Source organism: Opisthocomus hoazin, chromosome 8 (assembly GCF_030867145.1).
Source record: "Opisthocomus hoazin isolate bOpiHoa1 chromosome 8, bOpiHoa1.hap1, whole genome shotgun sequence".
NCBI lineage: Eukaryota > Metazoa > Chordata > Aves > Opisthocomiformes > Opisthocomidae > Opisthocomus > Opisthocomus hoazin.
In genome coordinates, this window is record NC_134421.1 from 60,912,048 (window position 1) to 62,065,480 (window position 1,153,433).

Consider the following 1,153,433-nt stretch of genomic DNA (forward strand, 5'->3'; position numbering starts at 1 on the left):
CGAAAGTGAGAGCATGAAAATATAGTTGTGGCTTATCTGAAGTGTAAGTTTATTGAATGAACTTCACATACTGTTGATTTGGTAACCAGTCATAGCTATGCTGGACCAGCACAGAAGTAAGACGAACCGAGTGGCAAAGCCTGCGAGGTTGAGACAGTGCTATGAGGTGCCTAAAATTTCTCATTCTAGAGGTATTAAAATGCATAGGCTTTTCTCACCTCCTGGTACAAGTAATAAATTTCTGAGGGAGCTGAAGATGACCTTCGTACTCATAGGCATATTCTAGTGACATCAGCCTACATACGTGCCGGTAGGTTTGTACCGGGACTCCAGTCTGGGATTGGACGTCAGCTGACTACTGCGCGAACACGCGCTGCGAAACGCTCCTTCTGTGCTTTGGCACGGACGCCTTTTTTCCCCAGAAACACAGGCTGAGGATACACTCTCACAGGCAGCGAAACTTGAAGCATCTGAGGAAAGACCCTTCAAGCAGAAGTGGCTGGATATGGAAAATGTATTCTTCGCAGCCGTTGAGGTGAACGCCGAACCGAATCCAGCCCGGCTTATGCAATGTGCGAAAAATGAAAACAAAGGAGGAGATGGCCAGAGCGCTGGGAGCGAGCGGATTCTGAGGCTGATCAGCTGGGAAACCAAAAAAATCTGATCTCAAAAACCCCGTTTGTCTGCCAACACCTCACGCACAGAACCTCGCAGAGCAGTCTGATTCGCCAGCGGCCGCCAGCAGCCGTTTAACGGGGTCGCTCCCCTGTTTCTTCCTCCGCGGCAAGGAGACCGGCGGGCACGGCTGACCGCAGCAGGCCACCGGCAGCCAAGCGCTGCGGGAACAAGGGCTCACCTCCCGCTCTGTTTCTGCGGCCGCTGCCCGCTGACACCAGGCCCCGGGAGGAGGGCGGCCCGCGCCGAGGAGCGGCTGCGGCAGCTGTGGATGCCAGAGGCACGGCCGGGGGGAGTCCTGTCCGTGACACGAAGCTCCGCCGCACAGGCCGCGCTGCTATTCGCCCTGAGGCAGCAGCAGTGCTACCCGGCCCGGGACCTCCTCACCTCCGCGCCCCGCTCTGGTCCCGGCACAGCAGCTCCGCCCGCCCCCACAGCGACACCTCCACCCCCACTCTCCGACTGCGCACTCGGCCGAGCCCGCCGTCCCCAATCCACTCAGAACCCGCCCCCTCCCCGCCCTGCGATTGGTAGATGCCGCTGTCTCTCTGGCACCTCCTCCGCCCATTGGGCGAGACGGGGGCACCCCCCCTCCCGGTTCTGTCGGTTGAGGCGAACCGAGAGTAAATAGAAGCAGGAGCGCAAAATGGCGGAGCTGCCAAGCGCTGTTCGTGGCGCTGCGTCGACCGAGCAGGAGCCGTTCGGCGCCAGGCCGGCCCCAGACGCGAAGGTTTCCCGTGGGTCCCAGCCGGCCGCCAAGAAAATGAAGGGAGCCGATGAGAGGAGCCTGAAGGGCACCAAGCGCGTCAACGGTGAAGGGGGCGGCGGCGGCGGCGGGAGCGGCAAGCAGTCGCTGCCGCTGCCAGCGGTGGTGCCGAGCTACAGCAACCCCGCGGCGTGGGGCTTCCCCGCACTCCCGTCCGGCCCCTCCGGCGGCGCGGGCGGCTTCGCTTTCCCTTCTCCGCTGCCCCGGAAGCTGCTGTCGCCCGCCGTTCTGCTGCCGTCGTCCGCCTCCCCCTCCTCGTCCTGCCACCAGCACCGCCACCACCGGCACCGCCTGGCCCTGGCCGTCGAGGCGGGAGGCTGCGGCAGCGGCGGGGCGGCCGGCAGCGCCAAGCCGAAGAGGCCGAAGGAGAAGCGGGACAAGGAGAGGCGGAAGCACGGGGCCCTGCCCGCGGTGGCGGCGGTGGGAGATGGCGGCGGGGGCCTGAGTGCGGCGGGCCGGGAGGAGAACGGGGAGGTGAAGCTGCTGTTGCCGAAAGGTGAGGGGCGGCGCGGGGGCGGCGGGAGGCTGAGGGGAGGAGGGAGGGAGGCGAAGGCTGGCGGAGATCTGGAGGAGGGCGGCAGGCCCGGGCTGGGCAGGGCGGGTGCGGTGCTGGCCGCGAAGGTGCCCGGAGCTGCCGCAGCGAGCCGTGAGGGAGCAGGAAATGGCCGTGGCGCTGGGGCCCAGCCGTTAGCATGGCTGCCGGCCCCCGCCCCGCCGCTCCCGGGGGCCGCACCTGGCCGCCCGGCCCGCCGTGCCCGGCCCTGGCCGGAGGCCGCGGGCGTTGTGCGAGCTGGTGGAGGAGGGAGGCAGCGCGGCTTAGTCTGCCGTCGATCCTGTCAAAAAAGGGGGTGTGGAGTCAGCGATGGCGTCAGCTCGAAGCTGCCAGAGGCCTCGGGTTTTCTTACCTATTAGGGAAGTAAGGGTGCCTGGTGGTTTGCTGGAGATCTGCGAAGAAATCTGAATTTTGGGGGAGAAACGGAGGAGACCCCATGTTACAAAAAAAACCCCTGTTTTTAAAATTAGATCCTGAATGGTCTCGTTTATTAGGCCATTCATTTTTACAAGCTGTCACCGAGTATGAGAGAGCGTGCAGTTAAGGTTTAGATACTTAAACTTTTGGAAACTCGTTTAGTTGCTGCTTCAGGTTTGCTTTGTTTCCTGAAGACCAGCGGGCTGAAATCTTGCGAGAAATGCTCGAGGCCTTCAGGAGCAGGGGAGGAGTGCTGGGTTAGTTTATTAACGGGGCAGGACAAAAATGGCCATACCAGGTAAGACAAGATACTAGGCTAGATTCTTGCTTAGATTCTTGCTGACTGTGAGCAGCAGTAGATGCTTAGGAAGTATAATACAATACATGAATGTATGAAGACAGTACAAGAATATATGCTTTTATTTCCAGTGTATGTTTTCCCAGTCTCCAGTGACCTTAAACCAGATGTTGATGCTTTTGCATTTATATTGAAATATGAAGAACTTGAAACATTCACTTAGTTATCTAGTTAAAGCAAGTTTTCTTTCTTTCAAAGGAAAGATAAATTACAGCTGTTAAGTAGGCTTATGTGACTTTGGTTGTGGCCTATGCCTGTACTTACAGGATCAGCCAAGCTTGTAGAGAGCAATTATTAATATCAATATGCTTTTTTGTTTATTGATTCTGTTGTCTGGCTGCCTTACTGCATTTTCCACTAATTTCCACTAGTATCTTAGTCTCTGATTCACTTACCTTTGCATTTTTTTCTTAATTACTTGTTCTTCTTGGTCAGCATGTTACACGTATTATTTTGTTCTTGACATCTTGATTGCTGGTGTACAAGTGGGCTTTTAAGTATGTCATTTCAGTGCTTTCAAGTATTTACTTTTAGTATTTTTTCTTGTTCCTTTCCAAAAGACGGCTTAGGAAAAGTCTTCAGAAATGATACTCGGTACACGTTTGACGTTGGTGAAGCCTGCTTGTCTTCAAGGATAGCTGCTAAGAAACTCACCCAATGTCTTTCTAGCAGAGCTATGGAAATAATAACCTTTTTCATTCAGATTGTCATAGTGTCCTACCAGTGTTACACAATCATATTAATAAATCTCTGAGTACAATATTATGATAACAGGATGAATTTGTTTTTTTGCACATGGGTAAAAGAAATGATGACACTGATGATGTCAACTGCATAATCGTTAATTGAACCCTCCTGGAAGCAGAGATTCATCTTTAAAGAGATTCTGCACCTTGTATCTGGAAAGGGTATTTTCTCAGAACTTCTGTACGGACAGGCACAAGTACTTGACTTCTTAGTTGCTGTTTACTCAGAACAGATTTTTTTTACCTTTTATTTAGTTCTTGAAAACCTAAATGCAGGCAACAAATAACATTTTCCAAGGCAAGTGATGCCTGTATGGCATCTGGGTCTCCAGATTTTGGTTTAGAGGGAGTGGTTTCTATAGCTAAAATTTGTCGCATATTTTCCTGTGTAAATCTAAAACATTATCTTCATGAAAACCGTGTATTTTTGCAGAAAAGGCACAAAGAAAGTGAGGGATGCACTGTCTTCTGCTGAGAGCAGCTAGCCTTTTTAAAGTGGTTCTGTATTTGACTGTAGATTAAAAAACAGGTTTGTGCTGTTAATCCTGTGAATAATTTACTTTTCAGAGAGGAAAGGAGAAATGCAGTTATGATGCAGGGAGAAAAGAGTGATTGGGGGGGAAGGATGCAGAATCCTTACAGGGGAAAACTAAGAATTATATGTTAGGGTGGGAGGGTGGAATAGCCAGAACTTGTGCATTGCCATTGCTGGCAGTATGGCTTAGTCTAGAATGAGATACCATAGGGATTCTGACTGCAGCAGTGAATGAGTGAATGTGGAATGAGTGGATTGAGATACCGACATGAAAGAGGGAGGAAATGGCGTGCAAAAGCTGTGTAAGAAGGAGGTGATTCAAGTCTTGTTTGGGGGCAAAAGATGTGCTTAGGTGCTGTAGGAAGGGCAAGGAAGGTTAGGGAGAGGGTGGGATGGAAGGAAAGTGACTAATTCAGGCAGCCTACAGATATGAAATCAGGGGAGATTCAGAGGATTTGGTATAATAAAAACTGAGGGGCTTGCATGCACAGAATATATAGGTGGAAAGCAGTAATAAAATGTGCCCCTTTAAGTGTAATAAGGTAATAAAAGCTGTCATATATGCAGCTGGTAATACTTTCTAAAAAGCAACCTAGTGCAGGCAAGTGCCGTCTCCTTTTCCTGGAGTTTGTAGTTGGACAACCTGCTTGCTTTTGGTGCTGTGGAAAATGAGCAGCAACATAGAATTAGCAGTGGTGATTATTTTTTCTCTCATGGCATTCAGAACTGAGACGTGTATCAGTGTTGCACCTGCCAGAAAGAAAATTGTGCAGATAGTAGACTAGAGGTGCGGAAGTCTCTAAAAGAGGCAAAATTATCAAAAGATAAGCAGGTGGCACGAGTTAGATTTCCTTGGTTGTTTTGAGGCTCTGAAGATGGAAAAACTCCATCCTCCTCTTTGCAGCCAAAGTGGCGGTGCATTGCACGTGGAATTCCCAACTGAATTTTGTAGTGATACAGGTGCCAGTGCCTACGAGTGGAGCAGAGTTGCATTTCTAATCCGTGAGCTGTGTGCATCCTGTGCTGCATACAGCCATTGTGATGCTCAGATAAAAATCTGCGCCCTGGTTGGAGAGAGGGAGGGCCTGTACAGACCTTAGTACTGGAGAAAATGAGGAATGAAGCTGGGGTATCAGGGCAAAGAATGGCAAAATGTGTCTCATGGAATTGCTGGGACTGTGGTATAGACTAGAGGGAATAGGGGTGTGCAGTGATGCAGAGTGAATGAACGTGAGATCTGGGCTTGGAAAACTGGAATAATAGGACTCTGAGTAGTACCAATAGCGTTTTCCCAATTCTAGTTAAATTTCTGTGATGATGATAAGGGTTGTTGACACTGAGGAGGAAATTGTGAGATACTTTTACCTGCCGTTTAGAAAAGCTGATTGTAGAAGCGGATGTTTGTCCTTTGCGTGCAATAGTGATTGCTAGGTAAGAGAGTCTAGTTTTGAGGCATCTTTCTTTCTAAGTGATAGGGAGATGTTAAGGTTTATAATAGCCAAGATGGATGGTGTGTTTAAAGCTCTTTAAAAATTTTTGTGTTTTCTTCCATGAACATGTCTTCATTTATAGATTTCACTGGTCTTCTTATTCATTGGAAGGATCTTTAACTTGCAGAGTCATAACCAGGCCTTACAGCTTGTGTTTGACTTAAGTGAATGGAGTTGAGTGAAGCCTTCTGAGACCATGATCTGGCATGCAGAGAACCTGGAAGACCGTTTTGACATGTGCGTGATTTAACTTGCAGATATGAGGTTTAGGCGGTTTGAAATAAGGTTAAATTTCACTTGTCAAGTATGTTCTGACAGTGGAATTACAAGTTGTGTAAGTATTTTTGTTTTAAAACATGGTGTGAATCTGATAGAAATGATTGTGGTTCCAGTTTACGACTATGCTGATTTGGTTAGTCACTGGACTGATACTCTGCTCCAGCAGTTCATAGTTTTAACAACAGTGCAAAGCTCAGCTCAGCCACTCCCCGCTTCATCAGATGACTTCTGCCTAGAGTTTTTTGTTTTGGTCCATAGACTTGTGGTAAGGTGTGATCCAGATGCATGAACCAGCTTTTCTGTTTTTATTGCCGTGTCTGTGTACAGTTTCCCTTTCCTTCCATGTTTTTTCTTCAGTGATCCATTTGCTCATAAGATTACCTTGGTGTGCAATTACAAAATGAGGCTGGTATTTTTAACTTGCTGATGGGGATTCCCCATATGAGCAAGCAAGCTGAACGTGGTATTGTAGGTCTTGTTTTTACTTCTGGTATTTCCACTTCCCCCCCCCCCCCCCCCCCCCCCCCCCCCCCCCCCTCTCCTGCTGTCTTTGAAGGATAGATTAGATTTGATTTCAGGTGGGCATTTACCAGTGATTCTTCTGATAACTTTGTTGCTTTGGGTTGCATGACGCTTCTGGGTTTTAAGCTTTCAAGACATTGCACTTTCATGCTTGTTAAGTTTGGTTTGCATCTGGTGGGATGCTCATTTCATGGCCTGACTTAACCAAAGTAGGCTGGAGAAAGTTTTGGATCTTCTTCTGTTCTACTTCTTTAGAGCTGGGACCATGCATCTTTCTAGTCAAGTGGTTTTTTTTTTTTTTTTTTTTCCCCTTCTGCTGAACATTTCCTTCTTCTGTTGACTTCTGTTTCCTTTGGTTTTTTTTTGTGTACTGTGTGGCTTGACTCGCTTCCCTCTGCCCCCTGCCAAACTCCATAAATTCAACAGTTGTTTTCATGCTTGTGAGGCCTCATAATCACTCTCTTCTGAATTCTTTAATGTATTTAATATATTTAGATACCCCAGTGTAATCAGCAACATCTAAAAAGCATCTGGGGTTTTAAGTGTGATACACAAGAGGAAGAGTGACTTCTCAGATTTCTCTGGATGTTTGTGATTTATGTGCAGTTTAATTTTGAGAGCTGATAGTGACATTAACGTAAGCATCCACTGTTGAGATGAATTTGGAGCAGTGTATCTTTTCTCCTTTTTCATCTCTATGAAATAACCATGAAGCTTTGCTAGCCAGAACAAAATCTTTCATTTTCCAAGCTGGAGAGCCAGCAAAGGCCCTCCTGTACCCCAGAATCTAGCTCCGTGTGCAATTTGCACAGCAGAAGCTTATTCTGGTTGTAGAATGATAACTGATTTTTCTTAGTTGAAACAAGATCAGTAGGCTGAAATGTCAGATCTGAAACCTCTTGCAGTGGCCTTGTTTGCAGCTGTCACGTTCTCCACTACTGATTTCTGATGCAACTCCCCAGTGCTTGAGCTTAAACTTGGCTCATTCAGATCTGCATGTAGAAGTGCATCTCCTTTAGAAGTGCAAAGATTAGAGGAATTGTAAAGATCCGATTTAATTCTCTTGGAAGTGTTTTGATTATGAAATGAGTCTGTCTTCCTTCCCATTCACTGGAGGGCTTGGGGAAATGTTCTTGCCTGGTAAGGGGATTTCTTTAACTGTATCTTGGATTTTAAACTTTACTTACTAAAAGGGATGTCAGCCTAATATTCCTGGTTATTGGAATGAGAAAGCTATCATGATATTATTTCTCCCAGGAGATATTAGATGTTCTGCTAAAGCTGGTACCAAGCTTCCCAGCTTTCTTCTTCTTGGAAATTCTGGCTGGTGACTCAACAGGCTCCCCAGGGAAGCTGCCACAGCACCAAATCTGTCAGAGTTCAAGGAGCGTCTCGATGCGCTCAGCCATATAGTTTAGTTTTAGGCAGTCCTGCGAGGGGCAGGGAGTTGGACTCGATGGTCCTTATGGGTCCCTTCCAACTTGCGATATTCTATGATTCTATGATTCTGTATTTTCTGGGGGGGGGTTCACAGAAGTACTGTTTGGGTTTTCTCATGTTTGTTAAGTCTGGAAGCCTGCTCTCCAGTATACCTTGCATGATTTAACAAAAATGCAGGTGTGAAAACCGTTAACACAGTGGTGCTAAACGTACTTTAGGTATCTGCATAACCAGATAAACATGGCTTCTTGAGGTTTTATTTTTATAGGTATTTGTATAAAGGGAGGAGAGTGTCAGTGGGTTCTTGCACTCCCCTCCTCCCCCTTCCCTTCAGTTACAGTATTGTTGGTGTTAACCGTATTGATGGTGTCCGTTAGCAGTAGTTTGTAAATATTTTCCCTGATGTGCAGTGACAGCCCTTAAATCAAAGGGAAGAGGGAGAGGCAGAATACTTTGAACATAATCTATGACTGACTACTGATGTGGGTTGCCATCTGGAAAGCTGCAGCTTTTGGCATCTGACAAGGCTGTAAAGCTTGCCTCTTTCTGTGCTGAGACGGACTTGCTCGAGCTCCTGTGTTGGCTTCAAGGTGCAAATTTCACAATGTGACAGCAACCACATTGCACGTAATCCACTACAGAGCATTTCCCACTTGGCTCATTCTCTGTGCACTCAATTTACCTTCATCTCTGTGGAAAGCTTGCAGTAGAGGCGAAGACCTGGTTAAATTTCTGAAGTCTCAATGGTGTGGTCTGTGAATTTGTGCTCCTTTATTTACTACTTGGAAAAAAACTGCAGTCGTTATGAGAAGGTATCTGCCTAGTTAGGAAACAGAAAACTTTTACTGTAGCCTTTAGTTGTTACTGGCTGTTTACCTTATAAATACAGTATGTATTCCATTTCTTTTATTCATGTACTTAACCCAACATCCAGAAAAAGCAGGAGCTTTTGGGTTTGAGGGGGAAGTATGCGTAGCACTCTGAATTAAATCAGTTAATCGTGTGGATTCACTGTGAAGTGAAAGCATTCTTCAGATGCCAGTTAGGAAGATGAGGTGGAACACTTCTTCAGAATGGAATTCTTCGTGTCTGTATATATAGCACTTCTTTTAATACTCTGCTGTTGCTGCATTTCATTCATGGGTGTACTGTTTCTGTGATGTGAAAACCAAAGTATATGGACTTTGTGGTGACACTCATATTGTGAACTTGAATGGGAGACCCGGAAATCTCTTATTTCTTTGGGTATTGTATTTCCTCCGAACAGGGATAATTATTCCTGTAACACTCTGTATTTAAAAAAAGTTTACTCATGACATTGGCTTATTTAGTAGAGTAATAAATAACTCTATGATAATAGAGGCTTTTTTCTTCAGGCAGTAGAGCTTTAAAGTTAAGGAGTGAGTCTAACTCTTACTGGACCTTACATAGCTGATTCCTACCATGCTTGGAATTTTTTTTTTTTTAACTCTGCTGTGGGAGTATTTAGTGTGTGACCAGTTATATCCTGAGCAGTGTATTTCTCCGTCAAAAGCAAGTAGAGCAAAAATGCATTTTGATAGGGGAGAAACTTTGTGAAAAGATACAGGGTTCGTTCATCTTTATCCTGGAATACAGATTACTTCAAACTTTTGGCTTTTAATTTTAGTGTATTTAGAGGTATGTAAAGGAATAGAAAGTGTGTGTGTGCACGTGCAGGAAGAACATGTAGTACAATGAGCAATGATGTAAGAAAACTCTAAGAGTTACTATGCTACAGTGATGCTTATATGTATGTATGAAAAGTTTTTTTATAACAATTACTGTGTTTTAATTGTAATTGTCCCTAACGTAGCAATTAAAAAAAACAGTGGAAAATACAGATTTGTGTGGAGACACCTGAATATATAATTTGTGGTTTGGAGCTTGTCCCTAAAATTTGTCAAATGAACAGTAAGATAGTGTTTTGAGGACCACTGACTTCTTTGGGTGTTGAATGTCTCAAGGAAGCTATTGCAGCAGTAGTAAGCACTGGGCTAAGGAGAAATAGCTGTTGGCTATCTCAGTACAACATAGTGAGTAGAGACAGAGGTATCAGTCATGCTGCAGTGTTCTGGCCAAGTTGAGAGCATTGCTTAGGGTTTTGCATGATTTTAAGGTTAAGGGTTTTGGTATAGATGATGTGCTGATAAAACAGAGAGCATTAATTTAAATTTTGCCCCCTCCCTGGAAGTGTTCAAGGCCAGACTGGATGGAGCTGTGAGCAGCCTGGTCTAGTGGAAGATGTCCCTGCTCATGGCAGGGGGTTGGAACCAGATGATCTTTAAGGTCCCTTCCAACCCAAACCATTCTGTGATTCTATGAAATCTGTGTTAGAGGAACTGGTATTTTTCCAGAGAGACTTGTTTCACTGCGTTTTTTTGTTGGTGTCTTATATGGCTATTAGGTTTTCTTTTCTGTCAGTTCAGAAGTGATTCATGGCAGCATGATTGACTTTTTCTCCCATTGGAAAAATTGGGATACCGACTTACAAGATTTGGTATTTTCTCCCTTTCCAAAGTAAAGCAGTCATGACAGGAATTTTTTGTGTCTGTTTTGATCCAATAATAAAAAAATCACCCACAAAAACCCACCAACAAACAGATGAAATATTATACGAATCCATTCATTTTTCCGTCATTGTGAAAATTGAAGCTATTCTAGTGGCAAATGTAATGGTGCAACATACGGAGGTAATAGCTGTCGGTACTTGATGTTCTCTTGTCCTGATTGCTGCCTATTTGGGTTACATTATTTCCCTGGGGAGTCATTTCATCCTGTTCGCTATTGCAGCCCGAGTTTGTGTGTGTTTTGGGTTTTTGGTTTTTTTTTTAATTTCTTAGGAGTAGTATTGATTAAAGCTAATTGCAGAATATACTGTGGACATCGAAAGATTAGTATAAACATCTCTACCTTTTACTGCTCTGAGATGCTGTTGCTCTACAAATAGTAGCTGTTACTGGTAAACCTCAAAAAAGCTGTAGACAAGTGCTCCAAGTTTTCTTAGCTTGTTCAGCAGAACAAGTTTTGTCTTGTTTTCCCTTGCCAACCTTACTGTTTGTTTATTCTATGACATGTGGATTGTAAATTGCTTAATGTTGGAGGCATTTGTTTTAAAACAGCATTTTTGTGAGGTATTTTCATTTTTCTTGGTTGAGAAACTGAGATTTGGAATAAAATTACATATAGCTGGAGGGAATTGATACCTTACATTAGAGGAGACTCAGGGATCGGTGTGGGACCGGTGCTGTTTACCATCTTTGTTGGCGACATGGACAGTGGGATTGAGTGCACCGTCAGCTAGTTGGCCAATGACACCTAGCTGTGTGGTGCAGTCGGCACGCTAGAGGGAAGGGATGCCATCCAGAGGGACCGGGAAAAGCTGCAGAGGTGGGACTGTGCGAACCTCATGAAGTTCAGCAAGGCCAAGAGCAAGGTCTTGCACACGGGTCGGGGCAATCCCAAGCACAAATACAGGCTGGGTGGAGAATGGATTGAGGGGCAGCCCTGAGGAGAAGGCCTTGGAGGTGCTGTTTGACAAGAAGCTCAACATGACCCGGCAGTGTGTGCCTGCAGCCCAACGGCCATACGGCCAACCATATCCTGGGCTGCATCAAGAGAAGCATGGCCAGCAGGTCCAGGAAGGGGATTCTGTCCCTCATAGAACAATCATGGTTGGAAAAGACCTCTAAGATCATCAAGTCTAACCATCAACCCAACACCACCATGCCTACTAAACCATGTCCTGAAGTGCAATATCTGCACGTTTTTTTTAACACCTCCAGGGATGGTGACTCCACCGCTTCCCTGAGCAGCCTATTCCAATGCGTGACCCCTCTCTCAATAAAGAAATTTTTCCTAATACCCAGTCTAAACATCCCCTGATGCAACTTGAGGCAGTTTCTTTTCATCCTATTGCTAGTTGCTTGAGAGAAGAGACCAACACTCATCTCACTACAACCTCCTTTCAGGTAGTTGTAGAGAGCAAGAAGGTCTCCCCTCAGCCTCCTCTTCTCCAGACTAAACAACCCCAGTTCCCTCAGCCGCTCCTCACAAGACTTGTTCTCTAGACCCTTCACCAGCCTTGTTGCCCTCTGCTCCACTCTGGTGAGACCTCACCTGGAGTCCTGCGTCCAGCTCTGGAGCCCCCAACATAAGAAGGACATGGACCTGTTGGAGCAGGGCCAGAAGAGGCCACAAAAGTGAACTGAGGGCTGGAACACCTCTTCTACGAGGACAGACTGAGAGAGTTGGGGCTGTTGAGCCTGGAGAAGAGAAGGCTGTGGGGAGACCTTATTGCTGCCTTTCAGGACTTTCTTGTGGCCCACAAGAAAGCTGGAGAGGGACTTTTAACAAGTGCATGTAATGATAGGACAAGGGGTAATGACTTTAAACTTGAAAGAGGGTAGACTTAGATGTAGACACACTGAAGAAATTCTTTACAATGAGGGTGGTGAGGCACTGGCACAGGTTGTCCAGAGAAGCTGTGGCTGCCCCCTCCCTGGCAGTGTTTAAGGCCAGGCTGGATGGGGCTTTGAGCAACCTGGTCTAGTGGAAGATGTCCCTGCTCATGGCAGGGGGGTTGGAACTGGATGTGCTACAAGGTCCCTTCCGACCCAAACCATTCTATGATTCTATGGTCTGTGCCATTTTGGAAAGTCCCAGAGAGCTCTAGCCTGTGTTGAACTCTATCGGCTGCATTGAGCAGCATTATATAGTAGCAGCAGTTAGTATCGAGGCTGTATTTGGAGAATTGCACTTGGTCTTCCTTGTTAGATATCAGTGCTATAGGCAGATTTTAATCATGTTTATTGACTGTAATGACTATTGGATGCTGCTAAATTTACTGACTTTGCAGAGCCAGCATAGCTAAATTGCAGTAGATTTTGTGGTAAACTCAGATCTTAAAATCTGGTTGATTTTTAGCTTTGCATCCCGTTGAAAGCTATGAAATGAAATATCCGTCACTGAGGAGAATAATTTGCAGAATTTTGTTTGAGAATTGTGTTTGAGTTCTGCCAGCCAGACTAGAAAATACTGATTTTTACTCATAAACCGAAGACATTTGAATTGAGAATTAAGAAAGAGTGTTAATCCATGGACTGACTCTCATTTCGATGTAGATTTTTAAATTATTTTTTGTCTTTATTTCAGTATTTATTTATGCTTTTTTAAGGACAACTCTACCATCAATTGTTCATCTATTCTGTGGACTTAGAGTGGGGAAACCTGAGAATTTGTACATTTAAACTGGGATTCTTAACTGTTCTTTACTAGCCTCGGGCTGTACACTGGTTTTGTTACGGTATTGTGATTTCTGAAAGGGAAATAATTAAGTCTGTTTCAAAGCTTCCTCAGCTGCATTCACATTGTATTTGCGATCCCTTCAGGTATGATTTGCTTGTGGCTGTTGCTGGAGGGGAGGTCCCAGGGCACTTCCATTGTTTCTTCTGTCTAAAATATTTCACCATTGACTCTGCTGATTGCTTTCTAGATGTGAAATAAACTGACTCTAAAAGGTTTCAGCTTGTTCTCTGTCTTATGGGTTTCTTGTGACAAAACTGGAAGGTTCATTGGCCTGTGATGCTATTCATGAGCCTGCAATAAAGGATTCATTCAGTCTTTCATCCTCTTTCAATACAGCTCAGCGTTTGTATATGCTCTTCAGTCTCTCTTTGATTCGTAAGTGATAGCAGAAGTCAAGTGTGCCTCTTAAGAGTATGCAAATGTTAAGATAAAATCTGGGGCTTCCCCTGATAATTATAATTCTGGCCGAGTTGAATGTTCAGTGCAGGTTACAAATCAAGGCTGTGTTACTACCTACTTGCTGAGTGAGAGTGTCTGCTTTCGAAGTGTTGCTTAAACTCCTGCTGTATAATTGATTTTGTACTCCATACTATTTAAGTTGCTGGGGATTTACGAAATGGGAGTTTCTTTTGTGGGATAAGCAGGCTGGAGGGGAAGGTTCCTGTCTGCTTAACCTATTCCTAGAAAGTACAGGTTTGTGTTGTTTAGGGAAGCTTGTTTGGATTCCATGGCTTACTGTGCAGATGAATCTGCTTTCTCATCCCTTCTCCTTGAACTGTTAGAAGGCTGTTGTTGGACGTAATTGTTTCAGTTGCTTAGAATTAAGACTTACAGACAGTTCTAAGTACAGCTACCTTATGCTGTAATAATTTTGTGCCAGCATAGTTTGTATTCTCTTCCCCACTGCTTATCTTGACCTGTGGATGGACAGCAGACACATCTCAATTGCCATCTCTTTTGGTTTATATTTTCTTTCTTAGGCTCTTCCCAGAATATCACGTAATCACAGAATGGTAGGGGTTGGAAGGGACCTCTGTGGGTCATCTAGTCCAACCCTCCCGTCAAAGCAGGGTCACCTACAGCAGGCTGCACAGGACTTTGTCCAGGCGGGTCTTGAATATCTCTAGAGGGGAAGACTCCACCACCTCCCTGGGCAACCTGTTCCAGTGCTCCGTCACCCTCAGAGGGAAGAAGTTCTTCCTCATGTTCAGATGGAACTTCCTGTGCTTCAGTTTCTGGCTGTCCTGTCCTGTCGCTGGGCACCACTGAAAAGAGTCTGGCCCCATCCTCCTGACACCCACCCTTGAGATATTTATAAGCATTTGTAAGGTCCCCTCGCAGCCTTCTCTTCTTCAGGCTGAACAAGCCCATCTCCCTCAGCCTTTCCTCATAGGAGAGATGCTCCAGTCCGCTCATCATCCTCATAGCTCTCCTCTGCACTCTCCAGAGGCTCCTCATCTTTCTTGAAGTGGGAAGCCCAGAACTGGACACAGTACTCCAGATGGGGCCTCACTAGGGCGAAGTAGAAGGAAAGGAGAACCTCCCTCGACTTGCTGGCCACACTCTTCTTGATGCACCCCAGGATCCCATTGGCCTTCTTGGCAGCCAGGGCACACTGCTGGCTCATGGTCAGCTTGTCCACCAGGACACCCAGGTCCCTCTCTACAGAGCTGTTCTGCAGTAGGTCCGCCCTAAGCCTGTACTGGTGCAGGCTTCCCAAGTGGCCCGTCCCTCTTTCCACATTCCATGGACCTTTCTCTTCCACCTGAGCTCCGCTAGAAGCTCCTTGTTCATCCATGCTGGTCTCCTGCCTCCTTTTCTAGGTTTCTTTCTCAGGGGGGATGCACCGCTTCTGAGCATGGTTCTTCATCCTAACAACTGCTAGGGTTTAAGTTGTGCAGCCTTAGTAGGAAAGTCCTTTAAGGAAAGTTATGAATGCTGTGGAGTCAAACGAACACTGTTCACAATATGTGGATTACTGTCAACCCTTTGCACATTTTGTTTAACTATTAACCTGCTTCATAAATAGTTTGGTTATGGGACACTCTGTATTGCCTTCTAGAACTGAAGGCTTACTTTGGTTTGGTTCGGAAGAATATTTCTGATTTATTACTTTTCTTCAAGCATTCACATAAAATAGAAGATGTAGGTATCCTCACTAATCATTGGATTTATCTTAGCTTCCATGTGAGGTTTATAATGCAAGTACCATGAATAAAGCATCAGGATTGTCACTCAGTTGTATCCCTGAGAAAGCATTCTGAAGCGTAAGGTTACGTAGAAGCTTGAAATCAGATTTCCTCTCTGCTGAGCTTAAAAAGCCCAGTAAACCCTTGGAACAGGTACTTGGCTTCAGGCCAAGAAACTAGGCATGAAATGCTGGCTGCAGTGCGTCTAAGCCTAGTGAAACCTGACTTCTCTAGATGCTTGACCTCAAAAGTAAAACAAAGTTTGTCTTGAAAAGATTGCTCCTTGAAATTACGAATTCCTCTGGGTCTAGTATTTTTCATGTAGAAAGCACGCCTAAAGGCTCTGCTTTTGTATGACAATTTAAAAACCTGGAGTGACTTGACCAGACGGTGTATGGATAATGAGACTGCTCAGGTAAGCTGTTGCTGTCTGTAGGTAAGCAAGGGAAGCACCAGTGCATTATATTTGCTGTGCAAACAAAGCAGATTTCATGTGTTTCTACTAATTATGTGTTACTGCTATTAATGCATTAAGATAGCTTGCGAACTTAATGTAGAACATTTTGCAGCTACCAAATTAAGTCTTCATTGGAAGCTGCTTGCAAAAGCCTTTAAGTTTAGACTATGTGAAGATCGTTTTGCAAGGCTTCTAGTGTATAGGCGCACCCAGAAAAAGACAAACCATACTCTTTTTCCTCATTTCTTATCTAGTGTGTGTAATTTGAATTTCAAGAAAGAGCCGACTACAGATGCAAGATAAGAGCAGAGGGTAGTGGGAGTAAGCAAAAATGAACTTTTTGCAGTTAACATGTGGAGTTGTTACATACAGTTCGAACATAACAGAAACAAAACTTGTCTGAGTTAAATAAGCTTATGTTGGATTATGCAACAGATAAATATTAGCTCCTCATATTATGAGTACTGGGATTTCCTTATAACTCCTCCTTTTATCTTCTTAATAGAGCCTACATAAGTAATATGAAGCGTGCATGAGACAATTAGTTTTCTGTTCCTACTTAATTGTAAAATGTTTGTATTTCAGCTCAAATCAAAGAAAAAATTAAAGAAAGGGAAAAGAAGCAAAAAGAGAAGAAGAAGCACAAAATAATGAATGAAATCAAGAAAGAAAATGGAGAGGTGAAATTATTGCAGAAAGGTAGGTTCAAACTATGTAGTGGTGTTTCATTCTAGTGCTTCAAAATCTTTGTAATTGCACAGGATACTGAGTTTTAATACTATGCTTTTTGTTTAACTCAAATGCCTTTTTCCCTGATTAGTTGATATGAAGGTTGCAAATTAAAACTTAGCTATAAATGTTATTTTTTTTGTCAGCTGTGTTAGGGACTGGAGATAACTTTCACCTCAATGTTACTTATACGGTAGTAGTAGACTGGTACTTCAAGGAATAATATTGGTGATACTTCTTTGCAGCTACTGAAGAAGGTTAGAATTTTATACATTGTGCAGAGGAAAAATGAATCAATGTCACGTTATATCTAACATTAAATGCAAAAAACTGAATTCAGGAGTTATAATTCAGGAACTTTGTCAAGTACTAAAATATTATGTGCAACAGGCAGTCTTAGTTTTGGCTAATTTCTTCAACTTCATAGAATCATAGAATGGTTTGGATTGGAAGGGACCTTAAAGATCATCTGGTTCCAACCCCCTGCCACGAGCAGGGACGTCTTCCACTAGACCAGGCTGCTCACAGCTCCATCCAGTCTGGCCTTGAACACTGCCAGGGAGGGGGCATCCACAGCTTCCCTGGGCAACCCGTGCCAGTGTTTCACCACCCTCCTGGTGAAGAATTTCTTCCTAATATGTAATCTAAATCTGCCCTCTTTGAGTTTACAGCTGTTCCCCCTTGTCCTATCACTACACACCCTTGTGAAAAGCCCCTCTCCATCCTTCCTGTCGGCCCCCTTCAGGTACTGGAAGGCTGCTCTAAGGTCACCCCAGAGCCTTCTCTTCTCCAGGGTGAACAGCCCCAACTCCCTCAGCCTGTCCTCGCAGGAGAGGTACTCCAGCCCTCTGATCATCTGTGTGGCCCTCCTCTGGACCTGCTCAAACACATCCATGTCACTGATGGCGTACGGTCAACCTGACATCCACCAGGACCCCCAAGGCCTTCTCTGTTGGGCTGCTGGCGCTCGGGGTTATTCCTCTTGGGTGCAGGGCTTCGCACATCCCTCTGTTAGCTCCAGCAGTCCCCTGAGCTGGCCCATGTCTACGGCCGCTCAGGGGTGCTCTCGCTGGCAGTGCAGCCCCATGGTGCAGCAACCACTCCTTCCCATTTTGTATTGCCTGCAAGCTTGCTGAGGGTGTGCTCTCTCATTATTATGGGATGGCCTTCACCCCAGCTGTTAGTGAAGATGCTGAAGAGTACTGGTACAAGGTATCCATGTCTGGGTTACTCCAGTAGCGACTGTCGTTCAGCTGGACTTTATGCTGCTGATCACAACACTTCGAGCACAGCAGTTAAGCCAGTTCATGATCTGCCTCACCCTTTACTTATCTAGGTCATGCTGCATCAGTTTTTCTGTGAGGATGTTGCTTATTTAAGTAGATCAGATATTTTTTATCTGTTATTTTCAGACTGCTTTTGAAGTTAGGAACAAATTCCTGATATATTTTTCTGTTGTCTGCTGCAGGATTTAATTTATGAACAAAAAAACTGAAACCCTCAAAACAAAACACTATCTTCAGAATGTTTGTATGAGGTCAGAGGCATGGAACCCTCTAATTACTACATCTCATATTATACTCTGCGCGCAGCTCCAAGTAGGCTGTCATGGTTGCTAATGCAGTTAAAACCTGCGTTGATCAGATCTCAAGGTGTTGGCTTAAACCACGAGGAGTGTGTAAGCTGATGACTTACTGTGAAAAGAACAGATGTGGCTCATCTTTGCTGAGCGTGGAAGGAAGTTGGTGGTTGACAGACTGAGCAACACTTAACTGCCTCAACAGTGAGGTTCTTCAGGTTTTGTTTGTGTACCAGCCTTTTTTACCCTGTGTCCTATTTCTTTTGCCATTCAGCAGATGAGGTGGAAGCTGCAAAGACAGCAAGTCTTGTTACACAGATCTAATGAATGATACCTAATGGGGACATTTGTCCTTAAATAGTGCTTTGGTTTCACGTTAATATAAAAAAGCGTATGCACAAAGGGTTGTGTTAGAACACCTCTGCTGTTCTGAGCTAGTTGAATAGCAGGATGGGTTATTCTCACTGAGAACAGTGTTACAAGTGCTTTAGGTTCCTTATCCCTATTTCATAGATCTGATACGTTATCAGTCAACTATTGTGTCTTAAGTTTTCTTTAAGATGTTGGTGGGAAGTGGTTGGTAGAGGCTGTGTTTGGTTTGCCAGTATCCTGCAAAATTGACTCCTATTTCAGGGAAAGAAGGGAGTGTGTGGGGAGAGCAGTTATTTAGAGCAGACAGATCGTCTCGACTGGGTTTGTATCTTGTTCAGAACAGCAGCTCTGGATGCCTTCCGCGGGCCTCCAAAATCTGACTGCTGTGAAGTTTGTGTAACATTTCCTGATTCCATCTGCTGATCTAGTATCCTGGAAACTGAGGGCAAGAGGGCAAAGGGAAAAGTGCTTTAAGATGCAACTTCTTGTATATATCAATGGTCACCGCCTCTGTGACCTTCTCAAACATTATTAACTTTTCATCTAAGGATATCGTCTTCCTGTGGAACAAAAGTTAAGCTCCAAGCCCTTTTATTCTGAGCTCAGAATTCACTCTGTGGGCTTAGGAGCAAAGGGTTGGAGCTACGCTACTTTCCTTTTCTTTGGGTTTTCAGTTTTGTGGTAGGTTTTATTTTGTGTGTGTGTGTGAAGAGACTCCAGGGCTGGTCTCTGAAGACAGCTTATTACCTTTTTCTAGACGTTACAGCTCTGTCTTGTTGTAAAATGTTACTCTGACCATGTGCTGAATGCTTTTCTTATATTGAGAATGTTGTTGGCGTTTTGGTTTTTTTCTCGTTTTTTCTTCTGTTGGTGACTTACTTTCATTGAGGGGATGGAGGTTATAGCCTGTGTGACTTGAGACAGTTTAGATGTCCAAGATAAAAGGAAGCTAGTTATAGAAGAAGAGGTTAGTGCGGAGGGACTGATGCCTTTTGAGGAAGAGTTGGTGCATAAGCCTGATTTTGGTGCTTTGAGCTGAATGTGGAAGAGTTTACTTAAATTGGGAAGCTTAGGGATGTAAGCTGTTCATCTGCATAAACTTAGTTTGCTGTTCTGTTGAAAGCAGTGATGAAACTTGCCCACGTTGGAGAAGAGCAACACTTAAAAAGGATATTTTTGCATTTCCTGGGGCTGCGAAAGGAAACGTGTTTGGCTCTCTGAGAGCCTGATGACTTCTGTTATGCATCTAGAGGGAAAAAGTTTTTTGTTATCCTTTTGCACTTGCAGATGTATTCTCTGTGGAATAAGGCTATATAATTGCTCCTTTTTCTCAGAATCTGTAATGTGGTAGGAAGAGCTCAGTTCTTGGAAAAAAGTTTCTTGGCACATGTATATTGTTACAAATTCAGGAAATATAAGGGATTTAAACTTGCTTTTAAAAAAATCTGCATAATGAAAAAGTTACCTTTTAGAAATTGAAAGTTTCATACTAAAAAAATTCACACCAGTGTGACATGGCTGAGGGCTACTGGAGGTCCTGCAAAAGGAAAAAAGCTCCATAGACTTATTTGTAAACAGTCCCATTTGTGTTTTCCCCTTAAAAAAGAAAAAGTCTGTCCTGTTTTTCCTCATTATTTATATCAGAGCACAACAATTTCTAAAAATGCAGTAGGAGAAATTCGTAGTGTGTGTTTCTGCAAGGTTAAATGCCTTGGTTTATGGAATGCCAAAATGCTGGGAAGAAGGGAGAATGAACATCTTTATCATGCTGGTGTGAACATTTGTAAGTACAAATTGTTTTCTAAAGCTTTTTTTTATTCCTCTGGGAGAAATTACAATTAACTACATTCTTATGAACACTTTAGATTTTTTTATAGATGGGTTTTGTACAGAAATAATTATAAAATTGTTACATTTAAGTCGAGACCTACCTTCGAGTCATACTGTATGCTTTTTCCCATCCACTATATTTTGTCTTTGTGTGTCTTTAGGGAAAATGCTGAAGGATTTTTGTGCAGTGTGTTTTAGTTGATGGGACATTCAGGGCATTGGAAGGTCTGAGGTAAGCATGGAGGGCACACAACCCACCACACTGATTTGCCCCTAATACTGATTTTGCTTCACAGTCCTTATGCACCAGGTTACCAACTTTTTCTAATAAAATATATGACTATGGGGTGAAACACAGGTGTAAAATATCGGTAGGATATGTGCGATGAGATCACTGAGAGCAGAGCTCTTCGAAGTTCCAGTGGGCCTCAAACGTTTTTCAGAAAGAATGCATAAAATCACTTGCTTACCTTTTGTGTAGCTGGTGGATCACTTCTCCAAGTTTTCTGGAGATGTCTTTGCAGCTCCTTGCTCTTGGTTCCTTCCCATGCCTTTACATGACTGATCCATTTCTACCCCTAAAGTTTGTTGCCTCCATTACTCCTTCGGTTCAGCTAGTGCGTTCTGTTGGCCGCTGATGCCGTGAAAAGCCGGAATTGAAGACTCAATAGTCGGCAGACTATTAAGCAGGTATTCTTTATTGCGGCGCCGGGCACACGGGGGATCTCTCCTCCAAACGTGTGCACCGAAGAGACACAGTTACTAGGTATTTATGCTATGTTAACATACATATTAATTACATTTCCAAGAAATGTTTATCATAGTAATGGCTTTTCCAAGAATTCATTAATATATGGTAATGTCCGTCACACATGTTTGTTTGGCGTCTCTCGGCAGGGGTCTTCAGATTATCCTGCAGCCTCCTTATCTCTGTAGTTTGCATACCTGTTCTCCCAAGGCCCAGGCGCCTAAAGGGATTATTCAGGAGTCCCTTGTCTTGCAACCGTCGGAATTATTCACAAAGAACCAAGACTTGTTTCTGACAACCTGAAGTGATAACATCCCCTACATGTTACATTTGTTACGTTTACAGTTATCACTGCTCAAATCCTTGAGAACCTAAAAGAGACCAGCAGTGCTGGGTTTGAGCAGTCGCTGCTGTTGTCCAGGCAGGGTGAGACACTGTCAGCGCGTGCTGCTTTGGGATGGAGCAGGTGGCAGCTGGAGGGAGAGCTGTGCTGTAGTAGCTTTGAAATATGTCTTGCTGGAGGGGGGTCTGGAGCTTGAAATGAAGTCTTCTGGTACATCAGTGAACAACAAAAGTCAAGGCTTTTTCTACCACTGCCTGCGAAATCTATGCAGGGTAAAAGTTTTCCATATGATTTTTTGTTTTGTTTTGGTTGGAAGAAATCTGAAATACTGATCTGAAGGCTGTGGGTACAAACTGTGATAGGCTGTGTGTAGCATAGGCACATGTATTGTTTGGAACTTCTTTTTATAGAGAATAATGTGGAAATAATTCTAGCTTTTTTGAATTACTTTATTTCAAAGAGAAGGAATTAAAAGATAAGGATTCAGAGAGAGTTACAGTGCTGTCATATTTATAGGACCTCTGCCTTTGAAAGCAGTGTTTCTGCTTCCAGCTTGTTGCTAATAAATGTCTTTGGGTAAGTTGCTAGGCTGGGTGCACACAAAATACTTACACCGTGTGATTGTATGTGTGAAGTGGGTTCCAGTTATAATTTTGATGCCACAGATTAACTAAAATACTGCGATGGTCAGAAAAGAGATCTGCTTCTTTGTGGATTACCCTGCTGTCTTTAAAGTTCTTGCATATCAGGGTGAAAAATGCTGGTTGAGGAGTGTGATTGCTGCCTTTGCTGCTTGAAGTGGAAGGCCTCATTGAATTAAGATGATTAAATCAGCACTTTTTCACTCCACAGTGTATCTTAAGATCCAGACATGTGGAACTGCACAAAAAATTTGTATCTTGCGTGATTTCTTGTACAGATTCTTGTTCTCGTATGCAGACCCATAATTTTGAACATAGATCTTCTGTTTGTTACACCTTCCCTCTCCACCAAATTTCTATCCTTGCTTTTGGTCTAGGTGGGATTTCTGTTACGGTTTTTATTTTGGATGTTGACTTATTTGAGGAGTAGAGATTTAGAAGTATGGAAGGAATAATAGGTTGCTGCTTTTAAAAATACTCTCACAGAGTATGTAAAATAGTCTGTAGTTTTCTGTATATATATTTAATGTGTAAATCGGGTGACCACACACCAGGGACTGTTTGCAGACTTTGTATTTTCAGATTGTTGGTTGTAGAAGAGTTAACTGAAAATATTTTGGAGCTTAATCTTTTTTTATTCATCACTTTATAAATCTCTGCTTATCTTACCACATCCCATTGAAGCTTTCATGATGAGTGCAGTTGTTGGAAAGAAGGGTATAGGAGGAAGCATGTTAGGATCTTGCTGTATGACACTGATGGGTAAGAGACAGTTACCTTAATGAGCTAAACATGGTAGAAGTCAACACATATCCTTGTAGCAACTTCTGTCACATCCTATATGCCTGTAAGTGTCACTTTCTGAAAAATCTTGAATAGCTGTCCTCAAGATGGTTGTGACTATTCAACTTGCAAGAGGGTTAAGACAACATAAAATAGGATTACTTGATGTACCTGTCATGTAGATGTATGCAGTGGCAGAAGCATTTGTGGTCCATAAGGCCTGACTTGCCTAGAAGATGTTTAAATGTTGTTTAGAGGTAGTTTTGCTATGGATGAGTATGTGCGTGCATGAACAGAACCAGCACAGATAGCCATTCTTCTAATTTCTTTAAAAATACAGTGCAAGTTTTGTAACTCCATCCTCATGCAGATATGGCTAGCCAAATAAGAGCAGAAGCAAAATTAAAATTTTGTTGTTCTTTTGTCTTCTGTGCTCCAGTAAAATGTGAGCTTGGTCTGCTTTTTAACATCATATCAAGGGGAACCCTGTAAATGTCTATAGGTGCTGAGGGTTCCTGTCTGCCCCCCCCGCGCCCCCCCCCCCCCCCCCGTTATTCCTCATGCTTGGAGTCCCAAAGCAGTTCTCTGGCTCACCTGAAGTAAAAGACTTTAACACATGTGAAAATTTCTGACTTCTGTCTCGTGTTTCTGAATCATGCCGTGAAAAAGTTTTTTGTTTTGTTAGTGACTGTGCTTGTCTAAATGCATCTTTAGAATGCTTGGAGACAGAAGGTGCCATGCACTTCAGAATGGCTGCTCTCTTGGCTGAAATTAGAGTCCAGCAGTTGTGCGTGCGTATGTACGCACCTTCATTGCGACTGCTGGTGAAGACTCTCTGAAGCACCTGTATTGCAGGGTTTGGATTGTGCGTGCGTGCCTCAATAGTAACTATGTGAGAGGTGGAGTAAGTTAGCTTGCATCAAGCACTGCACTGCTGCTGCCAAATCTTGCTTAAAGCAAAGCTGGGTTGGATCTCTCAGTATTACACTATTTGGATCTTTCTTTAGTCTTTTGGATTGTTTGCTTATGTTTTCACCAAATTCTGTGTGTCTACTGTGAGGCAACTTGGTTGCTGCCCCAGGGAGACATTGAAGGCAGACTTTCTGTTTTGGTGTCCATAGCTGAGTGCCAAAGCAGCATTACTGGTTTTGGAAGAGGCAGCGTATTTTGCTTTAAAGTATTTTGATATATGCAACGGAGGAGTCGCTGAATGGCTGTATTTCTGCTCCTCTCTACAGCTAATGCAAAGGAGGAATAAGATGAAAGTACTTTATTGGGCGTTGCTGATAGCGATTGCAGTATTTCAGCAAACTAATTCCTTCTGCTATTGAAGTCTTTGCATCTTCTGAGCAGCTTTAAACACCTCCTTCAGAGTGAATCTTTGAAATTCGGCAGAGCAGGAGCCTCAGGCTAGAAGTGTGCTGCCTCGCCTCCTCTTTCACTGAAATTCTATTCAAGCTTTGCTGAGAAATACTGCTTCTAGAAATGTTTTTAATTTCGTGTTTGTATTCCTCAGGAGAACTTTGGCTGTATGCTACAATTGAACACAAATATTCTAAAGTTTGGTGTATGTTGATGTCAAAACAGTACTGGGAACAGTACAGTGAGCATGTGGGTGGTGCTGTAATAAAGGACAGAGGGAAGAAATTGTAGTCTGATCCATATTACAGTTAAATGTACTAGAATGTAACCTTTAAAAGAAGAAAGCTGAGTAATTGTATAACTTCAATGTTAAATTTAAAACTTCAAGCTTTTGGGTTAGGAAACTTTCTATTTAGGTTTGCTAGGAACTTGGTCTTGCCTCGTATATGTGTTAAATCAGTGTTGAGGGGGATTTTTTTAAGCTTAAAAATTCAGCCTTGTTCAGTGCTCGGGGTGGACAGATGAAGGTGTGGTGGGCAGTGTAGCTCAGCAGATCAGGTGGTTTGCTGAGGAGGGGTGGGTGCTGCTACTCCTCGCTGCCTGCTATCAGTAGTCACCATGACCTAGTTTGTGTCTGACAATTCAGCCAGTTACAAAATTACAGTTACCAAATGCAACCAACTCTGTTCACCAATCTGGCAGCAAAGTGAATAGTTTTCTGCTGAGCCATTAAATTAAGTCAGTTTACTGCGCAATCAGATGAGCATCAGTCAGGACCAGGAATGGTGTAGGACCGTGTGCCAGGAGCGAGGAGAGCAGGGAGTTGGACTCTATCTGTCTGTGGCAATGAGACTGCTCAGCTGTATCATATAGCCACTTTTGAAGGCCAAACAAATAATTATGAATGTAACATTTTTCCAGTCTTTCAGTATTCAGTTTAATATTGTAATATAAATACAGTTTTCTCTATGAAATACAGTGGCCAAAGTAAATATAATTTTTTCCTAAGTATGTCATTTGCTGCTGCTGTGCAAATGAAGTAGAGTTCTTGACAGAGTTTGTCTTGTGTGTGCAGCAGCATAAACTGGTGGAAATTTGAAAAAGGCTCAAAACAGCTAATCAGTTTTTGATATTATGTTACCTTTCAATTTCTGCTTGAAGTTCTTTTAGAGGACTAAGGTGTATTCTTGTTGGTGTGTATTTTTTAGAAGTCTCTAATTCTAGTAGTGTTTTGAAAAAAACGAATTTGGACTCTCCTGTCTATTCTGACTTCTGTGTTTTAAGGCTTTTTTCCTTTCCAGTGGCCTCAGTAGCTCAGACCCTTGAAGAAGGATTCATGTGTTGTCTTCCAAGGGTAGACACTCCCCATGTTGGTTTTTCTGTTTTACTTCCCAGTTGCAAGTAGCAGTTCAGGGGTTTCTGCTACTTCCCACCGTAGATCATCTGGTGTTTTTTTGTAATGCAGCCTTTTTTTTATTCCTTCAGTGATTGTTCTTCTCTTGGTTTCTAGGTGTTGCGGAACTAAAAAATGGCCTCAGTTCCTTTTATCCTTTTTGGTATATGCAGATCCAAAAAGTTCTGTGGAAGAGAGTTGTGTTCAGACATGAGAGGCTACTAGCAAATACTTGAATTTCATTCCAAATTGTGCGCACCGTTTTTGCAACTTCTCATGATTTGGGAAAGCGTGTACTGGTGAACATTAATACTTGATATATGTGTAAATGGTATAACCATGGTGAAGTATGAGAGTGCAGTTTGGCTCTTGCCATAGCAAATAGCTTCTTGCTTTAAACTTAGAAGCTGTTGTGTTTATTGCCAGTTATACTACTGCTGGTTGGACCGCAGTGAATGTGAATTTCCATCCTTTTCCTGCTGTGCGTGAAGTCCCAGATCTGAGTGACTTGTCCCTACAAAAATCTTAGTTCTGTTTGAGAACAAGTGAAGTGGGTTGGCAGGTAACCCCTGCCTCACCTTACTGCAGCATTCAGTGCTATAATTCTGTATTTTCTGTATTCAAACTAGTATAATGTCTGGAAATGTTTGACTTCTTCATGATATCTGTGAGTATAGCAACAAATTTTCATGACTGGAGTGAAAAAATTTTAAAATGTTTAAAGCATTTTAAAGGAGTTTGAAATGCCTGTAGACTTTTGGATGCTCTCTAGTTGTGTATTCCTGCAGTCGGGAGGAGGGGAAAAAAAGTCTGTTCTGTAGTTTGTATTTTGAGGTTTGGATTAAGATTTCTAAGGCTATAATATGGAACTTCCCACTGTCATAAACAATTTCTTCTTTTTTATTTTGCCCTGAATGGAACTGGTGCCGTAATGACACCTTTACAATACCTCAGAATGTGAGCAGTAGGTGATTTTTGTCAGGTGATGACATTTCACTCAAGTATTGTGGCACCCTCAATGAACTATTTTCAGAACTCCTCTGAGGTTGAGGTAGTTGGTTGTACATGTGTTGCTTCTCTTTCTGGTCTTTCCATGCCCACTAGATTTAAAGACTCTTGTGGCTGAAGGAAGATGTTAACAATGAAGTGGTGAATATTGCCTCGACGAGGTGAAGCAGTCCTGTTCCAGAGGCCCACGCTGGTTTTACATTACATTTAGTCTAATGAAAGGACAGATTTTCATGAGGATACTGTGTGTTTTGGCAGTTGAATTTAGCTAAAAGGGAAACTGTGCTCATAGACTACACTGTGTTAAATCTGATTTAGAGTGAAGGGAGTCTTTGTAGCTCTTAACTGTGTGGGTTAGGTTAAGAAATCCTAGAGCCCACTTCCTTGTTTGAGCTAAGAAAAGAGTGACCTCAGGGCACTTCTTTCCCCCTGACAAGATGAGAAAATAGAAGCTAGAGAGATAACTAGCTCACCTGCCTCTGCTTCAGAAATCCCAGAGGTGTGTAGCTGCTATCACAAACCTCAGGAGGCTCAGAGGCAAGTGTCTTAATTGCTTGTTCTCCTTTCCGGTATCTGCACCTTCCATATCCAAACCTCTTAATTATCAGCAAGAATGTGTGATTTCATGCACCAACAGTTGTGATCTCTCTCTTTCTCCCCCTCTTTTTTTTCTTTTTTTTTTTTTTTTTCCGGCACTCTTGTGAGTTACTTGGGTTGAGGATTGCAAGCTGGTGACAGTCTACTACAGCATAGAAGTAGAGACTGGCTAATTTAACTCTTGCGAATTTGAGATTTTGTAGAAATTGTGTATTTCATTGCAGGACTAAACTTCTGTGTCTGAACGTGCCGATCTTGAATCGCTTGTTGTGAATATAATTTCGTGCTGTAACATGCCCAGTAACTTGCTTTATCAAATCATGAAATGATTTCAACTGCTAGACTTTAGGGCAGTGTAGTTGCAGAAGTTTTTTTTTCTACTGTGTTTATTACTTGAAGAAAAATGCTTTAAAACAAGGGAGAATGTTTACCTTGGGAATCACTTGAACATATTCTCCCCAAATGAGTACTTCTGGCTTTAGGCCATTACAGTTTGTTTTCACTTCAGCTTGCATATTACATAAACTTAAAGCTAGTTTCTGTTTTGTGATGTTTTGGTGGTTGGGGGTTTTTTGTTTGTTTGTTTTTTTAAGACTTATGGGTCAGTTTTCAGATGTTTCCACGTGTATTTCAACAAAGTTAATTTAGTTCTGGAAGAATGACAATGTAAAGCTGTCTGACAAGGTAGATTCTGGCAGTGGCATCTTGTGAACAGCTTGCTGATGATGGTTGATATTCATTGACTGTTTGTAAACCCCTTGTTTGGCAATGTTTGTTGACAGCTGTCATAGAATATCCCTGAACTTTCTGGTGTAGTAATTGTTGATGATCAGTTAAGGGACATGATTGAGAATTGTGACTCATCATGAAAGCAGCCTTCACAGAACCACAGAATGGTAGGGGTTGGAAGGGACCTCTGTGGGTCATCTAGTCCAACCCCCCTGCCAAAGCAGGGTCGCCTACAGCAGGCTGCACAGGACCTTGTCCAGGGGCATCTTGAATATCTCCAGAGAAGAAGAATCCACAACCTCCCTGAGCAACCTGTTCCAGTGCTCTGTCACCCTCAGAGTGAAGAAGTTCTTCCTCATGTTCAGATGGAACTTCCTGTGCTTCAGTTTGTGCCCGTTGTCCCTTGTCCTGTCGCTGGGCACCACTGAAAAGAGTCTGGCCCCCTCCTCCTGGCACCCACCCTTGAGATATTTATAAGCATTTGTAAGGACCCCTCTCAGCCGTCTCTTCTTCGGACTGAACAAGCCCAGCTCTCTCAGCCTCTCCTCGTAGGGGAAATGTTCCAGTCCGCTAATCATCCTCTTAGCCCTCCTCTGGACTCTCTCCAGTAGCTTCTCATCTCTCTTGAAGTGAGGAGCCCAGAACTGGACACAGTACTCCAGATGGGGCCTCACTAGGGCGAAGTAGAGGGGAAGGAGAACCTCCCTCGACCTGCTGGCCACACTCTTCTCAATGCACCCCAGGATCCCACTGGCCTTCTTGGCAACCAGGGCACACTGCTGGCTCATGTTCAACCTGTTGTCCACCGGCATTCCCTGGTCCTTCTCCACAGAGCTGCTCTCCAGCAGGTCCGCCCCAAGCCTGTACTGATGCATGGGGTTGTTCCTCCCCAGGTGCAGGACCCTGCACTTGGCCTTGTTGAACCTCATCAGGTTCCTCTCTGCCCAACTCTGCAGCCTATCCAGGTCATGCTGAATGGCAGCACAGCCTTCTGGTGTATCCACCACTCCTCCCAGTTTGGTGTGGTCAGCAAACTTACTGATGGTACACTGTAACTCTTCATCCAGGTCATTGATGAAGAAGTTAAACAAGACTGGGCCCAGTACTGACCCCTGGGGGACACCGCTAGTTACCAGCCTCCAACTGGATTCAGCGCCACTGATGAGAACTCTGAGCTCTGCCATCCAGCCAGTTCTCAATACACCTCACTGACCACTCATCCAGCCCATACTTCCTGAGCTTCCATAGGAGGTTGTTATGGGAGACTGTGTTGAAAGCCTTGCTGAAGTCCAGGTAGACAACATCCATGGCTCTCCCTTCGTCTACCCAGCCAGTCATGTTGTCGTAGAAGGCTATCAGATTGGTCAGACATGATTTCCTCTTGGTGAATCCATGTTGACTACTCCTGATAACCTTCTTTTCCTCCACTTGCTTGATGATGGCCTCCAGGATAAGCTGCTCCATCACCTTTCCCGGGATGGAGGTAAGGCTGACCGGCCTGTAGTTCCCTGGGTCCTCCTTCTTGCCCTTTTTGAAGATTGGAGTGACATTGTCTTTTCTCCAGTCTTCGGGCACCTCTCCTGTCCTCCAGGACCTGTCAAAGATGATGGAGAGCCTTGGGAAACTGTGCTGGGTTGGTGGTTTGTGTTTGGTTTGGTTTTTTTTTGTGATCCCTCCACCCAGCTTATTTGTCAGTCATAAAGTGAACCTGGTATTTGTCTCTTACTACTCATTTTCAGTAAGATGCACATTGTGACCTGCAGTTTTGGTCTCTGGTCTTTGTGCCATGGTCAGGGCTTTGGTAACTTTGAATCTTGATCTTTAAATACATATTTTGCGTATGAAAATACTTAAGAGATTTTTTTTTCCTCTCAGCAGGTGGGAAGGAGAAACCAAAAACCAATGCTGAAGAGCTACAAATTAAAAAAGTGAAGAAGAAAAAGAAAAAGAAACATAAAGAGAATGAGAAGAGGAAGCGCCCGAAAATGTACAGCAAATCCATTCAGACCATCTGCTCAGGATTGGTTTCCGATATTGAGGATCAGGAAGCCACAGGCATCATAGATCATCATCTTAAGGATTTCAATGGGAAAAATATGGATCCCAAGAAGGACTGTGAGTCCAAGATACCAGAGAACAGTGAGTTTCCATTTGTCTCGTTAAAGGAGCCACGGGTTCAAAATAAACTCAAAAGGTTGGACACATTGGAGTTCAAACAGCTGATTCATATTGAGCACCAGCCTAACGGAGGTGCATCAGTTATCCATGCCTACAGTAATGAACTCTCCCACTTATCTCCTGTGGAGATGGAGAGATTTGCAGAAGAGTTTGTGGGTCTGGTTTTTAGTGAAAATGAAAACTGTGCAGCTTACTATGTAATGGGTATTGTTCATGGGGCAGCTACTTATTTACCTGACTTTTTAGACTACTTTTCGTTTAATTTTCCCAATTCACCAGTGAAAATGGAGATTTTGGGAAAGAAAGATATAGAGACAACGACTATGTCAAATTTTCATGCTCAGGTAAGAGGTTATACATTTTACTTTCTAAAGTCATGTAATGGTTTCAAACAACTGTGGGTGTTTTTTTTTATTTTTTTTAGAATACAGTTACTATTAGCTGTGCTGTGTGGATGACACGGAAGACTAGAAACAAGGGAATTCTTTACGTTAGTTCTGCAGTATTAAAGATAAGGAGCCTGTTAACTGAAACGTGAAGTTGGATTTTGTGGGGGAGGGGAAGTGTTTGCATGCATGTGTGTGTAGGTTTCTTTGGATGTGTTTCTGTAGCTGAAGATTAACACTGAGTTTGGGAGTTTAAAGTGATATAGCTGTCTGGGTGTCTGAACTGTAGTTTATCTGTATGACCCTCTTCAGCAAACTGAAATGCTTTAATACATTACAATAATATTGTACATAAAACCTGTGTAGGGCACCTGTGTTAAACAGCTTCATTTGTAGTTTAAGGCTTTTGAATCCATTCTTAAAGGAGAACATAATGGTGGTTAATGTAGCTACTAATTTGATCCTTACCTCTTTGCATTTCCCCCCAGTTAGCTGTATTCTCTTGAAAGGTGTTAAGTTACGTGGCAAAACGGCAGGCAGCTTTTGAATCTCTTTCTTTTTTAGTTTTTCAGAGACAAATGACTATATACTCTTAACAACAGCTACCTCTGCTATTTATTAACTTGCTGTAGAAGAGACATTACAATTGGATATAAATTACTTATATTTCAGGCCTGTTTAGTTCAGGGAGAAATAAAAATTCTAACTTTTTTAAATTGCTACCTTGGTTATGAGCGAATTACGTAAAGCCCATACAGATATTCTGAAACTGTTTATGAGGAAACTCGGTGCTGTTTTTCATTACATGAACTTTAGCTCACAATAGCTTGTTTAACTACCTGTTTGTTAATTTAGATGTTGTATGGAACATGTTTAAACTATTTTAGTCTTCACTTTTTAGACAGTTATGGTGAGTTCAAGTGTAAATTATACTGTCATCTTTTTGATGAAATACATGCTTTTGTTTTCTGTGGCTATGTAAACATTTGCATGGACACCTTTGCATTTGTTGACAAATTTCAGGTGTCTGTTATCCACAAGGATGTGCAGAACTGAAATGTTGCTCTAAGAGACCATTTGCGGTGCTGGTTAAGAAAACATCCACTGCCATGGAATACGAATATTCTATGAAATGTGTTCACTGATTTTTTTCAGTGTGCAAACTGAATCATAATGTTAATAGTAAAAACCACAGAATATGTTATGGGCAGCTACCTAGAGCTGCTCAGTCTTAGGTCGTTTTATATAAAAAAGCTGGATCTATCCTTGTACGTCCTTTAAGTCCAGCCTGTTGTTTTGGGCAGCATTAATGCAAGCATAGCTGTGTACTAGTATTTGCCCTAAAAAAAAAGAAGTTAAGAAAAGCCCAGGTTTTATTTGTGTGAAATACAAGGGAATTATTTCACTGAAAGGATGAATTAATGTGCTATTACAATGGTATCATCAATATCTGTAGTTAAACCAGTCCTGTGGTCATTGGTTTTGAGATCATAATTTCCCATTTTTCTGTAAGGGAAGGAGGAACAGGGAGAGAATGTAGTAGATGAAAGAAGCCAAACTGTATTATTGTAGCATTCAAATGGTCAACTTCATAGTCTGTCTTCTAATATGTGTTTTACTTGGCTGGAGGTTTAGTTCTGGTATCTTCTTTTGCTTTGTTTTCTCTCAGTTTTTCAGTTAGATTTCATGGTGTTTTATCACTTGTCAGAGTATAGTTGCTTGACAGAAAATGCTTGGCTCACTGTATTTTTGCTAATGTGAAGGGTGTAGTGTCTATAAATAAAGTGTACTGGCGCGCAGCACTTATTCATACGGTCTTCTGTGCCGCATCTCTGGTTCCTGGAGTATAGAAGTCAGTATCTTGGCCACCTAGCTATTGATTCTACTTTCCCTTATTTTATTATTTTTTATCTTATTCTGGCTGCTTACTTTGTCTTACTCAGGTGATCTGCTGCATTTGAAAGATGTTTGCTTAGTACTCTCCTTTCTGGCTGCGGCCAGTATCAAAGATGTCTAGGAAGGAGTATGAGAGTCATAGTGGTACTGTGTCATAGTGCTCATCCTCCAGACAGGACCTTTTTCGAATTCGAGAGCTGTGAATTTTGTAGTTTTAACTTTCGGGTGTATTTTTGTGTGTGCGCAAAAATTTCTGATCCATTAGTATCAGTTACGCCTCTCTTTCAGTTTTGTGCCTCTACCTACCTTTATAAAAGGTACTAAAAGATTGTGTAACTTGTCGTGTTTTGTGCAGATTGATAATATTCTCCTGTATGCTTGAGTGCTTCGTGAATCTTAAAGGGATTATAATGTGCTGTTGGACTATATTTGAATAAAATTGTAAATGTAGTTTTGTGTTCTTTTGTAATGTTCTGTGTTGTCCTGAGCTGCCTGAGCAATGTGTCCAGCAGTTGTATAGCCTCGGTGGAGAGGTGAGTCGTTTTCTGGTGTCTGAGTAGTAACTTAGTTTTATCAAGTCTGCTTGGAGTATCTCAGCCTCCTTTAGCCTTAGGAAACTTGGGTATTGCTTTCCTAGTTTTAACCAAAACACTGAAATGAGACTCACTTTAGTACATGAGGTTCTTTGGTTGTTTTTGAGAACTCAGTTTGTAACACATCTAACCAGTCTGACAAATGCAAGTATTTTAAAAGGTCTAAAAAGGTATTAAAAAAAAAAAAAAAAGGAGGGATGAGCTAAGCCTGAAATGGAAAGTGCTATAGAGTATTTATTAGAGTCTTTATTTGTCAAGTTGATTCTTTCAGTACTACTCAATAAGCTTCCACTTTTGTGGCAGATAGGTTTTTTTTGTTTTAAATAATGCATATTTTAAAGTCACCGAGTTCTGTGGTAAGAGGCAGATTGCACAGTAAATTCTTTTGGAGAGATCAAAACTGTTGGAGCCCTCCGAAGTCCACTTGCAAAGTCTAGATCTCTCGGGTAATTTACGTAGTTTTCACAATTGTAGAGTTGAAAATTAACTCCTCTCAGCTTCCCACTATACCTGTGTCAAACAGAAGTAGTGCAGTTTCACTTGTTATGAGATTAGAAGTGGGCAAAAACTTGTAGGAGTAGTTAGAGCAGGCACAGGAGAGAGGAATTTCTGTTGGAACTGGTTCTGTCTCATCAGATTTAGTCTTTAAATTTGAGGGGCAGGGGAAGAGAAATTGGGGAGTTTTTGATCACCTAACTTGGGCCTATGTTCAAGTACTTCTTAATTTTTTTATTTTTTAGTTTAGTGGAACAGTTCTATTTCTGTTGTCTCTGTAAGGCTTAGTCAAACTGTTTCTATAATTGGGCAAAATAGAATTAGTCTGGGTATCCTTGTCGCCAGTAGGACACTCTTCCGGGCGGTGGAAGGCTGTCTGCTCTGGGTACCCCCCTGGGTTCCATCACTTGCGTAGACAGCAGCAGCTGCGCCAGTTACCTGATAGCTGTGAATCTCGCTTGTCGGGCTCTGACGAAGATTTCAAAGAATGTGCTGACATAAGCATACATTGTGTTCAAAGGAAAGATGCTTGGTGCATGCCACAAGATCAGTCCTTTCATACTGATAGTTATGTGAACACAGACAAAGGAAAACTGCCTACTATTTGCTGTTACTAGGCCATGTATCAGTTTTGAGAACATAATGCAAATATCAAGGTGTGTGCTGGTCCTCGGAAAGAACCTATCCTGTCATAGAAAGAAAGGTTAGTTTGGCTTGATCTTTTTTTTACATGCCCACATTTATTTAGCTTTTACCATCTTATTTTCGAGGTGGTTAAGACAGGAGTATCTAGCTAACTTTTTTCCTGCACATTGAAACTAGACTAAAAGGTTTGTAACTCTTCTATGTCTTGCTTCTCTTGACACCTATTTCTTTATGATGATGTATTCCAGCTTTGAAGAATCTGTTGTGTGTTTTAAGATCTTATTGATTTATTAAAGCTTTGTTTCTTTTTAGTTTAGTGCCTTAGTACTGTAGGGTATGAGGATACTCATCATTAAGCCTATTCAGTTTAGGAAAAGTCACTTGTATTTTACACTGGTCAGTGTGCGGTTAGATGAATTGGCAGAGCCAATCTAGCACTTGTTGCTGCTGAAAGAGAATATCCTACTCGCTTCTTTCCTCCCAGTGGCATATTCTTGTGCCAAACTGATGCTTCCTGAACTGGCGAGCCAGTTTTCTGTTAACCCAGCAGAAGATAACCTACTCCTGAGTGACTGGTTTTATTGCTGAGTTAACAAATTATATTAGTTTACTGTGCCAGAGGTAGCTCAAGGATGAGTGTGGGACTACACTGTCAGCCCCATTCCGTAACAGCAGGCAGTGTGCATCTTCAGAGAAATATTTTATGTTAAGTTTTTTCCCAGTCTGATGTAACTGACTTCATATTGCCTGTGTTAACTGTGATGGACACGGAATATTCAGACAGTATAAAGAATAACATAAGTATTTGAGAGGAAGAAATGTAACAGTAATGATAGTTCATATTTGTGTTGTGACTTTTCACATGGGTGGTTGTCCTCACTTCTTAAAGTTCTGACATGGAGCTTTTCATTCCAGTTCTTTCTTAGCACCTTTTTAATACTCTTTGCTGTCTTCCTTGTTTAGCTCTTAAGAGTTTATCTTTTGCAGAAAGGCGTTTGCTGTTTACTCCTTTTCTCATTTGTGAAATCCTGCTTGCTTGAAACTATTCTTCTAGTATTTGAGGGGAATTGCTGAAAATACTTTTCTTTAAAGAAAATTTGAAATAATTCGTGTTTCATTTTCTTATTAAAGATTTGTACAGTGTCTGTTTCCATATGTTGTGTTATTTTCCTGTGTTCTGGAAAGAATTCTTTATATTGAAACTGTCTCTTCAGTTGTGTTTCAGTAGCTTTCGTTAGAAGTTTGCTTTCAGTGGAATTTGCTCCTTGCTTTTAAGCTCTGTGATTGTTTGGTTAGTTACTAAAAAGTTTCAGTATTTTTTTAGCAACTGCTTGCTGTTATGCAAGTTCCTCAGCAATTATTTTTTTTTTCTGGATGATGAAAAATTGAATTTTAGCTCTGTTAAGGCATTTATATTGCCCTAGTCTTTTTTTTTTATCAAATAATCCATAAGACTATGTGCAAGAGACTTCTTTTGATAGATGATTGCAGCCTATTGTCTTCCAAGCAAAAAAAAAAATTTCACTTCTTGAATAACATTGGACAAAGAAGGAGTTCATATGGAATGATGTTAGAAATCTGCAACACATAATGATTTGTTTCCCAGTTAGAAAATAGTTACCTTTCCAGACTTCTTCGTAAGGGTTTCAGCCAGTAAATATGAAATGATAGTTGCATGTTGCTCTATATTAAGAAAAAACAAATGTAAACAAAACCCTAGAGGTTTGTACTGGCAGCTTGAACAGGATCTGAGACTGAACCTTGTCATAGATCTCCCCGAGTTACAGAAGTAGAACAGCTATTTTGCTTTCACAAAATCGTTTTCCATTAAAGTATCGAATTGATGCTATTCTTAATTTTTTTTTTTAGTTTTTTGTTGACCACTTTACTGTTTTTTGTCACTGGAATAGAGAATAATAGGCCACATTGCTTTTAAAAATGTCTGTCCATCCATCCTATTATTTGAGGATTTCAGCCGCAAGGTGAAACATGTGAAGTGATGCACAACCTGCAGTAAAAATACTTGGGATTGCAGTTCCAGAAACTTCCAGTTGGGAAGTGGTATATTTGTTAAAATTAAAGCTTTAAAGATAATGGATCACTTTTGAATTATGATAGAACTTTCAAGGTGTCTCATTCCGATACCAAAACCCTGACTTTAAGGAAAAAAAAAAAAAAGAAAAAAAAATTAGTATGAAGTACATGTGGTTTAAAAGTAGAAAGTAGCCAAGTAAATTTGCAAGTATTTTTAAACTCAGAGTATTTGATGAATATTTGTTCAGTGAAATTTTGATGCTTCAGTGTTAGTTCCCATTTGGAACTGAAAATTTAAGTAAGCTTTTAAGAATTTGAGAAGAGTTGGCAAGGAACAGAAAGCCTTTTGGGCACGTTTTCAAAATGTACCAAATAAGAAAGAATGTTACATTGCTTTTTCATGACTACAGTGTTTGAGATAACAGATTGAGAGGAGTAACAGTGAATGTGAAGCTGGATGTTTTCAGTTCTAAGATACAAATGTCTTGGTGCATTGCTTGTGTGCTTGTGTAGTGAAATGGAAACCCACTATTCCCTCTGATCTCCCAGCATATTTTTATGGTGATTTAATGTTTTTGTTGTTTTTGTTGGTCTCTGGTGGGTCTTTCTTTGGGTTTGGATTTTCTTCTTCTATAAGGACTGCTTTTGCAGACTTCCTGGTTCTAAAGCTGAAAAGCTGAAAGAAATTTAAACCCTTAAAGTTCTTGCAGGAAAATGTTAGAACTTCAACTGAAAAAAAATCCCTACCACATTAAAAATAGGTATTCAGTTGTGACGTGCCCCAGTTTACATTTTTTAAATTTATCTCTTGAAGTGCTTGGTTGCTCTGGACTGTTCCTTCTAGTTTGTGTCTTTTTCAATCAGAAAACAGAAACATTTAAAATACAGTGTCTAAAATGTTTCCTGTCTGTAGAATGATAATGCTCAAATACGTTGCTGTCAGTATTACATATGTATTCACATTTAGTCTTCATATTATTTTAGACACCAAGATATTTATGCCAAAGTATTTGCGTTTTAGAACTTCTTTCTTAAAACTGAGCAAGTTAAGTTATGCTAAAAAAGCAGTTAATGCTATACTAGTCACAGAAGCAGATAATTCTGAAGTTTTTTACCAATTCTGAATTCAGTGGTGCTTTTACTGTCATAATTTTCCATTACCTTGATATAAGAGAATGACTTGGTCTCCTTTTGTGTGTTTTAGGTGACATACTTCAAACTTAAGCTACATGAGAAGAAAGAAGTTAGGCTATGTCATATTTATTCACTTATATGTTTCTATCTATTTTACTTGTCCATTGTATTATACTGCAATTAATTGGTGTTTTTTGGTGTCTGTGTATGGATTCTGATCATGTTGACCACATGGTAGAATAACGGCATGTCGTTGATTCCTTCTTTTGTTCTGGATTTAGATTGTTCCAGCTATTTATTTGAGCAAATTTGTAACATTCTAAAAACATAGTCGCACTGTAACCTGTAAAGTTACGTTCAGGAAGATTACCTTATAAAAAGTGTATATTATTTGATTTGTGGTCAGTGCATAAAATTAATGTATGGAATTTGATGAAGGAGTACTGGCTTTAGTATAATGGCATTGTTTTTGTGAGTTTAGAAATATACAGAGGAATCTTCTTCTATGAACAAACCAGCCAAAGGATACTGACAGTAAATGGAAAGGGAAATGTTGCTGTTACCTAGTATGCTATGGATTGATTTTACTTTTGTCATTGGTCAAACATCAATGGAAGGTTTTTGGTGGTTTCATACGATTACTTAGTAGCAGTCTAATTTTAGAGTGAGTGAAAATTAATTTTGTTTGCTAGCTAGTTCCTTCCTCTAAGAATGACCTCACATTTTTACATATGTTTTTCTAATTCTTTAGCCTGGTCTAAGATAGTGCTATTTAAATAGCAACCCCTGACCTGAGTTTGGAGTTTAGGATGCTATAACCCGGTCTGTCGAAGAGAGGATGTAGGAGTCACTCTTCGCTGCCAACAGCTGCCTCCTTTTCCAGACTACCTCTTGTTCGTTCTGGCCAGGCATTAGTCTTTATGGCCTACATCTTTATTTAATTCTAATTTCTATAACTTTATAAAATAAATTCTTAAGGTAATTTGTGGATTAAAATCAGATCAGTTCCCTAAGATGGCTTCCTGTCCACCTTCGGAAGACCTAATGCTAGCAGGAAAGAAGGGGAAAAAGAGACAGCAGATCTTTCCCTTTCATCACCAGCATGGATTTATTTTCCATTTATCCTGGGTCTGGATGGGTTACAGTTAATTTTCTTCATGCAGCCTATTATGGGGCTGCGTTTTGGATTTGTGACTAAAACTGTTGATAACATAGTGGTATTTTGGCTGTTGCTGAGCAGTACTTACACAGTGTCAAGGCTTTCTCTTTTCCCCATTCTGGACCCCCTAATGAATAGGCTGGGGTGGGCAAGAAGTTGGGAGGGGACATGGCTGGGACAGATGACCCAAACTGACTGCAGGGATGTTCTATGCCAGATAACAGCATGCTCAGCAATAAAAAACTGCGGGAGCTGGTGATGTGGTGGTCTGGATGGTAGCTATTGCTTGGAGATTGGCTGGGCATCGATCTGCTTGTGGGAGGTGGCAAGGGGTGAAAAACACCATTTGGTGTTTTTTTCCTCTCTTGTTTACTTAGGAAACTGTCTTTATTTGGACCCATGTGTTTCCTTGCTTTTCCTGTTCTCTCCTGTGTCTCTCACCAGTGAGGGGGGTGAGTGAGCAAGGGGCTGTGAGGTGCTTAGCCTGGGGTTAACCCACCACTAAGTTCTTAACACGCTCAAACATTTCATTCTGTGTATTTCCAACGATACAGCTCTCAATATGGTCCCAGAAGAAACCGCTCATCATTTGTAACTCATGACGTAGCTGAGCATTATTTTGATATTTCACCTGTCCCAAGCTGGATCTTGAAAAGGAATCTGTTCTGCCTGGTGAATGAGGGGTACTTAATTGATCAGGAGAGCTGGGAGTGAATGAAGATGGGCAAATAATGCTTAAAAAAGTTGAGTTCATCTTTCAGTTTTAACTGTCAGTGACATGGTCTTTTTGGGAATATATAAGAAATTTCTGAATTGATCCACCTTAAGCAAAGATTATGTTAAACACTTTGCTGACGTTATGCTTCACTGCCAAACCTAGTGGTACATAAGCCAGAGAAGTGAGTTGATCAGCTGGAAATTTCACAGTTTCTCCTAACTTCAGTTAGTATTTTTTTGGGAAGTTGTAGAGTTTTCAGTTGGAGTAGTCGGTGAAGTGGATAGAGAACTGGCTGAATGGCAGAACTCAGAGCGTTGTCATCAGCAGCGCTGAGTCTAGTTGGAGGCTGGTAACAAGTGGTGTCCCCCAGGGGTCAGTACTGGGCCCAGCCTTGTTTAACTTCTTCATCAACGACCTGGATGAAGAGTTAGAATGTACCCTCAGCAAGTTTGCTGATGACACCAAACTGGGAGGTGTGGTAGACACACCGGCAGGCTGTGCTGCCATTCAGCGTGACCTGGATAGGCTGGAAAGGTGGGCAGAGAGGAATCTGATGAGGTTCAACAAAGGCAAATGCAGGGTCCTGCACCTGGGGAGGAACAACCTCATGCACCAGTACAGGCTTGGGGTGGACCTGCTGGAGTGCAGCTCTGCGGAGAGGGACCTGGGTGTCCTGGTGGACGACAGGTTAACCATGAGCCAGCAGTGTGCCCTGGCTGCGAAGAAAGCCAATGGAATCCTGGGGTGCATCAAGAAGAGTGTGGCCAGCAGGACAAGGGAGGTTCTCCTTCCCCTCTACACTGCCCTGGTGAGGCCCCATCTGGAGTACTGTGTCCAGTTCTGGGCTCCCCAGTTCAAGAAAGATGAAGAGCTACTGGAGAGAGTCCAGCGGAGGGCTACGAGGATGATGAGGGGACTGGAACATCTCCCCTATGAGGAGAGGTTGAGGGAACTGGGCTTGTTCAGCCTGAAGAAGAGAAGGCTGAGAGGGGACCTAATAAATGCTTATAAATGAAGGGTGGGTGTCAGGAGGATGGGGCCAAGCTCTTTTCAGTGGTGCCCAGTGACAGGACAAGGGGCAGTGGGCACAACCTGAGGCACAGGAAGTTCCATCTGAACATGAGGAAGAACTTCTTCCCTCTGAGGGTGACGGAGCACTGGAACAGGCTGCCCAGGGAGGTTGCGGAGTCTCCTTCTCTGGAGATATTCAAGACCCGCCTGGACAAGGTCCTGTGCAGCCTGCTGTAGGTGACCCTGCTTCAGCAGGAGGGTTGGACTAGATGACCCACAGAGGTCCCTTCCAACCCCTACTATTCTGTGATTCTGTGATTCCACAGCTAGTTTATCCTATGCTGTGTGAATGGTAGCAGTAGCAGAAGAAAGCAAGGAAAAAGGCAGAAAAACAGTTCCCTTTAATCAGGGATGTGGATCAAAACAGCAGCTTAATATCCTGGCTTGGAATGATGGAATACTAAGCTACTTATGGCAGTGGAAGAACCATCATTTTGCATGTTAGGTTTATCACTAAACTGCGAGTAACAGGTTTATGACTTTCTGTAGCTTCAGAAAGTGGTTTTAGGCTCCTTTGGCTTACTGGATAGACCAGTTCCAGTAATAAGTGACTGTCCCCACCTTGTCCTACTGCAGTGGTTGAGCGCTCCTCATGCTTTGTGCCAGTGCAGATACCGCTGAGCACTCATCAGGTGCAGATTCAACAAAAATGTGTGTTTTCTGATGCCTTATGACAAAATCACCAGGTATCAGTGCAAAAAAGGTGCAGAAATGTGTGACTAAGGATTTGGGGAATAGGGGAATACTAGTGTCTAGCAGTACTTCTCTTTTCAGTATGGCTGTGCTGGCTTGCCATTACATTAGCCATTACAGTTTGTAAAATCCTACTTTTAGTCAGTCCTCCATTTCCTGGGAGTGTATGATGACTGAGATGATCTGAAGAAGAGTGTTTGGTTTTGCACTTCTGGAATGCATCTGGTTACGTCTGTCTAGCTTCTCAGAAGGGCATGATATTGTTCTATCTTGTATGATTTAGTCCTGTCTTCAGGAACTGCTCCTAATTCTCCTCTGCGCTGTTGTAATTACTAGGAATTTAATGGTCTGTTTGGGTGCAGACCATAGCTAAGCAGTGCTTCATTAACTGTTTTCCTTGCACCTTTTTTCCTTGTCTTGCTTTGGATGCAGAATACCTAGAGATGCAGTGCAGGAGTCTTACTTGATTCGTGCAGTAATCCATTTGCTCTTCCCTCTGTTCTGATCTGGTCATATTTCGTCTAATAATACCACTGTGTCTTTCAGCCTGTTAAATAAGAAATCAGAACCTTAAGGGGAAATGATCCTCATCAATCTCATGCCTAAGTGTTTTGTGGATGTAACATGACAGAACAGATTGGTGGGGGGAAAAAAACCCCTTATAACAGTATATGCTTCTGTTCAAGTTCAAAATAAAAGGTGTTTCATGAGGAGTGAATATTACCGCCCTTAAAGTTTTAAGGGCGCACAAGATGTGTTAGCACAGCACAGGAAAAACGAAGGAAAAACTGTCGTTCTCTCTCTTCCTGTACTAACTCTTTATGAGCTGTGTCTTCACTGTGATAATTAGCTCCAGTTAATGTGCTCATGCTGAGGCCTTGCCGGAGAGGATGATGAGCAGAGGAAATGTTTAGAATTTAATTAGTTGTAACTCAGAGTTCTGCCTGACTGTTACAGGAAAAAGGTAAAAATTCGGCTAGACTTGAGTAATGCAGGTAAGAATCCTTATTTACTAGTTACTGAGCAGAAAATACGTTAATAGCTTTTCACAGTTACTACGTTGGAATGTTATTTTCTTGAAAGACAACAAATAGTTACTCAATCTTACCTTCCAACTTCAAAATAAATAAAATACAAGTTGTCATGTATATAATAAGAACTTGTGTCCTTGGTGATGAGTTCATAGTAATTGACTTCATAATAATCTCGAGTATACTGAAGACTGTAGGATTAATAGCAATCTGAAAACATAAGCCTAGAGATTGAAGGTGTTTATTGAATGAAGACTGTGAGCGCCAGTGGACTTGGTATAATGTTTGCTGTCATATTCTACTTGTAGGTAAAAAGAACATACTCTCATGGTACGTATAGAGCTGGCCCAATGAGACAGATCAGCCTGGTTGGAGCAGTTGATGAGGAAGTGGGGGATTACTTCCCTGAATTCCTTGATATGTTGGAAGAATCGCCCTTCTTAAAAGTAAGGACAGAAGGGAATGGGTTGGGAGAAGGGGGACAATATACTGCCTAGTACTGTTATAATAAAGTGAGAGTATGTGATACTTGCTTAGATAATTGAGTGATCTAATAAATGTTTTCATTGTGACAGATAAAGGCTGCTTTTAAAAAGTTTTTGAAGTAACTCACTTCAAAATTGTGGCTTGTATTTCCTATTAGTGTACACTGCCATGGGGAACACTTTCTAGTTTAAAATTAGAGAGTCGTAAAGACAGTGATGATGGTCCCATTATGTGGGTACGCCCAGGAGAACAGATGATCCCTGTGGCTGATATGCCAAAGTCACCTTTCAAAAGGAAGAGGTATGTTGAATTATTTTGCTTCATGAATGTCTGGTTAATATTCTTTCTCTATAGATTCATTTTATCACAGACCTTTTATTGGCTGATACTATATCTTAGTATAAATTTCTGTAAATCTTCATCTCAAAATACACTTCTAAGTTGCTTTATTTTATAAGGATGTGGATTTTTTTTTTTTTAAAATTGTTCACTATCTAGCCAAGTAAGGTACTGGTCCTTATTGGAGCTTTAGTACGAATTTAAAGTGAAAACTGCAGGGAAATGTGAACAGGCATATAACTACTGCTGTATACCAGGAGACAGATTCATTTCCCGGTTCTTAAATGTGAGTGGATCATTAAAGACCTCAAGGGACAAGGGCTCCTCTCTCATCTGAAAGGTAATACCTCCAACATTAAATGACATCTTTAAGCTTTGCTGTGGTACTGTGTGTCAGTACCAGCTTAAGAGTAGGGATGTCCTCTGCAGACCTTCAGAATTACGTATCATGAGAAATTATGTCTTTGGAGTTGTCTTGTTCAAAATTCAAACATAAAAAAGGGAGTATACAAGAAGTGGAAGCAGGGTCAGGTGCCTCAGAAGGAGTATAGAGACACTGCCCAACCATGAAGGGGAAGCTGGAGCCAAAGACCATCTGGAGTTGAATTTAGCAAGGGATGTGAAGGGCAACAAGAAGGACTTCTACAGGCATATGGACAGCAAAAGAAAGACTAGGGAAAATGTGAGGTGTCTAAATGGGGCAAAGGGCCTGGAGACAAAGGACACAGAAAAGGCCAAGATCACAGAATCATAGAATGGTTTGGGTTGGAATGGACCTTAAAGGTCATCTAGTTCCAATCGCCCTGCCATGGGCAGGGACATCTTCCCCCTAGACCAGGTTGCTTAGAGCCCCATCCAACCTGGCCTTGAACACTTCCAGGGAGGGGGCATCCACAGCTTCTCTGGGCAACCTGTTCCAGTGCCTCACCACCCTCATAGTAAAGAATTTCCTTCTTATGTCTAATCTAAATCTGCCCTTTCCTACTTTACAGCCATTAGCCCTACAGAATCATAGAAAGGTTTGGGTTGGAAGGGACTTCATAGATTGTCTAGTTCCAACTAGATGCCATGGGCAGGCAAGCAAATGCGACTCCAGTGATTTAGAAGGACAAATAGCAGGACCTGGGGAGCTGCAGGCCAGTCAGCCTCACCTTCATCCTGGGAAGGATGCCATTTCGAATGTGAGGGACAAGATGATGATCAGGAGTATTGATTTACATAGGGGAAATCATGCCTTATCCACCTGATGCATTCTAAAACAAAATGACTGGCTCAGAGAAGGAGAGCAGTGCCAGGGGTGTTGTTTATCTTGGCTTTAGCAAGGCTTTCCACATTGGACACGTCTCCCATATCATAGCAATAGACAAGTCAATGAAGGACGAACTAGACTGATGGACAGTGAGGTAGATCATGTTAACTCATCAGGCTTAACTGCTGTGCTCAAAGGGTTGTGATCAGCAGCATAAAGTCCAGCTGAACGACAGTCGCTACTGGAGTAACCCAGACATGGATACCTTGCACCAATACTCCTCAGCATCTTCAGTAATGGCTGAGGTGAGGGCCATCCCATAATGATGAGAGAGCACACCCTCAGCAAGCTTGCAGGCAATACAAAACGGGAAGGAGTGGTTGATGCACCATGGGGCTGCACTGCCAGCGAGAGCACCCCTGAGCGGCCGTAGACATGGGCCAGCTCAGGGGACTGCTGGAGCTAACGGAGGGATGTGCGAAGCCCTGCACCCAAGAGGAATAACCCCGAGCGCCAGCAGCCCTACAGAGAAGGCCTTGGGGGTCCTGGTGGATGTCAGGTTGACCGTACGCCATCAGGGTGCCTTTGTGGCAAAGCAGGCCAGTGGCTTCCTGGACAGGGTTAGGAAAAGCCATGCCAGTAGGCTGAGGGGGGTGATCCTTCGATCCTTCCCCTCTGCTCTTCACTGGTGAGACACATCACGAGTATCGTGTCCAGTTTTGGGCTCGCCAGTCCAACACAGACGTGGGCATATTGGAGCAGGTCTGGTGACGCGAGAGGCAGGCGTGGGAGAGTTGGGATTTACCCTTGAGACAGGAAGGCTCAGTGGAATCACGTATAAGCATCTGGTGGGAGGTTGTAGGAAGGACTTTTTCCAGCAGTGCACAGTGACGTGAACAGAGGTAATGGGCACAAAATGTGAATTACAAGGAATTCCATTTAAAAGAAGGAAAAAAAAATACTGTATGGATGGTTGAGCACTCAGACAGGTTGCCCAGAGAGCTTGTGGAGTCTCCATCTTTGGAGTTGCTCAGAATTTGACTGGACTGTATGCTCTAGTTGAGCGGGGGAAGTTGGACTGCACAGTCTCCAGATGTCCCTTCCAACCTTGGCTATCCTATGATTAGAAGGAGCCCTTGGGAAGGTGTGGCACACAGTGTTGGCTCCGGGTGGCCAACAAAATGGGCTTGTGGCTCTGTTCTTGCTCTGCAGTGTTTCCTTCACTTTCATTTAACCCTGAAGAAATAATCTGATTCTGCTTCTCATTCCCAGTTCTACAGCATGGAACTAAATATACATACACATTTCGCAGCAGGTTGGTAGAAGCACGAATGATGAAGAATGACTTCAGGGACAACTGAAATGCGTATCTAATAGTCAGGAAGCAGCAAAGGCTGGCAGGTCCTTGCCAGGGGCTGATCACGGCAGGGCCTGGTCTCAAAGAGCCTGGGGGAGGCAGGTTTGGGGACCGGATTCAGCCCAGACTCCAGTGCGTTAGACAAGTGTGTGATGATGGGGCAGGTCTGCGGTCAAGCCAGGGAGTCAGTCTGCCAGTGAGGATCAGGTCCCCTGCTTGCCAGGAAGGTCTGTCATGACAAAGCCATCTTGAGGTCAAGATGGAAAGCAGGTCTGTGGCCCAGTACGCCTCTGGCTGAGGTGAAGACCAGTGCTCCTGCAGCATGGCTCAGGCCAGGACTGAAGGGCCTGGCCTGAGCTGAAATAGAGCTCCTGGGCTCTAGTCTCTGGTCTGGGTTTGTGCGTGGAGACTGCAGGCGAGGCTGCTCAATCATTAGGGCCTTTTAGTGCGCTCAGGGCCCTGAAACTGTTTTTGTTTGTTTTTTTTAATTGCATATTTTTTCTGATTTTTTTGCATAGCTGATTACATTTTTAATTTGTCACAAGTGTTACTGTCTTTCTCATTTGACTGTATGTCCTCACTGAAGGGAGAAAAACAGTGCTGTTGGCTATGGTGGAAATAGGTAATTACGAGAAATTTCTATATCATTACTACTGTTTTTCTTATACAGAACTACCAATGAAATAAAAAACTTGCAGTACCTACCTCGAACTAGTGAACCCCGTGAAATGCTGTTTGAAGACCGGACACGAGCCCATGCAGATCACATAGGACAAGGTTTTGAACGACAGACTACAGCTGCTGTGGGGGTACTGAAGGCTGTGCACTGCGGAGAGTGGTATGTGTGGACTGACTTATTCACCTAGGTGTTTGAAAAACATTTGTCTGAATTTCTGTTTATAAGTGGTAGGAGGAGCACAGAATAGGTTTATCTAGCATTAGAGATTTCATGAAGACTTGGTAGATACTGGACTGTTTTTTCCTTTCTGTCGCTATGCCCTAGCTGTGTTTGTCTGCCCTCTGCTAGCTGGGGTGCAGTTTTGCTGTGTGTTGAAACTAAAAGGTGCCTTGCAATGACAGTTCAATAACTATAACTCAGTTACAGCAATCCAATTAATGTTAGATGTAAAAACACTTCATGCTTTGTTTTGCTTTAAATAGCGCATACGGACTGACGTGAGTTTTCTGGCTCAGAGGTGCACTTGAAGATGTTTTGGCAATTCTTGTGTTGTCTGGAGATGAGCAGAATTTTTTATGCTTCTGCTTCAAAATCCATGGCTGTTATAGCCCTGATTTGTTTATGGTAGGTCACCTAGGAAGAATCCTGTTGGAGGCTGTGTGATTTTTTTGTTTGGTGTCTGTCTTTGGAATTCCCATACAAGATTCACAAAATGAATGTATCTCCTTTGAGGCTCTTTACGTTTTAGCCAGATAAAAAGTCCATAATCGTATGGGCTTCCTGGCCCAGATCCAAGAAGGTTTTTTTCAGGATCTTGGTTTGGGAGAATGACCTTAGTTTTGGAGGTTACCTTTGCATATATAAACACTAAAACCACCTTTTGCTCTTTATATCTGTCTAGATTTAGAAGAGTGAATTCCCTTTGGATGAAATGATGCAAATTTGTGTTACCGTGTACAAGTTTATTGAGATAGAAAATTGAGTAATTGCCATTGCGGAAGAACTGGATTGTTCAGATGTTAATGTGTTTTTATTTTGGGCTCTGAGGTTTTGCAGTTTACTTCCTCTTCAGGTTGATGGTACCTGGAGCCTGAAACTTCCTGTTTGTTCTGTGCGGAGCTGGAGTGAATTACGACTGAGCAGTGGTAGCAGGGCGAGAGCTGAGATACGGTGTAGATCTGATTATTTTAAATTACACTTTGCACATATGAGAGGGAGAGACTCAAAGCTATCGAAGGAAGTAAAAAAAAAAAAAAAAAAAAAAAACCCCAGAAGAAACCAAACAAAACCCCACTCCCTAAACGTGCGTGCCTGTGGAAATCAATAAGAATTTAAACTGATAGTAATTTAAATGTCTGTGGGAACTTCCCATTCTCATCCTTACCTTCATAACAAGATCCTCCTTCTTTGGAAATCATTACATGTTCATTTACGTTCTAAAAATAAGTTTTCTTACTGTTCAGATCTAAACCATCATCTTCTCTCATATGTTGGAACTTGCGGAACTTGCGGAAAAGGGTATCTTGAAACTCCTTTTAAACTTAACAATGAATGGAATTAGTCAAAAATAGCATAGAGTAAAAAGTGATCTGAAAATAGGAAGAACTGCCCAACAAACTTGAAAGTACTTCAGTGTGGCTGGGGAAGTATCAGCATTTCACTTCAATGTAAGGATTGAAAATGTATCTTTTAATGCAGAATAAAAAAAATTTGGGACTGACATATGTAGAGGAGGAAAAGATGTAACCCACTCCACACAATAAAAATCATGTATTTCAGGTTTGATTTGACCTCAATGATAATTTCTCCTTTCCGTTCCCAGTTTTTTGTATAATTTTGAAAAGCCACTTCACTGTACTTGCATGAAGAGAACTAATCAGGGCTTATGATAATGAAGCATCATTAATTAATGTAACACATTAAAATAATTTCAGATATTAGCTCAACTGTAATTTGTAAGCTGTTGGTAGATTTATTTTGAAGGAAACAACATGCATGGAAGTTTTGAAAAACCTGGGTGGGTATGGGTATTTTTTTTTTTTTTTTTCAATCTGTTTGAGTAGTTGATCCAAACTGAAAGTTGGATATATTCCAGAGGTGATTAGGGCATTATGGCAGTAAAAGTGCATGTTTTAATGATGAGATACCATATATAAAAATTCATGTTTTCTTTCAGGAGAAAATAAAGCAATTCAGCAAATCTAGTAACTGCGTTGTTAGGTTGTGTTCAGTTAGTATAAAAGTGAATTGGGTGTGCAAAAAAAGCTTTGTAATCAAGAAGTTGCTGTAGATTTAAAGAAAAGTGGGATTTCTTTAGTAACTGATAGGCCTGGATGTTATTGTTAGGTAGGATAACTTGTGTCTTTCAGAACAGACAGCAACAGAATTGTTAGAAAGGCAAAAAGCAGTTTTTGGGGATAGAGGACAGAACTGAAAAAAGAACACAGGATTAGGAAGAACAAAAAATAATTTTTGCTTTCCTGAATGTGGCAGGCTCTTGATTTGAGATGTTTTGTAGAAATCAGTGGATTGTGATTTATTTACTTATTTCTGTAAATATTTACGAATTGTGGAAGAGGTCTGGCTATTGCTAGCACACATTTTAGAGACTGCACTGTAGCCTGATAAATGCTGGTGGTGTGATCATGCTGATTACTTAACACCACTTTTGTAGGTGATACCAAGTGTGTTTTACAACTTATGAAATGCCAGTGAAATTTTAAATTAAGGAAACTTTGAAGATTTTCACGTGGGAAATTTGGGTAGGTTTTTATAGGGACAGCAAAAGACACTTCATGGCATTGTTGCTGGCAAAATGAAATCCCTTTGTCCTGTGCTTCAGCAAGCAGCTTTCAAGTCTGTGTTCCAGAGCGTGAAGTTGTTAGTGCTTCTCTGTACGATCATAGGAACTTTTTATATATTGCCAGACTTCATGCATTAGGTCAGAAATATTCATGGTGAAACCTCTAATCTATTGAATCTGTTTTGAAAAGTTCCAGCAAAAAGAGAGTCCAGTGGTTTTGAATGACATTAAGGAAAAAAATTATTGCCAAAAATAGTTCTAGCAGTGTTCTAGTAGGGTCTTCAATGGATTTTTCTGAAGTCATCTTATAGTTCTGTTTGGATTTAATGTCTTTTTGGACATCGAACAGAAGTATCCTGCTGCTGTTTTGCTGGGGGAGGATGATGGGTGACGATGATACTCCCTAAACTTTAGGTTTTACAAAATATAATCTCAAAGTTGTGCTAAATACCAAATCTGAAAATGCAGAACTAAAAATAATCCGGCAATAATTTTTCCCTGTGTTTGCAAAAGGAATCTCATGTTTTGTGACGGAATTTCAGCACAGAGTTGGTAACGCATACTGTTGCAGGTATATATAGGGACTGAGAAAAGGAATTATTTAAAATCATGAACTGTACTTTGTCCTCTGTGTTTTACGTATCATAGAGTGGATACTACTGTGAAAACATTACTTTGGATTGAAGCTCTTTTAGTATATAAATACTCTTTGTATTTATTTTAATTCTTAACTTCATTTACAAATGTTAACTCCACAGGCAGATACATATTTTTTTAAAAAATAAAAACCATATCTGCATTATAAAAAGTAGGTTAAAGTAGCTACTTTTTTTTTTTTATGCCGCTGATTAGAGATGTTTCTGTACGCTTTTTGCATTCAGTGCTTAAATCCTCTTCAGGAGTATGTAGACCAAAATACAGAGAGACATTTTAATATCAGTAAAATTAAAAGTAAAATATGTTGTCTGAAAATTCTCCCTCACGTACTTTCAGTAGTTGATCTGGGATATATCGCCTTCCCCCGAAAAGTAGCCTCAGATGGATTATTTTTTGGTTTATTGAGGTCATGACCTAAATAAAATAAACACGTCTTGTTGGTTTAAGAAGCCCGGTTAAAAAAAAAAAAAAAAAAAAAAAATATATATATATGGTTATCATGCTGCTTTGGAAGAAGAATGCTTGACCATCCATTAAGTAAATTTCTGCGCCGTCCAGGCGGTTCTGTTGGTAAAACCACCCTAGTGTGAGCTTCATCCCAAGTAAATAGCGTCTTCAGATCTCCGCATTTTTAAAAAACCTTTTAAAAGCTAAACAACCCTCAAAAAGAAACACACAGAGCTGAGTTTTATATGTTTCCATTGGAGAACTGAGTTTGGCTTCTAGGTCAGAAAGTGATACGGATCGCAGCATTTTTGTTTTGTGCTAGCTAATTCTTGATAATCTCTAGAGGAGTTATGTAAACGGGGTGCATTTTTTAGGGGGGAGATGTTGTGGGACAGGAGGTGAATTCTGCTAACAGTGTGAATGCAGAGACAAACCCTAATGCAGATTTTGCTTTTTGGTAGCTCTCTAGTGAGCACAAATAGGAATGTATTTTTAAGGGATGATTTGTGGAGGACGCCAGTATTTGCTGCTCACTAGCATTGTGGCAGCTTAATGCAAATTCTGTTTTACTCCTAACTCTGAACAAGGTGTTTGAGGCTAAGATACGAAGCAATGTCTGCCGTAATACTAGTCAGACTGCGGCGTACTTTGAGGTACCTGACGGGCATATCATGTTCGACTGTTGACAGAGTAAGCCCAGCATATCTGGGGCATCTGTCTTTCAGCATTAAGACAGATGGAGGTCAGTGAAAAATAAAAATTGATAGTAGTGAGTTTTGTTGACCTTTCATTGGTGCTTTTACTGCTGCTTGTAAAGAAATTGTAGTTAATTCATTTAACCAGTTTAATGAGGTAGTGTTTGAGAGCCATTTTAGTCAACGTTTTTTCTTCAGAACATAGGTTACGCTAGAATTGTTGCTTTGTTTTATCGTTTTCTTTATCCTTGCTTGCAGATTTTTTTTTATCATTCTCCATAGCATGTTAGTTCCAGCCTCTGACTTTCAAATTCTTATCTTCTGTAGGTCTGAGCAGCCTCGTATAACCAAAGATGTAATTTGTTTTCATGCTGAAGACTTCTTAGAGGTAGTTCAGCGATTGCAACTAGATTTGCATGAGCCTCCACTCTCACAGGTAAGCATGCTATGAACTCTTGATCACGTGTCTTCTGCGAGTACTAAGCCAGAGTTTTCACCCCCCCCTTTTTTTTTCACCCCTTTTTTCCTCCAGTGTGTCCAGTGGGTTGATGATGCAAAACTTAATCAGCTGCGAAGGGAAGGCATTCGATATGCCAGAATTCAGTTGTTCGATAATGACATTTACTTTATCCCAAGGAATGTTGTGCACCAGTTCAAAACAGTTTCAGCTGTGTGCAGTTTGGCTTGGCACATCCGGCTCAAGCTGTATCATTCAGAGGAAGAAACGAGTCCTGTTGAAGCAGGGACCTCTGCAGACCCCAAGTCTTCGGTTGTTGGACTGCAGACTGACAGCAGAATTTGTATGGTGAGCAAAAATACCTCCGAAGACACCAAATTCTCAGATGCTCTGCAGACGAAGTATCTGCAGCAGGAATTTATGCCGATGAAACATGAACCTGTTGCATCTCACCGAATAAAAGAAGAACCCATGAATGTTGATCTTGCTGAAAAGCCAGTGGCGCCTAATGACGTCGAGGGCCAGAATATTCAGACTAGATTGGATCATGTTGAATTGACAGCATTTAAGTTGGAAATGGATTCTAAATTTGAACCTGGCCACAAGGACTTACAAGGCAAGTTGTGCCCTGGAGGTCACGTATATCCAGATGATACAAGACAACATAGTTCATCATATCCAAAACTGCATGGACAAAGAGACGATGATTTTTTGTGCTAAATTTGTATATATGGTTTTAAATTCCTTTTTAAACTTAATGATGTAATAATGTAAAGATTCATAAATTCTGTGAGGCAAGTTTGTGGCTTGCCTTCGCATCTGTTACAGAAAATAGTTATGTAGCTTTGTAACATTCCTCAGTGCCTGTCCATAACTGTGAAGTATCAAAGCACTTAGGGCCAGATGCACTGTAAACACTGCAGGTTTAACATAAAGAAGTCTTTAAATAATTTTGAGTTGTAGGTTTTAGAGTAGAGCTGACATTTAACATATATATTTTTTGTAAGATGAGCCAGAATTCTTTTTGACAATTCCAGGCTTTTCCATAGAGCTTATTTATACCAATTTTTTCATTTTAAATGTGTCAGCACTGTAGTGTAAATATCTTTTTTAAAAATCTTTTTAGTGTGATTTATACTGAAATGTGAGCCGCTTAATAAAGGTTCATAATAACAGATTGGTTTTATTTTTGGGTCTGCAAAAAATAATTCAGTTAAACTGCCTCTCTAAGTGGTTGTGTTCCTACCTGCACTAATGCATAGGATGCCCTTACGCCGTTGTGGGGTGAGGAGCTGTAGCAAACCAAGGTAGAGCTGAGGCATTCTGTGTCAGTTGAGAGGAGTCAGAGTGCAGGGTCAGTCCTCCCTGCGCAGGATTCCTTTCTTGCTAAAGGCACTCTCCAGACTCCTGCTGCCAGGTGTGGGTGTGGAGCAGAGACGCAGACCTTGCCCTGTTGCGGAGCACAGCTGGAACCCCCGTGGGCTCCAGGAGCGCTGCCAGTAACTCTGCGCAGCTCTTTGGGGGAGCTGGTGGAGGGAGCAAACGCCCTGCTGCGCTGGCCTTTTCTCCCTGCGCAAGCCAGCTGACAGTTCCATTTCACATTAGAAACAACAACGACCCCCCCAACTTAAATCAGTTACCTGACTAAAATTAAAACAAAGAGTATTTAAATAGTTACTTACCCGGCTATAAAAGCCTCAACTTTAGCAGTGACCTGTAATTCACAGAGACGCATTTGGGTTTGATTTGCTCCCTATGCTGATGGCACCAGGCAATGCCAGTTGCCAGCATGTCTAGTGGGAAGATTCCTCACGGGTCCCAGTTGGGAAGCAAGAGTTGTTTCATTAAGTAAGTAACGGTGGCATCCAAGGTAACTGTTCTCCTCTCTCCCCACCTATGGAACCCTCGAATTCTGTTAAGCCATGTTCTGAGGGAAGAGGATTTCAAGGCTAGCTAGCATCTGATGTGGTAATGGAACAAACTCTGTTTAACTTATTGAATTCTTTGTGTAACATATTACTGTATAGTTCAAACGCGTCTGAATGATACTTCTTTTTCAGGTAGCTACAAATAGCAGTAAACTGCCCTACAGCCTGTCCTTCAACTAAGTATTTAAAATTTAAGATCCTAGGCCTGTTGTATTTCCAAAGCCCTCTGTATCTCTGATTTTTTTTTTTCTATTTTTCCCTGTAATTTTCTCAAAGTTGTACATCCTTATATACCCAGTTTATAACCTTTGATGCACTTGGTGATCACTTTGGCTTCATTTGTAGCAACAGAACAGTGTGATTTCCAGGTGATGTCTACTTCCACTACCTGAGGCCCTTTTGTTGCAAACGTTTTTTGCTTGTAGGTTGTTAAAATTCAAAATGCTACTGCGTAGTTAGGCCTGGTACTAAAATCAGCCATTTAACGGATGAGTGCCCTGATCTGTTTAAATCTAAAATAGGTCTGTCAAGGAGTTATTAATTAAATCAATATTTGAATTGCTAAACCTTACTCCTGCATAGCCATAATTACGTATTAGAGAAGCAATAGAAACAGGAATCTCTTGGAAGTGGGAAATATGCCCTTAAGTTTTAGTGCTATTTTCTTTAATGCTGGCTAAGAGATTACTACCAGTTTTGCAGCCTCAGGGATCTTGCTTTTCCCCTCACGCCATGAGCAAATGATTCATACGTGACATGGTAAGTTACTACGCTAGCAGATTCTGATTTGAAAAATTAATTGGTTCATGTAAGGATTTGAGCCTTCCTGACAGTGGAAGTGTGGTCTCAGCTCTCTCTGTGTTTCCTGGATTATCCAGAAGCTTCCACTCGTAATCTCTTTGGCTTTATGAACATCTGTACGCAGTTCTGTAGCCTTCCATTCCTGTTCTCTCTGCCAGCCGTTGGAGAACAGTAAAAGAGAAGAGCTGCAGGCGGCAGTTTGCACCACGCACACAGCTTTCCAAGTGGGTTAGCAGAACGCTCTAGCTTTATCAAAACCAGCCTTGCCAGATACTTTTTTTAAAAAAAACAAACAAAAACAAAATAACCAAACCCCATCTATTTGGTTTACTTTAAAAAAACCAAACCTTATTTGTATGTTGATAATTCATTCTGGGTCAAGTAGGTTTTTTATAAAAAACTCTGTCAGATTTTAGTAAAGTGTATACACCCCCCTTGACAGCAGCCAACTTTCTGCATCATAGGCCCTGCCCAGACAGAAAAAAATAAATCTTTGAAAATGATTTAGCAGACAACTTCACACTTAAAAGTAGAACTTTTGTTTCCTTGTGAAGACCTGCTCAGTGGTCTTGGCTGATACGGCCTCAAACTTCTGTTCCGGTACATCTTGGTTCTGAAATTTTGCTTCTAAACTGCCTGTGTCTTCAACCCATTTTTTTTCTTATCACTTTCGGAGTTTTAAGAGATGAAAAAGTGGCAGTTTTTGCAATTTTTATGCATTCTTTATGTTTGAGACAGCCACTGGTAATCCCAGCAGTGTTCATATTCTGTCTGCACAGAATTCCATCTCGAAATGAAAATCTAGTCTTATCAGAGCTGCCTTTGTATTAAGGTGTAAACAGTCTGGCTTGACTGGCTATATTAGTGTATACTTCTTACTTTGCTTTTTTAAAACAAACAAAAAGATGTTTTTGTTCTCTACCTGTGGTGTTTGCATTTTGATGCAGTTGCTCTTTAAGAGGGGAGTACTTTTTCTGAGAATTTTGGCTCCCAAATTGTTCGTTAGTCCGATGAAGTTCTTGCTTTGGTTTCAAGTGGTCCTGTGCTATAACCGTTATTCCTGCCGCAGACAGCTCCATACTCAGACTTCTGCTTCAACAATAAATCTTCCATGCCTTCTGATGTACTGAAACTAGTCTTTGCTTATTGCTTTGTCCCCTTCCCTGGATTTCAGTTATCTGTAAATCTTTCTGTTGTTTTGGCTGAAATCTCCAGTGGTTTAGTTGTCTCTCTTGGCCCTTGTTCTTCTGCAGATTGGAAAAACCAGCTTCAGGGCTGTTGCCTGTACTGCAGTGGTGTTGACATCTGTGCGTTCGCAGTGGTGTTCCAGTTCATGACACGCTGTGCAGAAATAAAGACATCTTCTCCTAGATATTGGCACCATATTTGTGGGTAGTGAGGAATTGCGTTGTTACTGTCACTACCAATAGCTTTCAAGATGCTTTTTTTTTTTTTTTAATTACTGGTTCTTTTGCATTTCGCTGCAAATGACTTCATGTGTTACATACAAGTGTTACTCAGTGTGGTGTCATCCCCCAGCCCTCCCAGCGCCTGCACATTGACTCCGAAACAGCATTTTCATTACAGGTGCTGCTGGCATGCAGATTTTCCTTTCCTTGTTACTGTAGAGAATATTTCAGTACTTCTTTAACTGAAATATTAATTCTATCTAGTATGAGAAATAAAGTATTATTTCAGAGGGTGGTGATTTAAATATTCATCTGTGAAAGAATTCCTTGGTTCTAAATAAAATTGATTTTTGAGCAGATAATACACATGCACAGTAAATAAGTCGGCATTGCAAATGATGTAGGAAGTAGAAACGTAAAATAGTAGAATGCTGTGAAACAGATCCGAACGTTACATATTTGGAAAATTGAATAAGTCTTCCAAGAAACACGGGACTGGTATTCATGGATCAAAATGACTGTTTTCTAATATCTGCATGTAATAAGGATGCTGAATTGATCGAAATAAACCAATCCATGTGCTCTCCATGCTCACTGGCATGATAAACTGTTGTGAGATAGTAAGGCTACCACCTGACCCTCCGGGGATGAAAACTGTACTAATTCTGATCAAGAGAGAAAAGAACTTTGCAGGCTTCTGGAGTGTAATTTTACTCGGTTTTTTTTTTTCTAGTGGTGGGATATGTAGAGAGCCTTGTCTTTAGGCAGAGCGGCGCCTGTTACCTCACTGTCAATGTGTACACACTGGGAACGGAAAGGATAAGTTTTCTCTGATCTCTCTTCGCTGTGAATGACGCTGTTGAGAATATTTCCTTTGATTGTGAGTCCCTGTGTCCAGCTGAGACTTTATTACTTTCTCAAACGGATGAAATGCACTTTAAAAACTGTATAATAGGTGATACTGATATTTTGTGCAGATCCCACTGAAGTTGCAGCATGCATGGGAAAATTTGGGAAACTTTGATTCCCATCAGTCGCTCATTTCTTTTGTTCTTAGAAGTGCGAATTATTTCATGTTCTGTCCAGAAGCAGTGATTAACTTCACAGTACCTAGGTTGCTATTTCTATTAGAGTCATCAGGGAATACGGACTTTGCAAATTTCATGTACTATATTCTAACTACTGTTTGTGCTGTGATGCTGATATTTCCTCTGCTTTGGAGCCGTGCTGTACTTGAGTGCCAGCTAAACACTGATCCTCTCATGTTCTGGTCATGCTGATAGATGAGCCTACTGATGAGGGCATTAGTCCTAAATAGTCCTTTAATATCTGGTGTACAGTTATGATAATCTGATGCAAACATTGATTGATTGATTAAAACAGCAGTTTAAAATTCTGTTTTCATCAAGTTTGATTTTTCAGTAACTATTCTGATGATGTGTTTTCTTTTATCAGTTAATTTCAAGTCTGCTTGAATGAAGGTGCAAGGTTTGGTGGAGTTTAGGCCTGTGTTTTAAGGACTATGCTTTTTATGGCAGTTTTTAATCTGGTTGTATTGAGACAAAATAGGGCAGTTAGCTGAGAAAGCTATTCCCGAAGTGTCTCAAGAAGAAGAAAACACTGAGAATTAGACCTGTGTGGAAAACTAACGTAACAGCAGTCAAGACTGCTAAAGCTATATCCTGAGCGTGCCGTAACACTCAGGTACTTGGCTGTCTAATTGATGCAGTAGAGAGCGTTTGTTAATGTCAGAAATGAAATTTTTAGACTAAACTGCATCTTTTGGCAGTAATTTCTTTATAAACTTCAAAAGGAACACTGAGATAAAAACCAACACAGGTAAACTAAGCTTGGGTTCTCATTTCTTCTCCATTTCTTGCTCTTATGCTGTCGTTCTGCGCTTATGAAGACTTTGGTTACACTTGCCTGCTTGTGATGTTGGTTGTGATAGACAAGGCAGATCAAAGGAGAGCGTGTTACTGAGTTGCAGACTTTTCTACTCTTTATCCAACTTCAGTACAAGGAGGAAATGTTGAATTTACATTGAATAGTACTGTAGCGGTCCAGCTGCAGCGATTCCTGAAACTGCCCTAGTCCACAACGCCTGGTGCTTCTCAGCAGCCAGCCGGTACCCAGCCCTGCTCGGGTATGGGAGACCAACTCCATCCAGGCCTTGAAACAGTAAAGGTACAGTGAAAACGTTCTTTTTCCAACTCGGTGTAGTTATTTTTACCTCACTCTTAAAAAGGGAAAAAAAAAGCGTGCGATGTGTTACATGGATAGTGCTATGGTTTCTGTGCTAATCAATTCAAAGAACTTATTTCTGAGGGTGCGGTTATTCAGGAGCCCTGTTACTGAAGAGCAGTGCTATTTGTTGCCAAAATACAGCGGTGTTAAAACAGGTAACACCTAATGTTGTTAGAACTCTTTGAGTTTCTGCGAGTTTCGTAAATGTCACTTTCATCAGTACCTTGTATCACTCAGCTTTTAAACCGGGCAAATGTGAACATGTCCATGAGGTTGCTTTTGGATTTTGTTTCTGTACTACTATGCATGTCAGAAAATAATATTGCTGCCATCTCTTAAATTGTTATGTAACTTCGTCCTGTACTAGCTTATTTATCAGTCTTGTCACCTGTGCCTAGCAGTGCACTTTGGGTGCATGTACACCTTCTTGGGAGCATTCAGGTGGAAGTTTGTTGAAGGTGAGGATGCATATGTGACATAATTCTATTTTTTAAGTGTAAAAAGAACAGCAAACTGGCTACTAGTCTAAAACAGTGACAAATCAAGAAATGCAGTGTGAACAAGTAATTAGAAATTTTAGTTTCATGACCTTTCACACATGTGCATTAAGTATTTTCCTTAATCAGACAACAGTAGATGTACTTGCCTACAAGGCAGGCTGAATTGTTCAAGCTTGTGTAAATGATTTGAAGTAAGTGATGTAGAATATATATCTACATATACAATATCATCAATATATATGTATTATGTATATAGTTGTATGTATCATCAATATACGATAAATACTTCCAGTTTCATTTCACAACAGGAAGCTTTTAAGTTCCATTGTAAAACAAAGCTGCTGAAGGTGAAGTTCTCTCCTCCACACCCCGCCCCAGCTGCTGCCGGTAATGGAGACAAAGTGTTCCACAGTGGGCTGGGCACTTGGGTCCTCCTTTCCTTCTGCCCATTTCTTGCACATCAGCATGAGCCAGCTCAGCATCAACTTCCCCTTTTCCCTGCCAACTTCGTCAAATTTGCTTTTCACTCATTTTGTTCTACTTAATGAAGATCAGTCTGTAAATGTAAGAAGCAGTGCGAGGAGAAGTCATTGCGTATCAAAGCTGTGACAGTGCCTTTGAGAACAGGGCAATGCTGGGTAGAGGTGATGCCTGTACAGCTTCTGGAACGGTCGCGGTGGGCTACAGTGTACTTTACTTTGTATCATAAATCCTTTCAAATGAAGTTCTGATATCACAAAAAAGCGAGACTGCATGTGCCAACATGTCGGCGCATTTCAGGCCAGTGAAATCGGAGACACGAAGTCAAAAGGGATATTCCTCTCATCAGAGTACCTCTGAGGACTAGGAACTTGCAAACGAAGTTGAGCGCTTCCACAGGGCTGTCCCCTAAAACTGTCTTGTGCTGAAGGCAATCAATGTGTGTGTGACTTCTGTAGGACACCAGGGAGAAACTGGTCTGCTTCAGCTTTCAAAACCACTCTCACTTGTTTCAAGGTTTGTAAGCAAAAAGAAACCCCCACCAAGCCCACAACCAAAACACTGAAATTGTTGATCTTTTTCTATTGAATTAGAGGCAGCAATTAAAATGAGAATTGGAACAACTGCATTCAATTCTAGTTAAGTAGAGATGCCAAACTTTCAGATAATTGTTACATCTGTGGAATAGAAGGGGTTTATTAATGGGGCAGAGTCACCATTTGTGGCCCATCTTGCTAATAATATACCCAGTCCTAATGAGGCTAGTTTTTATTCTCCTATCATTTGTTAAGATCTAATGATCTGTTAACATCATCAGCTTGACTGAGAAAGCTGCTGTGGTCCCCTGAGCAGTATGGGCTTTTTTTGCTTTTTGTTCTGTGATAAGTATCAATGCAGAAAGACTACAGGAACTCTGTTTTACGCTTGGTGCCGTAACGTGAGTCTGGGTGCATATGTACTTGTGTTCTCTGAAGTGCTTAAATTCTTGTTACATATTTGCAGCAGTGTTTAAGTGGTTGATAAAAGCTTGCCTTAATTGGCGGTAGGTCTCTAGACACTCTTTCTTCTTCTCCATAAATTTTTAAAAGCATCCCAGTAAACCATTCCACCTGATGTTCTGAATTGAGACCCATTGTCTTAGAGTGGAAAAAGTTTTTTCTTGGATAAAGCCCTTTTCAGCAGTCTCTGACAATATGGTGTCCATGCCTGTGTGACTGAACAGCAAGCGGAAAATCTAAACACTTTAGGAAGATTTTTTTTTTAAAAGGACAAGTACAGCTGAACGTAAATAATTAAAATTTTATTTGTGAGACACTTTGGTCTAGTCCCTTCCTGTTACCTTAGACTGTTTCCTGGGCTCTGTTCATTCACTGGACATTCTTTTATACGTAGGAACTCTAAATGGACCAGTATCTTCAGCATGCATACTAACAAGGTCTTGGACAACTCTTACATTTGAATTTGGTGTTGCCATTGCTCCTGGCAGAGCACTTCCGGCCCACAAAACATTCTTATGGTTCCAGCTGTTCCCTGAAGTCCCCTTCATTGCAGCTGTTACTTGAAATCAAGTCCATATTCTCCCACCTCTGTTTGCCAGTACTCCATGAAGCCAAGGCTTCACCCCAGAGATCTAATATACTTGTGGGTTAAACAGCATCTTCCTTACAAGTATGGCTTCCTGCAGGCACAAAGGCATTACAGAACTTGCCCTGTAGCTCCAGGCTTTTACAGCACTGGTGACTTCTCACTTGGAAAGGTAATCGCCATAGTCTGCCTCTTCTCTGGCTCCTGGACTGCTGGCACAGGTCAGCTACTTTTTTCCCCACATAAACATACTGGTTATTGTCTGTCTTGGCAGCTTAAAGTGATTATTTTTAGTCTTTCAGACTGGAAGTGGATTCTCCACAAAGTCACTTTATTCCTTTTTCACTCTTATTTGGCAGCTATCAATTGTTACGGATTCTTAAAGCAAATCTAGCACATGACAGAAATTACTGTTAACTGGTTATTTCTTCAGTGACAGCAAGAGTAGCAGAAAGCTTAAGTCCTCCTTCCAAGGATTCCCCGATGCGCTGCATGCCCTGGGGTGGAGCGTTGGTGGTTTCTTTGAGGAGATCTACCTGCATGTGAAGAGCCTCTATCTTATTCTGTGTAACAAACCACAATAATATATATCAGAACACTTATGTTGAACAAATACTTTTATTTACAAGAGCATATGTGACAGTTTTAAAATAAAAAAATGGAACAAGTCTACTTTCAGTCTTTGGCCTGGTTTAGATAAAGTCTCCAGTTTGACTAGTTTCTTGTTTGGCATTCTAACTTGGAGATCAAGTTTGTGGCAAACCTACAATAATCCAGTAATTTGTTACCAATCTCAGCACTGAAAGCCACATCGTGTAGCTTAGTCTCTTCGTACATAGAAGATGTTATATCCAAGTTCAACCATACCCCCAATAAGCAAGGCCCACAAAGGGATAAATACGTAGGCTAGCTTCATCGTTGTAAATCGCTGCAGTTTAGCACAGAGGGCAAGGCAGAAGGCCAACTTCAGAAGCATTGCAATGAGATACCAGGCTTTTTTCTTGATGTTTTGGGAGCCATTGCGAGGGTCGAAGCCAGACTTGCAACGTCCAGCCATTTTTACAATTAACATAACTAGAAGAATAGTATCAAATATCCAGACTGGAATAAAAATGAGGAACCAGTTCCATGGTGCTTTCTCATCCAACTTCAGCACCAGCATGATCAGGAAGAGTAACGTAAAAAGCCATGTCAGTAGTACTCTCTGTGCCAGGGACATTCTCATTTAAACAGCTTTGAGAGGAAGTCTTTCGCTGTCAGCAACAACCTAACAAAAAGAGGAGGGGGGGAGTCATCAAAAGATGTCACTGTACAACCATTAGGCATATTCCTTAACGGAGACTGAGTTCTTGTTCTTGCTCTCTGCGCCCCCCCCCCCCCCCCCCAACATATTGTTTTCCAGCATTTCTTTTATAATTACTGTCCTCAGCGAAGCACCGTGTTTTGGTCCTGTCCACCATTCAGTTTAAGTGCCTTAAGTCAGCTGTGTAAACCGCCTTAATCTAAATTTGTTCTGTGAAACAAATTATGCTTTAATCATAAACTAGCTGTCAGACTAATTTAGAGATTTTTGTATGCTAAGAATATGATTAGATCCATTTTGCTCCAGTGCCAAGGCACTCAACACTTCAAAATAAACCTAGCAATTCTCGCTAACAAAATAATCCTAGTAAAATCAAAACAAACTAACAAGCACAAGTACCAAACCACCTGAAAGCTCCTGTAGTCTGCAGAGCTGCCACTGGAATGACCCAGGCTGAAACCGAGCCAGTAAGCGCTACTACTGCTTTATATCAAGCAGCAATCTTAAAACTACGAAAAGCTATGGATAATGTTTGCTTTCTGCCAGGTATCAAAAGCACACAGACACTGGCAGACTGGAACACTATTTAGGTTTACTGTCTTGGTAGTATATTTAAATTTCTACCTAGTCATGATGAAAGAGAAACAAAGACAAGTGCACCTGCCACTATAGACATAAAAGGTAGTGTTTATATTCCTAACTGAAACGCTTTTACCAGTGCATCTGCCAGACACATTTCACTACAAGTATAAAAAGCAGGGGTGAGAAGAACTATGATCTTCTTTAAGATTTCACGCTATAAAGATGGATAATTAATACATACCAGTGAAATGGTGCTGAAATAGGTTTCTTAAATTTTTGAAGTAACCGAGATTTTTAGAAATTTGACAATTCCCTTTAGAACACTGATACTTTCACTTGAAATAAGAAACTGCGCTTTACAGAAATACTTAAATTACTGGAAGTGAGATGATGTGTTCTGAAGCATCTAATCCTCACCTGCAGATGCTGTGAGGGAAGGACAAGAGCTGCTTCCCTGCCTCCTCAGGCCCCCTGGCCACAAGCTGCTTCTGCTTCCTCTGACTTACCACCGATGCTCCCAAGATCACCCAGTGAAGCCTATTAAACTCACTGAACAAGCAGAAATCTATTAGCACCTTTTTCCTTTTAACTGGGTAAGGGCTTTTTTTTTTTTTTCCCAGGTTAGCAAGTTGAACTAACTTTGTGCTCAGATAAGCATCAGAACCAGGAGGGAAGAAAAAGCTGCTGGCTTAACTGGTTGGGAGATAACCTGCTACGTCAGAGCTAAGGGGCAACAATTTTGTATGCCACTACAATTATCCTACAAGTTGAGTCTGTGTCTTCTGATACACAGTTCAACAGACCTACTTTTTTGTTCAGTCTGGGTTTGAAGTTTCAGCGGATTTGATTCAGTGGATTGTAGTGATACTCACTCTTAAGGAAAAGATCCAGTTTAGCCCAAAATAATCTGGAGTTAACTGTCAGTGCATCCCCTCTTGTTAGGGCTGACACTTGTGTGACCCTAAGCAGGGGTTACTTAAGCTCCTTAAGCTGAACTAGCAAAATAAAAAAAAGTATAAAATAGGATTTTTGTAGTTTGCTTTTTGCCATCTCTGTTCTACTCAGATCACCAAAGGGTCTGGCAAAAGCCAGTTTCTGGCAGGGTGGAACCGAGACCCTCTCCTTAGGGAAGGGGTGAAGCTCAGCAGTGACACGCAACATAAGAGTTAATTGCTAAGCATACACAAAATTGGAGGAGGTTTAGATAGTGTTGCTCTTTTCTTGTTATAGAAAGATCCCTATGCCAGAGGATTACCACGGCCTGCCTGAAGTATTTCCAGTATTTTGAAAACATTACCAATATTCTCAAGCACAGGTCTGCAGCTAAAGTGAAGAGAGTAGTGACCTGAAACGAAGTTTCAACATTCCTTTCATACAAATGTTTTTGAAAGCTAGTTCTAGGAATCAATGCTAGAGATCCTACAAGAAGGAGAATCTCTTATTAGCAAACTGCAGAAAGTGGAAACCAAAGAAACAGACTGGAAACTTGGGCCTGAAAGGAAAAAAGGAATTCAACAGTGTCCAAAGTATCAGGTTAACAGATGATCAAAGAACGTGCTATCAGCTATCTCAGGAGGAAAGAGAAAGCTACTGAAGATCTGTTAGATAGGGCTACTCACTTTGAAGGTTGTTCACTTGATGAAAAGTTTTTCAGTTTCCCTGAGTGTTCAGAACCACTCGGTAACAATTTTAAAAAGCACAGGCAGAAAACTCCGCACGGGACCTTATGCTGCCTTTTTTTTGACCCAATTAAGAGATACAACTGCAAGACTGGGCAGGACTGCAAGGCTCCGTTCAATTTTAAAGGCTTTTTCTGGTCAAAACTCAAGAAAATCCAAGTGTACTTTTGAAATGTTATAGTCCTACAGTTCCAAGAAAAGGAAGCTGCCAAATTTTAAAGACTGACAGCTGCAGATACAGCTGACATAACAATGAAGAGTTGGATCACACCAAGCACTTGACCATCTCTCATTAGGAAAGAAAGGAGATTATTGGCAGATTCTCAGCTAGAGGCCAGCTATCACAACACGATGGTTAACACTGGAAAAAGAATGCACATACGGTAGGAGGCTGAACTAGCTCTTCTGTGAAAACACTGAAGGAACGTCAAAGGCAGAGTGTAAAAACAAAGCAAGCTCTCGACTCCTTGTAGCACTCACGTAATTAGAAGGATGTGAAAATGTGCAGTAATGAGAAACACTATGTAAGTAACATTACTGACCTTGGTGGGATGATCTACATAATTAGAATATTATGATAGCTAATTATATCCTGTTTAAAAGGAAAAAAATAGGGAGGAGGGAAACTTACACATGAGATTCAGCTCAGTATTAACGTTACCACAGAGCTATAAATTAAAATTTAAACCTTGAACATTGCCTAACAAGCTTCAGAAAGTTGTATTAGACTGAAACCAAGTTAAATAGAACTCTACCGTGATTAAGCGACATTTTAAAGCCGATTCAGTAGGTATGAGTCATTTAACACTCTAGAAAGAAATACTCCAGCAGCCCGGTTTTAAAACCCCATTTAAAGCAGTCTGATGTGAATGCAGGTTGGGTATTCACGAGTCCCCTTGCAGCTGGTGTGCTCTTAGTTCTGGTAGTCTGTGCAGATTTAAAACCATAAATAAAGCCAACCTACAACTTCCCCTCAGCCGCAGTGCCCGTTTCACTGTTCTGCAGCGAAACAGAGCGTCCCGAGCGCTGAACTCGGCTGGAAAAAAACAAGCCAAGCCAGCACCCAGCGGGAGAGCCCGAGGAAAGCGGCAGAGCACTCGAGAGCGCCGGGCCCCGCCAAGCCCGCGCCTCGCAGCCCCCGCACTCCCCCGGCACAGGCCCCAGCCCGCCTCGGCGGGGCCGGCCGCTCTCCCTCGGCCCTCAAGCAGCCGCCGGAGGAGCAGGGCAGCGCCAAGCACGGCCTCCCCCAAGGCCCCGCCGCCCTTCCCCCGCCGCTCTCCCCGGCGGAGGCCCCGTCCGCCCGAGACGAAGCTGAAAGCCCCCCCCTTCCTGCCCTACCCTGCCCTGCCCTGCCCTCTCCCCCCACCACCTACCGCAGGGGCCCGGCCGCCCTCGCACGGACCCGCCGCCTCGGCGCATCCCCCTCCCACCCAGCTACGCGGAACCAGCGCGCAGCTGAGGACCCGGCCGAGCTCTCCCCACTCGCTCCGCCGCAGAAACCCGACCGCCTTCCTCACTCCCCGCCCCGGGCCTGGCTATTGGGCGGCGGGGACGCACGTCCTGCCTCTCCCCGCTGTCACTGGGTAGCGGCGACGTCGCTCAAGTTGATCCCCCGCCTCCTCCCCCCCTCCCTCCGCAGCAGCTCGGTTGCGGCGACGCCCATCAAGGTCGGCCGGCGGCCGTTCAGCCTTGAGCCCGCCCTCCGCCGCCAATCCGTGCCAGGAGGCCGTCTGTCACACCGGCCCCGCCCCTATCCTGGGGAGATGTCCATCAAGCAGAGCCCCACCTCCCTCCCTCTCTCGTTGGACAGCGCCGCCGCCAGTCACGTCTAGACCCCACCCTCGCAGGAGGAGGGGGCGCTGTTGGCTACCGACCAGCTCCCGGCCCCGCCCCCGGCTCGGCGGCGCGCGCCCAGCCGGGTGGCGCGCTGTTGCTGCCGCTGCTGCCGCCCCTTGGGCGCGCGCCGCCTCCTCCTCCCGCCCTCCCTCACCCCCCCTCCCGCAGCTGTTGCCTCGCGCGCGCCCGCCGACTGCCTCCCCGCCGTCTCGCGCTCCCCTCGCTGCCGTTGTCTGCGGCGCGCGCTGGCCCGCTCCGCCGCCTCCCCCGCGGCACCGGGCGACCGGTAAGGGCGGGGCGCGGCTCGGCGGGGCGGGGGGGGGGGCGCGGAGGCATCGCCGCCCGGCGGGAGGGGAGAAGCGGGGCGCCGCGTTCCCCGCGCGGCTGGGGAAGGGGCCGAGTGGCGCGGCGGCGGGGGGGCGGAGGCGATCGGGGCGGCGGCGGCTGAGGAGGCGGCGGTGCCCGCTGGCCGCGGGGTGGGAGCGCATCCCCGGCGGGGCGGCCCGCGGCGGAGCAGTCTGAGGCGGCGGCCCCTCGGCCCCGGCCGGGCGGCGGGGAGCGGCTCCGCTGCCGCCCCGCCAGGGGGAAGCCCGGCCGGGGGAAGGGCGGGAGGCCCGCGGCCTCCGCCGCGCCGAGGTCCTCTCCGGTGGGAGCTGGGGCGGGTGCGGAGGGGGCAGCTGCTGAGGGGGCCCTTCCTTCCGGCCGGTGGAGCGGGGCCGCGCCGCCCGGGCGAGCCTACCCGTCGGTAGCCGGGCTCGGTGGCCCCGGGCGGCGCAGCCTGTTGCGGGCGGCGGGGGCCCGGTTGCGCGGTCGGGGCCGGAGCCGTTCCCCCGGGTGCCGGTGCCGCCCGCCGCCCGGCCGCTGCCCCCGCACGCGTCTCCCCCGGTCGCTTCGGCGCGTCCCGAGCTGCGGTGGTGCCTGGGTCGGGCGGCGGGGCTCTTCTCCTCCGCTCCTCTGGAGGTCCTGAATTCCGGCGCCCTCGTCTGCTGCTGTGCTCTGGTGCTCCGCGCGCGTTCCTTCTGCCCCTTACCCCTTTTCTCCCCTTTCCGCCCCAACCCATGACAGTCCACAGCTGATGCGTTGTCCTTGGCTTTCAGTTTGGGAAACCAAACGTTAGGCTCCTTCCTGTGAGTTGAAGTTATTTTTGTTGTACTCATCTTCTCAGAAGCAAAGGAGAGCGCAGTGGAGGGAAAAATGATTATGCAGTAGTAGAACTCTGCAGGTGTCAGCTTCTTTTACTTCTGTTTCTTGTACGGAATCCCTGGGTGCGTGTGACCCAGGTGTATCTGCTTCAGTGGTGGTTTTAGTCCGTATTCTCAAGCTCTGCGCTTAGTATTTTGTCTTTTACTGTTTTTGCATGTTTTTGGTCGCTTGAAAAGTGATGCTGCTGAATCTTGCCTTTTGTTCCAGATTTGCCAGTGTCGTAACCTTCTGCCATGTAATTAACTGGAAAAAGTAATTAATTGGAAAACCTGACTTGCTGAAAGTGCTGTAATTAATGTTCTGAAGTTCTTCATGATGAAACATTCCTGCACAAAATACAGCTGGCTTTATGATATTGACACACGAGTTCTCTAGTAGGAAGGAGACTCAGTACAGTGTGTCATCAGTAATTTGCCCGCGTAGATCTTCCTGTTGATGCTGTTGAGCAGATGGTGGTATCTGTTTTGTCAGGGAGCAGTGCATCACTTGGAATAACCTGTTAATCCTAGTAAGTGAATCCGAGTATCTTTAGCCGCGCTTAGCGCGGTCAGTGAGTGGCAGAAGGGTGTATTTCTGTTACACGCATTAGCGCTTGGCATGAGACATTTTTGTTTTCCTGGGGTTAGAGGCTAAAAGCGTTCTGTGAATAAATGTCTGGGTTATAAATAGCTTTATGTCTTTGGCTGTTTCTGTAGCTCTGAAGGTTTTGGTGATCATCTTTGATTTGCCTCTTTATTTGTGGGAAGGATAATACTTTTCTCAGAAGTCTTGCTTTTTGTCCAGTAAGGTGTTTATGGTATGTGCACACATCATACTTCTGTCAGTTTTCAGTTACCCCCCGCCCCGAGCTCTACTTTACCATATTTGCAAGCAGTTTTCACTTCTGAAGGTGAGGGTTGAGAGCAGTACTTGGAACCGACGTGTTTAAAATCCCGATCCCTGTTTGAAGTGGAATGTTTGTGCAGCTGAATTTTCTGTTGCTATGTTTTCTGCCAGTGTGTGTGTTTTTATTCTGGGTATAAATGTTGTAAAGGATAAAACAAGTGCCTGAGTCATCTGAAAAAGAATTTGGAAGCCTAGTTAGTTTAATTCAATGCTTGTAGTAGATTTTTTTCCTCTTGCATTGTGTGGAATGCGACATACAAATAAATTGTCAGTAATTGCTGGGAACTCCACGGAGCATTTCGAGTATTCCAGTAGTACTGGAGTTCTCCCAAGGCTTGCTTGTCTCAAGAAGCTGGTCCCAGCTGTATCCATGGCTGCCTCATATCGGTGTGAATTCTGGGAGAACTCAAGGTCCTGTAGGCTTTGAGACAGAAAACAGAGCATTGATGTTGCGTTAGGAGGGAGCGATAGGTGCATTAAAAAGTCTTCCAGTCAGCTCTGTTTGGGGCGGTTAACCAGGCAGCGAAGGGAGGAGCGGCGCTTGGAGTTGAACAGTGCTGTTCCTGTCGCAGCTGGCAGGGGTCACTGGAAAGCAGCGGACATTATTGCTTTCCCAGCTCTCCAGAGTGACCTATGCTGTCTTCTCAGACTTTTCCTAATTATCGAATCTTCTGCTTATTTGTAGTAGAGATTTTGTTAAAGAAATAAAAATGTAATTGCTTTTCCTCTTCTCAGGACCCCTGTGAGTGAGAATGATGGCAGTCACAGCATTGGGTTTTTTGTCCATGAGGAAGTTCTTTTCGTAATAAACAGCATGCGCTGCGGATTCATCACTGAACAGTTTATGTGAATTTTTAGCTAGGCTTACTGGGGACACAAAGCTTGTCCAATTACTTTCTTTGTCCGTCTTCTCACGTTTGAGTAACTGCTTTAGTCAGATGCTGAAACCAAATTTAATGGCTACTGAAAGACATTAACTACCTACACAGTGACAAATTTTGATAAAACCTTTGAATGGGTAGTGACCCAAATTAATATTTGCACCCGAAGAAAGGCAGTTATAATTGAGTGCCTCCTTTCTTCAGAAAGAGAGCAACTGCTGGCCAGTCTGCGTGCTGAGCTCTGAGCCATCGCGGTGTGGACTGCTGCTGGACCAGCCAAATAGTTGGGGCAGTTGGTAATGCTGGTGGGAGGCAGGAAAAAAAGTGTTGGGTGGGGTGGAGGACAACAAGGAGACACGGGACACTGCTAAAAGCAGACAGACTTAATTGCTTCTGCCCACGGAACAAGGGAGGCCTGTTTTTTCTGTAACTTTTTTTTGTTTCATGAAGGAAACAAATCAGAAATTTGTTAGGATACCTCTGTCAGAGGTAATCCTCCTTCTGACTGTTCAGGGACAGCTGACCAAAGCTTTAAATACCATATTCTCTCCCTGGAGTTTACTGTGCTGTTACTCATACAGGCCCTTCTTGCTGGTTAAAGAGGAAACGGTTAACTACTTGAAGAAATTATATTCAAATTTGTAAGTAAAATACAAAGAGCTTAATAAATTGCCTATAGGGGACAAAAAGAGTTAATAGTAATTAGGGCTATAATGTGTGACTGTGTAGTGTTTGGGTATGCTCTACATGTAATTATAGAATAATTTAGGTTCAAAGGGGTTGTTGGAAGTTATCTATCTGGTCCAACCCCATCTCATAGCAGGGCCAGCTTCAAAGTTAGGGAAAACGTATACATATATAGAGATACCCATTCTGTTGTCAAGAAATTTGGAAATACAGCTTGTGTTTGTGGTTGGTTTTTTTTGTAGTTGAGGGGAGGATATGAGAGAGCTCATAGAGCTATTCTCTTGTTTCTTAATTTACATGTGTAAAGAGGATTTTTTCCAAATTCACCTCTGCTGGGTGTACTCTTGAGGTGAGACATGTAGTGTTCAGTATTTAATTCTTTGTTCGTTTGAGATGGCCTTGGTGGACATACTCCAGAGAGGCTAGATGCAATTCCTTCCTGGAATGAGTCCAAGCATTGGACTGAACTCCAGTTTGCAAATAGATTTGTGTTTCTTGTTCTTAAAAAATGAAATAAAATTGCAAAGGGGGAGAAGAAATTAAAGCAACGTAGCATCAGATGTGAAGTCATGCAAGCTTTGCATTTTGGAAGTTGGCCAGCGCCAGATGCTTTTGGGGGTTAGGTGGTTGGCAGATGCCAGCCTGGCAGCTAAACACTCCTCCTGTTCAGCTCTCTTCAGGGACGGTTTGTTCTACGCTTGTCATGTTGCTCATACGCGTTGCTCGGTGTTTGCTGCTGGCCGTTGTGGGGTCGGGTTAGGTAAAGAGTTTGTATGGCCAAATACAGCCCGGTGATCTCTTTGGATGTTTTCTTGCATCCTGGGTCATGAAGCTTGAGATTCCCTCAGCTGCCTGCTTTTTTTTTTTTTTTTCTTGTGTGTTTAAATAGCTGCTTTCTTTTTGAATCCAAGTAGAATCTTGGCTTCAGCGACTTTCTGTGGTACTGAGTCTAACGGTCTAATTATGTATTGTAATATAATATTTCTCTGTTATAAATTTGGCTTTGCTGTCCTCTGAGCTCTGTTAATGAATGAAATTCCCTGTATTACGGGAAGCTGTTGTTTTCTTGACTATTCTGTGTATTTCTTAAAGTCTCGTTTAATTTATAATTCCTTATTTTTCTGTTCATGCTTGCCCGTCTCAACAGGAGAGTCTTTCAAGTGGTTGATAATGCTAGCCTTTCTCAGAACACCTCCCCCTCCCCCAGTAATTTAATATTCTTCTTCAGATAAAATACATGCATTTCGGGTCAGATTGTACAACTGATAAACAGAGCTGTACTGCAGTGTTTGTCATTCCTCTTTTATTCAGGTGTCTGTGCTCCTCTGGCTATAGGATATTGAATGGGAGAGCTCACTGAGCTGCCAAATTACCTTTCCAGATTTGAGATACCTGATTTTAAAGCTTTGTGTGGTGTACGTAGTTCCCTTCCCCCCACCTTATAGGTATCAGTTGCATTATTGATACTAAATTCTGTTTATGTTATTTATTCGTTGTTGATACATCTTCTTAAGCTTTTCTAATGTAATGTTAATTGCCATCTGGAAATGTTACTACTTCAGGTTTTCTTCTCTGGCGTATAAAAAATAAATACAGTGAGCACTACCGGACCTATTTACAGAGGCTTGAGGTTTGGCGTAATAGGGCAGGGCTGCGTGCGTGCCCATTTAAGGACTTACCTTAGGCGGTACTTCTTAAAAACTGTAGGCTACCAGTCTGAATGGGGGGAGGAGGCGAGGGGAAACAGTCTTAATTAGTCTGGATTAACTCTGTTAGTGGTACTTCAGGTGGAGATCCGGGGTGTTCAAGTTGGCATTGGTCAGAGCTGCGTCACTACTGGCAGTGGCATTAGTGCTCGTGGTGTTCCGCGGTCAGTGGAGCCAATTCAGGCAAAAGCTGCTCATTTACTTAGTAACAGCAGTCAGGTCTCAAGGCGGTCTCCTGCGTGGTGGGCTCCAGTGCTGGTGAAAAGAGATGGAAGCTGGTGGCTGAGGAGGAGGGTGGGCTCTGGTAATACTGCTTTAGAGTGGTTAAAACAGTTGTGAAGCCTTGCTAGGCCACCCTGACCTTCTCCATCTGCTTTGTGTGGGCCTTGCGTGTCTTTAGCGAGTGATTTCTTCTGCTGAAAGTCTGCTCTTAAGAGCTCTGGTAACGAGCAGGAATGTGAGGCATCCCTGTTTATTTGTAAGCTAACATTAGCTTGTGAAAGTTACGGTTCTTTTCTTGTGAAAAGTTTCTTTTCTTGTGAAAAGTTTCTTGTAAGTTTCTTTTCTTGTGAAAATCTAACGGTTAGCGTACATGGAAAGCTGGAAGTCGTGATTTCTGGGTGCGCTCATCCTGCGTGGCTTTACCGTCGCACCTCCCGGAAGAGCCAGTCATCAGGGCACGTGCGTGCTGAAAGAGGTCCTCACGGTCTGCCTGTCGCTGCGGGGCGTCCGGGCGTGTGGAAGCCGGAGGAACGTGAAGGGGAGCAGGCTGGGGACGTGGGGTCTGAGCTTGGTTCTGGGATTAGGGCACTTCTGTGCAAAGGAGCACGGGGGTTCCCAGGTGGGCGCCGGGGAGTTTGTGTGCACTTTGCCTTGGGCTGGCAGGGCAGCCGTGTGCTGTCCAAGGAGCTTCTGGGCACCTGAGCAGGCCATAAATAGCCCATTTTATTCAGAGTGGGTGCTGTTAAGAGTCTTTGTTACCCATTTAGCCTATTGCCATGAAGAGTGTTGACCTCAAAATTTTGTTCAGTTTTCTGGCTGGTTTTTGATCCGTGGCAATGTTTGCTTTTCCCAAACAGCAGTCTATTCAGAATTCTTTGACATCCTTCCAACGGCTCTTTGAAAGTCCTCATATATTTTATCACTTGCTCTTGTTTATCAGTTAGTTTGACATGTTCAGAAATACTGATAGATGAAGACATGATCTTCCCCCGCAGAAACTGCTGATTAGACCCTATCAGATAGTCTTTCGGGTATAATGGTGTTCTATTTTTAATGATTGTTTTGGGGAGCATGCCAGATACACATGTAAGGCACGTTACCCTGCAGTGCCTTGCTTGGATCACTCCAGAGACTGTGTAAAAAATACAGGCTCAGCATTTGCTACTATGTTCCTGCAGAGCAGTGGCTGTTACAAGAGACTGCAGCTTTTTCTGACAGCTCAGCCACTTCGTGCCTCAGCTGCTTTGAAAACTTGCTGGATAACTATTTGTAGAGCATGATGCAAACCTGGTCATTTAGAGTGGTTTTCAGCTTCCTGACTGTACTCATCGAGAAGCCACAACTCTGCCGTGCATTGCCTGGTGACAGATAAACACGCCTTCCTAAACACCAAGTCAGTATTTTCAGTGAGCAAGATTTATGTTTGCAGGAAATTACTGTTGTGTTTAGAATCAGGAGGAGGAGAGAAGGAGCATAGCATTCTGTTTCAGGGTGGCCACTGTGTTTTGGGTTGGAGTTTTTTTTGACTGTGTGTTGAGAAGAATGTGTGTATAAATGAAAAACATAGTATTTATAGAAATTGTATTCCTTAATAAAGTTGTTGCAGTTCTAAGAGTGGAAGTATACACGCAGTATTTCAGGGATTTCTTGTAGTAAGATTGTAGATGTGTTTAGTGGGATATGTATGTATGTATGTGTGTAGTATTCAGTACAAAACCCAGGTATTAAAAAGAGCAGAACTTGAGACTGACCATACGCTGGGGGTTTTTTTGTGTTTGGGTTTTTTTTTGTGTGTGTGTGTTTGTTGTTTGTTTGTTTTTTTTAAAGACGCGGCATGATGAGAAATGTCTTGACTTGTAGATCTGCCATAGTGGCAGAAATTACTGCGTTTGGATTAGCGGGAATGTTGTAACTAGCATCTCTTGTAGAAGATGAGGCAAAATTGACTTGATTATAGTCCCCTTTAAGGGCTTGAATTTTTTCCCTTTCATTAAACAGTAGAATATGTTTAAATATTAGGAGCTTTTTGCTAATTAATAAACATTGCAGCAGGCTCCAGAGTAAATGATTAGATGTGTAAAATCCTGGATTTCAGTACAGAGTCCTTCTCCCCTATTTTTACAAGTAAGGTAACTATGAAATGGTGTCATGTCACTTCAGATGGAGCCATGAAATGAAGCCAGTTATGTAAGAAAATTAGGAAATTTGTACAGACCTTAAGGCTGAGGGCATAGATTCCAGAAACAGCTACAGCAGTTGCAACAACTGCACGCAATGTTCTTTTCCCAGAACCTGAAATAAATCTCAGAAAAGCTGATACTCAATGTTTTGCCACTATTTCAGACAGTTGTGTAATTCACTGGCAGAACAAGTATTCCTTGGGAGATAGTTATTTTCTGTGGTACTTCCTTGCTAGTTTGTCCTTCAGATACCGGCATTTTTACTGTGGAAGTGAAGATGGCTAAGCCGAGCCTACTTCCCATCGGAATTTGAAACCTGATTCTCGCGTGCTGTATGCTGCAGCTGCAGCATGCTGTGAGAGCTTCCTGCTTGCGATGGTGAGTGATAAAGGGCATGAGCTTATAAGGAAGAATAAATGTGCAGGGGCAGAAATGAGATCAGATACCGTGGTTTGTGGGCAAAATACAGAGGCCTGTGAAAATACCTGTTTTTCAGTAACTGACATCTTACTGCTGGAGACACAGACAGGTGTGGACGTGCTGCCAGACATCTGTACGTGTCACCATATACCATGTTTGGTGCGTCTGTGTTCATAAAGAGCAGGGCTTGATACACAGCAGCCAGCAGAGGGTCTCATTTGTATTTTATTGTTGCTGTTGTTGGCCTGATAAACTCCTCAAAGAAACAACAAAACTCCCCAAGCAGGTGTCTAGGGGTGTTCAAAGTTTTGTTCACCAGTTGTTTGGGGGTGATTGTTTTTTTGAGTATTGTGAGATTTTTTTGAGGTAGAGTGAAGAATAAAGTTTGAAAATTCATTCTCTTTGATGAGCATCTTAGGAATGTTGGTATCCAAATTTATCCGAGTTGTTGCTGTTCATTGGGGAAATCAAGTGTGCTAATTCATTTTTATTTACAAACTATCATGCTGTTCCTTTGGGGAAGCAAGTATGTTAATTCCTTCTTATTTACAAACTATTGTGACCTCGAATTGCAAGGCAGCAACTTGGGGGGGCCTTGACTGGCACGGCAGCAGGATTACTTTGCATGCTGGCTGCTGGATATACTCCTTAGGCTAGCAGCGTCTGATTTTTTTAATTTAATTTAATTTGATTTTTTTCCTTCCCTTTGGCTGTTTGAGATTTTCTTGAGGCTAGCTGAAAGGAACATGATAAAACTTTCACTGAAAGGTGTGAACCTTGGAGTGACAAGTTTCTCATTTGCTTGTATACAATTTGCAATTCTGAAACGCTGTTTTTGAGAACAGTGATGCATAGATAAAGTACTTAAACTGAACACTGAGTGCATTATATAGTATTTGATGTTCCTTTCAAAAAATAGAAATATAGGTTTAATGATTTATTTATAATGCACATGAAAAGAATGTGTCTTTTGAAACACTGCTTCAAGGGTTTAGTCCTGTTCTTGGTGGCAGTGGCAGAACTCCCGTGGATCTGAGCGTAGAAAGGATGACTCCTGGTAGGTTTTCATGGTGTACCTATATTGGTTTGTTTCATCATGGCAGACGCAGCTTTTGAGTTGACAGCGGATGCCTAGTAAGACTATGATGTCTGTTGGGCTCATTTCAACTTAACTTAAAATGTCAAATAATGTCAGCAATTTGATGATAATGTTAACTTCTGTTCTGGCGTTGAACCTGTAAAGTGCGGGGTTTTTTCCCCATTAAAGTTATTTACTGGCTGTGTATCAGGAGGTATAAGGTTTTACTTTTAAGTGAGTTTGTGCGATACAAGTGTTGCCACAAAATTAGCAGTTTAGGTCATGGGCTTTATTATTCTGATTCGTTGTCTCTTCTTACTCTTCATACCATGAAATCTTAGTGAAATTGTGCCTGTGATTGTGAAACTGCAATATGGAGGATCTAACATAATGGTAAAACAGTTCTATTGTGGAAAGCAGTTGAAACCAAGTTCTAGTATTCTCATGGCTTTATGCAGTAACTTATTTAAAATTGGCTTTAGTTTGCTTCTAAGAGAAGTTCTTCTTCTGAGGGTAATAAAAATTGATAGTGTTCTAAAAAAAATTTGCGAGAAATGCCACAGCTCTGCAGTTTGACTCCTAATGGTGTCTAGTGAACATGACAACTTCATCATTCCACGGTCATAATGACTTGAGAAGTACACTCAAGTCTTGACTCAACAGCTGGACGGTATCGTGACCATTCAGGTTAGGACTGTTATAAAGGAAACAGGTTCCTTGAGATACTTAGTGATTCACACTGTTTACAGGGAAGAATAGCAACTACTTGCCTATGCTTTCTTGCTTGTGTTTTATTTTTATTTACATCCTTTTGCTGGTTGTCACTGCTTAGACTTGTATATTCTTCCAAAAACTGTCATTTTTTGCCTTTATCACTATGAGGAGCACAGTTTTATTCTGAACTTCTGTCAGAGTTCAGAATAGATTTCGTTTTCTGTAGACTGTCATTTAGAAATGTATGCATTTATGTCTGACTTGGGTCACCAGAACCCTGTGTATATGAGTGAAATTTTTAAATATACTAACTTTGAATTTATTTAGATCTGTAGTGTAGCATCTAATCCTGTCTTACACAATAAGGACTGCACTGCATGAATGAGCATTTAGCTACCCGGAGACAATCTAAATACAGATTTCTTTGGCTTTTGAAAAAAACCCTGCTCATTTGATTGCAAGGTGTAGTGTGTACTTACTTAAATTGGGATATGATTATGCTCTGAAATGTAAAAGAAATAGCTAAGAAACCCCACTGCTGAACAGGGATCACCAAAACTGGATACTCATCTATTTGAAGCACTGGAACAGGTTGCCCAGAGAAGCTGTGGCTGCCCCCTCCCTGGAAGTGTTCAAGGCCAGGTTGGATGGAGCTCTGAGCAACCTGTTCCAGTGGAAGATGCCCCTGCTGATGGCAGGGGGGTTGGAACCAGATGATCTTTAAGGTCCCTTCCAACCCTTACCATTCTATGATTCTATTCTGAGTTCTAAGTAAGTAATGAAGTTTTGATCAAAAAATGTTGCTTGTTATTCGTAGTACTGCGAGTTTGGTGGAAATGTAGTGAACGGCTCTGTTGAATGTCACTGAGATGTTGTGATCAAGCTTTTACATTTGGATGTTCTGTCTAATCTCTGAAGTTGGGAGTGTTTTTTGTGTTGCTCTTAAGTCTCCAGTTGGTTAATTTTTCTGTAATTGATCTGCACAGGATTGTACAACTGAGTGCAAAAGCTGGTCCCTGTCCCAGGTGCAGGTATTTGACACAGAACATGAAACAAATGGCTAGATCTGGAGAGAATGGGAGGGGAAGGCAGCAGAATAGAATCATAGAATCGTTAAGGTTGAAAAAGACCTCCAAGATCATTAAGTCCAACCGTCAACCCAGCACCATGTCTGCTAAACCATGTTCCGAAGTGCCACGTCTGCACATCTTTTAAACACTTCCAGGGTTGGTGACTCCACCACTTCCCTGGGCAGCCTGTTCCAATGCTTTACAACTCTTCCTGTAAAGAGATTTTTCCTAATATCCAATCTAAACCTCCCCTGATGCAACTTGAGGCCATTTCCTCTTGCCCTATTGCTAGTTACTGGGGAGAACTGACCAACCCCTGCCTCACTACAACCTCAAACCACAGACGAATCTCAGGGCCTGCAAGCAGAAACACTGTCCAGAAATAATGAAGTGAACATTTTCACTTTTCATTTCAGTGCTGTCTCAGAAATTGTTGTGTATCACTCAAAGAAAGCATGTGATATTTCCTTCTAGAGGTATTTTTACTTAGCATGCCAAACTCTGTTGCCAAACTCTGTTAAAGTCTTTTGAGACATCCGTCTCATGATTTTGTCATATTTACTTTTGTACGCATCATCTGTGCATTTGTGTATGCAAATGTGTATGCAAATATGCTTTAAACACCACCAAAATAGATTCTATGGAGGATTTAATGTAGAGAGTTTCTTAAAAGTACAAACCCCATGAGTAATCTAAATAACAGGTTTGTTGATAGAGATCAAATAAATTAGTAATAAAACTACTTTGTTATACTTGGTTTATAGTTTTGTGATGTGGTTGTTTCTCGAGGCAAAAGTTTTTTGAGTGGATTGGAGAAGGACAGCAAGAAAAGGTTGCTGCCTTTAAAATGGCTTTTCCAATTTTAGCCTTATTTCACACAGTTGGAAGTCTTGAAGTTAGCGTTGACTTCCTGAAAAATCATTGACCTTGGAGAAAAAGAGATGAAGTTCACATAGGTCTTGAGGGAAAGGTTTCTGTGCAGGTTGAACTGTCAGTTTTTTACCGCTGACAATGTGTTTCTTCAGCCCTTTGCTCATCCTGTAATTATGGTGGTAGGAAGCAGGGTATGTTGTATGTGAGAGGGGATGTTGGTTTAAGAGAAATGAGGAGGAGTTAAAGATCCTCCAATATAAGTTCACAAAGGAGGGGAAGGCGAGGGGTGCAAGTGTGAGCAAAATCTGTGTGGCGTCCTTCCTACGTTGGCACCTCTGTGAGCAGTGGAACTGCTTTCGCTGTAGCTGCGATGTAGGTCACGTTATGTGTGCAGGCAATGTATGGCTAAGGGTTTTATGTCGCTTTGAGTCTGTAGTCCAGTGTAGGAAAAGATTTTAAATTTTATTTTACTTAAACAGGTTTTCAAACAAGAAGACAAATCCTATTTTAAGCTTTGTATGGGTGAGAAAGAAGGGTAACCAGTCTATGTAATGTGAACCATGAAAATGTATGGCAGTATGTTTCTTAGAAATTGTCAGGAGCTGGTATAAATATCAATCTATTTGCTGAAGGTTTGTACTACAATGTATATGATAAATATCCAAACTTACTAAATACAGTGTCTTTAAAGTAATGCACTGTGCAAAATATGAGTGCATCCATGCACGAGTCAGGGAAGACTAAATAAATAGGTGTCAGTGCAGAACTGAGTCTTTTGGAGGGTCATCTTTACTTTCTGAGAAATGTCTGGAAATTTGACATTGGGAAATGTCTTGGGAAACAGTGTTGGTAGGGCTTTCGTAAAGGGAGTATTTGTGACTTTTGTGCAAACAGCTGTTATGATCAGGTTAAGCAATCTCTGCTTTTTTTTTTTTAATGGATTTTTTTGGTGATGAACAATGTAGAATAAAGTGTCATGAGTTATTCTAATGCTTAGACATTTCATAAAGACACTTCTATTTTAATCGATTGCACAGTTTCAGTTTCCACCCCATCTGTTGGACATTGTATTTTTCTTTGCCTTTCTTATCTGTGCAAATACTGTAAACAAATGTCTTTGCTTTGAAGACAAAGATCACCTTCACTCTTTCACTATAAAAACTGCCTATAGATTAATAATTCTTGTTTCCTTTTAATAAAGAAATACAAGGTGCAATATTTTTGTTGGTAGTGACAATACTATGAAAAGCGTTATATTTTTATCAGAAATATACCCCTTAATCACATTCTTTTTTTTTCTGAGAGGTCAATCTTGAAAGAATGCTTGATGCGTACTTTGGCGTTTCGGGGCTACACTACCACTCCTCCTCCTTGTCGCCACTGGTGAGGCCATGCCTGGGGTGCTGGGTCCAGTTCTGGGCTCCTCAGTGCAAGAGAGACACAGACATACTGGAGAGACTCCAACGAAGGGCCAACGAGGTGGTGAAGGGACTGGAGCATCTCTCCCGTGAGGAAAGGCTGAGAGCTGGGACTGTTCAGCCTGGAGAGGAGAAAGCTCAGGGGGTTCTCACCAAGGTGTACAAATACCTGCAGGGAGGGTGCAGGGAGGACGGAACCGGGCTCTTTCCAGTGGTGCCCAGGGACAGGACCAGAGGCAATGGGCACAAACTGAAGCACAGGAGGTGCCCTCTGAACATCAGGGAACACTTTCTTACTGTCAGGGTGACCGAGTGCTGGCATGGGTTGCCCAGAGCGGTGGTGGAGTCTGCATCCTTGGAGATACTCAGAGGCCATCTGGACATGGTCCGGGGCAGCTTGGTCTAGGTGGCCCTACCTGAGCAGGGGGATCAGACAAGATGACCTCCACAGGTCCCTGCCAACTTCTGCTGTCTGTGACTCTGTCAAACTGTGTTTGCAAAGTGCTTTTGAGAGATCTTGTGTTGATTTTTACGAATTCGGCTTGATCCTGGAATTGTTCGGATAGTACGTTTGGAAAACTTGTTTAATATTTTGGCGTTACTTGTACTAACTTTTTCTGTGCCTTTTGCATAATTTGTTAGGAATTTATAGCTTTACAGAATAAAATAGGGATTTCCTTGCGTGTTAAATACTTGGTGCAGTTATTTAAAAATAACATTCTTAAATATTTGTAAACATAGGAAGGATGCTGAATATTAGGTGGAGCTGAAAACTTAAGCTTTTACCAGCTAATGTTAAAAGGTGACATGTAGTGTAGTGTGCCCCATTGACTTGTTTTTTAACTGGGCTTGGAGTGTGGCATATTTGTTTACATATGTATATTTTTAAAGGGAATCAGTGAGGTGAAAGATTATTAAACTTGAAATATTCAGATTTTTTTTGGCGAATATTTGAACACATTTTTTTAGTTCCTCCGTCCTTCTTTTCTTCTACTGGCCGCTTCCTGTCTTAATTAACAGTTTGAAATGTTGGTACTATACTGATTTAACCCTTATTAATCTGTTAATGTCTAAAGTATTGTGTTTGGTTATAATGTATTCACATCTGAAAGAACTTGCATATTATAATAAAATACCTGGAAAGGATTCTGTAATTCTCACCTAAACTTTCCATTGATTTTACAGAAAGTCTAGTATGAGACAATATAGGCAAATTAGTAGAAAGGTAGTAATTCTAAATCTGAAGGCTTTTAATGTTTATTTTCTTTGTTCTTTTTTTTTCTGAAGTAATTCTGGCTGACTGATTACATGAAAGAAAACTTTTAAAATTAATTTTCAAGGTAGGAATATTTTATGTAGGCTGAAAGTGTGGGGATTTTTTGTTCACACTGAAATTAATGACAGTGACATCAAACATGAACGAATACTACTTCTATTTGCTACCCTTGAAACAAACATACCACTCGTCCTTGTTTTCATCCTTTTGACTTAGTTTTAGTCCACTGTTTTCATGAGTGTATTAAGTTTTATAATTAGAGGAGCTCTAGCACTGATTTTTTTTTCTTTTCCCTCCAAAAATATCTAATACTTTGTGTGGAATTTTCTTGCATTTTATAACACAGTTACTCCTGGACTTAAGAATACTGTGCTGTGGTAATAACAATAGGTTGCTTAATTTATTCTATTTTATTTTTTTTTTAAAAGGCCTGCGTGTAATATAACACTTGTGAGGTTCTCATGAGACAATAACAGAACATCTCTGTGCCGCCTTTGTAACGATGGACAAAACTGAGGCTTCTGATGTCCTGCAGCAGCAGATTTGTAGTTTTTTGTTTATTTAGAGGAGAAAATCCAAATTCTTACTAAGACAGTAATGAGGCAAGGTGTAAAGTAAATATAGCTGTTCAGTGCTTTGCAGGTAGTGGGAATGTTTCTACATTCCCTATGTTGGCCTTCGTAGGGAAGGTGGAAGTAAAGTTCTGTCTTTTTCTGTTAACAGCCTAAAATGACTGTGTGAATTCAGTGGAATAAATGGCGTCCAAAGTAACTGATGCTATAGTTTGGTACCAGAAGAAGGTAAGCTTTCTATTTGTTTTTATGGTGGCTTTAAAAAAAATAGTTGGCCTGTTGTGTTTTATGTGTAAAGTATAATAAATATAAAATACTACTGCATATTATTGGTTAGCATTGTGTGAGAGTGAGTAGCTTGAAACTTCCAAAAGTAAATAAATATTTAGTGACTGTATCTAGTGGAATGGAATGTATCTAATGAGATGAAAATCCTCACTCCCTTGGCTACTTGTGCTATGGAAGAAAAGGAAAGAAAACTTTAGCTCTCAGTAGAATGTTAATTAATGTACAGGTGAATGTTGTTTCTATAGCACATAAATTAGTCCTTGTATTTAAGTAGAAAGTAAGAAATGTATTTTCTAACAGTAACAAGGAACTGTGTAATCCATACCCAAAATAGATAGGCTAAGGCTTTTTAGAACTTACTTCGAAAAAAAAAAAATGGGGGGGGAGGGGGGAGAGGAAAAAGATCTCGTTTGGAGATACATAGTTACCAGTATCTTTTGATTCATATTTGCACATAGAAATGTTGGTGTCTCTTTCTAATTTTTGATTTTGACAATTTCAAATCATCATATCCTCTTGACATTAGTATGCCAGTTGGCTTATTCAGTTAAATTGCTTTTAAAAAGCTGAAAAATTTGCTTCTTGGGATGTTCCTCTTTGCTAAGATATAACTGAGGTGTGATGGTTATTTTTTTTTTTTCTTGGCTCTTCATGATTTAGCAAGTTTCTATGAGTTATTGTTTTCCTTGGACCTATGGTTGTATTTTTGAGAGGATGCACCTCGTCCTTAGGAGATCGATGGCAAAGATATTCAAAACAGAAATTCTGGTTAATGTCTAGCTAAGCAGCAGTTAATTTCTCGAAATAAGACCACACTGGTATGCTTTGCTGAGATCTTTACAACTGTGCATTAAAGGTATAGTTGGAAAAGCAGAAAAATTACTTTTGTTGACTTAATTTATAATGAACATCAAATTATGTATGAAAAACATGAAAATAATTTGTAACAATAAGGATTTTTTGTTTGTTTTTGTACTGTGTACTCTCTCACTTCTCTTATTCAAGCTTTACAAAAAGTAATTTTGTAAAAGTATCAATGGAATTTCACTCTGGTTTTGAACCATTTCTTGATTGCAGGTCCAATCCCATTTTTTAAAGATTTGGAGGATGACTTGTAGAATATGTAGTGTAACAAAATTCAGTGCAGGGTCTCATGGAAAAGAAAAGTGGTGCTGATTTTACCCAGTTCCACTCATTCTATCATAAATTTCATTCACACACCCTGTCATAGTGATAGTATATAAGCACCAAGTTGTGGGTATGTGGTCTGGCCAGGACCTCTTTTGTGCAGTGCGAGAGATGCTGGCCATCAGATGCTTATCACATCTCTGAGGTATTTTCATTGGTGATGATGAACTAGTCTTGGACAGATCTTTTATGATATTCAGCTTTGTATTTAAATGGTCCTTTGATGCAAGAAAGAGTCTGAAGTCTCTGTAAATCTTAAGTGAAGTTCATGCTTGTTATCTGTTTTTGGTTTTGTTTTGTTTTGGTTTTTTTTTTAAAGAAAAATACATGTCTATTTTCCTGTCAGTCGTACAGAAAAAGGAATGCCATATGTGATCTGCTCCAACTTTCCATCCTCCTGGTGTTAGGAAGGCAGGATCTTCTGCTGATGAGTCACTGTGCTGTGATCTTACACAGGGCAGGCCTTCTGGTCTTGATATAAACAACCCATTCCTTAATTTTACTTTTCCCAGGCCACTGCTGCTAACAGGATTGCTCATTATCAGTACAGGTCATTCTTTTAGCCCTTGTTCTGTCATTTTTTCCAGTGATTTCACACACGTTTCCATTTATTTCATTCATAGCAACAACAATATTTTTACTACAAGTCTCTGTAGGCTTTTACAGAGGTCTGCTCAGCCAGAAATTGCATGCTGCCTTTATGGCAAAGAGCTGTGAAGAGGTGACTCCTGTTACTTCATGAAAGACCGGGCTATCTTCAGGAGGGATAAGATCTTGCATAAACCAAATGTCAATGTTTTCCGTGGTGTGAACAAAATTTAATTGCAGTCCACATGTGGACTAGGGTCTGCTGAATGAGCAGGCTTTGCTTCTTTTGGTATGAGGAAGTGGAGTCTTATTTTGGGACAAATGGCTGCACTGCAGAAATGTTGCATCTCGTGCATATGTTCATGCTAATTAGATCGCTATTTCGTAGGTCCCGTTTACTGACGGTTCTCCTGGATCAGGCTGATATCCCAAGGGGTTTTTTAACTTTGTAGTGTGGCGTGTGATCCTTTCCTGGGAACATCTAGACTCTTTCACTCATGTCCCTGATTTTATTTATTTATTTATTTAAGTCTCTTACATGGCACAGTATTTCTTCCCCATGGATTTGTTGTTTGCACCAAAGACTTCAAATTGGGAAACAGGAAGAGCTATGCTAGTGGTTAATGGGTACCAGACTTTTTTTTGTCCTTTCTGAGACATTTCTGTTACATGATTGCTTATGATGGCTAAATACTGAACTCTGTGAACTGGTGGTTGCTTTCAGTTTTAAATTTTCATTTCAGAGTTGTTGAAGTTGTCCCACTTACTTTCTGGATCTGCTGGTTCCTCACAACAGTAACTGAAATTGGAAGTGGGGAGGGACCAAAACTTAGTATGTTCTGGCAGTAAAACATTGTTTCTGGGGCAATAGAGAACCAGAGTTGCAGCCAGTATTGATCAAATTGATATGACTTGCCTATATGATAAAATGAGGAATATAAAGTGTTATTTTGGGGAGGTATTTTCAGATTAATGAATTGGTATATGAATGCCCTAAAAAAAGAACATGAAGAACTTCTCGTATTTATAGTCATACATAAAGAAGAAAAATACATTTGAGTAGGTGGAGGCTGCGTAGGAAATACTGAACAGGTAACTTGCTCCTTGTGATTCTTGATTTTCAATGTTAATGAGTTTTTTGATGTATTTTATGTCACTCTCTACTGAATTTCAAAGGTCTGTTGATTTCTCAAAAGTAAAGTAATTTTATATTTCTTTAAAGGAAAGAATTAAGCAATTGAGCTCTTCCAACCCTACTTTAGGCAAGTTTTCTAAACACCAAGTTTGCAATATGACTCATACTATTGTCTGAAATTGCGCTCTTCATATGAGGATGATTTAGTAATGCGCTTAATCGTTTTAAAGGTCAGACCTTTTGTTATGTAACCTTGTTTATTGTTGTTGCAATAGATTTATCGTGGTTTTAGTGCGTGGGAGCTCTTGATTACTGCCTCGTAAAAATGCAATAATTCTTAGTTATTTCAAGATGGATTGTAGAATTTCAGATAGTGTATTATACCAGCTTGTTACATGAGATACAAGATTGCATGGAAATAGCTTTACTGCTTCCAGTGATAGCTTGTGTTTCCCAGCTGGTACGAATACTTTTGCAAGGCATGAATTTGAACTGAAAAACCCTGCTAGATACAGGTTGTCTCTGCAGAAAGCAAAAAACAAACAAACAAAAAAAACCTCTGCTGTGTTCCTGGATGCACTAGGGAGTGCAATGCTGAGATATTTGTGTGTGAGACAGGGTTTGTGTGGGTTGTTGTCGACACTTTCTGCTGCGCTGGTTCTTGCAGTAAGAGGGTGTGGCAGGGGCGTCTGCATTGCTTTCTGGAATGGCTCATTACTTTGGTCCCAGACAGCTAATGAGCTAATATTCACATGCATGTATTTTGTTAGTTAATTTAGGATTATGTGTATTTACCAGAATACTGAACTTGCTTCAGATAGGTAACTGAGAAACTTTATGGCGAAAACCATCATAATGTTAACTCTGAAGAAATCTGACACCTCCTTCCCAATTTTAAACAATTTCAGTATCTGATGGCATACCTTTCTAATGCTGGTACTTTATACATACTTGAAGTGTTGCCTCAGTAACAGTAACTGATGTTAAAAATTGGTAATAATCTAAAATGTGGCTTGTGTTGCTTGTAAATTAAGAGGTTTACGTTAACTTCTTATACTTTCAAGTTTGACAGATAATAGCAGATCTGCAATTTTTGGTCTGGCTTCCAGTTTGGAGACTGTACGTAAATTTACCTTAACAACTTTCTGATCTTCAGTCCTCACAGAAGCCTTGCTGCTAAAATAGGGAGCTTTATACAAGTTTGTTGTTAATATTGCAGGAGATAATTAGATTGTTCCTTCTCTTGGGGATGGTTGTAGGGAAAGGCAGAATGGAACTTAATGAATTGAACCCCAGTCCTGCACCTGATTGCATATCAGTTAACTTTGCCAATGCAGCTTTCCGCTGTTTCGGGCGTCCCTTGGGTATGGCTGTTAAAGGGCACAATAAAACAAATGAGATATTTTCTCTCTCATGGCTTTAAAGGGCAAGATTAGAGTGCTAATTGCATTGCTTTAAGATCTGTAATATTCGGTGTTTTACAGATCGTTAGTCCGAGATTATACTTGCCAAGATAATGAAAGAGGACGTAAACAAAAGTTATGTCATTCTCTGAAACCACCTGATTTCCTTCTTTGCGCTGAATTCAGGTGATGCATGGCACCAAAGCCAGATTTTGCCAAATGGTCGAGCTGTATGGCTATATTACCTAAAACTTTGGATGCTGAAATTGCATCAGTTCCAAAGAGTCCGCCTTCAAGTGCCATAACTTGACAAGTATTGGAGCTGGCTATTTGTGAAAGCACTGAGAGAAAAAAAGAATATTCGTAAGAATTTCCTTCCACGTAGTGCTGGCGTTCGGCACTCAAGTTGTCATCTGACCAAACAGTGGGGATTGCCTTCAGCACCTTGTGTAGAAGATCACTCAAAACTTGGCACTGTGGCTGAGTGAAGCAGGCTTGTGCTTTGCCAGGCTGTTGGCCCCTATGTCTGCCTTGCCTTCCCACAGACTTTCATGCAGCCATCTGCTGAATTTGGTCAGGGGACTAATACGGTTAAAACTAAGACTGTGAATCTGTAAGGAGCTGAGCCTATCTGATGGGTGGGGGGGAGAGTGAAGAGCTGAAATCCCTCTGTCTTAAGAGGGATTCTCTGATTCTTGAATTGTTTCATTATGCCTTGTGAAACTATAACCTGCCATTTTCTTTTCTCTTCCTGAGTGATCTGATTGATCTTTTCAGCCACGCAGATGAATGCACTGGCACAAGGACAGTGTGCCATGGGAAGTGGAAATGGTCAGGGGCGTAAGGCCAGGGCTGTTCTAAAATCCTAGTTGCAATGCTGGTAGAATTGCTGGATTTTCCGTGCCCTTCAGGGAATTATGCTGAATAATGAGGCTGTCAGAGTGGTTTTGTTTTCCCAGTTTTGTCTTGAGGCTGCTTTGTTTCATGTAAGCACATAAGCATAAAAAATGAAAAGTGTTGCAAAGGTCTTAAATCCTTGACACTTGAAGAGTGACTGGGCTGTGTTAGCAGTAGCGTAGCCGTTGGGTCAAGGGAAGGAATTATTCCCTCTGTTCAGCGCAGGTGAGACAGCACCTAGGGTTCTGTATCCAGCTTTGGGCGGTCTGGTACACGAAAGGCACTGGCATTCCTTGGCACATCCAGTGGAGGGCCATCAAGATTGTTATGGGGCTGAAACATTTGATATGCAGTGAGTCTAGAGATCTTGGTTTGTTCAGTCTGGAGATGAGAGGGCAAAGGGGAGAGCTTATCACAGCTACTGCTTTGGAGGCCGTGCAGAGGGTGGAGCCAGGCTCTTCTCGGAGGTGCATCGGCGTTGCGTGAGAGGTGATAACCCCAAGTTGAAATGTGGGAAATTCTGGTTAGATATAAGGATAAAAATTTTTAATGGGAGGTTTGCCAAGCATTGAGACAGGTCCACAGAGGCTGTGACATGTCAGATTTTTCAGAGATGTTTGGACCTCTACTGGAGAAGTCCTTGAGCAACCTGCTGCAACTGGACCTGCTTTGCACAGGAGGTTGGGTTAGGTGAGCCCCAGAGGTTCCAACCTCTGTGATTCTGTGATGACTTTAGTTTGAAATTTGGAGATGAGTAAACGTTGTCGTAAGGGATTGTGCTTACTTGGGATTAGTGACAGAGATGGTATCTCATTCAGTTTGTGCTTCTTTTTAGGTTTTGCTCTATAGTCCACTTAAACCAAAGAAATGGTACTCAAAGTTATCCCTTGTGTCCAGTGTCGCTAGGAAATGGCCTAGATTAGGTGTTGGCTATTCCTGTGCTCTCACTTACTTTAACCTGCAAACTGTTTCTAACTATTCTTAGGTATATAATTTTCCCTGATGTTTAATTGTGATGAAAAAAGGTATTTCATGGTTTTGGTAGATATGCTAAAATCTGTACGCAGGGCAATAAGTAAGGCTGATTGATGTTACCAAGGATTAATATGTAAAGAATGATACAGAAAAAATATTAATACATAGTTGATAAATGTTTAATTACGTAGTGTTGTACTCTGAAAGGGACGGTATCTTTGAAGTAAGCTTTGGTAAAATTGTTGTTCAGTGAAATGGCTATAAGTCCAGTGCTGTTGCAGTTATTGCCAGAATTTACGCAGGTCATTGGCTGGCTATTGAAACAGTTAAGAATAAATAAAGTTTTGAATTGCTTGATTTTACTCTGAATAGCTGGTTTCAGCTCTCCCTCTGGGACCAAGCAGCGAGAAGGGAGGAGAATCCCAGAATCTTTTAGTAGTCAGAGGTAACAGTTCAGCTGTCATAAATCCAAAGCTCTGCACTTTAGGGCATACAGCTTTAATCCCTTCACTGTCATTCTCCATTTGACTAGAAGTTACCAAACTCTTCTCTGTTAGCAGACAGTATACAACTATTATGCAGTGATTTCTGTCTGTGGTTAATTAGTTAAGTTTGTCTTAGCTCGGCGTGTCCGGTTCACTTATCCACCACAAACAAAATTGAAAAAACCCCACCGCCCTTGAAAATGAAAATAACATCCTAGCGGTAGAAATCTACTCCAACAGAGATAAATGCTGAGCTACTAGATTATTGCTTTTGCTGCAGTGAGGATCAGTTTTAGTAAGAAATCAAATGGGGTTTAAAATAACTTTCTTAAAATCCTGTTCTGAGTTTTGAGAAAATGAGAAATGATTTGTCTAATATCTGAAACTCTATACTTAAACATAAGCTAAATATATGAAGCATTTTAAAAGATACTTTAAATTAATATTACATGTATAGAACTTATTTATACATTGATACCTTAATATTAAAAGTGATATATGAATCATAGTTTTTTGAAGAGTATTGGACTGTAAAAGTTAATAAAACATATTAGCTAATATTTTAACACTAAATGTTTTAATAAGGGGTTAAATTCTTTAATTTCCTTGGTCGATAGTCCAAAGAACCAACTTTCGTTTATATTTACCAAGCTCTGTATCTTGTATCTTTTGGATTTGTAATACTACTGTGATGTTGCTTGTAAAAGTGTGTAGAGGTTTCAAGGAGCAAAGCTTAGCATGCAGGTTTCATTACTGATAAACATTAAAGTTTTAAGATCCAGCAGGAACTACTATGTATTCTTAGGATTATAATCTATGCTAGTCTGCTTGGTCATAAATTATAAATGTCTCCTGAAATATTGATCGATTCCATTAGAATCGGAAGGCCTTGTGAGTATTGGGCTACAGGTTGATACCATCACTACATTATCTTAAAGCGAATATCAGTGTCATTCAGAAAGCTCAAATTCAATCTTGATGCACACACGGCTTGTTGTGAGAAAGACACTGCGAAGAAATATCGTGCAATACAGAAACCCTTTGCATTGGGCTTTATTTGAAGTAAAAATTAGTTGTGTTTTCAGTAGCTTGACTTTCTGCTTACGCTAATTACTGTTAATGTTACAAAGCCAAACTGTACAGGTGCCAAACAATTTTTAGCTATATAAAGGAATGTGACCAAATGCTTTCTGAGGTATTTGACTGGGAAGGAGTAAGTGCAATTATTCTTGGTAATTTCAAGAGAAGCACATATCTCTTAAAACCAGAAAATGTTATGAGGAGTCTGCTCTTAAAAAGGATCTCAAATTTATTTGATCTTTCAGTAAGAGCTAGCTTTATCAGGTGAGTTTAGTTTTGTCAAACGTGTAATTGTATAGCTTAGTATCACATGCCAAGTCACATACAAGTTAATTTTTTTTTTCGATAATTAATTACTTGTGAGGAAACTTTTTTCCCCCTAGAAAGCCCATTGTAATGTTTATTACACTTAGTTAATTTAGGATGCTAAACTCCCACTTTTCCATTGTGAAAGAAGTCTGGCAGAGTTTTCAGTCTTTGTCTGTAATCCTTTATATGTTGAAAATTTTAATAGCTGCTTGAAGAGTAGTTGTTAATTCTGCAAATACATAAAGGAACAGAATTCCTTTAATCTTCTTTAGTTGGTGTTTATTGAGGCACAGTGTCATGAGAACTCAGCATTTTAGAGGTAACTGGTTTGGAGAGACTGGATGGAATCTTGGCATTGAGGAAGCCTGGGATGCATGATTTAAACTAAAAGTGTATAAAATAAGAGCTGCCAGTTTATCTAGTTCTGCTACAGGTAGGTTATACCACAATTTTTTTATATCTGTAACATATAACTGACAAGGTTCCTACAACAGGGTTGTGTTGCTGTTGATGCTTGCTGATGAAGATTGTGTTTAAAAATAACATAGGCTTATTATCTAACTTCAATTAACAGTAATTTAAAAAAAGAACAAGGGAGGTTTTTTTGTTAATTTATTTTCTGCCAAATCTTAATTAAATGCTATAGAATACAAATTCCAGATCCTTTTAGATATTTTATAAATTTTATAAATTTTATAAATTCTGTGATAAATCAGATTAAAATAGGGATATTGTGTTGTATAGTTTGCTAAATAAAAAAAAGTCTATTGCCAGTTGTAGACTGGACTGATGGATTGAAAATACCAGTGACATGCTATTATACAGTCTTGTACTAAGTCTTGAGCAGATTTTATACGTATTACTTACTGTTGTATACTTAAAAATTTGACAATTTTTGGACCTGTGTATTTTGTACTTTGAATTTTCTTTGAAGGATACTGCAGAACTTGCAGCTGGAATGGATGAGACTCCAGGTAGAGTTGGTGGGTTCTGGAGAATCTAGGTGCTTGAGCTGATCGGGGCCTTCGTGTTGGCCTGGCAGTTCCAAGCACAGGAAGCCTGAGTAACTGCGGAGGAGCCCCGGGGACAGTTGCATATTGAGGGGAAGCTTGCTTTGATCAAGTTTTGTGTATACTTAAATTCTCCAGGTTGTAAGCATGAATTATCTTAACTCTAGAAGGCTATTCCTTCATTTTGTTTGCCTTTAGAGCTTAATTTCTTTGGCATTGCTAGATGTCTTTTCAGTGTCCTGCGTGTAAGTATGGTTTTAAAGAATTGCATGAATAACCAAGAGCTAGACCCTACATGCAAACATTTGACAACTTAATTTTTAGATTTAACATGAAAAGTAATTTAGATGCAAATACTTGTAAATCAGAACTCTTTGAAGATGGAACTGACAGGTGCTCTCAATAATTTAGAACTGGGAAGGGCTGCTAGTATTAACTTACATTCTTGAATTCATTCAGGAATTACATTCTTGAATTTAATTCATACAGGTGTCTACATCTCGGGTAATCATTGCATGTTATAATTTAGCTTGTTCTCAGTGAAAAACACTTTTCAGTGAATTCTGCAACATACGTTTCACAAGCTGTAAATGTCTTTTCCTGGCACGAGGTAGAGAACAAAAAAAAATAATGCCTATGTTTTTTGCCTTGTTTCACTAGTTCTACCTGTTGTTGTTTGGTGTGGGAACTGAAGTGTGCCAGTGTGCTGCTTCATAACGATGCCTTTGTTTTCATGAGTTTCCTTCTGAGACACTTGCAGGACAAATGTAGAGGGATGCTTATGCAGATGGAGGGAAGGGAAATTGAGTATCAGGTCTAAATTTGATGTACTGAATATGTATGCCCGCTCCCTACACGCTTTTAAAAATTTCTTAAAACACAAAGAGATGAAGTTGGGTAGCTTATAAAAAAACCAAAAAAATTCTGAGAGATTGTAATGACGCTGTATGTAGTGCAACACTATGCCTTTACTTAATAGCCCTGTTCTCAGATTTTAATAAAGTTGATCAGAGGTGATTGGCCAGATCGACTAGTTTAATGTAAGAGTTGTAAAAGACCATCTCCCTCACAGATGTTTTGGCGCTCTCATTTTACCTCCTGCTGGAAGAGCTGCTTTATGGGGCGATGTTGAAAGAAAGATGTGAGTGGCAAAATCCCTACTTCTTGTCTTTTCGTGGAGACAGAAGCTGCTACCTAGCCTTGAGGGAGGAGAAATGTTTGCAGGAAAATATAACTAAGTCCAGATTTAAGTCAGTCAACTTCCTTGCCTCCGATGTCTTCTGGGAGCTGTGTTTCCCGGAATGCCTTTAACAAGCAGTCTATTATTTGTCTAAAAGAAGAACGCCCTTTTAAAGACTCTTTCAACCCTACACCAGTTTCAGCTATGAGTGGAATTAGGAATACAAAGTTTGCTTTACAGCTTTATTGGCACAAAGGCTTCCTTCTGCATTCATTTCTTGCGTAATCGAGAGGGAGACAGACTTGCATACTCTCTTCTGTCTTTCTACAAAGATATCTTTTTTGGAAGTGAAGAGGGGAGGACACAATATTATGCAGCACAGAAACCTCATTCGGGCCTCTCCTCAGTAAATTTCGTGAAAAACAGGAAGGCCTGAAATTTAATTTAAAACGTATGTAGAGAAAAAGCCAGAACAATTAGATTTAAATGTCTGGGTGGAGTGGTTATTCAAGATACTGACTTTTTAATTGCTGGCTGTTATCCAGGTGTAGTTAGCATTTAAACTTCCTTTGGTTTAATTACTTTAATTGTAGCAAGTACTTAATTCTGCCCGGTACAGTGCCTGACTCCCTAGTTATTTTCCACAGTCTACATTTTTTTTTCCAAATGAGAGGGGTAAAGTATTCGTTGTTATTACCAGAAAAACAATAGATTTTTTTTTCCAGAGTTTTAAGGTAGCAAACTATAGAAATTGTTTGGGTGCTTAGCTCTTGTGAATGGGAAGTGTTATTTCATTTTGAGAATGGGTAATTCAGTAATTCAATTCGCTGTTCTCCTTTTCAATTTTAGATATGCTTTGGACTTTACTGCTATAAATTAGAAATTTTTTTTTTCTTTTTTTTTTCTTGATGGGTCAGGTTTAGAGGCACAGAAGATGCCTCTAGATTTTTTGTTTATGGGTCTGTTTGCCTGTTGGCTTCCCTGGACAGCTTTTTGCATTTATGTTGGATCCTTGGTTAAAAGATTTTTTTCTTTTTTTAAGAATGTCTTCTAATTTAATACTGAAGATTGAAATATCAAAAGGCAAATCAGAGCAGTGCTTTCTGGTTTAAGGTGTACGTACTCGTGGTCCATGCTCAGGCCTTTTATGTCCGTTGCAGTTTGCAAGCTGGAACAACAAGTCATCCGCTTGCAGTAAGACTGGATTTAAGCAGGTTTGCTCGAGTGGCGGGGATTCCTCTCGCCTCTCGTCAGGTGTCTGGACTGAGCTGCTTGTATCCGCTTTCCGCACTGTCAGTGAAGGGACTTTGAATCTTGGGAAGCGCGTCTGTCTCTCCCTCGTGACCTAAAAGTGATCTTGCACTGAACTGCTCAGAGCTTGGGATGTGTATCAAACCCCAGGTATCCAGGCGTGTGTGCACATGTGTGTGTATGTCTAGGTAGAACTGCTGGGGTGGAAAGGTTTTAAAATTGACATAGTAAAAGAGCTCTTTACTGAATATTACGTAGACATACTGTTTGTGCAGAGTTCAAAGCAATCTGATCATCTTTGATAACTTCTTACAAAACTTGGATGTATTGTCTCATATATATTGACTTGTTCTTGTCACTGTCTGATGTGAATTTCTTGAAGTTTTAGGTTGCCCTTCAAAATATCTGACAGTCATAGAGTGGCTTTCTTGTATAAACAAGTGCACAGTAATTTCTTAGATTATCTATAGCTGCCTGTACTGATGGTTATTTAAAATGACAGAACTCATCAGAACTGGTCTTAGTGCTAGGATTTCAATAAGTGCTTGCAGGATCAACGCTTAATCTTTCTATGGCTCTGCTCTTATAAATACACAAAGTTTTCTACAGTGCTGTGGTGAGGCTAGAGCCTGGGAGAAAACAATTCCTTTTTATTCCATTTTTATAACTAAAAACTCTCTCACATTTAAGACAAACCTAAGATCTTTAGAGGAGTTTCGTGGATAAACAGACTAGCAGCTTAATGAGAGTGAACAGATTTGGGAATAGGTCTGCTAGGAACATTATTTCATCAGTGCCTCAGCGGGAAAAGTGCCGTTACCTCATGTGCTTGGAGTTTTCCTGGCCTGTAATCTAGCCAATTACCAGCCTGACCGTGTATTTTGTGGCTGTGCAATCCTGAGAGATAAAGCTAAAGGCAGTGTTGCTGTGAAAGTGGGTGGAGCGGAACGGGAAATATAGAGGGAGATGGTTTAAAAACCAGTAAATTAATTGAAGGTATGGGCTGAGCTGGACGTGCGTGGTGTTTCCTCTGGAGCTAACGGAGAGGCCGTGTCAGCATGGCTGCTGCAGCTCCAAGCTTGGAGTCCCGGCCCGAGCTCCTGGTCCTGCGGCTCTGCCTGTCTTCCCCTCTGCCACAGCTCGTTTGCAGGCCAGCTAGGTCCAGCCCAGCCAAGGTGGGATGGAGGAGATAAAGATTTCTTTGTAAATAAGTATGCCTGCTGTCTTCATGCTTGTCTCGTTGGAGAGTGATTTTGTTTGATCTATGTCTTTTAAAATCTAATGTAGATTTTTTTTTTTTTATGTGTTCTTTCTAGATCGGGGCATATGATCAGCAAATATGGGAAAAATCAGTAGAGCAAAGAGAAATAAAGGTAATAAAATCATAGCATTTCGACGGGGTTTTTTTTTGCCAGTTATCAGCCACGCTGTCTGTGGCTGTGTACGCTGATGTAATTTACAATGTATGCGGTGGTATTTAATACTGGTAAAGTAAAACCAGGCTTCTGGAGTGTAACCAAGTGTGACCGGCCTATTATGCTCTATTTATTTTACGTAATTAATAACTGCAGCATTTGAAGTGCTGCGTATTTCTCCATGTCAGTACATTATTTTTCTTTTCAGTTATCTTAAGCCAGGGCTTAGCTGTTTCAGTACCTGCCTTTCACTTTTCTTTGTGATGAATTCTCATGTCGGTTATCTGAGCTCTCTTTACTTGCAGTCAGTTACCTTACACCCGCAGTTTGCTTTTCCTCCTTTATGACGCTGTCATTGTTTTGTACAGTTTATTAGACTGGTAAGTACTTCAGGCTTTGTTTCCCTGAACAAGCGGTTTAACAGTGTTCTTTGCATTTTGGTGTAACTAACAGTGCCATCAGTGCCTGCCACATTGCTAAGTTGTTTTGGGGAAAAAGAAATCAATCCTGTATGTAATGGTTTTATGGGTTGCATATCATCTCATACTCCAGGATGTTATTTTAATTAACATTTTCTTGCAATTAACCTTTTTTTTTTTCCTTCGAATACCGCACACAAGACGTGTGCTATTACTGCATGAGTTTCGAGGCATCGCTGATTTTTAACATTAGCAAAATGCACATTGCTTCAGTTTCCCTCTGGTTTGGGGTGGGTTTTTTCCCTCCCCCCCAGTACACGAATAGCTGAACGTCTGCCGGGGGGGGGCTGGCTTGCGCGACGTGCGAGCCGCTACTGACCTGACCCGCAGAGCTCCGCGACTTCTGCACGAAAATCTACAAAAAAAAAAAAAAAAAAAGAAAAAAGAAAATCGGGAGCGGGCGGTGTTTCTAGAGGCGGTGCCGGGAACCCCCGCGCGCGGCCAGCCCCACCCCCGGCGGGGCCGGGGCGGGGCCGGGGGACCGGGCCGGGGTCGCGGTGCAGGGAGCGGCGGGGGCTGCGCCGCTCGTCTGAAGCGTGCGGCGGGAGCTGCGGGGCGTGCGGCGGGCAGCCGGTACCGCCGAGCCCGGGGCAGCGCGGGGCGTGCGTGCGGGGCCCGTGCCGCGAAAAGCCGCCGCCGCCGCGATGGAGTGGTTGCAGCCGGTGCGTGTGCGTGACCGGACGCTGTTCAGGTGGTTCCCCGCAAGCAGCGCCTGGTGCCTGCTGGGAGCGTCGCTCGCCCGGCCCGGGGCCCGGGGCTGCCGGCGTGCCGGTGCTGCCGGCGGGGCCGTGCCGGCGGGCCGTGGCGCGGGAAGGGCAGCGCCGAAACGGACTGCGAGGTCCCAGTGCTGCGCCAGCGCTGGCATCTCAGGGCTGCTACAGCACAGTCTGTACGGGGACCTTACTAAAAACCGAAAAAACTATTATTTTTAGCAGAAAATCTGTTTCTGATAGTGTAAATTAGTAGTTTAGTTAGAATTGTAAGGGAATCTATGAAGAGTCATTTAAAAATTTGTGCAAAAGAATTTTTACAATAACAGCAACTATTTTTAAGCATTTTTATTTAAACTTTGTTTTTACTGTTAGTTAGCTGAAATGTGCTCGGTCCGGAATACAAACTAGAACAACTAAACAGATGGGCCTGAACAGAATGAAACAGTATGAATTTTAAAATTTTTTTTTTAATTTAACCCTAGTTTGAAACACTGCTGTTTTCCACGTTACAGATATTTGTCATGGATTAAGAGAGTGGAGAAATTACATATTAATAAATGGAATTCTTTCACTGTGCGTGGCAAAATGCAGAACCAATTAAGTGTAGCCATTGACACCGAAAGCAATGCATTTTTTAAAGAATGTGGTACCACTTCTTTTCATAAGAAAGATCCATCAAGTTATACTGTTGACTTATTTTTTTGAGAATTCTTTCTTCAAAATGAAAGCTTAATTTTAGCCACAGTGGTGAATTTTTCCTAGGATTGTGCATGTGTTTACATGGGGTTGTTTCCTCTAAGAGGCACATACATCTTTATTTAGACTTTCAAGACAGATCTTGTGGCCCGTAAGCAGTAATACATTTGAAAGTTATTATATCATCCAGCATTTATTTTTAAGCTTTAGATCTTTTTATGAAACAGTGGCTCACTTATGCAAGATTTCACAAGAATCTGTAGCTGGTTCTAGAATTCTAATAATTTCTAGTTCTAATTATGAGCTTGTTTTCTCGTTCCACATAAAATTACTGCAGTTTTAAGACTGCTATTCTGTAAAAATCTTGCACATTATGCTCTTTGCAGTGCTTAAGCATACAATAGAAAAATAAATCCACTTGAATTTAGGTGTGAGAAATGTTTTGAGCTGCACTCTATTTGAAAATTCGCTTGATATTGTTCTTATGAAGATGAACATGACCGGATTTCACTGATCTTTCTCTCATTGATAGTCATTTCATTTTTATGCTTTCATCTGAATTTAATGGTTACATTGAATTCATAAATGTTTTTACAAGTGGATGAAATATGACAAAGGTGGAAATCAAATCTACAGTTCACCAGTGAATTTAACTGTATTTTGAATGAGCGCAGTTAAACCACTTCCATCATAATTCCATTTGTATGTGGAATATATTTTGAAATGTATCTTTGTGTGAATTGTACTTTGTGGAATCATAATCCGTGAATGTGACTAAGAGCCTTATCTAAAGGGATCAAAATAAACTCACAGCTATCTCTGATACTGGAGAGTATAGCATCACATTTTAGCATTAAAAACAATCTTGAAAGTTTTGCAAGATATTTAGGCTCTTCAGTGAAGGAAGATGCTGTTTTGAAAAGATGAAATAAGCTTTTTTTTTTTTTTTTCTTCCCCGCTGCTTTCTTGTTACATGCGGGTTTTTTTCCTCTTTTTTAATAGGCTAATCTGTATTTCCTATTTAAAAAATTCAGTACATTTCTAGAACTTAGATTTCTGACAGTGGAGCTTACTGATGAGTGGCTCTTGCATTACAGCGTGATTTGCTGTCTAGGTTTGGAGTTAAGGAGTTGCAGTGTAAGCATTTTATGAAGTTTAATTAGACATCTAAGGAGAAAAGCGATTCATAGAGTCACAGAATGACAGAGTGCTTTGGCTTGGAAGGGACCTTTAGAGGTTATCTAGCCCAACCCTCCTGCAGTGAGCAGGGACATCTAACACTAGACCAGGTTGCTCAGAGCCCTGTCCAACCTGACCTTGAATGTTTCCAGTTTCTGGGGATGAGGCATCGACCACCTCTCTGGGCAACCTGTGCCAGTGTTTCACCACCCTTATTGTAAAAAAATTTCTTCCTTATATCTAGCCTAAATCTACCCTCCCTTAGTTTAAAGCCATTACTCCTTGTCCTGTCACAACAGGCCTTGCTAAAAAGATTGTCCCCCTCTTTCCTAGAGGCCCCCTTTAAGTACTGGAAGGCCATGGTAAGGTGTCCCCTCTGCCTTCTCTTCTCCAGGCTGAACAGCCCCAACTGTCTCAGCCTGTCCTCCTAGGAGAGGTGTTCCAGCCCTCAGTTCACTTTTGTGGCCTCTTCTGGACCTGCTCCAACAGGTCCATGTCCTTCGTGTTCTGAGGGCTCCAGAGCTGGCCGTAGGACTCCTGGTGGGGTCTCACCAGAGCAGAGCAGAGGGGCAGAATCCCCTCCCTCGCCCTGCTGGCCACGCTGCTGGGGATGCAGCCCAGGGTACAGTTGGCCTTCTTGGCTGCGAGTGCACATTGGTGCGCTCATGTCCAGCTTTTCATCCACCAGTACTGCCAAGTCCTTCTCCGCAGGGCTGCTCTCGATCACTTCATCCCCCAGCCTGTACTGGTAGTGGGGATTGCCCTGACCCAGATGCAGGACCTTGCCCTTGGCCTTGTTGAACCTCATGAGGTTCAAACAGGCCACCTCTCCAGCTTGTCCAGGTCCCTCTGGATGGCATCCTGTCTTTCTGGTGTGTCAAATGCACCGCTCAACTTGTTGTCAGCAGACTTGCTGAGGGTGCACTCGATCTCGCTGTCTATGTCATTGATGAAAATGTTAAACAGCACTGTTCCCAGTACGGACCCCTGAGGGACATCACTTGTTGCCAGCGTCCATTTGGACATCGAGCTGTTCACCACTACCTTCTGGCTGTGACCTTCTAACCAGTTCCTTAACTGCTGAACAGTCCAGTCTCCGATTTAGAGAGAAGGATGTTGTAGGGGACCATGTTGAGTGCTTTACAGAAGTCCAGACAGATGAAATCTGTTGCTTTCCCTTGTCCATGAACGTAGTCACGCCATCATAGAAAGCCACTAGATTCAGGAAAGCAATTTGTTGCAAAAGTTCTGAAAACCTAATATAAATGCATTACTAATTCTTGCAAGTGTGTGCATATGTTGTTTGCATAACCCCAAGCTGTGGGAGATGAGTGCTAAGCATTTAACGATGTTTGAAAGATTATCTAATGGGTCAGTAATTGATTGGGTTTTGTTTAGATTGTAAAGTATGTAAAAGGCACTTACTGTACCTTGCTCTTTGGAATGTTTATTTTATAGTACTTTAAATCTATGAAGTTGACATTTTTGTCTGAATTTTCAATAGCAGTAGAGGTTAAGTACAATTACTGACCACATCAATATTTTTTCTTTTGTAATGTCTGTCATCCACATGAATGTGTTTTGATTGTATTTGCCTATTGCAGGGTTTGAGAAACAAACCAAAGAAAACAGGACATGTGAAACCAGACCTCATAGATGTTGATCTTGTAAGAGGTAGGTCCTGAGCTAGAAAAAGCTGAATTTCTCAATATAAAAATAACTGCCATCCTGTGTCTTGTAACAAGAGTGTGTTAGTAAGTATTTAAAAAAAGAGAAAAAAAAAACAACCCTATGTAACTCTACTCTAAAGAAGATGGATAGGAAATGTTAAAAGATAACCTCTAGATTAAACTGAAGGCTTAAAAACTTGATTGTGTAGCCTATATTTTGAAAAAAAGAAACACGTGGATTGTCATGGATTGAAGTTTTAGAGTTATTAGTTCAGAAATCTCCTAATTCCATGCATTCAGACTTCTTCCAAATCTGATGACAGCTAGAGGAAAGGTTATGTTGAACTTTCTGGAGAGCAATAATTTTATAGGCCTTGAATATTTCTTACCTGTTTTAAATAACAAAACAGCAGAAGAAGGTCAGATGATATGAGCAGCAGCTATTTATATGTGGCCAGTCCTTCTTATCCCCTTACCCCTCAATTTCCCCACACTGTTCCTCCCCAAATCACCTAAACCACCCTTGGTTTTCTTGCCTAAACATCCATAGTAAGCCCTGTGTGCAATCTGAGCTCCTTTTGTCCTGCATCCCACAATGAGTCCCTCACCCCTGGGCAGCAGGGTCTGCTGAAGGGTGGTCTGAAGAGCTGCTCCCGGTGGCTCGTGGTGACAGCTTCATGCCTGGACATGGAGCGGGGCTGGTGGCTCTGCTGGCACGGCCCTGGGAGCGGCCTGGTCAAGGTGTTCCTGCCTTTGTCTGGATCCCCGCCTGCCCGTGAGCGTCTGCCCGGCTCTGGGCTCATGGAGGTGGGCCTCCAGTGGTCTGGTGGCCCCAGTGCTGGGTCTGGAAGAACCCCGGCAGGGTAGTATTTGGGGTCCCCCTCCTGCCATTGTCTCTTTGAGCTCCTCTGCAGGTGTGCCGATGAGCTTTTATCACATCACCTAAAAATATAATTTTGTAAAAATGGGAATGTGAGAGAAAGAAATAACATCAAATAACACAGGGACTTTAAAGAAAAAGAACTGAAAAACTAAATGCTTGTAGGAATTAAAGAACAGCAGTAGACCCCTTCAGTATAATGATATACGTGAATAGCATTTAAATGACTGCTCTGCATGGATATCTCAGCTGGCATTAAAGTAGTTCCCGGACTGGCCGTGTTTTACATGTGCCAGCACAGAGCTCACTAATGCCAGGTATGCTTGTAAACAAGGTGGAGATGGCATAGCAGCACGCAGTAGTTGCCCTTTCCAAAGGCTAACCTTGGCGTAACTTAAGTCACACTCCCAGTAAGTAAATGTTACTCAGTTCACTAGCTGCCAGAGAAGTGGGAATTTGCAGGAAGAAAAAGAAATGGAGGGATACGAGAGAGAAAGGACGTTTGAATGAGTGAAGTGAAAAATGATGTAGAAGGAGTGACAAAGATGAATTCTTCTGTGAGCGGCTTCCCTGCTCCTGGGGCTAGTCCTCAGCTGGACAGGTAATCCTCTGTACTTCTCAGCCTTACTCCATTTTGCTGAATGACATGGCTGGAGCAGTTTACAGGTGTTGATGTTTTATATCCCTTTGCTGTGTCGGGGACGGGCTCTGCTGTGCCTGCACGGGCATGTGGAGTTTGCATATGACTTCCTGTTGCTTCATATCAAGTTTCTGATACCTCAGTGAAACAGAATAATTTTCAATAATTTATTTTAAAATAATTTTGGCATAGTAAGAAATGATGGATTTTTTTTGTTATTCACGCATTTGAAAGTCTAGGTATTTGTAGAAGTTCTTGGTAATGGCAGTCAAGAGGGCACCAATAATTTACTCAAATTGTGGATTGAGGAGATAATGAAATGGTGGAAGTACGAGATATATTAAAATAATTCTGTTTAATAATTGTTCCTTCAAATAACTATCTTAACTACTCTGCTATTGAACAACTAAAATTATTAGCCGTAACAGTGAAATACATCAAAGTTTCTTTTCTTTTTTTAAAGGATCGGCTTTTGCTAAAGCAAAACCTGAAAGTCCTTGGACATCTCTGACCCGCAAAGGAATCGTGAGAGTTGTTTTCTTCCCGTTCTTCTACAGGTGGTGGCTACAAGTGACATCCAGGGTCATCTTTTTCTGGCTTCTTGTTCTTTACCTTCTTCAAGGTAGAGTTGGATTACAGGGTCAGCTTCAACTGAATGCCTAATTTTAACCATATGGAAGCTGTTGTATGTTACTTGATTCACTTTATGCAGTTAAGTTTCATTCCAGTATTTTCTGAACTATTGGAATGACACAGCCCCAAGCATATGTCTTTTGCTTAACATTTCTTTTACATGTATACAAGGGGCATACGGAAAATGTAAGGATTTCCTCACAGGCTTTCTTCAACATTTAGCACACATGTTAGTTTGTCGTCTCTATATAATTTAGGTTTCCAGGACTATCTAATTTAGTTCCGGACTGAGCAATATCAAAGAAACCTTTGGCTTAGGCTGTGTATTTTGACTTGGGCTTTTAGTCTTTCTGGTACTTGTGCAGATCAAGAAGCAAGCAAGGCCAAACCTGCCAAGGTGTGTGCAGCTGGTGCAGCCTGGTGGGGTGGTTGGTTTGACCAGTTCCCATTGTCCTTCCATGGGTTATATTGTCACATCAGAGGCAATGAACTTCTAGGTTATACTTCAGTCAGACCTCAGCCGTGCTCCTCAATGACTGGCAAATGGGGTGCCTGTTGTCCTATGTGCTTCTGCTGTTTTTTCCATTGCAGTGAGGAGACTATGCATCTTAATCTTCTATTTCTTAGATTATAGAAGGACTTTTGGGCATCTGTTAACAAACAGAAGGCAATTCACAGCATTCGGGATGTTCAGTCTCGAGTTCTAGTAATCTTACTTTGTGCTTTTCTTAATTATATGTACTATATAAGAGGAAAATTAGAGAGGGAAGAACGTAATGTAGTGAGTCAGTATCTAACAGTGTGAAAGTCACCAAAACAATAAGTGTATCAGAAGTGTGTACAGCAGAAGTGGAACAGAAGGTTAATGAAACTTGGGAGCAATTGAAGTACCCTGAGAAGTTAAATGACTGATAAGTTTTCCACTGAAATCCAATTAAAACACAGTATTACTTTTTCAGTTTTGCCATCTGTCCTTGCAGTTGAGACTCACTGTATCATTTGGAAATTGTATTTAAAACAAGAAATGAAGTTTAAAAAAAAAGACGAAAGTGCCTGTTGTTGGCAGGTATAAAATGAATTTCACAGTGCCAGTGCCCCAAAACTTGAAATACTGACAAATACTCGTGTGGTCTCCTATCAAAACTTCGCCTTATCCCTGTTTCCAAGATGGGTGCTTAAGAAGTATTGTTATGTACATTAGCATTTGTGTATACTGTGGTAAGCGATCCCATAGTGTTAATAATTTTGATCTCATTTATGGTAATATAGGTAGTAAAATACATAAGTTATAGTTCTTTTGTTACCATGTTCATAGGTGGCTTAGTTTGAGAAACACCATTACAGTAATTTTTTATGTTCCCATTCTTAAATTTATTTAAAAAATATACCCACACTTAATTTGTGAAGCCTTCGTGAGACTCTAAAGCAGCAAAATAGTAAGATGATGCAGATTCTGAGTGCAAGCAAATTTTTTAGGACATTAATTACAGAACTATCTTGTAATTAACTTTTTTTTTCCACTCAGATTTCTAGGGCTCTATGATTTACTAAACTTATGGTTGGAATGCATCATTTCCCTAATCAATATAGTTTGCAAGGTGGCAAAATATTTCTGATATTTCTGAAGTTGTGAATTAACAAATACTGGAAAAGAATTAATAGTGTTCCATATTACACTATAATCCAACTATTTGAAACACATAATTTAAATTGTGTTGAATTAACTGCAGAGTTTTTTGATGGTTTTTGAAATAAATTGAAAGACTTATAATGTACATGTAAATGAAATTAAATTGATAAATTTCTCTTTTGGAAACTATTTAAAACAACCTCCAGCCTCTCCTGCTAGCACTTCTATGTAAGTTTGGCTTATATTTTACTGAAAGGTGTGCTCAGTTACTCATTTTGTACAAAATTGGTAAGGCAGCACCCCAAAATGTCAAGAATCTATTATGAAAACTTAACAACAAAACACTTGAATTTCGAATGGCCATATTCCTGTCCTGAATATGAATTTTGTATTGTAGCTCGGACTTTCTGTCATCATGACAGATTCTCACTGACACTGTTGTAAAATGGTCTGAATTTATTCTGTTGATATATGTTTAGTTAAATGATTTTATTTAATTGTGAAGTATTTTCTATAGTTTTCTGAACTGCATTACTTGGAATTATTGCTTTGAAATTGATTTGCTTTAGCAGGATACTTGCTAGCATTTGTGTAAGTCTACAGAAGAGAATTCTTTCCTTGACTATAGATTGAAGCTCAAGATTTTATTTCCATTGGTTTCCTTTAGTGTAAAGTATGATTAGCAAAATGTGTGAAAAGAGAACTGCAGAGAAACGTTTTTTATCCAAGGTCATGGAACAGGCTGATGAATTAAGGTAGAAGTAAAACCTTTTTCTTCTGACTCCTTATCAGTTTAGTTTACAGCATTACCTCATTTTTACATTAAAAATGTTTCTATATTCTAATAGGAAAATGAAGTGTGAAATTACAGTGTGTATTTGTATTGTGTATTTCTTAAGTTTGAAACAAGAAACTTTAATAGTGATATAATGATTGTTTATTGTGGTGAGATGTATGTGTGTATGCATTTTGAAACTTGGTAATACAAATATTTCAAAGCTTTAAATGCTATAAAAATAAATGCTTGTTCGTCTTTGACATGTACAGTTGCTTTCTTTGATACAGCTTTTTGCTCTATGTGATTATAATTTCATTTTTGTCTGTTTCACAAAATAAACCATTGTAATTTAGGAAAGTACAAGTCCAAATGCTATAAATAAGTAAAGAAATAAATAAAAGTGGTGTGAAAAATTCTGTTCCAAGTCCTAGCTGTTGGTAGGAGCAATTCAAAGATAATCTGAACTACATCGTGTTGGCACACTGTACCAAAAGAAGTTCTTGGATTTCCTTCCCATCCTACTGAAAAGATCAGGACATTAGTAGCATTTTCTTAAATCTGTGTGAAACTTCATGGCGGGAATCTGCAATCTACAGATTTGTATCTTCTGGAAGAAGATTATTCCTTCTAGATCACTGTATTTAGCTAAATGTTTTTTAAGTAGCAGAAAAAATCTTGAAGTGAAGTTCTACTTGGAGCTGTGGAGCTTTGTGTTCCCCGAAGTGTATGTTTATCCAAATGTATGATAGGGGTCAAAATGGACTACTTATTTACACTTTATACCTTACGAAGCTAATTGTACATGTGAGAAACTCAGATAAGCTGTTTAGAAGGAGGTTGTATTATCTGTACCTTTTAGTGTTTGTACCTTTATTGTTTATTTTTTAATAAGTTGGATTTCTGATTGATGAATACAGTCTTTCTGAGAAACCTCATACGGCAAAGACTTAGTCCACATGTAGTAAGAAAAGATACCGCAGGTGTTCTGAGTAAGACTTCTGTGCTTTAATTTAGGAAAAGGGCTGATGAGAAATTAGAAATAGATGACCATAATAAAAAATAATTCTATTTTTCTGTACGTGCACTGTGGTTCTAATACTGGTTACCTTGCTGAAGGTTGTTTCATGAAAAACACGTCTGATCTCTTTTTAGTGGAAAACATTGTATCCAGGTATCTGCTGTGTTAGACACGTGTATATTAGGTGTTTGAATGTGGCACACAAATTTGAATGTGGCTGTATTTTTTTCAGTTAATTTTAGTAGAGAACTGGTGAAAGCTGTTGTACTATGTATTTCTTGTGCTAGGAGTAGGTCTAAGTTACAGGACTTTCACTTCTTCGTGGTACGAAAACAAAGCTAAGTTCTCATGGGATGTGCGGCTGTTAGGCACAGAGAATTATCCCCCTGTGTCGAATTGGTTCTTGGAGTTTCTGGGTTTTTTTGCTTGATAACTTCTCTCAGCTGAATTTTGGAAGACAGCATTTCAAGCCAAAGAGGCAGAGCAACAAGAACATACAATAAGCAGAGGAAAGCAAGGGATTACGTCTTCTGTCTGCCCCATGCCTATTGAATCTGTTTAGATTGACCTGAAGCCTGTAAATACATTTCTGAGTAGGAGAAGTGGTTTGGGTCTGGGTACAGGAGTAAGAAGAGCTGCGTGGGTGTTGGCTTTATATGAAAATCTGGTTATAGGGTTACAAAATGAACAGTTAACTACGGAACTGAAAGCTGTCCCTTTTCCAACCACAAGTGCTAGTTGGAGATGTGGTCACTTGAGCTGGACTACCCCATAGTTTGCATGATTTGTCTTTGATCTTTCCTCGTTACTAGAAAACATACACAAAAGTAAATGCAAAATGTACATAGGGTTGCACTTACGCCTCTCTGTCTATCCATGTGGACAATTTTTTCCTTTGACTTGAATATGGACTTTAAAATGCATTCTTCTATAAAGAGTTTCTAGGCTCAAGTCTGTTGGTCCTTACAGTGTCGAAATAGATGTATGTTTCCACAGAATCACAGGCTAGTTGAGGTGGACAGGGACCTCTGGAGATCGTCTACTCCGAACCACTGCTCAAAGCAGGGGCAGCTGGAACAGGTTACTCAGGGCCGTGTGCGGTCAGGGTTTGAGTATCTCCAAGGATGGGAGAGACTTCAGCCTGTCTGGACAACCTGCTCCTGGTTTGGCGAGTCCTACATTCACCTGACTTGTTGGATTGTGCTGTGTTGTTATAGGTGATACAGAATTAAATTTATATGGGCTGCTTTAAGGGTGACACTTGCTTTTTTTGTCCCCTGTTGAAGTTTCACCTCAATTTAAAGTTGTTTCATGATGGATCTAGCTTTCCAAATGCTTTCCCCCCCCCCTATTCTGCCACCTTTTTTTGAGCAATAGCTATAATATCACATTTGTAAAGAAGAGGTGGATATTAAGACAATAGGCAACTGTCTACATCTTTATTACCGCCTATTTCAGTGCAATTATAATTCCTTTCTCTCAGAATTACGTGGATTGGTTTAAAATGCAGGTAAAGGACTACATCTGACTTTCTCCTTAACAAAAGCCATAGAATGAGTTGGCCATTTCAGACATTTCAGTTATTGAACTCAATTTCATTTCCCTTCTTTTCCAGTTGCTGCTGTAGTGTTATTCTATACAGCCCAAAGCCCACATAATATACCTCTGACTGAAGTAATTGGGCCAATATGGCTAATGTTGCTACTTGGAACTGTGCATTGTCAGATTGTTTCAACACGAACTCCTAAGCCACCTCCCAGCACAGGGGGTAAAAGAAGAAGGTATAGTCTTTGTTAAAGTACTTATCGTTTTGGATTGTTAAACTATTCTAAAGAACACGTGGGAAAAAATGTAGGGGTTTACAGTCTCTGCTTTGCAAGAGATGAGAAATTGGTGCTCTGTTTTTTGTCTGAAATATTAAAATGGGTGCTTAGTTGGTGCTCTTTAACTTTTATGCGTTGGCTAATTATATGGATTGTTTTATTTGAATTTTAATACATTGAATCTGACATTTTGCCTCAAAACAGTTTGTGTCTGAATACTGAACAGTATTCATATTGCTGCAAATTCAGTCTTAGCAATACTGACTAATGATCTCTGTGGGAAACAGACAGTAAAGGAGGTGCTATTGGAAGTGTAGAACTTCAGTCTTCCAGCACTTCACTGGGTGTGGTTTGCTACAGTGAATTGTCCCATTAAAATGAGAAAACCTGCAGTAGTGAATTTGGCAGGTCTAAGCCTCTGATGATGAGATGAAATATATTTTGCATTTAGGTGTTATGATGATAAGTGTTATGCTTAGTTTTATTAAATGGAGTTTATTAAGTTGATGTAATAGAGCTTTAGCAGAAGATTTTGAAATCTTGCTTGGTTTTGCATGCTTAAACTGCTGAACACATTATAGAACTAGTAGATTGCACTTATAAAGCTACCTTCCAATTTTAATCTCTTCTGATGAAGGAAATTAAGGAAAGCAGCACATTTGGAAGTACATAGGGAAGGAGATGGCTCTAGTACCACAGATAACACGCAGGAGGGAACAGTGCAGAGCTACGGTACAAGCACCTCTTGCAGTATTGGCGCTGTCTTCAGAGATATCTGGCATGCTGCTTTCCTTTTATCAGGGTTTGTATTTATTCAAGGCTACGTATGTGTTAAAGATGCACTATCCCTTTTCTGAATAAGCAAACACTGATGTAATGATTAAACTTTTGTTGATCTAGCTTTTATTCTTAAGAGCAAACTCATCTCAGTATTTGAACATCTACTAATATGTTGTTTCTTGACTTTTGCAAATGCTGATGCAATAATTTTGAAAAGATATTGAATTAATTTTTAGTTAAATTATATTTTGATATAGGAATACTGTGTGGGCTATCAGGAATGACCCAACTCAGTTTCTCAATTTTAATCCAATGAGAAAATTCGACTCTCTAATTTTACTTTGTTTCATTAGCTGCTTATTACTCTGAGAGAATGCTTATTGAACTCTATGACTGTCATCAAATTGCACACTTTTTCTGAAGGAAAAGCCTTCAGGGTTCAAATATTAGTTTATAAATAAACGTCGAAGATAGGTTTTTCTAGTGATTGGAAGAAACATCTAACCCTCTTACGTTCCAGAGCTGTTTTGCAAATGATCGATCTGCTAATGCAGTGCTCTGGGCAATTAAAAAGTTTTTTAAGAAAACATTCTGTAGCAGTCTGTGTTCAAGATATGCTATACATGCAGCACTGTGAGTGCTGTATGTCAGAATTTATTAACAAGAGAAAGTATGCTCGTGAAATAGTATGACGTTGAGAAAAGGGATACTGCAAGTTATTACATTGATGTTTCGTTGTGCATGCTGCATCTTAAATATGGCAACGCTAACACGTCTGTTGTACTTGTGATCTGTGCTGTTAACCACTGGGAAAGCTTATCTTCTGTTATGTTACATTTTGGGAGTATCTAGTTGAAACTCTGGAGTAGTCTTAAAAAATGTTTTAAAGTATTGCAAGAGGAGAGAGTTCATTTGACTTTTTCCTGTGTAGATTAAGCTAGCTCTGACAAACTATGAGCCGTAGTAATAGACACCACTGCTGTTCTTTGGATGTATGCATTGCCTTCTGGTATGTTTGGAGTATAATCTTGTAAACTTCTGAATGTTTTCCATGCATTGAAGATACTGATCTGCAATAAGAGGAGGAGTGGTGTAATATTCATTTTAGCCATACCTTCCCTCGTATTGGGCTCTGAGTGTTTTCAGTTGAGAAGGGCTGCGTGGGACTTGGGCTAAGGACTTGTTTAAACTATTTAATGAGAGGTAGTGTGTATATATATATAGATGTTAAGCCTCAATGATGGCTACTTAGTGCATACAGTATCTTCAAAGGATAAAGAGCACACAGTGATTGAGAATGCTATAAGTAGCCCTTAGTCATTTGTTACCTCTTCAATTGCAGAGGCACGGTTGTTTGTATGTCTGGAGCCATACAAACCGTATCAGGAACTGGTCCAACTGAAAAAGAACTTTTTTTCCCAGGAGATCATGCAGATCAGTTTCTTCTTCTTTTTTCTTTTTCTTTTTTATTTTCATGGTAATGCAAACAGTTTTGTCAGCACAGTGGGATGGCAGAGTGGGGCTGGGAACGAGTAAGCAGGAGCGCAGTGTGGAGTACATTGACTACTTGGTGATGTTGCTGAAGAAGATCTTATGAAACCTCAGTGCAAGGAAGCTGTACAGTGACATGTCCTGTTTCTTAAGACATATTTTTGAAGCTCATTAGAGAAGAATAGTAGAATGTCTCATTAGTATCTACTTACAGCAGTTTGTCAAGTATATTAAGCTTTGAGATACCATTTTCTGGAGTTTTAAATATAGGTGTTAAACACATGGTTTCAAAATGAACCTCAGAAATTATGTTCTTTGCTTTAGGGCAGGACCCTGTGTACCTAGACCATTTGCTTACACTCAGGTCATTGGTAATCTGGAATGGTGTATTCAATAAAGATTCTTTTGAATGGCAGAACTCAGTCTGACTAATAAAATGTAATTCTAAATTTTAATCCAGCGCGGGGTCAATTTAGAGGATAGTAATGATTAGTTTCACGGGAAAGGAGGGCAATATCCTAGTAGGTATTTTATTCAGAATGTAGTACTGATTTGGGAGTTTGCTCTCTGTGTGTGTCCTTACTCCAGTTACGGAAATCTTGCAATCCTAGAATCATAGAATCGTTAAGGTTGGAAAAGACCTCTAAGATCATCAGGTCCAACCGTCAGCCCATCAATTGTAACTTCTTCAAAAGTTTTGCAAAGTGAAGAGGGAGGAGAGTTTTTTTGACCAATCCCAGTGAAAACATGTGGGAATAGAATACTTGACAGGGAAAATCTACAGCCTTCCAGAAACTTGATTTAAATCTTCTGTAATATTTTCTCTAGCTAATGCACGAATAAGACTGAAAGTCATTCTTGACTTAGCTTTTGCATATGTTCAAGCTTTTTAAGACTGTGATTTTATTCATGTTGTTATCCTGTCTTGCTCTTAAATACTTTTAATTCTAGCATGAAATTTTAAAGGTTGAATAATGATGTCTATATATAGTAATTCTAGAAAACTGTAAATTTCTGTCAGCTAGGGAAGTTCATGTTTGTTGTCTTTTACCGCATTATAATACATGAAAGCTTAACTTTAAGGTCAAATTTACGCTTTTGTGGTTTGAGGTTTACATTTAAATTTAGGGATTCTTACAAAAAATAACTTTGGTTGCTACATTAGAAAGAAATGAAAGACTTCAGTCAAGTTACCCGTTTTTCAAAGTGAGCCTTAGTTGATACCAGACTTGTATTTGTCTTACAGTTTTAGCACTTAAACATTGCTTGAGTAGTGAAGTCCTGTCTGAACAAATTATACATACATACATACGTTCTTTTTTTCTCTTATTCCTACTCAACTGTTTGAGGCTGGCTCTTCCTGGTAGATTTCAAGTTTCATGTGAAATATATAAAAATTTCTCAAATAAAACTTGGAAGAGTTGTTCTGTTACTCCAGTCATACAGCTTAGTAACCTGTGGAGTAAGTCTCTGTGACTGGATGTCTGTGTGTATGTATGTATCTGATGAGGACTGCATTCTCTTTTGCACAGTTAAAAAGTAATTTTTTTAAAAGGTGCCAAAAGTATATTTAATGAATTAAAAATTGGCCTCTCTGGGTTTCGGCTCATTGTGGATAGTTTGATATTAGTGCTACTTCCTTAGTGCTCACAATTGAGTTTACTGAAACTTACTATTTTACAAAGAGTTGCCACTGAAAGGCTGATACTTGCTTTATTCCAGAAGTGGAACAGCAAATTTTTCCATTAAATAATAAGCAAAGCTTTCTCTTTCCTTAGTTGTATTATCTTCATTAACTTAGTTAAACAATGACATTATGGAGTGGCACAGAAATAAAGTTCTAACACGTTTTTGTCCAAAGCCTCAATAATGTTTTAGATTGTCTTCTCGATGGACCTACAAATTTAAAACGCTGTATGTGAGCTGGCACATTGGTAGTTTGCGAACAGGAGGCTTACTAACTGCTTCTCCACCACCAACACGTGCTAAAGCATATTGCTGTCTCTTAACCTTTGTAAGCTAATAATAAAAATTAATCCGTGCGAATACATAATAACTTCAGAAGGTGTTTCTGCAGTTTTGTACTTGCTTAGAAATGAAGTTGACTAAGAATTTTGGGAATGTGTCAGGGAATAGTAGGTGAGTTATACAGCTTCCTACAAGAGAAGCAAAGCACCAGTTACTTTGGTGTAAAAAAAATATAAATGCTGTTAGCTTTTTTTTCCCAGTAAGGGATGAGGAAAGGTGGAATGAGATTAAAGATGGCCAAGGAGGATGAAACATGTTAGTAACACTGTCTCTTCATTGCTTTGTCTGCATTCCAACAGATGAATTGTTGCTTTTTGGATTTTTAAATTTTATTTAGCTGTCGCTAGTAATTTTTTGTGTTTAGGTTTCCCCTGTATATGTGGAATACCTTATCTTGGGAGGAATGCAAGGCGACTATCCCAATTCTCCCAATTCGTTCGACATACATATTAAAGAGGAATTTAATCGTTATCTGTGTAACCCAAGTGCTTACAGAATGCCTCATTCCTTAAAGGCAATGCATATTCCCTCATAGGAGCACAAGATCAATCGAACAGATTCTTGGTAGTTTTATGACCTGTATCTGGTGTTCTAATAAAAATAAAAAAATCTGGAAACTTGATTTATAACACCCCCCCCCCCCCCCCCCCCCCAAGTGTTAGTGGAAATCTAACAAAGAAAATCAATAAAGACAAGCATTTCTTCTTTTTTTTCATGTCATTTACTTTGAGAATACAGAAGCTTAAGCGAAGACTTACAGTAGTCTCTATTGATAATGTAGCAAGCTGCTGTTCCTTTTCATTCCTTCATCAACTGCGCTTTCTAATTTGGAAGTGTGATCATCCAGGCATGTGCTTTGAGAAAGCCTTTTTCTGGCATTAGATAGTCTTGCTGCTGCATCTAGTGACTAGATAAGGGCCTTGATGTCTAGAGAGTGTTATGGAAGACTATTCATCAATATTGATAGTCTTAAGAATAATAATACTGAAGCATAATTCATAAACTTATTTTGTGATTTGGAAACAGGCTTAATTAGTGTGTTTGTAATATATATCAGAATACGTTGCTGGAGTGTAACTGGATAATATGGAAAAGGGTAAATCAACACGTGTTCAGTAGAGTTGTCAATAAGCAAGAACAACAACAAATACCTGCATACAGATATGCTAAGCAGCATGTTTGTTTGCAGCTTCGGGAAATGGCATACTTGCTGTGAGTTAGTAACACTTAAAGAAACTTTTAGCGTACCTCTCTTTGTTAAGCTAGAATAGAGAAGTTTCTCATTTACATTTGAGGCTTGTGGTTCTTCTATTGCCAAAGGTGCTGTGAAGTTGTAGTTTTAAAACATAGGTTTCCTTTTCGTTCAGTAGCTAATGATACTGTTTTCTTTCAGACACTGACAGTTTCTTTTGTAACAATTTTAGGAAAGGATAGTGGGTATTGTTTAGAAGATGAAATAGTTACAAGTATTGCATCAAATGTTAGTGTTATTAGTTTGTGGTCATCTTAGTAGCAAAACTAAAACATGGGTTGAGAGGGATTAGCAGGATTTAGACTGTGAAGAAAAAAAGAGAATCATTAATTTAATACATAGATTTTTTCTCAAATGTAGATCTAAGAAAGCAAAAAACTCGATAGATAAATCCACTGAGACTGATAATGGCTACGTGTCCCTTGATGGGAAAAAGACAGGTAAAAGCGGTGAAGAATGTGTGCAGGTCCATGAACATCGATGCCAAGTGATTAAGCCAGAAGAGTCGGGGTGGAGCACTGCAACAGTGAGAGATGCCTTCAGCAATCACAGTCATCACAAAGTAAGTGTCCTTCGTTGCTTTCAAAGCAGGATTATTAATTTGTCAAATGATACAAGAGGTGTACTTTTATGATGCTTTTGATGTGTTCTTATCTACTTTGTCCTTAAAAATGTTTTTAAAATGAAATTAGGCTTAGGGTCCTGAGGCCAAAAGTTATGTGAAGTCTTGGTTATTTCATCCTCAGATTCCTAGCCTTTCCTTCTTCTTGTAGGAGGATCCTTACTGACATCTAAACGTTCTTTGCCGTTCTGGATTTCAGTGCACAAATTTGTGTGCTGTCTTTTATCTGTGTTTTTTTCCAGACCAGCTAAACACACTGTACTCTGCCTCTCTGATACTCTGGGCACAGGTCTGCCTCTATGCTAAAATGGAACAAATTTTGGATTACTGACAATTTGTAATTTTGAGGTCATTCTGAGCATTTGCCTGTGAATCATCTTCCTTTTTTTTTTTTTTTTAAATTGATTTCACTAGAAGATGAGGAAAGCACAATTTTCCTCTCAATGACATAGGCAGGACTCTCTGTAGTGATGAATAGAGATGAGATGGAAGCGTCGGAAGTGATCATGAAAGAAAGCAGAACTTTTAATTTGGCTGGGTCTGATTATCTCGTGGATGTCCTATTTTCATCTTACTTTTCCAAAACATTTTTCCTGGCTCTCTTATCATTGGCATTTGAACGTATATTGACTGCCATGACAGCTCTTATACTTGACTCATATCACCAGTATTTACAGTCAATGATCAATCATAGCAAGGGTTTTTCCATTATAATGTCAAAGGGAAAGGTTGTTATACTGGAAGTCTACAAGTACACATTTTTATAAAGGAAAGACATTCTTTGTGGATTTCATGGCCAAATTATTTAACAACCGCTTAAAGATCCGTATCATTAAGTCAGAATGAAGGTGATGGAGGTTCATCTCAAGGCAGAAACCTCACTCTGTTGCTCTGCAGGAGGTATTCTCTCAGCAGTGATAGCAGCTGAGGATCAGCTGTCATTATCAATTCCCAGCATTTTGCATTCTTGATGAAATTCAACAATTCAGACGTTTTTAAGAAAAAGTTATTTTAAAGTTTTTGACAGAATGAAGGAGGTGTTGCCTATATTTAATAATGTTATATTCTCGCACTAGGATACTCAGAGGACTGTGACAAATTTATCAGATGAAGTTTCTAGCGAGGAAGGGCCTGAAACTGGATATTCTGTACGTCACAATGTAGAACGCGCTTCTAGTGATTGTACACTTCGAAACAGGAAATCTCACCATTATAAGAAACACTATCCTCTGGAGGTATGTTCTTTTCCATTGCTGCTTCTCTGCAAATTGTTAAAACCTCTTGGTTTCTTATTGAGTAGATACATTTTCCTCAAACTTTTTTTCTGCTAGATTAGATGTTAGGAGGCTGTTCGTTGGAAGTCATGCTAGTGGGATTTCTTTTTTTTTTTTTAGTGACAGCGTTTTGAAATTAAGAGCTTTTTGTTCAGTTTGAGCTTCATCCTATATTTCAATTGGTTGTATGGAGCCTAAAATACATTCTGTAGATCTTTAATCAGATTATGGCCAACTCTGTTGCTGTCTTTTGACACCAGCTATATCCTCTGGAAACTTGACTGGTTACAGAAACAGTAGTAACTGGCAATATGCAAGTTTTCGTCATGCGAGTGCTGCTGTTTCTCTCCATTTAGTTAGAATTTTGGATTCACTAGCCTGCTTGTGAAGAAGTCAGACTGACTTTACCTCTGAGTTTTCATTCCCTCATGTTTATTGAAACAATCATTTAAAATATTGTCATGAAATCTCAAAAAAAATTGTTAATGCATAAAAATGCTAACATTTTAAGTGACTTGATGACATCATAGCTTAGAAGAGGAGAATTCGTAGATTCCATATTAGCAGAGTCCTTAGTCGTAAGGGACTCAGAAGTTGAAAGAGAAAGGGATATGTTACCCTGTTTTTATTTATTTATTTGTAATTTTAAAGAAATTACACTCTTTTTTGCCAATACTATGCAACTTAACAGATATATAGAACATTTTTTTGAAGGCCGTTTTCTCACTAGGACTATGAGAAATGAGTGTAACGAGTAATTTCAGCTCTGATAAATGTCCACTTACAGATGGGTTTAGCAGACAAAGCCTCATGGGTAAGCTTTCTACTTGTTATAAGAAACGTCTCATCAGAAGGGTTCAGATATTGCTTTCTCTGGTAACACTTGCAAAGCCTTGAAGTTGATACCTTGCATAAAAACATTATTAGACAATCTTCTGTTATTTCATTTATTTCTCACGTACTTCAGTTAAAAAGATCCAGAAGGCTAATTGTTTTGAGTGTTTGATGCCTTATGCATGTTTGGTTTAGGGTAACTGAACAGGTCGATATTTGGAACTCTTTGTTTCATATTACGGAAGATGTCTCTTAACTGTATACTCGTGCAGCTGGTCGTGCTTGGCGAGAGGAAGCAGAAAGACATGCTTACAGTTGGGTTTTCTTTTTTTCAGCTTCAGTATATTTTCTCTTGCACAGAGTGCTGCAGAGCTAGGGAAGACTGTGTCGGTATCTTCAGAAACCGGAGACTAAATTTACTCCATGTGTAGCTTAGGCAGTAATATTTTACGCTTGTTCCCCATTTACTTATCTGACTGATGCCATGAAAGAGGAAGCCTTTCTTTGGTGTTACCAGCTCGCCTCCCCCACATGATTACAAAGGAAATGAAACAATAGTTTTCAAATCTATGAAAGCTTTCTTTGTATTTAAAAAAAATACATTAGTGAAGTCAGTGGATATACTCTCAGCTTCTGTCCTACATTTGCTTTTATCTTCATGTTTACTTGTCAACTTAATTGTTGTTTGATCAAGCTTTTTTAATGTTCTTTATTAACTTCAGGACTCAGCTTCAGGACTACCCAGTAATGACTGTCTTCTAGAAATAATATTTTTTTTTTCCCTAGTAGAAATAAAAAGAGTTTGTGTATGGCAACTAGTAGGATGGTACTGCTTTTAAGACTACCTGCTTGTCTTGCAGAAAATAGATTCTGCTTACTGAAGAAATTAGTTTAAAAGTCTGTATTATTGTCCTGAAGACAAAATTAGGTTGATTAAAATGTATGCATGGGGAGATTTGAATGTCCCAAGCTTAATATTTTTCTTTCTTTATCTAAGATATAGGTAAAATTTGAACATAATAAGGGATGCTTGTTTCTCAAATACAGTTTGTTTAAAATAATTAAAATTTTACATGTGACTGTGTAGATTACACATATACCTAGCATTAGCTATGTATACTCTTGCTTATTTTTCCTCTTTACACCTGATGCATAACTGTCTTAAAACAAGCTCTTTGAGAGGGTATTGTAGTAGTAATAACGGGGGAATGTGATTTGTGGGGGACTTTGATCCAGTTTCTCTTTTATTACAGACTCTTACATTTAGAAATGTACTTCTGGAACATACCAAGCTTTCTTTTAAAACTGGGTAAATTGTGTCCACGCTGCTTCCTTCAAAGGCTGTTTGAATACCTCAGGTCTTGACTGACTAGAAGTATCTGTCCCTTCTGCTTCCAGGGCCTTGCCCTTTATAAAGAAAGATTTCCGTGCTGTATGGAGAAGTTAATAAGTAGCTAAAGTACTTCAGATCAAACAACTAGAGACACAGAATCAAAATGTCAAATTAATTTATGATACTTTGTGAATTATGCTTTTCTTGCTCTCAGTCGCATTTCTGTATTACAGTTTCAGTCCGTTGTATGTGGCTTTAAGCCTCACTTCTGTCTTTCACATTTTCACTAAAATAATTAAGCTGTAAAGTGTTTTAAAAGACGCTTAGTTTATAGCTTGTAAAATCAGAAGTTTGAGAGATAGTTGGAGTCTGTGGCTTGATAACTGCTGTTAAATTCTAAATTAATGAGTTATAAAAATCTGTAAAATAGTTATTTCCTTTTAATAGTTAATATGATTTGATTCTTCATTATGTGACGCCCTCCTGCACAAAGCAGGGACCATGGCCTGTTACTTGTTTGTACAGTGTCTAAAAATGCAGAACCTCGTAGACACTCCTTCAATAAACATGTAATTCTAATGAGAAAGATAATGGATTGAGGTGTAAAAAACAGATAAATGCGGATTAACTAATTTGAACCTTATAACTATTCTGTCAGGAAACAATGTAGAATAAAAAAGCTGCATTAATTCCAACGCATATTTTAATTTCAGGATGTACCTAAATCGGGTACGAGCTGCAGCTCTCGGTGTTCAAGCTCCAGACAAGATTCTGAGAGCACGAGGCCAGAATCGGAAACTGAAGATGTGCTGTGGGAGGACCTCTTGCACTGTGCAGAGTGCCACTCCTCCTGTAGCAGTGAGACAGATGTAGAAAGCCCTCAAGTGAATCCGTGTGTGAAGAAAGAATACAGAGATGACCCGTTTCATCAGGTTGGTATCCACTAGTTTTGATTTTTTTGCACTACACACAAGTTCAGTATTGTCAACATTATCATATTTCAGGAGGCCTGGGACAATGAACTTTCTATAAAATGAAAGTAGCAAAGCCAAAGTGATTTGACAGAATTAAAATTAGGAAAATTTTATTTCTGCTACTCAGTCATTAATTTGTCGAAGAGGATATGACAATATACTGTAATAGACTAAAGAATATTTGAGTGTTTGAATCCTAGTTCTGCTTCAGGACAAGGTTTCCTCTGTGAAAGATGGTTCTGGTTTGTTGGGTTTGGTGTTTTTTTTTTCTCTAGTGGAATTACTTTTTTTGTGAGCACATATCGGACATCTTTCTGTTTATATATAAATGTGTATTTTAAAAAGCAAACAGATAACATACATAGTATCTAGTGTTATATATGTGTATATATATGATGTTACATGTGTATTATATATATCTAAATTCTATCTAGATACAGTATCTTTATTTTTACCTTAAAGCTAGTAATTTTATTTCCTTTCCTTCATGCTATTCTGTAGCAACATATAGGCAATAATTTCTGAAAATGTTAGCGTTGGTTGGGCAACACTTCAGTTGCAGCCTGACTTAGGTTAATGTTGGACAGAATCCATTGTTAATGCATGATCATTAACAATCAAGTATTAGTCTTCCTTTGATAAAATCCATTCAGATGTCACAGTGCCAGCTGCCAGTTATATTTGTAGCACAAGTTTAAACTGCATGTTAATTGCATTGCTAATTTGAACCATTCAAGTAAAGAGATGAGGATGTGAAATGTTCTTCTGGGTAAACACGTCATGTGTTGGTAGGGGATCATCAGTACTAAGGAATGCCATGCAAGAGATGCTGTTAGTACTAGCTAAGGAAAAAAATTTCAAAAGACAAGCTTTTTGTTCATAACCAGGACTGAAAATGAGTTATTTGTTGATTTTAAGCACCCCGCCAGCCTCCCCTCCAACCCTCCCTGCCCCCCAAAGAGACAGCAATTTGATTTTTAGTTCTTCTTGCTTACATTCCATATAAACACTAAAACATAAGCCTTACAATAGGGAGTTGAATTGCAGTATATGCATTGACATTGTTTTTCTGTTTGATTGTAGATTGTGAATTTTTGAGTTTCAGCTCCTGGTGTTGATGCTCCCTCTAGAGGGAGACCTTGGAAATCTGTGATTAAGAAAGTCCTGCAACTAATATTTGCCTTTTAATAATATAAATAATTTTTTTTTATCTAATGAGGAAAAAAATGGAGATAATCGAGTACTTAGCACAAAACAAAGATTTCAGATACAGATTAATCAAGTAGTAAAATAAAAAGCTTTACTTTTAATCAATGATAAATTGCATTTTAAAAAGAGTATCGCCCCCCTCCCTGCCCCTCCCAGCACCACCACTTCCAGTAGTATGACGAACATAGTGCTAGGTGCCCAGGCAGAATTGAGAGCAATTTTAATCACCTGAGTGGGAGAGGAATAAGACAGGGCTGAGGGAAATCAAGAAATGTCCGCAGCAGAGCTTGTTGCCTTGACATTGTTCCTTCAGTTCTCACTTGGCGCTCTGTTTAGGGTAGGGGTGCCTCAGCCACAAGTGCATTCAGTCCATTAGGCTGGGATTGCTTGGATCTTGGAGCAGCGTGTATTGATTAGACTCCTACCACTCTCTGAGTCTTACCAGATACACTTAGCATCGGGGGACCTTCATCGACAGCAAGGATTGCGATGTACACAAATATCATTAAAAGCAAATAAAAAAAAAAGTTGGCCGTAGGCTAAACCTGAGAAGAATGCCTTTCAGAATGTTAGGGGGGAAAAATAGTAAGAAGAAAAATAAAATATTCCATTAAACATGTGGCAAAGTTAAAGATGGCTTACAAGTAGACCTTTTGTTTTCATACCTCTCTCTTTGAAAAGTCTGAGCAAAAAAGAAGCCAATTAATCCTCAACCACAATACTTCAACACTGTTAGAAAATGAAGTATGGGGGAGGAGAGATCTCTAACTGTGCTCACAGCTATTTCTTGGAAAAGTAGTGGGTGATTTTGAGGAATGTGGTTAACATATAGTAGAAGTAAATGCTATATACTGTGTCAGTCTAAAGCACTGTTTTGTCAACATTTTGCTGACAAAGGCGTATTGACATGACAACAGATTTTTATCTCTGATGGAATATATTCCTTGTCTTCCCAAGAGTCATTTGCCTTGGATCCACAGTTTGAATCCAGGACTAGAAAAAATAAGTGCAATTGTATGGGAGGGTAATGACTGCAAGAAAGCAGATATGTCTGTGCTCGAAATCAGTGGTATGATAATGAACAGAGTGAGTATTCTTTTACTTTATGGAAATACTGTGTTTAGGAGTTTAAACACTAACAATAAGAATTATGGGGTTTTGTTTGTTTTTTAAGGTATCGATAATTGACATTATTGTTCCATGAGTCACTGTGATTTACTTGTTACTAACAGATAAAAGAGCTACCGAATCTTAAGTAACACTTAATGTGTTTGCATTGTTAGGTGCTTACTGTTATAGCCAACCTCTGTTTTATTGTTCCAAAGTAGTATATGCTGTGAATATTCTTATTTATCTCCTTGATTCTGATGAACAACTAATATGCTGTGTTAGGAATATACAGATCTGAGTGTTTGGTTGCTAAAGTTAAGATTGGAAAAGAAAGCTTTCCTTGTTAGGAAACAAACATCTAAGAAGATGAGTGGGATGTCTCACTAGTCCTCTCTTCTTTTTCCTAGTACACCTCTTCAGGAAACAGTTGGAAAAGCATTTAACTGATATTGAAGTCTATTTCAATGGAAACAACGTAGGCAGTTTGTAGAGCTGAACATAAAATCCTACCTTAGTTTAAGAGAACTATCACTAATTCTGACAAGTTTGTACTTACCATCTCCAACTTGTTAAACAGCAATGTATTCACAAACTTGGATCAGATGTCTGTACCTGACTCGGAGATGATACAATCCACAGCAGAAGTAAACTTAACAAATCCATAGCCAGCACGATAGAACTCCAGTCCTGTCTGCACTATAAACACTTGGATTCCTTTAAAAAGCGTAACCTAAAAGCGAAACACAAATAGGAGTAATATACAGGATGTAAGCAACACAGTCTGATCGGCGCACTTTGCTAATTCAGCGTTGAATGAGATTTTTCATAGAATATGCACTGGAGTCTTTTAACTGCAATGTTATGTGGTTGGGTTTTTAAATGCCTTGTCATATTTGGTTCCTGTGCATTAAGTGCTCTTTGAGGACTTTGTTTTTCTTAATAGTAAATTGTGAAGATGCTTGGTTGAAGGTTTCATATAACTTAGCAGATTATAAAATGTTCTTTGTGATAGTAAGACAGTAACGTTAATAATTTATGTATTGATCTAATTCCAAATCAATTCCAAAATTGAAAATAGGCCTTGTTTTCTTTTGTTTTTAGGTGAACAGCTATATACCAGGAATTGGTTATCAGATTTTTGGAAACGTCATATCTTTAATCTTGGGTTTAATGCCATTTGTCTTTCGACTTTCCCAAGCTAAAGATTTGGAACAACTAGCTACACATTCTGCCACTGAACTTTGTGTGACTGCTTTTGGATCAAATGGAGACATTCTGGTTCTCTCAATGGTTATTATAAGTTTTGTGGTCCGTGTGTCTCTGGTGTGGATTTTCTTTTTTCTGCTATGTGTAGCAGAGAGGACATATAAACAGGTATGAACAGCAAACCAAGAGGCTTCATCCAAAGCAAAACAAGGTTTAATGTTTGTGGTTTTTTGACTGTGTGGATATTTTAAGCTTGTTTTCTTCAGCGCACCGTGATTCATAGATCAATGATGACAAATACTTCAGTGGGCTTACAGTTTAGGAGATGACTCAGTTGCGCTGGACTGAAGTCTCTGTACAGTGTCTGTAGCTAAGCCTTTTTCTCCTGGAGAGCGTTTCTGAGGAAAAACTTTTCAATCTTTTATTTCAGATTTCTGGCTCAATGCCTTAACCCAGCTCTTAGGCATGACAAGCTTGATTTGTCTCAGTTTTCCCTGAGGAGAAGAAGTTTCAGCAAAAGAACTCTATACATTTCCAGGTTGTTCTACCAGTGTGTTTCATTCAGAACCTTCAGTTTAATTCAATACAGTTCAGTCCAGACCCTAGGTGAGAGCCCTGCCTGCTTTACTGGCAGACCAGTCCCATGGCTGGACACTCTGAGAGCTGCTATCTACAGTAATACACTTGTTAATTTATTGCTTGTTACTGCAATGAAACCTGTAAGAGAGTATCACTGTCCCTTACTAGCTGCAGAGTATAGATACTTACTGGTCCGCAAAAGTAAAATTTTTAGACTTTTTCTCCAATTATAGCTGAAATATGTGCTTCTGTACAGCAGAAGAGAATTAACCTGCTTCTAATAATCACAGAATCGTAGAATAGTTTGGGTTGGAAGGGACCTTTAGAGGTTATCTAGCCCAGCCCCCCTGCAGTGAGCAGGGACATCTAACACTAGACCAGGTTGCTCAGAGCCCTGTCCAACCTGGTCTTGAATGTTTCCAGTTTCCAGGGATGAGGCATCAACCACCTCTCTGGGCAACCTGTGCCAGTGTTTCACCACCCTTATTGTAAAAAATTTCTTCCTTATATCTAGTCTGAATCTCCCCTCTTTTAGTTTAAAGCCATTACTCCTTGTCCTGTCACAACAGGCCTTGCTAAAAAGATTGTCCCCCTCTTTCCTAGAGGCCCCCTTTAAGTACTGGAAGGCCATGGTAAGGTGTCCCCTCTGCCTTCTCTTCTCCAGGCTGAACAGCCCCAACTGTCTCAGCCTGTCCTCCTAGCAGAGGTGTTCCAGCCCTAATAATAATTTCTGCTGGAGGGAGCTTCTGTGATACAGGCACTCTGTAATGCAAATGAAGGTTTGATTCTCTCCCAGATTTTAAGAGCATAGCAGATCTGTTGTCTGGAATATGAAGAAAGGAGCTCAAAGTGTAGCTAAATCTTGTTTTTTATTAGAATAAGAAGACTTTTTAAACTTTTTAGTGTATCTCCTCTTTTTGGTAACATGCTACATGTATTTCTGCGCTGTATTAACATATTTTAATTTACAATGATTCTAAATTAAAATTGTACATTACTTTGACATATTAAGTGAAGGCTTTTCTCCATTTTCTTTTTAGTACCCTTGATAATCAATTAACAATTAAAGATTGTTTTTTTTTTTTTTCACTGCAGAGGCTACTTTTTGCCAAACTTTTTGGTCATCTGACATCTGCCAGAAGGGCAAGAAAATCAGAGGTTCCTCACTTCCGCTTGAAGAAAGTACAGAATATAAAAATGTGGCTTTCTCTCAGGTCCTATCTCAAGGTAAAATAATGTATATTTTTGCTACCACTTATGAAATAGAAGGTTAGTATTCTAGTCTGAATTTTTCTTGCTGTGCGCTTACCCCTATTGGTGCACATGTGCCTTGTACGCTTCATTTTAGTGACTCTGGGCCAGCAGAATCTGCAGGCCGCCAGATTATGAGAAAGTGTCTAGTTTTTACCTCAAAGTATGAGTATGTTCAGAGTTGGAGTCTTGTCCTACTAATGCTAGCAGTAAAGTCTCTTGGGTGAATATGTCGGGTAAAAATGACCACATGTAGTATAGCACATACAATACCTTATTATATGAGTCCCATCAGTTGGTGTCATTAACACAGAAGGAATTTACGAAGCAATATAGTTTATGTGCATATTTGTGCCGTGAGTGTATACGTGGCAGATGAGGCTAGAAATTATGCCCAAGTAAGGTAAGTAACCTTACTGTATGAGCCCCACCAGTCAGTGTCATTAAGATAGAAGGAATTTATGAAGCAGTATAGTTTATGTGCATATTTGTGCTGTGAGTGTATACATGGCAGATGAAGCTAGAAATTACGCCCAAGTATTAATATGTAAGACATTCTGATCTTTCTGTTGTATGGTCAGCTCAGATATGAGTAATCTCCTTATAGCTTTCTAATGATCTTCTCAAGCTGGAGCATTTTGATGATCCTTTGTGAAAGGATCCATTTTATCTAACTCAGGGTTGGTTTTTGTTTTTTTGTTATTTTGTTCCTTTCCTCCCAGTTTTTTTTTCCATTTTTCTCTCTGCATAAGGTAATTCAACTCAGATGAAGCTAGTTTTTTTCCTATTTGGTTTCTGTAGAGCCAGTGTTTTGGTGAACAGCAACTGACAGTCTCGTTAGTGGTGGTAGTCGCCTTATTTGAATCGATGCTTCTTTCCAACAGCAAATGAGAAAGGTTAGATGAAATCTGCTATTGGTAGTTTTTAGATGTGGATAAAGGATTATGAAAATATAAAGAAGTTATGGTGTGGAGACTGGCAGAGTGGAAAGCAGGAAAATTGCTTATAAGCAGGAAACAGGCAAAACACTGGCTCAGTATAGGAGTAGTCCATGCATACCTGCAGCAGTAATTTGCACTTATTTTTTTTTTTCGGTAGTTAAGCTTCCTGTCTTTTTCTCCAAGTTCCAAGGTTGTATCTTGCATATGTACACCTCCCATTCTTCTCACGTTTATACAATTAGTAGCATGTCTGGAGAACAAAGTTGGAAAATAAATGTCTGTTATAACCTGTACATGTTTCAACACAGCACAAGATATTTAATTCTTTAATTAAAAAAAGAAAAAACAGAGGAAAATGCTCAGTGGGTAGAAACATTTCATTGTGCTAGTAAGCAAGAAAAAATGGTTGGAAACAGTGAGGTTGCACCTTTCAAGACAAGTGTGTTTGTTCCCCAGTTTTCCTCCTTCTTCTGGGGGAGAGAATGATATTATTGCACCTACCACAATGGGACAGTGATTTACAGCTTCGATTTTTGTGTGTCAAAAAGAGGCAAGTAATGGAAAATACCAAACACGTGAAATCATAACTTGATATCCTGTTACAATCTGGTGTCCAAAAATCTTTTCTTATCACTGGTTTGATACTTGGGGTTAAAGCCCCATGCTGTGTCAAATTTGTTGTGTCAGGGAATGCTGCCTGAATGAAAGTTACTTCACATCATGAGGGAGCTGACTGAATGGGTGGCGAATATTGTATTTTCTCATAGTTATCTTTAAATGCTTGCAGCTGAATTAATCTCACATGCCTTTAGGGGTATTCAAATGTAGTGATACTATTAAGATCTCAGATGGTGTTTGGAACTTAAATTGCGAAATTGTGAGCCACGATGAAACATAGGTTCAAGGGTGTGAATCAAACTGGATGTTCTAAATATTAACACTGATGAGGCCGGTTTTCACTGACATACGCATATCCTTTATTTGCAGCGTCGAGGTCCTCAACGCTCAGTTGATGTAATAGTTTCATCTGCCTTCCTGCTGACTATCTCAGTTGTGTTTATCTGTTGTGCACAGGTGAGGAAATCTTACTTGTATAGAAACCACCATGACTTAAATATTTTTTAAAATAATTTTGAGTGCCTTTTGCTTTGTGATTCCTATTAAATTAAAAGACCACAGTGAAAAATCAGTAACAGCTGTTACAGCTTTTCAGAAGATTAAGCTCAGTTTTGTATTGTTCATTTAATCTACTTTAGAATATTATTCTGTAAGAGCCAAAGAATCTTATTGATAGCATAATTCCTAACATTATATTATTATTATTTTTTAAATCTGTATGCTCTTTCATTTTCCGTCATGGATTTTGGAACACAGTCTTTCCCCCTTGGCCCCCCCAGCACTTTGCATCAAAACACACTTTTGCAGAGTTGTGATTGACCTTGGCTGATGATTTCTGTGAGAAACAAGATTGTTGGCTATATTAGCCTGCCCTCTAGTGGAATAACTTTTAGTAAGCAAAGCGATGTTTAAACACGATTTTTGCTGCTTAAGATTTTTCCTTGAGCTTCTGTTTCAGAATACAGGGAAGCTTCTGAATGGCTTCTGGTTGTATTTTTTTTTTCCACTTTCTTCCCTAATTAGTGCTAACGTGTTTTCCTGGTAGTTAACTATAAATATTTTAATAATAATTCAGCAGTAACTCTGCTTGGATTCAATTTTCTACATAATTCAGTGCATTTGAGGGTACATTTTGTTTTTTATGCTATATAGTGTCTTTGCAAGTTTGAACACAAGTTTAAAATTGTCTTAGAGTGTATATTTTTTCTGTTGCTTTAGGGATACAAAAAAAGTTATGTCTCAATTCTCATTGAATCTTTCAGAGCATATTTTTTCTCAAACCTCCTATCTTTGACACAGTGTTGATTTTAAATTATGATTCAAAAATCTTTCATGTCTAAAACCAATCCATATAATTATTACTGGAAAATTTTTCTTGGAATTGGGGAGATATGTAATAATTTTCTTGTGCTGTAATGCATTATTTACTTTGAATTCAATTTTGATTTTTTTTTCTTTTGTTTTCAGCTGCTTCATATGCATGAGATCTTCCTTGATTGTCACTACAATTGGGAACTCGTAATTTGGTGCATTTCACTAACTCTTTTCCTCTTAAGATTTGTTACTCTTGGATCTGAAACCAGTAAAAAGTACAGCAATATCTCAATATTACTTACTGAGCAGGTGAGAATTTGTATAGACCTATATTTTTATATCCAAACAGGTCATTCATCTGGTAGGTCTCAGGCACGTATTTTAGATGTTAAAATAGTCTGGATTGGGGAGTTAATTATGGTGTAGAGAAACAACATTTTGCAACCTGAAGTTCAGTTTCTGTGAGAAGGCTATGACTTTGTTTAAAAGTTGTTTGGAACACTGAGATGACCATATCCCAATTTCTTTAAGTGAGCATGCTTAGAGATATCAGCATATGTCATTTGACATATCTAAGGATCTAACAGAACACAAACATGAAAAGTAGCTTTTAAATAGGACAAAGAAACCCGAACTCTCAAAGTGTTGAATGGGAGAGTAAAAGATTTGAAAACAAACTTGCCCTCTACAAAGTCGGTCACTGTTTCCAGTCCAGTAATTTTGACCACTAGATTGCGTGGATTACATCCTTTCCTCTAGACTCATTGGAAACTTTTTCTTTTAGTCGTCTGTCAGGATTGGCTTTGGGTCTACATATTTCTCTTTGCGGGAATACACATGGTATAAATGACCGCTTACATATTTTGCTCAATGATAATTCATTCAGTCTTTACTAAAGACAATGAAGCTAGGCAGTGAGAAGGCAGACTGAGTGTGTACCTTGTCCCGAATACTGTGTTTTATACTGGTGTGAAACCTCTCAGAGTTCCTGAGCCCAGCGAGCTTTGCGTTGTTCTGTTGATCCTCGTAGTATGAATAGCCTAATGTCCCAGTGAAGTCTGTGTCCTCTGTTTCTGGAATGAAAATGGAGGGAAATGTTTGGAATAAGGAATGGAAGAAAAAATGCAGAGAGCAAGGCAAGAGAGAGACAGAGAATATCAAGCCTTTATTTTGCTTTCATAAGTTTCTATACTACGCTCTTCACAAGAATCAGTGTTTGAACATTTTAAACCAGTGTGGACATTGAAAGAAGCACCCTTTCTATGTTCCCAGGAAGTAAAAAAAAAAAAGAAAAAAATCAGAAAGTGCAATGTCATCAGACACTTAGCTTGTGTTGAATCCAGCTTATCCTGTTATTTCCCTCAAAAGTGCCCAAGAGCTTTATGAGATGAAAACCAAAATAGAATTCACAATAGTTTCTCAGAAAACAAAAAGGACACGTCATCCTGGGTAGAACTCATTTTGAGCTAGTTTCACATACTAGCTGGGTACCACAGCATTTTTACAGTGTCCTTGAGACAGACTCATGGAAGTCTGATATTTTGGCCTTGCATATGAGAGGCCAAGCCCAAACAACCGAATGACACTCACTTGATCTGTAAACCCACATCTGAATTAGTGTCCTTGAAAATTGCATACTAGGGTTACTGAGAAGAGAAGGAAACTTTAAAACAAACAAATGAGAAACAACAGCAAAAAACCCAAAAGGACAAACAAGCCTCAACCCCCAGATTCAATTTAACGCTTCATGGATAAGATGAAATTGCAAATTCTACTTTCTGTCAGCAAAGTTCCAGCCACTTCTGTGTGCTTTATATTCAACCTATGAATTTCATGATTATGAGTCATGATGGGAAACTAAAAGATCCATCATTTTACATCAAGGGATTTTTTTGACTGTATGCTGTTTGCCTGTAATTTTTTCAAGTCCTTCTGAAAGTGTTTTTAATTGGCCTTGTAAATTAAGGGCCTCAGTGGTTCCTTGTTGAGTAAAATACAACATGTGATCTGATCGAAGTTGTTGTCTTGCCAGTTTCAAGTCTCAGAATAGATGTGGTAGATGGCTGTGCATATGCACATTCAAACTCTGCCTCCCGATTCAAAGTTTGTTACTGAATGTTGGGGTCTTTTTTCCTAAATTAATAAAATCACAGTAACTTTAAAAAGAGATTTGAACCTTCCTAGGGTTTATTACCTACCATTTTTTCTGAGTTGCTAACTAGACCCTTTATTCTTGGTTTATTCCTGTTTATAAACACTTGAATTGTTGAAATCAGTAATCTTATATTTGTGGACTGGAATCTCTTTGCCTCTAAAAGCATGATTTACTTCTAAATGAAATTGATAGTTTGGGAACTTCATATGCTTTGGAATATATTAGGCAGAGTTTTTGATTTTTAACTTGTACAAGAAACTTACAGTGACCTTTTTAGGGAGATCTGATAATACTCAGTTACTTTGTTTAGATGTCTGTAGTTGCTATTTCAATAACCACCTTACAACAAGGTGGTTAAATATATTGTAGTATCATATAGCACCACATAGCATCACTTCCTTTCTGCAACTTCACTTCTGTAGCTTAGTAATAGTCTCTGTCATCTGAAGGACTCTTCAGCATATTGTCAAATTGTTTGGTTTTTTTTGTTGTTGTTGAAGGTTGTCATCCTAAAATTAAAAGTTCACAGCTAATCAAGGTATTTTTCCTGTGATTTGCTTTTGCTGTGCAATAAAAAAGAAAAATTAGCCTTTGCCTGGTCTAGGATGTCAAAGATAGGTCATTTGAGAATGAAAGCTGATGTTTCAGAATTGCTGGAAGGCCAAAAGAGAGTTAATTTGTACTCTTAACTAAACTTGCTCAGAAACAATTAACTAAAAAGTCTGGATCACAGAAGTATTGAAAGGACCAATATACTGTTCTGTAGCAATAAAGAGTTTAATAATTTTTCAAATATTTCAAGGCACTGGAAGGATTGATTTTCTGCATTCAGGGTGCTCATGAAGTATTCAATTATACTAAAATCTTTTAAAGGAAATTACACTGTAGCAGAATTATGTTTTAGCATTTCAGTCTATTCAATAACTTTCAGGGATGTTAAGCCTTGTAATGTCTGCACAGTAGTACAAAACCTTCTGGGACAAACCTCAGGCAGTTATTGAAGGGGGAAAAAGAAATTATGCAAACCTGACATATGTGGTGGTTTTTCTTACCTAATTTGTAGATTACACTAAACTTGTTGCTGTAATAGTGTCAAAGGTATTTTGGTATATCATAAAACGTATTCTGCTATGGTACTGAACCAATGTTTGTTCTTAAATATTAGAAAGGAAGAAAAAAAATGGCTTGCTTGCAGAAATGTCATTGCTGTTCTATCATGTGGCTGCTGACTAACCACTTCATTTTATTATTAAATATTTCCTAATGGATTGCTTTAAATTCTGAAGAAGTGGTGATACTTGTATTTTATTCAAAACAGATAAACTTGTACTTGAAAATGGAGAAAAAGCCTAATAAGAAGGAGGAACTGACACTAGTGAACAATGTTTTAAAACTTGCTACTAAGTTATTGAAGGTAAGAATTTAAAAAGTATTACCTTATTTTGTATATATAAGAAGCAGGATAGATTGCTTAGAGTCACTTATGTTACTTCTGCAGGCAGTACGGTGTGCTTTGGTTTGAGTCTGCTCTGTAACTCTTTCACAGCAATGCTGTTTTTTCATACACTATGGTCTGTTATGATGCTATCATTGTGGATTACAAATTATTATTACATACAATAAGTTTTATTCTTTACCAGTACATGAGCAGCGTGAGAGAACGTACTTCGGGATTGGCAGGATAATGATTGATGGGATATAAATAATGCAATTTTGTTGTCTGTTTTGAGTGTTGATAACTGTTTCTAGTAATAAGCTGCTGGAGGATTTGTATTTTTCCACAAATATAATTAGTCTTTAAAACTGTCAGTGATTAGCATTTCAAGTAAAACTAGATCATAGTTGGTGTCTTATTCCTGACTGTCATAGAAGAATCCTTTTGGAAGACAGAGAGAAATTATTACATAGGTCCATTTATAAGTGAATTAAAGATATGGATTTCATTTAATCTATTTAATGTAAATTTAAGTCAGCTATGCCCTTGAACTACTTGTCAATTTTTTTGTGTGTGGAATTTTGCTGATTAGTAGAAAAGTTTTTTGCTTATGCAATATTATCCTGTTTGCCAGCTAACTGTATTTGGTGGGTGGAGGATACTTCTTCATGGTGAGAGAACATGAATTTTTTACTACTTCCTATTTCTAGAATTCTGCAGAAGAGAAGTCATCTTTCACTCATGTGGAGCTAGAGAATGGACATGCTTAGGGTTTTTTAAACTTGTTGGTGTTGTTAGCATTTAACAAAGCGGTGGTAGAGGTTCTCAGGCAGACAAGTTTAACCCTAAATTGCCTTTGCTGAGTTCTTCTGTTCTGTAAAGCTCACAGATCTGTCATAATTTGGGAAGCAAGCTGTTTTGTCCTTTCAGTTGCCTGGGAGCTTAGTTCTTGCTCCAGAAATGTCTCCTCCTCCTTCAAACTAAACATTTCCCTAGTCCAAAACTTACTTAAGGGTTACCTGAATGCCAAATAAGAGTGATAAATTTAACACTTGAAAATGCTTTTTTTTATTTTAGGTTTGGCCTTTATGAACTAATAAATCCATTGGATCTAGTATTTCTTATATGTTTTTACACTAAAATTAACAGTATTTATAATTGACTAAAGTGGACTTTCAGAGAAGAAGCCAGTCTTGACACTACAAAAAACAACTTCATGACTTGCCTCCCCACCTCTCTTGGCATGGTGTTTCAGTGCTTAATCACTTCTGCTGTTGTGTAAACTATTTTTAAATTAAATTTGTCTAGTTTTAGCTTTCAATATTCGGATCTTTTTATACATTCTACTGTTATGATAAAGTTCTTAGAGATGCTGCTGATTTGTTATTCTTGGGTTCAGAAGTAAGGTGACAATCTGGTAGTGATTCCATGTGCAGAGATCCCCATCAGTAGAGGGAATGGCTGGATTGTCATCCAGTAAACCTGAACCATGTCTTTCAGTGCCCTTACACCTTTCCTTTGCAGTCAGGAAAATTCAAGCCTATCAAAAGAAACAATTGGGGTTTTTTTACATATAGTGGTGCTTTAAGACCTCACTGCCTCATTCTACCACACGTTGAATTCTGGTCACTTACCCATTGATTCCTGTGTGCGAAGGAGCCATTCTTAAAATGAAGCTTAAATGCTATTTAATCTAGCCAGCTAGTAGCTGAGGTGATGGAGTATTTCTTCAAGTCAGCTGAGTAATTCTCCCCCCCAGCACACCTTTAACGGTGTGTATAGTCCCCTCATCTCAAAAAAAGTACGCAGCGCTTTCCATGAGAGGACTGACGGAGTCAGCAAGGACTCAAAGCTGACAAAGCAACAGCTGCAGTGGAGAGTTATGGTCCAGCGATATGGAGAGCCTGGCCAAGTCACTTGGTGGTGGTGTCTCTTGGTATAAGGATAAGGGACCACAAAGCTTTTATGACCTGGTTTTGGAACAAATGAAAGGAAGTATTCTCTGTGCATCAGGTAGCAGACTTGTGCAGCAGTTGGTGAAAGGACTCTGTGGATGCAGAAGGGTTACCTGGATTCAAGAAGAGACCTGACAAGTAGGCTGGAAAAAGTACCACAAATTCAGGGTGTCTCATGAGTTGAAGTGTTTGTGCTCTGTGAGAATGTAGATAGGGTGAAAAGCAGCTGCTTGTTGGTGGCATGATGCTGACCAACCCTTGGTCTGATTGACTTCAGTGTTTTTCATGCTTTTCTCATTTTTTTCAAAAAAAAAAAAACTTTCATGTTTTACTCCTTCCAGAAATGTCTCAGCTGACATGGCCTTTCCAAGAGGGGGCTTTGCTTTTGTGGCACAAATCCCAGACCAGGCCATCACTTAGTTACTGTGAGAACATGCCCAAAAGTGAGAAGGGATTTCCAAGCAACCTAGTATGAGCTTTAAATGAATTCTTGGTAGTCAGTGATCAACACAATTATATATTTCATGCCCAGTAGCTAAACAGAGTTGGTTGTTGGTTTTTTTTTTTAATTTGGTTTTGGATGGTTTTGATCCTTAAGCTTTTACTGAGGACTATATTATATTGAATATTCTTACGATTTTGTTCCTCCCAAAGCTGGTAAGATGAATCCAAAAAGTAAAAACTTTTTCCTTAAAGAATTTCTTTGTGATTCTTCTCAGAATCATGTCTTTTATATCTTTTGTATTTGCAGCAGAGTTTTATACCACATTACATCTAAATGAAAAGGTTGTTCATTCTCATTTCACCTCTTTTGAAAGAAGAGTCAGAGCTCTGAAATTATTCTTTATTAAAAAAGGATTTATAATACCTTGTTCAAGGCCCAGGATGTAATGCAGGAGAGGGAGGAAGATTAATTTAAAGTTGGAAAATATAAATGACCAAAGCAGTGATAGTTGTTATATCTTATGTAATCCACTCATATTTTAAAACTCTTTTTTCTTCCTTTATTTGACATATTTCTAGGTCAGAAAAGTTTGGGTGACTTTATTCACACACCAAGAATTGAAAATTGATGAAATAGTGTCTTCGTTCCAGTTTTGTTGCAGACTAATTTTGGTTAATTTTTTGATCCTTCCAATAAATAATTAAAAAAAAAGCAGAATATTGTTAGTTAAATGGTTGTTAGTATTTTTTTCCTGTATCTTCCTTTTCTGGCTATGTTCATAAGTAATTGTTCTCAAAATTAATGGAAATGGAAGGAAATTGCATTAGGAAAGACTTTTTTGTTAATTTTTCATAGTGGGGAGGTAGTCTGTGTCACTGTGGAAAATCTTTCTCTTCTTTTCTTTTTTCTTTTCTTTTTTCTTTTCTTTTTTCTTTTCTTTTTTCTTTTCTTTTTTCTCTTCTCTTCTCTTCTCTTCTCTTCTCTTCTCTTCTCTTCTCTTCTCTTCTCTTCTCTTCTCTTCTCTTCTCTTCTCTTCTCTTCTCTTCTCTTCTCTTCTCTTCTCTTCTCTTCTCTTCTCTTCTCTTCTCTTCTCTTCTCTTCTCTTCTCTTCTCTTCTCTTCTCTTCTCTTCTCTTCTCTTCTCTTCTCTTCTCTTCTCTTCTCTTCTCTTCTCTTCTCTTCTCTTCTCTTCTCTTCTCTTCTCTTCTCTTCTCTTCTCTTCTCTTCTCTTCTCTTCTCTTCTCTTCTTTTTCATGGTTCCCCTGTCTGTCAGCTCTTTTAACACTGAAGGTGATTTCTGGAAAATTACAAGGAATTCTAAAACTATGGCACCTTGGTGCCCGGAAACCCAACTCTCTGTTTTCCTGGTTTTGTGAGCAAATTGCTGGATGCTCTAGATGGGTAGCTTCCAATTTTTTGAAGGGTTATTTAGACACCATCAGTCAACAGCCAATGTGATGGGTATTTTTGTGCATGTTGTTTTTTATACACAGAAGACTAGGAGAATGTTTTACTCCACTGTGACTTGAAGACTTCCTAAAATATCTAGTATCACTCAATACATACGTGGACAAAAACCCCTTGGTGTAATTTTTGCTTTTTAATGATGCCGCTGTTCTGCATTTCTAGGAACTGGACAGTCCGTTTAGGTTATACGGGCTTACAATGAATCCACTGCTTTATAATATCACCCAAGTTGTCATCCTGTCAGCTGTTTCTGGTGTCATCAGTGACTTGCTTGGATTTAATTTAAAGGTAACTACTTGATAAGCATCTTTTTTTTCACCATGGGGTTCAGAATGTTATGCTAGATGGGGCATACTTTGTAGCCAAATGAATTCTTAACTGTATTAACTAGAAGGTATATTCTTTGAAAATGGTTATGAAATTTAAGCTGTATCAGAAGAATAGTGATTTGTCAAAGCAGCCTTTTTAATATTTTTGTGTTTTTATGGCTCCCTCGGTTCATTTAGGACACATGATTACTAAGAATTCAAAGATGTAAATACAGAGACATTTGTACGCATAAGTACAAGACCTTATTTAACTTTTCTTCATATCCCAGATCCAATTTCTCTCTTGAATTCCTCACTGTTGACTTTGTAGCTCTTTAGGGGATGCAGAAGGGTGCAAGCTATCCTTGTCTTGCACTACAGAAAAGCATTACAATAGATACAGTATTCCCATGAGCAGTCTTGCACAGTGTCATTTTATCATGGCTGAAGGACTGTCTTGTTAGGTCCTACTCTCTGATCCCCTCTGAACTGCAAACTCTGGAAACTGCTTCAAGATCCAGGTTATGAGGCACCTTACTTTCCAGAAGCTTGTAGCACAAAGCCCTTAACTGGCCATTGAGTTTGCTTACATCTATCCATTTTTTCCCTATTAGAAGTAAAGGAATGTAAAGTTTATTTTGTGTATCGTAGAATATGCAGCAAATGAAATAAGAAAATGAAAAATGTGGTGGTATTGCAGTTTTAGTAAACAGAAAACTGAGATGGGAGATAACGTTTATTTACTGCTCTAACTTTCCAGCTCTGGAAGATCAAATCTTGACAATATATAAAGAAGATAACACAGTGTTACAGAAAAGCTCATTGACAAAACTGCCTCAAAGCAGCCACTGAATCTGTATTTCAGATGCTACAGCCTCTTCAAGGATGTTGTTTGGAAAATTGAAGTGTTTACATCTGACTGTCTTGTGCAATCTTTGTATTTATTTCATCTTCTCACTGTTTTATGTCCATTTTAGTTGACATTTATATTTTATTTTCAAACTTATTTGTTTAGTTTTGGAAAGGGTCAGAATTGGGAAGGGTCAAAAACTGTGTCTGAGAACCTGAACTCCTGGATATTGATTACACTAAATTACTACATCTGTTGTTAAAGCTGAAGCCAATGCTGAACATTTTTAGTTACAGGAAAGCTATATGGAAGTCATTTGATTTTTGATAGAGTGGTAAAATTGCTTAGAATATTTAATTTGCACCAGTCATTTATGAGAATAACATAACATCAATAGATGTTTGGTTGCAATAGAAAAGTGAGACATATACAAAAAATTAAGCACTGACAATACAGTATGACAGGTAGCAGAAATATTCTATATTACTATTAGAAGCAAGTGGGAATTTGTAAGATTTTGAGTAATTCCAGGATCTAAACTCATGTAGGCTGCAGTTTAAATGTCCTGGGATATTAATAACGTATTATATAACAACTCAACAAGTGCTCTTTGATAACACTTTTATTAGAGCAATAATTGTAAATGGTTACCATGCTGTATGATATTTTGATAAAATTAAATATTGTATTTATTTGAAATACTGGGCTGTTCTGCGCAGCTCTGACTGTGCATGCTCAATATGTGCACTTTTTATTGTTACTTTTAATGAGAAACTTTATACATATATATACATATAAATGTCTATTAATTGGAATATATTATGGTGAACTATGGAGCAGTATATATTATATGTTGAAGTTGAATATTTAAACAAGTGAAAGGTTTACTGGTGCAAGGCATGCTATGAATGACCGAGCAGAAGATAGGTAGGTGCTCTCCTCTTGTGCACTATAGTATATGCCATTCATACCACATTGAAGTTTAAGAGCAGTTAAACACAGAAAACGAGTTCGTCTGGTGGGCAGCAGAGCTCATGAAGCCTGGTATCCAGCAGATGTGCGTCTTCAGACACCCTCGTTTCCTCCCGTTCCTCCCCAGCAAGGTGCCCTTCCGTCCTGGCGGGGGTCTCCCAGCCTTGGATTTCCCACCTCTGCCTCTGTCCCTGCCTCCTGCCTGGACCAGTCCCACCGGCTCGTCGTGCTTCAGTGGGACAAAAATAGGCGTTCACCCATGGAGAACTAAGTTACTTGGAAAAAACTTTTAATCCACAAATTATTTTGGGAGGATTAATATCATCAAGTTCAACTATTCTTACGTTTTATGGTTCTCAAGTAGCGGCTTCATATTGGAAAATGACCAATAGTTAGGTGACAAGAGTCTGGACATTGCACTATGTTTGCTAATCTTCAGAATCTTGAAAGATTGGAAGTAATGTATCTTAAACTTATGTGGTATAAAAATATTTTTATATATAAAGCAACACAAGCATTTTGTATTTTATTTGCCTCTGTACTAACGTTTAATAATGACCAAAGTGCATTCTGGTTTTTGAAAGAATGTATTACTGGAGCTTTAAGAACATACTGTATTTAGTTTCTCATGTGAAGACTTCAGCTGCATCTGATCTGTTTCTTTCTCTGTTGTTTGATGTTGGGATTGTTTTTAAAAATTAAGTACATTTTATACACAATTTTTTCCAATTTATGGTACAGACCTAGACAGAACTTAATTTTGCACAAAATATATTTTAAGAAAAAAAGTACAGCAGGAGTTCTATGGGTGATAAAAGTTAAAGCTATTGCTTTTTGCAGCTTGTCGCTATTACAAAATAATTCTTTCCTCTGGCATGGGATTATTTTCAGAAATGTAAAATGTTCAATATACGGCTTTCATTACCTTAAAAGAAAAAGGGGGGAGGGAGGGAAAACATTGTGGTTTTGGTTGAAGGTGGAATTAGTTTAACCGTGTATACCTCAGCAACTAGCACTGTGGTGGATTGTTGCACTAACAAATGGCGGCTTGAGGAGAGTAAAAGATTTGTGAAATGAAATTAAAAATAATAAAAACCTTTATTTGCTACATTATGTTAAAAGTGGGAGAGGTTTATTCTCCATCCCTCAATATGGAAAATCCAGTATGAGAATAGAGGCAAGTAGAAATATGGCAGATCTTGCGTGTTAACTGTTATTTTTTGCCACGTTTTGTAACTGAAAGTGTTATCAGGCTTGGAATAAAGCTTTCAATGGTTGATGGTAAAAAAGAAAAAAAGCCAATGTGGTGAGCTATATCTTTTAGTAATACCCAGCATATTTCTGAGTCTGCCTATTTTGATTTAAATCCATATATTCTATTCAAATTAAAGCATATTTGGGAGAGAAATCCTGCACATGGAATGCAAATGATGGTTGTCAAATTTGCACTTCATTGCAAGAACACAGACTCTCAGACGCTTTTAGTTACACAAAGCAGTTTAATTTTATGAAGACTGCTGGACGTGCACCTTCCATAAAGCAGTTTCTATTTGAAAAATATTGAAACAGAATTCAGTCCTATTTCACCAGGATTTAAGGGATTAATTTCAATCACCATTTTGACTGTTTCATTATGTCACAAGATATACTTCCATGTAAAAATCAAAATACAAGCAAACTAAAGTACTTACTGAAATCAAAGTGAAATATTTCAATAACATGTTATGGAATATTTGGACAGAATTAATGCGTGATAATTTACCTATTTTATCTATTTGTTTACTGATTAGTGAAATATTTTCTAACAGAAGACGTCTGTTAACAGCTCTCAAACACCTGTTTATATTAGCTTAATTTTGCCTTTTCCAAAACTTTGTCTGTGGGCTTTTAACATGTTCTGCTAGCGGTGTCCCCGTGACCACTGATTGCTGGGCAGTAGGTTATGCTCCACACTTGTGTTTGCTCACTTTCTAAACTTAGTCCAGATGTAGGCTGTTTACAGTAATTTCAGATTTCTTTTGATGGTCATGAAAGACACTACATACATTGAGAAATGAACATCTTCTGAGAACCATTATTTTTAACACCCAGCTCTAGTGACAGCTTAGTGTGCCAGAATTGTCAGCGATTGCCAGAAAATGTTATGGAACAGTAAAAGTTTCTTTAGTCCAGACCACAAGTATATCTAATTACCTTCCGAAATAGTTAACAAAGCTGAAGATGATAGGATCTGACCCATGTATTGTTGCTTGCTGCCTCGCTTCAGATTGTGCCCTGTTTTTATCAATCCTAACCTTAAAGCCATCCCATCCCATGGAAAATCCTGCGTGGAATCTAAGCAGCTGTCGATGTTCAGGCCCGAATTCAGCATACGCTGAGTACGTCCTCTGTCTGACACTGGTGGGTGTGGTTGGGAAATCCTGCTGCCTCCTGAAGAGAGAGCTGTGTTTCTACAGCTCCCAGCATGGAGCTAAATTTACATGTATCCTCCTGAGTGCCACATTTGGAATCTGAAGGAATGCAAAACCTTTCAGGAAACCACAGAAGTGATTTTTAAGAGCTTTTATCTGTGTGCTGCTTGCTCAATATGTAATTGTAAACCTGCTGGCTCTGGTAGGCTCCAGTGAGCCATCCAGCGTGTACGTTACATGTACTGCAAAAAGAAAATAATAATTTTACAACCCTTTTTTTTGCAATGTTACAATGTTACCTCAGCCTGGTATATGCCAGAATAGAGCAGCGTGAGTTAAAGTACAGACGAGATGCAGGAAGATACTTTAGTAGTTTGATTAGTCCTTCATGTTACCTTCTGTGGGTGGGACTTTTAAACCCCTTTGGTAGATACCAATTTTAGTAGCTTCCAAGAGCTTCTCTGGATTGCGAGCAGATTTCATTCCAGGTAATGCTTAAGAATATTGCTGGGTCAAATGTCAAAGATCCATCTTTGGTATCCAGCAGTATACAGGAGAGAGACTGACTTCTCTGTTTTCTACAGCTGGTGATTGTGGGCTGCTGCTGCTCTCCTTGCAGGATACTTCAAACCCGAAGGCATCCAGCTTGTCTGTTGGAGGGAAAAGGCTGTTGGTAATGCTGGTGTGCCCGCTGCTCCTGCCTTAGGTGGACTTTTCTTACCAGTTTCTCAGTAGTGAATTTGTGGCAACGTAAGAGAGAACTTTGGCGGAGAAGGGATGCATGATTCTTTTTTTCTCAGTCCATAGAGCAATCTCGTTTTTATTGCATGACTGCACAAAATGCATCTGCATTGGTACAGGAGATGGGGAAGCAAACCTTTTAATCATAAGTAGCAACTGACAAAGGGTATGGGGAAAGCAGTCTTCTTCCAGTGTCGTTACATGCAAGGTGACAGAGGAAATAATCTAGAGAAGGTGCCCATATTGTCTTCACTTGTACTGTGGCTTTCCTGTCAGATGCTGCCTTCTTACCTTGTCAGTCTTAGGAAAACTAATCAGTCCTTGCTGGGCTGTTAGGATCCTGCGTTGCTGACACTTTTTTTTCCTGAAAATCACCATCTTCTTGCCAGCTGTGATGGATGGAGCCTGGAGATGTCCTTTGAAATTCCTGTATGAGGTGTGTTCAGCCAGGGGCTGATCTTGGCAATGCTGCTGGGCCGTGGGGAGTATCTGGCCTGGGAGTCAAAAAGAATGCTGCAAAACACCTGGAAGATATCTGTGCTGCCAATATTCATGAGGTGGCTGATAGAGGTGTTTGCGGTAATACCTGTCAGCTCTGCTCATCTTATCTGCTCGTTTTGCCTGTTGCCTCAACAGTTGAGCAGGTAGATTCCACTGGTGACAGCACCCAAACATTTCTCTTGGGAAGGGGGAAATGTCCCAAGGCTGCCGTGGACGGTTTATGACAGGACAACTCACCAAAGGAAGGGAGTGTTATTCCTTTGATATTTGGACCTACTGCACCCTGACCCACTTCTGGTGACAATTCTACTGGCAGAGTTGGGTATCTGCATTGTTAAATATCAGCTGTGAGCCCAGCATTGCCTGGGGCTTGGCGGGGAGAGATTTCCTCCTTACTGCCTCAAGCAGTCAGTCACTGCCAACCTTGAACTGGGCACACAGTGTATGTTCTCTAGACATACAGGCAGCCTTGAGAAGGGCCTTCTTATGAAGCCTTCTCTATCAGGGACTCCAAAATCTTCCCCATAGTGTGCTTCTCGTTCCCTTGATGAGGACTGAGACAGAACTTGCAGTGGATGGCAATGGACAGTTCAGTGATAATTACAGAAAACTACAGAAATCACCAAGGAGGCTACAGCTGTGAGTCTGATCCCTTGTCACTTGGTGTTGCTGTGGATGCAAGATGGTCATCTTGCAGTCTGAAGGCTGTTGTCACAGAATCATGGAATGGTGGGGGTGACAGGGACCTCTGCAGATCATCTGGTCCAACCCCCATGCCGAAGCAGGGTCACCTAGAGCAGGCTGCACAGGACCTTGTCCAGGCGGGTTTTGAATATCTCCAGAGAAAGAGACTTTCTGCGACCCACGGCTGTAGATACCGTTGCTTACCAAAGTCATCTTGGGGAGGCTCATTCATGTGGAGAGATCGGTTCTAAATGTAGAAGATCCCCATGTCCTGTGACAAGTCTCAAAGCTGGTCAGCTACTGCCACCAGGTGTTTGTCCCCTTTAGTCATTTTGATCATCACAAGTGCTGTACCCCATGGACTTTAATAGGTGTGGGTTACTGCAGTGGTCTTGAGAATGCTGTAGACTATTGCTTAATATTGGATGTTTGGTACCGGGGACGTTCCATGTGAAGGAAAATGTGTCAGCCATCTTCTGGCTGTATCAGTAGTTGGATCTGTTTCTCCAGACCGCAGCCAGCCCCGTGCAGCAAGCTCTGCTTGGGGCCGGTGATGGAGCAGACTGCTCCCGCCGCGGCAGCTGGATGCTCTGCCCGCTGCTCTGTGCTGCAGTGGGTACTGTACCAGGTTTAAGGCAGATGGGGCTTTCTGACAGCAAGGTGTCAGAAGGTCTTGCTGAAGTGCTGTCATACCAAAGACGCAACGGAGTTTTGTCTAAGCAGGTATGTAAGACCATGGATTTGAATTGTTGTGTAGTAATTTAAAAGCTCAGGCTGGAATCTGAGTCCTGTCTTGGTTTCACCAGGGAAAGATTGCAGTGTGGTGATAGAAATAAATGGGAAAGGACAAAGAAAACTGTTTGGTTGATGCTGGCTGCATTAAGCGCCACGTTGCCAGTATGGTCTCGTCATTTGAGAACTTCCCACTGCTAGCTTTGGTACACGTCCTTATGAAATGTCTAAATTATGCAAGTGTAAAATGTCTGTGTAGAGTTAGTTTAGATTAAATGTTGGAGAGTGAAGATGTAACCTCAGTGTGTTAAAAATAACTCTCCTGAAGTGTTGTTATGAAATAATATAAATTAATTTTAAGAATGTGGATTTTTTACCTTCCCTATTCTTTTCCACTCTTTAATCATTTTACACTTGAGCTGACACTTGCCATCTTTAAACAAAATTTCAGAAATCTGAAATTGCTGTACACTGGGTTTCGTGATAAAAAGTCGTTTCTCTGGGCTGTAAGTAATGCCGCGTCTCCTGCTATCAGTAACGGGATTCTCTGGAGATAGAAATCAAAGAGAGATTTTCTTTGCCTTTCTAGCTCTGGAGAGATGAAGGTACAACCTTCAGTATGGACGCAAGCACCTGTGATAAAATAAACAGCACTGGTTGCTGGTCAGATTCAATTTTTTCCAGGACAAGTTTGTGTCAGTTTATTATCTGGACTAAGAAATAAGGTCGTGCTGCAGAAAGTTGTGTCTTTTTTACTTTATTTTTTTTCCTGTGTTTGATTGATAAATTTAAGCAAAAGACACCATATGCAGTTTAGGGACAAGCTTCCAAAATGATTTCATTTCTTACTCATTTCATTGATTACTTCAGTCTTTATGTTTAAAAATGACGATGCTTTATGTTTAGGCACACTTGCATTCTTAAGCACCCAGCCACCCGTATTTTCGCTTTTAGCCCTTACTTACAAACAGCTCCTGCCCCTTGAACATGGTCTCATTGGTACTAAAATTTATGAGGGATTAGGTGGCTGCCTCCTGACGATATCATGACCCAAGCCTGAGTCTTTAGGCAGGTGGTTGTAAAATAAATGAAGACTTTGCTTTTGCTGTGTCTCATGCATATGAATGGATAGCAAGTGAATTACTTGGTAATTGAAAAATGCAGTTAAACAAATGGAACCTAAGTGGTAGATGGCCACCAAAACAGTGACTTTTTGGGAAACAGTTGTTCTACTTTCACGTATCAAGGATCACTCTAATATTTCGTTAAGCCATCTCTATAGTAGTGCTAATTGGGATCAAAGACAACCAGCCTAGGGATAAGGGTTGGCCCTGAAGAAAGGTCGCTCCCCAACAGCTCTGCGCACCCTGCTCACCATACCTATGGCTGTGGTCTTACACTTTGTGTAGGGTTCATTGGCCTGAGCTTCAAAAGTCTGAAAGTTGGAGGCTGGGTTGACCCAGGGCTTCCTTTGCAGTCGGTAGAAACACACATTGACCTTCAGAGGCAGATTCACTGGGTTGATCTTTGACACTAATTTCAGTGATCCTCTGGGGTTTTTCTCTCTTGAGGGTAAAACAAAAATTGAGTGGATAATTTCGAGTCAGATGTGAAACTTTTAGCCACCTAAATTAAGGCAGATTAATCCTGCTTTGTTTTGTTCCACAGTGAAGCCTTCAGTGTTTGCAGCTGTGTAATTAGTTCAGTTGCTGCTGGAAAGAAAAGTAATTTTTTTTTTTTTTTTTTTTTTTAATTTTATTGGTTTGCTCTTACAAAAAAAGATTTCCAAATGCGAATTCCATAACCCAGTGCCAGCACTTGGGAAGTCCCCCCGGGAGCTGCGGCTCTCCAGCTGGTGAGGTGCCCACCCCCGTGCAGCTCACCGTGCAGCAGCCCGGACATGGCGCCGAGCTGGCGCAGCAACAGCCCCCAAAACTGTCACAGCCAGCACCGGAGTAACAGGCAGGGGTACCTGAAGAGAACTGCTTCTTTATTAGTAAAATCAATAACTCAAAGGCTGGATAAGATCAGCTTTAAACTTGACCCACGCGTGGGGAAATGCTGCTCCTGTTGTTTGCGGTGAGTTGTAGGGGTAACGCTGCTTTCATTCTTCACTCGTTTCGCTGAAAATCCCTCACGGCATTGCTGCTGCCAGATGTATAGATGTGATGCCATCGAGCTCTAAATCCCATCCAGAAACACAGAGCCCTCCTTGCTTGGCCAAGATCCTCTGGGCAGAGCAGACGCTGCGGCGCGCGTCCTCCCGGCAGCTGGCATCGAGGGAGCCGGGTGCTCCAGAGGAGCAGAGGGGACGGGCACAAGGCTCACCGTCGGTCTCCTGTGTTACCTGCAGGCTGTAGTTTTGCAGCTGAGTCAAAGGTACTCCTAGCAGGCCTTCACTGGCTGGCCAAACGATGTTTGCAGGGCAGATAAAAACTGTACAAAAACCCTCCGGCTAGCAGAGGGGGAACCGCTGGCATTTTACCGCTCTCCTCCAGCAAGGCGTCCTGGTCTTTTGCAAACCCGTGCTATGAAGTTAGACTGCTTCTAAGTGTGTTTGGTAAGGTAGTTATTCATCTGGCCTGTGCGGATGGCACGAGTAACTCCACGCCAGCATCCGGAGGCTGACACCAGAGCCCGCTTTCTGCACCAGGCTGCGGCCCCCGGCCCTTGTGCTGGTGCTGTGCGGGCAAACACAGCGGGGAGAGCAGAGTGCAGTGTGTAACGTGCGTTTCTCACCTCTCCTTTGTCCATCGCCTTTTACAGTGATAGCTCTGGATAGCCGATAACCAGCACCGACCATGATGAGGCGCGCCTGTCCCTGGTCTGATGAATGTGAATGTTACTGCGGGACAAGGTCTCCGGTCGGTCCTCCGGCCTCTGTGCTGCCGAGGGGTCGGACTGCTCGCAGCTCTTGCCGGTTCGTGCTGTGGCTTGTTTGCACCGCTCCTGAAGCTGGCTTGAGCAACTCCTTCCTCCGCTGAGCGCAGCTGCATGTTTTTGCTGCCATGAGATTTGCTACTCCAGCCCCGCTGCGGTTTTCCTTTAACGTGATTTATTTCAGCAGCATTTACACCATGAGCGTTGGTACCGACACAGCCGCATGAGCTGTGCGCTGAGGTAAGGGGGTAGAAGCTGGAAGCTGGCTTTTGGGCTGCAGAAAGCGTATTGTGTAGCTGCGCACAATAGTGATCACTGGCATCAAGCCTGGACTAAATAGGAGCCATTGGAACTATTGAAATGGGATTAATTCCCATTGTGTATAGAGTGGAATTCATACAGTGAATGCAAATAATGTAGAGAGCCAAAAATTTTGGCCTTGAGGTCACATAACACTGCAGTTAGAGACCGCTGTTACTTCCTATTCTTCTTTCCCACGCACATGGGCACATTGTGCATTTCAATTGCACCACAAATCCTGGTTCTCTAGATAAAAATAAACAATTAGAAATTCAAAATATGCAAAAAAATAGTTGTGAAATAATTGGAGAAACTTGGAGGCAGCAACAGATGTTTCACTTGTTGCTGGAACCCTCTGAAGGAGAATTGATTTTCCAAGCATATCGTGTACACACTAGTCAGAAGCGTTTTTCTCTATGCAGCAGCATAATGGTATTCTTCAAAATGTTCTTTGTGTTAGCTTAATAATGCACAGCCTAAGGATGCGCTACTGGGACTAGCGTAGCAGGTTTTGCCACTACCTTTATATTTTGTTTCTTTCAAATTCTCTTAACTGGGCCAGTAACCTTTTTTGAAATAAAAGGCAAAATAGATTATTAATCCTTAAAAATAACACTTAAAAAAACCCTAAGACCCGACTGTAAAAAAAATTCAAAAAAATCTAGTTTCACTGAAGATACGGTTGATGCCTTGTTGAAGTTACTACTGCTAATGCAGATTTAACACCTGTAGCTCGCAGGTGGGGAATATACTGAGAACCACAATGCTCGTTTCTCCAAATCTGATCTTTTAAGCAGCTCCTTCTAACAACAGCTGTGACTTCTACTCATCAAGATACCGCCCTGGCTCTACAAAACTAATAGCTGTCATTGCACTGCAAGAAAATGATGTAGATTAGATAGCTTGGATAGTATTGTGGTACTGAACATTAAAAAATTTCTGCTGACCTTAGATGTGGACAGACTGGAGAAGATTCAAAGGAGGTCCTTGAAGATGATCAAACTGTTGGCCAAACATGTCGTATGAGGAAAGACTGAAGGAGTTAGGTCTCCCTGGAGAAGAGAAGGCCCAGGAGAACCTCATCACAGTATTCCGGTAGTTAAGGGGCAGATACAGAGAGGATGGAGGCTCTCTCTTCACAAGGAGCCACATGGAGAAGACAAGGGGCAATGGGTACAAATTGCCTATTTCAGCCACAGAAGATTTTCTTGCATACACAGATCTATGTTCAAAAATACAAAGACTTTCATTGTATAAGAATACGAAGTAAACCTTGAGATAAAAGCCAACAAAGATCAAGAAGCAAGACTACAGGATGGTTAATTCCCTGTGATGCTCCTTATCAAATGCAATTATTATTTGAGAAAACTTTTCAGAGCCTTTGGGATACAGTAGTGAGCGTAAGCCCAGGCAATGCGCTCTTCTGACTGGGGCTGCTGCTGGCTGCCTGCAAGGCTTTCAAGGCTGTGCAGCCTCTACAGAGGTATCATCTGGAAGCACCGTTTCTTCTTATTCTTTAGGATTGTCCTGTGCTGTACTAATGCACCTTGTTTAATACCAGCAGCAGGATAATCTGGTTATCGTGCTTGTGATCTACTATATTCAGTTGACGTGACAGAGGGAAAAATCTTAGAATTACAATCAGGTTGGAGTTTTTATAGAAAATTTTCACTTGAATGTACTTTGAAGTCCTGCCTTTTTGGCTTAAGATGTCAGTTAGATTTAAGCAGCAGTAAATTACTGAATGTTTGGCTACAGGCAAACACTGTTGATGTCCCAAAACTTTAGTGGCTATGATTTTGCGAATGGTTTTTCCAGTACCAATGTATTAAACTCAAAAGACCAGTGATACCTCGTGTGCAAGTGTCCACAGCCTGATTTAAACCAGGATACCCTGAGGTTTGACAACCGTGCAGGTGAATGGTGTATCAAACAAACATAACGGTGGTAAGTAAATGAGGTTGTACAGGCTGTTTAGATGTTCCACTCAATAACATGAGGATTTTTTCAATATATTTAGAAATTTTGATGTTCCACACCCTGCTTTGATTTAGCCATCATCAGCTGACATTTTCTTTTAAGATTTGAAGGAGACATTGGTTTCATGATGGAGTGATGTCTTGTTCATGTGTGAATGAACTTGGGAGAAAAGAGAGAGGAATCGTGACGTGGTTGGAAGGAGAAGACAAATGGGTCGCTGGGACATGGGGAAGGAGAGCCACATGTGCTGCTTGTGTGGGGGGAGGAGAAAGACGTAGGACAAGACCAAGATTTACCAGCTGGGATCCATATTTTCTCTACAGAGAGATGGCATTGCCTCATTAGCTCAAGGTCGAGTACATGGAAAGTTGATTTGGTTAGAATAGTGATAGAAATGGGGAGTGAGGTTGCACAAAAGCAGTTTTGCCCATACTGCGCATAACCTCTGCATGATGTAGGGAGGCAGAGAGATAGGAGAGGAAAGATGTCAAGCCGAGCAGAGCACAGGGGGTTTCCGCTGAGTCCTGGTGCCCAGGATTTCTTCCCATGTTTCACAGGGGGTAGGAGGAGAGGGAGACCTCTGCCTCCGGGTCTTTTCTCCGTGCAAGATTTAGGTGGCTACAGTGCACTCCTGGACCTGGTTGGTAGGAAATCATAGAATAGTAGAATATCTCCAGTTGGAAGGGACCCATAAGGTTCACTGAGTCAAACTCGCTGCTCCTTGCAGGACTACCTAAAACTGAATCACATCCAGAGGCTTCTTGAACCCTGGCAGGCTTAGTGCCATGACCACTTGCTGGTGAGCCTGTTCCACTGACCGACCACTCTCTCAGTGAAGAAGGATATTTTCCTAATATCCAATATGAACTTCCCCTGATGCAGCTTCATTCCATTTTCTCGTGTCCTGTCACAGGTCCCCAGAGAGAGGAGATCAACACCTCCCCCTCCACTGCCTCCCTTGAGGAAGTTGTAGACTGTGATGAAGTCACCCCTCAGAGATAAGGTCACCCTTCAGACTTCTCTTCTCCAGGCTGAACAAATCAAGTGACCTCAGCCGCTCCTCAGAAGTCTTCCTTCCAGGCCTTTCACCATCTTGGTTGCCCTCCTCTGGATACACTCTAATAGTTTGACATCTTTCTTATATTGAGGTGCCCAGAGCTGCATGCAGTGCTCAAGGTGGGGCTGCACCAGTGCAGTGCAGAATGGGACAATCCCCTCCCTCAACTGGCTCGCTGTGCTGTGCCCGATGCACCCCAGGGCACGGCTGGCCCTTTGGGCTGTCAGGGCATGCTGCTGACTCCTACTCAACTTGCCATCAGCCCATACCCTCAGATCTCTTTTTGTGGTCCCAGCCAGGGCTCTGGGAGTCAGGGAGACCTCACACGGCTTCGAGCATGGAGAAGATACCATGTAGAGGGCTGGTATTTCTTTTAAAAACAACCCTGGAACGCTCCACCCTCTTGTTAGCATATCAGAGAGACACAGGCGGCTTTTCTTGCTTTTTTGTGTTCGCAGCATCAGCAGTAGTACATCTCCGGGTACTCGTGCCATGTACTAAAACATATGGCAAATTGCTTGCCCATATGGGTTCGAAGAGCGATGTGTGTTCGGCAGATTAAACCCCAGAACAATCAGAAGACGAGCTTTGCATTCCAAGCTGGAGAGCGTGGCAATCATCTCACATTGTCTAGACTTTCCTCTCACTGTCATTTTTACATATTTTGCCGCAATTACATTCATTTTTCTCTGACTTCCTTTCTGCCAAGATCCATCTGCAACTTAGAATCAGTTAAGATAGCTTTTCATATTCATGCTGTTAGTCACTGTGAGCATATTTGGAGTGAACACTTCTAATGCTCCCATCCATTTTTGTTAGAGTAAATCAATCCCATTCTGGGATGGTGGTGGAAACTGTTTTTTTTTTTTTTTTTTATTTATCTATGCAGATATCATAAACGAAATGAAAAAAATCATAAAGCCAATGTTTTAAAATAATGATTAATCTCATTTTTCTTTGAAGATCTACTGTCAGACAGATATGATAGAGAAAACTCATTACTTTGGCTGTAAAACCATATTAATTAAAGGTCTGTGTCACAACAAAAAATGAAGCCAAACTTATTACAGAGTAATTTTCATTAGAAACTAGTGAAAGTGCAGTTCTTGACTAGCTGGAATTAGGGGTTAATATTCCCCTTTTCAGTTTGTCAATGTTGATGAGATTTTAAATGTCTTTTGACAAATTTGAATAATATTGCACATATTAGCAAGCTGTCTGTCAGCAGGCGAAGGAGAGTGCTTGGATAAGGATGAAACCTCCTAACACGAGGAAGGGCTGGAAGGTCGACTTTAATCAAAACCTCTGGTTTCCTTGTGCTTCCTCAGCTAAAGGGAATATTCTCTTACCTGAAAGTACTGATTGAGTTGTACTTTCCTTTCGCCTTGGGCTGAAGCTAAAAACCTTGCTCTCAATCACTCCTTTCCAGTAGGGAACAAGGAAAATTTGCCTGTAGGTTTTTACTGCCTTAGGGTTTGGGCACCGATTTAGCAAGCAGACAAAATTTTTGGCATAGGCAGGAGCTTGGTGATTATTTGTGTTCAAGGGAGCAGTGAGCCATTGTACAGGTGCTATGGAGCTCGCACCTCACCTGCACGCACCCCTTGCCCTAAAGTCTTCATGTGTGTAGCCCTCTCCTTGAACTGGAAATCTGGGAATCGGTCTGGTTCGGCTCATGCGATTGGAGTCTCCTTCTCTGGAGATATTCAAGACCCGCCTGGACAAGGTCCTGTGCAGCCTGCTGTAGGTGACCCTGCTTCGGCAGGGGGGTTGGACTAGATGACCCACAGAGGTCCCTTCCAACCCCTACTATTCTGTGATATTCTGTGATATTCTGTGCGGACGTTGCTGTCTGAGCAGGTAGTTCACTTTCTTCTTCCAGCTGTCATGAAATTCCAGTCTGGCGTGAGACTTGGGAAGCTGCCGTGGTTTGGGGGTGCTTTGGGTCACTGGAGCCAGGCGCCAGCCTGAGGACTCGATGCAGTCCCCGTTTCTGCAAGGCTCTGCAATGCTCTGCCCCGCATCCCCGGTGCTGCCCTGCAGTGTCACGCTCCGCCACTCGTGCGCCCGCTCTGCCCCGTCTGCACAAATGTGGTAGGTGTCCGTGTAGAGCTTTTTCCTCCTTCATTTTGAAGTTATTGCTTTCTGCCATTTTACCAAAGCGGGTGCGTGTGCCTGCCGTAGATCGGTGCTGATCACCCGGCCTGACTCTCTGGCAGAGCTGCAGAACGACTGCCCATTTGCCACCACACAAGGAGCTGGGACCCCAAAAACGTTGGCTGGTGGCTGATTAAGTGATGAATGGTAGACCAGATTTTATCCGCAGATCACTGCCATGATTCGCACAGCGGGGCTGTTCTTCGTTTCTTCACCCTGCACTACCCCAGCTGCCCAGTGCCCCCAGCCCCGGGCCCAGCTCAGCCCAGTGCCCCCCAGCCCAGCCGGGGTGCTGAGCTGCTCTGCTCCGTCCTGCCTGCAGATGGGGACTGAAAACCGCGTTTTGCAGGCACAGCTACGCCGAGAGCTGCAGCTCGCTTCCAGAAGGCAATTACTCATCCCCTGCAAGCCAGGCGCTGCCTCCTCCTGAGACCTGCATTTCTTGGAGAGGGGAGCGCAGTGTTTAAAGAGCAGCAGTCCTTCCCCTTGAGCGAGCTGCCCAGGTCCTCTGCTGAAAAACAGAAGGGACCTGAAACGCCAGCAATAGACAGAATTTATCAGTGCAGATCGCTGTGAGAAATTGGCTCAAACAGGTGTAACTGCATACAAATATACACACACACACACATTTAGTATCCTCTGTTTTATATATCAGACAGAAAATGCCAGATAAACAAAGCCACAGCCAAAGCGTCTTTCGTGTTACCTGTGCTGGGATGGAGAAAGGCAGCTTGGCAAGCCTGCTTTTGGTTCTCTGTGAGTGCAGATGATGCAGCTTGCATTCGTTACACTGATGATCAGAGCCGGCCGCTGTGCACCACGCTGCTCCGCTGTAGTTGTGCGCATTCCCAGGCCAGCTCAGCTTTGGAGACAGCGTGGCAATGCACGACCAAGCCGCCGCGGTGGCTCTGCCTGGAGGTCTCTGGGTTTCACCGTTGCAGAGCGGAGCTGCAGGACCCAGCGCCCCTGCAGTGAGTGTTCCACTGTGGATGGAGCAATCCTAGATACCTGCATTCCAGAATAGGCTGAAATCTTCTGTGAAATGTAAGAGTTACTCGTCATTTTGGAGAGAGCAAAAGCAGGGGACTCAACACCAGGTCTCTGGCTTTTGTGTTCCTTGTAAAAGGCTTGAAGTGCTCATGTAGCCCGGTACTCAGCTGGGGGTGCTTCCCCCTGCGCTGTAATAAACAGGGCATAGCAGTCGATTTCTGTTCCAGGTGTTAGATGAAATTCTGTCCACCCTGAAATCAGAGGTTTATGTTTGATTTCAGTGGAGCCAAGCTTTCATTTTTATTTCATAGGGAGTTTGCTCTGATTTATATGATTAAGAGTTTTATAAAACTTATTATTCATGTAAGGATAAATTTTTTTGCCCCTTTGGAAGCTTCCTAAGCATGGAGGGTGAGGCATACCCACAAATTATGTTTCTAAGATGAGGGTGTTCCTGTGACTGTAAGCAGTAATATTGATAAACAGGGAGAGAACCATGACCGCCTTAAGCTGCCTTGCATCCCACTAGGAAGAGCCTAGAAAGCAAATACATGAATGAGAACATGCTCAGAAAAACATGAACACCTCTAATTCAGCAGCCCAGTACAACTTCCATGTGGGGAGGGAGGTGTGCGAAGCAGATTGATGCCACTCCGAATTTTCTTCTCTGTCTTGAACTGGCCTCTACATCTTCCTCCTCCCAGGTTTTCATATTGAAGGCTTATAAGCATTGCTTGTTCATACCTGCAGATCTTTGATATATAGTTGGTTTTTTTTTTTTTTAATTCAGATGCATACAAGTCTTTTTTGTGTTCACATTAAAGAAGACCACAGAATGAGAGAGTGAGTGACTTTGGACCTGTCTCAGCTTCCATGAAGAACTGCTGCAAGATGGTGTCTTTAGGATGCTGGTGCTGCAGCTGCCCTCAGGTTCCTCAGCCAGACAGAAACCCCACGTTTATCGTTGGTTCTCTAAGGGCTGTGAGTCTTGCGTTACCGTGCACCGCCTGTGCTTGCGTTGCAGGATGCAGATCGCGAAACTCTGGTGCTGTCAACCGATCTGCTCGCAGGGACTGGCGTTACAGAGGAGCCCTGCTGGGACACAGCTTGTCCCATGCAGCTGTGCTGGTGAACATAGATCTGGTGACTCGCCCCAAAGTCCCAGCTGTCTCTCCAACTTGTAGTCTCACTCCGCCAGCAGTTACAGCCTTTGATCGTCAAAGTTTCTATTATGCTACTTGATTAAAGTTATTCAGAACTCAAGGTGAGAGCAGACATTTACATTTGAAGTGATTTATTAACCTGACGTAATTTAAGGTCATGCTAGTTTCAGAATATTGTTAGTCCTTAATTTCTGTTTCTCTTTGTGCTGTCTGATAATAGACAACTAACGTTCATTTAATTCAAAGGGCTTTTGCTTCCTTGGAGGAAATATTAGAAGGAAATAAAAATTCTGTAGTTGGTAAAAGGAATTAGGAAAAAAAGGTCCTTTTGAATTCCCGTTCTCCAAATCACTGTGATAGAAACACAGCTGGTGAAGGTATCGCCTAGGTAATAAATAAAAAATGACTTGCGGTGCAGTGTGTCCCAACTCACACAGTACCCTTTATGTCACCTACTCAGTATCAATGGAGTGTCAAACCGAGCTGTGAAAGGTGCAAATGTATTGTAGCTACAGTCATTGCTTGGTAGTGCTGCAGTCTCTTTTTTCTTATGATATGAAAAATCCTGGATGGGTTAATTCTGGAAAAGACAAACATAGTTCATCTATGGTGCTCAGCACATCGTGACTGTCATATCCTGCTCTTACCAGTGCCACTGTATGGTGCAGGGGGGATAACAGTTTTCATCACTTTGTCTGTTAACCATCCCTTAACCGTCCTTCAGAAAACTGAGGAGTTTTAAAGAGTGTCTTGGGATTCAGGCATGGTACAGAAGGTGCTCGCTAGGCACTCTCACTTCATTGTTTTCATATGGCTCACCTTTTATTTCCTTGAGAACAGAATAATAATTTGATATACATGAATACAAATACATGGTTAGCCTAAGAAAAATAATGTCAAATGCAAAATTCAGGTTTCATGATAGAAAGCCAAAATGATCCCAGTACTGAATGTACCTACAGGGACTTTATGTCAAAACTCTGAGCAGGGCTGCTTGTGTGACGGTTGGGGTGCGTTTCTGTGTGTGCGTGTGCGTGTGCGTGTCTGCATGTATAGATCTGCTTTGCCGTGCCCTGTTTGGGCAGGAAAGTTCTGCTTCATTTTCTGTTCCTCATCAGTCATACCACACATGCAATGAGGTAGAAAAATTTCTGCTTCTGTGTCCCAAAAGGAAGAAGGAAGTACCCAGGTATTGATTTCATCCACATTCTCTAAGGACCCGCTCCTATTTCTTTGAGAAACCTGGGCTTAGATTTTTAAGATCTCTAGCATGCTTTTAAAACAGAAAAAAAATCGTAGGGGAAAAAAGCAGACCAAACACATCAAATCATTCAGGAGGTCTGCAAAACAGAAAGCTAAGCAAGTCTGAGGCAGTTCGAGTTGGGGTGGTGGACTTTGTGTCAGGGACAGACATGATAGATTCTAAGCAGAAGCATCTGAAAGGACAGACCCATGATGACCTGTGCAGGAATTGCACTCTGAGGAAAATCGTGTGCCTTGTCTTCTCAAAACAGATATTTCTCTCTAACAGCTGTACACCAAACCCTGAACTGCTGTCTCTATAGACCTGAACGCCCATTGCGTTGAAAAGCAGCGTCGTCTCGTTGGGAAGAGGACACAGGTTCTGCGATGTAACTGTGAACTTCAGAAAGAGAGACTTTCAGCTACCAACATGACACTTTTGCAAGCACATTAGTAATTACCTGCTAGTTAGATGCACTGTGAAATATTCATTCTTACAGACCTGTGACATCCACAGTTATTCACGTTTATGTTATTTTCTGAGCATTGTGCGTGTGTTCTGGGGCAGCAGCAGGCCGTGGCCGCGCAAGCAGCCCAGGGAGGGCAATAACAGATGTCGGGAGCTTTGGTTTCAGCAGGACTCCCTGAGTAGGGATGTCCCAGTTCGCAGAAGAGCCTGGTTACTTTCCTGCCCTGCCACTGCCGGTGGCAGTCCTCTGAGTTGCCCAGGATCACCAGAGCTGGAGCTCAGCTACCTCCTAACTGCCTGTGGAGCTCAGTCCCTGCGTCACTGACTCTGGGTGCCTGGGCGGAGATGTTGCACACAGATACTAGAACCCATAGCTCTGACTGAACCCTCAGGGTTTCCCTGCTTATCTCCTTCGTGCAGCCTGATCCTATAGATATGCTCAGGACATGTCTGAAATTGAAGGCATTTGGGAACATTTTAGCAGGGATTTATCTATCCTGACTTCAGAAATTGAGACGTCAGACATGACTCGGAGCTGGTGACTCTGCACACTCTCTCAGTGGAAAGAATTAGATGCTTCCGCAGGACAATTAATTTCATCCTAAAGGTGTCGGACAAATCTCTTTGTAAAAGTGCTTCTTGGTCTCATTTCTAAAAAGCCTAGAATGAGTAGCAGTAATGTAGATGTCTAAACTTGGATGAGATGAATCCTGCTCTGCAGTCGTATCCTGTTAGTCTCTGGAGCAGGGACTGAACTTCAGACACTAACATTCATCTTCCTAACCACTGGGCTGCTGAGTATCCTCAGTCTCACTTGCTCTATGTTGTATAAATGTTTACAGGATGTGAGGACTTGCCTTGAATCCATAATGACTAGTTGTTGCACCTGAACACTGCAGCATCTCCATGTCATGCAGGAAAACTGGAGCAGAAAGCACACACGCACACAGTGCTCTTAAAATCCTGATTCCCTGAATCCACTGACACGGCAGAATATAACCTTTGAGACATAACTGTTGAGCTGCAGTGGCAGCATGTGACAAATGGCAAATCCAATGTCAGAGATCTTCCTCTGCCGGAGATGATGGATGAATGTTGCAAATAATGCAGCAATGTTGATCAAGTGCAGAGTCCTTAACAAAGGGAGGTGGTGCTGGAGCTATTGCTTTCTCTCTTCCTTTGATCCTGGTCTTGAAGGGTCCACCACTGTCTTTTGCGCCCTCTTGCTACTTTGTTTGCACTGTTGCTTTAGGTAGGATATTTCACGTTACATTTTTTGCTGTGCCCTAAAAACAGGTTCCTCCCTGCTTCTGACGTCACGTTCCTTTTGGGCCCACTAGTTGGTAGTTTGTGCTTTGTGTTTGTGACCTTGGGACACCGTTGTCATCCTGTTCCTCTAATGCATCCTTTGGAGAGTTCTGCTGCTGCCATCCTACATTTGTGCTTTCAGAGCTCCTTGCTATACAGTGCAGACTTATCCGTTGATTACCAGTTCCGAGTACTGATTAAGGGCGTGTGTCCTTTGAGTTCTTGACTGTGGCCCACCACAAAATAGTGAACTGTCATGCTGGAAGAAATAGGAAAACTCAAAAAAGTCTGTTTCAAAGTGGAAAACTAATGAAAAAGTCATTACATAATCAGCACATGGAGAAGAAATTACAGAACTTCTTGACTGAAAAGTCTTATTCTTGTCAAGATGACCTCGTTTGGTGTCAGGCTGACCAGATGCCAGATGGATACCAGCCTGGGGGAGAATATTTCTTCTCTGCCAAAGACTCAAATTCTGAGTGTTTGTTTATAACTTGTTTTTTCATACTATTCTTATAAGTTTATGTAGTCGTAGTTTACTGCTTATGGATTATATCCATTGGGTTACTTTGTAGGTCAGTCTGTGTAACTGTGATGCTCTGATTTGAGTTCTTATGACTTGGTAGTTTCTTCTGTGTCAGTTTTATTCTGCGTTTTCATGCCTTGATTTCATTAAGCATCATAAAATATCTGGTAGTTCCCTAAGGTTACATACTTACAAGGTAATTCTCAATAATTTTTTAAAAAGGTGCAACATTAGCTAATTATAAGAATTCTATGACTATGCATATTATTGATGACTTAAAGGACAAAACTGTTTTCCCTGAAAGTATTATGGTTTTTATAATACTGGTGAATCACTTTTCTACTGAAAAACCTTAGTAGAAAATATGATGTTTGCATTGTCTACTAATGCTTACTGCTAAAGCTCAGAAGATCAACACTGGGCTATGGAGTCTGTTTTCTCTTGCCTATAAATACTTCTGTATACAGAGCAGAAGAGCTCTGGCAGGGCCATACCAGCATGGCTGGCAAGCCCTGCATGCCAGCGGCACAGGCCCGAGCAGTCCGGCAGCAAGCCCACCGCGGGCTGGAGTGGTCACAAAGATCACATGTCTGCGTTGCCCTTTGCCAGCGATGAGGCTGTGAGGAAGAGTCAGCAGCAGCTGCAGAGCTGCCTGCTTCTCTCCGCTTTGGATGTGTGTGCGGGCGCCTGCGCTGTCTTTGAGGGCACAGAGCAACATCATCAGCAGCCCGCTTCTTCAGACTTTCCCCCCTGACCCCACAGAGCAGCTCCCACCATTCCTGTGTCCTGTGAAAACTGGACAGCTTTTCAACACACAAAGGCTCACTCTAGCTGCAAGAGATGCCATTAAAATGAGTGGGTCAAGTCATACTTCGTATTTCACAAACTGCAACTGCATTTTTGTTTCTTTATCTATTACGTCAATACAATCTTCTATAAAAAAAAATGTAATAGTGCCTGACTGTCCCTCAGGCTATGCTGGCCAAGGTTCCCGTGCTTGGTAGCTCGATGTGAGAGTAATTGCTACTGTTGTGTAGTGACAGCTCATACCACCTCGCTTTGACTCGTGGGGCCCGTTTGTTCCATCTGAGCATGCAATGTTTACATGGCCAGGCGTGGATCACGGGTCCCCAACCACTTTTCTGTGTTGGCCAGGTCACCAGGAGGCAATTCAGACCTGGATGGTGAAAATCAGCATCTGATTCTCCAGAGTGGTTTGCCCCAGGCAAGCCTGCTCTTGGGCTGGTGGTGGCGGAGCTGTATGCTGCTGTGCACTTCATTTACTGGGTCCTGCTGGTGAGAGGAAAATGCCTGAAATGAACAGGGAAATCAGGGGGGATTTGCCACTAGGTTGGCCCATCATTTACACCCTTTGGACTTCTGCAGCTGCGTAAGCAATGGGGATCGACGAGTCCTGCAGAACAGAGCATGGACACCTGGGAAAGTCCAGCAGAGCGCAGAGCTCTGGTAGCATCCAGCCCCAATGCACTGGCTGCCTTTTCACCTCTAGTCCCACTGCTGGGGTGCTTGCTGGCATTTTGCTGCAGCTGTTGAAGCTCAGGGATGATAGTACTTATACATGGGGCTGAAATATGAATATTTTCCATGTAATTTGCAAAACACTTTAAGAAGCAGTCTTAAAAACACTAGCTATCAAACCTTCTGAATTTATTTCAAAGCCATTTGGTCTGGGAAGGAGCTGCTAATCAAAGAACATAAAGGACATATAAAATGGTGAAGTATCACAGAATCACAGAATAGTAGGGGTTGGAAGGGACCTCTGTGGGTCATCTAGTCCAACCCCCCCGCTGAAGCAGGGTCACCTACAGCAGGCTGCACAGGACCTTGTCCAGGCGGGTCTTGAATATCTCCAGAGAAGGAGACTCCACAACCTCCCTGGGCAGCCTGTTCCAGTGCTCCGTCACCCTCAGAGAGAAGAAGTTCCTCCTCATGTTCAGACGGAACTTCCTGTGCCTCAGTTTGTGCCCATTACCCCTTGTCCTGTCACTGGGCACCACTGAAAAGAGCTTGGCCCCATCCTCCTGACACCCACCCTTCAGATATTTGTAGGCATTTATTAGGTCCCCTCGCAGCCTTCTCTTCTTCAGGCTGAACAAGCCCAGTTCCCTCAACCTCTCCTCGTAGTGGAGATGCTCCAGTCCCCTCACCATCCTTGTAGCCCTCCGCTGGACTCTCTCCAGTAGCTCTTCATCTTTCTTGAACTGGGGAGCCCAGAACTGGACACAGTACTCCAGATGAGGCCTCACCAGGGTAGTGCAGAGGGGAAGGAGAACCTCCCTTGTCCTGCTGGCCACACTCTTCTTGATGCACCCCAGGATCCCATTGGCCTTCTTGGCAGCCAGGGCACACTGCTGGCTCATAGTTAACCTGTCGTCCACCAGGACACCCAGGTCCCTCTCCGCAGAGCTGCTCTCCAGCAGGTCCACCCCAAGCCTGTACTGGTGCATGAGGTTGTTCCTCCCCAGGTGCAGGACCCTGCACTTGCCCTTGTTGAACCTCTTGGTAGAGACCTACTTGGTAACCTCAGGGGACTGAAAGTATGGTGGGGATCAATTCAGGCTGCATTTGAATTTGTATGCCAGCATGAAAAATGTTCAATATAAAGCGAACAGGATGAGAGACAAGAGCAGGGAATTGGGCAGAGGCTGCTCGAGGAGTCTGCCCACAGGGAGTGAAGCTGCTGATCCTCCAGAGATGCTTTACGAGCAGAGCCTGGGGCCGGGCTCCTTCCATTTCGTTAAATGTGAAGCCCAACTTGTGTTGGGATGTGAAGTCAGGGCAGAAGCCTTGCTGAAGCTGCCTTCTCTCAGGCAGAGCACCGCGCTATAAATCAATATGGCAAATGAATAAGGAGCCAGGTTAAGGGGGCTGCACAACCCAAAACAAGGTCATGGGATAAACTCTTGGAGTTAGAGAAAGAGATTTTGCTCCTTGACACAAGGCTAGTTTGGGGGCTTGCGCTGCTGAGTGCGAGTTGTTGGGAGGTGCCACCATGCAGGACTCAGTGCTACGCCCCTGGGGATGCAGAGCTTTGCCACGGCCGGTGTCGTGACCCCTGCTCAGCTGGATGCGACGCAGGGCAGCTCTCCGTGCTCCTGGGTGCAGGGGGGATGCTGTGGTGCTGGTGTCCAAGACAGATGCGGAGGTGCTTCCAAAAAGCCTTGTGACTTGCTACAGCCACCATGGCACGGTGGCACTCGGAGCATCTCTCTACCAGCAACCACCCCGAAAAGCCATGCAATACCAGGGATACAGCGGACAGGAGTCGTTCAGGAGGAGGCACACGCCCGCATTCATCTTCCCTGGGGTGATATAAAGGAGTAATCAATCGGTATTGTTTGTGATGTTGGAGGTTTGAGAGGTGCTCTGAAATATTCTGTGCTAACACATTACACTGTTCCGTATTGCCTGCTGGGCTTATTTTTAAAAAACTTCTGGAGTGAGTGAAGTGCTAATTAGAATAGGTGTTTCGTACATGGTAAGCTTTGTGGACTAGGCAGGGGTAGGTCTGATTTTCTTCCTGAATTAAATAGCTACCTAAATGTAGCTCTGTACTTGCTGGTTTAGAGACAGGGTGAACAATTTTCTGGTTTATGGACTGCAATTCTTTAAATACTTTAGTTAAAGCTCTTGGCATGATTTTTAATCACTTTGGGAAAGTACAAGCACTAAAATTCATTAATTTCATACATATGTATGAATAGAAACTTCAGAGCCATGGGCAGCCCTGCCGCCTGGTGATGGCAGGGGAGGGTGTTTTGGACCCGTTTGGTTGCCTGTTGTTTTTCACTGCTTTTGAACAAAGGGCAATCCAGGAAGCAAAATCTACATTTTTTTTGTAGAGTGTTAGAAAAGCAGTGTAAAATTTCAGGTGGCCTCAGCGACAGCAATGGCCCCAATTTACCAGGAGGGGAGGGATAGGAGGAGACCAGTGCCCTGGCCTCAATCTTGCAGGGTCTCCTGCTGTAGCTGGGGGTTCTGCGGTTGCTCAGCTCCTTTCTTCCAGCTTGCAGCTTCAGCAAGGCTCCCACAGTAGGGCTGGAGCTGACTTTCATGTTTTAGTTTCTGCTCCCACTTCTTCCACATCTACAGCATCTTCGGGTGGGCAAGAAGGCTGTCCCTTGGTGGTATGCAGCAGTCCTGGGGCACAGAGGTGAAAAAAGCAACACAGGGGTCAGATTCATGACCCTTCTCTGGCATCAACCCTCTCCTTGTGTTTAACCAGGCCTCTTGCTTTAATAAATTACATTTTTTAGAAATGTGATCACTGAATATCCTTCCTTGCTGTCCCCCAAACTTGCAACTTTATTGCATCATTTGCCATGTTTTTAATTTTTAAACTTGAAGAAGTTGAAAATAGAGCAGGTCAGCAAGTGGCCACCTCACAGAAAAACCTGTCACTCCTCCTCTTTCTCCCCACACCCTTTCTTGCTTATTTTTTCAGTTTAAGTATCTCCTACCTTTAAAACACTTACAGCAGTTCATCTGTGGAAGAATGATAGCTTTCTGGATCAGCCTGCATCCTTACGTGGGTTTTTTTCTGAGACAGCCAGCCACCCATCTCAGACACAGATATATGGGAAGGTCCTGAGTGGGAGTGGAAGGTGGGGCTCCAGGCCCCTGTGTGTGTGAGTTGGTATTTGTGTACTAGTGTCCCCCCGGCTTTTAAAATGACATTTGTTTGTAGCTTGTAAGCAAAATTCTCCATATTGATTAAGTGGACTGGCAGAGTAACTTATTGCCACAGAGGCACTAAAGGCAGGAAAGGACAGAATATAATTTTTAGATTGGCTATAATTCAGAGATATTGTTAATGTTACTGCATTTTGACAATATATTTTAAAAAAAATTGCTCTAAGCTTAGGTACCAGCTATGGAGATAAATGTGTGATGATCACGTCATAATACTGAGAAAAATATCTGGGGACCAGGAAGGCTGGACTGAGTGTGCCTGCGCTGGCTGCGGGAGGGTGACGGGCTGTCTTCGGGCGGTGGGGAGAGGCTGTTACTACTCCAAGGGAGAGGCCAGTCCTGGGTGCTGAGCAGGGGACCTGCAGGTTGGCCAGTGAGGGGCTTGGGGCATAGGTGACGTCTGAGCCCTGGCCCCTCCAGCACAGCTGTTTCTGTCCAGATGGTGCATTGGATTTTCTTTTGGGAGTAATGGCTAATTAAAAAGGCTCACTGTTTCGATGACAGCTGTGAAGGTAAAGGTGATGTGCAGCTCTGATGTGATAGATGGAGAAATAGCCTTGGGAGTCCTTGAGTCTGATAGATGCGGGGGTGGGAGCCCTGCAGGACACAGCCATGGAAATGCTCTCCAAGCCCTCTACAAGTCATGGGAGTAGGCAGCCTGCCTTGCCTGTGTGGCCTTTTAAGCAACAATTAGAGAAAATATCCTAGGGGTCAAGGGGACAAAAGAGGGAAAGGACTCTTTTGGAGACTTACAGAAGTGAACTGTGAAGTAAATCCCTGATGAGATCAGTCATTCCTGGGCAAGTCCAAAGCCTTCTCTAACTTTGAGCTCCGTGGCAGTGTACCAAAAAACTTTTCCCTTCCACACCAAAGCTTCCCCCCAAAGCCAGGAGAAACGTGGAGGGTGACATCCACATTAGCTGAGGTGTGGTCTTTTACTTATGCCTCTGCAGATCTGGCTCCAGGTTTCTGCTGCAGCAGTGGTGTACAGAAAGAGCGTAGTGGCTAAGACAGAAATGTTCCTGCAGCTTTGCCTGTCCTTGCCTTTGTAAAACAAATTTGGAGACTTCCAGTAGAGGTCATAGCATGCTGCAGCATGAAACCTGGCCTGAATGCTTGGATCATCATCAGCTCAGGCATTTAGCTAGAATAGCATTGAAGAAAAAACATTATTTGTACTTGCAAAGGGAATTACTGGCTGCATGTAGTATGTCTAATCAGTAACTGCTGCTGGTTTCTGGAGGCCAAAGAATATAATTTGGGTTGGCCTTCAATACAAGGTGTTGGGCATGTCTATATGTTTATACAACACGCAGGAGTATGTTAATGACTTGTCCGATGTGAGTAACTGGTCATGACACCTCTTGGCAGAGGTGTCTAATGTGGAGGTGCTGAGAGGCTGGGGAAAGGTAGAGGCTGAGAGTGGCAGATGGTGTCAGCTGGCAGGAGAGGGCTGGAAAGAAAGAGGAAAGAAGAGGAAGACAAAGTGCTGAGGGACAGAAGGGAAAATGGAGAATGGAAGAATCAGTCCACTGAAAGATGGCAGGATTTATCTCAGAGGTAGGATTAAGAACAAAAGCAGTGGGGAGCTGTGAAAGAAGAGGAGAGATTCAGGACAGATCTGGTGGTGCTGGGGGTGTCTGGGATGTAGAGGAGGCTAAGCATGAGGTGTTCATATTCAGCAGAGATGGCGCAGATCAGCCTGAAGCTGATATTTGATGGAGATGAGAAATTCTCGGCAGTGGAGGTTGGCTGCTCGTTCTGGCGGCAGACGAAAGATATCAGCTAAGAAACAGGGCCGTGCTTGAACTTCTGCATCAATTCCTAGCAGACAGCTATCCATACTGGTGCTAAATTGTTGGCAGACTTATCACCAAGGCCACAATTGTTGGCAGACTTATCACCGAGGCCACGGAGTAGGTAGATACATGGGCTACAAATGTCACTCCTGTTTAGGGACGGGTAGCGTAGTGAATCCAGTGCAGCCTGTGCTCTGTTGTACCTAAATGAAGAGTGCTGTCAGTCCAGCAGCTTTCTGGAAGAAGAGATGGAATATTTGGCAAGATCTTGTGTGAGTAGTTAAATTTTCTGGCTTTTTTATTAAACTTGTTTGAAGATCTGCTCTTCCAGGCCCTGCAGTTTGTGTGCACTTCCTAAAGCTACTGAGCAGAGAATACCTGGAGAGTGAGCTAGCCCCAGAGCCAACATTTGCCACTGATTAAGAAAAGGGCTGCACCAACCTCTGCCTCTGAGGTTTTCCCAAAACTCCTTCCCAAGTGTGCGTTGCTGACCACGTACAGGTAAGCTCACTTACACCCAAGCACTGGAGACTGGAGCAGCGAATCTCATCAAAATAAATCTCCAGTTTCCTGTGTTACTGCATAGGTATGAAAAAACAGATGAAAAGGGGTCATAAGAATGGCAATACAATGCAAATGCTGTACTACTGTGCTAGTATTGTTTAAAAAAGAAAGGCCGTGTTAGTAACAGAAGAATTCAGATTGGGCAGAGCAGTGTACGAGTGAGGCTACACGGCTTCAGCACGCTTCCCCATGGTACCTCTGGGTCTGCATCAGGCCCATACTCAGATTTCCAGTCATGAAAATGGTGGCTATTTAAAGAGCAGCAAATATTTTTTGAGTATTAAAGATGCCTCAAATTTGTTGTGTGTTAATTGTAATGAAAAATGATGTTTTATTTCAGCTGGTTGAAGTTTTTTACGTGGAACATTAATCTTCTGAAAAATGAGGCTCTGCAGAAGCTGACACAGGGTGTCTGAAGGCAAATTATTAGTTTTTAAAGAAAATTATATTTTAAAGGAAAAAGGAAATATTTATTTTAGAAATCGTTGTATTTGTGTGAAAAATATCAGTGGTTTTCCAGCTAGCACATCTTACGGTGCTGTAAACTGGCGATTTATTTGGCCTAACTGAAGGTAAGGAGCATTTTTCTGTTCTGTTCAACATGGGATGGATCAGGCCTCAGAAGAGGCTGTCTGGTTGCCATTACTTTTACACCCTCATGTTTTCTGAGACATTGTTTCTGTAAAGTAAACTGGAAATCAGTTCTCTCAGCTTGTAAACAAACCTTTCTAGGGCTAGTTAGAGCTGCCAGATTCCTTTTGTATATGTGGCGTACGCTCAGAAGTTGTCTCTCAGTGCTGGGAGTCTGGCCACCCCGGTCCTGCGTCTCCTGGGACTGGAAGCAGAATAGGAGTTCAGGCTTCTCCACCAAGGGAGACGTTTCGCTGTGTCTGTGCAGCCTCATACATCTCACCTTGCCTATTCGGAATTTGTCTGGTCACCTACATGTATATTCATAAATTGTACCCCTCCTTAGAATAAGAAATCAAAATGGAGTGTTCCCTTTTTTGTAATGCAGTAGTTAATTAATTCTACTCACGTGAACGTTAATGAGTGTTTCTCACCATAATACTGAAGCCTGTTACTCAAAATTAACACAGACTATGTACAATTGAAAAAAAAAAAGATTTTTGGATATATATTTTATTTGACAGTGGTTTAGAATATCATACAGTAAACAAGATTTCTGTAAAAGTTAATTTATCCATAGTGGTGCGTTTCATAAAAATAGTTGCTCACTTACAGCCTTTCTGTGACTATTAATACATGGAATTATATTTATAGAGATAGAGCTGTACAGGGTAAATTCACAGCTAACACTACACAGAAATATTATTTGGAATGGGGTTTAGATGATGTGCTGTCTTCACAGGTTATCGATTACAGCCGCATAAAGCAATTACTGCACAAGGAGTAGCTGTGAACTGTGCAAATTAGAGTTTATGCAAGCATAATCTCAACTGTTTTTCAGATTTCATTGTTTGCTTTCTTTATACATAAAAATAAGATACTGGGACGTGCATCTACACTACAGAAGCATTGTCCAAAATCAGATTCAATAAATTAATGGCAAATTATATTGGATTCTAGTTCAGGGGATAAAGATTTTTTTTTCTCATTAAATAAGAGTTTTATAAACAGCTACATGGACTTGTGCTTTTTTAGAAATTATAAATGAATTTTTCTTTCTGAAAAAAAATGTTTGAAAGCTGCAAAATCCTTGACTTGAGGCTTTTCAAATAATAGGACAGGAAGAAACATGCCTATAAATTTCTCAGTCCAGTGCAATGTTTGAGACATACAGCAATGTGCTAATTTCTTGGAACAAATCCAATCTCAATATAATTTTTCAGCAGAGCATGTGAGGAATGAAGATTTGTAGAGAACAATAATTTTTAAATATGAATTTTTGACAGTACTTAGCTTCATAATTTTTTTTTTTTAATTACCAATGTATTATTGCCCAGGATTTTGTTTTAATTTTGACAGACAAATAAGCATATGCACACTTACATAGACACACATGCATCTTTTTGAAACAAGATAGTGACTGATTGACTGAGCTCGGAACTATTTCCTGTGAAGGCAGACTGGAATGTTTACCTGGCACTTAAGGCTTGAAATTCAAAACAGACAAGCAAGAAAGATAAAACAAAAAAGACCAAAAAAAAAAAAAAAAATGGAGGTAGGGAAGAAATGATAAAATGGAAACCATTTTAAAAATGGAAATATATCAAATTTACTGAATGAGGACACCGACAACTGTATTTCAGAAACCAGTCTAATTATTGTTAACGTGTGCCTGAAAGGCACCTGCTCTGCCAGACTGAGGGGATGAAAGGTGATAGTGTCTGACTAAATGCAGATGGGCGTGAAACATAGCACTGTTGATAAGTGAAGCTCTCGTTTTCTGCAGGAGGAAAGGCCTTTCTTTAAGGAAACTGCAGCTTTGTCTCTGTAGCACTCTTCCTTTCATTGCAAGGGCCTTGCAGATGTCTGGGTTTTGAGCCTGACCAATGGGTTTGTGTGCTACCTCACAGGATTTGGGGAACCTGTAGTAAATCACTTTTGAGAATAATTTGCAAATACAACTCCACCCTAGCTCCTTTCCAATGTACAGAAACATGGTTTGTTCACAAAAATGGCAGTAGAAATGGTATCACAGAAACTAATCCACTGGATTCCCCACTCCTCCTGTAGCGCCCAGTGAACGATGCTACAGGGCATCACGTGGACTATCCCAAAGCGTTAACGGTGGAGACATGTCATGGGTGTACAGTTCCAAACGATGCTTCAAAGAAACCCTTTAACCCCTGTCTAGATATGTCAAGAACAATTTATTTACAACATTTTAGCTCCATGAAAAGATCCTCTCTCGGTTTCAGCTTGCTCCGTGCAGTTTTATTTAAGGCGATGTTCCAGTTTGTGATTGCTCTAACTTGTTCCAGTTTCTTGATATAAAGTTTGAATGAAATCCAAGTCCTTCATGCAGTGGGAGAAAAATGCTAAAGCTACACTGCACTATCCTTCTCTGATGTACTGTCCTTCATATTGTTTTGGTTTCTTCCATAGCTGCCAAAGTCCCTAAAATGGAACTGGGACTTTAGGGTCGATTTTAAATCTCCGTGTTGACTATATGCTGTTGAACTTATTAGATACTGTGCACATTGTCATGGAATTACACACTAATGTTTTCATTCCTCAATGCTTTGTGTATATGTGTGATAGTTAAAATAAATTAAAACAAACCAAAGTGAGACAAAAACTAAGAAGAATGTTCTGCGTCAGTTTGAGACAGTTAGAGGGCAACGGTCCCTTGCTTATCTGCTCATGGCAGAAGTACCAGACTTCAGGACGCTAGGTAACTTATCTGAGCCTGGGATTTTCCACGGCCCTGGGGAGACCGTTGCCTTTCGAACTGCGGTGTTGGTGCTGCGAGTGCTAATGGAGTGGAGATGTCCCTTCCTGGGGAACTCGCCGGGTTTCCCGTCAGGGTCCCTCTGGCTGTGGTCCATATCAATTCCAGGCGAGCCGCAGAGGTTGCTACTGTACGTCTTGGTAGCACCTGTATCAAGCTTGACATGGTCGGATGCTGCAGCTGACTTCTTCTCACTGGTATTTGTGGATTTGTGATCTTCTTTTTTGCCAAGAGATCCTCCTCTCTTGCTTTCTGGCTTCCTCAGCCTCCCAAACTGTTCATCACTGTTTCCAGCACACGCGTGCTCTCTCGTGCCAGCCTCGATCATGATGCTGTGTCCCACCACTTTGCTTTCTGAGGTGGGCCTGCCACCATCAGTGGTCTTATTTTTGCCTTCTGAATATCCTTTCCAAGAAGCCTCTTCATGTTTTGACCTGTCTACCTTTTTAGGACTTGCTGACCTTTCTCTTTGTTCTCCTAACCTTTTCTTTTTGTGACCATTCACCGAAAGCTCCTTTGGTTTTCTTACATCGTGTTCCCTCTTGACATCCCATGCTGGCTCTGGGCTTATCTGGTGAGAAGGGTCAGAGGGTGGGGCTATGTGTGATGAAGATAATGGTGAGATTATGTCGTCGAGGGAAAGAGCTACTTCCGGCAGACCTGGGGAGGTGGCAGAGGGAGCGCTCCAGGAGTTTGGTTCGTCTGTTGTAACAACAAAGAGAAGGGAGTTACGGGTGTATTCAGCAGCACTGTGTGTGTATTGCATATGTATATGTATTCTGAGCAACATCAACACTCAAACTGTGTACCAGACTTAAACTCTTCTGTCTTAGGTATATGAGACTTAACCTCTCTGTCTGATGTGAGGTGAAACTCTCGGGAGTCAATGGCGAGGAAAACAAAAATTATCTTCTCCCCCCCCCCCCCCCCCCCGAAAAGTTCAGGAGCAGCAAGAATCACTGGGCTGGTAACTGCAAAGACTGGAAACCCCGGTCTTTTTTCATACAGATTCTGCTTTCCTCTGTCTACTTTAAATTATTCTTAAAATAATAAAGGCACGTGCTCATGAAATCAAATTGCCTCTTTTCTAGCTGTGTAATGGATTTCTTTGCTGGGCAATATCAGCGCTGTCTCTGAGGAAAAATGAGAAGGACTTTCTGCCATCTATTAAACATGTCCCTACAAGCACATAATAATTGACAAGAATTTGTAGCTCCGATAAGGTCATCATTGAATTCTGTCTCATATTTTTTCTAAACAGATATAATATTGCAGTGTTTATGGCCCCACAATTCTTACAGGGTACTTACAAAGCTCTGCCTTTATATCACAGCGTCAGCTGCTGAGTCTCTTGGATGTGCATTTTGAATTTCTCCTGGTTACTTCGCCTCAACACAATATGGTTGGATTGTGCAGATCTTGTTTAATTTAACTAAATAGACATCTCCTTTTCTGAATCATGATGATTTTCCCAATCCATTGGTACAAAACAATATTCTGAGATGCCTTTCTCTTGCATACATGATCCTCATTTCTTTTGATTAATGTTCTGGCAGACAATGAATCCATCATGACTAATGACAGCATGACTCCTATTCTTACCTGTCTACACAGAGGTTAGAGAAATCACTGAACTTGGCTAATGTCGTTCCCTATTTAGCACCATTGCCTGGCTCTGAACGGTATGAGCAATAATCTGTCAGAGATGAAGGACTATCTCAGGAATCCATGGAAACGAGGTGGAACTCATGGCAGGAGCCGCATATTTCATGGGGGACAAAATGTAACCTTCTCGCTGAAAAACAAGCATGAACTTCTGCAGGTCAGAACTAGTAGCTCTCGGTGCTATCAACTGTCCTTTAAAAGACACATTTATTTTTCTCAGTGCTATGGCTGCTTTCAAATTATCATGAAGGTGCACACAATCTCGAAAAATGGAATGGATTTTACTGCCCAGCCTGGGATCTGCAGCTTGCTTGACTGAGATGGCAGTTTTAAGTTAATAGCTCGATTGAGTGATTGCTGTTTTACAGATAAAAATAGGAGAGACAATAGTGAGGTGGGTGACGTAAAGTGAGGGAGTAGAGCAGTTAGCTGAGGAGCTATTTATTTTCCCAGATGGTGTTTGTCATATGCTTTTGCATAATGAGCATATGTGTGGAGAGGATTAGCATTTGAGAGCAGAGAAAGTACAAGTTCTGTGTAAGACAAATAAACTTTGAGCTGGGAATCTAAATGGGCTGAGGGTCTCAACTGAATATTTTTTTTTAAAATCACACTTTCTTACCCTCCAGTTAAGGCTGAGTAATGGACCATCTGCTCCCTGCTTGGCACTTGAGCAAGAAAAAATAAAAGGAAGGCTGATGCACGTAGAGTGATCAGCTCTTAGGATCTTGCCTACAACAAGCATCTGCTTTGATGGGCTGCTTCTTCACTTCTGCTCTTCAGTGCCGCCCCCCCGGTGGAGGTGCAGATCCCACCTCGGCTCTTTTTAGATCTGGAATCCAGGGGATACCATTCTGGTTAACACTCGAATCAGGAACCATGCATGGGGTCCAAGTCGCTTTGCCTGTTCTCTAAAACTGCCCCAGGACTCCGCTGAGCAGCATGAAGCTGCCGGTGTGCACCAGCGAGGTATCTGAGCTAGCACTGACCAAGCCACCTTGGGCCTTAGAAAATGAAGTCTGTGGTTTTTATGGCATTGTCACACCTGCCCAGGGTAAAGGTGGTGCTGAGCGTTGATCTGACCGACATATTTGACTTAACTACAGTCTGCTTTCCCAGCGGTCCACGAGATGATGTTTTTCACTGGGTGGCAGTGAGGAGCAGTGGGCTGTTACCAGATCTCGTGAAGGCTCTGAGAGCATCTGAAGTTACAGAAATAGCTTGTTACTTTGGGAAGTATCAGCTGCACACTGGTGAAAACATCAAATGGCCTGGAGCAGCAAAATGCTTTTGGGTAACAAGATCGCATCTGTGCAAAATGTGCCTCTGTGCTCAGATCAGCTGTTTCTCATCCAGGAAGACAAGCCAGGTGGTCACCATTCAAAACCAGGGTGGCAAAGACCTCGGAGGGCTCCTCTGAGGAACAAAGGGCAATATTGTACCAGTTATTTGTGGGACACTCAAGGGAGGAAACCTGGGGTGAGTGCCCTCTGTTTTATTCCCTAGAGATGACAAAAGAACTGACTTATTAATGGAGTGTCCCCCTAGAAAATTTTCTTTATTTTTCTGTTTTCTTTTTTGGACGGGAGGGAAAAACCACTAAATGTTACAGTGAGAAATCACAGTGGGTTAGAACCTACTTCCACAAAAGTGAATCAATGTATTTGTTGCATGTAGTGATACATAAATATACGTATCTATAAACTAGGACATGCAATATTATATGCATTACTGGATTTCTGCCTCTCCTCCAGAAAATCCTAAGAAAAAGTCGACTTTGTCAACTAAGCAAGAAGATTTGTAGCCGTAGCTTAAAGGGAAGTTTGGCTGTGGGAGGACGCCAGGTGGGCCTCTGGTTGCAGTTGGTTTAAAACACTGTGCCTGGCACCTATATAGGCTGTGTTTCCAGTGGCTGGGGAAAAAGCTGCCATGAAACAGAACTATTGTTCCTGTTCTGTGGCAATATAATACTTGCAAGTAAGAACTTGACAAAATGACTTTCTATAACGTTCAAGTACCATCAATCTGAGAGAGCCAAAACCCAATCTAACCTGTTTTTTCTTTCAAATGAAATGAAATGATGTAGAAAGTCATCCTCGGCCTTGGTAGATGTTAATGTCAACAAGCCATTGTTGCAATATCTCAGTAGCTAGTGAGGAGAATACTGATGGAAGGGTATTGTAACCGACTTTCCTCTAATGTTTGATCATTCTGTGAAAATATCAAAATTACTAGAATAGAGCAAAGTGCAGTAATATAAGTAATTTGTTGCTCAAAAGAAAAATCTTCTAAAGAGCTGTGTTCAAGCCATAAAGGTTCGTTTGGGCTTGTTCAACCAGCACTGAAATAGTTGCTTTTCCACAACAAATATAAACAGTAAAAAAATGCAAAATTTTATTCTGTGGAGCAACTAAACAAACGATTTCTGTTTATGCTTACTCTGAGGTTATAGCTGCATTTTGGAGAGAGTGATTAATATTTCTGAATAAATATTTTTTCTGTAGTTTTTAAGCTTTATATAAAACCTATGTTTTTAGCATGAAAACCTACTTTCACTGTCTGTTATTCCAAAATATCTCAAAACATTTTTCAAACACACTAAACCAGAGACAGAGCAATGATTTTACATTTTTCTCCTTTCACCTCTGGGAGGAACTGAAGACAGTATTTGTTTAATAGAGCATGAACTACTAATGCCCAAACAACTTACAAGCAGAAGTGAAGGATATTGCATTCAGTTGAAACTGCTGCAGAGATTTAGGGACGACGTAGTTTTAAATTTGTTTCTGACTTTGTCACTATTGATAACATCCTTACTGTGGGACAAATTGTTTTTCAAAGGTATACATCTCGCTGAAGGCTAATAAATGCCTTCCTCTCGTCTTTGAAGGGAGAAAATCTCCCTTGACCTACTAATTTAGACAAGATAAATGAGCTGGGAGCAGCACTATAATCTGTCACTGTGATGGCATTTGATTTGGTGTAATTTGGTAGGTGTTTCCTGGGTGGCTTTTAGTTTCCACAAGCTACTGTCATGCAGGTTGGCGGCACTTCTCCATGGGATGTGTAAGAATGACTCACCTATGACCTGCTTCGCATAACTCCCAGGCAAGGAGGAAATAGCTAAGTGAGTAAAAGACACAACAGACACAAGACTTGAGGGTGTAGGAGGACAACTAGGAGATGACACAGCCATTTTGGAGGAAAAGTGACAAGGGCAAAATATCAATAACAGAAGTTTTCTGTCTAGAGGCTTTTTTGTTTGAGGTGGAACTGCCATATACATGAATTTTTTTCTCTGCTATGTCAGCTTACACATGTTCAATGGGGTGGAAATGAGGCTACTACTCTCATACATCTGTTTGCTCCTCTGTTAATTAAAGCCTAGTCATCTACCTGGATCCAGTGCTTGCTGATGGCTTACATCTGTATCACTAGCAAAAGAAATCTGGCTTTACTGCTAGTGGAGAAGCGAGGTCTACTTGTCTTGCTTTCTGAGCGTTGCCTAGGTACCAAGTCAGAGGAAAGAGCTCAGCCTACTGATAAGTTTATTTAATTTCCTGCAGTACTTACTTTTTCTTTCCAGGTTGCCCTTCTAAGATTCTGTCAAGTCTAGTTTTGCTGTGCTTATCTGCTCTGCCAAGATCTCAGGGCAAGTGAGGTTAGACCTCGAATTTGTGACTAGGTTCTCCTTTTGCATCAAAATATTTTAAATAATTGCTTGGTGGTTTATCAAGAATGTGGGATTTTAATCAGATAAAATTAAGGATAAAGTACTAATATTACTTTATTTAATATTTAATAGTAATGTTGAGTAAAAATGACATTACATTTTATTACTTAAGTGCTATAAAATCTCAATGCCTTTTTAATTTCCAAATTATGCAAATAATGAACAATATATTAAAGCCTTGAATGCTATCAGTAGTCTGAGTGAAATATTTCCTGAAATGTCTAGGCAGCTGTTTTTGTATCTTCCCACAATTATTGTCCTAGGGAATCAAAGAGTTTTTGATGAAATAAAAAAAAATGGTGCTTTATTATTTTCCACACTTTTTCTCTGAAATTATATATTGCCAGAAGGTGGCAAGCCATTCTTACAGATGCTGCTAATGATGAAAATGGGACAAATTGTCCCCTGGTGAGTATCCACTAACATTGGCAGTGTTACACCAGGAATGCATTTGGCTTTCTCTCATTATAGCTTGACATGTCTGTGATGTTCCTGATTGCATTGGTCTCCTGCAGCTTGTCTTTAACACTCTCTGAAGAGGAATATTTCAGAATATTTAAAGAATCTTTGATCTTTCATCCTGAGGCTTCCAGAACCCAGACATACAGCACTCTTTGTCTCCTGAAATAAATGATTCTCTGAGGTTTTGATTGTTAGAAGAGCTCTTGGTACCTTCTGTCCAGCTGTCAGCCTCATGCAAACATGACATGATATGCTGTCTGTCCCCCAGAGTCTCCCAGAAAGTGAAGGGTGATGGGCTCTGCCCCCACCTTACAGGCTCCTCATATTTCTGGCTATAAACTTGAACTTCTTGTTAATTATTCAATAGTGTTATGCAAATATTTTCTCACAAATTGCACTTTGCTTGGCTTAAAATTACACTTTGCTGGGCTCCCCTTCCACTGCTCTTATCCACATTCAAAACCCTCAACAGCAACAGGTCTGGAAAGAAACATCAATGGAATTAGGCACCTTCTGCTGTGTTATGGTCCTTCGTTTGGTCGGTCACCATGGGCAGATCCAGGTGGGATAGCCTTTTCATCATTAGCATTGCCCTAACACTTTTTTTTTTAATCTATGATTGCAGTGTACTACGGGTGCAAAAAGCTAATTCTATGTACAAAAAATGACATATAAGCCATATACATTTACAAAAATAAATCCAGGTTATACTCAGTTATTTTGGCATATGAACTACTTTTCCTTTTCTACACATGCAGTTAACTGATCTGTTTGGTATTGTGCAATGTTTGTTTCTGATGCCGTGAAAACAGAATCTAATTTGTCGCTATCTTTATGCAGCTGCATTCATTATACTGCTCGTCTGTTTGTACTCAGTAATGTCACGGTAGCTCTGAATGTTTATAGTAGCTTGTATATATAGCTTTGCTTAAGAATGGAATTCTTCTGCTCACTAGTAATTTGGGTTTTTTTGGCTTTGCACATTTGTTTTTGCACAGGTTGAGGACGGTTGGTCAGGGTAACCACAGTGAGTTAACGAAGTCATGAAACAGTACAGGAAGAAAACATGTGTCTGAGTCCCTGCACCTTTTACTTCTGAATTTTGTGCTTCGTGTTTTCAGAAAAGTAGAATGATTCGTTAAGACCAGTGTTTGGAGTATGAGACAATGTCAGGCCTAGTCCCTCTGTCACCAAGGTCATTGTGCCTTTTTATTTTCATCACTGGTCTAATATTGGAAGAGGGGGAGCACTACTACTATCAGTGGCATGGCTTCTGCAGATGACCACAAGAACAGAAGAGATGTGACTGTAAACTTGGGGTAAGTGAGGAATGCTTTTATCTCCTCTGTAAACTTCAAACGTTTAATTTTACATCCTGAAGAACCAGAAAATTCAGTCACTGACATATTCCAACACCGGGAAGGACAGGTCTACTTCCTGCTTCATTCAGTTCCCAGTGCCATTGAGACTCTGATGTCCTCCCTGCTTCTTTTCATGTTAGTAATCATTAATGATGAGCAACAAATTAGTTCCTCTGGGTTCATTATATCCGTCTTCCATTGTATGCCTTACCTAGATACTAAATGGAAGATGCCCCAAATATTTTTACAGCAGAGATGGTGTTCATAGAGCCTTTGCAAGGGCCATCTAATGAGACTTTGGATGATCTCAGCTCAAGTAATATTCACTTTCGTCACCATTCCTGTACTCTACATGGAGGTTTGTTAGAAAAAGTGCTTTCATGTTCAGAGATCTAATTTGAAAATTATTGAAACACACTTCAGAAAGAGCAGATTGTTAGTTATGCTTGGAAGACCAAATCTGCAGAAGCTCAGGAGATTATACTGCTTGTTTTTGCAGCTAAGGGAACTAAGGAACAGAGAGAAAGGGAAAATTTATACATGGTGCAGAGAGGGCAAAACTGCATAAGGCGAGGAAAAAAAATTAAAATACTTTTAGAAAAATGCTGAGTGTTTTCTTGAAACAAGAAAGTCACACACATTGATTTGTGTTGGCTTTAATCTGTACAAAGCCCTATGGATGAAACCACTTTTCAATTTTTTATGTAACATATTTTTAAAGATGGTTAACAAAGAAACATGGGAAGTGATTGATCTGACTTGGAGAGTTCCTGTTCTTATTCTGCACTGTTTCTGATCTGCGCTGTACTCAGTGCATCTTCAGTAAATCCCTTTCCCTGAGTTAGTTGTCTAATTATGGCACTACTTCACCAGTATTTTACTGTGCTAATCACTTGAGATATAATAATTTAATTGCCTTACAGAGTCAGAGAGAGAAAGGTGTCTCGGAAGACCTCTGGAAATAGATGTCTGCTCTTCTGTTGAACATGTACACAACCAACGCTGGGGAGCTCCTTCTGGGAAGCCCTTTCAGAGGCTGTGGATTGAAGCTGAGTGGATGGACATGGAGCTCTGCACCTATCGCCCCAGGTCAGGCCCTTTTTAATAAACATGGGTCACTGCAGGTAAGTGGCCTGAGAGCTTTCAGGCTAAAACACGAGATAATTAATGAATTCAGAAACACTTCGGGTTTCTGCCTTGGAAACCAGACGTGCTGGATTGTCTTCAGGACTTGGAGGATCTTGGGGTGCTGCATCTAACTTTAGTTCTCTCCTGGTTGCTCTGCAGTTGTTCACCTCTTAAATATAAATTACATCCATGAGCAGTTCACTAATTTTGTAACAAAGTCTAAGCACTGCATCATTTGGCTCTCTCCCACATCAGTCACACCTTACAACAGGACCAAGATGATCTTAACACTACTCTTAACAGATAATCTAAACTTGCTCTAACAGCAAGAATTAAAAAATGTAATTTTTCTGTGCCTAAAAATGCTACCTAAAGTACAGAATGGGAGAGGAAAAAATAATCAACAGCCACACTTACAAACAGGTCATATTTCAGACCAGAAACAGGTAAATTAATTCAGTAAATCAATTTACTACTTTACTGTAGTAGTCTTCTGGTGTTGAATATTAAGGCCAGATGATTAAGAATACAGTTTATTGCTCATTCCAAGACCCATTTTAGCCTGTTCAATAGATATGGATTTAATAAACAGTCCTATCCATTAAATATCTAAACCAATGATCATGATCACTAATCTGAGTGAATCTGATAAATTTGATTTTTCCTTGAAACAGGTTAATGTGTCTAAATAAACGTTACAGGATTACTCACTAATACTGCGAAGAGCTGAAATGAAAAGTTGCAGCTTGTACAGTGCTTTTATCCTCCACAGCAAGCTCCTCACCACTGTGTCAGTGTTAAGTCTATGGACAGGTGAAGTGCTAGTCTTGAGTGATGTTGCTCTAACCACGCATTACCATTCACTAGGACCTTCAGGCACTTTGGTACCCTTTTAGAAGTGCTGAGCATCTCGCATATCTATCAGATCAGAGCTACTCAGGCAAAAGAACCTCATCCCTTCAGTAAAGAAGGTTTTATTTTTTCTGTGTGGTCAGGCAGTAGAGTAGAAGCTGCAGAAACCTCAGCAGTTCTGTTTCAGACCCATGCTGGAGCTGGACAATCTACATTGCAAGTTACTGTATAATTAAAAAAGATGATGACTTTAAAATTAGTTTTTATTAATAGAATTAAGCCACATTAAGTCATAAAAGGTGTTCATAAATATGTTAATAGAATGTGTGATATTAATGAAAAACATTCTGCAGAGACTGAATAATTCAAGAGTTGGATATTATACACTTTAATTAAAGTTAAATATTAAAATTACTAATTATCACAGCTAAAATGGGCGTTAACAGTAGGCATCACATCCTGTCTGGTCAATAAATAGCTGTCATTATTAAAGGTATGTAGATAATATATAAAATTTATTTAGTAAGTGAGTAATTCAGAGCATTGTGACTGTATATGAAATTCCCCTAGAAAGTTGTTTCTGGCAGATGCCGAGTGCTGGTGGTTCTCACTTGAGATCTCAGCAGGATCTTAAGCAAAACACATAACTTGGTTTGAATGCATCCTTATTTACAAAGCTCATGAATAAGTATTGCTGTCCCGCTTAGGGTAGAAGCTGCAGAATTAATTTAGACTCTCTTTAGCAAACTCTTTTCAGACTGGAGGCCACTGGGCCCTGAAGGTGCAGAGCTGACCCTGGGACCATGCTTGTTGTCGGGGCTGTTGTGGTATCTGGTATCTTTTGGATGCTGAGACAATTTTCTCTGAAAGCTGTATAATGAGATGGAAGTGCACAAATAAATGAATGTCACGTTATAATATTCAGCTTCTAATGAGTAAACACAAACTACGTGTTGTTAGAAAACCCAGATGTTTAAAATTCTGGTTTGCATATGTGTTGCTGTAGCTCAACGAAATATAACACGCTCTATGGTCATGTTTGTTAAGCGTCGTTTGGAGAGTGACGGTTACCTCATATAGTCAAAGTGAAAAAAAAGGAATTTCACATTCTGAGGTTTTTTCCCCGGCTAAAAGTAACAAGCTATCAGAAATCTGTCAGAGGCCACGAGCTCTGCTAACTTCTCCCTGCAGTTGGGCCACAACGCATCAGCAGGGGGTTGCACCACGGGTGGCAGAGAGACAAGGGTAGAGGTAGGACCAGCTGCAAGTCCCTTTATGGAAATGCTTGCCTTCTCCTCTCTAAGGGCTGGAATAGTATTTTTTTATGTCACTCTCTATGTCACTATTTAGACTCATCAAAATGTCAGATGCCATTGACTAGAGTCCTAAGAGGCCCTGTTAATTTAATTTGGGTATCATAGGACCAGGTCGCAGGCAAGGCTTTTCCAATACAGCTTGATTGCCTCTTGTACTTTTATACAACTTCTTGTACTTTCATGGCTGTGCTTTTCTCCCTAAAAGATCTGATGGCTGTTTCTGGCTTCTTTTAAGCAAGCTAAAAAGTCAGACTTTTTACACCTGGATAACCACAGATCAATTAAAAAAATCACATAAGTGAGTTCAAAGCCATTGTATCCGAAGTTCAGCTGATATTCTTAGAGATGGAGTCTTTGTCGGGAGGTACAAAGACAAAATGTGCTTGCTCCTGTCAAGCCAGGGGACACACAAGTGGTTCTGGGTCCTTCTAAAGAGTATGAAGTTTGACCTCTCCAAATCACTGTTAAACATGTAGATGAGTGACTCTGCTCTTCTTTGGGGAAATGTGTGCCACTGCAGAAAAATGACACCGCTGAAGAGATGTAGAAGTGGTTTTAGATCCCCTGAAGTCTGGCCATTGCAGCGCTTATTGCACAACCTTCGTGATAATCATTATCAGGCCAGGGCACAGGAATAATGGTTTGTGCCCTCACACTGTCCCCTTCGGTACAGAGCTCTGTATAGTGAGGATACCATCACAGACACGCAGGGAAGATTAAGAACAAGTTGGAAGGATGCAGCCTTGCTATTAACTGGGAGCCTGTTGCAAATTTGCGAATGAGAGGGACTGTGAAATGAGCAGCAGGAGAGGGATTTTATGGGACTTGATGCTGCAACAGCAGAAGACTGGACTTAATCTTTTGCAAACTGCAAAGACTCTGTAAGCATTACTGAATTCCCATTTTTCCTATTTCTCTGGATTACATGAAGAAAGGAAAAACTGATGCTGTGGAGACAGAGGGACGGCTGTGTTCTTCCAGGCCCTGTATTTTGGGTCCTTATCTTCTAATATCATCAGTTGGAGGAAAATACAGGCAGTCACAAAAAAAAGTTAGAAAAATATTTGTGGGTGGGACTTTTCCCTTCTTTGGTTGGTAAATCTGCTTGCCAGTTTATGTGAACAAAACCAGGGATCAAACCAGGGATAATGTTCGTTCATCTGTTTTATGCGCTGTAGTTTAGCTGTAATTGTCTACACTTTACACTGTATTAGTAAATCTACTCCAGAATATTATATTATCATAATTAAGCCTTTAGTAAGAAGAGAACTTGCTCAACAGCCTTATTATTAAATCTTTGCTCAGATGTGGGGGGGACACTGCCAATTTTGGTGTGGATTATAATGCATGTGGATTAGTGAGGTTCTGCTTTAATAATAATACTGAGTAGTCAGCTAGGAATTTTAATCTTTAAAGTGCTTTTCAAGCATTAAATAATTAATCCCCATAACACTCCCCTGAGACAGGTGAGTAAATATTACTATCCCTGTTATGCAGATGGGGGAAGTGTGGGTTAGAGAATATAGTTGGACTGGCCAAAGCCACTGGGAGTGTCACCGCCAAAGCAGTATTTAGGACTATGGAAAGGACTCAGTTCTTCTGCATTTAAAAAGTAGGGAAAAGGTGTCGCTTCCCTGGAAGCTCAGAAACATTGCCATATAACTGAAAATGTCTTCCCATGTGTCCCTCTTTCTTTCAAAGCTGTGTTTTCTATTTCTATATCAAGGGATACCTATGTAAAAGGTCTACATATATTTTAAAATAGAAATTTGCTGTAAACCAGTAATAACTATACACACTCACACAGACCTATACATACACTGTTACTTAACAGAAGGATGTTCTAATCCCCTGCCATTTGCTGCATATTTATTAAATATTAAAGACATGTTTGTAAAGCAAATTTTAATATTTAATTTTGTCCTTGAATAGTTTTCACATATAGCAACAAAACAGCTAGAACCTTTGGGAGTCCATATTCAAATTGCCTGATGGTTTTAGACCAATTTTATTAACCAGTATATTGATTCATTTAGTTAGTCCTTTTTTTTTTTTTTTTCCACACACCACAGGTTCCTGAAATTAAGTTGGTATTGCTAGAAGTAAGAAGGTGTTATTGGAAATGCAGGAAGAATACGAATGAATGTTTGCAGTTCCACCAAGGCGGTCACAGAAGGAAAGGGCACTTTTCCAAAATGACTATTGATTTTTGCACTCACATCAGATGATTGATATATGGGGTAGTTCAAGTTTCAAATAACACCCAACCTCAGTCTAGAGATTTATAAAATGAGCATTAAAAATCGGATGAATTGGATTATTTGATCACTACTCTGAACAGGTAGGAGTATCTGGCTTAAATGTACAGGCCAAGATGCTTTAGCCATATAGTAGACAAACATAAAGGCTTCAGACATAGTAACAGACTTAAAGAACTAGAAAAATGCAGTTTGCAACTGACTGGAGATTTCTGAATAATTTATCTGTATTCAAACACTAAAAACACTTTATAAACTCCCAGTTTTTCATCTATTTTTGCAAATATAAATGCAGTGATCACTAGTAAGGGCTACCAAACCCACGGTGCAGGAAAGCACAGGCACTAATCACTTGATCTGGATGTACTTTCTAAACCACCTTCTAGCACCAGCATCTCTCCTCTGCTATATCTAACTTCACGTAAGCCTGCTGATCATCTTCTGTAAGTGATTATTTGCACAAAATGGAACAATTCCTGTGGGAGACATGTGGACTCAGAACAGATTACACTATGATGTTATGGTAGGGGCCTCTCCTAAGGCGTGCTAGAATGATTGATATATCTGTTCTGGATCAGGAAATTTGACTTACATGCTCGGTCAGTGCTCTAACAAATGGTAGCACAGCCACAGTTTTGTTGGGAAAATCCCGTTGCAAAACCAGCTCTCTAGGAAAATCCTCCCCCTCAGAACGCTTTCATTAAAAACACCTGAAAGTGAACCACTTTATAACACACATATTTTCATTCAACCCGATACTGTTTTTTTTTACCAGTGAAGTATTTTGGGTTTGGTGCTGACCCAAATTAAATTGCTTCTGATTTTCTGGATATATTTTACTGGGGAAAAGAGCCTGTCCTAACACTTCCTGCCAAAGAAGTAATCAGAACCATTCGCAGCTGAGTGACTGTGCAATACTAACTTTAGCTGTATTTATTGAGGGTTCACGTTTCTACTTATTTCAGGAAAAAAGACTGATTTCCTGTCTCCATTATGCTATAGAAGGAAAAACAACGATAATGCACAGAAAGTTGTGGCTATAAATATGTAACAGTTGTGATGAAATTGCAGTTCATTGGACTTCCTTTGCTTGACAAATGGGGCTTGCAAAATGGCCCCAGCGTCAGCCTGGATATTTAACCTCATGATCTCTCTGAAGTACTTTAAGTGAAGAACAGAGCAGAATTAAGGTGAGAATTACTGCAAGGAATGGTGCAATTCAGTTTTCTCCACAATGAAGGACCTTCTTTGTTGCTAGGAGGTCCCCAGTGGTGACATACATGCTTCAACTACATGGGTACAATTTTCAAATGGCCTCTAGATGTGTCCAGCTCTGCACTAGCAAAGTATAGGGACATATCTGAGTTCAGAAAATCCTTATTTTTAGACACAGATTGGAAATCAGCTGTAACTGGAAACACATGGAGGCAATCCAATAGACTACCCAGATTTGCATGCACAGGACTGATACCTCAAGCACAGCTAAGTGCTTGGGTGCTGGGGACAGGAATTCTGTGGGTGACGCGCTGGAGGAGCTACTTGAGGCTAGGAGAATACCTTTGGGTATAACTCCCTTTCTATTGCCAATCCGTCTACTTCAATAGTGTGACACTAGCCTTACAATTTCAGTAAATATACTACATTGCACAAAGTTAACAGCAGACAGAGTGAATGCATCTGAACACTTCTGTGGTTTCTGTAATGACAGCAATCAATAAAAAAATAGGAGAAAGAAGTTTTTCTTTTCCTTTGCTTTCCAGGTGTCATTTCTGGGCCATGATTCTGTATTACAAATTTGATGTATCTGAACAATCTGTGCAGTTGGATCTGATTTATGAAGAAAATAGCTTGAAATCAAGTGCAAAGTGCTATGCGTAAATTCAGCATAGCTGCTGGGTTTAAAAAATGAGAATTGCCTTACAGCATGTTCCAAAAAGTCTTCAATTTTACATTAGTTATTTCTTGAAGACGCTGCATACAAATATTGTTTGAGATCAGAATCTAACTTCCACCTTCACATTACGAATATTTTTGCAAGCCAAATACCATAACGAAGGGGAAAATTATGGCTTTCGTTCCCAAAAGTTGAAGATTTTCTACCTGAAAAGTCATAATCAGAGAATAAATTTTTGTCATGAGAAAAAGTAGATATATAGCAGACCTATGGTTCTGTTTCTTGCATTAGCAGCAGTGTAACATGAAGAACCAGTTATCTAGGATATTAAAAGACATTTGCAAATTGCATAGCTGCTTTTATATCTAAGCTAATCAGTTATGAAAGATAAGTTGAATATTGTAGAAACTATTAAGCAAGCTAGTGCATAAGAAAAAGTTGGAAAAGACCCTATTAACAGTTATGAGAAATAAAAGCGTATTAGAGAAAGATAGTAGACATGCAGAGTTTACAAACCGTGTCTTTAGGGTGGCCCAGTAAGTAGAAATATGGGGACCCATGCTTGTCACTTTTCATGCACATGGAGAGACTGGAAGGTACCATTCCTAAAGGAAGGGGAGGAACAGCCTAGGACCAATCATTAGAATTAACAGAACCAGTGACATACAGATTTTTTGCTGTTGTTAGAGCAGAGAATTCTTAGTAAGTTTAGAACAACTGAGTAAAAAGCTTATATGTAACAGGAAAGAAGTATTTCTGTAAAGCCAAGACAAATAAGCATGCTGTAAGTCGAAATATTAGTGGATGACTGAAACAACTGTGCATCTATATTCAAGTCATAGATTCACCTGGGCTAGGGACGTAGTACATCTTGAGGTGCTTTTTGAAGGAGTCATAACAAATCAAAAGCAAAGGGTTTCATGCATTTCAGAACTGTGCCAATTCATTTCTATGAAAAATCCTTGTATTGGTATCAACTCTGACATTTTTTGTTGATGGGGTAGTGCTGACACATGAGTGGAGAGTTTCTTCATGGCCCTTCAAAAATGACTTACTGCTAAATAACTTGTAGCTTTTATCTGTTAACCAGCAATGATTTTGTGTATACTGAAACTTTACTTTTTACATACATAACTCTTCCTACCTTAAATAGCCCAAAATTAATCTGAACTCTAGTTCTGTAAAGTCATAAACCCATGGGGTGAGTTTTGTACATAATTTAGCATAATGTGAAGCAACAGAGATTCCACCAATGCAAGGACATGTCTTTTAATAAAGTCAAACAAGGAGCATGAGAGAAGGAAAGAACCACTGTTGTGTAAATCCAGAAGCTGCCAACCATCCCTGAGACACAGATTACTTGCAATCCAAACCTCCTCGATTCTGGTTCTTGTGGCTCTACGTGTGTTAGTGCCACACTGTGACCCACTATGATCAGGGCCAGATCCAGATTTCCAACACAGGGCAATGGAAAAGTTTTCCAAAATCTCAGCGTAACAAGCTGGAGTCTCTAAACCTTACAACGTTCTGCAGGAGCTCTTAAGCAGCTTAAAACTAAGTGAAAAAATACCAAACTTGATAGAAAGTATGATTTTGAAGTCCTGCTGTGAAGGTGGGAAGGGAAATGAATCAGCTTTCTTCCAGATGTTCCTCACAGGTGAAGTTCAGTGTTTCTGCTCCCTCTGCAGTGCCAGACAGAAAGCATCTGGGGAAGGAGGTTGTGCCTTGCTGGAGGAATGGCGAGTTAGTTGTGCCTCAGCCTCCTCCACCTTTACACCCTGTTTGCAATTATTAGGTTGTAAGGCTCACTGCTTTCAGATACTTCTAGGAACTTATATTTTAATGTAGCTTTGAGTAATAAAATCTCCAGCTACGAAATGCTAGGAGCCAGAAGAAGCAAGCTGCCAGGACTGCTGGGACTAAGAATGAAACATCCCAGCCTTTCCTAAAGACCTTCTTCCACAGATATTTAGAGAAATCTGTGGTTGTTCTCAGAGGAAACTGTAGCTTCCTGGGGCTGATTTAGCATTAACTTGCCGCTTGCAGAGTTCATTGCTGGATAGAGAGGCTGTGACTTGTTAGTTTTACTTAATCTTTAAAGCTACTATTTTGGGATTTTTGTGAACAGTTTTCCTACATTTTGCCTTTAGCGATGCTGCTTCATCCCAGTGTTTGGCTGTGCAATGTACATGTCCTTATGACGATGTTTATACAGCTGTGGCTAAGGCCTGAAATACACCAGCATCTATAATCAGGCTCCCACAGTGTGAGCAAACAGATTTTTAGAGGTGCTGCACACCCAAGTAGTTCCTGCTGAAGTTGATAACCTCTTAGGTAGACACATACACAGGGAATTAGGCAGCCATCGCAAGAAAAATCTTAGTTCATCATTTTATTGAAATTGTATTTAATGCTGGGCTGAGACGTGCTCAATGCTACAGTGATGACTGTGAGTTTTGTGTCCTGTGACACGCATGCAACCTCACACTCACTCCAGCTGGACTCCCAGGGCATTGAGTATGTTTTGGGATCGCGATTCCTAGCAGTACTTCTAGTCTTTCTTGCACAGAAATATGATTTCTTGCTATGACTTGGTTCTTTGGAGAAGATGGCTGGCAGACTATTTCCTACGAAACATGATGCTTGATGTTCTTTTGCTTTGTGTGAGCTGTAATAATTCACCTCCAGTGGAAGCACAGATCCTCTGGTTAACTTTATCCTCAGCAAGCAAGTTCTGAGATGCTGGGTGATAGAACATCTGTTTTCTAAGCTTCTTTTGTTGTGCTCTGCTGTGAAATCAGCTACCATTTTGGAGCACTAATCATATCTGTGCTCCTTCCCATATATTCTGATGCTACAGTGCAGGCTACATGGGGATTTCTCCTGCTGAAGTGCTTTGGGATCTTCGGCATTTGTTTTCGAGCAAAATCAGCAGCTGGAGTTGAGGTAAATGATGCATTTGCAACGCACTTTATTTCTTCCCCTAGGTTTAAATAGTGCTTCGGCTCAGCCAGTTTTTTCTGAGATGTACTTGTAGGGACAAATTTCCAGGCGGAATAAACTGACATAACACATTCAGAAGATTTACATCCTCCCAGGAGCTTGTTCTTAGTTTCTTCACTGAGTGCTTTCTTCTTTTTGACACACAGTCTTATCTTTCACAAATCACTTTCTTACCATTGATGAGTTTTCCTTAACACTGCTTTTACTGATGTCAGTCACATCATCATTCAAACACTGATATTTCTTGCACTTAAGATGTACTTGTACTAAAAGAAACATGGCTCTGGAATTTAAAAAGCATTGATTATATTGCACAAGGATAATAAAAAAGTTGAAGACTGAGAGACAATAACGTGGCGCTTTCTGGCTGGTTGGTTTAGGTAGTTCTAGGTAAGCTTCCTTTTTTTTAATGCTGTAAGTCTGAATGCCACTGCTGTTGGAAAGGTCTTTAAACACAGAATTACTACAGCTGACTTGGAAGTCCCTGACCATTTCACTTGTCAGAGATGGAGAGAGAATGTCCAAGAATGGACCCTGCTACACTTGCTTGGTTTTTACAGTTCTCCGAGGCTTCTGCTGCAAACCACTGTTGCAATCCAGATACTAGCTCAGTCCTCCAGCCTTGCATTTTTATGCTCAGCTAAGTCTTCTTTCCCGCTGATGGCCTCCAGAGCTGGACCCTGACGAGAGTAAGAAATATTTCTGACATGTACTAGCTAAAAAATTAAAAGGCTGATTATTTCAGTAAAAACCCACTCCAATTAGTCTTGTTGCATCTCAGCCGGTCAGTTCTGGTGGGAGGAAGAGGGAACTACTAAATATTGACTAGTTTGTCTACTGTCCTCAGGGCCATTTTGTCCTTCAGCTTACTGTCACTATCTTCAATCTTCTCTGTGTTCAGTTTTCCATCACTTAGAGAAGGCAGTCTTTTCTGGGGGTCTGTGTCATTAATACTCCAACAGACATGCTTTGCAGCATGATGACTTACCCTGGAGATTCTGGTCTTCTCGAGACATGCCCTCCGGTTTTAATAATTTCTGTTTGTTAACTTCTGTTTTTAACAGGCTGCTGTTGATTTTTATGTGCACCTTCTATTTGTTCTTAGAGTATTTCTCACTGCTTTGGGAAATGACCTAGGAGGGCTTTCATATCTCTGTTAATTTCAACTGGCATCTTATTTTGCTTCCATTCTGCCTGAAGACTGGATACTGCACTAACATTTATCTGCCTGTGTAATGCACATATGAAGAACGGCAGACACGTGGATGTTATCATTTGTTGTGGTACTTTCTGTAGGTTGTGTGTACATTACAAAGTAATTCCTGAACAATTTCACTTTTTCAGCACAGTAGGACAACAGAGGTTTCAGGCACAGCTACTTAGTTGTCTCGTACGGAGCTGTAAGTTGGGGATGCAGCTAGGTAAATGATCTGATTAAACAGCCCTTCTTTGTAGCAACTTCTATATCATAGTAAGCTGCATTTTTACACAACTAATGCTAAGCGTTCCAAATGCTTTTCCAAATGGTGAGCATGGCTTTAAACAGTCCTGTGAAGCTGTGTTATTTCTTTCTCTTAACACTATAAACTGTGCCTGTATTTGTAGTGGTTTATCTGTATTTCCTACTCATGTTCTTCTGGGGGAACAGAAGGCTTGCGCACATTTACACCTTTTGGGGGATTTGTTTTCCCAGAACAATGCTATCTACAATGAACTTTTTTTACATCTATTTACATTTTCTCATGCTTCTGGAATAAGGTACAGATTTATAAGATTATAAGATTATATAAACATTGAAATTTATTTTGGATCTCCCAAAAGTCTAGGTTTAAGGGCCATTCAGAACTGGGATCTTAAGAAAGTCAGAACTGGGTCTGAAACTGTTATCGACTCTTTGCTCATAGCAGCCTCCTGTGGCCCCCCCTTAGATTACATTGTTTTCTGAGGAACCAGAAAACTGCCAGTATATCGTTCTGCTATTTGAGGATTACTAGCACTATATCAGTGCTGGACACTTTTTTGTTCTTTCCTTAAAGCTGATGCATCTCTCCTTGCAAAACAGTTTTGGAGGTGATCTGAATCTCTGTTGGAGGTCTCCTGGAAAGGATTATACACTGGTTAAAAGTGATATTAAATGTCTTCGTACCAATTTATCATAATCCCTGAAAGCCATTTTGGCTTTGTTCCTACTCACCGAAGTGTCACTCACTAACTTTATCACAGGATGGGTGGGTTATGGCCCATCCTTGCTGTTCTTATTCAGAAACTCTTGAAAGCTGGAAAAAATGCAGCAAGCACTATCTTAAGTATTGCCCCAGCCACAGAGCTGACTCTAGTTTAGAGAAGAAAATGGTGCAGTTACGATGTATACTGACAGCCAGCAAAACGCTGACTTTCAGTGGAACTGGCTTTAATGTCTTGAACAGAGATAATGAATTTATGTTGGTAACAAAGACTGACCTGAACCTACACTTAAGCCTCAGTATTACCCTGATTTTTCATATGCTGCTGCGGTTTCTGATTCTAATGGGAAATGATAGTGGCACTTCAAAAGTAACATTAAAAAAGTTTAATAGAATTTTGAACTTACCAGCATATGGAAGTGAAGAAATTTTCATTTAAAAACCCTCTTTTCCTGTCAGATTTCAGGCCCAGCTATGCACATCACAGAACTTATGTAAATATATGACATTGTCACACCATACTTTAGTGTAAGCCCTGACTTCAATTTAAAAAAAAAGAGGTTTTTTTGTCTCTGAATTACCTTTGGATCATTTATTTTTACTTCTTGTCATTTCAGTAGTGAAATAAGGTTTCTATACTGTCTAAATGGCTCACACTTTTTGAAATACTCAAAAAAGTCCCAGAAGTCTCCCTGAAACAAAACATGAGAAGAATGGATCCTACTTTTTCACCACAATGAGCAAAGTCTCCTTTTTATTCAGACTTGGATTCTACTTGATCATCCGTGTATATTGCAAGAGATAATATAATGGGTGAAGTTGTCAAAGAAAGAAGTACATTCTTGTTAATGCTTTGAGCTTAAACCTGAACAACTGAATTGCATGGCAACAAGATCATCTGCTGTGATACAAAATGTGCAGAGAAGTACCAATAGAGGAAGAAAAGGACAATTTACTGGCAAATCAGCAACTCCCAGCACACTCAGAGATGTCCCCTAAAGAGTTCAAAGTGCTTCCTCCAATGCACATCTTATAAGACATTACCCGTATTGGGAGGGCAGCAGACAACAGTGATACACACACATATGTGGTCTTGAGCCAAGGAAGCACTTAAACATATGAATAAATCCACCTGTACTCAGGCAAGCACTTAAGCCCATACTTAATGTGCCCCATGACATTACAGTATATAAATATTTGCAATTACTACTTCACTCAAAAGCAATAGAATTTATATAGGTTCATGCACGCAGAAAAATGTAAAGATGAAAACCCACCATATTCTGGGACCTGGCCTGTTCCACGTTTCAACAACAGTCGCACTCTCCTGCCACCAGACTTGATTAGCTCTATTGCTCTGGCATGTGTCATGTCCCTTGTGCTTTCTCCATTGATTTCAATTATTTGATCTCCTACCTGTCGGGTAAGAAGAATATTGAGTCAGACAGAATTGCAGTAAAATGAGAGTTTCAGAAAGAGACATATTCAATGGATCACAGGTTACTTGAATGACAGACAGACACATCAAGGTAAATTTGTTCCTGTCTGTCTGAGGGATATTACTGGCAGATTAAATAAGCTCCAAAGTGGATTCTGAATGTGGTACATCAAATGCTGCTCGTCTTCTGCTCAAACCAGTGTAATGCATTTGTAACTTGCCTCATGTCTTCTGCATGTAAGAGGTTTTTTTTAGTTGTTTGATGTGCTGGAATCACTGGAAATGTTATCTGTGCTAGCCTTTAATTTCCATTGTTCTATGGGCCTGAGAAGACCATTGCTGCATTTAACTTGCTGTTTTCATAGAGAAAAGAGAGGTTCCAAGTACAAATACAGAGATCCATCATTTGAATATCCAAATCTTGGTAGCAAAGTTTCACACCAAACTAAGAGCTGTTATGAAACAAACAGTTAAACAAAGAAAGGTTAGTGCTGTGGCTCAAATCACGCAGGTTTGCTGGAGTTCTTACAAGAGCATGCTTTGAACTGTTTATTCACAGGAGGTTTCTGCTGGGAGTAAGCCCAGACCCTGGCTGAGCCATCTAGTTAGAGCATCCGACTCCAGGGCTCTGATTAGAGATTTCTGTCATTCATGTCCTGGCTGGATTTCCAGTCAGAGTTAACTGCATTATTACTTTTCAACCTCGATTTCTACAGTTCTAAAATGGGGCACTGATGTCTGCGTCTCCCATCTACCCCAACCTCCCTCCCAGCTTTGCGTCCTGCTGGGATGCTTTGGTTCTGCTCTGCTTTCCGTGACAAAAAGCCACCTTTCAGTGCTGGAAACCTTCTCCATGAATAGGGGAGCGACTTCTTTCTGCTGTGCCTGGTCGTCACGGCAGACAGCATGTGTAGTAAGCAGCAGCTGTACTGCTTGTTCTGTGCCTCAGAACCACAGCCACCCACTTTTTCGTGAGAGAGCTGACCAAGCAACACAGTGAGGCGAGATGTGAGCCTCGTATTAGTAGTACCACAGCCTCTGGAGTTCATGTTCTGCAGCTGCACGGCAGAAGCCTCCCATCCCCCTGGCAGGGGTGCCCCAGGTGATGCCCAGAAGGTGAGTGGATCTCCTGGTGCTGGTAGACCTGCCGGTCTGGGTGATGGGCAGCCAAGAGGGGTGATGAAGTTCTCAGTTGAGAGGGATCAGCAAACTCATTTATCAGTGCCAGAGGAGAACATCTGCTCGGCAGGATCATATCTGCCTCTGTCTGCATCTATGGCTTCCTCGCCATGCGAATCCACTATAAAATAACAATGCTGCATATGTCCTAGAGAGGGTTTTAAGGAGGCTGTACAGATTTCAAGATGATGGGTGCTTCCTTTTGCTCTTACAAGCCTGTCTTGACAAAACCAACTCTTTGCTGGCCTTGGACATTGAAATATTCTCCATTTTGTATGTTTTCTTTGCTACTATTGTGTTTCTGTCAACTAAAAGTGTAATCCTTCAGAGGCTTTCCTTCCTTCCTGACTTTGAAATATAGTATTTACCAAAAAAATGTATGTAATATGAAATGTCAACAAGACTCCTAGCATAAAAGAAAACTGGAATGGATGTCAAGAAGTTACCTAGTCCCTACTTTTGTTCAGAGACAGAAAGAATGCCACCAAAAGAACTATGGCAATGTTTCTCAACAGGAATTCATACCTTGTCAACAGAAGTTCAGCCGATTTTAATAACTCTCCCAGGATCCTGTACGCAATCTGTACCAGTACTTTGTTTAACTAAAACATCAATAATTCAAATAAAACCTCTCAGCCTTGCTATCACATTTTGCAAATGCAGGCTGAGCTGTGGGGGAAAAAATTGGAACTGTTTTGTGTACAAAGGCCTTATTTTTACAGTGCAAATTTCTTCCTTAGCAGATTTTCTCTGGTAGGAAGAATACATCTGGTTGTCCATGCAGTATGCATTTTTAGACACTTGTGATGACATCCAGGCCACAGCGACACACAGTGCAGGTGCTCTCTGGATCATGGAGAGATCTCCCCTGGGTTTGGCTGCGCAGGGCTGTTTGCCTCACTCTGACTTTTGGAGCTGTTGGTAGGATGTAGTTGCTGCACACAATTCGAGCAAAAATGGAAAATCTCTTCTACCACTTCTGCAGAACAGGCAGAAGATGGATTTATAGCATCCCCACAAGGATACTAGTCAGGCCAAATACAGACAAGATTCAACCAGTTTGGGAAAACTTGTTTCTAAATGTCAGGAAACAATTAAACCCTGGTAGAAATCCTATAAAATTAAACTCAGATTTTCCAAAGCCTTATAGACAGCTCTATTTTGTGTCATGTTGCCTGGATAGACCATGTTTTGCAGAAGGCATTTAAAATGATCTTGTTAGCATGTTTTGAGAGAAGAAGTGCCAGATTAGATCAAATGAAGGAGGTGTTTTTAACACTCCTTGATAAATAGCCGTTAAAATGAGTACTGATGAAAGCTGTGCAGAGCATGCAGAGTCCTTCAGATAAAATCCTCTGCACTCCAAAGCAGAAAGCCAGAAAGAGATTTTAATACAGTTTAATATGTAAAAAGGTTAAGTTAATGTCACGTTTTTCCCTTGCTGTTTGCCTTCCTTCCATTCTCATTGGTCAACATGCAGGAACTATCTTGTATTAATGTAACCTTTTCTGTATTTCAGTAGATTAAAATATTTTTTTCTCTGTAGGCAGCATGTAGCTGATTTGATAGTTCCTGCTTTTAGTATAAAATCTTATGTGCAAATAACTTGGGAAAGATTAAAAAAGCCCAGCATCTTAGTTATGGGACCAAAGGAGGGAAGAGAAATAAGTTTGTGAAAATTAGATACTCTAAACTTTACTTCAGCAGGTGTGAGACCAGAGTTAAAATGAATAGTTGCAGGACCAGCAGGTTAATTGTGTTCCATGCATTTGTGTTTTGTGGCTGACTGATGCATAACTGAATTATACTGCCTTTGCAGCACAAGCCCAGCTCTGATTAGATAAGAAAAACAACACAGAAGAAAAAGGTTGCCAACACCTTTACCCTGAGAAATTAGATTTTACACTCATTTCTGGGGAATTAATAGAAAAGAGAAAACCTTGACTGGGGAGTGGTTCTCCGTGTGTCGAATAAGGTATAAATTCCTATTCTTTTTTTTTCTGCAGCTAAACATTTATCACCTCCTCTTCCTTACCCTTGCCGATGTAGATTCTCTGATGTCTGATATAGGAGAAAACCATGCTGTATGGTTTCTCTGTGTCCAGGCATTCAAAAATGCTTGCTCTCTCCTCTTTTCTATTGTGGAATAGATTTTTAGATATTGTGGGGTTATTTCTGCCTTTTTTTAATCCAGTGATTGCTTAAGAGGAGCTTAGATATACCCAGATATTGAAGATGCAAAAGAGGAGGCCAGAGGAAATGGAAAACATAGAAACAGGTCCGAAAAGAACCCAGTGCCTGTTATGTGGGATCTTCATTACTACCTTATCAGGATCAAAAGCTGATTCCTACCGTTTTACACTACACAGGACATTTCTTTATACTTCTCTTCTGAATCCTTCCAAGTCTGTCTCCAGTCTGTGAACTGGAGATATTACTAAGTTGGGGGGTTGGCAGAACAGATCGAAATGATAACATTCTTCCCATGTGAGAGATACACATATTAATAACATTCTCAGAACGAGACCTTTGCCTTTTTGTAATGCATCAGATTTGTGACTCATGGTTAGCCTGAATTCTGAGATTATCCCCAGCAGTATTGTCTAGACAGCTATCCCCCATTTTCCATTGTGCATCTGATTTCTCTGCCCTAAACCAAGCATAGTGCACCTCAGTGAATTTTATCAGCTTGACTACTTTAGTAAGAAATTTTCATTTTCAATTCGAAGTCAGTTCCTCAAAGTCCTTTTAAACCCTCTGTGAACAGTGAAATCTTGGCATTAACAGATTTTATTACATTATTTATCAATAGGTTTCAAATTATTAATGAAATTGTTGAATCGAGCTGGTTTCATCCTAGGTGCCCCAGAATCACTCTTATAATTTCACACTTGTAATTACTATTCAGGAGCAAACCATGCAGAGCAGCCTTTGAAAGGAATTACTTTCAGTAGCCACATTACAGTGATTCCACCTAGATTCTGTTTCCCCATCCTTCTTCTGTGAATTTCGTACAAGGTGGTGTTAAAAGGTGAAAAGAAGATGCCTCGTACATTCTCCTTCCCCTTTTTCCACAGAGAAATAAAAATGAAAATCAGAAGAAGAAATTAAAATTAGAGTGATATGACAAGATTTGTTTTTTGCAACTTCTGTTTTGGTGGATTTTTTCAACTTTTTGATGACTTGTCACAGATTATTTCTGAGAATGAAAGTTCTTGGAACTTTTCTCTAGTATTTGACTTTAAAAGTAGGGAATATGTTTTCCTTTCTCTAGTCTGCTGCTAACTTTCTTGCCTTCCATGAATTCTTGAACATAATTACTAGTAGTAAAGAAATTACTTTCTCTTAGTCACTGAGTGTACACAAACATCAGCAGGTTCAGCTGACTTGAATCTCAGTATGCTTTAAGCAGTTTTCTCCTTATTCTAATTTATACTAATTTCTCTTTGTTGAAGTTGATGCAGTAAGTTTGTGGTCCTTCTGAACACCTCAAAGAAGACTGAATATTTCAGCCTTCTCCACATTCTCAGCAAGCAATGGACATCTTTCCTGTTCCTCATATTTCTTTTAATACATTTCTGTTACCTTTTCTTGTTACCTTTTACACTTTCCTTGCAGACTGCTTGGATATAATTCTGACACATTTAGTCTTCCCTCTGCATCTAGCGGCCTAACAGGAATTGCAGCATCAAGCTTTGAGTGTCTAAATCTTTTATTGGACTTGACCTTGTGGCATTAGCTGCTTTCATGGAAAGTGAGACATCTGAATATCGGACCATTATTTTTAAGAGGTATTTCAGCAAGCTGCCTTCTGTAGAAATATAAAGCACTTCAGATGAAACGCCAGACTATTTTAAAAGATAAACTTCAATGTAGCAACATTATCGGTTTGCATGGCGTTTAGTTCCTCTGCCATTTTACACCTTATGGATTTCATTTTTGTCAAGAAATTAACAGAAAAAACAATTCCCCAAATCTGGAGAGTTAACTATCTCTAAAATAATACCTTCAGCTCCCATGACATTCAGGTACAGTTTTTGCATGAAAGCCTGAGAGGAGGCATGCATCCTAATCACCAGGTTTTAAATCCACAAATAGTAGGGAAAATATTTGAGAGCACAGCCCTTGAAATGCAATATTTTAATCTCACAAAGCCATGGACTGCCTGCGGCTCTGTGGAATAAATTCCGATTTGAAGGTGTCGTTAGAGGGGATCCGTGCACGGAGCTGCAATGAATGCATCCCTTCGCAAGCCTGGCAGCGGTTTGGTGGCCAGTCATGCGAAACGAACCGATGGACCCCTTCCCGCTCCCAACAGGCAGGCCCTGCACTGCGGGACACCTCCCGAACTGGCATCAGCTCTGATTTGTAGCCTTCCTGGCAGTCTTCAGCAAAGACTACAAAGCCGGAGTGATTGGCCTCCGCACCCTACAGACATTCCCACCAGCTTCAGGTTGAAGCGCGTTGGCAAGCCAGCCTGGGAAGCTTGCGTGGCTGCTGCCTGAGCTGTATTTATTCTGAAGAAACATGCTCTTTGCAGCTATGAATCCAGCAATTTTACACACATTGATTTCACATTGTGTTTCTTTCTTCCTGCAGAATGTGGCTCTGGCTGAGTTTCCATGCTCCCTGGGATAAATGCCTACCCACACCCACTGGTTGTCCTCCTGACCCGATGGCTTTTGCTAAAGTGAATGCCCCTCTATTACATGCTTACAATGTGCAAGCATAAAGTAAACACTGTATGCTTGCCCTCCTTAATACTTTTACATATGAATATTAATGCTTTAAATGTAATCATGAAAGTAGTTTGTGTGTATGGGAATTGTCTCTTAAAAAAATCTGTTTCAGTTCAAGTTAATTCGGACACTCCATCCGTGCGTAAGAACAACTGAGCTATAAAATTGGGCAGCATGTTTTCTGGCAATAATGAGAAGATAATGTTCCTAAGGAATGTTTAAGTGACATCACTACTGATAGGATAATTAGAAAGAAAATTATAAAGCTTCTCCGAATCATTAGAAGGAAGTGCCTCTAGTACATGCGAGTTTAGCTGCAGAGTCTTTGTTCTGGGCATATTTTATAGTAATTATTACCTGTCTTGTTAAAAAAAGCCAGCCATACATACAAACAGAATTTCAGAAGCAGGCTAAATCAGAAGGAAACACCTGTAGTTTAATGTAGTAAAGAGGTTTCTCATTGCCTAAATGTGCTTTTAAATTACTGATGTCAGCCTTGTGTGCTTTTGCCTCCATCAGTGTGTAAGGAACAGTCTCTAGAGCAGGTGTATAGTTCCCGGTTGCACAAAATGAAATTAATTGTGAGCACATTTTCATTCTATGTTAAATGAGGAAATCTAATGATAAAAGCAGCCTCAAATGATTTGTGCAGAGGGCATTGCTATCTGTCATTTTATTAATGCATTTTATAATTAAACCTCAGGAAAGAGACTAATTACACTTAATTCCTTTTATATGGGCATTCTATTTTTATAACTGAAACATTTTTTGCATATTATTTGTTGCTGTTGTTATTGTTAATGAGTCCAAAAGGCTGAGAGATTGTTTGTGCTTGGAGACCTAATAGCAACTCCAGAATATCTATTTTGGTGAATTTCCAAGTACTGTCAAGCCCTAATATTATTGCCTGGAGTTAGGCACAGGCTGGATATCTGCTCTGCAAATTTCCTCACAGTGGAGACTCTGTACTGCCTGGAAATTCGAGGTGTAATGTGTAGCACGAGCAAAGCTATGGGGTATTTCTAGTCTTGGAGTCCCCCAGTACATTTTAGGTGTGTGAGCTTGCGGGTCTCAGTAAGAGACTTGGCATTTCTCTTTGGAGGAATTACCTTAGCGTGTCCCACGCCACTTTTGGAGCAATCTCCCATGAAGGTTTAGAGTCACAAATTTTTTTTTCTGCGGCCATCCAGCTGTTTAAGCAGCTGCGGCTTCTTACCACTGGAATTGTCCGGCTCCTTGGTCCTGCAGAGAGCCACTGATGCCTCCTGCCCAAAAGGGAGGGCACGCTGCAGGGAAGAGAGGGGCCACAGGACACGGGCTGAGCTGGTGCAGAGCACGACATGGCTTTCACACCACTCAGCAGGTGGTCTAGCTATTTTTTCTTTTCACTTTTTTACCTTTTCTTGAGAGAGGAAGAAACATTAGAAATACTATTACAGAAAAAGAGCTTGGAAAATGGAAAATGTGCACGACTGAATGTCTGCGGGGAATGGGGAGTGCAGGAGAGAGAAATGGAGTTTGCAGTGGTGGGCAGCTAACAAGGCAGCAAAATGGACTCCTGGTACTACAGTAGACTTGATGCCTTCTGCAGCATTGCTACAAAATAATGCATGTGTTTGTGGATTAAAGGTGCCTAAGATAAAAAAAAAAAATTCATTAACCTACTGGAGTTAATTGATATACCATTACTTTTTATTTAAATAGAGATAGGATGACTCAGTGTAGCATAATGTAATGTTAATAACATGTACTTCCCTACTACAATCATGGATTGGAACCAATAGAGACTGTTAAAAAGGAGGAAGAAAATTTTCTGGCATCTTCTTGATAGTCTCAGGCAGTTTCCATTAAGCAAAAGCAAAGGAAATTCAAGATTTAACAAGCTGATTTTATAGATCCTACAAAGAAGACTGGGCATGGAAACTGATTCATCCAAAGCTGCATCCAAACAGCGAAACAGAGAACATAAACTCTGACAAGTTAAACATAAAGCCACAAAAAGATTTTGAGGAGGAAAAATACTAAAATGTAAGAGCTAAGAATACGCTTTCAAACATACCAGAGGTGCGGAGCCTGCTGGAGAGCCAAGATCTCAAAAGATAGCTTGGGTGCAAGGTAGAAAAGACTGCAGAAAAAAAGTTAGATGAATTCTTTGTGTCAGTGTTTGCTAAAGAGGAGGGCAGCAAAACTCCTGCAGAGGGTCTGCTCACCGTAGGGGTGCGTCTGAGGAGCTGACTCCAACAGCAGGGTCAGCAGCAAAGACTGTCGAACAAACTGAGGAAATGGATTGTAGGAAACCACCAGAAGTAGATGGCATTCATCCTCGACGCTGAAGGAATTTGGATATGAAGCTGCTGAACTAGTAGCTGCAGGATGTAATCTGCTGCTTAAATCAGTAAACTGCTGAATAGCAGAGGAATGGGAAGTGGCAAGTGTGACACCAGTCTTTAAGAACGGTCCTGGAAAGAAACCAAGTGAGTCTCATGTTCAATTGAGCAGACGGAAGGAAGCAATAAGGATGGTGAGGGTTAGTTGGCACATGGATAATGATGATATAGTGGGGAAGGGTCAGTGTGGCTGTTGTGGAGGGAAGCAATTCCTCACAGATCTATTGCAGGTCACTGGAGCTCTCAATGACTATATGGATAAATGTGATCTGGTTAGTATACTGACATTTTCAGAAAACTTTTAACAGTAAAGACTTCAGTAAAGGGTCTTCTAGGTAAGAGATTAAATTCGAGGAAAAAAGTGCTTTAAATAAGCGGTCAATGTTCACGATCAAAAGACCTTACAATAGTAATTATTCTGTTCAGCTTATTTGTAAATGGCGTGGTGAAGAGGTTGAAGACTGGGGTGATAAGATTTGCGGGCAACACAATACCATGTAGGATTGTCAAATTTAAACTAAAAGTTAAAATCTGTAAAAAGATAGCACAATACTGTGTGTTAAAGCAGTAGATGAAATTCAGAGGTGCGAAGTCCTAAGCCCTAAGGACAGTACATGTAGAAAATTGCATACACAATCACTCTAAATTAACCATTACCCACAGTCCTTGTGGTTTGCTCGCTGCAAATGTCAGCCCAGTCAAAAAAACAAACCGAACATTAACCATTAGGAGAAGAATACTGAACAAAGGAGAAAGCATCATGTCCTTTAGGAGTACCAGTATCTCAAAAACTGCAGATTGTTCTGGTGTTTCCACCTCCAAACGAACGTGGTAGATTGAGAAGTGGTTCAGAGGAGGGCAGAGAGGCTAGTCAGGGCTAAAGAGCATCTCCTTTATGAGGCAAGATGAGATAGACTGGTAAGCCTCATTGGGAAAAAGGCAGATATGATATAGGTCAACAGAATAAGGAACAATATGGAAAATGAGGAAGCAATCATAAGATTATTATGTTGTAGCCACAAACAAAAAAAAGGAGCTTTTTGCAAACAATGCAAGCATTTAGCTTTGGAATCCATTGGCATAATATGTCATGAATGTCAAAAGCATGAGCAAATTCAAATAAATGGTTAAAAATTAGTCCTAGATACTAAATATGAAAATTCTAGAGTAAAAAAAAAAAATCTTTTAACTGCTGAGTGCCAGGGGCTTGGATGTTGTTATACCCCAATGAAGAATAATTTTGTATTTGCCCTGTATTCCTTTCCTAAGCATCCTCTACTTGTCTTTGCTTGAGTGAGGACACTGGGCTGAGAGTGCCAAAGGAATGAGTCTAATATCTGTATCCTTTTAGCTTCATAGGTGATCTCTCCCAATTTCTACTTGCGGTTTGGGACAACGCAGAAGAGGTGCTGCCTCTGTCATTCCTGTTGCTGGACAAAGTTCTTCAGTTGTCAGAGTGGCATCTTTTGGTGTGTTCGTTTTATTCTAACACTCTTGATTCGTAATTCTGTCAAGTTAGGGCTAATTAATTTTTTAGACCTGAAAACCTTTATAAATCTTCCATAAGATACAGCTTTAAATACGGTACCTGCCTGCCAACTAGTTTTTTAGTCTTAAAATTTCACACTAAACCATTTTTAGCAAGATTGTTAACTCCTTCTTCACAGCTGGCTTGAAGGATTTTGCTATTAGGCAAAGAGATACAAGGATGCTTTGAATGTGTCAGATTGAGTACATTTTTGCAAGAATGATGTTAATTACATGTGTGAGAGAAATATTCTTTCTCCTTACCTTTCTGCAAACAAATTCTAAAAAATGCACACAGCTTTTTGAAGAAATGCTGAATAATAGATTACCTACTGTTAATTCACTCTTGATTTATTAAGCTTTTATACTGTCAAAATATGTTCAGGATCCCTAAGGACCTCAGTTTGCATTTATTTCTTTCTTGTGCAGACACAAGAATGCTGATCAGCTTGATGTTTGCATGTCAGTAGACTCTTCCTTGAGTTCTGCCAATTACACTAACCCGGCATTGAGCTCCTCTTGCCACAGGCTGGCACACAGCTCATGTGCTCGAGTATCCCAGTTGAATTCCCAGCGTTCAGATCAATCACACCTAGTCTCACTACAAGTGAGGTTGGACAGTGATGTATGTAGTAGGGAATCGGCGTGTGAATAAGATTACCCCAAAGGGACATGCAATTCGGTGGGAAAGCATAGCTAACACCTTCCTGTGCTGTTCAGAAGGATCACAAATCACAGAATAAATGGATGGGACTAAGAATATCTTTGTCTTTGAGCTCCATTGTAATGACAGTGTTGACATTCACTGAACGCTTACTATGAAGGTAAGATTTATATTACCACATAAAGTAAGCCAGGTATGCCGCAGGTTTGAAGAGTAAGTGCTACTTATGTAGAAGAGATTGGCTACTTAACTGACATGAATCACTCCGTAGGCATTTATCTTTCAGATGTGTGCACAAGACCTTAGTCAAACAATGGCTGGTGGAGCACTGTATGCTCCTGGAGTATACTCTGTCCCTTACGTGTGGGCATAACGTCAAAATTATTTATCTAAATATTAGTGACTTTTCAGTGGGGTTTCTGACAGCCTTCTCAAGCCTGCACTTATGTCAAGCTCTCAGCAGCTGACTCCCTACTGCTCCCAGCACACCATCTGGAGAAGACCTTTTTGGCTTTTAAGACCTACCAATGCTCCTTCCACCTTTCTGTTTGCTGTGACTAGAGTAAGCTTGAAAGAGGATTTCCAACAGCAATATCCACTTTTGTCCAATATTCTGAACATAGGACTTCCCTGCCTTTTAAGACCTGGATATTCGCACAAGACACTCAGCAGTAGATCCCAAAGTCTTCAGCTTTCTTTCTGATCCAAAATAGGAGTCCAAAGTTTGCTATGGCAAAAATTGAGGATTATACATGTCAATCCTTGGTTTGGTTTTGGATACAGCGATTGCCCTAAAAGTTGTAAGAAGGTCATGACTGATCAAGCCATTCTTGCCTTCTTCCCATTTCCTTGCTGCAGTTTTCTTGATTGGATAAAGAAAAATCTGTATCTGCTATCTACTATCTCTACTGAGTGACAACTTCTTGCCTCGTATTTTTAATACTTTTTGCTCTAATCAACGTCAAGCTGAGCTGAGGTACTTCTTGCTTACTGTACTTACTGACTGCAACCTCAGGTGTATTTCACTGCAAACTGTAGGAAATAACCATTTATTGTGGGGCTAGTGAATGATGAAGCATCCCAAACAGGCTCTCTGTTCTTCATGAACAAGAAATCTAGGAGAGGCTCCTACACTAGTGAGGAGACTGTGCAAATTACGGAGTCTGCACAGCAACATGCTCTTAAAGAGCCCCACTTACTGTAGAGTAAGAAATTGTTCATTCTTCCTTTTGAGCTTTCATTGGATGGTCTCTAACCGGAAACAATCAGTCCTGTTGACAACCAGTGGTTTTTCATATTTACCATTTTCCTTTGGCAATAGGACTACAAAAAGGTGAGATAAACCTGCAAAGACTCTGTTCTGGAGGTATTGCAGAAATATAGCAGTGAAGAGTGGAATCACAAAGATTAGGAGAAAGTACCTGTGTGTGAAACTACAGGAACTGCATGTGATTTCTGCCACAAAATCTGGCCGTGGAATAGAAATCTCACAAAACAATATATATGACAGCCCAGCCATTTCTGCTTGGATTTTGTCTTCTCTGAGATGCAAGGCAACAGCTACTAAAAACACATTTTGAAAAGAGTGATGATACTTTACACATGACAATATGGACTTATAAGAAGTGTCTGTGGAAGCTGTACTATTTTCAAACCTCAGACAGAATGATTTCTTAATTGGTAGAAACAGATGACTTTGGTCTTTTAAAAACCTAGAAATCAAGGTCTGCTGAAAACTAATACAGTGATAAAGTAACTAGATGAACAACAAGCTAAATGTGCGCAACAACAAGCAGTCAGGAAAGCTGAAACAGAAAAAGCGCATGATGAACACAAAAGAGAAAGACTACTGCTTTGCGTGGTATAACAACCTTTCCAAACACTGTAGGACATAACTAACTAAAGTTGCTCTAAACTTTGTGTACTTTTCGTCTCTGTTTATCTATCCACTGAAACCAGAATAGCTCAAGCAATTTCTGGATGCCTGAAGAGACGTTTGGGAGTTTCCTGCTCCAGGGAGATAGGTTTATATTTGCTTGTTAGACTCCACTGTTACACAGCATTTACAGAGCCCAGGTAGATAGCTACCTACATGCTGCCTATTCCTTAGAGAAGCCTGAAGAGTTAGTCTTGATCCTAATTAATTTTGGTTAACAGCTAGCAATAACCAACTATTACACAACACCCTACTGTTTGAAAGCCTGGCCTCCAGGCTTTTGAAAGGGGACTTGAAATTATGTCTCCTAAGACTCAAGAGAGGGCCTTAATGTCAGGTTATGAGTTTCATGGGCACTCTGTCCCTCCTCTTGCAAACACAAACGTGCAAGTAACGTTGCCAGAAGGAAATAAATGGAAGAAGTTGCCTGGCCTTGTATTTAGGACACTTACAAAAAGGCAGGTGCCAGTTTTGAATGCCGTCAAATGCTCATACATGCGTTTTGACAGCAGTTTCAAATGTAATGCTTATGCCTTCCATGATTTGAAACTTTAGTTCTGTTTCCTTCCGAATAAGAGGCAGATTCCCTCTTGTCTGCCTGCCTTTTTTGACCTTCCTTGGCTCCTGAATACTGAATTCTCCCTTTTTGCTAGGAATGGTTCTCGGTGTAGGTGGATGAAGTTTCCTAAATAACCATGACAAAGGTTTGTGTCAGCTCTGTTATCATGACAAAGGACGAAATAGTACACAAATTGTGCTGCTTTGGAGAATGGTGTGAACCTGTTCACAGCATAGGTTGGTTACTGTTGTGAGTCTCACTGTGCTGCTCACTTGGCAAGCTAGAGCAGACCAAGCAAGGCCACACAGATTCCTATGCAATGACAACACAGAGGCTCATCATTGACACTGTAGGATCTTCCTGTCCCTTGTGCCTAGGCTTGGGGCTGACCTGCTGCAGAGCAGCTCTGCGGAGAGGGGCCTGGGTGTCCTGGTGGATGACAGGTTAACCATGAGCCAGCAGTGTGCCCTGGCTGCCAAGACGGCCAATGGCATCCTGGGGTGCATTAAGAAGAAGGTGTCCAGCAGGTCGAGGGAGGTTCTCCTCCCCCTCTACTCTGCCCTAGGGAGGCCCCATCTGGAGTACTGTGTCCAGTTCTGGGCTCTCCACTTCAAGAAAGATGGAGAGAGTCTAGCGGAGGGCTACAAGGATGGTGAGGGGACTGGAGCATCTGTCCTATGAGGAAAGGCTGAGATAGCTGGGCTTGTTTAGCCTGAAGAAGAGAAGGCTGAGAGGGGACCTTACAAATGCTTATAAATATCTGAAGGGTGGGTGTCAGGAGCAGGGAGCCAGACTCTTTTCAGTGGTGCCCAGTGACAGGACAAGGGGCAATGGGCACAAAATGAAGCACAGGAAGGTCCATCTGAACATAAGGAAGAACTACTTCACTCTGAGGGTGATGGAGCACTGGAACAGGCTGCCCAGAGAGGTTGTGGAGTCTCCTTCTCTGGAGATATTCAAGACCGCCTGGACAGGGTCCTGTGCAGCCTGCTGTAGGTAACCCTGCTTCGGCAGGGGGGTTGGGCTAGATGACCCACAGAGGTTCCTTCCAACCTCTACCGTTCTGTGATTCTGTGATTCTGTGATTCTGTGCCTATTTTTATCTCCAACTGTGTACAACAGAAACAGAGCGGCATAGACTGCAGGAAAAGCAACAAACAGGAAAAAAGATTGAAGGACTGCAAAGCATGAAAGATAGATACAAAATTCTGCAGTGCCTGTATTTCAGATGTCTGTTTTGCATATACACAAGAAAAATTTACAAAAGAATGAGAAAAATAGTGTAGTATTAGGAGATATGAGAAAGCTAGAGATAGGGCTAACTGGTGTACTCGGACAGAGAAAAATGAGTTGACAAGACAAAGAAACTAGAAATGTCAGAGATGAGAAGTGTGACTTTCATGGAAGATGTGAAAAAAAGGTTCTAACTCGCAAAGTGACAAAATGACACAGATGCACATTGCGTATAAAAAAGCACATTTCATCCTCATTCTTCATGAATTTCACATTCACTAAACCCATTTGTGCAAGATACTCTCTATCTTTGCAGCCCTCAGTCACAAGCTCTTTGTTTGATGCCAGTTTCAATAAACACGCTGGCTGCAGGAGATATCATTCAAGGCAATAAGAAATCTGCTGATCATATCTCACACATCTAGCAAACACTACGACCATCCTTAACAATTCTCCTGAGATCAGTCAGTAGTTCCCCATCTCTAAGACAGGAAGGGACAAAGATCTGCAGACAGAGCTCTGCCGATCATTGTCCTCAACGTGAGACAAGAATAAAACATGAGTTTTTGTGAGCCTTATCTAAGTAGACCTGTAAAATTGTTGCCAGTAGTGTTTGAGTCTTCAAAGGCTGCGGGGACTGTGCTCCACATTGCCTGTGTTACGTCCCTTATCTCTGGTGACTGATTCCACTCAATACTACTATCACTGATAGTGTGCGCAACATATTCTTGTCCTACTCCGAGACTAGGCCTTGCAGCTTTATTTTTCAATATTACCATCACCAACTAGTTTGAATTTTTTTCCCTGATGTTAGGATTACTTGAGAAACAGTGTCCTGATGTGCTCAGACCTCTGCCAGTTTGGGACAAGATGTCACAGGCACTAATAATTCTCCAGATTTTTCTTGTGGTTCTTTTACTGCATCCTTGTCTTATGGAGCATGGACATGGCCCTGTTCAGTACTCTTTTTGCCATGGTGTGGACAGAGTATTACATTTCTTCTACACCCTCTTTCTGAAGAAGAAAGGAGAGTGGGGATAAGTTTTTAGAACTTGGATCTCTCAGTCTATCTGCCATTTAAAGTTTTGGATAGTCATGTTTTCTTTTGTAGTTTTTCCTTAGATATAATGAAACTTTTCTTCATTACTCCTAATTTGTAAGATAACTTGCCCTTTGTGAAAATTCACTTAGTTTACTGGAAGTATTTTGAGTCACATGTTTCAAGTTCTGTAAACCTTTACTGTGGTAGGCTTTTCAGAATTCACCATTGTATCTTGCTTTCTGCTCAGCTGTCAGAATTAAGAGGGAACTGTGTTTACTGCCAGTGTAGTGATGAGATTCCCCCATAGAGAATACTTCTTCCAGGCATCTCCCTACTTCTTATCCATGAATTGCAGTAAAATGCTGCCCAAGTTAGTTGTGGTATATGACCTGATACATGGTTTCATAAGAAATGACACAATTATGCCTGTGGCTCTCCAATACTGGTTAAGAATAGTTTACCAACCATGCAGGCAGCGGACAAATGTGAAGAAACACTGCTTCATGTAGACTTCTGGGTCCTTTGTTGGACATTTCCTTCTCATGTCTAGAGACAGATGAATTCAAGTTAAACCAGGATGTATGCTTGGGCAGAGTCTATGAGCCCAAATAAAAGTCTCACTGCATGTAAAAGTGCCACGACTAGGAACAGTGGAATAAGCCTGTGAAAGTTTTAAAACTCTTTTTAAGGGAATCATTTGTCAAACTTTATGACATAATGCAGTGTCTATATAGGCTGGCAGAGAGGGATCCTTGAGTAGAAAAGCAATACACTGGTGAGACTGATGAACTCTGTACGACATCTACTCACTAGTCTTCCACCTTTCTGGTTCCCAGAACAATTCCACAGAAAATCAAAGTAGAAAGCTCCATCAGTCATGAAAGGCAATTAAAGACTATTTTAGATCTTGCAATCCCAAAATGGAGTGCTCCTCGGTGCGTTTGCTTCCAATAAAAACACAAAGTGCCTAGCATGCCATTCCCAGTGGGGAGGAAGACCAGGACTTCTGACTGGAAATGAAGATGTGATAGCAAACGTCATTAAGCCTTTTTTTCCCTTCCATCAATCTTTTCAAATCCAGACAGTTCTGGCAGGGCCAGTGGAAGACCATCACTTCCAGTGCTCTATGAGTCTGTTCTCTCCTCTGCTCCCAAACTTCACTGGAGTTCATAAAAGCCTGAAGATCAAACTGAAAGTGTCATAAGAATGCCCCAATTTTGGTGTCACTTTCTTCATGTTGTTTCATCATTGCCATTTTGTTCAATTTCTCTTTGCTTCTATTACTGGTATACTGTATTCCTTTCATACTTTCCTCAGTAATGGGTCTACTCTATTTTCTTTTACAAGAGATAGTTCCATACTAGTTCTTTATTTACACCTGATTTGCTACAATCTTAGCTTTTACTTCTTTAAATTCATACTTGACATCTGTAATGTGTAACACTTTTACATGAATTTAGACCTCATAATCTTTTGAATCTGTACTGATAGACTTTCAGATTTTTTAACACGTATCCAAGTGGAAACAGCCGTTGGGCTTATCCCATCACTACAGTTTTGCAGTGCCCAATAACGGAATAGAACATGCAGACTTTGACTTGCCTATCTGGAGCTGTCTTCAGTTAGAGATTGCATTGTTTCAATAGTACAAATTTATAAACCCACTAATATAGACATAGCTCTATTACTTTGAAGTACTTTATATTCTTTTATTTATTTTTGTAAAGTAGGGAGATTTATATCAATATGAATGTGCCTTTATCAGGGCTTTTACTGGCTATAACTAGACTGACCACAAAATGTTTTGTGGAATATGTTTACTTACTACATCTAAATGTTTTACGGGTAACATTTCATTCTACAAACGATTTATTCAATAGCTTAGCTGGTTTAATTTTTCTTTTCTTGACTTGTTGAATGGGAATAATAGTGGAGTTACGCACATTATTTCTCTCTATAAACATGATCTGCACCTTGTGTCCTCTGCTTCATGTTTTTCTGTAAGACTTCAGTTAAATCAAAGAAGACTGTCTAAGGAGGAGCAAACAGCAAGCAAAACAATAATGGAGACAAGTAGATCATAAGAAGAACTATTAGCTGGAAAATGCTCCTGATAAGATCCTACCACATGAGCTCGGTTTACTGTTCGCAGTGCAGAATGCCTAGGATCAGAGAATCTGATCTTTAAAGATGCTGGTATCTGAAGCAAGAAGCACTGAGCAGATTTTTGCATATTTTGCTGTAGAGATACATCTATGAAACAGAGGGATCCAGAACTGCAGGAAGCAGGCTGGTGGTCCCAGCCAAGAAATGGTAATGAACCTGCATTATTAACAGCGGATGTAAACTTAGGAAAGGAGACATGGGTACAGAACTCTGCTTCCTCTGCTCATCTTCAGATATACTCTTCCTTTCAGCAATTAGTTTTTGGTTTGTTTTTCTATTTTTGGTTTGAAGAAGCCATTTCTTGAGCTTCTGCTGTTCATCAGTTACAGGTCAGGTAAGTCTTGCAAGTTCCAAACCCATTTGTGACTGTCAGGTTAAAATGGCTGTTAAACAGGAGAATACAACACAAGACTCAGTGACCAGGCTGGAGGGTAACACTGATTCCGAAGAATGACACACTTAAAGAGGAGGAAAAACCCAGTTGCAACTGTCTGGCTAGAATAACACTTGGCTGTGTATTGTGGCCATATCAACAAAAAAGCTTTAAAATAAGTTATTTTAGAAAATATATTAACATTTTTCATTATAAGACACAGGACTTTTCCTAACAAAACAGACAACAGCTCTGTGTTTGTGTTACACACTTCTTGTATTTAGGCTATTCACACAATGGATAGTCTAACTCTATTCTGTGGTACTAATTTTTTCAAATGATGCACAGATTTTAATATGTTAATTTTATGTCTAATGCAAGTTATTATTTGAAATGAGCCATCTCCAAAGGAAATGTTCTTCTGTTGTTCCGTAGTCTTAGCCATGTGTTTCCAAATATGTGATTTCAGAGCTTATTAAAAGCATAACTTATCCCCTATCTTTAATCACATTATGGCTGCTAATGCACATCTTGCTTATGGCTTTTCATTAAGAACAACTGGCTATGATAGTGCCACGGTAAAGGAAAGAATGAAAACGCTCATCAGAGAAGGTATTCGTAAGTTAAACTTCTAGCTGCAGAATGATTTCTTCCATATTTCACACCAAAAATATTGCGGGAGTATGTCTCTGTTACCAGATGCCTGCCTGCTAGCCCCCCTGGCTCCCCCGTCACAGGGACTGCTTGTGCCATTGCTCCCTTATGCGAGGTCCCAGTGCCAGGGGTTTGCACCCCGTGGTATGACTGAGGACTAACTGGATTCTACAGTTCTACAAAGTGGGCAAGTTAAGCGTGATTTGAAGCATACTAAAGCTCCTGAGTTATGTACCAGAAGTCTCTGATTGTATATCTAGACTGACGACAATGCTCTTTCAGTATGAAGTCAAACATGATGAGATTGTTCAGATCATGAAACAGAATCTGTGTAACAACCATAACATTTACAAAATCTGCTATTAGTACTGTGCAGAACACAAGTTCCATTGCCCATCTTTCTAATTAAATATTGGTTTAACAAGGCTGCACTAATTGGATACATAAACAATTTTTTTATGTTGACTCTTGGTAGTCTCTTTCACGAATGTTCTCTCCTTCCCCTTTTTCTGTACTCGCTATTCTGCAAGGTATCAGCAACCCTTGATGAGTTTATACCTCCACTTTCGCAAAACTGGACAGATTAAACCCACCTATCTTATTTTTTCTTTTTTCCTATACAGAACATTTTTTTTTTTAATCATGGAATTTCTTAAATGAATGCTTTTAGATTTAGTATTTGGATGCAGTGTTATTATGATTTCTGCCAATATAGGACTTAAATGCATTAAGACCTATGCAGACAAATAGTGAAAACTGATCCCTACAAACAAGATTGAATAATATGAATAAAACAAACTTAGCAAATACTATGAAGGCAACATGATTAAATTAGTAAAATAACACAGACCAGGTCTTAAGTTTCATAGTTATCCAGTAAGTGTCATATAGCTATCACTTTGCTTTTGTGATTAGAGACATAACTGTTAATTATGCTGATATTATCATCAAAGAAACATCAAACTTCTTGTCAGAGATTTTTTTGCTTAGATAGAAGTGAAAAAATAAGAAGAATAATGTGTGACACAGTAAAGGCTATTATCAACAAGAAGTAATACATTGATCTGCAAAGGAACGACACAGACCTACTATATGTTTCAACCAATTTCTTGAACTCGTACAGAACAATTTTATATTGTAAGAAGTATTTGCCATTTGTTCTTTAAAACCTGATCAGAGATGAAAAAAATGCTTTCTCTTTGACTGTGTCATGAAACTTATCTGTAAACATTGAATAAAATTGTTACAATGCATTTTACTTACCCTCATCCTTCCATTTCTTATTGCTGGTCCATCTTCTGCTAACCTCAACACATACAAATCCATTTTGTACTCCCTTCCTCCTCGAATACTAAACCCAAAACCTTTGGCTCCTTTCTCCAAATCAACGGTGAAATAATCAAAGTCCTTTATAGACAAATACAAAATGAATGACAATTACCCATATGAATGTCATGGTATACATTCAAGAAAACTTTATATCTCTTCGAAAGTGCATCTATCCAATTGATATAAGCAAAGGGATCATCAAAGTATACTTCTGCGCTGACAGATTTTGGCCATTTCTGAAAAGAGACTTTAGCAAAATGTAAAGGCCTAAGTCTCAACCACCCTGAAAGGGCATCTTCCAGCAGTTGCCTAGTACCAAAGGCTCTCTAGATGGTTTCCATATTCACACCCAAAACTTGCATGGCACCCGAGCATAAGTGTCTATGTTTCTGCAGAAGTGCCGCCTGGCAAGTAAGGTAGCAGGCAGTTCTTGTATAAGCATCACCACAACCGAAAATTAGTAGGAGAGATACCTCCTAAATGCCCAGCAGAACTTAATCAGCAGACTGGTCTGCATGGAGTCACAAAGTACAGCAACTCTCATCACTTTGGTTAAAACATGTGCCTTGAGGAGGGAAGTAGGAGATCCGAGTTTCACCCTTTCTGTATCCTGCACAGACTGAGATTCATCTTTCCAGTTTTCCCTTGGTGGACCCTAACTACCAGCCCCGTACAGGGCTCTGAGTGGGAACTTGCTCTGTTGCTTCTGGTCTGTTGGCAGCCAGGAGTGCAAGAGCCATAGAAGCAGGAGAAAAGCAAGAGCAAGCTTGGATGTTGTAGACCAGTGGTCAGAGAATTAAACTGGGGGTGGTGAGAAACAGGCAGACTAAGCATCTCTCTAGCTGCTAAGAAGCATCTTACAGGGTGTGTGCATGAGGATAGGGATTTGCTATTCAGATGCTGAAATGCAAAAAATTTTCAGAGGGTTCTCTGGATTGCATGTAAGAATTTGGATATTTTCATTGACACTTTTTATGTGTCTGGCTTTGAAATTATGGACATAGAAACCGTCTGTATACTGTTCCAGCACATAGTGCCCAGAAGTTTACATTCTCTTTTTAAATATTTTTCTGAACTCTGGTTTTTTCTGCCCTTCTGTAAGGAGAAAGAAGGATTGTTTTGAAAGTCTGAACTTTGGGCTAAATCCTCAGCTCTTCACAGCTATCAGTAAATATTTGTCATCAGCAGAGTCTTGTCCAAGGTAACATAACCGCTCATCTAAGGTTTATTTCTTGGAATTTGTAAGATCGTGCCTGATGTCAAAGAAACTAGTTGTACAAGCTAATTTCTCCTCATACAGATTATTGCCAATAGAAATGTAATTTTATCAGTCAGGATTCACATTTATTTATTTATTCAGATTAGATAAAATCTTCATTTTCAACAATACTGTAGAAATGCAGTCTGCCCTGGGTACATCCACTGTTTGATGACTGTGTTAAGTTCCTAGGAATAAAAAAAATTCCTCTGCTGATGCAAAGGCAGCTTATTTTAGAACTTTTATTTTGACTCCCCAGTACCTTAAAAATAGCATTTATTTAACATTACAGTCACACAATTATAAATGTAGTGTTATTTGGCAGATCACATAGTTCATTAATATTAATGGTTTTGAAGTAATTTCCTCTACAGAGGAACAGTAACTCAGAGTAGAAATAATAAAGGTGTCTTTTTTCTTCTATAATGTCATCTTTTTGACCAACATACATGATCTGTCCCTACAGACCCTAATGCTTTCTGTTTAGGAGTGCTCGAAGTATTTCAGTATGTACCTGGGGCTGCCTGTACTCTGACAGGGGGTACTGCCTGGTGTCGGGCGAATGCTGCCTGTAATCTATCAGGGGCGGCTGCCTGTAGTCGAGAGGTGGTGGCTGCTGGTAATCCATCACCGGAGGATGCCTGTAGTCCAGCGGAGGCTGTCGGTAGTCTGTTGAGGACTGCCTGTAGTCTGTGAATGGAGGTTGCCGGATATCAGGTTTCACATCTTGTCTGGCTTTTACTTCTGACCTATAACTGAGAAAGGTGAAATGACTTTGTTTCAGAAAGTGGCAAAACATTAAAAGTATGCATTATGTGCAATATTGAGGAGTGTAAGTGAACTGCCTGACTGCAAAACTGTGTAAAATAAATTTTCACAGAGCAGCAAAACTTTTGAGGGTAAATAATTGAGGCATCCAAAAACAGTGAATGCTTTTGAAACATGGACATAAGCAATTTTCCCTTGGGTGAGACTGTGCAATCTTCCAGCTCATGTCAGTGAGACCAACATTAGGCTCAGAGGGACAGGAGCTGGAAAAACACGCAGGTTCCCACGTATTTTGCCTACCTGGAAGATGAAAATGCACCTGAAAACTCCCACAATACTCACTACAAAATAATCCACTGAGTTTATAAAGTATTTTTTTTCCCAGAATTAGGATTTCTACAAATGCAACACCAGTGCAGACATTTATAACCCCTCTGTTTCATTGGCATAAATGGTTATTATTGTAAGCTTCTTAAGGTTAAAAAAGGATACATTCTTTCTACTAGCTGTTATCTCTTTAATGAAAGGTATTTTTTGATATAAAGCTGTTAATATGGTGTTTATTACTACCATTATTACACACTCCCTATAACACCATCTGACTACAAACCCATAGCAGGTGTTATCAGTAGTTATGCACAGAAGTAACACAGGGAGAAAGGAAAACAAATTTAGTTAATGAGGAATTAATAATGAATAAAATATTGCTTTAATTGGTAACTGGTTACAGGAAGATGAGTCCTAACATTTCAAAGAAAATGTGCCTTTCTGTAGAACAGCAACTGATCAATTAGTTTACTCAGATGGGAATGAGTGTCTCCCTTACCACATGGAAATCAGTGCATAATGGTATTTCATACTTCAGGGTGAAGTATGGAATATTTCTTACTGCAAACTTCCATACCTCAGCCGTGTAACATGCTGAATGGGCACAAAGTCTGTCCTGAATGTTTTTATCAAGGTAATTCTGTAACAGTGATTTAAGTTACATTTAACAAAAATTTTCACGTAGTGAATGTTTTCACTCTCTCCCCTAGGTGCCAAAGGAAATCTTTTTCTCCAATACAGAAAATACACATTTCAAACTCTGCTTTAATAATGGGCTGGAAGTTTTTAGTCGACCAACCATGTACATTCATGTACATGTAAACATGCAGATATATGGAGACATATAAACTGTGAAATGGATTTTGAAATCTTTTTATTGATTTAAAAAAATTACATTGTGAATAAATGAGAGCATTGTTTTTGATCATGCAAATTTATCTATGAAAAGCTAATCTAAATAATCTAAACATTTCAAAATGTTTCAGATATGTTTCAAAACTTCATTACTTTATTAGTACAGTTACAGCAAATTATGGCAAATCTTCCTACGTACTAGCTTTAATTAGCTAAATGTCTAACCAGACACAAAAATATCAGAACTATTTCCCTTTGACTTTTCTGGGAAGTTGAAAATAGCTTACTGCTGCATGTTCTTTTAAAACCTGTACATGGCATCTATAATAAGACCAGCATGTATACATGCAATGCTTTTACTTTCTTTACTCAGTATCATGATCCTGTAGAAGGAAGATGGAGAACAAACAGGCTCACTGTGATGATGAGCCTTATTGCAATGGAAGTAAAAACATTAGTTAGCATTCCTAAGAGTTTTAAATACGTTATAGTATTTTGATTTTGATACAAAACCAATGTATGTGGTGATATGACCATAATCTGACTTCTAAAATCTAGTGAAAAATAATACTACAAGAACTAGCAATAATGGAGCTCTTTCTGGAAGAAGAATTATTGTTAGGCAGGTTCCAAATATACAACCACCGCTGTATCCCAGAAGATATGCTTTTGTTTACAATTGGAGGCACTTTAATTTTTGGTGAATATGTAAATGGTGACATGACCAATTATAGCTTATGCTTTTCTGTAAAACTATTACAGATTTTCTTTTTGGAACTTTAATTAATATAGTTTACTGGTCCCCTCTGAAAATTCCCAATTCAACAGACATTTAATGCTGACTTACAGCTGTGCAGAGAGGCTTTTGTGAAAGCTTTGCATTGGATTTCATCAGAAACATATGTCTTCCAGGAGGTGATCATTTTTGGAAAAAGTGCTCAATGAAATAGAAGGCAAAGAAATTTGCCAAGTGTGACTAATTGAGAGAAAATCATTTCAGGCAAGTCAAAGTGCTGCATCTGCTAAGCAAGGAGAATTAGAGGGCAGAGTGCCTAAATCACAACTGAACTCAAGCACATCCAGAAGCAAAAAGTTACAAATCTGTAGCCAGCATCTACTATTTAGGGAAGAGGGTCTTGATGAGGTATGTTGGTTACTGAATATTAGCATAAAGACAGCCAGTGTAATCAGCCTCATTTAACAGGCCAAAAATTAATCTGAAGACTAAATAGTGTTGATTGGAGATCACAGAAAGTTGTATCATCCTGCAGTCTGAGCATGCTTTTTATATATACAGCTTTTAATACATCTGGTCACAAAATTTGTATCCCCCTACCATTTAATTTCCATCACAGACAAATTTGTCAATGCATATGCATAAATTGCACACAAGAAATTGGCTGGAAAATGATACACCACAGATAAAACCTGTCATAAAAAAATAACTTCCTGACTCCAGAACTCTAACAGACAAAAAATCCCAACCCCAAACCCAAGTAAGACAGTGAAAAGAAAGGCCACGTCGTGGTCAGATACTGATATACCTGTATTTAGTAAGTTGTAGTGATATAAGATAGTAGTATGTCAGCAATGAAATTATTAGCAAGGAATACTTCAGTGTCAAGTTCCTTGCCAAACATATGAACCTGACGGACATCTGAGGAAGTTTAGCTAGACCCTTGTTCAGAATAATGTGTTTTGTACCTGAACAAGACTTACAGCTCATCCTGGCATGCACAATTCCTGCGCTGTGAGGGCAATCACGGCACCGTGGGGTGTTGCTTGACCCCACAGGTGATGGCTCACAGCTGTCAGAAACAACGTGAAAATCCAGCACGTGGGTGTCCCATGATCCTCCCAGGAGGCAGAGCCTGGGGGAGCAGCTCTTACCTGTTCTCATGTCCCTGGAGCTGGAGGGGCTGCGGCGGCGGTGGCTGGGCAACGGGGCTGTGCTGGGCGACGGGGCTCTGCTGTGCCAGGGGACTCTGCTGGGCCATGGGGCTGTGTTGCTGGGCCATGGGGCTCTGCTTCTCGGAGCCAGGCGCTGAGGTTGGGCTGTTCAGCTCTGTGGAATGGCAAGCTGGAGATTAAAGACCTGCCACAGTGCGGTATTTAATAAAGGGCAAAGGTAGACAGTAATAATTTTTGGTCACACGCTACCTCTGAAAATTTATGCTTTGTCGCTTTTACTCTCTTGGCTTATAATTAGATTTTTAAGACATCTGAACCTAATGGGCTCCTTTTGATAGTCTGTGGGATCTGAAATCTTGGTCACTTCTATAACTCCGGTTGACACCTCCATTATTTAAAACCCAACTGAACAAGGCAAATGACTTCTGTGTTTCATGTTTTCCTTTAAAGCCTAGAAAGACTGATATTTGAAACCTTTTCATTTTGAGAAAATGAACAATTTTATTGCTTTCACCACTCATGGGATGACTGACTGTCGTCACAAAAGCTAAAACACTGGTATGCTTGTGTTAGCTCCTGCTGTCTTTGAGCTCAACAGGAGTTTCCTATCTTTTTTGAATCTTTGGGGACTGTGAACAGTAAAACCAATCTCAATAAATTATGAGTAAGCAGCTAAATTTATGTTTTATGTCACTCTTTCGTGCCAAATGACCAGTGTTTCACATAGAAAGAAATGCAGAAAATTAGAATCCTTCTTTCCAAACAACACAAAACTCACAAAGACGGAGCAGCTGGGGTAGGAAATGTGGCCTCATGGCCTTGTTACAAATAAAGGATGCCGATCTTCCTTCAGGCTTCCCACTGCACTTAGGGGAAGACACATTTGGCACTGAGCTCATATCGAATATGTTTCTCCCAATGCTATGGCGCACTTATGTTGCTCCTCATTTGCCTATTGAGAAACAAAAATGAGAGAAACTCCACCCACAAGAGGACAGAGCACTGCAGAAGTAATTGCTCATGCATGGTCAATAGCAAAGGTACACATATTTTTTTTTTATTCCGGCTTGCAACAGAATGAGTAAGGCCAGTGTGGAGTCGTGCAAAGCATCCAGAATGGACATGTGTATGGCTGAGCATCCCTAACGTCAATAGCTACGCATGATCCAGCTCTTGACTAGTTTCATATTTGAATCTAGTCTGAATTTTGAATGATTTTTTATTTTTTTAACATGTGAGTTTGTCCCCTGTGACTGCACATTTCTACTGGCTCTCCACTTATTTAATGTATGCTCATAAATATTTTAAAAATTGTGGCTACTTTATTAAAAATCTTTCCAGTTTAGGCTTAATTGTCAAAAAAGCTTGTGTATTTGCACTTAAAACACTCCACATGCAGGCATAAGCAATACTTGTGTGTGTAATTACCATCCTTAAGGCTTTAATTGCCCATTTTGCATCTGTGAGTCTCTTCATATTGCAAAGTTTCAGAGACGGATAGTGGGAATGTTGTCCCTTATTTCTACATTACTCTCATAACTATGGATGAACTAGTCAAATCATAAACTGCTTCTAAAACTGTTTTGCATTTATATGGTATTTTTCACCTGAAAGTACGTTATAGAAGTGTTAGATTTTTTCCTAATTTTATAAGCTGGGAAACTAATATCAGAAGGCAAATGAGGTGTCCAGTGTCACACAGTCACACAGGGAAACCATGTCTTGGGCGCAAATCATTTCTCACCGCTAGCACCTGAGAACACTTTGTAGCACTGCATCTCAGATGCACCTCTGCTTTCTGCATTGAGCTTGGCCTGGGGGCAAATGAGGAACGAGTTGAAAGCTTGTGGGTTAGAATTAAGGGACAGGCTCATAAGGGTGACATTACGGTGGGTGTGTACTACAGGCCACCTGACCAGAAGGAGGAGGTTGATGAGGTCTTCTACAGGCAGCTGCAAGCAGCCTCACAGTCCCAGGCCCCGGTTCTCATGGGGGACTTCAACCACCCTGACATCAGCTGGGAAGACCATACAGCTAGGCAGGCGCAATCCAGGAGGTTCCTACAGAGCATCGATGATAACTTTCTGATGCAAGTGGTGGAGGAACCAACAAGGAAAGGCGCGCTGCTGGACCTCGTGTTAACAAACAAGGAGGGACTGGTGGAGGATGTGAAAGCTGGAGGTAGACTCGACTGCGGTGACCATGAAATGGTCAAGTTCAGGATCCTGCGTGGAGGAAGCAGGGCGATAAGCAGGATCAAAACCCTGGACCTCAGGAGGGCTGACTTTGCCCTCTTCAAGGAGCTACTGGGAGGAATCCCGTGGGCCAGGGCTCTCGAAGGAAGGGGGGTCCATGAGTGCTGGTCGCTCTTTAAACAACACTTCTTCCATGCACAGGAGCAATGCATCCCCCTGAGAAAGAAATCTAACAAAGGAGGCAGGAGACCAGCATGGTTAAACAAGGAGCTTCTAGTGGAGATCAGGCAGAAGAGAAAGGTCCATGGAATGTGGAAAGAGGGGCAGGCCACTTGGGAAGAGTACAGAAACGTAGTGAGAGCATGCAGGGATGCGACGAGGAAGGCCAAGGCTCACCTGGAATTGAAGCTGGCAAGGGATGTCAAAAACAACAAGAAGGGCTTCTTCAACTACATCAGCAGCAAAAGGAAGGCTAGGGACAACGTGGGGCCGCTGCTGAATGAGGCAGGTGTCCTGGTGACAGAGGATGCGGAGAAGGCAGAGCTACTGAATGCCTTCTTTGCTTCAGTCTTCAGTGCTAAGACTGGCCCTCAGGAATCCCAGGCCCTGGAGGTAAGAGAAGAAGCCTACAAAGAGGACGACTTTCCCTTGGTCGAGGAGGACTGTGTGAGGGATCGCTTAAGTGATCTGGATGTCCACAAATCCATGGGCCCCGATGGAATGCACCCACGAGTGCTGAGGGAGCTGGCGGATGTCATTGCTGAGCCACTCTCCATCATCTTTGAGAGGTCCTGGAGGACAGGAGAGGTGCCCGAGGACTGGAGAAAGGCCAATGTCACTCCAATCTTCAAAAAGGGCAAGAAGGAGGACCCAGGGAACTACAGGCCGGTCAGCCTCACCTCCATCCCGGGAAAGGTGATGGAGCAGCTTATCCTGGAGGCCATCATCAAGCAAGTGGAAGAAAAGAAGGTTATCAGGAGTAGTCAGCATGGATTCACCAAGGGGAAATCATGCCTGTCCAATCTGATAGCTTTCTACAATGACATGACTGGCTGGGTAGACGAAGGGAGAGCCATGGATGTTGTCTACCTAGACTTCAGCAAGGCTTTCGACACAGTCTCCCATGATATCCTCCTAGGGAAGCTGAGGAAGTGTGGGCTGGATGAGTGGTCGGTGAAGTGGATAGAGAACTGGCTGAATGGCAGAACTCAGAGGGTTGTCATCAGCGGCGCTGAGTCTAGTTGGAGGCTGGTGACAAGTGGTGTCCCCCAGGGGTCAGTACTGGGCCCAGTCTTGTTTAACTTCTTCATCAACGACCTGGATGAAGAGTTAGAATGTACCCTCAGCAAGTTTGCTGATGACACCAAACTGGGAGGTGTGGTAGATACACCAGAAGGCTGTGCTGCCATTCAGCGTGACCTGGATAGGCTGGAAAGCTGGGCAGAGAGGAACCTGATGAGGTTCAACAAAGCCAAATGCAGGGTCCTGCACCTGGGGAGGAACAACCTCATGCACCAGTACAGGCTTGGGGTGGACCTGCTGGAGAGCAGCTCTGCGGAGAGGGACCTGGGTGTCCTGGTGGACGACAGGTTAACCATGAGCCAGCAGTGTGCCCTGGCTGCCAAGAAAGCCAATGGGATCCTGGGGTGCATCAAGAAGAGTGTGGCCAGCAGGACGAGGGAGGTTCTCCTTCCCCTCTACACTGCCCTAGTGAGGCCCCATCTGGAGTACTGTGTCCAGTTCTGGGCTCCCCAGTTCAAGAAAGATGAAGAGCTACTGGAGAGAGTCCAGCGGAGGGCTACGAGGATGATGAGGGGACTGGAACATCTCCCCTACGAGGAGAGGTTGAGGGAACTGGGCTTGTTCAGCCTGAAGAAGAGAAGGCTGCGAGGGGACCTTATAAATGCTTACAAATATCTAAAGGGTGGGTGTCAGGAGGATGGGGCCAAGCTCTTTTCAGTGGTGCCCAGTGACAGGACAAGGGGCAATGGGCACAAACTGAGGCACAGGAAGTTCTATCTGAACATGAGGAAGAACTTCTTCCCTCTGAGGGTGACGGAGCACTGGAACAGGCTGCCCAGGGAGGTTGTGGAGTCTCCTTCTCTGGAGATATTCAAGACCCGCCTGGACAAGTTCCTGTGCAGCTTGCTGTAGGTGACCCTGCTTTGGCAGGAGGGTTGGACTAGATGACCCACAGAGGTCCCTTCCAACCCCTACTATTCTGTGATTCTGTGATTCTGTGATTCTTTGTAATTTAAGCTGTCTATCTCTAACACTGAACGATTAGCAATTTGCTAATATGAATTCATCTGGATACCAGGGAGACCTAAATAAGCTGCACGGATGGCATGCAGCATCACACTTACTTGTAGATGCTTGCAAAACTGACCTCCAGTGATTATACAGCAGCTATATGGCAGGACCTTGTGCATGTTTGTGTTTTTCCCTTCACTGAATTCATTTAGCAAAGCAGGTAAGCTCCCCCAGCTGCAGTCCATAGCCAGTGTCAGAGTATCTCCTTGTCCCGTTGCTGGATGCCGCAGCAGAAGGTGAAGGTCGTCTAACCGGAGTGTGGATCGTTCAGTAATTATATTGCTTGCTGTGTGACATTCCTAGCTCTAATGGTATTTGGTGCTGAGATATAAAGCCTCAGTCTCACTAATCCTGTACAATTCATACACCAGTACAGCACATCACCAAATTAAAAAAAGCCCTGAAATCAACCCCAAAACCCATGAAACCAACATCAAAAGATCTTCACTGATTAGCTGTGGAGTAATCACCAGAAAAATGAGTCTGTCCCTTTATCCTCATCTTACAAATGAGATAATTTAGGGTTCAGTTCTTCCTTGCCTTGTGCATTTATAGTGATATACGTGGAGGAAACTGGCAGCTGAACATGCCTGGTGACAGCCATCGCAGTCTCTTGTACATCCCTTTGCCAAACTTTGGTTTGGTTTACAGCAGGATATAAGGGAACGAACTCAAAACCTGGCTCTCTTGTAGGCTGCTTTTCCATGTAGAAGACAATTCTTCCGAAGACATAAATACTGACTCTCTGGTACTCAGCTTTCTTTCAGGTTTCTCCAGGTTTGTTTTAAATACCCTTTTCATAACCAGAAACCTTTTCAAGAATTCAGATATTATTTGAGTTGGTTCGAAGGCTGTAATTTTGGTGTGCTGTACATTACAGCTGAGAAAGCAAAACAAAAGACGTTCTTTCAAGCGGTGACATAATTCAAGCTAATTGGAGGCTACTTAAAATTTTCATCCTGTTTTTAAGGGCCATTGACTTACCCTCCTGAGGAATGATGCGAAGAGTTACACTGAGACCTGCATCTTTAATTAGCTTCACAATATCTGCATGAGGCATGTTAATAATAGACTGGCCATTCACAGCTAAGATCCGGTCTCCAACTTTAAGTTTTGCACAGCGATCTGCAGGACTTCCATCAATTATCCGCCCTATTTTATGGGGTACAGCTAGGAAAGGAACAATAGTCCCAGTTAACGTATGCTAAAACAAGTGGTGATGTTCACAAGCAAAAGAAAATGAGTTCATTTGTTATAAAGTTCTATATGAATTAAAAACCAGCTTGTGTATAAACATATAAGAATATAAATTCTTATACAATGTCATTTGCATTAGCACAGTACAGATTTCACCAAAAATGCCGCATCAAGATGTGCGTATATACATGGCGCATACACGTGAAGTCCGAAATGAGTTTATGGTTCAGCTACTTTGCAAACCTGGCATGTAACAAGATAATAAACAGACCAGGAGAACAATAACGCATTAAAGTAGTGAAGGGGATAAATTTGCACAATAAGTAGTAGTCATAAATTGCCTCCTACGTCCTAGTTTACAGAATTTCTTTATTTGTAAGTTGCAATAGAGGCACTAAAAACATGATTTCTTTCATACACAAATAGATGTTATTACTGAAAACACCCAGAGTTCACTAAATTGTTCTCTTCCTCCTTTTGCATACGTTAATTGATAAATAAGAAATCATACTGAAGGTTTATTGAGATGTACAGCTTTCTAATTAGATACATGTCAGCATGGATTTACAGTTAATTATGAGTGCATAGACACATTTACTGCACCCTCGCCTCACCCACCCCCCTTCTCAAAACATTACAGATCAACTTTGCTTCTCCTTTTACTCTTCTCTGTGGTCCTCCACCTTTCTGTATACTCCATCCATTCTCTTGTGCTGTCTTTTCCCTCATCTTCCACTGAATTTTCTAAATATTACTCTTGATCTTTCTCCCAGTGTTTCTTCCATATTGTCCTCTGGTCTGTAACTAAATGCATATACTATAGCTGACTTCTCTCTATCTAGGCTTCTCAAAGAGCATGCTATTTTTCTTCCTCTTTGCTAGTCATAAACATGCTTATCACAATTAAATTCGACTATATACTATCTTAATGGTGTCTAAGTATCCCTCATCAATCCCACACTTCAGTCTTGGCAAACTTAGCACGAAGCTGCTAGCCTTCACTATACGCCTGCAACTGGTGTTTAAAAACAGTCGTGTTTGTTTCTTTTTAAAATAATATATCCTTAAAATTCTAATATCTGCAGAGAACTTGGAAAAGGTGAAAGAAAAGATTCATCAAGTATTTTCTGAGAAGTATCTAGGATATCAATGCTCATATAAAAAAAAGCTCTATCAGAAGATGTGTGCAGAATACTCCATCTCTGCAGAACAAATTTCTCAGCCCTCTGATAAACATTCCTTGAAGTTGATGGTGACAAACACAGATTGCACATCTCATGAAAAGTCACCATGCACATACCTCAAAGTGACTTTTGTTTCTAGTATGGACACAAGTGTTGTTTACAGTGTTAAAATCAATTTTCTGACAACTAGAAATATAAGTGAGTACTCTGAAGTGCAAGCCATAATCAAACTGCATGCTTCTTTACCACTATAGTTCAGGCAAGAATATAAATTCAGTTCTGGCTTTGGTAATAAGGACACGACTAGTGTACTTCAGAAATGTCTTGCTGCTTAGGAAATAAGCACCTAATTTATGTCACTATGTCTTAACTTTTCTATGTTTTAAAATATACTAAATATGATTAGCCACACTTTGTACAAAACTTTGTTTATTTTGCCGTTCATGCAGATGTATAGCTGCCATGCATGCATATCAGTAAGTAAACAAGTAAAATGGTAACTTGACACTGAAACAGTTTACATTCACACAGGGCCCTTCGCATCAAACCAATCCTTAAAGCATCACCAAGAATCATTTAAGCTAAGACTAAAACCCGCCTGCTTCTGGTATATGTAACAAAAGGTCTGTCTGAAATTACCGTGTCTCTACCACATCAGTGGAGATCTGAAAATGAGACTGCCTTATGTGAAAGAGCAAGGAATTTAGTGGGAAGAAAGAAGGAGAAGTATTATGGCTGAGATGCCGTAGTTAAAATTCTCATGCTTGCCATGTCTAACACTAAAGATGTTTTTTCTAGCCTAAACAATTAAGTAGAAACATCATTTCCGTGGTGAGGGGAGTGGGTGGGAAATCCTATTAATTTGCCAAAACAATTTTTGTTGGACTTCTTGCACCTGACAAGTGATTAGAGCAGACATCTGCATATTTGAGATGTCTACTAAAATCCAGGCTGGAGGTGGGACAGCCACAAGCATCCTATTCTGCTCCAAATCCTGAGAACAGGGAAGGGAGGGAGAAAGAGGAGGAACTTTGTACTCCTTTTTTTTCTGTCTCTTAAGCCTAATGACTTTGACCTTCCCTATAAAAGTATCTACTCTAAATGTTTTGTTATCACTGCACTCCATTCTGCTGTGCTATGAAAGGAGCAACAGTAGCTGACCTTCAGAACAAAGCTCATGCCTGTGAAGGTACCTTTTCTACTATGCTTTGGATTTAGAGGATTTAATGCTCCTCTTCTGAGGTTGTATTGGTTCAATGTGTTGCCATATGATCTTGCTGCAGAGTGGGGTGTGGAAAGCTTCTGCAGAAGGAACCCAAATCTCTATCAGATTCTGTAAAGGACACCAGTGGTATGCTATATAAGGATTTTGTGGGCAAGCCCAGTGAATTACTAACGAAACTCACCACCATTCAGCAGAAGTTGGCTTCTGCGCTTTTCTAGTTAATGCGAGGAGAAGTTTATCTCCTGTCTCCTTCTCTCCCAGTAATATCCCAAGGAACTTCTGATCTCCTCTTGTGCTCCCCAGTGGAGGTCTGCCTGATTCTCCTCCTAAGCCACAATATCCTGGCCACCATGGTCCCTGCTGATGCCTTGGGAGGGGAGGATTTATTTGCAAGCATACAGGCTGGGCGGAGAAGGGATTGAGAGCAGCCCTGAGTTAGAACGACTTGGGGCTGCTGGTTGATGAGAAGCTCAACATGACCCAGAAATGTGCACTCACAGGCCAGAAGGCCAACTGTATCCTGGGCTGCATCCCCAGCAGCATGGCCAGCAGGTCAAGAGAGGGGATTCTGCCACTCTACTCCACTCTGGTGAGACCCCGCCTGGAGGCCTGAGTCCAACTCTGGAGCCCTCAGCACAGGAAAGACAAGGACCTGTTGGATCGGGTCCAGAGCAGGGCCACAAAAATGATCAGAGGGCTGGAGCACCTCTCCTGTGAGGAAAGGCTGAGAGAGTTGGTGTTGTTCAGCCTGCAGAAGGGAAGTCTCTAGGGAGCCTTCCAGTACCTGAAGGGGCCCACAAGAAAGCTGGAGAGGGACTTTTCACAAGGGCATGAAGTGATAGGACAAGGGGTAAAGGCTTTAGATGGAAAAAGGGTAGATTTAGATTAGATATAAGGAAGAAATTCTTTACTATGAGGGTGCCTAGGCACTGGAACAGGTTGCCCAGAGAAGCTGTGGCCGCCCCCTTCTTGGAAGTGTTCAAGGCCAGGGTGGACGGGGCTTTGAGCAACCTGGTCTAGTGGTCCCCACCCATGGCAGGGGGTTTGGAAATGGATGATCTGTAAGGTCCCTTCCAACCCAAACCATTCTACGATTCTACGTTAGAATATATTAGAAAACTTTTAAGAGCCTTTGGTGGTGAAATCCTTACTGTGAAGGGATAAGAAGGAGCTACTCTCATAGGGGATTAATTAGGTAAAAGCTAAGGAACAAGGGTAGAAAGCAACTGTGAATTTCCATAATGGAGAATTTTTATCATTCAGAATGGTCACATCCAAAACAGGCGTGCAAGAGCTGTTAAACTGTCAGTACCGAGTAGGTGGAGTGAAGTGGCAGACAAGATGTCATGAAAAGAAATGCAAGATGATGCACATGGGGAAAAATTAACCCTGCCTAAGCTTAAGCAGAGAGGAGCCCTATATTAATTATTACCACTCAGGAGCTTGAAAGAAGTGTGCTTACTTCTCTCAAAACACAAAGTCAGTAAAACAGTAAATAGAATTTAAAGAGTTAGAAAAAGAATAGCAAATGAGATTACTGCTAGTTACTACTGTGCACCTAAAGTCTGAGTATTGCTAGTAGTTTCAGTATCCTCATCTCAAAGACCACAGCGCTGAACTAGCAAAGACTCAGCGAAAGACAGCATCGCCGTGAGAAGCAGAAAACAGCCTCTGCTCAAAGCAGTAGCCCATGAACTTGCTGTCTGCAGCCTGGAGAAGAGAAGGTAGGGCAACCTTCTGGAGGGCCAGAAGAATGAAAGGATTCAAAAAGGAATTAGACAGTTTCACAGGGGTGGATCCACTGCTAATTAAATCATAAAGTCATGGCTGTGAAAGCCAAGGACATGTCTGGGGAAGGCCCCTGTGTTCTGTAGGTGCTGTCCTCTCTGCCACTGGTCACGGCCAGGGAGAGCGCGCAGCTTCGCGGCTCTTCCATCTCTCCCAGCATCATAGGTCTCTTCACGGGAAGTAACCTCCCGTGTTAGGTACTTAACTGGGGCTTTGTTAACACATCGTGTTTTTTCTTGCATCTTCAGTGCTTTATTTTTGTCTAAGCAAAGCATTCAATAATGTGACCTTTTAAAGGAAGTCACAGATCACTTGACTGCTGGTAAATGATTCCACTCGCTCTTAAAAATTTTTACTAATCTATTCACACCTCTTTTAAGAATTCGCCACAAGCTATTCTCCAAACATATGTACATTTTGAACAGTGGCAGCATGTGCCTGGATTAGACTCTGCAGAGAATTTGATCCACTTATTCCAAAACACTGAGTTACCTGAGCAGCATATAATATTAGCAGCCTATATAGAAACACTTGGATTTGTGGCTTCTTTTTCAACCATGCCATTACTCACGCAAAGAGTGAGCACAGAAAACAAGCTATTCCTTTGCAGGACAATTTATTTCTTAGTTCGCTCAGGCTACACAATGGATGTGACTCCAAGGGAAAAATATTATAGCAAACAGGGATTTATACAAATTTTTCTAACTGTTGAAAATACAGGAAATGAGTGAGATGCAGCTTATGTGTCTATAAAACATAGTTCTCCAAAATAAATACGCAAGATTTTTTTCTTTAACACTATCAAGTCATCCATAATATCATACTCACGAGGGGTATACATGGATACCTACCTTAAATAAATCCTTCCAAAGCAGAAGTCAAAATCCTAGATCCAAAAAATTCTACATCAATGCCGCAGAAGCATTTCCTAACAACGGATCTTATGATATGATCTAACTGTTCTGCAGTGGTTTTTTTTGAAAAAATCATGACTTCAGGAAGACTTGAATCCTGAGTGCACCAAAGCTTCTAAGATATTTAAAGCCATCAACCTCTCCTTCTAAATCTCCCTCAGATATTTACAATGTTTGTGTCAAGAACACAAACTGACCCAGTGATGGCACCTAGCAACTGGTGCTTTCCCAGAAGGCAGTTAACTGTGCAATGATCACCTCTAAGCTCATGATCAAAAGAGAACTTAAATTAAAAAAATAAGAGACAAAATAATCTAAAAGAAATATTGGCATTTAGAAAGTGGATAAGGTCTGCTTTCAGAAACTTACTGATAGCTACAAATTCACAGTTTTCTATATAATAATATTTTTACTTGATAAAATCAGTCACTTTACTTTCCATGAGCTAAATTAACATCCTACGCCTTCACGTCATAGAAAAGAAAGAGTAAATTCTGTGGCTCTACACCTGAGGGTCCATGTGCTTGGGTCAGTTGTACGCGTAGCCAGAGCTGTTGCTGAATACAAATACTGCTTCGAACACTGTACATTTCTATCAGCCTCGTACTTTTTGGAAATAAAAACGATTTCCTCTCACCTGGGAGACCCATAGGCTAGAAACAGCCGATTCTAAGAAAATGTTACCAACAAATAAAGCTTTTCTGGTTTACATTGAGAATGTTTTTTCACATCTATTCAGTTCTTTTAGTCATAAATGTGGAGACTACATTTTGTAGAATGTAACTTTCCTGTTTTTTCCCTATATAGTAGCTAAATGTCAAAAATAACCAGTTAAGGTGAAAAAAATGAACCTTTACATTATCTATTAAACACTCTGGCAGATAAATTCTTGTAATCTTTTCTAATGTTAACGGATATAGACAGTAAACCAAGCAAATGAACCTTCCTGAGCCAGCTGTCCTTTTCAATGTTATACAGCTGATCACATGAATATTTATTATATCCTCAATTCTCAAAAGGTGCAAGAGTTTTCATTCAACCAGCAGGCTCCAGCATATCAGATTTTAATTGAGAGAATACATTAAATGTGAACATCTGTAATTTCATTGCTACTGAATAATCTAAAATTTGGGAAGCTTGAGTATAGCAGACTTTCTATCAGGGCTAACAGATAATCAAGAAAAAATATTTTCCTGAAATTTATGGGCTATTTTATGTGACACTCCTTTGGAAAATAGAAATCTGTGGCATGTTATATAGTTGCAGGTGATAATAATCCCTTTTGCTTAGAGGGTTAATGAACCTATGAATTGAAACATCTTGTTTTGTGCTGATATGGAGCATATTTACTTGCATAGCATGATTTTGTCACAGGCACAAGAAGGAGTGGGAAGGAGTGCACGTACCTTAGTAATCTGAAGGTCTAAGAAAAACTGGGCAGCAAAAAATTAATGGAACTTAGGCACCTTAATTCAGGCTTCTTCTGAAAGCAAAACGGCCCCTGTGGAATCACTAGAAAAACCTCAATTCCCTTCCCAGGTTTGTGCTAAGAAAACTTGCAGAGTTTGTTCTTTGAAAACACAAAAGCAGAGCCACTAGGTCCAAATGACCTATTTGGGAACATACTGGAGGACAAAATCACCTTGAGAGGGGAGTGATGTTGTTAAGGTCCTCCATGTTTTATTCTCCAAAAAGAAAAGCAAATAGCAAACTGAGTAGTTCATGCCTGCAAACTGCAGCAATGTATTTTCAGTGACATTAAAAATCCCTTTCATGTCTTAAGGTTATTTCATTATTATTAATTGCACATATTTGTTCAAAAAACTAACTCATGTAATAATTTATTCTAGCTCCAAATTATACTATCAGTTAAACAAGCTTAGAATGTGGGGATTTTTTAGCTGAAGAGGCAGAAAAACAGCTCAAACCTGAATATCAAAGACAAGTAGAAATGAGAAACCAGATCCCTTGCCCACAGGTCCCATATATGTTCCACGGGAGACTCACGGTGCGGGTGGGTTTTCACTGCTATATTCCAAAGACCTACAAGCTGGGGTAGATGGACATTTTAATTCCCAAAGCTCTTTTTTCTTTAGCTTTTGCAGACTGATCACAGAAATTGTCACCCCCGCAACCTTCTTACCCAGGAAGAAGCACAGGTGAAATTGCAACCCAAATAACTGTCTCAGATCACACAGTTATCATTGATCAATAACTGGTTTTTATCTCCAAACTGCAAGGAGTTCAAAAAAACTCTGGGGTGAATGGGACTTGTTGCAGAATGCTGTTTTCTGCAGTCAGCAGAGGCTTATCTTGGATTTATGGCTTTTAGTTAAGACTGTATGTTTTGAGAAATGAGAGAAAATTCTTTCATTAGATTATGTTTTATCATGTTTTGAAAATCCAACAGTCATTGGCGTATGCAGTGTAGGGGCTAATTAAGTCTATAATTCCTCTTTTGCTAAACAGGAGGAAGATCATAACAAGTACACACATCCTTCTGCCTTTAATTTTTAAAAAATTTTATTGATTATGCATGTATTTTCAGTTTGTTTACACTTTATAATTGTGCTAATTGACAGTACCTGCTACTATAAAATTCATGGAAACATTGCCAATTTTCCAGTTTCACTGGAAGTTGCCAGTTAATGAGATCTGTTCACAGCACATGGTTTCTTTCTACAGAAATTTGAGTGCTAAGAGATTTAAAGGGGTTCACAGGTTCTTCTCCTAGAGAGACCTGCATCCCAAACACACAGAGTAAAAGCAGTGGGAAGATATGAAGTAGCCAAGGACAATCGTACTCCATAAAGCTCTAGGACAAATTAATCCTGAAATCTCCTTTTGGCCATTTCCAGTTGGCTGTAAGTACTTTTCCAGAGGATGCAGAAAGTGAACTGAACTCGATACCCTGAAAAGCTCCACAAGAAAGGAGTTTTACCACAGAGGACAGACACTATTGAGTATTATCCTAAACGTAATACAGGCGGCAGATCAATTAACTCACTTTCGGTATTCAACTGTCGTGTGGCACTCAGAACTGCCATGTGAGGCAATGCCACCCCAGGCATAGCTGTACCTCCGTAGCCTCACACGTTGCTGCAGGATGCAGTGGACTCAGGGGGGACAGCCCCAGGAGGAGCCCTTCCTCGCAGAACCACATGTGCTGCAACCATTTGTACTGGGGGCAGCAGGAAGGTATTCCACAGGACAGGACTTCAGAAACAGGCTGTAGTTTGCTCAGTTTGGCCACTTAACTCTGCCACTGAACCAGGCCATCTAAAAGATGTTCGTAATTGGGGGGGCAAAGGTCGTTGCCTGGGAAGGTCCTCACAGAGCCATGAGGTTAAAGCAGTTCAGATCTACCTCAAAGCAAAAGTGAAAAACAAGAGTTTGTAGCTTCCAAGCATTCAGCTGGGAATGCGACACTGAGTCCTTTAAAAAAATACCACTGGAGATGACAAAATTTCGATAACCTATGTGTAGCCTGCACAGCAAAAGAAAGCACAGAGTAAGGTCAAATTGAGATAGCCTGTATGAAGAAGTCAAGGCACCTTTTAATGTTGGGATGGGATCTGAGGGAAAGCATGATGATATGTTTTAGGGGCACTGGAAGTTAATCCTTTCATTAGGAACAGGTCAGGAGCCTCACCAGATGAATTCTGGTTTTTTACTGTCTTAGCACTCTAAGCTCCTCTGGGCTCTGCACTAGCCAAAATGACTTGCTCCTGGATGTACCACTCAAACACATTTCTTTATTTATACACTTTATCTTCTTTTACTGATATAATTTTGAAGCATGGCTGACCTTGTCTATGCCCCTGCTTTGCCCAGTGTAATCTCTTCATTCAATCCTTGTCACTCGTTTTCCACTCTTGATCTGCCCCACATCAGAACCGTACTTTGGTGCAAGATAATCCCCTGTGCTGGGTTAGAGAACACCCCAAGCAATGCTTTGGCAAAGGGGAGAAAAAATTTCTATCATTACAGAGCACAGGAAAAGACATTTTGTCATAAGAATTGGATGTTTAAGCAAGTCAAAATTGCATCCAGATCTAAAGGCTGGCTCCTAACTACTTAATAGTAACTTATTTAAATGACAGCTACTACAGTGCTGCCTATGATAAAATATGAAAAAATAGTCTATTCCCTAATTATGGCTGCAGTCTGTCCACACTCTATGCCTGTACCAAGAGTAAAAAAACCGCACGTAGCATTTTGAAAATTTCTGCAAAGCAAAGGCAGGTCTGTAAATGACCAGTGATATGAACCCCTTGCAAAAGATGTGGAGAGAAAAGATGACAAAGGCCTTAAGCCTTGAACAAGAACAACATCCTCAATTCTGGGAGCTCCTGCACCTTTTGTGGCTCTTTTCCAGGCCGGAGGGAGGGTGAGGCACTCCTAACAGGGTATGTGGGAGCAGCACAGCCCGCCCGAGCAGGTGGGAAAGGGGTATGAGACACAGCTGGAGCACTGCTCATCCAGCTTCATGGGGTGGTCCCACAGCTTCACAGCCAGTGCTGGTTTTAACTCCCCTGGCAAACACCCAGAGCGTGACCTTTTGTGTAATCCCTTGAGCTTTGGGCCAACCTCAAAGCAGCAAACCCATCAATCTGCAGCCCTGAGGTTAGTTGAAGCTCTGAATGACTACCTCAATTTTAAGAGTGCTTGAAGCACAAGCACCTGGTGATGCAAGGTTCACACCTCTGTAATGAGCAAGAGCTGTTGTAATTTGTTGGACTGTAAAACATAGTTTATAAGTGTGATTTCAAGAACAACGAAAATACTTTCAGTGCACATTTAATTGCCTTCTAGAGTAAAAGCAATGATGGTACTTGAACTCTCAAGTCCTGAAGTCTTTTGCTTTTACAAGAAAGTGGAGAGGGGAACAGAGTTATCAAAATAAACATTCTTAAATCAAAGGAACTCATCTTCACTTCGCCTTGAGGATGTTCCAGTAAGACAACTCCTCAGACTAGTCTACTCCTAGTAGTGTATGGCACTGCAAATACTCCCTTTTCTGACCTATTTTGTCCATTTTCATTTTTTCAGAGTTGACTTGCAACGACAACATTAGCTTTTAACTGCATATGTTTAGGGTATGTCTGCACAGCATCATGCTGTGCCACGTGGGGATGCATGAGCTGGCAACACCTGGCTCTGAAACCAGAAACACTGAATATACAGTACAACATTTCACCAAATATGCAGGGTCCTGCACCTGGGGAGGAACAACCCCATGAACCAGTACAGGCTCGGGGCGGATCTGCTGGAGAGCAGCTCTGCGGAGAGGGACCTGGGAGTGCTGGGGGATGACAGGTTAACCGTGAGCCAGCAGTGTGCCTGCCCTGGCTGCCAAGAAGGCCAATGGCATCCTGGGGTGCATTAAGAAGAGTGTGGCCAGCAGGTCGAGGGAGGTTCTCCTCCCCCTCTACTCTGCCCTAGGGAGGCCCCATCTGGAGCACTCTGTCCAGTTCTGGGCTCCCCAGTTCAAGAAAGATGAAGAGCTACTGGAGAGAGTCCAGCGGAGGGCTATGAGGATGATGAGGGGACTGGAGCATCTCTCCTGCGAGGAAAGGCTGAGGGAGCTGGGTTTGTTTAGCCTGAAGAAGAGAAGGCTGAGGGGGAACCTTATAAATACTTATAGATATCTTCAGGTGGTTGTCAGGAGGATGGGGCCAGACTCTTTTCAGTGGTGCCCAGCAACAGGACAAGGGGCAATGGGCACAAAATGAAGCAGAGGAAGTTCTGTCTGAACATGAGGAAGAACTTCTTCCCTCTGAGGGTGACGGAGCACTGGAACAGGTTGCCCAGAGAGTTTGTGGATTCTCCCTCTCTGGAGATATTCAAAACCCTGCCTGGACAAGTTCCTGTGCAGCTTGCTGTAGGTGACCCTGCTTTGGCAGGCGGGTTGGACTAGATGACCCACAGAGGTCCCTTCCAACCCCTAACATTCTGCGATTCTGAAATATACATACTACTGCTATGAGAAGTGAGTGACCACCAGGGTGCTTGACATGGTGCCATGCAAATCCATATTTCAATCCTGATGTAAGCTGTATTTTGGACATCACACCTCCCCCATTCAGCTGATACTTTCCTACTGTTAATACCTTTTCTACCCCGATTGCATATTTTAATCAGTGTTTCAGGTTATTTCAAGCTGAAACGGACTTCAGGAGGTCTCAGTGGCTGCTGCTGAAGTTTTTCTGTTCTGTCTCCTACCAAAGGGCCCAAAAGTTGGATACTGTAGTCTAGATGGGTCCTAATGAATGCTGAGTAAAAGGGGATAATAATTTCCCCTCAATCTACTGACTATGCTCCTGTTAATGTAAGCCAAATTACTTTGCCCACATAAATATTAATTAAGTATTAATGATCCTCCCTTAAATTACAAATGACCAATGATTTTTAGCCTGTTTTTATTGCTGATGACAGAGCATGTAATTTTCAGCTGATTTTTTTACTACATTTTTTGAACAGAGCTCACACAGAAAGCATAATTTCTTCTCCGTTCTGTCACTCTCCACAGCAAATGTCATTTTTTCATTCATTGCTGTTCTTCTAAACTTAGGATTTGGGTGCTCTTTGGGATCACTGAAATTCAATGTAGTTATTATTTGAATAAATTCACTTGTCACTTCAACAGCAGACTGTCATTTTCATTTAGTATTGGAGGTGTTCAGCTGAGGTTCAACAGTGCCTACCTATGTAGTTGCTTGAGGAGAAGGAGAAGTACCTCAAGAATGTGTTGGAGGGTAGGAGGCAAAGCAAGATCTTGAACCTGGGTCTGTTGTCCTCAGCAGAACACTCCAGTCACAGAACTTTTGGCTGCTTGGGCATTTTCTCTTTCTCATCCTCTCCTCTTTCACTCTCCGTCTCCCCCAAACACAAAACCTACCTGTGAAATAATTTTCTTGAAAAATTTGTGACTGACTTAAGTGATTAATATGTATGTATTTCAATGTCCTCTATGGATCATATTTTTCCTGTCTGATCTTCTGCAAAGAACTTCCATTTGGCTATTTCTTCAATAAAGTGAAAACTCAAAGTCCCGAGAGGCTAATTATCCGCAGTTTTGTTACAATATTTATTCTGGCAATCATGGAATTTTAAAATTCAGCTGAGGTAAAACAAAAAGCAACTCTTTTAATAACTGCATGATCATGAAATATTGCAAAGAAGTTTTCTGAGATCATTTGCTGTTGTGAGATATGGCTTTTCCAGTACTCTCTTAGTTGCTTTTCTGCTATGAATTTAGAAGAGTGAAGTTTGACACTAAAAGTTGAAAATGTTATTTTATTTCCTCAGGAACCAGTTTTGGGCAAAAGAACAGTTCCTTCAAAATGTGTTTTGAATGCAGGAAAAGGACTGCATTAGGCTGCAACTTGCAAAATAACAAATGTTCTCACTTGCCTTGGTTTTTCAGCAGTGTTTAGCGTTCACAGTTTCAGATGGATTTGGTGAGAGAAGTGGATGTCTCTCAACATAAAGTCTTTTATAGTTCCTCCTGGCAAGGGGCTGAGCTTACAGTTGGTTAAATGCCATTTGAAACAAACACCCAAGGGCACCCCTCTACCTGCAGCTGCCACTGCCAAAGGATGATCTGAGTCTCCTGCAGGTCCTGTGTCACATTTGCCCAACTTCTCCCTAGAGGTACCTAGGACATCTCAAATGGCACCGGATGCCTATATTAAAGTGATAAAGTCAAGCCCCATCAAACATTAGTTTTCTGGACAGGAACATGAACTATAATCATTAAGGGCAGATCCTGCCACTATATTCACCATCTGCCTGTACTCAGTCATAACGTCTATACTTCATTTTATTATTCATTCTTTTTATTAGGGTAAACCTGGAAAAACATAGGCAGAAAAATGTGATTTACTTACTTATTGTGGACCCAGATTCGGGCCTGTTCAGGGAACTGATGATAACAAAGCCAAAGCCTTCATTCTCCTTGCGATGGATCACAACGTCACTGGTTTGCAGGCTGTGAGAAGTGAAGCCCTCGGGGGGTGTAGCATTGCTACTAGAGACAGCGTGATTACTGTTAGCGTAAGTAGTGTAGTCACTTCTTGGAGAACTGTGGTGCGTAGACACCGAGCCTGGGCTTCTGCCATTCTCTGGGCATGGTTCTCCTACAACATAAATCACACCAGTATTACTGTCTGACTTGCTCAATGGCTTTGTGACTTGCTCTACATTTGCTAATGCAACATGAATACAGTTGACTGTCTATAGCCCAGACTACCACAAGGATTAACCTAGGAGCTGTAATAGATGCAGAGAGACAGGAATCTACACAATTATGCAAAACATTCAAGGGCAATCAGATAAAGCAAGCATGAACACTCACTGCTAAGCTATCTAGAAGAGAGGAAAGAAAAGTAAGAAACAGCGGCTATCCGGATTGCACAAACGTTAGCAAGCACTGTTGCCTTATCTGATGGTTGATCTGTCATCAAGAGGAAAGTGTGACCAACTAATCCAGTATAAAATTATTTGTGTTTGGATGAAAAGAATTTAAGGAGGTGTCTAACATAAGAGTAATTGGGATTAGCTGCATAATGTTCTTCTTACAAAGATGATTAGCATGCTCAAAAGTTGTTCACGGAAGAGAGCAGTTGCACAATGAAAAATAATCACAAACAGTTTTTCTGTGGGTGTCATGACAAAAGCAGTGGTCATTTAAAGGTTTTGAAGGTGCTCTTGTGTGGCGAGTTCAAAAGTGAAGAAGTGAGAATGGAGTCCATCCACACCTCACTATTGCTTTATAGTAACCAGAACAGGGAACAAGTTATATCTTGTGGGATCACACACTTTTTTAGTACAAGAATTTTGGCAATTGAAAACAGTAAAGGTACACTTCCAGACAGGAAAAAAAGATTTATATTCCTCACAGATTTAAGTTGTTCACACAAATCAGCAGTTATTGACAGTTTTAATACAGAACTTTCAGATGAATATAAGTAATACAGTTTCTGTTCAGGGCAATGCGAATGGCAGAGTCATTCTACTGAACATGTGAAGAGCTTACGCATACACACAGGCATCCTAGGAAGAAAGCTTGCAAATTAGACCTTCAGTGTATATATATTAATAAAATAAGCATCATCCAAGGATAAGCTGTTGTTTTCTCAGTCAGGTGTGTCCTTTAGTAGTCCTTCTGCAACTATGAAATAAAGTGATTAGAGAGAATAAAGAGGAAGAAAAACAAACAATTATTGTACTCCTGCATTAGAATTGAAAATCTCCAAGAGTTATTGAACCAAATCTGCAACTAAATGCCCTAGTCAGTGACAAGAGAGATCTCATTTTCTCGCTGTCATGTTTCAGAAAGCTGAATATTGTTTATGTCAGTGTGGCTGCAACAGAAAGCAAATTATCTTACCCTGCAGAATGACCAAAAGCTGGCTTGGCCATAAAAGAATGCAACTGAATGCCATTAAGTATAGGAAAAGAAAGATAACGGCGGAAAAGTTTAAATGGCCATTCCATTGTCAGCTATGCAATAGATACTCATCAGAAAAATTATATTTTTCTTCTGCCTGTGAAAAAATGGCATTTTAATATGTGTTGTTCTGAATACCATATTTTCCTAATCAAATAATTTCCCAGAGCTTGTGAATGGTGATTTTCTGATCCAGATCTGGGTAAGTATCTGTGCAAAATGGTGATTCCTGGCGAGTGCTAAGATACGTACATCAGCTATCAGGCAGGTAAGGAAAGCCCCAGGCGCCTCTGCTGTATACATTCATATTAGTGACAAATTCACATCAAATCAATTGGCCTGATGCATTAGTACTGCATTTTTCAGTCATGCCCACCATCAGTTATTTTAATATTTTTCCACAAAGCTTATGTTGTAACATACCAAATTAAAATCCTGTTCAGCTCCTGAAATGCTTAAACATTAATGAGTTACACGTTATACTCCCCGGTGCGGCACTCTCAAGGCCCAAGAATAACTCCAGGTGTTTTACCAGCTTGCTTCATTTTCTGTGGCAGGAGACCAGAGTGTCTAATAGACCCTTTTATTCAATATTCAACAAGCAGCAGCGAAGTCTGGCATTCACTCTGTGCTAACTAACCCTCTTGCTAATTTTGCCTGCAGTCTGTGCAGCCGGCTGACCCGGGAGAGGTGCTAATCGCAAGCGCTCGGCGGATTACCTTGGTTATTGGCCATTTTCCTCGCGCTGGGGGAGCTGCGAGGGGGCGTCGCGCCGGGCGGAGGGGGACCTTTCTGGCTGGAGGACTCTGGAGTCAGCAACAGAAGAAAGTCAGTCCCGCGAGAGCGCGGCTGGCGGGGAGCTGCGTTGCCGCAGTGGGAGGGGGACTGTGAAGACGAAGGTGGGTGGGAGGGCGGCTTTTTGGCAGGGGAGCGAAGGGGAACAGCGCAGGCAACGACAGCAGATCTAGGACACGGGGAGGCAGAAGACAGGACAGGCTGGGAATGTGGTTTTGCTCATTTCTGGTGCCTCAGTGAGTGTGCTCACCACAAATGCTTTAAAAGTTGTTAAGTAAACGTCTTTTCTTGACTAAGTAAAGGGTGCAATGGAACGGCAGCAAATTCTGCCATTAGAGATTTAATAGATGCTGCCATACATTTATCCAGGTTCCAGTGTTTTTCAATAATTAAGACCGAGTTAGCCTAAAGGTTTAGGTTACTTCAAATTCTTCATACTATTTTAGAATTATTTTCTGAATGTGTCTGTTCAAAGGGAGGATCCGGCACTGTTCCTAGGAGCCACTTGTGCCGTACAGAAGGTTTTCAGCCAGCTTGCCTTGCAGTCGGGGTGGGGGGGCGGAGGGAGTTCCAGATGACATCAGTGTGACCAGAAATGGGCTTTTAACACATACAAGAGTGAAATGAGTTCCTGCCCTAAACAGTTAACAATCTTTGAGCCTTTCTCTGATTACTCATTGACACAGTCAGCTTTAACAGCTTTAACTTAGGTGAACGTTTTGACCCAAAAGTGGACAAGAGGAGACAGCACAGACCAAGACAGCATGGAACAAATCCAGAGCACTCATGATCACCACACCGGGCTTGCCAATATTGTTTCCACTTCTGAAGGAAACAACACTCAACTGTAGTGTTTTTGTCACAGAAACAGGGGACACATATTTACGATTACTGTTCCTTCATGATGACACAAACATTCACTTTGATTTTAATTTTCTCTATTTTTTCAAAACAGCACCTGTTTGTGCTGCCAGCATTGAGATCTGTTTTCCCTTTCACCTTTCCCAGCCTTCACTCACCTGTGTGTAGCACCTTTCTCCTCACAGTAAGATTCACTTGCCCGTTTCGGGCAGCGTTATGCATAAGATCAATCACATATCGGTGGGTTTTGCCAGCCACGGGAATCCCGTCTACATACACCAGCTCGTCACCAGGATGGAGACGGCCATCTCGGTCTGCCGAGCCCATGGCAATTACTGCTCCAATGAGAATCTAGGCAGCAAAGAAAAAAAATCCCATCAAACATACACTGAGCCTCCAATTTAATGCCATGAATTTTGCAATGATTTTCCCTCTCTTTCGAAATTAAGCTTGTGATTCAGTGCAGATGAAGAGACCTGTGTGTGTCTGAAAGCTGTGGTCCTCTTCTGTGGCTATGATAGAAGATGCTTCCTTGCCTTTGGTAAGAAGGTAAGATGTTTCCTACCTGCATAGGAGTGATACAACTGAGAATCCTGATCTAAGAATGCCCTACCTGATATCTTCAAATCAAGACAATTTGTCTACAAACAGTGTTGAGTTTATACAGACTACATTATGCAGAAGATCTACAGATTAATTCCACATAAGGATCCTTTTGACTTAGAATTAGTCAGTCGGCATATTTCTTATTGAAGCTTCCTGACTGCTGTATGCTTTAAGTACCTGGAGTAATACACCTGGGGTCAGTAGTGGAAGTGACCCCACTACACAGAGTTTGCTTTGGGCTCTATAGGTGAAAAGAAGTGCTGCATCAAATGTTGTTACTCATGATGAGTAATTGTTCAGGTAACAAAATGGAAAAAGAGGAAAAATGTCAGCTTACTCTGGGCAGATGTTGTTTTCCCAAATCAACATTTAAATGTAATTTTTATGGGACATACAAACTAGTAAAAAATCTGTTCAAAACCTTTTAATGACTTTCTCCACTTTCTATGCACATAAATTCACATAATTTATTAGAAGAAGGCATATATTTTCCCTGTGGAATAACTGGTAGAACAGTTGAGATTGATTCAAACAAAACCTGCTTTCTTTGAAAGAATATTAAAGCATTCACAAAGCATGTTCAAATTCTCCTTTCTCCTGTTCAGTGTAAGAGTGAGTGCAGAATGATGGATATGACATGCCGTGTGACAATCCGCTTTAAACAATAAAAGATAAAAGCTGTCAAATGTTGCTTTTCATGATGAACTGCAAAGGCTAGATGTGGTAGTCACGCAGGTGGTCCTGTGGTTTTTTGTGGTCTTAGCTGCAGAGTTGCAAGTATCACAGCAGAGTGTTTAAATGAAACCTCCTGTGGAGCCTGGAGAATTTCCCCCGGTTCTCCGCCTCCCTTTGGCTCACTTTTGCTTCCAAAACTTAGCAAAGAGAGAACATGATGCTGCATTTTTCTGCTTCCTGATGTTCCTGGGATCCTGTTAAGCAGCGCCAGGTTGAGTTGCCAGAGACACTCTTTCAGGTTCTCCATTCTGTTCTTCAAATAGTGAAGGAATATACCTCAAAGCTTTGGAAAATACTATGAAATCCAACTATGAAATATGCATTTATGCTCCTTTACTGGACAGGAAAAAAGCTGCCAAAAGCTACGCTTAGCTAGATCTCCACAAAGCATTCTCAAAACCTTTACATTTGGACATCTGACATGAGCAAGAAATTTTTCCTAGTTGTCTTGGGAAGAGACAGGTGATAACTCTCTGCAGCTTGGAACATTGTAGGGGCTGCCTTCCCCCTTTGGTTTTGATGAGCATTTGCAGTTTCTGTGTAGTTGGCTATCAAACAAGTTGGTATGAAACAATTTGTGCATCTCTAACCTTTGGAGAAACAGAAATGCAGCTCACAGAACGGTAGGTCATCAGTATCTATAGCAAAGCAAATTTTCTTGTATTTACTAATTAAATAATTATTGATATTTCACATGTCCATGTTTCACCACTGTGATAGTGTTACTCATCTCAGTGGTGAAACTGAGCAGCAGAGTCCTGCTTTAAACACTTCAGTTAGGTGTGTTTGTCAAGATGATGGCCACCATGTCTGTTATTGAGTATAATTAACAGCAAGAATAACTCAGTTTTCCTTCTTTTTCATTTTCTGTGTCTGAACTTTTTTCTTATCCACTGTCTGCTCTCATTTAATGTCTGAGTAGTTTCCATAATAGGTATAAATTCTACAAGCAAAACGCAGATTGGAAAAATATTTATCAGGATTATATTATGTCTGTAATGCAGTTTCATACTGGTGTGAGCTTGCTTTGAATGTGTAAGGAAAAGTATGATGACATGCAGGCAATGAAGAGTGTGTTGTAGAGAAATGGGAAATTTTCACCTATTCTTGAGATTACACATGAGAAATGCTGAGATTAGGAAGACTGTTACAGAGCATAATCTGAAATTGAAGCCTGGGTCTTCTAACTCATACATGTTAATCTGTTTTGATACTGAGTTTCTTTGTGATTCTTGGTAACTATTGGACTTCGCATTTCAGTTTCTCTGAATATAACACAGTAGCTTCACAGGCACATAGTAAAAAGGGTGTGATTCATTTCACCTAATTTTAAGTGCCTGTGATGTCTAAATCCAAGATATTCACCTGAGCTCTGTCTAATCACTGCTAAAAAGAGGAATTCCTAAGGCATAGTCTGAATTATCCTAACATTTTTCTGTATGGACATCTGTTATGTCTTAGAAATGTCTGTTTCTTGGCACTGATCATAACAGGAATAGACATCTTGCAGGTATTTTTGAGAAGAATCCCAGTCAATCTGTGTTGAAAAGGTGAAACTCTTAGTGTAATTATGTATATGTTCCTATGATTTTGAGTTTGAGCTGCACAAATATATTCAAAATACTTCTCCGCTTTGGGACAGCAATTTGCAACTTCAATAAAGTTCCAATTTATGTATATTTGCAGCCTTTCAGTGGTATTATAATTCACTGTAATAGAATCAGATTGTCTCTAACTCCTCAGGTTACTGGGAGATGTGATAGATACCTATGGTGGTATGGTGCCATGAGATTTGAGAGGTGATCGGAACTGGCACAACTCACAGTCTTTATATTTGGAATTTCTCAATAAATTTAAGTCTTAAGAAAGTATCTTTATGCTTAAAAATATGGAAAGCAGAGTGGTCCAGCAGCACTATGTCCTGCTAAGATGCCAAGTAACTGATAGAACTAGAAGGGAACTAAGCTACAGTCTCTCTGTAGTGTCAGTACTATCCTTCTAAAAAAACTTTGTGTGGATTCTGCTTCTTTCAAAAACTTATTGCCTTATGCTGAAGAATCCATATTTCTTTTTTAGAAACCAATTGACAAAGACAAAAGACAATGAAAGCTTCCTTTTGTTCTGTGTTACCTGACTGCATAGCAGGAGAGCTGAAACAAACATTTCAAAGCGTTACTGTTCTTATTCCATAGCAACTGCAGGGGTTTGGAGGACAGGCAGAAACTGCCTCTCCTTTTCTGGAGGTGAAAGGAAAGGGAGGCTGCAGGTGGGCTGCCCATGGGGCAGCAGGGAAGCAGTGGGGGAGAGAAAACAGGGTTACGAAGTCTTGCATTTTGAATACAAAATGGATGGGAACTAAAGAAACTGGAGTACATCTGTCATCTTTATTAGTGATGAATTTGAGCAGTGGAAACAAGTAGATGGGCAACAAAAGGGAGTGAGAATTGAGAAGTTCAGCACTGCAACTTCTAGCTCTAAGAAGGTGCCTTTTTGCCTCATAGGATCCCCAGCTTCAAGCAAGGATCTTTTCAGTTCCTGAGGACTTTGAGACATGGTGTGTGGGGAGACATCAAGCCTGTTAGATTGATACATCTGGGGGAAAAATACTTCTGTATTTGCAAGCCCTGAAAGAGAGAGAGCAACCTTGGGGCTAAGTGCAGGCTGAGAACAATTGTTCAGCAGGGCAGTGAAGCATCTTAGAAGGTGCTTCACAGAAGGCAGCATTTTTGGTCTTGCTCTCCAAAAATAGCAAGGTGCTTATCTCTGCACTTCGTATCCAGCTTTGACTCTCTGACTTTGGACAGTAAAGCCAGGTCAGTCTTTTGGTGAAAAGAAACCAGAGCTGCTTCCCCTGTAACAGTTCAGTGCATACTGCATGTAGCTGGGAGGCAAAAGGCTTGTTTTCAAATTCCCACTCTACTGGATTCTTGGGCAGAGACATAAATTCAGGTCTCCCAGAACACCAGCACATATTCTCAACCACCAGAACATTAGATATTCTAAACCAGTTTTCTCACAGTCCTTTAGGTAGAAATCAATGCAATTTATATAAATAACCATCTTTTAGATAAGGCATTTGAGCTGCACTTTCCCCATGAGAATATCATAAACCTCTTAACAGCAGAGCAAATCAGACACTCAGTCTGTGACTACTTAATTATCCATTTGCAATGAAAAAAGCATTAAAGGAGACACCAAGATAGACTTCCCCAGAACGCTGAGCAGCCTTATAGCCAGGGACACTTTCCTGGGAGGTGGGAAATGCCACTAGACACTACTGTCCAAAAGAGGTAGAGGGAAATTTCCAGATCTTCGAGTAGTGTCAATTCTTTGGAGGATGAAATCATAAAATGTGACATTTCCCCTAGCTCCTAACAGATTTCCTTCTTGGCTTCATCCGGTAGGAGAACTTTAAGAACCCAGACTCCCTGGGCCATCCAGACAGGACAGGAAAAAAGCTTAGTTGGATAATGTGCAGATGATGCTTCAGTGGCCTCATCTTATGCCTGCTGGACATGCTCCACAGAAGAAACTTAAATGCCAGAGAGGCTTCAGGCACACTGCAAGTGTCGATGATGAAACAGTGTTGATTTGGAGTTCTTCTGTACAGCTACACCTTATTTAGCTTCAAAAATCCATTCCAAAACACTTATTCTAAAATAGGGTCTCTATATTTCAATCAGCACTTAAAGCATCTCTTTTAGAATACAGTGTATTTTTCTGTTTTTACAGGAGGCATCAGTAAACTATTCATATTTATCAGTACGTTGATAGATGTTGACAATTTTAAAATAGAGGATATTCTTTTTTTCTCAGAGCCATGTGTTGGTTAATGTTAAAGCCATTATTCTGTATAAATTTGAATATGTAATATATAAATCTACCAACTAGTTATACGTTATCTCAGAAATATGGTAATGTAGGATTTAGACTATGCATAAGGCTGTGGTAATAAAATGTTATCATTATGGCCTTGGGATTAGTCCTCGCTGACAAACCATAGTTATATCATCAAAGTTATTCTGAAGTAGTACTAGTTCTGCCCGCTCTCTCAAAATTATAGTATGTATATGTATCACTAATTTACCAAAATATGTACACATTTCTTTTAAAAATTGTATATGTGTTTTATTTTATATTTTATTTCACCTGTAACTAATCTATGTTGGTTTTGTTACCTGTTATTTCATTACAGACATGTCTCCCTTCTGATGTTATAAAGCTACTGTTTTTATGCCCGATGGATCACATGATGTTATCATGTAACCTGGAACATGGACTACTATTCCCTGGTGGGGCCTTCTGTGTTTCTGGAAATAAATTGCATTGCCAACAGTATCTTTTAACCTTATGTGTATACATAGTCTGCCTACACTGAACACAGTTGTACATCGTCTTACGTAATCTGATTTTTAAAATCTTCTGCTTAAACTCAGTTTTGGAAAGTCAAGATTAAAAGATGCCAGGTCACACTCTGCAGTAAAGGGCTGAGTGATGCACTGTTTCTAAACAAATTCCGTCTGATTTTAACTTAATTTACTGTGACATCTTTTAGATGCAGACAACTTGAGAGTCCTGTCTTTTTCTATGGATGAATGAAATTGCCATTTTAGTTACAGCCTTAACATGGTGTTCTTTTGGGTTCAGCTATGCAGTAATATTTTTCTGACCTTTACACAGAATTTAGAGTTATAAAAAGGAAAGTCAGAAAGAAATAACTCACAGGCTGTCCAGGCTCATCTCCTCCCAGAATCCTGAAGCCAAACCCAGACTCCATTCTCCGAAGGTGAACATCCAGCTCCTTGTAATCGGGACCTGGTTTAAAGGGAAATTCCACTGAGCAAAGCATTTTGGCTTTGTGTGGAGAATTTGCACCATCTTCCCTCCCACCTTGTGTTCATTGAACATGACTAATGGCATCCTGGTTAGAGCTGGTGGAAAGAAATGGGACACAATGTGTCGTAAACAGACAAGGAGGAGACTTGAAAATGTAGATATCTCTTGGAGGATGATTATGTTCTGTAGAATACACTAAATCAAGCTAGAACACATTCACAGGAGAACAGTACTGGAAAAGTCTGTCTAAAATAGAGGTTACAAAGGTGCCTTCTTCCTGCAAGTGACTGCACAATAGACTGCTGTTTATCCACCTCTGGCATTCAATTTGTGTTTTCCTTGCAGTTCATTAAAACCTAGACAATAAACTGAAATGGGAGATAAAGATACATAGAAAAAGAATCATTCCAACTTACGAAAGATCAATAATCATTACAGGCTGTTTTAGTTCCATATACAGGTATAAAGCATTACTTCTTTTTATGTAATGTAGCTTTTAAGTACTCCACTTTCAGGTAATACCCTCAATAAAGTGTTTTGATGAAAGCTATCATTATAAGCCTCTGAGTCTTAGGGTTTAAATTGAAAGCTAACATCATTAACTTGAATGCCTTAATGCTACTCAATTAAAGTCTCAACAGCTTTATAAATCATTAAAATTCTACTTCCATAGACCTGCATATCTTGCCTGTGAACATATATTCTACCCTGGAATATATCAGTTCAGGAATGTAGCATTTTTTGAAAGTCAGTTTCTTATAAAAATGTCTTTAGCTTCATTTCAAAGAGCCCATTGTTTTGGGTCTTGATGCCCTCAAAATACAAAAGCGAAACTTTGAATAAAATTTCAAATAGCACAAAGTGAAACCCTAAGCAGTTAGAGGACTACGAAGTTGTCTATTTTGACTATTGCTTTGACTGCATGTTCAGAGATGTTTCAGGCTTATCACCTAAAGCATGACAGTGATTAACAAGAACCGTCTTCCATACAAATTACACTCTGGTCTATGAATTGTGCCAGCTTTTGGCCAGTATCAGCTTGTTGCCAACTGCGAAAGACAAAAAGGGACGACTAGATTTATTTCAGCAAACTGTTCATAGTGTCTCCAGTTGTGCCTTGTTTCCTCAGGAGGGAAGGGACTACAGATGGCTGAAATACATTACTTCAGCGACTCTCATTTACAGATCCCCCCCCCAGCCATCAGTGGCCACCTCATCAACTGTAGAGTTGGGCAGATACTAGCTTTAGTCTGGGATTAAAGCCAATTTAGTTGTAGTTAGGTCTTGCAAAGACAGAGGCACAGAACTGCATGCAGTGGCTCTGTACTATGACCACGCCATAGAAATCCTCTCTAGACAGCAGCATAGTGCCTTACTTCAGCAGTGTGTCAGTATGAGTGAGACTGAATCACAAATATTTCAGTTGGTAGAATAAAAGTATTACCTTCCCCTACCAACTTATACGTCTAGTATTTAGAAGACAAACCCAAACCCATCCTAACAGCTTATTATCCTATTTCATCCTTCTTTTATTTGATAAGTGTCTCAATAGTGAAGAAAAGAACAAACGAAGTTTCTGCACGTACAGTATGTTAACTTAATGCAAAGGTTATGAGAGGCAAAGGAATTGAAGATGAAAGCAATACCTTATCTTTACCTGATTTGCTGTGCCTAAGCATAACAAGGATGGGGCTCAGTGTTAGGGAGAGGGCTTTGTAGATAGGCACAGCAGGATCACCATTTCTAGCCCAAGTCTAACACTCAAAGGCACTGTTTCCAGCAGCCTGTCACACACCAAGCACTGCCTTTATTTGTGCACACATGAATGAATATGCACAGTTGGGAACACATTAAAAAAGTATAAGAATATCAGGATGTAAACAATACATGCTCTGGCACACTGAGATGAAAATTTCACTCAAACACATACATCGACAAAGCTGATCTGAATCAATGTTGGCACCAGACTCCAGAATAAGAGGTACTTTTTTTTTAAAAAGAGGCTGTTTTTCTACTCATTTAGAATGGAATAGGTAAGCCAGGTTGACCATGAAAAAGTTTAGTCTATATATAGTGTGTATGGGCATACTTTTCTATGAGCTCTAACACAATTCAAAAGCCTTTGGATTAGCTGACTATGCTATCACGCTTGCTCAGAAGAGCTTTCCTTCCCAAAGATCTGGAAGTCTATAGAGTCCATTCTCTGTCAACTCATACCGAGTCACTGAACACTGCTTTTAAAAAATAATGTTCTTTTCTATCCCACCAAAAAAACAAAACATGGAACTGGAAAGAATCCCTGGGTCATCTAGTCCAGCTCCCTGTTATTGCAAGCCTCTGCAAGTAACCAGCACACAGACCTTACCAGTAAAGATGACACTGGCTGCCTAAGCGTGTTTGTGGCCCTTGTCACTAGATCACCTGTCTCTTTCAGCATTTCACTGATGGATTGCACCCCATGATTTGACTTACTTATTCACAGTCATATCATACTATCTCCAGCAACTGACTAGCATACTTCAGAGCGTTTCCTCCACTGCTGTTGCTGACTGTTTGAGCTTTCATGCTCGGTACGATATGACTCCATTGGCTGCACTGACCAGCCCTCCATTAGTCTGGAGACAACTACACCGTAGATACCTGAAGTTACATGTCTGAAGTGGACCTGATTTCCACCCTCAGTTTTTGTGCTTATGTCATCAGTGAAACTAAGACAGAAGACTTACTGCAAGGTTCTCTACTAATATTACCTCTTCAGTCCAAAAGTTCTTCTTTTATTATAATCACCTATCCACTTTCTAGCCATAAGCCTTTACTTTTTGTGCTAAGCACTATCTTCTCCAGGCTAACATGGAAGTGCTCCAATTATAGCTGGGATTTTTGACTAAACACACCATGCTTTTTTGGTGTGAAAAATCAGATTAGTCTAACACATCCAACTTTCGGTAACCTCCTTTTGCATCAGGTTTTAGTTATGTCCATACTGGCAGTTAGTCTCTAATCAAAAATATATTGTAAAGTCTTGCTGATAATGAAATCCCTTTTTTCCTGTTTCTTAAAGACAGGTAAGATGTTCACTACTATGTGTTTCTACTACGGGAACTCATGCTAGTTATATTTACTAAAAGCCCCTACTATTATTTTAAACAAACAATTTCAATATTCCTGAATGTACATTGATCAAGTGCTCTTACCCATATAAGCGATTACATTTAATCTGATATTTTTTCAGTGTTTGCTTCTCTAGGATTCTGCTACTTTTTTTTTTTCCTCACAAAGGATTGTTAGACAAACTAAATTTTGTCTTTTCTTGCTGGAGCGGGTTTTCAGTTGATCATACGAAGAAAATTACCTATGCTTACAGAAAAATTACGCTCTTGTGCCTTGCAATATACTGCAAGCTGTTGATTAATATAACTTCATTATGGAAAATGTGCCTTTTTTTTGTCTTTGAAAGCTAGATTAGCACCTTGCAGTTCATGCCAAATAAGAAGAAATGAATAGGTTTGCAGACCCGGGAGTCAAGCCAAGACTGATTTAATATAGTCTTTTGCATTGTTTGCTTTTTCTTCCAACTTAATACACCTGAATGTCCCATCTTCTACCAGTTTCATTGAAAGGAGAGTTTCAGCTTGAAGTCAATATTTCTGATTGTATAATATGGGTATCCTGTGCAAGAATGAGAAGTTTTCCTGTTTTACCTTGCCTTTCTGCACATTTGTATCAGAAAAAGAACTTAAGATTTGCCTGCTAGTAACTTCATTGTGGTTTTTTATAGTTATAGTGTTTTGTTTCTTCTTTTTGTGCAAAGGAAAACTTTCTTAACTCATTATTTGGCCTAGAGGAGAAAAAAACCAATTCATTTTGCTACATTATAAAGCCAGCTGGCTCCCCCACGAATTTGAGAACGGTTTTGGACAAGCTGTAATCATTGCCACACAGTGAGAAAGGTAAAAAGCATTGGGAAATTCTGCTTTCTATTTCCTGAATGACAAGGAATTTGCTTTAAATGTAAAGCTAGCAGAATAGATTATTACTTGACAGAAGTGAGATCTCATAGGTGAAGATGTGGTTATCCTCTCTCAGTTATGTTACTGTACTGTATTCATTTGAATTCCTAGGTAAATTACACACTGATAAGTGTACATATAATTGTTTCTTAAAAGTATGTAGAGAAAATATATCTCTGAAGATTATTAATTCATTTTTTGTATAACTCAAGTTACACAAGTACTATGAGATTTTTATAGTGATAAACCTGGTATTTGGGATGATGCTGTAAATGTTGAGATGGATTTTTTTTTTTATTAAATCTCTTCCATCTTGCAATTAAAACAAGAATGAAGAGCTTTGTTGTATCAATTTTACAGTCTTTCTGAGTGTACTCAACTTTCCTGCTAAAAATAAAAACTAATTTGGACTCCTTTGCTGAAGATGGTGAAGATTTTTGTTCCATATAAATCATTACTGTGAATTGTGAATTGAGATTAACACAAATCTACAAGAACTTTTCATCTGAGTTTCACATGCTCTTGAAAGATGTGAAAAGCTTGAAAAGAGTCACAGGTCTGCTGGTCTCCAACATGAGTAGCTTTTTAAAAAATATATGTATCATATGTATTTCCTCTTGATATTTATAGAGAGGAAAAGCTAGTAAATAAAGAATTCAGCATAAAGATTAGCAAAGCAGAAGAAAAAGAAAAAAAGAATTGGTGTGCTAACAGAGTTATTCAACATATAAACCCTACTGGGGTATGCAAAACCAGCCGCAAATGATATTTAATTTAGGATCAATGTTCAACCTGTATATGACTAGAAAATTCTTTAATAGGATGGTCAAAACAGCCTTCTTTGTATGGTATGCCTCCTTTAATTGTTCACTTAACACGATCACATTGGGAAATCAAATATTGCCGTTTTTTAAACAAATTTGTTGCCACTTTACAAGGCTGATGTTGATTCAAACACACAAAAAAGCTTCATTTCTTTCAAGTTTTTGCTTTTAGGTTTTTACAGAACAACATAAATGTATGGGAGCAAGGAATGGGTGGGTCTGCATAACACATCAGTTCTGTTCTTTTGCAAAGGAAGATAGAATTCATTCCAGTTTTACATGAAATATATCTTCAGCTTAGGTTTGAGCATGAGCTATAGAGATATATTTTTACATTAAAGGGTGAACACTAATGTGTGAAAGCACATGTAAAACATTGTGAAACATATACAAAAACTGGCTGAGGAAAAAGAAATACTTTTCCTTGCTCAAAATACAAACCTATTATAAACAGCATTCTGTAACCCCACAAAGATCATAAAAAAATAAAATGATGACTGGGCAGTCATGACTGGCCATTATCTAGAGAAATGAGTAAAGAAGAAGAAGGACTAAAACATAAAATGAAGGACAATTAGTTTACAGAACAATGAAGGCTGTAGAATACTTGCCAGAGGAATCCACTCGAAAACCAGTCCTGGGCAGCACTTGTTCTGAATAGGAAAATGGGGAATTACAGATGAAATACATTTCTCAAGTTATTTAAAGACGCAGCGTCAATTTCTCTGCTGTGTTTTGAGTTACTGAAGTGCAATTTCTACATTTTATTGCAGTTTTTTTTTTCTCATCCGCTTTTCTCTAACTTCCTAGATGGTACATGTACGTATTCCTGCTAGATGTAGACCTCCCTGTCCATTTCTATGCAAAGTGAAACAGATGGTAGCATGGTAATGTTCCTTTAACATAACATAGTTTGTTATGCAGAAAAAATTGTTAATGCTTTTGAAATAATGAAAGTTAGTGACAATATTTGTGCTTATTCAAGTACAGCAATAAAAGGGAAAGTGTAATGACTGCATTTAGACGACTTGAACACTGCTTTTATTCAACTCAGTTGCAAAATGTCTTTTATTGTCAAGGAGAGCAAGAATTTCCGAGAAGGACGTATGTTGCCAATAACGACAACTGGTTGTATGTGAAAGCAAATACAGGTAAACCCATGTAACCTACTTTTCATGCAGGTAGTTTCAAAATATTTGCATTTCACTAGATGAAATGCAGCAAGTAACTGCTTTGTTTTCATATATAACTACTTTGCTGGCTCTAGAGGAATCTGGAACAAGTCCATAGCTGAATTCATTGTCACACTTCCTTTGCTGATTTTGAAATGTTCTGAGTAAGAATTTCTGTTTCATTTTCTCCACAGCATCCAGAGTGAATTGCGAAACACCCCAAAACAGAGGTGATTTCCATTGGTTTACCAAGAACAAAAAAGGTAAATAAAGCACTAACGCATTCATGTGACTCTAAATCAGAATATCATACTGCGCATATTTCATGATATAAACAGGGTAAGGCCTGTCACATCAGCATCTGTAGGACAATGACGCAAAGTATGAGTATATATTATCTTCCTGAGGTAAGAGAAAGACAGGAGTGGATTTAATACTGTAAGTAGGTAGTTCGAGGCAGAAAGAAGCCAGAGATTGAACTGGAGGCCAGCAATTTTGGCTAAGCCTTCTGAAAATACGTGGATGGGGTGAGAGAAGCTGGAAGACAGTATTTCCTCTATGGGCAGCTCCTTACCACTTTGGAAGAGTTTGGACTAAAGTTACCTGTCTTCTGGTGGACTGCTTCCTAAAGGCAGCACGGATTGTAATGGTGGCAGCTGGGTAACTCTTAGCTTGCTTGAGTCAACACTGAACGAATACTCTAAGGCAAAGACATTTTCCCAAAAATGAACACTGAAAGTCTTATGACTATTTTGGTAAGACTATTTACATAACAGCCCTGACCTGCTCAAATTCAGATGACTGCTAACCTGCTTACCTGAAACACAGTCTACAGATTTCACGTCACTTTGGATTTGGTGTTTCTGTTGTATTTGTGTTCACCTGCTGTGTTAGGGGTTGTGTCGTGGGCTATGGTGTTTCAGTTTATAGGTGGCTGCACATCTTTGCTTTGATGGCTGAAGGAGGTAATTTCTTTACACACTTCAGATGTTGTAAAGTGATTTCGGATCCTTCAAGATGAGAGGTGTTATCTAAATGTAAATTATTCCACCAGCACAACTCATGAAAACCAGAACCTTCGAAACTGATGCTGCTCCACTGTAAACTTGGAGAAATGGGTTTTTTACTCACATCCTTTCAAGATTTTAATGGAATCCTTAAAAGACACAGAATGATTTTAATGTACCAAAAGTAATTTCATCTTGATAGTCTCAATAAGCTTGTAGGTTTAAAAGAACCCAAACCTTTTCTCTTGGTCATCTAGCTAGAATTACGCTTTTGAGCTGCTGTAAGATTAATCCATTCTGTGTTTCCATTTCTGCTTGCAGTCATGCTAATATCCCTCAGAATTGGCCTCAAGCAGCAAAGTGAAAGAAGTACTGCCATGCTCAAACTGTGACAAATTAGGGAACAACTTGCTATGTTAGGATAGTCACATATCTTGAGTAAGTTAGAGTATACTTTTTGTAAACTATTGTTTGTGGTCAAGCAAAAGTGCCTGCCAATGAGGTAGTTTCCTCCAAAGCTAATCTCTCTAAGTCTCATCTGGCTTTTGTTCCTGAATAGGCATCTTTTCTTTGCCTTGCAGAACTTCATATAGTGTATCATGGTATTAATTATCATCTCACACTCAGCCACTCAACATCTAGCATTTGTTTTTGTAGTAGTTTAGAAATTCACACATACAAAACTTTCAACTTTGCTCTGCTGAAGGTGTTAAATTGAGCCTTAAAGTTCTTAAATGCATGAAAGATAAACCTAAGTGCAGACCTGTATTTTTGGTAAATACAGCAAAGCAATGCGTATTTTAGGATGAATCTGCCGTCAGCATTCTGGGTCTGTGTGTAGTACAGGATATTTGTAATTATGTCACTGGCACTTTGAAAAATAGAATACAACCTGTAAATAGCTGTGCTCATGTGATGGCAAACAGTATAGCAGCTACTAGAAAACTTCAAAGGAGGAAAGACTTGTGAAGAACATTTAGCGTATGAGAAGAGACTTTATTAGCAACATCTCCTTATGTGAAACGAAGAGATACAGGTAGTTATTTTCAAGACTTGCGTAGTTCGGGGCTCAGAAACCCTGCAGAGCAGCAACTTCCAAGTGAAGAGGAAGAACCGCTGGTACTGGTACTCGGACAAGCAGAATGCACATCATTTGTGCAAGTCTTGGTGCCTTCTGTCTGCTAAGGACAAACTGATTGAACTGGTAGTTTTGCCAAAATACTGAGAGACTCTAGCAAGATGTATTTTGTAAAAAACTGTCCATTAGTTTTTATCAGAAACTAACCTTTACGCAAGGCAATTTGAAACTTTCTATTTACTTGCTATTAAATTCATTTTGGTATTTTCTAAACTTCTACTAAGTTTAGCCTCCTGCCTCCACCTCTCAGGAAATGAGGCAGAAGAAGGCACGTTTGGAGAGACCAGGACAAAGAGACCAGACTACCCAACGCTGTCACCATGAGCAGCCATTCAAAGTGCACAGTTTTAAAGTGTTCACATAAGGTTTGTGTATTCTCCACATATAGACTTCTTGGTTGAACTTCTGTGGCTGCATTGTCATGAATAGTTGTAGTGTTTCATGTGAAATAGGAATGAAATAATTACAAAGTAGAGCTTGAATGAATAATAAAATACTTGGTAAATTTGCTGCTTTAATGTTTTAGTTTAGCTAATCTGTCCTAGAAACAAGAATTGGGAAAGTGAAACTAAGAAGTCTTCTTCTGAACTGCTATTTCTTCCATATCAGATGAATGCAAAGCCAAGGTTAACTTTTCTATTAGAAGATAGAATAACAAAGACCTTGCACATCTAGCTTAATATTATATTTAAAAAAAATTATGCTCGTGATTTTGAAACTGAAAGTTGCAAAATATTTATGAAAACAGATAAACAATAAACAAGACCTGGGACACAATCCTGACTTAACTGAAACCAACGGTGAAAACACCAGACTTTGTTGTCAAGATACAGCCCTAGGAGCGCAGTTCACCTACAACATGACACAAGGGTATTTCACCTACAACGTCACACAAGGGTATTCTTATTTGCACCAGTGGAGTCACTGGTATTCTCTGGAGAAAGAATTATGCTGATGAAAGACAGGGATGATAATATTTATTGTACATAGTGCGTTGTTTTCTGGATCATACTTTGTTGAACACTAAACATATGGAACAAAACTAGCACTAGGAAACATTTACGTTTCAGCATCTTAGTTCAAGCCATGCTTTAGGTAGTCAGGAGTTTTACAAATGAGCAGAATGAATATGGTCATGCTGCAACGTCCCTTCCAAAGCTGGGCAAACAGCAGTTTGAAACAGCACATAGGCAATGCAATTCCCATTAGTCTCATGCACCTGTGACCAATTCCCCAGTGCTTACAACTGAATTTTTTTAAATTATGACTTTGACTTCTTAAGTACACCCTATCACTTTGTGGATGAAAATGTATTTCTATACCTTTCAGTAAGCGTAAATTGTTTGAGAGAAAGTAATACTGCATCTTTAATACCATCATCAGTTGTAAAACTAACACTTCATACTATTATAGGTCATTTGGGACCTATTTTGCAATCCAGCAATCAAAATCACTTTACATCCACAGTACTGTAGTGGTGATATTCTCATAATTCCATTTGAAATGCTTTTGGTTTCACTGCCAGTTCTTATAACCAACAAATCCATTTCATCATGGCGAGTAACTCTTTCTGCAGTAATGAACAATACAAAATTATTTGACAGTGGTCTGCTAAATTTCCTCTCCTTTTGTTACGTATCGTTTCATATTAAAAAAAAAGGTTACATTCCTTTAGTAATATAAATTGTTAGACCTTTTCTATGCTGTTGCTTAGGGCAGCAATGGAAAAAACCAACCTGAACAGTCCGGAAATTACTTTGAGAAATTACCTTCCTACATCTCAATTGCTCATACCCTAGGTCAAGGTGTAGTTTGATGATAACACATAATAATTACTAATTTCCCAATACTCTTTCACTCACTAAATGAAAGCAGACATGTCTTATTGATATAAAGGGCAGTAACTGGTGAACAGCAATACTGAAAGATATGGCAAACTGAGCTCAAGGAAGCTTTGAAACTAGAATGTAATTTTCTGAATTTATAGTCCCAAACTCTTTACCCATTCAAAAGAAAACATTTATACACTACTTCAGAACACTATGTATTTAACGATATAACAGCTGTATGCATATATGCATATGCACACTTATGTAAATATATTTTCAAAGCACCATAACCAAAATATGAAAATTTTTAGGCTGCAGATGAATAAAAATGGGAAAAACTGTTAGAGGTAATTTTTTTTTTAGGAAAACACTGTCTGAAAAAATTGCAGTAACAATTATGTGAAAAATTTCCTTCAATTTATAAGACTGTAACTGTGTAGGCCTTCAGCCAACAAGTCAACAAGCACTGACAGCTGTAGACTGTGCCCTAGACCCCCTCAGGTGATAATGCATTCAGTTCTACGCAGCTAACATTTTTTTTATGTTCCATGAGTATCAAATTTAGGAAACCCTGATGGCCTTAATATTTTTCTACAAGTATGGTATTTTCAGAGTTGCACATTATGAGTCAGTATAATGCTGTCTGACAAATCTTTCCTGTTGCTGATACTTTAATGCGTACCTGTGCTGAATACCTGCAGTGATATTCCAGAGGAAAGGTAGTCTGTGAATATGCTTTGAAATGCTTGTCTGTGACCCTTAGACAAAGGTATTCATAAGTCTGCTTAAGTAAACACCCTTGTTTTGCGAAGGCTAATAACACTTTATGCTAATACATTTGCTATTTGCATGATTTACAGCTGTCGGTGGACTTTGCTTTTTGGTTCTTTTCCAATTTGTCTAACTCTGGCAGCAATAAATATGTGTATGAGACAGCTGGTGCATCTGAAAGGAACTTGGGAAATTCATGATGCCATGGTCAGAGGAGAAAATGACATGGGAGATTTTGAAGGAAGGAACCTTTGTTCTTCCAGTTAAAGGTGGAACCGCAATTGTTCAGATTTCACTTTTAATGAGACCTTATCACTGGCTTATCTCATTCTTCCTACTGGCATTTCTGTGTCACATCACCAGTCTCGGACTACCACACAAAGTGAAGGACAGATGTAACCTAGTCACTGGAAAAAGAGTTATATTTTGCTGTTTTCTTTACAGGACTATAAAATCAGATTTCTGTTCTACATTTTATAAGTAGAGAAATATTATAGTATTGTGATTCCCAATAGTTTTGTGTCTCTTGTTTGACTAATGTCTTCCTACACAGGCCTCTGAACAAATATTGTTGTAAACTGTGTATTTACAATAATCAGAGCTCAACAGAAAATATGAGATGATAAGGAGAATTTATAAAGGCAAAAATGTTAAAATCAGGAGAACGAGTTCTCCCAGTGACAACTGCAGAGCTCCAGTTGCAGCTGTAACAATTGGTGCATACCAAGTCATAATTTTTCTAATTAACAGGAAATTCCTGATATGACATTCCATTTTCTAATTTGTGTACCTAACTTCCATGGTTATCAGTAGAGTCACACTGTCACTTACACTCTGAGAGTTTTCATAAGGAGAAAGAAGTTAAAGGATTTGCCTAAAATTAGCAGTTGGATGGAAAAAGGAAGAAGTATCCAGTTATTTGAGTATAATAATTAGTATTATACTCCTCCATTTCTGAGTTTTGCAAATTTAGGTAACAGCAGAAAGCCAGATAGGTTCTCTTCATCAGAAAGGAGAAATAAGGAGGGTGGGGGGAAGACAGGAAAAAAAAAAAGAAAAAAAGCAGAGAGATGGTGAGACATAGCTGCAGAAAGAAAAGACAAAGAAGAAAACAATTTCCCTTCTTTCGCTTTTACGCAGCTGTTTTGGATGATGTGATAATCTTCATCAGTCTTTGGAAACACTTTATGCTCCTTTTTGGCTACTTGTAGCTGCTGAGCACATTTGATGGGTGACAGCAGAGGCAGGTGACAGCTAACGGGGTAAGAGCTGACAGGTAACAGCTAACTCATGACAAACAATTTTTCAAGGAGCTATGACTTATGCAATAGAGTTGCACTCTGCTTTTGTACTAATGCAGCATTTGATTTGTCTCCAAGCTGTATTGGTAGAACTGCCTCTATGAAACTGTTTCCAGTGCAGAAGCAGTAGCCCTTTGTAATTTATACGTGATCATTAAAAATTGATATCTCCCTATTGCACAGGGTCATGCAGGTCCTTCATGTGCCTAAGGAGGAAAACATTCCTGTAGAATGAAAATCATCCTTTTTCATGGAGAATTCCTGCTTGAAGCCCTTTTCTTGCTATCATTAGGTAGGGATGAGCATACCTAGCAGCTAGGGCAAAAGCTTGTGAATCAGGCTCCGTGGGTCTAGTTCTTGCTCTGCTTTGAGTCATGTCGCTTGTGCTCCTCACAGAACTACGCTGTGATGCATAACTTGTACAGCCCCCTGATAGGGAAGCAGGAAATCATGCCTGACCAATCTGATAGCTTTCTACAATGACATGACTGGCTGGGTAGACAAAGGGAGAGCCGTGGATGTTGTCTACCTTGACTTCAGCAAGGCTTTCGACACAGTCTCCCATGATATCCTCCTAGGGAAGCTGAGGAAGTGTGGGCTGGATGAGTGGTCGGTGAAGTGGATAGAGAACTGGCTGAATGGCAGAACTCAGAGGGTTGTCATCAGCGGCGCTGAGTCTAGTTGGAGGCTGGTAACAAGTGGTGTCCCCCAGGGGTCAGTATTGGGCCCAGTCCTGTTTAACTTCTTCATCAACGACCTGGATGAAGAGTTAGAATGTACCCTCAGCAAGTTTGCTGATGACACCAAACTGGGAGGTGTGGTAGATACACCAGAAGGCTGTGCTGCCATTCAGCGTGACTTGGATAGGCTGGAAAGCTGGGCAGAGAGGAACCTGATGAGGTTCAACAAAGCCAAATGCAGGGTCCTGCACCTGGGGAGGAATAACCCCATGCATCAGTACAGGCTTGGGGTGGACCTGCTGGAGAGCAGCTCTGCGGAGAGGGACCTGGGCGTCCTGGTGGACGACAGGTTAACCATGAGCCAGCAGTGTGCCCTGGCTGCCAAGAAAGCCAATGGGATCCTGGGGTGCATCAAGAAGAGTGTGGCCAGCAGGACGAGGGAGGTTCTCCTTCCCCTCTACACTGCCCTAGTGAGGCCTCATCTGGAGTACTGTGTCCAGTTCTGGGCTCCCCAGTTCAAGAAAGATGAAGAGCTACTGGAGAGAGTCCAGCGGAGGGCTACGAGGATGATGAGGGGACTGGAACACCTCCCCTACGAGGAGAGGTTGAGGGAACTGGGCTTGTTCAGCCTGAAGAAGAGAAGGCTGCGAGGGGACCTTATAAATGCTTACAAATATCTCAAGGGTGGGTGTCAGGAGGATGGGGCCAAGCTCTTTTCAGTGGTGCCCAGTGACAGGACAAGGGGCAATGGGCACAAACTGAGGCACAGGAAGTTCTATCTGAACATGAGGAAGAACTTCTTCCCTCTGAGGGTGACGGAGCACTGGAACAGGCTGCCCAGGGAGGTTGTGGAGTCTCCTTCTCTGGAGATATTCAAGACCCGCCTGGACAAGTTCCTGTGCAGCTTGCTGTAGGTGACCCTGCTTTGGCAGGAGGGTTGGACTAGATGACCCACAGAGGTCCCTTCCAACCCCTACTATTCTGTGATTCTGTGATTCTGTGAGGCTTTGATGAGGTCCTGGTGAGTGATGACTGTGGTGAGATCCTCTGATAAAAGGATCTGTAGGAATTCAGTGCTATAGCAGTACAAAAATGAACTGTTTAGTAACATTCACTGTGAAAGAAACAAAAACCTAACACTATCTCTTTCTTTTTGAGTTTTCCAGGTCATGCTTGTTCACTTATTTGCACTGTTTTTAGAAGACAAACCTCCTTCTTTTCCAGTCTTGCCAGAAGATAAGGCAAACTTGATTTGAGATAAGCAGTTCTTAAAAAAACCCAAAGTAGGTGAACTTTTCCCCTACGCTGTAAGGGTACGTCTTTATGGAAGATAACCAAGTTGCCACAGCCATATGGTAGGAAACTAAGCATGTATTATCTTGAAACCCTCCCTCCCATATACTCAATTTAAATGACAATTTCTTGACTCAGTAACGGATTTCCTGCCTGTTGTTTGTCTTACTTCAGGAGACACTAGCACTATGTTGAGAGTAAAAGCAATCAAAGACTTGACAAATTGAATTTGTGAAAATATGTGCTTAGGGCATTCAAGAATAAAAATGTCAGGGAGAACAGAGATGTTTGGAGGCAGCTATTCATGACCAAGGGATATGAACAAGTGCAGAAGAGATCTGGTTGGGACTGTGGAATCAAGGCTTAGATAAAACGTTGACAGGTTAACAGTGTGAGAAGACAACAAGTTGAAGCTCTCAGGATTAGTTGGAAGATCAGGATACTGCTGGAAATCTTGGAGGAGTGGTTACTAGACTCTTGCTTTTTATCCCTCACCTTCTTGTTTTGGGCCTAACAGCTTCATGATTTTTAATTCTTATTTTTGTGTAGGCAGCGGGCTGAAAAAGGCTTGTGTACAATTTCTAATTGCCTCTTGGACAGAACTCAAATGCAGTTAAAGCATTTAAACGCAGGCTATAGCATAACTCCAACCTATAAAAGTTATCAGCTCTTCCCCTGGTGTAGCATATGCTCCTGAACACGGTAGATTCTACCAGTAAAAGACTAGAGTTTATTTTGGTCTAGGAAGTACGCAGAAAACTTGTAGAAGGCACTAATGAATAGTAGTGAATCACTTTATCCTTTTGTTGAATGATGTAATATATCTTTTGGTGTAATATATCATCTTTTGGGGTGTAAGGTAAGTACAAGTGTAGTTGACATCAGATCTATATTTCCACAGTTCTATGAAGGGCAAACATGGATTGAACCTATTTGCTTTCATTTATTAGGGAAATTCTGTAAATATAGAACTCTTCGTATTGGGATCAATATGATCATATAAGCATATGGCATCTATAACTTTTTCTCAGTTATCTTACAAAGATACTTGTTTCAATGCAGGAAGTCTGCAATATGAGCTTTTCCACTCTTGACTTGATGGCTTTAACCGTAAAGATGGTTCTGACTCTGCCAAATGGAAAGTGCAGACTTCTGCCAAAACACCTCACCTCTAGAAACTGTCCATATGGGAAGCAACTATTAGCAAAGGATTCGCCTTTCCTTGAAACAGCATATGAAGTCAAGAATGTTTTCAGTAGGAGTGTTGAACTAGATAAAACCCTTCTTAACTCTGTAATTGTTTCTTTCTCCTGTAGTTTCTCTTTATAGTCTCAAATCCCAGCACTTTGGGGAACAGCATTTCAGATCTGGCAAATCTTTTCATTTGTCATGCTAGCTCTTTCTGCATAAGGGGAAGAGAAAGAGAAAGAGGAAAGATGTCTGGAAATTATCTCCAAAATTTGCTCAGAGCTAGTTCTACTTCTTTCAAACCTTTTTGGCCTACTCCACACAGTATCCTGATCCATATGTCAAAGAGTTTTAAAATTTGAAAGATTATAGCCTCTGTTTGTACATTGTCTTGAGTACCCTGTCCAACCAAGAATAACATCTGGAGCAGAGGAAGATGTTACATTCGTAAATAATGTTTATTATATTAAAATATCAGCCAGCATGGGCTACATGGTATTTGCAAATACACTTGAAATCTTAGTTCCTATGTCTGTCAGTTTATAATTTAAGATTATATACTCTTTTTTACTTCACAAATAGAATAGGAGTTCTAAAGTAAGCTTTCAAATCCGTGTTAAAGGGAAATAAAATACTTGGTATGCTGAAAAAAGTCAGCAATTTGTTTAAGCACAGATTTAAACCTGGGATCTGAATTTCAGGCACCTATTAAATAAATAAAAAACTCCAAATAAATAGCCTCAGAAAGGTCTGGACTATGGAAAGTAAGTTTTATGGTCACATTGTCTGCTGAAAGGTGTTCCACTAGATGGACCAGGGTGGCAGAAGATAGTGTCATTTGCCACAGTGGCAAAGAATTGAGGAATCTGAGATGCGATTTAGAGATTAGATTAGAGTTAACTTAGAGTTGATGTAAAATGAATCCTGGTCTTCCTCCAGCATGTCCATCCTACTGGGGACTGGAAATACCAAAGCCAAACAGGAGATACTGATGCTGTAACTAAAGTATAAGGGCCAAGGCAAGCAGCACCAACCCAGTGTTTGGGACAATAATGTATTTCCTTCAGACTATCCCTTTGCATGCTGGAGAAATGTGTACCTGCCAGATCATGGATTGCAGTAGTTCGGGTTTATCTCTATGTCTCTGGGCACAACTAATATTAATGGGCTAATCTGGATCAGCTGCAGTGCAATGTTTTATGTGTAATTTAGCAAGTAATTTGATCTATAGGCTAAAGTAATTTATAAAATGAATTGAAGGGTGGCATGTGCAAGTAATAACTGCTATGAAAAAGATTTCAGTAAAAAAATAAACTATTTTGAAGATTTGATCTTAATAAGCGCAAAAGCTCTGGACAATTTAGAATAATATTGTTAGCTAAAATGTTCTTAAAGATAAGGAGTAAAGAAGTTTAACCCCCTTCACTCTTGTTGTGAAAAATATGTGGACTATCTCCCAAAAACATGAGAAATAAAATCAAGATGCCAATCTTGACGGCTCAGTACTGCTTTGTATAGATCTTCAAATAGTACTCAGAGCTATGTGTTTCTTTCTAACTACCAAGGACAATGTGAACACTTGTCAAAGGTATTTTTATAAAAACAAATAAATTTGAAATTTCTTTAACAAACTTAACTTTAAAGTGAAAGCAAGTGAAGAGAATGTTTTATTTATAAACTCATATCCTCCTACTGGTTAACTGTGAAGAAAAATAGCACAGTAACATGCGGTGGCACAGATACTGTTATTCACTAAGCATTGAACAGTCAAAATGAAGAGAGTAAAAATATAAGGAAAGTGAAACTTCATGAAAGTCAAACTTCAGAATCTAGGCAAGATCAAGGAAAATACATAAGTGTAGAATTTTTGATTAATTTATAATAGCCTCTATTAACTGGGATTATAGTTGCTTTTCTTTCAATTACAAAAGATAATTACGGAAAATTATGCGAGCAGTGACACATTCATAGGCTTAAGTTTAAAATATTAAATGACCAGCAGGGTGAACAGGGCTTTCACTTACGCCTACTTTCATAAATGGCTCTTGATTTCTCATACAGCTCATATGGGTCAGGTTTTCGTGGATCAAAGGCCTCTGTTGAATCTGGAAATGAACTCCTGTGAAGAGTGGGTGGATAGGGAATATTCTGTGGCATAGCTGGAGCAGACAGGCTTGTTTGAGGGCTGCCTTGATTCTCCCATCGTTCCATCATCTGGAATAAAAACATACAGAGTCTAAAGATGAAGTTTTGCAAAAACTGTGACTTCCACAGTGGGATCAAGGACAATGATTTCAGCTGAAGATGTGTTTGTAAAATTAGCAAATCTGTTCGTTGCCTTTTGAGACAAAACGTGTGTGTTGTGCTGTTTATAAAATGACTTGGTTAAATTAACTTGGCAATTTGTTGCTCGTGGGAAGATGTGATCCTTCTCAGATACTATGATCTCATGTGGGTTAGGGCCCAGCTTTACCCCTGAAGCATGTTGAGTGCCTCTCACAGAATGCGCTGAGCTATTGGAAGTTATTCTACTAAAGGCAGAATCTGTGGGTCTGTGAAGATATCAGATTCTGTCTATGACGATTATCAAATTCTTCAAAATACATAATCGAAAGCAGCGCTTAACAAAGAAGTGGCCAGACTGGGTAGAGACTGAATGATCTTCGTGCTGTATCTTTTGAGAACACATGAAAATAGCTAGCTGCCCAGGGAGAATTAGATTACTGCAACTGTGAGCAGTATTTAGAGCTTCAATTGAAGAAAAAGAAAAAAAAAAGACAAAGGGAAAATTATTACAGCAGGTGTTTGAGCATCTAGTGATAGTCAAAGGTTCAACGATAAAATACAGAACATGGTGAGAGAAAAGTGGGCATTAGTCTGATGCAGTATTTTAAATTTATTGCTGTTTCTTCCTTATATCAAAAATTACATCAGCGTCAGATACCCAAACTTCCAAGCACAGGGTAAGATTTTCTACCCTTCCAGACCATTTACAGGAGCGAAGCACACAGCAGTGTATTGTCTATTCATGAAAGCCACCCCAGTCCATATTTTCTCCAAGACTGCACTTAGTGGTCTTACAAGTACATCAAGGCAGAAAAGACATAATATGATAGACTGTGCAAAAGAAGACTTGGGGATCTGCATTTTCCCTTTTGAGGGAGTTAGCTACTAATTAAATTACAGTAGCAAATATATTTGAAGAGGCTAAGTTCAACAAAACACAAATGTTTATCCCAAGAAATTAATATTTGGCTTTTCCTGTGACCCCTCTTAAAGCAAACGGTGATAAAGCCTCCAGAACAGCGTGTTCTCGCATGTAACCCAACAAGCAGTTAATTACAGAAAAAATGACTCTTGGAAACAAACTGAACTGTAATCAAGTACCACTAACTTCTAGTGTTGTATCAACAGTGCCTTATCAAAGCTGATTGCAGGTTTACAGCAAGTTTGCTCTACAAATTCTGTGATTATCATTTGCCTTTAGTTCCTCAGTTTCAGAAGGTGTTTTGCTCAGCAGGTAGGCTTTGCTCTGTATTCTGATGATTAACAGCATCATGCTTTTTCCACATGAAGTATGTGTGGACTACAGATGTATGAGAATCCTGCTGGAGAACAAGCTGAGTAACTGTCACTGTGCATGCCAGGTGATCTGAGACTCCACATTTCAAAATAAACAGAATATGAATACTGGCCATTTTAAGTTGTTGAGGACCTCATTATTTATACAAAGTAGTGTTATAATTCAAGCTATGCTTCTGTCAGAGTTTCAGCAGTAAGTAGGGCTGGTTCATTATAAACAGTGAAGAAAAGGAAGATCTAGATATCTCAGTCAATCATAGGATGACTCTCATGCATTAGGACACGTATGATATTTAAGTTGAGAAAGTGATATATTAGGGCTATGGAGTGCTAATGATGAAGACATGGAATACTGGATTCAATACTGACGAATGTTGTTCAAGAAAGACACAGTTATTTTAGGTCAGATACCAAAGAGGGCAACTAGGATGTGATAGAAGGGGGCACTATGAGTATGTAGATCCTGTGCAATACAGTGACAAATGGTGATACCTGAGTTGTCATAGAAATAGCTTAGGTACAGGAAAGTACTTAAGGTACATTCAGGTACCCTTTATACCAACATAGACTTATCCTCTGTATTAGGTAAGTTAGCCTATGTGGCAAGTCACGAGTGTCACAATAATACTTCTGATAGGTCTTTTGGCTCTAAAGGAATTAAGTTGGGTAGATGTAAAATATATACAGTATGTCATTGTATCATAGAAGTGTCAATTCAAAGGTCTCCAGAAACAAACCTGATTATGACCCCTGTGTCTAAACAGAGAAAGAGAACTGTTCTCAATACAAGTTCCTTATGATCAGGGGAAAAAATAGAGAATTATGTTTAGGTTTTGCCTAGTGAGGACTCTAGAAAAGACTGTGAGTCAGTGAAATCAAACTATGTATCTTCTCACCATGAAGCAGAAAGACATGTGGGGCTCTGTTTATCTAGGAGTCAATGTTTTTTGATTTCTTGGACAGTGCCAGAGAAATAGAACACTTAACTCTTTCAAAATGTGAAGCTAAATAAAATAAAAATATTTAAAGAGAGAAGGAAAATATAATTTTCTTTGATGATCAAACTTTTCCCTGAAGGATAAGAAACTGGAGATCAATTGGTGAAGCTCTACTGAGTCCTATATGTTTAATTCTTGCTTGCTGGTTAGCTCTAAATCTTCAAGCATGACATTAAAAACCAAGCAAAACATTCTTACTTGTGAGTAATACTGCTAACATAAATAGTTACATAAACAGATAAACACAAGGGGAATTATATCTCTCAAACCCATATGAATTAGTTAAATAGTCACATGGTGTTTTTCAACAGGAGTTACCATAATGCTAGCTCACAGATGAACGCACTCTTGGAAATGAATAAGCATGGTATCGAGTGCAGGGCATCGCATCTAAGCCAGGCAATGCCTTGGTGACATTGCTTAAGTTGATTTTGCACTAAACAAATTGTACTACATATGACATATATAATACATACACTATATACGTAGAAACCCCAGGAAATTTCTGTCAGCCCGGGTTACTCTGGGATGTTGAGCACACTGAGACTCAGTGCATGCCATCCCTGCACCTCTGCCTCAGGGAGAGGAGCTTGTCTCTTCTCCTCTTCCAGTCAGTGCCCCATGGTCCTCGTCCTGCTTTAAAGAATGGTGGGTGCTTCTCCCCTGTGTGCCCAGAGAGGGGAGGTGGCAGCAGTAGTCACCCAAGCAGAAAAGAAACCTGATTTTTGGGCCACCTACAGTTTTTCTTTCCTGTTACACACCCACAGGGCTGTGCTGTGGTACTGAGAACGTTTTCTAAACCTCCTGGCGCTGGCCTTACTGCCTCAGGCTGCCTGCAGACAGTGCCTCAGAGGCACCCAGCTTCAATCTTCTCTTCACGTCTTGGGCACTAGAAATTTATGTCTCGTTACATCTCTTGTTAAAGTGGTGACAGACAGAGGAATGCACGCTAACTTAACCTGGTTAATCACTTGTAAACTCTTTTGCTTAGACTACCCGGAAACAGGTTAGCAGTGTACTGTTAGCCTGCATGCAGGTGCAGTATCTGCATGCAACGGCTTTACATTGTTCTGTGAGACTTGGTTTCCTCAGACTGTTACATGAAAAACCTCGTCAGTCAGGTTGTTTCTCTAGATTCTGACTACTGGCAACTTCAGTTGCAAATGCTACTTGCTTATGAACTCCATGAGCCCTGATGGAATGCAGCCATGAGTGCTGAGGGAGCTGGCAGATGTCATTCCTAAGCCACTCTCCATCATCATCTTTGAGAGGTCCTAGAGGACAGGAGAGGTGCATGAGGACTGGAGAAAAGACAATGTCACTCCAACCTTCACAAAGGGCAAGAAGGAGGACCCAGGGAACTACAGCCTGGTCAGCCTCACCTCCATCCCGGGAAAGGTGATGGAGCAGCTTATCCTGGAGATCATCATGAAGCAAGTGGAGGAAAAGAAGGTTATCAGGAGTAGTCAGCATGGATTCACCAAGGGGGAATCATGCCTGACCAAGCTGATAGCTTTCTACAATGGCATGACTGGCTGGGTAGACGAAGGGAGAGCCATGGATGTTGTCTACCTCAACTTCAGCAAGGCTTTTGACACTGTCTCCCGTAACATCCTCCTAGGGAAGCTGAGGAAGTGTGGCCTGGATGAGTGGTCAGTTAGGTGGATTGAGAACTGGCTGAATGGCAGAACTCAGAGCGTTGTCATCAGCGGCACCGAGTCTAGTTGTAGGCCGGTAACTAGTGGTGTCCCTCAGGCGTCAGTACTGGGCCCAGTCTTGTTTAACTTCTTCATCAATGACCTGGATGAAGAGTTAGAATGTACCCTCAGCAAGTTTGCTGATGACACCAAACTGGGAGGTGTGGTAGATACACCAGAAGGCTGTGTTGCCATTCAGCGTGACCTGGGCAGACTGGAGAGCTGGGCAGAGAGGAACCTGATGGAATTCAACAAGGGCAAGTGCAGGGTCCTGCATCTGGGGAGGAATCATGCATCAGTACAGACTTGGGGCAGACTTGCTGGAGAGCAGCTCTGTGGAGAGGGACCTGGGTGTCCTGGTGGATGACAGGTTAACCATGAGCCAGCAGTGTGCCCTGGTTGCCAAGAAGGCCAATGGCATCCTGGGGTGCCTTAAGAGGAGTGTGGCCAGCAGGTCGAGGGAGGTTCTCCTTCCCCTCTGCTTCGTCCTAGTGAGGCCCCATCTGGAGTACTGTGTCCAGTTCTGGGCTCCCCAGTTCAAGAAAGATGAGGAGCTACTGGAGAGAATGCAGCGGAGGGCTACGAGGATGATGCATCTCTCCTATGAGGAAAGGCTGAGGGAGCTGGGCTTGTTTAGCCTGAAGAAGAGAAGGCTGAAAGGGGACCTTATAAATGCCTACAAATATCTCAAGGGCAGTTGTCAGGAGGATGGGGCCAAATGCTTTTCAGTGGTGCGACAGGTCAAGGGGCAGCGGGCACAGACTGAAACATAGATAGTTCTGTCTGAACATGAGGAAGAACTTCTTCCCTCTGAGGGTGATGGAGCACTGGAATGGGTTGCCCAGAGAGGTTGTGGATTCTCCTTCTCTGGAGATATTCAAAACCCTGCCTGGACAAGGTCCTGTGCAGCCTGCTGTAGATGATCCTACTTTGGCAGGGGGATTGGACTAGATGATCCACAGAGGTCCCTTCCAAGCCCTACGATTCTGTACTATACCATTTATGAAACAAAACTGTGTAGACAATCATCAACATTAAGCTGATATTTTTATATTTGATACATACATGAAGAGCGTGAACAATGACAGTGGGAGGTGGATCTTTAACAAGTAAGTTGCAAGTTCTCTCTTTCATCACATTTTACCTGTGACTAAAAGTTGAATTTCCCAGTCAGACAGGAACCTTAAACTGGTGAGAACAAGCTAGCCCTTAATAGCCAGATTTATTTTCACTAATGTCCTGCTGCATAGATGAATAAACCAAGTTACGCAATGCATTGCAGCCACCCGCTAGCCTTTTACTTCAAAACCAACACAAGCTGAAGCAGTTTGATGGAGCTGCCTTAGCTGGTTAATTAATTGCTATTCGTGCTTGACAGGCTAAAAAAATTGTTTTGGTATGTATTAAACGTATCATGATCCAATACGAGAGGATGTGAAGTTTTACAGATTCAGCGTACCCTCCCCCCAATAAGAAAGCTATAAACCCTTTAAAAAATATTGCTATTGTTATTCCTATTGTTCTTACAAACATTCAGGCAGGCAGGACTTGTTTTTTCCTCTACACACCTCTGATGAAAGATAAACATTACTTCAAGGTCTTTACATTCTAAATAAAAAAAACAAATTAAAAACAAAACAAAACAGGCAACCAAAAATAGTAGCCTATGATTTCTTTTTACACTGTGAGTATTGTTGCATCTTCAAAAAATTATACAATGTGGTGTCAACAGAATAAATACAGTCATTGCTTACACTCTTACAGTAGAAAAGGTCTTCATACCTTGGGATTTCACATCAAAATCATAGAAACACAGAAATATTGGTTAGAAGACACCTCAGTAATTTATCTAGTTCAAGCTCTCACCTGAAGTGTGACTATTTCCAGCTCTAGATCTACTAATGCAAGCAAGAATAACAATCACTTTAATGAACTTAAGCTCAAGCCGCTTGTAAACCAGAAAAAGTGCATGTTGTCCATTTCAAAGACATCACTAACTAGAAGCCCAACCAGACTGGCCCCGTTGCTGGGGCTTTCTTCTCCTCCAGACCCCTCACTTATGAGCCACTGTATTTCTGATTCTTGCCACCCATCTTAACACTGAGATGTTCCTTTCTCCAGACAGCTGCTGGCGGACTCCAAGTCAACAGATCTGTAGAGCTTGTTAGTGAGGCCACCCTTGATGCTGTCTCACCAAGAGTTGGGGCACTGCTGAGAGGTGTCTCATGGGCTGGGAACAGGAGAGTTAGATGAAAGTCTACAGAAATTTGCTTGGAATGATAGTAATCTCACGAACTCAATGTGTATAATTTTGAAAGGCAACTTACAGGCTTTGGAGTTTTCCATGGAGAAAAGAAACCTGAAATAAACAAAAAATAACATTAGCAGATTTTTCTGGTGCAGAAAGAGTGGAGGCTAAGTGGTGTCTCTGTTCCCATTCTCATTCAGGTCTGCAGATAATACTGACATATATGAAAATTCTCTACACAGAAGGGGTGAAAACACAAACCATGAGGGATAATTTCTAAGAAAAAATATATGCAAATATATATATATATATGCATATATATATGCAAGTGGAACTATTGAGATCATTGCCATACTTTACAAACAGCATGGAATTAGGTTGAAATTAAAAGAACAAAAGGACTTCCAAATGTCTTGGTGGACATTGGATAAGACACCAAATGACCTGGTATCGATGTGTCAAATGCAGTCGCACCTTTAAGAAGAAGCATTTCAGAACATCCCATCAACAAAACCTAATAATACAAAAGATTTTTTTAGAACAAAAGACTGGAGAAAAATTACTGTTTCATCAATCTAGATAAGGTAGCCAAGTTTTGGGAGGGTTGCTTGTTTTGATACTGTCCTTTTTTTTTGTCATAGTTATCAAGTGGTCAGACACAACTACCTCTTCTACACAACTAGTTATCTCCTTTTCCTTCGTTACTGACTAACTGATAACTTGCTTTAGCGACTTTAAAGAGTTTCAGCTGTGGTAGGTTATAAATGTTTAAAACTCCAGGTATGTACTTTTCATAAAAGGAGATTATTTGAAACACTCATTGTAAGCACTGTTCTTTACTTATGCAGCACGAAGTGAAAAAACTTACAAAATATTAAATGAAAAGAAGCTTTTCAAAGGATGTTGTGTCACATTTTTAAAATACCAGCTTTCGTTAAAAAACTCATTCTCAGTTTAATAGCAGGCAAAAAAATAGTCTGTGGACCTTCTTGAGTAAGATTAAAAGCTAATAAGAAAGAGTTAATTTGTTTTATAAAAAACATAAATGGTCTTAAATTAAGACATCTAATAGGGAGGCTGCTCTTTCATTAAAAAACTGAATTAAGCTTTACGAGTAGTAATGACTTAATTATGTCTTTCTCTAAGGTGAGTCTAGAAAAAATAATAAAAACACTAGCGAAAGTATCTTTCTATAGACAAATCACTACAGGAATTATATTTGTACACAGTATTTAAGGTTCCTGGAATTCTATGATAATGAGGTAGTTTTTTCCGCCATGATACCTAATTCATTGAGACTGAAAAAATCTTGGAGTGGAAAAGCACTTGAGCTGTTTGCAGAGAAGCACTGGCAGTATTATAATGCTGATGTATAAGCTGATAGTGCTTTTACACAAAAAAATTTACTGGGAAAAGTAATCCTGGAAAGGTTTATGTTTGCTGACTACAGTGTCTGGATGAAAACTGCTATACTAACAAGCAGAGAGATTTCTTTCCGTCTGCAAATTCAAGCTGAGATGACAGGTATCCTGCATACATCTGGCTTGTACCTCACCCTCAGTATTAAAGACTCTGTAGTAGAAAATAATTTAATAACTTCTTGGTTGGCAGATGGCTACCTTTTTATTACCTGCTGTTGTTCTGTACAGCTAATAAGAGTGAAAGTTAAGCATTTTCCCCCTCAGAGCTAAAAATAAGACTTGAGACTTGCAAGGAGGTTTGCTGAAAGATATCTCAAACCAACTTACTACCCTGATTTGGTGTTTGGAAAATACTGGTAGAGGTTACACTCCCCCCTCATTGGTGCTGGTGCACCTCCCATGACTTATTGTCAGCAAAAATTACTCTAGGGCAAACTGAAAGGTCATTTTTTCCTATTTATTTACTGTTTCCACCTAAAATTATGCTTTGCTGGATTTATCAGAAAATTTTATTATCAATTAAAAATATAATAAGTATCTATAAATCAAATAAGTAATGACATAATTATCAAGTGAAGATATTAAAAGAACAAAAAACCTCAATTGAAAAAATTCACTTATTTGCCCAAACAAGGAGAACGTGGACTTGTATATAGCTTAGAGACTATGAGCACAGACTGCAACACACAAATGACATCTACACTCAAAACAAATAAAATTCAATATTTATTCACACAGCATGAAATTATGTTAAGAAAACTAATGGATGTAGGATGCCAAGGAAGTAAAAGACCCAAAACAAGATTCTGAAAAAGTATTGGATATCCATATGTGTACAAAAGCATGTTAGAAGCAAAAATCTCTAAAGGTAACAAACCTTGCAACTAATATGAAAATCCATTCTTCAGATTTAAATTCAGCTATTAGACTAAGACCTCACGTAAGACGAGATGGTCTCTCACCTATGCCAAAGACTAGGTGCTAGACTAAACAGATGAAGGGCTAGTTCCATAAAGCAAACCCTATGTTACATCTTTCATGTATTTCATGACAATTTGAATGTTGCCTCACATAGCATTTGTACTCTCAGCCAAACTAAACATTCTGTTTCCCAGTCTAAATAAAACCGACCTTTGGACAATGTATGGCATTATCAGTTACTCAACATGAGACTGATTCTGGATGATCGTTGTGGACCAAACATGTCCAGAATCATTACTGGTGTTTAAATGCACACAACCATTGCTGCAAAATCAAGAATTCAAGAGTATAATGCATATGTACATATGTGCATATGCACCTACACATTGTAAGCATAACGGAAACTTCATATGAAAAAGCATAAAAGCAAAATGCACTTTCCTGTGTAGTCTGCATGCTCTCTTCTAACATTCATCTTTAAATATTGTCCTCCATAAGTACAGGGCCAAACCCTCTACATGTAAAAAATTCAGGCTCGGAAGCTCATCTGAAGAACTTGTGTTAATAACATGTATTTAGTGCACAGTCAACATTGTTGGCCTTCTGCAGCCACATCTACAGCTGGCAAGGAGAAGTAGTGAACGTTCACTTAGTTTGACCTCACTTCACGACACCACATTTTCCACTGACTTTCTGGCACTGGTTCATTACATGTTGTGAGTAATCCTCACCAGAGACAGTGAGACCCACCTGCATGACAACCGCCAGCAGACTGGCATCAATCTGCTATTGATTTACAGGCAAGACTGAAATTTGTTCTCCAAAGAGTGCAACATTCAGCTTCCATTGAGTATTAATCATCATAGAATCATAAAATCATGGAATAGTTTGGGTTGGAAGTGACCTTCAAAGGTAATCCTAGTCTAACCCCCCTGCAATGAGCAGGGACATCTACCACCAGATGAGGTTGCTCAGAGCCCCGTCCAACCTGATCTTGAATGTTTCCAGGGATGGGGCATCTATCACCTTTCTGGGCAACCCATTCCAGTGTTTTACCACCCTCATTGCAGAAAACTTCTTCCCTATATCCAGTCTAAATCTATTCCCTTTTAGTTTAAAACCATTACTCCTTGTCCTATCACAACAGGATCTGCTAAAAAGTTCATCACTATCTTTCTTGAAAGCCCCCTTTAAGTACTGAAAGGCAACTCAACATTCTAATCAACTCACATCTAGCTAGGCACAAATTCTGCATAAGCTCTTATAACCTCCTTATCCCACTTCCAGATTTCCACTTCTCCCTCCCAAACTCCTAACCCTCTACTGTCCAACTTGTCATGTCTTCTATAAAAATCTGAGTAGCAGAGAATATTATATACATATACGTATACATATACATATACATATACATAACCCTCACCTGCATATCGACATACACTTTTAAAATTTGTAATAATAAAAGCCAACTTAGCTCCCCCGAAAAATACTTCATGCGTCCTGTTCTTCCCATGAGTGGCTTTCTGCTCACCCATGTGCCTGACAGCCATCCCTTCTTGTAAAAGCTTCACCAGATAACTTGTGGCTCACTTTCTGAAGATGCCCTTATCTTTCTATTAATTTAAAATAAGTCTTTTGTAACACTCCTTGTAAAGGCAGCAGTACAGGTCTGAATTAGTTTGGGAAAGGAGAGTGGGGTTACTGGCTTGTGTCACAGAGCAACCACCACCACTCAGTCAGATCACAGCAGGAAAACACTATGCTCATCACCTAATGTAATGTTACGTAGGGTGTAAGCATTCGAGGATAAAACACATAACCCCATATACTTCTCCAAAGTTAGTTTTGAGAATATAATGATTCGTTTTTCAATGTCATCCACTTAAATTGTAATAAGGTACAGCAGCTGGTGGCCAACAGCTTTATTGAAATATTAATTGGTTCATTTTAAATAAATAAGTTACAGTAACAACCATATGCTTTTTAAAAATCAGAATTCTATTTTCTCATACACCAGTGTTAGAAAAATTGTTTTTGACATTGCTTTTTAGATTATATATATCACCTTCCAAAATGAGCTTCCCTGGAAATTAGAGCTGTGATTGTTTCTATGTTGTAATCTTACCAAAAGCCACCAGTAACAGAAAACAGATTTTGGATTCAAATGTATTTTGGGGGGCAAATTTTTTTTTCTTTTTTTCACTTTAAGGCAAATTCAAGCTTCAGTTTGCTGTACTTCTCCTTTTTGATGAAGATATCTGATAATAAAAGACAAATCATATCACACCCATTGTATCTGTTTCTTATCTCATATACAAATTTAAGCGTGCTTTTTGTCATAAAATATGCTTACAGATTTCACATGCCTTACACTTCAGCCAGTATTTATGGTTTGAAAGTTTAGTTTTCTAAAAACAGCTTATCAGACAGGACTTAGACTATTTGCAAGATAGCGATTTTTTTTTCCATAACTATCCAGAATTTGGCATATTCTGTAATGTCAGTAATACAAAACCAGCCTTTGGTTATTAGTCTACTACCATGTCCATGCTTTTTGCTACATTTCCTTGTCCATTATTGTTTTTCCACAAGCCAAACCAATTTCCTCCCAATTTTGTAATGATTCCTGGAAAAGTTCTTAAGACATTGTAAAATCACAAGTCACAAGTAACTAATATAGGTATTGCTAAATCACAAGACCTTTAACAATGTTCACCCCTGTGGCAGACGTGTATGTATAATTAAACGGAAGCCTGGGAACAGTTTGATTTCTGCAGTGATGGTGTGTGGTAGTGCCGCAGGGAGGAGCTCAATGGCGTTGCAGATAAAATCCCTTTAATCCAAAGCAATCTTCAGGGCATGTCAGCTTCCCTCCACACCACTTGTCGCACTGATGGTAGAGCAAGTGTTTTGCCCATTAGTTTTCGCTGGGATTCTTGGGGTTTTTTGAGCTATAAAAACCTTGCTGCATATGCCTTCCTGAGCAAAGCTGTCCCAGGCACTGCACAGACCTTTCTCATGTAGATGTTTGAAAGTCAATGAACAGATGGCTGATGAGCACTCCCAGAGCATTGACTGACTCCATGGGCATCTTATCAACATCCAGGTAACAACACTTCACTTCAGCAAAATGTTTACTTTCTAGAAAAGTTACTGTATAAATTTACTGTAACAGTAGATTTTTTTTTTTCCCCTCATAGTTTTTCTTTCTCTTACTGGGGTCCCTGAGATGTCTAGCTGTTGCCTGCAGGTCCTGAGGTGTCAAATACCCCATAACTTTAAACGGATGTGATAGTGGAAAAGTTCTCCAAGAGTTCAGACTCACAGTGTACACTGTCAGCAGGACGCAGGGAACTGTCTCTTACCATCCACGTTACATCTGGCTTCACTTCTGTGTGTTTACCTTTTGTCGAGCTATGGCAGGTGTGATTGGATTAGGTGCACAAAACTCAAGCTACAATTGGGCTCTCTCATTAAGATGCAAATTATCCTCCAGCTAAAATTCCAAAAATACTGGTGAGAGAGATAATGGGGTTTTTTTTGCATGCATAGAACAAATATATAGCATTAATCCAATTATTCTTCCAGTATTTTTCCCTTTTTAGGAAAACAAACCCAATCAATGAGAACAAGTAAATTAAATTAATTTACACATGGTAGTCAACAAAATCTAAAAGGAAACAATGAATTAAAATAGATACAAATAATACTTATGAAAATGAGCGGGTGATAAAAAGTTTGAATTGGTGGTCTCATATTAAAATATCGGATGATGTATAGGGAATGGCAATTAGTAGTTCCGTTTCTTATGAAATCAATCATTGTCACGTAATATCAAAGGTCCATCTCTTTCAAACATCTTTAAGTATTGAGCTCTTACTCTAGCAACAAGAAGGAGGTGATTTACCTTGAAACAAAGAGTAGGTGTAAGAAGACTGGGAGCTCTAGCTGTTCAAGCATAGTTAGCTAGTCCTGTTGTCAGTTGTCCTTCAGAGTGGCGGTGCCTGGCTGTGGAGGATCCATTTGGTCTTTGGTTGGGACGGCACCCGATGCAATAGGTCAAAAATCAGCACGTCCCACAACAGAATGAGATGAATGACCTGTCATGTTTTATCAGGCCCACAACACTATACATGGTTAGACACAGGGCCTTTTCCCTTGCGGTAGGCTACACACTGGCACCATGGCAAGTAAGGGATGTAGCACTGCGTTGCACTCAGATGAAGGCTGGTTACAGTCATCAGTTGTTGCATCAAATGCAGGTTCAGATTAATAAAACTATGAAATAGGTCTGTCTCCTTTAGGGCTATATACATATGCCCAGATGTTATGAAACAGTTTTGCTTGAAAAAGACTCGCAATGGTACAAACTGATCCTTAGCAGTCGCTTGTGGTGGCATTTGCTCCTGATCTCAACCCAAGTGAGACTGCTACAGAATTAGTGCTGCAGTCCGAATTAGCACTATTTTTCACTCTCTTTGGTCTACTACACCTGTGAAAAGTGACTCCAAAGAACGACTACTTTTCTCCCCACACATAATCACTTTATGAAGGTACAAAGCAAAGAGCCAGTACAGTTCACAGGAAGGTCAGCTGGATTGTTAGACCCCATTGGGGTAGCACCTTCTGTGGTTTATCTCTTCTTCAGATGACTTGGGGGCATCATGAGTCCAAGACTATATTCCCTTCAAACTTTCAGATTTCCTGACAAGTAGCATAAAGTGCAAGATGGAGAGGTTTATCAGAAATTATGTGCAGGTAGAGGAGTACCATGGGAAATTAAACCTGATCTCATCTCACTAAAGTCTATAGAACTGACACAAAAACTTAATTGACTGTGAGCTCAGGTGCTAAATCAATATTCATCTTTTCATACACAGGAATACTTTTTGTGCCGTTCGTGAAGTTTCACTGACCTAGCCTTCTTAAGCAACAATTTTTCAATAATATTCAGATCTTCACAAATAATTAGAAAAAGGATAGCTATTCAAAGTCATGAACGACAGAACTACTTGCCATTCAAGCTGGGATCCTCACTGGTCACCTGCGTCTATGAGAATTTCCTCTAAAATACACTAGAGAATCTCACGCTACTGTTAAGTTTTTGCTTTCATGAATAGCAAAGAGTCTTTGTTAGTAAGAATACAGCCATCAGAAAAGGTCAGAAGCTGGCATAGTAATGAGTTAATTTACATTCTAATGGACATACAGCTATTTATTTTGCTTGGCTGCTGCAGCTCTGTGAATTGCTTATCAGTCAGAGATTTAAAATTTGTGAAACTAGAAAAAAACAAACTAAATACACTCTGCTGATTAATCTGGATGTGAAGCACAGAACTTCTGGCTCATAGCTAAAATAGCGCAGAGGTAAGTGCAACACTATCAGTGACAGTTTTGGGGTACTTAAATATACTGGAGTCAGGCAAAATAATAAAATTCTACAACAATTTCTGGAAATGAGGAAGATATTTTTGGAATAAGCTACTTTTTATGAGGTCAGCAAGAACAGATTATTTTCCACAGACACAGTTTGATACTAAACATCTATAGAATCTCTAATTGGGTGACACTTTTATACGACCTTTCTTGTCTTTTCTGACACCTATTACCAGAAGAGTGTCACACTGTTACAGATTTATCTCCTTGTTGATAGCAAATCATATTATCTGAAGGACAGCCCCATCTCAGAATAGAGAAAATGCTGCTGCTGTACAATTCAGAACAGATTTTACTGGGCCAGCTTGACCCGGAGTAGAAAAAGACATCTTATGGAATGGAAGAAGGCCCTTTTCTCTTGCTTTTTGTTACAGAAAATCCTACTAAAAGATCAAATCCTTAGGCTTATGATTTGCAATTGCAAGTAGTACTGGATGAACTATTATTTTCCTCACTAAGGTCTATAATATATGTATTTTATATTAATAATAACCCAATTAGCAAAAGTCTGCATGTCCAGGTACTAACACAAAGGTACAACAAAATCTCAGACATTTGCTTACAGGTTCTAAAGTCTACCAACACCTTGAAAAGGCCAAGGTTATTTTTCTGTGCAGACAAGAAGAAGAACCTTTTGTTTGACAGCAGGAATTTTTCCCTGAAGAACTTGCAGTTTTGCTAGTGTGTGTTGTCCAATCAACACTGCTGAAATCAATGCCGCTAGTTAATATGTCGAGGCTAGGGATTACGCTTTTTACTGTACTGCTGTAACACTGCAAGAGCTAGTAATGCAAATAATGTGCCGTCTTGGGCATACGTACTGTGGCAAGCAACTCTCCCCGAGCTGAGAAGACATAGCAAGGTAATAAGACTGGTATATGCCACACACACTGGACCAACAACGTAGTTTAGAATATAAATTGAGTCTTCAGAGTCCTAACAGCTCGTGAGTGTTGCTTCTAGAAGGGCCTGAAAGTGTTGCCATACCCATAAAGACTCTATATGCTTGTTAAGGACATGTCTGACAACTCAGCCTGGCTTTACTGAAAGCCAATTTAAGCTTCAAACCTAACTCTTCAGCAATACGTGCATTTTCAGAGCTGACAGCCAGAAACTCTGCCTAACTATGCCAGTATCTCTGCTCTTTTGTGTGTTTAGAATCTGCTCTTATTTAAGCTTCCACACTTTCTAAACACGTTAGAGAAATCTCAGTTTATGGTACGGCATGTTGCTTTGATGACTATCAAGGCATGTTCCCAATATTTTCTGCTAAAATGAGATGGAGTGTAAGTTGTTTGTACACAGTGTCCCAAAGTCCTTTTCACGAAAATACATTCACAAAAAGTCTTCAGCAAGTGTGGAGGAAAAAATATTCAATAATAAATTCATTCCTTTGCTTATGTGTCAGCTTCATATTAAGGCATAGATGAACAGGAGTCACCGGATATCTAGTGTTGACATCTGTGCTGCCAGTTCCTGCTCTTCCAAATTCCTGCATTGTGTCCATATTGTCTCTCAGCTACCCACTTCTTCAGATGCCTGTTCCCAAACTCTCCTCCTTTTTCCCAGGATTTCCCTCTCTGTGTCCTGATCCTGATTTGAACACCAACTAATCCTGTCCCTGAAACTGTAACCATAAAATCCCCCAATAAAAGAATAAAAATAGATAAATGTAGGGAAATGCCCTTGGTGTCCATGGCTATTTTGGAATGGGAAACCTTGCAATGCAATGCTCCGCTCTAACAGGAGACAGAAAACCATCACACTGGAAGTAGTGGTGAACCATGCAATTGAGGTAGGACAGCTGAGACCTGCATCTAGAAGGATTTCAGCTAACCAAACAGATGGCAAACTCACAGTGAGCTGAAAAACTGTCTAGATTTTGTTCATACGGAATAGATTTCCAGATGCCAGCTCAGTTGCATCACGATCTAGTGTCTTTTTGGGTTGGAATATGTATCCTTATGGCTTTGCCAGCTGTGACAGAGGACCTATAGGTGGGAGGTGAGGTGCAGGACCCGAGGGCATCTTGATTAGCACAGAATGCCTACGTTTATGCAGTCAACTGAAGCACCCATCAGTTATAATGGACACGTAGACACCTGTGCCAAATCTAGACACTGATATGCAGACAACTAAATTTTGATGTCATAGTCTGTTAATTAGGAACTTAATGCAGATTCGCAATCATAGGCCTAGAATCGAGGATGCCATGCCTTATGTTAGTCAGAAATCTGTGCTGGATTGGCAGATATGACACAGGATGTATGGGAGACTTCAGAGCTTCATTTATTATCCTGGAAAATCTTGAGTTTTTCACTGACTATGCCATTACAGTGGAGATTTCTTGATACCCCAGTGCATCTCAGATGGTTCTAGATGTCTGCTACTGAGCTCAGAACTAAGCTCGGAGTTTCACTCCTCCTGGTTTCTCTTGAGGTTTTGGAGCACTGGAGAAAAGTTCATCATGAATCAACAAATAAGTTAAATTACAGAGACTGAGAGAGCCTGCTGGTTTAACCTGACTGCCTTTCTGTCATTATTAAATTACATTGTAGTAACTTCAGAATTTTGTGTTTAATATACATTAAGCTGTCAGCATGGTTCTGAATTGTATTGATTTGCCTTTGAAATCTCTTCTGTGACAATGGGAAGTGTCAGGATCTCAGGTGTGTTAACTATAATAGTCTCATTTTCACACCACATGGCAGAATGATAAACACCCGATGGCAACATAATGAAAAGGTAATCATGCCACTTGGCCACAGTGGTGGAAGCTGGAATAAGCAATAGCATGCTTATTTGATTATTAGGATCCAGACATTATTCACAGTAATAATTTCTTTCCAACTTCCTGCTTCTTCACACCAGCTTGACAGATCAGTTTATTTCTGGTTCTAGGGATTCAAATAGAACAGAAAGGTTGACAAACAGTGGGAGACTGTGAAAGAAAAGAGTAATAGGAGAAACAAAACTTATCACAAGGTTCAAGATTGACATGGTTGGGTCTTAGTTGTGAAAGTATACCATTTAGTGTAGGAAAACAGGATATTTGGCAAGGGTTGTTAGTGGAAGGCTGATGTCCAACGACTAACAAAACTGTGAAGAGAACAGTGAATTTCTAAACTCTGAGTTCACTGGTTGAACCTCTAGGTAATTCACTTCACTTTGAGCTGCTGAAGAACTAAGCTGAATCAGTAAATGGTTTGGAATGTTCTAAATTGTAAGGGTTAAAATGACATGAAGTTCAGGAGATTTAGCATAAGACCATAGGAGCCTGAAAAGAAAAAAATGAGAGAGAAATAATGATTGATGGGCATGACACTATTGCAGTACAGAACGCTAAAGATGATAAAGCATGATAAATAGATCAAGATGACCTGGCTTGCAAAATAAGGTTGAGAAATGTCAAAATTTTCTGAATTCCTGAAGTTTTGGTGATGTGCAATTAGCATAAAGAAGCGCTGTGTTCTTAAGTCTAAGAAGAGAGGAACAGTATTGATGTGAATTTTATGACGTTTAGATTATGTGCTGGTCACACATAGTCCTGCTCAGTACTTAAAAAGTTAATGAACAGAACACTAAAAATGATGCTGATAACAGACCCTGACAAGATAGTTCGGAAGCGACAAGTATTAAATGAATGTATTACAAGGAAAAGCAAAAAAAAACATGAATAGGAAATTTTTTTCCGTGTGACAGTGCTCTGTCTCTCAGAGGAACATAAATTGATTTCAGACTGTTGAGATTTAGATGACATGTCTAACATAATGGAAATAACCCCTCAATACTGAGAAAATTGGAAGAGTACATAAACATGACAAGTTAAACAGAGAAGATTATGGTGCTGACAACCATGAAGCACCTCACGGACCTTGCAGCTGGCCTAAGCTTAAAAATTAGCATTTTTAGAAAGACTCGCTAGAGTACCTAGCAAGTTATGTCCCTCCTTTTTTAAAATCAGAACTTAATGCATAAGAAAGCAAACTTGGATGTAGCCTTTGGATCTGTAAAACTTCTGCTTCTTCGTCAGCATACACATATACTGCAGTATGCCCATATGAACATGGAACAAAACCTATGAATTCATGCTTGAAGACCATCGCTAGCTGAAGGAATCTGGATGAACAGCACAATTAATCAGTGATGGTCATCAAATTGGATGTGATATGTACTTTTTCCTTGGGGTTCCCCAAAGAACAGGTGAATAAAAAGACACTAAAGGTAGATCTGTATGCTTTTTAGTCAGTCACTATACAGTTTTGCTGGTGTATAATCCCAGTCAACTATGATAGGAAATAGTTTGTAGGGGAATATGCCCCTGGCTTTTTTGTTTTTTGTGTTTAACTCTTATGAGCTAATTTAAAAAGTATGATTTATGTGACAGGGATCAAGAACAAATGGTCTACTTCAGGGGAAAAGGAAGGAAAAGGTTGGTATGCATTAGAGCTTGGTAGTGCTCTTCTGACCAAGGGAGTTTTCACTAGTAAATTGTGATTCACTAAAGCCATTTTTGTGAAAAGCAGCTGCATTTCCAGAATGTATTGAACATTTAATTGGTAAAAAAATAAATAAGTAAATTCTCAGATGAAATTTCTAGTTAAGTTCTAGATAAAATACCTACCAACTATATAATATTTAGCGGGACCATCTAATATTTAGCAACTGCTAAATATTAGATGTTCCTGATAACATGGAGCCTGAAGTAATTTATCTTATTATGAGCAGGCCTTTGTTTCCCATACCATATGTAAGTTTTTTGATCTGTAAGGCGATTGACAGTTCTAGACTAAGCTGCTCTGTTTCTCAGCAGATGTTCTTTTTGGTGAAATTTTTTAAAAGGCCTAGCACTCTATCTTGCTAGGAGGTGTTTTAGACTTCTAAACACTTCGTAGGCTAGAGGAAACCAATTACAATTCCATTCTAGTTTCAACAAAACTATATGTCCAGCTACTCAGAATTTAATAATTTAGAAATTATTGCTGCAATTTGATAATATTAACAAATATACAACAGAAAGCAAACAAAAATATCTTTAGATCCTTATTTGAACCTTTTTTCCATGAATATTCTGAAAGTAGTGTGTTCTGCTATACAAGAAAGACGCTAAGTGGGCGACATGAGAAACCCCTATAATTCTCCTTAATCTCATAAAGGTTATTTAATGTTAAGGAGAACTTTAAAACCAGTGTGCAAGCAGCTATCACATATTAATGAATAAAACTGGGTACTTCTGTGCACAAACACAAGTCATGAATTTTTATTCATCCCTTTCGTAGTACGAATGAGTAAGAAATGCAATTGAATTGCAACTTCTACTCCAGTACTCTGTGTCAGATGCATTTTGATTTAATGACTAAATTATGTAACTTACAGAAGTTACACTGCACTTCTTCATCACTCAGACAATATAGGGAAATGAAAAAAAAACTTGTGAGTACTTCAGATTAACACTCGCTCTCTAGAGAAAGGGTTTGATCCTCCACCTGCAAAATTTCAGAGGTATTAATTTTTCTTTCCTAAATTTCTTGGGTTTAACTTACAACATTATTTCCAATGCAGAAAATCAATGTTTTCTTACTTACTACATTGCATTCTAAACCACTATTATTTATTTTTATTTCTATTATTCTGCAAGATCTTTGTATATTTCCAAATGCAACCTTTGTAGTTATAAATAGCAAAAGGGAAAGTGGTAGCAGTATATTTCCATTTGAGCCTCTTTTTATGACTTCATGATTACAATCATGCCTATTATCTTCTTGTTTTATCCCCCAAATCATAAAACTGGTGTAATAGGGCTTTCCCTTTTTGTAAAGATCTCTGAAATCCCTAGAATTTCTGTGTAATTTTGTTTCTTCATTACTAACCCACATTTCAATAGCCACAGTAATGATGTCATAGTTACAGCTCAGGAGCAAAAGCATCCTCAGTCCTTAGTTCCAGCATACAAGCCTTTGATCTGCAATGTGCAGAATATGCCAGCCTGGGATGTTGGTGAAGAAATTACTTTTTATTCTGTGGCAACGTAGCTGATTTTGACGTGGTGCTTCCTTCCCACCTGAGATGGAATCCCAGGTTAGCCAAGACTTAAGCTAGATCTGCCTAGACTCCTTCTTATAGACAGCTCCAAAAGCTTTTACATATATAAATATATACTTGCACATATATATATGTATATAAATATATATAAAAACCCAAACCAAATCAGAACCCCAAACATCACGCTTTATTATAACTAAAATACATATATTTTCAAACAGTGAAAATGTGAAATGATTAGCTGAAGAATATAGAAGAAAAAGGATTTCTGAAGAGCTTGCATTGCTCACTATGTCCCTATACTACAAGTCCTTGTTTGCAGTGAAATCAATGACTTCTTCAGTTACAACCGGCATTGTATACTCCCTGCCAATCTCCAGAAGATTTTCATCCCATTGCCTCTGAGGCCTGTATGTCTGCTGCTTGCTCCTCTCAGCAGGCTCCTGGATTAGACTGCAGATGCCCAGCTCTTTGCCCTGAGTCTTCTTCCAGTTGCTCAGATCCCACAGCCATTGGAAATGTCTCTCTATGAGGAGGACCTCAGGGAGGAGCTATCTGTCTCCACTGCAGGAGGACCTGCCTGACCCAGGTACTTCTCAGAAGTAGGAAGGTAGCATACAGACTTGGAAGAAACCAAATAGATCCTCTCCACCCGACTGCTATTATCTACTTGACACAGAGGATGGCTGTACCTGTTTTAAGTGAATAGATTCTCATGTTAACCATAAATGTCTTTCAAGCAGTTTTACAGCTAGTAGACTCCGGTACCCAGAGTGCTGCAGGTCAGGGACTGTACTTTCTCTCTGCTGAAAAAAAGGATCATCCTACAACACGGCTCCTTAGGCAACTGTTTAAATGACCCAAAACGTCTTTTCTAAATTTTCAATTCTTCACTATGTGTTTTCTATCCTTTCAGTTCTGGTTTAGACCACTTTTCCTAAGCCAGGTCCTTATCTTCCATTTCTACAACTTTCAATGAACTGCTGGCAAGATTGCTCACAGAAAATAAATTCTGAAATGATATGCTTAATTATCTATACAAGAAATGTGACACATTATAGGAGCTGGGTATTAAGGAAACATCTTTCCATCTGCCTTGCACATGGACAATTGAATCAGCCATTACTTTTGCTAATAAAAAATGTATGTAAATCCTAGAGAAATCCCAAATATCAGGTTATTACTAACAATAATAGAAGCTTTAGTTAAAGGTAAGACTCCTGCAAGAGGCATGCTTGACCTTTGCAGAATATATGGAAGTGTCACGTAAGAACTTTGAAGTAAATGTGGAAAATGGAAAAAACTATGAATTTAAGAAGCAGAGAAAAATGATCTGGAACAGGATCTCACTGGTTTTGTTAAAATTCATAATGAATGCAATAAACTAGTTTACCAATGGCATCTTACTGAGAAAAATATATAAACAATAAATTTTATGTTAAGAAATTATGTTACATTTCCCTTTTTTGATGTGATGTTACTTTCAGCTGATTATCCATGATTCAAAAGCACTTTGGCAAGTTTGGACTGAATTCTTTGCTCTGTGTTTCAGGAATTAATTTACACTGCATAAAAATGCTTCCTGTTTCCTGATGCTTAATTTATTGAGTTCCACATTGCTCTTTACCAGTAATGTGTCATCTGACCAATGACATGGCCCAGTGTCTCAGCCATCTGCAAACTTCATCAGTATTGATCTTATGATTTCTACAGAATCTTCAGAAAAAGTGTAATATAGGCAAAAGCCAAGAACTTATCCTAAAGGAAGCTCATTAAAAATATATTCCCTCACTAATTTCCTGCTTATAATTGTGTCAAAAGATCAATCAATTAATCAATTTTTCAATTTAATGTAAGCCATACTAATTTTGCTTCTTTCCACTTTAAATAAGGAGGGGGGCTGTTGCATGTAAAGCCTTACAAGATTCCATTATATAAAAACAATTAAATTTTATAGTCAAGCTTGTAATATTAATAAAGATATTAATATATGTTTGAAATTAATTAATCTATTTTCTGCAAGCCCACATTAATAACTTCCTTTTTATAAAGACACCCAGATTACTTTCTATGGTAGAATAAATGGGATTCCAGACTTAGCTATAGTGCAGGAGACAGATTCCAACTTTTGTGATAATGTAGTTTTTTTTAATTGTTCTATGCTTGCTTCTGGTGTGTGGGCAGGATTCATCTCATGCACCCTTGTCTGGCTGGCTGGTCAGCTAAGTTAAGATCCTCAGCCAGACTCTGTAATCAGTGGAGCAGGATGGGTGAACTCAGAGAGCAACCTGCTTAAGCAATGACTGAACAGAATGACATAAGTCATCCTCTTCAGGTGTCTATTTTCCACCACTGACTGGAGGGTATGGGGGTATTCTTTTGACAAGAATATGGTTTGGACTACTGTAGATTAGAAATCTAAATTTTTTTGCAGTTACATTGGGATTCATCTGACCAAACGTGAATAGAAATGTAAATATGAAACATTGGCTTGTGAATTTTTAAAAACAGGGAATCAACAGGGAAGAACAAGCTTTTTTAGAATACTATTCATGACTTCAGATGTTTACAGTAGCTGAATGGCACCACAGAGGTGCCTGTTTTCTTCATTATACAAGGATCACTGCTCGCTGCCCAGCTCAGCTGAGGAAGGATGCCTTGTAGCTGTCTACATGGGATTTGTCATAACAACAGCTGAGGTGAATGTGGCTCTATGTGTTGCAAGGCAAGCCTGGGAAGGTAGGCTGAAGTATGCAGCATGTCCAACAGTTTCAGCTGCTTTGCATTTAAGAATCTGTTAAAATGTACGTTCACTATTAATTATCATGAGATGACTGTCCAAAAATGGCCATTTTGACTGAATCTGTATACAGCTGGTTCTTCTTTTCATACAACACATCTTGATGTGGTTCTATTAGGATAAAGAGCTTCATAAAGTTGAAAGTCTGGTATACAATGAACAAGTTACAAGATAAACCTCTTGCTTAATTAAGGTTAACCTTAGTAGAAATAACTGTTGTAGCTGATGTCCATGTTATGAATGTTAGCTGGATCAGACTATCTAGATGTTGCTATATTAGATCCAACCCCATAAACCATTGTGATCGCTCAGGAATGCTACATAAGAAGTAAACAAACACTGCATTATTTTTCAATTATAGTGTGAGAATAAACTGCTGTGTATGTAACCTCAATGAACTCATCTGGCAAGCTGAAATAAAAAAGCATGTCTTCACTCTTGCTGTTTGCATTGATTTCTAAAGAACTTTCATATATAAATCTTTAAGGTCCCTTCCAAATCTTACCATTCTATGATTCTATGATTCCATGTTTGTTTTATAGAAATATGTATTTAATATGGTGTAATAAGAAGACAAGATTAAGTAACTTATTTTTCTTTCTGAGAAGTACTGTGGAAGAAATTTAAAATTTCCCAGATGGTGATTTATTACATTCAGTCAGAGACCCTCTCTTTAAGCACCTTGGGCACCCAAACAAGAGAATGATGGAGAACCATAGAATAATATAGATGTTTAGATTGGAAGGGACAGTTGGAGTTCATCTAGTCCAACTTCCTGCTTAAAGCAAAGCTAAGTTCAAAGACTGGGCTGACACTCAAGAATGACCACTTCTTTCAATTGCTGAAATGAAGGAAAATGGAGCCAGAATGACATGCAATAAACATACAGACTGAGGAAGGACCTGGGTAAATCACGGAAAAATCTAGTGAAGAAGGGCAGAAATTGGATGGAGATGACTGTCTTTGGCTCTACCACGTTTGTTAGTTGTCACTGCCCACAGATCAAAGCCCTGTGGACTTTTCCCCAGACTTCTCTCTGGACTGCTCTAGGACCTCCCATTGATGTAATCATCCTTCATTTTGGTGAAACAGTTGAAATATTCTGTCAGAATCTTTCCATCTTCTTTTAGTCATTCCTGATACCTATACCTGAGAACATTGCATGTTAAATAGCGTTAGGCTTAAAAGCTATGCAAAAGAGCAGCTGAGTCTTCTGATACACTATTCAACTAGGATCATATCTACAAAATAAAAAGGAACAGGTATCTCCACTGGTCTTTCCTTTTTTTCCTTAAGGAGCTGTTTACGGTATCTTCTGCGCTACTTCAGAGACATGATATGGTTTATACTGCAGTAGGGAGGCACTGCTTGGCCCCAGATGCCTAAAATAATCACGTTTATTGAGAACAATTAGTTTAAAAAACAGAAATTATTTCACATGGATATTAAGAAAAAGATGTTTACTTTTGTGTTGACAAATGTATTTAGTTGAACTATTAAAATATATGCAGATAATACTGCAGTATTTCCCATAATCAGCAAACCTTTTTTCTGATGCTAACTAATCCGTGAATCATTACTTTATGATTTTTTTTATTCTTCAAGCAAAAAGTATTATTATTATTATTGCTATCATCATCACTTATCCTTTTAAAATACTAGCAAACTTTCTGCTGGAAAAAAAACAATTCATTGTGGAAATGGAAATTAATTGACAAAATGAATTTAAAGATCATTAAAATATTTTCTCATTCAAAGGTTTTGCATCTATGCTTTTATTCACGCATATACAGTCTTTTTCTAATTATCACAGGATCTTTAGAAGTTCTCTATCTAGAACACATGAAATGCAATAAAAATGTTTACATTAGAGAAAAATAATATTCTAAAAAGTCCATTAAATATAATTTGCATCTAACTGAAATATACACTAAAAATAAGGTGATCCTAGGAATGTGTGCACAGAAAGCTTGCCTTCTTTTAGCTCATGGTAATAAAAGGTACAAAATAAACAAATTTCAAGATTTTTCTCATTTACCAAACAGGAAAACTGCACAGCATGTTCCTTATATACCGAAATACTGTTCCAAGTTATGACAAATCTGGCTTTGGAAAGCCATTTATTTCGTTTAGAAATCTGTTTGGACACACTTGGGAGTCAAGTTTCAGAGTTTGTGCCTGACAGCTTTTTCTTCTATGCCCTTTTTTATACTGTAATCTGAAGGTGACACAGCAAAGATGTGTGTATCCTAGTGTTGGTTTTGATTGTGTTTGGATTATGAGTCACCCAAAGACTTCCTGAGAAGGGCAATGTTGTATTTAACAAATGTATGCTGTTGGTTTATAAAAAAAATCAAAAAGTCGAGCATTACTCATAGAGGGTAGCCTTCCTTTCCTTTTTAAGAGTGTAAAGAAAATTGCTTAAAGAATTGTACAGGTGTAAGTACCTCATCTAGAAGACTAATTTAGTTTCTGAATTTTTACTGGATACGCAAACCATAGGAGCCAAGAGAATTTTGTGGCTCTTGTAAGTGGTTTAGGAGGTGCCTAAAATCACACCTTCCCATCTCCCCAGTGCTGTGTCTCGTGTCTGTAGCACAATAGATACTGTACTCACTTGTTTCATAGTGTATTAGCTTACTTTATTACTATAAAATATTGCACTATATTACAAATCACCACATCACAACATCTACACAATGTACTTTGACAACAGATTCGGAAACCCAACAAATGTTTAATAGGACATTACATTATACTGAACCAACAGAAACATTGTTCAACACATTTAGACTAAACTTTAGACATACCTCAGTACACAAGCACAGGTTGTATGGTACTTTAAAATTTTAGAGTCCAGCTCTGTAGTTCTCCCTCCTTAGGCTGGGAACTCCCAGATCTCCTCTGAGGAAGGCGAGATTCACTCAGAGCCTAGACTATGGGCAATTAGGAAATAACCCAAATTTCTTCATGCCCCACTATTGCTGTAGGTTCTCCTATGTACCATGTTTGGAAAGTATTTGGCTTCAAAAGATGCCATTTGTTGCTGAGATACACAGTCCAAGATAAACCGGTTAGACCTCCGATAATACTGCTTGCAAGAACAGAGGAGAAACTTCTTTGGCGTGGCCAGATTCCCATGCAGGCAAGCCAAAAAGTCTGTTTTCTCCAACAAACTGTTCTGCAGTTCATGTTAATTCACTCACTAATACTAGTAAGACTGAAATCAGTCTGTGCTGCTGCCAATAGAGCTCTTGGGTTCTAGCAGTGACATGGGCTGCAGCTACCAGACACAAACGTGCCCTGCACTCCTTAACAGAGACAAGTAGTTGCCTGTCCTGAAGGTAGAGTTCCTGCAGCTCTGCACAAAGCCTAGGTTCATTGGCAAGTCTCTGTGTAGACCTAATAATGATAATATCTGACTGCTGACTGTATGTAGCCTCATCTTGGGCATAAAAATTTAATGGCAAAATAGCCATTGGAGCAATTGTGGTTGCCTCTTTATGACATGCAATGATGAGAATCTATCTCTACACACTTGTATTTCTTTTTTCTTATTTCTTTTTGCTAAAAGGTCTTCTAAAGGGACCTATTTCTCCAGTGTGCAAACTAACTCCTCTTAATGTCAACGAGAGTTAGGCACAGAAATCCCTAGGAGAAGTGTCCCCATAAGTTTTAATAGAAGCACTGTTCAAGTTTAATACAGACCATATAAACCTACATTAGGGAACAGTTTCACCAATAATAAAAGTACTTTTGAAACAAAATGCTTGCTAATAGTCATTAAAAACCTTCCACGCAATATATGTAAAAAAGATTTATCTAATGCTTTGCAAAATTATCCACAAATGTACCACACAGTGCACAGGCATTAATAAGAAAGAAGCAGCAAAACCATAACACTACCACTTTGAAACGCAATGTAATTAATACTACTTCCATTAATACAGTGTAATAGCTACTAACTATAATTGATGTCTATTTTTTCAGGAATCCATATTCATTAAGGAGGTCTATGGTTTCTTTTCCTTTTATTCAGAAATATGGAAGCAATTGCACACTGTTTCACTGCTAATCAGAGCTATACAAGAAAAGATACGCAAGCCTCATTAATGTGAATTTTAGGATAACTGGTCTCCTGCCATGACTCCCTCTGTTCAAATTTGTCATATCCTGTGCTACTGAGAGGTTACTATTTCTCTTACTAACAAGATTTAGATTGAATCCCTTCATAAACCAGGCTATATATGTAACTTAGTTTTTAGTTTACCTGCTGCAACTTGTAAAATATTTATTAAAATAGATTTTATACCAGATGATTACAACAAGATGCTTAAAAAATGTTTCAGGTTAATCCAAGTATAAAACAGTCCCAATGTGTAGGACAAAAAGGATGTAAGTAATTTGAAGGTTACTAGGAGACTACACGTCTCAGAGCTAAAAAAATGATACCGTAAGGTGAGACACACCTTGTAAAAATGAATCAGGAAAGAGTGCTTCCTGGAGTTATGTTAATATAATAGCAGTATTTTTAAAAAATCTTTCAGAGATTTTATTTCTGGAATTAACACAGAAAAGACAACTGCCTCTCTCACAAGGCTGTTGTGAAACTATCATCTTGCACAAAATATTGATTTCTATGTAGGGAAGGTAGGAAGACCAAGTGGCCAAGGCTGGGGGTGTGGAAAAGGGCAACATGACATCTAACAGCAAAGTCAACGAAGTGGACAATGTAGCATGACTCGCAATATATTTGATCATCAAATACTTCTGGCATTACTAGCTATGAACAGCAACAAAAATGAGAAAAAAATAAAACAACTCAAAAGCTAGCATGAAAAGCATATGCTTACAGAGAACTCATGCTGAAGAAACTGTTGAATTTATGAAGTCATATAAAAGCTTAACATTTTGAGATGGAAAAGAAAAAGGTCAGCTACGAACCTTTGTTTTCCATTGGTTTTAAAGCAGGCAGATCACTTCATAGAGAGATGGCAAGGCAAAATGATGTGGTAAATTGGAAAAAGAAAATTGAAAGATGATGTTTTAGCAGCATGCTGGACAGAAGAATATCATTGGCTTCTAGGTATCAATAGTTCACCCAGTTCACCTCAAATGGGTCACTGATTCACTACAAGGTTCACATGCACATTCCCTTTGAGGGATCAAATGTCCCTTAAACTCACAAAAAAAAGATATATATGCCATTTAAGAATATAGCAGGGCTAAAAATGCAGATGTTGCCAAATGGATCTAAGTTCCTCTCAACTTTAGAATACTCTCAAGAAATGGGAGAAAAAGGATGAGGAGTAAATGTACAGCTGGAGTAACTGTCTGAAGAGGAGAAAGTGTGGCAGGAAGCAGGAGAGCTATTTGAGCTTGTATCTCCAAATATTCCTTGTCAGAGACAACAGAAAGAAGCATACCTTCATGAACAAAGTAAGAATGAACAGACTGCTATTAATTCAGATTATCTATAAGAAGCAATTAAACCAAGACTGGATTCCTTTAGGAAGTGACTGGAAGGAAAAAAATCACCAGTGACCCAGTGATGTAAAGGAGTAGAGACAGCAGAACAATAAAAAAGCTCCGTAACACCCATATCAAAAACCTACACCATCCTCCTAACAATTTCATTTCTTCATACCCTCAGTACTGTTGACTAAAAAATCCTGAACTAGGGATAAGCAAGCCATGAGATACAGGGTCTCCAGTTTGCACCAGGTACTCTCTTAATATTTGTAACGAAGAACTGCAGAAGCAAAGTCAAGAGACCTCAGTGGTGGGCTGAGGTCATGGAACCAGGAGATCAGAAATGCCTGGGCTAGACAAGTGTTAGCAGGATGATGGTGCTGCATGCAGCTTTATCTTGTGCAGCTTTCCCAAGAGAGAGGACAACTTGGAGTAAAAGAAGTACGAGCTTTCCTGACCAGAGGAATTGAAAGATACCTTATAGCAAGGCTGGACAAAACAAATTTTCACCTCTGTGGTAGAGAGGTAAATCTGAGAACAGTCCATGGAAAGGGAACCAAGGATGTAGTATTCCTTCCGTTGAAGTCCGCTCATTTTGAGGGGCCAGGCTTATTCACTAGAATATGCAGAGATGTTTTTTTGTGAAATTTCTCGCTGGTTTGGAAATTGCTCATGCTTTGTGTGGTGTACTGGTGTCTGTTAGCAGTCTTACGGAGCTATAAAATTGTACTGGGGTTTATAGAAAATCTGAGAAAGATACTTGGGCATCCTTTTATTCTCACAGTTTACATCTACGTAGCTGAATTCTCCCTCCTCATCTTGAGTGTTTGTGCATTGCGTGTGGCCCACGCTATCTCCCTTATTGTGTCTGGGTGAAATCAGATGCTGGCTTATTCCAGTTCCATACCAGGAGTGGGCTAACAATTAACCAGTATGGAGAGTATGTCAGTTATCTGGCTCCATTTCGTACTATCAGTCTGTTTCTCAGAGCCTGTTTGGGCTCCATAATTCTAAAATAGCCATCTGATGTAGGAACTTTGCCAGGCTCCCAGTTTTTTTGCATTTAGTTTTAATGTTTCACTCACAGCACTTGTTTAGGAGTTGCCATAGCTTCATGAATCAGTCCTGGGTAGTCTTCAGATTTCCTTACAGCAACAACTCAGACAAGTCTTGATGAATCTACATTTGGCTGTCAGTTCTTCTTTAGACAGGAACACTTCTGGGGCTGGGCTGCTATCTATAAGTTCATATATTTCAAAGGTACTTCCCAAAAGAGACAGCTTATGTCAGGTACTTGGATACCTGATTTAGAAGAACATGCCAAAACCAATTTTTGATATACTAATTAGCGAATACTTTGCTCTACATAAATTTGGTACTTACTGATCCAACCACTTAGAGCTTGCTGTATTTCAGTAGTTCTGGACTAATGCAGATTTTCTGCTCTACTCACATTTAGAAAAAATGATTTTTAAGAGCTCTTCCACAATGTTTCAGCAGGCTATACTCAATGCAGACTGCTGCAGAGGCTGAGGATGAAATGTGAAGGCCGAAGCAAAGCCAGAAAGGGATAAATCTGTTTAGGTAACAAACACTTTCACATCTTTTTCTTCCCTTCTTTTTTTCTATTAATTTTTCCTTTTTTTTTAGGCAACACTTTTCCACCTTCTTTTTCTTTTTCTTCCCCCCCCCCCCCCCCCAGTATGAAAACTTCTTTCAGCTTATAGTAATCAATGGAAACTTTATGGCTGGTCAGCAAAAACAGATGCAAAGAAACCAAACTAAGCAGCACATCTGTGTCTAGGAAAGAACCTAACTAATAAACAGAAGACTGTAAAATTTCTAGCCACCGAGCTTCATAGTTGTCATCTCAATAAGTGCTGCTTAGTATTTTCTTAGATATACAATGATATTATTTCCATGATTTTTATATTTTAACAAGCAGGTAAACTACTACTTCTGCTTTAGAAATCTTAAAATGAGTACACTACAAATGCAGCAGGACTTCCTCCAGCTGGATTGTACCCCATGACAAGTCTCTGTTTGGTATGGTTCAGACAATTTTCTTTAGTGGCCTCTTTACATTTGAGTACTGTTATTCCCTCCATTCTATTGAAACATGGAGACCTCTCCTTCCCCTGCATACTCTCAGGCTGTTGACCTCCTAAGCTTGAGGGACAACAGCTTTTTAAATGCTGTAGCATGCATACTGCATGCATATGAGAGAGCATTTTTCCTGTATGAGATGCTTTTTTCCTATTGTGAGAGTATATCTCAGCCAATGTCCGTCTGTTTCTTGTCTGCAATGTAGATAAGATTGCTGGATGAGAGAGAGATTAAGTCACTTACAGAAATGGATCTGCCATAGTGAACTATGCAGTCAGGCCATATTCATATCAGAGACAGAATATGCTACAAGGCAATACACAACTTTATGCAAAACACAGCCTTCCTCTTCCACAGGCAGCAACAGTACTTTGGTCTTAATCTTAAAAATTAGACATTAAAGGCAGGATGCATAGGGTAATGAAGGAAAAGGATAGTATTATTCAAGTGTCATTGCACATTAGAGATAATAAAATAAAAATTAGATCCATGAGCAACCAGAAAATATGTCTTGCTTCACTGGTGTCACAGACTAAATATTTCAGAATCATAGCCAGTTTCATGAAGAAGTGGAATTTTGTTTTGTATTCAGATTATCTCACATGCCCAAATCTTATAATTTGTTTCTTATTCATAACACATGGGATAGACATGTATATCTGAGCCAGTCATCCTCAATTCCCCTTATAGTCAGTCAAACAGAATATATACTTTTAGGGTACACTTGACTTGAAATGTCTACATTGGAATGACATGGATTGCACTCTAGAAAGGCCTATTTCTGCCCAGGGACTATAAAAGGAGACATGGCGACCAGCATAGATATAATTACCTGCATTATAGAGATATATTTGGTCACATGAATTCCATTTTCCTATGAAATAATGAAAAAATCCCAGGCTGTTACCTTAAGACAGGTCTCATATTTCCGTTAAGCTATGATTCAGCCAGCTCTCAGATAGAGTAGTTTGTCTCATACACTGTACTTTTTCACTTCTTCTGAATCACTCAGACAAATGAGCCTTTCTTTAATTTCAGATTCCAACAAACTTGCATTAAGATATATTCCTTGTTTCTGATGTATAGAAATTTCTCATAGTAAACTTCAATTTGTTCTGTATCATCCATTAAGTTTAATCAAACTTACTTCCAAAGAAAGTTTACTGCCTTTAATCAAACAGTACTTCCAAACAGTTGCTTTAGTCCTGGTCATTGTTTTACCATGAACAAACCATGCTCTCGTTCCCTTCTCCGCATTCTCTAAAACAATCAGTCACCCCCTGCCCCAGCAACAGAAGGATAAGACTCAGGAACACGCTACCGCATTTGGACCTAGCTTTTTGTTTCAGCTGAGCTAGGGTAACTACCTGTACCTCCGTGTTTGGCCTGACAAAAGACAAGATGGTGTAAATATATACTGCTTTTATTGACGGTTGAGCTCAGTGCAGTATCTCCAATCTGCCACAGCAATGTCTAGAAAATAATCACAGCTCAGTTAACATACCAGAACTTGTTAAACTACCACGCTGATCAACTTGTTCGGATCATGAATCAATGCTTTAAGAAGAAATTCTCACGAGAGAGAGGAATTATCTTCATGGGCTTGAGTATGTTGCTGCTTCAGGGTTTTTTTGCTACTGTCCTGCACTGGTTGCTGAAATATCTGTTTTCCTGTCTATTATTACTCAGGCTTGTTCAGCATACTGGATTTCACACTCCATTTCTCTCTGAGGATTGGTGTTCTGAATTGTTTTCCTCTAGAGGGGGATTAGCTTGCGTTTTTCAAAATAAAATACCATCTTTTGGGGTTACATTAACCCTTCTAGTCCCCTTTATGCTCTTTTTTTTTGCTATCCAATTCTCCCCAATTTGTCAGCATCTTTAGAAAAAAATGTTGCTTACTCCACTGTTCCAGATTCTTAATGGATGATCAATAAAACCAGATTTAATACCAACTACTATAGCATCTCTGCAATAATTAACTTTCTCCAAGTTCATATACTACAGTGACACCAACTGGCCTTTACTTCGCAGTCTTAATTAGGTTTCATTTCAAAGAAATGTCAGATTCTGTCTCTTATAAATCATTCTTTTAAATATAGATATGAAAAATACTTTATTGACTATGTGAATCTACAGATATTTAAATCACCTTCTGTTTATTATTTCTGCAAGTTGATAAAATGTTACCATATTCCTTGTTACACAGATTCATAGGTTTTCTTATGACAAACATCAGGCATACGTAAACACTAAAGCTTCACTTTCCAACCTCTACATTTCAGATGTAAAGCAATAAGTATTTTTGTATAGAATTCTTTGTTTTCCCTTTTGAAGTTCAGAGTAATGTACGTTCAGTGACATATGAATGACTTCAGAGGAACAAAGATCTTTCATTAAATAAATTCAATCATTATTCACTTCAGGTAATAATAAATTGTGATGGACGCTCGTCTCAAAGCAGCAAAGAAAATTTGTTTGGCTAAAATATTAAAAGCTATAAAATTACTTATCTCTGTCAAGGTATTAAGACTTTTTCTGTTGTTGCTTCCCTGCAGATAAGTCTTTACTCCCCCCTCCCAGTGCTGTATATTCAAGCTTACTGTGTCAGGCTGGTCAGAAAAACTAAGTTGCTGGTAGCTATTTTTTAAAAGAGAAAAATTTACTATAGATCTTCGTTGTCAAGAAAGAACTGAAACAACTGTTGTACAATACTTTTACAATGAAGGAAAAGGAGACAAAGTGGCTTGTCAAAACCAGTAACCTTGTAAAGGGCTAATAGCTTGCTCTGATTTTGATCTACCTTAATGAGTCGATATATACAGTTGTATCTAAAGCTTGCAGCACTGCTTTGGGACTATAAGCGTTTGCTGCAGACACCATACAAAATATTATGGGGTGAAAGGTCTGGAACTGCTCTAGTTTTACCCTTATATAGAGGTGGGACCATTGACACTCAAAACACAAAAAGGAATGTACAACAAATGGTTAGATTTTGCCTAGGATACTTAATTGCAGACACACATTTCCAGAACCAATGGTGTTACCTCCTGCAACATGGAAATTAATTTCCAATCTAGCACACAAGGATGTAGTGAGTATATGTATATCTTATGGTTTAGAACCTTTTACACACATTTTTGTAATTGTACAGACTTTCCAAACTTACCTCCTCTATGGATAATCAAAGAAGTTTCACTTCCAACAGGACATTCTTTAAGTATATCCACTACTTCTGCATGGCTCAGGTTCTGTACATTCTGCTGGTTGATCTCAACAATGAGGTCACCTTCACACAAACCAGGACATCCCTGAATGTCTAGAATTTGCTTCACCCTCTGTCCTGTAGGACTGTCTGCTATAGTGAAGCCAAAGCCCTGGGCCCCTTTCACAATGGTTAAGGTCATGAGTTCAGCTTGGGTGGCCCCAGAAGAAGCCATTGATACATTATCATCATGGGCAGGTGGTGGGAATGTGCTATCAAGCTGACTATCTGCTGGAATGGACTGCAAGGAGTGTGGTGGTCGATCTGTTACGTCTGGAACAGACTGAGAAGTCCTAGAAATGTATTCCAAATAAGTTTCATAGTTATGTCTTCCATTTACCACTACCGGAGGCCTCTCCATTACTGCAAGGGGTGGCACCATGCTGTTGGCAGGATCTTCAGGATCAAAGGGCAAAGGGTATCCACGACATAGCACCAAGTTGACACTCTGACCAATAGGAACAGACTGGAAGAGTTTGACTACATCTGCGTGAGTATGTCCAAGGACACAAACTTCATTAATATAGACAATGACATCACCTAGAAAGAGAAGAAAAAAATAGTGACAACATGAGACAACTTCAGTTACTGTACATGCAGTGCAAATTTTTTTCTATAAGATAGAACTCGATTAAAAAATAAAACAATTTAGATCAACATACTGACTCAAACAGTGGGGACTAAATAGTAAAGTTTGTCTGCCAGCAAACGTAATACAAATAAAACAATGAAAGTACTATTTCTTTTCTGTGGAAGTTGACAGTTGGAGAATTAAGCTGGATCCAGACATACACCTTTTCTTAACATATCTTCCCTATTTTTTTGACTCCTTTTGGCATAGTCCACAGATTTCTTTTTTATTAGATACAATGGAAGTTTATTTGGAGGGTTGTTTGTCAAGAAATACCATTGTCTGGTGAAGAGAAGAAAAAAACGAAATAATAAGCACTTGTGGACTTAAGAATCAATTAATAGGGATACAAGACTGTGCATGCATGTGCATAAGGAAATACTTTTTGCATTGATCATGATATTGACTGTTTCCTATTAAATGTCATTACTTGCCATCAGACATCCAAGCCTACTCCAGTCATTTCCTATTCTAGGCATGAACAGAATGGTGTCTTGCATATCATAAAGATGTTTAGTGGCATTTTGTTGTAGCCATGATGGTTCAAGAACAGTGGCAAGACAAATTTTGTAGATAGGTATAATAGCTTTTGATTAGAAAAATTTAGTCACATGTCTGAAAATCACTTTAATAGTTCCAGATGAACCAGCTGGTCAAATAAAAACAAAGATACTACCTTTACCTCCAAATCTTGTCTCACGTATAGTACAGAGCTACCAGCCAGAGAATATATGAAAGCAGAATGCTTTAAGTCAACAGGCTATTTATGGGTCTCCATATTGTTCATGCACCAACCAGCTTCTGTTACTGAAAAGTTCTGAAATAAATTCAAGTTCTTTCTTATTGTTACAATGGATCTATATATTTATAGATATAAATATTTTTTATGGTACTGTTAACGTGCATATTAAAATAAAAATGAGTAATCTGTACAGATGATATCCAGAATACTTTGATGGCCCACTGTCAGTTTCCACTCTAATAAAACAGTTTGCGTCTTTGCTACAAAGGAGAAGGATGTACGGTTAAAGTACTCCACAAGTTCAAACATTTTTCTAAGTGAAGATTGTCTTATTACCCTACCGTTAATCAGGAACAAGAAATCATTTATACAGACAACAGTGTGAGGTATTCACAAGGTACACAGTTCAATAATTGACCTATCATAATGTAATGTTTTTTAATGCTATTTGAAAATTCAGCAATAAAATGAGAATATTTTAGGGAGCATGAGGTGGTTTGTTTGTGTGGAATTGCTTCAAGAGTCTTTATGAAATTATGTTTTTCAAGTACTTCAATCAAAAGATCTAATCAAGCAAACTGAGGAAAAAAGAGCAACATCAGGATGCCAGTGCAAGGCTGTTTCTATGTGACAATGAAAGGCAAAGGTTGTTTCTATGTGAAAATGAAATGGTCAATTCCCACATGATCAGGCTAACAGCTTGACAGTAATTAATTGCATATGCACAAATTGTGATGCAGAGAAAGATTTTTTCAGAGGGTGTCTAGGGAAAAAATGCTAAGAGAATTTTTTTAAATGTTTGTGAGTATTATTCACAGAAACCTTAGAAGCTGCAAATACTGTCTTAAATGTGCATCATAAATAGATTTCAAACCATAAGCAAAAGCAGTAAGGTCACTTCATAGGCAGCACTGAAAGAACTCAAATCCTTCTGTCACAAGCAGCTGAGAGTAAAACAGTTTTCAAAAGTCAAGGTTTAAAAGAGAGAAAGAATTCACGGTGCTAAATTATAGTGGGAATGGCTGCAATTCATTGTGATTTGCTCATGCCCTGATATAGAAAGATCTTACCTGCATTCTCATCCCTGGCTTCCGCATCAGCAGTGAGGCTGACATTGCTCATACTAGGACAGACACTGTTGAACTGAGACTCTTCAATGCATGCTCCTGTTTCAGTAGCTTATGTCTTAATAGCACCCTTGCAACTTTTAAATCCATGCAGTCTTTATTTCCCTGAGTGCTGGCAATGCAGATATGTGGTGGGAGGAGACAAATCTGTTCATTCTCTCTTGCAATACTTCAGCAAGATGCAAAGGGAATAATGCATTTATTGTGTTGGGCAAGTAAATCATTGGCTATTTTCACCCCTTCACTTCATGCATTTGTACAGGATTAGCTATGATTTAAAATGTAAAACAATATGTTTTTCATAAATCAGAAAAGTAGATAAACTAGCTGACATTACAAAGGTCTCCAGTGAAATGAAATTAGCCTGTGTACAAGGAGTGCAGTCAGGAAATATATAGCCCCTTTCCCCAGTCACTAAACAGGCAAAACTGAGCATTAGAAGGTCTTGGGTAAGAGCTCCTTCTTCAAATAACGACCCTGCATTATCCCTCTCAAGACAGCAGAAAATACTTCAGCATTTCCTGAATCAACATTTTTAAAGGTCTTTGTGGTTTCTGAGGTTTGACATGAATAGCACGTCTAGACACACTCTGAAGTTGTAACTCACTCACAGCCGAACCATTTGGGACCCATAATGCTGTACTGTCATAAGGAGAACATATGACTGAAGATTAAGAGGGATGGGGAAAAAGGCACAAGTTTCTCAGTTCAACTCAAAGAAACAGCCACACTGGCGTTAAACGGGAAAGAAACTGACTTTCAGATCAGGAGACGGAATAGATCAGGAGGAGGAATAAAAGGGGTTAATTTCAGAAATCCTTCAAATAAATCTCTGGACTGTAGGAGTTTCTCCAAATCTAACTCATTTGCCAGGCTGAGAGTTCCTCATTGCTGACACAGAGCAGTATCCAGCATTTGGTGGGAAGAGAGAGATAAGAGCATTACAGAGCCAATGCCATGCTAATGCAAAGTTCAAAACGTCTCTACTTTAGGAAAACTCTCTGAAAGGTTCCTGTAGCACCTTTTCCGCCTGTTCTCTCCTGCTGCTTCTAATAATAATGGGTGCATATGGACAAGCATAAAAGCCATCCCCTTTATAATTCCTGACTGATTTTCTGAGCAAGCCGTAGTCTGCCTCCAGAAATCACAGCTTTACAGTGAGTGGGTATCTTTGAAGTTATGCACAACATTTATATTAAGCACCAAACTTTGCTTGACTTTTAGATTTAAAATCTGCTATAATGACTGGAGCTTGTTTACACAACCACAGAATGGCTGAGGTTGGAAGGGACCTCTGGAGGTCATCTGGTCCAACACCCTGCTCAGGCAAGGCGACCTAGAACCAGTTGCCCAGGACCATGCCCAGGTGGCTTTTGAGTATCTCCAAGGAGCAAGACTCAGCAACCCCTCTGTGCAACCTGTGCCAGTGCTCGGTCACCCTCACAGTGAGAAAGTGTTTCCTGATGTTCAGAAGGCACCTCCTCCTGTGCTTTAGTTTGTGCTTGTGGCCTCTGGTCCTGTACCTGGGCACAACTGAAACAGCCTGGCTACGGTCCTCTTTGCACCCTTCCTTCAGGTATTTACATGCATTGGCAAGATCCCCCTAAGCCTTCTCTTCTCCTGCATGAACATCTCTGCACTTCAACAGCCCCACTATTGGGTGGTCTCTCCAATTTCATCTTCTTCACTAATCTGTAAAAACTCTGCACACGCCCTACCTGCCCTATCTTAGTTGAGACTGTTCAGGGGTGAGGAAGACCAGGAGGGCTGGTCTGTGGAGAAGGCATCTGAATGAGATTCGCTAGTTGAAGTGGCAAGTTTGATAGATACCCAATAAAGTAGGCAATAAATCTCCTGTCCTACATTTCAAACATCCACACTGCCACAAGAACAGATTCTTCTGTCCAGCAGCCAATGCCCAAATTCAGCATTGAGTCAAAGGATATTAGAGAATACTGACAGCGAGCAAATTTGTCCAGCTGTCTTACGATTACCTCTGCTTTACTTAAGGCTCTTGCATTTAACTGACAAATTTAGGAACAATGGTCAGGAGGGGACTTCCTGGATGGCTCAACCTAGTCCCCTGTTGTCAGATGTAACACAATATGTTACACTTGATGAAATTTGATGTCTTCTTCTACAGAAATATCCATGAAGCCTCAGAATAATTCACTTCTTGAACTAGCTTTTTTTTGCTTATTAATTTGCTGATCATTACTTATTTTGTCATGTAATGTAAATGGAATCAATGCCTGAATGCTTGGTTAAAGGTTATGCTTTGTTATCTTACATATTTCAAAGCAAAAACCAGATCTAAACTATCATAATATTTTGTTGATTTAGTGACTGGTGAAGAAATTTAGACAGATTCTTACTTGCATTCCTTTCAAAAGTAAGGTTACAGAGTCAAACATGACACCCTTGGGATTTTTTTGCAAGCTTTAATTCTGCAAACATGCTTTTTTTTTGTGCTTGAGGTGTCTGATCCAAACATAAACTGTTTTATTGGCAGAACTCATTTCATTACAAATTATCCTAATGTTTCCTGTAATGCTGCCAGCTCTATTTCCCTCCCTTCTGAAGAACCTGTATTCTTCAGTGACTCCAGTTATTGTTTCTGCTATATTTTTATTACTGCTAGAATGTCTGTATGCACATCTTGCACCAGCAGGTAAAGTTCTTCCATTTTCTTATCCATATTCCCACTATTTGTATACAAACACTTTGCTTATTTCCTATTAATATTGTTTCTTGTGCACTCACTTTCCGGGCTGGAATTTTTTGTGTTACCTCAGTGAACTGAATCACCTACTGGACTGCCCTTCTTGTTATTTAGAATCATTTTAACTTTGAAGTCTGAATGCAGAGTAAAAAGTGCAGATTAGATCTTTGTTGTTAATTTGCAATCCCATTCAAAGTTTAGTAGAAATGTCTCCATTGTTTCTAAGCAGTTTTAGATCAAGCTTTCAGTATCTGCGTTCATGTGCTTAAAATATGACAGAACACTGTGATTTGGTGGGGGGCAGAGACAGTTCTGCTACCCTGCTGCAGCCAGCCCAAGCCCATAGCGACGGAGCTAAAAAGAGCCCGTGGCTTGGCAAGGCAGCAAAGGAAGCACCTGCTCTGCCAGACGCAGGCTGCATTTCTTTTTTGCTGTATTTATAGCCCAGGTAAACTCAACTAACTTCTCCAGCACTACTTACTCCCACTTGCATTTCTCAACCATATACTGAGACTTTGCATATACGTACTTTGTGTGAGCTTCAGAACTAGCAAGATATGAGTATTTCATTGTTGAAGCTTTTCCTTCATCTGCCCACCCACCTTATCTACTGTCATTACCAGCTATTTCTGTCACTTCTCAGCAGTGACCTTGTCTTCTCTTTCTGCAAAATGCTGCAACATTTCTGGCACAGTAGTCTATTAACAATAAATTCAGAGGTGTTAGCATGTTTCCAGTACTGAGATATGAAACATAGGGGTAATTTTAATAACAATGGCACGTGATTGATGGTCATGGAAGAGGTGAAGATTCATTAGAAATGAGCCATTTTTACATGTGCACATACCGTTACTAGTAGCAGTACAGAGAATTAGTGCATGAGGGATCATTTAGTTAAACAGTGGCAGCCAAACTTTGAATCTCAACTTCCTTCCACTTGCCATAGGTGTTAATCCAGTGTGTGAACATACAATTTTTGTTATGAATGGCTAGAGGCATTTCTAAAAGATTTCAAAAGGTTCTGTATAAACATAAATTGTCTCTTTTCTTGTACTCTGACCTGCCACAGAACCTTGTAAAACCAATTTGTCTCTGGCTGCGAACATCTGCATGGCATGACTTTTATAGACAACAGATAAAATCTAGGATCCCGCAGTTCATGGTAGCCTGATTTCTCTTTTTTTGAAAAACTTGGCCCTATTTTTTGTTAATACTGATTACATAATTACCCTTATTTTTAAAACAACAGTTACTGAATTATAACCACTTCTTAAAGGAGATTGCAGTGTAAGATGACTACTGTATATTAATACTGAAATACTTAAAACACCTGCCAAGAAAATTCTAACTTATTTCATTTAAAAAAGAACATTATATTAACTGCTAAAACATATCAAGAATGTAAGCCAGGGAGAAGTACATGCATACAATAACCACAGCTACTGATAGGAAGAGCCAAATTTAAAATGGACCACTTCATTTTTAGCTTTATAACAACTTTATCTGATAGATAGTACTGTGGCAGCCACAGTGAAATGAAATGAACTGCTGGGAGACATAATGCTCAGCTGCCTCTGCACAGGGAAATAATTTCAGGACCACTTGGTGGTATGTGAGAACACTGAACAGCCCGTTAAAATATCTCTGCTCATACTGGCATGGAAGAACTGTTTCCCAGTCTTCACCTTGTACAGAAAGTTTTACTGATGTGCTGACAAACTCTGCAAAGCTGACAGGTAACCACTATCCACAGATCCTCCTTTCACTCACTGGACTGTGGGAACTGAGGCACAGGGGAAAAAAGCAGGGTACCAAAAATGATTATTTACTGAATCTGACAAAAAGTGAAATCAAAATGTATTTCTAGGCATTCAGGCACTCAAACGTGCATGAGATAGGCCTAACTTGTCCTCTTTGTGAAACCTGATCAACAGATGTAACTCAGCAGCAAGTCAGTAATTCTACAAAGCATCATTATACAAGTGGTTAACTCAGACTAAAATCCGTCCCCATCATTAGAAGGACTGAGCACCCTGGCTCCCAACTTGGTGTCCTCTACAAGGGCCAACACAAGGATGTGACACTGACACGTGTCTGCAAGTTTACCCAAGAATCAGATCTGCTGAGTAAGCAGGTGCCATTTTTATACAACCAGTGTTTTAGAACTCATTTTATTTCTGCTTTGACCCAACGCACATGCCTCATTAAAATTTGTCTATTCAAAATTTTTGTGCTTAACCAGCATGTATCATGTAATTACACCCAGGCAGATGTGGATTAGTAGAAGAAACTATTTACATTTTATTTGTATTTTGCATAACGTGGTAAAAGCTATTTAAATAGGGACATTTAACTTTTTTGGAGAGAGGACTAAAATACATTCTAAAAAAATCTAAAGACCTTGATTATTTGCTGATCCAGTAAATATGAAACATTGCAGATTAAAAATGTAAGTAAAGTAATAGCAAAAGAATACTTAGAGCAATGCTGCTCATACAGTGCTAAACAGCAGGCAAATTCTGCTCCTAGCTAGACAGTTTTTCACTTCTTCAAGTATCTGAAAGCATAGCATGGACGTTAAAACTGCCACTTTACAAAAAAGTAATTATTTAAAAGATGATAAGTAATTTGGAGGCAAGAGCACATAAAAAGAAAAAGGTCAAATTTTCAAGGCAGCCTTTTATTTACAAATTATGTATGCCTGCTCCTTCTAGGTTTTGCTTGCAGGAACTACGTTCACATCCTGAAATGCCTGGTGTGAATGAACTGCGTGACAAAACATCAAGGGATCTGAAGAGCAAGATAAAAAACATAAGCCATGTTTGCATAGCTGTTTGGGATCACTTTGAAAGGTGTCACTGTGTGCAGAGGCTCCTGTAGAAATGAACCCCTTTTTTTTTCTTTACAAAAAGGAGGTAAAAATTTACAGCACTTTTGCTGTACGCACAACATTTTATTTCTGTACACAGAACATCACATTTAACTAGGTAATGGCTCCCAGGAGGAGGAAAGTAGCCCAGCCAGCCTCCCAGCGGCCTAAAGGCAGAAAAGTATGGCAGAGCATGATGTAAATACCAAGCAGCCACTGTCCCTGCCTGGGAAGCCTGGCAACGTGCCGCCTGTCCCAGGTGGAAGAATCTGCAGCAGCATTGTCGGCTGCATAACATTTCGACTGCTATTTCTTGACACAAATTGTCGGGAGGGAAAGAGGGAGATGAATGAGGTGAGGAACTAGATGTAGCCTTTACAAAGAGGCTGCTGGACAAAGACAAATGTCTTTATATGTCGAAACATATATGTAACTGGGAACTTTTAGTAATAGGCACTGATGTCTTACTTGCAAACTGAAATGGTTAATAGAGATTTTTTCTTCCTTTGAGTAATGCTAGCACCATGAGGACAAGCAATAACTGGTCTCATACTAAATTAGTACTTCGTGAAAGTAACAGTAGTTAGTTGGACACTTAAAAAACACGTGCAAAGACAGATGAGTAGAACTAGTCTCTATTTGAAATCTAGAGGCAAAACTTGAAAGTTCATTTTGATTTTAGAGATACTATAGTTTCTGAGGACATTCCCTGTAACAGAAGTAGGCATTACTGCCAGAACTGGGGAAGTTTTATAACGCTGTTGTCTACTTACTAAGACCATAATTTTCATCATTATTTGATCAATACTCTGTTTTCTTGCTACCCTCACAAAGAGTGCTCATCCAGGTGCCTAACTTCAGCTGCTGACACTCTGAGACCGGTGCAAAACAGGTTTCACTATCAGTCAGGTCATTAATTTACAGCTAAGACTAAAAGCTTTGATTTGTGGATTTTTTGTGTATTCGTTGCTCACATCCATGTTCTGCTGACCGAGCTCAATGGGAGCTACCAGCACTCGGCACCTCTGGAAATCACTGTGCTTATTTCAGAGCCAAGCCATGGATGTGGAGCCAAGTGCCAGGCACCAGATCTGAAGGTGCTGCTATGATGTATTGTTCAGCAAGTTTAATCTAGTATAATAATACGCATCCAAATGCTTCCTGTGAGAAATGATTTCAATTATTGTTGTCCCAGACATCGCTATTAACGCTATTAATTCACTCCCAAACTTTATGCTGAAGAATCTGATTCTGGCTAAACACCTTGGGTCCTTAATCCTGCTAGCTGTAATGAACTGTGTGCTCATCCACTACTTCATCCCGGTTATTTGAGCATCTACTGTCTTGCCAAACCAGAAATTCACAGTATCTATATGTGAGTCCATATTTGTATGTACATATAAATCCTCAAATCCTAATGTATCTTGAAAGCAGTCAATTGGATTTACAAGGTCAGCACCTTTCAGAGATAGAGACAGATATTTCAAAAGAAGTCTAAATTACTACAGGTTAATGTATTTATGGAAAACTGAAGACATGAAACATTACATTTGTATCAAGAAGTATTTAAATGTATCACAACAGTAAAATAATTTTCAGTTAAAAAAGTGGATTTTTACTAGCAGTCTACTTTTTATAAATACCTCAGTGCATTTAAAATTGAGTCATCTTTGATTACCAATTCATTTACAAATATCTCATACAAATGTATGGCTAGTATATGAGTCACCTTCTACTTAAGTTTTATAAAGACCATTCAACCTTTAGGTTGATACGTGCTTATCTTATGTATTACCTCTGTTTTATGTTTTTTGATAGTAAAATCAGCAACAGAAAAGTCACCTCTACTTCAGAGGGGTTCTCACAGAATTTCTAAAACAAAGATCTACTCAATAGTTTTTCAGGCATGTATAAATATATTACTTGCTTTAAAACTGTACGGCAAAGAGAAACAGTGGAGTTCCTTTTGGCACTCTCAGGTTTTACTGTATTTTTACAGGTCAACAGAGGGTAATGTATTATAAAACTGACCTTCCCTCCAAGCAAATATTATCTTAATATCTCTACAGTCTCTTTCACTGCCAAGCCCTCATTTTCAAGGACAATATAATTTTACAATTTGCAAAACAATTTAACACCTTCACCACTGAATAATTTATGTTTTCTTTTCCAGCCCATTCCTGAATACTACACTGAGTCTAAACTGCAAAATTCAGCTTGCATAGTATTTTTTGGTGAGATGAGGGAGGCAAAATCATTAGCAAAAGTCCCATCAAGCTCCTTCTTTAAGGCTGCTTTATGGCACTCTGGAAACTCCAGCCTTGTAATGGTTAGGCAAAGGTCATTTTTCACCCTTATAGCTGCATGGCTAAGAATCACATTGTCCTTTTGTGAGGATTATCTTATCTCTCTCTAGCTATTCTGCCTCCTTGTATGTCTCATTCACCTGCTCTATTTTCCCTTTTGGTTTACAAGCTTTCTGAGAGACAGAGGAGAACATGCAGTCCTCTTCTGTGGTTTATAGCACTGTGGACTCACAACTTTGTTGTGACTTCATTTCCACTGCAGTAAGCAATTGAACAATAATAACACCACTGCAGGGTAAATAGTCTATCATTTTCCAGTGCAGTGTAGGGGTTCAGTTTGATGCTTGGATCCTGACCCTTGCAACAAACTAAGCTGTGTTATGGATATATCAATTACTGTTCGATAGTAATATCTCAGATTTTATATATAAAGGGACTTTAATCCTCTGTTGTGGATTACAACACACCGTATCTTCCTCTTTGGAAAATAATTAATTTTCTGAATGTTTGCTTATATTAATTTATTAATAGCTAATGAAGAAAATTAAATTAAAATAGGTTATTATGAATGTCTGCGACCCTGTGTCAGTCTATCTGTTTGGACTGAAAAAGTAGTCTCACAGTATGCCTACCATCTCCGAATGTTCTCGTTGTGAATCATCCCACCAGTGGCCTAGAGTTAAAAAGCCCTCCCAAAATTATCATTATATCTAATTTTTTCTCAGAAGGCTGCCACTCATTGTCATTTGCTTCCACAGAATATTTCTATCCTGCTCCTGATGAAGCAGGAGGTACCATCTCTCCTGAGAGTGTATTGCTCCTACGTCCATCAAAAAATGAGAGTACGTTGTGATCTCTCAGCTGACTGGAGACAGTAGCCATAGGGACAGGAGGGAATTAATGGAAAATTTATCTCAAGCATATTTTATGCATAATTTACCCTTCTTTGGTAAGACTGTGAAAATGGTGGGAAATGGGACAGCAATTTCACGAACTTCCTTCTAAGAACTATCTGCAGCATAAGAAGTGCACGAAGAAGGGTAAAAGCATGATGTGTTCAGGGATGCAGCACATTAGAGACAGGAGATAACTAAGGATAAGCAATGGATGAGTATGTGTGCTGTGGGATACAGGAACAGAAGGAGCAGGAGGAATTTGGGATGTGAATGCTAGCAACAGAGAGCTAGAGGAAGCGGAAAGGAAACCAATGTGCGCTTTGTTCTTCCCTGTCTTTAAAAATGTCCTAACTGGCTGCATGTCTAAGAGCCCTGTCCTGCTTCAGGCAGGCACAAAAAGCCTAGAGTGCAGTGGTGAATCCTCCTCCAAAAATCAATGTTTTAGAAATGGATGGCAATTTGTATTAAAACGGCTTTTTTTCTTTTTGCTTCTTATGACAGTCCAGATATGATATTATTAGTTTTTCAGGCATACTTGCACACAATGTTCACATACATGCCCCACCAGAAAGCAATTTCCAGAAAAAACCACAGTGAGGTGTCAATTGCAGATATGAATGATTTTTAAAAATACAGTGAAATGACCCAGTGATTAATTCCAATGGGGTAACAATCAGAAGAAATTCGCCGAAGGTTAAACTAAAAAAACCAAACAACCCTAGGTATAAAAATGAAAGTAGGGGTCCTTGTCCATTTTAATTCTTTCCACATTTACTATAATCAAGAAGGTATACATTAATGAAAAGAAACTGAAAATTGTCTCTGTGAATCACTCAGACCAAATCTGGGGCTGCTGACACTAACAAGGGACACATCACTATAAATAATATTGTCCTACCAACAAAGTTAAGCATGGCTGAGTGAATGAATTTAGTGTCTGCTTGACTTCATGTGATTTGATTTAATAGATTTTACAATGGATATAACAGGGAGAATGCATACCTATTCACAGGACAATAACACAATTTGTAAAACAGAAGAAGCTTTTAAAATGATTGAAACCAATGTACTAAATGTTATAATTACAAAAGATAATTTTTTTTCTAATTTTATACTATTAAAAATTTATATGTTATGTTCCTAGTTAATATTTAGAAGAATAAATCACAGGGATTTCAAACTGGCAATCCTCTAGCTTTTCTCAGCAAGGAATCCTAAAATCATTCAGCCTTGACAAATTTTACACACATAAAAATGAACTAATCAATCGATATATTTTATGTCTAGTGAACATGGAATACTGTAAACTACTACTGAAACATAGTGAGGACTGGATCTTCAGGGTTAATAAATAAATGGAATTCTAGTTAAATAATGTGAAGAAACAAATTCTGAAAAGTTATGCCATTTTATTTGCATTGAGAATGAAACAATCCAGTCTTTTCACTACCACTCCAAAAATACGTATATTATTATACCACGTGAGAGAACTATCATCTGCTAGCATTCCCATGCAAGGAGTATTCTGATTAACCAGGCATAGTGGAGGAGTTCCATGCAATGCGAAAGTCTGATAGCATGCTGTTAATGTCACCATAGTACACTTACTAACACTACTTCTATGAATTATTTAACACGCTAAAGATAACTAATGTGAATGCTTCTCAACAGCTTCTCTGTTATATGATATAGACCATAAAAAGAGAGGACACTAACTCGGGTATTTGTAGTGACCATATCCATTTTCTTTCTCAGACTTCACTGTCCTCCAGGATTTATTGCAATGACCTGCAGATTAAATGTTGAATACCATAAAGCACTTATAGTAGAACTCATCTAAAAAGTACTTTTGGAGAACAGAGGTACGCATATTTTCACACTTATTTGTATAGCTTAGGCTAGCTTCAGAAAGAGTAGTGATTCAGAAGCAGAATCAGTGATCTATCTAGTCTAAAACCTGGAGACCGTATTTTGAATTCTGAGGAAATCCTGAACTTATATATCAGCAAGCATAGATGTTTCTCTGGTGCAGTGCTGCTGATATCTACAGGTGGCACATTTTCTTCCAGCAGTGTTCACTTGGGCTCGAAGCCACAGGACAGCCTTTACTCTGATAGGGCTGAGACCATCTGCCTCTATGTCCAGATTTAGGACACTGCTGTCAGAAACAGCTCCGTAGCACCAGAGATCCCTTGAAGCCAGTCTAGCACAAGAGGGCTGGGAATAGTGGAACTGATAATGTCATTTAAGTAACAGGCAAATAGAGAAAAAAGCAAATACTAGCAGCAATGGAGGGAAAAACATAATGGTGTGGTATCAGTGCCTACTGTCCTACACAGTGGCCAAGGAAACTGAAAGGCATTTCTGTATTTGCACAGCCCTTGCCTTACGGTAGACAGTCCTACAAAGAACATGTTCCCCAAACCTATTAACGACTCTGTCCTGGCATTCAAAAAATGACACCATCATTAAAGGGAGTAATGTCAAAGATGAAGTTTAGGTCCGATTGCAAGTCTTCTGCATTCACAGGAAGAACTGTTTGCATATAACAGATGTGTTTCTCCTCCACCGGAGTCTTGTCAGGTCCTACTTTGGATTATAATTAAATATTTTCCCAACTTTCTTCTTACTTACTGTCTACATTTCTTCCACCAAAGGATTTCTCCCTCCCCCCCAACTAGGAAAAGACGGAGAACGAGTACTTGTCTGTATGGTTATTTTCATGTAGTTAAAGGGAATGTGCAAAAGCAAGACTGTTTAATATGACTGGTAATATATTCTTCTTTTTCATTTGCACAAATAGAATCCACTTGGGAAGGATGATCTCGAGGCATAACAAAGATTTTGAATACCTAAGTAAGACCCAGACGTGCTCAGATACCAACAAGACGTGAAAGAGATTAAAAGGTGTCACCATTAAAAGAGAAATTAGTTACATGACCATTCCGCAATTTCCTCAAATCCCTCACTCTCCCAAATTAAAAAACAGACGCATTGCATAATTCAAAAACAAAAATACAAGGTGTGTCTTCACCTAATGGCAAATTAATTCTGTTGCATCAAATATAAAGAGGTGAAAGAAAAAGGAATAAAAATTATATGAACTTAATGTAATTTCTCTATTTTCCAGCTAAATCAGGATTTAAAAGAACATCTAAATCTATTACTGATAGCGATATAATAGTAAGGCTACAATGCATGAGAAATTTAAATTACTCTGAAGGAGTAGGTTCAATACATAGCCTGTCCCTAAAAGATGCTATGGCGAGTTGCAAACAGAGGTCACAAAAGAGTCATGGTAGCCCATGTCATTTCTAAGATTTGGGAGAAGAACCTGCTGCCACTGCAAGAAAGAGTAGAAAACTTGCTGAAGTCTGTTGAAGCGGACGCAATTATACTGTACAAGGTATTACGCCTCACTCTGCTGGTCAGCTGGATAGGGCAGCTTTCACAGCCACAGAAAGACTATCCGGCACTGCCTAAGCGCACTGACTTTTGCTCTTCTGGTCTTGACTCAGAAAGGGATTCTTTCTAGTTTCTTTTATGATATCTATTATAGACCCAAAAAGAAAACTTTCCAATTTGGAAAATGATAGATTACAGGTTGTCTACGTGCATTCAGTGTGTTTGCATTGTGCAAACAGATTTTGATAGAGTCTTCACCGAGATTACACTTCATATTTTACCCTTTGCTTTAGGGTCTTTGTTCCAGTCCCTCCTTTTCCCTGGGCTTGGTCTGGCTCTTCCCCTCAGCCGCATTCCAGTTCTGTGTGTAAGAGTGAGGGAAAGGCAGATAGAGAGATGACCTGATGTTGATTTCTTTGGCCAGTGTCACTCCTGCACTTAACTGGCAGAAGACTCATATCAGGGAAAGCCTGGTTTTTTCTGTCAACCGAAGATAAAGCATGTTCAACACAGAATTCATAGTGGAAGAAAATTAGCTCCTCATTCTAACACACACATGCAAAATGAGGATAACTTCTACATGTGGATGTATTTCTGTGTGGGAAAGTCAAAATCCATATCCCTGGGACCAGGCTTATCACTGTAAAAATGACGGCTCCATGGCATGGAGCCCCTCAGTGATATATCTGTAAGAATATTTGATATGATGAAATAGTACTATAGCTTGTCTAGCTCCCCTAGTTCCTAGAAACCACTGTTTTCTTTTTTTCCTGAAATGGACTAAACTTCATGTTTATTTTCTATATATATAAATATATATATTCATACATGCTCATGTATATTTTTACAGAGATACACCTTCATCACACCTACTCACAGACATTCACTTATAAAAGTACTTCATCATACACATTCAACATCAGCATTATAACCAATGTCATATTACTATCTGTTTGATACTTTTAGATACATCCAGATACCTCACTACATGGAATATGCATACTATTGTTTTATAATGGATTATCTCTAGCAGACTGTGATTAGAAGCAGCATTCTGTATTTGGAAGCGTGACATAGTATTAGATGACTCAGGTGAAACTCTGGCCTTCGAAAATGGTTGTATAGGACCTTGCTGTAAAAAGACCTGGGGTGCTGCGTGGCCATGGGGCGTGCTGGTACCTGTGTGACTGCTGGAGCATGAGTAATGCTGCACCACTATATCTATGCCCATACATACACTACAAAACATGCATGTTGGTTTACAAACTTTAAGAAAATTCTCATCATTAGGAGCTTTGGTGAATAGAAAGTTAAGATATAGCTGGTAAAAAGAGGCTATACAAAGAATGTTTTTTTCTGAAAATTTTTTATAGGTTGGCAGTAGCTAGAAGAAATTTCCAGTTTGTGTCAATTTTGCCTCAAAGCTCAATTAAAAGAAGTCTAAAAATCAGAAACATTATGGTTTTGCTTAATTAGTGAATTTTCTTAAGATAGTATTATTTTCAGTTTGAACTTTTTTTAAAAAAATAAATATTTGCCAACATTTTTGGAGAGCTATTACTTCCAGTTGACTTGAAATTACATATATTATGCTCTAGCAAAGCAGAATTCATTATTCTTGTAGCGAATGAAATGTTCAAAATACAACAATCCTGCATTTGTAACTGAACAGACTGTCATAAAATAGTATTTACTACACTATACATTTTAAAATAAAAATCCATTAGCTTGGCACCTGAGATGGATTAACATTTTTGACACAAACAATTGTTCAAGTGCAATTCTATTATCATCCATATTTCCCAAAACAATTCAGAACTATTTTTTAAATGAGTAGGAGCTGCGCTAGAAACACTTGAATCTCTTATATAACAGTCAACTGCATTTCCTTTTGATGCAATGAAGTCTGGCCTAAGAAATATACTCTGTCTGATGTACAGAAAATAATTGGAATACGACAGACTAAACAGATCACTGAAAACAATCTACCAAAAGAATAGAAAGCTTTTTTGAACTCCGAGTAATGATGTTGTCATTCTAACCTGTTTGGAAAACAACCAGAGTTAAAACGATAGTATTTTTAACTTCTCTTGCCTATGTTAGAACAAAACCCCCTTAAAATAAGGCAACTTTCTAAAATGATATAAAATTATAAACTTGTAAATGTGGTAAATATTTTGGTACAATGTGTAGCACTGCAGCATTGTATGAATTTCGTGTGGAATTTTACAGAAGAATCTACCCCTAAGCCCACCTATTAATCAAACAAAGTTAAAACCAAGGGTGATTTCTGGTGCTGGTGATGAGGTCTGACGGGAGGCAGTGTCTGTGCTATGGGTGGGTGCCTTCCTCTCCCATTGCCTGAGGACTACCTGCGTGAGCCACCAGGATGCCTTGTAGCGCATGGACTTTTCTAGAGGTTTCAATGGAAGAAAGTCAACAAGTCAACCAGGGCACATCGAACAAGATGTGGACCAAGAGCCCTGGACGAGGCTCTGGCCCACATCAAGGGAAATAACCCTAGTAACATGCTAGTGACAGTGGTACGCTTAAAGCACCCCTGCACATCTACCTTGTCTTGCATTCCCATACAGTCACAATGATGTTTCTGTTACACTATACCACGCACCTCTCCCTTACAAGACATGAAAGCACTGTCACGTTCACACTACTACCTCAATTTCCTCTTTTTCCAGTTTCCCAACTCTTTCTGCTGCCTGCTTTCTCTGAATTGCCCCAGCGCGAAACCACCGATTTTTCTTGTGCACTTTGAGTCCTTCACCGTGTTGCTGGCACCCCCAGCTCAGCCCTGCCAGCCACGGCAGAGCTGGTGGATTTGCAGGATTCAAAGGCGTGATTTCAGGCCAATAATCCTCAACTGCTGATAGCCTTTGCTTATTGAGACTTGTTATTTTGTGTATGTAGAGGTGGAATAGAAAATATCACGAATAACAGAGCAGCAGCATAACCCAGCAGCATGCTTCATGACTCACTTATAGCCTATGAATAAATTCTGAAGGAACAGACCTATCAAGAAAAGAAGAGGTGTCCAACGCCTTTTCCTCAGCAGTACCACAGGTGATGCTCAGTACAGCAAAGAAAGTCTCAGTAAACACTGTGTACAATGATGCTGATTTTAATGCAGAATAAAGTAGTTGAATACAAAGAATTCTAATTTACTTTTATTAGGAGCTGAAGAAGAAAGCAATACATCAAAAGGAGTGAAAATGTCAGTGTTTAAAAGTTCTGTACTCACATCACTGCTCTCAGACCTTTCTTGCAGAGCTCCTTCTCCTCTTTTCCTTAGTACCTTGCCCTCCCCTGTCCTGCCTCCTTCTACAGGCGCACACACACGCACATTAACACCCACTCTCCAGCCATCTCTGAGTATAAAATTACTGCCTTTTCTCCCTGCCTCCCTGCAGAAGAAAAACAAATTGTCATATCTTCAGCTCCAGCAAATCCTAGTCCAGCCAGTTTTCTCTGGTCCTGCACCCAGCATCTAGAGATGGGACCCTCTTCTCCCCCCACTGCCTAGTCATCCCCTGAGACTGACAGCTGAGACCTGGCAAAACTCCTCAGCTCCAGTCACCAAGGATTTGTCCAGCTACTGTACACAGTCCTTGCTTATCTGGGCACAACAAGGAGCGGTGTTTAGGGGAGTCTGGCTCTGCCGCCATGGCACCACTCCCCTGTGGTATCTACTGGAAGCGGAGATGAGCAGAAGCGAGAGCTGCCGGGGCAGCTCCCCGCTGCTGTGTGCACATACCGTCGCAGCACGGCATTCACCGACTCACAATAAATATCACACTTCTGTGACTGCTGGAGGGGAGAACGCTTTTGTGGGGCAGAGAGAGGAAAGGTTGGATGACCTTTTCCAGGGGCTTCTCACGTTTCATCAGGATTAACTTCATGCCTGCCTACTGGTTTGAAAAGTGCTCCGTATGTTATTGAGGAATCTTCAGTACAGGTTTTTAAACAAACAAGCCATTTTTTAAAATGTCAGAATCATCAATTACGAGGCAGTTGCATAAGTGCTGGAATAAACTTTGCTCTTCTTACAAAGGCTGTGTGAGCAGATAAACAGGGTCAGATGAGAGGTGCATCCATGCTAATATCCTGATTCCGGCAACAGACATTGAAAGATGCTTAAGAAGTGAAATAATAACAAAATTGCCTGAAATGTCTCTGTAACCCCTGTTAGTTAAAGGTTCACAAAGCTCCTGGAATATGATTTAGATGCCTGGAAATGTTTCTTCATCTCTAATGCAACTGTGGATATTTTTACTTTATGCCATGCATCAAATGAGAAAATCAGAGCACTGACAAAAATTTGATCTATACGCGATTTAGCACAGATTCCTGTTTTAATGTATACCGCACAATTGAACATATAGAGTAGTTGCCCTAAATATCTTAAGCTAAATTACATTAGGCTTCTCTTCACTAAGATTTGTAACAGTTATAGATGGGAGTTGTTAACTGCAATAATTATTGGACTTTACAAAGTTCTAAAATGAATATTTCTCCTTTTGGACAGGGAAATTGAGGTACAAAGATGTTAACTAATTTGTTCAAATAAAATATTCGCTAACTGTGAAGAAAGATATTTCCCATTCTAAACATACAACAGAAATTGTATCTTGAACGTAATTACTCAACTTCTTAAATTTTCAAAGGGTTTAAAATTTGCTTTAAATTTTAGCTTTAAAATTTGCTCTTAAAGGATAGTTAAAGGCATTGAAGATCTGAATTTCTGAACTCTCAGATTTTAGTATAGATACAGGTTGTATTTAGTTGCACAAATGTGGAGGCAGAGATGATTATGCATTCTTAATCTATTTACTTTTTAATACAAAATGAAAAAAAAAACTTGAACTCAGATAAAAGTTTACTTTTTGTTTTCATAATTGAATAGTGTAATAAAGCCCTACATGCCAAAACAACAAATTTAAAAGAAAATCGAAGGTGGCATGGCATGATGTTGAAAAGTACAGTTCTACATTATTAATTTCATTAGTGCAATATGAAGTTCTCACTTTCCCTGTCATCTCTTTATACAGAATGAAGTTTTCCCCCCTCCCAGATAATTCTTCTTGTTAAGAAATAAGATGTCATTATTTATTGAATGAAATTGTACATGAGAAGATGATGACTATTATTTTCAATGTATTTTTTTGTCTGTTCATACAAATAGCCAAATCATGCAAGACAGATGTTAGTTACATTTGATAGGAGAAAAGTTATTTCTGCGACTGCTGCATTTTTGGCAGCCACTGAGTTCATTGCACACTGCTTACTCAACTGGCAAGTTGCAAAATTTACAAAAATTGTCCTAATAAATGTGAGGATTACGACAACATCTCATGGCCTATGTTAAATATTCTAATAGCGGAATCTGCAGATTTTGTGTGATGGAGTTCAGACTGAAGAATGAATTTATGGGCTTCTGAGATGGGTCATATGTGTTGTTTTGGTGTATGTCAATATCAGGAGTAAAATAGGATAAAAGTATCTCAGTATATGATAGTAGACAGAAGAAATTATTAAACATTCCTTCTGCCTTTGTATTTTGTATACTGCAATATGTATGACATAGTTTTAGTATCGACGTCTATGCTTTTGGCCTTTGTGGCCGTGTTTTCTACGAAGTCAGACCTTGAATTAATAGGAAAGTGAAGCTGCACATACTTGAACAGTTCGTGTTCCAAATACCCTCTCTGCCTTTTCAGCTTTACTCTTTTCTATTTTACTTTGCCATGTTTCTTGATTTCTGTATGTTCTCATCCTCTGCAAAAGCCATAGCACCTTTGAGCACCAGAAGACCTCCATTTACTCCTGTTACAGAGACCTAGACTGGCGGCTTAAGTTAAACAGAATGTGTACATCTTGTGTATATGGTACATCTTATGTGTATGGTTCATGTTCCGTTTGTCCATGAGAGACGGGATTGTTTATATTATCATAGTTCGTGCCTGAATTATGCCCTTTCTTCCTACCAAATTGCTTCACCTTTGGTTTCTGGGTTAAATAAAAACATACCTGCAATGAAAATCTGGTCAAAGGTGAAGCAGTCAGATGAAAAGACAGTAAGTGCTGTACACGTGGAATCTGTCATGGCTGGACTCATTCAGACCTCAGCCAGCTATAACCAAACACGTTAAACTTCTATAGTCGGTGTGCTGGAAGGGTTGGCCTAATGGCTTAGCCATTAGAATTAACCTAGTACATACAAGCAGATCTGCTTATATATTCTCTCCTGCAGAAGACTATGTGGCACGCTTACATAACCCAGAATTTCACCTATTTACATGTCCAGTATTTCACTGTTTCAAGCATCAAGCACAGATTATCATTCTTTGGACTGATAAACATAGATCAAAATACAGTGTCAACACTTCAGAATTTCTTTCAGTATGAAATCAGTGCCATAAACCATGCGTACTATGAGTTATCTCCCCTGTATAAACATAGAGTTTATAAAAGTAAAATGAAAGATTGTTGTTCTTTCCAGATACCTGCTGCATTTCTGCATACTATCTGACTTAAAAAAAAGAGTCTTTTGAAGAAGAGTCACTATAGGAAAGGAAACAAGTTATTGTATTATTCAACCCTAATATTGGTGTATATTTTATCAGCACCAGTAATATCTGAACCAAAATATTATAAATGCTGGAGATGAAAATGAATTTGTAATCGCCAGTATATGGCTGAACTCAACCATCGGACTTCTTACAATGTTGTCTGAATCATTAAATGAGAAAAAATTAAGTGTATTGGATTTAAAGAGATTTTTGCCTTTTCTTTTAAGCATTCATAAAACCACAAGTGTGAGCTTGGAATTAAGCTAGGGGAAACAAACATGCTTAAAATTGTCAGAAAAGGTTTATTATTACAGTAAAGAATCAATCACTGCTTGTTGTGATACATGATAAGGAAAAACAAAGGAGGCCATTAACACACTCCTCTTAAGGCATTGAAGGAGGAATCTGGTTATTTAAGTAAGTGCCTACTGTCATTTACAACAGCCTTGGGCATTTGAGATGTTCATATAGGACTTGCAGGTATGACACAAGACTTACAAGGTCGCTTCCTGGAATGGCAGGAGGAGATTAAGTGGGATCTCCGGCACTTCTAATGGCACTGGACACCTATGTTTAGGCAACTAAATAGCACCCCAAATGCTGGTAGTCTCAGTTCTTCTGTGGAGGCAACCTTGCCCTCCCTATTGACACCATACTTTCCTGCATGTGATACTTTGAACCACCTTGAAGTGAGGTATTATAAGTCTAAAGCTTGAGACAGAAGATTAATGAAATTTCTAAATTATGACAAACCTTTGGGCTAAAAACCAAGATATGGAGTCAGAAACCAGTGAGTCCCATTTGTACTAGCAATGAAAAACCAGAATCATCTCATGAAGTGAGACAGTGCCTGAGGTGAAGACAACAAGTTCCTAAGAAGTTTTTTCTACTTATTCCTGTGACTTTAAGAACATACTGTCCATTTTCAGAAGCATTTTGAAATACAAGTTAGATGAGCTGCTGTAATTGCTTTTCCAGTTTGTATAAATAATTTTAATTGAAGACTTCAAGGGAATAGCCAAATGACAGGGCTAAAAATAATCAATAGTTCTCTTTGTACCTCGAGGAATATTTATGCAAAGTGGTGTGGTTTTAACAGGAAAGATTTGTATGCAGTGCTTAATGAATGCTCCGTAGCTTGATAGATAGGCAACATGGACTCAAGCTTTAACTCCGTATCAGGCAGAGCAGACAGTGACATATGGATTTTCTGCACCTCGGGAAGAACACAAGGCTATTGACTATCACACCAGCCAACCAAAGAAATCTGACAAGAGGCACACAAAGTCCTCGGATATAGACAGTAACGGTGCATGGTATACAAAATAGGGATACAAATTTTTTAGCCTAGGCTTGTCTCTGTCCTGTTTGTCTCTCACTAAGTACCTAAACAATCTAGTGAGTACCAAAAGATTAAAAATATGCAGAAAGCACTAAAATAGGAACCTTACAGGGATTAGAATTCAGTAATTTTGTGACAGAAGTGGAAGAGATCTTTGGTCTTAGCTAGACTGAAATGAGGAGACAAAAGACCACTGCTGGTTCAGAAGAAACATCCTAGCTTCCAAACAAAGCAAGGTGTTAAGAAAGTTTGATAACAGCTCCTCTCTCACATAAGCTTGCAGCTGCAAAACTGACATTATATGAGTCCTTGGTATATATTAAAAGAGTATTTTAACCTGGAGACTTACGAGGATAATGAAAAGATATTCCTTCCTCAGCAGTTCAATGAGTAGCACAATCTCGTATGTTCCTTATGCCATGCCTTAATTTTGGGAGGCCAGTCTTCCTAGTGCCATTGGATGAGGTGGTGTCAGGCAGGTGAGCTAATTAAATTTCAGTCAGCATCTGGTGTTGCAGAAATGAAGTGCTACATATGCATGTGACCAGTTCTTCACTGAGCTCCTGGTCAGCGAACCTCTTCAGATGACAACTGTGGTAAACAGGCTACCAGGGGGAGGGCATATTGTAAAAGAAAATATTGTCAGATGGATCTTGACTGATAGCAGGTGAAAGAAACTTGATTTCTTTGAAAAAGAAGATAGGTACAGTGGTGCGTGGTCATGAGACACTGAGTCCTTCAGCAATATTCTGGCAGCATTCACATTCCCAGATGACTGCAAAACATATATATATACACATATATATATATATTTTTAATTTGAATATATTTGCTTCTTTGGGTTGAAGGCATTCCTTGTGCATACATAGTACACCTTTTCTGGTGTTGCTGAAACTGGACAGCTTGCATCTCACCTGACCTGACATTAGGTGGGACAGAGATCTGTTCATCTGAACTGACAATGGACAAAAAGGGAGAAGAACTAATCTCTTTGAACTTGTAAAAATGCATCCTTTTGCAGACGTCCCCAGTTTCTTCTTTCTTGAGTACTCTACTTGAGGCTGTGAGATGTTAGCTTTGCTGTGCAAAAGTATGCATGAATGATAACTAAATAATTGTTCCCTAAGCTTAGTGACATTATAGGGTCAACCACCTGATAATGGCTTCAGTTTTGCTCTTGTTCAAGTGAATAACAACATTTATGACTTTATAAATCAACAAGTGTGCAGTCTCTCCAATTCCCGTACATTTAGAGCAACCTCAGCTTCTTGAAAAATTCATCATGTATAGAAGATTGTTATGGGTCTTGATGGTAGGCCCACAGATAGCAGCAAGGCCACTGGTCGCTCCTTTCAGTATTTCTAACAGCTGGCTCATTCCCTTTGGGGAACTTTCAGGTGAAGTAGAGATTCTGAGTAGTAGATGTGGGACTGATCTCTAGATCTCTAATCTCTAGGCTTCATCCTAATAGTCATCTAGAAGTGGTAGATGTCTACTCATCTGGTAGGTGTAGACATCTGTCTTGTAGACACCTATGTTTGTTAGCTGAACCTTATCTTAGATTCATGAATTTTTATTTCTAGGATAGATGAACTAATATAGTGAAGATACCATTCCTGAGAGAATAACATCTGAAAAAGTCTAAGTCTGCATTGTTTACAGATGTTTTAGCATCTTTGACCTGGCCAAGTGTATGTCTGGCTGATGAAATGAAAAAGCATGTTCCCCATTTCTTGGTTCACACTGTTGAGCTATGACAATTCATCACAGATGTATATACATTCCTGGTAAGATCAGCCTGCAATGGTCATAGGTATGCATCAGTCAGAAGGGTCATCAACATCCTTAATTTACCACTTCTATACTATGTCTTTGAGCTGTTTCCTGGAAATATTCATCAAAGGAACTGGAACTTGCTGAAATGTGCAAAGTGAGAATCTTTCCCGAGCTTGATTATGTGGGAGTGTTTCAGTTTATCTAGTACACTGAATAACCTTGAGAATTTTAGGAGAGTCTCTGCCTTTGCAGCTTGAGCTTTTATCTGACTCAGCCACAGGCCTAAATTTTTGTTTGCCTTGGAACAGCAGTCATTCAAAATCACTCACTGTACAAAAATCGTTTCACATAGATGCAGTCTTTTACCAATGACGTTCACTCAGCCTTTTAATGGGATACAGGGGCCCCTTAAATGCAGTTTTCTGTTGGCGGCATGAGGCTTCAGACAAGACAAATCAAAGACAACCTCCCAGGAAAAAATGTGGTATCAGCTCCTAGGCTGTCTTCAGTTAGGCAGAGATGCTGTGGGTTGTAATGTTCATATCCAGTAGCTTGATTGAGGTCCAAATGCTAAAACATGTCCTAGAAAGGCATTTGCAGTATTATTAACAGCCATTAGCTCACAGATGCTAGATTTACAGAGGGCATAATAACCCTTAGGAATTCTGAAACATCTGGCAAATGGGCTCAGGAATGTAATTTTTGGCTGGTTTTGGCTTATCCGCTGAGATGTGGTTCCTCTGAGTCTGCTTGTGAGGTTTGTTGTGGGTCTGAGACATTTATAGCTACGTCTTAGTGTGCAGCACTGGGCTGTGAGTGGTGGTGTTGGATCACCAGGACTTCAGATATCTCTTGTTGCATCTCAGTGCACTCAGTTTGCCTCGCTGCTTTAATTGTTTCATAGCATCACAGCGATACCAAGTCTCTGTCAGACAGCTGCTTCCATGTTCCAAGGGTTGAAATCCCAAATTGTTTCATTTTGAAATCTGCGGGTGAAATCACTGTGTTGTGATCATGTTAAAAGGTGACAATAACATCTTACATAGATTCACCTTTCTCTTTGAACAGCAGTTGTATCTGACCCCTAAATTAGATTTGGGTGGAGAAGTAAAACAAAGTTACAATATTTGTTTTCTACGAGCTTGTTTCTTTAACGATTCGGATAAAGTACAGCATAGGTGTCTTCAGCCTGTGGCCAAGATCAGGTAAGATGAAGGAGATGGTACCTTTTCTTCCTTTTTTCCCATACCAGATGCAGGTCTAAACCACTACATTTTTCTTTACTGTTTGGCAAAAAAGAAGTGTCAGCCTTGGAAGGGAAAGGCTCCAGAGTTCTATTACAGTAGGGAGCACCAGCACCTGTGGTCATCCCTTATATCCAGGTTGCTTCACAGATCATAGTGCCACTGTCCTCAGGTTTTCTATTATGATGTTCTACTGCCATGATGTGATATTTTTATCATTTGTCAAAGCCTCCTATGACTGTGATCATGGCTGGAGTGCACATAAATTTCACAACAACACATACATCATGTCAAAAGAATAAAACCACCCCATATTTAAAAAGTTCTATTAATCATCCAGTGATTTCTACCTAACAAACCAAAGGTTCATGTGTAATTTCAAATAGTTTTAAAACATAAGACTTGAACAGCTTTATGAACAAAATGCTATTGATGGAACCTGGGAGGCTTTCACATCTCAAGTTGTATCGATTGTACAATGTCTGAACAGGGAGAGAAATCCCACTTCAGGAAGTGGGAAAAGGATTGAGTATCAGGAAATATAAGCACATTGCTGAACAGTGCTTTCATAATTATTCTGACCTTAAATACCTTTTTAAATTTTACTCTTATCATCTTTAGAAATCACTTCAAATATTCATTGAAACTGTGTTAGATGTCAGAATCATTAGCCTGAGATTCACCAATTACTTTACACCAGAACTCTGTCACTCTTCTCAAAAATGAAGACATCTGAGGCTAGATATTCTGAGACGTAATTTTGTATATATCAGGCTCACATAATTATAGAGTGATTATATATTTGAATGTACATTCCTGTCTTGCATTCTTAATACAGTTGAATTAATTACCATGGAAAAAAAAATAATCAATGTTATTTCTAAGTATTGTAAAGCACATTTTTCCTATATTTTCCCATCACAATCTGTGACTACAACAACCACCGTTAATAGTACTATAACACCTATATTCAATTCCAACTTCAAAATTTAAGTTGAAAGGATACTCTATTTTCCAGACAAAAGTGCTCCATATGAAAAAGATCACCAATAACCAGCCCACACTTTCTCCAGATTAACAAGTAACTCTGAGTGCTGGATCTTTGAACACTAAACTGTGACAAGCAAGGAAAATATCTCATGTAGTGTATTAGGCAGTATCAAAACACTAGGAAAAATGAAGTCCATGTTACTAAAATTTCCTGAACTTCAGGAAGTCTGTTGTATTCCTTGTTCACTTAATCAGCTAATTTAATTTTGGCTTCGAGAGCCAAATTGCATTAAGTTAAAATGGCAACAAGAATTCAGAATAAAACTGCTGTTAGACTATTTTTTTATAAAACCAATGGCAACAATTTATATTCTACTTCTTTCTTGCATTTTACTTCTTTATATAAGCTCTCTGTTTAACTATCTGGCATTAGAAACATCATGCCAGCTGTAATACGAGATTTGAGGCAAATTGCGGTGTTTTAAAAGTAATGTTTTTCACAACCTTCACACTTCCTACTTGCAAAGTCCTGGAGAGTCCTACAGAATAAACCAGAGTTCAGGGTGATTTATTGCGACATACGATAGTCCAGATCATTCCTCTGCTACAACAAATAAAGGATGAAAGGAAATTTCCGGAAGAATCACTTGGGACTACTCCACTCACATCATTTGTGCCTGTGTGTGTTTATGTGACTGTCTCCTGTAAAACACTAAAAGGATCCTGCTCTGCTGCTGTGGTTCATCCACAGCGATCTGCCACAGGCTAGGAAATTCTCTTATCTTCACAGCGGCTCTGGCCACCATGAACTTGAATTTCTGCAGAGAGAACATAAATCCCAAACTAGCATTTTTTCTACGAAGTCTTCATGAGAAATGCAAGGAAAAATTACATACATGTCCCAGTACCAATGTGCAGCCTGTCTAGTACCTGATGAACAAGGACTGCTTGGGAGAGACGGCGCACAGTGACAGGGCTGCACGAACACAGGACTACAGTCACTTGTAATCAGGTGCACTGGTGGAAATCCCGACTGGATCTAAAGAACAAAAAATCTCCACCGTGAGAGTGGTTTAGTATTGGACAGGAGCCCACAGAGACTGTGGGATTGCTGTTCTATTAAATTGTCTAACATCCCTTGGATGAAGCCCTGAGCAACCTGATCCATCCACTAAGTTAGCCCTGCTTTGAGCAGGAGGCTGGTGACTGGAGGTCTTTGCCAACTGAAATGATTCTATTATTCTCTGATTGTCTTTTCCTACAGGAGATGATAGCTGGTTTGCAAACTGAGTTTATTTTCCTCTAAAAATGTTTCATCCATATATATGCCTGATGTGACCCTCCAAACCTTTAAGACAGTGGTTTGTAACCTTTATCAATCTGTGGACATGAAAAAATTTCCAGTGGTGGTCCAGATCTAAAGAGCAGCTTTAAATCTCTTCAGAGGAACTTTCTTTTATTTAGTTAGTTTTCACAGATTCTTTATTAGTAGGCCACAGATGCCTACGTGTCCATATGCCGCACTGAAAACTCTTGTTTTGATGGTTCTAATGAGAACAATGTTGGATCAGACTTGACTTTGATTATTTTGCAAAGCCATCCTTTCTAAAGAAATAAATTTGCACTTAGTAGTCTGTGCTCTCTCTGCCTGTCTCTTTTTCTTTCCATGCACAGATTCCCCTTGAGTAAAAAAGCCTATAAAGCAAAGAAAATCACATCCCGTTTTTATGTAGGAGAATGCAGAGGTCTTTTCTCCCTTAAAATATTGTGAAATGGGGAGAAATAATCCACATGGCATTATTAGAAAGAAAAACTACATGAAAGTTTTATCTGCAAAGTTTATCTTATAGAGCAGACACATTACCCATTAATGCAGAAAGTGATATGGAAAAACATATGCCTTCCTGGACAGAGTGAGACTCAGAAATCTATGTCTCACTCTACTTCTCATATAAAAGAACAGAGGAACCATCTTAATTACCTGTTTCCATTTTCCCATCTTGTGCTGCAGGCCCATCAGGAATTACACTCTTCACCTGGAGAAATTCATCTGGCTCATCCCCACCAATGATGGTAAATCCAAAACCCATGTTGCTTTTCTTAAGAGTTGTGCTGAGGAAAGTCCCCTTCAGCTGTGATGCATCACGGGTGAAGAGTGGTTTTTCTACATCAGTCAACACAAACAAGAAAGGCAAAAGTTCTGATCTAGTCACAACACAGCGGGGACAGCAGATAACAATATTGGCTGACAGCAGGTGACAGTGTATGAAAAACAAGGAAATAAAGAGTGCAGGCATTCCAGGAAAAAATATTTGTGAGTTCTTATATCAATATAAGGTTAAAACACATTTCTAATCTATGGCAGATCAGCCATAAGTGGGGAGTTATAAATGTTCTTTCACATTAGAAATACATTTAGAAGTGGATATTGTATAGCTAAAATAATTACAGCAATAAAAATGATCTGTGAGGTAACATTAAAACCTCTTTCCTAACCTATAAATTCAGCTTTGTCTACAAAGTAATGCATTCTCCATAATTTCCCTCCCACCTGCACTAAAGAAAACACCCCCTTAATATTTTATTCCACTTGTTAACAAGCAGTGCTAAATATTAAGTGAGCTTTTCTCTCCGGACACGCGGGGTTTTGGCATCTAACAAGTGACACACGTAACTGCTGTGCAAGCCTCGTGTCCCCACTCCGTGTGCCCCGGTGTGCGATGTGGGTGGTGGAGGCTCCCCATGCCTCTCTCCCGTGCTGTGCTTGGTGAGGAAGGGTGAAAGGAAGGTGCAAAAGTTGTGACTCCACCTGCTGTGGCTACGCCCGTGGCGGTGGGGCTGGGCTGGTGGGCAGCAGAGGACATACCGTGCAGCCCGCGCGTCCCGGCGGGGTCGCGCCAGCACTGGGACAGGTCATTCACGCTGCGGGACCTCTTGGGGGCGGGGCGCTGGTGGGCGAGTTGGGGTCTAGGTAAAGTTGATGAAGAGCTTTCTACTGTTACAAAGGAGAACAAGCCTCATTCTCTGGCTATAACCTTACGTTAAAGTTTATTGGTCTCTACCAATACTGTTTGCTGCTTAAACCGCTCATTTTTAGCACATTAATTTTTACATTACCAGGAGGATGTATTCTTGTAAACTCCTATACCACAGTGCTTGAGGCTTTTAACTTAATTGATGCTTGCTAGATGAGCTAGCTCAGAAACATACCAAACATCAATTAACGGTAATTTAGAGAAAGTACAATTAATTATTTCAGTGTTGCCAACCTCAGGTGCTCAAGAGAGAGTCATACATTCCCAAGAACAGAATTTGTGATTTTATTTAGAAAATTACTTTGGGGCTCTTATTGTTCTTTCTGTTTCTCAGTCTTTAGGAAACACTAGGATCAACTTTTCTGTCTTTTCTCTGTGCCTCTGATGGTTAGAGTGTTTTAGGTGGCTCATGAGTCCCGCAACTCTGGGAGATTGGACATTTAGGCAAGAAAAATGCTAGGAGATAGGCGATAACATTGTGAGATTTGGCAACACTATTGTTTTAATTGGACTATGACAAAATCATTGTCACATAAAGAGGAGAGCAGGATCTTTCATCTTAACTAGATAGCTGACACGGTACTGTACCTCGGAAACCTTGGGCCTGCATAGGCTTTGTTCCAAGTTCTGCGTTGGGCATGTTATGCTGCTGTAGCTTCCTTTTTGCTTCTAGGACAGGGTTTTCAAATTGTGTTCTTCTATTTATGTGGCTGGAAAAAATTTGGTTTTGATTAAAAATCGGGTTCAGTTGGGGAAAATGATCATTTTCACAGTAGGATGCTGTATGTGACTTAGGTGTGTGTGGTTAGATAGCAAAACCGTTATGAAACCCCAATGGGCCTAAGCATGTCCCTTATACTCCACACAATTTTGCTGGGGATGAGAAATGCACAGTCTAGCACACTGCATAACGAACAGCACTGAGAAGTGTTGTATCGTTTCAATACGCTGAGCTCCACTACAGGCAAATGGTTTTGATCAATGGGACTACATATTAAACAGCAGTATCGCTGAAGCATGCTGCAATGACGGTTTTTCATGTCTTTAGCACAAGCATTGCTCTGTGCACGATTCAAAGGATCTGAACCGTTTTTTTGCATTATTATTGATTAGCTGTAAGTGAAATTACTTAATCACTTACAGAAAAGGTAAAGCCTAGAACACTGAGTGCTTGTATGATTGCAGCTTAGAAATAAATCTAACACAGGAAACAAACTGAAGATGATTTCTTTTTAATTCTGTGGTATATTTCTGCTCAGGTGTACAGAAAAATGGGATGTTGCAGAAACTAAGTCAGATGGTAGATTAGAACTATGTAGATAGATATACGAAATATGAGAAAAGTTAATGTACACATTTTTTTGGCGATGTTTTACATTTCCTACAATAGGTCAGTAAGTACATCTGTCATTACACTACTAATATTCTGTATTGTGTTTAGAACTACTATCTTAACTACATAATCTATCATATTGTTTGTTTTAATTCTTTAATTTAAAGCATAGATTTTACCAATCAATGAGTATTCCTACTACCCTGTCCTGTGATATGTTTCACTTCTTTTCTGAAGAGGGCAAAACGATTTAGTAGGTTGCATTGAACAACTCTGCAAGATAGGATCACAATTGAGTAACAGTGTTTTGTGATGCAAACATTGTTCTGGGGAAATAAATACATATGTACAGAGCAGGTTTTCAAACATGTTACTCTATTTGCTGTCACTGAGCTACTATGTATTGAGTTCTTCTGAAAATCCAACCCCAATCTTGGGCTTTAAGCACTTGGAGAGGTGACCTGGGAACATTTGAAACTCTGAGGTCCTGAAAAGGGTTGAATAGCTTCAATTTATGTTGAAATGACCTTCTATGCACTTTTCAGGTCCCTTGGGATTCAGGTCCTACCACTGGCTTCGAAGAAAGTTAGTGGAATTGCCATTGAGAAGTGAGGTAGAGGGAAGGTAGCAGGTCCTATGGGAGTGCAAGACACTTGGAAAACCAGGATGTAATATCCAGAGGTAATGCAATGAAAAGATTTCCAGTCATGTAAAAGAACACTTGATTTAATGAGAGGAAGTAAATGTGATAAATCCTGGAGTTCCTACTTTGTTAACATGGCTATAACTCATTCAACTGGCTACTAACTCACTCCTGTACTCTAAAATTTTGATTAATAGCTTTCTTGTAACTTTTAATCTATGCTGCAGACAGAGAAAGTTCCTTCTGTTTCTTTCCTTCTTCAAACAGGCTGTTTAAGATTGTAGGCTTTCCTTTCCTAGGCTTTCATTTCCTAGCTAGACCATGTTGTAATTGTCAGGGTCTTCAGCACCTTACTCTATTGCAAACCTAGAAACACATGATGGAAAGGAAAGCAACTTCATCAGCTAAAAAAGGAGGAAAACAAGACTCACATGCATTAAATGTTCATACGGTAATTATAAACTACTTACATAAGCATGAAAAACGTAATTTCCATGCTACCACCTATCATGTGATGTATTTAATACCTTGAAGGAAATACTACTTTTGCTATTACACAAGGCAGTGAGGAAACATCACGTGAAATGCTACATAAAGTTCTGATCACCCATGACCAAACAAAATGAATCCATAGAAAAGGTTTTACAGGACGACCAGTGAGAGTCTTCCATGATAGAAAACCAAAAGATCTTTTTATTCAAGCAGAATTAATTCTGATATATAATTGCATTCTATGAATACATTTGGAAGTAAATACTAGAATGTATTAAAGATGTCAGGATTTCAGACTTGAAAGCTGTAGGCTGCTTACAAGCAGAAGTGTGAAATTATGAAACTGCTTCCAATAGCAGATCTGGGGTAAAATATCCAGTTACCCAGTTCGTTTCATGTTAGCACTTGATACGGTTAAAACCAGGGTTGCTACACAGTGGGTTGAGTTAATTGCTTCAACATAGGGATCGTGTCTCGTTTTAGAGGCTCTAAAGTATCCTGCCCTGGTCTTCAGCTGCCCTTCCAGAAGAGCATGGGTTTCCCATAGTTTTTGTGACCTATTACGCAGATGTAATGGATATCCAAGATCATCTTAGAGATTTGCATTTCGGACCTTGAATTGGCTTAGTGTTACGCTGTAATTGCAGGGCACACCTCAGTACTGCAGGAGGCCTCTTGCAGACCTAAGTTACAACTTATATGTGGTTCTGCGATATAAATAAAGATGGGATTTTAGCTAATATAGGATGTGCCCATGGCTCAAGGAACATCAGTTCCTGTGGTACTGACATCACAGCTAGAATCTGCTATCCACTGTTTCTCTGCAGTTTCTTGGTAGAGTTGAAGTTGTGGTTTAGTCCATTTACACAGAAATGTCTTCAGTGATGGTACCTTGAAAATTACTTTTTTGCTGTAGTAGATCAGAGAGGAAGACTAGCAGTGGTACTAGAAGCACCTTAAGGTGTTTGTGCAATCTTAAAATTTCTTAGCTCAGTTTTATTCCCATATTTTGACTGTTTTATTGTAGCATGCAGTCTCCAAAGCACAATGTGAGAATCTCAACAAATTCAAACAACTGCATTAAATATTGTGTCCAAGAGAAGTCAAAGAAAAGAAAATTACACTGGTAATCAGTCTTTTTTATCAGTCAGTAATACTGCATTTGTGCTCCTAGACTGATGAGATATGAAACATCTCCCTTTCATGCAATTTTAAGTGCTATACAGCTTCATGGCTAAATCAGAAAAAATACTACTGATGAGTTTACCTGAAAAAGAAGTTATTAAGCTAAGTAGTTCCTTTGAAAGGACATTCTAGCCTTTCATCTAGCTACTTCAGCTGCATACAAAGTCGGTATTACTAACCTAGACCTTAACAAGACAAGCCAAATGCGAATTTTAGAGACGGTTACAAAGAAGTGCTTTTGTGGTTAAAATAGATTTTGGATGTGATCCAAAAATGTATTGCTCATTGCTCACAGTATCTAATTCAGTGAGCATTTCTATCTTCACTTTTCTTCCTTTATTTTATAAAATGCATATTAAATATAAAAGCCCAATCTAAAGACAAGAATCCAACTAATTTATCCTAGTGCCACTGCAGCTGTACAAAAGAATCATGCTGCCTTTTGTTTGCTTTCTGGTCCCAAGAACCCCGAATCTCCCTCTGCACAGAAGAAAGGGTAGTTGGTGCTACTGTTAGCCTGCAGTAAACCCAGTGGAGACAACCCCTCAGAGGTAGGATTTGGGTTTGGTTTTGGGCTATGTTTAGCTATATAGCTGAAATAGTGCCTCTTGCGTTACGAGTAGTAGTATCATCACCACCAGCCATCCTATGAGACTTAGGCCCCTTTCTGCCATTTTGTCAGTGAATGTGGCCAGGCTAAGTTGGATTTGTGGTGGTGTTTCATGTCGGATGTGCTTAAGACAACTGAAAAGCATTCTTAGGAGATTTATGGGCAGTAATACTGAGTGTGCAGATTTTAGTTGATGGCCAAGATACTGAGCCCTGCCAAAACAGTATCACATCTAAGCATGTGCATCAGCAGGAGTTCAATCCATCTCCTTTTCATAGCTACTTTAATGTATGTGTTTTTTCTGTAGTTTGTGGCTCTAACTTTTGAAATTGTTGCCTATAACCCGTCAAAGTAATTCTGAGGATCAAGATGCCTAAAAGATGGACATTCTGATACATAACTTGTTAGTGTCTAAGTCATCTTTTCACGCACGTTTTTCAGTTGCTGATATTTTATAATGACAAAAAGACCTGTAATCATTTTTCCTATTTGAGTAGTACGAGAGTGGTGTCAGAAATAGTAAGTTAAGGAGGTATGCTCTTCCAGAGTAAATATCTTTATGGACAATTTAGCTGTTTTATTAAAGACACCCTGTCTGGAAATTGAACTCTGTGTTGTATTTAACCACCCTTAAAGGGGAAAATAATCTTTTGGCAATTAGAATGCTGAAAGACTTAGCGCACTCTAATAACCACATTCTCTCCATAGCCCTGCACAGCTAAGTGCTGTTAGTTCTTCGTTTATAAATTAGGAGAAAATTGCATGAAAGTTAACCCACATATAGCAAACACTTCTCATTTGTGTCAAATGTCTACACCTTACAAATGAAGTCTGGACCTGCATATGCAAATGAAAATTTTAATAATGTCTCACAGCTACATTCATGCATGATTAAGAGAGGAAGTTATACTGGGGACCGATTTTTTTAACAGAATTTGCAAATACGCTGTGATTAGTCTTTATTAGCTTTAATAGCAACACCTTTGAGGTTTTTCTTTGTTTCTTTTTTAGCTCTTCCTCTCATGTCAGAGTATTGGAGCTGAGGGTGGCTGGCCCTTGTAAGGTGAACCTGCCTCATTGCTCATCCTTACAAACTTCCCATGGGATAGAAAGGTTTCAGTAAGCAGAGTACAAGCCCTTATTTTGCTGGCAGTTTTAAAGGCCTGCATGGAAAGCTGGATGGGACTTGAATGTGTGAACGTTCATAACCTAACTTTTCATGATTTACTCTCTCTTATGCATAATTAAAGGAGTTTATTGTAATCTGGTTTTATCTAGTTAAAAATGAACTCATCTGCTGAATACTGGTAATAAAAAAGGTGTGACTGCCACTTTTTAACATGAGAAATGGAAAGCAATCTTTGTTTCAAACTTATTGAGTTCAGATAGCAAATTAAAGTACAGCTAGATTTTACTGTCTGTAAAACTCCTTACAAATTTAGTACTGCTGCAGTTTTAATGCCATCCTGTGAACATCCATTCCACTTCTAAAAACCTCTGAGCCTGCAGTAGGTTTGATATATCTTTCCACAGATCTTATCTGTGGTAGGATTAATAAATTTGGCCCTAACCACCTTAAAGTAGGTAATTGCATAGTAACATCTGGGCCTGGTGCCTTGCATCTGTTAACCTGTGGATGGACATGAAATGAAGATAAATACTTGCTCCTGTTCTGACTGCAGTGAAGTGTGAGCCTCACCGGTGCCAGAATGCCTTGGGCTGCGCTAACAACAAAGCGGGGTCTCAGTAAGAGATGAATGCACAGAAATTGCACAACACCTGTTGCTCGCCAAACTACACGAAAAACCACTGGGGCAGATGACTCACTCACACCCAGCAGCTGCATAACTGCTCATGCAGAAACCTTCGGGGGGGGGGGGGTGGTTTAAACACCAAGATATACGAGAACTCCAGCCCCTAGCTACTTGGAGACGTCAAAAAAGAACTCGGGCATAAAGAGAGAGGGTAATTTAATGACATTACGTAGGGACTTCAAAAACTTACTAATCTTTTTGCTTGAATCTGGACTGATTAAGCTGATTTGGGCTGAGCAACAAAGCAGATGGGGCTGTTGGCTTTTTCACCTGAGGGTAGGGCACAAGCCGGGGACAAAGAAGCAGAGCAGGTGCTCCCGCATTTGGAGAATGGGACAGGAGGAGTCAGCAGAGCAGTGGCCAAACACTGTTTTCATTTCTTTGTTTGCTTTCTAGGCGGGCTAGGGAAGGTGCATGGGCATCCACAAGCTGCTGCTGTCACAGCAATAAAGAAACGGGCATCTTACATCTTCTAACCCTCCAGAAATCAGATCTTTTTTTGATCGCCCTGTCCAGCTCTACCCTATGGATGTTAATAGCAGCACATCCTGAGGTCTGGAAAAGCTGCAGCCTCGTTATCTGCCCAGAGTGATCCTGCAGTCAACGTGTTGGTACACATTCAAGGGACCAAGGGGATGATGTGACACACAAACTAAAATTTTCTATTTTGTATCAAACACCTAGAATAAATGTACTGCAAGGGGATGATGTGACACACAAACTAAAATTTTCTATTTTGTATCAAACACCTAGAATAAATGTACTGCAAGGGGATGATGTGACACACAAACTAAAATTTTCTATTTTGTATCAAACACCTAGAATAAATGTACTGCTTATGTGCCAGGATTTGAAATTGAGCTTTTAGGTCAGGGACCATCTTCTCTAACGACCTCTCTCTGATAAAAGGAACTAGTGGATCGATCTTTCTCAGTCTTTCAGAGCACTCTCTGCACAGTGACGGAGAGTGGCTTTCTCCTTCTGCTACATACTTTGTGCAGAGAGCAGAGTGAGAAGTGACCACTCTGAACAGGTATCACCATTTTGAATCTAGATTCACTTTGCATAAGTCTCAATCACTGTGTTAAGCTAAAAAGCAGAGAAAATAATTTCTCTGCTTTACTTATTTTACATAGGAACTTGCCGGAACAGGTTCTACCTATTACTTCAAACAAAAGCTTTTTATTGCACTTTTCACAGAGGAGTAAGAATCTTTTTTTTCATGTTTCATGACTGAAATAAAATCTGTAAAAAAATGAAAGCAAGGATTGTGCTGTGAAAATAGAAATTTATATTCTCTTATTTTCAGCTGCACTTTCAAGTACAAAATAAAACATAACATCCCTAAAATTTTATATGCAGCTTATAAATAACCTGCCTTCTGGTACAGTGTAAACATCTGATTGGCATCAAGGAAGGACTACCCAGAAAAGGATCTGAACTGAGCTAAAATGATTATGCTTTGCCCTATTCATTGATTAACAAGATCTGTACCTCACTGGATATCCAAACCTTACATAGAAAATACAATATTTCTTTAATGAAAATGATCTTTGTACAAGTATCATCGGGAATGATACTCTGAAATCAGACCCTGGAGAAAGGGAATGACTGAATGCCTGAGTCACTGATTTGAGACACATTGAATATATTTGGACAGATTAGCTGTACTGATGACTAAGAATTCCTGGTATACCTTCAGTTTAACACGTCAATCGTATCATACTTTTCCAGGCTAAGCACTGCAGAGGATACTAGTATTAGGTTATGACATAGTAACAGCAACTTAATATTGAACTTGGAAACTTACTCAACATAATAAGTGCCATAAATGGGATCATCAATTTTCTCCCAGCCATATGGAAGCTCTGAAAAAAAAAGAGTTATCTCTCTCAGTAAATGCAATACAGACTGCTAAGATTTCTAGGAACAAAATTGCGGATCTTTGCTGGACTTTGAGGGAAATAATAACTTGATAGTGAAATTAGATACAGTGACCAAAGCAAATGCCAAATCTTGAACACACATCACGGCAGCCACAAGTAGTAGTAACATGAAAACTGGCATGCAAACACAGACCTCAGTCTCTAGCACAACACATTTTAGCTGAACGCCATTATTGTTCCAACAGCTGTGCCAGTCATCAACTGCAGCACATCTTGTATGACATCACCACCGGTGGAAGTGAGGGCATTCTGTTTTCCCAAATAGGTACACACAAAAAAAAGTACTTTGTTTTTTGAGCTTTTTTTTTTTTTCCTAGGAATCCTGGAAAAGTTGGTCTTGAAGGAATGAAAAGAGTTTGCCTCCTGCCATACAAGTACAGCAAGTGTACCTAAATGTTTCTGAGAAGTTTCTTCTGTTTGTCTCACCTAATGGTAGTTCCACAGCCACCAAAGGCATCCTGTTCCAAAGCTTAGCTATAGATCAGGGAGTACATAGTAGCACATGGAAGTACAAATCAAAGTAAGACATTACAGTATCTTCTGGCTGTAAAACTAATTGCATTTTGCAGAAACAGAGAAGATCACTAAAACATTCCAGTATTAATGATTAGAAAGTTCAATACATTGATTTCATGATCTTGAAAATCAGTCTGTGTTCATGTACAAGCAAACTGTCACATGTATATCTGTGTACACCCATAAATAGATATTTTATTATTGCTCACACTGAATGCTTAAAAAATTATTATACTGTCAACAGAACTTCATCTTCTGTTTAAAAGGCACCAGACAGATGTGATAAGTATCTCAGCTGACACAGAGTAAATGTGATGACTTTGATGGAGGAGACTTACAGAAGGATGGGCATTCCCATCATGCACAGGTATTGATTTCTATGCAGTTAAGGACTATGTACAATATAGAGGGAGTGGTACTGAAATTCGATAAGGAAATTTGATTCTGGAATTCCTTATCAGATTTTTTTTTCTTTTTAAACTCTGTTGCTCTTTTAAAGTAACTTTTTGGAGACAATAGGAGTACCAACCTAGACAGAGAAGAACTGATGTAGCTCATACTGAACACAGTTATTAAATTGGCCATAAAGAAGTACTCCTGGATGATTTGATCTTTTTTTTTTAAGTGACAATGTGGATAGACAATTACTGGTGTGCTGTAAAAGGCAAATAGGAAAGTAAAGCCTGACTGGCAATAGGGAGATTAAAGTGTTAAAAAAATAACATTAAGAAATTGTTTCAACTCTGCTTGTTACTTCCCCTTTAAATGCATCTGTAATGTCTTATCCTTTCTTGAGTGAACCTGCTTAGACTGTTGTAGCCGTCGTCACATTGTCCTCAGAGGATGTTCCTGCTCAGCCTATTCCAATATTGCAACAAAGGATACAACCCTCTTGTCAGAGTCTGGTGGATAAGGAACTCCACATTACTTCTTTTGTAATGAAAAGCTCAAGGAATTCCTTAATGTTGATATTCAGCTGTTCCTATTATTCTTAGAATATTGTTAGCTTTGAATTCGTCACTCTGAACTGCTTTTGTCGGGGCTTTTTTGTTACTGTCACTTCATGGGAATAAATGCAGCATGAGTTAGTTATTTAAGCAGGTCACAGAATCATAGAAGTGTTGAGGTTGGAAGGGACCTCTGGAGACTGTCTAGCCCAACCCCTTTGCTCAAAGTAGGGTCACCTAGACCAAGTTGCTTAGGACCATCTCCAGTCGGCTTTTGAGTATCTCCAAGGATGGAGACTCCACAACCTCTCTGGGCAACTTCTTCAAGCGTTTGTTCACTCACAGAGTGAAGAAGTTTTTTTCTTTTGTGTAAACAGAATTTCCTGTATTTCAGCTTGTACCCTTTATCTCCTGTCCTGTCACCGGGAACCACTGAAAAGAGCCTGGTTTCTTCTCCTTTCACCCTCCTTGAAGTATTTATTTAGATTGATAAAATCCCCCTGAGACTCGACTCTTCTCCTCTCTTCTCCTCTCTTCTCTTCTCTTCTCTTCTCTTCTCTTCTCTTCTCTTCTCTTCTCTTCTCTTCTCTTCTCTTCTCTTCTCTTCTCTTCTCTTCTCTTCTCTTCTCTTCTCTTCTCTTCTCTTCTCTTCTCTTCTCTTCTCTTCTCTTCTCTTCTCTTCTCTTCTCTTCTCTTCTCTTCTCTTCTCTTCTCTTCTCTTCTCTTCTCTTCTCTTCTCTTCTCTTCTCTTCTCTTCTCTTCTCTTCTCTTCTCTTCTCTTCTCTTCTCTTCTCTTCTCTTCTCTTCTCTTCTCTTCTCTTCTCTCTTCTCCAGGCCAAACAGTTCCAGCTTTCTCAGCTTTTTCTTGTAGGACAGATGCTCCAGTCCCTCAGTCATCTTAGTGGCCCTTCACAGGACTCTCCTCTATATATCCATGTCTCTCTTGTACTGGGGAGCCCAGAACTGGATCCAGAACTCCAGCTGTGTCTCATGAGTGCCGAGCAGAGGGGAAGGATCATCTCCCTTGATCTGCTGGCAATGCTCTGCCAACTGAAGCCCAGGAGGCTGTTGGCCTGCTTTGTTGCAAGGCCATGTCACTGGCTCATCATCTAGTCACCAGGCATTAGAAAGCCCTGGTGTTGCTTTGTCCAGACCTGCTGAGAACTTCACTAAAATCTGTTGGTGACTGACCCTACAATGCTTCTCACAAAGTCCTGTATAGCCTGAGACAAGACTGTGGAATATGATCCATAAGTATTCAAAGAGAAAGCAGCTGATGCACAAATCTTGTACTGCCCCTACACCAAGTTTCATTTCCAATGTATGAATGATAAATAAGGCAATAATTTGCTATGAAAAAATTATGCTTTTACCTAACCCTAAGAGACAGGATGAACATGAAGTATTAGTTTAAATGCTATAGGTACATTTTACTTCCATGTAACCTTGCAAGGTTTTTCTCCCCTAATTAATTTAATGTTGCTTTCACATCTGACCATCTAAAATTAAATTCCCGCAGAGAAAAGTGAGGCAGGTACCAGTAAAATCTGTACATAAAAATGTACACACACACACACAGAGATGTGTGCATAGGTCCTTTTCCCAAAGTGTATTAGTAGATGGGTTTTTTTCTAACTATTAAATTAAAAAAGGAAAGCTGGTGTTTTGCCCAAATTTAAAAAATAGGTATTTTTCTGCAAATATATACACTTTGAAGTACATAGATGCGGAGGGCATATTTTGTTTTACATATTTATGAAAATCTGAAATAATCTGAGGATTTACTGTTAACCTATTGGTCTAGTTTTTCCTAAAGTAATGATATATAACTGTATTTATGAACTGGCACAACTATTGAGAAGGCAAATGGCAAATCCCATTTTCTCGTGTAAAAGTCTGTAAAAATTTAATGAATTGGACATATTATTGAGAACCCCCTTTTAAATGCATGGACTGAACCACTGATTATCTAACATCATAAAATAGTCTTGGGTTCAGAAGAAAAGAAATAAAAAATTACCTTTGTATACCATAATAGATATAAACTCCATGTAAGGCTGTGCTCTAATTTCATTCTTCCATTTGAGATGCAGCCTGTAAGCTATGTTTGCTTAAAATTCTGTGTTGACCAGCAAAATGAAATTGCTAGAGCACAAATCCCAAGCCCTCCGCCCGCCAAGTATGGCAGATAAGGTTAGTGGAGTGTAGTTTACTACCGAGCTTCTGTTAGAAGAATCACCTGCTACGTTTGCTTTCAGGAGCACTGTGATTATTATTCATTACATTAAATAGTGGCATCTATTCCATTTTTCACTATTGAAATGAAAGACTATAGGACAGAAATATCTTAGTTCTTCATGAAACAGGAAGCTAAGCATTTGCCAAATTACGGGTGAGGGCATTACAGTTTCTCTTTTTCACTTCACTGTGCCCAGGGATGATCATTAGGGGTGAGAGTGAACAGTAAACATCTACAAAAAAGAACGGTTACAAAACAGTTGTGAAGGAGATTACTGTTGGCCACCATGATTTGAGTTGGGAAGGGAGCTATAAATTATAGCATTCTCTGATATTCATGTGGTAGCACTAGCATGCTAGTTTATGTATAATTTCTGCAACCAACGGTTTCATGGATACTATGCTATATATGAAACCTTCATTTTCATGAGCTCCACACTTCTATCATTCATGTCTTTCAATTCTATTGACTCCAGGAGGCTTTCTCAGTATTGAAGCAAAAAAAAAAATCTACCCTTTATTTTCAATCTTCAGTATCTAACATTGCATTCCCACAGATCTCCTCCTATCATCCAGTGGTGGCCCTGTTCAGGAACATTTGTAAAATCACCATTTAAAAATCAGTAATAGTTTGTGCAGCATTTGGCAATGCTGATACCTCGAGTGCATGGAAAGGTGCTGGAAAATCTGTATAGTATGTTTATATGCTCCAGTTTTCACTTTCCATGCTTTATTCCTTACTAGAGAAGCAGCACCTAGTTAACACTGCAGCAGTCATCCAAAAGAAAAGATCAAAAAGTTACAGCTGATACTAAGACACTTTGCTTAGTATGTATCTGGGTAAGCTTTCAAATGCAGGAGGAGCTGCATTTCTAAAAGTTAAATGCACAGTGGTAACAAAAGCCTTTGTATTTTCAAAGAAAGAAAGAAGGAAGGAAAGAAAGAAGGAAAGAAAGAAGGAAAGACTAATATGAATTCAAGCAGGTCACTGTAATAATCAATGGTAGTGCCTTTTCATCACAGCCTGCTTATGCTAATGGTCCAGATGCTGTTATTCTGCCTCCTGAAAGCTGTTGTGTTTCAGAATGATTTTTGATGGAGCCACTTAACCTTCTCTGCTGATGGAAGAAGGAGTACATTTTGGATCTCTATGTGCCAAGATGAAAAAGCTTATGACCAAGCCTAAGGATTAATTTTTCTGAAGTTTACGGAGTACTAACTGTGTTAAAAAGAGTAATAAAAATCTCTCAAGGTTTCAGAACAACAGCCAGCACTGTGTCTCTACCCTACTGACAGTCTGGAAATAAAGACGAGAGCATATTTCTTGAATCAGCTGCCATCAAAATATTTGTATAGTGCAAAAGAGTATAGTATGAGAGAGAAAAAGAAAATACAATGCCTGCTGGTACTGAAAATCCTGTCAATAGGGATGTGGAAGCTGTGGAGGTCAGCAAGAGTTTCGTTCACCTGCCCTGTTAACACCCAGGTCAGGAATCTTATTCTAACCAATGTATGAGCCTTTTCAGAAAAATACTGTACCTTTCCACTCAACAGCCTATGTTTGTTTTATCTCTTGTTTTCTCTCTTCCCTTTTCTTTCCCCCTGTTTCAGATTCAGTTTTGCCTTTTCAAGTCAGCTTACCTTCTACAGAGGGTATCAAATGAGCTGGGTTAAAAGTTGCAAAATACCGTGCAGCTCCACAGTCAAAGGCAGTTGCACACTCTTCCAGTTTCTTTAAGAGATACGGTCCTTGCCAATATTTATCTGCAGCTCTAAATCAGTGTTCCTCAAGGCATAGCTCACATGAAAAATGTTACCTGCAATACACTAAAGGGCAGTGCACGGATTACCAGGGAGCGGATGCAGCTCATGGCACGCTGTGCTGCTCCCTCAGGAGCAAAGGGCTGGAGGTGTCTGGTTTGAATGCTTTCGTTCACATGTGTCCACATTGCCCGGCTGATACATGAAACAGATATAGTAATTGCACTGCTGCTCCTGAAACCTTCTGTTACAGGTTGCCATAAGAAAAGAGAGGATAATTTTGCTCACTGAAAATCAGTATTTAACCTACTATCCACATACCTTCTGCTAGGTCACCTGTCTGCATAACATCTTGGAGCTCCAAAAAACAACAAAAAAATCAACAGGTATACACTATGGTAAAATCCTTTCTATTACCTCAACAGGTTCCTCCACTTAGCCATGTTTCAAATGTCTCCACCTAAGCTGGAAAATGCAGTTACTAACATGGACTTCTCTAATCTTGTGTACAAATCAAAAGCTGCAGAAGAAAATAAATTCGATAAAAGAATTGGTAGTTGGATTGTTCACTGTCACAGTGAAAATAACAACAAAGGCAGGATGGAGAACCCCACCTTCACAGCAAAAACAAATTCATTCCTCCTATCATGGACGCCCTGGAAAACTTAGGGAATGTACCAACTCCAAGCCAAGCCTTGTAAGCTCAATTTCAATTAAACTTTTTTTCTCCAGCTGCCATTCTCATACCAGAAAATTTCACAAAGTCACGACTGTTTATGTTCTGCCTGTAATCACAAACCATTCATGTGCAATTCATTCTCATGAATAAAATGACATTATGCATAATTTCTTCTTGCACAATGGAAACAAATGTCTAACTAACATTCACATCTGATAAATGTGTCTTCTTCCTTCTGTGCAGCTTATTGTGTCACGCTACATCCTTAATTGTGTAGAACATAGATTACTAAATATTACTGTCAATTCAATAATATTTTCTCCCAGCATTGTTGCAAAGTGAAATATTGCAATCAGTAGGGATATTTTTAACATTAGATGTACTTGATCCCTCTGACATGCAGAACTATATAACATCTAATCAAGATTTGCATTAATACACTGAAAACATACCAACTGAATTACGGAGTTTTAAAAAAGAAGTTCATAAAGGACTTGTTAAGTATTAATTCAAGTAAAAATTAAAAAAAAATGCAATTAAAAAGAAATTAGGAGAAAAAATACCTTATACGTTGAGAATTTAGTTAGGTTATTGTAGGCAGTGCCTGAGAAGGTTGCCTTAATAAAGCCTTAATGAAGAACTCAATTCTCAACAGCTTAGTGGGGAATAGGTGAAGCTGGTCAGTGTACTCTCCACGGACCTTTTCAAGAGAAGCTTAGAGTCTCTGTTAAAAGATTCCACACAAACAATAAAACCCTGTTTTCAGTGAATTCAGAAAGAGTAGATTCAAGGAAAGCAGAAATACTCACAGAAACATATTTTTTAATTAAAACTTTAAAATTTTTCCATCAAATCATGTTATGCTTTTGCCTTGTTCCAGTCCTTGCTCCTGTGTTATCTGTGCTGGTTACTTGGTTTGTACTACAGAACTTTTGGGGACAGAGAAGCTTAAACCAGCTCCATGTTGTTCTCACGATTCCCACTAAAGCGACTAGTGTTTTGCTGGGGAAATAGAAACCACTAGGAAATGCTGAAAAATCTCATTTTTTAGTGATGAGTTCTTGCCCAGGACACTGGATATAAATGCATCCAGGCTTCCATTGAACAATCAAACAGCTATGTGCCTTAGCTTCTAAGAATGGTTTGGGATAATGTTCTGAATTCTGTGTTAATTACACATTATCTCATTTTTAGTATAACAAAGGGTACATCTAAACGGAGTCACTGAAACCCTTCTCCTCACAGCTCCTAGCTTTACTCTAGCTAACATAGGCACTGCCAGGAGTGAAGTCACTTGAGGATGACTCTCGGTGCAGAACACACGTGAACCTACTGGAGCAGCTCAGCCCACGCCCCAGCGTTACTCACACGCCTGCCAAGGGGCCGCAACAGCATTGCTGCTGGTTCAGAGTTCAAACACGTGCATAAAAGAGACGGTCACAGGCACACTCGTTTTACCAGTGGAAAAGGAACCCCAAATACATCAACTCCACACTGCATTATCAATTTGTATTCCTGAAGCTCAGCAGATTTGCTGCACACCATGTACAGCTAGTGTGGAAGATTCTGCTTTTGAAACTGATTTTATTAACACAGCTTTTTCATGCTATATTTTTTAGACTTTGAAGAACACAGACTGAAAAGAAACATTCTATTTGATCTTTTGGATGTTCATATCTTTCAGAGCTTATACCTTATTACTGACTGTATGAATTCAGCCTTGTTATAAACCAGTGTTTTCTACTTAATAACTGCCTGATCTTATGAAGTTAGGCTTTTCTTCTTCTATTTGGTTTTCAGATTCTTCATTTATTTATATTATTTCCTTTGCTGCTAAATGTTTAACAACATACCCTGAGAATTTATGGAGTCATTGAATTTACTGTTATTATATAACCTAAAACCTGCAGTTTGGCTACTAACCTATAAAGACCTCTAGAAGTATGTAGCTACTAAATGTGCAGGCTAGACATCATGGGAGGCAGCTAGGTATTCTGTTACTAGTATATCAGATTCAACATACTTTAGCTAGTTGTTCACCTCAACCTCTGGTACAACAAAGAAAAAAGCTTATTATTCTGTAATAAACCCAAATGATACATTTTAATGTTATTTTCAGTACCAAAATTTATTAAAGGGGAAACAGGCTTTCTTCACAGGACAAGTACTCCTGCCCCTGACCATCTTGGTGGCCTTCTGCTGAACTGGGTCCCATTTACCAGTCCAGTTTATCTTGTATTGCCTGTCCCAGAACTGAATGCAATATTACAGATGCGCTCTAACGAGTCAGTTCCCAGCCTGTACTGTTGCAAGATTTTCTTCCTTGTCAGCTGCAGGACTTTGCATTTGTCCTTGCTGAATTTTGCAAGGTTTCTGCTGGCCTATTCCTCCAGCCTGGCAAGGTCCCTTAGTGGCAGCCCTACCCTTGAGTGTATTGACTGGTCCCCCTAACTAGAGGTCATTTGAAAAGTTGACTTTGTTGCCTCCTGCAGACTGTACATAAAGATATCAAACAGGACAGACTCCACTATCAACCCCTGCAGTACACCTCTTGCATAGGCATTCAGGTATAGAATGGCCCACTAACCGCTATCCTCTGAGCCTTATCACCCAACCTGCTACGTACCTATGCAGTTCTCCATCTATCCAGATTTTTAATGCCCTGAGATACACAAACATTGTGGGAGACTGTGCAACAAATCTTGCAAAAGTCAAGGTAAGGATATCCACTGCTGTTGCTTCATCCACAAATCTAGTCCTTTTAGCACAGCAATCAAATTGATCAGGCATGATATGCACTGGATAAATTCCCACTGGCTGTTTCCAGTACCCACCCTCTATTTTGGGTGTCCAGAAATGTGTTCTCAAAGGACTTGCTTCATGAGTTCATCAGGGACATTGTCAGGACCTGATACCTGCCAGTGTTCTGACCTCCTCTGCCACAGCATTTTGAACTTTACTATTTCCTAGTCACTAGAGCCAAAACTGCCATTGGTTATCACACCTTCCACTGGTTCTTGCTGTTAGTTCAGAGCAGGTCACCCCTCATTGGCCCATCTGGTACCTGTATCAAGAATTTATCCCCAAAAAACACCAGAAATCTTGTTGCCTGCTTGTCTTCTGCCTTGCTGTTCATCTAGCAGATGTTAGGGAGGTTAAAATCCCCCATGAAAATCAGAATCTATGATCAGAGACTTCCTCAAGTTGTTTAAAGCAAGATTCCTCACCCTGATCAGAGGATCTGTGTCAACAACCCACCAAGGTCTCCCTTACTGGCCCCTCCTCTGATCCTGAGCACCAGACTCTCCACCAGCCAGCTGTCTATCCCATAGAAGAGTTCCGTACATCCAGACTGTCCCCTTGAACAGAGGACAGATACTTTTCCTCACCTCCCATAAACTCACCTCCCCTTTCCCGGTCAAACAGGTTATTTTACCTTGTTTCTGACTGATTTTTAAAATAACAACACTAAAATTTAATTAAATTTCAACCAACATTAGAAAACATTTGTTTCATTACTTCATTTGTCTCACTGGGTCTTGAGAGTCTCAAGTCAATGTTTCAAAATAAAACACACAGCATAATGCTGTCTGTTTTTTTGTTTTTCAGTCTTGTCATTGCACCAAATGGCAATTACTTGATTTTATGTGACAGGTGGGTGAGGCAAATGGATAGACATATTATAAAAAGAGATGGGAAAATGTGGTATCTATAGTGATAATAATAAAAAAACACCAGCGAAGAACTACTTTGTATGTTTACAATGAACTGACTAGCTGTGGGTGGTCCACAAACAAAAAGCTATCCTGCCCAGACTGTAATATCGCACAGGTACATTACTTATTTGTGATGAGCTGCAACTGCCTCAGAAGCATCAGTTACTGGCCTTGGATTGAAATCTCAGAGCAGATTAAATAAACCAGTGCTGTGATCAAGTACAAGACATCTTGTATTTTTATATTTTATTTCCAAGTGGCCAATGAAGTTGTATGCAATCAGATAGCAGAATCCTCCTCAAGCACTTCCTACGTGATCTGTTTCCATGACTACCATGCTTTTTAATAATATGTTTTCACAGGTCTCAACAGTAGCTGGATATATGTAATGCAGACACATTAGTTGTTTAAATAGTATTTCATGAAATAGATAAATCAATACAATTGATGAGGGAGGTTACATTGCACCATGGAAAATTCAGGTTAACTCTGCAGCTGCTGAGGCAGCAATTCTCTATTCAAACTATCTGGTTTTGTCTCCTCAGTGGCTTCATCACCTTGTCTAGGGTGAGAACTTTAAAAGTCCCATTTTTTACTACTTTCTGCTTTGTTGCACAATATATAAAAAACTGCTTTAACTGCATGGCATGTAACTGCTTTCTGAAACTTCTTGTCACAACTTATTCATCATCATGCATTAGTTATACTTATGAGGACACTCAAATTGAGTCACTCCATACTTTAAAGATTATGCTAAAAAATTCCTTGGCATTTGAATGACAAGGAAATATGTATGAATTCAGAAGCTTATTTTTCTTTATTTGAATTGTATGCCATCTGCCAAAACTCTCTCTCAGTATGGTTCTGTGACAGCATCAGAAAGGAACTTTGCATGAGAAATAGGTGTGTGGTCCTTTGTTCATCTACCAGATGTATTTTGTTTGTGTTTGTAAGGGCACTTTGCAAATGTAGTGCCCAATTAATACACCAGTTTGTGACAATGAGAAAATAATTGGATTTCTAAGTCACTTTTCCTTCAAGAGTTTTAACGTGGGGGATAATAATAAGACAATATCTATCCATGTTTTTTTCATGTTTTAATGTTCAGTAATGTTGGCATGTACTAACAAGTTACAGGAAGAAAGAAAAAAAAGGAAGGCAAAGTAGTACTTTCACGTTCATAGTCATAGTGCAATATCACGAAAAGTGATAACACACATATTTTCCACTCCTTCTTTCCCTCCTCTCTTCCTTCTTAGTGTAAAACCTTAATAAGAGTGAATAGAGCAGTAACGCAAACACTAGAGAGGAGACTAAGAGGGTACTGTGTTCGAGGGAAAGGATGGAGATGGGACAGAGAGATGGAGAAAAACAAAGAGCAGGCTGTGATTCTTCAAGTGTCTTTTTAATCATTAAGCATCTCCAAAGCTCTTTATGTTCTCTTCCCAAAGAAAAGAGCCTCTTGCTTTTCCCAAGAAACCCCAAATCTCGTTCAAAGACAAGCTGCAGCCTATTCCTAATTCTCTCCAAACCTAGTGGTTATTATCAAAAGGATTTTTCCCCCCCCTGCCCCCTTCTTGAGACTGCTTCCTTCCAGCCCCGACTGGTGATGCAGTCCCTCCTGAATTCTGCTGGGCAGGAGCATCTCCGCTGCCATATCTAAGCCTGAGTCCTTCCCATCCCCAGAACTTCTGAGGGAAATAAGATTATAAAGACAACCAAAAGACTGCTGTGGCTACCTCAGAAAAAAAGCAGATCTACAACAGTTAAGGGAAGAAGAAAGTGTCTGCTCACTGTTTTTTCATTCCCGTGCAGCAATTTGCATAAGTCAGGGGACTTTCAGGTTACTCGTTCATATGACTGCCTTTGTCATAAGCATCAATGCAGGGAAATGAGGTGTCTTACTTTCATGATTGTGTTATATGTAATTTTGGAATTAGCAACGGATCTGTTCAATTTATTCCAACTGCAAGTAACATTTTTCTCAGTCTATGCCCTTGCTTTGTCCCATCTGGTACACCATTGATTTCTGCACAGGTATTAATTTAATGAATTATTTAAATTAAATTAATTACTTTTAACTGCGTTTGTACTTCATGGTTGAAGGTAGATGTCCAAACTGAAGCTGTACCAACTCAGTGGCATAATAAACAAATCTGCAATTTCATCTCTTCTTTTCTGTTTGTTAGTCTTTCAATTTCTGCTCTTTACTGTTCTCCAGTTTCTTCAGCTCCTTAAACATCAAGGTCACTATAAGTTCTGAAAAAAGAGACCCTCTAAACTGCATCCCCTACACCTTATCCCCAAAGCAGTATGGTCTACCACAAAGTTGGTACAGAATAGACACTACAGTGACCCTACAGGAACACCAAACATGAAGACTGAACAGATCTCTCACTGCAGTATCTCATTTCAGCCCAGCTTTGCCAGAGTCTATTTTATACCTTTGCAATTCCTTTGCAAGCCAGTTTAGAAGTAATCAGATATAGGCATACAAAGGCATACTTTTACAGGCTGACTTGGTGATACTTGATTGAAATTTTTTGAGGATTTCTTATTCTGGCCCATGAGAAAAATTCAGACTGAGTGCTTAGGCTGCGTCACCTCAACATCAGCACACCTTGTTCGGAAGGGTCAGTAAGAAGGGCAGCAGCATGATCTTACTGACAAGAGCCTCAGATACTTCAAAAAATACATGTGTGAGGGCGTAAAAGAAAATATAAAAAATACCGTTCAAATAAAGCTGTCCCTGAATCAGTAGAAAGGAGCCTGAAGATATCAGACAAATAAACTGTAGAAATTGCAAGCAGCAGAAATGGAGAAATTAGGCTGTGGCAACATATATTCTAAGATTGATTTTGTTGTCGTTGTCTGTAACTAAGCATAGTTGTAATATAACCAGAGAAGAGCAAAGAAGCACAGAACAGAACAACTTTCAGTAGATAGTTATATTTCTTTTAGTTCATTTTCAGTCTTCATAAAACTTTATAAACTCTACTGGCCATCTGCAGGCAGAACTCAGAGGATGAGAATTTTATTGGGACTTCTTTGCTGGACAGGCTTAGAGACTATAATTATTATCTTAAAGTCAAGCAGAGCTGGAAGGGACTTGATTTTACATCTCGCTCTCAAGGCACTGCTAACATTATAACTGTAAGGCTTGCTATGTACTGCTGTAAAATGTAATGTTGGGATTATCATCCATAACTTCCAGATGCAGCAGAATGGGCTAAATTTAGTTTGTTTGTAATTTACGATATATTCACTGTACGCACTAATAAATAGCTAGTTATGTTTTTGCTTGGTGAACTTAAATTACTTTGAGGAAAATGTTATAGGCCTACAGAATATATGTGCTCACTAAGTATGCCTTTTTTGCTAAGCTGCCATCAGGACTTGTGGATTTAAACTAGTGTCTATTTTCTTCTTTGATATGCAATTAGGTGGTTGCATTTCACAGGCTTGGTTCACATCTGGTTCACTGATCTGTTCTCACAGAGAAAGATTATTTCTGTATCATGGGAAAAAGTAAGCCTCCAATCTTTTATAAAAAGTCTTACAAATGCGGATAATTGAATACTACATGCATTTTAGGTGCATATTTTTCTCTGCTTCACTGACAAAGTCAGTTGTGCAACTGCTGTGTTAATAAAATGGTTGGCTCTAAGTACTTGCAACACCTGTGGCAGAGGCGGCCTCTGCCAGCCTTTTAGTACATAGTGAAATGATAAAAATGTATTAGTTTTCCACTTTGCAGTTGCATTCCTGATTACACAATGCAGCTGGTGCTGCAGGAAAATCCGTGCTGTTTAACAGTAAAGGAATTTAAGTGGAAGGAGTGAAGATGGTGTTGCTTTGCAACTGTTTCTTTTTTCTCTTTAATCCCTTTTTTTCCTTCTACCATTTTAAAATGAATAAATGATGACAAATGGCAAAATGACAAGGGGAGTACAAAAGATGGGTGGAAACAAGGGAGAGAAAGCATCAGAGCATCAGTGTGACAGTGAGGGGAGGAAGACACATTGCTATGATTGGCACGATGGCTGGGCAAATATTGCTTGGACTGGCCCTAAGATTTCGCATTTTCATCCATATCTTACTTCTCTCATCCTTTATTTGTCAATCTCTTCTCTTTTGCCAGTTCTATTTCCTTCACTTAGCTCTTTCTTTTTTTTTATAATTTTATTTTTAGCTTTCTTTCCCTTTTTTTAAAAATTGTTGGAGTCAGTAACAAACAGGATACCTTTTGTCTTCCTAGAAGTGATGGAAGATAATGGTGTCTCCTGCAAGTTAAAATAGGAACAAATGCTCAACCAATTTGTACCATAAAGCCTAAAGAAGGGAAAATGTTTGTGTTTATAATTTCTGAGTTTGCAGAAGATGAATCTGGATATCTGTACCAAATCTAAAAGAGAATGGGGATTGTATGATATGGTTTTAAGATCATGAGCTGGCTGCTCCTTTAAAACACAAAAAACCCACATGATATGAACATGTAACTCACTACTGAGTGCTTAGCATGACAAGCATTTTATAAAATTAAAACTCATCTATATGTCAGTCTAAGGTTCTCCTGAGAATATTTGTTTCCTTGTCTTCCTTTAACAAAGGTAATTACGGCCACTCAGTTGTTTTAGGACCACAACTGTAAACAGGAGAAGTATGGGCTGAATCAGGTCTGTCAATTTTACATTGTCTTAAAGAGTCTGAAGTTCACAACACTTAACCATTATTTGCTCAGATTTCCAGTATCCTGCGCTTTTATGGTAAGTATGACAATATCTGCTTGCCTCAAAAAACGGGGCCCTCATGAGCAACTGCAATCTGACAAGCATCAAGGTCATTCTCATGTCACTTCAGAACAAGGGTGTTAAAAGTGATCGGTGTCAGACAGTATCTCTGAGCTAAACTTTGCCCACTGTTGGATTTGCAGGTCCAACTTCCACCATACAGATGGTACCAGTGTTCTGAAATAATGTAATAAAGTGAACCGAGACACCAGCTATTCATAGCAATCAATCACCAGCATCCTTATCCACAGTTAGTTACGGCAGTGAGCAGAAAAACATGTTGACATAGCCAATGAAATTAATGAAGAATATTGTATTAGTATCAAAGTCACAGTTATCTTGAAAAATTCTTAATCAGTTCTCAATCCTGTCTGTTCACAGAACAAAATCTGGAGTCTGGAGGCTCTTTTGACCTAAAAATGACAGGCAGCAGCACCTTCTTTGCTGTAGCAAAAGTAATTCACTGCAACCAGACAACAATTAACACCATTTCACAGCTCCAACTATCCTTGAATAATGGGATTCATACTCTGCCCTGCTCATGTTTCTGCTCTGTTCTCTTTAACTATTATTCTTATGCAAGTTTTGCCATCTCCTTTCAGGATCTTTCTTTTAACCGTTATTAGCAAGAGGATTATTTATTTTTGTTCCAACAGAAAACATTAAAAAAAAATGTTTGATAGACTGGAAATTTTGCTGTGGCTACACTGATGACTGTCCCATTCTGTGTAATCACATTTATCTCTCATGAGGAGAAGCTCTCAATAAAGTGCTCAAATTGTGAGGCAGAGCATACGACTTTGGTACAGATACTGTCAGGTTTTCTGCAAGTCAAGGTTACACTAACAAGCCAAAGACTTTCTTTCATGTCACTATGCAAACCTGAGACAGTCTGGGTAATTCTCCAGGAATGAAAGAGAAGAAATATTTAGCAGGGCAGAAGGACCGAGGAAGTACAGACACACACCATGTGGAAGTCACCAGAGCAGAAACACTTCTGCGCATGGACACAGGAATTTGCATCTCCCCCTTGCAGTAGTTTTCTGGCCCTGCGTGGTCTTTGCACCCGCGTGTGGGGGTGGATTTGGTCCTGGTCCTGGTGGGATTCAGCTTTGCCCGGGCAAAAGGGCAGCCTCTGCCCTGCAGCACAGTTTGCTTCTCTCCCAGAGAGCCTGCACCAGTTTTGCTGCCTCAAGGGAAGCAGCAAGGTTTAACCCATGGCAATTGTCCACTGTCTTATCTTACAAAAAAAGAACTCTTGACAGAGCGATTTTTCTGTGTTAGTTTAGCTAATCTAATGGTCAGAAGGAGATAAGTCCTCAAGAGAAACTATTGCTCTTGCCTCACAAGTAAGCTTGCCTACTTCTCTGCTTAATTTTTGACAAACTGATCAACATTTATATTATTAAGGATAATCAAAGACTGTGACAATAAAAGGAAAAAATATAATAAAAAACAAAATCAAGGACATAACCACTCAATCTTGTGAGAATAAGATATTGGATTAAAGAAAGGGAAAATTTATTCAATTACTGCAATATGAATGGTCTTGACATGCCAAATATGAATACAAAACTCAATTTTTAATCTGTCTAAAAGTGTATGTCTACAGTCTTTGATTTAGACTCATGTCTAATGCAAATCACATTAAGTAGAAGAAAATGTTTGGAAGAAAGAAAAAAGAGCAGAATAAAATGTGTAACCTTCTCCCCCAAAATAAGAACTTCATCTGTTCAGGACAGCACACAAAGGCCGTTAATATTTTCCCTAGATCAGTTTTTACCTCTGCATAGTTTTTTTTTTTTAATCTTAATGGATACATGATAACCTTTGAGTTATCTAAAGGCCAAAAATGGGAATCTCTGCTGAGGGTTCTACTTTTGGCATTTCATGTTCTCTTTCAAAGAGATGTAACCTAATAAAATGTACAATAGAAATGAATCAAATTTGTATAAGCAGACTCCAAAACCAACCAAGTGCAATTTGCAGTTAAGATAGTCTCCTTTTCTGTTGCCCATTCCAAAGCATATCGTGGACCGACAATTTCTACAGATTATTTTTCACATTTGACAAAGAAAATACCTTGTAACTCAATTTGTATGCAGTTGATGTAAGAAGAAAATTATCAAAATAACAAAAACAGGCAGTGTTGCCATATGTTCCAGTACAGAAGCAAATCATATTGCATTTACACCCCACCACTATCATACAGAAAGGTTGCAAAGACGAATATTCCCTAAAAAATATCTACTAAAGGATTAAACGATGGGTAAGGTAATAGTTTTAAATTAAAAATCAAAAATATTATTTTTTCCCTTTTTTTCCTTCAAGGTCCCCCTTCATTTTTCACTCTTTCTTCCCATTATAACTCTTTTAGAGATTCTCTCATTATTTCCTTTTACTGTCGTTAGAGATCTTGATGTTATCTTTGACCAGTAGCTCCAAGTATATTTTTTCTTACAATTAAATCTTCCAGGAGCTCTAGTTTGAATAGCTTAAGAATATATAAGCTTCTTATGTCTGATACATCAAAAAAGCCCGGCCCACACATTAGTGGTCCTCAGAGCCTCAAATTGCAGTGTTATATATGCTGGTCTGTCAAAATTTCCTTTTTTTGTCAAAATGAAACATGTGATTTGTCTAATTTAGTGTTTTAATAAAAGTCTAGATTTTCTCATTTCAACCCCATTTCTTTTTCCCATCAGAATTTATTTCCACTTGAAAGAAATCTGGGATTAAAGTAGGCTGTGCTTTGCTTTTCTATAGTTCTCGCTACACATGGGTATTCTTCTGGAATAAGAGTATCTTTTACTAGGTTAACCTTCAGCTGAATACTGAACACTTCACATATAGACAAGGATGGACTGTTCAAAATGAGCTGGAAATATGAAAATGATGAAAAGCCCCTGCATTCATGGTTCTGCTTCCAAAGTATATAAATCTATTTGATTCTTCAGTTTCCCTTTTATCTTTAGAAGAAGAAGAAGGGATAATTACCTATATGCTAATAATTCTGTTAAAAGCTCCAACAGAACTGCAATCTTCAGCAGAAATGAAGAAGGAGGGCTTTGAGCAACCTGATCTAGTGAAAGATGACGCTGCCCATGGCAAGAGGGTTAGACTAATTGATATTCAAAGGTTCCTTCAAACCCAGATCATTGTATGATTCTAAGGATAATTGGTAATGCGAATAGTAATGACATGTAGGAATGTAGACAACTTGTCTCCAGGAATTCTAGTTTCTTTACAGGTGTCATGGTTTAACCCGGCAGCAGGTAACTAAACACCAGACAGCCACTCGCTCATCCCTCCCCTTCCCTTCTCAGGAGGATGGGGAGGAGAAATGGACAAAACGGGAAACCTGTAGTTTTAGATAAAGACAGCTTGATAAGACAACAGAGGAAATACTACAACTACTACTACTACTACTACTACTGATAATAATAAATATGCAAAACAAACTATATACAATTATATCACCATGTGATGACTGATTCACAGTCGCTCCCAAGCAGCGATCACAGAACCTGGAAATCGCAGATTCTGTGAATTTTACAAAACTCCTGAAAAAGACGGAACTCCCAGAAAAGTTCCAACTCCTGGACAAAAGAGGATGCAAATTAATGGAAAAGAAAAGAAACAATACCTGCCCCACTTCTCCCTGCCCGCCAACCCCTGTTCATAAACTGAAGATGATGTCTATGGTACGGAATATTTCCATTGCCCAGCTTGGGCAGACTGCCTGGCTGTGCTGCCTCCTAGCTCCTGCATATCTCCTCATTAACTGAATACAAGAGACTGGAAAAAGTCCTTTACTTCTTAGCAATAAGTGAAAACATCAGTGTTATCAACATTCTTCTCATGCTAAGTCCAAAACACAGCAGCTACTGGGAGAAAAATCAACTCTATCCCAGCTGAAACAAGGACAACAGGCGAGTTACATTTCTTCCTTTATTTCCCCACCCGTCCCTCTTTTCCTTCTGCAGTTTCCAACCAGTCAATGTTAAGAGATACTTTCTCCAGATCCTCACTTCCATTCTCATACACCTTCCCAGAAATGTGCTCCCTCTTTTTAAACAAAAATTCTTTACATGCTCTCTCTAATAATTTGAACTGAATTAGCATTGGAAATTAATCAGAAACCTTAAGAAGTGTTGTGATATCCACAAAATTTGTCAAAAGAAGGCTTTTCCCAGGGCCGCTGGTTCTTGATGATGGTGTAGGTGGGCTTTTGAGGTGGACTGAGAACTGGCCGAATGGCAGAACTCAGAGGGTTGTCATCAGCAGCGCTGAGTCTAGTTGGAGGCTGGTAACAAGTGGTGTCCCCCAGGGAACAGTACTGGGCCCAGTCCTGTTCTACTTCTTCATCAACGACCTGGATGAAGAGTTAGAATGTACCCTCAGCAAGTTTGCTGATGACACCAAACTGGGAGGTGTGGTAGATACACCAGAAGGCTGTGCTGCCATTCAGCATGACCTGGATAGGCTGGAAAGCTGGGCAGAGAGGAACCTGATGAGGTTCAACAAGGGCAAGTGCAGGGTCCTGCACCTGGGGAGGAGCAACCTCATGCACCAGTACAGGCTTGGGGTGGACCTGCTGGAGAGCAGCTCTGCGGAGAGGGACCTGGGTGTCCTAGTGGACGACAGGTTAACCATGAGCCAGCAGTATGTCTTGGCTGCCAAGAAAGCTAATGGGATCCTGGGGTGCATCAAGAAGAGTGTGGCCAGTAGGTCGAGGGAGGTTCTCCTCCTCTACACTGCCCTGGTGAGGCCTCATCTGGAGTACTGTGTCCAGTTCTGGGCTCCCCAGTTCAAGAAAGATGAGGAGCTACTGGAGAGAGTCCAGCAGAGGGCTGTGAGGATGGTGAGGGGATTGGAACATCTGTCCTATGAGGAAAGGCCGAGGGAGCTGGGCTTGTTCAGCCTGAAGAAGAGAAGGCTGAGAGGGGACCTAATAAATGCTTACAAATATCTGAAGGGTGGGTGACAGGAGAATGGGGCCAAAGTCTTTTCAGTAGTGCCCAGCGACAGGACAAGAGACAACGGGCACAAACTGAACCATAGGAAGTTCCGTCTGAACATGAGGAAGAACTTCTTCCCTCTGAGGGTGACGGAGCACTGGAAGAGGTTGCCCAGGGAGGTTGTGGAGTCTCCTTCTCCGGAGATATTGAAGACCCACCTGGACAAGGTCCTCTGTGGCCTGCTGTAGGTGACCCTGCTTCGGCGGGAGGGTTGGACTAGATGACCCACAGAGATCCCTTCCAACCCCTAACATTCTGTGATTCTGTGATTCTCAGTCCAGCAATATATGATTGTCACTACTTTTTTGAAGCAGACAAATAATACATCAGTCATTTATATGGCATTCTTCCACTGAAGTAATGATGTTAGAGCACCCCAAAGGTCTGTCAACTGATCTAGAGTGCAGTGCTCAAACCTGACTGGACTGACAACAATCAATTTTCTAGTCAGGGAAGGAAGGCTCTTTACAGGCTTTTTAGGAAGGACAGGCTGGGAAGACAAGGAGGTGGAGTTGCTCTTTATGTGAGAGAAGAGTTGGAATGCATGGAGCTCTGCCTGGGTATGGATGGGGAGCCAACTGAGAGTTTACGGGTGAGGATTAAAGAGAAGACAGGAAGGGTGACTTGATAGTCAGTGTCTGCTATAGATGGACTGACCAGGAAGAACAAGTAGATTAAAACCTCTACAGATGGACAGAAGCAGCCTCACATTTGCAGACCCTGGTCCTCATGGGGTCCTTCAACCATTTTGATATCTGCTGGAAGGACAACACAGAAGAGGGTGGTATGCTGCACCTCATATTCACCAACAAGAAGGGGCTCACTGGGGATGTGAAGGTCAAAGGCAGCCTTGGCCACAGTGACCATAAGCTGAAGGAGTTCAGTGGTCCCTTCCAATCTCAACCGCTGTGTGATTCTATTAGGGCAGAAGACACTGGCAGCATCTACAAGGTCTTAAGTAGTCTAGATATTTGGATTATGATTTGCCAAAAATATAAAAAATATGCTTAAAGAACTGCACAGAAGCACAGACACAAGAAAGACAATGCAAATGTATAAAAATGTAAAATGTACAAAACCCCATAAAAGGTGAAATAATTTAGTTTTCCTATCTATTCCTCTGCCCATTTCAACTTCAGCCCTTGATTTTGGTTCCAAGATGTGTCTCAAAGCACAGCCTGCTCAGGGGGCACACACCTTCTGAATACACTTACGTGTTCTTGACTGCTTGCTTTTACTGTTTAGATCTTTTCATTCCATGTATTTTTCACTGAAATTTGTTGCATACTAAAGAGAAATTTGCTTTTCTGTTTCATAACAATATTCTCTTAATCCTTAATTGTACATGCTATCTCATTCAAATCTCAGCTGTAGGACTCTTAATCGCCCTCACTTACCCAGTAGGTTTTCTCTAATCATGCAGGTAACACTTTATTGACCTGTTTCAGTTCCAGCTCATTAAACACAGCTGTTTTAATGCTTAAGAAAAGAGTGGAATGTAAAAAACCAAAACCTCACAGTATTAAACAGAATTAAGACAAGCAAAATAGCCGATTTAAAGTCTTTCATCTAAATTTTGTTCTGAGGTCCACCCAAGGCCTCTGTTCTTTCTCACTGTGAACTGAGTTGTATGTGCAAAACTTCAATTTGAACAAAAGGGACTAAACGTTCCCCTAGTCCATAGTGTGTAACCTCCAAGAATTCCTGATGTGTGTACACTACCAGTGTGAATGAGACAATTTAGGTCTCAGAGAAAGTCTAGCCATAGACTTGGCAGCACAAAAATGCATGCAGACTAAATTTATCCTGCTACTTCTGATGCAGAAGACCTTTATCAGCTAGTCAGGCATCCCTTCAACGTGTTTTGAAAGATGATTTTATTCTGTTCACTGCACTGGAGTTGGAGAGAGATTTCTTAGACTGTAAGTTCTTCTGAGCAGAGATCAGCTAATACTTCTGTTTGTTTGGTAACTACAAAAAAAGGCTGTCTTTTATGCTCTGCGGGAGTTCAAATAAATAATCATAAAGCTACAGTAGCAACAGGTCAAGTAGTGGCAAAACACTCTTTTCTAAAAAAACGCAGTAATTGAAAATTATTTATTCTGGAAAACTTCTAAGCAAACACAATATAGAAACACAGAAAGGATGTCGTAAAAGTTTTTATCTGAGATATATAACAAAGAGAGCTTTAGCTACTATAACCAGCTAACCAGAAAACAATTCTATATTCTTATCAGCAGGTTGGGATGGAAGCAGATGGAGAAAATAATAAAAATTGGGATGGATGGCATCTTAGCTTCTGAGCCATACTGTTGAACATTTTTGCTTTTCTGAGATTTCCAAGACATGCAGATGTATTTCTATTCAGCTAAGGCTGAATTTGCCTCTAGTTACAACTCAGCATTTATTGAATTGCAAGGATCCTTATTTTCAAGAGTTTATGTGCTGACTTCAGGTAAATCATAGTTCTCTACAGCATCATCCTCACTACTGAGGTATTTTATGTTTGTTCTTTAAATTACTTGCTTGAAGCAAAACTTGTTTTTCAAATGTGTAGTTGGATAACTAATTTCTCCAACAGCTTTGCAGAATACTTTCCATATGAAGTTGGTTAATGTGCTTAGCTTTCTTTTCCCACACAGCTACTGATATGTCTTTACAGATTACTCCAAAATACCTACAAAATACAATAACATTATGTTAAGAAGTGTTTAGATATCGTAGCCTAAATTGTGCTTTTGAGTCACAATACTAAAACCAACAAGATTAACTGATTAAATCTGAAAAAATAACTGCACCTGGTTTTGAATGTGGAGTTGTTATGACTGGTGGCATCATTAAAGTTGCTTTGAGATTGGTAGCTACAGCTTGTAGTGAATTCCTTGGACCTGGACCAACTCACATTAAAGTCAATGGAAAGGAGATTTGCTTGCGCTGAAATTCATCAGAAATTAACTTATGACATTAAGAGCTGGCAAAATTGTATGTATTGGCTCCTTAGTTTTCTAAAAGCATAGATGTTTTACCTACAGAAACAATGATTATCATCAGAACCGCTGGAATGCAAAGATAGGGATACTTTCAAAGACACTAACGGCGGTCATGTCATCTGCTCCTAATAAATTTCTCTTTAAATATTTACTTTAATAAAATGTTTTGCTTATGTAGGGGGGCTGTCTCGCTCAACTGAAAAAATGGAAAATATTCCCATTTTATGTAATAGGAAAAGCAGCAGCTTTATAATGTCTTTTCTTCAGAATACACCAATGTTTCTAAATCGCTGACAAAGTAGGCAAATATTATTATGCTTATTTTTGCAGATGGGGATACTAAGCACAAAAACATGGAATTTCTCACAGTCACTCATTAAATCACTGGCAATGCATGGGACAGAGCTCCTGGCTCTCTGTGAACTGCTAGATTACACTATCTCTCAGCATCATTTAAAGTCACCCTCAATCTCAGAGGACAGCTTTGTAAAATATAATTTTGCAAAATATTCTCAGCAGGGTTTCAGATGCAGTGGTTGTAATTCCATTTTTTTCCATTCATCTTATTTCCCAGGTTTTTGATTTAGCAATATGCTTTGGGATTAGCTCTTGAGAACCTTGAGTTTCAGCCAAACATGGATTACGGATCAGATAATGCTAATTACATTTAATCATGTGGACAATTGTATTGTAAATTGAGAACTTATCAGGGAATTAATTCTGTCACTGAAAGTTGGAATGATGCTATAAGAACACGAAATCCATAACCAGGGACCAAAATATGAAAAGCACAAGATGTAAGCTTAACAATATTTGTTCTTAGTGGAGACGGATGAAAAGTAAATTTGCCTAAAGGTCATAAACTGGTCACTCCATAACTATTCAGAAATTGAGAATGAGATTCAAGATAAATTTGGCTGCACATAATTTTTCTGGATGAGATTCATAAGGGATAATATTTGTTTAATTTGAATGCAGAGTGCAAGTACTCCCCATCAAGACATGGCCTTCAAGTTCAGAGGAGATTTGAAGCAAATTTCCCACTTTCCAGACGTATAACCTTAACAGTGTTCTCCATCAAAAAGCAAAGATTTTCATTTGCTTTTGCTCTCTCACTTCTTATAAATATTTATTTAACAGGGTAGATCCTGGAGTTTATATATTTTCCTATACGTGGCGTGTTCTTCTCACTAGGCTAAAAAATTACATGTACTCTGTAGACACGTACTGGTAGACTGTGTACAAAATGGCAGGGATTAAGCAGAGGATTGATTAAAAAAGCAATGATGTATAAAGGCCTGGTATTTAAACCTGTAACTGGGTAAAACTCTGCCCACACCAAGACTTTGATGATTATGATGGACATGATTAACAAAATGTCTGTTTTATGTTTAGTATCTTCCAATACAACATTCAGGATTTACTGGAACAGGTGGATACATAAAAATGTGTCATTTCTGTGTTCACATCAGCTTTTTCTTTGCTTTTCCCAGTGTAGGAGTTAGCTGTCAGGAACATCTATATGAATGATATGGTTGAGTTATAATATATGGAGAAAGGTAATTATGACAATTTAGTAATCTGTTGTACTGCTCCTGAAAGCTATTCTTTCCAACTAGAGAGTAGAAATTTTCTGTGTAAAATTTTGGAAAATGGGTAGACTTTTACGCTATGTCAAAATTTCAAACTTGACCTCTGAAATACAGTGTTGGAAACAAACTTTCTCACAGAAAGTGTAATTTACAAAGTGCTGTACTACAATAATTTTAAAAGTATATTTTGGCAGGTTTAAATTAATGAAAAATTATAAACTGCTTATAGCCACTGTGCAAGCAGAAAAACGTAACTTCTAAATCAGTTGTTCGGTTATTTTTCTCTAGTATCATTAAAATCTGCCAACTATATGGTAACATTTTCTCAGCCCTAGTTGGTGTATATTGCTAAAATTATTACACTGGAATCTGTTTGTCCAAATGAAAATTAAAAGCAATTGATGAAACCAGAAGTGACCACAATGATATTCTTTATAACAGACCTTCCAAACAGTAAAACATATATTGTGCTGATTCTGTCATTGAAAGAGCTGAAAACTTTGAATGTTTATGAACAGACACTTCTAGAAGACAAATTCTGATCTGTATTTTTCATTCTCCGAATTTGAAGCAAAAAATGGTAGATAAATTCATTACTATGGGAATGTTTCAACCAAGCTTTACAGTTTTTCACGTTTCTTTGATTGTGTCTCTTTCCCCAGCCTATTATGGCAATAATGTTACATTCTAAAATCCCTGTAAAATATAATATGATTCACTTTTTATCATTTACGGTGAAATACTGACTTGCATATAAATCTTTTATTGATACTATTACATATTTACTGCAGCTATACTAGAACGCTTGGTGGAAATAAAAAACATTGTGTGTGTGCTGGATATAAAAAATGTCAATTTGAACAAGGGTATCCAGCATGTTTAATAATCTCTTGCACATCTATATCTGAAAACACTGAATGATGCAACAGACAGCAATGCCTTTGTGGCAACTTTTTTAGTTCATCCAGAATCCTTAAGTATTAAAATATTTTATTCTTGGTGCACATGTATCAGCACACAGTGTCACAGAATGCTTAAAACTAGCAGTCCCTGTGGATAATTAGAAAGTAGAGTACAAATGCGGTATTTCTCTTCTTTTCAGTATCAGGCTGACATAATGAAGCAACAGTCAAAAGACAGTGGAGATTTTGGACAACGGCAGATGACCAGTGAAACTATGACCACGGTATTATAATAATCTCTTGGAGGGCTTCTGAAACTGTACAGGCACTTGAATTGTTAGTGTAGCACGTAAAATACAGAGAAAATCAAAGTTATGCTGTGTTAAACTGGGCTCACTGCCCCAGGGGTGCAGTTACAGAGCTGATTGAAGCGCAGCCAGACTGGTGGCTGAACAGAGGAGGCACCCAAATATATACGCATCCAGTTTTGTGGATCTAAAGGCATGCAATGCTTTGCAGGTCTCACTCATTAACCTTCAGACATATGAGGCCTGATTTCATAATCCAATGGATTTTTCGACAGTATTATCTTTTTAACACTGACATAATTTTTTCCTGTTTCTTACAGAAATACCAAGTTAGCAGAGTACTGCTCTGAAACGAATGAAAAACCAAACCCAAATGTAAAAATGAAATCTTAGAAAAGCAATGACTGAGTCTGTACTATCTTATTGTAGAAAACATTAAATTTAAAGTTACCGTTTAGCATCACTGTCTATAAAGCCCTAAATAACCTCAACTAGAAACAGCACTTCAGGATTTGCTATCATTTTTTTGCAAAGCCATGCTGGAAAACAACCTCATTTAAATATTTTTATCTCAGTACTTTCAATCTTCTTTGATGCAAGAACATAGAATAAGCTAGAAAATAAATAAAATCCTGCCATGGTATCTGATGCTAACATCTCCATAATACAATTTCTTAGAAGATAGAACTCTACCTGATTAGTTTCTTTAAACTAAATTCAGAAGGATTTCCTCAAATACACTTCAGGCCTGAAGTGTGACTCACTTCAATTTAGGATCTAGAGCGAAAGAAGAAATAATTGGTCTCTCAAAGAAAGTGATCAGCATAGGAAAAAGAAACTGCAATGCAGAAAATCATCACTAATAAAATGGGAGTTTCAGACAATGATATTCTAGAGCAGAGGTAGGATAATTCTTACATAAATGAAAGCAAGGATGGTTCCTCCTGCTTATAGCTGGGTCAGGTAGGTCTGAACAGATTTAACCAATTCCTGTGGCATCACTCTCCGAACAAGCAATGGAAAAGAGAAACTCTGCCCAGAAAACGTGTCATACAAAGAGATATGTCCCTCCTACCAGGGCCACAGTCACCCTCAAGCAGATGGCAACTGCGTTTTAAAGCAACCAGCCCATGATTCTGTGGCAACTGTGATGATTAAAATGTGGGCCCAGACCTAGAACATTCTCCTGGCAGTGCTGCAGGCAACCAGGAAAACATTCCTGGTTAGTACATCAGCCTGGATGATGAGTTGCCCATGGAGCTGGTTGTAGTGGTTTGGGAGCAGAACTGTTATACTGCAGGCAGCGCTAGTCACAGTTACTGCCTGTCATCAGGCTGCCAGAAAACTCGCATGATAACCGTCCTTCCACCTGCCCGGAACTTCTAATAGAAAACTGAAGTCAAAATGGTCCAGCTATTTCCTAGAATAAGGTCAGAGAGAAGTATCTGGGACACTGATAAAGAAAAAAAAAATCACCATATCTTGACTTTGAAATGCTCTAAGAAAATATTTTCATAGGAACAGAACTTAAATCTACAAAGAGAATATCTTTAAGTCAAATAGGACCTTTGTAGCCTCAAAAAATATCACAAAACTTTTCAAAACCTGTGCTTTGCACATGGCTGTTATTCTGGCCAGGTAACATTTCTGCAGATTCTCTCCTTGTTGAGCATGCACAAATCTGACGTCTGATGAGACGGCATTGTGTATCTTCTTATCCCAACATAGCATAACCGTACCACACACACACTGTCCCTTGGGCATGGGATAAGAGAGCGACAAGTGACAAAATCAGGCTTTGTGAATACTTGTTGTTTCCATAATGGAATCCAGGATACCTGAGTTTCACCATTCCTTGGCTGTTGGAAGCACATGTGTGCTATAGACTATCTGGACCCTTATGAACAGAAGGCCTTATAGAGTAGCCTACAATCTACAACAACAACGGATTTGCTGTGCTATCTGCTCACATGAAAAGAGTCTGTTACTGAAACTACTGTTTGCAAAACTGCAGATTAACCTTGTGTATAGAAATATTTCAGTTTCTTTTTTTCTTCTTTTAATTTTCAATGACACATACAGAAAGTTATATTAAAATTTTCTTATTAAAACTGAAAATTTAAGACGGATTCCAGAGACTTGAACTTATCACCCAAACAATGAACACTACCAAACTGCAGCATAAGAATGCAGTTCTTCAGGGCTACATTCAACTACAGCAAGATAAATCAAGGATCAAAGTGCCCCACTTTGCCTTTTCTTCCTGCAAATCCTTGCACGAAGCACTTTGCAAAAGAAGCAAAACTATCCCACAGCCACAAGTCTGATCTTCCACAGTGCTTTGACTCCTGCCAGAGTATAGACAGGCCTGTCCTTGGTACTCAGTGAAATAAGAGTCTAGGTGAACAATACTCCTATCCATGTAACAAAAAGACAATAACGCAGCCCATATGAACAAAAGACCCAAACTGAAGTTGCACAAGAAACCCAAATTTTAATGTGTTCAGATTTTCAGGAGTAGGTTTCTGTCATTTTAACAGCATTATTTTAACAGTTTCCTTTTTTTGTGTGTTCATGTGTTGAATTATATTATCTAGGCCAAAGTTCTGTCTCCAAGTGTATAATAAGCTTCAGGAAGACAATTATCCCACAGCAATTTCTTCATACCTGAGGTCTCTTTCAATATATTTTTCAAACTGATATGCTCACAGAAAAGCGAACCTACTTATAAAATTCCCGTTTCTCCCAAAAGCTCAGATGGAATGCAGAAAGTGAGATTAACATTGTAGTTTCTACTTTTGATTGCTTGGTGGCATAAAGATATTATAATAAATGAACTAATATATACAGCAACATGGAAACAATGTTGGTCTGAGCAAGGACACAAGTATTTAAGGTACCTAGAAGACTTAGCACACATCTCTGAAGGGACTAGAATACGGAGTAATGCAAGATTGAAGAGGAAAGAAATAGTTGTATATTTATATGCACCGTGACAGAAAAGGAAACTGGACAGAATCACAGAATCAAAGAATCACAGAATAGTAGGGGTTGGAAGGGACCTCTGTGGGTCATCTAGTCCAACCCTCCTGTCGAAGCCGGGTCACCTACAGCAGGCTGCAGAGGACCTTGTCCAGGCGGGTCTTGAATATCTCCAGAGAAGGAGACTCCACGGGCAGCCTGTTCCAGTGCTCCGTCACCCTCAGAGGGAAGAAGTTCTTCCTCATGTTCAGACGGAACTTCCTGTCCCTCAGTTTGTGCCCATTGCCCCTTGTCCTGTCACTGGGCACCACTGAAAAGAGCTTGGCCCCATCCTCCTGACACCCACCCTTCAGATATTTCTAAGCATTTATTAGGTCCCCTCGCAGCCTTCTCTTCTTCAGGCTGAACAAGCCCAGCTCCCTCAGCCTCTCCTCGTAGGGGAGATGTTCCAGTCCCCTCATCATCCTCGTAGCCCTCCGCTGGACTCTCTCCAGTAGCTCCTCATCTTTCTTGAACTGGGGAGCCCAGAACTGGACACAGTACTCTAGATGAGGCCTCACTAGGGCAGTGTAGAGCGGAAGGAGAACCTCCCTCGTCCTGCTGGCCACACTCTTCTTGATGCACCCCAGGATCCCATTGGCTTTCTTGGCAGCCAGGGCACACTGCTGGCTCATGGTTAACCTGTCGTCCACTAGGACACCCAGGTCCCTCTCCGCAGAGCTGCTCTCCAGCAGGTCCACCCCAAGCCTGTACTGGTGCATGAGGTTGCTCCTCCCCAGGTGCAGGACCCTGCACTTGCCCTTGTTGAACCTCATCAGGTTCCTCTCTGCCCAGCTTTCCAGCCTATCCAGGTCATGCTGAATGGCAGCACAGCCTTCTGGTGTATCTACCACACCTCCCAGTTTGGTGTCATCAGCAAACTTGCTGAGGGTACATTCTAACTCTTCATCCAGGTCGTTGATGAAGAAGTTAAACAAGACTGGGCCTAGTACTGACCCCTGGGGGACACCACTTGTTACCAGCCTCCAACTAGACTCAGTGCCGCTGATGACAACCCTCAGAATTCTGCCATTCAGCCAGTTCTCTATCCACTTCACCGACCACTCATCCAGCCCACACTTCCTCAGCTTCCCTAGGAGGATATCATGGGAGACTGTGTCGAAAGCCTTGCTGAAGTCGAGGTAGACAACATCCACAGCTCTCCCTTCGTCTACCCAGCCAGTCATGTCACCGTAGAAAGCTATTAGATTGGTCAGGCATGATTTCCCCTTGGTGAATCCATGCTGACTACTCCTGATAACCTTCTTTTCTTCCACTTGCTTGATGATGGCCTCCAGGATAAGCTGCTCCATCACCTTTCCCGGGATGGAGGTGAGGCTGACCGGCCTGTAGTTCCCTGGGTCCTCCTTCTTGCCCTTTTTGAAGATTGGAGTGACATTGGCCTTTCTCCAGTCCTCGGGCACCTCTCCTGTCCTCCAGGACCTCTCAAAGATGATGGAGAGTGGCTCAGCAATGACATCCGCCAGCTCCCTCAGCACTCGTGGGTGCATTCCATTGGGGCCCATGGATTTGTGGACATCCAGATCACTTAAGCGATCCCTCACACAGTCCTCCTCGACCAAGGGAAAGTCGTCCTCTTTGTAGGCTTCTTCTCTTACCTCCAGGGCTTGGGATTCCTGAGGGCCAGTCTTAGCACTGAAGACTGAAGCAAAGAAAGCATTCAGTAGCTCTGCCTTCTCCGCATCCTCTGTCGCCAGGACACCCGCCTCATTCAGCAGCGGCCCCACGTTGTCCCTAGCCTTCCTTTTGCTGCTGATGTAGTTGAAGAAGCCCTTCTTGTTGTTTTTGACATCCCTTGCCAGCTTCAATTCCAGGTGAGCCTTGGCCTTCCTCGTCGCATCCCTGCACGCTCTCACCACTTTTCTGTACTCTTCCCAAGTGGCCTGCCCCTCTTTCCACATTCCATGCACCTTTCTCTTCTGCCTGATCTCCGCTAGAAGCTCCTTGTTTAACCATGCTGGTCTCCTGCCTCCTTTGCTAGATTTCTTTCTCAGGGGGATGCATTGCTCCTGTGCATGGAAGAAGTGTTGTTTAAAGAGCGACCAGCACTCATGGACCCCCCTTCCTTCGAGAGCCCTGGCCCACGGGATTCCTCCCAGTAGCTCCTTGAAGAGGGCAAAGTCAGCCCTCCTGAGGTCCAGGGTTTTGATCCTGCTTATCGCCCTGCTTCCTCCACGCAGGATCCTGAACTTGACCATTTCATGGTCACCGCAGTCGAGTCTACCTCCAGCTTTCACATCCTCCACCAGTCCCTCCTTGTTTGTTAACACGAGGTCCAGCAGCGCGCCTTTCCTTGTTGGTTCCTCCACCACTTGCATCAGAAAGTTATCATCAATGCTCTGTAGGAACCTCCTGGATTGCGCCTGCCTAGCTGTATGGTCTTCCCAGCTGATGTCAGGGTGGTTGAAGTCCCCCATGAGAACCAGAGCCTGTGACTGTGAGGCTGCTTGCAGCTGCCTGTAGAAGGCCTCATCAGCCTCCTCCTCCTGGTCAGGTGGCCTATAGTACACACCCACCGTAATGTCACCCTTATGAGCCTGTCCCTTAATTCTAACCCACAAGCTTTCAACTTGTTCCTCATTTGCCCCCAGGCCAAGCTCAATGCATTCCAGTTGCTCCCTCACATATAGAGCAACTCCCCCACCTCTCCTTGTTGGCCTGTCTTTCCTAAAGAGTCTGTAGCCATCTATGACAGCATGCCAGTCATGCGAGTTGTCCCACCACGTTTCTGTGATGGCAACCAAGTCGTAGCCGTCCTGCTGTATAATGGCTTCCAGCTCCTCCTGTTTATCAACTAGATCACTTGTATTTGTATATTAAAACTAGCAATTTAAAACACCTCACTATTACAGAGTAGTTGAAACTGGTAACTAAATGCAAAAAAGCGTATAGTGGATTATAGCTCCTTAGAGATTCCATCTGATAATTAAATCCAACAGCTAAATAATAAGGTTTTACTGATTCTGTTACCGGAGATCCACATAAGGTGTTCTGACCTATGAATTAATTAATCTCATTTGGCAACATGCTTAGCAGATAAGTAGCGCCAAGCACCCAACAACAGAAATATAGTTAGCACATTTAATATATAAGTAGCCCTAGGCATTAATTATTTCAATGCTTAGTACCATTGCAGCTTCTTTTCTGATACTGAAGAAATATGTATAGGCTGAAATAGTCATTTCACAGTAGAGTTAGCTAATAAAATTGGCATATTGATATTGGATATTTGCTTCTCAGTGGAACAGGTGTAAAGGTGCATGGTTGTTACAGCAGTTTCACTAGCACTAGTGAGACAGTTTCCCTTGAGCTGCTGCAATAATATTAGTGGCTAATTTGATTTTGGAGCTTTATAGCAGTAGTTTTAGATTATGTCTTCCCAAGGTTTGGGAAAAATCACTGCAAAGAAAATCCTGTACCAAATGCCTTGGACAACGACATACTTATTCACCACCATCTCATCTGGGCACATGCAAATAAGCCAACCCCCAGTGCAACAGAACTTGTGGTCATTGGCATATTTACTTGCTTTGGAAGTTGGCCAGAATTTCAGTGAAAGCATCATAGGATTTGTCCCGGAATGAAAATTTCTAGGATCACTGTATCATGCAAAATATAATATTCCCAAACCCACACCAGTTGTACTTACAATGCAGCGTAAGAGCATGTGAGGCAAGGTTTAAGATCAAATTCACCAGCCATCCATCTCTTTTTCCTTCAGAAATGCTCTAAATGATTGCCCTGAGGTAGCTCAGGTGTTACTGCTCTAAGTGGGAGCTCTGGATGCGTCTTGTGCTTTTGAGTGTTGCTGATGCTGTCACTCTTACGAACAACTGTCAAGGACAGGTCCAGGAGGTCTGCAACTGTTTCAGTAGCCTCCGACCAAGGCATTGGCCTTGCCCATTTGGGCAGGCTAGACTGCATACCCTCTGTCCCAGGAAGACCCTGGCATCACCTGTCACAGGGGTGCACGTATTAAAGTCTTCCTCCTTTCATTCCATTACTCTTGCGTTTCTTCTGCACATACGTGAAACTGGGAGCCCAGAACCATGTCATCCACTATTACTTTTTATCTTGGAACAAGCTCTCCTGGGAACCACTCACTGCCAGTCAACTGCTGTGCAGCACATCAAGCTGCTGCTCCAGCCATTGCAAGTGCTGTTACCCCAGAGGAAGCAGCTGTGCTGCAGATGCCCGCTTCCAGCCCTTCTCCCATCAGCACCACTGCCTGCTATCTCCCTATATGTGCTTTGGAAAAATTTCCAGAAATACCCTGAGAAGCCAGACTGGGAGCCACTCTTGGACTCCTGCCCCTGAAACACCCCAGCCCACCCATGAGGGCTAGATCCACGGCAAAATCCAGTTGGCAGGTAGAAGAGAGAAGAAGTTTTCACAGCCGTCTCTTCCAACTCCTGTGTGCTGAAGGAGATGAAACCAGCAAATACTTCTGCCTAGCAATGCAATGGGTGTAGAAACAGCTTGGAAGACTGCCTGTGGCCCAGGGCTATCAGTTATGCATGCCAGATGTAGACAAGGCCATTGATCCTCAGCATCACACTGGGGAATTTAATTAGTGTTAAATAAAAAGGTAGAGGCAAATTAATTCTATACAAAGGGAGGTTGAAAAGATCGGAACTGTTTTAAATAGGGGTTGTTTTACAAATGGATATACAGAAAATAAATTGAACTTTGTTATCTTACTTCTTCCCATTTAAATAGGAAATTTAAAAGCAGTAAATTTAAAAGTGACAGAAAGAAATTATTTTTGTAAGACCTGGGGAACTCAACACCACAGAATATCACTGAGACTTCACAGGATTTAAAACAGGTTTAGCAATTTATAAGTATAATGAATATTTGTGATAACTGACGGAAAAAAATCCTTCAGATAGAGGTCATATCACAAGCTAATGAAGGTTAAGAGGAAACTTCCCCTAATTCAAATTAATCTTTAATTGCCACTCCTGGGTTTCCTGTGCTTTTCTCTGAAGCATCTGACATTGTTAGTGTTGATCAGCAACAGGAGTGCCTATGCTCACAGCATAATCTTCTGCAAAGCAAGACCCCTTACTTAAGAAAAACCCAGATTTTTACGAAAATGCTGTAATTTCTATTGTAAGAGACAGCCACTAAGAAATCTCTGTGTGTGTGTGTGGAGTACGTTTGTTAGCTCTGTGATTTGGCAGCATGTTGTGGATTGTCTATGTCAGTCTTTCACTGATGGGCTCTCCCCTCCCCAGCCTGCAAAAAGAATATTCACCAGGAACACTCCACCAGTCACAGCAAGACGTGAAAGGAAACAGAAAAGGCAGCATGCAGGCGTGCAGGATGCAGAGATTAAAAAAAAAGACAGACAGAATTGTGGGCCTCACTTTCTTTGATATGGTCTTGTCAGGCTGTCCCAAATGATTGTCTTTAACAGCAGCAGGGCAATGGAAAACATCCTTTCATTTTTAGAATAAATTATAAGCAAACCAAGACAACAAGTTTAAAAGGTTCTATATCTGAGTATTTGTTGCATATTCAATTTTTAAATAACCATGTTGAAGTTCCTCCCTGATGGCTGTCCTTTGTGAGTTACAGAAATTATATTCCAGAATCTTTTTCTTCAAACAAAATTTATATATAATACTTCAACCAGTGGAGCTTGGCTACTTGTATTCTTATCACAATGTGAATGCGGGTTATTCAGTGAAATTCCTACCTTGGTAAAGGGACAACGAACCATCACCCCAAGTTTCTCCTGCCATTTCAGTAGATTAGCAATATTCTTTTAACTTCCTGTTCTAAAATATTTCTTTATTAACATTGTATTTCATTAAAACGTTTTAATGTACCACTAGGGGAACTTTCCCTTTCAGTATTACCCCAGACCAAAAATCTATTTTATTTTGTTAATCACTGGGAGAATACATAAAACACCCAGACTCCCAGACAAATGGTACAACAAAACTACAAAAATAATATTATTAGTAACACTTAAATGCTCCCAAAGCCACTTTATAGTTATGACAACTAACAAATTCACAAACCATTTACATTAAGAAGACAAGTTTGTGTGTGTCCATTTATATTCTCCTTTACAATGCTTTTCTAAACCCAGAATTTTGAAGATTAAAGTCATTTCTCTTAAGGCCGAAATAAGAATTTAAGAAATCCCACTGTCAGTGTGCATTCATGCTCCTGAAATAGCTCACCAGAAGCTTACATGAGTGGTTCCACGAAGTCACAGCTTTTTCTTTTTTTCTTACTCACAGTTTTACTTCCTGATAAATAAATAAATTTTATTACTTAAGTAAGCGTATTTTGGTCTACTACAAAACACATATCACATATTGACTCTAATCTGAAAGTTAAAAAATTACATCTGATTGTTGGGAAAGCAGGTCTCATGCATCTCGGGACACTTTTAGCCAAACATTTTACAAGCAAGCCGTCTGAGTTTGATTTATCACTTACTGACCTGCTTTGTAGAGTTTGACTGGAAACACCAGAGACAGCCACTGATCTAGTAGTGTTCACATGCATCTTCTCCCACAAACTTTTACACAGTTAGGCCAGGCTATAAATTTAAATATAAGTACTCATTAACTTAGCTACACAAATCTTTAGTTAATTTTCATACACTATTATGGAATATGGGTCAACCTCATTATTTCCCATCTATGGAGGATAATTCCTCCTTTCTGTTCACAAAAGCTAAATGTCATAACCTATGAATTAAAATACTTGCCTTGTATTCTACCTATCATTGTTATTACTACCATGCTAGTTCCTCTAGAAACACGACTTTCTGTTCGGTGCCTACAAGTTCAAAGCCCAAGGTGAAACTTCACCCTAAAAATTATATCTGATTAAACTGGAACGTGGCGGAGACACAAACCCAACACGAAGAGTTCAACTCATTAAAAAACCATCAGGCAAGCAGGTGCTCGGCAGTTTTGGTATGACTGAGTCACACAGCAGATGGGGGTCAATACTGCGGGGCGGCTCCGAGCTGACATATATTGTCTGAGCTCTGCTGGCTTCAACAGAGCTGTCGCAGTTTACATCAGCAGAGATATGCCCTTGAATGCTGAACACAAAAAAGCAGCTAGCCAGCTACATGATTTAGAAGCAATGGTAAGAGGCACCATGCTGTAGCATGAAGCACAAAAATCCACCTATAAATCTTAATATTTCATGAGGGAAATTACTAAAATTTGAGATTTCTTTTGAATTTCTGCATTTTTCTTTTTTGATGTGTAGATTTTAATTAATAATGGTCTCTCCTTGTTTGAATGTAAAAAGTAAAGTCTTCAGGATATAAACATGTTAAAACCAGTATAAATTCTCCACTGTTAACAAGGTTTTATTAACACTAAGAAGAAAAGTGTGGTTTTCACAGAATCACAGAATGGTAGGGGTTGGAAGGGACCTCTGTGGGTCATCTGGTCCAACCCCCCTGCCAAAGCAGGGTCACCTACAGCAGGCTGCAGAGGACCTTGTCCAGGCAGGTCTTGAATATCTCCAGAGAAGGAGACTCCACAACCTCCCTGGGCAGCCTGTTCCAGTGCTCCGTCACCCTCAGAGGGAAGAAGTTCTTCCTCATGTTCAGACGGAACTTCCTGTGCTTCAGTTTGTGCCCATTGCCCCTTGTCCTGTCACTGGGCACCACTGAAAAGAGCTTGGCCCCATCCTCCTGACACCCGCCCTTCAGATACTTATAGGATATTATATATTTCTAAACAAGGATGAGCAAGAATGCTCCAAGCTCTGGTATTTTTCAGTGGGGTGTACAGTTGTGTGCAGGCATTTATAAAATGAGCCTTTTAAACCCCTTACAAAAGTAAGATGAATATTTGAAAGATTGTTTTCTGCCATTTTAGGGCCAAATCATTATTTCAGAGGATTTTCCTTTATTTTCATAGAGCTCTGTCAGCTATAACGATCCTATATAACCTCTAAGAGGGCTTAGTGACTTTAAGCTTTAGTCATCCTGGTAACAGCATGCATGCATGCTTTGTCTGCCCGGAGTCCATAAGTTTGGGATGCCAAGTGTCAAATCCTGTGAACTGACGAGGCTGCTGACATTAGATAACGTGGCATATGGCTACACGAGTGTTGGTTATACGAGAGGTATGTTGTGTAAAGGGAATGGGGTGCAGCTGTAGCTGGTCAACAAGACGTTGCCCATTGCAGCATAGGGCTGTGCATGACTATGAACCCCCGGCTGCAGTGCACCACCTCAGCCCTTCCTGGCACTGGGATCTTGTGTTTCCCACATCCAGCAGCCGGATGGGTTTTCCATGTGGATGTGGTACGGCTGTGCTGAGACAGTCTGAGAGAGAAGCTGTGGGGCAATGGGAGGTGAGAGCTAGTAAACTTCTGGCAAGAACATGTGAGACTCAGCATGTCTAAGCTGGTTCACAGAGGAGAAATTCATGCCCTGGCCCGGGCTGTGCTGTACTAATTAGAGTCGGAGGGTATCTGACAGCTAGAGCCTCCTGCAGCTAATGGGACTTGGGGCTGAAATGTGATGATTCAACCGTAAAATTTCATCACTGTGTATGATCTTGCACCATACCAGTCCAAATGACAAACTCTGGAAAGAGAGTAAAAATCTTGGGATATGTCAACTTTTCTTCTCAACAGGGTAAACTGGCACCGCTCCTGATCACAGTAAGCCAGAGCGCTCTGGTCAGAGCTATCTAAAAGCGGATACAGCTCACGAACACATAATGAGCCTGCGGCTGCTGTCAGCTTGAGCTGACCTGCAGCATTTTTTATTTGTGCAATGATCCTGTCCCACAAATTATTAATATTACAAGGATGAACATAAACCCAGACTACTTGTGAGCACAGTGTTATGCAGGATCGGGCCCTCTGTTTGTGGTAACAGAAACTCTTCACACTAACTCACTGTGCTTCTTAATTAACATGGCCTTGTAGGTCATCATTTTCATTTAAGCGAAATGCTTAATGAGCACTCTACTTTGTTGTTCAAAAATAATTGGAGCCACTTAAAAGCACAAGAGTCCTTACAGAAGTACCCGCCCTGCCGTGCCCCTACAGCCCTGAGACACCAATACCTTTTCTGAGGGAGCAGGGATTTTTTTTCCTCTGACAAGAAAAAGAATGACAATCTGAAGCTTCAGATATTATCTGAAGAGGATAATTCCTCCCGTTCCCCCCTCTAATGTTGTTCAGGAAGCATCGCTTAATCAGAGGCTGAGGGATCCAAAGCATCTATGCCCGCTCCCCCCACCTTTCAGTTATTTTTCTAGAGTCAGTTTAGGTTATTTTGTTGACAGAGAGCAGAATCCTGACATCGCTAAGTCCAACCCGAGACAGCCTTTGGCATGCTGGAATCCACAGGGAGTGAGTTTTGTTTCACCTGCCAAACCTCAGCAGAGCCACACCAGCCATCCGGGTGTGGGCTCTGTGGGTGGCTGGCCCGACCCCGCTGCCGACTGTCCGCAGCATCTGGAATTTTAATGGCAGCATCACTCCTCACGGTCAGCTTGATTTTCCCATCCTGACTCACAGACTACCACAGTAATCCTCAGTCTATATACCTTTAGCTCCATACAGCCTCCAGCTGCTGCACCCGACTACTGCCCTTCCTGGGAACTGCTGGTGGCCCTGATGAGAAAAGCCCCAAGCAATTAGTAAGAGGGATGCTGCTAAACCTTTCCAATTCACTTAGCCCTTGGTATACGGAATCCCAAGGCCAGGGAGTGGTCTACCCCAAGTGACTTCTTTCCTATGAGCTCTTCGAGTCAGGGCACAGGACACAAGTGCGTGCAGCCCCGTGCAACGCACGCTGTGTACACCGTAAGGCCACGTGTGGGGCAAGCCCGGCGGGAAAGCCTGGCCAGCATGGTCTTACTCTGTGCAACTGCAGTAGCAGTGAGAGAAGTCTCATCCTTTCACTCATAAGCTCTGCTATTTTTGTCCAAAACGTGCAATCTCGTATAGAAGTTCATGTCTTGTTTCTCTCAATCTCATACACACAAGCACAAACAACCCATGTCCCTGCATCACAGCTAAGAACTGTGTGAGGAGCCAGCAGAGCCCTGCTCTGAACAGGGTGGTACTGGTGTAACAGATTGTTACTTCACGTCTTCCCTATTTCCTGCCCAAACACTTTATTCTGTCACCAAATATAGTGTATTCTTAAGGTCCCCCACCAAATCCATCCCATGGTTCTTCCCATCTCTGACCCCAGCTTTGCTTCTCCTGCTACCCCTAAAATTCTTGCTGCAGAGGACAGAGAATGCTACAAGGTCCCACTCTTGGATTCCTCTGAGAACAGAGGCCTTACCTGAAACTGTGCCTCCCAAGTGAGCAAAGGGGAGGAAAGGACTATACTTGTCAGTCAGTGAGGAATTCCCAAAAATGTTCCTTTTCAAACAGCCCAGTTCAATGGCAAGACATTTCTATTTCCCAGCTTGCAACAGGGAAACCTGCTGGCATCCACCCCCCCACATTCCTGTATTGATCTCTCCTCATCTCAGATACAAGATTCAGACAATGTGTCTTGATCCCTCTGGATTCCAACACCCTGCTATGGCTGAGTGATCAGAATGTTACTTTCCATATATAATGCATTCATTCTTCATATCCCCATGAATCAGGGATGATGCCTTGCTAATAGCCTCTGTTATGACTGTAAAATTGAAATCAGACTGCCTGTGGGAGGAAAGGTTGCAGGATCAAGTATATTACTCTCAAATGATCCCAAAATGGCTCCACCAGGTCAATTATTGCAAGCTATTATGGTATCTGTCTCCTGTGTTCATACAGACCAAGTGCAAAGCCTCATTTAAATTATAGATTTGAACAGAACATTAGTTAGAGCCTTTACATAGAATTAATGACATCCCACAATGCTTAAGCGCATGAGTTACTTTACGCTACTTATAAAGAGAAAAGCAGTAAGTTATCACCTAAGAATGAAGCTACTTGGTATCCTTAGCAAACAGATACTCCTCGATGTTATATTAGCATGTACTTTTACCAGCTGAAAACCAGACAGCACACACTATTCAATACTTAAAAGTTATTTGAATTGTTAATGAAAGTATATTGCAACCCATCTGAGAAAATGAAACAAAACCAATAATTACTTCCTGATAGTCTATTGAATGACGAACAGAAGATTGCAAAGGAACTGTCTGGTACAGCATAAACAACAGCCCTGACCAATTTAAAATATGTATCACCGAGACACAGACTTTCATGTTATGGAATAACTTTAGCGGGTTTCTATCAAAGGCTGTCTAAATAGAGATCTGATGAGAGACAGAGATTTGATGAAGCTAGACAGAGAAATACCATGAGCATCCAGTGCCAAGGTAGCTATTATTAACATCAAGAACCACAAATACTAATTAGATGTCCATAATGAAGTTTCAGCATTTCCACAGCCTTATATAGGTTGAACTTCAGTACTGTACATGTCAAAGAGCGTTTCTCGCATCATCTTCTTTCGCACTCGCACTCTTTTGCTAACATGCCTAACTTCCAAGCATGGTGACTTTTCCCAAATGTCCCTTCCAGCTAGTCAGTAAGGAAGACATCAAATCGGAGACAGACAATTTGGGAGATATATTTTAAGGTATATATTTTAAGGTAGCAGCCAACTTTGTTCTGTGGCTCAGTATTTCCCATCTGATGGCATCTTTCTCTTAAAGATTCTTACGAACTGAAAGAGTAAAAAAAGACTTGGCAAAAGAGCGAATTGTGATCCTGCCTTCAGCCTGACCTTGAGTTCAGGGCAAGGTACCCAACATCTCCTGCCGCTGCATGCCCTCCAGCCTTACTCCACTGAGCGTCCTGCTCTTGCTGGTGCTATCACTTTCCTCTGCATCCTTGGCAAACAGTCAGCCATGATTCTGCTTTCCTTCTTCGCTCAGACACGCTTTCAGAAGTGACATGAGCCTCCTGCCAGGTACTGGGTTTCTAGATGGCAGATAATTATTGATATTTCAATGAGATCTGGGTGGGGAAGGTTACTAATGTAATAGAGGAGTGATGCGAGGCTGTCTGAAGGACAAAGAGATGAGATCAAATTTTATTAATATAAAGGATCATAGACTTTGGAAGAATTTTTCCTCTTCAGGGGTAACCAGAACCATACGTTCAGTAACATTACTTTCCCTGTTAGTCTCTTGCTTTTGTTATAAACTAAGGCAGATCTACAATTTTGAGAGCAATAATGTAACTTTCCTTTAAAATCTTAAAAGCTCCATGGGGAGGACTATGGACCATAACTAATCAATACGGGTTTCCAAATGTGGAATACAAAATATATGACAGATAAACAGCTTCCAGTTACGCTAGATTCACTGACACAGGTGTAAATATCTCTAACCAGGAAGAATCTAACTGATGAGCTTAGAGACCATGGGACAGTGGTTACCCAGGGGATCAGGAAAGTGCTATAGTGTGGGATACGGATGCCCAAGGGATCTGATGCTTGTTAATCTTTTTGTAACTCTTTCTAGATATATACAGCTCCACAAAAAAAAGGAACAAAATAAGTTTCTCTGTCATTTGGGAAGTTTCACAAGCTTTTTGTGGGCTATCTCACCTCGACAGATAAAGGGTTGCATAACTTGCTCCCTTTCTCCATTTGAGTATCTGGTGTTCTACATTAGTGCTTCTGATGTGGCTTTGTTAAAGCTGTAAAGATGAGGATGGAGGCATGCTTTCTCAAGCTATATTTATGAAATCTCAGCTGGCACTTTCTCAGAGGATCAAATGCAACTCTACAGCTGTGGAGAACTGACCCTGCCAGAGCTGGAAGTCAGCAAAGAGACTCGCTGTGGGGGTGGGGGAAGTCCCAGGTGTACCCAGTTAAAATTCACCCACCTCTCTGAAGGGAAAGCTGACATGAACTTCTCTCTGAGGGGAATTATCCTCTCCTGGGATCCTGTATCCTCAATTCTAGGGCTTCTAGACTTAGGAAATGTGTCGCCTTTCCAATACACCAGAGATTTGCTAAGCACTTTGCAATTGTTACTAATTTTGCTTTATCAAAATCAGTACTTCAGAATATCATGCGAGTTGTCCAGCTCACATCAGTCAGACTATCAGTGCGCAATGACAGCTTGGAGGAGAGAAACCTGAAGTTAAGGACCTAACGCTGCCTGATCTTTTTTCTTTTCTTCTCTTACAGTTTTGAAATGGACATTGACTCCAAAAGCAAAAACAAAACCCACCTGGACAAACCTAACCAGAATTTATTTTACTTTGTAATTACATGTTTACTTATTACATTTTTATTTTACTCACTTGCAAAATACATTCTGACCTAGGATATTTAATTTCTTCCTGTGCAAGACTGAAAATAGAAGCAATTGGCATATGAAGACAAAATACTAACAAAGGTACCTCAGTGCTATGACAAACCGCAATGAAGTGTTTTGAAAAGTATTGTGCCTGCCTAGAAAGAGATGAGACACACAGTACCTGAGAAAGTTCACCTCAATTGCCAGAACACTGTTTTAGTTAGTGCTTTGAATCTCTGACAGGCTGAGTATAAGTTTAAAGAATTTAAAATTATCTTTCAGCTCAATTTCAGCTGTGAAAATTTCATTAAATGCTAAAGAAAAATTACTTTCCTTTGACCATAACTCAGCTGTCAATTAACTCAAAGTCTATGATCTCCCTTTCAAAATACCTTGCAATATTTAGCCGCTGCTCTTTACAATGAGCATTTTTCCTTGTCATTAAAATGAGTGAAACTTGCTAGCATTAAAGAGAAAATGCTAAAACTGTTAGAAACTTCGTTTTCTTTCAAAGAACTTGGACATGTTAGAATACCCATATAAGGACGTAAAATAATCTTTGTAATTTATTGTTTTTAACATGGTAAATCTCAAGTTCAGTGATCAGTTTAAGCTATCAGGACTTAAATTTGAAGGAAGACTATGGGTACAAAAATGGGATAAACAGATGGTAGCACAAAGAAAAGATGGCTGATACATCCCATTTTTAAATCATCTTTAATTACTTAAAGATTTTGTAAATCTTTAATTGTTTAACCTAAAATTTTCTGTGCTGCGTGTCTGCCATACTAAACGAGACCAGGAATTCTTTTTAAATAAAAACATGCAATTAATACATATTTCAATTCAGGCAAAAAGGATTGGACTAGAGTCGGTAATGCTGCCGAAGTTTTGGTGTTCCCTCACCCTTGGGTGTTTAATGTTGAAAAAAATAACTTGATTATTTTAATTCATTTATCTTGGACACGATCGTAAATTTGAGAGCTGTATAAGTTTAATAAGCGCTTTCAGAGACATGTCTTCTGTCTGAATTCTATAAGGAACTGAAACGAACATTGGGATTGGTGGTGTGCAGAACGCTCACTGGGACTTCACTGTAAAAAGACAGCACGGGGCCCAGAGTGCAGCCTGGAGAACAAAACGAGGCTTAGGGACATTTTTTTAATTTTGCCAAGGGGTAAAGCCCATTGAATTTAAAGAAAACATGCTCATGAAAACTGGCTTCCCAGCTCAGCAGAGCTTCCCAGGGAGTGCGTGGGGCTGCAGCACGCACTCAGCTGCCCAGCTGCCTGGGTGCCTGCGGACTCGGGACCCGGCTGGGAGCTCCCGGCTCCTCAGTGCCGACACCACGACTCCTGGGACTGCTCTTAGCTCCGCAGGAATAAACAAGATGCTCCCTCAATGTGAAAATTCAACTGAAATATTTTTCTAGAATCACAGTTCTTGAAAAGCTATTCATACTAGTTTTTTTTAAGACTTCTAATTTTCTTTATACTCACCATAAATGGAAAAAAATACATTTGTAGACTATAGGAAAATAAAGCACTGCGAAAAGCCCCCAAAATCTGGTAATTACAAGGCAGTAAAAAGGTGCACAGTGCTGAAACAAGAGTGGAAGGTAAAATGTTGAATGTTCAAAATCTTCAGCCCGTTAATGGTGCCCTTTCTAAACCCTGGGCACATGCCATAGGAGACAGTTTTACTGGCCTCAAGGGGCATATGGGAAGGCTCTAAACACAGAAGGAATAATTTGTGGAAATTGAGGCTCCCTTGTGAAAGCACAAATTTTACATTACTCTGGAACACCTATAGACTGTTTTCTTCCTGTTTTTTGGTTTTGCAAAAATTATTTCTCATTGTTCATACAAATACAGTTGTACAAAAGGAACGTTCCTGCAGTAAGGGAGATGCAGTTCATACCACAGGTGAGCTGATGCTAAAATTGTCTCAGCTGCTTCCAAAACAAAAAAAAAAAAAACAAGCTCTTTTTCAAGAGCAGGGTGCTACAAAGTGCCTGGGAACTTGTGCTGACCTTCTGCACCTGCAATTCTGTCTTTTGGAAGGTGGAAATCGATTTTCTTTTTTTAAATGTATGAAGTACTAGAGTGCTGTTTGTTCTGTAGCTTGCAGATTTACTAGAGCAAAAGAAATGAAAGCTTTAGTCAAATGTGAAGGCAGGCCTCCCTCATGAGATCACAAAATCAATCAGCTCTTGTTTACTGTACATTGACAGAGCCTCCTGCTGTGGCTAGGCCGCAGAGATTGTTAAAACACTAAACAACATTACCAAAAACCTTATCTAGTTGGCAGAGGGATTTCAGCTGTCCCCCGACACCCAAGTAGCTTTCTCAGAGGCGTCTACTTGAGCCAACAATGTTTCAGTCTGGGATGAGAAAGGCGTAAGGGAGACGATGGGAAAAGGCAAAGGAAGGCAAATGTGGATCCTTACGGCAGAGCACCGCTCTCCTTAGGTGTTTCAAATTCACTCCTCAGAATTTGGAGGAATGAGGACAAAACACAGACCAGGAGGTAGTGATGTCACTTGGTCAGTTACCCCATTCTCTCCAGAGCCAGTCCTGAAGAAACCCTGGTTTTCAGTGAGGAACCAGAGTACTGGAGATGTTACAAGAGGTGGAGCTCTTTCACACTTACTACTTCAGCCTGTATACAGGAGCGGATGGGGTCTGAGAACACTGGTGTGCCTTTACCCTTGCTATGAATGCTATGGGACTCTTAAAGGCCAGTGTCATGTCTCTCTGACAATTTCCGCAGAAAGTATCCCCATTATTAAGCCGGGCAGTTGGGTCAGGATGGTCTCAAAAACACATGTCCTCCCATAAATCAGTGGGACCACTTTCTGCACTGAGATTAGACATCCCCACTGACCTTATTTCTATGGCAGGAGCGGAGACCCCAGCCTGCATATTACAGATTCCTAGGGCTGCGTGGCCAAACAGCTTTACACCACCTTGATTCAAGGTGCATATATTTCATAATGTACTTATTTTATTTTGCCCCATTTTTAACTCAAATTTAACCAAAAACGCCACAGAGCATTCTTCTTGGTTTTTCACTGTTCGGAATAGTAAATCAGTGGTACTTCCTCAAAGGTCAGAGACAGATGATGCTTCTGTGGGCACAGATGTCCACCCAGATTTAAGATTTTTGGAGAAAAGATAGTTTCAACTATGGTATTTAGTTACTGGATTAAATAATAATGCAGAAACTTTTGCATATATGATGCAGTGTAGATGACTGTAATTTTTATTTGCTCCCACATCTGTGATTTTAGTCTCCTAAGTGACAAGTTCAGACAACACATTACTATTATCCTCTGACAAATGTATTAATAGAGACTGCAAGACACATTAGAGCAAGTTCACCAAAACAGAAAAGCAAGTTGCTTGTACTGCACTTAAATGTATTTTTTTTTCGCTATTATTGACAGCACGTCTTACTGTCTATCATTAACAATCACATTGGAGAGCTACATAGTATTTGTTTTCAATTTCCAATTATTTATTTCTCAAGGAAGATCATACCTCCAGTGTTTTTAACAAATACGGTTTTCTTAAATATCTATTCTGCCTGTACACTGAACTCTTCTCTAAGAAGTCCACTGTGTGTGCTTTAAAATCTGTTAATTCAGGCCTATCCAAAGTAAAACTTCATGTGGCAAACTTTCTGGTTTTGATGTTCAAATACAACAGAGCTGTTATTCATGCTGGACACAAATGCCAAATGAAATCTCCTTTGTGGTGATGGGTAACTAACCTAGAAGCATTGGTTATTAAATATCCCATACGCCTAGGCATGCAGAGCTAGGTCCACAAAGCAGAATTTAAGAAAATATGTAGGGCTACAGTATCTAATATTATGTGCATAGTGCTCAGAGAAGAATGTGCAATTTGATTTAAAAAGCTGGCATTATCAGTATCTCCTTGCTCAATGTTCACTGCTCTAGAGAGAAAACCCAAACAGCAAAAACTAAAGGCTGTCTGCTTTCTCTGCACTGTTCAGGACAGTAGAACTATAACAGTATCTGACAAAACGAATTTCATAGAACCATACAACAATTTGGGTCGGAAGGGACCTTAGAGATCATCCAGTTCCACCCCCCCTGCCATAGGCAGGGACACCTTCCACTAGACCAGGTTGCTCAAAGCCCCGTCCAGCCTGGCCTTGAACACTGCCAGGGAGGGGGCAGCCACAGCTTCTCTGGGCAACTTCTTCTAGTGCCTCACCACCCTCAATACAGAATTAAATCAACTCACCAAAAAAAAAGAATTTATTCTGCCACTTCCAATTAAACACAAAAATGTTAGAACCATCACTTTAAATTCCCCCAGCAGAACATAAATGATAACACATTTTGAATAAAATCAGCATTTTTAATGATAAAATGAGGAATAAAAATTAAGCTGATCAGTGTATTGCCTTGGTGTTGCAAACCTAAAATAACGGTTTTTTTGACCTTTACAACATCCTGAAAAAAACTAGATTTTTTTTTCTTCCCTTATATCAAAATCAAAACCTTTCCTGCACAAATGGACAATCAGGTTTATCTTTTGCTGGGTATACATAAACTAGATTAATGCTCTGCATCTGTTGCTTTATAATTTCTGGAGTATTTTTTCCTTTTACTGTGCTAATGTTCTTCGCACTGCTGAGTTAAAAAAACCCAAACCAAACAAACCACAATGGATTAAAAACCCACCTACCAAATTAGATTCTGAATTATTAGTAGCTTCTTATCATTAGATAGTTATCTTTGTTTTCTCCTGAATCAAACAAATTCTGAGTTAAGATGAATATGTCAAGCTGCTAAAAAATCCTGAGCATTCACTGTTCAGCCATCAATGCTCATAGTCCTTTCATAGTCTGAGTCTACACTCTTGAATTGATCTACAGAAAAGTTATAAAGGTAATGTGATTTTTTTTTTACTTTTCAGACTCCGTACAGATTTCAAATTTCAAAATGTAAAACGAGGACTAGGAGAATAATAGTGGAAAGTTTTCTTTACTTTTTTTGAACTGGAGTAAGTCCTTCAATTTTTTGCACTAAATTCTCTTTTAGAAAGTACGAAAAGTTAATATAAAGAAGACAAGAGGTCTTTTTAACTAATAAACTGTCCTTTATACAATTCCTGTCCATCATTTTCTGTAGCACTGCTGGATCCTGGCCCTTCCCCTAGGACTCTGATGACTTGATTAGATTTGGGATTCTGAGACTGCAGAGGAGAAGAACATATATCACCTCCAGACAGCCTATGTAACATGTATTCTAATGTTAACAGAGCCTAATGTGGAACTGGTACCCACATTTAATCCATTTGTGCTTAACAGCAGCTACACAGAGGAGTGGATTTATACTTCAGACAGAAGAAACTGAAGGAGTGGTAAACCAGAGAAAACTAATTTTAAGAATAACGCTACTTTCCTTAATTTAAAAGCAGTGACATTACTAACATTTAGAAACAGTTTCTTTAATTCTTCACTACTGTTTTTTATTACGGACTGTGTCTTGTTTCACCTAAGTGGAAGAATGTAGAGGAAACTATGAAGGGGTACCTGATACTCATCAATGCTTCCTTGATGAACAGGCAGCCTAAAGAAGGAATATCAGAAGTTATGATTCTGAATATTAGAAATCTTTAAAGAAGTCTAGGGATTACTTAAAAGTTCTAGGAATCAACTGAAAAGAATATGAATACATTATGCATGAGCATAATTTTGTCCTAAATCTAGTAGGAAGAAACTGTATTTACCATATGTAACCATTATGGTGACTGTATCCAGTCATTGTGTCCAGTTCTGGGCTCCCCAGTTCAAAAAAGATGAGGAGCTACTGGAGAGAGTCTAGCGGAGGGCTACGAGGATGGTGAGGGGACTGGAGCATCTCTCCTACGAGGAGAGGCTGAGGGAGCTGGGCTTGTTCAGCCTGAAGAAGAGATGGCTGAGAGGGGACCTAATAAATGCTTACAAATATCTGAAGGGTGGGTGTCAGGAGGATGGGGCCAAACTCTTTTCAGTGGTGCCCAGTGACAGAACAAGGGGCAATGGGCACAAACTGAAGCACAGGAAGTTCCGTCTGAACATGAGGAAGAACTTCTTCCCTCTGAGGGTGATGGAGCACTGGAACAGGCTGCCCAGGGAGGTTGTGGAGTCTCCTTCTCTGGAGACATTCAAGACCCACCTGGACAAGGTCCTGTGCAGCCTGCTGTAGGTGACCCTGCTTTGGCAGGGGGGTTGGACCAGATGACCCACACAGGTCCCTTCCAACCCCGAAAATTCTGTGATTCTGTGATTCTGTCTTGATTGTTCTTAGTTATAATTTTGATATGCATTAGTGACTGTATCTTAGGGGTGAATGAGATACAAACCATATTCTTTTCATGCCCATGTTCCTATCCGAAAGGAGCTTATTGCAGTGAAGTTTTTGTTTCGTACAGTGGCAATAGCTACTGGAAGCAACTTAGAGCCATTCTAAGTGTTGGATGACTATGTAGTATGGAGAATTCACTGGTCAAGAGGTCATTTTGAACAAGTTGGCATATATTGACATGAGCTTGCTGGATCGAGTGTCTTTGACTAACTCTCCAGGGTCAGAGGAAAAAGGTATGGATCTCCCTTGAAAAGTCAACTTTGACTTGTTCATATTCTTCAGCAGCAGAAGATGGAGGTTAACTTCCTGTAGGGTGCTAGCAGCAGAGTTAGGGGCAAATAGGTGTAGTAAATTTAACAGTGATGATTTTTTGTGGAGTAGACTGCATATGCATATTGGACAGCTTCAGGACATACACCATACACAATGTGAGCATTGGGGTGTATGGTAGCATTACTTAAAGAGAATGGAGTTAAAATATGTTAAAATATGCTTGATTCATTTTCCCAGGTTTTGTGAGATTTGTGGTGAGAGGTACTTCAGTTGACTTATAAGCTTATATTTTGTCACTGAATTTGCTAGTATTCATCTGCAGCTAAACATGCAGCATTTTACAAGCCATCATAACAACAACAAAATGTTCCTTGTCACTAGCTCTTAAAGGGGAAGTTTTATGCCTTCCTGTTCATAGATGTGGCTATTGCCCAAACCAAGGCCTCAGCTCCCACTACTGTGCTCTGCTTATTTGGACTCCCTTCCTTCCTTTGAACAGATCCCTCTAGATTTGTTTCTCTGCCCCTCCATCACAATTGTTCCATCTGATTTTCCTTAACAGTGGGGTGGAATTATGTGTCATGTGTACAAGGAACTATATCATAACTTTGAGTTACTCATTGTCTTTTTTTTTTTTTCAGCTGTATTATCATCAGGATTCCTGGATCTTTACTGAGATTAGAGACAGGGATAGCAACCCACCATATTTTTGGTCTTACAACATTGTTTGCAGTCCACATATAGGAAGTTTAGATTGCCAAAAACTCAACAGTTGTTATTTCCTATGTAAAAGCAACATGTCAGTTTAAGAAAAACTCAAGTTCACAGAACAGAGTGGCGAGGAGGGCTCAAGCCCATCCAGTCGGGCTGGGGTGAAAAATGAGGCTCATAGCTGCTCTCTCTCTTGATGACTTAAAATTGCTTTACCAGAGATGCTGTGGGTGCTATATAATGGGTGAGGTGAATGTTGAGTGTTTAAGACCATTTCATGCATACTGAAAACCATCATTAATTATCTATGTTTCCAAGAAATCAACTAGTTGACATATTCTTTTTTGGGAACTATTAAAATTGCTGGCAATAAATCTGCAATACTAATTCCACTTTTTCCCTCTAAAAGTTCAGGAAATTCATAGATGCAGATTTCTGAGCACTAAGAAAAGACAGCATTTAAAGAGAAATGGGTTCTAAATGTAACCATAGCGAAGCTCATTTTTGTGGCTCACGAGGAAAAATAATGGATATGAAGTAAAGGAATATTCTGTACTTCTAGTAAGCAAAAATCTACATCTGAATGCACTGCAGCTGATTTAAATGGGACTTCTGCCGATGATTTCAGGAGGAGCAGAGCAGCTCTTTCTCTGGAATGCTGCCAGGCCCTAGAAAATATTTGGTGTCTGAAAAAACCCAACAAGGTGAAGAGTGACATTTTTAGGAGCAGAGTTACAGCGTCAGAAGTAAGTGGGAACAGTCCCCACCTGTGCCAGTGAAAGGAATAATCACGTTTCAACAGAAACTTCCTTGGTAGGTTTTGTTCAAAGAATAAAAGCTGTCAGCATTATGGCATACCAGTAACAAAAAGAAAAAACTGACAGAAACATCATAAAGCTGACAGAAGCTGTATGTCTATGGTTCCCCCAGACAGCACTTGCCTCTATTTTCAATGAGAGAATTTAAAAGTTTCCATTTAATTTAAAAAAAGGTCAAAATCATACAAACGGATTATGAGAAAGTTCTAGTAATCAATGAAACAGGTCTTCCTCCCCAGCATACGCTTCAGCCTATCTACTCTTGAATGAGCTTGTAACAGAAACCTACTGAACTGGGACTTTAAGTGTCTTCCTGGGAATTCCCCCCGAGACCCAGCCATCCCCTGTGTAGGTGTCTGCGTAATTAAACTCCTCTCTTTTATGCCCCCTTCTAGTGGCTGTGGCTTGTGGGGGCTCTCCAGCCTTAGCTGGCAGGGAGAGTCCGGCCTTTCGGTTAATGACGTGTCCCCAGATTGCTGATACCTGACCTTTACACAAGTCTGCTTTCCTCTGGGATTTGGAAAAGTAGAGTCATGAGACTACGGAGAGCTGTGGTACAAAATTATGAATGCATTTATGTATTGCATTCGGATCTCAATTTCTGGTTCTAGATTAAGCAAAATACCTAGTTTCATCTTGCATGTCACTCACTTTTTAGTATCTTACAAGACCTCTAGAGTCTCATTCGTTATTTTCACCACACTTTTTATAAATTGCAGTAGATAGATAGAATAAGGCAGCACAGCTTCTACTTTCTTGTACTTGAAATGCAGGAGTCCTGCCTGGCTTAGACTAAAAAAATCAAGTGAAAGGCCATGGCACACATGTTGATCATTTTGGATTGCCTGTGATTGGCACAGTCTAAATGTGTATCAAGGCTATACTAATTACTATGGAGACATAAAAATCCTGTTGCTTCTCTTCATTCTAATCCCAAAGGCAAACTGTTCATAAATAATATTTGAGGTTAATACAGCTATGTGAATATCTGTACAAATATTTAATCAACCACCTATTCAACTACCAAATAGTGGTAGTTTAACTACCACTACTTAGGCACTGTTGGAGACTTTCCCTTGGAAGTCATATGTTCATTAGACTTTAATACAGATATATAATTAATGGATAGCTGTCACAGCTGCTCTATCTGGTGATACACTAAAAGATGTCGGAAAAATAAAATGTATTGCAAAAGTGCCAGCTGCAAGTGGCAAACTGGAAAAATGACATGTTAAATTATTAAATGAAAAATGATAGACTATGCATTGTAATATGCATTCAGATGAACACTAAGTTACTGAGTTAGCGTTCATTGTGATAAAGAAGCTGGTACAAAAGACTTGGTCTTCATAACTCTCTGTACCTGCCTGTCACAGGTTTTAAGGACAGGTCTATACTGCAAGTCTAGGACCAAGCAGATAACACATCCACTGTACGTCCACTTAATAAAATCCTTTGGTTATGCCAGGATGCTTTTCAATTATCTCACAAAGTCCTTCCTCTTGGCAAGGTGAAACCCTGCCCAACTCGGAGTCAGTCTGAGATGTATTTTCAGATACTCTGTAGAGAACAAAGAACTGGGGCCTCCTGGTGAGCTCAGCAGAAACTCAAGGTACAGTCAGATATTTGCTTGTGCATCAGCTTCAGACATGATTCTGCTGGCTGATAGTTTCCCCTTTATATGTGCAAAGTCAACCAAGTTAACTATCATCATCTTTAGCAAGGACTAGGACTGACTGCACCATCAGGAACAGCCGAATAACAACTTAGAAAGCTGCTTATCTCTGCCTTTCATCCACTTAAGTAAAATAATGTGGTAGAAACAGGCAAAATGGCTGTGCAAGCACTGAGTCAAACTTCAGTGCCAAAATATAAAAATTTTATCTTCAACAAAAATGTGCAGTCAGTGTTCTCCTCTCAGCTCAGAGGGGGTTACTAAAAGCTCATCATTTAATGAGTAACCCAAGCCTAAGTGACAGTTACAAAATTGAAATTGCGGAATAATGGTCTCTGTAGTACCATGAAGACTTTGGAGCTGCTTTCTACTGCTAAGTTATCCCACAGTCTACGTCTGACAATAGCCACAGCATATATTTGACAATGACAACCACAGAAGAATGTGTGGTCTCGGGGTGTTCCTTGGGCTGCGAGGATGTTTGTGTAAGAGACTTCAAACTGCTTATACAAATGAGCTCAAGGTAGGACTAGGTGGTTAGGACTAGGAGAGGTTAGGCGTAGGCAGCAAAGTAAACCTGCCCAGCAAAAGATGATGGTGCTTACAGAACTAAATTGACACAAAATAGAGAACTAAAAACAAAAATATAATACAGGAACGCCTTTTTTTTCCTCTTAGATTACACAGCAAACTTTCACAAAGATTACTGCACCCATTATCAACACCACAGCAGAAAATATCTAAATGAACAGATTAACAGCTTTGGAAATGCCATTACCCAATAACCAAACAGGTGACTCTCTTTTGTCAATTGCCAAACTATAAGTTTAAAAATATAAAATAATACCTGCTCTGCAGCTGCTAGCTTTTATTTCGGCCTTCAGTGCCTGAACAGTAGATTCTAAAATGACGGTGCATTCCTGAATGGGTATTTAAACTTCCAAACTGATATGTGCCTTTTTTATAGTAATGGTTTTAAATAGGCATTTTAAACAAATAAAAGGAACTGGAAAGGATTATCTTAATGTACCATTGTATTAATTTATCTCTTGATAGATCAAGAGCAAAAATAGACTGTAGATTTTCTTTTCCTGGGGAGTGATAATACTGAAACAAAAGCAGTTAGCTTGATAAACAATGGTAATGTTTCTGTCAGTTTTAGACAACCCAAACCCAAACAATTTTCTCAAAACAATGGAATTGAGAGCCAGCAGAGCTAAGATCATCCTTCAGTTTTTTCTTTGGTGCATTGAGTGGCAGTCAGGTTTATATGCCCGACACCGTGAGCGTGCAGCCTCCCCCCTACAGAAGGGCTTTACAGCTCGCTGTCTGGTCAACACATCCTGCAGCTGAGGAACTTGATAGGAAAACCAACAGGATCCAGGGAAAAAAGTAACCACGGAGAGAACAGAACAATTTACATACAGACAGAAGTACAAAAGGCAGACTAATGCCGTCCCCAATACTTTGTACCTCACTGGGTCTGTGCCTGGGCATAGGGACTTGCCTTCAGAGACCCAAGGGCAGGCTACAGAGTTGGAGCAGGCTTAGAGTTCAGATAAACTCCAAAGAAAGCGTGATGATAGGCCTGACCAAAAGACTTACAGGCAAAAAAGGGGAGTTTAATAGATAAATGATAAATCAAGACAGCAAACAGGCAGACGTTATTAAAAAGAAAAAATGCAGGAAAAAATAGGCAGGGTTTACGATACACAGCAAAAGAAAAATATGTAAAGGTTAAACTGCTATAAAAAGAGAGAATTAGGGCAGAATTGAATAAATCACACAAAAAAATTGCAGTTTTCTTCCTTTCTCATTCTGTGTAGGATTTTTCTAATTAACTCAGCATTTGAGACCTTCAGTTTTGCACTTCAGTGACGCATTTATAGTGGGTTTACTTGGGGTGTTACGAGGTGCAAATAATAAATAAGCATGGTTGTAAGTGCCTAATAGCCCAAATACCAGCAAACATAGAGCCTCTGACACAATGACATTATGCAGAGTAGCATACACCTGTTACCTACTAATTCATCATCAGTGGTCGATCCGCAAATATTTCAGCAGCTACCACTAAGGAAGATAAAGAACATGTTGTATAGATTTTCTTTCTCTAAACAGGGACCTGGGTAAAATCCATGACAGATAATCTGTGAACTAGGACTGACATTGCTCACTCCTGAATTAACAACGTCTTTAAAGTCTGGTAGAGAGCCTGTACCTACAGAGCTATCAGTCTGATTGTCTCTAGCATGTGCTAAGATCACTTAAAGGGCGAGGAGGGCAAGAGAGATGGAAAAGGAAACAGCATGAATAGAAATGAGGTAAAGAAGGGTTATGAGGCTGATAAACAGTCTAACTGTTGAAGTAGCCCTCTAGTCAAGAGGAAGGAAAGTTGGGCTTTTTATACATGTTAAATTACCTCAAAAAAGACAGGTTTAAACCCCATTTCTGAAAATATATCTAATAAGACTTAAAGAGAAAAACTATCCTAATAAATCCATGACTAAGAGTATCTGCAGGCACGTAAAACTGTTAAAGCTGCAAAATCCTCTTAGAACGGCCCAAAACCAGACATATTGAAAGCATGATGTAGTGCCCTCATTGTTCCTGTAACCTTACGACTGCAGTGACATTGTTAGAGCGTAAGCAAGGGCAGCCGTAAACTTCTCTATGTTGAATAAGTTTTATGTTCTCAGTTACTATAGGGATTTTCTGGGCTGAAATCTGGAGGATATAGGTGACCTGCTTTTCAGCACAGGGCAGCACGCAAACCTGGTTGTTTAGAGGTGGGCACAGCATCTTCCTTGTGCGCTGCAGTGAGTGCCTAAAATGATGGATCACTCCAGGGAAAGATGGGTCCCTCTCGAGCTAGGCAGCCCACATCGATGATACCAGTAGGAGCTCTGCTCCTCCATCTCCTCAATACTAGTGTAGTGAAGGTTACTGAAGCTGGAGTCTAGAGTAGATCCTTGTGAAAAGACCCACTGAAGGACAATTGAGACGTGAGAGAAAAAGGATGGCTGGGATTAATCAGGAGTACTTCTTGAAAGACAGCCAGGATGGAATGGCACCTGCCCCCCACACAGGGAAAGTGGGAACAGGGACTTTTAAGTACAAAAATAGCTGAGCTGTGTCTTTTAGGCTTGGAGAACACCAGCCACTCTGAAACAGAAAATCTATTGCTTTTTCCTATTTTAACTACACCTCCTCTTCAGCAGTCAGTACTTCCACCTTGGAAGAGCACCAGCACCTCTATGCCAACTTTCAATCTGGTATATATTAAACCAATGGAGATAGGCATCTCCAGGAAATTGATTTTATAATGAAAGTAGCGCAGTGCTAAGTGTAGTGGAACTCCAGAATGGCATTCCAATTGATAATAAATAACTCAATTTTCAGCCCAATAGTGATAAAGTATTTAACGCCAGTAATTCCAGTACTCAGCAGAGACTAAATTCTATCATTGTTTTCCCTTGCATTGCCAGGTGAGGGAGTGGAAATCAGAGAATACTTCTCTCCAGTTTAACGGCAAAAGGGGTGGTACCAGACAATGCTTGTGGGATACAAGAGGAAAATAAAACAGGTAAAGGCTCCTTAAACATCAGCCACCGCAGAAATTCTCTGTAGAATAAAGAGCATTCACTAACAGAGGTGTTGCAGAACAATTTACCAACCTAATCTTCCTCAAAAGGGAAGTTGGAAGAGTGCTTTGTGCGTCTCAGGACAATATGTTTGCAGCTCCTGTTAATGTATTGTCTTAAAAGGCTTTGTTGAGCATTATCTATGCTGACTAGTGACTTGAGAAATGAATTTGAGGATTTCAGTGGAGGTTTGGGTGCCAGAATGGCACTCATGGCTAGCAGATACTATTAATTATTAATACTAATATTTATCCCTTTAGAAAGACATTACCTAACTAAATTCAATAGATGATAGGAACATTCCAACACACATTTCATTTTTATATTATGTTCTTAGCAAAACGTATTTAAACAGGGTAATAGTAGGTCTCTGAATGCGGATAACTAAAGATTCCACTTTCTCATTCTTAATATCTGCCAAGGGAAACTATCAGTTTGAAAAGTATATTTTTATAAAATACGTTTGAATGAAAAGAAACAAAACATTGGCTGGATGTACATCATACTTTTCTGGTTATTTTTAGAATTTAAGAATAACAGTGTTTTATATTAGTATATAACATTGGAGAAATGTTATTCAGTCCTCCACTTTCAAATTTTCATGTAAGAGAATAACGCTGCAATAGTCACATTTCATGTACTTTAGTAGAATATTTTTCTTGCTTTCATACACTACAGAAATGTACTTAAATATGTCCCAGAAATATGTCTGTCACTCTAAACTGCTATAGAATTTTTTTGATTTTGGATTGTATTTAAATTAGCACACTTCAAATCTGTTCTTGAAAATAAAAGTCTTCTGTTTTATTTCCTTCAAACAACAAGTCTTGATTTAAGGTCAACTTTGCAAGATAATGCATCCTTTGGGGAGTTCCTCACTGCAATGCAGAGTTTTGCTAAGATCAGACAGGCTGTGCCCTTGGCCATTCGGGAATCCCCAACTGGTAATTTAGTTTACAAGCCATTCTATTCATGCCTCTAATCAATGGCCTCTTTTTTCCCAGGCTAATGACAACCTTATGAAGCAGTATTTCTCTCATGTCTCTAAGAAAAGAACAATTAGCCACAGCTACAAAAGCCATTGACACAAATGTATAATCAAATTGATTTTGTGGTCTTAAATGGTGGATTCAAAAGTTGTCGTAAATGACTTAATTGTTAAGTCATTGAGATATTAGATTTACCAGGAGGCAAGCTAGTAAAAGCAGCTATAACGTTTAGAGCAGGATTTGATCCTGAGAGATGCAGAGCAGCACCCATTGACTCCACTGAAAATTCTGCAGGTCTGTCCTTCTCCCTCAGTTCTGTACATCACCGCTCTGTATTCCCAGGCAGCATCATGCAGAGCGGGCACAAACGGCACTTTAAATATATATGCCTCATAAAAACATCAGGCTAATACTTAATAGAGCTGTGCATTTTCCCTTAAAAAATGTGTTTTGTCAGCCTCTCCTGGATCTTGTTTTTGAAGCATCTACTTTTATTGAGACTATATAAAGCCTTTTGGGAAACTTCAACCAAAAGGTTCTGTTGGGCATTAAATGAGCTCCTTTCAGATTCTGAGCAAATACATACTCTATTAGTGTTTCATAAAGCTGATACAGAAAAGTAAGTACATCTTCTACTCATCTCATAGTTTACATATTTGTATGTCCATGTTGCATAAATAGATGTGTGTATGTAGACATGCATTTCTCTCATAACGCTAGCAAACTTTGTAAATAATGAACTTTCACAGATTTCACACTAATCAAATTACTTCTTGCTATTAGGTATCCATGGAGGCTGCTCCCCAGGTTTTCTAATTTTGCTCATTATGTTCTCTAATTTTTCCAGAGAGACAACTCAAGCAACTATTTGATATACATCGGCTGTACCCAGCTGGCTTTCACTCGAGCATTTGCTTTGATACAGCATCACATGGTGATACTCATTACTTCAGATAAATTATTCAGAAAATCCCAGATGCAGTGTCCTGCAGTTTACTAAGCTATAGGAGAGTTTTCCTGAAGTGTGATGCTTTCATATCCCAAACAAATCTGAATTTATGAATATTATACACTCCTAATAAACCAAAAGAACCCATGTACTGAATCACCAAGTTGCAATTAAACGTTAGCATTATTTCTTGAAAAGTTCCTTTAATATATAATTTTCTTTCTTTCCTTTCTCAATGCGAAGTTTATTCTAGAGATAAAACACAGTAGCAAAAATTTCTAAAGCTGTAAGTTTTATTTCCTGTAATTCTTAAAATTTTAGTCTGGAAGAACAGTTTAACATTTTCAATATTACTACTGTTTTCATGCTTCACATTTCAAAACATATCAGAAGCTGAAGTTTGCTTAAATTTAGCCCTAGATTTTTATCTTTTCATGAAAAGTTCTTCAAAGTTCTTCGATTAATAGATAATACCTAGAAAAAAAATTTTTAAAATTAAAAATTATCCATATATTACAAAATTTCCCCTTTACCTGCAGTGCTTAAAACCATCAAACACAGTACTGAATCCAGAGCACTATGCCAGCATAACCATGTTGCCTTTAGGAACAAACCACCCAAGAGATTCTAGAAAATATCCTCAGAGCACCAAAGTGAAGCCAGCAGCCTATTCCCTAACAAATTTGCCTGTTGTGCACCTGCTACAGAGCACTTCAGTAGCATGGCATCAACAGGAGGTTGTAGGGGAGTGTAGATACAGGACAACTGTAAAAGGCTTGTTGCATCTTGGGAAGAAAAGGAAGGTAACGGCTGCTGCTGCTGTGTCAGGGCAATTTTGTGGGCGCTCCCACACACACTAAAACAATTTCTCTGGCAATCCCCCTCCCTGGTTAGACACTTTAGGACGTATAAACGGGAAGGCTTTCCCTGGAGCTTGCTGAGACTGAAGTGGGAAGCATCCCACCTACTTCAAAGACCCCTGCATCATTCTCCCTCAGGGTCAATCCTCACTGACTCCCTTTACTGCTGCTGGAGAGGACAGAGGTGTCAGAAGGAAAATCCGTCCGGTTTAGCACAGAACCTAAGAGTGAGATGAAACACCCTTTGGAGGTGCCTACAGTTTCAAAGAGACCATGGCGTCCAACTCTGGATTTCAACATCCCACTTTTCCATTGCTAAGTTGGGCCAGCTGGTTTCATTTCTGTGGAGTAATTAAATTCATCTAATTAAACTGAGCTGCTGTTACCATGCATTCTGAAAGCCTCCATTTCAGAAACAAGATGACTGTAGCAACTCTCTTTCTGGCTTTTTTAGCATGTTTTTAGTCCATTTCACTGGTGGATAAAGGTATGCAAATAGTTAGTTTAAAGGATCAAGCAAAACAAAGGTAAATAAAAATTGCCAAACATTCCTTCTTAAGATCTTGTAATTTTGAAGTCACCTTCCTGATTCTGAGGTATTGATTAAAGACTCTGAAAGCTTATTCAGGATAATCATACTAAAGCTGCCTGTGAGAAGATGAAGAACAATCTCATAACACTGAGTGATAAAATGGCAGATGAATTTTAATCTCCATAAATGCAAAGAAATGCACATAGGGCAAAATAATTCTAACCACGCATACGCACACATGCGTAACAATGGTTGCTAAAGTAGTTGTTACCACGTAGGGAAAAGATCTTCAAGACACCTGCTTAAGCCCAGCGGTATTCAAAAAGCAAATAGAACTTTAGCAATATCTCAGGAAAGAAATTGAGGCTACACCAGAAAACACCGTTGTGCTATCAGTGGTGCACTCACATCCTGAGTACTGCATGTAGTTCTGGTCATTCAACCCGAAAAGGACATAGCAGAACTAGCAGAGGTGCAGAGGGTGACAGCCACTGCCATCAAAGGCTTGGAAGAGTTCACTTGCAAACAGGAGATTTAGTGGACTAGGATTCTCCTGCTGGACAGAAATCACATAAAGGGATACGATCATCATATCTGAAATTGGTAATGATATGGATAAAATGCAAAGAATTATTACTTAGTATGCTTTGTAGTGAAAAACCTCATGATTACCTAGTGAAAATATCAGCAAGTAGGTACCCAACAAAGAAAAGTTTTTTTGGTTTGGTTTGGTTTCATGTCTTTCGCCCCTCCAATAACACATAACTGAACCGTGGATCTCATTGCCCCAGGAGGCTGGGAAAGAGAAAAGTTTAAATGGCCCTAAAAAGGAATTAGATGTATTTATAAAGGATAGTTAAGCACAATGATCCTTAGGCAGCCTCCAGCTCAGAGATTCTTTAAGATACTGAGAGATAGGAAATAGGAAGGTGTGAGAGAGAGAAGATTATGTCTGCTTTGTTGCTTGAAGTCTTTTTCCAACCATCTGCTCTGAACGGTACTTAGAGACAGGATACAGGTTAGGCAGAGAGCTATTCTGAGCCACTAGAGCAGACCTTAAGTTCTTACTATGTTTTCCTGACTATGTGTAAAGTAGGAATTTATCTTTATTCACCTCAGGACCCAACTTTCATTCAGCTATGAAATCACAATAAAAAACTCTAGAATTCTAATTCTTATTCTCAGATCCTAATATAAACAAATAACTCTATTTCAGTTAATAATATATTATTTTTTAAAACAATTATGATAGTTGCTAAAATAGAATGAAAACCAGGTTTCATTTGTCCAAGAATAAAAGCAGCTTTAAAACTATGGGTATCTCTAGTTTTTCTCATCAATGTCACACATAAATTTACACCAAAAAGACTTCTACAGCTAGTCATCTAGATATATAATAAAAGTTTTTGTAGGACTATACTTTCCCAGTTCTGACTGAAGTCTATGTAAACTACCAACATTGAATAGGCCTGGAAGAATTGCAATGTACAGACTTGCTTTTGTACAATCATAGTCCCTTATTCTGGTGCTGTAGGTCTGAGCAAGTCATCTTTCAAAAAAAAAAAAAAAAAAGCCAAAGCACTTTACAAAAAAAAATACAGCCTAAAACTATGATAACGCCCATCGCACTAGGAACATTCTGTAAAATCCAAGCTGAGGCAGGCATTCCATATTCATTTCACTTGAGTGTTAGCCATACACAGTTTTGATTTTAACAGTAGCAAAGAATTTGGCATCTCTTCTCAGGGACTCTCATCACAGCACGACAAAAAATCCACACTGTAGAGCTATGCAGCCTAGGAACACCTGATCACAGTTATCCTTTTAGTTCAGCTCCCTTGATGAGGAATTCCCAAAGGCAATGTTTTGAGTTTGTAGAGAAAATCTATCTCTGGCATTAAACTCAAAGCTACACAGGGATGCAAATACATTACATAGAAGGAGAAACTCCAAGACGAAAACTACAATTCTTTCAACCAGTTTAAAAGCTTATCTTGCTTTGCTTGGTGTTGCAAAATTCTGTATGCATGAATATATGCAAAGCTGAACTAGCATTTGGCCACACATAATGATTAAAAAATAAGAGCTGGGACTCAGTTCTCAGAAGGATCAAATCCGTAGTGGCACTATTTCATCCTCAAATTCGACACAATCCTGTACAAAATCTCAGCTGACGGGCACTAAGTCATATGAAAGGCAACGTACAACAGCAAAAGCTGAAGGGCAATATTCCCAGTTCCAACATCTCCTCTTGGTTGCACATGATAGTAATGAATTCTGATAATCTGCTTTCCTTATATAGCTCCCTACAGCAACATCAGTGAGAGATCTGTATACATAAGCAGAGCAGAATAACAAAATAGAGAAGTTATGCTGATTAGAGTGGTAGAAACAGTTAGATTAGGTCAATAGGACATGGGGATGAGCATGCCCTCACTATTGCCCGAAGTACAAGCATTACATTGACCACAGTGATAACTGTGAATGAGCTCTAAAATATGTGCAGATTCATTATCTCTGTACAACATTGCACTAGCAACAGGAACATGAAGCACAAATAACTTTTAAATGCAAATCTTCTTTTTGAGAATGCAGGTATTTGTTTTGCAAAGCAGGACACTATATAAATACCATCTCCACTTTTCCTCCAAGCCAGCATTTGAAGAGATTTCTTATTTATTTTTCAAAGCCTACTGCATTTGCAATAAAAATGCCTAACTTAATTACTATGGCAATACAGGGGCACATTTGCTACCACAGGAAAGGAATTATGCCATTATGTCTCTTTCTCAGATTAAGAGCTAAGAAACAAAAAATATCCTGAACTCACTAAATATTCTAGCCAGACTTTCTACCAGTCTCTTCATTGCTATAAAATATTCCAAAGGGAGAAAAAGTTATTACACTTTAGTGAATCTCAAGAACAAATGAAGGAAATGTAAGCAGAACAGTAACTCAGAGATGATGGTTGGCAGAGAAATGTGTGTGTGGGCGGGTGATTTTGTTTTTTTAACTGTCCCAGTAATCATGGGAAGAAAGTCAGCACACAAGCAATTTGCCCATCAGCCATTAATTGTCAGTGACTGCTACCACAGTCATTCAAAAACCATTAGAAAGGAGAGAAGGAAAACTTATCACAAAGGCATACACAATCCAGAACAAACACTGTTTGCACACAAATTGTAAATGTGGATTGCACTGCCACCAGAATACACACTGTTGTCTCTGCAAAGAATATGCATGAAGACAGAATTACAATATTTGTGCTGCATAAACAAAATCTCAAAAATCACACTCCTCATCTGAATAGGGAACTCTAGAAGTCAATCAATAATGGCGGCCTACCCTGAGAAAAACGCAAAACCTCCTTCTCAGAGATGACATATTTCTCCACCTAATCTAGTGCTCTTCAGTGGACTTCAACAGAAGCCATTCAGTGGGTTTTGAAAAAATCCCCTTTCACCTTTCACTAATTGAGAGTTTATCTGGGCTTCTTTAAAAAAATAATAAATCTGCAGAATTCTTTCAACATTAACCTAAAAAAAAATAGCAGCAACACGATTTGCCAGCTTTATTGTCTTGTACTAGTGTCACTCATAATTTTACTGTTGCTTAAGTAAGAGATGAAAGTATGTTTATTACCTTCTTTTATCACTAAGAATTAATTCTAATTCTGGTTCTGCCTACCTAGTGATAGTGCGGATAGAATAAATACTTCAGATCTTTACTAAAGGAAATGTTCCTTAAAACAAACAAATTTAATTCTTGCAGGATTAAGATTAGGGGGAAAAGATTGCTTGCTTTTACTCCTTGCTAGACTAAATTCTACTGTTTTTAAGCATATGTTACATTCCATTTCAGTCAGCAAAACAACAGAGAATTCAAGGTAGGCGTAACGAAATTTCAGTGCAGTACCATTTACTGAAATGGATAACTAGGGCTGTATTTTTCTATCCAGCTTCATTGTTTAGTTTATTTATAGAAATTTACAGGTTAATAGATATATTCTAGCCACAATCATGAAATTTTTAAACAAAAAAGTGATGTGCTAATTCTAGCAAGCAGCATAGCAAGCAGCAAGTAGGGAATATTGTTCTACTCACCATGATCAAAAACCCAAAACCCTAATTTACCTTCTGAAAAATTGACACCCAGATTTAATGAATAATGTAAACTACTCAGTAGATGTCAAATATGGCACTATGAGACCAGACATCATAGGCAAGCATGAGACCAGAAGGATGGTGATAAAATCCTTCAAGAATCTGAAAAAAAAGGATATAAAGGGATTAAAACACAGAAAGTTCAAACAATTCTGAAAGTCCCCTATGTAGTGAACTGGTATTAGATATGGTGACATTTAATAGTTGGGAAGGCATACAGTTTAAAATCTATCCATACCATTTTTCAGTACTCATCCGAGCAACAGTGTACAGTCTTGTACATTAATGTACAGCTTGCAAATGCAGGCATATTGTTTGAGCTGTGAAAACATAAGATAAGTTAAATAGTGGTGGAGACAGAATGCCCAAGGAGAAATATCATGGCACAGAAAGTGACCACAGAGAACTGAGGGGTAGAAAAATACATGCAAACATCTGTCTGAGCAAAGTGGACCACCAGAAAAAACGTCAGTTTTAGTGAATACTACAGGAGACTACAACTTGCAGTAGCCTAACAACCCTCATTAAACCTGCTGAAAACACAATGATGAGACTGAAAAGTCTACAGAATTGCCTGCCCCTCAAACCACCAATAACAGCTGAGCTTTACCACTTCCATGGCTGAACCAGAAAGAAATAATTCTAGTCCAGTGGAGAGAATTGGAGGATCAGTTCAGGACAGAAACCCTTAAAATATGAATATCTGAGTATACAAAATATATCTGTCCCAAAATAGCTAAAGCTGACTTTTTTCACCCTGTTTGTAATGGTGAAAATTTCTAAAAAACTGACATAAATTGAAGAAAAATTGGTGGTCAAACAAAAGGCATAGGATGAAAAGTATGAGCTTCATCTTGTGAGAGCGGTGGCAGACACTTTCAGATTCAGTAGCTGCACATGACCATGATGGATCTATTAGGGGTTGCTGTAGTATCTCTAAAAGTGTTTAATTATGAAAGTGATATACAATTATTCTGGATGCTTTTTGTGCAGAAGGAACATGACTTTCAGATAAGGATAGAATGTTTCTATTTCTGTAATAGGAAAACTAGGATCACTGAAATTTTCTTAAAGGAGTAAAGAATGCAGAAATGTGTTCTTCCATAAGCAAAACCTTGCTCCCATGAGTAAGTGTTCTGCTATAGAGAAGGTAAACTATAAGTATAAATGCTATAAGGAAAAACTTTCCTTTTCAGATGGCAAAACCACAGACTACTTAAGAGAAAATAGATACGAGAAATTCAGCTGATATTGAAGGATGAAATAGGTGTCTGCTAGTTTAAAAAAATAAATGATTTCTTATCCCTTGCTCCTTCCCCCCAGAAAAGCAAAACTTTTGGACAGAGCAACTCATGGCTTTCATGTTGGTGTCAGAGCTGAAAGATGAAATCAAAATTTCTAAAAATAAAACAATTCTCACAATTTCCAAAGTCCATTTGAGCAAAAGTACACTGAAACAAAGTCCAATGTCCAGTACATTTGACTATGCAGACAAAAGAAGCTGTAGCTTCTGAGTTATCTCCGGAGTCAAATGTTATCACTGCAGTGCCAGTACAGGAAAGGTGTAGGTTATGAACAGTGAGATGTTATCTAGACTAAATAATTTCTCAGACAAAATTGCTAGTTTGCACTCTTGTTAATGGTTTTGACAGCAAGACATGGCTTTTTTCCCCGTCTTTCACGCACCACAAGGAAGAGGACTGGGGGAAGAACTGGGCATTACTCCTTCGTACAGGGCAGCCCCCTGGGCAGCCTCCCAGTCTCAGGAGTTACCAGAATCTGGCCTGCATCGCTACAGAAGTATGCACATAAGTAGATAAGTAAGTATGGCTCATTTCTGTTTGTTTATAGCAAGTGAGTAGATCTATCTGGAATCCCTCTATGTTTCTATGGCCTTTTCATTTTTACAGTTGCATAGACAACAAAGATTCAACACTTCACCAGAATGTTTAATCAGAAATTATTATTTTGATAAAACATTAGGCTATATTCTGTAGAAGTTAATTGCATATAAAGATTTGATGTTTAGAAGAAACAAATTCTAACACTTCCCATCTGAATGCCACAATACTGCCCGTTTGCCTCACCAGTCCTTTGCTCCTGCCTTTACTAGGTGCAGGGTTTTCTCATATCCAGAGAGATTTTTCCCTCTTTATCTTTTTATGCTGAAATAATTCTAAAGTTTTAAGGCATCACATATCCAAATCTCTTTTTATATAGCCTGCAACATGCTCTCCACATCTCTGCTTTTTATACTTTCCACCTTTTACAGCCACTCATTCTACTCCAAAGCCTTCCACTACTAATTCAGAAAACGCAGCTCTTCCCAACTGTTCTGGCACCCACCATCCACTTACTAAATACCTATGCATTCCTCCCACTTGGGCAGACACACTCCTCAAAAAGCCTGAAATGTTACCACAACGCTTTTTTACTCTCCCACAAACAGTTCTTATCTGCCACTGGGTCCACAAGGGTATTAGTCATGAAAGACAGTGGCTTTTTAAAGTGCTCCATTACCTGTCAAATCTTAAATACAGGACATCTGTGCTCAGGCAGGATTTTCCAGCTCTATTTAACAGGGACTCCAACACTCACTTTGAGGGGGTTAGGCTAGATTCAAAGCCTAGGTCTTATGAAAGGAAAATTACTGAGGCCTTTTTTAAAGCCTATTACAAAAATAAAAAGAAAATGCAAGCCAGGAAGTCATAAGAATACGGATTCAGCTAAGACTAAGCAGAAACCTTGAGATAACTGTGTTTGTGAAGCTCAACCACTAAAGCTACGGAAAAGTTTGGATTCTCTATTAATGCATTTCGTTATAAGCAAAGAACAATCAAAGAATGTTGAAAAAAATGACACAGAATCTGCCTCTAAAAGTATCTGAAAAATACTGTGTGTTACTAGAGATATTAGCAAGTCCTCGTATTTCTTACTTGGTAGCAATATGCTTTGAAAGGTTTGATTGTTTCTTTGAAAGAAAATACCCACCAGGTCTGCCAATATGGCAAACCTTCTATCAAACAACACCAAATTGTTTTTAACTTCTAAATTCAATGAAATTGCTGACCTTCTGAATGAAATTTAAAAGGAGGCCACTATAACGATTAATTTTTAAAAAGGAGAAGATCGTCACTCCTTTTTCGTTAATGATTTCTGTTGAAAACAAAAGCCTTCATAAAAAACCAGAGGGAGGAGAAATAGTAAAAATGAAGGTAGCTGGACATACTGTAATGAATACAAACCTACAAGCCCCTCTGCTAAATGTATCATGCTTCATTGCCACTTAGAAATCAACAATTGAAGCATTAAGGCTATAGAGAGAATAGAAATAAAAATCAGGTATTCTGATTTCTACTTATGATTAAATAATATTTCAGAAGGAATTTCAACCTTTTGTTCTTTATTGGCATCAAGGTCTTGAGTATGATCTTTGCTAAATATGGTGTCGTGAATTCTTTTTTATGTGAAAAGGTTTTCTTTCAGAATTTCCCACACTGGAGCATTCCTTTCAATGGTCCTTGCAGGAATATTTCAGGCCACCTCCATTCTCATACCACACAACTCCTGCATTTCAGTGGCAAAAATCAACCTCGTGCAGTCAGTAAAAATTTTGCTACTCGCTTCAGTGGTGAGTGGAATCCAATTTCTAGCTTGTTAAAGATGTGAATTGTTAAAACTCTGGCCCTATTTCTCCTGATGAGTTTAAAAAATCTCTCCCTCCCTTTCTAAATTTCATTACACATTCCAGCTGAAAACTACTTAAGCTTAGCCAGTTAACTTGGCAGCAAAGTGAAAAAGGGATGTTATCAGAAAATGGACGTAAGGAGCTCCAGCAGCACCAGCAGAAGCTCAAGTACCATAGCCATTTTGTAGTGGTCATGTAGTACTGGACCAGCTTTCAGTTGCAGTGTAGCTGAAATGGCACTGTCATGTTAGCTCCACCTTTCTGGCTCCGTTTTGGGGTCCATCACATGTGAATGTGTTTATTTTATTCTGAAATAAAATTACAATTTGAAAAAGTTTTACAAAATAACAGTCAACTTTTACTGCCATTTTAAACTATATTATTCGTTGTATCTTACGCCACTAATGAACATGTTGCATTCCTTACAGTGGGCATTTATTATACATGTTATAATAAAGACTTTAAACTGTAAAGGACCATATGTAAAAAATAATACTTCATATGCCCATGGACTGTTTCAGCTGAGAGTCTCAGAGCAGTTTACAGGCAAAGAAGTTTCACAGACACACGAAAGGTGTGTTTACATGACCCCCTTTCGTAAAACACTGAAACTTGAAGTGATTTGTTTTTGTAACATCAGGAACTAATTAGAATGAAAGCCTGTGATTTTCCTTGTCAGGGACCATGGGACAAGTTAGTAGCTCCCTCAGCCTGCATTTACCAATCTTTAAACTCCTCGGGTCGCTGGAAGAGTTCCTGTCGAGCTGACAATACCTGTCCATGCAGGGAATCCTTGCAGCCTGTGCGCTGCACGTGCTGCCTCCAGGTCTCGGGCATCTCCCCATTTAAACACACAATCTGGGTGAGCAGTGAGAGCAGTGAGCACGAGACAGCCAACTACTAGCTGAACAATCAAGGAAAACACATTTTTTTCTATACTTTTATTCATTCTTGTTCTTTCAATTACCAACTCTATTCAAGATTAAGCTTAGTACTCTACAGGGATTTGTATGTCTGAGATTGTGAAAAACTGTAATGGTTCTGAAAGCAAAGTAATATTTAGTAGTCCATTACAGCTTAAACATCTTCTCTGTCACCCTGACAAATGTGCTCCAAGGAAGTGTTCCATGCACCCAAGAGTTTTCCCAGGGAGATTCCAGCAGGTTGCCCAGGGCTGGCTGCATTGCATATACAGCCAAGGCTTGTCCATGTGGACAATTATTTTGTCCTCAATGTTATTCAAGGATGAACCAGGTTGTCCGGAGGAGTATCTTCTGAACTTCAAGGAACAAATGCTGATGAGGTACCCCCTTTCTTATTTTTATTGTAATTATTATGACTTTGGCATTGAAGGTTTTTTTGGTCAATTAATGTCCAGCTGGTGTTGCCAGCACAATATGCCCTTCAAAACATCACGACATTTCCATTTATTTTTTAATTGACCCAAAATTGAAAATGTAGACTGAAAATAACATGTTCAATATGTACTTCAATGACAGAAAAAATTCATTGTGATCAATATTATTACAAGCAACGCCAGCTCCATTACAAAACTGATGGCATTAAATACTACTTAAAAATGGGGCTAATAAACTGCAAAATATAGTTCTAAGTAAAAACTCTGTGGTTTAAAGGTGCAATATTCTTATCATCTGGAAACACCTGGATTTCAGTCAAAACTGGAAATTAATTTGGTAGTCTGTCAATCCATTTCCTAATTCCTAGTCATCTGTTCATATCACAAAGCCACCAGGCAGGAGTGTGTGATGGTCACTTCCTACTCAGGAATGACTCAGGCCTGGAATAAGAAGGGTTTTGATGTCTGAATTGAAACGTGTTTGCAGAGCAGTATCAAAAGTTTGCAGCAAAAATACTCATGTGTGCCTGGCACTTTCTGCTGAACTCTGTAAGCACTGCTTGCCTGCCCTTGGGAAAATAAAAAACACACCAGTCCTTGGCACAGCAACTCAAAACATCCTAGAGGAGACGACAGTTTAAAATGTCTAGGGACAATGTCATGCTCTTCATTGTGCTCATATTTTCTCTCAGGATTGATTAATCTGACATTATATTCTGCACCACACCTGGCAGAGGAGCTTATTCAACATGTTTTCTCTCTTGCAGGATAGTATCTTTCCAAGGCTGTAACAGAGAAAGCTGATGTGTTTTAAAGTAAAAGAAATAGGTCCCTACACATTTTTTCGAGGAACACATAAACGCCCCATCCTCAAGAGAGGATGCAGAGAAGGCCAGGTTCTGGCTCTTAGATAAATGTGATACTTCAGAGCCTTGAGTATTTTGCTAAGCTCTGGAGAGGATCAGGATTTGAGATGCAAGCCTGTGATCAGCCTTTCCTCTTTTCTGTCTTCAGCTATCTCCCTCTTCACTGTGCAGCCTTTCTGGCTTGTCATTTTGTACTCGATTCCCTACCCACAAATAAATTCCCAACATGGGAATCTGAATTCCCATGGGTCACCACATATCAGATGTTGACGCAAGTATCCGGTAGGTGCCCACATCAGCTACAATGGGGAATGAATTTCTTTTCCCTTCACATAAACAGCACCTCCTCAGCCATCTCCTATCCATCATGGCTCTGCACTGCTCTTCCTCTCCCATTTGAAATCACTTAACATGCCCATATCGAGACAAAACAATACTGTATTTTTCATGGAGAATATGAACTGTCATTCAGACTCCAGTCTCCAAATGGCTTCAGTGAAGGAGAGTTAAATCCACTTTAAATGTTTCGGAAATTTCACGTGAGATAGGCAGGTGGATAGACAGAAAGTTTTTTCAATACGGTTGGCAACTGTTTTTTGTTAACTGAGGCCAACACGAATAATAACAGATAACATACACTAACTAAATTTTTACGAATTACATGGCTGCCATGGACCATGGACTGAAAACTGTACTAGAGACAGACACTTGTGCGACCTTTATTTATCTGTGGCTTAGTCATATGTTATAAATTAATATTAAGATAAAATTCTCCATGAGAGCTTTCCTGAAAAAATGCACATATGAACCACTGATAAAATAAGCAAAGATCTCTTTATATATAGTCATGTCTCATTTTATATAGAAGCATTATTTTATATGGTGACCTATTTGATAACTAACAACACTCCAGCATTTGAAGAAAAGAATTAAACTATGCTCTTACAAAGTCTAAAAAAGAGACTCTCCTCAATATATTTCCAACAGCAAATATAATTCCTTGGAAACAAGGTTTAAAATAGTAATGCTGGTAGACCCTTGACTAAAGTGGAACAAATGGTACCATTTAACACACAATGTAACTAGCACTTAGCATTAGATATCAATCATGACTTGTATAATTTTAGGAGTTCTTGTTTTAATGAAGAAAAAAACTAATTTTCTGAAGCTGGTGTCTTTCTACTTTGGTTTCCTGGGGAAATGAACCTTATGGGTTCATACTCTCTGTCTGTTCACCATTTCCCTCCATTAAACTCTGAATCTGTTGTTAGTTTTCAACTGAATTTAGCTGAGATGCAGATATCTCAAAGTTAAATACATTGTCCCTGCATCAGATAATGTCATACCTTGAATTCAGCAGGTACTTGTCTGGCCTACACAAGCCGATATGGTTTGCAGAGACAACTTAAAAAAAAAAAAAAAGCCACTGAGAGAAAAATTTGTGGGCAGTAAACAGCAGAATACCATGTTGAGAGACACAGTGCTCAGGGTCACGCAGCGCTAGACAAAACCCAAAAGCTAGCTTTCTCTCCCAGTTCATATCAAGATCCATTCATACAACAGAAACAGGGACTTGATCTGGAGCTGCAAGATGTCCTGGTAATGCGTTGTCCACTCAACAGTGCAGGGCACTTTCTCCTCATCACACGTCCTCCCCCTACCCCCATACAGCACTGCTCTGGTCAAGATTCACATGTAGATCTCTGATATGGATTCATCTCAATCAGCCAAAAACGCCCACACTCCTTTGTACCCAAGATTGCTGAAAGATTTGTTTTCAAACTCAAGGCTACCACTAGTTCAATCAAATGAAAACCTGTTTGTGGGTAAGTATTTATCTCTACAAGTCGCTACTAGTGGGCATTTCCACAGGGTATCCATATAAGCTAAAAGTTCACTACTTCGTTTCCAGTGAAAATATATATGAGGGAAGCAAGAAGTAAAGCTATACCCATAAAACCAGCATTCCTATGCCCAAAAGCATCTACGAAACAAAAATATGAAGGGTTGATATGTCTTACTACAGCACAGTGAAGAATCAGGTAAACAACGAAAAATTGTATGTTACTATGTTTTTGATTTACTTTAAGTTGCAGTCAGTGTTGGATGAAGTTATGCATATGCTTGACTATAAAGCAGCTTGCTCTTACTAAAAGGAAGGACATTCTACAGGATTGTGACAGAAATGCTCAAAAATTCTGTGTAAATAACAGTGTGGCTAAAACTATTGAAAAAATGGCTTGTGTCATAAAGCAGTCTGGGTCATATCTATTTTTTGATGGAAAAAAAAAGTACTGATAGGTATTCAGCATGAATTAAAACAAGCAACGAAGTGCTCCAGTCTTGAGACAATGTCTTACTCATTTTACATGCTCAGTTGCAAAATCTTTACAAGTGAAAAAAAAAAAATTATTTATAAATAAAACCAAAGTTTCAAACATAACCAGATTTTTAAATGCCCATCACAAAACAGGAATTATGGAGGTTAATCATAATGTCAATTATTTATTCTTTCTTTTCATTATTTACTTTTATTCCATATAAATAATCTTCTCAAAGGAAGAAGAAAAGTATCAGATAGCAAATACAAAAAAGAACAACTAATTTAAAATCTTGTTTTTTGAAGCAGTAGAGTAGGGTGAATTTTATGCCTAATAATAATACCTCATAAATCTATAGGATCTCTTTGTATACGATTTATTTGCTGGCAGCTGAAGTTAAAATGGATATATGCAATGGTTCATTATGTAGTTTGAACTCTCAACACGAAACTGAAAATACATTAAATGTAAGCAACATAAGAAAGTCCTAGATTTTATTTATTTCGTACCAACAGTCAAACAAACTAACGACGTTATGAAAAGCTATTAATTTTAACAAAGTCTGGTGAAATTTGAGGAAACACTTGTTTTGAATTCCTGTTTACATTTGTGGAAATATAACAACAGAAGTGTCCATATAATCTTTCCTCTGACACCGGAAGTCTAAGTTTAATTTCTACCAGAGTTAGAGAGGAGGAACACCTGCTGGAAACAAGCAAAATAGTCAAGACTGCAGACTAATTGCTGGGCTTCAGTATATACAATCCTATATATTGCAGTATATACAATCATATACTTCTAGGATTAGTACAGGGCACGTAAAAATTGTGAGGCAGTAGCTTAGACCGGGACCACGAAGTGGGACTGTATGTTAAATGGTGAGGTTCTGAGAAAGAAGATTTTTTCAGCATTAAGGCACTCTTAAAATATAACACAAAATTGTTTGAAAATATTTTTCCTGAATCTTAGCACCATTTAAAGACATTTCTAAACTGAACATGCAGTGAACAGAGATGCTCCTGTGTCTCACAAGACATGTGTCCAGCTAAAAATGTGGTACCTAAAGTTCCAAAAAAAAGTAAGGAAAAGTGGGCTTATTTGCTCATGTGAAAGACTGTTGGTCTCCTGGCATAGTTATACCCTTGAAATTGCAGATAACCTAATCAGCAACCACCCTTATGATTCTGGATTTAACATTTGTCTTCTGTTTCAGGTTTTTTATGCTGGCAATAAACATATATTATATATAAGTATATAATATAAACATATAGATATACATGTTTAAAGTTGTTATAGCAATAAATTACAGCTTTCATTTTTTTTTGAGAAATTCTGAAATGCTTAGAGATGATTGATCAAGATGATAGTGTTCTCAAAGAAGGGAAGAGAGCTGAATTACTGAATTTGTGACTCCTTTGCACACTGCATGTGCCATGCAAAGCCCTGATAAGGAACTCTGCTATCTGGGTGGAAAGGAAAAGGGAGAAGTTCTACACACCATGAAGTGGCAGGGCAAGGATATACGGAGATGGAAAGTACTGCTGTTACCAAAGGGAATGGAAGACAGGAGAGGTGCCCGAGGACTGGAGAAAGGCCAATGTCACTCCAATCTTCAAAAAGGGCAAGAAGGAGGACCCAGGGAACTACAGGCCGGTCAGCCTCACCTCCATCCCGGGAAAGGTGATGGAGCAGCTTATCCTGGAGGCCATCATGAAGCAAGTGGAAGAAAAGAAGGTTATCAGGAGTAGTCAGCATGGATTCACCAAGGGGAAATCATGCCTGACCAATCTGATAGCTTTCTACAATGACATGACTGGCTGGGTAGACGAAGGGAGAGCTGTGGATGTTATCTACCTTGACTTCAGCAAGGCTTTCGACACAGTCTCCCATGATATCCTCCTGGGGAAGCTGAGGAAGTGTGGGCTGGATGAGTGGTCGGTGAAGTGGATAGAGAACTGGCTGAATGGCAGAACTCAGAGGGTTGTCATCAGCGGCGCTGAGTCTAGTTGGAGGCTGGTGACAAGTGGTGTCCCTCAGGGGTCAGTACTGGGCCCAGTCTTGTTTAACTTCTTCATCAACGACCTGGATGAAGAGTTAGAATGTACCCTCAGCAAGTTTGCTGACGACACCAAACTGGGAGGTGTGGTAGATACACCAGAAGGCTGTGCTGCCATTCAGCGTGACCTGGATAGGCTGGAGAGCTGGGCAGAGAGGAACCTGATGAGGTTCAACAAGGGCAAGTGCAGGGTCCTGCACCTGGGGAGGAACAACCTCATGCACCAGTACAGGCTTGGGGTGGACCTGCTGGAGAGCAGCTCTGCGGAGAGGGACCTGGGTGTCCTGGTGGACGACAGGTTAACTATGAGCCAGCAGTGTGCCCTGGCTGCCAAGAAGGCCAATGGGATCCTGGGGTGCATCAAGAAGAGTGTGGCCAGCAGGACAAGGGAGGTTCTCCTTCCCCTCTACACTGCCCTTGTGAGGCCTCATCTGGAGTACTGTGTCCAGTTCTGGGCTCCCCAGTTCAAGAAGGATGAAGAGCTACTGGAGAGAGTCCAGCGGAGGGCTACAAGGATTGTGAGGGGACTGGAGCATCTCCCCTACGAGGAGAGGTTGAGGGAACTGGGCTTGTTCAGCCTGAAGAAGAGAAGGCTGCGAGGGGACCTTATAAATGCCTACAAATATCTGAAGGGTGGGTGTCAGGAGGATGGGGCCAAGCTCTTTTCAGCAGTGCCCAGTGACAGGACAAGGGGCAATGGGCACAAACTGAGGCACAGGAAGTTCCGTCTGAACATGAGGAGGAACTTCTTCCCTCTGAGGGTGACGGAGCACTGGAACAGGCTGCCCAGGGAGGTTGTGGAGTCTCCTTCTCTGGAGATATTCAAGACCCGCCTGGACAAGGTCCTGTGCAGCCTGCTGTAGGTGACCCTGCTTCGGCGGGGGGGTTGGACTAGATGACCCACAGAGGTCCCTTCCAACCCCTACTATTCTGTGATTCTGTGATTCTGTGAATTTGCTTGGAGGACTCAAGATGGGAGATGTCCAGTGGGAGATGTTATATGTCCTATGAAATAAAGGGCTCCACCAGGAGAGAGAGATGAAGAGGACAAGGGTAGATGTGTGTGTCATTGTCACGAAGCAGAGCACTGAAGCTGTGTGTGGCAGGGAGCTCATCAAAAGGTATTTGCCTGTCACCACAAGAATGGGGAAAAGGATAACTTGACAAAATGTGACAGAAGGGTGGGGTTCAGTTCAAGCTGAAGACACCCGTAGTAGTCTCTGTATGTACAGGTGTTTACATGTGAACCAGATACCCGTGCCTCTGAAGTGTCAAAAGAGAGTGGATATTGACAGTCAATGAATTTTAAAGGCAGCTCGGCTCACCCTAAATAAACATCTATATTTTGCAGTCAAGTTGGTGGGTGTAAAGGAGATGACAGATGACAGATGAATGCTAGGTGAAATCAAAGCTGTATTTATAGTTTTAAGCCTACTTGTATTTGAAAACTAAGAGACAGGAGAAAGGAGGTTGACATAAAAAGAAAGTGAAGGTTAAGAGTGATGGAGACTAGCAGTTGGGATGGGTTAGTAATGAAGTCAGTGAAATTTGGAGTAATGAAATAAGTGAAATTTGACACATCTGATCCCATGAAATTTCAAGAACTGTTTAATCCCCAAATTGGATAAAGAAGTAAATGTTCATTTTTCTCCAGATTGCAAAGTTTCCTAAAATGGGTTAAAGAATTTGAAAAATTTAATTACTACATTTATTAGCCGAAAATGAACTTTCTAAAAACTGGGATATTTAATGTCATTAAGGCCGAGCTGCCTTTCAATATTAAACTAAATTTTTTACTGCCTTATGGGACTTGTCATTCTTTTCCATATTCTCTCCAAAAGAACAGAGGCTGTTAGTAGACCACTCACGTAACATACCTGTAATCATGCAAATCCTGTGAGTCTGCTATGTAATATGACTTTACAGAAAATGTAGCAACCAGGGAATGTAGCTTACAGAAGCATAGGGGTCAGAACTATAACTTCTGTAGTGTTCTAGAGGTAAAAATTGGTTAGTGAATTTTGGTATGGGGAAAAAAAAGGAATCATTTAAAAGAAGTATTCCAATTCTTAAAAAATAAAGATTTAATTCATTTAATCCATATTTTCAGGAGAAAAAACACATTAATTGTTTACGACGTCAAGATTTTCTGGAAGAAATCAGAAATGTGTAAAAAAATCTAGTTCTTATTGAAGAATTGCCAGCTATATCTGCTTATCGTTGTTATGAAACTCAGATAGGCACCATACAAACAGAGAGTAACAGGCAACACTTGCTTCAAAGACCTGCCATCTAAGTAGATCTGACAGCACTAAAGTTGAAGTAATTTGCTGAAACTCACACAGAAGTTCCATGACAGAGACAAAGATCAGCCCTTAAAACCTCCTGACCTACAAAGGGGTTTAGAGCGTTGGGTGTCATTAAAGGAAAACAGAAACGGTCCACAGCACGGAGGCAAAGAAAGCTTGACTTGGTAGAACATGTCAATCTCTTGGCAAAGGCATGTGAAAATTTTCCCAAGAGGAGGGATGTGCTGGGAGGTTGGTTCAGATTTTGCAAAGAGAAATGAGTAAGCACTGAGATTTCCAGATATAGGAGCCAGAGAAAATGAAGAAATCGTTGTTTGGCAAAAGAGTGTTGAAAAGCTGAAAGTGGGAGAGAAGAAATGGCTGGTGCAGCGGGGGCCCTCGGTATTGCTAGCCCAGACCATCAGGACTCAAATATTGTGCGCTGCTTGGATGTTGTCTGGTGTGGAAACTGCGTGCTGGTGGCAGAATGAAGAAGGAGGATTAGGCAGGATTTGCACTGAAAGGAGAACAGAAAAGTTGGGTGGTTCAAAATGAAAATCTGTTTGCAGAATCTGGTAGGTGATAAGGACATCATAACGTATCTCAGTGAATCAATACAAGTTTCAGATGTGACAAAATGAATGTCAATGAAAAACACAAGTTACGCAGTCAGCGATAAAGAAGAAAGGTATCATTTCCTATCTAAACACTGATGTCTTTCTAAAATTTTGTATCTCTGAGTAAAATGTGCCAGAATAAATCATAAAGTATAACAGAAAAGATGTCTGGCATAAGAAAAACATCTACCAAGTCATAGCTGAAAAGTGTGTGAAATTAATCCTTGATCTTACATTAAATCTCAAAATAAATTCCGAATCCCTGTGTGCTATAGCAAAGTTCCTGGTGTTGGACCTCAGTGGCAAGGTACAGTCATTTTAAGGCATATTCAACATTTTAAGCACCTTTTCTTATACAGCTATTAGATTTAAAAAAACCCCAAACCACCACAACAGTTTTTGAACAACCGAAGAACCTTGGGAAAAAAGAGGATGTTGCAAGAACAATCTCTGTAAGAATAGAAGATCTCTCCCTACAGTCTTTTATGCCTCACTTCAAGTACTTTGAATTAATGAGATGAGCCACTCATAAAAGAACAACATGACCCAGCATACTATAGTAATTCAAAAATCCAGTAGTTAAATAACTGCAAAATAATGCTGTTTTTTTAATGTACTGATCTTAATTTTAAATAATTTCAGATATCTTGGTATCTTTTTTTAATATTTCAGTACTTATTATGATCTCAGTACAAAACAGTTAACAGAAAAAGAAAAAAGAAAAATAAAAAGTAACACACTTTTACTCCAAATAACTCTGTGACATGTTACTCTGTAAATATTGGTGGATTTTCCTGCTGCTTTTTCCACTAGTATTCCTTAAGGATCAGGCAAAGACATAGCTTCATATAAGTAATGTGAGAGATTTAATATGCAAAACTGCTGTGCCCTTGTTTTGTTTCAGTAACACACTTCTGTTGTCATCACTGTAGAATTTACTCCGAGAGCTAGTGCTGTCAGTGCTAGAATAAGCATCACAAAATCATTCAGACATGTAATTTCTGATGTCAGAATAGAACGTCAGAATTACCGCTGAAATAAGGAAGGGTTTTTTGGAATACAGCAATCTTTCAGAATGAAGGCATTTACAAAAAACCCAGGAACATTCTTCACCAGACCACTGACCCTGCATTTCATACAGCCAGCAACTCCTCAGTGACCTCTTTATCAGCCCAAAAAACTGAGTTTTCTTTCAGTTAATAGTATTCACACTAACCAAATTAATGTATTTTGGAAAACTGAAAATAAATTAGATGCAATACATGAAAACCTTTTAATACATTCAAAACATTTAAAAATGCTTTGGACTAATGGACATCGCATGCATGCATTTAATGCTCTGTATCTCACAATAATAAAAAAAGTGGCAGTCTTTAGAAACCATTATTTCTTAACCAGCTAATCGAACTGACACTGAACTATAAAACAATGAAAAAAAACCACCTCCTCAGAAAAAGGTCGGTTACAAACTATGTTAATTTTTTGCTTTATTAAATTATTTTGATTACTGAAAGTTTACCAGAGAAAAAACAGAAATTATACTGAATGCATATAAGATAGTTTGATATGATCTGTATTATTTCATATCTCTGAATCTTTCAGTATGGTCATCTCTCCTGCACAACAGCTACAGCTCGTTTAAGCATCCTCAGCGGTATCTACGCTTTTAAATTTTAAAGCATTAACAATGCAGTACCCCCCAAATCCAGCCTTGAACTCTGACAGACGCTGATCTCTTTTCTCCCTCCCACACCCTGTTTTATCAGACACTATTTTGTTTAAATTGGCTACTAAATAGCATAGCACTGTACCTTTAAATACAAATCAAACAATATTCATATTCCCACGGTGCTGCTAGTTTCCCTTTTGCATTGAATCGCCTGTAGATTAAAAGCTCAGAATCTGAAAAGGGATTCTGTTCGGCAGACCAAAGTTCTCTGTAGGAGATGAGGGAGAGGGTCAGTGCCGGAGTCACACACACAACAGGCAGAAAACACAGCTTAGCTTTGGTCCTTGATCCTTAGCTTTGGATAGCATCAGAAAGGGGAATAAAAAGCAGAAACACATGGCACACCGAGAACTGGTATCACTTATGGCTTCTAACCACAGCAGCAATTAAACACCTTTCATCATTCCCCCAAACGCCTGATTTTTGTAAGAACCGAGAGACACACACACATACACAAAGGCAAATCCCCTCTGAGTAGAAACGAAAACTTAATAACCTACCATTTTCTTTGCACTCTTCTGGAGGTTTAGCCTTTTTCGCAAGTCGTGGATCCAGCCATGATGTTGTCTTTGTGTTATGGCTGAAAAGAAAAGAGATCACTCTGAGCAGACACATACTGAAAGGAATCAAGTTTATTCCTTAAGAAAAAAGGGTTAGTCCAACAAAATTGCAATCGATACACTTAATTTGCTTACTGGTTCTAAGTAGCCCTGAAGGAGGTGTAAGAGTAATTGTGCAAGGCAGCTGTAAATTTGGCAACCTCAGCTCCCTGTCCTCAAAGCAGCTATTTTTATTAAAATCAACTAGAATGTTGCCAAGTTAACCTCATTGAAAATGCAGAACTCATCCAGAGCAAAAGGAATTTATTACAAATACAGTGTTCTCCCGTCGAACGAGTGCAGGCGACAGGATTCTGTACCATTCTCACAGTTTTCAGAGAGAATTATTTTCATCTTAAACCTGTCCTTTTCACAAATACAGGTTTGTTATTTCTCACCAGCAGCACTGGCAAGGCATAGAAAAAGTGATGCAAATTACAGCATGCTCCCACAAAGCCTACATTTCCGGACAGAGTGATTAATGATACTTTGTTTAACAAACCTTTATCTCTCCATACATAATCCTTCTATCGAGATGAAATAGATATGCATAAGCTGAATGAATCATGTGGCTCCTTTCTATACTCAGAATAGATCTTTGAGGAATCAGCCATCAAACAGCGCTGAACTGGCACAAACTGTTTTTGGGAAGAATATTTTGCCAAATGAACTGATACCAAGCATAGCTAAGGAGACAAACTCAGATCTTTTCCATGTATATCTTTCCCATAAGCATTTGAATTTGGAGCCAAATATTTAAAATATGTTAAGAAAGGAAGACTATAAAACAGAGAATGATGCAATCATTATTCCTTTATTTTTTAAGATGCCTCTCCTACAGTACCATCATTCAGAATCACGTCTAACCCATGCTTTATTTATCTGATAGGTCCTAGCAAGATGCTTGTTCCGTACAATTTATATAGTACTGAATTATTTAGCTTATTATTAATTTGCTGTGTCATTTTAAAGTGTACTTAAGACTCCTCTTATAAACATTAGTATAAGGCGTACAGAAACAGTGGACCTAGCAATTGGTAGTCGGCGAGCTACTGATTAACTGGTCCAGTGCATGTGGTCCAAACAGCACTGGTTTACCTAGGGAAAAATAAAAGCTTACAGCCAGTTCCTTCTCCCACCTTGACTCCCTATTTAATCCATTGCAAGTAACTTTTCCTCTGCCTTGATTTCTCTCTCCCTCTAAACATAGAGTGATACTACCTACTTCTCAGCGTTATTGTCACGACGTTAAAGCTTCCTCCACATTTTGGATCGGAAAAAAGGTAGATGAGAGTTATGTATGGGTAAAGTGGCAACTAAAATGAAAATTGAGGTATTTAAATCTATTTTTTAATCATGTCCTAGTCTAGAACACCATTCACAACAGCTGAAGAGGATAAACGAAACCTTCCCTTGCTTTGAGAGCAGGGCTGTATTTGCAGAGTATGAAGAATAATAAGCCAAAGGTAAGGTAAATTTGAACCGATGCCAGCAGCCCTTGCTTGATTGCAAATGTAACTAAGATGCTTTCTCAGAAGCTCTGGTTGCCTGTGGTCTCCTGTAGGGTGTATTTTTATACTGCAGTCACAGCCTAACTGCAGCTTGTGCAGACATACTTGAGCTAGCTTTAAATGAACTAGGGGAGATACTGACAGCAATGTTGCTGCAGCAATATGGAGCTCAGCGTGGGCTCATCACCCCAGCATCTACTGAGCTACTTGGGTGCAGCCAGCAGCACACAAGGAGCTCCACACTACCATGGGTACCCTGTTAGCAGTGCTGGAGCTCAGAGCGAGCTTGGGGGTACCTGTGGAAGCTGCAGGCACATCTCTGGAGTGCGGGCATGTCTGCACAACAGCCACTCTCTCCCAGGTGCTAATTCTGAATGATTTTTTATGACGCTGGAGGGAAGGGATGCCATTCAGAGGGATCTTGACAGGTTGGAGAGGTGGGCCTGCGTGAAACGCAAGAAGACAAGGCCAAGTGCAAGGTCCTGCACATGGGTCGGGGTAATCCCAAACACAACTACAGGCTGGGCGGAAAGTGGCTCGAGAGCAGCCCTGAGGAGAATGACTTGAGGGTACTGGTGGATGAGAAGCTCAACATGAGCCAGCAATGTGCGCTCACAGCCCAGAAAGCCAGCCGTATCCTGGGCTGCATCAGGAGAAGCGTGGCCAGCAGGGCGAGGCAGGGGATTCTGCCCCTTTACTCGGCTCTGGTGAGATCCCACCTGGATACTGCATCCAGCTCTGGGGCCCCCAACATAAGCAGGACGTGGATGTGTTGGAGCGGGTCCAGACGAGGGCCACGCAGATGATCACAGGGCTGGAGTACCTCTCCTATGAGGAAAGGCTGAGGGAGTTGGGGCTGTTCACCCTGGAGAAGAGAAGGCTCCGGGGTGACCTTAGAGCAGCCTTCCAGTACCTGAAGGGGCCTACAGGAAGGATGGAGAGGGGCTTTGCACAAGGGTGTGTAGTGATAGGACAAGGGGGAACGGCTGTAAACTAAAAGAGGGCAGATTTAGATTAGATATTAGGAAGAAATTCTTCAGCATGAGGGTGGTGAAACACTGGCATGGGTTGCCCAGAGAAGCTGTGGCTGCCCCCTCCCTGGCAGTGTTCAAGGCCAGATTGGATGGGGCTTTGAGCAACCTGGCCTAGTGGAAGATGTCCCCGCTCATGGCAGGGGGGTGTGGAACCAGATGATCTTTAAGGTCCCTTCCAACCCAAACCATTCTATGATTATATGATTTTAGGGATCCCCACTGGCTGAAGGGACTAAGTTGTATGCACAGATAATTTCCCATGGCTTTGAAAGAGGAATATATGTTGTGGTTTAACCCGGCCGGCAACCAAGCACCACGTAGCTAGCTGTTTGCTCACTCCCCTCCTGTGGCATGTGCAGGGTCAGAACGGTAAAAGTGAGAAAACTCTCAGGCTGAGGTAAAGACAGTTTAACAGGTAAAGCAAAAGCTGCGCATGCAAGTGAAACAAAATGAGGAATTAATTCCCTACTTCCCATCTGCCCACAGGTGTTCAGCCATCTCCAGGAAAGTAGGGCTCTATCACGCACAACGGTTACTTGGGAAGACAAACTCCATCACTACAAATGTGTCCCCTCCTTTTTTCTTCCTCTCGTAGCTTTACATGCTGAGCATGACGTCATATGGTATAGGTTATCCCTTTGATCAGTTGGGGGTCAGCTGTCCCAGCTGGGTCCCATCCCAGCTTCTTGTGCACCCCCAGACTGCCTGCTGGTGGGGCGAGGTGAGGGGCAGAAGAGGCCTTGACTGCTTAGCAACAACTAAAATATCAGTGTATTGTCAACATTCTTCTCATACTAAACCCAAAACAGAGCACCACATCAGCTACTAGGAAGAAAATTAACTCTATCCCAGTCAAAACCAGGACACATATATGACTACTGTTAGTAATGTTTGCTGTGGTATAAAGCAGATCTCAAAGCATTTTACAAAGGAAATATAGATCATCACACATGTTTTAAAGGTGGGAAAATGGAGTCACAGAGTCGTCAAGTGACTGTCCACTGACACCAAACAAGCCAGTGGCAGAGTCAGTACTACAAGCCAGCTTCGTTGCAAGTCATCTGGCCAGTGAGAAATGGGTTTTCAGGCATTTATTAAGAAAGGTGCCAAGCTACAAATAAGTCCAATTCAGTATTAATGTTTAAAAATGTGAATTAGTTGAATTACAGACTCCAAGGCTTTTGCCGAAACTGAAGAACAACAACAAGCAGTTATGCTTCCCTTCAGCATGAATGTGGCTTCCATAAACCCAGAAGGACTGATGGCTTCCAGTTTTGTGCACTGTGGCCATTCTAAACAAAACCATAAACAAATTAAAAAATCAACAGCTTTTCCAACAAAAGAGTGATCCTTCAGTCTGCAGTGAAACTTCAGAGAATGGAAATGGTATCTCATCTAGATCAGGTCTTACAGCACTCAATCTCCTCTTCTAGTTACTGTCTCTCAAACCCATCCAGCTACTTAGTAAAAGGAAAATTAACCTGCAGTTTTCAAAAGTACCTTTTGAAAATCATCCATCTCCTCCTTACCCACCTCCATGCCTTTTCCCTTGACCAGCCTCTCCACTTTACCACCTATACGAAACACTCATGCTACCTCCTGCAACGAGACTTTAAATGCTTCTAGGCAAGTGCTCCAGTGGGTAAAATAATCTTTTCATGCTCTGAAGGCAGACCCTACTTGAAAGAAAGCAGCATCAACCCCGTCTGTCTTCTAACATCTGTACAGCACCATCAATGTCCTCTGTAGCACTACTTAGTGCTGATCGCTTAGATATCTCAGCAACCAGGTACACAGCACACAAATGCTCCTACAAGGACAGACATGACTACTGTTGTGCTGCTCTCAGAGCACAAAAGAGGGAAATAAGCAGCCCTGGATTACAGTGTAGTGTTTTTCTATACAAGTCTACTTCTGTCCTACACAGGAGGTTTATTTGGCAGGGTATTCTTCCAGCCCCCCTTGTGCCAGCTTTCAAGCTGTGGGTTTTAGAGTGATGCTGCTCTTGCCATAGCTGGTGCCATGCTAGCACCGTGCAGTGTAACCTCCTGTTACTTATCTGCCAGCAAGGACCAGGACTGGGGTTAGCCCACCACAGAAATAAAAGAGAGGCAGCTTCTTCCCCACACGGGTAGGGCGCGTTGGGAATAAGAGGAAGAACAAAAGCGCGGTGGTGCTGGCTTGTTGAATGTCCCAGTACAGGCTGCAGAGATGTCTCAGGAGGGATGTCACCTCCCCTGTGCCCCTGGGCTCTGCCTAGTCCCTCCTCAGCTCTGCAATGGACTAGAATGCGTAAAAGCTAAAGCAAAACAGTATTTATCTCCTAAACAGCTTTTAATATAATTTAAAAGAAGCCTTGATAGGAAAGCTTTAACTATGGGAAAGAAGACAGAAGGAACAGTAAAATGGCCAAATTAACACCAATGGCAAAAGTAACATTAACACATATCTGCTGCATGAGCTTTGCACGTTAATGTTTCTTAAGCACTAAAAACTTTGTAAAATGTACAGTGTATAACCTGCCTGCCTTACCACTAGGTCTAATCATGTGTGTCCATTTGGGAAGTCTTCTAGGCAGACCAGAAGGAAAATGGGCTGGGGATTTACAGACGAGTTATGAATGAATTGCACATGAACAGCAGAGGCAGTTGTGGAATAAATGCACAAACAGGCAGTCAGAGCAGTTGTCACGGACTGAATGAAAGTGAAGTGATGCAATAAAAGCATCCTGTGAGAAATACAGATGTGGCTCCATCAGCATTTTCCACTGGCCACTGTTTCATTACTCAGCAACAACCATACCTCATCATTAAGTGGTAGGTTTAGAAAGTCCATCCTTACATAATTTCAATGATCTTGATTACAAGCTAGGATGACTGAACTAAGTGCTGGCAAATCAACCATACACATCTTAGAATCAGTCTTAAAATCAAAAGCAAATTCCTGATTTTGAAAACTTTGAAAGCAGTCAACGAAGGATCCCTTTGGTTTTGCCTCAGGCAGGCGGACCATGGGAATAGCATAACTTTTTAAAATTCATCCTAATCTGTCACCTGCTATGCAAAATAGACTTCTCGTATGCCTGAAGTACACTGCATATTTGAAAAATAATTTAAAAAAAAGTCACTCAGTAAAGCATCAGAACTTTACATTGTAGCTAAAAGTTGATAAAATAATTATTTCTGAGCTAAGTGAAATCTTCCTTTTTCACCAAGTATTTGCATCCAGCAGAAATATTTTTTAATAACAAGAGTTTTCCGGTACCAATTATAGACATTTTTAAACCCACATGAACGAAAAAAACCACCTCAGCTGGTTTAAACAGAGTGAAAGAAAGCTCAGAATACTTCCCAGAAGCCCTGACTCAACCCTCTGTTCTTCTCCAGCTTTTCTTTGTAACTTTGGTTCTAAGACTTTGCAGAGACTGTTTATGTCCCAGTTCCCCATTATCAGTACTGGAACCAGGTACCAGGACCAGAGCCTCTCTAGATATCTCACTGGACCCCCATCCATATCTTTAGGATGTAAAAAAAATTAGGAATGTGGCCTTTCTTATTTAACAATGTTTTATCTTTCTATTGTAATTATTTGTTGGACAGTATATTATTTTACTGAAGACTCGAATATAATGGCTTTATGCTAGCAATCTGTCAGTCTAAAGCACTTTGACAGATAAAGTTTCTTGTACTAAGAAAGCCCTCAGATTATCTCTTGAAACAAATTTAAGGGGAAGTAGTTACTGAAAATAATAGCCTTAATGCCTTTCCAAAACACTGCAAACGTACCCTAAATGGTGACTCTTGCAATGTATGTCATTTGAACGTTATTGTGAAAGGCATTTCAAAATAGGTATTTACCAGTGTGCTGCTTCAGTGTATTTGGGGACAGCACATATGTGTCTGTTTGGGTTTTTATTGTGCATACATTACATTCAAGATGATCCTCAATATAAACAGCTTGAGCAAAGGAGAGTATACGAGACAGAGAAAAACAAAGTGCACTGTAGGCCACCTGACTTTAAAATGCTTACTCCTCCCTTCTTTTTGTATGCCTAAGATCTGTAGATCTGCAGAGCTTTTCACACAGCACAATAATGATTTTCAAGTAATTTGCATGTAGGGGGACAGTGACAGGAAAATGGAGCATTAAAACGTCAGTTTTGCAATTCATCCTTTGTGGGGTGCTACCCAAACTTCCCGCACACATGTAGGGACAGGGAGTCGCCCTCTGGCTGTGGTTTGAATGGCAGCAGCTATGACTGCTGGTTTGTGTTGCGTTTCACGCTGTTGATCTGTTAGATGTGCTCGGAGTATGTGGTCCGTAAGAGACACAGGTTTGGAGGTGCCTGTGCTGTGAAGCCCAGATGGCCTTGGGCAGTTGATAAGCACTTATGTACGCAGCCCAAATACAGTGGTGGTGCCTCTAGGCATTCACAGGAGCAGAAGACTGTAAGATTTTTCTGGGAATATATAAGTGCCTAAAGTCTCCTGTGGTAATTTCTGCTGTTTATGTTACTTCTCTTTGACTCAGGCAGTTAATTTCTGACAATGAATGGGCTTCATCTCATGTGACTTCAGCCATGCAGAAATTACACAGCTAACTGTGTAGGATTCCCCTCTATTCTAGGAAAAGGCAGCTTTACAGAATAATGTATCTCACCTATCTTCCAGTGGGACTGGGATCTAACCATATACCAAATGCTCTTAGTGACATACTAGGTGCTATGGCATCTCCCAGCTGGCCTCTGGCTGCCACTCCAGAAGGGTGCTGGTTTTGACACATTCTGTGTTGTATCTGTCACGTTCATGGAGGTGTCTTGGGCTATTAGTATGCCTCTACAGTAGTCCTTTGACTCAGGTGAGGAGGTCATTTTTCAAGTGAATCTCTCAGTTATCTTTGTTTACACATTGAACATTCTCCCAACTTGTAAGCTTTTTTCACTTGCATTTAAACCAGATACTGTACAGCAAGAGCTCATCTAACGCACTACAAGCCATTCACAGGCGTGCAGCCCATGGCACCTGAGAAGACCTAGGAGCTTTGGATGCTGGGTCATCAGCACCATAGTGTTTCACTCTGCAGCCTATTGATATTGCTAGTTTAGGTATGGACATGGTTTAGTTCAGAAGGAATTCAGACTGGTTTTAACTCGAATCTGGTCACATGGACAGAGTTCAGAGGTTCAGAGGTTGGAGACAAGTGCACTCCTAGAGATCAACTTTCTTTTTAGTTTCATCTGAGAGGAATCTAGCTCATGTCCTGTGAAATGTGAACCGAATCACAGTGCGTGGAGGCAACCACAAGAATTGCTTTAAAAGCGTACTTCTGACACAAATTACATACTACTGCAGACATACCCTTGAATATCTGAGGGCATCTTTACCAGTGGAAGCACCTACATTTAGGTGAATTAATTCTGCCCCTATCTTTGGACAGGATGAATCAGCCTCTGCAGGTAATTATCTCCCTCCATTGACCACAGAAGGAGTCTGGCAACAGGTGTATACTAGATACCTAATGCTGTATGGCAAGCCAGGTGAGCTGAATCTTCTAGTTCAATAAATAAAAAGGAGAAAAATTGTAATACCACTACAAACATCAGAGGAAGGGTTTTGGAAGAGGAATTCTGCAGACTAGGGCAATAGAGACCTATGGGGGAAAGATAAGAAATAAGAAAGTGAGGAAAGACAACAGGAGTTGAGATGGCAGTTTGACCTGGATGTCAGCATAGACAAAAAACAGTGAAAGCAAGGGACAATGCACCACTAGTACAGATTGAGAATGCCTTTACAACATCAAAAGACAAGAGAAGAAAAAAATTCATCATTCCCCAGATTCATTCCGGTTCTACCATCTCCCCATTCCTAATTACTTTGCCATGAGGCAAAGAAGTGGTCTCAGGAGAAAGAAATCAAGAGACATCTTTTCTGCTGCCTGTCCCACTGCATGTCATGTTGAAGTCCAAAGAGCGTTAGAGACCTGATCATTGTTACGCTGACCAAAAATGATAAATTCAATACAACATGTAAACAAGGAAAAAGAACTACAGGCATCTACAATCATATTCACAAGAGCTCTGACGATTCAGAATTGTCCACACAACAAAGTGATACTGATCCAAGATGGCTTGTTTCCCAAACAAGAATCCCATCAGAAGTGAATATTAAAACAGTATGTGAAAAAAAATCCTTCATCTTAATTGCTACTTAATTAAAGTAGCAGAAATAACCACACATCTGAAACATGGCAAATTTCAATATTATGCACTGATACATTGATATAACATACTTGCGAAAGGGCCAAGCTAGCTTATAAGAGATTGGGTAATCACTGCAGGATATGAAAGTAACTGTGAGCAGGTACAAGGGTGTACTTCCACCTCAGTACTTTTAGTATCTTCTAGTACAAAAGATAAGGTTATCAAATGTAATGGTGTAGCCAGGCTTAACTAATATATCCTGCTTTCTGATGGTGAACTGATGGAGCAACCAGGAACAGCTAAATATACCATGATTCTTCAGGCAAGCAAGATGTTAGGATAAACGTGTTATTCCTGCAGTTAAAAGACTTTCCTACCTTAAAAACTCGTAAGAAGAAATACTGATCCCATTGAAGGCAGTAGCAATATTATTTGAAAAAAAAATAGGTCAGGATTTTACTTTTCCAATTTGTAGCACCTGAAATAGCACCAGCTGTATTCAAAAACTTTATGGCTATTTTTTACTGTGAAGAGGAGAGTCCTTGTCAGAGGCCTATTTTATAGCTGTTTTGTAGTCTTTTATGATGCTCTCGTAACAAAAAGCAGCTTTAACAACTAGAAAAGTTATTGCAACAGGTCCAAAAATGCTGACTATGCTGCTTGGAGAAATAGGTGTTGAAGTAGAAAGAGACTGAATGTCTGTGACAGGTACTGGATAGTGGTTTGTTAAACCTCACACGTTCAAAGTCTCCTAAAAAAACCCACAACAAGTCAAAAAAGATGATCCTTTAAAGAGGTATTAGAGAGGTTTGAGTTTATTCCAGACTTTTCTCCACCAACAAAACAATTCTTAGTGTGGCATAGCCAAAGGAAACCGTATGTGCTTTTCAGCTCTCCCTGTACCCCTTCCAGAGAGCTCTGGTGCCTATAGGTGGATAGAGGGTGGGCAGAGAGGGAAAATCAATTCTGCCTTTTATAAATGCGTATCATAATGTGTAACCAACTCTACAGGACAGTCTATAATGTCATGGTGTATGTGATGAGGCTGGGGACTTGGGTGAGGGCCGCATTCAAGGCTGACTGCACATGATACCAGATGCACCGACAATCTCGGTTCTTTCTTATTCCCTTCAACACTGCACTGGAGCAACACACTGCGATCCGACACATCCAACATCTGCTACATTTGTGAGGACAACACCACGCATGTGTCTTTAGTACTTGGTTTGAAAGTAGCTGGCAAGGTGAGGTCTGAAGGCAATGTGGAACTGCAGCCTTTCCTTAGCCCTGGTAAAGGGCAAAACTAAAAATCAGTGATAGCTACAATTTATTTAAGCACACCGAAATAGTTCAGGCTCATCAGCTGTATTTAAAGTATGAAAGAAGGAGCAGAACTGGAGGGTTTTATTGGTGATATTCCAATTTATATACAGTGTTTTATTGCATGTTCTCATTAGCACATGTGCTCAACACAAGCAAACGTAGGAGATGGACTCCTATTTGTGTGGTGTGTGCCTGTATTTGAAAATTTGGATTCATATGTAAGGAAGGCTGGAAACAACCCAAGAAATGTACTTAAGTAGCTCTTCCTGACAAACACTGGTAAGTATTATGCAGTAGGAAGGGATGTTCTTCCTGTTTCGTCTGTGAATGTTAATATAGGCAAACATAAGATCATGCACCTATGTGAAAAAAGGGAAAGAAAGGAAGAAACAGACCAAGCCATGCACTAAAATTCAACTGTCCTCTAAATCATCCATTGAATCTAGTATATGATTTTTTTTCTTCTTAGTCCTTGAGGCAGAGAAAATTCCTTCCGGTGTGCTTTTCAAACTGCTAACTGGGCCATTAATGATTAACAAATAAATAATACTGTCTACAGGCATTTATCTTTCTTCTTATGCAGTCACTCCCCTTCTCACTGTAAATCTGCCATGTTACTTCTGATGGCAGTTTTGATAAATGAGCTCACATACAAATTTTAGAGGTTAGTTTGAGGTGAATGAATAAAAATGCTGTCATGAAACCTAAGACCTTTGGGTATAGCTGTGACAATCTGGAACTTGAGATCACTTACTGCTTGAAGTCCTTGGGGTTTAAAGGCACAATTCACATGAGCCTCAAATAAAGCAATAAAAGATGCTGCTTAGTACGACTTTTCTTCCACCCATTGTGATGTACACTTTAAAAATGTTTGTTTTTCATCTATTATTTAATAATCTAGTACAATCTTTACTACTGTTCAGGGAGATGTTTTTAGACAAATAGGATTTTGTTGTCTTTTTATCTTTCCTTTTTTTTTTGCGAAAGCAAATGGAGTCTCTTCATGCCATTAACCAAAGTGACTTGTAAACAAAGAGTCAATTTAACAGCATCCCCACAGCATTACATTCCTACTTAACCCTGTGAAGACTGTGCAATGTGAAAACTCCAATGATCAAAGAGTTGTTCCTTTGCTGGGATTCTACTAAATAAACTGATATTTTTACAGATGTGCAATTGCACTTTTTTGCAATTACATTATTTGTGAATACAATCCCAAAGGCAAGGAGCCCTTACAACAGTCTTTCTACCCAGTCTGTACCTCTGATTGATTTCTCTGCTTTACATAACATTCATCTAGTGGAAGTGAATGATGAGCATTGTCAGAACCATAGCGTAAACCAGAGCATTTCCACGAAAGGAAGTAAGCTGTAACATCAAAGGAATTTGTGCAGTGGAATGGCTCCTCTGTAGAGCGGATGAGCTATTTGCATTCACCATATTTGTTATAAAATATACATTTATTTTCTATTAAATTGCCTACTGCTGTATTTACCGCTGTCACAGTTCGGCGTGTTAGTGACCTACCCATCATTCTGTCCCCCACCCCCCAAACGCATCACAGGTTTCTGTGACAACAAGTAAAATAAAAGTGCCACATAATTCAGTCTGCTCTCTGTCAGAGCATTCAATATGTGCAGAAAAATTAAATTTGGGACTGAGGTAAGAAGGAAACAAGGGTTTGAGCTAGCCCTGAGGTCATCTTAGTTCTTCTCTGCTTGCTTGGGCAAAGTTACTATAATTACTCTCTTTCTAGAATAAGCATACTTTTGCCCTTTTCAGCAAAGACACTTATGTTTTAATAGTTACGGCTGTTTTCAGCCTTGTATATGCCAGAAGCTATAGTTCGTCATGCCAGTGTTCATAAAAAATCACGTGCACAAACTTTATTCTTATCTTGTTTACACTTCACGTGATAGTCAGAAAATTTTATATGAAATAAGGGACTTAAAGCAGAAGTGACACAAATGTTATTTTCACCTACTAATAATAGAATAATGGCTAACCCTCGAAATTTTCTGAAGGCAGTTCCTTAAAGCAAACATAAATGCTACTACTACTTCTGTAGTACCGTTCTGCTGATGAAGATGTGGGTTCTTCCTTTCTCTTATTTTGTGGAACACGAGCTTATAAGAACTCACTCATTTGCTGTGTTCTTATTCTTGTAACGTGTATTAATGATAGCACTTAGAGAAGAAAGAACTCTCACAACCATTTGTTCAGCAAGCTGTCTAATTATGAACAGTTAGCAACAGGTATGTATAGCCCACCAACAGGAAAAAGTTTCTACACATAATTAATTCTCCTTATTGTCCACTCATTTATTTTATTATTTCTAAATATAGCACGGCCTCCCCCTACTGTTCACTAGCCAATTTTTAGCCTGCCTAGCTTGCTTTCAAAAGCTCAACCCTTTCCACCTCTCTCCACATAAGGAAGGAAGAACCCAGCGATTGTGCTACTCTCCCACAAGCACCAGAACAGCAGAAGAGCCTTGCTTTTGACAGAAGAAACAACAGCTTTAATTGCTGCCATCAAAGAGCTAAGCAGTCCAGTCAGCTATCTTAAAACCCAGCATGCTTCAACGCAAGTCAGTAATGCAGGGATTGCCACCAGCTCTCAGGAGCCTTTACAGCCAGAACATTCCTGCTGTTTTAATGAGGAGTGCAATGCTCCACTCCACCATACAAACCATCTCCCCATCCAGTTAAATACAATACAGCTATCAGAAGAGAAGAAATAAGACTCACTCAATAAAGTAGACTTCCCCCTTTTCTGTATAAGCCATTTCCCAGTTATCAGGCAGTGGGCCCAGGTCGTCATTCTCTTCAGGTTTAGTCTGCTTTGTTACATCCATATCCTCCTTCGCTTCTTCAGGCTGAGTATATCCTGGTGCAGGACAAGGTTGGGTGGAAGATACCTCACCTGAGACACATGTACTCTTCTCTTCATGTTCGCTTGATTCTACAAGAGAAGAAAAATTACAGGTTTATGGTTAAGTAGGTGGTTAAACAGGTGGAGAATTTACTGGGTGCAAGCCTCCAAACACTGCTCTATGAACTGCAAGTTTCGAAATACAGAGAAAAATTCTGTTGGTTTACACAAGGGTCCCTCTGATGATGCATTTTATCTGGAACACAATAAAAGAAAATAAAGCAATAAAACCAAACTGAAGCAACAAACTAATAAAGAGCTAAGAAACAAGCCAAGCAGTTCTGGCTCCTTCTGTCCCAGGAGTCCTTCCAGACCAGCAGTTAGCACCGAGCAGAAGGCAGTCTCATATCCAGCAGCACTACTGTCTTGTGTGTTAACTTTTCAAACTATACACGCATAAAGTGAGTACCCTGCTATTTTACTACAGACAACAGATCCTTTTCAATTAAAAAAGTAGATACACTAATTGCTTTGCCTGTATCTGTACATCAAATAAATCAATATGACATCCATCAACTCATAGCAATATGTTAACCATATAGAAAGTGGTTGTGATTTCATTACTGGTATAATCGGCGGGAGGCTTAGTTTCCCACAACCAATACCAAATGCTTCCTACACCCAATATGATTGTGTCTTACTGTGACCAAGAACATACTCAGGAAGGACTCTTCCTTTCCTATGTCTTTTTCAGTCCTTGATCTTTCACTTTTTATTGATTTTACTTTCCATAAAGTCAGAAATTTAAAAAGTGTGGTGTCCAGCAGTATCTCTACCATTATCAGTTCCCACAGTCCAGTTCATGTACTTTTAGCTAAGCAAGTGTAGTAGAACTTAGCGATACTTGTTAAATCGTCCACTGAACACAAAAGCAAGATAATCACAAAGATCTCTCAAAAGAATCAGCTAAATAGGGAGCAGGTACGCAATATCAGGAGTCTAAATGTGCTTTATCTATGTTGTTGAACACTTACCTCCACACTTAAAGTCTACATGCTCATTTGCATGAATGAGTATCACATAGCAGGGCTTCCTTGCACACAACTATTGACAGTGGAGAAAACAGCGTCTTTTCTTGACTACTTCTAGCTCAAATAGAGGATGCTTGAGAGAACTTCTTCTACTAAAGAAAGAGATTCCTTCATCCTTGGAGGTGAAAAAATTTGGTTGACTGGTCTACTAGGTCTGTATTTGTAAGATGTGTTTTATCATACCCAGTAACTATTTCTTGAAAAAATATGGCAGAAACCTGTTGCCTCAGTGGATAACAGAAGTTCTCATCCTTGGATTCTTTTTTCTGTTACATTTAAATCAAGCCTGATCGCTTTGAAAAAGTAGTCATACCGCTACTTTTGGCCAAATGAACTGCAACTGAAATAAATTCGCAGTTTTAATGTATTGAATGAATCTCCACTGACTATGACGGGATCCTAGTCAGATGGCAGAAATGAACTTACATGTTCAGTTAGGTAAACCAAATTCAGTCCTGCTTAGGCCAGTTGCTCAGTTTCTCGATAGCTAAAATGAGGTGAGATGAATCTGAGATCTAGCGAGCATGGCTTTACGTCAGGTTACATGAAGGCTAATGACGTAAGCTCACCAACAGATACAAATCATAGGGACACTAACAATGAAGATCAGAGGAGAACTGAGATGAAACTGTGAATTTGTACACCAGTATTTAATCAAAATGATACATAATTGGTGTAATAGAGACTGGACTTATACTACTACAATGTGGGGCCGCTGCTGAATGAGGTGGGTGTCCTGGTGACGGAGGATGCAGAGAAGGCAGAGCTACTGAATGCCTTCTTTGCTTCAGTTTCCAGTGCTAAGACTGGCCCTCAGGAACCCCAGGCCCTGGAGGTAAGAGAGGAAGCCTACAGAGAGGATGACTTTCCCTTGGTTGAGGAGGACTGTGTGAGGGATCGCTTAAGTGATCTGGATGTCCACAAATCCATGGGCCCCGATGGAATGCACCCACGAGTGCTGAGGCAGCTGGCGAATATCATTGCTGAGCCACTCTCCATCATCATCTTAGAGAGGTCCTGGAGGACAGGAGAGGCGCCCGAGGACTGGAGAAAGGCCAATGTCACTCCAATCTTCAAAAAGGGCAAGAAGGAGGACCCAAGGAACTACAGGCCGGTCAGCCTCACCTCCATCCCGGGAAAGGTGAGGGAGCAGCTTATCCTGGAGATCATCATCAAGCAAGTGGAGGAAAAGAAGGTTATCAGGAGTAGTCAGCATGGATTCACCAAGGGGAAATCATGCTTGACCAAGCTGATAGCTTTCTACGATGGCATGACTGGCTGGGCAGATGAGGGGAGAGCCTTGGATGTTGTCTACCTAGACTTCAGTAAGGCTTTCAACACTGTCTCCCATAACATCCTCCTAGGGAAGCTCAGGAAGTATGGGCTGGATGAGTGGTCGGTGAAGTGGACTGAGAACTGGCTGAATGGCAGAGCTCAGAGGGTTGCCATCAGTGGCGTGGAGTCTAGTTGGAGGCCTGTAACCAGTGGTGTCCCCCAGGGGTCAGTACTGGGCCCAGTCTTGTTCAACTTCTTCATCAATGACCTGGATGAAGAGTTAGAATGTACCCTCCGCAAGTTTGCTGATGACACCAAACTGGGAGGTGTGGTGGATACACCAGCAGACTGTGCTGCCATTCAGCGAGACCTGGAGAGGCTGGAAAGTTGGGCAGAGAGGAACCTGATGAAATTCAACAAGGGCAAGTGCAGGGTCCTGCACCTGGGGAGGAACAACCCCATGCACCAGTACAGGCTTGGGGTGGACCTGCTGGAGTGCAGCTCTGTGGAGAGGGACCTGAGAGTGCTGGTGGACAACAGGTTAACCATGAGCCAGCAGCGTGCCCTGGCTGCCAAGAAAGCTAATGGGATACTGCGATGCATTAGGAGGAGTGTGGCCAGCAGGTCAAGGGAGGTTCTCCTTCCCCTCTACACTGCCCTGGTGAGGCCCCATCTGGAGTACTCTGTCCAGTTCTGGACTTCAAGAAAGATGAGGAGCTACTGGAGAGATGCCAGAGGAGGGCTAAGAGGATGATGAGGGGACTGGAGCATCTCTCCTATGAGGAGAGGCTGAGGGAGCTGGGCTTGTTCAGCCTGAAGAAGAGAAGGCTGAGAGGGGACCTAATAAATGCTTATAAATATCTCAAGGGTGGGTGTCAGGAGGATGGGGCCAGACTCTTTTCAGTAGTGCCCAGCAACAGGACAAGGGGCAATGGGCACAAACTGAAGCACAGGAAGTTCCGTCTGAACATGAAGAACTTCTTCACTCTGAGGGTGACGGAGCACTGGAACAGGCTGCCCAGAGAGGTTGTGGAGTCTCCTTCTCTGGAGACATTCAAGACCCGCCTGGACAAGGTCCTGTGCAGCCTGCTGTAGGTGACCCTGCTTCGGCAGGGGGGTTGGACTAGATGACCCACAGAGGTCCCTTTCAACCCCTAACATTCTGTGATTCTGTGATTCTGTGATTCTGTGATTCTGTGATTCTGTGATACTGTAGCTTGTTCATAAAGATACGTAAGGAATGAAGTATGTACAGTTTTGTATCATCAAAAATGTAAATAGACTTGCTCTGAGTAATACTATATGGATTATACTGAAGTCTGTGAATAAGTATAAAAAAAGGAGAAAATATATTTTTAAAAGACGTTAACAATGTAGTCTATAATAAAGATCAAGAAGATGACAATTTCTTAAATGAACTCATGGTGCATCCAGAGCACAGAACTATGCAGACACTTGTGTGAGACATGGAGGAGCTGGAAGATAGCTTGGGTGAAATGATCTAATTTGTGATGCTTAGGACAGCAAGAAAGAAAAGCATCAAAAAAGTAGCAACAATGTTGTTCAAAACCCCAGATTTTAATAAACTCACAGAATTAATAAATATGGTGATATGGCAAGCAATTGTAAGGGGAAAGGAGTTTAGAAGAACTGATAAAGATTAAATAAATAATACAGAGAACCCAAGTACAAATTGTTCTAACAAAAAAAAAGAATAGTAAATATAATCAGAGATCATTTTGATTAAGCTGTGACTTTTCAATGATCTGCTACTTGACACAGAATTGCACAAAAGGTGAAAACTAGATTGAATTGTTAAGGATGAACACAGAAAAACAATATGGGTATCTAAACAGCAAAGCAGATCAGTTAGTCTAGAAACTGGGATAGAATCAGGGACATTAGAGTTGACAAGAAAACTTTCTGTAAGTGTGTTAATAATAAGAAGAAGACCAAAGGCAGACTCATTCTACTATGTGGGAAGGAAGGAAAGCTAACAGTGTATGACACATAAAAAACCCGAGGCAGTCATGGCTCATTTTGCCTCAGTCACTACTGCAAAAAGATTACCTGTGATTAAATTACTAACATAATTAACGTCAGCAATAGGGCTAAAGAATGTGGAGTAGAGTGGGCAGAAAACAGGTCAGGTACAACTTGGATGAAGCAGCCATTCTCATTTGGCAGAGTCTGATGAAAAGAAACTTAGGCTACTGAGGGAACCAGTGAAACAGACTCACAGCTAGTAATGGCTGCACATTTGAGACTTCATGGAGAAAAGAAACTTGGAAAGGATAAATATAGTCCTGGTTTCGGCAAAGTATCTATGCTTTAGGTTTTTAGATAGTTTTATATTCTTAATTTCTGACACCTAAGTTCCCTTTGAAATAATTTGCTCAATTAGGTCATTATGTCTTTTTGTAGAAAAGGAGGAGGAAGACCCATGAAACTGTAACTTCACATCTTTCTATTTTTAATTCTGAGAAGGATGTTGGGACCAGCAATCAAACCACCTACATGTAAGCTCTTCAAAGGTGATAAATAATTGTCAAGATTTTTCAGAACGAATTTGTGCTAAACTAATCTTCTTTCTTTTTATGACAGAGTAACAGGTGCTGGTCTTTGGGTAAAAATGGTAGATGCAGCTTTCAAGATATTGAAAAAAGACTTTTGACACTGACACAGGCTTTTAAATAGCGCAAAAAAAAAAATAGATCTGGTCTTGACCAGGGTGATGGTCTATAGCTCTACAGTCATATGCAGCTCATGCTGCTAAATCGTAACTCATACTTGAACTATGTGGTGCTACAATCATTTTACGCTGTTTGGAAATGTGACTCTGTCTGTGGGAAGAAATGAATTAGCAAGAGACACAAGTGTAAGTTTTGCTTAGTTGCATCCCACAGCAAAGCAGTAGGATCCCAGGGGAGCTGCAGTCTCTCCTCCTTATCTATCACTCCCAAATCCACCCCCTACTCACCTTGGCTTTCCAAAATATGTGGCATCTGTCTGATGCAAAATGCAACAATCAGCTGTAAAAATACAAGATGAGGAGCAAATGCCTAAGCAGAATTCCTAATGAAAATACTATGGAGGTATGGGGATGTGTGAGGGACGTCTTAACAGTTATCTTCAGTGAATAAGGATACCATTGCAAAAGAAAAACTAGCATAATAGGCAGGAAAAGTAAGCATAGGTGATACAGGTCCTTCCACCTTCAGCTACAGTGAAGTTTAATGAGGAGTACTGTGCCCAGTTTCGAGAATTTCATGTCAAGGAAGATGGGAAACAGTCCAGGGGACAGAAACGTGAAAAAAAAAAGTTAAAAAAATATTGTAAGTATGGAAAGATTGAAACCCAGGTGATTTTAGTCTTGAGGAGAAAAGACTGATTGGTAGGGGAAGCATTTTCAAATATGTCAAAGTTTCCTGCAAAGCAGGGAGGATATATGGTCTCCACTTCCCCTGGGAACAGGACAATATAATTGCTGGTAAATTCTTTGGGTTTTTTATTCTTATCTCTGCAAAGCAAAAGTAAGTTTTCATCTGTCTCAAGCATCATTGACAGATCTACGAGTTGTATTCTTGAGACTACCTGCAGTCTTGACCACATTTCTACTACAGGAAGGATGCTGTACAGATTAAACTGAAGACAAGCCATAAGGCCACACAATACATATGACCACAGTAGAACAAATAAATTTGCAGCACAGGTGCATTACACACTATGGCTAATGATCAGCCAATTGGTCTGACAGAGCACAGTTGTGATGACATTGCTGCATCTTGGGATTTTACCATAATACTTGTAATACGTGTTCTTCCTCAAGATCTTATTTTCAGCAGGTCTGATGAGGTCAGATGCTTGATTTTCAAGATCTCTATTACCAAATCCCAGCCATCATGATGGCAGAAAAAATGTGAAAATTAAGCTTTGAGGATTAGAAGAAATACTCTGAGCTTGTCGGAGATAGAGATTACTATCAAGAAATAGCAGGGAAAAAAGGCACCTGATGCTTTATTAAAACATTGTTATTTTAAAGCAAATCTCATGAATTATTAATTACTGGATCATTATCTTTTAACAGCTTACTTTGATAACGGAGAAGGCATCATGATGACTAAAACCCAAGCAGTTAAGGTACAATTGCCTAAAGCCATTTAATAACATGAAGTTTTACACAATGGACATCCTAGTCACACTTCTCTGGAATACAGTCCTACAGTGTCATCTTATCTTTTGTTATATGTATCTGTCATTCACTTACTCCAGGGATGGTAGATATGCACCTTACTGGTTTTCTTTCTGCTAATACTTTTTCATATACAATGCTTGATTTGATAAAAAACAGGAGTTCTGGTTAAAAACTAACAGTGTCTTAAATGAACAAATAAAGTTTGAAATACCACAGTAACACACTGTGAGCACAAATATTTATCTTCAGACAACATCTGATATAAAAAAGATCCTAAAACTGTACCATAATATGTGTCCAGAAGTATTTTTGTCACTAAAAGAACAATCAATTGACTTTACATCAAGTGAAATAGCCTACTAGAGCTGCTGTCTCGCTACAAAACAGATTACGTGGTGCAGTTTTCAAAAGCAGTTTAGCACAATATCTCAAGAGTGAGTGTCCTGTGAAGTGACAGAATAGCCACCAGTAAAGCACCAGCAAGTTATTACATATGTGGAATACAAAGAACTTTGGGAAGAAGATAATATGTATGTTAAAAATACCTACTTCTCATTAAATGCTGTAAGTTCATCTCTGTAGTACTTCGCCTCCAAATACCAGCAGTTAAATGATTACTGGTTAATATGACACATTCGCCATAGAGCTCTTAGACAACCCGGTGAGCATTTTTTTAGAAATAACTGAAAGTTATGTTTTGATAGTCTGAGAACTTGAGCCTTCAGCAATGCTGTTCTTTGCACTTTAAATTGATTCCATTATTTGCAATCTGACTCTTTTGCCATCTAAACATGTAAGAGGACTTTGCTACTTTATTCCTTTATTTTAATGCTGTGGATTATTCATGCAGTAAAGTTTAAAAACTTCTGCTTTTACTCCGAAAGAATCAACCCAGATGACCTACGCAATATCATCAGAGAACAAATCAAAGGAAATATTACTAAATATTAATTTATGGAGTGGTTTTAGCAGCTCTGAAGGAAAATATTGCAGCTCTTTATACCCTTATTGTATCTAAATGACTAATTTGTTAAATTCTGTGCAGGAAACTGTCCATCCATTTTAAATAACTGTTGCATACAAGAGTAGTTTAACTCGTGTTTGCCGAGCTATGTGCTTCTGTTTTCTTATGAAAAGATCACTCTGCAGCCTTGGAGCTGCTCCCTCTCCCACAGAGTTGCAGCCATATTTGGGTTTTGGTATTTTGCGTGGAGGTACTGTTCCCACTGACTACCAACACAATATGGACTAGGAGCTGATGTGGGGGCAGGAAAATAGGAGACATGGAGACTGGGTGAGCACAGGGTATTCTGTAGGTCACAGGTTGTGACCCAGCTGTGATAAATTGAGTTTAGAGAACACAGCTACAACAAAAATCTCAATGGATACCAACTTCTGTATTTTGTAAAATCTCATGGATCTTGGATGCCGTGTGTGTTATTTTCATGCCTCTGGCTGTCTTTTCTGTGTAATAACAAAAAAATAAGCGCAACCTGTTCCCTGGGACTACTGCACCTTGTGTGGTGATTGACGGCATTGTGACTCTAGCCTTTTGCTTCATTATCAACCTAAGGCATGGAATGATCATTTCGAAACTCTATGTCATGTTTTATCCTTCAATTTATTTGAGCCTGCCAGAACTTTCATTCTCTGGGTGCAACTTTTCATTGCTCATGTAATGTCAGAATAATGCACATACACAAGCATTCTTTCAATGTTACAGTGGTTCTTCTGGAGATTGGATGATAAACACTTAAACAGTCAGAAATGTGAAGCAAATGTGACATGACCAACACAGTGTCAAATCTTGATGCTGGTTGTGAAGGAGACTGACTTAGTTCTCTGCAGACGCAAACAGCAACAGCAGTGAAAACTGTATGTCTGACAAGCAGGTTGCAATTTGACCAAGACTCTTTGCTCTCTTTTATCAAAGCCTCAGTTCTGCAGAAATAGTTCATTTCAATGCAGGAAAGGCTTCTCAGGTGCAAGATGTCTCACCCAACCCAGTGAATGGCAGAGACTCAACCCAGAGCAGCCAGAAGTCCAGTAATGTGGGCAATTGTACTAGGTGTGAAGAACCCAGTGCTAACTCTAGACTTGGTCATCTTAACAGCTGATATATAGATTGTGTCTCTCAAACGCTGCCTGACAAATAGTAGGATTCTTCATTTAAATTTAGCCATTTAGGGTCCTGTGTGCCTGCAGGCTGAATTAAGCATTCTGCATTGCAGAGGTGATACCCTGGAATGGGTATCTAAACCAGATATGCTCTTACACTCTTTGGAATTGTCTCTTTCTTCTTACTTTACATGAAGAGAGCAGAGACAAGCAGCTCAAACAAAAAGTAAGGCATTTCGGCATATAATTTACTGAAGTAGGATGAGATAAATCTCATCTCCTGGTTAATACTACTGTGTCCTGGGAGGACTTGATCCAGGATGGACTGAGAATGTTCTATTGTAAAACAGCCAAAAGCCTCATCCAAAAGAAGTGAGAAGGTTTCCTGCTGGGTTCTGGGCTGAGAACAGGTGACAAAAATCAGAAAGAATAAACTCACTGTGCAAATTAGAAGCAGGCAATTATGGATCATGGTTGAAGATCTCCAGTCTGTCCATATACAACTGTCTGAAGGGAAATCTGATGGACTATAAAGCAAAGTATGTGGAGGTATTAATGAAGAATTGATTCCTACTAATACATCTTGGTAAATGCACCAATTATCTCTACAGACACTGAAAAGCGGTCTTAAAAATCAGCCCAAAAGCATAAAGATCTCTGCAGCTACAACTGTCACTTACTGGTCTGATAAACACAGCTTTTTTTTCTTCACATTCCTCTTAGATCTGTTACTATTTCACCCTAGCAGTCCTAGGTGTTACAGCAGTCCTTTGCCTGGCCAGCACTCTGAGATCTTTGGCAGTTAATAAGATGTTAAGTTGTTCAATGTCTATAAAAAATGTATCAATATTTTGGATGTCCCAAACATCTTAGATTTAATAAAACTCTCCCATTAGAAGTGATCCATTTAAAATAGGATGCATTTTCTGAAAGAACCGGAAACAACAAATATCCTGCCTTGGTTGCTTGTTTGTAAGAACTAGACGGCTCCCTCCACCAAGAATTAAAAAAAAAGGAAAAAAAAATTAATGCATTCTGATTTTCCTGATTGTTCAGAGACACAAACTACAAATGCACGCACATTTTAGAGGTAGCTAAGGCTCTATCGACTCATAGAGAAAATGACTGCAGTAGCAGGGTCCGTGGGAGCTACACAGCCCAACAAAGGCAACGCAGCATGTATGTACAGAGCTGCTTTGCTGAAATCCTCAAAGTCCTCAATCAGTGTAACCGAACAACAAAACCCTGCTTATGAAGCCATGAGAGCCAGCACAGGCACTGCTTGTTCTGCTGGCCACACCTACAGGAATTACTTTGTGGGGGGCGAGGAGGGGGAGGAGGGGGGGCTGTCTTACACCCATGCTCATGTGTTTCATTTTTTAACACAGCACATGCCAGTCCCTGTTTCTTGGTGCTGCCTCGTCATCATTCACAGAGAATTTGCCTGGGAGAAATTAATTATAGGTGTACAATGCAAGGAGAAAAGCAGGTAAACATTGCCCCTTGATCCAGTTAGAGCTGAAACATATTGCCCTGGAAATTGCTCCTCAGCAACGGCCCATTATGTGACACATTTAGAATAACTGCAAAGAATGATCTTTCTAATGATTTCTACAATACACTTCGGAGACCAAATCCTGCCTTTGCCTCTTTTGCTGTGGAAGTATCCTGGCAACAGAGCCAGTGCGGATGTTTTACGTAAGGATTTCTGGGCTTCATCCTTTTCTGCTTAGCTGTGTGGGAAAGGCACTAAGCATCAGGGCACTGCTGACAGATGCAATGTTGTGTGGAAGGGATGAGCAAGGCTCGTGCAGCATGTGATGGCAACAGCCGGGGAGTAATCCTGCAGCCTTTCTGTGAGCCAAGAGAGAACGAGATCCACTCTCACTCCACAGCTCCCTGCCACCCCTCTTGTACACGGGGATGGATTCTGCACAGGGATTTGCTCTTACTCGTAATGGGAGGCAACATCTACAGAAAAGGATGTGGCAAATACATCCTTGATGGAAAGACATACAGCTTTATGTACTTTCTAATGCAGTAGGAGTAAAAAAGTATATATAGAATTTGCAGTATGAAAATCGTTTTTATAGTGCTTAGAAGGTTAAGTACTGGATTTTTTGTTTCACATTAACCTATACATTTAGAGAACTTGCAATATTTCATTTTGACTTCTCATCCATATATTGTCACTACAGGCTTCTACTTCAATAGTTTGTTTCTGAATTTCTAAGTTCACCAAAAATGATTCACAGAGTTATTTCTCAGAGAGATCTAAAAGTCTGAATTCTTTAATTTCCCACCTGAACACCAACAAAAAATAATTTTAAAAATGGTATTTCAGAATAAAAATTATTAAGTACTGTAAAACAATGACTCTTGCTAAAGTGAAGGGGGAGCTGATTACCTGCGTGGAAAAGGCTGGAGTGTTCTCACTCAGGATACCAGTCAGTATCTTGAGCCTCTTTTTTTCTGAAGAACTATGATCCAAGGGGTAAAACAACAGCTGCCTTTCAGGACTAGGCATCTGAAACCTTTATCAGCTTTATGCAGGCTCTAGAACTTTGCTGAAAAGTGCCGTTCCTGAGAGAATTGCCAGTTAAGTTTCATCGGCTCTGCCACAAGTTCATTAATATGAAGACAACATTACTCTTACATAATATTACTAAGATTTTATAACAATTTACAAAAGTTTACTTTATAATATAGTGAACTCTTTCCTGAGTATCACTGTTTGAGAACAAAGAGACCTGAAACAAGGAGACTAGGTTCATTTGACCACATTACAGTTCGCTAGACTCCCTTCATAGTCAATGGAGAGAAACAGGCACTTGGGATTGATTTCCTAACCTAGAAATCTCAAACAGATCACATGAACTGTATTCAAAAAGTAGATATTTTTCTCTTTACCCTATAAGAAGGTTCAAAGTGACTAGTTCAGAGCCAGATATCTTTATGGTAGCTGAGGTAAGTGAGATGACTCCTCAAAATGGAGGTTAAAAGTAATTTGTTTTAGATTTGAGAGGAATCTTATTATTCAGGATTCCTGGCTTTCAGTCTTGCAAGAACATCCTTACCTTAATATGCGTGTTCTCACTGCAGAAGGAGGTAACTGAGGACTCTGTGAATAACAGAAACACATTGCAAAATAAGAAGGAAGAACAGACCTGGTGTTACTGTCACATCATTTCCATTGACCACAGGTCTTTCTTCCTCTTCTTCCTCCGGTGGCTCAATACCCGTCTTCTCCATATTGCTCACAGACTTATTCCTTTTACGTTTGCCTTCAGCCCCGGGAGTGGCACCTGGGAGAATCTGATCTGTTACATTTAACAGCAATGGAGCAGGTTCTGCTGGAGGCTTTGGAGTGCCGTAATAGTTGTCTGGAAAGAAAAGAAATAACATATGAATTTGTAGAAATACCTATGCTGCTGCTTCTTCTTTTGTCTTAGACTAAAGAGATTATGTGAGGTAGGATCTGGTACGTCAGCTAATATAAAGATTAGTTCAAAATATTTTCTGTGAAATTAAATATTCACCTTTCATGAGATGGCAAACAATTTTTTCGGTGGTAGCTTTAGCGATCATATCATGCTCAGAAGTATATACCATATTAGCACTTCCTGAAACTTTAACGGGGTTGATTAATATTCCTCTCATCCAAATACCTGACAAATAGGCAGCATAGAAGAGCTGTTTTCTTATTTCAAACCATTAGTTAAGACAAATCAGTTTTGTAACACTTATTCCACAATACAAGAGTTTCTGAAGGATCAAAAGGACCATAAAAGTATTGGTTATTCACTATGTTATGTCAGCTTAACCCCCTTGAATTTGCTCTTCTACTTAGAAAATAAATAATTGTTCAATGATTCAGAGATTTGCAGTTTTCAGTAGTGCTTGCACTATCTTACTTTTCATATTTATCAAATTTTTTCTATTCATGAGCTCTAGATTTGTAACAGTTAATGATACTATGTTTTCAAAGAAAGTTGAAACCTTATGCTTTAGGGCTTAAAATTATCTCAAAGTACTAAGGAATTCTGAGAAGACTTAAGGTGGCTGACAGATTACCCTGTATTTGTCTCTCATCAAATTTCTGGCAACTTCCTCTGACTCATTTATTTTCTGTCAGAAGGATTATTAGATTATATGGACTATGGTCTGATCATATCTATATTAGTATCTGTATGTTTGGATTTCTAGCACATTTGGTCTCAAAACTGGTTTCTTACTGATATTTCAAATTTGTCTTAAAAATATGGTTAAAATAAAATATTAAAATAATTCAATAAAAATATGTATAAAAAAGCACAAATCCTCCCTATAACCAAACATAAAGAGTAATATAAGACATAAAAATAAAAACATGTTACTTATGCAGTTATCTTTTTTCATCTGCAAGTTGCAATGAAGGGCAGTGAAAACTATACCTTCCAAGTAGATTTTCAGCAGTTAATATGGGAAACTAAAAATACTATCCAGCTCTGAGAAACTTTTCCAAAGAAAAAAGCCCCTATGTAAAAATATTAAGTAAGTTGCTGAAGATATTTGTAAACCATATGACCATTTTAAAAATTCTTTTCCCATAATTTAGGGCTTTATGTGATCAAAGAATACTAACAACTGGCAAAAAATTATTTTAACCACGTATGAGTGTGACACAGAGAAATATGTTATATCTGCACAGTAAACCATCATAAGATGCATTTTGCAGATACAGTAAATATTCTTTCTGGCACTAGTCTTCGTTTCCAATGAATTACAGTGTTCAGCCACATGGCCACCTCAATAATACTGAATACTACGAATTTTTCACCGTGGTTTAGCAAAACGATATTCATAACAGATGTTTCTGTAGTTGTAATACGATAGAAAAATTTGTGTTAAATGGCCCTCACACTCACTCTGGGTTTAGGGATGGCAGAATGAAAAACTCACTGCAGATTTTCTTTCAAATTTCTGAGATGGCAGCAGGTTTACGCACGCAGCATGGGAAACAAACAGGAGGAGTTGGAAGCAATCGTGCTGCTGGAAAGCTACGACCTGATTGCCATCACAGAAACTTGGTGGGATGAATCCCACGACTAGAATGTAGCTCTTGATGGCTACAGGCTGTTCAGAAGAAACAGGCGAGGAAGGAGGGGCGGGGGTGTTGCCCTTTACATCAAGAAAACATTACAGAGTGAAGAGCTGTCCCTGAAGAATAACCATGAGCAGGTCGAAAGCTTATGGGTAAGAATCAGAGAGAGAGGCAACAAAGGGAACCTAGTGGTTGGTGTCTACTACAGGCCACCAGACCAAGAGGAGCTGACAGACGAAGCGTTCTTCCTCCAACTCCAGGAGGGTTTGCGCTCGCAGGCTCTCGTCCTACTGGGGGACTTCAACCACCCCGACATCTGCCGGAAAAGCAACATGGCAAGCTGTAGGCAATCCAGCAGGTTCCTAGAATGCATTGAGGACAACTTCTTAAGCCAGGTAATAAGCACCCCTACCCAAGGGGATGCGATACCAGACATGGTGGTCACCAATGCGAGTGAGCTCGTTGGGGATGTCAAGATCGGAGGTAGCCTGGGCTGCAGTGACCACGCGCTGGTGGAACTAACGCTACTGAGGGAAATGGGAATAACGAAGAGCATAGTCAGGACTCTAAATTTTAGGAGGGCAAATTTCCAGCTCTTCAAGGAGATAGTCAGAAGGACTCCCTGGGAAACGGTCCTCAGGGACAGGAGAACAGAACAGAGCTGGCAGGTCTTTAAGGATGCATTCCACAGAGCACAAGAGCTCTCGATCCCCAAGTGTAAGAAGTTGGGCAGAGAAGGGAAGAGACCAGCATGGCTGAGACAAGAGATGCTGGTCAAACGAAGGAAGAAGAGGGAACTGCACAGGCAGTGGAAGCAGGGGCTGGCTTCCCGGGAAGAGTATAGGGAAGCTGCCCGGTTGTGTAGGGATGGGGTCAGGAAGGCCAAGGCACAGCTGGAGCTGAACTTGGCAAGGGATGCAAAAAAAACCAAGAAGGGCTTCTACAGGTATGTCAGCTGGAAAAAGATGGTCAAAGAAAGCGTACCCCCGCTCATGAGCGAGACCGGCAAACTGGCAACAGCAGATGAGGAGAAAGCTGAGGTACTCAACAACTTTTTTGCCTCAGTCTTCACTGGCAACCTCTCTCCTCACCCCTCCCGAGTCGATGAATGGCATGAAGGAGACTAGGAGGGTAAAATCCCTCCAGCTGTAAGTGAAGACCAGGTTCGGGACCTCCTGAGGAACCTAAACCTACAGAAGTCCATGGGACCTGATGAGATGCATCCCAGAGTCTTGAGGGAACTGGCTGATGTAGTTGCCAAGCCATTCCATGATATTTGAAAAGTCATGGCAGCCAGGGGAAGTCCCCAGTGACTGGAAAAAGGGAAACATTGTGCCCCTTTTCAAAAAGGGTAGAAAGGAAGACCCTGGGAACTACCGACCTGTCAGCCTCGTCTTGGTGCCTGGGAAGATCATGGAACAGATCCTCCTAGAAGAAATGCTAAGGCACATGGAGGCCAGGGAGGTGATTTGAGACAGCCAGCATGGCTTCACCAAGGGCAAGTCCTGCCTCACCAACCTAGTGGCTTTCTGTGATGGTATAACAACAAGGGTGGACAAGGGAAAACCAATGGACGTCATCTATCTGGATTTTTGTAAAGCCTTTGACATGGTCCCCCACAACATCCTTCTCTCTAAATTGGAGAGCCATGGATTTGACGGGTGGACTGTCTGGTGGATAAGGAATTGGTTGGATGGTCGCAGCCAAAGGGTAGTGGTCAACGGCTCAATGTCCGGATGGAGACCAGTGACGAGTGGTGTCCCTCAGGGGTCCGTACTGGGACTGGTGCTGTTCAATATATTTATCAATGACATGGACAGTGACATCGAGTGTACCCTCAGCAAGTTTGCAGATGACACCAAGCTGAGTGGTACGGTTCATACACCAGAACGATGGGATGCCATCCAGAGGGACCTGGACAAGCTGGAGAGGTGGGCCTGTGTGAACCTCATGAGGTTCAACACGGCCAAGTGCAAGGTCCTACACCTGGGTCGGGGTAATCCCCGCTATCAATACAGGCTGGGGGATGAAAGGATAGAGAGCAGCCCTGCTGAGAGGGACTTGAGGGTACTGATAGACGAAAGGCTGGACATGAGCCGGCAATGTGCGCTGGCAGCCCAGAGGGCCAACCGTGTCCTGGGCTGCATTAAGAGAAGCATGGCCAGCAGGTCGAGAGAGGTGATTCTGCCCTTCTACTCTGCTCTGGTGAGACCTCACCTGGAGTACTGCGTTCAGCTCTGGAGCCCTCAGCACAAGAAGGACATGGAACTGTGGAGCGGGTCCAAAGGAGGGCTACAAAAATGATCCGAGGGCTGGAGCACCTCTCCTATGAGGACAGGCTGAGAGAGTTGGGCTTGTTCAGCCTGGAGAAGAGAAGGCTGCGGGGAGACCTGATTGCAGCCTTTCAGTACTTAAAGGGAGCCTATAGGAAAGATGGGGACAATCTTTTTAGTAAAGACAACAGTGACAGGACGAGGGGTAATGGTTTTAAACTAAAACAGGGTAGGTTTAGGCTGGATATAAGGAAGAAATTCTTTACAATGAGGGTGGTGAAACACTGGCACAGGTTGCCCAGAGAGGTAGTGGAGGCCCCATCCCTGGAAACATTCAAGACCAGGTTGGACAGGCTCTGAGCAACCTGATCTAGTTAGCGGTGTCCCTGCTCGCTGAGGGGGGGTTGGACTAGATGACCTCTAGGGGTCCCTTCCGGCCCAAAACTTTCTATGATTCTATGATTAACAAAAAAAAAAATCTATGAATATGACATTTATAAAATATAGGAAACAAAAGCACACATTTAAGATTAGGAACCAAAGAGGATTTCATGCTTTCAGTTTCAAACTGAAAATGCAGTATAATTTCCAACTTCTGTCCTCTGAAGTAACATATCATAAGCTTTATAATCCAGTAACCATTGATTTAAAAGTGAGTTTTGCATTATTAGTTGCCATCTATCTATCTATCTATCTATCTATCTATCTATCTATCTATCCATCCTTAATTCAAATATATGCATAAGCAATGCAAAGAAAAATAAGAAACTTGTGTACTGTTATTCACACAATTAGTGCATTGTAAAAATGATGAAAAGAACCCATAGAGTCGCAAAGGAAAAAATACATAGGATGAGAGACCCAGTCATTTCAATGAAGGAGCAATGCTCCACTGAACAAAAATTAGAATCAATGTAAACTGTATCTTCTATCAAAAAGAGTTTCTCAGTGTCTTGAAATTCCTTGCCTAAGCCTTAGAAATTATCATTACAGCTAATGAGAGACTCTCTCATAGACACTCAGCAATTGTCATATCTAGGCATAATGCAGAGTTTAAATGTTTAAACACCATAACTATTGTTGTAACGATGAAAATCTCTGATAACACCAGCTTGTTTTCATCTTGCCTGAGCAAAGGACAGGATTAGTTCAAGATGTTACTGTTGAAACACTCATCATAAGGTACTGAAATTCAGCTTCCCATGGGTACAAAAAGCACACCAAATAAATAATTTCAATTGTGTTTAATTTAAATAAAAGGAATTAATAATAATAATAATAAAAAAGCTTACTGAAAGAAAACGTAAATCCCATGCTCACTGGCAGTCAAAAAAGCCAGCAGTTAGGAGCTTTACAAAAAATAATGGAGCACAAACCAGAAAACACCTTTATAGCACTACACAAAACCACGTAGTACCCTCCCTTTTTTATACTGCCTGCTGTTCTGGTACTTGCCTCACAAAAATTACATGGGGGAACTAAAGAAGGGCAATTAAAGCTTGGAACTGCTTAAATTGATTTGGAGTTTTCAGCCTGGAAAGGGGACAACTGAAGGGGAATATGGCAGATATGTATAAAATCAGGAGAACTCTGGGAAAGTGCCTAGAAAATAAATGAATGGATGCTTGGCTTCTCACTACATGAGAATAAGAGGGTGCCCAATGAAATTAGCAGGTCTAAAACAAGCAAAAAAAGTGGGTTTGTTTCACACAGCATAAGAGAATAGTGGCATTCACTGTCAGATGTTGCAAGTATCATAAATACTGTCAAAAAGCAATTATACAAAGTCATAGAAGCAAAAAACCCATGAAATGCTATTAAACGTAAAGGTACAAATTCTGAATCAAGAGTTCCATACAATGCAGATGGGTGTAGCACAGAATGCATCTCTGCATGCCTTCCCTGTTCTTGTATTTTGTTTACCTTGACATCTACCAAGGGGCAGCAGTAGAGGCAGAGTACGGGGCTACAGTTTCCCTTGGTTTAACTCAGTGCAGCTGCTCTCTTACTCAGGTGCCTGCTTGTTGTACTTAAAAAATGTGTGCATACTCCTCTGCCGCCCCAGCACAAAGTCAAGAGGTCAGTTTAAGCCAGCAGAGCTTAAGCTAAGCACTTTGCGCTGGACCTGACTAAAAGCCTTCCCACAGACAGGCAGTGCACAACGCATATTTGATTGCAGAAAAGCCACCACTGCTTAATCCACCTCTCTGCTGTGCCTGATTGCTTCGGTGCTCCCAGACTGTTTCCAAGTGCAGCTGAACCCTGAAGGTGGTCTAACCTAACCTGTTTGACTCGGCTGCCGGAATGGCTTGGGAGCCATAGCACAGCTACAATTACCGAGTATTCCTTGCCACCCCTAAGCTATATGAAAAGGTCTGCCTGGTTCTGCAAGGAGGGAGCTATATGAAATTACTGGGGAGGTCAGCCCTGATGACAGAGACCAGATCAGGAAATCAGAAAGTCAGAAGAAAGAGAAAAAGGAGAGAACGAGGACGGCAAAGCAGCTATTTTTTTTCTTAACCTGAGCTCATCTATGTCAGGAAGTAGTAAGGCTTTTATTTTATCGATGAAGTGTTTGATGATGAAGCAATAGATCCTAACTTGCTTCCTGAGAAAATGTAAGCCCTTAGGGAAGGAAAAAAGACAAAGCATTTGGGTGGTAGTAAAGAAGCAGAAGGATCATCACGCTGAAATGATAACAAGACCCAGATCTACGGATGGTCACTGTACTGATGTGCTCAACATCCAGTGATCTCAGTTACTGGAAGCAGTTCTAACTGTGTCTCCCACAATGCTATGCTCCGCATTGCACTCCATTGCAGGGACTGACCTACGTGGGCTCTCTGCCTGGCCTTGCTGAGCACCTTCACCACCAGCCCCCACCAGCCCCTCTCCCCTTCTGCGAGGAAAGAGCCCAAAACGCAGCATAGAGTGAACGTCTCCACTTTCCTCCCTTCTGCACAGGGAAGGGAGAAGAAGGGCTTCTGCCAGGTTTGCATCCCTGGCTGAGGAGGAGGACGTACTCCCTTAGCTCCTGGCACCGGCCAGCCTGAACCGTCAGATTGTAGAGGAAGGACGTTACTGCTGGGAGAGTCCTTGGCTACTGAAGCTCCACTGATCTCACCTAAGAAATGAAAAAGTCTAGTTTAAAAATGTAAGTGCTATGTAAAGTTAAAATTGTTGCTGAGGAATTAGGAAATTATAGTAAGAATGAATAATCGGAGAGAAAACTAGAGGTGTGCAGAGCCAAAAGCTTTGACTATGAACACTTCCAGCTATGGTGTGACTCAGATTCTGAGCCCAGAATGAGATACACGTGCTTTTTCACACTTATTTTTAGAGTGGGATGAAACAATACCCAGCTACAAATACACCCCTGCTTCTGCTTATTCAGCACCCTCATTTAGATTGATCTGTCTGTACTGTTTATACAACTTTGAATTGCTGAAGTATCAGTCAAAATTGTGTGAGTCAGCCACAACTCTAGGAAATGAAAGACAAACCTTGTTTTTCAGTTATTAGAACAGTAACTGCAAATGTTATAGTGAATGTCAAATCTCTATGTATTGCTTTTGTGGTCTCTCACTAGTGATAATAAATTAAGGGGAAAGTACTCTGCGGTCTAATTATAGTCTGGATATGAGAGTTATTTTTGATATTTTAACAGCTCACCAACCAATACCTATGGAAAAATAACAGATTGCAATGGTATACAGAGTTTAAGTAGGCAGAAATTAGCTTAATTTTTAATAAAAATAATAAATGTGAATATTTTATTATTTGATTCAAAGACAATAGTTGTATTTATGACTAGAGGCCTACTGCATACATCAAGAAGCATCTATTTATAATCTATAATGAAGGTTTCTGAACTTCAGCTAAATTATAGTAAAAAATTAACAAAAATATTTCAGAAGCATCTAAAAAGTGCAGCTTAACATTGAAAGGAGATCTAAAACCAGTGTCTCCATTGGTAGTGGCCCACAGCCTGCAAGCCCTGGTATGTCACACTTGAGTCTGCTGCAGTCTGGAGTCCATACATTGAGCTTTCTTTGCATGCAAATTTAAGTGCAGGTTTCTGTCAACTTCCAGAAGACAGCAGGAAAGAAAGTCTCTGGTTTTGGCATTGCTTAGGGAAGGCCCAATACAGTGGCAGTACAACCAGTAGGGTCAGATCATACATGGTTTGTAGTCTCTCAAACTTTGCATTATTTTTTCATGGCCAACAGAACCCAGGGGAATGGGTCACAGAAGTCTTCTTTGAAGAGTTTGGTATTGTGTGCAATGGATGTTGAATACAGGAAGGACTCCTAAATGCCAGCTCCATGGAGCTCCTAAAATCTGTGTAGACCTCCAGGAGCCAACCATGCGGTGTCACCATACTCTCACTTCACTGTGCTGTCAGACCCACACATCACTTTGCCATGGAAGTACGTCCAATCAGTTGGCGTGTTCTTACGAAATTATTTTATTCTAACATTTCTGGCCACCCGTACATGTCATTTAGAGCATTCTTTTGTATGTCATGAAACATGTTCTGCGGTACAAATACACAAGTACAGAATATTTTAAAACTGAAGAAGCCCTCTCTCAAAATTCTTACAACCATCTTATAAAATTCCCAAAGAGGAAAACAGTACATAGACACTGTTAAAATATAATTAGTGATGTATTTAACAAAATTCAAGACAATTACCACCTCCTTAAAGAAGCCTTGCAAACTTCTTTTCACCCACTCACCCTGAGTGAGTAATTTATTTTGACGGGTTGACTATACTATAATTAGGGCTTTTTTAATCATTGCTGTAAGGCTGGGTGAGTAGATTTTCTTCTTGGCTTCATATATTTTCATGATGGTTTTGCAATGCTGCTTGATGGATCAAAGTTGCAGAACTCAGTATGGTGCTGAAGAAAGTGGAACTAAAACATGAAGGCTTCTAAACCCTTTACATTTATGTTGGTATTGTTTTTACTTATGATCTCCTGTCATTAAGATGGCAAAGAGGCCAGGAGAGGTCATAGTTCAGATCTCTCAGGATTTAGAGGGAAAAAACTTATTAAATATAGATTTGTGATTATGTTTTTCAACAACAGCTTTTAACTTCTATTGTGTTCTCTGAGATATTTAAAAACAAAATTATACTTTCACTAAGATCTTTGCTGCTACTTTCAGTCAGAGGCTGAAGATCCCAGAGAAGTCTTTGCCCTGCTTTTTCTAACTCAGCCTTTGAATCCAGATTGCTTAGCTCTCTGAGCCTCGCTGTTACATTAACATCTGAATTAAACATACAAATTAAAATTTATTTACTTTGGGAGTGCTGTCAGAATGAGTTGCACACAATATACAGAACTAATTCCGTACTTGTTGGATATACAGAGCCCCAGGGCTACTCTGTGCTTTACCCTCGCTATTTTCTAACTGTATTGGGCTTTATCTATGGCTAAAGCTACTCAAAAGGAATATTTTCCAGAGATCTCAGGGTTCTGCTAGAACAGAGGGGTCAGAGTTACTGCCCATGCATTCCCAACAAACACTTGAGCATTTTCTGGCAGGGACTGTCCAGCTGTTTCCCAGAGGCAGGGAGATTTTTGATGCCTTGTGTGCCGCCACTCTTCCCCAGTCAGAATTCTCATTTGGTTTGGTCTCTGTAGCTTCTGCTGACAGACATTAGGCAGATATGCTAACTTCTGTGTCAACTAATGACATTTTAATAACTGGCTTCAGGATTGTCTATTCATCTACATTAAAATTAAATCACTAATTATAGCTGTGGATTTTTGCCCAAGAGTGTTCTGGCCCCCAGTGAATGCAATAGCAGAGGAAGTTTCTAACTTCACAAATACGGGAATGGAGACAGACGGGCTGTCAAAACTTCCACCATGACAGACCTGCTCTTCTCTTACCATTGGACCCCAGCTACCCCCAGTAAGAATCTCTCTTTTCCAGACAGACTGGGAAAGACTGTAAAAGTAAGGATACATGAGTTTATTTTGATTTCCTAATGGGTATTTTTGAGATAAATATCAATAGCAAATCAATTTTTGTAATCTTGGCACTGATAGAGTGTATCAGATCTGCATAGGGGATGATCTTGAACAATTCTGATTTCCAGAAATTTTGAAAACCCCAAAATTAAGGCATACAAAGTTAATTCTCATTTAAAAAAATGTATTTTCCTCAGAGATGCCACTTCAGGCCTTAGGGTATGTCAGAGAGTTCAGACTCCTAAGTTTTCTTCATGTGTGTTTCCATAGTTCCATTTCACATAGCTGAGTCTGTCCTTTCTTTCTTTCTTTCTTTCTTTCTTTCTTTCTTTCTTTCTTTCTTTCTTTCTTTCTTTCTTTCTTTCTTTCTTTCTTTCTTTCTTTCTTTCTTTCTTTCTTTCTTTCTTTCTTTCTTTCTTTCTTTCTTTCTTTCTTTCTTTCTTTCTTTTTCTTTCTCTTTCTTTCTTTCTTTCTTTTTCTTTCTTTCTTTCTTTCTTTCTTTCTTTTTCTTTCTTTCTTTCTTTCTTTCTTTCTTTCTTTCTTTCTTTCTCTTTCTTTCTTTCTTTCTTTCTTTCTTTCTTTCTTTCTTTCTTTCTTTCTTTCTTTCTTTCTTTCTTTCTTTCTTTCTTTCTTTCTTTCTTTCTTTCTTTCTTTCTTTCTTTCTTTCTTTCTTTCTTTCTTTCTTTCTTTCTTTCTTTCTTTCTTTCTTTCTTCTTTCTTTCTCTCTCTCTCCCTCCCTCCCTCCCTCCCTTCCTTCCTTCCTTCCTTCCTTCCTTCCTTCCTTCCTTCCTTCCTTCCTTCTAAATATTCTGCATTCCTTACATTTTCTTAATTAACCTTTTAGCTATTTGCAGTAGCTCATCTACAAATTTAGGCACATATGCAAGACTAATCCCTAAAAATTCTGTGTAAGTTTACAAAAAGCAAGTAGAAAGAACAATTTCACCTTTACAGAATCAGATACTGCCTGAACTGTTTTCATCATGCCTTTAATTCCTACCAAGACCAAACCATGTGAACAGATACAACCCTCTTGAGCACTAAATGTTTCACAGCTGGGAAATAGCAGTTCTCCCATCAGACCTGGGTTGAAGGTGTAAATACATTTCAGATAAAGTAACTATAAACCATCCTGAGTTAAGTCCAGGTGGAGGTGGCTATGGAGAGGGAACTGTCTTGCTTGAAGATTCCTCAGAGAATAAGGTCTTGACCTTATTTCTCCTAAATATTCTTCAAGTTTGTATTTCTCTCTGAGAAGCAGAACAAATCAGTTTTAGATAATGGCCTAGAAGAGAGATGACTGCTTATCAGATGCAGCAGTGTGCTGCATGCACTGCACATCGTCACAGATCTCCCAACCACCAGAAAATACGAAGTGACCTTTAACTTCCATGCTCTGATCTTACACTGAGCACAGCATACCAGAAGTGACAAATCTAGCTGGAGCTCTTTGAAAGGCTGCTCTTACTTATTTCAGGAAAATCGTGGACAACGGGACAGCAATTGATAATTAGTGCAAAAGGGCACTTGGAATTCACAAGCAAGAATCACAGAGGTATGAATGCAGGATCTTGGAGCAAGACTGCAACAATACAGCTTGATAAATATATTAATAACTATTTTATAATATTTTGTACATTTTAAAGCAATTCTGTCATCTGACCTCTTGTCCCAAAAAGCAATAGTACAATCTGAAACCTCTACTTTTGCATAAAAGAGAATGGTTCAATTCCTAAACAGTATATTTGCTGCAGCCAAGCAGAGCTAGTGAGACACTTCTTTCTACAGCACATACATCTTTTTTGTTGTGAGCTGGCTGTTGTTGTTTGGATTCAGCCCCTTGAGTAGTCACTTGTCATTGTATCTAATCCCTAAATGATAAAGAGAGTAGATTTTTAACTCATTTCACTTTTGCTGCTAAGAAGTTAGGTGTCTAGTTTAAAGTAACCAGCTGTCTCTACCCGCTTGCCCTGGGTAGTGATTTATGTAGGATGAATCAACCTCTGGAAGTGTACGTGGGTTTCGCTGCTGACCTTGCAAGAAGGTCTAGACATCTTCTAGATGGCTGATGATAGATGACATGATTCAGACCTTTAATAACCAAGGTCCCAACACACTGAATCACACTATCATCATTTAAAGATTTAGGCTTAACTAATAATGAGATTGCCTACTTCCCTTGAACTCTGATTTTGTATAATTTATACAATATTGCTGATGGCCTTGTAGAAGTAAAAGTCCTTTGCCGTATTAGAGAACAGCTTGCAGCAGAATCCCTCCCTTTTGACAGTAGTGCCCACACGGTTTTACACCCTTACAAATGTTCTGAATAAGAAAAGACTAAGAGCACTTCTACGCAGAATTTTATCTAGTTTAGTCTGGGCCACAGAAGTGGATGTTTCTGAAGCTTCAGAAGGACTAAAAAAAAGAAGAAAGTAAGTATATCGGAAGGCATCACGGTAGATGAAATTTATCATGGATATATGCAAATCAGGGAACCATCAGCTTGTAAAATGACTATCCGTTCTAAAGAGGCACTTGGCATTACTGCAGACAGCTCACTGTATCGTAGCAGCTTCCTTCTGCTAAATAATAAGCAAAGCTAGAACTGTAAACTGGAAGGCAGCTTAGAGAAGGAATAGAATGATGTGTAATGCAAATGTGCAATAACACGTTTAAGAACTTTATTGCATACACTATTGGCTCAGACTTTTTTAAAGAAAAAAATTACTGAAATTAAAAATGTTCTGAGAAAAGCAAAGGAAATTTTAAACTTCCTATAATAAAAATTAGAAGTATTTCAGTTGTACAAATCAAATGTGTTTATGTAATAAGGTGGTAAAAATGAAGGGCTATGATAAGAGTAAATAAATACAAAATTTACATAAAATTAAATAGGAGAAATTGAAGGTCAGTGAGAGGAAGCACCTATATTCAAAATGAGTTAAACCGTAGAACTTCATAAGTTTTTCAAATGAAGTTTTGAGTCAAAAATGGGAATGAGTTTCAAGAACATACAGTTACTATACCAGAAATTTTTGAGGGATTACCTGCACGTTAAATCAATCCACAGTTGCTACAGATCTATCTGAAAATGTTATGTGTAGGGGAACAGGGATCAGGTGAATTTTGTTCAAAACTGTATATTGTAGAGGTCTTATAGTCCTGAGAATTGCCTGATCTGTCTTTTGCCTGAAATAAGATGCTGGATTAATTCCTCCCCACCCCCCACCCCGAGTTTAATCATGTGTTTCCTTTTTTTCATAGAAATTTAGACGACTTATAAAAGCTGTATTTATAGACACCCTATACACAGTGGCATTTTCCCTGGGTTATAGTTGGAAACTCATCTCCAACTTCCTTGACAACCTCAAGAAGGCACTCTAGACTGTTAATTTCATCTGACATTTTCTTCAAACGTGTTTTCTGAGGAAAAAAAAGATCTCAGTAGTCAATCAGTTTAGTATTCATTTATTCAGGCTGCTACCAGAGAAAGTTATCTTGCCAATTGGAGAAGTATGTAGGGAATCCTTGCCTTATGTGCCTAAAAAGGCATTTGCAGATTGTCCTGGATAGTCATCTTGCACAACGTGAATAAATCAGATGTTCCCAGTTGGTTCTTCCCTTAAGGAGTTGTCAGAATAAATAAAAATACTTCTCAAAGACTCCCAGCAATTCCAGGTAAACAAAATAAAAAATGAAACTTCCAACAAAACCCCAGAGAGAAAACTATATAAATTCTGTTTTCATCAACAGAAGATTATTATTTTTCCATGTTAATGTAAGTCATCAGGGGTTTTTTTTTAAAGTAATTTGGTATTATAAATCCTAAATACTAAGCAACAAGTAAACATTTCATGGAGGCTCTGTGTTCCCATTTTCCCTTAAAGCCAGTGTGATCTCTCTTTCTAATGGGATATTTTTTACTCAATTACTGTCTACCATCTTGGTCCCGATATGACAGAGATATCGAGCTTTCCTTTTTTTAAGGGAGTTTTAACACATAACTTTACTACCAATGAGTTCTTGTACTATAGCAAGGAGTTTTAGCTCCTCCAGAGCTCAATTACTACATAAAGATGCATGATGAGGCATTTCGCTGTCCCACAACCTACCTGTGTTGTAACACAACTTTCAGCCAGGAGAGAAAAAAAGCTTTAAATTCAGTCATTCAGAAAAATTCAGATTAGAAACAAACTAATAGATATTGGGGAAAAATGTAAACGGTGTTTCCTGGAGTGAATTTATCACGTTAATAGAAGGACAGAGTAAAGAAAGAGATAGTCCTGGAGTCTCTAATGAATGAACTTCACCCCACTTCATGAGTCTTCTCACTCCTAAACAATAAAATCAGGCCACTTCTGGCTTGCTGTTCTTCAGGTCTCAGAAATTACAAGCTTCACAGTGTCAAACTTCCAGAATAAGAAATGGAGGGTTACCTTCACCCAGTAGCTAGGACACTCTCTGGGAGTGCAAGGTGAGATATTAAATAAACCCTGACCTTCCACTGCCTCTTTGCTTCTGCCATTAGGCTACCAAGAGAGTGGCCATGAGGATATCAAGAAAGTGTCCTCACCACCACAAGAGCCTGGGCATTTTGCCTGTGTATAAGTTGTATTATGTATTCTCTGAGCACGGATAGGACTGCTGTGGCAGTGTGGGGGATGTAGGTGCTTCCCACTCATTTCTTGACTATGACAGAATTTAGGCATGAATAGACACTTAGGTCCCAAGGCCATGGAGGTGTCTGCATGCATGGAACTGGACAAAGCAGCAGCTGTCAGTTCTGACTGAATTAAATATTATTGGAGCTGATGGTCCAAATTTTACCCTTAGTTTACGCTAGAAAGATTCAATGCAAATGGAATTTACACCAGTGAGAGCTGCAGATCCAGTCAATCAACAGCGGAAAGAGTGGTTATTAGAAGATGAAGAGACCTTTCACTTTATCTCCCTAAGATGATATCTAATAATTGCCTGAGAGTAGTTAGACAAATAAGTAAAAACAGAAGTAAAGAAAATGGAATGTTCTTCACCAGGTTGACTGTTTAAGTAATTTCAAATAAATAAAAAATAGCAACAGCTGAAAAATCTGGGGGATTTTTGTTCTCCGTCAAGGACAGTCAAATGTTTTTGATGTGTGGTCTGCACAGTCATTACAGATTGAAGCCAGCATGCACAACTGTCCAAGTGTTTCTTATCTCTCTCTTTCTCATTGACACACTGTGTTGCTCCAGGCTACTTTTTGTTGGCTGTCCTTGTTTTGCCTGCCTGCTTCATTTCTGATCCTAAAATCCTGTTCTGGGGTAAAAGACTTTTCTACTTTGTCATGGATACCTCTTGACTCTGACCTGTGTGCTAGTGGAAGCAACAAAGGGAATTAAATGCACAAACATCTGTCTTCTTGTGACTTTGCTTTTTGAATACTGCACCTGATAAAAATTCTCTGGTAATGCTAAGTCCTGGCCAGGTCTTAAGTAAAAGCTAGAGGATTAGTCTCCAGTCAACACTTCTCTATGAAGAAAAAAAAAAAATCAGTTTGGTATATGTAAATTCTTTAGGTAAAATACACATCTGTGAATGAAGGAATCTTCCAATCTGTAATAATACTGTGCTTAAAAGACTGGTACAATTATATGTGTGAAATAAAGAATTCATAATCTCAAATTCTATCAATTGGCCTATTAAGTACAACAAAACGTTTACAGAAGACCTGTATTTTCCAGGACCTTTATTCCATCATGAAACTACCCTTTCACAGCCACAAATATCAAAGACCTCATTCTCCATTCGCATAAGCATAAATCAAACACTTTCAGTGAAGCTAATGGATTTACGGCGTTATGAAGGAAATGCAGAGTTCAAGCATTTAAAAAGTGCAATTCTGTGAAATAAAGGGGTTTTTTTGGTGATCCTTGAGTGATTACTTATGACAGAATTCACTATATTTACTCTTGTAAATGGCAAATAATTTCTCTTTAATTTTCATTCTGGAAAGAAAATGGTTGGGAAGAGTCACAAAGTAATAACAACCTTGAACACTTATGCAACACTTCACATTTCAAACTGCTTCAGAAATATAAACCAATTAAGCTGTCATTATGATTTATGCTAAGGGAGACAAGAAATATATAAACAACGTCAAACAGAGATGCAGGGCTCTGAACTACAGTTCTGTGAATTACAAATCACAGAAACAGCTTAGGGATATAGAGCACAGGGGACTGGGCTAATCCTGGGAACTGGAAGATAAAACCATGGAGAAGACTGAGTAATAGCTACTACATTATTACGTAGTCACTGGTGAACGGTCGCTTCTTCCCATATGCAACACAGAACGCTTAAGCACACCACTTGGCTAAATAAGCATTATCAGCTGTACCGTTCATCACTGTAGACATCTATCGTTCATTAGCTCATTAATGACTTTCTGGAGATATCTGATTTACAATGCAATTGCCCCAAGTACGTCTGTCTAAATGGATAACCAAAGGGCAATTAAAATCAGTACCCACACCAGATCATTAGATGATTTAAGGAGGAATATCTATGCTACTGGTTCCTTTTAAAAGTACATTGTTAATGTTAGGAGCATAAATGTTAATTAGAGTAATGACTTCATTCAGCAATTTCCTTTCTATAAGGCCATTTGGATCAGAATCCAGCTCCTCTGTTTGAAAGGGCAAGTTCTTTTTAATTAGGACAGCTACTCCATTGGCACTAGTAATAAATGAGAGAAGAGATAAAGGTCTTACCCACCAGGATTTTTCCATTTTCTGTTACTGTGTAGAATTCAGAATTTCAGAAAAAAAACAGTTTTATTCAGAAAAAATATAAAGTCTTAATTTTTTTTAATGTTAATGTACATCTTTTACAAACATTTGTTTGCAGCCCAGATATTCTCATATGGTCATTTTTGAGATAAATTCTCCTCCTTGCATGCTTGAGTGGGCAGAGTGGTAGCTTTAGGTCATTGCTATTCCACTGGATCTTCCCCCTAAGGCAGAGGTCTGTGCCAGAGTGAGACTAGTTAAGAAAAAGCTTCAAAGACTATTTAATTTCAAGCCTTCTCTGCTTTTGTGCGTCTCTCACCCTTCAATCACGCTCTGACCCTGTCAGTGCACAAGCATGCAACTGGGAGAGGACGGGCTGCTCTTAGCAACGGTAGTGCCCAATGTCTTGCCTAGCGCTGACCTGATCTTCTAAGCTAAGGGGTTCTCATTTGAACCTGGAGAAACCAGAACAGGAACAGGCAGAAGTAGCAAAAAACCATGTGGGGTGGGGAGAAAGAGCAAGGAACACACCGCTGCACTGGAAAGGCAGGAAACATTTTCCCTCATACTTCTTGCGCAGATTGGCAAAGTCTGACAAACTTTCAAAAGGCCACTGCCACTTTTCCCTCTTAAAAGTCGGGATTCATTATTACAGAGGAGGTTGGATTCTTATCAGTTCAGTTCCTAGCAATATTTTGTCCCTCTGTCCTTTCAGCTGCTGGGCGTCTGTACGCACTGGGCATACGCAGTTACAGCTATTAATGCCAGAGGATGGTCTTGAGTCACCACTAAGATAAAGGTGTCAGACAACCAGTGATGGGATGAGAAAGGATCCACCCACCAAGGCATAGCAGGAGTTGCCTACCAAAGCACTACTTTTAATTCATACCCATAGTTCTCAGGAAAAAGGCAAAGAAGAGCCAGCATTTCATGACAGAGTGATGAGGCTGCAGTTACACAGTTACTTCTTGTATCTGAGAGTATCTTGACACGCTCAGAAGCTCTGAAGCACCATGCTGCTGCAGGTTCTGAAACCCACAAGGTCACACTCCTGTCCCTGAAAGAGCAAAGGATAAGGAGGAATAGACTTGACCGGGACTAAACATCGGAGTTCGTCTTCAGCTAGTTGATAGGTACAAATTCCTTCTGGGCTCTAGTGGTGGTCTGTGAGCCTGGGCAAATTATGTGTGCAAAAGCATGATGCATAGTTGTGGAATTATTAGTAAAATTAAGGTTTTACATCTGAAAATTAAGGTTTATATGAAAAACGTAGCAGTGTTCACCCATTGAGGAAAAGCATAAAATCAAAAGGAGCTCTGAGGATGGGACACAGCTGCAGCAGGCATGCGAGGAATCCACTAACACAGCAACTCCCTGCAACGTACCACGGAGGATGGAACGGAGTGGAGACTCCGTGGTCATGCTCTGTGATGATAAAGCGGGAAGAAATGGTCCTTTACAACTGATAAGCAGCTCATCTGGACCCCTGAGCCAACAGGTTTTCGAAACCTTGCCAAAGTGCTATCCTCTCATGAACTTTGCTTGTTTTAATATCATTTTAATACCAAAACACACATCCATCCTGAAGGCTACCCGCCTCCGAGGTGCGACCACCCCTCTTTGAGTCTGCGCTCTCGATTTTTCGTAAACTATACCTTTAAACGTGAAGCGAGAGAATTTTACACCAATCATGATAAAAGGTATGTATGACTACAGTCACTCAAACTCCACCTTAATGGTAGAAAGGATATAAAAATAGCCAGGGAAATGGGGGATTTTCGGAGAAGATAACACCGTAGATTTTCGGAGGAGAAGAAGATAACACCGTGAGCAAGTCAAGGGAAACTCCACCTCAGACTGCCTCCGACAACCCGGACTGGCCGACGGGCTGAGCCTTGCTTCTCCCCGCCTTGGGATGCCTTGGGTGAGACTTAAACTAAGCGCTTTTCTCGGGAATAGTTACTCCATAATGTTTATAGCCAGGCTGTATTATTTATAACCTTTTCATGTGTTTTATATTTGCACGTGCTTTCTTGCAGACAGTCACTATCACCGGCAATTCAAAAAACCTCTATACCTGTTGCACAAATAAAACTGCACTGTTTAAGCAGCCAGTTGTCCCAGTTTCTCACTGAATGCGACCAGACCCTAAGTGCAGCTGTGCTAGTCCATGAGCACGACTGGACTGAAGGTGCAGACTGCTATTAGTGTATCCAGAATCGTGGCAGTTTAATATACATGTTAAACACAACTGGACTGGTAGTAGCAAATTGGACATCACTCAGAATTTAAACCTAGCCGCACCTAGCCTCCCACTCCAGTGAGGAGAGTTAGAAAGCAAGGGGGTTTATTTTCTGCCAAATTAACGCGACAATAGTCCACTACAGGATGTAATAGCTAGCAGACAAGACAAGAGTACTCTGTGGAGCGACCTATATCTCCTCTCAGCATCAGAAACAATGGCAACTCAGGCAGCCAGATGAGTGCACAGGTATATAAATATGTTTACACGCACACATATGGTAGTAATGTCATGCTCAGGCAAAATTTCTCACGTTCCAACATGAGACAGAGTTTTGAAAGCACTTCTTAGCCTGTCCCTAACTTGGTCACCACGAGCTGCCAGTGGAAATATGCAGGGGCCCTTGATGAACAACTTGTTTGGGCAATACCAACAATCTCTTCGTAAGACGAAACACAGCAAGGAACTGTCTTACTACAACACACATCCAGAACAGCATTGCTGAAATTAATGTCTTTAATCCTATAAATGACAGCAAAGAGGAGAGGGACATTTTACAACGGCATTTACTGATAGGACGAGGGGTAATGGCTTTAAACTGAAAGAGGGTAGATTTAGATTAGATCTAAAAAAGAAATTCTTTGCTATGAGGATGATGAGACACTGGAACAGGTTGCCCAGAGAAGCTGTGGATGCCACCTCCCTGGCAATGTTCAAGGCCAGGTTGGATGGTGTAAGCCTTTGGCAGGGTCCCTGCCCATCACAGGGGGGTTGGAACCAGCTGATCTGTAAGGTCCCTTCCAACCCAAACCATTCTATGATTCTATGATTCTATGAAAGCTGAGCTCCTTATTTCTAAAATCAGTATATTCCTTGTTTATACTTATGGCCAGCTAACACTCAGTCAGACTTGTTTGTACTAAACAGAAATATGGCAAGCCAAAATTGCAAAATTAATCATTTGTTCTGAAGTGTGCCAAATTCTGCTCAGCTCTAAAGAGCTTTGATGGTATTGTGGCCAGTTGTTACAGCTGAACTGGAACCAGTATGTCTAAACAGCAAAGTTCACAGAATTACGAATTTGCCATGCTGAAGCTACTGCAAGCATCAGTATAATGACAAGATAATGCAGACGTTGCCCCTGCTAAGGCACTACATATATTCTAACCAAAATTTATAGTAAAACAAGGGAACGTGTAGCTACTTCTAGAAAGTAAGAATGGTGTAAGCCCTGTTATTAATGGTTCGCCATGTCAGAAGATCAAAGGTGACGCGGGCATGGACAATGTACAAGGAGACCATCAGACAGAAGGCAAGATCAGATGATTACTGAGCAGGATGTAAGGAAAAACTTACAGAGCTACCGTCAGTTCTGATTTTTAAGCTGCTGTGTGCCATTAGTTAAAGTGCTGTGTTAGCATATACTTCGCCAGTGCCTCCCTACTACAAAGATTTTTTTGGAAGTTTTCTTTGGAAATGCTGAATTTCTATGTATATTTTCTGTCCAGAAGAAATAATTTTACTTTTTTTACAGATGTCATTGTCGCTATATTCACTAACCTTGCTGAGCAAGACCTATTTTTGTGTGAAGTTCCCAAAATAGCTTTTTGACTGCAGCAGTGTTGCAAATTTGGAACAAAATCCAAGGCTAATGGAAGTTGTACCTGATCCCCATCCCTCACTGTCGCCCTGTTACTGGACCATCGTCCTTATTGATAGTTCACATGAGTGCTCCTAGCTGATTTTTCTGAAGCAGACCAGAGGGCTGTCAAGTACAAACTGCTCTGCTGGCAGATAAATGGGAACTACAGGAAAGAGAGGGGTGGAAGGAAGCAACAGTGAGCTGCCGAGGTGGCCGGTTCTGCACCAGGGCAGCTGGTGCTGGGCAGGATGTCTGTCAATGCCCTGACAAACGGGTGGAATCCAGCTGTCATACTGATGTAATTAATTCAACTCGCTGCAAAATGAAGGACGTAAGTGTCTTTTAACCCATTAGGTCTTTTTTGGCTCTAGTATTACCTTAACATCCGACTCTTTTGTACTGTACCTCTAAACCTCCTTTAGTTTCTTGCAAGCCTGGATTAAATACAGACATTTCACGGTAGTAGTCAGAAAAGCTTTCTAAATGCAGAATTAAATGCCCTTCAGATGTCTGTAAAACAAAGAATGTTGTACACTGGTTGCATTGCAGAAATGAATAACTGGAAATCCAAAAACCTGAATGGTAGTAAGCGGATGCAAAAGTTGTACTGGGTACATGTGGAAGAAAAAGTCAGGAATGCTTGATTTTGCTAGTACTTCCTGTAACTTGGAATGAGGTCTGGGACAGGTAACTTGACCGCTCATCTGCCACTCTGTCTGTTCACTAAACAGGAAGACTATTTATGGTAGAGAAAGCTTTAAAACAGAATTAACGGCTTTAACAGTGGTTAGAGACCCTTGGACAACATCCATTCAGAGATTTTATTTGAAGAAAATGAAGTACGGATTGCCATGAATATGGATTTTTTCTCACCCAAGTGACATGTTTTATAAGTTGCCATGCTGATTAATCACTTGACTGTATTTTTTTCAGGAAAAATGAAGATATCTAATTCTTTTTAAAAATATTTTTTCTTGCATTTACATTTTTGCATAGGAACTTTCTTCATGGAAGCTCTTGAGCCAAATATAACTTATCTACTACCAATGTAGATGTCAGTCACCAGCTGAATAGCAGGCTAAACACACGAATAGCTACATGGTATTTTACTTTTTTTACCTCTCCAGACATAACATTTCATTAGATGAAAATAAAAAGCTAGCATGCAGAACTATTTTCTGTGAGGAAAGCCAGCAGGTATTTGTCATTCAGTTCACTACTACACTTTAAGTAAAAATCATTGAACTGACAACATCTTTTAAAGGCATAGAAAAATAATCCAATGCAAATTGTTTTAGCAAATCTGTGCTTAAGATTGTACATACTTGCATCCTGATATTTTGTCTTTCTAACTTGGATTACAGCTTCTTAGCAAAGGTATTATAAAAGCAGACATTTGAGATTAAGAACCATGTTTTAAAAGAACTGTTTTGCCCACGCATGCTTTGCGACTTACAGTAGTTTTCTATACACTCTGCGAATCTTTTTTTTTGAAAACATTGGTACTTATTTAAGCTGACTGAAAATGAAGCAATTTCCTGGCCAATGATGCACTCTACAGAGTGGAATGGGGAAAGAAGGGCAGGAAGAAAGCAGAGGGAGCTTTTCACCGGATGAAGAGGTCAATGCACTGCACAGCTACAGTTTATCAGATACCTCTGGCACGGCTGCTGTGTTGGGAAGGTGCTGCACTGACAGTGCCAAATGCCTCTGGCATTATAAAAGCAGAGAGTGCTCCAATGTTCTTTGGGATGTACTATGCAGATTTTAAATGGATATTTTATATTTATAGACTAAACAGACGGCGTGTCCTTCTGGGACAGCCCTATTATGCAGTTGCTAAGCAGCCAAAATCTCACGTGCACATAGCCCATGTGCCGTGCAATACCCAAGCAGAGCACCTGCATCAGACCCTGGTGTAAATGCACCTGCGCAGGCTCCTGGCGCAGCAGTGTTCCCAAAAGCTGGCTGCAGTGCAGTGGGACATGCCTGCACCTCACACGTTGCCTTCTGGCAATGCCTGTTAACCATTCTAGCCCCTAGCCGTACTCAGGGTAGCACTTCACGTGCTAAACTGGCTGCCCCATAGTGTCACACCGGTGTCAGCACACTGGGAATGCCAAAATTATTATATGGCCCCATCTGCTGCGACTGCAGAGGATGCCAGAAATAGATTCTCTCGTGATGCTATGCAACAGCACTGCAGCAGGCAAGCCACAACTTCTGACCTGCGCTTGGAGAAAAAGAGCACTCCAGCTCTGATCTAGCCAGGCTGCTGGCATTTGGCACGACTGGGGATGCACCAACACAAGGTAGTACTCCTTGTAGCAGAGTTCTGCAGGAGCTAGTGTGACCCAAAACAAGATGCCTCTCTTCCCGTAGGAATCTTATTAATTGGTAAGACGGGATCATATCCAGGTTCTCCGACTGTAAAATAGCACGGTACCTTTGTGAACACATCCTTCTGTGAAATTCCCTGAATTAACTGCCATTTGAATTGTTGCCTGCCTTTTAGGAAAAAAATCCAATCTTAATTTTAAAAATTTAATACATGGTAACCCTGGGTATCTCATTAATTGCTTTCTTTGCTAGAAACATGTGCTTTATGTCCATCTGAAGAGGTTCAAATTACAGCCAGGGGATCATGTTATACTTCTGCTGCGAGACTGAAGAGCTATCTATTACCTAATATCTGTTTCTACAAACACTGCAGAAGTACTTGCAACGTGTGACAAAGTCACCCTTTCAGCTTTATTTTGCAAAGCCAGACAGATTTAGGTCTGACTATCCCACATAAATCACGTTTTCCTGTCCTTCAATATTTCTCATGAACTCTTCTCCCACTTGTCATCTTCCTGCTTGATCTGCATGCATCACAGCGGGACAGAGACAGCCAGAAGAGCTTCAAGGAGCTTCACATATGAATGTGATGTCACCTCCCATGTCCTACTGGCCTAATCCTCTGCTCTCAAACCATGTTATCCCTAATACCAGAGTGGGAGCCCACATTCAATTAATGTGGCTTGCTATGCTTTTATACTTTTTAATTGCCAATGATTATGAGAAAAAAAATTATAACCTGTAGAAATGTGCCCCAGACTTCTTGTTCCTTCATAAAAAAACTTTAAGTTTACAACCTATTATCATTTACTTAGATCACCTAATGCAGGCGTCTCTGAATCAGTCATCTGTTATTTAGTACCCACCCCTCCACTCAATAAAACATCTGTTTACAGATGTTTGGATTTTTGTTTCTAACCCTGTGTAGTATATGACTCAGTTAAACACATGTTAAAATCACACCTGAAAGTAACAGCCTTCTCCTATAAGCTTTTACAGAAAACCAAAAATTTCATACACTATTTTATATCTACTGATGCATAAGTAAGATGTCCGTGGGGCTGTGTTGCGCAGAAGGAGCTGTGAGAATAAAATTAATTAAGCTTAACTGTGACAAGATAACACAGTCAGATAAATACTTTTTTCAAATATCTTGCTTCCTAATAAGTCATTACCACTGAGAAGCCTTCAGAGTGCTGGATATACAAAAGTATATGTAACAGGAAGTCCTCTGTCAAAACCTTAGAAAACAATGAAATATGTATATATATAAAAGCACGGATTCCATCCTGTTATTGACAGCAACTGCATGACAAACTACTGGAGAAAAAATGATACATGAGATTATATTAGATACCTCTACAGCTTTGTAACTGAAGAATAAATGATGTACAATTATCACAGAAAACTGAAACACTGTAACTTTGACCAAGCAAGCAGAAAGTCAAATTTCAATTAATCTTTTAACTGAGGTGAATATAATTCTTTACACCCACTTTAATATCACTTCTCAAGTGCTCAAGCAAGAGATATATTCTTACCAAGGCTTTTTATCAACATTCTACATTACAGGAACTCCCTAGATATTTGGGCTTCTAGTCAGGCTATCAAAATAATTAGCTGTTTATAAGCCAATAAGAATATTTTAAAATATTTTTGTAAATATGTATATATATATATAAATTATATAATAAATTATATCCAAACAGTTCACTCATCTAGTTGTATAGCCACCCAGGTCATAACATACTTTGACATTTGGTTATAGCTGTAGTGCTGTAGTGGAAGAAAGATTGGAATCAGACATTTAAATCTCTTGACCTCCTGCAAGCTATGCTGATGTGCACTTTATATCTGTTTAATGTGACTTGTTAATGAAGACACCTTAATAGATTATGCTGTGTACACAGTGTCAATGACATATGAATAAACTTAGACGAAAAACTACTGTTTTCACAAAATGACTGAAAAAGGCTTAGCATGTAAATTTGTCTCAGACTGTAATCTGATTCTGATACTTGTTAATGAAAAACTCACTTCCACTTCTCATGTTTATTTTGAGTTTGCAACGGAAAGAAGAAATGTAAGAAAGAGATAAAACCAATGTGAAGACAGCAAGCTTTGATGTTAGGAACCTCTTTGGCTTTATTCAGGAACAGTTTCAATCCCCACACACTCTAAAAAGTTTTATGCTTTTTAGTGTTCCAAAGGATTGCTCAAAACTTATTATTTATTTAGTATCATTCATCTTCCTGGTGTTTTAATGACTATAACATCACAAATGAGAGACAGAAGAAGTCCATAGTATTATCTAGTTCAACTCCTACCAGTACAGAGTTTTCCTTGCACTGCAGTTAAAGCGTTTTCCTGAGTATATTTTAAATATAATCAAAGTATAAAATCAATCTTAATTCATCCTTCTTGTATGCAATCCCCATAAAAGAAAGAAAAGAACATAGTTAAGATAAATTCTGTTGAGAAAGAAGAAATCCAAATCGAACAAGTATTGTAATTTGAAAAGGGCACTTTACACATTATTTATCCAGTCACTGGTTGAATACTCCAACTCCTCATAGTGAAAGGTGGGGGACTGTTGCAACTTAGAAGTATTGCACTGAAAGTGATAAAACCATTCAGGCTGCTTTGCAGCAGTGGTGCTTCACTATCAATGTTTCCTCCCCTTAAAGAATGAAGAAAAGTATTACTTTTAGAATGGTTTTACTGATGCTGCTTCAACTTCCTTTTATGTACAGTTTAATTCTCAAGAAGATTGGATCAAAATGAGAATGGCAAATGAGCTTTAAATGACAAAAGGCAATCCAGTGGTGAAATCTCTCATGTGCTATATGACCTCATAGCTTTAGGCTGGATTTGCATTTGTTCTGCTTTTCATTTCTAAATTCACTGTTATTGATCTTCACAAAATACCTATAATGGTTTTCTTTAAAGAAATTTGGTTTAGAAAGGGCTTTAAAGGACAGAATGGCTAAAGACTGATTAGATTAAGTCAGGAAACCCTGCCAGACATGCGAGGGTACAAGTGAAGTTGTACAGATAGCTGTGAGCAGAGGAAGACCCTGGAGGACAGTTCTGGAGAGAGTGAAATACTTCTTGTCATTCCAGCCAGATAGTCTCCATTCTGCTTAAAGGGCGATGCACCACAATGATGCATGTACAAGAAAAAGGCATGGGAGATTATCTAAGACATGTCTGGCGAGACCCACAAGTCTCTCATATGCATTATCTTTAACATTCCCTTAAAAATTCCAGTCAGAATTAAAAAAAAAAAAAAATTGAACTCACAGGTCATTCAGGCTGCTTTTGAAGCATCTTGTATAACTCTTTTTCTATTTACATTGGAAGTTTAGGATTTCATTAATTCTGTTTTTCATCCCTGATACCCTCCTCTGAAGCTGGCTTTCTGCAAGTCAGGCTCAAAGTGACACCAATGTCCCATGAACTGAAATAAAAAGAAAGTGGTTTCCCTAGCAACAATATCGACACAAAAGCTCTCATGATTTTCTCTCTCACTCCTGTGTCTTCTTAATGGCTTGAATAATCCAAATAGCAGAGAAAAGCGACATGCATCTGATCTTAATGAACTGTAATGGCTAGAGACAGCATGAAAGCCAGCAAAGGTATCTGCTATTTATAAACTAGTGGATCAGATGACTCAGATTCACTAGCATTTGGAATTATTCATATTCTTTTCCATGAGTCATTTAAGGAGACACTTTATTGTGTCAGGCTGTGTGCAAAATAATCTTATACTTCATTTTTACCATCCGTTTGATCTGATAACTGTAATATATAGGAGATTAAAAGAAGCATGAGTTATATCTTCAATACCACCAAGAGATGGGGAAAAAAAGCAGTAGTTAATTAACGGACTGTAGAATGGAGTGGTGGCCATTTGGTCCGATGCTCTGAAGAAGGCTCGGACTTGTTTGTGGCTGGTTGGCCTTCAGTTGAATTCTCCCCAGACCTGTTACACAGGCATCAAGTTTGGCTATTTTGGGTTTCTCTTAGCACTTTAGGTCATCCTACAATAGCCAGCCTGTCTGCAGAGGGCTTTTTCCCATGGCTATGAATGTTGTCGAAAACCTAAGGGAAGCAAAATGAGAAAAACAAATTCTAATTGTTTGGATGGAGTGTTGTCAGTCTGTTTTTGTCATTTAGCATTCACACCATCTTTTCAGCATTTATAGTTACAGGTTAGTGTCACCTTTTATAAGATGGCTCATTCTGTACAGTTATATGTATTTTTGATGTAAGTATAGGTGATGAGGACTGTTTCTTCCTCATATTACTGTGGGAACCACATACCATATGGGGGTGCTAATGGTGGGTATGGTATTCACAGCTAGTTTTACACCAACCTGTTTTTCATCATTGTTTCTTAGAATGTCTATCTAAAGAACAAAATAATACTATAATTTGTGTAAAGGGAACCCTCTCAAACTTCAGCCATGACTAACTACCGAAGTTCACTCCAAAGTCTGGCTACTAGATGCTGGATAAAACAAAGACTACAAGGTTGTGAACTATAGAAACTGGAAACACTGATCTACAATAAAGCAGAAAACAGTGCACTCCCAAATCTTCCATGGTTTAATTCTACAATTGCAAGCTAGAGGCATTTGACACACAGTCAAACACTTGTCTGAGATTTTATATGATAAGCAATGTGTAATTAACAAATTCTTTGCTGGTTATTCTGGGACTGAGAGAACAGCTAACTATCATTAGCATTCACTGGATGCCAAGACCAAATGTACAAATATTACATTGCTCAAACATGAATATATATTAAAAATAAAGTATGTGAAACTAGAGCATGAAGTGAACATAAAAACAATTGGGAATGTCAGAAATGGGGAAAAAAAAAAGATTCCACTTCTGCAATAGAAAGTGTATTGTTAACAATGGCAGAGGCTGACACTGAATTTTGTAACTTCAATCCATTGTGTTGGGTGGGACTGGGCAATGAATAACAACATCTGAACTTAGATGTCTGCATTTAACGTACAAACTCCCAGGACACACAGTGGAGATCAGGACTGCAATCCAGTTGATCAAGTGCAAGTGCCCTCTGTAGCTTTGGACTCAATAAGATACCTCGGACATTCACATAGGACTGGAAGATTTGAAACATGACCTACAGGAGACACTTGCCCTTCTGGAACAGTCGCTGAAAGTCCAGTGACATATGCAAGGTCTGCATATACATTACTATTTGAATTTGGATCAGAAGTGCACATTTAATGCAAGCCTCCATTGGTCCCATTTACCAAGCATCATTGTACATGCAAAGCCATTTCAGAGCACACAAATTGTAATCCTTTCTGATGAAACTAACACAGGAGATGTCCTTTGGCCATCACAGCAATCTACAGGACTAGAATAGAGTGTGACCTGCAGGATGTACGCTGTGCAGGCACTGCGACCGCAGCACATATGTGTTTCTTTACAGATCTGCGCCTGTATTACCATACTACCTGCCAGTGCAAAGACAGTTTACGTTTTTCCAAACGATGCTAAACACTTTTAGCTAAGCAACTGAAATTCTCTGGCCTGACACTGTCTGTGGAGATGAGTGAATGATTCGGTTCAGCCTGAAGTTGACATCTAGTGATCAGCTGAATCCCTCTCCAAGCTCCCCTTGGCTAATTTACTGGATCCTATTAACTGACAGCAGTGGGACAGCAGGCTCCTAGACACAAGTGTCTTAGCACTGAACTGACTCCCACCCTTTGTGTCAGCATCCCAAAATCCTTTAGGGACAACAGTTTTGTTACCATCCCCAGCAAACATAACTAGAAACTACAGTCTTCCTAGACACATGCTCTGTTGGCAATGGTTGAAATGGTGTGGGTGATCTTGGATATCTGGTAGGTAAGTAGAGCCCTTTGATGTTCTTGTCTATCTATCCAAAATCCTTCAGAAGCTCTACTATTTCTATTGAAAGAAAGCCTAAACAAAACATGAAGTACTACTGAAATGTTTAATTAAAAGGGAATGAGCTGCAGCTAACATAGAAACAAGAGACACAGGAACAGGTTAGTGTCCATGAAAACCAAATTTCTGTTATTTGTAGCCAGATGTTAGTTTCTGCTGTGACTTTTTCATTGTAGCTTAAAATCAGAATTTTAACTCATAACACTAATCAAAAGCTGCTCAAATCTTGTGTAAAATGTAAGTAAACAACTCTTGTTCACTATGTGAAGGTAAGAAGAGTCTTGTAAAATAAACAAATAAAAATTGGCAGTTTTGATCAAAATTACAGATGAAAAAGATTTATTTTGTTTTTAAAGCTGGGTTCCAGAGACACTTAGGATAATAATTCCCCCAAATTATTTTCTCAATCTGTGCTTTAATTAATTTTCAGTTTCCTAAATAAGAAATTTTCTGCTGCTTCTTTTCAAAAACATTCTATACTCCAAAGGGGTTCCCTGCTCTAGTTCTCTCACACTGAGAGCTAGATGAAATCCTTCCTTTTGAAATTTAATCTTGCTATTCTACTAATACTGCTCAAAACTTCCTAAATAACCTCTCTTCCTTGCTGACATTTACACAATTCAAATATTTGAGAGAGTGTTTTGCAATCGCTTTTTCATTGTAGGTATATAGATCACTTAATCTTTTAATTATGCTAGTCTCTCTGGACTCGATTAAAAATTAAATGGAATAAATACATAAATACTCTGAGTAATCAGGTAAAATACCTCATTGACTTTATCCAGACTGCTTACAGTTTACTCCTTTTTCTAGATTTGCTTTCCAAATAATATTGTAAACCTTAACTTGAACGCAAACTTTAAACAGCATTCAACAGAAAATCTTCTAACTCACCTTGGCACTACTAAGATTTTTGCCACAAGTATTTTCAGTCACCTTAAGTGCTGGTCATTTTTAACCTGAAGTACCTGGATTCAAAAGTTAGGATAAATCCTCAGAAATTATATCATTACTTTAGTTTATGTTGAGATAATTGATAACAAAACTGCTTAATACCAGAGACATGGCTCCCAGTATAGGATCCTGAGTTTTGACAGGCTCCTGTAACAATAAAAAACTTTGAGGATATGAAAGTATGTGACAAAAAATTCCACTGGATTTTATGAGCCCCATTAAGCCTTTGCCACAGACAGTAAAGACTTTCTTCTCCACATCTGCGGAAAGATTTTTTTTCCCCACTATCCTAACAGACCTTACTCATGTGAAGTAGAAAAAACCAAACAGTGTGATTACAAAGATGCGTCTTTCTTCTAATTTTACAGTTTCTCAAATTTATTAATTCTTACCACTTGAACACTTTGTCTGGGTAACAATTTTGTCAAGGAGTCATGTCAAGGATTACTATAATTCTAAGCTGTGATTAGTGATTTTATATGAATAGAGAATCATGTGTTCTTGGTTATAACAGGAAAAACAATATGCAAAATCCTAAATGGAGGACAATCACAAAACAGCATGTTTATGGGAATACTGCAACAAAAATTCACACTGATTGTTGGCGTATCTGCTGAGATCCAAATATCCAGAACACAGAATAAACCATAAGAAATTCAGTAAAATGAGAGAACAAACAAGTAGTGTACCAGACTGAAGGGATATTTCCATTCCCAAAGTAATAATGAGTGAAATAAATGTCACATTATTTACTGTATTTTCATTTAATACCATTTATTTCAAACCCACAGAATAAATAGCATGCATTAAGATAATTTTTTATAACTATCAATGAAAATATAATTTTAACTGATAATGGAACCCAAATCAGGTTTTCCAGGTTCATTAACTGACATGGATGAGTACATCACAACTTCACATTCGGATAACATGGTGATTTTTTAAGTGACTTTAAGATGGGAAAATAAAAACTATAATATCCAAACCCCAAACATCTAAATCCGTCTCATCAGCAATTTTCACGTTCGACTACTTTCTTAGCCTTATGATAGCCATTTCCTACTGGCAATAAGAAGCTTCTACTCATGTATTTTTCACATTATTTCACACAGATTGCATTCAGGTTTATTTTTCAAAACTCTAAGTTATCTTATACGCTACAAATTTTACATTTATGGGGTCATATGTTCACCAAATGTATATTCCATGCTCTGATTTCAAAACACTCAATCTATTCCTTGTTGGAATGTGCATCTTCAGTGTAGGGCACTATGAAAATGTAAGTATTGATTCTGGAATTAATATTTTAAACATGTATAGAATAAATTTTAATTATCTCATGACTTTTGTAACATTTTTGTATAGAATGTATCGCCTAAATGATGTGTGACAGCTTTGGCCCAGTACTTCAATGCCTAAAGAAAGATACTTTCCATTAATGACGGTAGCTGCTCCAGTATGAGACACACCTGGGAAGCCCTATTATGCCAGCAATGCAATTGCACCTTGTGACTCAAATATTAGACTATGGATATGAATCTTCTGAATGAGACTCCTATGAATCCCCTGAGAACTAAATCCCACTTGCCCGCTCAGTTGTCCAGTTGCGTTCACTAACATAAATTAATTTTCTTTGCAGACTTATAAAATGCATTGTTTTAACAATGGGCCTTTGCTTCTTTGACTATGGTATATACAATAAGTTAATTAGTCAGAACTCGAACCAGTTTATTGGATTAGGAAACAGTGACTATGAAATTATGAAAGGCAATACACAAATTTTTCTAGCTTTAGATGTTGTACTCTAGATGATAAGATATTCAAGAACTAGTCTTGTCAATTATCCAAAACACAGCAGATGCTCCTATACCCTCCTCAGAAGCAGCAGAGGATCACCTAGATTTCTTGGTTTTTTTCTGAATTGTGAAATGACTGAGGACTAATCAGAAATTTTGTCATACCAATTGATTGGGAACGTGAAAAAATCACACTCACAGCCCCCTTCAACCAACACAAATGCATTAGCAAAAGACCTAGACTGTACATATTTATACTAGAAAGAATGTTTTTTGTTGGGATAGTTTATTTTATTCAAGGAACAAACAGGAGTTTTGTCCTTACAAAACCTCTCTTGCTAACATAAGATATATCTTCTCAAGAATGTTTTGCTGATTTTAATATATCAACAAATATATTTTAGTGTAGGAACTCTGTAACTCAAATGATTAACATAATTCAAGCCTTAATGCCTTAACTGTATAAATTTATTAAAATGAACTTATATAGTAACTATGATTAATGATAGCAACATATTACCTCATATTCAACCAAAGATTTAATCAAACACCTGACATTTTCCAAAGTATTGTGTGTATGTCAAAATTAAGTGCTCTTTCAGATACAATATTTTTTATCTTGTCTCCTTTATAAGAAGGCTTTTATAACATGAAAGTCCTCCCTAGGTGTTTTTGGAACCTTCCAGGCTGTATCTATAAATCGTCCCTTCTGTATCATTCTTTTCTTTACTCCCTTGTTTGTCTTTCATTCTTGTCATTTTAGCTATTTATTTATGCTGTTTAAGGGGAAAAAAAGAAGCATGTTTTGCTACTAGGGCCTGGAACCTAAATGAATTGCCTTGAATAGCAGGAGAGAAAGTGCTCAGATACAGTTCCCTCTTCACACATATGTTTGAAATCTCGCTTTATTGCTGTGCTTCAGAAGCAATATTATCTCAGCCTCATTGATCTGTTTTCCTGAAATTCTTCCTGTCTTCGTTCATTGCAATTGCAATCCTTGCTCTCCAATTATAGGTGAAAGATACTCATTTTGAACTAATTACTCATGGTTCATGTGAGACTGTTCAGGAATGTATCTGTTGTTATGCAAAAATAGATCTTCAACACAGATCTTCAAAAAAGCTCATATGTTACCTAGAGGAAAAGATATCATTGCAAAGTATACCACATAAGTACCAGGACAGCAGATATCAGAGTCTAGAAAGTACAAATAAAAACAAAAGCAAGAGAAAATATATGTATTATTAAAAAGTATGAAATAATCAATGAACTGGTGAAAACTGGAATATTTGGTGAAGATTATCATGAGCTATTGATTGTGTTTATGAAGAAATGGTTTCCATGAAAGCAAAAACATTAACTTTTGAGAAATAAATTCTTTGGGGACTTCAGCTATTTAGTCCACGTGGTTATTCACAAGCACCATCAAAACCCTTTAGTTGGAAGAAGGCTGGGGAAGCTTAAAAGACACAAAGGGGTACTTTGTATCAGCAAACATCACCCCTGAGGATCTAATAAAATAAATGGGTAAGAAAGTGCCTCCAGAAATGACTTATATTTGCTGCAATGAAAACAAGAAAAAGAACGCGTCAAAGAAGGAGCCAGAAGTCAGTGAAGGTGTGCAGGAAAAAGACAGCATCAGCAAAGGGCAAAATGAAGTCATTCTAGCCAAGAGAGAGAAGAGACATATGCTGTACTTGATTTGACTTGCAAATACAATGTATCAGGGGAAAATGGCTGGCATAAAGCAAAGTTGTTAATAAGTAATGATAGCTGGTATTCGAGCCCTGCTGGAAGTAGAAGGATGGCCAGATGCAGTGTGTGATGCTCCCAGCCTGCCTATGCAGGCAGCGAATCCTTTCCCCAGGCTTTTCGGAGGTGAAAACAGGGGTCCTGCTCTGAGATTCATTCCTCTGAGCAGCAGGCCTGAGCGAAGGGGCTGGGGGCACCCGTGCATCCTTAAGTTGATCTTCCTCTGCGCCACAGAGCATGAGGCTTCTCTAAATCAATTCTAATGTGAAATAAAGCACAGATGGGATAGCTTCTGTGCATTTGATTTCTGAAAAAAAGTATTGCTTGCTGCTGTAGTAAGTATAGTCCAGATTCACTTTTTTCCCACTTACATTATCTACTTAATTTCCAGTCATTGCACATAAATTTGTGGTACCTCAAAGTTTTCACAGAATCACAGAATCACAGAATAGTAGGGGTTGGAAGGGACCTCTGTGGGTCATCTAGTCCAATCCCGCTGCTGAAGCAGGGTCACCTACAGCAGGCTGCACAGGACCTTGTCCAGGCGGGTCTTGAATATCTCCAGAGAAGGAGACTCCACAACCCCTCTGGGTAACCGGATCCAGGACTCCATCACCCTCAGAGGGAAGAAGTTCTTCCTCATGTTCAGCTGGAACTTCCTGTGCTTCAGTTTGTGCCCATTGCCCCTTGTCCTGTCACTGGGCACCACTGAAAAGAGTCTGGCCCCATCCTCCTGACACCCACCCTTGAGATATTTGTAAGCATTTATTAGGTCCCCTCTCAGCCTTCTCTTCTTCGGGCTGAACAAGCCCAGCTCCCTCAGCCTCTCCTCGTAGGAGAGATGCTCCAGTCCCCTCATCATCCTTGTAGCCCTCCGCTGGACTCTCTCCAGTAGCTCCTCATCTTTCTTGAACTGGGGAGCCCAGAACTGGACACAGTACACCAGATGGGGCCTCCCTAGGGCAGAGTAGAGGGGAAGGAGAACCTCCCTCGACCTGCTGGCCACACTCCTTTTAAGGCACCCCAGGATCCCATTGGCCTTCTTGGCAGCCAGGGCACACTGCTGGCTCATGGTTAACCTGTCATTCACCAGGACACCAGGTCCCTCTCCGCAGAGCTGCTCTCCAGCAGGTCCACCCCAAGCCTGTACTGGTGCATGGGGTTGTTCCTCCCCAGGTGCAGAACCCTGCACTTGTCCTTGTTGAATTTCTTCAGGTTCCTCTTTGCCCAGCTTTCCAGCCTCTCCAGGTCTCGCTGAATGGCAGCACAGTCTGCTAGTGTATGGTTTCTTCCAGACTAAACATCCTGCAATTTCCCATCACTCCCAAAGGATATTTAATTTTTATACCACCTTACTCCCTCTAATTTAATGTGCAAATACCATTTTTTTTCAGTCTTTCCATTTACTTTTTCAGCTTGGTTCCTCTTCTCCCTTCCTGTGGTGCTTTGTGGTGAGGTCCTGGGTAATACACGGCAAACCCGTCCACATGCTAGTGGGAAGAGTGTTAAAGCAGTGAAGCTGGTGGAGAAAAGACTGAGCACTGACTGGAAGAGCTGCAGTGAAGTGACATGGTAATTTACACCTCAGGTCCAGAATTCAGAGCACCTCAGTGCCATAAATGAGTGAAAAAATAAAAAAGCATATCAGGAAAGCATAACATCAGAATACATGCACTGATTCCAGGAATACTTAGAAAGTATTTTAAAATAGTTCAGTAATACTTGGACTATTAGTTAGAACAAATTACAAGTCGAGAATGCAGGGTGGGAGATATCAGGGAGGAACATGATCATTATCTCTTTTAGGAGGGTGAAACCCACATTAAGAAGAAAAATTATTTAAGATGACCTCAGTGGATAAATATAGGAACAGTGTATTGATGCTGCGCAAAAGGAGATCTCCAGCCAAGTATCAGGAAGCATTTTCTCACTGTTAGAATGTTAGGTTACAGAGCTGCCTCCCAAGGGAAGTGGTGCAAGGAACTTCACTGGATGAGTCATTTGAAATTAGGCTGAAACAAAGCACCTGCATATACCGCAGGCATCATAGCTTTGTTGGCAGGCAGACAACCTCAATGACCTGACAAGTCTTAACCAGCTCTCCTTTCTATCATTCAATTTAATTTTTGTCTGTTCATATTAAGGAAAATGAGAAAAAAAAGCATTCTGTGAAGCACTCATATCCATGTCTTCAAGTGACTGCTTACAAATGAAAAATACGTAAATTATCTTAAATATTCAGACATCTGATAGGTAAAACTCATGATTAACTGAACTATTCTCTGGTTTGTTCTATTATTTAGGAAGTTGTTTTAAAGCATTCCCCCTCTCCTCCTACTGAAATGACAAATTTCCCTTGCCAGAAGGTGAGTCAGCCAGGGGTAATCAAATACATAAACAAGATTTAGTTATACCTGGAATGATTATGGTTAGGGCATTTATTTTTGGCCTCCTACTGCCTGAAATATCGATATTTGCAGACAGTCCTTGAACAATGCCAAAGCAAAAAGGAAGATGGTGCCGGTAGAAACCATTCATGTCTGAGCAGCAAGACATCCTAAATTTGCTCCCCCGAGTTTTTCAGCATGTATTTCAGAGGACTGAATAGCTCGTTTGCTTCTCCTTCAATTCCAGCCATCATGGCCTCAACAGAGGAAGAAGATTTAGCATGAAACTTTGGGGGATTTCACAGGAAAAGAACACAGAGAACAAGCTGATAATTGATTCTTAATCAACTTCTGCTACTGAAATTCATTCTCCTCTGTTATTCTTTACAGTTATTTTCCATGACTGAAAAGAAATTAACATATCTGTAATTATACATTGCAGAATGTGGGAGCAAAAAAGTAGAACACCAAAGAGTTCAGTGTTCCTCCATTGCAGAAAAACAGTATATGACCTCTTGGACTAGTAGTGAGGATATTGCATTTATCAAAACATGTATTTGAAGAATAGCAAATAAAATATGAACATTTAGGAAATAGGGAACAATATCCAAGAACACACTGGCCCATTATTCTGATCTCAAAACTACGCAGGGCTTTAAAGCACACTTTGAAGAAGAGACATGGTAACCTGCAGTCTGAGAGTTTTACTTGCACCCTTGTATAGGAAGAAACTAGAATAATCCGGTTTGTTCAGCTCAGCAGAACTAGGATGAGGTGGAAGATAAAGATGCCACATTTGTAAGGGGTGATGTAAGAGTGAAACAACAAATGAATTGGTACTTAAACATAATTTTTAATGGTGTTTCAGACATTGCAGGCTATCCTGTGTAGCTTCCAGAAACTGTTCCAGAAAAGTGCAAATCTGACAGGTCATGTGCAATATCTTCCAGTCCCACATGGGACTTATGTTGGATATCATTTGTACACAAGAGTACCTTGAAAAATGCAAAGGACAACTAAGTTTAAGCCCTTGATTTACTACCAAAGCAAAAGAAAGTCATGTAAAGGAAATCCAATACTGACAAGAAAGTGAATGGCATGGGCTTAGAAAGAGCAAGGGTCAGAAATTAGAGATCATTTTCTATGTAAGAGTGCTGTTCTACAGCAGTATTTCAATATGAAACAAGACATTCTGTGATTGTGAGACAGATCTTGATAAGTTTACATACAACAACTGAAGGCTGGATTCCATTTCTTAGCAAGAACCTAATGATGCAGAATGAGGGAGGAGGCTGCTGTGGGCAAAGCATGCAACCAGAAGCATGCAATGTGTGCCAAAAGGAAGGCCAAACTGAGAGCTTTAAACTCGGAATTACAGGAGAGGCTGAGATTCCTCAAGAACCAAGTAAGCAAGTTGTGGCAGGCAAGCTAAAGGCCAGAGGAGATGGGAACAGAAGGGACATAGCAATCAACAAAACAAAGTTGAAGTGAAATAACTAACCATAGGTACATAAAGAAGGAAATGCCTACGGAACAATCTTGTGAGGAAAGCTCTTGAGAGTGTTCTGGTGAATGAGCATGCTTGGGTGCGTCTCTGAAATACTTTGATGCTAATGGACGCAGCATGGGGAACCAACAGGAGGAACTAGAAGTCTTTGTGCAGTTACGGTCATTGAGCTAATGGAGACATGATGGGATAACTCACACAGCTAGATTTCTGCAGTGGTTGGGTACAGACTCTTTTGGAAAGACAGGCTGGGAAGGCGAGGGGAGCATGTTGACCTTTTTGTGAAACAACAGCTGGAATGCCTGGAGCTCTGCCTGGGGACAATGTACCGGTGCATTGGGTTATTCTTCCCCAGGTGCAAGACTTTGTTTTTCCTTTTGTCTCAACTTCATGAGTTTTCTCTCAGCCTAATTCTCCAGCCTTTCCAGGTCCACCTGAATGGCAGCACAACCATCTGGTGTATCAGTCACTCCCAGTTTTGTATCTGTGAACTTGCTGAGGGTGCACTGTCCCTTTGTCTAGATCATTAATGAAGATGTTTGAGGAACAGTATTGGTCCCAGTATAGACCCCTGGGATACACCACTAGCGTCTCACCTCCAATTTGACTTTGTACCACTGATCAAAATCTCTGGACCTGGATGTTCAGCCAGTTTTCAATCCATCTCACTGTTCACTTACCTAATCTGTATTTTATCTATGAGGGTGTTGTTAGAAACAGTGTCAAAAGTCTTACTAAAGCTTAGGTAGGAAACATCCACTGCCCTCTCCTCATTCACAAAGCTAGTCACTAGATGATCTGAGGACGCCCCTTCCAACCTAAATGATTCTGTGAGTCTGTGATCTTGAGGATGACTGTTTCCTAGTGTGCGCCAGACAAGAAGAGTAGACAGATTGTAGCAATCTTTCTGTCAGATAGCAGATAGTCACTGTAATGTCAAAGTGGTTGGCACTGAGTAATATCAGATTTACTGATACGAGTAAACCTGGAACCTGATCCCTACCTGTCAGACTTCTTTTGCAACCCTAGGGAATTTTAGAGCTGACTTCCTCTAAATTTATGCTCATCAGAGCTACTGATAAAAATGGTAGATTGCCTCTGTATCTGTACCCAGCATTTCACTGTCCTCTGTTTGAAGAGGCATCAGCCCTGGAGTATAGTCCCTGTTCTGCTAAGGACCTCATCTAGGATCTTAAACATATCTTTAGCTGTGTAAGAGTGTTCACCTCATGTACTTAACTCCTTCAGCACATGCCCTGTAATTTAGTGCACCCAAAGTTAAGAACTGAAATTCTCAATATAGAGAACAGAGAGAACTGAATACCTCTAGGGAGTGATTAACAGGATTACGCTAAATACTAAATGTTACATAGCGTGAACAACCTCTCAATCACATGCTGTTTTTCCTGGTGAATTCCTGACTCATTTACACAATGATAGTGTACAGAATGAAAAAGTTCAGTGAGAAAGTTGGGTATGAAATATTTATTTGCGTCTGAATGTTGTGCGTCTTCATAACACATATCATGTAAACTTTTGCGGTTGATGAGGTAGAGGTGCTGTGGAGAATTTTTTTACTCCCTAATCAAAAAAGCAAAAATAAAGCATTGAAAGTAGCTGATTTGTTTTGCCTTCTTTTGCCTTGATGATTTTTGTGGAATGGCACTTCTGAAAGTAAATGCCATCTCACAAACCAATGTATTACTGACCAACCTCAGAATGAAGAGTGGAAACAATGACATAAAGCAGCAAAGGAAAGTAATTATTCTGTAAATTCCTGTATGAAGACCACTATAAAAATACATCACTATACTTCGCCCAACACTTTTTTACAAAGATTTTACTGACAAGCTGAAAAGTTATGGCAGTACTGAAAACAGTGGAAACTGCAACACGTAGTAAAAACAAACGAAAACACACACACACACACACAGAGTTTTTATATACTTTAACAGCATTCTGTAAGAATAATGCATTTCTAAGGGGAAAAACCTGTCTTGAAAAATTTACTGTCTATTTAATGCAAGTTTCTTCCTGGATCTCGCTTATCGAATCTGATTGCCACACTTAAATACAAGAGTCTCCTGAGTTCATACTAGCTGTCACCATTGGAAGATACTACACAAAAATTAGGTTCTTTACAAGCACTGTGCCATCAAGGGAAACACTCCAAACATACACTCTATATACACAAGATCAGGAGGTAATGAAACATTCAAAAACCACAACAATTTTCCTAAGACATCATCTTTTAATCTTATGCCTGGAGTGACTTTCTTTTTCCCCGCCATGTGACTTTCACTGACAAAATCACTAGTACCAAGATCAAAAACAGCTTAAGATGCAGTGAATTACTCATAACTGATAAAAACAAAAAATTATACAGAATTTAGGTAGAGACTCTTAAATCCCAGAAGGTCACAGATACAGGCTCTGCTCCAGCTGACTCAACCTCAACGTAGAAGACAACACCTCACACTCCCCAAAAAAATCTTTCTCCTTGCTTCTCTAAGTTTGCACTAAAGAGGGTTAGTAAGTCATAGTCAGCTTAGCCACCTCGTGACACAAAGCACCTCCTGTTGACTGTGTTCCTGTTAGAGGTTTCTACCTTACCCTAAAGTACAGTTCCAGTAAAGAAAAGGCTTTACCCTAATCAACCAAGTGTAATGTCTTCACCTATAGGTTCTTCTGTTAGGTAGAAGAACCCACCCTGACACTGCCAGTAACCCCTCAACGTGGAGGTTGAATGAGGTAGCAAAGACTGGGGACTGATAGCGCAAAGGCACTGTCAGGTAACGCTGTGAAGGGTTTTGTTAAACAGTGTTACAGGGGGAATTCCTTCACTTCCATCACTTTGATTTGCTTCCTTTCTCTTTACAAGTAAATTTCACTGCTGAGCATATAATGATGCACATCTTCCTATCATCTGTCCCCTTTCGTATTTCTTATAGCTGAATCAGTCAGTGTTTTAATTTGAGTTTTCATAGATCAAGAAACTCTTGTCCTGTCTCAGACAGAGAAGCAGAGGTTTTCCAAAGATAATAACAATTTCAGTAGCCTACAGGAGATTTTATTTCTATTTCTTTTAGCTGCAGAGTTTTTATGCTCAGCAGACTAGTATCCAAATACAGCTGGGAAAATATGACAATTAAATGTGTGCTAGGGATTACCAACACAACTTTTTGCAACCAAAATCTCCATAGGGAGGTTAGACAGAACTTTTCTCGAAGGACTCTCAATTAGGAAGTTACAACAGCCAGCAGCTTTGGGTTAGGTCTAACTCATGAAGCAAATTTCTGTCCGACATCTCAAGTGTCAGCTTGGTGAGGAGGATACTGCTTCCCTTGGCACTCTGTCCGTCTGTAGCAAGTGAAGAGCTCCTCAAAACAGTGATGGTGCAGGATCTGCTCCCCAGCCTGTGTCCTCTGCTGTGGGGTCTCTGACAGGCCTCGCACTTACTGGACAAGGGAGAGGGAAATACTTGCATCTTCCCCCTTGCCTCCCTATAAAAGTACTTAAAAACCTTATCATAGAAAACTGTTAATGGGATATTATGTGACAGTAAGCAGCCTGTGCAGCCTACCGTAATATAAAAAAGGAAAACTAGCTTGCTTTGGGATAATACTTTTGGGGTCATTATGAACCAGACAATATAATTCTCTTCAACAGAATGCCTTAAAAATGCTGACAATAACATTGTTCCATACCAGAAGCTTGCTGTGAAGTTTTTCAGGTGGGATTTAACTCTCCTAGAGAAGCTTTAAGCTGTGAAATCATTCAGCTTCTCCATTTGTATATGGTTAAACTAATACAATACATTTCTTGTTAAACTGGCCAAGAAGGCAGCTGTGAGCTACACTGTTTCCAGATCTTCCCAGTGATGGGACCTTCCACCTCCTCACAGAGAGAGGATACTGCGCTCCCAGTCATAACACCCATTCAATCACCACTGTATTTTCCCCGTCTTTTAAACACTCCTCTCTGTTTGCCACTCTTGGATAATTTGCCAGCACCCTTCTACCATTACAGCACCCACCTCTTCTGCCTTCCTCACTTAGTTTCTATACTGTCTCCATCTTCCCACCTGAGTAACTCCTCACTCAAGTCAGCATTTGCTTTCACCTTTCTGCTTCTTGCTAGCACCAGTTCTTACAAAATCTCTCTGTATCTCCCTGTTGCTCCTGATGCTCCCTCCAGAAGAACTATTTATATTCACACTATGATGTCACCAATGCTATGGTTTTACGGAATCGCAGAACGACTGAGGTTGGAAGGGACCTCCAGAGATTATGTCATCCAACCCTCCTGCTCAAGCAGGGCCACCTGAAGAAGGCTGCCCAGGACCATGTCCAGATAGCTTTCGAATATCTCCAAGGATGGAGACTCCACAACCTCTCTGGACAACCTGTGCCTGTGCTTGGTCACCCTCACAATAAAAAAGTGTTTTCTGATATTTAGATGGAACCTGCATTTCTATTTGTGCCCATTGCCTCTCTTTACCTCTTTCACACCTCTGTCATATCTCTCTGTAAGTGTTCCTGTGTACAGTCGTAACACCAATCAAATCTCTGGTCCATGGACATCCACGGCTTGACATTCTGCTACAGTTGTCTCTTTTCTTCTTGTGCTTCCTTTACTGACTGCTTTCATCTATTGTCCTTCATCTCAAGCTGCAAGTGTAAATTCCTAAGGGAAAGGGCTCTCTTTTTTTCCTGCCTCTGCAGCATCTAGCCAACAGTTCCTGGTCTATGCCTCGGGCTCATTGACACCACATAGATACAAATAGCAACAAGAAATATGGCCAGTTTGGTTCGTACCTTTAAAGCTCCTATAACTTTTATGCTTATTAGGGGAAAGCATTCACATGCACAGAACACAAAGGAAGAAGAACTGTATCACTCCCCTACAATAAACCTCGATGTCTGTGGACGACCCTGTAAATGTGTCTGTCCATGGACAGAAGGGGTATTTGATTCCCTATCACCAGTTTGAGAGTTTGTTTTTCTTATCAGGCACATCGCTATGTAACTCAGAAGGACTTAAACATTTTTTTTTTTTTTAATTGTAGATTTTTCTCCTTGACTCCAAAATTCAGTGATGGAATACACAACATAATTTTGGGGTGAGCTAAGATCGAAGCAAGATTTTTGTCTTTGCAGTCCTCTTATCTTCAGCAGCCTTGAAGAATCTCTAAACTACGTCAGATACCAACATGCCGTGGTCATGGCTAAGTCGCATCCTATCTCAGTCTGGTGATGACTGAGGGAGCTTAGACTTACAGTTAAATGAGTCTGGAAAGATAAACCTAAATCCTGAAAGGCCACTCCGCTTGCAGATGCTGTGGCACCTTTCCTGCACCACTTTCAGTGCTAGTGCACTGAATATATTGCATTTTCCCGAGGCTAGCATAGGATTCTTCTGCATCAGTAGGATCTTTTAAAGCTTATTCTACATTGCTGGCTTTTTTTCCCTGTATGCATGACAAAAAATAACTGTAGATGTAGGTCATTTGCTACCAACATATTTGACCTTGATTTCTGAGTGTATCTCCATTACTTTCACAAGAAATACAAGGGGAGACTTCCATTGGTGAAAACCCCCAGTGGAACTATTTATTCTTTCATTTGCACAAGGTAAAACATAGAGTAATTATATTTCCAAACAGCATAAAGCCAATATACGGATTTCCCTACACTCAAAAGGTTTTGTTTGTTTGTTTTTAATATCTTTTGGGGTTTTGTTTTGTTTTGTTTTGTTTTTAATCAGAAACTGGCTCCTTGTCTTGAAACACAAACGCTTCTTTTAGTGCTTGGGTTTTGTTGGTCTTTTACCTTGTTTTAATTAGCTCACTTGGGAAGTAATGTAACACTATTGCAGAAAAAGCAGTATCAGTAGCCGAATCCTTCTTTTCAATTAACCATACAAATCCAGGCCCTCTTTCCACACTTCTACTGCATTATTCCACACTTGGCACAACCTTCTTCTCTCAATGTCTTTCAATATTTTAAGGTCATTTTGAGATGAAACAGCCCATTCCCTTGCTTTGTGTCAACAGGCAGCAAGATGCATACTTTGTTCACCTGTCTGGAGTCCACCATAGCAGCAGCCATGGCCAGGGTTGCATGCAGTACTGCAAAATCCTAGAATACCTTGGTATTGAAAGAGTAATCAAAGTGAAATTTCCAAAAACCACAGCTCCTCCCAAGACCATAAAACTGAATATTTTATGTCTTACTGCAAAGCAATTTCTGCTGAAAAAAATAGAAAGAGAGAAACTTACTAGTACAGACAAGCCTTATCCTGGCTTTATGGAACGTTGTGCAAACAAGGGAAGACTCTATAGGGTCAGTTTTTCTCCCAGGGAACTCTTCACTACAGGTGTGTCAGGGAGGCAGAAGCACAGACAGGCAACCAAGGAGAAATAGAGAAAAGTGTCCCAGATACACATGCCAGAATGAGGAAGGCCAAAGAACAGATAGAGCCGAAATTACTGATGGACATCAAAGGCAACAGGAAAGGTTTCTACAGCCACAGCAGCAACAACACGAAGTCTGGGGAGAACGTGGGCCTGCTGCCTAATGTGGTAGGTGATCAAGTGATGGGGAGCATGGAAAACACTGCCTCAGTGAAGGACTTTGTGTCTTCACTCCCTCAGCCTTTACTGGCAAGGTCTGCTGCTCACTCCCAGGTCTTTCAGATCTTTGCTTAGCAGCAAAGACTGGCAGAAACAGGTACTATGCATGGCACAGAAGGATCAGATCAGGTACTAATTACGTCAGCTGAACATATGCAAGTCTATAGGACTGGACTGGATGCACCTGAAGGTGCTGGGAAACTAGCTTGATGTTATTTTGGGATCGTTCTTTATCATGTTTGTAAAGATGTGGTGATTAAGGGAGCAAAGGCTAGAGAAGGTAATTGTTAAAACTATCTCAAAAAAAATGGAAGAAGTATTTAGGAAACACACCCAGAAACAAAAATAATCCTTTGATTCATAGGAAGATGTTAACAGGCAAGTATTATGGAAGCTTCAGTATACCTTGTCTTTAGGAAATAAAACTGCTTCAATATTTTTAAAAAATTCTGGGGTTGATAAAATGGGAAGACAATGTAGCAATGGGGTTTTCTCCATGTGTTTTGGGAAGAATTTCCCAAACACTTTTTGGACTTCATTTTATGATATTTAACAGAATACTACTTGCTACACGAAGATGATAATTTCTCATCTGAAACCAAATAATCAGAAATATCACAAATACAAATGTGTAGTGTCCAAGAGGATATAAAATCCAGAGGAACTTCATAAAGACTTAATAACATGATAATTGCATATAAACTCAATATAACAAACATTGTGTCTTTCCAGTAACTTATTAAAAAATGGAGATCTCTGTAACTGAGCAATATAGCTAAACATTTCTCCAGAGCAATGACATGTCTTTATGATTTGTAATTTGAGATGTTAAATTCTTTAACATCTTTTGTAATAACTACAGACAAATGTGCCTTATCAGTGTGACAGCCTGAAAGCTCAGGCTGTACAGAGTTTTACAGTGTTTTTCTAATACAGTCTGCATTTAAACCAAAACAGCACAATACATGCTGCAGTCAAAGTTCAGTTAGAAATGTATCTGAAATGTGCGCATTAGCTGGTTGTGATCTGTTTTATAAAAAAACACCACAGTTAAAACCTAATGTGTCACATAGACAGCATTAATAAATACTATACTGAAGTCGACAATACTATACTACAGCCTGTAATTAATCCCTCTACTACTGCAGGAATATTTCTACTAATAACTACTTTTAAACCTCCCAAGTTGAAACTTGGATTCCCACCTCTGGAGGTTATTCTCACATTTTAATCACACCAGTATGAGAAAATTTGTTCCCAGTATTAAATCCAAATGTTCTTCTTTTTCAGATACATCACAATAGCCCTGGTTTCTTCTTTGCCCAACTTTGAATTATCTTTATTCATCCATTGGGTTCACACATTTTAAATTCTCTGAGCTTCTCAATCACTACTCAACAAAGCTCTGTCTGATGAGTTCCCTAATTTTATTCCCTGCAGCTGTCCTGGTAATTTACATTACTTTTGTCTGGACACTTCAGTTCGTTAATACCTTTCTGGTAGTGACTGCACAGGATTCTAAAGAATAGGGTAGGTTCTTGGGCTGACCTGACACACGGTCAACCCAGCTCAGAAAAAAGCATAAAGGCAAAGGTTGTTTCTTGATTTCTGTGCAGCTGAGATACTCTTGGTGCTGATCTAGTTTTAATATAAAATAAAGCACACTGACAGTTGTTTCAGTGAGCCTGTTTGAGCAGAAAGGGTTTCTGGAGTACAGAGACCAGATAATATTTGCTCCGTGGCACATGCTCCTGCTCTACATCCTGGGAACACACATGAGCAATGAAAAGTGTTGTGTGCCTGGGGAACATCCATCCATTCAGGAAGATTAACAGCTCATGTAATTTAAAGCAACCCTGAGCAGACAATAAGTTGCTGCTTGTGGTAGCCACAGAATCTCAACAGAACACTAATTAGACTAACCGAATGCCCATGCACACTTCTGCTGATCTATGCAGCACTAGCCACCAGAATTATGGATTCTACCAAGCCCTATGTGACAGTGGCTAGTCTCTGACCTTGTGCCTGACACAAGTGGCTGAAAGAAGCACTGCACATTGACTCAGGGAGAGCATCTAGCTAGCACTCTGGGATGTTCAGAAACACTGCTCTGGCTACCTATCACCCTCTACTTAGGCTGCAGAGCTGTCTGGCAGGCCAGGCAGGGAGTTCGGTCTAGCAGCTGACTGCATCACAGCTCAGTCCAGTGCATCCCAATCACAACTTACTCAACTCAACAGATCAAGTCTATCCATGGCCATCCTTGGTACAACCATCTACTTGGCAGGGGATGTGAGCAGAAAGATGCTCCTGGAGACAGAGACAATTGCAATGACTGTTGGTTTTCTTTCAGCTGAACCCTGTTAGAAGCCACAGGGAAGACACTGATCTTTATGATTTGTTTGGAAGTGCACATAGAGTTTGGCCTATACCGACACATGTGGCCCAGGTGTCACTTTTTTCACAGAATAATACAATCACAGAATCCTCTAGGTTGGAAAAGACCTTTAAGGTCATTGAGTCCAACCATAAACCTAACCAAGTCCACCACTGAACCATGTCCCTAAGTGCCACATTTACATGACTTTTAAATACCTCCAGGGATGGTGACTCATCCATTTCCCTGGCGGCCTGTTCAAATGCTTGATAACCCTTTCAACAAAGAAAGTTTTCCTAATATCCAACCATAATGTCCCCTGGTGCAACTTGAGGCCATTTCCTCTCATGCTGTCATTTGCTACTTGCGAAAAGAGATTGACACCTACCTTCCTACAACCTCTTTTCAGGTAGCTGTAGAGACCAATCATGCTACATTATAATGAACATCTGCATGTCATCTTTTCTTATTGCCTGCATTCTTGCAGTAGGTGAAAACTGACCATATCTTCAATATTTCTGAAAAAATAGTATTTGCCTATCCATATGGCCTGCAGCCTCAGGTATCTGTAAGCTTTCCCCAGCCAGCAGTTTGGTTGCAGTGTCACCAGTCTGCTACGGAGGATGGTGACCTGCTGCAGGACCCACATCGGGAAGTGAACCCTCTAACCAGAAGCCTTGTTGCAGAAAAGGGAGAAGAGCCCAGGCTGCAGGAGTGAGAGGACCACAGCAGGACTATGGGCTACTGCCCTCATCTGACAGCCCCTGCAGCAAGAGGCAAGCAGCATCACTCGCAAAACAGTGTTTTCATGTCACCAGTATTGCTCTTTCTGGATGCCAGCTAAGACAGATGGCTGATTTCCTAAGATAGAACCAGCCACACACCAGGAATACCAATTATTAAAATAATGAGCATTTATACAGCCCCTGATTCAGAACAGAGAAGTAGGATGCATTCTGTCACATTAATCCTACATTTCAGAAAGTTTAAAAAAGCACTGTAAAAGTCATGAAAGTTCTCCTTTATATTGCAATAGTATAATTTTAAAAAGCAACTGGTTTTTGTACAAAAAGGAAATAATATTTCTTCAATTTTGAATCCTTTCTTATTATGTCCATGAGAAAATGACAAAATACTTTAACGAAAGAAGGAAGTGTGATGTTTTATGCCTTAAAATGCACTAAGAAATGTAGACAGGATTCCTTATACACGTTGATATATCCACTGGCATTACATTTTTGAGCTTCCGAGCATTTACATTTTTGAGGGCTATGCTTACCACTTAATTTTTTAAGAAAAAAAAAAATCATTAGTTCTTTGCATTTCATGTTTAATGATGAGGTTCAACTATCACCTCTGTCCCAAGAGTAAAGGAGCACACACCACAAATCCCATAAAATCTTATTAATATGGAATAGATACAAGAACTCAATCAGATCGTGAAGTCACTGACTGTATTTAAGATATCTTCTCCTATTTTTTGACCTAAAAGTTGATATATCCACATTTACACATTGCCTGGACACAGCGGTGAGAAGTGGACAGCATATAGATATAGGATCTATCACTCTGAGAGGCACTTTCAGTAGGAATGTGATTTTTGCTGTAAAGTATCTCGTTTTATTCATCTATGCCCTTGAAAACACTTTTGGCTGTTAAAAGATACGGCTTTTGAAGAACTACTTCTATTTTTATCTATATACAGCTATATGGATATACATTATCATATATATAATATATATACACATATAAATTATCTCTACCCTTATGATTCCTTTGTTTTCCTTTTAAAATCAGAATATTTCATTAACTACTGTGCTCAGGTCATTGGAAGGTAGTATTTTATTATCTTTATTTTGAGTCATTTCCTTTGTATCCCTCTGCTGTAGCATGCTCAGGATGTCCTGCGAGTAAGGGAATGCTGCATAGAGTAAGTGGGGAGAATTTTGAACTCCTTACAATTTTTTTATGTAGAAGAATTGAGTCAAAACTACTGGAATCAAACACCACCTCTTTATAAAACCGTTGTCACCACAACGTAGTAATTAAAAAATCCATTGCCTACATGGAGCAGTCCTTAACTCATGCTGTAAATTTACAGATAGCAAAATTAAATGCTAATTGAAAATGCATTAACTGAAGGGTTTAGATCATTTAGAAGGTTTTAGGCTAAATTTGGCTTGAGAGATGGAATGAAAGCCTATGTAAAACTTAACGTCATCTTGGGCATGAGGACTCTCTCCAGGTGAATGGAGAGATGTGTTATTTATGTGCCGGTGTGTGGGAAGGGCCACGACAAGACCTCAGATTCAACCCACATTCACTTTCCCATGGGAGCTCATCATAATGGTGACACAACTGCAAACACGTAAAACTGTTCCTAAAACAACGGTTAAGTTTTCTGTCCTCAGATAAACAAGTGATAGAGAACGCTAAGTTTTTGCCGATGAGATGTAGTCAACCTTTGTTTTAAAGACTTAATGAGTTCTGGAATATTAAGGAAATTCCAGCTAACATTCAGCCTTCTGCCAAATAATACTCCAACAGTAAAATAAAATGAGTGAATATGTGTCTCCATTTAAGCCAGCTGGAATTTTACCACGGATGTCAGTGGGGCCAAGGGAAGTCCATGACCATGTAAGTGGTTAAATAGCTTCAGTGAGCTTTGAATTTTAACCAGTGAATGAATTTGAGATAATTCCAAACAAGCAAACAGATGATCAAAAGTGGATTTTTGACAAAATTAATGGCACAATAACTAAAAAGATTGCTTTCCGTGGGAAAAAATTAAGGACTATTCTTATATTAATAGTAAATAAGATGTTTTTTATAAACCAACTGTTATGAACATATTTACATGTTACTATTCTGAAGTAAACAAAAATTTGATAGAAAAAAAGAGAGTTCTGCTTAGTACATTATTCATTGTTTTACCGGTTAAAATCATTAATTTAATAATTTAAATTCAAATAATAATTTAAATTTTCATAATTTTGCCACATATCTTTAACACATATGAACAAGTTTTTCTATGTCTGCATTTCCTATAGAGTTCCACACCACTAAAATCCCTCTTGCTTTTGTGTATTTGAAATGCGTTTATGTTCTTACGGATTATTAACAAATATGTTTCTTTTTGTTATGGTCTTTACACACTGAACAGTTCTTGTTATTTCTGGTGCTGCTACTGCAGATGTTACTTTTAAAGGCAGCTCTACCCATAGCATGCATTACTCTTACACTCTAACATATTTAATACTTCATAATTATGTCTTGCCATAACCTGCAATCATGTGCCCTAACACATCTTGGTTTTGGAAATATTATTGAAGCTGTTATATTTCTGTTTATGAGCACTGACATTCTGAATCAATATAGATTTCATGTACATTTTCAGTCTCCTGATACGCTGCACTGGCTAAGAAATTTTGCTGATCTAGTAAGGAGATGTGAACAGTCTTTGAAGTCAGTGATCCATGAAGTCTCCGCACAAGCTTTGAGATATCAGAGAGATGACAGGACACTGAGCCAGCCTTCCTATTGCAGAAGTCGTAAAAGACAGCACACACACATACAGTTTGTCTGTTCATCACAGCTATGTTGTTCTGCATTTTATAGCTTTGCACGTACTGTGCCAATTCAAAGACCATCTATGAACTTCATGTGAGAAACTGGAAAAGGAACGTGGATTATTTTGCTGGGGCACGTCCTGCTGTGGTACGTGAGTCTGCACAATGGAGGCAGATGGCTTTCACTCTGCACAGGAACACTTCCTCTTCTGGTACACAACTATGGTTATTTTACCTTACCTCAATATCTGTGTCAGAAACAAGTTTTATCTCCAGTGAAGCTATCATTCTGAGCCAAATCAGAATTTCTTTAATCAGTACAGTAAATTGGAGTTCTGCTAAAAAGAAACAAAGTGAAACCTTTAGGATTTGGCTGCCCTATTATACAAACACCTCCAAACAAGCAAGTTTGGTGTGCTTCAGGCAAACACTCTCTGCCCCAAACAGCAATGCGTTGGTGGAATTCACTGAAAATTTATTGCAAACTCAGAACGCAATGACAATCTCACTGAAGTTAATGTGACTTGGGCTGTTAATCTGAGTGAGAGTGGAAGTGAGCCTTGAAGTGAGCCTTGTATTCTTCTTTCTCTCCTTCTGCATTGAATAGTGTCACCTAGATTGCCATGGAACTCTACCACAGGCAAGCTGCAAAAAGTGCAGCGTTTATGTACCACTAGGTATCTTTAAAATAACTCGTATCTGTAAAGATGGCTTGGTCTTTCCAACAGTTTTCTACAAGACCCTGGCAGAAGTTTCACAATCTCTAGCGCTTATTCTCATGGGGGACTTTAACTTGCCAGACATCTGCTGGAAATACAACACAGCAAAAATGGAACAGTCTACGAGGTTCCTGGAGTGCATGGAAGATAACTTCCTGACGCAGCTGTAAGTGAGCCTACCAGGGGAGGTGCCTCCCTAGATTTGCTGTTTACTAACAGAGAAGGACTGGAGCGAGATGTGGCGGTTGGAGGCCATCTTGGGCTTAGTGACCATGAAATGACAGAGTTCTCAGTTCGCGGTGAAGTAAAGAGGGGGGCCAGCAAAACCACCGGCATTGACATTTGGAGAGCAGACTTTGCCCTGTTCAGGACACTGGTTAAGAGGGTCCCCTGGGAGAGAGTTCTGAAGGGCAAAGGGGTCCAGGAAAGCTGGACATTCTTCAGGGAGGAAGTCTTAAAGGCACAGGAGCAGTCTGTCCCCATGTGCTGCAAGACGAGCTGGCTGGGAAGACAACCGGCCTGGCTGAACAGGGAGCTCTTTCTGGGACTGAGGAAAAAAAGGAAGGTCGACCACAAGCATCCTGGTTTGTATCAGGAATAGTGTGGCCAGCAGGAGTAGGGAAGTGATCGTGCCCCTGTACTCGGCACTGGTACGCACCTCGAGTACTGTGTTCAGTTTTGGGCCCCTCACTACAAGAAGGACATTGAGGTGCTGGAGCCTGTCCAGAGAAGGGCAACGAGGCTGGTGAGGGGTCTAGAGAAGAGGTCTTATGAGGAGTCTTACGAGGAGCGGCTGAAGGAACTGGGGCTGTTTAGTCTAGAGAAGAGGAGGCTGAGGGGGGACCTTATTGCTCTCTACAACTACCTCAAAGGAGGTTGTGGCGAGGCAGGTGTCGGTTTCTTCTCCCAGGTAACTAGCTATAGGATGAGAGGCAAAGGCCTCATGTTGCGTCAGGGGAGGTTTAGATTAGATATTAGGAAAAATTTCTTTCCTGAAAGAGTGGTCAGGCATTGGAACAGGCTGCCCAGGGAGGTGGTTGAGTCCCCATCCCTGGAGGTGTTCAAAAAATGTGTAGATGTGGCACTTCAGGATACAGTTTAGTAGACATGGTGGTGTTGGGTGGAGGGTTGGACTTGATGGTCTTAGAGGACTTTTCCAACCTGAATGGTTCTATGATTCTATGAACTGTTGCTCAGAAAGGTGTAAATAGAAAAGGTCAACATAGTAGCAGATTTGGTCCTACTGAAACTAAGTATTTCCATATTTGCAAAACAGGTAAAAAAGAGATGTGTGGAGTTTTTATCATGAATGCACTGTTGCTTTTCTACAGCACTTTGGAATACTACAGTCATTCACAATTGTCACAGAAGCAGTAGACAAAGAAAGCATAAAAAAAGCCAACTGAAAGCCTAAATAGTAAGGAGGTCACACCTTAAGGAGAGCACCTTATTTTTAATTCTGAAGCTTTTAGAACTTAAAAATTTATTTTAAAACACAAAAAATAATGTGTGCTTCAAAAAAAAGAACTATAGAACTGTACTTTTCTAAGAATACATACTGTTTTCACTTTTAAATTATATCCTGTCCAGGTTGGAATCACAACTGTTATTTGCTTGTACCATTTTCTGATTGTTTTCACTGGTTTTCTCATTACCTTGAGAAAAATTTTCCCCTCCCAACAATACTGAATACTATAGTGAACAATACAAAGACTCCATGTCAGGTAAGTCTCCACTTGGCCTCCTTCTCCTCTGGTTTACCTGGATGTTTCTGATTCTCTTTGGAATTCATACAGTAGAAGGTGAACTGACCGAGTCAACCCTTCTAGTCAAGAAGTGGTGAAATACAACATATAGTCTTTTTATCTCAACTAAATGAGAAATCCCTTCTTTAAAACACTTTTCTGGTAGAGAGAAACCGGTACATAGTGGCCATGGCTAGACAATCAGCATAGACCAACTCAGTTAAACTGTAGAAACTTGACTAAATACAGAATGATATTTGAAAACAACAAAAAAAGAAATAATTAAGAAATCTGCAAACCAGTCTAATAACATTGAGAATCATTGAAAAGAAGCCTGATTTACTTCAGGGTCCTGATAACCAGTTCAGATAAGCAGAGAAAATTCATTTCCCAGAACCTGCATGCTCACCTAAGCTGCTTGATCTATGGAAGGATTCAAAAATAATCTTCTCTTGATGGGGGGAACTGAAAACTTCTTTGCTCTGTTTGGTATAATTGTCAGCAGTAAACTTCATCACTTCAGACTTCATGTGCTCAGGAAAACTTGTGATGAAATGATCAGCAAAATCCTTCCAGGAGGAAGGTTCTACAGTCATAAGGAATTAATCAGGAAATGGGGGGTATAACTTTGTAAGGTCACTTCCAGAAATCCTTGTATGGGAACAGGAGAAACAGCATCTGTAAACTAGGTATATTTTCTAATGTGTTGCCTATTATTGCCATAATACAGAGACAGATAATATTATTTAGACAGACCTATTATTTGTCAGAATTATTTAGACAGACCTATTATTTGTCAGAATGCACATCTGGTGATTGGGACACCTGGGAAACAAAGACACCATTTATGCAGAGACTGGTCAGTTGAGCTTATTTTGTTCTGTGTTTAGTTTCCCACTTCTTGGATTCAGTGAACTTGTCATCTGTGATCAGTGAATGACATGACAGACATTGCATAGTCACAACTTTGGACCTCCCTTCAGCTAGGTCCTCAGCCAGTTTAAGGAGTTCTGCAGACTTTCCCAACCAATATATCACCTTGCTTCCACTCAGCTCTGGTAGCTGGTATTAAAAGACACCTCTCAGTATCCGTCGAGGGACAGAAGAGCACTATGAATTAATTTAACCTAGCAGTTCAATCTCTACAAACTTGCTACAAAATAATGAAATTACATGGTCAAGCAATGATAGACTTGTGCTACACTTAAGCTCCTTTAATCTTAGCTTCAAACACACAGTTTAACAAAAAGATACTTCAACAAAGGCCTGTTATTTAATGAATCTCTGAAAAATGTCAAATTGTGGTGGTATACTTGTATTATTATTTAGGTAACTTCTACCATTGTCAGACAGTGGGCAAAAAAGTAGAACAGGAAAAGATGATATATTTTCCTTTATATGACCTTCTTTAATGGAAATCTTTGTTCTAAGTTCTGTATTGATATAACTCTTTCTGAAAATTTATTTACTTTTTAATGGGTACTTTGTGCTGATTAGGTGAGAAAGGATTATCTTCTTTCCTGCTATTTATAACACAGCTAATGATTTTCTTTGGAGTGAGTAGCTTCTTATTTATATTCAGATGCTTTCCTTGACAGGGGCAAAGTCAGGACAAAAAGGTCTTCATTGCTTCTTTTGCTACAAGGTAAAAATATGGGGCTGCTTCCTGTAAATGGTTCTACTCACCCAGGTATTAACATATGTATGGGTCATATTTTTCTTATAAAAGGTGTTCCCTGTCGTTTTGAAGATTACAGTATAAAGACCTATCCATTACGCAGTTACCTTAAATACTAGTGTAGTTCTAAGAAGCACCTGGTTTAAAATAGTATAGCATTATTCTGGTTTATTAAAACACCCTGCTATGTAACTGCCCTTCCATTTACAATAGTTTCACTTTCAGGATAGCTGTGATTTGGAAAAGGTTTAAAATCAGATGAATCATCAGTTGTCCTGGGAAGCACTGTTCTGCAATAAGCTGCTGGCTCTTTGCCCCATATGCAGTCATTTTCTCATACAGTCGTTAGGACAGTTCCTATCCCTCTGTCATATCACAAAATTAGTGAGTCCTTTTCAATAACTTTACAAAGCCTGTAAGACACGACGTAGCAAATCCTTCCTGTTTTACTTAAATAGTGAGGTTTCAGCCTCTGACGTAGATTGGTATTTGCAAGATCACACATGCAAAGGAAAAGTGTCAGCCTTACACCTTATTTCTGTTAAAGAGTCTGTTTGTCCTAGGTTGGAAAAGTAGCTGTTTGCTGAAATTTTGTGGAAATGTCCTCAAGTATTTTGCATACAGAACTAGTGTAAGTGCAATGTAATATGCTGTTTGTCTTAACCAGTATAATATACTAAAGTTACAATGAACCCACCTGCATTTAGCTTTTACACATGAGAATATTTTCATAATTGCCATATGGCTCTTCATGAATTTCTGATAACAGTAGCAACGACACTTTTGTAATGAGATCCCAGTGCAATTCCATCAAATTAGAAAAAAAGCATAATGGAAATATGAGACAGATTTAGCAGTAAAAGTGTGCTTACCTTCATATGTTCCACTTTCTAAGAGAGCACCACTTTTCTCCAATTCCATAAAATCTTCAACAGTGATGAAAATATAGTCTACACCAGGGACTTCCCCCTCCTTATGTGGCCTTGTGGTGCCTATCAATAAGATGAAAGATACACTGTCAAGCATGTGACCTAAATGTAGAATGATCTTTTTGAATGTTTTGGTAAATTTACAAAATAAAGCATTTCTACAACACATTATATAGCACATCCTCCTTGTGAGGATGTTTTTCAAAACCGTATAGCTACATTTGTTGAAGCTGACAGAGGTATATGAGATGCATGCTTAAGAACGTGCCAGATATTCTGTGGATCCATATTATTTATTCTCTCTAATGAAAATACATCATACTGCTGTTCTTTTTATGTTACTAGAAAGACCCTCAGTGACACCAGGCATTCAGAGGTAACACAAATCTTTGATGTGTATTTTCTATGGCTTCAAACGAAGTCTTGTCTACAATTAATTTGCTTCATGATTTTTTAAACATTTATTAGTACACAAAATAATAAATCTGTAAGTAAATCTGTAAGTGTTATATTCACGTTACTTGTTTCAATGCCGTAAGTGGACGTGATAAATAGTTAGGCTTAAGGTACTGAGTGATTCAAATCACGTGCTAACCATGCTGTCAAACTGCAAAGGTGTTTGTATTTAGTTATTGCCTCTATTGTCATCTCTGGAGGACAGAACTCCATAAACGTTGTCAGCCAACTTTTCACACATGCTGAGAAGTGACTTGCCTTAGCTAGCAGAGTTGAGAAGTTATCAGGGAAGCATATACATTTGACCTAATTTTCTAAAGGTCCAGTTTATTGTTGTCAGGCTATTCCTACTTTGACTGAAATCACTAAGACACAAAACTCCGTTTGGAAATTGGAGAGTTTTAGGTCCTCCTCAGACTCAGAGTGTTTGAAACATCTTAAACAAGCAATTTTTTATCAATACTGTAGTGATCACACCATACACGCAGGGTTTGGTTTGAGGACTGTTGACACTGGGAAGTGGCTAGAAACCAGGCCTGCCACTTCCTGGACTGAAGTTTAACATCAAAATATTGTGCAGAAGACACCATCTCTTCCTCAGTTGTTTATCCACCACCTTAAATACTGTATCATGTCTCTCATATTACGCAATAGTGATTCAGACATCTCTTCAGGTCATCTAACACAAAATCTATTTCATATACTTTTTGATGTCTATTATTCAGACACAGGCATCTAAACCTCTTGAATCATTTTGTGTGAGATTCATCATGAGATGAAGAAAACTAAGTGTAGTTGTTCACATTTCTGCCATGTGTATAAACCATTTGCGTTCTATAGCTAGATCTAATGGAGGCTTCTGTGCAACGAAGAGCACATTAGAAGTGCGAGTTACTCTCAGTGACAATGACAGGACTCCCATGCTCACAGTGATTCCTACTGGCCAGTGCTCAGCTTTGCCAAAGCATTGGATGGCCTTCAGAGTTGTCCAAACCCCTTGTTGTCAGTGGAGACATAGAGATGTGGTGCCTTAGGTTATCTGGACTGCTTGTCATAGAGACGTTCTCTCCTCACAGACAACCTGAATGTCTATCGCAAAGACTGAATGAGCCTGAGAAGCTAATATTTCAGTAGCTAACATCAGGAATAAGTTTTGATACATCTGTAAGACACTTTCCATCATTTGTCTGATTCCAATTCCCTTTTAATCTCAACATTTAAAACTAAAACTCATCCTATGTGGCTGTATATTTCTGTGAATTTCATCTTTTCAGAAATGGGTCCATTAGGATTATTACTGTTGTGTTTCAGGGATGGTATGTTTAAAGTACTCAGACACCTGGTGTGACCATAGATATGTTGAATTTACTCTCCATGGAATGTCTGACCCCTGGGGATGCAGCAACATCCTCAAAGATCTCCAGCCCTTTGTGAGAACTATGCAGAAGCTCAGGGATTCTGGCAAGCCCCTGAGCTGCAGGGAGCTCTACTAACAGCACAGGCATCAGATGCTTGATCTGCATGTTGTCTCCTGAGGAATTTTTCACTCCCAAAGTCTATTGACAGGAACTGTGTCTTCCTCATAAAACTCAAGAAACAAGCAAGCTTTGGCAAATCAAAGCTATGTTGTTCCTAGACATCGCACAGGGAAGAAATTGGCACAGTAGATGAGTACCTCTAACTTACCATCTCTTCAACAGTATTTTATGTAGCCAGACTAGGATTACCAGAATTTTATCAATCAGACAAAAACACAAGTTACATAAAATGTGGAGGTAAACCCTCCTTTGAGTACAAAGTTGGACCAGGTGACCTACTGAGCTCCCTCACAACCTAAATTTTCATTTATTCTATAATATTAAATGTTAGTGCACTGTAGTTTGTTTTAAACACATGGATATTCAACAGTCATATTGAATAGGGATGACTGCAAAGTCTCACAGGAGGTCCAACAACAGACTCAGTTATCCCCGTGTTTCTCTACTTTGGTCACTGTCTTTGGTCAACTTGCCTAGAAAAGTGTAATAAACTACATTTCAGATTCTGAATCCCTCTCAAACTGGAAGCCAAAGACCAGACCTTTCTGGCCTTATGTGACTTAGTCATGTTCTTTCAGATATGGTACACGAATAAGAATGTTTGCATATGTCCTGCACTATGAACTGAATATTATGTCTAATCTGCTTCCCCTATTTCACATGAAATGCATGGTCCAATTATAGACTAATTCTGTATCCTTAACATGTATCTTAACTCTAGCCTGCCTGTTCTCCAGTTGAATTGCTCATCATCTGTCCCCACGTGTAAGGTAGTCATGAGATGCCCTGTATTTAGAGCTGCAGATGTAATCATTATCTTGTTCTACAACACTCCAAGATTTCAAACAGTCCCTATTTTGGTTCAAGAGGAAACTAACAGATTTTTGTGGCAAAACCAAAAGACCCATATACCGGCTATGTCTGTCCTAAAATTTCAGGAGATACTACTGTCACTCAGATGGTAACATGCAAGATTCCACCCTCTTTTCTTATAATCCTTCGGGAGTCTGCTTCAAGAGATCTGTATTGTATCACATACTGAGGGTTGTACTCCTATAAGATATCAACTACTTCCTTCCTTCAAAAAAACGGAGAAGAGAGCAAGCCATGATCACTAATTGCACGTGTTCAGAGTGACTCATACCCCAGGTACAGCAGTTTCTATCCCACCAGAACTTTATTGCCGTTGATAAAATTTTACAGAGTCCCATTTACCTCCTGCATCTGTTCTCATTCCCTCAGCCTGGAGGACCTGAGATCTTGAAAATGGTTAAAGCAATTCCGTGACTAATGGAATAATCAATAGTTATTGCATCTTTTACTCCTTCACCCTGAAGGAACTGAGTTGCTGCTATTAATACTTCTGCCGTCCTTTATACCTTTCTGTAAGCACCATAGGATTTGCAATGTGCAGGTTAACAGACTTGGAGGTAGTTACTGGAGAATCTTACCCATCAAGATCTGAACACTGAGATTTATATATAGGAATCTTATAAACCCTAGGCAATTTTTCTTTTTCCTTGCTTTTGAACTAATATAGAGTTACTGTTCTTAAGAGATTTTGTCCTTAACTACATTCATACAGAAAGATAAGCAGCCCTAAAAGCTATAGTGATTCAAGAATTAAAACAAAGGATTAATTCCAAGCCTCATGTTTTTACAGAAACACAACACCTCTTGTTATTCAGCATCAAGACTTAATAGGACACACTTGCTACTGCTTATAATATTGAGCCTTTTATTAATGTAAAATGGAAATAGGAACACAGTTACCATTTTGTTTCCATGGTAACATATGAAAAAATGATCTTTGAATTCAGTAATAAAACAACATGATACTTTTAGATCTTGCAGGATCAAAACCAGCAAAGGATATTTGCACTATGCATATTTATAACAACTGCAGTCTATTGTTGCTGTTGAACAGAGGATGCACAAGGAGTAGCTTTCAAGTAACCACGACCAGTCCACACAAACAAGTGCTGTCACACTGTGTGTAGGTAGCTTAGAAACTACAAAGAATCTGGACTAATACTGACTTTCTTTGATTTCATGAGCACTGCTTGCCCCACTCATTGATTTGCTTTCAAAAACAATATTAGGGTCATTTGCTGAGCAACCACTTCGTCTGGATTCATAACTTCAAGATGGATAGTTGGTACAGGTTAGAGATATTTAAGCTATGTGGCAGATCTTTTTTTTTACCACACCCTTTGCCTTTGTAGCTTGTTTCTTCTGTTCTGCAGGGGAAACATTGTGATTCACCATGCCTCAGTGCCAACTTTCTGTGCTCAATGTTATGTTACATGATGGTGCTATATTTCTGGAGAGGAATTTGGTGCTGTTTACATAAATAGCCTTTGAAAGAGCATTTTTCTTTTAACTGAGTATAAGGCAGCTCAGGGTATAAATTTAGACACCTAAGAAATCATTACAAAAAATAAGAAAAGGAGTATGTTAATTTAATAGCAATAAAATATTTTTGAAATACTGCTTATATCAGCTTGGGGAACAATAAATAATCTTTAACATGAAAGTTTTATATTGACTGCTAGTGCAGTTTGGAAAAATGGTCAGTTCAGGTAGTGTTCAATCCAGATTACCATTATTAGTAAAAAAATATAGAATTGTTAACTCCAGAAGAACTTCAGAGTTGGAAAGCTCCACACCAGTTTGTACAGGTAGGAGAACAACTAAGAATCTATGTGCTTCCTTTTCAGTCTCAGCATCCAAGGACATAGTTATAACATATTTACAGTGCTTATTTGGGAACAAGGTGCTTGGTTTGACTTTGAAAATATTTCTACTTCTTAGAAGCACTGACTCTTCACGGTCTCTGTCCATCTCTGCTACTTTCAAAAGCAGGAAAGGTGCTCTCTCAGTATTCCTTTTACTGCTATTTCAGTGTAGTTATGTGTGATAGGAAAAGAGGCAAATTTATTTATGTGTCAGCACAGGAATATGAATGTTAGTTAAAAACCCCAGAATTATGACAGGAAGGACTCAGAAAGCTGTTCTGTGCTCAGTACCACAGACACATTTTCAAGAACACTGCATTCTTGCACAGTAAATAATCTATATTTTACTGTCTTTGGCAGCATTACGAGGATAATGTGAGTACATGAGGAGTGTTCCTCTACACTCTGTATGATGGTCAGGAGAGTAGAAGTAAAGGCCTTAGTCCCTGCATGGTCCAATACCTACTCACAGACTTTGTGCACAGGTTTCAATGCACCAAGCTTATAGGCATATTAGAAATATTTGTATTATTACATTTTTTAATTGCAAGTTGAGGGCAAACATGGCACATCTCTTTGCTATCCAAACACCTGCACAGTCCTTGAGCTGATTTGCATTTGGATTCACAAATTGGTTCCTACAGCATCAGGTAAATACAAAAGCAAAGATGTGTCTTTGCCGCAAGGATTTACAGTGTAAATGAAAGGCACAGTAATAACCTAGCCCTCTTTGCATAATGAACTACTCCTAGATTCATTTTCCAAATGTATGGAAGCAAATAGGACCTTATTGCGCTTATTTGTTCCAAATATAACAAAACATAAAAAGATCTTTAATATATAAAGCCCTTTTATCAGACATTCTACTGTAAATTTGTTCTGTAATTCAACGCTGTACAACAGTTTGTTGTGCAAAGTAGTACACCAGGCTGTCGTACATTACAGTAGCTGGAGGGATCCCTCCTGCAGAAGCAGACTGCTAATCTTTAATAAACTTCAGCTGAGCCCTTGGTACGACCTTGTATACACTTTGTCTTAGAAAAATTCAACAATGTTTAATTAGCTCTTTTGTTTGTTTGTCAGATTACTCTGGGACACTGTTACTGTGAGGAACTGAAATGTATGGGAAATTGTACCTATCTTGTCAGATTGCTAACTGCATTAAGCAGAGAAACACCACATTCGTCTTGATCTACTGACCTCCCAGCTGAAGAGAATTATAAACATAATTTTCAAGTAAAGCAATTTCAGATGTACTACAAGGCAGGAAGCTCCAAGTGTTTATGATACTTCTCATAACAACATAAAACACAATGCTATAAGACCCTGCTTGCCGAGGATCATGAAGAGGAGAAGTTTTTTCCTCTTTCTACGTGTGTAATACCAGCAATTTCTCAGATGCATGCCTATAAAAATGTAGCATCTAAAGGAAGGAATTCTAGATTCCTGCAAATATTTTTCAGAGGTAATAGTTTTGAACTGCATTAATAAGCAGGATGTTGGCAAAGTAGTTTCTGAAGAAAATATCCGGGTTAATAAATTCAAACGCCACTAGCAAAGGTGCTAAATGCTCCGCAGTGAGGCAAAGGCAGGCATTTAGCAATTGCCGAGTTGTGAGACTGAAGCATTATTTGCAATGTTCCCTGTACACTGAGAGAAAATTCAGACGCTATTTGGAAGAAACAGGGTGTTTTTACTATCTCCAGGATTTTATGACCAAGTTTTAGTAGAAAGGTAAAAGCACTTTGCCATACTTCATCACAGAACTAATAGTTTCATTACTGGGTGTTTAATTCCTGTGAATTAAGAGGAATTTTTTCTGTGCATCATCAGTATCCATTGATATTAGCAGAAATAATAGATTAAGTATATGGCTCAATCCAGTGTGCACTGAAATTAGGTAGAGAATTTGGGTCATATCAAAAGAAACCTTTAAAAAAAAAAGAAAAAGCATGACCTGTACAAGTATACTTTGGGATTAATGACATTAATGACATTATTTGTTACATTTTGATTCTCCCTGGAGAAGTAAAACATAAGAATGTGAAAAGCAGTCTTAAGAGACCTTGGAGCGGCTTGTAGTGTCCACATTCTATACTACCTCATAATTCTTGGGACATGTATTTTATATTTTATATTTTATAGTGTAGAACAGAGGCAATGACTTCCTGGATTTGAGATTGACAATGCCCAGAGTAAGAAAGAAGCATGCCTTTTATGGAAAGAATATGCATTCAGCCTGTGCTGCTTTAGATTTGCACTTCTAGACTTGAGGTATCTGCATTAGGTTAGTTGGATAAGTTCCTGCCTGATGGTTAGCAGGATTATTACACTCCAGGTCCTTTCAAATACTTTTTTTTTAGATTCATTATGCAATCAGTAGCTTCTGATTAAACACAGCCTGGGTCTTCTATTTGTTCTTTTGGTTTTGTGCAGTATGACAGACAACATAAACACGAACAACAAAGTAAAATCAGAAGATGCGAATGACTAGTTCTAGCTCAGGACTGCTGGTAGGAAGATTATTTATTTGTTTATTTATTTGGTTAATTATGTGGGGACCACTGGAATCAGCAAGACACTCGGAGAAGAAACGCAGCACCAGAGCTGTAGGCCGAGATAGATTCTTCAAAAGTTTTCTTTAAAATAAACTGTGACATATCCAGAGCTATTCATGACAACATGCGAGGATCTGGTCATTGCATGTTCATGCTGTTATCCTGTGACAGGCACTGATACATTGGGTGTTCCCTCTACAAAGGTACGTGACTCACTGACTGGTAATCATGGCATGAACTGGGTCACTTTCCTGCTGCTGGTGAATTCCTCATTAAGTCTGCAGAGTACTTTCTTTTAAGAACAACTGACCCAGCATTAAGCTCAGCTATACAAGTTACATTGCCAGCACAGCAAAACATCTTTTTTTCAGTATCTTTGCCAAAAGTATCTTTTAAGGTGTTAACAGTAGACTTCAGAGATAAAAGCTAATAACTGAGACGTGTGAATACTTTGTGTCAAGTTAGGCACAGAATATTACAGAAGATACTTGTAAAAATCAGAAAAGCTGTTGCTAATGCAGATATCACAAACACTGAAAATGTATTCTACGTAACTCCTGGAAAATACCAAATCGGGAAATTATGGGTATCCTGGCATTTGGAAGTGCAGACCATACAGGAATTAGACAAGTGCCTGAAGGAATCTGATTTTCAGCGCTCAAAAAGTGAAAAGACAAAAAAAAGGAAACCCAGATATGAATAACTTTGGATTCCACATTATTTCCTCAAAAGTCTTTTTTTAAAGGCAAGAATTAGCACCAGCCATGAAGCTCTAGAAGACATTGGGTTTTTCTTCATAAAACACGTCAATGTCTTAGGAATCAACCTTGCCATATATCCCAATATCTTTCATGATTATTATGAAGCTAGAACACCACACCAGCTTTCCAAACAGATAGGAAAGAAAGCAGTTGTACTGGGTTTGCATGGCAAGGTTTTGGTAGCCAGGGGGCTACGGGGGTGTCTTCTGTGAGAAGCTGCCAGAAGCTTTCCCCATGTCCGATGGAGCCAATGCCAGCCACCTCCAAAACGGACCTGCTGCTGGCCGAGGCTGAGCCCATCAGCAATGGTGGTAGCACCTCTGGGATAACACAGTTAAGAAGGGAAACCTCCTCAGCCCCGCATAATGGCAATTGCAGCCAAAGAGAGGAGTGAAACTATGTGAGAACAGCAATTCCGCAGACACCAAGGCTGGATGAAGAAGGAGATGGAGAAGGTGCTCCAGGCACCGGAGCAGAGGTTCCCCTGCAGCCTGTGGAGCAGACCATGGTGAGGCAGGCTGTGCCCCTGAAGCGCAGGGAGGTCCATGGTGGAGCAGATCTCCACCTGCAGCCCAGAGAGGACCCCACGTCAGAGCAGGGGGATGCCTGAAGGAGGCTGTGACCCTTTGGGCAGCCCACACTGGAGCAGGCTCCTGGCAGGACCTGCGGACCCATGGAGAAAGGAGCCCATGCTGAAGCAGGTTTACTGGCAGGGCTTGTGACCCCGTGGGGACCCACGCTGGAGCAGCCTGTTCCTGAAGGACTGCACCCCGTGGAAGGGACCCACGCTGAAGCAGTTCGTGGAGAACTGCAGCCTGTGGGAAGGACTCACACTGGAGAATTTCGTGGAGGATTGTCTCCTGTGGGAGGGACCCCATGTTGGAGCAGGGGCAGAGTGTGAGGAGGAAGGAGTGGCAGAGACAAAGTGTGATTACCTGACTGCAACCCCCATTCCCCGTCCCCCTGCGCCACTGAGGGGGAGGAGGCAGAGAAATGGAATTGAAGTTGAGCCCGGGAAGAAGGGAGGGGTGGGGGAAAGGTGTTTCAAGATTTGGTTTTATTTCTCATTATCCTGCTCTGACTTTTGATTGGTAATAAATTAAATTAATATTCCCCAAGTCAAGTCTGTTTTGCCCATGATGGTAATTGGTGAGTGATCTCTCTCTGCCCTTATCTCGATTCATGAGCCTTTTGTTATATTATCTCTCCCCTGTCCATCCGAGGAGGCGGAGTGACAGAGCATCATTGGTGGGCACCTGGTGTCCAGCCAGCGTCAACCCACCGCAGCAGTGAACTGCTCTAAAGAAACACATGAGAATGGAAATTTGAAAATCTGATGATATATGGATGGTAGGTTGTGGTGGTATGAGGTCAGGGGGTTTATTTTGGTTAATTAGGAACTTGTAGATCTAATAAATAGTTAATAAAGTCCAAGATTATTTTTTGTACATCGTTTCTACATTCAGTGTTGTTCTTTCATGGATTTCCACTTTTTCAGGTAAAGATATAAACTAAAACATGATGACAAATCTTTACATATTTTGGAAGTTTAGGCTTTGATTTCCATTGCACAAAGTTGTTTACATACCCATAAACCTTTATTCCACCTATAAACAACAGATTTTCACATGACAGTGAATATATGTGCACAAGAGGACTACCTGAAGAATGAAGACATGCATTAGGACATTTCAATGGGAGAATCCTATACGCATGAGCATTTATGTTTCCATATATTCCTTCAGTTTTGTAAAAGTCTTCCGCTAATGAGAGCTAGACAGAGAGTTTTGATGTTACTAATAAAATAAAGGTACATCTAATTACACACAAAAAGCTTTCTACTACTAGAAAGACTTAATTAGAACATGGGTTCTTAAGGTCTTTGGAAGAACAAAGCGTTTTCTTGGAAATGTCTGATTTTTTGCAGCTCTTCAAGAGGATAGATGATGTAGTTAAAGATCTATTTGCATAGGAGTCTGTTGGCATGTGTAGCTCTGCTAAAGAGTCAGGTACAGATGAATTATTGACCAGTGTTAGCAGTTCCATTATTCCTACTGATGGTCCAACTTACTGGAGCATCAATGGAAATATTAACTGATATTTGGGGTAGTTTGTTCAACTATGATGTTGAAACATCTGTTTATACTGTACTTTATTCTAATCTACTTTCAGAAATCACAGAATCAGAATCACAGAATGTTTGGGGTTGGAAGGGACCTCTGTGGGTCATCTAGTCCAACCCCCCAATCCTGGAAACTCACCACATCTGGAATAAGGGCCAACACTTCTGCTATCAACAACAGAACCTGCTTTTGCACCAGTTGGTTTTACTAACAATACAATGTTATGGATGACTTTTGTTAGGCAGCTTGTACACATTACCACAAAGAACTGAAGAACCTGCTTAAATCATACACAGACCATAGTGTACGTTCACGTGGCAAAATGCTCATATGTAATAGCAGATACCGTTGCACTCATTTTTAATGAGCAGAGTTCAAGGAAATGAACGAGTGGCTGTGCAATACTGTGTGCAACACCACCAGCAGATTCACAGCTGAAATCCCTGGTGGCCAGCTGCTCTCCAGACAGCGGAGCAAAAGCTGAACAGAGACTCAGGGAATGGTATTGCCTTCGTAGGGATCCCATCAGTGCTAGACAGAATTTCTTATTGCAGGATGCCACGATCTGCTGCAGGAAGGCTTGGAGCAGAAGGAGAAGGCATGCTGAGAGACTGCTCTGTCCGTGCAGAAGCACATTTCTCATGTGAAGGTTAGAGGATGTCGAGTGCTGTACCTCGCGGGCACGTTGGCATAGACAGCACGAGTTTTCTTGTCTGCTTCTAGAGTAAGAGAAGGAATCTTGTTCCTTCTTTCCTCCTTTTACTTTCCACTACAAACAGCAAAAGTAGCATATACTCAGTGATGATGTGGACTCCTTGGTAAAAAATTCTCTGTTGCTCTTCTTTATCTACTGTTTCTCATAGGCAATAAAGTTTTGATTGAACTATGAACTTACGCAGTAAATTCCAAGTTAACAGAATGTTTTTCTGTTCTAAAAAGTCCAGTTTAAAACACTACGATAGAAAATGTATTCTCCTTCTTTCACGTAAAGGAATGCATCGTGGAACACTTCTGCTATGTTATTCAGAAAAGAAATGTATTATTTTGAAACCACATCAGTTTTTATGTTAAACTATTTTCCCTAAAAACATGAATCCCTATAAAAAAACAACTATTTGAAATAGATTTCTTCCCATCTGTTTGTAGAAGAAAAAATTTCCAGCTTAACTCACATTACTAAAAAAAACCATTCCTCAGTAACAAGTTGAATAAATTATTTATACAGGAGTCATTATTCTACAGTGTACTCACAAACTTAAAAGTGCCTGCTGCAGATTTAGATATTGTGACTATCTTCAAGTTTTTAAAAGAAATTTTAAAAACCTTGTTCATTCTTCTTCTGAAGATATAGAAAAAAAATAAGCTTAGATTTAACTTCAAAGGAGTAAAATACAGTGAAGGTGAGGAAATTGATGTCATGTAATCCTGAATGTGCGGAAGCCCACTGCTACTCTTATCTCCTACAGGAATTATTTCTGAGGTGTAACTACAGCACTGGTGAAGGTCGTTTCATGAAGACTGCATGCTCCAACTGACAGACAATTTCCTTATTCCAGAGGAACATAAGTGTTGCGTGGAAGATTATGTCTGAATAAAGAAGGACTTGGAACAACCTGAAAGCTGTCAGTCCCAGGTATGGCCTGGACATTCTTCTTGTATTCAGTAGTGCTGGAAGAAAAGTTCTTGGTGAGCGGCAAGTGTTCCTCTGGTTGGCTAATTAAAATTGCTGCTTTCCATGTACAGTGAGGCTTCATTTTCTGATACAATGAGCTGCAATAATCTACCTTGCAACATTCAATTCAGTAGTCACTAGAGATGAATTAATTCCACTTATTTTAGCTGCAAACGGATAGCAAGAACTGGAATCTGTTGCTACTGATGATAACAGAGCAAATTAAAAGTACCTATATCTAATTATACTACTTTTATATTCATGGATGTAATTAATTGCTATTTATGAATTTGAAGCTCTAATAATTAGTATCAGGAAACTGAATTTGCTGAAGAGGATGGGTCAATGATTCTAGCTCCCCAGCTATCAAAGAATGTGAATATTCTTTATTTTATAATGATGACCTTTCTTTCCTTTTAACCACCTGAGCATTTCTGCTTCTTCAAAGTTCTGTTCATGAGCTCTGTATAGCTATGTGCAGTGTTCCTATTGCTTTTTCACACTAATCATCTCTCTGATCCAAATCACAATGCAATGTTTTCTTCTGACACCACACACCATTAATACAGTGGTCCTCTCATCCCAATCTGTAGAAGTGCCACTGCACTAAATAGTGATAAAATCTATGATGAATTTATAACTTGTCAATTTACTGAAGGTGGTGTACAAGATATACATACATTGCCTGATAAACAGTTCATTCTGTTAACTCAAATATGTGCTTGTCATGTTCAGACTCCACAGTCCTAGAAACCTTCAGGCCAGCCTAGCTTCTCCTTATTCGAGCAGCTGTCAGTCTCTCTAGCTGATACATTCCTTTTGAAAATAAAGTATCTTCATGAAACAAATACAGCATAATCTTTGTATTTTTACCATGTGTGCTTATTTCCATTATATCTAGTAGCCCCAGAAGACTTAAATCACTTTTTGAGGGTATTATCCTTTCAGTCTCACCCCTTTTCTTGTGATCTCTTGAGACGCTTGAGAGCTGCTCTGTTTCTCAGGGTAGAGGAATAACAAACAGTCATAATAACTAGTTGTAGGTCTTTATATTGGTGAAACAGAGTTTCTGACAAATGCTAAAGGCAGACCTCAGTGCCTTGGCCTTATGTTCTTATTCCCAGTCATGAGAGAATTGGAATTCTGGTTATATGATGAAATTGTAGTGTTTTTGCCTAACACAGCATCATGGACTTTCAGGAGATATTATCATCCACATTTTGGGAAAAACTAGGTTAAACCAACATATATATGTATGTGTGACTCAACTCTACACAATTGATTCCAATCATGCTAACACCCTGATTTTCCTCTCTGGACTGTCCAGAGGAGAAAACTGGCTTAATTTTCAGTGCTAATGTTTTAGAAGTGCATATAGGTTCCACATGTCAGCGTGAAAATCCACATTTAGAAACAGACAGGCACTAGCAGAGAATCTGGGAGAAGTGTTTATTTCTACATCCTTGTAAACTGGTTCCATAGCTTCCACTTACGCTCAGTTGTTTATTTCATTATGTGTATTTTCATCAAAATGCTGACAGTAATATCAGCTAAACTTTCCTTTGTTACTTACACCTGAATATCCCTAGCCATTCTCCCAGCTGCCTTGGACAAGGTCCCTTTATTTTTTTTGTCTGAAAAAAGGAGGGGGAGGGGGGAAGAGACAACAAGGAAAAAAGGGGAAGTTCCATTTTTGCAGATTTGTTGTGCTTTTCTTTACTAACACAATACTGTCCTGCTGCTCCATCCTAATCTTAAGCTCCTAAAAGGAAAGGCAAATATCCACTGATGGTTTCATAAGTATGGTGACACAATTCACTGTAGGTCTGTGTTGTACGACTGAACCTCCAAGGCTGCCTGTGCATTCAGCAGAGGGTGACTTCAGTCAGACTGACACTTCTAGATTCTCCACTGACTTCAGAAGACATTTAGGATCAGTAATGTCCTGACTTATTAGCCTCCAGGGTGTGTTTAAAGTCAAGCAAGATGAACTGAAGCTAAAGCATTTTTGCACTAGGCACCGCTAAGGGGCTTTCACGAGACAAATCCAGCCAAGACCCTTCAGGTCCATGGTGTTTTCTCCCAACAGATAACCAGTAAGCCCACCAAGAGACTCCTCCAATTATCCAAACATTACTTTTCTGGAAAGCGCTTATCTGAAACATGGCCCCAGCTACTAGGAAGGGGCAGTTCACACTTCTGAGTAATTTAACTGTGGATGAGCTGGGTTCAAATACATCATTGTGGCAACTAGTCCATTGTCTTAGGACCAACAGCTTGAATCAACTGTGCTTGTTTCAAATGATCTCTGGAGTTGCACAAAGTGAGAGAACCTCCTTATTGTCATCTGAAAACCACACTAGTGACAAACCTGGCAAATGTCCAGCCAGTGCCCAGTCCAACATTAGACCATGTTATCAATACACTCAGGTGATAATAGCTCATTTGAAGTTTTGCCTGTGAACAGGACGTGAGTCTGAATCAAAGTACATAAATAGGATAAAAATATTAGCCACAAGAATATAAATTGGCTTCTAAAATCTGAATGTAAATTCTAACCAGGGTAAGAAATGGTGTAATAACCCAAAATGTCCTCAGCAGATATCTCTTTTTGAATTTACCCACAAGCAGGGATGCACACTGCATGTTTGGACTTGGGTAGAACACAGTACTTTTTCTCAGTGTTGCCTATTACTTATTTCAAGACCTACACATTAATAAATGTTTAATGTTACTGGGTGGCTTCTACATTGTCAACAATCATTTGAGAAGTGTTACAGACCAAGAAAACATCAGCTGCATCTGACCATGTAATTGATCCCACTCTTTTACTAGAAAGACAAAGATTCAGTATAAACCAATTCTGAAAACTAAATTAATCAGATTGATTGTATTTCAAACTGCAATAAAAATGCAGTTATACAAAACTGAGAGGTGACTTCAGTAGCTGTTCCCTACAGTCTCTCCTCTGTTGCTCTTTTTTTTTATCCATCAGGCTGTGATTTTGCCTGTAGATAGCACAGGAGGCACTAGAGACAGTATTTTGCAATTGGCAATCTGATAACTCATAATTTGGAAGTGACTTCCCTAAAGCCAACAACTGAAATAATAATAGGCCTCTCCTTTCTACTCCTGTGGTCAATAGCAAAACTGCAATTCACTGAAATTGGAATGGGCCCAAACATTAATAAATGAGAACTACCTCATAAGCATCAATACAGAGCGCCGTATCTAGAAAATCATGAGCTCTCTGTGTCGTGAAGAATGTCACATATGTGTGCTATTTACATAACAACTGAGCATTTTCACTCTCTTCAGTGAAACTGAAGCAGAAAGCTCATTTCAGTGTTATTAATGAAAGCAACACAGTCTACCTTAAAGATACATCTCCACCAAAACTTAAGGAATTCTGGACCATTACTTAAAAATCATTTATAATGTTTAATTTTGTCTTAATTTTTACTAATATCAGTGAAAATCAAAATTTACATCAGAGAAGTCAGAGAAATTAAATACAACTCAATAATGTCTAGAAGCACAGCACGAATGTAGTTGAAATATTCCCACTCACCAAAAATGATGGTGAAAATCCAGCAGAATAAAAATTGAAAATGAAATGAAATGTTTTTGTCTTGAAGAATGTGTAGAGGAGAGTTGTCTCCTTTGGGACAACTTTTTAGCACCATGACCCTTTCCAGGAAAAGGTGGTGTTCCTCCACTTACGCTGGAGGGTTGACTTGCTACCACTGGTATTGTTGTGACAGAGAACAGGAAGAGAGGCAGTTTATTTTGGCTTGGGCTTCTTCCTTGTGTTTTTGTGGCACACAACATTTGTCACCAAGCTGTTTGAACATGAATACTGCTGTGCTCGCTCAGTGCTAGTCAGGGTATAGTGATGTATGCAGACTTGCCAAACCTCAGCTAATGCCGCTGTTACAATTATTTCTCCAGGGGAGAACAACGAGTTCTGGAAGGATGAGGCACTGCTGCAGTCTCTACTGGGACAGCAACAGATCGGCACTACAAGCATCAACTCTGGGGCCACCATGCTCAGCAGAAGGTAGGAGTCATCTATACCTTGCAAAGTGACTTCTCAGTCACCAACAAGTCTCAGGCTTGCCACACCGTAGGACTTCTTTTATACAGCTGTTGAGCCAGCTCACATGGAGTAACATACAAATCATGTACCTTCTTTGCCAGGTTACCAGGCGGAATATCAACTTTAACGGCCACTTTGTAGTACTAGTTTACCACTGACAAGCCTGAAACTCAAGAAATCCTCCAGACAAAACTATCAACCCATTGACAACACCGGTGTACCACTGGGGGTGGTGGAGCGTCCTTGTCAATCGTTTGACAAAAAGAGCATATCTTCAGTGACTGAGTAGCTAGATCTCACATCAAGCTGTGACTTGAACTTCTAATTTGCATAGTGTAACACCAAGTCCATCGATTTATTAACTGTATTTCTTGTTTTTACAAAGTTTTCTTAGTTTTGGGTTTGTTTGTTTGTTTAAAAGAATATACTTCAAAGAATTTAATTTGAATTCCAGTATAAAAAGCTCCCTGAATAAAGAAACATTAAATGTAATAACACCTTTTTTAGATTTTGAAAATGTAGTACAGAACCCTAGCTGCTGAATCAGCTGACCTTGAGGAAGAGAAATGACTATAAACAAGGCCTTTTTTGTTAGCTAGAGTAAATGATTCCCTGAAAGTAGAATAAAACAACGGCAGTAGCAACGAAGCTTTACGCTGGCTGAACTCCACAAGAAAAAAGCATGAAGAAGTAGAGTTTGGTTTGTCTAAGGCATGAAGCTGTCAAGGGCAGCAAGCATACTTTTATTAAAGTGGTAGATACACGTGTATATCTAAATTATACTGGTTGGCTGAATTACATCTAATGAAGATAGTAATTATAAATGAAGTAGTGCTATAACTCATGCATAAACCCACCTCTTACATATCCATCGAATCTAATTTTTGCAATATGTATTTCTTGCGCATCATTCTTTTTAAGGAACATTGAATTTTAATGACACTTTAAGAAGATTTAAGGATGTAACAATTATGAGAGCAAATTGGCCTATTTATTATTTAACTCACAGTTGTTCTGTCTGTGAATTTATTTTTAACTGAGTACAGAAAAATAATTCACCACCAATACGTTCCATGAGTTACAGAATCTTCACAGAAAATGCAACTAACGATGGTGATACACGTCCAGAAATCTTGCAATCAAGTATGTCTAATGAAACATTTAAACTTCTTGTCGAAATATTATCCAAAACATGTATGCAATAAAGCATATTGCATACCATGTACGACCAGGACATAAGAGATTGCTTCCAAGTTTTACTAGTCAACAACATTTTGAATAAGTCATCTTATAGTCTTATGAAGTGGAAATTATCTGTTCATCACTAGAGGGAGTATGTTATATTCCTATCTGAAATGGTCTATTAATAATACTATAAATTCTGTATCACTTTCACATTTTTCTCCTGTGATTTATCCAAATTTTTAAACAAATATACACCCATCTCGTCTCTTCAAAGGAATCTGAAACTGTCACTACATAAGAAGGTAAAGGCACAGTATAGTCTGTTGGATTTTTGATCAGCTACAAGTAAAAAAGGACCAAGCTAAATGGGCTCAGCTGATGCAAATCTCCCATGAGAGTCAGTTCTACAGTTCCTGACATTCTGAAGTGTGTCTGTGGGGCTTTTCTTCTGAAATATCTAAAGGAAAGCATACAGTTATGAAGAAGCTAAAAATACGTAATGAAATCTGCAACTGGCATAAATTAAAGCAATTTTATTGATTTATACCAGCCAAGAAGTTGACCTGTGGCTTTAAAAATTTTCAAGCAATTGAAATCAAGCTCATAAATCACACAGTACAATTTCCTCATACTTTAATATTAATTTCAGTCTAAAATTATACAATAAATAATGCTCTCTATATTACTGCTACTTCATCTATCTTATAATCCAATGAAGTCCAGGAATTCACCGCAGATTAATTAATTTACTAGTATCACAAAGCACCACTATATCACCTGTTAAACCTTCAGGGCTTCTTGTGTAGTTTTTTTGTGGGGAGTTGTCTTGCTTTTTTTAAAAATTCTTTGAACAGTACGAGATCCACAAATGTACCCTTTTTCTAAAATGTAGACAAGTCCAAGTGTTTGGCAGAAGCAGCAGCCTTCATGTAGAAAATGTCAGGAAGATGCAGCAATTAGTCTTGTGTCACGGTTTAACCCGGCAGCTGGCAATCAGGAACACACAGCTACTCACTTGCACCTCCCCCTCCCAGTGGGATGGGCAGGAGAATGGACAAAAATAAAAACTAGTGGGCTGAGATAAAGACGGTTTAATAAGACAACTTAGGATATGGTAGCAGTAATAAGCATAATTATAATTTTAAACTACGCAAAGTCAGCTATACACAAGACAATTTTCCTCACCACCCAACAACAGTTCGTGCAGCCAGTCCCCAAGGAGTGATGGTGGAAGTTATGGATTTTGCGGAACTCACGGATTTCACCAAACTCATGGATTTCACCAAATTCACGGAAAAACTGGAACTCACAGAAAAAGACCGAACTCATGGAAAAGTAAAAGTTAAAACTCACAGACTTCCTGCCCCCTGGCCAACCCCTATCTATAAACTGAGCATGACTTCTAACATCTTCCATCGGCCAGCTTGGGCTGGCTGCCTGGCTGTACTCCCTCCCAGCTCCTGCACATCTGCTCATTAACTGAATACGCAAAGCTGAAAAAAGTCCTTGATTTCCCAGCAACAACTAAAACCATCAGTGTTATCAACATTCTTCTCCGACTAAATTATCAGCTATTGGGAAGAACACAGCTGCTACTGGAAAGAAAATGGACTCTATCCCAGCCAAAACAGGGACATATTGCTAAAGGAATTATTTTTGTGTGGTAGCCATCTCAAGAAGAAATACATTTTGCTGAATGAAATAAAAGACATTTCTCCCAACAGAGAAAAACTTAGAAGAAAATATCCTAAGGTAAAACATAACGGGTCCTAAACACTTTCAAAAGTATCCTCAGTATGAGTAAACAAGAACAGAAAACAAACATACAGCAGCAAATTATCTGCCATTACCCGATGCAGTACTACCCTAGAAGGCCTTGTTTTATGGCAATGTGGATGTATCTTCATTCTTTGGTTCTCTGACCTTGGATGTTGCTGACTGTGTAGATGTGTTCATTTTTTATGACAGTCTCATCTGAGTTTATCTTGCTAGACTTTTTAACAGTAATTATAACTGCCCTTCTAACAAAGAAGAATTGAACAGTGCCATAAATGTTCTCTTACTGTGGCTCTTCTTGAAAAAGTTGAAAGTCAAATGTTACAAAGGCTGAAACATCAATCTTACATTCACTAACTCTCTTTATAATGCTAATGACAACACAAGTACAGGAAAAAATGATACACAGAGTTGTATACTAGAAATAAATGTACCAGCCATCAGAAAAGAGAAGGAAAAATGCAAGAATCATATACACATTCTTTATCCAAATGATCCCATAGTTATTAAAGGTTTTGTGCTATTATGGGAACACATTTAAACACATGAAAAGTAAATGAACTCATAATATGTTGACTCTGCTACAGCAAGTAGTGTATAAACAGAGAACAGGAAGACGGGAGGCAGAAGAGTAGAGATGAGTATGAGTGAAATCAAATGCAAGTCCAGGGCATGTGTGTTCTAGGGTCTCTCAATGGAGGGATTTAATTAATATTTCAAATTTTACATTATGGAAAAGTAACTGATGTCTCCCATTATAAAATATTTTTAAAGCAAACATTCAGTTTAATGAATAATTATGTGCCTCATAAAATGTCTAGTACCATGATCCATCTAGTAGCTAGAAACTGAGCATTCATGCACCGCGACTAGAAAAGGCACACATTTTTAACATAGAGGATAATTAACTATTTGAGTTATTATCATGTAGTAGATTCTCTGTATCTTTAAGGTTTTTTTAATAGGAATTGGTGTTAATTGTAAAAATGGTTGAAGAAATCTACCCTTTATGTAATGCAGGAGGTCAGACAAGGTGAACGTAATGATCCCCTCTGGCTGTAGAACTTCTGACTCTGTGAATTCAGATGTAGTTAGTGATGTATTTAGCTACAAAACTATAAGCAAGCTCAGTTTTGGGTAGTGCTACTACTCTACTACTATGCCTACCCTTCCTCAAGCTGCAAAGGCAGGTAAATGGGTGAGACTGACACAGAAGCTTCCAATCATATGAATAGCTTACCTCCACCCATCCAGGGATAAACAAGAGTCCATGGAAGATGCGTTACACTTATCTTGCATAGTTTTAGTTCAGGGATTTCAAGTCCCTTGGTCTAGTGAAGGATCATGCTGAATAAAAAGCAACAGTCCTAGCCTGCCAGGACGCAGAGATTAAAACCTTCTCAATGCTGCTCAGGGACTGGTGACCAATCTCAAATACTTTATGCAAGCAGACTGCTAATTGTCACTCTCTGGTCAGTCTTTCTCTTAACCTAAAAAAAAGTCTACTGCTTCTAACCAAATATGGATCTGCCAATATAGTGGTTTTATCAAAAATGTCCAAGAATGACAGGGGAACTAATTTCCTCAGCCTAATGATTCCTTTCCCTAATCATGCCAAATATACAGAAAGATACAGTAGCAGTATAAATACAGACATTAAAAGGGGAAAAAAAATGACATTAGGAGTAATCAAACACTGGAACAGGTTGCCCAGAGAGACTATATCCTTGTAGATGCTCAAAGTCAGCTTGACAAGGTCTTGAGCAAAAAGGTTTGCTGAGCGCAGAGAGTGGTAGTGAATGGAGTTAAATCCAGTTGGCGGTCAGTCATGAGTGGTGATCCCCAGGGCTCAGTTTTGAGTCTGGTCTTATTTAACATCTTTATCAATGATCTGGATGAGGGGATTGAGTGCTCCCTCAGTAAGTTTGCAGATGACACCAAGTTGGGCGGGGGTGTCGATCTGCTTGAGGGTAGGAAGGGTCTGCAGAGGGATCTGGATCGATGGGTCGAGGCTAGCTGTATGAGGTTCAACAAGGCCAAGTGCTGGGTCCTGCACTTCGGTCACAACAACCCCATGCAATGCTACAGGCTTGGGAAGGAGTGGCTGTAAAGCTGCCCAGTGGAAAAGGACCTTGGGGTGTTGGTCAACAGCTGGCTGAACATCAGCCAGCAATGTGCCCAGGTGGCCAAGAAGGCCAACGGCATCCTGGCTTCTATCAGGAATAGTGCGGCCAGCAGGAGCAGAGAGGTGATCGTGTCCCTGTACTCGGCACTGGTGAGGCCACACCTGGAGTACTGTGTTCAGTTTTGGGCCCCTCACTACAAGAAGGACACTAAGGTGCTGAAGTGTGTCCAGAGAAGAGCAACGAGGCTGGTGAGGGGTCTAGAGAACAAGTCTCACGAGGAGCAGCTGAGGGAAATGGGGCTGTTTAGTCTGGAGAAGAGGAGGCTGAGGGGAGACCTTATCGCTCTCTACAACTACCTGAAAGGAGGTTGTAGTGAGGCAGGTGTTGGTCTCTTCTCCCAAGCAACTAGTGATAGGATGAGAGGCAATGGCGTCAAGTTGTATCAGGGGAGGTTTAGATTGAATACTAGGAAAAATTTCTTTACTGAAAGAGTGGTCAGGCATTGGAACAGGCTGCCCGGGGAGGTGGTTGAGTCCCCATCCCTGAAGGTGTTAAAAACACATGTAGATGTGGCACTTCACGATATGGTTTAGTAGACATGGTGGTGTTGGGTGGATGGCTGGACTCAATGATCCTAGAGGTCTTTTCCAACCTATGATTCTATGATCCTATGATTCTATGATCTACCATCCAAGATGGTTATAACTTTGAAATTGGTCCTGCTGCGAGTGGAGTGCTGGATGAAATGATCTCCAGAGGTCCTTTCTAGACTAATCATTTGATGATTCTCTTATAATGAAGTTCTGTTACAAGAAGTGGTCGCTGCTAATCAATTGCAAATGCCTGTCGGGGTGCTACCTTTCTGCAAGTCAAGTTTAAATGCATCAGTAGCACCTGGGTTTGCCTGCGATTTTTTCTATGCTTTTGAATCTAGAATCAAAACTTGCATTTACGACCATTCCTATTGCCTTCCAGTTAGATACTTGATAATGTCTAGCACAACTCTCAAAACATGTAGCAGACTTTTCACTAACTACGTCATATGCACTGAAGTCCATCCTGAACGCTCATTTATACCTATGCTTTCTTGTCCCCAGCTGGGTAGGAAACAGGAAGACATTTAAGAAAATATTATCTAATGTAATGAGGAAGAACTTCTTTACTTTGAGGGTGACAGAGCACTGGACAGGCTGCCCAGAAGGGGTGTGGAGTCTCCTTCCCTGGACATACTCCAAACCCGCCTGGACGAGGTCCTGTGCAGCATGCTGTAGGTGACCCTGCTTTAGCAGGAGGTTTGGACTAGATGATCCCCAGAGGTCCCTTCCAACCCCTACCATTCTGTGATTCTGTGACTGTGTGACTCTGTTATTCTTTGTAAAAATGGAACCAAGAAATATATTGTAATTCAGTTATGATAAGCCAATCACTGGGAATGAAAAACAGGAGAAGAAATTTATTGTATTTTAAAGAATGATCTGTTACTTTATGAAAAACAATCTGTATTTGCCTTCTGCTGACACATCTAGTGCTGTAATAAAAAGTGAAATTTATTACATAAAAGTAACCATAGTAATATTTATTGAACAAAGAAACCTAAGATCTTTAGCACTTCACTTTTATAAAGCCCTGCAGGAGCCCTGCAGGAACTCATTCTTGTTAATGCGTATTAACAGAAGAGATATTACCAACAGAACGGGTTGTACACAAATGTATAGATACACGTTTTCCGAGGAAGGCACAAGTTACGTGATACTCACAACTAGGAACAGGACACAGGTGAACCTAAAATCTCATCCTGTAAAGTCATCTCCCTTCCGCTGGGACATAATGATGCAGTTTTGTTGATCAAGGAATACAGAACTAGCATAAACAGATTTACTGGAATACTGTTGTTTCTTTTTTTGTATAAAATTCTTTTTGCTGTCAAAGAAAACTAATGATTTGATTCACATTTACCTCATATGGCTCTACAACACATTAGCATGAAAAGGCCCTAGAGGCAACACGTAATTTCTCCATTTTCTTTTAGCTGCATGTTGTAAAGCCATGATAGTACAGATGTGAAGGAGACATACATTTTCCCACCGGCAACACATGTTTTTACTTTTCTTTAATTAACAGGTTTGAAATTAACTTTTCATTCTCCGTGGACTTCTTGATTCTGCAGCGTATTTAACAAGGTACTTGGATGATGAACTTAAGAAGGTTTGTAAAAGATCATTACTGCGAATTCTCCATTTCTGCTGAAAAGGTTTTGAATGTGCTACCCTTTATTATGTTGGTTGTAATAAATTTCTAAAAAGCAGAAGTTTTGGTGTAAAAATGTATCCAATATATGACGAGATACTTTTCAAGTGCACAAGTTACTTTGCTTTTTTATGAAATGCTTATACATGGCTATCTTATTTTTGAAAGAGACAATGTTTTTGCTGACATTTTATATTGAGGTAAAATAAATCTATCATGTCATATTTATTTACAGACTGATTTCTACAGATTGGTTACTAGAAATAGTACTCTTTCTCTCCTGCTTAGAAATTAGGTCCTCCTTGGAAGAAGGAGAATCTCCTTGTAATTTCATCCTTCTCTGCATTTCACTCACTACAGTTTTCGGCTGCATTCCCCAAGATGCTCTAGAATGATTTTACTTGATATTATTTCATCACACTAAATATAAACAGCAGGAACAAATGTAATTAATTGTAAGATAGGTTGATGTTTCACCAGAGCTTGGATTAAGACTCCCAATTATTTCATAGAGGCCCTATTTGTAACATTTGCAGTAAAATAAAAACAGTAATCAAAGAAACAATGCAAACCACACGGCATAAAACTACAAGCAAAACAAGCTGCAGAAAATGACAGAAAGTTCACATGAGAAGTCCCAGTGCAAACAGTTCATATAAAACGTGAACAATGCAACTAACATAACTGTGTTCTCAGCAACACAGTATTTAATGTAAGAATGAAGCTCTTTAAACATTACCCAAAACATCTAAACTCTAGTGCTCAGAGGAAGTTAGCTAAAGTGTAAGAATTTTTTTAGCCTTGAAAGGTGAACAAGAAAACACCACCTTATGCCTGAAGTACAAACATTTCCTGTACTGTGTTTCGAGGTACAACTGGTTGCCCACTGTCCTTCCTTGGTATGCTGGGCTTTTGCCTGTCAAGAGTATTTTTTTCTAATAAGATCCATTCCTTCAGAAACGTAACTACTATTCATTGTATAAATTTTCTATACCAGCTGCAATCCGATCTTCTATATTTGGCTCACAGCATGAAAGGAAATCATTTCACCTTCAAGCAATAAAATGTATTATTACCCCATTTTATGTCGTGTCATCAGGAATATTCCAGACTTCAGACTGGTTAGCAATGTACCAAAAGAGGTAAAAAAAAAAAATCATCTTGTTAATCTAGTTTATTTGGAGATCATTAAAGGGAAAATGAAAACTGAAATTTCACTTCAGATAAATTATCAATTTTCTAAAATTTTTGTTTTTACAGTACTTTACTACCATGCAAAAATAATGGGTTATCACAAATGCCTTCAGTTAAGTGTTCATAAGAAGTCATCCGGCAGTGCAGTCTGACATATAAAATTTGGCCTGAAATAAATGCAGGGCAGGGAGGGATGCACATACTACACCTGTTCTGAAATTATGTCTGTTTTCACTGTTTTCTTATAAAACTTCCTTCTTGTTTAATACCTGTGGATAGATCTGTTCTGAAAACTTCAAATGCAATGCTCTTCTACATGTGAGAGAAAAGAAAGCTAAGGTTGCAAAAGAAAAATATCTGGCGCTTTCTGCTCACATGTCCTATTGAAAGGACCACTCTTCACATACCGAGAGCATACAGTCTCCCCTCATTAACTTCTTGGTCTGTTTCTACAGATGTGGTGTTCTGTGTCCATCCAACAGACATTGGAATGACCTCACCCGTGTATGGCCCATGTATGTGCAGTATGTCTCTCTCACTCCTTAGCATGAGCTGCTGACCAGTACGTGACATCCTCTGAAGACATTTGCATTAGTAAAACAGTTAGAATGTGCCACCTAGAGCCACCACTGCAGATTTCAGCTGTGTTTGAGAAACAGGATAAAAAATCTGAAACAAAATTCTCAGAAATTCTTATTTTTATACTTTAAAATTTTATTTTGAGAATAAATTCTTCTACGGTATTAGTCCATAACAGTCACTGATTGAGGGACCTAATATGTAAATATAGTGCCAGTATAGCAAAACTTCAAATTTTCTTGGGAACTTGCTCCACACTCTCAATGCACAAACCTCAGAATTATTCTTTCAGTTAAGTTTTAGGATATAACCATCCTAACATCTGAAAAATCCTCTGAAAGTCTGTTCTGTTCTGTTCTGTTCTGTTCTGTTCTATTCTATTCTATTCTGTTCTGTTCTAGTTTTGGTCGTTATTATATTATGTCACTAACAGTGGCAAAATTATTAACTCAGTACTTATTGCCACAAAATGAAAATGCCAGGATGGATGGAAAAATTATTCAAGCTAAAAATTAATAATAGAGAAGCGCAATCCAGTCTTCATATCTTCATGTTATCCTGCAGTGTTAGAGAAATAATGGCTGAGAGGTAGTGAATACAGGAACTGGTGTTTCATTATCAGAAAGATCACTGAAAGCACCATTTCAACCCCAGAAGCATTTCTCATATGATTACATACACTGGGATGTCCAGCCTGCAGCCAACATACAAGAACTGCATTTTTCTGAGTGCCTGTAGTGACTCTGCTCGTGTTCTGTGTGACAGATCCAGCAAGTACCACCTACTGTTTAACTGTGCAAATAAATTGGAGCTGATACACTTCTGTTCAGATTATTTTCACCAAGAATATCTGTTGGGAGAGAAAATGAGCTCAGAGTCTAGTTAACCATTAGGTTTGAGAGCGAAGATGCATGTTGATGACAAATGCAATATCCACAAGACAGCCTAACAATTTCCTAAATAAAGTGCCAAGGGGTGGAAAGGGTGCAACTATTCTCGTTGGGCAGACTTTTGCAGAAGAACCAGAAGAAAGCTCCAGGTAAACATCAACACTTGGACTATACATCTCATCCCCAAGTTATCTCAGCATTGCCTGTTCACTCTACAGTAGCATATTAATCCTTTATGGATAATTTAAAGTGAAAGTCCGGAAGAACATTGCTACTTCTATTACCCTTTGCAAAGAAGTATACAGATTTTTTTCCTTCGTTATCATCTGGTTGAACACCACAAGGTCTGATGAAATAGCTATTTCTGCATATTGCATATTATTGCTGAGTTTTACATGACACAGTTGTCTGCAGTGTAGATTCACACACATACACATACACATGAATATACAGTAAGTATGTATGGTATAAAAATATGCCTGTAACATATCATAACCTTTCCTTATTCTTGATTTAGTTTAAAACATACATCCTTCTGTCCTTTCCTGAACTTTTTCCACTGTGCACATGATTGTCTGCTTTCATTAGGCTGGATTTTAAATATGGAATCAATTGGAACATACGTGAATCCCCCTGAAGGCAATTCCATTTAAGGACTTTGCATTGGGCATGTAGAAATATTTCTTCTGAGACTTTAAAAGACTTCTCTGAAAAGAAAGTCTGAAAATAATTCCACCTGAAGACTAATTTCAGATTCCATGTTTATGGCCATCTAAAGGAGATATAAATATGTTTTTGGTGTGGTCCAATTTATAGGCATGAACAGCTCACACTCTTAAGGATGGAGGTCTTGAGCACAGTGTAAAAAGGAAAGAGTCCTCTCTCCTGTAGAGCAATTCTGCAGACATTTATTGTTCATTGCTGCAACTTTAGGGCAGCGCTGCTCTACATCCTGTCCGTGTCCTCCTTCTTCTGAAGCGATCATGTATTTACATGCTTGTACACTCTCTAGTCCACAGATATTAGAAAGTCAAAACACTGATATTTTCCACTTCTGTTCAAAATGTGCTGAGTCCAAAATGAGAAACATTTCAAGCTACAGATGGTAGATGAGCATGAGATAGTAAAAACAACAATAGCAAGACTGATTGCATGTGTTTCTCATTTGCTACTATCACTCAGATCACTGACTGATTTCTACCTAGGAAACTGCTCCAAATATGCAACTTTGGCAAAAGCCTGACTGATACTACTGTCATCCTGTTTGTTTGCATAAAAGAGGATTTAAAAGTTTGAGAAGTCTGCAGATATCCACAGACTATTACAATTGCGTTGCTTCTAAATGTTGCGTTTCTAAAATACTTACGCAAACCTCACCAAAGAAATGGCAAAATTCAAAATTCCTCTCTAAATACTGTCAGACAATTAAGTCACTGCAGATCATGTTGTCTGGATGAGACTCCTGTTACATCTCTGCTTCAGCAACTCCCTGTCTTGTTTAAAATCACAATTGAAAATACTGTTCACCATTACTTACACCATTTCTACTCAATTCCACCTACTCCCTCTTCTTTATAATCTAATGCTTATGCCTTTACTATTTTAATATGTAAAGCATTTCAGGAATTAGTGTGCAAGAAAGATTATCCACAACTTTGTTTTGTTTTACAGCTATATGAGTGCGGTTCTTTTTACAAATATTTCACCCTCCTTTTGAAACACCCATTCTGTAATTACAGCAGTACACAAACACTTCATACAGTCTTCAGGAGATGAATAATTTCAGGGGATGAATAATTACAAAACATTGACAGTTTACTGTAGAATAACCAAACAGTAAAGGCTAATATGCTACTCCTGAGAGAAATACTTCGAACATTTACAACATTCAGCTGCAATGTTTCTGTCATTGACTCTTCTCCCTCGATGGAGCCTCTAAGAGTACAAGTATCATTCATACTGGTTCAGATTTCTTGGTAAGCAGTCTTAGTGTCATTTTAGAAAACTGTGGAAGTTATCTGATTTCCTGTCTTCTGATGCTATTTCCACTTATTTAGTATTGACTGAGGAATTTACAAATCTATTTAATCTATTTGCTAAAAAGAAGAAAACAATGATAATGCCAGTCCCCATCAGAAATCAGCAGTCAGACATTTTTCTATATGTATTGAAGTTCTGCCTAATGTTTCATATGTTGGCCTTATCCTATATACCAGACATCAGGCTTTTAGTCCCTGGAGAGGCAGGAAATCAAACACACAGTCTGGCATGGAAGAGACTACACAGTTTATGGTAACCAATCGCTTTGTAAGAAGAATCCAAGAGCTGTGACGCAGCTTCTGAAAGAGAACATGAGGGCTAGATATTCTAGCCATGGTTACCACCCGTGGTAAAGGTGTTGCTCGAAGGAGTGTGGGGACCCAGACGGAGGCCCCACGCAAGAACGCGGGTGTCCAGGTCTCTGGCTGCAGGGAGTGCCTGAGCCTGGCGCTCGTACCGGAGGACGGCAGAGACAGCGGCTGTGTTCGGTGCGAGCAGGTGAATGACCTGCTCAGCCTGGTGGCAGAACTGAAGGAGGAAGTGGAGAGGCTGAGGAGCATCCGGGAGTGTGAGAGGGAGATCGACTGGTGGAGCCGCTCCCTGCCCTCCCTGAGGCAGAGGCAGCAGGAGGCGGCTCCACAGAAAGCAGAGAACCCCCAACCCTCTTGCCACCGAGCAGAAAGAGGGGGCCTAAGAGATGGGGGGGAATGGAAACGGGTCCCTGCTCGGGGGGGCAAGCGAATTTCCCCCCGGCCTCCCTCACCTGCCCAGTTGCCCTTAAGCAACAGGTATGGGGCTCTGGAATGTGAGGGACTGGCCACAGAGGATGTGGGTGAAGGTGAGGCTCCATCCAGGGGGTTGCCTAGAACGAGTCAGACAGCCCCACGTATTACAACTGCCTCAACTAAGAAAAAAAGGAGGGTCATTGTCATAGGTGATTCCCTTCTGAGGGGAACAGAGGGCCCGATCTGCCGACCGGACCCATCCCACAGGGAAGTCTGCTGCCTCCCTGGGGCCCGGGTTAGGGATGTTGCGAAGAAACCCCCTGGTCTGGTGCGGCCTTCTGATTACTACCCCCTCTAGGTAATGCAGGTTGGCGGGGACGAGGTAGCAGAAAGAAGTCCCAAGGCCATCAAAAGGGACTTCAGGGCACTAGGGCGACTGGTTGAGGGATCAGGGGTGCAGGTGGTGTTTTCCTCCATCCCATCAGTGGCAGGGGACAGCACTGAAAGGGGCAGGAAAACTCACCTGGTTAACAGGTGGCTCAGGGACTGGTGCCATCGCTCAAATTTTGGCTTTTTTGATCATGGGGAGGTGTACACAGCACCGGGCCTGCTGGCAACAAGTGGAGCTCAGCTATCACAAAGGGGGAAAAGAATTCTTGGCCACGAGCTGGCGGGGCTCATTGAGAGGGCTTTAAACTAGGTTCGAAGGGGGAAGGGGATATTGCCCAGCTCACTAGGGATGAGCCTAGGCTTGGAGTGCCAAGGCCAGGGGTGAGATTGACAGCCCAGCTCAAGTGTGTTTACACCAATGCATGTAGCATGGGCAATAAACAGGAGGAGCTGGAAGCCATTATACAGCAGGACGGCTACGACTTGGTTGCCATCACAGAAACGTGGTGGGACAACTCGCATGACTGGCATGCTGTCATAGATGGCTACAGACTCTTTAGGAAAGACAGGCCAACAAGGAGAGGTGGGGGAGTTGCTCTATATGTGAGGGAGCAACTGGAATGCATTGAGCTTGGCCTGGGGGCAAGTGAAAAAGGAGTTGAAAGCTTGTGGGTTAGAATTAAGGGACAGGCTCACACGGGTGACATTACGGTGGGTGTGTACTACAGGCCACCTGACCAGGAGGAGGAGGTTGATGAAGCCTTCTACAGGCAGCTGCAAGCAGCCTCACAGTCACAGGCTCTGGTTCTCATGGGGGACTTCAACCACCCTGACATGAGCTGGGAAGACCATACAGCTAGGCAGGCGCAATCCAGGAGGTTCCTACAGAGCATCGATGATAACTTTCTGATGCAAGTGGTGGAGGAACCAACAAGGAAAGGCGCGCTGCTGGACCTCGTGTTAACAAACAAGGAGGGACTGGTGGAGGACGTGAAGGTTGGAGGTAGACTCGGCTGCAGTGACCATGAAATGGTCGAGTTCAGGATCCTGCGTGGAGGAAGCAGGGCGATAAGCAGGATCAAAACCCTGGACCTCAGGAGGGCTGACTTTGCCCTCTTCAAGGAGCTACTGGGAGGAATCCCGTGGGCCAGGGCTCTCGAAGGCAGGGGGGTTCATGAGTGCTGGTCGCTTTTTAAACAACACTTCTTCCATGCACAGGAGCAATGCATCCCCCTGAGAAAGAAATTTAGCAAAGGAGGCAGGAGACCTGCATGGTTAAACAAGGAGCTTCTAGCGGAGATCAGGCAGAAGAGAAAGGTGCATGGAATGTGGAAAGAGGGACAGGCCACTTGGGAAGAGTACAGAAACGTAGTGAGAGCATGCAGGGATGCGACGAGGAAGGCCAAGGCTCACCTGGAATTGAAGCTGGCAAGGGATGTCAAAAACAACAAGAAGGGCTTCTTCAACTACATCAGCAGCAAAAGGAAGGCTAGGGACAACGTGGGGCCGCTGCTGAATGAGGCGGGTGTCCTGGTGACGGAGGATGCGGAGAAGGCAGAGCTACTGAATGCCTTCTTTGCTTCAGTCTTCAGTGCTATGACTGGCCCTCAGGAATCCCAGGCCCCGGAGGTAAGAGAAGAAGCCTACAAAGAGCACGACTTTCCCTTGGTCGAGGAGGACTGTGTGAGGGATCGCTTAAGCGATCTGGATGTCCACAAATCCATGGGCCCCGATGGAATGCACCCACGAGTGCTGAGGGAGCTGGCGGATGTCATTGCTGAGCCACTCTCCATCATCTTTGAGAGGTCCTGGAGGACAGGAGAGGTGCCCGAGGACTGGAGAAAGGCCAGTGTCACTCCAATCTTCAAAAAGGGCAAGAAGGAGGACCCAGGGAACTACAGGCCGGTCAGCCTCACCTCCATCCCGGGAAAGGTGATGGAGCAGCTTATCCTGGAGGCCATCATCAAGCAAGTGGAAGAAAAGAAGGTTATCAGGAGTAGTCAGCATGGATTCACCAAGGGGAAATCATGCCTGACCAATCTGATAGCTTTCTACGATGACATGACTGGCTGGGTAGACGAAGGGAGAGCTGTGGATGTTATCTACCTTGACTTTAGCAAGGCTTTCGACACAGTCTCCCATGATATCCTCCTGGGGAAGCTGAGGAAGTGTGGGCTGGATGAGTGGTCGGTGAAGTGGATAGAGAACTGGCTGAATGGCAGAACTCAGAGGGTTGTCATCAGCGGCGCTGAGTCTAGTTGGAGGCTGGTGACAAGTGGTGTCCCTCAGGGGTCAGTACTGGGCCCAGTCTTGTTTAACTTCTTCATCAACGACCTGGATGAAGAGTTAGAATGTACCCTCAGCAAGTTTGCTGACGACACCAAACTGGGAGGTGTGGTAGATACACCAGAAGGCTGTGCTGCCATTCAGCGTGACCTGGATAGGCTGGAGAGCTGGGCAGAGAGGAACCTGATGAGGTTCAACAAGGGCAAGTGCAGGGTCCTGCACCTGGGGAGGAACAACCTCATGCACCAGTACAGGCTTGGGGTGGACCTGCTGGAGAGCAGCTCTGCGGAGAGGGACCTGGGTGTCCTGGTGGACGACAGGTTAACTATGAGCCAGCAGTGTGCCCTGGCTGCCAAGAAAGCCAATGGGATCCTGGGGTGCATCAAGAAGAGTGTGGCCAGCAGGACAAGGGAGGTTCTCCTTCCCCTCTACACTGCCCTGGTGAGGCCTCATCTGGAGTACTGTGTCCAGTTCTGGGCTCCCCAGTTCAAGAAGGATGAAGAGCTACTGGAGAGAGTCCAGCGGAGGGCTACAAGGATGGTGAGGGGACTGGAGCATCTCCACTACGAGAAGAGGTTGAGGGAACTGGGCTTGTTCAGCCTGAAGAAGAGAAGGCTGCGAGGGGACCTTATAAATGCCTACAAATATCTCAAGGGTGGGTGTCAGGAGGATGGGGCCAAGCTCTTTTCAGTGGTGCCCAGTGACAGGACAAGGGGCAATGGGCACAAACTGAGGCACAGGAAGTTCCGTCTGAACATGAGGAGGAACTTCTTCTCTCTGAGGGTGACGGAGCACTGGAACAGGCTGCCCAGGGAGGTTGTGGAGTCTCCTTCTCTGGAGATATTCAAGACCCGCCTGGACAAGGTCCTGTGCAGCCTGCTGTAGGTGACCCTGCTTCGGCGGGGGGGTTCGACTAGATGACCCACAGAGGTCCCTTCCAACCCCTACTATTCTGTGATTCTGTGATTCTGTGATTCTGTGGGCCAAATCCACTCCTAACACAGATCCACTGGGTTCAAACTAATAAAAACTATTTAGCCCATGAAACCTGCTTTCCTTAAATATAAATTACATTTCATATTTCAAACAATTGCAGAAACTTCTGTGGGTTCTACTCAGCGTTTTCAAAAGCATTTGTCTTTTACTGAGATTCAGGGCAGGCTTGATTTTCACAGATGGAAATCTCTGGTTGCAAACACCTGACAAGATTAGGTTACATTAATTACAGACAGCACTTATAGACCACACAGGAAGACAAGACAACAAGACCCTTCAAAAGCGCTTCTTCCCAAACAAGTACATGTGCATCTCTAGGTTTTATTTTCAAAGCAGCCCAGTGTTCTTCTGTTCAGAAAACATCAAGTGTAAACCATTGCAGAATAGGGAGAGAACAGTACCGCAGTCTGGCCATGTACAGGGTGCAAGCTGGGTGTTAAAGAAAGGCAGAAAGACTCCAGAGAAAGCCTGATTTCCCCTCCATCTCCCGTGCACAAATCCTATCCTAGCCACTGTGGTACCCAGTCTGGGCTCTGTGGTTATATGATCTCAAAAGGTTTGGAGAACTGATTTCCACAAGCACTTGTCTATGCAACTTCTTGATGTGTAAGTTTGTGAAACTGCCTTTGAAAAGGTTTCTGAAAGGGTAAGTACTTCAGTTTGAGCTACGGCGTGACAGTCCAGGTTGGTAACACTGTGACTTTCTTATTCAGGTACATTCATCTCCTCCACTGCCTTCATGAGAAATGTGTTTTTGGTATTGTTCACTGTGCATGACCTCCATGAAGTGCAGAGCAGTGAGCATACAAAACAGACAGCAGGCAGGAGGATTCCCTTCCAGCTTTTAACAAATGTCCCTCTCAGACCTTACCATACAGAGCTGTGCCCCAGATGCTGGGACTTGCTTGTATGCTTGCTTCCATGCAGGAGAAGTTAAGACTACAGCAGTTAAGGGGGTGAATGTGGGTGCAAACACACACCCCAAATACAGACACACCGTTCTTCCCTGTTCCGTACTTCTTTTTCTCCTACATGCTTAAGATGCCTTACAGTGTCTATGTGTAATAGCTGGAATGCAGGCAGGAAGAAAGTACCATCATCCCTTTTGTTAAAAGGAGCACAAAAGGGTGATGTATATCACCCAGCAGGTCCATGGCACAGTTTGCACCATGAACGAGGACTCCAGACCCTGGGACTGTTGCCCTAGCCCCTACTAGAGTTTATGGGACTCTTTTACAGCTGTTACCTATGGCTAGATTTGTGTGCCTATACTGGTGATTTTCAAAGCTGGCTATACCTGGTCACAGTGAAGCTTCTTATACATGTGTATTACAAGTCGCAGCTCTAAATACCCTCTGTGCCAGTAATTCTGCAATTTCCATTGGCAGAATATTTCACTGCATAACTGTATTTGATAACATTTATTTCTATGGTTTAAACTTAAGTTTGTGTAAAAAAAGACTAAACCCATTACTGTTCGTTGTGTGCTTATTAACTAAGGAAAATAATTGTTCACTCTTCCTTTTATGGTCCTTTTTCATACAGTAGTAGATAGTTTTCATGCTTCTCTACATTTTCCTACAGTGAACATGGTCGTATCTATAACTATCCTTGTTAGTTCCTACTTTTCAATTTTTTTTTTATCTGATTGGTTTTTAATTTCTTCTCTACTTCTTCACCTTTTTCTTTTTCCTTTGCCCCATATAGACTGGAATCAGTGATAAAGTTGCTGTGACTTCAGCAGTTCAGGATCAAGACATGGTTCCCAACACTCAGCAGAGTGACTTAAAACAAAATATTGCATTGCTGATTGCATGGTAGGTAACTTGGTTTTAATACACAATTTTTAATACATACTTCACATCAGAGAGCTCAGCAACACTCATATTTTATGCATACATTCTCCTCTTTAAGACATAATTTACCTTTTTGTCCAAAATCATGTAACAGCAATGCAAGTTTTGCACATAACTGAATCTCTTTATAAAGCAAACAGTAGGACATTTTTATTACTAAATTTTATATTTTTGGAAGAAAATAATATCATACTATATCACCTGCAAAGCAAACAAAGGAAAATTACAAACCAACAGGCAACAAAGACTTTTAAGTATATTTAAAAAAAAATCCAAATATTATTAGTCTGACAAAATAGTACCGAAAACAGTTCTAGACAAAGTATTATATTATTTTAAGCAGGTTATACCTGTTATTGCGTTTCATTTTCATGTTTATTTTATGAACCTTTTATATGCAGCCTGTAGAATAAATACCTCTCCATGTTATTGCGTGGGCTTATTTAAATCGTTTATTAGGATAACATTGTTAAAGATATTTGCTCTACATGTGTATATATTTTTATAAATCCTGCAATGAATAGCACAGCCAAGGCTATGTCTAGAGCTCATCAACACAAAAACTGAACTCTCTTCTTAAAATAAGCAAAAATAAATAAAGAAATAGGTTCCACAATCGTAAAGTAACCTGGCAGAATCAGAGGTTTAAATTTTGTTTGGTTTTTAAAGTCCCCAACATAATGGATGTCTTAACGGAGCAGACAGGACTTTACTATCCATGCAAGTCTACTGATTTCAAACAAAAGGGAAATTCGAACTCAGGATGCACAAAGACAACTCAGCTTATCCCATTTGACCAGACAGGATGTCAGAGCTTGGCTCAGTCTAGCTTACTCAGAGATTCAGAAAAAATTTAAATTTTACTTATTCATTTATTTATTTATTTACTTGTTAATTCATGTTGCATGATTGAAATACAGGATGCCTTCTCACCCCTATGGTACCAAGACAACAAACTCCATATACTCTAATAATTGAAGCTGCAACTGGAGAATTACCATGAATTCGCTCTCCAAAGATTAAGGGTGTGCTTGCTAAAAATTTATTTGCCACTAATAGTTTAAGGAGATTAAACATATTAGTGTACACTTGCACTTCTATGTTTTACTCTTCACTGTACACTTGGGGGAAAACTGCACAGGTAATGTAATATAAATACAGATATTTGTAAAATGTCTTTACAGACATGCAGAGAGTACCTGGTATTAATAATAACAGATCCCTCAAAGACAAGTCTTGCACTTGGTATGAACTTCTACCTCTGTATGTTTAAATCCCATTTAGACTTGATCATTATTCACACTACTGACTAAATAGACCTCAAAACTTTTCTTATAAGTAGATGGAAAAGAGAAATAAATTCAGATCGTTCAACTGTAGATTCAGATTCCCTAACTATAATCCACCTTGTTATGGTTGGTGTAATGTACAGGTAGGAACGCCTGTAATAAGGGCAAATATATTATTACATTACTATCTGTGAGTATTTCTGAGTATCCATAACATGCATTACAAATTATGCTCTTACTGCATACCTCATTCAGAAATCTCCAAGATGGGTGAAGAATTATTCCTTCTAGTCATAGAACTGCTATATAAAGACACAGACAGATGAAATGAGCTGCCCAGTGTTATTCATTATCTGAGTACCTAGAAATAGTCTGAAGCCTGTGGCAGAAATAAAAAGAGAATTTGTGCTTCTTGATGAGCAGGTTTTGCACCAGACCTGAAAGGACAGACTTCAACAGAGATTTCTCAAACATGATGAGAAGGAGGGGAACGGCAGGAGATAATAGTTAGTTTATTGATGGGTTAAGGCTCCAATCTAATTCAGAAAATGTTGCCATTTGTTGCAGTTGAAAATTTCTGAAGGATTGCAGTGGACTGGCGGATTTTTTTGCAGGCAAGGTTTCCTACAGCAGCAGGACAAGACAGGCTCTAATGCATTAGTGAACTCAGCATGACACGTACGCCAACTAAAATCACATCACATATTCCACTTAAGCCATGAGCACACAGCTGTAATAAATCTAATTACAATGTGCTGATGTAATAGGCAAAAGCTATTGTTTATACAGGAGGCCAGAGTCTCTCTTTTTTCTTTCTCTTTTTTTTTTAAATTTTCTCAGTTTTACTTAGGCAACTGTCATTTTGATAACTTTGTTAATAAAACAGAATCTGAGTATTTCACACTGTGGTCTCTTCTCACGCACATTTCTTTGTGGAAGCAAAAATACAACAGGACTGAAAGAATCTTTTAGTTTGTAAGATAGCGTGTGCATCTCTCTAGTATGCTCTCCTACAAACAGGTTAGTCTTTTACAAGCCAAATGATGGTCCTTCAAATGACATTTCCAATGATGTACATCAAATTTCCCACAAAGGACAAAGTTAGCACTGTGACACAGCACTGGCTGTTAATACTTGCAGAAAATAATTTTTGATGTCCTTCATGAGCTTTTTTCCAAGCATACAGGAAAGCAAAAAGCAAATGTTAGTGTTGTCTCTTGAAGTTTCATTCAGGAACAGAGTACAAAATGAGTTAAAACAGTGAAGTAACAAGATTTGTTTTCTTCAGTTTAAAAGGTGGCACTGAGATTCATCTCTTTTCAATATTTTTATTTCTCTGATATCTAAATAAATATTATTAGACGAGGAACACGGATAAACTGTAAGTCAGGATTTCACAGTTCACAATTTGTCACAGCTACAGCAACCAGCGTGTGAATGGCAACTTGTTTTACAGCCAGATGACTGAATAAAGTATAAAAGGGATTTAAGCTGATGTTTAAAGTTTTCTTTAGAAAAACAACCTCAAAACAAGCTGTCACCATTCTCACCTTTCTCACGTGTTCCCATAATATTTATGGAAGGATGTTGATAAGGTAAGAATAGCTTGTTGGGCTCTGTTGTGGTGTGGTTTTTTTTGACTAAGAGACATTAAGAAGCGGTCGTGATTTCATCAATGAGTTACTTATCCCAAGTTAGATTTAACAGAGACAAACCTTTTTGAAAGAACTGGGATTTTTTGCTTTGAAAAGAAACACTTTGAAAGAATAAGCAGTTCTCTAGAGCCCTTTAACTGGAAAACTAAGAGAATCTTAATTACTACAGAGGAAGATTCTTCAACTGGAAAGACAGCTTCATTAAAATCAAAGCACATTGTCAGAACATGTCAATTTAAAAAGTTGTAACAAATGTGTGGAAATGAGGCATTAGGATTTTACTCTTTCATCCTTTCATCCTCATATTATTTGATGTATTTAATCCTGTATACTTACTACTGAAATATTCCCAAATACAACCCACAAAACCATCAACTTTGACTTCTCGGTCCAACTGGAATGGAGGAAAATATCAAAGTCCTTAGGTTTACATATGAAAACTTCTGTGTCTTGCTGTAATAGATAGCATTAACAAATAATTAGCTTCAATTTTAATTTTCATTAAAGTAAAATCATGATCCATTGATTTAAATCATTTAACTGAACACCGAATCACCTGCAGATTGCTACCACCAGACAGGATGCTGCTTTCTGTATACTTGATGTTTGCACAAGTTTTGTTTCAGGTCACTGCTCTGAGTCCAGCTGGACTTTGGGGCCTGCTCAGGCTTCCTAAATCATTTTTGCTGCATTATCGAAGAACCTCCAAGAAGAGAGCACTAAAATATATAGCAATAAAATAGAAACATCATGTCCTAGAAGGGAGCTTTCCGTTGTTTGAATATATTAACTACCACCTCTTTCTTTAAAAATTAACAAGGTGCTGAGCTGTGCTCTAGGAGGACTTTTGGCATTGCTTAGGCAGGATTTCTGTAATAAATCTCACTATTTACGTACAACCCTTTGCACAGTAGAACATCTTCTTCAAAACGTGCACAACGTTGCATTGCGCCCTTATATATCTTAGTCTATAGAGCACATAACAATTTCTTTATGGTAATAAACACTGTCTAATCTTTATGTGTCTTCCTCTCCAGGGCTATTTTTCTACACCATCATCCACCATCGGATACTTGCTTTGGCATGTCTAAGATTAATGAAGCATTTATATTCAGTTTAGATGCTATGGAAGTTAACAATGTTTCTTCCGTTATGGAGTACAAATAAGCTAACTAGTGACCTCCAGATTTTGGATTAAAAAAAAATTTTTTTGTAATTGGAAATATAAGAGAGCACACAGAGCCAGTAACAAAAAAGTTTAAAGATAAATTGACATACAACAAACCTGAATCACGTTTCTCTGGGAGGAAGGAACAGAAAGACAGGAAGCAGAGAAAGGAAGCACAGGGTCAGAATTCTGATTAGAGCCATGCAAAGAATTGACGTTTTATGGATTAACTGGAAAAATGTACCTAAAAAATGCATTTTTAAATTGAGTGAATCAAGCACTTATTGTTAAAGTGAAATATGCCATTTTTCTCTCCAGACTTATAACAGATTTTTTAAAAAATCCCTGATTAAAATCTGTCTGGGGTTTTTTTTTCATATATAAGCATAATTTTAAAATAGAATCTTCCCAATTTTCAGTTGATTTTTTTTTAGGCTAAAGACATTCCATTTTATTTCATAAATGCCTACAGTTTCAAACTAAAATGAATGTTTCTATTCATAACTAAGCCATAGGACAGTTAAAAACAAACAAATAAACAAAAAACAGAGAGAAAGACAAAGAGGCAAAGAAACAGAGTACAAAAGAAAAAGAAGGGATGAAAGAAAAAGAAGAAGACAGGAGAAAAGGAGGAAAGAAAGGAATTCAGGAAGACGGGAAGAAAGGGAAAAAGAGAAAAAGAAAGAAAAATCTATTCCAACCTCTTTTCCAATGTTCACTACACCTTTATTCTCTGTGCTTGCTAGCACGTGTGAGAACTGCCAACCTAAGACCTGCAAAGTCCAAGGCAGCTTCAGAAGCAATACTAAAGAATGCGTTTGTTTCCTTTTATATGCGGAATTGTCTATGAGTAAACGTGGTGAAGAGCTGCAGATTTTTAAAAGCCAATTATTGTGTGGTTTTCCATGTTTCTATGATTACGTTAACTGCATTTCCAAGGACACCATTCTATTCCTTTTAAAGTTATATAATTTTTTTACCATGTTTAAAAGTCTTTTTTTTTTGCAGTATTTGTTTCTAACCAGTTACTTGAAAAAAAAAGTTTTATAAAGTCCCATTTGAAAGCAGTTTTGAACACCAGTTGATCTAAAGTTACACAGCTCCTATGTGCACTGCAGAGATGAACAATAATCAACGTGCCAATGCATGAATCATCCTCAAGTATTACTGAGACTAATTGGTTTAGCTGAGATATCTATCTTAGCTCTAGTACTATCTTAGCCTGACTCAGTCAGGCTGAAAAACACAGGAATTATAAACTAAAATCCTCAAACCACAAGAATCATAGCCTTAAGTGAAATTGTTTGCAAAGGGAAAATTATAGGAGACTCGGAGAACCTCTGGTGGATCTGTTCCCTTCTTACTGTTTCTTGATTCATTTTATTTTGTGCATCGGTTCTTTCATTAGTTTGCTCTGGGTGAGGTTGGAGGGAGCAGGGCTGAAGGAGGGAAGTAGTCAAATTTTTGGTGAAAATCTTTTGCTCAACCTGCAGATCTGAGTACATATGTGGTTGGGTTTTACTGCCATCTGAAACAGTGTCGCTCCATCAGTTTCTTCTGTGGTCATGAGGCAGCCTCGGGGACCGCAAGCCAGGCAAGGCTGCAGTTGTACTGCGGGACAGTGAAAGCTCAACCAAGTGCTAATAAGAGGCAACCGTCTAGGCAGGATCAGTCCAGCCTGTGCAGAACCAGGGTACATGTCCCTCACAATCTGCAGCGTTATGAGGTCTTGCTTCAGGGCTTCAACTAATAACTGAGAGCTTCATTCAAAGATTTATAACCTTTACATTGGTTTCAGTACACTTGAATGAAAATTTAAGCAGTCTGCTATTACAGGAAGAGAGTCCGTTGGCCTCGCCTAATTTCTATCTTTTCAATAGACTTTTAACAGACTTCTTCAAGGAACAACTCTCTTCAACATTGCTTCACTAATGACATTTTGTTCACAAATTTGCTTAGTAGATTTACTATAATTGAAATGGGCAAAAATCAGTAAATGTGCAGTACAGGCTTAAGCGTACTTCAAGGGTGAAGAGTCAGGAATCCAGGGCAGAGACAGCAAGTTTTATGTTGGAGTTTTTCCCTCATGTGAAGCCTTTAAAATGAAAGTAGGGTGTAATTCTTGTAGAAGCTTCAAGCAAGAACCATTTGTGAAAGTCTGGGGTCTGTGTAATGCGATCAGTCACGACAGATGATTAAAACGACCACTTCTAGTACACAAATCAATGAAGGGTGGGTCTACGAAGATTTGCAGCAAATGGACTTGATCACATGAAAAGATTCAACAGAGGATCCAACAAGTACACATGACAAACCATGTCATTGCCTGTATGAAATATCTTAAGTATCAGGTCAAATGTTTCAGACTATGAAAACAAAACAAAACAAAACAAAACAAAACAAAAACACCCTCACCTTTTTCCTATGCTTTCCGATTTTTTTTTCCTATTCCATGGCAGTATTAAGCACTTTTGTTATTTCTGTCCATGTTGAGAGAAAAGCAGCAGATAGATCTGTTACAAATTGCAGCAACTGACTGAGCTACTTAGTTTTAAAATTGAGTTGGTGTTACATGCTCACTTCTGTTACCTATTTCTAAATATACAATATTTTCTCCTTGAGTAACAAGGTTATAAACATACACTTGTGTGCAATTTATTAGACAGGTTATGCTTTTATGATTTCAAGCAATGGACTTAGCTCATCTTAAGAAATTCACAGCTTTCAGTTGAAAACTGCCAGGGCTTGGAGGACATGGAATAGCTGAACATGTGTATGCTCCCAGCCTGTTGCAATGCAAAGCAAATGGGTTAGCTTAAGCCATCACTTCTCTCAGTACTGATGAGTGACATCTATTTCTTCCTCACAGATGAGACTAGAATTCTCAATCATACTCTTGCATTGGGATTAAATTCTGATATTAATGCATTTCATTCTCATGAATATGCTTTAAACTAACTTTAATATCCCAGTTCTCTTAATTACCACAGCAAAATGCAATCTCCTCTCCAGCTAGGACTGAGAATCATTTTCTGCTTAAAGGTCAACCATTCTAAGTAGTCTAAAATCTGCACAATTATTAGACTTCACTGTGGTTTCAAGAAGGGACAAAGTGACAGAATTACTGATCCAAATGTGGTATCATTCAGGGAAGTCAAACTGAATGAACACACTCTAAGAACCATTGTTCACATGCCCATCTTCAGTTGGACAGTAAAAAGAGAGTTTTTATAGGGAAAAAACATCAAAAGTTTTATTAAAACAAGAGATATATTTTCTGAACTGCTGCAGGAAATCCCCTCCTCACCACAGAAAAAATATGTACGTGCATTTCCAGAAAAGCTGATTTCATTTACCCTTTGGGAAACAACGACCTTAAACCTCTGCTACATTCTGTCACACACTACGTCTAAACATCAGTCCTGGCAGGTGTCAGAAAAAGCTCTGTGCAAGTTGTTACTGTTCACTTCAGCCAGGGGAGACAGAAGACAGCCACCCTGGGAGGTGTGGAAAGAAAAAAGAGACCTACTCTGCAGACCTTCAAGGAGTTGGTCATTTTGGACTAGATGACCCACAGAGGTCCCTTCCAACCCCTACCATTCTGTGATTCTGTGAATAGCCACACAAAATTGGGAGAATGGATACATAAGAGTGAAATTAGATACATATTTCCATATCTTGACCTTGTTTAGAAGTTTTTTCCATATAACCAGTGACTAAAGAGCACTATTTGACGAAGCAAACAAGTAGAAAGTATGAATCCTAATACAATATTCAGATGAATGTCTTCTCTCTCAAGAGCCATTTCAAGTAACCTGAACAATTATTCCAATTATCCCGGCTTGCTTTATTGTTTAAAAAGAGAAAATAATAGTTTTGTCTATGTGTGCTGTAAATGGATTCTGAACGTAAGCACAGAAGGAAATAAAGAATAAAGAAACTGATTAAGAACAGAATTTAAAACCCCACTGTAAGGCTAATCTTCTGTTCTGAACTGCTCACCAGTGGCTCTCAGGGAAGTTTAACTCTGCAAATAAATGACACATGGTCTAAAATATTCACTTACATTCTTGATGGCAAATGTGAATTCATACTCCCATGTATTCCACACTGAAAGGCTCACAAAGGTGTAACGGCGAAATTGCCCACTCTATAAGCATTTAAAATGCCTTTAATAGTTCTGTAGAATGACTAACTCTCATGACTTCCTCTCGGGCACGGTTCTCTCTCCCAGGAGAATCAATACCCAGATGAGTCTGTAAGGTGGAGGTGTTTGCACAGGGAAGCAAAGAACCTCACGCCATAAGACACTACTCTGCCTCTCCAGTTCCACCAATCCCAACTCACAAAATAGCTAGAGTTCATAAACTGTGAAAATGATTTTTAAAAATGAGATTTAAAAATAAATCCATAGTCCTTCTACTTGTCTTTTGGAATTTGAAATTTCAAAATCTTCTTTTTTGTTTGGGGAAAATTAGCATTTTTTACTCATAATCTAGAATTACGAATCATAATGACTAAAAGGATTTATTGATGTTTCCCTGACTCACAGGTCTTAGGATTTTGGGGAAAAGAAGTGCTATGTGGTATATTCTTTGACTTCAAATTTGGAGGAAATATATGAATGGGTTTAGCGTGGAAAGATTAATGTAAAATAACAGAGTAAAATCCATTATTCACCACAATTTGTGAAATTAATGCTGCAGCATTTTTTTGAATTATCAATTATTATTACTGATATTATTATCAATACTATTATTGTATAGATTAGTGGTTTTGCCCAGCCCACCCTTTCAGAAGAACCAGACTCTATACTGCTTTTAACTGTTTTGCTGCTGATTATACATCATTCCCCATTTTGAAATTAGACCTTTCTATGTTTAGATCTTGGAACAGGATCCAAAATCACTTGGGGTTTAACAGAGAATCCAGGATGCAAAACTCAAAAATGGACAAAGTGTTATTACTACTTACATTTTTACTGGATAGCAACCTTTTTTTGAAATAAAGTTATGGTAGTCCCCTAACCCCCACAACCAGAGAATACCAACTTCAGAGAGCAGCTAGAATAGAAACATTGCTTCAGGAGATGCTACCCAGGCACGGGCCAGCTTCCAAATTAATATCCTCTGGTGTAAATTTCAAGTAGCCCCATTGACTTCTGCTAACTCCACTGGAGTTCCTGCTGGAGGGAGACCAGGGTGAGGTCAGAATCTGGCAGCTCGGTAGTGAATTCTGTCCACGTCACATGCTCACTGCTTTTTGAAAGTCCTACTGTAAGAAGGTCAGCTGTGCTTAGTCCAAAATACACACTGTCTGTCTACTGTAAGCTTTGTGATGGAGGCAGTTTGTAACTTCATACGTAAAACTCGAAGTGAGGCTTAAAGGTGCTTTTGAATATTTGTCACCCAGAATAGTAATCCCAAATAAGCACTGCAACCTTCGTTTCATTCTCCAGTCCCAAAACAATTAAGAAGTATGTTGCCAAGCATTTTTTTTTTAAAAAGTACATGTGATGTCTCATTATTTTTTACTGTGAGCCAGCTCTCCACTTTCACCTGCCTATTGCTAGAAGATCAGATTACAGCAATAGGGCATGCTGGTTCCAAAACATCTGCTTGTTATCATGATTTACAGACTGACTGAAAATCAAATTGACCTTAGTGTAAAGCAATGTAGTTTAAGGAATGACTTAAGATCAACTAATTTGAAAGATCTATAGGGATCGTTCTGCTGGTTAGGGACTGCCAGCTGCTCTATTTTGCCTCGTGCCAAACCCCCACAGGAGTCTTCTTTAAAAATGGTAACAGAGGGAAAGAAGTAGCAGAAGGGAAGAAAGCATAAAAAGATTTACACCTGACACTTCTATCCTACATGATAGATCTTTTTTTTTTGTTGCAGAATTGTTGTTGATGGTGATCTCCAGGCCAGGACTAGCCAGTGTGCCTAGGAAACAAAGTCAGAGCAAGTGTTACAACACTGCAAGGACTCGGGGCATTGTTAAATGCTCAATTTTTCAGTAATGCTATTAACTAAAAGCGAGTGCTAAACACTGTCTCTCCAGTGTTAGAAGTCAATATCTCTTCTTGAAAAAAAACATGATAGAAACGATGTCTGCTTTCTCCCCTGGAACACTCCACAAAATGACACCATACACACTACCTAGTGTCTGAGCAACACTTCACAATGTTATTTCCTATTTCATGTGATTCTCTGCATTTAAGAGTGGAGATGCATATACCCTTTTACCGTTTCTTTTGATACAACAGGTTAATACAAACACCTGGTTGTGCCTTACTGTCCCATATGGTCTGTATATGGTAGAAACAGATTCAGAGGCAATGCATGTTCCTACAGCAGACTTCTTAATCCACTTCTTCTGCTCTCCATTAGGCTTTATCAGTCTTCACTGTTTCCACTCCACGTGTGTTTTCCACAGAAAAGTCAAATAAAAGCTCACCAAGCCTGAATGGACTGTTGGAGGGGGACTGTGAACAAGGCTGTAGGGCACAAGTCTGAACTCTTACGTAAAAGACACAACCAGTTTTTGGGGAAAGATACGCAGGACTTTTTCCAACACTAAAACATTCTGATAGTTATCCTAAGATATTAATTAAGTAAGACCTGTGACAGTGATAAAGGGATCTTCAAAGTAGCCAGTTATTGTAATACTGCAATATTATCAGCATAAGGACAACAGATGGATCTCTAAAGCCAGTATGGTGGCTCTTTCTGCCCAGATCAAACTCATATCCTTCTGGCACAGTTCCTACTACCAAATCTTGATAGAAACTGATAGAGGGAGATTAATAGATACTGACTAAACAAGATGTCTCCTGTTGATCTGTAATTACCCGTAAGTTCTTTTAGTATTCTATAGATGGACTGTTCAGTTAATACACGTTCATGCGAACATATGTACACAGGTACAAAGCCTCTGAAAAGCTGCAGACACATTAAATGTGAAATTTTGATTCCATACATCACACAAGGTTTGACATTTTCCACTGAATCTTTGCATGAAAGGTAACAATTCCATACATATTCATTAATTTGGAAGCACCCAAAGTACATCTATTTAGAAATTGTGATTTCAATACAAATACTTTAACAGATTTTATTTTATGTATATATCTTTTTATGACATAAGGAACTACATTCAAATGTGGAAAAACTCTGCTCTGGGTAATTTGCATCCTTATGTCCTATTACAGATTTTTCCTATTTGGATTTCCATCTGGTCTTCAATATCCTTGAGTTTATTACTTTAATGAGATCATCTTGGGTTTACATACCTATAATTTTATTACTATTTGGAATTAGCATTACCTGCTTACCTATCCATAAACTCTTCAGTCTTACCTTCTCAGCATAACAATGAAGAATGCTTGGGTAACGCTGCTACAGAACAAACAAAAGGACTAGATGTGAAAAAATCCTGCTCTGAAGAACCCCTAAATGGGAAAACAGAGTTCATGACAACCTTTTTCTTAACCATTCATACCCTGTTCCTCAAAAACAATACTGTAGTTTAGGGTTTACAACCAAAGACTGCGATTCATGTCTTTGCCACCTTCTTGCAATATAACCTTGAGCAAGCTGATGTGTCTGCGTTTTGCGAAACTAAGAACAATATATACCCACATGTAGGGATGTCAGAATGTCACGTGTTAACAGAATACTTGAAACACTTAAGCATTATACAGCTACTATCCATAAATATTGGTAGGAATAATTTTGTGCTTCTGCCTTGTGAAATTCATTGGAATTTGGGATATAAACACTGGCAAGGCATACAATCAAGACACACAATGTCTATCTGCATTTATGATTACATATGTAATGCAAGAGAGATGACTGCAAGAGTTACCAAATCCAGCCCACTCTTCCTGTTCAGACAGGTCCTGTTTTCACTTTCATAAGGCTACCGGCTTCATCTAAAACTAAGGTTTTACCCTTGCATTTTCCTTTGAAAAACTGGTCTAGCACCTTTGAGTAATAAGGCACATCTTCCAATTTCCAGCCAACATCTGTTCATGGCCAATTAACTCCCATTTACTCTTGTGCCAAGATTGCTCTTTCAGTAAAGTATCTCTTTTGCCACCTTTGTTTTTGCGCCGTGGCACAAAGTGATCACTTATCAACACATACTTTTCTTCGCATCAAGTTCTTTCTCTTTTCTGTCATAAAATAGTCTCTTAACACAAATGGTAGAATGATATCCTTCATTGTTCCTAACATAATTCCAGTTTGTCTTCTTAAATATTCATTACCACCACTGTGCACAAAATTCCAGACGTGATCACACCAGTTTAATTAGTCCATGTTGTTTTATCTCCATCAACATTTCGTGCTGAGAAGTCTCCAAATTACAGCAGAAATATTTAGTGCGAAACTATGTAATTTTTTTGTCAGATAATCCTGGATTTCATCTTATTTGTACTCTTTTATGATATTCCATTCATCCTTTGTACTGAAAATTCATCTATCTTCTGTATTTTACACAAACACCATTAAAGAAATCATTAAATACAATTTGTCCTAATAATGATCTTTGTTAGTTCTATTAATAAAATCACTTTCAGACCAATAGTGCCCTTTTAGCAAAGCCTGCTATTGTTACATAGATTCCTTTATGGTCCACTACCCCATGATCCTTTTATTAGTCCTCATTTTCTAAGGTTTACCGAATAATTTCCTGTGTGGCACAACATTAAATCTTTTTCTGAAATCCTGACAGATTAAATTTAGCTTTATTTGTAAAAAATTATCTGCTTTTTTTTTCAGAAAATCAGTTATCTCATAGAGTGACAACCTTAGCACGATCTACCTTAGTAAATCCACAATGCATTTCTCATTTAACCACTATATCCCTAATTATTCTTCCTTTCAAAATCTGTTCATAGGTTTTGTCTGCACTCCAGATCAGCCTCCTCTACATTCCAAATCTTGTCTATATTAAAATCCTCTAGCTCTTCACTCCAGTTGACTTCACTAATTAGTTTTCTTAATCTCTCAGTCTTCTCTTTTCAAAATTAAGGTCTTTAACTACAGACCTATTTTTGTTTATTCTTCCATTTAATTTAAAGTGAATAAATTCATGAACATTCAGTCTGTTTTCTATAGCAACTTCTTCTTATTTTGCTGAAAGTAAGTTCAAAAGACAATCCCCTCTTCTTCGTCTGTTGACTGTCTGATGACGAAAGAAGTATAAGTGGAACTTACTGCTATTAGTAAGGACAGGCTACAGCTAGATGTTTACATTAGTCCATTGTAACCAAACTAACTGAAGTTTTCATACCCCATGTTATATGGCAGAGCTTCTGCTCTATGTCTCAGTCTGACCAGAAAAGCCTTCGGAAAAGTCATAATATAATCCAAACTGGACCTTTTATCATACTTCCAGCAACAGTTTTTAACAGAATCATATTGTCTACTCTGGTTTTAATAATTTCTCTGACGTACCATGCTATTGCACAACCCTTGTTCTTTTATGTCTACTGATCTCATACAGTGTTAGTAATTTCTTTCTGTGACCATTCACTCATCTTCTGGTATTTCTTTATCCACTAATGCCATTTCTTATATATTACATTAAACTCTGCCTTGAAAACTACATGCTTTTTTTTTTTCAAACTTATTTCCTGGTACGAAACAAGAAATTCTGAGTCCGCTATTTACTTTCATGTGCTTATAATGCTTCCATGAGGTTTCCATTGCTTTTTTTCTTACCCAGCATGGCGAAGTGTTATTTTCTTGTAGTGCAATGGCATTCTTACATCATTAATATAGAGATAAATGAGATACCAAAGAAATTAGTATGGTGAAATGAAAGTGTATATTTGCTAGAGTCACAAATCCATTTCTTGTTTGAGAGTCGTGGTTTTAATGTCAATTTATACCCTTGTGTATCAAAAGTATTTGTTTCTTGCAGAACTAGAGATGAGGTGTTCTTCAATATAAGGCACGGTTAGTAGCAGGCATTGAAAAATGTCTGACAAAACTTATTCCCTAGGCGCAAGGAAGAATCTTAGTAAACAAGAATTATAGCTCATGTTGACAACCGATCTTTTCCATCAATAATATAGGTAAATACATGACAGAACACGTGGTGTTAAAGTCATATGTCTATTATCCTCTACATAAGATGGAGCTAACTGTTTCCTCTTGATTTTTTGTCCATCTGACTGTGCTCATTGTGTCTCGTAAAACAAGGTAGGAATTTTCTCTTCAAATATATGTACATTTCAGGGCAACCACTATCAATATGATAATATTCTGATATGTGTGGGTATCTCTAAACAATACTGACATAGGAGGAAAAAGACAATTTCTGAAATAACTGTATTTTTCAAAGAATGTGGTAAAGAAATGAATATTAAATTAATGACACAGACTTTGACCACAAAGTACCAAGGGCTTCACATGAAACCTAACTTTTTTCTTAATTTTCTCAAAAAATCTCACTTCTTATTAAATTATTGTTGAAGTCAGTGAAGGTTGCTGTTTGATAAGGATAACTTATCCTTGCTGATAACTTAATTTCAACTGAAGGAGTAAGCATGTTACACTTGGACATTGATCTTATTTTACTGATAGTGTAGTGTCATTTCACTAGACTCTTCCCATACAAAACACATTAAAATGTGGACTGTTGTGCCCGGGCATACTAAATTACTGTTTTGAATCATAGTCTTACTCAACCACTTCACTTTCAATGAACATATCTTTGAAAAAATAGATAGTCACTGCAAATAAGCTGCTTTTGTTATGCTCAGAAAGCCTTCTGTGCTCTAAATTTTCAGCAGTCACACTGACCCACGATGCATCCCACAGTATATCAGCCTGAAAGGGAGACATCCAGCCAGCATGACTCCAAGACGTCCTTGGTTTCAAAAAAAGCTATCCTGACTCTCTGGAGATGTCCTTCAAGGATATTTTAGAAGTTGTTTTTTAACAAAGAAAGACTTTTTGGAGTTGGATAGGAGTGATTATAGAATATAGCAAAAAACAGACAGGAGATTGTTCCTGTAGTGCTGCTGAACCTTACAATTATACAGACGCTCAAAACTACATTGAATCTTTGGCAGGTAAATGAGCTGAGCCAAGAGTTTATGGAGGAGGAAAGGTGATTGTGTCTGTACTCCCCTCCCAGCTGGGCTGTTTGCAGTCTATCAGCAACAGCCAGTTACCCCCAGAATAGTCATGAAATATTGTATTTCATCTCTGCTCTCTTGAAGGGTGTTGGGATATGATTCTCTCACACTGCAATGCAAGCAGCAGCTCGAGGAAAGGTCCACCGCCAGCTGTGTCCTCCAGCTCTGCCTGCAGAGGATCAAGGAGCGCTTCCTGAAGAAAGGCAGTGGTGAGCTGCAGCACCTCGGTGTCAGCAATCAGCATGTCTTTTTGCAAAATGCTGCTCAAAAGCCAGCTCAGAAAGAGCTTCCATTTCAGGCTTTCTGCTGGGGCAATCTGACAGGGTTCCTGGTGCCCTCAGTGCTGTCATCCCCAAGGACCTGTCCTCCTGCCCACTACTCCGGGGCCATGGAGAACACTCCGTTCCAAAACCTATCTTTGGAAATCCTACGGCTTTACAGATCCACAATATAGACAAATGAAGGGGAATCTGCAAGGAAGGGAAGGGTCCTGGAAAACAATGTGCTTGACAATGTTTAGTCTATCACTTCTAAAATTTCTAGGAAGAAATAACACTCACATACAGGCTTTTCACCCCAGTCCTCAACACCATTAGAAAGATCATCAGAGATGTACCTTCCTGTTCTCATTTTTCCCACTTTCAAAAAAAGACCCTGTGCAGACTACACCAGTGCCTGTTAACTGCATTTAGTCCTTCAGCTTTTCCAGAGAGGCTTAGGTGCAGTTTCCCAGTTCAGCATGCAGTGGTTTAATTATGAAATCTAAATAAGTGAAGTACAGAAATCTAAATTTTAAGGATGATAAGGAAGTCTGAGCAATGGCAGGTATTCAGGAACATTTCTTGAGGCAGCTAAGGTTTATTTCAGGGGATTGTCATACAGCAAATATATTCATAATGTCTTGCATTGTTTCAGACAGTGCAAATGCAGGGGGATAAAAATGAATCTACCATTTCATGTCACTCAACTTCGCAATGTGAATTGTAAATAGTATGTCATATGTCACCCGGCACAGGACCGATTAACTGGGTGGACTTGGCAAGGATCCAAGTTTATAAAATAGGGACAATATCTACTTTAAACAGACTTCAGAAAATCTTACTGGATAACATTTAAGAAACAAATCCAAAACCAGATGAAAAGTACTGCATTAGGATCACTGATATAAGTACGCTACAAAGCTCGTAACGAATTCTTAGCATGATCTATTAAAAAATCCTTGAGAAGTATATTGCTATTACTAAAAATACAAAAGAATCAAAATGCAATATACCTTACAAATAAAAAATAAATTAATTTTCATCTAGATATATAACATAGAAGTGCCCAAACATTTTTTTTTTTCAGAAGATTCCTGCTTCTGAATACAGCTTGTCTTGGAGCAGTCACTTGGAATATTGATAAAAAGCAAATCCTCTTGGTAAAGAGCTAATGCTAAAATAAGGGGAAAACAATATGCAAAATCATAACAGAAATAACAGTGGTGGATAGCAGAAGTGCGCAGAGTATGGCGTGAAAGATGGTAGGAATGAGATAAACTTTCATGTATCTACCATAATGTTGTATTTTATTTAAGATAATTAGATTACTGAAAGAGCAAAATAGTGTTGATAAAATAACTAGATACAAAACAAATACCTTGTAAAAAATTCTGAGAATTTACTAAAAACCTGAAGCATCAAGGTCTGAGATACTGCTTAGATGAATTAACAATTGGTATTTCTTGGCATATGATAATCTTCAGATTTGTACTAAATGATACTGTTGTCCTCAGTGTACTCGTATTTTGTGAATGTCACCAAGGACACCAGATTATTCTCATAAGGAGAGTCTGCACTGGTAAGTAATTGATTACCAGCACAACACTTTCATAATTGCTAGGCCATTTATCTAGGCAATCAAAACAGATCAGCCAACAATAGGCTTCTCCAAATAGAGTTATTTTATTTTTCACTAAAAGAAGTTTCAACTCAATTATTACAGCTACTTTGGTTAGTCTGGTTTTTGTTGGTTTGTGGGGTTTTTTTCCCATCAAAATTAAGAATAATAAATGGTGACTTGAAAACAATTTATAAACTCTGATTTAGGTAAATCAGTTTAAGCTTTTTCTTTAGTGACTCATCCTTCTCAATAGAAGAAAAACAGGTCAGGAATACAGCAGTCCTGCACTTAAAACCTGTTGCTAACTTTACTTCTTTATATCAGGAAAATAAATATTTGCTATAAAAAACTCCAGAAATATTCTCCAGGTACATGATTGCTATATTGTATTCTAAATAACAATAATAAACTCCTCTACACTCCCCCACACACCCATCCTTTTCCCCCCAAAACCCAAAACACCCAAACAACAACCAGATAAAAATCCTCTAATTCAACATTTGGGCTGCTTAAGGAACACAACATCATTCCCTGCAAGACAAGTATGTAAGAACAAGGGCCTCAGGGCAGATTTTGATCTTACTCACACCAGTATAAATGAAGTGTCTCTTTCTTGACTTCAGCTGATTTACAGTTAACTGAGATCAGAACAAGACCTAAACCACTTCTGGTCTGGGCTGGCATGACCAGCCATATGCTGCAGCTCTCCACGCAGACAAAGTTTGAGCACCAGCACACAGAAGTGGGGAGTCTCCATCCTTGGAGATACATTCAAAGGCATCTGGACATGTATACAGCCCCAGGTGGACAGTTGTCACAAACATCCCCAGATCAGAGTGGGCAATTGCCTCAAACATCTGTCTTGGGAGAAACTGATAAAGAATCAAACTCCTAAATTGGGCATTGTGCTTTGGGAACTTCCTCATCTTGATAAGGGAGTGTGGAAGACCAAGTGAAACTCTGTGGAGGCAGGGTGTTAGCTTGCGAAACCCACCTATGTCTTGAAGGCAAGCACTTGCCTTTGGGGGAGGAATGTGAGACCACTAAGACACCCCCTCCCCTTCCATGCCCACTGACTCATTTTTGAGAACTTTGGGGAAGCTATGAGATGGGCACCTGAAGGGCACCTGAAAGGAGAGGGGGTCAGCCCCTTGCTGCATGCGCCCACCATCAGAACATCCTGACCACCACGCGTGTGCCCTCCACCAGAACATCCTGACCACCAGGCGCGTGCCCTCCACCAGAAGACCCAGACTACCAAGTGCGTGCCCACCACCAGAGGACCTCAACCACCAGCAGAAACTGCTGCTGAATCCAAAGGTGGTGATACCTTTTTTCTTATTTCTTCTCTTACTCTGGCTTTTTGCAACGTAAGGGTAATGTTGTTAGAAGTTTCTCAACCTGCTATATTCTGTTGTCTTGTGAAATCAGATATTGTGTTGTGGAAACCTTTTGCCAAGTCAATATCCATTTCAAACGCCACTGTGCTAAAAGTAATGTTATGAAGTTACAGAGTTATCATCTTTTGTAATTCCTCTTCTGTTCCAAGTATAGCTTTGGTTTTAGTCAAGCCTCTTGGCCATTGTTATTACTCTCAGTACTGGGCAGAGAATTAAAAAGATCACCTACCCCTATTCCCGCCGAGCGGGATGGGACAACATGGTCCTGGGCAACCTGGGTGGCCCTGCTTCAGCAGGGGCATTGGACCAGATGAGCTCCAGTGGTCCCTTCCAAATTCAGCCGTTCTGTGATTCTGTAATGACTGCTTATGGATTTTCTGTTCAGTCAGTTCTATCTTGTCATTACAGACAGACCTAACGAGATTCCACTTCTTAGCCCAAATAACTATGGAAATGCCACAAAGGGAAAGCCTCATATTGTTTTCCCATTATTGGGAAAGTAAAGAGACCTCTATCCCTACAATCTTTATCAAGTCTTACTGGAGTCACTATTCTAGCCGGTGATGTTGACCCACCAGTCAAAAGAAGTGCTTTTCACTTCCAAAGGCAAAAAAACCCACAGGCAAATTGTTGCTGAGTCCTTCTGCTGTGGGGCTGCCACCTGTGAACGCAAGGTGTTCAGCCTGGTTTCCCAAGAAAGTCAAGCTTGTGCCATCTGCCTGCTACCCCCTCCTCATGCAACAAACAGCTTTTAAAGCCATTTTGAATTTTACCAAGGTTAAATGGAGATCGTTAGATGTCAAAAATAATGTTTGAATGCCGGCAGCTGGGCAGCCAGACCAAACAGCTAGGGCTGAAATGGGAGCTCAGCATTTGCCATCCCTTTGGCCTACTCGCTGGTCCATCAGCTCCATTTACTGACTGGTGCACAGCTGTCCCCAAACAGCCCCAGCACCGGGCTCTTTTCATCCATGGATCTGAGCATACTGGGAGTTACATTCAGGGCCTGGAAGAACTAATGCCATTGAAGGAATAAATATAGAATAAGGGGGAAAGCGGTGTCTGTCTCCGGGGTAGACAGAGTGGGAATGCAGGGCACACATCCAAAGCAAATCAGACTTTTTATACTCTGCTGCTCTGAGGAACAACTTGTTTACTTCTTATCTCCCGGGCAGCACAGATATGTACTGATCCATGCTTATGCTTTGCCTTAAAATGAAGGATAGCTCTTAACAACAGTCCCTGTTAGCAGCACAGATGTCTGTATTGAAGCACCTGAAGAAAAAGGGAGGCTTTAGATATCATTCATTTCCTTAGCACTTGGTTCCCCTTGCTTACATCCTGCCATCTAGCTCAGAAGCTCTTTGCTGCAGATCAGGTACATTTAAGCTCTACGATGAGATGAGACAGTTGGAACAATGGGAAAATGTTGAAGAAATCCAGTCCTCCTCTTTTTATGCACAACTCAAAGGTGGCCTTGGTCACTGTTGTCCTTGTTAGCATGAGGTATGATGGGATCATAACACAAGATGAAATGCCCAGCTTATTTTGGTGGAGAATGGCAGGAACTAGGGATCTAAACGCTAGGATTTTAAGTGGTTATGGTATGTTCATAGGTGCATAATGCAACGTAATGCTGGTAAGTGTAAATCTAAATTCCAGAGAAATAAACACATGCCAGAAAAGGTTTTTAAAATGCTATGTCTCCCACACTGAAAAGATGGAAAAAGGATTAATATCTAAACTTTCAAGTTCCCAAGATGTATCTCACTCTGCCCCACCCTCCTTCCCTTAGTCCAATTCAAATAGCTGTGTAGAGGAGAAAAGAAGAAAAGAAAGAAGGCAGAGAATTAGTCAAAGAAACTCAGAAAAGTGAGAACATTCCCATCAGCTTCTGCTTTCATCCCTGGAGACACCCTGTCACCCATTCACCAATCCAAGTGGTAAAAGAATTTGCTCTACTACTTTGTTATCATAATCAGCTTTTCCATCATAACTTGTTTTTTTCTTGTTTGTTTTCTCAGCGCAATGCCACAGCAAGGTTTACGCTTAGCTTACAATTGACCTACCCCCTTTGAACATGCCCAGACGACATGAAACTGGTTTCTCTGGAAACAGGAGCAACGTGAAATCTTGTAGTACTTGTGTTCATTTAAAGCTGTTCACACATATGCAACAATAAAGCACCAGACCTTCAGCACGTGACAAAAATTTACCAGGCAAGGTAACGAAGGATAACACCGCCAGTGACACCCCAGGCTGGTACGATGAATTGGTATAATTCAAATACGAACAAAAGAAAAATCCAGCATCTAACACACTTAGTCTATGTGTAAAATCTCTTAGTGGTCAAAATAATAAAGAATGCCACAGGAAAAATCTTGGAGACGTTTACACTGTGCATCATGGAGATTTAATGTGATTTTTCGATTATATGGAAGCAGCATGGCCACATATACCAAAAGCCCTTTTGCAGAGCATAACACATTAGTCCTTGCTGGGACTAAGAAAACTAGTTAAAAATATTCAAGTCAAACTCAAGGCTTCCTAACTACCTGTTAACTCTGCTTTTCACTTTTAAAGAGTACAGTTGGAGACTGACAGTCTATCTTGGATACAATGGACACAGGTGAAGGTGACACCAATACCTGCAGTCCACTTTGTGCTTCCAAGGCAAAACAGACACATCAGAAGTAAAACACACACCTGTTTCTCAGGCACTGCTGTTTACAGGGGGGTATTCACAGAAACCTCTGCTTAAGGTGCTTTAGGACAAAGCATAGGACTGTGAATAGTGATTCCTGAGCACAGGAAATTGCTGTTGCTTTCACTGCTGTTGGGACACTAATCTTTAACAAAGTTGTGAGCAGAAAGCAAAGATGGTAACATCTTAATTTATGTCTGCTAAATTTGAAAAAAACCTGCCAGAGCTCAGTTTCCTCACTTCCTCGGCATTTTTCAGCAGATAACAAGTGTCCTGACTTTGCTGACATTTCCCATAAAATTCCAACACATTCGGATGCGCTTAAATCTGATTGTTCCTAAATTGTCTGTGATCAGAATGTTTACAGATCTTCGTGGTGCCTTCACACTTAAATGAGAACAGCAGGACAGGGCATGTCAGGGAAAAAGAGATAATGAAGCCATTCTTCCCCATGCTTTCCCATGGACAGATTCCAGGAGGGAAGGAAAGTTACAGATTTTGAATAGACTGGGCAGAAATAATCATATTTCATTCAGGGAAGAAAAAAGCAAAGTATGTAGTGATGAGATATTTTAATTATGATGGCAGAACTGGATTTTATGTTTTAGGAAGAAGCAAGCATTAGTCAGGAATTGGGATAGGAGGGTGGAGGGGGATGACAAGTAAAGAGAAAAGAGAAAAACAATCAGATGGCCATCATCTGATACAGAAAAACAGAGGAAAATCCCATCATTCAGACACTCAAATGTAATACATACAAATACATGCACACACAATTTCATACAGATATTTATATATAAAATGGCAAACAAGCATGCTACCAAAGTCTCAGGTGAACACGGCTTAAGAAGAAAGATATTTCTCTAGTAGTAATGGCTTGTTTTGTCTTTCAAGGGGCAAAACTATCATGACAATAGCACAAAAATGTCAAACAGGACTGAGTGGAGGGACAACGAAATGAGAATGTCTGATGAGAGGAAACAACCACTCATCCCAACTTTCGCAGAATCCGTTTGAGAAGAGAGAATAGAATCAGCTCAGTTTATCTTCGTTTGCCAGATCTTTTAAGCATATTAAAAACATCTCTTGATGAATTAGGTTTAATTCTGTTGATAGACGTAAAAGTGTATATATTTGTCCTTAGCTGTTATAAGAACATGCATCAGGCTAACTAAAATATATTGAAAAGGTTCTTGGGTTTTGGGGGCAAAATTAAGGCAATTATCTTAGTTAAACAGACAAGATTAGAAACAAGATAGCTGTTGGCAAGACTGCTGGTTTAGAGTGATATTTTCTGGAGCCAGGGCCAGATTATAGACTCTTTTAGCATTGCTAGTAGATTGCCGACACTGAGGGAGGTGTTGACAATCACAGCTGATCGGAGTCAGTTACTTTTCACCATTTTTTCACTAACCAAGGCAGGCATGTAATTACTGGCAGTTTCTCCACTGCTTTCAGGACGTATGTTTGCAAAGCGTCCTCAACATAGTCAAAGCACAGCTACGAATCAAAATGAGGTAGTGGCTTTAGGACTCAAAAAAGCCAGTGTCAGTTGTCTTCCCTGCTGTGGTCAAGAATGTTAGGTGGACTTCCCAGGTATGTCCACCAAAGAAATGCACTGCTCTGCAAAGCTACCTGAGCTCTGAAATGAGCTACTCTGGTAGTAGCTAGCACAGAGCAAGAGCTCTGCCACTCTGTCTGTGTGTTCTTGGAGACAGAGTTTATTTGTCCATGTGAAAATCCTTTGTTACCAGGAAAAAGGGCAGTGCACTAAATTCTACAAAAAAATCTCTTTGTCTCATTTCCTCCACTGTAAAACACCAAAACTTTTGCTACCGCAAAGGAGCATTGTGAAGATCAGGAAAGATTCTGAGGTGTCCAAAGTTAGTCATGGTACATGCTTGAGAGAGAGATAAACCAATGTCTTTAAGAGACTTCTCTTGATTTTGTGACAGAAATGTAGCTCCAGGAGGTATTTTTATACTGAAACGAGCCTATAGCCTGAAGCTTCATGTTGCCAGTGTAACTACCTCTAGGGAGGTTTTCTTAGGCAGCCACAGGCAAAAGGATCCTGACAGCATTGTTTTACTGGATCTTCCTTGGTGCAAGGACTCCAGAGTTTGTTCAAGAGAAAAAGGCCTTCAGGCAGACCAGCTCCCACCAGAAGAGAAGAAGGACTAGGAGGTATGGCTTAGGTCCTCAAATCCAGCTGCCTCCTGCTGGAGTTCACCATACCGAATAACTCTGAACATCAACTGATCAAGCCTTCAGATGGAAGCTAGCAAGTTCTTGACCCTTCTATTGGAAGTTCATTTCAGATACTTGTTCTTTGAATAATTACAAAAATCCTTCTAATCCTTCTAATTCTCTGACTAAATTTTGTGCTTCATAAATGTATGCAGCAACTTCTGCTCAATCCTTAGATGAGCCAAGAATTCAAGAAGCATGATGCTTTCCAACACAATTATCTGAAAAAAAAATCTTGATGTGAGCAAACCACAGTATTTCCTCTGCTTTAAAGACATAGTCATTGGTTTGGGATAATGTATGCCACAGGTGTTTACAGAATAATGTTTTGCACTGTGCATCCAACTCCCTGGTCCATTCTCTGCCAGTTGTAAGACCTGTCTTCCCTAACATATTTAGTCTTCTGCTTTACAGTCTGTTAATCTTCAGCACAATTTTATTAATATACTCCTGTCAATAAACTGGAAGGTTGATCTGTCTTTGAACAATGGTTACTTGACATTAATAAAAATAGATACTCATTTTTTGTTGTGCTTTTTTTTCACATGGCACCATAGTTTACCTTCATGGTCAAGGCAATTCTGAAGATTATGCCCTGCACCCCTATTATTAACAAACTCACTTTTTAGAGCATTTAGGAGCTAAATCCAGGAAGGCATTACCATGAGACAAAGCCAAAGAGGCGTAAAGGAAAAAAAGCTTAGAATTGCCTAGCTGCTTTCATGGTAGAAACATATGGCAAAGGTCATCAGGGTCTTGAATTAGAGCCAACTGCAACAGATAGATCATTATTCTCATTGTTTTAGACAAACAATGATACGATAGCCAAGGGAACGGAAAAGATCTTGATTGAGTTACAATGAAATGCAGTCTTTAAATCTTCAACCTTTAGATGACTCTCCACATTAAATCAAATAAATCCTCAAAAACTAATGAAGAAGAAGAAATAATTAGTTTTTAATAACACATTCTGTAGTGAAATAGGGTGTGATGGCAATATCTCTTGAGTAAAAGTCTACAACACAGCACGCAGCCCTTCTGCTCATCCAAGATGTTTTGTGAATACAACTTAAAAAAAATCACTGTTAAGATCGTAAAGGGCTGAAGAAAGCGGAATATAAAATTTGCCTTGTTGATTATTGTTTATATTTTCTTAACTTAAAATACGCATGTCAAAAAGATATGTCACTTCATTATTTAATTTCTCTTAAAACGTCATCCTTAGAGATGGAGAAACAAACAAGCATTTTTTTGTTACATTCTGTAGTAAACTGAACAATCTTTAACTGATCTGGTACATATTGTATTCTTCCAAGAATATATTATTCGATGTTATATGATGAGTTTGCAGAGTACACAAAGTCTTTGAATTTTTTTAACGGAATGTGCATCATGTGTCCTTAAAATGTGATCAGGAGGTAGAAATGCAGTATTTTAAAAAGTAATCAAAGATTCTATATCTTTGTCTCACACTGTTTCTCATCAAAATTAAGACTGAATTAGTTCTGCTATATAAGCCACGCTTGATGTTTACAGTCTTATTTGTTTCTAGCTTACTGAGTTCGAGAGATTTTAATAAACCACAAGAAAAACATTTTTTACTGGATACGCCAAGAACTCCATATGCAAACCAAAAGAACTAAAAAATAAGACATTTCTTTAAAATCCTAGTTTTCATGATAAAATTTTGATGAGAAGTTTGTAAATGTTCTGAGAAATGCAGCTGTGTTTTGCAACAGAATCTTGCCACTGATGCCTGGAGTGACCACGACAGGTAAGAGACAAGCACTGTCAGTACCTTAGAAATAAGATTGAATATTTTAATGACCACAGATAATATTTATGGCTCAATGCATTCAGTTGTGCCATGAAGCTCATGTTGGAAGGTGAAAAGTGATCAGTGAAGAAAACCATTATTCTTGTACTCATATTCCAGTCTTGTCAAAACACAGGCAGTATTTATGACACATCTCATCATTTGGCATCTCCCAGGCTTGCCGTGCAGTTGTATGGCCCCTTTGCTGTTGCGAGATCCCACCAGCCTGCTGATGAGCTGTGCGGGGGTGTGAGGCCGCGGAGGTAGACAAAGCTAGAGGATGGCACTGCCAGTGGAGGCTGCCCTGCAGCATGACCTGCTCTCCAAAACAATCCCTGCTGAAGAGCACAGCATGCACTGCATTTTCTCCTTCATCATGCAACTCATTGTACACTGGTTTCTTCAGCAGCCAGGCCAACAAAATGCTAGAGACTGGCTAAATGTCAAAGACTCTCACATATTCATTGCATTCTCCCGTTGCCTGACCCTGACACAAATGCTTAATTCTGCAGCCCTTGCATAGCCTTAATACTTCACTGGTGTATGCAGAGTCAAGCTCATGGATGGGTCCTTGTGGGATTGCAGATTTTTGCGCTATTGATATTTCATCTGAAGCATGGGAGATGCTAATTGCCAGCTTTGCAGTTTTCCCCTGGTTGCCATACTAAAAATATGTCGCGTATTGAAACTCACAATGTAGTTATTGCAAAAAATCTGACAGCAAACAATCCCAGCAAGGAATCAAAATTCCAGCCTGTGCAGCAAGCATTTTCCAGCAGCTCTATAAAATTTAGTCTATGCAACAGAAAAATCTTTTATTTACTAAATCTCTACGAAACAGTAAAACTTACTTGTTTTTTTTTATTTTCCTCTTCCCCTTATTTGTCACTATATAGCAGAACTCCCTGAAAAGCTTAAAAGAAAACAATGTGGCTTTCTCAATCAAGAGAAATGCTATATAACAGCAATTCATGGACAAAAATGTAAGTAAAAAATCATCAGATTAAAAAAAAATGCTTTAATAACCAGTCACAATAATAAAATCTGACGTTTAAGATTCAGGATCAATTAAACTACAGTCTAAATACAGTATTACAAAGAACAGATTCAAATTATTTCAGTTGTCCATAATTTCTTTTTTTATTTGTCCACCTTGGCTAGCTTTTGCTCAGAAGCCTGTGTTAGCACCTCGTTGGCAATTCTAGCAGAAGATTCACGAACCCTCCAGTCGAGGTCTAAGCAGGTCACCAGCAGTCATTCGCTTCACCTTTAAAGTCTAAGGCATGTACAGCAAAACCACACAAAGCTCAAAGGGTATCTGGAGGCCAGAAAGCTAAATATACATGCTGCCAGACTAATTTCCAGCATAGAACAGAGCTGGTACCGTTTTTGTAACTCTTTTCCTACCCTCGGAGCGGTGATGCTGCTGCACATCGTTACCTCCCCAAAGTGAATGAGCACCATTCCTGGTTATTATGCAGCCCTTCAATCCACTTACTCTTAACTTTCCTTTCCACTGTGCTATATTTGACACAAAATGTTTAATCAGGTTCATTTATCATGACTGGAACAGCCTGATTCATTCGCCATTTATAATTAGAAAGGATTTCATCTAATAAATGCTGAGTGCTCTCAGCTACCGAAGTCAGTGAATGAAGAGTTTGCTCAGCACCATGTAAGGCCAAGGGTACATAAACCTATTTTACATGGAATTTGAAGAACACCAGATTTCTACAGAAAATTTTCAAAGTTTAAGGCAGTTAAACTTTACTCAGGTCTCATGTATGAGACCCCAGCCCGGAAATAAGGAGGCAGCAGGAAATCATTCACCTTTCTGCCTTGGCCACCCTGTACAAAAAATGGTGGTAGTGAGGGTTTTCTTCCCTTGTTAAGTACTTCTGGGGAAGCCTAATTGCTCATTCTCTATCTGTAGAATATTAAATAACACTTTATTTCCTAAGCAGCTAATATCTCAAACTTGTAATAAGAAAATCACAATCATAAATTAAATGAAACTTAACCTACAAATTTAAAAAAAAAATGGTCCTGTGCTGCTTTTTGCTGGGATACAGTTAATTTTCTTCATAGTAGCTAGTAAGAGGCTACGTTTTAGCTTTTTGCTGAAAACAATGTCGACACACAGGGATGTTTTCATTATCGTTGAGCAGGGCTTACACAGAGTCAAGGCCTCTTCTGTTCCTCACCTCGTCCCACCAGCGAGCAGGCTTGGGGTGCACAACAAGCTGGGAGAGAACACAGCTGAGACAGCTGACACCCAACTGACCAAAGGGGTATCCCATACCATATGACGTCAAGCTCAGCACATAAAGATCGGGAAAGAAGGAGGAAGGGGGTGACATTTGCAGTGATGGAGTTTGTCTTCCCAAGTAACCGTTATGCGTGATGGAGCCCTGCTTTCCTGGAGACAGCTGAACACCTGCCTGCCAATGGGAAGCAGGGAATGAATTCCTTATTTTATTTCACTTGCATACGCAGCTTTTGCTTTACCTATTAAACTGTCTTTATCTCAACCCATGAGTTTTCTCACTTTTACCCTTCCAATTCTCTCCCATCCCACCAGGGGGAAGTGAGAGAGTGGCTGTGTGGTGCTTGGTTGTTGGCTGGGGTTAAATCACAACAGTCTTTTTTGGCACCCAGTGTGGGGCTCGAAGCATTTGAGATGAGGACCGAATTGACTGGAATGTGCTAGATCAAATTTATAGCTGTCATTGCTTTTTAGCGATTAATTGATCGGATCCTATGCTTGCCATGGGGCTTGCTTGCCTCTTTGTATATTAGAGGCTAGTGCTTCTTGGTGGCTGTTTTTTGCTTTTGCTGCTTGCTGTGATGCTCATAATCTTACTCTGCTGTGCCTGGGAACATTGTGATAGCAGCAATGGCGATGCGCCTGGGTTGGCAGATGGCCAGGGCATCGCTGCCATATCTGTGCGGCTGTACTGGACAGGCTGGAACTCCAGTGTGAACTGGAGTCGAAGAGACTGTGACCAGTGGATGAGTCCAGATAGGAGCAGGACACCCCGAACCATCTGTGGCCGTGGATAAGTCTACGCCAGAGCAGGTACCTCTCAAAGCATCTGTGGCCACGGTTATGCCCATGCCACAGCAGGTATACCTCTGAAGGGATTGTGGCCCAAGGATAAGTCCATGCTGGAGAAGATACACCTTCAAGCATCTGTGGCTGTGGATAAGTCCATGCTGCAGCAAGCACACCTTGAAGCATCAGTGGCTCTGCATGAGATCATGGTGGAGCACCTCAAAGCCGGTGGCCATGGATAAGCCCGTGATAGAACAGGTACACCCCTGGAGGGACTGTGGTCATGGACAAGGCCAAGCTAGAGCAGGTTTACTTCTGAAGGGACTGTGGTTGAGGGCAAGGCCACTCTGGAGTAGGTATATGTCTGAAAGCATTGTGGCGCATGGAGAAGGCCACACTCGAACAGGTGCACCTCAAAGCTACTGTGGCTGTGGATAAGGTTATGATGCAGCAAGTATACCCCTGGAGAGACTGTGGCTCATGAATAACGCTGAAATTTGGAGCAGGTACAACCCTAAGGGACTGCAGTCTATGGACAAGCCCAAGTCAGAGCAGGGGCAAGACGAGGAATTCACTGCAATGTTAAATCCTATGGTGTGGTCCAAAGGAAACAGGGACGAAGATTGTAATGGAAATACCTTTACATTGTTATAACCTGTGATTTGAGTTGCAAGTTAGAGGGATTACTATAGCAGGAACAATCTGAACCAATGGAGGACAAGTGCTACTAGAAGCAGCGCAAGTGCAGCATCTAAGCGGGTTTTGGTGCCAAATAACTCCACGCAACACACCACCTATCCTGTCCTGAGTGACCACCGTAACAGATGGACCCCAAAGTCATGGACTACATGAACTCAGTGGACATATTGTGGACATTTGTGGACATTTTGCAGGGGTGATCCATAGACTAGGGGAACGACGTCTGTATTTTATCAAAGGATGGGAAGGGGGATGGTGGCTAATGAGAATGTACTGGACAATGTGGGAGCTGAGCATGATGTAAACGGTATAGAGCAAGGGGTGGAGAATGTGTTGGTTTTGGCTGAGATACCGTTACTTATCCTCTTAGTAGCTATATGAGGTTATGTTTTGGATTTGTGCTGAAAACAGTGTTGATAATACAGGAGTCCAGGACTTTTCTGCTCCTCACACCACCCCACCAGCAAGCAGGCTGGGGGTCCACAAGAAGCTGGGAGAGAACACAGCTGGTACAGCTGACCCGAACTGACCAAAGGGGTATCTCATACCATATGATGTCATGCTCAGCACATAAAGATGGGGAAAGAAGGAGGAAGGGGGCAAGCTCAGAGTGATGGCGTTTGTCTTCCCAAGTAACTGTTATGTGTGACGGAGCCCTGCCTTCCTGGAGATGGCTGAACACCTGCCTGCAGAAGGGAAGCAGTGAATGAATTCCTCATTTTGTTTTGCTTGCCTGTGCAGCTTTTGATTTACCTGTTAAACTATCTTTAACTCAACCCATGAGTTTTTCCACTTTTACTCTTCCAAATCTCTCCCCCATCCCACCAGGGGGGAATGAGTGATTGTGCTTAGTTGCTGTCTGGGATTAAACCATGACAGGTCCAAAGGTCAAAATAAAACAGTGACAGATTTAAATGTTTGAAGATATCAAAATGGGGACATAGAAAGCTGCCCTTCTTTATGTCTGCAGTCTAAAGTCACCCTGCATTTTTTGTATTTTCTCTTGCAATTATGATGCTGTGTTTGCCCTATGTAATAACCCTGAGCAGTGCAGATTACTTTAATTCAGCTGAGAAAAGGCAGATCATTAACAAATGCCAATTAATTTAAACACTCCATGGTCAGCCTTGAAAAAGCTATGCCATGATTCCCTATAATGAAGAGTCCTCATCAGTTCCTATTGTAAAACAAGAGAAAGAGAACTAGAGGGAAAAAAAAAGCATAAAAGAACAATGCAAGGAACAATGGATGAATAATAATGGATGAAATGTCACCACTGCTGTATTCTCTCTGCCTGAAGGCCTTTACTGGGGAAGGAAAGAACTTGAATTGCATATGCTAAATTTTGAAGCTCTGTAAATTGGAATTTAGCACCTGATGATGGCTAAATTAGCTGAATATCTTCTATGTTGGTAGACTTTTAACATAGATGGAGCCATAGATTTAGCAATAAATTTCATAAAATAGGAAACACTCTGTAAGACTTCATATAATGAAAACACAAGTTTATATAATATGAATACCTATGAAGACAATAACAAGAAGCACATATGGTAGGAGGGCGAATTGATCCTGCTAAGGCTTTTATTTCTTAGATACTTTTAAGGCATTTAAGCACTTCCTGGAAGATGACTGCTTTACTAAATACCAATTTATTACCTAAATTTTGTATTTGATCTAACCTGATGCACCAGTTACATTCTTAAAGCTAGGTGAGGCGACTATAGGCCATACTATTTCATTTGTAGACTCCAAAGCAGGTTAAGTAAAAAAGTAGACTCCAAAGCAGGTTAAGTAAAAAAATAACTATCTTATGAACAGACTGTTGATTTTAAGGTATTCTTTGTTAAGTCCAATATTGAACCTCTTTATTTTGTAAAACTAAATGCAGTTTTATATAGTCATTTTCACTGACTGATACTCTGACAAGTCTTTTGTACCCTGCTCTTAAGTTGTTACAGTTGTGTCCCCTTCTTTAACTGACTCTCTGACCGTAATAACTTCTTCCCCACCTATGGCTTCTTACAAATTCCTGGTCTTCACTTCAAAAGATCAGTGTTTCATTATTGCCTCCACCCAGGGCAATTATCCATCCATTTCTGTCTTCGTTTCTCCCACTTTATCTTTCCTTTGCTTTTTTTCCAACTATTATGCATTGAACTCGTTTCCTGCCCTCCCTCACTGCTGGCTCCTCGGCTTACCAAAGTCAGACAAATCTCTCTTTCCTAATTCTCAGCACAAATCTTTCATGTCTATTGCATTGACTTTGGGAGGTAAAGAACAGAATTAAAAGCCAGCAGCTAGACAGGTTAACGTGTCTGCCAACCATCATGCTACTACTGAGCTCAGTGCTGCTCTTTTTCTGAGCAGCGACTGCCCTAACTGACATCACCCTGAAGGGCCAACTTAATCCAGCTCGTCCTAGGGAAAGCAATGCTGTTCACACACTCTGCAGTGCTACCCAGCCTCACCCTCACATCCCAGGAGGGTCAGTAAAATTGCGGACCACTAAGGCTTCTTTCTGCAATCCCAAATCTTTCACCCAGAGTAAAACACAGAGAAAACTTGCCTCGATATACTGCATACACTTACTGTAAAGCAAATTATTCAAAAAGAGTATAGAATGGTTATCTCAATTTTTCATTTTAGTGGAGTAAAAAAACCCATGCAATTCATAATTAATAGGACAAATATGAATTATATACTGCAGGTCATTCCAGTTGACAAAGAAGATTTTAAATAATTTGAGACAACAAATCTATGCCTAGCCATTAGAACACACAAATCAGTCTTTCATTTGAATGCACTGCTCAGACTTATAAAGCTACACAAAACATTTGTAAAGAAATGGAAATATAAAACCTTGCAGATTTTCCGTTGCAGTGAGCACCAAACAAGCAGGGACTTGAATTATAAGTGAGAGCAGTGACATATGCTAATAGATTTGTCATCAGGAGATAATGCAATGCCATTAACTCATCTCATTTCAGATTCTAGCAACTGCATGTCATGGTAGGTAACACAAGATGCCTCAGGATCCCAGAAAAATAATCCAGAAAGAGAACAAGAATTTGCAAGACTATGGCTCATGGGTATATGTTACCTATGGTCATCAAAGTCTATTTCAACTTTGTTGGATTTCATGTTTAATGAGTCTCTTACTCAAGAATGAGTTACTTAACTCACTAAGTCCTCTTAACTCTATTGAGAATGAATACAATTAGTTGCATCTCATTATTTTTGTATAATAAATATGTATGGGGAGGAAAGAAGGCAAATTTCTAAGTGTAGAAACTCAGAATTGTCAGAATTACAACACAATCTGAAATAAAAAATTGCTTTTCATATAGCCTACACAAGCTCTCCTTTAGGTTGCATCTATAACCCAGTTCTGACAAACATTTAAAGAAAAGAATAATTGAATTCATATATATTCTCACTAAAATCAATAGTATTAAGCAGAGGTAAAGAGCTGCTCTTGACACAATAAAGTTAAAGATAATTTTCTCTTTAGTATTTGCATTAATAGCATTACTGGTCAATTAATGTAAATATTAGAACAGTCTAGACCATAAATACATGCATAATATTGATTAAAACTTAAGCTACTATAAATGTACTCCAAAGGAATCTGTAACAATTTACAGCAGCTAAAGATCTTCCTCACTGATACCTCTACTATATGTTTATCTCTATCTCTTAAATATGTAATTATGTACTTATCCAATGGACTGGAATGACTTGCAACAATTCTAGTCTATTGGATAAATAGGAGTTCAATTTGATATAAGATAAATACAGCTTCTATAAATTTCTTTACTTACTGTGTCAATGCATTTGCATCAGCTATCAGAAAATAAAAATTGGTGGCATTACAAGAAGAGAAAAAACAGGTATCAGTGTCTTTGTCTGGGCTTTCAAATAGAAAAATGTCATGTGTATGGTTCTGCTGACTCCCAGATGAGGTTCAGGGATAAAGTAAACCCAGCTTTAAGGTTCCTAGTACCAGATCAAAAATGTCATAACCGTAAGACACAAAGCCCTGATCCTGTATTAACACACATTCTCATTTCAAACATGTCAAAAGGTTTTTGATGGGTTAAATTCTAATGGAAGGAGTTTTTCTCCCAGATCAAGCACTGGCTGCCCAGAAATCCTTCTGCAAGTCTAACCTGTCTTAAAATCGGCATAAACTTGGTAGTGTTTGCTCTTACTAGATCAGCAGAAATGTAGTTGTGTACCTGCTCTGCATCAAACACCAGCTGCCAGATGACCTGGGAATGCTCATATCTGGCAGGAGGGAGCAAACAACCCTTCCTCAGAAATCCTCTTGAACAAGCTTAAACTGTGCTGTCGAGCCATCCCACTGATTTCCACTGAGCTACTGACACAAAGCACCAGCAAGCTCAGGTCTCATTGCATATACAATTAAAAGAATCCCATAAAGTATTTTCCAATCATTACTTTAGGTCATTGTTTTCAAAATTTGTTACCAATTCTGCATGATTAGCAAAACATGGGAGTTGCAGACTTTATCAGTTTATAACAGATTTGGCCATATTTAAACATACAGCTACATTATCAGACACCTCAGGAATGTATGCAGGAATACTAAATTGGGCCCTGATTTCAGGTATGTTTATCACCACTCAGTTTTTCCAATGTCTCAAAATTTTGGTACTAGTGGCTTCAAAATAACAAAAAAAGAGTTCATTTGAATGAGAAAGTCTTACAGATTTTACTCTTTTGGTACCAACACATTAAGGAGAATATTGCCGAAAGTCAATATGAATAATCACATTCATTTTTAATTAATTAATACTTGGTTAAACACGGATATCTGAAGGCACAAATATAGATCTGTATGTTGGCTGCTAATTATTGAAATCAGTCATTAGTGAAAGCAGATACGCAGAAAACTTTCTGCATATTTTTCTACTGCAATTTTCCTACTTTTATTTGCAAATATATTTTTTTGTATGAAGAAAAGCAACTTGAAACCAATGTCCAGCTCCAATAATAGCATGACAAAGAGTTATCTCCTTCCACATTGTTTTTCACATTTAATGCCAATCTTCCAAGTACTGATTTGGGCTACAGAAACTGTTCATCTTTGGAAGTGGTCTATCAGGGCTGACATACAGAACAATGTATTAAAATGTAGAATGACCTGAAGACAGGGTGTGTCTAAAATCTGGATAAGGATATAATTCTTCACTGTGCACATCGACACAAATGCAGAAAGCTCTGGAGGAATTTAGATGGCTAGAATCTGTGTAACACAAGTTCCACAGCTACCCGTGCTACCAAGACCTGATAGCCTACTACTCAGTGACCAGAGCCACTCCAAGTGTCAAATCCTGGTCTGTACCTAAACAGCCATCCGTTTGTTTCCAGATGAAGAGTCAAGGTTTGTAATGGATTTAGAGGCGGGGTGGGCTACCTTGGCTTCCTCAGTATACTGATACATTCTGCTCCAGCAGTATCAGGTACCTGTGCTTTTCATATACGCCTTAGAGCACACCGTGGAGGGGGAGAAGACCAGAAAATTGGGGTACTCAATGGAAACAAGGGGGAGACACTCCTAAAGGTCATGATTAGCGATGTTGAAGAGAAAGCAGCTGTGGGCTAAAGGTAACTGAAGAAGTTAAAACTTCCTTTTCAGTCCAACACAGGCAGCTAACACAAGAAAGAAAACTTGCTTTATAGACCACCTGCAAAAGGGGACAGTGGACTTTGGAGGAGGCAAGGCAATGCAGATGTGGGAGAAGGCTTCTGCTGGAAAGTTGAAGGGCAATTGGTAAAAGGGCACTGAGAAACTTTATATCACTGGTTGGTTTGAAGGGTCCTGTCCTCTGCACAAACTTATATGAATCTTCCTTTAATTCTAACCCATGCAACTGACACGAAAACTGTCAGTGTCTTCCAAATCCTATCTGCCTACCACTTAATCAGAGATTTTTAGATGGAAATAATATTGGTGGTAAGTGGAACCTCTTTCATACCCTTTGCCTGAGGCTTTTTAAAGTCACTTAATGTGTCATAACAAGCTATTTCAACTGAAGTAGGAAAAGGAAAAAGCTATAGTTTTTTTGAATCATTGAGACTATATTACTTTCTCCAATATACAAGTCAGAATATCTTAAATATTAAGTTACAGTATAGGAATTAAGGCCATGGAGTAATGCAACCTATATTTTTTCATAATACCACACGGAATTCTCTGTGTAGTCATAGGAGTTTGTTGCCTGCTCACTTTTTAGTTGCTATCTATAATAAAAGCCCAATTTCCCTAAGTAACCCATGAGGACTCATGAGTAGCTCCTTACATAGCAGTGATAAGGAGACATAAGTAGTAGGGCTTGAAGTAGATCTTGTCTGGCAAACCTGGGCAGACAATAACCAACAAATGGGAGTGCTTTAATGATGGCATTACTGAAATGCTTTTATTGGTCGTTACAATTTCCATATCTTACAGGTTATGGAGCAAATCTAATGCCACAAGGACTTGGCAACTGCTGCAGAATTTTTTCCCAATTCACCTTGAATTTTATTTTAACAGAGCTATAAATACAATATGGAAGTTAAAATCCACTGGAAAAATGAAAAGTTGATCATCTTTTGAAGTTCAGGTAAACAGTAGGTAATATTCTAGAAAAAACAATTTGCTAAAAATAGGGAATGTAGAGTAGAAAACATACCAAAACAATTATAAATAAGAACTGTGTGCAGCAAAACAAAGATGACCTCCTCCTTAGTGTCTTCAACTCTGAGTGCCACAGATGTATGCATTTTTAAAAATCTCAGTTTGTTCAAGAGAATACAGTATTTTATAAAAGGAGTGCTCTGTGGAACGACCTTGTCCATTTAAGTTCCTGGTTTGTTCAACAAGTCCCTGGTTCTGCAGTTACCGACAAATGGGCTTCTGAACCTGTGAGGACTTCTTATGTCTTTAAGTAGGGATCTGATTAGGTGTAGGTGTCCTTCCAAATATCTGTCTTTTTGAGGACTGGAGCCCAAATGGGAACAAACCAGGATCACTGAAAATAGTGTGAATGTCACAATGTTGTAACATTCGTCTATAAGGACTCACATTGCTGTTACACATAAACACATTTTAAAAACCAAGATGCTATTTTATCATACAGCTCCTTCAAGCACAGGCTTATTGAGACTACCACAGGCGATTCTATCCTATAGGCAACTAAACACTGCCAGATTGGTAGAACTCCTACTACATAAGCAGCAGATACACTGCATAGAAACAAGCACTGAAATCAATTGGGATTGATTAGACCTTAAAATTACACAAAGATTGTTCACTCGTCTCACATAAGATACTGAACATCTGTGTGGCACTATTAAATGTGTGATTGCAAATTATAAGTGTATAACCAGTATTCATTATTAGCTTCTGCTGGTCTGCTTGTGAAACGTTGACCTAAATGACAAATTATTTCTCAGTTTGTGTTTATGAAGGTTATCAGGCTCCTTCATTAAGCAGAATTTTCATTTAAATAGTGATGTGTTGCAACAAATAGGTTTCCCTTTAAGAATCAAAGTTATTAAAAACTAAACTGGAAATTATAAGAATGGGTCAACACACCTGTGGGTAAGTTTGGTGCTTCATAACATATTTTGTTACTGACACACTTTCTTCAAGGAACTTAATTATTCTAAATAAAACATCGGACACCATAGGAATACAATATGCAAAAATTGCATAGAAGTTATCAAACAATTCAGACTTGCTAATAACAGCACCATAGAAGACCCTAATTGGTAGCACTTAATTATGAATGAGTTCAATAATGAATGCAGACAATTTAAATAATTACATAGAAAACGAAAGAAAATCTAGTTTTAAAGCACACATCACGTACACTGGAGCAAAACAGAAACACTTCACTGAAGAAAAAGTTGAATGAAGTCAAAGAATTTTAAATGCAGTTTTTCCTTTTGGAGCTAAACTGAATGTCTCAACAAATCTTTCAAAAATCCACTCAGATGTTTTTGTCACGAAAAGGAATCATGAATCTGTTAAACATACCTTTCAGAAAGAGAAGAAACAAAAGTTTTATTTATGACAGCTACGGTGAACATTTGTTGTGAGACACTGTAGCATTAGAAAGCTGTTATTGTTTCCGTGCTTTCAAAACCACTCTGTTTAGAGACAACAATGTCTTTGAGTCATTTTCTCTGTGCATCTGTGCTTCTTGTCTCACCTAGTACATTATTGGGGACATTTTTATCTCTAGGAATACTGAGTGAAAAAAGGTTTAATTCTGGAGGAGTGTCCTTCCCTCCTGTAGCTTGCCTGTAGTTCTTTTGTCAGCTGATAATATTCTCTTTCTGAAGGTAATACGAAATGCTGTCCTACATAATGTGATGGTCTAAACATTGCTATGAAATTAGGTGAAGAGGAAGATTTATTGCTTTATTCTCAGAACCATTAGCATTAGACAGAAAAAGAGGAATTGAGAACGGAACATATTTTGCCTGTATTTATAGAGTTTTGGCCATACAGCTGGGGACCCAGACCACAAAGAGACATGTTAGCTATTATGATCAGATACATAACACATGCAGATACACTCAATAGCTCTTTGCTCACTTTTTTCTTCAAAACACTATCTATTCTGCTGTTAATGGCCTCCCATGACTCTCAGGTCCATGGACCAGACAGTACGACTTTCTTGACAGGAGTTCTTTCAATCCATCCCAGTCATCCCTGCCCCATGGTCTTTTGTGGCAGACGTGGCCTTGAGCACAATGAACAGCATTTCCACCTTTGAAAGGCTGCAGTCTGCTGGAGTACCATTCCCTCTTCACCCTGCCCTATTAACAGTGGAGGAATCAGAAAGAAAGGGATGTAACAACCTATCACATTGGAAACTATTTTTTAACAAGGCACTTTCCAAGTTTTCCACATGGTGTCAGTGGCTCCTCTTACTTTTTTCAAAACAAGACTTTAGTTAGATTAATACATTTGCAAACTCATCTACATTGTCACATTTCAGTTGTACATTGTCTGTAAGCACTACTACAGATAATACTTCTATCACTGATGCCTTGCACCTTAAAAAACTGTTGCATTTGCGCTTTAAGTGAAGAATTTATTAGTCAGTCTCTTAAAAAAATGTATTTGAATAAACACTTCTCTTTACTGCCTCTTAACCAGATCTCCTTATTTCTTAAGATACGCAAACATGCAAAATAAAGAATATCCTTCTTTAATATAACCAGACTAGCACTGAAGAAACCCTATGTCCCAAACACAGTCCATTGACAAAAGTGCTACCCTTTTCACACCCTCTAGAAGTCCAAAATAGATGGTTTACTTTAATTGCGCTAAATCAATACACTGTCCTGCAGAACATTCTTATTGATTTATGACTCATGACATAGATTACAGCCGCAGCTATTTTTACTGTCTCACTAAAAAGGAACTACAGCTGAGTTCAGAACACAGGCAGTACAATCATATGTGCATCAAAAAGGTTAAGCTTGAATTTTAGATTTATTTCTTATTAAAAATAAATTGTAGTATGTTTCTTTATATTAAAAAAATTGCAAGTTGCATTTCTAAAATAGCATTTAAAGTGCCATTCAGTGAGTATGTGCTGCAACTTTAATGCTTGGGCTTTCAAGAACTTTTATGAAGAGAAGGACAAGAGGATTGTGATGTCTTTTACTGCTCTGCCTGCATATGGCACTGTGGTTTGGCAGCACACTAAGCCACCTGAACAGTGTCCTGATGTCACATTTTCCTGCTGATAATGCACAAGCACATTTTATTTTAAGGATAGTCTATACCTGCATCAAGGGCCTGCCTGACTATCCGGATGGACAGCATAACCAGTGTTAACCATGGTCTTAAGATGCCCTTCAAAAAGCAGTTTAGATACACTGACTGTTACCCACATAGCCTACATAGGCTAATAGCCTACATTTGCTTCCATAATATTTATACAGTCCTTACTGCTATTAAAAAGTAGTAATATTACTATAACACTCTTTATTCCTGCCTTTAGCTATAGACAGTAGTGACCTAAGAGCAATGGTCACCAGACAGCAGAGGAGGGAGAACCTCCTTTCCAATAGATAAAATCTTACCTTTAACAGACTCTAGAGAATCCTGTGAAGAAAGATTACAGATATCATAGAACCACAGAATCATAGAATAGTTTGGGTTGGAAGAGATCTTTAAAGGTTATCTAGTCCATCTCCCCTGCAGTGAGCAGGGATACCTTCAACTAGATCAGGTTGCTCAGAGCCCTGTCCAGCCTGACCTTGGTTTCTTTCCAGGAACGTGGCATCTACCACCTCTCTGGGCAACCTGTCCATCTTTTTATTCCTTGTCTCACTTTTTTGTGTTCTGTCTAAGCTAGCTTCCAGTGAAGTCTCTGAAATCAAATGCATATGGAGACACTTGCCTAGATTTACAGAAAGACCTTTTTCTTAGCCATAAAGCCCTTCAGTTTGGAATGCCCTGCCCAGTCAGTTATCACCACCAAAGCAGATAAAATAACTCTTAAAATTTCTTTTTTGAAGATTGTAGAGCACAGGAAATGTAGCCAATGAATGGCAGGACACAGGAGTCAAGCTGGCACCCTGCCAATTGCTTCTCCTAGGTGTTGACGTTGTGCTTCCAGGAACAGTCCCACTGGCCACGAGGGACAGGCATTTGTTCTTACATGCAATCCTCCAGTCAGACTGCTTCGGGCCCTTTCAAGCAACCAAATGCTTCCCAAACCGACTGTCATACCATACCAAATCATGCATGTGTACTTCTGTCCTCTAGCGTGCCCCATGGTAGAACCTAGCTCAAACAGACACGGTCAGCTCTCCAGCTGTACCAAAATGCTAATAAATTACAGGCTGACACTGTGCCATCGGAGAAGCTGTCAGAAGAATCAAAGTGTAGTACCACTAATTTTAATTTTTAAAAGGCTAATGCACTCTGATTAGAGTCTTCTTGCGTCCATAATATGTTTAAAATAAAACACGCATCTTTGCAATTCCTGTAGCTGGAAATTATAACAGGGGAATCATTAGTACTACTTATAGTGTACAGAAAGTGCTATTATGAAGTATAAATATAACCTATACCTTTGATTCTGTATGCAGTACATCACTTTTTTACATTTTTTTTTAAATAGACCATCAGGCATTTGCAAGAACTGGGAGACATAGATTTATGAATTGATAACAGATCAGAGACTATTTTTCTTCTAGGTTGGTGTTGGAAAATCACTTCTATTCATAGCCTGCATGAAAGAAATTAGTGACCTCAATAAGTTCCCGAGAAATCCATCCAGTGCTGAAAAGCTACTACTGCATTTATTATTATAATTAGTCTTACCATTACAACTCCCTTTTAGGCTGCACACGAAGAGAAATGTTGGACCTGATCTAAAGCCAGTAAAGGAAATAGAGAGATAGTGGTACATTTTCTGTACTGTATCTGTGACCAATACTTGGTGGCCACATTTTTCAAAAGTAAGAACTTCAAGGAAGGCACCTTAGTCTGTTTCTACATTTTCTAAAATTCTGAGCATTTTCCAACTCCAGAATCTAAAGAAATCCAGTACATGTAAAAATCAGGGGTTCATTCAGGCAGGACTACTGATACTTAATGTGACATACCTATTCTTGAATAGCGAGAATGTTTCACTAAGTTTTATATTAGATTTTTTTAAAAGAAGGGAAACTTCTGAAAAGAAAAATGAGATACAGTAAATATTAACAACTGCAATAATCCAGAACCATGGATGGTCAGCTGTACCCCACTGCTGTATCCCATGGCAGTGTTACCTTCTTCGTATAGTAATCTGAGGCTTAGTTTTGCTCAGTTTCTGTGAGATACAGTTTGACTTATATTTTCTAACAGAAAAGGATTACAAAGCAAAATCCAGATGTTATAGATATTTTTAAAGGTTCCTGATGAAAGGAATAACATTGTGAAAAGTGAGTTGAGATTGGAATATTGGCATCTTCAAATCCATAACACAGATCGATTGGTCAAAAGGTGGATACCACTGCTATTAGTACAGCTCTCCAGTGAAACTGCTAGTTGCAATGGCATGAAATTACCTTCAGAGAGTGAAATGCAAAATGAATGTATAAGGATAAATTAATTGTATAAAGTCTCATGAACTTTCTATACAGCTATATATATATTTCATCATGTATATGATGATGATAGCGTAGAAGAATTGTATCAAGGCATGAATAAGACAGCAAAGAAGTCACCGCCTTGGAGGGAGTACTGTCAGTTATGAACCCGGAGTGAGTACAGAGTGAGGAAAAGGAGAACTTGTAGAGAAAGAAAGTGGGAGGTTACTTCACTCAGAAGGAATCAGGCATTCAGTATGCAAGGTGGAAGCTCCTGGCACTGGTGCCTGCAGCAAGGGGAAGCAGGGCCATGTCAGTGGTGAGGAGTAAAAGCTGGAGAGGATACATCACACAGCTCACAGCTCCAAGAGAAAGAAGGTGAAAATATGCGGTCAACACTGTTTGCAGTTTGCTCAGTGCTGCAAGAATGGAGCAACCTGAGAAATTCCTGATGCCAGGAATTAGAAATGGCTGTGCAATTACAGTGTACAATAGGCAGATCATACCCTTCAACCAGAAAATTCCAAGTGAAGAAAAAAAAGTCTAAAGTTTTTTATAGGCCACTCTAGATGATGCTGAAGTATTTCTATATTTTTCTATCTTTTCTGAGGGTGGATGTATGAAAACTCATTTGAATCAAAATAAAATAATACATAATATCTTTTTCAGCTCATTACTCGATCACAACCCAAAGTACACTAGCATAAGAAAGAAAAAACCTAAGTGATTGTAATTTTTTCTTTGTTTTGTGCAGCCTTGTACACTCGTTGTGTACAGCAGAAAAAGCATTATTCTTGAGCGCATCATAAGACAGCATCAATTTAGAATAGCACATACACAGGATATATAATTTTACGTTTCTCCCATGTTTGCAAATGGAAGCAAAAGAATCTCACCGAGGGAGACAACATGATTCACTAAAACCAGATCCCTGTCTTAAAGACCTCACAATTTATGTAGTAGATCTTGCAGGCAGTGACAGCTGTAATCTACCTTAGGACCTTGGGAAGCGAATAAAACCAAGGCCTCTGGAAACAGAGTGTTTCACATTTTTGGAATGTATTTTCCAATTTTAACAGGCACAGTTCAAATTCATTGCAGAAAATATACGAGGCTAGCACAAGTTTTCATACACAGTGAAAATATGAGCAAAAGAGAAAAACTAATATCCTAGATTATTGACATAGTCTGGTCTGCTTTAAAAACTAGTTTCTCTAAGGCTGGGGGATAAAAACAGAAGGTATGTTTCAGCCCATTTGTGCTATAAAATGGACTATTCAGGAGCTAATAACACAACATGCCACTGCAGATCTTTCAGTCAGATTCTGACTTCCCCTTACGCATGGCTGAGCTGTTTCTCTCATAAGTAATTCTCCACAAAGAAAGATGGATGACTTGGAAAGACACTGGGCTTTGTGTTTATCTCAGATGAGTGTAAATCAGGAAAAACTACAGTGAAGTCAATGGGATTAGTGTACTATAAAATGCATGGGAGAGCAGGACGCAGCTTCCTGCGTGCAGCGTACAAAGTAGCATTCTAAAGCCACACTTTTCATTCACCAATTTCTTTCGCTAATCTGGAATAATTTAAATTTTTTTCCTCCCCTCTCCCAAGCATCGCTGTGTGTCACCTTACTTCCTTCCTTTAAATGCCCCAAAGTGTAATTTAGCATCACTGAAGTTTGGTTAGCTCATCATCTGCCACTAAGCCAACCTCTGCGTGCGAGGTGCCCCCAGCTCGGCCCCGGGGCTGTGCGCTCCCGCTGGCGTTCCAGATGTGGCCGCACGCAGCATCACCAGTGCAGAGAAACGTTTCTGTGTCCGGTCCCCTGCGCAGCAGCAAGGCCAGAGAGCGGCAGAGGACCCTGTCATTACCTGAACATATTTCCCCTGTTGCTGGGGGTTTACAGGGACTGTGGCAAGCCGTGCAGGAGGAATGACAGAGGGATTTTAGTGAAGTGCAGGGAGTGGCAAGAGGGCTACGATACAAGGGGCATTTCAAGTGCAGCGAACAAAGAAAAATCCCATTTTCATATCAATGGCATTTTAGAGAAAGGAAACAGGCAAAAGAGATAAAGAAAAGAGGGCGTATTTCTGCTTGGTTTTGAGCTTCCAGAAGAGGCTCCTCCATTTAAAGAAGTGGTGCGTAAGAGAAAGCACCATCGCATTTTCTGCTAATTATCCTACAGTGTGCACTGCGCTGCTGCCTGCTCGCCTGGAGCAGTGTGATGGGCTGGCACTGGGGAAGCAAGCCCCATCTTTAAATCGTCTTTAAATTGAGATGCAAAGTCTTTCATCAAGTTATGCACAAATTCTACCCAAGGTTCTTAGGCCTAATAATGTTTGCCTATATAGTAATGAAAAAAAATCCCTCTGCTTCAGGGATTATCAGGTGAAATTCTGTGCTTAGTGATATGCATAACATTGGACTCCTTGACCTGAATGATCCTTCCTAGCTTTAAATATCTATTCAGCTGTCTCTCATGATCTATCTAGAGTATATAGACCAAATAATACATTTCCCTAACTTAAGATGAATCGATAGAACTTTTCAAACAGAAATTATTTAGTAATATATACATTATGTGTTTTAACATCATTAGGACGATGGATATTGAAGAATGCTCTCAAAGAAGAGAATAAATTTAAAAATACATCATAGCTATATAGAACAATATTTACAATAAATTGTTTAGTTGGCACTACAAGTTAATTACATGTTAACATACATTAGTGTGTATTCTTCTTATCTTTTCTGTAGCATGAGACTTAATGTGCTTTGCAGTGAGTTGGAGGCACGTGAGGGGAGTGATAGGCCTACCGTCACATCCTGCCTTCATCTCCTTTCCCTTTGCAGCCAGAAGAGTATTTACACGGAGGGTGTGCAGGTGGCTTGAACTCACACCCCAGGCTCTGTGCTGGGACGGCCGAATGACTCCTTCACTGCAAATCCCATTTTGGCAGTCACGGCAAAGGCTTCCCTAGGGATTTATACCATAAGTTTAAAAGCATTTGTATCTTCCACAGCCCTAAAGACTACGAAATGCTTACCGATAGTGAACTGTGCGCTGCCATATTCAGTCATCTGAAAAGGAAGGATGCCCTTGCAATTAGAATGGGGTGGGACTGGATAAGGTATGATATGATAAGATACGATACGATGAGATAGGAATGGAACCAAAAGAGATGCTCCCAGTTTGTGCTCATTCCTGTAATACAGTTGCAGAACACTTGCAGGAGATTCAGCAGTAACATCATCGGAATTTAAACATTAAAAAGCTTAAGGTAGGGATTGATTCCTGGTCAGGCAGCAAATCTGGGCAATGCTGAAGACTAAGCCTAGCCCTCGGAGTTCTGCACCTGCATCCTTACTGTCAACAGGCTGATTTCTAGAAGTACATTGTAGTGGAACAATCTTCTATGCTAAATACAATTTTGAATTTTTCATGAGACTTCAGAAACCTTAGTGATTCTGCTGAGGTCTTGCTGTAGCATGCTAGCATGGGCTTTTTTGAAAGGTGTATGTATTGAGGGGCTTTGTGGAGTCTTTCTGGCCTCATGGGAAAGTACATGTGTCTCTTTGCAAATGAATGAACAATAAAATCTCAGCTGCACAAAACAGTTGAGAGGAACAACACTGCATTTCTCCCTAGGGAAGGACTACATGCTTTTTCTTTGTTTCTTTCTCTAATTTCTATAGGTTTGCAAATGCCTGTAAGCCCCATGAGTTCCTGCTACTGCCTTTCTCAGCAACTGGCTTACAGTTGAAGGAATCTGAGGCAGGAAGTGTTAGCTGAGTTGTAATGAATCCCCAAAGGCACACATGCCACCACTTTCAGCATGTTTTTTTTTTTACACTGGGGAGAAAACAGCTGTCAAAAGCACTTCTGAAAAGTAATTCTCCATCTGAGATTCCTGGGTTACAGGTAGCTGGTCAATAGTTTCCCGATAAAAAAATTTTCTTTGCATGAGATACGCACTCTCTGCCTGTTTCCAGAGACTCATCTACAGTTCACTGAACTCCCTGCACACAAAGTATTAACAAAACTATCAGGACATTTGCTTTATTAGCTGATGCTACCAACATATGGTCCCTAAAGCTCAGCGCACAGCAGAAACAAAGCCATTTTCACTTGTTGGGTTATTCCAGACTAGAAGCCAGTTTGCCTTCCCCCTTAATGGTCACCATAACTTTTTAATACTTAGCACGTGAACTGCACGCGGGTACCTCATAGCGAACGGACATACGCAGTGGTCGCTGCCTTTGATGATTACACCTTCCTGCTTCCCCTCTCCTGCGCTACAGGCCATGGCTCATGTGGCATCTCGCCCAGGGAGCTGGACGCGTGTGGAGGCTGCCATGCCTGCCAAGCCTCAAAACACGTTTGAAAGGAGAGCGGGGGAGCCGGCTGGCACACTGGGGTCTGCGGGAAGAGGCAGGCACAGCCAAAGGGGAAACAACCACTGGTGTGAGACTGGGCTGTGTTCCTGGGAAGGAGCACATGATAGCACAGGAGCAGTGTTATAAAAAAAGGTTTCTGTTTCTGTTAAGAAGAGGACAACATATGGCTTGGTAATTGCCTTCAAATCAACTATTGACTTGGCAGGGTTTAGCTAAACCAAATCAATCTTTCGGAGGTTAGGCCAAGAGCTGCTTGAATTTCACAGGCCGTGTTGCATTTCATATGATACCTATTTATAAAATCCTAGCTACGTTTGTAAAGTTAGCAGAGAAACAAAACTTCTGGAGAACAACCAACTCCACAGGAACCATCTGTGTCCCTCCCCGCCTTTAAACTCAGACCACAATTTCAGCAAGTTTCTTAGTTCAGTATACACCCGAAATAAAACTCCAAAATTGACATCCTCCAAAGTTTTGTTGGTGCTGCCTTACATCCAGGCTGACTATCTGCAGTATTTTATCCAGTGAGAGAAGCTAAATTCTGAAATTTTTACCATGAAGACACAGGATTTCTGAAGTGATGCTATTTCATGCTGGCCTACTGGGCTGCAGAGTTTGCTCTATGATTATTCAACTCAAACTTGCTCTTGTGTACCTGGTATAAAAGAGAGAAACTCTTATTTATTCATCCAAACCCATTCTCATCTACAGGCTAGAAGTTGTGTGCAGAGATGAATGGTGTTACTAGAGACACAGAGCTGAAGTCATTGCTCTCAAAAGATCTGATCGAGCAGTCATGTTTTAGACTGGGGTTTATGTACACATCATGCTTTTCCCAGCCATATTTGTCTGCTCTGTTTTCTTAATACAGTGGCAAGGTGAAATGTATAAGCGTTCTGCCTTTGTGAGTACTTCACAGAACAAGACAGTAGGATTTTTGCATATCCCACTTTGCTCTCTGCCTGCAGTAACAAAAGCACAGGGCAGTGAGGAAGGAAAACTGCTTATGTGCAGGCACTTGCTGTCATTAAAAAAGTCAAACAATGGTTTCCTGCAGTAACTAGAACTTGAAAAAACAAATAAAACATAAATCCGTTCAAAAATAAGCCTTGCAAGCTCATGCTCTTTCTGCAAACTGCTTATTAGATCCCTGATGAACCCACTGAACAGCTTTTGGATTTTATGTACTGCGACCCCTCTTCTAGCAAAAGGCAATTTAGGTGACTCTTTACAGCTCATCAGATGGCTGCATTATTTTCTGTTAAACAGACACAATGCCCACCCCAGCTTCAGGCTGTCACCTCAGTGACACCATTGGCATCGGCATCTGATGTTTTTGAAGTCTATATGAGTTTCATCACTCAAATTCTCTGTTGAAAGGATCAGCTCTCTCAAGAACACGAGACTAGAAGGGGGAATAGATTGCCTTCCCAATTCACCATCAAAAACAACAGGAAATTATTAGCTTCTGACAGCTTTGAAGAGTTCAATAACTAGGCTGATTTGTTATTACTGCTGCTATTCCTCCAAAAAGAGCACTTTGCCTCTTGCACCATTTTCCTTTTCTTCCTGTAGCTGAGTAAGTAAGCGAATGAGGAAAATAAGCCTTAAGTACGAATGCCTGATCTTCAGTGTCAATAGTACTGGTAGCACATATTTATCTACTGCATTGTGTTGCCATTTATCCATTAGAGAGCGTTAAGGAAGAGAACCGTGCAAGCCTGGGGAACGCAAACTCCACAGGCAGCCAGATCTGTTCAGCCACAGGGTGGGCAATCGCAATTACAGAGCTGCTCATCTAACTGAGTTCCCCGTGCCTCGTGTGCTGCTTCGCACGGAGTTCCAGACATTCAGCGTCTCTTCGGCGTGCCCATGCAGCTGGCAGCTGTTAAAACAAGGATGCAACGGCCTTTCTTTCCGTGACCTTTTGAGCACCTTGTTCCCCAACTGCTCTTCCCCTTGGTTATGTCTGAAACCCAAAGCCAAGCCGTCCATGATATCTCCAAAGCACCTCTTATGTTGTCAGCTGATGTTCAATTTGTCCCTCACCAAACAGAGTCATATTCTCAGCTGCAGTTTACATGAATCCTCAACCACACCAGCTAACGCAAATTTCCTCTAGCCCAGTGCCCTTCCTGCCTGGCAGATCTCAATGCCTATGAATAGCTGATGTATTCCACAGAAGCAGCCACAGGAAAATAAATTAATTTAAACACTAGCAAGGACTCCAAAGAAAGAAATACAGTCAACAAGGCAGCAATTCAGACCTCTTTCTTCTGTTCTCCAGCATTGCATGCTCACCCCTGAGCTTACCCCACCACTCCACATGCATCTCTTAAGGCCAGAAGGAACAGGACTTCTCGCAGCTCTCCTTTTATTCTAACTTAGTATGAGTTGTTTTCACCCTTTTTTTTTTTTTCCTTGCTGGAACATTGCTCTAATGTAATTCTGCCACATACAAATCTGCATCTTGCTATTTAAAGTTTTCACTGAGGGATGAGTGTGTGGAAATGTTCACTATTGCTCCACAATCACAATTTTTAGGTTACTATTTTATTACAGGTTAGGAGAACAGGGTGCCTTTAAAAATCATTTTGCATTTCCAGTCTTGCTGACTTGCTGAGTGTTCCAGTATGAGATCTGATGAATCAATATTACATTATTATTACTAGCACCTACGAAAACATAATTAGAGTGTTAAATATTATTTCAATGCTTTGTAAATCTCCTATCAGTTTCAATCATGGCAGCTCATGAGAAGGAGCTGGTGACTTACGGGGAGAGCAGAAAAAGCAGCAAATCTCTCAGAGTAGCTTGGAATGATTCAAAGGAGAGCAATAGCAGGAATTGCTGGGCTTACAAATGACGATCAATAGACAGTTTTGAGAGTGAAGTCTTTTGTGCAGCCACGAGATATCTACATCAGCTGTGGGAGTGCTCTGTGTGTGAGGCCATGAAGCAGAGCGTGAAGATTGGATCATGGGCTGAAAATGGTGCGAAGTCCATTGGACGGATCCTGTGGACAGACTGTATCAGTAAGCAGCAAGGATGGGCAGCGTAGAGCTTGCCATGTTCAGAAACTAGCCTGGAGTTACCAGATAGGTAGGCTAGATTTGAGGCATACAAAGAAAGTGTGCTGATGGCCCAGCGTGCTTTTGCAGCCATATCTAGCCAGTTTGCAGAAGGTGAACTCCCAAAGATTTTAAAAGATATTGCTGAAAAATTTTGCAAAGGCTACAGACCTATTTCCTCAGCCATTTTTCTCCTTTGAATGTTTGAATACCTGTAAAAATTCTGTCATGGAGTGCTGATTTGAGACTCACTGCATTCTGCTGGAGCCGCTGCAGCCAATGTGTTGGAGGTAGTGTTTGCTTTGGATATCTCATCTCCAACTTGCATACACCAAACACTGTGAGCTATGTGTGAGTTTAATTTCCCCCACTGTTTCCACAGGCCTGCAGATGAGTGGGATGGTGGCCTCCTTTCCACATTGCTGGAAAGGAGATGGTAATCCTTCTTCCCTCGGCTGAATGTAAACTGACACTGCATGAAAAGCCTCCCCTCCAGCATGCAGCATCCCTCAGTGCGTTAAATTAAGAGACTGGCCCTGAAAAGGCAGTGTTGACCTTTCTATGCTCTCCTACTGCCCTGCCTCTAAGAAACTTGCCTCTTCCCCTTTCTATACCTTTTTTACCTAATCTTTGTAGTTTCTTCCTCCCTAAGCATCTCTTTACAGGTGGGTTGAGGTGGTGAGTGCTCCTGTCTACTCCAGATCCAGCTTCTCTGAGTCAGGCACAGGAGCTTCAGGCAAAGGTTCAGCTTCCTATAAAAATGTATGCTCTACAAGAAGTGCTGCATTAGGAACTGTGGATTTTCTCTTTTCCAAAGCTGATGGTTAACACAGAAATTTTGTATGTTGGTTTTCTTCCCCCCACCCCCCCTCCCCCCGGCTATCTTTGGAGAGAAAATGCCCAGTAAGTTTTGCTTTTGGCTCTGGAGCCTGAATCTTCCTAATCCTACACCACAGGTCCTCAAATTTGTTGTCAGGCTTAAATGTGAATTTCCAATAGCAGCAATCCGTGGCAGGGCCTCATGTGGATCCCTGAGCATGGGACTATCTGACTCAGCAGACTTTAAAGAGAGAAGTACCCTAATCACTGAGACCAGACCAGCGGATCGGAGCCGCCTTGCAGACAGCCAGCTGCAGCACAGAAATGTTCTGTAGAAGTAGTATATCAATGTTACAGGAACTGAGCTGGGCCAAAGATTATAGACTGTTTGTGAAAGCTGAAGGAAATTTCCATACCAGAACCCAGGAATAATCAACTAGAGACTCCAAAGTCAGCCTGAGAGCTTTTGGGAGTGTCGAGGAGGGAAGACTGAGCACCTGCTCGGCCCCTCTGCAGCCCTACGTAGTGCAGCACGGCGATCTGCAAGAGCGGATCTCAGCCCAGCAGCACTGCTCAGTCCATGAGGAGCAAGGGCAGGCTTCACAGGCCAGCACGCTCAGACTGCGGGTTTTTGTACATGTTTGGTTAGTGGCAACACTGAAGTGATACGCTGAGTTATCTCTGGAGTATGGATGTATTCTAAATTACTACCCAACTTGAAGCAGCATCCCTAGAAATGAAGGGACGCTCTGGCTCATGAACAATGCTTCGAGTGATCCCCTGCTTGCTTTAATTTTAAAATACCTAGTCTTTGAAATCTTGGCTATTGCTGTAATACTTATATGGGGGAAAAAATTCTAGGTTTGGCTTGTTTGTTTTTAGGAAAGTTCAGATTTCTGTTCTGTCAACCTGGCAAGAATCCCCTTAATAAACTCAAGACATCATTAGCTACAAAAGTTTTTTTGCACAGGATGAGTAGAAGACAAAAAAAAAACATTTCCAGGGTTCCTCAAAAACTGCTGTTTCTGTAGGCTGTAATTGTTATTTTAATAGGCATCCTACCAAGACATTCTCTTTTAAAAGAGACCTTTTCCTTCCCTTAACGAATAGGCTCCTGTCAAACACTAATCCAGGCACTTTTGAGAATGGAGATGATGGCTGGTATTAATGACGAGACACTTCTGACTGCATCCTAGTGCTTTGTTCCCCATAGGATCTTTTCCCAAGCTGTAAAATGCGATGCCAGATTTAGTTTCTAAAGCCAAAAGAAGAACACTAATAGATAGCAAATGGGTGTGAGTTGCCACACACACCAGCATTGCAGAGCTAGTGTTATGTCTCAATTAGCAGCTGGCTTGAAAATCTGTGGGAACAGACAGCACTTTTCTTGGTTTCTGTTGCAGTCCTTGAGCTGTACGGAAACTAAAAAAAGAGTTTATGCTTACTGGTGAGGACAGCAGCCTGGGACAGCAGTGCAGCCATGGCCCTGACCTGCCTGCTCGGTGTGTCTGCATGCTTCTACTCCTCGGTTTACCCCCAAGCATGCAGCTGAACACTAACTCTTGGGTACCTCACAGAAGCTAAGCCACGCCACGTTGCTGATGGGAAAAGCCAGTGTGATTCTCTGGACAACAGATGTTAAGTACGTGCAAAGCAGAACTGCTTCTGGGTGTTGCTAAAATTAATTAATGGTCCAGTTTCCGCTGGTCCTCTTTTGCACATCTGTGAGTATGCCAGTAAGTCCCAACACTACAGAAATCAGCTGGAGTTTTACCACTGATTTCCAGGGGGACAGTTATATTTTCTCAGTTGTGATCTGTTTTCCAAAGTACACAATAATCTCATTTGCCTGCTGTGTAAGACAATGCAATGGCTACCAGAGGTCACAGAGAATGTGAAATTAAGTCAACAGTTCATCAGTTCACCCTCATTCAGTGCACTGGCAAAGACCTTCAGAAGGGGGGGATGCTCTAACTCATGTGGTGCTGTTCCTTTAAAGTACCTGAAACATATTTTCATACAGTTTACACAGACAAACTGCTACACATCAGGATGACATAATCTGCTCTATAATTGAAGCATTTGATGTCATTTTAATACTAGTATAAGACTTGAAGTCAGTAAAGTCATCAGGTACTAAGAAAATATGTACCTCATCAGAGAACAATACTTAAATATGGTTCCATTGAATCAGGGTTCACAGATATTCTTTAAATGTATCAAAATTTAGTTACTTTTAATCATTGACATATTTCAAACTCTTACCAGCTGTATAGCATTTCTATCAACTAAATTCCAATTATATCAATTAGGTAATTAACAGTCACTCTGTGTAATGAATTTGACAATTTCTGCGCTTCCCTTTCAGTCTCTGAAGTATTGCACGAACCACAGACTGAAATGCCTTTCCTTTAAGAAGCACATGCATGTCACTGGCAAAGGTGGTGAAAGACCTCTAACACCTGAAAAGTTCATTTACATCATTTGAGAACAAAAGCTGAATGGGTGAAGTTAAAAGTGGTGCAAATAAAGCTAATCCCCCAAAATATATTTAATTATGTCATATTTAAGTTTGCTTATGCTTGTTTATTTGACCCTTATCTGAGATATTGAGGATCTATTTGTCAGAATGTAAAGCAATGAGATAAATAGGGAGTTATGCACTGCCTATACATATGCATCTATTTTATGCACTTTTAAATGCATTGATAAACCCAAAGGTAAGCAGAGTTAGCACTAGTGTACATCTTTCATATCTGACATCCTAGCCATATGACCCCAGGATCAAGCAAAGCAGTTATATTGTTAGAAATAAGGATCACGGATTAGTGATCTGTGTTTAAGTGGAGAAGTCACTCCAAAGTCTAACAGTCTGGATTTGTCCTCACTTAACCCAATTCTAATTAAGGACACTAGAAATAACTGTTCAAATTATTCTTCAGCTCCTCCACTTTACACCTCTGTGTAAAAACTGATACCAACACCAAGTCAGAAAATAGCATTTTTTCAATTTTTCAGTGCTAAACTGAGAGTTGAACAGACCTCACATAAAAAAAATTCTTTTAGTGGAGAAGGATTCATCCACAACTCAAAACATCAAAGGAAAGGCGCCCAGAGCCTTTGCTGTATCCTTTGTACGTTGCCTTTGAACTGCCTGTATTTACAAGACCACTGTAAATACAGCGTGCTGGTAGCATCAGTTGAGGCTGAGGAGTAACATGACATTTGTGTCTGGTAAATATATGTTGTACCTCAGGCTGGGAGGGAGGTGCAAAACCATCCACGCTGGCTTTGCACAACTGCTTCCATTTACCAGCTCAGGGACATGAATGCACCAGCCATCTCCCAGCCTGACCTAACTAGGAGCCGGTCATCACCATACGTCCGTTTTGGTGCTAAGCCAGAACAAGCCCTACAGGATCCTGCTCTGCTGCACCCAGCCACAGGGGTATCACCACACAGAAATCACCAAACTCCTGGTCATGCGAGGTGATGCAGAGGCACTGCACTGACGCAGGGGGGGACCTCAGCCCGGTTGTCAGCCAGTGCTGTTCCAGAAGTAGTCCAGCTCTGGACTGGCCTTGGAAAGAGGTTGGCTGGATTCATGCTGCACTGTAGCTAAGGCAAATCTTGTTAGGCACGATTTGGCTCTATGAAGAACTACTTCAAGCATCTCTTTTGCTGTTGCACAGTTAATCCACAGGGCAGAAAATTCAGCCCTGCCTGAAATTTGACCATGCATACAAACTGAAAAACTGGCAGGAAATACAATTTTCCCACTATTTTAGCACATAACATATAATTGATCTTTTCTCAACTTTTGCAACAAATATCAATGTAATTACAATGTCACTCCCGTTGGTAAGTATATAGCCCGGTTAAATGTCCAGCTGGGACATATACATACCTCCACTTACCATCCTAAAGACCTGTGCTTTATTGCTGTTTGAAAAACTAAGTTACATTTTAGAGGAAAATAAAATGGTTACATTTCCCCCAAATTTCTTTGTAACTATCTCTCACTGTATTATTGCCTCTTTTTACAACCTATTCTTGTCAGCTTGCACAGCATGAAGAAAGCAAATGAGTACTGCCAATAAAATACACCAGCTTATCTGGTGTAGTCCTAAATCTTCCTTAGCTTTGAGAGAAGTTCATCTTCCAGCTCATAAGGAAAAGGAAAAATAACACGTTTTTCATATGAGGGGCACAAAGTATGTCCTTTTCTTAAAGTGAGAAATCACAAACTCACTACTGTCTCACTCGTTTCTTACTGTTGGTGTCTGTGCTCTTAGGCCACCGAAACATAGAATGATCCCTTTTCCCTTGATAAGATGCAGCTACATAACAACACCCCAAAAATCACAGAGAAAACAGGGCATTCATATGCAAAATATAAAGTAACATTAATTTAGAGACTTTGGGTTTAAAGAGAGTGGAAAGTTAGTAAGAGTAGTACTTGACATCTCTTATCTACAAGCATAAATGCATTTTGAAAAAATAACCCTAAATGAGCACCATTATCCACAGTGTTACTGATATATAGACAAAGATACGGAACGACTTTCCCCAAGGTCACAAAACAAGTTAATCAGAGTCAACGAAACAGTGCTAGAGAATTCTGATCCAGTAATCCAGCATATGGTTTAAACTCTTCAGACAGTTTGAAAAGCAATCAGTATATCTGAGGTATTGAATTTGGTTATTTTGATTTAAATTTTTGAAGGCAATATCTTGAAAGAAGAAAGATGCTGCAAGGAAATGAACACCTTGGTACAATGCTTTACAAACATATGTTAGGTAATTCTTTGCTTTGAATATGAATTCAGATACATCAATTAGATTTAAGTTGTCGTCTGGGTATTTTCAACACACTGAGTTTAGGCATAATTGGATTTTTACCCCTGAAACACTTAATCAAGGCAAAATCAAAGAAAAAATTTCCTTTCAGAAAAATCTTGCAAAATACAAAGAGAATACTTCTCTATTTGCAAAAGATCTGCCAGCTTTACTAAGTTTCCTTCATTTAGAGACCTACTTGTTTTTTCTTTTATCCAGTTAATGCATTAAATCACTTTGATGTGTTGCTTTTTAAATACACGGTATCTGCAGTTATATAACGTACTAGACACATCAGCACCATTCATTCTCCCAAACTGAGATAACACCATGCTCATCTCAACAAGAGAGATGATTTTCAGGTGAGCTGATTATTCTCCCAGTGTTTAAACAAACCTTTCATCAGTTTTAGAGTTACACTGCTGAAGTTTTTTCTTCCCTACAGAGCAGCAATTTCTGTCATCAAGTTAGCATGAGGCAAAGAGACCCTGAGCAAAAGTGAATGGAGAGCAAATCTTGTAAGATGAGTGTATGTGAGAAGTGTAATCCTTTCCTTCCGTCTTACACACCTTTTCCAATAACTTCCAAAGCAGAAAAAGCTAACGTGAAATCTGAGTGCAATCTTGTTGTAAGTAAGCTCTCTACTCCCTACCCTTGCATACCCAAAGGTGGATATTTATGGAACTTGCTATGCACCTGACAGAAGTGGTAGCATTCTCATGAAAACTGTAGACAAAAATAAGATATGACTAGAATATTCAGCAACAAGCCCTTAAAAATAAGCTACTCAGTATTTGTGTAAGATAGCCAACAAAACTTACCTATGAGAAGCTATAATTCTTATTATTGCTAATAAAAATCTGGTCACTTTGGAAAAATGCATATTCACATATTCCATCTCTAATTTTTAAGCATGTTGCATAGAAGGTCTGGCATCCTTATCAATGTATGTATTTCACAGGCAAAAGCTCAAAGGCACTAGAGACTCAGGTGTGATTATACAGGCCGCCATTGAAGAGAAACCCAAACAAACCCAGAACTGGGCTCAATCCCAGCCCAATCTCCAGTGCTGTCTTTGCCCCTTAAAAGCTGTCACAGCTTGCTCAGCTCAAATCACATCTCTGATGGAGATAATACAATGCATTTGTCTTTGTAAAAATATCCTGTCTACAAACGTTAATCTCAGTATCTGTATTGGTATATTTGGGATCAATATAACTCCCAGACTTAGGTGGATGCACTTAGGATAGTGTGACTTCTTTGTATGGAAAGCTCGTGAGTTTTATTTGTTATACAGGGCCTATGTAAATACATGTCAACTCAGATTTTTACTGACATAACTAACACACACAGACTCCACAACCCGTCTCTACCAAACGTGGTTATAAAAATTCAGAAATGGGATGCCCTGCTCGACCTGTGCATATCACCTGTTGGGAGCTGCTGTTCCACCGAGGTGGTACAGCTCGGAGAAACTGTTGTTTGGCATTGCCACGGCAACGTAGGATGTGGTTTCCAGGCATGACGCAATCTGATAGCCCAACTGCTCGAGAACTCCTGTTCTGCCTGGAACTAAAAGCCATGCTGAGAAGGATTAGTACTTTCATTTCTTCAGCTGCATGGTTGAAGAAATGAAATGGAAAAAGCTGGGACAGCCTTAATACTTCATGAGAGGCTTTAGCCTTAAGTAAAACCTCTAGCTAAGGTTATATGAAAGGTTTCAGCAGAAATATTGGACATTTCCCAATGAATCTCAAAAAGATGTATCTCTAGAACTATACAATTTCTGTCACAGGCTATGGGTAAGTCTTTAAGGAAAAAACCAAAAGATTATATGAAAACCAGCATCTTTTTTAGGCTAATAAAATGTATTTTGAAATCTTTTTCTGTCTGTCTGAGATACGCTTCCCTCAATTGTAGGCTCTTTTGTACATTCTGCACTTGATGTATTTGAAAAATAAACTTGCTTTATGAGTGGCTCAGCTTGTGTCATCACTTTCCCAGTGTAAACAAAGAAAGCTTTACATTAATGTAGATTACAGCTAAAATAAAAGTATCTTCCTCAAACTCTCAAGTATGCTTTTTTTCATTAACTATACGAATCTTAATGAGAGCAGAATCACTATGTAAAACAACAATAAGAATGAGGTGAACCACCCCAGTGACTCCCGTTGATTCACACCCTCTTTTTAGAACAAGCTTGCTTTCACGTGACATGGTCTTCTTGTTGAGCAACCCAAATATATGGCCCCATTAAGGGCCTGGCAATTACCCAAAGTTAGCACAGTGTAAAGCACCAGCCACTGTATCCCTCCCTTGTAATTTCAAAACTACTTAGTTAATCTTTAGGGATTTTTGTCATTTCAGCTTGTTCAGAAATGCCTGTCAACAGCAGGGGCAGTTTCTACTCGTTCCTCCAGTTGCTTATTGACCTTTACAGACTTTTGTTTTTACAATAACATTTTCTTGTCAGATTTTGTTTCTGTACCGACACCATCATCAGGTTAATGGGAAAAAATAATAATATCCCTCCTTTAGCAATTACACAGCTTCCTACTATGTCAATCCCTTTGTTATTTTCTGAACAAATGCACAACATTTTTCTTCATTATTTCTCCATTTACCACAAGCTGTGTCACAGGTCCTAACACTTTTCTTGGAGTGATTTGCTACCTCTTGCATTGCTGTCACTTTTGAATCAGCACTTGGAAATGCAGGCGCACAGTCCTTGGATGCTTGTCTTTTTTTTTTCCAAGAAACCTTTTACCCAGCGGGTGCAAGGTGCTGTTGGGAGAACAACTCCTCTACAGGGCTAGGCACAACCCAACCTGTTTCACATGCTCAGGGCGGAGGCGTAAGTCTCTTTGGGATGTCAAAGTGCTGGTCTGCTGGACAGTAAGCTACATGGGATAGAAAGCATAGCAGATGCTCCTCCTACTTTGTGTTACATGTGTGAAGAGTACTTAAATGTCTTTTTTAATTTACATCACTAATGTCAGATATAGAAATCTCCCAGGAATTTCTTATGGGTGTTTACCAAAATGGCAGCTTTTGCAGAGCTTATCCAGATACACTCTTTTTTGAAATTCTTACATGAAAATGCATTTTTCATTAGGAATTTGCTGGTCAGTGTTGTACTTTTTATACCCCTCAGTCATGTCTTCATAGGTCATACAACTTTTTTTACAGGAAAAAACCCGAGTTTTTCAGGAAACTTAGTATCTTCTCAAACCAAATGGGGAATAAATGGATTTTCACTTTCATTGTCTTCAGTGTTACGGCCATAAAAGCCTGGCAGCAGCTTTTATATATAAATTCCGAATCACTCACCTCTTTCATCAAAGGCTAGAGCACCCAGTTGTCCATACGTGGCCATTTCTTGCTTTTGTACCTGATTTTAGTCTGCTCTCCCTGCTGTCACTCTCCCCTTGTCACTTCAAAAGCAGCATCTCAAAGTATTTAGGAATGCGTTTTTTCCTGAAGTGACATCTCAGGGTTGAGAGACACTTGTGAATATAGCTAAAAGTTACCACTTCACTACTGAGTTCAGTCTCTAATTTCTCTGCAGGCGATGCTGTCTGTAAACTGACAAGTGGTTTGAATTCTCCTTGACAGAAGGGTCTAGAGATGTAACAGCCCAGAGTCACAGCAGCTCTTAACGGCCAAAGTAATACTGTTTTAGAGAACCAGATAAAACAAGTATTCGTGAAGCAAAAGCTACCTCACCCACACAGCATCGTTTGTTTATATTACACAATTTATGACACAAACTGAAATTTTAAGAACAGGAAATACTATTTTTTTTTGCCATAGGACTGTGTTAGCACAGTACCTAAACTGCTGTAAGAAATCCAGCTTTTGTTTTCTGCCTGTCTGAACCTTTAACTGGACAAGTCCCACACTGATGTAAAACATGATTTTGCAATTAATCTCTCGCCTTTTTTTTTTAAAGAAAAAAAGCCTGAAGATTACCAATTTGCTTCCTATCTAGTCAGCTCCAGGAGGAGATCAAAGGATGATTGTTAATACAAAGAGCTGGGTGCTCTATAAACAAAAATTCTTTCTTCATTGCTGTTTTCCTGTACTCAAGAGACTGTTTTAATAGTCTCATGAAACATTTATTTTAGTTGTTGACTACAGACTTTTTTGAGATTCCCTACAATAAAACAGTGTAGAAGGAATGGCCTGTATGAATTTGATAAGAAAATCCTTTAATGAAAGTCTTGATCAACCAAGGTCACAGGAAGATTAATTTAAGATAATGTTGAAATGTGGAAGCACAGAAAGGAAAAAATGTAATGTGATCAAAGGGTTATGACATAACTCCTTTTAACTTAAAGTCATGTGAAACTTAATGAAGAACACAGCAAACATCACAGTTAAAGGGGCTACACCTAATGAAATGTCACACATCCAGAACTGAGAGCACAGTCAATGCAGCAATCATGTTTATACATGTGGGTTGTTTTACTGATCCTTCAGCACCACAGATGTAACCAAGGGTTCAGAAGAGTATTTGGCATAATGGCAGTCTCACCTCCAAGCATTTTTAATACCTTAGTAATCTACTCTCTTCTGTGGTACATGCCTTGATTCAAGTGCCAAAGACAATGCTTGTTTGCATTACCGTGTTAGATTTGTTTGACACAAACTGGGTGTGTACTTGGGCAATGAAAGTTAAACCAACCTCTACCGTGAACATAATTGCTAAATTAAATTTACTTTTTAAACATATGTTAGAAATTCTTCTCCACTGTATTGACTGACCCATCTAAAAATTACCTGTTACTTTATATATTATGACTATGACAAAACAACAAATAAAAACGAAAAGAATTCAGTAGAGAGAAAACATGATCACAATGCAACTAGACAGGTGGAAGAGTATAAAGCAGCAAACCTGGCTGCTGGATGAGAGATTATTCTGCAAAGTGTCTGTATTCAGGTCAGTGAAAGTGGTGTGCCTAGTTAATTGGTGAATAGAGCGCAGAACTGAGATCAATGAAAAACATTGACAACAGATGAGGACATAGCTGGTGCTCCACACATTTAGTGTAGCAGAACTGATATGCTTCTTCAAGAGATTATATGATACGGTTGCCTATGATTGCAGGAGGACTGAATAGGTGTCTTCCAGTTCTACACTTCTGACAAAATGGTACAGGTATTTTAATTAAAAAGAAGATATGTAGTCTGTGATACAGTGTTAGGACTCTGGTAATTTCGATGTGTGGTCACTGTTTTGCTTCTCATTAATAGGAAATTGGCAAATAATTTAATTTTTTGTCTCTAGTATGCAGGAATTCTTCAGATTTGGTCCTTACTATGCAAAAATCAGTGGAACACTAATCTTGTATATGAACCTCTTAGTGTCTCTCTTTCCATTACGGATGGATATGTTCTTTCAAACGCTTTAATATTGCATAATCTATACTTCTAAAAAATAACACTTGAACAATCTGCTTTTATGTTAAGAATCCTGAATTCCTGGAACAGCAGAAACCATTTGTACACCTACAGGACACGTCAAATGTAGAACTGCAGCACGTTCACAACCCCTTTAAGGCAGACATTGAATTTCTCTTTAAAAATGTGTACAAATGATACTGATGAAGATCTGTAGGACCTATTGCATTGCAGATAATAAATAATAAGTTAATAGTCATCTTAATGAGGGGAAAAATGAATTATCTGGGAGGGACTAATACAGAGGAAGCAACTTTCATTATGAATAGCACATGATATCCCTGTGAAAAAATAAGGATGATGAGAGGATTAGCACTAATGGTCCTAGAAATGAACTCAATTTGATTATTTCCTGGAATATCCTCTCAGTTTGACACCACCACCTGGGATGCAGAAGAACAGTGTCTAAGCAAATAAAACTGTTCACCTCTCTTGTGCATATTCACTCTTTGCCTCTTGCCAGGCCGTCTGCATCTGTGAGATGTGGTCAGGTCAGCACCTCTGCAACACGCTTGCTGAAACTGTTTCTGAGCTGCACTGTCAGCCTTCAGACACACAGGCTCCTTCTCACCCTTCTCCACCAGTTGCTATCCTAAACTTTCACTTTAATATAAACTCCAACACTGACTCCTCATTAGCCACCATCTACACCTCTCCTCCGATAAACCCAGCAATTTAATCACTCTTCCAAACTGAAAAAAAACCTTGCACCATCCTGAAAGTTACTGCATCTCTAACTGTGAAAACTGAGAAAAACTGGTAGCACCATTACAGAGACAACCAGCTCTGCGTGTTTGTAACAGGCGTTTCCATGTTTTGGGAGACACACGCTGAGCACCGAACTTTAAAGTAAACTAAAAGCATGAGTTTTATCTGAAGTAGGTTTTCTACAGCGTAACAGAAGGTTGAAAACATAATGGTTTAACTTAATTTAGTATAATTGCAAAAGGAAGACGATGCTTAATTCTAATCATCCAGATGAAAGTAACTGCCAGCAATGTAGAACAAATCCATCCCTCTGCTTGGGAGGAAGGGGTGAACCTGCTCCCTCCCACTGTGAGGAGAATACCACGGATTTTGAGTGGGTAACAGCAGATTTACACCGCTGTGCCTGACATCAGAATATGGCTTGTAATAAAGCTTCGACGTGTTTCAGGAGTGAAGACACTTCTTCTTCAGGGACTCTAAGATAAAGCACACGTTTTAGGGCTTTATTCAGGCAGGTTTCATTCAGGCTGAGTTTTAAAGAACCTGAATGACAAAGTACTAGAAGGTGACTTTCTATCAAAAAGCCCACTGTTATCTCTTACTCTCATATAATAATATGCCATGAAGCAGCAGGGATTATGGACCATTTCTCTCATACTGATTTCTCTCTGCTTTTTCTCATAAGTAGGGATGTCGGGTAAATGCCATAAAGATTGGGCCTCTCCATCTTCACCCTCCCACCCTCTCCTCCCTCGACAGTCCATGGTTCACCAGGGTGGTGAAAACCTGTAGAAGACCTTTTGCCACAGCAAGTGCCCTGGCACTAACACAGCCCTGGTGGAGAGGAGTCTGGTACAACACGCCAGTGCCAGGGTCCCTTCTGGAGAGGGGAAATCATGGCTGTGTGACATGGATGTTTGAGAGCGAGAGGGGAACAGTACAAGCACCATGAGCAAGAAGCAGTGCCTGGGGTGGAAGGGAAGGTCCTCACTGCCCTGAAAGCCTCTCCCACCTGGGGAAGGAGAGTTTTAACACTGGTTTAACTCTCTTTATGTAGACCAATGGACACACTCCAGCTCACGATTGTTTTTCTTTCTCCCTACCACTCATCTCCCATAAGGTAAAACTATCCATTTCTGTTAGGGTAGCGTGGTGGCATCTGGGTGTCAGCTTTCTGGCATTCGAGTTAAACAGTAACCATAAAGCAGGGCTTTGTGAGATCCACTAACTGTTCTTGATGTCAAGTATTCCCACAATGGGGAACTGCTTTTAAATCATATCTCTGAAGAATAAAGTAGAATAGTTTCAAGATAATAGTTTTATTTCCATAGAAAAGTGAAGGAAAAGCTGTAGGGTTTATATTGTTTACCTTGACAGCTTGAGGTTGTGCATGAGGATTCTTGTTTCTGCTTTCATTCATTTTAATTTTTCTTTCTCAGTTCTCTTAATTTTGTTTTTGTTGCCCTCCCTGTTTCTCTATAGTTCTTGGATTTCTTTTCCTTCTTGGAGCTTTACTCCAAGCTCACTGCTCTCAGCTCCTCTCCGTGTTCTGTCTTCCCCCGTGCCGCTCACTCACAGCTTGTTAAACGGCTGTCTGCCATTGACATCTCTAGCGCAGTGATAGCTGGTCACAACCCTTTGTAGACAATTGCCAGTTTTCTCAGTGTGAATGGTTCAAGCCAAGATTCAAGGATAGCCGTTTTCAGAAAGCCTCAGTAATTCTAAGGAAAAACAGAAGCCGTCTCTCAGAGACAAATATACTGCACTCAAAGACAAAAAATGCATTTGTTCATCAACGGCTATCTATTTTGCTCTAATCTTCTCTCACACCTTCGGGAAGGGTGGGAGAACCCTAACAAGAATGAACAAATAGGCAAACCAAAATCGTATCAGCACTGATAAGATGAACTGGCATTTGAAAGGCGTGCCTGCAAAAATGAGGGATAAATGTTCCCGTAACAGAGAAAAGGTGATCTGCAGTAGCACTACTATGATCCCAGCAGAGGAGGCACATTCTATGTCAGACACTGTAACAGACTTTTTTGATAATAACTTTCCAAATAAGGTTTCTTCTGATTCTTTCTTTCTTTTCCTCTTTTATTTTGGATTACAGTACTTTGCCTTTGCCAGGCATGACTCATATGCAAGAAAATGTGCTTATCACAAATGAAACACATTTTCAGATTTATATGCTGAGGTAGCCAAAACTCAAAGCTTTTGACTTTTAAAGTTCTGAAGTATTTCTAATGATGACAGGAAGGTCTGATGTGCTTGAAGATATGAAGCTCATCAGCAAGGCAGCAGTAAGCTCAGGTGAAGGCACAACAAACCAATTTTCCTCCATGACTGGGTCACCCTGCACTGAGGTGCAGAGGTCTGGTTACATACACACCAGTGAGCACGCATCCATAGGACCAACACTGGAAACAACATTTCTCCTGCATTGTGTGGCCACATAAACATCAATTCATGCTTTAAAACAAGAATGTCATATCACTTGGTAAACATCATAGTATCTTGGCAACTTACATTGGAAACTGGAAGATGTCAAATGAAAGTATTACCCTATACTGCCCTGGTGCATCCACTTTTCCCAGAGTGTCCACTACTGGCCAGCATGAAAAGCAGGACGTTGGGCCAAATATCCTGCTGTTACTTCAGCTGGGGAAGCAACTTTCATATCAAACATTTAAGATATTTTGGCAATAATTCTTGTATCTGCTGTTCAGAAGGAGTCTGGGCTGTCTGCATATATTCTTATCACAGTGGATAATTCAAATATACTAAACTTTATACACAGAAGTGCTTATCAAACACAAAGTACAATAAAAAATTAATGCCTGATAGGAGGGTAAGAATGTGTCTTCCACCTTCATGAGCTACCATGCCTGCACTGGCGTGTTTGGTGGACCAACACTTCTAGCAATACTCACTCGCAGCCTCACTCACTTGATGTGAGCAGAGACAAACTGAAAACCTCAGTACTGCTTAAAAGCCATGGTCAGCCCCATGCGACAGCGTGGGGGCACATGGGAATTTACTGTTCAGATGAAGGTGGGAAGAGGAAACGAATAGGAGCAGAAAACATTCAAGAGCTGGTCACTGCTTACTGTGCCTCTGCCAAAAACACGTTATCTCCTGGAGGTACATAGCAACATAAACCCTCTCTTTGCTTTTAGGGCAGCTACAGGCAACAGAGCATCTTCCGCTGTGGACTGCTGTGGCTGTCACCAGGAGTCTTGGCAAAGGAAGCACACTAGTATCAAGTACTGCAATGTTCAGCTAGCAGATTACACCAAAGCAGCTAAAATTTCTTGTGCTGTCTATCCTTTTACTTATTTCTTTCCTGCTTGTTATCACAACTACGCCACAGTTTTCTTTAGAAAACTCTTCTAAACACAGTAAGACAGCGTACATTCCTTATCCTAACAGAGCAGTGCACGAGGCACCCACCATATCTCACTTCCTCTGAATAACTTTAGGGGAGAATAGAGCGAGATAAAACCAGGCTACAGTTTTTTAGTCAGAAAGTGGTGAAACCTCACAGAAGGCAATGCTCATGTGGATGAGGCTGCAAAGGGAGGAGCTGCAGGAGCTAGAAAACTCAACATTTGTTTTCTCCTGTGCTACTGAATCACTGTGGGAACTGGGTCCAGGTACTTACAGATCAATCTGCACATAAATTTAAGAGCAATGAGTAATTAAGGCAACTTTTCAGGAAGGGCTGTGAGAGCCTGACTATCTCTACAGAGATGACTTAAAGTTACCTCTATATAAAAAGTCATGCACTTTCTATGTCTCAGCTTCCCAGTTTATTTTTACACTTATGAATGAGTGTAAACCCCTATGCCTTTTTAGTAAAGGGGCCTACAGAAATGTAAAATATTATCTGTGGAAGTGAACTGTTACCACTTAGAATCTGACTTCTTTACATATCAGCAACAGGGTATTTTTATACAGGTTCCACCATATAAGCGGCAGAGAGCATTTACTACTGCAAATTAACACTACTGTTATTTTTTCAGTATGAAAGCAGCAGCAAACGTGCTTCTTCAGTTTAGCTTTGAATCCTGAGCAGAGCACATATTTCACACAGTAATAGGCAGTAACTTCCATGGACGGAGAACATAATTACAGTGTCCTAGCTCCCAATGGCTGAAGGTTGTAAAGGATAATATATAGCACCTGCTGAATCTGCAGAAGAAAAAAAATCCAATAAAGAGCTCCCCATCGGCACACTCCTTTTTCGTAAGGACTTGCCAATAGGTGTTTTAGGATGGTTATGGACGTGCAGCTGGTTTGACACTGGTATTTCATAGCTGTGATGACAAAATGGGAGGTGATAGGAAGAGATTATCCCCTCAGTTATTCCAGGTTTTAAAATGAAGCAATGCAAACGCTCAGAAAGTTTAGAGTTACCCCATCCTTTTGTGCAGCACAGTCCTCTTACTGCTGTCTAGGGAATAGCTAATACCCATCCCATAAAGATCTCTGGATTTCTGGGGTGCAGGACTAGAAAAGAAAATGATGCAAAGATACCCACGCTTCCACAAACACCTCACTCCCAGAACCTCTTTCCATTGCATTTTCTAAACAAGAAACTCCAAGAAAAGAGTGTCATCTTCCATTATTCATGCGCTGCAGAGCTCTGAAGACAGAGGCACATGTGCTTCCAGTTGCCCCAGTCACAGTGGACAATTGTGAACTGACCAAGCTCTGTTATTCAGCCTTCTGCAAACCTCCTCAAATGTTCTAGATTTGCAGAGTGCTCCAGAAAGCTGATGACATATTTAAACTTTACTTTTAGATGCACTTGATCCCAATCATGTGATGCGGAACCTTAATTAGCAAGAAAGGCACTGGTCCTCACTCCTCTTTACCTTACGTGCTAGATTACAGCATTGTTAAAATACAAAATGCTGGATTGTATCGGATTGCTTGGCATTACAGGGTGATTGGCATTACTCCTTTTGGAGTATCCATGAAGAAGCTGATTCTGAAGGTGAAAATTCCTTGGACAAAAGGGAACTCTGACTTGAAGGTCCTGTCCCTGCAGAGGCTCTGCTTACCAACTTGTCACTATGATCACTGTCACCTTCTGGACTCATGATGGCTTCTGCCATCACGGTTCACAGAGATGGGTACGATGACTCCAACAACTTTGGCCAGCCTTCTGAAGATTTAAGCCAGGACCTTGAGAGCGGAGTCAGATGGAGAGCACGTGCAGCACAGGAGTGCCATGGCTCCATGCTCCCATCAGTGCAGGCTCTGAGCAGATGACCAAGTTGGGAGGGAAGCAATCCATATCCAATTAGTATGCCTGAATCAATCCAGACCCCAAGAGTTCCTAAATCTTTACTATCTTCCAGAAATATTTACTTTCTATTGTCTAGGACAGGCTTTTATAACCTGTGTCACCTCTGTCATCAGAAAAGCACTCTAGCTGCAATAATTTTTCACAGTGTACATAACTGCAATTTATTTATTTGACTGGAAAGGAAAGGATAACTGAGAAAGAGAGCTTTTATTGTGATGTGCTCTCTATTGCAAAGCTTCCCACTTCCATGCCCATTTGTATTTCATCACCTCTGGGTTATAAGCGTTTCTGTCAATGGGGATTGTCATGGCTGTAAAGACTTAACTCCTAATACCTTCAGATTAAGGAATTTTTTCCAAGCACTTTTTTTTTGGTTCATATTTTTATAAGGCATAACAGTTAGGGTGTTTAGAGGTTCAGTGATCACCCACTGTCAATCCTATTTGTGTGTTTTCTTTGCCAGGAAGGCGCTAAAATGTATTTAGCCTGAGCCCCTCTGCAAGATCAGCTTTCTTTTCTCTACTAAATGTTCTCTTGTCTCATCTCTGGAGTGAAAGGTGGCACCAACTTCATCAGAGGCGGAGGTGAGCCCTAAAGCCTATGCTCCTTCAGGACCATTCATACGATGATACAGTTATTTGGGGTACAGATTCAGATGACCAAAGTGTCCTGAGAAAGCCACCAGCTCTCACTGCTTCACTGAGCAGTTTTAACCATGGAAATATTGGCTAAGTTCTTTATGGTAGATTTGACTAATACTGGGATGAAAAATAATTTCCTTTTTGAAGTAGGAAGATTGATAAGATCAAGAGTATCTCATTCCATAGGCATCTGGATATGCATCTCTGTACAACCTGCTTCCCCAGCATCAAATTCTGACTTAATCACAGAATCACAGAATGTTCGGGGTTGGAAGGGACCTCTGTGGGTCATCTAGTCCAACCCTCCTGCCGAAGCAGGGTCACCTACAGCAAGCTGCACAGGATCTTGTCCAGGCGGGTCCTGAATATCTCCAGAGTGGGAGAATCCACCACCTCCCTGGGCAGCCTGTTCCAGTGCTCCGTCACCCTCAGAGGGAAGAAGTTCTTCCTCATGTTCAGACGGAACTTCTTATGCTTCAGTTTGTGCCCATTGCCCCTTGTCCTGTCACTGGGCACCACTGAAAAGAGCTTGGCCCCATCCTCCTGGCACCCACCCTTGAGATATTTATAAGCATTTATTAGGTCCCCTCTCAGCCTTCTCTTCTTCAGGCTGAACAAGCCCAGCTCCCTCAGCCTCTCCTCGTAGGAGAGATGCTCCAGCCCCCTCATCATCTTTGTAGCCCCATTGTAGAATGGCCAGGTGGCAGAAAGTATATCTCACTGCTCCAGAAGCTGGGGCAGGAGGGGAAAGTCAGATGGTTGGCAAGGTCAAATCAAAGAAGATTTACATAAATAAATAAGAAGATTTACATAAATAAAGAAGTTTGTGGAGAGTCAGGAAAAAGTATGGGAGGAGAAAAAGGAATTAGATGGGTAACAGGGAAAAGATGGCAAGGTCAGGTTAGAAATATCTTGCATCTTTCCAGACAAGAGTGGTTTTCTTTCTTCTGCTGAAAAAGTCTACCTAACCTTCCATGCTCAGAGAAAGAGCAAACCCAGCCAGTGCAGTTTTCAGCTAACCCTACTGTCGATGTTTGATTTTCTACAAAATAATGGACAGTCACTAATACTTGGGTATGCTCTGTACCTAAACACTGAAGACCACCACAAGAATCAGCTTCCTCTGTATGCTACAGTATAATATAATCAGGAGAAGACTGTTGCAACAGTGACAAGAGATAGATCTGTCTGAAATTTTTATCCGGTTCTAGAAACGAAGAGACATGGGTCTGGAATGTGCTATATAAATGTGGGAGCAATGACAGACGAACAACTGGGATGTTCTTATTAAAAAAAAAAAAGTAAATTCTGCTGACCATACTCTTTTCTTGACTCTATAGGCTACAATTAGCTCTGTTATAGTGAGATCATTTACAACAGACTTGACTTAAACCGGTTGCATTAGAGCAACTGGGAATACTGTATGGCCTTTAATGTTCTTAAGCTTATTTTGCAGTGAGAGCATGATGGTTTCTGCATCAGCATTTGCTGCTGAAATGGGAAATAGGTGGGCTGTTTGCTGAGTCTGTCAGATGGAATACTGACAATCACTACTTGGACTGCTTCAATGTAAATATAATTTTCTCAGACATCAATACTCTGGGTCTGACTCTTCTTTCATGTTACTATACATTAATCTACTTTATTCTTCTTACATGCTTTTTACCTCACAAGAAAACAATCCTGTCCTTTATGTTTAACCATAGGTTTCATTTACGCAGCTTGTAGAAAGCAATGGTGAGAAATTTTCAAAGTGCCACCATTTTATTTCTGTCTTTGCTTTCCCCTCCCCCTTTACAGAGGTCCATTATGTCAGTGCTGTGCCCTGAGAAAATGTGTATTTGCAAGCAAAATCCCTGGGCAGTTTTCATTTTGTAGTCAAAATGAATATAAAAATCTTGCTTCATTTCTTAAATCAGATTTTCACTGTTAAAGCCCACTTTGAATGATGTTGTAATTTATAATAATTGATAGACAATGCTACTAGTTGGATCTGTGTGTTTTGTTTGGGTTAAGTATGCTCATTTCATTTCTTCTACAAACTTTTCTGCCTGTGGATTTTCAATCCAGTTTCTCTAAATGTGTTAAGTTCTGAAATCTAATTTATTCCTTTTCAGTATTAGACTCCCATGCTTTCTGATTATTTACATACACATCTGGATATCAGCTTGATTTGGTTTAGTTTCTAAAACTGCAGCTGCATTCCCTTGTTTTATAACTACGGTCAATGATATTTAGGCATCTGAAATCTTTCTGTCACTCCAACTGTTTTAACTCTATTTATTTTGAATATCTCTTGTTGACATTTCTGCTTGTCTGATGGTTTTCAAGATGTTTGTTTTCTTTTTCACATTCCCACAGTGCAATCGTGTCACTTTCCATGAAGCAAACTGTTTACTACTGTCAAATTATCTACCTGTACAAAAGCAGTAATGGGATCTGCATGAGGTGTTAAAGTTCCATTTTCTCTCCTCTCCAGTGGCAGTGGAATTTTATACCATAACTCCAAGCATTTAGGTCTATGAAAATTAATTTAAAAATACCTTAACAAGTCTGGCAAGTAAGATTTGGGGTTTTTATAAGAACTCCACATAACACGCTTTCTAAGTGCCAACTAAAACGTAATGCCTCTTGCAGTGGGTAAATGGCATAATATTTATACTGTTAATTTTCTATGAGGGAAGCTTTTAAAGTTATTCTCCTCTTGCTGAAAATCACATTTGTAATAACAGAGAAACCATTACCTTAAACTGGAGAGAAAGTACAGGAGTTCAGTAAATACAGTGGTTTTTCAAAAGCATCTGTAGGCACTATTAAGCAGTCCCAAAAATAACACTGGCCACGTTTGTTGGACAGGATCCATACAACTCACTTCTCACAGCCATCCTTCTGCCTCCTACTTGCCCTACTTTTGTGCCATGGAGCCACCTTATCTCAGGGAACATTGAAGAAGCGGTTTCCACCGGAGCAAACTTCCCCGCCGCCCCACGAACCACCTGGCGCAGGTCACTGCAGAGAAACACGGGTCCCCTCCTCGCTCCGCTGCCTTCGCCCCACACATGCACAGACGGAGGCTTCTCCCACCCGCAGGTTCTGCTGAGGAACGCTACCGCGGAGCTGCGGTCTCAGGCTGAATGGCCGTGCCACACGAGGCTCTTCCCAACGAGCACACTCGTAGTACAATTAAAGGAGTGCCTTCCTCCCTCCTCCTCCTCCCCCACTCGGTCTCGTAGTATCTGAATGTGAACTTCTCCCCCGGATAAACAAACACGCCTACCGACAGGCATCCTTCTGGCCTTTAAGGAATTTGTTCTTCTGCTTTTTTTCCAGGGTTTTCAGTTTTACCTGTCGGTTGCACTCACTACTGGCAGGCAGTTCTTTTTCACCTGTATCGTGGGCAGCAGCTTATCTAAGACACACGTTTCTCAACCCACTTACCTGCTTCCAGCAGTACATGCAGCAGCTGCTTTATTAGCAGTATTTCTACAACTCATTTGCAACAAACGTGTTTTTTTAAATTATTTTTTTGGTGAGTGGTAGTACTGGCATGAGGTTCTGATTTCAGGTAAAACCACCACTGCCCACTACAGCCCCCAAGCCAGTCAAACAGCCAAAGCAAGCAAAGCAAAACAAGCCAGTCAGGCATTATCAGAGAGAATGGTGATTACAACAAACAACAATACAGGGGAAAAATGCATGGCTATTCAGAAACCGTCTTTGGGGACTGAAGAAGAGATACGGAGCCATTTTTCACTAGGTTCACGAGAAAATGTCAGCACACAGATGCTACCGTACTGTCAGACTGCATCTTAATTTGGCCAAAGGGGACCCAAGCAGTCACCCCTCACGGACAAATTTTAAAGGCCCATTACAAATCTGATCTATTGGTTGCTAAGAATCTCCCTGCTATAGTCTGCAGATTTTGCATGACATGGAGCTGAAATCCAGCTACAGACAAATGTATGATTCTCTATATGACTTAAATCCATCTGAATTCAGTATTTCTTGGACATCAGTCAAGCCTCCCCCCTGTTTGCCCACCCCCTTTCCTCCTAATACCTTAAGGCAGTTTGCTTCAGAATGAAGCAGAGCATTAACCTGTACAAAATTGCTAATTTGTACATAAATCTCTTGCTGCCATTAAAAAAAAAAAAAAAAAAAGAAAAAGAGCAAATGCCTTTTGTTCTAAAAAGGCAGGGAAAAATTTTCAGGAACAAAAGATATGCATCTGCCCGGTAAGAGAAATAAGAAATTGCTGGGATTTGTTTTAGATGTTTAGGCATGCTGGCTTAACAACAACCATTCAAATTAAAATCTTAACCTGCTTCTGTCTTTCAACCTTTTTAAAAATTCTGTTGTCTTTTCGTCAGAGAAAAGAAATCACATTCCTTGCCTTCAGTGAAAAGTCAAAGATCGTGAGAGCGAAATGCATTTGGAATCGCCGGAGAAGCACCATTCAAACTTGCTCTACTTCAGCTGCCCATTGTTAGGACTCAGACAATGTACAACCACAACCGCAGCTCAACTTCTCACCATGCCCGCATCACAAGACATTCAAAGTCAACAGCTCTCTTTCTTTCCATAAACATCAGAATCAAAGCCTTCAGCTGCGGTTTCCCTGGCAAAATCCTAACAGCATCAGAACTGTCATCTGACAATTTGTGAAAGAAGCATGCAGTTCATCTCCAAGCATGGTGTTTCCTACAGGAACTATTCTAAACAAAGACAACATCAAGAGCAACACAAGAACCGCGCAAAGCAAGTCCGACTCAGCCCAAGTTTGGATTCAACATCTGGCTGAACACGGTAGTGCCTCCAATTTTGATTTTGTTTTGTGGGATTAAAACCCATCTCGTCTCTTTAATTGACCCCGTCTCAGGTCTCAGCTATTCCGCTTTACAAATGAAGAGGGAGAGAGGGGGATAAAAAGCAAGCAAGCAAGCGAGGCAGAGTCTTCTCCCACCTTGCCATGGCTCTCAGCCCGTCCGTCTTCGCGTGATCTGCAAACCACCTGTACCGATCCAGCCCATTCCGGGGGCAGCGAGTCTCTCCCCCGCAGACGTAGTCTCAGCTCTGCTTTGATTTTTCGGCACGAATGTCTAGAATCTTCTGCTTAAACCAGGCACAGCGACACAAAACTGCAGCCGAGCTCTTTTGTTTTCCCTCCTCGCCGGGGCTGAGGCAGCCGCGCTCCCGGCGCTCCCGTCCCCACCCCCGGCGGCCGCCCCGCGCTGGGCTCCGCCGCCGCCCCCCGGCAGCCGCCCCGCGGCCCCCCGGCGGCCGCCCCCCGGCCCCGGCCCTGCCCGGCGCCCCCCGGCCGGCTCAGTGGAAGGGGCGGCTTCGGGGGGCGGGCAGGTGGGCTTCCTGCCGAAACCCGGAGAGGATGCTCGGGGATGGAGCGCCTGAATCCGGGGCGGTTTTCAAACTGCCCATTTGCATCACAAAGCAGGGAGGAAAAGACAGCTCTGAGGAGGTCGTCGGGCGTTCTCCTGCTTCCCAGTTCTCCTCCGGCAATCCACAAAAGCAGGCACGGCGGAAAGAGATGTAATTAAACTTTTCGGTGGTAATAATCACGCACAGCTTGTATGCCGTGACACTCCTAAACGTTTAAAAGTAGGGGCTTATTCCTAAATAAACGTCATCTTTTTTCAGATTTTCATCGACGCTATGCTGGTTCTGTACGTCCCTTTACAGCTTCTTCCCAATTGTATTTTTTTTTTTTTTTTTACAATATGATCTTTAAATGTTTATGCTGAAGCCGTATTTAATATCTCAACAGCAAATGGAACATACCCAACTGAAGACAATTATTAGTTCTGTATTCTCATTATTACAGTGTAATTCAAAATATCTTTGCCATAAGGGCCACTACACATCAACCTTATCCAATGGCCTCGTTCCCTGGGATTACCCTGATTAAAGCTACCATACTGTGCAGGGCTTTGGAGCTTAGACTCTAGAAGACTGAAAGAACAAAACTGGAGCCCCAGATTCCCCGAGACTCCTAGTTATTGCCAAGTTTTCAGAAATACCCAAATATTTTTGCAAAAGTTAGATTTACTTGCAAACAATATATTGCAAGTAAATCTCATAAGAAACAAAGACTGTCATTTTTGAAAAAATACTGAATTTTTAAGCCCAGTTGTCATTACAAAATTTCTGTCAGGTTTAATGAGACCAGAATTTCACCCAGCACATCTCCTTTGCACTCATTATAAAATGTTAGCAAACAGGAACTATTTGCAAAACTAGGCACAAAGGGTGAATTAGGTACTCATATTTAATCAATCTGTCTGAGAAACTTTATGTGTAGATGTAATATGTCACCCATTCCAGAACAAATCTAAGCCCATCCTCCTATGCCCATCTTCTCAAAGACTCAAGCTAAAGCCAGAAACTGTACTCCTCGATCCATCATCCAGCACAGGCACTTCTAATGCTTTCCATTGTTTCCAACAATATCATAAACGACCATTTACCCATCTCATATTAACCGCAGATCTGTCCACAGACCACACTTCAGTTCCTCTGGCACTACACACAGAACACAAATTTCCAGTTTTTGCTTTCCATACTATCACTGTTATGATGCCTGGTAATTGTCTTGACAAGCACACAAAGGAGCAACCTGAATTTGTTTTAGGATACCAAGGAAAAAGAGCTGTATGACATATCATGCATTATCTGCACCACCATATTACTAGGTGATCTCTACAAGATCCATACTACCAACTCTCTCTATCTTGCTCTGACTTTCAGGGACTTAAGGATTTAACATCTCTGACACATCGTTGTTAGAGATGTTGTAGTAGAAGTGCTTTGCATCATTCCTATCACAGCCAAAGTTTCTGCCATAGTCCATGAGCTTCCAGCAGATGCCAATACTGACTCCAAGGGGCTGGTGAAATTCGCATGACTACAATATATCAAATTCATTCAAACCAGTCTTCCTAGGAAAAAAAAAGGGTGGGGAAAAAGAAGAAAAAAAAAAATCACCGGAGTTTTGCTGTGCAAGATTTCATTTAATTATATGTTGAAAAAATTTCAGAAGTGTTGTCTCAGGATTGTTGTCATGCCAAGGTAAGCATATTCTTGTAGAGAAATATTTAATGCCTTGCACATTTAACACTTCAACACCTTTATGATGATCCCAGCAATGAAGGCCATAGGAGCCAACAGACGCCAGAAGAACCAGACAATTCCACCTCCATCAACTAAGTGGAATTCTGCATTTTTTTGTGACTCTGTACATCCACATGTAGTTACTCAATTAATAGCTTTTTCTCTTCATCCTCCTGAAGCAGCAACAGTGAAAGAAGAGTAATGATGTATATTGGCTAGAATGGGTCAAACAGAAGAGAATCAGCTAAGAAAATAATCTGAAGATGTTAGCAGGGACAGTCAAACCAGATTTCTTACTCTAATTACTCAGAACTCATAGCACAGAATTGCATATATACTGGTGTTTTCTAACTTGGTTATCAGCAACAGTCTTTTATTGCTATAAAGTCAACACAAAACCTGTTTTTAGTAAAGAAATGGGCCTAAACTGTCATTGCTGAAAAGGCAAATAGACACCATTGTCCTGCCAGCCACTTACAGTACTTACAATGCTGTGTAAATAGTGGAGCCGCTTGACAAAATTTCCAACCTAAAGTCAATGACTAGCCTGAAGTTGTGTCACTCTGTGCACAGGTCTTCCACTGAATGTGATGAGTTTCTTGATGAGCAAGAGGATCACATCTTCTGCATACTTATTACAGCTGCCAAAAATGTTCAGTTTAGCAAAGCAGAGTACACTACAGATTTTCACCAGTGAAACACTGTGGTCACCAATCTAGTGCTAAATATGGTTTATGACTCTCAAAAGGCAGTCATTTAATTTATTTTAGACTTCCCATAAAGCCTCTTAAAATGCCTGAGCTGCCATACAAATTGAGAGGAACAAGACATTCTGCACTTATGTGTTGATTCGGTAATAAGTCTACTGAAAGAAACCAGATGACTATCTTCTATCTAAAGGGTATATACACACAGATATATAGATATTAATATAGACATGCATACATAATTAACCATATAGATATACAGGCATGCATACATAATTAAACAAATCCACATAATAAATATGGATCAAACCCCATCCCAACCTTGTAGGTAACAATTATGTTTTGGAAATTGTGTGCAGTAATACTTCTCAAAATACAAACTGATACTTTACTCAAGAAGTAAATACAGTATTTTTTAATCATTAAGGTTATCAACTGTAATCCTTTGAGAGAAATATGAAAGATTCCTGACAGAATCACTGTTTTTAAATTATACTCTTTTAAAAATTAGAGCTCTAAAACAAAGACATACATAAGCAAATTATTGAGGCATGATGAAAATAAATTAATGGTCTACTTTATTATAGAAATAGTCTCAATATTTGCAATGTTAATTTGAAAAAAGTAAAAGCATGCATACATCAGCATAAAATAACAGTAAAACTCCCTATTTTATTTGTAATATGTATCAGCCGTAAGGCTGGATTTATTCCTAGAAGAAGCCATAGAATTAGGCTGCATTTTTTTTACAGTTCATTTATATGCAAGTCAAAATGGTACATGCTTAAAAATGAAACTATATCCAATCAGTAGGAAAAAGGATATGTCACGTAAGTGTATTTATCAAATCTCTTTGAATTTGTGTGGCAACAGGCACGAATGCTTTCCTTTTCCATTACTCTCCAGATGTAGAATTTGCAAGTCTGTGTTTCAAAAATAATGATAAAGGAGATAAAACACTATTAACTTCAGATCCTTTAATACTACTGATGAGTGAAAATATCCAAGTGCATACATGCTGCACAAGTAATTTACACAATGGAGAAAACCACTACAAAATTAGCACTGACAGTATTTTAAGTGTCTTGCACCTTCAGAAATACTGTAAGTTATAATCACTAAGGTTAAGAATTTTGGGATAGATTTTCATTGGTTTTTGGATGTACCTACAGTCCTTTGTGCTCATAGGAGAAAGACTGCCAGGAGGAAAGAGAAAGAAGAAAGGCTGAGGAAGAGATGTGGTCCTATTCCAGTGACATTATAAATAAGCCCTTTGACATGCGTGGGCTGTGACCCTTGCTAGAGATAGCATTTAATGCAGACCTGCCTGTGGAATGAATTAGTCATTATCTTTGACTTTACAACAGACGTAAAGAACTGAGAGATGATGAGCAAGGTTAATACAAATATCCTTTGAAGCTCCTGGCATTTTCTTGTCAAATAATGCAAAGCCACAGGAATAGATTATGGAAACTTTCCCTTCTTCAAAAACCAGATGAAAGATAAAAATAGAAGAAACAAAATTCCTTTGAGACTGATGAGGAAATTCACCATCCATCCTGCTAGAATGTCCATGCTCTTTTTTCCTTGTGGGAGTGACAGAGGAGTGACATCAGCTCTTGGACACTGCTAAATAAACTGCTTGAGCAACATGGAAATGGAATGGATAGATACCATTCAACACCAATGTCAACAGCAGGCCCTTATTTGCTGCTTCAGAAGACTGTGTTACAGGAAACCTCTTAACAACACAAAAATGACGGGTTAGACTCCGTGCAGCCACTGAAATATCCCACGGAAATAGCTATTTTTTTTTGCGAAGCAGGAATTCAATACCAATATCCTGGCTAGAATCTAGAGCCAGTATAAATATTTTGCTGACCCAGACTAAAGACAGAAAGATTTTATTCTTTACTTTGGCATATACACACATATGTATGTGTGTGTGTCTATGCGTGTGCATGATCATTGCTCTGGTAATTCCTATCAGTCTCAAAAAAGGAAGATAAGACGTATCCCTCAGAGTAACACAATGCAGTTAAAAAAAAGATATATAAATAATGGACTTTTGTATCCAAGCTGTCTTCAGTGTTGCTGTTAATCTCTACATATGCATAGCATTCCATCCACGAAGTGGCAGTTCTCCTCTTGTACAAAATTTGTAGAGTTCAATTTAATTCAGTACAATTCAGTTTGAGGCGGGTTTGGGGGACGGGATGTGTAACATTCAGCCAGACTTTTACAAGAACTCTTGCCAGCTCATTTGCCAACCGTTTCTGAGGTGTGTGTTTCAGAGAAGACTGAATGTCTTTATCTAACCGCTAAGCACTGTAGTCTTAATAACTGACAGAAACAGGTGAGTAGTAATGGAAAAAAACACATAAAAATGTCTGGTTTATTTTTTGGAGAATATTAATTTAACTTTCTTGGGATAGTTCAACTGTTTTTCCCTGAGATTGTACTAATGCCTGTACGGGTCCATGATGAGAAGAAGATAATTACAGTCCTCTCCAGACAGTGTGTTCATTAAGCGTGCTATTTTGGAGAAGCAAGTTTTTAATTGATTTCAAGTGCCTGTAAGGAGGATGGCCTATGATAGTATGGCAGTGAGGATCTGTGTCCCTACCGCCTTCCCCTGTTGGAATTCAATAAAGTTTAATTGGATTACAATGGAGTTAGCCACAAGATGTCAATTACTGGTATATTCACAGTGTGGACCTCTTCTTCCAATGGCACTTGATTGACTCACCCTGCAAACTTCTCTTATTACAAGTTCTCTTCGTCTTCTTCCCAGAGAATAGGTATTGTACAAAGATGCCATACTCTTTATTAAACAGGAGCATAATCACACAACTCTTGTGGCACTGCCTACAAAAATTAAAGCTCTACCTGCTCTGAGTTTACAGCATCTGACCTACTTTATTCAAAGCTAGTTCTGGAATATTCTTCTATATCTGTGACTTTGTCCATGTGTTGATAGTCTCCTTCCCCAGAATTGGGAAAAGGTATCCGTTTATTAATTATGTGAAACTATTCTTTGTCGAAGGGGAAAATTTATATATTTTTGTTTGTTCATATGAGAAAATGAACAGAATAACTTGAAAAGAATCTCCTTAGGTTTCAACTGTTTAGGATCTGTGAAACGATTAAATAAAAAGAATCCCTTAACCTATTTTTCTGACTGTTTCCCAGTCCTCTTTTATCTGATTTAAGATCTGAAATGGTAAAGCCATCAAATGCTTTTGTTGAAAGCACTCTAGTATGTTACAAAACAAATGAACTAAATCCATTAAAACTGGCCAAAGAATTGGCCGAGTCTCCTCTAGAATAAATCATATTTTGATGAAACACAATTTTCAATAAAAATTAGTATTTTTGTATTTTTTCTTTCCTCTGTTGAATACTCAAGCATAACAAGTTTTGATTTGTAAAACTTTTTCATGGAGAAAAATAATTTACTGATTTGTTCTATAAAGGAAAACTAATGTGTAAATCTGAAAAATCACAGTGGTTGTATCAACATTAATAATGACCTGACTGTGTTTTTACTCCTTTTTCGCCCTGATTTAAGGACAGCTAAATTACATGTTAGCAAACATTTCTTAGTCTTGCGTGCAATACTGATTCTACTACTAGTAGGAATGAAACAGAAAGAATACGAAGATTTAAATTTGCAGAATGAATAGATGTAATACTACAAAATAACAAAGCTCTTGACTGAGCCTTCTTACACCAGTGTTACTACACTGTGCTTCCAAGTTAATCTTTGCTCCTCTGCATGTTTGCTCAGCACTCACTAGTCTCTATACATGAAACAAAACTCTTCTAAAACACTTCTTGAAATTTTAATTACAAATTTTGGATTAATATCATGCTAGTAACAGAATAAAAAATCATATTGCTAATTATGGTGTCAATTTATTATAGTTTCCAGTCATCCCTATTATAAAAAATGCTATTTTAATTTATTTATTTATTTACTGTCACAATGAAGGGACTTCTGAAAGAATGCAAAATCCACTTTGGTAGTCTATTTGTATATATATTTTTAATGCACCTTGTTTAAATGCATTGTATTTATATGGGGATGCTACAGTCCATTTGCAAATGAAAATGGAAGTCCCATACTATATGCATAAATAAAGAACTCCACAGTTCGCTAGTTACAGAATGGTAGCACATTCACTATTTTAACTCTTACAGTTACTTGCCAATTATAACATTCTGTTGAAGCCAACAAGAATTTTACTAAGTGGATGATTTTAAATTTCAAATGTGCTTGTTCTGGAGCAACCTAACAATTGGAAATCATTACATTTTCTTCCTCCCTCCTCCCCCCCACCCTCCCGGTATATGAGAGGAGGAGGCAAGTATTTTCCACACTATTGTTCTTCTACTCTAAAACTCCCAATGTGGGGAACTCATTGGGACCTCTACAAGCTAGGAGTTTAAATGGAAATTCTAGATTTTTTGTTTGTTTAGTCAGTAGCTGCTACTAAAAAAATTCATAATGAAATTACTAAAATGGGTATGATAGGCACTTGGTGAATCAGATACTTTTAAACTTATTTTACTTCATCTTTCTTGTTGTATTTTCAGCATTTTAGCTATGTGTGGTAAAATCACCTCGTTAATAGAAATATGCTATTATTATTATTAATAGCATTTAATCCGTCTTTGTGTTCACATACTCTTTTATAATACATTGGTTTGCATATTATATACTTTTTAAAACATTCTGAAGACTTAGATACCTTATTTCCTGTACACACACATAAAACTGATATTTTCAGTTTTGAACTTAAATCATTTATTGGATAGTTGTGTAACAGACTGTCAGACTTTTCTGGTACCATTTTGATTTTTCTTTCTAGAAGAGTTTGCCTTAAAAAGCGCCTTGTATTCATAGTGTACACAGTAATACTCCATCTAGTCATTAAAAGTCAAACACATACACAATGGCACATCTGACATAGGCAGCTGAGTTGGGAATTGAAACCATAATAATTAACAATAGATTTCCTGATCTCACCATGACAAGTAAATGAAACACTCTGTGGTGTGCTTGCCCACTGGAAGAGGGAATTAACTCAGTATGAAAAGCAGAATGGAAGCATATCACTGATTAGATCTAATGCACAGGAATGCAACAATGGGAAGCTTGTGTCAGCAGAACACATCAAACTCTTTTCTAAATGTTGAGCGTGAGCACGCAAAAGCAGACACACACATATTCCCTCTAAGAACCACAGTGAAATACCACAAGAGGTACAAAGCACAATCCCAACTCCAGTGAATAAATAATTAAAGAAATAAAATTATTGTATGTTGTTGCTTCCTATAAACAGTTTAGTCTATCATTTAAACGCCTGTGGTACTTTTGGCCTCATTCCCTTCAGGTTTCCTGTTCAAACCACCCCTCTGCTGGTTACTCCTCTGCTGAAGCTCGCGGGTCTGCTCGGTTCAGGACCTCGGAGAGCGACAGCGCCCGGCACCGCCCACCGCGCGCTGCCGCGGCCCTGGGAGCGCGGAGCCAAACACCGCTCCGCGCCTCGCTCCGCAGGGGTCGTCAGCCCTTCTGCTTCCGCGCGTCTCTTAGACTGCTCCTTCTTCCCCTTCCTCGTCCTCAAATGGTCTTTTTCTTTTATAGTCGCATTCACTGTTGCAGCAACTTTCCCATTTGTCAGAAACAGAATGTTTTCCTTCTCTTTTTTCAAGCTCACTGATTTTTTAATTTTTTTTTAATAAGGCTGCCTTATATTCACAGAACATGCAATAGAAGCATTGTATCAAGCATAGCAGCTTTGTTGTTTTAATATGTATCTGAGTCAGAGATACTGCATTCTTTTACACTGTGTACTGTTACAAAACTTACTTTCTAATAACTCTGAATCATAAGTTACTGTGATTATAATCATATAAATTAATTCACTAAAGCCCTAAAACTACAGATGCAGTTGTCAATCTTGTTTCATGTATTAAACACATTTGAACGATTTGGATTGTCTTCAAAGCTTGAAAGACCAGTCAAAGCTTGAAATCACAACTAAAAACCTGATTCTGCAAAAACTTACAAAGGTGAATAATCCCAGTCAGTTCACTGGAAGTGTTCCCTCGTACGAAGCCACATGTTACGTCCTTGCAGGATCTGTACCTAAATGATGTCATTAAGGCTCAGAGTTTAATTAACTCTCTAACAGATATAAATCGAGAATGATTCCCAAAAGTCAGTACAGATTCCTCGGTGTAACTCAGTGATTTTTTTTATGTTAGTTTCTTATGGGAAATTAGGTTTCTGTCATGGTACCATGAAAGAGAAGCAAGAAGGGAGGAGAGGAAAATGCAGGTATGATATATACACATATATGCAGTTGTCTGTGCGTCCTTCACTCTCCCCTACCAAGCTTGAGCACAACGGCCAATTTCAAATGTTTTTTAAAGTGCTATTGACATCTTCAAGCTATCATGCTTTTACAAGTTTTGTGAAGATACAAAGGGGTAGGGGAAATAAGGAAAGGCTGAACAAAGAGCTCATTCTGGAGCTCAACCACAGGATTCATAGGAGACCAGCTTTGTGGATTTGGCAGTATGGAAGCATTCTTTCTTTTTTAAAAGCTGAAAGAGTTCTGAAAGTATATTTCACATCTCTCTTATAATACTGTGGCTTTTGTACTTGGAATTCAGAGTGCATCCTCAGCAATGGCCTCCCGATCAGAATAAGAATCAGAAGTAGCTTATCTTTCTTCACAACAAACAAAACACCCATGCAATGTGCTTCAGAAGATTCAGACACAAAAAAGCATCCTCAAATGAAAACAGTCACTGTTGAAATGTTGTGAAGAACTGCTTACATTGAAATGCTGTGAAGAACGGCTTATACTGGCTCCAAGGCACCTTCTACCAGAAATCCATTTCCAGTCATAGCACTTCTCAGTACACAGTAGGAAAATCAGGTGTTATAAAATGGGAAGTCTGAAGGGTAAAGCCCATGTATTTTCGAAAGAAAGGGACATGTATTCTTTAGACACGAAAGAGGAAGTCAAAGTCACATACAAATGCAGTCACATTCAAACAGCATCAACAAATGATAGCCTTTATCTGGATCACTCAGAACTCAGTTTGGGCTAACACATAGGATAGTACATATCCTGGCAACTGTGGTGGAAGAACAGTTCATCTGGCTCCAGTCAGTCCCTGAAGACAAGTTTCATAGGTCTGAGGGGAATGTTAGACTCTACAAAGCATGTTGGGCTGAAGAAGGTCTTGGGAAGGTCTCAAAATGGCACAAAATCATAGGTCCTACTTCCATAGGCAGTGAAAGAGGAAGGCAAGCCATCCCCATTACAAGGCCAGTAGCTCTTCATTGTGCCATTATTATTATTACTAAGATCCCATGCCTTTAAATTCAAAAGCAGACCACGCAATGCCACTCATTCTATAGGCACTGAGAGTGAATGTCACATAGAAACCAAATCTGATACAGTATGCTACTAATAAATAATACTTCACCTCTAATGGCTCTTGTTTTTTCCTAGCACAAATAAAAATATTTTCTTAATAACTGTTTCTGATGACTTGACTATAATGGAGATCACAACTTACCCATAACACACCGGAAGTGTTATTTTCTTTAAGAATTCTAGAATTAAGCAGCCCCACATTCAGTAGAAGAAACTTGACAACTAAAGATTTTAAAGGAAATCTGTGAATTAAAACCTGATCACGTTTATCTGCAATACAAAATACAAAGATCTTCTGTAAATAACACTATAGGTTTTTTTGGTATATTACAAAAATAGTAAAAATTATTTCTCTTTTTTTTCTGCTAATTTGAGCTAAAGTTATTACTGGTAACAGGTACTGAATGGTATCAATAAGAAGACCTAGAGATTAAGATTTTCTAGGTCTTATATCCTAGGCAAATGGAATACTAGAAACATTTAAAACACAGATGAACACATGAAGTTTCTATCTATAAAACTCAGAAATAATACTAAAAACTCAATCTTTAATGATACTTTAGGTGGAAATTTTATCTGATTTACAACTATGAGTTGGCATCCAAAGCACACATCTTACAGTCTCCTCAGAATGTAGGTAGCTGCAGCTGCTGATTTTACAGTGTCAGGCCTTTATCCAGTTGTCAGACTCAACACCAAGAGCCTAATCTTGCTTTTTCTTCTACTGTATTTTTCTTTATTCTGTGGAACACCTTCACACATGAGGAGAAACCTATTTTTGACATAAATGTCAAGATTTCTAATATCACAGTTTACCTCACTGCACCTGTTTTCTACTGAAAAGAAAAATTCTTGTGAACAAAGATTACATGTACCAAAATTCAGTGCATATTCATCAACCCTTCTAGTACTGAATGCTAACTTATTTTCTGCTGTGAAATTTGGTAACATAATATTTGAGCACTCACTTTTGAGTATTGCTAAAAACTCTTTAGAGCCTAGCAAGAACAAAATACAAACAGAATACTGTAGAGCAAACCTTTCTGGCATGCCACTCTGTTAAAACATGATACAGAAGGATTTTTCATTGTAACAAAAGATAGGACAAGAGTAACTTAACTATGGATACCTCTAAATGAGGGCTGAAATCTTGGCTAGATTATAGATCTTGACTGCTGGTCTCATGTTCCTTAAAGTCTTCATAAGGGGAATTGTGAATTTCTGTCTTGCAAATAAGTCTCATCTGATTCCAGTGATGGTACAGGCAGCAGAATATTAAGGGTATTTTTAACTTTGAATAAAGAACAATAGTTGTACATCAGTACTGGGATGTACTGCAGATGCTACATTGAGCTTTTCGCATTCTTTTTTTGCTAGTCAATTGTTTCACACCATAGCTAAATACTCTATTTTACAGTCTTAGATAAGGAAGAGTTGTTTAATCAATACAATGATTTTATTGCCAGTAGAGTAGCCTATTGAATACTATTGGCATTTGATCACAACAGGAAAAGCAGATGATTGACATGTGGAGAACTCATTTCTTTCAAACCAGGCTACAGTCTGATAAAGTGTATTCTGAATTGGAAACTAGAAAATGAATGGCTGGATTGCTTCTGTCCCCTCTTTCAGGAGGTCAAGCAGGGTATATTGATAGGAACTTCTTTCCTATTTAGAGCACGGTTAAAACTGTCACCTGTGCAGCTCATTTCACATGTATCCCAGAGGGAAGAGAATCATTAGAGATGAGTGATGAGCTGGACCTTCGCTTCGAGGAGTAGTGACTCAAAGTAGCGCAATGACTCCTATTTGAAAATTATGGTTCTGTGTATAGAAGGCATGCGCCTGTCTCATGATTCCGTGTCTACAATTTTCAAGCATACCTATATTCCACTGAATTACAATGGAAAACCCACGAGACAAATCATAAGAAAAAAGCTCTTCAGCTATCTGCTAAGAGTATAAAATCATGTTATATAATTCTTGTTCATACTCTGGATGGGTTCTTTTCATTTCCTCTCTTCAGAACCCTATTTTCATTCAGATCTGATCACCACAGATGTTTCTATTGTAAAATATATTGATATTTATAATTTAACCTTAGCTGAGCTGCACAAGGTCATTTGCATTTGGGGGCCAGAAGTTATTTTAGTAGATGTAAAAATGAAAGAATAAGAGAAGCATGACACAACTCAGTAAAAAGGCCTTGTTACTTTAGGACCTATATATTCTAATCAGTAACACTGTGGAATCATTCTTCCCTGAAAAAAAACTAAAACCAAAACATTTGGGCACAATCATTTCTTAGGCACTGTCGCAATTTCCGGACACAGTTCTCTTGGCATAATTGCTTTTTCTTGTTTTCATTCCCTAACCCTGAAGTCCAACTTTCTCTCTTTCCAGAGTATTACCAATGGATTAATAATTTTGAAAGCCAGCCAAGCTAACACTGGTGGTAGTGACAGTAGGTTTTGATCTATCTTTGGAACAGTGAATTGTGCAGTTAGTTAAACTAATTTGAGAGGTGAAGAGATAATCTAACAATCTGCAGTCCAGTATAGTTTCTGATATCAATACCCCTCTGGAAAGCTAAGAGAAATAAAAACTAAGTCCTGTCAGAAACAGAGGAAACTCGTGTCTCAGGAAACAGTTAAAAATCTTTGCATCCAAAGAAATATAAATCTACCAAGTAAGAGGACTGTATCTTTAGATACCCACATCCCAAAGCAGAACACTTGAGCCTCAACACCTCAATAACTGAAGTACTGATAGCATAAAAAAGAGGAACATTGCACCACAAAAAACAAATTCAGATGCTGGGATTACAATCGCTATTCCAAAATTAAGTAAATAAGAAATAAAATAGACATTTGGACCTCGGTTAAGAATTGTGCAGCAGAACAGACAACATAATTAAGCATGCGTGGAAGTAACACAGCTGACATAATTACAGAATAAAAAAAATCACAGAAATAAAAACTGTTCATGTACCATGAAACTTGTGCTTCAGCAAATATGAGATCGATGGATTATACGGCTTTCAAAGGCTTTCATTTACAGTTAAATCCAAACTGAAACACCAGAGCATTACAGTCAGAAAAATCTGAAGGTTAGCATTTTTTTCAATGAACAAAGTATTAAAAGTACTCCCTAAGTGAGCACTTCTTTTGTTATATAAATCCTTGTTCACTGAACCGATTTCCTGTTAGTAGACTGAACCATGGATTAGGTACATTTGATTTGAAGAATGTCACTAATGAAAAAAATCATCAGGAAAGGAAAGAGAATTTTAAAGTGTGCTTAGTGCACTGCAGGGTCATAGTGACAAGGTTTCGTAGAGCAAGGTGGAAACTCAATGGAAAAAAATAAGGGGAAAATGTGAGTGTATAAAAAGGGATTTATGATGTTGCTTTGGAAAGCTGAACCCTCTGAAAGAGGCAACTGGAACCGAGGTAGCTGATCAAATATAAATGTCAGCAACCATTATAGCTTAATGCAAGTGAAATATTTGTAATACAAAGTTATAAAGAAGTGTGGCTGTAGTTGAAGTCAGTCTGGGTTCATGCAGGCTGTATGTTCTTATGATTTGGATCAAACAATTGGTAGTCAGAGCCCCCAGCTTCCACCACTTAATGTTGTCATTAAATTGGTGTAATCATCATGACTGCAATGCCTCAGTTTACCTGTTTATAAAACCGAAATGCCATTTAACTGTGCTCCAGGGCTTACTTATGCTCATAAAGTACATGGGATCATTGTAGGCAACATTATATGCATGTGAATTTTTATGAGCGTAACATCTGTATCAACAGTCCTTTGAATAATAAGAAAAAACACGAAATCTGCAGGATTGCAGGTGTAAAGAAGGCAGCACTTTTTTTCCTCACTGTATAGTAAACTGCGCACAATTAGAAAAAGCAAAACTGAGATAAAATGGGACAACTTAGTAATTGTGCTGAGAATCCAACAGTCGTCGTCCTAAATCTGATAATCTGTAGCCTCAGGATGTATTTCTGATATTTGTCTGGAAGACAGTCAAGGTTATGCACCGAGATCTCCAAGTCCATTGTTCATACTGTTACAAATTACTTTGCTTATCACCGTGAGGTACAGACACAAACCAGGACTGCTTGCTTCTATGCCAAACGATAGTTTAAATTATAACATTTGCATTATCATCAGTTTCAGCAAATTATTTTACCATTTAACATGAAACCTTTTATACGTTTCAAAACACTTTTATGTATAACTCTTCTCTGGAGATAGTCAGGCTGAAGAGGTAGGTGCATCCTCAGCACCTTTCCAAAGTGTCCTTCTGGCCTTCCTCACGTGGTGAGGTGCTTGTATGCGTGGCGCCTTCGACTCGCCCAACCGGCCCAATTCAGTTTTAAAGTCTGTCACTTTTTTATTTTGTTTTGTTTTGTTTTAGTTTGGGTTATTTTGTGGGGGGGGTTTTGCTGAATTTTTTTCTGTTGTTTGTTGTTGTTGTTGCAGGCGGGGATTCTGTGTTTTAGCTTGGTTTTCAGACTATATCCGTCCATGGCAGAAATCAGGTATAAATCTATATCTTCTTACATTAAGAAATCACACTCTCTGACAAAAAATGTTGTTAATGCACATTTAAGACTCTCACTAGTATCTCTTACAGAGCATCAATTCAGAAAAATTAAATCTGCTGAAAAGCATAAAATAAAGAATTACACTACATGACAGCTCATTCTAACTCACTCCCTTTCTACCTCTGAAGCTTTCAAAAGCCACTGGGAATATCTGTGACAGCCCATCTCCAAAAGAAGTGCATGACAGGGCAGCGTGGTAAAAAGATACAGTGAGTAAACAGAGGGAAAAAAAAACCCATAGTGTTTCCGTGGAGTAGGTAAAGTGCTTTTTCCATGATTCTTTTATATTATCTGCAAAAACAGAATGCAAAATACATATGGCGGGCCACTGATAAGCAAGTGCAGAACTAAGGTTAATTTTATATTTCCTCATTTCCCACAGTTTGAATTTGACAGGTCGAGACACCGGTGGTTAGCTTGTGAAACAGGCTACAGAGGAAAATTTATAGATCTGTAGGTAACTTGTATACATTTCAATTCATTTGTTGGACCACTTTCCATAAACTGTAATTCCATTTTTGTGAGGTTTTGTGGGTGCTACAATATAAGAGCCAAAACATTTTTATACAAGACTTCAAGATGATTTAGGTGGCTATAGCTATCTCAAAAGTTGAAAGCTGAGATGCTGCGGCAATTAGGAAAAAGGTAGTATTTTTTCCACTCCTGACCATATCACTACAGTGGAAGGGAAATAATCACTCCCATCGTTGCCATCACTGGGTGCTGGAGATACTAAGATACTAAGAGAGATGGGTTATTAGTTTTTCACAAATCTAAACAGCGTTAGTCTCTGTGGGTTACACTGCTTCCAAGTACAAAAAAGCAGGCAGATGTTTTACAGGTCTCTGCTTTTGGAAGACTGTGTAGAGGGCTAACGTTTCCCAGCAGCAGGCTCCTTGCAGGGGTTTCTTAATGGTCAGCAGAGAGCCTGGCTGGTGCAGGAGTGTGCTGACCGGCTGGTTCTTTGTGAAAGCATGTGCTCAGTCCCTGAACATGGAAGAGTGAAACATTTATCAGTACAGTTGTAATCTCACCTGGGTGTTACCGAGCACTGTAATATATAAACGGTACTTGATTTTTTTTTTTCCCCTTGTGTTTATGACTGAAATGCTTAGCTTCTTTTTATGTGATTTTACATGCCCGTCCCTGGCCACCCCTAAATCATTGCAGTTACTTTTTTAATTGTAGCTAAAAAAAAATAATACAAAAATCATCAGCCATAATATGGACAAAGGTTAGGTGAGAAAGTTCTGGTCAAAATTAAAAATAAATCAGCAAAATGTGTAGTATTCAAGTAACAGACAATTCCTATTTTTATGAAAGCTTTCCAAGAATGCTTCATCCTATAAGGTTTTTGTAAAGACTGCTAGTACAGAAGTACTGTAGTCTTGAAGGGAGAGATAAAAACTACAGAAAAATGTGTTGGGGGGAACAGAGCAAACGATGCATTCTCACTATTGTCGCTTTCTGCTGTCAGATGAAAGGACATGTGGCAGACTCAGGAGGAGACAGTTTTTCTAAGAAAAAAAGGCAGACAATTTTGAAAATTGGTTTTGTCATAATAACAACTTGCCAAGTGTTAGTCTTTTAGAAAGTCAGCTCCAAGTTCATTTTTCCTGACTTCTGGATTTTGGGGAAAGATTATTCAGAATAAATAACATCCTGCAGATTGAAACACACTATCTGGGCTTTATACCACATTCAACTTAAGACAGAGAACCGCAAATCATTGTGGGCTTCCTGAATTATAGACAAATTTAGGTAAGTCTATGAATGCTCAAGAGATACGCATACTGTTAGAAGAAGTACCTAGTCCACAGGAATTTTAGAAGAAGAAGTTAAAGTATTTGAGTTTATCTAAAGAGATCTTCAAGCACAGTATCTGGGTTACTATATTCAGCAAACTACGAGTTGATTTGAAATGAAATATATATCTTTAGAATAAAAGGAATGTGCAGATGGTCTTGGATGACTGAGAAACAAAACGCATACTTGCACAAAATGAGCACAAACTGTTCATTTTATGAGTTGTCATGGAGAGAATTATGAATGGAAAATATTCTTACAGACTAATGAAGGCAGGAGAGCCCTGAAAGCTGCATTAATTATACTGTAACTGTAGTACTCCAGTATGGACAATTTGTTGTACAGTATTTCTTATTTCAAGTGCTGACAAACTACCTTGTAAAATTTGATGCAAACACACCAGTTACCTGAAGAGCAAAACAAAACATTTAGGTAGGAAGGAAGAAACTGGCTGTTTGAAAGAACTTTGCTCATTCATAGAAAATTACTTCAGCGAAAGTGAACATGCCAAACCCGAGAAAAGGTGAGAAAGGACAGGAGTGCTGCATTTCATTTCCATTCGAAGGCAGGAGGTGTTTCTTTCTGTAAACCCAGAGCTGGACAGGTGATGTAGAATATGTTAACAAATACGAGTACTGGTAAGAATGACCAAGTGATCATAATTTGGGAGGTAAGGTGAACCAGCAGTTGAGGTATGATAACAGTATGATATTACTGACTGCTGAGAATTCAGTGATTAAATAAGTTGCTGAAGTTACCATAAAGTAAATTCCTTAATTTTATAATTTATCTGATAGAAAGGAAGATTGTGAAAGCAATATAGTATGTCATATTTTCAAAAATATCGTTACAGGTTTTGCAGTGCCCTTGAAGAGATTAAGTCAATGCCATCAACACTGGGAATAGAATTTTCAAAACCATAACTGGGAAGGAAAATGCCACAGGAAGCCAACCTTTGAGGTGCTCTCTTACCCACCCACTGCAACAAAAAGTGAACAATCAAGTACCCATTTAAGTACGTGAGATACCATTTTAAATCAGACACCTTCAGGATCCACTACAATCGGTAGGAAATGATGGTGTAAAATTGAATGTAGCAGCGTATGTTTGAGAAGATGCTAAAATAAAGGAAAACAAAAAAATCACTGCATTCCAGTCACCAGCTGAGAGTACCAAAATTGCACTTTTCATGGTCATGTAGATTTGAAGATGTTCTTCACCTCCTGCTAAAGCAGCCGCTGTGCTGGCAGGACAGTAGAAGTAGAGGCAAAAAAAAGCCCGATTCTCACTTGAAGCTAAAATACACTGGCTGGGAAGCAGAGTAATGCTGGTTCCCAAGGCAATTCCCCCATGCACAGTGGCTCTACAGATTTGGAGATCAACTCAGTTTAAGGCAAATTCCCTTCCGTCTGCCATAGCCTATAGTCATAATTTGTTGAGGACATTGATGGGTACACAAAGAAAAACCCAGCATCTATTTTAATTAATGATAATCTGATAACACCATCAATAATGGTGTGAAAACAGATGTGTGTGTCAGGGACATGCACTTTTCTTTACTAGAATGAATTCACTGAAATGTTTGGTGTTTCAAGGCTAGTGTAATACGCAACATAGTGTTATTTCTGGATATGGAGAAATGCTTGGTTTTCTTACTCTTCAAGCATCTCCAGAGGCGGTTTATTTCTCGAGCTAAAATTTAGCAAAGTCACATACATAATAAAATTAACATTCATGGCCATTTCTTGCCTCTTGCTGCATCATTTTCTTCAGCTATTTTATTGTCTGAAGATTCAGTACTCACTTTCTTCCTCACCCTGTGTATAAAAGGTTTGTTATTTTCAGTGTCTGCATCAAAAGAGAGGTGAGAGATGTTAGCTGCATACATGTGCTATACAGACAATACAGAATGAATTTAGTATCAATATTTGTAGAACATTTCTTGTTCACAAAAGAAAACTTTTTTCTTCTTTTTTTTTTTTTTTCTTTTGGCAGCCTCTAGTTCTCATGGCAAGCCAGCCAGCAAGTAGTGGGTGTTACTGAATAAAACCGTCAGGACCAGCTGCCTTATTTATGTTTATATTTGCAATAAGTCTCTGTTCTGTAATATGTAAAATTCCTTCTTTTCTGTTTCTAGTTAATGTAAGAAGTTTAAAAAAATTATATACTCAAATGTAGAAATGTAAATATTAGTGACATAATTAAGCTATTGGGTTTTTTTAAGGTCTCTCTTATTGTATCTCACACACCAAAATTATTTCTCTTTTGTGTAAGTTTTTTGCAACAAATCTTTATAGAAATTTACATATAATTTCCAACATCTTCTTCTAAAGTGCTTTAAATCCTGTCTGCTTATATTTAATTCCCAGTCTGTATATGTCACCTTGGACTTGTGGTTCACTGTGGGAAGGAGGCAGGTGCTTTTGGTCTAGACTTTATTTCTAAACCAGGAGGTCTGCTAATAAGGCTCTCTCACCTACTACGGGATCAAGGTCTCTTTATCTGCGTTTGAAGTGTTGAGCTGTAACACTTTCCACTGACCTTATCTGGAACTTTTGGTTTGAAAATACAGACTTGCTGTTCTGCAAAATCCAAATTAAGCATTCATTGCCAGTAGGTGGTGTTGCAAATGTACCACCTCAAAATGAGTACACCACAACATGTTTGCATGGTTCCTCACAAAGTTCCCCCAGACTGGCGGCTATCTGGTAGGAGATGACTGCTTGATGGCAACCCAGCTTCCATGCCAGCTCTGTAAAGCTCACACTCTCCTCATAGTACCAATCCGCATGGGTGACAACGACTGTGAATTATTTTGCATGATTTTATCTTAAAGTAATAACTGAGATTAAGGAATTAAGGTTTAATTTTTGCTCTAATAGCTTTGTTAACAACTGTAGAAATTGCCCCTTTAAGCAACTTTTACTAGAAAAATAAATGGACAAGGTTTACAGACATTAACAGTCTTTCAAGAAAAAGGCATTACAGTAATAATAGTGCATTAAGATATGATGACTCTATTCTTGCTAGGCTTACACTTTTTTAAGGGACCTACACTTTATTGAATTAATTCCCGCCACATAACTCAAAAAAAGACCAATTTCCAAAATAGTAATGAATGCATAACAACACTCTCCTGCTACTTAAAACTGGGAGGAATATTGCATGTAGAAATGACTGCCCTCCAATCTTAGCTTTCATACAGAAAGTACTGCGTGACAAGGGAAAAGGCAGGTAAAGGCTGAAAGTCTGTTTCTGCATTAGCATGAACAATGCTTGTTTTTGGTACTAACTAATCCAGTTCTATGTTCCTTTTCATCCACGTAACATTCTCTTCTTGCCTGAGGTCCCCTCCAAATCAAAATATTTTTTCTCCACCGTATTTAACCACTTAAAAATCTCACTTTTACACAAAAGTTTCTAGACGTCATACTTTGAAATAAAAAAGCTGTAACATGTAGTTTCAAAAAAGTTGAACCGAGACTTTCCCTTCCCTCTCCATAATTCGTCTAATAGGTTAAAGCAAAGGTCTCATGGAGTTTGACATGTAAACTGCATTTTTCAGGAAATATACCATTCCTCACCTAAAAGTCACCAATAGCTAAGCCTATTACTACTACTGCCTTAACACTGCCTTGTGCTAGGTGGGTATGAATTTAAGTGGAAAACCAAATAAAAAAAACCCAATTTTGTGCTGTTACAGTTTTATTCCTATACTTAAAGATTTGTGTATTTTTCTAAAAAATGCACTAATTTTAAAACACATATTTTAACACACATCTACAAATTTAAATAAAATATATTTAAAAACATGACATTTCTACATAACAATATTTGAAAAACTGTAAGCAAAAGTAATAACTAACTGCTCTGAACTGCTTTCGTCTATCAAAGATTTGTTTCATTTTGTTCACAAAATCCATTGTTTCTGAGAAGTGTTCTAATTAACAGCTTAGCTACAGTTCTAAAATATTTTCCATGCGACTTACTTTTCTCTGGTACAGGGCAGATAAGGAAATAAATAGATTTGCTCTCTCAGAATTGCAGTTAACCCTTTTAAGTCAGCCGGTTCATTCCAAAGCAATTTCCCTTAATATACTCAGTACTTTATCCAACAAAAGAAAAACAGAATAACTTCACTTGAACATTAATAAAGGTTTTCCTCCTAGCTACTGTTCTAATTAATCACACAATCAATAACGAAATATTTCTAACCTCATTTGTAACACAATATAGATCTAGTTACTGTACTTCAAAGAGAATATTTCTCATCTCAGTGAAATTTACAACCAATATGCATAAAATCAATCTAATGGGAACATTTCAAAGCAGTCCCATTTCCATATGAGAAGTATAACTTTGCCTAAACTGCTATTCCTTTCAACATTATTGTATGGTGTCAAGTGATTTATGCAGTGAAAGGTAATCACTCTATAAATAAATGAAATGTAATTGAAGATATATTTGCAGCAGGAAAAAAATCTTATAATTTGCAGCTGTGTAGTTTTGCCTGCATACCTGGCTTGTTCCTGAAATCTTGTTCTTTACCTACAGTCTCACATTGAAAGACATACAACAGTTTATGCCAATGTAGAGCAAATTTGCCCCATCCTCTCTTCCTCCTTTAATTATGTCAGTTCATGATGCTGATCTGGCCCAAAGCTGACCAAGGTACTTTTACAGGAATAATTCTGGGCCAGACCCGCTTCTCAAACTTGTTTACAAGTCACACAATCCCCATGTCAGCACAAAGGTGCAGGCACTCCTTAAGACATGACTACCCTTCACTTAAACATAGTTGTTTAAGTCCATTCTGTATTGCACCAGCAGGTCTGTACAAGTGTGGTATAAATTTCACAGCGTCCTGCTAAGCAAGATGCTTTTGTTGCTTCATTATTACCCTGCACATTACAGATTTAACTCGGATGCTGGACTTTGAGCAATTTATCACAACCCTTTGAGCCAGCAGTTCAACCAGTTTTCAGTCCATCTCACTGTCCATTTATCTAGCCCATATTTCATCAGTTAGTCCATGAGTATATTACGGGAGACAGTATTGAAAGCCTTGCTAAAGTCAAGACAAACATGCTCTCCTCCTCTCCTCTCCTGCTCTCCTCTCATCCACCAAGCTAGTTATTTCATTGTAGAAAAGGCACGACTAGCCGTGACTTCTTCTCATCCATGCTGACTGTTCCATATCACCTTCTTGTCCTTAGTATGTTTACTAACAGCTTCCAAGACCATTTACTCCATCACCTTCCCAGGGACTGAGGTGAGGCTGATCAGCCAGCAGTTCCCTGGATACTCCTCCTTGCGCTTCTTAGAGATGGGAGCCACTAGTCCCTAGGAAGCTTTCCTCACAGTCATGACCTTTCAGATATAACCAGGAGCGGCCTCGCAGTAACTGGCTAGCTCCCTCGGCATTTGTCAATGTATGCCATCAGGTCCCATGGACTTTTCTATGTCATATCTTGTCCTACCTGTTTAAATGTTCCCTTACCTGATCCACCTTCACCAGGGGTAAGTCATCCTTTCTCCAGACTTTCGTACTGGTTTTAGGAACCTGGAATTGCTGAAGACCAGTCTTACCAGTAAAGATCAAGGCAAAGAAGGCACTGTATACCTCATCCTTTTCCACATCCTTCATCACCAGGTACTCTGCACCATTCACCAGCAGGAACACGTTTTTCCTAGTTTTATTGTGCTACTGATGTAGCTGTAGAAGCCTTCTTGTGGCCCTTCATCTCCCTCACCAGATTTAACTCCGAGTGGGCTTTGACATTTCTAACCCTGTTTCTGCATGTTTGGACAGTGTGTCTATATTCCTCCCAGGTCACATGTCCCTGCTTTCACCGGTAAATACTATGCCTTCAATGTGTATTAAGCTTACTTGCAGAGGTAAAGGTGCTTTGCATGTATGTATACTTTAATTCTATTTAATAATTTGGAGTTTAGTACAATTTTTTTCTGATGTTGAAAACACTGTTTTTTTGAAATCCACTCTCTTGGACAGTTATATATTTCTAAAAAATAATAATTGCAAAACTCATAACTTGTTATAATTACCAAGTTAATTCTAACTACAAAGCAAAATGCCTCATTGCCAAATCGTGGTTTTCCTTCATCCAGTATAATCATTTGATTAGACATTCTGTTCCGTATTTCCCTAATGAATTTAATTTTTTCCTCTGGAGACTGAATTTTTAGTCTTGTTTTTCAGATGAATGTCATAGCTCATAAAGAATCAACTTACTTCTAGCTTGTTCACAGATACTGATAATAAAATGGTGGAAACATCAAGGATGATTTATTGTACCACATCAGGCAGTGAAGAAAAAAAAAATAACCTTGTCAGTTGTGCTCACTTCTTTTTATTTAAATGAATGTGATAATGTCCTCCTTCTCCGTCTTTTACAAAGTAATGTTTATTTGCAGTTGGTTTCTCAACAATACTGCATCACACAAAGGAACGAAATGGCATTTCTGAATGCAGAGTTGGTAGACTGAATGCTCACTGGTGTTTGCAACTTGTTTTAATTGGTCTTGAAACACCTGCACGTTATATTTCTAGACACCACTGACAGTCCTCTTTAAGCACCTTTTAAAATGTGATGTACACTATTAGGAGAAGGTAAATTGTTGGGGACTGACAGGCAGTAAGGTTACGTGTCAGCAGGAGAGCTGCAGCTCTGCGGGGAGAAGCGCACCACAGCACATCTCCCTCTGCCCGGTGTGTCGCCTTGGGCACCAACCTCTACTGCAATTCTCCATGGCTTTCAGAGCAAACGTGCTCAGGATTTCCACTGGCCCCAGTGGGCTGTGACTGCACCCATGCTTCTTCCCATGCATGTGCAATCCTTCGCTGGACGGACCAAGGCTTCACTGGCTTTACTCTAGCTGTTGCACAAAACAGGAATGGGATCCAACTCCCTTTTGCACATCTGCAACTTTTCTGTACGCCTTGCAAGCATTTTTAGAAAAGCCAAAACAACTCCCCAAAATGAACATTGCTTCCTCACTAAATTCAGCCAACATGAATTAGCAGTAGTTATAAAAACACTTTCATAATAGATTCACACTTCAAGAACAGAATGCACTTATTTTGGTTCTTCTATATTACAGTCAAAAAATCAATAAAATATTGCATAAATCACATTTCTTCTTTATTTTTTTCTGGAAAGTAGATTTCCAGTGACATATGGGACCCATTTCTGTTTCTGACGGTTTGCAAGATACTTCAGTGACCTCTAACACCAAAGCAAAACCACTGCCTGTTTAGTAGAAACCTCATCTTTCAGCATCTGAAGTGGCTCCTCCTGTCCTGTCATCCAGAAATATCAGTCTTGGAAGGAGACTGGTTGTGTTCGCCCTTGTAAATTCCCTGACAATAGCAAAAGATTAATGGTGCAGAGGAGAAAAGGGGACATCTGAGCGGGTTACAGCTCTGTCCCTTAAAGCGTGGCCAGCGCAGCATTGCTGGATCTGCTGCCACGAGGCATGGTGGTGGCTATGAATGCTGCTCGCAGTTCTAGATGAGCTGCATCCCTCCTTTCTCATGCTTCTAACAGACTTCTGGAGAACAAAATAGGAAGAAGGAGAGAAAACTGGAGCCTTTGCTGAGCTTGGAAGCTCTCTTTGCCTGAACTGTCATTGATGTAATAGAACATCGACAGCCGACAATGCAGACGACAGACCATTGTCTGTTTTTAGAGACAAAGTGGCAGAAACTGCCAAGCGTGAGTCCCTTGTGTGCCTGTGTGCGTAAGGTGAGAAAAAAGAGAGCCTGGGAGAAAAGCTTTATTTAGAAGCAGCATGTATGCTGCTTGCAGGCTTATTGCTACCAGGATCTTTTGTACGGAGAGATTTTAAAAGGAAATAACACCTTTTTTAAGAAGAAAAATAATTTTCTTCCACATTCTCAAGCCTGACAGTACTTTATGAACGGAGATAATGAACTGCACACTTCCCACATTGCTTTGTTGTGGATTAGTGGAACAACACAAACTCCTCACAAACAATATAACTGATTAATTAGATACAGGACTGAATTCTTTCTATCAGAACCTCAGAATAAATTTACAGAGGACATATAGACAAATTTCAATCTTTAGCATTCCTTAAGTAGTACATTGCAAAGATTTTTCAGCTCAACTTTCACACAGAACTGGCACTGTTTATTTATCAACGACAAAGATAAATACTTCAGAGACTCTGAGTTGTGATGAATATGATATTAGACTGGCCAAAGCAAATAGTTCTCAATTAATGAAACTTCCACTGCAAACAACAGGAAATCAGTAGGGAAAATACTTGCAAGATCAATATCAGTCTCTGGGATCCAAACCAGATTAAGGAAGATTTGAAGTCGCTTTAGGCTCTGAAGAGATAAGGATTCAGAACTTATACTTAAGCACTGTTTTTTTTAAACTTTTAAATATGAGGACAAAACTGTACTGATGAATTTCACACGAAAAAGAATACTCAATTTAAAGGAATATTAAGGGGTAGATCTTGCCTGTTTTACATTAAGAAACACTTTACTTCACATGGAATCCAACAGAAATTGATACGTCAATTTGTACAATAGATGAGGGATTCGTATAGTCTAATTTTAGCGACAGAAATGCTAGATGTCAAATCTAAGCTAATCACCTAGACTGCCATACAAAAAGTGACAGGAATATCCACAGGGCAATGTATTCCACTTACGGTTAATACTTATCTTAGGGTGGATGAATTAGCCTCTGGCAGCACCTATCTCTTTCTGCCGACCGTTAGGAAAGCCTAGGCAACTATCTCAAATTTACAGGCTTAGTTGATTATTGCACCTTATTTGTGAATTATTTTTAATGCACCTCAGGAAAGAAAGATGTCTCCAGAGAGCTGACTGAGAAATCTGAAGCTTTATTTATTTATTTTTTATTTGTTTGTCTGTATGCTTATTTGCAGGGAGGCAGAGAAGAATGTGGTACTCAGAGCTTCAGTGTGTCTTCAAAATAAGCTCATCACTGAGATCAAAAAGGCATCTTTGATGCTCATATTCACAAAAGCACAACAATGTTTTCTCATGCTACTTCCAAATTATACGTGTGCTTGCAAAGGTACACAGAGACGCAGACTTTTGAAAGTGCTTAGCCACTTAACACCCAAGGTTCTCAGACATGAAACCCTCTCATGTATTTACTTTTTACTGGGTGCTCAAATACCATCACAATCGCTTTTAAAGTTGTCTGAAGATCTGGACAGTTCAAAAGTCATGGACTGCACTGCCACCTAAATCTATTGTGTGTGTTTGTATTTCCTCTAGCACCAAAGTAATTGAATGATTCATGAAAGTCAACAGTAAGTTCTGACGTCACTGGAACTAATAAAACATGATTTCTTATAGAAGTGTCTTGTGACTGATTGACCTTGATGTCCAACTGAAACATTTATAAATCCGTGGAAATCTAATTATTTAATTAATTAGTGTTGTCTGCTTCTGTCACATCCAGTTAAAATACACCAAGTTCAAAAGTTTTTAGAAGGAACACGAAGACACAGATGCACACAGGCAGTGGGGATCTGTGATCCCTGCCTCCCACGCAAATGATGCTACAAAGAAAAAGCTGTGCTATGCTTGCAGAAACTTTGAGCCATTCAACCTAAGGCTCCAGCTGATCACCACAATTAAAACAATAAGCGTGCAGTAAATACATCTGAAACAGATCTTTTTACCTTCCTTTCCACTCTACAGGTAAAGATTATAACAGAAAAGAGTAGAGCTCCAGGCAAACGTCAGGCAATACAAATGGAAACGCAAAAAGCAAAAATAAGACCACAGCTGCAGAAATGGTCTGCTCTGGGACTCCTACAAATAATGGCATTATTTACTCCTGTCTGTAGCAGTTATCTCAACTTCACCAATAGTAAAAGAAGAAATTCACCAGAAGAGAAAGAAATGTAAACACATGGGTAAAAAAAAAAATATTTATCCTATTGGGGAAAATTATTTTTCGGTCTTTTCTCACACAAAAAAGACTCTTCCAAGTATAAAGACAGTTTAAATAACAAATTTCTTGTTTGTCCTCTTATGTCCGCAGAATCACTGTGCTTGCCTGTACAAACTGAAGAAAGGTGATGTCAAGTTCAAATGAACTTAGAAGTGGCTGATACAAGGGACATTAAATCCTTCATCAGAACCACTCTTGGGGGAGTATCTCTGAAGAGGTTTCATAGCAGCACATGTGTAACTAAGTACATGAGAATTGTCCTCAGTCAGCTTCCCTGAATAGGGCATTTTCAGGTACTAAAGCTTTCTGTAAGGTACACAGCATTGTAACACACAGCCTACTTCTCTGCTCACTTAAGACAATGGCAAATCTCCCACCAGCAGGTCCGAAACGAAAAGTTTTTCTCAGCATTTCTCAGGTCGAGCACTAAAACGAATCTCTGGTGATCCATTCTGTGTCTTTTTCAAATAGACATAACATGCAATATCTAGCCAGAAAAATCCCCAAAGTAGAACTGTGTGAGAGTAACTGATGCGAAAGTTATGGACAGTCATCAAGCTGTATGGGAAAGCTGCTCAGTATCCACTCTGTCTGCATCTTCTTGTTGTAATTGCACTCTCAGCTGTAGCAAGCTCAGAAAGTGTTATGCCAATAGGTAAGATGGACTTTTGATAGAAAGGGCACAAGAAGGCAACAAACCTCTGAGTGAAAGCCATAAAATCCAAGGACTGTTAGGATCTTCACCAACAAACCAGAATAAACTACATCAGAAATCTGTGCACTGAAAGGACATCACAAATGAGGTTTAAGGGTGGATAAAATTAATTCCAGTCTCTCTCTCCTTTTCCTTTTTTTTTTTTTAATTTCAGAACAAACACTTAAGCATTTTTGGGGTAGTCCTTTGGCAAAGGCCAGTGAGTCTCTGTTGTGGTCTAGAAATCCTGCCCTTTGCACATCAAACAGGCGTCAACAAAATCCTGGTCAACATGCACGAGATTTTGCTCCATTTTCCCTTCTGTCCTCCTGACTACCTTCTGATTTTTCCTCTCTTTACCTATTTCTTTCTCAATTTCACAGTGACCCTGAGCCTCACTGCACTTCACAGCACTAGCAAAACAGGCTGCGGCAGCTCCCGCGGAGAAGGAACGCAACTCGCCTGATGGTGTCTCAAGCCGTGAAATAATCGAAAAGAAAGAGAGGCGGTTGTGGAGGACAGATTGCAGTAGCTGTTGACTACAACTGTGGGTACCACATTAGAGTGCCTGTTTGTGGCTGTCATAGCCATTTATACTGAGAATATGTTCTGCTATTTCCACTGTGGTTTGCTTTGACAAATTTGGAAAAATAGCCATTATTCACGCTTGTTCACTCAAAACTCAGTGACAGGACTATTCTATTCTGACTTATCTTTGTGTGCGGGTAAAAAAGCAATTCTAAACAATGTCTTCAGCCTGAAAAAGATATTTGAATAATTTTTGCATTAAGTTATTTTGCATATACATTATGATTTCAATTTAAAATTCTTTTTTTTTTCCTTTAATCCTATATAGCTTTGACATGGGACTAAATTGACTAAGGTCTCTGTACTCCAACTCAGAAGCTATTTAAATGTTGAATTTTGTACGTAGTAGGGTCAAACTCTTTGTTGGCATATTTGTATTGTCTTGGGCAGAGTTATATTACAGATATGGTCAATCGGTCTAAAAGAAATCCATTATTATCATATTGTCTTGCTTCTGTATTCAAATAAATTGAACCATAAGCTAGAAAACTGGTCAGCACTATACATATAAAAAATATGCCCCCTCAAATTTCAGGAGGTATTCAGTGCAATGCCCTTTAAAAATAAAATACAGTACATATTTATATAGCTCCAGTATATCCCTCAACCATCGGACAAGTTTTATTTTTTACTAACGTTTATGCGATCATTGATGACTTTCACACTGGCTTGTGGGGTGTAAATGATAGCAAGGCAGGATAAGAAGAGTTCAAAAATTGCAGAAAGTAAAGGATCAAATTATCTGGTAGCAAATCCCTTCTTGGCTCCACGGACTTTGCTGCCAGACAGCTTTGCTGCATACACAATTTGAAATATAACCCTGTAGGAAATGGGATCAGCATAAAATCAAATTACAGATAGATGCTGATGGATACCTCTCCTATAATCAGGTAAAGTCTAAATGTGTTATTATGCCAAAAATACACAAAATCACAAATACATGCCCATGAAAACATTTCAGAACATTTTGTTTCTCTTCCTTTTATGACTCCAGATGGACAATGCAGAATAAATAGAAACTAGATGAAAAAAGATGGCCTGTTTAAATACGAGAGTTAATTAATTGAAAGTGACTACTGATCATTCAAATCTCCAGCTGAAAAGTCTGCACAGCTATTTGCAGAAAATACAATCTAAACATAAGATTGCTGCCATATCACCTGTTATCTCAGAGGTTTAGGTAGGTTTTTACATTTTTTTCTAATCATATAACAGCAAGCATGCTTCTGAATAAAAACTACTGTAGTTTAAGATAATACCTATTCAACAAGATGTCGGTTCACTACCACTGAAAGAAACCCAGGTTTAAAAGAGAGATTGAAACCAGCTGGTTTTCCCAATTTATAAAAAGCACAAGTGGAGATTAACTTTCGTAAGTGTTCACAGCAAGCTTTGTTTTGACGGTTTAAGTAAATTAGATTTAAAATATCATTCAGTTTTTCATTTAAAACTTGGGAATGCTAACTAAAGTAACAACCACTTTTTAGAGATATTTAATTGTACTCCAAATGGTCAAATAATTAAGGACTTAATGTTGTAATACAGTTTATTCTCAGCTTAAACCATGAACCTATTATCTGTTCACTCACAAAGGAAATAGAACAGACAAAAGCACTCCACCAGCTCTGCCATACATTAGAAACTGCTGCACTTACACTAGTTTTGTATCTTAATTACCAAAGATATCATTAGCTTTGTAGACTGGGACACTTCTCTTTTATTGCTGCTGTAATTTTTGTCAGGCACTGGCTTTCATTGCAGGATAAACTGCTGTGTATTTTAAAATTTTGCCTCGAGTAACTTGCTTCATTGAATCTCTTTCCTGCTTACAAAATTAAAAGCAGTTAAGGCTCACATGAATGTGTGAGGAGACTTTGTGCAGGTCAGTCACAGCTGTGGTGCAGGAGAGTAGGGGGCAGAAGCAGTCTCAGAGTGGTGGGTTTTAGCAAGACTGAGACATTTCCCTCAGGCCTATTTTTAGGATACTAACTATGGAGCTCATAAAGAAATATTAAAAAAGTGCAGGAGCACTTCTGTCTCTGCCTGGAAGAAAACCATAGGACCAATTATACTGGTAAGCTAATTGCCCACTGGAAATAAAATTGTTCAAATTATATCCTCCCTCTATAATCTAGGAATACAGAAAAAGAGAAAACATGGAAAAACACTAGAGGATAGTAGTAAGGACATGGGAACTCCGCAAAAGATGTCAATTCACCTTTACAGCCATCTCCAAAGATAGTCTCTGAAGTAGACTCCCAGGAGAGAGACCCTTTCGAGCCAGTTTGTGTTTTCCTGTATCCAGAGGACATGTGGACAAACCTTGTTAGCACGATTTCCTCCATGTTTCAGACAGGGACATTTTCTTTAAAATCAGAAGCCAAATCAGCCTTGCCTCTATATTCATCATATGAGAAGAGGGCTGCCTACAATGCATAAATCCCATCCATACACATAAAAAAGGTACTTTCTTCCAGGATGAGATTTATTCATCTAATTTCTTTAAGCCCTTGAAAAGATTAGCTCCTGAGCTTACAGCTCCACAATGGTGCCTCAAACTTGATTGTGTGATAATGATGACTTTAGCATTCCTGTTCATGTTTAATATAAGCAGAGAAAACTGCAGGCAGTTTACCAACTTATCTGACTGGCTTCAATCTCCTTAAATACATACCTAGATATATAAATCTAAATTCATATATGTGAATATTCAAAGAAAGGGAGTTATGAATCAAACAATTCCTCAACTCTACCTACTACATTATGGACATGGCCAAAGTTCAGACCCTAAAGAAAATATGATATAGATACGATACATGTAATATTTCAAAGCTTACACAGACTGAGAGAAATAAAGAGAAAAATAATCCTGACTGAACTCTTCCTCTACTCAAGCCTCTTTTTTTCATGCTGGGTACCAGGTGCAGCTGCAATGGCATCCCCTTCGACTCCTTAGCACCGCCCCGCAGACTGACTTTCAGTCATGGATCAACTCATCCATTTACCATTTGCTCAACCTTGTCATCAGTCTGCTTTGTTTCTTTTTCTATATCTCACTGGATCCATTTCGCCTCCTTCAGAGTCATTCATCTTCACCACGTCTTTCTGCTCAGTACCTTATAGGCCCATGATCTATCAGTGTCCACTACTTCTTTACCACTTCTAACCTCATTTTTGCCCGTTTTCTCCTTTAGCAGCTCAAGTTTCTTTCTCCACCTATGACAAAGCCTTTACTCCATTAAGCTCTATTATGATCACTCTTCCACGTCCCAATACTCTCTCTTGATCTTCCTAAAATTAGAACGTTGCTAAAACTCTTGTAATCTTGTGAATCAAGACCATACACAAAACAAAAAATAACATTTTAGGCTGATTTTGTTGCAGGTGATTGAAGAATGATGTTTGAATGCTATGCATGCACATATTGTAGGTTCTTATAGTTTGGCTGCAGCCAGCAACAAAAAGCGCCACGCGGCCACCCCTCCTCCCGCTGGGGTGCAGAGGAGAATGGAAAGAAACAGGCAGAAACTGGTGGGTCAGGATAAGAGCTGTTTGACAGAACAGCAAACAAAGGGGAACAGGAACAACAACGATACAGATAAGAAGAATAAACAAAACAAAACAGCAGAACGCAGAGAGCCACTCTCACCGACTGCCACCACCGCGCGCTCCCGAGCCGCGACAGTGAGTTCCCCCCCGCCCAGCTCCCCCCCACCGGAACCCAGCATGACGGCACATGGTATGGAATACCCTGCTCTGTTTGGCCAGGTGGGGTCAGCCCGCCCGGCTGTGTCCCTTCCTGGAGTCCGGTGAAAATTAACCCCATCCTGACCGAACCCAGGACATAGGTAAGCCTAAAACCTCAGATTATGGAAAGATCCGTTGGAAGCAGGTATACTCTCCAGCCTCCTTACCCAGTCTACGCAGTTGTTGTCTGACTGAGGCCTTTAATCACTGAGAAGGATATTTTCTTTTAAAAAATGTCTATAAAGCAAGAAGACAAAACCACATAGCCTAAAGGTTTTATTACTGGTAAGACTGTGCTTGTCCAGGATTACTCATTCCTGTCTGCCACATGAAACTCTTTACTTCACATTTTGGTCCATAGTGTAAAGCACCTTATTTGTGCAATGTGAATCAGTCAACCTTAATATCAGCATTTGTAACCAAGGATAATGAAAAATACAGAATCTGGCATTTACTACAATTGTACCTTTTCCTAAAAAAGCAAGAAACTTCTTCTAAGTTGAAAACATGGGCTATTAACCACATTGACACAAATCCTTTTTTTTTTTTTAATTTTCCAATCATATTAACATTTGCAAGATTAAGTAAAGTTCATTTGTTTAGGATAAATCTAAATCTTGTCACATTAAGAATTTATTATCTCAGTGCATTCTGGAGCAGCATCCTGTTACATGTCAAAAAATTCCTATTTACAAATAACAGATTTTTAACATTTACATATGGATCTCAACTTGCATGGCTCAGACACAAAATGTACGTATATAGTTTTATGTATAACAGATATGTAATTCAGTTTATGCATGAAATGTAATATTGAGTTCCCCAGTGGGGCTTCTCTGATGTTTGCACCATCTCTGCAGCAGGACATGCAGAGGAGTCTGTGGTACTTCTACATCTGACATATTCATTTATGTGACAAGTAGAGGCTCATCTGGTTGCTGTACGGGGCAGACTGTGACACTAACCTGTGGACACAGTATGTTCTCTTAAGTAGAGCACCTTTGCATTGCAGTTTTCTCTTCTGTAAATACATGCCAGACACAGCTGGATCATCCACACAAGATCAAGCCAACCAGCTGCTTCTCATACCTGGGACCACAAAATGAGAAAAAGGCTACAGTCCTGAACTATAAATGCATGAGAAAGGAAATATTTATGGAACTGTGGATATCAGTTGTTCACTCAGTGCTTGACATTTTAATATGCCACTTTCAACTGCACGAGCTGAGCAGCCTGCCATACCATTGCAGTTCCTGGCCAGAGCTTCCCAGAAAAACCCTGGCATTACATGGAAGAGTATGGGCAAGTCCGTGGGAGGATTTGCTTCTATCACTAGGCCTCTGATGTCAGATAATACTAAAAAGAAACGCATTGGTAAGTGAATGCATTAAGCAACCCCATGACAAGCCTAAAAATATCATCTTGATTCTTGGCTAAAGCACTGTCCTTTCCTCTCCAAAATACCCTTGTGTAGGGAGCTACTGGTATACTCCCTAGATATCAGTACATATATTTCTCCTTGGAACTGGCTGTCTTTTGAATACAGGAAAACAATTCCAGTGAAGCTATGTCTTGAGCCAGGTGAAGCAGAACACTACCATCTTCTTGCTTAGAGCACTCATTACCATTTTGTGCTGTGTAGGTACACTATCTAGCTAAAGATATAACAAACAACTAACCGAAGTGCTAGGATAACAAAAACTAGCAGACATTATCTAAAAAAGACTGAAAGCCCAATGCGTGAAATTTACTCCATTACTCATGTGTACCATGTACTATTCTCAGGCCGTTCGTCCAGTACAACAGAATTCATCTAATGTGTTTCTGATTTCACTAGTCACCCAGTAAGGCCTGCTACTGGTCACCTGACCAATGAAGAGCTCATTCAGGGGACAATATCTGGCAGCCTGGAAGACTTGTATGGCTTAAATGGAGTTTAAAGATGCCTCAGATGCCCCTGTGGCCCCAAGAAGCATGGGGTTGTAAGGGCCATCGTACAGCTATCTATAGAAAAGCACACAAGAAATTTGTGACTTGCTCAGGATCTCACTATGTGTCTGGCATTAGAGATTAGGAGCTAAGTGCTGCTCTAGATGCTACTGCTGTAAATCCAGGGGGGTCAAGACCGTTTGACCTCATGTTTCTACACTCTCCCTCCTCTCCTTTTGCTGCTTGACAAGCAGTCTATCAAGAAAACGTTGTTTTTCTGTTTTGTTCCAAAGCAGGCTTTTACTAATTGATTTATACAGGGATTTTTAGAAGTGGTCTACAGTAGATAATCAGCTCCTACCAAAAGCTAACACTAGAGGAGTGCAGAACTCAGTGTTGCTGGATCCACACAACATTAGTCATTACAGAAAATGAGAGATACATTGTTTTGAGAATAATAAATCTTGGCATTTTCCTTTTTTATCCATATAGTCTTTCTCCTCCCAGAAACATTGTCTCTTTTTCTGTCTCTACGCTTCCCTTCATCTTGTGATCAGCATTTTGTCCTTCCAGTGATTACAGCTGTCCAAACCAGTGCAAAAACAGAGACAAAAAAGCAACAGAACATGGAAGAAAAACTGAATGTTCTCTGTGTCCTGATGTACTTGTTAAACAGTAGAGACTGCACAGAAGAAAAGTTTATTGTTGCATTCATTAAATATAACCCAGGGCTGTATGTGCATACTCTCCTTGAAAGCCAAAAGCAAGGCAAGAAGGAAGGCAAGGATTCTTTCTTTCAAGCACCCTTCAGAATAAAAAGAACTGCTCCTACTATTTCACTAATGAACTGATGACTTCATTATACAGATCTGGTAATCATGTAGATGTTGAAAGGCAGCTACATCTATTTTTATCTTCTTTGTCTATCTATCTAATGGACCAAAAGCTTTAAAATGTCTATAACCAGTCTATGTAGCTGACACACTCACTACTGAATGTTTGTTCCACAAGGACAGGTACATACAGCGGAATATGGTATCACACACCTATATTTAACTGGTCAGATATAAACAGGCCCAGATATCAGAACGAACAAGCCCACACCTACTGGTGCATTTTGCCTGTGTGAACAAGGCTTGCAGCATAGCAGAGTGTATTAGTACAGGCAAAAGGCCATGCTCATACAGCTTTCGACCTTTTCCAGCACTTAAATTAGCACAGCTATTTCTACAATGAATTGTATTTTGGCACAATCTCCAGAAATCCTCACCTCAGGAGTATTTAGCTGTAGCAGAATTGCTTGCAAGAATGAGCCTCCTCCCACAAAACCACTAGATATTTGCTTTCATCTTCAGAAAAATGTATCAGCTTGATTTTTCTTCTCCTTTACTTTGATTTTATACAGAATTATTTGAGCTGTCATAAGGAATCAGACCAATTATCCATCTAATCCACTATCACATCTTTGACAGAGGCCACCACCCCACACTTCAAATGTAGGTGAAAGGAACTCTTCAGTTGACAATTATGAAACAATCAACCCACAGGCAAAAAAATGCCATTAGTTAATGGTTTGCCCTAAACTCAGAAATCTATGGATTTGTATCCCTTCTGAAAAGAACATGTTTTATCTGATACGACTGTGGGTACTCCTTGTAGTCACACGTATCTCTTGGTGGATTTTTTTTAACACTTTCATACTCTGAGTCTCAATTCATTCACAGACAAATTCAACTTCGTGCAAAGGACAATAGAAAATAACTAAGCACACTGTCATTCAATATTAGTGACTATTTTAAATTTTAGTGATTATTCCCTTTGTTTGGTATAAAGATAAAAGATACAATAGAGGCCATGATTATTTTACCAGTATTTCTACTGGATTATATCCTACTACTACATCTTGTCTTGTATACAAGTTAGCTTCAGACTTCTGAAGCTCTTTTCATGCCTTTCAAAGTCTATTCCAATACTATTTATTTTGCTTTCCAAATTCTTTCCATTTCTTTTCTTAAATTAGGTGATTAAAACTTAGCACATGAAATTTAAACTGATGATACTGAATACTCTCCATATCTCTAACTCTTTAACATCATTGTCTATTTGAAAGCTCCTGTGCACTGTACAGAATCATTAAAAAACCTCCCTGAAACGGTGCCTTGGTCGTCAGTAGGAACAATTCCAATATCTTTAGGTCCAGTGAGGTACATGGATAAATCAAGTATATATTTTAATATTCTTTATTTTGCATTTGCTAACTTCAGAATTCTTCTGCTATTATGCTAACTATGTAATGAAGGTTCATTAAGTCTCTCAGAAGCTACATATGCCTAACCCTTAACTATTGTGATTTAATTCGCAAACCCCTCTACTCTGCTGCTCTTCACCTTTCCTGGAGAGTTTTTGAAAAATTCTGCTCAAAGAGTATGACAGATATTGTCAAATCAAACAAATGAATTGTCAGATCAAACAAAATCACTGTTTCTATAACCTCCCAATCCAGAAGCTGTGTGGTTTTGAAATAGCTGTATAACCTCAGGCTCAGGACTCTTAACATAGCTCCTTGCCACCTGGACCACAGCTGACCAGTGGTCAGGACCACAAGCAGAGTGAATAGATGATCGATTATGTCTATTCATGCAAAGATACTCAAATCAGTCTGATTTTAGTGGAATTATTCCCAACTTACAGTACGCCATTGTAATTATTAGGGTAAGTGTCCAGTAGAATTTAGGCATCTGATTGTAGAGCTTGTACTTTTTGATTTTAAAAAACTATATATTTATTTGTGTTCATCAGTTTTCTGTCATAAAATGTCAATGAGCTTCTTTTGGCTTGAAAGTCCTCCTAGAAAAGAGAAACTCAAGGCTTAGGAAAACTGGAAGTTAAATGAAAGCAGTAACACACCTCTGGATATACACTGTGATTTCAGGAGCATGGAACTGATGGAAAATTCACTAATGTTATAAACAGTCTCCCTTTGAATCCTGTGAGTTTTGCACCAACTTCCAGGCATGTTCTATCTCTCTTATTTTGTCATATTTTTGCATCAGTGAACTTATATTACTGTCTGTAGTTATTTAAAGACAGGTACGTTCACATTTGCTCAGGAGAATGTAAGGATTTAGATATGTTCTACCACCCTTTAAGATTAAAATGTTAACTTCAATAATAACCTTTCAATATTAGATATTCACACTAAGACTACTTAAAGTTACAATCCTAAAAAAGGAGAAACTAATCAGGGGAAAGTATCACCTCTGTGTTGTCAGCTCCAGTGTGACTTGGGGCTTGCGAAACAGTCTCTGATGTAACTCCGAGGCAATAAGTTCTGAAACCTAAAGGCAGAGAACTTCTAGGAGAAAGGTAAAGCTTTCTTTTGCTTGAAAAAACAGCTGGTGCAGAAATGCAGAGAGCAGTTAGGAAATACTGAACAAACATTACTTATAACGGCCAAAATGTATTTTCATTTCCACTTCATTTTGTATGTTTAACACACTGTGATTTTTAATCTACTGTTCATGCGTTCTAATCATGTCAGATGTGTGGGCGTCCTGCAATTCTTTATGAATAATAAGGAATGCAAACAGTGCTATCTTCATACTCACAGTTGACTGCACTCTGTTGGCTCCCCATCAGCACCTAATTTATCAGCTACTAATTTTCAGAGAGATAATGTTTAATGCTAGAGGAATACCTTTGTGCACATAACATTACGTTGCTGAGGGAGAATGTTGGAACCATCTGACCAATTACACGTGCTCCAAGACAGTCTTATTCAGTGGAGTTAATTTTCTAAATTTCATTCAGCTTATTTATTAAGACTGTTTACTAAATGTCAACTGGAACTAATAATGATTTTTGCAGTCTCACAAAATATTCTGTTATCTCTCAGTTAATACAGAAATTCCTTCACTGAAGGAATTATATATTGAAGTGTGAATGGCAATGGGCTACTGTAAATGAAGATTACAAAAACAAATGCTTAATATAATCTGAAATTATTATTAACCTCTGCATAAATCTCATGAAAACAATTCATAAAACTACCAGTAGCATCATCAAACAACGTTAGATGACTGAGATGTATTGCATATGTCAGTATTTTCCATTTCCTTCCTTCCCTACATCATATAGATATTTCTGAAGAGTTAAATTGGAATCTTTTACCTTCTTCGAGAAAATTGATTTAAAACTGTTGGTGCAATAAACAAATGTTTATGTTTGCAGTTATTTAGGTTTTAGAATGGATGAAGAGTAACATAATTGAATACAAGTTTCATATTGTCAATAAGCTTACATCTCTGTTCATAAGGATTTTTCCACCCAAATTGTTTCTTACATAAATAGCACCCCTTCACAGAAAATAAATTTTGAAGTAACTTAGGGAGTTGCACAACCTAATCACTCAGGTTGCATTAGCAAGTTTCCATGTTCATAGATGTGGGCCCTGGAGGAAATTTGATACACAATACAGCTCTACATTTATTTGTTCAGATTTTGTATTCTAAGTCACTACTCTCATTTTATTATATGTCTTATTAGAAATTAGCTTTTCAGGTTAGGAATTTTATATGCTTGGACAGCAAACAGCAAAACAGATCTTTAAATCTTACTGGAACTTATAAATAAATATAATTCTTCAGATGTCCAGTTATTAACACTTCTGTTGACACTGACTGCACTATCAAGAATGAAAACTAAAATTTGTCAGTCTGTGAACTGTAAGAAGACTTGTCTAATATTCAGATTCTTTTAAACTGCTGCTAGAGGCATATGCAAACTATTTTAACCCTGACCTCGTAAGATCTAAGTCTTTCAAAGGTGTGGCAATAGTGTTAATTTCTCATAAAAAAAGGATGTAATATCTGGAAAGTCATAAATTGCATTGAAATTCTTTTCCCACATGCACAGGAAATCTTTTCTGTCAAAAACAGTGGGTAAAATCTTACATTTAATGAATGTAATTATTTTTCAACAGAACCATACTTTTTAGGGAACTGAAACATACTGGAAGAAAACAGGACCTCAGAAATAATTATCAATATGTACAGCATATTATTTGAAGATTGATTCTAGCCTTGCAAAAGCAAAATGAATTAAACAGTGTTCAAGGAAGACATACAATAGTATTCCATGATATGATGTACCTTTCACATTATTGGAAAACATTGCAGTGATGTTTTGCACTCCAGTGAAAATTGTTGGCTACTAGTTTGTTTTGACATTAATCTTTTATCAAACCCATCTTCTTCATCTTGTCATCTTTTCTATTATGGTCAAAGAGAGGATGACATTTCCCATACCATTTTTGATGTCAGTACTCAGTTATGCACTTGTCTAAACGCTGCCTGGATGCTGCCAATCCATGGACTGTTAGTCTTGAGGACTTCGCAAGAATCACAGACTCATGTAACTTACCTGCAGAGAAATTACGCAATGCCTATAGTACCCTTTTTCCTAAGCCTTTCCTGAGTAAAGCGTGCCATTTCTGTCTAGTCTGTAATGGTTTTCTTACATAAAGCAAGCCATTGACAAAATCTGATGTCAAATTCTATTCACTGGGGATTGTTTATAGGCAAAAGATTGACTTTCAACCAGTTTTGTCAGGACGGAGTATCTGGCCTCCCTTACAGAGTTATGCTAGGTTCACTACCACTTTTTCATTGTATTACCATTCCAAAAGATTTACTATTGAGCTTTCTTTCCAGAAAGTACAAACAGCACTAGCATTTTAATTTCACTCTCTGTACTACAAACATAAACAGACACTTTAATATGGGATCACTAAAAAGGAATTTGTGTTGTTCCATACTTCAGTTGATTTCAAGTGATACACTTGCAAGTAGTTTTAATTCTGTATTTAGTCATGATAGAAAGCCAGTAAATTGGGGTTTCTTTCTGACTAACTTCAAGTTTATAGTACTGAAGTAATGTCACATCAATTTACATCATTTCTTGTTAATTTGTAACAACTTCTTATGCCAAGGAATACATTATAGAATAATTAAATTGTAAAAAAAGACAGAAGAAAGAGTTTTTTTGGGGTATTTTCTGTCTTCATGCCTTGTCTGTGGAACATACTAATTAAACAGATGAAACTACTGGGCAGAATGTCATTAATCCTCGGAAAAAAGCTATCGTTTCCTCTCCATTGAGAAATATGGATATAATAAAATGCATACAGTAAAAACTCTGTTGTTACAGTTTAATGATGCATACAGATATTTTTAAAACATCATTGTGCTGGCTTTTCAGCTCCACTTCTTTGTTTACCTGGTTTTGCCTCAGTGGAAAACACTGAATGGATTATTCAAGTATCAGAAAAACAAATTCATCACTTCAGGGATGAACAGAAATTGTAAACTTCAATGGATCAACTCTGACTTTTTTTAATGTGCAAATTTTCAGATATTTTTAAATGTGTACTCAAGTTTCAGTCACTAAAAAGTACTTTTCCTCATAATTCTGGGGAACAAAGATCTTGATTGTACAACATAGATTATTTTAAGGTCCTTTTGTTTCTTCTCACAGATATGTTTTTAGAGTGCCATTTTAACCTGAAGGCCACTTTAAAAATTTGTGGGCCCTTCTATACTAAGTGATGGAACCCAGTATACCATGCATACTGGGGATTTTACCTGATTTTTTATGTGACTGACATCTATATTTTGTCTTTGTGTTTCTATTAAACATGAACAGCTGACTTACTTAAAGAAGATACAGAGGAATAGTGTTCTACCAATGGAATTTTCACCTAAGCAAAACTAGTTGGATGAGGCTGTAAGCATTCAGAGTGGATAATTATGAGAAAAAAAGTGCTATAAATTTAGCTCTGATCTTTAAGTTATGTATAAGGCATCCCAAATTGCCGTCTGTATAATTACCTTAAAAACGGATATGCTAGTCTCATTTCTTAGATTGCTAGAAGGTATGAAATTTGGCTATACAGAAAGATAAGTGAACGACAATTGAGACAGAAGTGGAATAGTTAGGAGGTCTGTAGGAGAGCTACTTGAGAAGAGAGTTCAAGAGAGCAGGTACCACCCACTTTCATTTTGCTATCATTTCACATGGGCATGGCTCCATAGAGCAAACGCCAGCAGGCAGATCCCCTGGACACTGGCACAGATACAGATGATGTTCAGCCAGCGGTTTTGCTCTCCTCCAGCTTGTTTTGTTACTGTTACGCCATAGATAAGGGTCAGAATTTACACTGCTGTCAGAGCCATCTCCAAAAACACAGCTAACACTTTCTTTCAGTTCTGGTGTTACATTAGTGAGTGGGAGAGTAATTTCATCCAGCTGGCTTTTTACGGAGCACACGCGTGCATCTGTATATGCAAATATAAATATATGTATGTATCTGCACAAACAGCCCAATGGAGTCTAGTCCTTCAAGGGAAACTGTGAATTTTGAATACAGTTATTCTTATGTATAATAAAGTTTTGCAAGACTTACACGAGTAGAAGTTATACTACACATGGACTTTTCTGGTCTTTGCTGAAAGAAAAACTGAGTTATGAATATGCAAGTCTAATGGAATGTACTCATCCATTTTAAAATGTTTTAAAAATTTTATTCTAAAATGTTGGAATAGCTAATGAAAAACTTATGGGAAATAGACAGTTCCTTCCTATTAGGTTCCATATTAGAGTCCACACTTCTTCACAACCTAGTTTATTAGTAATGATAATGAGAAATTACATTTGTTATTGACTCCTAACTCACTAAATCTTCTTCAGCAGTAATTTTCTGCTTGGAAAATTTACTGCTTTCTGTGTACCTTGACTAGCAAAAGATTTTGAATTTTAGCAAAGAACAGAGTTCATGTCCCTTATTAACACTGAGAAATACAAAAATACATAACCTTTTATCATGTAAGTTGGAAATTTATTTTCATTTCTATTCATATTGCAACTAATTTCATTCTGAGTAATAAAAAAAATGTAAGTTTTCATACTGTCCTACACTTATAAATGTGTAAGTTAGAAAATGGAAAACACTTTCAGGCAACGTACTTGCATATGCTAACAATGGAGATTAACTCCTTTAGCACAACTACCTATGGCTGATTCAAAAACTGCTGAAATTCAAGGGACAGGCTTCTGATGACTTCAAAAGGTTTCAAAGGTTTTTGAACAGGCCCCCTAGTGTCTCATCCTCTCTAAGTTTTAACACCCCAAGCAATAAAACTCCCTCTAGTATTTTAATTAGCTCACACAGTAATTTTGCAAATGATTTTAAATATAGAATCTGGTTTACATCCTTGCCGAATTCACAGTTACTTGCATAGAGCTCTCCTATTAGTGCATTCTCAGACAATTTGATCTTTCTTTGAATCAATTCAGAATGCTTGGTCTTCCAGGTGTAATCTCAATTTTCACAATCACAAGGATAGCTCTTTTATAACTTAGGAAACCCTTTGATGCCTGTTTGTGTGCCTGTGTTACACCAGCAGATATCTACACCATTAATACTTCTTTTGACTTGAATATATTATACTTTAAAGCATCACGGAAATAAGGTTATTTCCTCTTTTTCCAGTAGAGCTAGTGGTTTGCAGTAGATGTTTCTAGTGCTTCTATTCAAAACAAAGCAATACAAAACAAAACAAAACTCACCTTATTTGTCAAAACACAGTTTGCTGGAGTTGTGATTACTTTTGGTATACTGTAGACACATCACTGCTACTTCCTTATATGGAATATTGGAATATTGACATATTGTGAATGACATTTCAGCAATAAAAGACACCACCCAAAACTTATAGTTGGCCATTTGGTCTCCCTACAGTATAATCTGCATTATCTTTGAATTCATATTCAGAGATACTGATGAAAACAGTATATTGCAAACATTTTAACCTTCCTAGTGCTTTGGACTTTTGATACTGGTATCCTACCTTTTATATTGAGTCATATATAAATATATATAAATATACATAAATATGTCAAATTGTCCCAAAATAATTTCTCAGTACAAAATCAGATATGAGAAATACAGTTAATTATTTTCCTAGGTGCCATAATAAGTATGTTAATCAAAACACTGCAAAGACATTTTATCATCTTAGACTGATAGGAAGGATAACTCTTTTATGGCCATTTAATGACAATGTCTTTACTACAGTCAATCACAAGTTCAACACGAACTACACCAAACTGACAATCTGCGCTTTAAAGACGACTAGATTCTTCTTGACTATGAATGACAAATTTTCTTACACAAGTAAGCAGTATTTCTTTAACATCCACATTCAAAACTATGGTTTGGGATGATGCAGAAAAAAATACTAGAAAGAGTTCTGCCTCCCATGGTCTCACACCCTTAGTGGACCAATGCAAAGGATGGTTCACAAAGGCACATCTTTTCATGTTTGGTGTATTTAATCTTCACTCATTGCATGATTTGTGTTAAGATTTTAGACATATGACACCCTTCACATGTAATATCATGCCAAGATTTAGTAAGACATTTGTGCTGTAGCTGTTGGTGTTCAAGAAACATAATTTTCTTATTGTAATGTCTGACTTTCAGAGCCACATTTTATTTTCTTAAAAAGCATAGATATGACTTAAAATCTTCAATGGTGTCTATTCAAAACCAAAATTATAATTTCATTACACAAAGTAATGAAATCACATGTTAGAAATCACACGACATCTTTTTTCTAGATGTCCTTAAGAAAAAGAAATCATAATTTGAAAACATAGGGAAAAATATTAGTATTCTTTTTGAATCTTATTTTTTAAAACAATAATTTATTTCTTAAGAACATTAAAGAAAACCCTAAAAAATTAATATGCTTTCTCAAATTGTTATTGGATTTGAACTGATTTAAATGAGTAAAGCTTTCATGGCCTTATCGGAATTTTCTCAAAAAGACAGATGTATTTCTGAAAAACAATCTTCAACCCCCTTCTCCTTCCTGTATGTTTGAGATATGACTGAGATAGATAGCTTCTCCAATATCTTCCAATAGCTCTAGTAATATTTACATATCTAAAGCATGCAATATACATAAGAATAATTTACCCCAAACTGGAGATTTTTCTATTGACACTCCTTTTCTCACTCACTTAAAAAAGTCTCTAAGATAATTCAAATTCCCATGAATTCTGGAGGAAGCCTGAGGTGATTCAAACAACATCCTTTCAATTCATGAACAAAAGCATCACCTTTTCATTTCTCTTCATTAAAATACCATGGAAATACCTGATGTAAAGTCTCTGCTTGGAAAGAAGGAAATCACAGTTGCTTTCACTGCAACTTCTAGCTTTCTAGAAGCTATAAGATATGTTAGGTATATCTGATGGTGGTTTACAGAAAAATATTCACCTTGTAGACATCAAAACTTCTCAAGAAACTTCCTGATTGCCACCTTTTTGACACTATTGACTTTTCCCTAGATGACTGACACACGGAGTCTGATGAAAGGCTGAGAAGATATACTCTTAATCAGTGCTCTTCATGACTGCAGAAAACTGAAGAAGGTCATGTGTTCTTTATTAAGAGATCTCTTATGTGAGATGCTCCATTTACATATCTATTTTAAATACAAGTCAGAGTCAACGTCAGAAGAAAATCACATTTAAAACAAAAAAGTTAAAAACATGAGTTCAAAACAGCTGTAATAACAGCTGTTCTACACAAACTACGACTGTCTTCTGAGTAAAACGGTCAATACACTGTTGTACTGTTTTCTGATCAGTAACTGTAAAGTCTTATGAATAGGTGGTTTTTATGTGTGATTGTCGCTTTTTTTTTTTAAACCGTCAAGACAAAGAAGTAGCTGTTCCTCATCTCCTATCCTTATCTAAAACAGAACTACCTTTGAAAACAGCCTCTCAGTCTTTGATATTCATTGCTTTCACTGCACCAAGCTGTCATTTAGGCTGTGCCAATACACATGCTGGAATGACCTGCCTCCACAGCAGCCACTCCTGATCCCTCAGTTACCTTTGGAGATTCCAGTGTATATGGCACAGCATTTTACCAATCTGTCTGGTTGTCAACATGTGTCATTCAAATTTGCTCACACTGGGTCTGGTACAAGAGGCCAGCAAGCCCCAGCATACTTGAACGCTGTGAACACTGGTACAAGAAGATGGCTCATCTCACGGCCCATCCTACTTTGAGAAAGTTTAACCCACTTTGGAAAAGGCAAGAGTCTTACTTTGATGTTGTTTTATTACGGAACAGATTGGAGTCTGGGGATCGAAAATAAACATGGTTGCTTACCTAGAAGCCAACCTTTTGAGAAGCTATGTTTTGCAATAAACAACACTTGTGAGGATACAGCTAAACATTACATGACTGCCAATCCACTATATGATCTTTTACTGAAAGTCATGGAGCTAATGAATTACCTCTACTAACACTTGGCTTGCAAACTACAATCTCAAAACTACAGCACAGTCACTTGTACTCAGTCAAAATGTTATGATGCTTCATGTTTCATGTCCTTGACAGCTTTAACATCACAAAGACACTCTACAGTAGCTCCGCTAAGAGTGGCTCCTATTTTTAAAGCCTTTATAGTAAACAGTAAAACAAAGTCCTGAAGAAAAGAATAAAAAAGCAAACAGCCTACTTAGCAGGAAGCTGTAATTTCAAAACAGTACAAAGTGAGATTAATATAATAAGAGAAACTGATGACACGCAAATGACAAAACTAGGTCTTCAATTTCTGCAGTGAATTACACACAGTTACATGTCTTTGAACCACAACTGTGTCTGCCCCACTTGGCTTCTTACTGGCAGTCTGTAAAAACGCCATTTGCCACACAGGAAGAGATCTGCTCAGACGGAAACCCAAATATTTACTTAAAACAACTGGGCTGATGACAATAAGCACTTCTCAACAGCAAGCTCCAAACATTCAGAGGAAAATAGATCATTGTGTATATTTTATGTAAATACCATATTTTGATCCATGTACGAGAACTCTCCCACATAAAACTGGGAAAATGCCCAGAAGATGAGCACAACATCATCTATAGTGTGATACTGTGAGAAGTACGCAACTCAGATATAGACACCAAAGCTCAGGACAGCTTTTGGGGAACTGAGAGCTAAGGATGCACCTGAACACACTCAAAACCAGTCATCAGGTGAAAGCACAGAATAAGCAATCTGTACTCATCTACAGAAAGAATGCATTCCTATGTGCTGTCCTACATTTGATTTTTTTTTGTTCTATTTTTACACAATTTTCAAAAACATCTAAAGCCTTTTTTTTTGTTAAAAAATTCATACCAGAAGATATTTTTAACTTTACTATGCTGTTCAGCAGAGCACATAAAATATGGAAATAGAAAGCCTCCACAAAATATTTCTGTACTTTAAAAATAATACATCGTATTAAGACTCTTTATAAACTTCTAATAAGCCTTTGAAACATAGACCAGCAAGAGCTGTAGATAACAGTGAGAAAATGAAGGCAGAACAAAGCAGATATTTGAATTACTCCATGTCTGAGTTACTAACAAGTAACAACTCATGTTTTCTGAAAAAAAGAAAACATTACTTGTTCGCAGAACAGTATTTCACTCTTTGACCCTCCTCCATGTACCAAAAGACGCAACTGATTTGCCATAATTTAGGGGTCTAAAAGTTAAATCTCTTACTCTGAGGCAGTCACTGTTGGTTCTCTCCATTGTTGTCAAAGAGAAATAAGCACCTCCAAAAGATGCTACATTTCATCCTAAAATAGCTTCTTGAAGTAGGCCAGATTATTTATCTTTCAGCTATGCCTATTTATTCCATTTACTGGAAAGGAAGCCTGTGTGACTAGCATGAAATTAGACAACTTGCTTTAAGAGGACTGAAGTTACATAAGAGTAAACCTGTTCAAATGATCTGTCTTTCATTCTACGATTGGCATGGGAATACGTGCATTTAACACTGTATTTCTTTATTTAGCTGTAAGGATTTTTACACAGTAGCTAAACATGAACGTGATAGCTCGTTGCACTCTGTACAGTAATGCACAGATGACTTACCTGAGTTAAATACATTGAGCGGGTTAATGCTGAGCCTGCACACAAGGTCTATTAAAAGAACATCTCATTGGATCAAAGTCCGTCACTTTCTGTTAAACATACATTTGCCATCATGTTGGTTATTCACCTAGTTTAAGTTTTGCCTCATCTCTCAGCAAGGAAAATTTGAAAGTCTCTCCACTAAAAGCTTTAAGAGCGCTCTACAGCCTTTAGCTCTCAAGGGCCCATGGCAAGAAAGATCAAACTCCTTCTAAAAAATCTACAGCACACTAGTTGAGTCTGGGCTACCAGGTGAATGCTGTCTTCACAGCGTGGTTCTGCAAAAGGGGTCATAAAACCCAAATACATTGACAGACACCAAGTACCATAGTGTTCTGTGCTATATCAAACAATTTATCGTATTTTTTTAAGCTAACGTTTCTATATTGATTTCCTGCAAAAAAAAAACCTCGTTTATTTTTCTCCATCTATCTTTTCCTTCTTTCTGTAACTTCTCTGTAAAATTTTTCTTCTTTCTGTCGCATTGAATCATATTTTCTTCTGGAATTGTCTTCAGACTTTCTGCTTGTTCTTTTTGCCCAGTCTTTCCTAGGAATGGGTCATTCCCGTATTTCTTAACACAGTATACTACCTATTCACCACTCAGACCAACAGCACCAGCCATACGTTAAAAGCCACAGGTTTTCAGGTCCTGGACATTACCTACAATGCCCTCCCCACCTCTCCTCTTCTTCTCTCCTCTTTCTGCCGTTAAGCCCACATCTTACATCAGTACATTAACTATCCTGTATCTGGGAGTTTTGCACACCATAACTGTATTTAGTGACTACTTCAACTGTATTTCAAAAGTCTATTCAGGCACCCATCATCTTCAGTACAACCCAATGGCAGGGTGTAATTTCTGAAGATTTATTCTGGTGATATTTTCTGCAGCAGCTAGCAGTGTTCTAGGAGCAGAGAAGCAGGCCTGGGAAGCATTGATGAGGCTTGGCAGTTTCCAAAGGACAACCGAATACACATCTAAAGCAGCTTCCAGCCCTCTGAGCTTGGTCAGTCACACAGGATTTTCATCTCTCTCCATTTCCACCCATGATTAAGTTTTCTATGGGCAGAATAATTTCTACAATGAATGGATGTATTTAAATGATTTTCGTCGGGTGTTCCTGTCTTCTAGCCTGATAGAGCCTCCTGCCTCTCATGTGAAAAATATAAACCCACTCGGACTGGAAGAAAATGGCACAGGCAGTTGGACTGCAGTTGTTCCAACTGTAAGATGCACTCCGGGTATTTGTGGAGGCAAAACCCTTTCTGATGCTCAAAATTATTTTCATTTATGGTCAAATAAAGAAAACTGCCTTAGGCAAGAAGTGATTTCATTCATCCTGGCTTTGAAAAGGGCAAAAAACCTTAGTTTTCTAAGTTCTTCTGCAGGAGAAAACAAGTTGCTTTTCTAAGATTCTGTTGTGCAACATTTCAAGTGGAGATGATGTTTATTGCACTGGTATTAATCATTTAATGCTAATTATACCTTTAAAACGTATAGCACTAGGCTAGATTGATGTCTAAATGAAAACATAGATCACTGGTCTTGAAGCAAGACGATTCCTCTAGTGAATGGGTTAAACTGTGGCTGTCAGTTTGAATACAATTAGTACAACTGATACGCAAAGAATTGCTCTGTCAGGAAATGTCACTGTCATTGAGCACTGTTCCCAGCCTGCCTTCAATTTTCTGTCTGGCTCAGAATATTTTAATAACAGGTCAGAAATCAAATGCAAAATTTAGCCAAAGTGCAGAGCTCCTCCCCACCTTCTATTTCAATTTTCATTTTCTGCTTTGTGCTTCACATGAGGAAGAACTTCTTCCCTCTGAGGGTGACAGAGCACTGGAACAGGCTGCCCAGGGAAGTGGTGGAGTCTCCTTCTCTGGAGATATTCAAGGCCCGCCTGGACAAGGTCCTGCACACCCTGCTGTAGATGACCCTGCTTGGCAGGAGGGTTGGACTAGATGACCCACAGAGGTCCCTTCCAACCCCTACCATTCTGTGATTCTGTGATTCTGTGATTCAGATAATTTTTTGGTCACCAGGAAACTGTTCTTAACTGCCCATTTTCTGGTTTCCTTAACTCTTCCTCTCTTGTTCTTTTTTACTGAAACTAACAGCTTTTGTTGACATTTCTTATACGACTTGGTCTTTTGATGATTTTTTTTTTAAATAACCCACTAAAAAAGCCCACAGACAACAGAAGACAAGTACAGAGGCAGAAATAATTAGTGTTTGTAGAACACCACTGAATATCTATTCACTGTAACACCCACTCACACCCTGCGATCATGTCTTTTCGCACACTTTCTTTGCTGCCATTCCCCAAAGGTTTCTTTTGATGCTAATCTTTTTCTTCCCTCTACATTTTGCTGCTCAGTGTATGATGCATTTTAGGATCTAGTACCTCTGTGCTAAGTCCTCCAGATCCTCCCTTTTATTCTGAAGGAAACTTTCACTTTTACAATGCCTTTCTGATATTTTCCCAAGAGGTCCCAGATTCCTGCTGGCGCTGCGCGTGATGCTCTGTGCAAAACTTGTGAGCAAGTTTGCACTCTTGCAAGGAATATGCAACTAAGCCAAATTAGCTCTGCAAGGCTGGTGGTCAGGGAATAAAGGTCTGGGGAGCAAACGTGCTCTCAGGCAACTGAGGTGGGGATGGATCAAGGGGAAGGTGGGAAGTGCCTGTCCCAGAGTCTAGGTATTACCATAACAGCATTTCTCTCTGCCTTCTTCCCTGGTCTAGGCAATACCTAGACCATAAGGAAAGGATAAGGAAAGAGGTGATTAATATGGCCTCTCAGCTTGACCTATCTGGAAAATGCCTATTGGCTGGAGTGCTGTTGAGTGACTCATGGATGGCAGTACTGGAGGTCAAGCCATGAGCTCCTCTAAGTCCTTTTCTCTGCTAGCCTCTCTTGCTAAAAAGCATCTTTTTCAATCTGTGGTACTGTCTAGGTGATGAACTAGATCCCCCAGGAGGATCAGGAAGGGGCTGACTCGCAGCTTCTTTGGCTTTTGCCACCCAGCTGCCCTTGCAGATGGGAAGAGCGATGGGCACCATTCCTGTCAGCCTCACGGTGGGTTTGCTGCTCTGCCTGGGCTGAGGGTGCAGCTGAGCTGCCTGTCAGCCAGGGTGATGGCCAGGGGCAGCCTCATCTTGCCTTCTTCCTTGATGCTGCCGTGTATAACCATTGAGAAAACTGAACTTGCCACTTCCCATCTCCTCTCTCTTCCCACCATGGCAAGCAAAGACATTTCCTTCTGTGTGATTGAAGCACACACGTTTACCAGTGTCTTTAAATCCATGTTATCATCAGTCTGTTGCTAAATTACAGACTTGGACCCTTCAGACAGAATCCTGATTCAGGTATGGACTAAATTCCCTCTCTTTAGGGAACAACATCACAGTGCGATGACTAACCCCACTTTAACTCGCTTCCTGGTACACTGAGTGAGGCAAGTCTGTGTGCAAGCACTTTTAGCTGAAGATAAATTACTGTCTTACGCTCCTCTTAACTCGTTCTTGTGATAATCAATGGAGTTTTTTTAACACTGCCTTCTAACAAAAAATGTGATGAAAACTAACTTTATTTCAGCACATGCCCCTGCATACAGCAGTTCAGGGAACCGTGCCTTTTCTGTCTCCACTTGCCAAAACTATTCCCTCGTCTTTCTCATCTGCTCAATTCTCTTCAATCTGTCTATATTCAGAAAGCTGAACGTTCACTTAACATTCACTGTGGCCATTAGCTACTTTTTGTTTGAGAGCCCCTTATGTCCAGTAGACCATACAATGAGCTGAGGGACTGGTTATTGCAGTATAACTGCCTTCTAATTTAAAAATATGCTGAATATGCAGGGTCTAAAATTTCAACTTCAATTCGCTAAAATATGCACCTCCAGATCTTTTGGCTGTGAAGGTAACACTAAACATATGAACACAATGTCTGCCTAGAAGTACCGACTTCTTAAAACAAGATGACTCAGAGGCAAGCAAACAGTCCTAATCATATCAGTGAAAACTTACATCAAATTCGATAATTTTACTTCCACTATTGCTAACCATAGCACTGACATCATTTCAGTGGAACTATACAACTGATCCCTTGTAAGTGGATGCAATGGCAGAAAATGGGGCGTGACCTAGGAGAACTAGCTGCTGTCAAAATCCTCAGAAGCTGGGGAATGAGACAATCCTCCTCAGAACAAAAAAACATGATTCCCCTTTCTCAAGATGGGATAGAAAATTCATCCTTTCCTCAATATTAAATGCTTCAGTAACCTCTAGATGTGTGAAATACACATCCTTCATGCCAAAAGTCCCAGCTGTCCACTAATCACTTGCCAATATCTCTTTTATAAATATGCTGCCATAGTCATATGGAAAGTGCTAAAAAATACAGTACAGGTAGGTTAATTTTAATGAAACAATCAAGTGCTCATCTCTCTTTCTTCTCTTTGCTTCTATTACCCTTTTCTTTACATTTCACCAGATCACTGAAATTTGAGCTAAATCTGATAACTATGCTAATCACTAAATACATATAAGCCAGCTATTCCTACATAATATTTAATACAAATATTTTTATTCATTAACCATTGTGAAATTGGATTAGAAGAGGGTGAAAGATTCAAATTCAGTTTTCTTGTTCAGATAAAGGACTCCAAAGTATTTGCCAACAAATAAAAAAGCATCACAAATATTTTTTAAAAAAATATGTATTTTTCCTCAGCTTATTCTTACAAATATTAAAGATTAGATACTAAAAGGTAAGTGAGTTTATGGAAGTCCTACCTCCAGTTTTCAAATAACTTCACTAATTAACATAATTATTCTGCATTTCTGAATGTTTTCTTATTTTTGTATAACCCATTTATATATAGTAAGGTATCCAGAGGCTTTTGCTAATGGATTGCTATGAATCAAACCATCCTATTAACAAGATTCTTATTTTCAGGACAATCACCTAAGATCACAAACAAATTTTTCTTTATTCTTTAAAGAAGAATATAATTACTTCATAAATGAATTCTCAATCTTTTTGATAGACTTAGATTTTGCATGCTAATTTTCTTGTAGATAACACAAAACCTGCAGATTGATTTGTTTAAGTGCAACAACCACTCCAGCCTAGGACAAAGAAAATATGATTGCTTTAAATCTCATATATGCAACTTCCCATGGGAGTGGAATACAGATGAGGTGCAAATGAAACACTCTCGTCACCACACTGCCCAAAGCAATTTTCCAGTATGCCCCCTCCCCTCAGGACATTTTTTACTCCACCTTTACTATGTTTATAACATGATTTACATGTTAATGAGAAGTGACAGGGACTAAGTAATTAGGAGGCAAGACTGTAGCTTGTCATGCATTTTAAGTACTGTACACTGCAATTCTGGAATAAATACTCAGCCTCTTTTCTCATTTTCTTCTTAATTAGAAAACACAATCAATTTAGTCTTTATAACTCCAAAATTCTTTCCATAGATAACTAATGGAAAAGAAATACATTGTTGTAATTAGCAGGTTTGATCAGGCCTAGTCCTTTCATATTTGGTCATTCTTCTTATTAAATTCTGTTTATTAAGGTTGGACAATTGAGTTGGAGCAACATAAAACCTAGAGAAGAAATAGTCCTTTTACTGAGGCTGTGACCATGACTATGCAAAGCAACAACGGTTTGCACTGGATGGATTTGCTACACGCATGTGCGGGTGTGTGTCTTGGATAATTCTGTGGGGAAGAAATCTGTGTTATGACTGTGGAGAACATCTCTACCATGGGGCTATCAAGGCCCTATGATAGGGGCTGAAGGCATCTCTGTTTGGACAGAATGGCGTTCTGACAATGTTTAGAAAGAAACGTTAAGAAATGCAGGACTTCCAACAACCCCTGTGTACAGAATGCAGGGAGTGGGAACTGCCTAAGAGTATGGCCATTTCCATGGTAGGGATGCGAGTGCTCTAAGCAACCACAACCTTTCTCACCTCCTCCACATCCTTCCACACCCCTCTTTGCAAGCAGTGAGTTTGCTCTTTCCAAGTTTTTCTCACATGGTTCTCTTTGTGAGATCAGGGCCTTGGTAAATAATGTTTGCCATTTCAATAGTAATTGTCTAGGTGCTGAGTGAAGTAAGTTTCAGAATACACTTCTGAAGTATGAACACACTGACATGCTAATTATTCAGATCACAAAAAAACTTCAGAGCAAAAAGTAACTTGCTTCAAAATATTCTAACTGAAAAAAGTATATTCATTCTCCTGCAGAACTTCACAGTTCTTTGTGCCAAATATATAACAAAGTTTAAAGACCTCTGAAGCTATATCTGTTGAGTTTACATGACCGTTCTGTGCATTTTGCTTTCAAATATTAAATGTTTGCAGTATGTCATGCCTATGTGGTATTTTTTTTGTAAGATATGCTGAAGTAAATAGGATGAATATTTACTAAGCTTTATTTCATTCCTGAAAACAGTTGTAATGGGGACACATATAATGGAGATTTCTTGGTAAAGAAGTGACCAAAATGGAGCCTGTAACTATTAGTCACATGGTAATAGGTATAGTACCCCTTCTCTGAACAGGGAATACATTCTATCCGTCCCTTTTACAGTCCATGACTGCCTGGTAAACCTTGTTCATCCGTGAGGACTTTTAGAGTTTCAGATGCTTACATAGTACTAAGAAATCTAAGCATTCTCTAGGGGCACATTAAGCTATAATTGCTATACATGCAAGGTCTTCACAATCATTACCGTGAAAAGGATCTTGTTGATACAGTATTTGAGAACTAATCATGCATATACTATAAAGACTGAAGTGTAGGTAGATTTCACCCAAGTTGAAGTGCTAAGAGACTGCAATGATATATGCAAAATAAAAACTAGTATAAAAAGTTTACTTACATCTACCTTTCCAAAGAAATATATTCATATCTTTTCTCTCAGTAAGACAACTTGCACTGTAGCTATCATCAGACATTTGAAAGTCCATTTATAAAAATACTTAAAGATGAACATTCACGTCAATCTGAGAGATACCCAAAGGTAAACATAACATGGCAGTGATTAACTGTTTTTTTGTTAGCCATTTTCATGGGAATACAATCTAAATACCTCAGTTTGAGACACTTGTCTCCCTCTGATTTATAAAATATGCAAAATAATTAACTAATAAGGGACGGCCAAGCTATTTCTAGTTCCATATTACATGTACCAAATATATATGGAAATAAAGAGCCAGAACATCGCAGTAAGAAGTATCTGGCTAGTACAGAATTTTCTTGTAATTCCCTCTGAACTCAGCGAGACAGATAAGCATAAATTGCAGTCTGTCAAGTCATTGAATAAGGGAAGATAAAAGATGAATAATTCCTTTGAACTCATCTTTGACAGGTGAAGTGCTGGCACTATTGTGAGACAGACTTTCTCATCTTATTTAAAAAAAAAAAAAAATAAGCCAACTTGACCATCTTTTTATATATTGCATTGCTACTACTGTATCACAAGGATTGTAAACACATACATGACAGAAAAATGCCCCTCATAATCAGCTGTTTAGTAAATTAGCTTTTTACCAATGAAGAAAGAGGAGTTTGAAATGCAGAGCTTGTAACGGGGCAAAATAAGACAGTCCTGGAAGCTGAAGCAAGTATACTCAACAATGAAAGGTGGATTTACTCAGCATCGGTGAAGGAGCATTTCTATAAATTAACCCAAGGCCTATGTCTCATAATTCACTTGACAGTTTATCAGCCCTGAAAATGAATTCAAGCAATTTAGATGAAGGATGGAGGCAGTGGCTTCAAAGCACTACAAGGCAGCTCAGAAATATTCCTTGAGCTTAAGCTTTTTGTGTTCTAGAGGTTAACGGCCCCCAATCATGCCTTCCACTGTGTTTTATTAGTGCAAAAAACAGCCTGCAAGGTACTCCAGGTGCAGCATGAGAAAGGTAAATAGCGTGAAAGATAGTTGTTTTCAAATCAAGTTATTTTGTTATGTTTGGCTAAGGGAGTACAGGTTTATGAGTCTTCAAAGCCACCCTGAGGAACAACCAAGACTGGGAAAAATCCTGCATTATAGGTGAGCTTTTACTACTGTTTGCTAGGTCCTGTCAGTGTCTAAACAAGCTTATATTTGGAACAAGACTTTTAATACAGGCCGCAGATATGAATGTGTCTTCTAACCACTCCTTAATACTAACCAAATCTGGCATATTGTCATTTAAAATTAGGTAAAGGTATTTTCAAATATTATGCTTAGGCCTGATCCTCTCTGCAGCCATTTGCAGTTTTTGAATCAGAGACCACAAACAAAACACATCTTCTGCAAACCGAGCAGCTACACGCACAAAGAACTCTTTTGTTTGCAATGTAGTTTTTCATATACACAAAAACTCAAAAAAAGGATTCTTTAATTCATTTCTTCCTAAAGTTAAAGGGTCAGATCTCACTTTTGTGAGATAAAATTCTGTCAGTAAAAGACAGGTTTACTAACTGCAAACAAAGCTGACAGAACGTTTTTGGTTTATTTTCTTCTCGAGTTCCCATCAGGTTGTGAGAAAGACTGGCTCAAACAGGAAACACATACTGAAGAGCCTGATAAATGTGAGAATGATAGTAAGCAACGTGACTGTGGTTGATACATAAAACTCTTCAATATCTATTTTAATGACCTGGATTTTCCTCTTCTATTTTTATTTACATTTCCATCTCTCATGAAGTTGTGGTCTTTTTCCATAAGTTTCTACTGTGAAATTTATTTAGAATTTTGCCTGGTTGAGGTAGTCTTTATTCCTGCTCCAAACGGCTTTATAATATTGCTATGCCCTACTAAACTACCTTATGCCATGCTGAGAGAGTGCATGAAATGATTCCTGGATGTGCTGTGGGTTAAAAGATGTAACACTGTAATCATATTGCATCGTGAGTGTCATTGCGTGGTTCTGTCATACGAGTCATAAAAGTCACTGTATTTAATCTGATTAGCTATTCTTCCTGGCCCACTAGTTCTGTCCAACCTTGGGGAAAAGTCTTCTGTCTTCATTGCTGTGCAGAGGACTGTATCGGCGGGAGCTGTTGCAAGCATCAAAGATAATCACTTGTTGCCTTGGTCTTCCAACTCCAGTAAGTTCATCAGGAAGAAACTCGGTCTGTGAGTCAGGTTGGACTGAAACCTCTGAAATGGAAAAAGTACCTGTTCTGGGCTTGCAAGAACCTGTATTGAAGGACTGGTGGGCCAAGAGCAAACCAAAAGAAATCTCAACAAATTAGAATTATGCCTCGACTCACCACTACTCTTTTTTTACTGTAGTGAAATGGTTTACAGGGTCCTAGATATTTTTTACCTTTCTTCAGAAGGGCAGTAGTTGTACTGCCGATATCATTATAAGCTTTTAGCTTTCAGTTCAGCTTCACATGTTATCTATTGTATAAAGCACAAAGAATGCCAAGGAAACAGCAGGTTTGCCATGTATTTTAGATAGCTGAAAATATTTATGTACCTTAAACTTTTTAAAATGTACCTAGATGTAGTATTGCTGTAATGGGGGGAAGCGTTGATTTTTTTGATTTAATCAGGGTGTCTATTTTAATTGAACACTCTTAGAAGCTTCCTGATAACAGTCGACCAACAAAACCAACACTGTGGAGTAGCTTTTAAAATATACATACCCGCCTTCTTTCTTGTAAAGTTAAATTACTGGCTTCGGTCCTTGAGCGGGCACATCTGATCAGAGAGAAGGGTTGAACACTTCTTCAGCTAAGTAATGGGCCCACCACTTCATCATTCTCTGATAATCCCCATAATGTCTTGTGATTTTGACTACATTTTTCAGGCTTCATACCCTAAATAAATACTAGTAATTTCACAGAAGACAACAGAGGTTATTGCTTGAGGATGTTTTTCTTCCTGCTGTAAAAACATGTTATGTAAATGATTAGAGAGCATTACAATGGTTCTGTCTCCTTTACAAATGAGAAGGAGTGTATTGAAGTAACAAAAAACTGATGAAATGATTCACTTATTCTCTTGAAACAGGATAAACAAAATTCAAAGAGATTAATACACACGATATGTCATAAGTGAAAAGAGAGCTCCAATTTCTCTAACTTTATTAGAAATAAACCCCCCCTGCAATACTTTTTGAGTACTAAAATAGTCCTTATCTTTTCACTTCTTTGCAGAAACTGCTACTAGTTATTTAGTCATAGATTTTTGAATGCCCCAAGGGAACCACTGTGATCAGCTAGTCTGACCTCTTCTATAATCTTTTCAACAAATTTTTCCATCCTAGGAAATGTGTGCACAGAATTGCACAGAACAGAATATATATATATTTTTTTTAAAGTTCCTTTCATACCCAAGGTATTTCAAAGCACTTTACATAGTAATAAATCAAAAGCTGATCAAGCAAGCAGTTTGCACAAAAAATCCACCACTGTTCCAACACATTAGCAACCTTTAGCGCTCCATTGGAAGTGATTACTAATCTCAGAGATAGAGATGATTCAGAACTTTAAAACGAAGAGGTGAACTTCTTAACCAACTGTAAAATTTCGCATTCATTTAGTCTCTGACATATTTTAAAGGCTTGAAGAAAACACATTGAATACATATTTTTCCCTAATTTGACTTTTTAGAATAATCCATACTTTTTACAGAACTCTGTAAGTTTTATTTTAATGACTGAAAGGGAAGAAATGTTAATTTTTTTAATACAGCAAAGAACGTAAGTGCGCCCCGGGAAACCAAACAGGAATAAAAGAGCAAAAACTTTGCAATTTATTTCAAATCAGCTAGAAGAAAATACTCTGGTGTTTAATCCAGAGACAGTGAAAATGGCACATCATTGCATTAAGATGAAATAATATGAAGTATTATTTCTAAAGTACTATGAAATGTTCAGATACGTAATTCTGTGATTACTTGGCATGTTGAAATCAACCATTGCATTGCATTTTTCACACAGAACTTTAACATTTGTGTAGGGCAAAAATACATAAATGCAGTGGTTTCTTTATTATTTTTTATTACTTTTTTAACCTTTTAAAAGAAGGATGTTTTTCTAGTTAAAACAGTAGATATGAATTACAAGATACATATTTTATACCAAAGTCTTTTACAAACTCTTCACTTGTCTTTAATTCATAAATATCCTAGATGCTAACCTCTAACACAAAAGCAATCTTGATCACTTCTACTTGGTTTACAGACTCTGCTGTTGTGTTTGGCTTGGCCCCCATCATCCAGGAATGGAAACGAGATGTCAGACCAGCATACAGCTATTACGCCACCTCACTTGATGCATCAGCACCCAGGAGCTCCAGCTAGTCCTTGCAGTTACCCTGCACATTCTCAGTCCTGTGGAGTACATACAAGTGCCCCTGTCCCCGTGCTCACTTGGAGAGGCCTGAACTAACTGTGAGGCTCAGTACTTATTGACAGGACACACCATGATTTTCCTTTCAAGTGCAAAAATTTATGGTTGTTAGCAAAACCTCCCAGACATACACAGAACAACCTGAAAGCTCAGCTGACATACTATGGATATAGGCACAGCTACTGATTAATAAAGGCTCCAGGCTGTAAGAAAATACATGTCTTTCACATGACTATATAATAGATTGATCTGACTTTTTCAACAGCATGGTCCATACAGGATTTCATACAGTAAATCCTGTATCAAAGGTATGTCTCTTTAACCTAAAGAATATTCCTTGGAAAAACATGAAGGGAATGGTTTGCTTTGAGCTTAAGAAACCTGAACACAGGTATTTTAACTACCACTGTGTTCAACAGAAATTGACTCAACACAGTAGAAGGCTCTAGAAAGAGCCTGAAGGATCAGCTGAACAATCCGCTGCCCTTCTTCAGTGAGCTGGAGAGCTATCTACCCTCCTTCATTTTCCTCTGGCTGTCTACGTCCAGTCCCCAGCTACAGCTTTTGTTATCTCTTTGTCTTTTAAAGTAAGAAGTTTCTACCCTTGGAAAGCACTTTTTCCATAAGTACCTCTTCCTTAAGTACTTACTTGCATGATCAAGCCAGCTCTTCATTTCTCTTTTGTTACACGATATAGGATCAGATTGATTGGATTTTGTGGCAAGTTTTCTAGAATTAGAATGAGTCGTACTGTTATTTCCTGAATACTTTCCAAATATGCAGGTTTTACTGAACAGACTATATCTTCTACTTCCGTCATGAAATATCTTTTCTCTTAGACTTTTCAAAACTCAAAATGATGCTTTCCAAGTAACTCCAGCTGACAACTATCATAGGCTTTAAAAAACGCAGTGCAATAAGGAAGCACAGTTAAGTCTTCCATTTTGTTTCAGTAGCTTACAAACCTCATTAAACTGTTTTTCCTTTCATATTAAAGGCATAGACTTAGAAAGCAAAGGTATACATATATGTTTAACTTTCTGCATATAGTTAATTTCAACAATCTCAAAAGGGCTGTTCATGCCCTAGCCTCAGCAGGTACACAAACCCAGGGTAAGGATATAGTTTTGAACCACTACAGCAAAATCAAATCAAAACCCAATTGCATTCATAGTGTTTAGTATTTCTTTGCTTACATATATGTTTAGGAATGGTGAGTCTATCCTAAAACTTTCTGGCACCAGAAATTTAGGCTACAAAATTTCAGTTAGCCCCTTCCAAAAAACACAGGAGTTTTAAATTCCCCAAATAATCACCAGTCAGTTACAAATAGGATGGACTATTGCTCAGATGGAGTGAACTAGGTCAGGTGGGCGATTGCTCTGCTGGCAGGTTTCTCACTGCTACTGAATTTTCATGAAGAAACAAGGCAGGATCAAAAAGCAGGCAGGCAGGCAGGCAGGCAGGCAGCAAGCAAGCAAGCAAGCAAGCAAGAAGAGAGATTTTCACTGATAGAGCTTAAAGCCGTAAATTTTAGAAAGTTTCATTGCTTTGAGCTGAGAGAATGAAAAAAACCTCGCAAGTATCTAATGGAATTATTTAGACAGTATGGAAAAGAAATAATTCATGCAATCTGTTCATTTGACTCAAACACAAAAACATGAAAGGAAATAAATTATAATAGTTGAAGAGGTTACCAACAGAAAACCATGAAACAGTATTAAATCAAGTTAGGTCAAAATAGCACATATTTTATAAATCATGGTTTTTGTAAATGTGGGTAATATTTTAAAGAAAGCTCTTTTCAGTTCTTGTGAGTTGGTTGATTAATTTATTTGTTTGAAGAAGAAATGCAGAATTCAAGACTGAAAGTAATGTTCGTGCTCGAATGCTATACTGCATATCAGTTGCATTTCTGTTTTCTTGCAATTTTCAGTCCAAGACTTTGCAACCGAAAGCTAAAAGGCACAAAGTTATAAACAACTTGTAAATACATATTTCCTTTAGGGCAAAGCATCAATTAATGAAATAAGTATCTACGCTATTTCTGCTTAGGGTATGCTGAAGTGTTCTGCCATGAGTATCATCACTCTGTAAGTGAAGTCATCAAAAGTAAGTGCAGCAGCAGTTCAGAAGGGTATATGCTATGCATATTCTCATTGGCCTAGTTATAACACATCTGTTTAATAACCATGTGCTTCTAATTATCTACATATGAACATATATTTTTTTTGGTGACACTCATGTGACACAAAGTAGGTGAGCCAAAACAGAGATACTCAATTTGTAAAATATTTGCTCTTACGTAATGGAACCAAAGATACTTTCTGTGAGTGTACCACTAAGGACATGCTACATAGATGCTGAAAAAAAAAATCCCCTCTAAAAGCTATAAAATCGAAACCTAGAAAACTGAGACAAACTGAACATTCACATGAATGTCTGCTGGCTCTCAAGAAATGAAGAATGTTGCTGTTGGCGTTTTCATCCTTCTCATCCGTCAAATTCACCAAGTATGTCTAATCAGATCTCTCTGCTTTCTGATGGTAGAGTGGCTATAATGTTTGACTAAATACATGTCACTGAGATGTCCTGACTAGTCTTATCATCTCAGTTGAACTGAGCCATTTTGCTCATGGGACTTCTATCATCTGGCCACAAAAAGTATTGCTATAGCACTATCCTATGAGTTCAGTGGGCACAGGTAATTTGACAGCCCTAATGAGTTACATACACACAGTCCTGAAAATTCAGCAGCATTTCTATTCTAATTCATTCAAAGAAAAGGTCAGTTTACATATTCTGTCACACTGCCATATGAGAAGTGTATAGTACGTAATGACTAAAGGCCAGTTCCTTCAGTCATTAAACATACAGCACTTGTGGTGGTGTAAATTTCACAGTGAAAAATATATATTTATGGACATTTTTCTGTGGTATCTATTTCTTAAGAACCACCTTGTCAATGGAAACGTCAAACAACTTCTTATAATTTTCCTCCAAGCACTGATTATTTAAAGTTAATAGGCCTTGCTTTGATAGAAACAGATTTTGCATTCATTAGGGAATGAACATAATTCCTGGAGAGTTGAAGGCACAGAATTCTCAGGGACAGAGAATATACTGATATCCACACAAAGATATATGTCAGTATATTTTCTCATTCTGTAAATCTATACTTCTGAAAAAGTGCAATATTTCTCTTTAGTATTTAGAGAACTTCTTTGAAGAACCATAATTTTTGTCATAAAATACGTCAGAGATAAAGCACTGGAATTTTCTTATTTTGATAACATGAAAACAAGGTTGGTGACATATTCTCATTCATAAATGGACTTTTATCCATTGAACAGTAAGTTACTCTACATCATCATTGACAGAACCTCTGACTGTGTTAGAAGGTATCAATGCATGCCACTGGACAATTTCTAATTAATTTGTTGTATTTCAAACCCTTACAGAACAGAGTGACAGATGGAAATGACCCAGTATTAGGATGTGAAAAAAAAATGTTTACATCTATAGCCCCAGCATGGCTGATCAGGAGTGAATACCGCACGACGACACAGGTACGTGGGGAGGCTTTCACAGGAGCTGTTTCAGTGTATTTGGATTTAAGTCAGCAATATTAATATCCTAGACCTATGTTTTATAAATATTGTATTCTTGTATCAAAGGACTCCAAGCTATGAAATATTTTTGTAGTTAACACTGCCCAAAGAAGACATTCAGAACTGAGTTATATGAAAAGAACTTTCTAGTAAATGGCTAGTGCAGTAGTTCGAAAACAAAACAAGATTGTGAAAAAAAGGGTTCTAAGAAACAATAAGAAAAACCTTGTTTTTAAATCCACAGTGGCTTATCATGTAAACCTGTATTCAGTGTCCTCTCCACAGGTTTTTGAAAAGGGAAGATGTCACTATAAACTGACCTTTTCCTGAAGCATTTGCTAAAACTTTACAAATGTCAAAACAGCAGTTCAAAATGAAGACAGCATCATCAGGAAGGAAAACTCCAAGGGTAGCTGCGCATGTAATTTAACAAAGTAACTGAAGGCATAAACTCTGTTTTTATTTCCACTTGTAAGATCCCCAACAAACTAACAGGTTTCTAGCCATGTAGGAAACTAAAATGTAGCCAATATATTTTTCCAGCTTGCAATGTTCGATAGATTTCCTGGCATTAAATGCCGTTCAAAAAAAAAAAAAAAAAAGAGAAAAGCAAACTAATAAGATTTAATTGCCTCTGAATAATATGTGGCACCAAATAACATGATGAAATTTCAGGGCAATCAGACAATAGTACACGTTGTCCAGGTTTTTTTCTCCATTTTCATCTTTTGTTGTAAAACCTTTTGCCTTTTGTATCACAATCAGTGTTAACACATTTCTCTGTCACCAAAGTAAATGAATCTTCATTTTGTTTTTGAATGGGTATTCACTGTGCATCAGGAAGACCTGTCAGTTGAAGTGAAAGGCTGAGAGAAACAAAAATGTGTAGAAGTACTACATAATTTTTTTACCCAATCTTTTTTTCTCAAAATTGCATGACCCTAGGATGATGACTAACATTATAGGTTTCTCCTATTTAACTACCAAAGTGTCAGAGAGCTAGAATGGAGAGCAATATAAGTGCATCTGAACCTAACAAAAACACCATTGCCTTTCGGTTTGCTGGGTAACTTTGAAAAAGAACTGTCATGAGAGAGTCTTACTTTGATCGAATGAATCAAACAAAAAACCTCAGTGTTAATCTTAACCTCATTCTTTTGGATACTTGTCCATATCCTGCCTTTCATATTCACTGTCACATGCATAAGCCTCACCAGATATTACAACCACGTGTTCTTCCGAGTTATTGCAGAAAATAAACCCATCCAACTTCATTCATGAAAGCCTCTAAAATCACTACAGTTATCAATTGACTTCAGATGTGTGGATAAACAGTATGAATGAAAGCCAAGCAACCAGAAAGTCACAGTGACTGAAGCTTGCAGGGCAGCAGACAGCATAGTAGTCTCAGAATTTCTAACTCTATTATCAGTAAGCAGAAGCACATATATGCAAATGTTTTTGTGCAATGAGTTTGATAAAGGTACTATTTAAGAGAATGTATGCCAATATCATTCCAAAACATTCATTTACTACAGAGATGTAACTAGCAAAGTAAAACACCAAATACCTAGAATTACAATGATCCTTATGGGTCCCTTCCAACTTGAGATGTTCCATGATGTTCTACTTTGTCAGTACAGATTTTTGAGGACCATTGGAGGTGGAGGTAAAATTAGGCATACATGGGATATCAGTGAAGATTATGTGACTGGTGGATGCAAAGGTTTGACTGCTGAGATCTTTTCTAATAATTCTAAGAAAGAAAATACTTTATACAAAACATTTATACACCCTATAATTTTCATCATGCAGCCTTTTACTTGGGCCTAACACTGTAGGTATTTACTGACCTGCAGCCAAACTTCTTGAAGTTGCTGAGTTGAAAAAATGTTGGAGAAAGCCACATATGACCTCCAAGTTAACGGAGATCACGAAATAAAATAACTTCTTGTTATGGAAATTTAGAGGGTAGGTTGATAAAATACAGACTGATGGGGACTGATAAATCCTCACAGTATAACATAAAGATATCGAAGCTGGTAAATGAATGCATTCTGTTTGGAAATATATCTTGTACAAAAGTGTGAGGCACTGGAAATCTGCAGAGAATCAGACTGAGTTGGATAATCAAGAAACACACTAGATGTTATATCCTCTTTGAAGAATTATGCCTGCTGCACAGTTTTATTGCTGTCTAGAAGCCATTAAAGTGCATTTAGCTGGAAGTGAAACAATATTTTTCAGTGTTCAAATGTGGCAGTTTTGAGTGTGAGACAGAAGACAATTTAGGAACCTCTGAAACACTTGTTGGCATAATAGCAGTGATCCATCCTCCCTAAAGCAGCAGTTGATGTTTTAGTTTTCTCCTCTATTTAACTAGCAAAGTGCTCAGATGAGCCTTTTTTAAGCCCTGGTTTTGCAACACCTGGGTTTGCAGGTCTTGAGTCCTAGCATTTTTTTGAGGTTCACCTCTTTTGCGCAATGCTTCGTCCCCTTAATTCATGCATTATCAGGCATTTCCTCTGCCTTGTAAACAAAGTGGGAGTTTGTTTCCATAGAAACAACAAAAAACCTGGAGCTGTTCCTGTTTCCACTAGTGCCAGGCCCCAGTTGGCTTCCTTAGGGAAAGCACAAGGAACCCACATCATGCCCTCCATGGAGGGGATGCAAGACCAGTACTTGCCCAGATGAAGTCTAATTCTCTTAACTTTTATTTGAATCAGAAACTGATCTTGCTACTCCCTCTGTTTATCAGGATGTAAGCCACAAATTTTATATTCGATAATTACACTGTTATTACTCCATCACCATAATACAACTTTTGACTCCAACTAATGTTTTAATACCATTGCGCTTTATCCAGAACTGGACCCTTTCACATTATTGCTCTGGCCAAGTAATAAAATTATGCAATAATGCCAAAATTCAGCACAAAAAAAGTGCCAAAACAATCAGGTTACCATATTACATAGAAGCTGACCTAAACAGATGGAACAGCCATTTTTATATCTCAGTTTACTTTTCCCTTTCTCTGCCCATACTATACATACGAAATATTAATTTCTGTTTACTGCAGCTTCACTAGTATTGGAGTACAGCAAACTCTGAATACTTTAACTCCTTTGAATCCTCAACACTCAGCATTTGTTTCACATAGTGATTTCCTGGCTTCTATCAGGAATAGTGTGGCCAGCAGGAGTACGGAGGTGATCGTGCCCCTGTACTCAGCACTGGTGAGGCCGCACCTCGAGTACTGTGTTCAGTTTTGGTGCCCTCACTACAAGCAGGACACTGAGCTGCTGGAGTGTGTTCAGAGAAGGGCAACGAGGCTGGTGAGGGGTCTAGAGAACAAGTCTTGTGAGGAGTGGCTGAGGGAGCTGGGGCTGCTTAGTCTCGAGAACAGGAGGCTGAGGTGGGACCTTATTGCTCTCTACAACTACCTGAAAGGAGGTTGTAGTGAGGTGAGTGTTGGTCTCCTCTCCCAAGTAACTAGTGATAGGACAAGAGGAAATGGCCTCAAGCTGCGTCAATGGGGGTTTGGATTGGATATTCGGAAAAATTTCTTTCCTGAAAGAGTGGTCAGGCACTGGAACAGGCTGCCCAGGGAAGTGGTGGAGTCACTGTTCCTGGAGGTGTTCAAAAAATGTGTAGACGTGGCACTTGGGGACATGATTTAGCAGGCATGGTGGTGTTGGGTTGACAGTTGGACTTGATGATCTTAGAGGTCTTTTCCAACAGTAATGATTCTGTGATTCTAAGACTACAGGACTGACTCAAGTTCTTAATTCAATACCTGATAGGTATGATATTTAGCAACTAGTAAAACTTTTTTTTTTTTTTTAAATGACCATATATTTGCACTATCGACTTCTTATTTCAGAGCTTCTACCTATGACCAAAGCTCTGCATTCTGCCCTGCCCTTTCCTGTATGTGCTCAATATATGCGCATCTTGTTTCGTAACACAGACATAAAATTATTTGTACAACTGCAGAATAATCTGACTGTTGCATTCATGAGAAACAAAGGCACTCTGCGTCTTCATCAGCAAATGGCATAAGAAAAAGTACAAAGAAAAGAAATAAGGGACATCATTAAGGCTTTGAATATAGAAAATTATCGTACAGTTTGCAAAGTTCATATTTTCCTTTAATTTTCATAAAATAGCTATTTTGATAATGAGTATTAAGTTTATTCTCAAAATGTGCTAACAGAGCATCATTCCTGATCATTTACCTTTCCTGGTTATCTCTTCTGTTATTTTTAATATCACTCTCCCTTCAGCTTTTATGTGTTTTCCTTGCAATCAATACTCATTCATTTCTACTCATTGGTACTATAACTTATCTGAATACATTAGAATGTTTGTCCTGTTGAGATCTGCTTTTCTGAAAGTTTACACTGTTACTCAGCTGAGTGGTTTCATTGACTTCAGAGGGCAAAGAAAGTACTGGCAATTAATAAGTACTCAACATGAGCCCTAGGTGCAGAAAATCACTCCACTTATCACTATTTTCTGCCTTGTCTCCTTTCATACTTTTAAAAAATTTCCTGAACTTTTATGAGCTGTCTTTGTTATGCTCTTTATAGAGGGGGGAAAAATAAAAAGATAGTCTGAAATAAAAAAGCAGGTCACATCTCAATGATTCTAAGCCCCAGAACATTAACTGAGACTCACAGGGACAGAAATGGGATGCAGGGAAACAATTCTGCTCTTTTTAGGGCTGAAATGAATGAAAAGGATACTTGAACAAAAAACTCTTCATTGACTCACATATTCTTTAAGCCACTGTACAAGCCTAGTCTTGACTAAGTTGTAAATCTTGGCAAACCAGAGGCTTCTCAGAGATATTCCTGGTCACACGATTCATCATCTTGGTTTACTTAAGGGCCCTCATGAAACACAATAAAATCTCCTGTTTCAAGACTTCACATATCATCTATAGAACTACAAAAAAAGCTGGCATCACCTTCAGCAGATTCCCTGACTAGACAGGAGCACGAAAAATATAAAATCTGCCTGCCTATCAGGGTTGTATAGCTTTTACTTTCAAACAAGACAGCACGAAATAAAACAAAAACCTCTGTTCCAGAAAACACTCTGTGTGCTACACATTCTACTCTTACTGGACAAATTAGGATCATCTGTCAAGAGTATACAAGTCTCTACTTCTTTCAAAATTACATCAGGAACATAGGTCCTGTTGTCAATTATTTTATCACAGTGCATCAACTATAGATAAAGAATTGAGCTTGTGACATCTAAGAACTTTATAATAAACAGAGTGTCATATGAAAGTATATCATGACATGCATAACTTCCATATAGAAATGCTTCTGCAAAGCAACTACTGTTCTCAGGAATAAAGAATGTGATCAAATCACAAACAGCAGCATCACCAATAAAACACTGAAAAAAAGATAATAGCAAGAGTTTCCTGTTCATTTTTTTGTGTATCTTGGAAATGTGAAACAGTGGGGTTTTTTCAAGTATCTGGTTTTTCAATTGCCCTCATCTGATCTGTCTTAAATGAACTCCTCATGTTTACAAAGGCTAACACTATTTGTCAGTGAGACCTGTCAATATTCATTTTTGAGGTAATCCTGTAATCTCCACTGATAGTTAATGGAGTAAGTATCTCTACAACACATTTTTAATAAGTCTCAAGTCATTACTACTTGTGCTAGTGGCCACATGATAGGTGTTGGAAGTTCAATGGGATGAACTTCATTCTATAATTTATGGCTGTACTATGACAGATATTAAGATCAGGAGATAAAAATGTAATCTAGGTCATGAATGGACAGGATGCTTTAGTGTTTAGGACACAGATCTAGGAATGGGGAGATATTACTTCAACTTACCATTTTGCTCTTTTGTGATTTTTGCCAAGTTATCTAATTGCTTTGAGTGAGATTCAGCTTAATTAATCATCATCTTTGTAGATATCTCGGCTAGTTATCCAGACTCCCTGTGTGGTTAATAGGACGAGATGACTCACACCCTCAACAGTCATTTCTCTCTGAGGGCTGCAACAGGAGTCCAGTAACTAGTTCAAATGTAAAATTTGCATTATAAATGTACAAAGGTAGGTGAGAGGAATCTTGGTCTATGTTACAGATCTGGCTAGTCTAGACACACTGGATATAAAAGAGTTTCTATTTTATCTGAATCTGAAAGCTAAACTTAAAAGTAATTTCAAAACATACCAGAAAACTGAGAAAAATACTTTGGAAAGTGCTAGACCCACTAACCATTATTTCCTTAACCATTTCCTAATGGTGTGCCGAAGTTCCTTATAGAATAATGAGGCCAACAAAATATTCCCGCTTGCAAAGGTGCGGTAAACTTCAACAACAAAAATTGTGAAGCACACAGATAACATGCTAATGGGATCACAGAAGTACCTGGGAGAGATGTTGTACACAGCACTACCTGTATGTGATCTTGTAATGGTGCCAAATGGCCTCAAAACTGAATAAATTCCCTGTACTATATCGTTATGCTGAGGCTGAACATAATAAAAATTTAAGGTGAGAACTGAAAACTTTAAATCTTTCATATTGATATTTTTGCTGTCTGTCAAGGCATGAGTGTCCCCTACAGAGTTTGCGTACACATGTTTAGAATATTCACTGTGTGTTCATCATCTTCTTTCACTAAGAAAACATTTGGGAACAAGCAGATCGGCAAGCAGATAAAGTGAATGGAATAATAGGTATTTTTACAAATGTCCTTTCGACCTTCATGATTCATTGATCAAATGCTGATTTTCTTCTTCCTATTTTATATATGGGAAATTTGTACACCTCTTTATGCTGCTTGGTTGAACCAGTTAGCAGAGGTTAAGGATTACTGAATTCTTTCTCATCTGTTATTCAAAAGAGTAATCCTATTTCACATGGAAAATAAAAAAATGATTACACTAATGGTTAAAGACATATACTGAACATCAGCTAGAGCTTCTGGAACATCATGCTAATGCGTTCCCCATCAGAGGTACTTGCAAGTGTCCTAGACCCACTGATCCATTGAGCTATAGTAGCTCTATCAATTTTATTTATTAAAGAGGTTGCAGGGAGCAGACATGCATTCCAGATTTTCTGCTTGAGCAGGTACATTGCTTAAGGCATCATAAGCACTACAAAATTTTCTTGTGGTTTTAGTGCATCTTGCTGGCTCAAATTGTGTTAGGCAGTATTCACAGAAGGAAGTGAAGACTGAGCATGGATGGGAATGGAATCCAAATGCCAAGAGCTGCTTCTGAGCTACTGGTTGGAACATCCAGTCTAAACTCTCTAAGTGAGGTCAGCAGATCACAGGCCAAACTGTTATTTAATAAGGAAATGAGCTCAGTCACATTTACGTACCACAGTGACAAAGGTTTATACACCATGCCAGATAAACATTTGATTTCTGTCTCATTTTGGGCTTCAGAAAGAGAAGAATTCGGGACCTCCTCTTTGTTCAGCATGTCAGTTACCTTCTGATGCAGAACATCCAATGAATATTATGTTATGAATATAAACATAGAAAACAAAAGCCCCTCAAATTAGTAATCATATATTTAATATAAAACAATAATGTTTATTAATACTTTGCATTTAGTCTCTGCTTCAGGGACAACTCAAATCAGCTAAGAGCAGCAGCTTTAAAAAAGCCTGTTGCATATTTTCCAATAAATCAGATCCAGTCATTCCACTGTCTGTATCAATAGCATCAACTGCACATTAGGTATAGTATAATCTATTAATTAGTAACATTCCAAACAACTCGAGATAGTAATAATTTTAAAAATACTTCAACATTTTCTTCAAATATAGCATATCGACACGCTGACAAAATTCATTAAGGAAATCCATCATTCCTGAGTCCTAATACTGTATATCACAGAAGTAATAACCAAAAAAAGAAATCTGTTATTTCAGCATCTGCCCTCTTACATCTGTCCTGTCACATATGTTTGCACTGGAAACATAAACACCAACTCTCATTTCAACATGCAGAATATAAAATGCTCCATATAGAGAAGAGACCCTGCAAGCCTGCTGAACTGCAAGCAACCTTGTGAAATCTTATCCATAAATCAATGTAAAAAACTTCACCTGGTTGCTTATCATTAGTTCACACTTCAACAGAAATGTGCTCTAAATAATTTAACAGAGATCAAATTACCTTCCTGTCTTGTACATGTGGCCCTCTACACATTTCCTTTAATATTGTCTGATGTGTCCTGCATTTACTTTAGGAAATTATTATCCGATCAATCACTCAGAGTAACACAGTAACAATTCAAATCAATTTCTAACATGCTAAATGACAAATATGTTAGATGCCAGCAGTAGCAGGAAAACTAGAACATAAACTGGCAACCAGTTTGCACAGACTCACCGTGCATTGTATATACAGAAAAGTATTTACCACAAAAAATGTAAAAGCTTCCTACGGAATTGATGGAAATGCCAACAAAAGGGAAATGTTCTCTAGAAAATGCAAGGGCCGCACAAGCAATCTTGCATCACCACAGCACTCCTCCCACAAAGAAAAATCCACTTATAAACAATTCATGAAAATGCTTACACCTTTCATGATCTGTTTTTTCCCTGTCCTCGTGCTCACTACGTACTGCTTTCTTAGCTCTGTTAATACCAATTAGAACTGATAGTGCATCGTCTGTTGGAGGAAGCACTGAGCTCAATACTAGAAGCAGTCTTTTTCTTTCAGAACAAACCAGCTTATTTGATCAAAAAGACGCAATGGAAATGTTTGGTGCTCGTTAATTGTCTCCAGGCATAGATCAGAAAACAAAGAGAAAAAACAATCATCAAAGTATCCTGAAACACCTAGAGATATCTGTCAAGACTGGTGCTTTCCAATGATTTAGATGGATAAATATGTATTTACAGTTTTCTATTTTTGAAACTATTTTTTTCTAAAATAAGCAAGCTATCCCGGTTTGCCATTCTGAATTACCAGAGAACAGAAAACCCAACCTGAGACTAACATGTCATGGCACAAGGTTTCTGAAGAAGGGTCATACTCTGACTGTCCATTTAGACGTGTAATACATAAAATAAAATATCTGGCACTACTGTAATCATTCAGGAAGCCTAAGTGATGCTCTTGAGTCTGACACCACGGCAGAACTCTGATGAAGGACTCCAATCGCACTGAGGCATCTATTTCTCCCCCTTGATTGTAGACACATTTAAAAGGGGATTAAATGTATTTAACACATTTAATGCAGGATACTTTGAACAGGAGGATACTCTACAGGCAGCTAATACAAAACACTAAGCACAGGGAATTTATGAACAGGCACACAGTCTGGAGCCTCAGAGATATCTTCTTCTGGTTACAATTCAGAATAACAGGGTACTTACCAGGAACGGTTAATGGCATGGTTATTACTAACCATAGCTGCAAATCTCATCTAATTCTGTATCTGAAAACAAACACATATTCTGAGTGCCCATAAAGTTTATTCCTCCTTATTTATTTTTCGGCAGGTTTAGTTATGGCATCCTCAGGACATCCTGAACTGACCTCTGGAATGCATGGATTCATTGTAGCTTTTGTGTTACGTCTCAGAAGTACCATTTTAGACTAATTCCCAGAGAAGCAGGATCTGCTTTATGCAAATTCAGCAAAAGATTTAGGTAAAGAGAAAGACTACATTTCACATCTATACTTTATTTTGTTCGAAAGATCTTCAAAAGTTATACTCTACTTCAATTACAAAATATTATTGATAAAAATTATATGAATACTTGCACCTTTTGCCTCTTGGTTCTGCAGATGATGAAGAATAGCTTTGCATTGACTTTAATAGCATTAAAGACCAGGCTTTACATAATCATGTAACCAAAATAAACCCACATCCCTGAAACTTCCTTTATTAACAAACTTTTCTAGATGACCCATAATGATTTCCTTTCAAAAAAGCTACCTCGTAATTATAATGGAAAGCTAAGCTGAATTTCAGCTGAAGAAGCCAGTACCATACGGCACTTCACGAAAAAGGAGGATTAGCTAGCTAATATGCCAACCCTTCTGCAACTCTAATTCTAGAAATGCATATAAGCAGAGCAGAGGCAACTACACCCTGCTTCAGCGGGCACGGCTGAGGCACTTGCCAAGTCCAGAGTGGATGCTGGGTTAGACTTTTTTCACAACTGTGCACGGAGTCTGAAATGTTGTCACTGGAAATACCAACACATCATATGTGCAGGGATATTTGTCCTTTCTATGACAATAAATACTCCTTGAAATTGTATTATTCAATCCATTTTCATGTGAGATCTTCATACTGAATATCCCAACCTATGCACACATGTTTTGAAAAAGCTTTAAAAATTCTTCAGTGATGTCAGCAGGTTTTGCATTTTAAAAATGTTTATCTTTTACAAAAGCCCACGGAATACCTCAATGTATAGAAATAACAAAATGTCTCAGTGCAGTGTAGGAGCAGAACTAAGGCTATTTGATGAAGAATGACCCAGGAAGGATCTTAAGTTCAAGCTGCAACAGTAAAATGTTACACCTATTTCATGCACCCACTGACTTTTAACAGTTCAGAAGAAACACGAAACGATTTCTCTAGGAAATCTATTTAGTGATCAACCTACATGATGACATTTTATCCCTAAGGACAACAAAAAAAGGAAAGCAGTAAATGACAGAATGATGACCGAGTGAAAGCATCAAGCCTTACTAACAATGAAACATTGATACACCAACTAAAAGTATATTCAGGTGACTAAAGGTCAAAAAAAAAAACCCCAAAAGAAAGTGAGTTCCATCCTTTTCAGGACCTTACATTGAAAGGCAGCTTCATATAACATTTTTTTTTGTGCCTGCTATTTCTTAGGGTTGTAAACCGCTCCGCTATCCTCCAAATGACATGTGCCAGTCATTCTAAGAGACACTGCCATCTGCCACTACGTCACATAATTGTGACATCTTACAAGATTCACAAAATGCATGTAAAATTCTAACTTTTTATTCTGGCCATGTTTCAAATAAATGGCCAATGATACATGATCTGTATTATTTATGAAGCATTAGAACTGTGACATAGTTATTGGCAACCCATCCCTTAAATTTGGCACGAATTGTATGTGAATTGTTACCACAGGAAATAAGGAAAAGGAAAAGAAAGGAAAGGAAATAAGCCAACAGGTATAAACTCACTAAATAATAAATCGGACACATGAGGTAGGTACTTTGTTTTACACATGATACATGACATGAATACATTTCACACTTTGTCTTGCCTTGTATTGGTGATGCTACTCTTTTCTGCAATCCCAGGTCACCCACCATGTACTATATTAGAGTTCCCTCTACTGGCTGAGTTACTGAAGCTGTTCCTTAAGAATTTGGTAAGTAAACTTTTACTCAACTTTTACTCACTCTCTTTACTGACTTGAAGTTCTTACACTGGAAAATGAAAGCCGTCTCTTGGTGACATATTGAACCAGAAGACTAACCCACTTAGCCTGGAGAAGAGAATGGTCTGGGGAGACCTAATTGAGGCCTTCCAGTACCTGAAGGGAGCCCACAAGAAAGCTGGAGGGGGACTTTTTACAAGCGCATGAAGTGATAGGACAAGGGGTAATGGCTTTAAACTGAAAGAGGGTAGGTTTAGATTAGATATTAGGAAGAAATTCTTCCCCATGAGGGTGGTGAAACACTGGCACAGGTTGCCCAGAGAAGCTGTGGATGCCCCCTCCCTGGCAGTGTTCAAGGCCAGGTTGGATGGGGCTTTGAGCAACCCGATGTAGTGGAAATTGTCCTTGCCATGGCAAGGGGGTTGGAACTATACGATTTTTAAGGTCACTTCCAACCCAAACCATTCTATGATTCTATGATACACACAGCAACAGATTTCTCTAGTCAATTGCCTTAGAAGGAACATACTGCTCAGTTCACTAAATAATGCAGTGTGCAATACAAGAAGTATTGAACAGGGAACGTATTCATTCTACAATAGAAGCTTAGAAAGATTCCATGATCTGAAAGACTCAGGGAAATGTGAAGACTTGAAATGGAAATAGTATGTTTATGTCAATGATATACAGCTTGCATATGCACAGATAATTGCTTAGCCAACACTTCAGAAAGTTATATTGGTTGGACAAGAATTCATTGAAGTGAAGGAGGATTTAAAATCCGACTTCCTTAAGGAACTCTGCAAGTTAAATTAGGACTAGTCAAGACTTTTACTGCATTCTAATAAGAAGAGTAATTTCTTGGACATGGTAATTTGCAGCTGTTTAAAGTTTAAAAACCTCTGCTACCACTCATCTCTTTCATCTTCAGTAGGAATACACTTTTAGAACATATTTTGACAATTGTTTTTCTGGAACTCAAAATAAAGAGTGAGCAAGATGCCACTCACAAGCTTTGCAGGATTCATCACTTCCTGAATCTCAGTGATTATGCCTGAAAATCGTGGATGAGTTACTAAAATTCTTGGAATTTCACCTGGTACCTGAATGTTCACAGCACAGAAATACAGGAACATGTTTATCATTTTCAAAAGTATATGGGGACCACTGCCACACCATCAGGAAAAATCTACTTACTAAACTGTTACAAAGGAAATATCCTGCTTTGAATATTAACTATTGGAAAATTGTAAAATATCAAGCAGCCATAAGGTCCTTTCTAACTTCACTCTGATGCTAGCTTATCACACAGAACTGAAATGCACAATGAAGTCTAAATTAGGCTTAACTTTTATTTCATATACTAGCTGAGATCCACCGTCTGGTCTTTGGGAGCTCAAACATCACTGCTTAATTTTAGGGCTTTATGTACTTTTATGTCCAAATACTCCACAGGAGGACATTCACACAGTCTGAATGTCAAGTATCTATGTGGAGGAGTGGAGGTGAGAAGGAACTGCATACAAATTACAGATGAGCTAGGAAACAGTTGCACAGCATCAATGATTCCTCCAGTCTTAATGAAGCAGGGATAGATGACTAGAGTTGCACATATTCGGATTTGGTCCCAGACTGAATTTGCTTTTAAAAGAAACACCTAATTTTCAAAGTTTTTGCAAAGATAAAGTATTAATTGGATTTTATAGAGTCAAATTACATGCTGCAACAGATTCCCAAATCCATTGGAGTTGTGTGTTCATTCAGTGCCAATGTAACAGACCACACTTGTACCCGGAACTGAGTCATTCTCTCCTGACTAGTTATGTCACAGATGAGAGTCCATATCTTAAGAATATTTAATGATGATATTATGCAGGGCTTTGCATTTTTAAGATCTTAAATTCAGTCCTTGTTCTTCTCCATGTACCTATATGTATCTGCGTGGTTTCACTTGTGTCAACAGGACAAACTCACAGGTTTAAGCTAAATCTCCATTCAACTGCTGCTACTACATCAAGGTTTTAGCTGTTTTTTTAAGGATTGATCTATTTTGGTGTATTCAGTAAACTTGCACAAGATTACATTATACTTAAAAATAACCAGGCAATTTCATATATTATCTGATTTAAAATAGGTGCAAAGATAGACTATTTAGTGTCATTGCATGTATTAAAATAAGGCTGACTGGCCTGTATTATGAGCATGCATCCTTCACGAGCTGAGGTGGTAGAACACACAGATAGCTGGAGTGTTTGCAACATATTCTGGAACAGAGATGAGAAAGGATAAAGCAAAAAAACCAAATGAGGTTGGAAGCATAGCATCCAAGTCAGGGTCCAGTTTAGCAAACCCATTTATAAAGCACTCATTCTGCACACAAGCCATCTACTATTGAGATGATAACACCAAATGATCCAATTGATCCGTAAAGAAAATGAATAGCCCAGAAGAATGGAATGACCTATGTGTCAGTTAAACTTTTTGTTTCCATCTGGAAAATTGAAGTGATTGAGATTTTCTATAAATTAAAAAAAAAAAAAAAGCTATGGAATAACCTTGCCTGCCCCTCTTAAACCCATTTTTATTTCAGAAAGTCCAGGAAACAGGTTGAAATATAACAGAACATTTTTGTCAACTAGGAGGTCAGTGTACCTTCTCACACAGATAGAATTCTGCACCCTTGGATTCATGCTCCTTGTCAAATGTAAATGCGAAAAATGGAAGGTTTTAGCTAAACAAACCGAAAAAGTGAAAAGACAGGCAGCCGGATGACAGCATCAAACAACTGCCTTTGCTGTGAAACTGCCGACCTGGGCCTCCAATAACATGACAGTGGTAAAAACAAAGAGGTGCTATATGCTTTGTAGTATTGAGGATAACGGTAGGAAGTTCATGACACCAAAGCATGCAGAATGAAGGCCAGAAAAGGTTTTACAGTTGTACTGACGAAATACAAGAAGTCTGGTTTTAGGTGACCTTAACATTAGTATAGCATGATATGAATTAATTTTGTTCAGATATGCCTATCCTTTCAAATGGATTTAAATCCAAACAATCCTCCTAAGGAAACACTCTCTTTAACATTAAAACAAAAATGCCTTATGCCTAATTCATCTTGATGCTTAGGTTTCTCAAATGAAACTGTTGCCTAAAGATAACGTTTGCTGTATATGATAATTGCAAAAAGAGGACCAGAGGAAAAGCAGAGAGGCACAGGTAAGCTGAGTTTTCATATACATGGGTTCAGACATGTTACTCTAAACATTTAAGTAGTGGAACATTTGAAAAAATTTGAATTTGGATGGCTGCACCAAGCACCCAGCTTCTTTGCAGTCACTCCTGACCTGCAGTAGAGAGTTCAAAAACATTTGGCATCTCATACATGTGTTGCCTTTGATGCCAATGGCTGTAGGAGAAGGGATTAGTGCTGTTTTGAAATCCCTCTTTCCCTGGCAAATCTGTGTTGAATATAACCACAAAGAGTAGAAATTATTAAGTGGAATATTTAGTCTTGTATGAAACATGAATATTTTTAAGATCCATTCAAAACAGGTGAAGATATATGGCTTTCTGCAGTATCAGCATGACTTTCCACCTCCTAAATTAAATACAATTTTTCACAGTCCTCGGAAAGCTTTTCTTTTTCAGTATGCATTTCTAGAGAACCATTATGACGCGTGATATACTGGGTTTCAATTAGATAGAGATGTGCTAACAAAGTACTGTATTATCATTTCATAGAACAACCAGGTTTTGCTAATTTGTTTCACACCAAACTTTCTAGCTTTAATTAGCAAGAGGAAAATACCCATTCAGTCTGATTAAAGATCCCCAGGTACACTCATGTCCGTCTGAGGAGGTTCTTGTGAAGATTACGATAATGAGTAATTACCTTAGGCTAAAAGCTGATTTTATTCCATTGTCTGGAATGAAGAACTTGAACTGATCCGTTTCAGGAAAGAAAAAAGAATGAAACATTAAATTATATTCAAATTCTGGTTGGACAGTAAAATTTACCTCTGAGTTTTCTCTCTATTGATACTTTTAAAAATATTCTTTTCCACGACATATGCTCATACTCTATATATGGTGGATGATAGAAACTCTCTCCTGCTTAAGACTGTCAGTGATGGTCTCCCTAGAAGTATTCACACACTCTGTAGTGGGTTTTTTTCTTTCTTTTTTTTTTTTTTTCTTTTTCTTTTAGACGCTGCATGTCTTTGATAGGTACTGACATTTTTGACCTAGATCTAAAAGGAAAGAAATTACAACTGCACCCTTAACTGCTTAGGAAACATGAATACATTTCTCAGATGTTAATTTTAGTGCCACTGAGCTCTCATGCCAAGTCAGATGCTTGATTTAAGGTTTCGTACAACCGAGAAGTACAGTCATAAAAAGGCACTTTCAGCTGACCTTATTTTTTTCTCAAAGACTTTTAATCCCTCATTACTAAGAATGAGAAGATGAAAGAAACCCTCACAGAAGCAAGGGTACGGCAGAGGCAGGCTTGCCATCTAACACGTCCCACAGAGAAATGGACAGCCTGGGCAGCACACAGATTGCCTCCACACAGGCTGAAAGGCAGATGCGCACCATAGTGAGCCCCAGTGTCTCGCCTATCCAGACTGGAGATCAACAGCTCTCTTGCATGTTATGCTCTTGGGCCTCCTTCCCACAGAAAAAAAAAAAAAAAAAAAAGAAAACGAAAAGAAAACCAAACAAAAAAAACAACCAAGCTGGGAAAGGGATGTGTGCTTGCCTGGGCCTTACCCTATTGTGGTATTTTGACAAGACTAGGTGCCTACCTAGATTTAGGAATGCCAAAAATTGTCACTGGTCCACGGGTCCAGACAAAATCTGAGTGCTACTCATAATCCTATTTTTTACTTTAAAAGGGAATAATCTCCTTCATTTTATTGGTCATGGTGGCCAGGATGCTGGAATGAGTGTGAATGTATGCATCTCTGTGATGTGTGCAATCAGAATGAAAGAGTAGACAACAGGTACTATCCAAACCACCCTTCTCATGGACACTCACTCTGCTGGGACAAAGAGGTACTCCCTACCTCTTGCACACTCTGTTTGGATTAACCTCATAAATGGTTCCATGATTTCTTATTGCCATAGAAAAATGGATCAGGATTAATCCTTAATGAAAATGTCTAACAAATGTTTTAAGTAAAATTAAGATATGTGGACAACATTGCCCTATTAATTTTTAATGATTTTTGCATATCATGCCAATTGAAATTATGCTTGGATGCAGACCACGTGTTAAATAGGATAGCAGTGGGGAAAGAGAAGAAGTGGGGAGCAACTCGGTTCTTTAAACCACTTGCTTCCAGACACTTCAGCTCTTTGAAACTGTAAAATATATCTAAAGCGGTTACAGAGTGATTGATTAAAGACATATACCTACTCTCCCTCAGCTGCAGTGTGCAAGCACTCTACACATTAGCATATTTTTAATCAATCTGACAGACGGAAACAAACTTCCCATGGACACCTCCACCTTCTCTTTGTATTGGTTCTGCATTTATTTCTGCTTTAAAGGGTAAGCTTGTATCTCAATGTTATCAGGTCACTATCAATGTCACCTAGCTTTGCATCAGGACAAAAAATGTTCATTAATGAAACTGCTGTTTCTTCAAATGAAAATACTCCCCTGTAGAGTCATCCTGCTGTGTCTATAGTTTTCTTGAGAGAAGAGAGGCTGTGGAAAAGGCTGCTTTATCCACAAAGGCACTTTCTGAGCATCAACAGCCAAACTCTTGCTCCTGGTGCTGAGTTGTTTGATCACAAATAAGTGCCCACAACAACCTTGCTGCAGGGTTCAGGACGGCTGTGAGACTCAATACCAAAATCCTTCCGTGGAAGGGCATTTTTAATGAGTTGTTATTACTAGAGGATTTTAATTTTCCTGAGGTGGAATGCTGGTGTATCAGCTTCATGAAGCTGACATCTGTGGTTATTCTGATTCATTTGGAGTGGACTCATGTCTGTGTTTGCCAAAATCCACAGCTGTTTTACCCAAAGTAAAACCTCCTGTGGAAGACAGGCACTTGCATGTCCAGTTATTCAGTCAAGTGGAGATATGCCTTTTCAAAGTCTTTAAGGCAGATCCCTATAAACACTGAAAACAAAAATGCTATACTGTCACTCACACAGTGAAAGCTAATTTACTGCACAACAAATGTATCCATGGAATCATGCTTTCTACCTCAAAAAATCTTATGCCGCTTGGTTTTTTTCTGATGTAAAGGCCTCCTATTGTGCATTGCTGTCTCTTATCACTCAGTCATTCTTTCCAAATAAAAATAATCCAGTGAAAGTTCTGGACAATCAGATAAAACCATGTCTTTGAAAGAAACAATGTTTTCCCACCTAAGGTGGTGAAGAAGAGAAAAGATCTGAGTAAAGACACAATACCAGAGGCATTATATCCAAAGAACTATGCAAGAAGCCCCTCTTTGTTCTCTGAAGTGACCTTCACTGCCTACTGGTACCTGACTATAACAAAATAGTATCTCACTTGGGAAAAAGACGTGGTGATTCCCACGGCAATAAACTCCTTACAATCAAGCTGTGAGGAACTACAAGATCACTAGCAACCTCCTGGCTTCCACGAAGGGCTCCTCTCCAGCAGGAGGAGTCAATTACAGCTGCCGAATTTTAAGGCTTTTTTAAGGATTTGTATCTCTAAATACCTTATCTTCATTGAGTTAAAGTGGTTCCCTGGACAGAGAATGGTGGTAGTTTCGGCAAGTCACTTCCCTTCAACTCACCGGAGGTAACTGAGATGGGTACCTGCCGTGTAAGATGGAATGGGAACCTCACTAAAAAGCTTCTTACAAAACAAGCAGTCTAATTATAGCCATTGACTAAAGACAACAGGAAAAACCAAAAACAATGCCTCAGGTAATTACCCAGAGGCTTCTCATAATCTCCTTGCACCTGTGGTTTTGTAGTTCTTTCGATTAGGGATTTTTACTGTACCAGCTGCACAGGCACAGAAAGAAACCCAAAACCAACAGCACAGTTTGGACTGTTGTTCCATTGTATCACTACCTCGACTGAAATATAACTTTAGCAGAGGGATTTTGTTTTTTTGGTTGGTTTTGGGTTGGGGTTTTTTGGCTTTGTTTTGTTTTGTTTTTTGGTTGCATTTTTGGCTTTTTTTCACTTTTATACAGGAATACTGAACTCTTCCTTAGGTCTTAGCAATTTTCTAAAAAGGGCCAGTACGCAAAGTTATTCCAGATGCAAGAGAAGAGATGGAGAAGAGCAGAAAGCCTTAGCTACCCCAAATAGACCATTAGAAGTTATTAGATGGCATGTTAAGCAAGTTCATGTTCTCCATAAACTTCATGGGTCAGGTAGCAAATCGGCTTTGAGCGTAGCTTGGGCTATGCAGGTCACTTTTCACTAAAATTTCTGTGGTTCAATACTCTCATCTGGCCTCTCAAATGGCCAGTGTATTACCTTGTATAGGGAAAGCAAAACATGCAGACAGCACTGAGAACTTTTTAGGAAATTTCATTCAACACACATAGCGAAAAACAAAAGAAGAGAAATAATGAATGTAATACTCTGAAGGCACAGTATCACACATAATTATTTTTTCACCAAATAGTTTTTTGTAACCATAATAAAAATAACATTGTTCTTTAGTGTTTTGCATTAATAAAGATCAAGTGATAAGCAGTATTTGTGAATGAATTACCAGAAGGTACTGCGGTACTCATGAAGCAATGTGTTCTGCAGGAAACAAGTAGATCGAAGGATGTCCAGATACAGCAGACCAATTGGATATGCAAAAAACTTAATTAAAATTAGCAATAATTCCTTAGGCCATTTCCTCTTAAGTAAATATTCTGCATCTTTCAAATTTCTACATGATCTACTGTGACAGTTTTGGAAGGGTTGCTCTTCTTAACAGATTGCAGTCTAACCCCAAAATAAACATTTAATAAAATACCATTTTTAATGGAACAGTTCATTTAATCTTCTAGTGGAGCCTATTAAAAACACATTCAGTTTAGAAACAAATAAAAGCGACATTACTGAAGGCTTCAGTTTAGGAATTCAGATTTTTCCATTAATTAAAAAGCTCTGTAGTTATCCCATTGGCTTTAATGAAGGTATTGTTGGTACAAACCTGATTTTTTTTCCAGTTACTCCTAAATTTATTTTTCTCTTTGCCATTTTTTTTCTCTCTGTTACTTTATGTCCAGTGATTATGGTAGTATTGGATCTGATGTTTTGCTGCGTAATGTATTTTACTATTTGGATACAAAAAGCTGGAGATGTGCAAACTGTGTGCTGGCATCAGTATTCTGTCATGTTTCATCTAGAAAAGGGCAAGGGACTGTTACTCACTTTAAGTATGGAGGAATTGTTCATCTTGCGTCTCTCTAGCTAAGTCTGACCAGGGTAACCAAGGCAGCACTTTCACAATTGAAACACTTTTAAGTTAAGAGACATTTAAAAAGGAAAAATATAAAAAGTGTTACATTCCACAATTCCATACTCCAGAAATTTCTAGAAAACAGTGGCTTTAAACACAATTTTCAGATAAATAATGTTGGAACAAATGCTGTTTGTATGCATTGCTTTCAGGTTTTGTTATGTGGGCTATTTAAGAATTACCGAAAAAAAGAAGAGACAGTTGCCACACATGTAATTGCACCACTGAATAGGGCTTTCTCAGAGATAGCTGAAAGCAGAACTCAAGCTGTTAAAAAGTTCTCTTGAAATGTCATAGGCACACAAAAAAAGAAAAAGGGTGAAGTAGTCTCTGAGAGGTACTATGTCTTTTTGTGGGGAAAAAGCATCTAAAATGGCAGAAGTACATCTGGAGAGGACACAGACACTGCAACCTCCCATCCTGGTAGCACTGAGGGCAGATCACGCACAGAATGGTAGATCAAGAATGGTAGATCAAAGAGACGGTCTGTGTATTTTTGGAAAGAATCCCTACCCAGCACACCACTGAGTACCCACATCCACTGCTCCTTATTACCTTCTCCCCTGATAATATCACTGCTTCTCTGACCCCATTTACCTTAAATGAAGCTTCATGCTATTTTGGATGAAGGGGAAAATTCACTTTACTAATTAGAATACACATTTGTAATACATGTGAGTTAAGGAGGACAAAAAGGACCAGGAGGCCTTGAAAACATCATTAAATGCCATGCCCCACTACTGGAAACATGCAAAATTACAAATAAAAGACTTCTCCATACATTTTTGTTCATGTAGGCTATAACTTTGCAGAAATGCAAGAATAAAACAATGATGTCATCAGACAACAAGACATTTTAACAACTCAAAATTGTCAACAATTTTGTTCAACATTTTTCTAAGGGCAGCAACTCAAAATGATAAATGACTAATTATAGCTATTCTTAGAGTTTATTTAAGTTCTCTTAAATTAACAGAAAAGAAATAGTGCCCCCACCCAAAACAGTGCCTTCCCTTCCTCAAAGGTGTGTTTCTGTTCTTGCCTTCCTCACTTTGTTTAGGAAATTGCTCACTTGTGACATTTCTATCACTAAGATTCACTAAACTCTAAGGTGAGTTCTCATTTCTTAGCATCATTATTAATTCTTCCCCCTTTTCATTTTCATCCCTGTTTTTAAAAACAAGGTGACACAAAAGTTTTCCTTGTGATTTATCATAAAGAGAAGCTAATTATTTTATGGATACTATTTCTCACATTCAATTACTGTTATTTAATGGACCAAGGCCTGCATTTTTATTAGGACTGAGTCAATACTAATTTTTCCTCTGATGTACTCTAGAAATCAGAAGTTCTAAGTCACTTGAGGCATGACAGAATTGCTTATTTACCTTGGGACTGCTCTGACACAGAGAACCGAAACTGCTCACGTTCAGCTCAATCACTTCTTTGCTAACCTGCAACATGGCACCCTTGGTATCCCTCCTCTAATTAGTGTGCAACTGGGGCACTTGGGAGCATGTATCTTGGTTCGGGATTTTTATACACACAGACACGGCTACATGGGCGTCTGCACTAAGAAATTTCATTTCTTTATGACAAAGAGCTTCTTAGCTTAGTACTGTTTTTTTACAATTTAATCTGTTCCTGCTGTTCACTTTGTAGTCAAAGGTTATGTCTCACACACAGGTTGCGCACAACATCCATTGCAGGAATGCTCATTTCATCATGATCTTTCAGTGCATCCGTTTTAGCTCACCTCTTCTGTTTCAAATCTAGGTGACACACTAATGGGAAGCCAAGAAAACACGTACCATTGTATCACAAGGAGTGGAAGAACTGTTTGACATGCAGTTATCTCAGGTAACACCCTAGTGACCCTAGTCACACTTCTAAGTTGCTTTTTCTCTCAAGCAGATTAACTTAATTTTGCATGTTTGTCTTTTTTTCTTCAGCATTTACCCATCATCTCATTGCTTTTACTGAATGTTTATTCAATTTCAAACTGTCCTGATTCCCATTCAGTTTACATTTATTTTTCACTTTCCTGGTGACAGGATTATCTTTCTTACAAGTCTAGTAGACATCTTTCTCTGACCTGGAAAAGCCACAGTTCCTGTCAAAATCCAGCTCCTCATTCACCTCAGCCCCACAACCTTGCCAGTTTGCTGTCAGAAGCTCTGTTCCACTTCAGCTAAGGCTCAGAACAGAAAGCAGAATGCTATTTTTCTTGCAATTACTTTTGAAGTCAGTAATGGGGTCATCAGTAATTAACATCTAGAACATTCCTGACCAATTCTGCTTTTATTAAAACAGGGAAATCTGTCATCCTTCTGCTTCGAGGTGGGTTACATATTCCTACTTATTAAAAATCAGGAGACTAACACCCACTACTTCTAAGCTAGGTGGAAATCGTCAACTTTTGCTTTTGAAATGAGAGCTGCTGCTTACTGCCTTTCACCCTTCCAGTGTCCTGAAAAGAAAATGATAGGGCCGCACATCTTTCATTCCTGCCTGACGGACAAATTTTAATTAAAGTTGAAATTAAAAAGGAAAGAAATGAGTCAACTGTAATAGGAGTATTTATTTTATGAGAATTAATTCAAATAACATAAAATTGCAACCTATTTATAATTTTTTAATACTTTTTTTTTGCTATAAACACTTTATTTATAGTAATAAATCAATTAATACTTAACCACCACTTAAACCATGGCAATACCTAACCATTTGGTTGTTACACCTCTGAACTTTATGGGATGAAATGATAAACTAAATTTACAGATTTGGCTAGCTGGTAATATCTACATCATTTATTTTTTCAACACATATGAAAAATAAAACTGAATAATACTAAAATGTAGTTATATTTCTGAAGCTCAAGCCACTCTTGCTGATTCACATTAGGAATCTCAGATTTTTGGCACTTCTTAATGTTAGGCCAGAAAAACTAATCTCAGTGTATTGAAAAACCTATACAATGCATCCCCAGCAAATAATTCAATTTAAAGAAAAAAGAATTATTATTTACAATTATGAAATCGAGAATCATCTTGTAACTAAATTATGAAATTAAAAACCATCTTGTAACTAATGAAATGAAAAATCTTTCCAGTTTCCATGGGTGGCTAATTCAACAAGAAGAAGTGTAGAGGAACAGCCCCATGCACCAGTGTATGCTGGGGGACAGCCAGCCAGAAAGCAGCTTGGCAGAAAAGGACCTGGAGGTCCTGGTGCACATCACGTTGAACATGTGCAACGTGCCGTTGTGACAAAGAACGTGAATGTTATGCTGGGCTGCATAGGCAAGGTACTGCCAGCAGGTCGACAGAGATGATCCTTCCCCACCTCTCAGCACTGAGGTCACACCTGCAGTGCTGTGTCCAGTTCTGGACTCCACAGTGCAAGAGAGACATGGACATAACGGGAGAGAGTCTACTGAAGGGCCGTAAAGACGATGAAGAGACTGGAGTCTCTCTTTTCAGGAAAGGCTGAGAGTGCTAGAACTGTTCAGCCTGGAGAAGAGAAGGCTCAGGGGGTTCTCACTGAGGTATACAAATACCTGAAGGGAGGGTGCAGAGAGGACAGAGCCAAGCTCTTTCTAGCAGTGCCCAGGGATAGGACCAGAGGCAGTGGCACAAACTGAAACACAGGAGGTGCCCCCTTGAACTTAAGCAAACACCTTTTTACTGTGAGGGTGACTGAGTGCTGGCACAGGTTGCCCAGAGAGGTTGTAGAGTCTCCCCCCTTGGAGGTATTCAAATTCCATCTGGTCCTGGGCAACCGGTTCTAGGTAGCCCTGCTTGAGCAACAGGGTCAGACCAGATGACCTCCATAGGTCACTTCCAGCCTCAGCCATTCTGTGATTCTGCAATTATTGATTGCAAGTAAAGATGAATTTCTCGTTTTCTCTGCTCAATTGCTAATTGCTCTATGAGGAAATTTTCAGTGGCAAATTGCCCTCATTGTTAGAAATTTGAAACATTCATATTGGAAATAAAATTCTACCTTCAATTTCCAGCAGTTGGATCTTGAACTTGAACCCAAAGATGGGTTACTCAGGTGTCTCTCCAGGAAAAGAGAAAACTAATTAGTGTCATTAGTGATTCTGAAATGCTCATATAATAAATCTGTTCCCTAACTGTGTTCTTTGGCACGCAGATGCCAGCCACCACACTGAACAGATGAATAACCAATCATCTTTTCATTTTCTGCCTTGGAAACAGTGAAAATTACCGAGAAAAGTGAATGTTAAGTTTTTTCCAAAGAGATTATTTTGAAATTACTCCTGAATTGAAATCATAAGCAGAAGTAATTTGAGATTGCTTCTGTTGTGCTATAAAAGATTCCAAACAGGGGTAATTTTACATCTTTCAGGTTCAGCGCTCTAAAGAATGGGCCTCCTAGTGTGGTGACATTTTCCACACACTATGTGCAGACTGGGGGTAACAATGGAGTGATTCCTTCCTCACTGTTATTACTCTGCAACTAGTCAAGCAATTTTCTCTGGCAGATGCACAAAGCAGAAAGATCACACCCTTCCATGCTGCTAGTACTGAGGGTATGATGAAAAACAAAATCTAAAATACATAGAAACAAGACAGAGACAATATGACACGATGTTGTAATTCACTCACAAACATTTTTTAGCTGGGTCTAACTCACATTCTTTAAGGCCCACTGAAACATTGTTGAATTAAAAGCATTCTCATTAGATTCCTTTGCCATGACAACAGCTTGGAAGAGGTTTCAGAGCAATTTTATAATACAGTTTTTGCGATGTGACATACTATTTTCACGCAATTGTGAAGTATGCTCCAAGAAAAATATTAAAGTGACTGCATCTTTATGGTACAAGGTGTGGCAATAACAATCACCTGTTCCTTTGTTGGTCTCTGCTGCATGCTGGAAGTGACCTTGATTCTACTGTCTTTGATTTCAGATGTGTAACTCACATTGTTGCTAGTTAGCCAACAGTATAAAGCTCATAGGAGACCCAACTGCCTAAATGCTCTTACAAACAACATTCTTTTAAAGAAAACAATGCTGTATTTAAATGCAAGCTAAGAAAAAGTCCCCAAATCATTGAACTTCTTACCTATGAAAAGTATGAACAATTTTCATATGTGGCATCATAGAAGCAACTGCACCATTGTATTTGTTTACTGTATTTGAAAGGACAAATGTTACATATATTTGTCCTATGCCTCTACTAAAATGTGTCTTTAGCAATTGACTTGAAGAAATCACACTAAGTTACTTGCAGTAAACTCTCTGGGCATCTTGTGAGTGGCAGAGGTGTTTCACACACATCAGGAAGTGATATGGAACTCAATGATCTAGTCTTTGGGCATTTTGTATGTTTAGCAATTACACGATCCAGTTCATATGAGAATGTCATCTTTAGTCACTGAAAAATATTAGGAAAAGTAAGCAGAGTTTGTTGTTCTTGTTATTTAAACAAATAAGCACCCTGAGATAAAGCTGTCTTTTCTTTTTCTATGCTCTGTCTTCTGCACCTGCACATTTGATAAATGGATGAGATGTCAGGTAATTTACTCCCTAGTCCAAGAGAAGTTTTGCATACTACCCAAACTTTTTTTTGTTTTTTACTACTGGCTCTACCCACTGACATAGATTAACAGGATATTACCATGTTTGACAGTCAAGGAAAAAACGATGTCCTAAGATTTTTTATTATGAGCATATTTCACCAATATTTTATTTGTGGCTCACAGCAAACTAATTCTGAGTTACAGTATGTGCTCTTTTAAAATTATCAGAAATACTATGAAGCTGTCAAGGTTCAGCTGGTTGATTTGAGGGAAGCGTTAAGTCATTATTTTAACTGTACTCTCAGTATTGAGCTCTTCTTGTTGTATGGGACAAAAAAAGAAAAAAGTATTAATCAGACTGCAAGAGTCAATAAAACTAAGACATCAAAACTTTAGAACTCTATGTTTAGAAATAGCAGCATCTGCTGTGACATACATAATTTTTAAGACTTCACATGAAAAATGTGCAAAATATATGTACATTTCTGACTTGCATTCAAAATCAAAGAGATGAACCACATACATCAAATCCAAAGGGTTGGAAAATCATGTAAAAATCAGCTCTGGTCCTCTTCAAAACTAGTGTCCAGATACTGAAATGTCAAGGGTTTTCTTGTCCACCAAGGCTCAGTTTCTAAATTCATTCAGACCACCTAGGATTTGACCCATTCCCTACCCAGCACCTGTCCCCAGTTCACACAGGAGAACAAGGGGTCATCTGTCGGGGGCTTGCACAGCTAACCCTTGGCAGAATGGCCTGGGTAACCAGGGCTGTTAAGAACATCTGAGCATGTGTTTTCCAAAAACTATATTAAAGAGGAAGATGAACATTAGCAAGATGAAACAGTAATGGGGAGCTGTAAGTAAGCTTTCAAAACGAAGAAGCCATCAGCTTTAAAGAAGCGTAAAAGCAACATAGAAACTTGTAACACTGGGGAGGGACCTGGGCGTGGGGACAGCAGCAGCCAAAACCGGGTCTATTGCTGCCAGCAGTTGCCCCATGGCATCATGAGCTGCCTCCCCATGTGGGGCAGTGCCAAACCTGCACCCCATCAGAGAGGTGACAGTGTGGGACACGGCACCTGGGCACTCACACCAGGCTGTGACTGGGACCCGCAGGAGTGGTCACTGGCTGATCCTAGACAGTTCATCCAAAATTGCCAGAAAATGGCATGCTGCTAATAAATTAATAAACTGCTTCAATCCTGGCTTGGTTTGAACTACTTGATCTGACCAAGTTTTCCCTGTAACAGGCATGTATGGGATCCCATCTGCCTGTCCTAGCCATCTCAGCTTTGCCTAAATTTTAAGCACTTAGTGAACCAGTTTTCCCCGAGTACCTTAATGAGCTATGTAGTGAATAGAATAAGGTACGTGTTTTGAAAGGTCTCCCCGACTAATTTAGGCGTAGGTACTCAAGTGGATATGATCTTCCTCTGGGGGTCTTCAACAACATGCACAACTTACCTTTGTCTATATAAGGTACCTTTGCCTTGTGTCTTGACTAGGTGCCCACATGACCAAGATTCAAGTTACATACATATGAAACTGGACTGGGACTTCACCTAAGGTTGGTTGAGATGATCGAAAATCTCAATACAAAGAATTATAACGTTTAAAATAACTCTAATCCTACAATTTTATCCAGCTGGAAGTTGCCCAATATCTTCAACAACTACTCATTTTAGTGCAATAGATGGCTTGAATTTTAAATTAAAGCTTTATTTTTGAGGCATTTGCTTCCTGTGAGAAACTGAGAAGACATCGACAAATATAAAAACTGTATGTATAGGTTGCTGATGAACATCTTCACATAGACAAAGATAAGTGTGTTACTGTTGATGCACTACCTGCTCGCTCACCTCTTACATTTCAGTCTGTACATCAGAATTTTACAAGGATGTTGTTAAGTCCCGAGACACTAGAGATCTTTTTCAGAAATCCTGACAGGCCCTTAATTATACATGTCCTGGAGGACACTGGTACAACACCAATTTTGTTTCCTTGGTTACTAACTCACGTAATCATAATGTATATATTCTACCACAGCATTATTATGACATGCTAAAGAAAGCATGTCATTATTCAGGCTGGCAAACACTTAATAAAAACCAGCTGTACATGACTTTAGATTATTTAAATTATGTCAAGCATTCTCCCTTCATTTGACTTAAAGAAAATGGCAGCAGTATGTCAGAGAATGCACATAAACTAAATTAGGATTACATTAATTATATTTTTGGCAGTATTATCTTTATAATCAGCTGTATACAGTGATATTTCAGAAGCACTGATAAATGTCAATGTCTTGTCATGAGTACTGTATGAACACAAAAAAGATTCAGCTGGCCAGAAGTAGCTTGACAGATCCTTGACCTCTTTACTAGGAAGGGAAAAAATGTCTCAGAGTCATAGCAAACATATTTGCAATCTCAAACTTTCATTAGCATACAATAACATACTTCACCTACCTCAGCTTTTTCCCTTGTTCATTTTTACCTCATGGCAAAAGGACAATAACTGTTTTTTACTTGCATATGACAAATAGATTTTGTCAATGTCTGTTTAGCTATAAGGTGTTTTCTGAGATACAAAATGGATGTCTACAAAAAACATACCTCAGAAAAGCCAGACTTAAAGAGAATGTTTACCTCGGGTTTTATAGCTTCATAACTTTATCACATTTTGGGAGCAAGGAAGAAACGTAACATAAGGTAAGGGGATAAGTATGATCCATGGAGTTGGAACGGATGTGTGTCAGAGCAGAGAAACTCCATTAATTCCTACTGCAGGCAGAGTTTCATTTTCCATGGAATAAAAGTCAATGGACAACAGTGCTGCTGATGAGAGCACTTTCCAGTTTTTTACACCTCATTTGGGGCAGAGGGAGTGGTGCTGAGTTGTTCACCCGCTGAGGAGTGAGGAGCCACAAAATAGCTCCAGTACTTGTTCGTATTTTTTTTAAATTTAAAATGAGTTCTGCTCATTTTCCAAAGGTTTTCCTTTAGCTCCCTTCAGAATTAACTTAGAACCAGTTGAAGATCACTTACATAATATATACAAAAGATTTTCTATAAAATGTTGGATGCAAAATCATTACAAGTGAGGCACAGCTGGGATCCCATTGCTGCAGGGTTTCTTTTGCCTGTCCAAACTCACCTTAGAGAAAAAAGTCCTGAAGAAGAATCAATTGTAGTATGGTTTGCTTCATATGTACTTCAAAGTGAATTAAGTTTTCTTGATAATTTGGTGGATAAAAGACTAACTTTTGAAAAAGCTATCTTTGTCAAAGGGCTTTTTGACAGCTAAAGAATTTAAAATACCTGCTGAAGGAAAAGATGAAAAATTTACCAATCAAAAGTGAAACTAGCACCATGAATGCAAGGGGTAAAATAACAGAATAGTGATGCTGGGGGAAAAAATCATCCTCTCCAACTTTCCATACCTAGACATTTGTGCCTAAGATGCCTCCTTAGCCTATGTATATCATTAGTGAAAAGAAATAAGCATTTTTTCTAAGGCAGATGTCAAAACAGATCAAATGCATTATTTGAACTACACTAAGAAATAAAACAAAACAAAACCACAACTGTACAGTACGGTCCTTGTTGCCTAAAAATAAGACCAAGCCAATACTAAGTGGGATGTGACCAAAGAAATATCTTGGTACTGAAGGAAGCAGTATCTACTGATAGAATCCCAAAGTGCTGGCTTTGGGGAAAGGATTATAGTAGTAGTAAGTAAAATATAAAGAAAAAAAGGCCTGGTAGTTTCTGACATCTAAAGCTAATGACTCCAAAAAGACAGACTGTGAACATGGTATTCATGCCAAGTTCAAAGCAGGTAATAAATAAATTCCATATACATTAGTATTTATATAGAAGAGAGATTCCTGTGAGGAAATCTGCTCATTAGACACTTGCAATCATCGTAGTTATGTGATCTGGAACAAAATTTTTATTACCTAAACTTGCACCAGGTGGAGAATACAACAACATTAAGCTTTGCCTCTATCAAGATGATTACACTATGGCTTAGAATGGATGCTCCTTAAAGCGATGAAGGGATGGCTTTGGGCTCCTGCAGGAATGAGGGAAGGTCTGTGAGGGAGAGGGAGAAGAGCATAAGGGAAATAAGAAGGCAATAGTATGTAGACTACAGCCTGGAAAGCGTGAAGGGAAATTATGCTTCTCTTGCTGTGCAGAACTGTTAGATCTGCGATGATAGCAGCTGTCACTGCCATTGATGGGTGGCAATGGAGCCAGGCAGACTGGAAATTCCTGCCTAACTCACTGAGTAGCTTTCTGAATCTATATGAAAGACACACACAGTTTAAGGCCCATTAAAAGGCTCCCTGGATAGCTTTTTAAGTATTTTTGAATGTTTTCCTTTGAAAGACTTTCATAAATCAAGACATTATTTTTATTATTGAGAATGTTCTGTAATCATTGAGCAATTCTCAAGTCTCAAGTCAGACAAACACATAAAAAGTCAGTCAATAAGAAAGTTAAAATGAGGATAAAAGCATAAATAAATGCAGCACTGTTCATTTTCTAGACTGATTTTCTTAGTAAGAATCCATGATGCAACAACACTTTAAAAACTTACTATCCAAAAATACGGAAATTCAGCAGAATGGTTTAATGTCCACAATTGAAATTCACAAGCAATGCTGCCACTTTCTCATAATACAGCATGCAAAATTTCCTGTGAATAAATTCTGCAATCAAGCCTCTTTCTTGATGGGGCTGCTTTCTGCACTTAGGGAGAAGTTTAGCAACCACATTGTGCCAATATAAAGGCTTCAAAAAAAGTACTAATGACAAATTAGTGGTTTTGAAAGCAGAAGCCTATATAAATAGGGTCAAAACTAACCAATATAGAAATGATTAATAAATATAATAAACAAGGCTTTCAGTAACCAGAAACAGAATTATAGAGATGGAAATGAATAAGTTTTACTAGTGACAATTCCCTATAGTGAAGAAAAGTAATTATGTTGGATTATATACACTGCATGGACGCTTGCTACTCAATGACCTAGGTGGCCTTAAAATCACCCTATCAGTAACTCCTAAAGAGAATCACTATTTCAAATTCTGCGTTGAGACTTTTGCATCTGAATTTCTAGGAGTAAATACCTAACTCAATATCATCAATGAAATATTCTTTATTTTTCTTCTGTTCTGGGTAAAATGGTATCTATTCAAAATAACAAAATCTTAAGGCTATGAACTAACAAGGCACTTTTCTCCTTCTGTATCATTACATTCATAATTTTTCCTTTTTCGGCAATGACAGTCTTTATGCAAATGACCTTTTAGAGGTCTGAGCATATTTATGTGATTTATTTGATGCCTGCAGCCACATTCTTTTTACTGTACATGATTTAACAGAATCTGCATTTAAAGCTACTTCTGTTTTGCAGAATTCCTCTTTCCTCCAAGAGACTTGGTGCATTGGGAGGGTGACCATCTGCACTCCTGTACCGAAGAGGTAACATTAAATAGTAGAAGTATTGTGTTTTATTTGCTTTGTAGAGCTCATTTTTCATAAAAAACAGTTATTTAATTAACAATTAATTTGAACAGTTATGTTCTAAATTAATTTACTCACACACTCGGAGGGAGTGGGAGGGGAACAGGATAAACAAAATTTCTCCTCTGGTATCAGGGAAGGTTTAATTCACTGCTCATTTTTTTCTTGGTACTAAACTGTGCTATACAAATTACCCTTCAGTTTTGGATTGACAAATTTTATCTTCATCTCCAAAGGCCCTTCTTCACTAGAAACAGGTGATGTGGGGAAGAAAAGGTGTTTGTGCTTATGAATACTCCCTCATTCTGCAACATGCCCTCCACTCCATTCACTAAATTTGTTATATTTTTAGGGGCTGGTGCTGTTTAGTATCTTAGTCGGCAACATGGACAGTGGAACTAAGTGCACCCTCAGCAACTTTGCTGATGACACCAAGCTGTGTGGTGTGGTTGATACGCTGGAGGGAATGGATGCCATCCAGAAGGACCTTGACAGGTGTAGAGGTGGGCCTGCGTGAACCTCATGAGGTTCAACAAGTTCAAGTGCAAGGTCCTGCAGGTGGGTTGGGGCAATCCCAAACACAAGTACAGGCTGGGTGGAGTGTGGCTCGAGAGCAGCCCTGAGGAGAAGGACCTGGGGATACTGGTGGATGAGAAGCTCAAGATGAGCCAGCAATGTGTGCTCACAGCCCAGAAAGCCAACCGTATCCTGGGCTGCATCAGGAGAAGCGTGGTCAGCAGGTCGAGGGAGGTGATTCCGCTCCTTTACTCCGCTCTCGTGAGACCACACCGGGAGTCCTGCGTCCAGCTCTGGACATAAGAAGGACATGGATGTGTTGGAGCGGGTCCAGAGGGCCACAAAGATGATCAGAGGGCTGGAGTACCTCTGCTATGAGGAAAGGCTGAGGGAGTTGGGGCTGTTCAGCCTGGAAAAGAGAAGGTTCTGGGGTGACCTTAGAGCAGCCTTCCAGTACCTGAAGGGGGCCTACAGGAAGGATGGAGAGGGACTTTTCACAAGGGTGTGTAGTGATAGGACAAGGGGGAATGGCTCTAAACTAGAAGAGGGCAGATTTAGATTACATATTAGGAAGACATTCTTCACCATGAGGGTGGTGAAACACTGGCACAGGTTGCCCAGAGAAGCTGTGGCTGCCCCCTCCCTGGCACTGTTCAAGGCCAGGTTGGATGCAGCTCTGAGAAACTTGGTCTAGTGGAAGATGTCCCCGCTCATGGCACGGGGGTTGGAACCAGATGATCTTCAAGGTCCCTTCCAACACAAACCATTCTATGATTCTATGATCTATACTTTTAAATCAACAACTGTCTTCAAATAATTGCTTGCATGGCACTTTGTACATGGAGATCCTTTACGATATAATTAAACTAATAAAAATCTAATAGATAAAAAAATTTAAAGTAACCATGCTCTGAAATTAATTAAAAAGTGAAACGAAGAAATACATTAATGGCCATTAAAACATTTTTTAACTCTAAGAAAGTTGCCTCATCTGCAAGATGTTCATTATCACAATTCCTCATATTCACAATTTCCTCTAGTTTCAGTGAAAATAAAGTCATATTTATCCTTTCACTTCTTACTAATGTGTATCCTACTGATTATCCTCACCTGAAGAGGTACCTGTTTTTAACAGAAGCTTCCAAAGCATAAAAGTAGATACATCTGTCTATTGCTTCTATTTTTCACTTATGCCACACACACACACACACAAAATTACCGATCGTAATTCTGGATACATATCAACTCAGCATATAAACAGCCAACCCTGAGAGCAACTTGAACTTCTGGTATGATAATAATGGTTTTATATCATGGATCAACATCAGCACTATTTTGCTGTTTGGTAGGAATTGATGACAATCACAAAACTCTAAACTATGTTTGAGGAAAAGCTTTTTTTAAGATGGGCTGAGATATCTTCCACTGTCCCTCAGAGTTCATAGAGTTAATGTTCTGTCTTTACAAGGTTAAAATATCAATGGAATGATCTATATCCAGGGTTAAACAAAATAACGACACAGTTCCTTTGAAGTATTTCTTACACAAAGATCTATGTTTTAGGAATGAAATTCAATAACCCATGACTTCACTAGGATTTAAACATATACTGAAACGTTTTGCTAATCTGGACTAAATTTTAAACTCATATCAAGAAGAATCCCAGTCCTGTCAATGGGGCTATGGGACTCAAACACATAAGTGAAGACGAACGGCTGTATTACATGTGGTATTGGAACTAATAGCTGAAAAAAATTCCTTCTGTCATCAAGCGCTGTCTATAGTCACAGGGAAAATACAAAGTGGCCTCTTTCATAAACCTAAAATTAGTTTCTTTTTGCTCCCGTAAAACCAAAACCCATCAGATTTTCAATAGTGCCATTAATTTCCAGCCTTAATGGATTAATATTCAGTTCTTACCCATTTCTTCAACCTCCTTTATATAATTTTTTTTCACTTTGGTATTCATTCCTGAATCTATCCATAGAGGGTGAATACAACCCCTCTTGTGTATTGATCTTTACTTTGCTAAAGTAATTAAGCTAAGTTATTTCAGTAAGACAGGCACTTTGCTCTGCTGATCAGCTTCATACATCTTCTGAGCGCCTCTTCCAATTTACATCTTTCTTGAACAGGAGCATGCAAAATAATACAAAGAATTTCACTCGCCATTCTCCTACACAGCAGCTTTATTCCTTCCTATCTTTCCATACAAAATATGACAATGAATTACAGATAGATTAGATACAGTGCTCTTCCTCAGCTGATAAAATCAATAATTCCATCAAAGAAATATCAGGTTAGTCTGATATTTTTAACCCTTCATGACAGTCAAGTTGTATTTTATCTCATTTTCCATTAACATCTATGACTCTGCTTCATCATCACTTCAAAATTATTTTAATCTTTTGTTTTCTATAGAGTTCAACAAATAAATATGTAGTTCCCTGAAACTTGTTTTTCTCCTAAAATGAGCTATATTTGCTATTTGTAGTGTTACTTGTGATGTTATAAATGCACTAAACATCCTTGATGTTAAACTTGCAATTTCATATTTAACTTCTTCAGAAGTTCATATGTATTGTGACTTATACTAAAATGCATAGAGAGAAATTATTACAGAGGGAGAGTAGAAACAAAACTTAAAAGCATTGCATGTAGTAATATGTCATTATCTGAAATCTACCTGGAGATTTTTTTTTCCTGCTCCAAGTAATTTTTCAGAGTTTGATTTTGACAATACTATCTAAATATATTTGATAGCACCTTCCACTTCTCATTACACTTCGTGACATGAAATCATGTTATGAATCTTCAATAATCTATCTTCACAAGAAACCTACAAGGGCTATTATTTCTCCTGTTTTCTATATGAATAAAATCTATATGCAGCAAAAGTTTAGTGACATTCTGAAGGTCACACAGGAAGCAAGAGCCATCCTAAAATGAAGCAAATACTTTATTCACCCTAAATAACTTTCACCTCCAACTACAGGTTGACTTTGATTTCTTACAGCACATACAGACAGATCCAGCATAAAATCCTGTGAAGCTCAGTCAAGTTCATATTTCATTTTGGGCATCTGAGATCAGCATATCTCAATCTGCTCCTGTTTTCACTATCTTTCTTGCAAGTAAACTGATGTTTGCATCTTGCCAAAACCAGAAATCTACAGATTCATGATCATTTATTCAAACATGTTTAATTTAAAACATGTTTATATAATTTCACTGTCCATTAATTTGCATACATGTGGTACAGCAGGGTTATTCTGTGACAAAAATGAACATAAAAATACCTTTTCAAAAACATTCTTCTATGGCGCCTTCTGACATGTCCCTAACAGGAAGCTGTTCCAGCTCCCGGCTATCACTTGTGAAGGTGAGCTTAAAAACTACTTCTTGAAAAAATTCTCAGTAATTTGTGGGGGGATGGCAAGGCTCGACCGAATTGCTTGTTGTAGAAAATCCATTTTAAGCTTAGCACACGGTGTCCTTGACAGAACAAGGAATTTAACAAATCAACTCTGCGGTTAGCAAGAATGTGAAAAACAGGTTGCAGCTGGAGAAGAATGAGGGAGTATGGGCGGAGTTGACATTTAGCTGGCTAGCCAATAATGAGCTCTAACTTTGCAATATGTAGTAGCTAATTAATCACTCTATAAATTGTGTAACCAAACTGTAATAAACGAAGCTTGCTTATCACTCACATTGAGTCGGCTGCATTCTTCCGCCGCTTCTCCAGGTTCGCGACCCTCGGGGCAGGACTTAGCCGATCGCCCCGACATTTGGCGCCCGAACAGGGACCTGGAGCAGCGGCAAGGAGCGGGGCACTGGGAGCAGCGACCAGGGGGCAGAAGCGACCGAACACTGCACTGTGGTGTGTCGACTTAGGAGCCTGACTACGTGATTTTGCGTACGCTCGCCACCGCAAGGGCTACAGGTTAAGGGCTGCAAGGATATCGCTTCGGCAGGTATATGTTTTTAATTGTTGTTAAAGGATAAAGGCTTATTGTTAAAGGTATGGATAAGGAAGTAGCCCTAGAGTTATTACAGCGCTTTTTAGAAAAGCGGGGAGTAGAGCTTGGTTGTATTAAACAGCTAGCGGGACTAGTGGCAACCGGTAAGCTCAAGGGGTTTTTTAAGACTCCAGATTCGTTATTTGAGGAGAAGGAGTGGAGGGATTTTGGAGACGTGTTATGGGATATGGTGATTGATGATGACAAGATAGGTAAAAAGTTAATGAAGCCGTGGCGGGAGGTTATCAATTGCATTAAGAGGTATAAAGTTGAGAAAAACCTTGCGGCCGTTGTTACTCAGAAGTTGGAAAAGGTAGAGCCGTCAGCCCCCCCGCCGGAGGCGGGATGTTCCTTGTTTTCTAGTGGAACCACGGCACCCCCTGGAGACAATGCCTGGTTATTTAGCACGAGTAAGGTCCCGGAGCCTCCGTGCTGGGAAAAAGTGAAGGTGACGATGGAGGGGTCTAGTAACAATCAAGAGGCTGAGGAAGAAAAGGAGTTAGGGATAGGGCGGAAGGTGGAGCAGCAAGGGATGGAGCAAGGAAAGGGGGAGCAAGGGAATAAAGAAACGGGAAAGGATAGTGGGACCTGTAGGAGACCGATGGGTATTAATTGGAGGAAGGTGGCAGACGAAGCGTCTGAGGCAGGGGAATTTCTCCCCTTGGCCTTTCCGGTAGCGTTTGAAGAAGATGCGCATGGGGATTATCATGGTAATCATGCTCCGTTAGGCTGGAAATTGTTGTCACAGTTACGGAACACAGTGAATGAATCAGGTTTGCACGGCGAGCCATCTAAGCAGATGTTGAATTATATATGGGGGGGTGCTGTGCTTTGTCCTGAGGATATTAAGGTTATTATGCGAATGATTATGACTCAGTCGCAGTTATTGCTGTGGCAGGCCCATTGGCAGCGATATTGTGAAGCGTCCGCTCAAATGCCGTGGGAGCAGGGCGATCCGCTGCGAGGTGTAACAGTGGAACAACTGATGGGGGCGGGTCCTTTTGTCACTATCAGGGCACAATTGCAGATGGGGCCGCAGCGATGCTTGGAGGCTATGCGTACGGCTAGAGCTGCTCTTGAACACGTTAAAACCGCACAGCCCTCGCCGTCCTATATGGGCATTAAGCAAGGAAGGGAGGAAACTTTTGCTCGCTTTATTGATCGCCTCACTAGTGCCATAGAACAGTCAGATGTACCGGAGTGGATGAGGGCAGCTTTGCTAAGGCAGTGTGTTATTCAGAATTCGCATACTCAAACCAGAAACATCATAAGTTCTTTACCCGCTGATGCCACAGTAGAACTGATGTTGGATAGAATGAGTAGGGTACCGGTAGGACCACAAGCTATGTTGGTCGAGGCTATGAAACAGTTAGGAAGCGATATCCTTCAAGCCCAACAACAGGCCTTCACAGCCCAACAGCAATTCCAACAGCAAGTGTTCGCCGCTCTGCAACCCCTTCGAGTTAATGCTGCGGAGGCACGACCGAAGCCGCCACGAAGCTTTAAATGTTACCGATGTGGGCGAGAAGGACATATGAGGCGAAATTGTCAAGCCACGAGGGTGTGGTGTGAGAACTGTCGTACGAATAATCACAATACCGAGATATGCCTCAAGTCGGGAAACGGTCGGATGAGCGCGTTGAGTCGCCGCGCCCCGACACAAGTAGCAGCTCCAGCAGTGCAACAAGAAGCTCCCAGCTTACCAACGCCCACCACGACGTCAGCGACAAGTTGCAACCAGCAACAGCTGGCAGCCTCGGGATGGATCTGGCAATGGCAGTAACTGTCACCCTATTGGATCAAAGACCCCAACGAGTACCAAGCAATGTAAAGGGACCAGTGATTATTAATTAACAAGCATGTGAAACGTTATTACTCGGCCGCTCGTCAACAAGCCTAAAAGGTTTGACGGTCATCCCAAGACTCATTGACGCCGATTTTACCGGGACTATTAGCATCATTGTCCAGACATCGTTTCCGCCAATACATATTCCAACAGGCAGCAAAATTGCCCAATTGGTACTGCTGCCGCACCTGACTGCGGGTATTTCCCCGAAAATCACCACCCCCCGGGAGGATCGAGGATTTGGCTCAACGGGAGCAGGAGTATTTCTGACCATGTCTATGAACCGTCGACCGACTACGATGGCTACGCTAGAGGCCCGGGGTCAACAGATCCACCTCTCGCTGCTGTTGGATACAGGTGCTGACTTAACTATTGTAGAAGAAGGGGTCTGGCCTAAAACATGGCCTACGAAACCAATGGAGCGAGGAGTTGAAGGAGTGGGAGGATACACTCCGGTACAACGGAGCGTGGACCGTATTTTGATAATCATAGACAACAGACATGCGACCGTGCCAGTCACTATCATGCCCCTCCCGACTGGAGTGAATGGTCTAATCGGAAGAGATGTTCTTGACCAATTGGGGGTGGTGCTAACCACCGAGAAGGTTTTTCAGTAACGGTCACTGCAACCTGGGCTTTCCCGATCCCATTGCAGTGGATAACGAACGAACCAGTGTGGGTCGAGCAGTGGCCGTTAAAGCAGGAAAGCCTCGCCGCCGCTCATCAAATAGTGCAAGAACAACTAGACCAAAAGCATCTGCGTTTATCGACAAGCCCTTGGAATACCCCAATTTTTGTGATCAAGAAAAAATCTGGAAAATTTAGGCTAGTACATGACTTAAGGGCAGTTAACACTCAAATGCAATCGATGGGAGCGCTGCAGCCAGGACTACCTAACCCCGCTATGTTACCAGAGCATTGGAGACTGTTGATAGTGGACTTAAAAGATTGCTTTTTTACTATTGCATTACACGAGCAAGATATGCAACGCTTCGCGTTTACTTTGCCCTCTGTTAACAAAGAGGCGCCAGCACAGCGTTTTGAATGGACAGTATTACCACAAGGAATGAAAAATAGTCCCACGCTGTGCCAGTTGTATGTGGACAATGCACTACAACCCTTAAGGAAATTATGGCCACACACGTTCATTTACCATTATATGGATGATATCCTGCTTGCACAAGAATCGGAATTCAGTGCAGAACAAGTTCGGCTATTACATACAAAACTGAGCGAGAATGGTTTAGTAATAGCCGTGGAAAAAATTCAAACGAAAGCGCCATGGCTATACCTAGGCTGGAAGATTTCTGACTCTCAGATCCACCCACAAAACCTGCAACTCAACACGTCAATCAAGACACTGCATGACGCCCAAAGGCTAATGGGAGACATCCAATGGATCCGTCCTGTCGTCGGAATATCCAACGCACAGTTGGACAGCCTTCGACCGTTACTACGTGGGACAGACCCAACCACACCGGTGCAACTTACGTCGGAACAGCAGCGTATCCTCTCTCAAATTGCTGACCAGATTGCCTCACGTTTTGTCCACCGTCGTGACCCCGACCTCCCTATTGACCTTTGTGTATTTTTAACAAATTCTCATCTATTAGGAGCCCTATCGCAATTCAAAAAGAAAAAGGGGGAAGTGTGGGAGGATGGCAAGGCTCGACCGAATTGCTTGTTGTAGAAAATCCATTTTAAGCTTAGCACACGGTGTCCTTGACAGAACAAGGAATTTAACAAATCAACTCTGCGGTTAGCAAGAATGTGAAAAACAGGTTGCAGCTGGAGAAGAATGAGGGAGTATGGGCGGAGTTGACATTTAGCTGGCTAGCCAATAATGAGCTCTAACTTTGCAATATGTAGTAGCTAATTAATCACTCTATAAATTGTGTAACCAAACTGTAATAAACGAAGCTTGCTTATCACTCACATTGAGTCGGCTGCATTCTTCCGCCGCTTCTCCAGGTTCGCGACCCTCGGGGCAGGACTTAGCCGATCGCCCCAACAGTAATTAACCAAGAAACTATTCACTTACATTCTTTTATTTTACTCAAATGCTAATATATTGAGACAAGAAAAACAGAGACACACATAATAAGGCCACAGGTGAATGGCGAGTAATAAATAAGATACAATATTGATTTTATTGTAAATATTCAGCTAATCTAGAAAACTTTACCTCTCTGAAGATAAAACAAACTAAATACAGACTTTTTCTCTGTAGCAGTAGTGTGTAAGTTTCTCCTTTACTGCAAAAATTTGGTCAAAACCATCTCATCTTCCATAAGGAACATCTCCTTAATTCCCACTCCATTCCCTCTCGCAGACTTTGGAGTCATTCCTGATTCCTCAGTAGAGGCATGTGGAACCGGGACATGTCTGAGCACCTCTGACTGCAAGACTGCCCATGGACATTCACAGTACTGCTGTGTGGAGAAAACGCCTTGAAAGCTCAGTTCACACTATCATTTAGACAAAAACTTTTCTCATTTTAAACCATGTATCACTGCAATATATTTTGGAGCTCCCCCAACACCCACAATGCATTTCAAGTGCTTCTGATTTTATCAGAAACCCCGGAGAAATGTTTGAGATTAAAGGAACATAATCTACATTAACTGACAACAGAAAATATTACATATTGTTCTCTTCCTTTATCACTGCTCCATTGTGCTTTCCTAAAGAATGCTGCTGGCTTCCCCAGCTGGTACATAAGTGTCTGCTTGGCACAAAGATCACGAACTAGTTCTCTCACATTTTATTAATTATTTCATGGCTCACATAAGCTTTACACAGGTACTGTAAATAAACAACATAATCTGCATTATGAACACTGGGCTAGGCACACTCTACGCAAGCTTCTACTTTTTCAGAATCTTTCCTTATCTTTGTTTTCTGTATCACTCCAGACTGTTAGCTGCAATTGCCAACATGCATTTTTTTATTGTTCTTTCCTCCAACAATGTCAGAATGATTGCATAAAACCAATAAGAGATTTGAAAAAAATGTAAATCTATGTGCAGAAAGTCTCCCTGATAAGGCCAATTAAAAATTTTCTTTTAGTATTTAAAGTGATACTGAATTTTCCACTAAGAAATCGTTTCAGTGTTCCCATTTACTGAGAGCTGTAGTTACATTACATTAAAATGAGCCTGAAAACTCAATGTTTCCAGTATTATAAGCACGAACAAAGTACGATAAAAATGTAAATTATTTTTTTTCCTCCCTAAAAATGATGTTGTTTCCTCCAAGGAAAAAAAAAAACCAACTTGTATGACTATCTCTACTCTGTAAGTTATGACAGAAGAACATTATTAAACTTGTAAACCATAGCACTAAAATTAGAAAATGTTTTATTTTAACAGTTGTTTTAATTCATCTGCTTCTGGGTTTCTATTATATTGCAATCTTTAATGATCCTGTCACACAGTATTTTCCCCACAGGTTTGCCACTTAAATCAATCTTGTGAAAATTATACCCTCTTTATTTCATTTACCTCAGTGGACCTCAAGCCCACCTCCTCCATCTACCCTCCTGCCATCTCTGAACCCAAGATCACAAGGCCCCGCAGCCTCATCACACTCTTGTCTTATTCTCAGTTCTCATGCTGAAAATCAACATAAACAACTGCAAGTGTGCCCAAGGTCAACCTGCCCACAGTGCGGGCAGGAACCACAAGAGCAATGTCAGTATGTCCCCACACCCCATACACCAGCCGAGGAGGGCTGCACTACACCTGGCTGATGCCTACACTAGTGCTGCGACCTCCCGGACCGCCCCCTTACATCACATCCAGTCGGTACTTCCAACAGATGGTCACGTCTTATCCGCACACCTGCACACGCCAGGCACTGTTTGGGCAGCTGCTGTCTCTCAACAAGGCTTCTAATCTTCCTGCAATGCCTGCCCTGAACTGGTCCAGGCTGGGGACGTCTGTCACCTTCTCTGCTCTTCCTGTTTCGAAGTCTTTGTCCTGTATCTGCCTTACTTCTTCTGGTTGTTTAATGCCATCTTCCCTCCTCCACCTGTTTGCTCATTGCTGTCACCTGCAGCCAAGCCACAGACCGACTCCATTAGCCACCCTCCTGGACTGCTCCTCTCGCTTTGCTTTTCTGTGTTTCTTAACCTGTCACATTCACCCCGCTGATGGCAACAGCCATGCTGTAACATATTTTCTACCTCTCATGTCCTTTTTCATCTAAAAGGTGTAATTCAACATTTCCACTTACCAAAAGGCTGCATTTCCAGAAGGAGGTCAGATCTCAACAGTTGAATCTCCTCTTCATCATCTCCTCATCCATCACTGACAACTCCTGTTTTTTTCATTCTCTTTTTCCCCTCCCTCTGCCCCTATTTAGGTCTTCTTTACCAAACTGTTGTCCTGGCTCACTCACACCTGTTTCTTTTGACTTTGCTTATGCTGTGGTGAAAATCCTTGGAGCAGCCTTAATTCCTTCTCTACAAAGGTAATTCTTAAACTAAAAATCATCACTGAAGTAATTGAATCCTATGACTTACATTTGCTCCTCACCACCTTTTGGTTTATCACTGATTTCTTCAGAAGAATGATAAGCAAAAACATGATCTTCCTCTTCTTGTCATAAAAACGTAGTGTCTCCCTCCAACATCTACCGTTCTCTTCTTTCTTTCAAGGAAATTAAAACATTTTGCCTACGTGAACAGAATTAGCCCATGGTCTTGCTGCTCCACCTCTGTTCAGAGGTACATGTGGGATAAAACAGTCCCAATCAAAATCACAGTTATGAAAATGAGACATAGAATTGCAGTTTTTCACTCTGCCTTTAAATGAGCTTGGTGCACCTGTGTTCAGCAGTGAAGCCTACAACAATTTTGTAAAAGGAAGAGTAGGTAGATCCTCAATTACAGCTGCACTCAGGCATGCTATTGCTTATAATAGTGTTTAAGCTACAACATGACATTTATTTTCAGAGGTAAGATTAAAGAAAAAGCATGAGGGAAAGTGACAGAAATGACCTTGGCAAAGATATCCCTTCTCAGGCAGCAATTATGACAATCAGCACTTCACTGTGCTGCAAAATTAGCCTGCAAAAGTGAATTCTTTCAAAAACAAAAATAAATAAATACAGTTTTCTTAATTTGAACTTGAGGGGTTTTTATTTTGTTTTGTTTTTTTAACTATGGAATTGACGATAACAACATATTATTTAAAGAAAACAATAAAGCTACTGCTTTTCACATTTGCAACCTTTTACAGTTCTATGATTAAACTTTTACCTAATTTCTTTTGTAATTTTAGAGAACAATGCAATTTGCAAGTCTTTGTAGAAAAATGCCGTAAAACTACCAATTTCATTATTTTTATACTTCAGGAACATATTTAGCTCAGCAATGATCACAGCTATTTGTGCCAATCCACATCAGTAAAATCAAGAGAGCTGTTGGCATCCAGTAATCATTTGGAAATGGAACTTCATGTTTCCTGGCTCTTGTACCAAGGTTAAAGCCTGAGGACAGTGTTAATCTCTAAAACTCCCCAACAGTAATGAAGTTATACTGATTGACATCAGCTGAGAATTGCTTGCCAGTATACATTCAGAATAATGGAAACTCTTAAGAGTACTAACTTAAAATTCATCATACAGAAAAAGTTGCAAAGGGGATGAGAAGAGTTCTAGCTGCAGACCTAATTCAGCTATTAAACCAGTAAGGTACAGCTTTTGACACCCTCCAGGTTCCCTGCTCTACCAAATCCCTTGTGAGAAGTATGCTTTAGACCTCGATCTCACAGGATGCTGTGTGTGGCACACCAAGGATGCATGGATCCCTTCACATCTGCAGTCCACGTAGGCATTGTGCTCTCTCTACATGTATGAATAAAGTAATTGCTGGCAGTATGAATAGGCAAGAACATATATCATAATTAATATAACATTTACATAGATTCCAACACCGGTAGATAAATACAAGTCAGCCTTTTTAGAATGGAATAGAATTGTGTTTCATTATTCTTTGGTAGTCATGCACTGAATTTTCATTTGAATAATAAAGGGGAAAAAATACAACAGATGAAACTGAAAAGAAAATTAAGAAGTCATTTATTTAGTTGCCAACTCATTTTCTTTAAATTTTTATAAAATAGGCTGCTTCCTCAAATCACCAAACAACTCTAATAATTATTATTTTTTACTTTTATGGCACTGCTCATCTGAACTATCTTGCAGTATCCTGACCCATTGTTCAAGTGTTCTGTATGAACAAAACACAATAGCAGCATTATATCCAACTAACAGCATTACTGCAGCACTACTAGATTCATGGATAGAGTGAAATAGAGAGAACCAGGTCCTTGCCTCTGCGGATGGCAAACGAGCCCAAACTCTTAGCATGGTGGCATTGGTGCTTGTGCTCCCTGCAGAGAATGAACACACAAGTTATGCTCATGTATTTCTGCCCTTGATGAGTGAACCCAAAGTAGACTCTGATTATCCATACTCTTCGCTAAGCTACCGCAGAACTCATTTATGGAGCTGGAGAGTGATGGGGTGGTGAGGTTGAACTCTCTTTACTGCTCGTCCCTCCCGTGTGATAGGACTGGGGCTGTTTTCATCCGCTCAAGCTTTTCAGTGGCATAGAAAGATGAATAGTATATGGCCCAGATTTAACAAAGCAGCTGGCCAGAATCATGAATCTAAGCAAGGACAAAGAGAACATCTCTCAAACTCTGACTTCCAATTGTTTAAATAATCCTATACACAACAAGAAAAAACGAAAAGCCTGCATGTGTTCTAAGGGACGTATTTTGAAAAGTACTATGATTGCTTTACTCCAGTAGCTGCAGAATAATATTTGCCAAGATGATGTGATATTCGTCAGCTCCCAGAAGTGAGAACTGGGTTATATAACTCAGAATCGGTTTTCTCATCTCAAACTCGGCAGCATGTGTCATTGCAAAATAAGCTTGGAAGTACACTTCCGTGATAGATTCATGGAGCCGTGGAGACAAAGCTAATGGAACATTTAACTATGTCATATGTTTTAGTATGTGGAGATGAAGGGAAAGAAATCCCCATCACTCTACAGGGTCACAATTTTCTATTCATCTCTACGTGGTTTTTCTAGCACAGACATAGCCATCACCTTGAAAAGGGTAGGACTGTGTGTTGTTGCCGCTGGCCACCCCACATTGGCCAAGGAAATTGCGCTTTAAGTGTTCCTACGTTTTCTACAGTCTCTCTTCAGGGTATGAAAGGAGAATTGGGGTATGAAGGGAGACTACAGCACACATTGCCACACGCTGCAGTTCTGCGTAATACTGTCTGAATGGGGACATACACACCAACCCATTTCAAATGTTCCTCCCTCTCTCTCTCTCTAGCGAATCCCCCTTCTTGCCTTCCTCCTGTGTTGGTATGGCACTAAGTTAAAAGCAGTTTCTATAAGCACCTATTTAACTCCTACAATGGAGTACCTAAGAAGAAGAAAAGATGTTTTCAACCTCGTGCCATGATCCTGCACCAGAACAGAAGTGGACTGGAAGAAAGCAGCGCCAGAGCACTGCAAAGCCTCCTGTGCATGACTTCTGAAATAATCAGGTTTAGCGTCTAGTTTCCCTAATTACTCATGGTTTTCTTATTTCTATATAACTCTTACACCTTTATTAATCTTCCTGGCCAACAGCGTGAAATGCTTTGTACTTTGAGTTTAATGGACCTGACAACATCGATCTGCTTAAGCTTTAACTTTGAAGGATTGTTAGTGCTGTGCAGATCACATCTTTATAGGTGCTACATGGAATCACATAATGAAAGAAAATTAAGCTGCTATAAACATCACTGTATTGTCTGGGGAAGCAGTGCATTATTTTACAAGATGCAGAAAGTTAAGGCCTGTAGTAATTTAACAAAATTCTACCAGGGACATAGAGAACTAAATTAATTTTCACTTCAATTCAATGAAAGTTCGTGATGATATTTCACTCTAGCAGTAAAAAATGCGCTCCAAGTTATGGCTGTGCCTCTGTACATTTCCTACATAACTTTGCTTATGTTCTTAACTGGTAAGTTAAAAATCACCACTCAAACAAGTTTTGGGTTTTTTTTTGGTTTTTTGTTTTCTTTTTTCTTTCTTCAGTGCCTAAGCCAGACTAAGGCGGTCGTGTTCTTCCTCCTTTTAAGATCAGCCACAGCAAAACTGGGGAAATTAGCAGTAATCACTTCAGAAAAGGCTTCACAAAATGAAACAAATTGTTCTGCCTTTCTTTTCTTTTTTTTTTTTAACTGCATGCACAACATACCCTGGATTTAAGGTGATCTTGGGTCTAAAGCAATGGTCTGTTTTCAGATGATTAAAAAAAAAAATCAGAATATTGCAGAGAGGCCTCATCTGGAGTACTCTGTCCAGTTCTGGGCTCCCCAGTTCAAGAAAGATGAGGAGCTACTGGAGAGAGTCCAGCGGAGGGCTACGAGGGTGGTGAGGGGACTGGAGCATCTCCACTACGAGGAGAGGCTGAGGGAGCTGGGCTTGTTCAGCCTGAAGAAGAGAAGGCTGCGAGGGGACCTAATAAATGCTTATAAATATCTGAAGGGTGGGTGTCAGGAGGATGGGGCCAAGCTCTTTTCAGTGGTGCCCAGTGACAGGACAAGGGGCAATGGGCACAAACTGAAGCACAGGAAGTTCCGTCTGAATATGAGGAAGAACTTCTTCCCTCTGAGGGTGACGGAGCACTGGAACAGGCTGCCCAGGGAGGTTGTGGAGTCTCCTTCTCTGGAGATATTCAAGACCCGCCTGGACAAGGTCCTCTACAGCCTGCTGTAGGTGACCCTGCTTTGGCAGGGGGGTTGGACTAGATGACCCACAGAGGTCCCTTCCAGCCCCGAACATTCTGTGATCACACAATCACGTATAAATTTATCTTCAGAAGTTATCCACGTGCTCCCTCCACCACCCAAACAGCTTCACAGACAGCTGCCACATGGTCTAATCCTGTGTCACATACCCTGAGACCTAGGAGGTCACTCAATGGGAGGATGAGGCATGCATTTTTTGCTCAGAGCTTAGTTTCTCTACAAAAGCATAATTATCCTGTTAAGATTTGGCTTTTGTCTGGTCTTTGGTAACTGTTTGAGCACAGACATTTCCAAAGACGACTAAAAGACCAGTTACTCTACTGGAAATTGCAGTCCATGTCATAACGTTTCCTTAATGACGACAGCAATGCTGTGAGCCTCAGGAAGCTCTTGCCCAAGCCTGGAAGACTTCTGCCTTTCTACAAGAGCACAGTCTGGCCTCTGGCCGTAATACATTTAAACACACACCCTCAGCAACCCCTCCATGTTTCCAAACTCAGCGAGAAATCCCATTAGAAGGTCGCAGTGACTAATCAGCTGTAAAGCATTTATAAGGGGAGATTTGCTTTTTAAAAATGGAAGTGATATACGTCGTACAGAAATGTTTAACATCTTTTTACTGAGCTTCACCTGTGACCTTGAAAGGCAACTCTGTAAGGGTTGTTCCTTCACTACAAAATATTGCATCCTTATTTCTAGAATTTGAGTTAGAATCTTTAAATTTTGAAGTCATTATTAGGTTCACTTGACCTAAAGTTACCAAAAGAAGATATATCATTGCCACGGAGTGATTGTAAAGTTGGTATACACGTCCACTGCTCACTGCGTAAAACCGTTATTGAAAAATGACAATGTCACTTCCAAGGTCTGTACTGAGCTAAAGGACAAAGCTGCACTTCAGCTTCCCCCATCATGTGTCTGCATTTCAGGCCACTCCACTGTCTGAGGGATGCAAAATATCAGGCACAAGCAGCAAAGAAAGACATTTGTTTTTATAACAAACCCTGCTAGTTTACCTTTTCCATTTTCTTTCATACTCATCTTCTTTTAAAGTTCCCTCTTTTGTAGAGGGGAGAACTTCTATCTGTAACCATTTTTTTTAAAAACAAACCTTTAATCTTTATTCAGAATTCTCTTTTATGATGCTAATGGAGGATTATACAAGAACTAACATTTTCTTATGTTTATTATTGTTGCTCACGTCTTCCACATTTAATAAAAGAGGGACAAAGAGAGACAGTATAATTGCATCTTGCAGAAGCCTTCTCTTTTCTTTTAGACTACTGCTTTTTCAGAACTTTTAAAAGAATTTCAATAAAATAGGAGCTACTTAACAGAAACAAATTCTTTAAAGCATAGAGCTTGGATATTTTCGTCAAGTTAGTAGGCAAAAGAAGTTCTTAGAAACACAGTGCCTCATGGATTTCAAATACTTTTTCAAAAAAATGGAAGCTAATGGAATTATGAAGCCTGGTCACCACTGAATCCCTCAGATACCCTGGCATTTCTTCCACTCCTTTTCTCTAGTTCAGTATCAACAGCTCTGATCCAGGCCAAATATAATCTTGCATCTTACTCAGAAGAGTCTGAAAAGTAAAAATCTCTACAAAATCCCACCAGACACATCAGAGTTGGAAGCTGCAAATTGAGGATAATGGCAGGAAAGAACAGAAGCAATTAAATGCTTTCATTTTGTGAAAGGAAGGATTTTCTCCAAAATTCATCGCTCTCTTCCAAGATATAGCATTACAAAGTACAAAACCAGAATGACAACTATTTTCTGACTGCTTTAAAATCCAGATTACTAAATTGTTTCTGGCTCTAATTGCCATGTTTCTAAGTCAGTACAATTTTAACTGGGTATTTAAATAGTGGTGAGTTGGTGCCCAAATCTTGATACAAGTACGGATGCATTTGCATTGTCGCTAGAAGTACTGATGATCTCATGGCAAGTTTTGAAGCATTGTAGGAAGCTATCATTATTTTTGAAGCACACAAAGATGAACTAAAGGTTATATAATATCTGTTATAGCTAACCTCATTCTACATGATGCTCAGGGGAGAAAAAGCCCTGCTCCATAGCCTTTGGTAACCATTGGGGAGTTCTACATTATTTCACATACTCCTTGAATGAAACCCTGAATAGTAGAATGACTCACTACTCAGCTGTGCTTTTTACCATCTCCTCACAGGACTTAAAAGAAGAGAATGAGACAAATATGAAGTCAGCCTGATTTTTTTACTATGCTTGAGAAGGTAGCTGCATTAGATTATCTAGAGGACGTAATCCTTGACATATATTTGAGAAAGAGCCTTGTTTATTTTATGGACTAGACTTACAAAGTTCCATCAGCTAAGCATTAGCTTTGGTGTAAGCCACCTCCAACCTGTGTAAAACCTGGTCTCCAGTTGTAAGCTTCCTTTTCCTGCCCTGTTGCTGGAAGCTCGGAGTCATACGCCAAACCAGCAGCTTGCTGAGCGGGGAGTGAGCCAAGGTTTAGTGATATGGAGTCAACAACACAGGGGGTTTCTCTCTTCCCTCCTCCAGCAATGTCTTCAAACAAAAGCAACGACTTCTATCATGCTTTTTATGGTACCTGATCTATTTTATGTGAACAGGTAGAAAAGGTACTCCACAGCGGACCTGAATGTTTGCATTAGTAAAATCAACCCTGCCACAAGCTAGGACATTTGCGTTACTGCCCAGACCAATGTTATGGGTGCTTAAGCACTTGTACTGATGAAAACTTCATCAATTAAATATTTTATCTCTCAGTAAAGTTAGATGTCAAAAGAGCATGGATTTTAATGACCACAGATCTAGACAAGAACCAAAAGTCCACCTAAACATGCCTATGTCCCTATGTGGTTCTAACCCTGAGGTCCTTTACATAGCTATGGAAATATAAAATAACCGGAGTATACATAAGAATGATGGCTTTAGGCACCCATGGCAATTTTTGACATACAAGCAACTACCTCCTATTTCATTCTGTTAGACAAATGAAAACTTGGCACTGTAAGCTGTATATACTACTGTGGTCATGGCCTTGCTGGACTTGTCAATGACATGCTCGGACTCAGATGCCAAGAGCCGGGGAGTTAACAAAGGGAGCAAATGACTTGTGCTTATCTTATCAGACAGAAGAAACGGGGGATAGCCCATCACTGTAAATCAAGTAATCTCCTGGACATGACAGAGGCCGCGCAGCCAGAGGTTGCTTAAACCTTTGCTCCCCCTGAGTACATACCAAGATGCCTGCCCCATGGGGCTGAGTCCCGCTTGTGACAACACGACATTCCATGCCAAGAGCCAATCGATACCCAATAACTGACTTAGTCCCACCTTGCCAAAAGATTTTCAAACGTGTAAAAACTGGCACTTGAAAACTCTCTTTGGGAGGAGGAGCCAAGCGAGAACCTTACCTGACGGACGGGTCAACAGGCCTGAACCTCTCGCCCCCCCCCCCCCCCCCATTTTGGTAAGAGTCGTGCCTCTGACTGACTTTGTCAGACGTATCCCCGGGAACACATTGTTAACTGAAGTGCTAAGCCATTACCTCGAGCTCATCTTTTGTAGACAGTGCATTTATCAACAGCAATCCCGAATCTGTGATCCCTGTCGCTTGAATAAATTACCTCTTGTTTCAACTTTGCGAAACTGTTTCAGTGAAAGTCCTTGGAGGGGCTCTGACAGGCAAGTTGTATCTGGTAAGTGGCTACACGTTTAACCCTTTCAACATAAAGCATTGACCAAGTCTGGGACCAGGAGTAGATCCAGCCGCACCCAGACTTCTCTCAGACAGAGTTCAGAACGAAAGGGGGTCAGCTCTGAACCTCGTGACTCAACAGGAGGGCTTTCCTTGTGCCGCCAATCAGACTCCCTTACCCCTTTCAACGCCACAGCTACCAGGATGTTGTTTTAGCTGCAACAATACTAGCTTCTTCACAGCAGTATTCTGGTAGTGTTGCCCACTAAGCAAATCTGATGTGCCAACTCAGACACCATTGAAGAATTTGAATGCTTTTAACTTATTTTGAATTTACTCTAGCACCTCTCAAATTTCAATAATGTCTTAGCAGCATATTCCTTAATCAGATTCTCTTTTTTCCCCTAGTTAAAATATTTTTTTTGATTTTTTTTTTATTTTCATCTGGAAAATGTAATTGCAAGCCATATTACTCTAAGTTATTCTGATTAGATAACACTACGAGATTAACATACAAAATCTAATCTTCTGCTTTACACTTCTTAAATCATACAAAGCTATTCATAACAAGAAAATAGCAATGATTAGGTACCGATGTTGACAATATATAGGTACATCGGTTTAATGAGGTTTAAAATGCGCACTCCACAGACCTGGTATAACCAAGTACATTCCAATTAGTGCAAGACTATTTTCCAAAAGCTGTAAAATAACCGGAAGAGCCTCACTCTGCCCATAATGCTTTAGATCACCTGCACTCATACACATGAAATGATTTTGCCATCTTTTGCAAATAAATTGTCTGTATTCAGACACGAAATACAGAACCCAAGTATGCAGCCAGCTGAGCCTCATCAGCTGCAACTGAGCAAAGCACAGGGCAGCCAGAAGTTGCACGGTGATGGCAGACTGAGGGGCTTTGCACCAAGTTGTGCTAACTTTTGGGGCTTTGCACCAACTTTGCACAGCTTGGAGCTTTGCACCCGTTTGTGATAACTTTTGTATATTGCAACTATTAGCCGAGAATGTCATCAACTGTATAGGGATGCGTTCTCTTTTTCCGAGTTGCTCTTTCTGGCAGGGCAAAAGATGGAAAGCCTTTTTTATTGTATGAGACTGAAGGGAACAGAACATCTACACAGAGATTTAGATCGATAAAATGAAGAGGCACTAGTCTAGCTCTTCACTGCATGTGGTATCTGAAATGTTGAAGGGAAGAGAGCTGCTACACCAACAATGCAAACCCAGTTAGGAAACACAGGCAGTATTGACAACCTTCCCCAAGCAAAAACAGAACTTGCAGAGGCTCAGAAGCACTCCACATTTGATATATTTTAGTGGAAGACAATGCAGAACATCTCTAAAGGAACACGAGATCTGGTTTTTTTCCCCCACATGCTGCTACTACTGCCAGGAAATCTTGTGTCAAAACAGCTTCTGAAATGAAATATTGCCAAATCACTGTTTTGAATGACACAATAGCTTACATTTTTCAATGAATTAAAAGTCATTAAATGACAAGCTATTCTCTGAATTATAATAGCTCTTCAAGAAGGAGTATGGTGCAACATGGATTTGCCAAATAAATGAAGCGTCCTGTGCAACTAGTGAGTCACAGCAGGACAGAGCTCTACTGCACGATTCCCAGCACACCCGAGATCAAACTTTCCAGGAAGTGCACCAGAACTTCTGCAGAGAAGAAGCAAGGATTCTGTTTTTGCAAGAAGTGGTAGGGTGTTTTTGATTTAAAGCTTGGAAAAAAAAGATGTTTCTGTGTTTCTTTAAGATTAATAAATGTCAAAAGACAGGTCAAGCATCTAGTCAAGTCAGTATCAGTATGAGCTGAAGAACTCAGTACCAATGACTTGAAAATATCAGTACCAATGACTTGAAAAAAAAGCTTATAAATCAAAATCAAAAATGGGAATCAGAAAATACAGATGACTTGAAATTAGTGGTGGTGTGCATTTTGCCATTAGCAAAAAGCCACTAGAATGCAGGTAGAGACTGCACCATCAGCAGTCTAGACTAAATTTCATTCTTTTCTACATATAAAGTGATCCACGGTTTCTGTGAACAACATGAAAATATCTTACCAATGTATCACATGTATTACTGATTATTTTCCACAGAAATATGAAGGAACTGCATTGATAAAATAATGACACATGTAATACATTATTATAGAATTTAATAGTAAAAAAATCTAATCTTTAACTAGAAAGTAAATTGTCTTCTAGAGAATTTTACATATGTCCATACCAACATTTCAAATTTGAAGATAAGAATTTTAAAGCTGAAATTATAACACTGCTCTGCCTTTAAATCCAGATTGCTGCTTTCATTTGAAACACAATCTGGAACCTCTGAATTATTAGAATTTTTTTCAACCAAAATATATTTCTGCCATCTCCACGGTAAGAACATTTCCCTATTCAGAATCATTGAAATAAATTTGACAGAATGATTTGAATAATCCGTATTAGATTGATAGCTAGTCAAGAGGCTGATGTGTTAATAACAGTAATACACTGGGAAAAGAAAAATACATTGGGTAGAATCAAAACTTGGAGACAGAGGAGAAATAAAATTGTGACAAACTGTCATGGGACAAAAACAGGACAGTGGTGCCCTCAGGATAAAGGGAAATGGAAAGGAAAGGACTTTCAGAAAAGAGTTTTCCTCGTAACAGTTTTCCACCAGTAGATTACAAATTAATCTCACCCCTACTGGTGAACCCAAACCTTTATTCACTCTTCAGATGTTAAAAAGCACCTCTTTAATATTCAGTCTCCATTCCTTCCCCCAAAGACTTTATTCTAGCTAGGCTACTTTCAAATCTAAACCATGGTGCTATTACAGGCACTAGACCATTAACCTTGGCTAACCACGCACAACAGGTTTGGAATTCTTTCTTTCTTCATAAGACACCCAAAAATATGAGGGGTATCTTGTTCTCTAAAGGTGGGGGCACAACAAAAATCTCAAAGCTTGAAAAAAACTTTAAATTACTCTCAGTTACGTAATCTCATTAATGCCATCTAGACAGAACCTTTTTAAAGGAAGGAAGCAGTGGCACAGGGCATGGTGTCCAAAGAAACCACCAAGGACCTGGGCTCCAGCTGGTGTGAGGAAATTGCTCAATATGCACAAGATTATCTGTTCACAAGGAAGTCCGTCCTCATCATCTTTTGCTTTTCTGGGGCTTTCATCTACAATCGCAACAAAACAAAAGCAGCACATCCTGACAAAATTGCTATTGGACCTTTTAATTCAATGCTGCAAATATGGATTTAGTAGCTTAATTTCAGCATCCAATTCTGAATATAAATTGTTTTACACAACGCTTATTCTTTTTCTTTTGTTCCTGTTGTTCTGAATTTCTAAGATCAGCTGTTGGTGCTCCATGTTTACTCTTCAGATGAAAATCACCAAGTAAAGTAGAGATTATCGACTGTCTCTGACATTTTATCTTATACAGACTGAGAGAAGACAGAGAGGATAAAAAAAAAATTGGTCTACTAAGACAGAAAACAAATCCAAAGGTCATCCAAAGACATGAAAAGTTCCAAAATGAAGAAACATTTTAAGGCTGCTTCAGTCTAAGCAGTTCTAGTGTTCCCAGGCCAACTGCATTACCCATGCTTTATCACAAAACTTGTACAATCTGGCAAGCACGTCTGCCTTTACGTGAAGTACCTCAGCTTCTCTCAAGAAAAAAGAAAAACCACAAATTTTTGACCTATTGGACTGTAGATGAAGGCTAAACTTATCTAGAATGTGTATTTTAAAATATTTTAATATCAAGAAGGCAATTCAAGAAGATAATGTAGTAAATTAAAAATGGTTTAGAAATCACAGGAATGCTTACATTCAACAACGCTGCAACTTCTGTTAATCTTATTTGTAATTTTCGTAACTTCAAAGATAGTTTTGTTATTTCAGGAAGAAGGTCAATATTACATCTAAGACCTTCAGGCTGGAAAAGCCTACCGTCACAGGGAGATATAGTCTCTACCTAAACTTCAAGCTGCTTTAGTTGAGCCAAGAGCTATGACTTGTACTTGTAAAATAAGTTAATTGTGGCCTCATTATTTGCTGTTTTTGTTCTGCAGAGATGAGATACTTTATCAGATTTGTGCTATTGCCCCTCTAGTTCCCTGCTAGTTCTCAAGTAATCAATAAGATCACAACTATCATTAAGATCAGAACTATCATTAAAATACATTTAAAACTGCCACTATCCTTTATTCCTTTGGTATCATGTGAATTAGAGAACTCATTTTGCTACACTAGAAAACCGCCTCAAAGTTAAATGAAAAATGGATCAATTCTTGGGGGCAATCAGTACAAATACTGTAACTAAACTTGTCATCTGGCATTATGCATGTGTTATATCATATATAAATAGTTACAGACTGATATGATTAGCAACCTAAGCTGCTTGCCAGAGACATTAGTCTTTAAATCACATGCTACTTAACATCACTTAAGGAAGACAGGTGATATTTTTCTGTATGAAAACTGCTAAAAAAAGGCCAAATTTGCAATTTTGGAACTTCTTCCTGCTTTTTTTCACTGCAAAAACTTCTAGTGACTTTAGCGCTATTATCTCTCCAGTTGGCAGTGCATCAGATTACCTGTTATACAATTAATTTATATTGGCACTGAAGTATAAAAAGAAAATTACTGATTTTGGATGGTATGATTTCCAAAATGGCACAGAAAAGCATGGTGTTTCAGGGGCAGAAAGAAGGGAATGAAGGAGCAGAAATAATGGGATCGGGAGGCAGAATTAGCAGTCTCCTTTTCTTACAAACATGATCTGGGTGCAAGGACCTCAGGGAAGCACAAGCTGTTGTAACTGTAGAGCCAATGAAATCATCCCAATGTCTTCATATGATTTTTTCTGGGACATTCAAGCTGTAATATCATAAGTGGTACACAACCACTGCTCTTTATTTCGTTACATCACTTCTCACTTCATGCTACAGCTATACCACATCAGACACATTCCATCTCCCCTTCTTGCAGAGTATTTACTTTCTTTGGATACCTGTTATTTTAAGGTGAGTATTTAAGACAGATATATTAGTCACCGAATAGCTGAGAAACAATGTCCTCAATATGCAGAGCAGAGAAATTTCTGAGAAAAGGTCACAGCAATGATGTGTGTTTTATCTCTCATGACTAACAAACAGTACAGTATTTTCTATCAATGTTGCTATTTGTAGACAAAGTTTGGGCATGTGTTTACCCTAGATCTTAATTAAGATGAAATCGTAATTCACTTCAATAAATAAAAAAAGACAGACCTATTTTTTGCTTGGTTTTCTTTCGATCCACTGCTTCCCACATACAACAACGCAGTGCCTGCAGCCCAACCCCCCCCCCCCCCCCCCCCGAGCCCAAGCAATGCTTCTTGCCTGCTGACTGAGAGGCAGCGCAGTGCTGACAGTAGCCTGTACCACTCTGCTCTGAAACAGACAAAAAAACCCCACAAAATTGCACGGAAAAGTCAGTATGACGATGCATAAGCCAATCTCTTCTAACCAGATGTTCCCAGCACCTTCAGAGAAACAGGTCAGTGTACTATGTGCATTTCCAGGAGGTAATTAGGAATACTACACGTAGCAGTGCAAAAGCAAGCAAGGTCCACAGGCACCAGTTAAACCACCACTCTACCTCACTGCAAGTGCACTCAGGCACTGTCTGTGCCATGTGTTTGTCAACCGTTCTTTGCCTCTTCCATTTAGGCTGTCGGTTATTTGAAGCAGTGACCTCCTCCTCATCTTCTGGTACTCATGTCTGTGCTGCCTATAGCACAGCAGAGCCCTCATCTCATGCAATTACCTGATTTGGTTTAATTTTACTTGAGACAAAAAAGGCTGAATACGCTTGCCAATCAGTCTGCTTCATGTACACCTCGGAGGTGTGCTCTATTAGATACACAACAACTAGAACACTTCCCTAGAGCTTTGCATTGCTCTATTCTGAGCCATCAAAGTCAAGTCTGAGCAATAACTAACACTTGTCTGAAAGAATAAAGTAGTCATTAAAGTTAGGTACTGTTATTTCCAGTGATGTGGACATTTCTCGGCAGTATGGTGCGCTAAGCACAGGTTATTTTAACTTAAGAATAGTTCCATATAATGTCAAACTGGCAGATCTTTTAACTGACAATAAATGGACTTTCTAATTTGTTTCTTTTAAGAACAAAGCTGTGCACTGAATTTCTACTCTTGAAAGATACTTCTGATGCTGAAAAACTTGTAAGAAAAATACATGAAACTACTGGCAAAACTGTTTCACACACTCCCCTTCGAATGCTCTTGGCTATATACTTTTTAGAAAAGGAACAAAGTATTTTACAAATGAAATTTGAAATACTTCATATATTTGACTGATCTACTCTTGGACAAATATCTCGCATACTTCTCCAGAGCTTCTGAGTTGGATGTACCCTCACCTAGTCTACATTCACTGCCCACTTGACTTCTGCCTCTTTCTTCACCTTTAAATTGAGAAACTTCACATGAAAACCCAAGTATGTAATTGGGATTTCTTTCAGTATTTACTCAATATTGTCATTTCCTGATTACAGTGACTAATACGACAGGTATTAGAATTAATACAAACTACTGTTCTGTAACGACGCCTATGAAGTCCAGCCCCAGGGAGGAGGAGCAGGAGACGAAAGCCTCATCATAACTCAGTATATACACATCTAGAGGTGCCTTACTACTTCTGATTGGTACCCATGAAGAAGACTACAAATGACTGTGGTCTCCTAACATAGTACACCTCTCTGCCACAGGTAAAGACCCTGATTATTTTGGAGATGGAGATTTCTCCAGGACTGAAAGTGTGAAGTGAATTCTCCTGAGGCTGAGTGTCCTCACCACCCTGCAGCAATTTCTGCTTGAAGTAGAAACACATTTTATTGACTTCAGTAACTTAAAAAAAAAAAGGCAGCTAATGGCACTTACCCTTGAAAAAAAAAGAAAATGGAAATACTGCACACCCTTCCTGTTCTACGAAACTGACAAGACAATAAACAGAAGCACTTTTTAATATCTAAGACTTCAAAAGTACACAGACAATACTGCAGCATGTAGGTTAAATATATTGATACGTAGACCAGATTATACTAGAAGAGAACAAAACTATGTTTGAAAATGAGGCTCTTAAGGTCACTCAGAATGACCCAAGAATCTCCTTATTCACAGAAAATGGATAAAAATAAGAAATCACAGCCAGAAAGGAAACATATTAAGTGTTCATAGGGTTCATATTTGCAGTTCAGCGTGTCACCTATTTTCACCTAACAGAGCAATCATAACGCCAACAGGCAAACAGCAAAAGAAGGATTATCACTGTTTTATATGTGGGGAACTACAGCATATAATGACTGCATTTCTTGCCTGTGTTCACTTCCATGTGGCTGAGTCATAAACTAAACCCTTTTTCCTAGGTTGCTGACAAATGTCTTAAATAAACCACCCTTGCTTTGAGTCTTCTGTGTTAGCAGTAATACTGCTTTATCCAGTGCAATAAGCCCGAGCCACATGCTCAGCCCTCTCCATTCTTACATCATTGATGTTGTTCTAAATGCAGATGCTACGAAGGAAACTTCCTCAACCCTATGACTTCCCCCCTAGTTATTTCACATTATCACTTCTGGTGCTTGGCTGGTGGAGGATGCAATATGCAATTCTGGGCTGCGTCCTCCAGTGGTGTAAACCAGTGCAGTAGGATATAGTAATTCTCCTGAGCCACTATCGATCTGAGGTCATATCCCAGAGGATATCAAGGGGAATCTCTTCAAATTGTGATTTTTTGCTTTTATGAATCAGCTTGTCATTGTTTGACTTTTTCCAGTGCTGTTTAATCAGAAAGTTCCTGGGAAGGAAACACACAGACACCATTTCCAACCACCACTCCATTATTTTGCCAGCTCTTAAAGAAATGGAATTTGCAATTGCTTGGAAGGACATACCAAAGGAGACTGGTCTGACCATGACTGTCACTACCAAAACTTCTTTCCTATCACATACTCTCCCCAAAGCTTTATTCTTGCAATGACACAAAGTTAGAGCTCTCTCTTCTCCAGTTAGTGAGGACTGGAAAGCTGCTTGTCCGCATAGCAATGGCAGTTTGCAGAGAGCACTACCAAGCACTAGGTGCAGCGTGACTACGTTGTTGTCTGCCTATAGCATTCACAGTCTTACATGTGTTTCGTGGCCCTTCTCCAGATCCCCGGACTTGGATAGAAAGTGAGAGTGTCAGATACTGCTTACCTGTGTTTAACAACTACCACTTCTCACCACAGCTACTTTTCTGTATTGTAGGACAGCCTCAATGGTCAGTGTTCCTAAATAACTTCAGGAATAAATTTAAGGTATGAAAACTACGCTAAAATTACACACAGATACATACATACAAATCCATACAACGGAAAAAGGAGAAGAAAATTCAGAAGACAAACATCAGTCAGGTCTTCTGAACTTGGAGACCTGTGAACATTTCTATCCCCTAGAACAGCCCGTTTTCATTTTTTTTTCTTTTCCTCTGCATGTTTCCCATCTGTATTAGTTTTGTTTTCCCAACAGCTAAGTCATGTCCTCCTGCTCGCAACAAAACAAGAGCTGTGCCTTGACAGAAGACCACTGCCCAGTCTTCCTTCTCAAGAGTGCCTATATCCTTTGACACCATTTGCAACACTGTATCTTTAAAAAAGTTTCAGTTCTTGACTTTGTCTGTCAGGAGCCTTATTGTTTTTCTAACTCAGCTTCAAATTAACAGAGCCTTTTCTTCATTTTCTTGTTTATGCATCAGTTTCATTACTGCTGTCACACAGCTCTGGGGACAGAGCTAGTTAACGGCTGCTTCTTGACTGCTGCAAATACAATCGCACGTTCTGCCCTGGGATATGTGCGTGTAATTCCTGTTGACAATGCAGTGAAAATCAATTTCATACAGCACCAAGAACGGCAACCACTTATGGAAGGCAGCATTTGACTTTTAGGGTTACACGGTCATTTCTAATTTGGTAGAAAGTGGCACTGCATTATTAAAAATAGAGAAACGTAAGAATCACAAACCAAATCAATTCATCCCATCCACAGGGGCCACAATTTCTGAGGGCAGAATTCATCCATTGTCCTCATGTCACGCATTTCTGGCCCATCCATCCTTTGATGCACACAGGGATGAACACTTGCACAATGTACAATTAAAATTCTTATCCAGTAAATACTGGCTTACCTGTTCTAACTACATTTGGCTTATCCTGATTTAAAACAGAAACAGATTTAGTTCTCTGCTTCCTAGTTTCACGGAGAATATTCACTGATTTAACGTAAGTGAAAGACATCTTAGTCTGACCTGGAAGGCTGAGAAACCAGTGGTCATGTCCACTGCACTGCTAGGGCCAGGGCTGTCAGTCTGAACAAAAAGCAAAGAACAGCAAAAACTCCAGGTCAAGGACTCTCTTATAAAGCTTCTCCTGGTTTCACTGGGAATTTTTCTCTTTATGTTACAACCTCATCATTGGAAATAAAGCCATCTGCAGGCAACACAGCCTTTTTCTCTCTATTGTTCTGCACAAGAATTTGGCCAAATTGAGTGCTGCTTTTGTTGTGTTGGCATCTGTTGCAAGATTTGTAAGAAGTACATGGCTAATCTATACCAGTAAAGTGAACCTGTGGGCAATGGCATTCTCAGTTAAATATTACTGCTGCATACTAAAGAAATCTCCCTACCAGTCATAAAGTACAGTGTTTGGATGGCTAACCATTAGCCTACGTACAGAGCTCAAAAAAACCCCCCAAAAAAACCAAACAAAAAAAACCACCACCAAAAAACTACCCAAAGTGTTGGGGTTGATGTAGCTTGAGAGTTAGCATGACTAGGCCGCTTAAGCAAAACAGTTAGCATAACTGAACAGGCCCCTGGAAAAGACAGCTAAGAATAGCCATTGAGAAAGTTCTGATAGTGCACATGGTGTGGGTTAGCAAAAACAAGATGTGTTCAAGGATGTGGAGGTGGCCTGTTGCTATTGGCGTTAGTGCATAGTTACCAGTCATAAGGGAATGTGGGGCGTGTGAGCAGCGTGTGATTTATGTCTGTAGCCTATCTGAATAAGCGTGATCGCGTGTGCAGATATGGAAAATGTATATAACTGCACAAGCGGAATAATAAAGGAAACCGACTGTGCATTGCATCAGTGCATGCGAGAGTCGTTCCTGTCCTTGCACGGACGCTGAAACTCGGCACGAAAGCAAAAAATTTTCACTACCAGCACCCTTGAAAAGTAAGTTCATGATTCAAAAATTAGTGCAGTTCTATGAAAAAAAGAACTGCTGAGAACATTTTCCCTTCTAAACATTAACACTGGAGGTAACAGAATAAAATTGCATTAAAAAAGATTCACCACAATTATGACTAAGGGGAAACCTGGGTTACAATCTATGCAGTGGTGCCCTTTTCATTTACCTGGCTATGGAAACTTCTTTAGCTAACTACGTATCACCCTGTCTGCACTTGTTGTTTTCTTTATTTTAAAATGCCCATATTTCAGGAGGGCTACTTTCACAGGATTTTCAAGAAAATTTCAAAGACAATATACCACTTGGGTACTATTTTTTTTTTTTTTTCTATTTTTTCTACCATCACTTTTGAAAAGAGCCTTCTGCTTTATTCAAGAACATGCCTGCTAGCCTAGCAATTCAGCAGCTGTCATGCACAACACTATACTATTTTTGAAAACCTGGTCCTTACTTAAAGATGCTCAATATGTAACACGATGATGACCTAAGAATCTAACCACATAAAGTGACACAGAAGATGGATAAATCACAGCAGAAAGGGAAGGTAATATTAAATATTCATAAGTTCCCAGTTGTGATTTCATAGTTGTAGTACTACTTTTCAAACGATAAATTTGCTTCTGTGAGTACTGTATTTTGTTTGACAATTAAGAACACATTATTCTTGTCTTAATTAAAAACAGAACTAAAACCTACTCATCATGACCATACTGCCGACAGACAGTATATGACATAGGTGTGTAGCAGTTGCAATATTCCTGGTGATCTCCATCACTATAGTCCCAGCATATGCTTGTAAATAAGTATACTCCTACGCTAATGACTCCCCGGACATCCTAACAAGCGGGATTTAATCTCAAAACAACTTTGCATTTGCATTTGCACTTCAGCCATGATGTTTCTCAGCACCTTCAGACAAACCTAATTCACCATAAATATCATATAAATATAATGATTTTGATTTTCTGCATACAGGTAATAATTTTTTAGTGTTTTTCTCCACCTTCCTTTCTAATCAGGGATAAATGGAACTCCTGAAATTGAGACCTTATATTTATTTATCTTCAGCTTCTAAAGGAAAAGGGAAATGCTTGAGCATCTTTTTTTTGGCAGAGCTTTTTAAATCTCTTTAATTTAATGAAAACCCCCCCATACGGTAGCATCCACAACAACAGAGCTTTCAAAGAGCATCCACTCACAACCACGTAAACAGCACAGTCCCTTACTCAGTATACCTTCCTCCGCCTATCATTCCAGCATCAAGCCTGCAAGTTTAAAGGTGCACCCCTTTTTTTACCAAAACCAGAAGTTCCATTTTCTGCCTACCAAGCAATTATTTTCTAAGGGAAGAATAATGGAACACTAGTCCATTTTAAATGCTATGTTGTCTGTCAGCCAAGTAGACCTGTTCTGAAAGGCATGGCCCCAACAGTCAGACACGGCTTATGTTACTCTGCTCAATTTCATGTCTATTGCACAAATAGGTGAATGATGTCAACAGCTACAAAAAAGATTTTAGAGGTTTCAGAATATTTCAATATAGATACCACTGATTTATGTGACAACAAAAGAACACGCATGCAAGACGATGCGAACTTTCATTGACATGCCTGCTGCACCTAAACAACAAAATTTCCTAGTTTATATGGTTTCTCTGTTGCCCCATTACATAATAACACTGTGGGGCTTAGAATGCAATGAATAATACTGTGAAATATGAGGCAGATGAAACACTTTTTGCTGGACATCAATTTAGCCAGCCCAGAAAACTGCTTTTTTCTTTAAATTTGTGCTTTCTAAAGCTGCAGAAGAAAAAAATTATTATTATAGAGCCACTATTTGAGAACTACAACTTTGAAAACACCATGCAGTTTCAGAAATTAATTCAGCATTAGATAGTTCAGTCCCTCTGAAATAACATGGAAGACATGAACCAAGCCACTCATTTATTTACAGGAAGACTGTTTCATCTACAGTCCCCCTCTTCGTGCCTTGCAAATGGCCTCAGCAGCATTAATTCAGTTAGTCTGTTGCCACTAAGAAAACAGATTTGTTCATCTCCACCCTACTCACATGGCACTGTGCGGAGGTAGAGATTGTCTCTTATGATCTGCTGGAGCTCATGGTCTACTGAACCTTTCTGGAACCGTAAATTGAGGTAGTGACGAAGGTCCTTATCAACAATGCCTCCTGTCAAGGAAAAGATAAATGAAAGCACGGTTTAAAAATATATTGGTTTGACAGAAACAATGAATCACTTGTAAAGTCTCAGTGGCTCATTTTCCTTCATGTTTCTGTCACGATAGCTGACAGAAGCACGAAGAGCTTTTTGGTTAAGGCATGCAGTTGGTATAATATTATTTAGTATTGACAACTGTAACACATATAGGATTATAGACAGAGGTGTCAATTTTTTTCTGCACAAAACTAGAACATATTGTTATTATATAACTACCTACATATACATCTAATTAATACCTTATTAGATATTACGTTCCCGATGACCTTGTACCAATTTCCCACTTGGTCATCAAACCAAAACATCTTGGTTCAAAATGTCTCTGTAATGGTCCGTGTTTTCAGTGCAAGTGTAACCAGAATAAAATGCATCTGTACTTAATGACCATATAAATATGATATAATCTTTTGTGATGTATATTTCTAATAGCACTCACATCTCAAAAATATACTATAGCAAATCAGGGTACACATTTTATTTCCACCACGAAAAAGAGTCATTAGGAACACAACAGCTCAGCATAACACTGCAAGTAGCAAAGAAATTGAGTTGAAAAACCTGTATTTACGACTTTTACTATAATTTTAGGACAAAACAAGTTAAAGTATTGTTTAGCCACTGATGGGTATATAATGTTCCACTCTTAAAGGCATACTTCCAGATCTAATCCAACATGATTAATGACCATTTCCCAATACAGTTCCTCTCCATTTCTTTTAACCTGGACTATGGATCACATTTATAATAATAGGAAAAAAAAAACCCTATAAATAACTGCATTTCTTCTATCTCTGAAATTCTGACATACGAAAAAATACAGAAAATCATTACTACACTGAGTTCTGACATATATTCCCAAGATGAAAAATTGCAAGCAGATAGAGTCCTAACTTGTTGCTTCATACATTCAACTTTAAAGTATTTTTTCAAATGACATTTGCTAATGAATCCTCTGCCAGATGTCTTACTGACATATATAAATAATATATATAATAATATAATATATATTATATATTATATATATAATATATAAATATATATTTATAATATAAATATTTCCCTATAAAAAGGAACAAATAACATTCCTACATAATTATTTGAAAGTCACTACAGAGCACAAATAGCTATAACGTAAGATATATTTCTCCTTACAGGTATTCCTCTTTATCTGCTGATTACAAGTCCATAATCTTGTTATTGCTACTCTTTGTCAATAACTTCAAAACCTTTTGTTCCAGTTTATAAAAAGCTTATAAATGATCTTTAGCTAAAGGCAAAAAAATCAGCAGACTTTCATAATCAAAAGACAAAAAAAAAGCCCCAGCTTCTAACAGACACAAAGAAATACCTGAGTGCTGGTTGCCAGAGGCTAAGAACTTCCAGAGATCTCTGTTCTTCCAGGATCCCAGCTGAGTCACTGACTAATCTACTACTTCAGCAGTAGACTAGTCTACTACTTAAGTGCTACTAACCCTACTTCTAGCAATGGGATCTGTTTGCAAAGCGGACCATCCCCATTCCTGCTAATTTCTTATGAGATTTCAGAGGAGGTGAGGGCTTGAGGAGGCTGCCGAGGCACTCTGCTCCCGATTGGAATCAGCTGTCCTTTCTAGAGTGGCTGCAGAGAGTAAAGGTCCTGCAGCTCTTGCCCTCCTTGCTCTAATATAGACAACATGCCCAGTGATGCAGATGCTTTCTGGCAGCCCAAGAAAATGCCAGCTCGAGAAAAACAGCTGTAGCCTGCCCATTGACATAAACCTGAATCATTCAACTTATGACATAAGTAAATTTAAGAACCTACACAGATTTCTGAACCTCACAGTGCATTTTTTATTTATAGCCTTTTGCTTTAAACACAGCCATTTACTTCACTGTGTATTAACGAATGCACTAAAACCTCCTAAGCACTTCATACAAAGTCACCTGATTTTTGGCAAATTGCATATTCCAAACTGGAGTATAAAATTATATATTTACAAGAGGAGATACCTACAGCCTTGTATTTGTTACATACAGATTCAAAAGCAAAAGTTGATGACAGAAATAAAACCTGTATATGATGAAGAGGAAAAAAACTTACCGTCCTCCCCGCACAAGGGAAAGATATGACTTTTTTTTCTCAATATCTGTGTATATACTGTAACATTAGCAGTCTATTTTAAAGATAAGTCAGATGAACTACAGACAGCACATGTACAACTCACAAACTTCCTTCTTCAAAAGTCACTTGTTTTCTGACCTAACTGATGTTTTTCAGTTCTTTGGGCACAAGCTACCTTTTAATTTGAATCCAGTGTAACAATGAATTTCACATCCTGGGAAATGCAAAAACTAAAATAGTTCTGAAGAGTAGATGCAATATTTTTAATCAATCCTTTCAATTATCATTCTTCTGCTTTTGTCCCCTAAAAAGCTTTTTTGTTTTTCCTGATGCTTGTCAAAATCATACTTGACTCCAGATGTGCTTTCCGGGTTTTTATAATACCTCAGCTTTTGAGCAGCCTGATCTTTTTAAAGCATAAGCAGACCAAAATCTTGAGTGTGCTAGCATGGGGCCATAAGGCTTTTTTGCAAGAAACTATAGTGATCTGCAAGCATGTAAACCAGCCTTGAACCAGCAGCAGTGAATTAGATCTTGTGTTACAGACCATATAAATCAAGAATAACTGGACTAATAATAATAGGTCTATGTCCTCCAGGAGACTGAAATAAGGGACAGAAAATACTAACATTTAGTTTACTTTGGAGGGAAAAAGACACTTTGTGACACTGTCAATAAGCTCATAGAAAGAAGCAATCAGAGAGAAACTGTTTTTACAGGCAGTAACAACACTCCACTGTTTAGTAATCCCACCCAACCCAGTTAGACAAGTGTCCAGTACCTAGGACTAAGTTGGTTCCTACAAAATTCAGCTTTCCATTATCTTCTCTTTTCGTGGCACAGTGAAAACCATTAAGATCTTGAAAAGTTCCTGACACGAACCTAGGTCCATAGTTTCTATTATTCCCAGCCAGCCCACTGTGGAGGACCTCGGAATGATGCCCAGATGCCTGTCCACCGCACCACCAGCCCCACTGCCGCTGCACCGCAACTCACGAGGAGCAGCTCAGAGAGAAGGAGCTCACAAAGGCCACATTGCACTCACCATGCACAGAGCAAAAGGAAGAGCTGTCGTGTGTCAAGGTTATTATACAGCACAAGCTTTGGAAACCCAACCCAGAGACCATAATTAAAAATGTTCTTTGGCCACTGCCACAGGAGGAGGGTGACAACTGTGCAACAGAGCATGCACTGGCTTGTAGCCATGCAGGGCTTCTTTTTTTAATTTTTCTTGGCTTGAGGTCTGTGCTCTGTTTCAGTTTCATTTCACTTCAGTGAATCGCATTGCTCTGCTAGCTGGGAAATATAGGACGTGAGTTAAATACTTCCATTAATGATCTCCTGCATAATGTATGTCTGGTTTAGATACAGCTACCAATCACGATGGCAAACTCATAACCATGACTGAACTTGATTCTACAGATTATAAAATTAGATACACTTGGCTGCATTAAAAAATGCTCTGTTTGTGTTTTACTTATGAATTTAATGAGCAAAGTATATCTTTTCACAGTGTTTTAATAGACTTCTGTCAGGTTTCTTTCCCTTCTCAAAATCTAGTAGCAAAGCCCAATCAGAAAAGAAATACAATAAAGAACACATGTACAAAAGGGTATTGAATAGTTTGTAGCTCATTAAAAGATTCAAAACCGAAAAAGATAATTGCCATTTCTGAGAAAATGACAGGGATAAAGGTTTATAATTTGCTCTAGCCCTAAATATTTTAAGTGGCTTTTTTGTAACTTCCTCTTTGGTAACCCAGCAATGCTGCATCTGGAGTCTACTCTTGTATTTTATTTCTCAGTGAAGGACTACTTCCAAAACACAAACATCCCTCTTCTTGTTCCCACAACGTTAGCTATAAATAATTTATTGCTTACCCTTAACACAATTTTTATGGTTATAACTTCTCAACAAACATTTTTGAGTATTCCCCCATTAGTATTTTCTCATCTTGTATCATAACTTTTCAATGAACTGACTTCCCAAAACCTGATGCATTACATTATTTGTTTTTTAAGCAGTGTAATCAATTGCCAAGAATAATTTGCCTGAGATATTTTATTTGCTGGGATTAGAATTTAAAAAAATTTCACTTTCTCTGGGTTCTATAAACACACCTAATTAGAAAAATCGATGAGTAAGCAAGACTGTTATATCTAGATTTGCATCTGTACATGACCTGTGTCTGGGAAAAGTAAAGGCAATCTCTTAGGATCTGGACCTGTGAAAACAGACAAGCTCATAACCTTTTAGTATATGCCTTCCCTCTTGTACTGGCCTACTTCCATCAATCTGTATCTCCCCTTGTTTTCAACAGGCTCCCACTTCTGACTGAAATATAAGACATATTTGGTGAAGTCAAATGCCTTGGCTGAGCAGGCTTGCAATTTGGTGCATACCAGACTAACTTCTCTTTTATCATTAACAGATGATCTAATCGACCTTTCAGTCAGTAGCCTAAATGATGGCTTCTTTAAACCAGATATCAGGAATATCTGATTTATTAGTTCTTTTCTCTGCTGATGAGATAAAAAAGTCTTTTGCCCATGAAAGCGTCTGCAGGAATTCTTTTGTGACTCTGGTGGGGATCTACCCAGAAAATCATAGGCATCATAAATAAAAAGCTGCTTATATGGTTTAATTGCTAATTTCTGAATATTTTTGGAAATGTTCCAGTAAGAATTCAGAATACTTGAAATTACCATATCAGCCCCTCTCCGTCACCTCCATCAGTTCAGTGACACCACGCCCACCTACCTATAAAAATCTCTACGACTTTTTCATTCTGGCATATAAGACCTAACCTGAGACAACCTATGATTCCCCTCCACCAGTCCTGTTTCCTAGACCCGCACAGCTCTAGGCTGGTATATGCACAAAAGTCAGCAATGCAAGCTTGAGCAGCAGTGAGGGACCGGCACTACCCAGCTGCGAGAGAGCCCATATCAGCCAGGGCTCCAAAACACTCCTGCTGACGTACATATCTCTCTGCGAGCTCTCTAAAGTAACTGAAAAGATTTTAAACATAAAAAAAATATTAACTGCCACATCGCCTTCTTTCTCAAAGTTCTTTCCTCAGATGGTCCTCTCGGGAGATAAGCAATGGTCCCCTCTCCTGAGGACTCCACCTAAGCCATGGACCATTACAAAGTTTGTGAACAAAGAGGTAAAATATGTCCACCAGAGGTTTTTTCCTTGTTATTCACAAGTCCAGTAATATTTTATTGTAATAAAAAAAAATCCTTACGTTATAAAAAAAAGAATTCATTAAAGAGGAATTGATGATTACCATTACTCATGAATTGCCAGCATTTGAAGTACAAACAATACTTTTAAAACAAATTAAGTATGTCTTATCTTAGTACTTGATTAATGAAGATGTGCATTTAACATTTCAGAACCAGTGTGAGATGATTGCTTTAATAGTTTCTTTAACTGGCAAGAGTAACCAAAAAAATCACTTTTAAGAGAGAATACAAAAAATTCCAAGTAATATCAAAACTCTTGGTTGGATTTCATAAGGATTCGTTATTAAAATACAGCCTGCAGCTAAGCCTATTATTTAAAGGAAATTATTCTCAACAAACCTATCTAGTGCTCAGAGGAGTATAAAGATGAATGTTGGCTTTTTACTAATCATCATCTATTGGGCATATTCAATCCTGGAAGTTCCTTCAGGTTTCCATGTAAAATATGTAACCACTATAACAGTAGTCTCAAAACAGTACAACAAAACTTTAGTAAATTATAAGAAGCATGTATTACATTCCAGTCATCAGCTGAAGATTACACTTTTTATTTTCAAAGCCTTTCTATCCCTAGATTAAACTCTGTGGGTCTTCTTTGAACTTCTGCCTTCCTTCCACCACTACCTTCAGCCAACTCTGCCACCAGACTCACCTGCAAAGTCTCAACCCATCAGGGCTGAGCTATCATCACTGTGGAACATGTGGTAAGATAAAGTGTGATGGAGAAACAAGATGGAATTATGGAAGAAAATCAGACTCCTCAGGAAGAAAATCAATTTCTTTCATACTTGGGACTACTCCAATAAGTTAAATTTTGTGATCCTTTACGGGAGATCTAAACAAATTTCAAGAGTGAAGGCTTTGAAGTTTTTTTTTGAAAACTCTCATATGTGCCATATATGATCAAAAACATTTTAAGAATTAGTTTATTGATGGGGAAATGGCCTTCTCTTTTATAGCCTACTATTTTGCAGTCCTTCCTGTTCTCTTTGTGAATTGATTATACTGCTAACCTTTTTGCTTATTGATCTTCCATATTATATATCACATACACGTATATTGTATTTATCACACACACTCTTACATTTCCATCTTTAGATATATCCTTTTATTTCTTCCTCCTAGCATTTTAAGATCAAAGATTTAAAATAAAGAAGTGCAGAACTTGCAGAATAAATTGCATAGGGATGGTATATAGAATACAGACTGTATTAAAAAAATCCCCCAAAAAATCTAGCCAGACCGTGAATAATTTTCTCTGTAACAGGTCCCTGAGTATTTATATAGAATCATAGAATAAAGTTGGAAGGCACCCATAAGGACAATCGAGTCCAACTCCCTGCTCCTTGCAGGACTAGCTAAGACTAAGTCCCATCAATATCCCATCAATATTTGGATGTAAAGGATTATACATTTATTTACTAAGTGAGGATGTAAAAAATGACAGTTGGCCTGCCAGTCATGTAGAGCCCAGCGACACCTTCAACATAGACTTCTCCTCTTGAAATTTGAACATCTTTACAGAAGTCTTACTTCAAACACTACCTGGCATTCAGATGCTCCCACTCATAGAAATCTCCTTTTATTTGGACAAAGGCTACCACAACAGAGCTTGAAACTTATGTTTGTTATGTGACCTAACTCCCAGATACAGCTCCCAAAGAAAATGACAGAAAGGTCCCAGCTGACTTCAGCAAGAAGAGCTGGAAAAGGGAAACCAAGCATCTTATTCATACCCTTCTAAAGACAAAACCTCTTCAAAAATTGATAGCACTTAAAGCTGAAAACTCATACAATAAGCTTAAACAAAGATTGACTGTAGCATACTAAAAAAATTTGAACAGAACTAATAAGACTGATTCTAGCTTCAGAAAAACATTTATATTGTTATTTGGGCTGTATATATTGCCAGGAAGCTGTTCGGAATTCTAGGAAAATCCACATTAGCCACAAATGTCCAATAGAGAAATTAACCAAGTCGGGGGGGAGGGGGAGTCACAAAGATGTAACAATCTTACGTTTTTTCGTGTGTATACTTGGAAAAATAATCATGCTTCTCTCTGTGTGCTGCTAACTGACATGCTCATTAGAAAAAAACACACAAATCGACTTCTCTGGAAAAGCTCAAATGCAGCATTAATCTCTGATGCACAGTGATGGTGATGATGTGGGGCTCGTTCATTCTGGCTGGCTACAAATTATGCTTCACTGCATCAGTTTAATCCTCTGTGCTGTAAGGGTGAGTCACCTAACACTGAAACCCTGCAACCTCTCTTGGGGTCATCTAATGGAGCAGCAACTTTAATGCCCAGAATACCTGCAAGAAGGGCATGTTCAGACAGTATTCCTCAGGAACCCACCACACACATCTTACTTGTACTGAAAGCCACCTCTGCTCTCCAAATCCAGAGCCTCTACAGTCCTCTCTGCACTCCCCTCCGGGCTGCCAGCACCTAAAACCCTGTGGCGAGAGCTAACAGATTGTTGGTCTTCAAGAAGAATCTGTTACAAGTTTTATTATTCAAGGAAAACCAGAACTTAGAAGAATATGTTCAAAATTGCCTTACTGTGGACAAACATTCTCCTGTCCTTGCTTTCCAATGGGTAAAACCATCTCCTCTTAAAATGAGACAGCAATTGCTCCTCACCTTTAATGGAAAAGTTGCGGTTCTGTTTTATACTCTTCTTCTATGAATATAGCAATACAAGTGTTCATCTACTAGGGTCACAAAAGTTCTTTTTCTCTAATACTCTTTCAGTTTTATCTTCTTTGTGGAAGACAACTGTGATGGAACTTTGAGGTTTGACAGGTGTTTAAATAAAATATGAAATCAGAATAGTTGATCAGAATAGTGGCATAGTTTTACCAGACTTGAATTATTTGAAAGGTATTGTATTTGAATTATAGCTGCACAATTCTAATTGCTTGAGATAAAGACTTATTTTCCTTACTTCTGGAAATAATATTGCCACATTAATAGGCTGTGAATTGTGTGCTGACATTTTGTAAAATGAAAAAGATTAATCTGGGTAAAAAAATCCCAGTAACAGACAATTTATGAGGGATGCAAACTCACAGAGGCTATCACTGTATGGGTTTAATAATAGTTACAAAATATGATTTAGGTTGCTATCTGAATCAGGGGAGCCCAGTTTCTTAAAAGTCTTTGCAGCATCTCAGTCTGGACCCACAATGTACCGCAAAAAATCACTACCTTAATACATTACTTCCTGGCTTTCTAATGGCTTGTTGCATAAATAGCAGAACACCATTTTGCAGTCTTTATACTCATGAAACTTGTCAAGTGCAAACTCAGCTTGCAATAGATAAACTGAACTTTCAAAGCAGAGTTCACACAATTATTGCTAATTTCTGAGACTGAATTGCATGTAAACTATCAAACTCATATCCTTCACCCAAAAATCTATTTTCCTGAATCAAGTGTCACGGCATTCATATCAAGCCTGCTCTAGGTGACATTGCTTTGGCAGGTGGGTTGGACTAGATGATCCACAGAGGTCCCTTGTAACCCTACCATTCTGTGATTCTGTGAAGTTAAGGCAAGAGTAAAACACTGAGAAAAACTAAAACAGGAGGTGCTTTACAGATGGTTTTCAGTAACGGGAAATCAAGACAACACAAAGCATGCAAGTCTGAGGTTGAGAAGGTGCCCTCCAGCTTTACACACAACACCATACTCAGCACCATTAGGTGACATGGTCCTCTCTGTTTCCTTTCTGTGTGATGCTCCTTTCAGCTTGAAGTCAACAGTGATACCATTTTGCAGCTGCCACACAAGTCAGCCAGGTCTGTGCCCAGTCATTAACTGAACAGAAAATTTCTCAGCACATGAAACCAGAACAAAAGTCATGCTGGAAACTGCGCAACTGACGCTCTTCTTTCTAAGCCAAGGGTAGGTGAGCACCTCAGCGTGTTGAGGACACAGGAGCACTGGATGCACTATTGAGTCCTGGTAGGGTAGTGTCGAAGTGGTGATGCACGCTACAGGCTAAGAAACCTGCATTCCAGTCAAGACAGAAGAGCAGATGAAGTCTATGGAGTGTTTGGGATTCTGTGGACCGAAAGTTGCAGTGCTAATTGAAGAGGCCATTATTAGGCTTAAAAAGAAAAAAAAAAATCAAGAAATAACCAGACTATCAGTGGACACAATATTTTTAGAGCTTTACAAAAAGACTACATTGTTAATCCCCTGGTAGACATATTTCTAAGGCTATATATTACTCAGGTTTAATATAGTTAAATACGGTTAAATATTACATAGGTAATTACTGTCAGAAAAAAACACCTCATAAGAAGTATATAAAAAGTTGGAAATACTACACAATTTCACTCAAACTAATTTTCAGAAAAGATAGGTATAGCTAGAAAAACCTATAACAAAATAACCATATACTGTTGTTTAACATCACTGCATAAGAAGGCATAAGTAATCCTATTTTCTTTCTTGAAGACATTTAAAACCTCGTCATTTTTGTTTGTGCAGTCTTATAAAGCAATTAATAACCTTACAAGAAGAATTAATAATTAATACTAATAATTAAAAGAGTGGCATAAAGAATAAATTTTAGTTTGGGAAAGAAAAGTGAAGGTACAAATAAACCAAGGCAATTGCTTGATTTTGACATAAGGTTGAAAAAAGTACTAATCTGTCAGGGAAGCATCTGGTATCGTGACAAACTTATTAGATATTGCAGCCCAACAGCATGACAGATAGTATCTGTTGCCTTAATATAAAACCGATTCAAAGTATTTTCTGGCACAATCCATCACACTAAGCAAGCTCCAGAGACATACAGTAAAAGTATAATCAAAGCAGCATAAATTTTGGTAAAAGATTGAGTCATACTTCAATATGAAAAATTAAAATGAAGTTGTTGAGGCCTCAGTAGCCCTGTGCAGCACCATGCATCGAGTTTGCTAAAGTTTGCTAAAAAGTGTCTGTAGAAGGACTTTGACATTTTACCTTACTTATGCATTAATTACATCCAGCAATATTAGTCATAAAATCACTCAGCTACAGGTACCAGGACATTTCAGATCAGAGGACAGGTTGCTCTGGGTCAAGATGTGGGTTGTTATGCTTAGTAGACTGTCTCTGGCAAGCATTTTGCCAAGGCAAAGGAAAAACTAAAGTGTCCATCAGAGCCTGGGTGCTGCGGCTGCTGCAGTGTGGCAGGGCAGACATCTTCTCTAATCCTGCCTCCGAATCATTCGCACCTCGGAGACAATTCCTAGATTCCATCTTCCACATACGAAAAGGAAACTACAGTAAAGAGATTTGTAGATGACCACACAAATTATTTCTATGTACTTACTGCTGAAAGTGCTTTCTATGCAATGCCAATACTTCACTTCTAGGCAGGGACACAGACTGCATGAACTCACGTGTCTGCATCAGTCAGCAACAGCAGATCGCCAGCACGCAGAGACAGCATAGTTTCAAATCACCTTATTCTCCAAAAGCTACAAAAATTAGGTTTGACTTTTCAAATCAAAAAATGAAAGTCTGTATTGTCACTCAATAAGCACTTTCAAATTACTGCATGTTGCCAAGCCCAGCCAATAAAGCGATGTCTTTCAGCAATCAAAGGTATCTTTTGTGTAGGATGGTACTTTAGTCTAAAAGACAGCACTCAGTTTTGGAGCACTGAACCAGCTGCTCAGTGCACGAAGAAGCTGCTATATTCCGGGACAGTCTCAGTTGGTTTGCTGAGTCCCCTTGTGTTGATTTAATTAGCACTGCTGGAAAATGTAAATGACCAAAACAGACACTGTGCACTGTGCAAAACTGCATTGTGCAAAATTATATTGTGCAAAATATGTGTACTTACATAACATGTTCCAACAAAGACTTAAACTGCTCCTGCTCCCAGGAGCTGTAGGCAGGCAGATGGTGGGTACTCCAGCAAGATCATGCACTTCGCCTGCAGAGAAGCGATGCCCTCAGCCTCTGGGGAAGAGACTGCTGCTGCACTGCTCTAATACCCCAGTTTGCTGATCCACAGAACAAACTGCAGGGCTGCAGCTGGACTAAAATTGCTCACTCTGCATCCCCAGAAGCAGGAAGGTGCCACAACAGGGGACAAAAAAGAGATGACAGAGTTCTAGGTTCATTTTTTTACCCTTCAGGCAAATTGTCCCCATGGCTATGATCTACTGGACTGAAATCAATACAGTCTGGAGTTCGGAAGTATGCTTAGTTGTTTCATACAGAGTTTATTACATTTTCACAGTTGTTACTTAATTAAAAGAGAAAACCAGTGGGCTAAAATCATGGGGCAATAAAGAATTTGGCAAGCCACTGAGGTGTGGATTAATAGCTACACATTTCCAGCTTTATCTGTGCATGTTAAGGTCAGTATCAGTGTGCATATGGTACAAAGCCATTAAAATTGCCTCAGATTCAAATATTATCAAGGAGGATGTGCCTGTAATTTCACCTGCCTTTCTCTGTTGAAATGTTGATGCACACCTCATAAAATATTAGATCTGTACTTTCCCAATGCCATTTCCTTCTTCTAGTGCTACAGTCCCAATATACTTTAAGTAAGCTTTACACCACATAAGAAATGCTAGGAGTCAATTTACGGGTTTTTTTGTTGTTGTTTTGTTTTGTTTTGTTTTTTCAGCTTGGCAGTATTAAAGTAGCATGCAGAGATAATGGAGCGATTTATGTTTTTAAATCAGGAAGCTAGTAAAAATATTCTGTTTCTATAGGACTGCAATAAAAAAAGAAATCAAAACAATAAAGGGCCAGATTCTTGTACGCTTATGCATCTATGGTAAAGAAAATTTTCTGTTCATCTCATGGATTCTCTCTGACACACATAAAGACTGAAATGAAACAGAAGAACTTTAGCAGTTGGCTTTAATCATTTTACCTATATCCATTCTGAAACACTACTGTGAGGCCTTCTGGGCTGCATATCGGTGGGCTTGGGTCTCATACTGAAAACAATGCTAGTGTGCGAGTCGGATTGTTTACTCCTCCTATACTAATCAGCTCAAACAATGCTTATGCCAGAGTGGGTCTGCATTCAGATTTTGGGGTATAAGGTGTCAGAGCAGAGGAAACAGAGATGCACCAGAGGGTTATATTTCGGGACTCCGAGTCTCTCTGTTGCTTTAGGAGGACAGACAAAGGATGAGAGCACAGGAAGAAAAGATGACTGCTCTATGCATATTTCATGCAATAAATAAACCATATCATTCACTGCACTTTAGGAAGGAGCTTTTTTGTTTCAGGAGTCCCTTCAGACTAAAATGTGCTAAGCATTCAATTTGAATGTTAAGGTTGCTTTCTGAAGGCTCCTGGAGCTGCCAAGTGATCCCCCAAAATAATAAGTCAGTTTACATGACAGAAGAACTGAAAGACTGCATGACACTTACTCTGTGTGAAGTTCTCGGAAACTGCATGGATATCTGAAAAGATGGGATGATGGGGCTTGGGGATCAATATTAACAGACAGCATGCCCTACCTATTGACCTTTCATATATTAGCAGTTCTGATAAGGAGTTAGTTATGCTTTGGCCTGAAACATGTTGGACATATTAAAACACGAAGAATCTTGCACAAAAATTTGCATTGACACTAGTATGAATTAGCTCAGTGAGCTAGCCTCAGTAATTTAAATCTTTGAGAGTTCAGTTCACAAAAATCCAATTTACTTCTTAAGGGCATGAAAGGTATAAAGAGACCCTGTCTGAAACTACTTCCCTTTTCTTCCCTTTGCTCTTTAACCTTTCCCTAATTCTCAGTATCTTTCCTTTTACCTTGAATTCCAGTTTCCTTCTAGCCTTTCCTTCTACCCTCCTTCTTCCCCTGTTATGCTCTCCTCTTGCCTTTCCCACCTCTCCTCTCTTTTTTGATGCTCTCAATACCAGTTTATTCTCTAGCGTGAACTTTGCCATAAGTTGCTGGAGTGAGGACCAGCCATGCCCGGCACACTGAGGCCGCCCCAGAGGAAGCGATCTCTGAAGGGCCGAAGATCTTTAATGTCCCAAACAAGCAAGCATGTGCAAGTATTAAACACGTCTGTACAGATCTGCATGAATCTAATGCCTCTACGTCCTTATACCTGTTTCATGGAGAGAGACATTTTACAAGGGATAGGACAAGGGGCAATGACTTTAAACTGACAGAGGGTAGATTTAGATTAGATATAAGAAAGAAATTATTTAATATGAGGGTGGTGAGACACTGAAAGCGGTCGCCCAGAGAAGTTGTGGATGTGTTCAAGGCCAGGTTGGATGGGGCTTTGAGCAACCCGGTCTAGTGGAAGATGTCCCTGCCCATGGCAGGGGCGTTGGAACGAGATAATCTTTAAGGTCCCTTCCAACCCAAACCATTCTATGATTCTATGATTCTATGATTCTATGTCATAGCTAAGGAAATACGCTACAATAAAGGAAAACGCTATACGTGTCTGTATCGGTATAATACAAGCCAACCAGCCTAAAGACTTTCAGATTACAATCTGGAGGGGAAAAATGCTTTTGTTTGCAATTATAGAACATCATAAATGAAACACCATTTACAGCCCCTGTTAAGGATCAAATATTTTTGCAGAAATATCTAAAGCAAGTTGTAATAGTGTTAACTATTGTTAACAGTTTAATTTAAAACCCAGATTCAGTACTAGCTTTCTACATCAAAATAGTGAACTCCTGAGAGAGAATATTTTGAGCCAAGAACACTCTTGTTTTAAGTGAGAGACTGAGGGAAGTGCAAATCACATTTGCCCCAGCAACAAAGCCTAAAACATTTCAAGAAATATCTAAATGTGTAATGTTGGCTGAAGCTTGGAGCAAATCCTCAGAAAGACTGGCTGGCTGTTTCAAGACAGACTTCAGTTGAAGCTATGATCTTATTCATGACGTGAACTCAGAGGTATCCCACACAGGCCTCCAATTTTTGGTGTTTTATTTAAACAAATGGAGGAGAGACATTTCAAAAATAATTGAGTATAGTAGTCTCTCCTGTACTGCAGTCTACAGGCATCTTTCTAATCAGCAAAAGAACAAAGACACCAGGAAAAGAGGATCTGGTTTTTGTTCTTAAGGAAAACATAAAAGACGTACTAATTCACCAGTTGTCGAGGAAGAGCTGGCAGACGCCCTAATTCAGAAAGGGAATAGTCGATGTGCGAAGTTAACAGTTTTTTTGATTGGAGACATTTCAACAATAAAGGGAATGCTGTACAGCAAGGAAAACCAAGAGGAAAGCTAACATCTAAGGATACTGCCAGCACTGTAGTATCTCCTAAAAACTGCCAGCTAATACTGCATGCTTTTGTGAATGGTTGAAGAGAGGACATATCTATATTAGCAAATAGTGCAGCACAATGGCAGCAGACTGGTAGAGCGACTGGTTGAGGACCTAACATCCAGACTGTACGTGCTTTAGGGGGGTTACTGAGTACTTGTTTTGGTCTAATCCTGCGGACTCAGTGACCCCTCATAGCTGGTCACTTCCTGGTTTATCCTCATCCAAAAGCAACCCAGTCCACAACCTGTGAGACTGATCTCCAGGATGAACTAAAATGTGACAAAGTAGGGACCACCAGGTTATTTACTTCAGAAGAACATTCCTGATCTGAACGGAGATGCTAAGGCATATACACCTACACTTTCTTTCTTGCTCATTGCCATCTGTATACTGAACTCTAAAGAAAAATGTTTGCAATGACCATAGGTTTCATCTCCTCATCGAACAGCTGTGGAGAATTAATGTACAATGTGCGTATACATACTTCACTAAGTGTTTAGCTGAAAGCAGTGACTAAATCAGGTTTTGATTATATTTATAACTTTTTCAGTAACAGTTCAGAGGAATTTAGATTATGACCATTATACAAGTTTGATGAATTTGGGCTGGGAATAAAGCACTATCCATTAATAAATTAGAATTGTTCTGGTAATAATATAAAATGAATTTCTCATGGCAAGTAGGTTTCTCCTGTTTTTGTAAATTCTTTCTTTTCATGCTATACTAACGTATACTATGTCTCTTGTTTTCGCTTCTGTTCTACAGGCAACACGTAAAGGTTATCTGTTGCCCTAACAAGTACCTGAAGAGATATTTGATACTCCTGCTACTTTCACTTTTATTATTACTATTATTCATCCATGTGTTAATTTGTGCCCAAAACAGAATACCACAAGGGCAAAAAGGATGTATTGTGGGATAGCAACCAACCAGAAACAAGAAAACTGTTACTGGAAAATACTGGATATTATAAATACTTTATTCAGAGTTTCAGATTCAAAGTAGCCAGGCTGCCAAAGGCTACTGAGACAGTGATTGGGTAGAAAAATGTCACTGAGCAATTTATATGTCTGTAAACATGGAACCGAGCATGAGACAGACTTAGTACCACATTTTTTTTTAATTTTACGTTTTGAGGCAAATTACATGTTCTGAATTTCTGCATCACAAATGTGGTGAATTTAAAGACATCACACAGAGAAGCCCGATCTATCATTTGATGGCTGCAGATCTGGAAAGATCAAAAACCATGCCAAAGATGGGCAAAGGTATGCAGTTATATTTTAAAATTACACATATTAATGCTTGATGCTCAAGGTCAGAAAAAAAAATTAGATCATTTGGTTTGACTTGCCACATGATGCAGGACACGCCATTTCAGCCAGTGCCTCCTGTATTAAGCCTATTAATTTATGTTTGCTACTGCACATTCCAGAAAGGTCTACAGGCTTGAAGATGAGAAAAGACGAAGACCCCCGACTCTGGTAGTTTAGTTGGCCTTACTCTTAAAAATTTATGACTTAATTTTAATTTGAATGTCTCTGAGTTCAGTTTCCAGTCCTTGGCTAGATTATCTCTTTCTCTGAAACCATAAAATACCTGGAATAGCTCCATAGAACAAATGTGTACATTGTAATTTTCCTTATTTTTTTCTTTTTTTCCCTGTTATTGTTGATTTGAACAAACCAAGGGACTGAACTTCTCTGGGTTTACACATCTTGGATGTTTTTCCCTGCAGCTGTTTTCTAATTTGCCTACACCACGTCTAACGAAAAGAGAGCCGAGCTGCGCACAGGCTCCCCATTGACTCACCAAGAGCCACAGTGTGCCCGTCACTGCACCGCTGTGGAAATTGCAGGGAGTTTAATGCCTCTTTACAGCAACCAACTGAAACCAACACTTAGTTCTTCTGAAAAGTCCCCTATTTTTTCACACTGTCTATAGAACGCTGTATATTTAAGTGTATTTCAGTACCAGAACAAGAAAGATTTAAATAGTAATGCTGGCAGTTACAGGACTCAGAGAAAATGCAAAACAACTCTTTAGGGAAGGAAAAATGTTGAACAATTACAAAACAAGGTAGGAAATATTTTATTAACACCATCAGTCATGCTGTTTGGTGGCACAGGTGACCAGTACAAATTATGCACTAAGTAGCTATTTGAAAAGATAGAGGTATTTACTGTCGCTTCAAAGTCAGGCACAAAAATAGCAGGTGGATGTCTATATATTTGTGCTGATCAGGGCTTAGAAAATTTCAGCATCACAAGATAAAAACAAAGGACAAAAGCCGAAGTAATAAAAAACAAACCAAAAAATGTTTGCAAGAAGTGACAACAAAGTCTTAAACATTATTTTCTCTATGAAAACTGGACTTGTACATTTCTGCACAAATATCTCTAAAAAGTTGAGTTTCCATTTAGTCATATATTTTGACAATTTTCACCTACTTCCCTAAAGCTTCTAGGTACTGATATCCCTAAATGGTCAGTTGTTTATGATGCGGAACAAACTGTATTTTAGAGCATAAAAATGTTATGGTAGAATCACTCTTCTTGTTATTACTGAAAAAGTATCTTCTTAAATATTTTGAATCTAGCAATATAAAAAAATGGAATTTGATGAGAAAATAGGTGTTTTGGGATGTGCTCTAATCACTAAGATTCTACACTCCCTGATTTCTTTTCTAGTAGATATTTGCATAAATTTAAAATGAGTATAAAACTGTGATTCTTGTCCAAAGAACATTTGAAATCTTACACACTTTAAATTGTACACATAATGGGAAGGCCAACAGAAAATCATCTCCTTTCCATATTTAACAGTTCTGCTACTATTAGCCATACGTAATAACAGAGACAGATCTGAGTCCGCAGAAGAAAATATGTAACATTATACAATATTAAGTGATAAACTGTAAGCAATCATATAATTAAGGAATATCAGAATATATATGTGCACAAAAGGCAGCGTTAACGCTATTCATTCCATAATGAATTTAACTGGCATTTCACTGCTTCTGAAGGCTTAATTGTCTCACATTAACATTCTTCTTACACTCAGGGGACGTACTTTATACCACTCTTTTTGCTAAGGCAAATGTTATTGTAGCTAGGTAGGTTTTCTTCCCCTAAAAGCACTCCATAGATAGTTCAATAGCTGCTACATTTATAGAGGAAAATATGTATTGCTGGTAAGTAGAACAAAATAATGTGAAAAATATTGTAATGAACACAATACACTTCCAAACTTCTTTTGGCAGACCACAGAATATATGTCCAAACTTCTTTTGGCAGACCACAGAAGACAGGACACCACTGTTCTTAACAAGATTATGTTCGACATTCTACTTAACATATGCTTCTTCTAAATGAAGGCCAAATTTCATTTTCATATCTGTTTTTCTGCAGACCTAAGTCCCTCAAAAAAGGAAGATATAGCAGTCAGTGCCCACAGAAGCAGACTATTGATTATCCAGCATGATAATTCTTACTTTTTAATCAATTTCTCTCAGCCCACAGCAACAATAATCTTTCGCTGCTTTTCTTAGACCACGCTCTAAATTATGACACATGAATCTAATGATGGGTATGGCACGTCACTTGCACCTTTTCCATAACCAAGACATCTCTTCCAGGAGCTCTGGTATCTTCCTGCATCTGAAAGACTGCTGACCTGGTCAACTAAAGTGCCACCTTTCTGAATTGCTGCTATGGCATAACAGGATATGCAAAGTTAATGATACTCCAGCCTGTGCAGAATTTTCCTTCAGTGTGTTTTGTTCCTTCTTTGTTAGCACTGCAGTTAAAAGTTTTCATCACTCAAGGCCTTAAGACACCTTCCTCCAGCACCCAGAAGTCCCACTGCCTTTGAAATGAACTGATTTTTGCCTTGGCCTCCATAAAGAGGTACGATCCTTTCTGGCTGGTATGTTAATTTTTACATTCCAAACCAGACACTACAGAAAATGCTCTTTGCTGCAAACAATTTTCTGCATTTTCAAGAAAGGCATTTGGGCTGATCTTTTCTCCAAGAAATATGAATTATCATTTCTCTAGAAGAAGCTTGTAAGAAAGAGAGGCTTTTTGAATTTTTAAGCCTGTTTCTCAACCAGGAACTTTTGTTTGTTTGTTTGCTCCTAGTGCTAGTATGGTTAAGAAAGGAAGTACTAGATTTCATTTACAGCTGGTTTATTTAAAAATCTCAAGAAAGCAAGCAGTAAATACGGCTTGCTTGCTTTAATTATTTAATAAAAATACAGGCTTTCTTTTAAAAGCAATATAAGTTTGTATTGTAAATGGTATTATTATTCAGTAACAGTCTCCCATTTATTAAAAAGTCATATAATCCTTCAAAAATGACTTTGGAAGATGATTGTCTTGAAAAAAACATTTCTTTATAACATGTTTTCATTAAAAGACACAGAACATCAGTGAAATGCACAACAAGCTTCTTAAAAATAGGATTTCACATATAGTGGTGCTGTAGCTGGTGTTGGGCTTTGAAAACAACTGTTTAAATAGGGATTCCTGGAACAGATCCAGATTTATTACAAGCACTGTGCCTGCTGCTGGTAAGCACTTTAGAGGTAGAAGAGATGTCCTGAAAATCAATGGAACCTCCCTTACCTCATGGTGGTATGAATGACTTTTCTCTGCAAGAATAAACAGCTAACAAGTGATAAAAGCCTATAAAAAGGCAAATATAGCTCTTTATTTGATATTAAGGCTACCTTAAAAATGTTAGACGCACCAGAAAGCTGAATTATCCAGTAAAGCATATATGCTTTTAAAATAAAACCTTGTTCTCTTTCCCTTGTATATCGGATGGCCAAGAAAATACCTGCATTGTATCTTTTGAAGGTCAATTAGAATATTGCTGTCCTCCCGTCGATAGAAAGAAATCAGTTTAAGCACGCACCTCCCAGGCTGTCTAATAAGTTCCTGCTGAGGTGCTATCTGAGAAGATCATTCACCAGCCTCTGCATTTGAAACCACCATTTGAAAGTAATTTGTATAACCAGCATGTTTATGAAGCTTTATTCTGGACCATGGAACTGCTAAATTCACTGTGTTTGGAAATTCTAATTCTACCCATACCTACAGAAAACGGGTAAGATCAAGTTTCACAGGTAATCTGCTGCTCTGCTTCATAACCTGTGATTTGCACATGAACATCTTTGCAGCAAAATATCTCTGTGGTGCTTTCACATCAGTAGGTTTCTGCTGCACATGCTATACTTCAACAAAAAGAAAATTGTTGCGCTGTTACAAAAAGACTTTTAAAAATGTTTTGATAAGTCTCAGAAAAGTCTTTGGGATTCTTTCCAATAGGATTTTTATCTCACCTACAGAAATACAATCTTTGGTTTTCTTTCAGGCAATCATTTTACAATCTCGTAGATTCAACTGTATAAAAGTAGAAGTATTAGGCGGTTAGCCCTTACTCTCATCATTTGGTTTGCTTCTCCCCATACTCTTTTATCCCAATGTAAGACATTATTGTAGCTCTTACACTGCGTAATCCTGAATAAAAATACCACATCTATAAAACAGAGGACTGACAGTTACAGAAAAAAGGCATTATGTCACTAAATAAAAATATTTTTATTCTACTTGTTAGCCATTTATTTTCGTCCCCACTTCCCATACTTCTCATCTTTCCCTTCTATAGAGAATCATAGAATCATTAAGGTTGGAAAAGACCTCTGAGATCATCAAGTCCAACTGTCAACCCAATACCACCATGCCTACTAAACTATGTACTGAAGTGCCATATCTACACGTTTTTTGAACACCTCCAGGGATGGGGACTCAACCACCTCCCTGGACAGCCTGTTCCAATGCCTGACTGCTCTTTCAGTAAAGAAATTTTTCCTAATGTCCAATCTGGCTGTAGGGATGCCTTTAGACAGGGTAGAAGAGAAGTGGGATCAGTAAGGAGAAAGAGAAAAAAAGCTTTTAACCTAGGCTAACACAGGAAAGCGTGACACTAGCAGTTAGAAACCAAAGTGTCTCATCAGACCGCCCACACTGAAACTTTTGTTCTCCCCACTTCCAAACTTTCTACCAAAAGCCTCATCACTCCTTCCAACACACTTTCCTCTCCCCATCCTCCCTCACCTCCAACATTTTTGCATAAATCCTAATTAGATTTCTTGATAGGACAGCTAGTTCCTTAGCGAAACTATCAACCAAAAATTTGCCAAAGCTTCATTTAAAATTTCTTTTTACAATATCATATGGGAGGTGAATAAGCTGTTGAAGATTTTCATGTGTTGTACCGAAAATATCAGTTTGATTCCTTACCTCACTTCAGACACAACAGTGATGAAGTGACATAGAGACTGTGATTAATTCATTCTTTTCAGGCATCTATTGAAATGTTAAACCTGCTTACATCACACTAAATAGCAGTGTGACCAAAATCAGAATTTGATCCTAAATCAAATTATGGATTAGCCTTCCAAAAATTTTAATAGAAGAAACTGAAAGCAAAAAAGTATTGCTGCCAACAGAAGTGCTATTTTCCAGAGAGTATTAGGAACTTTCAATAAAGCAGACATATGGATGCACTTTATCCTATCAAAAAATAACGTTAAAAATTGTCTCTAGACTAAAGACTCAAGGGTCACTTGAGAATCCATTAGAAGCTGTTTTGGAGGGGTGGAAAGTAAAGTATTAAAAGAAATAAAATATGTATGAGTTCTAGTAAGTCATCTTTCCAGTTCCTTAACTTCTAAAATCTTCTGCAAACCTTAAACCTTGTTATTTTTCTACAGAAGTTTCAGAAAGAATGACTTTCAAATTGAGATGTTCTGCACTGCAACCATTAGCTGGTAGCATTTTTTAAAAATGTTTCTGTAGTGACCCATGTATGACTCAACCACTGTTCTTTGTCTTTTACTGCAAAACTATTTTTGCAGTGTGCTTCTGGCAGGAGTATGGTGATTTAGATGACACAGTACAAGTTAATAATATAAACTTCACTTCATGGTCTGCTGCACCAGGACGACCTATTAAGATTCCTGTACATATCAGCACGGAAAAGATAAATTGTTAAAGGCTTACTAAAGCCCTTCGTTGATTTGTTGCTTTCTACTTTCTGAATAGCCAAACGTTCACAAGAGCCATATCCTGGATTTGAACCATTTATGGCCACACAGCATGACCCGTCCAGTGCTTTAACTACATTATAATCCTTTCTTTCAGCAAGTGCGTACTATGTGAAACATCTTAAACTGAATGTCTTTTAAAAAAAAATTATCTTAATTTCTAAAGCACAAGCACAAAACAGTGATAAATGGAAGATCTTTCTTAAACCACCAAACAGGAGTGACTACTTGCCAAGAATTTCCAGGTCAGAAAGAAGAATGTGAGACTGTGCATTAATGTATAAAACAGAGGCCCCTGTGAATGAAGCTAAAAATCTGAGTTCCACATCTGACTGATCCATGCTAACATCACTTGACCTTTCTCCCAGTGTCCCTTTTTCCAGCTGGTGTTACCAGGAGAACATATATATCTCACACTATAACTCATGTTGTCACTATAACTCACAGTAAACTGTGTACAGGTCCTTATCCACTTTGTAATTGTATATTATGTGCTTTGAGCCCAATCTGAGAAAAAAAAAAGATTTAATATATTTCCATGTGCTGTACTTTAGGTACAAAAAAATAAAGCTGAGATTCCCAAAGCAAAGCAGCACCCTCAGCCCAGAAGCACTTGCTTCATGGTTTGACAGTTCCTCAGGCACACACATCTGGTTCACAACCTGTCCAGCTATGGCTGAGCAGAAGGAGCCTGAGATCCTAACCAAACTGCTTCTGGATCTTCAAACTAGAGGAGCATAAAAATATCTTGCTTAGGTGTTTCTAATACACTTCTTCATCTTTCACATTTTAGAGACTAAAACAATGACTGCTTGAAGTAGTTCTCTTTCCTTATACTTTCAGGAGACAATTTGGTTGCTCAACTCTGTCTTCAGATTCCCCTCTTGGGATTATGAGCCTAAAACATGAAGACTACTGTTCTCAACCTGCAAGTACTTCAGTCCTTTAACGAATCTGATTCTAAACAAGTCTAATCAAGCTTGCTCTTGTAAAAGGAAGACAGACCTGCTGACATTTTTCAGTAACTTCTCAGATTGCAGCTGTAAGTCCTTCTACTTCAACCACCTGTTTATGAGTGACTCCCCTTCCTCTCTCTGTTCCCAACATATTACCAACAGGCTATTTTATTTGAGTTTTGCATTTCCACAACTAATTGTCTCCCAACGCAAAGCCACAGACATTCCTCATCATCATTCTATCATTCTGAAGAAGCAGCAACGTTTCTAGTTCTGTTGCTTGCTCAAATTTCTACCAGTCATTTTTCCTGGAAGGAATCACAGAATCACAGAATAGTAGGGGTTGGAAGGGACCTCTGTGGGTCATCTAGTCCAACCCCCCTGCCGAAGCAGGGTCACCTACAGTAGGCTGCACAGGATCTTGTCCAGGAGGGTCTTGAATATCTCCAGAGAAGGAGACTCCACAACCTCCCTGGGCAGCCTGTTCCAGTGCTCCGTCACTCTCAAAGGGAAGAAGTTCTTCCTCATGTTCAGACGGAACTTCCTGTGCCTCAGTTTGTGCCCATTGCCCCTTGTCCTGTCACTGGGCACCACTGAAAAGAGCTTGGCCCCATCCTCCTGACACCCACCCTTCAGATATTTGTAGGCATTTATAAGGTCCCCTCGCAGCCTTCTCTTCTTCAGGCTGAACAAGCCCAGCTCCCTCAACCTCTCCTCGTAGTGGAGATGCTCCAGTCCCCTCACCATCCTTGTAGCCCTCCGCTGGACTCTCTCCAGTAGCTCTTCATCTTTCTTGAACTGGGGAGCCCAGAACTGGACACAGTACTCTAGATGAGGCCTCACCAGGGTAGTGTAGAGGGGAAGGAGAACCTCCCTCGTCCTACTGGCCACACTCTTCTTGATGCACCCCAGGATCCCATTGGCTTTCTTGGCAGCCAGGGCACACTGCTGGCTCATGGTTAACCTGTCGTCCACCAGGACACCCAGGTCCCTCTCCGCAGAGCTGCTCTCCAGCAGGTCCACCCCAAGCCTGTACTGGTGCATGAGGTTGTTCCTCCCCAGGTGCAGGACCCTGCACTTGCCCTTGTTGAACCTCATCAGGTTCCTCTCTGCCCAGCTCTCCAGCCTATCCAGGTCACGCTGAATGTCAGCACAGCCTTCTGGTGTATCTACCACACCTCCCGGTTTGGTGTCGTCAGCAAACTTGCTGAGGGTACATTCTAACTCTTCATCCAGGTCGTTGATGAAGGAAGGTCCACTTGATAGTATTCCTCACGCCTCCCAGAAGATATTCTGCTGACAACATATTTTTTTTCAAAAGTTTGTGCAGAGCTGGAAAGGTCTCATTTGAATTCTAGCATGAAAAGCCATGGACTCACACAATGGGCTGTTTGCATCCAGGACAGCTGCTTGGACCACTTTTTATAAAAAATAATTCCACTGAAGTCAACCAAACTGCATAGATGCTGCATATGTAGGTAATAAGAATCGGCAAATATGGGTAATGCCGCAGGTTCTGCACCTTTCAAAAAGAAAAACTCAGATAGGTACTGCGGGCTACTCCCAATCTGGTAACAAAACTCGACAATACAGCATGAAGCCCTCAAGAGGAGGACTTTTCCCCCGACAATTTCACAAGCAATCAAGCCAGGACTGCCTTGAGCAATTTTTTAAGATTTAAAAAACTTTCTGTGAACTTTCTTGGTATCAGTAAGTTGTGCAGAAGTGGATAACTTTCAAGCTGAGATTTTTAATCATGATTTTTAATCACTAGATGAGCTGCCATCTAAAAGAAGGAATCTGTGATTTTTTTCTTCTGAATCACATTATGATTTTAATGACAATGTTGAAACACATATGAAATATTGATCCAGGCATTTTTTTATCATTTAAAATAAGTGTTATAATTAAAAAGCAAACAAAATGACCTATTTGCAAGAATGTTAGAATAAAAATATTGTTTCGTCTTGCTCATGAATAACAGTACCTAGAGAGAGCATGTAGAATTAAAAACCAGGTGGTATTAAAATGCAATTAAGAAACCACTATTATACATTAAACAGAGACACAAAGACAAGGGATAGCTCAGTATCTCAGCTGTGGAATAGCCATTGAGGGTAAATGACCTGAATTTAGACTCCTCCTTACAACACATTGAAGCCACAGTCTTGCAGAGGTATGTAATTACTGAAGATCTAAGCAGCTGGTCAGAAAAGCTAAAAAGCTGATATTGGCTAAGCAGTGTATTCACAGTTCTGGATGGCAGTCCTTCAGCTTTTTTCAAGAGACGGTTTCAGTTCTATCTATATATCTGAGTCAAAACACTTCTGAGGTGGGTATACGAGCCAATTCTAAAGACTGTTTGTTAGAACTGGAATCAGTTTGGATGTTGCAAAGACCAACTCATTTCCCCCTTCTCCACCAGCCACCACCAAGGCCCACGCCACTCACTGTAGGGCACTGAGTGCCCCATGTGCCCTGCATGGGCACGAAGCCTAGGACAGAAAAGGAAAAATTGTGCAAGAAGAGGTTTGACCCACAGGAACAGCTCTTTGCTCTCTTCCTAGGAACAAACTGGATTTGTTTCTGAATCTATGCTGGGAACAACCACACTTAAATGGTAAAGTATCAGTCATTCCACATGCCACCAACTGCAGCTGCAGTGCAAAATGGTGCATTCAGTCTATTTTAATAATTCTTTGTTTCTTGGGGTTTTTGTTGCTGTTTCTTTTTTTTTTTTTTAATTTATTGTGTTGGTTTCAGGAACCATAAGAACAGCAAAATCTTGAATGGTCATATCTATCTGAGCTATTTTGAAGTTCCAGGAGACAATTTAGAGAGGTGTACTTCTGGGAAAAAATATACTGACTTTGAAATGTTCAAACTCTAGTACAGATGTATTTCTGCTAGCAATGCGTGCACCCAGACTGAGATGTCTGTGCATTTATGTACGTGAATAAACTCTCATGATTCCTGATAATACTTATACTTTCTGTTTTATGTTTGTAAGCTACTTGGTTTTGCTTGCCTAAGAATCTGGTAATTTCTTCTTTACTCATAGATTTATTTAGAAAACATTGGTGTCTCTCACCAAGATAAATGTTCAGGTAAGACCAAAACACTACTGTGGGAACTAATATGATAATAAAACAGAATGGCAGCTTATTTTTTCTCTGTTTTGTAAATAAAGTTTTGACCTAATTCTCTAAAGTCCAATGTGAAATAATTATTTGTACTTTAACAAACACAAACGATAAATTTGATTTGACAACTGGATATTCTCGTGGCATGCTGTTGACTCATGTGTCCTCTAATCGGAGTCACAGGCCAACATTTTGTCACTGTTCTTTAGACAGAAGAAATAAGCAGCTGCACGTAACAAATGTTCAGGTCTTAACTATACATACTCTATTTAGAGTTAAGCTTAACCAGCTTCATATTTTCTAAATTTCCATTGGAATAAAATATGTTTAGTGTGAACAAGAGTCATTTTTCTTCAGTGCAGAAGAGGGAGTCTGACAAAGTACTTTTCCAGAAGGCAATAAAGCTTAACATAGCTAAAACCCACTGGACAGCCAATGGTGTCTTTCAGTATGGCTCGGTAAGTTATATGGTCTGTGTTACGAATACTAAAATGTTTGCCCTAATAGGTCCCAAAGCAGTAAGAAAAATTGCCTTTTTTCTGTAAAGCTTCATAACACTCGCTAGCAAAATATGATGGTTCAGTGATGGTTCATTGTAAACTGCGGTTACAAAGATCTCTGCAGCCTGAAACTAGTGCCAACTAATGAAGACCTATTTTTCCGTGCTCTGTTATGCAAAGTGAGATGCTTGAGCTTCAGGAGGATAAAGCCCTGAACGTGCTGTGTGCTGAGGTTGTGCGTCAAGGTCGGGGACCTCATGGCGAGGGCAGAAAAGCCCTTGCAGACCCTCCAGTGCACGCAGAGGTGGGCATGCAGCTTTCCCACACGAGCAGCTTGGAGTGGCAAGATACACCATTCAGATTGTCTGCTGAGAGCTGCCTGTGGGTCTGGCTTGGCCCTGGACCATTTAAGAGGACACTGACAAAGAGGCTGCCTTGGGACAAAGCACATCTCATGATGGATTTAACAAGAATTAAATCTCCTACATTCAGACACTATAAACAATCCATAATGGGCAACCCAAATAAGAAATTCGTCATCTTCCTCACACCTCCACATCCTCCCCTTTCGTTTATTTTGTAATGCACATAATTACAAAGATTTCTGACATAAACAGAAAATGATGACAAATTACAAATGCTTCTAAACAGAAAATGGCTTCTAGAAGGAATCAATTTCTTTCCTTCTTTTATTTTTTGTATGGAGGCTATACAGAAACTATACACAAGCTCCACCAAGGCACACTAAAGAGCGATTTTTTTTGCTTATTGTGTATATATTATTGCAGCTCAGATTCAACAAAAATAATAAAAAAAAGAATTCCTTTCAGAAATCAACAAATGGTGTTGCTTTTGGGGTCCGTTCAGTCCAATGAACTCCTGGCTGTAGCTAATCTAGATGCTTCTAGACAGCATAGATACTATGAGAATACCTGATTTTATTTCTGCCTAAATTGCACAGTTACATGCTAATTGGTAATTGCATACTTCACACACTGAAGTATGTTAGGTTGCAATTCCTTTTGAAAATAAATTTTAAAAGTAGTAGGATAATTTTGCGTTTTCAACCATAAAGAAGCCTGTTAATTTAAAAAAAATATAGCCTAAAATTTACATTATTAAATTACTGATGAATCTGAACATTCTAGCCTCATCTTCAGCGTTACCCTTGATCCTACCTGGGTTCCTTTACTGCTGTCAAGTAGAAGACCCATAAATGAAAGCATCTAATTTAACACTTGTGTGACAATAGCATGCACATTTTTATTATGAAAGATACTAGTATTAAAAAATTCAGCAGTAACATCTGCTTATGAAAGCACACTCATTCATATGGAAAAATGACTAAGAAAAAAAGGAGAACAGTGACCACACTTAAAACTGGTGTGCTGCTTCATTAGTCCATTCATTCAGATTAAATAAAGGTCAAAAACCAGCAAGAAGTAATAAGTAAGGAATTATTTCCAGTATCTGGCCAAATTCTGTCTTTGGTTAGGTGATTCCTACTCGTTCCCTGTTCTACAGTGTAGCATCAATCACTGCTCATCAGCTGCTTGTGCTCAGGTGGCACATGACCTCATCGTTTCTTTACAGAGCACATATGGATTGTTCAAAATCAAACTGTAAGGTCTAGTTATCAAGAATATTCTAGACGGAACCCAGTAAAATGATGCTATTGTTTGGTCAAGGTGCCTTGGAAGTACCTGTGTTTATTTTCTTTTTTTATTTTAAGATATAGCATCAGCACTATCCTGTAGGTTATAGTGTCCTCTTTCATTTTCTTTGAGGGTAGACTGTATCCCTGAGAGATGAACCAGATCTCACATGGGCAGCATACTCGCTAATGAAAACAATATAGAGAAGGAGCAGACGCTGAGCTGTGTTTTGTTCCTTGAAAAAGTAATTTGCACATATGTATACTCCATTTCCATTTATTTTAATAACCCTCAGACTGCGATTGAAATGCTTCCCTGAGCTGACAGAAGGTATGTCCTCTGTGGTTCAAGAGGTCTGGTCATATAGGAATAAGGCTGGAAAAGTTCAGTTCAATCAGCACTAATGGAATGAAGGAACACACCTTTTCCCACTCAGAATCAATAGTACTGAGTCTGGCTGATGGTATGGACACTGCTGAGAAGAGGTGAATGCCACAAAAAAAAAAAGGATTTGCGACAGATATGCTGCATGTGAAATTACACAAGGTAAGGAATAGGAAACTCCAACCTGTACTCAGCAACGTGCAGGAACCAGGCATGGAGGCACCTGGTCCAACCTTTGCAGTTATGTGCACGAGCCCTGCCTTTCAATAGCCATGCAGCAATGAATACTCTGCTCCAAAACATGGCTGAAGGAAATGGTGGTGGTTGTTCCAGGGGTACTTCTCTGCCTTTCAGCTTTTAAGAAATGTGCTCAGAAATGTGTTAGGAGACCTGCATTCAAATCCCCCTTCTGCAGAGGGTGATTCAAACACATCCAGGTTCAGCCCAACTAACACAGTATGCCAAGCACAAGCCCGCAGGTTATTCTTGGGGGGGCGGGGCGTTGCAGGCAACTTTGAAGTATTCCTGCTTTCCATTTTGCTTAAATATTTGCTGCGTAAAAGACAGATTCAGCACAAGGCTTGGCTTTAAGGCATTTATCTGTGATGGTAGTTCTGGCTTCCAGTTCTTGTACCTTTTCATTCAGCATTTCCTGAAACCAGAACTCATGTGTTCCTCACTGGTACGGCTAATTAACTGTGACAACCACATTCTTCTTCTTTTTTATGTTAACAGTCATTAATGTTCTTTCTTTTTAGCTAGTGGGTCTTAATTGTTCAGGCCAAGTGGAGCAGCCCTTACGAAAGGAATTTAGAATAAATCCCTCATCACAGAATTGCTGATGGCCTAATTATTCTCGTACACAGAAAACGAAGACATTTACTTATGAGGTAGTTATACAGACTTCCCTCACAGTAAATGGAGAGAAATGAGCATTTTTAGACATGATTCATTGCATCCTAAAGCAGCTGTTTAGTATATGCCGCACAAACCACATTCTACAAATGCCTGCAGATATCTAAAATTAGATGAACCTGATCACACCGTAATTACTGTAAACTGCCTCTACAGTCAACAAAAGAAATAAGCAACTTCAGCAGGCAAATCAGTAAGACCTGAATTTCCATCTGGAATTGCCCCCCTCTGACATAGTGGGGAGCTAATGCACTTCAGAAACATCTCCAGGTAGGTACGGTCAAACGAGCTATAAGCCTCCAAGGGTAGGAAGCCTCAAAAGTCAGTTTTCTGTCCAGGCCCGTCAAGTAGACGACAGATGGACCGTAACTGTTTACCTCCTCTGCTAATGTAGTCCCCAGCACGTGAGTACAGGCAAAATGGCAACTTCAAAATGAAAAAAGTGGAGTTTCACTTTTGTTTTTTTCTAGAGAACAATACACTAATATTATTTCCTACTATAATACAAAGCACATGAGGCATTTTACACTGCAAATTAAAAACAAAATACCCACCAATCCCACTGCTGAAGAACTTAACATCAAGACTAATAAAGTCTTCAAAATACTCATGGCTGTTGCTACATTTCAAGTGGATTGTATCAGTTACTAAATCAAAAAAATCAGCTCATTGACTTTGGAATCGTAAGGCTCCAGGACAGCAAGATGAATATCTTGGAGATGAACCAGGAAGACTGAAACTAAAATTATGCAACTGAACAGATTTATTTTTATGAACTGGGGATGCAAAACCGTAGCTACTGAAAAGTGCTCACAGGCTGATATTTTGGTTTGGACACAGCAGTGAGCCACTGATTGATCTGAGCTTATCAAAACCAGACGGAAATTCAAGGCTGTTTCTACACAAATTTCTAGTTGGCTCTGTATCTTGTTCCTAACAGTAACAGATGCTTCAGAAAAATGTGCAAGAATCCCTCACCGTACATATGTGCAGTAATCTACACTCTACATTTGATCAATATCTATTTCTAACAGTAGAGAATAGTATAAGCCTTGAGGTGTACATCTTCACAGACTTTTAAAAATGTTGAAATTAATTATGATTAAATATGCTGAAGATCAATACATAATTTTTCACATTATTAGGTCTGCTATTCCAACATACATTTATTATTATCATTCTAAAAAATTCAATCTCAGCCTTTTTCATGCTTCTTTTACGTGAGAATTTCTTTTCTTCCTAAATGTCCCTGATCATTTACATTGCTTTTCTGTGAAACCCCTCTTGTTCAGTTACACTCTTTTTGAGAGGAGGTGATCAGTACTGAGTCAATTTTCTTCAGAATATTAACCATTCTCTTCCTTATTTGATCTAATTTTGTTCAGTTTGCTGTCAGTTGCAGGTGATGCAAAGGTCTTCACTTGCCTATGAACAATGCCATTTGGGCTGGATTTCGAGTAGCCGACTTAAAACTACATACAGGGTATTAAGTGCATAATTATTTCAGAGGCGGACCTAGTAAAAGATACTGTAACTCATTCTTTGCTTAAAAAAAAAGAAATAAAACAAGAAAATGATATTATTTTTAGTTTTTATTTTTCTGTTGCTTTTCTAACTATACCTTTTTATATGTTTATTATTACTAACTCTTTTTGCCTTTGCAAATAAATATTTTCTTTTTAAATTATATATTCCAAACATATGTCTGATACTGTGATTGTGGCAATGTAACTACCAATTTGCTTAACAGTTTGTTTTACTTTTAAAGAAACAGTTGGGTTGTTTTATAAAGAAATATTTCTGAGCTGTAAAGAAAGCGGATTGTTCTGTTGTCATTTACTTAAATACTTTTTCTATTAAAAAAACTAATTATGTTACCCTCATTACTACAGAAAAATAAGTGAAATATTTTCTTACTGCATTTCTTAATTAGCAAGGACATGAAATATTGCTTATCATAGTTATAGTGTTCTGTCTTGCTCAATAAATTTTTTCATCACTCATATTCAGTACAAATTGTCTGAGCACAGCCATAAAAACTTTTAATAATACAGTTCGGAGGATTTGCACTGCTTTATTATTTGAACTACTGTGACCACAGAAATAAAGTCAAATTCACTATGCAGCTTTTAACAGAGGACTTTGGCTGTTCCTGTAGCTCATTTCAGCTCTATTAGTTTGATATTTTCCACATTTGTTTAAACTGGGGTTTATGTGTGCACTTAGAAATACAGCTGTGAAAAAGCAAAGCTGACATACCTGATATTAAAGAATACTGCAAAATCTATGAAGAAGTCACAACAAACTACCGGGACACCATATGATGAAATCTTCATCTGTAAGAGTAACTGGTTTTAACCCGAGGTTTGCTGGACTGGACCTGCTTTGTAACTGTATTTTGCCCTTTCTCAGTGCTTTGGCAATTTGGTCAGTAACATGTCTTTTTGAGCTGGTGCTGATACAATAGTTACCAGGTAACAACTGTAAACAAAGGGGGTCTAGAAATCCACAGACGTCCTTGCTGACCTCTGTCCAAGCCTGCCACCGACGCCAGCTGAAAAGCTTTCCAGGTGTGGAGCAGTCTAACCAGCCCTTGCTGCATTTGTCCAAAGGCTCTTGCTGCACTGTCCAAACAGCACTACAACGAACAGCAGCAGAATTAAACGCCTATTATCAACTTCAAAGAGGCCAAGATTCAAACAGCAAAACTGTTGTGTTTATTGTTCAGACTCAGCAAGTTCCCATGTACCACAGCATATCCACACCTGAACAAGAGATTGCACAGCCCAACCTACCCACCACCCTGAACTCTGGGTGGGAGGCGGTCCTGATAAAGTATTGTATTTTAAATTAGATGCAGTACTTTGCAACAGCAAGAATATCAAGTCTTTTAAGATTTTATATATATAATTAATGAGGTAAAGCAATACCTCAGCAAACAGTTTGTCTTCCTATTTACATCTCTACACCAGGATTAAGATTTAAAGGATTTTTCCCTCAAAATAGTCTTAAAATTTTCTTTTTCATTATCCTGCAGCACCTCTGGTTTAACAAATATTTCTTTTCGTATTTCATCTCTTCTAGCCTCACTATTTTACTGTTGTTTGTGCTGCACACCTTTCCATGGGTATCAACACAGGTCTTTGAAAGAGCTAAAGTTTTTTCTTCTTGATGGCATTATTTATTTTTTTTCAGAAGTGATTGCTTAATTTTGCCATGGAACAAGAAATAAACTCTCTTTTGGACAGGGGATGAAAAAAGTTGTATAGCCGTTGAAAGGACTGCAAGTGTCATAGTGAATAACATGACCAACAAGAAAATTGAACATGATTTAAAAAAAAAAGGAACTGTAACTGGCAACATACTGCTCATGTACTTTTATTTCCTTAGCATGAACACAAAATCTGTAAAACATATTTAATAATATAAAATATGTTAAAAGAGAAATTCCTTTATCTGTTTGAAGAGGGGTTTCCTGGTTCTGTCCTTGTTGGCCTTTTGGTAAGTGACTGGTGACTTACAACCAAGTTAAAATAGAGCAAAAACTTTGCTGTTTTCCCCTCCAATATTTAGTTGGATTTTCCACATTTCATTAGGGCATTCTTACATCCTTCCTGTTGCTGGCTATCTCCTATATTAAAGATGCCAACCTACTTACCAAACATCCATCAGTTTTTCAAAGCCCTTTGCACAGCAGAGTAGCGTTAGGAGTCCAAGAAGCATTAACAACATGTAGCAGGTATGTTTCGAAGAACAAACAATATTACACAGGGGAAATATTTTGAAAGATCTATTATTTGAAGGGTTTTCTTTCACAGTATCTGCTCAGCATATCACACAAACCACTGGCGGCACTGCCTAGGTGTGAAGGCAGAAGGCACCACGTCCTGCACGGATGCTGCCAGGGCCTGTTAGCGGCACTCCGGGAGCACGCGAAGTGACACCGGGCTGGCCGCATCCTCATACGACACCGCCAGGAAGGAACACATTTCTGAGGCTCAGCAAGGCTGACTGCAAAATCCTGGCAAGCCGAACTCCAAAGGGATTTTAACACCAACTGAATGGATATGAGACTTTTACCTAACTGTTTTTGGTTATTCTTATTCACATTTAAAGAAAAATATTATTTATGATATGATGAATATATGTGAATATATGATTTTAGTCTTAAATTAATTTTGGCTTAAACATAGTAATGCTGTATTATACATACTGAAAAATTGTAAGTAAAACACATTATTCCTAAGAAAATGCTTTTATTTTTATCCACTGAAACAGTACCCTCAGTCATCTACTGTGAAAGCTACAGCCTACCTAATAAAAATTATTTGCACATTTGTGAAACTGGTATACAGTTTCTAAACAGGAAGCCATCTACTCATTGTTGCAATACGGCTACAGACGATTATTTAGATACAAGAAATTCCAAATACCTAAAGACAGTCCTCAAAGAATAGGAAACTGACATCAGCTTTTTCATAAATATTCTGTAAATCATGCCATGGAACCAGGAACACAATTTAATTACAAACATAGTACCTGAGGTGTCTGAATATATTTCCTACTGGATGTCACCACCTAAACTATTGAGAATTGAAGGATATGTCATATGCAATTTGAAAGCAATTTCTTACAAATATATAATAAAGTCTAGAGTTTGACCTAAGACCTCAATGCAATGCTCATTTAGGCATTCACAGAATACCTGTTTCCTGGACCAATACCTTGGCTGATACTTACCTAAGGAAATAAATGCAATGAAAATATAAAAAGAATCATTCCAAGTCATCTCCAAAAAGCGCATAAAATTTAAATGATACAGAAATACAGCTAATGCATTATAGATGAATGCAGATAAACACAAACCAAGCAATATTTTATTCAGACTTCAGTATTCTAATGACTAAGGAAAAACATCCTTCTGTGGTTCAAAGGTGAAGCCATGACTTGCTTATCATGTTTTTTCCTACTGGAATATTTTAGCAATCTCTGTAGCTGAAGACCACAAAAGCATTCAACAGGTTTGCATACAGGGCACTGCCAAACAGCAGCTACAACTGATCTATTCAAACAGTTTGCTGTCCAAAATGTACTGATGGGTAAATAAGTCTGAAACTTAAGAAACACCCAGTCTCCCATACTAGACAGCAGTTACTTGAGGGCAATTTTTAGAGTAGTGCAGGGATGCTTATTTGTTTTTGGAATCTTGATGGATGAGCTGAACATCAAGTGCACTTTACAGTCAGACTTCTCTTCTTTCTGAAATAATAATAACAATAATTCAGAGATGTTCAGATTTTGCTTGTGACCACTGTCTTAGAAGAGCTCAAAGTTCACTTGCATATAAACCAGAATCCCCTTGTCATTTTTTATAGATTTTACTGACAACAGGAAAGTTCAAATGGCTAAGAGCAAGGCAAGAAACAGATGCCATTAGACAGCTTTAAATGTTAGTGAAGTATAAGAGATTGCTGATGTACTTTAAGAACTGATTGCTGCCCCTTCCATGAAAACAGTTTTTCACCGAACCACAGCATAAGCAGAGAAATTAGAATTTTAGCTGTGTAGTTATTCCTCTAAGGTGACTAAAGCCTTATTTATATAAATGTGCTGGTTTTTAAATCAGTTGTGCTGGATGATCAGAAAGAAAGCATAACCTGTTAGATTACTTTCACATTTTATGCAGCTGTTTGACAAGTTGCGAAGCAAAAGACTACATTTCATTACGCTGTACTCAGCACATCAAATATTGGAATATTGCCCTGCTGTTTTGTACCACAAACTGAGATGTGTTACAGCAATGACAAACAGGGTCTTAATCACTCTTCTGGTTAGAATACTCATGCGCTTCCGTAAATGAACTTTCCCATTTTCCTGTTTATTATCACTTCTAAGTTCTACGTAATTGCCACGGTATTATCACTGCCAAGCAATTTCATTTGTTTCATAGGCGACTACTTTCAAAGTGTTTTTCCTGTACAAGTGCTAGGTGGAGATGGACAGCCCTGTCCCTCCTGCCACGCCAGACAGACGTCTTGGCTCTGCTAGCAAGCTTTCAATCTTGACAATAACACAAGTTATGCAGCAGAAGTCTCAGACATTTGTACTTCTGTGGCAACTAACATATCAGACGCACTGAACACGAGTGGTGAGAACACGAATAAAATTGCTCCACAGAGAGACTGGTCCACAGCAGTTAACAGCAAAGAACCCTATCCCAGGCTTTCTACACAGAAAATACCAAGGATTCCTCCCTGCACTGCAGGATCCTTATGGCAAAAGACTGTTAAATTAATATAGCTCCAATCCTAAAGTGTTTGAGACCTCTACAGTGGTTTTAAAGATAGAAATAATGTGCAAAGCTCTGTAAGAGATTAAATGGGGGAAGAAGCAGCTATTTCTGTACAACGTGACTTTCCTAGGGGAAGCAATTCCCACCCCGGCGAAGCTACAGCTGGAGCCCTGGAGCACGTCCTGGCTCAGGCTCTCCATCACGAGACAGCCATTTCCACACTGGAGCAAGTCCAGTGAGGGACACCAAGGCGATCCGAGAGCTGGAGCACACAACGGGCTCATCGAGAACTGTGACAAAGCACAGCACGTGACATTTCTCTTCTCCTCTTCCAGATATATCAGATGCTGTTCATTATTAGCTATTTGGAAGGTGCATTTTCCTGAACCTTCCGTGAATTTTATGCTATTTTTAATATTGCTTTCTTTTAAAATACGACTAACAATGTCTCTTTCCTTTGTCTTACTGCCTTCTTTTTGTGGATTACCCAGCAGAAGTTTTGTTTTCCAGCACACCGTGAGATACTGAAGTATTCGTTATTATCCACTATTTTCAGAGAAGAAAGTTAAAGTGACTTGCTCAGGGGCAGTGAAAAAGCTGGTAGAGCGTGAGGGGCAGAACACAGATCTTGTTATTTTAACCCATAGCCAATCTTCTAATATAAAAAAGCTGTCCTGCTACATTGAACCAAGACCTCATGTTAACAGGTCACTGATTTTTTTTAAATAACAATGTACTGTTGTGCTCGCAGCAAGAACCAACCAATTCACAACAAAGAACTGAGAGACTATTAAACCAACACAGCAAAAAGAACATAACCACAGAAAAAATTGTGTCTATTTTTAATGACTCTCCACGAAGATTATATAGGGCATCAGAGCTGACCTCCCTTGATGGCAGAGAATAACACAGGGAAGATTTTGAAAGAAATGGGTTTGGTCTGTTTGATTTGCTTGGAGCATTTACTCCAAAGTTCCAGATCACACGTAAATGGATTATCCAATACTTAAAATATAAAGATTAATTGAAATAGAGTTTAATTTCTATTTACATCAGGCTTCACACACAAGAATCGTAGGTAGAGAGACTATGAATAACAGTCTAATAATCACAGAAAAATCAAACTTTACCCAACGCTTGAAGGAGATGAACCCCACAACCTTCCTGCATAGCTGTAAAAATACGACAACACAAAATAAAACTGTCTTTAAAAAATACATTTGAGTATTCCAGTCCAAATAAGATGACACTGGACCATTGCCTGTAGCAGGACATGAAGAACTGGTACTCAGGAAGTGAGCTACCTAGACCATAAACCATGTCTTCCAAAAGGCAACATTCTTATGCTTTTGTGCTGCTGATGTCATATCAGGCCAATTACTATATTAACAAATAGTGCTTTTTGTATAATACTATATACATCAGCATGAGATACAGAGAGAAATGGAGGTTCTGCTCTTCTACAATAAGAAAAACTATTAGTGCTGGAAATTATTAAAAGTTGACTTTGGCGATCCTCCTAACCCATCTGACTAAAGGTAGCAGGAAGAACAGAAAGAGATAGAAAAAAGCTAATGTAGTTTCTTCAGTGTAATGTTGTTCCTCTTATTTGAAACAATTTTCAGATTCTTTTCCTTTCTGTGATAACCAGTAAGAGCAGTAAGCGGTGAAGATGCTCACTTTGCCCAAGGGATCCATTAAGAAATGCTATAACAACCAATCTAATAGCTTTCTACGATGACATGACTGATTGGGTAGACGAAGGGAGAGCCGTGGATGTTGTCTACCTGGACTTCAGCAAGGCTTTCGACACAGTCTCCCATGATACCCTCCTAGGGAAGCTGAGGAAGTGTGGGCTGGATGAGTGGTCAGTGAAGTGGATAGAGAACTGGCTGAATGGCAGAACTCAGAGGGTTGACATCAGCAGCGCTGAGTCTAGTTGGAGGTCGGTAACAAGTGGTGTCCCCCAGGGGTCAGTACTGGGCCCAGTCTTGTTTAACTTCTTCATCAATGACCTGGATGAAGAGTTAGAATGTACCCTCAGCAAGTTTGCTGATGACACCAAACTGGGAGGTGTGGTAGACACACCGGAAGGCTGTGCTGCCATTCAGCGTGACCTGGAGAGGCTGGAAAGCTGGGCAGAGAGGAACCTGATGAGGTTCAACAAAGGCAAATGCAGGGTCCTGCACCTGGGGAGGAACAACCTCATGCACCAGTACAGGCTTGGGGTGGACCTGCTGGAGAGCAGCTCTGTGGAGAGGGACCTGGGTGTCCTGGTGGACGACAGGTTAACCATGAGCCAGCAGTGTGCCCTGGCTGCCAAGAAAGCCAATGGGATCCTGGGGTGCATCAAGAAGAGTGTGGCCAGCAGGACAAGGGAGGTTCTCCTTCCCCTCTACACTGCCCTGGTGAGGCCCCATCTGGAGTACTGTGTCCAGTTCTGGGCTCCCCAGTTCAAGAAAGATGAAGAGCTACTGGAGAGAGTCCAGCGGAGGGCTACAAGGATGAGGAGGGGACTGGAACATCTCCCCTACGAGGAGAGGCTGAGGGAGCTGGGCTTGTTCAGCCTGAAGAAGAGAAGGCTGTGAGGGGACCTAATAAATGCTTACAAATATCTGAAGGGTGGGTGTCAGGAGGATGGGGCCAAACTCTTTTCAGTGGTGCCCAGTGACAGGACAAGGGGCAATGGGCACAAACTGAGGCACAGGAAGTTCTGTCTGAACATGAGGAAGAACTTCTTCCCTTTGAGAGTGACGGAGCACTGGAACAGGCTGCCCAGGGAGGTTGTGGAGTCTCCTTCTCTGGAGATATTCAAGACCCTCCTGGACAAGATCCTGTGCAGCCTACTGTAGGTGACCCTGCTTCGGCAGGGGGGTTGGACTAGATGACCCACAGAGGTCCCTTCCAACCCTTACTATTCTGTGATTCTGTGATTCTGTGATCTTACCAAGTGACTGAAGATATTCACTGTATTGTAATCCTTCATTTTCGAGATACCTTTCTTTTTTTATTCCCAGAGTTATTGACTGCTGCTTTCACACTGTTGTGCTACAGAAGGATGAGACTTAAAGAAACACCTTTGAAAACCAGCACAGCAGATGTAATAATCTCTGATCTTTAATTCCATCCTGACTCTGTACCTTCTTATAAGCCTCATTAAATACAGTAAAAGACACGGGACTTCCATGGAAGATAAGAGGGTTTAAGATACTGGAAAGAGGACTAGAAACATCAAGATTCAAATATCAAAGACTTTGCAAGCTACTCCAGTCTCTGCGTGATTGAGGATGTAGCCAAATGATTGAACAATGGCAGGTCACAGTGGTGAACAGTTACCTCAGAGCATCAGTTGCACGGACTTTCCAGTGAAGGATGATGCAGCAAATTAATATAACGTCATGACTGAACAGTCTAAATATGTGCATTGTTCTGCAGCTGCTTAGCATTAATTTGCTATACAACTGTAACTCATTTGCTTTCAAACATCAGTCCTCATCTTTCAGTGCCCACCACCACCACCTTTTTCTTGTCTTATCTATCCAGACTGCAAGATCTTCTGGGAAGAACTGTCTCTTTTTTTATGCAATGCATGGAAAACTGAGGTGTCCGATTACTTTGTGGAATTCTAGCTGCCGGTGAAATAATCACTAACTAACTAACTAACTAACTAAGTAGACTACTACTTCATATTTGCTAATATTTTTCCTGCCTGAATTTTTCACATGTATTCTGTTGTGTTTTCATGGGGTGGCAGAAACCCTTTATCTCAAAGATAGTTTTCCTGTTTGCAAATACTACTCTAGGATTCACATTTTCTGGTTAGTCCATAAAAGCAAACATCTATTTTGCACAGGACTCATTCCTATCCATCTTTTGTATAGGTGCAAGTGTCAGTATTCAGACACAAAAAATTACTCTAATGCATTTGTATCCACAGCTCTGGTGAGTTCTGCATTCATGGCACATCTCTACTATAATTCATTGCTTAGTAAAACACTTTGAGCTATAGTACATGAAAAGCACTAAATAATCCGTAACAGAATACAAACTGAACAATCTCATATTTAAAGATTAATGTTTCTTCCAGCTCAATAACTGTCTTATGGTACTATCTGTGTTCCTGTGCAGCAGCTGTTTTTAGATTGTGTGAATTAAAAATAGGGAGAAAATGTTAATATGGCAACATTTTGCTTTGTAACTATTTACCTGCACTCTACACATGCTCAGTGGGGAAATAATGCATAAATTTAAAAAAAACCCTTAATTTCACTGATCTTCTGCTAGAACTAGTTTTAATTTTGATGCTGATTTTTTTCCAACATTTCCTTAGCTTGTTTATTACAAGTATATTTTTATACTCGATTATTATCTGAAGAGAGGCCTTGTAAGTTTGCCTACACAGTGAAAAAAGCTGCAAGGTTAAAAGCAAGTCTGGTATAGGGTAGCCTGTGAGGGACAGAGGTGAGGAGCACATTCACTTCTGCCATCCCTATGAGAAGCCCAGGCAGTTTAATGAAGATTCATAACCATGTGAATAACAATTGCTGAAAGAAACACTGACCCAAACCTCCCACTGAAATTGCACAAAATATCGAATGTAGGAAGGAAATCATTCTACCACTCTTGTCCCCAAAGCATCAACAGAAGTGAGACCACCTCCTTTGCTGTTTTACTCTTCAATGTCAAAGAAACATTAAACCCAAACCAACAATAACCTTTTAAACTGTTACACCCCACAACCTGCAGCCCTTCTGTTTTGATATACAATAAAGGTTGATGGCATGGAGGCTTCACAGCTCCTGGGTTTCGAAATGGGGTAGTCTCAGATATTGCCCATGCAGTACAAATGTGGAATAGTCAGCGCTCTCAGGAAACCACCAACTCTTCCCAAGTTCACTGGTGATAGCAGGAAGAACATGTACTGTGGTTAAAGCAAGGAGACGCACAATGACACACATTCCATGAACCAGGTCCTGTTCGAGGGCCACATCTATTATTTGAAATCTTTTATATTATATAAATGTCCACAAACGTGCAAAAGGATTACTATTCTAGTCACATACACACAAGCTGGCACCCAGGTATATTAAGAACAATTTAATAAACATTGCTCAGCAGCCTGAAATTACCAATGGAATCACAGAGGCAAAATGCAAGCCAACATATACCATACGGTTCCTAATATCAGCAGTGATTTCAGGCTTTGTTGTTAACTCAAATTAAATTGAGTATTTTCTTTCCAATTTCCAAATAACAAAATATTTTTATTTTTCTATGAAGTTCCAAGTGCACTGAATAGGCAGATGCAACCTGCATTATTATTCTTTCCTACTGCAGTACCAGCAATCGTGGTGAGAAGAGTATAGCATTACGCTATTCGGTGTAGGATGCTTGCACCAGAAAAAAGCTCAGCTCTGAAAAGTTTAAAACCTTCACAAAACTGCAAGAGAGACAGCAAATAAGGTAAAATGAGCAACAGAGAGCTTTGAAATTAAAAGAAGCATCCATCCAAAGACGTGAGCATGGGACAGTACTACTTCTCACATTTCATCAAATCATAGAATCACAGAAGAGTTCGAGTTGGAAGTGACCTTTAAACATCATTTAGTCCAATCCCCCTGCAGTGAGCAGGGACATCTTCAACTAGATCAGGTTGCTCAGACCGTCCAACCTGACCTTGAATGTTTCCAGGGAGGGGGCATCCACAGCTTCTCTGGGCAACCTGTGCCAGTGCCTCACCGCCCTCATGGTAAAGAATTTCTTCCTTATGTCTAGTCTAAACCTGCACTCTTTCAGTTTAAAGCCATTATCCCTTGTCCTATCACTACACACCCTTGTAAAATGTCCCTTTCCAGCTTTCTTGTAGGCCTCTTCAGGTACTGGAATAAGGTCTCCCCAGACCCTGCTCTTCTCAGCCCCAACTCTCTCAGCCTTTCCTCCTAGGAGAAGTGTTCCAGTCCTCTGATCATTTTTGTGGCCTCCTCTGGACGCACTCCAGCAGGTCCATGTCTTTCCTGTGCTGGGGGCTCCAGAGCTGGATGCAGGACTCCAGGTGAGCTCTCACCTCTCACATTTACAGGCAGTGCACTGACTAATCAGCTGAGTCTTCTTTTCTTACATTACTCAATAGCACAGTTCAGTCTTGAATATCTGTCAGCAGCTGCTTTCACTTTTAGTGGTAAGGAATTTACACCTGACAATGACACAAGGGATGCGGAAAATTCATTCCCATTCAGACCTTTTACTCAGATGCTGCTGCCCTAAGTACCTATGAATGATTATAACGTATTTTTGCTAGAGGGATTTCAAGCAAGGCATTTACCAAGATCTGCATTTGTCCTATACACATTGCACTACAAGTGGAAATGATCTATGGCAGCGTTCAGACTCAGAACCCTGTGGCTTAACAGTTTTATGTTACTGAGAACTTTGCCTTTGGCTGTCCAAGCTTAAAAATCAATTCACTACTTTAAACTTTAAGCTGCTGATGTCAGTTTTTATTGTTGAACTCAACAAACGGAAAACTTCGGAGAACAAGACCATGAAAAATTGCAATTTGAAGCAAAAGGTGACCAAAGTTTTCAAATTATTGCTTTATTTTTGCACTTGCACAGTCTAATTTCTTGTAAGAATCTCGTCACTGCAGGATCTCAAATTCGTGATGAGTAGAACCATGTTTGACTCTCCAGATAAAGGGTTTGGATCTCACACGCTCTGTTGCTATCCTTTTCCACTTTAACAAACTCCTAATATCTCTCTCTATTTTCAGTTTTATGACTGACTTTTATAGATCAATTTCTGCTCTCAGCTATGCTTACTACTGAAGTTAGTGGTTTATAGCGATATAATCAAGATCAGATTTTACTTCAGTGCCTATGAAGCCATCTTCCTAAACAAAAAAAGATTGTACTTCTGCATCTCCGGTTCCTAAATAATTCTTGGCAACCTCTTGCTACTGCATCTGATTGTCTTAATGTCTCGTTCTCCTTTATGTCTCAGAACCAAGATACAGATCGCATAAACCTGCCTAAAATGTTACATATGGAAAGAAAAATCATTCATCTCTACCTGGGATCTACTGCCTCTTTGTCCCCATTCCTTCAAAAGAGGGGATGACTGAGCTGCATCACCCAGTGATACAAATAAGCAGGAAAATGAAGTTTTCTTTTCCTTTTCCAGACCCCAGGCTCACGCTGTTCCCCTCACAGCCTATCAGTCATCACCACTCCCCCATATGCACTCAGCCAAGCCACGGCTGCAGCTCCGCTCATGAGCCCCTCCAAGCCACACACAGAGTTTTCTTATTTGCCTGGGCCTTTTCCAGTCAGCAGGATTGCCTTCCCTGATGCGAACGCTGCCAGGAAATCAAAGGGCAATATTATCACTGTTTTGGTGCGAGAGGACTGAAAACATTTTTGCTAATTGACAGCGTTTTCACCATTTTCTGACAAGCAGCAGACCAGATCTGGCCTGAAGCCCTCGATGCTGAAAAGGCCCAGCTTTTACTTCTCAGTCTTCATGGAAATAAACTGAAATGGCTACGCATTATAAACAACATTTAGTGAGACCCTTTCCATTACTCCATTTTTCTTTAAGTTTTCTTCTATAGGCAGGCTTTTAATTCAAGTTTCCTTCCACTAGCAAACTTCTCTCTTCCCCCCTCCCGGTACCTGTATTACTGCAGCAGATGATTTTGTGTTTATCTAAATGTTTTCTGCCATTCTAAATTGATTGCCTCGACAACTGTGCCATTTGTTGTCTGAAATTAAAGCTCTGAAAATGTCAGCGTGTAAGCTACGATGTCTTAGCTTTACTTGTATTGGCCCATAGAGGCTCTCCTCAGATTCTTGTTTTCTGAAATGTGTTTGAATGGAACTATAAAACAAGCCTCCTGCAAGGACTGGTAGGGCAGTGAATGGTTATTGCTTCAGCAGGAGCAATCACACAGCATCACAGACTCTGTCAGACGGACAGTGCTAATTCTTTGGTGTTTGGCTGGTAATTACAGAGCACGGGAAAATGCCTCTTAACCTAGAGGCAGAAATGGCAAGGGCAGTAACTGTGATCGTTGACATACGGTAATAGCAACTCACTGGTACCCTGCACAAGTCGGCGGTGCGATTAGTGTTTCCAAAGTCAATACTTGCCAGCAGTTATTAAAGCATGTGTTGTGAGATCCTGTGGAAAGTTAGAGTAAGGAGTAGCTGCATTCGTTCAGATACCGTGGCTCTATTTATTGAATTGCAACTCCTCCTTCTCCTGCTCCAGGAGGCACAAAACCCTCTTTCCCTGTGTGCAGGCTCTGCAGCAGGAATGATTCTGCAACATCGATCTTGAAGAATCCATTTGAGAAATCCTAACTGTGGTTTTGCACTCAAGAACAGAACTTTTTGATTGACAAATGCTTCTGTTTCTACCACCGTTCCTAAGCTGGCGAGGAGAGGTAGAAGCAACCACCCTTCTGCACATGGGGAAGTGCTTCACCTGTATGATGATAGGTTATTGCCAGGAGACGTTTTCAGATCCTCTCAACCAACTTCTTTTCCCCTTTCAAGTGTAAGGCTTAGAAAGATGAGTGTAATTTCTGTCTATCCAATTGTTTTTAACTTACAATAGCAGGAGACCGACCTGTAGGTATGGGATCAGCAATACCAGTGCCCAGGCTGATGGGACAGCTTTGGGGCAAGCCAAAGGCAGTAGCTGGATGGGTGCTAGTTGGAACCACAGTGCACACACAGAGACCACCCACTGGCCACTTCTAATCAGAATGTAAAGCTGTTATGTGTATTGGAGAAACACAAGCTTTTTTCCTTATTTTTCTAAGCAATAACCCTTTTCCTCCCCACTCCCAGCAACTACAGCACCAGGAAGCATGTTCATGTCCTGAAGAGCTTTCAGGACAGTGTTATTTGACAGGGCGCATTTAAAGCACATTTATTATAATCTGCTGCAAAGTGAGAAGCTACTAGAAATCTGTCATGTATTTGCAGTGCCATATACAACTAATTGTTTCAATTGTAATGCTACTGCTTTTGTGATAGTGCTGGAAAGTTTATTTTAAACAAGTACGACAGAAAATGCTTCTCGTGTTCCTACCAGCTGTTATGGAAACTTTTGAACTGTGCTTAACACAAAACTGGAAATTAAATATTCTTGTTTTCCCTTCTGGCATATTGCTGAAATTGGTCAACAATAAAAGAAATGGAGAGTTGATACTGTAATTAAGAACTGGAGAAAACCAGCAAGAAGGACAGGAGAGGAGGAATGTCACTTTGTGACTAGCCTTGGATAGTAGGTAAGAAATCTTAGGTAAGAATTCTCAACACGTTATAGTCAGATTTTTTGAAATCCTCCCTTTCTGAGATTTACATAGTACGATTTTTTAGATAAATTCAGCAGTACGGATGCTTGATCTTCAGCCTCCTGATAGAAACAGCTGGCCTAACAAAGGCATAAGAAGCTTTACATCTCTAAGCCCCTGACCGAGTTAGGCAATGATCACAGACTTACTATATGGCTGGTGTTAAAAAGAAATACTGAGTAGTTACTGGTTCAGTGACCACCACTTATCCCATTCTCTGACTGAGACAAGAATTTTGTGGAGAAAACAAGGGTTTGGGGGGCATTGAGGAAGAAGGAATAAAGTAGAAAACTATAAGAAATTTTCTATATTTAAAAAAAGTTAGAAAATTCTTACGGTGCTGTTCCGGGACATGACCCAGACCAAGATAGTTTGCTCATGTAGAAAGAGCAGTGGCTGGCAGTAGGAGGACATTCTTTCCATGTGGACTTAGCATCCAGATAGGAACACAGGGACAATTTCAGGCAGAGGCAAAGTAAGTAGATGTCCACAGTGGCAGACTGTCCCAGTAAGAGTTGTCCATGCTGCCAGCTCTCCTCAACAGCATGGTCCAGAGGTGATGGCCTTGCTGCTGCTCCTGCCACCAGCAGCAGCCTGAGCACACGGCAGAGGACAGTGGAAAGAGACGGAGGTGTTCCCACTGTTGCCTGATGCTGCAGCAGCCAGAGAGCGCTGTTTTTTTTTCTTTTGCTTAGGGCAAAAATACTCAGTTTTGTCTAAATTGCCAAGGAGCATTAAGCTGTTTCTGATGATACATGTTTGTTGTTACAAAGTAGTGCTGAGAAATAACAGATTCGGGCTTCGGGGTTGGCAGTAAAGCCTGCCCTGTCAGCAGCGCACAATTTTGCCAGATCATGCCTGGCTTTTCCTTGCCCCCTCCATCCCCTACTCCAGGTTGGTGAGTCTTCCAGCCTTGCTCCAATTTCACTTCTCCAGCACTTACTCTGTTTTGGCTCCTGCTTTTCTTTTCCACCTCTGCTGAACCTTTCCTTTCATCCTGTCTTGCAGCAATTCTTCCGATTTCCACTGGGTCTTCTGCCACGTCTTCTCCTGCCTTCACTGCTGTCCACCAAATCCCAACCACTGTTTCCCCACAGACTCAGAGCTCCCAAATGGTTCAACTCTGAAAACATTATTAAGGTTCAGCAACTAAAAGCCATTCTGTAATAGGCAGTACAAGGCCAAACCTGACCCGTGTGCACCTGAACCCAAAGTAAAGACATTTCTTAATTTCTAACTTAATTCAAACACATGTATGTCTAAACTCTAGTAGACTGTAGCCCCTTTTTCCTTTATGTCAAATAATCTCCCTAGAGCCTGTTGATTAAGTATCTCTCAAGCTTATTAGAACCTGTAGGCATTAATCTTCTGAACTTTCACCAATAATTGCCAGATCCCGTAACAAATGATGTATTAATGACTTACAATTTTTGCGAATACTTTCTTAAAATGCACTGTAGAAGGGAAAACATCACTGGGTTTCCGTTCTTGCAAAAAAGGTATACTTGTGGCTGCTGCTTCAAATTTTCTTATTAATTTTAATCGATTGTCATTTAATTTACTGTCTGGGTGTTTTTAATACAAGCTACATGTCAATAGCTGCAGCTCAAATCATGACTGTGACAGACATCATGTTCTTTTCTGTGTGCCAAAAGTATCGGACTCTCAGAGATATCCTGTGAATAAACCTAACGTGTAGATTTTTTTTCTAGTAGACAAAGGTCATATTTTATTGCCAAAAAAAAATACTTATTGTTCAAACTAATAGCTACTTTTTCTCCTTACTGCTAACTCATAAATTCTTTTAATTCTAATGAGTTGCATGCATTTATTAAAGAGCAACTAATCTACCTCTATAAATAGATTTACATAATGGGACTATGCTTTGGCCTAAGTACTTTGCTGCAACGGAGCCAAAGTCATAAACCCCATCACCTTCTCTAGCACAATATGAAATTCCAGCTGTCGTTCTCTCCTTGAAGACCTCACCGACCGCTACAGCTCCTTACATATTTGTTCCCAGTGTTGCCTTCTTATGCCATCGATTTACAGAAAACCAGAGCATGCCCAGCACATTCTGCATCAATTTGGTTTAACTATTTGGGGGCCTTGTACAGTAGTAGAAAGCACCAGAGATAACTAGGGTATTCATAAAAAAATATTAGATGCAGCTCATGGTGACATTTAGAAAAACATGCACAGTTCTGATCTTTAAATAGCAGGCTAACATCTTGGGAACAAAGTGGATTACAAAGTAAACCAGAATGGAAATTTCACTGACAATTCTCACAGGGAATTTTATAAACCGTTCTTAAAGCTGCCTGCAAACATAATATTTCAGAGGGTGTAGCTGACTGACCTGAAAATCTTCTGAAGCCCCAGAATAAGGATTTGATTTATGAACAGCATATCTAAAGTGAAGAGATTTTTTAGTGGATAAAGTGTAAGGGATAGCATAATCAAGTTTCCAGCAGCATGGCTACTACCACTGTCTTTGACTAGAAAAGAAGATAGTAACAGGGATGTCAGCCAGACCACGCCACCTGCTCCAGGGGCCGGAGAAGAGACTTAACTTCATGCTGTTATCTAGAATAGAAACAGTCTTTGAGCTTCACTCTCTGAACGTCACGTAGGACTTCTTCAACTTGCATTCAATTAATCAATCGGAATTATTTCTGTTCTACTGAAAAGAACATTGTTCAATGCTATCAGGAAAGTGGCTTTACCGAAGACCTTGATTAAAATCAGAGGTTACTACAGCTTTAGTCCTATATTGTATTATTATGAACACCATCACAACGTGCCCCACAAACTCAGTAATTCACTCTTAAGTTAGGGAGCATGTACATGTCCCATGTATTATATTTAATACTAGCTTTTTCCTTCTTTGATCCTCACAGCTGGGTAGTATCAGATTTTTTTTATAAAGCTGTACAAGTATTGAAAAGATGTAATCTCAGCACAATCAAATCACCTGATGTTTCTAAGTCTTCTACTTCAGTCTCAAGTTGGCAGTAGGATGTTCTGACACCATGCTGAGTTGCTTTTTCAACAAGATTTTGCACAGTACAAAATATGTGCACAACACATACAAAGCCACGGTAAAGAAACATCAAAATATGTCATTTAAACCCAATGACGCTATCTGATCTAACAAAAAATATGAATAGTTACTGTTAAATTCCTGATTTTATTAGATAATTAGATATCTTCTAGCAATAGCAAAGATGACTGATCCCAAGCAGCTCTGCAGAGCGCACGTATCAGCAGTATCACTTACATCTTTTAAATGGATTAGAGTGGATTACAGAACTCACAAAAGAAAAGAAGCTGGTGGCTTATTCACTTCTGTAAGTTATTCAGTACTGGAACAGCTTGTAAATCTTAACTGGAGAGCTGAAATTGTGGTGTGTACTTCTGTTGTGCTGAATAATTGCAGTGAAATACAATCTCTGATTATGAATGGGTTTTATGCCATTCATCTTTTCCGATTCTGAAGTTTAAATTGAAATGACCAAGAGGCAACAAGGTTATCAATTCCAGGATATCCTTTCTCACTGCCAGTGGCACCCCAAGCCCATTAAAATCTAATGGACTCTCACCATTCACTCGGTAGCAGTGAAGCACATGCCTAACAGAATGAAAATAGTTTTTTTCAGGATTAACAGAGACACTGAATAGACAATAACATGTAATTACACGTTTAAAAGATGTGTATCTCGTGTTTCTCTCAAAGCATTTAGATTGTCTTCAAAAAGCCAAAAATCTCTTTAAATGTGACTGTCATGTCACACTGTGACAGAAATCAGCATACTCATAGAAAAGACCCATAACAGAAGGCACAGGTTAGTTCCTAAAATGGGAAGAAACATGTTGTACATTCGTATTCACAGGAAACATGGCTGTTTTTTTCTTTTTCCAAAGGCAGCAATTTCAGTCATTTGAACGCATTACAAAAATATGTCATATACTATTCCAAACAGTGGCACCTTTATCCTGAAAATTAATCCATCAGGAATAATCTTGATGTGCATAGTTCTTATCCTAGCACATCAACAATGCATTGATTTTCTCATTCAAAGATAATGTATTCATCCAGTAAAAAACATTAAGGGTTTTAGTCTAGTCTAATGCTGCTATATTTTTCTACTTAAGAATGAAAATAAATTTGTAAAATGGATCTGCATAATTTTTAAAGTTTGCTACTTAATGCTTTGATCCACTTTTCCCAAAATTTTCCTCCAGACATATTCATTATCTCTACGTCTGCCTTCACATGCCCCACATTGCAGCTTTGGAAAAGGTAAGGTGAAATGAACTATCAATCTTGACCAGTACATCTCGATTCTCTTCCTTTATTCATTCATCTTGCAGACATTTTTGACTTGCATTCAATCTCTGAACTTGTTCGTTCAGCACCCACAGCATCTAAAATCCCTAAAATTTTTAACTCTTTATTGCCATTGTTGCTTGAATAAAAATATAAAATATATATTACATATAATAGTTGCCCTATCCAAGCTGCTCTCCCAGAGACTTCAAACAACAGGAAGGCAAGAATTATTTTTGTGAGAAAGGATTATCTTTCACCATTTCTGCTGGCCCTATTTACAAAGAATCCGCAAGGGAACAGGGGCAAAAGAAAACTGTAAGTGGAGTAGTAGATTCATAGTAAAAACCTACTCCTCAATTTAGCAATCCTATTTTTTATATTTCATGAAGTTGACTTAAACAAATGCAAGAGTGCAGTTATAACCTCAGATGAGGAATTCCAACTATTAGATATACTACAGGTGTACAGAAGCAGGTTTACTGAACAAGATGTCAGGCATAGTTTTACAATTAACAACTAGCTTTTTTCAGAATACTCAGAAGCATTTCCTAGCCACCAAATATCCATGTGATTCTTTTTTCCCCTCCCATGAATATTTGGGTACTTATGCTTGCAGATCACTCCTCTTTGTCCTTCAGGCTTCCAGGTAGCAATAACAAATCTTACCAAAGTATTGGCAGGTTCCCTCTTCTATTGATTGGGAAGGTTTTCTACAGTAGGAGTGCTGAACCCTCAGGAAGTCAGAGCGGCATCAATTAATGTTTGGAAGATTATCTTCATAGCAATAAATATGTAGCAATTTATTTCTGAAGCTTAAAATCACTCAGGGCAATCTTTACTCTTGAAAGTGCAAACAACTCCTAAGCCCCGGAAGTTTGAATAGGGCATAAAAAACCCTGAATAAGGACATTCTGCAAGCTTCAATAACCAAATTAATCTCGAGACATTTTAAATTCAAGGATTTAATTTAATGGATTTCACCATATTTTTTTGTCTACTTTTGACAGAAACAAAATGGCAAAAAAAATGACGTGTCTCATCTGAAGGCTAATGTTTTATTATGGAAAGATCCTTGACCTCCAAAGGCAGGAGAACATTCCTGAACATTACTAATTCTGGGAAACAACACCGTGCCCAACCATGAAGCGTCTGGCTGGGTCACTGCAGCGCTGGAGCCAGCAGCTCTTGGGCATTTGCCACTGCTACACAGCTCCCTTACAGCGATGTCAGAGCTCTCCCCATTCCCATAGCAAGATTTTACAGACAAATCAATTAATCAACTACTGGCAGAAGACGTTTTTGAATTTACCACACAAATTTGGTCATGCCTGGGTCATATTTAACTCTGTTTGAACCGAGCTCGGAAGAAGGAGCCTGCACTCTTCGGGGCTGTGAACGAGCTTTTATGAATGTACACGTGGTCCAAACAGGGTCTCCCATGAACAGAAAGATGGAACAGCAGGTGATACCATGTAGGACATCTAGGTACTAAAACAACCCCCCAACATTTTTTATGCAAGCCTGATAGACCCAAGGAGAACTTACATATTAAAATAATAATTCTGCAAACCTTAAGACGGGCAGATAATCTTAAGAGGAATTTCCTTTTTCCCTCCCTGATGCAGGTGCATGCTGTTGCAAAGCAATAATAAGCATTTTCTATTTCACCTCCAAGTTGGCAGGTGGCTGCAACAAATACCTGCAGGTATGCAGATCGACCTGCAGAGCTGTCTGCGATGTATTATGATGAAGGGTACTATCAGATATCTTTATTATTATGAACAGATACTGAAACTCTTCCTACTCTTTGGACATTCACAGAGTACTGTCTTTGCCTTACAGATCTTTTAAACAAACTCCTACAATTCCCACTCCACGGAAATGCTGTCGAATGCCAAGAGGATGCATGCACTCATAAACACCCACTGTCTTTCTCTAATTGAAATGAAAAATATTAATATAGCACCCCACCATTAAAAACCTGCATTAAAAAACACACACTTGTTTCTAGAGCAACATTCAATCTGCCCTGAGCTGCTGTTTGAAAAAATCTCTATCACTGTGATTTTATTTCAGCACATAAATGGAATCAGTTACGCTTCACTAAGTTCCTTTTTTTCTCCCTCTTTTTTTTTAGATAATGGAAGTGTCTCAGATTAATAGGCTGATTTCAATAGCTTATGAATTCTGTCTACCCTTTAAACACAGAAGCACATTCTTTGCAGTTTAAATCTGTTTGTTCCTAGTATTTACGTGCTTCCAAAAACTCATAAACAAATAGAAATAGTACATTTCTGTTCCAAAGAGAACTTAAAGTTAATGGTCTCTTGCTACTACACCCATTTACAATGTCAAATATAATACTCCAAATCTGATTAACAAGCTGTGCTTCCAGCACTCCACTTAGATGTTCAGTATAACTTCTATTCTTATTAAACCTAGCAGCATTTGCTCTTTGTTCCAGTTCATTCCTAGTCAATGCAAATGAAAGAAAAAATTAAATTTTAACTAAGACAAAGTGATTTAGGTTTGCTTCAGAATGACAAGAGATGATCACAGTCCATTTGTTTGGTACATTCTTGATGGTTACAGACTTAAACATGCTTGTTTCAATACTGTATGTAAAAGCATCCTCATCCGATTTAACAACAAGATGATGAAGCTTTATCACAAATTATGTAGAAAAAATGTTGATGAGATTGTTCCAAGCATAAAAATATACAAAGAAAATGAAATATATAACATATAAACATTATATATAAAAATATAAATTAAACTAAAACAAATTATCTGGGTGGTAAATCCAAGTGCAATAGAACTGTATCATATATGAGCACTACATTCTGAATCGTGTTGTAGGCAAGAAGCATTCTGCATTTATTCCGTTGGGGATGTACAGAAAGAGGCACGACGTACAGGTGCTAACCCAGACTATGTCTAAAGCATTGAGCAGCCACACACAGGAACCAGCGGTGCTCAGGCATGATGCAACAGAAGTTTTCAGGTTGCTCCAAGTGTAGTGGACATGTAGATATTTGGCTATAAAAGAACCAGAGCTAACTTTGAGCAAAAAGAACTAGGCACCTTCATTCTCCTTTAATACAGACTTTCGCTCAGGCTACAACTCAAGCAAGAAAGCACAGACTCCTAAGAACATCTGTGGGCATTAGCTGGTCTCTCTAGGTACATCTATAGGTTTCATACAAGCAAGTGTGACTAAGGATGTGCAGAATAAAAAATTACATTGCAATTAATGCTAACCCACTATCATACTTAGATACAAAAAACTGTGACAATGCAAGCCAGAATCACAGCCTCTCTCGTGAAATCGGAAGAACAAGAGAGCAGGAAAAATCAGCAAGGCCCTACACATCTCACCCAATGGTGACACAAGGAGCTGTTAAGTGTTTGCTTGCAGTACATCTTGTAAAATTATCTACACAAAGGTAAATATACATATAAAAAAATCCCCTGGTTACTGGAGCATTACAAGAAGTATTAAATCGCTTTAATGATTCCTCCAACTGCTTAGCACACTTTTGGGGGCCATAAAAATAATACATAACAATAATATTGGCAAAAGCACGTGAGATACTGCTCATTTCTTACTACCACTAACCTCTCCACTAAACACATCTGTGTTTATGTGACAGAAATACGCCACCAAACGACAGAATGACCTACCATGTGACCACTGAATAAAATAAAGGAGAAAAAAGACTCATGTATGCCTCGAGTCATAAAATTATTTCCTGTATAAAATCCATTGCCAAAGGTCATTGAGTGCTACAAATCTACACTTCACAGGCATTTCCCTTCCTTACAGAAATGCAAATTATGTGTTTGACCAGAAACATATAATCTGCACATTACAACTGTACAGGTTCTGCATCATTTCAATCACGTGTCCCACACAGAGTAGGATGTCTACATACATTTCATGCAGCCAGGAATATCTTGTTCTATGTCTATCAATCTCCTTCAGTTCCCATGAATCAGGAACTCGAAAGATGCTATTTGTTCAGATGCAGTGGCTTATTAAATCCCATTTACCTTGCACAGCTTCTCTTTCATCTATAGCAGCCTCATCTACCTAACAGTTGCTTCCATGGATGAAACACAAAACAAACCAAAAAAATCCTATTTTGCTAGAAGTCAGATGTGTCAACCTTTCTGGAAAATAAGCATGATCATTTATTTTGTTTGGCTTTTTTTCTCCTTTTCTTTTTTAACCTAGTTCCTCAAAAAAAAAAAAAAAAAAAAGTAAAAATGAAAAACTGTGTAATTCTGTGGCTTTGAAGTCCTGCTAACTGTAGTAGCTCTAGTGGAATATGGGTTAGAATAGGAGCATTTCATGTCATTCGCTGAAATGTCAGCAATGGATGCCTATGGCATTTGCTGAAAAGTGAAAACATTACCTTGCTTCAATTGCTAGTCATAAAAGCAGGAAACAAGTAAATGGCTATGTTTACACTTTCTTTAACTGAACATGAAAATCTTGCGGAGAGGTACAAAAGTCATAGATCAGCTATAAATGTCCATCCACACACTGGCAACTGAGAAAAAAGAGATATAATTTAATCTCAAATATGGGTCCCATAGCACAAGCTTGACTGTTTCATCAGCTCCCAACAGCTTATAGAGATGGTACAGGAACGAGGCCTCTTGAGAAATCTCTGAGCTGTCTTAGTCATGCACACTGAGGCACTGACTTGACACCACACTCAGTTTATTTGAACATCAAAATCTCCAGGACTTCCTCTTGTTGCTAATGTAGTAAATGCAAGATCTTTTGAGTGTGGGCCACCTTTGCATGTGATCAGTTGATCTACTGCCTCTGAATGTGACTGCTGGATTGCCACAACGTTCAACTGAAGCAAGAAAAGATGCTTGGTGTGTGTACCAGAAGGTAGATGTTCAACTCCCATCTTGCTCCGTAAAGTATGCATTTGTGTGCACCCTGCATTAATATGTCTATGCGAAAGCAGCCTGAATTAACGTAACAGCTCCCTAGACAGAGATATGATTTGATGTTTAAGGATTAAAGCACATGAAGTCGAAAGGTATGCATCAGCATTTTTTTGAGATCAACACACAATCATAATGGACTCTGTTGACTGAAAATGCAATTATGGGTTCAAATAATTTCAGACAGACGATGTCTATGACTAACCTTCAACAGCTATAAGCTATTTGCCTTGTTACCACTTTGAAAACACATTCAAATTTGTAATGAATAATACTAGAAATGATCTGACCTCAGGAAAAACACAGCAGAATATGCAATTAATTATGTGCTTTGCAGCTCACGACACTGTAGGTGTAACAGATCACACATAATTCCATAAACACATGCCTATGAAGACTGCCCGAGGGACTGGGCTTTTTTAGCCCTGAGAAGAGAAGGCTTCAGGGGTAACTACTGCAGCCTGCCAATACCTAACAAAAGGGTATTCAAGACGATAGACCCAAACCCTCTACTGAAGAGCAGGAGAGAGATGACAGGCATAACTTGAAACAGAGGGATTCTACTGGGTATAAGAAAAAAATAAAATTGCTGTCAGGATAACTAAGCACTGGAACAGGTTTCCCAGGGCCTGTGGGATCTCCATCCTTGGGGGTTTCCAAGACCCATTTGGTCCAAGCCCTGAGCTACCTGCTCTGAATTTAGGGTTGCTGCTGCTTTGAGCAGATGGCCTCCTTCCCACCTGGGTGAATATATGTTGCTATAATTACCCGATGAAGATAAAGTTTCCAGTTAAGAACTGTAACTGGTTCAAGGGCTGACCAAAAGAATACACTTAAATAAGAAAAGTGAAGGTATATTTTTTCTCTCATGTCATTAAAAACAGCAAAATAAATTCATATGGACATAAATACTGGCACTTGTATATAAATAAGTAGTACAGTATAAAGACTTTTTCCCCCCAGAGACATTCAAAATTCTTTAAAGAAACAAGGCAGGAATTTAGAGAAATGGCTGGAAAAAACAGACACACGCAGCAAACTGTAGTTCGGAATAAAGACTCATGCAGTCCCTGGAAGTTCTTGTTCATCAGGATCACATTATGGAAAGACAGCTGTCATGAATGACGGTGTTCCTATTGTCACATAATGCATTACAGATCTATATACAAGATCTAGTGAAAATCACTGTTTTCCAGTGTTATTTATAATAAATATATTTCAAGTTCATTGAATAGTTAAAGCTAAAGCTATGGTACCAACAACAAATATTTGCTTGTAGTCATTTTGATCCAAACAATACAGTACCCAAGGCAAGCCTGGTTAAATTGAGCTTTTTCAATTTGCTTTTTAGCGACAGGGTGTTTTTGTACGGACTCAGGTCTGCTTCCTTTTAAGTCACTGACAAAAGTTTTGTTGACTTAATGGGAACAGACTAGGCCCTCACGACTGAACCATTTTTCATGAATCTTAAAATAAGTGGAAAAGAGACACGTCTATCTAAATGCATGATTCAGGAGCTGTAGCCTCCAAGTAGCTCAGGCACTGAAGAAGCCATGAAGAAGCAGCTCTGCTTTACACATTATTTGTCTGTCGACTCATCCTTAGGTCTTGAATTCAGGGACACACACGCTAGACAGTAGTTGCTGGAGGTTTGGCTCTGATTGCAAGGCCTGAGCTGATGACATAGTTGGCTAAATGTGACATAAAATCAGTCCTCCAGGTCCTACCAGTCCATGCCCACAGCTTTAAACTGCTTGTACTCCAGTGTTCACCCAAGTCCTTTTCTGGATGCCAGTGACTGAAACACTCTGGGACAGAGAAAGAGTGCTCACTGTTCAATTCATGCACTTAGGTGCTGATGTATTTACCAGCCCAGCTCCGAAGAGCTGGTTCAAAAGTGAGGATATGCTTTTCAGGTAATTTCTTGGGAACATTTATTTCATATGTTTTGAGCACTTCTGGTAATTTTCAACATAATTATAGATTGTGTCATACAACTATTCTTATATCTTTCACCAGGTCAGAGAGGGTGAGAAAATGAATCACTTCAGATATTTAGTGTAAAGCACACTGCTTCAAGACATTCAATTTCTGGCATAATCCATCATGATTTTTTTCCTGGAAGCCCAAGACTACACAGGAGGAATGACCACATCATCACCAGGGTTCTAATTATAGGACCAACACAAGGAGCCTCTGTTCACGTCAGTCCCAGCTTGATCGAGTCTGGTATCCATTCCCTGGGAAAGGGAGCTGCAACCTCACTCCTGCTGTCAACTTCTGCTGTGGGTTTGAACCAAAAATGGACACATTCAGTTGCTGCAGGACTTCTGTCTGCTTAACAACAGGCAGAGTCAGAAAGTCCTCTGTCCTGTTGCTTCCACAGTTCCTTCCCTTTCAAATACCCTGCAGAGATAAAAGATGTTTTCCAGGGGAAGGGAGATGTCTTAGGAGGCCAGAGCTAATAAAGACAAATTAACAGGCTAGCTTCCAAGTCCGATGCAATTTGGAACTAGCATTGATTTAGGAAAATTGTGCAAAACTACTCTTGCTGCAAAACCCATGGGCCTTCCTTCTCAATGCTTATTTTGAGAAATGAGCAGCCCAATTCAGATCCAAACCACTTCAGAATTTATGTGCCATCACATCCATTGCTTTAAAGTTTTACATATTATGTTAACAGTGTTCAGTTACCTATTGTGGATCTGGATTTGTTCTAAAAGGCAAAGGTTATAGAATAATAGTACTGGTTCACATCTACCCTGCAAATAATTTTAATGAAAATATTACCCTTTCTGTTCCTCCCCTGCCTCAAAATTTTAAAGATTCCTATTCCCATGATGTCTGATTTTATCTTTCCATAGTGGTAATAACATACTTACTGCTTGAGATGGCTTTTGTAGCTCCAGCTGCACTTCAGCATTTAATCAAGTATAAAAGCCATTTATTGCTTCATATGCTCAATCTCAAGGAACATTATCACTTAACTATATGGTTGCCCAAAGCAACAAAAGGAAAGCTGTCTATATAGTACATATACGCCCCACTCATCTTTCTCTGTAGTTCTAGTGCCCAAGAGTAAATTATAGCTATTTTGTATCACTAGTAATGTACCTTTACAAAATCAGTGAAAGGAAATGCACGTACTATGCTCGCACTAAAACTATTTTTAGGGAAAACCACCAGCTGGTAACTTATGATCCAAATTATTAACCAAAAAAAAAAAAAAGAGAAAGCATGAAGGATGTTCTACAAGGCACAGAAAGCAGAACGATGCTATCCCAGAGCTCACTGCTGAGCCAGAAGTAGGGAATGTTTCTCTCTCATCTGCATCATTTTGCATTTTTCAATACTGAACATCCTGTCCTCTGCCATCAGATTTCTCAGTTAGTCAGTAAATAGCTCTTGAAGTTGGCCTTTGTTTTTGCTATACAGAATAATTTACTATCATCAGCAAGTTTTACCATCATTTTCCAGATGATTCATGACTAGGTTGAAAAACACAAGTTCTTTTAAAACTCTACCAATGAATATGAAAATCATTATTCCTATCCTGTTTCCTGACTGTTTTTAACCAATGCAAGAATGTTCTCTCTTATCTTATTCTTCTATAACCTTGCCTACTGCTACCTCGACTTGATGCAGATCCGCTGCTTCTGTAAAGAACGGTTCCAGCATAACAACTCCCTAGGCTCCTTCCAAGTGAAGATGGCTACAATAAAAAAAATCAGTTAATTACCCCACTAGTCTTATCATCCTTGAATACTCCTTTAACTCCTACAGAATCAGGCCTCTAGAATACAAAGGCTGTATCCTGTACCCCTTCCCCATTCACATCTTCCCTGAGAACCTCGGAAGATCATCCTTATTCAAATACCACATGCCACTGCACAAGACAAGCATAGACTTTGCTTCTCTTCCTTATGTACTTTTCTTCCTCATGCATGCTATGACTCATAAGCTTTTTTATACTAATGAAATAACCTGACTTGTACTAAAAAATTAACTACTTGATCCTTTTGAGACCTCTAAGTCATAAGGTAAAATTTCATTTTTTTTTGCATGTTAAAAAAAGGAAAGTTTCTCTCTAAAAAAATCAGAAGGAAGTCCTGTAGCACTCCAACTCAGTTTTGGCTTACCCAAATCTGATTGTATTCCTGTTGGTAACTTTTCAGAAGCTGTTGGGTAAAGCTTTCACTAACCACCCACTGAATCTTGGTGATCCAAAAAAAATATCTCTTCAGCTTCTGACAAAAGAGTGAAGGGGGTCTAAATCATCCACCTGATGTATGTCACCTCCACATAATGTTTGGTCTTTCTTTACAAAATTCTTATTTTCTTTCTAAAACTTACTAAATGCAATGTAGTCTTGACCTTTTTGAAAAATCATGAATAGTTTTATAAATCAAATTACTTATTTTTATCATTTAGAATTCCATGAATATTAGGATTTATAATATTTTTCATAATAATCATCCCTCAGCTCAAAACTGTCAAAAGAAGAAACACAAAGTCAACATATTTCATTTACTGTTACACACAGCAGTAGTATGGAATGGTTGCTTGGTTGGGTTTTATTGTTTTGGTGATTTTTTTTTTTTTTTTACAGTATTTATACAGCATTTCTGTCCTGCTCCTTCCATAAATGCACTAAAAATGATATATAAACTGAAAGGAATCACTCTGCCTGTTGCTGAAATTCACTGTGATAAAAGGCAACAGATGTTGAACAACACAAATCAGCAGCTGAGGACAGGAGAAAAAAAGAGGAAGCAAAATTCATTTACGAAGGCATCCCAGGACACAGGATATTTGTAGGTCTACATCAGTAAAGCCTCTGAATTCAGTGGACATGCTACCCAGCATCTAAACAGAAATATATCGACCAGATGTACAAAGTCTGCCCACTGACATTAAATTGTTCATCTCCAAACAGAGATTCCTATTAAGAAGCTAGAAAATAACATTTTTGCAAGCATCAGAAGAAATCAGATTCCCCCATTACTCATTGCTGTGCTCACCCAGTCGGTGTCACTTCTCTGTGACTGTCTGTCACTTCTCTCGGATCCGGGAGGAGCGAGGCAGGCAAGGCAACACCTTGGCACATTTCAGCTATGTGCTCCCCTTCGATCCGCCCCTGACTGCCAGAAAATGGGACAGAATCCAAGCCCACCTCAAAGCTCTGCGGCTTTCCTATATTAACTTATTTCAAAAGAAGTTCAAATTTGATAAACTCAGCATACTCTTCCTCGAGTAAGGCAGAGTGCTCTGTACTGACTAACCATCTCAGTTCAACACCATCCTTTTTTTCAGAAAAGGTATATAGTTTTAACAACACCCTCAACCCCCCCCCCCCAGTAATTCTTATTCAAAACCGGAGCAGACTAGACTCAACAAAGTAGAGTAAATAAAGAAATCAGCAAAAAGCCTAGGATGATCTTGATGGTCTCTTCCAACCTAAATGATTCTATGACACACATCAGTGTGTTAAATAGTCACTTCTGTCCATGAACTAATGGAATGTAAGACGCAACGACTACTACAGTACCAAGTAAAGTCACATTTCCAAGCCGTGGAAGCAGTTTGGGAGATCCTAGGTTGGAACTCTTGCTGAGGTCACTCCACATAAACCTGTAACTACAGTGTGTTGTACATAGCAAAGAATATTACTTCTAGTATGGACAGTGAGATTTTTAGGCTACTTAAGGGATTGTGCTCAGAAGATCTAAGTTCTTTTAGTGTCCTTATGAACTTTCATGGTCTACAGCTAGTGAATGAAGGCAACATTAATAACAGACATGATCCAACTCCTACTATATGGATAATTGAAATTTTTCATAGGTTTTATGGACCCAGCTTTGAGTTAGGACTACTGCAGATTTATTGCAGCAAACATTACAGCCAGTCTTTCTTCAGCTTTCTGTGGTGATGGACAGCACATTAGTTTGATCACAGAGTAGGAAGTGGAAAAAAAGGGATTTTTGCACTGATACTAATAGATATTCCCTAGATATTCAAGCTTTCCTGACCATACTACACCAAAAGAGGGGCAGAAACAGTTGCAGCAGAGAAAAAGCAATCGGAAGGGATAAACATCCAACGTATATGTAGGGCTGAGCAACTGAAAGACATATGCATCAGCAAAGCAAAGGCAATGGGATTGGAGCATAAGTAAGGGTAGGGCATATTCTGGATCTAGGATAAGGAGATTTGAGAGGGGACAGATAAGGGGATGTGGAGAGATAAAGACATGCGCATGAAAGAAGAAAAGATTATGAAGAACACAAAGCTGACTGGGCACAGGCAAAATGTAGAGCTGGAATGTGAAAATCAGGACTGTGAAATGTTTCAGGGGATTACAGAGCCAAGGGAGGTGCAATATAATGATAAAAATAATGACAGGGAAAGAGAAAGGAAGGGAGAAACCAAGACTTTGTGCACTTAATTTGTGCATGTAATTAATGTGCAACTAATTTCAAGGTAAGCAGGCAAGAATTTTGCTCTGTTTTCTGCAGCCCTTTCCCACAGCCAGAAGCACTGATAACTGACTATTTTACAAGGAGTAGCAAAGATTTGTTTTAAATTTTCAAAATACATCAGCTGAATTACTTTATATTTAAAGACATCAGATTAACCACGTCAACAAACCGATCAGCTCCACTAACTTGTTTGCAAAATCTTAAAGAATGTTGCTAAACACACAATAAGGAGCAAATCATCATCAGGAGCTAGAGAAGACAACATTCTTCTTACCCATCTTGTTGCACCTACACAAGTTATGCGAAATACAGATCTTGTCTATGATTTCCATGTCCCTTAAAATTAAAATGCAATCAAGAGTAAGGGTAGAGGTCCCTGCTGAAGTTACATGTTGGGCACACGCTTCTAACTTGATGAATCATGGGCTGCTCCCGGCATGCAGCTCAGCACAGGTTAACTAGTGAGGTTCACATCTTCTGCATTAGATTAGGTAACAGGATGAGTAATGGGAGTCCAGGCTAGGTCATTTTATCTGAGAATTAATAATTTTAAAGACCAGAACTTGAGCGAAGGCACATCTCCATGTTTAACTTTTGCGCTAGAACATTTATGTGGTGTTATCACAATAGAGGCATGGCTGAGGTCAAATTACATGCTCTACTTCCATTTGAGAAAATGTCTGTGAATATTTTCTTTGTATTTTTCCCAGTACTTTTATGAACAGAAGGAAACTTGTAGATAGCTGTAGATAACCTGTGGATAGACGCCAACTTTCTACTATTACAACTGCAGTTACTAGTAAAAAAATGAAAAGCTAGCTACTGCAAATGCTTAATACTACTTTATCGTCCAAATAAAAATCATGAAATGGTAGACTTATAAAAAGGTGCTTGACTAAAGTACTGAATGAAGTAAGTCTAAGTGGGAAAAAAGGATAAAATTGTTAGCATTAGGGCACACACATGCTTTTCTCATGAAACTGTCTTTATATTTCTAACTTGTTATGCAAAAATGTGTCTGAAAAAAAAAATAAGGTTTTCAAAACTGTGACAATCCTCTACAACTTCTGGGAAGAAAGACTGTGACAATGTCTTCACAGAAAATACAATTGCGCCACAGGAACATACTCCAGTATGTACGGCGTATTTAATCTCACTCACAGATACGAAAATATTTACTTGAGCAGAATCAGGTGGCTCATGCAAATAGATTTAATCATCTTATATATGAGACTAAAGGGAAAGAAATTTAAGGGATAATAAAAATAGACTTTAACACCACATTACTAGTTTTATTAGAGAATGTATTTTGATTTTCATTACACTTCTCTGAGCTTACTGCAAGATATTTAAGTTCTAGACTTCATGAAAAATGCATCCTGTCATTTCCACTGCTAATGTTGAAAACCAAAATCTTTACAAAAGTTTTTAGTGATTTTTCAGATTGTGCAAACTACAGGAGATCTTTGGTGGATGGTGACCTTGGCTGGGAACCACCAGACAGGGGCCGCTCTCCAGGCTCTCCCACAGGCTCCCTCAGCTCCCCGCACAGACGAGGAGGACGGCAGCCCTACGTTCCTCTCCGGGCTGAAAGCCCACCATCTAGTTACAGAGGTTAGCCAAGCTACTGTCTGTCAGCTCAAGCCACTCTGCGCGTGTTTACAGCCAACCATGAACAGGAGGTTCCACTAAGGTTTAAACTAACATACTGTATCTTCCTTTTGCCATGGAAGCAGATTAGTGAGCACATCTTGCTACTTACTTCCAGATGACAAGAAGAGTACATGGAGTAACTGTTTCTCAAATGAGGGGTTCTCAGATGAGGGAGAAGCTACCTTGATCATTTGTCATTTTATGAACAGACACTTATTATATGTATACAGAGCCTCAAATAACAGATCGTCCTCACCTAATCCTCTGAACAATAATATTTTAGCCTTTCTGCCATTCTGTTCCTTTAAAAAATGAGAACTGCCTTCTCTCAGGGGGATTAGAGCTGACACTCACTAAAACATCTGCAACGATGTGTTGGATAGCTCTGACTAGGAATAATGAAAAAGAAGTTGTACATGACATTTTCAACCTTCTTTGAATTTCCTGAATTAAACACATTAACATTTTAAATTCTAATATTTTAACAGCTGCATAGGGATCTCCTTCACACCGTGAGAACATCCTGGTGCTCTGCAAGGAGTGCCAATATTTGCTATGTTCCCATCCAGAATCCCCGGGAACTTCCAAATTGGTTCAAAAGGTACAGTTAAAATAATTCTGCATATCTGCCTCCTCTGGGTTTGCAACCTTTCCCCATCCGCTCAAAATGGTTCTGCCACCCAGATACTACGTACTATTTGTGGGCACCAGACTAGACACTATTCCGTGACTTCTTCCTAGTGCAAAAGAAGATTGACGTTGTCCAGTGTGGTTTCAGGACCTTCATTCCTCATCTAGACCCTGAGAATAAAGTTCTGGATTTTTTTTTTGGTTCTTGTTGGTCCAAAGCATTTGAAACGTATGTACGTAAGCCTGGCTGAGAAGAAGATTTCATGTGACAGAGATTTGAATGAAATACGGCATAGCTCCTTTAGACACTAAATACAGCTTATGCCACAGTAATCCTCCGAAATCAGTGAGCTTGAGAGGAGTTTGGCTCTCCCGCTATCTCTGCACCCACAGCTGCTGCAGTCACCGCTACGTTCCCCGTGCTGGACTCTCCTGCCTGCAGCTGCACATCACCTCTGCAGCCAGGGTGTGGGCACGAGCTTAAAGATGTGGGTTTAAGAGCCCATATTTAGGATCCTAAAATTTATTATAATCTATTTATAAACACATACATAACACCAGCCTAAATTTCAAATTTTCTGAAAGTATTCCCTTCCAAATTACTTCCATGGGGAAAAAAACTCCCAATCAAAACCCCACCAAACGAGCAAGCAAAAAAAACCCACCTAAAATGGGTCAGTAGAATGCAGGGAGAACGAATTGAAATAAAGACAGCAAAGCCTCTGAGATCCACCTCTCCCTGCAAGACTGTTGTGCTAACTTAGAGTACAGGGACAGTTTTTAACTGCCTACCAGAAAGAAGATATCTGGGGCTATTTCAGATGATTCTTGGACACCTGGCCACCAAGGTTCCCTTCCGGAACAGCACAGGTCTCCATTGGCTCCTGTGCCGTATCAATGCACCCTCTGCAGATGCCTCAGATATCTCAGGACATCTAAACTGGCATTAGGTGTCCATATGTGTGCAACAGAGTCATGCTCCAGATGTCACATACCGACTATTTCTTGATCTCTCAGTTTGCAGAATTATTCAGGTTGCTGTAACTCCTCTCCCCAAACATCAGTCTGTCTCAACATAAGCTACTCCTGTGTGTCATTGTTTCCTTCAAACAAACAGAATAAACTCCTTTCATAATTGCAGCAATCTGTCTCAGCTATGCAACAGAAAAAATCACCAGCATCTTCGTGCACATCTACTTCTGAAATGCAACAACACTGAGTCAGACTGAACAGTGGGTTTACAAAAGCAGAACTACTGTAGTAGAGGGTAAGACAAGACAACATATTGTATGCAAGACAATACAATAAGATATACTTTGTGCAAGTTATTTATTCCAACTTAGCTTATTATAATTTGGTTTTAACAGCGTTTCCATATGTGTAATCCCCTGAAAACCTAAAACAACACAATGTGAACAAATCCATACAGGACAAAAATCGTAAGATTCTCTTGGGTCTAATGCTAATTTGAATACAATGAGACACTTCTCGGAAGAAAACAAAGTCTGATTTAAGGAAAATACAAAGTAAAGGCAGGAACAGACCAATGACAGCAACATCTCTGACAGAGCAGTATTGTTATTTCCTAACTGGTCAAAACCATATCAAAACAATAAAATGGAAGATTATGGTAAATTTGAGAAATGTATAGTTGAGTTACTGCTCCTCAGGGATCTGCCCTAGTATTAAATTCCATTGCAGCTCTAGATTACATTTCTGCTGCTGGAGAATCAGCAAGGCAGCATAAACCCAGACAATACTTTGTCTGCATTGCAACTCGCTCCAAGTCAAGCCCTTTGTTATGCTCAAACGAGCAATGGACAGCCTATCACTGCCCTCTGACAGCACTTCCCCAGGCTGGCCTAACAATTAAAAATAAATCCAACTGTACCATGACAGTATTTACACAACATTAGTCACTGGAAAAGCTTTGGTGACTGTCTTCTTTCCTTTTAATATTACATTTAAAAATGCATGCTTGTGATTTTTGTCGTATCCTGTCAAGAAGGAAAAAAACGTAATTAAGACATCACAGGAAACACCTAGCTGCAGAGCCTTCTGGCATTCAGTGCTGGCAAACCAGTGGTACTAGAGATATATCTGAAGGCCAGGAAAACATAGCTGGCTCCAAATTTGTAGGTACTAAACTTAGACAGTGACTAGCTTTTTCTTGTTGTGTCCTCAGGGCATAGTCTCTCCTCTGAACTCTCCAAAGACATTAATTTTCACCAGTCCTTGACTACCTACCAATGCCTGAGATCCATCACCTACAAAGTTGGACTCCTAAAGCCTAGAGGGAGATTTAATGGTACTTTATGCAGCATTAAACAAGGCGGGGGGAAAAAAAAAAGGTTTGCTCTGAGATTGAAGCAATGCTTATTTCATTAATGTCTATTCTCCTGTGGTTTCTTAGCTGTTTCTTGGTCATAAATTTTTTCCTCCTGCTCATCACAAGGGTCAAAGCAATTTTTTGAGGGAGTCTAGAGGTCACTTGAAAAACAGCATTCATTCAGAACACAGAGTATACAAAGTTATCCTTCTCTAAGGCCTCCAAGTTTCTTTCTTCTGGGACCCTTCATCTTCAATTCATTTTTATTCTGCAGGGTAAGAATAAGCACAGAGGAAGGTTTGGGTTGGTTTTCTCAATACAGTGTCTCACTCCGTAATGATTTCCTTTAAGCATATTTCAGGTGTTGCAATTCATTAAATTTGAGCTATTTTCAAACAAACAAAGACAAACATAGGGAACTGTGATTAGCTAAAATTTAAACATCACTGTCAACACAAACAAAACCACAGATATCTGCAAACCTAACCCACTCATTTCCTGACTTGTCTTCTGTATTCAGATTAACAACATAACAATTTTGCTCCCAGGTTGGTGTTTAAAAGAAGGTTTCAATTTAAGACGTATTATCCATCACCTACTTCTCTCTCTCTGCTGTCTAATTTCTTTACTCTTCTGTCTCACAACTGAAGCTAATGAGATCAGGCTGTCCTGCCTGCCCAGAGAGGCAACAGATTTACCCCCTCTCATATACCCCTCCCCGGCAGGAATGTGACACACCGTCACAGGTACGCCAGGGGGTCACGCACCCCCAGTTCTCTCCTGCCTTTTCTTCTCCTAACAAGCAACAACAATATAGGCACTTCTGTGGCTCTACAGATCAACAAGATGTATAAAAACTTTCACATCATATAATTACGGATCTACCCACCATCCTTCAGATCAGAAATTTCCACTTCCAGTAATAGACTTGAACATAAATAAGAGGCTCACAGTAATACTACTCAGGTATTTAAGATAGAAATATGGATGAAGAAGAAAGGACAATTACACAGATAGCAGATGGTTTCTATCTCTATACACTTTCCATACATAGAAAATTATGGATGGGTGAATATTCTTCATTCAACATTATTCCTCTTCATTACCTAAAAACAGCAACTGTCAGAAGCAGCAAGGACCTGGGTAACAGAATAGAGAGTAAACCTTCAGAAGGGCATCAAGCTGGGAGGAACTGCCAGTACCCTGAAGAGCATAATAAAATCTTGACAAATTGGAAACACACTTTTAAAAAAAAAATGCTGCCACTCCAGACGAACACAGGGGATGGGGACAGGGGACTCTAAGCAGGAAAATGAACTCTGATGAGGAACAGAGTTCCTTACTATATATATCCTTATATACAGGATGAGAAACAACTGGTTTGATAGTACAAAAGTACCCATGGATTTCAACAGTTCTATCATCTACCAGTCAAATATGTCAAACTTCTCAGGCTGTTGTAGAAATGGCAAACATTGTACTAGAAGGAGAGCATCAGACATCTCCTGTCGGTCATTCAGCCCAGGTAAATCGTCACAACTGGACTGCTGTGATAGCATTAGCCAGTATCTGGTACAGTACATTAACTCCTTAGGGACTCAGAAGAGCAGCTTCTCCTCCCCACCAAACAAATGTGCACCTCAAGGGCCAGGGTATGATTTCCAGCTTAAAGACTTGAAAAGCCTCAAAGTTAAGAAGGCTCAGATAGGGAGCAGCCCGTAGGAAAGTTCTGTGTTGAAAAATCTGCATCTGTTTCAAATCTGCAACTCCAAATCATTGTAGCAGTCTCTCTGCTAGCTGGCAGAAAGTGTGACTGGTGTATGTCCATACATCAAGAGAGATGTTAACCACTGGACAGAGTCCACATGGCAGCAGTACGAATAAACAGAGCGAACCCCAAACCAACAATAAATCAGGGTAGTTCAGTCTAAAAATAAGATGACTAATGAAGAGATAGAACATGAAAACAGTCTTCAATTACTCAGAAGTAATTGCTTCCAAGAGTAAAACACTAACGTTTGCTGGAGATTATTAGCAAATGATAGACCCAACATCTAAGAATGATTAATATGAGATGAGATTACTAAAGAGCTCACCTGAAAATTTTTTCTGACGCAAGCCAAACAGCATGGTGTAACTGTTTGTGAATTGTTTTTGCTCCTCTCTGCCAGATACTCTTTGAATGTTCAACACAGCTTCAGGTTTGTTTTTGGTTTTTTTTTTTATTACTATTTTTGATGTTGTTTCTTGACTAGGAAAGCTCTCACACAACAGCATGGAGGCTGTAAGACTGATGTAAGAACTTCATGCTTTGACTTTCAGGAATGTCCAGTTAAGAGTACCAAAAATTTAGCCATTACTTTTCCACAGTTCAGTAAAAGCTGTATTTTACTTCTTAGTTGAAATGTCACCACATTTATAAAACAGAGAGTAAGAAAATGCATGCCCATTTTTTTTACTTCTTTGGCACGTTTCAGCTATGATCCATGTTTTATTTGTGCTCAGGACTTTCAAACGACATTTGAAGTCCAAAAACTTTACAATGGGAGGAAGATTATCAAATGGAATATGAAAAGAACATTTATACAGTATGGCAGACATTAGAAAAAAATCTTCTCTATGCAAATTAGACAGCAGAAAAAGGAGATAATCTTTTAAACAGATACTGTATTATATGTTTTTATTAAATACTGTATTAATTTTTAAGACTTACGGAAACAAATCAAATGTAAAACAAGTGTTAATTTTTACATTTAAATAACCATTTCATGCATCTTTTACTGGATTTACATAACCATTGATCATTTTCAGTCAGCTTACAATAAGAACTGGGTGGGGAATGACAGAACGGTTGAGATTGGCAGGGACTTCCAGCGATCCTCCCATCCAGTCCTCCTGCTCAAATCAGAGTCACCTAGAGCAGGTTGCTCTGGGTGATGTCCAGCTTTTGGGTATCTTCAAGAATAGTGATTCCACAACCTGTTTGAGCTACCTGTGTCAAGTGCTTGTCCACACCAAGAGTTAAAAAAAAAGTTATTTCTTACGCATAAATGGACTTTCCTACATGTTAATTTCTGCCTCTCATCTCCTGTTCTGTCACTGTGCAGAGTCTGACTCCGTCTTCTTTACCATCCTATCAGATATTCCTACACATAGATAAGATCCCACTGATTACACTTTCAGTGAATTTCCACCGAGAGGAGGATATAAATTCCTGCTTTCAAGAAAGATGTGATGGAAATCAATCCTAGTCAATGCACGAAGTCAGGGTCAGCACTTAGCCTGTTTCATCTACACCAAAAAATCAAAGTGCATGAGTGGCACACCACATTAAAAATAAAGCCTTTTTTAGGTCCTGGAACATGAGAAAAATACAACAGGTAGAAGCCTGGGGTTCATTCAGACTAGCAGGCATAGTTACACATCACAGAATGTACAAGCTGGTAATCAGAGGCGGCTGTGAACACAACACATCACCACACCAGAACACAGGAAATGAGCAGAAGTGCCCTTACTGAACCTCAGACATTAGCTTTAGTGAAATTAGTGGCAAAATTCTCACTGACATCACTGGGGCCAAAATTTGGATTTAAGCCAGACAGCTGGGAATAATGAAGAGTATGAGGGAAAGTTCCGGTGTAAGAGTCTGGACTTCACAGTAATGTCCTACTGTTATTACATCTCTGCTCTAAAGGAGTCAGTGCTGCTGAGTCTACTGGAAAGTGGACTGGCACCCATCATCTTTCCCGCCTTTCTTTAATGCCAGGATGTTTAAGGCTTTGCCCTCCAAATATCCCATAGCTCACCATCCTTCCCTCACTTTGCAAAAGACTCCTCACCCCTGCAGCAGTATATCAGCCTCCCGCAATACCTGTGCACGGGGGAGCAGGGTTTCCTTCTGAACAGTAATGAAAGCAGTGAATTTCAGCCTAATGTCTGCTAAGTCTGCCTGGGATACGTATCCAGTCTGCTCTTTCAGGGCAATGGATTTGACGATGAATAGGTTTCCAGAGGTTTAATAAAAATCCTGTTTTTAATATCTTAAATTACCTGGAGGCACTGAGACTGATAAACTGAGCTGAGGTTGCAGTTATGAGACTTTGTCTTGATTTGGTAACATCCTTTGCCTGTGGTCAAGTTGTCAGTACTGACCATCCCGTCTCATCACCTAACGCTACCCACAAAAAACCCCCTGTCATTATACCTGGAGTCAGAAAACTGAGGCAGGCTCTGAAAAGGCTTCACGATGTTATTTCGAAGCTATTCTCGCCGACCAAGCAGCTCCCGCCGGGTGCCTGCTGCAGAGGTTTCCAACCGCAGCTCTTTGCTGCCCTCTGAAGACACAAGCACAAACTGAAAATCCCGGGCACTGCCAAGGGAACTGCATTTCGTTTCTGACTTTTAGACCGAGTTACCCTAAGGGCATGCAATATTACACGGTTTTCAGTGCATTAAATAATCTCAAGCACTAGATTTCACGCTTCCCTCCCCAAAAGACACATCTACCCAGGTCTGGTTGTTTAAGACTGATGCTGAGGTCAGATGGAAGAGAATCAAATCTCCGTGTGCAACGACGTGCAGAAGGTGAGAAGTCCATGAACAAACACAAACTCGAGATCTTCTCTCTCAGTTTTGTGCTGATGCTTTCAGCATTTCAGTATTTAAATGTGCATCTTGGAAAAGGCAAAGGAAAAAGTTCCCATGTAATACAGGGCAGTTGTAAGGTTTCCCTGAAAAACATTCCTCTCCATACTTACCCTTCTCCTTTTTATTGTAATCCTAGTGCTGACAGTCACTCACTTCGTTGCCTTGGGCAAATAAAATACTCACTGTATCATTGGGGTGTTGTGGAATTATCATTTGTAAGGCACTTTGAAGCTGGAAAGTGCTAAGTATTACTATTATTACAGATGAAAGGCCTGTTGAAGCAAATATGCAAAACTACTCTTATCTTAAAACTTAACATGAAAGTCTGAAATCGTGTGGCAATAAGCACTTTATAGACAGCCTTTCATTGCCACTGTTCTAGTCCTTGTGAAAACTGCCAAGGAAACAGCCACTCTTCTGCAACCTAAACTGGATGTAAGTAACTATTGCAGGGATCAAATGGTGACTTGAAACATTTCTTCTTTCCCTTTTCCTAAATCACATACAGTTCCTGGACAGAAAAAACATCTCCCATACTTCTAAGTACACCTGCCATTGCAAGTACTGTCATAGTAAGTATCAGTGAATATTTAACTGCAGCACAGAGAATTTACTGACATGTAGAAACACCAACCAAGTGGACACAGGACTATGGCAACACTCTGTAGGACCATTTGCTAGACCAAATCCTCTGCATGGCAAGAACTGGTATTATATGCAGGACAACACATGATCTGATTTCTGTTCCCAGCTCAGGCACAACCATCCTTGGCAGCACTGACCATGTCACCTCAGGATCTGTGATTCCACCTCCCACTGCTAATGTGAGACAGTGATAGCAGAGTATTTCTAGAGATGCTACACAGCATAGAGCTGAACAACAGGGTGTACCTCTTCACAGCAGTTGATAGAGTTGGGGGTGAGGACAACACCCAACAGGCACAAAAGCACTATTTTCCTGTGCTTAAAAGTAAATGACTACTGTTACTTGTATATCCCCTGGAATTAATTCACAATTTATTTTCTTGTCTAGCTGAATGGGTGCGCAGTTTTGGATAACTTGCAAGCAGCGTTAGCTGGTTGCACTGTAGAGAAGAAAAACACTTCTCTCAATGGTCAATTTTCGCTTAATGCATGGGAGCACTTCCACAACACAAACACAAATATCCTATAGCACTACTGGAGTTTCCCCGAGTGAGAACTCCCAGAAGTACTGAACATCTTTTCCTTTTGCTATCTGCGCATAAAGTCCTCAAATACATATTTTCCTGACATTTGTAACGCAAAAACAGGAGCTTTAACATTTCCAGGAATAGTTTCTTCAGTGCTCCTTTCTGTTCACCTGAAGCTTAAGCACCTCAAACTTCAGTGTTGCAGCCTGGTGTTACAGCAAAGAACTTCAGTTGGAAAAGTGATCAAGAAATCACTACTCTATTGAACTTCTCAAGATTTATTTCTTTGTGATTCTACTGCAGTTATAACAAAAATGAAGCACAGCACCAAGACATACAAAGCTTTTTTACCTTTAAGAAGTGAATTAAGCAGAAGCAGCACTTATACAGCAAAAGCTCTACTTATGCTCCCTATTGTGTTGCAACTGAGTGAATTTCCTATTTATACAAGATGTATTCATCGTTAATAGGCAGGAACTTTTGCAATAAAATCCTAAAATTTCCTAAAATTTAATCCCTATTTTGGAAAAAATTAAGCAGGAAGGTAATCGTCCATTAACACAATGTCATAGGAGGCAAAATTTTATTTGAAAATATAAAAAAAGTCTTTCTGAAACTGTATTTTTTAATAAGGGTCAAAAGACTGTGTTCTATAATGCAAATGAATGGCTATTATAAAATAGTGTGATACCATTATTATTTTTGTCATAATAAAACTCTTCAACCTTACTCGAAGCCCATTTGATTTATTTTTTTCTTCCAAGCCCAAATATTTCAAGCTCAACAATCAAGGATGCTTTATTTTCCCTTTAAATATCCAATTTAAATATCCAATGTGCTCATATTTCATTTTCTCAAAAGAGTATTTTACAGTACAGAATATCTCCAGTAGAACTTCTGGTGAGATATGACAACAAGAATGAAAATGTAGCACAATAAACCAACTGAGAATCACTCACGGCAGAGTGAAAGAGTAAAAGCCGCTGCTATCAGAGTTGTCCACCATTATTACCTTAACACAACTACTTAAGCAGTAAGAAGCTAATACCTTCATTTGTCCTGAAACAAGCAACGACATTTAAAGAATGGTTAATCCAAGATGTTCACCACTCTTACAAGAATCAGCAGCATGGCTTATCTTTATCTGCTTCTGTCAAAACAGTGCCTCCTGCAGTCACAATCTTTTTTGGTTTTTTTTTTTTTACCTGGTCTGTAGAATAGTATGTTCCTCAAGCAGAAAGATTTTATAACAGAAGGGAATGTGGAAGAGAAAAACATGACCAGAAGAAATGCTTAAGTAGAAAATTCAATATCATATCCAGTATTCCCGTCCTAGTCAGGGATAATGATACCCGAATACGCGATTTTCCAGGGGCTTTTTGTTTTGTTGCAGATTTTGCATTTAATTTAACACAAGAAATTCTTCTAGATTTCCAGCTTTCACAAGTCATTGCCATGTCTTATCACCAACAGTCAAAACTGTGGCTCTTTTGTATTATGTTGTGTACAGTGTGAATCACAAAATCTTAAAAATCACAATTAAAGTAAATTAATTCACCTACGTAAAATTAATGGTATAGTTTGGGAGATGTGAATTCCTTCTTCAGTAAAAGCACATTAACAGTGGTAGGAATACAAAAGTAAACAAGACAGCAACAGATAATTAGCTGTTTGTTTTCAATATCAGAGATATTCCTATTTTTACTGTAGAAGAACACAGGGAGAGCATCTCAGCCTTTCTCCTGTCTCTGCTGCCATTCAATAGGGACACAAGGGTAGTCGTTTATTCACCCTTGGCTACACAGCTGGCTACATTTTCTAGTCTGGCAAGCCAAATAAAATCCTCAAGCAAGAGATTATTTTGCCAATGACTGGTAAAAAGTTTCACCCCTTTTTTTGTATCTCAGACGTCAAAGGTTTCCTACTCATACTGCTTGGGTCCATTTACAAGAAGAAGGGTAACAAATTCTGTGGTCGATGGACATAAGCAACGGTTCTCGAGGAGTCTAATTCACATGACATTGATGCTGCCTGTGGCTCCAATGTCTCTCCTTTAAGGCTCCAAATACTGCTAAGATAGCAAAGTTTCAGTCGTAGGAAACTTTAAGCTTTTCTAATGTACAGCAGGCCACCGGGCTGAATGTTGTCAATCAACTATTCACTTGCACAAATTCAGTCTGGTGGCACTGACAAATAAAAGAAACTGAATTTGGACATGCTCTCAGTCAGCTGGATGTTCTTCTGACAACAGCACTTTTAAGGATAATTAACTGCTTTTTGTACATGTCACCCACTGTTCCCCAGTCATCACTTAATAACCCATGACCAGATGAAGAAAGGAGGAGGAAATGTCTGAATGTAGGGCATGGGCGCTCTGAAGGTGGTGAGAACAAATGGCTATTAAATCTATTTCAGGAACAATAGTGCTTTTTCAAGAAAATATGAGACTCTTGTAGCCTTCTGCATAGCACCAGGAAAACAGCCCCTACAGCCACAAAGTGCAAACCCACAGAGCACTGAAAATTTCACAAGGCATGTATACCCCATGCACAACAGGGCATGCTGGTAGGAACCCCCTTTGATTACAAGTCCATCTGAAGAAGAAAATGTGGAGTTACCTCTCTCTTGTCACATAGGTATTAGAACTGTTTAGTGCTACGCTGAATGATGGGGATGATATGGAAGATATTAGGAAAGAGTGACATATTTTTTGACACTTGGATTTTTCTTTGGTTTCTGAGGGAACGAATTTCTAAATTCTTAACACCATGCAAGTCTATTGTTGTACGTGCTCTTAAAACTTCATCCAATGCACGAGAGTGAACCCTGCAGAATTCAGCGGACTTTTCCTTAAACTGCCTTTACTTTGAACCATGTTGCTGCTGGCAGTTGGACAGGAAAACACAAAAGAGCTTTCTGCCCCTTCTCACCAGAGGGCTAATTACTCACTCCACATACCACAGGGCTCGGTCCTCCTTTCAAACCTATCTCAAATAGTGTAGTTACACAATCCCTCTATTATAAATATTTTAAGAGGATAAATTCATGCATTCAATGTATAAAAGATACCTTTTAAAAGACATTTTTCTTAAGAAACATTATTGCTACCACTGAGGCCGGGTAGCTGTAGTGCTAATTAACACAATTCACTCATTGCTGTCTACAAGATTAAAACATCAAATACTCCCGCCAATGCCAAAGACTTAACACAGATTCAATGCACAATACTTTTTCTAAACTTCTGGAATACCACTGAGCAAGAATGTAAGCTTGAAGGAAAACTACAATTAGAGCTTCCTAAAACTGTGTCTTAACAACATCATACTGTTGTATGATGCCTCAAGCTCATTGCCTTTTCACAAAAAAAATAATGTAAGAAACGGGTAGAGTCTTTTAAAAAATATTTCTCCCTACCTGCAAACTGAGCTGTAACAGCCTCTCAGATGCTTTTCAGTACTGAGCTTGATCTTGTTTTGAAATCAACTCAGGAGTACTTCTATCATCATTATGAAACTGTGTCCTCGCAGAGATACACAGAGAAATCTAATTTGTAAAATTATTGTGGGAATCAGATAAACCCATCTGAGCTGAAAACACAATCTGTCAGACTTTCATTTTTTATTAATTTCAAGCTTTTCAAGGCTGATTACTCAAACAAGAAAAGGAAATGGAAGAATGGTTTTTCTTACTTTAATTTTATAACCTTTCCAGGGGAAAATACTGAATTTTTCCTGCAATTTTAATAGTTTTTCTTAGAAAATAATAATAAGAATATAATAAGAATATAAAGCTCCCTCTGGAAAAAAAACCTCAGAAAAGATTGTGTTTAGATCCTTAGCATGTGCCTAGCACTGCCATGGAAAGCATTATGACGTAAGATCAAGCGGGACACTCTGAAACTCCTTATCGCAATGCCAAAATATGGCTAGCTGCATCCGTAGTGATTTGGTGAACAGAGATTACTAGCCACTAATGCAAAGTTTAACAGACCACTTGAAATACCTGGAAATTTCAGCCATCAGATACCAGTTAGTCAAGGATGTAGCCCATCAAAAAAAGAGGACCAGACTTGCCTCTGGTGGCTCTTTTCCCTTTACTCTAATGGAGTTACACCAGGCTGTGCTCGTGGAGGCTGTTATTCTACAATTTCCCCTGATCTGTTCCAAACTTACTTCCTGAAAGCTCCAGAAGGGCGGCCACTACCCAGTGCCCGCAGCGGTTGCTGGAGATGTAGGTACCACCCTTGGCTGGGGGGGAGAGCTTTTCCAAAGCAGAGGCAGGCAGACCAGCGCAGAGCCAGTACTGCTCTGTCTTTACTCCAGACCCTTGTATCAATCTGGATCTAAGCTCTGGGTCTCTTTCAGCACTGTTCTCTGCCTTGTTCAAAGCCTCCCATGCTCCTCCTGCCTGACTCTACTTGCTGTATGGATGTTTTGCTTGCCTGACCCTTGGCTCTACCTCACCTCACCTTCACCAAGTCTTTCTGATCCCTGCTACCCCATTATCCTGGGTACGTGCCCAAAGCCTAAACCTTAGGTTGACTGTAAATAGCCCAATCCTTAGGGTTTCACTGGCTAAGTGTACTTGGCTGGAAAAATCTTCAGTATATAGCCAGAGCACTAATAATTGCAGTCTATAAAGAATTTTGATACAGTTAAATCCAGCTTGATGCAATGGGATATTTTTGGCATAGTAAGCACTAGGAAAGTTATGATTGCTAGGAGAGCCGAGAACTGTGAAACATTTCTCTGGAAACAGACTTTGTCTAAGAAGCACTGGCTTTAAAGGAACTGACCTTTGAAATGCTCTTTCCCAACAGAAGTTTCAGGAGGGACTAGCCAGAACAGCAGTTTCCTCTCTGATTTTCAAAAATATGGCCCTGCTTGTTTTAGGACTACATGGCAATGGGGTACTTTTAGATCTGAAGGAATCCCAACGGTTTCGAAACTTCCTGGTCTTTCTCCGGCAGCTACCTGACAGAATAAGAAAAATTATCTCCTTTTTGTGCATGTGTCATATTACTCACGCGGAGGGATACAGCGTTCCCTAAGCATTTCCTAACCTTTATTATTCGTCCTCTCAGTGTTATTTCCTATGTTTCCCTGGAGAGAATTAAAGAAGAAAATCCCAAATTATTTTGGATCAGAATCTCTGGAAGTTTGAGCCTAATGTAGCCGTTGAAGACCGCTTCTTACATCTGCTCCCACTGGCTTAAGTGATTATACAATGCTCACATGGAGAGTCACCATGATCTTACAGGCTGCCCCTATAACCTGCATGTATGCTGCCATGATGTAAAACCTATTTCTTAGACATTTATTTCCTTGAACTGTCTTCTCAAGCCAGTGAAGTCATAAAGATCTGAAATTCCACTAAACTCACACAAATGCTCTTAAAAATTAATTTTTAAAGCAATCACTCCTTTTAAAAATAACTCCAAACCAAGGCTTCACCTAAAAAGTGCCCACTGAGCATCACCTTACCCCTTGCATGCCCTCCATGGGGCTGTGTTAATTGTTATAGAGCTAACCATAGGCCCTCTCTCTGATAAAGCAAACTTGGAAAATAAATCTCCATTACAGTCTCCACTTCTCAAAGACCAAAAAGCATCAGCAGAGTGTCCTTACAAAAATCACAGTTTGGGGAGGTCAGTGTGAGCTAGCACACCTTAATATTTGCATTTGCCACTTCAGGCAACTTTAAGTTAAGAATTGTTCCAAGACATTACTATTATTACAAATGTAAGTAGAATTATGCACCTGTGTACAAATATCAGAAAGACAGTGTAAGGTATTAGGAAGGGACTTCAAAACTGACGAGAGCAAATAATCAGAAAATATTATAGCAATGACTTTTAAGAGGGATTCAACAGAATATTTTGCACAGTTAAATATCTTCTCCAATTTAAATTTCATGTTGTGGCTTCAAAACCAATTAGGCTGTGTTACAGTCTGATGATTTGCCAAATTATCCTTTCTAAAACAAAAGTAGTGTTTGACTAACAGAGGCAAAAGAAAACTGCAAGTATAACATTTATTTTCATTTTTATAGCATAGAATATCCAGGGCCCCACCTCAGTAAAACCAGTAAGGCATATTTGTAAATTCATAGACATGAGAAGCCCCTACCAAATCACTGCTTCAACATAATGACTTTTCCATTGACTTACCTGAGACTGGAAAGTCACTTAATGAGTTTACTTGTGCATGACAAGTAATACATATGCTCAAGTTCTTGTTACCCTGCTACAAAACTCCCTAAATTAAAAAAAAAAACAACCAACAAAACCACATGCTCATAATTCCCAGGGGAAGAAAACAACAGTGCCAGAACATCAGCGTGTAGCGGAAAAAAGCCAATAGAGGTCAGCAGTACATAACAGAAATGTCTTCTTAACACCAGCCATATCAACTACATTTACCTACAGTCATAAAAAAAATCTTAACTGATAATTGATGGAAATTTTCCTGCCAAAAATGGAGCATTTTTTCATAATGAAAAGTATTTTCTTATTTTGAAAACCATCAGTACTTCATCACTCACAATACAGATAACACAGCTTCAAATTTTTGCTGTCTTGACTTTGCTGATCTCTTGTACTGTGTCATTCCTTGGATTCTGGCCACACAAGAGTTAAATTTTTAGTTACATATCTGAGAATTTCACTGCAAGAGGGCTTAGACTGGAATAAACAGAAAGTAACTTGGACACTCCAGACTTTCATCTCGTTTACTTTAGCAAATAATGTTTTTCAGCCACAGAGATTTGTTTTTTACTTCTTTGGTAAAGCTATGCATTTATCTATATTTTTAATTGTATCAGTTTCATAAATTAGATTATTTTTAAAACTAAAATTCAACAGATCTGTATTCTTCACCTCGGTTCCCACCAGGCATGATTGCTTCGTGTAGCTAAGGTCTTGGATACACACCTGAACTCTCATTTACACAGGCTTAGAGATTCTTTTTTAATTTTAAAATATTTTTGAGTAAAAATATGATTTCAAAATAACAGGCGATTGTTATGAACAATGAGCATTCTGCTTTAATTCAGCTGTAATTTCTATTTACATCCTATAAAGAACAAATTTGGATAGACAAATCCCTTTTAATGGACATCTGCTTAAGAAATACTACATTGCAGTTGTCCAAACAAGTGGCTGCATGCTGTATGGCAGTCATGGATCACAGGTAACTAAAGGAGTATTAAGTCTGGAGAGTAACAAAGGCAGCATGAAAAGCAACAGCTCAAAACAAAACCTTCAGAAAAGGCACAGAACTAATTACTTTTTTCAGCAGGCAAGATTGTTAAAAACTAATTTGCCACCTGCTGTCACAGAACAAGTCTTGATCATCTTAGTAACAAAGTAGTCAGATATTTGACTGTACAAGTTAGAGGATATTTTAACTTGATGAGGGATAAGACTACACAATGAAGCAACTGCAGAAGGAAAGCCTCCTGCTTTGTAATTTATTAAATACACGTTCCTTGTAGTTATTAATGTTCTGGAAATGAAGCAGGCATACTTATTTAAAAAGCAGGATCCAAGAGGTACTGTAACACTTTTTATATTGTTTTCTTCCTTTTAAAACAATGACTTTTGTTAGTCTTTCCTCTGTATATCAGCTTGTGTGTAACTTTCGAGTAACGAAGTCCTACAGGTTTCAGCGGATGCCATTACGAGCATTACACCCACTGATCTTCTGAATGAACACCAGCTTCCACAGAAACAACGGCTGCTGTTTCCGAAGCGGCCCAGGGAATTAACGGAATTTCTTCCACTAATTTTCACTCCACATGCTCTAGAGGGCTTTGAAATTCAAACATTTCTTTCTTTAACTTTCAGAGTGCAAAGACATAGTTGGAAAGATTATCGTCACGCTGCATGTGCATTCCTCTCATCTCCATGGATTTAATTCACTAACAAAAACGAGCTCTGCGGCTTGTGGCCTAAGGTGAACTACAGCCCTGGCAGTGGGCTATGAATCCAGATCAAAGTGACACAGGGCCTTGATCATTAATGCTTTCCTTCCATTTTACATAAAATGCACCACCGCAACTGAGTCATGAGAAAGATCATTTCTAGGTTGATTCTCCCCAGCTCAGAGATGGCAGGACAGGCTTTACTCCCATAGCGTAGGTACCTGTAACTTCACTGACCTCGTGTAATTTACCCTATCGTCAGATTAGAATCAGAGCCATGGAGCACAGTGGAGCTATAATGGAGCTGTAACGACAGTCATTTTGGAACACATTAATAATTATGAACTGAAACCTGCAGCCCTTATCCAGATGAAAATTTGCACTAACTTTGGTGACTGATTTCACTAGTAGTTTTAGCTAAGCAAAGATTGAAAGTTTGGGTGTTACAGTATAAAACTTTTAATTTTAAAATTGTATAGAGGCAAAAGAATTCAACTGTACATAAAAACATCCAAGATTTTTCATAAACAAACATCCTTTGCTTATTAGTAGGACTCCAGGTTCTCTGTGCTTACAGTGGTAAATGCTATAGCAATTTTATCTAGGCTATATTAATTCAAATAGATGCTAAAAATAATTACATCGAGTTATAGCATTGAATTTGAACTAGACAGCTATTTTCTAGGTCTAGCATTTAAAGTATATTACTCCTTTCAGATCTGGAGAATAACTTCATTTGCTGAGGAGGAAAATAAAATAATAATAAAAAAAAGAATAGCTTATAACACTTATAACATTCCCTAGTAGCCAGCAGAGTAAAGTTTCTGGGGTTCTGTTGCTTGTTTGTTTGGGGTTTTTCTTCCAGAAAATGTTTCACTACCTGCTGTCAAATTTTGTCAGCTCGTCAGTAAAGAAGTGACACATAAAATTCTATTATTTTCAGAATGTTTAATTTATCTGCTTTATTAAATATGAAAACATTATTGAGGTACTGGCTTCTTATTTATGAGGTACAGTCTCCTCTCAGAAATTTTATTACATGTCTAAACTGTTATAGATGAAAGTAATTACTGACAACTCAAAAATGGAAATTGTTCTAGGAGAAAAACAGTGCCTGTTTAAGATAGATACACTGCTGAAACCGAGTACAAGATTATTCAAAGAATCTGTAGTGGCATTTGTGTAAGAGATGCAGCAATATGTACTGGATTTTGACTAAGGCATTTCAGTTAAGATTCCCAGATGATATAATAAAAAAGAAGCAACAGAACAACCCTAGTCATTATTTGGTTACAAATTATATCATGTAAACTCTGCTTCTCATTGTCTGCATTTTCTCCTCTGTAATATACTCAGAAAAAGTGATTCAATACTGAGGAGAAAAAAAAAGGGTAAGCTTGGTATCCGGATTTTTTTAAAGTTAAATATAGATGAGAGGCAAATTTTACAACTTGACAAAAGCTGCTGGGAAGTTAACAGATAGCTTGGTTTTGTTTGCAATTAATTTTCCATAACTGTTCTTAAAGCTTGCATCAAAAGCATTTTTATAATTTGAACCTAAACCTTAATGTTTCACAGTTAAAACATATCACAAACATCATAGTGTATGCTCCTGATCTTATAGGTCTTCATTGAAATAATTTTTATACTGGAAGTCACTGTCAAATAATCATGTGAAGTGTATATTTATATATATATATACATATCTATCTCTACACAGTGTATTTGTAATAACTTCTCATATTCACTGACTACCCACAGGAAAGAAACTCTGATTTAGTTTTGCCAAAATATATGTTTCTTATGCATGCTGTGACCTACTTCAAAAGTGCTTTAAATGTTTATTTTGGAAGTTTCACGGAAGACACCTCCTACAATGTATATAGGTCTCCTTCCACTTCAACACATTCAATGAAAGCCAGCGTTTTGCAAAAGAAACAAAAAGTTGTGCTTTTCAATATGGAGAGCTACCCAAACTGTCCAAACAAACGACTTCATTTTCCAAATTGCCAGGACTTCATGCTTTCCAACAAAATTAAGAAAAATTAATTTAGAATCGGTCTTATTCTGTTGTGTTTTTCAATGGTCCAATTTAAGCACCTTAAATACATTCAAATTTCTGCCAAGACAGTCTATGAACCAGAGCTATATAAAAAAAGAGAGTGAAAAACCATAATGCACAATCAGAAAGCATTAGGAAAAAAAGGTAAAAACAAGAAAACAACCTTAGGAAGACCCAGTAAGAACAGCTTCATTACAAACTTTCTCAGACCATACAAGTTTGTCTTGTCCTGTGCTAAATTTTTACATCCAAATGCATTCAGATAACTCTTTCAGCCCAGTTTCTGCCTCATTCCACAATCACAAAGTGCAAGCTGTCATTACAAAACCTTCTCATTTCTCGCACGTAGGTCAGCTGCTTCCTTCAGCTATCCCTTATTTCTCCCTCAAACGTCCACCCCCACTTACCCACCAGGTCCCCTGACAGGCTCAGCTAATTCCAAAGCTCATCAGCAGCATCCCAGAGAGCTAAGAAATTAACCTGAGCATACTCTCGGTCTAAGGAAGAACCGGTTGGAACTCTAAGCAAACACACTACCAAGGCACAAGGTGCTGTGGCCAGAAAATGTACAACAGGATGCTCTGCTGGATGCTGCCGAAGATACAGTTTAAAGGACTGCCTCGACTCAGCGAAAGGAAGATTGAGTCCAGCCATTGTCCAGTAGTACAACTGGTCTCATCTGGTGGAAGATACGGCTGCTGGAAAGGCAGCCGTGTCTGCACAACGGTGTGCTCCCCATAGCTTGATTTGCCCATTGTGGAATTCCCAAAGGAAAATGAGCTCTTTCAAGTGAACACTTTCAGTGTCTTTCCTGCAGAAAAATTCCACTTTGTCTCATGAATAACGCAAAATGAAAAGAGAACAGATAACCCACTAATTGCATACTTTCACCTCTTTCAATCGGCTGCTTATTTGCACTGCCTTCTATATACTCTTTTATCCTACAAGATCAGACAACAGTGTATTAAATTTGCTGGTACTGCTCAAGGATTTCTGAGGCCTCAACTGGAAACAGCACTAAGCCTAAGTTGGAAAGACCACGGAACCAAGAGTCTGAAACATCACCAAAGACATCCTTAAAATTAATTCTCGTGACCCACCCACAAAGATCTAAATGTATTTACTTCAGAGATTTACTTTTTTTAGGATTAATTTCATGCATGTCATGCAGTCAGAAGATGTAGACAAAAACACCTCTATTGCGCCAGCATCTTTTACCTGACAGCGGCAATGAAGAACAGAGTGAGTATAGAGCAGTACTGTCACCGTGCACCTCCCAGAGTCTGGCAACCCACTGCTCAGGGACTCTGTAAACTGGAAATTGCATTTGAGAGATGGTAATAGGTTTCTTTTTGTTTCTTTTAATGAACCTGCCCAATCACATTGCAGCTCATTTCTACTCTTGACATGTACGACATCCCATGGCAGCAAGTTCTACAATTTAATTCTACAGAACTTAATTTTGAAGTTCTCCATGAAGTACTGCACAAAGTGCTTAATTTGTTTTCTTTTACTAAATGCTTGATAATTTTAAACTGTGTCTCTGTTCCATTTTTTATGAGGGAGTCTTTTTCCTTTCTATCCATTCATTCTTTCGTAAACCTCTGCTGTACTTTACCTTAATCCTCTCTGTTAAACTGAAGGCAAAAAAACTTTCTCCGCAAATCAGGAGATACAATTGCGGTATGGCTCTCAAAGATCTTTGTGTTCTGCCTGAGAATCTGTCTTGCTCAGGATGCTGTTATAGATTCCTTCAAGAAACGCCTCTGTCATCAATGGCTGCCTTTCCTCTTCAGTTTAGAGCACAGAATCAGTGAACAATTCCAGACTACCCAGGAAGAGTTGCCCAAAGAAGTATCAGAGCCGGATACAGAAGATTCTCTACCACTGCTCTGGAAAACCTATTCTCGAATGCACATTTTGTTTTATTTGCATTACTTCCAATATATGAAGAGTTTTCATATCTCCCAAAGACAGTTTTAGTTAATACATAATTTCACTTCCAAACACAAGTGAAAACTGCAGTTTGCACTCTGTCTTCATTTACAATGACATTTAAGGCCTCTCTCTTCACACTACTTCTTTTTTCCAGGTTAAAAGGAAGGCCTAAACAGGAGGCCCTAAAATCGTCTGAACATAATGCACTTTTGATGCATGTCGTTGAAGTCAACAAGACGAAGAAAAAGATTTTTCTTATGCTTCATTTTAAAATTACAGGCTCCTGGCTACTACCCACTCAAAAGACGTCAAATTTACATGGAGAAGTAGAAATTGAACAATTTCTTTTTTAAAGCTTCAGATTCCCTTTCCCAAGCTTCCATTCTGTTTTGAGAAGAGAGAGGTATTCCTAATGCCTTGGTTTACCACAGTAAGGTGCTCTTTGAGACCTTTGTGGTTTCTCCTTGCAAGTGTAGACCTCCCTCTACAGCACAGAGATCCGGCTGTCAGCACAGTCACAAACAGAGGAGACGGAGAAAAAGGTGGAATAGAAAACAGGCTGAAAACACTAAAGGCAGAAAGATTAAATTAGGGTTTTTTTGAGGAAGAACATTTATAGAGGACCAAAGAACCAGAAGGTCTTTGTACATGTAAATATGCAGATACAGTGAAATATATCACGCTGTTGTATTAAATACAGTATCTTGAGACTACCTCGACTACAAGAGCCAAGTTTTCAGGGACAGGTAATACCTGTTACTTAACACAGTTGGAAAAGTTGTGTGCCCAAAAGTGCATGTAACACCTCTAACTATGTAAGTGGGTCTTGATTCCCAAAGTGCTCCCAGATGAACACAAAAACCCGGTCTTGGGAAGTCTCTCCTACATGTTCAGAGCCACAGGGATGTCATGACAGCGACTTGTATTCCCTTCTCACAGCCCAGGCTCTTCCCAGTCATGGCTGTTCACACCTCCAGTTCTTCTAGCCTGATGCCACTTGTCCACAACTCCTTTTCTTTTCCAACAGCAAACAGTGAGACTTTGATATATTTTCTCTGTTTACTTGGTTTCCTTAGAAGGACGTTCTTACTGGGGATCCCCTGTAACCAAATGCCCTCGACGCAGCACTGCTCACTGCCCAGTAAAGAACAAGTAGGAAAACCAATCTGTAAATACAAGCCAAGCAAAACTTAGCAGGAACATAAAAAATGTTCCAAAACCGATTTTCTTGGGTAATATTTTTGTCTACAGTCACATTTCTGAAATAGCTTGGTTTAAATACTTCCGTGGCTCACCCTTAAACAAGGAGTCCTAGGCTTTAAATACCAGACCTTTTTGACATGAAAACTTGATAAAGGTAGTAAAGTTCGGGTATAATGAATTGCAGAGGCTCTAAACTCCTGAAAGCATTCAAGGTCAGGCTGGACAGGTCTCTGAGTAACCTGATCTAATTGAAGATGGCCCTGCTCATTACTGGGGGGTTGGACTAGATGATGTTTAAAGGTCCCTTCCAACCTAAAGCGTTCCATGATTCTGCAAACACTGTTCACAAAACACAGTTACAAATTTGCTAAGTTCAGGCCTTCTCCCCACTGTTCTGTGTACTTGCTACTATTTAGTTGCTACTTGCAACTGAGCAGTTAATTTAGCAATTTGGAAGACATAGCTTCCTTACTAACATCTGTTAATACCAGCTAAAATCCCAGATGTATTAAACCAAGGCCACTTTTTATAATGCAGTCCACAGCATCCACAGCACATAGGACTTTTTTTGACTTAACAACTATGGAATAATTGTTATTAGTTTGCTACAAACACCTCTATGGAAACACAAAGACTTAAATACATCAAATATGTCACAAAATAATACTTAGAAATATCAAATATGTCACAAATACTGGAAGAAATGTATGGTAGTGGAGAGATGAGAGTTCAATGAGGGAGGTTTAGAAGGAACTGAACTCCAGCTGTCATAGCAATGGCCACTGGCAAGAGCCTTCAGGCTAGAGCTACAAAACCACAGAGACTCTAAACCCGTTTATGTACCTGAACCCTTTACAGCTTGGCACTTCTGAACCCACGACCTGCTGAAGCAGATTATGCCCCTCTTCCAGCCCCAGTGGAGAGGATCCCTCTTCTTACTGTGAAGCCCTGCAACGAGAGCCCAGGTCATAAGCTGGGCCACAGAGCGTTACTGGACCCAAAAATCCACTGTCACCTTACAGAGAAAAGCGTTGGATTGGAATTGCTATGAGCACTTGCATTTACATGGCTTGGATCTCTGCAAAACAGATGCTCACAGAGCACAGTAAATGAAAGACCTGCTGAAAAACAGCATTTATCTCCTCTTCCTCCTCCTCTACAAATGAACTACAAGTAATAAAAGACAATATTCTTTTACTTAGCTTTCTTCCTCTCTCTCTGCACTGTCACAGCATTGTTTTTCAGACACCTGCAGACAGGTATAGCCACACTTGGATTTTAGGGAATCCCATAATCTCAAAGGTGAATGAAACCTAATGGAGTAGACAGATCTACATAATCCTTGCTTGCAGAGCAGCATCATTTATATCACAAAAAATTTCTATTGTAGTTTTCTTCTTGACATGTTATATTCTAGCTTCAAATTTCTTGAATTCACAGAGGGCTTCCGTTTTGTTTTTACCATAACTACTCATTTTAACTTTGGCTATTTTTTTTCTTAACATTTACTCAGTATATCATGCTCTGCTAGAGAGGAGTAATTCGTTCATTCCTTTAGGGGAAAAGCAAAACATGAGCAAATACTTGCACATAACGTTCACACACATTTTTGCTTTAAAGCAAAAATAAATAGTCTTTATATCCTCTACATATTAAAACCACAAAGTCTTTGCCCCGGTGAATATACTGTTAATTGTTTCAGATTTACAGCATTATTCTACCATGCTTGAATAGTGTTTCTTACCAACCAATGGAGAAAGCTTAGCTAAACTAAGTAAACAATATTAACTACTGTAAGGAAAGAAAATGCTGTTCTGGTTAAGATAGTGGACTAAGATTAATAAGGTCTTAAATTCCAGATTCTGTCACAGTCTTCCTCTGGGACACCGGAAAAGATCTATCTACATGCCCTGCCTTTAACTTCCTTCTATAAAATAGAAAAGTAAGAACTATAAAAGTATTTGGCAGAGCAACATTCTGGTTTTGTGTTGAATCACTGCCTAGCATAATGAGGCCATAATTTTAGCTAGGGCTTATCTGCCATACTATAATAATTAATAAATAATAGTAATCTCTATGCCTTGATGAATAAAAATATCTGGACAAAGATCAAAGGGCTCCACTACATTATTCAAGAAACTGAGTTAAAGGAGTGTCACGTTAATACCAAGAAACGCAAAAAGCACAAGTGCAAGGAGGAGGGGAGGCAGTGCTGAGAGTTACCCACCACAAACGCTGAGAGTTTCAGTCAAGTCACTAAGACATCTGTACCCCTTCCCACTACCGCTGCCTTGCTGAAGGGCAGGGGTTTGCCATGCAGTGAAGGAGGGACCGCACTGCCAAGGAGCACAGGCCCGCATGCATGATCTCAGCTAACCATCACCCCGACCCCACCAAGCTCTGCGCACCACCACCACCTCCCAGGCGGCAGCAGCAATTCAGCTTGGCACTTCTGCACGGGCTGGTGGCCAGCCCTGAACGGCCATCCATGCCGTTGCGTAGGGTTCCCTCCCTTCCCTGCACCACGTCTAAGTGGTTTCTACTAAAGCTGACACACTCAGCCCTGAGAGATGTACGAAATGTTATGAAATAAGTATGAACCGTTATGATGATTATGAACCGTTATTTTCAAATGCACCAGTCACTTGTAGGTGTAGTCTACAGGCACTGCAGACTCTGTGTGGTGCAATTGGTTTTGGTTTTAATGTAAATGGGGAAAAACTAGTCAAAATTAGTCTTGTACAAAAGCCTGGGCATGTTTTGCACCTGTTTTACTCTCCATAAAACTGTAGATAAAACGCTGTAGATGTTTTCAATATTAAAGTTTTCTTATGAATTTAAATTTCCAGGTAAAATTATACCCAACTGCTGCCACATAAAAGATACCACATCTGCTGTGGAGGAAAAAGACTGATAGCCATTTTATTTTCTTTCCTATGTGATTTATTAGTCTCACACAATCTGGAGGTAGATAAGACTGTAATGGATTTGAGTGCCACAGATCATATTTGTTAAGTAATTTTTTAAAAGTGCTTAAGTACTCACAAGAGTTCATAAAGGATTCAGAAAAGACAGTATCACTCCAAAATATTAAAACGAGTGAGAGAGCTAGCAGTGGAATGTATACAGAGCAATTAATTAATTGCTCTGCACTTTTTTTTGCTGTTCCTTCCAGCAGAGTCTCCAACAGTAGCCAGCATGTGTACAGTAATTAATCTTTTTTATCATCTGAGATCAGCGTGATTACTGGGCACACCTTTTCAGTGGAAATCTGATCTGACATCCTGCTCTTAAATATTCACAGTCGTGATCAAAGTTTATGATAAAAACAGGAAAAAGAGAAGAATGCTTGTGCAATACATTTTTGCAAAATTACACTCAGTAAAGTGACAAAAGCCAAAGACCATCTGCAAGACTTCAGTCACAACATCCTCTGTGTAAAGTCAGCCACAAGTGGGAAGGAACTAAAAGTTAGATCTGAAAGTATTCAAGGCACTGCTGCAGAAACAAGACTCATTGGATGTTCCTTCTAGCCACACAGAAGGTCGCAAACATCTCTCTTACGCATTGCGGAACCTGAGAGACTAAAATGAAAACATTTGGGAATGCAGGTCACCGAGATCCATTTGACATAACTCTACATTTCAGTGAGTCATTTTTAAAGCCAGGTGGTTTGACAGGCTATCACGTAATTGCATGAGTGAATCGTAAGTAAATGACTTTTTCAAATCACTCACGGAAAAACATAGTCAAACTCTAATTTACTAGCTGTGTCATTTATTTGGATGATTGTATCATTTATTTTGACAATTGTAAATTAATTTTCAATATGAATGTAAAGAAAGCTACCATACAGAATGCTTGATGGAGTATTTTCTAAGATCAGCATAGCTCTACAGTGGCAGCCTTAGCTATTACACTTTTGCTAGTGCTTAAAGGAATATAGTTCAATGAAACTTCAAACTATTTCAATTTAAAACCAGTAACTTGTGGAATGCCATTCACTATTCAACAACTATTAAATACCTCCAACAGTCCTCTCAGTTTTCCTCTAGGAATACAAACTTTATCTTCTCATAGAATCATAGAATACCAGGTCGGAAGGGACCTCAAGAATCATCTGGTCCAAACTTTCTTGACAAAAGCACAGTCTAGACAAGATAGCCCAGAACCCTGCCCAGATGAATCTTAAAAGTGTCCAGTGTCGGGGAATCCACCACTTCCCTGGGGAGACTTTTCCAACGGCTGATTGTTCTCATTGCAGAAAATTGTCGTCTCGCGTCCAATCAGAATCTCTCCAGGAATAACTTATGCCCATTACCCCTCATATTTTCCATTTGACTCCTTGCAGAAAGGGAGTCTCCATCGTCTTTGTAGCCACTCTTTAACTACTGGAACATGGTGACGAGGTCTCCCCTAAGCCTTCTTTTCTCAAGGCTGAACAAACCCAGTTCTCTCAGCCTTTCCTCATACAGCAGGCTTCCCAGTCCTCTGATCATCTTTGTGGTCCTTCTGTGGACCCTCTCCAGTCTGTCCACATCTTTTTTGCATAGCGGGGACCAAAACTGAACACAGTATTGCAGGTGTGATGTGACAAGCTCTGAGCAGCTTAGTAAAAGGTAAGCAAGCCAGATTTATGCAAAGCAACTGAAATACAAGCAGCTTAAGACAACCCTAAGAGGCATTGCCTTAGATTTTCTGATGTACCTGTCACAATATAATAGTACAGCTTATAATTAAAGAAATAAAAGTGAAATGGAAAATGGAGAGCTTGATTCTACAACTTATTCATGTGATTTAAACGGAATGACTTGCAAGAATCAGCACGTGGAAAAGACTTCCAAGCCTAGGTAAGGTCTCTTGGTAAATACTTCACTCAACTTTATGGTAACAGAGATTGGACAACGGCAAACTTGTACATGTGTTTATTTGACTTATTTCTTACCAGAGACTGATAGTCAGGTGACTAAGTTTAAATAAACTCACTTTTAAACTATGACTGTCTAATTAATATGGGTGTGAATTTGAATGCAGCACTGACTGTCCACCCTGTACTGACAGTTCCTCATTCTTGAACTGCTGTGCTCATTTCTATAATTTAAATATAATTTAAAAAAAAAGAAATCCTATCACATCCCAGCTATTACAGAGCTCTCCACAACTCACAACACCCCTAAGGAAACTAAAAAACAAAAAACAGGGCAAATCCAGACACAAACCACTACCCTAACTCCCTAAAGAAGTGGTAACAAGAATTAATGAAAACTAAAGTTCATGCATACCAAGCCAAAATTAGAATTTACTATTCCTACCAAGAAGTAACACAAAATTAGTTTTCCAGACAAGCTCAGATGATTTATACAATACCAGACAGAGAAAGTAAGATCAGAAAAACAGGCTTTTTTTGTTAAAAGCCATGAATACAAAATTATACATTTGGCTTCTTATAATGCCATCTTTTGGATAAGTATTAATAACAATATCAGGCACTATATGATACAAGTCCTAGCAAAAAGATTTTGAATGTAGGTGAAGCTAAGGGCAAAGAACGGATCTCTATAGCTATTAGGAAACATTTTCAGGAAAGCATTCTTAACAGTGGTATTAAAGGGTGTTCTGGTATGGTACAACAATACATTTTCCAACTCATCTAGAATATGTATGGAAGCATTTGTACTTCAGCAATGCAAAGATGCCCTATTTAGAATTGAAAACCCACTGCGATAGGTAATAAGCATACAAAGTGAAAGATGTTAGGCTGGTAAAATGTGCATTTTGTTCCAAATAGGCTCTTTAACCCCATATTAAAAGACAATAAAAGAGGGAAAAGCAGAGAAAAACAACAAATGATGTTATAGTTCTGCAGTTAACCCTTCTACAGTGCACTGTGGTTATTCCAAATTCAGTATGATTTGAAATAAATCAGGGCACCATGATCCTATACTTTAATTTAGAAGGCATGAACGTGTCAGCAAAGAACTAGCAACAGATAGGTTGACAGAGCAAAAAAATAAATGTAGTGAGCCCACGTGAAAAACGAGAACATACATGAGAGTAACAGAATACTTCATGTTGACTGTCTGTTGGTTCTGTGAGAGAATAAGTACAACCGCAACTCTACCCCTTTGTGTCTGAAATTATCAGCCATTGTCCCTTACTCTGATGGCCACTTGGCCTATAGTTCATGGTCCTTGGTTTAATTCAAACAGCTGGCTTTGCAGAATCGATAGAATAAATCAGAGTGCGCATTCATCCATCCATGAAGACAGTTCACTCTGCTCTCTCTGCTTGGAACAATGTTTAGATGACTGTATAAGGAAACTAAGTGAATTGTTTACGATGGCACTGGGAGCACGCAGCCAATGCTGGTTTGTAATGGGGTTAGATCTAATAAGTCGAGGCTGTGACAGACGCATCTCCCCACCATACTCTGTTGCTCTTCTCAGGCAGCTGCCGTAAGTAAACCACGAGTTGTGGAGGTGACTGTCTTTTACATTTTCTGGTGACATTAACAGAAAAAAAAATTGAAAATTAAGTACTGCATTCAAGCTACATTTATGTTAAAGCCTTTTAAATTTAATCACAATTTTGAAAAATTCTCATATCTATTCACATAGATATGTGACTTTCCTCGTTTTAAAAATTGCAACTTTTCCAGAGTCTTTTATTTTGATTATTTGTTGAGTTCAGGTTAAACTCGTAGACAATTTCTATTTCCAAAAAAATCAAATTAGGAAAAATTTCTCATTTTCCAAACAAGATGAAAAAATCAAGCATTTTCAAATGGCATTTTCTCATCTCTCAAAACTGTTAGCAGTCATTGTTGGAAGTTTATTCATAATGCTTCATGAAAATCTTAAAAAACTAAGATGCCAGATTGGTTTACATGTGTCATCCTTAAATTTGCCTCTCTTTTGACTGATAACTGATTCCTAAGCTTCACTCCTTATTATCAAAACCTAAGTCAACACTTTCTGTTTTCATTACAGAGGTATCAAACACTTGACATGAAATATCAAAGCCTAAATCTGCTAATACAGATTTCAGTGAAAACTTGGAATGAGTATTCAGGCCTGCATTTGTGCTATACATTCTTTTATCCATCTGTTAGAAAAACTGAGAGGCCAGGAGTTTTGTTAAGACTTCATCAGGCTTTTGTACACTTCAGTGAGTAAGCTACTAGAGCTGCATTTCTGCAGATTTGGTAACACATTGACATAACTTTCTTTCCTGAAATAAAAACAGAGTAACCTATTATTTTACTGAATTTTATGTTAAATCAATTATTTATTTTTCTACTAGGGCAGTTCGTTTTGAGCATGCAGAAGCAGTTCAGGGTCAGGGTGTTTCCTCCTCTCTGCCAGCGCATGGCCTGGGAAGAAGCTGCAGAGACCTGCCAGCCACCAGTGTAACTCTACAGCTGCCTCTGGACACCCAAGAAAGTATCCTCAGTCTTCCCAGCACTTTCTCTACAGTGAACTACTGCTCCATCTTTCCCTTTCTCTGTTCCCTTGGTGGCTTCATCTGCTTCCCCCCGTCAAGACTGCCCTGTTCTGACACACGACGTGGGGAAGGGGCAATTGCCAAGCGCTGCCAGCTCCAGCCGCAGCAAACCCCTTCCCTGCCAAACGCATGTTCAGTATTTCCACTTTGAACGGAAAATATTTCACAGGTTTTGAGCCTGAAAATTGAGCCAAGTAGCTCTTTCTGTGCCATCAAAAGATTTCACCAAGGTGAAGAAGTGGAAAAAGGAGGTGAGGATTTAGACAAGTGGGTTCTGGGAGGAAAAAGGGGAAGACAAAGTAGAGAGGCAGGGAAGGGTTGTTAAACTAGTGTTTTACCTTTCCAAGAGTACTGTTTTCATGCAATAATCAGGCAAATGAGAGGGTATTTTATCTATGTAGCCAAACATGCTGATACAAGGTTATAAACATGTCTGGGCTAAGAAATTCTCCTGATTACTCAATGTAATAAAAGGAGAAAGACTAATCTATGCAAATTAAACACTCAGTGGAGGCTTTGTAATATCCAAAGCTGCTTAGTCAGGCTTCAGAAAGACAACACACATTTTACGGTTGCCACACAAAGCAGTACCATTGGGAATTGGCTGCTGGGAGGTAAATGCTACCTGTAGGATTTGGTGCCTTTGCAGCACGTCACCTGGTGCAGTGTTTTAACAGTATATTCTGGTAACACACTTGGCCACTGCCAGCAGTACTAGCAAAGACAAGTTAAGAGTCTTTGTTAGAAAAAAAACGGGTATTTGTTCTCTTCTGGTTTTAGAAGACATAGCTGCAACCAGGGCAGGATTTTGGTCCTTAAAACCTGAAGATGTGATTAGTACAGTTGAACTTACTAATTTTAAAGGCATCATTGAACAAGATAGATAAAATCCATTTTGAAGAATGACTAAATACTGGAAAATCTACAATAACATCAAGAAAATGCTGTTAAATGCTCAACTGTGGATGCTAAACTACCAGCCTGGTTAAGGAGCTCAAATACTCTTACACCTATTCAGGCACATAGGATTAATTAACAGGTTTTATTTTAAAAGCTTTTCTGAAGTTTTCTTAGGTTATTAACTTGTGTAATCAATCTTGTCATGTTACTGTGGTTTTTCATTTTCCTAGGATTATTAGTATTGGTAAAAAAAGTAACCAGCAGAGTTTGGGAATTAGGAATGTCCAGATTCTAACAGAAGAAAGCAACAATGTTAAACAGAACCACCTGGATTTGACGAAGAAAGATTATCAGAACAGTCTGCCCAACAGGGGATCCTGACCTGCTAGACCCTAAGGCTTTGTGACGCCCGAGTACGGGCTGTCTTCACCAAAATGAAAGCTGGTAATTTTCTTTTGGTTAAACTTACTAAACATTCTTTTTCAGATTAAATTGGTTTTGAATAGCTTAATGAAGAACAAAACAAAGAAACAAAAAACCCCAAAACCAACTCACAAAACATTTAAACTTACACAAAAAAAAGACCTTGAGTGGAGATGTAATATGTTCTACATTGTTTTCCCACAATAACAATACTTTCATTTACATGTAAAGTACAGCTGCTACACTTGATGACAGACCCTTCTTAAATTGTCAGCGAAGTCAATCCACTACACTTCACATATTCCAAGTTAGCAGTGTTTGGCTTCCTTTGAGATAGAGTGATAGGGTTTTTTATTGATTTATAAATATTTTTTTTTAATTTGGCAAAATATGACCTAAGTTATTCAAAACTGTATAGACAACCACAGGCTACACAATTAATAACAGTTACTAAAGCAGATTACATATTAATGGCTACTTTCGGAACCAAGAGGACTTCATCTGGCCCTGAAAGTAAACACTTAAATGTTCAATGATTAATCAGTAAGTTAACTGTTAAACTGAATATTGCTTTAAATGGCTGCTTTACTTCAGCACAAATAATCTTGCTGCTGGTCTTTTAGAAAAGTAAACTACATAAATAATAGCTGGGCTAGAAGCATTCAGTTGCTCTTTGCAAATGATAAACAGGTATACGAAAATTTCTGATGCCGGTGAAACGGATCATTTCTTTTTTGAAACTTTTTCTCCCAGTACACAATGTCCACTTGGTGAGCAAGCTGTAATCATCAGAGCTCCTTGTAATACTTCTTTGAAAAGCACATTTGTGGCTATTTCATTAATAGAGAAAAAAAACCTTAGGGCATGAGCAGTAATTTAGTACCAGGGAGATTCATCTTGAATGACAAAATATTTTGGAGTCGCACTGCCACAGGTGTGTTTGATGAGCTGCACCTAGAGCCTGAAAGTGGTGAAAAAGTTAGAGATAACATGACATAAAATTTTATTAAGCGAATGTATTAGTCATATCTTTCAAGTGGTTTAAAAGATCAAATTTAAGATGTTTAATACACCCATAATAATTTCCTCTAAAAATATCAGGGACAGAGCAACAAATTTACAGACACTAATCTATCAACTATAAATCTACAATTTAATCTGAAGTAACTTGTTAGAAACACTTCATATTCCTTGTAACGTAACTATCACTATTGTAGATTAGCAGAAAAAGCCACAGCATCTGCAGCCTCTGAGCTCCTAAAATAAAACCTTGTAAAGATATTGTAAAAACTGGTATCTCCATTGGCTCAGCAAAAGGCAGAGGAACAACCACAGCTGACCAAGCTGCTGTTATCCCGGCTGCCACTTCCCTGTGCCACTCTACCTCTGCCAGTAAATCTGCAGTATTGGCCTCTTCTGTGCTTTCTTATGTTAATAACTCTCCTGCTAATTGCCCTCACAATATCTCCTCTCATCTATGCTGTGCCTCGTTTAGCCAGATAATTTGTCTTTGGCGGGCAGGTGAATAGCCTGTCAGTGATAGGAGAAGGTAAAGCTGATATCCCTAGAGCCGTCAAGGCTTAGTCACAGGCTGGGGTCAAATTTGCATGAGGCTTTAGGAAGCCTGTTCATGACTGAAGAGATCTCAGTTTTACTTTCTCTTGCATATTTACTGCTGGACCAGCAAAGAGGAGAAAAAAAAAAATCAGGAAGTGGGCAAGTTGTATCTGGATGCGGGGATGAACAGTGAAGTAACAACGGAGGTGGGGAATATAAACTATTCCATGGAGTAAGTCTGAAATGTTGCAGAAGAACTTGAAGAGACTGTATGGTAAGAAAGATAAAATCAATATAAATGAAAGTGATACACATAAGGAAAATAAAAATGTGTACTGTGATTGGCTCTGAAATAGTCATCGTGACTGAGGAATAAGATCTCGAGGCTAGGATTTCACAGAAAGAAACCCAAAACACACAACAATTGTTAAGAAGTACTGGGGGAACAAATACAAAGCCCATTAGGTAAAAGTCAAACTGAAATAAAGCAAAATAGGACATATTACAGAAAAGGACAAAGACAGTATATACTAGGACTCTTGAACATGGACAAGATAAAACTGGAGCGGGACAGGAAAAAAAAAAATCTAAGAAATCTGGAACGATATGGAACAGCTGAATAGGTAATGCTTGTTCACTGCCTTCCTATACAAGGAATAAGGGCCATCAAAAGATGGTATCACATGACACATTTGAACAGAAGATACTAGTCTACACATCTTGCTGTTAAGCTATGTTATTCCTTCCCATAGGATGTGCAATGTTTACCTTGTTCACAAAATGACCGGACAGGTTCATGGAAGAAAAATCCATTGACAGCTATTGAATATAAAGTCATCTCCTCTAATCTCAGAAATCTATGAGTTGTGATAACACTGGAAGCCATCAAGGTATTCTGCAGAAGTATCACTACCTGACCACCCTATCCTCACACGCCTTTAACACCTGTTGCAGTCACCACCGAGGACAGGAATGGATCTTATGTCCGGGGTTAGCACAGACAAAATCAGGTTACTCCAATAGTAACGACCTACTTGTGTTCCTTGGTGGATCGAATTGGTAATTTAGCCTCTTATTAGACCACAGCAAGACTGGAGTTGAACTGCACTGAAAAGAATAAGGAGTGTTTCTGCAACTGGAATCCTGAAGAACTGAGACTGCAGTTAGGGGAGACTTGCACACACATACAAACCAAACCCGAAATCGTCATGGGAAGCCACGCAACACTGCCCAGTGCAAAGCTCTTCACAAGTTACAAAAATCGGACTGAACAAAATTAACTGTAAACCTGCATTAAGGTTTCGTTACTGCACTGTTCTCTCAGTAGAATTTTTGACAGCTGTCCACAAATGAGGTTTGGTGTCCAACAACCCCTGTTTATTTATAGTGAATTGCTTCAGCTACCTGCCAACTTCTTTTCGGTGGATGAGGACTGCACCATCTTACGTTGATACACATGCTGGGCATGCCTGTAATTAAATGATAACAGTTCAGCATAGCAAACTGCATCTAGCTTGGGGCATGGAGAGGACCTCAGACCTTTAACTGTATGGGCTGCAGTTCATAAAAAAAGAAGAATTGAAAATACCCATTTACCTAAATAAGCTATTGATCTGTCCTTGCCTTCTGCCTCTTTCCTGCTTCTTGTGGCCCTCCCTGCCCATACGCTCTGGCCCAGAAGCTGAGGGTTGAGGAGCTGCCAGATCCTGGGGGATGAGGGCTCTAGGACCCACAGGTACCCTCTGCCCCAGCCCTGGGGCTTGCTGACACCGCTGCCTCGGCATGTTCCGCGTGCAAACGTTTGCAGCATCCACTGGCAGGCTGCAACCCACCCACCGTGCACCTCCAAGACAGTGGAAGCACTGGAGCAGCACAGGGCTTGCTGCAAAAGCCAGCCAGCTTATCGGTCTGTCTGCAAGCACCGGAGGCCTCTGTGAACAAATCTGAGGGCTGTGTCCTCCATTTCAGCAGCGCTGTCGTGAAGGAGTGCCCAAGCACATATTCTTTGGAGGAGGAAATGCTTTCATTGTGCTAGACACTGGAGGAAAAAAAGAAAAAAGAAACCCACAAAAAAACCCCCAAACCCTACAAACCAAAAAAACCCCAGATCAGATCACACCTTGATTACCTCTGCTTAATTCTGACCTTTGCATTAAATATCGCAAGTTAGAGACAACGCAGATAAAGACATGACAGTAATTGTTTCTATCGCAGTGACATACCATGGCATCCACCTAAAATCAAGCATCTCAATTTTGCATAGTGTAGAGGAAAGAAAGAAAAACTGCAGAGAGGCCAGCAAAGCAGCACAGGAGAGACACAAGATGACCTAGGAAGCGAAAGAAATAGCTACAAAGAGAGTTTTAAATACATATCCAATTTAGCTAAACAACAGCTCCTGAAGGGACTTGGAAACAGTTTTGTAAGGGACCAAAGCTGATATTGAAAAAGTTGTTTTACATTAACCCATGGATGTGCAGTTAACAAAATAAAAGACAAAGACTGAAGCTGAGCTCAGAAGCACTCTTCACAGCTTTCTTAAATAGTGAAATAATTGCTTGAGGCAAATTTTGGGAGCTCTACCAGTTCTGGGGTATTTAAAAATGTACAGGAGATGTAATCCCAGAAACAACATTTTAAGAGGAATTTTTACCAGAAAGCACTCACCAGAGCATTTCCATTAATTGCTTTTAGCCTTGTATTTATTAAAACTCAAAATTGCTAGGTTTGTCAAGGAAGTTCTGTGGTGCCTTCCTTGAAAGCAACAATTTTTGCAAGGTTAAGTAATATTAGTGCCACCAGATTAACACTATGAGAAAGCTTACGTAAAAAGTTCAACATTCCTAAAGCATCAACCTCCAAAGACACCAGTTTACCCCAACTCTGGATTTTATTTTCTTATTGCTTTAATTCCCCATTTAGCCTCTTAAAGCTCATTTTTGTCTTTTTTCAAATGTTATATTGGGTTTTTTCTTCTTCTTTCTGTTGCTCTTTTATTTACTCTTTTCCATTGTTCCCTTAATCTTGACTGTTACTTTTACTGGTCTGTTCTTCTCCTGCACACACTGCTCCATTTTGTATTCTTTCCATCGTTGTTGCCACACATGCCCCACCAGAATCAACATTTTGGATTCCCCCCCACCTGCCCTTCTTTTTTTTCAGATATTCTCCAGTCTCCATGGCTCTCTTCGGCATTTTTCATTAAATGCAATATTTGCATTTGATTATGGAATGCAAAGCAGTATCATAGCTCAAACATTTTTACACAAACTTCTCCTTATGGCTGTCCTTTTTTGTAGCTTCTGTTCAGACAGTATATATTTGTTCAATTTTATTTAAATGCCACAAGGACAGGAGTAGGAATAGCTTTGTCATTTTAAGACTCCAGAAAGTAAATTGAAAGGGAATAAAACATTTCAGTGAGAAATAAGATGGCTTTTTAACTGTCACCTGTCAGAAAATAAAAATGAATAAAAATAGAGTCTAAAAATAGGCTTAAAGGTCAGCTACCAAGGAATTTTTTTTAAGAAATGGTTATCTTTTTCCCCTTCTAGCAGATAAGTTACGAACAGAACAGATTTCCCCTCACCCATTCCATCTTTCCACCACACACATTTGTTATTTTCATCTTGACTGGAGATGTATTGATAGAAAAGCCATGCCTCTTCAAAATGCAGATTCTTTAATCATTTCAGTCACTAGTCCTCCTTTTTTTTTTTTTTTTTACCCTCCAGAATGGCATCAACGCATTTCTGGCTTCTTTTGAGCACCAAAAAAATATTAAAAATGCTTGCAACCAAGGAATGTTAGAACATCATCAGAACACAAAATAATTTAATCTCTCCTTGGCACTTGGAGCAAATCTTCCTTTTTAAATGGCTTTAGTTGTCTCTGCAGAGAGAGATGCCGAGAGAAGGTCGGGTGGCCCTGGCTGGACACAAGAGGCAACTGGGAGCTGGACTGAGCGTGCCGCAGTGCTGTCCTTCGGCTGCTGCACCCTTCGCTCATGTTACATTTGCACACTCAAGCACTACTTTTGCCTTTTCCTTTCCTTTCAGGACAAAGACGATGAGAGGTTGGTCCTCTTGCTTTCAAATGCTCAACCAGGATTACTCAACAGCCCATCTCCAATCAGCCAGAACAGCATAAACTGTGCAACTTTGAAAATCATAGCACATTACAAATACTTGACATTTTTAACGTGTATGGGGACAGCTAAAATAATAGCATCCTAAAAGGAGAACAGATGCAATAAAAGGAGTAAAGAACAAAGACTAGTTCATTCCTCTTCAAAAGGAAACAGAGGAAAACAAGGATCCCACATTAACAGTGATTTTCACACACTGATTTTCAGCCTCATTTCTACGCCAGTCTCTGATTAGTAATAGAGACAGGCAGAATATTTCAAATGCACCCAGGTACATTTACTTAGCTGCTGTGCTTTAGAGGGCTCTTCATTTCAATAAGAAACTAGCCTCAGGCATGCGCCTCACAAGAAATACTTTCTAATAGATGCTCAGCTCTATATCTTACCTCATAAAATTAAGTAGCTGTCGAAACAGATTAACCAGCTGTCATGCAGAAAATACATACATACACAGTGGCCCTGTGAAGACAAATTACTAAACAAATTTGATACCTACATAACTCTCCATTTTTAATTCAATTATTTATTCAGTTCAGTGTCTTTATTTAAATGGCAAATACCAGGTTCTGCTTTCTTAACACTAGCTGCAAATAATAAATGAAAAACGTTCAGAGTAGAACCCATCTTCTTCAGCAAATCCAAAGGTATAAGATACAGAAGGAGTATGTTTCAAAGAAAAACACCATAAGTGTTTATAGTGCCTGAAATAAAAATAGACAACTACTATTACAGATTACTTAAAAGCATCTTTGTACAAGATCGAAGCACTTACAGCAGACCTGAATTTTCGCTGTTGTCTTTGCCCACTGTATCCAACGAGCAGCAACAATTACAGCATGGCAGAGACAGCAAAACATTTTCCTGCTATAACCCCAGGAGCTACGTGGCCCTGAGCTGTGTCACAAGTATTGGTATGCCTATGGATACGAGAAGGGAATTTTTCATTCGCTGCTTTCTAAAGTATACCAAAATAGTGTTGTGATAATCACATCTTCCACCCGTCCTCATGGATTTGCAGGCCACAGCTGAATTAGATCTGTTTGTTTTAATTTGAACAGTGGAAGAAAAGATGTTGCTCACGTTCATTGAAGCTACTGACTTAGTATGTAACATTTTTGCAGACATAATTATATCAAAGCTGGGTAAAATTAATAACTGAAGCCTTTAAATAGAGCTTCTAAGGCTCTAAAAGTCCTTTTAACTTTTTTCTTTTAAACAAGCTCTTTAAAAATACATACAAAGTGTGCAGCAAAATCTGAAGATAGGACATGTTTGTACAAAGGAGTAGAATTCTTTGAAATGATCATTTAGTTTCAGAACCAGACTAAGACAACCCACGTCATCAGGCAGCATACTTTTAGGATCATAAGGCAGACACTACCCATAACCAGTGGGTAAATCTTCACGAAATTTTGATTCTCTCCTCCAGATCTGTGCCCCATATAATGCATTTCTGTCTTTTGTGCAAGGAAGAGTCACTGATGCATCTTACGTCCAGCAGGTTTCATGATCTTTTCTTTTAAATTTCTTGTAAATGTGAAGTGGCCAGATGATGCTGGAGCTGGAAGCGTCATTGATTCTATCCTGGGAAATGCACTCAAAGTGAAAATGAAGCTGGTGGAGATTACTGCTTTCTGCATGGACTTGCCAGACTTGTATGTTATGAAGCAAATATATGCTGTTAAAGTTCCCTTGTTCAATATCTTTAATATGGTTAGCAAGACCATTGTGATGGATTCTGAAAATATATTCCAGGTTGAGGTCAACAGCAGCCCCAGAAGAATATGTTTTTTTTGCTGTCCACTGTAAAATTCAGTCTAATGACACAGAAATCAATATTGAAACCCAATAAAATTATTGTAGGCAGCAACATATGGCTGGCTGGCTCTGTGCTTATTTGCTTATATATTTGAGCTGTTTCTACTTTTAGAGGATAGAGACAGAACTGGTAAAGGGTTTTTTCTTCTGTGTCCTGCTGAACTAGTGAAAACACTCAAGGTTAATACAATTAGATGATGGATAAAGTTCTTGATGGATGGGACTGCAGTGACACTGAAAAATCTGGTGCTCGTTCTATTATGAGATATTTCTGCATCCAACACAATCAAGGGAGGTACTGATGTGAATATGGTAGTAGCTGCAAGAAGTATAAGAAATAGCTTCATGCATTTGTAAGCCACTACAAAAGGCATTTGGACTGAGATAAATACTGGTAGAAAGATCATCTTTCTTCATATGATGAAGGTCAACTCAAAGGACAGCATTCATAGACTATATCAGAGTTGGGAAATCCAGGAATGTTCCTGCGGTGGCATTTGCCTGTGACTTTCTTCCCTGTTGAAAGGAACCGAGACGCGTGGAGCATGGGGCAGTGTGGTCCGCAGGGACCAGTGCATACTGCGGGATGAATCTACCCACAAGCTGGAACAAGACTTCCAAGATGCTGCGGGCACACCTACTTAGGAACTTTTAAAAGCAATATAAAGGTAAAAGGTGCCTTTTGGCATGGATTTATTGCCTGAGCTATAAGTCAAATAAGCATTTTAAAAAATAAGCTTTTATCTTTTTCCTAGAAAAATCTACAAACAACTGGAGTAATGCTTACAAACTTCAGGAGCAATGTTAGAAAAAAAACCAACACATGTTCCAAAAGCAACAATGCAGAAAACCTTTCACTACGCTGCTTGCAGCTCTGTTTCTGGCTCCCTGTGCAACTGTGAATTTTCCTAGAACCTGATCAGACACAGCAACAAAACAGAAGTTGTTGATGGTGTTGTTTTGTTTTCCTCTACATTTGCTACCCTTTTATTTACATAAGTCAGAACAAGAAAAGTATTGGTAAATGTACCAGTCCAGCACGGGGCATTTACACCACCACTTTCCCATGTGAATTCTCCAGCATTTAATATTACTGTGCTCAAACTGAAGCTTTGTATTCAACTCCCTTTTTCCCCAAAGCCTGCAGTGTCACAATTATTGGAAACTCCTCTTTCTGTCAAATCTGGCTTAAGTTAGACAACTGATTTTGAAGTTACTACTTGCATTCAGAGACAGTGTGACTGCAAAAGCCTCATTTCCGCAGGGAAGATGAATGGAAACGAGCTCCTAATGCTCATTAACATTTTAGCACAAAAAAATGTCGAATTTTCAGAAAATCTGTGAAGCCCTGAGGAAAAAACATGGTTTTTCTCATGCAGATAGCATTGGCAAATCCACAGTACTACATACTTTCTGCTTGGAAGTCTCTGCCAGCAGTTGTAGCTTCACGAAGTAACAGACTAAGACTCCTACCCTACCACAGTTGTAAACCACATATATTTTTACTAGTTGTTTTTTTTTCTTTCTATGACCTTTAATAATGTGTGCAGATCTATTAAAATGGATGGCAGCTTTCCATCATAACAATCATTGTCATGTTCTTCTGCTAATATCAAGCACCCCTGGAAATTAATTTGCTGATACAACTTTTATAACCAGAACTCCACTCTGCTTTGCTAAATTACAGAGGAGTTACAGAAGAGCTTGGTGTTTTTTCCTTAGTGTCTCTTATCAGAGATGACAGGCATGACGTGTCTCCAATTCAATACAATGACAACTTCTGATATAAATTTACATTTATAAAACTTTAAATATTGTCTAGGTTGACCGAGCAAACATATCTTGCTAGATCAGAGAAATAGAAATACAAAAAGAAAAAGATAATCTGAAGTAAGCAGAGTTTTCTTTACTGTAATGATATAAGGAGAATTATCAAAACAGGATTTTCATAGCATCATGAACTCCAGTATGTGAAACATACTTACTTTTTAAGTATGAACAGCTCAGAATTAAGAATTACATGTTCTTATTTATCGCTGGCCATTGAAAAAGACACCTGCTTAGATTTGTCACCATGATATATAATTTGGTAAATACACATATTAATGTTTTCAGAACACCATGGCATTTTCACAAGCAGATCCCATTACAGAACCTATGATTTCCCCGCTTACATTTTGTAAGAGCACTGATGATCTTAATGTTTATCCTTGAAAGGAAAAATAAATATTTATCACATTTACTGAGGAAATTTGTAGTTTTGGCTATGAGGAAGACTTTTCCAAAGTACAAGTATCATTCTGGGTCTTCTCCAAGAAGGCTTCCAACTCAACAAATGATCACAATAATCAACGCTTTACTTCAGGACAAATCAAAGTATGCATTGGCTATAAATCCACATAGTTAACACTGCCAGAAGGGTTTCCAAGGGGATGTACTAACTTTTAAAGCAGATTGTCTTCCCATAATAGGCTAAATAAATGCCTACAAATATCTGAAGGGTGGGTGTCAGGAGGATGGGGCCAAGCTCTTTTCAGTGGTGCCCAGTGACAGGACAAGGGGCAATGGGCACAAACTGAGGCACAGGAAGTTCCGTCTGAACATGAGGAAGAACTTCTTCCCTCTGAGGGTGATGGAGCACTGGAACAGGCTGCCCAGGGAGGTGGTGGAGTCTCCTTCTCTGGAGATATTCAAGACCCGCCTGGACAAGGTCCTGTGCAGCCTGCTGTAGGTGACCCTGCTTCGGCAGGAGGGTTGGACTAGATGACCCACAGAGGTCCCTTCCAACCCCTAACATTCTGTGATTCTGTGATTCTGTGTAAACATAGGCCTATTTAAAGGGACCATTTTAATGAACGTAAGAAAAAATGGATTTAATGCAGCAACAGGACCAAAACATCCAAGTACAAAGATACTAGACAATATATTTACATTATTGCTTTGACTCCAGCAAGAGAATGAGCCAGGTTTGTTAGCTTCACTATAATGTTTGTGAAAGCAACCACCATTTCATGCAGGTATCTATTTTCAGTTGTTATGAACTGAAAGCTGAATTTGATTACTTAAATCTCCCTAATGAAGAAAGAAGTATGTTGAAAATCCTGTGGTAATGCTAATCATCACTGCAAGCCAGAGCCTTCTCTGCAAAAAGGCATGAGTATTACTGCTGCTGCTGCTCCTTCCGTCCTGTATTTTATCTGGCTCTGGAGGGCTATGTGAAGATATATAACAGCAACCTTTCCAGTCTGCGAGACACCATTTATTATACGTTCAGATGAACTCCGACACTTGAAGAGACCACAAGGTGTTTTATAACTGGTACCAGGTACACAAAAAAAAAAAAAAAAAAAAAAAAAGGAGGACATCAAGTTGACTTACAAAGCATGAGGATATTAGGATATTCTTCTCTACGCTATTTGCCCTGTAAAACTTGGTGCAAGCTTCCTCCTTGGTACTGCTACCTAATCCAAGAAAGATACTGATTTTTTTCAGCTGCAACAGGCATACATATCTTCCAATTTCTTCAGGCAAATCCTGCCAGGCACACTGGCTGTCATAGCAGAAGCAAAGCAGTTATTCATGGGAGCTAACAATGGTCTTTTGAGCTTCAGGGTATACTACACACTCTCTATTAGACACCCAGTTCCCAAATTATTCCATTTCACTATTCCTGATAACATATGGCTAAGGATCATTTGTCAGTTAAATAGATAAATCCCTTAAAAATGTATAAAATTTAAGATCTTGACTTCTGCCAGTAGGGTAACACGATGCAGGATGGAAGAATCGCTGGAGAGGATTAACATGAACACCAATTCACTGAAGTATACTTGTAAATGAAATTACGATTCCCAGATGGTTTCTCCAAGCGCTACAGTTTTGTTTCTGACACAGACATGTCTTTAATGACTATATCCAGTTAACATCCTTCCAAGATCAGCTTCTACTAAAACAGGCTGCATATTCCATCCAGGCTTCCTAGTACAGAGCTTACTACATCAGGTCTGGTTTTTATCACAGTCATGATATTGCGTAAAAGAGCATATAGTTGTTTTTCTGTCTTTGTAGGGAACAATGATCAGCAGAACACATTTCCATCTTCTACTTTTTTAAACAGAGGTTTTAGTATTTCTACAAGCTGAAGAGACATTGGCCTATTTAGAAATACGTTTTGAGATCAAATTAAAATTGTTTATATCGGGAAATGAAAAGCTAATGCTCTAACTTAATAAAACCACCTGTGTGCTGCAGGAGAGGTGGACAGTGAGTGAGGATTTAACAAATGCACCTCCTTTGGAGGTATTTATAGCTAGAATCCTGGTTTGCTTTTTACAGCTTTATTTAAAGAGTCTGAAAGATCCTACATTGTTATGATCCAACCGCCATGTTGCATGGCTTCTACTCAACTGGCATCTTAGTAGTAAGATTCTTGTACAGCTCCACAAAAGTTTCCCCCTCTGGACAATGCCTATTTCCCTCCCTTTGTGTGAAGCTATAGTCAGCTGGCTGTTCCCAGGCTGAAAGCTCCTGGCTAGTTGCAAGGACTAACTCCAGGAAGGGCGGGTTAGGAGCTATACAGCTTGCTCTAAGGTCTGGAGTTATTCCAGAAACCACTGGCATAGTGATACTCCCTCTTGGTTTGCTCTGGGGACTGCTTCAGACTTGCCACTCAACACATATTCCCTTCTGTGGATTCTGATAGAAAGAAAAAAAACAAAGGGGCCCACAAACAACGATGACTGATTCTGGTTAGCCTCAAGCTTTCTGCAAAATTTTCTGCTCTGGCACTAAGAGCTGGGATTTGCCAGAGTATTGGATTTCAGTGCCTATATATCACTTTCAGAGATAAACCTCTGCAATGGAACAGGGGACGTGGAAGACTATAAACAGCATGCCAACATAGCTGTATCTCGCTCCTCCAAAAGCGGTTTGTTTTTTTATTTATAAAAAAGCCCATAAATTGAGCGCCAGTGTCAGAACACTTGTGAAAGCAAGGGCACAAAGTTACATGACATTTCAGGCTTTTGTCTCTGTTGGCATTAGGCTGATGCCAAAAGTTTGGGTTTGAGGGTGTTTTTTTTAATGTTCAGACATGGAAGCTGAAGTAATATCTTTGATTTGCAGTGTGGGAAGGGTTAACATGACCCGTTGGGGTTAATAAAATAAAAAGAACAAACACTTCAAAGTTAAAAACAAGGAAAAAACTTTTTTTAGACAGTCATGTATATCATGAGTACAGATACTAGGACTGATAAATTTTGTAGCCTCACAAAATATAGGGAAGACTATGTGCATCTGGGAGATAGATCAGACAGGACGGTAGGCTAATGAATATGTTGTAAGCAAGAGGCCACTTCTTTTCTCTGTACCAGGGTTTCTCCCTTTAGTCACGGGAAAGAAAGAGTAAGAATAAAAAACTGAAACCTGCAGCAGCAGCAGCTGTGCTACTGACACAGATGTAAGGGCACAGAAACTCACAGCGGTACTGGTATTTCACGGAAACAGCCAGATACTATTTTAGTTATTCATGAGTGGCAAGAAAGCCTTTTTCCTTCAGTTCCATCTTCCCAAGCAACAGGAAAAACAGAAGTGGATATAGCTTTTCTGGGGCAGCTATAGTTGTAGTCCTCTTAAATATACATTCACAGTGCTTGAAATTCTGCCCAGAGGAATAACTACCCATACATAAACATTGCCATTTCATCTCCCAATTCAGATAGGTGGCTTTTCTCCCCTAAGAAGAAAAACATAAAAAACCCTAGAATATCTCTGAGTACACACCTCTTGGGAAATCAGCTTAGATCTGTTCCTTGTTCTTTCTTCTCTAGTCTCCTTCACTCACTGGGAGGACAGAAGGGGAAATGAAGGCCAGAAAATCATCCCTCCCTAATGACTTGTGAAAGTAAGAAAAAACAGCGCCAAAAGATTATCTTTTAGACCATATGCCCTCTTTATATACTTTGAGGAATCTGTCCCTACGATTCTCTTCTGGAAAGATGAGCAAAACTGAACTCAGACATTTCCAGCTATCTACAGATGCCTCAACTTTCCAACAAACAGGACTTCATTTTCCACCAAACTCCCTTTGATAGGCCTGAAGGTCAGAAAACGGTTTAAAACCAAGGCCCAAACCCTGTGACCAGCGATGCTCCTGAAGGACTGAGATATCAGAAGAGATCTCATGAGAATCCTGGTGTGGAGAAGGAAGGCAGCCCTAAAATCTGTGACTGCACACTCAAGCTCGAGTACTGAAAGCTGAGTTTTTCCAACCCAATGACGGACTGCCAAGACAGCTGTCAGGACAGAGGTGTCTCTTCACTGTCCTACTGGCAGTAATCTGTTCAGGGAGATGAAGCAGGGAATGGGGAACCTTTCCCAACTGGGCCAACAGCTACAATATTGTGCTGCTTCTTCTGGCCAAAGCAACTCTGTGTGGTATGGAAAGCTATGCAGCAACACAAGGAAGAATGACTGAATTCGATATTTTTGCTTTTTTTCTTCTGGCTTTCTCCTCCATTTGAAACCAGTGCTGCCAACATCAAGGCAGAAAGACTCAGCAAAAAGCAAAAGCTAGACTTGGATGACTAATCCAAATTATTATTCAAAAGTGTTAAATAAGAAGGTTCTGGAGCTGATCCATTGGGTGTTTATAAAGCAGAGAGAGCCTTCATCAACACCTTCCTAATGGCAGTGATTGACGGTTCTGATACACCTTTCCCTTTGCTGTCACTGCTCACACTACATCGCTCCAACCATGAAGTACGCCAAATTTTTCCTTTTAAACAGACTGTAAACCTTTGTGCACCAAAGAACATCTTGTGTTACTTAAGATTACAGGTTTTATACAAATACTAAGCAAAATATACACTATATGCATCAAGCTATGCTGAGAGGAATCCGTGCAGTTCAACCACAGTAATTACCTCTCCAATGGCTGTGAGGTCGAAAGTCCCCTACTTTTACACTACCTAAATACTCCCTAAGCTTCCATAAAAGCAATACTATTCACCTTTAATGAACTAAAATATCATAGGAAAGAACGCCTGCTTCACTGTGAGATGATGTTATAGGAAACTTTCTTAACTTGTTCAGAATTGGGAATATCTTTTTGTCTACTGTATACCTCTACCCTAAATATCATAAGAACACAACATACAAAGTGCTCAGGCTCAGTACAGATGTCCTTACAAAGATCCACACAGCTGAAGATCCTGTTTCCAACAGGCGCCAAGATGGGATATAGAAATAATGGTACAAAAATAGTGTAACACTGTACTTGTCTACCATACTCTACATTTAAAAACAGTTTGCAGCTGAGGGAATTCCTGACCCACAGCTCATATCCCTTTTAACCCTTGTAAATTAGTATCCACAGCATCCTGTGATAAGAGTGCTATCTGTTAGCAAACATGCACTATGAACAGCAACTTAAAAACAAACAAACCCAAAAACTAAGTCTGCCACCAGCTAATACGTGAAGTCTATGCACAGAACACATGAGCTTTTCTGGAGCACCGTAAATGCTCTGTCACTGTGTTCCTCAGTGGTTCTTGACTTTGTAAAGCAAAAGACAGGAAGAGCGCATTACGACGTATTTGAACGCGTTAAATTTTTGAAGACATCTTGTACTTGTAACATTTCCAGAGCCAAATGAAAATAGGTAAGAGGAGTGATTCAATTTTGTCTACCAACTCGTAAAAAGAAAACTAGAATATCAAATTACATTACCCAAGCTTGGAACAAGTAACTTACTTCTTTCCCAAGAACTGCCATGTGTTATAACAGTGAAGGCTGACAAACCGCAGTGATGAAAAACCAGAAGAGAGCTGTGTGCACAAATTGAGATCCATCCACTGCCAGGCTGGAAATGCTCATTCTAATATCAGCACTGAAGACTGGAGGTGCAAGAGTCGATCATCCTGCTCATGATATATGCTCCTCTGGAAAAAACACTGCACTTAGCGCTCTCAGCCGTATCATGAAGCTTTTGCATAGGTCTGCTCTAAGCAATAAAGCAGATCACAGTCTCAGTGCAGCAAAACATCCCTGTCTTGAGGGCTGACAGGGATTCTGCAGGGGCAAAGAGCCCTTGAACAAGAAACAGAGCAGGCAGAGCAGGCAGATGAAATGTTACCTTCCCCTCAGCCCACCATCTAATCTCTTCATGGGCTTTTATAATGCAGTTTTCTTTGAGGTATAAAACGTCCTTAGGATGAAAGGAGTGAGGGCTGAAACTCTGTAGGGCATGTGTCTTAAAATGAGAGAAGTGGATTTGAGCACCCGACTGCCTGCCAGGGAGCAGTGAGAGCACGGCTGTTTCAGGAGGACAGGCGAGCTGGGAGCCATGGGTGCCAGCACCTCCCTGCGCCTCTCAGCTGGGGGGGATCCCTGTGAGCCTCCCCACAGCCATGCTGCATGCAGGGCTCTGACACCGTCCTCATTCCCAGGCAAGAACAGAGAACTTGAGCCATCCCGCAAGACAAACTCATCATCAACTGCTCTTTTTTCGTGTGAGGGAGAAACTGGGCTTGAGCTGATGAAGGACAGGGAAATTAACTGAACAGTCTCTGAACAAACACGAGGCCAAAGGAATCCCCAGGCAGCAGGACAGGCACTATCAGAGCCACCAACGCAAAAGGACTGCACATAGCCAAATCTCAGATCCATGACCATTCTGTAACCAGAATATTTTAGCCAAACAATGCAGTTCTTAAACTCTGTTCCCAGTGGGATTCAAAAGGAAACCGTGCCCCTCAGCTCAGTGTGCCAGCAAGGAGGCAACGAGGAATAAATCAACAGTCAAACCTGATGATCACACACAGAGTTTAGGGCCACGATACAGTGGAGTGAGATGGATAAAGGAAAAAATAGATGAAAAAGGACAGATCATAGAGTGACACCTAGAATAATCTGGGGAGCACTGAAGGAAGATGCAGATATCCTCAGCAATGTGAAGGATTTCAATAAGAGAATAACAATAAGAAAGTTATTCTCTTTGCAGCTCAAACTAGTGACAAAGTATATTTAGAGTACACTTAGAACTGGAATGGTCAGCTTTGATAACTTTTTAAACCAACTGTTGACACTACATTATTAGAATTATTAGACTATAGTATTTTTTTAATCTAATCGATTTATTTTCACTACTCTTGTTTTACATTTTGCACAGTGATGTAATCTATGGACTGTTTTTTCGTTAGACAACCTGAGACACATAAAGTAGACTTCCATTAAACGCATTGGGATGCCCCTGATCTTCAGAGCACAGGTTTTCATCTCTCAAATCCAATTCCCCCAACCAGTTTCAGCCTTGTAGTCCAATGAGGTCAGTCAACTCTTTCCTAAACCAGACTAACCAAGGCTTTGCGTAATACAAGCCCTTTGAGCCTATGAAATGAATCGCAGAGTTCAATAAACCGAGACAGAATGCTTCCAATAATTCCATATCTTAGGTTTTAGGAGACACTACGGAGCTCGTAGCAGGAATAGGTACTAATTTAAAATGGCTAGATTAAGGATTTTTTCCCCCGTCGCTTTAGTCAGTGTTTCTACATTTAGAAATTAGTTAGGTATACAGAATAGAATGATGCTATTAAGACAAATACACAGTTTAAGGAGATAGATAGCAGAAATTATCCAAAAATTGCGATTAAACCTTTGCAAATAAACCTTCACACTTGAAAAGGCACCATAACACATTCTTCAACTTGCAATATAAATTGAAGTGAATAGGTTTAGCACTTTGCTCTTCTGAGAGAGTAAGAACACATAAACCACTCCTATCCAAACTGAGCACAGCTGCAATCCAGCTGTGAGCTCTGTTACTTGAGCAGCAAAAAGAAATTCTCCAGTCCACCTAGAGCACATTCATTGCCAGAGCTACTGAAGGGACTACAGCCATATATCTACACAAGATGGCTCATTTATCTGTCTTCTAAAACCTGCTGCTCTCTGAAATGTTACTGTACAACATTATGAGAGCCCGTAATTGCTTCAGAGAAAAGAGACAGTTACAAGACTGTGCTTATTTGTAAGCCAGCAGGCCTGTGTACTGTCAATAATTTCCCTAATGGGTAAAATGATGCTGTACAGAGTTGGCCTCCATTCCTAAAACTCATCTTAAGCTTTTGTGGTGCACGGCTTGCAAGTGTTGGGACAGCTAACGGCTTGTTTTTTCCCAGGGTTAATACTGCCCATTATGTTACATTTCTGTCAGCGCTGGCAGGAATTAAGATGTTAGTTTGCAAACGTAGCGCCTGAGTGCACGCGTGGGCCTGGTGCCCCTGCCTGCCCCCGCGGGTCCCCATGGCCCCGGGCCCCATTCCAGCCCCCGGGCCGTCAGCCCCTGCCCCAGGGAGGCCGCAGGACACGTCTCCAGCTCTGCCTGACCACGGGCCCCACCAGCCGGGCAGCCCCATCCCAGGCCAGCCCCGTCCCTGCAGCCTTGCCCACCCAGCCCGGGCTGGGGCCGAGCCCAGCTGCCCTCAGCAGGCCTGATGCTGACCCCCACTGACAGCTCCCTGACCCCAGGGAACCCCCGGCCGTAAATGCTGTAGGTTTTCTATACACCACATTTTGAAAGTGCATACATAATCCACATGTGAAGAACATCAGGATTGAACAAGGGAGCCCAGAGCTACAAGTCCGCATCTAAAATGGAGACCACCTGATTTCTCTCTTCTTTGGTTCCCCCACATGTGAGAAACCAATGGCAACAGCATCCTACTGGCCAAAGACATCGTGGGGCAATGACCTGATCCGCTCCCAAACACTTGAGCTTCCCAACAAGGGAGAATGCTCCAAACCGACGGCTAAAATTAAGAGTTATATGTCGCAGGATGCTGTGATTGACTGTTTGATCTTTCCTCTGGTCAACTTACCAATAAGCAATCCCTATGCTGTCTATTATTTTACTGTTCTAGTACAGTATTCTACTTTGTTAAAAAAAAATAAAGTTCAGTGGCTGATTATTTTTCATCAATACTTAAAAAAAAATTAAAATTAAAAATAAAAAAATCAAAAATTAAAAAAAATCAATCCTGCTACATGTACTAAAGAGAGGATTCATGAGAACTCACCAGCAAGGCAGAAACTGCCCTGACTCTTTACCAAGATGACTCCAGAAACACCTACTCATAGGCAAAAGTTTTTAAGTGAAGAGAGTAGTTAATATCATAGACTACCAAGTCTTACTCAGTTCTTTAATCCTAAAGGTATTTCAATTACATTTAAATAAAACATTTTCCAGACCAAAACAATTACGTGAAATATCATCTCCTCCTTTTACACTCCATGCAGACAGTTATGGTGGGAACAGCTCCACCGCTATTCTGGCACAGAAGACTGAGGAAATCTTGAGTCTAAGCAAAGATTAACATGCTTAATTTCAGTCTTTGCATTTAAAGTAATATTTTTAAAATGAGATGACCAAAAGATATCTCTTTTATCCATTTTATTCATTTACATTTTCCCTTTTAAAAATGCAGCACTAAGCACCTGAAGGAACAAAAGAAAAAAAACCCCCACTAACCTGAGCACAATCACAGAGCGGGCAGGATCTGAGCAGGAGTCCTCAAACACTGCTCAAGCAATTTTCCTGCACTGGCAAGGTCATTGCTGTGCCGTGGCTGGGACTCTGCTGACTGGCCATTGCTAAAACCACCCAGTAGCAGGCTGGGCTTCTGAGGAAAATAAACACTTCAAAAAGACCAGGTCCATGGAGCACACTTCCTCTTTTGATATCTCTGAGATTTTAGCTGAAGCTCTCATAAATGACGTGTAATGCAGTCTCTTCTGCTTTCTCTCTCCCCCAAGATTTTTTTTTAGTGAAAATCAATGCTCATGAAGCTGCAGGATGAGAACTTCGGAGACTAAAGGCCTTTAATTAACTAGACAAGCACAAAAATCTATCCTCCCCCATTCAACCCCAAGAATGCCTCAACCCCTCTTTGCCAGGATCACCTCCCTAGGAAAGGAAAAAAAAAAAAACAAACCACAACTCAGTTGAAGGAAACAGTTTGACCTTGAGCTTTCTGCTAAGCCTCTCCCAGTGATCCTAATTATCGCCAAACCTGACAAACCTTCTCATGGCAGTGTCACCTTGCTGTTAGAAAAATACACCAAGAGCCAGGTCACAGGAAAGCAGTCATTGCTACCAACAGCTCCTTCACCATGGGTCTAAAATCCCTTTGCTCTGAACTAAAAACTACAACAAAATATTTCAAAAGGTTAGATTGATCTTTTCCTCCCCCGCTCCACCAGCAGAAATGATTTCTATTGATTGAGAAAGAAAAATTGCTTAACAAAAAGCACGGAAGCATTCTAGAACAAAAGACTCCCCAAACCTGAAGTCCAGAAATATTATCAAATTTTATCCTCTGGTGCGATCTGAAACTCAAACGTAGAGCCTTAAAAATACATAGGGAATATACTAAAATGACACACCAAACCTAGGCATTTTGATTTTAAATTATTTCACTCAAGTTAGACCAGAATAGAAATCACCTGAGAAAACTACACTGGAAAAGCATGTGCATTGACTTCGGCTGCCGCTAACTCAATTTCAAAGTTTTAAATACGCATATCTACTACAATAACTTAAAATTGACAGTTTCCAGGAATTTCTCACAGTTCAGGCAAATGCCTGCTATTTAAACATGTAGCCAGACATAGTGAGTAGGACTGCTAAGAAATTTTCTCAGGACAGTGGGAGAAGGGAGGTAAATTCACATTACTGATATTTACATGAGCCAAAGCCAGAATACATTTCTACCAGTGTTACAATATAATATAGCTATAACTTAGATGCACAAACTGATGCAAAGTCATGCATTACTGCAATCTACTTGGTTAGCGTACCTGTTGGCAAAGCACCTTCAACATAATTAGGGCAAAAATAACTTCGGTTTCCAATTCTACCCATCTGGCTTATATGTCATTACGAACGCAAAGCACAAAAGTTGGTATGGAAACATAATATGGCACGTATGAGGCTTTTCATTACCAATTCAAAATGTTTTAAAAACCAAAAAAGGCTAAACCTGAACTTTGCTCAGAGGCAAAGCAGTGCTATTAGATTAGCAGCTGACAAGTCGCACCTTCGGTTTAACAATACCTCACTGAAGTCTCTAACCTGGATTCATGCCAGAGTTTTAACCCAGAGACTTCTCCTCCCTCTGACCCAGACTGGTTTAGAGATGCTATCAAATCATTGAGTCATACACTAGAAATCACTTCTCACTTCAATCAAGGCTGGGAGCTACGTACTTTGAAGGGAAGGTACTGGCACAAATCACTAGTATTCAGAGTCCATAGGGTATCCCCTTCCTAAAATTCCTCTCATCTTCCCGGGGACAAACAAGTACTTCTGCAGCAGACAACAGACTGACTGATCCTAAAGCATTAACAGACACCAGAAAAAGCAAAGAAAAACAACCCCAAAACCCACAACAACAACAACAACAAAAAAAAGCAACCACCCAAACCAGAAAGACAGCTACCGAAAAAGCACCCAAAGCAGAAGCCCCTACACATCCAGGCAGACCAGTGCTGTCCCTTTACAGCACCACAGCTTTACAACGGTGCTGCTGCATTAATCTAATGCTAACAAAAAACTGAACAGTAGCTAATGCTAACAACATTCAAACAAAAACCATAACTGTGCATCACAGAAAAGCTCTGTTGCGCCATGTATACTAAAAATAAAGCATATAAAACTACTGGATTTATCTTTCTGTTGTATCTGCATTGCCAAAGTCCTAAACGGGAGTCAATAAGTCTGTGAAAAACCTTGAAAAGCAGCAGGAAGATAACACAACACTGTGATTCAGATTTTCTACACAAGTGAAAAATATATTTAATACTCAACATTTTAAGCAGTGTAGACCTTGGATGGGCTGACCAATTTCACAGTTGAGAGCCATCTATGCAGTGATTTGTACCCCTGGAACAGGCTGAAACTATCTCTGATCATCAATTACCTGGGTAAGGAAAACATATTTAGAATAAGAATTTTTTTTTTTCCCCCTAGGCTTGCCTTGAGCCATTTTAAGGCAAAATATCACAGTCTATATACATTGATATGTACTGATTCACTCTTGAATCATCAGTTTAACAGAGAACAGTGTTTGGAATGGAGCTGCAGCATAGAACATATGCAAATTAAATGGGTATGAGATTGTAAAAGCAAGAGGGCATAATACATTAAAAAAACCCACAGCAGCTTACAGCAACTTCAGCTATATCTTAAGACACATTCAAAAACTTGTAGAATGCCATAATTAAGTAGAAAGCCTTCTGTGTGTATGTGCTATGTCATTCTTAAATGTACGACCATATACAAACTCTTCTGCAAGACCTTTGTCCATTTAAATGCAAAAGATGGATGGCAATGCTCATTCAATGAACAGATACTTAAAAACCTGTCTTTCCCCTCAGTGTTCATTGCATGACCATATGCTTTAGTTTAGTGCTTCATTCAAACACACTCTGCAAACAGAATGATTAATTTTCTTGTGGAATTTTTTGAGGGCTCCTTGTGTAGTGTCTAACAACATCATAAATACTAGTTTATTTTCACAGGACTCCTTATAGGAAAGGAATCATGTTATCCTCACTTTTCAGATGAAGAAATGTAAGTCAGAAAGAGCTTAAAATAGCACACATTTAGTGATGTGGTGCCCAGTTAGCAAGGAAAACAATCTGTTATTTTCTAGACCTCTTCACATTACTTGGGCTTTACATATTCAAAGCATTCAACTTCCCTGTCAGTTTTTGGTGCTCAGCATGCCTGTATCTGAGATCCTAGCTTCTCCTTTCTGTGAATAATCAGATGGAAACAAGTTGATTAACACCATATAGGAGTACTGTGGCACAAGCATTGCTATAATCCAGCCCTTCAGAGCAGCATGTAACCGCTTTAAACACAAGACAGTCCCTTCTCTTCCCACTTTCCTGCCTGATTCACTCAATACCTTCCCATTTCTGCATTAAATGCAGCAGAGTTCTAAAAATCATCCATGGTGATTCACAGGAACCCTGAATTTCATGATTTTCTACAGAGAAAAAGTTTTTCTGGTGATTTTGGACATCCCTGACTGTATCTGCTCTTGGTCTCCCAATTTCCTTCTCTCCCAATGGGCAGGATCCCTTCTGCCTATATCCCCTCCATCCTGCCCACTGATGCATCCAGAAGTGTCACAGAGAACAAGCAAGTGGTCAAACCCATCTGCTTGGCATTTCAGGCAGAAGGGTGGGATTAACTCTGTACTGCATATGTTAGAAATAAGAACATGAGCATGAAGGTTTTATTGCAAGTGCACCAACACCTACACATACCCAAGGCTGCTGCTGCTGCAGGCAAGCACAGCTTGCTGTGTCACGACCACCACCTGGACACTGGGCCACTCTGCAGCCAGAAACTCCAGATTCACCTTACCACAAGACAATATGAGAGCCCCTGGATGTGGCCTGATGGCCAGCAGCACTGCAGGGGGCTTCATGCCCTGCTCCAAAGCAGCGGCAGAGGGGTTGGTAATCAACTGGCTGCATAATACGAAATGCATAAGCGGTCTGGAGACTTCAGGACAAGTATCCCTTTGTCCACCCAAACGCCCTGACCTCATACCCTGAGCTGCACAGCAGCCAGCTTCACAGACAGCTGGAGGAATAGGAGAGCGATGCTTCTCACCCCGACAAGGTAACCCACAGCTTTGCAGTTGCAGACGCTGACTGGAATCCCTTTGTGGGAGGAAGTTTCGATCACTCAGCTGCTATAAAGGCTGAAGTACACTGGCACCTAATGCTCATCTGTACCATTTCTAACCATGGTCATTGTGTCTGCCTTGAGAAGTCCTTGAGGAGCTCTGCAGCTCTGCTTATGACCGTGAGCTCCTGCTGTCCATTTTGGAGATGAGCAGGGATTTCAAACACTCCCTCAGGCCTGGGAGCCAGAGAACCGAACACACCAAGCAGTTCCCTTCCAGATCAGCAACCAGAGTTGCTTCATTCTCCTCTAGCATTACCAAGGGAGCCCAGGGAAGATCCTGCATTTCTGATTCTGCTTTGTTGGGGAATTCAAGCCATGTATGAACTATGGGAGCCCAAGTTTTGTTGTAGTTTTGGGGTTTTTATGTTCGTTTGTTTGGGTTTTTCTTCCCTTCAGGGAAGAAGACTTCACTTACTGAAATAAGTGAAGTCTTTTAAGTCCTTCTAAAATAAACCCGATGCATTACCTGTGTGTTTCTGTACAGCACATTTATTTCACCAGTGATGTTAAAGTCCTGTTGAGTTTTATAAGCAAGCTCCCAGTGGCATGAAGAAACAAAATTGGACCTGTGAATTTATATTTCGATCTGGCTGCTGACCATGGCCACCTCCTTGACCCTGAACTTTAAATTAAATTCTAGTCACATAAACAAAGTCATCTAAAAGGTTACAAAAGTATACTGCAAGGGAACAACAGCTTAGGCATGGTTCTGCCCAGGAGATGGACCTGGAAGCAAGTTTCATATTTCAGAGTAACCTTTGCCATTGACTTCAATGACCCCAGGGTATAGCCTTAAAAGGAAAAAACCCACTCAACGCAGACCATAATGAGAGATTAAATCTCCAGCAGGAGAACCCTCCAAGTTCCCTGAGCCCATGCAGACAGAAACATTTTGTGCTTGCCTCTGTCACTGCTTCAAGCTCACTTGAACAACCCAAGCAGCTGAATTTCTTAGATTCCTAAAATGTTTTCTTATGTTGAGAGCCTTTGTTCTTTATTTTTGTTGGGTTGGTTTTTTTTTTCTTCTTAAAAACGTGAATTATTTCTATTGCAGTAATGCTTTTGATCTCTGTGTTATTGTTGCAGATGCTGTTCAAACTATTCCAGCATTTATCGTTAGAAGCCGAAGAAGGAAAATTGTTCCTGCCAAGTATATAAAAAAAAAAAAAAAAGATTCCTCACAGTCATGTTTTAGTACGGAATTTCAACACTAACATTAATTATACAACACCTGTTTGTACAAGCTGAAGAACTGATCCCATTAGATTTAAAAGCTTAAGAAAAACAGGATAAAGTTATCAAGACAAACTCCAGTCCCAAAACAGCCGAATCACACATATCTGGTCCCAGCCTTCCTCTCTGAACAATCACAGAGTTTGAGGGATTAAAAAAAAAAAAAAAAAAAAGGTTAAACAGGTTCCAAATATTGTCTCAATTACTTCCAACTTTTGCATTGGTAAGAACTCAAAACCACAATAAAATAATATGATCTTCCCATCACATTTTTCTTCAGTTTGGTGTTAAGGAAGGGAATTACTCTACATCTCTTTTCTAATGCTTATTTCCACGCCCAGCCTGGGTCTTTCTGTCATCTCTATTTTCCCAACAGTAGATGGCACCAGTAATTTCTATATTCATTACAATACCAAGGCATTTTGTTGGGGTTTTTTAATATCCATGGTTGTATATTCCTGACTATATTCTATAGGTTTCTTTAATAAGTCACCATCAGAAAACTCTGCTTGTGAAAGTCAATTTATTGGCATGTGCTTCATTTAATTATCTACTAATTATTCAAGTGTTTGGGATAATATTTCCTAGAACTATAGCCTGATACAACGCCAAACCAGTAATTTTCTGCTTTAACTTTAACTATTTCACTGAAATTGCATTAAATCAATAACTGCAACTTGTATTTTTAACTACTTTCCTGAAATTGCATTAATTTAATAACTGCAACTTGGATTTCTGCTAGCAATATTATTGTTTTCAAAGAAGAAATTATTTTTACCACATAACTAACTTTAAAATGTTTCACAACTATCTTAGCTCAGGATATGTCTTTACAATGCAGAAACTCTTTGACTATGGCAGCAGCTCTGCTGAGGTTTAGGCCTATGCTGCATTTTACTCTTACACTCTACTATAGTTTCATATTTATTTTGTGCTGTTCAGGACTAAGTTTAATTATACAAACACAGTTGCATCAGATTTTTTTAAATATATATACATGTAAGTACATATTTACACACATACACACTTTTACACAAGAAAACAAATACACCAGGAATTCAGCTCTGATCGCCAGATGTAGGATATATTATTTTGTTTCTCAAGTTCAACTCTCACCACCACTACCTCCCCAAAATACCCCATAACAAACCGACCTCAAATATCCCCATTGTGGATACATATTTTTAGCTGATCACTACAAGTTCCTTTCATATTCTGTGGTGATATACACTTTCAGGATGTATTTTAGTTGACTACAGCTGGTCAGATGAATCCCACCTTTAATTTCACACTAATAAAGAGAAATTTATGATTAATTACGTATTGGAAACAAATCTGGGTTACTACATACATACGTATATATACATTCAAACATAAGTTGCAAGTGACCCCAAGAGAATGACCACAAACAGAAAAGTTGAAAGGACACGATCCTTTGGAATCACAATTTCAGAATTCACCACAATACAACGCGCCTGTGCATTGGGTAAATGCATCACTCATCTTAAAGTAACGGCCACTGCTTATGACCTACACTCCGCATGGATGGCTGACCTATCGAGTTCAGCAATCAATTTGCTTCCTGCGTCTCCAGAACATGCACAGCAGGCGCTGACAGCGCTCAGATCAATGGGCTCCTTTTCTCTACCAGCCACAACATCCGCTATGCGTACAAAGTTAATGTTCATCCCCACTCTCACCCTAAAGTATTGATCCCCAAGTTCCTGTTGGTGCCAGAATGACCCAAGTCCAGACCTTCATGTGCAGGATCTGCCGCCTCCACAGAGAAGACAAAAATATGTTTGCGAATGGTCATGGCCACTGAGATATCACAAAAATAAGTATGACAGAAAAATAGATAAAAGGAAGCTGAATGCCACAGCTGTGAAGCTCAAGAGGTTTTCAGAGCTTGCATAGACCGGAAGTTACAGTTTATTAGGGGCCTAGGCCTTCTGGGGAAAGGAAGCAGAAGAAAAAATAATTTGATGTTTTATTTTAAATGATGAAGAATGAGAAGAGCACAGGGACAGTGTGTAACAAGTTACTGGATCTTACTGATGGGTGTCTCTGAACTTGTATTTCAGCCCACTCCAACACGCTGACCTTGAAGTCAGGAGAATGCATTGAAGTCACTTGTGGATGTACTGTTCTTGGAACTAAATTAACAGAAATCCATCTTACATCCAGAAAAAGACCACTTTAAACACTGAGTGGTTTGCAGTGAATCTAAAAAATAATCAGTGGTATTAATGTATGGCCTATATCCAATAGGTGTTTCAGGTGTTGACCGGGCAAGAGGGATGGCTTTGGCTGCCCGCAGTGGGTGGCAGCTGGGCTGCAGGGACCAGCTGGGCACGTCCTTCACGGCACACTGGAGGGTGGCAGGGGCAGCCCCCTGCCCCTTCACCCCCTCTCTTCTGTTCAGCTCACAGCTGTCCCTAGCCCTGCATTTGGCAGATCACAAATGTGTTGGCATTTTTACATTTCCCATTCGGAACAGGCGAGAGGTTTTTTGTTGGTTTGATTTTGGTTTTAATATAAATAGACTTCCAAGCTAATCAAGTCTCCATTGTTATAACTCCTCCTGGGATACTTCACAACATACTATCGTCAGAGATCTTTCTGCTTCCATCTTATACTCTACTTGTAGTCCCTCATTTCAATAACACATTTTTTTAGGATCATTCTGCTTTTATTCCTGGATGAAAACAAAAAGAAAACAAAACCAATCAAGCAGCCAAGCACAAGTGCAAATTTGATGCATTCAGCATAATTCAGTACATCTAACTTCCAGCTGCAATTTCCTCTGAATTTAAAAAAGGGAACATGAAATTTTCTGGCTTTCAGAACTGTAACATCACAAAAAGAAATCAAATCAATACCAGTAAAAGCTGGAAAGGTCTGCCTAATACAATTCATTACAAATGAAACAACGTTTGCTGTAATCTTTTAATTGAATCCCCTTCAACCCCTTAACAAACAGGTTCCTCATAATTCTGCATGTAAACAAAAATATAACCTCCCTTATCTCATACAGTCTTTAGTACAAACTTGAACATTACAATGTCTATTTTGTTTCAATATTTTCATACCTGAAACTTGCAACAAAAATATGATATATACTTGGGATTAGTACAGAAATGCCATGTTACTGAAACAGTATAATCACAGCTTTCACATGATTAAAAGCTCTTAGTGTTCTACACGCTTTCTATTCTTCCCATTCTGGCATGACAACCATTGCTGACATCACAAGTATCTGCTAGAATAAGCAGTTATAGTTAGGAGCTATAATTAAAGTACTCCAAATCAATCTCACTGGTAGATATATCCCCTACACTACAGTTTCTGGATTTCAGCACAGTCCTGGGTTAAATGTTAAGTGAAGAATGAAGAGTGTTTAACCAACCAAAGTCTTGAGTTCATCATAGTAACTCTTTAAATAAATACATGGAAGTTTCTGCTACAAATAAAAGAATTCCTTCTCCTCTTCTCCAACACGACCTTGAACTGCAGTAATGCACATTCAGGTTAGAGAGCTGGAAAAAAAACCATTTCTGGTATGATAAGCACCATAATGGACTGCCTGGCTACAAAAACTGTGGAATTTCCATTACTGAAAATCTTTAAGAAAGCGCCAGATAAACATCAGTCAGGAAGTACACAGATATAGTCGATCCTGTTTCCAGATAAGAGAGGAGCTAGATGAACTATCAAGTTCCCAGGCAACCCTCTCCTTCTACTTCTAAGTAACAGAGATACTATTTTTTAAGTTTTTATTAAATACTGTAATGATAATGTAACTATTTCTCATTTTGATTATTTTGGCAGAAACTTCTGGTACGCTCTCACTGAAGAATTCAAGAGTCACCAAATTTGTTTTGCTTCCTTCTGAAAGAACTCAAAACTCCAATATACACTTTCAATTAATTTTTCTATAATAATTATTACTACTTAACATTTTAAGCCATAAATACTGATTTTTAGAAGATAACTACTATGCTACAAGCCAAAATTAAGTAGATAAAGCAATCACACTTTACAGATTTTTGCTGTTAACATAACAGTCCTGTAATGGCAAAAAGCCAGCAAGAGATCTCATTGTATAGTTAATTTTACCTAGAAGACCAGAGCTTTGTAACTTGAATGATCTAATATTCATCAGAGTACTGCTTTTCATATTTCTTTGCCAAACAACATATATCTGTGCACATGCACTCATACAACTACACAGTTTAGAATGTCTCCTATCTGAGATGCTGTTACTCGCTAAGTATGAGTCCTTGCATGGAATTTTGTGAGGGTACACACATAGCTGGTTTCTCCCTGGTGCTCTCTACCTTATGACCAATGTGAGAGGAAACAGAGCGTCTGCTTTTTGACATTCCAGCCTTTAATATGTTTGAGCATATGAGAAATCCCATTACACAAACACTACTTGGGCTTACCGAAGTGAGGCATACACACCAGAGTCCTGTGGATCACAACCTCTATGAAGTACGTTTGAGCATGTATCTTCTTACCTTTGTCTATAGCAAAAATATAAGGCTGGGTGAAATCCTTCAATTATTTACACATTTAAACTATTTCTCTTCTGCTGCCTGGCACTATCCTAGACCTTTATCACCCTCTCTCTGCAGGAGTGAACAATACAACTTTATTTACACATGTACTTCTAATCAGGCAGCAGTCATCTGCATTTATGTGGAAAACCCACCATTTCTACTCCCAATATATAATTTAGAGCATCATCAAAAAAGTCACCCAAGAACAAAAGACATTTGCTGATGTGGAACATCTGTGGGGTTTGTGGGTTTCCTTTTGTGTTTTGTTCTTCCCCCCCCCCTTATTCCACTGATTTCAGGAAGCTTTTTTTTTTTTGCAAATATTTGCACCCTTTATATCCCATTCTTGATAACATTGAAATCTTTATTCCCATTCCCCTCCTCCAAAAAGGGAAAGCAAGCCACAATAACCACCAAATTTTGGAGAAGTCTGGGAACTTCTTAAAATTTAATTTTATAGAAATTCTCTTAAATTCATCTGTCCAAGACAGGTGTAGATTGGAGCCAATCACTAGAATTGCTTAGATGCAGTCACACTTCCTTCTATAGTCAAAATCTCTTATTTAACTTGAATGGGGGGTAAACCTCATCACCAGTTAATCCTTTAATTTCCCTTTTACCTCAGGGGCCCTAGGTACTTCTTTCAGTTTAACATGACACATGCTGATAAGTTTGTGAAGCGTATTCTTCTCTCACAGCAACTCCAGTTTTTAAGATTTGTAGCGGTGAGTTACCCTAGAGCTAGGGAAGACACTTTTGCTTCCAGCTTCCTCCTCTCCAAGACCTGAGCCCTTCTGAGAACTGTCCTTCTAGACCTAGCCCTTTCAGCAAGGGTTTTACTGCAACGACCTGACCCCAAGTCACACTTTTCTGCTCTCAGCTGCAATTGAACTCATACAGCCAGGTGGAAGCTCTTTCTGCCATACACAAAGAACCCAGAGAAATAATTTGAAACTGTGAGGGTAACAACAGCAGCAGCGGTTCTTCTCATCTTCTTGTAACACATATTAAATGCAGCAGTAGTCCTGACACTGAATTAATTCTTCACAGAAATTATTACATCTTAAAGCATGTAGAAATTAAAAACCAACATCCATTATGCACCCTCTCGATTACCACAGCTCCAAAATTGAGATTCTCAAACTACTTTATTTACTACAACACCTTTGCTGACAAGATAAGGGTGTACCTTTGTCAAAGCTATTCTGATTGAAGAATCCATTTCAGGCCTGTGCTATGTACTAAAAAGAAATTTCATTGAATGATAATCTGAATGACAAGCTTGTGTTCTTATTTAAGCAAGTAGTGATGAACACTTAAGAAGATTTACGTAAGAATTTTAACTAGGCTGTAGTGTTTTTATTAGCATAGTATAGTTGATGCAGCCCTGAAATGTCCTAAATATATTGTTGTATTTTTGCCAAATATCAGGAAATCTACTCAGTGAGAAGCTGTGTCTTTCTTTGTCATCAGCAAAGATGTCCATTTGATTGCTCTCAGCAATTCCCATTGAACTCAACAGCCTTTCATTCTTTCACTGTGTTTCTGCAGGCTTGTGAAAAGGAATAAGCCAGGATATCAACTCACTGCTTGCACAGAAGTCACTTTTTTATTTTCCGAAGACATGAGGTATGTCAGTTGTTACTTTGCATCCAGGAGTATTACACATTTTGACTAACCTGTGCCTGCCGTCTCAGCCAGACAAGCCTCCTGCTGCGTCACGGGTTCCAGGCAGGCTGCCACTCACTTGTGCCGCACGCAGTTCAGACGGGTGCTCATGGCAGTCTTCCCGTGAGCCACATCAAACCCTTTGCACACCAGACATACTCCCCTGGCTCCAGCCTGGCTTCCTTGGGATGAAGCAACCCAAAGGAAAACGGTAAATGGCAATAAGGGATGTCTACATGAACAAATTGGGAAACATGGAGTAAAACCTAAGAGAGCTCAAACTCAGTTTTCATCGAGCTCCACCCCACCCATGGGGATTTTTGTGCAAATACAAAGCGAGAAAAACTGGAGCCAAAACCTGAAGAGCTGATGCTGCCTGAGAGATTGATGATGTTAATGTTTTTCTAAGTAGTTCTGTTGTGAAAGCAGATAATGCTGCTTGTGCTTCCCTGAAGCACAACAGCTTCAGTTGATTCAGTCCTACAACTCTTACCCAGGAATGATTTCCCACTGAGTCAGTGAGAGCCATGCCTGATTTGGACTCCAGGATTTTAACCTAACAATACATTTGTATTCAGTGCACAAAGGGAATCTGGAGTCAATTAAATCTGTAAAACAAAAATGGACCAACACTGAGGAAGATCCAACAGCTCAGTAATGCCTGGCAGCCTCCCCCTCCAGAAGCATGTGACCTAATTACAATTCTAATAGAATGAAGCATGAATATTTCATTGTAAAACTCTTCAAAAAATACTACCCCCCCAAATACAAAAAGCACACATATTTTTGCTGAAAGCAGTTGTGCTCCTCCTGCCTGCCTTGTTTTATGTTTAAGGTCTCCCAATCCAACTTCCTTGAGAAAGGGCAAGGTCAGAACTGTAGAGACCATGGTAAGGCTGTCAGACTGACACCTTCATTCCATTACAAAGCTCATGTGCAGGTTTCATTTCTGGAAAGCAGTTTGGGCCTTTTAAAACTTATTATAGGCAAGTATACATTAGTCATAACCAGAATTTCAAAGAAAGTAAACACTTTGAATGAAAACTATTTTCTGAAGTACTGGACACTGAAATACTGAACTATTTTGCTAACATAAAAAAGTGTTAGCATAAAGTAGGAAAAAAACCTATAAACTCGCTTATTTATGCTTTTCTCAGTGAGCAAAATACAAACTGTTAACTAACAACATGACTGTTTACAGTCATTCCCATAGAATTGCTTCATTCTTCATCATTTCTTGTTAGATGTGGCAAGTACAAAGCAATCCCTCACTCGGAATAGAGTATTTTCAAATTTTCCATGAAGAATTATTTTTAAAAGAAATTTATTCTACATTGATATGGCAAGTTCTGCAAAACGGGTTCAGGTTATATATTGGTAGCTCAGCAGCACTGTTGCAGCTTTTTGTTAATCGGAAACACCACGACGAGGAGGAACGAGCCTGTTGAGCGTTAATGCCTCAGCCCCGGAGAACCCCGCGGCCCCTCTCCAGAAGGCTTTGCGATGCGGGGCTGAGCTCACTGCCTCACCAGAGTCCGGGGGCTGTGGAGAAATAAGGACTAGGACAACAATATCAAAGATGTTCAGCGCTTCATGTGCGCACATAACATCTTGTACGTGTGTTTCACTGGAGAACGCTGAGCGGCCAGCCACCGGCTTAGGGCCAGCGCTAGCAACCAGCATGCAGACGAGCACAGGAAGCAAGAGAAATAGCAGCTCTCTGCCTGACTAGGGCACCTTGAAATGTCAGATGGAGACCTCTGTCAACACATCGTCCTCCTGCGCTCTCATCAACCCACAGAGAGGATGAGACAAGGGCAAAGCGGTGCAAGTCAGACAGACCTAACAAAACAGACCATCAGTATCCTGATACACACGCCCCGATGCGCTCCAACAGCACAGGTCAGGGGAAGCCACCCTGCAAAGCCAATGCAAATACCAGAGAAGGACCAGCTGCTCCGCTCACAAGTGCATTTTGGATAAGTCAGAAGTACTGGCTTGATCCAGCACAGCACAGAAAAGACTGTGGTACAGAGAGATAGACTGTAGGAGTCTGGTGCTATTTGTTATTCAGTAAGATATTACCCAAGAGACAGGGGGGAAAAAAAAAAAAAAAAAAAAAGTCTGAAGAGCAACATTTTGGTTTGAAGCTATGCAAGCATGGGGGACTTCTCTTATATACAGAATACAGAAATACACCAGAAGTCCTATAAATACAGTTCCCTGACTAAATTTTATTAAAAGCAAAGAAATAAAATTTTGATGAAGTATTAAAAAGCTTTTGCCACTCTCCTTTCTGCCTGTCTGACATGCAAGTCTATTAAAGCTGCAGTGACAACTATTCCAACCTGGATATAGAATGGTACAGAAACAGGCCTAGCAATAAATCCAGCCTTTACAGACAAGGACACACCAAAATGACAGTTTCTTACAAATCTGACATTTTCCCTGTTGTTATTGTGGTAGTCAGCTTACACCCACCATCAACGGACAGAAGCTACAGTGATTCTAACGTCCTCTACCATGATGTATTAGTCAGTAAGCAAGTAAAAAAAAAAAGCATTTGATTTTCCTTTTGGAAACAGGTAAAAGCAAGACAGATATTAACAAAGCTGCACTTATGAGAATTACAGAGTTTAAAAATCAAATCTGTTACCTTCAGGACCACTTCAGAAAGTATTCATTACGACAGAGTTGGGTTTGGGTTTTTTCATCTCTTCTCCTCTGCTATGCATTTAATGTTTTAATGTTCTGTGCATTTGTCTTGTCAAATGGGACATCTTTCGACTAAGTATGCTAGTATTGTATCCGTACAGCATATATGTGCACGTATGTGTGTGCCAAAATAACGCAGCGACTTCTGGTTGCTCCTTCTGTGTCCTGAAACCCACCTGTGTGAATCATCTGTTTACATGTCTGGAAGCAAGTTGGCTTTTTCTTAAAAAACAATCAATCACATGCACACACACACATGTTCTCCTCAGGGGATGATTTACTCGCTCGTGGGTTCAAAACTGATTCTGTGGCCAAGCCTTAATCTCTCCATGCTGGCAAAGCCCACCTTAGCAAGATTAACAATAGCAAGAGAGGACGTGTGAGGTACACTTTCCCTTTGATCACTGGTAAAATAATTTTTCTTCTAGATTAAAAATCTGCAATATTTTACAGCCTCCTATAGGGTACATACAAACTTCAGTCACTAAGGAGTACTATCCAGCTACAAATTTTCTGTAGCAGGCTCAGCATACGCACTTAAAAATAGTCTTATCATCTTTATACCTAACTATCATACTTTTGTAACACCAGTTGTAGCATCTCCGTTGTGCGTAATGCAGCCAAATGAAATTGCAGGTGACTTACTCCTGTTTCTGCAGTAGTTCACTGAAATCCTAGTCCTGCTGAATTAGTCTTCGAACTAATCTCGATCATCATCTGCTATTTTAGGAGTGCTCCATATGTATAGAGTTTCATCACACTCCTGCGTACCTTAGGAAGGGACAGATGCTATTCAATCTCTTGGTCTAATGTTACCCCTAATTTAAAATGTTTTCAAACAACTCATTGGGATCTGGCAAACATGGCCATGGGCAATCAGCACACAGCAAAGCCCAGAAAGTCCTGAAGGATCAGGGCTCTATCTGATGCACTTTTTTAATCAAGCCTTTGATAAGAGAGGATGGTCAAACATCTCCAAGTTTTCAATTACCTACATCATAAAGGAAGTGGCAGTGAAGACGTATTTTGCATCATCAAATGTGGTGACTTTGCCTCTCCTCACTGACCTTACAGTGTGTCCTAGTCAAGTCACTGCATGCAGATGTAGGATTTCTCCCCATCTCGCTGTCCTTTTTTATTTCTTGTATTTTGCTTTCTTCAACTTCAGTGGTCTACTAGTGGTAACAGCAGGCATCACAACTCACTCCATCATAGTCTTACTTTAAACTGGAGCTATGTAGCTTTTTGGCTTTGTCCCTGGTGCAAATACTCAAAGAATACTCACCATAGAGTAACATTTCCATAAAGCAGCCTCTACACACTGCTATCTATATACATACAAAACTGACTCTCATCGTCCAAAATTTAAGTCTCTGGAAAGGACACCTCAGAGGCAATGATTAATAAACACTATTAAAAAAAAAACAAGCAAACACTTGGGGAGCCCAAAAATGTCTATCAGGGAGTCTTATTTAAAAATTAAATACTTACCAAAACACTAAAATTGGATACTTAGCTTGAATTAGAATATCTTGGCCATTTAGAGTTTGCTGAGAAGAAACTAAAAACCTCACTGACTCTTTCAAGGGTAATAGCCCTCCTTTGCTCATGTTTGCTGCACATCCCTTTTATATCATTATGTTGTTCCTTCTTTTATAAGAAACAAAAGCAAAGGAAAAAAAAAAAAACAACAAAAAATAAACCCCCAAAATACCCCAGAAAAGGCCCGGGGGCTCTTGATCTGCTCTTTGAAATGCATCACATGAAAACTTCAAAACATGTACTTAATATACACTAAATAGCCACTTTAATGCCACTTACTTAAATTAGCACATTATCATCACTCCCTGGAAAAGAAGAATGGGTCAGGTGTTCCAGTGCTTACTGTCTGACGGATGACTTACGCATTTTTGAAGTGAGACTAAAAGGATATCACAATGATCTGGTCTCATTTCGTGGCTGTAAATGACTTCACTAGGTTCAAGGTAGTAAAGTGCCAGTTACTCTTACTTTGGGACCAAAAGATTCACGAACCCAGATGTTATAAGGTCATCCACCAGCTTTTTCTCTCCTAGCTGATTTTACATGGATGACAGCAGACTCAATCAGGGTAAATGCCTTCAAAACAAAGGCGATCTGAAAGCGTTAACTCCACAGGTAATTCACAAATGCCAAATCTCTCTTTTCATTTCACTATTATGAGGCTGCAAAACCGGATAATCAGGAAATTATTTTATATGTCTTCTTGTTTTCTCCCTCCTTTGCCATTTTTGATGACTAGATTGTGACATAAAACTTCACAGGACAGGGACAGGAAAACTGGTGGAAATTACTCACTTTTCTGCTTGTCTGTATGTGATTATTGCCTGGGATTAACAGCAATGGTTTTCTCTCTGAATTTACTATTGAGAAAATAGGTAAAGTCTAAGATGTAAGGGAGTAGCAGGAGAAGGGACTCACTTCAAATGTCTTAATTGTGGGAAAATAGAGTATATTTGTTATTAACTGGGCTCAATACTGGACACGGCACCTTTCATAGTCCTTCCCAGACACATCTACCAGAAGAACAGAAGCCACAGATTTTAAGATATTCCATGCACTGAGTTCCTTCTCACCTAGCTGGCTGCTCTCACCAGCCACTGAGCAAGAGTTTTAGTGAGGAAAAGCACTACTGACAACAGTGCAGGTTCTCAGGATTCCCCGTTCTTCTTCAGAACCTACCCAGAGTCATTGCCTAAAACGGTACAAGTGATGGTGGCATCATAGGAGAGGGGCGGCCACACAACACTCACCACCTCCCAGAACTTGTAACTGGTCCAGGCACATATAGACCCCCAGGGACTTGTGATAGTACAACCTTCCCAGGACTATAACACACCCATCCATTCTATCAGATAAACAATGTTCTCTTCACGAGCTCAATACTGGCACATGTACATGACACAATGAAGTTAAAGAACTATAAATGGAACTGTTAATTTTAATGATAACGTTGCAGACTTGAACTCGGACTGGAAAGACCACCCTCACCTCTGTAAAGGTTCCCCACAAAAAGAGATTCAGCAACATGGACAAGCTAATTGATTTGTAAAGACTTGTTGGCTGCCCTCATGCTGTTTTGACCATTTTGTCAAATCTGTACCCACACAAGACACCATCAGTCACACCCAGCACCTTTCCTCTGTTCACGTCCTTTGTTTTACTAAGGATTTCAAGACACAAATACACATTCATTGTTTTTTGTGTTTTTTTTCCATAATTTTCTCGCAATTACAATTTCTGCCTATGCCTTTTGCATCTTTCTATACCTGGACTTGTCCTTTTCCACATGTCCTCTACTTTCTCCTCCCTTTCTCTCTTCCCACCCTCTAGCAGCAAAATTCCTTTTGAAACTAAGCTTTTTCACAAAGTTGAATGTAGGCACGTTTTTATTATTTTATAATTGCTTCTCATCCTCCTCTTCCCCTTATCTCTACATCACCTCAAGCTTGCATCATGTCTAAACATGGGAGTTCTCCATGATAACTTCTGACCATACGCACTATGCTTAAGAAGTTATCCACCAGCCCATCCCTTGCTTCCATCCCCACAACCATTTGCATTTACCACAGAATCTTACAAAGTGCAACATTTTTAGCAGAAAGTGCAACATATCTGTTGACAATTAAAATATGGTCAGTAAAATCCCTCCACTCCTACACAGCCAGTTAGTGGCCAACACCACAGAACATAAGGGCTTGAATTTGTATTAAAAAATAAAACCAAAATTTAAAAAGCAAAAAATAAAAAATTCAGACTAGTTTTCATAACTCTTTGGTCGAGGTCTCAACAGTATGAAAAATATCCCACTCACATTGTAATATTAAGATGACAGCCTGGACAGCCACATCATTATCATTTTGTGGAATGGAATAGAATTGATAAATAGTTCAAGAAAAAAAAAGAATAATTTCAGCCTTGGATGAAATTTGGTGTATTTTCCCAGACAGATTTACATAGGCATTACCCACAGTGGTAAAATAGAAATCCACATCCCAGAGGAGTTTCATAAAAATGTCAGCAGTGAACTACTGAAATTGAACTTTCATGGCAGGTTTCAGGATTACATTGATTGTAGAAGAATATGAGCAAACATAAGTTTTGCCCTTATCAGGTCATGTAAACACAGAGAAGAGCTGTTAAAGTATACTAGCTGTAAATACTGTGTTTAAACCACAAATTCCTGGACAGCTGATATTTCTTTTGCAAAAGACGTCACCATGCAGTGCTCTGAATTCCTGATTGCTTTAAAGTGAATTTTAACATTTACCATTCTGGAAAAACAGAACAAAATTCATTCTTCAGCTGAAGATCATTCTAGCTGTTATGTCTTTACAGACTAAAAAAAACAATCTGCAAGTAAAAATTAAAAAAGCCCAAAACAAAAGAAAAAAACAAAAAGGAAAAAATCTGTCCAAAAAATCTGCAGAACCATCTGAATTCATGCAGAGACTGGCCCGTCATCCTTAAAACATAAGACATTTGCTGGAGCTTGGCAGGCGAACAAAACAAACACAAGTCTGGCAGAAGCAGCCCACTTGGGAGTATAAGGAATAAAATACGATTGCTCATTCTGGTAGAGGTGGGGAGAAGAAGGGTTATAGCATGTGAATTTTGGAACTGACCCACAAAGTTGGGTAAAAATAAAAACATTTGGAGACATGAAATGAAACACATTAAAATAAGTATGAGAAAGATATGCTCAAGTCAAACTGGATTCTGTTAAGTGAGAAAGCTACTCCCATCTGGCCCAATGATGGAAAGATATCTATGTATCTATTTAAGATTCATAGTTCAAAATAATCAAGAAAGAGTCAAGTAATTGAGCTATGCATCACTAACGTCCCTTTCCTTGATTGAATAGCTTTGAAAGGGAATGTAAGAAAGCATCTACCCAGTAGTATATGTAGCATAAATAATTCTGAAACCTGAGAAAGGTCAAAATTAAACCTAAAATTTTAATACACCTGAATTTGCTAAAGATCAATATTGTTAGATTCTTCAAAAAAAAAAAAAAAAAAAAAAATCTGTGCTGGATATGCCATAAATACTGCCTCTATCACATTGCTTCAAGAAAAAAAATAGGTAGAGAAGAAAAAAATTCCAGTTCAGCAAAGTGTTTGAGCACTTCACTAAGCAAAAGTCACCATTTCCCTTTTGATGGAAGGATAAGCAGAAAATACAATTAATGCAACTTAGATATATCCAAACCCCTCAGATTTTCCACTGTAGTTTCCTCTTCGCCTAATCAGCACCTGAATAGAAGACTGTGGGTAACATGAACTACTAATCTGACATTCATGAACTTTCTATACTACCAACTGTCTTGTAGCATTTTTATTGGCCCCAGATCTGGAAAGACCGAAGGATCTCACAGAGATGCTGTATTCTCAAGGTTCAGTGGGATTTATGAAGATGTTGCTGATCACCCTCTTATATAGGAGCCCAAAGGTAAAAGGGTGCTCGATTTGGAAAAAAAAACCCTGCACACTTTAGTACTAACAGAACAATGGCAAGGGGTTACAGGAATGTCTACAGAAATTAATACAGGTGCCTTTACGGTCATGAGCTGTACTAGATTCTGCAGTGCATACTAAACCTTTAATCTGCACTAGAGTGCACTTGTTCACCAGCTTATATTTTTCACTTCAACAATTTTAAATTTTTTTTTAATAAATGAAAACCATAATCCAAATTTTAAATCAGCTGTAAACAAATAATTACTATCTTTGAGCAACTGGGGATGAAAATAATTTTGGTAGCTACAAAACTATTTAAATCACAATTTTTCTTAAGAACAGTTCTCTCTCTGATCCTATTTCTAATAAAAAGAGAATTTAAGAAAATTTCTTTCCGAGCAACAATTTTAATTGCTCAGCTACACAAGCTTTTGGATACCATCTCCAAAAAGATTTACATCTTTACTAAGCAAATATTCTGAACTTTAAATATGCTGGCTATTTTATGCTGTTTATGCCTTGTTTTTCAATTCAGGCTACTGTAATTGAAACAATATGAAACAAAGAAAAACTTTTCAGGTATTGCTTTGAAATCCAGTCCCAAAGGAAAAAACATTAGAAAGAGCAACAATTTTTTAACGCTATGTGGAACAAAATAGCAAGTGAAATATTTAAGCAGTGGGAAAGGGTTATTTCGAATTGAAAGAAATTCGCAACCACTGAGCATGACACAAAACAGCATCAGAAAAGACAATCAAAGGACATGCAAGGTGACTGACCAAAGCATTACAAAGCCATGCAGTGTTGCTGTGTGGCCAAAAAAATAGTCCCAAATATTTGGCATACATTACCACAAAAAAGTGCCAACTGGACATACGAAGCTAATAACATGATGAAAGAAAAGGCTGATTATCTTCCCCTGCTCTCCCATGTGCCTTAATTTGTCACAGAAGTGGCAGGGGTATTATAATGAATATTGGTTCAGTAACTATATTTAAAAACAAACAAAAAAAACTTCATACAAAACCAAATATTCCCGTGTTCCTTCTGCACCACAAGTGCCTGGAAGAAAAAAGGTCTCCAGATATCTGAAGACAAAAATCCTAAGAAAAGTATCTTTCTTAGAAGTCTTCTGCTCTTACTGACCCCAAATGCTAGCTTATTTTTCAGCAAAAAGAAGTGTGCACGTGCGGGTCTCCACTTTTATTTTAATAATTTTATTTTAAATTACTTCATGCCCATAGCAGTCAGTAGAAATACTACTGCGTATACTCAGTAGTACATATAGTAGTAGTAGTATATATAGTATATACTACTATATAGTATAGCATATACTACTACTACGTATATGCTATAGTATATACTACTATATAGTACAGTAGTATATATAGTATATACTACTACTACTGAAGAGTAGCAATAGAGCTGGGAATGGTCACAGTAAAAAAGACCCAGCAAAGTCACAAGCATTGCTGAACCATTATAAGAGGAAAGCAGTTACCACACTGTAACACAGCCCACTTCCACCTCCTCACAGACTATCCTCAGAAATCTCAGGAATTTGCTTTGTGTAAAGGCAGACAGGTCAACTCCTTTGCAGAAAAGTGAGCATAGATGAACTGCATTCTTCAACAAACCCGGCTGTATGGTGATATGATCACAGGTTCCCAACAGAGAAAACATTTCTTTTGCCCTAAGAAAGTATATAAGCATTGGGAAATACGAGTAGATTTTTGTCATTTTTTGGTGTAATTTTAAATAATTCTTTTATCACTAGCTCATTAATTTGTTGGTCTAGATTAAAGTACACCAATTTAGACATTTAAAACATTTTATGCTAAAGATTTTTTTTTTGAATTTTATATATACATTTATATTTGACAACATAAAAGAGCACTCAAGTAAGCAAGCTACTGTGCGACCCAGCAAAGGCCACAGAGAAGGAGGGTCTCCTGTGAAGAGATTCCTTCCCAGCACTTCTAATTTGATGATAAATTCATTTAAGTGCTAAAGTTTAAAAAACAAAAAGAAAACACAGCAAAACTCCTGCCTTTCCCACCAGTCCGTCCCAGATCCATCATACTGCAACAAACTAGAAGTCACATAATTGGACCAAAGTTAATCACCGCTTCCAGAATCAAACCAGAAATGATTCCATAAGCTGTGAAATGAGCTCACCAGATGTCAGAGGAAGACCATATTTGTGCCATGGGTAAAATTAGCCTAAATTAATGTAAAACTAGAGGCTCATGAGCAGTAGATGACCCATTACTGGTAGCAGCCACGACAGACCGCCTTCCCGTGCTGTGCAAACAAGCAGATAAGAGAGCATTACCAGACCTTCGTTCTCCTTTGTACACTTCACCCAGCAGCTCTCAGGGAGCAGATTAGCAACTGCTCTGTCTTGATGTTCCAACTACACGCTGCAAAACATCAAGAGCCTTTTCACACTGCATGTAGGATAACTATGCTGTTATTCCTGGCAGCCCACAGAAAACTGGCCCTTTGTCCTCTAAGAATCCACAATTGTTTCCTGAAACCGCATGTGAGCCAGCACCCAAGATGTGAAATCCCTACAGCACTCCCTTCTGGGTACACAGGATGGCCAACACACAGCCAGTTTCCTAGGTCTTCTATCCACAACGGCTTCCTCTAACAGGTTTTCTGATCCCAAGCAACCAAAGCCAGTTCTGACATACTAGTTCTTATTCTGAAGCTTTCTAGAGTTAATATTGTAATGGTCTCCTTTGAACATGTAGGACGATTTAAGCCTCAGCAGCAAAACTAAGGTTTTAGAAGTACTTTCCTTCACGGCTAGTAAATTACACTCTCTGTAAACAATGATGCTCTATCATATTTTAATTTCAAAAGTAATTTTAAGTACATTTATGGGACCTTATTTAAATCGAAGGTCTTTGTAAAATTATCTGTATTCTTAAATGTTTTGAAGATGACACATAGACAAGCTTAAGAAACTTGTGTTCTCCTATCGTACTTCACGGCCACCTCATGTCAGCATTGAATTAAAAAAAAACACCACAAATTTTAATTTGTATCATTTTAGCACTTCACAATCTTATGCCTGCATATTCTAAAATATTAGTGAAGCGACAGAAAAAGTAACCTTTAAGAGGATTTTAGATTTTCTTTGTTCAAAGAAAACCAAAAAACCCAGCAATGTTTTCTGATTCTCTAATAAGTGCTGTACTACCATTGCTAAGTACATGACAATGAAATTGTCAGCATACCATCCAGATATGATTTACCTAAGTGTTTAATGTGTTTGAAGATTGAATTCAGCACAGAAATGCAGAACACAGCCATTAAAAAAAAAAAAAAGATAAAATAATCCAGAAGCGTAGCGATCATCAAGTAGCCAGAAAACAAGTAAGCTTCAGAACGGCCTTACCTATAATGTGCACTACAGCATCATCCAGATACATTTAATCTGGCTCTAAACAAGCCAGCTCTAGATCTGAAAGATAAAAGCCAGTCAGGTGAGAGCTAGACCTTGCATACATCTGTACTGGGGAACATGAGAATCCACATCTAGAGCTGGGAACAATTCCCAGTTTATTCTAACGTCTCAGGAGGGAAGCTGGGCTGGCACAGTTTACCAATACGCTCTGTTTCTCCTCAAGGGGATGAAGGGCCAGAACAAAAAACGAAAAACCAACCCCAACAGTTTGCAGGTAGCATATTAGCTGTGGTATTAGATGTCCTGCAAAGCAAACCAAGCCCAGAGCTTAGACAGGGCCACCAGCATAAATTAGTCCTGTTACATCCCAGCATTGAAACCGTTGCCTTGCCTGCAGTTTTGGAGCTACAGTGGCTGTGCTGCACTGCTCTGTAGCATTTAAGTGCATCAATCATGGGGAAAACAAGGAGACAGCTCCACACTTCTACTACTAGGACGACAACAAAAGTTTTGCTCCACTTCCTCCAGACAATGCTTGAAATCAAGGTTTCATAACTACCTTCTTGGGACCTTTCGTGACACCTCAGCTCCAACTGCAAGTGAAACAGCTACTTCATACATGTTTTCCATGCCCACGTATATTCCTCCCTTACCCCCCCTTTTTCTGGAACACAGCAGTATGCATTAAAGTTAAGGAACGCCATTCCTCTTTGAACTTCTGTGTTTCGACCTCTTCATCCACAAAAATTTCAAGCGGGCAATAAACTTTTCTCCCTCTGTGCCACTACTCGCAATAGCAACCTGCTCAAGAATTTTCTGCTGCTGCTAAAATCACAATAACCAGATCATTTGCAGCAAAGTAGTCACATGCAAACATAAAATGAAGTAGAATGCAACCTCGAGACGTACTACATTGAAGTTACTAATATAGGCCCCAATTCTTCTTCCATTAAAAGAACAATGACTCTTTCCACTCAATTCTATGTAATTTGGATTGGGCCTAAGCTACTCCTTTTAAACATGAGGTCAAACTTTCATCATGTACACTAGGAGAAGCCTAGAATTTCCACCCTGGGCCTCCTTTCTGTTGGACATGAACTGGTTTTACATCCTCTTCATCTCAAAAGAATTCAGCTATATGGTTATAAGAAACTCCTTTTCTTAAGAAAAATAAAGAACACATCACAATCAGAAAAAAAAGGAAGCAACTATAGAAAGCTGTATAGTTTTACATCTTTACTTGATTTACTTGTCTTGGCCAGGATGAAGTAAGTCAAAACATGTACGCAAGTTGAGCATTTTATGGCCTTTTTTTCCCCTTTGCTCTGAAGCAAACAAAAGAATGCTATCAGAAAAGGAAAAAAAAAAAAAAAAAAAAAAATCACACAATTTAATATCAAAATTTTTGCTAGAGTGCTATAGTGTCATCCTATTTTTCTTTAGAAAATGTCTGTCAAAGCCAAGAAATCAGCACTTAGTGCAGAAATCAGGCACTGCTATACTTCAGCTATTTGGCTTTTTATAAAAGTATTCTTCAACTGACATTCAGAAGGACGACAATGAGTCTAAAACCAGACATTCTTGCTTCAGACCTTGAACTCCTAAACAAGGTGTAGAACAACCTGCAGAGAACAGCAGGGAAAGGAAGATAACTCGTCTTGAGTTAAGAGAAGCTACCTATGACTGGTGATCTACTGAACTGCGCATGGGCTGAACTGCGCATGGGCCGAAAGTACAATGATGTTAATGCATAAAGGGAAAAGTGTACTTCCTAAAGTCTCAAAATGGCTTGCTTTCTTAAGCTGACAGGCCACTCGCAAAGGAGCTATTTGTTAAATGCTCACTTTGCTTCCCCATGTTTTCACTTCAAACAATCACGCTGAGCTGTGTCAATCAGCTTCAACCTAACGGGTCAGGGCACAGAAGTTATTTCAGCAGGTTCAGGTTCTGCTGACACAGCATCCGATTTTCACATTCAACAGACAATTGTTTTTCTTTATGAAAAGAATATTAGTAAGATGGGAAAAAATAAAACGCCAAGTTGTCTCCTTTCTGGGTTATATACAAAGTGTCATAATCTTCTCAAGGTCTATGAAGGTGCTTCGACATTACAGAAAACCAAAATGTTTACATACTGGAAGAGATGTAAAGTATGAATATGAAGATGCAGGGTAGTAATGACAAAGCATTTGGAGGAGGGGTGGAATCATGAGAACAACCCATGTATTTACAGAGAGTGAAAAAGAAAAGAAAAAAAAAAAGATATTACAATTTGTCCTTGCTGGGTGACTACAGAAGGAATACTAGATTTCTGTGAAAATAATTCTTCAACAGAGGATACCAGTAGGCCAAGAAAGCACTGTGCAACTGCAGCAGCGTTCCAAACACAATCACAGAATGGTAAGGGTTGGAATATTGGAGATTGCCATGCCTTGGGCTTCAGGCAAAAGAATGAATGCAGCCATGTAGTATCCACTTATAGTAGACATAATGCAGGACCTCCTAAGAAACCTAGATCAGCAGATACACAACTCCTCCTCTCTTTGTTTAATCCTTGGAAATTCCTAAATTCTTCTGCAGAAAGCTCCAAGTTTCTCCACTAACACCAAGAACAACCTGCTGGTTCCTCTCTCATTGCACCTGGTAAGTTTACTCAGAAGTTATAGAAAAACAATTTCAGGAAAGTGTTTTAATAGGTGTTCACCTAACCAATGCAAGGATTTTCCACAATGCAAAACAAAGAGGAAGGCTGTCTAGCGAAAAAACACAGAGGAGAAAGTTACCACAGGAATCTCAGCTTTAAGGGGTAGCCAGCATAACTGAATGATTGAGAAGCTCTGCATCAGCATGTGCAAGTACTGTCAGTGGACACTGGATGTATCCATATTAGCAATTTAATGCACTGAAGGCATTCATTTTACAGCAAAAAGTTTGCCTTGCATCTATACTAGGTGTCACATGGTTTGTACCCAAGCACACCTCTAGCACACTTGCAGTACTTTAGCTCCTGGTAGAACTCACGTTGAAGTTGCATAGAAGAGTGCATCCAGAACATACAGGCTGCGTCTCTCCCTTACCACATCAAGGCCATCACACCCAGTCTCTCTACCCCCTCGTGTTTTTCTCCAGCTGCAGTATACTCTCTTCACACAATCCAGTTCCTCTGTCCTTTGCTCAGCCAGAACTCCTTTCTATGATCCTCAGCTTATTTCAGTCCTGCTCCCACTCTTGGTTGGCCGTGAAGACAAACACAACTTACATACCATTTAACTAACAACCACTCTCAACTACTTGCCCAATTCTAAAGTTTAATTCTCAATGTTTAATTCATACTGATGTGCTAACTGATCTGAACAGGATGCTCACTAGAAAACATGACAAGCAAATTCCTTGATCTCAGTTCCTCTCGTTGTACTGGTTTGACCTGTCCAGTTCAGAGTAGCAATTTCAAGCAAAGTAGTATCTTGCTTGAGGAAGGCAAACATTCAATACATACATAATCTTTTGGAAATGTAGCTGCTAAAAAAATCTAGTAAGAGTTGACCACGAATGTGTGAAATGCAATTTTTCAAATGTTTATAACTTTGCCAAATGTGGGTGGATTTTTACAGGCATAGAGGCATAGTAAAAAAAGCATATCCATGCTATAAACTTCAAATCTCTCCACTACACAAAGAAAAACCTAGATGTCCCAAAAGAAAATGTATCCAGACTTAATGTCAGCAAATCAAACTAATATTGCAAAGATGTTCACTGAAAGTTTGCCAATTCCATCTGAACAGTAAACTGACAATGGAAGAGTTTCAAGGATTAATACAAAAAAAAAAGCCCCAACCCCACAGAATTGGAAACTTTTGCAATCCTTAGGCATAAACTTGAAACAAGAAAAACTTGTGAATAACCTTAGTATTAAGCATGACCTGAAGCACTTAAGCATTTCCTTGAAAGCTGTGTTTATGTTAACAATAAAAATGTATTTGAACAGGGTATCTTTCAACACTACTAATGTCTAAAAAAGTGCATTGTGGCAATGTTAATCAAATGAATAGTATACATTACTAAATGCTCCAGAGGAGTGCCTGAAAAAAGTTGTTACAATTAAAACAAAAAATCCAACAGATTCCTATTTGAGAGTCAAATGAAATTAATACAGGTGTTACATAAGTTTGACATCACAGATTTTCTTTATGAAAACAATTTTCTATCAATTTGTACAAATACAACAGATCAAAGTATTTTGAGAGTATTATTTGAAAAGTTTCATTGTTTTTACAGATAAAGAATTAAATTTTAGATTATATGCTCCTAAAAACTTCTATCAGAATTGTTATCAAGCTCGCTAATCACATTATACGCTTGGCAAATGCTGGTTCTCCATCAGTTAAAATATTTTCCTTAAGAGTGGTGTAGCACTAATCCAGTCAAAAGCAACTGACTGTAACCGTGCAAGTGTGATGAAAAACTGGGGGAGTATGATGCTTAGCAAAGTATGTTTTCAAGACAATGATATGTTTCATGTGTAACAAGGGTAATTAGTTTCATACCACATTGTGTTCTCTATTCAAGCTACTGCAAATGGCTTTGCAATTTTTTTTACCCCTGAAAAAGTAAAACTACAATACATTTTAATGCCAAACACAAACCTCACCAGCCCCACCACACCATCTGGTACCCTGAAGATTACGTGGCTGGCTTTAAGAAAGACTGGGGATTTTATCTTCTCTTTTGGTTGGTGCACATCATTGTCACGTTATCAGGTTTTTCCCCACCATCACAGGGACTAGCATCTTACCACTGTCTCATTACACCTGAAATTTTCCCAGTAGTATTTCCTTCATAGACCTGGACTTTAATTAAGCAACAAATACTCATAAAAACTGAAATAAATTATAAAGGTGGTTCATTTCATACTATCTTATGAGGACGTTCTGGTGGAAGTATATAACTTGAAGGCACTTATTTACCCCCATATAGTGAATGCTAAAATTTGGAGACTGGATGAAAATCATAGAGCAAATGAAGTTCAAGAGAGGAAGCAATCACATTGTAGTAAGGCCTTCAGAATACACTACATTAGTTTAACATTCTACGATGCCTTGCTAGACACTGAAGAAAGATGTTTAAAGCTATCTGTGCCATGGATCACGTGAGGAATGTTAGTTCAGAGGAACAAAGGAAATTTGCTGCCAGTGCAGTCACAGCATGGCACAGATTACTGTGGCAAATAACCTCGCAAAAATATACAGGGCCTAATACAAAACTAAAGAAGAAAAACTGAAAGAAGAGTCACAGACATTTGATGAGACAGTGAGTCTCATCAGCCACAGTGAGGTATAACTTCAGCATTTCACACTTCGCAGCAGCTGCAGGTCCTCCAGTGAGAGCACCAATGGGTTTTCTGTAAGCCTGCTGAGCTCCCCTTTGGACAACAGTAGTCACAACAGCTGCGTGCTCTCCTTGGCTGGATAACCCCATATAAAACTACCATGCTAATTTTTCTGGAAGAACTTGTCCTTGTTGTAAAAGCTGTTGCTACTTCTTCACGAATCTTGCTGGAGATCATTGTTTGGAGAGGAAATAGGCTCTAGAAGAGCAGCACAGTTCTTCAAAGCATCAAGACTTGTTGATGTCCAAGCGAGATCAAAGTCTTTGCTGCTTAGTGGTCCTATTCATAAAAGGAGTGACTACCATAAAGGCCTCCTCCCTATATGAAGTCCATCTCTCCAGCAAAAGCAGTGCTATGTAGCACAGTCCCCGGATCAAAAGAGCAAGCTCAAGCACTCTAACAGAATTCGTTGCCATTTGAACAATATTGCAGACACACTGACCATGTTCAAGCTCAAACAGGCCTACTGTGTAATTAAGTGACTGATTATCTTGTTGGGTTTATGTTTTCTAATTAGGTAATCCCAATGATTTATACTTCCCTATTGATTTTGACATATTTTTACTAAGCAAACCGCTTGCACAGACGCAAAGCAAGGCTATAACTTCGCAAGCAACCGGCTTCCTTCCTGAGCATCACCCCTCATTGAAGCTGCTCCTTGCTGTAAGAAGGAACAGCCAAAATTCAGATCTTTCCATTTCTCATATATATATGCATTTCCTACAACTGCTAGCCAAGCCCATAGGCCATTTCCTGCAATTTTTTTTCTAGCTATTGAAAGCATAAATTCTATCTTTGTATTATCATACTTCCAAAGGCCCCTCTGGATCAAATTCTCTTTTTTCTTAAAAAACTAGAGTTTATTTCAAGCTTATGGAATGTATTTATCTAATCTTCAGTACTGCCCAGATAAAAGCAACAGATCTTAAAAATATTTATGGAAAAAGGACATGGAAGATTTATGAACATAATCTGAACAAGCTCAGGTTTCTGCAGACTAACACTAAGTTAAAGATACGTCAAGCTTAGGAGAGAGACCAGTGAGGGCAATCATTAATAAACCACTGAAACGGTTCATTTGAGGTTTGATGGCAAAAGATTCATTATGCTCAATACTAGTGAAAACTAGAGGTATTTATGCCAAGGTTTATAACCATAACAGCAGCAGCTAGCTAGGGAGCAATTAGTTAAGTAAGGGTAAACCCAGGGCAAATGCTCTCTCTAGTGCTCTTTTGTAGCATGTTGTACAATAACAATTTTAATGCAGAGATCTAACCTCTCTGGTTATGAATTAGAGTCCTGTCTTTGCCAGCCTTTCACTCCATGTGCTGCTGATCTTATATTCGCCACTACTGAGCACAGCCTGCATCAGCGGATATCTGGCTGCATTCCTAGTACATTGTACCAAAAAATATCAACTCCTCTACTTCTCTCAGTCTCACAAAATAACTCTGAATGAATTGTGTGTATGCTAGTATGTTTATGACTAGCATTTACGAGAAATTAGGCTTCATTCTATAAAATCTTGATATCATACTAGAAAAATTAAGATGAAGTAGCATTCTGCCAGTTGAGAAACCAGTCAATTTCATTTAAAGTGAACTCTTAGCATATTTTTTCTGGTCAAGAGCTACAAGATTACTGTGATGAGCAGGTATATTTTCTGGCATTAACCTTTTTGACATATATGTGATTATCTCTAGCTACAGCACTATCCTGTTAGATAACAAAATAGGCAAACCTTAACCTTCATCTATCTACAAGAAGACATTTCCTCCCTTTTAACAGTTTTTTTGGGTAGGCTAGATTTCCCTCAGAGCACTTCTACACCACTTGTGATTTGAAGTAAATGCTTTGCTGGACCAAAAATAGTTTAAAAAAAAATCATCAGTTAGCACTGAAGTTGAAATCGGAGTATCTTATTAGGAATGAAGTGCCATTTGGTCAGTTGATATGCACAAACAAATGCCTAGGTCACTGTGGAGAGGGAATGTATTTTCCTAGTCACTTGCTGCTTGCTTGCCAAAGGAACAAAAGTTATAGCTTCAATATAAACCTACTCTGTAGCTTTTAGGACAACTGGTGCTCAGGCAGTCCCTTTCAGAAAGGGGATAACGCATGCGATATTTTGCAGAGGGCGTTAAAGGCAGTCCAAATTTGTGATTCTGTGTATTGATTTGTCATTCCCAGGGCCAATGGTGGAGGTAATGATAAAATAATATTATTAATTTATAACTAAACATTCTGTTCCAATAGTGGAAACAGGCAGAACAGAAGAGTGCGAGGTCAATGAAGTCGCTACTAGCAAGCATTTGATGGCGAGGTTCTTTCTTAGCTACTTCACAGTCTCCAGGAGCTGATGAGGCACTGCACGCCCTCTGTTGAGAACTGTTTTCTTTTGGAGTTTACCTTGAGTGCACATCTAACCTGCCTTGGTCACCAGAGATGGCTACTGAGCCCCTCAAAGCAATTGCTCCAGGCAATTTCCTTCTTTTATAAAAGGACCTCATTGCTGTTAGCTTCCCTCTTCCCAGAACTGGAATCTTCATCTTCTGTAATGGCACTTCGGAAAGTTATTGGAGGAGACTACAACAGCAGCTATGTTTAACTCCATATGGGCTGGAAATACTACACTAGGCTTCTACCTCCTGATGCATCGTGGCTGGAAAGCTGTCTGGCGGAAAAGGACCTGGAGGTGCTGGTCAACAGCTGGCTGAACATGAGCCAGCAGTGTTCCCAGGTGGCCAAGAAGGCCAACAGCATCCTGGCTTCTATCAGGAATAGTGTGGCCAGCAGGAATAGGGCAGTGATTGCTCCCCTGTACTCAGCACTGGTGAGGCCACATCTTGAATACTGTGTTCAGTTTTGGGCCCCTCACTACAAACAGGGTATTGAGCTGCTGGAGCTTGTCCAGAGAAGAGTAACAAGGCTGGTAAAGGATCTAGAGCACAAGTCCTGTGAGTAGTGGCTGAGGGAACTGAGGTTGTTCAGCCTGAAGAGAAGGAGGCTGAGAGGAGACCTCATCTCTCTCTACAGCTACCTGAAAGGAGGTGGTGGCGAGGTGGGGGTCGGTGTCTTTTCCCAAGTAACCAGCAATAGGACAAGAGGAAATGCCCTCAAGCTGCGTTAGGGGAGGTTTAGATTGGATATTAGGAAAAAATTTTTCACCGAAAGCATTGTTAGGCATTGGAACAGGCTGCCCGGGGAAGTGGTAGAGTCACCATCCCTGGAGGTATTTGAAAGATGTGTGGACATGGTGCTGTGGGACATGGTTTAGTGGTGGACTTGGCAGTTTTAGCTTAACAACTGGACTCGATGTTCTTAAGGGTCTTTTCCAACCTGAGCAGTTCTATAATTTTGCCTCACGCAACCTCTCCTTTTGACTACAGTTAGTCTAGGCCAATGCTACAAAGCAGAACCTGCTCCTTTCTGCAACTCAGTAGCTATGAATCCTTGATAACTGACCCATGAAGTGCATCAAAATGTGTAAAAAAAAAAAAATCTTCATTACACCAATTACCAACAATGAACAGATTCTTATCTTACAGCTTGGTGTCCTAAAAGTCTCAGAGCACTACAATGACAGCATCAACTGGGCAAAGCAGAAAGTTTCAGCTGATAAATCAAATGCCAGTCAAGCCTACAAGAACAGCAACTGTTACTCTGTAAAGAGACAAAGACAATGGGATCATAAATCCAGTGAAATTTTATTGATCAAACCCTTCCAAGAAAACCACTTGTCACTATCAGCTATATAATACAGGGTCATCCATCAGAAAAAGACTGGCCATTTCCTATTCTCTAGTTAAACTACTTAGAGTAAGATGTACCTGATATGAATAGCTATTGTAATTATAAACAGTAAGGTATAAAAAAAACCCCAAAAAATCATCAACAAAAAAAATTATGTGCCATAAAGCATATTCAGAATTATGATATTTGACAGCACTGTTAGATGGCCGTTGACAATTCTGGGCAGCTGTGCCCTGGAAAAGCAAAAGTTAATAGTACCATTAATTCTCTTTAAACTAGCATAACATAAGTTTCACAAAACCTTGAAAAGGGTAAAAATACTATGAGTTGTATTGGTAAGTAAAAAAGAAAAGGACATTTGCATACTGTGAGATATTTAAGCAACTTGGCTTCCTTTCAGCAGCAAAAGATGAGATGAATTTTAGTTTTCTAGAGTTGAAAAAGATTCAGGTATCTAAATCAAAGCTGGTTAGTCTGAGTCCACCTACTCATCAGTGGAGAGAATCAAGCACTTCTAAAGGGTTCTCTGTCAGATCTGCCTTAACTTCTTATAGTAGTATGTTCAGGGGCAGAGGTGAAGAAAAAAAGACAGATAAAACAAGTTGAGCAGGGAGGCACCTAATTCAGTTAGCACAAACAAGGAGCAGATCAAGGTCCACCATCAATATAATTCTTCAGAAAGTCTTACGCATTGTCTTCTATACTCAGATTTCATACAATCAGCACCTGCTCTAAAACCAGACCCTCAACTCCAAGAGTCATCACTTTGTTCTAAATTACAGCTAGTCACCCCAGCTTTATCCAGAAGTTTCGCAGAGCATTACCTGGGCAAGTACTACAGCTAACTTCAAATGTAATAATCTCTTTATTTCAAGGGACCCAAATCTCTTTTACAGGCATTCTCTAAATGCTGTGGTATAGAGAAGTCTGGTCCAGGAACTTGCTTAGTTGCGAGTGCTCCTCCAGCATTGGCATACTTTGTGAACTACTGGGCTAAGAAGCAAGTGGCAAGCTTAGGCTTGAGTGTGGCCATCTGCACAGGACACTTGGGTGAAAACGGAAAGGTTGGGTCTGCAGTCTCCTCAAAGGCTGTTTGATGCATCATTAACTAAAAATCAGAAGTAGGAAATCTAACTGGACTCTAAGACTCCCCAGTCACAGGTGAACAACCTATCTGCTATTTTAATTGCTCTTCTTCCAATTCACTTTGATTTTTTTTCCTCAAGTCTATGACAAACAAATCCCATCAAACAAGATACAGTAGGAGTGTCACTTCACCTTTCCCCCTTCCTAACCCACTCTCTACTTTACAAACAGTCAAGTAGGTATTTGAATATCCTCCATTTCAAACACGAGTACTGAAGAAGTGTTCCAGTCCCTGAATTGCTATGTGAAAAGGAGAGGTAAGAGGATCACGGACTCCTTCATCTCCATTTCAAAACAAAGCTGTAGTCTCCCCCTACCCTTCAGCAGAAACCAATCTAGTGGAGATCTCCAAGGGCCTACAATGAACAAAGCCAGTCAGACAATTAGTTGCTCAGGACTCATGACCAGACCTAATGGAAAGCTGAAACACCTCTCCAGCGAACAGCAATGGAAGAAGCCTGGAGAATGACGTCATTGTAGTTACATTCCTGTAACCGTCACAATCCTACATAATTATCTTTACACAGTTTTTCATGTAGCCATTTTGTTCCCTTGCTCTTGACTGGATTTATTTGTAGAGTTTCATCAACTGTTGGTTACACCCTCACATGAAATTGGACAGTTTGGGATGTTTAGCTTGCATTTCAGTTTTAATTAGAAATAATTTCAACTATGATCCAGAATAGAACTTCATGTGCATCTGGCCTGGCTTTTTAGTACAATATTCTACTGTGGGGGGAAAAAAACAAAACAAAACAACACACAAGCAAAAAACCCAAAAAACCACAGTGAAACAACAAAACATCTCCTGCTTAAATATAGTCAAGCATATATTGCTGTAGATTAACACGTATTGTAAATTGAAGTTATATAGTAACCAGCCAGGCATTAAATAATCGTTCTTGTAATAACCATGAAGATATTTACAAACTAAAACTGAACTCTAATTAGCACTGTTCCACAACATTTCTGCAAAACAAAGAAGTTATGATAAAATTTTATCACCTTCAGAAAAAAGCCTGCTCTCATTGAAGATAACCGCAGACTATTCTTCACTGAATCAGATCCCAAAAGTCTTGCAAGATTTGCGGCACACATTAAAGTTCAGGACAGTGGTTGTGAAGACACCAAGATCATAGCTACATCAGTATCTCCCAGCACCTCAGCTATCAAATACTTTGTGAGCACAGGGCTTCAAGGTTACATTACCAGTTTTGGGTGCAGAGCCAGCCAACTGCAGAAATCTTTACCGACTCAGGACTAGAAAAGTGTTCCTCTTTCTTTTCCTTAGTTCACAGATTTTAATAGTGATCCATCTACAGAGAAATTTCACATGAAGAAAGCCTGCCACAGAAGCTACACAGCAGCTTTCCAATGCAACTGAGAATTCAAAGCAAATTAACACTCAGCCAAGGAGGTCCTACCCTTCCCTCTACCTTCTGGTGCTGTACCCATGTACTCCGCTTCACAGTACTGGTGGTTCACACCAATGTCCAGCACTTACCACGCGAGTATCGTGCCATTTTCAAGAAGATAAAAGAATGTCGCTTTCAGTACCTTTTAGGTTAGCAAGCAAACAAAACAAAACAAAAAAAAAAAAAAAAAGAAAAATCAGAGTCCCTCTAGTGCTGATTTTTTTTGGAATTAACAAATGTCACAGGTGAGGTGTCTGCCACAAGCCTTTGAGAAGGCCTGCACCATGACTGACTAATGCCAAAGGACATGAAATTAAACATCAGGTTTCTGGAATATCATGAAAATAAATTTTAAAAGAGCAAAGCAAACCAAACACTCATCTAAAAAGAGGTAAATAATTTCAATTAATGTGTTTCCATCTTTTCCTGTTTACTTCCTCCATAAAAATTAAATTTTAAGCTTTTAAAGGCTCAGTAACAGCCCCAGCTTTACCACCATGTCAGTTTAGGACTTGGTCCAAAGGCAGCTTTGAGGAGCCTTTCCAAGCGCATTGGAAGCGTTTGTCTCGGTGAAACAGATTTTTCTTCCCCACAGTCTCCCAAAGAATTTAATTTTTGATTATGAAAATTCTTGTCATAGCAAAAGTAACATGATACTTGTAAGATGAAAAACATATACATCCCGGTCCTCCATGAAATGCAGACTGACTACAAACCCTCCTAGACTTTCCAGAACTTCAGAGTAAGATGAACATCGACTCACAGATTCCAGCTTTGTGCTTTACCACTAAGTAGCTAAAAAGCATAAAGGTGAAAGCAACAACAGAAATCAAGAGGAATACTACTCCAAAAGAAAAAAAAAAACCAACCAAAAACAAACAACATACCCAAAAACAGCGGCTCAAAAAAATCTGTTCAACCAGCACGAGCAGAAACAACCTTGGAGAGCTGACAGGTTGCAAAGCAGATTGCCGGCACCGTGTTTTGACTTGAGAGAGGCTAGGAACGACAATTCTGACACACCAGTCTCTCTGCAAACATTGCAAGCAAGGGTAAGCGACTTTAAAACAGACTTTAGCAGATCTCAAGATGTAGTTGTCAAGCAGCAAGGCAGGGGTACATTCCATGTATTTTGAAGTCTTAATCCTCCAAAAATAACTTTATTTTGCTTTTAAAAGGCATAAAGAATGCTTCCTGTAGACACAGAAAGGTGGGCTTCTCTGAGAAAACGGTTGTCCACATGCCAGTCTCACAGAGTAGCAATTTATTTGAAAGTTTCAGTCAGAAAGAACTTCACTCTCTCTGTTCCATTTCATGAGCAGTACTTTCTCTCCCTCTAGTTACTAGAAGTGCACAACACTTAAAATTAGAAAAGTGACCTGACATTTTTGGCCCATCATGACAACAAAATAAAGTAGCTGGAATTAAGCTGTTGCAGCATGCACACATCATCTTAACATGCTCTCAACAAGTCAGAACCTCATTTAAATGCTGCGTTCATGAAGAAAAGTCAAAAATTCATTGTGCCCCCTTTATCAACCCACACATATAAAGCAGGTATGACAGAGCGTACAGGCTGCCATGTTGCTGCAGTTCCAATCGGGTAAGCGCGGTGGTTTCAAAGCATGTTTATGTTAAAGTACATACATGGGGAGTACGTGCAACGGGAAGACAACTGGTGCAACCTTTATTTGCAAACAAAGCTTTGTAACAGTGCAAACTGCAATTCCTTCAAAATCCATAGGCTCTCTTCTCACAGCGCCTCTGAAGCCACAGTCTGTGCTCCTAAGCCTGCTCCCAGTTTGTCCCTCAAGCACTGGTCATTGCCCTGCTCAGACAACTGTTTTAGTTGCTGCAGAATTGCCCAGCCTCACAGAGCAACACACCTTCTTCAACTTGAAGGGGTTTCCCTCCATCCCATTTCAGTCTGGAATATTCACGTATTCAGACACAAATTAACCTTTTCAATGAGCATTTATTACACTTACGCTAAAAACATTAAGTAAAAGCTGATGTAAGTCACCTCATTGTAGTGTTTTTCTACAGCCAACTCAGGATTGTTTCCAGGATGAAATGAAAGACAAATTTGTTATTATCCTAGAATAATTTGATGTTCTACATGGAGAATAAAGCCAAATTTAAAGAGCAAGGAAACAAATCCGGTGGACAGAAAGTGACAAACACATAAACAAACTGACATTAATGAAAATTCCAAGCCCTTAAATTCACACACAAGTTTATGGCAATAATATATTTTATTTTACTAGTTTCTCACAAATTTGTGCATTCCTTATCACCTTAATCTCTGAAATATTTACATCCAAGTTAAAGTTGCAGAACCACAGGGTTTTCACAGAAGAATCAAATGCCATTTTACAATGTTCCCCCAAGGGAAATTAAATAATTGAAGTTCAGTGAACACAATTCTCTCTATCTCTCAAATAAAAACAGTTCTTCTATAAGATACACAAAGGCAACATGGAAAGCAAATCAAGACATGATACCACTACAGAGAGCACCACAATAAAAACAACGACAGCGAATGGTCTCTACCAATTGCCAAAGACGATAAAGCAGAAGTTATGTGGGAATCCTTTGCCAGACACCAATATTAAGACCCTTAAAGGGAACAGTAATGCCTCAGGAGGAAAATCATAATTGTACATGTGTATTTCAATTAAAAAAAAAAAAAAAATCAAGGCAAGCAAAACAGAATGAGCTCAGGAAAAAAAGCAGCATACCCAGCAACAAATTGCCTCTCCGAGGACACAGCGTACTAATACTAATAGCAGTATCACAGTTATGATCATGAAAGTAATGACAGGGGAACACAGCCCAAAATTTTTATTGTAGAAAACATCTACTTGAGCATTGTGAACATACAATACGCTTGTGACCCTCATGACCTCAGAAGGAAGTCTGTGGCCATCTTAAAGAGAAGAATAAAAGCTGTTTTTCTTTTCTCACCCTGTCTGTCAAGGTAAATGCTTTCAATAAGGGTGAAGACTGCGTTAAAATTGGAAGAACACTGGAAAAGACAGCTTTGCAAGAAAAATACTAAGGAGAGAGACTGACACGGGGTACAGCACTGAATTAACGCCCTGAGAGCAGCAATGACAGCACTTGGGAAGGCAATGCTTAGCCTTGCTACACAGAGAATATTTCTTCAGATATGCAGAAAAGTTCAGGGAGATGCAAGAGAGCCCACTGGTTTCACAACAGGTTTTTAAAGGAACTCACTACAGAAAGAAGCTTTTCAATAACCCACTCAAAAAGTGGAAGTGTTTTAGACAGTAGTGGATAAAACGTATTATAGAGAGCTAAGTATCATTTATATTATATCTAAGCTGAACCATTTTACATGGAATAGGGCAGCCCCACATGTGAAAGCAAGTCCAATCAAGAAAAGTAACAATTTCAGACCAAAGACAGTGTCTGACAAATATAAATCTCAATGTCTAGATTATTTTGAGTAAAGATATACTATCAAGATTTATTTGATAATAGAATCTGTACATGCTTTCTATGCTATTATGGTTTATCACTGATCAGAGATTCCTTTGAGTGTGCATTACTGATCTGATAGGTCTATCTGGTTTCTTCAGAGAGTTAATCTGTCACTTACATAGATAATGAAGGGATTTTAAATGGGAATTTTATTGACCTAATTACTAATAAAAGTCTCAATGCTGCAAATGTACATGGTACTTTATAAACAACATTAAAACGTGTTCCAATCTAATGGTACTGAAATACATTTAGAAGACTTTTCTAAAGGTTGAATTATTTCTTAGTTATGTAATGATGTTTGTGCAGAAGATTCAGTCAATCTCTCCTAGTTATTAGATCTTTCCTTCAGTACAAAAATCTACACAGATTGCGAAGTCTCTAGCAGCCATTTTCTGTTGCATACACGCAGTCTATTTTCTTAACATTTTTATAAACTTTCTGTTATGGGGACAAAAAAGAGTTTAAAGAACTTATTTCAACTCAGTTGTAAGCAGAATAGCCTAATTACTTCCGTAGCATAAATTCCATTCTTATTTCACATACTGTTTGCATTTCTCTTTTCCAGTTCTTTATTTAAAGGATCATGAACAAGTTTGTTATTCCTAAAGGACTGGAATAAATTCAGTTTAACATATTCTACAAAAGACTTTTATTTATCCTTAAAAGTTTTATTCGCGGTAGTGTTATGAGCACTACACAGTAGTGTTGTTTGTCATCTAGCATAACTTAAAATAGAATAATAAGATGTTACATTGCTGTTAAGGAACCATTATTTACCTTTTTGTAATTACGATAATATATAATACACATACTCAGTGAATACAAGAAAACCCCAAACCAACCAACAGGATGAATTACAATGAGATAGGAAAAATTTAGTTTAAAAATTGTAACCCTTTACCAGCATGTTCTATATGAAAGTAAAAATAAATTAAAAACAGCCAGTTAGACCTGGTTACCAAAGTTCTCAGGTTCACTAGGAAGTTCTGCAGTTATCTCTAAAACACACAATGAAACTAAGTTCATGAGATTATTCCTGTTCATAGAATGCAAATTTCTTCTGTATCTGGGGGAAATATGTTTCTAGCATAGAATAGCTTCATTTTAAATCTATATTTCAGAGTCAACAACTAGACTATGTTACACACTCATACGTAAACAATGAGATGCAAGGAAGTTTTGCTCTTCCTTGAAAATTTTAAATGGATACTTTCTGGCTTATAAACTATTCACAACAGAAATAACCCAGCTGAATGCTCAGCAATCAAACATTCAATTTCTGTATGTCAGCTGTATATGCTACAGCATGTTATATACAGCAGCACTTCCTGGAAGTGATTTAATTCCTGGGAGTGGATGGAGAGTTTTGGCTTAGGAAGAGGACTTCAGTTTATTTGATTCAAAGACTGCAGAGACAGCACAGGAAGGAGATGGGCTGACGGAAAGAGATTGGGAACTAGTTAATTTTTGCCTCCTCCTTTCACTGTTCTGATCACTGATAGGAGTATAAACATAGCAGCTTTCAAAGAAACCTCCTCAGACGCCATATTATTGGATGCGCAGTATGCAACAGCTCCATCCCAGAACATTCCTGACACCTACCGAAAACAGTAAATTCCTTTAAGTGCTTCATGTACAATCAGTGTGTGCTACCTATCAGAAGGTGATCAGGTAATTAAAATAATCAGTAATGGCCTTTCTGATAATGGGGACAGATTCCAGGATACTGGTAGCAGCACCAGGAAGCATCTGCAGAAGCCTGATTGTTGATTCTTAGTCCAATTCTAACAGATAAACACCAGGTAAGTAAAACATATAGACTTACATCATTGCAATTGGAAGGTAAAATAACTATTTGCAGATAAATAAGTGCTTTACACAGCTAAAATCCGTAACTTAAAGTCTCAAAGCCAGACCTACCATAGACTGCAGCCACATCAGCAGCCTGGTGTTGGTGAGAAAACTGGTAAGAGTACTGAGGAACCCTGTCATTCAATTTAATTTCAGCCCCTAGCCACGTTCTTTGCTTGACCAGTGCTGAAAAAAAACATTCTTCTCTAAAAGATTCAAGATTATACTACTGGACGGATGCTCCTGGAGCTCTGTCAATTACTTCAAAACAAACAGAACCACCTGCACTAGGCAATCGCCTTACACGTATGCAAGTAACACCAATTCATTTCTGAAGGATGACGAAAGGACTATGAAAGAAATGTTGCAGCTTGATGTTGATGAAAGGACTATGAAAGAAATGCAACAAGCACTCCAAACTACTGTTAACAGTTCAACTGTGGACTTTGAAAATCCTCTATTTAGTACACATTTAAAGGACACTTGGGTATGATGCAGACAGTCAGAAATACTATTGCTTTATCAATATTTAACAAGTTCTGTCTTTTCACATGCACACTTATTCAATAGTAACTGTTTAAGTAGTTTATATAATTGATTCTCAATTCTATTCGCAATTTAAAGACCTTACCAAGCATTGCATATCAAAAGATGGAGAAGCAGCAAAGTAGTAGCAAGAGATGCAACTGTGGCTTGAGAAACACCAAAATCTCCAACTGTGGCAAAACGAAGCTTCAAACATTAGAATTTTTTTTTAATCCTGCCGTGTTCTGTGTAAACTGCACTGAAGTAAGCAAATGCAGTGGATTAAACTGCCATATGATATTTAGGGATGCTGAAGTTTATGCTGCTCTTCAAGTGATGTATTGTAGGAAGAAAAGAAACAGTATTTCATACCATAAGTTTCTCCGCCAAGGAGTACTATACATTCATCCAGGACAGCAATAATTTATAAGATGTAGCCAAGAACACACTCCGTTCTTTATGAGATGTCACACAACAACAGATTTAAGAATGAACAGGTACTCTACTGAACAGGATTTGCAGGAAGACCAATGCAATTAAGAATATATTTTTATTATTATTTGTTGCATAGTAACGTACTTAAGCCTCAGGAAGATCAGGAGACTTTCAGTACAAGACTTTCTTGCAAGGTAAGAAGTATTTCCTGCTCTGAAGAACTTTTAGTCCAGCTGACCACAGATGGATAAGAACCCTTAAGCACAGTGAAAAAAAGAAAAATTTCTGTTCCTCGAGCACAAATATGTTATCAGGTATTACACAAAAACTCCACAAAAAGGAGACGGATTTCTCCAAGTCTGTTATGTACCACAATAACAGAACTCTTTCCCTTCTGTAAGCAAAAATTGCATATAATTAAAAATACAATGCCTTGAAGAAATAAAAAGGGGGAAAAAAAAAAGAAAAGAAAAACCAGAGACACAAACACTAGGTCTCAACAAAAAGGGAATTACTACAACCTAGAGTCACAGGGGGAGCCCGATTCCCCTGGCATTGACTTCAGTGAGATGAATCCCTTTCCATTCAGAGCTCTAGTACAGAGAGATGCGTGCACGCATGCGAAGGCATCTGTGTAGAGTAAATCAATCTGTCAGGCAGTATCAAAGTACATATTTAAGAATTCATGGGCTTTTCATGATCAGAGTTACATAACACAGACTACATTTCAACTCTTCAAGTGACTCGAATGTGACTGGAGTTTTAACAAGCTGTAGTGTTTTCTAGCCCATCCTTCAACACACAAAAGTAATGACCAATCAAATCTTTACACCACATTAAAAAGTCTTTTAAAAAATTAGAAACAGCAACCTCAAAACTCCCCCCCCCCCCCAAGACGGTATCACACTTAGTTTTTTGAAATGTTTTAAATTATACTTCAGTTCTTGAAGTACAGGCTGAACACAGGAAAAAAAAAAATCTTAAACCAATGACAATGATCTAATCCTTCTCTTGGAAACTGAGTTATGCACAGGGTTTGAATATCACAGATTCATAATCACATTTGCCTCTAAGTTGATGGCAGCACTTCCAAGCAAGGTACCAAAAGGTACTTAAATCTTCTGCTGCTTCCCCACCACAGACCAGATCAGACACCAAAGGCCTCTTTGAATGTTCTTCTCACAGTAAGAGCACATCCAAGATCTGCAGACTCTGTATGATAACAAATCGAATTTACTTATTGGAAGAGTGGCAGAGACCTGTCTGCTTCTCTTTCAAGCCCTAAGACAGCTACTGCAACTCCAGAGAGAGGCATTTCCCTGGCTGTGAAGCATCAAGTGAATCCTGAGGAGGATCATGACCACTCCTGCAGAGTTAGCTGGTGAAGCAGAGCCCAAACGCTTGCAAACCGATAGGATGTGCATTATGATCTCAGGTAAATAATTAAGCAGCTTGTAGCAGAGGGGATAGAAGAGAGAAATAGAAGTAGAAAATTGTCAGAATTGAATTTTTTGTAAGTGTACCATTCCTGAATGAGATCTAATTAAAATCCATGTAACCTATAGCTCAAAGTTACAATCTTTCAACTACAATTAGACCTTTACTTAATTCCATGACTAGTCTCTATAAATTCAGTTTCCAGAATGAGATACTGAGCAGAAAATTCGATGTACTGCCTGTCTACACAAGGCTCAACTTCAGCTGAGCCTGTAATATTAATACACACATCTGTAGATCAAAACTTCCCACTACTTTTACTATTACGGGGGATATTTTCTGCCTCTATTTTAGAAGAAAAAAAAAAAAGAGAGAGAAAAGTAATGATTACAGTGCTTAAGCCTCAGTATTGATTTTGTAAACTTTGTTAAACTCAGAAGTTCAATTTACTTACAAGCATGTCCTTAAAACAGTTACACCTAGACGCATTCATATTCCAGACAGAAATAACTGAATAATCAGCTACGCAAGACTTAATTTTTTCTTCATGTAGATTGCATACGTTTCAAAATAACATCTCCTCACCACCATGGAGAAAAGAACAAAACTTTCTCTTCACGAAAGACAATAACATAGAAGAGGATACTCCCTTTTTTGCTAAGCTTCAAGATGTTTCTGATTTTTTTGTTTTGATATTTATACTATTTTTAACTCAGCAGCAAAGACAACTTTTATTACCTTATGCATTCTAATTAATACTTCACTAAACTGAGCAACACTCAGACACTCTTCGCAAACTTTTACATGCATTTCATCAAATATACATGGGTAACTACTTGAGCATTTGACTCCACCCCAGGAGCAACACACACATCTGCCAGTAGACTACAACAAAAAACAGAAGTTTTCAATTTGCATGAAATTACATATCTTTCCAAAATATTGTGCCACCTGGCACAAGTTTTGCATCCCTTCTCTCCTCCCTCTTCCCTCCAAAATACAAGTTAATCAGTCCCCACCCTCCAGCTAAAAACTCCTCCTACAGTCCCACTGCTCACAAATTAACTTCACCACCACTAACCCCACCAGAACCCACTCTGCAGCCTCTGCTCTTTCACAGGTATCCATACACACACACCTCTTCCTACATCAGCTCCAGGATGCTCCCTCTCTACTGGCATTAACTGGGACTCTTCACCTCCTACCAGGCAAGCTTCAGGAGTGCTTTATCTCCCCCTGCCTCAACACAAGACAGAAGAGATGGAGGGTCAGAAGGACCTGGCAGTGATAAAGCCAAGAAAGTCATCAGCTGTTGAGCCAAGATCACTACCACAGGGTTGAGTATTTAACTAGCTGCCTACACCTTTGTATATACTGAGTGCCAGAAGAAACCACCCTGGAACAGCAGCTGCACCCTGATCAGCCTCTCACCCAGGACCTATGATAATGAAAAGGCCAACCATCAGCTGGGGTGTTTGCTTTACACCCCAATTAATGTGTTAATGAAGGTAGGTAGGCTGCAAACTCTATTCATGTATTACCCTGGCTCGCTTTCCTTCTTATATGCTAAGTTCAGAAGGCCAGCTTAAAACTTGGACTGCCATTCACAAAAATCTAATTTTATTAAAGGGAAAGCCAAGGGGAGGTTTCTATCTGATCAGGGAGGTGAGCCTATAAAGTCCACTTGAATTTCTAGATAGCAATCCACTGTCTGCTTGCCAGAAAAATCTGAGCTCATTAGGTTCTTCCCTTGTTAGCCTGAAAATTCCTTGCATGCTGAAATTTAATCACCCAAGTATGTAATGATTTGATGATACTGGCATTCCTGTATTTGCAAATTGGTACAGCATTTTACCCTGCCAGATCTTTGCCAAATAGCCACTCCCGGGCTATCCCAAGCTCGCCGTGAAGCACGGCAGCTACCCCAGGCAGCCAGAGGCGAGCGATGCAGCCCGAAGGGAAAGCATGCCGGAGGAAGTCAGGCTTAGGCTTTCCTTCTTGGACAAGTTTAAGTTTTTATACCACAGTGATGTAAACTAAAATGCACGCAACTTCCAGGGAGCAATGACCTTAATTCGTACAGAAGTGCAGGGCTCTACATAGGGATTTTAAGATTACTGACAACTAGCTCTCTTTTCCTAGTTCCTTTTCATGGGTTCCTTAAAAGTCCATAGATCCCTACGGTTTGAAAAGCATCCGTACTAAAATGCATAACGTGGTTGCTGGCACACTACTACCCACCACTGGAAAGGGCTGGGCAGACTGGGTGCCAACTGCATCTCTCTAACATTTGCTATAGTTTCCCTCTCTTTTCAGTGAAGGTGGCTGGCACCTAATCTGAGTACGTCTCTCAACGTGCTGAGAAACCCCATGCAGTCAAAGGAGAGGAATGAGTATTTAAATGAGGCAGGCTGGACCCTGTAGATCTTCAAAAGTGCCTCTGTTGAATGCACAGGGGAAAAAACAAAATTATAGTAGGCAGACTGAACTGCTCACTGTGGAACCAGGCATCTACGCTCCTTGTGAAGCAGTTGGTTATTTAATATAGCAGACTGGATCCTGAATTGCATTAGGGAATTAACAGGTTCATCAATGACTCATTTCAAAGAAATAAACCTAAACAATGAAAGTAAAGTATAATTATTTTGAGTTATCTCTTATTGTTAAGCAAGTATCAAAGTGTAAAAAATCTAAATACAACGTGATTTACTGTAATAAAAAAATAGCATTCACATCAGATCTGTCAGGCTCTTTTGGCAAGTGAGATATTTATGAAATCATTATACAGGAAAATCAAATCATTGTATCTGCTAAGTGATGAAAATCATTCAAACATTGCATAAATTAATCATCACTTTAGTGCTGAAGGCGGCTTTTTTTTTATGCATCACAGGAACAGGGTTTTACTGATTAATTGTCAGAGGAGACACAAAACATTTCCTGCCTGAGACAATCTGGAAAAAAAATGAAAGTAATTTCATCAAGACCTTTATATTAATGAAACAGGAAAAGGCATGCATGTGACAAAAAAAATGATCTTTTTGGCTTAGGGAAAGAAAAGGTCTATGGACAAGTTAGATGCTATTGTGCGGGGGGTTAAAATGAAATTTCTCCTCTAAGGCTTGTAGTTTTATAACTTGCACATTGAGGAGTAACATTTCTGTGAAGCAGAGTGGTTGTTGCAAGATGTGGAATGAGATGAATGGCTGAGCTGATGAACTGGGCCAGTGGTTGTCGATCCTGGAGCTGTGAACGAGCGTCAGGCACTTTCAGCCACCGTCCTGCCTCCAAAATGCTAAAAAGGAGGGAGGTCTGGCTACCGAAAGGTTATGTGTACGTGTGTGTGAAGAGAGAGGAGAGAATGAGGAGCAGATATTCTGATAGGGAATCAGTGGAAAACAATGATACTAATGATAAAGAAATGAGCTGATTCTATCAGCTACCCAGATTCTGCCCAGTTGCCTGGATAATTTGCCATTAACGATGGCCTCATTTATTTCAGGCATCCTAGGACATATCCAGCTGGGAAGGGATCTGAGTGGGAAAGCAGGGTGCAGTGGTCCTGCAGGTCTGCAAAGGAGGGTATGCCACGGGCCAGTATGAGGGTGGGAATCGGTAGAAGGCAGAGAAAGCAAAGCGGCCGTCAAGTGCGACCTCGCTGGCAGCGTGGACCAGGTGGGTGGATGAGTCAGACTGATGGGGATCTTTGTGTCAGCTGAACGTAGCAGCTTTCCATCTGCTGCCAGTGCTTTCACATTCACAAATCTTCCAGGTGTCTCATGGAAGATGATGCACTCAGGAGTATGTGTGCTATAAAATGAATTTTGTAAGCACACAAAAAAAGCTATTGGTTTATTTCTGTTCCTTCTCTCCCTTTAATTTAAGGCTTTGTGCATATTTTGGTCCTTTGGGCACAGCTCTGGTTTCCCTCCATAGTCAGTTCCTTCAGTTGCTCGCCAGGCTCTCCGAGGGCACAACACACATCAAACCAGCCTCCCGTGAGTTCTCCTCCACCATGGCGAGACTGAGCTAGCTGATTTAATGATAATGCCAAAACTGCTACCGAGCGCAGTCTCTGCAGTGCTGATACGTGAACATAGATGTATGGGGGGTGGCCCCACAGCAGCTCCAGGCAGTCCATCAAGCAACACGGCTACAGCTCTGCAGCTCCCCACAGCACAGCGCAGCGAGCCCTGCAGCCACCTCCAGCGCCTGCGCCTGGCAAAGTCGATGGCAATGCTGCCTTTCACAGCAATGAGTGAGCGATCAAACCTTGGCATAGTGAGAGAGCAGAGGTGGAAAAAAAATCTTGAAAAGAAATAGGAAAACTGGCAGGGGGGTTATTAGCAGGTGTAGTAATTTATTTTCCTTCTAACTCTGTTTTTAAAATGGATTAGATTTCCAGCTGATGACGTTCTTTTAACCCAAATTGGCAAAATAGACCACCAGCTGTGGGAAAAGAACTTACAAGTAGAAAACATCTAAAATATTTATAATGATATTTTTATATTTAAGGACCAACAAAATAATATGAATAAAATGTAAACAGTACGTGAATCCATTAATATAAAGCATTCAGCTTTTGCCATATGCTGCACTAAAATAAGGGTGGTGTATGTTTTGCTGCCTAAAATTTATAAACCACCATTTCCCTATCTTTGGTAGTATGCATTTGCTCACAGAAGCTACTAAATAATGATAGTATATTATTCAAGTACGGGTCAGATCCAGCAAGGGCTGAAGACAAGAGCTGCGACCCAGGCTGGTTTTCTCTGCTCCTAGCAGCCGCTCCTTCTCCAAGTCCCTGCCAGTCTGCACCCTGCCCGTGCCGAGAGCTGCCCAGCTGCCCAGGCAGATGCTCTTCCCGCTGCATTGCGCTGGGTCCTGAGCTGAACGGGCACACAAAGTTCTCTGCAAGACCTGTGCAAGAATGCTCTTCAGTGCTGGAGTCAGGCAAAACGAGAAATTTCCCAAAAGACAGAGCATCACAGTCTCTGTTAGGGGATGCAAGTCTGGAAATGTGCATGGAAATTGTTTCACTAGCTAAGAAAAAAATTTCTTAGCCTCTGATCTATGCAAGAGAACCATCTCCTGGGACAAAGATGACTTCGGACTGAACTTTCTCCTTAGCCTGAGGCAAACGAAAGCCATGTTTGCCAAGAGTGTGTGCAATGGCAGGCTGCAGGCCAGCCTAGGTGAACAAATATCATGTGCTGCTGAAACAGGGGCATTGCGTGGGCAGAAAACCAAGCGCCGCGGGGACACAGGGAGCTAAGGCATGGAGGAACAGGCTCTACTTGAGTAATTAGGGAAATCATGTAGAAGGGGTAGTCTTGATCCGTGGTGTCTGGTCTCAGGATAGTTTCTGTGTTTTAACCAGTGACTATTTCATGTGAAATTCCTATGTCTGCATAGCTCAGCAATGGATGTGGGGGCACCAGGCTGCAGGGTCTGGCTCTGTTTTGCTCTCGCACTTCAATCCTGTTCCTGTAGTAATTTGTTGGGCTGACCAGAGCATGCACAGGAGCAGGCAACCACCTGCACCAGCCTGGTGTGAGGTGGCTGAAGTTCTCACCTGGGACACATGTGAGTGGAGGCTGCAGAAGGCAGCTTTCCTGCTTCCCGGGGGGTGTTCACCCACTGATGGCAGCCTATAAAAGGCAGGCACTGCCATGCTACTCCTGTTTTCTCAGAAAGACAGCAGTAGGTTCCGCTCAGTTGTTCCAGAAAAAAAATCTGGAAGTGGTTAGTACAGGGAGAGGACTCCAAACTCTGCTCTCTCCATGGATGGAGGCGTCCCACTGCCAGACCCAATGACAGAGATTAGCTCTTGCCATGGGGTAGGCGTTCAGGTACCCTTCTCGTATCTTCTATCAGCTAGCTTGCGGCGACTTCTCACTCAGCCTCAGGTTTTCAAGTTGCCTCATTGAGCTTCCAGTTCTCCCCCTTCAGTTTCCCGGACCTTAGGCACCACTGACATACCAGCTTGTAGATGTGGCTTTTATAAGCCCTAGCCCTAACTCTATTCAGTAACAACTTTCTGAAATATACAATGTTTCTATCAAACTGTTTTAATGTGGTTATGCCCTTCATGTAAACAAAATACTTTTCTGTTCCTTTCCTCTATGGAACAAATTAGATCTTTTATCATCTCATTAGAACATCTATTCAGCAGAGTCAAGTCCAATACAGTTCTGAGGTCAGTTCCTGCAGCCTGAGAAAACACAAAATGTTATTATCCTAATTTAGCAGTGATAAAGCACTGAGGCCAGCAGTTCACGTTCAGAATTCCCCGATCTACTCAAATGTCTTTGATTTTGGACAGTTCCACAGCCAAAGAACAATGTCATTCTGTAGAGGGGAATTCATACAAGGTGGAAATAATTTGGTTTTGGAGAACTCATGCTAACACAAAGGCAACTGAGGGGCTTAGTGCAGGATCAGTTTCATCTACAACCTTAAGACATTACGTAGGCTCTTACTTTGCAAATAATTATGCATGTGCCGAACTTCAGTTACACAACTGTTAAAAGAGCCACATAAAAAATATGCTGGAAGCCTGGTAACATTTAATACCAAAAAATTATTAATGATGTGAGAACAAAGCTATACATTCATGAGCACCATCTACTGGCATATTCCCTGTTAGCTCATAATTTGCTTATAGGCAAATGTCACACAGAATCACAGAAAGAATAAGGTTGGCAGGGATCTCTGGAGGTCATCTTGTCCAACGCCTCTGCTCAAGCAGGGTCACCTACAGCAGATTGCCCAGGACTATTTCCACACAGCCTCTGAATATCTTCGAGGATGAGAGGTATCTCGAAAGATACTTTGAGAAGACCTCTCAATATATGTATACAAAGACCAATGTACCACGTGGGATTATTTGTTTACAGTTAAACATACATACACACACACACATTTCAAGTAGGGTGTATGGTTAGAAGACAGTATCATGTCCTTTTGTTCACCTTCATGCTAACTGAATAAAGGTATGAGGTAGACACTCAGATTCAGAGTAAGAATCTAGATTTCAGTATCTACATATAACCTGGGCCCTGAATTTAATTGCCTAAAAGATTTCCAGCAACACTCGGGATGTTTTGGGGTATCTCTCCTGTGCTCCCAAACGCGTAGGAGCTACATTGCCCTGTGTCCACCACCCTCCTTTCCTGGATGTGCTGTGCCAAAGACTACGCTACATCTTGCATGGTGCTTGGGGTATATGTGTAGGCAAATTTTTGAGTACTCAAGATAGAATGTCAGTACATGAAGAAGAATTTCTCTTTAATAAGATTAGAAACTGCAGAAGCGCTAATTTTGACTTTCAAAAACATCTCCATAGGTCAGAAAGGTCCTGCCTCAGAAAAAAAAAATAGTAATAAACAACACTAAAAACAAGTTTTCCAGGTGAAACCAATGTACAGCAAAAAAACTGGGTCCATTAAAACCAATGGCAAAATTTCCTTTGAGTTAAACAATGCTGGGGGGCATTGTCAAAGTGTTTAAAGGCCCATGTTATAAGCACACATTGAGATTTTATGCCATATTGAGGTGTATATCCTATGAAACTGGCCTAAGTCTACCCAGAAGACATCATTTTGAAGTCCTAAAATGCTGAAAATAATGCAGTTCTTTGTGTTTGAATGCTGAAGGGCATTAGCGCATTCAGTTATAACCTTGACTGTCTGAACACTCAGCAGTATGCTCAGGCAAACAGCTGCACTTTAGAACAGTGCTACCTTTGCTTATTACAGGCAGAAAAACTCCACTGACCCCACAGAAGTTACACTAAAACAACTACAGACACTTTTTGGCATATGTGGTTATCCAAAACATTTTCTGTCTTGGGTTTATAACAGCTAATACATCAACAAAATCAAACAGCTACGCACTGTTTAAATACTGAACTAACATATATTAACAATTTCTTGCCTTTCTACATATAACTTTAAGATGTTACAATTCCCACGACTTGCGTGATTTCACCAAATTACAGCATGGGTGTACCTCGGGTATTCACAGATATGTTTATCCTGTGCCCAAATAGCTACCAATTCCAACTACAATATGAGTGTGTACTCACTGAGGTTCACACTGCTTTATGTGGAATGTCGTTACTTCATTAAAACAGTCTGGTTAGTTCATCCATGTTTTCCCAAATCCTTTAATCAAATAAATCAATACTGCATAATAAATAATACCACTGCAATCTAATTTCTGGTCAAAATTCTCTACAATGTACAAATCAAATATAGCCAAAGTGGTTACAAGTCATGAGCAACTTGTGGAAAGACATTTATCCATCTCTCAAGCCCTCAGTTTCGTGCAATTTTTTTTAAGAGCTGTGTTTTCAGTGCCTTGTGTTCTGCTGTAACAAACAACAAAGTAAGTTGAAAACAATCTAAAAATGAATACAGACTTTCATCCGTGTTTCAAAACTCTTTGTGGAAAGGCAGATTAACCTTTCCTGGAAATCTGCTACTAGTTTGCCCAAAAGTAGAATGTTAATTTAACGTAGTATTCTGTGAAGAAGAAAACACATCTCAGAAATAATATATTTGCAAGTTTAATTAATGCATGATTATATCAGATTCTTAAAAATCAAGATTAAGCATATATCTGAGGCTTTTTGTACAATTAGAATTTAGAAACTTATCATTGTAATTTTTTTAATACATATGCAAACTGCCCTCAACAACAGTTTTTCTTTATTGTTTCACTGTGGAAAACCCTGAGGGGTTTTTTGGTTGGTTTGTTTGTTCAGTAGTAGCTATATTATTTTCAAGTATGTCATCTCATAATCGGACGAGGCATTGTTCTTCCCAGAGGACCATAAGCACCATAATGGATGTGATACTGCATGAGCAAGTATGGAAAAGCCTGACGGCTCCTCTTAGCTGAAAGTCAAGAAACTGAACAAAGATTAAGTTTCCAAAGAGAAGAGCTGTTCATCATTTTCAGCCAACTTTAAGCTTTGATTCCTATATTTATACAGTTCATTACTTTTTCATAAGAAGCAAAATGTTCTTGTTCCATAGCTGAATCAAGCTTTTGAGAATTTAGCAGCCTATGTATTAATCATTGCATTCTCTTCGTTTTTTAAAAGAGAATATGTAATACAAAGGAAGACAACAAGTTTTATTCTCCAAGAACAAGCAACAGCTCAGCTTCACAACATTAACTTTGACAAATATTCATGAAACCATAACTTAGCAGGCCCAAAAAAGGAAATAGCTCATATTTAAATTAATTCATTTTCACAACTATTCTCATTAATCTCTTCTCATGTAGGCTCATATTCAAAAACATAAAAGAATTCCTTGCTTCCATTTCCTATACTATTTTAGCTTCATGCTTTCTCAGAACAGCTGTGCCCAACTTCATATTTATGCAAACATTTTCTTCACGCTATTTTCCAGCTACTGTTCTGTTAGTATACACAAATGTGTGTTGTTAGACGTAGAGGGTGCACGTTTTGAAAGCACTTATGAGAGTCAGGATCTGGGTTTTCACTGAATTTCTAGTGCGGACGTGAGTTCATCTTATTAGGTCCCTTCAAAACCAGTTGTTTTACAGAACAAGAGCAAACCTGTTCTCCACAATGACACTTAATCTGCAAGTTATTAATTTTAACTTCTTATGGATTTAATATAATCACCAGAATTTCCTTAACGCAAAATCTATCGTATAACATAATGTAATTTGCAATTAATGCAATGGAATGTTATGTCAGAGTCTAGAAACTAGACTTGCTAGATAGGTTTCTATTTCTGTATATGCCACTGCTTTGCTGCACTGTTTCCTGACATTCTCTGTTGGTCAATTTATTCAACTGTAAAATAAATATAAAAAATGTAATTATAAAAAATACTTTCTTCACAGTTTTTTAATATATTTGCACAAAATTTTGAGTAACCAACAGAATAATGCAGGCGATCATTCTGCACGTGTTTAACCTGAATTAATGTTACACAGTCCTTCAAGAACACCTCTCTTTTTCAAAACGAACTCTTGGTGTTTTTCTCCCTTTGCAAAGTATTTTCTTCTTTGCAAATATTTTATGGTCCTTCAGAACCACTTAGCCTAGGGAAAAACAAGGACATTTTTCTTTGCACAAAATCTATGGATCTGACCATGAAAAAGGTGTTTCTCCTAGCAGCATATGCAAATCTGAAAAGCTATAAAATCAATCTTGCTTTGCAGAAGTTGCGTATCTCCAGGGATGGATACTCCACAACCTCTCTGGGCAACCTGTCCTGGTGTTTGTCCACCCTAGCAGTAAAAGTGTTGTTTCTGATGTTTAAATGGAATTTCCTGTGGTTTAGTCTGTGCCCATGGCCTCTTGTCCTGTCACTGGGCACCACTGGGAAGAGTGCGGCTCTGTCTTCCGTGCACCATCCCTTTGGGCAGTGCTAAGATCCACCCAAACCTTCTCTTCTCCAGACCAAGCAGTCTCAGCTCCCCCAGCCTCTCCTCATGTAAGAGATGCTCCCAGCCCTTCTGTGTTTCAGTGGCCCTTCCTGGGACTTGCTGTCTCCAGTCTATGTCCTCCTTGTACCAGGCAGCCCAGCTCTGGACATGGCATATGGCAATATAAAGTACTTGTTCCTAAAAGGTAGATCTTCTTCAGCAGTTTGAAATACTATGGTGATATCTTCCTTTATCATCTTCAAATGAATTTTCATTAAAAGCTTTATCTTTTACCACCCTTTTACAGATGAAACACCTTGTAAAAATCAATGAGTGTTTAAGGTGTGAATCAATGGTCTAATATGGCATTTAGTCTTTATGTGAGAACAAACTGCTCTAATTGGCTACTCATTTAGTCTTAGGATCTCTTCCTGGCAGGCTCCGTTACTGCAGACTCTGTCCTTCATATTTGTACATTATATTCTTTGACTTTTTGAACAGTTTTTTCTCTGCTACCTCCTCAGCTTTGCTCATTGCATTTAATTCAATGACACTTCAAGGCAATAACGAAAAATATTATTGCCGATTTAATATTTAACACCTTCTCTTACAATTCTTCTATATCGAAAATTCAGATGGAGTCACAGGTATTGTGGGATCAGACTGACAACAGGCTATTTAACCTTGTGGTAAGGAAAACATTGCTAGGAAAGGATTTAGATAAGAAAGAAACTGCAAGCTAAAAAATATATAATTCAAAATGTAAAAAAGAATGCACAGTAACAGCAAAAGACTCTCTAAAAATCCCCGACTGCATTCTCAACAATGATGGCTAAACCAGCAGAGAAAGGAAGACAAGTTTCAATCAGTTTAGACTAAACATTTCTTACATTCACTTTCCCTGTGCTCTGTGCTCCTCTCATATAACACCATGCTGGTCCCACAGACAAGTAACTTGTAAATAATTTCTTGCATGCAAACACTCTTCTTTCTAAATAAAGCTCTATTTCTCTACCAGATTGGTGGTGAAAACATTCACCAATATTAAGAAAAGTTTACATTTCTTTGAAGAATCTTAGGAAAATCACATGCATTTAAAAAAATACTTCCAAAACACTGCTAACTGAAAATCAAAGACCAGACTCTTTCATTTCTGACTGGTACAGAAGGGATAATGAGGCCATAAAACTAACAGGAGATCCTAAATAAAACTAAAGAGACAGCAAGTCCCAATTCTGCAAGTCCATGGGAATTCTTCAGGCAGACGATGATCTGCTTGTCATCTCAAGATAGAGAAAAATCCTTTACTCACACAAGTTTACTTGCACAGAGGCTGCTTTCTTATCTCAGGTGTATCTCCTGCACAGCCCGAGGGGATGGAGAGGTAAATACTTCCCGTGAATGAAATCAGCAGCTCTCCGATAGAGCTGATTAAATCCTCTTGCAGCAAGCTGGAAATTTATTAGAAGTTCCTTACTTCCATTATGGATACATCTATACATATTAAGTACTGTGGACTCACATAGGGAAAAAAGATTTAACCCAATGATTTTACATTCATATTAACTATATGATAGGAAATAATTAATGGAAACCACAAATACTTGTGAAAAGAGTACAGCAGGAGAAAGTTATGATTAGCTTTATAAGCAGCTAATAGATGCTAGCAGCTGCTTAACTCTGTGAATGCATGGCAGCACGCTGGGAAATCCTCAGGAAGGATTTGAATGAGGATAACACAGCGGCTAGGTAGACATTTGTCAATGAAACAGTGCCTCTCAGTAAAAGTTATTCCATTTATTTCTTTTCTTCTCTCAGGCAGTGGAGTTTTGGGTGTGCAGTAAAGGGATCCTTAATAGGTCTCTGACTGAATCAGCAACGTTTTCCTTAACTAAGAACAGGTGCCGCATGTTACCTCCTGTGATGTGTGCCAGAGTATTGGACAAACACTGGGCATATGTTTCATAAATAAGCAATAGGCAGATAGCAAATATATTTACAATGTGCTGTAGTTACCAGGTACTGAGGATACCATGAGATTTCATGATAAAAGTGTTTTGACAGGGCAGGAAAATAAAAGTATTAAAATTTTAAGCTTGAAAATAAAAAGAAATCATATATGACATAACAGAAAATTTTATATGGTTTGGGAATTGATGCAGCACACATTAAGAATTTCTGTAAAAAAGACCTCTCTAAATCTCAAGATACGAAATGGTGCAGATATAAACAACAGGAACTTCGTCTGAATTCGGGTTTCGACACCCAGCACCACTATCAAGGCAGATAATTCAAAATAATCATGCATATCCTAGGGTCACGTTATTTAATTTTTTTACTTTAAAAGTCTTTCTGTTATTATCAGTATTTATCTACAGAAAGAAAGCTAAAGCATGACATGAAACAGCTGGACAGATTCTTCTTCAGCTCAGTGCTCAAAACCAAGCTTCTTTTTTGAAAGTTTGTGTGGGTAACACTGAAAAGACTTACCTTGTTTTACCCTCAGTTCTCCAGAAAACAGAAATGTATAAAAATGGACCACGAAAAATACTATTTTTTAAATATAATTTCCAGTTTCCATTACTGGAAATCAGTCCAGCTGGAGACTGCAGTAAAAAGAAATATGAAATCATACAGTATTTGGAAGTCTACTTTTTATACTAGGATTGAGACAGGAAAAGCCAGAAAAAATAAAATTGGCTTGTGATATACAGTAGGTCATACAACATGATCAAATGGTCTACATAAGTGCTAAACCTCTGATCACTGTTAGCATAAATATCATTCCTGACTTGTCTCAAGCATTTTTCCTAAGATGTAAAGCATCCGTTTAGGCAATGTGTCTTCTCTCAAATCTCCCAGTGAGGTTGTTTATACCTTTTTAAGCAAAATCTGATCCTGTCCAAACTTATGCTCCTGTAACCAGCAAGGCGGATCAGCTAGAGTACCAAGACTGCCTCTTACGATAGACACTGCTGTAGACCTACACAGAGATGAGACGACACATTGGCACTCAGAATGACAAGCAAAGCAAAGTCAACAGTCTGAATTTTGGTGGGACACGGTCATAAAAAGCGTTCCGGGTGTTGAAAGGTCCTGGAACGGCAATGGAAAATAATTGAACAGGATCGGCAGGCAAGCAGACTGCGCAGTTGGATAGGCTGAACGCATCAGGGATAAGTAAGATAAGCTGAATCAATCAGCACGTCTGACCCAGGAGAGTCAGGAGTATGTGTAAGGATAGCACAGATGGATCAGTGGGTGTCCACTCAACCCAATGAAAGACACATAGGGGCAGAAGCAAAAAGCAGTACACACTAAAAGCAGGAGAAACCACAATGGACTATTAGGCTACCAACCTGAAATGGGAGATGAAGATCTCATTCCATAAAGCTATTTATCATGGTTACACAGAATCAGCTTATTTTCACAATAACTGAAATGATTGCTAACAGGGAAGAAGTGGTAATCTGTCGGAAACACTGACAGAGGACACTCAGGCTAACAAACTGGAAGAGCTATGAAAAGGCACTACAAAGTCACGACTACTCTCACCAAATGAAAACAATGTTAGTGGAAACCACAGCCTCTCTGTAAGTAGCATCTCTTAACTACACATAGTTTACCCTTGCAGACACAGGAAGAGCTCATGTTGCCACCCAGCACGCTCACAGAGAACATCTTGCAATAGCCAAACTACAACTTCCTCGGGTTTAAAAACAATACAGACAAACAAAACTCCATCAACAGCAATTGTTTTTCCACATGATAAATGGTGTATAGGAGGGCAAACTCAGTAGTAACTTTGAGATCAAAGAAAACACTGTACTTCCCGATTATACCCTTATTTGTGAGTTGAGATTGAAATAACACCTTTAATTAAAATGATTAAAACCTTAAATCACGGTTGTGGTGTTCCATAAACAAACATCACGATTGCAGTTATTGGAGAGCTGCCAATATTTAAAAGCATCAGAAGTCTGATGATCATTCTTTTTCCTTGAGAAAGAATTAGTCTACTACACTGCACACAGCTAAAATACAAAGCACTTGGAGAGCAGCACATCCTTAAAAACTGTTACAACAGACCTCAATATTTAAATTATCACTTGCACTGTTGAGCAATTACAACAGCCATGTATGTCTGCTTCAGCTGCCGGTGAGTCAAAAGAGCACCACCACGCAGCATGCCGCCTCTGCCAAAATGAATGCAAATCTTTATTCATGCTGGGTAAGTCTCCACTCGATGTCAGTGGAGGAGGATTTCCTCACCTGTACTCTTCTGTGCTCCTTGAGTCTTATGAGTATTTTTCAGATATTTTTCTTATTACCCAATACCTTCCTGTTAGCCAACACAGAATTATCAACAGCACTGCAGTCTCGCTGCAGCTCTCTTCAATAATACATTGGTACAGACAGATATTAGCTTTGCACCGGGCTTGCAGGGGAATTGATGAGATCCTGGCATCAATGTTGTTTAGAGAAGAACTCCGAGTCAGCTGAAGGCAGGATTTTACCTAAGGTGTCTAAATGGCTCCCAATTTTTTAAGTTCTTACAGTTAAGAAAATAACCTGGATGAAGTGTATCACACATCCTTAAATAAGTCATTGAGAACAATTCTGTTTACTATTTACAAAGGAACCATTAAGAGCTGCAATAGCTGCTCAAGAGCTGCGTGAACTAATGAATACTCCCAATGCCTTTGTGAGGGAGATCATTACCCCCATTCATTTCATCACTGGAAAACAGAAATATATTCTAAGTGGCAGCTAGTAATGGTAAAGAATGATTCAAAGAAGACTTTGTGGACAGGCAGGTCTAGAAGACTAGAATTACAAAGCATTCCTTATCTTTTATATTTTAGAGATAATAACAAGATCAGGGGAAAAAAAATCCTTTTGGACGTAAGTTTTCAATGGAAGTTCAGATGTACAAATAAAAAATCAAAGTGTCACTGAAATGTATTATTGTCCTCTGAAGAACCACACTGGTGATTATTAAGCTGCACGTGACAAGAGTTGACACACATCAGACAGGGACTTTGTTCTCTTACTTGGATCTACAGCTTCATGCAAACACTTGATCTAACACCGAAACCTTCTCAGTGAAGTAGTTAAAATTTACAGCATTCTTGTGATCTCAAATACTACTCAAACCAGAGCAATTCAAAAGATCGAATGAAAAACTTGGTATTTATTACCAAAATATCTGGGGATTATCTGCACATTTCTGGGGAAAAAGAATCTTCAACATCACGTTCAGAGGCAAAGTTTGACAAAGTTTTGCATACCATATAAGGAAAATAAGTTGTAGTTATGCTATGGAGGTGGGGCATTCAGCTTCTCACTCTGTTCCTGTTTGCAATCAGCGCAGTTCATGCTGACTTTCTCACCTGTGATAGAGATGCCCTTTCACTCACTGAACAGATAACACTCGTCCTGGATGAAGAGCAGGTATAAATATTCTTAGTCATAGTTACTAATAGCAAAAATACTTCTAGCAGCACAACAGAGAAAATATTTCTAGCAGCACAACTAACAGTAGCCACGGTTATTCAATCACCTTTTACAGAAAAATGCAACATAAAATATATGGTATTTAAAAATAGTTCTCTGTTTCAGTGAGATACACAGTAGGGACTGAACTCGGCTCACAGATTAACACATCTAAATTTAGACATCTACATGTGAAATTAGGCTATGGTTTACATGTAGGTGCCTGGTGTCACTTACACATGCTACAGTAAGTCCACCTGGCCTTTAGCTACCACTCCAGAAGGCATGGGTCACATCTGTGAGCCCACACAGGTATCTCAGATGTCCCACCCCAAGGCAACTCAATGGCTCTAGTTATGTGTGGTCAACTGAATCAAGTTCTATGTGTTTACAGCCCTGTTATAGTCAAGCAATGGAGAGCTCGATGGACTCTTCCTAGCGAGTTGAACAGTCTGTAGCCTTCACTGGACGGGACTTGGTTGCTTAAGCATTAGCTCTGAAGGCTCTTAAAGACATCCTGTCTGGCAAATATGACTGAGGGACTGTGGGGTACTTCCATGCTTCCGGATAGCAACTGGAAGCCATACACTGTATTCTATGTCATTTCCAACTGCCTTGTGAACTTAAGTGTAGGCACCTGAATCAAGCCTGACTGGCCAGACCTCCAATTGCTATAATGGGAGGCTACACATACAGTTCATATGTTCATATGACACCTTGAGTCAGCTGGTTTAACCTCCAGACAGAATCCCACCACAAGGTAAACACAGATATCTCATGTCCTCTTCCTGGACAGCCTTCCTACCTCTAGCTTCTGTCAGTTATCAGAAACTCTTGTGGCTACCTCAGAGCATCTTTAATAATATTAGGCTTATAGTTAAGCACATGGATCATCCACCTTGTTTCTAACACTAGAGAAATGAAGACATAAGTTTTATTTAATGACTCCAGTTTTCAACTTCCACTTTGAAGATCTCAACGGGAAAAAAAAAGTCCTCAATAATGCCATCAGATAAGTTAGTATCAGAAGCATATTTTTCCAACTTCTGTACTGCATCAACTTGCCAGGAAATAATTTATTTGTTTATAAGAAATCACGTGTTGCACTGGAGGGTTGGTAAATACGTTCTATGTTATGATTAAGGTCTTGTTCCATAGGTTGTTTTGCATAAACTGAACGCAGGATTTCTGGATCTAAGCTGTTGCCTGAGGCAAAGAACGCTTTGATTATCACAACGATGGTGGCAGGCTTCTTAGAGTGTATATTCTGCCCCCTGATTTCTAAACCACGTTCTCCCAACCATCACCAACCCCCAGTTCTGTGGGTTGGCTACATCTAACCGGATGCAGCTGAGCTGTGCATCTGTAAGTCCCGTGTAACGCTAAGAGCACAGATGGAGAACTAAGAGGGCTGGCAACAGTCTGCAAGCCTCAAAATTCTGAAAGTCATGGATCATGCCAGTAACTTGCATAGAGTTAGCCTACACTAATAAGCTACCACTGGTTTAAGTTAGATGTCATTATTTTGCTTACGGGTCATTTCTGCTATATCCAAAATGGCAGGAGTAATAACAGGATAAGTTCTCTGCTTGTGGTGGAATTCCATTAAAGTAATGGCATTAGAGTATTTGACCACAAATACATTATTTTAGGATTTATCATAACCATTTCTGACATCTGATGAAATAATTTTTTCATTTCTTATGAACTCCTGAAAAAACAGGAGCATGTAATAGAAGGTAGAAAATTCTGATACTAGTAAATGAAAATATGTGATTTTAATATATAACACATCTTTGTGTAGTAAATCTTCCATAGTGGAGAAGAAATGGAGCTCTCAAAACCATGCACGTAAGATACCAAAGTGCCATCAAACAAATGAAATGAGCCACAGACATGTCTTCCTCAGAGATGACTCCTTTTTTGCCTCTGCAGCTTATGTTCTATGCTTCATGAAATATTGTTACTACAACAGAAATTTAGAGGGGGGTTGTATGTTTGTTTTAGCATGATTTTAAAAAGCTACTCCCGACACATTGGTTACAGAATATCATTCACTCAGGGGATTGTTCTCTTCTATCTACGCTCTGGTTCAACTCTGACAAGACAGACACCCAAGCTTTAAAATTTATTAATTTTATTTTCTATTGCTTTGAAGAAAGAAAAAGTGAAGAATGGAAGAAGACAAAAAATGACAGCACAGTGTATGATGCAACACTAAACAGTGTTAAATGTCACTAGCATTCTAGAAATATTTGTGGCCTTTCATACTCATTAAAAAAATGAACCTACATAAGCAATATTTCCTCTCCAGAACAACACCAACAGCCTTTGATTTAGCAGAGAAATTGTCACAAATGTGACATTAAAATGGAAATAACTTTTTTTTAATCAAGATTTATGTCCAAAACTTGTAGTTCAATACCAAAAGCATATTGCTCCTTTACACAACAAATAATATAACTTTCTGATGACTCTGGTGAAAACTGTTGATCAACTAGAATGTTTATTCCACAATTTTAAAGCATATCTGAAGGTCATACAGTTGTTCACTGCCATAGATTTAAACAAACCAGCTGAGATATCGTTAACAGAAAGCCAGGCACAGAGTCAGAGCAACAGATGCACTATAAATTCTTGGAGAACCAATACAAAAGGAATTTACAATGCAAAGGAAAGGTAAAGAGCAGGATTACGCAGGGCAGAATAAGAATCTAATAAATGAAGGAATAAATAGTGTTTATCGTCAAAGGTGTAAGTCTGAAGATCTTAAGCAAAAAGTGATTTTCAGAAATAACTGGGAAAATAGGAGATGGTGTAAACCTTTCGCAAATAGGGGGGTTTATTTGGTGGCAGGAGACAACATGTAAAAAGAGAGTGAGATAAGAAGCATTTGGTACAGTCAGAGGAGCTAACACATGAACTGAAAGAAAGAATATGATAAGGGAATGGTGAGGTTCATAAGTGGCACAGCTGGCATGAGAAGAGATGGGAAAGAAATTATCAGGAATAGAAGCCAAGAGAAGAAAAAGAATTTTGTAATAAAACTCAGACAGTTTATCAGAATTTTCTTTATCTTGCAAATCTTTTCCCAGAATAAAAAATTTCATTTTCATGACATTTTTCAGTGAAAAATATTGACTTTTTGTCACAGAAAACAGAGCTTTCCCTTAAACAGCATTTCCCTACAATTTTCTATGGTCCTTATGGAAAACTGTTGCCAGCCTCATGATACATCTGTTCTACTATCTTGCCCACAAAGATGTACATGTATAAATTTTAAGTCAGCTTAGGTACCAATAACAGCTGTGGGACTGTGTGATCCAGTGCAGACTATCAAACCCATCTGATATACTGTGTAAGTGCCACGATGGCTCCACGCATCAAGGTCTGCATTGCCACAAACACCCACACTAATTTAGGATTTCCTTGTGCAGGACAAGTCAGGCTCTACACTGTGACTAAGCTTTGGTTTCCAGTTTGACTTCAGTGATTCGCTCCAGATTTCTAAGAGCCTGAAAAGCTGCACCATTTATTTGCATGCTGCTGACTGACCTAAACTCCTTCTTAGCAGGCTTCATCAGGAGGACTTGAGCCATTAAGGCCAGCAGGATAACTGAGTAAGAGGTGTTAGTGAAACAAGAAAAATCTGGGCTATGAGATTGTGCAGACATGAAGACACCAAAAGGACAAGTGAGTGTATGAGAGTCCACCAGAGCGAAGTCAGGGCCTAGGAGGATCTAAGGCTGGGACAGCGGCTTTAGGGAAACAAAGCTACAGAGCAGAGATGGAGGGAATGGAAGGCTCCTTCCAGATCTTGCAAACAATGCCTTTAAAGAAGATGTTCCTAAAAAATCCTTTACAAAATGTTAAAAAATATTCAGATCAATTGGGATTTATCAAAAGTATTAATGTCATTCTGCTCAAAACATAAAATAATCAGTAGATTGGAACAGTTTTCTGCCAAGCTCCTCTAATGGAACAGCTGATGAATAACCTACTGTGTTACAAATCTCCCATCCTCCACAACATTTTACATCAGGAATCTCTGCTAATAAAGTGGGAAGAAATAACATCTATTTTCAGACAAGCTATTATCAGAGCAGAATTACTCAGTGTAATTTAAACGTTAAAACAAAAAAAAACAGACAAGGACTTTAAAATAAAGGAATCTGAGCCAAATGTCTGCAACCTGAGACAACAACTAATCTCAAGAGAGTATGTAATATCAGTGTCTTGAATTCTTCCCCAGTCTGCTTTTACTCTGCACTAAGTAGCCTAAAAAGAAGGAAATTGAAACTCTGCCTTCTGGGATGAATAGATCTGGATAAAATACTTTGCCTCCTCAAGCACTAAGTAACTTCAACGTTCAATAAGTACATCAGTGAAATAATACAAATGAAAGAGCCCAACCAATTACTCAGTAGGAAAACAACTAAGATTTCATGCTTGGCTCTGGGAGCTTTTAGTTGACACAGTTATAATAAAGTAAATACAAAACTCCCCTAATAATCCCGTGATGATTCTCCAGACCCCATAAAACATTAGCAATTACTGCTATTATTATTTGATTGGTATTCTGGCATAGCAACCAAGATCAAGGCCACTCTGTGCTACGCATAGAGTAAGAAACTAGTAACAAAGTCACCTGCTCTCTTGTTCTCCGTAAGAAGGATTTTTCAGTCCAGCATACCTGTAGGTAGGGTTTTAGAATTTCCGTTTGGGAAGCTGGAGCCTTCATAGTCTCCACGTAGAGACTATGCAATGATACTTCAACACCAAGAAACCTAGTTCACTATAGCGAGTTTGAAACAGCCATTAACTTCAGTACCTTGCTAGTATAGACTCAAGAGCATGGAGAACTGAAGACTGAGCCCAGAACTGAGGATCAAGGCCCAAAATGACAAGCATTTGTGACTTCTCTGCATCCAAACAAATTCCTGTAATTAGCCTGTGTAATACTTACTATGCCTCGAGTAACTAAATCCGGAGAATGTTTTTAGGTATTAACAATACTACCTGAGGTCATTCATATGATCTAGAGGACTCCTTTGTAATTAGAAATCTAGCAGCCAAGATTGTTTAGCAATTCAAAGTGTGAAATAGCCAGAAGGTGTGATTTCTTTAGATTAATAAAGAATAACCCAAAGGACTGTGAAGTCAAAGCACAACGAAAGAACCAGTCAATGCTTCAGCACTTCGTCTCATCAGACTTTTGACAGTATGTCCTGAGAGAGACTATTTTATCTTCAAAGTGACACAGACCCTTAAGTTTTCTTCTCTGAACCAGGAATGTGGTGCGGAACCAAATGCAGTCACATTACCAATACTGAAATCCATTTTACATACTGACAGGATTATACTGACCCTCAAAGGGCACAATATCTTTCAAGTTTTTGGGGTTTTTTTGCTGTCCATCAGAGGAGACATTTCTGAACAACTAAAACTCTGTGTGCCAAAGCTCTATTGTAACTTCCCTGACTTAAATAAGCTCTGACTAGTTATAGACCTAACTCTAGCCAGCTACCTCCATCCCACATATGGTTTATTTACAATTACACGTAAAACAATGTCAAGGGAGCTTTTCGCCTAAAAAAGACCAAGAAAATCATGTGATGTCCCACTTCCACAACTGTCTTTTCCTCCCCTATGAGTCTGAATGCTTTCTCCCTCATTTTATAGCCTGTATCTCCCTCCCTCAATATTGTGGTTGTGGGATAGCCCTCTGCCCTAGTGACGGTGGAGAATGCCGTCACAGAAAAATGCCCCAAATCTTCATCTCATCTTGGCTGCTACATAGCGGAATTATTGCAAAGCAAAGCATGTCCCGCTTCTGGTACAGAGGCTTTTATCCTGTGCTTGACAATAAATAAAGTACAAATTAACAATGGGTACTGACTGATGCCATAATAAGCAATTTACAAATTTTAATTGAACTTTATAGCATCCCTGAGAACTCCAGACTTTTTTTTTTTTTAACAACTCTGGCCTTAATCCAGTAATGTAATTAAACAAATTAAAGCTTTAAAACTTCAAAGTTTAAGCTAAAATCAATAAAAGTCTCCACACACGTAAAACTGTGCACATACATAACTTGTTGAACTACAGTCTTTGCAAGGGAGAAATAAGGGCCTTTGCTAAAAGTCGCAGACATCCTGTCCTTCACAAAAGGAGATCTGTATTATTCAAAATTCAAAGTTCACCAGCATCATTCACTACTTATAGAACACAAGACTTAACTATTTCTAGGAAAATGATGCATTTATCACTCTCAACTGGGGTATATGATCAATCCTGCACTCCAGGACCACCTCTGGCTGCTGCCCTGGTGTTGAGCTGGAGTGAGTAGCAGTCAGTCAGCATCTGCCTGCGGGGAACATGACTCTTGGCTTGTGTTCTGTCACTTAAGCTCATTCTATGTAACAATAACTTCTCAACTTCTAAAAGAAGGCCTTTCATTTTTTGAAGTCATATTCTTTCTTTTTGTTTTAGACAAGCTGCCCTTCTATCCCTGAAAACTCGGACTGTGTCTAATCAGCAGAAAAGAGAACAAGGGATGAGGAGTAAGGCAGCACATCATACCAGACCACCCTAAGAACACTGTATAGATTCTCTGCTTTAATGAATAATGAATCACAAGTACAAGCCTATTTGGAAATTCTCCAGCAGGTCATTCCCGTACCCTCAATGACAATACTACTGGGATAAGAAGTTACAGCCAACAATGTCATGGAGATCAAAACAGCCTTAAATAATGTCGACTTCTGTATTTTCAGCTCAGACATCAGCTTCTGGATACAATGATTTGTCACTGAGCAAGAAACAGACCTGTTTCAGGATACTGCATCTTTTGCAGGCAAATAACTCCTTCAATTAAATAACTCACATAACACCACTTTCAACAAATTCTGCATGAAATATCTCAAAACTACGAGATCATCAGAAAAACCATAACCCTATAAATGAGCAGCCCTTGTTCTTATCATTTGTGATGTAGCAATGAATGTACTTCATACAAGATGTTTCATACAAGACAAGCAAACACATCTGAGAGGTTAGCAACAATTTTAGGGGAGCATTAAAATTTATGCAGTTTATGAAAAGATGACCTGACCATCTGCTTGCTTGTACAATTCTTCCATGGGAATCTTTAAAAAAATTGCACCTTTTCTAGGCTTCAGTAAACAAAATCCCCCTGCCATCCTCTTTTTCCTTACCTGGTGTCCAAGGAGTTTCCTACTCTGTGTCAACTGACTTGAACCATCAGCATACCTTTTTATGAAACAACTTCAGCAGTTGAGTTCTACCTAATGTGGATAAGACTATCAGGATGTCACTTTGGCAATGAGAAACTGGGAATGCCCTGAGAAGCAAGTTTTCCTCCCTATCAAAACCAAGGTGGTTTGTACAATGTCCATTCCAACCCTCTCCATCACATTGCCCAGTCTGTGCTGGGAGGCCTGAGCCCTCGAGGTCTGGAGGATGACTACTGGGGTTGCAGCCCTAGGAATGGATAAAGATTGAATCACTGATCATTTCATGTTGCTGTGACACCCACTGAATAGTTACTTGAATTGCTTTTTTTAAAAAGTGGCTTTGTTTAGGATGTATAACATCACCTTTTCCTATCTAGATATCTGTCTTTGACTTGCTGGTATTTCTACCACCCTATTAGTCTACTGTGAACTAAGGAAGACAGGAATTTATACTAAGTAGGCTGAAAATGTTGCTGGCAAAATAATAACTGTTGGTAGGAATTTAAATTACCAAGCTGAACCCTTTATATATCATCACAACATCCCATGACCAATGGAAGACTTCTTAGCTTTAAATTAGTGGTTTTAAATATCTTTCTTTAACATAAGAAAACCTTTAAAGTCTGTGGGCTTTTTCTCCCTTCACTTTCAGAGGTTAGATAATAAGCAGAGATCTAAATAAGGCCATCTCTGTCTTCTAGCCAGATAATGCCTTTTAAAGCCTGTGTGGCATAAAGAACACTGGTAATGGAACTGCATTATATTAAATCATCCATTGACAACATACAGAATCCATTTGAAGATCCTATCTTACGATCCTACAGAGCAGCTGCACTTTCACATCTTCTTCTAGTTAGACAATATTGTTCCATGCCATCAAAATAAATAAATTTACTCACATACATGAATTATGTATTAAACTTCTTAGACTGATTTGCATATAAAGAAAGAAAATTATGGTTGAAGCCAACAGTATAAATTGCCTTTTCTGAGGTTTTATGCTAAGCTCTAGAGATTTATCACTTGAAAAGTGGCTGTTTTGGTCATATTTATTGACCCTAAACTTGAAAAAGTAACTTTCTTTTAAAGAGTTTTTCCTCTTAGTAATCTGAGCAACCACATAAAACAGCAAAGTTCCTTCTCTTTGTCCTCATTTTGTGCAATGCTAGCTATCTTTGTCTTGTGCTGCAGTGAGGTAAGGAAATACTTATCTGTTCTGATTATCCATTGTTGAACAAAAGTTCAAATCTGGTGCTGGAAATTTACTCGGGTGCTTATCAATGATCTGCATATTTTACAATGTATACAGCTGATGTAAGCATGCTTAGAAGGGAGAAGGAACAACTTCCATCTGTATTTAAAGGATTCTCCACGTACAGTGTCACTGCACACAGAAAGGCAGTTGTCTTTGTGGTTCTGTGCTCCTTTCACACACCACCTAGAGCGACCACAGTAAGGTCACAGAAAACTGAAAGAAGATGGAAACATGGACCTGAAGATAATTTTTTTCTTACCTAAAACTTACCTAAAAAGCCCATCAAAAATTTGCAAATAGCTATATGTGCCTACCTACTGACAAGAACCTCTCCTTCCTCTCCTGTGCCCCGTCACCATTCCACTCTTTCTCATATTACTTGTCTCTCCACTGACATTTAATCACACAAAGCTAACCGAGGCGATTTTGTACTAAGATGTCATTGTTTTATTTAAATTCTCAACAGTATGCTTTCTGGCGCTATCTGCTGACATTGCATTGTCACAACTAATTATTCATCATCTACATGTCATTATTCTTTGTTGGTTTATTGCCTTTACATTATCCTGCTCAGTCACACCAGGTGGTGATTACTCTGGGAGGACCAAACCAAAGCTGAAGTCCCTGTTCTGCTTTCAAAATCCAGTCAATCTTAACAAGTCCTGGGCTGGATTTGTGCCAAATCTAGTGTTTCACAATTTCTCCCAGTCATTGGGCAAACTCTTGGGTTAAAGTTTCTTGATTTTCGATAAAAAAGGATGATTTTTTCACAATATGCTCATAAAATAGAAAGCTCTGCTTTCCACCAAGTTATCGTTATTAATATGCAGTTCTTGGGAACAATTTATTGAATTCTTTTTGGATACTGCCCTAGGTCTCTGGCAGTTTCTGCACCCCTTTATGTAGATGCTGTTGCAAAGACATAACTCAGCCATCTGAACATTTAATTCTTTCCATCTATGTGGTATATTATTTTTACAAATACTGGACAGTTGCAATTCATGAACTCTGGAGGTCTTCTGGAGTCCCTATGGATTCAAAAAGGCAATGAAGAGAGACTGCAAGGTGCTGGATATTAAAATCCAGTATAAAGAATACAAAAGCTTATTCCAAAAAGCTTCTACTCTACAAAGCTCAATATTACGCATTAGCTTTTCAAAACACAGACACACTAGTAAATTACACAGGTTTATCACTGTTAGTATTTCTGCCTTTTTTGTTCTTTAGTACTGAAACAAGAGGAGTGTGAAAATTCTTTATTTTGAACAGAGGTCACTGAGCTCAAAAGGCTGACAGACAGAGTACAAGACGAGACAGGCACAATTCACTTGGCCAGATTCCATTGCTACATTCCGATGATGCTGTATTTCTTCACACAGATTTAAATTATGTGTAAAATTTCCAATGGCAACAATTTCATAAGGTGTCCAATCCAATTCCTTCAAGTCAATGAAGGTATTGTAGATTACAAATCAAAATATCTATTATCAAATTAGAAAAGAACGTACATCTTGAAGCAGCCTTTAAAAATCCTTTTTAGTACTGCAAATTGTTTTCATTCCTGAGTTTCATAAAATTAAAGATGAAAGCAAACAGAATTGAAAGGTTTTTAATCATAAACAATTTCTACCTTGTTCACAAATAAGCCATGTTACATTGCTTTCAAATTTCATTTTCCAAATAAACTGTTATTGGTTGTTCAAAATGCAAAATGGAACTGGTTTTAATTTTATATGTCATATCATGTATTTAACAAGATGCTACATCAGGTCAGGTTAAATTCAGTAATGTATGGTAAGCATCAAAAATAAAAAAAGAATTATGTCAGCTATGGCTGTTTGCAATTTTATTCCGTACCAGGTGCTCTATTTCCTAAATGTTCCAAATCATCTTTCCCAGCAAAATTTAAGAGTAGATTTGTATTTCTCTGCACAAATCCCCCAAAATCAAGGCAGGAGTTTACCACTTCATTTCTTAAGTACATCAAGCGTGACTAGCAAAGTATGAACGGTGAAAACTCCTCAAGTTCAGTACACTCTCGTGGTTTTCCAGTGTTACAGTAGGGAAGTGTCAGAACTGCAGGCAGACTTTTCATGCGGCTTTGAATTTGAGAGATCAAAGTGTCAAAAATAACTATTACAAGAATTTTATACACCTTAAGTACACAGCATCAGATTTCCCTTAATGTAAACTCTTACCACCAGTTTAGCAATGGAGAATCTCATATAAGAGAACAAGAAATAAATATAAGAGAACAAGAATAAATGAGGGCAAATCTGGAACAGGCATTCTCAGAATTAGATTTTTTTACATGGGAGCAAATTGAAAGCAGGATAACAAATGGCAAAAAGACCATAAAGAACACCTCTTATCTATATGGTTTCCTGGATTGTAAGAAATTTCTGTGTGTTATGTATTCTTCCCACTGCTGTGCACTGTGTTGTAGTATGACCATTAATTTTTCTTTACCCTAGTGAGGCCTACATTTTTAAGCTTGTAAAACTCTATGGTTTGTGAAGGTGCTTTGAGTTGAAATGCATTATATTAATGCAATCATCATTCATATAATGGTGGACATTCTCAGAGTACTTCCTTTTATCTAGATGAATACAGTATGACAGCCAAATTGAGTTCAGTAATGACAGAAATATTGGGGTTTTTTTGCATTTGTTAGACATCAGCTGATGCCAATGTGCAATAGTGGGCATTGACAAAACTTTCACTCTTCGTCTTGCACTACAGTCCCCATGCATCTTGGAGGACTCCTTCAACACGTCCCTTGGCCACCCTGTACAAGCCTCCACATTTGGGAGATGCAGAGCATAGAAAGCTGCACTTCATGCTCTGAAAACTCAAGGCTGAACATGATTAGATATTGTTGGTAGCTTCCTGTTAAAATAAATGCTAAAAAAAAAGCGCCTTTCAGCCCTAAAAAAAAAAAACCAAAACTGGCCAAGAAAAGTCACTAAAAAAAAAATGGTGTGTACAGGGTGTAGAGCCAATTCCGGACTGTCAGCTCCTAATCCCAGCACAGGAGGAGCTCTGCACACCCTGGCAAACTAACTCAAGTGCTGTTATCGTTGACCTGGTTGACAGTACAACACAGCGAACAATTCCTGCAGGCTACTTGAGAAGTGAGTGCCTTGATACCTGGAGGGCTTTTGTCAGAGCTTAATGAACTGTAGACGTAAGAAAAAAAAAAGTGAGAAACTTAATTATCTTATTTTTGTCCTAATTCATATAATTTTTGCTGTAAAGCTCATAATCTTATTTTCTTGAAATTAATCATGTTTTCTATCTTAACTATTTTCTTTATGTCTCCAGTTTATTCTAGCATTTACAGAAAGGGTCTGCTGAGGCCCAGGTCCAAAGGAGACTCTGTGCTGTTTTATCCTGATCCAGGCGGGCTGCCTCCACCCATTGTTCCCTTGGGTACATACCACACCAGAAAAAACGGTGAAAATGGGGAAAAAAGAAGAGTTCTGGGACAGTCTCCTTTACTGGTATCCAATAACTGAGTTTTATCTCATCTGTCTGTCTTACCTCATCTCAGATCTGTGATCTGTTTTCAGATCTCACAAGTGGAGATGTTCACTGGCAACAGCTGAATTTCATAGAGGCAGTGAGCACACGGAGTGTACTTTGTGTATGTGTGTTCACTGCAGGTTCTGCCGTCTCCTTGTTGAATTTTCCAGATGGATTTCCCCAGTGGAAGGAAAAACCCCACTAAACCCTGCCTTTTCTGCTACAGTTTTCCCTTCTATCTCTGTGCCTCTCTGTTGAGCCTAGGAAGAAGGGCAGATGAATGAAGAATCGGAGCTGAGGCTAGACACGTAACACCACAGCTGAGTTCTGCAAATGATGAGGGCAATGGGACAAGACTGTTCAGGCACGGCACGTGCTGCTTTGGAGAGAAGCCATCGATGACAGATGACTGCACTGGGAAGATCCACAGCATCTTTGTGCCTGTGTGGTACCTTTGTTCAGCACTGCTGCTGCAGGGACACCGTGACTGCTGCAGCGACTGCTGTGGCAACAGTGGATGACAGAATGGCTATCCCTGGTCACCAGAAAAGTCATGAGACTATTTCTGCAACTTTTGTAGCTATGGAGTGTGTAATAATGGGTTTGTATTACAAGACACATTGTGAACTGACAACGGCATCATGGTGATAGCAAAATTCTGTCTTGTAGACAAAGCTTCAGAGGCAAGAAGTCAGATTCATGATCATCACACCAAGCAGCCACCAGAAAACCTAGTAAAGAGTTCCTGCCCACCTGAGGAGTTCTGGGGAAAGGTGTAAATGTAAGGAGCCAAAACTTGTAGAGTCTTGAGGGCACAACAGACTGCTGGAGCTTCATGTTCCCTTAGAGAATTTTGATGAAGATAAAGCACAGTCTTCAGAGCAGCAGCCTGAACTGTGAGCTGTTATTGCAAGGTCTTTGCTTCCAATCCTGGTAATAAAGCAAACTGAAAAGTTTCCCCTAGTCTTAGAGGAAGAGAAACTGATTCCTCAGTCAAGGCTGGTTGCTTTTTGTCATTCTTGGTTTTCCCTGATTTCTTCTTTTTCCTTTGCCACTGCAGAACTCCCAAAGGCATGCAAACTCCCAGGAGACTCAGCTGCAGGATTAGGTTAATTTTTAATACCTGGTGAAGGCATGTCTGGAGCAGATGACAAGAAATTTCAAGAACTTCTGCTGCTTGTGATGCAAAGAGCTAAGTCCATGTCACCATTTTTTTATAGCCAGAGGCTCTCTAACAAGAAAAACAGAAGTATGTGGGGAAACACTACCAGTAGTGTCTGCTCTCTTTTGTAGTGTGTGAAAAGGCATTAGACTCAATATGAGTCTCAGAAGTGGCATTCTTCAGTAGGTGAAATGTAGTCTCCTTTGTAGTCCTGCCAACATTAGAAGCAATGGGTGAAATGCATCTCCTCTTGACTTATTCTATGATGAATAAATTAAAATGAATTATGGAACTCGCCACAATCAGACAATTCTCCACTCACAGAAATACTTGTATCATGGGGGAAAGCATGGACTAAATGCATAAACCACCCTATATCTTCTTGTTTTTCTTCAAAAATACATTCATTTTCTCACTGAGTTTTACACTCCAGTTTCTACATGCTTTCATTAATTTATAGAACTTACTAGTTCTAGGCATCCTCTTAAAATATTGCTTCACTGAGCTTCTGATATGCTAAGTGGTATAATTTATCATTGTCAAGCATGCGGAATTTTGGACATACGATCTCCAATGTAATCTCCATTTCTACATGATTTTTCTTTTAATAAGAATTTATAATCTCTTTGCCTACAAAAAACACAGCTCAACAAAAATATGTCAGAGATTATTCCGCTATGTGGCTCATAACAGCTTCTGAAGAGACAAACTGCTTTGCCTGTTGCAGGTACAACTCTAACTGCTTAGACACTGATGCAGGGAAAATGCAGGGAACCAACCCAAAACCCAGGCATTTCCTCTTAAAGGCCCTGACTCTGCTGTACAGCTGTGAACGAGCAGGCACGGAGAGCAGCTCCTGCCTGCTAACCCCTGGGTGTCTTGGGACCATTAGCAATTTTATGCTCCAAGCACAATCTGTCCACGTGCTCTGTGTCCGCCTGGCAGATTGGTAAACTGGAATAAGCCCTGGGTAGACCCAGAGCCCTGGATACTACTTCAAGAGCAGCTGCCTGAACCCAACGACACACAGAAGTTGCAGAAATACGGGGGAGCAGGCAGGAGTCTGAGATACTCTGACACACAGAGCCTGCACAAGCTTCTGCATGTGTGTCTGTGTTTATACCTAATTGAAAAGCTTGTATTATCCAAATACTAACCCGCACTTCCAGTGATGGAAGCAGGTACAGAAACGACAAACAAAATTATAAAGCAGTATGACTTCCACAAGAGAACAAACCCATTTTCCTATTCCTTTGGGCTGTACATTAGCACGCATATGTACTGTCAAATACATACAGGAGTATAATTCTGTTAAAAATGTATATCCTGTTCCTAAATTCGGATGAGCTTTGTGACCTCTTCTCGGATAGAGTTCCAAAGCCCAAGATCTATTGTAGAAGATGTCCTAGCCCTCCTCCTACCCCATCTGGACTGCTTTAACCGCACTATAACACAGCTTCTCCCCAGGTGCCTGCAGCACATTGATAAAAGTGGGTTTGAGCTACAATGGCAGTTTTTTACTGGAGTGACGGAAGGTGTGGGCAGATGCAATTTTCTGACGTTTCTGTTATAGGGCTGATCGTACCTTGAAGTGCAGCAGCTATTTGCTACACAATGATGAGTCAGCTCTCATTCACTCCATGAGTACAGAACATCGTTTTCTCAGAAAGAAATTCATCTTCTTTCAACAACTGCAGAATTCTCACAGTAGGTTCTGACCTAAAAAGGTATGTTTGTCCCCATCTCTCCATGCTCGAGTGCACGTGGTAATGATGAACGGGATATATATTTCTTTCCAACACACTTTTCGAACTGCCATAATTAGTATCCAAAAAAAGGACTAAAGTAGCAATTAACTAAATAATGGATGTTGCTCATCAAAAAATATAAGTTTTCCAAAAGCAACTCAAATTAAAGCCTTTTTCACCACTTATTTCATCATCCTGAAGGTTACTCACCCATCAAGCAAGAAATCATCATGTACTACCCCAGATACATAACCTTCCTGTTGAGAGTCAGAGCACTATCTCATACAGTGGTATCTGACCACTCAAATACTGCTCAGTTGTACTCTGCTAAATGACTTATGGGGTGTCTTGATTAATACATGCCAGGACAATCTAGTTAATTCGGTGCTTTCAATTTCATGAAAGTTCCTGGAAGCTAAGGGTGCTCAGCACCTTGAGAACGTTGCTCAGCTGGATCAAAGCTTTCTAATTTTCTACTAAAGTAACAATAACGGCCTGTATCCCTGCTGTTTTTCTTAACATTACATACATGTGCCACCAGACTCAAAGCTGGAGTCACTGAGTTTTATTCAGAACATTTGGAAGCAGCCTGATGAAAGCAAGCCCTTCGCCATCTCCTGTAGAAGAGCTGTATCTGATAACAAATCTTATGTTAAAGATAAATTAGAGGGCTTTATGTCGCTAATTTATAGATGGGATATTTTGAATAGGCACTATAGACGATGCACAGTTCCTGGCATCGAATTGCTGAGGCACAGTAGCCTATTTCCATCACTTTAGGAACTGGTTCAATGCTTACAGTCACGCCAATAATTGAATACTCATGCTGCAGGAGACGAACTAGGAAAACAAAATTCAGCTGAATTACAAGTATATTGTGGTACGTTGTACACAGAGATTGATCATCAATAACAATACTAGCAACACCAAAAAGGAAATGACACTTGGCATAGAGTAGCTCTTTTTCAACCTTTATCACATGACAACTCCTATGGGCAAAGGGTCTGGTGCACAACAGGTTGAGTGCTACAGGGAATATAGCATTGAGTCCACCAGTTTGCTAACGCTCTGACTTTGCACAGATTCTAAAGGATACTGCTGAATAACAGGAGAAAGGCAAAAATGGTTCTGCTCCACGTTTCCCAGCTTCTCCTAACAGGAGAATTCAAACGCAAATCATCAACACCCCCGGCTGAATGGTCATCCTGACTCTGTCTAACACAGTCTGTCCTCATCTCACTTCTGGTGAAACCTCCTCCATGCACAGCAGCGTGGAGAGTGAGGGATTACCTTCATGGCTAATATCACTCCATCAAGAGCTATATTTAGAAACGTACTAGAAGAAATGCTGATCTATCATGGCATCAGCCTTGATACAGCCCTTACCCTTATGTGTCTCAGGAGCTGAATGTTTTGGGTGCTGTTTAGAAACCATGGAAGGATGGACAGGCATTCAGCCTGAAACAGTCATTTAAATTCTTGATTGTCTGGGGCTTCTCAAACGACCCAGCCGAGGTATAAATGATTCTCTCCTAAAATCCAATTGCAAACGCTGTCTAGGCAGGAGGTAACTGCTTATCTCCTCATAACAGGAATCCAGGAAGCTTTCAGCTTACCTGGTTCTGAAGTCCTGGAAAGTAAATTTGCTGGATTGCTGTGTGGGTTGGTGAATTTTTAGCCTCTAAGGATTTTAGTGCACTGGATTTTACTTTGGGTCCCAGCATCTGAACCCCATTCAGTTCTTTAAGGTTGAGGAAATCAAATCCCCTAAGAGAGGGAAGGGGTGACCTCAGTCAAATTAAGATTCTGTAAACCTGAGATGAGTTTTCCATTTAACCTTACAGTTCAGACAACTCCATTTATGTTTATTAATTCTACTTTCATTTCTAGACCAGAAAAGGTCTAGCTAATCACACCCAGCACAACAAAAAACTATTTCTGATAGTATTATTCTGTTTCATAATCTGCAGTGCTTACCCAATACCAATCTATAGTTCTACATTATTATTCTAAAGACAGAAACAGGCCTTCCAGCAAATCTTTCCAATTTCATATAGCAATCTGTTCTCCTTTTACAAAATAATTATATTTACAGCTTCTCCCACTGAACAAGAAAAGTTCCAGCATTATAAATACATCAAGTTCCATTGCTCTGAAAAAAAAAAAATTCTGTGCAGGGAGTTTTACACAACTATGCGTTAAAGAACTGTGCCCTTTAATAAGCTTAATTCTGTTCCTTTATTAAAAAAAAGAAAAAGAATAAAGGAACGTAACTGAAAAGAAATAAAGCATCATGTGCACAAGGCACTGCCTCCATATGTAAAGGCACCAAGGCTTCCTGAAAGGCTGTCTTCTCCATTTAATTCTGAAAGGCCATGAAATGCATGCACTAATGCAAGTAACATTCTTGTTTGAGTTCACGACACATGAAAATATTGAACATACATGTCCACACTTTAACCAATAAAACTATGATCATGCTAGTTACAGTCCAGATGTACTTCTTGTTTCCAGCAACAGAATTTGTAATGAGTTAAAAAAAAACACATCAAAATTTAACAAAAATACATTTAATGCCACCTCTGTAATTATCTAAATACACAAGTAAGAAACCAAGAAAATACCAAAGGGGAAAAAACCATGGCATTTATCTTCTTCAGTGTTCAGGTATGCTCTCCCTTGAGAGAAGTCTCCGTAGTTGTCCGCTATTTGTTTAAAGTCACTGAAATAGTAATGGAAACTGCCATACTTACTAATCAGCCTTTTGAAGAGGAAAATACATTAGAACAGAAATCTTGAGCAGATTAATGCGGAGAACATTGACTCAATACAGTCATCGACCCCCTTAGTCACTTCTGTGGGCATCGGTACCCTGGGCCAGCTGCAGACCCTGCATCTGCCAGGGCAGGGGCTGGTGGGGCTCTGTGGGCCATGGCAGGGAGGCAGCGACCGGCGGGGCTCCAGGGGCAATGAAGAGAGCCAGTGGATCACAACACATAGGGTGACTGGAGGATACAAATTCCTCTGCAAGAATCACAGAGTCATAGAATCATTTAGGTTGGGAAAGACCCTTAAGATCACTGGGTCCAACTGTTAACCTAATGCTGCCAGGTCCACCACTAAACCATGTCCCACTGTACCATGTCTACATATCTTTTAATTACTTCCAGGGATGGTGACTCTACCACTGCCCTGGACAGGCTGTTCCAGTGCTTGACAACCCTTTTGGTGAAGAAATTTCTCCTAATATCCAATCTAAACCTCCCCTGGCACAACTTGAGGCTGTTTCCTCTTGTCCTTGTAACTTGTTACTTGGGAAAAGACACTGATCCCCACTTTGCCACAACCTCCTTTCAGGTAGTTGTAGAGAGTGATAAGGTTCCCCTCAGCCTCCTTTTCTCCAAGCTAAACAACCCCAGGTCCCTCAGCCACTCCTCACAGGACTTGTGCTCTCAATTCTTCACCAGCTTCGTTGCCCTCTTTGGACACGCTCCAGCATCTCAATGTTCCTGTAGTGAGATGCCTTCCCTAGTTGGCTCACTCACCAGCTGTGTTATCTTCCACACACTCCAGGAACCTCCTAGACAGGTCACAGAATGTTAGGGGTTGGAAGGGACCTCTGTGGGTCATCTAGTCCAACCCCCCTGCCAAAGCAGAGTCACCTACAGCAGGCTGCACAGGACCGCATCCAGGCGGGTTTTGAATATCTCCAGAGAAGGAGATTCCACAACTTCTCCAGGCAACCTGTTCCAGTGCTCTGTCACCCTCACAGTGAAGAAGTTCTTCCTCATGTTCAGACGGAACTTCCTGTGCCTCAGTTTGTGCCCGCTGCCCCTTGTCCTGTCACTGGGCACCACTGAAAAGAGTCTGGAATAGAGACTAGAGAATAGAGAAAGAGAGAATACAGTTTCCTCTCTGCTGTATGGTATTTCCAGCAGACATCTGGTAAGTTGAAGTCCCCCACAAGGGCCAGCAATTGTGAGACTTCTCCCAGCTGCATATAGAATATTCCATCTGCCTGTCCATCCCAGTTGGGTGGTCTGTAACAGACTCCCACCACGATATCTGCCTTGTTGGCCTTCCCCCTGATTCTTACCCACAAACACTCAACTCTATCATCATAACCATTAAGATCTAGACAATTCAAACTCTCTCTAACATACAGGGCTACCCCACCGCCCCTCCTTCCTTGCCTATTCCTTCTGACAAATTTATAGCCATCCATTGCAGCACTCCAGTTGTGTGACTCATCCCACCATGTTTCCATGATGGCAACTATATCACAGTTTTCCAGCTGCACAATGGCTTCCAGCTCCTCCCATTTGTCGCCCATGCCATGTGAAGAAGTGACGGGGAGGAAGGGTCTCCGTTCTCCAAGAGATAACTAGCACCAGTGACTCAGCTGCAAGCTAGAAAATGTTAAGCACAGAAAGAATCAGAAAGTTATAATTATTAGTATGATATCTCAAAAGAAAATACCAGAGAAGCTCCAAAGCTTTTCCTATCCTGTAAGCAAAGCAAAAGCTCCTTCAGCCTCTACAATGAGCATTTCCAGGACACCTGTAGTGTCAGTCTTTTGGCACCAACATATGCATCTATCCCATCGCACGTGTAGTGACAGCATGAGTGTGCAAATAATGAAGACTAAAGCCCTGATATTGAGAGGTGTAAGTCTTCTCACACTGACAGCAAAGTAACTTGAAGGCACTCAGCACCTAACAGCATCAGGGTCACTGAGCAGTGAGATGGAAGCTTTGTCTCTGAGTATACCCTAGGTAAGATCTCCCAGAGAGCCTTAACTTTGGACAGCTTTTCCTTTTTAGCACAGATGAAGGTTCTTCCATAGTGCTCTTTATGGATGTGTTTTAAAAATAAATACAACTCAGCACCTGAGGCAGCTCCCATTCCATGCTGTGCCTTGAGGCTGCCTAAGGTGGGTTTAGTTGGGGCATCTAAAACAAGCAAAAATCTTTCTCACTTGTAAGTATTCTGATTTACAGCATCTGGTAAAGATTCTACAAACTAGATCACAGTTCTTAAACTTCTTACAAACTAGAGGTATAAACTCCTTGCTCCCTAATTCCTGGCAGTTGCAGCTAAACTACCTTGTACAGAAACTTCCAGACACAGAATATTTACCCAGAAAATTATCAGAACTGTTCCAGTAAATTATCTGAACCATATTCAGGTACTTTCCAAAAGGCACTTACAAACCCAGGGGAAAACAGTAGATCCAGACTACTGTATGACTGAGTACATTGAGATTGTAGGAATTTCAACCTACAAGATCGCTTTTGGTTTGCATGTACCCATGTCCAGGACTGGTTTTGTCACTTTTTTCTCCTTCTGAGTCTGGATTTTGATTAGAAAAATTAGCTGTAAAGAACAGCCATTAGATCTGTAAAATATCACTATGCCTATATTTAGGCCCAAGATTTTTTGCTATTTTCCTGGTAATTATCTTGTACAAATTTGACCAGAATTTTTTCCTTCTCTTCTGAAAAAAACTGTTGGTCTGATGCTAAAGGCACATTACACAAAGATCTCAGAATTGGCCCCCTGCCAATGTCTTCTGTAAGTATATTCATATAATCATCTATAAAAACAAAGTAATTATTTGGACACTCTTACATTTAAGAAGACATTAATAAGGAAGGCTCTACAGAAACACTCAACTGTTATTAATAGTCTGTCCTCAAAACTCCCTTTGTCAAGTACAGGAGTCCTACTACCCACTCTTTACAGACACGCAATTTAATAAATCCAAGTGAACAAGCCATGGAAACCCTGTCTAACTGCACAGCCTCCTGACATCTCACAGGCATTTTACTTTACAGCAGGAAACCAAAACAGCGTCTAGAGGTCTCTAGACTGCACCCATCTACAGCTGCCACCACGCTGCCTCATCAGAGTTAGTTAGTGCCTATGCTGGCAATAATTCCGACTCGTATGCTGTGGAATTATTAGTAAAATTAAGGTTTACATCTGAAATTTAAAGTTTATATGGAAAATGTAGCATTGTTCACCCATAGAGGACAAGCATAAAATCAAAAGGAGCTCTGAGGATGGGACACAGCTGCAGCAGGCATGCGAGGAATCCACTAACACAGCAACTCCCTGCAACGTATCACAGAGGATGGAGCGGAGTGGAGACTCCGTGGCCATGCTCCGTGATGATAAAGCGGGAAGAAATGGTCCTCTAGAACTGATAAGCAGCTCATCTGGACCCCTAAGCCAACAGGTTTTCGAGACCTTGCCAAAGTGCTATCCTCTCGTGAACTTTGCTCGTTTTAATATCATTTTAATACCAAAACACACGTCCATCCCGAAGGCTACCTGCCTCCGAGGTGCGACCACCCCTCTTCGAGTCTGCGCTCTCGATTTTTCGTAAACTATACCTTTAAACGTGAAGCGAGAGAATTTTACACCAATTATGATAAAAGGTATGTATGACTACAGTCACTCAAACTCCACCTTAAATGTAGAAAACATATAAAAATAGCCAGGGAAATAGGGGATTTTTGGAGAACAAGATAACACCGTGAGCAAGTCAAGGGAAACTCCATCTCAGACTGCCTCTGACTATCGGTATCGGCCGACGGGCTGAGCCTTGCTTCTCCCCGCCTTGGGACTCCTTGGGTGAGACTTAAACTAAGCGCTTTTCTCGGGCATCTTCGAAATCTCTCTAGAGAGTTATTCCCTAACGTTTATAGCCGGGCTGTATTATGTATAACCTTTTCACCCGTTTTATACTTAATAACATCATATTTGGATGTGCTTTCTTGCAGACAGTCACTATCACTAGCAATTCAAAAAACCTCTATACCTGGGGCACAAATAAAACTGCACTGTTTAAGCAGCCAGTTGTCATGGTTTCTCACTGAACGCGACCAGACCCTAAGCGCAGCCGTGCTAGTTCATGAGCACAACTGGACTGAAGGTGCAGACTGCTATTAGTGTATCCAGAATCGTGGTAGTTTAATATACATGTTAAACACAACTGGACTGGTAGTAGCAAATTGGATATCACCCAGAATTTAAACCTAGCCGCACCTAGCCTCCCACTCCAGTGAGGAGAGTTAGAACGCAAGGGGGTTTATTTTCTGCCAAATTACTCCATCCCTTATAACGCAACATATGCTTACATCCCTATAGGCATCTAATTTGTTAGCCTCCTCTAAGGTTACCTCCTATGTCCCAAAGTTACCACGTTCAGTCCAGCTGAAAAGACGGAGCCACTTTCTTTCAAAGGAAGAAAAGACTTGGCTACTACCCGTCTTTAATATATAGGCAAGTATTAAATATTTAACCAAGTAATGTTTAAGGCACTCAAGCAGAAACTGGAAGAGCTGCATCTAACTAATCCACAAGTCCCTTCTCCGTCCTGGGACAGCACAGAGGTTCATTTACTCCCTCCAGTCATATGAACCTTGCACAACTGCAACACGCTGGGTGCCCACCTGCAGATGGGATGCACTTAAAGCACAGGTGAGGCCGTGCTTGGTGTGATCTTGGCTAAGTCACTTTGCCTTAAGAAATCTGACACAGAAAAGATAACAAAACCTACTACCTACCTCATTCTCTAAAATTTCTACCATTGTTACTATACTTGAATTATTAAAGAGTCCAATAAAGAACCAGGGGTGAAGTGCCTGGCCCCGCACTGCGCTGGTAGGTACAACCTCGCACGGACCTTAGGGGAGAGCTGCAGGTTACAATTGCCCACTTGTGTCCACATTACCAACCTCGCTTTCTGCGTCTCAGTACTGCATCAAAGAGGGGAGACTTTCAGAATGCCCAGATACTCCACAATTCAACATGCTCCACTCAGCTCTCCTAGCATCTACCTGTTTCACAAGTAATCACATTATCCACCAAGGACTCAGATTGTCAGTGCCCTCCTGCCTTTACACTGATCTTGCTGCATTACCGTGCTATGACAGGTGAATACTTGCAAGGTTCAGTAAAAGCAAGCGGGAGCTAAAGGCTCCAAGCAGGGCGAGGCAAATGGAAAAGTGCAATCATCAGCGTTGCAGTGACAGGCAGTGGGTTTATTTTAAGGGCTTCTAAACTCTTACACTGTCAGCAGATCTGACAGGCTTGCAAGGCCACTGCTGTACTGATTGTAATTCCCCATTGAAGATGTGCAAAGCCAAGAGATGCAGTAATGAGCAAGGGTCCAAACGTGATACATTTTCCCTTTCAACGCTACTGGAGGGAATACATGATCATCATGATAAGGGATATAAACCCATCATGTGCTCAAGCTTCAGAAATCTCCATGTTAATGTTATGAACTCCACAGGTAAAGCCATGCACTTCTCACACACCTTCAGAGCTCCAGCATGTACTTCCTGGGACGTGCTGGCACCTTGTTCCCACCACAGAACAGAAACTCCCACTGTGTGAGAGTGGAAGTATGTGCCGTTGTCTCTGGCAAAGCTATCTATTCTCTGATGCCACAAGCAGCAGGTACTATCCTTTCCAGTGACCACAGCACTCAGGACTTTTAGACAGTCATCAGCTTCTGCTGAATGGCATTGCCTGTGAGATGGGCTTGATGCAAATATGTGCAAAGACAACAGGGAGCCCTTAAAAATCCTTCTGTGGCTGTCTGAGGATGAGGCATTCCAGTCCTTGCATAGCAGCAACCCTGGACACAGCCTGGGCAACACACCACCTGCAAACAAGGGTGATGTGCAAAGCCTCCAGTCCATCGTCAAGGTCTCTCTATGCCAGCATGGTGCATCAGCTTTATTTTGAACTTCAGGCTCATTTCTCTTTTCAATCCTTTCAAACTCTTCTTTTGGACTTTTAAACAGCTCTTCCCCCATTTTTTCACATTTCTCTTTCTGATATAGCCAGGTATAAACTGTCTGAAGAAGACTTCGAGACAACAGACTGCTCTTACTCTAACTGCCATGAAAATTGACAGCAGCTTTGTTAAAAGAGTTAACCAATGTCAAAGTTCCCTATGTCTGCTCATCCAAAGCTATTTTTTTTTAATATAGGAAAACTAAGTTATTCTTGTTTGAACTCTGTAGCTACAACTTAGGGAAGCCTGATCCACCCCAGGGGTTGTGGGGAACTACAGAATTGCTCAGCAATCAACATAACGAGCAGTAGCAAATGTCCCAGCTGCCTGCCAAGTCCACAGGTTTGCCCAGAAGATCCCAGTCATGCATTTGCCTCTTTGCTAAGTACAGCAGCTTTGCTGCAGGGTCAAGTCCCCACAACCCATGCCAAATTCCCCATTTGTCTCTGTAAGAGACTAACAGTTCATCCCAAAACTGTCACCCAACCCTGGGACAAGTGGCATTTAAACTCTGTAACATGGCTGAGGCAGTCACAGAGCTAAGAGTCTTCCCAAAGCACACCAAGTACAGAGAACAGTCAGGTACTGTACAGTGCAAAAAACCACTTTATTTGTTATCACATTTGTTTTCCGGTTTGACAAGTGCAAGGCAACTGTATTAACCTTATATAGAAAAGCTGCTGGCACGGAGCAGACCTGAAAGCCAACCGATACTTAACTCCGTGGATTACCTACCACAACAGGACACTGATAAGCAAAAAGAGAAGACATTTCAAAACAGGACAGATGTTCTTGCTGCAGCCAGCACACTCAGAGTCCACAAGTAGAATTGCCCCATACAGAAATTTTCATACAGGCTACCCTTGTTCACTAGGACCAGATGTGATCAGGCACAGTCCTGCCACACAAGACAGGGAAACTGGCCATCCTTAGTGAGCGAGGCCTTAAGTTCAGGCAAATTATGTGCACCGAGGGGCTCTCTTTGGGCTTTATCCCTCTGGCTGATGACAGAGAGAAAGAGAACAAAAATATTCAGTGTTCTCAAGAGTAACATGATTTAAAAAGTATACCTATAGCACTAGCATATGTCTATTGAAAAGCGCTAAACAAAATATGAAGCTTTCCAGTCTTCTCTGTCCTGCAGTAATGGTCCATGAGTCTGTCCACTTCCTCATTACATTAGAATGTGTCCATCCTTAATTAGAACTACCAATCTGTGACGGGGTATCTCCTCCAAATGCCAAAGTCAAAGGCAACAACAACAACAAACATTGAAGAAGAGAGAATACTGTGACCTTCAGTCTCACCAAAGGCTAAGAACAACCCACTACCGGTATCGATGAGTTTGTAGGTGTGCCCTCCAAAGCTGCATCACCCATCAATGCAATCATTTGACTGGACTTCCTAGGCTTGAGAATACAAAAGCTCACAAGTCAGGAAACAGACCAGGCACCGTGAACACCTTCTCTGATTGGAAGCGGTGTGGGATTCCTGGCTGTCTCCACTTGATGGGTGGTTATGGAGTTCCCTGGTAGTCGAGCTCTCATGTCTGGAGTGAGAAGGGCCAGGAGCTGCTCATGCCCCACCAGGCTGTTCTATCTGAGGGGCTCCCAGCTGCACCAAACCTTCGCTCCACACAGTCCGGTGGCAGCTATGCTTCCTGCTCATCCACACTCCCAGTGAGCTTTGTTATGGCCTGGTGGCAATCATACAGCTCTGCTGGAGCCAGGAGATCTGGGACGGTACAGTCGGTGTGCCCTCTGATGCCTGGACTTCTGCTGGAAAGGTAGTGGGACACAGGAAAATCCATCGCACAGACCCACTTTGCCTGATGACTCTGTGAAGAAAGTAAGGGACAAGGCTGTCACTCCTAACTGACTGTTCTGACACTCACACAGGCAGTAGCTGAGCAGACACGTTTTGTTCTTGACAGTCTGAACAACCTGCTCTTCCTCTGAGGAAAGAAACTTGTAAGGCACTAGGTCCATAGGACACGAAAGACCCAGTTCTCTGAGCTTGGCTTGTCCTTGTCCCTGCCTTGCTTTACTACACACACTACAGCCTCAGAGCTGTTCCCTTTAAAATTACCTAGAGGTACCTCACCTTGACCTCCCTCTCCCAAACACATGAGATCCCAAAACAGACTCACCAATGTCCGAATCCTGCTTTCTGTCTGGTAGGAGAAAGGAAGAACTTTCTTCTGCAGGATCTGGGCTGGGTGCCTGGAACAAGCCCTCCTCCACATCAGCTGGCAGATGTGTACGATTCAGTCAGAGGGCTCACACCCAACTGTCAAGTGGTGATGGCCTGAAGACCAATAGTTGAGTCCTATCTGTGAGTTGGGGCCTGCTGGCAGAAGGAGGAAGAGGAGGACTGGCTGTCCAACCGCAAAGTCTAAAGGCTGGAGAGTTTCAGGCGTAAGTGGTGCCTGTTTCAGGATGATGATCATGCCAAGGAAGAGCTAGCAATGTTTCTGGAGAGGGGCTGGTCTCTCACACTGGTGGCATGTGAAGAAGAGACACAGGTGTCCTCTGGGACCAGTTGACATTGGGTTCCCTGTGCCAAAAGAAGATCAGCAAGAGAACGTGGGGAGGGTGATACCACCAGTCTTTCAGCACAGCCTCATAGAAACCAGGCTCTTTCAGGCAATTTTGGTCATTCAAACTGCTTACCTGATCCTCCAAGATCACCCGTGCCGCTCCAGCTGGGACTTCTAATTTGGATGATCAGAGGTTTTGGGTCTTAAAGGCAAATCCATAGCTTTCTTGCAGAACAGGGTAGACAGAGTCATTGCTCTGTGTTCTGTACAAACCCACACCAGAGGCACGTTCCATCCCTGCAGTGCTTCTACACCTTTTGAATTCCTGTATACCAGTGGCAGAATCTGAGACTGTTTTCGTGAACTTCTGCTCCTATTTCTAAATATTTAAATAGCTAATCGCAGCTGTCTTTCTTGCTGAATGAACATTTACCTCCTTGTTGTAGCTTTCAGAAATAGATTTATCATGCAAATGCTTGTAGAATGTTAAGTATAGCTGAAATAATGGGTAGTACTGTAATAGCCTTCCCTAAGACATATTGTGACATAGTTGGTCACAACAGTCCAAAAACAGAATGATTGTTCTCAAAATCAGTTGCACACCCAATGCGCCTTGCTCATCTCGCATCACAAGGGACACTTCTGTTTTGTACAGCTGGACTCTTTCTTGTCTAGATTTAACAGGTCACATGCTACATTAAGTTAGTGTATTTTTTTGAAATTTTTAATGTCTGTTTATTTCTTTAATTTATTGTGCCACAATTTCCAACTATTTATATTTACGTAAGAGTAAAACACCCATCATACCAAATTATACCAGTTGCCTGTATCAACCAGAATCCTGCTTTCGGTGGTGATCAAAGAGGATTTTCAGAGGAGAGCAATTAAAAAATATATGTCTACGTACTACTGCAATGCAGGTGCAGAGAGCAGTGGGAATTCTCTCCAGACACCATCCACATAGTCAGCTTGCATAGCAACTAATTGGCTGCTCTTTCCTTACCTTGAACAGCTAAGTATTTTCTTCATATTTTACAGAATATAAAACCCTGCCTCTTGAAGCGCAACACAATGTCTCTTTGGATGACTTCATAATGCAATGAGTTTCACTAGATGGGACTAAAAGCAGCCAAGCCTTATACAGCTCTGAGAAACCAAGAACTCTCAGGACCCTCTGGGATGCGAATCTGAGAGAGGAAGGGGAGGGCATTTTTCTTCACCCACTGCTTGCTTTCCTTTTACTGCGTATGAGGTTGTTCTCATTTTGCAAGATGAAAAAAAGAAGAAACTGAAAAGTTCAATATACACAGGAAGACTTCACAATTTTGCTTTCTATGCTAAAAATAAAAAAACCAAACCGAAAAAGGAACCAGACCTGAAGAGGAATCTGTGTACCCAAAGTATGGCTAACACTTTTATTTTTTTTTTAAATAGGTATAATTGTCTTACAATCTCTCCCTAAAAATCCTGTCTCTTGTATAACTTTGGACAATCACAAACCACAACAAGGCACCAGCACAATGGCACAGATGCTGCCCATTAATTTCTTGGTAATTTGAACTCTTCTGTGAAGTATCAAATTTGTCCATTAGGTCTAACAGTGTATTTCAACTTTTTAACATGGCAGATGGAAACACCTAATCAATTCTCAGAAGAAATAAAAAATGTGAGGTTTTTTGTGATTACTGTTTCCAAAGTTTGGTTTTGGCTCCAAAAAAAAAAATGCAATGAGGAACTAAAAGCTAGGAATAGCAAAACACACTCTGCCTGAAGTTAAGTGAGAGACCCTTCTTCACTTTGGTGGGAGCAGAAAAGGTCCCTACAGATCAGAAAAGTGAGAACAAGGTTTTAACTGTACCAAATTTCCCATGTGTTGCCCCAAAACTAGATACCACTTGCCAATGATCCAGGGATGAGATATCTGCAGTAGAGCAGAATATTAACAGAACGTTTTATTCTGTATAGGTGCTGAACTATGCAGCTGTCATTGCTTAAACACAGATGGAAGAAGGTAAGACTTATCAACTGAAGGAGAAACCACAGAGGGTGCCTAAGTAGAAATAAATTAATTTCATCTGCCTCATCATTTTTACATCTAAAACAACAGCCATAGATTTAAAACAAACTATACGGTCCTTCTTATTTTTAAATTATTTTAAATATATTAAAGTAAGATAACGATTGTATATGAATAAACTACCATGTTTTAAAAACAAAACCACATTGACTAACGTTCACAGAAATGCAGTCTATCCATGATGAAACTTTGGATATAAAAACTTCTAATTAAGGACCAGTTCTCATATATTAGATTTACCCTTAGCTCCCACAGGTCTCCTAAAATGCTGGGTGTTCAGATTAGGAGTATAGTCTTTTGATTCAATGGCATACCAAATTCTAATTTGATAGGCACTTTTTGGCTGGAGACAGCCTTCATGAGCAGATTTATTTTTTCCTTCAAAAAGAATGCTTTGAAGTGCTGCTAATAAATTAGCCATTTAGAAAACTGCATTTTAGAAATAGCGTAGATAATTAGCCATCCCTTTTAGCATCCTACCGCTGTTATCATGTATGTAACTTCTGATACATAGTCAAGAATATACTACTGAATTGCAAACTGTAATTAAACGGTTATAATAACTTTCCAAAATGAATGTATGTTACGAAATAAAAATTCAGTCACAGGAAAAAAAGCCTAAATCAACCAGGGCTAAACCGGTACCTTCCAGTTGAAAAGAAAATAAATGGGGACACTCCACACCCACACAGGGCAGTTTCTGAGCTCATTCTTAAACATTTCACGGTTCTATATATAGAAGACTTTCAGGAAAAAGTATTTTATGGTGTCATGGAAGGAAGGAGTTTTACTAAGTAGTCCTGCTATTCCAGTATCATTATGGACTGTACCACACCGCTTGCACAAAACTCCCCTGAGATCAAGACCCCATAATGGTAGCTGCTGTGTGAAGAAAAGGCCTGTATCTTAAGGAGCTTATCGTCTAAGTAGACAGACTATAATCTGTTTGGTGTGAACTCAGTCTGCACAGCATTTAAGCTATTTGATTTTTTTTAAAAAAGCTACATTACCCACAAAAAAGATGTGGGTGTGAAACTGGACCTGAGTCTCCACATCCAGCCAATAATTCATGTGCTGTCTTTCAGTTTCCAGTATGCAGTATAAAACATTAATTTGTCCTGTAAGCCTGTTTTCCTGAAATTGTAAGTTCCTTCTATGCTGCTTATTTCCTGCAGTGAAAGACACTATATTCCAAAATCTGACCTAATACAAGCCTGTGTGCTAAGCAGTACAGGGCAGATTTAGAGAAAAACCCACAGTTGCTGAAAATGAAGAAAATTAAGAATTGCTCATATGCATAATTCTTTGTGCCGCATGGTAATAATTTGGTGCTCGAACATTAATTACAAATTTGGGGTAAGAATGTTATTACTTGCTATAAACTTATTACTTACATAAGCATGACATGCCTGGTAAACTGTGCAACTGTGTGCTTAAATATGGCAGTGATTTCGCCACCCCAAAAGCCCACTGAGAAGCCGTGCCAGTGGCTTTCCCCCACGGATCATGGCCTTCGTGCCATTCTAGAGTGTTGTTCACATAAAAACCCAACTACAGCAAACACACAGCATGCTCGACACACTTACTGTAAGCCTTAATCCAGGTATGGAATGTTATGTGCTGGCTCCAGGCTGACTATTTACCTAATTCAGGAGATATCAGCTACAGATCAAGACTAATTCACCACTTGAGCCAGTTCCCCAGTGTTCCTACCAGACCACAGATTCTGATTCATCATAGCTTCATTCAGTAATGACTCTCCATGTAAGACCAGAGGAATGTGAACGATTACTAATATATTTGGCCACTGACGGCCGAGGTTCTGCGTAACTCTGCATCTGCCCTTAAAATCAGAGAGCAAGTCACCACAGTGAACAGTGGCATGACCTCAGTTCACACAGAAGTCACGGGAGGAATGCAGCCGACTGCGATTCTGCCATTTCTCAAAGGAGAAAGGATTGTTGAATGTTTTAACTTCAACTGTGTAAAGCAAAAAATATTCACTAATCAGAATCAAATTTTGCAATCCTTGCTAACACTAAAAAAAGCTTTATCTCAAACATATTACAGGAAGATATTTCATTGGAGATATGTTAAAAAATAAAAATAATTAAAAAAAGGAGACATGAACCGCCAATTTAGGTTTCCCATAAATGTTGTTTTTTCACCCTGGGCACAGGATCTAGCCATTAGGCTCTTACGTATAAATAATATAGGCTAGTGTGTATCTATACACACACACACAAATACATACACCTATACGTAAACGCCACCCTTCTTTAGGTATCTTTCAAAAGGCAGAGCATGCCACCCGTATCCCAAACACCCATGAGAAGAGGTGGTTCCTGCCTCTTGACCGTCTGCTCGCGCCATACGCTCAGGAGCGGGGCTGGTTTCAGCAGCAGGAGGACATGCTGAGCACAGCAGAGGTATCTTCCACGGCGTGGTGTGAATTCTTCTCTGAGGTTCCTAACTCTGCCTTCACAATGCACAGTACATTCATGGCTGTAAACTTCATTCTCAAGGACCGGTAGACCCAAGATGACAAAACAGTACTATCAAACTCCTTCCAGAAGGAGAAAGCAGGGAAATAAGATCAGCCACTTCCCAGCAGGGCTCTGCTGAGGTGATTTTGCATCTTATCTGAAAAGTCAGGGGAAAAAAACGCATGCTATCTGAAGCCCTAGTTATTTATAGTTTATGTTTACTCTTTGCTCAGTAGAATAAATGTGCAGAGTACTACTATGATAAGACATAAAAATGTTCCTTGTTATACTGACATGCGCTGTAGTAAAAACTTTACAAAATGGAAATAATGCTGCTAAATTTCTCTCATTTATGTTTCTAAGCCACTATATTCCTATCTGCCGTATCGTTCACAGAATCACAGAATAGTAGGGGTTGGAAGGGACCTCTGTGGGTCATCTAGTCCAACCCTCCTGCCAAAGCAGGGTCACCTACAGCAGGCATGTAGGCATCTTCATGCCCTAAGCACCTTCTTGATAGTCTGCTTCTTAAATTGCTTTTTATAGATTAAATAACTTTTCCCAGCAAATCATATCCTTTCAGTGTGCAAGTCATGCAAATGAAGCCAAAGAGGAGTGTTGTGCAGATCAGATGAAGGAGCAGGCCATTAGTAATTCCAGTTTACTAACACCAAGGTTCACGATGCCACCTCCTGCCATTACACCCTGTATCTGACCAATCCCCTTCCCACCCCTCCCTCTGGGACACCTCTCTGTCCACATACCCTCCTAGCCCTCTGCAAATACCCACTATTTTTCACATCTCTCTCCCCACTACTACCTGTCTTCTGCCTATATCCTTCTTAGTACTACTCTCATTTGACCATATCTTCTTCATCTCTTCAGTTCTACCTTAATGCCTCTTACCCATGCATTCTTACTCCCCACAAGTGGCAGACTCACCTACTTGTTCCCTGAACTACCATCCTCCCTTGTGTCCCTTTCAATATTATTTGCTTTTGATGTGCTTGGCCATGGGAAGGCAAGCTAGACCTACTGTCTGCATGATTGACCACCAAGTTGGCCAGCCAGAAGGTGTATCTACAAAAGCTATCAGATCAGACCACGTGCTGTCTCCCAGCATAGCTAAAAAACCTGCCATATGCTTGTATGTTGTGCAAAGCTGCCCTAGATGATCAAACACAAGCTATCGATTTACCTTCGGGAGAAGGGCAGCTCAAAGCATCCTACATTGCTCAGCTACGACCGAGCTTGACCTGCTGAGGCTGAATCCAAGGCATCACCAGCCTAATCTGAAAATTACAGTCTGGATTTCCTAAGCAGTCTGACATCTGTATTCCCTTCACTTGGATGAGTGGTTACGGCCAGGCCAACCTGTCCTTTTTGGAAGAAGAGGGACTTTGTGCTTTTTTTTTTCTTTCCCTTCTACCAGCTGTGGCACTGGAGTGCAATACGGCAACCTAACTGCTTCACTACCCTCTCAAAATTGTGACAGAGAAACTGTGATTAGAAGCCCTACCTAAGCTTCTTCACTTACTAATTATCTCCTATAACCATTTCGTCTTCCTTTCCTACCATACCTCATAAAATTATCTATGCCTAAAAGTGGCTGAAGTCACCACTGATGACTGGGAATAAAGGGCATCACTCCTTAATGACATAATTCTGTTTTTTAAGTTTTTGGATGACGATAGACGCCTGTTAATATGGAATTATTTTTTTCACCGCAAAGAAATGTTTGATATTTGACCTCTGCCTTTCTCCCCACTGCAGTTGTCAGAATGGTTACTTTTACATGTCACACTTACAACTTTAAAAGAAACTGTGCATGATACACACGCACATTCTGGAGCCTGCAAGTAAGGAGTCAAGGTCTAGTTTCACAATTCACAGTTCCATTCATGCAGATTTATTGCCTAAATGGGCATAAATCCTGTCATTCTCTGTGTCTTAGAATAAGAAGCTATATAGTTATACCAAGTGGTGGATAAGAAATGGTGAACTGGTGTGAAGATAATCACTGCATGGATAACAAGGTGAATATTCAGTGTTCAGGATCGTTATTAGCATAGCATTCTGCCTTTGTAAAATCACTGGTGGAATACTGGGCTCAACTTTGCTGTCTGTATTTTAAGCAGATGTTGATAAATTAGAAAGAGTTCAAAAGGAGCTACAAAAACAGCAGGCGATCTGGAAAACAGATATTACTGAATAAAGTTCGGGTGTGTAGTTTGCACATAGAAGGTTAAGAAGCAATTTAGTCTTCCTCTCCAGATATGAGGGTATTTTTGATACTGTAGAGTTCTTTAATTTTCATTCAAATGCCTAACAAAGTTCAACAGCTGGAAGCTGAAGTTAGAAACATATACTAGAAATAAATAAGTTTTTTTAAGAGTTTGAATAATTAACTGTGGAATACTTCGCCTATCATGAATTTCTCATCCTTTAAGACCCTTAAATCAACTTGGTGCGTATTTGTAAAAGATAAGCTTGAGCTAAAAAAGAACCCCATACAAAACCCCCAAAACTTACGGCCTTCATGAAAAAAAAAATCTATTAAAATTACACGATGAGTATGAGGTGGAGTCAATTTTGTGATGATAATAGTCCTGCGTAGGCTAAAAATCTATGAATCCTAAAACAAGACCTGCTACAAGACGTAATCCAAGAAAGGCCAGATTCAGCTGAACTTACACTGATAAATCCACATGTCCAGAATCAACGCCTCTGTGACCGTGGGCGTGATATTGCACTATCATCTAATACACTACTGAGTAAAAGTAACCTTCACACAAAAATTAGTATTGTTACAGTACATCCTATACAGTCCTGGAAAAAAAAGGCAAAGGAAATGAGAGAGTAATTTAAATGCAGCTCTAAAATCACGTAATTGGTTAGAAAAATGAAAGCTGTTTCTGTTACAGGTGGACCATACATTCTCTGCACCTTTGGGGGGGGCGGGAAGAACAGCCCACTCCAGTTGCTTCTTCATCCCAGACTCAAGGAACCATTTTCATGTCTTCCAAGCCAATCAAGAGTAGCTGGCTAGAACTGAACAAGCAGGTTTTGCAGCCAGCTGCCTTAAGAGCATGGCAAGTCACTTGCAATGATCTCTCTTTGCCAGTTAATGTCACTTTGCAGCCTTAGGCTCCGAACAAATTGGTCACTGTAGCAGAGATGTCCAGGCAACTCCGGTTGCGAGGATATTTGTCTCAATCTCCTGCCTGACATAACGCCATACTCTGTTCTATACAGTATGCAGAGGCCATGATTATCTTCCTTTCCTTGATTAGATGTTCCTGTAACAGGTATCACCACCACAGCAGAGGCTCGTACGATACAGTGCTCAGGATGCCTGACTGAATCTCCAGACCATACCTGCCTGTCACTTGTGAGGGGAGAGGGTTTGTCCAGCAGATGAAGTCTCGCAGAAGCTGGAAGTGGATCACAAACACAAAACTGCTGACTATACCACATGCTGAACCAAAGGCAAAACCAAGTCCTTTGTTTCAGCTTTCCCACAATAAACTCTTAGTACGCCTTAGAAAACCCCACAAAAAAATCAGCAGGTTTCGAAAGTAGAGAGCAAGTGGCTGAGTACTGCCACCCTTTCCCAGGTGTACGCGGGAGGCATTCAGATGGTAACTCAAAACCTTCACCACCTTCTCCTCCAAGTACAAAGGATTCTCTTTCAGCCATCCTGCTCTAACATAAACATACAGCAACATGTATATAGCTTAAAAAAAATCAAAACCAACAACAAAAGTCTTACAAAAATACAGCACTGCAGGCATGATTCTCCCCTGGGGAGAGGATGAAAGAGCAACATGTGACAGATGTTTGTCATGTCATTTTAAATAGTATTCAAATGCACTCAGAAACAATAGTGATGAGAATGGTATAAAACCCTAAACAGACCAGACTGAAACAAAGTGTTACGGAAATAACATTTGAATAAGAACAAAAGGAATTAAATATAGAAAGACCAAGAAAGTGATTTTAGGAAGCTCTGTTGATTTTTTATGTCAATTTAAAAAAAGAATAAAGCCTCTTTTAAGCACTATCTCAAACACAGAATTTGTCTCCATTATCTGCTGACTCAGAGACTTCACAAGAGACTCTGGCTGGGAAACTGCAGGGGTTGCTTCCAACTTAATACAGTATTGATGTACCACTGAAGGATGTAACAACACCATGAAACAGAGGATCCTCTTAGCCTGCAGGGCTGCTAGCTGTTCTCTTATGCTCCATATTTCCTCCCTGCAGCCAAAATCTCATTTTCCCTTATGTAAAACTCCTTTCTATACTAGTTTTATAAACAAGCAGATAAAAAGAATAAATAAATTATCCTCTGGGAAAGTGGCTGAGCAGTGAAATATCAGAGTGTAATGGATACCTGATAATACAGGCATAAATTTCAACTATGAAGTGTAAAGAGAAGCGAGATGCTCTAATAATTCATTCACTCATATAAATATGTATGAAAGCAACTTAAAAAATTGTTCACCCAGTTTGGGCAATATGTATTTTAGCATGCGAACTAGTGCCCAGTGGTTGCACATGCTCCTGTGGGGAAGACAGAACAGATGCTTTGATTTTTCAGGCTGCTGCTATTCACTAAAATACAGTAAAAGCATCATTCTGCAGTCTGAACTGGTTATTGGTATTCCATTCTAGACATGAGATGCTGAAATCATCCTTCAAACATAAGCTGTTAAGCAGTCTAGGCAAAGAAAAATCCTGTATAGCTTGCTTTATTCCTGTTCAGGTATTTGGATTCTGCAATAATTAGATCAGGAGGTATACTGATACTCCTATCCCAAAGGATAAGAGAACAAAATTAAAATGCAGCTTACCTGCAGTTGTTAGAAAAAACCCCAACTATCTGCCACCATAAACTTTTCTTCCTCACAGAGGCTCAACACCTGTGAAACTTCACTCTCTTCAGTAGCCTGTGCTTTTGATCTCAGGATAAGAACTATTCTCCACAGCCTGTTCCCAAGTTTAAGAATGTAGTTCCACCAATTTCCCCATTTCTGCAAATGTAACAAAAGCTTTACAATGTCAGTAAAAGTCTTATACACAGCATTAAAGAGATATCCCTTCCTAAGGTGGTGGGACATAGCACTGGGGAGGAATAGGACAGAAAAACATGGAGCTAGCTAAAGAACTGAGGTGGATTCACGGTCTGACCAACATGTGCAGAGGCAGAGAAACTGGCTGGTCCAAACCCACTGGCTACGCACCCGTCCTGTTGCTCACAGGGATCTGGAAGGAGGAGGGCACTGCCCAGGGCCACCACTCTTCCAGGTCTGGTGAACTCCTGGACATCACAGCTACTGCAAACTGTACTACAACAATTCTGCAGAGCAGTAAATAGGCATTCTTCCTTTAGTAATAGACTCCCAGATAGGGAAACAAAACAAACAAACAAATCTACCAACCCCAAACGCTCAACAGTGATCATGAACGGGTGGTGCAGTTCCAACCAACTCAGCAAAAAACTGGAAGCCAGCCAGGTAACAACTTTTTCCTCTCTTCTGCATCCATACATCATAAAACAAGCTGAAGAAAGGAGAGGAGACTTGGTCAAACCACTAAAGAAGAGAGCCCCTCTGCTTTTAAAAGAGGAGCTCCACTCCACTTTTCTTTAATCCATTTAGGAATTAGAACTGGCTGATCCACATTCTTACATTTAATCATGAACATATTTAGGTTAGAACAAAATAGAGGCTTCCCATTCGTAATCCCATATTACAACACACTGGGGAATATCCAGAAAAGTCTGCAAGTGTATAAAGATGCAGCTGGCAAGTAAAGTTTCCCAGGGTGCCTAAACCCCCTGGAAACCCCACTAGCTGCTTTTACACCTATCAGCACCCATCTTTAAAAACAGGGCTGATGGTCCTTGGCCAAGTAATCAAGGACTACAAGATCATACCCTGATTTTGTAGCCCTTCCTTAAGCTCCAAGGGGATTATCTGTTCCAGTTATTACCCAAAGTGATTAAGTCACATGATTCTGAGCACATCATAAATCAGAGACCAAAGCTGCTTTTTTTCTGTACAAAACAGTTTCACAACATGTGAATCAATACAACACGTAAATGAGGGAAATTTTATCCTCAGTGGTCAGACAGGAGTACAGAGAAAAGGAGATTAATTTATTCTTTTACCATCCAGTAAAAAATCATCAAAATCAAGACATAAATTCAGCCTCTGCTTCTGTGTTCTCATTATGGAAACTCACTTGAAATATACTTTCTAAAAAGCTCCCTTTCAAATTGACTTAGATTTTGTTAAATTCAAGTAATTTTAAGATTGTTAACGTTAAATAGAATTGTTCTGGGCAAAAATTCTGCAGACGAAGTTTGAATTTCTTGCAAAATTTCACCATGGAGTTATAAACATGGATAATAATTTGGACTCTGACACGCCTTTGGCAATGCTTCCCTATTTTATTCTTATGCATTAAAATCTAGTTATTTATTTATTGCCGTTAACAGGGTAATTTTACTTTTCTCCTCCACTGCTTTTACATTGAGTGAACACTAATGCATACAGATCTTACGAGGAGTCGTCTATGACAAAACAAAAGAAAGAATCTTACAGCCTGGATCAGAGCAATAAAATAAAATAAAATAAAATAAAATAAAATAAAATAAAATAAAATAAAATAAAATAGTACTGAACTACAAGGAGACAACAATGTATTGCATCATCTTATGCTACCCAAGGATCTAAATTTTCATCTTTCCCCCACAAATATTGCTTATTAAAACCAGATTTAGCTAATTTAAATTAATCTCTTTCCTCCCCCCCTAGAAAAGGATGCAGACACTGAAACACAAACCTACTCTTTGGGTTGTGATGACAACTTTTATATATTTCATTTTCACAGACTATTCCTGGTCATTCCAGAAATACAGAATCACAGAATCACACAATGGTAAGGGTTGGAAAGGACCTCGGTGGGTCATCTAGTCCAACCCCCCTGCCGAAGCAGGGTCACCTACAGCAAGCTGCACAGGACCTTGTCCAGGCGGGTCTTGAATATCTCCAGAGAAGGAGACTCCACAACCTCCCTGGGCAGCCTGTTCCAGTGCTCCGTCACCCTCCGAGGGAAGAAGTTCTTCCTCATGTTCAGACGGAACTTCCTGTGCCTCAGTTTGTGCCCATTGCCCCTTCTCCTGTCACTGGGCACCACTGAAAAGAGCTTGGCCCCATCCTCCTGACACCCACCCTTCAGATATTTATAAGCATATATTAGGTCCCCTCGCAGCCTTCTCTTCTTCAGGCTGAACAAGCCCAGTTCCCTCAACCTCTCCTCGTAGGAGAGATGTTCCAGTCCCCTCATTATCCTCGTAGCCCTCCGCTGGACTCTCTCCAGTAGCTCTTCATCTTTCTTGAACTGGGGAGCCCAGAACTGGACAGAGTACTCCAGATGAGGCCTCACTAGGGCAGTGCAGAGGGGAAGGAGAACCTCCCTCGTCCTGCTGGCCACACTCTTCTTGATGCACCCCAGGATCCCATTGGCTTTCTTGGCAGCCAGGGCACACTGCTGGCTCATGGTTAACCTGTCGTCCACCAGGACAATATAGAACTCTTTATTTCTTAAAAAAAACCCTTTATCTTTGTGTATCAGGTTGTCAAATGCAATCTAGAGTGGTAGAGAGTACCATTTAGTGGAAATCACAGTACATTTACATCACCACTGCCACTGATGCCTCCCAACCCTATCATATTGACCTGTAATCTGCTCTTTTACAATGGATCCACAAAGTTTTTGAATTCTTAGGGTAACTGGGACATGCAGAAATTTTGCACTAACAGATGCAGGAGACAGATAGAAGAACCTTGCCATACGTGTGTCACAGAAACTATGACAAGCTCCTGAAAGGTATGCCAGATCCACCTCGGCGACACTGTTCTCCCCAGCATCCTCAGCACGTGCAGCCCGGGGCTCCCCAGACCTGCCACCCTGGGCACTGCCCGTACCCCACATGCCTACCTCTGGGTAGTGACCCGTGTGATAAATGTTTATCCGTTTCATTCCAAATGCCCACAGAGCAGCAACCCCACCACAAAAGCCACCAGTGGACTTTCCCAGTCAGAGGTGAACTGCTCTCTTTGTGGTACGAAAAATTCACGCTGCTGCTCTGTAAGTGCAGCATTACAGGTGCTTTCCAACTCTGCATTTCTCAAGGGTATTTACCCTGTGAAAATCAATGTGTTTTACCAAGAGCAAAAAGAATTGAATACACCACAGTCACTCAATTATTTAGGGGGGATGTATGACATTCCTACTAAAAATACCCCACAAATCCTCACTTCCTTTTCACATTATCCAGCTATTTCTCTCTTTCACAAAGATCAAAAATAATCCGTTAGCATCTCTGAGATGAATGGCTACTTCCTTTTTCCTTTCTGTAAACGCTGATTCTTATTTTGTATGCATATACAACAAAGAAATGAGACGCAATGTTTCCTCCTCTGGAATAAGGTACTCTGCAGAAATTAAGAACTGTATACTAATGAGCGGAATCAGGCAGCACCAAATGAAATGAAGTGGTAAGACAGTCAAATGGCTCTTTTAAATCAATTAATTAGTGAACTAAAACACACGCTACAGGACTGCAGAAAACAGAATCACTAATAACTCTACCAGTTTTCGTTCCTATACTGGAACCCCAGAGAACACAAGACAGTTGTGATGTTGAGTGAGGTCAAGTTGCATTTATCATCAATACATCACAAGCTTTGGCCTCAACCCCAAGTGATCGTCGGTGCTTGACCATCCCGCGGCTCTCTCGGGGTCCCCCTGACCATAAATCGTTTGAGGAAATCAACACTGCGCTAACCAAGTATTCAAACCTTATTCTCTTATAGGAATTTTCAAAAGGACTACTGTATTGCAGTGATCTCCTGCTCCCTTAGGTCCATCTGAAATCCCAGTCTCGACATGCTTTTCTGTAGGTCTACATACTGTAATATCCCAATAGGAAACATTCAACCTCAAAAATTATGTTTTTTCAATGTTCTTCAGTCTGGGCTGTCCAAAATTGTAATACAATTTTAAAAAACACACCATTAGATGACGATATCTCCTAATGAGATTAATGATGATTCAGGGAAGCTACGAAAACCAGCTCCATTTCACCCCAGCTTCAGCACTCCACTTTAACAAATGGATTTAGACCTTTGCTGCCAGGGTTTCCTGTCCAAAAATGTCGAGCATCCATAATTCTAACATCAGTACAAGCTAGAATTGCTCCACATTTAATAAAAACAAATAAATTAAATCAAGTTTTAAAAAAAGCCAAAATACGATTTCTCAGGTGAATCTCAGGTAGGATTGTCAAAACGCATATTCAGCTTCAAAAGGCCTTTGATAAATTTGGTTAAGTAAGTGTCTTCATTGTTACACAGGTTACCCTTACATTTATCATCTACAGAAAAATTGTCTTTCATTCTAGCTAAACCTGATACTAATTTTAACTACCCTATGAATTAACCTGTAGTACAGCTTCTTATTACTGCTAAACTTAAGGTTTTATATTAGAACATATGAGAAAGCTCTCATCTGAGAAATTTGTAATTAAATTCTAAAAATGTTCTCAAGGCTTATACAGCTGCTTGGCAAAATCCACCTCTTTACCTGGATCACAGCTGATGCAGGATTTTTAAAACCCAAATCTGACAAGACAGTTTGAATTTTGCTCAGAATGTAAAAAAAATCACACATTACTGCCCTGTTCCCAGGTAACATCATCATGATACCAAACTTAATTAAACGCTTCATCTACAAACTGCTTTTTCAGCTACTGGGATACAGCAACCTGACTTTGAGTTTCTTTTCCAGTTCTTAAATCAGCTGCGGTGCAGTACTGATCCCTTCTGAACACAGGTTTGCCACAGTAGTTTATCATATAGTGTTTGAAAAAATAAAAATGCATTTCTGTAACTTATGTATTGGCTAAGAGCTTGAGCTGAGGAAGTGCAGCTGAACTTCATAGTATCATCCACCTCAATTGCTTTGTGGGCAGCAGATTACACATAAGTAAAGATGACAAAAACTTACAATACTGGTTCTTGGTTTATATGCGAATTACATGAATATTTGATGGGTTAAGTTATTTGTAGCTCTGTAGAAAGACAGAATCAAAGATCACTTCAAGCCAGAGTTCAACTTTTCATGGTCCAGAACAATGAGCAATAAATCCTACCCCCACAAGCCCTCACACTGGACACTATAATAAATAATAAAACAGAAATATAAAACAGAAATATGGAGTGCCTGAAAGTTAATGTTCCGGTGGATAATAGTTTGCTTTTCATCAAAGCCAAATATTTTGGTCCTTTTTACCTAATATAGGGAATTCAACCTAACTTATGGGGGATAAATTAAAAAAAAAAGTAGAAAATACCTATCTTTGGTAAACTCAGCTATTGCCCCTGTAAATGGAGTAATGAGAGCCTCTAGTACCTTAAAATACAAACAACCAAGTGCAGCATATCGTGTTTTCAGTTTTTTCAATGAATCCAGAGCAATTCCACAGCAGATTTAATCAGGGTTTACGATGTCTTAACCAACAGCAGATTTTGTCCCCAAACTCTAGGTAAAATTCTCCAAATAGAAAAAATCTATTTCAGCCTATTTACATCTTATACTTGTTCAGGCAGGTGAATTCTTTTCCTTTAACAAAATTGTTTTTCCAAGACTATCCAAATAAACTAACCACAGTTTGTAAAATCAAGTAAAATCAGTCTGAGGCAGAAGAAGAAGACACCCTACCTTACCTGACATCTGAGAACAATAAACAGTTCCAGTCCTGGAATCCAGAATACCCAACAAGCTACCTAACAAACCCCAAACAGTTTGAAAGTGCATACAAGAATCGGTATCTTCAGAAAAAACGCTGAAATTTATTATCTTTAATATAAAACAGAAAGATCAAAGGAGTAACTTATACTTCTTTTTCTTTTCAAAACCATCTTCATTTGGAATCAAGATTAAAACTTGGTTGTGAGGTGGGGCCTTATATTTCTCTTTCCTTATCCTGCATGCAATTAGCACTCCCAAATTTTACCAAAATATTGCAACCAGCCTGTAGGATTTGGGCAATTACAATCCAGCAAACAGAGATCAAAAGTACAATCTAGTTACATTTAGTACTGACATGAGACCAGCATTTTTATAACTCTCTTCACTGTCAATGCTGCCTCTACAACAAACAGAAGAATGCCCACAAGTACGAATTTGGATGAAAATGAAGTTCATAAGCTCAGAAAGGAAAAGAAATAAAAATCAGAATGTAGATTCCTTACGTAAAGAAAGAAAACAGACAAATCACAGAATGAGAAAAATGTAGAAGATGAATAACAAAGCAAGACAGAGATGTATTTTTGTCCAGATATCTTCCAAACTGTTCACATAGCCTCAGGAGAAAAATTGAGTGCTAAGATAATAATCACAAACAACATTAACTTCTACTACTACAGTTCTGTTAGAAAGTAAGGAATTAAATTGTCTGGAACTGCCCCCAAGTCTAAACATTTGGCCATAGGTATTAAATAAATGCTTAAATAAAACCTTCAGCACACGTTCTACCCTGGAGAAAGAAGGGTAACGCAGTCAGTGAGCACCCTCCTTACCTCTCCCAGCTAGCAAAGAGAAACTATCCCTCTGGAAAAGTAATAACAGCAGAAAAGACATTTCTCAGCTAAGGGAAAAGCCTGTATTTGCCATGCAGCTAAAAAAAAAAAATAAATAAATAAATAAAGGAGAAAGATACAGTAAAAAAAGATCACTGACTTGATTATTGTCTCAAAACTGACACGGCAAACGTCTTGACCCAGTGCATTATATACAGAGAAAACAAACAAAAAGACAAATACACCCTTGAACTAAAAAAACCATCATAATGTATCTCTTATTTACACAAGATCTGATTCACTTTTCAGAGTCTAGTTTTCAAGGATCAGGTCAATATTGAATAATTTGCAATTACATGTCTCTAAGTCATATTAGTATGCAACCCTTACTACTATTGCAGACATATGCACCACTATTAATTGAGTTACAATCAGAACATCTTTCTGACGAACAGACCCATTATTAGTTTAATACTCTGTATGATTTTATTATCATCAGGGAACTAAGGCAGAGAGAGTAAAAAATTTATTTAAGGTTTCTAGAGAACCAGACAGAGCCCAGATCTCCTGACTGCTTGCCCATCACCTAATCTACTTAAATATCTTCAAATCTACGTCACCGCACATTTCAAACACATCATTGAAAATACTGAAACTACCTATAGATTTGTCACTTTAAAACAGGTAACGAACGTGATACCGACATTATCATATCTCAGCATGGTATCAAATGAGATACATCATGAACCGCTGTTCTTTTGTCATGACTGTAATATTCAGAACCCTTTGGATATACAGCTGCATATAAACAACTCTGTAAAAACTGGATTTCAAACAGGGATGTACTGGTCTGGGCAGCGGCTAGGAGTGGTCAGGCAGCCTACCTTCCACCCTTCCTCCATCTACCCAGACAGCACCCCAAGCCCCGAGACGGCTCCGGCACGGCTCTCCCCTCCAGCGGCAGCCGCCCCACCAGCCCGCGCCGACCCCCAGCAGAAGCACCCGGGGTCCCTTCGCCCGGCCAGGTGGCTCAGGAGCTGTGACAGAGGTGGCCCCAGTCTCCACCAGCTCTCAGCTAAACCCCACTGGCAGGTTTTTAAAGCATCACATCAGCTGTAATGCATTAATACGGATTCTAAACTATAGAGCCTCTCAACTCTCTTCTGAATGCTTTAAAATTTTATTTTTAATTCCCTTCCTTTTTATCTTCAGTTTTCAATTCCCCTCTTTTTTCTCTTAGGTTTATCTGGAGGGCGGTTATATCTTTACTCCTTGAGACAACATCTTTATCAATACTGAGCTCCTCAGGACTGGAAGCTTTTTTCGTTCTTTGTTCATGAAGTGCCATGGGTACCAAAACCATAATACTTCATATATTGAGTATTCTGGCATTTGAGCTACAGAATAAAACACGTACCTAACACAGAGTAGAAACATGAGAAGGGCTAAGAGCTCCAACACCTTTAAAACACAGTGAGATTATGCACATGACTCCTTTCAAACCACAGGACTGAAGACTGGGATACAGGAAAGTGTTTATCTGATCGATGCTGAACAGACTCCAATGTACCAGTAAGGACCCAACACATGGAATCGCGGAGTTGCTCTGGATCTGTTTTGACATAGTACAGAAAAACTGAATCTTTCCTGCTAATTACATTTTAAAAGCACACCCTAAATCAGAAAACAATAACAAAAAGAGGGTATTTTACACACATAATGTGCTTAAAAAAACTTGGATGAAAAGCCAGATTTTGAGTTTTCTTTGGAAAATCTTGATACTGTTGGTTTAAATCAAATTCTTAGTGTTGCTTTGAATTAGCCAATATGTATCAAACATACACTTTCTCCAAAGGTTTTTGTTACCCAGATTCTCACAAACTGGGAGGTACATACATTTTTTTAGACCGAGTACATTTATTCTGTCTGCTGAGCTGAACTATATTGCACGATGAAGGCCAACAAACAAGTTTTAATGAGCTGTTAAGACGAGACTTTTCAGTTAGCACCCACACGTGGATTCCGGCTCGCAAGGCGCTGCGGAGGAGCCTGCTCAGAGCACTGGCATCTGCCCGCTCCCGCAGCCCGTGGGACACTCAACCAAGGAGCGGGAACGAGCCCCAAGCCCACCAGCGGGCAAGCCCCTGGGCTCGGTGCTGAGCCAAAGCCTCGGCGCTGGGCTCCAGCGACGGGTGGGTGCGTGCGACAGAGCCGGGTCAGGCAGCACTCCTCTGCAACACTCAGCAGATTATCCCTCTTTAGGTGCCACTACAACTGGAAGGGATGTCGGATGTCGGAGGAAAGGAGAGAGGAGAGGTAAGCAAAGCTCTTCTCTGGAGATGGGCAGCAAGAACGGCGGGGGGCAGGTGTCCCGGGGCTAAGAGCACAGCTCCCCTCTGTCTCCCATGGTTTCCACAAGCACAGGGGGCTGGAACCAACTCCCTGGGGAGAGCAGCCTCCCTCCCTTCTCCCCTAGGATGAAAGGCTCGTACCTTCCCCCTCATAGCCAGAGTTCGAGTACCAGCTCCAGGTCTCTTCCATCTTCCAGGCAGGCTGCAGCACAGCCCTTCCCCTGCCTCAGAGCCAGGGCTCTGAAGGTAGGACATCTCCATTTCCCAGTGAAACTTCCCAGCTCTTGTGTCAGGTGTTCTCCTTCTTAAAAAACAACTGAGGAGTCCTACGGTAGGATACATAATCTGAAAAGATGGAAATTCTCGTGCAGTAGCACCAGCACTGCAGACTGATAAATCTTTGTAGGCTGTTAAGCAATGAGATGGAATTACTCAGCACTGTCTTCCACTCCTACCTGATTTTTTTCCTCTTCCCTCACTTTTCTTTGCTGGCCAGATTATCCTTCGCATTTATAATAAACAATTACAGAAATACTTTCTGAAAAACAAGACACAATCCAGAATTTCCTTCTTTCATAAACAGCTCTAAGACAGAAAAAAATTACAGGCATCGCTTGCAGACAGCTTTAGTAAGCAAAACTCAATTATAAACCTTGAAAACACAGCTCTAACACATGGAAATGTAAGATCTACAAACAGTTGATTGGCAATCTTCCTACAAGACAAATACAAAATATTCCACACTGTTCTGTGAACTTGATAATACTGATATGAAATTGCCCTGAATAGTTGATATTGGCACATGAAAATAAAGCAAAGCTCAGCAAGACACATGAAATTCATGCATTTCCAACGTAATTCCAACCAGTATGGCATAACTCAGCATGAGGATGTAATTCTTGGCTGTCTTGTTTGACATAAGCGAAGCAGAAATTATGCGTTGTTGCAGGTGCCTTGCAAGCAAACATGACGCCCAGCTGATTATTAACAGATGAACTTTTTTGAAAGGAAAACGAGCTGAAGGAAGATCTCCAAGCTGATTAATAAAAAAAACATGGATGGAAGTAGTTATGACCTGGGCTGGAGCAGTCAGAAGCTGTTGCATTATGTTAGGATGGCACTGGAACTGGGCTGCTCCTCCAGGAACTAGGAGCAGGGTCCAGCAGGCTGGTGAAGCTTCTCTGGGGATGACAGCTACTTCCAGCCATGCTGGTCGCGGGGCTGCTCAGTACGGGCAGCTCCATTGCGCTCAGATGTTGTAAGAAATGTCTATCTCGCCCTGAAAGCTACAGAACACCTGCAATTTATGCTGAGAAAACTGCAATTTCTAGCCCCTCAAAGCCAAATTCCAAAGTTATATGACCTATAATATTGTTAATCAGATTAATTGATTATTTCACTTTCCAAACGTAAGGTTTTCTTGTTTCTGATACAAAGCCCTAAATGTGTAAAATACCCTACAGGACTTAAAGATGGAGTCTCTCTGCTACAGGTCCCTATTACTTTTGAAGATATGTTTTACATAAAGTTCAAAGCATTCAGGGCAGACAAGCAGCCCTTGCAGTGTGGGGGTTAGAGCAGCAAGGGGGGGCGGGTGGGAAGGGTCAGAAAAAAATCGGGTATTTGTAAAGCCAGCTATACTTTGTAACAAAATTTAACCATTTGATTTAGAAAATAATTGCTGCAAATTCAACAGATATGCAATTCATGACAAAAAAATATGAAAAAATCAATCTAAAATACAAAGAAAGATCCTTGGCTTGCAGACCTGAGTGAACTATCTTGGTTGGGGTTTTTTTCCCCTCTCTTTTCTGCTGCTCCTCTGAAAAACTCCTGTGTAAATCACGCATTGCAGGCCCACCCTCCCTAACTGCAGGCTGTTTTCAAGAGACAGCAGTATCTGTAGCTGCCAGCCCAAGGGGAAAAAAAAATTAGAAAAGGCTACAGAGACACAGAGGCCAGGCTTTTCCTGGATTTGCCCAGAAATTGCCTATTAGCAGTGACACACAACACTATTTCAGGCAAAACATGAACAAACATGCATAAACTTTTGACTCCAAGCAATGTCACACTAGTTCTGTGATTCACCAGACCTTAGAAGATAAACCCAATGAGATGTGGTTGGCTCTTCCTAGGAAGGCTTCCAGTCAGGAACTTAAAGGCTACAACTAGTTGATGATGTGAGTGGATGGCACTCTTCTCACAGTGCATGACCCGTGTCATGCATGGCAGGGAGCACTTGCTCTCGAGTTAGACAGAAATAACTAAGCTGAGAAAGACTGGTCATAAAACAAGGATTCTGCTTTCAAAAAAAATAATGAAGGGTTGGCATTTGGTTTCATTTTGCTCTTGTAAAAAATAAAACACAGGAGAAAGAAGGAAATCTTTCAAATGTTAGTTGAGGAATTCCTGCCCAAGTGTAGTCCTGCACCAAGTGTCCCTGGAGATCACTGCACAGACCTCTCCACAGGACGGTCTCCAGGTCAGATTAGGAGCCCATTCAGGTTACCTGCTCACTAGCGTGCCTTCAGGGACAGCTTTACGGTGCCCCACATGACTTTCCCAGAGGGAAAGCTCAGGTCCCCTAACACCCAGCAAGCCATCCACTACTCACTCCTCTCTTCTGGGCTGTGGTTGCAGCTTCAGCTATCCCATCCTCCTGATAACAGTGGGAGACACACACACGCACAAGAAAAAACTCCGTATTCTCCAGTTCAGGATGACCCTGGCACCCCTCAAACACAGGTATTTTCATCTCCTGCTATGAGGACAGCCGGCATGCCTGAACAGCCCGATCGCTAGCTGAATTTAGCACAGCGAAGAAAGAACTAGTAGTGATGGTCCTGGGAGGAGAATGATCCCAGTGCTATTCCATCAAGTACAGCTTGGACCTTTGCTTTACAGGAGTATGGACTCCTAACTCCAGTGCCTGAGACAGAGTCCAGCTCACCTCACTTATTCCCTGGTGATACTGGCTGCACGGAACATTACACAATTTCTGCACCAAATTGTTGCGTAGTATCACCACGCACCGCAAACCAGCGGCCCTTATCCAGGACAGAAACATCGGCTTTTCAAGGTTTCCTTTGTCCTTAACCCTACAAATGACTGCATCTGTAGAAAGCCTTGATGAATTAGTAATGCAAATGCAGGGCAACAGCGTGCTCATGATCAACTTCACGACCAAAGTCCTATCGGACTAACTACATAACGAAGGGTGCTGTACAGTGAACAGTACTACATGGTTGTCAAAAGGTGACGTGAGTTTTTTCATCAGTCCAGATGTCCATGATGTGCTGCACTGGCTTGTGCCAGTTTCATCTAAAGAACCTACAAGTATTGTGGTACATAAAAGAGGATTAAAAATAGGGTGGCAGAACCTCAGCTGGATGTCGTCGTTAGTGTTACGCAACTACTTTCTCCTGAAAAAGGAGGGTGGATTCAGCAAGACCTATGTCTTGTTGCTTGTACAAGGCAAAATCCCACTCTGATCTCTCACTGATCATCTCTTTAATCATCATTTTCCAGCCCCAGGCACTGAAGGAGGAGGATGTGGACACGTTCTAGAGGTTCCTCACCATGAAACGTACTCCAGCAGCTCAAGCAGACATACCTCAGAGCGGGTAAGTGCTCAGGAGTCCCCCCACCCTTTTTTTCACACCAGCCTCTCCCAGGGGAGCAGGGGGGAAGAGTTTCCAGTCAGAAATGAGAAACCAGTGCCAAAGAGCAGCAGGCGAAAGCACAAAGAGGGACCGACAGCTCCCCACAGGGGGACAGTCGCACAGAGCCACAAAGTACCACCTTCGGTGTAACTGCAACTGAGATGGCCTTACAGAGCCCTGCCTAGGATTACCAGATGTCCTCATAACATCAGGACAGTCTCGCTTCTCTGCGATTCCTCAGTAATTTGGAGGGATGTCATCTGACAACCCTAAACCCTAGCTGTAACTTTTTGCAAACTGGGCTAAATCTAGGATTGTGCCAACAACCCCACCCAGTTTGGGTCAAAAGATGGCAACATCAGGGCTCTCCAAGAAGCCACCATCCAGCGAAGCCGATCTGAAGTTCCTCAGCATTGTGAAAAGTGCGAGGTTCCCGCTGGGTTTTTAATCAGTATTTTGTATGTGTCACTTAGCAAGCCAAACTTTGCCTGTGGTAACGTTTTTTAAGGCTTCTCATATTTCTAAAACAAATGAGGAGTTATTTAAAACAAAATGAAAAGGGAAAAAAAAAAAACCACCCCCCCAAAAACCCACATAAATTATTTATAATTTGCCACTCATCAGGGAGCATCTTTAATAGGCCAGAAGAATTTTAATAAATGCCTCATATAGTGCGATTGATGTACCTATATGACCAAGTAACACTGCAAACAAACACAGATATCTCATTAAAATATATAAATGTATATTATTTTGGTTTCCTACACTTCACCACCTCCAGTATATTTCTGAAATGCATTTTATTTTAGGAGACAACACTCCATCACACTCTTTCCTCTGTACAGACCTTTGCACGCTCATGCTTCTTTGTTATTGGCAAAGCTTCTGCTTTACACGAGATTTGTCATGGAATTTAAAATAAATACCTGCAAAAATATTTTACTCAAGCAATCAATAGAAATTCTCATTGAACAGGAGAGGGTTTTTTTTCCAGTTTGTGTGCCTTTACTTGGACGCAGTACTGCTTGCACAGACTTTTAAATTACATTGCAGGGTTTCTCACTCTGTTATTGATTGATCCGAGATTTTTGGCAAGTCAGTTCACCACCGTGCGGTTCTGTCTCTTCCTACCTATCCGCTGTGCCTAATTAGCCTTTATACACCCTTTGGGGTAGCAACTGTTTCTCCCTGCCAGCTCGTAGTATCTGTCTCCACGGGATCTGATTTCAGTTGTTTTGATAGACTAATAATATCAGTTGTGTTTTAAAAGATTAATTTTTTAAAGAATAAAAAGAAAAAACTAGGCTATTACATTGGAGAAATCCAGTGCCAGTTCTATCGGTAAACCATACATATTTAGACAGATCCTTTCTTTCTAAAAAGCTGGACAGGCTTTAAATAACAAACAAACAAACAAAAAAACACCAAAAACATAAAAAGACAGCACACATGATGAAAACATAATCATTACAATTGTGAAACTCGGCAATTTCCCAAGAGTTTTTAAGAACAATATCTCACAGCCCAGATCAGGAGACCAAAGCTGCGAGGAAGTTTTTACACAGTCCCAGCTTCCCTTCCCACACTCAAAGTCACGGAGCTTGGTGAGGACACCAAAGGTACCTCCCTGCTGGGGGAGTCTGAACAAGATCTTTTTGTAAAGGATTTTTAGAATCTGGAAGCTATTCAGATAGTTTAATAACAAGAGTAATATTAGTGTCTAGAGGGATACATGTGAAGACTTCTGTTTTACTGTCTCGGCTCCAAAGCTCTTTCCCGGCAGCCTCCTCCTCGCTGGCTGGCCAACAACGTGCAGATGCGGAGGGAGGAATTCTGCAGCTCACTGCAACCAGTTCCTACAGCAACTGCTGAGAAAGTTGCTTACTACTTACTAGAAATCTACTTAATATTGACCTGAAAGAACATCATTGGACCCCAGTTGGATCTGCTACATTTCCTAAGAGAAACTGATAACTGCTCTGGTCACATGCAGGACATGCTTTCTCAAATATGAAAAAAAAAAAAAAAACCCCTTCAGTTTCTCCAACTTTTATATTCAGAAACATTAATTTTATTACCCTTAAAACACACACACGGACATGAATCCCTGTAAAGGCAAAGCAGCTGTTATACTTCTGCAAGTCAGATTAACTGTACACAAACCCCTACAATATTTCACACATATTTAAAGGAGACATTTTTAAATTTTATTAGTTCATCTGTTCTGAAGAGCATACATACAGCACATAAGTACCACAAGCATAACATAAAAACTTAACATAAGCATGAATCCAGAAGACCTTTTAATTAATATTTCAATTACTGACTTTTAATTTTAATTAAGAAAACCCAACGTCTTAAATTTATTTTCCCAACAAAACCTCCAGTGCTGTGATGCATTCTTTTCTTGAAATCTTTTACGCTATTTTTACTGGAAAATGACCAAATAGAGTGAGTGTTGAACGTGCTCTTTTTACTGGCTTATCAGAAATTCCAGTAATTCTTCTAGAAGTTTACAGGCAGAAAATGTTCTTCCACAAGTAAATGGAGCAGATAAAAAGAAAAACTAAATTCTTAGGGAAATTTATTCTCCATATACAGTATAGCTAAGGTTTTTTGCACAGGCGTCACTAGCAGTAGCTGTAATGGAAAGACCATGAGACAACAGACCAGCGCTACCAATGATAGAGGCTCTGCATCAGTCAGAACTAGGTATTTTCTCTTAAATCATATTGCTCAACTTTCATTTACTTTACAGCCTCTATCACCAAGATTGAAATACTGTCAATTTGAGTTACAAATCCTACGCTAAAATGATACAGAATATTTCCAATAACTATTACCAAGAAAGTCATTATGGCTAACTGAATATATTGTGAACACTTCCTTACATTGCCATAGAAACTAGAGACTGCCAACTTTAAATTGTCGTGCTAGTTGCTGTAACAAAAAGTAAGTTCCTCTCACCACAAGGTTTGAGACTTTATGCATGAGACAACAAGCAGATGTAACAAACCCACATGGAAAGAGAAATCAGAAATACCAGTGAAACCAGTGGCTGTCAGTGTAATGAACAGGAGTCACAGCACGCCACCTGATACTGCCAAGAGCAGAGGGCATCCCAGCGGAACCGAGCTTCAAGGAGAGCTGCACAAAAGAACAGCGTAGTGGCCGAGCAGGAAATTTGGGGGGTAATTACACTTTACCTAACCAAAGCACGCGGTAGTTTAAATGAAGAAAGTGTTCCCCTCCTGCCTCAATCTGCTACAAGAGTTTGCCTTTGCCACCACCCAAGGATTGCGCTTCCACGGCGGGAGCACCTAGGCGCTCTACTCGCTTATTCAGTCTGCAACAGGACTCTGCAGCACTTTGAAATATAAATGGCTGTTCTTATTAAAATACAAGGACAGAGAATTAAAATATAGTGAGCTTAATTCTTGTTTATACTTACCTACAATTTTGGAAAAGTAAGAGAGGCTTATGTGACATTTATTAACGCAGAATTAGCACAAAGGAATTAGTAAGAAAATAAGAAAATTAGTAAAGAAACTAACACAGTCATTTCATTTCATACTGTTTAAAGAACCAGCCATGTGAATGCAACGCGTTAGAAACTATTCAGTATAACTCATATGGGGTACAAATAGGGCCATTCCCCACTTGTCAGTCCGCGTTTAAAATCAAGCAAACAAAAAATGTGTGCGTTGTAAGAACTTACTTATAAAACGGATGTCCAGGAATGACTGGATGCCCTAATTTTGTTTCCTTTTCAGCTTCTGTAGCATGAATTAGGTGTGGCTTTGTGAAGTGGATATATTTGATTAGAATTATGCAAATTAATTCATGATTGCCATGAAGAAAACAAAGCTGGAAGAATTTTTTTTATTTATTTAAAAAAAAAACAACACCATAAAATGTGCAATTTAACAAATCATATTCCACATTTCATTTTGACAAATGCAAGGACAATGTGAGATATGAAGATACCAAGATTCAATAGGTAAGTAATAAAAGATGACTTGTACCTGTTTCCAGGAGGTATTTCCACTCTGGAATACTAATGCTGCATTAGCACAGGTACACAATTTACTTGCTAGTATACAGTGTGGCAAATTTTGCTCATTATAGTCCTACTACTATTTTCCAGTTGTTCTGCTATTAATAGTGAATCTATTTCTAGTACGTTTCTTTTTCCTGCATACTAAGGACATGATATTTTTTCTGAGTTTTTAAAAACAAACAAACTAACTCACTGTGACCCTGCAGATAGCAAGCCACCTCGATTTTGTCCTCAGTGTCTGACCTAGCAGACTTCCAATGGAAAACTCTGGCACCCCGTATGATAATCTGGGGACTCTGTGAACAATTTCATAATTCTGGGTAATTCAATGAAATGGCTGCCATCACTGGCTATAGGGACTACCATACATTGTCAAGGCTGTGTCATATATCTCCCAGATCAGGGACAATGGGAGACTGTCATACCAGGCTTGCTCCCATCAGAACAGGAATGATCTGGAATCATGGAATGCCAAATTCTGGGTCAAAACAAGTTTCTGCATGCTTTCTGAAGTAAATTCAGGCATAGAGGTAGAAACACCTTACTGGCAGAACAAACTAGTTGGTGCTAATACCCGACCTGAAAGATGCACTACTCGAAAGGGTCAAGGGGAATTCCAGGGACACAGGAAGCAGTGAACAAAGATGCTTCAGTAGTAGAAAACCTGTGGAGCAGACAAGAAAGAAGGACTTTGGTGGCAGGTAGGGCTTCATGGTTTGTAAGAAAGAAAAGGAATATGCGGGAGCTCCTTGAAGTACACTAATCTGAACTAAGGATGATCCAAGACAGACAGAAAAATGTGATATAGAAATGTAAGGAGGCATTATTTCACCTATGGATTTTTTCTGGTAGTGGACATAGCCACTCTGTTTTTTCTGCAAACCATAAAACACATGCATGCTTGTTTTTTAATTCCATTTTCACATGGTCTTGAACACCTTAACTGTAACCCTTGCTTCCCGAGGTCAGAGGTCTGAAAAGAAAGGCACAGAATTACTTAGTGCTTGTGGGCCAGCACGACTTCTGAAGGTCAATGACACCACAACGGCTTGGTACCACAGAGGGAGGATGCAGAAAGTGAGCCTGGGAGGTCAAGGTGCCGCCTCAGCAGCAAGGGACCCAGCATGCTGTTCTGGCATGATGGCAACTAAACACTACCTGGCAAATCTCCATTTTTTGTAGGGCTGTCACACACTTACAAAAGTCATCCTACACAAATATGTGTCATCCAACACAAATACATGTTTCTCCCCCATTTCTCGGGGGCACCATTGTTTTACTCTACTTTGGTGAGAACTTCGGACAGAAACATAGATGCATTTAGAACAACTCAGGATTTCAGTTAAAGAAGAAATACATTTTCTTCATTGGAATGAGTCAGTTGTGGGTATTTTAGAGGGTCAGCTTTAGCCCAGCATGAGATTTCCACATACTCTGAGGAACTAAGACAGAACCAGGAAATGCACATTCCCTATGCCGATTTTCCCTGCACTGGAGAATCTCACCAGAGCTGTACAGTCTCTCTTGAATTTGACGGAACATGTGATTTTTAAACCCAGTAATATCATAGGTTAATAATCTCTGATTTTCTTCCCTGGGACTTTCTCTTTCACATTTCACTTTCTCCACTTTGTTCCGTGTCTTACTTTCCTTCATCTTGAGTTCATGCATTGTGGAAATAATCAAAGACATCCAGGAGAAACATCTGAAGCTGATAAGCAGAGTGAAACAGCATTATTCATATATTACTAATCATAACCTATATATGAATGAGAAGACACCTGGAAGTGTCATGTTGACAGCAACACACTTTTTGATTAAGCTGTCTGGATCCCAGCAATTGTGCTGACTGAGAGTTCAGAAATAATGCATTTGTCGTTCGTTTACACACTGTAAAAAGGGTAAATACATGGCAGATATACACAAACAACAGCCTTCTGTCAACTAAGCTTCTCGTGAAAAGTACAAATTATGGATTGGAGGTTTAAATAAAGGAGACTTTTTAGGCTAATGTTAAAAGAACTGTAAACCATAAGAAAAGTACTGTTTTAGAGATTATCAATTACCAATGAGAATTTTTGCTTGGTTTGGAAATGCTAGATAAAGTTCCTTCTTGTTAAAGCCCTTGCTCTCTCCCTCTTCTCTTGCTTCTGTCTGCTATTCCACTTTCCACTGCAGTAGCTTCAGCCTACAGGGAGAAAGCTATACAAATGGCCAGCGAGGCCATTACACCTTCATACTGGGTAGATTTCCATGAGTTTTAAAGCAAACTGATTTGTAGCAAATTAGGTGTACTGAAGAGATACTGTTGGGATCACAGTCCGTGTGATTGTAGAAAACTCAGTTAAGGCCAGCATTGCAATGACATTCAGCAACAAAAACCAAAGATAGGCACTTTGCTGCTGAAATCAGTACCTTCAAACTCCATGCTGTAGACTGCACCTGCTTGGGTAGGCATCTAGTCAATCTTCTTCTAAAGTTTATGATCATTTTATTTCCTCCTGCAGAATACTGTGCCATACTGCACACTGCTTGGCCACCAGAGTGAACAGGTTGCTTGTAACTATCATTCATATATATATATATGCATCAAAACTTGTATGAAAAGTATTCTAGATTAATACTGTAACCCATAAATATCATTATATATTATCTTACTGTGTAGCACTACTACACAAAGTCTACACACTCTCAACCTACAGGTAAAAAGTCCTACCCACAGCTCTAAAAAAAACAAAACCAACAACAGATCAACAGATGTATATGTAAACTCATATATTTATAAACACATATTATATGTATGGAAGAAAAAAAATTACTTCCAGAATGTTAACACAGTCAAGCAACGGCACTATGTTCTTCGACCCTTGCCTTGATGCTCTCCAGCAAAAAAGAGTTTTCTTTTTTTTTTTTATTTGTTTATACCATTATGAGGAAGAGAAGAACAAGAAACATCTGCTTCTACAACTACAGCAGCACTTTTCTCTCCATCACCCTTTCTAAATCATGGTTATGACCACCTTCTCACATAAATCTCTTCTGAAGGAGCACTTTTTCCATGTATACACCACTTCTTGTATACAAAAAATATAGATGAATAATTTACCAACTCTTTCAAGTCATGAAAGGAGCTCCTCATCTATAAGGAGCAAAGAGAAGATCACGAACACTGAAAGCAAAAGCTCAGAATTCGTATCTGTCATGGAATGCTGAATTAATGCAGGTGAGGTTAGAGGAGGCATGAAATAATTCAGATGCAATTTTACCTCTCATGCCAGTACTTTCCTTTGATGTCAACAGTATCAACAGATGGACAGGTGTGAGATGAACTTTACCATATGAGACTCTACAGAACCAAGCAGAGCACTCTCAATTATTTCATTTCTTCAAGGAAATGATGCACTAACAAAGTCATGGCCCCATCCTTTAATGGCACATTTGTAATTCTCAGAGAAGGAAAAAGACTGATGAATATAATTCTATTGCCAGTGAACACCAAGAGTTCCTGACATGAAACATCACAATCTCTCTGGAGGAGATGGAGAATAACTCACCGGCTACATGAGTCAGAAGTCAGCTTCAATGGTCTTTAAATTAAGACGGACAAGTTCAGAATGACATAAAGTAATGGTAAAAAGAGAACTCTGAATTTAATTTCCGGAGTTAGTAAAATCCTCAGTAGCACAAGTTAAGAAAAAGGAGTAGGTCTGAAGTACAGTTTCTTTTCAAAGACTATCTTTGCATTATACACCAGAAGTGCAATCACACAGGTTTTCATAGTTCTTTGGGTTTTTTTTTTTGCAACATCCTTGTGCGTGGTTTTTTTTTTTTTATTTGGGAAAATCATGCAGCTTTCTATTGTAAAATATTTTTCTTTATATTAGCAAAGAAAGTTTTATTCAACATTCACATCTTGGAAGACAGTATATATTGATACCCAGTAAGAAAAAACACAAGAAGACAATCTGTATGCACAGGGTATTTTAATGAACGTAGAAGAAAATTATTGATGAAATTAAATAACCAATGAAATATCTTAAAAAATATAACTATACACAGGAATATGTGTATGAAAAAGTCTGTAGGAAAATAATAACATTTTAACCAGCTGACATGATATCTACATGTGCAGGGAAAAACTGGAAAACCAAAACATTCCTGTACTTCTCTGTTGAAAGGCTTGTCACAGACTTTAAAAGAAAACAAAACAAAAATAACAGCAAGCTAGGTTTTAATTGCAAAACTCATGGATGAACTCATTAAGGAAAAAAAAAAACAAAGCCACTACAGGGCTACTAAATCCCTGAGCCACAAATCACTGGGTGCTGGGACAGTACTGTCCTGTCCTTCCACTCTTTGCTGGGAAACCACTGTCCCCACTACCAGGAAGAGGACGTGGAGGATGCAGACTTGCAGTCTGCCCAAACACGGCCACTCGTGTGTCCACCCTAGTGAGGGTCCAAATCTTCTCCTGACTGGGAAAGCACTTGCAAGTATGCTCAAGTCCATCAACAGTCAGCAAAACTTCTTAGCATACGCTTACTGTTAAGTAAATTATGACTAAGAAAGTAAAACTGGTTTTAAGTCCCTCCTTACATTATGTGTACGAAATGCCTTTTTTCATAAGGACCTAAAATGGGTTGAAGCTTAAAGTTTGACAATTTAGAGTCAAATTCAAGACTTTAGAAAGTGTCAGTATGAAGTATCAATGTTATTTATATTTCATATGGTCATACCACTAAATACTTCTAAATTAAATTACTCAGTCAGATCACCTGGTTACTTGGTATGTCCAAGTCATTTTCGTTCAGGAAGAGATACATCAGCCAGCAGCTCCAGGACAAAATCTGCTGCAGTGCTCCAGAGTTCTGAAATCCATGTTTTCAGACCATTCACTGGGATTCTGCTGAGGGCATCTGTGGAAGTTTATAACTCTATGCAAAGAATAATGATGCTGATTTATGCAGTACAACTGAGTGGGCCGTTCCTGCAACCCTTCAAACTAAAACCAAAGCTGTATTGGAGTCTGTGCACATCACGGACCTGTGTCACCTGCTGGCGGGAATTACTGGTGAAAGATACTGAGGATCTGAGACAGCAGTGATGAACAGAGAATGGAACTGGAGACAACATTGCCCCTCACGTGACTCTTCCCCGTGTGATTACTTATCCAAATTAGGATGCCTTTCCTTAACACATTGCTACTTTTACAACTACGCATCTGTACATCTGTGGGAACTGTGGGAAGAAGATAGTACTTCATCTAAACTGTTCTGCATGTAAAAACGATCACATTTGAGATTCAGAAGTATTTCTTGCAGAAACAGTAAGGTTCTTCTCTTAATAACCAGAGCAGGTCAGAATGCGCAACATTTGCAAATACACCCGACTAATTTGACTGCTGCACAAAAATACTCCCACTGAAAGCGTATATATCCAAAAAAACATAGGACTTCAGAGGATATCCTGCTATCTTCATTTGATGTTAAGGGCAGCTTTGTCATTGACTTCATCTGGGCTAAGGCTTCACCCCATGTGTTTTAAGAGAACCTCTGTGATTCTGCCAACAGTAGCACAGTAAGTGACTCACAAAAAAAAAAACTAACAAAAAAACCCAAACAGGAAATAGTCTCCAAGGAATATTTCTCTGTGGACTCTTACAAGATTAAAAAATAATAATAATGGTTCTTACGATCTCTTCTCCCCATGCAAAACCAGGCAATAATTTCCTGCATGAAAACATTATTTACTGGGTCTCATACTTAGGAGAGTTCTATGTCGGATCATATCGTGGAACTGCTAATTAGCTTCTCATGATATTTACTCCTCCTGATGATATACAGCAACTCCTACATTATATGATTGTTTTTCCTAAGTTAATATTTTTAGCTCAAGATGTTCAGCTCACTTAAAACAGCAATATTCCATCATACTTTGTTAAAGAAGTACTTCACCTCATAATAAAAGATGAAGTATTTCACTCCTTATTTTGAAGGGGGGGGGTATTTAATCAAATACAACTTAATGAAAAATCATGAAAGCACCTTTATTTTCTATACTTCAAAACAGTTAAACTAATTCCTGTAAACTCAATTAGCCATTCCCTGATTTCATCTACAAGTGAATTTTCACTGCTGAATTACCAAAACTTTCAAACAAGAGAAATACTAACAGCCTCTTCAGGATCACGTTATAAATAGTCATGTCCTACCTCCACATTTCTCTCTCTGACTTCATCCCTAGGCAGCATTGAAGAAGCAGCTACAGTCACATGGTGCATTCAAGGTCATGCTACTCTAATTTACAGCGATATCATTGATAAACTATGCAGAAAAAATGATAATGGAGTAATTAACCTTGTTGCAGCACACTAAAGGTGTTTTGTAATTATAAAGGAGAACAAAAGTTACAAAAACATATAAAGATTTTATTGCCCAGCTTTTTCTCTCCTACACACTGCTGCAAAGTACTGTTGGGGAATAGTAATTTGTTACTGTAACGTAGATGCCTGCTGTCTGTGCTTTGTAACCAAGGGGCGCAGACTGAATTACACTGAGGGAGGAGTCAGGTGGTATAAGACACAAACCATTGACCTTTTTTTTTAAGAATAGGAAGCTGGATCCAGAAGGCCTCCCCCTTTGGCGAAGCAAAGGATGCTGGAGCCCAATAAAGATCATTCCAGCCAGGAACTCTCAGCCCAAGAATCTATGCAGAACTGTCATTTCCAAACACAGAAGCATCTGGCCAGTGCTTTGAGGACTCACATCAAGAGTAGTGTGCTAACATCCTGAAGTAAAACTCCTCAGAGGTATATTTATAAACTAGGCAAAATTTAGAATTCATCCTCCACGTCTCATTCAAGAAATCCACAGACTAAAAGCCTGACTAATGTCCCTAATTCATATATGACAGGTATCTTTATTAAGGGTGCACACATTAATGAATCACTGGTGATTGCTTTGACTTAAAGAGAAATGTTAGTAAAACAGTGAAGAGGTGGGACACAGACTGTTTCACGTAGTAAACAAACGTAACCTTAACTTGGCATTACTGCAAAGCAGCTATAGGATTTCTGCAAAGAATAAAAGTAAGACTTCAAATAACTTAGCAGGCAATGTACCCTTATCTTCTTGACACTTCTACTGCTGCTTCTTTTTGAATCCCATCACAGTAAGACCACTGACACTGAAACTACTGATAGAAAGAGGAAACTACAGAGCAGGTTGCCTGGAGTTCAGGTACCCAGAGATGACACTATACCGCAAGACAGAATCCGTTATGCCCCTTTCTGATCCTCACTTATCACATAAACTATTGCGTCTCGCTGCATTGCCTGACTATCAAGATATGACCTACAACACATTGCACAACTTACCCAAAAGGAGAAACAGAAAAATCCCAGATCATACCTTTATTTAGAGGTTTGACCTTAGCTAGATAGCTGAATATATCCTAAAGTACATTCTGCAGGCCTGAGTGAAAGTCACATTCTTTCTACTGATTCTGCCACGTTTGGACAAACTTGTAACTGGCCTATCTTTGAAGCATCCAGGAGTATCACGAATGCCGCTTCAAACAACAAACCGCCAGTTACAGCGGGGAAGTTCAGTTACAAAACTACACCAGATGTCAGAGGAACTCTCCCCCCGTGCGCCCTCTGAGCAAAGCCCCCCGGCCGCGGCTGCAGAGCGCGACGGCCCCTGGCACCCGGCACCCAACCCCCCGCCGCAGGGACCCCCCGTTCCCAGCGCCCGACCCCCGCCCGGCTGCAAGGCGAGGGCGGGCAGGGCGCCTACACCCGGGCTGCAGCTCCCGCGTCCCGGGAGCGCCCGCAGCCTCGGCTGCCGGGGCAGGTCCCAGCTCCCGAAACGCTGCCGGGGAGCGGACACCTCCTGCGAGCGCCCGGCTGCTCTCACTCAGCGTAGTTCAAAGAGGACAAACACGCCAACAGCATCTGCGGCGTCTCCTCTCTGCTGACTTTCCTGGAAACGCATTAACCTACTGGAGTACTCCAAAAATAAATACGAGCAGGAGAGGAGAGGCAAAACTAGACGCTTCTCCCAAAAGTTTCTCCCCGCTGCTCCCTCCCACTTCTCCCGAGGTCCCCGTTCCCTCGGATGAGGCGATCGTTTTCGCCATGGACCAAGCCAGCGCCTTCTCCGCTAACGGCACCGAGGAGATGCTGAAGCCGCCCTTCATGCCGCTCGGGAGGGAGCCGGCGCGCCGCGGCGAGCCCCTGGCCCCAGGCCCGGCCGCCCGGACCGAAGCAGAGCCAAGGGCGAGCCCCGCGCCGCCGCACCGCCCCCCATCCCCTTCCAGGGCCCGGCGGGGCGGGGGTCGGCTGGGGGCCGCGGAGGGGGGGTGGGGGGCTGCCCGGCACCGCCCCCCCCCCGCCGCGGCATGGCGAAGCGCTGCCACTGACGCACATTTAATTCGCCCGGCTGCGGGCACCGCCGCTCGCATCCTCCGCGGGGACCGGGGCGGGGGGCGGCTCCGGCGGGGAGGGGGAAAGTCAAACTGCAGCAACAAAGTTGCTGCCCCCCCGGCCCCCCACCCCAGCCCCCGGGGGAAGGGGGCGGCGGCGGAGCGGGGGACCCGTCCCCGCCTTACCTTGCTTGACGCACTTGAGCCGGATGGGGTCCTTGCAGTGCTTGATCACGGCCAGCACATCCCTGGTGGTGAGCCCGGCCACGGGGGTCTCGTTCACCTCCAGCAGCAGCTCCTCCGGCACTAACTTGCTGCCGCCCTCATAGGCCACCTTGCCGGGCTTCACCTCCCCCAGGTAGGGGAACTGCCCGTTCTCGGCGCCCCCCTTCAGCTCGAAGCCCAGCTGCCCCTCCGGGTTCCTCACGATCACGATCTCGTGGACTCGGCTCGTCCAGTGACTTTTCTTCTTCAAGCCCTTGGACATTGCCGTGGGGATGCTCTGCCCGACTCCCTCCCTGCGCTCCGTCCTTCTTCCCTCACCCCCGCCTCCCCGGGGCAGGCTCGGGGCGGGCGGGGAGCGGCTGCTGCCGGCCGGCGGGAGGGAGGCAGGGCTCGGCGGCTGGGTCGGGAGCGCCTCTCTGCCCTCTCCGTCCGGCTCTAGCTGATATCCATGGCAGCCGCGGCGGCCGGGACCCTGCCTGTGCGGGGACGTACGAGTTGTAGAGAAACTGACGGCGGGCAAGGAGGGAGGGAGGCGGGGAGGGAGGGGACGGCCGCGGCGGGGGGAGGCGGAGGAGGAGGCGGAGAGGAGGAGGAGGAGGAGGGCTGTCGGTGTCGGGCGCTGCCTCACCGCTCCCGCCTCGCCTGACCCGGTAGTGAAGGCCGAGAGGGAGGGTGCCTGGCACGGTCGGCAGAAGGCGGAGAGCGGCCCGGGAGGGGGGGGAAGGCTCCCGGCGGGGAAAGCGGCGACCCCAGCCCGGCTCCCCCGCTCCCGCCGCCCGGCCCCGGCCGAGAGGAGGCGCCCGGGGACAAGATGGCGGGGGGGGCCGGCTGGCTGCCGGGGCGCCTCCGGGCGGGGCGGGCCGGCCCGGCGGCGACCGGAGCGTGTGACGGGGCCCCGCCGCAGTGGTGGGCCCGCCGGGGGCTGGGCGGGCTGCCCGCGGTGGGGACGAGGATCGCTGCGGTGCTGCGGTAGCGCTGCTCAGGGCGCGGAAGGGGGCAGCGGCCGGCTTGGCGGAGCTGGGCGTTGGCAGGGCGGCTCCCTCCGTCCCGCGCTGCAGTTTGCGGGGCTGTGCGCGGGCACGGCGATTAAGACTGGGTGCTGCGCCCGCAGGAGGCGGCGCCCGTAGCTGGGATGGGTGTCGCACCCGAAGGGGGTGTCAGGGAGGGGGGCGGTTGTTTCTGTGACATCTACCTGGGGTCACTCGCCAGATGTTCACCACCCTCACCACACCGCCCACCCTCGCTGCTCCTCGGCCTGAAGCCCCCAATGGCCTCCGCGGCCAACGACCGACGTTTCCAGCCTGCCCAGCTTCGCTCTGCCCGAGCAGGGGGGTGCGCTGCGTTCGGCGGCCGGTGCTGGCACCCGCTGCCCCGTCACCAGCGCTGTCACACGCCTGGCACCCGCTCCAGCCGCCGAGTGCGGCGGTCGGCGTGTCTCTCAGAGAAGCCTGCCTTGCCGAGAGAAATAGTTTCCATCCGAGACTGACAAAACGCGGGCAGAGGAACCTCGGACTTGGCGAAGCGTGGCGTCGGCTCCCGCGGGGTACGGGAGAGGAGGATCCGTGGAGGCGGGGGTCTGCGGTCAGGGTACCGCGTGGGGGGAAGGTGGGCGACATGTAGCATGTGTTACGGCACGTGATAGGAAGCTGGACAGATATGTTTGAAATTTCAATTAAAGTGACTCCACAATGAAATTTTTCACAAACTGTATTGCTGTTTTCTCTCTAGGTTCCTATGGAAACAGGCCTTTATGCAGTCACGCTTGGCTGTGTCTCCTTTACTTCTCCAATAACTTTTGAAGTTGTTGGGCAGTTTCACCCAAATCCGTCTCAAATATAATTATTGCATGAAAATAGGCAGCTGGGTAGGGCTGAGAGATCCTGTCCCAAAGGCTGTAACGTGAACTTGCCTCTTATTAAACAGTGATCCACATGGTTGAGAGACCATATAAATGTCTTGGTAATTAGAAAAGTTTCAATTACAGCTCATTATCAGCCTCAGTATAAGCCTGTGGGAAACTAGCGTTCTTCAGTGCATGTTCTACCAGAATTACTTGTTGAACCCCCTCCTGGACTCAGAGGTGGAATAGGCACATGCAGAGGGGAAGAAAGAGATGAGAAATTACCGAAGTCTGTATCCTGGGGATTGTTTCACCTGCTTTGCTGTGGGGGCCTGGCCAGTGGTGCAAAGCTCTGTATGTGAGGGGCTTCACAAAAGTGGGATTAAAGAATAAAAACAGCAAAACCGAGACCCCACAAAAACTGGAAATAAGAAATCCATAAGCACGGACAGCTGAAGATGGGAGGGGAACTGGAACGGCGCTTTGACTGGAAGATACTAAGAGGTTTTCAGTTGTTGCTAAATAACTTAATGTTCCCCACAGTATGCATACAACACGATGGCATCTGCCAAAAATACAGCTTTAAAAAACATGTTGGGAAATATGTGTCATTAATGTTTGAAATATTCCTACGAGATGGGGAAAGGGAATCCTCTGGGTGCTGTTTTCCTGTTTCTTAGGAGTCTCTGATAGTTCTTAGGTAGTTTTTAAAGTGTCCGTTACCAGTTTAAGTCAGATAACATTAACAGTAGGTAGTAGGTGGTTGCCTTGTTAAATAATTTGCGGCACTAACTCCCGTTTTAAAGGGTCTACAAGTCAGAGCATTTCTCATTTAACGTGTGTTGTGGACAAATCCAGCTGAATGAACTCTTCGTTTCTAACTGATTTAGACAGTTGTATTAATCTAAAATAATACTGTGTGGAGCTGATGGAGGTGGTGGTACGTAGGGAGATCGGTTACAGTTGCGTCAACTTTGCCTTCTGAAGGTGGGCAGCAGTGTGAGCCAGACCCCAGCATGGGCACCCACGTCTTGGGGGGGGGGGGGGGGGATAGATGGAAAGAGCCTTAGCAGGTTTCCCCAAGCAGAGCCGCATGTTAGTGGATCTTCATACCAGGAAAGGATGGCAGTTTTCAGGTGTAGAGGCAAACAAATGGTGAGTGGATGGCAGGTCATACGAGTTAAGATGAGGATAGAGGGAAGGATGGCAGAGGGATATGGTAGTTCTCTGCAGCATTCTGTTGCAGTGGGGATGAGTTTTTAGAGTTTGGGATTGCATGTGTGTGGATAAAGCCTCGGCACCATATCATTGCTGGTTGATGTTCTCGGGGTTTAGGGCAGTAAGGACACTGATGGAAATGCATAGTTGGTCTTCTATTTGAAAATATATTGTGGGGAAATTAAACCTCATGTGAGGCCCTTTTGCAGCAGCTACACTCTTGTTTCAAAATATTGTTTCATTTTTACGGTGATAGATGGGTAGCTGTAAAACAAGATTCTCCTTATGGCACTGACAGAGTAAATGTGCCAGCACGTGGCTGAGGGGTGAGTTTGCAGATTTTCTGCCTGGCCCCTGAAGAGCCTGAAAAGGACTTTCTGACTTGCCGAGGTCTTTCTGTTAGTCCCTTCCATTGGGTTTCATCCCAGGAGGGCATGAACTGGTCCAGAGTGTGAATACAGGGGTATCTAACACAAGGGATTTCCCATGGGTAAAAGTAACAATAGCACATAATGAAACACCTTCACCAAATACAACACAAGTGCCTTCTGTTATTCCTTTAAATCTGGTTCACAGGAACCAGTAAGTCACTGTACTTTTGGGAATAAAGTTGAGCACATGAGCAAGCTAGAGTGTGAGACTTCAGTAAATAAATGTATTTTGTAGCTGGAAAGTAATCTGTCCTACTGTAACACTATGGATTCAGTAAAAAAGTAACTGAATTCTGTCTGTATTTTCAGTATGCACCATTTTTGGGTAAGTGAATTCCTCAAGTAGAAAATGATGTATTGCATGTGCCAAAGGGGGAAAAAAGGAAAATATTATCCACTATTATTTATGCAGGAATGGAGCTGTCTTCCTTGTAATTGTGTTTGTAACGTTGGACTTGAACTCAGAAGAAGTTACATTTCTGTCTTTGGCACATGCTTCTTGTGTGACCAGATGCTGACTACATGACATTGCCATCTCTTATTTTTTCCATTTTAGTGTGGGCATAATCCCTCTTTTCTCTCACAGTTTTCTATTTAGTTACCCGACAGCCTTATTCTCACGTGAGGCTGCTCGACCCTACAACAGGACATATATTCATCTAGGTCTTGGGCAGAATTCAGATGTTTAAATCCGAATTCACAAAAATTTTGCCTATGTCCTTAGATGGCTAAGAAGATGTAATAGCTAATCTTCCCACAAGTGGAGCTCCAGAGTGTCTTAGCTGCTTGCACGGTCTTCTGCTGGGAGTTTTACATGTTCTCCTTGGGATTCTGAGAATGTTCTTAAGTCCTGTCTTTCTCTGGGTAAAAATTTCAAATTCCTAATCTGTGCAGTTGCATATTTTAGCAAAAATTCTCTAAAAGCTTGTTGTGATACTGACTACTGCCACTCACATATTTTATGAGCCTAGTTTTATTGTTATGAGCTTTGTATTGTTACTAATATAATCCTGTTTTATTTTCTAGCTTCAGATTTTGGGAACTTTTGCTACAGAAAGGCTAAAACCTCAGGCTATTTAACTAAAACCTCATTTCCCAAGTCCTCCACATTCTGAAAGCTTTGATACAAAAATTCACGGTATATTTTACTACAGAGCCAAAGAAGGATTTTTGTTTGGTTTTTTTAAGTCTTAGACGAAAAAATTCCATAGTTTTTGCCATTGGTGCTTCAAAATATACTGTTACTTAAATGTAGACTTTAAAACTTTGTAAAATGTATGTCTGGTTAGAATAGAAAGCGATGGGAAATACTGAGCTTTCTCAACCCATTAGAGGATTCCTGTTGTGGCAGTAGCTCTTGCAGAGGGCAAACCTGATTGCTTCTGAATATGAAGAAAATAGTCTGCATGCCTGTACTGAAAAATAAGTGCAGCCTTTGGGAGTGGAGGACAAATTAAAGACAGGAGTTGATCTAAATAGACTCCTTACAAGGAGTCTATAAGATTGTAGGAGACATTTTATTCTCTGCTGATCATCTCTGTACTGGTGTTTGTTTTAAAAGTGATCTTTTCCAGTGTCCTTTCTCTCTTTCCTTATCAAACCTCAGTATGATACGCTTCCTGTGCTGCTCTTGCTGGCTGCTCATGAGGCGATTAAGGTGAGATACAGAAAACTTGTTGGAGGTCAAAAACTTCCCCAGGGACAAAGTTCTGGGAGACAGGCTGTCAAAATAAATTTGGTAAGAGCTGTTAAAATGTACAAGTGATGGCCTCTTTCCACAGAAATGCAAGTTTAGATTACATCCCAGTAAATACCCGCAGTACGAGACAGAAGAAAACAGAAACAAAACTGCACAGAATACCCTATCAGAAAATAATCCTTTAAATTTGGCCCAATACTAGAAAGATAGCAAACCTACAAACATCTGTTACTGGGAATGGAAAGAGAAGTGTGAGGCTCGCACAGTGAATTACTGCTGCCGAGATCCTCACAGCACATAGCCCTGTGATGGCTGGGATGCTGAAAAATACCAAGTGAAGTGGCTGGGCTTGGAATGACGACTTCTCCACCTCCGTGGCACCGGTTTGTGCACTCGCTAGCTTAAATTGCCCTGTACCCACTGGTAAGCCTCATCGGATAGCACTGGGGTATTACTGCATTGACTGATATGGATTAGCCTGTGTCTTACACTGAATTTGAATTTCTAATACCATAATTTTCCATTATAATATTTAGTATTCAGTGATTTATTTCACAATTGAGGTATCTATAAAAAGTAAGTTATCACTCTTATATGATGATATCTTAGATTAACAAACTACAAAATACCTATTCTCTGAATTCTGTCTTCCTTGTTGCATTTTCATTTCCCTTGGATTAGACTGAAATGAGGCTTTCCTCTTTCATGTCTGTAATCAGTTTCATTTTATGTTTCATATGAACTAACAGTGCTGCTGTGATCGATCTCACAGCATAGCTGGGAAAGAAGATGAATATTTTATGAACTTATAAAAGATAAAATGAAAGCATATTATTCCAGGGATGTGTTGTTCATGTTCTACATAAAACTGTGACAGCATGTCCATTCAGAACCTTATTTGCACATCTCTCTCATCAATTTGAGAGGAATCAGCTTTTTATGTGAAAGGTCTGCTTAATTTGATTGCAAAGACTTTTTTGTCATGAAAATTTATAAATACTTCTGAAGTTAGAAGTAGCATATTTTCACACGGACATCACCATGGAAATTTATAAAAGGTTACATGTTTTTAAATACATTTCCATAAATATTAAAGCATGGTGCACTGAGGAGTTTAGAGAAAATGGCTCTGCAGAAACTCCCCAATGCTTGTCACTGCTTAGAGGCGGAGCGTGAGCAAAACTGCGTAGGAAAGATTTACACCTCAGTCAAATTACCGCTTCAGCGCAAGTGGTGCCGAAGCACTGAACTGGCCAAATTCTCAACTCTTTTACCTTAGTAAGCCTGAAGCTTTAGAGAACTTAGTTGGGTAAGAACTGTGTCTTATTTCCATTGCTTTACTAACCTTTTAAATTCAACAGAGTTGCTGACTTGTGCTGCCCAATGACAGCTGGAGGGGCAGGATCGAGATCTTAGTTCAAGATTTTTGCTCCTGTAAATTAAGTCATAGAATCATAGAAAAGTTTGGGTTGGGAAGGACCTTTAAAGGTCATCTAGTCCAACTTCCCTGCAATGAGCAGGGACATCTTCAACTAGATCAGGTTGCTCAGAGCCCCGTCCAACCTGGCCTTGAATGTTTCCCAGGATGGGGCACTGACCACCTCTCTGGGCAACCTGTTCCAGTGCCTCACTGCCCTCATTGTAAAAAATTTCTTCCTTATATCTAATCTAAATCTACCCTCTTTCAGTCTAAAGCCACTACCCCTTGTCCTATCACTACAGGCCTTTGTAAAATGTCCCTCTCCATCTTTCTTGTAGGCCCCCTTTATGTACTGGAAGGCCACAATAAGGTCTCCCCAGAGCCACCTTTTCCCCAGACTGAACAAACGCAATTCGTTCAGCCTGTCCTCATAGGACAGGTGTTCCAGCCCTCTGATCATTTTTGTGGCCTCCTCTGGACCTGTTCCAACAGGCCCATGTCTGTCCTGTGCTGAGGGCTCCAGAGCTGGATGCAGGACCCCCGGGTAGGTCTCACCAGAGAGGAGTAGGGGGGCAGAATCCCCTCCCTCGCCCTGCTGGCCACGCTGCTGGGGATGCAGCCCAGGGTACGGTTGACCTTCTGGGCTGCGAGTGTACATTGTCAACTCATGTCCAGCTTTTTATCCACCAAGGTCAAGTCCACAGTCTCCAGGATTATTTGAGGCTCGACCACAGAACCCCAGGTTACCCCGGGGAAAATTCCCAGATAGGCACTTGCATTAAATTTGAGGAAAGAAGTGTGCCCCACCCTCATGAAGCAAGACAGGCACAATTTAGTTCTTACTGCGCTCAGTTGCGAGATTTGTGTTGAACACATAGAATATAAAAATAGATAAAGTTTTAAAAGTCAAATTATTCTGATTTTGTCTTTGGAAATGTATTTGCTAGTGCTGGGAGGAAAAGATACTTAACTTTATCATTGCCTTATATGATAGCTGGAAATGAAAGAAATACTATGTTCGCTAGATTCGCATAGGTGTTGAATTTTTATCACTATTCAAAGGGAAAAAGCTTCTTACTAACTGACTGTGCCGTTAGAAACACACGTGGAAAAGAAACACTGCACGAGCAATTAGATTATTTTGGAAATTTCCTGCAGATTATTTAATTAATCTGAGATACTTCATTCAAGGACAAGCATATTAGTTTTCTTTTGCCTAGATAATGTTGGAGCTCTCATAATCTTCATGCCATGATGGTATTTTGTTTGCATAAGGATTCTTTATTTGCAAGCCTTATTCTTTCTTGTCATAGCCAGGGTCTGGGTTGCTGTATCTGAAGACACTTACTCTTTTGTCCCTTTCAGCTAATGATGTATGAATTGGTGCCTCCAGTCCACAGTTCTGCTGTTGCAATATGATGTCCCTCACTCCATTGTTTTTCACCCCTAAGTTAATAAAGAGGAATTGGAATGAGCATGAACATACCGTCAGGTAAACAAAGAGAGATTTTAAAATGATTTTTTTAATAGGTTGAAGAGGAAGAGGGAAAGAACTACTGTCGTCAGAAAGAACTTTAAAAAGAGTGAAATGGCTTCCCCAAGACACCGTGATATATATTGATTTGGGACGTGTCTTGTTTTCACTTTAGCCTTCAAATGGAATGATCTTCTAGGCAGATGTTACTTGCATTTCTCATAGGACTTCTGCTATCACCACGAGCTTTCTGCTATGCAGTTACATCATAAGAGAGGGTTTACACTCTGAACAGTTTCTAATCCAAATGTCATGGGTAATATGGGTAAAAGCTGGCAGGATCACATAGCTCCAAGATAATTTTCTGAGGATTCAACAGGAGTTGAGGGTTTGGAAGGTTGTGCAGGTTCTGCAGTGAGGAGTCTCCATCTTTGCAGGCACTTAAAACCCGATGAGGCTCAGCCCTGAGCAACCTGCTCTACTTGACCTTGCTCTGAGCAGGAGTTTGGACTCGGTGATCCTCAGAGGTCCTGTCCGACCTCAACATTTCACTGATTCTGTGTGATTGTGTTAGCAGAAGAGTCAACCAGACCTAAGTCTCTGGAGTCTTATGGCATAACTGTTCATTGAACCACATCATCTTTGCCATAAATTTGTACAAAACCAATATTGTTATGGATAGAAACCAGTTCTGCAATTATTAGATTCAGTAGTACTTCTTCATACCAATTGTCCCATTGACTTAGATATTAAATTGACTTCTGAGCACCTCTTGACCTGAAGGTTAAGCTGTTTATATGCAATTCAATTTAAAAACTAATTGGCACTATTAAGACATTTCTTTCAAACCCAGATTAATATCCCTCTTAATTTCCAGACCTAGGAGCGCTGAATGAATTAATGATGTATTAACTGGGTTAATATATTCGCATTCCTGAAGTAGTAAATGGGTGCAACTGGTGTTAGTTCAGCTGCTCTCAGATTGGAACTGATCTCTCGCAATGATGAGGGAAAATGGCAAATTATTCCTTTGACAGGATTTTGTCTCTTGTGGGATACAGTTTAGAAAGGAGTGGTGGAAATAGACTAAAATGTTGCATCATCCTATGTGGGTAAACTAATAATCAATTATTTTTTTACTTCTTTATGGGAGGTCTCAGTAGCTGAAACCAAATTTTTGGTGGGCCCCACATGCTGCTGTATTTAATGTCTGGCTGAAATGTGTATGCGTTTTTGCATGTCAATGGAAAAAATCTGACCTTGCTGCTTGCACTTTAAAAATGAGTGCTTCACTGGCAGCTGTTTCCCTGCACTACTGGTGTGAGAAAAAGAGTGACCTACTCAATTACCAGTATTGCTTTCTGAAGTACTTCAGTGTTTTCCTGATATCGCTCCCTCAGTTTTGGTATTTAGTAATCTCAGGATGCTCTTCTTTAAAAATATATACAGGTTTCCACCTGCAGATTTTGTGTATGCATTGAGCTTTCTAAAGCAATTCTGAACACTGTTCTACCTTGGCTCCTACTGAAGTCCATCAGTCTTAGCGTTGTCTTCAAGATAAATAGTTAAGATTTTTTTTTTTATCCTTTTTGTATACAAAAAACCACTGGAAGTTATTGCTTTTGAATTGTACCCTTGCAAAATCTAAGACATTCATTTTTAAACTAATATCTTCTGAAGTTAGCCAGCTTATTTTTTAAACAATTAAATCCACAGCAAATAAAGAATCAGACTAGAGTTTTCATAGTGTTTTTATTACAGGAAGACATTCTGAAGGACACATTTTCAGTCACTGCAAAAGAGTAAGAAGGCATCTTGTTTCTTAGATAGCAGTAACCAAACATAAAAAATAGGTCAAAGTTGAACCTTTTCAAGGCTAGTTTGGTTTTCATGTATTTAGAGAAAATAGGCAAATTTTGTGTCTATTCCACCCAAAAAGAGCAAGTAAAATCATTTACACACCTTCTTCTTAGTGTAAATATGGTAGTATTTAACTCCACTGAATTGATTTGTATAGCATGTAAGTTATAATTAATTATCAAAACAAAGTCTGTGTTAATATTAATGGACTCACTTTAATCCTAGTGGAAGAAAGAGTTAAAAATTAAACTTGAATTTCCATTCTTAATGATTTATTTTGAACTTCAGTTTTCTGCTGTATGTGCATGCATGCCTCAGTTTACCTTTAGTTTGACACTTGTGCGTTATCCCTGAGTAGTTATAAGATTAGTTTGTCATCTGAAAAATGGGTGATTTTCTAGGGTGATTGCTGGAGGTGTAGAAGGCAACATAATTTTTTTTGCTTCCGTCTGACAAAGAATGTAACTGCTTAAATTTTTTTTTATTCTGAATCACAGACTTTTTTTTTAAGTTTCTAGATATTATGATTCAAGCAGCAACTTTAACTGTTATGAGTGCTTACTCTTTATAAGCTCACTCCTTTTTGCAAAGCCATGGCACTTGGCAATATTTGTTACTACTAACACTTGGCTTTCTGCAGTGATCAGAGGACGGTAGTAGGCAGGTGTTACGCTGTGACTACTACTTACCAGGAAAAACTTGCTCCTTATTCTTCCATCTGCTTACTTCACTCACTGTTGTGTCTGGCTATAATCCAGATTTGTAAACTCTTTTGGGGACTTGGATTTTTTTATATTCTGTGCTTCTAGACAATTTAACACAGCAAGTGCAATAATTTTGTGTGCTTGTAAGACTGAAGGGCAAATACTGTACTCTGCAGTCTTGCCTCATGACCATCAAAATGTAACGAGCTGTGGGACCGCATTGTGGCTCCATCCCTGACCTTGCAGCTCACTTTTCTTGTAATAGGAATAAACCTCCTTAGGTGTCCTTATTTGGGTTAACAAATAAAATTTTTTAAAAAAAGAGGAATTTATGTATCTAATACACCAGACTAAATTAGTAAAGAAATTTAGCCATTTATCATCACAGTATCTTGGTGTTGATGAATTGAATTGAATTTAATTAGCCCTTTTTTGTTAAATTAGGAGCATGGCAACTGCTAACTATTAATTTAAACTTCCCTACTAAATTAATGAGCTAATCTTTGGGTAAATTCCAAGTATAGTTAATACTTTTTTAAAATAACCTGCATGTTTTCAGGTTTGTTTCATTGTTTCACATTTGGTTTTTGGATGTTTTTTCACAAGAAATATTAAGAATTATCTGTTGTAAAACTGTGATTTATGGCAATGTAAAACAGTACAAATGGTTTTAGGTTCTGAATGCACACATTTTTAAATATGCATTGAAATTTAAACAAATAAGCAGTTTCTTGGGGGGGGGAATAACTCATTAAAGGAGTACAAAATTCATGCAGATATTTCTAAGATCAGTGCCCGAAATACTTACATTGACGTAGAAAATAACGTTCATAATGGCCTTTAAGAAGCTAAAGAGGAGAGAATTTGAAATTATGTCTGAGGTGTGCAAAATATATTAAAAGATACTTTATCTACAGAGTTCACCAACTTTTCACAGGGTCTCCCGTATTTTCTTCAGATGAGCTCTAAAATAATTCTGTACTTATATTTTTTAGTGTTATTCTTAAGTTCATCTTACCTCACAAATTTTACAAGTACAAATGGAAGTTTCAACTTGTACAATGAATTATGAATCCATTACTCCATTTTCTTAGCACAGTAATGAAAGTCTGATGCTCAAGCATTTAAACAAATGAAATATTTCTGAATCTATGGGCCACACACACTTGGGAAAGAATCAGTGGGACAGAGTGCTGTCCCCATGCACTGCCCTTTGCAGAATACCATTCTCTATTATGTTATTATTTATTTATTATCCTTTAATGCATTATTGTGCTCAAACAAGCTGTACTTTTATAACAAGACAGAAAAATTGTTTTTGGAGTGGTAGATGGAAGTTAAAACACACTGCTCTCTATGTTCAACAATATTTGGTTAGAAACCTAAAAGAAAAGTCATGGAAAATCCAGAGGAATGCCACAAAAATGGTCAGAGGGCTGAAACACCTCTCCTATGAGGAAAGGCTGAGAGTGTTGTGGCTGTTCGGCCTGGAGAAGAGAAGCCTGCGAGGAGACCTTATTGCCGTCCTCCAGTACTTAAAGGGGGCCTATAGGAAAGATGGGGACAGACTTTTTATCAGGGCATGTAATGAGAGGATGAGGGGTAATGGCTTTAAACTGAAAAAGGGTAGGTTTAGATTAGATCTAAGGAACATATTTACTCTGAGAGTGGTGAGGCACTGGACCAGGTTGCCCAGAGACGCTGTGGCTGCCCGCTCCCTGGAAGTGTTCAAGGCCAGGTTGGACGGAGCTTTGAGCAACCTGATCTGGTTGAAGATGTCGCTGCTCGCTGCAGGGTGGTTGGACTAGATGACCTTTAAAGGTCCCTTCCAACCCAAACCATTCTATGTTGCTATGAAAATGTATTTTTCCCTGTTTTTTTCCTTTCCTAATCTTTCCTGTTTCTTCTCTGCACGTGGCATATTTAATCAGATCCAGCAGCCTGAAGACTCCTGCATCTTTAGATATCACTTGTTTGGAGAAATTAATGTAAATCTAGCCAAGCCCTGATTTGAGCAGGGTATCATCTTAAAACTGGCTTTGAATGACAGTCACGTTTGACTTTTTTCTTTCTTACAAATATTAATATACCTGTCGTACTGAAAAGCTTTTGAAAGTGAATTAGAAATCATCCTGTTTCTCAAGGGGGGCACTTCAATTACCTATATACATAAAAGTGAGAAAACAAAAATGTAATTATTATTTAGCAAAAATTATTACTATTGTGTCCAAATACAAGTTAGTATAATACTTCAACCACTTATGATTATTTCCAAGATCTGTTAACAAATGTGTACATGCAAACATGATCGAATTAATACTGTCACATATGGTGTGATGTTTTTAATGAAACATGATAATTAGATGACTGAAAGAGATGCAGATTGATACTTTATAATATTATTAGGAAATGGATTCGCTTTCCTTACTGTGTGCTTCCTGTCTTCTCCAAAGTGTTGGATATAAGGTTCAGGACCGTTTCTGTAAGGTGCTGGTGTTCACTCTTCCTGCTTGAATGAAGAGGTGTTAAATTTAGTTTTGGTGTCAAGCTTTCATTGATAACCAGCTAAAAGAAAGGGTCTACCCAGCAGAGTCCACCCTATCCAGACTCCTCTCAAGCACCTTTGGCAAGGCTCAGAGAAATAACTGAGCTGTCAACAGACAAGAGATGAGTGGAATCACCTGTTTATGGGGGTTTTAAGTTCCTCCTCGACATCTGGTGTTATGTCAGAGAGGTGAGATCTTCCTCTGCTCAGTAGATCTCAATCAGAGAGGTCCTACCAGCACCGTCAATTGCACGGTTTAGCCAAAGCTGTCTCAGAAGCACCAGGGGAGAAGCAGGAGCTCTCTGCTCTCCAGCAGCTGGATGGAGACCTGCAGTGGGAAAAGGTTGTCCACTTGGGGAACAACCACCACACTGCAAGAGATCCCAGGAGCGATACAGAAAGAGCAATGGTGAGGCAGGGCTCAGTCAGAGCACATAGGTAAGACTCACTGGTATATTAGGTCTACAACATCTCTCTTCACACTCACAGACTCATAAAAATATGCTGGGGTTTTGCAGGTCAAGCATCTCCTTTCACCTCTTATAAGTGTTCCTGAGTCCCCGTTCCCACCTGGGGGTAACTGGTGGGAAAAAGGAGCTCCAAAATGATACACAGCTTCTGCCTTTGCAAAAGCAAATATGATCACCGACCTACCAGTACTCCAGGCAAGTTTCATTAAGCATTGCAAAAATGCTTTGAAGATTAGATTTACTAGATATTACTCCTTTATTATTGTGCTATATTCCTGCATAGTTAGATATATGTGGGTGAAGTATGGACATATATTTGTCTCCTTGTTTGTGTGGGAACTCTGAATCGTAATGTGTATAACAGGTTATGTTCAGAGAAATTGACAGTAGTGGCTGCAAGAAGCATATACGTAATTCCTTATAAAACTCTGCTGTACTGTGGGCAAGACTCCAAGTGCTATATTTCTGTAGAGCAGCTACCCAAATCAGCTATTGTTCATTTAAAGTATAATTTGGAAACTAGGTTTTCATGGAAATATGAAAACTTAATTGAGAAAAAAAGAATATTTAAGCTGGTATACTTTGTAAAATATTGTAATATATCCAGATCCTGCAGATAGCAAATAACATGGCTGAGGTGAAACTTTTCAAACAGGACTAAACAGGCGGGGTCCAAATGGGGGGTTAGGATTATAAATAATCACCTTGATTTCTAAAAACTCCTACAGAAGAGAATAACTGACTGATTAGTACTAGACCTGGGTAAGCACCTTTCAAGGATACATTTCACTTGCTTGAGATGTAGGACTCCAGGAGGGCTCGGTCCTTGCAGCAGTATAGTGTTGCAGGAGTCAACTCCGAGCAGTCAGGAGGAACCCTGGAACTGTGCGTGTGGAGCTGTATAAATTTTGTGTTGATAATCAGATGTCTGTGTGGTGTATGGGAAGCATTAGGTGCCCAAGAAAGAGATCCACTAAAGTGTATGAGCATGAAAATTGCTATGACATTCTTATGCCCCATGTCCTGTTAAAATTATAAGAAAGGACATTTATTTGCACAAGCCATGCTTTATATCTATTTTTTCCAATACCTAATGGTTAGTCTTCTCTCAATCAGTTAAAAACCTGGGATCAGCTCCCTTTGACAGCCTGCTGACACAGTATATACCTTTCTCAATTTCTCATGATGTGGCTTTTTTATTATTCAAAGAGTAAATAACTATTTGTATTCAAGGGAGAGGTGGCACCAAATGGTGGGTGTGCTTTGCTATTAGACCTGATGGTAGGAAAGAGGTGATGGAAAACCTAGCACAAGAGCTTCAACAAGGGCTAGGCACGGAGCTGGAAAGGGGACCACATGCAGGAATGGGTATACCCAGCCTAAACTTGCTCATAGTTAGACTAGCAGTTGAGATCTAATCAAGCTTAGTAGTAGCTTCAAACCCTTTCCAGCTAGTTTTGTGTGGCATGTACACAGGCAAACAGATCAGGGCTCTGTTCGAAGGAAGACCTGGAGGAGGGCTAAAGGTGTAGGAATTATAAAGAAAACCTTTACTGAACAAAAACTCTGTGGTGGGTGTGAGGGGGACGGGAAATTATGTTCATCTTGTTTTGCAACTAGACAGAAAACCTTTTTTCTTTTTTTAGAACAGTCAGTCTAATTTTCACTCATGATAGGAGGACATGCATGAAATAATTTTAATGAGCAGTTGCTTAAAGGAAACATCATCAGGCAGATTAGGGTTTTCTGTAATTTTTCGGCTTGTTATGTCTGTATCTACATGTGCAAGAATTTTCAAGAATTAATCATTTAGTTTCAAAAATGCTTTGGGCTTTTCAAGTAGTTTTTTTTTGAAGCACTGATATAGCCACGTATTTTTCTGTTCATGGTTCAGAAATAGGATTTGCTTCCCTCATTTTTATCTGTCAAAGTCAGTAGAAGTCATAAGGAATTTATGACATAGTAACCAACTTACTGCACTGCGAAACACAGTGTTGAAAATGTCGGTGTAAAATGTTCAGCTCTTTCATGACTTCCTAGAGCTCTCTTCAAGGAACACATCTGAGTAGTATCTTGAGAGCTTTAGCTCTGTTTCTTTGTTTACCTTGGTATAGAAACTTTTAAGCAATAGTTACTAAAATTACTGCTGTCTCTAAGTCTAACAATGGTTTAGGCCACTGTTATAGTGACTGACTGAGCTGAAAGGAGAATACAGAACTGTTCTGAGGGATCTGAACACCAACCTAGAATTTGTACAAAAATCCTAATCTGAGAAGAAATGCTGTAGTATCGCAGGTTTTCATTCTTAACATAATGAAATTGATGTTTGGAATATGTCAGAATTTTTCCCATGTTTTTGTTATTGTCATCAATAGTTTCAGCCTAGCATAATCAGCCATTCCTAATGAAGAGCAAAGGCACATAGTAAATTCCTGACCGAAAGCACAAATATCTGCTACTCAGTTGCAAGTGCAGTAGGCTGACATGGAGGACAAAATGCTGGAAATAGGGAGTAAGGATTCAGAACCTGCTGTTTTGGACAAAATTATTTATAAGACCAGATCAAACTGCTGTGGACAAGAGGATATACTGGAAATTAATAATAAAGCCTAGTGCAAAATTACTTAATAAAATGACTTTTTTTTCTTTTTGGTCTTTCCCGGGAAGTGTCAAACAGTTCTTTTAGCTATGTCTTACTCCTTCTGCTTTTATCCGCTTTCCTCTTTTCCTTGTATCACAAAAAAAATTCTTTAGAAAGTACTGAGAGAAGGAGAAGTCAAAGTTCATGCTTATAAATCAGGGCATGTGGAGGAGTGTCCACTTTTCACTGCTGCAAAAGGTTTTTAGAAAATGTCACCCATGCCAGTGCTTGTTTACGCTATGCAAATGGTCAGGCATTTCTCAGAGGAATGCCGCAAGCCGCGTTTCTGAAAGCAAAGTGGAAATTCTTGCTGATGTGGGAGTCGCCAACAGTCTCCCAAGCTAATGAAAAACCTGAGAGCAGGATTAAATGTGAGAGAAAAGTGTCTGCTAATTGTCTTTCGTTAGGTATGGAATAGGAAGATTCAGAGGTGGAGCTGTGGATCCCTCCTGACAGGCCGGACACTGCTGGCGCTCAGGCTGGCGGTGCGTTGTTAGAATTTCCCAGCTACAGGGGACCAGTTTGAGTCTTCCTTGCAGTAATTGCTGTGCTGCTGTCTCCTGCGCTCACGATTTGCTGCTTATTCTCCTCACGACCTCCGTGATTTTCGTCTCAGTTTCTGCTCGGGTGGCTTGCTGTAGGTTTGCACACCTGGTCATCATGGCTTTGGTATTTCAAACCAGGCGAGGGGAGCGTGACATGCTGCAGCGCGCGGAGCGAGGACTTGCTGTGCTGGAGGCGCAACTGGGAGCACTTTGTGCTTGCAAAGGGGATGTCAGTGCCCACATCCCACACACATTTCTGCTGGGGAGTATTGCTAGCAATGCAGTCATGAGCCCTGACCTGTGGTTCCCTGGGAGGGAGGGAGGGAGGGAGGTGCCATCACTGCTCAGCAGCAAGAGCTGGGATGCTGCTGAGTATTCTGGAGTGCCATCTGCTGGCACCGTGTCCTCTTGCTGTGCACATGGGGAGTGACCCCCTGCGACAAGAGGTGTCCAAGGGGGTGAGTACCACTAAGTGGGAACTATCAGGGCACTGTAAACTGCTCTACCCTAGGGCGGGCAATGAGCTATCACAGCAATCGACCATCCATAGTTGTCTTCTGAGCAAGGCAGACCGGAGACACCAGGGCCTGCATTTTGCCTGACGATGTTATATAAACAATAGTTACACTAGCATTATAAGCATTGCAAGTCTCTACTTTCACCAGACATTTCTGGTTGACATGACACGTTTACAGTTTGGTTCCTCCTGCTTCGTTCAGAGCTCTGATTTGAGGGGACTGATTCTGTATTTCCTTTCCATTTCTATGGAAACAGCTAACCTTCTTCTAATATAGCTGTTTTGTAACTGCTGGGCCTGATTCCCTTCTCATGTGGGCTGTTTTTAAGACAGTATTGCGCTGTTGATCCCACCTGAGTTACTTGAAGCTGACAATTATAATTGAGAGCATTCAGATCTGCTGCTCTCCCAGCACATTGCAATGAGACTTACATGCGAAATGTAAGTAGGTTTGGAGCAGATATTGTAAAACTTCTCTTACCATCCATCATTTGATTTTGATAGCCCTAGTTCTAACTCCAGAGCTAGAACAGCCACGAATTTCCATCATACGTCTCACACCAACCTGCCAGCTGTGAAGAATTGGATTTTTTATATTCATTAGGAATATGGAGTTAGATTTCATTTTCCTCCAAAAGCTTCAGAGTGCAGGATCAGAATTGCATTTGGATTTGGATTTTTTTCCCATTTGCTTTAAAACATGTAATGTTACGTGTTTCAGAATTCAAAGATGTTCATGATTGTTCATCCTCTTATGCGCTGGCCTGGAACAGAAGCAGGAGAGGTCATCCCATCTGACTATGGGAGAATTTGTTATTTGGTTTAATACTATGTGCCTTGCTCAGAAAAACACAGTAGTTTCTCTTGGGGCTTACCATCTTTATTACTTTTGATGCTGAAATGAGGCTGATGTCAAATGGGTTTGATCCTCATATCGTGCCATTGTGGCCCCCAGAGAAATCATGAACGCTGCACAGAGAGCTGGCTGGTCATATTATGATACACCTTGCATATTTCTAATGAGTGAGATCACATGAAAAGTTAGGCAAAAGGTGAGTACTTCCCTGAAATGGATTTTCTGTATTATTGGTCATTTGGAGACTGGATAGAAAGATATCCCACACAGCTGTGTAATAGAGCAGGAGCGATCACTACCTCGGTAGGCTTCTTGCAGCTCATGTTCATCATCTCCATCTCTCCCTGGTTCCGAGGACTTGTGCTCATTTCTCCTGAGCTGGCGACAGCAGCTGGTGAGGCTGCACGCGTTTAGCTCATGGGAGCACTCCTCTTCCTCTTGCTGTGGCTGTGAAAAGAACTAATAATCATGTGCACACGAGGCAGGCTTTATATTTCGCTGTGGCTGGCACCATGGGGCAAATAATTTTTGAGTCATATTTGCACGGTTCCCTGATGGGTTAAGTAGATGCTTGGTGTTTCTTGGTGATCCTTGGTCTCCTGAATTGAATCAACCCATGGGCTGTTTCTTCTCTGTGCTACTTTAATTTTATGGTGGCAAATATATTTGCTAATTTGTCAGTCACAGTAGCTTAAAAACAGAGTAGTATTATGGAAAATCTGTTTTCTGACCTGTAGCTTATAATATTTTGTCTGAAGAACTAAAATATACAGAACACTAAACTGGTTGTATGCTAAATAAGCCAAAGGGGAAAATAAGAACAAAATATTTAAACATCTACTGAAGCGTATGGAATATATATAATTTCACGTTTTCGGCTAACTTATACCATAGAGATACTGACAAATCCATTGCTAGAGGGTAAAAGTTGGGGTTATGGTGACACGACCAAAGAAGAAAATGTAGTAGATGGCAATCTATGCCTTATCCAGCTTGGGCAAGGGGGGTGTTTGGTTTTGTTGTTGTTTGGGGTGGGGGGTTGGTTTGTTTGGGTTTTGTTTGTTTACTTGTTTATCATTTATTTTTTATTTATTTATTTAATATATCACCCCTAGAGTGCTGCCATATTCACTTCTTCTTTGTCGATATATTTGCAGAGAGGTATGACAAGGTTGATATTTGCATTAGGCAGCTTTGAAACTCTCAGCATAAAACCATGTATAAATGAAAAAAACGTGCCTGGTGTTGCGCTGTCTGTTGTTATCCACACTAAGGTTTTGGGTCTGAATGAGCTCATCTTCCTAGCTGGGGGATACTCTCTGGACAGACATTTGCCTGGGAAAATATGCAGAGGAGCTTGCAGACCATCTGCTTTTCTGGTTAAACCGACATGGGAGATTCATGCCGTGGGCCAGGTAGCAGGGGCACAGTTTACGTATTGCAATGTATATGGCTCCTCTGAGGCCACAGGAGGAGGAAGAGAGTTGCTGTGCATGCACCCTAGCAGAAAATCACATTCAGCAGGACTTCATTGAGGGCAGGGCCCTGGTCAGGGTGTCTCAGTCCCGGTTACTGCACAGGGCTGCAGGCTGTCCTGCTGTACCTCTCTGTGCTAATTCGTATGGCATAAATGTCGGATGCTGGCTTAGGAGGTCTTGCGGTGCTGTGCTGCCACAGGCAGGTGTGTGTCATGGGGATGCCCTGTGAGAAATGATCAGGTGTAAATTAGGTTATTCTGTAAGTTCATTTCATCACTGTTGCAGCATCATAGGGACATGCCCTAGTGCCACTGCAGTAGCGGACTCTGGAAAGTGGGCAACATTTTGCTTGGTATGGAAAAAAATCCAGGCACTTGTGTGACCCCAAGAGTGTTCCTCTTGCAAAGGTTGGGTCAAACACACCCATCAAGCTTGAATCCATGACCACATATCCCAAGTGCCCTTGTGTCTGTACTACAATGGTAAGATATAAAAATGGCACAAGATAGCTTCCAATAAAAGGTTATCACTGCAATTCAGAAAAATTGCAAGTGTTTAGAGATGAGAAATCTATTTCTAAGGTCTGTAAGTCTTTGTGCCTTGAGCCTATCTTTTCCATTTTATCTCAGTCTCTTAATTGTAGTTCAGGTTTAGCTCTAAGTTATTAACAGTACATGGAGGGACCAGTAAAATCTCTCACAGTCCTGACCATTTATTGGTTTTAAGCTGCGTAAGACTGCCTGTATTATTTAAATGTCTGTCCTTCGTTTTTACTTTGCAGAAAGAGAAAGAACTCTTTCTTTTTAGGGTAGCATAAATATAGGTCAGATGAGTGTTAGTGCCAGCATTTTTCTGGCCATTGCAAGAGTCCACCCCATAGGTGGGAGTCTCAAGTTCTCCTGCCATTGCACATGATCAGTTCTATAGGTTTTTGGTTTCTTATAGTGAAAGGTCTTAAGTCAACTGCAGTGGGATGATTTGTGTTTAGTGGTACATGGGATAGAGGGGATGTCCTTGTGTACCCTTCCAGCCTTAGCGACAACGACACGCTTGCATCAGATTATGCAGGACTGGACCCAGTGACCCATGTTGTCTCTTGCAGTGTTAGTTAAACTGCTATATAATTTCAGGAGCTGAAAAGTAATTTGCTATGATGATTCCTATGATGTGATATGTTAACCACTTGTACTTGCAAGGCAAAGAACGTCCTCGGCGATATGCTCGGGAGTTGTGACTGTGGATAGTCTGGGAGTTCGTGGCCTCTTGGCAGGGAACCTTGCATAAATACAGAAGGTGTGTGTGATTCTTTAGGCCAGATCCCGAGCTTTCATAAACTTCTAGCATCCTCAGCATGTGCCCTTTTTTCATCAGTATAAATAGTGTGTAAATATATAGAAGATATATCCATAGTTGGACTAAATCTGCATTCATCTTAAATAATCTAATAATTTCCTAGTGTTCATGCATCGCACAGGTTTGGAAATCAAACAATCAGCAGTCAGGAGACAGAGTTAAGCTTGAAAATACAATTGCATGTGTTCTTCCTATAGAGCCTTTCTGTGTAGCATTATAAATTATTGATTGCTATCACTTAATGTCTAATTTAATGCAAAATGGAACTTCTTATGCATGCTGGCATAGAACAATGTTCAGTGTGCCTCTGTGATTTCACTGGTTTGTAGAAGTAAAAGCATGACTTCAGCTTGTTTAGATAAGGAAAGGTGATGTAGCTCAGTTATAATGGTAAGACTCCATAGCTCAGGGGAGGCTGCACCCTCTAAGCACCGGAGCCTGGATCTCCAGTAAGGAGTTGGTTTGATGCATGACATTTCAAGGAGATCCAGAGTTTATCGGAAAGTATCGGACTTTGAGAGGGATCTCTCCAAGTGACTTCCTCCTTTTCTTCCAAATATGTCCAGACTTTGGTAAATTCCCAGACTAGGGTCTTCATTGTGTCACTGCGGATCCATGTTAGGAATGTGTTTCTTATGTCTGCTTTCTTCCTTTCATACATTGCCAATTTTTTTTTTCTCTTCATAATTTGAACAAGAAAGACAGTCCATTATGCAAAAGCTTACTTGGAAAAATAAAATTCTTTGAACTAGTACAGCTGCTTTGCTATAAATAAAGTTAAAAATACTGGGGTTTTAACCTATCTGTTTCATTAGGTTGGATTTGGAATAACCTCACTAGATACAAGCCCAGTGCATAATATCCCTGAAGATCTTCTGTTTTCTGCATGTTTAAGTTCTTGTGAGTAGAAGAATGCAGGGATAGTTTATTATGAACTGTTATTTATAAATTACAACTTCAGGCACACAGAAGATCGACACTTTGTTGTATGTAAGCAGTGCAAACACTGAGAAAACCAGAGATGGACCTGCAGCAATGCGTTACATCTGAACATCCCAGACATCTGAGAGATAGTGATCTGCTTAGATCTAAAATCTTGAAGGACTGTATAATAACTACTTCTCACTTTTTAGTCACTTTTCAATAATGAATGTTTTTGATAGAAGATTTTTTCTTCTTTGTCCGGAACATATGAAATAATTTTGCATAAATAATAACCAGGCATAGATGAGATGTCTGGCATTTTGAAATAAGTTCTGATTCCTGCCAAAGCAGAAAATCATGAGTAAAACAATTAATAAATGCCATTCCTCACTTTCTAGCACAAGAAAAGGAAAACAAGTTAAGACAAACTGTATAAGCTTTTAAATGTGTATATCTGTATGGCATAATGTAGCATAAAGATTGTATCTGTTTTGTCTGTGGTGTTTTAACTAAATGAGGAGCTTCAACTTTTCTTTAGGAAAAAGAAGTACAGATTGCATAAAAATAAGATGAAAATAGATAGCTTCATCTGTTGAGTTTCTTGCTTTCTGATTTAAAGAGTGATGATAAAAAGTAATGAAAGCTTTTTGGAGATTTTCGATTCAGCTGGGACACTCTGAGACTGACTCACAGTTTGAAGCTTCTCCAGCACTTGTAGCTGACCCACTCCTGTCTGATGCAGCAGGTGAAATTCAAAGGTTCCAGCATTTGGGGACTGGGGGACTTGGAGGGATCTGGGAAGATTGAGATCTAGAGCAGAGCTGTTGAGCTTCATGGCATGTACAGTCAGAACTACTTCTCAAAATTCAAGAAAGCAGTTGTAGCCCATGGGATTACGACCTTTACCCTGATGTTCAGGTTTTCTCTGTTTACGCCAGGGATAAGCTAAAATAAATATATTTACTTCAGATTGCCTGGGGCCCAAATGGTCTAAAAATATTGAAGCTCACTGCAGCATCTCAGCAGTGAGTTTATTTGAACAGAATCAGCATTACTTTTATAGAACACAAAAATTTTTTATGTACTTACGAGTAACGGAGTTTGTTATTAAGAAGCCATCCTCAGCTCTCCTCCAAACTATGCAGCCTCATGCACGGAGAAACAATTAACAAAATTAAAACCTTGAAATAGTTTATTTCCAGCTTTTAAAACACTCTTTGAAAAACTCTGAGGAATGACAAAAAAATAAAAACCCAGTTGCTAGCCAAGCATGGAGCAAAAATTTTAGTTGGAGTGTCAGTGACATACAGTGTCAGTAGTCCCTGAGCTCTCCTGATCAGGTACCTGGTACAGCAGAGACGTACCCACCAATACTACATAATACTTCAAGTATTTTCCTTCTAGACCTGACCAAGCCCTTAAGAAAGTACAAGACCTTCAAGGGCTCTCAGCACCTTTGCCTCTTGGACTCCAGGCACAGGGCATCAGTTCCTGGAAAAGTCAGCCTTTTGTTAGCAGGAGGCTGACAGGGTGCTGCTCGCTTGTCCAATTTCATTATTCATTCTCCAGAATGCGTCCAGTCTCCTTGTTATGTTTCTTTCATTGCTTGTTCCTCCTGGAGCCTAGAAGCATGACATTCAGCAAGCACTTTTTTTTATATCCCTGCTTACAGTCTCGGTGGCTGCTTCCCTATCTTCTGGTGAGGGCCCGGTACGGCTTTTCAGGGCATAGCATGTTTCAGCGGTGTGTTTTTCATTGTTTTTCTTACTCATTTCAGGCTGATACACACGGATGAAGAAAAATTTGTGTAAGAAAGGAAAAGGTATTGTGATAAAGCATAGGGAATCGGGTTAATAGGATGGTCAATGTAGGAGGGCCTGTAGGCAAATTCTGTATGCTGTGAATGACCTTCAAGTTCACACACCTGTTTTGGGGATCTTGGATGTGAGAAATCTTGGAGATGGTGTCCAAGGAAGCCAAATACTGTTTTCTTTAGCCGAGGGCAATGGAAGATTCAGATGTATAGCATTTTTTGATGAAGTAACAGGTAAATGTGATCAATTGCCCAAGTTTTATTACATTCAGATTAGAGGAACAATTTTGACTTGACCTCTCTGTACTTGAGTTTTCCAATCAAAAAGGGAGAGATAATCATCTTTCTCTGTTCTACACAAGTGGTCTACGGCTGAGTGTTCTCATTTGTGTGAAATGAAGCTCAGCTGCACTGTGTTTGAAGCACCGTGGAAAGACCTGTGCCTACAGACAGCAAATGCGTTTCTAAGCAGCTGCTAGTCAGGGACAGTATTTTTACTTCCCTATGCCAACCCTTTGTAAATATGAAAAGAGGGCTGTGGTCTACTTGTGTGGTATTGTTATGCATTTTGTTCCTGTTGCATTTCAAGCAACATTGAACATAAACATTTTTTACATATTTTTGTCAGTAATTTTTCCTTGTGGTAAATTCTTAGACTCTGACATATTTTGAGTTTGCCTTCAGCAATCTGTACACATGTTTCTTATTAGGATCTCCCTTCTTACATCATTTATTATAACACAGTTTTGCCAAATGTTTGAATTGGGAAAGGCATGCCGTTTTGACGTTATTCAGGGATTCTTGCAGGGAAGTAAGGTAAGATGTAGATGATACTCTGGTTTGAGCCCATAAGTACAGAAGTTTCTGATTAGGGTTTTCAACAACTTATAAAACCAAATGGGATTTGATAGAAGCTAGCTATAAAGGAAGTTTTGCAAAACTTCTTAGAAAGATTTGAATCCTTAATTTGTATGTATTCCCAGCTGAAGTTTCATTGTGTAGGGAAATGAACATGGGGAGCTATTGCATAACCAGCGAACTCCAGTTCTGATTTCAGAGAAACATAGTAAAGTGAAAATAAATTACATGGTAATAATTGTTTTGGACTGCAGGGCTAGTGCAACTTCCAGCGAGAAAAACAAAAGCTCTGATTCACTACGGTATTACTCCATTTTTATACTGATTTATCTGTATTGCATTCAAGGAAAAATACTGGCAAAAAAATAGAATAAGGGCAAAGATGACTCAGGTCCCCACAGTGGTGATTTATTTCATACTGTAACAAAGCATATACAAGGAACCTATAAAAAAGTGAGTGCACCTCATTCACTTGACATTTCCCAGTGATGAAGTCACCATCCATCTGTACATATTTTCTTGCACCCATCAACACCATATCTGGATAACACTGTCCCACAGTGAGGCAGAAAAATATTCTCCATTGCGGACTGAGGCAGAGAAAGACTGAGAGACTTGTTCAAATTCAGCCAGGAAGACTAAGGCAGAGATGGGAATGGAAACCACATTCTCAGTTTAGTGCCTTAACACAGGTTTTTCCTGGTTTCTTAAAGATACCCCATACTTCTTGGGACCAGCGGACCACTGCTTCCCCCTGTTCATCCAAGCACGCCACAATTATTCATTCATTTTAATCTGTATGTCTTCCATGAGCTGCATGCTAGTTCTTTGCATTGGCCACCATGAAAAATACCCATGTTAAGAAGTCTAATCTTACTTTCAGGGTTGCTTGTTCTGTGCCTATGCTATAAGGAACAGTCAGAACAGATGAATAAAGATGGAAGGGATTGAAAAGGCTTCTCAGTTTGCTTGTTTTGTGCATTGCCAGGGTTTTCTCTGCCGTTACCCCTCCCATCCTGCTAGTCAGACTCAGTGACTGCGCATGGAGTAGGAGCGGAGTGGGATCCCACACTCTGGAAGCTGTAGTACTTGAAGCTGCATTTTGTAAGCATCTAAAACTATTATTTTGTTAATCATGTCACTCTTCATTGAGCATTTAGGACAGACAGGTTTTTATTACTGTTTCTACATTCCAGCTTCCACATGCTTTATTTCCCTTTCCAAACAGGAGGTATTGAGCCCCATCTAGCTCTGCACACCCACTATGTCCTTTCCAGTGCCAGTTGCTAGCTGCCAGTCATGTATAGGTTTTACCCACCCAATAAAACAAATCCAGCTCTCCTAACCTGAGGCAGACCTCTCAGCTGGTCCTGCTTCCACCCTGCTCTCTGAAGGTTTCCAGAGAAGTCTGCTAAGGACAGTATCCCAGTAGAGCAGCAGGGACAGCCAGCAATGCACTTAATCGGCTCTGGTAAACTGAACCCAGAATAATTCCTGATGAGATGCTCAGAAGGAGAATATTTTAGAGGAAAAGCAGTGTGAAATGTCAGAAGAAGAAAGAAATACATAAGATGATCATTGGGAGAAGTGAGCAGATCGATCTCTCTCATGACTCATCTTTCCAGTTAAAGAGGGTGTCCCATTGTGCTGTCTCTTTATGGAGAGTCTGATATTGGTAATGAAGACTAAACCAGTACTGGTTTTGGAAAGTCTCAGTTCTTCAATATGCTTACCCAACACTAGTATTTATTTGCTCTGCTGAGAGACAATGTTGAAAAGAGATACCTCTGTTTTCAGACCTGTGTACAGATGATGTCCCCAAAACTTCGCTATATTATCAGATTCCAGAAAATACTTTGCTCTGTTTCTGTCCACAGGACCTCTTTGTGGTTACAGGCTCTCACCATCCTAGAAATACATTGACTTTACCATTGTTCCCATGAAGATGAATACAACAATGTTATTATAAAAAAAGAATTAAAAGTCATTATTCTTACAGGTTTCCAGAGCTTTGTGTCTAATCTGGTTCAGCCGTTGTCAAACCCTGTATGTTATGTGATATTGAGTGCTTTGCCAAATTATAAAAAAAAATCCAGGAGAAGGCTAGGGGACCATGTAGGCTTCCCCCAGGGAGTCCAGTGACAGGCCTGCCCTTGTGCCAGGGAGGCAGGGAGCCCCCAGCAACTTCTCAGCAGCAAAATGGCTGTTCTTTCTCTGCACAACAAAGTTAACAAGGGAATCGGTTTCACTGACTAGCTGCCATGTCTAGGGAGCTGCTGGTTTGGCGTAAAGTTTGTGCTGATTTTCTGCTTCATTTCATTTAAACTAAAATCACATTTCTGGAGAAATAAGTCTGCAAACTGGAAACTTGTTTTGTATCCAGATTTACTCTGTATTTTTTGAAAATTTAGGGGGTTTATGTCCTTAAGTAGGATTAAAATTATGTAATAATGTAGGTAGCTAAATAAGAAAAGATAGCTAACTAAATAAGAAATTGCGGTAGTTTACAAGAAAAGTCAGTACCACAAATCTACAAATAGGATACACATCAAAAATCTGAGTATTAAAAATAGTGATAGTTTTGGGGATTTCTGATTCTCTTTTCCAGGCCCATACATTCCCAAACTTTCTAGTGACATTGTACAGAGTAGGAAATTTCCATTTAAAAGAGAGAAAGAAAGGAAAAAGAACATTTCCTGAGGATTTAGGAAAAACACCAAATGTTGTGAGGTTGTGATAAAGGCTTGGGTGTTAGCAACATCAAGAGCAAGAATAACTTTCTGCAAGCATCGCAAACACAGCTGTTATGACAAGAGAAATGTGATATCTCTTGAGAAATAGCCCCCTTTACTATGCTACACTGACATTTCTAAAATTTCTTAATTTGCATTGTGCCTACTGTTTTTACACACTACTTGCTTTGTACCTCATTGTTTTCAATGGTGCTAAGTAAAATTGTCCACATCCAAAGTAAAATTTAACTATATGGTATAAAAAAATGCTATATAATGTTGATTATACATGTAAGTAGAAGTTGCATTAGCCATTTATAAACTGGCAGGCATGGCAAAATGTAATAAGCAAATAATGATTGTGTATTGTGAGTTTCTCAGGTACTAGTGATTAGATGGAGAAGCTGAATCACTACTGAAGATGTCTTACACCCAAGCTAGGCTTTGCCATCTGTATTTTACAATACTAATGCTTAAAATGGGCATTACTAATGTTTGATGCATGAGGAAATATGGCATATAATCCAATAGCATGTGCCTGGTCCCAGCTCTGCTGGAACATTAGTCAGTGCAAATGTGGTGCCTGTGTGTGGATGAGCTACCTCCTCTTGGTGTGATGTCTGCATCTAGGTAGGTCCTTGTCCGAGAACAACAAATATTAGCCAGAAAGAAATAACTTCAGAAGAAGGCCCTGTACCCATGCCCAGGATGTGGTGTGCTTCTTCAAGGCTTCTCCGTTGCCTTCTCCAGCTTTGTAACTAAAGCATAAACTGACAAGTATAATTATTCTGGAAGATATGGAAGATGTGGTTTAATGTGTTTTGAAGCAATTTAGCATTAGAAACATTATTCTGGAAGAGTAAGGTCTGGAAATGGATATTCACATAAACAAGCTAGTCTGGAATAGTTGTCACAGAGCAGCTTATTTCAACGTAGCCGCTATAGAAGTTGGCATCCCTGGTCAGCAAAGACTCCCCTATGAGCAACCAATACCTGAACTTTCTTAGTGAGTTGTATAGCAGCCACACAGTCCTCGGCAGGGTACCTCACTTTGCCAGTCCCTTATGAAACTGTTTATTGGAATAGCCCAAAACTTGTTGCTTGTTATTTTCTCTGGAAGCTTTTGGGAAGAGGAACCTATCTCTCATTTGGATGCCCTTGTTTGGCTTTCTCTGGAAGTCTCCAAACAATGCTGTATTGTATTTATGTGTCTATATTTGGAGCCTGCACTTTCTCTTCAATGCAGCTCAGGAAGCCGTATGTGTATAACTAGTAATAAGTAATTTCCTAGAAAAATTATGTCAGTCACTGTTAGGTGGATCCTAGAATTTTATAGCTTTCTATTTATCTAGAAAGCTAAACATGAAATGTACTGTTTTATGTCAAAGAACTTTCTATAAACCTGTTAACGCAATGGTCTACTTACATTTCCCATATTCCAACAGTAAACTGCTTCTGGGCTGAATTTGGCTCATATACCTAAATAAGAATCTTCATGGAAGCAGCCTAGTCCTTTTACATTCCAGCCTCATGGCAAAAGCTCAGCTGAGGTCAATGGGGAGACTCAGCCTGTTGGCATCAGTTGTAGGTATGTGGATCCATCTTAGGGATGAGAGATGAATTCTAGTTCTAACCAGGCACATAAGATTATCAAGCTAAGCTGTTCGTTAAAGAGGAGTGGGTGTTTTCAATTGTAGCACTAAAAGGTGAAATTTAGTTTAATAAATACAATATTTATTTTACATCTGAAGATTTGCTTCATTACTTGGCCATTTCAAGTGCTGGACTTGATGCTAAAGACCATAATAGAGTGGACAATGAACCGAATAAAATCCTTACACTTCTTTTGAAAATGTATCATACTTTCAAGTGTTTTTGATATCCTTTCCAAAAAAACATTACTTGTGAAATTCATCCCTGAAAATGACAGCACAGCTGAGCATTTCTTTGCTGCAATGTTAATATTCTTTAGCAGCTAGGCAACTGGCACATCTTGGATCTCTCCAAGTAGGAATTTGTTTACTTTTTTAGCAAGTAATGTAGTCATTAACAACAATCTTGGATATGCAATCAGCAGGAAATTGTGTCTTCTGCTATCTTATTAATGCACATTATTATTCACAGCCTCCTGCAGATCTAAAATACCGCTGGCTTCTCAAATCTTAAAAACTATGGGGGAAATGTTAATGCACAGACTAAGAAATGAACATTGAGGTCAGAGGACCTAGAATTCTGCATTGTCCTGTATTTTGCCTCAGAGTCGTCTTATAGAGTTGATGTGTAACACTAGTGTTGAGATTCAGCAACACTTCACAGATATTCTGAATTTGCTTTTTAGAAACCATAATGGTAAATCCAAGTGCAAGTGGGAATCAGACCCTTGAAACTTCTGTTACAGAACCAAAGGACAAGTACACACCAAGTTTCATGCCCAGTGAGAAAATACAGTTCATTAGGACTGTATGGATGCAATAAAGATTATTAAAATGGAATTACTTTAACAGCTCCTTTAAAATAATAGATACTTAATAATAGATAGTTTAAAATCTGTTGATAACAAGCTACATCTGCAGAGATGACTGGCGAAACATATGTTTTCCCATTCAAGGCTTCGCTCGGCTAGAAGGAGAAAATGAACTTTCATTTGCTGCTTTCAGAGGTGACTAGTTTGTCTATTCGACTAATAAGTATGGAGATGAGGAGAAAGGTAAAAATACATTGGCAACTTTGCTGCATTTTTCTTTTTCTTTTGAAGAGGACAACCTGCTGTTGTGTGTTGGTGTGGTCTGAGAAGACTGTTGTGTTCAAGTTTCCCAGGAAATAAAACAAAGAAGCTTCTGTCTCTCAATCACGGTGTGACACATTTGAAGCCAGGTGCTGAGGTGCTTGGCAGGCTGGTGGTAGATCAAGGTAGGCCCATAGTAAACCAGCATCTGGAGAAATGTAAGGAGTGGTCACACAAATGATCAGAGGGCTGGAACACCTCTCCTATGAGGAAAGGCTGAGACAGTTGGGGCTGTTCAGCCTGGAGAAGAGAAGCCTCCGAGGAGACCTTATTGCCGTCTTCCAGTACCTGAAGGTGGCTTATAAGAAAACTGGAGAGGGACTTTTTACAAGGGCATATAGTGAAAGAACAAGGGGTATTGGATTTAAACTGAAAAAAGGATAGATTTAGACTAGATATAAGAAAGAAATTTTTTACTCTGAGGGTGGTGAGGCACTGGACCAGGTTGCCCAGAGAAGCTGTGGCTGCCCCCTCCCTGGCAGTGTTGAAGGTCAGGCTGGATGGAGCTCTGAGCAACCTGGTCTAGTGGAAGGTGTCCCTGCCCATGGCAGGGGGGCTGGACTAGATGACCTTTAAAGGTCCCTTCTGACCTGAACCATTCTATGATTCTATGATTTTATGTAAGGTAGAATAATGAGGCAAACCTGAAGTGTAGGTGTCTCCTGGACTGCATTCAGCTATTCTGTTGCTTTCAAATTTACATTGTTTTGCATTCAATACCTCCATTTTGCCTTTGCTGTGCTGAGGTGGCCAAGCCCTTCACTGGCTCTGCACCTTGGTTCCTTTTCCCTCCTAATAGCATGCGGTGACCCCTCAGAAGTGCCTGTAATTCACCTGATTTTTATGTGTCGCATTCTACTTGGTTGCAAATCTTTTGTTGTGTACAGCAACCCACTCAGCCTGGTTCAGAGTCATCTAGTCAGCTTCAGAAGCTCAAAAAATAGGTGTTTGTTTTAAACTATCTGTGGAAAGTGGTAGTTTCCTTGAAGGGCTAATTCATTCTTCTCAGACAAATAATGGAGGATGACATCAGTGCTGACCTCTCTCCACCTACAAAGTGAATGTGGATGACCAGCTGGATACCTAACTTTAGATGGTTAAATATAACATAAATATCACCTCTATTTGGAAATCTCATCCTTTAAAGACAGTATTTATGGTGATTCAAGAGTCACTTCTCTTCACACTCAAAAGAAGAAGATACTTCTTCACAATTATCCATTTTTCCTAGGTGCTTTTACTATTCTCTAAAGGTAGCTCTTGCATAGGGTTTTAGCTACGTGCTGATGTAAAGTTCAAAGTCTGCAAATTATAATATTATTTGGATTCTTTAAAGCTTTAGCCAAAGCCATGGGTTTACATGGCTTGCTATTCTGGTTTTCAGGTGCTTTCCAGAATTCCTCTGATAAAAAGATCTTATCAGATTTTGGCTGATTCTTTTATCATCCAGGTATGAGGAAGTTACAATGACCCTAAATCCTACATTATAATTGGAAATATCAGTAAATGAAAAACCTTTCCCTTCATTTTCCCAGGTATCTATAGCATTTCATAGAATCACAGAATCATAGAATAGCTTGGGTTGGAAGGGACCTTTTAGGCTAATATTTAGAAAATATAGCTGACTCTATAAAGTGAAATAGTTTTTCATTTTATAGCTTCAGAAACCTTTAGATGCCATTGTGAGCCATTTTCAATTTGCTAAGAGATGGAAGTTATGTTCTCCACATACAATTGGTAACAACTGTGACAGTGATAGTGGATTTTCTGCTTCTTTCTTCTCCTATCTGTCTGTGTCCCTCTACACCCGTAATGGACCAGCTGGTCATTAAAATTTTCAGCCAAGTAGAGAAGGAGTAAATTACTGCCCTCTGCTATGGGAAAGACAAATATACCCGCAAGTTGGTTGATCAGCATGCATGGCTGTCAATCAGTGTGTCCCAGACTCAGAAGCAGACAACGCATGTGCTACCACCTACCCTGAAAAGTGGGCAGGGATGCTGAGTGGGAACTTGGAATTCAATGTACTTGTTCAGAGAAAAAAGGACATGTGAGATACTTACGTACAAGAACTAGCCCTCTACCACTCATGGTGTTTCTGTCATGCTAGTGAAAATGAGGGATGAGAAACAGAGCAGCAGAAGTAACAGAAATGTTGGTTTTTACGTACTTGAAGTTGTGGTGGAGAGTGTACATGAGCAGATAATGTCATACACCTAAGAACCAGGAATCAGAGGTGAAAATATGTATTTCATGCTACAAGGCAAAGCGTCGTATAAAGTAGAGAAGTGAGGTGAGAATTTTTGTTTAAGAAGTCTCTATTCTGTTTATCTTCACCATTTTTTTAAGAGAATCAGAATGTAGAACTAAATTCCACTGGCAGCAGTGTATAAATAAAAGCAGATAACATTTATGCTACAGGCACAATTAAGAGTTCAGCTGCAGAAAGCAGACAAGTTTGGCTTGCCTCTGCCATGTATTTTAGTTTTACAGCAAGACAGTTTAGCAGATCTCAAACCTCATGTTTGACTGGTTATCTCTTTGGTATCAAAATAACTTCATCGCTGAGAGCCATGACATCTTATTTGCCCCAGCTTCAGATATGGGCCGGATTTTGTATTCCTGAAGAGGATAAGAGTATACGTAGTTATTCAACAGTAGGACAAAATGTTATGCACAATCATACGTGCAGTTCCTCTTCTGGACAGTAGTCGGGTTAGTTAAAACATTTCATCTTGTTCTACACTGGAGCCATAGGCATTGGTGGGAAACTTGCAGGAGTTCCTATGGTCTTCAGGATATCACAGAATCTCTGGCATGAATGATGTCCTGAAGATACCTGTGCACTATGCTCTGTTGTGCTTTGCCATCTTCTTTCTAGAACACAAGCTTTCAAGTTTCTCAAGGTCAGTCACTTGTTCTTTTAAGTCCTTGTCTGCTGAAGTGGCTGCGGACTTGGAAGGTGGAGTCGTCGTCAGAGGCTTCTCTCTGAAGAGTTTGTCTTATAACTAGAGTACAAATTTGGGAAAGAAACTAGAAGAGAGTCTTTGAACTAAAATCCTTCTATCATCTGTGTCCTTAACATTTGTAGAGACTGAATTTATAGCTGCTGACCTCAGTCTGGCTAACTACTAATTTTTTTTGTTGTCCTAAAGTTGAATGTCCTCTTCTACCAATGGAAAATACTGCTGTATTCTGTCACCTCAAGGGCCCCAAATTACAGGAAGACTACAATTTCAGTATTTTTTTCCACAGGTCATAATATTACAAAACATGCTCTTCTATCAGTTCTGTGTGTTAATGCTTATAAGGATGAAAGTATCCATGGCAATAAAGATGAAAGTGCAAGGGAAACTGGACTTCATTGACAACGTAATTTCTATAGTGATCACACCCTGACAAGATCTATGGAGATAAATATCAGAGATTCCATTGTTTTGTTTAATGTATTTTTTGTTAAATGAAGCCCAGAGGGAATGAAAGGAAGGAACAGAGACTTGAAAACTTAAATATGAATAATCAGTTACCAATATGTATTCTGAATAATAAATACTTTCATGGAATGACAAATAGGTCTTCAAAACTGTCTTCCAAATGTTAATCTGTCAAACTGATTCTGTCACTGCAAGTAGGGAATGCTTCTGTGGTTTTTTTTCTTTTTGTCTTTGTCCACCATGAATCACAATTATTAAAGATGAACAAAAACAATCACAATAATCTGCTTCATCTCAAGTCACATCAGGATAGTTTCTTATGGTGTTTTGCTTCATATTTTTTCTAGTGTGCTTGTACCTACCCCTGGAGATGGAGTTTCTATTTTTTCCGTGCTTTTACCTACCCCTGGAGATGGAGTTTCTATTATTTATATCCAATAGGTCTTTTTTTCTCATATTCAGCCTGAACTATTTTGTTTGTATTTTCTTGTGATGTGATCTATCTGGACTTCTGTAAAGCCTTCGACACAGTCCCCTATAACATCCTTCTCTCTAAATTGGAGAAATACAGATTTGATGGATGGACTGTTTGGTGGCTAAGGAACTGGTTGGAAGGTCAAAGCCAGGGGGTAGTGGTCAATGGCTTGATGTCCAAATGGACGTTAGTGACAAGTGGTGTCCCTCAGGGGTCCATACTGGGACCAACTCTGCTTAACATTTTCATCAATGACTTAGCGACACCGAGTGCACTCTCAGCAAGTTTGTAGATGACACCAAGCTGAGTGGTGCAGTTGACATGCCAGAAGGATGGGATTCTATCCAGAGGGACCTGGACAAGCTCGAGAGGTGGGCCTGTGTGAACCTCATGAGGTTCAACAAGGCCAGGTGCAAAATCCTGCACATAGGTCGGGTCAGCCCCCGCTATCAATACAGGCTGGGGGCTGAAGGGATTGAGAGCAGCCATGACAAGAAGGACTTGGCGGTACTGGTGGATGAAAAGCTGGACATGAGCCACCAATGTGTGCTCACAGCCCAGAAGGCCAACCGTACCCTGGGCTGCATCCCCAACAGCGTGGCCAGCAGGGCGAGGGAGGGGATTCTGCCCCTCTGCTCCGCTCTGGTGAGACCGCCCTGGGAGTCCTGCGTCCAGCTCTGGAGCCCTCAGCGCAGGAAAGACTGCGCTGTGTTGGAGCGGGTCCAGAGGATGCCGCAAAAATGATCAGAGGGCTGGAACACCTCTGCTATGAGGAAAGGCTGAGACAGTTGGGGCTGTTCAGCCTGAAGAAGAGAAGGCTCCGAGGACACCTTGTAGCAGCCTTTCAGTAGCTGAAAGGGGCCTATAGAAAAGATGGGGAAAATCTTTTTAGCAAGGCCTGCGGTGATAGGACAAGGGATAATGGCTTTAAACTAAGGGAGGGTAGATTTAGACTAGATACAAAAACACCAATTTTTACCATGAGGGTGTTGAAACACTGGCACAGGTTGCCCAGACAGGCAGTGGAGCTCCCATCCCTGGAAACGTTCAAGGCCAGGTTGCACAGGGCTCTGAGAAACCTGGTCTAGTTGAAGATGTCCCTGCTCACTGCAGGAGGGTTGGACTAGATGATCTTTAAAGGGCACTTCCAACCCGAACTATTCTATGATTCTATGAACGTGATATATATTAAGTGCAAAGAGTGTGTTATAAAAGAACAGATTATAAACTGAGGAGGAATTGTCTTGGCTCAGCTAGAGCTAAAAGACCTTTTGTACTTGTAGTGAGAGATAATTTAGCTCTCTAAACTAATTAATGTGATTTTATTAGTGCTTTCAGCCAATGCAGCTACATTATTATGATGTGGTATATACATCAACAATATTTAATCTTATTATTTTTCTTGCATAGCACTTTCTTGTGAAAGAACAGCTTTGCTCAAAGGAGATGCTCTGGAGATTTATAGGCTTATAAACATTTTACACTTAATGCTCAAAATATGTTTGCTGTAATTGTTCTTTATGATAAATCTTTCAGCATTTATGCAGTGTACTTTTTCAAACATCTTTGTACAATTTATTTATCTTAATATACTAAGCCTGAAAACGTTTTCCTGTGTGTGATTTTTAAAATTATTAGGTTAGAGGGGTCCACAGGTAGAAAAGGGAAGCTGAGGCACGGAGAAGAAAATTATTTCCTCATAGACACACTTTGAGTCAATGACAAGTTTGGGGTTGGAGCATAAAATGCTCAGATTAATCTTCACATACATGTTCACACATATCAGAGAGAAGTTAATGATGGAATCTCTGTCTCTAATTTTCAAAACTTATGAAATCATTGCTCCTCATTCTTTTTAGCGCGAACCATGAAAACTTCATATGTATTTATCTGGGATCTTTGCATAGTGAAAAATGGCCTTCCCGGAACACTTCTGGAGTGCCAAACTTCTGAATTGTAATTGCACCTTTACCTATGGTGCTCATTTCTGTAATTTTTCTCTTTGGGCCAGAGTAAAATCACTGGATGTCAGGTGCCACAGGTGACAGCCGTGCTGCCCGACTAGGACAACACTGCTTGGACATCCAAGCCAGAATCTGCCTATCACCCAGCCTTCTTCTGGATGGGACCTGCAGGCTCAGTAGGAAGGGACCCCCAGCAACACAGAGTGGCATGTGCAAATTTGCACTTTGCCATTGCAAGCAATATGGACACAACTAGTTTCAATCATGTGGCAAAGAAATGTTGGGAACATATTTGGATTTGGCTGGCAAAGGCTACTGTCTAGTTAACTCTACTCTGCTCAGATGCTTCTGTAAATCCCAATGAGGAGCTACTTCTCAGGATTGTAAGGTGCTCAGATACCTCTGTAGATCCAACTGTTTGTGCAGCTCCTCCCTTAGGGTACTGCAAGGGAATAGCTTATTGTCAGTGGGTGCTATCTGAAGATGGCCTATGGAAATGATAAATATTACCAGGCAGAAGACTACCTTACAGCATCAAAATGTTGCAGATTCAGGACCAAGTAAGCAGTTCCCACTGCAAGAAACCTCCACAGACAGGTTACAATTTCTGAATCATATGCTGACAACAACCTACTATGTACAGTGGAGAGCTAATTAACTTCCTAATATTAACAATAATTGTTATTATAGAAGTGTAGTGTTAAGCAAGAATCTGTTTGCTTTGTTGTCAGAAAGGTTATACCCCTGGCATTTTTAATGCAGAGCCGTTTCGTCTTCTTATTTGCCTTTCATTTCCTGTTCGCAGTACAACATCCTAAGCTCAGTGTTTCTAAAGTGCCAGGAGCACTCTGAGAATATTCAAAGTCCTTTGGCCACCTTGTTTTGCCCCTCAGTCCTAATCCCAGAGGTATATATTGCCCCATGATGTATTGCTAGGAGTGTGTTACCACTCAATTTTAGTATAAAGCACAATGTTAAATCACGTTGTAAATAATTCTAAAGAATAGCTATTATCGACGGACTCAGGTTAAGTGCTTTTTGTGTTATGTTCATGCCAGATGGGATACAAAAACCTGTTGGGTGACAGCGCTTTATTAGTAGGAGAGAGAAGATGCAGCGTATGTAAACATGGTTGGTGTCTGAAGGCATTGCACGGCTTCACAGAATGTATGTAGGTGGGATGGTTGATTAGGGATACAGTGATGTCAAGTGAAAGATAATCAGAAGGAATCTTTCCTAATGATAACGGCAGAAAGAACAGATAAATTTAGCTAAGTACACTCAGACACTACAGTAACGGGAAGGGAGAGAGAGACACTGTCCAGAAAATTAAAAACATGTGGATTGCAGAGGAACAGGGTTTCATGTGGGGTCAGTACTGTGACTCGTGATGGACTTCCAGGGTTTGAATGCATGGGTTTGACATCATTTCCAAGAGTCTGGTCTCCATTTGATCTGATTACAATAACATCCATTGCTGATATGAATTCGTGCCCTACATTCTCCACCTCAGCTCAGCTGGGGGACGGAGGAGCAGGTGGTTCTGGGGGATATGGAACAAGTTATTCTTTTCCTTCAGGCTTCAAAACTGCACTAGTACTGCTCTAAAGTGCAGGAATTTCCTCCTATAGTCTCTCACCCTTATTTCCCATACTGGGTTAGATACTAGCACAATTCTCCATGTGTAGATTAGTTGGCTACCACCAACATACAGTTGGTCCTTGTCAATTCTAGTGCTCCTGGAATGGATGAGAGAAAAGTATTTTTGCTGGCACTGCATAGTTGTCCTGGGTTCGGCCAGGACAGGGTTAATTTTCACCGGACTCCAGGAAGGGAATCCAGGAAGGGACACAGCCGGGAGGGCTGACCCCACCTGGCGAAACAGAGCCAGGTGTTCCATACCATGTGCCATCATGCTGGGTTCCAGTGGGAGGGGAGCGGCGCGGCGGGAGCTCTCTCTCGGCTCGGGAGGGCACAGCTGCAGTTCAGTCCGAGAGAGCGGTTCTGTTCTGTGGGCTCTGTTCTGCGGGTTTGTTTTGTATATTCCCCTTATCTGTATCGTCGTTGTTCCTGTTCCCTTTGTTTGCTGTTCTGTTAAACTGCCCTTAGCCCGACCCACCAGTTTCTGCCTCTTTCTTTCCATTCTCCTCCGCACCCCGGCGGGGGGAGGGGCGGCCGCGCGGTGCTTTTGTTGCCGGCTGCAGCCAAACCAGAACAATAGTGTATGGCTTCTTTATTTCAAACTATTCCTCACCTCAGAGAGAGTTCAAGTTAGAAATTTCAATAAGAGTGTTTTGGTGGTTTTGTACGTTGAATGGAAAAGAGCTCGATCTATTAGGATACAATTCTTGTTCCGCTAAGAAGTCATTAGAAAACTGATCTTAAAACTGTGACAGTACTGATATGAAAATTGAAGTAAACGGCTTGTGAAGGAAAACAAAATAAAGGATCCCATCTGCTTTTCTGGGACTAGTCACTGCTTTGATTATATAATATTACATATCGGGCTTGCTTCTCTCTTAATCAACAAGCTGGAGGTAATGGAAAAATTGCATGCAGAAAAGTGTGCCAAGAGAAGCAAGCACAGTGTTAAAATAATACCAAAACCCTCTCAAGGATCAGGGCCCTATTTCATTGTCCCCATGCAAAATGAAGTCAGCTAAGGGTGCGAGACTCTGTGTCCTCAGCAGTTGCAGCTAACTTTACACACCTAGCTCAGAAGCCTCCACGGGAAATACAGTAGTAGCATCTTTCCTCAATGAGAGGAGAAGGATGGGTACCTCTGGGGAGAGTCAACCCACCCAAGCCATGAATGGATTTTGGGAGTTGCTTGTGTTTCTTCATTGATTTTAGAGGAGCTGAGGACAAGTATTCTCCTTATATTAGGTGTCTAAAAACAGGTGAGATCAATCTGAGATGAAGAGTCAAACTCAGACAAATGATCTGGAAGGATGAGGTAGCAAAGTGATCAGAACTAGGAGAAATAAGTGTCAGTGTCTGTTTGCAGCCTAAGATGATCTGTAGGCTTTTTGGAAGGTTTGGTGAAGAGTGCTGGACAATATCTTGGAGAGTGGATGTGCTCAGGGAGTCTGTGAAGTCCAATGAATAGGAACAAGACATTGCAAATTCAAGGACAGAATGCATATTCTGTATTTAAGAAGTGATTTTCGTGTGGCAAAGATTTGAACCAAACAAGCACAAGAGAATTAGAGTAGCATGAAACCATGAATTCTTCTATGATGATTAGTTAGCATTTAACCCATTCTCTTTTTGCGTCCCTATGTTAATGGTCTCACAAGTGCTGAACCGGAAAGATTTTTTGGTTTGTTCTAACTACTCTGGTTTGTTCTAACTACTCTACCTATAAGGCTTGAGAACCAAAGTGACTCTGTCATTTGCACAAAACAGAGCCAGTTCAGGGCCAGCTGTGGCATGATGGAAGTTCACAGAAAATGAAACTCAGTTTAGAGCTGTCTTCAAAAACACAACACCAAGTCCCTGAGTTGCTAACGTAACTGGAGTCAATGGACTTACTTCAGTTCACCCGGATTACTTCTGATGTATTTTGGTATGAGATCAAACCCCAGTCTCATTGGTCTGACAGAATTAAAATGTATCTAGTTAGCTCAGTGTTGTTTTGAATCATTAACTCTGAGATGTAATAAAGACCTAACGATACCACTCTTTAACTCTTTCATTTTGGATTGTTTTAAAGTGAAAAAGAGCTACTGTTCTTGGGTGGACTGGCAAACGACAGGTGAGTGCCACATGTGGTTAGAATAAAGATAACTGTCTGCTAAAGTAATAATGCTTGAAGTTCCATTTGAAAGTATTTCAAGACATAGCTGCCCAAAGGGGTGAAAAGATTACATTCGCAGTTACACATTTCTCCTTCTTACTCCCCTGGAGTATCATAGGAGTGATGGAGAACATAATACAGCAATTAGGTTATGCAGCTAAATTCCTCAGCAGAGATGTGTATTGTATCAGGCAAAAAAATATATGTTTTTCTATAGTTGTAAAAAAATATACAGAAAGCTACTGACAAAATCTTGTATAGTCTGTGGATGATCCCTGTGATTTTTTGTTCAAGAAAAAGTGGAAGAAATGCATATAAAGCTGACCAGAATCACCTGCCAATTTCTACTTACCTGGAACATCCTTCAGTGTTTTACCTCAGCTCAGTGGATCTTGGCCTGTGTTAGTCTGGAGAGCCACGACTTGAGGTAATATATTTTTAAAGCTTTTTAAAAATTATTAGCAGTTGTATGTCATGTTATGCAGGTGGCAAGAAGAATTACATTTAATTATGTAAATCAAATGTTGCAATTTGGTTGATAAGGGAAGTGTCTGATACAGCAACTGCTTTGATATTTATGTTGGGTCTGCATGGCAAGGTTTTGGTAGCCGGGGGGGCTACAGGGGTGGCTTCTGTGAGAAGCTGCCAGAAGCTTCCTCTGTGTCTGATGGAGCCAATGTCAGCCGGCTACAAGATAGACCCACTGCCGACCAAGGCTGAGCCCATCAGCAATGGCGGTAGCGCCTCTGGGATAACATAGTTAAGAAGGGGGAACAAGCTGCTGCGCAACAGCAGCTGCAGCCAGAGAGAGGAGTGAGATGATGTGAGAGAAAAAACCTTGCAGACCCCAAGGCCAGTGAAGAAGGAGGGGGAGGAGGTGCTCCAGGCACCGGAGCAGAGGTTCCCCTGCAGCCTGTGGAGAAGACCATGGTGAGGCACGCTGTGACCCTGCAGCCCACGGAGGTCCACGGTGGAGCAGATCTCCACTTGCAGCCCAGGGAGGACCCCACACCAGAGCAAGGGGATGCCTGAAGGAGGCTGTGACCCTTTGGGCAGCCCACACTGGAGCAGGTTTACTGGCAGGACTTGTGACCCCATGAGGGACCCATACTGGAGCATCCTGTTCCTGAAGGACTGCACCCCATGGAAGGGACCCGTGCTAGAGCAGTTCGTGGAGCACTGTGTCCCATGGGAGGGACCCCACGCTAGAGCAGGGGAAGAGCATGAGGAGGAAGGAGCAGCAGAGACAACGTGTGATGAACTGGCCGGAACCCCCATTCACCATCCACCCTGCGCCGCTCAGTGGGAGGAGGTAGAGAATTCGGGAGGGAAGTTGAGCCCAGGAAGAAGGGAGGGGTGGGGAGAAGGCGTTTTAAGATTTGGTTTTATTTCTCATTATCCCACTCTGATTTGATTGGCAAGAACTTAAACTAATTTCCCCAGGTTGAGTCTGTTTTGCCCATAACAGTAATTGCTGAGCGATCTCTCCCTGTCCTTATCTCGACCCAAGAGCCTTTTGTTGCATTTTCTCTCCCCGGTCCAGCCGAGGAGGGGAGTGACAGAGTGGCTTTGGTGGGCACCTGGCATCCAGCCAGGGTCAGCCCACCACAAGAGCCTTGCCTAATTGTTGTCTCAATCTGACTTGTTTGTTGAGGCAGCCGACTTCATTCCATTAAAACATTCTGTGTCTGTTTTCAATTGCCAATTTCTTAGCTGTAGATCATGGGGGGAAAAAGCCCATTTTAAAACACAAACCACATTCTGTATGTGAGTTGATTAATTCAAATGAATGGCATTATGGAAAGTTAAGAAAAAATGAGCTCTGACTGACAAAACTTAATGAGATTACGACTTCAACATACTAGCATTCTTCATTTCTTTCTGATTTCCATTTCCCTTTTGGAAGATGACTAGAAGAAAAAATGAAAAAATATCAAAGGCAAGTAAATCCAGATTTCTCACAGTGGATTATTTTACTTTTATTCAGAACTTTAAAAATTATAGTTTTAGCAATATAAAATTCTGGCTTTCCTTTCACCTGACCATCTAATTTCAAGGTTACAGTGTAACATTTTCTGAATATCATGAAGTAAAAGCCAAGATTCTGTGAAGCAGTTAACCTGAAGTAAGGTGCGAGAAGCACTGAAACAAGCCTTAATTTGGAAATAGCTGGTTTGTGGATATTCTTGACAGGAATTAGTTAAGATATAGTAAAAATGTCTCCAGGTGTCTGGGCTTCTAGTTGAAGTTGAAAGCGTAACAAAGTAGGAATTTGATCACTCTTTCTTGTGTTCATTAAATCCTGTATTTCTTAGGTAGACATTGCTTCCCCAACAGAATTTGCTCTTAGCAATGAGAGGCTGTTGTGCCCTCTGTTCTTAAAATGCTGACAGGTTCCTGTAAAGTACAGTGGCCATAAAATGTGTGCTCTGCTGCTACAGGAGTACAGCATTGTTCTGAAGTAACGGTAAAAGTACAGGTAACTTTACCTAGTGCAGGTCACAATAAAGAGATTTGATCACAATAAACTCTCTAGTAGTATTTCTTTAGACTATCACTACACTTCATCTTCTCATTCATAGAAAGAATAGAGGTTGCGAAATATTCATTGAAGTCATCCTCTTTGGAGATCTCAAAAAGCATTATTTCCATAAGAATAGACATGATATGTTAATACCATTATGCTTGTCATGTATTAAAATGCTGTAAAAACATTTGTCTTGCGAGCAATATACTCTATTTTTTTCTACCTAAATGAAGTTATGCTCCTAAGCCAATTTTCAGAAGGGAGGCACTAATCTTCCTTCCTTTTGGAACAAATTGACTGGTATATTTGTATCCTTAGAAATGGCTCTTTCGTAACAGACAGTCAGCGAACCCTGTATTCTTGACACTACTAGCTAAATTAATGGTGTGTGACCAGGAAAGGGTGCTGCAGAGAAAAGAAATGAAAAGAAGATGACATCTGAAAGTTGCGTATTTCAGTTCAATAGTTCACTTTTATTAGCATTGTATTTTAATATGTAGTTGACTAGACAGGCATTTATTTTCTCACGGAAAGGACAGAAATGGATGAAAGATTAGAGCTGATCTTCAAAGCAACTGACACAATATTAACATATGAATGGAAATATAATCCATATTTTAGATCACTGAAGAAAACAAGTAAATGTGAAGTGCTTGAATGATAATAGGCTCCAAAAATTACATGCATGGGGCCCAGGAAGAAATTGGAAATGGACAGCAAATGTTTAGGATTTAAAGATGGTTGAAAAACAAAAAGTGCTATTTTAATTCCCAGAAACATGAAATATATATATTTAAATTTTCATCTATTCCCAGGGAGTTACACTTTGAAAAGTCCCAGCTAAAATCTTGATTCTTCTGGTTCTACTTTAGACATAGGAAGTATGTCACGAGAGCAAAATTTTACCTATTTGGAATGACAGAGATCTTACAAGGTAAGCGTGCAGAATTTGACCAGCATCAAAACCAAACCTGTATAATTTAGATCTAAACTCTGAAGCCTCATCTGGAACTTAAACCTGTTCTACACACAATCACTGCCCATCTATCTATAACAAATATAATGAAAACAGATGGGAAACCTTTCTCCCACACAAACTGTCCATACCGTTCAGCTGTGACCTGTTACCACTGCAGCACAACAGAAATATCTAACAAGATTAAAGTCAACATCACTGGCAATGAGAAAAGGTCACCTTGAACTTGAACATGGCTGATAAGCACTCCGACCCGTCCATTTACGTGTTGTGTACTGTCACCAACTGCTACACTTCTGAACAAATTCCTGGGAATATAGATTGGCACTAAAACAAAACCTACGGAGGAGATGTTAACTTTCTGGCTTTTTGCCTGCTCCACATTATTAAAAATCTTTCATGCAGTTGGATTTGGGGTAATTTAGGAAAGGGAAGGTTATAACTTCCTTCTAAGCATTTTTCTGGGGAAAAAAAGATATTGTAGAAGTTTTATGAAGCATTGTCTTTTGATTGTCAGGTTCTGGTTTTATCCAAGCCCAGCTGATGACTTCTTTCTTAGCTAAAGAACGCTCCAGCATGCTTTGTAAGCCATTTTTTCCTCAGGGAAATAGTGAAATAATCATGTCTGCTACCCAGCTCTTCATTATGTCGAGAATAAATTCGCTATTGGGCAATAACTGGAAAATATTAAATTTTGGGTTGTTTAGTATTTCTTTTTTCAAAGCATACTTGTTTGACTGAGGTCTAAAGTATAACTTTGTTATGTGAAAAAGGGGTTCACTGGCAATTCTTCCAATGTGACTTGCCTGCTCTAGGTGACCCTGCTTCGGCAGGGGAGTTGGACTAGATGACCCACAGAGGTCCCTTCCAACCCCTAACATTCTGTGATTCTGTGAAAGTAAGGACTATTTTTTCTGAGTTATTTCATTTGCAAATCGGATACAATGTAACAGGAATCAGTGAAGATACTCTGGTTTTAGAACAGCAAAAAATGGAGAAAAACCTGGCCCCAGAAGACCAGGTTTATATCAACATTAACAGACTGCAAAGGGACTTCCAGGTCTCACTACTCACGTAGGAGGCAGAATTAAGGTCTAAGAACCGCAGTCAGTTCCTGGACTGTTTTCCCCAGGCTAAGCCAGCCAAGCTGTGTGCGGAGGGGACATCCCTGTGTCACAGGGAAATGCTGAGAGAGGACAGGCTGCTCCCACTGGGGAGAAGGTGACATCCCTTAGCTCTCTACTTAAGCCTGGTACCGAGTTATTAATCCCTACACAAATATGAAGTGGTAATCCACTCTCAAATTTCCTTTGAAAAATTTCCTTTTAAATAAAATGTCATGTTTTTTAGAAGAACCAGGCTGAAGTGTTTATCCCTGAACCTATAAAATAAAGAAGCCAATGGGAGGATTTTAAATAACATTTGAGGATTTATCCTGTCCACAGGCAGAAAACTTTGCCTTACAAAGACTAACCTTATGCAAGCTGATGACGCAAAAAAAACCAGTTCAGAGTCCAGAGGTCACCACTCTGCTTAGCTGCAAGGATTTCAGTGGCTTTACATGCAATAAAACTGCAGGAGCAATGGAGAATGAAGGTCTCTGGAGGGGACTTGCAGCAATGCAATGAAGGGAATACTCCTTAGAGTGGTATTGCAGTTTAAGCAAAATTAAATAGCAAAAGAAAGGAAACAGCCTAAAAATATAATTGGAAGAAGTGAGGAGCACGCGACCCTGGTACTTGACTGGCCCCCGAGCGGCCAGTGCCTGTGCAGAATCATTCTGTTAGTTTTCTTTACAGTTTTCTTGAACTTTTTATGAAGCAATCTGAGCATACTCATAAGAATCTATCATCAGGCTCATTCCCTTGTGCATGTTATTTCTAGTTTATTTTCCATTTTGCGAATGTCAGTTCAGAAATGTCAGTTTTCAATAAAATCTTCTTAGCTGGAAATTGGAATTCAATTACGGTGATACACTCCGAAGTCAAAAAGTGAACCAAACAATTTTCACTGCACTATCTCTGCTCAATCACAGTCTTACAATTTTGGATTTTGAGCTGTGAATAAGAAACCTTTGCCTACTGTTCACCTTCTAAATTATCTGAAATATTTAACTACAAAATTGCTTTTATCCCCTTCCCCAGTACGATATTGTTTGAGATGCAGTCACCTGAATACCTGATATTCATATTTTCTGTTTGACATTTTTCTCTATGAATACTGGATAGGATTTTCTTATTATAATGGTTTGAACTTTAGAGAAACAGTGATATATAAACAAATCTTCTGATTATTTTTCACAATTTCCAGCAGCATGAGAATTGAAATGTAAATGAGTGGCTCTCCCAGCTGAAAGCAGAGAACATTTACCACTGTGCCTCTTAGAACAGACCTCTGGGAACTTCCCTGTAAGAATTGAAAAAGACAATTCGCATACATTAAAGCAGAACAAATCAGAGAGACAAGAAAGACAAGGTTCAGGAGATAAGAATCCTACTAACCGTAGGTGATTTGCATTGAAATATCAGAAGCTAGAATAAGCAAATAAGAAAAAGATTCCTTGCTTTTTTTCCCCATGGTTAGTGTCAAACAGTGTAAAAATAAATGTTGAGATGGATTCTTAACATCATATTTACACGGCACAAAATGCAGCAGTACAAATAAGTATTTGAATATTCCTTTAACTGATATTGGATCATGCACTTTGGCATACAGGTTGTAAATTCCCCTCTGGTCAAAAACTCTGTTTATCTGAATTTATTTCACAGCCCCTATTCCAAATATATTTTATGGAGAAATAATGGATTAATTAAAACAAGACAAAACACTACAAACTTGGTAATGCAAGGTTGAATCCTACCATTTATAGTAGGAGTTATATGTGTGTGAAAAGTGAGAAGAATTTGCATTGTGTCTTAATGGGCCTATATAAAAGCTCATAAAAGTAACGAGATGATAAGGTATGTACACACTTCCCACCCTGACATTCTAACTGCACTATTTATCCTTCCATCCTTCCACCCTTCCATCCTTCCATCCTTACGTTATTCATCCTTGCATCCACAGGAAGCGCAGAGCTTTTGGTCTATGCACTAGAGTTAATTGGGTCAGGATTTTCCACAGGTCGTTTGCTCTTCTAGCATGAGTTATCCACAGGATCATTTTGCCATTAACTTAGAGCCTGGCACTTAACATGGTACAATCAGTTTATCTGTGGAAGTATCTATTTACTATGCTTAATCAATCAAATAAAGATATGTTGATGACTTTGCTTCTCCCAGTGGAATTGTGTTGATCACTTGGTCTTGTAACAGTAACTGAGCAAACAGCTGCTTTAGTGCTGTTTTGACTTAAAATGAAACAAAGCCTTCTAATTCTGACCTTGGCTAAGAGTTAAACAATGTGTAGTAAAGTCTTTTACTGGACACTTTATATTTTCACAGATTATTTTTTAACCTTTACCTTAAACAGTTTGGTGGGTAAGTATTCTATCCGTGAGACTGGAAATCAGGCTGATTTGGTTCCTGCCCTGCCTTCTGATCTGCTGAGTGACTATATGAGTCACTCAGGCCCTAAACTGCATCTCTTGTTGCTGATTTGAATGTTGTTTCGCCATGGAGTAAATCCTATTGAGTCCTGTTTTGGTTTGGCCTGGATAAATGCCAGGTGCCCACCAAAACGGCTCTGTCACTCCCCCTCCTCAGCTGGACAGGGGAGAGGAAATATGATGAAAGGCTCGAGGGTCGAGATAAGGACAGGGAGAGATCACTCACCAGTTACTGTCATGGACAAAACAGACTGAACCTGGGGAAAAAAGGGATTTTAATTCATTACCAATCAAATCAGAGGAGGATAGTGAGAAATAAATCCAGGACTTCAAACATCTTTCCCCCACCCCTCCCTTCTTCCCAGGCTCAGCTTCACTCCCCTTTCTCTCCCTCCACCCCTCAAGCAGCACAGGGGGACGGGGAATGGGGGTTACAGTCAGTTCATCACACGTTGTCTCTGCTGCTCCTTGTCCCTCAGGGGGAAGACTGCTCACACTCTTCCCCTGCTCCAGCATGAGGTTCCTCTCACGGGAGACAGTTCTCACAGAATCACAGAATCACAGAATAGTAGGGGTTGGAAGGGACCTCTGTGGGTCATCTAGTCCAACCCCCCTGCCGAAGCAGGGTCACCTACAGTAGGCTGCACAGGATCTTGTCCAGGCGGGTCTTGAATATCTCCAGAGAAGGAGACTCCACAACCTCCCTGGGCAGCCTGTTCCAGTGTTCCGTCACCCTCAGAGGGAAGAAGTTCTTCCTCATGTTCAGACAGAACTTCCTGTGCCTCAGTTTGTGCCCATTGCCCCTTGTCCTGTCACTGGGCACCACTGAAAAGAGCTTGGCCCCATCCTCCTGACACCCACCCTTCAGGTATTTGTAGGCATTTATAAGGTCCCCTCGCAGCCTTCTCTTCTTCAGGCTGAACAAGCCCAGTTCCCTCAACCTCTCCTTGTAGTGGAGATGCTCCAGTCCCCTCACCATTCTTGTAGCCCTCCGCTGGACTCTCTCCAGTAGCTCTTCATCTTTCTTGAACTGGGGAGCCCAGAACTGGACACAGTACTCCAGATGAGGCCTCACCAGGGCAGTGTAGAGGGGAAGGAGAACCTCCCTTGTCCTGCTGGCCACACTCTTCTTGATGCACCCCAGGATCCCATTGGCTTTCTTGGCAGCCAGGGCACACTGCTGGCTCATGGTTAACCTGTCGTCCACCAGGACACCCAGGTCCCTCTCCGCAGAGCTGCTCTCCAGCAGGTCCACCCCAAGCCTGTACTGGTGCATGAGGTTGTTCCTCCCCAGGTGCAGGACCCTGCACTTGCCCTTGTTGAACCTCATCAGGTTCCTCTCTGCCCAGCTTTCCAGCCTATCCAGGTCACGCTGAATGGCAGCACAGCCTTCTGGTGTATCTACCACACCTCCCAGTTTGGTGTCGTCAGCAAACTTGCTGAGGGTACATTCTAACTCTTCATCCAGGTCGTTGATGAAGAAGTTAAACAAGACTGGGCCCAGTACTGACCCCTGAGGGACACCACTTGTCACCAGCCTCCAACTAGACTCAGTGCCGCTGATGACAACCCTCTGAGTTCTGCCATTCAGCCAGTTCTCTATCCACTTCACCGACCACTCATCCAGCCCATACTTCCTCAGCTTCCCTAGGAGGATATCATGGGAGACTGTGTCGAAAGCCTTGCTGAAGTCAACGTAGATAACGTCCACGGCTCTCCCTTCGTCTACCCAGCCAGTCATGTCATCGTAGAAAGCTATCAGATTGGTCAGGCATGATTTCCCCTTGGTGAATCCATGCTGACTACTCCTGATAACCTTCTTTTCTTCCACTTGCTTGATGATGGCCTCCAGGATAAGCTGCTCCATCACCTTTCCCGGGATGGAGGTGAGGCTGACCGGCCTGTAGTTCCCTGGGTCCTCCTTCTTGCCCTTTTTGAAGATTGGAGTGACATTGGCCTTTCTCCAGTCCTCGGGCACCTCTCCTGTCCTCCAGGACCTCTCAAAGATGATGGAGAGTGGCTCAGCAATGACATCCGCCAGCTCCCTCAGCACTCGTGGGTGCATTCCATCGGGGCCCATGGATTTGTGGACATCCAGATCACTTAAGCGATCCCTCACACAGTCCTCCTCGACCAAGGGAAAGTCGTCCTCTTTGTAGGCTTCTTCTCTTACCTCCAGGGCCTGGGATTCCTGAGGGCCAGTCTTAGCACTGAAGACTGAAGCAAAGAAGGCATTCATTAGCTCTGCCTTCTCCGCATCCTCCGTCACCAGGACACCCGCCTCATTCAGCAGCGGCCCCACGTTGTCCCTAGCCTTCCTTTTGCTGCTGATGTAGTTGAAGAAGCCCTTCTTGTTGTTTTTGACATCCCTTGCCAGCTTCAATTCCAGGTGAGCCTTGGCCTTCCTCGTTGCATCCCTGCATGCTCTCACTACGTTTCTGTACTCTTCCCAAGTGGCCTGTCCCTCTTTCCACATTCCATGGACCTTTCTCTTCTGCCTGATCTCCGCTAGAAGCTCCTTGTTTAACCATGCAGGTCTCCTGCCTCCTTTGCTAAATTTCTTTCTCAGGGGGATGCATTGCTCCTGTGCATGGAAGAAGTGTTGTTTAAAGAGCGACCAGCACTCATGGACCCCCCTGCCTTCGAGAGCCCTGGCCCACGGGATTCCTCCCAGTAGCTCCTTGAAGAGGGCAAAGTCAGCCCTCCTGAGGTCCAGGGTTTTGATCCTGCTTATCGCCCTGCTTCCTCCACGCAGGATCCTGAACTCGACCATTTCATGGTCACTGCAGCCGAGTCTACCTCCAACCTTCACGTCCTCCACCAGTCCCTCCTTGTTTGTTAACACGAGGTCCAGCAGCGCGCCTTTCCTTGTTGGTTCCTCCACCACTTGCATCAGAAAGTTATCATCGATGCTCTGTAGGAACCTCCTGGATTGCGCCTGCCTAGCTGTATGGTCTTCCCAGCTGATGTCAGGGTGGTTGAAGTCCCCCATGAGAACCAGGGCCTGTGACTGTGAGGCTGCTTGCAGCTGCCTGTAGAAGGCCTCATCAACCTCCTCCTCCTGGTCAGGTGGCCTGTAGTATACACCCACCGTAATGTCACCCGTGTGAGCCTGTCCCTTAATTCTAACCCACAAGCTTTCAACTCCTTCTTCACTTGCCCCCAGGCCAAGCTCAATGCATTCCAGTTGCTCCCTCACATATAGAGCAACTCCCCCACCTCTCCTTGTTGGTCTGTCTTTCCTAAAGAGTCTGTAGCCATCTATGACAGCATGCCAGTCATGCGAGTTGTCCCACCACGTTTCTGTGATGGCGACCAAGTCGTAGCCGTCCTGCTGTATAATGGCTTCCAGCTCCTCCTGTTTATTGCCCACAAACTTCTCCAACATGAGTCCTTCCCATGGGCTGCAGCTCTTCACAAACTGCCCCAGCGTGGGTCCCTTCCACGGGGTGCCGTCCTTCAGGAACAGGCTGCTCCAGCGTGGGTCCCCACGGGGTCACAAGCCCTTCCAGCAAATCTGCGCTGGCATGGGTTCCTCTCTCCTTGGGGCCACAGGTCCTGGCAGGAGCCTGCTCCAGCACAGGGATCCCCACTGGGTCACAGCTTCCTTCAGGCATCCCCCTGCTCCGATGTGGGGTCCCTTCCATGGGCTACAGGTGGGGATCTGCTCCACCGTGGGCCTCCATGAACTACAGGGCCACAGCCTGCCCCACCATGGTCTGCTCCACGGGCTGCAGGGGAATCTCTGCTCTGACATTTGGAGCGCCTCCTGCCTCTCCTTCTGCACTGACCTTCGTGCCTGCAGGGTTGTTTCTCTCGCATCATCTCACTCCTCTGTCTTCACTGTCTTTTCACCCCAGAGTTTTTTCTTCACCTTCTTAACTATGTTACCACAGAGGCGCTACCACCGTCACTGATTGGCTTGGCCTTGGGCAGTGGCAGGTCCGTCTCAGAGCCGGCTGGCACTGGCTTTATCAGACATGGGGGAAGTTTCTCGCAGCTTCTCACAGAAGCCACCCCTATAGCACCCCCCCCCCCCCCCCCTTTCCAAAACCTTGCCACGCAAGCCCATAACAAGTCAGAGCTGCAGCTGGGGAATAATAAACCCCTACTGATACTAAACATGCAGATAATTCAGATGATTGAAATTAAATGCCAGTGTCTAACTTAGGTTAACTTCTAAAGTTTCTGTCTGCAAAGCAAATCCAATAATGGATCAGGTATGAAAACTGAATTTTTGTTGGTTAGTGAATTCCTTGAAAATGTTACTTGCATTTTTTTAATTGAAAAGTGGGAGATCTTTGCATCAGAAATATCTCTGATCTATTTCCATTTCAACTATTCTTATATATGTTCATATATTTTCATACATGTTCATAATAGGAAATTTCCAATATTTCAGAACATCCCCAAATGAGGCTGAGATGGCTTACCCAGCTCATTGTTGTAAGACAGATATCTAATTCTCTGTAGCTTCACGCACATTCCAAAGAAGAGTCAAAGCATATGAATCTGGAAGAGCAGCCTCTGCAGCTGAGGAGAGCACCCTACTGTTCTCTCCATGTTGTGATGGTTACAGATTGAAACCTTACCTGGCACAGCTTAGAACAACAGACAGTTTACTTTAAAAAACATCATGGAAAATGGGCTCTGGCTTGCTGGCTGTACCTTTGCCTCTTTATTCTTACCTATAACAAAGATTTCCCTCTGTCATTAATATACTTTATTTGCCTAGCAAAGAGATTGGGGATCTGGGCAACATACATAAGTATACGTGGGATGAGGAGTACCTTTTTATCATGAAGAACATCAAGATTTATTGTTGCTCTAGGAGAATATTGACCTCAGCGTCTCCTCAGTCAATATTTAGCTCTTGGGTCAATAAATTTGGATATTCACTTATTCAGAAGTCAATATCAACTGAATTGTTATTAGCAGGGCATACTGTAAAACTCTTTGGAGGCTGATAATTGAGTATATGTTACTAAATACTACAAAGATTATATATATCATAGTAAAGACTTGATGCAGTGATGACAAAAATTATCTCATGGTCATAAAATTTTTGTATATGGATCCACTAGCTGTGTTTGAGTAGAAAAGAGGCTAAAAAATGGACACCAGTTGCAGTACGTTTGGGGTTTAGTTCTTTTCTTTATGCTATTTGTTTAGATCAGTAGTAGCAGAAATTATTTCAATAAATTAGGAAAAAACCCAAGTTTCTAATTCCCATTAAAAATGATTACATGGTAATTAAATGATCACATAACCAATATTTCAAAGGAGGACAAGTACTTCTTTTGTCTGTCTGTCTGGAGATCTGTTAAGAATAAGCACATTCTGAAAGTGTTTTGGTTTTGGTTTTAATCTTTGTGTATTTGTTATGTACCAAGCATACTAAGGGCATTAATCCACAGCTGCAGATAAAACAGTAAGGTGCTGCTAATAAATATATCCTCTTCTCTTTCTGGTGTAGCATGATGCCATGGTCTTACCTACAAGGAAAACGGTGGGATCTGAGCTGCCAGCTCTCACTATTCCCATACTCATTAACAGGAACTGTGAGCTCCTGGCTGATGAAGCACACTTCAGCTGTGCTGAAGATGTATGGGGTAGCTTTAACACATCACCTGCCCAGCTACCTTCAGAAGCAGAGGAACCCTGGACTGCAATACAGAGATAATTCTTCACACCAAGCGTTTCATTTGCTTCTTCAGACCCAGAAGACTGCATTTTCGTCCTCCTCTTTGACACTGAGGCTCTGCATGGGAAAGACAGAGACACCTTTATGACTAATGACTTCAATAAAAGGAATGTATTATATACTTTCCAATTTCTGCCCATCAATAGAAATTAATTTAAGGTTCTGCTTCATGGAAATGTCTTTCACTTGAGCTGCTTGTAACATGCTGTAAACACAGACATGCCCACTGTGAGATTGATGCAGGTTTGGGTACTTCACCGTGATCAGCAAGAGCCGAGTGAGGTCTGCTTTGTTCATCTGGAGGGAGCTGCTCTGCGCGGCAGTGACAGACAGATCCCTAATGAGCAACAGAACCAAGCTCTCCTGTTAGGAGTAACAGGAACATCATTTGCCCCGCACAGCAACAGAGAAGGATGGCAATGATTTCTTCTGTTTTCATCTGGGCACTCATATGTGTCCTGCTGTTTGGCACTCTTGCTTTTAACTTCTTGAGTAGTCCTATGATGGATAGGAAATAAAAATGGAGAAGAAATAACCTTTCTAGGGCTAGGATCACTGCCTGTGTGATGATCAGATACCTGATATATTAGAAACTCCTACACAGTAGAAAAACATCAGTCCTTGTAAGGCTTTTGCACCACCTTCATGGGTTAGCAGCATTCAGGATTAAGATACAAACAGTTAAACAGGTGACAACAGGCAGATTCAAGAAGAAACAAAGATTTTGTTATATATAGATAAGTTAATACATATATTAAGGCACATAAACATTGCTTTTATAAATAGAAGGCAATTAGTCTTCTGAGATGCCTCGCTTTATTAATTAGTGTGATGGACATATGAGTATGCATAGATGTATATAATTTACTTTTCAGATTGTAAGACATTTCTAAATTCAGACTGTGTTGATGCCAAACATATAACAATACTGGCCAAGTCAAGCTCTGACAGCACTGTGACCCTAATGATGTGGTTAATGCTAAAGTGATGTAAATGTAAGGTCTAACAAATAAAATAGGATATTTCAAGGACCATGCCAAAATACACAGGTAGTTAGAGTTCATAAGTGAAAATTTACATAACATGGCTGTGGAATAAAGGAGCATGACTGAGAGACAGGTTTTCCTGCAGTTCTTTTTTCTGAAGATAAATTCTCTGATATCTATTATTCCTATACAGACAACAGGGCTTTGAGTATAAAGGAAATAATCTTTGTAATGGGTTTTTCTTCTTCAAGCCTTAGTTTTAATGAAGTTTAGTCTGCTTAAATTTTGCCTAAATTTAGATTAAGGACATGTAAAAACCCTCAAAGAGTCAACAGCAGACTAGTCTGTCTATTCTCCAACAATATTGCCTCTGTAGGTGCTTATAATCATGACATGCCCTTTTGCTTAGCCCAAATGTTCCCTGGACACCTAAGTGTAGTTGTTCAGTTACATGGAACGGTAGGAGTGAGATGAGCTCCCATACCCTGCCTGAGGGTGCTTTGTAGCCAGATGGGCACCCATCTCTGGCAGAATTCCCAGGGAGAGTGCCAACATCAAAATGGTCAGCATTGCAACTAGCAATGATGCTCCCCCTACCCCGCCTTTTTATTTTTTTTCAGTTTAATAATTAAGAGTTGTCCACCAAGAAATTGGGTTCTCTGCCTGTGCTTCAGGGAGCTTTGAACTTACAATACAGGGTATTTCATGTTTCATTTCTGTTCTGCAATAATACAGCATTCTTATAATAACTCTGGCAGCTTTATGTGACTATTTGCTGGGATGAACTTAATTAGAGAATGGGTATTTACCTTGCTTATCATTAATAGTCAACAGGTGTAAAAGGCTTATACAGCATGATAAAGAAAAAGCAAGGTGGCTGCTTTGAAGAATAGGGAAGACAAACATCCTTCTCCATGAACCTCTAAATAGTTCAGCAAATGTGGTATGTGAGGATCCAGCAGGCATTTTAAGACAAGTTGGAACAATAAGCAATAGCTAAAATGGCATCAGTCAGCTGATGGGGTTAAAAAAAAAAGAATGGCACTGAGTGTGTTATAGCTGCCAGATGTGGTGGCACTTATTGAAATTGCTGTCAGGCATTTGAAGCCATGTTTCCAGTGCCTGACACCTGGGATTACAATCATCCTGCTCTTCTCCCTCTCATTGCACTCACCTGCTCACTGATGGTGATGAGCAGAAACCTTTCGGTACCTGGCTGGCACAGTATTCCTGCAGATGGATGTAACTGCATCTGCTCATTTTGAACAGATTCCTAACAATGATATGGCTATGTTTGTTTAAATCTGACATTGTAATTTTATGTGAGGAAGGTGGGTTTACACTCCAACTGGGAGCACCGTGCGTCCAGGGCTTTTCTTCATCTCGCTGCTGTGGGGATGGCATGTTCTGCTAGCGCTGACGCTGGAGCAAGTCTGTCTGCGGCAGTGGGGAAGCTCACAGTCGCTTGAGAGCTGAGCAACTCACACTGCATTGGATCTGCCACAGAGATGTCATTTATGATACAAGTCTTTCGTTATACTTACGGGGCTGAAGTCAGATCTTGTTACATAAACAGAATTCCCATTTTCAGCAAATCTGTCCAAACAGGAGGAGCAGGTACCCAGTTGCCTGGTTTCCTTCTAGACTTTTAGGTCCTGCTTTCTTGACTGGCAGTGGTTTGGATTTAACAGGAGGACACAAAGCAAGCTGAAGCAAGAGACTACCTGTGCACCTGGAGTAGTATTCAGTGCTGTGAATTCAGGATTTTCACTTCTTGCGTCACTGCTTCAATTGCTGGACTAAACTGTGAAAGACACAGAGCAGCAGTCCTGGTCCATTAGGTTCTCGTCCTTAGAAGAGGGCTGAGCAGTCTGGATGACAAGTGGATGAACAACCTTGACATTTCTTGATGATTTCTTGTACTCTGCACTTTAGGCCAAGTGTCTTTCCTTCTGCAGGCTTTCAGCAGCACTAGTGAGAGCACAGAAATCTGAGGCAGATATTCTAGGCGTCATGGGCTGCCCCCAGAGCTAAGTGTTTACCATTTTGGTGAGATAATACTTCTGTTAGGAACTTCTGTGGGCGAGCAGGATTCTGCCTCGAAGAGATGTGACCAGCAAGCTCATACATATGTGTACATCCCAGGAAGCGAAGTCTTAACCAGAATTTAAGGAGGACATCCCTTTACAGGACCCTGATGATGAGACAGTCGTGCAGCCACGAAGTTAGATCTCCGCATTTCTCTCCTGACAGCACAGAAAGCAGATAGGACTCAGGAAATGAGTCCTATCTCACTCCCAATCCTCAAAATCACCTCCACTGCTGAAGCCTGCTAGGAACACTCATGCAGGAGTGGCTGGACACTGCTGGGATGTTTCTGTTTGAAACAACGGTGTCCGTATTCTGCTCTAGTTTGTGTACAGCTCTCACCACTGTACTGCTAAAGACTTTTGAAAGTGCTGTAAGTAATATGATGATCTGCCATCATGTGCAGTTCTTTTCTTTCCCCAAGGAGAAATTTTGCAAGTGCCTTTGAAGATTATTTAATAAATAATATGCATACTGTGCAATGCGTGGTTGGAAACAGTGCTGAAGGTGTGTTTAGAAGGCAGAAAAGGAGTGTGGTTGCTGATAATGCCATTGAATGGCTGTGCTGCGGTCTGAGCTCGCCTCTGGAGGTCTTGCCTTCCCAAGCGGTGAGCGTGCACCGGGCAGCCCCTGTTGGTCTCCCCAGCATCAGGGCCACATGGTGCGGTCCCTCCGAAAGCTTGGGACGTGATAGGACTGGGGAGCACTTTGAGTGCAAGGCTAATTTTGCTCTGTTGAGTACATTAGGAACAGCTTCAACAGGAGTAAAAATCTTCGAGGCTATTCCTAAACAAGACTGTCTTGAGAGTTTTAGGTATGAAGATGCCCACATTCTGGGAACAGGAATAATAATGCCCGGTGAAAGCTGAACTTCCCAAGAAGGAAAATGTTGAAATGGCAGGTTTAACAACAGAGGAAGTGTTGAAATAACACTGTGTTTCAACACCTTTTCTGTTGCCATCCTGAGTACCTGGCAAGTGAAGATGACAGCTGTTTCTGAGACATTTGTGAAGATCTTTGGTTGTGTCTTCCCTTATGGAGTAAGTGAAAAGAGGGTGATAGTGGCAGTTTTTAAATTTGTGGTGAAATCTGTTGTTGTGAAAAGCACCTGATCAGCAGAACTGGAGATGTGTGTCTCTTCTAGGAAGATGATAGGGTTTTGTTGCTGAGGCAACAGTGGCACATGCGAAATGTAGATTCAACTTTTGACTCCAGTGCAGATTTTCTGTGTATCTTTAGGATCAGTTAGGCATTGACTCAGTGAAGCAACTTTATTTTCTGATGGTGTGATTGATAGCATGTGTTTAAAGACATGGCCAAACGAGGACCTTTTTTCTTTCCACGTACTTTGTCTATTTGATTTGTAAGCCGTGTAAGCTCCTCAGGATCAGAATTGTCTCTCACTGTGTGCTTGAGCAAATGCCTAAAATAAAACAGGTCCATGGTCAGGTCCTGGGGTGCAATCATAACACAGATTAACAGTAGTGGTAAAAACACGTAAAACTCATTGAAGTTAATGGAAAAACTGTTTTGTCCTTTTAGGTGTTTGCTTTTTCTTTGAGAAGCCAAATTTCATGATGAGAACTCCACTTAATATAAGTTTGAACAAAGTGTAGTGCCTAGATTGTCAGCAGATCCATTGGATCAGGCCCTCCTGCTGCCAGGGTTTTGCCTGTCATGGCTTGGAGCAGTCGTGTGCTTGTGGGGGTTGGATGTTATGTTTCCATGGTTATGTAGCTCCCGACTTTCTTTTAATAACCCAGACGAGATTTGTTAATGTTCACTACTGATAATTGGAAGTTATAGAAAAAATAACTCCCATGGGCTTTGGATTTTGTTCTACACTGTGCAAAGAAGAAACATTGGGTGAAAAAATAGCAACAATTCATCCACACAAGCTAGGAGCTACTCAAAACCAGCAAAATGTGGCTCTTATGCCATTGCTTGTGGGCAGCTCAAAATTTAAAGCGCAATGCACAATGCATCTGCTACTGTTGTAAATGAACCTGTCCCAGTCTAGAGTATTTACTTTTGGTGGCAAATTTGTGAAGAGCATCATCATATGGGAAATGTTGCCATTGCAGTCAATGGTTCATTCTTTGTCTGTGACTGCATCACATTCCAGAGATCCAAATAAAAATAGACACAATAGCTTTGAATAATATGTTGAGAGAGGCTTTTATTCATCTTCTACATGAGGGTTTATTTTCTTATTTTCTGTGGTTGATTGAACAGTAATTAATGTTAATGGTCAGAACATGAAGTTACCAAGATGGCTCTCAGGGCTTTTAAAAGTAGTGCTGCAGGATGAGTGATTTAATGTTAATATCAATTATCTTTTCTATGCTAAAAGGACAGTTACAAATGAAATAAATTGGCTGTGTGCATACGCTGAGGTTTGCAATTTGATTAGGAAAGATGCATTCCCAAGACCTGAAAATCTATTTTAAAATAAGGGATTAAAACAAAATCACACAGACAAGTTAGCAACTTCTATGATTCCAGATCAGAAATATTCTTGGATAAGAAGCCTTAAAGAGCATGAAAATACATTCTGAAAAAAGTAACATTGAAAAAATGAATGCAGTATTCGTCAAAGTTCATGATAGCTGATAGCAAAAATGGGATTGGGAAGATGTGATTTGTACTATCAGTGCCATTACATTCACTGGTGATCTTGAGGGAGTTGCTTAGGTGAAAATGTTCACACTTTTCACCTTGATTTTTCAGAGGAATTGAAAAAAAAGAAAACCTTAAGCTAGGGTTGTTCAGCAACCTCAAGAATCAAACTTTACCTTTACATGGGGGTAGAAATCATATTTGAAAATTGTATTTCATGCATCCGGTTTTAGACAGGCACATTTGATCTTATTACCTGTATGAGTGAAGTTGCTCCAATAATGATGAGTAATGACAGGTAATAATGGATCATTTTTAAGTGTAATAAATTTCTTCTGCAGTGCACTCCAGTGTGTGTACACAAGGAGTTACAGAAGTGCAAAATAGTATTTGATATCATGAACGTTTCAAGTTACTTTATCATAACATTAAAGGAATTCAGGAAATGCAGATCCAGCTACTCCTTTACGATTTGATTTGATTAGACACTTGAAGAAGAGTGCCAATAAGCTCTATAATTAAAATTAGTGGTTTTAATGATAGCCTTAAGTATTAGTGACCATTCATAGCAATTACAGGAGTGATGCAAACACCTGAATGCAGGTTTTGACTTGTGAAGAATGTACCATATTAAACCCATCTTTCAGTAGTGATGTATCATTATCAGAGTTTAAAAGTTGCTGGAACTTTTCATTATGTTGAGCAGATTAAAGGAGGCAGATCTTCAAATACTAACTAACTCATAGATAGCTACTCATGACTCATAATTTCGTCTTAAAACTTTTGAAAGTAGGGTTGTCCTTTCACTGAAAGACAAACTACGGTTAACGGTGTTCGTGTGTGATCATTCAAAATGTTTAGGAACTTTCTTAGAATGATTGCAGTTTATTAGTCTTCAGCACAAAAAGAAAATCAATATTCTTATTTGTGTGGTACTGAGATATTACATGTCATGTGTGAATATCTCACTTATTTTAACACCTGCTTTTTCCAGTCCTGTATGCCATCTGACTCTGTACAGAATTAAAATACAGTGTCTCAGGGTAAGATCTGTATTACTTTTCTGTGATCCAGGGATGCTAAATCAATAACTGTATACTTAAACCAGTCACATTTTAGTCAATATCTCAGCTGTTCAATTGTGAAAACTTCAAAACACTACAACATTATTTCCCCAAATTATAAAATTCTGCTTAAAAGGAATTTTGAATTTGAGAAGTTTCTGTTTCTGATTGTGTTTGCTGACTTTAAGAGTGCTAGAATAATCATCTAAAATGAAGAAGGGGTTATGTGCCATGTTACATGACAAGGATGCTACCAAATGTCACAATATCTTCTGAAGATACAATGGGTCCAGAGTTAAGGAAAGGAGTAAGGTCATCTCTAGGTTGCAGTTTCAAACAGATAAATGGATGCATGCAGGAAAGTAATTGATTCTGAACCCAACCAATAATGTCCATTCCTTCTAGAAAAAATGACAGAAATTATGTTGGGGGCAGATGCATAGCTAGATTACACATGAGGAGATTTTAGATTTGTTCCAGTCTGAGACCTTGAAAGAAGGAAGTGAAGGTGGAGTTGAAGACAAACAGGCATGTAGGACCTGCAGAGAAGGGTACTGCAGAGGAGACACTTGAGCTGTCTTGTGGGTCCCCACCAAGTGTTACTAATGTGCTCCTGCTGAATGGAATTCTTTGATGTGATAGGTTTGATCCTGGTAGAAACCTTCCCTTTCCTTGTCTCTGAAAGTCAAATTAGAGTTGGTAAATCTCACAAATTAAAAGATATAATTGGTTAGTGTCAACAGGTAGAGCAGAATTTGTTCCCCACCTCAGACTATTGCAGTCTTGAACTCTGATGGTTCTCAGAAGAGGCACAGCTTGCAGATGTGACTCCTCACATGGTGTGGGTGGAGTTGGACCTGGCTCTTAGCCAATCATAAAATCACATAACCAAAGATAAACTTTGTTTTTCACTGGTTATCACCTAGTTGCAGGGCTCAGTGCACAGACATGAATGTTTTCCCAGGGACAATGTTGCAGAAGGAACATGTAGCTGTGGTGGGGGTAAGAGTGGGACTGCCCTGTTCAGAAGGGCAAAGCATGGGAAGCCACTTCCACCCTTCATGCTTTAAGAGATGGTAGGAATGGCTGTACCAGCTCAGATCTAAGTGCCACATGGCCCAGTGCAGTATTTGCAGTAGCAGACAATTAATTTCTTGGACACATCAGAGCTGGGACAGCATATGCTTTCTCAGGTCTAGTGATTTTTGATTCAGATACTTCGACTCCATACTAAAGCGGGACTGCTGGCATGTATCTGTTAGTACCAAGTAAATACTAGCTCTGGTTGGAGCTGAGTTAGATATTCCAGTAAGGATCTTGTAAGGTCCCCTGTTGTCAGCTGGGATTTCTGACATACCCCTGTCTCCTGTGGGTCTGATAAGGTTTAGGTGGCTTTTTGCTGACGTGGCTCTTATTATTGGCACCACTTTGAATTTCTCTGACGATAAGGAGCCAAAGAACATAAACACTAGAACATTACAGTGCTCAGTGCTACAGTGACTATTTTATTTTATTTTTCCTGGGAAAAAGCTGTACCCATAATGAAACATCTTAAACTTGATAATAAATATTCCATCGCATAACATATACATTCATTACTTCTTCAAATGAGCAGATTTTGAAGTCCAAGTACTGAAATCTAGTTCTGAATCAAAAGGTAACACTCACCTCTTCAAAGGGGACCAGAAGTAGATTAATGAGTGACGAGGACATATATTACTAAGAGAGAAGTATTGTCAGATCTGCTCTGAGAGAAGAAACATTTTCTAAGCCAAATTCACCCAAGCTTTTAAGTACTGATCAGCACTGAAGAATTGTGTTCGGTGAGACATTTCGCAGGCTTAAACTGAGATTTTTTTAATTACCTAGTTGAGCTGGAGTCAAGAATACTTTGCAATCAATAGCATAATGAAGAGTTTAAGAGGAGCATAAGAAATATTTTCCATTAGTCAAGGAAGATCTTGAACAACAGATGCAGAGGCCAGTGTAAAGTCCTGAAATCCAAAGAGAAGATGGTGCAGATTGCAGTCTGGAAGGAATTACATGAACTTGATAAAGAAATGCATTTATTTTTAATTGAGACAAATTTCTGGATATTTCAGAACCGATAAACATCAATTTGTAAAATAATGATTTACTCATCTCATTCACAATAGACTTAATCAAGCTGTTCAGAGAGCTCATGCAGTTCATAAAGCTCTGTTCTTTCTCTCCTGAAAAGCTTGTTCTGGGATGTTTACCAAAGAGAAGGTATTGAAAAGTGTCAGGAATATTTCATGTAGAAGTATAATAAATATATATGATACACAATATCACTATTTTTTTATCTTAAAAAATCACAAAAGCAGTTTCTCTAAATAATTGAAAAATTCTGGTTCAAAAAAATAAGAAAAAAATCTCTGATTTTATTAGTCTTTGTTTTGTAAAAAGATGGAAATCTGAAGTTCATTAAAAAACATATTTTTTCTGGTGATGTTTTCCTGTTGAAAATGCTTCACCTATAACAAGAGGTTATTCAATATCAAAACAATTTAAGCATCTTCCCCCTCCCACATATTTACAACTTAACGACCCTTATATCCCTACACCCTGTCCCTATCTCAGCTGTGCAATGTGATTTCTCTCACGGCACAGTGATCTCCCCTAATTCTGAAAGACCCCAACTATCCATGGCCCCTTTGGTGTTTCACAGGTAACACTGTGAAACTGAGAGCTGTCTTTGTTACAAAATAAATCTGGACAGAAATTTTAAATTAGTCATTGTTAGTTGTTTAACTGCTTAATATAGGCAAGTTGATTTGAAAGCTGATTATGTAGGTTTATAGGTGTCTCCAATATTTGTGCCTCCAGGTTTGATTTTTGTCACTTGTCACTTGTGGTTGTTCTACATATGCAAAATCTAACTGATGGATTTTGGTTTACATTATGTTTGGTCTCTCATTTAAAAAGACATACAAAGATACTATTTCATGACTAACATAACTAAATTTCTTGCATCTTGTCTTCAAGCCTTTGCTGGAGCACCTGGGACTGTTGAGGCTTCTCAGCTCTTTTCTGAAGCCAGGGCAGCACCTTTGGCCACAGCTCCAGTGGTAACAGATCTGATCTAAGCAGTGCCCATCTCTACTCACTCTGTTCCTCGTGTGCCACCCGTCGTTATGGCAGCACAGCTTTTGTGGAACATGTGGTGAACTAGATCAGGAGCTGATAACCAGGAACAAATAAGTGGTTTTGGTTGGGCGATTGCTGGGTTTTCTTTCAGAGTTATTTTGACTGTGGCTCCACTCCATCACCAGGGTCACTGACCTGTTCACAGGGCAGTTGCTGTTCACAAACTGGTAAACAAGTGCAACTGAGGAGGAGGTGGTGCTACACTCCAAATTTTGTTTATGGGCAAAGAGAAAGCACACTACATATATCAAAATTCAAGAATTTGTTGTTAGTATAATGGAATTCTTGACAGTCTAGTTCAAGTATCATTATTACTCTGGATGTATTTGTTACATTAAAACAAGAGTAATAATGCAATTAGAGTACTTCTATACAGAAAAAGTCTCAATAATAGTAATAATGCAATTAAAGTGTTAATACACAGTTCTTAGTTTTCTATGCTTTTCTTGGAGAATGCTCACCGTTGCATTTTTCCTCTGATCTTATAGTCAGCAGCTTTGTGCTGCTGGAGAGGGCAAGACCATAAGACATCAGCCTTCTGACTCCTTCTGTAGGAAGAATCCATCATTGATGCTGGTGTCTTCCTCCTTACTCTATCTATTTTTATACATTTACTAACACACATTTGCACTTTTCCTTTTGTTTGTTCTGCAGCTCCATGTTACATCCAAACTTATTATCCTTGTGCTCTTTATGTTAGATACTAGTTTTCTTCTCTGTTACCACTACACCCAGCTTTGTCCAGCTCCAGGTCTGCATTGCTTTAGCTGCTGGTGAGTGGCTTATAGCTTTGGGCACCCCAATACCAGCCTGCAGCCCATCTCTTATCATCCCGGACTTGCACTCTTCTGTGCTGCATCCTGCCTCTCCACTTCTCAAGGTCTCTGCTGCAGTAGCAGGCTTGTATTTGTCTACACAACATCATTGTGTTGTAACTATCTCGTTCTACACAGGATACTGCTCATTACAGCTATTTGTATAAAACCAAGGTTGTACCACACAAAGATAACCAAAAGTAGCACAAATTAGCCATAGACACATTAGAGCTGCAGGCAAGTCAAGAGAAGTTCAGGCAGAGCAGACCTGGCAAGCCTCGGTCCTTATGGCCTCTAACTTAGCAATGGCGACACTGAATTGCAGGGCTACGGGGTTACAGTAGTGAGGAGGGAGTGAAGGGAGAAGCTGCTGGGTTAGGGACTGTTGAAGCCAGCTCAGTGCAAGAGAAAATTTCCACAGCAGTTTGGTTTTAAATATCAGACTATGTGTCGTGAAACAGCTTGGTTTTAAATCTATCTGTTATAAAACCTAGTAGATGCTCTGTAATAATGTAGGTGCTAGTGATACTATATCAGCTCATACAGACCGAATATGTCCTAATTTCTTAGCAGGAAAGCATTTAATATACATGGAAAAGCTGTGAATTCATTGACCGGGCAACTTGAACAGCTTCTTTCAAAGCTCTCTCCCTCTGAGAAGCGTGTTCCCACTCTCGCTTCTGACAGCACCAGCAGTCCCCAGCCAACAAAAGCAGGTACCTAATCCAGCTGATCCTACCAAGGTGAGGGACTCAGCTGAATCGAGTCCCTGACCTTGCTTCCACCTTGCTTACAAAAGCTTGGGTGATCACAGACAAAGTAGTTGGAGTAATTCGCCAGGGTCAGGGGCAATGATGGCACTGCTTGTTCTGGCAGGTTCTTAAACTGCTGTGATGCTGCACCTAAAGCTTAACAGGAAGCTACTGAGGATGGATTTTTGGCTACCACACTATCTATCTGGAAGTTTGTAAGCTTTTTTAGCTGAATTTCTTTACCCTGTATGTGTTGTGCAGATATAAATACACAGCTAAGTCTCCTTTCCACTGTTTCTCTCCTCTTTTTTTTCAGGACATGACATATTAAAGCTGGCTTGAGGCCTGTTAGCAGCAAATCAAAATATAGTAGCTACATGTGGGAATAACTAATCTTGTCTAAAAATAGCATGTCAGTTCAAAAATGCTAAATAAAGAGTGTTGGATGAACTTTGCATTAACTAGGGCTTCTCCATAGCACAAAACAAAGACAAGTACAGTATGAAATATGGGCATTAAAAAATGCTCTGGGCTGCATGCCAAAAATAAATTATCTTTTTAAGATATAACTGTATATGGATACTGTTTTGAACCTCAATGTAAATGCTATGGGAATATTAGTCAAAACCCATGCTGCCATGTAGGGAATCAAATATTCTTTAAATGGTGCTAGTGGTCTAAGCAAATGACAAATGTTTGAGGAAGGCACGTCTCCAAGCAAGGTGATTCTGAGTCAGCAGCTCACTGAGTCTTAAACGCTAAGAAAAAGACAGTCCTGCTCTTCCTCCATGCTGGGTGTAATGTACAGCATATGGGAGAGGCTGAACTTCAACACACAGAATGCCATTAAGACTGTCTGTTATTTCCCTTGAAGACTGGGAATGTGAAATATAGCTATTAGCAATTGTAATGTGGGGTTGTGGTTTGCATCAAAACTGTTCTGTGGAAAAAGCACTTCGGTTCACACTCTTTCATTAACAAAAGTGAGGAGTACATTTAAAATATATTGCATTAAAAAAAATTGCCCTCTTAACAACCCTGGCAATGAAGGGTCAATGTACCAGTATTGTCCTCCTTCATCCAACATCCTGCTTTAGGAGATAGTTCCATGAGATGCAGTGTTTGGTGTTGAAGCTGGCCATGAATGTTCCCCTTCCCCTCAGTCAAAGCCAGATTTGACTATTTACGATGCTATCCTGGCACAACCACCTGTGTTTTCAGTTTTTCACCACTATGTCTGGTGGTGTATTGTGGTGCATGGAAACTGGGCTTAAAAAACCCCAACAAACCTTTTATTCTTGGAATGCTGCCTTTGACCGAATCCCTTTCATGAGTTTGGGCCATGGGCAATTGCCCTGGCACAGTTGTGCTACGCTGCTCTGAAAATGGGGTAACCGATGGCAAGATTTCAATCATATTCAGCAAATGCTGCCTCCTTTCCTTTTAATTATTTCAGAAATAACATATTTTACTTTGGCTAGGGTTTGTGTATGCTTATGTTGCCAGTAAATTTGATGTGGCGAAAGAAGTTTTAATATAATCAAAAGCAACAAAGAAATCAAGCCAGTGGCAAAATACTCATGGATTAAATAAACTTGGGCTTCCACTCGGAATAGGTGTTAGCTCTGTATTATTATTATCATCATCCCCATCATCTATTCTAAACTCTTGAATAATACATGCCATAAGGTTTTCCTGAATAAATTTTCTTAAATTAAATATTCCTTTTATAAAAGAAAGGAAAAAAAGCAAACAAAACCTAACAATATACCTAACAATAATCTTGTTAGGTTATCTCGGTGGTTAATTATCCCTTCTCTTAACATTCTCACCTTCTTTTATTTCTGAATCTGAACTTTCCTTGCTTCAATTTACAGTCACTGAATCTTCTTTTATCTTTATCTACAAGGTTGATGAGCCACCTACAATCAGATTGTTACCCAAATTAGAATTTACAGCCCATAATCAAATCACCATTTTTTTTTTAAACTAAATGGATTTAGACCTTTGAAGATTTCATTGCAGGCAGTGTTCTCCAATCCTTCAATCATCCTGAACCCTCTCCATTCTTTACTTCTTCTTCAATCCTATATGGCAGAAACAGACATAGAATTCTAGTAAGAGCAGTACTGCTGCTAAACCACGGATACAATCTCTCTACACAAATCCAGTATTTTCTCCTCATATATTAGAGAATCACATTAGTCCTGTCACCCAGTTCACCCTGGAAGGTGATCAGATAGTTGGTTAACAATGATTGGTCCCGTCTAACTTGCTGTTACTTGTAGGGCCAGGAAGATGCAACATTTTCTACCCCTGCAAATTGCTCTCTGCCTTCTCTGAGTGCACAGCAGCATCCCATGAACTGGGTCTGAACTGGAAAATTCCTGAAGAGCCATCCTGCATTATACAAGTGCTGTTATCTCCAAAACTTTCTTCCAAAGTATTGTATCTTGAAGAAGAGAAAAAAGGAGAAAGAAGTTAGAGAAAAGAGGAGAGAAGGAAGAAAGAAATCAAGGAGTTGAGCAAGAGTTATGTGTGTGCCATTTCGTAAACCCACACAGAGAGATTATGTACCTGTATCTTGCCTTTCATTTCTTTATACAGACTGCAGGTTGCCTGACATGATCCAGGCAACAGTAAGCATGGCTGTATCTAGACTTCATTTCTACACTTCTTTTGTCCAGACATGAACATAAATCTTTGTCTTCTCAAACTCTTCTCAAATGTCTCACATAGAGTAGCAACAGGAGTTATTACTTGCTTATGCTCCCTTCTACTCTTGCAGTCCAATGTGGAGCAAATAGACCTCAACACTCCAATGCAGACTAGGAGTAAGGTATTTTGTAATTGTCTGGAATCCATTAGCAATTCCATTTTCTAGGCCTGAAACTGCTGTGTTGAAATCCTGGCAGATTGTTTTGGTATGCCCTTCTGCTTTGAGAACAAGTCAGTTTTCCATGCCATGGCATGTGGCTGTCCAGCTCCTGGGAGTAGCCAGCTTCAGCCACTGGGATTGTGTACTAGCTCTTTCATTCTGGTGCCTTTCACTGCTAATGAGTTTGGCCTTGGGTCTGGAATAAAAGTGACAAACAGATATGACTGAAGAGGCTATGGAAGGCTTGCATTTTCCATTTCAAAGGCAGTTTTTTTCTCCATTTGGCTAGAGGTTTTGTGTTATGTGTTTATTTAGTGCAATCATTCTGATTTTCCCAATATGAGTTATTCCAGGCCTGATCTAGGCTCTACTCCTTGTACTGTTCATGTACTTGACATCATACATTCAGTGGATTAAAAATTAGAAAAGGTCTGTGGAGTGGATTCATAGCTTTCCGCCTTTCCAGGTGAAAGGCCTAGCTGTCAACCTGCATTCTCTAGGTTTATTCTTGAATATTCAACATCCTAGTTTTGACAGAACAGAGTATATTCTGTCTCAGTGTAAGCAGCCTAGTAAGGCGAAGAGAGCTGTAACATTAGGTATAATGTTATTTCACCTACTAGAATTTTTTTTTAATGCTTATGCTAGCCCAGGTGACGTGGTCAGATTTCAGTGGTTTGCACAAAGTATGACAGAATCATTCCCTATTTCAACAGTTTTTTAACTTGAAGTTCAGTTATTTCTCTCTGCCAAAATAAAGTCCAACATCCGATTCTGCTATACAGGGGTGTAACAAGCTCTGAATTACGAAATGGCCATCTGTAATAGAGATTCCAAGAGTGTGCACCCATCAGTTGACATATAGTGTGCTGTGATAGCCTAGCCTTTTATATGTATGTCCTTAGGGAAAGTCATCTTCTCCTTTTCAGTACAGGGATTGCAAGCAGAGACTAGTACGTATTACCAGTCTTGTGCTCCATCTGGTGTATTGACATATATTAGACAGTAAGGAGGTCAAATTAGTCAAGAAAGATGTCATCCTGGAAATCAGCAGTGACAGAGCTTCATGTACTTGGGAACTTAAAGATTAAAACCTTAGGCATTATGGAGCTATGGCAACTGCAGAGTTAGGCAGAATTTAAGTGCAGAATTCTCAAAATCATGGATTTGAAGCTCTGCTCTTAAATCCTGCCTAAATCTGTGTTCATCACCTACATCAATTGTGGGGCCAAGACCTTGGCTGTTAAAGCCTCACAGACAATTACTGGGTCTTTGATATAAGCCAAATGGGATTTTGATCCCCAGCCCTAAAAACGTAGATCATCTCTGAAAACAGGATCTATTATTTTCTGTGATGACTGGTTTGAAAACAAACAATAAAATAATTATTATACCTGTACGTATAAAGCAATATGATTTCAACTTTTCAATAAATTCCTGTTAAAAATATGCAAGGGGATTAAAAATCTGTCTAGCTCTGACAACAGTGAAAAATATATGCTACAAGTGCTGTAGAATTGCATGCAAAAATTACCAGTGATATGCTGTATTACAATCAGGCATTAAAATTAGTACAATCCGTGAGCAAGTATGCATGGAGAGGGAAGTAATAGTAAATCAGGCACATCAGTAACTGGGAAAATTTCAACTTTTTTTATTCAGCAGAACAAAATTTGTTCTTGATTAACCAAGAAACAGGGAATTATAGAAAAATTTAGTTCTAGGATTGCAGGGCTCAAGCAGTAGAGGACAGTAAGTATTGCATAATCAGCATGATCTTTCTTGAAGAAAACTTCTTCCAAAGGTATTAACAGAGGTTTTAGAAGGGAGAGTGCTCTCAATATTATATATGAACAGTGTCTTGGCAGGAAATCTTCGACAAGTTTTATTTCAAGTGAGGGAAGTCAAAATATTTTGGAAGTGCTAAAAGAGATGAGTGCAGTAATGTATATTGCAAATGAATATGATGCAGAGAGAAGAAAGAACAAAGACGAGTGAATGAAAGAACCCACAGGTTCTGTTATCCACGAGCGATGATCAGATGAGCGCCACTTAGAATAGGTGCTAACTGGGTACATATTGGGGTGAATCAGACTAACCCGAAAAGAAGAATGCATACAAATGAAAACCAGAATCACGGAACAGATGAAGAAAGAAAAAAACAGAAGTGATGAATTTTCATGAATGATGAAGAGATCAAGATCAGTGCTGAAGAAGGGAAGAAATGGAGTAGTCCTACAAGAAAGATCAGTAGGACAACAAAAAACAAAGGTGAAAGCACTGTTCTTGAGTGCCATAAGAAATGTAAACAGTGGAAGTTTGTTCATCTAGCAACCAGGCTGGATATATACGGAGAAAAGACGCTAACACACACTAATGCAATGCAACAAAACAAAACATTGCTGGTGAATGAAGTGAAAACAGATTTTACAGGGGTGACAGAAATACTGCAGAAAAGAAGTTTGGCTAAGACACAGGGTAAGAACTATTCATGACAGGTAGGAATAAAGATAGACATGATAGGTAGTTTTGCATATTAATCATACAACAAACTGGAGGGGAAAGTGATAACACAGGTAAAACAGAATTTCTCTGGTTCAGATTGCTTTGGGGATGGCAATACGAAGAGTCTGCAATACACCTCCAGGACAGAATATATTTAGATAAAATTTCTGTAGAAGAGAGAAAAATACCATATGTGGGTTTGGCTGTAACTAACTGTGACTGTCATTGTAGTAACTTATGGCAACTGATAAGACAGAGAGGGATTGTTTCTGATAAAGAGACTAGATAAGGGAGACTGGACTGAAACAGATAGCAATGAATTAATCCAAGCAAACAAAGGGGCAACAATCTGAGCGTACTCATAAATACTTAGTTGTAAGTGTGTAACCACAGCCTGCAGCTGAACTTCCACTTTCTGGAGAGCTGTGTGTCAGTGGTTGGTCAGCCTGCAAGAAGCCATTGAGGTGGTTCTTGACAAATTGCTTGTATAAAAGGAAACCTGGTTACTGCTCGGTGGGGGCCAAGCTCCTGTCTGGAGAAGTTAGAGAACAGGCTGGTGGGAGAAGTTTGACCTTGAAGGGAAGGTTGGCACCCGCATCCGTCATCTCCGCTGTAGGTTTCAGAAAACAAGTGATGAATGTGTCTGTCCGTTTTGGGTGGAAGAAAACTTCCTATGCTCAGTCTGGAGGGGAAGAACAACATGCATTGCATAATACTGGAAAGAACTACTACATAAAGTTTCAAAGTTGACAGCAAGAAATTTTGTTGATGCTGTCAAACAGAGGATGGTACAACAGTGAGAACAGCACTACAGTAATGATATCCGAGAGAAGGAAAAATGCAATCTTGAAAACTAGAGATCTGCCAGTTTGACCTAAATGTACTGAAAAGATTTTGAACAAATTTGGAAGAGAAGAAGAATTAAGACATGGAGATAAATGGTAAATGGTACTAAATGCAACATTATTTTATGAAATCAGATCAGTCCAAACTAATTTGCCGTATTTCATCTAAGAGATGCCTAATTTTCTAGAAAAAGAAAATGTAGTGAATCTCATCTGCTGGGATTTCAGTAGAGTGAAATTTCTAGGCAAGCTAAGAAGCATATTACATGCCCAGCATTCTATTTAAATGTGTATTTCTAAGTAGAATGAAACCCAGATCAGACTTGTTTACGACTGTGCATAATATTTTAAGTGTTGTCTATAGGTGAAAGCCAATTTGAAATACGATTTTTAACCAATTATTCACTCATCTTGGAGTTATTACTTCTTCTTATTTCATTACATTAAGGATCATTATGCTAGATAATGTCAGAAACCTTATTAAAATCAAGCTATATCACATCTTTTTCTTTTGTTCTTATCTAATAAGCTATTTAATGAACCTGGAGTGGTTTCATATTAATTTTCTTGACAAAATCATGTTGGTTGTTGTTTGTCATCTAATTATCTTTTGGACACTCACAAACTGAACCTTTAATAAGTTTTCCAGTGTATTTCAAGATCTGAAACTAGGCTGATTAGATCTGTATTTCACTGAGTCCTCTATTCTCCCCATTAGTTTGGAGATAAAGAATTTGGTAGCTCTTTCCAGTCTTCAAGATATTATCTGTCTGTCATGACTTCTTAAAGGTAGTATCAGAGCTCATTTTGTCTGTTTCGTTAATCATCCAAGGATGAATTATATCTGGCCATGCCTACTTGAATACATCTGTCAGATAAATATTCTCTAAGCTGTTTTTCTTAGCCTGACATGTATTCTGATTTCCTTAAGAAAATATTTTAGTTATATCTGTTAAAAATTAACTTTTTTTTTTCTGGTAAGGGCCAGAGCAGAGAAAGCATGGAAGTTTCACTCTTCTTTGAATCATCTGCGTTCTTCCAATTTAATGTGTAATTCCAATGTATTGTGCAATTTCATATAAAATTTGCCATATATATCCTTCATGATCAAGCTTTAAAAGCTACTGCTGTACTCTCCTGTGGCTCTCAAAAGGTTTCAAAATTTGCAGTAAATCATGTTCTCTGAATATCCAACTTTCTATGTAACTATTTTTATTTATATCCTCAAATTAGTCAGTTTGTTTTGGTTATGCTACCTCGCAAGTATTAAGTGGGTGTTTGCATTTGAATTTAAGAAGTATTTCAGAAAAAAATATTTTCCTTGTGACAAATGTGAACAGGCGGGGGAAATTATTTGGCCTGTGTTTGTTGCTGTGTCAGTGGCCTATCTTCTTTGGATTTGCTTGGCAAGTAATGCAACATTTTTGATTGCTACATTAGTCTCCCTCACTCTAGCATCCTCTGATGCAGCATGAACTAGCTGTTTTCTCCCTGCAAATTTGCATTTCACTATTGTAGCCAGCTCCACAAGTACTGATTACTGAGGTTAAGGTAAATTAGATCAAAAGAGGTTTTCTAAACCAAATTCTTTTAATAAATCAATGCCAACTCCATTTTTTCTGGGATTTATATAGTCAGCTTTCCTGCTTTATTTTGGGAATTTTCAAGTGCACTGTTTCTGCATAATGCCTTTTACAAATTAACCTTGGCTCTCCCATGTGTTAAACTTCAGTGTCATAGATCTTGATTTATCCTAGGTGACAATCATGAAGAGTTTGGAGGCACTGCACAATCACGTGACGTGTTCAGTTTCTGCAGCTGACTGTTGTAGTTTAGTAGTTCAGCGTTTTCCACCATTTTACATCTTGTAGCTGTACTATGAAACTTCTATTTTCACATTATTTGCAAATCACATTGTCACTTGAAAATGTTCAAAAATGCAGATGTACTTGGTCCTGTGTGTTTCTGCTAGCCAGATGCCTCAGCCACAGCTATGACAACTGCGGAAATGCTGTTTGTACTCAGATTTCTTAACAAAGATCTTTCACCAGCAGGTCAAGCAGGCAATGCTTGCAATTTACATTAATTTAGAACAGACATCTCCAAAACACAGATGATAGAATAATATCAGACTTGCAAATGTAAATCTTCAACAGCTATCAATAGAATAGGAGTAGATTTCAACCTTTTCCAAATGAGATGACTTTTCCTGCATATAAAAACAAAGCGTGTATGCAATACATGTGCCAAGATGGGAGATATAAATCATAGTGATTTTAAGTATCATTTAAATCAACAAGCTTTAATTTAAATAATGTTTATCCTTTTTCCTAAGATATTCTGCAAATATAGTCTGTTCTAATTAGCTGACATAATTTGGTAAACTTAATGAAGCTATTTGCTCAGCAAAAGATGCATATCTGCGACATATTTGTCTAAGCTGCTATAAAACTACATGCATTTATTGTGCTTTTTAGTATTTAAAGTTTTATTATACTGGAAATCAATATTTAGTGGATAATTTATCTTCTTAATTATTACTTGTGTGAAATTGCATTTGAATGGAAATTCAGTTTAATTGATAGTCATTTAAAAACAAACCAAACCAGTATTTTGATATTTTTTATTTGGGAAATAAAACTATAGAAGCTGCAAAAAAGATTCCTCAAAATAAGCTTTCACGCAAAAAGAATCGATGTGTTAAATGAAGAAAGTATTACCTGTCACTAATCAATTGATTATTTTTGCTTATCGTGTTCTTCAAGTTTTTAAAATGGGTAAGTGATCATTTCACATCTCATCATTACTTACAAACTGAAACTGGAAAATGAGCTTTCCTCCTTTTTCAACATGCTCTGGATCTCACATCTTTGCATCAGCTCAGCGTTAAACTAAATTAGTCAAACTGAGCTCAAAAATACTCTTGTGCATCTTCATGAAACACAACTGTTGTCAAAAATTAGCTTAGCAACTTCAGTAAACTATGGTTTTAGTTTTTTATCTAATAAATCTTAGCTCTTCTTGCTCTGATTTAGTTTAAACTCTGATCGAAAACTGCTTAATTGAATGTAGATGATATTAAAGGGCTGTTAAAGAGTCAGAATGTAAATTATATTTTCTTTTAAAGTGAAAAATATTCATTTACCTTTGAGTATATGCATCTTATAAAATGGCTCCTTATCTGTAATGATCTAATATACAAACATGGGTATGTACTGTGCGCATGTGTACCTGTGTAAATAATCACTGGCTATTTATGCTTTTATGGTACAATTTAAAAGTTATTCTGTTCAATAGCTACTACATTCCTTGAAAAGCAGCCTCTTCACTAGATTTACATAATCAGCTGGCAATATTTTAAGAATTTTGCCAGAAAGATGACCAAAGATAACCTGCAGTGTTCATTTTACCTTATACAGCCTACCTTATCCCACAGAAGCCATTGAAAAGGAATTGTGGGACCTTGCTGTAAAGATCTAAGGTGACTGACAGGACATGAAAGTACAAGAGTAGCACCTGATCTAGGCATGGAAAGCAAGGGAGGAGATTGGTTATAGTAAAGGGGAGGGTAAGACAGCTACTTATTTGTGGAAGAGTGTGCAGTCACAGGGGTAGAGCTGTAGTAAGGAAAAGAAATTGAAATGCACAACCAAAGGGACAAAACGAACAGCAATGGGAAGGGGTACCCTGCCTGGACAAGGTCCTGTGCGGCCTGCTGTAGGGGACACTGCTTTGGCAGGAGGGTTGGACTAGATGACCCATAGAGGTCCCTTCCAGCCCCTACCATTCTGTGATTCTGTGATTCTGTGGGTATAAAGGGAATGTGTACGTGAGGGGTTAGAATAATGAAAGGAGATCCTGCGATAGGCAGTGGACTTCATCTGTGGAATCAGTTGAGCATGTGACAGTCTTGTTGAGTAAGTGACAGTCCTGCAAAATTATAGGTATGTTCAGGGAAGAAAAATAGTTCTATTCAACACACAGGCATCTGTGGTAGGAGACATCTCACCTAAATTTGAGACGACTACAGTGTAGCTTTCTGTATCTTTGATAATTGTCTAGACTTCTTTTATGGTCACTGGAAGAAACCAAGTATTTTGGTTACTACCATTCTTGTACATGTCTAAAATGATTGTCTCTGTAGCATGTTGAAAATATTTTTCTGTTGACTGCAAAAGAAGTCCAGACAATTAACTTAGGTATAGACACGCTGTAAACATCTAAAGTTAAACAAAATTGATCTCATGTCCTGTTGGAAAGACTTCCAGGTGGGCAGGGATTTATTCTGAAATCTGTTCAGCCAAAGTGTCCAATCCCTTGTATCATTGTTTAAACCTCTGTGGCACTTGTGAAGTACTGTTGTGCTGCAGGATGCCTTCAATGTCTGCTGAATTCTCAGGTGCTTAATTTCAGGTACACAAGTTGAAAACATTCTCTCACTGGTTGCACCTTTGCTACAACACAGGTCCAAGTCTGTTGCTTTCTGATTCTAGAATCCCGTTACAATCTTTGCACAGTGTCATTTTTCCACTTTATCTTGACTTCTTTGTTTTAGCTAGAATAATAATTCATTCACTCACTGACAAATGAAACAACATTATTTCCAGACATTGCAGATAGCTTTGTGTAGTGTTTTGCAATCTAGGACTGCAAACTCTGTTACACGCAAGCAGATTTTTGTGGAACTGTATGTATTTCTTGTACAGTTTATGAGATGTTCTGGATAAATACTTGCAATTAGATCAAACATCTTTATTCTGTCATGAATAGTGTTGGAATCTCACTGATGACAAAGTAGGCACCATCATTTGCAAACTATAAGCATATAAGAAGGTAGGTCCTATCATTTCTGTCCTGGCAAATGGTCCTTCTAGACCACTGATTCCAACAGTGGCCCCAAACAGACCTTTGGGGAAGAGTAAGGGAAGAATCAGTTGTATGAGGACAGGATTATTCCTAATACTTTCCTCTCAGTGGACTTCCTAAGACTGTTAAAGATGGTCTGTTTGCTAAGCCTGTGTTTCGGTTTGGCCTGAATAAATGCCAGGTGCCCACTAAAACCGCTCTATCACTCCACCTTCTCAGCTGGACAGGGGAGAGGAAATATGAGGAAAGGCTCATGAGTCGAGATAAGGACAGGGAGAGATCGCTCACCAATTACTGTCATGGACAAAACAGACTGAACTTGGGGAGAAAAGGGAGTTTAATTCATGTTATAGCTTGGCTGCGGCCGGCAACAAAAGCGCCATGCGGCCGCCCCTCCCCCCGCCGGGGTGCGGAGGAGAATGGAAAGAAAGAGGCAGAAACTGGTGGGTCGGGCTAAGGGCAGTTTAACAGAACAGCAAACAAAGGGAACAGGAACAACGACGATACAGATAAGGAGAAAACACAACACAAACCACATAACACAGAGAGCCGCTCTCCTGGACAGCTGCTGCATGCTCCGGAGCCGCGAGTGAGTTCCCGCCGCGCCGTCCCCCCCTCCCACCGGAACCCAGCATGACGGCACATGGTATGGAATACCCGGCTCTGTTTGGCCAGGTTGGGTCAGCCCGCCTGGCTGTGTCCCTTCCTGGATTCCAGTGAAAATTAACCCTGTCCTGGCCGAACCCAGGACAATACATCACCAATTAAATCAGAGTAGGATAGTGAGAAATAAATCCAGATCTTAAAACTCCTTCCTCCCACCCCTCCCTTCTTCCTGGACCCAACTTTACTTCACTTTCTCTCCCTCCTCCCCTTGAGCGACGCAGGGGGACGGGGAAAGGAGGTTATGGTCAGTTCGTCACACATTGTCTCTGCTGCTCCTTCCTCCTCAGGGAGAGGACTTCTCACACTCTTCCCCTGCTCCAACATGAAGGTTCCACTTACAGGAGACAGTTCTCCACAAAATTCTCCAACATGAGTCCTTCCCATGTGCTGCAGCTCTTCACAAACTGCCTCAGGGTGGGTCCCTCCCACGGGATGCAGTCCTTCAGGAATAGGCTGCTCCAGCGTGGGTCGCCTGTGGGGTCACAAACCTGCCAACCAACCTGCTCCAGCATGGGCTCCTCATTCCACGGGGCCACAGGTCCTGGCAGGAGCCTGCTCCAGCACAGGGATCCCCACTGGGTCACAGCTTCTTTCAGGCATCCCCCTACTGCAGTGTGGGGTCCCTTCCACAGGCGATAGGTGGATATCTGCTCCACCATGGACCTCCATGAACTGCAGGGGGACAACCTGCCTCACTACGGTCTTCATCAGAAGCTGCAAGGGAAGGCTCTCTGGTCCAACATTTGGAGCACCTCCTCCCCCCTCCTTCTTCACTGACCTTGGTGTCTGCAGAGTTGTTTGTCTCACAATAGTCTCACTCCTCTCTTCTCAATGCCATTTCACCCCAGAATTTTTTTCATCCCTTTCTTAACTAAGTTATCACAGAGACGCTACCACCGTCACTGATTGACTTGGCCTTGGGCAGTGGCAGGTCCGTCTTAGAGCCGGCTGACACTGGCTTTATGAGACATGGCGGAAGTTTCTTGCAGCTTCTCACAGAAGCCACCCCTATAGCCCCCTCCCCTGCTGCCAAAACCTTGCCATGTAAACCCGTAACAGCCTGCATGGGATGTCTTTTCCAGAATTTCATCCAGTCTCCCCTTGGACATCTAAACATTCTGCATGCAGAATAATCTTTGGCAAGTAGGAACACTTCTGTAAAGAACCACCTCCTCTAGTTTTCAAAATGCTCTCACTAGCTGCACTTTGTGGCTTGTAGTTTTATTATTGATGTTGAGCATTGATGAAGACTGATTATTTTGTATTGATTGAATTATTGTTGAGCAGTCCATCCCTCTCCTTATTCTCCGTGATCATCACGATTTTGTAGATCTGTGTCACACCTTTCGCATCATATATTTTTCAAACTAAAGGATGTGGCATGGAAGAGTTGTGAATTCATACAGCAGTAAAGTGGTGCTTTCTTCTTTGTTCTCTATTGCTTGTCCAATGTGTTCCTAACGTGCACTTAATTTTTTTTTTAATTATTATTTTTAAGCCCTGATGACCTTCGAGCTGGTATTTCTGTAGAACTAACCATCATATCCCAAGTTCTCACTCCCAAGAAGTAAAAGCCAGCTCGGAATAAATCGCTTTGTCTGAAGCTGCAACTGGTTTTCCACATGGGTGTGACTTTACATTTGTTTACACTAAATTTCATCTGATTTTTTACTGCTCAATCAGTCTTGTCAGTTCTTGTGCAACACCTCACAGCTGGCTCTTATCATACTACCTCTGATAACTTTGTACCATCAGGAAGACTTATCATTGATTACTCTCTTTTCTAGGTCATTTATGAACATATTAGTCAGCATAGGTCCCAGAACAGATCCTTACAGAATCCACTCTGACACCTCTGATCTGTAAGAACTATTTATTTACTCCTTTTTTAATTTTTCTGTATTTCATCAAATATTTTGTGTGTGCCAGGACCTTCTCTCAACTCATTGCCTCTGTTTCCTTTAAAAACTGTTTGAAAATCAGGATAGTTAAAGCAGTCAAATAATTATTATTCACATAATTTATGATCCCTTCAGAACCCTTCAAGATACTTGTAAAGCAGGATTTCCGCTTGAAGAATCAATGTTGGCTTTTTAATCAGACGGTACTTCTCCACAGGTCCACTAATACATCTTTTATGTGCAGCTGTACTACAGTCCTTTCCAATGTTATTTTGGTTTCAAACAGATTCTCTGTGGACATCCTTACCCTCTTTCTCCTTATGCCCAGTAAAAGGCTTTCATGTAGGAATGCCCCCAGTTTCTTGTAAGGTGAATGCCCATGCAAAGAATTCATTTGCCATCTTCAATGAACTTGTCTTTCCTGAGCTTTCCTTTATACTTTGGACTCCAGCAGGTTTCTTATTTGAATTGTCATCCCAAACACTGGGACTTCCCCACCATTATGTTTTAAAAGCTCCCTCACAACCCTCTTGATTTTAAATGTCAGCTGTTTTGTTCCCTTACAGTTCCTCTCTCCTGTTCAGACTGCCGCTATTCACAATGAATCTGGAGTTATTTCCTCTTTCCATCATCTACTCACCAAGCATTTTCCTCCCCTTTGCCTTGTCCTGTTGGGTTTGTAGTTGATTCAGGTTCCTTACGATGCCTACCACATTTGTGGTGAGCAAAAAGGAAGTCATATAATCATCTTGAAGGTCACAAACACGTCTACCTTTTTTCCTGATGGTTATGTCTTCCACTCCTACGAACCTTTTTCCCTTCCTTCCAGTTTGGGTTCCTGATTTCAGAGAAGCATCCTTAGTACTGGATCCTACATTGACACTATGTAATAGAGAGAACCTGTCACTGGGATCCTTTTTTACCTTTTCCAGCTTCTGTAAAATATCTGAAACTCTCCTTAGTGAACAGATCCACCTCTCAGTTTACTTTTTAGGTAGGACTTATGAGTGTTTGAAGATTAGATGGCTCCAACATGTCCCTGAAAGTCCTGTTGGTTAATTTTCCTGTCTCTCTCTCTTCCTCTGATTCAACCTTCTACATCTCATGGGTTCAAATTCTCCCTCTGAAGCTTTCATGTTGCTGATACTGCTGCTATGTGCCACTTTCCCACAGGGAAGATACTCATCATCTGACATGTCATAGACTAAACCGGGAAACTGTTTCCCTTTTGGCTGAGCTTCGCCTTCATTTCTTCTCCTCATAAATGCAGAGGTGACTTCCAAAGCTGTTCTATATGTCCATGTGATCTAACTCACCTCACTTCTATCATATTTCCTGAATTCCTGAATTTCCTGCTTCGGCAGGGGGGTTGGACTAGATGACCCACAGAGGTCCCTTCCAACCCCTACTATTCTGTGATTCTGTGATTCTGTAATACAAAAGCTACAAAGCATGAACAAGTAATGTAACAGTAACTGCTGTAGTAAATATATGAGGTTTATGTTTAGAAGGTAACAACAGGGAAAATAATTTATATGATTTATATGCTTTTCTTTAATGATCAGAATGACATTTAAATCCTTTTTGGGATGGGAAAAAAGAATTACAATCTTATATAATCCGAATTTTTAAAGATGGTCTTAAAGTCAATTTCTGGAAAAACAAAACATTTTAAAAAGAAAACGTCTCATCTCATAAAATTTCTTAAAATTCCAAGAGAATTCAGTGCCACATCATAAGAATTTTTCATATGTATTCTGAGCAAAAGAAAGATTTAAAAAATATCCTAGGCAATCTGTATGCAGAAGGTAGATTGAGGCTTTTTTGTACATCATTCTCTGGGATTCACATTAAACACAAATTCTTTTAGTGTTTCTCTCAACTTGTAACAACTAACAAAATATGAAAGAAAGACAGGACTATTTTGAAAAATCTGTATTTGCAGACTGTTCTTCCTAGGACAGTGCACAGGAATATTAAAAAAATACTGCCAAGGATACTTCATTACTGAAACTATAGCATCTCTAGAAGGTACAAAACATAATCAGTGTAAGATGGTATAAACTGTTCAACTGTGGGGTGCTAGGGCTGTAGACTAAAGACATAAGATGAGGAGTAAACCTCAGAACAGTTGTTTTCTCTTTGGAAACTCAGTATTTCATTTGAGCCAATGAATCACAAGAGAGACTCAGTGCTTCTATTTGAGAAATAATTCAAATTTTAAAAACTTAATTGTTCATCAGGATGCCTTGTTAGCATTCAGATCTTGGTTTTAATTTGGCAGATCTTGATTCTGAAGTCTAAGCCAATCTGAAATATTGACAAATATCCAAAACATGGTGAGACATGTATTTTTAAAATATGTCATGTGAAGAGAGTAAATTTAGATTATATGTATAGTATTTGTAAAGAAAAAAAAGAGTGCTCTGTTTTTTGTGCAGTTTCAGCATCTTGAAAATACTATCCTGCTGTGTGCTGGCACCTTATGAATTTTGGTATTGCACGTGATTTTTCTCTAGAGCAGTTAATTTGCAAACAACTATGTCATTTCCTACAACTGTTTATGAGCAGACTGAAGTAAGAGTAACTCCAACATCTGCTATGTAAGAATGATCTTAAAATCAATAAGAACAAAAGCTGCCATTACGTGGTAACATGGATAGAGCTGTTGTATTTGAAACTGTACAGTACAAGTTAGCACCTTGCTGTGAAGTAGCTACTGAAGGGAGCCATGAATAGAGAGGGACATTTGACATTCCAATTACTTTATACGGCAGAGATTAAATCTATAACTCTGGCTTTACCTGAATACCTGAACAAGTATCTCTAATAGCAGCAGAAGGGATACCCTTCCTCGACATGTATGTAAAGGTTGTTCCACAAGATGCTTTTGAAGGCACAGGTACAAATACATCAACTCCATGTTCCTTACACCTGGTTTGTGGGAATTTTCACAGAATCATGGAATGGCTGGGATTGGAAGGGGCCTCTGGGACCCATCTTGTCCAAACTCCTGCTCAGCAGGGCCACCTAGAGCCAGCTGCCCAGGATCTTGTTCAGACAGCTTTTGAATATCTCCAAAGAGGAAGGCTCCACAACCTCTCTAGGTGACCTATTCTAACCAGAGTTTTCTACGTGGAGTTGTTTCTTGATCGTTGGCGATATAAATTTATTTTCTTTTTGTTTGTAAGCAAAGCATGTTGCTTGAGATGTCAGCATGTTACTGTTATCACAGGAATGAAAACGAAAGAGAAGGGGTCCTAGCCAGTGCCCTCCATGCCCTACACTGATTAAATGGCTGCAGACCAGAGCTACCTTGTACTAGACTGGCTTGAAGCAGGTTTGCAGCTCTGGGCATCTGCATTGCTGTGCCTTTAGCTCATCTTGTGTGGTTTGGTACCTACAGTGGCAATTGGAAGAAATGATGATGCCACTTAACTGTGTGAGTGTCAGGCAATATATGACAACACATGGACAGAACACGCGGGCTTTCTGGAATAACCTGGCATCTGTAGCAAGAAGTGTCTGATTTCCACATAGTGTTAATGAAAATTTTTTACTTTCCATCTCTTCATTAAAATCCTTTACTATAGGCTAGGCCACAGAGGACTAATATGCAGTTACAAAGCAGCTATACGATTTTGGGCTACTGTCCTTTGGTGAGTGGTGAAGTCCTTGTCTGAGTGAGACATAGTCCAGCAGAGTGGCACAGACTTCTCTGCATGTGTATTAGCAGGGAAGGTTTATATAGAAAGACCTATTTTCTAGAGTTCATGTTAGTTGCCAAAAGATCTGTTAAAGAATGCTTGACTGAACAAATTGGGTTTGAAACGTGTGTGTGATTTGTCAAAATTTTAAACTGCGGGGGTGATACTCAGCTGACTTTGTGTAGCTGTCTATTGTAGAAGGCTATATTTGATCCAGTCGCTCCTGGCTCCCTTTGCAGCCAATAAAGAGAAACAGGCACTTTTAGATCATGACTCATCTGCATTTAAAGTAGATGCAGTTTATACCCTAATACAGAAATGCCTGTAGTTGTCTGTAAGAAGAGTTGAGTTTGACTGCCTTAGATGTAGGCATGTAAAGTGAGGTGATATGATTCCCACCCTGAGGCACTGTTGATCCAGCATGACTGTTCCCACAATACAGTCACAAATAGGAGAAGCGTAGTTCAGCAGAGATAAGTGTGATGGATACTTCCTCTGTTAGTGTTGCAAAGCTATAGATGTTAGGAAGCATGTGTCATTTGTTAAAGGAGGTTGGTTAATGACTAACCAGCAAGAAACAAATAACCAAGGAAAGATCTGTAAGAGTATAGTGAATATATGATTTGACAGAAGCCATGCTGGGTAATGTGCATTATTTTTATGTGACAGTTCACTGCAACAGTGCAATACTAATAGAGCTGAATTTCCCTCACTTTGAGCTTTATTCTGCCCTTATGGCATTTTTACACACATGTAACTGCATGGTTTTCAATGAAATTACTCCTGGTTTAGGTGGCAGAGTACATGACAGCAGCATTAGTCTTCTATTGCAATTTGCTTCTGTTCAGTCTATTGGTTCTTAGTAAAAAAGATTTCCTGTCAGTTCCTGCAACGCAGTTTTGTGCTGTGTTTTGCAAAGTGATTACTGCGTTAGGATTTCCAATGAAATGTTGTCACTAACATTTCTTTGTTTTATTACTGAGAATTTACATTCCTGTTTTGATCTCCTAAATAACTTCCAAAATTTAAAAATCCTATGCTTTTGCTCTTGAATCTTTATCTTCATCTAATTTGCTTCACTGCTGTTCTCCAGGCTGTGCTCTGCAGATTGACATGACTGACTCAGATGCCTTCATACTATGTAGACTCAGATATTACGGTAATGAGCATGGTAGGTACATTTGACTCCAAGAAGGACTTCAGGGTCATCACAAGATAATTACCTTAACATGAGCTGTCTTCAATGCTGTGACTAAAAGGGATAACGTGAACTTCAGAACTACATTAAGGGAAAGACGTATCAAACAGAGGTAGGTAAATAGTCTGAGGTTTGTGTACATGTGTGCATCTTTGCCTGAAGCATTGCTTATGGGGCACAGCTGGAGGCAGATCATCAGCACAGCTCTGTCAAAGCTCTAGTGAGTCACAGGGAATCCATGTCCTTAGATGTTCTGTGAGTGTAAAGCAATCACACATGCATGATCACGGTGATTATCAGAGTTTTGAAGAACATTTGCCCTTGTATTGGACAGAATAGTTTGGACTGTGGCTTGGAATTTATTTATTTATTTATTTATTTATTTATTTATTTATTTATTTATTTATTTATTTTAATTTGGCTTTTGCAGTGTAAGGTAAGGTATATTCAGTCATATTTCATCTAATCCATGTCCTGACTCTAAACAGCTCTCAGGCTGTGATGGTACATGGCTCTTTTCCTCTCCCCGCAGTCTGACTTGCAGGACCGAGGGACTGGCATGTTACAATCCATACAAGGTGTCTGGATAAACCTGTCTGAAGTGATAATAGGCAGTCAGCCTAGATGGCCTCATTGTTTCTTCTCTTGTTCATGGCTGTGTCCATGCTGGAGGCAGGTGTGCTCTGCATCAGGTCCCGTAACCTCAGTCCCCACGTGGTGGTTACCAGCGTACACTTTTTCCTGAGTTTTCTTTGGAAGTAAAAGGTATCCTGTGCATTCTGGTAGATGGTCTATATAAGCAACCTGGGAAGAAAGGCTGCATGGCAGGGACTCAGGTAGTTTCTAGGGAAGTTTTACGTTTAGCCTGCTACCTGTAGTCTGTAAAATACTTGAATAACTCCTAGAAAAGGAACTATAAGAGCCTGACCTTCTGTTTGTGTAAGAGTGTGTCAAGTAAAATGGTATCCCCAAGTAGTCTGACAGAAAACTCTTTACTTTCTGCCACTAATACATGAATACAGGCAGCATCAGAAGAAGTCTAGGAGTTCAGGAAACCGTGTCTAAATTTATGCTGCAATGTTGGATGATTCGCATTCACCCAACTTTAGCTAAACTTTTGGCTGGAAACAGTCTTGCACTCTCGTTGTCTTTAATTAAATGCTCAGTATTTGCCCCTTTAGCACAGAGAGGATGAGTATGGTATTCATTTTGCAGAACAGAGCACTGATTTAATGAGACCCGTGAAATCAATCAAAAACTTTCCCCAAGTTTCCCAAGATTACCAATCAGAGACAGAAACAGAAGGAGCATTCCTAGCCCTGGTGTAAAAGCTTTTGGAAATCGTATGGTGTTTGTTTGTATTTATTTGTGGTGTTTTCCTCCATCCCATCAGTGGCAGGGAACAGCACTGAAAGGGGCAGGAAAACTCACCTGGTTAACAGGTGGCTCAGGGACTGGTGCCATTGGTCAAATTTTGGATTCTTTGATCAAGGGAGGTGTACACAGCACCGGGCCTGCTGGCAACAGGTGGAACTCAGCTATCTCAAAGGGGAAAAAGGATTCTTGGCCACGAGCTGGCAGGGCTTATTGAGAGGGCTTTAAACTAGGTTCGAAGGAGGAAGGGGTCATAGACCACCTCACTAGGCATGAGCCCAGGCTTGGCGTGCCAGGGTCAGGGGTGAGATTGACAGCCCAGCTCAAGTGTGTCCATACCAACGCACGTAGCATGGGCAATAAACAGGAGGAGCTGGAAGCCATTATACAGCAGGATGGCTACGACTTGGTCACCATCACAGAAATGTGGTAGGACAACTCGCATGACTGGCATGCTGTCATAGATGGCCCGTGGGCCAGGGCTCTCGAAGGCAGGGGGGTCCAAGAGTGCTGGTCGCTCTTTAAACATCACTTCCTCCATGCTGAGGAGTGGTGCATCCCCCTGCGAATGAAATCGAGCAAAGGAGGCAGGAGACCTGCATGGTTAAACAAGGAGCTTCTAGCGGAGATCAGGCAGAAGAGAAAGGTCCATGGAATGTGGAAAGAGGGGCAGGCCACTTGGGAAGAGTACAGGAATGTGGTGAGAGCGTGCAGGGATGTGACGAGGAAGGTCAAAGCACACCTGGAATTGAAGCTGGCAAGGGATGTCAAAAACAACAAGAAGGGCTTCTTCAACTACATCAGCAGCAAAAGGAAGGCTAGGGACAATGTGGGGCCACTGCTGAATGAGGCGGGTGTACTGGTGATGGAGGATGCAGAGAAGGCAGAGCTACTGAATGCCTTCTTTGCTTCAGTCTTCAGTGCCAAGGCAGGCCCTCAGGAATCCCAGGCCCCGGAGGTAAGAGAGGAAGCCTACAGAGAGGATGACTTTCCCTTGGTCGAGAAGGACTGTGTGAGGGATTGCTTAAGCGATCTGGACGTCCACAAATCCATGGGCCCCGATGGAATGCACCCACGAGTGCTGAGGGAGCTGGCGGATGTCATTGCTGAGCCACTCTCCATCATCTTTGAGAGGTCCTGGAGGACAGGAGAGGTGCCCGAGGACTGGAGAAAGGCCAATGTCACTCCAATCTTCCAAAAGGACAAGAAGGAGGACCCAGGGAACTACAGGTTGGTCAGCCTCACCTCCATCCCGGGAAAGGTGATGGAGCAGCTTATCCTGGAGGCCATCATCAAGTAAGTGGAGAAGAAGAAGGTTATCAGGAGTAGTGAGCATGGATTCACCAAGGGGAAATCATGCCTGACCAATCTGATAGCTTTCTACGATGACATGACCGGCTGGGTAAATGAGGGGAGATCCGTGGATGTTGTCTACCTCGACTTCAGCAAGGCTTTTGACACAGTCTCCCATAATATCCTCCTAGGGAAGCTCAGGAAGTATGGGCTGGATGAGTGGTCAGTGAGGTGGATTGAGAACTGGCTGAATGGCAGAACTCAGAGGGTTGTCGTCAGCGGCGCTGAGTCTAGTTGGAGGCTGGTAACAAGTGGTGTCCCTCAGGGGTCAGTACTGGGCCCAGTCTTGTTTAACTTCTTCATCAACGACCTGGATGAAGAGTTAGAATGTACCTTCAGCAAGTTTGCTGATGACACCAAACTGGGAGGTGTGGTAGACACACCGGAAGGCTGTGCTGCCATTCAGCGTGACCTGGATAGGCTGGAGAGTTGGGCAGAGAGGAACCTGATGAGGTTCAACAAAGGCAAATGCAGGGTCCTGCACCTGGGGAGGAACAACATCATGCACCAGTGCATGCTTGGGGTGGACCTGCTGGAGAGCAGCTCTGCGGAGAGGGACCTGGGTGTCCTGGTGGACGACAGGTTAACCATGAGCCAGCAGTGTGCCCTGGCTGCCAAGAAAGCCAATGGAATCCTGGGGTGCATTAGGAGGAGTGTAGCCAGCAGGTCGAGGGAGGTTCTCCTTCCCCTCTACACTGCCCTAGTGAGGCCTCATCTGGAGTACTGTGTCCAGTTCTGGGCTCCCCAGTTGAAGAAAGATGAGCTACTGGAGAGAGTCCAGCGGAGGGCTACAAGGATGATGAGGGGACTGGAACATCTCTCCTATGAGGAGAGGCTGAGGGAGCTGGGCTTGTTCAGCCTGAAGAAGAGAAGGCTGTGAGGGGGCCTAATATATACTTACAAATATCTGAAGGGTAGGTGTCAGGAGGATGGGGCCAAACTCTTTTCAGTGGTGCCCAGTGACAGGACAAGTGGCAATGGGCACAAACTGAGGCACAGGAAGTTCCGTCTGAACATGAGGAAGAACTTCTTCCCTCTGAGGGTGACGGAGCACTGGAACAGGCTGCCCAGGGAGGTTGTGGAGTCTCCTTCTCTGGAGATATTCAAGACCTGCCTGGACAAGATCCCGTGCAGCCTGCTGTAGGTGACCCTGCTTTGGCAGGGGGGTTGGACTAGATGACCCACAGAGGTCCCTTCCAACCCCTACCATTCTGTGATTCTGTGATTCTGTGATTCTGTTGTGGAGTCTCCTTCTCTGGAGATATTCAAGACCCGCCTGGACAAGGTCCTCTACAGCCTGCTGTAGGTGACCCTGCTTCGGCATGAGGTTTGGACTAGATGACCCACAGAGGTCCCTTCCAATCCCTACCATTCTGTGATTCTGTGATTCTGTGATTCTGTGATTTATATCTGAACTTCCTTAAAAGTAGTTTAATAACAGAGGAAAGTGTTTATATTAAGCTTGCACTTATGGGCCAGAGAGGGAATCTGCCTAGTATGTGACCTCAAAGATTAACAATATAGCATTATCCTGAGATCACAGGGTAGGAAAAAATCAGATAAATGTTTTAAATGGCAAGTCATGTCAGACTAACACCAAAGACTTCAACAAATGAAACTTTCTTGTTAACAAACTGACATTATTGTATTTAAAGGTCAGCTGACAAAAGGGCATGACTCCCAGGCAATCTCTCACAGGCTGTGAGCAGTACCTCCCTGGGGAGACACTGACCTTTTCCAGGGGGAGGAGCTATCAAGGCTGATAAAAGTCAGTCATTTCCAAAAGAAATGTAACAATAATTATGCACTTAACTAGGACTGGACTTCTAATGGCTGCATGGCTATTCCAGGGCAGAAGAGACACTATGGAGTCCATTGGTTCCCTTCTGCACATTTTCCATGGTGGCTGCATGTTCATGGGTGCACTGATGGTATGAAGCAGCTTTCTGGAGCTCAGATGAGAAATGCTCTTGTCACAGAAGCTGAGCAATAAACCTTTTCCAAGTAGCATTGTCATTTCAGGAGTTTTTGAAGATTACACTGTCCCCATCTGGTTACAATGGATTTTCTTGCAGCTTCCTTGACTTCAGTAAATTAAACCAATTCTGTGTCAGCTGAGAAATGAAATTCATTGCCTTGAAATAATGTTAAGACGAAATTCTCTTTTGCAGCATCTATTTGGGCAGATCTGTTGCTGAGAGTGTAAGCTGAAAGAATCATGGTATCATAGCATTGTAGAATGGTTTGAGTTGGTAGGGACCTTATAGATCATCTGGTTCCAACCCCCCTGCCATGGGCAGGGACCCCTTCCACTAGACCAGGGTGCTCAAAGCCCTTTCCTACCTGGCCTTGAGCACTTCCAGGGAGGGGGCATCCACAGCTGCTCTGGGCAACCTGTGCCTGTGCCTCACCACCCTCATCGTGAAGAATTTCTTCCTTATATCTAATCTAAATCTGCCCTTTTTCAGTTTAAAGCCATTACCGCTTGTCCTATGAGTAAATGCCCTTGTAAAAAGTCCCTCTCCAGCTTTCTTGCAGGCACCTTCATGTACTGGAAGGTTTCAATAAGGTCTCCTCCCAGCCTTCTCTTCTCCAGGCTAGAGAACCCCAACTCTCTCAGCCTTTCCTCACAGGAGAGATGTTCCAGCCCTCTGACCATTTCTGTGGCATTCCTCTGGCCCCACTCCAACAGGTCCATGTCTTTCCTGTGCTGAGGGATCCTGAGCTGGAAGCAGAATGACTCCAAGCTAGTTTCCTGGATGCCACACTAACCCTGACACAGGTAAAGGCAGATGTACTGAACAGCCACAGAAAACTGCCTGAGATCTGTCTCGCATGCTCAAAAATTCCTGTACCTAGACGCACAGGGATCACAAGTACAAAGCAGCTCTGTCTGACAAAAAAGGTGACGCAGAGCAGAAGCCAAAGAAAGGATCAGGTCACATACACTGTTCGTTACAAATACACCCTCACTTCAGCAGTGGGTTTGTGGTGTGCCAGCTATGTGTTAAATCTCCTATTTGTCAGAGGTGATCCTTGCACAAATTGCTAATACCTTGTATAGCAGAGCTCAATGAATACCGTAACTATGTATTTGCTTTTGCAAACTGAGTTCAGTCTAACTGTATGCTAAATAAGATATGGAAGAATGCTGAAAAATGTTTTAAACCAATGTTTTTTAAAACTATGAGGTTATTTGTATTTTCTCCATGCTTTTCTAGCAAGGGAGCTGCTGTGTAGCATTACAGAGCACACTGGGCTACACTGCATCATCATTATGGAAAAACTCCCATCATTCTCGGGGTAGGTACTTTAGTTCAGCTGTAAATTATTGGAATTGACACTGGAATCACTTGTGGGAAATTCTGTAACCTGAACTATGCAGGAAGGCATAAATGATCATAATAATCTTTTTCTGGTCTTCAAATTTATGAAACTGTGTTCATTGCAAACTGCTTTTTCCCTGCCAGAGATACATCTTTCACTCAGAGTCTGTAATTCTGCAGGGGAAGGCAGCACTGCAGTGAGATTTTATACTGCTTTCTACCTACTGAAGTCCAATTCTTCTTGCAGTTAAAAAGAGTCGAAATCCACTAAGCTACCTATGAGACAAAACAATCCCAGTGGTAATAACATGAGCTCCTCTGTGTTAAAAAGAGCTAGTAATTTGACCATTTAAATTATCAAATTAGGATGCACACGGAGACACAAAAGCTTAAAAGGAGTTCTTCATGTACATCTACCAGAAACTCTTCACCTATATTCGTTATGCTGCAGAGACTGAAGAGAGACCCTCAATTTCCTGCCTGAGCAACTGGTGAGATTCTGTTCTGTCTGATAAATGGTGCTGCCTGTGTTTAGGGACTCTGATGGAGAATGTTTTGGCATTTAGACTGGTGGAACAACGTTGTGACAAATGCGTGGCTGGAAGCTCTTGTATTAGTCTGAAGTCACTGAGCAACTGAGCAGCATTAACAGCCCCTGAGAAGGCAGCTGCACTCTGATATCCCTACCTGAGCCAGACGTATCTCTCTGATGGGGGAGGATTGCTGGAAGTTTTATTCTAGTGCTGTCAGCTATATGTTGAAGCCTATTGCCTCCCTGAGTCTGCCGATCATCCTGTTAGGAACACTGTGGCATTATCCATGAGTGCTGTTTCCTGATACCTCCTCTGCTGAAACCTTCATCTTAGCTCATCCATCACAGCACTCATCTAGTAAAGATTCACCTTGCTGACCCAAGCACATTTAAACCACTTCTTGCTATACTAGGAATACAGGCTATATCATCCACCTCGTTAGTCATCACCAATGACTTCACATGTAGTTCAGGAATCTGGTGCAAATTGCTCAAAGATCTTCTAGTTATTATCTTCTATCAGTAAAGCAAATCATCTGAAACTTCTACCACATTCAAAGGGAGTGAAAGTGTCCAGCAGCTACTAAAAATTACAGCTCTTAATTTTAAAGGCAGACTCGCTTCCTAGTTCTATTTCTCCACTGTCTTCACCCTTTTTCCTATCATTATCATTATCATTCACCCTTTTTCCTATCACTAGCCATCTTTCTTGGTCAATCCCATTTCCCTATTTCTTGAGCAGGACCCTTCCTCTGTGACATGCCTATCACAGGAGAGAGACCTCCTTGTTCTTTAATTTCATGGTTTTGTTGCACGTATTCTACTTCAGTGTGACTTTTCTGTTTGAGTTTGTAACTGCAAAACAGCGGTCAGTCATCCCCTCTGCTGCTGAAGAATAGAGTGCTGCCTGTAAGGGAGGCTGCATTTATTCCCATTGTTGTTAAGTGTAAAGGGTTTTATACAAAGGTATCTGCAACATCATTATTCAGCATTGCTTGCTGCATGACATCGGATGCATGACAATTCTCAGTATCTGACTGGAGTTCTCACATTCGCAACAATTCCCACCTTTTGGGTGAGCAATGGAATATCAATTTACTGTCATTCTTCTTCCTCTTGTACTCACCTACTTAGAAAGAAATCAGCCTAGAGGTGTTACAGCGGAAGGTGTAACACTTCCTTCTTTTTGCAGAATACCAGTGAATCACAATTCTCTTCCAAACCTGCAAGAATTCAGGTGAGGCAGATTGAGGAGAGAACTGCAGGCAAAAATAAGCACGTGGGTCTGTGCTACTGAAGTGAATGTAAGTTCTACCATTGATATCAGTAGATTCAGAAATTCACTCCTAAATTCTTTTCGCATCTTTTAACAGAACTGGCTCATCTCTCTCCTTTTATGCATTGCAGCTGTATCAGCGGTGTTTCAAATGTCACAATTAGTTTTAAAGAAAAAATATATAAATGTTGCTCAAAAAATCTGTATGCTTCATATATGATGAATGAGAGTTACTACTAACGTTGATGCCTTCACAACCCATGGCAAACCCCTAATGTGTACGTATCTAATTTTAGATATACAAGCATAAAAGAAGTCCATCCTCCATATGTTCTTTTCAGCAATCTAGGAAGCCTGTATGAAATTGCATGTTTAAAAATTCATAACTTTTCAAGTTGTTGCTACACTTTTTCACGTATCTCCATAAAAGCTACAGAAAAGTCAAGGCTTAAACTTTATGTTTGAGATTTTTTTCTTGCTGTGGAGACCATTCTGCTAAATTACATCAGCAAGCTGTGGCTACATTTTCAAAATGTTTATAGTAAGCATAACCAATTTTGCTTAAGGGTCTAAAAACACTTCTCTGGGTTGAGAGAAAATTAGGGTGCAATTTCAGAAAATGGGATTTTTCAACATATGATTGTGAACACTTACAAATATGGAGGATTCACAAAACAAGAGACCTTTCATACTTAGCAACAATCATTGCTATTACTTTCTTCAGAAATGTATATTCATTTCTCTAGCTGTTGGCATAAAGCCATATGTGTGGAAAGAATTCCCCCTGCCTGGGAAAAGAGGTCTTTTCAGCTGAGTTCCTAACTGACTTTGTTTGTGCATCCTGAATATTTTGACAAGGGCATGTGTTCTTTCTGTTCTGTTCTACTTTATTCTATTCTGCTCTGCCCTGCCCTACTCTACTCTACTCTATGCCCACTGCCATCATTCATGACTGCCTTAATATGGAAATGATTAAATGCTAAAATATGAAACAATAGATTTTTTTTTCCTAAGTGTTTCCTCTGCTAGACTGCTGGGATTGGTTTTGTCTTGAACAGATGACTCCAGAATAACTGGAAATTTTTCAGTGGCCAAATTTAGGCATTTAAAATGTAAATGTTATTGCAGATCACTTGGGAATTTCGGGTTTTCCTACGCTGGAAAACATGCATTAATCAATTTTATTGATATAAGAATATCAGAATTCAATTTAATTTCTTTAGTGTGCGTTTGGACTGTTAGAGTTGAGTGAATCAGGTTCATGAGGAATGAATCAATTTGGATTAGGATCCTGCCCTGATATGAGTTCTCTCCTTATCAGGTTCTTTGAAACAGCAAGGATATAGATCAGTAACACTTTCCCCTCTTTCTGATTAGCTACTGTAAATCACCACTCTTACAGGGAGAGATAGCTCTGGTCGTGCTCAATGAAAATATATTAGCTCTTCCGAAGTCTGAGAGACAAGTAGTCTATAATGTGTATAAAGGTGGAGCTCATCCAGATCATACTCTTCTCCTAAATTTGATTAAGTTGGCACACAGCTCTTTTTTGAATACATAAGTCTGTAATCACTTCAGTTGGTGGGCTGCAGACGAATGGTCTTGCTTATTATAGCAGGCAGTGGTTTCTTGCAAGTTTGTGTTGGTTTTACAATTTAAGCAAGGGCAGGTGCAGGATTGCTTTAGATTACCGGAGGTTAGGAAGACACTGATTTGCATAGCTTCAGGGCTGTTGGAATCCTTTGGGAACTGAAAGCAATTTTCTTTTATTTACTCTCAGTTCTGCAGTTCCTTCTGCCACTTATTCTCACTGGGCCAGCCTTTCCCTTTTCTAATGTTTATGTCAGGATGTTGCAACAGAACTACACATATAGATTTCATTTGGATTCTTGAAAGGATAGCATAAAAGTTTTTCAAATTCAAAATTTTGCCTCTACTTCTGTCAGAAAGCAGTTGAAAAATCTCCTGTTTCTTCAGAACCAGAAAAATGAAATTTTGTTTTTATTTTCTGTCAGCATTTTCTATCTATTTGTGTTCTTGTTCCTTTTTAGCCTCACTGTTCTTCCCATTTACCACCCTTATCGCATCCAACATATACAGCGTGCTCCTAGTTACTTTTCCCCATTGCTTCCACTTCCGCTGCATCTGCAGAAATTTAATATTTCTGGTAGTTACCCAGGTAACTAGATTTCAATGTTACACAGTATTAGTATGTTTCTTGGGTACCGGTTGTCTTGCCAGTCTGCTTCCTAAAGGTCCACTTTGTTCCCCCACCCATTGCCTGTGAAGTCTGTCTCTTTCTCACATACCTCCTCCTTATCCTTTTCTAAAATCTAGCTGTTCCTCACTGTGCTTTTACTTTTGTCAGCTTCTCACATTGTTATTTGTTAAACCCAATATTTTTCTCATTTCTTGTCCAGCAGTTTCTCACAGCCTGTTCGGTTAGCTTAACCTCAGGCCAGCACCTAGTCAGCAGCCCAGTCATCCATCCGCCCGAGACCTTAACACTCCCCTGCTGCAGGTCATATCCCAAGGCGATGCCCCCCTCCGTCTCTGTGCCACCAAGCCCACGTACCCCTCCATGGCACCCCCAGCACGGGCTGCCCACCTCGGGGCAGGCGCCTGGCTCCAAGGGTCTGACCTGCGCCGGGCGTGCTGGGCTGCCTTGCGACTGCTCACTGCTGCCAGCACCAGCACAAGACCCACCAGGGTCAGACCAGCGCGTACGCAGCAAGGCACTTCGACACCGGAACACTCCTGTCAGAGTACCAGTGCATGCCAGACCTCTCTGCTCCTCTGACTTCTCTTCACGCGTCCTCTGCTTTGCTCCCATGGACTGAACACCCACTGGTTGGGTATCGCTCACTTTTGGTTGAAAATATTCTTGTTTGTGTGCTCTGAGACCCTCTGGGAAGCGAACTCAAGCAGAGGGTGATTAGATTAGCTACAGAAGTGCACTCCTGAACTGAACTAAATGCTAATGCAGACACTAGCATCATAATAAGAAATAAGAATAATAACCTGTCTCTGCATCTGGTCTTTCCTGAACACAGGCAATAAGAACTACATCTAGAATCTCACTTGATCTCTTACTTACCTCACAATGGCATCAGGGGTTTATTATTTTTCCCCAAGAGACTGGAGATGTGTGTCCTAGGACTGGGACCACTCTTGTGGTCACATAGCACAGTGTTCCCAAGATCGGTTGGACTGGCCGGATCCTTCTCTTCACTGTAGGTGTGGGCCTAATTGGACATAACTGACTACCCACGTCACATGTTAAGACTCACAGGCGGAGAGCTGAGGCTATGCAGATGATTACGTCGACCTACAACAGGAGCTCTGCAGTGACAAAATTAACATACCTGAGTAAGTGCCAAGAGGAATTCGAAGCAATGGGTTACCAGTAATTAAACTGAGATGCTTAGGCTCATGGTTTTCTAAGCTACGTGTGCGGTAATCAGAACAGATACATGTCAGAAGCATCAGGGCATGGCAAATGCATGGGAGAGCTATGTAGCCAAGTCACTGTTGTGTAATACTGTGCCATGTCAGGTATCTTGCATTCTACAGGAGCCAGTACTCTGTGTCCTAGCGCTTTCCGCAGCCTCTGAGTTGAGTTCCTCCAGCTGCTTGGCCAGCGACGTGCCAGTGGAAGGCTTTTTACTAGACTTCCTAAAAAAAGGAGAACCAAGTGGCAGTTCTGAGCGTAACTTCTGGCCTAAGAGGACAGAATCCTTGTCTAATGGTGAAAAAAAGAGGGAAGAGGGGTGGAAAAGCCATTTTTTATCATGTACAAGTCTGACGTTCTTTATCTCATTCTCTACCAATTTAAATCACAAATTTATGTTTATTACCTCTAAATGTGTTGTGCTGTATGTTGTACTCTTGATTTTTATCCTGCTTCTACTATTCATAAGCCATGGCTGTCTTGCTTTTTCCCTGTGATATCCCGGTCCTTCTCTGTGCTGATGGTGATGCGTTTCAGCAGCATACCACTATCTTTAGTGCTTAGATTGCAGAAAAACTTTTTAAAATATTAATGGTAGAGAATGGTAACCTCTATCCAGACTGGTATTTCCCCTCAAGCACGACCAGGTGTCACTTTCCATAAGTCATTTCCTTTTCCTATCAGAATTCACTTACTAATTCCCACGCAGTCAGACTTTACCAACTGTTTTCCATAAAGCACTGTATTTGAAGACCAAATAGAAAAATATCCTACTATATTTAAATTTTCCTATAAAAATAGTTTCTTACTGAAATACCAGGCAAGCCTCGGACAATCTGTTGTTTGGTTAACGCAGATTCTGTTTTACCACATTTTTTATTTATCTGCATGTTTTAAATTATTTTTTCTTCCAAAGATTTGTTCTTAACTCTTGCATAATATTAGGGTCAGAAAAAGTGATTTTGCAGCTATTGATATCTCTTTTTCTTGTGGCATAAGGTTTCTGTTTTCTTTATTCATAAAGATGTGCTTCTGGCATTTATATTTTCTCAGAAATATTTTATACTTTATCATAAGTTTTGCCCAGAATTTTTTTATTTATTGTGCAGTGGAGATTGCCCAGTCCTCCTAAAATACTAAACCTTTTTACTTCCACCTCAGACGAAAAATTCGCCAACCTGCTCTTACTTAGATTTTCAATGACTTTTTCAGAATTTATGTGACATTTCTGTTCTAGTTCAATATTATTTTAAAAATTTATTTCTTTTTCTTCTATTAGACCCTATTTATTTTTTTCCTTGTGTCTTTATATTTATATGGATAAAACCTATTGTGCTTTTTTTTTTAGTTCTTTTTTCCCATAATCCTTTTTCAAGATTTCCCTGACAGTTCCCTTAGACAAGTCTCACTTTCTCGCAGTATCACTTCATTTCTAACACCTTAAATATAGAATCATAGAGCTGAAAGGGACCTCAAGAGGTCATTTATTTCATCTTCCTGTCCCAAACCAAGATCGCTGTGATATAGTTGTCTAACTATTCTTAAACATCTCCAGTTATGGAAGTTATTCTACTTCCTCAAGTCCAGTATTTCACTATGATTTATATCAAAATACCTTCTGCTGTTTAATTTTAATGTTCCTCATTTGAATTTCAGCTGATTACTGCTTGCATTTTTCACCAACTTCAGGAATAATAGATTGTTTCCTTCCTCTTTGCAGCAACCTTTTGCATTTTTGAGCAATTACTGAAGCGCTCCTCAGCTGTCTCTTCCTCTGGCCAGCAAGTCCTGTTGTTTTTCCTGGGATGAACCTGTGTGCATGACTACAGATTTGTCTCATCAGTCTTCTCCAGACTCTGTCCAACTGATTCTCACCATGCTTGAGCCCAAGAATATCCATTGCTTGAGGCTTCTGAGGTATTGCTTCAAGTACTTTGGAAACTGTTTTCCTGCTTGTGTGTCCTAGATGGTATTTGTCCTTTTTTGCAACAACAATGCTCGATTGATTCAGGTTCAGTTTGGAATCCTCTCTAAAACATATATCCCTGCAGAACTACTCCCTAATCAGTTGTCCGCTTCCTACATTTTTGTGGCTGATTACTGCTTCCCTGTATTCAGTATCTTGCTCTTGTTCCTGTTTTGTAGGACAGCCTTACACTGTCCTTATGCTATCTTCTTCAGGTAATCTCCTGAATTATCAAGATTGTTTGAATTCTAGGTGAATGTACATTCAGTTCCATCCAGGACGGTATCATTAGCAAATGTAAAAAATATGCTTAGCTCTACCTTTCAAGTAATTCTTGAAAATATCTATTAGTTTCAATCCACAATAGCCTTTTTCAGAACCCCATGCAATAAACCCTTTCATTTTCACAACGAACCTTTAATAACTACTCTGTCAATCATTTGTTTTGTTAAAACATTTTTTCTATTTTTATAGGCTCTGTTAGATATGGAATCCTTTGCTACAGAATTATTCTCTTGGATCGTCTTAACACTTTGGACTTCGAGCAGTTCAGGCTGAATGATCTGAATTATTTTTTCTAACTGTGTTTTTGGTTTAATTTTTCTTTTTTTCATTTATATAACTTTGACATTAAAATCTTTTTTTATGGAACTACAATTGCTTACGCTTCTACTCTGTGTTCTACTACAGAATTAGCCAAGAGTCTTTTTTCACAGCATCACAGGATCCATTAACTCAAATGAAGCAGAATCGTACCTGGGAGAACCCCAGAAAAAGGGTAAACACCAGCTTAAACATGAGAGCACACAGCAGTAGAAGCAAAGCATATAGGCCATTCATTGCTTTACTCACTTGTTAAAATAAGTTGATGATTCTTACGTGTGCAAGTCTAGATTTTCAAAAATCACTTGCTGTCATCTGCATCCCGTGAAGATTATTTCTTGCATTTTGTTTGATGTTATCTAACATTATTGATGATTTCTAAGAAATGTAGTGATGAATAGAAAGCATGATTACTTTTACTGTTAATTTTTTTAAAGACCTCAATTGACTGGGCATTTATTTCTAATCTCCTTTCTTTTGCTTTGCCTAACAATTTTGAAGTGATTGCCTTTCAGATATAAGCTCATTTGTGTAGCAATTTTCTAACAGGGAAATATAGTGCAGCTTTAAAGCACAACATGGTAACAGAACTGTCAAGGTCTCAAGTGACCCCTTAATGCTGAAGTCAAGTTAAAGCATTGTGCTGATGTCCATGGATGTTTGCACCTCTTTTGAGGGTCTGCGTTCCGGGTTTTATCCAGCCTTTTTAGGAGCATTTGTTTCTAAAGCACCATCCTGACTCAACTCATTCCGCACATTACAGGAAACTTCTGTTTACAGCCATCCAACCAAAAGCAGTAAGCTTTATAGATATGCTTTGGAAAACAACTGCACTCCATAGAGGGTTGTTTTGTTTCTTAAGTCCCATGTACGTCTTTTTCCAATATTTCCCTTTATTTTTACAATGCAATATATTTTCAGTTAATTCAAATAAAGTAAAGTTTTGGCATTAACTGACTTTTCTTCTGCATCACTTCAGCTGGATTTGCACAGTTCAGTCAAGGGTGGCTGTAAGACCAGCTCTGAATCAGCTCGTAACAACTCTGTGTTGTAATTTTACATGATATGACACCTACTAGGAAATATTTTTGCACCCAAATTTTGAATAGATTCTACACCATCTCTCTTATGACCCCAAATTATGACCTTTAATGGTTCCTCTGCTCCGTCATTAATTCAGTCTTTTCCAGCTTAGATGTATTCACAGGCTGATACTTGGACACTTCATGCTTTCAAACTTACCAGATATGCTACTGAATTCTACTATTTAATACATTTCTGGATTACTTTGTTCAAATTACTTTCAAGTCAATTTTGCATTAGTTTTTAAGCTGAAGTGAAAATCCACACCAGTGCTTCTTGTCCCAATTATCTGTTATGACATTGTAATTTTTTAAAAATTTTTGACAGTCATCACACTGCCAAGTGATTTCCAGGGACCTTTAGACTTTTACTCCATCATATGTTTTTGAAATTTTCCACTTTCTTTTTAGTAAATGCAGAAAATTCAACAAAGGATAGGGGGGGTGTATTTTAATCAAATAATATTGTTTATTAAAATTAATTAATATTAAATTGTCATTCTGGAGAAGGAAGGAAGTAGTGCTTTCCAGAAAAAAACCCAAAACTGAAACATATTCACTTTACAAATTTTTGCTTTGCTTTAGGGCATGTCTTTATTTTAATTTCTCTGAAACATACTTTTAGGGTACACTCACAGATTCATAAATTTTATGTACAGATTACACCATAATGATCATGTAGTCTGATGTCTTCCATAACACATGAGGCTGAAAATTCCTCCTAGGAATTCTTATCAGAAGCCCAGTAACTTGTACTGGAAAGGCACTATACATATATCTGTCAACCAATTGATTTGATCAGTACAATAGATTTTTCTCTGGGACTCTGAAGAAAGTGTTTATAGGCAATTTGACCCTAATACACATCTAAGCCTTGAAAAGATCATCCTTCCACCCTCCCAGAGTGTGAGATGACGGGCAAATTTTCTTCAGGCTAAGTCATACTGAAGAAGCTTACATAGAAAAATATATATTAAAGGCATATAAAGTGAACATATTTTTCCTGGAGGTTGTATATTGTTTTGTCCTTAAAATTTGTTGGGATTTTGAATGCCATTATGTAGATTGGAAAGAATGGATTATATTGTCTGACTAAAGTAATAGAAAATGCTAGCTCAAAATAGGGAATATACAGCAAATCGTGAAATAAACTCTCAAGGAAAAAGTCTTTTTCTCTTTATAGTATAGTGGAAGCCACTTCTATGAGATCTATTACATATAAAAGCACATCAGATGTTCACAAATCTAAAGTGGCAAAATGGAAACATTTGTAATGTCTTTTTCACTTGATCATAAGGTTTCTCCTACTGTTGACTGAATTAATTGATGAATTAATCTAAATTTTTTCTCCCATTTAAAATTTAGAATGCTATAGCTCTCCCCCCCCCCCCCCAATTATTAAATACAAGCATGTTACTTTTCATGCAGATGCAATTTTATTGCTAAATATTCTGTACTGGCGGGATGAAACTAACTTCTCTCTGGGCCATGGAATTGGCTTTATTTGTCTGGGCTGGGTGGGTTGCTGGGTTTCACAGTTTGCATACTCGAACACAAGCCCCACCATTGCCTAATATACTAGCTACAATATCCTTTCTTTTCCCCTGACTCTGGTTGCCTTGTAAATGTCGCTTTTGTGCAAGAGAGTGTCTCTGACTGGTGAGTACTTTGTGTTCAATTGAAGCTCAACTCTGAGAATCAATTTAATGCTGAACTGACTATAGCAGTTTAATCCATTGGTGACATGATGGTGTTTCTGTTCCACTTTGAACTTGAATCTCTCTTATTTTTTTTAAGAAGATGAGAATCCCATTAGCAGTAGCAGTGAATAATTGCACATCATCTCTCCCTGGGCCTCTCTAACCATTGGAAAGTCTTCCTTCAACATGAGGGATGACAGTAAGAATGGGTCAGTAATCTGTCTCTTTCCTTATCAGGAGATCATTTCTCACTGGAGGTTATTCTGGACAGAACAAATTCAGCCTAAGAATGCGAATACTGTCACCCTCTTACCCTTAATTTTCCAATTAATAGATCATATTTCTTTTAGGATCACTGTATGTTCAAATCCAAACAGCCGCTATCTTCAGAGTAATTTCAGAACTTTTCGTTAGCTGTGAAAAATCCAAGAGAACAGTGATCTACAAATCAACTGTTCCCAAACCTCTCAGCTCATGAGTGACATTGTCCACAGGAACTTTACAACTTGATCTGCTTCTTTCCTCCAATAAATTTCTGCCTTTATTTGTAAAGCTCGGTAGACATGAGCAATTTAAAGTGGTGACCAACAGGCAGACTTTTCTAACCCACTCTGAATTTAAATCCCTTGTATTTCTTTTAAGACATTAATGAGACCAGAAGCAACAACAATAGACAACTGTGCATTAGCACAAATTCATGGTGGCAGGATGCGGGGTGCCATATTATAAGCAACAGATAACAAGGTGATCTGGTCCTCTAGAGTCCTGTCGGGCCCCCACTATAGAGGGTGGGTTGACATGCTTGTTAAAACAAAATATCAGTTATAGGCAAAGCTGTTGTTTTGTTTGGGTTGGGTTGGATTGTGTTGGGATTTTTCTGTGGCTTCTTTTATTATTACTTTGGCAGATGTAGTGTGCGAGAGGCTTTTCCAGGGATTTTTTTGAGCAGTCATGTGTTAACGAAGGATGAGGTACTTCAAGCCATGTATCCCCTGGAAGAGCTTGACATTGGCACTAGAATGAACAATATCCTGACGTTAGATATGTCTAATTTTAAGGGTCTTTAGATACTGGATAATATTTAGAATTATATTTAAATACTTAGTTCTTTAGATTTAAATATTTAGAATACTGATGGACAGATGCTTTACTTTCCATGCCATAAGAGAAACAAAATCTTTTCCTAAACATGGCACTCCAACATGTCACCTGTACTGCAGATCATCTGTAAACCAAAACTATTTGAGATGGTAAGACCAGTGATGGAGATGTCAAGGGACTTCTTACAAACCCATGACAATAGGATAGAAAGATTTTTTGGTAGTTGAACATTTTTGTTCTGGTCATCTGGAAACACTCTTCTTCTTTCAATAATTAAACATCAAATAAACTGTTATCTTCCAAGCATTATAAAAGGGAATGTAAGTGAGACAAAACTAATAGTCTCACCATTACTAATGATAGCCTTTGATAAGGAGACTCATTATTATCCAAACCAATAATTAAAGTAATATTAGAATGATCAAAACCAAACTCATAGAGGCATTAGTTTTGTTTTGTCTAAGAAAGAGAGATATGAAGGGGAAATCATAATAATGGTGCTGTGTTTTGTCAGAGGTTATAGTCGAGGACAATAAGCTATTTTTCTACATGCCTAAACTAAGTAGGAAAGTGAATTAACTCTTACCACAGAAGAATTCAAATTAAATATTAGGAAACACTTTCTAATCATTGTGAAAGTGATCTATTCGAGGTCGTGGAAGAAGGCTGCAAAGTCTCCTTACAGGCTCTTAAAAACATATCAAACAAGGACTCATTCATGAGCACCACAAGGTACTGGATTAGATCATCCATAGTGGCTCCTTTTATATTTTCTGTCTAAACCCTCATTTCAAGATTATTCCTTGGAAGAGTCTTTCCTTCATTACGAATGTAGCAGTTGTGATCACTGAACACAAGTCTGTTCACAAGTGAATACACTGTACACAAGTGAACTATTTAAGAAATTTACCATTTTTCTGTGTAGACTGTTAAAAGATATCTGCATCCAGTATGCTCCAAACTGTCAGACAGGAGGGGGCTGGCCATATTATGTGTGCTGTGCTTTCCGTTTCAACAAAGTGAAGGACAAAATCCTTCAGGCTGTTGCTGGCAGCAGATTTCTAATGAGGACAGAGTATTACAGTGTCTCGCGAAGAGCAGTATTTCAGGGCTCAGGGAGGAACAAGCTCCCTGTTCAGAAGTGGTTGGTAAAATCTCTGATTTCACAGTCTTCCTTTCACCTTGCCTATTTGTATTCTGTTTTGACGCACATAGGAATGACTGACAGTATTTACATACATACATGATGTTTCTGCCGTCCTTCCTCCCTCACCTCTACTTTTAAAACGGTGAGTTCCACACCTTCTTTTTTCTTCTGAAGTTTTGAGCCTAGAAACCTATGAGAATTTTGATTTTTTTATTCTCTTAGTGAAAATATACATACGTAGTTCAAAGTTTGTGAGCAAGACTCCCAGCAAAAGGCAAAATTCTTCTGTCTCAGTCATTCTAGCATAGTCAGGAGTTAATTAATATTGACAAAAAAATGTCCCAAAATAGATGTATTTTTTGAATTACTGTATGTTAATAAGCCATGATGAGAGCATGAGAATCTCAAGTATTCTTTAAAAATCAATATGATAGGAAGCATTTGCCAGGAGAGGTTTTAGAAAAAGATCTAAATGATCTGTACTGTAACCTCATAAAAGTGGTTCATATTTTAGTGTAGCAATGTACTGCAGTGTTAGTCCCAGAAAATATCCCCTTCTAAATACCAAAACATTAGACCATTGAATCAAGAATTATTTTTTGACTTGCATACAGTTTACTGCATATGCAAGCTACAATGAGAATAGCAGGTGGTTATGTTGCAGCTTATGTTTTAAGGAATTCTTGACACAGAATTACATTATATGGAAAAGAGCAATACACAGGTTTCTTTTTCTTTTTCTTGCAGGTATAGTCTACATTGACTTTTTAAGATCTCACTCTCAATTCTAGAAACGCGTGCAGTACAAATACAGGTAATTCCAATCTACAGGAGAATAATATGCCTGTATAACACACTCAAGTTTTGACCCTTAGGCTATATAAATTTATTATTATTTTGTGATTACAACAACTAGCATCTCTATTGTCTTGAGATGTCCATATTATTTTACCGAAAGCACCAAAAATAGTTCTTGCTTTATGAAGCTTTTCCATACACAAAGTTGGAGACACAGAGGAGTATTTACACTGGTGAAAGAAAGATACCCATCTAAGCAAATACACAAATCTGTTAAAAAATAGCCCTTGGGGTTACTATACAGTGAATGCAGAGTCCCTGCACACTGTCAGACCCATCATACATAGTGACTTGTAGCAGAGGATTAGTAAGCCAGATGCTTTCCAAAATATTTTGCTAGTAACGTTACACATATGAGCCCTCCACATAGGTAGATTTCCAGATACATGGTGAAATATTGATGAAATATCTGCCCCTGAGCACACGAACTGCTGGTGAAATTTCTTCAGCAGCGTTAGGCCGTTTACCAAAAATAAGGGAGGCCTGTGGCAGGAAAAGCAAGATCCTCTAAATCCACTTGGACCTAGGGAAAGCCTGGTAGGTAACTGTTTCAGTTCTGTGATTTCTGTCACCCCCTGGAACTGTACTAATTGCTGTGCTACAAAGTTACGTTCCCTTTGCGTCCACTACAGGCAAATGTTTGAATTATTTGCTGAACAGCATCATCAGGGAGAGTGCGGAACACTTCTACCCCTGACTGCAGACCCTGGTGCACCACTTCCAAAACAAGGCTCTAGAGGCAAATGCCTCCTCCAGGTTTATTTTAAAGGGAAGCGGCTGAAGCTATAATTTTAGAGAAAAAAAAATCATTGCAGAGTCCCTTGGGGATCTTGGGTAATGCTCTGTTGAGCCTCTAGTCCTACTCCCAGCCGGGTGGGAGGTTGGCATTCAGATCCTGGCACTGATGTGACCCTGGACATGCTTAAAATTAGAAATTCATGTGCGTGGGCACGTTCAGAGTAAGATGGACATGTAGATGTTGACTTCAGAGCTCCCAAAGTGAGTGGTCAACATGAAAGTTTACTTCAGAGTTTTTCATTTAGACATCTGCATCCTGCCTAGCTTTGAGCAATTTGTCCAGTCCGAGAACCTAAGATCTTGCATGCTTTTTTGCATACACTGCTGGCCCTGAGTAAAAATGAGTATACTGTATTTTCAGAAAGGCAGGCGTGAGCAAATGGTGTACTTTCCTTTGCTAGTTCTGTGACAGGAATGTCCCTCACCAAGGGAGTGAGTTTTTTAACGAAGCACTTCATACTGCTCATTTTATCAGTTTAGTAACTACTGAATCCCAGGACAACCTAATGGCAGTTAGAAAGTTGAGGATTATCTCAGAGAATACTATACAGTAGATATAAAAAAATCCTCAATAAAAGGTTCCCATCTTCTTTCCTATTTAACTTTATACACACTCTTTCATTCATGTCATATTCTGAATGGTTCAGTGAATATTGTCCTTGTCTTCACTTCTCTGAAAAGTATTTTCAGCTGTTGCTTGTTTAGGTTATTAGAAATGTCCTGTTAGAGATTCAAAACTATCAGCTGCCACATCAATAGTTGTGCTGTGTGCTGATACCAGGGTATTTTTCCCTCTCCAGCTAACTTGCGTTCTCATAATCTGGTCTATGTATTTGATATCTATGTTAATGGAAAAAAGGGTGTCTGAAAGCTGAGTTGATGATTACTGAACTAATTAACAGTAATTCTGCTGTCAAAATTAGATATTAGCGAAGCTGACTTGCAAATATGTTAAACAGATTTCAGCTGAACATAGAGCTCTAGCACTTAGCTTTTGTAGTTTAGATCTAGACATATATTTTCAGATGATTATCTCTGTACTTGGTGGTATATACATCAAGGTCATCTAAACCCACTTTTGCAGTTGCACCAGGCAGAGGTCTGCCTGGAGCTAGTCAATATTTAGAGCAAAAGATTAACCTATGCCATTTGTACATGTCTGGCCACTTGTTATGGAATGCACTACTGTAACCTCTTTGGGTACAAGGGGATATAGCATGTAGCAGATGGTATCTAAATGGTTTGGGTTCATTCTTTCATTTGGGAAGTTAACAGTTTTGCACAATATTCATTAGTGGGCACTTTCTGAAACTCTAGTTATATTAACTCTACTGACCTGTCAAATTTGGAGTTTGATTAATTTTGCCAATTTAAAATTCCCGTTGGAGCTTCACCTAGTATGTTTCATTTCCTCTAATAAAATATTGTTTAGAATTGATTCATGCAGTGAAAAAACTCATATTTCACTCCACAGTAATTTCTTTAAGGGGAAAGTGACTCTTTTAGTGGTTTTGGCTGGTGAAGTGCCTTGAAGTCATTTTGAAGCTTAAGCATTGGGAGCTCGGGACCAGATCCAAAAGTCGAGGTATAAGAGGAGCACTTGACCTAAATAGCGTTAAAGATGGCGGGAAGTTCCTGTCCCCAGGTCTCAGACACAGTAACTGTGCATGCTCCCAGTTCAAAGCAGCTAAGTCTCCACTGATGGCTTGTTGAGCCTGAGCAATAGTTAGACTTTATTGCTTCTTTGCATGGATGTATTCTCCTTTGGAAACAAACTGCTCTAGTAGAACCGATGAAACCTAGTTTTGTGCTCGCTTCAGCAGCATATATACTAAAATTGAAAAGATGCAGAGAAGATTAGTGTGGCCCCTGCTCAAGGATGACACACAAATTAGTGAAGCCCAAGTAACCAGCAATAGGGTGAGAGGAAATGGCCTCAGGCTGTGTCAGGGGAGGTTTAGGTTGGATAGTAGGAAAAATTTCTTTACTGAAAGAGTGGTCAGGCATTGGAACAGGTTGCCCAGGGAGGTGGTGGAGTCCCCATCCCTGGAGCTGTTACAAAAATGTGTAGATATGGCACTTCAGGACATGGTTTAGCAGGCATGGCGGTGTTGTGTGGACGGTTGGACTTGATGATTTTAGAGGTCTTTTCAAGTCTTAATGATTCTATGATTCTGTGATTCTATGGTTCTATGATTCTGTGCCTTTGTAGCCTGTATAATAAATATATCAAAGATCTCTAGATCCTTCCTGCCCCAAGCCCTCTGCTTCCTACAGGCCTTACCAATACCCCCAATTTCCTCCTCAGGTTATTACCCATGGCCTTCCTGAGAAGCGGTTGAGATAAGGCTATGGCATTATCATTTGCATCTGCAGTACTAGAATAGGAAAAAAGCTTCCTGTGTGTCTTAATATGTAGGAGGTAGAACTGGCTTCCAGGCTAATAGTAAGAGTTGTAAAATGCAAACAATTAAATTTAAAATTAAGATTACCATGACTAAAGGATTTCATTTGCAGAACAGGATTTTAGCTGTAATTTGGCATTTGACTCACAGTGAAGATGACAATTTACAAACTCGAGAATAATAAAAACTGCCTCTGGAATTATTTTTTTTTTTTTTTACCTCTTGTTGCAACACATTAGGCACATACATTATTTATCATTGTGTGGATCTCATCTTGACAAACTCCAAAGCCTTGACCCAGTCACATTTTCTACTCTGATTAGACTGCAGCAGGAGATAATTATTCCAGGAACATCTCTGTGGTGGGGTTTCACAGCTGTTACAATCTGCTAAAACAACTGAGTTAACATAAACACTGACAATAAAGAAAACCAAAGGAGCTCCGTGTTTTGCCATGTCTTCTTCTCTGGAGATATTCAAAATCCGCCTGGACAAGGTCCTGTGCAACCTGCTGTAGGTGAACCTGCTTTGGCAGGGGTCTAACTAGATGATCCCCAGAGGTCCCTTCCAGCCCCTACCATTCTGTGATTCTGTGTGATTTCTTGCCAGCAGATCCTTCAGAGTACTGAGAAAAGGTAAGCACTGAGAGCATAGCCTAACTCATTCTCCAAGACTGCTTGGGTGTCTGCACACAAATACAACCAAACCGACTCAGTGTGAAAAGAGAGGTAAGGAGATTTCTGAGATCCCCTTGAGAAGAAATGTGTGCTTCTTCCAGAACCTGCCTGTGCCAGGAACAAAATTGGGTTCTGCTTAAACTCAGTTTACACCACTTGACCACTGCCTCGTTGGAGCAGAACTGTTACAGGTACTGACATAAAGTGGTCTGAATGGCCAAAACCGGATACCATGGCCACAGTTTGCAGAAATTGCTGCCGCTAATGCTGGGAGATGGTGCTGATTCTGGGACCCCTTCCCAGCCAAGCATCAAAGAAGAAAAGTAGAGCTGACTTCCACAAGTGAAACAACAGTTCAGTATTCAATTTCATCTTAACTTGGGTTAGGAGAAAGCAAGCAGTCATATTATAAACCCCAAGTCTCATTCCTAGCAAATATAAATTCCTTACAGGAATACAGAAGATATGTATACTTTTTTTTATTAAAAATGACAAGATGTGGACAATGAGAAGGGGTTTTTTCTTCACTCTGTTACATCAGTTTTACTCTGGAGTAGCTCAATGGGCTCAGTGGCATCAAGCTGACAGACATAGTCAAGAATCAAGCTTTGGGTTAATGAGCTCTCATGGGCTTGCCTGGTAAGAAAGTAATTTTTGGAACAAGAACATGAGGTATCTGAATACATGCAATATTCTCTCTGTTCTATTGTTCCGCTTGGAGCTGGGTCTAATGTACACAAGGTGAGAGCTAGCAGAACTGCGTAAAGAGGCTTCAGAACATGGTTACCAGGAAAGTCAAGTGACTTATCTGTCTAAAAACTAATCATAGAATCAAAGAATAATTTATTTTCATCTGCTGAACTACTAGTATCCCTATTTCTGAACAAGGCATATAGTGTAAGTCATATTCTGAAAAATGTAGTATGAGAATTAAGTTTTTAGTTTATTTACAGAAGTGAATTTTCTGAATTCCTGACTGAATCCAAGCTGGCACTTTTTTCCCTCTTTCCCAGACTTTAAGAGTGGAGATTTGGCTTGTTTCTAACAATATAATCTCTTTCATTAAATGCTGAGGAATCACAGTATAAATAGGAATCTATTACACGCTGAGAAATAGATGCAATTTGGTATTTGGATGATAGGTAAACAGTTTGGTTAAGAAGGGTATCCTTCCTTCCTTTCTCCCTAGTATCTTCTGGATCAGTTCCCATGTTGAGAGGAAGGAAAAAAACATTGGAACAGAAGGTAGTCTACAAGGAGCTAGAATAGAATAGAGTAGTGTAGAGTAGTATACAGTACAATACAAGATTTCAGTTGGAAGGGACCTACAGTGATGATCTAGTCCAACTGCCTGACCACCTCAGGGCTGACTGAAAGTTAAAGCACGTTATTAAGGGCATTGTCCAAATGCCTTTTAAGCACTGACAGGCTCTGGGCATCGACCACCTCTCTAGGAAACCTGTTCCAGGGTTTGACCGCCCTCTCTGTAAAGAAATGCTTCTCAATGTCCAGTCTGAACCTCCCTGGGCACAGCTTTGAACCATTCCCACACGTCCTATTGCTGGATCCCAGGGAGAGGAGCTCAGCACCTCTCCCTCCGCTTGCCCTCCTCAGGAAGCTGTAGAGAGCAATGATGTGCATCGCCTCCCTGGCACTGGCCTTCCTGGTGTGGACCAGGCTGCCCACGCAGTTCTTTTCTCTGTTTCCATCACTGTTAATGTGCGAGGAATATGAGCCTGTTGCCACCCCCCTCTCACTTCATCAGGACCTGTCCCTGCTCCTTTTAAAGCCAATAACAGAAGACACACATCTCATTTGCTCTCAGAGGTGCTTTATATGGTTCTGTACATGTGAAGGGCCTGAGTGCCCCTGACATTCAGGTACAAATATCTTTTGCAGTCACCAGCTCTGTGTTTTGTCTCAGTAAAGTTTCTAAGAGTCCCTCATAAAGCAGTGTATGGATGGACAATATTTTGACACATATCTTAATTAAAAATAAGCAATTTCCCAACTGGGGGGGGTGGGTGGGAAGACTGTGCCAACAATTTACATCTAACAAGAATTTCACTGACCTTAAACACACAATGTTTGTAAGAAAAGAAGTTTCCTTTGAGAATCTGAATGTAAAAAAGTTTCTTTAATAGAGTGTCATAAAGCTGTCCCAAATGGGAGATTACAAGACACTGGCTTGCAAAAAATCCCATTAATGGCCCTTAAAAAATTCCCTTTTAATAGATTAAATCTGTCTGTTATAGACCCTTTTAATGCTTAGCTCTGTAAAATAACCTACAGGAACTCTCCGTTTTACTATTTCAAGTAAGAGAAAAACTTGATGTTGGAAACTGTTAGTCACCACAAAATTTGTTACCAGTTCTGAAGATTTGGTCTGCTGGATGTGATGCAGAATTTTAATGTCAATAAGCATTTTCCCACTAATTTAATCAGCTTCTGCATCTGAACATTTGTAGATTCCCAAGTATGTTTTTTGCTGTTGCTAATCATGAAGACAGTTTTCTAGCTCTTGTTTTTAACAAATGCCTCTGCTCAGTGAGGAATTTTTAAGGAGAAATAGATGATGAAGTAAATATAACCCCGGAAACCACTGTCTCAAAAATTTAATGTTCTGTGACATGGCATCATACAGAGTCCAAGGTCCAGAATTACCCTAGCTTAACCTAAGCTGTAGAATTAAATAGGGAACACTGAAATCTGTGTGTGAACAAGTACTCCAGTCCAATACTGGTTTTATTTCTTTTTTGATATAAATTGATTCAGAATATTTAAAGTAGATTCAATTAATTCAAAACAATAACGTTCACACAAAAAAAGCACACTTATTTAATTAAACTGGTTAAACAGATAAGATTTTTTTAATTATATTAATTAAAGAAAAGTAATAGGAAGCAGGTAGAAAATCTCCTTAACTCCTGTTCAGGCAATAGAAGCACTGTTATAGATGCAAGACAGTTTGGCTTCAGACCCCAAAGGGTTATCAGCAGTGTCTCCACTTCAAGAAGTCTTGAAATGATTGATGTAAATTTTTACATTGCAGAAGAAATAAAGATATTTTGAAAGTAACCTGTGTGTCCCTTCTCATACAAGTCAAGTTTTTAAAGCAGAGTACCTTGCCACTGGCAAGCTGTGCTCCGCTGGAGCAGGGCTGCGAACCTTTGCTGCCCCGAACATCCTCACGCACTCCCTGCCGGACACATGCGAAGGTTGACACAAAAGCATGAAACACATCCAAATGCTGTATTGCCAAGCACAAAGACATTAATTCACAAACTCTACACCCTCTCTTTTCCTGCATACTCTTAGACTCAACAGGGCCACGTGGGCAAGATTTGTGCTTGTAATAGCACATAATTTACCGGGAAGGAAAAATAACAAAGACAATATTGCTTGCCACCCCCACCCCCCACCCCCCGCCCCCACACTGCTCATTGGTTGATTTTGGTTTTTTTCACCTGCTCATCCTTTTTCTTGAGTGGGGAATGGAGTATTGCTGTTACGGATGGTGATCTATCTACCTCAGTTCTCTTAAATATAAAAATATCACATTTTTTCCAAAGTATCTGTGAACTGCAAATAGCAGGAAGGTGGAAAAATGTTCTGGGAAAATCAGTATGTGCTTACCTCTCTCCCATCTGCCCAGGGCATTTGTTTTGGCTACTGTCAGCCACAGGATATCAGGCTCAGTGGACTTTTGTTCATATCTTACAGCACACACATATGTCCTCATAAAGTGCACATCCTCTTGCCGTTATGTGTTTACTGAGGTGCTTCTGTAAGTTTTCTGCTGGTGAATATTTGCCTTACCCAAAATGTACAGCAAAGCTAACAACAGGCATTTTGAAGATGCTTTGTGTTGCAAAAATGTAATTAATGCACATATTTCATGGTTTGGAGCATCTGGTTTTCTGTGTGCATATATATATACCCATTCTCAGACTTGACTGTGGTCTTCAGAGTGAAGTCAAAGTAAAGCTTCCAGTCTGTCAGGTCAAATGTATTTATGAATATTTCAGCTTTACAGTGTCTAAGGACTGTCTTCATTAAAAATCACACATACATACAAAACAGAAAAAGTGTAATTTACAGTATTATGAACGGTTTGACCAACTAGTGATTGAATGACTTGGAAATTTAATTTTATGAACTTTTTTTTTTTAATGCAGATTTCAATCAGTTACCATGAGCAAGACTTTTCGGTGGCTTTCATAGAAAAGGTCAAAGTAACGTGTAAAAGCAAAGTATGTTCACTGTTTTTTCTTTCACTGGTTGTCATTTGACCTCAGATACCCAGGCTCCAGAAGACTGAAGGTTTTATTTTGTGTAAAAGTTTTCTAATAGATTCTTTGGGCTGTATACTGTCCCTCTCTTCCAATATTGAATTAATAAATTCTAAGCTTTAAGTGAATTCTGAACTTGATCAAATGAACCGCCTTGCTGTGTCCTACCAGGGTAACTGAAAGTAGGACTTAGACAAGCGTCAGCCCAGAATCTGCATTAGTGAGGTGACCAGAACATTTTCATTCAGTCTTTCATTCCAAGAATAAGGTGTTGATACAAAGTAAGAGACAAAAGGATACGGTTTATTTTTTTTGTTTGGATGATTGGTTGGTGGGTTGCTTTGGTTTGTTTTTTTTTCCCAAATAAGAACAACAATACCAGGCACCAACCCTGTCTTAGCAGAGATGAATAAAATAGAACAAATACACCTGCAACAGGATACAAAAAAATATTAATAACAAATGTGTACAAGCAGTGAATAAACCAGACCTATCCATCCTGTTTGAATGAATACAATGTCCTTCTTCTTTATACACAGTTGAATACAGTAACCTAAAAATACCAAACAAAAATCCATTTCTATGCTTGTGTCAATATGATGGTGCTATAGTAAACTAATTTGCTAATCTGAATCCCAGCTGGAGGTTTCCACTTAGTGCCTGGAAGAGTATGTGGTTTCTTGAAATGACTGAGATACATACCAGTGAGGGAAAAAGACTCCCAGGATGTTATTAGTCCCCCATCTCACGAAAGTTAGGACTTAAGCTCACTGTCATCATCACTTCCTAATAGAGAACTGAAAAAACTAGGTGACTGTCTGAACCTCCAGACACCTTGAAAATTAAATATTCTATTGATTGTTGCAAGAGCTCTGCAGGTGGGAATTTCAGACAGCCTTAGAAATTCCACTGGGCAGATCCCGTTGTGTCAAATCCAAATTATTTGCTTAAATCTATTGATTAATGTCATGGGTGAAATGTCACATAGATTCTTGCTGTAGGATCATTCAAACTGTATGTGGATAAAACATATAAATAGTCAATAGAAAATGTTCCTACCAATGCAGAAATCATCATGCAGGACAGCTCTTTGATAAGGTATTTCGGAAGTGTTTTGTATGTAGTTAAGACAATCAATAACAATTTATTACACATGCGCTGAAGTGGTCACATACAACCACAGGCTAGCTAGATTATACGAAATGAGCAAAACAGCAAATCAGGGACAGTCACTCAATCCAGCTGAAGATGCTGCTGTGAGGACCCTTGCAACAGAGACTCCTCTTGCCACCTGACAGCCACAATCCCCTATGCCATATGCATCACCCTATGATACAGTAAAAAAAAAATTAATTTCTACACAATGAATTCTGTCTGTGAGTGTCTGTGCAACACCAGCACCCAGCTGATGGAACCTGACGGCAAGAAAGAATATGGATTTTTTGTAGTAAGTGAGCAGTAAAGAAAAGCAGCACTCTGAGTACTCTTCAGGGTGTCGAGACCGAGATTCACAAGAAAAGTCTAGCACTAGATCAGGCTTCCCAGAGAGGCTACACAGCCTCCTTCTGTGAAGGTTTTTAAGATGCAGGATAAAGCTTTGAACAGCCTGATCTGACTTCAGAGCTGACCCTACTTTGAGCAGGAGGTTGGCCTAGAGAGCTCCTGATGTCCTCCCATCTGATTTTTCTTATGGTCCTGTGATCAGAATATGGAAGAAACATAAGATGAGGTTTACGTCTGTATCAGAGGTGAAAGCTCCACACAGAATTAAAATGGAGACTCCTCAGAGTAAAGAAGCTCTGAATGCTGTTGCTCAGTGACAGTATGCAGAAGGGAGAGAGCAGTGGATGATGACCGAACCCCCTGGGACACCTATAGACACCTGGATCACCAACAAAAGGCCAGATCCTAAAAGTTGAAAGGGGGCAACAGTTAAAAAAAATGACAAGTCAAGGAGATGCAAGAATGTGGGAGAGGCTCATGTAACTTGGAAATGAAAATTCTGTGTAGATGGCAAGGAGCAAGAGAAGGATAAACAGATGAAATTGGGGAAGGAGGGAAGAAAAACAGGAAATATTTTACTATACCCCTCACCAGAGTGTCTAGGCATCTAGTCAAGGTTATTTCACAGAAGTGTCAAATGTCTTTGTGGAACATCATGAAAGTCCTTTGACTTGGTACAGACTTTTCGTTCACATTAAGAAAGCTGATTATATTTAGGTATTGACTTAAAATACAATAGAGTTCCCAACAGTGCCTGGGATAAATTTCAAGTCTGTTTTATAGCCTTAGCTGTACTAAAGCCAAAAGAGGATATTAGAAAAGAGCTAATTATAATTATTACTCTGAGAGACAATGATAATATCAAAGACATTTCAATGTTCACCCATTTCAGAGGACCTCATAAAGTTCAGGAAAAAGTCTGACTCAGTTAATAACGGGAAACCTTTTCAAAAGTACGAAAGTCATTTTGGAGCCTGAGTGACTTAGGTCCGCTGTATACCCAGAGGAAGAACTGGCCGAAAGGACACGAGTCAACCTTATAGAGCATGGATGGATGCATTAGGAACTTGGGAATAAACATTTGTTATTATTTTAAAGTGCAGTAATATTTGTTCTACCCATCACTTGCTTCTGTGAACAATAGTTTAGATGATAGACGCAAAGTTGATTTGTGCTGAACTACAGTAATTTATTCTTGTAAGGAATACTGTGCAACCCTCAGAAAAACAGAGGCTGTGACACAATTCAGTGGTCTGCAAGTAGGAAATATATTGGACCTATGATTCAGGAGGTCTAAGGTATAAAGTTTAGTCCCTGAGCGGTGTAGCCCAAGATACACTGGTTTCCAAAGTATTTTCCTGTGCTCCCCTTTCTCCTCCCCTGCTTTTCCACAGGCATGTTCAAAGTCTACACCTCCTTCAGTGGGGGAAGGAGAATATCAGGAGGGAGAGTGGTGGCAGATTTGCTGATAGCATGCAAAAAAATCTTGCTCCTTCTGTCAAATCGTCTCTGGTCCCAGCCAGATCTTTTTCCCATGAGGTTTTTCATCTTCCCCTGAGGAAAGGGTAGGAGAGAGGATGGGGACCCTGCATTGTTGAAAACCTGGTGAACTGGAGACTCATTTTCTCAGAGCATGCATCCATGAGTCACCGAGACACATGCATTCCACTTTGGTATGTCTAGACTGACATAGGAAATAAATAGAATATTTTCTGCTCAGGACCACCTCTGCAATTAATTACTAGAGATCAATGTGTGTGTGGAATTATTAGTAAAATTAAGGTTTTACATCTGAAAATTAAGGTTTATATGAAAACGTAGCAGTGTTCACCCATTGAGGAAAAGCATGAAACCAAAAGGAGCTCTGAGGATGGGACACAGCTGCAGCAAGCATGCGAGGAATCCACTAACACAGCAACTCCCTGCAACGTACCATAGAGGATGGAGCGGAGTGGAGACTCCGTGGCCACGCTCCGTGGTGATAAAGTGGGAAGAAATGGTTCTCTAGAACTGATAAGCAGCTCATCTTGACCCCTAAGCCAACAGGTTTTCGAAACCTTGCCAAAGTGCTATCCTCTCATGAACTTTGCTTGTTTTAATATCATTTTAATACCAAAACACACATCCATCCTGAAGGCTACCCACCTCCGAGGTGCGACCACCCCTCTTTGAGTCTGCGCTCTCAGTTTTTCATAAACTATACCTTTAAATGTGAAGCGAGAGAATTTTACACCAATCACGATAAAAGGTGTGTATGACTACAGTCACTCAAACTCCACCTTAAAGGTAAAAGGATATAAAAATAGCCAGGGAAATGGGGGATTTTCGGAGAAGAAGATAACACCGCAGATTTTCGGAGGAGAAGAAGATAACACCGTGAGAAAGTCAAGGGAAACTCCACCTCAGACTGCCTCCGACAACCGGGACTGGCCGACGGGCTGAGCCTTGCTTCTCCCCGCCTTGGGACTCCTTGGGTGAGACTTAAACTAAGCGCTTTTCTCGGGAATAGTTACTCCCTAATGTTTACAGCCAGGCTGTATTATTTATAACCTTTTCATGCATTTTATATTTGCAGGTACTTTCTTGCAGACAGTCACTATCACCAGCATTTCAAATAACCCATATACCTGTTGCACAAATAAAACTGCACTGTTTAAGCAGCCAGTTGTCACGGTTTCTCACTGAATGTGACGAAATACGGTCGTGCTAGTTCATGAGCACGACTGGACTGAAGGTGCAGACTGCTATTAGCGTATCCAGAATCATGGTAGTTTAATATACATATTAAATGCAACTGGACTGGTAGTGGCAAATTGGATATCACCCAGAATTTAAACCTAGCCGCACCTAGCCTCCCACTCCGGTGAGGAAAGTTAGAACACAAGGGGGTTTATTTTCTGCCAAATTAACATGACAGTGTGCTCCAGACAAGTGCAAAAGCTTTCAGTAAAGTCTTTTTTTTTTTTCAGAAGAGATGCTCATAACCGCAGCATTGCCTAGAATTGTACTGGTCTGTCCTAGGCAGATGGGGGAAGAAGCAAGAGGAATCTAAGAACCAACATAAAGATTTGTCCTATGTGCTCATTAATGTGAAATGCTTGAATGTGGTGAAGATAGGAACAACATCAGAATCCAAAGTCAGACAAAGAGGTAACACACAGGGAGGCCTGAGTTAAATCTTATTTGCATCATTTTTTTAGCAGTGAATTATTGTCAGCATCAGTAGATTTTGTTCTGATTTGCAGAATGAAAATTTGAAAAAATGGGCATTAGCCTTTTCTTCTCCATTCTTAATTCTCAATTTGTTTCATCATTTCAGTCAAATGCATCTGTGATTTTCGTGGAGCAAAAGTCACAAATTCTCTAAGTTTTTATTTCTCTGGATAAAGCATTTTAAATTGCTCTCCACAAGCTATTTTCTACCTTGAAGAGGCACTGATCAAAGTAATGGAACTGATGCTAAAGCAAGGATTACTGTGGCTAGTTACATTAAGTGGTTTACCTATATTATCTGTGTAGAAATTTTTTTTTTTTTAAACACTGAGTGTTGAAAAATATCCCTTTGTAAGTAGCATTTACTAGGTACAAAAATTATCCTCTGGTGCTTCCTAATGCAAAGAAGAACATTTTTCTGTAACCGCTACATAGTAACTGGCATGACAGTATGTGGAATATAGAATAGCTTCAGAACATACTACGGCGAGTCTGACAGAAGACAGACTTAGGCTCATGGTTCTGACAGCCTAATTTTGGACATCTTTTAATCAAGATGATAATTATGACTAGCTTTCCAGAGACATTAGCAGACAAGTAAAGATACTGAAATTGTATATTAAATTCTCACGAGAGGTCTTGAACAGTTTCACAGGCAGTGTGTGTTTCAGTAATCCGAGCCTGTTAGAGTACCAACTCAAACATTCGTCTTTCTGCTTTTCATTTGCAGTTTCCAACTGGGTTACATGCAAAGTAGACGTGGGATTTTAGAGTGTTCCCATGCAAAATGTTATTCAAAAGCACCATAATGGATTGGCTGGCAGTCATGGGTGCAGGTGTACGCACACACGCTTGTACGTGTGGCTGTGTGCGCATACTGTTGACGTCTGCTGGGTGGCATCAAAACTGCCCACATTTATATCAAAGCTCAAGCAAATAATCAGTTTCCTTTAGCATAAAAGGAAAGAGGTTGAAGTTGTAAATTTTCCTGGTAGGAAGCATCTATCCAACACTTACGAGTCACTTCTGTGCCAGCAATTTTTAAGACTCTGGAAGATGTATGAGCCAGAAAAGTTGTCCTATGAGTTGTTGAGGAAATTTGAGCAAGTTCTTATTTACGAGTTTCGAGTGCGTGAACCAAATCCGGTTTCTGTGTGCAAATTTTGTTGCAAACCAAACTCCGCAAGGGTAGTGCAATCCTGCATGAAATAGTTTCCTTTTCTAGTCCTAAAATAAACTGTTCCTTTCCACAAATACAACAGCGTTACTTGCTTGATGGACAAGATACTCAGCTTCTCTGAATCTGCACATCTCTGTGGAGTTTAACAAGATGCAACCATGTATAAAATCTGAGAATCTGTTCTGTGAACTGCAGTCTGGCACAAATCTGTATTTGTATCTTCTTATCTTCTTAGCACAGCCTGAATGAGGGACAATTAAACTCGTGAAATGAGTCTTACTCTTCGTGGTGACCAGATTGGTTTGGAATGTTGTTTAAGTTTTACAGGTTTTTATAGTTTTTTAGATCATTTAGGACACATCAGTTCAGATGGATGGAGTTGTCACTCAGCCCCCAGCACAAAGCACAGCTTACTTCCTGAACTCCCTATCTTCCTTTCAATTACTTTTCTTTTTAATTAAATCAAAAGGACCCTAAGAAGGGACTTCAGACTTAGCCTTCACTGTTGTGAGAGGTGATGCCATTATCTCTGCAATGTCAAGAGTGAATCAAAAGAGTTTCTCTGTTTCCCTCTGTTGGGCTGTTCCTCACTAAAATCATACTTTTGATTTACAGTTTGAAGTGAAAAACACTGGTCTTTTCATGTATATCTGTTCAGTATGGTGATAAATGGCACTTAAGATTTTATTGTTTACTAGTTAGTGACCTGATGTGTGTTTATGTTTAAGTTCTTAAAGTTTCATGACCATTACTTTTTATTTAGACACATTTTCCCTTGTCCCTTTGTTCCACCTGCCTTTAATAGATTGCTATCATTATCTTTAAATGGATGTCAGATGTGCTCCTCTCTACAAGAAAAGTGCTGTTAATCTTCATTGCACATTGCAACCTCTAGCTCTTTCTTATCCATTCTTCAAAGGCAACAATACTGAATGACTACAAGGCTCATGTCTCTTTTAAGGGCACTGATGGTCTCTGTACACTGTTAGGATGTTTTTTCACGCTTGTGTCACCCCTTCCAGCTGAAAAATTGACAAATTGACAAGATAAGAATTTATAAGAACTGTGGTGTTTTAACAGGCCCTTTATCTCTTATATTCTGTAATCCCTGTGGAGTTTCAGAAATGGTTGGTCTGTGATGAAGCACTCCTAGGCAGAAACTGAATAGTCAAATGTTCTGAGTTCTGTTCTAACATCCACAAAGTATAACTGTGCACCTTTTCATCCATATAAAATGAAAAATTTTTGCCTGAAAAGTGGTTGATATTCTCTTGATCTAGAGAGATCCACATATATCACAGAATTTAAAGGGTTCTGACCTATGAGTCCACTTCACAAGCACTGACTAAGCTAGGAGGTGCAAAAGGGTCCAGAAATCCAATAAGTGTTAAAGAATGTGACCCATAAGAAACATGTGCCCTTTCAGTGTTACAATGCTTTATACATTGAGGCCAAGCAATGGGATTAAATATGGGATTATTATAGGATTAATCCCTTGTCATGGTTTAACCCCAGCAGGCATCTTAGCTGCACACAGCTGCTCACTCACTCCCCCCACAGCAGGATGGGGGAGAGAAGCAAAGGGCAAAAGTTACAAAACTCAGGGGCTGAAACAGAGTTTGATAGGTAAAGCAAAAGTTGCACGTGCAAGCAAGGTAAAATAAATTCATTCACTAATTCCCATCGGCAGGCAGCTGTTCAGCCTTCTCCAGGAAAGCAGGGCTCCACCAGGCTTAATGGTTACGTGGGAAGACAAACACCATAACTCTGAACATCCCCCGCTTTCTCCTTCTTTCTCCAGCTTTTATTGATGAGCACAACATCATATGGTATGGGATGTCCCTCTGCTCAGCTAAGGTCTGCTGTCCTGGCTGGTCATCTCCCAGCCTATTGCTCACCCCAACCTGCTCGCTGAAGGAGTGAGAAGCAGAAAAGGCCCTGACGCTGTGTAAGCCCTGCTCAGCGAAAGCTAGAACATTAGCGTGTTATCAGCACTGCTTTAATCACAGATCCAAAGCATAGCACCATACAAGCTGCTGTGAAGAAAATCCATAGAAACATAGAATGCTTTGGGTTGGAAGGGACCTTTAAAGGTCATCTAGTCCAAACCCCCTGCAGTGACATCTTCAACTAGATCAGGTTGCTCAGAGCACCGTCCAACCTGACCTTGAATGTTTCTGGGATAGGGCAACTACCACCTCCCTGGGAAACCTTTTCCAGTGTTTTACCACCCTCATTGTGAAAAATTTCTTCCTTACATCTAGTTTGAATCCTTCCTCCTTTATTTTAAAACTGTTACCCCTCATCCTATCATTACAGGCCCTGATAAAATGTTTAATTAACTCTATCCCAGCCAAAATCAGTACATACCTGAATCACTCAGAGATCCTCTGATACCGAGTGCATTCAGCCCAACAAGGATCTCCAAGTGCACTGGTCAGGTGCTTGTTAGATCTGTGTTGGCTGGTCAGCAGTGCTGAACAGCTCACGCAGGTATGCACGTGTGGGATGGCAGGGTGTCTTGTCTTGCTGCTGGAAAGCTAAGAGGCAATGGATGCACAGGCGCTGCTGTCGTACAGGCCACCTCTATAACTCTGCCTTCACAACGGAGAAGGTGAGGTGAGCTCTGTCTTTGGAAGAGCCTGTGTCTGTGATCTTTTCTTAGTTTTCTACTTTTGAACAGTCACTTTTATGTCAGACTAGATTATGTGTGGATTAGTAAATGGAAAGGCTAAATGCTGTAATGGTTTTGTGGAGATTTTTAAGATGCACAGTTGCACCTTCCCCCTTTCTTGGTGCTTTGGTATCAATTACCTTGTCATGTGGCAAGGCTGGACCAAAAACCACACACAGATAGAGTCACTGCTCTTTCAAATACTAATTTCTTTAACCCAGTGATGTGGTCTGAGATGACACTTCACATGTGACTGCTGAGGTGTAGTGGCAGAATGTGGCAAACAGTAAATCAAACAGCAGTGCTCTTTCTCTGCTGGAGGAGACAGAGGAACCACTGCAGATCTGCAATAGCATTGATCAGCTGCAGCAGCTTTAACCAGGCAAGACAGGGCTGGAGCACTTCCTCTGTTTCTTCACTTACCTTGCTCTCCTTCATTTGTATCATCTCCTTACTGCCTTTGCTTCTTCACCCAGTATGGTGCCGGGTCTCAGCATCCGTGAAAGGACGGGAACGACTCTCACACGCATTGGTAAGATAGACAGTCGGATACTTTATTCTCCCGCTTGTGCAGTTATATGCATTTACCATATCTGTACACACGATTACGCTTACATCGGATAGGCTACAGACATAAATCACACACTGTTCACACGCCCCACATTCCCTTATAATTGGCAACTATGCACTAACGCTAATAGCAACAGACTGCCTCCACATCCTTGAACACATCTTATTTTGCTAAGCCACACCATGTGCGCTATCAGAACTTTCTCAATGGCTATTCTTAGCTGTCTTTTCCAGCAAGCCTGTTAAATCATGCTGTTTTGCTTAAGCAGCCTAGTCGTGCTAATTCTCAAGCTACATCGACCCCAACAGTATGGGATGTATTTCCTGTTGGAAATATGTTCTTCATTCTCTTTGCTATGCTCTAAAACTGGTTCTATCCAAATCCCCAGGAAACATTTCCTCAGGGACCAGAGGCTGACCGCCTGTCACTTGTGTTTATATCCTGCATGGCCCTTGTATCGCCCTGTGCCTACACTCTCAAGGATCTCTGCGGTCGTCTTGCACCTGCAGTCTCATGGGTCCTTGCTGTGGTCTGATGGACTGCAGCAGCACTGAGCACGGCATGAAAACATGGGGCTGTGGGATGCACAGTGGTGGACCTCATGTCTTCACACACGTGTAGGACCCCACGCTCGGTCATGCAGAATATTTAATGTGGCAACCTACAGGACAGAAGCTCTAGGATTGCCCCTATGGCAAAGGTGCTATGACAAATTCTGGTGCCCATCAAACTGTTTTCAAAACCATGGCACATTAATTAGATGGCCAAGGAATTTAGCCTGAAAACTGCAACACTAATCGTTCTTTAGCATAGTGTCATGAAGTCAGGAAGGCCATAACTGCACTGGTACAGGAAATATCCACAGCAAAGCAGCAAACAGAGTAGTGAAAGCATGATCCAACCTGACGCAGCTGAGAGTCACATTAGCCCAGTGTTCACCATCAAGACTATATTGAAGGAGTCAGATTACAAAAAGAACCAATTCTCCTGCATTCTTTGCTCTAATTTCATCTTTCCAGCCACGTCGTTCATTCCCTGCAACTTCTGCACTTCCCCAGTACTTCAAAACTCTGACCTTTCCTTTGCAGAAATACATTTTTAAAATTCAATACCTGATCTTACAATCATAGTAAATGAATTCTTCAGCTTGTTTTTACTTTAAAAGTGCAATTTGCAATGGCAAGACATGACTTAGTAGTTTTAACTCAAGCTCTCAAAGGCATAAATTAATGTGGAAAAACATAAATTCTTTAATTCTTTCAGTCTGGAAATCTGCTCACCCTGTATTCTCTCACTGTTTTTCCCTGGCTGTTAAATTGATGAGATGATTATGTTATGATTTTATAAATAACGTGTGTTGAGAAAGGGATTTTATTCAGGTGGAAAATGGAAACTCGGGATTCACTAGGAGGCAGGAGTTTCTTGGAGAACAGTTACATTGTAAACTTGGGAGGAGAAACCTGTCTTCTGAAAGAGGTTTGGCTGTTCAAAGAGGAGTAGATTAGATTTGGCATCCCTGGAGATATAAAAGAGCACGGGACTGCTGAGATCTGCATTTCCATTTTCATCTCACTTTGTCTGTGGCTTAGTTTACAAGAATACATCATGCTCACAAACATGATTCTTGGTTGTCTCTCCACAAATATTTTGAGTATCTTTTTCAGATATTATTTGTTTATGTGCCCCCAATAATAAATGTGAGGTTTCTTTTGAGTCTGAGGATGAGCTTCAGTATGAGGTGTTTTCTGTGCTGCTTAGTAAACAGTGAGACAGTACACAAGAATCTCAATGCTCTGCTGGGTGTCCTCCAAAATGCACTTATGATTACTTTCTTTTTATTTTCTGGTAGGTGCTGGAGAACATATCATTATGCTCCTATAGTGGTGCCTTGCTGCATCTGTTCTTGTGGTTCCCATTGTGCCTATAAAAAGCTGAATTTTGACTGACTGAAGAAAAGGAAGAAAGAAAGCAGAAAATAATGGAAGAAGCTAAAAGAAGTTCAGCAAGTTATAACATTATAATCTGTCCATTGTGAAGGACAGTCTGAGACCATTTTACATTGAAGTTGGCATGGAAGCTGAATAGTCACAATTTCACTTCAGAGTGGAAGCTCTGTCTCTAAAGAAGTGCATGAATATTTTTCCATGGGATCAGTCTCCGTCTCAGTTCTTAGGGAAGGGAACAAACTACATCAAGCCTCTGAATAGCAGTCTGGATCCTGTGATGTACAAGTACCTCGGTACTTCTGATATCTAAGGGACACGTTACAAATGAACTGCCTCCATGCATTGCAGCCCATATCAGTGCCTGCCTGGAGGAGCTGAGGAATCTGCTTCACTATTCTTGTGGCTTGAAGCTTTTTTCTTATTATGTCACCTGGGGAACCATTTGTTGGTCAAGTGGTCAAAAAAGACCATTTGTTGCCAATTAAGCTGATGAGTTCTTGGCATCTTCCCAGTGCCCAAAGAAAGCAGATGATGGATCACCTTCCAGTTTCTAACACACTGCTGTCTACTGTTAAGCTGTTACTGTGTCTCCTTTTGGTCTTTTCTTTTTCAGGTGATTTTCAGCCTTTTTGAGTTTGCGGCTCTTAAAGATTTTGCAGTGAATGTACTAACCCTTCCATGGTATCTTGAACACTGCTTTTGGCAGGTTCTATTTTTCTTAGCAGCCTTTGACCTTTGAGAATGTGTCCACAAACTCTTGGACATCTGAGGACGACAAACTGTGACGAAAACTTGCTTAGACCCTAAATCATCAATCCCTTTATGCAGATCATTTTCCCTACCATTTTATCTGCATATAATATTTTTTATATCCTATAAACATTTTATCTTTTTTTGTTTTCCTCTAGTCTTTCTCCAAGTTATTGATATTTTTCTTAAAACTAGGTGACAAGCTAGTTGCAGAATCCAAGCTACACTTGTCAGTGCAAAATACAACTTGATAATTACTCCTGATAAATTATTACCAAGTGTGATCAGTGCTTTTGCAAGCAGATCTAACTGCTGACTTGTATTTCATTGTGTTTCCTGCGAGGGGACCTAATAAATGCTTACAAATATCTGAAGGGTGGGTGTCAGGAGGATGGGTCCAAGCTCTTTTCAGTGGTGCCCAGTGACAGGACAAGGGGCAATGGGCACAAACTGAGGCACAGGAAGTTCCGTCTGAACATGAGGAAGAACTTCTTCCCTCTGAGGGTGACGGAGGACTGGAACAGGCTGCCCAGGGAGGTTGTGGAGTCTCCTTCTCCGGAGATATTCAAGACCCGCCTGGACAAGGTCCTGTGCAGCCTACTGTAGGTGACCCTGCTTCGGCAGGAGGGTTGGACTAGATGATCCCCAGAGGTCCCTTCCAACCCCTACTACTATTCTGTGATTCTGTGATTCTGTGTTTCCAGTAAGAACCTCCCGTCCTTTTATGGCATATTTAATATTTTCGTGTTTTCTTTCAGATGGGATACTCTTTAGGGGCACGGATAAAGCCTATGTTTTGCTTGGCTTTTTCATGGCTGACCACATTGAGCCTTCCTGGAGTTTCTCGTGTAATGCTACCAGCAATACCAGCATGCAGCCTTTGAAAGTGACTCATTTAAACTAAGGGTATTAAATGAGAGGAAAATCTCAGGCACATGCTAATGCAAAATATTTTTGTCTTGACGTTCTAGCCAGTAACAACATTATCTGAGGCTTAATTTTATGGTTTAAAAAGCCACAGAATCTCTCATGTGAGTACAGAGAGGTATTACACAGTTGTTAATTTCATTTACGTTTACTTAACCAAACAAAGGACAACCTTTTTGGTTTACAAGAAAAACAGATTTGAACACATGAGAACACTGGGAATATTTTGCTGCAAAATTTAAAAGATACCATCACATTTTTTGCTTCCTTGAAATGTCTGGCTTTGGGAGACTTTTCAATGAAAAACTTTGGGGTTTACTTTATTATCAAAGAAAATATAGCTGCTTAACACTAATCATTTAGGATCTATCAAAAATTACATTAGACGTTATACATTTAGCCCTTCTGTAAAGATATCTGCTATCAGATTTACAGTGCAATACAAATGTTCATAAAGAAGATTATTCATTAGATTTTGAAACCCAGAAACAAAAATTAAGATTAAATTAACCTAAAATGGACATTGATAACAGTATTATTTCTATTCCACTTAATTTACTCTTGCAAACCTAGGGTTCTTAAGACAAGACTGTTATTTCAGGGCGCGAAGTTACCTCTTCTGTGCTAGTTTTAAGTTCTATGAAAGCCATGGTTCTGGCGGGCAAAGTGAGGGGTTCTTCAATGCTAAGACCTCTGCAGGGCAAATAGGACCCCAAAGACATTTTTACTCACCTTAAAGTACTGGATGCACTGGTGTAGGAGATGTGTAAAGAATTGGGCCCCATTGTAATGTCTTCTCATGGTGGCTTCATGTTCTAATAGCACGTGAGCTCTGCAGTTCAAAGGTGTCACAGCAGGTCACATAGACCTACTACAGGAATTATCTTTAATCAGCTTCAGTGTTAATGGTAGTATATCTCCAGCAGCATAGAGCTAAGCTGGTCAGTAACGACCCAGAGTCCAGGACTTGGCAGGTGCCCTGAACACTATTGCATAGCTAGATTATTCACCTGAACTTATCAAGTGAAACACAGCTTCAGTGTGTGCAATACAAAGATTCTGAATATTGAGGACATTTATGTGGACAGAAGAAGAGAGGATTTGATCCATATCTCATAGATGTTAGATTCATGTATCATTTACAGTTTCATTTCTTAAAAGAAAAAAAAAAAAGTAAAACATATGCCAACCCCTTCTTTGTCATTTACCAATGTCTAAGCAACTGAATTGCTCCCAGAGAAGCAATGCTTCCTTTTAAATTTTCATTTTGTAATGAAGAGATGAATATTTTGGCTTGTTAAGAAAAACTTTTTTGCCATTGAATTTGGCTAATATTCTAAAGTAGACTTAGGGGAAGAGGCTGAATCTGAAGTGATTTTACTTCTCTGGGGCAATGAATCCAAACAGAGCGTCAGTGCAGGCTAGGGACTGACCTGCTAGAAAGCAGCTCTGCAGAGAGGGACCTGGGAGTGCTGGTGGTTGACCATGAGCCAGCAGTGTGCCCTGGCTGCCAAGAAGGTCCATGACATCCTGGGGTGCATTAAGAAGAGTGTGGCCAGCAGGTCGAGGGAGGTTATCCTCCCCCTGTACTCTGACCTAGTGAGGCCACATCTGTGTCCAGTTCTGGGCTCCCCAGTTCAAGAAGGATGAGGAGCTACTGGAGAGAGTCCAGCGGAGGGCTACGAGGATGATGAGGGGACTGGAGCATCTGCCCTATGATGAGAGGCTGAGGGAGCTGGGCTTGTTTAGCCTGAAGAAGAGAAGGCTGAGAGGGGACCTTCTAAATGCTTATAAATATCTCAAGGGTGGGTGTCAGGAAGAGGGAGCCAGACTCTTTTCAGTGGTGTCAAGCGACAGGACAAGGGGCTATGGACACAAACTGAAGCACAGGACGTTCCGTCTGAACATGAGGAAGAACTTCTTCCCTCTGAGGGTGACGGAGCACTGGAACAGGCTGCCCAGGGAGGTTGTGGAGTCTCCTTCTCTGGAGACATTCAAAATCCACCTGGACAAGGTCCTGTGCAGCCTGCTGTAGGTGACCCTGCTTTGGCAGGGGGGTTGAACTAGATGATCCCCAGAGGTCACTTCCAAACCCTACCATTCTGTGATTCTGTGGTCATCGCAATGTTTGTTTCAAAAATCCGAGAGAAGTTGGGGATCCTTGCGCATCACTTCCTATCAGAGTGGAAGAGACAACTGTCACATGAAGAGCGGGTAAAAAACTCTTCTTGATATACATGAGTTTGTACGCTTCAGGCAAATGCTCCAAAGTTGTAAGACAGTGGCAAATTCCATGTCAGCATAACATGGTAACAAGAACTGCAGTCACATCTTTGGTGGCAGTTCAGACATCCCTTTTGGGATGCAGCACATAGTCTCATGATTAAATTACAAATGTGTATGGCCCTGTTTCCTTGAGCTTTTTTTTTATCAATTGCTTAAGTGGAAATCACTACTATTTTTATTTAAGTGTATCTTACATCCGCTTTGTATGTCTTGCAAATCATTACAAAATTTGGGGTAATACAGCATCAGACCCAAGGATTTTATTTTATTTTTTCACTGCACCACTTTCGTGATGATTATTCAGATGAATTAAAACAGAGGTTTCCCAAAGACAAGAAAATGCTCAATGTGTCTGCCTGACAAGGTCATGCATAGAGTAATAATTTGCATGAAGTTGGAAGAAGTACATGCCTTTCTAGGGCATAAACAAGCTTTGAGAATGCCAGAAATTAGACAAGCAAAATAATTCAAACTTGAATCAATTCAGCTTGCTTCTTTTAACTTTCCCACGGATTCAGCTAATTTATTAAACTCTGGGCATTGCAGTCAGAACGCCAAAGAGCTTTTTTGTTCTGTTTTGCTGCACTCTACTGCATGAACAATCAGGGAATGTGGCAGTGCCCTTGATTCAGATGTTTACAGATCACAGACCTGTAGTATTTGACTATCTTATCAGCACACATGATGCGGATAGGAACCTGTACACAGCCATGGTTGCACAGAGAGATACTGCCTGAAACATATTACTTGAAGAACTGCAGGGCTGTCTTTCGAAAGGCATGAAGTATTCCTTTTCTTAAAAGAGAATATTTACCTTATCAAGCCTGTTAACATAAAGTTAGTAATACTTCTGATCATAAAGGTGGATTATTATTCTTGACATTAGAAGGTAGACATAAACCAAATTTGAAGAGTTAAAGGCATTGAAAATACTTCGTCTGACCCTGGCATGATACTGCAGCAAATATTATGTATGAGTGGTCAAAAAATATTGTTCTGTTTTTGGGTAGAATATGAGAATAAATTAGATGCTAGGGTGGTATTTCGATGACCATGGATCTGTCACTAACTCTGTCCTATGACTTATTCAATGGGTTTTTACATTTTTTTCCTTACTTACGAATCCCTGAATTTGAAAAGTCAAGTTATATGGTATGTTCATAAAATTCATGCCATGATTATAGCTGATAATATTATAGGTAGATCATTCACAGAGAGTCCTGCCCAATTTAACTTATACATCAGCCTGGTGAAATGTTGGCCAAATCTGTAATGAAGCTGTTCTCTCTGAACCAGCGTGATGGATAAGACTTACTGGAACATGCTGTGTGCTAGTGAAATCACGTGTGTCTTGGATAGCTTGCTTAATATACAGTCTGTTTGGGCTGGTGTGGTAGTGAACTACTGTATGTCCCGACTCCACCCTGACATCTGAGACGACTAACTTCAGGTTCCTATGAGGTTCTGCATGCCTGATGTGATATACACACAGCTCTTGAAAATTTTACCGGCCTAGAACAGATAGTTGTCAGAATAGCGCCTCTAACCTCTGTCATGTAGACAGAATTTAGGCACTCTCTAACAAGGTCTTGTACCAAGCAAACTTACCTTAGGTTAGGCCTGGCAGATGGGCAAGCAATTGAAACTGTGTCCGGGCACCACAGAAATTATGTGATGGTGCTGGATGAAATGCAGAATTCCAGACATGAACATTGACTTCATAGAGCTTTGTGTTTATTATTAATAAATAATAAATAAAAAATTAATTAATAATAAATAGATTTTCTTCAAAAATGTAAAGTTGTTCCATTAAACTTGCAGAGAAAATGTTTTGCGTAGACATGCAGGCAGAGGAGAGAAATTATGGGAGAGAAAGCATGATTCCCTCTACTACCCAGCAGAGACAAATGCTGAAGCATTCACCCATTAAAATAGTTCTGTGCTATAAAGGAGATTAGCTTGAAATCTCTTGTCAATAGACATATACATGCAGGAAAGCAATTTAATGTGTCCTCATTTGCTAGCCTATTGAATTAGACAGGGAGTTTTGGCATTCACTGAGAGCAAGTAAATACTTTTCATGGCCTGATGGGACTAGATTATTGATCAGTTAAACACATTTGTCTATAAAACAGTGGTCCCAATCCTTTTACTGAGACAGATGAATTTAACATTAACATGCAGAATCAAGTCAGAGATGTGATGATCTGTCAACTTGACGGTGAGTTCTGTTCAGGTTTTGATTGGCAAAGTAAGGTATGTAGAGTGGCCAAAGAAAAAAAAAATACATATCCCTTGCATATGAAAGGTCTTCAAGGGCATGTTTGTGGTATGTTCTGCCAGGGAGCACAGAGAGATCTGTGAAACATAATGGTAGTGCTTTGCTCCGGAGCTGGCTGGGGAACAGGGACTGAAATCCTGGTTATGAATAAAATCATCGTGTTTTATTCTTTGAGACTTAGAAGTATTTCAATCATTGATTGCAAATAAATATACATGTGGCCAATGTTTTTTCCTAGGAGTATTCATGGATCTGAAAACATCAAGAATTTTACCCCCAAAAATTTTTGAAAATTCACATCAGAAAAATGCTATTGACAATTTGATATTATTTTAAATCTCACTGTGTTGAATATTCTTTTTGAGAGGTAAAAACTGGCAAAAATGACTTTTCACTTTTGGCTTCCTTGCTTAAAGTTTGATTGATGACCTTTCCAAATGATTATTTTAAATCTTCACAAAAAAACATTTCCCTGTGGACATTATGAACATACAGTATATGCATATATCTGAATTTTCTGGACATCCACATCTTTGCTAAGACTCCTACCACATTCCAAGCAGTATTTGTGTGAGCAGTTACTGAGCTTGAACTGTATATTTAAAAGACAATCTGGCTTCATGTACAAATATTTCATGGAGATTTTTGTCCTATCTAAATGTATATATATTTACATATTTTGAAGAATTCATTTTTGTGTGTATATATATATATACATATATATGTTCCTGAAAGTCAGCAGGAGTATGTAGGCTTGTGTGCATGCATCACGTTGATAAGCTGAACATATTGTATGGAGAACATAACTCTCCTAACAGAGACACAGTAATTGTAATAGAAGGTACAGCAGGTCAGTATAAGATTTAACATTTTGTATGAGTCAGCTTCAGCTGCGGTTCTCCAAATAAAGGAGAGCTAGTAAATGCTCTGTCCTATCAGCAGTCCAGGAGAATACCTTTTATCCTTCTGCTCGGTAAGTTATTGAATTTCCTGAAAGGGTGTGATTTACTCCTCTCTTGTTGCTAGCTCGTTATTCATGGCTGCCTGGATACGCCCCGTCCCCTCTGCACACAGTTGCGCAGGGGCTGAGGGGAAGAAGCTCCCAGCCAGGGCAGGGCAGGCTGGGGGCAGCAGGGCAGCCCCAGCCTCTGGCACCGGGCACCTCCCTGGGGCTGGGGATGGAGCACTGGCCCACGGGTAGGCCCAGCTTAGCGGGGCCCATGGACAGGCAGGGTACAGCTGCGGCAGGGCTGGAGATGTGTCCTGGGGCCTCCCTGGGGCAGGGACTGATGGCCCCAGGGCTGGAATGGGGTGCAGGGCCGTGGGCAGGGCAGGGGGAGCCCCGGGATGGACAGGGACATTGCGGCCCCGGGTGCACTCTGGTGCAGACAGGAAATGCGGCAGCCATTTTGCGGCAGTGTCTGCTGCCCGCTTCCTGTGGGAAGCGTAAAGCTGTGTGGAGACACCAAAGAAGTTTCTCAAGTTCTTACATGACCCGAAATAAGAAGCTTGTTCTGAACAAGAGCACTGCTGCAGTAGGAGCAAAACCAGTGGGAAATAAATGCGTTGCTATAGCTGACTGAAAAAAAATCATACTCCCAAAATCTATTGGTCCACCATTACACGATCAAGGTGTCCCTGAGTTTTCCTTATTGCTCACCTGAAGGTGACTCTCCTAGCATAAACGTTAAAATTTATTGACTTGATCTTATGATTCTTTGACAGACAAAGCCTCTGCTAAATTCAGCTACTGTTACTTTATTATTATCTACTAAAATGAGCTTCATCTGTTACTCTAGTTGTGTGTTCAATATATGAGTATATGAAAAATACTCGACAGGTTTTTAATATCACCTCTAAAAACCCTTCTGTCCACTTACCACAACATCCCACTTTGGATAAACCTGAATTTTCAGTGAGCCAAACAGACTCAGGATTTCTTTGTGTGAGGACTCTAAGGCCCATTAATCCAAATAACACATATGAATTTAAAGAAGATGAATGTTACTGAATGCTTGATTGGGCATCCTTATTCAGAATTCAGGTAGTTGTGATTTGCTTTCATTTATTTCAGTTTGGAAGTGAACTAAATGACTCACACGGGTTTAATGCCATTTAACTAAAAAATATTCATCCCAAGTTCACATCTTTCAGAGTGTCTGTGTGTCAACAAACTGTGGCTTACAGGTAATATTTTCATAGATACAAGATGACTTTACTATATACCATAGAAAAAGTTCTTCTTAGTTGAATTTTTGGTGCTTCAGTCATAAAAGAAATATACAGTAGGCTTTTCTTGGAAATTCAGTATATTTATAGTAAGATTGATTTACTAACTGAATATATGAGTGAAAGAACATCTATGGGATTTTCGAAATAAAAGAAAGGAGTTTCCAAATCATACATATATATTTATTTAGAAATTCCTGTTCCAATACCTCTCCTTCCATTCCTTCTGTTTTAGCCTGATGTTGAATGTCTTAACCTTTTTAATTTTGTTTCACTCCCTATAGTGTCACACAAGCAGACAGAAGGAAAGGGTACTTGCTGAATCTCTGCTATTTAAGATGAGCTAGCTTCTGAGAAGCTCTGCATATTTCTTTACTCTTTTCAAGGGCTATTCCTGTCTAAAAGATACAAAAACTCAGGCATTATACATTTGTACATATAAATTTCATTCTTTTTCCTCAGCATGATACATTTCTCTGTATGGCAAACTATATAATGTTGCCCTTAGAAACTCTGTGAAATTCAGCATAGATAAATTTAATATAATTTTAGTGGACCACAAGTGTACATGGGGGGTTGTTTTCTGCTGAAGCAGACAAGAAAGCTGAAATGAACTTGAAAGTGATACGGGCTTTCAGCTTCATGAAAGAAAATGAAACAAGATGTTTAGATTGTTCCCTCCTGAAATGCTGGGTGTCATGCTTGGGGCAATAAAGCTCACAGCCCGAGTTTTTTACAACAGTCATGAATTTATGATTAGGTCAGCAATGAGGTGAGAAAGATTTTGTAGGTCTGAGCAAAAGAGTGTTCAGTTTCAGATCCCTTCAGCCCCCCACACCTCCAGGCCCTGGAAGGAGACAGACCTCCACTTAAATTGCACTCTGTGACCTGATACTTTAATGAGAGGGGCACTTCCCCTGGTTTTGTTTTGTCCATTTCTTGGTTGATATGGGTGGCACATATTTCAATTCCACTGAGGAGACCAACAAGAGGAAAAAGTGTTATGGAAGCAGCTCTTGCAAAGCATTTCCCTTTGTCCGTATTTCAGCTGGCTTTCTGAAAGAAAACATTTTATGATCTCTGTAGCTTATGAATAAAAGATCAGATTCAGATGCACCTCCAGTAACTGAGTGATAGCACACTATAAGGTTAGAATTATTACAGCATGGGAATTGATAGCCTAAAGATGAAGTGAGACCATGTGGTGAAGTGACTGTCCTACCATAATGGACTAATAACTGCAACAGGCAGGAATTAACCAGGCAACTTAACTCCATCAGTGGTCTGCATCTGCTACTCCACGGCTGTAAAGATGGTATCTTGCACCTCACCAGTTTATCAGCTTAGCTTCTGTATTATTCCTTTGTGCAGGTGTTGGGGACTATAGCAAAGCTGCTATGCACAGCTGAGAAATAGGTACTTCTTCTAAACTACAGAGCTGTGCCACAGGTTTGCTTCTGCCACATGAATAAATGGGGACCAAGTGCTTCAGTGTTTCCCTTCTGCTCTTTGTGGAGGGGCTGCGTAGTCAGCTTGGAGAGATACTCAGAAGTAGAACCTCAGTTTTCTCCCTTTTTTACAATCACTGTACAGTTTCCCTCCAATAATCCACGTTGGGATCTCCCATTGAGTTTTTAGCTTGTATGATGGGGAGATTTTATCCCCAACCTATTGTAGTCAGTGTTACTATAGGGAAAGAAAAGATCAAAACATCCGTGAAGAGCGTGTTGCTGTGATCAGGATTCAAACCACAAATAATGATGTAGCCTAATCACTACTTTTTAATTATAGCACAGAAGAAATATTTGCCCTAAATAAAACGATTCCTGGAGCTTTACCTTGCTTGAAGGCTAAACTTTATGACAGTGCCATAGAATACAATCTGCCAGAGATAAATCTGATTTTTATTTGTACAGTCTATCCTGCTGTAATTACAACATCTGTGCAGATGTATGATGGTGCTCAAAAAATACATCATTTATGTTTCCAGAAGCATAACAGAACAAACTTTCAAATCATGAAATCATAGAGTGGTTTGGGTTGGAAGGGACCCTTGAAGATAGAATCATAGAATCATTAAGGCTGGGAAAGACAGAATCACAGAATCACAGAATCACAGAATGTTAGGGGTGGGAAGGGACCTCTGTGGGTCATCTAGTCCAGCCCCCCTGTGGAAGCAGGGTCACCTAGAGCAGGCTGCACAGGGCCTTGTCCAGGCAGGTCTTGACACTCCACAACCTCCCTGGGCAGCCTCTTCCAGTGCTCTGTCACCCTCAGAGTGAGAATTTCTTCCTCATGTTTAGCTGGAACTTCCTAAGCTTCAGTTTGTGCCGGTTGCCCCTTGTCCTGTCATTGGGCACCACTGAAAAGAGTCTGGCCTAGACCTCTAAGATCATCAAGTCCAACCATCTGCCCAACACCACCATGCCTACTAAACCATGTCCCAAAGTGCCACATCTACACATTTTTTCAACACCTCCAGGGATGGTGACTCAACCACTTACCTGGACAGCCTGTTCCAATGCCTGACCACTCTTTCTGTAAAGAAAATTTTCCTAATATCTAATTTAAAACCTCCCCTGACATAACTTGAGGCCATTGCCTCTCGTCCTGTCGCTAGTTACCTGGGAGAAGAGACCAACACCTGCCTCATTACAACCTCCTTTCAGGTAGTTGTAGAGAGCAATAAGGTCCCACCTCAGCCTCCTTTTCTCCAAACTAAACAACCCCAGTTCCCTCAGCTGCTTCTCATAAGACTTATTCTCTAGGCCCCTCACCCGCCTCATTGCCCTTCTCTGGACACGCTCCATCAACTCAACGTCTCTCTTGTAGTGAGGGGCCCAAAACCGACAACAGTGTTCGAGGTGCGGCCTCACCAGTGCCGAGTACAGGGGCACGATCACCTCTTTACTCCTGCTGGCCAACTATTCCTGATACAAGCCAGGATGCCATTGGCCTTCTTGGCTGCCTGGGCACACTGCTGGCTGATGTTCAGCTGGCGGTTGACGAACACCCCAAGGTCCTTTTCTGCCGGGTAGCTTTCCAGCCACTCCTCCCCAAGCCTGTAGCATTGCATGAGGTTGTTGTGAAGGAAGTGCAGGACCTGGCACTTGGCCTTCTTGAACCTCATACACTTAGCTATGGCCCATCGATCCAGCCTGTCCAGATCCCTCTGCAGAGCCTTCCTACCCTCAAGCAGACTGACACTCCCACCCAGCTTGGTGTCATCTGGAAACTTACTAAGCGAGCACTCAATCCCCTCATCCAGATCATTGATCAAGATGTTAAACAAGACTGGCCCCAAAACTGAGCCCTGGGGAACACCACTCGTTACTTGTGATCATCTAGTGCAACCCCCTGCCATAGCAGGGGTATCATTCACTAGGTAAAGTTGCTCAAAACCCTGTCCAACCTGACCTTGAACACTTTCAGGGACTGGGCATCCACAACTTCTCTGGGCAACTTGTTCCAGTTTCTCATCACCTTCACTGTATAAAATGTCTTCCTTATAGACAATCTAAATCCAGCTTTTTTCAGTTTAAAACCATTGCCCCTTGTCCTGTCACTACAGGTGTTAGTGAAAGTCTCTCTCCATCTTTCTTAGAAGCTCCCCTCATACATTGAAAGGCCACAATAAGGTCTTCCCAGAGGCATCCCTTCTCTGGGCTGAACACCTCCAGCTCTCTCACAGAAGTGTTCCAGCCCTCCTCTGGGCCTGCTCCAACAAGTCCACATTTTTCTTCTACTGGCGACTCCAGAGATGGATGCAGTACTCCAGGTGGGGTCTCACCAGAGCAGAGCAGAGGGCAGAATCCGCACCCTCACCCTGCTGGCCACACTGCTGGGGATGCAGCCCAGGGTACGGTTGGCTTTCTAGGCTGCAAGTACACATTGCTGGGTCATATCCAATTTTTCATCCACCAATATTTGCAAGTCCTCTGGCAGGGCTGCTCTCAATTCGTTCGCCCCCCAGCCTGTAGTGATATTGGGGATTGCACTGACTCGGGTGCAGGACCTTGCACTTGGCCTTATTGAACTTCATGAGGACTGCATGGACCCACTCCTGAAGCCTGCCAAAGTCCCTCTGGATGGCATGCCTTCCCTGAAGCAAATCAATAGCACCACTCAGCTTGGTGTCATCTACAAACTTGCTGAGGGTACACTTGATCCCACTGTCTATGACATTGATGAAGGTATTAAATAGTTTTGGTCCCAGAGCAGACCCTTGAGGAATACCACTCATTGGTTTCTGCTTGGAGATTGAAATGTTGACTAGAACTCTTTGGATGCAGCCATCCAGCCAATTCCTTATTCATCTAACAGACCATCCGTGAAACTCATACGTATCCTGTTTAGCAGCAAGAATGTTGTGGGGGACTGTATCAAAGGCCTTAGAGAAATCTAGGTAGAAGACATCCATAGCTCTTCCCTTGTCCACTGGTTTTGTCACTCCATTGTAGAAGGCCAATAGAAATGCTGATATCTACCTCTTCAGTTGTTCTACCCCTAACTACCAATAAAGGAAACTGGAGGATAGTATCCCCTTCAGGGAACCCTCTTTTACAACACAGAGAAATAAGAGGGGTGGTGAAGTGGCAGAGGGTTAGGCAATGATTTTCCTGACCCAGTTCCTCCCTACACCAAATGGGAGTTGAGTGCCTTAGTATGTCTTTGAAAATAACAGTATTAGAGAAAAATTATCGCTGAAAGTTACTTTGGTCTGATGGAAGTCCATTAATCTGTATGAGACCAGTTCCAATCAACTTTCTAGTGGTTAGTTTCTGTTGCCCATCAGAAAATTTCCATTACAAATCCGTGTGAAAAGGAGTAGTCGGCTGCACTTGTGTTTAAAGTCTTACTGTTATGACCAGAATAAAAAGTATAATTTTTAAAACATCAGTATTCCAGTGAAAGGATTAGTGTAGACACTCTTACACCACCAAGAGATGTTTTTTAGCAGTAGCATTTTATCAAACGAGAAAAGGCTATATTTTTGTTTTAGTGTAATTATCTATGCTAGAAGCCAGTTTTACCACTTCAAATATATCAGAAGAGTTCAAAACCCTTAAATATTACTAATCAGACTTATAATGGAAGTGAAGGCAGAAATACCTCTGAACATGTCTTCTTAGGTGTGTGACTTTCTGCCTGATAAATAGGTTTGGACAGTTATAAATTTCATTGCTTGTGTTCTGAGTTGTCTGGACAAGAATGGTCTCCATTCTTTAAGCCAAAGTGCTACGTTAGTGTGTCAATATCCTAAGGTACCTTCCTCTGTTACCATGGCTAAATGCCTTCTAGATCAGAGCTGATTTGCATCTCACCATGTATAAAGATTTTCCTGTATGAACCCCATGTAAACATCCCACCATCATTCCTTAAAGTGTATCCACAGCTCAGTGGGGAAGTATCGTCACTTCTTCATGACTGTCTGCTTTTGATCATGGTCACACAGGGGGAGTATATGCAGAAGTATGCCCCAAGCCCATCCTTCCTCCTGGAGGTTCTCGCACTACGATAAAACACAACTGTGCGGCTTTGCACAGCTGTGTGGGAAAATGTTCTGTGCTATACCCGTCCCGAGTATCGGCAGACTATTCCATAGTGCCAGGCTGCCATCCTGCATACGTTAAAGAAATATTACAGAAATTTCACTTAAAAACATTACAAGAAATCCATGTGGTTTGCATAACTGCTAATGACAGTCATTCCAGTTCTGGTGACAGAGCTCTTTGTATGTGACAAGGAAAGATTGGCTAAAGATCTGTGACAACTGCTTGAAAACTCATTCAAACTGACAAAGCTCTTGAAGTAACTGCCTGCATACGCACTGGTGAAGAGATTCACTGTGAAAGCAATCACTTTTATTTGCAAGAATTTCAGTGCCTCATGATTTTCTTTTGCACTGAATCAAATTTTCTTAAATCAAGGGCACGTTACAGTTTAGGCTGCAAAGGTATTTCAGCTCTATCCCAGTTTTTCAGCCAAAAAGGTTTTCTGGCAAAATTCATTCTCCAGTTGCAATAGTCTTCTAAAATGTAAGCAAAAATATATATACAAACTGAATGACTTCATTTTTCTGACCTATCCTTTATACTCAGTCCATCTGCCTAAACTTCGATACTGGAATTTTCACAAGTATCTAAGGTGGCCAGATGCATGTCATGGAATTTTAATGGAAGTTCGATGCCTAGGAGATTTCTACATTGCATTCCCTTTACACAACAAATTTTTCATTTGCTCTCTCCAAGACAGAGAGGAATGTTGTTGTCTCACTATGTCACTCTGCAATGTCTGCCCGCTCTACCCAAGACACCAGGTGGATTTTGCTGTTTGAACTCCATGTTCCCACAGTATGTGCCCTACCTGAGTTTGCTAAAGTTCATCGACAGGGTTGGTAGTCATATCTTTAGCTGCAGTACTGATAAAGTCTTGAAGGCTTGTTTAAAAAACTTGGATGTGGGTTTAATACTTGCTAATAGACTGTGAAGTCTTCTTGGTGAAGTTCAAGAACTTTGAACTTGGGATCTCTGGAACAAAAACAAGAAATAATATTGCTTTGGGCTCTTCTCATTCAGATTAGCATAGAATTGAATGATCTGTAAATCAGATGCATAGAGAGATACTCCGCAGAGTAACAGATACTCTGCATTTATTTTTGTGATTAATCACCACAGAAGTGCTAGTGATTTTAGGAAATACAGAGTTGTATACATCCAAACTATTAGGTAGAGAAGGTCTTGGGAACAGTAGAGACTGGCATGTGCCAATCAATATGTAAAACACCATAGCTAGCAATAAAAAAGAAGTCATTTGCAATGGTGAGATGTAGCAGATGTATTATAGAAGCATTGCTGGTCGTTCAAGATGCTGGAGAAAACCCATCTAAAATATTACAGATTTTTCCGGTTGTTTTTAAGGAAGTTGAATCAAGGTCTGGCTCAGAAACATAACAGATACTGGGATAATCAATAGAATGGAGAACCTTTTTATAAAAAGTTACTAAAAAAGCTTTGTTTGTTTAGTTTGTCAGACGAAGTCACAGAGAGGATATGACTGCTCTGTGAAGATCCTTGATGGGTAAGCATCAGGAAGGGAAAAACTGGTAAAGGACAGTGTTGACACAAGAATAAATGCATATAAACTAGCTATGAATGCACTAGGCATTGGGCTGGATATGAGGAGGTTTTTAACCATGAGAGAAACAAAATTCCAGAACTGACTTCCAATTAGAAGAGTAAGGGTATAAAACCTAACTGACTTTAAGATAGAGCCATATTGGTTTATGAAAAGGATAATACAATATGTACTATTAACAACTAGACTTCAGGACACAGTCTTGTGTTCCCTCATTGTTATGCATAGGCATATATGTGGTTTACAAACTGTGTAGAGTACTAATTTTTCTTTTAGCATTTTAAAAATTTTAAAGTTATTATCAACATGTAATTTTAATCTATTACTACTATGCCTGTATGATACCTTTCAAACTGAGTAGGATTCATTTTGACATGGTAAAAGTGATTAGTCATCAAAATAGTTTTATAAAGTAACTAACCAAATGGGATGATGTGACTAGCACATTATCACCTTCCATTTGAAAGTCAAATCTCAGCTGTCACAACAGAGAAAACTGTGAAATACAGAGACAGGAAAATATGAGCTATAGAAACCATCATCTGATCAATGCTGTGGTGAAAGACTAGACACTCATATTCAATTAACATATAACACCCCTTCCCCTCCACTGAAAATATTTTGGACGCTAAAAATTAGAGCACAGCAATCCCTTGCAGAACTAATGATATCTTTCTGAATATACATCAGGACAAGTAAATCAATATTTTTTCTTGAAATCTGGGATAATTAGGTGGGTACTTGAGGAGGCAGTAAGGTTGAGACTACATTTAACAAACAACCTGAAGTGCTTTTCTGCCAACAAAGGTATCAACTATGGTGTGCATCTTTGACCTTGTAGAAACAGGTTTTCATGTTCTTGTTTATTATGTATGTATTGAAACCTAAAATTAATCAAGAATACCATCTTTAAAGCTTTAAATCAGTCTTTACATTTTTCTGAAAGAAAAAAACACAACTTCAGTGTTGTTATCTGTATTGCTCTTCCTCTGATTCTCACCTCAGTAATCCTACTTTATTACAGAAAGTTTAAAAAGTCATTATTGGAACATATTTGGATTTCACACCTAATTGTGTAGTTGAGAAAATTACATAGTTGTGCAGTTGTTTTGATTTAAATTACATAAAAATATCAATACAAAACCTGTATGGATTTTAATGTAGTAGACCTGTAATTACAGTTGTTGTTTACACAGACTCAAACAAACAAAAAACCCTGGGTATAAGTAAAGGCTGCAGTCATCCAGACAGTAAGGAAAAGCAACACAAGAAACTCTACTTTGCCTCTCCTTCTGACCAAAACTGCAAGCTTTTCCCCCAGCGCTGCCAGATCAACAGCTTCTGCATGTACTAGAAGATCTCTTAGCAGCTCTGTGATACCCATTGCACGCTTCACAGGAAACACCCTTCTGATGATGCCCTTTCCCTTAAAATTAAAGGTGATCAATTCAATCAGTTACTCAGCTAATCTAACCCCTGTAAGTACAACCAGAAGAAATAAAGTATTCTTCAAATAATTGTGTTCTGTGCTTTGAAGAATTGCATAGTTCACAGCTCCACACCTTGAAAACAGCTGCAAGACTGACGTACGGAAAGCAGACTCCACAATCTGTAAGACTGTAAAGTAGGTATGTTTATTCGGCGCTGGGCAGCACGGGGGGTAGTCCAACCAAAGTCGTGCTCGCTGAGCAGCAACTTGTGTCTTCAATATACACAATCAAATATTAGATATACATTGGATTTCCCAATACACCTATACATATGCATCTATCCTCATTTCATATTAAAATAAGTTCCAAGAAATAATTTCCATATTATAATTAGTTCTAAGAAGTAATTTCCATAGACTCCTCCCAGCTGCGCTTGCGCAGTGCCTCCTGGTGGTGGTTGCTGGGGGTCCCAAGCTGAAGGCCCATCCCCTTCATCACGGTGTTTGCTGATTGACCCCTGTCTCTGCGCAAATTCAGTTCTCTTCTGGCTCCCATCCATACAGCAGGGTCGCTCTTAACCAGTTCTAGGCAACTCCCAGCCCCTATCAGGAACTAACCCCTTTGTATGGAGATGCAAGACTCTGCTTCAGTTAATTTAGACAATAAATAGGCACTATCAGCTCTCTTTAAATGCACCACAACTATTAGACAATGCTACTTCTACTAAAATCTCTTTTAACTTCTTCCTTCAAGACCATAAGGCAGCTAGCATGGGCTTTGCAGCCAAAGGCACGCTCTCTTTGTAAGGCCCAGTGCAGTTTTTCCAGCATTGTGGTACTGTGGGGGACCCTCATGTTTTGGTAGTCTAATTTGAAGGTCTCCATGGCTGAGATAAAGACAGCAAGGTCACATCTAAAATGAGAATTTGCCTGTTACCTCTGTCAAAATAGCAAAATCGAGTCTGTACCCAGATCAATGAACAGCATGTGCCAAGGGACAATGTCTAAAGCCATCCTTGGTATGCGTCCTCCTATGTTTAAGAAGGGCCACAGGCTTTAAATCAAAGAGGCTGAGATTGTACCACCATTTTCTCTGCCTCTCCCAGTTTACTCAAGTGAATTGCCGCCATTTCTCTAATTCTTGCCCATTTCTTTCACAGACATTGGCTGAGGCTGGACCCACACCAGTGAAATGGGATGGAACACACGATTTAACTGAACATAGACTTTATAGCAGATGCTGTGCCCTAGGCCTGCTGCATGATCCCCATAGCTGTGACAAGTAAAGGAGCAGCTGAGTTACCCTGCTTTCACTTCTCCTTGGTTGGTCAGTGTTATTTGAAACCTCAGTGGATTCACAAGCCTGTTGAGATGAAGCGTGATCCTGTGATTAAGAATTGTTACGGAAACTGTGGTTTCAAAAAGCTTTAGAGCTTTGCATTCATTATCTCATTTTCCATATTATTAACTGTTTTTCAATTTCCTTTTTTTTCCTGTAAATTATTTGATAAAACTGTAGGAGTGCTTGTAACAACCAGTGTGTGAAAGCCTAAAAGAACAACACATTATACTTTAATTGTTGTCATAGCTGAGAATTCAGCAGCACTGGCTTCCATTAATAGAATCTGTGCATGGTGTCATCTTAACTAGTCTTGGTGTCTGAATGTGTTTTTGTTTTTAATCAAAATAGACTTGTGATCAGTGTTAATTTATTGATGACATTAAGACTTAAAATGCACTGTAAAGATAGATAAAATAAATTAAAGCTGATTTTAAAGATTGTTTAATCAAGATGGGTCCAATTTTAAAATTGTGTTAGATTTACACAGTTGAAAGCTTCACAGATTGCATTAAAATGGCTCTAGACATGTAGTGTCAGATCAGACAGAGTCACAAATAAAACAGTTTTATCCATCAGAAAACACATTTAATGAAATTTTCAGGACATCATTCATTATACATTTCCTTTCAATGCCTCCTTGAATGCTCCACTTTAGACACTGAAAACACAATCAAGATCACATAATCTCAGAAGTATTTTCTTCTTAAATGTACAGTCCCTGATTAAGCCCCAAATAATGAGCATATCAGTTTTATTTATTGATGTGGTACTAAGATGTGTAAGTAGTTATAAATGACGCTGAAAACTGCTGACGTGAAAGAAGTTAGAAATCCATTGTTATTCTACAAACCCCAAATTCTAAACATTTAAGCCATCTTTCTGTCCCCCAGATTGAATACTTTTTGATAATTTCAGTCTTGAGGAATTTAGTAGGTTGAAGCTGAGTAGCTGCTTTTGTAAAACATTAAAGGCACTGGTTTTATGTCAATGGAAGAGTCCTTTTTCTGTTGTGTATAAATGTCACATGTTTTTACTTCCCTGAAGAAGACATTGCTCATGCATCAAAATGGCCAACATTTTATGTTATGGACTTTCTTCCAACACTTTGTGCAGGTAAATCAAAAGCAGACGAAACTCTAAGCACTTCTAGCTGCCTTTAACACGATTTTGTATTTCTCAGCACTTTGTAGGCTCGAGAACATAGAGCATCAAAGCTGGGTCTGGCATGAAGAGTCAGAAATGGCCATAAAGTCAGACACCAACGATGGTTTTCTGCCTCAAGACCCTTCTGGAATCTGCAGTTGTTTGAATCTTCTATAGCAACGTGAGGTTGAATCATGAGCTGGTTTTGCTGCATGTCAAGGACTTCTGGTCTAGTTGTTATTCAGGTCTGTAGCTAGATGGCCTCAAGTATGTAATAGATAAAATACATCCCCCTCCTCTTGAAAAATAACATCAGTTACAGTATTGATTTTCATCTAGCAGTGTTGTATTGATAAAACACGGTGTTTCCAAACAAGCTCTGCTATACTCTAGTTGGTGTATAGAACCAAAATCTTTGATTTAGAGTTCATTAAATCCAATCAGTTGTTTCTGAACTGCAATAATGCAAGTTTATTTTTTAAAAGACTATTTACACTCCTGTCTCAAACTCGGTAGGGCAATAATCTCATACACATTGGAGCCTCCACATACTGAGCACAAGATTAATAGTAATAACTTTATTCTAGCACCAGATTATGTCTGCTAATACTCAGATGTCTTCTGAATTACAGTACATGCTGACTCGCATACCTTGCCTGGTATGATATGATTTTGATTGTGTATCTGTAAACTGACTGTAGACACTCCTTTCCTTTAGAAGTGGTTGTTAAGTAACAAGTTGTTGTGTTTTGGTTGTTCTGGGATTTTTTTTTAATCTTCTTAAAAGCCTAGGTTGCTTTGACATCAAAATTGTCACCAACTAATAAGAAATCCTTAGGGAACAGTATTATATGACAGCAATCACTGCTTGTGCCAATCAAAACCACATGAATGAAATGCAGCTCTAAACCAAGATATTTAAAACTAAGCATATATATGTAAGTGTCTCTCTGACAGCTATGGCATCTAAGCTCACTTGTAGAATCATAGAATGCTTTGGGTTGGAAGGGACCTTTAAAGGTCATCTAGTCCAACCTCCCCCACAGTGAGAGGGGACATCTCCAAGTAGAGCAGGTTGCTCAGAGCCTTATCCAGCCTGACCTTGAATGTTTCCCAGGATGGGGCATCTACCACCTCTCTGGGCAACACGTTCCAGTGTTTTACCACACTCATCATAAAACATTTCTTCTTTATATCTCATCTAAATCTACTATCTTTTAGTTTAAAATCACTACCCCTTGTCCTATCGGTACAGACCCTGCTAAATGATTGTCCCCATCTTTCTTATAAACCCCCTTTCAGGTACTTGAAAAGCCACAATAAGACCTTTCCTCATAGGAGAGGTGCTCCATCTCTCTGATCATTTTTGCGGTCATCCTCTGGCCCCACTCCAACAGGTCCGTGTCTTTCTTGTGCCGGGGACTCCAGAGCTGGATGCAGGACTCCTGGTTATAACGGTTATAACCAGTAGAGACCTACTCAGTTCTGGGAACAGAGGTCATACGGCAGTTCACCTTACATGGACAGTGGCACCTAAGGGTTGTCTCTGTTGTCCAAATAGAAGCAGATGGGTGCTGGGTTCCTCTATCATATCTGCTACCACTGTGTGGATGTTTCAGCTACCCCAGGATATCTCATCATTAGACTCTTCTGTTTAGGCAGCTGAACACCACTGACAGTGGCTGGTCTGCTTTTATAACCTTCCAGGTCACCAGTGCTATCATGAGCATAGAAACTGTCCAGGTTAAACTGTTCAGAGCTGGAGTCTCTAGAGATCTCAGAGATAATATCCATGAAAGCCATTACTGAACTATATCAGAACATGCCATATTATTGACCTGAAATGTGCTTTGGAAAACAAAAGGTACCCTTGTATCTTCTTAAGGGTGGAAGTATATTTATATTCTTATGTAAGCATTAAGGTGCGAGGAAAAGGAGGAGGGAGAGAGAGAGAATGGAGGAAGTGGAGTGAAAAGCAAGGAAAAAAAGGAAAACAGAATGGAAGGAAAGGGGACTAAGAACGACTCAGATGACTCTGCAGGAAAAAGAAGCTGCATTTCCTCTCATTTTGCTTTTTAGATAGGTTGTGATTGTTGTTCACTAAATATTTTAGGTAGATGGATTCTGCTGCAGTTTGTTCCTGTTCTTCCAGCTCTAACTTGGAGTTACAAAAATAATACTAGGAGCCATACGAAACTGCAAATGGTTACATATAGAATGCTTGTTGTGGACCACTTATTTTGTTGCATACACAAAAGCTAAGCTCTGAGGAAACAACCTGGCCTTAAACACAAAGTCCTTATGCCCCGGCAACCAGCTGTGAATCTCCTCCGGATGTCACTGGGAGTAAGATTTGACCTTGAGAAACCAGCTCTGTGTGAAAAAAAGTGCATCACTTAATACAGTGTTCTGGCGTATTTTATTCAAAAAATATGTGCTGTCTTCATACCCCTCAAAAGAAAAGCAAACATATTTTAACTTGTCATAGTGTTTCAAATGCATATCCACATGGGATAAAACACTCAGAAGCTGTGAATCACATTTTGAATCAAAGCCTGTAAAAGGTGGGAGAAGCCTGAGCCTTCCTGGACCTACTGCTAGCGGTTCTCATATTTCTGTAAAGTGTAATCAGTTGTGGCACCAGCAGCACGAGAGCGGATGTCGGTGCTGGCAGAGGAGCTCCTGTTGTGCCTTATGACTGGCAAAGTGTCTGCAGGGCAAAAAGAATCCTTTTGCTTTAAATACGAATTATTTATTTCAAACTTTAAACACAGAAGCTGTTCCTCTGAGAAAGGTATTAAAACTGGTAGAAGCATGGTTTATGGTCTGTCACTGGGGAACCATGTTACCTTCCTGTAGTATGGTATGTTCAGGATGAATAAGAATGCTTTGCTATTTCAGTTCTTTCTGAAGCAATTTTTTAGGGCCATCAATTACCTTCGTGACATTTTATTTGTTCTGTCTGTAGGAAAAAAAGTACCTTTGCATGAAACACTGGATAGCTAAAGGCAAACCACAAAGAGAAATCAAGGGGTGGGGGCGTGGGGGGAATTTGAAAAAGGATTTAGAAAGGGAAATCTATGTATCTAACTGAAGAGGTCATGAAACATTAATCCAATTTATAAATCTTTAATGAGTGGACTTCTGAGGTAAAGAAGGAGTGTTCAGGACAGCGCTTAGCAGAGCAGCTAAGAACAGAGTTGTGCCAAGAAGGAAAGGGGTGTGAAAGACTGTGGATGTTGACTACCTGGACTTTAGTAATGCCTTGGACACTGTTACCCACAGCATCCTCCTGGAGAAAATAGCTGCCCATGGTTTGGATGGGTGTACTCTTCACTGGATAAAGAACTGCCTGAATGGCCGAGCGCAGAGATTGGTGGTGAATGAAGTTAAATTCAGCTGGTGGCTGGTCACAAATGGTGTTCCCCAGGGCTCAGTTTTGGGGCCAGTCTTGTTTAACATCTTGATCAATGATCTGGATGAGGGGATTGAGTGCTCCCTTAGTAAGTTTCCAGATGACACCAAGCTGGGTGGGAATGTCAATCTGCTTGAGGGTAGGAAGGCTCTGCAGAGGGATCTGGACAGGCTGGATCGATTAGCTGAGGCCACATGTATGAGGTTCAACAAGGCCAAGTGCCAGGTCCTGCACTTCGGTCACAACCACCCCATGCAACACTACAGGCTTGGGGAGGAGTGGCTGGAAAGCTACCCGGCAGAAAAGGACCTTGGGGTGTTCGTCAACCGCCAGCTGAACATCAGCCAGCAGTGTGCCCAGGCAGCCAAGAAGGCCAATGGCATCCTGGCTTGTATCAGGAATAGTTGGCCAGCAGGAGTAAAGAGGTGATCGTGCCCCTGTACTCGGCACTGGTGAGGCCGCACCTCGAACACTGTGGTCGGTTTTGGGCCCCTCACTACAAGAGAGACGTTGAGTTGATGGAGCGTGTCCAGAGAAGGGCAATGAGGCGGGTGAGGGGTCTAGAGAATAAGTCTTATGAGAAGCAGCTGAGGGAACTGGGGTTGTTTAGTTTGGAGAAAAGGAGGCTGAGGTGGGACCTTATTGCTCTCTACAACTACCTGAAAGGAGGTTGTAATGAGGCAGGTGTTGGTCTCTTCTCCCAGGTAACTAGCGATAGGACGAGAGGCAACGGCCTCAAGTTGTGTCAGGGGAGGTTTTAGATTAGATATTAGGAAAATTTTCTTTACAGAAAGAGTGGTCAGGCATTGGAACAGGCTGTCCAGGTAAGTGGTTGAGTCACCATCCCTGGAAGTGTTTAAAACACATGTAGATGTGGCACTTTGGGACATGGTTTAGTAGGCATGGTAGTGTTGGGCAGATGGTTGGACTTGATGATCTTAGAGGTCTTTTCCAACCTGTGATTCTATGATTCTATGATTCTATGATTCTATGATGCTATGAAAACACGAAAAAGGAAAGCTTCCTTTGAGTGAGAAGTATTGGTCTATAGAATAGTCTCCAATCATAGCAATAGTGATACGACTATTTTCAACTCTCTATTAACATCACTTTATATTACAGTAGCGGGCAGACTCTGAATGAGATCAAGGCCTTTTATACTGAGACATAGCTAAGAGCAAAATACATCATGAGATAATCCCTGCCTTAGAAGTGTCGGAGATTGATAAAGCAGATAAAAAATGAGAAGTAAAGGCAGCATAAAGACAGCAGAAACTTTCCTAAGGTTACAACCCAAATCGGTGATGGGTTTATTTATTTATTACTAATTTATTTAATGAGACAAAACCATGTCATGTGGACTGTAAAATTACAGCTGTGCACTAAGAGGAGATGAGCTAAACAACTCTTTCACCTGAAAAACTGTCCCATTTGCTATGATTATCTCACATGAACAAGCAGAGTAAGACAGTAGCATTTTGGGTGCATGGTAAGTCATTAGCATTTACCTCATAATCAGAACTGTATTAGACATTAACTCTGAATACAGTAAGTTCCTCTTACAACTTACAGCTGGTAAATACATTTCCCTCATTGTTTCCTATTGCTGAATAATGCATGAAATTGGAGTTAAGAGAAAAGTCCCTTCAGTGAAGGTTGCACTCTAGTCAAGGCATTGCAATAATCTCCAGTTTTATGTAGATTATCACGCCTTTAATAAGTGTACACTTATCTGAGACAATCTTTTGATGCTTAAAAACTATTAGGAATTCTTCGAAGCCTTAATAGTCCTAAAGATCTCTGTGGCTGCAGAGAGAAAGGCTCTGTCTGGCAGGGGTGCCATGTTTCACAATCAGAATTACCAGAAAACAGCAGATTTACATGCTGACTCTGAGCTTTTAGAAACAGTATTTATGTCAACAGATGTTTTACCACATATTAACAAATGCTACAGACTTTCCTAGTTTTCTTTCAATGACAAAATGCTGGATCACAACCCTAGCTGTACCCAATAAATTGTATAAATACTGTTTTTACATGCTGGAAGAAGGTACATTGAGTAATATCCCTCACATTTTGCTGATTTTTTGCACTTATTAGTGAGATGAGGTAAATAATATTTAAGAAAAGATGTGCACAGAAGAGAAATAGTGTTAACAGGCTTATATAGCCCCCTGGCAGAATAGTGCAATAGCAGGATATATTTTTATGCACAAAAATATAGTACAATTTGTTTTAAAAATTGATGGTTTCTCAGAAAAAAAAATGATTACACATACGCATAACTTTACGTAGGTAAGTAGTTCTTGTTGGGCTTGGTCTTAATTTCCTTTTCTTTACATTTTACCCCATTTTTCTCTCTTTTCTGTGTCTAATTTTTGATTTGTCTTTTCTGTCCTTTCTGCACCTTCCTTCTGCCTTCCATGCCTTGCCTCTGTATGGTTCTTCCCAGTAACCAGGAAAGGAAATCTGAACAACAGAGAATCAAGGAGTTTTAAATGAAACAGGGTGCTGGTGTGACACTAAGCACACATTTACATGCCTATAATACACTTCTACAAAAAAAAAAAAAAAGTAAAAATCTGTGTTCCATAAAATCACCTTTCAGGTTTTAACACCACTGAGGATACCTAGCAAACATATTGGAAGAAAGAAACCCTTAAATATGGATAAATTATCATTCGGTAGGATTGTCTTGAGTTTCTTGAGTACACAAAAAACACGCTTTCTGCTTTCCTTTTCTCATTGTATTTTCCTTCTTTTATCTGACTGCAGCTCCTGAAATATGCTAGGCATTGTGCAGCTACAGAGGCACAGATTCTGCTGCTATGTATGTGCTGCCTAAACAGATGAGACAGAGAAGCAACACTCCAGATAAGTCCTTGTTAATATTTCCTTCCTTCTCCCAAAGGATTTCTCCTGACTGCCCCTTCTCTCCAAGTGCAAGATGTCCCTGGACAAATGTTTAAGGGTATTTTGCTTTGCTTCACCTCAGATCACCATCTGGCAGATTCCTGCTCAGCAGGACTCAGTGGGAGAGGACAAAGTCGGATGGGAACTGGTACACTAATGGTTCTGCCTAAAAGGGAGCGACTTACCCACCCTTCTCCTCTATTCTCCTCCATCACTTTTTCCTATCCTTGTGACTAAGTCCATCCATTGATTACATTTATCCATTTCTCAGAGCACCTGCTGATTTGATGTTTTTCCCTTTCCTCCTTTTTTTAGCTTTCACATGTGACATGAAGCCTTTTTTTTTCTGCTTTAGATTACTTTTTGTTTCCTCCTCTCTCTAGCTGCAGGGTCCTGTGACGCTGGTAAATGCTACAGCACCTTTTCTCAGAGGAGGTCAGGATTCAGTATGAGAAGACGTGGACATCCCTGCAGTTTGGCAGCTGACAGCAATCACAGCATGTGCTGTCTGCCTAACTTGTTTCCAGTACCGATTTGGGTCTACGTCTAGCAGTGACCAATTTTTGGTAATTGTAATTCAGGCTTTTAAAAATCATGTAGCATTAGTAATCATAAATGCTAGTCTTTTCTTTCCCTTCCAGTGCTTGTGGCTTTAGTTTTAACATTTTCCAGCTCTTCATGTGACAAAGAAATATACACATTTTGAAAAATTTAAAGTCACAGGAGAACTAGGACTTTCAGGAAAATCCCCGAAGGCTATAAAACTGCGTGATAAGACCCAAGGAGTTGGCGACACAGAGCAGGGTGTAGAAGAATGAGGGGCTAATACTGCAGCTCTACCCGTGTGCACTTGAGGGCTGGGGTTCAGGGAGATTAACCCCGTGTTGGAAACACATACTCCTTATACCTCCCATGAGGGGCTGGGCCTAATAAGAGATCTTGATATCTCTGACAGGACAGCAAATGTACAGAAAGCAAGTTAAAGAGCACTCATATGCCTGTGCAGAAAGGTTGCAGCTGATATGCCTTCAGTACCTTAAGCCCAGCTGGTTTAGCTATCAATAGCAAAATACTCACAGCAATGCAATCTTTGGCAAACAGTTATATAGCTGCACTGAAGCCTCAGGCATCATTGCTCTTGGTACCTAAGACAGTTAACTTGGAGCTAATGATCTCTCTCTGTGCTATTGTCACACTCTGGCTGGAAGAAGTCATCCATCAGAAGGTGCTCGGTACATCACAAGAATCTGCAGTGGACAATTCAAAATGTCACCTCCTCTTCAACCAGGCACCTACTCCTCCTCACTGATCTGAATGAGGATCCATGGGACGATCAGGGAGGCTGAGGTGGGATGTCCTTCTCTCCTAGCCCTGTCTGTCTTTAGCATGGGAGCTCCACTTTGCTGTTGTGTGCTTCATGGGGCAGCTGTATGCAGCCCTGTGAGAGCGAACACAGTGGGAGGACGGGTGGCAATTCCAGTATCTCCTCCTTTGCAATGTTACTGTGCAGAAACTGTCCTTTTTGCATCGTTCACCAAAATGCAGAAAACTTGTAAAATATGCTGCTGTCTCAAGATTATTTATGTGCAAACTCAGAAGGAATGTGACGAGTTCCACTGGGAAGGAGCAAAACTAGGTAAACAGGCAACACCACTGGAGATGAAATTGAACTTCGACAAGTGCAATATAATACAGGTTGAAAGGAATGATTTAAGTTATAAGTACACACAGATGGTCCCTGAATCAGCTGAAGTCTCATGTAATAAAGAACTGAATTTTGCAGCAAACAGCTCCCAGTCTACTCAGAGAATGGGAAAGCAAAAGCATTTAGGTACAATAAGGAAGAAAGAAAATGATGTGTTCAAAATCAGTGCTTGTACATACATGTAGACACATGGCAATTATTTCCAAAGTGTTTAAATAACTTAGATCCATAATCAGACTACTTTTTGCATCACCTAAAGTGAGATTACAAAGTCTGTAGGTAATTACTTTCATGGGAATAAGGGAGAAGTGTTACTTGCCAACATCTGTAAGTACCAGCACGCTTGCTCCCGGCCCTCATAGGCTGAAAATGCATTGAACACCAGATCTCCTTTTATGGGTAAGCATTGCTACCTCTGTCTCCCACGTTTGGAGAAAACCACTTTAGATTAATGGTCTGGAATTATAAGTCTGAACTTAGGGTTACCCTGTGCAGCTCTGTGTTTGGGTATGGTTCAGACCATCCCCTTCTTGGGGTCCCTTTTGGGCTGGTTCTAGGCAGCTCCTCGTTGGGTGTGTGGGAAGCTGAATTGTCCTGTTAGGAAATATGTGTTTTATATAGGCTAGAGAGACAGGTGCCATCTTAAAGCTCTTGGGAATTTCCTTCTGAGAGGTATCTCCCCGTTCTTGAATAAGAATCCTGAGTATTTAAGGCAGATGCAATGAATCAATCTTTTGGACTGCATACTTGTTGTTTATACATCTGTAGACAGTAATCTGAATGCTACAGAGTTCACGTGTTACTGAATCAGCAAGGGGTGTGTGGCTCAGTATCTGTGAAGATGTGAACCTGGTAAAAAACCCGAGTTATAAATTTTAACTAAGATATTTTTAAGACTAGAATTCTCCTCAAGGAAACTCATTTCAAATAATCAGACATACTGTGAAAGCAGAAACGTTGTGGCAAATGAATGGCTGCAGATACTGAGGTCCTCCTAGATACAGCTGGAATATTAACAGAATACCATCATGGTTAAAGAACAAATGACAAATATGACTCATTACAACTGAGAAATCAGCTTTAAGCAAAAATCCATTCAAATCAATAATTAGAAATAAAATCAGAGTGGAGAATGTATGAAAATAATTTCTACTATGCAGTTCACACATAACTGAAGGTGTGTGCTCCCCTTCTGAAACCACAGGTTTATTTTTGTAAGTGCTTCCAATCTGTAAGGTTAATCTGCAGCAAAGTATGACTAATAGCCTTTAAACAGGAATAATTAGACAAAATAATAGTAAGTTGCACCATAGGTCGTTATTTGAAAAATAAATTAAAACCCCACCACATCTATATTTCCCCACTATTGCATTTACTACCCAGTAATTCTCAAGTGAGATGAATTAATGTTCCAATAAAACATTCAGGCACAATGAAGCTGAAAAGCATACTCAAAACATTTTTTAAATAGTAAAAAATGGTATTTCACACAATTAAAACTGGGAGATGTAATTTAATTGTACATACAGATATGGTATCTGGTAGCAGAAACCTGTATCTGTACAGCTAAAGTCCAGGAAGGCCAAAAAACCACCAGTAACACCATTTGGTGTGGCAGCTCCACACTATTGTGCATGGAGATGAGCTTCACTGGCAAAGTCATGTGCTGCTTTTCCAGCAATCTCACATTTTGATGACAACATGATGTAACATCTCAGGAGCCTCAATGGACTTGTTTTGATAGTTTAATGAGATTGTATATTAGGATAGCGATCTGCTCACCTAGAACTTTGTATGCTTCTTTCTGCCCATCACAATGGTGCCTTCATTCCTTCACATTTGCAGTAAAACTTCTTTCCAATATAATCTCAAGGAACACTGATTTTATATTAACTTAAATACGGCCTGTTAAATATATATGAATACCATTCTGCCTCCTCAGGACTGTGTATTAATTGCAGCATGACTGCAAATATATCTCAAGAAATAAAAATATAAAATTGTATGTTATGAAATGGATGGGGAGAAAAAATGTTGCTATAATTTACCCATGTGCTTCATGCTGCATATTAGCTCGAAAGCTTGCATAAACCAGATAGCTGAAAATAATACGAGCATGAATATTTCATTTTATTCATTAATTCACATACACATTAAAAAAAACATAAGTTCTAAATAAACATTCTAAAAAAAAACGGAAAAATGAATACCAAAACATAGCAAAGGTTCAGCTCAATGTAGTCTCTTACCTGCAAGCTCAGCAATTCAAAAGCTCAGATACATTCCCTATTCCAACATTTCCCACCCTTCTAATTTCCTACACTTCTCTCCTCTATTCAAAAAGTTTCAGGACAGGACACGAGGTTTGCAGCCCTGCAGGTTATCAAGCCAGGGTGAGCCAAAGAGGAGAGGGAGGTGCTGGGTGGTAGGGCTCCTACAGGGGATGTCTGGGCAGGATCTTCTCACCCATGCCAGTGGAATGACAAACACGGGCTAGACTTCTGTTACTAACGCAAAAAGGCACAGTCTTGCTCACAGAAGTAGTCCTTAACATGAACAGTTGCAACTTGACTTTGGAAATAGAATTGCTGAATGAATGAGTTCTGATGGGCTTTGGAAAAAAACTAAGTGAGCAGGAACCTTTTTTACAAGCCTTGTTCTTGGGAAGGTTTTACCTCTACAGCAGGTCAGCACATAACACTGGGGGGTTATACAGGATGACTATATCCCAATGGAATATTTTCAGCATGAAACTATAACTAATAAAGCTACAGAGAAACACAGCCCACGTGTTTTGAGTGCTCTCACATTCCTGGCATGTCATGGCCAAGTGCAACCAGGGAACCATGCATTTTCCTTGTGCTCAGAGCCAAGTGGCCACAGGGCTGCTCGAATCTGGTGGCCACAGGCTACATGGGTGTCCAGCTGTGCGTCTAAATGGTCTCTGGGCCAGAGCTGGTTCATGCTGCCCTTGGCGGTCAATGCAAACAACACTATCACAGTACCATCAGTGCCTGCCTTAGTCTATCACTTTGGCCAATACAAATGTGGAAATGCCACAGAGTGCTCCTTTGTGAACCTTGGTTGCCTAATACTGTGTCATCTGAAGTTAGTTTTTCCTGGTTCACAGCCTTACCTTATTGCTTTTTGGTTACCTTTATCCCTCCCAGAGAGAAGGGGGAGTCAGCAAAGACCCCACTTGCTACCTTTGAAACCACAGTGCTACAGCAGAAACATCACCCAAGCTCTCCAGCATTCTCGGGCTAGGGCCATGCACTGCCCGGTTCCAGAGGTTAATTCTGTTTGTTAAAGGAAGTGTTACAAAGGAGCAAAATACATTATGGCAAAAAATAAGCGGGCCTTTCCAAAGTAAAATGATGTAAACTGGAAACTATATGCATTAAATACACAGATGGGTCTATGAGGAACTGCAGGACAGAGAGTTTTGACAATCTGTATAAATACTTTCATCTAGAAATGAGAATCTGTGACTGAATGTAGTTGGCTGAGCATAAAACCTCAGCAGCTGCAGTACTTGCAGTGGCACTTGAAGGCAAAACATCATATCTGAATGAGAAAACTACCTAAAATAGAGTTACCTATACAAGCTAGAACGTGGCATTCCAGGGGAGAAAAGGAAAATCCAAACCAGCTAAACACAATGCTAATATAAATACAATTTTGTCACTTTTTTTGAAGAATAAATGCAAAAATCTGTAAATTGGTCCTTTGGTAAAAAGCAGCATTTAGAAAAAAATAATAATTTAAAATAATGATTCAGTTAAATAGGTCTCTAACATTTAAAATGGTGTAGAAATGAATAAACACACTTGATAACATGGAATAAGACAAATTTATACTTTAGTAAGCTTAAGGAAGCTACGTCAAGCTTGACGTGAGAAAAGGAGATTCGGTTGCCTGTTTGGTGTGATTGGTTTACAGAATCACAGAGTCACAGAATGACAGAATGGTAGAGGTTGGAAGGCACCTCTGTGGATCATCTGGTCCAACCCCCCTGCCAAAGCAGAGTCACCTAGACCAGGTTGCACAGGACCTCATCCAGGCGGGTTTTGAGTATCTTCAGAGAAGGAGACTCCACAACCTCTCTGGGCAGCCTGTTCCAGTTACCATGTTTTATCCTGGATTATCTTTGAGGATGGAAAGGTTTGCCTGTATCCCATGGCATGACAATGCTGTGTGCAGTTCAGAGCAGCCCACTGGTATGTAGCTGAGATACCTTTACTTATTGCCTTCATGCACCCTTAGAAATATGCACTGCTAAGATTGTTCTGTGTACTGCCTTTCAACAGGGCTGTACAAGTCCTCAAAAAAATATTTCTAATAATGAGGAAGCTGTCTCCAATTATGTGATGTAGAGGAAAAAATCTTACCCTCTTGTGCTTCTGTTGGTAACACTGGATTTTGTTCTCTGGATGCTCCCAGATTATTGCCCTTGGTACTGACGTCATTTAGTACAGTCAGGCTACTAGCAGATCTTGGTTCTTCACAAGCCAAGTCAAATAAATTCAGTTACTATGCCCAAAAGATACAACAACTTGCACATCTGTCATAAAATAGCATTTCTGGGATCCATTAATATAGAATATAATTCTATTCTCTATACTGAAGGGCTTATTAGGAATTGAACTCATACAGTAGCAGACACCTGACTTTTCCTTTGAAAGAGAAAGTTTATTATTAAGACCTTCACATTAGAAGCTAAAAGTATTTGTAATATACTTTGGGCTCACTCTCTTATAACATTTTCCTGAAATGCTGACACAGAACATCTCATCCAGAAATGCAACTTAGTTAATCAAGCAGTAAAATAGCATTCACTCTCTTTTTTAGAGAAGATGATCACTTTTGGATTTCCTTTTTCCCCTGATATTGTTTATGATTGGAATTCTGTTATATTTTTATAAAATTGTTAGTTGGGTTTCTTTTTCCTGCTTTAGTTCCACTAATTGTGAGCTGGAATGTGAACTACTTAAAGACAAACATTTACTTTATTTTTGAAATGTTTTTCAAGGAGAAAAAATGTTATATAGATGTAATCAGAGAAAGAATTATTGAAAAAATGTAAGAAAAGATGACATTATATCAAACATAAGTATTGTGTTAAAGAGATTTATTTCTTATGATAAAAATTGAACAAAAAATACAAAGTACTAGCTTCAGCATAGATTTAAATATTTATGTTATTTTTGAAATGCAATCAAGAAGCTTCTGTACAGAAAAAATGAGAAGAATACCTCAGAATTTTACAGACAGTTCATCAAAATGCTGAGACAAAAAGTCCCAATGCTATTGTATGTGACATACTATAAAGGTAGTGAAGCAGAGCAGTTGATATGCACTCATAAAAATGAGAAGACTTTTAACAAAGATTATAGAAATCTCACAAAGAATAGAGAGTGAACTCGAATAGCGGCAATAATGACACACTCCCAACAAAGCCAGGACAATAACTGAATAGAGCAGTGGCTTTTAAAGGTAATATCATTTATGAGTTTAGCTCAATGGTCTGAAGTTGAATATATGGCGTTGCTGATATTGGTTGAATTCAGTTTCTAGCCAGATTGTCCCAGATCTGACTGGTAGGTACAGGAAAACCAATATTTATCATGTGAAATGAAATTAATGAGGTGATTGACTTGAACAGCTGAGTTCTGCAGTAAGGTTCAAGAAAACGGTCCGTGTAGCAATGTCTGCACTCTGGAACTCCACTCGACTAGACACTGAGATGCTGCAGCACTTTCCAAGGTGCTGGTTTAGAAGGGGCCAGCGTACTTTGTGTGCTGTAACACCTGTCAGCAGCCTTTTAGTAGCTCTGTGAAGTTCTGATATCTTAGTGAAACCAGTGAGAAGCCCCTTCTGTAGCACCTGACACACACACAAACAATGTTTTTGTTATCAAAGTCTGGGAGTTAGACTCCCTATGTGTAATGCTGCACAGTTTCATTTCCCTTGTTCTGTCTTGAATTCTTATTTCTACAATACACTCTTTCAAGGGAGTGTTGTAAATAGTCCATATATATATGTCCACACTCTTGCTTTTTTACAGAGTTTTTATATTGTTCACATTATTTACTCTTATGTCTTTCAAAAGGATTATTTATGTGACCATAATAGTAGCATCAAAATATGCATCTTTTACAGGAAAAACAATATGTTGCCATGTATATCAAAGATTTATACATAAGCTCTGAGATCCTGAACACATAGAAGATGTACCTATAGGAGTTGTCTGTTGGGGTCGATATAGTTTGAGAGTTAGCATGACTAGGCCGCTTAAGCAAAACAGTTAGCGTAGCTGGACAGGCCGCTGGAAAGGACAGCTAAGAATAAACATGATGTGGGTTAGCAAAACCAAGATGTATTCAAGGACATGGAGGCGGTCTGTTGCTATTGGCGTTAGTGCACAGTTACCAGTCGTAATGGAATATGGGGTGCATGAACAGCGCGTGATTTATGTCTGTAGTTTATCCGAATAAGCGTGATCGTGTGTGCAGATATGAAAAATGTATATAACCATGCAAGCAGAGCAATAAAGGGGGATCGGCTGTGCATTGTATCAATGTGTGAGAGTCATTCCTGTCCCTGCATGGATGCTGAAACTCGGCAGTTGTCTAAACAGTAATAAAGGCAATTCCTATAGCAGGGATCCTCTATAGACAAATTTGCTATGAAGATGAGGTAGATGCAGTTTTCTGTGAGTAGGTAATGAAATCAAACACAATAAAAGTTCTAATGGCATTGGGGTTCTTGAACAAAAGACAAGTCCGTTGAGGAAGGAAATCCTCGAGACTGAGGCTGTCTGTCCAGTCCCTGCATTGTGAGGGCATCATTAAACTCAGAGCATTACTATTCAAAGCAAATCTTTATAAAAAGGAATATGAGCTAATAAGTATCTCTCTTAAGAAAATCTTAGTATAGGCACAACCACAAACTGCGCAAGTGCAGAGGATGAAAAACAGTACGAGACTGCTGTGGCTCAAACACGAGCTGGCAAAACAGGAAGGAAGTCTAGAGATGGGCAAATTAAGCCAAGCTGCTAGGAAGACATAACCAAAGATAAGTATCCACAGACAATAAGCAGAAAGCAGAAAAAAACCACAAAATGAAGTACAGCTTGCAAAGGGACATTAAGATGGACAAGAAAAAATTCTGTAAGGGCCTTAAGAGAGAAAGGAAGAACTCAGAGATGAATTTGTCTGCTACAGAGCGGGGAAGATAGACACATCAATATAGTGAGGTAGAACAACTGTGTTTTTTTAACAGCAGTCATCACAAAACAAAATCAGCTGTGGTCAGACAGCTGACTCAATTAGGACAGAAAAAATGTGAACTCAAGCCAGATGAAAAAAATAGATTAAGCAGTACTTACATTTGGAGACATTTGAAATGATTGAGTATTTGAACCGTGGGACGTTAAATGAGAGACATCACAAAGAATCAGTAAGGTTTCACACATTAAGTCTTAGTTCTTCCCTTTCAAATACAACAAAAGAAAAATCAAAGTATTATCTAACCATTAGTTTAACTTCAGCACTTGGAAAAATACAGGATCACATAAAAAAATATGGCGAGGCAAGTAGCAGCCAAACATGACCTTCTGAAGAACAGTCAGGTCTGGCCATGAAACCTTTGTGGACTCCTGTTCACTCCATCTCAAAGAGGATTTAATAGAACAAAGCTGATCAAAAGTTCAGACAAGTTCTATAAAAGACAGCGATTAATGGAGCAGAACAATTAGACTGGAAAAGAGATGATTTAAGCAGTTTGGAAAAAGGTCTATAAATTCCTGAAGAAAGTGAGTAGGAATTGATTATTCACTGTTTTTCATGATCCAATAACAGCAGGGCAGCCAAGATAATAATGTGTAATACGTTTAAAACAATAAAAGGAAAGCCTTTTTCAGAGAGCACATCACTGAACTGTGGAACATATTGACATAGTGCACTGTGGAGACCAAAGGGGTTTGGTTAAATTCATGGAGAGTTTACCTATGAGTGACTATTAAACGTAATGAATAGTAAGGAAAGTTGTAGAGGGTCCTGACGGGAAAACCAAACTGACCTAAGATGAAAAATTGGAGAAATCAGTGTTGCTCATGCAGCTATTCCTCTTGTCATGTACTACAGAAAAAATATTTGGTAAGAGATCCATTTATCTCAGGTAACCCTCTTTAATATGGTATTTTTCATATAGTTTCTGTGTCCTTCTGTTTCACTGAAAAGTATAATACTGTACTCATTATAATATCAAGACAGACTTTGCAATGAATTTTTTGCATTGTTGCAATTTATTTTGTTTCCTATCCAGTTCTTCATCCATGAAAAATTTTTTGCCCTTTATTCTAAAGACACTTTTCTGATAATTTAAATACATTGTCTTGTTGATTCGTCTTTGTCCAACACTTTAGTTAGTTGTTATTAACTTGCTTCTCATTAAAAAAAAAAATCGGTATTGTCTTTTTGAAGCATTCATATAATTTAGCAACTTTTTAAACATATGAATAAGAAGAACTCATAACTGTCTAGGATACATTGCTCTTATTTAGCTCTTCACCTCTGCTACGGAAAGTGGCAAAAGTGTGAGAGGAATAGACAGAAATGTAAGCAATTATAGATCCAGGACACATAACCTGCAAGGAGATACTGAATAAAGTAGAACTGTTTAGCATAATGGAGATAGAATGGAGACGTAGTGAAAAACAGAGAGATTCTGGTGACACTCTAAATATTTGAAAAGCTGCTACAAAGAGGAAAGCTGTTCTCCATGTCCCTGAAGTATAAGAATAATATGTAAGTTGGATGTTAGGGGAAGGATTTTCATGGTTATAGAGCAAAAGAGTGGAATATGTTGCTCACAGACGTTCAGACTTTTCTGCCATTGGAGATGTGTTTGGGAGCAGGCTGAACTTTGCTGCTGGAGGGGGCACAGAGTTTGTTCTCAGGATCTCTCTGGGATTCTGTATGCAAAAGTCATTAAAGCTTCCCAGTAGCCTTCCTTTATTAAGCACTGGAGGGTGAGGGGGGGGTACTGTGAATTCTTTCACTCTTCCTTTAGGAAAAAAAGATCTTTTTTTGCTAGCCTTCTGTCTATGCATTTTTTTAGAGGAAAGAGGAAACGCTGCTAAGTGATCACATGGGTTATGACCCTCTTTCTGTAAAAGTTAATAGGATTTTTATTTCTTCAGAGGGAGTTGGACCAGAAGCTGACATAGCAAGTTTTGAACTTACAGCCACAATGAAGCAGTGAGCACTATCTAAATGGAAAGGTGGAACCAATGTGAAGGTCAATTGGACAGATTAAAATCACAAGCATTCCCCTTGATCATTTTGTTTCTGCTCCTAAAACATGTTCTGCAGTTCCTTTTGTTGTGTTGCCTCAGCTTTCTTGAAAAAAAGGGAAGATCAGAGTTCAGTGGTACCTTTGGCAGCAGGACAGGTACCTTCCACCCAGACCAAACTTGAAGCCTGGGTAGCAGCTCCTGGATGTAGAGAGCAGTAGATGCCATTGGCCAGCATGCTGTGCCTTGCGTTAGACATCGGAAGATTAAAGCTTTATCTATTGATTTTGGAAACGATTCAAAAGAGGAACTCATTAATCACAAACATTCATTTTTTCTGACTCTAATTCATAAAATGCTTTTAATAATATGTGTCGTGAATTAATCAATGTCCAATCCTATTTATTATTAATAACCAAGAGGATTATTTTTGTAACAGTGCGATCATTATCGTGTTACTTGATACAAATTTCCAGTGTAGTCTTGTCAGAAGCAGCAAGCAGTCCTGACGATCTGTTCCTAAGTCATGGTTGTGAAGACACATTTCAGTTCAAATTTCATTATTTTAACAGGTACCATTCTTCTAATTATTGAAGTAGGCAGCGACTGCGGCTGGTGTTCTGATGAAATTTTGAATAAGAGTGATAAAATCACCTGGAAGAATATACTTTTTCATTCTCATTTCCAGATGAAAATTCAAAATACAGAGCCTGAAAAGTCCAGAAAAGCTACAACATTTTTTAGATTTCTTGAATTTTGCTTTTGAACATGTAGAAGTTAGAGGTTTGAAGCATTCCAAGATACCTCAAGGAAGACTGTTGCAGATTTTTCAGACGAGACCTGTTTCTATTGTTTCTGCAACAAACATTTAGACAGTTTAGAAATGAGATTTGTGAAGTTGACATTCTAAGAAGTAAGTCACACAGTAAAATATTTCACGGTGACTTAGAGCATTTGCTAAGGAAGGAACGGTAGAATTGCTCTGCTGCAGCAAACAGATGTGCAAACTACTGTGTAAACATCACACGTGTATTTTAACTTACAGTCAACATTTAATTGAAAACTTGTAATTTGTTTGAATTTGGAAGTTGAGTGAACGCCTCCAGTGTCTTGGAAATCCACATTCTTATAATACAGAATATACATACAAATGTATTTCTGCATGGGCAGAAGCTATTAAATTGGTCACTCTTAAAGAGTTATATTTCCTTTCCTGTATGCACCTGCAACACCAGTGTTCACAGACATCTACTCACCTAAGTTTCCTTTATAGATGGTGGAGAGAAACAGGCCAACTCTTCAGTTGAGTCTTTGGGCCTAAGCAGCATCATCTACGTCACATTAATTTAGTTTGTCCTCAGGAAGAGCCAGCAATGGAGCTTCCACAACCTCCTCAGCTGATGAGTGCTTCACCAGTTTTAGCATTAAATACTCTCATTACACCTAGCCTTACTACTCGTACTTCAGTATAAGCACAGAATTTCATGCCAGACATAGCGTCTTCAGGGGCTAAAGACCAACAGTTCAAAATACACACCCACAGGCATCAGTAGAAGTGGGAATTACATTGAAGAGCAAGGGCAGTGAGTGCCAGCTGTACACAAAGGTCTGTGTTGCAATGCAAACATTTCCAGCCTGTTACTAGCATGTGTGTGTATACATGTAAATGCTATGACCTCAATTCTGCAAGATTTTGCACAGAATAACAAAAAACCCAAAGATTTTTCTTCAGGACGAATTCAGAGGCAGATTGCACAAGTTGGGATAAATGCTCAATACAGTTCTCTGCAATGTGAAATCTGTGCCCACTGTTTGCACATGCAGCTCACCTTGAGGAAAGGGACTGGCCAGAGATGACCAAAGAAGTTTATAAATATGTGGACTTGTGCTGCAGACCCCAGTATGGTGATGAGGCACTTAGTGATGTGTAACTGTCCCACTTGCACTGCTTGGTTCTTACTAATGCAAGATCAATACCTCTCTCTTCTATGTCTCTTGTGCTTCTCAACTGTTATCTTGTATTTGCATGCAGTGTTTTGATTTCTGCACTCTTCAGATAAAAACAAATGCTTTTTTGGCTAAATGAATCATAATCACATGAGCTGCCTTCTGGGAACAGACTATTAAAATAAAACAGCATTATTATGAAAACATTGAGATGTTAATAACATGAAATACTAACTCTCTACAATATATTTACTTGGTGTTGACCAGAAAGTTTTGATCAATAAATCACTTGAGCCATAAGATGTGGTGTTTTTCACCAGCAGTTGTAGTTTCCATTATATCTGTATCTCAAACAACGGCATTTATGAGTAAGCAGTCAAAATATTATTCTCCTTGAAAAGTGTGCAGAATGACTGTCAGGTAAGACATGCCTAATGGCTCTCTTAATGGGTCAGGAAGATCACACTCCAGGCCTTCGACAGTACTGTAAGGCTTTCCCTTAACTTCGCTAGATACCAGAAGAGGTGAACACAGATAAATGCCTCTGCATTCTTGGAGTCAGCTTCAAGATAGATGCAGTGATATTGGAGAGCTACCTGTCACAATAATGGTTGCAACAACAACAAAGACAGTTAATCAGCTGTGAAATCCTCTCCTAAAATATAAACTTCTAAAAAAAACCAGTCTGAGGAGCAACTACTAGCAACAGTTTCTGAGTCTCTCTTCTTGTTTGCTTCTCAATATCGTAGGTTTTTATAGTTTTGTTAATGTAGTTCATTTGGTGAAATCCAGAATGTAATGAAGGGAGTGATAATTCTCACAAGAGAACAGAGTTCACCAACTGACCCAGTCATAAAGAAATAACCAAGAGATTAAATAAAAAGTTGCCCTGAGTATTGGTCTCAGGCTTCCAAGCTCTACAGGTTTACCAATCTATCAAATAAATGTGAGGCTGAGACAATGCACTGCTGCCAGCAGCTCTGCTGTCTCTACTCTTGCTGGGGGCGAGAGGGAGCAGAGCCTTCCTAAGTGCTGCACAGTGTCTGCAGTATGCCCGAGGCAAGGTAGCACTCGTGTCGTTAACCAGCTCTGTTTGGTTTGTTTTTTCTGTTAACCAGTGCTTGTTTGCTACCGCTTCCTTGTTCTTTGTCGAATAACCTACTGAAGGGCTAAGGGGAGCTGAAGTAGATGCTTCTAACTCTGCACAATGTACCTCTTTTCATATCTTCAGTGCTGATAAATACGGACCTTTGCTTCCCATAAATATGCCTGCATAAGTTTTCATCTGAATGGACGTGTATAACACAGAATACCTCTTAGCTGCTAAAGGAATAAATATATTGCTGCAGCACATCTGCAGTGAAGCCAGCAAGCACCCTGTTGCATTCTTGCGGTGATGTTAGTTGGAGCCCAGAGGGCAAAGTGGAGCTGTACAGCCACTTGCATGATTCTGACAGCGGGCACAGTCTGAACATGAAGCCATGCAGCGTGCAGTGACAATGGGCCAGTTCTGCAGCTGGTATCCACTGATGTGACATCAGTTGACTTCTGTGGAGCTAGGCCAGTTTAAATCAGCTAAGGATTTAGCTAAGAAGCGGTTTTCTGCATCACTCTTTCAGCAAGTGACGTCGACTGTGGTTTTGTTTCTGCTCTGTCTCTGAACTCTTTCATTGCACACATGGCAGCAACGCAATCACATTGCTCTCATGTCTAGGTATGACTGAGGTGTGACTGATGACTGGTAGCACCTTTTGTTGTTGCTCCAACTGTCTGAGCTAGGAGCAGTAGCTGACCATAACCCCCTGCAGAACACTGTAATTCATCAGCTCTGAATGAGAGTTTAAATTGGCAAGCAGCCATCACCTAAGTTTGGGAATAAGGTCAAGACTGCAAAGATAGGATTTTATATTTTCTGCAGGAAATACATTTTATTCTTCACCTCTTCCAGCTGTTTGGTGGGAGTAAGAAAAGATGTCAAATCAGCAATAAAAGAAAAATAAAGTGTTGCTGAACACATGCTTACTCCTGGTAATATTGTGCCATTTATTTTACCAAGGGACTCGTTTATAGTTGGCTTAAATTAGTAGATTCACAGGACTGAATCAGCTCTCATTAAAAGGAATGGGAGTCTTTCTATGAACTTCACTGCAGGCTAGAGGAGACTGTTAGGTGGTATATACCGTCTTTTGAAAGAATCAGGAAGACAATGGTTCACATTCTCTTCACTGCATGATTTACATGCAGTAACAATTTATCTATTACTTTAATGCAATGGGTCAATGAATAAAAGGAAAGTGTTTTTGTGAAAGTATGAACAATTTGAATTTAAGGATTGCAGGGTATCAGATGAGCTAAGTGGAATATTACTGTAGTAATTGTAGCGGTCTGAAATTAAACCTAATAAGAAGACTCATATGCTATTTTTCATTTCTAATACAGATTCGCTATTCAATGTTTGTAAAGGTGTCTCCCATCTCCATTACATTGACACTGACAGTTGTAACTAATAATTTGCTTCCGAGATATAGAGTTCAAAGTTTGCAGAAGGTTATGAAGATTTGTGAGGGAATATTTCATCCTATGACAAAGACACTGTACTTAGCTGTGCTAGTGTATTCTATCAGTCCTTAGCACAAAGGTTTCTGGACCAAGGTCAGAAAAGTCAATGGTCCACAAGACTGTCTTTCCACCTTTGTGCCACTTGCATCACTCACTTATTTTCAGGCTTCTGATGATGCTCAGAATTACTCTAAACAGTTGTGTTTTACCTCTTCTTCTTATTTGTTCATGGGTTATTCCTTCTTGGGACTGAAACTAGGAGTCATATGTCAATGTCATAGAATCACAGAATCACAGAATAGTAGGGGTTGGAAGGGACCTCGGTGGGTCATCTAGTCCAACCCCCCTGTCGAAGCAGGGTCACCTACAGTAGGCTGCACAGGACCTTGTCCAGGCGGGTCTTGAATATCTCCAGAGAAGGAGACTCCACAACCTCCCTGGGCAGCCTGTTCCAGTGCTCCGTCACCCTCAGAGGGAAGAAGTTCTTCCTCATGTTCAGACGGAACTTCCTGTGCCTCAGTTTGTGCCCATTGCCCCTTGTCCTGTCACTGGGCACCACTGAAAAGAGCTTGGCCCCATCCTCCTGACACCCACCCTTCAGATATTTGTAGGCATTTATAAGGTCCCCTCGCAGCCTTCTCTTCTTCAGGCTGAACAAGCCCAGTTCCCTCAACCTCTCCTCGTAGTGGAGATGCTCCAGTCCCCTCACCATCCTTGTAGCCCTCCGCTGGACTCTCTCCAGTAGCTCTTCATCCTTCTTGAACTGGGGAGCCCAGAACTGGACACAGTACTCCAGATGAGGCCTCACCAGGGCAGTGTAGAGGGGAAGGAGAACCTCCCTTGTCCTGCTGGCCACACTCTTCTTGATGCACCCCAGGATCCCATTGGCCTTCTTGGCAGCCAGGGCACACTGCTGGCTCATGGTTAACCTGTCGTCCACCAGGACACCCAGGTCCCTCTCCACAGAGCTGCTCTCCAGCAGGTCCACCCCAAGCCTGTACTGGTGCATGAGGTTGTTCCTCCCCAGGTGCAGGACCCTGCACTTGCCCTTGTTGAACCTCATCAGGTTCCTCTCTGCCCAGCTTTCTAGCCTATCCAGGTCACGCTGAATGACAGCACAGCCTTCCGGTGTATCTACCACACCTCCCATTTTGGTGTCGTCAGCAAACTTGCTGAGGGTACATTCTAACTCTTCATCCAGGTCGTTGATGAAGAAGTTAAACAAGACTGGGCCCAGTACTGACCCCTGGGGACACCACTAGTTACCAGCCTCCAACTAGACTCAGCGCCGCTGATGACAACCCTCTGAGTTCTGCCATTCAGCCAGTTTTCTATCCACTTCACCGACCACTCATCCAGCCCACATTTCCTCAGCTTCCCTAGGAGGATATCATGGGAGACTGTGTCGAAAGCCTTGCTGAAGTCAAGGTAGATAACATCCACAGCTCTCCCTTCGTCTACCCAGCCAGTCATGTCATCGTAGAAAGCTATCAGATTGGTCAGGCATGATTTCCCCTTGGTGAATCCATGCTGACTACTCCTGATAACCTTCTTTTCTTCCACTTGCTTCATGATGGCCTCCAGGATAAGCTGCTCCATCACCTTTCCCGGGATGGAGGTGAGGCTGACCGGCCTGTAGTTCCCTGGGTCCTCCTTCTTGCCCTTTTTGAAGACTGGAGTGACATTGGCCTTTCTCCAGTCCTCGGGCACCTCTCCTGTCCTCCAGGACCTCTCAAAGATGATGGAGAGTGGCTCAACAATGACATCCGCCAGCTCCCTCAGCACTCGTGGGTGCATTCCATCGGGGCCCATGGATTTGTGGACATCCAGATCACTTAAGCGATCCCTCACACAGTCCTCCTCGACCAAGGGAAAGTCATCCTCTTTGTAGGCTTCTTCTCTTACCTCCGGGGCCTGGGATTCCTGAGGGCCAGTCTTAGCACTGAAGACTGAAGCAAAGAAGGCATTCATTAGCTCTGCCTTCTCCGCATCCTCCGTCACCAGGACACCCACCTCATTCAGCAGCGGCCCCACGTTGTCCCTAGCCTTCCTTTTGCTGCTGATGTAGTTGAAGAAGCCCTTCTTGTTGTTTTTGACATCCCTTGCCAGCTTCAATTCCAGGTGAGCCTTGGCCTTCCTCGTTGCATCCCTGCATGTTCTCAATACGTTTCTGTACTCTTCCCAAGAGTCATATGTCCTCAGGAGTCAAAACCTCATACAAAAGACCCTTATCTCAAGAGATTTACAGTTGAGAAGGCTCAAGAAAAAGAAATGTTTCAAGGGCATGATTCATGCCTTCCTAAAAAAGTTGTCCAAGAGAGACAAAGTGCTTATTTCTCTCCACTGAATAGGACGGTGGGGTTGACTAGTTCAGATTTAAGTGTTGCAGAGGTCTAAAGATGAATAAGGTGAACATACACCCTTCTGGACCTATCTGTTTTCAGGACATCTTGACTGAATCTATAAGCTAGATGAATGTTAAGTTCCCACTTTAAATTAAAAGCTAATTGTTCATGCAAGAGGAAGCATCTCTGTCACTGAGTGAACTAAAGACGACCTTTGGCCTCACAACTGTGTGTTTATGCCTCAACAGTTGTTGTTTGTACTCTGTACATAACAGCCAATGCCTCATCTGGAGTTTCTTGGGACTTTATTGTGTACCTTTCATGTGTGTTTTTAATAGCTGAGAGCCTTCTGATGATATTTGGAGAATGGTGCAGCTGCTAACACCAAAAATGTAGCAGTTTTCTTCAACTTTCCTATTTTTATTGCTAAATTGATGTTAGCAAATTTGGCTTATTGTCCAAAGAAGATCAAAAAGCCTCATGCTATGGTTAATAAAACCCAAGGACTTGAAAGGAGATAATACTGACATGTGCTTTTTGAACTCTGTCAGAGTCTCTCAGCTAAGTTCAGAAAAAGAATTTGCTCTCCTTTGTTTATTGCACTAGTAATTGCAGAAAAAGACACTCTTATGTCCTTCAGGTGTGTCTTCCTGCACTGAGTTTTGGCAAGCTTTCGGACGTATTCTCACACGTGTGCACGTACACGCTCTCATACTCCTACCACACGTGTGGGAAACTGCTGGCACCAGCTTCAGCTGCCTCTTGCACTGCAGTCGCTGAACCAGCAGCTCAGAGATGTGGCTCTCTTTCCCTCTCTGCCGTATTGCTGTTCTCGATTACCACACTTCATAACAGATCAAATCTTTTTGTCTCATAGTCTCCTGCTGCAGGATGCCATGATTTCCCGATGGTCCAGGCTCTTAGAATGCGTTATTGCTGAGTTTCCTGAGCTTTATGTTGCATCCGCAAAAAAAAAAAAATCACACAAAACACTCCTAAAAATATTTGTAAAAGAAATGATCCATAGGAAATAATAAGGTTTGGAAAGTGAAATTCTGAGGATTGAATAGTTTGGTTTATGTATTGCAGATGTGTGACATAGTTTGATCTAATCTGGACTTTGGGACAGTAAAGATCAAAAAAAAAATGAGTAGAGATGTGTCAGAGAAAGCAAGTACATGTCCAGACACATCATCAATGAAAAGTTGTATCAAAGTATTCTATTATTTTCTATGAATATTTGTCCCTCATACAGTCCACTATTAAGCCAGTCATTTTATGTTGCTATAAAGAAGTAGGGTCCAATAAATCCAAATTAGCTAATTTATATATATTTCATTTTCTGCAGGGTTTTCTATTATTATTTTTTCTTTGTTCTACACCAGCAAAATCTGCTGGAACAGCAGACAAGAATTTCCTGCTGTTCATCAAAATTTCTTCTGATTTCTGCCTCTTTCTTAATTTCTTTTGGAAGAGGCAGAAGAGAAACAGGCTTTCCAAGAGAAAGCTGCATTTGATTGCAGCCAGACTACAACATGAGATATTTTTCATGAACAAGTATCTCATCTATGATAATTTTTAAAACTTTGTGATAGTAACATACAACACACATCCTCCAGTAGATCTGAAATCCCTTGGCTGGGACTTAGGATACTTTAATTTCTAATTCCAGCTCTGTCACTAACAAAGACAAAGCCATTTGGCTGCTTTGTACCTATATTTGTCTGCCCATTCGCTGTCTTTTCAGCTTAGATTGTAAGCTCTTCACAATAAAGACAGTTTTTACCATCTATTTTAATAAGTTGCCAGACAGAGCCTGCATACGTTCCTTTCACATAAGCAATTTGCCCTCTGTGATGACTGTACCTCAGTTTCCCCTTTCCGTAGTTTGACATAGGCTCTCACTCCATAAATTAAAAGAGATTTCAGTAGTTTCCGTGGGTATGGATTATGCTTCTGCTGCTGGTGGCTGCTGGTGCGGATTGACACAGGTATTCTTTGTCAGGGCTCACACCACACTGATTCCTCATCAAAGACCACCTTCTTTCCAAGGGGGTAGAGGCCCTGAGGTTTCTCCGGAGCTTTTGGGTCTTACAAATTCAAGTGAAGTGATGCTATGAAAACATAGTTGAATATGCAGATGGATAAACAAAGGCTCAATTCCGATTTTATGAGAGTTATCAAAAGTCTTTTCGATGAGTTTAGAGGGTTTTAGGAAAGGGGGATTGAGTGAAAATCAGAAATGTGGGAAGTTTCCTACATAAGTTAATCATCTAAGTTCTGTGGAAATGGTGGGAGTGTGTCTAATAATGAAGCTTGATTTTACTTCATTGCCACAGCTTTTCACTTCCAGTATTAATTTCAAGAAAATTGTTAGTTTCACATTGCAATCATCCACATTGATTTGGAACTTAATGGCCTATTTCTCCATAGTAAAATCTTCATGGTGATTGTTTTAAACATTCATTACTGAGCATATCACAGAGAAACAGTATGAGAAATGAAAACTCTCAGGAATAAACAGTTAGATGATCAATTACTGTTTGTTGATGGGAATGGGAGAGAATCAGAACATTGTGTGAAAGTTCTCTTTTCAGTGCATCAGAGAGAAAGATGCTTTCTTTATTTTTGTGCCTTTCCCATGACTACTGAATATGTTTTCCAAAGCTCACAAAATTAAAGAAGAAATTAGATAAGCTGTGAGGGGGCAAGTATTTTAAATCACAAATACAAGTGTTGTTTGTTAGTGCCTAAGACCACCTAGTTTTTTATTTGATTTTCAGTCCTATGCCCCCTGGAACAAAACATTAAAACTTATTAACTTACCTAATTTCCTCCTTGATAGAATTTTGACTCCTAAATCATATCTATGTTTTTAGGAATTCTGCCCTATAATCTCCCATATTTTAATTTTTTTAGGAATTCTACCCTATAATCTCCCATATTTTAATTTTTTTAGATATAAAAAATCAATCAACTTGCATGGTTTGTTTAGCTATGTTACTGTTGTTGCTTTTTGCATAGCTAACAAATAGACTAGAAGGGTACAGAAAAGAAGAAAGGAAAATTTTCATTCTCAGTTTACTGACAAAAGACAATGAGTGAGACTAGTCTTGCATATTTCAGCTTTCTGTCCTCATGAACTCTAGCTTTTTTCATGGGCCATGCAGACAGCTGATTTGGTCTAGTAGCTCTCCTTCCTGATGGCAAAGCCTGTTTCCAGGGTCTTAGTCCCCAGAACTGTTATGGAGAATTGGAATTTTAAGTGATTTATATGTGGTTACATTTGAAATCCACTTAGCTGATAAGAGGAAGATTAGGGAAAATGAGACAAGATGAAACGATGAATCTGTGGGAGGATAAAAACTAGGACCATTAAAAAAAGAATCCAAAGAATCCATAATCCACTGAGACTCAGAAGTTCCCTGATATTATCTGCTTTGTCTGCCCTTTCTAGTAGTCCATGATACATTTGTGGTCTGAAGTTTTAGAGAATACTCCTCAATTTGAAAGCAAAGTTGTTGTAACTGAAATGACAAAATGGATAGTGAGGTCTCAATTCCTCAGGGAACTCACCTTTCTCTTTCTAAAATATTGGAGTTAATATTTAGCTGCCTCCCTAAAATGTTCATCGATGATGTACTAAATTTAAACAGTTCCTTCTCGTTTAAGAAATCCCTTGTCCATTACTGCACAAATCTGAGACTACACAAATATTCTCTGAGTTTGACTTGTGAGAATATTTTGTTCCTGTCCTTTTATGTGCATAAAAAACAACATTTTTTTTTGACAGAGGATGCACCTTGGAATGTGTTTCTGTAGCCCCAAAAAAATATTCTTGAGTGAAACTTCCAGCTAGTCAGTAGTGTTGCAGCATTCAGCTGCTGTAACAGCAAAAGACATTCTGAAAATTATGTTTATGAGTTAAATTTCTTTTTTAAAAGATGTTCCCCAGTACTATTTATGAGGTATTTCATAATATCTACCCAAGCTATAATTTTACCCTCCAAAATTATTAGTTTAAAGTAGGATGGAGGGTCAGGGAAGAGACTGAAAAAACAATTCCCTTAATTTCCTCTGATCTATCTGGGTGAAACCAATGTCTTTGAAGATGCTTCACAGACAAAATAAAACAAAACAGCCTAAAAGCCCAGAAAGAGTGTCTGACACCCACCCACTCTGGAGCAGCAGGAAGGAGGGTTTCCACTCAGAGCTTGTCATAGCCGCTTCGGAGGTCTCAGGTTTCAGATGTCTGCCTTCCCCACTGTGGAGACGAGGGTTTGAACCACAAAAGTATTGTAGGGTAAGGCTCTTTCTTCTTGTGACTGATAAAGAGTTCCAGGATGAAATTCAATAACTCTTCCCTGTGAAAGTTGTGTAGAAGCTATAACGTTGCTTTGCAAAGATTTTTGGAAAATCAGGACCAGCTCGATACTACAGGCACGTTCCACAACTGATGTTCATGGGCTGGTGATTCTGTTTAAAGGCACATTGAATCCAAAGAATGTTTTCCCCATTCCACCATATACATTCCACCATATACGTTCCTGCTCTTGTAATAGAGAGCATAATTTAGTCCAACTCTTCTCCATTTTCATGTTAGTAGATTAGTTCTCAGGAAAGGACCTACCTAAGAACTACATTAAAGCTATAGCAATGCCGTATAGTAAATGGAAAATATAATCACTCACAAAGTGCATAGAAAACCTGTTTAAATCAGAAACTAAACTGGAAAAGTGACACATTCTTTTATTAAAAACTGCAGCAGAGCATAAATACTCTTCCAGATGAAAGACAAAATGAACATGTCTTAAATAATTGATATCTTAAAAATCTTCAGGGAGCAACAAATAGTTCTTTATCATACACATATATTACACATCCCTCTCAGACAAATGTAGAACTCTCTTTAGGGCTGACCTCTGAGCTAAGAGGGTATGTAACTGCTGACTACATTAGCTGTCATAATATGTCCAATTTCTTGAAATAATTGCAGTTTTGGAGACTTCAGTGGAGCTGATCAACTTTCAAATCCTTTATAGGCATAACAGGGCACATTTATACTCCTATAACTTTACTCAAATTGCCCTACTTGGTTATATAATTATTACTGTTGATAAATTGCAATATTAACGGTGCTGAATATAAAGTGGAATCCATGATTTCATTGCCTTCAACAGCTGTGGAGATTAGTTTATCAACATGGTGGATTGTGGGTGGGGTTTTTTTATGAAATGTTTAGATGAAAGGTAAAGTTCTTATGTACAAAAATAATGGACAAACAGCAAATATAATTCTTAAGTGAAGTTTGAAATGTCTCGATTTATTCTGAAAACTGATAACATATACGATACAGAAAAGTAAAATGTTAGTTACATAAACGATCTGTAGTTTAACTATATCGTAAAGCTTCTCTATGCTAAATTATATACAGGGATCATTAATATTTCCATCAGTCTCATATATTAGGATATAGTATGGTTCAAAGGAGACAGAGCTCACTACTGACTTTTTAAATAAAAGATCGCAGACTATATAATATTGTTCTCTCTTACTATTTTAGCTTCCTCTAATTTAGAAAAACAAATCTTTAAATAGAAATGCTTCTGTGGAAAGAAAATTCTCTTTCCTGATTAGCCACGGTTTTTGAGCTATTGGTAAGTTTTCTCCTTATTTTAGGGGATTCTGTGAAAATTAGGACCATCATATCTGCCTCCATCATTGAATTGCAAATTTCTTTCTCATCTCTTGTATGTGACTGTATTATAGAATGTCTGCAGTTCTGAAATTATCAAGTTCCTGCTTGAGTATGGTACGCCACTTGGTAATTGGTATATGTAATTGCTGAGGAACCCTCTAACTTGAGTATTTTGTCTCTTTCCCTCAAAGTTAGTGTTTGAAAGTGTCACTGGGAAACTTAACAGAAAAGGAAAAAAAAGTAATGAGAATTTTCTGAAGTATCTTTCCATGACAGTTTTGGAATTTTCTATTGTAGCAAGCATATTTTTCTGTGAAACGATTACTAATGAGGCCTCATTTCCAGAACATTGAAATCTTTTTACATAAACTTGTGTATGTTCATGTTGCTATTGCAGTTCCTTTTGTAGTTGGTGTGTTAATAAAATGTAGTTTCTGGGATAAGTCAAGTAGGGGTGAGGTCATATGGTACTTCACATACTTCATATACTTTGCATACAGCCTGTCCCCTCTATTTTCATAAAGCTTTTAAGAACTTAATGTCTTTGAGTGCTGTTTTTTTTTTTTTTTTTTGTAAGTGGCTGAAGTTGCCAAGAGTTGCCAAAAGCCTTTTTGTGTCCCAAAGACCAGACAGACAACCATGAGCATTATGGCTTTGTTCTGTAAGAAATCAGGCTAACAACAAGCCAAATGGACCTTTCTCTGCAGAATGGTGATTCTGCATTCCTCCCCCCTCCTTTTCTTCAGGAGTTTTTCCATCTAAATTATTCTGTAAATACTAAACCAAGGGCACCATCTTGCCTGATGGCCGTGGGAACAGTGCAGAAGTGGGACTTGTGTCAGCAGATCACAGCCTCGTATCCTATTTTCTTCCTTTTGCTAGTCCTGTGATCAGAACAGGTTAATTTTGTGTGGTTTCCAATCACCTGCCCTGTCTGGTGCACTGAAAGACAGTTTGTCGTTCATGTTTATGGGAGAAGGTTAGCACCATTTCGTCTGTTATTGTCTTCAGAAGACCTAGTCCTGCTTTTGTATCTGTCTCGTATCAAAGACAGCACTGTAATCTGGTCCATCGTAGTCAGCAGGACTCAAAGTGCATCATACAATGATCTGGCTTTGGAAGATTTTTTTTTTACTTTAGCTGTCTGTTATATTATCAGTACTAACAGAGAGAAAAATCAGTTTATAATTAATCACGTCTTCCAAAATATCCACTACACAAACCGTTCTTGTTCAGGAGTTTATATTTCCACTGCATGTTCTAATGCATGATGTTTCAGCATCTATGATGTTCCATCATTTTACTATCAGAATAGAAATTATCAGTTAGTTCCTTTGAATCTAGAGTGCACACAATTCTTTGATCCCTAATGTGTCATCCCCTGTGAATGTGGAAAGGCAGTAATCTTCTGGATGCCCATATAGCTATATATCTCAGTGAGAAGCACTTCATGGGAACCTGTGATGGGCAGGGTAACAACAAACCTTTCAGCCTGGAACGAGTAGAGAATCCTTTCTTGCAAATATTAACCTTTTTTTTCCCTGCTTTCATACTTGAAAACTCTATTATTTCATATATTTTCTTATTAGGAAGCACATCAAAGCTAAATATAAATAATTAATATGTCATTTTAAAAAGTTAATACAGAAAATTAAATATGAACATTCAGAATTAATGCAGCTTGTTTTCCATGTAATACTGGTCTGTGTATTGAAGAATATTGGGAAAACCTAGTATTCTGGTGTTTACTTCAGGAAGCACTTTTGGTATTGTATTATCTGTTAAAGCTGAAAAAATAAGATTAAAAATTGAAGATGGTGTAACTGTTGTAGCAAACTAATCCCAATGTTATCACGTTCCATCACAAGAGTTTCAGAAGCACTTCATTAATTATAATTAGGAAGTGGAAGATGCACTTAAATCAGAAGAGCCTAAAACAAAGGTGTTTGTGAGTTGTGGTTATGGAGGGAACTCTGACACTGGGTTTTCAGCTGGAAGTTTTCAGCTTGAAATTTCTTGAAATTTCTGCTCAGCTGCAGAAATGGAAATGAAAACAACCCCCAGATGAGTCACTCAGTTACTTTACACCTTTGGGGCAGGATTTTATATTGCAACTACTGTGATGTAGGTGCCAGGAAAGGTCTATATTCAGTTATACTAGCCTGGGAGCTTGGCCATTGGTAAGGAGCCAGGAAAGCGGACGTGCTGCCCTTTGGCTTATTCACCATAAAAGGGTACATGAACCCAGTACATGCTCATCAACAGTGACGGGCTCAGGAAGGAATTTTGACAAGTCCAGGCTGATGGTGGCTGAGCAGTTTTTCTGCCTTTGTCATGAAAAACGAACCTTGCGAGCTCTGCTTGGGATGCCAGTAGGTGCCAGTAAGGCAATGTGGTTGTCTATCTAGAGCGCATGCTGGAGGTGCAGACTGGTGAGCAAGGGCCAGGCTTCAGCAGTGCGTCAGGGGACACAGACTACTAGAACAAGCTCTTAGGAAAGCGCAAGGGACTCTGATTCTACCTAGACCAGATTCCACCCCCCCTCTTTTTGCCTCCAAGTATCCAAAAGCGGACCAATGAAAGTTAGTATTGCCTTAACGTGCTATACAGGATTTCTCGACACCCGTGCATTGGACATAGGAATTTGACCTCAGGGTGGGTATGTGAGTAGGAGTAAGGTGCACGTTTATGAGTAGAGTAGCCTGAAGATCAGTTGAACTTCAGTGTTGAAGTCAGCCTTCGCCAGTGTGCCCAAAGTAAAAACTTTCAATCTGTCTATAATATTTTATATACAGTTGGAAAACATAAGGAATATGGTCATTTGCAATAATAATAATAAAGCCTCACTTCATCCATTACAAAAATTTGGATTAATGAAACCCAAATGTTAATAGCTTGAGTGATACTCCAAAACTGTAATGACTACAGCAATTGAATGAGACTTAATTGTCCACTTTAGTTGTATTACCTCTCAGGCAGCAAGCCTGCAGGTAATAGAAACAGCAAATGGAACTACAAAAATCATAAACATTTTATTCTGAATTTTTTCCATATCTAGCTTGCTTCAAAATTCCAGATCTAACACTTCATGTACCTATATAAAATACAGTTTTATTTGTTACATTTTAAGACTGCATCACAATTTATTTAGCTGTGATCTTTCAGCACTTCCTAGTTATTAGGTGTTTGTGCTGTGCCCAGGCAGGGCATGATGTTTCAACATACCATTTGAGTAATTAGGAGAATAACATTTTTTCCTTTCACTTTGCACTGATAATAAACCACTACATAGTGCATGGTGCTTATAGCAGTATCACCTTTTAGCTCTGTCACAAACTGTAACTCTTGACTTCGTGATTACTGAGACAAAACTCTTTAACAGGTTGCAAAACTCTGTTCAAGCTCGGCTTCTGGATTTGTGATTCAGGCTAGGTTCATCTGCTAGGCTTCTCCCTTTTTTGTCTTTATTTATTTCAACAACAAATACAGGATCTTTTCTGGTTTCTTGGACCTTTTCTTCTTTCTCAGTAAGTTTTCACTTGACTTAATCTGAAGGTTCAAAGCGTCATCTTTGCTTTTCAACAGAGATGATGATAAGCAAAATCCTGGGAGATTTTAGGGGTGACCTAAGGCAGAAAGAAGGTTCTTCACAAGTCTGAGGCTTGCAGGATATATGATTTTAACTATCTTATTGCCCGAGAAATGTGGTTAATAGGATATGTATAACAAAAAAAGACATATCAGAGGAAAAGCTCATCTATTTGGCTCTCTCAGGTAAGAACAGCCGATAGAAATGTCAGAAAACCCTGATGATTCTGGAGTAATAGGAAGAGTCTGAATATGAGACAAAAGAATATCTTGTATGTAAAATGGGGTTAATGAATCAGGTATTTCATATGAGCAGGTTGTTTGAAGGAGATTAGACACACCATATATGACAAAAGGATCTGGAAAAGTAGAAAAAGAAACTTACAATCAGAACTCTAGAGGAAAATGTGTAGACAATAACTGTATTTTTCTGTCAGAGCTTCACTCTCAAGGTTAGACTAGAAGTTAAAAATTCTTAAATTCTCTTTCAAAATTGTGGTATTACATGGACAGGAAAAAAAACTAATGACCAGAGAAATTTGATGTGCCAGTACTGAAGCAATTAAAAAGAAGGAAGTCAGCCTGGTTTGTATATGTAGTCAGATATGAATGAAACTGAAGATGTCAATAATTTAAGCATATGTGGGAACAAAGAGGACTCTTCTTAGTAGGATATGGGAAATGGCACAGCAGAGTGAATGGAGATTTGGTATTAAATTTAGAATGTTGATAATGAGCAGCTGTCGAGATTAATCCACTCGAGCTAAGACTATGAAATCTGCATATTAATTGCTAAATATAAGTAAACAAGTGTTGGAATTTCCTAGTATTTTTTATTTAACCTGCTGTATATTTTTTTCCTGACTCTTTGAAAAATGCCAGAAAATAGATAAAAAATAGATAAAAAGCAAGAACCATAATATAGGCCTTTGTTTTATGTCTTTTATAATGACAGAACACTCCAGTATTGTGCCTTCAGCTTTGACAAATATTTTTATTGCAACAAAGCTTACATGAAAATTCAACTAGATGTTATGGGAACTTCATCTTCAGTTTCATCCCACCATATCAAATATCTTTGCAAAGTCAATGAAGAAGAAAATGATTTCTCTACAGAAAGATTTTAAAAATCCTTGTGGATGGAAGAAGTTACGTACTTCTGTGATATATTAAAACACTTCTTTAAATGACCAGTTTTTAATCTTTTTGTCCTTCAATTTTCTTTTCAGGCACAAAGATACGTGAATCTGGACTAGAGTTATGTGATAGTCATGACCTCACCATGTGTTCAGAGTAAATCATGGGAACACAGCTTGGAATGTAAATGTTGTCCAGCTGGCCATCATCTCACCCAGCCTTCCTTTATGGTTTAATTCTTTGCAAAGCTTTGCTTTCATGTTCATTACTTTCACTACATTTTGTGGAAATTGACATCCTCCTGATGCTGTTTCTTTCCTGGGCAGAAAACTAGAATTCTCACTTGTTAATATTGTTACTGCTGCTGGTATTAACAACGTTGTATTTGTTGTTTAATGATAGCAGTAATTAATTCACACATAATCAAGGTGTGCAGGACACTGTGAAAATATTTGTGCACATTAACTTTTTGTATGTCAGAAAAGCTTGCAAAATTCCCAGCTACCTGGAACCTCAGAGTTTTGGATGCAGTCTTTAGACAAGGAAAAAAACCCAAACTCTTGCTGTAATAATATTTTTTCCCTCCTTCTAGACCCACAAAGAATGATTGCCTGGCTGCTTATGCCATATAGAAAGGTTCAGCAAAAGCTCACTGTTTCCCTGTACAGTGCATGTGGACGCTTATTTAACCTTTTCATAAGATATATACAATTTTGCAGTGGGATCGTGAGCTCTATTCCTCCCCCATGTCATTGTTACAGTGCCAATTGCCATTACCAATTGCATCCCAGTGAGTAGCTGGATACTTGTTTACTTTCACCATACAGATTTTCAGTCACTAAGGGATTTCTTCAGCTCACAGATCTGGTATCAGGATAAGGAGGGGTATTATTAGAAGGAAGTAGGGAATAACAATTATGCACCTATATAGCTAATGCAACTACAGTGTAGATCTTTTTCCTCATGTCCTCAGTGTCATGTTGAGCATAGAAGAGGCTTGAATAGGGATACTGCAAGGAGATCAAAACCTTACATTGGTTGAACTTGGTCTCTCTGAGTACATTCCTGCTTTTAAAAAAACCCAGAGGGCGAACTCAAGTGCTGGATCCCTCATCATCCATCTTGTTAGCTTAATCCCCAGTTGTTTTGTAATATTTACTCTAATTCCATGACATTATCTTTGTAGAAGAACTATTTTGACTATTTCCTGCTAAGTCTGAAAGACAATTATGTTCTCCATTTCAGGTTTTTCTCCATGAAAAACACACAGGGCAGCTGATGCAGCACGTGGAAATTTCAGCAACATCCACCTGTATGGCTGCATTGTCACGTCACAAACAAAATTGTGAATTCTCTTTCCTTCTGTCCAGATGGCACCATTACCTAAGCTAAAAGAGATTAGACCTTTGCATTGCGAATATTCTGTTCTTTAGATTGAGAAAATATTAAGACACAAGGGAATATGATTTCTTTTTCGTTTGAATTTAACAAGCACTTTTTACAAAGAACTAATACAAGCAACAGTGGCATTTTCAGAAAATAACACCTTCCAGCATTTTTGAGAAGTAAAGAAGACTTCACTAGACAAGCACATAAACAACATGAGGAAGTCCTAGCGATTCATGTAACATGCAATGTTTGGAATTAACATTTAAGATAACTTCATCCTCTAAAGAACTGCACCCAGGCTAGCATTTACCAGCCTGGTGCAAAACCTTTCTCTTGTGCCATGAACCTGTTACAGAATCACAGAATGGTTGGGGTTGGAAGGGACCTCTGTGGGTCATCTAGTCCAACCCTCCTGTCGAAGCAGAGTCACCTACAGCAGACTGCACAGGATCTTGTCCAGGCGGGTCTTGAATATCTCCAGAGAAGGAGACTCCACAACCTCCCTGGGCAGCCTGTTCCAGTGCTCCGTCACCCTCAGAGGGAAGAAGTTCTTCCTCATGTTCAGATGGAACTTCCTGTGCCTCAGTTTGTGCCCATTGCCCCTTGTCCTGTCACTGGGCACCACTGAAAAGAGCTTGGCCCCATCCTCCTGACACCCATCCTTCAGATATTTGTAAATATATTAAGCAATTTCTTTCCTTCTGGAGTTCTCTTGTTCAGTATTGAATGTTACTGATGCATTATAGTTTATTCTTATCCAGGCATGTCTGTTGTGGCAAATATGATGCATGATTACTCTGCTTTGTTTTTTCCCGGCACTGATCTCATTATGAAGACGACAAGCTACTGCTTCACGATGACATTATTAAATGAGAACATAATGGCAAGAGTAGTTAGTCATGTCACACTCTAAAGAGAAAACTAGAGGAAAAGTTATGCTTAGCAATGACTATGATTGATTAGTTATTTACCATATCATGAGCAAGAACACAGTATTTCTGGTGCTGGGACTTGCTGCTGAAAGTAAAATAAAAATTTTAGGTACAGCAAAAATATTGTCCTGCCAAAGAACTTGTATTGCTTTACTCATTAAATAAATGGAACATTTTAAATTATCTTGTAATGAAGCATAAAAATAAAATAATCTTGCTTCAATCACAAGAATAATTACAACACCAGGAAAAAATGTCTCTTTTTAAACACTGTATTTATTTTGTGATACATTAAAGTGTCATTGGACCCAGCACTTCCTTGGTTCTAATGTGGTCAGAAATGTGTTGATTTGAAAAGGATCATCCTTATCATTGAAAAGAAAAATGCCAAAAACTCAAATAATAGTGAATTGATGTAACTTGAGCCAGCAAGTCAGAGCAATGCTCGTTTCAGAGTACATGAAAAATCATGAAAACAGGTTTAATTTTAAACGGACAAATAAGACAAGTCTAAAGTACAAAGTCTATAAAAAATGAAATATGCATGCATTGTGCATTTTTTAGTATTTTTTTTACTTTCCAGAGACAAACAGATTCATCGGTAGAAAGGATTAAAGTATATTTAAACTGGTCATCCACCACAGCAAACCAAGGCACACTTCTTAACTATATCCTTCGAGCTCACTTATATCTATACCAAGAACAAAAGATACTGCATTGCTACAGAAAACTTCTGAAACATAAAACATGAACTGTTCTTGTTGAACAGCTTTTAGCCCTCCCAAATATAGACAACATCTCTTGATATATCCAGCCTAAATGACCTTTCCACCTCAAAGAACTGTAGTTTTGAACCAGGATCTGCAGCATAGAAAGAAAATATGCTGATCAGAGTGGCTTCACTGTGCCTCAGGCAGAGGTTAACACATGTTGCAGACATGCATGATCTGTGTCAATAAATATTCGGGGTAGTTCCAGCACCTATAACATCCTTTGGTTAGGAGTTCATGGCCTTGGCCACAAGGCTGAAAGTCAGCAGGAGCTTGAGAAAAAAAAAACAGGAAAGTTTTCCAGCCCTGTGCCGCCTGAGCTGTACGCTGCAATGAGGAGCTTCACAACATAAACAACGGAGGTGACAAGCAGAGAGCAACTCTGTTGCACCACAGTAAACAGACAGCATTTCTTGCTGTAGGGATGACCCCCACTCCTGCAGTCAGAGCCCTGCAGACACCACGCAACCTTTTCTGGGTGACACAGTGGAAGATGCAGCAGACAAGGCAAAGCTGGAATCATCAGTGAATCAAAGCTGGAAGGAAGCTCGGCAGCCCAGCCAGGCTCTTCTCTGTGCACAAGGCAGGGCCAGTTAACCTACCCTTTCCCTCCATCCCTTAGGTGGCTGGCTGGGATATTTTCCAAAAACTTAAACTTCAAATAACAATGATCCAACAATACTCGTAAGAACCCTGCTGTGCTAAACTAATCTCATTATTCAATATTTTTTTCTATATTGTTAATTTAAATCTCTCTTGTCCTCATTTAAACCTGTTACTTCTTGCCCTGTTCGCAGCAGATATTTAGGATGGTTTGTCTTCTTCCCCTTTAAGGTCACTTTTATGTATTTGAAGACTCTTATTGTATAGACATACAATACGATAAGACTTTTTTTCTCTAGATTAAATAATGCTGGTTCAGCTACTATTTGTGAGGAGTCTTATGAGGAGTGGCTGACGGAACTGCGGATGTTCAGCCTGGAGAAAAGGAGGCTGAGGGGAGACCTTATCTATCTCTGCAACTACTTAAAAGGAGGTTGTAGTGAGGGGGGTGTCGGTCTTTTCTCCCAAGTAACAAGTGATAGGATGAGAGGAAATGGCCTGAAGTTGTGCTGGGGGAGGTTTAGATTTGACACTAGAAAAAATTTCTTCACCAAAAGGGTTGTCAAGCACTGGAGTAGTCTGCCTAGGGCAGTGGTTGAGTCACCATCCCTGGAGCTATTTAAAAGATTTGTAGACAGATGTGATGGTGTGGGACATGGTTTAGTGGTGCAGTTGGCAGTGCTAGGTTTGCAGTTGGACTTAATGGTCTTAAGGGTCTCGTACAACCTGCATGATTCTATGATTTGTCTGTGGGTTATATATGCAAGAGCTGGAAACATTCACCTTGTTCTCCTCTAGTCTTTATCCACTTGAACTGTATGCCCAGAATTAAGCACAGGACTCCAGCTAAACAAAGCAAGAAAATCACTTCATGTGACAGTGCTGTTTCAGATTAAAAGATAATGTTTGACTTTTTTTGCAACAGCAAAGCTCTTAGAGTTCTTTCCAGTTTGGGATTCACTACTACATCCCAAGCTGGTACTGCCGAACTTGTACCTAGATTGGTAAATTCATATCCTGTATTCCTGCTGTTGCTCAAGGTATAGAACTTTGTTTTGAATTGCATCTTGGTTTTCCGACATGTTTCTTCAATTTGCCAGTCATTTGAACTGCCTTACAACATACTTGAAGTACCTCTGAGCTGGATAATGTTTAAAAATTTGATAAACCCACTCTCTGTTCCATCATCCAAATCATTCATGAAAATATCGAATAGCATCGGACCCATAACAGAACCATGAGGAATGTCATTTGATATGTTTTCCATTTTGTTAGCACACTATTATGCATCAAGTATTGTTACCTGACCCATTTGCACTGACCTTGTGTTAGTTCCCTCTAGGCAACAGCTTAGGTGATGATATGTGACAAGACCTCTGACATCTTCTGCCTCTGCTTTAAGCAGACTGAAAAAATTATTTATGACTGTAACAGGCAGTCTTCTTCAGACAGGTGTGTTCTTGCTTTACGGAGGAAAATGCAGAAGCCTCATGAGCTGTGGCTTGATATTAAAACTAAACTGCAAGACTTCTGTATATCTTGGGCTGTGACACAGACTTAAGATCTTGGTGTTACTGAAGGGTTAAAGAGACCAGAGGCATGTCACACAGGTTTTCAACATCACCATCACAGTCATCTGACTCAGCACCTAGAAGGAGATGTCAAGCACGCTGCAAGTCTTGTGCACGCTGAAGTGTTCATCAGACATGAAAAACTTGCATTTTTTTGTATGTCGCATGCTGGAGAGATCTGTTCCTCTACAGAGACCTTAAACTGGCTACTGCCATTAGGTCAGGCAGATGTATTTCACTGACTTAGTTAAGACCTAGTTATTCCGTTCATCTAGAATGTATTTATTATTGTGAGTAAATAAGGAAAAATCAGTGCAACATGGATAAGCAAGTAAGTTAAAAAACCCTATATATTCATATGCAGATAATTTCAAATGGTATTGCTCTAGACAGCATTGTTTTCTTAGATTTTAATTTTTGCACTGGTATGTTTGCAATAATGAAATAGTGTTAAGATTTTTTTTTTTTCTCCAATGATAAGTGCTTTTAAAAAGAGAAACAATTTTTTGAAAAGTAAAAAAAATGGAAAACAGTAAAGAAAAAAATATAAGGAAAATTAAATAATGTACACCTTAAGAGCTTGTTGTAACTGTGAAGAGAAGCCTTAACAATAGCCTTCCTTTTGTGATGCTGTTTGTGCCATATTTAGATCAGATGGACCACTTTATAAATGAATTATGTTAGAGTTCCAGGTTACAAAACCAGCAGCAGAAATCCAGGACATCCGTCACGCAGAGCTCGTGTATGACCACCCAAATAAAAGCGTAAGTGACAGTTGTTGTAGGATGTCAAAACAATGATCTGAACCTTGCCTTCAGCAAAAATACCACTAGACAGACATGCATACTTCTGATTCTGAAGTTGAAAGACAGTAGTAGTAGATACTTTAGTTTTGCTCAGTGCAGCTTTAGAAATGTGATTCCCCAACAGTTCACAGAATTCCCTTGTCATAAACAAAGTGACAGAAAATAAAGTTTATCCTCAAAGACTGCAAAACATTTTTTTCAAGGCTCTGAAGTCCTCCCAGTTAAGGTGGGAATGGAGCCGGATACATATCTGGCATGTTATCTCCTAAAATTCTTCAACAGGTGAACAGGATTGGGAAAGAGGAAAAATATGAATAAATTAGCAAAGGAGAGATTAGATTTTTTCCTGGGTATAATTTTGCATTCATTATTGTAATGTCCAGTGCCGACAGAGTGATTGTAACATCGAATCATAGAATCATAGGTTGGAAAAGACTCTAAGATCATCAAGTCCAACCGTCCACCCAACACCACCAGGCCTACTAAACCATACCCTGAACTGCCACATCTACACGTTTTTTGAACACCTCCAGGGACAGGGACTCCACCACTTCCCTGGGCAGCCTGTTCCAATGCCTGACCACTCTTTCTGTGAAAAATTTTTCCTAATATTTAATCTTAACCTCCCCTTGAGTCCATTGCCTCTTGTCCTATCGCTAGTTATGTGGGAGAAGAGACCAACACCTGCCTCACTACAACCTCCTTTCAGGTAGTTGTAGAGAGCGATAAGGTCACCCCTCAGCCTCCTCTTCTCCAGACTATACACCCCCAGTTCCTTCAGCCGCTCCTCATGAGACTTGCTCTCTAGACCCCTCACCAACCTCGTTACCCTTCTCTGGACACTCTCCAGCACCTCAATGTCCTTCTTGTAGTGAGGGGCCCAAAACTGTGTTCAACAGTATTCCAGGTGCAGCCTCACCAGTGCCATGTAATAGAAAGCAAGTTCAATAAGTCATCCAGCTTTGAAACACTAGGACCCCTTCAGAGTACACAACAACCAATTCAACACACACTCAGGAGAGTGCTAAGCATCAGATACGAAATGTTATTTTTCAGTTACTGGCTTTAGATAACTTGCATCCAATAACTTTAAGAGAGATGGTCAAGGGGCTTCCTGGCTTCTTCGTGCTGATTTTCTCTAAGCTTTGGAAATCAAGGGTCTGGAGCTCTGAAAGACAGCAAATGCTACAGCACTGTAAACAGGGGGTTACAGGCAGGATCTCAACCTTCAGTCCTAAACACAATAATGTCATAACAGTTGAAATACAACGAGTAAAATACTTAAAAGGGAGTGATGTACAACTTTTTACAAAGAATTTATTACTTCTTTTTATGTTAGGGTTAACAAAGGGAACAGTTTGAAAATATAGACTTCTCTGAAGTATTTAAACTAAAAGTGATAACCATTTTCACTGAGAACCCAGAATCTACGTAAAATAGTTTAAAAGCAAGGCAACTGCTATGTCTCAGTGTGTCACTGTAAGTTAGGTCTTTAGAAGGGTCTTTTAGAGGTTGGTCCTTGATTTCATGTATTCTATGCTGTATTGCTGACCTGGAAGAAAACCTAGAATTACTGCTGGCAAAGTTCATAGAAGACACAAGTAGTAAGAATGGTAAGTAATAGTGGGGATATATTACAGAAAGCAAAGAGTCACAATAATTACTTGATAAATAAGGCTGCAAGAAATTAATTTGGGCTTCAGTAAAATACACTGTAAAATTACCCATTTAGGAGGAAAGAATACAGAACCTGATTATAACTTGGGGAGATTTATCCACATTAATAACAGCTTTGAAAAAGACATACCGAAACTATAGTGATAATAAGCTGAACATTGGCTCCAGTACAAGTATTTGGCCAAAGGGCTAATGAAATCTTGGTTCTGTATATATGAGTTTATCAAAAAGAAAGTTATAAAGAGTGATCCAATCGTCTTTTTAAATATCTACATGAGGAACAGAAATCCGATAACAAAGGAGGTACCTCTGTTCCACAGAGACATGTGTAAGAAGATACAAATGCTTGAAATCAAACCTAAAGAAGCCTGGTCAATAAGTAGACCACACACTATTAACAGCAAAGGCCATTAATCACCAGTACAGTTTAACAACATCTGTGGCAGATAGCTTCTCCATCACTGAAAATTTAAAAATCACTGGCTGCTTCCCTAGTTTCTGCTGCAAGCAGAAGTTAATCAGGAAAATTAAATTCTTTATTTTGTGGGGGCATTTAGATTATAGTGGTCTTGTCTCTTTGCCATATGCCAATGTATAACAGAAATTTATAACTGCAAAACAGTCTGTCACTATGCTCTAGACCTTCGTTTTAATACCAGACTATGAGACCTCTGTACTCTGCTGTACAAAAAGGCAATAATCTTGTATTCAGCTCATACAGCTGAACAGTACAAAATTTTACTTTGATTTTGTCTTGTTTTGATGTTCTGTTGATGTAGTGCAAACATGACTGTGACCAAAGTACCTCTGTTCTTTGTGGGAAAATATATCTTTCTAAGGAAATACTGAAGAGTTCGATTATGATGTTTGCTCTAAAATTTATACATAAATGTACAGGCATGACACAAAATATTCCTAATGAGCCTTTGGAAACATATATACTGATATTTTAGTAGTTCTTTTAAGTTTTTTTACATACAAGAGAAGAAACTGGTAAAACTTCCAGTGTATTGTCTTTCCTTTGCAAACGTCTGGGATCTTTGTTAAGAACATTAATGCTGTACTAAACTGGTGTTTCTATTCAGAATATGATCCCATTGTCAGCTAGCTAGTTATCTATGACAGCAATCTATAGTAAGTGATACTAGAACTGTACTTCATCTAAGGCAATAAGGGTTGGGATAAATGAATCAGAAGAATTGCACTGTCAGCAGCATCACCCATTCATAAGCATATTTTTGACAACTTTGAAGAAAAATCTCCTGTTCTTTCTGAAAGTTTTCTTGTAGGGTAAACTAGTTCCTAACTTGTGCTGTGGATCATTGCTGTTACGGTTAAGAGAGATTTTCACTCTACCTATGTGATTTATAAGTCTGTCGTAAGACGAGTTATTAATGTGATGCCATGAGAAGAAGACAACCCATACAATTAACCTTTTGGAAAAGGAAGGAGTGAACCAGTGCTTAGGAGCTTGCTTTCATGGTCCATAATGCCAGCATCCTCAATGACAAACTCCTTTCAAGGGACAAACAACTTGCATCGTTTGGTAACTGCCTTATGCTAGTTCTAGCTGAAGCCTCAAAGAAAGCAAACGAGGTAGTAAGACTTGATTGCCTTGTCCCTGAATGCATCACAAATACAGACTACTATCACCTAGAAGATGTATCACACAAATGTCACCCAGAGTGCACCACCTTGTTTTGTCAAGTTACTTTTGTTATCATTTGAAACATGCCGCTTATTCTAGACAGTAGAGGATATTTTAGAGTGTATCAGCAAATTAATGCTAGGAGATGTTTTTTAGTAAATTGAAAATTTGTAAGACCTTTTAATTACAAAAGAAAAAGACAGCTACCGTACTAACAGATAAATACTTGTGCAGTTTGCCAGAAGCTGCCTGAATATATGTAAATATATGATAATTACCTGTGTTCATGATACATTTTCAAAAGGTAGTAAGGCATTTTTTCATCTGATTAAGCAGTGAATATGCAATAGTAAAAGGTCAATTCAATGTGAGCCTGTCACATGCTGTTCTAATAGCACCATGCTGATTTAAGTGGGTAGGCATCATTTAAAGTTGAAACTCATTTTCTCGGTCATCATTTTCCATAATGTCTCACAACACAAGAGGCATATTCAGGGAACAGAAAGAAATGTAAGACATGACTTCAAGGCAGTTTTCACTTCAGACAAGCGAAATACTGAGAAAAGTCTGATCGGACATTTTCAATCTCTGTGCTGACAGCCTGAGTGACCTCGGAAGAGTGCAGGGTGAAGCGTAAGTAACAAAGGGCTATATGGTGTAATACACCTGCCTTTGTGTTTGTATTTCAGAATTGAATATTATTACTTCCATTTTGTAGGTGAAGATGCTTAGTCAAATAAATGACATGGCTGCATTCACCCAATGCCTTAACAAGGCTAAAAACCAATGAAAAATCTTGACTTCCAAATATCTCTCTAAGACTGCATTATTCTCATCTCATTTCCCAGAGCTGCCTTCCAGGAACTGCCAGGCCTACCTTTGCTAATGTACCCCTATCACTGTGCGTTCAGCTCCTTCAGAGTCTGTTTTGCCATTAAAATTCTATCCAGATAGTTCCTGTGGTGAGATATATATTTGGAAGTCATTGTTCATATCAGCACTTCTCACAGGAATGGGCTTAAAGATGTAACTTTTGTCTTCTGGAATCAGGGTGTTAATAAAAAGAAAAAACATTTTACACATCACGCTCAAACTGGGTAGAAGAGAGTTACGGTGAAGTGCTGTGCAGTTGGCTACCTTGTTAAGCTGAGCTCTGTGTATATGTGCAATGCAGTAGTGCAGTTTTAATGAGAAACTCCCTGAAAGTTATTAAGGAGAAGCAAAGTATTGCTATGCAGTTTTATTGCCAGATCATAGGATTCATCTTCTTTCCCTTGGCCTGAGCTAAGCACACAGCAGAAGAAGCCAAAAAAAGCCCTTCTCATTCCAGCAGTGTCTTTGAAATGGCTTTCTTATCTTGCAGTCTTGCTGCTTTAACTCTTTTCATCTATTTCCACACCTGTCTGATTTAGGGGGTCCACATGCATGGATCTGTCCCACCTGTACAGGATTTTTTCCTCTCATGCCTCCCCCAGCATGGCACATGCTGACCGGCTGCCAGCTCTGTTAGCTGACTTGGTCACTGCAGTATGTGCTTTGCATTGGTGATTATGCGGTAGGGAGAACATTTCAGAGCAGAACAGCAGCACTCACATAGCTGCTGGGGCAGTCATGGCTGCTGCTCCAACAGTTTAGAGATAGAAACTCAGGGGTTTTTTCTTACGATACTGCCGAACAATGGAAATCAGCATCTTTGTCTGCAGAGGCAATTGACACGGGACAAGGGGGAGGCTGGCAGGAGAGGCAGCTGATGAAGACCTCAGAATGAAGAAAGAAAAATATCTCAAAATTGATAGGGGAGAAAGGATGCAGGTACTGCAGTTTTGATTAATGAAGTGAAAGCTGTTAGAAACATTCTAGCTAAAGATTGCTGAACAATCTCGAACAGATCACATGCTCAGAAACCTAGTAGGTGTAGTGTGAGTGCGACAGGCACAGCTCCTCTTATGCTGGCCCGCGTAAAAGGAATTGCAGGGTAAAAGGGCAATAAATGGCCAACACTGCTCTGCTCAAGTACCTGCTCACTGACATCACTCTCTACCTCATCTCTTCAGACTGGGATAGGGCTTGGGGGACTCTCCATGTCTATGTCTTCGGCAGTGCTGGTGTTGTGGCCTCCTAAGGACTGTGCATAGATACTTTGAATTCCTGTCCTCCTGACTCATTGTGTGTTCTGGAGCAAGAAATGCAATCTCAGTGTTTCAGTCTCCCCCACATCATTATCATTACCATGGTTTATTGGAATGTATGCATCATTCACAGAGGTACTGTGGCAAATCACTAATTAACATTTGAGCAGAACTCTGGTAATATCCAATGTTATCTAAATATTGAACATTTATTTACCCTTCCCACAGAAAGAAGCAGGACAAGCAGTGTAAGGATTTCTCTGTGGCAAGAATCTCCTTCATGAGCTAAGTCTCCCTTTTCACTGCAGCTGTGGCCAGATAATCAACTACTGTAATAAAGTACATGGTGATTTATACCAGGAAAGAATCTGGCCCACATCCTTTTATTCTGAGGATAATTTCCTAACAAAAAATGGATCCCTTGTGCAACATTTAGTTTGTTCCACGTTCCCTAAAATCTTTACAATATCTCTGCTTTCCCAGCATGTCCCCTGAAGTACCCTCAGCTTCTGCCTGTGATCTCTGTTTACCAGCTGTCAGACCTGAAGCTGCAGATGTGTTGAACGATGACCTGACACAGATGTCTGCAACACTTCCTAATAATCCCGATTTTCCACTGTAGGGGTGCTGGTTTGGAATTTTCTCCTCCGTAGAGCTATGACCTCCAGTGAAATGTAAAGGAATGTAGTATTTTGGGGCCATAGCCCCCGAAGTCAGAATTGGTTGAAATTGGCCAAGGGGTTTAAAAATTGTCAGGAACTGGCAGATATGTTGGCAAGACACAGAAAGGCAGGCACTTTTCAGGAACATCAATCCCTTGTGGTATTTCCTGGTGTATCATGGAAAAGGAATGAGGATTCTCATTTTTCTGAAAGTTAATTTTTATCAAGAGAACTGCTAAATGTTCATTTATATAATTTTTAATGAAACAAAGAGTCTGACTAAGCCTCCTTCCCACCTTAGACAGAACAATCTGTATTAAAGCTTTCTTGTACAGCCAGTAGTTCTCTGATTAATCCCAGATCACACCTGCAAAACAGGAAAGTGCACGTAACACAGACATGCACAATGGGGAAAATAATTTTTAACAGAAACTTTATAGTCCTTTTTTGTTCATCATGTAAGAGCAAAGAAGAATCTCACATTTTTTTTCTCTTTATAGGTCACCTTTACATTTGCATCCATAAATTAGAAAAATGCTGCGAGACAGCTAATAATCCTTGGATTATGCAGTCACCTGGAGCTATTGCAGCAGGTCTTGCCCACTGAAACAATTACCCATATGATGTCAGTCTGTCTAGTGCCCAGCAACACGCAGCCCCAGTTTGTACTACAGAACCGCTACTTTGGCACGTGGCAATTTTGGCAGCACAAACACTGTGTTAAGATCTGTGAAATGAAACCCAGAAAAGGTTGGGAACTCATTGTCACTAAGTGGTGCCCTGCAGAGCTTGTCACCCATCAAGCAGGGTGACACAGCTAGGGTATCCTGGAGGGACCAGCCCCAAGCAGCACAGGTGCGAGCAGCTCTGTGTTACTTGACCAAGAACAACTTCTAGGTGAAAATGCCTTTAGCAGTAGACAAAGCCCAACTTTCCTTATCTGGAGTAAAACTTCACTGCCTTCAGAGTAAAGCCTGATCACGGGTTTAAGAATAAGTTGTTGAATGATCAGCATGTGAAGAGTAATGTGAAGCTTGAGGCCAGAGATATCACAATCTCGTCAATGCAGCTAAATGCAGTTTCAGAGGAGGAGGTTCTCTTAGCATAGTCAAGAGCTTATGTAAAGCTTGTGTAAGGCCAAGAAGAATGGGTTCTTCATTGTGTTCCTCAGCTCCCTCATGCCACCCAGTACCAAAGACAGGCGTGAAGCAGAAGGAAGCCCAGAGCCTTTTGCTGTGCTTTGTGGGAGGCTGAAGCCTGTGTTAGCAACATGAGCAATGCCCTGATGCTCCTCCTCCTCCGCTCTGCCAAGCCAAAATTCACTCAGCCAGAAAGTTTCACCCTATAGCCATGATGTTCTTCTGGCCCTCAAATTTGCTGCTTGTCTGAAACTTGTACTGTAGCCAAAGGATGTTTGTGTACATGGAAAAGCTGCAGAATATGGGCCCAAGGCTACATATAGGTATTTATTATCCATCCAAGATTTATAATTGAAGTGGACATTCTGGCAATGTGATAATGATCTGATTACAATTTTTATCACTTTTTCTCAGACTATCCAAAAGGCCCAGAAATACAAAATTTATCTCCTCCCTCCATATTCCACTGAAAAGCCTGCCAAGGCATGTAAGCCTCTGCGTGCCATATCTGAGGGCTTGTTGTGGGAAGCTTCTTGTTATCTCTGCCTTGTGCCTGGGACAAGAGATCTCCTGGCTATTAGCCTGAAACAGACTCAGTGAATGGCAGATTTCTCTGAGCTTGCCAGGTACCCATTCAATGTCTGGTGCAGCCTTGTAACCTATCAAGACTTGCCTAAGGAATCTGCTACAGATGGGGCTTTTTGTCTGTGGAAAATGAAAGGACAACATTTTGGCCATATGTTGTAGGTTGTCGATGATGTTCTAGGTCACGAGACCAAGAGTAAAAGGGAATTAAATAGGAAAAACATGTGAAAATAGTTTGCATGAGTGCAAGAGGACTAAGAATATAAGTGTGTTCTACATTCACTCGATTACTCTTTGATAGCTTGGATTGATTAACATGTCATTTCACCGGACACCAAATCTCCATTGGATTCCTCAAAGTGTTTTATTGTTTTTCCAAGCTTTGTCCTTTTGAAGCATCTGTAAGCAGCAGGATTTTATTTCATTTCTTTTTGTGATCCTTTGAATAAAATGAGTGTATTTATTTTTCCCATCTTCCAACAGGGGAAACAGGGGCAAAAAAGCATGAAAATGAGCTGGAAAAAAATCTGAAAAGATCTTGGGGCATGCTCAGGAATCTTATGATTTTGGACATACTAGTTTTAACCACAAGCTCAGCATTTTATAAATTTAAAATTATAATTTCCTTGCTTATCTGATAAAGCAAACTCAAATATGGGGGATTGGGAAAAACCAGCTATTTGAGATAGAATTGGAATTCTATGTTTTTTTTTTTTATCAGCACATTGCCAGAGAGGACACAAAATAGCTGATAACCCATTTCCTCTTACAGTGAATTTATGATGACAATGACATTTTCATCTTTCTGTACACAGGTGATCAGATTTTCCTGTTTTCTGTCTTATATTTTAATGGGAAGTTGTAGGACTCCATGGGACAGGGATGTGGAGGTTCCAGCTTTGGCTTCCTCCCCGCAAACAGGGACAGGGACATCAGTCCTGGATTCAGAAGTGTTGAGTAGTGCAGAGAGGACTTAAATTTGTGCAGCAAGCCTTGCTCAGTGCTGATCCTTGGCTTTTCCTTAGCCAAACCCTGCAAACAGCTACACATAAATGAAATCTATTAATTCCTGATACAAGTTGGCACATTTGCAAGGTTTTGCACACTCTGCTGGTTACTAGCTCAGACCTGTGTTACCTTAAATCTCTCCACAGTGCTCCACTGCATGAGATAGATTTGGCCTTAGTGATCGTGATTGATAAACTTCATTTGATGTGCCTCAAGTCATTTGCCTCTGGAACTGGGATTAGACAGCTTTGCTTGGCAGGTGTGAGTCAAAGCGCAAATGTCCGTAAAATCAGGCATTTCAAAGGGAGGCTGCAGCAAAGCTGTGCTCACTGTATTCACAGCCTGCATTCACACACCTGCACATTTTTCATCTACTCAGCTGCTGAAATTTTCCACCCCTGGGATCACCCCTTGAGAACCAGTATTTTGGAAAGTCTGAGAAAAACGGATTTTATGTTCCAAAAATTAATTTCTGGAAACGAGATAGCCCTCTGGAAAACAATAGTAGCACTGTGCCTGAGCAATGTGTAGGCTGGAACATCCAGTACATTATCTCATGTCTTTCTAATTGTCAGAAATGAGGGTCCAGATTTAGACACCAAATTTAGGTGTTACAGAGTCAGTGCCTGTGCATGTGATAGGTTTAGACAATTATGGACGACAGAAATCTGATAAACATCATGAATCCAGAGAGCTTTTCAGATTCCCAATGTAGGTGTCTGTTCTCAGCGAAGAAAAGTAACCCTCTAGTAGCAATATTCAGCTGCCAAACATCAGTGTCTGGCATTAGTTAGATGCTGTGGGCTAACCTGGGAGTCCTGCTGCTGCTGCAGCAGGGCACTGATCTCCTTCTGAGACGAGGTCATATAGCCCAGCCCTGTGTAGATGTATCACATCCCTTGGGGTATCTCAAATGGCGTTAAATATCCATATTTAGGCAACTGAGTCCTGTCTCATTAACTGCATCAACTAGATCTTCATTAGCTGTACTGAAGGGTGATAAATCTGACTGGTCTGTAAACACCTATAGTGTAGACACTTAAAAAACGTAGGTGGAGCTGATTCCCACTCTGGTGTTGTATGTACTTCTCATGAGCGTACCAGGTGCAGCTGAAGAAGCCCAGCAATCAGAAATCTTACTGTGTCCAGCAGCTGCCCAGCAATAGCGAGTGATGCTGGCTGGGAGTTTGTGCTGGTACACCATGACTGAATCATTCATCTTAACCTCCACTAAGCTGAACGGGGGCCGCGGAACGTGTATGACATTTCATCAGATTTCTTTAATACTGTGTACAAGTGCAGTGAGGGTTTCTTTTTTTCAAGACCTGTTTTCCTGTGAGTTTAAAACAGCACAGCTGAGAGCTGTGTCACTTCTCAGCAAGACCGATTAGTCTGTGTGGAGCTCTGTCCCGAGACAGACACGCTGCTCCCAGCTCTGAATGATAACTCGGGCATGACTTACTGGGTAGGCAGCCCTACCTGTCTGTGCATCCAAAGGCTGTATTAGCCACTACATCACACTGAGAACACGTCTTCTTGATAATCAAAATGTTTTTCTGATTCACTGTCTTCTAAAATTCAATCCTTCCTCCTGCAGGTGTGATTGAATTGTGAATTTGCAGGTGAACATGTCTTATGAATGAACGTATTTTGCTCTACAGAACCGCCTTGATATTATTTATGAGGTTCCCATATTGTGCCATTAAAGGCATTGCTGGACTGAGGTCTAAAATGCTAACGTCACTTCCAGAAGCAGAGGGGGTTTCACTGGAGGTCGGGTGCCCGTTTCCTTAGCAGGCGTGATTCTGCTTAACTTACAAAAGCTGACAGCAGATCTGAGTTGGGAAGATTGATTCTTGCTTCTTTATTCTTTAATTAACCTATCCTCTGCTGCACAGTCTGGTTAATATTTATGCGCTCGCTTTGAGCTCTACTACTTACCCATCACACTGTGATCTTCCATTGTCAAACAATTAAAATATCCCTGCCTCTTTTTTTGTTTTTAATTAACTTACTGACTACATTTTATGAGATGGAGGTATTCTATTTTACAAAATCTAAGTATTCAAATTTATGAATGTAGTGAAAGTGAGCAAATATTTGGAATACAAAAAGTATCTCTGTGGTCGTTGATATAGAAAACCCAAATATTTACTTAGCTCTAAAAAGAATTAATAGCAATTGGATAGTTTGCCTTCTACTTACGCTAAATATTTCTGACTGATGAGTGAAAATTGCAGAGAAACCATATGTTTTATTTTAAAATGATAGTTTAAAGAAAAGCAGCCAACCTCATAAAAATTCTAATGAGGAAAATTTTTTTCTACATTTTTTTCTAAAAAGCTAGAAAAGATATCCTCAAAATTTTCCATTTACATGGAGTCTTTTACCAAAAATGGATAATTATTTTTAAAAATGTGTTACAGAAAATTCAGAAAGAACAAAAAATCCATTTCAATTCTCATAGAATGAAAAGGACTTTCAAATTTAAAATTTTCCTCTATCCAAAGAGGCTGTTTTTCCAAGGCATGCTTAAATATTTGTTATTAGCTGTACCTTGCCTTTGTAGTGCACTACACTTGAAAGAATGTGTTTAGTCATTGTAAACAAATTAAAAGTCCAAATATTCCATGTAACTGAATACATTTTGCCAATCTACCTGGAAAGACTGAAACATCATTTAAAGTTTATGGGAAATGAAAAGAATTTTAAATGCTCAGATGCATAAAAATGAATAAACAAAATAATCTAAAACTTCTTTGTGTATAAAAAATTTGTAGCAACGTTCTTATTCTTAACCACATGCTCCAATCACGCTGAATAAATACGGAATCTGACCATGAAAGGGAAGCTGAATGGGTTAGAGTTTTGGTGGAATAATGTTTTTGTTTAATGGCTATTGTGTTTATGACAATTTTATGTCTTGTAAACAAATAAATCAATGTAAAATTTTTAGGTCTGTGAAACTAGATATTAAAGCAAAGTATGAATTGCGTGAAGTACATCGCCAGCATTAGGCAATAGAGCATAGGCACAGCATAAGACAAAAGCTAGTGGGGTCTGACAAGTTTATTAACTGGCTTAGAGCTGTAGTTCCATGTCTGTCACCTAAAGAACAGTGCAGGCACTGAAACGCTGGCAGTCTGAAGGGACATGTATATAATAGTACATTCAATATCTGCTATTATTGTAATGTCAGACCATGCCCTGTCTTAAGGCACTTGTCACTTGCGAAAGCACTCTACCTGAATACTAAGCCCTAGGGAAATGTCTTGAATAACTGAATAACTTGTTCTTACTGTGTTGTTAGACACACTGATGACCACCATTTGCAGGTGTTAAATGAATTTCAACCAGTGATGGCTCTGATTTTAATATCAGCATATAAAAAATCCAGTTGCTTTATAACAGAGATCCAATAAAAAGGTGATTTGGGAACTTTAAAATTCATTTACTAGTAAGCAGAAGCTGAGGTGGAAGCTGAGACCTGTTCACACAGGGTTTACCAACACCAGGCCACTGAATGAATGACAGGCACTTTACACCCCGGTGGTGTGCAACCTGATTGATCAGGAAACAGAACTCTCCCTTCCAGGGTAGTTTATTTTTAGTTTTGCCATCCCAGTATTCTGAGCTATATTATGCTTTGTGCATCTTCATGAAGCCAGTGGAGTTACTCTAGGGATTCATCAGATCATCTCTGTCCGTGAGATTCAGGAGGAGAAATGAAATATGAAACGTGAAATGTGAAATATGAAATATGAAATATGACATGTGAAATATGACTTTTCCCACTGATTTTTCTATTAATAGAATCAAGTTCCTGTTTTATGATATACTTCAGTAATAACTGGGTGAGTTGATTTCTACCTATGATACTCAGTAATCATCAGTAATCCTGTCAAGAAAAGTACTTATGGTGTCTTTTGCCTGCAGTCTGGTGGGTATTTGCATTTAGCTTGGCTATACTTTTCCTGTTGCTCATGATTAATTGTCGGTGCAGTGTAGTCCATTAAAGATGTGTGAGGCTTTGATACACAGCTTGGATTTCAGCACTGGACAGGTTGTACCTTACAGGTCAAAGAGAGTAAGTGCTTGGTTTGCAGATAATTGAACTGCTCATCATCATAATGACTGATTCGCCTAAGTTGCGGCAGAAAGCAATTAAATAGTGCAGTAATAGGAACAGTGTAATGTTGGATGAACTTTTAATTCTGGTTGGAAATGTCCAAAATCTGAATGAAGTTCTAGGATTAGCTGTGCCTTCCCACTTCTGTTCTCAAGCCACTCGTTCCAAGTGACAGTGTCACTCCCAGATGTCTGTTGGGGTGGCAGTCTGTCATCTATATCTCAGATGCAAACACCCAACTTACAGGACTTTTCTCCACTATTTGAGATTTCACCACAGGCACCAGGCGACTTGGCTCCTTGGCATTCATGTAACAGCCATGATAAAGGGCAACCCTTCAGACCAAGGTATAACTCACGTGTTTATATCACAGAAGGGAAAAAAAAATGAAGACAAAAGAAAATTTCTGCACAGCTAAATTTCATCCTTCCCATGGAAAACCTTGGAAATCTCCTCTTTGACCCATTCATTCCTCTGGGACCTGGAGCAGACGGAGACATTCTTCAAGCTCTCAGTCTGTCAGATGTTGACCATGCACTGCCTGCTGCAGTCTGGGTTACATATCTTTGCTCAGGCTAGACAAATTGTACTGAGGTTGTTGTAAAGCCCCTGGCCTCTTGAAAACTGAATCTGGAATATGTAATAATATGAAATAGTTTGGTATAAGGTTAATGTTCACTACCTGACACTCTTTTAGAAGGGGAGTTATTTGTCCCAAGGTGTTTAATATATTTACTTACACAACCAGAGACTTCAGCACTTACCAGAGCTATCTAATTGCAACAGCAAAAGCCATCCAAAGACAGATAAAAGGCAGAGACAGGCAGATCTGAGAGCAAACTTATTCACAGTTTTAAATAGACCTGTGGGCTCATATACCAGATGTTACCATCAATTCAATCAAGCAGGCTGATTGGTTTGCTCAATTTTAATAGGTGAAGTAGTGTAGTAGATGTTTTGCCCAAAGCATGTCTATATACTCTGAAGAATGCTATTGTTCTTTACCAGTTTACTGTGAAAGTCACTAAAAGGCGGTTTTAAATTTAATTTACTCTAATCAGTAACATTGTTTTAAAAGCTGCCATTGTGAAAGTAGTTTTCTCCTAACAATTTGCTGATAAGAAACAAGACAGCAAACTGATTGTAAACTCAGACACCTGCAAAATATTTTTATACAGGATATCTTCTACTCTTTCCAACTATTTCTGCCCATTTTAATGATAAGTAAGTTTTATTCCCATCCTTCCTGGAGGCTTTGGGAAGACTCTTGCAAGTCATAACAAATGACACTTCAAACAAATCATCATTATCAAATATTTGTTTTTTTGTAAGGAAGCCAGCACAGAGAAGACAAAGGAGAAAAAAATCATTTTTCAGCGAATCCTGTATCTGCAAGTATTCCACAACTACCATTAAAGATATTTGTTGTCTCTATGAAGTCTGTCCACATAAACTATTCAGTGTTTCCTTGAACCTAGTGAGATTTTTTCATCTTCTTTCTTGTGATTTGTTTTTAAAACTTTTGAAAATGTTCGCAATGGCTGTGCAATTGCATTGCTCCAATCTGTTGAAAACTGCCTCAAAAAATGTCATCTGATTGTGCAAAAACCATTGCCAAATCACAGAGTCTGGATCCTACGACACCGTCTGCTAGTTTGGACCACACTTCCCTTTAGCCATGAAGCATTACCTTAGACCACCATAAATTTACTGAACGCAAACTTAAGCTATAATCACTGATAGTCATGAGGTCTACCACAGGATGTGGTTATAATTTTTCTTGTAAATTCTCAAGACAGCTGTTAAATGTTCACCTGTATTTGTTTGTACCTACAAGTCAGCATTTGCCTAGAACTGGGTGGATAGCATACAGATTCATCTACCACCTATCTACCAACTTAACATATATCATCTTTTGAATATAATGTCACAGGCATCGTTTGCACTAAACACTGTTCTTTGCAACTCTTGTACCCACTCAAAAACTGTGTTGAAGTTATCTGTGTGCAAGCTTTGTAGTTCACACTTGATTCCTGCTCCACTGTTGTTTGGAGGTATCTACAAGTATTTGTGTAGCTTCTTGTAGCAGGTAAGTGTTTCTGGTAGTTTTTGTTTTAAAGACTGAAATGTTGCAATAGAACTGTATTGATTTACTTACTTTAGATATGTTCTGATAGAGCTTGGGAACATAATCTCTTTTAGCTCTTTTAAAAGAGACATTTTGTGAGCAGACTTACAAGAAAAAAATGTAGGAGGAAGATGTAGTAAGTGATGTCTATGCTAAAGTTCTGTTTCTGAAGGCAATGGAAAACAACATAACTGACAAGATTGCACAACTTGTTTATGAAAAATGTCTGCACTACACATCTTACATGTTCTCTGTAGGGGCCTCGTTAGGCTAAAGAGCAAACAAAAATCCAAATGGTCTGTTCTTGCCTTGTAGCCTAGGAAGAGTTCAAGTGTAGGTTATGAAAACAATTGGGAATATTGCGACAGAAGATCTGCACTGAGACACTCTGTTCTGAATCACAGCACACCTATTTGTAACTGATAAGTTCAGTGGCTCATCCTCCAAGAATTTCAAGAAAATTCTGAAGAGGTAACCACAAGAAAAATGAATTTATGAATGACAACAGTTTCTGAGACTTGCTAATGGTGGAAATAAATAGGGCCAAACTTCCAGGTAGTCTAAACTAGACTTACATCAGTGGTCCATGACTATGTGTGTCAGTGAGATATTTCAGAGCAAGACACCAATCTCCCCACACCTCATTTTGAAATAATACATATCACTAGAAGAGATCTTCCTTACCCACTCATTTTGGAACATGTTGTCTGTGACTTTCTCCATAATATTTGTAAATCGATGGAAGAAGTCAGGAACTGGTTGTTACGTTTCTGTCTGGGACTTCCTGGACTGAAACACACAAACATGTTGCACAGATGCCTTCTCTATGAGAGCGAGCCAGCCAATGTCCTCTAGACCTGCTGAAGTTAAAGCACAAAAGCAGATCAATTGTAAATTCTCTACAAATGGCCCAGATCTTGTTCTCCTGTTTAAAGAACACTTCCAGGGGAGAGAGTATGTTGTGTCTGCTAGTCCCATCAGAAGTCAGGACTTCACTGAACCATCACTCGCCTCCAGAACTGCTCTGGCAAGATAACTGTTCCACATCTGTCCTGAGGCAGACTGGCAGCTAGCTCTCTAATTGTGATCAAGCAGAGAAATCAAGAGAGTGTGGCATAAAGCTCTCCTTACCTCTTCCTTTCTCAGATGTGCTGGCAATGTTGCAGGTCTTTGAGGATTACTCCTACATGATGAATGAGGCAGGAGTACCTGCCCACAGTTCAGCAGCTTACATGTTTTGATTCCTCTGTAAAAGTACTTAATCTGGACTTCAATGATTACATGTATTTTAATACCAGAATATTCATATTTCTCCCATTTTACTTTCTGAAGCAAATATCACCAGGGCTGATATACCTATATTTCTTTTCAGCAGCTAAATTGCTTAAAATCCTTTCACAGACTTTGTCAAACCAGAGAAGTCCCCAAAATAACTTGAAGAGAGCTTAATAAGAAACTAAATGGAAACTATGGGATATAACTGTATTGTTCACAAAAGATAACATCAAGTATCCATTTTACACAAGCAACCAGGAAATTATTAGCTAGATTCTGACACCTTTACTGCAATATTGATAGTTAATCTAGTAAGTAACTAATTCAAAAGAAATGAAAATAAGTTTAGAGATCTCAGAGAAAAAAGAAGTGACATTATTTGAACTGAAGTCAATTTGTGTAATTTTTTGAGGATAAACATCAACAAATGATAATGATTAATTTCTTATAAATATTGGTTTAATCAGTATTTTGGCTCTTTCAGGAAAAGTAGAACAATCCAAAGATCAACATGTGAAAGAAAAAAATCAGAGTTTAAGCAAGTAGGGGGAAATATTGAACATTTAAAACCTATACTGATGAAATTAATGATTTATAATGAAGTACAAAAATCTCTCTTTGGAGTATTTGCTATAGAAAATATGGCTTTACTTTGTGTATTATCCCAGAACCTACTTTAACAAAAAAAATGCCAGTGATCTGTCAGATGTCATAACCATGTCTTCAGCATTACGAACGAGGTCTTACACAGGAGTCAGTATAGACTTTGGACATTGTTGTCCTTTCTTGATCTGAGATATTTTAGGGGGCTAAAGACTGAGACCTCCAAATACCTCTCACAAACCTTTTTGATACCTGAAAGATTATACGTAGCTATACTATTGACACAGCTTGGATTTAAGAATCGGATTTGGGTAGACTTGGTTGTCTTTGGGGGGATAACTGTATTTTAATATTGAGACTACAGAAAATTTGGCTACAACTTTATCTGATCCGAATTTCACCTGAGGTTGGCACCTGAACTGACTGATGTCAGCTTCTCTCCCTCAGTGATACAACTCTACATAAGAAGTTCATGGCACCTTTTTATCTGTAGATGTAACTAAGATGCCGTCTTTTATCTTTATTATATTTTCATTATATTGTGGATTCATTGCCTAGGTTATGACACATGATTATAACAAAAGTCTTTGTTGGCAGCCTATCTTGTAATAACCAGGCACTTTCACATTAATTGCAGAACACAGCACTGGAGATGTTCAAGAGGGTCAAAAGGATTTGAAACAGCTGGAGATTTTGTACATAAGTTTCAGACTTGATTGTACAAAATTAAGTTCTTTGCTCCCTGCATCGGAACTGCAATATAAATGGCTTTGTTTTCAAAGGAATTGATACAACTACCTTGCAATCTCCTTTGAGAAGAAGTCTACCCATACTTATGTGTGAGAGTTAGGTGTGCATCTCTGACAACTGTAATGAAAGCTTACTTTGGCAGGCTCCTCACTCCTCCCACATGTCAGTATGAACTGTGAAGGTGGGACTCTGCTTCCCACTGATCAACGCGAAGGGAAGAAACTTTGTGAACAATTCACCTGCCTATGTTCCCTGGCACTTCCAAATCACATAGCATGCACCTGAAAATGAAGGTGACTGGTGTAGCAAAGCTATGGTATACCTAGTGATAATATTTCAGCTAGGATGGCTCTATTTCGCTTAGAACCCAAAGGAATTGCTGTGACATAAATTGCTATATACAACACTGAGGAACTTCTCCATACCGATCAATCTAAGTGCAATTTATGTGCAAGAACCATGAAATGAAGCTAAATTATTCTGGCACCTAATAAGTGAATGAGATGACATTTTTCTCTTGATCGAAAGCCCACAACTCTTTAATTATAGAGCATTGGGCCAAACCTATCTTCATTTCATGCATTTTTAGGTTGACCATAATGGTTTTTCTTGTTCTTATTTGGATTAAATTTTCAGCTCGCTTCTTCATTCTAAGCCCCTTGCAAAGACTTTAACAACTGACCTGACAGCACAAACATCAGTCTTGCTTACCTCTCCAAAGGCATGGCGGAAAACAGTCTAACATCCTTCTGATCAGGGGGGAGGGATGATGTTGCTAACCAAAAGGGAGAGTAAATGACTTAAATTATTTGTTAAATCATCTCTGTCTCTAAATCTTGGATGCTGACTGTAGCTGATTTGTTAACATGCATTGATGTCATTATTTGTATTGCGGATTTTCCTCTCCAGAAACTTTCCAGATGCAGAGAATAGCCTGCGTCTTCGGCCGCAGGTCCTAAATTACTCAGGTTATTTGTATTTCTGCCAATTATCTTGGTATTTCCAGAAGTCCTTGGATAAATCAGTAAGTAAAAAGACCCCAAAAATCAGTTTTTCCACTACCCATGACAAGACCATTCAGTTAAATTCCTTGCTTACTGTCTCTGCAGAACATCTCTCCCTGACAAGCCATCAGTACCACACCAGCTATTTCACCATGTTGACAGCTCACTTCCAATGTACAAGGAGGGACACTGAATGAATCAAAACAATTGGGAAGTGTGGCAATGACATCACTGTGTCAAGAAGGTACAGTTTGGAGGGCTTAACTGAGGTGATACATTTTAGTCATCAGGGTAGCAATATATTTGTTGACAAGGACATTCTATATTAGCAAGGAAAACATGTTCTTCACTGCAGGTCAGATTATACTGAAGAGTGAAATGGTGCAAATTAAAGATGGACCACTCATATATAAGAATTAATATCCTAATTTAAAAGCAGAAGCTTGCTATAGTTCTAAACATATTTTCTCTTTCTTTTTTCTTCTTTTTCCTTTTAGCATTGAAGTGTGCTTTTATAGTTGTTATTATTGGAAAGTACCTGGCATCTCATGAGCAATATTGATTCATTTTTCCTTCCCTTGGGAAGTAGCTTACCTTTCATCCAGAAACAGTTTAGAAAGGAAGTGAATCTTCCATTGGATTTTTGGATGGGTTTACTTACACAATTAAAAATAAATGAAAGCATTCAGAGTCCAGTTTGATGTCTGCTTTCAATAAAATGCACGGAGATCCATGCTGGCAACTTCTATTAATACTGATGGAAGTCATTAGGCATGTCTTCCCCAAGCATTGATGGGAGAATTTCCTGCTCATTTGAAAAGTATGTGGAACTGAATGATCCTCCTGTGATACAGCTTCTGGAAATGTGAATTAGATATGGCTACAAACAGTATGAAGTAAAATGAAAAAAGCTGTTTCCAAAGGATGCTGTGGCAAGGTGGTAGAAGCTAGAAAATCAATGGATGTGGCAATGTACTAGATCAAGAAATGACCTTGGCTGATATTTGTGTTGCAGCAGGTGTTGTCTTTGATAAATGGCTTTTGTAAATCAGAGGGGATGTTCTGCCATCCCATCTGAGATAAAGAAGTTCAAGTGTTCCTGATGAACTTATAAATGCTAGCTAGCAGATGCACTTGGGAGCTATTAGCACTTGTACACTTTATTATACAAATGAAACACAGAAATCAAATAGGTAGAACTTAAGCTGCCCAGAGAGGAACACCAGACTCCACTGCCCAATGAAGGAACACATATGTCTGACATATCATTAATAAGAACAAGCTTAAATGTATTGTATGTAAATTGGCAGAGGAATTTTGAAGATATTTTTGTGTAGAGTTGGGTGAATGATTTGTGTGCAGCTATTCAGCAAGTCTTGTTCCCCATTTTCTCACAGATTTTCAGGCACTTCATTTGCTTTTTAGTAATTTATTCATGCCCAGATTTATTCATTTAACCAAAACAGAAGGGCATACGTGCTATGCTGTATTGCTACTATGACCCAATTTCCCAGATAATTCAGATCGTATTATGTCTCTGGACTGACTAACTCAGTATTGCTGTGGGAAAGAATAGCAGGTTATCTGGGCATTTGCTTTTTCATAGATCGGTTCATGTTTTCAGAATCTAATAAATCAGAATGACACAAAATCTTTCTTCTTCACAAAAACATTTGGCTATGGCCAAAATATCACTGCTAGACAATATATATAAATTTATATTAATTTTATGTAAAATGGTGGAAACGTACTTTAAATCCTCTGTCATTTACTGGGGAGATTTATACTTGCCCTGTATTCACTTTATTGCTGAACTCTTTAAGTCTCATTACCTGCAGTGTACTATAAAAAATAAAAAATTAAGATCCTACTTATCCATAAAGTTGTACATGTTAATTGACAAATTCAGAGCTGCTATTAGTTGTTCTCATCCAGAAAGAACTAGCTTGCAAGGAAAGTAAAGGACAAATTCATAAGTTTTTAATGGACATAACAGGAAACTTCTATCTTAAGGAGGAATTAGAATAATTTGAATGGAAATAATTTCACAAAATAGAATTGCAAAGCACTGAGATACTGTGGAACAAACATGGCAAATGTAATTACTTAGCCGTACTGACCATGCAAACTGTTCTGCAACTTTAAGGCATGGAATCAACAAAAGACATCACATTTTTTCAAAATCACTGTCACTAATCATCATTCCAGCAGAAGACAGCACAAGGCGTGATCTTGACCCTCCTGACAGAGGTATCACAGAAGCACTTTGCCTTGATACTGTCTATATTGGCTTCTCCCCATCTTGTTGGAAATATTCCATCTCTTGAATATTTAATTTTTTTACAATGGGTATTTATATCTCTTAATAAATGTGGAAACCAGAGTCTCTTTTTCAGAAGACTCTGCTCTTTTTGCTCATGCCTTATAGACTTCTCTACTTTCTTGCAAGCTGGAACAGCAATGAAAATGCTCATTCATATTACAGCCCTTGTATACAGACTTTGTGCAAAAACTGTTGAAACAAAATTCTGATTTGGAAAGCTTTCAGGATTTTCCATTTCAGAACCATAAAGAGCCTTCACTTCCCTCCTAGGCAGCAATGAAGCAATGAAAGATTTAGAAGGATAGGGAAATATTTGAGCACACTGAGTGCTTAAAGTTCTGTTTATCAAGAGATGCTTCTGCTTTTCTTTTAGCTTTACCGAATTTTACGTTTATTTGAATCTTATTTCAAACCATGTGAGTGTCATGGTCAAGGATTTCCGTTAGGAAATTTGAGGATGAACTAACATCTTAGAGCTGGTAGAGACATGAAGAAATACAAATTACTGAAGAAAATTGTAATTTAGTTAGGCCATAACACTTGGGTTTTTGTCATATATGAAAGATTTTATTTTTATTAAACCATGTAAGCCATACACTGAGTCTGAGGTATATTTCATGGGTAAGTCAAGCACAAACCAATACAGCAGAGTAAACCTATTCAAAATTTCCTGGGCGTTGAAAGAAGTGATGGCTGTGCAGTCAAACTAGATGAGAATACGTTTGAGATTAAGTGTAATGCATTAGGCAAATTCAGATCTTTGGTTAGGGATGGACACAAATCCTAAAGCTGAGAAATTTTCTGCTTGGGCACAGAAAAGTTCATGCAATTATTTATCTCATTTTCTCCTTCTATGTTCATCTTCTTTAGTTTTGCTTTGAATTTCAAGCTCTAACAATCCCTCCACCTCAATACCTGAAACTCACTTGAATCTGAGTAGTTTCACACAGGGTCTATGTCAACATGAATCTGGCTCATGTTTGTTGCAAAGATTGATAGTACAGGGCTATGTTCTAAGTAGGCAGTGAGACTCCCAGATGCTGTTTACGTGGTACCTGACACACCCTTTGTGTCACCTCTTCACTTCAACAAGCTTTTGCTCATGATCATGCAGAAAGAAAGTATGGAGTTACAGCTCATCTTCATTGGATCTCAATGCCAATTAAAAGCAAAGTGCTGCAGTGAAACAGTACTACTGCATGTGAATACACAGCACTGCAAAGAAAATCAGTATGACTCTGGGTTTTTTCTGTGGTGAATACTATAGTACCTACTTCTCTGGCCTGCGACTCTTTCTCTGACACTGGACAGCAGCAGTCTTAAAATGCATAAGAAGAGGGCAAATAACTCCCAGTCTCTATCAGTTTGTACCTCAGGGATTTCCAGATGCCTTTGTATTTAATAGTTCTCTATGGGTTTCTTCTTTACCTTTACTAAATGATTTTCTAAACTCATGAAAATGCTTAGTAGCCAACAACATCCTATGTGAAAAAAATTTAACACATTTATCACACAAAGATAGCAATGTAATATAGCAGCAGTATGACTGATGACATCACAAATGACACTGGCTGCTAAATCTGGGCTAGGTGAACATGGGTATCTCCTTTGGAGATTTGTAGCTGTGTCCACTTTGTAGGTCTTAAGCAGCAAATTTAAAATGAATTCTTCCTTTACTATGAAGAAGAAACAGAGAAAAAAAAAATAGAGGAGGCAGAGCCCAGTTTACACCCGATACTCTGCATCCCTGTTGTGGCCATATACACCTACAGTTCAAGACAACAACTTCCTATAATCGTCTGTTTGATCTGAATCCACTTCCTTCACATAACTGGAAAGTTTCCTTACTATTGGACTACAAAAGTAATGTTTCCTCTTGGCAGTGTTGTAGTCTGTACAAAACACATCAACACTCATCTAATGCAGGCTCTGCAGCTCAGGTATGTCCAGTGATGGATGTAAACTGGGGACTGGGATATGTTTCTCAGTTTTCCTGTCTTGGCCAAGATATGGAAAGCAAATGACACAAAGCAACTGCAGAGCATTAAAAAATGCTTCCATTAGCTGGTGTGGGGCATCCTGGGTTAGCCCACAGACTGTGGCTAAAGAAGAAAGCAATGTAGTCAACAGAAGAAATTTTAGCAATTGCACTGTTGTTGGAACAATTAATTGAGACAGGTAGGTAAGATTTGCAAAGTAAAATTAAGCAAATTAAAGCTTGAGGAAAATTTGTGGAGGCAGTTGAATCATGGGATTGTTTATTTTGCACTCCAAAGGTGCCAAGGGCTCCTACCAGAGCACAGATTGCCCTCTGGGAAGGGCCGGCACCACGCAGCTTCGGGTGGAGCCGGCCGGGGCACTGCCCCCTGTGCCGCTGCTGGTGCTGGGTATGTATGGCACTGAGCAAGCTCTGGCCCCTCCATGCACGGCGGCTGCTGTGCCCAACGGCCTCATACCCAGAAATACTTTCTCATTGCTCTGTGGTTGCCTGGTTGCCATTTTTTGAAAATGACTGATTGGCTTCCTGTTTCCTTTTTGCCAGCAAGTGTTCCTATATAAAAATACACAAGTTAACATACACACATGTATTTCTCTTTTGATCTATAAACATACATATTTTTCTATTCTCTATATTATTGTACATTGTGTATAAATATATAGAAAAGCATGTACAAATATGCATAAATATATATTTTATTTATATGTGCACAGCTGCATATAAAATAAATATATTTAGATATGTATATGTAAAACTCCTATATTTGAACATATATAAATTAAATATATATCTTTAAATGTATATCTCTCTTTAAAAGTGTAGGTAAATAATGAAAACCAATTTCTTTGATAAACGAGTAATTAAATTTTAATGCAAATAGAAAGCAATTAAGCAGAATCAAAATGCAGTTGCAGGGCTCCCAACTCCAAAGGCTGCTGGAGAAGCCCTCACGTCTCTGGGGTGGGGGAAGGTGACGAGGGTGGGAGCATGTCAGATGCAGGGGTGGGAATGGACACAAACATGATGAAAAATGGAGGTGGATTGAGAACTGGCTGAATGGCAGAACTCAGAGGGTTGTCGTCAGCGGCGCTGAG

The 1,153,433-nt window shown here is 39.9% G+C and overlaps 4 protein-coding genes and 1 non-coding gene across 22 annotated transcripts; 3 read left to right on the top strand and 2 right to left on the bottom strand.

The window, feature by feature from the left end:
* The first annotated feature begins 1,298 nt into the window (after window positions 1-1,298).
* On the top strand, window positions 1,299-58,121 carry RSBN1L (round spermatid basic protein 1 like). Of its 3 annotated transcripts, XM_075428145.1 has the most exons (9): window positions 1,299-1,937; window positions 16,338-16,451; window positions 29,742-30,005; window positions 30,324-30,388; window positions 42,208-42,345; window positions 42,543-42,685; window positions 46,001-46,168; window positions 50,939-51,047; window positions 51,144-58,121. In XM_075428145.1, the coding sequence occupies exons 1-9, from the start codon at window positions 1,322-1,324 to the stop codon at window positions 51,786-51,788; spliced, it is 2,262 nt and encodes a 753-aa protein (XP_075284260.1). In that variant the 5' UTR covers window positions 1,299-1,321; the 3' UTR covers window positions 51,789-58,121. The 3 variants fall into 3 exon arrangements, with proteins under 3 accessions (XP_075284260.1, XP_075284258.1, XP_075284259.1); XM_075428143.1 differs by having other exon boundaries at window positions 29,742-30,388; XM_075428144.1 differs by having other exon boundaries at window positions 29,745-30,388.
* A 2,495-nt stretch (window positions 58,122-60,616) lies between these two features.
* TMEM60 (transmembrane protein 60) lies at window positions 60,617-65,082 on the bottom strand. Its single transcript, XM_075428383.1, has 2 exons — window positions 64,955-65,082; window positions 60,617-61,284 (listed from the first exon to the last, which is right to left on the bottom strand). Exon 2 carries the CDS (start codon window positions 61,240-61,242, stop codon window positions 60,838-60,840), a length of 405 nt encoding a protein of 134 aa, XP_075284498.1. The 5' UTR covers window positions 61,243-61,284; window positions 64,955-65,082; the 3' UTR covers window positions 60,617-60,837.
* Window positions 65,083-65,612: 530 nt separating this feature from the next.
* PHTF2 (putative homeodomain transcription factor 2) lies at window positions 65,613-135,651 on the top strand. Of its 4 annotated transcripts, XM_075428398.1 has the most exons (19): window positions 65,613-65,703; window positions 80,754-80,830; window positions 93,708-93,764; window positions 94,175-94,186; window positions 98,478-98,547; window positions 100,527-100,685; window positions 105,738-105,903; window positions 106,583-106,747; window positions 111,857-112,058; window positions 113,195-113,353; window positions 116,273-116,491; window positions 118,700-118,828; window positions 119,954-120,226; window positions 121,733-121,864; window positions 123,817-123,903; window positions 124,915-125,070; window positions 128,235-128,330; window positions 132,380-132,505; window positions 133,286-135,651. In XM_075428398.1, exons 2-19 carry the CDS (start codon window positions 80,786-80,788, stop codon window positions 133,304-133,306), a joined length of 2,274 nt encoding a protein of 757 aa, XP_075284513.1. In that variant the 5' UTR covers window positions 65,613-65,703; window positions 80,754-80,785; the 3' UTR covers window positions 133,307-135,651. The 4 variants fall into 4 exon arrangements, with proteins under 4 accessions (XP_075284513.1, XP_075284516.1, XP_075284514.1 ...); XM_075428401.1 differs by lacking the exon at window positions 106,583-106,747; XM_075428399.1 differs by lacking the exon at window positions 94,175-94,186.
* A 26,056-nt stretch (window positions 135,652-161,707) lies between these two features.
* Window positions 161,708-947,950, bottom strand: MAGI2 (membrane associated guanylate kinase, WW and PDZ domain containing 2). 13 transcript variants are annotated; one of them, XM_075427761.1, is made up of 24 exons: window positions 947,364-947,949; window positions 715,117-715,233; window positions 485,378-485,497; window positions 430,259-430,474; window positions 418,289-418,502; window positions 405,373-405,452; window positions 327,040-327,097; window positions 319,741-319,862; window positions 318,099-318,281; window positions 289,388-290,023; window positions 262,103-262,134; window positions 255,523-255,712; window positions 243,734-243,772; window positions 238,173-238,267; window positions 232,267-232,459; window positions 231,172-231,258; window positions 228,891-229,139; window positions 215,675-215,860; window positions 210,162-210,336; window positions 206,836-207,076; window positions 204,998-205,141; window positions 185,115-185,253; window positions 179,168-179,256; window positions 164,542-164,684 (listed from the first exon to the last, which is right to left on the bottom strand). In XM_075427761.1, exons 1-24 carry the CDS (start codon window positions 947,662-947,664, stop codon window positions 164,628-164,630), a joined length of 3,963 nt encoding a protein of 1,320 aa, XP_075283876.1. In that variant the 5' UTR covers window positions 947,665-947,949; the 3' UTR covers window positions 164,542-164,627. The 13 variants fall into 13 exon arrangements, with proteins under 13 accessions (XP_075283866.1, XP_075283865.1, XP_075283874.1 ...); XM_075427762.1 differs by having other exon boundaries at window positions 164,596-164,684; window positions 179,168-179,278; window positions 947,364-947,950; XM_075427751.1 differs by lacking the exon at window positions 179,168-179,256 and having other exon boundaries at window positions 161,708-164,684; window positions 255,529-255,712.
* A 104,476-nt stretch (window positions 947,951-1,052,426) lies between these two features.
* LOC142362342 (U6 spliceosomal RNA) lies at window positions 1,052,427-1,052,533 on the top strand. Its single transcript, XR_012764969.1, has one exon. It is a non-coding gene; the product is annotated as a U6 spliceosomal RNA (small nuclear RNA).
* Window positions 1,052,534-1,153,433: the final 100,900 nt, after the last annotated feature.

Excerpts from the sequence above, each read along its gene's own strand:
- RSBN1L (XM_075428143.1), top strand. The coding sequence starts at position 1,322 with ATGGCGGAGCTGCCAAGCGCTGTTCGTGGCGCTGCGTCGACCGAGCAG. Across the intron at positions 16,452-29,741 it reads GGTGAAATTATTGCAGAAAG|CAGGTGGGAAGGAGAAACCA; the intron begins GTAGGTTCAAAC and ends TTTTCCTCTCAG. Across the intron at positions 51,048-51,143 it reads ATGAGCCTCCACTCTCACAG|TGTGTCCAGTGGGTTGATGA; the intron begins GTAAGCATGCTA and ends TTTTTCCTCCAG.
- TMEM60 (XM_075428383.1), bottom strand. The coding sequence starts at position 61,242 with ATGAGAATGTCCCTGGCACAGAGAGTACTACTGACATGGCTTTTTACG.
- PHTF2 (XM_075428398.1), top strand. The coding sequence starts at position 80,786 with ATGGCGTCCAAAGTAACTGATGCTATAGTTTGGTACCAGAAGAAG. Across the intron at positions 118,829-119,953 it reads GTGGTATGATAATGAACAGA|GTGAACAGCTATATACCAGG; the intron begins GTGAGTATTCTT and ends TTTTGTTTTTAG. Across the intron at positions 121,865-123,816 it reads CTCTCAGGTCCTATCTCAAG|CGTCGAGGTCCTCAACGCTC; the intron begins GTAAAATAATGT and ends CTTTATTTGCAG.
- MAGI2 (XM_075427750.1), bottom strand. The coding sequence starts at position 947,664 with ATGTCCAAGGGCTTGAAGAAGAAAAGTCACTGGACGAGCCGAGTCCAC. Across the intron at positions 318,282-319,740 it reads GCAGGCCCAAGGTTTCCGAG|AAAAACCACTCTTCACCCGT; the intron begins GTACAGTACCGT and ends TGACTGATGTAG. Across the intron at positions 205,142-206,835 it reads CAGAGTACAGGCAGCCCCAG|GACTTTGATTATTTCACCGT; the intron begins GTACATACTGAA and ends TTGTCTATAAAG.